Source organism: Nipponia nippon, unplaced genomic scaffold (assembly GCF_047370975.1).
Source record: "Nipponia nippon isolate SJK-2023a ecotype South Korea unplaced genomic scaffold, ASM4737097v1 scaffold_10, whole genome shotgun sequence".
NCBI lineage: Eukaryota > Metazoa > Chordata > Aves > Pelecaniformes > Threskiornithidae > Nipponia > Nipponia nippon.
Genome location: NW_028262291.1, coordinates 919,725 through 1,914,305, shown reverse-complemented (window position 1 = coordinate 1,914,305; position 994,581 = coordinate 919,725). Strand labels below are relative to the sequence as shown.

The 994,581-nt window shown below is 52.3% G+C and overlaps 56 protein-coding genes, 2 long non-coding RNA genes and 1 pseudogene across 162 annotated transcripts; 33 read left to right on the top strand and 26 right to left on the bottom strand.

Moving 5' to 3' along the window:
• The first annotated feature begins 28,011 nt into the window (after positions 1 to 28,011).
• On the top strand, positions 28,012 to 103,478 carry DAGLA (diacylglycerol lipase alpha). 25 transcript variants are annotated; one of them, XM_087740630.1, is made up of 25 exons: positions 28,012 to 28,168; positions 36,814 to 36,977; positions 38,751 to 39,192; positions 39,286 to 39,729; positions 39,937 to 40,129; positions 51,048 to 51,183; positions 60,594 to 60,732; positions 61,264 to 61,475; positions 63,860 to 63,961; positions 64,561 to 64,699; positions 68,174 to 68,261; positions 72,614 to 72,748; positions 73,442 to 73,519; positions 74,770 to 74,894; positions 76,080 to 76,236; positions 76,562 to 76,645; positions 76,772 to 76,849; positions 81,844 to 81,924; positions 84,121 to 84,263; positions 85,848 to 85,916; positions 86,978 to 87,050; positions 88,154 to 88,350; positions 88,717 to 88,846; positions 89,874 to 90,055; positions 92,557 to 103,478. In XM_087740630.1, the coding sequence occupies exons 7-25, from the start codon at positions 60,638 to 60,640 to the stop codon at positions 93,482 to 93,484; spliced, it is 3,096 nt and encodes a 1,031-aa protein (XP_087596756.1). In that variant the 5' UTR covers positions 28,012 to 28,168; positions 36,814 to 36,977; positions 38,751 to 39,192; positions 39,286 to 39,729; positions 39,937 to 40,129; positions 51,048 to 51,183; positions 60,594 to 60,637; the 3' UTR covers positions 93,485 to 103,478. The 25 variants fall into 25 exon arrangements, 24 of the variants coding, with proteins under 24 accessions (XP_087596756.1, XP_087596740.1, XP_087596763.1 ...); XR_015700777.1 differs by lacking the exons at positions 38,751 to 39,192; positions 39,286 to 39,729 and having other exon boundaries at positions 92,557 to 94,587; positions 95,654 to 103,478; XM_087740614.1 differs by lacking the exons at positions 38,751 to 39,192; positions 39,286 to 39,729 and adding an exon at positions 57,483 to 57,648.
• Positions 103,479 to 115,612: 12,134 nt separating this feature from the next.
• MYRF (myelin regulatory factor) lies at positions 115,613 to 183,650 on the top strand. 7 transcript variants are annotated; one of them, XM_087740523.1, is made up of 28 exons: positions 115,934 to 116,992; positions 143,508 to 143,595; positions 144,421 to 144,747; positions 148,318 to 148,379; positions 153,835 to 154,135; positions 154,620 to 154,792; positions 155,129 to 155,252; positions 164,768 to 164,963; positions 165,407 to 165,483; positions 165,782 to 165,892; positions 166,227 to 166,317; positions 167,779 to 167,979; positions 168,504 to 168,612; positions 169,220 to 169,329; positions 170,811 to 170,971; positions 171,493 to 171,565; positions 171,855 to 171,943; positions 172,138 to 172,206; positions 172,897 to 172,977; positions 174,880 to 174,965; positions 175,202 to 175,363; positions 176,215 to 176,320; positions 176,420 to 176,508; positions 177,089 to 177,176; positions 177,506 to 177,580; positions 177,717 to 177,819; positions 178,365 to 178,439; positions 178,700 to 183,650. In XM_087740523.1, exons 1-28 carry the CDS (start codon positions 116,554 to 116,556, stop codon positions 178,784 to 178,786), a joined length of 3,753 nt encoding a protein of 1,250 aa, XP_087596649.1. In that variant the 5' UTR covers positions 115,934 to 116,553; the 3' UTR covers positions 178,787 to 183,650. The 7 variants fall into 7 exon arrangements, with proteins under 7 accessions (XP_087596681.1, XP_087596666.1, XP_087596649.1 ...); XM_087740540.1 differs by lacking the exon at positions 115,934 to 116,992 and adding an exon at positions 115,614 to 115,891 and having other exon boundaries at positions 176,215 to 176,508; XM_087740509.1 differs by having other exon boundaries at positions 176,215 to 176,508.
• LOC148057017 (uncharacterized) lies at positions 147,167 to 147,894 on the top strand. The gene is made up of 3 exons (XR_015700944.1): positions 147,167 to 147,327; positions 147,452 to 147,689; positions 147,830 to 147,894. It is a non-coding gene; the product is annotated as an uncharacterized LOC148057017 (long non-coding RNA).
• Positions 183,651 to 183,783: 133 nt separating the features above from the next.
• On the bottom strand, positions 183,784 to 185,603 carry TMEM258 (transmembrane protein 258). Its single transcript, XM_087741462.1, has 4 exons — positions 185,508 to 185,603; positions 185,041 to 185,150; positions 184,765 to 184,933; positions 183,784 to 183,927 (listed from the first exon to the last, which is right to left on the bottom strand). Exons 1-3 carry the CDS (start codon positions 185,508 to 185,510, stop codon positions 184,807 to 184,809), a joined length of 240 nt encoding a protein of 79 aa, XP_087597588.1. The 5' UTR covers positions 185,511 to 185,603; the 3' UTR covers positions 183,784 to 183,927; positions 184,765 to 184,806.
• Positions 185,494 to 187,718, top strand: FEN1 (flap structure-specific endonuclease 1). 2 transcript variants are annotated; one of them, XM_087741074.1, is made up of 2 exons: positions 185,494 to 185,614; positions 186,211 to 187,718. In XM_087741074.1, exon 2 carries the CDS (start codon positions 186,212 to 186,214, stop codon positions 187,358 to 187,360), a length of 1,149 nt encoding a protein of 382 aa, XP_087597200.1. In that variant the 5' UTR covers positions 185,494 to 185,614; position 186,211; the 3' UTR covers positions 187,361 to 187,718. The 2 variants fall into 2 exon arrangements, with proteins under 2 accessions (XP_087597200.1, XP_087597192.1); XM_087741066.1 differs by lacking the exon at positions 185,494 to 185,614 and adding an exon at positions 185,634 to 185,713.
• A 5,770-nt stretch (positions 187,719 to 193,488) lies between these two features.
• Positions 193,489 to 194,457, top strand: LOC104009098 (olfactory receptor 5J3). The gene has a single exon (XM_009461053.2). It carries the CDS (start codon positions 193,489 to 193,491, stop codon positions 194,455 to 194,457), a length of 969 nt encoding a protein of 322 aa, XP_009459328.2.
• Positions 194,458 to 196,988: 2,531 nt separating this feature from the next.
• Positions 196,989 to 198,531, bottom strand: LOC148057015 (olfactory receptor 8I2-like). Its single transcript, XM_087746657.1, is given in 3 exon segments — positions 196,989 to 197,159; positions 197,618 to 198,117; positions 198,120 to 198,531. Coding segments are annotated over 3 exon segments (1,083 nt in total).
• Positions 198,532 to 202,256: 3,725 nt separating this feature from the next.
• Positions 202,257 to 203,255, bottom strand: LOC104009087 (olfactory receptor 5T7). The gene has a single exon (XM_009461042.1). It carries the CDS (start codon positions 203,253 to 203,255, stop codon positions 202,257 to 202,259), a length of 999 nt encoding a protein of 332 aa, XP_009459317.1.
• Positions 203,256 to 208,442: 5,187 nt separating this feature from the next.
• On the bottom strand, positions 208,443 to 213,080 carry LOC104008921 (olfactory receptor 5G9). 2 transcript variants are annotated; one of them, XM_087741152.1, is made up of 2 exons: positions 213,063 to 213,080; positions 208,443 to 209,524 (listed from the first exon to the last, which is right to left on the bottom strand). In XM_087741152.1, exon 2 carries the CDS (start codon positions 209,488 to 209,490, stop codon positions 208,555 to 208,557), a length of 936 nt encoding a protein of 311 aa, XP_087597278.1. In that variant the 5' UTR covers positions 209,491 to 209,524; positions 213,063 to 213,080; the 3' UTR covers positions 208,443 to 208,554. The 2 variants fall into 2 exon arrangements, with proteins under 2 accessions (XP_087597278.1, XP_009459128.1); XM_009460853.2 differs by lacking the exon at positions 213,063 to 213,080 and adding an exon at positions 210,698 to 210,836.
• Positions 213,081 to 215,266: 2,186 nt separating this feature from the next.
• On the bottom strand, positions 215,267 to 218,795 carry LOC104009076 (olfactory receptor 5AP2-like). Its single transcript, XM_087741141.1, is given in 4 exon segments — positions 215,267 to 215,730; positions 215,733 to 216,730; positions 217,148 to 217,327; positions 218,587 to 218,795. Coding segments are annotated over 2 exon segments (936 nt in total). The 5' UTR covers positions 216,205 to 216,730; positions 217,148 to 217,327; positions 218,587 to 218,795.
• A 1,771-nt stretch (positions 218,796 to 220,566) lies between these two features.
• LOC104009065 (olfactory receptor 5AP2) lies at positions 220,567 to 229,394 on the top strand. The gene is made up of 2 exons (XM_009461020.2): positions 220,567 to 221,445; positions 229,154 to 229,394. Exons 1-2 carry the CDS (start codon positions 220,567 to 220,569, stop codon positions 229,226 to 229,228), a joined length of 954 nt encoding a protein of 317 aa, XP_009459295.2. The 3' UTR covers positions 229,229 to 229,394.
• Positions 221,387 to 229,961, bottom strand: LOC148057014 (uncharacterized). 2 transcript variants are annotated; one of them, XR_015700942.1, is made up of 4 exons: positions 229,905 to 229,961; positions 229,536 to 229,791; positions 221,669 to 221,733; positions 221,387 to 221,515 (listed from the first exon to the last, which is right to left on the bottom strand). It is a non-coding gene; the product is annotated as an uncharacterized LOC148057014 (long non-coding RNA). The 2 variants fall into 2 exon arrangements; XR_015700939.1 differs by lacking the exons at positions 221,387 to 221,515; positions 221,669 to 221,733 and adding an exon at positions 228,424 to 229,211.
• Positions 224,483 to 225,424, bottom strand: LOC104008899 (olfactory receptor 5AR1). Its single transcript, XM_009460831.2, has one exon. It carries the CDS (start codon positions 225,410 to 225,412, stop codon positions 224,483 to 224,485), a length of 930 nt encoding a protein of 309 aa, XP_009459106.2. The 5' UTR covers positions 225,413 to 225,424.
• Positions 229,962 to 234,475: 4,514 nt separating the features above from the next.
• On the bottom strand, positions 234,476 to 243,727 carry LOC104008910 (olfactory receptor 5AP2). Of its 2 annotated transcripts, XM_087741127.1 has the most exons (3): positions 243,661 to 243,727; positions 239,204 to 239,313; positions 234,476 to 235,433 (listed from the first exon to the last, which is right to left on the bottom strand). In XM_087741127.1, exon 3 carries the CDS (start codon positions 235,418 to 235,420, stop codon positions 234,476 to 234,478), a length of 945 nt encoding a protein of 314 aa, XP_087597253.1. In that variant the 5' UTR covers positions 235,421 to 235,433; positions 239,204 to 239,313; positions 243,661 to 243,727. The 2 variants fall into 2 exon arrangements, with proteins under 2 accessions (XP_087597253.1, XP_009459118.1); XM_009460843.2 differs by lacking the exons at positions 239,204 to 239,313; positions 243,661 to 243,727 and adding an exon at positions 236,512 to 236,604.
• LOC104009055 (olfactory receptor 5J3-like) lies at positions 238,915 to 243,649 on the bottom strand (annotated as a pseudogene). Its single transcript, XR_015700877.1, has 2 exons — positions 243,264 to 243,649; positions 238,915 to 240,244 (listed from the first exon to the last, which is right to left on the bottom strand). The product of XR_015700877.1 is annotated as an olfactory receptor 5J3-like (transcript).
• A 4,764-nt stretch (positions 243,728 to 248,491) lies between the features above and the next one.
• Positions 248,492 to 250,903, top strand: TBX10 (T-box transcription factor 10). The gene is made up of 8 exons (XM_087746655.1): positions 248,492 to 248,535; positions 249,008 to 249,174; positions 249,449 to 249,632; positions 249,705 to 249,806; positions 249,885 to 250,056; positions 250,150 to 250,305; positions 250,376 to 250,443; positions 250,525 to 250,903. The coding sequence occupies exons 1-8, from the start codon at positions 248,492 to 248,494 to the stop codon at positions 250,901 to 250,903; spliced, it is 1,272 nt and encodes a 423-aa protein (XP_087602781.1).
• A 61-nt stretch (positions 250,904 to 250,964) lies between these two features.
• Positions 250,965 to 257,949, bottom strand: TCIRG1 (T cell immune regulator 1, ATPase H+ transporting V0 subunit a3). The gene is made up of 20 exons (XM_087740837.1): positions 257,842 to 257,949; positions 257,377 to 257,543; positions 255,918 to 255,996; positions 255,602 to 255,831; positions 255,414 to 255,508; positions 254,691 to 254,817; positions 254,527 to 254,609; positions 254,300 to 254,393; positions 254,010 to 254,222; positions 253,607 to 253,757; positions 253,384 to 253,523; positions 253,049 to 253,206; positions 252,884 to 252,974; positions 252,685 to 252,803; positions 252,285 to 252,498; positions 252,024 to 252,140; positions 251,834 to 251,944; positions 251,604 to 251,724; positions 251,340 to 251,511; positions 250,965 to 251,256 (listed from the first exon to the last, which is right to left on the bottom strand). The coding sequence occupies exons 2-20, from the start codon at positions 257,491 to 257,493 to the stop codon at positions 251,175 to 251,177; spliced, it is 2,514 nt and encodes an 837-aa protein (XP_087596963.1). The 5' UTR covers positions 257,494 to 257,543; positions 257,842 to 257,949; the 3' UTR covers positions 250,965 to 251,174.
• A 610-nt stretch (positions 257,950 to 258,559) lies between these two features.
• NDUFS8 (NADH:ubiquinone oxidoreductase core subunit S8) lies at positions 258,560 to 261,901 on the bottom strand. Of its 3 annotated transcripts, none has more exons than XM_087741293.1 (7): positions 261,814 to 261,901; positions 259,778 to 259,825; positions 259,638 to 259,700; positions 259,436 to 259,525; positions 259,131 to 259,303; positions 258,902 to 259,030; positions 258,560 to 258,804 (listed from the first exon to the last, which is right to left on the bottom strand). In XM_087741293.1, exons 2-7 carry the CDS (start codon positions 259,815 to 259,817, stop codon positions 258,673 to 258,675), a joined length of 627 nt encoding a protein of 208 aa, XP_087597419.1. In that variant the 5' UTR covers positions 259,818 to 259,825; positions 261,814 to 261,901; the 3' UTR covers positions 258,560 to 258,672. The 3 variants fall into 3 exon arrangements, with proteins under 3 accessions (XP_087597419.1, XP_087597428.1, XP_087597436.1); XM_087741302.1 differs by having other exon boundaries at positions 259,778 to 259,844; positions 261,814 to 261,886; XM_087741310.1 differs by having other exon boundaries at positions 259,778 to 259,828; positions 261,814 to 261,836.
• On the bottom strand, positions 261,733 to 266,470 carry LOC104009022 (aldehyde dehydrogenase family 3 member B1). Its single transcript, XM_087746654.1, has 9 exons — positions 266,452 to 266,470; positions 265,303 to 265,460; positions 264,468 to 264,578; positions 264,273 to 264,393; positions 263,775 to 264,089; positions 263,276 to 263,653; positions 262,998 to 263,161; positions 262,669 to 262,768; positions 261,733 to 262,268 (listed from the first exon to the last, which is right to left on the bottom strand). The coding sequence occupies exons 1-9, from the start codon at positions 266,468 to 266,470 to the stop codon at positions 261,733 to 261,735; spliced, it is 1,902 nt and encodes a 633-aa protein (XP_087602780.1).
• On the bottom strand, positions 265,461 to 273,307 carry LOC104020568 (aldehyde dehydrogenase family 3 member B1-like). 2 transcript variants are annotated; one of them, XR_015700816.1, is made up of 11 exons: positions 272,955 to 273,307; positions 272,612 to 272,774; positions 271,952 to 272,062; positions 271,708 to 271,828; positions 271,498 to 271,583; positions 271,193 to 271,274; positions 270,373 to 270,759; positions 269,963 to 270,129; positions 269,680 to 269,779; positions 266,417 to 266,682; positions 265,461 to 266,300 (listed from the first exon to the last, which is right to left on the bottom strand). XR_015700816.1 is itself a non-coding variant. In XM_087741027.1 (10 exons), exons 1-10 carry the CDS (start codon positions 273,098 to 273,100, stop codon positions 266,489 to 266,491), a joined length of 1,557 nt encoding a protein of 518 aa, XP_087597153.1. In that variant the 5' UTR covers positions 273,101 to 273,307; the 3' UTR covers positions 266,403 to 266,488. The 2 variants fall into 2 exon arrangements, 1 of the variants encoding a protein (XP_087597153.1); XM_087741027.1 differs by lacking the exon at positions 265,461 to 266,300 and having other exon boundaries at positions 266,403 to 266,682.
• A 163-nt stretch (positions 273,308 to 273,470) lies between these two features.
• On the bottom strand, positions 273,471 to 278,252 carry ALDH3B1 (aldehyde dehydrogenase 3 family member B1). The gene is made up of 9 exons (XM_087741050.1): positions 278,156 to 278,252; positions 277,753 to 277,863; positions 277,474 to 277,594; positions 277,267 to 277,352; positions 276,962 to 277,043; positions 276,273 to 276,659; positions 276,024 to 276,190; positions 275,706 to 275,805; positions 273,471 to 274,265 (listed from the first exon to the last, which is right to left on the bottom strand). Exons 2-9 carry the CDS (start codon positions 277,780 to 277,782, stop codon positions 274,072 to 274,074), a joined length of 1,167 nt encoding a protein of 388 aa, XP_087597176.1. The 5' UTR covers positions 277,783 to 277,863; positions 278,156 to 278,252; the 3' UTR covers positions 273,471 to 274,071.
• Positions 278,253 to 283,511: 5,259 nt separating this feature from the next.
• UNC93B1 (unc-93B1 regulator of TLR signaling) lies at positions 283,512 to 287,617 on the top strand. Of its 2 annotated transcripts, XM_087740961.1 has the most exons (13): positions 283,513 to 283,557; positions 283,989 to 284,040; positions 284,437 to 284,543; positions 284,623 to 284,764; positions 284,857 to 285,010; positions 285,084 to 285,245; positions 285,312 to 285,441; positions 285,527 to 285,620; positions 285,716 to 285,840; positions 285,914 to 286,096; positions 286,177 to 286,450; positions 286,694 to 286,812; positions 286,894 to 287,617. In XM_087740961.1, the coding sequence occupies exons 3-13, from the start codon at positions 284,460 to 284,462 to the stop codon at positions 287,164 to 287,166; spliced, it is 1,740 nt and encodes a 579-aa protein (XP_087597087.1). In that variant the 5' UTR covers positions 283,513 to 283,557; positions 283,989 to 284,040; positions 284,437 to 284,459; the 3' UTR covers positions 287,167 to 287,617. The 2 variants fall into 2 exon arrangements, with proteins under 2 accessions (XP_087597078.1, XP_087597087.1); XM_087740952.1 differs by having other exon boundaries at positions 283,512 to 283,557; positions 286,694 to 287,617.
• Positions 287,618 to 287,862: 245 nt separating this feature from the next.
• MAX (MYC associated transcriptional regulator X) lies at positions 287,863 to 291,947 on the top strand. 2 transcript variants are annotated; one of them, XM_087741365.1, is made up of 5 exons: positions 287,863 to 287,995; positions 288,192 to 288,218; positions 289,376 to 289,483; positions 290,735 to 290,858; positions 290,949 to 291,947. In XM_087741365.1, exons 1-5 carry the CDS (start codon positions 287,960 to 287,962, stop codon positions 291,134 to 291,136), a joined length of 483 nt encoding a protein of 160 aa, XP_087597491.1. In that variant the 5' UTR covers positions 287,863 to 287,959; the 3' UTR covers positions 291,137 to 291,947. The 2 variants fall into 2 exon arrangements, with proteins under 2 accessions (XP_087597491.1, XP_087597483.1); XM_087741357.1 differs by having other exon boundaries at positions 290,729 to 290,858.
• A 178-nt stretch (positions 291,948 to 292,125) lies between these two features.
• Positions 292,126 to 296,791, bottom strand: FNTB (farnesyltransferase, CAAX box, subunit beta). Of its 2 annotated transcripts, none has more exons than XM_087741040.1 (12): positions 296,641 to 296,791; positions 295,275 to 295,339; positions 294,968 to 295,040; positions 294,573 to 294,664; positions 293,981 to 294,127; positions 293,796 to 293,879; positions 293,622 to 293,708; positions 293,418 to 293,547; positions 293,157 to 293,289; positions 292,790 to 292,901; positions 292,596 to 292,710; positions 292,126 to 292,499 (listed from the first exon to the last, which is right to left on the bottom strand). In XM_087741040.1, the coding sequence occupies exons 1-12, from the start codon at positions 296,722 to 296,724 to the stop codon at positions 292,392 to 292,394; spliced, it is 1,230 nt and encodes a 409-aa protein (XP_087597166.1). In that variant the 5' UTR covers positions 296,725 to 296,791; the 3' UTR covers positions 292,126 to 292,391. The 2 variants fall into 2 exon arrangements, with proteins under 2 accessions (XP_087597166.1, XP_087597162.1); XM_087741036.1 differs by having other exon boundaries at positions 292,126 to 292,502; positions 296,641 to 296,790.
• A 1,018-nt stretch (positions 296,792 to 297,809) lies between these two features.
• Positions 297,810 to 302,438, top strand: RAB15 (RAB15, member RAS oncogene family). 4 transcript variants are annotated; one of them, XR_015700911.1, is made up of 8 exons: positions 297,810 to 298,040; positions 299,904 to 299,964; positions 300,103 to 300,163; positions 300,251 to 300,328; positions 300,409 to 300,498; positions 300,998 to 301,063; positions 301,139 to 301,351; positions 302,304 to 302,438. XR_015700911.1 is itself a non-coding variant. In XM_087741256.1 (7 exons), the coding sequence occupies exons 1-7, from the start codon at positions 297,917 to 297,919 to the stop codon at positions 301,292 to 301,294; spliced, it is 636 nt and encodes a 211-aa protein (XP_087597382.1). In that variant the 5' UTR covers positions 297,810 to 297,916; the 3' UTR covers positions 301,295 to 301,627. The 4 variants fall into 4 exon arrangements, 3 of the variants coding, with proteins under 3 accessions (XP_087597382.1, XP_087597395.1, XP_087597404.1); XM_087741256.1 differs by lacking the exon at positions 302,304 to 302,438 and having other exon boundaries at positions 301,139 to 301,627; XM_087741278.1 differs by lacking the exons at positions 297,810 to 298,040; positions 302,304 to 302,438 and adding an exon at positions 299,667 to 299,796 and having other exon boundaries at positions 301,139 to 301,627.
• A 119-nt stretch (positions 302,439 to 302,557) lies between these two features.
• GPX2 (glutathione peroxidase 2) lies at positions 302,558 to 304,027 on the top strand. The gene is made up of 2 exons (XM_009473967.2): positions 302,558 to 302,914; positions 303,009 to 304,027. The coding sequence occupies exons 1-2, from the start codon at positions 302,690 to 302,692 to the stop codon at positions 303,357 to 303,359; spliced, it is 576 nt and encodes a 191-aa protein (XP_009472242.2). The 5' UTR covers positions 302,558 to 302,689; the 3' UTR covers positions 303,360 to 304,027.
• A 109-nt stretch (positions 304,028 to 304,136) lies between these two features.
• Positions 304,137 to 306,166, bottom strand: CHURC1 (churchill domain containing 1). 2 transcript variants are annotated; one of them, XM_087741344.1, is made up of 4 exons: positions 306,070 to 306,166; positions 305,852 to 305,987; positions 305,067 to 305,137; positions 304,137 to 304,499 (listed from the first exon to the last, which is right to left on the bottom strand). In XM_087741344.1, the coding sequence occupies exons 1-4, from the start codon at positions 306,157 to 306,159 to the stop codon at positions 304,407 to 304,409; spliced, it is 390 nt and encodes a 129-aa protein (XP_087597470.1). In that variant the 5' UTR covers positions 306,160 to 306,166; the 3' UTR covers positions 304,137 to 304,406. The 2 variants fall into 2 exon arrangements, with proteins under 2 accessions (XP_087597470.1, XP_087597460.1); XM_087741334.1 differs by having other exon boundaries at positions 304,137 to 305,137.
• A 118-nt stretch (positions 306,167 to 306,284) lies between these two features.
• Positions 306,285 to 326,031, top strand: SPTB (spectrin beta, erythrocytic). 8 transcript variants are annotated; one of them, XM_087740422.1, is made up of 36 exons: positions 306,285 to 306,455; positions 307,578 to 307,664; positions 311,092 to 311,289; positions 311,370 to 311,521; positions 311,728 to 311,901; positions 312,018 to 312,109; positions 312,192 to 312,272; positions 312,375 to 312,490; positions 312,715 to 312,827; positions 312,903 to 313,090; positions 313,173 to 313,290; positions 313,783 to 313,941; positions 314,017 to 314,319; positions 314,474 to 314,624; positions 314,715 to 315,582; positions 315,661 to 315,798; positions 315,900 to 316,659; positions 316,743 to 316,945; positions 317,026 to 317,116; positions 317,188 to 317,334; positions 317,451 to 317,714; positions 317,904 to 318,119; positions 318,206 to 318,295; positions 318,397 to 318,672; positions 319,306 to 319,436; positions 319,718 to 319,922; positions 320,012 to 320,386; positions 320,472 to 320,716; positions 320,805 to 320,943; positions 321,023 to 321,107; positions 321,198 to 321,394; positions 321,513 to 321,622; positions 321,979 to 322,063; positions 323,867 to 324,078; positions 324,151 to 324,324; positions 324,402 to 325,123. In XM_087740422.1, exons 3-36 carry the CDS (start codon positions 311,142 to 311,144, stop codon positions 324,790 to 324,792), a joined length of 7,197 nt encoding a protein of 2,398 aa, XP_087596548.1. In that variant the 5' UTR covers positions 306,285 to 306,455; positions 307,578 to 307,664; positions 311,092 to 311,141; the 3' UTR covers positions 324,793 to 325,123. The 8 variants fall into 8 exon arrangements, with proteins under 8 accessions (XP_087596548.1, XP_087596581.1, XP_087596538.1 ...); XM_087740437.1 differs by lacking the exon at positions 306,285 to 306,455 and having other exon boundaries at positions 307,292 to 307,664; positions 324,402 to 324,444; positions 324,985 to 326,031; XM_087740446.1 differs by lacking the exon at positions 306,285 to 306,455 and having other exon boundaries at positions 307,293 to 307,664; positions 323,909 to 324,078; positions 324,402 to 324,444; positions 324,985 to 326,031.
• Positions 326,032 to 326,171: 140 nt separating this feature from the next.
• Positions 326,172 to 335,690, bottom strand: PLEKHG3 (pleckstrin homology and RhoGEF domain containing G3). Its single transcript, XM_087740583.1, is given in 16 exon segments — positions 326,172 to 328,403; positions 328,686 to 328,993; positions 329,112 to 329,150; positions 329,305 to 329,379; positions 329,516 to 329,623; positions 329,707 to 329,740; positions 329,854 to 329,940; positions 330,017 to 330,109; positions 330,249 to 330,431; positions 330,525 to 330,659; positions 331,362 to 331,512; positions 331,580 to 331,626; positions 331,711 to 331,780; positions 331,880 to 331,980; positions 332,075 to 332,394; positions 332,677 to 335,690. Coding segments are annotated over 16 exon segments (3,453 nt in total). The 5' UTR covers positions 332,756 to 335,690; the 3' UTR covers positions 326,172 to 326,780.
• Positions 335,691 to 337,765: 2,075 nt separating this feature from the next.
• NUP160 (nucleoporin 160) lies at positions 337,766 to 366,922 on the top strand. 2 transcript variants are annotated; one of them, XM_087740487.1, is made up of 35 exons: positions 337,766 to 337,982; positions 338,123 to 338,333; positions 341,558 to 341,780; positions 342,022 to 342,100; positions 342,937 to 343,051; positions 343,810 to 343,968; positions 344,966 to 345,043; positions 345,265 to 345,362; positions 346,230 to 346,314; positions 346,782 to 346,850; positions 347,602 to 347,685; positions 348,605 to 348,775; positions 348,884 to 348,983; positions 350,582 to 350,747; positions 351,377 to 351,492; positions 351,596 to 351,756; positions 353,097 to 353,230; positions 353,561 to 353,631; positions 355,194 to 355,353; positions 356,044 to 356,113; positions 358,697 to 358,795; positions 359,120 to 359,239; positions 360,122 to 360,217; positions 360,329 to 360,423; positions 361,135 to 361,231; positions 361,318 to 361,423; positions 361,529 to 361,689; positions 362,304 to 362,364; positions 363,145 to 363,255; positions 363,999 to 364,122; positions 364,988 to 365,089; positions 365,440 to 365,581; positions 365,828 to 365,953; positions 366,195 to 366,299; positions 366,430 to 366,922. In XM_087740487.1, the coding sequence occupies exons 1-35, from the start codon at positions 337,780 to 337,782 to the stop codon at positions 366,514 to 366,516; spliced, it is 4,185 nt and encodes a 1,394-aa protein (XP_087596613.1). In that variant the 5' UTR covers positions 337,766 to 337,779; the 3' UTR covers positions 366,517 to 366,922. The 2 variants fall into 2 exon arrangements, with proteins under 2 accessions (XP_087596613.1, XP_087596624.1); XM_087740498.1 differs by lacking the exon at positions 344,966 to 345,043.
• Positions 366,923 to 367,649: 727 nt separating this feature from the next.
• On the top strand, positions 367,650 to 379,600 carry FNBP4 (formin binding protein 4). 2 transcript variants are annotated; one of them, XM_087740795.1, is made up of 17 exons: positions 367,650 to 367,858; positions 368,081 to 368,161; positions 369,178 to 369,314; positions 369,499 to 369,679; positions 369,826 to 369,976; positions 370,064 to 370,184; positions 370,419 to 370,757; positions 371,136 to 371,346; positions 373,305 to 373,423; positions 375,938 to 376,042; positions 376,352 to 376,485; positions 376,810 to 376,907; positions 377,473 to 377,651; positions 378,067 to 378,297; positions 378,444 to 378,968; positions 379,057 to 379,214; positions 379,398 to 379,600. In XM_087740795.1, exons 1-17 carry the CDS (start codon positions 367,735 to 367,737, stop codon positions 379,486 to 379,488), a joined length of 2,985 nt encoding a protein of 994 aa, XP_087596921.1. In that variant the 5' UTR covers positions 367,650 to 367,734; the 3' UTR covers positions 379,489 to 379,600. The 2 variants fall into 2 exon arrangements, with proteins under 2 accessions (XP_087596921.1, XP_087596931.1); XM_087740805.1 differs by lacking the exon at positions 376,810 to 376,907 and having other exon boundaries at positions 367,653 to 367,858; positions 377,984 to 378,297.
• Positions 379,601 to 379,741: 141 nt separating this feature from the next.
• AGBL2 (AGBL carboxypeptidase 2) lies at positions 379,742 to 383,615 on the top strand. The gene is given in 11 exon segments (XM_087741476.1): positions 379,742 to 380,078; positions 380,080 to 380,530; positions 380,612 to 380,719; positions 380,803 to 380,953; positions 381,036 to 381,803; positions 381,884 to 382,046; positions 382,152 to 382,278; positions 382,381 to 382,478; positions 382,562 to 382,671; positions 382,747 to 382,999; positions 383,126 to 383,615. Coding segments are annotated over 11 exon segments (2,787 nt in total). The 5' UTR covers positions 379,742 to 379,874; the 3' UTR covers positions 383,480 to 383,615.
• A 181-nt stretch (positions 383,616 to 383,796) lies between these two features.
• MTCH2 (mitochondrial carrier 2) lies at positions 383,797 to 387,762 on the top strand. The gene is made up of 13 exons (XM_087741171.1): positions 383,797 to 383,955; positions 384,038 to 384,122; positions 384,216 to 384,322; positions 384,445 to 384,471; positions 385,271 to 385,324; positions 385,429 to 385,486; positions 385,607 to 385,658; positions 385,749 to 385,808; positions 386,313 to 386,406; positions 386,577 to 386,624; positions 386,973 to 387,040; positions 387,340 to 387,415; positions 387,560 to 387,762. Exons 1-13 carry the CDS (start codon positions 383,869 to 383,871, stop codon positions 387,644 to 387,646), a joined length of 903 nt encoding a protein of 300 aa, XP_087597297.1. The 5' UTR covers positions 383,797 to 383,868; the 3' UTR covers positions 387,647 to 387,762.
• A 639-nt stretch (positions 387,763 to 388,401) lies between these two features.
• Positions 388,402 to 391,087, top strand: NUDT8 (nudix hydrolase 8). Of its 2 annotated transcripts, none has more exons than XM_087741236.1 (4): positions 388,402 to 389,380; positions 389,446 to 389,578; positions 390,490 to 390,567; positions 390,643 to 391,087. In XM_087741236.1, the coding sequence occupies exons 1-4, from the start codon at positions 389,166 to 389,168 to the stop codon at positions 390,895 to 390,897; spliced, it is 681 nt and encodes a 226-aa protein (XP_087597362.1). In that variant the 5' UTR covers positions 388,402 to 389,165; the 3' UTR covers positions 390,898 to 391,087. The 2 variants fall into 2 exon arrangements, with proteins under 2 accessions (XP_087597362.1, XP_087597371.1); XM_087741245.1 differs by having other exon boundaries at positions 388,560 to 389,221.
• A 310-nt stretch (positions 391,088 to 391,397) lies between these two features.
• On the bottom strand, positions 391,398 to 393,802 carry NDUFV1 (NADH:ubiquinone oxidoreductase core subunit V1). The gene is made up of 10 exons (XM_087741035.1): positions 393,608 to 393,802; positions 393,445 to 393,527; positions 393,199 to 393,369; positions 392,934 to 393,117; positions 392,663 to 392,852; positions 392,272 to 392,484; positions 392,025 to 392,191; positions 391,872 to 391,953; positions 391,656 to 391,801; positions 391,398 to 391,582 (listed from the first exon to the last, which is right to left on the bottom strand). The coding sequence occupies exons 1-10, from the start codon at positions 393,659 to 393,661 to the stop codon at positions 391,499 to 391,501; spliced, it is 1,374 nt and encodes a 457-aa protein (XP_087597161.1). The 5' UTR covers positions 393,662 to 393,802; the 3' UTR covers positions 391,398 to 391,498.
• A 435-nt stretch (positions 393,803 to 394,237) lies between these two features.
• CABP2 (calcium binding protein 2) lies at positions 394,238 to 396,656 on the top strand. Its single transcript, XM_087746653.1, has 6 exons — positions 394,238 to 394,391; positions 394,892 to 395,302; positions 395,399 to 395,533; positions 395,638 to 395,747; positions 395,834 to 395,981; positions 396,057 to 396,656. Exons 1-6 carry the CDS (start codon positions 394,238 to 394,240, stop codon positions 396,080 to 396,082), a joined length of 984 nt encoding a protein of 327 aa, XP_087602779.1. The 3' UTR covers positions 396,083 to 396,656.
• A 623-nt stretch (positions 396,657 to 397,279) lies between these two features.
• Positions 397,280 to 398,397, top strand: CDK2AP2 (cyclin dependent kinase 2 associated protein 2). The gene is made up of 4 exons (XM_087741420.1): positions 397,280 to 397,651; positions 397,731 to 397,831; positions 397,921 to 398,053; positions 398,187 to 398,397. Exons 1-4 carry the CDS (start codon positions 397,561 to 397,563, stop codon positions 398,252 to 398,254), a joined length of 393 nt encoding a protein of 130 aa, XP_087597546.1. The 5' UTR covers positions 397,280 to 397,560; the 3' UTR covers positions 398,255 to 398,397.
• Positions 398,398 to 398,719: 322 nt separating this feature from the next.
• PITPNM1 (phosphatidylinositol transfer protein membrane associated 1) lies at positions 398,720 to 410,402 on the top strand. 2 transcript variants are annotated; one of them, XM_087740565.1, is made up of 24 exons: positions 398,720 to 398,798; positions 399,011 to 399,106; positions 399,747 to 399,961; positions 400,043 to 400,164; positions 402,687 to 402,908; positions 403,031 to 403,345; positions 403,730 to 403,825; positions 403,959 to 404,066; positions 404,176 to 404,237; positions 404,329 to 404,573; positions 404,833 to 405,022; positions 405,134 to 405,241; positions 405,364 to 405,521; positions 405,806 to 405,984; positions 406,393 to 406,563; positions 406,794 to 406,943; positions 407,039 to 407,187; positions 407,267 to 407,377; positions 407,624 to 407,740; positions 407,965 to 408,113; positions 408,203 to 408,352; positions 408,905 to 409,088; positions 409,364 to 409,492; positions 409,612 to 410,402. In XM_087740565.1, the coding sequence occupies exons 2-24, from the start codon at positions 399,029 to 399,031 to the stop codon at positions 409,876 to 409,878; spliced, it is 3,675 nt and encodes a 1,224-aa protein (XP_087596691.1). In that variant the 5' UTR covers positions 398,720 to 398,798; positions 399,011 to 399,028; the 3' UTR covers positions 409,879 to 410,402. The 2 variants fall into 2 exon arrangements, with proteins under 2 accessions (XP_087596691.1, XP_087596700.1); XM_087740574.1 differs by lacking the exon at positions 398,720 to 398,798 and having other exon boundaries at positions 398,865 to 399,106.
• A 727-nt stretch (positions 410,403 to 411,129) lies between these two features.
• On the bottom strand, positions 411,130 to 414,406 carry AIP (AHR interacting HSP90 co-chaperone). 2 transcript variants are annotated; one of them, XM_087741119.1, is made up of 6 exons: positions 413,357 to 414,406; positions 413,053 to 413,232; positions 412,676 to 412,864; positions 412,344 to 412,520; positions 412,099 to 412,232; positions 411,130 to 411,980 (listed from the first exon to the last, which is right to left on the bottom strand). In XM_087741119.1, exons 1-6 carry the CDS (start codon positions 413,453 to 413,455, stop codon positions 411,908 to 411,910), a joined length of 852 nt encoding a protein of 283 aa, XP_087597245.1. In that variant the 5' UTR covers positions 413,456 to 414,406; the 3' UTR covers positions 411,130 to 411,907. The 2 variants fall into 2 exon arrangements, with proteins under 2 accessions (XP_087597245.1, XP_087597241.1); XM_087741115.1 differs by having other exon boundaries at positions 412,091 to 412,232; positions 413,357 to 414,404.
• An 834-nt stretch (positions 414,407 to 415,240) lies between these two features.
• Positions 415,241 to 419,920, top strand: LOC104020554 (antigen WC1.1-like). 2 transcript variants are annotated; one of them, XM_087740826.1, is made up of 13 exons: positions 415,241 to 415,292; positions 415,403 to 415,723; positions 415,815 to 416,132; positions 416,209 to 416,508; positions 416,586 to 416,900; positions 417,081 to 417,389; positions 417,468 to 417,776; positions 417,875 to 418,258; positions 418,341 to 418,484; positions 418,609 to 418,704; positions 418,910 to 418,993; positions 419,306 to 419,440; positions 419,618 to 419,920. In XM_087740826.1, the coding sequence occupies exons 1-13, from the start codon at positions 415,241 to 415,243 to the stop codon at positions 419,731 to 419,733; spliced, it is 2,883 nt and encodes a 960-aa protein (XP_087596952.1). In that variant the 3' UTR covers positions 419,734 to 419,920. The 2 variants fall into 2 exon arrangements, with proteins under 2 accessions (XP_087596952.1, XP_087596942.1); XM_087740816.1 differs by having other exon boundaries at positions 417,081 to 417,776.
• A 92-nt stretch (positions 419,921 to 420,012) lies between these two features.
• On the bottom strand, positions 420,013 to 435,461 carry LOC104020553 (NACHT, LRR and PYD domains-containing protein 12). Of its 3 annotated transcripts, XM_087740369.1 has the most exons (10): positions 435,272 to 435,461; positions 434,977 to 435,075; positions 426,018 to 426,232; positions 425,354 to 425,649; positions 422,979 to 424,674; positions 422,289 to 422,417; positions 421,410 to 421,580; positions 420,986 to 421,159; positions 420,715 to 420,885; positions 420,013 to 420,549 (listed from the first exon to the last, which is right to left on the bottom strand). In XM_087740369.1, exons 4-10 carry the CDS (start codon positions 425,634 to 425,636, stop codon positions 420,327 to 420,329), a joined length of 2,847 nt encoding a protein of 948 aa, XP_087596495.1. In that variant the 5' UTR covers positions 425,637 to 425,649; positions 426,018 to 426,232; positions 434,977 to 435,075; positions 435,272 to 435,461; the 3' UTR covers positions 420,013 to 420,326. The 3 variants fall into 3 exon arrangements, with proteins under 3 accessions (XP_087596495.1, XP_087596500.1, XP_087596509.1); XM_087740374.1 differs by lacking the exon at positions 426,018 to 426,232; XM_087740383.1 differs by lacking the exons at positions 426,018 to 426,232; positions 435,272 to 435,461 and adding an exon at positions 435,161 to 435,193.
• CEND1 (cell cycle exit and neuronal differentiation 1) lies at positions 431,404 to 457,627 on the top strand. Of its 3 annotated transcripts, none has more exons than XM_087740404.1 (2): positions 431,404 to 431,507; positions 448,257 to 457,627. In XM_087740404.1, exon 2 carries the CDS (start codon positions 448,432 to 448,434, stop codon positions 448,825 to 448,827), a length of 396 nt encoding a protein of 131 aa, XP_087596530.1. In that variant the 5' UTR covers positions 431,404 to 431,507; positions 448,257 to 448,431; the 3' UTR covers positions 448,828 to 457,627. The 3 variants fall into 3 exon arrangements, with proteins under 3 accessions (XP_087596530.1, XP_087596518.1, XP_087596522.1); XM_087740392.1 differs by lacking the exon at positions 431,404 to 431,507 and adding an exon at positions 434,720 to 434,838; XM_087740396.1 differs by lacking the exon at positions 431,404 to 431,507 and adding an exon at positions 436,273 to 436,353.
• A 3,638-nt stretch (positions 457,628 to 461,265) lies between these two features.
• On the top strand, positions 461,266 to 488,429 carry GATD1 (glutamine amidotransferase class 1 domain containing 1). Of its 8 annotated transcripts, none has more exons than XR_015700657.1 (10): positions 461,266 to 461,469; positions 462,231 to 462,307; positions 462,677 to 462,782; positions 463,352 to 463,459; positions 464,100 to 464,194; positions 465,371 to 465,464; positions 467,370 to 467,481; positions 477,436 to 477,607; positions 478,550 to 478,658; positions 486,809 to 488,429. XR_015700657.1 is itself a non-coding variant. In XM_087740294.1 (8 exons), the coding sequence occupies exons 1-8, from the start codon at positions 461,370 to 461,372 to the stop codon at positions 477,452 to 477,454; spliced, it is 711 nt and encodes a 236-aa protein (XP_087596420.1). In that variant the 5' UTR covers positions 461,266 to 461,369; the 3' UTR covers positions 477,455 to 478,520. The 8 variants fall into 8 exon arrangements, 5 of the variants coding, with proteins under 5 accessions (XP_087596420.1, XP_087596426.1, XP_009472239.2 ...); XR_015700655.1 differs by lacking the exon at positions 486,809 to 488,429 and adding an exon at positions 485,196 to 485,319; XR_015700661.1 differs by lacking the exon at positions 486,809 to 488,429 and adding an exon at positions 482,073 to 482,185.
• Positions 481,163 to 488,980, bottom strand: TALDO1 (transaldolase 1). The gene is made up of 8 exons (XM_087740273.1): positions 488,762 to 488,980; positions 485,793 to 485,916; positions 485,222 to 485,329; positions 484,398 to 484,529; positions 483,778 to 483,953; positions 483,359 to 483,556; positions 482,171 to 482,316; positions 481,163 to 481,494 (listed from the first exon to the last, which is right to left on the bottom strand). Exons 1-8 carry the CDS (start codon positions 488,856 to 488,858, stop codon positions 481,462 to 481,464), a joined length of 1,014 nt encoding a protein of 337 aa, XP_087596399.1. The 5' UTR covers positions 488,859 to 488,980; the 3' UTR covers positions 481,163 to 481,461.
• A 1,496-nt stretch (positions 488,981 to 490,476) lies between these two features.
• EPS8L2 (EPS8 signaling adaptor L2) lies at positions 490,477 to 556,346 on the bottom strand. The gene is made up of 21 exons (XM_087740261.1): positions 556,011 to 556,346; positions 534,659 to 534,723; positions 533,408 to 533,463; positions 517,201 to 517,265; positions 511,632 to 511,793; positions 510,555 to 510,704; positions 510,330 to 510,409; positions 510,044 to 510,183; positions 507,771 to 507,850; positions 507,145 to 507,271; positions 506,707 to 506,795; positions 504,361 to 504,435; positions 503,132 to 503,280; positions 502,823 to 502,949; positions 502,316 to 502,431; positions 498,745 to 498,856; positions 497,551 to 497,658; positions 495,919 to 496,060; positions 494,198 to 494,381; positions 493,164 to 493,296; positions 490,477 to 492,825 (listed from the first exon to the last, which is right to left on the bottom strand). Exons 2-21 carry the CDS (start codon positions 534,700 to 534,702, stop codon positions 492,754 to 492,756), a joined length of 2,211 nt encoding a protein of 736 aa, XP_087596387.1. The 5' UTR covers positions 534,703 to 534,723; positions 556,011 to 556,346; the 3' UTR covers positions 490,477 to 492,753.
• Positions 556,347 to 562,638: 6,292 nt separating this feature from the next.
• TMEM80 (transmembrane protein 80) lies at positions 562,639 to 568,952 on the bottom strand. 5 transcript variants are annotated; one of them, XM_087740352.1, is made up of 6 exons: positions 568,877 to 568,914; positions 567,247 to 567,813; positions 566,431 to 566,447; positions 564,392 to 564,485; positions 564,186 to 564,278; positions 562,639 to 562,850 (listed from the first exon to the last, which is right to left on the bottom strand). In XM_087740352.1, the coding sequence occupies exons 4-6, from the start codon at positions 564,462 to 564,464 to the stop codon at positions 562,645 to 562,647; spliced, it is 372 nt and encodes a 123-aa protein (XP_087596478.1). In that variant the 5' UTR covers positions 564,465 to 564,485; positions 566,431 to 566,447; positions 567,247 to 567,813; positions 568,877 to 568,914; the 3' UTR covers positions 562,639 to 562,644. The 5 variants fall into 5 exon arrangements, with proteins under 5 accessions (XP_087596478.1, XP_087596477.1, XP_087596484.1 ...); XM_087740351.1 differs by lacking the exon at positions 568,877 to 568,914 and adding an exon at positions 568,677 to 568,846; XM_087740358.1 differs by lacking the exon at positions 567,247 to 567,813 and having other exon boundaries at positions 568,877 to 568,952.
• Positions 568,953 to 569,036: 84 nt separating this feature from the next.
• Positions 569,037 to 593,998, top strand: DEAF1 (DEAF1 transcription factor). 6 transcript variants are annotated; one of them, XR_015700648.1, is made up of 13 exons: positions 569,037 to 570,009; positions 571,000 to 571,097; positions 571,493 to 571,622; positions 572,481 to 572,627; positions 573,458 to 573,597; positions 574,321 to 574,386; positions 575,286 to 575,412; positions 577,111 to 577,239; positions 578,016 to 578,144; positions 582,603 to 582,853; positions 583,763 to 583,916; positions 589,984 to 590,049; positions 591,828 to 591,880. XR_015700648.1 is itself a non-coding variant. In XM_087740217.1 (13 exons), exons 1-13 carry the CDS (start codon positions 569,712 to 569,714, stop codon positions 593,388 to 593,390), a joined length of 1,773 nt encoding a protein of 590 aa, XP_087596343.1. In that variant the 5' UTR covers positions 569,037 to 569,711; the 3' UTR covers positions 593,391 to 593,998. The 6 variants fall into 6 exon arrangements, 5 of the variants coding, with proteins under 5 accessions (XP_087596343.1, XP_087596353.1, XP_087596363.1 ...); XM_087740217.1 differs by lacking the exon at positions 583,763 to 583,916 and adding an exon at positions 593,286 to 593,998 and having other exon boundaries at positions 591,831 to 591,917; XM_087740212.1 differs by lacking the exon at positions 583,763 to 583,916 and adding an exon at positions 593,286 to 593,998 and having other exon boundaries at positions 569,039 to 570,009; positions 591,828 to 591,917.
• Positions 593,999 to 596,541: 2,543 nt separating this feature from the next.
• Positions 596,542 to 614,579, bottom strand: DRD4 (dopamine receptor D4). Of its 2 annotated transcripts, XM_087738446.1 has the most exons (6): positions 614,509 to 614,579; positions 611,898 to 611,989; positions 610,939 to 611,703; positions 598,528 to 598,640; positions 597,618 to 598,165; positions 596,542 to 596,883 (listed from the first exon to the last, which is right to left on the bottom strand). In XM_087738446.1, exons 3-6 carry the CDS (start codon positions 611,230 to 611,232, stop codon positions 596,681 to 596,683), a joined length of 1,158 nt encoding a protein of 385 aa, XP_087594572.1. In that variant the 5' UTR covers positions 611,233 to 611,703; positions 611,898 to 611,989; positions 614,509 to 614,579; the 3' UTR covers positions 596,542 to 596,680. The 2 variants fall into 2 exon arrangements, with proteins under 2 accessions (XP_087594572.1, NP_001289299.1); NM_001302370.1 differs by lacking the exons at positions 611,898 to 611,989; positions 614,509 to 614,579 and having other exon boundaries at positions 596,606 to 596,883; positions 610,939 to 611,232.
• A 3,249-nt stretch (positions 614,580 to 617,828) lies between these two features.
• SCT (secretin) lies at positions 617,829 to 630,481 on the top strand. Its single transcript, XM_009473982.2, has 8 exons — positions 617,829 to 617,892; positions 623,960 to 624,051; positions 626,167 to 626,296; positions 626,492 to 626,588; positions 627,548 to 627,652; positions 627,942 to 628,046; positions 629,203 to 629,304; positions 630,343 to 630,481. Exons 1-8 carry the CDS (start codon positions 617,829 to 617,831, stop codon positions 630,452 to 630,454), a joined length of 807 nt encoding a protein of 268 aa, XP_009472257.2. The 3' UTR covers positions 630,455 to 630,481.
• Positions 630,482 to 632,521: 2,040 nt separating this feature from the next.
• Positions 632,522 to 646,772, top strand: CDHR5 (cadherin related family member 5). Its single transcript, XM_087740198.1, has 14 exons — positions 632,522 to 632,674; positions 632,890 to 633,068; positions 633,972 to 634,022; positions 634,205 to 634,297; positions 634,423 to 634,521; positions 635,880 to 635,990; positions 636,357 to 636,533; positions 636,932 to 637,022; positions 638,626 to 638,723; positions 639,507 to 639,713; positions 640,772 to 640,888; positions 641,821 to 641,893; positions 644,392 to 644,543; positions 645,446 to 646,772. Exons 1-14 carry the CDS (start codon positions 632,596 to 632,598, stop codon positions 646,025 to 646,027), a joined length of 2,109 nt encoding a protein of 702 aa, XP_087596324.1. The 5' UTR covers positions 632,522 to 632,595; the 3' UTR covers positions 646,028 to 646,772.
• An 11,010-nt stretch (positions 646,773 to 657,782) lies between these two features.
• BUB1B (BUB1 mitotic checkpoint serine/threonine kinase B) lies at positions 657,783 to 684,552 on the top strand. 3 transcript variants are annotated; one of them, XM_087746698.1, is made up of 25 exons: positions 657,827 to 657,869; positions 658,030 to 658,162; positions 658,562 to 658,724; positions 660,154 to 660,213; positions 660,467 to 660,611; positions 661,506 to 661,702; positions 661,802 to 661,980; positions 662,099 to 662,292; positions 664,257 to 664,351; positions 666,570 to 666,796; positions 667,079 to 667,188; positions 668,696 to 668,793; positions 669,087 to 669,139; positions 669,604 to 669,714; positions 669,959 to 670,043; positions 670,436 to 670,538; positions 671,398 to 671,684; positions 672,627 to 672,817; positions 674,940 to 675,086; positions 675,260 to 675,372; positions 675,657 to 675,818; positions 676,538 to 676,680; positions 678,254 to 678,425; positions 678,811 to 678,917; positions 683,146 to 684,552. In XM_087746698.1, the coding sequence occupies exons 3-25, from the start codon at positions 658,582 to 658,584 to the stop codon at positions 683,333 to 683,335; spliced, it is 3,312 nt and encodes a 1,103-aa protein (XP_087602824.1). In that variant the 5' UTR covers positions 657,827 to 657,869; positions 658,030 to 658,162; positions 658,562 to 658,581; the 3' UTR covers positions 683,336 to 684,552. The 3 variants fall into 3 exon arrangements, with proteins under 3 accessions (XP_087602822.1, XP_087602824.1, XP_087602825.1); XM_087746696.1 differs by lacking the exon at positions 658,030 to 658,162 and having other exon boundaries at positions 657,783 to 657,869; positions 683,146 to 684,517; XM_087746699.1 differs by lacking the exons at positions 657,827 to 657,869; positions 658,030 to 658,162 and adding an exon at positions 658,167 to 658,283.
• A 10,253-nt stretch (positions 684,553 to 694,805) lies between these two features.
• On the top strand, positions 694,806 to 735,847 carry PAK6 (p21 (RAC1) activated kinase 6). Of its 18 annotated transcripts, XR_015700619.1 has the most exons (16): positions 694,806 to 695,216; positions 707,217 to 707,543; positions 707,860 to 708,058; positions 708,698 to 708,762; positions 708,843 to 708,999; positions 713,661 to 714,015; positions 714,965 to 715,172; positions 717,948 to 718,156; positions 722,622 to 723,239; positions 726,459 to 726,950; positions 727,202 to 727,335; positions 730,239 to 730,365; positions 730,555 to 730,680; positions 731,341 to 731,475; positions 733,711 to 734,952; positions 735,345 to 735,847. XR_015700619.1 is itself a non-coding variant. In XM_087740131.1 (15 exons), exons 8-15 carry the CDS (start codon positions 717,953 to 717,955, stop codon positions 733,876 to 733,878), a joined length of 2,004 nt encoding a protein of 667 aa, XP_087596257.1. In that variant the 5' UTR covers positions 694,806 to 695,007; positions 707,217 to 707,543; positions 707,860 to 708,058; positions 708,698 to 708,762; positions 708,843 to 708,999; positions 713,661 to 714,015; positions 714,965 to 715,172; positions 717,948 to 717,952; the 3' UTR covers positions 733,879 to 735,847. The 18 variants fall into 18 exon arrangements, 17 of the variants coding, with proteins under 17 accessions (XP_087596257.1, XP_087596283.1, XP_087596202.1 ...); XM_087740131.1 differs by having other exon boundaries at positions 694,806 to 695,007; positions 733,711 to 735,847; XM_087740157.1 differs by having other exon boundaries at positions 707,937 to 708,058; positions 733,711 to 735,847.
• Positions 735,848 to 741,365: 5,518 nt separating this feature from the next.
• On the bottom strand, positions 741,366 to 804,668 carry PLCB2 (phospholipase C beta 2). 7 transcript variants are annotated; one of them, XM_087740034.1, is made up of 33 exons: positions 804,499 to 804,668; positions 803,828 to 803,935; positions 785,843 to 785,920; positions 783,353 to 783,421; positions 773,958 to 774,095; positions 773,406 to 773,485; positions 772,736 to 772,789; positions 769,884 to 769,959; positions 769,177 to 769,277; positions 768,312 to 768,478; positions 767,967 to 768,113; positions 767,489 to 767,646; positions 765,439 to 765,521; positions 764,956 to 765,040; positions 763,400 to 763,571; positions 762,446 to 762,543; positions 761,603 to 761,699; positions 760,552 to 760,636; positions 759,998 to 760,122; positions 758,789 to 758,943; positions 758,182 to 758,346; positions 756,989 to 757,088; positions 756,612 to 756,716; positions 755,507 to 755,592; positions 755,313 to 755,409; positions 753,575 to 753,628; positions 751,809 to 752,019; positions 751,398 to 751,566; positions 749,656 to 749,732; positions 747,328 to 747,423; positions 746,121 to 746,178; positions 745,357 to 745,443; positions 741,366 to 744,702 (listed from the first exon to the last, which is right to left on the bottom strand). In XM_087740034.1, the coding sequence occupies exons 4-33, from the start codon at positions 783,416 to 783,418 to the stop codon at positions 744,430 to 744,432; spliced, it is 3,465 nt and encodes a 1,154-aa protein (XP_087596160.1). In that variant the 5' UTR covers positions 783,419 to 783,421; positions 785,843 to 785,920; positions 803,828 to 803,935; positions 804,499 to 804,668; the 3' UTR covers positions 741,366 to 744,429. The 7 variants fall into 7 exon arrangements, with proteins under 7 accessions (XP_087596160.1, XP_087596152.1, XP_087596127.1 ...); XM_087740026.1 differs by having other exon boundaries at positions 804,503 to 804,668; XM_087740001.1 differs by lacking the exons at positions 803,828 to 803,935; positions 804,499 to 804,668 and adding an exon at positions 789,951 to 790,404 and having other exon boundaries at positions 741,366 to 743,579; positions 744,398 to 744,702; positions 767,967 to 768,478.
• An 80-nt stretch (positions 804,669 to 804,748) lies between these two features.
• INAFM2 (InaF motif containing 2) lies at positions 804,749 to 806,063 on the top strand. Its single transcript, XM_087746695.1, has one exon. The coding sequence runs from the start codon at positions 804,971 to 804,973 to the stop codon at positions 805,406 to 805,408; it is 438 nt and encodes a 145-aa protein (XP_087602821.1). The 5' UTR covers positions 804,749 to 804,970; the 3' UTR covers positions 805,409 to 806,063.
• A 7,625-nt stretch (positions 806,064 to 813,688) lies between these two features.
• On the bottom strand, positions 813,689 to 864,856 carry CCDC9B (coiled-coil domain containing 9B). Its single transcript, XM_087739985.1, has 13 exons — positions 864,655 to 864,856; positions 859,150 to 859,263; positions 857,438 to 857,542; positions 856,045 to 856,209; positions 846,047 to 846,196; positions 836,629 to 836,703; positions 833,815 to 833,999; positions 832,347 to 832,408; positions 831,777 to 831,830; positions 831,216 to 831,321; positions 824,184 to 824,241; positions 823,014 to 823,825; positions 813,689 to 814,001 (listed from the first exon to the last, which is right to left on the bottom strand). Exons 1-12 carry the CDS (start codon positions 864,673 to 864,675, stop codon positions 823,046 to 823,048), a joined length of 1,875 nt encoding a protein of 624 aa, XP_087596111.1. The 5' UTR covers positions 864,676 to 864,856; the 3' UTR covers positions 813,689 to 814,001; positions 823,014 to 823,045.
• Positions 864,857 to 880,836: 15,980 nt separating this feature from the next.
• Positions 880,837 to 901,459, top strand: DISP2 (dispatched RND transporter family member 2). Its single transcript, XM_087739971.1, has 8 exons — positions 880,837 to 880,904; positions 888,714 to 889,160; positions 891,566 to 891,595; positions 893,707 to 893,830; positions 894,803 to 894,918; positions 895,391 to 895,509; positions 896,479 to 896,576; positions 897,182 to 901,459. Exons 1-8 carry the CDS (start codon positions 880,837 to 880,839, stop codon positions 900,599 to 900,601), a joined length of 4,422 nt encoding a protein of 1,473 aa, XP_087596097.1. The 3' UTR covers positions 900,602 to 901,459.
• Positions 901,460 to 902,366: 907 nt separating this feature from the next.
• Positions 902,367 to 907,913, top strand: KNSTRN (kinetochore localized astrin (SPAG5) binding protein). The gene is made up of 8 exons (XM_087739965.1): positions 902,367 to 902,482; positions 903,573 to 903,705; positions 903,856 to 903,912; positions 904,138 to 904,237; positions 905,944 to 906,058; positions 906,353 to 906,414; positions 906,563 to 906,637; positions 907,514 to 907,913. The coding sequence occupies exons 1-8, from the start codon at positions 902,419 to 902,421 to the stop codon at positions 907,643 to 907,645; spliced, it is 738 nt and encodes a 245-aa protein (XP_087596091.1). The 5' UTR covers positions 902,367 to 902,418; the 3' UTR covers positions 907,646 to 907,913.
• A 110-nt stretch (positions 907,914 to 908,023) lies between these two features.
• IVD (isovaleryl-CoA dehydrogenase) lies at positions 908,024 to 924,998 on the top strand. Its single transcript, XM_087739955.1, has 12 exons — positions 908,024 to 908,190; positions 910,304 to 910,393; positions 912,246 to 912,297; positions 915,024 to 915,193; positions 916,645 to 916,738; positions 917,213 to 917,349; positions 918,596 to 918,692; positions 921,297 to 921,390; positions 922,290 to 922,371; positions 922,770 to 922,874; positions 923,545 to 923,617; positions 923,749 to 924,998. The coding sequence occupies exons 1-12, from the start codon at positions 908,050 to 908,052 to the stop codon at positions 923,880 to 923,882; spliced, it is 1,269 nt and encodes a 422-aa protein (XP_087596081.1). The 5' UTR covers positions 908,024 to 908,049; the 3' UTR covers positions 923,883 to 924,998.
• A 28,619-nt stretch (positions 924,999 to 953,617) lies between these two features.
• On the top strand, positions 953,618 to 994,267 carry BAHD1 (bromo adjacent homology domain containing 1). The gene is made up of 7 exons (XM_087739946.1): positions 953,618 to 953,869; positions 978,394 to 980,046; positions 983,471 to 983,832; positions 985,817 to 985,976; positions 987,000 to 987,076; positions 989,468 to 989,559; positions 990,935 to 994,267. The coding sequence occupies exons 2-7, from the start codon at positions 978,411 to 978,413 to the stop codon at positions 991,122 to 991,124; spliced, it is 2,517 nt and encodes an 838-aa protein (XP_087596072.1). The 5' UTR covers positions 953,618 to 953,869; positions 978,394 to 978,410; the 3' UTR covers positions 991,125 to 994,267.
• Positions 994,268 to 994,581: the final 314 nt, after the last annotated feature.

Sequence of the window (994,581 nt, the reverse complement as noted above, 5' to 3'; positions counted from 1 at the left end):
CCACGATCGCGCATCCACTTGCTGCTCGCTGCTGGCGGGAGAAGAAACTGCAGCCGCCGGGAGGGAGGGATGGAGGGAGGGGGGTGTCGGTGCTGCGCACGGGGGGGACACGGCCACCGGCAGGGCCACCGGCAGGGCCACCGGCAGGGCCACGGAGGGGGCCGCAGGCGGTGACACCCCCGCAGTCCCGCACAGGCGCAGCCGCACCCGCGGCCACAGATGGGTGGCACAGGCGGGGGACCGCATGCACGCACCCACGCACCGCACCCACGCAGGGGTGGTGGTGGGGGGGAACCGCGCACACGTCTGGCAACAACGGCGGGGCAGTGTGCGCGCACACGCGGGAAGCCGGCGGCTTGCACACGCGGGTGCAGACCCACACGCACACACGGTGGCATTCCCGGGAAAGCCCAAGCACACCCCGGGCACCGCACACACGCGGGTCACCCCCCGCCTCGCTGCCACGCACCCCCCCTCTCCACCCCCGCAGGTTCCCGGTTCCCCTGCTCCGGGCTGCTCCAGGCCGGGTTTTCCCGGTGCCGGGGCGCGGCGGCCGCTGCCGGGGCACTGCGGGCCCGGCGGCCGCTGCGGGCGGTGGAAAACCCGGCGCGGATTCCTGGAGCGGGTGCGAGCCGGGAGCTCGCTCCCGTTATCTCCCTCCGCAGCAGGCAAAGGCAATTTCTGCCCCGGTTTTTATTGCCTCTTTAACATTTGTTACAGAGATGCAGGCGAAGAGCAAACAAAAGGAAAAGCAGCTCTGCGGAGTGGCTCCTGCACGCCTGGGGTGTGCAAACAGCGGGACCTGCCAGGCACCCCCGTCTCCAGCCGTGTCCCCGGGGTGCTGGCGTGGGGGTCCCCGGCATGGGAGAGAGCAGGGCCGAGGTGGAGACCCCACGACCTGGTGCAGGAGGTGGCCCTGGATGGAGGCAATGGGGCCGGGGAGGATGACGGCAGCTGGGGGCTTTGCTCCCAGGATTGGGGGCTGTGCGTGCTTCCCCCTTCGGCTGGGGTGAGGGGGTCAGAGAGCCACCCCAGCACAGGGCCATGGGGCTGGGACACTTGCTGGGGTGCTCTGGGGCTTGTGGGAGCCCAACCTGGCCTTGCGGGATGGAGGGGATCAAGTGGAAGCTCTCTGGAGTCGTACTGGGCTGGGCAGAGCCAAAAAACCACCACCGTGGTGGTTCAGAAGCTCTTGGGACTATACCTCGACTTTCCTTGCCCCCAGGCTGGGTTTTGAGCAGGGAAGGAAGCAGGAAATATCTCCTTATAATAATGTTTAACGCAAAAGAGCTTTCAGAGGAAACCCTGAACTGGCAGGGACTGGATTTAGGGATGGGGCTGAGCCAGGGGCAAGCGTGAGCCCAGCGCCGGGGGCTTCCCTGGCAGTGGGGTGCCGGCACTCAGCGCTGCCTGTTGCAGAGAGGCCGCGGGGGTGATAAGGCACCCGGTCTCGTGCGCCGGACTCACAACACGGACTCCTCGTTGCCCGTCCTGGCGTGCCTCCTGCCACGGCGCTGGTCTGGAGGCCAGGGGCTTCTCCCAGCCCCTCGGAGCTGGGCCAGCGGCAGCCCGGCTTGGGGTCGGTGCCAGGAAAGCCCGTGCCCGCGCGCGGGCGGCAGCTGGTGCGGCTCGCTGGGGAGCCGCGTGCCGGGCAAACTCCGGCGCGCACACCCAGGCGAAGCTCTCCCAGCGAGGGGGCCGGGTGCCAGCCTGCTGCCGGCCCTCGGGGGCCACGGCCGGCTGGCGAGGAGGGAGCAGCCCTCTGCCCCTCTCTGCTCAGGGGCTGGCAAAGCCTCCTCCATGGGATGTGGAGCTTTATTTTGATTTTTTTCTTTTTTTTCCCCCCTTTGTGGGAACCTTCTCATTAAACCCTTGGCACAAACCCTTGCTTTCACTCTGCTTTTCTCCGCTCGCTTCCCACACACTCTTCAGCAAGCTCTAAAATCCCCGTCCCCGCACGCACAGACATCCCGGCAGCACCGTAACCTCCCGCACCCACACAGCCGCTCTCCGCCGCCGCCCGCCGTCACTTCCACCGGGGCCAAGTGGGTGTAAAACGCTGCTGACTCACGGCGGAGCCGGGCCCGGTGCCTTGCTGGGTGCCACGGGTGAGCCCCCGCCGCCGGCCGGGCTCCTGCCACGGGGCCAGCACCCGGCTGGGTGCTGAGCAGCACCCGGGGATGCTTTTCCCTGCCCGTCAGGCCACCATGGAGGGAGAAAGTTGGCTGAAGACACAGCTCATGTGAGGGCGGGGAGGTGGCTGTGCAGGGAGATGAACCCAGATTCACACTCGCCCTGCAGTCACCCCCATCGCTCCCTGCCGCCCCGTGGCTGCGACAGGAGCTGCCCCCAACCCCGACCTCTCCAACCGTTCTCCCAGCATACGACCCTGCATCACCCTGCAATCCCCTGTCACCCCAAAACCTGCCCCTCCAAACCCCTGGGCAACCCAAGCCCCTGCCACCCCAAAGCCCTGGGCAACCTGAGCCCCTGCCATCCCAAAGCCCTGGGCACCCCAAACCACTGGGTACCCCAAACCCCTGCCCTCCCAAAGCCCTGGGTACCCCAAAGCCCTGGGTACCCCAAATCCCTGGGCAAGCCAAGCCCCTGCCATCCCAAAGCCCTGGGCACCCCAAAGCCCTGGGCAACCCAAGCCCCTGCCCTCCCAAAGCCCTGGGTACCCCAAACCACTGGGTACCCCAAACCCCTGCGTAACTGGAGCCCCTGCCATCCCAAAGCCCTGGGTACCCCAAATCCCTGGGCAACTGGACCCCTGCCATCCCAAAGCCCAGCCCAGCGTGGCCCCCCTGCCCAGCCCACAGGGCAGGGAGCTGCTCCTGTGTCTCTGGCACGGTGCTGGGCTGTACTGGGGCAGCACCATGGGGACCGTGGGTGTCCTCCCCAGGCTGGTCCGCTCCTGCCCGCTCCCCAGGGCTCGGCTCGGGGAGCAGAGCACCCCAGGAGCTGCGGAGAGCAGCTCTGGCTTCCACCACCGGCTCCAAACCTCGCTGGCAGCCTGGGGAAACCGCAGCTCCTCGGCCAGCCCCAAGCACCCTGCCCCGCTCCTTCCCCGGGTGCCAGCCCGGGTGCGGGGAGCTCCCCCGGCCCCGAGCCATGGCTCCAGCACGGCCAGAGCTCCACCAACCCAACCCAAATTTCTCCGGGAGGTGCCAGCACAGGGCTCCCCGGCAAAGGTGGGTTCTGCTGCCAAATTGCAGTTTTCAGTTCCCAGCCGCTTCGCCTTTCACACTGTTCAGAAAAGAGTCATTCTGCTCCTTTCTTCTCTCTTTCTCTTTTATTTTGTCGATGGGGAGAAAATGGCTATTTCTTATTCTCTCTTCCCACTGAAAGGGGAGAACCTTTTCTTCCCCCCCCCCTCGCTCAAGCCTTTTACACAAATTAATCTTTGGGCTGAGGCCAAGCCTGGGGAAATTTCATCTAAAATGAAATTTTCAGAGCCTAACGGGAGTAATTACAGGGGGTTAGAAAGCAAACTATTTCGCAACTTTAACAAGAGCAGGCTGTGACCCAGCACTTGTTACAGCTAATAAAAACGTTAATGAACCGGCAGCAGCAACGGGGCTCTCCCATCGCTCCTGCTTCCTTCTCTGCCGGTCCCGGTCCTCCGGCCGGGGCGGAAGCGGAGCCTGGCGATGCAGCGCCGTGTTTGCTTTTCTGTGCAAACACCGCGCGGGGCGGAACCGGTCAGGCGGCTGAGCGGGATCGGCGGCTGCCGAGCTCACACGGGAGGATGCTCATCCTTTCGACGAGTTATTCCGGCGTATCAATGACACTGCTTGACAAGCTCGCCAGCCCGTGTATGAGCAAAGCGCCTCAAACACAGGCTGTGGCTCCCGGGGAAGGCAGGTCAGCTGGAAACGCGCCCGCGGGGGCCGGCAAAAAGCCGAGACCACGGCAGAGCCACTTCGCTTCGGGTGACACAGGCCAGGGCCAGTCTCTCCCTCGGTGACGAGCCATGCTTCTCGCTGGGAGGCTGGCATGTGAATAATTGGCCCGGTGGCGACTGAATGCCCTGGCATATATTTTAATTACTGAGAGAGCATCCGTCATGTGCCTCTCCCGCGGCGCAGCTGCTGGGTGCCACATTTGCTCAGGGCTCGGAGGGAGATTTCCATCGTGGCCGGCGCTGTTTGCCGTGGGCACAGCCTGCTTGTTTGCTTTGCGTGGCTGGTGCTGCTGGTCCAGCCCTTTGGGGTTGCACGCTGTCGGCCGTGAGGCTTCCACGCTGTGCCGTGCCGTGCCGTGCCGTGCCACGCCACGCCACGCCACGCCAGCGCAAAGAGACAGCATGTCCTGGGTGCAGGCCAGCACAGGCAGCGGTGACACTTTGATGCCCAAGGTGTGGTGGCTCTCCAAGAAGGCGTATTGGCAATTTCAGCTGTAGGTTGAAGCCATCAGGGCTCTGGATGGTGAGCTGGGAGGCTCCAGCACGGAGCGTGCCGGCTGCTGGGATACTGCCCATCCAGCCCCGGAGTTGTGCTCTCTGTCGGAGGAATTCATTACTGCTCCTCTCCCAGGCAGCAAACATTGTTAAAAGAACAAAAGAAACGCAACCAGAAACATGAATCATAAATAATGTGCGATGCTGGAGACGGTGGCGTGGCTGGAGAGACACAAGCCAGGGCGGCCACGGCGCCATTCCCCGCAGCCCCAGCTCAGCCCCACTGACCCTGAGCCGCTCTCCAGCACCCAGTGGGCCCCCACCCCAGACTGCACCCCATATTCATGCCCCTTTGGCCCCAGGCAGGTAAATGGGGCGCAAGGGAGGATGAGCAAGAAAGAGAAGTGGTTGTGCATGGGGGCTCCTAAAACCTTGCCGAGCTCCCTGGCCTCATCCTGAGCATCCCTCGGTGCCGGCCGCTGCCGGCCCTCTTCTTTGGGAGGGGGTTTCATGTGCTGCCTGGGGGATGTCACATCTCCCCTCTCCTCCTGCCACCCTGTCCCCACTCCTTGCTGCCATGCGGTTCCATTCGAGGTGTTTATATACCTTGGCTTCCTGGCTATCCAAGGCTTCTTGTCTCTTTGGGAGCAATTTTGGCTAAAAATACTTCTGGCTAAGCTCTCCACTCTCCCGGAGATGGCTGCCTTCCCCAGCGTTAGCGGGGGGCTCAGGTGGGATTGGAAGGTGAAGCTCCCCCCAAGGCCACGTTGGCGTGTCCGCCTCCACGGGGGTGTGCCGGCAGCCCCAGCAGCTCCGGTACGGCGATGCGGGGAGCTGGGACGGTGCTTGGTGCTGCGGGGATGGCCAGCCTGGCTGCTGCTGGTGCAGGGAGGAGGGCTCTGGGCCTGCCGGTATCACCGGGGCGGCTGTAAAGCCCCAAGGAAAGCAGGGAAAGGCAGCAGGTGGAGGCTGAAGGTCATGGTTCGGACTTTGCCCGCGGCAGCACCGGGAGCAGCTGCTCAGCAGGTGAGATGGGCGCCGAGGCTGCCCCGTGGGGCTGGGTTCCTCCCCGCTGGCCCCGAGCCCGCAGCAGCCATGGGATGCAGGGAGACCTTAGAGATGCAGCGGCACCCCGGGAGCCTCTGCGGTGGGTTTTGGCCGGGGGTCCTGCCCCCTAAAACCCTGCAGACGAGGTGGGTGGCTCGGCACAGCCTCCTCGAGTCCACGCTTGTCCTTTCTGGCAGCCAAAAGCCGGGCTGTGCCGGGGTCCTTCTCCGCAGCCGAACCTTTTCCCCTCCTTCTCCCTGCACCCTGCTCACGTCGGGTAGTGCCTGCTCTAGTTTGAGGTGCCATTAAATAAAGGGATAGGCGATTGCTGGAGCACTCAGCCATGCAATGAAGGATGTGTGGTTGCCCATCACCTCATGCCAGCATCCACCCGGGGTCCGGGGACAGGGGGAGCGATGCGGCGGCCGCCCAGCAGCCATTGCCCGAGGAGGGCTTTCATCTTCTCGGCCCTGGGTTTGGAATCAGGTTTCGATCGATGAAGAAGCGCTCGCTCCTGACTCAGCAGGTCCCCGCTGCCCGGCCAGCCGGCAAGGCTGGGCACCGCGGTCACGTCCGGGCGCCGGCAGTTCCTGGAGTCCCCGACGATGGCCGCTGTGCCTTTGGGTCCTGACCGGGAGAGCTGGCACCGGCTGGGTCCCCTGCAAAGGGGTTTGGGAGTGACGTGCAATCCCACCGCCTGGGATGCTGTCCCCAGGGCAGCTGGGGACGGTGGCAGCGGAGCACGGGGAGCCCCATGGGGGTGTCTGGGGCGGCCCCGCTCTGCCCGCCTGGCGCTGCCGGCTGCTCCTGGGTACAAGCCATGCTGGGCTGAGGACACAGCCTGCGAGCGGTTTGCAGCAGCATCGGGCCCCGCTCTTCCCTTTGGCCCCCACCCAAAGCCTGTTGAATCCCCATCCTCCCTCCTGCTGCTTTCAGAGCCCTTCAGGGCTGGCCTCGGGTCATCTTTTTTTCATGAGCACTGGAAGGCGTTGGCGGTCGATGGCTGGGAAAGGCAGCGTTGGAAGAAGATGCTGCCCTTGGGCAGGCTGGCCGGGGCAGAGCCGCGCTGCTCCGCAACCGCTGCCCTTCCTGCCTGCCCCAAAGTGCTCCTGCGATGCCGACGTGGGCCTGAGAGCTCGTGCTGCATCCGAAACAAAAGCTCTCCGCGTCCTGATGTTCGTATAATATGCGGTACAAGGCTCCGTAATGAACGGTGACCTCTATTAGGCATGCTATTAGTCTCATCAGGAGTTCCTAAAGTACATTGCTGGGGTTTTTTTGGTGGGTAGAAAGGCAGTCAGGTTCTGCCGAGTAGCTGTACAATTAGGAATAAATCATTCCTGCAAAAGCAGTCACTGATGGATCGGAGCCGGTGGGGATGGCTGGGGGTGATGTGCAATTTCTCTTCCTCTGGCTGCTCTCAGCTGTGGCACGGCTGCAAGGGCAGGAGCGAGGTCGCTTGGGACCGGCCGCTCTGCCAGAAAAATCTGATAGAGATATAAAATGAAAGATTTGCCTGAAAATGAGAGAGATAAAAGGACCGGAGAGAGAAATCGCTGTTACACTCATCACCCCGACTAGCAGCAGCTCCCCGGCTCTCTCCCACGTCTGGGCATCCCTGCATGGCCACCTCGGACTCGCGGCCTCCCCCGGACACGCTTTGGGGCGAGCCCTCCCTCCGAAGCCTCAGGAGATGTTCCAGCAGCGGCAACGAACCCTTGCTTTGCCCTGGCAGCAAAGAAACCTCCTCTCAAGGCAGAAGTAGCCCGGAGAAGAGAGAGCTCCGGAGAAGACCTCATCTGGGAAGACCAGAGTCCCAGGGGAGGGACGGGCTTGGCTTTCCCTGCAACCTCGGAGGGATAATTTGTGCCCAAGCTCCTTTTCCCAAGAGGCAGGGAAGCGTGGCACTTTGTAGCCACGTGTGATGCCTATCTATCTATCTATCTATCTATCTATCTATCTATCTATCTATCCCGAAGGGCTGAGCCCAGGGTGCCAGCTCCGGTGCTCTGGCCGGCTGCAAAAAGGACCCAGGGAGAGCCGTGAAGCAGGGATGCGGTGGGGAAAGCACGTGGGAAATTCACGCCAAGCCGGAGCCGGAGGAGAGCGGAAAGGCAATGGCGCAGGGCAGGGGTGACGATCCGTGGCTGAGCGCTGCCACGTCCGCTTGTAAACCAAACGTCTCTGTTTTGCTGCAGGTGTTGGAGCAAAGTCCAGGCCAGCCGGTGTCCCTGCGATCTGGCAGGAAAATCTTCCTGACGGATCCAGAAAGCCAGGGCCCCCGGGGCAGGGAGAAGCGGGGAACAGGGAGGATGAAGGGGAGGGACGCCTGTCCCAGCTACGGGAAGAGCAAAGGTGGGAAATCAGCTTGATGTCCTGCCCCAGTGAAAAATAGCCGTCTGCGGAGGAGCGTCCTCACTAATGCAAGCGCTTAGGAGAAAGGTTTCTAATAGCCAGCGAGCAACACGGGTTTATTAAGAGCGGGTTGTGCCAAACCCCTCTAATAGCCTCCTTAAATGTAATCAGTGACGAAGGAGATAGGGGAGCACAGGGCAAAGCAGCTCTGCACCTTCCAGCCAGGCGGTCGCTCCCGGGCCACGGCGCTCGCATTAAGAGACTGGCCCCTTCCCAAGCAGCTGAAGATGCCACCGCATACGGCAGCCAGCAGCAATCATCAGCGGGAGCCCTCTGCCCGGGAGGGGTGCAGGCGGGCGAGGGTGCCCAGGGGCCGTGGGGGGGATTTGGCAGCACCCAGATTTGCCAGTGGCATCCAAACCAGCTGCGGGGAGCGAGAGGAGGTGGAGAGGGGGGAGCCTGGGGCTTGGAGGGAACGGAGAGGGTGGCTGTGCTCGAGGAGAGGAGCTGATGGCCTCAGCCCTCCGTGGGATGGGTGAAGGCACTGGCAGAGGCAACCGTCGCTGTGCCAGGCTTGGGACTGCTCTGTGCCAGCGGCCCCTGGGGCAGAGAGGAGGAGGAGGGGGCCGTGGCTTTGCACCATAGCCGAGCAGCCAGTGAGCAGAGATAACTGGTAATGAGGGGATTAGCAGTTATTAGATGGTAATGACCACGCTCAGAGCAATCACGGGGAAGCGGACGCTTCAGGGTGCGTTAATAATCTCACTCATCCCGTGTGAGACCCCAAGCAGCCATCCGTCAGTCCTACAGACCTGGCCTGGGACGGACGCACTCTGTCCTGCCTGTGCCAGACCCCAGATGGGGTTGTGCCACTGTGTCCCACAGCCCTCCGAGGTCTCCTGCTCCCTGCCACCCCTGGAGCCATGCTCTCCATCCTTGGCTGTTCCCCAGCCTGGCAGGGGGACAGAGGCTTCACCCTGTCCTCTCTGCATGGGGGACAGCATCAGAGAGCAAGACGGCAGCCCCTATCCCATCTGATTTCTCCCCGCCACCATCACTAGAGCCTCCGGCACCTGATTTTGTGGAGGGGGAGGATTTGTGTCCTGCAGCCAGGGAGCGGGACGCTGGAGAAGGCTCCCTGCGACAGGCTGGTTCTGCTCCGCACCCGCTCCCTGGCGCTCAGCCCTCACCCAAACGCACCAGCCGCCCCGGGAACGCGACCTGTCGGGCAGGGAGAGCTCGCGGCAGCTCCCGCGCCACGCCAGCAGCCGAGCCGCTTGCCGGCAGATGTTGGGGTTGTTAACGCCCTGCGTGCTTTCAGCAGCCTGCGGGTTCCAGTATCACGCACCACTGCCTGACACTGGTCCCCTCCTGCCCCCACGGTCCCTGAGGCTGGCAGCAGATGTCCGGCACCGGGCCCCTCCGGCGTGCACCGCGCTCTCCCTCGCCCCGCGGCTCGGCCGGTGCAGAGAGCACCAGATGGGCCACCAGCAAGCGGCCCCGATGCTCCAGCGCAGCGCAGGAAAGCAATTCCCGGCACGGCGGGGAGCGCCGGGCAGACGAACCCGCTCACGGCACCTCCTGCCCCTGCACAGCTGACCAAGCCCCTTCTCCCTCTGCGGATGGTGCGGGACCGCTTCCACGGCACGGCAGGCTGCCTGAATTCCCAAAGAGGCTTTAAAAGGCAGCATCCGCCTGCCAGCGCTGCTGAGCACCTGCTGCCTTCGCCTGGATGTGCGAGCCTGGAGCATATTTTGAGAATGGGCCATTTCATTGCCTAAATGTGGATTTGCAGCGCTTGAGCAGCGCCTGCCGCTCTCCCTGGGTGCCCCCGGGGAGCTGGGAAGGAGCGGGGGGTCCCGGCATCCCCCAGGCTCCAGGGCCGTCCCCACGGCGGGAAGCAGCCGCGCGTGGCCGGGGCGCGGGCAGGGCAGTGCCTGGTGGCAGGAGGGTCTGCGACCGTCGCGATTAGGGGCTGTATCACGACACAGAGGCAGGAGCTGGAGGAGGGCGCGGGATGGATTAGGACAGCGCGAGGGTTTGCCATTTCCTAATTTCTGGGCTCTCGACTCCGGGAACGGAAGGCACGTCAGGCTCGGATGCACATGAGCCGGGGCAGCACCCACACTTAATGGGGCTCTGTTGTGGCCTGCCCCCGTTAGTGGCAGCTGGGCCGCAGCAGAGGTGGGGTTCTCCCTCCGGGGGCAGGGCTGGCCTCCGGGCTGGTTCCTCCATCCAGTCGGAAGACATCCTTCCTGGCACACAGCGGGATGGGCTTGGATAAGGGGTGGGATGGGATATGGGATGGGGTATGGTGTGGGATTGGGATGGGATGGGAGGGAATGGGAAGGGATGGGATGGGAGCGGATGGGATATGGGATGGCAGATGGGATGGGAAGGGATGGGAGGGAATGGGGTGGGATAGGAAGGGATGGGATATGGGATATGGGATGGCAGATGGGATGGGCTGGGTTATGGTGTGGGACTGGGATGGGATGGGAGGGAATGGGAAGGGATGGGATGGGAAGGGATGGGATATGGGATGGCAGATGGGATGGGATGGGGTATGGTGTGGGACTGGGATGGGATGGGGTGGGATGGGAAGGGATGGGAGGGAATGGGGTGGGATGGGAAGAGATGGGAAGGGATGGGATATGGGATGGCAGATGGGATGGGGTATGGTGTGGGATTGGGATGGGATGGGATGGGAAGGGATGGGATATGGCATGGCAGATGGGATGGGCTGGATTATGGTGTGGGACTGGGATGGGATGGGAAGGGATGGGAGGGAATGGGGTGGGATGGGAAGGGATGGGATATGGGATGGCAGATGGGATGGGGTATGGTGTGGGACTGGGATGGGATGGGATGGGATGGGATGGGATGGGATGGGATGGGATGGGATGGGATGGCTAAAGTGTCCCTCTGAGGAGCATCCAAGCAGGGTGTCTCCATCCCTTACCAATGTTTTGGGGTTCCAAGTGCCCCTGCTCCCCCCGGGCCAGCAGCACACCCCAGGGCAGGTTATTCCCGCTGGGTGCAGAGGGGAGGACTGGGGCCAAGCTCAGCCCTCCCGGGCTCCGGGGGGGCTCAGCAGCTGGGGGGCTGCGGGCAGGGTCCCCCCCGCCGTCCGTGGAGGCAGGAGGGGCTGGGTGGCTCAGCCCAGCCGGCAGCACGTGGCCCCAGCCTGGCAGCTCCTGTGCCAGAGCCAGGAGCTGGCAAAGGGCTGTGGGTGGGGAGCACCCCAAAAGGCTCCTCTCCCCCTTCCTTCCACCCTCATCCTCCCAGTGCATACCGGGCTGGCATGACGGGTCTCCCACCCCTCAGGGGCTGCCATGGGCCCCGTCCCGCCCTGGGGAACTTCTCCTGGCGTGACTCAACCGCTCCTGCTTCCCTCGACGGAGTCCCCCTCCGCGGCTGAGTGTCACCAGCTGACGTAAATCCTCCCACCCCCCAACGCCAGGTGCCGCATTTAGAAAGGTTTTATTGGCGGTGTCAGGGAGGAATCAGACACCCCCAGCCGCTGGCGTAGGGGCTGCCGTCGTGCTCCCCGCCGCCGGCCTCGGCAGGGTTGGGCGTGCAAGCCCCTGTGCGTGGGGGGCTGTGGGGAGGAGACCCCCCAGCCGTGGGGCAGTGGGGAGCTGCAGGGGGTTGTGGCCGCTCAGCTCTGTGACGGGGTGTCCCGTCCTCCTCCGACCCCCTCGCCGGGCAGAGCGCGCGGTTTCGGCAGCCGTGCAGAGCTGCAGTGAGGATGGTGGAGGGCTGCTGTGAATAACTCCCTCCGACAGCAGAGGAAAAGGCCACGCAGCACCTAACTCCAAAACCTGCACCCAGCCCTTTCCCGGCAGCACAATATCGAAATTCAACTCCCATGCGCACAGGGAGGATGATGATGGCGGGGCTGGACATGAGTGTGGATGCAAGTGCCCATCTTGGGGCTGCTCCCACGTCCCCCGTGCCTGCACTCTCGGCAGCGATGTCCCATGTCTCGCCGCTATCTCGTCACACAGGAGCCAGCCACGGGGGAACCCCACAGCAGCGGTGCACGGCAGGAGCCTGAGCAGCTCCCGCAGGGCTCTGGTAATCCCTCTGGTAATCTGGTAATCCCTGAATCCATCCCTTCCCGGGTGGCTTCCCACAGGATGGCGAGGGAGGAGATGTGGGGCCCTGAGGGGTGAGAGTGGAGCTGGGGACAGAGCTCGCCGCCTGCCAGCCCGCGGGTGCTGCAGCCCGGACCCCTTCCAGCACCCCTGGAGCACAGCCCTGGGGCCAGGTGCGAAGGGCCAAGGTGAACTGGGAGCACCGGGAGCACTGGGATGTGATGGGAGCACGAGGAACCCCAGGATGCACTGGAAGCAACAGGAGTACTGGGATGCACTGGGAGCACAGGGATCCCTGGGAGCACCGGGATGCTCCAGGAGCACCGGGATCCCTGGGAGCAGTGGGAAAAGAGGGAGCAGAGGGATGCCCCAGGAGCAGCGGGATGCACCGGGAGCACCAGGATCCCTGGGAGCACCAGGGTGCTCCAGGAGCACTGTGATCCCTGGGAGCACAGGGATGCTGCAGGAGCACCAGGAACCCTGAGAGCAGTGGAAAAGAGGAAGCACTAGGATGCCCCAGGAGCACCGGGATGTACCTGGGAACACCAGGATCTCTGGGAGCACAGCGATGCTCCAGGAGCACCAAGAACCCTGGGAGCACGGGGATGCTCCAGGAGCACCAGGAACCCTGGGAACATTGGGAAAAGAGGAAGCACTAGGATGTGCCAGGAGCACCGGGATGCGCTGGGAGCACCGAGATCCCTGGGAGCACCTGGATGCCCCAGGAGCACCAGGATGTGCTGGAAGAACCGGGATCCCTGGGAGCACAGGGAGGCTCCAGGAGCACCAGGAACCCTGGGAGAAATGGGAAAAGAGGGAGCACCGGGATGCCCCAGAAGCACCGGGATGCTCCAGGAGCACCAGGAACCCTGGGAGCAGTGGGCAAAGAGGGAGCACCGGGATGCTCCAGGAGCAGCGGGATCCCTGGGAGCAGTGGGAAAAGAGGGAGCACCGGGCTGCCCCAGGAGCAGCGGGATGCGGCGGTGCGGTCTGAAAGCTCCTCCTCGTGGCTCCCGTGGAGAACTACCGGGCCCCGGCGGCGGCCGCCGGGAGAGCCCCGGCCCCCGAGGTGCCAGGCGGCGGCGGGGCGTGGGGCCGGGGCCCGGTGCCTCCCTCCCGCCGCCGCCCCGGGGAAGGCAGGGTGACGGGGACCCCGAGACCGGCCGGCCCTGCCGCCACGCCGGCCGGGACCACGGCCGCATCCTGGCTCGCTTCCCATGGGGACCCTGCCAGCGCGGGCCACTCCGTGCTCAGAGCCACCAGCCACCCCGAGCGAGCCCGGGGCAGCACCGGGGTTGGCTTTCTGCCGGCTTCCAGGAATGCTTTAAGTTAATGCATGAAATACGATTTCAGGCCACGGTCCCTGGCTGGGGATGAGTGTGGGGAGCGAGACAGGAGTGCTGCGAGTGGAAAATCACTTCTGCTGCGAGCAGCAGTTTCTTTTTTTTCCCCTTGCTGGCAAAGGTATTTAAAATAAGAGGGGGAGAGGTGGAACGGGAACAACCGGGACCCACCGGGCAGTGTGTGGTTGCATTTCCAGGGCGCTGTGCCCCTTTCCCTGCACCGTGGGGATGCCCAGACGGGCTGTGCCAAATGCCTTGTGTCCCCGTCCCAGCAGGTTGTTGTTCCTCCATGGGAAGTGCCCCTAAAGTGCATATTCCCAGCACCAGCTGCAGGAATCCCTCTCTGCTGGTCCCCCACGGCGGGAGCAGGGCCCGGCAGTGTCACAGGCACGGCTGGCAGCAAGGGGAGAGGAGGAGAGTGGGGTCGGGCTTGTTTCGGGTGCTGGGACCCCATGGTGGAGTTCCACCTCTGCTCATCACCCTTTCCAGCCGATAAAAGCGGGATGTGCTGCCGACGGGATCGCAGCCGGCTCTGCCACCCAGCTCGCACGGGAAGGGGTGGCCGTCGTCCACACGGGCAGAGCCGCCCCCTCGCGCTGTACCCTCCAGCTATAGATACACAAGGAAAAATCAATACCTGGCTGCAAAAAAAAGGCAGCTGCGAGTCGCTTTTTATAGCAAGCTGCCCCATTTGCATCCTTCCTCAGCCCTGACCCAGGGAGACCGACCTCTGGCTAAATTAGCTGCGTCGTCCCGAGGGAAACAGGCTTTAAAAAGCAGCAGCCAAAGACGAGGAGGTGAGGCTGGCCGTGCTGGAATATTCCACCGCATCCAGCCCTTCCATCCACCCCTTCCCTTGCTCCTTGCTGCCCCAAGCCCATGTTCCTCGCAGGGAGGTCAGGCTGGTCCCTGACGGCCTTGTCCCCATCCCGGAGCAGGGCTGGGCAGTGGGATGGGGTGGCTGCCAGCAGTCCCAGCCCCTCTTTCCCCTGGGATCATTTCCCAGAGGGGAGAAGGGATGCGGGCAGGAGCAGAGCCTGGCTAGCCCTTCCCTGGGGCTGCTGCAGGTTCAGGGAGGGCTACCAAGCAGAGAGCACCGCAGGGAGCAGGATCAGGCCCCTGGGAAGCAGGGAGAGGGAGGGAGGTCCCTGCAGGTACAGCCCTGGGATGGGGGGGAGCTGGGCCTTTCCCCCCTCCACAGAAATCCCACTGGATCACAGAGGTGCCGAGGCAGGGGAGCAGAGCACGCCGGCATATCTAGGTCACTGATGTGAGCAGCTAAACGAGCTCCCTCATTAGCTGCCTCTGTCTCTGCATTGCACCTACGCGGGGCCGGGGCGTGCAAATCGGCCTCCGGCCTGACGAGGAGGGGATTTGGAAACCCCTGAGTTGGAGGGAAAGACAGATGGGCCCATTATCCCAACCAGACTGGAGCAAGATGAAAGGTGGGGAGCTAATGCCGGGGCGGCAGGGGGAGGGGGAGGAAGGCACGGCATTAGCAGGGATGGATGGATGCACGGATGGACGGATGGATGGATGGATGGATGGATGGATGGATGGATGGACGGACGGATGGACGGACAGGCGGCAGTGGGAAGGCTCGCACGTGTGCAGGCTGAGCACGGGCTCCAGCATCTTCCAATTGCCCCGGGCTTGGGGCTTCCCTGCCCTTGGTAGAAAGCTTTTCCTGCTCACAGCGGTGCGCTGGAGGCAGGGCTGAGCCCCAGCTGCCGTCACCAGTTAGCCCAGGTGCTGTGCATCAGCTCCCACCTGGAGCAGATGAGTGCTGGGGTGGGGCTGCCCTGATAAAAGAGCAGGGAGGGCAGACAGGAGCTCCTTAGGAAGAGGGCAGTATGGTCTTTGGCTCTTTGCTCTGTCTGCAGGGATGGCTGCACCCTGGGGCTCTGGAGCTGCTGCTGGTGCGTCAGAGGAAGGTGAGTTACCTCCTGAAGCTTGTCTAGAGCATGTGGTCCTGTGGATGGACCAGAGTTCTTCCTCCACCTTCCTCCTAAATAGCATTTTCCCCTTTAGCACTGCCTGGCTGTGACTTACTCTACCTGGGGTGTGAGCACGGCCCTGTGCCCTTTCTGGTTGAGCTGCTCATAACCTGGCTTTTGGGGGTTAAACCCAGTGGTGTGGCCATAAAACCTTTTTTTGCTCTCATTTGATGCTGTTTTTTTGTGGCTGAACCCCAAATTGTGGCCCTGGGCTGACTTAAACCCTGCTGTAATGTCTGTGTAATGCACAAGTTGTGTCCCTCCCATCAGAAGGGTGCTTCCCAAGGAGGTGGCCTCAAGTTGTGCCGGGGAGGTTTAGGTTGGATATCAGGAAAAATTTCTTCACTAAAAGGTAGTCAGGCCCTGGCACAGGCTGCCCAGGGCAGTGGCGGAGTCCCCATCCCTGGGGGTATTTAAAATATGGGTAGATGTGGTGCTTAGGGACATGGTTCAGTGGTGGCCTTGGCAGTGCTGGGTTAGCGGTTGGACTTGATGATCTTAAAGGTCTTTTCCAACCTAAATGATTCTGTGACTCTGGGAGGACTCTGGGTGCTTGTGGCTGTGAGGACACACTGCTGGTGCCCCAGGCAGCCCCTGGCTAGGAGAAGCAGCTGGCTGCCAGAGCTGGGAATGCTTTGCCACTGGGAGAGTATGGCGGGGAGGACACAAGGAGGTGCATTGGGATTGCTGGCTGATGCCATCTGGAGTGCAACCGGCAGCAAGAGCCCTCCTGAGGATGAGTCAGTGTCACTGATAACCAGGCTGGTGACCAGGCAAAAAAAAAACCATTTCAAGGAGAGATTCTTAAAGCTCTGCTTTGCATGCAGGGCTGTGTTGGTGGCGGGATCCCCAGGAGCTGCTTGCCCCAGCCCCGTCCCCCCAGCTGTGTGGCTGCTGCGGGATGCAGACCCTGGGGGGCTCAGTTCTGGAGTGGGTCCACACCCCAGCACCACAATGGGGCTGTCCTGGCGGCAGCAAGAGCAGGAGCCCTCCTGGCTTCTTGCAGCGTCACCTTGTGCCTACACCGTGTCCCAAGCTGGTGGCATTAAGACTCTGCTGGAAGGACCTTGGGATGTGCCAGCAGCGGGCTGTGCTGCTGGAGGCCAGCGGTGCCTGTGCTGTGTTCCGCACCTTGCGAGCGGCTGTAGTACCAGCGTACACGGGTGACTGGTCACCAACAGCAGGCAGCAACTGTGTGGTGCTGGGTGTGTAATTGGTGTCACCGTGAGCAGCTGAGGCCGGTGCTTTTAGGATGAGTAATTACATCAGCCTAATTTTGAAAATCAGGCTCTTGATGTCTTGCCAAGCTCGTTTGCAGGACAGCCCTGTCACAGCTGGAGCTGCTATGCCGATATCCAGGCAGCTGTGATGCCCGCATGTCCCTGGCCCCGTGCCCACCAGAGGTGGACAGAGCACAACTGTCTGTCCTTCTGCCCTGAAAAAGGGGGGTTTGCTGCCCTCTGCAGTGCCCTGTGCAGGAGGGGAAGGGGAAGCTGTGCCCCTGGTAGCACCCAGGCATCTGGTAGGGCTGAGCCTGAGGCAGAAGGGATAGAGGACATTGAAGTCCTCGTGGATGCAGGGGGAGTCTGGGGTGCATGGGCAGAGGAAAGCAAAAGGCTTGGGACAGCAGCCTTTTTTTCGGCTCTGCATTTACTTTTGTTCATGTCCTTGGTATCTTGGTGGCTGTAGGGTGAGGAGGGAGGATTCAGAAAAAAAACCCCCGAGTCTTTCTGTGCTTGAGTGAGCTCCAGATGTGCCCGAATGCCCAGCCACCTAGGCATGGGCTCTCCCAGGGTCTTCCGAAATACTTACCTGCTTTTAAGGCAGTTTTCTGCTGGTGAGAGGTGCTGTGTCAGTGTCGCAGGGGGAGGGTGGTTTTGACTGCCAGTGTGGAGGCCAAGGACAGTGGTGGCACTTGGTGACAGCGTGTCCCATGACCTAGCAGGCTGCTTTGGTCACTGTGAACTTTGTGTCCTGCTTGGAAGTGGCCAGTGCCTGGGCTTGTTCCCCGGCCTCCAGGGCCATTGGAGAGCTGTAATCCCCCTGGCCTGGTTGCAGATGCTCCTCTCCAAGCTCTACCACCCAACACGCAGGCATTCCTGCTCGCTGCTGCATGCCTGAACTTGAATTTGAGCTGCTGTCACACAGGCACAAAAGGGGCTGGCAAGGAGAGGGGCTGCGTGTGCTCCTGGCAACCCCGCTGTTGCCCTGATATACAGGGGGATGAGATGTGCTGATGACTTCTCCTCCCCACCAGGAGAGGGTAAGCTGGAGAGCCACCAGCCTGGGGACAGCCTGTGGCATGCAGGCGGTGCTGATATAATATATCTTGGCTTGTCTAAGCATCTGTTTGTTTGTGTGGGTTTATCTCAACAGCAGCCGTGGCAGTTTGGCACGCAATATGGTAGCTGCTGATATGTGCAGCTTCTTTGAACGTAGCTCCAAGATGTAGCTGCCTACACAGCCAGCTGAACGGTCTGGGCGAGCAGCTCTGAGCTGGCACTCACACCTATCCTCATCTTCTCCCCTCCCTGCTAATCCTTGGTGGCCCAAAGCTATCCCGCAGCAAAGCCAGAGAGCGATGGTGGCATGTCCTGTGTCCTGCTGGTGGTGCATCCTCCCTCTGAGCACCAGCTGCCTTGAAATGTCCGCAGGTGTTTTCCGTAGCGCTGGCTGCTGTTGCTGGCAGCATGTCCTGGCACGGGCATGCCTGCGTGCCTCCAGCCATGGGTCTGCACGGCAGGGAAGTGGAGGTGCTCTGTGGCTGGAGCTGCGCGGTGCTGAGGCGGCCAGAGCAAATTCTTCCTCCTCCGCTTGGCAGCAGGAGCGGAGCAATCCTGTGAAGGGGCTGATCTTGTCCCTGCTGCTCGGGACTCCCCCCAGGGCTGTGTGTGTGTGTGGACGTGGGCTCGCTGGGAGCGAGTGCCTGGGGAGGGTCGCATGTGGGCACTTGCTTACTGAACTGTTGAGATCTGCAGCTCCTCGTGGGCCTTCTGGGGCGATTTCAAGCCCAAGAGGCGCCTGTGACAGTCGTTTGGATGGTGGAGTCACGATTGCTGTCCCCAGAGCCCTCCCTTGCTTCAGAAGTTCTCCGTTTTACACCCTGTGGCTGTGGTGGGTGAGAGCTGCTGGGGAGGCGGTGATGGGAGGCAGCCTGGATCCAGCCCGAGGGGAGCAGAGGTTCCCCAAACCCACAGCTCTGGCTGTTAGACCTCGCACCCCTCAAATCCCACCACAGAGCCGCTCTCTCCGGCATTACGCAGCGGTGCGTGTCTCAGTTTGTGAGCTCTGCTGCCTTTGCTGCCAAGGGTTTTTTTTTTTCTTCTCAGCTCTTTCCTTCAGAGACTTGTTTATGGCCGTCAGGATTTGACAGACTCCTGGCACCCCTCCCACCCCCAGCAAATGACATGGTAGCAGAAACTCCCGCCCTCTCCCCGCTTCTCCTTGCCCTGCCACTGCGGTTTGAGACCTGTTGGGAGGGCTGTCTTTGCAGGGAAATCAAGTTGGAGGCTTTTAGAGCCAGAAAAGACCTGGCACAGGGTTGACAGCAGCAGAAGCCAAAAGGCTCAGATGGTTTTAAATGTCAGGGAGAGGTGTAAATGTATCTCAGAGACAGCATGTCCAGGAGCTATGGTATTTTACAGACAGCCAGATCTCCAGAGCCAGCATCCCCATGGCTTTCCCCTCTCTTGGAGCTGTGACATTGCCCGGTCGCTGTCCCGGGGCCTGCTGTTGCATGGCAGTGCTGTGGCTTGCCCGTGGCATACCCAGCCCAGGGTGGTGCTGGTGCCCACGGCCTCTGGTGAAGAGGAGCGGGATGAAGGGCTGGCAGGGCAGAGAGCTCTTGATGAGCTGAAGTGCAAGTGCATCTTGTCTCCTGCTGCTTGTGTGACCTTTTTCGCTGTGAGATGATCTACCCTGACACTTGGAGGCGGAGGGAAAGGGGGACGTGGTCATCTTCTCACTTTTGCTGCTGTGTATTTGCCTGCTCTCCTCTGCCACCCCCCAAAAAAAAAGTTTGAAGTCTCCAAGAGTCAGCAAGTTCTCTGTGCCAGCCATCTGTCCCACTTCCCTTAGCAACCATTCGTCCTTTTCTCCTTCATTAAGTATCTGAAGCAGATCCTGACTGTCAGACCCTCTCGTTTCCCTTTTTGCTTGCGTTTGGCTCTCTGGATCATCCCTGTTGCTTGTCACTGCCGCACAGACTCCTTACCTAGGAATGCGATGCCCTCCCATGCAGGGGACGCGTTCGTGTTTTGACAGGCTCTGTGTTTGCTCCCGTTCTGGGCAGGCTCTGCTTTCTGCGCCTGCCTGCTGGCTATTTCTTTCCAGCCTGATCTTTTCTAGTTTTCTCCTTTGCCCTATTCCTGGTCCATGTGCTGCCTCCTCAGCCTGCATTGTGGTTTTGGGGCTGTGCAGGGAGCAGGGGTTGGTGTTATTTATGTCCATGGCACATCTGGGCTCCGACCCATTGGGCTGCCTGTTGCAGGGTAAAGATTAAATAGCAATTCTTGGGGATGAGGCTTTGGAGATTTGGATCCGGAGCTGTGGAGTGTGTTAATTTGATGGCTGCTGTTTTGGCTGATGATGTGGGTACTGAGCTGGTGATGGAATTCCAGAACAAAATAGCTTAAATTACAGCAGCTGAGGTGAATGTGTGCAGCTGGGGCCTGAGGGAGGTCTCAGCACCCTGTCTCTCAATGCTTGCACACCCATCATCTCTGCTCTGAGATGCAATTGCATTTCCAGTGTTGCCTGTTCAGACTCACCCTTCCTCGTCTTGCCTCTGGTCCCTGGGACGAGGAATCCAGCACCCCTGGAGATGCAGCAGGTCTGGTTAACCGCCCTGCTGCTTCACCCTTGCTGCTTACACTTTATCTCTTTCTGCTGTTCCCCCGTGCTGTAGTTTGACCCAAAGGTGCACAACGAAGGATCAGCTTGGGTTTTGCTGCTCTTTTCCCATCAGAAATGGGTTCTGGGTGGTGAGGGCAGCTCCTAGAGGCCCCCTGGATGCGATGCCTCAGCTGGGCTGTTTTGTGCTTCTGGGACAAGGGTGTTGGTGCAGCATAAAACCAAAACCTGCCATGCATCTCACCGTGGCACAGCAGGGCTCTGCCAGAGAGGTCCTGGGGGAGAGACCTGCTGAGAGGTAGGCTGCCCTTGGCAAAACCAAGACCATCTTGGAGACTCGAGGCACAGCGGTGACATCTCAGTGGCTGCTGGAAGTACGGAACCACCTGTATTTGAGGGAGGGAGGATGCGATGCTCTGCTGCGTTTCATGGGCTTGTGCAAAAGGGAGCTGCTGTCTGCAAGGGAAAACTGGGAACTTCTCCGTGGGATAAGGGGAACAGGTCATACAAGGAGCGGTTGAGGGAGCTGGGGGGGCTCAGCCTGGAGAAGAGGAGGCTGAGGGGAGCCCTCATCGCTCTCTGCAACTGCCTGAAAGGAGGCTGGAGCCGGGGGGGTCGGTCTCTTCTCCCCGGGAACAAGCGATGGGACGAGAGGGAACGGCCTCAAGCTGTGCCAGGGCAGGTTTGGGTTGGATATTAGGAAAAATTTCTTCACTGCAAGGGCTGTCAGGCCCTGGCCCAGGCTGCCCAGGGCAGGGGCTGAGTCCCCATCCCTGGAGGGATTTAAAAGCTGGGGAGATGTGGTGCTTGAGGACACGGTTTAGTGGTGGCCTTGGCATTGCTGGGTTAACGGCTGGACTTGGTGATCTTAAGGGTCTCTTCCAACCTAAACAATTCTATGATTCTATAATTATTCCAGGATATTGGTCTTCATAGCAACTTCTGCTCTGCTCCTAGGCCCCTCTCCCATCTGCCCGATGGGCTGCAACCCCAACACCTCTGTGTGCTGCTTTGCAGAGGTGCTGTGCTCTAACTAATCCTATGAGGAGGGTTAGGATCGCAATGGGAAGCAGAGGCTCCCCCTCTGGCAGTTCAGAGCTGGGCTAAAGCCAAGTGGGTTAGAAAGGTCTTTGAGGTCCTGGAGAACCGAGGGATGGCTCCGCAACCTGGTGTGAGGAGTGGGAAAGGAGCCAGGAGATGGAGAGGAATCGTTAATGTGAAACCTTCTGGTTCAGTACAACTGTCTCGGCCCTGCTAAGAATCACCTCCAGAAGCAAGCGCAGGTTCCCAAACAAGCAGAGAAGGGAGTGCGTTTGGCCTAATGAAATTATCCAAGTGCCCTGGCTCCAGCTGCTGCTTTTTAATTGCATCTGACTGATGTCCAGAGACATGGCAAACGGGGAGGGGTGGCATCCCCTGCGCAGTGCCCGCATCTGACGGTGGTATTCATGGCCCCTCTTGCTTCCCGGAGAGCCTGGGAGGCTGCAGGTGCTGCTTGGTGAGGAAGAGGCAGGCTTGGTGCTTTCTTATGGCTGCTGCTCTCTAGCACTGACAGGCACAACACAGCTGAACTGTAAACTTTCCTATCCTGCTGCAGTGATTCCCATCACAGGAGGTTAGCAAGCTGCTGATAATCGGGAAGCAGCTCATTCTTGGTCAGCCTGTGGGGTAAATGCTCATGGTTTGCTATCTCGGCCAGTGTTCCTCTGCAGGGAAGCTGTGTTAATGCCACCTGACCGAGTCCTGCGGAGCCCTGGGAAAAGGCCAGCTCTCCCGCTTGTGGGGGTGACTGCATCCCACATCCCTAAAGCTCCTGTCAAAAATCCTGATTCATTTCTGGGCTTAGAGCTTGCCTTCCAAAAGAGGTTTTAGCAAGGAGGATGGAGCCAAGGGCATTTGAAAGGTGGGTGGTGAGGAGAAATAAGAGAGCATGTAGGAATTTTGGGGGGGGGGGTCAAGCAGATAAAGAAAATAAGATGTTATTGCACCTGAATTAGGCAATGCTGTGATGAAGCTGAGGCCTCTGCTGAGCTGCCAGCACTGCAAACACACCATCATGAGTCAGGTCCCCAGAACGGGGAGCTTGTGGGTTTGCGTTTTTCTCCCCTCTGAGCCTTTAGGGTTTGTTTCTATGCTGCTTCCTTTTTTCTGCAAAACCATTTCTACAGTCCAAGGCAAAAAAAAAAAAGCAAACTTCAGCACAGGGCAACGCTTTAACCACTCACCCGCTTCTTTCTGATGGAGAGGCCACCTGCAGCTGCTGGGCAGGAAAAGGCCCTGAGCTTTGCTAAGCAGCGGTGAAAGAACTCCAGTGAAATGTTATTTAATGTTCCTCTTCAGTGGAGATGGCTATTTACCAGTGAGAAATTTCTGGGCTGAAGAGTCACAGCTTGGGTAATGCTGGATAATGTCCTTGGGAGGGGGAAGCGCTGGCGGGATTTATAGCAAGTCTTTGAGGCTTGGCTTCCATAGTTAGATCTGGCACAAATTTAGAAAAGCAGCTGGAGGATGAGTTTGTGCTTGGAATCATTAGCAGCAAGGGCTGTGCTGAATTACCAAATGCAACCTGGGGAAGAAATCGTTTCTAGGCTTTCTGTCAAGGCCAGGAAAATAAATACGTGTGCACACGTATGTATTTACTATATGCCAAAAGCGAACCCACAGCATTGTAAAGGCATGTAGTGCCCTGGCTCCCCGTGTGGGAGATAGCTTGCAGAAGGGAAGGATCCTGCAAAGCAGTGCCTGGGAAAGCAGCTTTGTGGCTGGAAAGGTGGTCTCACCTGCCGAGGCAGAGCTTGGAACCTCGTGGCTGGGCAAAAGGGGCAGCTCACCGGTGCGCTGTCTGTGCTGGCGTGAAAGGAAAGCTGTGCCCAAGGGAAGGAGCTGCCAGGCTGGCCGGGAAGGTGCTAGCAGTGCTCTGCCCTGCTTGCCAGCAATGGGAATTGGGTGCTGGCCCACGCCTGGGTAATGGGCTGTCTCTTCGTGTGCGTGGCAGAGGTTTGCCACTGCTGTAAAGAGTCCCTGCCTGCCTTTGGGTGGCATTTCGCCTCCCAGGGTGGTCTGCAAACCCAGTGTGTCAGTCTAGGAGCCTGACTTTGTGCTTTCAGCTTGTCTCCAGAGCATCTGTCCCCAGGATAGGCTGAGGCTGGAGAGGTCTCATCTCTGAAATGAGCCTTAGCTAACAGTAGGAATTAGCTTGTTTTAGGGGCTCAGGCACAGGGTGGGCCAGGAGTGACCCCAGCCACCTGGGTTGCTCCGTGTTAGACCAGCCTCTCGCCTTTTGAAAGGCGCAAATGAGGGGCAAGGCACCCAGCTTGCGTGGAGTGGGAGTTCATGTTTGTCCCCAACCAAACCCCCCTCCTGGGGTGCCCTGCCAGCAGTACCTGTGGGGTACTTGAATCAGCAGCATCCCTGCTTTGACTTGTGCAAATCCCTGGGCCTCTACATGGGTACAGCTAGCTTAGCTGTAAATATGCTTATAAAATGCTAATGAGCTGTCTGTTAAAGAGGGGGGAGGCTGGGTGCAGAGCCCCGAACACGGTGTGGGGAGCAGAGGGGTGCCTGTGCTTGGCAGAGCGGCGTGGTACCCCTCCAAGGCACGTCCTGGTGCCCGGAGGAATGGCAGAAGGCTCTGACCCAGCCTGGGGGAGATGTTTTGCAAACATGCTGAGCACAGGAGAAGCACCTTCATTAGGATAGTGATTTTTAGTTAAGACTTGAGTGATGCTGTTTATCTGCAGCAGCTGGTCCTGCTGTGGGGGCATTAGCACCTGCTAGTCCCTGCTTTTAGAGCTTTATGGTGCAGGGGACAGGAGGAAGGAGGAGATGGAGGGCCAGTCTGGGAGGTGGTGGCTTTGTGTGTTGGGATTACAGCTGCTTCTGTGAGCATCAAGGCAGAGCAGGCTTCTGGGGAGATGTGATGATGGATGACGATGGATAACAAAGGCCCTGGTGTGTGGGGAGCTTCTAAGCCAAGCAGGATCAGCCTGAAGGTGCTGGTTTAGAAATGCTTTGGTGGTAGGCGATGGAGGCTGATGGCTCTGGCTGATCGCAGGCGGGAGTCACGCTGGGTGGTGAAGGAGAGCTGACAGGCAGGCTGGGGAGGCAAAGCCACCACAGGCACCGAAAGCCAACACCGGTACACTTTGTGCTTGATGCGATGGAAATGGGGGATGGGGATCCCTCTGGCTTTGGTTTTTTAAAAGCACTTCCCAAATTCTGTTTGTATCTGGCGTTGCCATCATCTGAAGGAAACTCAGCGTGGTGTTTCTCTGATTTGGTGGCACTTTTCTGTGGAAATACGGTTGACTGACATTCCCGAGAGTGAGAGATGGTGGGTGAGGTACCGGGGTGTTTGCCTCTGAAGGGAATGTTGGGGTAATGTTACCGTTCATATTTTGGTGACGGCCTGTCCCCAGTGACCCTCCCTTTGAGAATTACAGAAACATCTTGCCAAGATGCTTGTTGCAGTCCCCCCTTTGAATTCAGCCATGTGAAATAGCGACCGTCATCCGGAGGGTCCTCTGCAAGGGCTGGAGGCTGCTTTCTCTCTGCACGCTGCTCGGGCACCCCGTACCCTCTGCTGCGGTCACAAGCAGCAAAGATGGCTTTATTTCCCGATGCATGCGGTAGAAGAAGCTGTGGCATGATCATTTGGTGGGGAGAGTTTGTGCTAATGCAAAAAGCGATCTCAAGGCAGTTTTAGCCTGCAAGGAAATAAGAGATGAACCCGGCGCAATGCCTGCAGCTGCTGCAGGGGTGATGGGGTTCGCCCTGGTTTGAGGTTTTGCAGGGCTCGAACAGGAGAGAGAAAGTGGCTGGATAGCCTGGACGTTTCAACCACTGCATCAGGGAGGCTGCTGTGAGCTCAGAAGATCCCGTGTAGGCTTGTTAATGTGTTTTTCCTATGATTTTATTGTAGTTCTCATGGAGTGGTTCAGGGAAACTGGCAGGGTTGGGACCGAGGAGGAGAGGGGCTCGTTAGGAGTAACGAACTGTCTGGCTCTGACTGGGAGGCAAGCAGGAGCAGGATTTAAGAGCAGTGCGGTTGGATGTGCTGTGCTTGGGGGTGGTGGTAACTAAAACAAACTGAATAACAATAATAAAAAGCTTCCCATGTACACAGCTATTCTTGGTAGCTGATGGCTCCTGGGTTTGTATGTTTCAGAGCCTTGTTACTTTTCCAAATTTCCCAGAGAGGGGTTTGTTTTGCTTTTAGGTTTAGGAGAATGTGTTCCTTAACCCCCAAATCCCCCTGGCTTTCTTTGGGGCACCCCGATCAGCAGAGCTGGATGGGTTCTGCATTGATCGCATCCTTCCTGCGTGCTGCTGGCGTGTTGGAGATCTCTGGAGCTCTGCCGAGGCTGCCTGCGGTGCTCTGGACTTTTGGCTTGTCCTGGAGTGCTGATATCGGCGATTCCAAGGCCGTGGTGACAGACACCCTCTGTGCCGTATCTCTGTGGGGCTGAGGTATAACACGCTCCAGCTTAAAGAACAAGACAGAGGATGGGCTCTGCCCCCGTGTTTCTGGGTTGTTCTTCGGCCAAGCGTCACTGAGCAAATGGTGCTCAACAGCCCGATGGTGAGGGCCAGCCATTTATTAAGCCAGTGCTGCTGCCGAAGGCTTCCTTGTGAAACCGATGGTGGTGTGTCAGTGGAGGTGATGTCCTGATGGAGAGGCAATAAAGCAGGCTGCATAAGTGCACCCTAATAGGCATGTACCTGAGCTACCTGCTGTGATAACCAGCTGATAGGGTTATCACAGCTCTTAAATCCCTCCTGAGATGTAGTACTTGTCACCGACGCATGCACTTCTCCGTGCCATTGCCCTGGCACTCAAAACCAAACTCTTTCATTTTCCCCGCGTTGGTTAACTCTTGTCACAAAGGACGTAGGTGGGCACTGGGTTCAGCAGGGCTAAAATGGTTCTCTGGGGCTTAGCGAACATCCCCTCTCTTGCGATTCGCTCTCATTAATGTCTGAATCAAGCAGCTTTTTTTTTCTGGCAAGTAGTTATTACCCCGAGTGCTCTGCCACCCGCCCTCGCAGGCAGTGACAGAGGGCAATGCCCTTCGTGAGGGCAGAGACGGGGGATTTCGGAGGGGTGTTAAGTTCCTTCCCTTAACACTTGAGGGAGTGTTAAGGAAACAGACTCACACAAAACAAAGTCCAAATTTGTTTGTAAATCTTGTTGCTGCCATACAGGAGTCTGGAAAGAAAGAACTGCTGGTAGCTGTGGTATGCTGGGTTGCTGTGCTATAAATACGGCCTGGCCTCGCTAACCAGCGGTTCTTTTGTGGAGCCGAGTTGGATCCGGGCAGCTGGGGCTGCTTGCAAGCAGAAAGCCTGAGCTGTATGAGCCTAATTGCCCGTGATGACTTGTGTACATTAATTGGCAGGATTTGGGCTGGTAGGTACTCTATACCACCACTTGACTTGAAAGTTTTGAACACTACTGATTGTATTTTCATTAATAAAATAGTCACTCGGAGTTTTCCCTGAGATTCTTGCTTCTGCCCGCTCTAGGTTTCGGTGCTTCCAGGAGCCCACCGCATTGGCACTGCTCTGCCGAGAACGGTTCGTGCCGAAGGAAGCCCTTGGAAGTGCCACATGCAGGATAAAATGATTTGTCTAAATACTATATTTGGCACCAGCTTTTCATCTAAACCAGAGCCACTTTACACCTGGCTGGCAAGATAAAGGGACTTAAAATGAGCGTGAGCGTGATTTTATGCCTGAGCGGTATACAAAGACCTCAGCATAAATGAATACCGGTGCTTCAAAGCTTTTGCTGAATGTTTTTCTACCACCTATAGTACTGTCAGGCTATTTTATTTTCAAGGTGCAGTGATATCACCGAGCAGACCATTTGAAGGCTGTTCTACTTGCTTTAAGGAGGAATGGACAGACGGGTATATGCTGCTATCCCCTGCTGGATGAGCTTAGCTGTTTTCTGGGACATGTATTCCTACCCGCAGGAGACTTTTTTTTTTGCTACTTTTCTAGTCTTTTGCAGTAAAAGCATCTAAATTTTGCGTCCTTGGCTGATACTTTGGTACTTGCTATGGTGAAGTCGCTGCTGTGTCCGACCCCGGGCCACCGCTGTCCTCCTTCCCACCCCAATGCCGTAACCCGGGGAAGGCTGTTGCGGTGCCTCCGTCCCGGCGAGGATTTTGTGGGTAAGTGTACGCGTGAGCAGGAGGCGATCGCACTCGCGTTGCCCGAGAGCGGCCGGGCTTGCACAGGGCTGCAAGTGGTCACAGACAGCAAAACATTATTTCTATTTTGGTCACGTTATGGTTTTGAAGGCTTTTGATTAAAAGGTGATTAAATTTCAAGGCCAGCGGTAGTAAACCCTTGCTGTCCGTGCTGGGGATGGTAAGAGGTGTGCCAAGCGTGCAGGCAGGCGGTAGCAAAGCGGGGTCCGGGCTTGGGGAAAGGGACCATGAGGGGGGCTTCCATGTTGTGCTGGGGGGCTTTTCCTGGGGAAGGGGTGTTGGGGGAGCCAGGTGTGCCCGGCTTCTCTCAGAAAGGCAGGGCCAGGGGTGTCCTGAGAGCAGCGGATGGTGTTGCGGGGGGAATAAAGCCGCTGCCATGCCCGCGGCGGGACTGGGGGGCTCCGGCTGCAGGGCCGGGGTGTAGCCCCTGGCTGGGGGCTGGCGAGCGGGATCCCTCAGGGGCGCTGGCCCCAAGCAGGGGAGGCGGAAAGGAGGTCGTGAGGGAGCCCTGGCCGGGCTCGGGTGCTGAGGGCGGGCGGGCCAGCGGTGGCCCCGCGTTGCTCGCCCCCGGGGCCGCTCCCCTCAGCCCGCGGCGGGGAGGCGCGGCCCGCCAGGGGGCGCCGCAGCCTCCCGTACTCACGCGCTCTCTCCCCCCCCCCCCAACTCCAGCCGTCGCCATGGTGACCGCTGGGTGCGTAGCAGCCCTTACGAAGCTGACGCAGTGGGCGGCCCGGCACGGGCGGGGGCGGCCCCTGCACCGGCGGAGGCGGTGTTAGAGAATCGGGGGGCCGCCAGGCCCCCGGGATGGAGGTGGCGGCGGCGGCCCTGGGCCCGCGTCGCTGGCGGCGGCAGAGAGGTGAGGGCAGGCGGGAGGGCGGCGACGACCCCCGGGCCGGCGGAGGGGGCTGGCAGCGCCCCCCGCACCGGCGGGGCCTTCCCCGCGGCGGGAGGGCAAGGTCCCCGTGGGCCGTGAGGGGAGGAGGCCGCTGCGGCAGGTGCGGGGTCCCGGCGGGCCGCGGGGGTGCTGAGGGGCGAAAGGGGCGGTGGGTGTGTGTGTGTGTGTGGGGGGCGATCCCGGTGCTGTCCCCCGCCTCGGCGGGGCTTTGTTCGGTCCCGCCCTGCTCGGGAGGCGGCGGGCGGGGTTGGCGGAGCCGTGGCCGGAGGGGAGCGTTTTCCTCCGGCGCTGCGGGCAGGCGCCGGGCCGGCTGAGGGGGGGACGCCGCCGGTGGCCGGCTGCCCCGGGAGCCGCCTCTCGCCCTTCCAGCTGGGGGGCCCCCCTCGCCATGTGGCCTGCACCCGATGGAGGCGGACCTTCCCCGGGCAGGTGCGAGGCATCAGGCTGATGGCAAGGTCAGAACCGGGACTCAGGACCCCAGTCCAAGCCAGCCGGGTGTGGGAGATGGGAGAGGTGTTGCTGTCTGATGGTACAAGGGAGAAGCTGCTGGTGTGTAGAGGGTGGGTGTGACACATGGATTCTTTCAGCCTTTATTACTTCTCCGCAGGGATCGGTATCTGAAGGTACTTCAGCGACAAGGATCTGCCACGGTGGGTGATGAGCCCTGACCGTGGAAATCCCCAGTTAGGGTCACAGAGACCTGCGTGCTTATAAAAGTAAAGGGTATACCACTCCGTGTTCTTAGAGCTGGGACGTTGCCAGACTGCTCAGCCAGAATTCATGCTGTGCCCATTCTGGGAATTGGTACCTGCTGGTGTGTTTGGGACAGGCTTCAGTTGGAATATAGGAATGGTGATTGCGGAGTCTGGAGGTCCTGATAGGCGGGATGGTGCTTACAGCCAGCTCCAGGTGGGATACAGCATAGTGATTGCCAAAGATAGTATATACAGCTTCTGGGACGCTGGAGTGTTTAAGTGTTGAGTACTGAAAGCAGGAAATCTGTGTTCGATGGATTAGGCAGCGTGTTAAAGGAAGGGTTCTGTGGGAAAGTATAACCTCTGCCAAGGTGGGAAGGAGATTACTTGCCTGCCAGGAGAAAACCTTGTGTTACCTGGTGATGAGTTGCTGCATCCCGCTGACTGTCATTTTCTGCTTGAACAGGGAGAAGTGTCTGAGCTTGTGTGGTCAGGCTGAGTGTTTTTAAAATAGTCGTGGTTGGGAGATAATGAAATTGTAGGAAGTGGCTTTTGTAAAGACGGAGTCTTTAATCTCTCGGTTCTATGACATTGGCTTCGGTGCAATGTGTATCTAGTGGGGAAGCGTATACACTGTTAAGGAGATTAGTTTGTCGTTGGGGAGGAAGGAATATCTACTGGGCACTGATGGAAAGCTTTCTAACTAGAAAACATTATCTGGGGGAAGTTATTTGTTGTCCTAGGTGTTAGCTTTCTGTGTTATGAAAGTTACATTGGGTTCTTAAAGCTGCTGATTAGATTACTGCTCAGCCCAGTGAATGTGTGTCAGCTTGTGGTGGACAGGCAGGCCGGTAACGGTTAACAGGGACAAGAAACTTGAACGGCATCTGCGACGTGGTAAATAATGCATATAGCCTGGAACTTCTGTAAGCAAAACTCTTCAGAAAGGAGTAGGGCAAATGTTCCCCTTGAAAGCTGTTATTAAATAAGAGATTTGGGAGTTACCATCTCTGCTGTTTTACAAAAATTTTACTCCCTCTATAACATGCTATAGAGTCAAAATTACGTACTTGAACTACATACATTTGCTGGCACTGATCTTGATAGCGCTGACCTGTAAAAACAGATTTGATCAGAATCCCATTTTAACTTAAGGCACTGGGTTAGATCCTTTTGATTGCTATAGCCAAAATCAAGCCAGAAGTCACAGAAACAGGGGTTGCCGTGAGTCCCTGACAGCTTAATCATTGCTGGGCAGTGAGGAAGGCAAACTTCAGCGTGCTGCGTCCGCCTGTTCCTCTTCTAGTGTCCTGGGAAGGAACCGTTGTGCAACGCTATGGGCTGAGTGGTTAAAATTGAGAAACATGCTGCTCCAGGGAAGAGGAGTGGAAAGGATGAAAATACTCCCTCCAATGACAAAGTTATGTTTAAAAAAAATGAAAGATGAGAAATAGGGTAAGCCAAAATACCTGTCAGTCTGTGTCATTAAAAAAAATGAGTAAATGTAGGTATCAGACTGCTTAAAAGTGTTGAGAAGGCTTGTCTTCAGCAGATACTTGGTGCGTTTGTACTAAATTTTGGCAGTTTTACTTTTTATGAAACCTTGTCAAAATTCCTACGAACAAATAGTTAAGGCAACAAAAATCTGCTTTTTGTGTGTGTGTACGGATGTGCTTTTGTACCTGGGGTGGGAATATAAATGTCACGTTCCTTGTGCTATGTCTACCTCAGTTTGTTCTAAGACAGAAGAGGTTTTTCTTTATCCCTTAAAGACTGCGTACATCTACCCAAAACTGGAGACAAACTTGCGAGCCCTCCAGCTGCCCTCTGATAGATCCACTTGACTTGCATGTTTTCATCAGTCCCGCCTGTCTTTGCTCCCCTCTTGTAAAACAGTTCGGCATTCCCTGTGGGATTTGAGTGCACCAGCTGTGAATTGCAGTGTCATCCATGGGAAGTTCAGGCTGTGTCTCTGTGATGTGACCTTTAATCCTAGGGTGCTGAAGGTACAGATGTTGAATGGCATTTTATAGTCCCAGGCGTAAAAACGGGCAGAGGGGTGTTTCCTGTGCAACCTCATCTTCGAAATGAATTAATTTTGAGTTAGCTCATCAAAACTAGGTCACTCTGAGTTGCAATAAAATGGAACGGATTTGCAAACAAGATTTATACGCTTCTTCTGAGCCTTTGTGACTTAGAAAACTCTCCTTAAAGCAACCAATAAATACCAATCCTCTTGTTTTTGTGGGTCCCTTCCAGGCAAGGACCGGCAAGCTGGAGACCTGTAGGAAATACGACAGTGCTAACCCTTGAGAGTGTAAAGCCCAGCACGCCTGGTACGCTGCTCAGCTTTGGGCAGGTAACAGCCCGGGAGGCTTCGACGCATTTACAGGCCTGCCTACGATTTATTAAACTTTCTTACATTAAACCGGCAGTGATTCTGTCTTCAGGCAGGGGAAGGATGTTTGAGACTTTTTCCTTGGGTAGCACAGTTTTATATCTACCCTAGAACAAGCAGCTTTTACTCTGGGGAGTCTGCCTGCACCCTGCTTTTCCTCTGGGAAAACAGCGTACTCCCCTTTTCAGCTTGCCACCTAGGTAGCAGTAAATAATACTTGGTTAAAGCTAGCAGTCTCTCAGATTCTGACGGGGATCCAGCGGATGAATAAGTACATCCTGAGCTGGATTCAGCATTGGAGTTTGAGGAAGTTACGTTTAAAGAGACAGCAATTGAGATGCTTGGAGGAGTGAAACTATTTTCATCTGCTTTTGGAGAGCTGGGGGAGAGGAGTTTATGAAAGTGCCCTTTGTGCTATCAGGAGCGTGACAAATGGGCTCTTTTGGGATCTATGGATAGCTTTGGGATGTTTATTCTTGCTGGAACAGATTCTTTGGGTAAATCAGACTTTTAACTTGAAGCTAGTTTGTGCTGATATTTTCTTTATTCTGTGCTGTACATATGTGATACTGTTCATTTAAGCGTATGTCTGCCAGAGCAAACATACATGGCACGTGTTTCAGGGTGGTGGGAATCACTGTGATGCTTCTAGTTAGGACTGCATTCCTTTGCTTTCAAGCTAGTGCTTTCTTTTGTGTATTTCTAAAGAGAAAAAAGAGGAATCTTTAAAAAAATTGCCAGGTGCAGTATCTGTCCAGCTTTGAACTTGTAAGACAGAAGAAACTGAAATTATTTTTCTGATTTTGATAAGAAATGGGAAAGTTTGCCTGCTGAAAAACTAAAATCGAATTGCTATGTATTTTAAGAGCACAAGTATAGCTGGGAGTTGATAGTCTACTGACAGGGCACAGACATATTCTAGAGCCTGCTCCCTTTGTGTAACCATGTTGATCCTGCTTACTAGATCTCGCTCTGCTTTCCAATAATACAATGTATTTTTTGTCTCCCACGGCAGCGATTCTCTACATATAATTCTGTAGTGCGAGATGCTAAGCACTCTGATTCTGCTTGTGTGGTTGCATGAGTTTAAGTCATGGTGCCTGGCATCTTGATCCAAAGTTCATTATAAAACTTAAGTGTGTATAAGAATGTACCCATAACCCATCTGTTTTAAAAAAAAAAGGTCTAAATACTGTGGACTATTTCATTAACTATTTGAAGCATCATTACAAGCTTTGAAGAATAATGATGCACGTGAAAATTGCTGGGTTTGTATTTTAGAAGCAACATATAGTAAAGCGGAATGTCCTAGATAAAATGCATATGAAATTTGGGTTTAAATCCAAAGCATAATGCTGCTGTACCTTGTTGATGATTTTGAATAAAAGGTAGACTTCCTACTGAGCTTTAGGAAAAAAAAAGTGCCCTCTATTTCCAGTCATTTCTTCTTTTCTGTTTTATCCTTTTCTTTCCTTCCAGCGAAGGGGGTGCGGGTCCCTTACCTTATACACCGGATTTGTTTGAAAAGATGTCAAGCTAAAAGATTAAATAGAAAAGGTTGATTATTTTTTCTCTTCCTTGCAGCAAGAGTAGAAAATCTGCATGGTGAGCAGAGACTGCTTGACTAACAAGGAGTTCTGTCATGGGCTCTTAACCCCCGAGCTTCCAGTCTGTCTGCTTTCACACAAATGCTTCTTTAACTGGACTTGTGCTCCTGCAGACCCTCGCAGACCCCTGGAAGTCCTCCTCCCTCCCCCTCCATTGGTGTTTCTGTTCCTCTTTGAGGCAGCCCAGCTTTCTGGTCTCCTTCAGGTTCTACAGATGTCTGTAGAATCGCGTGAGAATTCATGGCTTTTAGTTCTGTTCAAGCTATGCAATAAGTAGCCAGCCTGCTTTTGGTTCTTGCACGTTCCCTTTGTGCAAAATTAAAACAAGTGGATTCCTCAGTGATGTCTTTGACCTTGATAAGAATTTCTCCCTGAAAACAGGATACCAGATGCAATCTTAGAGTCTTAAATTGTAATTTTCCTTGTGTTCTTCACTTGCCACTTCATCAGGCAAAGCTACTGTTCAGCAAGCGATGATAAAAAACCCAGTGCAACTAACTTCTAGTAAGCTAATAATATGATAAATTGGCTCAGAGTTGTTTAAACTGATCTCATTTCCATAACCTTATGCTACATTGCTGCATCTGCAGTAACCTGGTGATGAAAAGCCCTCTCCCAGCACATACCTGCAGAGGACTGCTGGTAGGGTGGTTGTGGGAATCCTAGCTAAGCCCGTTGAGGTGGAGTTTGTGCCTCATGTGTTGAGTGTATTTTCTAAATGCCTGCTGCTTCAGAAGAAGTCTTGTGAGCTCCTTCCTGTAGATGGAGGATTGTGCTGCTGCACACACCTCCATTTTTTTGGAGTCTTCCTCAAGTGAGAATGTCCCTGTGCCCTTAGCGGGTACTAGCTGAGAAAGCTGTCGGGCACATCCCGGAGGGCATCCGTGGCAGTCCTTCTCCCTCGGCACGCTGGTTTCTGTTGGAGCACTGGCACCTTTAGGGGTGAGTAAGCACTGATGATCCTTCTCAGGAGTTTGTTCTCCCACCGTTGCTGGTGGGATAGCTTATTTGGTACGGTTTGGTGCTCCGTGACATGGGAGACAGGAAGATTTGCTTGGAGCATCTAAACAAGGAGTGGTATATTATTGAAAAGCTTATAACTCCTTGCTGAATGAGAGCAGAGACTTGCTGATACTGAAATTGAGTGTATGAGATTCTCCTCTTCTTGTGAAGACGTGGTAAGGTAACTTTGAAGAGTGTTCATGGCTACTAGGAGTAATTAGCTAATTGATAAATATGAGAAGGCTACCTTAAATGAATAGGTGCTCTAAGCATTTGCTGTGTCTTTTTTCCTTTGTAACATCTGTTTCTTGTGTCTTTTTTCCTCTGTAACATCTGTTTCTTTGTGATTTGTTGGTCTAGAGCTACGATTATCAGCACAGACCTGAGAGATCCTGAGTTTAGATCCAGGCAGGCTTCTAGACCGATTCCTTATTCTCTTCTGAAGAACAGCAAATGTGCAAATAAAATAGTGAATCCCTTAGGCCACCTTAAATAAAAATGAACTGGATAATAGGAAGAAGCAGGGAAATTCAGGACCTTGCTATTATAGTTTCATTGCAGTAAGTACAATAGAAATGGTGAGGCTGGTATGGAAAAAAAGCTCCAGTGTGTTTCTACCCTGAAAGGTTTCCATTCAGATCTGTTTTGCTGCTCCATGTCTGTTAGAAGTTGGAATTTACACAGCTCTGCACCTTTTAGAAAGAAGAATGAAATTTAATATTATGTCATGGCTTGTCTTTTCGGCACGGATCTGTGTAAGGTGCTTGCTGGTGTTTACAGCCATAGATACAGCCTTGATGTATTTTTGGAATATAGATTCCAGCTCAAAAGTCTGAGCTTCTGGAGGCTTGTCTTTTGCTCATGTGATCTGCCAAATGATCTTGCAAAACTGTGCTGTTTTCTCTCATGGGAAATTAACTATTTCACTTCCCACAAAATAAAAGCAAGTCAGATGATGCTTGTGAGTTTGCAGCATCTCAGCCAGCCTATGACTGTCCTGAATAAAGTGAATCCTGCCGCCTTTGTCTTCCATACTGATTTCTTGGTCATATCAGGACACCTTAAAAGTGTTGCTCATCGAAATTCAACCTAGTGCTAATAACTTCCCTTTGTGTGGCTTGTCTTTGTCAGTGTCCAAAATACATGTTCTGTTCTTTCTGAAACGCAACTCGGGTTTCAGTGTTGGAAAATTCAGATGTGAGAAGTAGTAAATGAAGTGAGCTCAGTGCGACTCTCCATTGCTAAACGGTTCTGGAACAGTAAGTGGACCGCTTTGTCGCTTGCCTGCTGTTGAACTCGGAACAAGACCTCTTTTAAAGGCGCACCAGCCAGTCTTCAAGAGCTTCAGCCTCAGACCCTCTGGAAACGGCAGAGTTTTTCTAGCCCAGCGCTCTGTCTCTTGTTCCAGGATATCCCTGCGAAGAGGACGTGTCCTTCCATTTCCATGGTTCTGTGTGACTGCTTTACCTCTCAGCCAGATTTAACCTTTTAAACTACAGTACCCTTTTTGTGACTGCGTTCTGATTCAGTTGTTTGTCACCATCTCCATGGTATCCAAGCATCCGCTAATGACAACCCCTTCACTAAATGACAGTATTCAGATATGAACCTCTGTGTTTTTGCTTGGAGGGGAAACTATCCTCTGTCAGAGGAAATAAAGTTCCTGTTTGCTCTGCTGAATGGTGGATAAGTTACGTCCTTAAAAGAAAATGAAGAAGCAGTAATTTGCAACTTCTCTCAAGTTCCTGTTGCAGTGGATGCTCTTTTTTTCTTCCCTGAATAGAACGGAGAATGACGACACATTTCTTTGAGAGGTTCTCTGTCTGGGTGCTCTGGGCTTGCTCTTCCCCTCACCTTTGTCATTTTCATTTATTTTCTAACAGAGAACGAGGCTGCTCTTTCTTTTCAAGTCTTCCTTCCGAGCTTATTATGGGGCTAAAACTATTTGGCACATGAATAATGAAGCGCATAGGAAGTGAGAGATGCCTTTCCTGAGATGTTACGTCCGTGTTCTAAAACCGGCAAGAGTAGAGCTTTCCTCAAGCTTCAGCGACATGAGAGGAGCCCAGGGCAAAATACCTTTGTGTAATTCTGGTGTTAAACCTTCATTCTGCAGGAAGCCATGGGCTTCTTTCTCCAGAAGCCCTTTCCCCTCTAAATTTCATGCCTATTCCTGGTTCAATACTTTGCTTTTGGAAAATGGTCTTTTATCCTCATTGATTTTTTTTTTTTAAAGAAAAGAAGGAACATGCTTTCTTCCAGATCTGAGAGCAAACCTTTTTGAATACCGCAGGGGCCATAATTGAATTTAAATCAATAGAGAACAGGGACATCCACAAATGCAGTGTTGTCCTTGGTGCTTCCAAATGTTGCTGGCCTGGAGGAGTCTCAGATAAAGACCTTTGCTGGTTGCTTGTCGCTAGTTTACCTTGCTTTACAGGACCCCAGCTCTCTGCTGGTGGGGAAGAGAATTTATCGATTCTCTGAGGCTTTGTCTTTCTCTTGGATGAGGGTGGAGGAATTAGTACAAGCGGGTTTGGAGGTGGGAACCATGTAGGATGCTGCAGAAAATGCTTGTTCTTCTGTGAACGGGTGGCTGAGTAAGTGTGGTGCATGCATCTGAAGTGCCTCATGGGAGACCGCTGGTAATATTCAGAGTTTGTGAATTTGGAGTATGCGGCGTATGAGTTTGCGCGCGAGCCCAGGAAGTGTCAAGTATGTTTAATTTGCCCCAGTGAAGGGCGTGTGTGTAAGCTTGTTCAGGGAGGGGTGGGCAGAAAGCCTGAAAATCACTGTGAGGTGGGTAGCAGGTATTTGGGGAGAGAAGACGTGAATACGGGTACTTTGGCAGTTTCTCTATAATCTAGCGTGCAAGTTTGCAGGACGTTGTTTGTCTATGTGCAGGCCCACGTGCTTCTGAGTGGTTAGACGTGCATTGAGGAAATGAAGAACTCTACCCATGCCCTTCACAGTGCAAGCAACCTGTGTTTTGACGTCCCCGGTTCTACCGGCTCCTCCTGCGTTCCTTCCCTGGAACGGCTTGAAAGCCTCCGGTTAGGAACTCTAAGGTATATTGCATCTAACCTTTATTCTTTGGGACATGCAGTGCTTATCTTGTGATGCGTTATCCTGACCAGGTCCCCGGGGGGATGATATCACCACAGAAATAGTGATTTTTTTTTTTTCCTTCTACTGGGAGTGGTAAAGAGCGGAGGAATTCAGCCGGCTGCTGTGTGCTGTTCTTTGTCTGACATTGTCCCATCCTTGTTCTCCTGCGCTGTTGTGTGCATCTGGGCTTGCTGATGGAGGAGCTGGGGGTGGCTGGGTGAGGTTAAATGGATGTTTCAAGACAGTAGATATCAGCAGAGAAATAAATTGATTAAGGAAGCGTCCAGCACTGGGGACAAGAAAAGGAAACGAGCCTTTGCAGGACTCGAAGTTTTTGGCACAACATGAACTGGAAGCCCGGTAAGGACTTGCTGCTGTTCTGCGTTGGAGGTTACGCTGTCGAAGCTGGGGAGGTGAAGTTGTAGATCTGCTTGGAGGCTGCTTTTAATGACTCCGAACTCAAAAATATTTCTTGAGTCAAGAGAGTGGAAGGAAATTCACTGTGATTATTCTCTGAAATGAGTCTGCATGCTAATATGAAGTGTTAGATGACTTTCTGAAGTTACCTGACAGCTACTACTGGATGTACAGGGTGCTTTTGTTAGCTCCTCTGAGGTAAGCTGCCTGGCTAGGCTGAGGAAGAGGATGGAGTTGCCCAAGGGAACATGGAAGTGTCTCCAACACTGAGTATCCTGGACTGTCCTTCCCTGAGCTACCCGAGTTAATTATTCTCTTAAAACGTTGCCGTGTTGTGCAGCAGACAAGTCAATGTCCTTTCTGTCCCCAGCTGCCGTTGTATTTATCCAATGAAAAAAATGGTTTTCCAGCTGCTCTGCTGATCTTTCTTTTCTAGTTAACCCTTGTAATTTGTTATAAACACAAAAAGACTTGAAAGCACTTTAATGGATGGGTTTTTAATTGAGAGGACAGCAAGAGACAGAAGGCTCTAGCCTGGCTTCCCACTAGAATGTGTTCGTAAGGAATAAGGCCTTTTATTTGTATAATGGCAGCAGTAGATGAGGAGGCATGCTTTTTGGAAAATAACATAGTTAAACTGAAAGGGAAGACATGGCATGGGGTCCTGTTGCCGTAGCTGCAGGTCTTTTGCGTTTTGTGTCACTGCCCCGTATATCGTGGCTGTGAAATGAAATCCTTTTGAGTGCAAAAGCACGAAAGGGAGTGGTTAAAGCAATCGGGAACCTTTTCACTTTAAATTACCTGATTGATGACTTGAAAATCTCAATGTTAACATAGATTTGTTTTGCAAACCATTCAACTGTAAGGTACCTGGTGTTATGCCAAAACACTCCCTCTTGACTGGCATGTGAAAATACAGCTCTTGAGCCGCTGGTCTAGACCACGAGGGCTAAATGCTTCTGAAGAAAGAGTAAGTTGAATTTTCAGTTCTTTCAGCAGGCACCATTTCAGTCATATGCTTCACTTATGTTAAATTTGAGGACTTTTTTGGGTGGGGTGTCAGTGAACCCCCTTTTCTCTTCCTCTTTTCTGCTGGGCTACTTTCCTAATTCCACTATGTCTGGGCTTGCAGCTTGTGTGTTGGCAGTATGAACTGCAGGTTGGTCTTCTGCCTTTGCATCTGGAGGTGCAAGCCTCTCGCTGTGGAGGAGGTGCAGTGCTGGAGGGTGGGATACTGGAACTCCTGGATGCCAAGCCTGGAGAAGCAGGAGATCCTGTTTCCAGAAAATGTGCCCGTTTGTTTCCTTGTCCTTCAGGTGCATACGCTGGTGTTTGCTGAACTGCCTCGCACCTGCCTGCTGCCTCTGTGAAGGAGTTTTCCCGGAGTTTGCATTTCATAATGGAGTTTTTGTTCAGACTCTAGGTTTTTGAAGAGAAAGTGAGGGATGCCAATGAGGAGAGAGGAAAAGGGAGGAAAATAGGATTATCCAAGACTCGGTGGCCCTCAGGACTGTGTGGCTGCTGCTCCCTTTTTGTAGGGAGCAGGAGCAGAAGAGATAAGTGTTATCTTTATCTCTTCTTCAAATATGCATAGTGTTCCTGCTGCAGAGGAGCAGGGCTACCAAGGCTTCATCAGATATTTCTGCTATTGGAAAAGAAGATGTGGTTGGAAGCAGTTGTAGCTTTTACGTTCCTATGGGAACAGATAGGAGATGCAAGGGCTTGAATTCTCAACTATAAGGGGATTTGTCAAGAAAGGTGGGAAAAGGATTTAATTTCTGATTTGAGTGGGAAACTAATATTCATTCTTTCCCCGACTGCCTCCTGACTGCAAGTTTTCCTCTCCTGAAGTGGAGACAGGATTTTGTGCGGTGCCTTCAAGGCTGCTCCATGGCCACAGAGTTAATTACAAGTTGGACAACGAGATGCAGCAGTCCACCCTGCTGCTGTTTTACCGACTCAGCAGTTCACTGCTCTCTTTGTATGGAGAGGGACAGCAAAAAGACCGCCTGTGTCTGCTGGATGAGAATGCAAACACAGCTCCGTTCCAGAGAGCCGTGGTGCTTGTGGAGCAGGGTTATAACCCAGTCTGAATGAATGCTCCAGACTAAACTGTTTCTAAATCGACTCTTACCACCCCATTTAAAGTAGATAAGATGTTCAGGGCAGAGACACTTGGTTTTGTTTCCACTGCACTCAGCTGCAGCCTGTTGTTAAAACAGTTCCTAGCAAGTGCTGGACTTTGCCCATCCCGTCTAGTGTGCCTCTCTTCCCGGGGAGATCCGCGGACATGCTGTAAGTAGCTTCTCCCTGTTCAGAAAGGTTGGGTGGTATAAGAGTCGCGGTGTATCAAGGAAAACAGCTGTATTATGTGACCTGAGAGGAACTGCAGTCCCAAAGTTAGGTTGCTCTGTCTGAAAATGGAAAAGGAAACGGCGAAAAGAAAGGAGCTTGAATTAATGAAGAAGTTTAGGTTTCTAACAATAAGCGTCTTGTTTCCAGCTAAATTCAGCGGAAAGCAGGCGCCTGCCGAGGGGTGGTGTGTTGCTGGCTCGTGGATGGGCGCAATTCCTGGTCACCAGCAACAGCTTTTTCTTTTTTTTAAGAGGAGAAACCTGGTGGCTTTGCGAGTTTGTCACAGTAGCTAAAGCCTTGGGAAAAGAAGAGGTTTTGGTCTTAAAATGGACCTTGTCAGGTGAGTAAACCCATCGTTTTGCACTTAGCTCTTGGAACATTCAAGGGAACTTTTTCTTATATAGACATAATTTTTTAGCTGCACATCCTGGTTCTTTGGCTGTTACAAAGTCAACACAATATGGCCAGTGAGCAAAACGAGGACTGTGGCCCACAGCTGGTGATTATATGAGCAGTAGGTGTGGCGTCTGAGGCTGCGCGGGGATGCTTTGTCAGCGCCGTGGTGAGTCCTGGTGGCTGGTGCGGTGATAAAAAGAGGCGTTGGTGCTGCGACTGAAGCAGTTGTGCTCAGGGGAGCTTTTTTTTTCCCTTTGGGAGCTTCCAGGGCTGCTTCTGCCACTGTGGCTGGGTTGCGGTCAGCACAGCTGGGGACTCCTGCCTGTTGGCTACCATCTCTTATTTTATTATAAGGGGAATAGCTGTCAAGTCTTCCCTACCTCCTCAACTATGGGGTGTCAATTAGCTGGTAGCTGGCCATTAAATATACCTGCTTGGTACTTAAAAACTTTGCTTCACTGTGCTTAGCACAAATATCGTTTCTTCATAATCCTTACATTTTCTGTGTTACCGATGTTGTAACATGCAATTTGAATTAAGATCACTTAGGTGTGCAGAAAAGTTTAAGTGTTTCAGTTAAGAATAGCTCTGCTGCCTTTGTAGCCTTTATACTGACGGTGCTTACTGAATGCTTGGGACTATTTAGAGAACATGATTTCAGCTTCCTCCTGGAGGGGAGAAAGCCCACCCTAAAATGTGGGGTTTTCTTGAGTTTCTGTTTTTGACTGCAAAAACCAAAGTTTTATCTCATTTCCCTAAAATGGGTACGTCGAAAAGTTGTAGGCACTTGAAGAAAAACTGAATATTAATTGTGCGCTTCTGGTGCGTGGCTCTTGTGTTCTCCAGAGATGGATGGCGCAAAGGTCACCGCAGCCCGTGCTGGCAGCCTGGAGCAGGAATGCGATGCCCGCTTGCTGGCAGCTGCGGGCCGGGCATTAAAGTGGCAGGCTCTGCTGTACTTGTTCGGTGTCTTCAGCTTCTTCCCCCCCCCCAGTCTCCTATTTGATGTTTACTTCTGGATTCTTTGACTCCCATCCTGGTAATGCTTTTGTTTTCTAAATCTTTTTCCAACTGACTGGGTCAGAAAGTAAGTTGCTGGATATTTTGTTAGGGGTTGCCAGTTCTGGTAGCCTGATGGAGGCAAGGCTGCTTTGGCGTGGCCCAGATCCAGCCAAAACTGAGGCTGAGCACGTAAGTCCTAGTGGGCCCATGTGTACATACACAACACCTACATGAATGTATGTATATATATGTGTATATTTATATCTCCTGTGACAGCCTGGAGAGGAGCTAGGGCAGGGGCTCTGCTCTCTGTCTAGGTTAATGGCGTTCTCCTGCCTGCCGCAGTGCTGCTGCGCTCCTGGAGGTGAGCCTTTGCTGGGGTGATGGCTCCTGTGATGGGCCTGGGAGAAGCCGGGTGAAGGTGTCATTTGGGTTCCCCCACTTGCCATCAGGCCTCTCTGCTCCTGTGTGTGTGTAGATGAGCTTTTTATCCCATAGCCTAACACATTTCAGAGACCAGATTGTCTCTCTGCCCCTCCCCTGCGTCTTTCATGTACAGCCTATCGCTGGGGGAAACACATAATTTTTCCATTTTGCTGCGTTTGTCTCTTCCCTGGCTTATTAGGGTGCAGCACAGGGAGAGGAGGAGGGAGAGAGGGAAGAAGGCGTGTGTAGGCTGCTGGTGTTGCCATTTAAAACTTACTGGTGGAAATGGAGTGGGGTCATTCTTGGGTCCTTTGTATACTTTTTTCCCTTTCCAGATTAACTTCAGCCTGGCAGCTGGAACACCTTTAAAGTTTCCGTGGTGCCAGGAGAGATCAGTGAAGTGATGGTGAATTATTCATAGTGGTGTTCTGCCAGTATTCTTATTGCCTCACTCCAGAGTGCTCGTTTCGGCTGATTGGTATCATTTGTGCAATTGAAGTAGGATATGGTATGCTAGTGCCTGCTCTTCTGCTGGACACTGATCCTAGCTGGGGCTGAGCAGCACAGCGGAGGAAGGAAGAAGCCTGTGGATGTTCATTTTTTCCAGTTTAAAGCATGCTTGAATTCATCGTGCGTTGGGCAAGTCATTGCTCAAAACTGAATGCTGTAGCAGACTACGCTTTCTGGGTCTTTCTGCTCTGCAGTTTTCCTCTTTGCAATGGAAATAAAATCATAAATTATCTGTGCAGCTTTCTGCCACATGATATATTGGATGCTGTGCATCCTAAGATATACAAAAAGATTAGTTGTTCATGTGAATAATAGCGACGCTAATGTGTATAAATAAGAGTTCTTCATTATCTTGCTTCCAACAGTGACTTAATCACTAACTGGTTCTAATAATGAATTCCCCACACAGTGAAAATACTGCAGTATTTTCATCGGGCACCCTTTTGTAATGCACCTCTGGACACGTACCCCCAGTGCTACAGATTCTGAGGAAGGAATGGAGAAATCTGACCTGTGCCTGATGGACAGCTGCCTGGGGGAAAGGCTGGAGAGAGGCGAGTGCTTGACCAAGCGTGGATTCTTGAGGTCACCAGAATTTGAATGTGAGATGTTAGAGGCATAGATTATTTTTTTTTTATTGGAGAAAGCATGTTGCCTGTGGAGTGTGCGAAAGACTGTCAGCAAGAATGCCGTGGAGGTATGCGAGAAGCTACCTGGCATCTAAATGCAGTTGTGCTCTGTTATTGAGCCCTCAGGAGATCCCCTTCTGAAAAAGACTGTGATTACAGTCATCTTTTGGAAAAGAATTGGAGCCATCTGACAAGACTCTTCTGTAGCTGTTGTCCTTGCAAGCTGTTGTGTACGCAGAAGATCTCAGACTGTGATTTGAAGATAAGTTTGCTAGTCTTCTGGGCTGTGCTTGGTGGTCTGCGAGGTCCATGCAGAGTTTAAGTCGAATAAAACATTTCTACAAGAATGCAGGCATAATTCCTATAATTTCTTTTCAAAAGGGCTGGGAACACTTTCCACATCGCCCAGAAAAGAACTGTAGGAAATCTCAGCTTGAATGTTTGTGCCCGTGTTCAGAATTTAAGTGACTGAGTGAAGAAATTGAGGAAAGAAAGTAATGCAGGGTTATGATGCAGAAGAGCTCAGACCTGGGCTAGGCTTATGCCTGATGCTTCGGTGCTTGGTTATGCCTTAATCAGCTGGGTTAATTGCAATATAATATTGCTCAGAGGCCTTTGAGCTCTAATTGAGGATGAGGATCTGAATCAAGTTCTAGAACTGAAAAAGATGAAATAAAGATTAATTTTTTTTTTTGCAAGCTTTGAAAGTTCACTGGCAACAACAATAAATCAGTTACCAAACCCCAGATCTTGTGCTTGTGCTCTCTTCCAAGATGGTGATAACATTCTCACCAAGGACTGTTTCAGGCATTTACTTCTGAAGCCCAATTGAAAAGCTCTAAATGTATGGACACTTTGTGGTTAATTGTAATATAATTAAAGGAAAGGGAAAAAAGTCCACACCTAGATAAATCCTGCAGAAGGCATTGCCGCAAAGGCACTAAATTTAATTACAGGGATAATGATGCAGTGCCTACAGCATAAGAGGAAAAAGTACCTTTTCTTCTGATAGCCTAAAACTGCGTCAGCTCAGAGCCAGTTGCTTGTCCTGGAGGATATCTGAATAAACAGCTTTTTTTAATAATCCTGTTTGGATTTGTGCTGGTTTTGGCTGGGGTAGAGTTGATTTTCTTCGTAGTAGCTAGTGTGGGGCTATGGTTTGGATCTGTGCTGGAAATAGTGTTGCTAATACAGGGATGTTTCGTTATTGCTGAGCAGCGCTTACACAGAGTCCAGGCCTTTCATTCCCCAGTGATGAGGCTGGGGGTGCAGGAGATGTTGGGAGGGGACATGGCTGGGACAGCTGACCCCAGCTGACCAAAGGGCTATTCCATACCATATGATGTCATGTTCATCATATAAAGCTGGGGGAAGAAGGAGGGAAGGGGGGGGGATGTTTGGAGCGATGGCGTTGGTCTTCCCAAGTCACCATTAGGTGTGATGGAGCCCTGCTTTCCTGGCGATGCCTGAACACCTGCCTGCCGATGGGAAGCGGTGGATGAATTCCTTGTTTTGCTTTGCTTGCGTGCATGGCTTTTGCTTTACTTATTGCTGTCTTTGCCTCAACCCGTGACTTTTCACACTTCTACCCTTCGGAGTCTCTCCCCCATCCCACCGAGGGGAGTGAGCGAGCGGCCAGGTGGGGCTGAGTTTGCTGGCTGGGGTTAAACCATGACAGTTCACGTGTGAACTCATTTAGCATTTGAAATTCTTATCTGCTAGACTAGAGGAAAGGTGGCTTCTCTTACAGAAATCAGTTTAAAAATACATCCTTTCCTAAACAGCTGTTGGAGTAGTGATCCCTTCCATTTTCTGAGTATGAGCCTGCCTCTATTAGTAAGTTCTCTGGATGAGATTTTGGGGTCAATTCCTGTTCTTTATCTTTCTCATTGATGGAAAAGTGAAATTGCTTTCCTTTGTTCTACAAAAGCCTGCTAAGTTACCGATGTCTTAATTTTCCAGTAGAAGTTATTTTAATGTAGAGAGAGACTTGAACTGGGCCCGCCTGGCTTTTGTCCAGGACGTACAGCAGCCAGGTCCCGGAGCGTTTATCCTTGCAACTCTTGTCTTTGTACCTGGGAGCAGATAACAAGGCTGTGTACAGCTCTGAGGATGACCCTGCTGATTTTCTTCAGGAAAAATGACATTTTTCTTGTTCAATTTTAGTTTTAGGAGGAGCACATTATGCCAGTCCACCCTCTTTTGCAAAGAGAATAACACAACTGAGTCACCTTTGAAAATAGGATGCATTTTTTTTTTTCCCCGGAGGGTCTGTAGCTGGTGCCAGGCGAGCTGTGTGGCTGGGCTGGTTTGTCTGGCAGATCTCTTGTGTTACATGCTTACGGGTGAGATGGCTGGTCTTGTTTCTTCCCCCTTTGCAGTTCACTGGCACCAAACTGGTGTCATTTAGACGAGCTCGTACCTATATTTTACCCACTTCTCTTTGGCAGGGAGAAGATACTTAGCTCCTTTCCCACTCCCTCTTTTGTGATATCTGACCCCTTTCATCTTATTTTCATGATTCTCCTCTCTATTTCAGTAACCATGGTTTTGATTTATGTTCTGAATAGTCTCCTGCTGCTTTTTTTTGTACCTCCTACTGTAGTCCTAGCAGCCTGCAACACCGGAGTTGGTGGTTTCCCGTGCATGGCTAGTTCGCGCTCCCTGCACTCCGTTAGCTTGAGGAAGAACTGCTCCTGATTTTCTTTCAGTATCACCAGTTGTTAGCCACAGAAACAGTTGCAATCTGTGCTTTACAGTTCACGTCTGTACAGCTGCTTGAAGCCAAGGAATGCTTTTCCAGGGTATTCCTGCTGCTGCAGCAGCTCTCCTCTTGTTGTGTGGGCCGTCTGCTTCTGCCTCACCTCCTTTCACCTCACTTTTGTCCATCTTTGCTAAACTCATTCTAGGTAGAGCTGGATGGCCGAGAGGGTAGCGATGCTGTCCCTGCAGTGCCAGGCTTTTCTAGCTCCTACCAATGTGTGCTTAGAGACTTCCCCAGCAGCTGCTAACGAGAGAAAGCAAGGAGTATATGGAAACAAGGAAGGTGGTGGGGAGGAAAATACATGTGTCTTCATGAAAATATCGAGGCAACCCTTGGGACAGGCTAGAAACACTTTGCTTACATTGAGATCTTGTACAATTAGCTACCAGCTATGCCATGCATGCGTTTGTGCGAAGGAGTATACAGTCTGCTTCATATAGCCCCTTCATGTAACCTTCTTCCGGAGCCAGAGTAATGAAATGAGCAGCGAATAGCTTGTTATGTGATGTTCCTGTTAGAGGCCCAAGGAAAGTCCGCTGGGAAGTATCCTGCAACTGGGATTTTGGAAGAGCTGTAAATTGGTAAGGTCAGTATATCAAGGAGGCACCTGAAAAAAATGAGTGAGTGCTAATTTAGGAAATAAGTATGAAAGCTTGGGTGTGCTATGAGGAGGAGATGCGTGGTACCCTGGCTGAAGACAGGAATGCCTGGCCGTGCTCCCTGTAGGACCGAGTTTGTCAGACATTTGGGGAGCAGAGGATGAGATGGGAATTCACTGTTTGGACTCCAGGGTCTATAGCGATGAACCCACAGAATAAAATAGGCAGAAGTAAGCTGTATGTAAGCTCCGTAACAGAACGGGGGGAAAAGTTTGAGTAAATACGTGTAAGAGTATTTGCACTCATAGCTGGAAAACTAGAGGACTGTGGAACTTCAGTAGGAGATCTTCTAAAATTGAGTTGTCTAATAATTACTGAGCTAGAACCCAAATTCTCTGCTCATCCTCTGGCTCTCCCTGGGGGGCAGTGGGAAGGGATGCTTGGTAGCGAGGGGCGGCTCGGGGCGCCTGCGCTGTGCAGCCGCCCGGCGAGGCACAGCCACCGAGGGCCCGGAGGTTTTGCGGATGAGCTACGCGTGCAGATGATGTGCCGCGTGTGTGTGCAGAGGGTGCTGTGCGGGGGCGGTGCGGAGGAGGGATGTGTGTGCTGGGGTTTGGAAGCGTAGCTAATGGAGGCTCTGAAGAGAAGGGCTTTTTAGCTCTGGGGTGTGGAAAGATATAGATAAGGCTTAAATATGACACAAGATCAGAGAAACCTGGGCTTGATTCATCCTTGCTTACATAAGCAAAATGAAAATAGGATTCCTGCCTTCTATCACACGCATCCAAATCTGAGATTCAGGAAGAGTCTAGCTACTTCAGCTTGGCAGGATTCAGCCCAGGATTTCAGTTTTATCTTGCAGTGTCCTTAGGGGAAGCACTGGACAGGCGAGAATTTCTAGGAGGAGGAGGAAGCATTTGGTCTGTGGGTCCCAGTGGTCGGTGGCCTGCAGAGGTGTGGGGCCTGTCCTGTTGCTGCTTTCTTGTTCCTTTTGCAGCAGTGCCGCACGTGTGTGGTTACAGCATCGTTATGTGAAGCACCAGCTGGAGAAGGTGGCTCGAGGGAAAGCAAACTGCTAACTCACAGGGGAACTGCCTGGATTTGATTTCCACTGGGTCCGAATTTGGGACTTAATTTCCTAAACCAGGAGGGAGTTGGAGCTGCATGCACTGAATAGTTGGTGATTTTACTTCTTGCAGGCACGCTGCGCTCTTCCGCAGTAATATCCTCTGGGTTCCTAATGGATAAGCCTTTTGGGCTAGAGAACAGCTGTCAGCAGCTGGGAGGAGGAGCTCTGCTTGTCTCAGGATACTCCAGGGCATCTTAGCAACAAAAATGTGGAGAAAGAGATGGAGGGCTGCAAAGCAATGCAATCAAGGGAAGCCACAGAAAATGCGGAGACTGCAGAAGAAAAGGGAGTAAGAGAATGACAGAATAATGGGGGAGTGGGTTGCCAGAGGAGAGAAAAGATGCATAAAATGTAAAGGATTGGGTGAAGAGACAAGGGAGGCTTTCAGAAAGCGGTGTGCATCTGTGTGTGAGCACAGCTCCGAGCAGAGGACGGTGCTGTTACCAGCAGGTCTGGGACTACGGAGGAGAGGGGAGCACGGTGGTGTGTCCCTAACGGTGGAAGGAGGCCGCTCTCAAAGCTCGCGTGCCCGCAGAGCAGCAGCAGGGTCTCCGTGAGGTGACTGGGATTTGGGCTCCTGCAGCACTGGGCCCTGGAGGGTTTTATTTATAGCAGCAACCACTGAGGCAGGAAAAGTTTGCTCAAGCTGTCATTTGTGTGAGCCGGAGAGCTGGAGTCTAGCTCTCCCTCCCTCCTGCTCTTGCTTTCTTCAGATTTTTCACTGTAATTAGCAAGCTTTACATGAGCCGGGTCAGAGCTGCAGCTTTCTTTAGAAGGCTGTGTTCTCCAGGCAGGAATAAGGAAAGATTTTTTTTTTTCTCTTCTGGGAATACTTAGCCTGATCATTTGTTTTATTTCAAGGGCTGTTCTCGTGCACTGAGGTGGAAGCCACGAGATGGGAGGGAGAGAACCACATTTCTTCTGAAGTTGCAGCAGCAGAAGCCGGCATCTGAAAATTCAGAGTTAGGCTTTCAATGTTCACTTTGAGATTAGGAGCAATAGGAAAATCCTTTTTAAGATTCTAATCTGTACCAATTTGGGCTGATCTAGGATGAGAAAAGCATGTTAGTCAATACAAAGCTGTTCTGCTGTCGTTTACCTTGAAAGCCTGTTTCCTTTAAAATCTGAAAAGCTTCCTTTTGAGTACCCAAAGCGATGGATTGAGAACAGCGGAGGGTCAGTGTACAGATCCAGATGGTTAATATCTGTGGTTCTGTGGCAGATGGTGGCAATGCTCTGCTGTCACATGCTGTAAGGCCTCTTCCAGTGCATATATGTAAGTGATGTTATCCAAGGCAAGGAACATTCCAAGCTGAAATTCACAATTCTCTGCGATAGGATTTTAGCAAATACATGGTGTTTATGCTATGTGGGGTGTACATTAGAGGTTGTCACTGCTGTGCTGATGCTTGCGTTGGTAAAAATGCCTCCCTTCGCCTGTGCGACACAGATACGCCCTTCACCAGGCAGAGCTCGTCACTTTGGTGTTTGATCTTGGCTTCGTTAATGCCCCGGGATAAACATCCAAAGTGGATGTGCTCCGGGATACGGGCACGCGGCCTGGCTTCGTGCTGAGAGAAGCCCTCCTCTGGAAAGCGGCGCTCCTCTGGATGTTAGGAGATTATTAGACTTCACAAGATCTTGTTGGGAAAAAAAAGGATTCAGGGGTTTTCTTTTGAGGTTACTTCTGTGAAGTCAGAGTTATCCTGCGGAGGGGGAATGGTGGCAATATAGAGTTAGGTTCCTAAATAGGATGCTGTGAATATTGCTTTAGGTTCTGTTTTATTAAATGTGTTTGCAAGAATAACTGGTACGTCTGCTTGCAGTTTATCCTGATGTTTGATTAATTTTCGGTGAAGGCTCTAAGAAATCCAGAGTCGTGGGCAAGAAATGGAAGAGATTCTGCTTCAGAAGGTGCAAGGTTGATGCGCTCAGGAGGAATAAGCTATTGGAAAGTGGGAAGCTGGGAAGGTTTGGGGAGTAACGGGAGAAGGCAGGCATGTGCGTTGGCAATGGAATACAGACACGATGTTTTCAGGGAAATGGCAGCGCTTGAACGGCTGCAGAATGAGGTGGGCCCCTCGAATAGCGCGTTGGTGTCTGTCTGCTGGGAGTTTCATTTTTGAACACTGGAAGAAAACGGATCAGGGATCGGGGGGAGACTGGTAGGAGAGGTGAACTTCCAGGTCTTCATGGTTTTGGAGTGACCTATTAAAAAATAGTTGCGAAATAGGTTAACTGCATTCGTGGGGCTGTTTGTGGGAGCAGAGATGTAACGGGAGAACATTTAGCAAAGGGTAATTCGTTGCGAGTTATCAGAAGCAATCCTTAGTGGTGAATGACATGGAAAACCAGGGAGAGCTTAACCGAGTCATTTACAATAACCTAGAGAGAGCTCTTCAATTCAGATCTCCTCCTGGGTGGTTTAAGGACATGCCAGGATCTGCGTGGCCTTTGGGGCGTACGACCTCGATGACCCAATCTTTTCAGTTTGATTTCTGGGAATGTAAGATACAGGCATATCCTTGCCCACAGTAAAGAATATGAAGCAAAAGCGGCAATCTGAACCCAAGTGGAGGCACAAGCTGTCCGACAAGATCAACAGAGGCGTTTTAGTGCAGATGTAAGAGTCGGAGATACAGCGTAGGGGCCAGATATTTGATTAGAAACAGAGCTGTCAGCCCAGGGTCCCATGATCGGGACGCGATTGAGGGAAATCGCTGAAATAAACAGGCAGCACCAGTAAAATGAGAATGGATTGAGTCCAAGTAAGGTTTAGACTATTTGGAGCCAATTTCCAACATAGCTGGGCCTGGCAATTTCATATAGTGTCCACATTTAATGATTACAAATGATATGAAGAAAAGGTGCATTAGGGTTTACTCTAGCAAAAAGCTTGCCGCATGGCAGTGATTCTCAGCATTTTCAACTTGCAACTGGGCAAATACCTGCCCAACCGCTTAGTAACGGGGTGTGAGGAAAGGAAAAATCGCAGGATAAGTTGTAATGGATTGTGAAGCAGAAAAAGAAGCGCGACCTGTGAACCTGGATGAACGGGGGGTTGCAATGTGGAGTAAGATGCTAGAGGCCCTGCAATTTTGCATGTGCCCCTGTTACTCCTGCTTCTGTCCCCTTCAGTGCTAAGGGGGAGGGAGAAGAGGCACTGGTTTTAATTCCTTAGTGTCTTTCCCCTCCAGAGACGCCTTCCCTTCCTGCATCGAGGGGTCCTCGGATGCGAGCAGTGCCAGCGTTTCCTCCGCCTGTCCTGGCAATTGCACGCGGAGGGAATGGCTCCGCAGCGATTCCCTTTGCTCGGGAGCCTGGTGCTGCCTCTCTGCTGCTTGAACGGGTGTGCTTCTGCTCGCCGGCACGCTTTTTGGGGAGGGGAGCAGGGAAGGACTGCCAAGGAGTGGTGTTGACCGCACAGTTTTCCCGAGTTTGGCACTGATCTCCTGTTCTCCCACTTCTTTCGCTCTTCTCGTATTGGCAGCGGTGGTCCCTTTAGCTCCCGTAGAATGACTGGTGGCTTTCCCTGTATGTGACTCATCCTCTAGGGAATTCCTGAAGCAATGAGTCAAGTTATTGGGAAAACTGTTTGCCCACTAGTGTAAACTAGGAAGCCAGGGAGCCTGCCTGCGGGATCGTAGAGAGGCAATTACTTTTCGGTGTGGCTGGGGTTGTCCCGTCTCTTCCTAAAGGCAGGTCACTTCACGGTCAGCTGTAGCAGGGATACATGGCTGAATATATTTCTTTTCACCTTTAAATATGCTCCTCCTGATTTTTTTTCTCCTGTTTTTTTTAAGGTGGCTGATCTGATAAGCATTCCAGGGTGGAGTAAAACAGATTTGAATTTGCCAGTATTGTAGTGAAAAATAGCTTGCCTAAAGAAATGAGGCTGTCAGATTGGCACCAGTCAGCTACATCTGAAATGCTCCTCTTGTAAGTACCATCTACTGCTTCGTTCTGCCCCAGCTGACTTAATCCAGCCCTTGTTATTTTTACTATAGACAAATTAATGGTTGTGTGGTTTACAACCATGAATTAACAAATTTTGAATATACCTGTGGGATATTACAACAAAACCAAGGAACTTTCATCCCCAATAACTGCGTCCAGGAAAAATGAACTGTTGTACCACATCTGTGAGCCTGGGTTGACCAGGGTTGTTTGCATTGCCTGTGGATGCTGGTCAGATTTGAGGTGCCCAGCTGCTCAGCATTTTTGAAAATGAGGTGCTTGCTGTATCTACAGACTTAGGCCAACTCCTCCAAATGTTATCTTTCCACATCCTTTCCCTGCCCCATTCAAGCCAAGCTCTTCTTGTCACTGGTTGCTGACTGTTAAACATTAGCAGATTTTATTACCCTGTAGAACAGTAAGTTCTATTGAAATACAGAATTAGTTTCACTTTTTAATACATTTTTTTCCCCCTAGCAACTTGGACATTATTTTTGCTCAAGCTTGGAATCGTCAGAAAGCTCAGATTGTGGGCTTCGCTAGCACAAAATGTAGGTGGCTGCAGATATGTCGGCATTGATACAGCGATTGGGTGTTGTTTTTAACTAAACTAGTGTCAGCAGACTTGGATTGTGCTCCTTCTCCACTCCTAGGTTTTCAATAAAGTGGCTCATTTTAAGGTAAGCTTATCTGTCAGCTTCTGTTTCTTGGCCAGTTATTCAGGAATCCTTTTAATTTTCTGTAGTCTGACAAGCGTGAAGCTTGGAGTTCGATTGTGTCCCTACAGAAGTCAAGGAGAAAAGTACGAGTAATCTTGGCGTTGTAGGGTGGGGTTCTTTTCATCTCTCTCAGAACATTATTCTTTTTAATTTGGGCCGTTGAAATGTCTCACGGCGATCACTCTTTATGAAAAAATGAAAGTGCTTTTAAGAGGAGGACTGTGCTGATCCTTACAAAAGTCTTCCTTTTTGCCCATGGACAAATCCTGGCCTGTGGGGTATCCCAGCTGGAAAAAAAGGGGAGGGGGAACTTCAGATCGTGCTTGTTCGGGTTTTTCCTATTTACACACACATCTTACTGCGGCTAAGGCAGGCGGGACCCTTGGCAAATCACCTATGAAGCGCACTTGCTGGAAATACGTACTCTGCTCCTGAGGGGTGCTGAGAGCGCTGCCAGGACAGCGGTGTTCAGCCTGTATATTGTGAAACAGGGTGGTGCGGAGATGGCGGGGGTGTCGGGATATCCTCCCCGAAGGAACCGTTGTGGTGTACAGTGTCACTGGTTTGTAGGCCTGCAGTCCCTGGGAACGGGCTCTGAACTGGTCCCAGTTGATTAGAGGAGGCGTATTCCAAAGTAGAGAATTTCTCTTTAATTCAGCGGGTCGCTTATCCTACTTTTAACTGGTGGTTGTAAAGTTGTGAGCGAGTGCTGTGAATAGTAGTGCTTTGGTACCATTTAACTCTGCTGAGGACCTTTCCATACTCTTGCACTAAAACCAGTAAGATTTGCACTATAATACTTTTTTTCCTGAAAACACCACCACTGTGGACAAGTACATGCCAAGCAGATACATTGGTGGTTCTGGTGTCTCTATAATAAAATAATTATCCCAAAAATGTATTCAACTTTGCAAAGAATGGCTTTATTCCTAAAGGCAGCAGCCGTGTAGCTAGCCAGCCTTCCAAGAGCGACTGTCCACAGGCTACAGGTGGGAATTTTATCTAGTTTCCCTTTACATATTGCGTGTCTGTGTGGGAGTTGGTTGAATGGAGGCAAAGGGATGTTGCCAACTTGCAGTGTATTTGTTGTTTTTTCCCTTAAATGATCACTTTCTCTCATGTTGTTGTTAGAGGAAAAGTACTAATCCTTGCAGTTGCAGAAAAATGCTTGCAAGCTTGAATCCTCTGTGTGCAGACCCCCAAAATATAACTTAACTATTTTAATGGTAGCATCTCTTTAAAAATACTAGTGAATTTTGATAATCTCAGTTAATGGTTTAGACTGCCTGGGATTATCGATGCTATTGCTCGAGAGCAGGTGATAACGTCGGCATTGGACCCTTGGCGGTGCGTTGTGCATGGCAGTGTTCTACGGGGAAATAACCAGTTTGGAGTGAATAGCAAATGTGATACTAAATCTTCTGTGTTATAGTGAGGTTTTGAGAGCTGATTTTTTTTTTTTCCCCTCATGAGAGAAGAGGGATTGTTTAAGAAAAACTGATAAGAGGCTTTTGAAATTCAAGGGTATAAATTGTAAGGCTGTGAGGTTCAGGGAAGTAATGGGTAGAAGATGTCTGTGTTTGAAGATAGCGTGGGACTCATGAGAGCTATTTCTACCCAAGGCAAGAGGTGTTTGGAGTGAGAGACAAAGGGGATGGGTTTAAACAAGGAGCACATGCGCTTAGAAAACATCTTGATATGTTTATGCTGCCTGAGGGACAGGGGATTTGGGAAGAAATATTAGGGAGGAATGAGCTGAGATGGAGACAGGCCAGTGTTGGGCCAACTGGCCAGTCTGCTCCTGTTACCACCGATATATTCTTGTGACCATCACCATTGCGCTTCCAAGGGTGTATTTGTGGCAGCGTTTGATTTAAGCTGGTGGGACGTACAGGTAAGGTCTTGTCCCCTGGGTTTTGAAGGTCAGTTTACACTCCGAGATGTATTTTGGGTATTTGTGTCAATGGGCAGTATTGTAATTCCCGATCTAACCTAATCATATTAGTTCTGTGACGATGACATTGTAGTGAGATGATTGTGGTGCAGTGGCCTTATCCTGGGGGAGCTGCATCTGAAATGTGCCAAGCCACAAGAGGCTTTTTGAACCTTTCCTTTCTCAAACCCGACGGCTTATGCTCATGGCTCTGGCACCGACTCATTTTATTTCCTTCTCCTTGGAAAATGGGAGAATCTTAAAAGCAGGTGGGAAATTGATAGTCCAAAATTAAAGACCCTATTGATTTTTGCCAGCGTTCCCTGCCTATGCTGAGCAGTCTGTGGCTTGATTGTAAATACGGCTCTCTTAGACGGTACATTAATACATACAATGTTCTTTAAGGTACAGATCTGTTCCCTTGATCATGTTCCGTCATGCTAGAACTATCCTCACAACCTTCTGCCCTCAGGGAAGGAGCTTTCCCTGCAATTCCTGCAGGCATCGCTCACAACAGATATCTTCCGCCGCTTGTAAAAGGCAGCCCTGACTTGGAAGGGCTCATCTCCCTTCGGTGCCGTGTAATTTGTCCCCACCTTATATTACAAGCCTCTGTTCCACGCTGTGTGTGTTGAGTAGGTATTCCTCCCTCTTATAAGATGCTCTGAGCTATTCCCACCCTGGAAGGGTGCTTTTCAGAGGTTTGGATATTTTTTCATCTGTCCTGCCACTTATTTCTGCTGTTTCTTGCTAATGGTTATTATGGGTAAACTGGGGAGATAGCAACAGACCTTGCCGTCTAGTTCCCACTGCACGCTGGGTCCTGCAAGAGATGGGCTTGTATGTGTGCAGCCCTAGGCAAGCAAATGCCTCCTCGCCAGCTTCAGGACACTTTGTATGGATGTAACCGCATCCCCCCTCCTCCCTGCAAGGGAAGAACAATTCCCAGATTGTGAGGAACCAAGCTCAGAAAGAGCTCCGTTTAAGACTCTTAAAAATAGCTGGATGAGGACTGATGAAGTTGGATCCAAGTTCTAACTGATGATTTCCGTCAAGTACAGTAAGTGCTTATAGAAAGGCGTGCTTAATGGGATCAGGAGGGGTCTGTAGGCTGCAGGGGTGATGGTGGAAAGCCCATGTCCCAGCTGGGACATGCTTGTGAGGAAAGGAAGGATGCGGGTTCAGGTAGGGGTGACTTGACGGGACTGGAACCCTCTCTGTTAGTGAAGGGCTATTTCAGGGGAAGGGTTTGTATTTTATGAACCAGCAGCTGTTTAAGGGTCAGGAGCTGCATGGTTAAGCATGCTGAATGTAATTTTTGGTCACCCGAATTTGACAAATGTGGTTATTTTACAATGCTGTTGCTTTTTTAGTTCACTTCAGCATAAAACTGCTTTGGCATCTGCAAGAAGTACAGAGAGCTTCAATAGCTCTAATAAATAACTTCGGAAAGAGAGGAAATGCAGATATACTGGCAAGGGACGGAACACGGTGCTGTTGATTAGCAGGAGACGAGGAAGGTTGTGCAGCGCCGTGGAGGAGTACTTGCGGTTGCCAACCTATGTGGTAGGAGGCAGAAGGTGGTTCTGGAGGACCTAACTGGATGGCGTTAATCTGGGGATGCCCAGACACTGTCCTGTGCCTGCCTGGGCTACTTGGCTGACTCTCAGGGCCTACTGTGGAGGTGCCCCTCTTCTCTTGGGGTTCCTGGGCCAGGCTGCGCCCTCAGGATGAGCATCTCTGGGTACCTGGGCAAAGTGACCTGGTTCTGCTGCCAGGGGGAAGGGAAAGCGTTTCTGCTGCATAGCACAGGCAAGCGGAGGAGCAGGAAGGAACCCCCAAGGAAATGCTGCTGTTGGAGCCGTCGTGACACAAAGCTTGTTTCGGTTCAGTTTTCCAGATGGATTTTCCTAAGCAGCTCGAGCAGATGATCCGTGAGAGCTGGCAGTCCCGGGCTATGGCTTCTCAGCGGGACAGCAGGTTGGGGCTGGGACATTCCCTGGGAACATGGTGGCATTTCATCCCGTGCTGCAGGAGCGTGCCCCTGGGAGGATCAGCGTGCCAGTACACGTTGCTGGATTTCTGCAGAACAGCAAAGGGTTTTGTCCTATAGTAACTCCTGCAACCATCTGCAGACCTAAAATCCCCTTTCTTTTGGGCTTTCTGTAGCCGTAAGCAGTGAAGATGAAGGTCTGGTTGCTGGGCTTTGGAGAATTATTATTTTGAGGGAGCTTGGGTGAATAATACTGTAGGACTCTGGAGTTGAGGCAGAATTTGGGGAGACCAGCTGAAAGAGGGTGCTATGAAACACAGATGGGATTGCTTTGTCATACCTGGGTTGTGTCAAGCTGCGAGCTGGTCGCTGTTTCGGGCCGAGGGGAAAAGTAGGTGATGAATTTGTGGGGCTAGAAGGCCTTCCTCCTGCTAATGCCTCTGTGCAGGCATCGCCTGCGGTCTGTTGAAGTTAGAAGCTATTGGCACTGGTGGATCCGATTTCGGTGTGGTTTTGGCCTCCCATCTCCTGCTCGGTAGGAATAGCGATGGTCCGAACTGCGGGAGGTCGAGTGGGGACCAGGAGCAGGCTTTTGAGTGATGGAGGTGGGGATGCTGCGTGAGTCCACAGGCCCTCATGGATGCAGGGATAGGGAGTTTCTGGGTGGGGTGTGGGTGCAAATGTGCCTTGGGTGCCTGCGTGATGCCGTGAGCTTAAAGCTCATGGATTTGGGTACCGGGGAGTAGCTGATTCTCTCCCGGGGTGTTGGCGTGGTGTGGGTGGTCTCCCGTGGTGCAAGATCTATGCACAGCCCTTTTCCTTCAGCTGCGGCTGTGTTCAGCTTGTATTTACTTGCATACTCCTTCTGAGGCTAATGTCAGACCTGATGGGATGTTGGATTAGACTAAATCTCCTAGGTTTAGCTGGAATGTTGTCTTGCTGTAGTGCTTTTCTCCCTTGCTCTTTTCTCTAAGCCTTCCCCTACAGACAGCTAATGCGCCCCTTCCCCCACGTCCTCTCCTACCCCAGAGCATGTCACAAGGAATTAACGGCTGAAAAGGCCCGGGAGAGGCTGCTCCTCTGGAACAGTCTCTCCTTTCTGTGGCCAGGGTGGTCCCCTCTCTGTGCCCCTTTTGTGTCCCATCCAATTCCCCTCCCCCTGGCCATTCAGTACATGCCAGAGGAGCGACCAGCGGCCCTCAGCCTTTCCCAGCCCCGCTCCGGCGGCGTTGCCCGATGCCAGCCGCTGCGGCCAAAGGGCTTCCCGCGCACAGCCGGGGCTCCGGGACAATCCCGAATCACTGCGGCAACCCCCCTGGTCCTGCCGGCTTCTCGGCAGCAAGAGGGAGGAGGTTTGCGCCGCTGCGCTTGCTGCTGGAGGGCTTTCCTTCTCTCCCATCCCTCTGCATCTCCGACAGCATCGCCCGCTCTCGCTCCCGGTCCTCCTTCCCACAATCCACGTACAATCTCCTCAGAACAGGGATGATGTCACTTCCTTCCAGAGGGTGCCGGGGGTGTGGAAGCGGGGAGTCGCGACCCCTGGCTCGGTGGCTCTCGGCAGCCCCGATGGCTAAATGAGGTTGCTGTCTTGGAGGGAGGGAGTTGCTCTGAAGGTGATGGCCGGCTCTGTCAGCAGGCAGCCACCACGCCGTCCTTCCCTTTGCCGAGTGGGATTTTCAATGGCTGCAAGAAGAGTTTGCCGTTCCCTCCTTTCCTTGTGATGTCTATCTCCGTGGATATGCACTTTTCCTGAAATACCCTGATGGGAGAGAAGAATGTGCGGCGGCTGGACCACGTGCCATGTAAGATTCCTGCTTCCATAGATCTTTGATCCGAGGGTGAAGGGCTCTGGACTCCTTGCACACAAAGCTTGTGCCTGCATGTGCTTCTCCTGATTTCAGTGTTGGGAGCTTGGGGCTTCTTGTACCGGGGTTCAGGTTTCAGGGTCCTGGGAATTTTTCACTCTTTGCAGCAGTTTTAGGGGCAGCGCAAGGGGTTCTTGCTGTTGCAAAACTGGGGTCAGCGGTCTCGGGGCTGTTTGCACTCTGACCTTCCACTTTCTTCCCAGTTCCTCTGCTAGATCATATCTTCATCATCTTAAAATGTAACACCTGGGATCTGCTGCCCTGGGATGAAGCCAAAGAGTCCTTGCACTGAGAGCTTTACTTTTTTTTTATTGTGGGCTTTACAGTCTCAGGCCTTCTATCATCTCCCTTCTTTCCAAACTGGGGGCAAGGCCCCAGACCTCACGGTTTAGATTTTTCAATGGACAGTCTTTGAAAATTAATTGGGACTCTTTCTGCGGTGCACTGGGAGCCTGGTAAGCATCCAGCTAGGAGTGACAGTCCCACACTGAGCATTCCTGTGTGTGACAGTGAGTGACAGCCTGCTCTGCTCCGTCCCCATCTGTTGCTGTGGATAAGGAATTCACGTTAGATGTTTGCTGCTCTTGCCGATACCCTGCCCCTTAAATTGGCGGAGGGTGGCGAAAGCAGGCAGAGCACAACTGCTTGCGTCTGGAGAGGTGGAAGAGTTGTGGAAAGTGCGTTGGCGGGACGCAGCCGTGAGCCGAGGGATGATGGGCACCGAGGTCTGAGCTTGGCTGGGAGGTGCCGCGGTGGCCAGAGGCAGAGTGGATAAGCGTGCTGGAAAGCGTGGCCGCCTGTACTGGGCAGGGCTAGCCATATTCGAGATACAAGCGCTTCACGCGAGCGGTGCGTGACAGGCAGATGAGTTGTTCACGGCAAGGCTAGAAGAAGTCACCAGATGGCCAGAGGAGTGAGCAGTTTGAAGGCAGAGCTGCAATGTACCGAGTGCTCTGATTATTATGCGCTAAGGAAGCGTGAATCCAACTGGTGGTGTAATTTCACATTTGCTTTGGTTGTGGCATAGAGCGTTTCCCTCGCCCAAGTGAGTAACGTGCTGGAAGTGTGTCAGCCTGTTAATGATGGAATCTCCCGGAAAGTGTGAAAGATTTGTGTAGGTTTTCAATACTTGGTGACTGAAGCGGGTAGGAAGGTCTAGTCCACCGGCTGTGGGTGTCGGTACAGGAGGGGAGACTCCTCTTTTGGGATGGTCTGCCCAGTAGGTAAGCGATGGGGTAACCAACCACACCTGACTGGTGGATAGGTTTTGGTAGGGCCGGGCAGCTCTGTTACCGCAGGAATCGGTGCTGTGATATGGTCTGTGGTCTGTCACAAAGCCAATACTTGTGTTACTTTGAAGGTTTGAATTAGTTTAAATGTGATCAAGTCACTGCTCCCTTTTTTTTTACCCAGAGCACTAGATCAGAGGCATCGTATACAAGTTTGATTTTTTTTTTTTGCCTGGCGCATGAGGTATGGCAGATGATATTCCCTCTGAAATGCTGTTGGAAATCCTGATTACATCGTAAGTAACCAATGTGGCCACGTTCATTTTCGCCTCTGTGAGCCTAACAGCAAATTGCTGGCTCAGTACAAAGAGCAGTTATTACTTGGGAGATGCAGCTTTGGAGCAGTGCGGTCACTGCAGGCCACGGCAGTGGCGTGTGAATGTGAAAATTGGGAGGTTCGTGGGGTTAGAACAGGAGAAGTGCTGTGATTTGAGACCGAGAGGAGTCAGTTGGGAGAACCTGGCGCTCCTGAGATGGTGGCTCGGAGCAGAGAGGCACGGGCCAACGTGTGGGTGTCCCCTGGTCTGTGGTGGTGCAGGTGAGAAGTGTGGCAGGTTCAGGGCATGGAAGAGGGGAACAGGAATGACTGCTGCAGTCGGGATCGCTGGTGGCTGTGGGCAGACCGCATAGGCACGATCTCAGAAACCAAAAGGTTGACAAAACCAAACAGAAGTCGTGGTTGAAGCGTGTTGCACAAGAAATGCAGAAGGGAGATAAGGCGTGCTGCAGAAAGGACTGAGGCGCGCTGATGTGGTGGGCTTGGGCTGGAGTATGAAAATGAACTGAAATGGTGTGGGAGAGCTGTGCTGGGAGGAGGTGTCTGGATAGCCCGGTGGAGTCTCGTGACTTATACCACTGCTGTTTCTTTTTTAAAGGATTTGTGAAGCTTTAAAAATAGGAGTACAAACAAAATGTGGGGAGGAACAGCCAGCTCCTCAATCTTCGACCTTTCAATTGTTGGTGCCTGTCAGGGCCAGTGTGAACACAAAGGAGATGTGGAGCTGGCAGGGTGCTTCTGTGCAACTGATGGTCGAGGGAGAGATCTCCTAGGAGCTTGCTCCCTCACCAGTAAGTGCTTGCTGTTGGGAGCCAGTCAATAGCTTTCCCAGATGCTACCACTAACTGCTAATGGGTGTTTTGGCTTGCTGAGCCAAGTGAGGGAGGGAATTGTTGGACAACAAGAAAAAAGGCAGGCAGCAGGTGTGCCTGTGGAAGAACATGGTAATAGGGCCTTCTGTAGAGTGGGGGCCAGTCTAACCTGTCCAGAGCACCCTGCAGTGACTGCTTACCAACACGCAGCCCTAACAGGATTCCAGGTAATCTTGTGAAGTGGAGCTGGGTGAGTGGTGATTATGTTCAGCGAGTTACACACCTGCTTCACCTAATACTTCCCCCTCTTGAAACTGTGCATTCCTCTCCTGTGCTCTCCTCGAGCATGCCGTGCCCCCTGGTGCTGGAAGGAAGAAGCTCTGCCATCTTTGGTGTGAAGCAGGAGAGCTCTCAGGTGCAGACCTTCTGCTAGCGTGGGGTTGCGAGGCTCTCCTGAGAGGGTTGAAGGGGGTCAGCAGCACCTTTGATTCTGCTCTTTTCCAGGAGGTGAGTGTCGTGCCTGCTGAACTTCCCCAGACCCGCTAGCCATGCCAGGGATTGTCGTGTTCCGCCGTCGCTGGTCTGTAGGCAGCGATGACCTGGTTTTGCCAGCCGTCTTCCTCTTCCTCCTGCATACCACCTGGTAAGTGAGAAATGCAGAACGATGGTTTGAGTTCTCCCATGAATTCTTTTTGCCATTCCTGCTTCTTGCAGCTGTAATTCTTCCTGCGCTTATACACGTGTCTGGAAGGCTTGTTTGGGGCATTTCTGACAGACACCGACATACTGCCAGCTTCTGGTTCTTTGGATAAGTTCTGTTCTAAGTTCCAAAGAGGGAGCCTGACCAGAGCTTCCTGCACCCTCCAGTGCTACCCAAGGTTGTCCACTGGAGTTCGGGGCTGTGTTTCTGTACAGGGGCTCAGGAAGAACAATTGGAGTGGCAGATCCCATGGGATAATGTGACTTGACACAGATCATCAAATTGTTCTGACCAGGGTAGCAGGGCCTCTGGATGGCTTGTGGGGAGGAGATTTCCAGAACAAACTAATATTAATTGTAACTAGCTGTGGGATGCTGAGGATCCTCAGCAGCTTTGTGAGGAGAGCAGGTGTGGGATATTACATGCAGCTTTCTTTGGCTTACTGCTGGTAACAAGCTGGTTTGTGACTGGCAGGTTTGTGATCCTCTCTGTGGTGCTCTTTGGGCTGGTGTACAACCCCAACGAGACCTGCTCGCTTAACCTGGTGGACCACGGCAGAGGCTACCTGGGCATCCTGCTCAGTTGTATGATCGCAGAGGTGGCAATCATCTGGCTCAGCATGCGAGGCAGTATCCTGTACACAGAGCCCCGGGACTCGATGCAGTATGTGCTCTATGTCAGACTGGGTAAGAGGCAGCGGCCTGAGGCCTCCTAATGACTCAGCCTCCACACTGCCATCTGCTATCGCAGAAGACTTCTCTCCCCACACCCTGACAAACACACAGCTTCTGAAAGACATCCAGATGGCCACTTGTATGTGATATGCATCTGAATACATCACATAGACTGCACCCTGTCATTGCTGTAAGACTTCCCTGCAATGCCCCAAATATCTTTCTAGCAAACCTTTAACTTGTCATCCTCATTGCGATGCAGGTACATCCTTTTCCTCTAACAAAATATGCTCCCCTTCTGTCTCGCAACACAGATCTGCCACAGTGAGATGCATCTACACCTCTCCCCCACCTTTTTTTCCACACGTTTTCCTAGGATACAGGCATATGTCTGTGTAAATCCTGGGGCTTCTGACCCTGAGGTGTGTGTGACCTTGCCTGTCATACAGACATGTAAGTCTACACCCACCTACCTTGAGACCTGCACTTGACCTCTTGACTCACATGTGATGCATCTCTCCATCCAGCAACCTGCACTTTGATACTCCCCCTCCAGGCACCGGGAGATAAATAGGTTTACCACCTGCTCACTGGTTGCGTCCTCTCTCTTAGGGTGCATCTTTGCCTTCCTAAAAACATTTCCTGTCTCACTCACCCACCAAGAACTAGATCAAAAAGAGTTTGTTCCTTGATCTCTCATTCAGGGCTTCCCTTTTAGCTTGTCTTCCCTCCTCTGTTCGGTTGTCTTCCAGGTACAGAAACTTGATCAGATTTTTCTGTGCCAAGTGAAGATTTTTAAGAGAAAAATCTTTTGGAGATGCAGAGTCAAGCCCATTCCAAACAAAGCATCTCTGGTTTTGCTGGATTGTTCTCATGCAGAATTTGCTAAAATATGGGTAACCTGGCGTGAAAGCTCTGTCTGGGAGACATTTCTGCCTTTGAGTGCTAAGTGCAAATCATTAACATGAATAGCAAACAAATCTTTCTCTCCGGTTTCCCAGACGCACTGCAGCGTCCCCAGGGAAGCACATAGAGCCTGACAGTTTGAGTAACACTGTTAAAACCAGATGAAATGGGGCAAGGGAGGCAGAGAGAATCCAAAGAGCCATTTTCCTACCCAAGAATCATCCACTTTTCTTCCTTGTCTGCCTTAAACTAATACCTGTGTTCAGGATCTGTATTTATACCGTATCTTGGGTCTGGTACATGCTTGTTTTGTGGGGCTTTTTACTCTTAATGGCTTCATCAGTTCTGACGATAGAAATAGGAGCGTGACCATTGTGTGGGCAAGGTCCGTGTGACTGTCCCATTTTAAGCATTTGCTGTTTAGTGCATATGAATCTAGGGAAAGAGTTCCAGTACGAACCCAGGCAAGTCTTATCCGTGCTACTGCTGCTCCTGTCCTGCAGCAGGTAATCTCAGCGGGGAGACAAGCCAAGGTAGGCAAAGCCTAGCTCAGTTTAAGAACATAGGTTGGGCTGATCAGGAACCAGGTCCGGCCCTGGTTCCTTGCCCACTGCTGTTGAAAACTATTTGCTGTGTGGCTCTTTGAACTGGTCTTTCCAGGATATTGAGTCTGTAGTAAGCCACAAAAGATACTGTGCTGGCACGTAGATAAGGAGGGTGGATAGTCAGAGTGGGCTAGGCTGGAGTGGGGATTTAATCTCAGCTACACCAAAGGCTTGCTAGGCATTACTAAGCAAGCTATTTACCTTCTCCATACCCAATTGCCTGCCTGCACTTTGGGGTTGTAATGTGTAGAGAAGGTGTGAGGATGGGCACTTCAGAGCAGTGTTTCCCAACTGTTTTGTTCCAGGGAGCCACTGTCAACCCCCAGTTTCTTGTTCATTACCACGGCAGCATGCAAAACCGAGGAGCCAGTAAATGACTCCTGAAGGACTGTGTCCTGGGAACTACTACTGTGAGGACTGCAAAGGGCAGAGGTGCTGGGAACACTTTCTAAGCGTAGTAAGCAGGATCAGTCCTGGATACACACTACTATTTATTTCCTATCTGTGACTCAGGCCAGCTGTCTGAGGTGGTTAAGACCTAGGCGCTGTTACGTGGTGATTCTTGTTACCTAAGGGAGTCTTTCCGCTGTCGTGGGCGGAAGGTATGGCTCTGATTCACCCCTCTGATACAGCCAAGGGCACTGACAGCTCTGCGCGCACGTGGTCCTTGTGTCACTTAGGAGTAGTTAGCGTTAAGGACACGTTACATTTTTTGTTCATTTTCTTGAATATCGCCTTCCAAAGCATTGGGGCCCAGTCCTGTGGTCACTTATTCTGTCCCACTAAAGAACCTGTCTTGGGGTTTCCCTTCCAGAAGATGGGGAGAGGCAGTTGCTAATCCTTAGGGAGATGCTGCTGCTATCCATTGTCTTCCTTCTGTTTCAGCTATCTTGGTGATTGAGTTTGTGTACGCTATTGTGGGCATCGTTTGGCTAACGCAGTACTACGCTTCCTGCAATGATATCACAGCAAAGAGTGTCACTTTGGGTATGTATTTGGAATGTGGTTTGTGTTCATTCCTGTGTATGCGCAGACATCCTCTTGCCTTGGAGAGCTAATTCATTCATGCATGTGGGGATCGACTGTTGGAAGTGGATTGTAGCTGTAAATGTGGTGCTTGTTTTCCTGAGACATTATTGCTTAGAACAGTTGTTCTATTCATTTGTTTGTGCTGTCTGCACTGAGGCAAGAATTCATGTTCCCATGGAAGGGTCTGGCTGGGGAGTCTGTGCGACCCGGTTCCCCTTCTTCACTTCAAAATGGCTTTACTGTTTTCTGGAACTCCTTTTCCATCTCGGATAGTCTCCTTGCGGGGATGATGCTAATGTTGCAGTCCCCCTAGATACTCCGTGAGTATTTAATGGCCTTCTGCCTGGGCGATCTCCTAAACCAGCTGGAAAACCTAGCTGTGGCTTAGGAGCCTTTGCAGAGGATCTCCTTTCACTGCAGCTGGCTGCAAGAATATTTGGGGTAACTTTGCCCTGCAGCAATGGAGAGGCGGCTCTGATGCGTGCGGTGAAAAGCAGGAAGCGATACTGCCAAGAGTTATGGGCAAAGCACCTGACTTCTCTCTTCTTTCTTTGCAGGAATGGTGGTGTGCAACTGGGTTGTCATCCTGAGCGTCTGCATCACTGTCCTGTGCGTCTTCGACCCGACGGGCCGGACCTTTGTCAAACTGCGCGCCACAAAGCGGAGACAGCGCAACCTGAGGACGTACAACCTGCGGTAAAGCAGCGTTTCTGGAAGGGCGGCCTGCTTTTTTTTCATTCTTGACGTTCTCCTTGCCTTGCTTCAGGGAGCATTCAGCTTCAGGCGTTGCTTCCCTTTGCTGGTGAGGGTGATTTTGGAAGAACACAGCTCAGACTGTCAGGTGCTGTGTGTGGGCATCTGTATCCAAAGGAGGCGAAGCAATGCGGTAGCTGGCTGGATCGTGCGTTAGTCACTGGATTTGTAAATCCTTACGGGCCCCTTGAGCCAGTGCTGACCACGACAGCTCGTTTGTCCATCCTGTAGCAGTGTTCTGCCTGGTAACAGTGAGGCAGCGCTTAGATTTTGCTTAGGTTGAGGCAGCATCCTCTTCCAAAGTCCCTTTCTTCCTTTAGTTTTGTCTTCAAAATACAACCTTTTGGCCTGAGGTTTCTTGTATTTGGTCTTGGCCAAGGAGCGATTTCTTTTGTGTTGGCAGTCAGATCTTTTAATTAAGAATTGATTACATCTTTGAGCTGCTCGGGTGGGGTTATGAAAGCTTTTTTCACCAAGCAAGGCATTTTTCAGAAGTATTTTTTCCAGTGGCAGGACAACACAAACAGGCTTTGTTTTCTTGTGCAGTCTTGACATATGTAACTGTCAGCAAGGAATGTGGCTTTGTAGGACTTGAGGGCATTAGGTTTTGAACGCTAAAAAATGAGGCTTTTAAAAAATACTCTGCAAATTTGGCATTTCTCCTTGGGAATGTATATTCAAGGGGTGTTTTGAATACATGTTCTTTCCAATGTCTTGAAATGGGATCCTTCGGGTTGTCTTTTTGAGGAAAAAGCAGACTTTTCTAAGGACGATGCAGCAAGCTTTGTTTGAAGGAGCCTGGTTTTTTTATTGCAGAATGCACGAGACATTCTTCCTAACCTTTCCAGTATGTTATTAACACTAGCCTTGAATATTTGGAGATAGTGCCCTGTTAACCTAACGTGTGCGACTGCTGCATCGTGATCAGGACATTCCCAGGGAGATGGGGATGAGAAGCGATGACGATGCTCCGGATCTATACCCCATGCTACATCAGAGCTGTTGGGCTCAGCGCGTTGTTTTTCCGAAAAGAAACTGAGTGCCACGGATGGCAAAGGTGTTTGTTTTTTTTTTTTGCCAGAGAACTTAAAAGTAAATCAAAACAAACCCCCAAATGCTCTTCGCTGTGAGGAGTCTTGAGATCCCAGACAACTGAGTGAAGGTATTTGTCCCTTGGGCCAGGGCCAGGTTTCTCTCTCCAGGCCTGTAACGTTTTTGGAGAGCTCGTGCATGCTGTTTGCAGATTTCCACTCTGGAAAGGGAGTGTTAACAGATGTTAACAAGCAAAATGCTGTGGGCTATAATGTGAAAGGGAAACATAAAATGTTACTATGTGTTCACTACTAAAGCAATTGTTTTCAAAGAATATATTTTGAAATTCTCCACTTGCTTAAAGTAATCCTTGCCAAAGAATATATTAGGAAATTCTCTTTCTGGATTGTGATCCTGCAAGATGCGGAGGGCCAGCCATTCCTATTGAAATCCCTCTGTCTGCGGTGATACGCGCCTTCTGATGTACAGCAGTAACCTGACCTTTGTGTTACGCTTAACCTGAGCCATGTTTCCTCTGTCTTAACTCATGAAAAAACTTGATTTGTTTGTCACGTTAAGGAGACGTGTAACTTTAGCTTCCTTTTTGTGGTACTCTGCTGTAGCTGATGGACTCTGTCACACAGTGGTTTTCCTTTACCAGTGGCATCGTGATGTGTGTGGGCTTTTATGTTCTTGCAGAGCGAAGAAAATAAAACGACAAAACAAAAAGCTCAGCTAATTGTGCTGAGGCTTTTCTAAGAAATCTTGCTCGAGAGCTCATATTAAACATGTGGAAGTTCAGTGTTAGGAAGAAAGAATTTGGGAAAAGTTGGAGTGAAAATAGCTCAGAGCACACTTGCTTGTTCAGCCCCCACGGTGAAGTTGTGAAGTTCTTCGCATTGCTGCTCAAGTTCTTTGGTGTTTGGTGGAGCAAAACTGAGTGCTGCCAGCTCTGTCTTAGGACACTCGTATTCCTGTTCCTCTTTTGAAATCTTCCTTGGAGGTTATGGGTAGTTGTTTTAAAATGCTGGGGCGTGAGTCGATGGATTGCCCTGCAGGATCTGCTCCTTCTGTTGCAGGCAAATACTCCTTTACCAGCATTTTTTTCCTCCAGGTGTAACCCACTTTCTGGGCTTGGGCTTTTCCTGATGTGATCAGCTGCCAGAAAATAGAAATGGTCTTTTTTGATTGGTCTGACCCATCTTCAGTGTGTCTGTGTTCACATTAAAAGAAGACCTTGCGTTAGAGGAGCTGTGGACTTCACGGTGTAGGTAGCACGGCGCTCTGGCAAAGAATCACACAGTCCCCCACTTCAATGCCACTAAGCCTGGCTTGATCTAAGGGTTGTTTGCAGGTATGCCAGTCAAAAATAAGGGACTGCCACCCCGCAAAATCTAGGAACTAGGACAAGCTCACAACAGTGGAGAAAACTCAGCTATAGTTCATTTTAAATAGGGTTGTCCAATTAGCTGATTTTCAAGCTGAAATTGAAATGTCATATAAACCAAATGTGGGTTGAGCTAAACCTTCTGTATTCAGCCTTTTGTTTAACCTTTTCTAATTGAAAGAGAACCTTTAGCTTGCTTTCCTTTTTTTGATTCAAGTTACGCACCGTACTTGAATAAAGAGCGCAAATTAATTCAGTTATGAGACTGTATTATGTTTAATAAATATATTTTTCCAAATAAGCTATTATTGGGGAAAAAAATGCACAGCTCCTCTCATACTAAGCGCTCAGGGTCTTTTGTACCCTTCCCACCCCCTTGCCCCGTGGCAGAGTTTTCCCACTGCGTGGTGGTACACCTTGGCACATGATGCAGCTGCCGAGTTCCCAGTAGACCCAGAACAGGCTGCCCAGGGCAGTGGTGGAGTCCCCATCCCTGGAGGGATTTAAAAGCCAGGGAGATGTGGTGCTTAGGGACACGGTTTAGTGGTGGCCTTGGCAGCGCTGGGTTAACGGCTGGACTTGACGATCTTAAAGGCCTTTTCCAACCTAAAGGATTCCATGATTCTATGATCTTCCTTCCATCCAGAGCGCCGGGTGCTCTTGGACATCCTGCTTCCAGCAGGTACCGTAGAACAACAGTAGCTTCATAAGGGCCGTCCCATTCAGGCAGGACACCCTGTATATAAATACAGAGGCTTGGTCCTGGCCAGAACAGCTAGGTTATGAATGACCTTCCTGTCCTATAAAATGAGCAGAGTTGTTAATCTATATGTGGTCTCCTTGTCCCTGCTAGGCCAGGATAAATTTAAGAATACGGTTTAGCACGCATTTTACCAGCGATAGCGTAGGCTGCGTGACTTTGCATTGAATCCTACTGTTTGTTCGCAGTCGCGTTCTCCTGCCTGTCCTCATGCACATACTCTACCCTTTATTTGTAGACACCGCCTGGAAGAAGGGCAAGCCAGCAGCTGGACGCGCAGGCTCAAAGTTTTTCTTTGCTGCACACGGACAAAAGACTCCCAGTCGGTAGGTACCAAATATCTCCTGTTGGAGAGCAAGCTATGTGTACAGCTGCCGATAGATGGGACTCAGCAGAGCGTAGCAGCGTGGGGTTCCTGCTGCCAAGCCTGGATGATGTGTGTCTCGTTTCACTGAGTGTTCTTTGAGATCTGGAGGCACGAGGAGTCCGGTGAGCCTTGACAGCAGTGCATGCAAGGACTGGAAATGCCTTCCGAGCAGCAGCAAGCCGAGCTACCCTCGGAACAACGAGGCTTGAAGTGTTGCTGCGTGCTGGTTCCTTTTCCCTCCTTTCAGCCCGCGTAGCCTGAACGAGCGCTTGCGTTTCTGCAGGAGGGTAGCTGGGTATTCCATGCAGAAGCGAGCTGATGTTTCCCTCTAGATGCAGATGTGAGATTGCCGAGTAGGGCAGTTGTCTTTTCAAAATGGCTAGTCTTAACCCTCTGGTTTTGAGCATTACAGGACTCTCTCTGAAGGTAAAGTTAGTAGCACTGAAAAGCAATGTTGTCAGTGTTAAACTCTTCTCCTGAAGTTGTTCTTTACCTCGCTGTTGCAGTGAACTGGGATAACAATTTTAAGTGAAGATATCAGTGGAAGAAATACATATTTTTCAGTACGTTCAGCTTCAGTTTCCCTTTATCCGCCAGCTTGCTTAGGCAGTTTCTCCTATTGTTTGCATCAGTCTGATACACTTCAGAAGGAGAGACCTCTCTGAAAATGGGAAAATGTAAACGTGTTGGAATCAGCGAAAGAGTACTTCTGGATTGCTAACAGTCAAAAACTACTACTTAATCCATAGGTTCACATGAAGATCATTGGTTTGAAGTTTTCACGTGCTACGGTTAGGATTTTCCCTTGCTGGTATCTATGCAGTGGGGAAGGGGCTTGATACTGCTTCCCCAAATGTTAGCAGCCCATTCTTACTGGGAGCAGGTTTGTGCCTTCGGGTGCTATTCAACAGGATGACTGAGGACCTGCTGGAGAGGTGAGTGCTAAGGTGGACAATTTTTCTGATGACTTCTAATATTTAAATTGGTCAGAATTATGAGTACTGGAGAAGTCTTGAAAGACCAAGCAGAACCAGGGAATTGTTATCAAAGACAGAAGAAAGTCAAAGAAAGATGAGGTGATCCGTGTACCTCTGAAGAAACAATTTCAATTACTTGCATACGCTGGGCTCTGAATTAGTTACAACCTCTCAGGAAAAGAGCTAGGAATTATCAAGGACACTTCAACAAAGACATCACTGCACAGCAGTGGCCAAAAAAATCAGAAAAACGTTTAGCTTCAGTAGAAGGGCATAGAAGATGACAGGGAAAACACCAAGGGACCGACCACATCAGTGATGTCCTCACTAAATATAGCCTGGTGTTTGGTCTCCTAAAAGATGCAGCAGAAGGAGCGTGTTGGAGGGGATATGAACTTGTATAGGAAGAGAAATGAGACGGGGATTTTAACCTCAAAAGGGAAAGGTGCAATAAGATGAAGAGCTGAGTAAGAATAATGGAGAGGCAGGTGAAGGCTACCTGAGCATTTGTTCATCACAGATGGCAACCAGTACGAATTAGATTAAAAGGGTTTGTTGGTAAGTGCTGTGTAGTTATCCGCAGGGTGCAGTTTCCAAAGCGTGGATGGCTGCAGGAATTGTCGTAGCCCTTGTGCAGAAATCCAGCAACGTGTACTGGCACGCTGATCCTCCCAGGGGCACGCTCCTGCAGCACGGGATGAAATGCCACCATGTTCCCAGGGAATGTCCCAGCCCCAACCTGTTGTCCCGCTGAGAAGCCATAGCCCGGGACTGCCAGCTCTCACGGATCATCAGCTCGAGCTGCTTTGGAAAACTGAACCGAAACAAGCTTTGTGTCACGACGGCTCCAACAGCAGCATTTCCTTGGGGGTTCCTTCCTGCTCCTCCGCTTGCCTGTGCTACGCAGCAGAAACGCTTCTGGGAGCAGCAGCTTCCCTTTCCCCTGCCAGCACAGCCGGGTCGCCTTGCCCGGGTACCCAGAGATGCCTGTCCTGAGGGCGCAGCATGGGTGCTGCAGCCTGGCTGGAGAGCCCTGACCGGCATCCGAATGGCCTGGTTTCTGAACAACTCTATTTTATTCAGGAATGCAAAATATTTCACGTCACATCAAGCTTTTTTAACAGACTTTTCATTCTGTAGTGACTCTGTTTCTACTTTTTTTTAGTTCAGGATAAAAGCAGATACCAGAATCTCCAAATTTCTTGTGTTACTGAATTTCCATTTTACATTCAGCCTGAGCAATTTCCAGGCTCTTTGCTTTGCAGAAACAGGCTCTGACTTTGTGTGTCCTGGCATGACAGCATGTGGAATGAATGCATATGTAATGGATCAGAAATGAATCCATTGCTGTCTCTCCTAGTCTTCATGGAAAAAATGTTCTAGCAGAGGATCATCGTCCTCGGGGCTGGAAAATAGTTCTGCAGAGGGGACATGGCATCAGGGCAAGAATCTGTTCTTACGGGTCTGGAATGAAGTCTGAAGTCTCCACTGGCTCTACCAGCCCCAGAGCCTGCAGGGTTCGTAGCAGAACGCTACAGTCAGTCCTACAATATCACATCAGGTGCTCCAGCAAAAACTCTTCCTTCGGAACAGAACGTACACGTTGAACTTCCATTGCGGCCTTTTACTTTGGTCAGGGTATTGAGGGCTGTTGCTGTCACTTTTGGGTTAATGGGTGTTGTCATATTTTACTTCGAGGCTGTATTTCTTGTGTGCTTATAGGAACTGTGCTAAGATTTATGGGGTCAGTACTCCAAGGATACTGCAGGTGTAATTTTGGGGAGGTTAATGCTGGTCCATTTGCTCTTCAAAGGCACAGCTGGCATGGAAACCTGCACAGTTGGCATCTGAAGCCCCATCCTTAATGGTGATTTAACTTGCTTTGGTAGGCAAGTGAAAAATGATAGAAAGTAATCTTGCTCTCCAGGAGTTTGTCAGAGATAAAAGAATGTAGGTCATTTCCTGCAAGACTGCTAGGAAGGGAAGGGATTTACTTTCTTGCCTGTCAAAGGAGAGAGATGGAGAGATCCTGTCCTGCAGACCAGCCTTTCTTCAAGTGCACGGCTCGGGCTTTCTACAGACAAGACTGCAGTCGCATGGCTTTAGGTGCTGAGTAAAGGATGCTATGAAAATACAGGCTAAAAGTTCAGGGTAAGGCTGTGGCAGACCTTGGAGGGAGAGCTTTAGTGATGGCAGGAGTCAAAACACCGGCCACTCGTGTACTACAGTACTTGCTCAGTCCCCCTTTTTGTTGATCCAGTCTCTGGGTCACCCTTGTCTTTAAGCTTGCTGGTCTGAGCGATGGCCAGATCAGCGTTGTCCCGTAGTCCAGCCCATCTCCAACCTCCCAAACCATTCTCACGTAAGGTCTTGGGTTTTTTTTTGTAGTACAGAGCAAAAGGGGAAAATAACATTTCTCCTCAAAATACCTTTGTTTGTCACTCTGCTTCAGAGCCTTTGCTTGCCCCTCTCAGGTCACTTCCACTTTTGTCCCTCCTGTGATGCCTTTTTTGGCTTTGGTCTCCTTCCCTTCTGGGACATCTGCATTTAATGACTTGGATCTTTTTCCAGGTTTTCCTTTTCAGACCCTTTTGCTTGGGCGTAGTCCAAGATAAACCTGGAAAAGCCTGGTAACTTGGTCAGCTCCTTCAATACCAAGAGCTGCCATGTGTAACACGTGCTTGTTGTGATTAACTCTTTGAAATCATGTAGCGAGGAGCGTGATGGTGAATGACGAGACTGTTCAATGGCAGGATTCAAAAGGTATCACTTTGTGATGTGCCCGAGATGGCGAGGGCTAGGTTAAGTATGGGCAAAATGATCCCAGGGCAGAGTTACGGAATTGAAGAGGGTGTTAAATAGGAGAAAATCAGTGCTTTTTTTTTCCCCTGAATAGCCTTTATTCAAATGAAATTGCTTTTGAGGAGCAAGGATGACTCTGAGATGACACTGGCTTAGGATTTGCTTAGTTCTCATCTTATTTCTTCTGTCTTATTTACAATGTAGAGATGAAAACACTTCCTTTCTCTCCCTTCGCGTCTGCCTTGTCTGTTTTGATGTTGAGGTGGTCTGCTTGCCCACGCAGAAGTACCCAGCATAGTACAAATTCAGTCTCAGCTGAGGCCTCTGAGTGTGACTATGTAAAATAAATAAGAGATATTAATATGATTAGACCAGATATGGTGTTCCCTGAAGGAATCTCGTGGATGTTTTGGAGAGAGAGCTACAGAAATGAGGCCATTGCTGCCGCATTGGTTCTCATTTCGTGTCCTGTTTTGAGGCTCCCCACACCCGAACTCCTCCTCCTAAACTCTTCTCTCCCTGGTTTTTGCAGGACGCCTACTCTGAAATCGCCTACCTTTTTGCTGAGTTTTTCCGAGACCTTGACATCGTCCCATCTGACATCATCGCAGGCCTGGTTCTTCTGCGCCAACGGCAGCGGGCAAAGCGCAATGCTGTGCTGGATGAGGTGGGTGGAGGGGGCGCGTCGCTGTGAGCGGAGGCAGCGGGCATCTCGCTTGGCCTCTGACTTACCTGCTGCTCTCGTGACTCACTGTGTGAGAACTGCATGACTCTGCCCACCTCGTTCCTGTTGTGTGATGGGCTATTGCCAGTCACTGAGCTGTAAAATAAAAATACTAACTTCTTCAGCAGCTTTTTCTGCGACTCCCAAAGGGCCCAGCTGACATTGAGTCAAGCTTGTGAAACCTGCCTTTTCTAGGCAGGTGATACGTACAGATTTAGCTCTTGACCCCAAACAGGCAACTGCCTTGAAGGAGGTGGTAGGTACTTGGAAGTGAATGGGCAGATTACTCTTCCCATACAATGATGTGGAGAAGACTCCGGCATCTGGCTAACACTGCAGGAGGAGCTTTAGGGAAAAAATCCTAAATTCCCAAGCCATTCCTGGCATTGAGATTTGTGGATTGTCAACGCAGTAGAAAATTGTTTGTTTTTTTTTTTTTTCCCTAGAGGTGGGGTTCTGACAGCAGTGATCAGGTCAGGCAGAATTAAGAACAGCAGAATTGGAACCAGTTGAAGAGACTGGTTGGGATACTTGGCAGTATCTTGTCCCAGGTTACATAGAGCTTTCCGTTTCTCAGGTGTAGACTTTGTCCTGGTGTCGCAGAGAAGAACTTTTATGTATGTTTGTGACTTACAGGCAAACAATGACATTTTAGCTTTTCTGTCTGGAATGCCGGTGACCAGGAACACAAAGTATCTGGATCTGAAAAATGCGGTAAGTCACTGGACTGTGATCTTGCACACTCACCGTGCTTCCCCACGTAGCCTGTTTTCTTTTTCTCAGTGGCTTCTCTTATTCCTTTCTGCCCCTCTCTGGAATAATCAAAGAAATGAAAGATTAGTACAATAGAGTATAATAACGACGCTTGCTCTCCGGAAGCTTTTTGTCTTCAGATCACTTTTAAAGTGTTATCTGGCTCTGTCCTCTGCTTTGTGGGAAGTGGTGGTATTTCGGGGGGGGAAGGCGATGTGAGGCTTCTCCAAAGCCAGAGGTACGAGTTGAGCGCTGCATCCAGGAGTGTCGTGCAGAGCTCCATATGGAAGCACCACCAGCAGAGCTCGGGGAGCTCAGCAGGCAGGGCTCCATCTTGATAAGGGCAGGGAGCTGCCTGGAGCGAGATGGAGCCTTCCTCCCTGGGGCTGATTGTCAGTGCTTCTCAGGATGGAAACGGCTGCAGCCTGTTCTGTTCTGTGTGAATTAAGCTTGGCTTTTCTCCTGGCATGCTGCTATTGCAGCCCTTCATTGGGCAAACTCTATTCGCTCCCCTTGATTAGATGATGTTGCCGCAAGAGAGGCGAGGCTGACCTGATCCCAGCATCTCTGATCAAGTGATTTTGTGATTAAGCTGCTTGTGGCTGTGCTGTACTGCGTTGTGTTTAATACTGACACCCTGCTCAGCTTCTCTCTCCTTCCGAATAGGTCTGTGGGGAGAGATGTCAGCAGAGCTTACAGAAGACAGCACTGAGGCATGTGGCCCCAGACTGGCTTTATTGTCCTCTCTGGGCATCTTCCTTAGGGGCTGTGACTATGTGAGCAGTATATTTAGAGAGCTCATCTTCTTGGGACTTAAACTAGTTTTTATCTTCCCCTCAGCTAGGGTAGGGTGGGGCAAAACCCACAGAGGATGGCCTTCCTCTGCAGCAGGGTGTTTGATATGCAGAGGAGAATTTCTCTAGAACTAACTTCTGGTGGTGTTAAAAAATGGGGCCCCTCTGCTCAGGGAAACAGGCGTAGCTGTGCTGAGCTGTTCTTGGGAGGGGGAGGATCTTGCCCAGCATAACCAGCTTGCTCTCCTGCAGTCACCTGGAAATGCTGAAGGTGCTGTTCTGGTGGTGCTGAGAGAGAAGGCTGATGCTCAGAAAGAAGGATGCATGTGTCCAACCATGATGGAAAAAGGGAAACGGTAGAAAAACGCACTATCTAAAAGAGAATAAGGCCTTTAGTGAGTCTCCTGTCTCTTTCAGCAAGAGATGCAGCGGTACAAAGAGGTGTGTTACTACATGCTGTTTGCCCTGGCTGCCTATGGCTGGCCCATATACCTGATGAGGAAGCCCACATGTGGACTCTGTCGCCTGGCCAGATCCTGCTCGTGAGTGGCCATCCTGTCTATCATTCTGCCTTCTCTTCTTCCCTTTTACCTTCTGTTTCTCCCAGATTTAGAATTCTCCTTTCTTTCATCAGTTTGCTCTCTTCATCACCTCTCTATTTATTCTTCCTCCTTTCCTCTTCTGCTTCCCCCCCACCCTTCTCCCTTCTCATGCTTTTTCTTTCAATCTCTTGGTAACTCTGTGCCTTCATATTCCAGTGTCTTTCTCCTCAGTCTCTTCCTTACAGTTGCTTATCTGCTTATCTCGTTAAATAAACCAGACTGTCCTATGCTCTCTCCTCTCGGGTCCACTAAGGATCATGCCAGTCCTGTGCAGTTGGCACAGCCAGCAGAAGACTCATCTGGCACAAGACTGCTTTCACACTGAGTCAAAATAGCTGTCTGGGAGCTCAGAAATCAGATTTATCAGCAAGCCCAGAGACGCAGGGAGCTGACGTTTGGGTCTTTATTAAAGCATTGGCAAGACTTGGCCAGAGTTTGTGCTGTGTTCTCTCTGACTAATTGTTTTTCTGCCATGCTGTATAGCGCTCACCTCACGGTAGCGATGCTGTAGTTCAGGATTGCGTTGTTTGAAACGTTTGCTTTCAGCTGCTGTAATGCTGTCATCAGATTCTCTTTGGGGTTGAGCTTTTTGCACTTACGCAGGGAACTTCTGAACTTATTAGGAGGAATATACTTCCTTTTGAGTACTTCTGTTTGTGAAGTGTCTCATAAGGGAATGAAGGGAAAAAAAATCGGTGCTGCTGTTTTTGTTCTGGGATGATTCTAGACCTGCTTTCTTTTTTGTTACAAATAGGTCTAGATGTTGGTAAATGCTAGGTGCTTTGTGTGTTGGAGCAATGCAGGACTGTGCTGTGGAGCATGGTATCCTTTGAGGAGAGATTCCAGCCCCACCGTGCATCGATTCCTTGGGGACTGGTTGCACTGTAGCTCTCTCTGGTGCTCAGAAGGAAAACTGCATCTGATCCCAGTGCCCCTTTTTGATGCTGAAACACGAGCGGTGTGCTGTTTTGTGCAAAAGCTCCTACAAGTGAAGGAAATCACTGCTGCTGAGATGAGGCCAGTGTGGCGTGCAGGGTCTGTCTTTCCCTTCTCTTAGGCATTCCTCTCTAATGCCAGTCTCTTCCACATTCCTCTTTTCCTCAAAGCTATTTCTTTCTTCTGCAGGTGTTGCTGTCTCTGTCCTTCACGGCCCCGCTATGCACCTAGTGTCACCATTGAAGAGGATAATTGCTGCGGCTGCAATGCCATTGCCATCCGGCGCCACTTCTTGGATGAGAATATGACCTCAGTGGACATTGTTTACACATCTTGCCACGATGCAGTAAGGAGAACCTGCAACCCCCTTCATATTTGGGGCATGTTCCTAAGGCCCTTCCTAATAGGATTTACATGCTTCCAGGTGTAGTGGGACAAAGAAGGAAACTTAAGCCTTTTTCTGACCCTAGAGCTTCCCATCCTCTCTCTCCATCAAGAAATTCTGCCACTTGGACAGAAATATTTGCTACTGCCAAAAAACCAGATCATTCAGAGGAGTGCTTACCCATAAGGCATAACCTGTCAGGCCGCTCTGCCTCCTTTTCCCTCAGCAGGAGAATAATTAAACAGGAATGTCTCACCTGATTGTTACAGTAGTGGATCTTTTCCAGGTTTATGAAACCCCTTTCTATGTGGCTGTGGACCATGATAAGAAGAAGGTGGTCATTAGTATCCGAGGAACTCTGTCTCCAAAAGTAAGTGTACCATGCAGTGGCCAAACATACCCTTGGCCGCCCTTGGAAACGTTCAGGAGGGTCTGGGACCTTCCCGACTCGCACGTGTTTGGCTGACCTGAAGCACAGTGACTGCTTTTCTTCCAGGATGCCCTGACCGACCTAACTGGGGATGCAGAGCGCCTTCCAGTTGAGGGTCACCATGGAACGTGGCTGGGACACAAGGTGTGTAAAAGAAAAAAACAAACCCCGCTGCTTTTTCTGATGTTTTGACTTTTTGATTATAGGCCCAAAAAGTGGTCCTAATTGCTTGAGGTGCTTTTAAGAAGGGTGTTAAATAATTGCAGCGAAATGGCTTTGAGATGTTAACTGTTACAACTAAGGATTTTATTTTAAAATTGCTATGTCTGTAATTAAAAAAAACCATTCAATTAGTAAAAACCAAACTGTAAAAGGCATCTGCGGAGACCTCGAACGAAATTATTGGAGTCATTCAAATTACTTTTTCTTCCAATGACCTTTTCCGAATTTGCAATCAAACCCTGAGAACGCGTTTAAAATTCTGTTGCAACGGGAGAGGCATTGAACCTCATCAAAGGATATTGGCAGGGCTCGCATCTGTATAATTAGACTGATACTATGTGTCTGTCGTAGTGATCAGGACTGGGCTGACTAAATCAATTTAGGATAGAGCTGACCTTTGCCCCAGCCCGGCAAAGTAATGACACACATGCTGAGTTTTAAGATTATCAGGAATTTGGCAGCCTCTCAAGATGCAGAGCCAGATTGGGAAAGAAAAATACAAACTGGAGGTTGTGTGCATTGGAAGGAACGTAGCTGGAAGGGCTGCTGCTCAGGGAGACCAGATCGATGATCTGGACAAGGAGATCGAGGGCACCCTCAGTCAGTTCGCAGAGGACACCAAGTTGGGTGGGAGTGTTGATCTGCTGGAGGGCAGGGAGGCCCTACAGAGGGACCTGGCCAGGCTGGGTCAATGGGCCCAGGCACTGGGTGAGGGTCAGCAAGGCTCAGGGCCGGGTCCTGCACTTGGGTCACAACAACTCCATGCAACGCTACAGGCGTGGGGAAGAGCGGCTGGGAGCTGCCCGGTGGGAAGGGACCTGGGGGTGTTGGTTGACAGCCGCTGAACATGAGCCAGCAGTGTGCCCAGGTGGCCAAGAGGGCCAATGGCATCCTGGCTTGTATCAGGAACAGTGTGGCCAGCAGGAGCAGGGCAGGGATGGTCCCCCTGTGCTGGGCACTGGTGAGGCCGCCCCTCGAGTGCTGTGCTCAGCGCTGGGCCCCTCACCCCACGAAGGCCATGGAGGGGCTGGAGCGTGGCCAGAGCAGGGCAGCGAGGCTGGGGCAGGGGCTGGAGCCCAAGGCTGGGGAGGAGCGGCTGGGGGAGCTGGGGGGGCTCAGCCTGGAGAAGAGGAGGCTGAGGGGAGCCCTCATCGCTCTCTGCAACGGCCTTGAAAGGAGGCTGGAGCCGGGGGGGGTCGGTCTCTTCTCCCCAGGAACAAGCGATGGGACGAGAGGGAATGGCCATTTCTTCATGGGGAGAGCGGTCAGGCCCTGGCCCAGGCTGCCCAGGGAAGGGGTGCAGTCACAGTCCCTGGAAGTATTCAAAAAACGTGTGGATGTGGTCCTTAGGGACACGGTTTAGAGGTGGGCCAGGCAGTTGGGTTAACAGGTTGGACTTGATGATATCAGAGGTCCTTTCCAACCTTAATGATTCTCTGAAGCTGTTGCTGATCATCTGGTCAGGGTCCTTGCAGGGTGGGACATGGAGCTCATAAATCCTTGGGAGCCAGGAGCTGGGAGCTCCTGCTTCATTCACCATGTCCTGCCTGAACGCCAAACCTCTGTGCTTTGGTGCTCTGCTTGAGGAAGCAGAGCATTAGTAGCTCATAGATAAGTGCGTACTCAAATGTTTAGCTAAATGTTTGGTCTGATAAAGGATGTTGGTCTGATAAAGAAGTCATTACCTAAGAAAGTGTTGTTTGGATGCTCGGTGGTCTCCAAGTCTCCCAGAGCAGGTCGTTTTTTTTTTTTGGGGGGGGGGGGGTGGAAGATGTTGTGTACCTGCTATTGTATAATGGGTATTTCCTTTGTTTCCCCCAAAATAAGGAAATTAATCTGTGGTAATTACATAGGAGGTATTATGGAAACATAGGTAAATGAGGTAGTATTTTGTCACATAAGTGATATTTGGCTGTGTGAATCTTTACTATTTGTTTCACAGTTGGGGGAAGCGTTATGTCTGCTGTCAATGATAACGTCACTTGGTTTTGTACAAATTCATTTAGCTCAAAGCGACTTTGCACAATCGGTGTGATCAACAGCTCATACAAAGAAAGAAAGGTAAAAGGAAGCCAAAGGGAAGCAAGGGGAATTTGTTCTATTTTTAATGTGCAGAAAAGCTAGTAATAGATCCTGGCAGAAGTTGGCTTTTCTTTTGATCTTTATGCGAAAATATTCATACGCCAGTGACTTATATGAAACGTTATCAGATCATTCCCTTTGTTCTATATTGAGTTTTTATTTGGCCTTTGTGTTATTTCTCTTTTTGACTGCTACTGGTACAGAAATATAGCTTTATCTTAAATTATCATCAATATTAATCTTCAGACAATAATGTACTGTTGATTCCTGAGGGAAACTAATGGAGATAATAGAATTTAAAAATGTCTGTCTTAATGCATTTTTCATGTCCAGAAGTCAACTTTAATACAAAAATAAATGAAGTGTCTTGCTAACACTTACATTTCATTTGGAGAAAAGTACTTGGCTGTTCGGGAGCTTCCCCTAAGTTGTTTGATTTCTGTTATTTTTCTTGCTGATCGTGTCCCGCACGCCCAGCAGGCTGCCACGGCCTGATATCTCCACCTGCGGAGCCCGCCTGTCTCCGTGCTTCACGCGGTGTCGATCAGACATCGCACAAATTAAAACTCTTCATGTTTACGTGAGCCTTCTTATCTCACCACTGGTACTGCAGCTGAAAGGGTTTGATTGCTTGGGTTGCTGTGAATGCCACAGTTAAAATATATATTAGATCTCTGAGCTATTTTGCATCCAAAAACATAGCTGTAACTAAGGTTTATGGGTTAGCATGCGAAAAAAAAAGGGATTGTCACAATTCGGAGGGGAAATTAACCGCAAAAAAAAAAGTCTAGCTTCACTATTTTTGAAATCACTGATTTTATGATTATTTTTAAATTAAATCTGTTATAAGTGAAGGGCATGATACTGAATTCTGATGAACCTGTATAGAACAAAACTACTAAAACGATGGTGGGTTTGGAGGTTTGTTTCCTGATGTTGAGCCAGCCGGGATGACGAGAAGTAGCTGCTGGAAGGGAGCCCTGAAGCTCAGCCACGGTGACAGCTCTCACTGGTTTGACAGACCAGCCAGTAACAGCAATAACCTTCAAACCCTCTTCTCTACCAAATAAACCCCCTTTGTGGGTTTTCGCACGTACAATTCAAATATCACAGAGCAGTTTCATGCCTCCAAACTGCGAAGCAGTACAGAATATTTCCATTTTGCTTTCCCAAGATATCCAGTCTGTTTGGTTATTTACATGTGAGGTTTGAAAATTAAGCCCAGATAGTTTTATTCCTTTGAAACTTATGAAAGCGTCCACTTCAGTGGAAAGTCTAAATGTAACTTGCAGTGATAAAAGTCTCATTCCGTAATATTAAAATCACTGTCTGTATTAGAATATACTGTAATTATCAAAAATATAACTATAAGGCCGACTAACAGCCCATTAGGAATATCACCATGGATTTAGGTCGTGCTTTGCAAAAATAGAATCCTAAATTCATCTTAGAAATTTATGTAAGTAGTCTGCCATTCACTTCTCATTAGAGTTGGAAAAGGAGACTCTTCTGAATGCAGCGGAAGCTGGCTAGCTGCTGAGCGCGCTGCACAGAGGCATGAAATAGCATGGCATCTGCTTTTTGATAACGATGGGAACATTACAGCTGTCCCATTTACGGACTCAGCAGAATCTCACCTGTGTTCTGCTCTCTTCAGCAGTCAGCTTGGTTTTGATGGTGTGTTTGATATCAAGGACTTTGAAAAGTCCGTGTTTCTTTGCTTTTTGAGAGGGCCATGAATTTTTATGTCTCCGAGATTAAACGGTGCTCAATAATGTTCACTTTGTACTTAAACTGTTTTCAAGTAGGGGTGTAAGGGAAAATAGCAGATATGATCATCTTCCCTGGTTTTTGGCCAACCCAGGCAGCGTGAATTATTTGAGGTCTGTAATCACCAAATTCAAAGTAGCTGATTTCTGTTTACCCATGTTCACCCTGGACTACATCGCTATTTTTCAGCCTTTGTAGTTCAGGCTTGCTTATTGCTGCATTAAACTGTAGTGAAGGCATAACCAAGAATTTTTGCAAGGGCCCGAATTCTAGTTGCTTGTTTAACGGATCCACTGCATTTGTGATGATTACACAGAGGGAGAAACCCTCTTCAGATGCCGCCATCAGCAGAGAGGATAAATGTTCAGAACCAGACTATCAGCTTGTTTCCCATCTTCCAGCAGTTCTTAGCTTCCAGTGAATAAAAGCCTTTAATAATTTGTGATTAATGTCCTTTGACAGCTGAATCCCTTTAATAGTTGCTGTCTCCTCCAGTCATCAATAACTCTTCCTATACAGATAGTGCTGCCACTTTTTCCCTCCAGGAGCGTCTTGGTGTTTGTATTATTTTCCCTGTGAACTTGTTAAGCTAGTTTGTGCTTTTATTCACGGATTTAAGTGGAAAAGTACAGTTTTGCAGTTAAGGCACTGACGTGCAGAATATCAAAGTTTGTTTCGCCGTTCTACTGCAGGTCCCAGTGTCTGCTGAACTACCAGCTACGCAGCCTGGCGTTTAAGAAGTGGATTGGTTTGTGTTAGCGTGGGGTTTTTTATAGACTTTGCACCATGAGGCCAGGAATAGGGCCTTTGAGCATTAGTTTAATTTAAGAACCGTCATTACTGCTGAACAGTTTGTGGCTCTGGTAATCAGTGAGCCAAGACATGTACCTAATGAAGTCTATTCCTAAATGCGGAGGGGAGTCAATATTCTTCAACCCTGACCCGTGCTGTGTGGCACGCTAGAGCTTACCCGGCGTGCGGGGCAGTGGGGTGGCTGCGGGGTGTTTAGATCAGGGCTGATGCGCAACCATTTACGTCCTGTTCTGCCTTCGTGTTTCCCTTAGGGAATGGTGCTATCTGCTGAGTACATCAAGAAGAAATTGGAGCAAGAAATGGTGCTTTCTCAAGCTTTTGGACGAGACTTAGTGAGTAGTAGTTTCCTGTATAGCCTGCAAGGATAAAAGAAGACGAGATTTCCCTAAAACACTGGTTTTAAGGAAACCTCCACGTCCCTGAATCTGTTGTACTAACTTCTCAAATCTTCCTTCAATTCCTATCCCTCTGGATTGCCAGACAGGCAACTAGTTACTCATTCCCCCCAAGGCTTTTTTATTTTGAAACCACCAACACTGCAGAGCTCCTGATTTTTTTTTCCTCAGGCAAAGCCGAGGCGGGAAGTCCCATTTGGTGGCAATGCAAGGCAGGGAACATTAAAAACAAATCAACAGGAACTAAAATCCCATCTCTATGGAGATTCTCTTTGGAGACAGCAGTGGGATGCCATGCTGACTGTCTGTGTGTGCACATTTCTTGTGATAGAGAGCTATCGGAGAACCCGAGAGAGATGTTGGGAAGCAGCCTACCTTAGTTTATATGTCAGTAATGGCACAGCCTATGTCCCCGTTGGGAAGGCAACTTCTGAACTGCCTGGTTCCCTGCTGTCAGACAGCTGGCCTTGTCTCATGCCCAGAGTGTGCCTTGGCCTGAGCAGTGCCCATGGGGGAAATTAGCAATAGCTCAAGGGAGAAAGAAAAGAGGGATAAAAGCCTCGATAGTTCCCTGAAACCTGAGTGTCATACCAGTCAACACTGCCTTGTGATGTTTGGTAGGTGGAGGGAGCGATACATAGGCATCCGAGTTCTTTATGTGGTGCTTTATTCCTCTCTGCCCAGAAAGTGAAAATTGGTGTTAAGTGAGCTGTTACTCGTGAGGAATTTTTCCTGATGTCCTATACGGCTCAGTTGCCACCTGACTGGCAAGGATATGGTGACGTTCGAAGCTCTATGCTTTGGTGGCTCCTGTGCGTGACAATAAGTATCATATTCTGTTCTGTTTGAAGCCAGCTTTATGTATGGAGGGTCCAACTTCTAATTGATGAAAAATAGTGTAACTAGCTGGACCTGACCCACAAGGATGGAGAGAGCTTGATTAATATGAGACGGAGCAACTGGCCTGTGTGTAGAAAATGAAGTACTGTCTGAAGCTGAACTCTGAAGAATATCTGAAAAAGTGCTATGGCCAGAACATAAATGCCATCCCAGGTCCTACCAAAGGTTCCTCTAGCCCAGTACGTTGTTTCTGACAGTTGCCAGCAACAGATACTCAGGGAAAAAGTACAAGTGAGGTGTATAAAGTCTTAAATCTCCCCCAGCATTCAGTTCACTGACTGTAAGAGGCACGATGGCGGCTTAGGGGTGGCCTTGGGAAGGAAAATGACCCCAAGATAGATCTTTCGTTCTTGTGGCCTGGTCTCACGTTCTATGTGCGTGTTCTCATCTTACGCAGAAGTCCAAATGTAGCCACCACTGTGGTGACCTGGGGCCATGGAGAGTCGGGTGCTGGATTCTCTCTCCTTATGTAAAGCCTACAGGGCACTGGCAGAGCTCTGCACAAAAACAAGACTGAAACTTTTCAAACATTTTCTTAGTGAACTTCTAGGTTCTAAGCCATGCTTAGCACTCTAGCCTCTGAATAACAAGAACAGTACAAAACGCTAGAGAATAGTTTTGCCTCTGAATTACTTGAGCAGTGGCTGGCAGTTGAGAGCACCTAGACTTAAAAGACTACTGTTGAAACTGCTAGTTAAGATTTCTGTTTTTCAGCCTGCACAAGTGGTGGAATTAATGAAAGCAGGTGGTTTCTAGAAGCAAGGACACCTTAGATGTGTGAGCCTGGACTCAGATGTTACCAGAAGTCTGTCAGATTTGAGGAGGAGCAAAAGGTTCATATAAAATCCTAAATAACTCAGCTTGTGTACGTTTCCTTTTTCTTCCTACCTTTTTTCTTTTAGGGAAGACCCAGTAGGGCAGACACTGATGGAGATGTAGGAGAGAATAGCAGAAGAGAACGCATTCTAGCATCCTTTCAGAACGAGCAACGTTGCAGGGCAGGAGTGTGCTGGGACTGCCACTGTGACTTAGACTAAACACTGTAAATCGGAACTGTGCTTCCATTTCAAAATCTAACATACCCTCGCTAGTTTCTGTTGGTGAAGGAACTGGTTAGCTGGAAAGCTCATGTATAGGAAAGACTCACAGCTGTGGAAAGGGGCAGATTTTGGGGGTTCTGGACTTAACCTTTCAGCCTGACCTCAATTTCTTTGTCTTGTTTTTTGTTTTCAGGGGAGAGGAACAAAACACTACGGCCTGATTGTGGTCGGTCATTCCCTAGGGGCTGGCACAGCTGCCATCCTGTCCTTCCTCTTGCGTCCGCAGTACCCATCGCTGAAGTGCTTTGCCTATTCTCCCCCAGGTGGGCTGCTGAGGTAGGTGTGGGGGCAGGAGGACTGGTGGTGGGGTGGGTGTAGTTGGAGCTGGATCAGATCCTCTTTGTGATGCTCTGAGGAGCAGTAAAAGACAAGGCTCTGCCCCTGAGAAGCATGCAATAAAATGGAGAGGCAGTCGATAGGAGCTGAGGGTTGTTGGCAGCCTTTGCTCTGTGTTGTAGTTTGGAGTTCAGGTTTATGATGGCAGGTGGCCATGCTCCCAAATATTCTGGTTTATGACTTAGCTGTTGCTAGCTATAGCTCTAATTTCACCCTGACCAGTGGAAAATGCAAGTTGAGTGGACAGGGTGCAATTTCCTTATTCTCTGCCCAGTGCCAGCATGTCCTCTCCCCGTCTGCTGTGAATAGATGTACAGTAAGGGAGATGTTTGACCGAGTGTAGATGTCTGCATCAGTTGGTCTAGTTGTTTGGACTCCTTTTGCAGCTGATAAAGAAATCGGCGCTTCTGGGGTGTGATTTCTGTCATTCTAAAGTGGGTGCCTAAAATAGGTCAGAGGGATTGTGCTTCTGGGGTGCCTGTTTCTCTCCCTTGGCTATAGGGGGAAATCTAGGGTAGCTGCCTCAGAGATGTCTGAAGGAGGAGGGGTATGGGGAATTCCTCCCACTGTAAATTGGAACAGACCTGCTGGTCATGTTATTTACATGGCAGCCAAGCGAAAACATCTGACTTGTTTGCTGTGAAGTGAGAGAAGGTCTTTCTAGTTGTGACAGACATCATGGGGGCACTTGAAAGCAGCTATGGATTATCAGAAGCTTCTTGTGATAGTTACTGCATCATGTTCCAGAAGCAGCCAAGGGTTTTAAACCATCCTGCTAATGAATCTAGGTACTGGCATGCCTTGTGATGGTGGTAATCCCCAGTCTTCTGCAGCTGTAGAGGAGTTGCTCTGTAGAATGTTTCATGAGAGTTTTAGAGCTTTCTGCTCAGAACTTCCACTCCTGAGATCCTTTGATAACTCGGGCCAAGCTGTGTTACCTCAACTGTTTGGGCTGAAGGAGGTGCCTCTGACTGCCACGCTTTTGTTGCACTGTCTCATGCCCAGGATCACCTCTAGGTCAATGAGGCAGCCTCTGCCTGTGGTAACTGGTTCAGAAGAAGGTCTCTAGGAAGGCAGCTGGCTGCAGAACCAGCTTATAAAGTGGAAGCCTTAATTCCCTCTTATCTTGGTACTTGGGTTGCTGCAGAAAGTGGCCATCTTAGTTCCACAGTGTCTTTGTAAAGTACTCTCAGGAGCATGTAATATCTTCTTCCTTTCTGCTGCCCGGGCCATTCTGAAACTATTGGAAAACAGCTATGAGGCATTGAGTTAGATCACTTCGTTTTCCAAGTATATTCAGAGCCGTATGCAGAGTCATGTTGCTTGGGGCATGGGATGTGAATATCGGGCTTTTCTTTATCGGGGTGCAAGTCCCAAAAGCCTCGAGCAGCTTGTGTTGTGGTTTTTATGACCCTGGTACGCTGTTGGGTAACCTCTCTGACACCAGTGACAAATTGGGAATGAAATGCAGTTTTCTGCTAGTGAAACACTGTTTGCTGCCTCTTGGTCCTGTTTCTCTTCCAGTGAGGATGCCATGGAGTATTCAAAAGAGTTTGTGACTGCAGTCGTGCTTGGCAAAGATCTAGTGCCCAGGCAAGTTGAGAAGTGTCTGAATTTCTTGATGAGTATCTGCTGTTCTATACCAAAGTCACCTGTTTCCTATCAGAAACACCTGGATCATATCTGGCTCCAGTTTCCTCATTACCTGTCCTCGTATGCTGCTTACTTGTCTTCCTAGGTACCTGTATTGATGTGTCTTTTACCTGGACACCTATGTTAGTGTTTCACACACTTTTTAATAGGCATACCTCTCCCCATCACTCAGCTGCCTCTGTGAAAGAAAAGGGTGAATATCCTGTCTCTGTAACTGTACTCATTGTGGTACCCGACATGTCAATGCTATCTTCCTGGCTGCCTGTGTTATCTTGGCCCTCTTTCCACTCTGTCCTGACTAGATGTGCCGTCATCTCATTTTGTGCTCTTTGTCCCCGAGTACCTATTCCATATCATCTCACGTCTCTCAACCAGCTCCCTCATTTCTTGTGTCTTGGCATTTCTCACCTCATCTCCTGGGATGTGTTCTGCTGAACAGGGCATTGGACTGGGAGCCAGACAACCTGCGTTTTGCTTCTGCCCCGTTGTGTGACCTCAGATAAACGGTGACATTGCTGTCTATGCAATATAGGCATGTAGAATTCAGTGGAGGGAAAGTACTAAATGGGATTGAATGTGCCCTTTGGTAACCTGTATGACAAATTCTTGTCCATCCCGTAATCTCTTCAGTGGTGTCATACAGCTCTGTGCTGTCTTTCTAATTTATCTGTTCTGTGTCATCCTATGCTTGTTTCTTGCTCACTTTTTTCTGTGATTGCATCATCTCCCTCCTTATCTGTTCATTGATTTCTCTCATATCTCTTCACTGATCTGATTCTATTACATTTCATATGTTTATTGTCATGATGGTTTCCTGTGGCCTCTTAACCATGGTTACTGGTCCTGGGTGATGCCACAACCCACCTCGGAAGTGATCTGCATTATGGTGGTGTTGCGTTCTCGTAGTGTCTTTTGTAGCATAGTTTCTTGTCTTCTGTGCTGTGTGTCCCTACTGTCCTGTTCCCTGCCAGCTGTTGTAAACACAGCTTCCTCTTTTCCAGAATTGGTCTCTCTCAGCTGGAGGGATTTCGCCGGCAGCTTCTGGATGTTCTTCAAAGAAGTAACAAGCCAAAGGTAAGAGTAAAGATTAACGGACGCCTGAAGGTGAGTCCCTGAGCAGTGGTGGTGAACTCTTAGTGTCACATAGCAATACTGCAGCTTTCCCCTGCCCTCCAGGTCTCCTCAGGTCCACTGTGACTATTATTTAGGTAAGCAGAGGAGATCCAGGTAAGCCGAGGAGCGATGGCAAGAGCTGGAAGGCAGCTAGAGCGGTCACAGCAAAGGGCTGCACTCTGTTTGCAGGCTGTGTGATGATTCTGGCTCACATGCTCCAAGTTCACCATCACAGGTCTAAAATAACTGAGCAGGAAATTTTCTCATCTGAGCCTGTTTTTGAAGTCTGTGTTCCAACTGTAGCTTTTCTTGGCCAGTAACAAATGGTAGCAGGCTAGGAAGTACAACAGTTGTCTGCTTATAGACACTGCTGCATGCTGTCTGGGTGGTGCTGTTCTAGGATAAGCGGTCTGTTAATGTTTTGGAGATAAGAAATGTGGCAAGTTGTTCCTCCACAGGCTTCTTTACCATTACACTGAGATGGAAAAAACATAAGATGTTGAGATTTTTAGAGGTAAAATATTATAGAAATGATCTGTAGAGGGAGAAAATGAGTTTACGTTTATTTTTCTTGTTAGCATTCTGTGGGTTTTGTATTTTGGCTTATGGTTTTTTGGTGAATTTTTGTTCTGTAGGGTTTCTTTTAGTGCATAAAGAAAGGCCTAAACAATTGTCTGTTGTATAGTCTTTTGCTTATTTTTGTATGTTAAAAATTGATTCCATCTACCTTGTTTATCCTGGAAAATACTACGTTACCAGTTGGTGGATGAGTTGGTGCTTGCTCTAGATCCTTAACTCTACAGAAACCTCCGGCAAAAAAAGGAAGAATGAGATGTTGCCACTTCTAAGGTTAAAACTGAGAAAGGAAGAAACAGCTTTTCTGGGCAGGGTTATCTCTATCTCTAGGTCTATTTAAGCAATCAGGGCACAAGACCTGGTTTTCTCTTTTCTGGTATTAGGTGTTCAGTTTAAACCTACCAAGAGTGTCTTGTGAGCTGACTCTGCTTTTCTTCGATGTTTTTCTCTTCTCAATAATTCTCCCTCCTTTCTCCTGTGTTGAACAGTGGCGAATCATTGTGGGTGCTACAAAGTGCATACCCAAGTCAGAGCTCCCTGAAGAGACGGAAGAAAATTCGGTAACGAGTAATCGCCTCTGGACCCATCCCAGCGACCTGACTATTGCCCTGTCTGCCAGCACGCCGCTTTACCCGCCAGGCCGCATCATCCACGTGGTGCACAATCATCCCGCAGAGCAGTGCTGGTGAGTATGCGCGGAGCTGTGAAACCAGCCCACGGCTGGGGGTGAAAAGTCCTCTTTTGGAAAAGACTCCCCAAGACAGGAACCCATCTATGAAGGAGGTGACTTTTTTTTTGCTGTCTTACGGTGACAGTGATTGTGTCTGTGCTGTCAGAATAGAAAGATAATCATGTCACTGTTGGCTAGCGCAGAGCTGGGGAGCGATGGCAGTAGTATGTGTACTTTAATATCTTCTCCCTCTGTTTTTCCTCCTGTTGCTTTTTCTGTCTCTGCAACCTGCTGTTTCTTTTGCATGCCAAACTATTGGCCTGCTCCTTCATCTCCTGCTCCCTGTTCTCCTCTCTGTTTGGATCCCAACTCCTCTTCCAGTTGCTGTGAGCAAGAGGATCCCACTTACTTTGCTATCTGGGGTGACAATAAGGCATTTAACGAAGTGATCATCTCGCCAGCGATGTTGCACGAACACCTCCCGTATGTGGTCATGGAAGGGCTCAACAAGGTAACGCAGAGAATTAGGATGAGGAGTGGGGAGGGAGTGCAATAACATGGGCTCCGGCTTGAATGCCGGAGAGGCCCAGGTTTGGGCAAGAAAGGCTCGGCATGATGATGTTGATGCGGTGAGCTGTAAACACAAAATGGACAAGGGGCACGGTGATTTTAGCTTCTTGGTGTCAAGCCAAAGCTCTGCGTACACATTGGCGAGCCAGGAAGGTAGCCTTGGTGGGGTCCAGTTTTTAGTCATTCTGATTGCAATAGCAATTATGTGCCCTAATAAAATGAGTATGTTGTCACAGGCCTTTATGCCCACAGAATAGGTAGCCCTTGCCCGGGAGAGCTGGCTGTTTAAATACACAAGCCCATTTACTTTGGAGGGGAGGAGGAAAGAAGATTGTGCTCTGGGGCCAGTGATGCACAGGCTATTAGCGTTGAACGTAATGAAGTCTGGAAATGGAATGTAGATCTCCATCCCGATACCCGGAGTCCCAGACTAGGTGGTCTTTCCAAATTTAATGTCATAATAATGTGAGCTTGGGTGTCGTTTGGTTCCTTCTCTCAGAAGCTGCCCGTTACAGACTGCAGTTCAGGTGACATCCAAGCTGCAACAGAAGTCCTCCACGCTGCGGCTGCAGCCCCTCTGGTAGCCTGAGGGGTGATTGAGCTTGTGCGTAGTGGTTGTAGGATGGGTCTCGGCCGCGAAGCTGCGGTTCCTAACCGTGCAGCTCTACCATGGAGATTTAGCCAAGTCTCCCCTGCCCTGCTGGTCTGAAGGCTGCTCCTGCCAGTGTCCTGCCACCTCCCTAGCACTGGATTCCCAGCAGGGCATTCTGCAGGATAGAGTATGTCAGAACTCATTGATATAATCCGTTATCTCAAGACCTTGCTCTGTGCTTGTGGAAGGCGTTGGTAAGAGACAGAGGCAAATGCAGCTGTTTGAAAGTCCTGAGCTGAGAACAGCAAGGCTGCTATCTCCAGTAAAGCACCTATCTCCAGTAAAGCACTACTGTTCCTCTGCTTGCCTTGAATAGGTCTTGGAGAATTACAACAAGGGGAAAACAGCTTTACTTTCTGCAGCCAAAGTGATGGTGAGTCCTACAGAAGTGGATCTCACCCCAGAGTTGATCTTCCAGAGTCAGCCCTTACCTAGCGAACCCTCAGTGCAGATTGGAACTGGAGCCATAACAGTGGACAGAAGGAACAGCAGCACTAAGTAAGGATTTCTCTTTGATTTCTTTGAAGGATTGTTGGCTTTAGGTGGGGGTCCTCCTTCTCTTGGGGCGTTGTGATCAACATTTGTGGAAAGGATAGATCCAAGGGCTGCCTTTGTGGGACTTCTACTCAGCTTCAGTATGTCTTGTGTCATGTTGGGGCGAAAAAAAAATCCTTTGTGTTGCTCAAGGATCTATGAGTGCAGCAACCTAGAAGCTGAGGGTGTGGAAGAAACTTCCTTTTCTCCTTATTCAGACAAATGGGATTTTCCCTGAAACTGTAAAGGCAAAGCTTGCGGTCTTGCAGCCAAATTTCTGTTTTCCTGTGTGATTTACATGCCCAAAGATAGCCTATATGGTGATTCTCAAAAGCTGAGAAGCAGTGAAAGCTGTAAGCTTACCAGAAGATATGTATTTAAAGCTACTTTATGATGTGACTTGTGTAATATTATAAACAGGACAATCTGGGAATGTGGATAGAGGTGAGGGGAGAGCAGTTGGTGTCCTGTTTCTGAAGGACAAGAGCAAGAAGCTCAGTCCAGTGGAAAGCAGGCGAGGGGAAAAGGCGTGTTCTGAGTGCCGAAGGGCTTGTCTTCTGAAAGCTGGACCACCTCTGAGCACCGACATCAGTAGTCTGGCAAAGGCCAAAAGGTGGAGGAACACCGGGAAGGTATACAAAGGAGGGGTTGGGAGAAGGGCTCGTTCTTTCTGGTGTACGTAAACAGCTTTCCTCCAGGAACAAATAGAGGGACACCTTGCAGGTTTACAGCTAACATTTGAGGCATTGCGGGCCCACAGACTTGCAGGAAGCAAAGAAAGTAAATATAAAAATGTGGGCAAGGACTTGTTTCAAAGTCAAAGATGTGACTTCCATCACAGAATTGCATCATAGAGGGCAACTTTGCAGACGGAACAGGGAAGATGAGAGAAGGAAGGTGGCTTGTAGTTAGAGATAGCAAATAGGAGTTGTGAGTGGAAACAGAAGACAGCATTGTGGGTGGGAGAGGATGGTTTCTTTGCAGGGGAAGCACTTCTGTGGCGATTTCAGGTAACAAGAAGCTCTGTGTGGGAAGAGGCAGGGTGAGATGGTCTGTGCTGAGTGATGGACAGCTGACTATCCTTGAGATAACATGAGTGAGATTTAAATTTAGAAGAAAGATAAGGCAGCCAATAATATTAAAATGATAAGGTTCTTGTCACAGAGAGAGTGAATGGTCAGAGACAGTGAAGGAGAGCTTAGAAACAGAAGCGCAGCTGTGATGAAACAGCAGGAACAGGGATCAGCCCATGTTTGTGAAGGCTACAGTAAGACTGAGAAGATGAACTAGGTCAAGCAGCAGGGAGAGGAGCAGTGGTTTCTGTGCCAGAGCAGACCCGAGGAGCTGCTTCCCTTTGAGGTGAGTGAAAGCAGGGGGGGAATTCCGAGATATGAAAGGGAAAGGAACGAGGGAGAGGGCAGAGAGGCTTAAGGGAGGTGCTGGAGTGGAAACAGTTGTAGGTCGGTTGTGTTTAATTCGAGGAGCCAGCTTACTGTGTCAGACTCCCTCTTTTGGGGGTCTTGAAACCTGTTCTCAGATCACTCTTACTCTTTTGAAGTTACAAAGGGATCAAAAGACCTAACTTGTAAGCCTTTCCCTATACATCGCATCCTTTTGGCAGGTGCAGCAGTCCTCTCCCAAGTTCAGGATCTTTTCCCAGGTATTTCCTGAAGTTCTTGTCTTTCGGGCTGTTGCTTTGGCTGCGGCTAATCCCAGGCTTTGTGTGTGCCTGGCGTGGGGAGTTCCTTCCCTGTGTCTTTGACACTGTGTCTTTCTGGAGGATCCTGCCTGATCCTTTAAAGTCTTAGCGTGACTGGAGTCTTTCTAAAGATCTTGTCTTAAGCTGAGTAAATTGCTTTTTGACCTGTTTTAAAGTCTGCTACCCGAAATGGTAACTGAATTGGTCATGGGCAATGCTCCAACAGCCTCCTGGCATTTGTGGTAGTAAGGTCAGGATTGCCAGCACGGAAAAGGAGGGAAAGGTATGACACCGGAGTTGTTCAGAGTGTGAGAAGAAAGAAAGTAGTAGGTTAAGCGTAGGCTAGTCCTTCAACCTCTGTTGCCTCCATCTTCTGTAACACAGAGGTGTTTTGCAGGAGAGGGGTTTGCATGTGTGGAGACTGCACCGTGGTTTTGGGTGCTTCAGTTAAAGCGCTGCAAGTTTCCCTGGGAGCAGAACCGGGGTCCTAAGTGAAAATGGTGCTTGAGAGGGAAGACGGTTAGCGAGGAGAAACGGGAAAAGGGCAAGAACCCGAGTTTGCAGAGGGAAGAAACTGTACCTAAGATCTTCAGCTGGGAGCATGGAGAGATAAGAGTTTTCTTGCAGTTTGTGGATGGCTCTGGTTAGAGCACACCCTCGGTGTGTGTCGGGAACTCTGTGCCTGAGACTTGGTTCCTCTGGCTGTTCTGGCAGCTTGCGGTTCTGCGGAGTGATGCAGCCTCATGTTGTCTGTTTCTCATTGCAGGAGCAAGTCCCATTCTGAAATTAGCTTGGAGGGGTTTTATGAGACAAAGCCACTTTCTCCTGTGCAGAAAGACCCTGTGGAGCTGCTTCTCCTGGATACAAAGGAACGTCTGTCTGTGGAGCTGCAGGACCGTCGTGCCCCTCTTGCGACCATGGAGAGCCTCTCGGACAATGAATCCATCTACAGCTTTGATTCAAGGCGCTCCTCTGGTTTTCGGAGCATCCGGGGCTCCCCCAGCCTCCATGCTGTCATGGAGAAGGACGAGACGCACTGCTTTTATATAGACCCTGTTATCCCTGAGGAGAACCCCTCCCTCAGCTCGCGGACAGAGCTGCTGGCTGCTGATAGCCTCTCCAAGCACTCCCAGGAGACTCAGCCCCCCGACAATGTGCTCAACAGTGGTGGCACTACCCCCCAGCGACGCTGCAGCGAGGAGGGGGCCAGCAGTGAGGGGGACCGAGTTTCCTTAGCCCCTCGTGAGGAGCTGTCGCTCCAGAATGGACGGCTCACCGATGTTCCCAGTCCCCAAGTGCTGGAGTTTGCTGAGTTCATAGACAGCCTCTTTAATTTGGATAGCAAAAGCAGCTCCTTCCAGGACATCTACTGCATGATGGTGTCAGACAGCTCCAGTGACTTTGCAGAGATGCCCAAGTCTGTCAGTGATCAGGAGATCCTGTTGAGGGCACAATATGAACCCAACCTAGTCCCAAAGCCCCCGAGGTTGTTTGCAGGCTCAACAGATCCTTCGTCGGGCATCTCTGTCTCACCCTCTTTCCCCCTTAGTTCATCCGGAGAGCTCATGGACATCACTCCCACAGGCGTAAGCAGCCAGGAGTGCCTGGCTACTGATAAAATCCGGACTTCCACCCCCTCTGGGCATGTAACCAGCCCTGCCAAGCAGGACGACCTCATGATTTCGGCCCTCTAGTGCAGGGTAAAGGGGTGCGGCTCTGAGAGCTGATCCCGTAGGCTGAGTGCTGGGATAATACTTGGAGGAGAGGTGATCATCGGGCAGTTCGGATCGGAGGAGGCAGCTGGAAACATTCCTTCTGGGGTGACACAGTGGTCGCACACTGGTGTCTGGAGGATGGATTGTGCTCGAGTCCCATGCTTGCAGCTGGGAGAAGCAGCGTTGCCTCACGAGCCCTGCTACGCTAGCAGGGTCTGAGTCACTAAAGGTAGATGCAAGTTCCCTACCTCAGCCTGTCTCGTTTCATTTAAGAGGCAGATTCCTTGCCCCAGGGGCACCTGCTGAGTTTGGGAGTGAGATACCCCGCTTCAGGGAATCCTCTGGGCTGAAGGGGTGGATTCTCTGGAGCTCGAGGATTGGATAGACAGAAGCAAGGGGGCCAGGCCAGATCACCCCCTTGGTACCGTGTCAGTGGTTTTGGAAATGAACGGATTGAGACTTTGGGCCCTATTGCACTACCATGTCGGATCTGGCCCAAGATCCAATTCGTCGCACTTCCATGGGGATTGCTTTTGTAGGACACTCTCCTGTTTTAAAGCCATTGGGGCTGTATTCTCCCCAAATGCAGTCTCCCCTCCCCTGGCCAGGCGCAGGAAGAATGGGGCTGGCACTGTGTTTTCTCTCCCCTGGGTACTTCGGTGTTCAGTGACCACCAGGCTGCTTCTGAGAGGGAAGGACACTGTTCTGAAGAGCCAAAGCCCTCTGCTATGTCCCTCCTTTGCCAGAAAGAGTTCTCCTGGATGTCACCATCATCACTTCTCAGTTCCCTGGACCACTCTGAGCTGGCGACGTTCCTACAGGACTGACGGGATTCTCATCTCAGAGCTGCACGGATGGATCAGCTTAAAAATTTAACAGGCTTCTCAACACCCAGCGTTATTTGCCAGGCCCCTGCGGAGCCTGGGAGCCTCTCCTGGACTCCGCTGGGTCCTCACACCACCCGTATGCAGTAATCACAGCTCAGTGCCAGCCTCTGTCATTGGGAGTTCAGGGAAAAGATGAACTTTTACTAAGTATTGAAATCTCTTGTATGTTTACAGAGCTGCTAAGCTTTTTGGAAGGTATTTATTAAGCAAACAGGGAGGCTTTCCCTAAGCAAAAAGCATGTTCATTCTCTCCTTCCCGTGCTGTTCCCTCCGGGGACTGAGGGGAGAGAGGATGGGCAGGTATGATTGCAAGTCCCCCGCTTTTAAAGCGGATCAGAGTCTGGGGGAAGCCGCCTGCATCCCTTGCCCACCCTCCCTCCTCCGCCTCTCCGTTGCACAACACCACATTGCAAAGCTTGACTAAGTCGCTAGCAAAACTACCTGAGCGCTGCTGTGCAGAGCCTCGGTGCCCGGAGGAGCCTGCTATAGACCTGTCTAGGCAGGGACTTTCCGATGATGGAAGCAGGAGAGAAACTACCTATCTAGAAAGTTAAACATACTGTGACCTGTAGATAGGCCTTTAATTGACAAAACACCTTCATATCAAAGCTCAGCGGCGTTACCAATCGGTCTCACTGGAGCTCTGTCCTCCCTCACTGGAAAAGAAATTCCTATTTTAACTTCCTTATAATCACAGAGATGTTATTGTCCTCCTTTCCCCTCCTTAACTGCGGTATTTCCATTGTGGGAGGATGCCGTGCTTCCCAGGAGCTCAGCTCCTGACAAATCCCTCAGCTCCTGTTATCCCTAGCCTCTAGCTGTGTTCACCGGGTGGTTTCGGGAAGCCCCAGGCGTGGGTCAGGGCTGTGCTGTCCTGGGTGCCGCACAAACGGAGCACGAGGGGTGTCGAATGCCATCGAGCCAGAACGGGAGCACTTCATAGCCAACGTGCATTGATGTCAATGGCTTTGGGTGCACAGAAATGAACCGGGCTTTGTGTCCGGGTGCTGATCTCCCACTCCACAGTTTAGTGTGGGATACTCTGTCCCCTGCTCCTTCCAAATACAGGGCCTTCAGCAGTAACAAAATTTAACAAAAAATGGGCAGTAAAATATTGTCCTTGCGGTTTAGGTTCTAAAGGTTCAAGACTTTTTCTATACTGTCTTGAATTGGAGGGAAGAAGCCCCTCTGAATTCAAAGTAATTTGTAAAAGAAGAATGCTTTCATTCTGAGCACCAAGAAGTTACTTTTTTCTTTGTAGGTCCTTCAAAAAAAGAGCAGTGTTGTTCCCCTTGCTGAGAGCTCGTATGGTTCAGGAGCTCATATAGAACAGTAGTGTAAGTGCCATCAGATCATCCACTCTTGCAGCCCACAGGGTAAGGCTGAATTGGTGCACGCACCCAAAAACACGCTAAAAAGGGGGTGTCCGGGAATACGCACAATAAACTGGGGAGTTTTGGGGGGGAACGGGGAGCTGAAGCGTAGGGAGGCTGAGGCTAGCAGGCTAGCTCACCTCCCGATGCAGACTGCTGACACGTGTCGATAGAGTGGGGAGAAGGAGTTCGTTTCTGCTTTTAATCGTCGGCGGAAGATGGGTAGTAATAACACTTAGCACTTAGGCAGAGCTTTAGATCTGCAAAGCACTTTACAAATGTTAATGAAAGAATCGTCTCGGTCCCTGGCAGTGAGGTATTAGGAGAAGGCTGTCTCTGAGACTAGGTGGAACTACTGGTGCCCTACCCGAGGATGGTGGGGAGACGACTCAAGGTGAGGAAGGTGGATTACCTCCCTCGTAAGAAAAAAAAAAAAAAAAAAATTGGTTTGGTAGTGACCTGATGATGTTTAATGGGGTTGCAATATTGCACTAGAAAGTCACTTCTGCCCTGGGCGTACCTCCGCTATGTCCTGGAATATGCGATCGCCGTGCGTGACTGTTTCCTTCTCTGTGCCATTGGAACTGTGTCCCGGGGGAGCGGGGTGACCTTGCCCTCACCAGCTGTAGCAGCAAACAGCCGGGCCATGCTGCGTTGTTTTTTTGCTCTGTGATTATTTGGCTGCTTCTGAAAAGCCTGGAAATACCTGATGCTTGTGACCTGGGCTTGCCGTCGATCGAGGCAGTAAAGGTGCAAAAGAGCCCTTTCAGTTAAGGTTCTTATTGCATCCCATTATGGGTAATTCCTGGTTTCCGTTGTTCTGTCCTGACAAACAGATCTGTTCCCGATCCTCACAAAGTAAATCCACGCTCTTTGCATTATTTCTACTTTAAATGTCTCTCTGTGTCTTGATTCTCATCGCTGCTTTGCTATAAGAGCATTTGGACGGGCTGATCTCCTGGTTCATCCTGGAAGAGTATCTCTAGAAAATTAAAATAAATGCTAAGCCCCTAGCTACCTCCTTCATTTGTCCTGCACACTATCGCCTGCTTTCTCTGCTCTCGCTCCACTCTGATGTGCAGCTGTCTTTGGAACCACGAAGCGTCTTCGGATTTCTTAATCTCTTGGCTTCTGGTTCCTACTCTTGAGCTTTGTGCCTTCAAATCTGTGTTCCCTTGACACTTCAGCAGGATGCTCCACCCCACGTTGAGGCGGTGCTGGAAGCACAGTTCGTAGTGCCTGACACCCCAGAAACCCAGCTAAGCTGCCGATGGTTCACCCAGTTCAACGGCACATCCTTAAAATCCCCTCCAAGAGCTTTTTGGTAGAGGAGCGGAGCTGAGGCCACGCGGTTCCTGGAGAGCAGAGAGTGGGCTTTGTGCACCTTAAAATTAAAGCGCAGTAAGTGAAACCCCCTACACCGACGCAGCTTTGCCAAAGAGGCTAGCTGGGTCCTCTGCCCTTTCCACCGTCCCCTGGTGCAGCAGATTTCGGCTGACTCCATAAACGGCACTTGCCGTTGCGTGCTTGGTCGTGATGTTCTCGGCGGACTGTAGTGGAACGTAATCCCGAAGCCTGGAAGCGTTCGGGGGCAGCGTGGGAGGCCCTTACCCAGGTGCGTGTTGAACTCCATCCAGCAGCTCTGACCCCGCTGTGAATGCACTTGCAAGGTGTGAAGGGTTTGGTCCTGCCCTCCGTTTTTTTTTTTTTTTTTTGCACCTCTAAATTGCACTCTGACCCTTGTGGGAGTGTCCAAGGTGGAATAAAATAATCCTATTGATAACATCCCAGTGAGTTCTGACTGTCGAGCCCTTAGCACGTAATGTTGGCTGGCTGTGGTTTTGGAGGCTCTTCTGCATCAATAAGAACTGCTTTTATGGTTGCTTTAATTGCAGCAGTGCCAAGAACAGAGAGAGGGTCCTGCTGGGCTGAGTGTGTACAAGTGCTGAACAGAAAGCGAGCCCTTCTCCAACGCGTGATCCCCTCTCCTTCTCCGGGGAGCCTCCTATCCTTGCTCCCTACTCCTGTCACCTAACCAGGAGCCAGCTTCTCTCTCTTTTGGTTGCTCTGTCTCAGGATGATGGTCTTAATCCACATCCCTGATGGCACCTTGATGGGAAAGCTATTCTTCATGGGTTCATGATGACCCAGAACGGTTGAATGGGATTCCTGTCTTGATTCCCTGGGGAGCTGCCGCTGTCTGTGGTGGCTCAGGCTATCTAGAAAGGTCAAAGCGTTGTCAACGCTGAGAAGTTCTTTAGCTATCACCAGCTTTTGCTTATCTGGTCGGTGTTTTCCGTGTTCGTTCATAACTTCTGCAACTTTTAAAGAACTTTTTTCAAAGTAAAGAGGAGTTCTATGAGCGATATTGTTCTCTACGGGGGACTGAGAAGGCGAAGCTGGCTGTGAGCATAGATACGCAAATCCAGTGACTCCCATTTCTGTCCTTTTAGGACGCAGTTGCTTAGATTGCAAAACCAGCTGAAGGTCCCAAACCAGGACCGGGGTTTAGGTGGGAGGTGGGTGTTGCTGTCAGTGGACAAGGGCACCTGAGAAAGAGGAGGAGCACCAAGCATGGGGATACAGGATCCGTGCCTGCCCCTTGGAGCTGCTTCTGCTGTGGGAGGGTGACTTGTTGCTGTGCCCTGTCTCCATCAAAAGAAACGGAACAGGGCTGATCTGGGTCAAGTGCAGCAAGCTGGATGAATACGGCATTACTTTTTCAAATATCATCTCCTAATAAGGTTCCCCTCTGCCCACTTTCACTGTTTGTAATCTGGGCCTAATTAAGAGGGGTTTTTAAATGTTCCCTTAATATCTGAAGTGGTTTTGTTTCTTTATCAGGTGTCTCTTTGATTTTTCACTGCTCTAGATTAACGTGGGCCCCAGTCTTAGTGCTTTCTCTGTAAAGCTTTTCTATGTTTCTGGTTACTACTGCTTCCCACTTTAAATTCATTTTAATCCTTCCCATATCCTGCTTTTAGACGGGGCGATGAGATCTGTCCGTGTTTGAGAGCATCCTGTTGATTTGTAAAATGGCCTCTTCTAATATATTCTTTATGCGCTTAGATGTTTATTCTGCTTTTTTATCTGCCTGTGGGCAAAGACCAATATTTTCATTGACTCGCACAGATGCCCAGTTTAATTTACAACTTGGGGCATATGAATAATCAGAATTATCCCTTCCAGTGGTGATGAGTTGGGGTTAATCATTGCTGAAATGCGTGTGTTGGTGTGTTTACAGTTTGTCTTTTGCGGCTATATCCCTACAGGGACGACTGGGAGCAGGAGCATCCGTTCTAGCTAGCCCAAAATGTACATGCTTTGTCGTTTGCCGTTGTACTGGCACCCCGATACTTGCCCCTTCCCTAGGATAGCTGTTAGATCTTCCTTGTAGCGAAAACAGGGTACGTATTACCTATGCAAGCTGTACTTGGGTTCCTTTACACGTTTTACAATCTGAACAAATCAGTTTCTAGACGTAGTGAGATTTGGAGTGTCTTAAAGTTTAGCTGCTGAGCTACAAGCTCCTCCTTGTTTCTGCTGGTGAGGGGATGCCACGTGCACGCGTGAGTACCGCATACGCTCATCAACGCGGCCCGCACCTAAATCCCAACGGGATGGGGATGCTGGAGGGCGTTCTAGCCTGCCCGCTTGCATTTCCACGGTGAACAGCCGCCCTTCTGTGTTTGCCTTGGGAATCGGCTGGGCTGGAGCTCTCCTCGATGCTGGGTTCGCTTTGTGCTTATGCGTGCCCGCCGCTGGGATATCCTCTTCCCTTGGCGGTAGGAGGACGTTCTGGCTTTGCAGCAAGGGGAGCAGTAGCGTTTGATTTCCATTTTCTTTTAGGTATGGTGGTTGCAGCTACTACCTGCAGAGCGTGTTAAGCCACGCGGGTCAGTAATTTGCTGATAAAGTGGTTTATAAGCCTTCAAATGTAATGCAGAAATACTTGCAGACATTTAAAATAATCTCTAGCCCTCAACAAACCTAGCAGCTTTGCTTTTTGCTTAAAGGCTCCTGCAGCTTTCCCCGATCTGTAGCATTACATTTGTTCCTTTCTGCTTAGGCAACCGAAGCCTGAGATGGCTTTTGCTGACAATCCTTCCATGCTGTCACTTGTGTGTCATCCCTCCTGTTTCAATTCGCCCCACTAAAGCTGGATTTTTGCTGAGAGCTGTTATTTAATTACGCTGCTGCCAGCAGGCGCTCTCAGAGCCGCTCTGCACTTTGGGAAAGCGTAGAGACAATCTCTGCGATCCTCTTCCAGTTGGAAAAGCATAGGGTGAGGAGATATTTGTTGGCGAAGTGCTCCCTTGTTAGAGTTCTGTAGCAGCAAAAGTAATGAGGTACAGAAGTACGGGGAAGTGAAAGGGAAATGGGTCAAATATTGCATGCACTGAACCTGAAAGCTCAGTGTAAAAACCAGGAGAGATTTCACACGGGTGGTGGTTGTTTCTTGGCTGCGGGATGTCAGCTTCTTCCCCGCTTGAGGTGTACCTGGTGCCCCTTTAGCCTGCCTAAGGAAAGGGAGGGTTGGAAATGCAGCAGCGGTTTTGCACAGGCTGCTCGGATGCTCTGGAGCAAGGAATCTATTGCTCTGGAGCATTGGGAAGCGCTGGCTGAATCAGGCTCGTTGCATGTTCTTCTCCCAGCCTGTGCAGTACCGAACTGCAGCGCTGGATTTAGGGAAGAACTGCGTTTCTTGTGCCAAAGCTCCCTCTCACGGCGCTCCTGCGTGGAGGAGGCGATGCTCCGCGTCGCAGGCGGCGTGCATCCTGCTGGAGGCAAACGTTGCCCGTTCTTGGCAGCTATGGGAGGAAGGAGAGAAGGAAAGATTGCAGCTGGGAGTTCCCTGCTCTCCAGTCAGATGGCCATACTGGTCGTATGAGAGGTATGTGAGAGAGACTGTATTCACTGCATCCTTCCCTCCCTTGCCAGCTCCTGCGCAGGCTGTGTGTCTGCTCTGGTCCCTTCAAGGGAAGGAGCTGCTGCCCCTTGCAGCGAGACCTGGCAGGTTAGATGGCAGGGACAAGCCTGGGGACCTGTGGTGTTTGTTTGCTTCGCAGTTTTACGTTCCAGCTCGGAGAGTCGGGGCCTTCGCTGCCAAGATGGGTGGGTATTAGATCTGTGGCGGACAGAGCCTGAAACCTAAACCCTATTAATTCGTAAACTCTGTGTCATTAGAGTGGAGAAATATTTTAGGAGATATTAGGAGTTATACAGAAATATTTGAGGAGATCAGGAGTTACACAGGAGATCCCTCGCTGTATAAAACAACAGCCTGCTGTGCGGAGGGCAGCGTGTTCTGCAGAGCAGCCAGGCTGGAGGCTTCCTTCCGCGGCAGGAGGACTGCAACCTGCCGGGCTGCTGCTGGGCTTCTTCCCCATCTCCCAACAGCATCCGTGCCCGAGCTGCTACGCTCCGCGCAGGAGGACGTTGCTAGCCTAAACCTAGGCTGCTGAAGGGCACGCACCCTGGAAATGCGAAACAGTCGAGGAGCGAGCGATTCCTTGCTTTCTCGTGGGGACTTGCAGTCCTAGAAGGCATCGGCTGTCTCCAGGCACTTTGCTGTCTCTGTTACGGTTTTCTTTTTTGCTTATTTTCTGGAGTTCCTACCTGTTGTGCCTTTGCTTTCCTTTGGCTTGAGGTCCGAGCCTCCTGCTTGGGACCAGACATCTGCCAGCTTCCTCTCCCACTTCTGCCTGTTATTTCTTCTCTGGGCATGTGTAAGGGCCGCGGTGTGGCCAAGGACTGGTTCCCAGTTGCCCTTGCTGCCGGGCCGTCCCTTTCTGCCTCCGCTAGGACTTGCCCCGTTTCCCTACTGCCTCAGGTCGTATCCAAGTGCCAATAGCAAAGCCTGGCCTGAGGCAGGCTCTTTCCTCGAGCCCACCCCACGGTTACCCTGCCATCTCTCTCCGATCTACAACCTCATCTTGTGCAAAGCGAGTGTTTTCCGTGCGGTAGGAAGGGAAAGGCTTCCCACCACTTCTTACTTTTGGCACGTGTGACCTCAGTCAGTGTTTAACAGGCCTGTTCAGGAGTAAAACTTCCTCTCAGGTCTATTCACGAGTAAAGCTCTTTCTACTCTTCAAGATCTGACTCAGTTTTTGCAAGAACTGGTAGGGACTTAACATATTCTGAACTGTCTGCTGCAGTTTTGATTTACTGGCACTTTTCTCGCTGGCTCTGGAACAGCCATCTTCCAAAGGTAAGCTCTCTTGTGGGAGAGCTGGGCATTTTTGCTGCTTTCATTGCTGTGTTTGAGATCTCTGACCTCACCGTGTCATCCTGTGCTCTGTTTTTCGTTTACTGAAGTTTTCCACCTGCCCAGCCTATCTGTACGATGAGGGGACCTCTGTCTGGCTCCTTATTTATTTCTGCAAAATCATTAAACACAGAGCAGCGCAGGAACAAGCCTTCAGGTTGGTTTTTATTGGGAATCCACTGTGCCCCGCTTTCCATCACGGGCTTTGCGCAGTTCTGATGGCTCAGAGTCGGCGGTACCCGGCGCACGCGTGCGTCGCTCGGCGCTCAGGCTGGCTTGGTGGCACGTACCCGTACGGTCTGTCCCCGCTGCTTTGGGGATGTTGCGTGTGCGAAGCGATGGCGTCGCGGTGTGTTTGCTAGACCGCTGCCACACACCTTTTTGGGTCTTTATCGGTATGTCCGCAGCGCTTGCTGATGGCCACTGTCTGCTGGCAAAGTGGCATCATCTGTAGCTACCGAGGCTATGGCTTCCCAGCTTTCCCTCCACAAAGGCCGCAGCTGACCAAAGAGGTGATGTCCAGGGAATAGTCTCAAGCTCCTGTCCTAGTAATAAACTTAATTACTTAATGTCAACACAGGGATTATTGGTGATGGGTTGTGTCTCCCTGCCTGTGTGCGTGGGGCAGCAGGAGTGCTCTGCCCTCCGAGACCCTTTCCTTTGGCTCAGCGCCCTGCTCCGTGTTCCTGCCGGGACAGCCACCAGGCTGGCTTGTCCTCCCTTATGGCTGTGAACGAGCAGAGACAGCAAGAGCGAAGGAACTGGCGGAAACTATTTCTTTTCTCATCTTTTTGTGCTTTTTTTTAATGCCAGCTGTGCTGGGTGGAGCCCAGCTGGATGGCCTCCATGCCGCAGGAGCCGTCTGCTGGTGGGGGGCTCCGCGCGGCAATGGCATACCATAACTCCCTTGCCTCCCACTTCTCTCTCCGTCAGCGGACACCAATGCCTCTGGAGAAGCCCTTCTGCCTGTTTCTGTCGCCTATCTCCCATCATGTGCTGGGGCAGCTCAGAGCAGGGTAGCTACAAATTGACTCTTTGACCCCAATTGCCTCTCTATAGCTAAAGCCGCCTGCGTTTATGGGAGAAACAGACCTTCTGGGGAGCTCTGAGCTGGGCTGCCTGCCTTGGCAGGGCTTGGAGCACTTGCATATACAATCAGGGGGGAGACGGCACAGGATCCTGCGTCCCCGTGTTCAACCAAGAGGTCACTGCCCATCCCGGGAATGCTGCCCTCCGAATCCCTGCTCCAAGCTGCCCCAGCATGAAGACTACAAGGAAACTAAAGCACTCCTCATGTGCCATTCTCATGTGACTTTTTGTACCTATGTATGAAAGATCCAAACTAATATTGCTGTAAAGAAAGATACAGATTAATATAGCATATTATATAAAGATATATGTATATAAAAGTTTCTGTATATTGTATGGCACTGTGTATAAAATGGATGTAGAAGCATGACTGGTGTATGTGGCTGTTCCCAAGTCTGACCTGGAGAATGAGAGTTGTGATTTGCCTGAGGTTATGCCCTAAAGGATTGTGCGTGAGTTCGAGAGTGGGAAGAAACCGCGCCGCGCGCTCTCCTCGCAGAGGATGCGGAATGTGGTGCTGGTGCATCGCTACAGCTCTCTGGCGGGCTCTGGGGGACAATTTAGCTGGGGCTGATGGTCACCTCGCTAGGTCTGGCTGTTCTGGGTCTCGGCCTTTGATGGAGTGGGGAAAAACGCTTTGGGGGACATCTCTGTCCCTTGAGATCAGCGCGCCGCTTGTACGCCCTGCCTTTCTGTGCAGCACGCGCTAGCTCCAGCTTGGCCCCGCGCAGCCAAGGACGGAGACTGCAGGAGACTCGGCTCTAGCAATCTCTCTTCTTCAGTGGAGAAGAGAGTTAAGGAAGAAACTCGATGCTTTGAGTTACCAAGTACTTGAATTCAGTGTGCCGTACAAAAAGAATTATACGAGTGCAAAGAAAGGCAGTTGATTACAAGGGACTCGCTGGAAGGGTGTGAGAAAGTGGCAGGGAGATGAGAGGGACTGAGCGCAAGCTGGAATAGCGTAGACGTTTACCCTGTGGAAAAAGAGCGAGGTGCTGGGATCCTTCTGCAAAGGAGGCCGGTTCAAACTGGGGAGCAAGGGATTCACGGAAGCCTGGCAGTAAGCGCCCTGCGGAGCGAGGGACGCGTCTTCGCGTAACGCAGGATCTCAATTCCTGGTGCGGTTTACGCTACGGTGAATAACGGCTGTAGTAATTTGTATTCTGGAAAGGGGAAAGCAGTAATTGTGGCTTATGGAGTCAGGAGGAGAATAAGGGGAGCCAGTGGAAGGGCTTTGGGAGAGGAACGGGAGCTTTCTGACCGGCCCTGAGAAATACAGGCAGGAAAAGGAATGCCTGGAAGAAAGTAATCCTATTAATGGCTGCATGGAATAGTTTTTACGGTTGCTCCTGAAGAGACTAAGTACTATCAGGGAATTAAGAGCTCAAAGGTGGCTGAACTACCGAGTTCCTATAAAAAGTGCTGGTATGTATTAAGTGCCTGCCTGACGCTTTGGTTTGGGTTTGTGGGTTGGTTTTTTCCCTACCCGTAACTCTATCAGTCTCATAAAAGGATATTGCCTCTTCTGTAAACGCTTCCTCTCGCAGGGAAAGAAAAATGTCAAGCTCTGGATACTACCCTTGTATAAACACAAAATAATCCATGCTCGGGAGCGACCGCTTTCATACAGTTACTAGGGTGAAAAATACACAAATGTGTACACAGCAGCCGTTGCGGATGTTGCTTTAAACCCTGTTTTACTATTAAACCCCTTAGTTATTGAACGTAGCTAGGGATGTAGCTGCTCTTGCCAAGAAGGCTCTCGGGCTCTTTGGTATGTTGGTGGCCACGGGAGAAATTTCCAGCTTATTGAGAAAAGTGCTTTTCAACCCACTGGCCATAAAGCATCCAGAACTACAGCAGCAAACAAATTTTCAAACCCTTTGTAAGCCACGCTGCTGCATTCCCAAGCAAGCGAAGGAAATGAGTGAAAACTAATGGAAATATGTAAGTAGTTAAAGCTGCGACCTAATGGTTACTTACTTGTAAGTGGAAGCCAGCATTGCACAAACTGGTTCATCAGTTTATTCCAGGATGCTAGCTTGTGCCTCGCTTAGAAAAAAGAAAAGGTTAAGAAACAGCGATGGGAAGGTGATTGTACAGAAAGCATATTTAAAAAGCCATGCCGTGAGAGGTTTATTTAATTAGCCTGTGCTTTTCAGAAGAGGTAGTGGTCTGAGCAGTTGCTTTACACAAAACCTTACTTGACCAACTGCTTTTTCTTGGGAACATTGTTAAGGTTAAGGGAAATAAAACCGGTTTACGTCTGGAAGGATTCCTTGCTGGGGGGTGGCTCTAGCTCTCGGTGCTTCGATGCAGGTTAACTTAGTGCTTTCAGTTAACAGTACAACAGAGAAAACAGGGGTGCTGCTTGCAGTTACGGGGTGATGCTCAGCTGTCGAAGGAGCCCGGATCAGTACAAAGGGATCGGGGGCCAGGGCAGGCCGCCTCGGCGTAAGGGAGAACTTGGAAAACCGCACAAGTGGGGGAGTGGCACGTGGCGGTATTGGAGAGGAGCGTGGCTCGGAGCTCGCGACAGGCCACAACGGCGAAGCTGGGGCGTATAGAAGGGTGCCACTCACGCAGCGGGGGCCCACGTAGCCTGCGTGTATTGCTCTGAAACCACGCACGTGAGAATAGGCAGGCTCTTCTGACAGCACTTGCGTTTCCCTGCCTTTTCAGCAATCCCTACTTATGCCGTTCTTCCAGTAACGGAGCTTCCTCGGAAGGCAGGCCCAGCTTTTGTGTTGTTTGTTCCCGTCAAGGTCAGCAGAGGGGCTCGATCAACCCTCCATTTCCCCGTCTGGAGAGGTGGAGACGGGTGCGTGACGCCCCCCTTCCCGCGGCTGGCGTGCCCCCTGCGCGGTGCCGCGGTGCCCCGTGTCGGTCGGCCGCGCTGCAGCAGAGGGTGCTGTGCCCGTGCTGGCGGTGCTGCCTGCCTTGGGCGCTTCGCCTCTGCAGGGGTTCCCAGCGCTCACTGAGCACCCCTGGGACTGAAACCCTGCTCTCTGCCCGCTCCCAGCGCTTGGCCGCGCTGGGGCGAGCTCTGTGGGCCGCAGTAGGAGCTCCTTTCCAACCTGCCCAAAAAGCTGTGGACCAATTGGTGTTGTTTGTTTTTTTTTTTTGTGCAAACGCTCCCCCTCTGCCCTAGTTGTTCTGAACCCCAGCAGTGCTGGTTTGAGCCCCTGTGCTTCTGGCTGTGCTGGTCTCCCACGATGGAGAGGTCTCCTGGAATGGGTGTCCCTTGCTGACGACTGTCCTTTTTTTTTTTTTTTTTTTTTTTTTAAAATCAATGGTGGTGTTCTGTCCATCTTGGGAACGAACGTCTTGCAGTTAATGAATAACCAGTGAGAGATTTATCAGTGGGGTTCTCTTGCCAAGAGGAGATAACCGCAGCGCTCCGCTTCCGCCTCCAGCAGCGTGGGAGCTACCTTGGGTGTGTACAGGGTGTTGGAGAAGGGCGAGACTCCATCCTCTGCTCGCTTACCCTCCCTGGGGGCTGATAGCAGAGGAGGTTTGCAGTCAAAGCAAGCCACCACGGAGGGAGCCTCGCTGAGGACAGATCTCCTTGGGCTGACCGAGCTCTGCCCGCCTGATCCGTCTGTGTTGGCCCTCGTGGCGGCGTGGGTTGGTTCACCTGGGAGACCAAGGTGCTTGTGTGTGTTCTTGCATCGGTGCTGATGATGAGAGAGCACCCATTTATGGAGGCTTCACCGAGGACATCTGCCTCAACTTTGATAGCCCATCACGTCCACGAAGGCCTCTCTGCCCATCGCTCGGACGTTTTTGTTCCGTGCTGTGTGGCAGCAGTGGTTTGCCAGCAGAGCCAAACTGGTCTCCTGCTGCAGCTGTGTGTTGATTTGAGACATCTTGCCCCAAAACTACCGGGAGGTACCTCCGCTTGGCTTTTCACTGTGTTTTGGGTACAAACGGAGCTCCTGGGAACGGAAGCTCTTCACTGGGCACCTTTTTGCACCTTCCAGGCTGAGCAGGAGGCTCCCAGCAAGGCCTCCCGGAGTCCCAGTTCACCTAGAAACTGGCAGGAGCTGCCCGAATGGTGAGTGAGAGGCAGCCCCAGCAAGCAGCGTTTTGTTTAGGTGGCTGCACAACTTCCATTATGAACCGCCTGCCTTCTGCCCAGCTGGCGGGGGGCTCCCAGAATAACCACGCCTGCTGAGGAGGGGAAGAATTGCGGCAGTGTTTGAGGCGAGGAGATGCTATAGCACAAAGATGAAAGCTGTCGGGCAGCCTGGAGGGAGAGACCCACAGAAAGGAGGGGAGATGGGGGGCAGGCTGGGGGAAGCGTTAAATGTACCATGATTTCACAGGATTGCACACCGATTGCCGGGCTGGCTGCCTCAGAGAGCGCCATGGAGAAGGATGTTTGCTATGTAAGGCCAAAGGAGGATGGAGGGTAAGGAGAAAGGGTCTTCAAGGTGGGAATATCTGTGTAAGTGCAAAACCAAGGAAAGAAATCAACTGGACCGATGGTACAAGCCCTGGTTCTTCAGCTGGCCTGTATTTAGGCTTGCTCAATCCGGTTCCATCAGCACCGTTCAAGGGAGAATGAGTCGGGAATGTTGGGAAGTACGGAGAGTTGACTGCATCCACCAACCCTTCATCCAGCGCCGCCTCGGTGCGTGAGCAGGGAGGGCTCTCCAAGCCGGGCAGCGCTGGCGATCTGGCGAGGGGCATGTTGCGACAGAGGGAAGACAAAGCCCCTCTGCCCGGCGGCGGGTGCCCTCCCGAGGCTGCGCGGAGACGGGGTTCCCTTCCATGTTCAGGCCGCCTTCGGCGAGGCAGGCTGTTCCCAGGACGCAGGCAGAGCAATCTAGGATGTACCTTAACACATCCCTGATAACAGTATCGGTCACGTCGAAGCTAACAAGGCCAACGACCCCGGAGCAAATGACGCTCTCGGTTGTACCGCACTAACGTTACCTCTTGCCAGTCTCTTTGCGTTTCCCTCTGCCTTTCTGTGTCCTCGGACAAAGCCCAGTTACAAGAACAGGAGGAAGGCACCGAGGTCGGCAAAGGGAAGTTTGGTAGAGCCTAGTAATGAGAAACAGAGCAGCGTTAAGGCGCACGTCCCCAGCTCAGCAGATGTCCCAAACATCCCTGCGTTTGTCCATTGGAACCATGCAGACGGCAGCGCTCCTCCTGCCCGAGACCAGCGGGTGAGGTAAGAACGGGATGGAGTAACCAGCATCCGAAACCCTTTTCATAACCTCTTGCTAGCTGGCTCGTTCCCTGGGCCACGCATCCACTGCCCGATCACGGCTCTCCTGCGTGCCAGCTGCGGTGTCTCCCTGGCGGATACCACAGTATAGAATCATAGAATTGTTTAGGTTGGAAAAGACCTTTAAGATGATAGAGTCCAACCGCTAACCCAGCGCCGCCAAGGCCACCACTGTACCGTGTCCCTAAGCACCACATCTCCCCGGCTTTTAAATACCCCCAGGGATGGGGACAGCCCCTGCCCTGGGCAGCCTGGGCCAGGGCCTGACAGCCCTTTCGGTGAAGAAGTTTTTTCTAATATCCAACCTAAACCTGCCCTGGCGCAGCTTGAGGTATAGGTCAAAAGCTGACCCTCATCTGCCTTCTACGGTTGAGACCACAAAATAATCCGCTTCTCAGCCGTCCTGATCAAAGAGATTATCCGTCAGGCTGCGAGCCTCAAGGTGCTGCCTCCAATCTCAGTGAAATGTCCAAAGAGATTTTCTCCATCCTAGCATCCTTCCTCTCCACATGCCACGTTACCTGAAGGGATTTCGGTCTCAGGTGTTGGCTAAAGGTGTTGGAGATCCTTATTTTCCCTACACGGGTTAAATTTAGTGGTAAGCTAGGCTGCCCTGTGTTAAAGGGTGGCCCAGAGATACATTCTCCATCAAATTCATTTAACAGACCTGAACCGGGGTCTGTTATAAATTCATTTCAGACCAAGGAAACGCGGTTGAAGGTAAGAGTCCTCGCTCTGTGGCGTACGGCCGGCCCGGCCCACGGCGCAGTCCTGGTGGCGTGACCCGTTCAGCCTGCGACGAGATGCGGAGCAGGACTTGGCTCTTGCGTGGCACAGGGCTGCCGAGGTCCGGCGGAGGGGCTTTACCGGGGCGCCCGGCCTCGGGCAGCGTTAGTTGGAAGCGGTTTAGCTCCTCGCTGCGGCGTGACGATGGCGTTCTGCTCGTGCTTTGCTCTTGTTTCTAGGTTTGCTTTTTGAAAGGCGCCGACGGGCAGTTAAGCGCTCGGTTCCTACTCAAAACTGATGGTTGATGCCAAACTCCCTTCGGAAACTTCATCCGTGGGCGAAGAGAGAGGGCGCTTTAGAAGCAGCGATAAAGTTGGAGCGCGCTGTACAGAATATCAGTTGGGTTTTGCAAAACGAGAAGGTGCTTTCTCCAGTGCTCTAGGAAGGAGGGATTCCTGGACTCTTCAGAGCACTAAATTCATTCTTCCTGCTCAGACAAATCAAGAAATATTGCACTTGGATTGCGGCAGCGTTCCGGCTTTAAAATCTATAGTTGTCTTGGCAGGTTTCTTTTGTTGGAACACAAGCTGAAGCTGTTGATAGCTATGAAGCGATAGCGTGCGTTAGATCCCCGCGAAAGGGATTGAGGCCTAGAGCGCAGTTTGCGCGGCTGATGGCATCTCGGAGGAGCGGCGCGCTGTACGGAGCGCATCCCGCGTGCTTTACAACTTGGAAACGTTTGTCTGCGGGGTCTTTCCCAGACGTTGGCACTTGCCTTGCAGCCCTAGAAAATTCAGCTCTGGGCTTTATAAATTCTTTAACGATCTGATGAGCTCTTCCCATGCTTGTGTGAGGATTTTTCCAAGGTGCCTTGAACCGGTCAGAGAGCGTGTAAGACTTGCAAGCTCCCCGGCTCTGCCCGGCAGCACGGTCCAGGGAATTAAGCATCGTAAAGCAAACCCAGCGAATGCCAGACCTGAGCCTGGTTCTGACACTCCCTTGCTGTGAGACCTTCCAGAAATCAATCGCAAAGGGATTCATTCCCAAGTGCGGTCTCTGTTTCGGGCTCTCTGGCGTTAGATACCAGCAGACTTGATGGTGTGTGAATTTTGCACTCTCTTTCGTTTGGTGGAAGTCAGCCAGAGCTGCAGGAGCTGCTGTGAATGCTGAAGGTGGTTTGGAAGAGGTCTGGACTTGAAGGCCACCTTTGAAAAGCAGAGCCCTGAGCTCTGCTAGCTCTCGCTATACGAGCAGTGCTTGCCTACCTCCTCGCAGAGGAGAGGAGCATCACTGCTAGATGGGCCTCCCCGCTCCTGAGGAAGAGATTCCTCTCCGTCCCTCAGCCCAGCTGCATCGTGGCCGTAGCCGTCCATGAGTAGCGATGGCTTCTTGTTGCTCCTGCTCCTTGGCAGTAAAGGGGACCTGCCTTTCTGGTGGCCTTGGTCTGTCTAGAAGAGGGGCGTCCTGTTTGGCAGCAGGGTTCTGGGAGGTGGAAGCCTGTAGAGAGATGACCATGGGGGAGCACGGAGTCGCAGAAGCTCAGCGCTGCGTGAGAGGCAGCTTCATTGCCAGCTTGCCTGGCTCCCATCATTGACTGCATTCCCGTGGAGTTACTCATTGAAGCTGGAGTCTTCACTTGAAGGTTTTTGATCTCTCGGTGATCATGCTGAATTCACTGGCTGGCTCAAAGAAGCATTGTCGCACCAGATAAGAGCCACAGCTCTTCCCGAGGGAAGTCAGGTGGGGTCAAGGAGAGAAGTTTCTCTGTCCTCCTGTGCAGCCAAATAACCATGGGAGGTACAAGTTCTGCACAGCCCGAGGCTGGGCTGACCCGAGCCCTGGGCAGATACAAACTCCGTAGAGCACAGATGGGGCTGCGTGGAGCATCCCCAAATAAAGCCTTAACGCAGCGGACACCCTAGCGCTAGCGCACGTAACGCGTATGGGAGCTTTGACTCCTCCTGTAGTAGCGGGGTGGTTTTCCCCCTCGCCTACGCCATCTCGCGCGCTGCCCCAGGTCGGGCAGCTCGGATGGTGTCAGTGAAGGGGGCTACCAGGTGACACTCGCGCTAGCCCTGCGGGCAAGTCCAAAGACCCTTCCTGCAGCATGCCAACATACCGGAGCGGCCGTCGCCCCTGGGTGACTCCGGAGACGCTGGCCAGCTCGTGGGAGCTGAGCAAGGGAACTGCTGGAACCTGCTCCTGAATTGCAGCTCCTGTCTAGCGGCTCTTTTAACCCTCCCAGCATCTGCCCAGAGCAAAGTTCTGCGCTGTAGCCAGTAATTCCTAATATTTGCCACGATAACGCCTTCTTCCTGCGGCCTTTGCGGGTGACAGCAGATTGGTCGTGTTACCGTTTCTCTGCTTTTTAAACCCAGTGACTACAGCAACTCGGGACAAATTCTAGGGGCCGTGTGTGCGCTTCTCTTCATTCCTAACCACGTAAAATGTGACTAAAGTCAGAGCATTTATTTTGTTTACAATTTTCATATTTGCTTCTACTTGCCTGTAGGCATGTTTTATGGGAAAAAACCACCCAAAACCCACCCAAATATTTTCATGGGTTACCTCCCAACGTACGGTATCCCGGTGGAGGAGTAGTGCCGTGGCTTGCTCGCAAGTCCTTGCGGTTGTTCTGCTTCTCACCGCGAACGCACGGAGGCTCCGTCAGAGGATAAAATCAGGCGGAGGGTTTGTCTTGGCGGAGATAACGGGTGTTTTTAGGACGTAGCCTCTACCGTGTCCTGGCTGACATATTCAAAAAGCTCTGGATAGCAAAGGAGGCCGTCTAAACCCAGTTCACGTGGGGCACGTGGAAGTGTCAGCACCTCCCATTTAACCCAGTACAAAATGCGTATAATGTTGCCTGTCCCTCTCTTAAATGCCGATGGGGCTGATGAGCGCAGCCTGAAGTCTGGGGAGGCGCAGCGTGATTTTTTTTGTAAGCCTGCTTCCCGAAGGATACCCGGAGAAATCCCGGGAGCGAGGAAGGAAGCCTGCCGGCGTACAACCGCCTCTGACGGGGACGCAGCCCAGTTGCCCCTTGATTTTTACTGCAGTGACATTCAGCAACGTTTCTAGTAGCTCGAGCGGTCTTCAGATCGGAATCAAAACTGATAGAGCCTTCGTATACTAAACAAGTGGGTGTATGCGTGCTCCGAGTACGTAACACGTAAACTGTTAGGATGAAATAGTAAATATTCCAGCTTTTGCTCCCAGAGCTGAGCAGCAGCTCGTTTGGCATCTGGTGGCACGGTCAGATGGGGAGCAATCGCGCATCTCCCGACGCTGCTCAGCTGAACCCCGGGTTAGCGGGAGGGATGGATGGACCTGCCGTGCCCGTGGCCCCCGTACCGGGACGGAGGTGTCTGTCCCTGCTCAGTGCTGAGGAGGGAAGATAAAAAAAGAGACTAAAAAGCCTTCCAGCCCGACTGAGGGTTGGGGTGTGGGGAGGGACGGGGTGGGGGAACCGCTGAATTTTTTTAGTTTTTGTTTTAAACTGGACTTTGAAATTTAGCGCTGGAGGGAGCGACGGCCACACCTTCCATGAGTAATATCCCTCCACCCCTTCTTGGCTCCGGCTCCCGACCAGCCGCGTGGGATAGGGAGAGCCGTGTTTGCGGAGAGCACGACCCGGGGAGACGGGGAAGGGAGCGGGTGTGTATCTGAGGGGGAGAGACGCGGGGCCCGGGCAGGACGCGGGCTGGGAGGGCGGGAGGCGGCAGAAAGGAAAGCAAACAGCACGCTGCCGTGAGGACGGGATTTCCGTCCCCGGCGCTGCTTTCTGTGCAGCAATTAAAGCCATCAAAGTGATACCTTTTAACTTTTGGGGTTCAGATCTCTTGAGGGTTACACGAGTGTAACCCTGCGATGCTGGGTTCCGGGCTCGTTGCAGTGAGGGACCAGCTGCTCTTGCCCCTTTCGGGAAGGGACGAGGCTGGGTGCGTAGCATCAGGAGGGCATGGCCAACCTCTCTTTTCCCGTTCGTTAGGTCCAGGGAGGGAGCCAGCAGCACTCCTGGGGACAGAGAGCTGAGCAGTACTGGGAGGTGAACGTGCACAAAGAACAAGAAGGTGAGGAGGACCCAGGCCATCCATACCTCGCTCGATCCGGACACCGGGGAAGGAGCAAAGATGGGTCAAGCAGCCCTAGGGAGGCCATTAGGTCCAAGCGGCTTGGGATCAGCAGACACAGCTTGTGTTTCCCAGGCTGCCTGCTTTGGATCAGGCCGAGTGCGGCCGCACCAACCTCCGCCTTCCCAGGGCAAAGCGGGAGTAAGTTAGTCGCTGACGGATCTTACTCTTACGATAACGTAGCGTGTGATGCTGCGCTAACGGTACCACACGGGTGAAACCCTGTTGAGCCTGGCTGCTGGGCTACCGTGGCCATACACTGGGTACAAATACCTGGCTCGCTAAACGCTGTTGCCCAAAGGCACCGAGTTATTTCGGAAATTATTTCTGGGCCGTTGGCCTGCCTCTCCTTGTGGTAATTTCACAGCACGGACAATAGAAACAAGTATTTTGTTTACCCTGCTCCGCCACGGTACATCCTTGGAGTGTTTTTCAGGAGGACGGTTTGCTGGGGTGGCGGCCGCTCTGCTGCGGTTTGCGTCGTTAGCGGGCTGCGCTCAACGGGCTTCTCGCCTCTCGTTAGCGGGGCTGGGAGGGCTGGCCGCTCCGCGCCGTCTCAAGGGACGGGCGCGCTGCGGGGCCAGTCGCGTTGCCGCCGAGGAAAGGAGAGAGGCGCCGCGGTTTTATTTGAAGCGAGTCGGTGCCCAGGAGTTTGCACCTCGGGGGTGGGAATCCCAGGCAAACACCGGCACGGTCGCTCCAGAGGCTTACAAATCCGAGACGGATCGGTCTCGGGGTCGTTTGCCTTTCAAATCTTTTGATCATCTTTGCACCCGGCTTTAGGGTCCAATGCCATAACAGGCGGGAACTTGTTCTTGTGCCAGCTTGGCCTCTTTACAGGTTCTCTTGCTGGCTTTGACAGTCACCGGTGAAGCGACCCGGAACGGCCTTGGCCTTCCCTTGTTGTTTTATCGTGCCCGAGCAGCTGAAGCTGCAGCTCCCTCCTGCCGCTCCTGTAATTTATTACCTCTGAGAGACGCGTAGGTGATGCGCCATAGGCCTGATGGCACAAGAATAAGACTTACTAAAAATAAGATGTTGTAGTGAACCATCCGGGAGCACAGGGGAGGTTCTGCAAGCGAGACCTGGCCGGGAGCGAGCAGCGACTCGAAGGGGGAGGCTCTCCCGTGCCCGGGTAGCGCTGAGCTGGACGCTCAGCTCCTGTACGTGCCTGCGAGCGTCTTCTGCTGCGTTCTCGAGTGAAACTCGGGTGCCCGGGGCCGTGGGCTCGCTGGGAGGTTTATCCTTCGCATCTCCACGCAGGAGCAGCGATAACGTGCTGCTGGGAGGGCGAGGGACTGACTGAGGCTCGGGGCTTGAATCCTTAGCAGGAGCGTTTAGTTCTGGGGTCTAATCTAATCCAGCCTAACGCCTAACCTGGCACCGGCCGGATTTAGGCCTGGGCTAGCGCTCGGGCTCCATGGCGAAAATAACTTTTTTTTGCTTTCTTCCCCCGCAGCTTGTGCCTGAGGATGGGGGAGGTGAGCGTGTGCGCAGGAACAAGGGGCGTGGGGTAACAGAGAATAACAATTGTCTTAATGGAAAGAGAGAGGGAGAGAGAGAAGAAAAAAGGGCTGTTGAGCTCTTTCTCTCCATCCCCGAAATAATAGACCTATTACTATCCCCAAACCTCGGCCCCCCTCCCCTCCCCGCTCCCCTCCCCAGAGAAGAATTGGTCACTGCACAGCTGTGTGAGCGAGAAAAATATATTTATATATATAAGAGAATCTGCCCTTCTGAATTGGTTTGTGGGGATGGACAAAACCTCATTGTGCGCTTTATCTGCCCCGAAGAGAATGGTCCCACAGTCTTTGGCTGGCAGGGGCTCTGCGTTTGGTTAACTGTGGTCAGATAACTGTAACTTCATTTAGATACTGTACTGTTATTTATTTTTTTTTCTTTTCTTTTTTTTTGTTGTTTTTGGAGGCATTATTATTGATTGTGGGCACATCTGGGGAAGCAAACACAACTGTCCCTCCCCCCAGTGCTGGAAGGATGTTTTTATTTTTTTTGGGGGGGGGGGGGAATTTGTGGCTGGTTTTGAGAGCGGGGGGGGGGGGGATTTGTGGCTGGTTTTGAGAGCAGGGGTCGGCCCCGAGGGGCTTGGTGCTGTTGGAAAAAGCCTTTTGGAAGGGGGGGGGGGGGGGGAACCAACCCACGAATGGGGCTGTGGAGGGGGAGGGGGGCTCTCGGGGAGCCCCGGGTACCGGGACGGGCTCTCCCTGCCGGCGGGGGCGAGGAGGAGGAGGAGGAGGAGGAGAGGAGGAGGAGGAGGAGGAGGAGGAGGAGGAGGAGGAGGAGGAGGAGGAGCGGGGGCGGGCAGGAGGGAGGGAGGGAGGAGCGCGGCAGCCCAAGTTTGGGGGCAGCGCTCGGCGGGTGCTCGGCGGAGGCCGATGGGCAGCGAGCGGCCGCGCTGGGCGCCGGGAGCGGGGCCGGGAGCGGGGCCGGGAGGAGCCCGCGGGGGCGGCGGTGCGGGGCGCTGAGGGCGGCGGCGGCGGGGGCTCTGCCCTGCGGAGCGCGGAGCTGCGGGACCCCCCGCGCCCAGCCCCCGGCCCGGCCCGGCCCGGGGGGATGCCCCGCTGCAGGCAGCGAGCCTAGCCCGGCCGGCTGGTGCATGGCACAGCTATGGAGGTGGTGGACGAGACGGAGGCTCTGCAGCGGTTTTTTGAAGGTAAGGGGCGACCCGCTCGGTCCCAGCCCTCTCTCCAGGGCACGGCCACCGCCTCGTCCGGCGCCCCGGTGGCACCGTGTCGCCCTGCCCGGGCAGAATCGAGGTGCGGGTGGGCGTCCGTCGGTGCCCCGCGCTCGCATGGCGAGGTCCTGGCCCGGCGAGGGCTGGGGAGCGCGTGGCGTCGTACCTAGGATGCCCGCCACCGCCCCGGCGAGGACCTCGGGACGGCCCTCGGAGCAGGCTCCTGACGGTCGCGCTGGCGTACGGACCGCAGGCGTCACCGCGGGGCCAAACTCCTGGCCACCCTCTCTGCTCGCCTCGGGACCGGCAGCCTCCCTCCCCGTCCCCTGAGCTGTGGCCGCTGGGCGCAGCGCGTTGGAAGCAGGCTCGCTGCTGTGCGTTTTACTGGGGAAATCGCTCCTCTTTGCTCTAGAAGATCGCTGGTCCTACCGCAGGGGCGTCCAGCAGCGGACCCCGCGCCGTCTCTTAATCCGCGTCTGTAGGCCAGCACCGTCCAGCCAGAGCCCGGACCCCTTTGGGCACCAAGTGCCTGCGGATTGGAGCCTCCTTCCCATCGGTGCAAACCAAAGACAGCTCGTACCGAAACCAGTGGCGGAAAAGCGGGCGTAAAGAGAATTTAGCCTCTATCAAGCCAGAGTGAAATGCGGTTGCTCGTGGCAGCTGAGGATTTGGTAGGGCTGAGCTGTGTGGCTGGGGAGGCGTTGGGACCCCGATGCCCTTTGTTGTTCCTCCCTGGGCTCAGTGTTCCTTCTCCCCGCTCTGGCTTTGTTGGCAGACTTCACTCTTCCTTGTTGACCGTATCGCTCTTTCTTTCTCGCTCGTTGCCTTTGTTTCCCTCTTTCTGGTGCTGCGCCCCGCACCGCGTGCCCCTTGTTCTCCGCCGGGCCGTTTGCCAGGCAGAGCTTTCGGTTGCGCGGGCTGTGCACCTTGGCGTGAGCCCCCGGCGCGCAGATGCGTGGGTCCTGGGGGAACAACGCGCCCGTCGCAGCGAGGCTCCGTTGCGTCAACGGGCCCCGGTGGCGGAGCTGGGGGCCGCTGGGGTGGACCCCGGGCCGTGGAGAACTGGATGTGCGCGCACAGGTTGGCTCTGGAGCCTGGATCCCCTCCGGAGTCCTGGGGCTTGGCCTGCGGTGGGATCGGGCAGCGTCCGCTGGGGCGGTTGGGGCGAGAGAACCGCGGCCCGTCTGTTTCTCTGGCTGGTGGAAGGCCTTAACCTGGGGCGGAAAGCGAAGACGCACCACAAACAAGATGCTCTCGGGAGCGAACAGAGGCTCAGGCTGCTTACTTCTCGCGTTCCTCTCTTCTGGCATCCGTGTGATGCCTCGGTAACGCATCTCTTCTTCTTCAAAGGAAAAAGCATCCCCTGTTTGTTCCAGCCGCGATTCTGGATTCCCGGGAGCGACAGGATTAGTGCGGATGGGAAGCCTCACCGCGCGGGCTCTTATCGCGTGCTTCCAGCCGCTGTTCTCTTCAGCCTTCGGGGGACTCGTTTTGTTTTTAGGGTTTCACTTGGACCGATCTCCTAAATCCTGCCACCCACCTCCTGTCCGCTGGGCGCCTCCCCACCGGCCTGCACAGCCCCTGCTCGGCACCCCGACGTCGTTTGCAGGCGTTAGGCTTCAACGGTCTGTCCCTTCTTTTGTAGAAGCGGAATTTCTCCCCCAGAGCATCTTTTTATAGGGTAGAAGGTTTCTTTCCGTCTGTCTTGTTCTTTCTGGGTGCTGTGGGCGATCCTGCCTGAGCAGGGGGCTGGATGAGTGACCTCGAGAGGTCCCTGCCAACCTCAGCCATTCTGGGGCTCCTTCTTTCTCCTTCCTTCTTTCTCTTTTTATCGTTGTCTTTTTCCTTTTGCCTCTTTCTCCTTCTTTCTTTCTGTCTGCCTCTCTCTTTTGAATTAAAACCATCTCATCCCTGTAAAAAGCGAGGGGGACTGGGGCTGAAGGATATTCCTTACCGTCTGCTATTTCCTTACTTGTATAACTCCCTTTTTAGAACTTCTCTGAGCTTCGGGGTTTTTTTTTGTGGAGCCCAGCAGGGCTGGTTTTATTTCGTTTGGGCAGCTAGATCCCTCCGGCGGTGTTATTAAAGAGCATCTCTTACCCCACAGCGTTTGAGGGCGAGAGGGGAAGAGGAGCAAGTTTCACCGCGAAGGCTCGCTGCTCGGTTCAGTTTACGCAGCGAGCGAAGAAACGAGGTTCTGTCCTTTTGCGCACGCTTTAATCGCGGCGCTCCGAAGGAGCGAGCGGCCAAACTCATCCTCCGTTGTTTGGAAGCGAAGGTCAGCGCCTTAAATTGCTGGCTTTGCAGCGCGGAGTCGGATTTGCCCTGGAATCTCGCTGTCCTGAAGAATTAATGGGTTCTGGACGTGTAACGTAGTGGTGAACAATGGATCTGGTAGAGTTTTTATTAATTTGCAGGAATAAATTCAGTGGTAGAACCGATTCCTCGCTACTCCATCGCTTCTTTAAAAGGTGCCTGCTGATTCCCTTCCCGGGGGAGCGCGTGCTCAAACCGTATCTTTCTCATTTAGTGAAATATTTTTTCTTCTCACAGATCATCTTCTTGCCAAGCGGATATTTTTACGCTAAAGGGATTTCTTCCCGTACACCGAAAACCCTGAAATAATTTGGGAATTCCCTTTCCTTTGCTTGACTCTGATTTGCACGGGATCGGAGCCTGCTGTAAGCAATCCCACCACATTTAAGAGTAATCCGTTAGTGCCTGTATGGCACTCGGTATTTCAAAGTGTCAGACGAGGATTAGCTGGTCTCTTCTCCCGGACTTTTGGGGAGCGGGGGCTGCGCCGGCTGAGGCGTGGAAGAGAACTGGTGCCTGTGACGATTCCCGACCCTGGCGTTCGGCTGGCTCCAGCAACGGGTCCTATCGCAGAGCAGGGCTTGTTCTGGGGAGCCGGTGCTCCCAGGATCTCCGATCCAGTTGCCCGCCTCCGGTTTTGTCAGCCGCAAGAGATGGACTTTTATTTCCATAAAGAGGGCTCTTAGTATTTGCTTGGGCAGGTTATCCTTATTTCCCTGGAACGTAGTCGTCCGCTCTTGGAGAGCGAGATCGGAGATGTGCGAGGATGGAGAAGCAGAAGGACGACGCGAAAAGCCTAGGGCTGTGCTCGGATGTTGGGGAAGGGGCTGGGGAACAGCGTACGCAGCTCTGAGAGAGGAGGTGGATCGGGCATAACTTCACGCCCTCCCGGGATGCAGATGCTGGGAGCGCGAGTCTGAGCGTCCTCGAGGCGCGTCCCGCGTTAGGAAGGTCAGCGCCGTCCTGGTTTGCGTTGGCATGGCTGGTAAAGGCGGTTGGTGGTGCCCAGGACCATCCTGGCGAGGGCAGCTTGGGCAGCCAGCTGGGAAAGCTCGGAGTGTGGGACGCTGGAGCTTCTGGCAGAGGTAAAGGAGCTCAGTCTGGTCTTTCCATAGTCTTGGGAGTGTTTACCCAGAGCATTTGTATTTTGTATCAAAGGAAGAGGAGAGAGTTGAAAGCGTCTGACCCTTGGCTGGCATCCTGCTAGAAACCTTACCTTCCTCCCTGCCTACCGCTCGCGTAAGGGAAACAGTTACGACAGAGCTCAGCTATTCGGGATCCCTCTCTCTCTCGGCTAATTTATGAGATAAGAGGTTGTTAAAGAATGTATATCGGGAAAGATGTGCGGAGCAGGGCCTGGGGGGCAGGGGAGCGGGCGGTTTGGCGGCTGGCTGAACGGGGAGAGGGCAAGAAACGGAGAAAGAATAGCCAACGCTAAAAGCTTGGAGGATTTGGGGTTGAAGCGTAGTTGGGAAAGGCAGTAGCTGCTTAAACAGAAAGGGCCAGATTTCAGCGAGGGCACGCGAGTCCTGCGCAACGAAGCGGCCCTTTACAACGTCCCACCGAGCGCGAGTGGCTGGAGCGCTCGGAAGCGTGCGCTTGTCGAGCGGCCGTCTGTCTGTGCGTGCCCGCGCGGGGCGCGGGATCGTGCTTGCGGCCGGAGGGGTCGCGGGAGCCCCGGGGCTGGGAGCGAGCAAGCGAGCACCGTCCGTTTTATCAGCAAGGCAGCAAGCGTGTTTGAATTAGGGAATGTTTTTGCCCATAGGAGCGCGTGTGTACGGGCCTTAATGGTATGGGTTACTTTCTTGGTGGTTTTTATTGTGTATTGGGGAGCGCTTTATGTACGCGAGTAGGAAACGCTGCCTTGCAGCCCCGCACGAGGAGGTCTGGGCCATCGCCCCGTTTTCCTTGGATGAAGAAATGCGAAATGATGGGGCCGAGGCAGAGAGCTGAAGCCAGGGCTCCCGGGATTGCACCTCGTCCGCCGTGCTGCGGCGGGAGGGCTGGGTCTCTGTGCCGTGCGTCCGCAGGAGGATTTGGTGGCAGATGGGAACGAGCAGAGAAGGATTTCACTGGTAAAGCTTCCACTGGTGTAAAACAGTGAAGCCACGAGGTTAAGGGAAGAGGAATGATGGTTTCCCTTCAGAGCTGGCCAAGCACCTTGTGGTGGGGTGAGGAAGCTGGAAGGGCTCTGGCTGCTGGCCGTGCCGGTGACGGAGAAACAAGTGGCTGCTGCGGAGCCTTTCCTGGCTGCTTAGGGGTGCAGAGGGGAGGCCGGTGGCTTCTCGAGGCTGAAAAGAGCGGGAGCAGAAAGGGCAGGGGGACGCTGGACCCAGGGCCTCGGGAGCAGAGGCTGCGGGGTCTGTCACGGTGCTGGCAGGCAGAAGCCACACGCGCAAACCGGGACAACCGGCCCCGCGTACGTTTGTAGGCACCTGGGCTTGACGTAGCGATGCAACTACAGCGAGTCAGAGCATCTAGTTCCTTGGAACGCTGTGAAAGAATGGCTTTTTTGGGAGTTGGGCTTCACGCTTGCTGTTCACCCTCTGCCTGTCCGGCGGCTGTCTGGCCCTCAGTCTGCATCCCCCAAACGCATCTCAGAGCTCCGACGCTGTGCCGGGGAGCGGATGTCCTGCGCCGCTTGCACGGGGCTGTTTGTGGCAAGAGTAAGGGCAGAGGGAAAGCAGCGGGGAAAGGAATCCACGCGAAAAGCGCAACGTGATCTTTGCCGCGGGCGCTTTGTGCCTAGACCCGACCCTCGGGAGGAAGAGGAGGGTGGCTTTGCAGTGTGACAGCGTCTCCAGGGCCTGGCTGGCGCGGTGGGGAAGGTAAGAGGCTTTGTGCAGGGTGCTTTGCTGGCCGGAGTTAGCCCGTGACAGAATGGTCCTGGGGAACCTGGTACAGCACAAACACATGACCATCCCTCCTGGTAATCCCCTTGCAGACCCAAATCCCAGTGTGTAGCAGCAGCCTCCCAGCCTCCTCCCTGGCCCTCCCACTCTTCCCTGAGGGAACAGAAAAACCAGCAGGCAGCAGCCCTGGGACCTAGACAAGCCGAGCTAGGCAGCGTAATGGCAGAGGGGGAGAGCAGGGACGCAGCGGGAGCTTGACATCTGCTCTCACCATGCTCAGGATGCGCTGGATCCGAGCAGGTAACAGCACAGATCCCCCAACCCTTCCCCGGCTCCGCTTGCTTTCCCCTCTACCTCTCCATCTCTCTTCCCAGCGATTGCTTTCTGGTTCTCCTCTCTCTGTCCTCTATTTCGAGCTTCCCCTGCTCACCCAGCTTGGTGTCTGCCTCTGGTCGGCACATGCCCTTAACAAGAGCAGGTAACACGAGGCTGCTGGTGAACCCAACTCCATCCTAGGGCCGAAGAAGAGGAGGGAAAAGAGAAAAATGTTCCCTTGAGCTCATCGCCAGCAGTCTGCAGCGCTTGGCTGAGGCCCAGGGGGCATTCCTGCCACCTCCATCCCAGCAGGACCAGCAGCAGGGGCTTCCCAGAGTCTTCAGCCGAAGAGCTCGTCCTCGTCCGCTCCTCTGGGCAAGGCTAGTACAGAACAGTCTGCTTCCAGAGTGGTCTTCTGACTGTGCTGGTACTTCTCTGGGGTCTGCCCTCTCTCCCCAGTTTCTCCGAAACTCCTTTTTCCTGGATGGGAAAAGGACAGGAGACATCCAGATGGAGTCAGGCCAGAGAGCTGTTCATAGGAGGGTGGATCCCTTAAGACTTCTGATAAGGGGTGGGTCGTGATTCAGAAAGAGCGACGTGAGCACACGCTTGTAGAGGCTCCGTCGGCGACGGAGAGAGGTGCTTTGCCCGTGGTCTGGTTAACGTATCTTCCGCAGGTTGCTGTCCCGGGAGCGATGCCTGGACACGGACCAGGAGGGGGTTTGGGAGGAGGGAGCAGAGGTGGCCGCCGGGGCAGATTAGAAGGGAGTCGTGCTGGAGGTGTGACCGGGCTGATGGAAATGGGCACGTTGGTGACTCAGAGATCCGGCTGACCCGCGCCGCTCCAGGTGCCCGCGCTGGGGTTGCGCAAGGGCTGCTGCGTGCAAGGATATGGGAAAGAGATGCCGGTCAAGAAGGAGCCTTACTGGAGGGCTGGATAGGCAGGGTTTCCCTCCGCTCCCTCTCTCTTTTCTGCTGGAGCAAAGCATTTGCTAGGGCTGACCTTCTGGGGCCAGAGTCATCCCCGCTGCCATGCCACTTGGCTGCAATAAACGTGGGATAAAATGGCTCCTGGGCATGGTTGGCCTGGAGGGAGGTGGGCTTTGCCTGGAGGGAGGTGGGCTTTGCCTGGAGAAGTGCAACCCCACCCCAGTGGTGCACGGGGAAATTGCTCTCCCCGTTTCTGCCTCCTGTCATAGCTCAGTGGTCGTCTTTTTGCTTTCTGCTTTCACTCCATTTTCTGCTCTGCTGTCATTCCCTGCCCAACGGTCACTTAGTGAGAAATAAAACCAGAAGAGGCCTTTTGAAGGAGGAGAGATGGGACCCTGCTGCACTTGCCACCTTCTGCTTAGGAGCCTTGTGGATTCCTCCTGTTGGGACAAGACCTGGGTGACCGGAGCTGGGAGCTGTGCTAGGAGGGTGCCAGGCTGTGGCCAACGAGCCCCTGGCCCGCAGCAGTGCCGCAGGGGTCTGCCCTTCCTCTGTGCTGCCCAGACAGGGTCCTGGACCGTGGCTTGGCATCCCTCCAGCGCGTCTCTGCCCGGGGATTTCCCTGCCTGGGGATGGCGTTGCTCCGGCAGAGCGTTGCAGAGCTTGCCGGGTAACCCCCTTGCCTCTTTCCAGTAGTGTTGCTGATTGGACTTGGACTTTGCACTCTCTGATAAGAACCCCAGTAAGCTAGATGTGTCTGAGGAATGATTAACTAGCATGTGCGTTGCCAGAGGACAGGGGAGCAGCTGCGACTGGAGACACAAACAGGAGCAGGCTTGTGGCTTTTGGGCCTGAGCTGGTGCTTGCCAGATGCCCCTCCTATGTGCCAGCTCGTCGGGCAGCATCCTTCAGGAGACAGAAGCCACGCCATGGCCTCCTTGGTGCTTTCCAGGCAGACAGCAGCACGAGGGGCGGACAGAGAGGGATGAGACCGTGTCAGATCAGCAGGGGAGGTGCAGAGTCCAAGGGAGGGTAGTGCTGCTGTGTAGGGAAAAGGGGCGCTCTTAGAAGCAGAGGGTGGATTGCGTTGGCCACCACCCTTGGCTATCCGGTGGCTCCCATGGATACACCCTCTTATTCCCCCTGACTGGCATGCTTTGGCATACCCTTGCTTATCCTCCAGACCTTGCCTCTCCCGTTGGCGCCATTTGCCCCGCACCGCAGGGACAGAGGGTGTCTTTTGGCTGGGGTGGTGGAGGCGGAGGGTCTGGTCAGCCCAGGACCCTGTGCTCCCCGCCGTCTTCCAGCACACCCTGAAGCGTGTTCAGGGCACGTTTGAATGAAAGGCTTCCTTCCCAAGGGAAAGTGTAACGGGATACTCGGAGTCCGCCACTTATCTCACTGAACTTTGTCTGTTTGGATGCAGTTACTCAAAATGGCGAAAGGGAGATCTGGGAGCAGGGCTGCGGGGAGCTGGGGAGAGCGGCCAGCCCTGCCTGCGAAACAGAGATGCCGGATTTTGTTGTAGAATGAGAGCGAGTGCTCGTGGCTTTTGGGGTGGTGGGGAGGAGGGCTGGTTGGCAGGCCAAGGCTGGGGTTTTAAATAGCCTCGGTGCGCTCAGGTCCAGGATTTGAGGGCAGAGGCTAGGGTGGGCGAGGGGGAGCAGTCCTGGCTGGGCCACGCGGCTGCGATGACAGTCCCGTGGCATGCCCAGGGCTAGGGCCGGCGCGCGGGGCTGCAGGCAGAGGCAGGAGCCATTTCCCCTGGTGCAGCACAGCATCAGCGCTTCGCTTTCACATCCCAGTTGCTGCGACAGAGCGGCTTGGTCGTAGGGAAGCTGGCATCAGTCTCTGCAGTGGTTAGGGTTTTTTTAGCCTCTCTGGCTTATCCTACATTTTCTTTCTTTCCTCACTCTTCCCCATCCCTCATAGCTTTTGCTCTACCCAGTCGTCTTTTCTTCAGCCGCTCTCATCATTTGTTTGCAGTGGATTGATGGGGATGTGCTGACTTACGCTCTTAAGTGATTGCAAACTGCATCAGTAGGAAGAGCAAAAGAAGCGGGGCTGTGATTGCAGACCAGTGCGTAGTGTGACAGCGACTGAGCAGGCTAGCTGAAGCCGGGTGGGATGGGACCAGAAGTGAAGAAGGAGTCGATAGGCGCGTGCAATGCCAACAGCCATGGTCTAGCTTTGGCGAGATTTCTGCTTTTTTTTAAAAACAGTAATTAAAGCAATTTTTGCTGTGATTAATTCCCCCCCCCCCCTCCCGTCATCACCCAATGTTGCAGCAGTGTATTATCTCGGGACGCCTGGGGCGCCAACCTGATCTGGTTTTCTTACCCGAGAAGAATAAGATAGAATCATAGAATCGTTAAGGTTGGAAAAGACCCTTAAGATCATCGAGTCCAACCGTTAAGCTATCACTGCCAAGTCTACAACTATACCATGTCCTCGAGCACCACGTCTATCCGTCCTTTAAATACCTCCAGGGATGGAGACTCAACCACTTCCCTGGGCAGCCTGTGCCAGTGCCTGACCACCCTTTCAGGGAAGAAGTTTTTCCTAATATCCAACCTAAACCTCCCCTGGCGCAGCTTGAGGCCGTTTCCTCTCGTCCTATCGCTTGTTACTACTTTCAGGTAGTTGTAGAGAGCAATAAGGTCTCCCCTCAGCCTCCTCTTCTCCAGACTAAACAACCCCAGCTCCCTCAGCCGCTCCTCGTAAGACTTGTGCTCTAAATATAGTATACTGTGCTCTAAAGATGGTATATATATAGATTTGTGGAAGACACAGGTAGGGTTTCCAGAAGAATTGGAGGCCTAAATCCTGCAAGCTGTCTGTCGCTTTGATGGCAAGGACCGCGGAGCGTGCCAAGCCGCTCTTGCTTGCAGCCTTGAGAAGTGGGTGTAATATACAGAGTGCATTCAACTTAGTTTGGAATGTGAAGATTCACTTAGTTTGTGTCTGACAATACTGATTAATCAACAACTATCATTTATGACTTTTAATCCCGTGTGCTGATTACAGCTGACTGCTAGAAATCTAGATAAACAGGAAACCAAACAACTTATCAGCCTGCTTGATCTTGGCTTCTCTCCTGTTATGACAAGCAACGGTTATGGACATCGATTCAGTAAAGCACTAAAAAGTGCGCTTTGACTTTATTGGAAATGAAACACCTGCTTAAGTAGAGCAAAAGCTTAAAAACTGTGCGTTATAAGGGCCAGCAAGCCATTTCACAGTTGGCTGATAATATAATCAATGCTCCGCTCAGTATAAGAGCAGAAATGGTCTTTTCCTTGATGAGGTCCCATCCAAATCAAAATCTGAGGTCAATGAGAGGTTCTGGGTAGGGGGGAGCAGGAGGACTTCTGTCCATCTCCCCTCCCTCCTGTCTATTTGAATTCAGTCTTTGGAAAGGGGTGTTGGAGCGGAGAGGTGGATGGCGATGAGTTTTCACGCGCGGCCTAGTGGAACGTGTGGTGAAGGCAAGGGGGTGACAAATGATGTTTCACAACTCACCTCATTGGTGTTGAGGGGCTGAAGGGACACGAGAAACAGCAACGAGGGGACCTGCAGACTGGGGACAGGCTTCACAGCCCAGAGTGATAAGTTTGGGTGCTGGAGGTTGTGCTGGTGTGCAGGGGCTTGGGAAGAGGAACCGGTCAAAGTCAACCCAGTCCAACAGGATGGGCTCGTGGAAGATCAGGGTAGGGACCTTTCCTACTCCTCTGCTTTTAGACACAGGACCTGTGGCTCTGTTACACCCGGGAGGCATCTGCGGATGCAATAGATCACGGATGATCACTGACAGAGATTTTTACAGGATTTTTACCATGAATTCTCAGCACAGCTTTCTTAATTAAGTCAAGGCACAAATTTGTAGGTGATCGTGACATTGGGCCAAGTTTGGCTTTGAAAGAGATGAGAACGGTACCAGTGACAGCGAGCTGTGAGCTGTAGTAAAGTTGATACCAGACACCACAAATATTTACCACCACTGGTGCAGAGCAAGGCCTTGTCCGGAGGACATAATGCATAGGCTGGAATGCTCTCAGGTGGCTCTCTGAAGGAGAGAAGTAGTGGGTTTTAATGGGATTTTTTGTTTAAACCCTCTTCTCTGCAGTTTTGGAAACCAAACCACTCTGAGATTGAGCTTTGAGAACTAGATAGCAGGAACGGGATGGAGAAAGTTGGTCTGATGTGTCCTTGTTTTGTGTTTTAAGATGCGGGTTGGTCAGCCAGTGAACAGTCAACGTCAGCAAGCGAAAAGGGGACGTGAGTTTTAGGAGTGCAGGGTGCTCCCTGGGGATAGGCACTGCCTGAAGGAGGCTTGTGGAGGCCTCTGGTTTTTGCAGAACTAAACCCTAAGTTTTGTAAAAGTTGTTGCCCCTTTGATCAGCCTCCTCTTTAAACGGGTGAGGGTGGTGTTTGTTGGTTTAGGGCTTTTGTCAATGCAGGAGAGCCGTGTTAAATCTTTTTTTACTGTTTTACAAACTTTATAGCACTCAATAAATTCAGAGGCTTTGTGTCAATGAGCGGTTGGGAAGTCTCATCTTGTTAAAGTGTTTGTCGTTATGGCTGGTTGCGTTGCAGCAGGGGTGAGCTCCGAACCTCTTCGGACTGGCCGTGGGAGACAGGCCTTGCCCTCAAGTCTTTATGGCCCAGGTGAGGTGTGGACAAGCGGAGGGATGAGCTTCATCGCTGACAGAGGCAGCTAAGGACCGCCTGCAATAAAGTGACCTCTCCTCTCTGTTCTCATCCCTGTCTGCTCCTCTTTTCTTGCTTGACGATTTCATAAGGCCCGGGCACTAACAGTAAGTCTTTCAAGAAAATTACCTTCTAATTTTCCCTACTTTGACAGTATCGTTTCTTAAAATAAAGATGCTTAACTGAGTTTCAGGTTAGAAGGAACTATCAGATCTTCTAGCCTGACCCATATAACAGCTTTGAGCAATGCAACCTCCAGCTGAAACTGAGGAGGAATAATAGGTTTGGTGGGTTTTTTACTGCCACAGAGAATTTATCTATGAGATTGAAGTTTGCCAGGAGAACTGTGGGGCTTCTCATCATGTGTGGTTGTGGGTTTGTGTTTCATCTGTTAAAAAAACCCCAACCAACCAACCAAAAACCCCATAGCTCTGGTTTGGGGCCTTTGCAGGAAGGAATCTGTCCTGTTGAACTGTGAGAAACTGGTCATTCTTTGCCCTTGGCTCAGCCCCAAGAGTCTGTAGGGGCTGGAGACTTCTCTGAGGGACTGGAGAAGTCAAAGAGACTCAGTGCAGATTGTCAGAAATTGTCAGGAATTCATTTGCTTCTGCAGTAAGCTTTTTTTTTAAAAACCAAAGAAACAAATAAAACAGTAACAGAAATTTCCAACAAGAGCGCAGCGTACAGGTCAATTAGCACATGGGTCTGACTTGCTGCTGGTCTCAATACAGGGCTCTCTAAAAGAAAGCTCTGTGTCTGTCCTGTCAGGGGCAGAGGCCAGGTCTGCCAGCTTCTTCTAGCAGATCTTCAGGTCTCTGTGCTCTTCTGAAGGGACGAGCAGGGGTCTCTTCCAGACCAAACAGTGGGCACAGCTGCAGATGTGTTTTTCTGAGCTCCACCACCATTTTACAGCGCAAATCCAGGCGGTTCCCTGTTCTTTGCCTACGTCAGCCCTTTGTGTCACAGACTTGTACCATTTTGGGGCAAGATCCATCTCTTCCTTTCTTGTACGTGTGCAGCCCTTTGCACAAGCGACTACACGGAAATAAAAGGCCGATAACCTCGGGAATTTCTTTCGCCCCGCACGGACAGAAATGTCACAGGGATCAGAGCCCTGGGTACGGTAAAGACAATGGATGGAGACTGCTGTGGTTGTTCAATAAGCGTGGACTGTCCTTCTGGGAAAGAGCCTGCTTGGCTTTCCGTTCTGGTGCGTGCCGGCGCGGTGTGCGGGAAGGGGCGCAGGGCCGTGGCGGTACCTTGGACAGCAGTGCTTCCCAAGGGCCTTCCCAGCGCCCTTCTCCGGCCAGGAGGTCAGCCCCGGCCCTACGGACAGCCCACAGGGAGATGGCAGGATGGTCGGCCTCTGCGGGACCGCGGCAGCCCATTTTCCATAGACGCAGTTGGGTGGAAAAGCTCCAGAAAGTTCCCTGAGCACCTAGGGGGGCATTAAGCTCAAAGTCCCATTTAATCGAGCTCTAGACCTAAGGCATAAGCATTGACATCCTTCACTAGTGGCGTGGCGTTGCTCTTCCCAAGCCTCGTGTGTGTGAGCAGACTTCTAGGAGAAACCCAGGAATCTGCAGGAGGGGAAGGTGACTTTTCTGTCGTGACAGAGCCCAATCCGCACGGTGAACCTCTAAAAGAAACGGAGTAGGGGTCTGGCAGGGGATGGATCCTGGCTGCGGGGTGCACCCATGCTGTTCCAAAGACATCGGCGTCTGTCACAAAAGAAAGGAAAATGGGGAAATAAAGCTTGGAAAACTCCAGTAAAGCGGGCTGTGCTGTCTTGGGGGAGTTTTGGGTGGCTGAAACTCTGGTCATTCATCTTTTTGGCTTAGCTTCCCCCCCAAAAAAAAATTGGTCAAGGCCAACACCACAGTCATTCCAGCCTTTTAGATCACCTTTCATTCGTAGCTCCCAGTGTTGTTCATAGGTAGCGAGGAATTGTCCTACGGCCTTTGGAGGGAGATCGGCTCCAGAATAAATGTTAGCCCTTCTGAGGTTAAGGAATGCTTTGTCGCTTGTGTGTCAGCTTCCAGGGAAGCTCCCTTCGCAGCTGGGGACTGTCTGAAAGACTTGGGGCAAGGGGTGAACCCGGCGTGCTGTGCTAGAGGGAGGTGTCCGGTGGGAGCGGGGCGAAGGCTCTCCCTGCTCCCCTTCCACGGACAACTCATGATTTACGGAGCTGCGGTAACATGCTGTGAATGAATTTTGCTCATAGAACTCTCTTGGGAGGATCGGAGGATCTATCTGTGGATGTTGTCTACTTGGACCTTAGTAAGGCCTTTGACACTGTCTCCCACCGCACTCTCCTGGAGAAGCTGGCTGCTCACGGCTTGGATAAGTGCGCTCTGCGCTGGGTTAAAAACTGGCTGGATGGCCAAGCCCAGAGAGTGGTGGTGAATGGAGTCAAATCCAGTTGGCGGCCGGTCACAAATGGTGTTCCCCAGGGCCCAGTGTTAGGGCCGGTCCTGTTCAATATCTTTATCGATGAGGGGATCGAGGGCACCCTCAGTCAGTTCGCAGAGGACACCAAGTTGGGTGGGAGCGTTGATCTGCTGGAGGGCAGGAAAGCTCTGCAGAGGGCCCTGGCCAGGCTGGGGCCAACTGTATGAGGGTCAACAAGGCTCAGGGCCGGGTCCTGCACTTGGGTCACAACAACCCCATGCAACGCTACAGGCGTGGGGAGAGCAGCTGGGAGCTGCCCAGCAGGAAAGGACCTGGGGGTGCTGGTCGACAGCCGCTGAACATGAGCCAGCAGTGTGCCCAGGTGGCCAAGAGGGCCAATGGCATCCTGGCGTATATTAGGAATGGTGTGGCCAGCAGGAGCAGGGCAGGGATGGTCCCCCTGTGCTGGGCACTGGTGAGGCCGCCCCTCGAGTGCTGTGCTCAGCGCTGGGCCCCTCACCCCACGAAGGCCATGGAGGGGCTGGAGCGTGGCCAGAGCAGGGCAGCGAGGCTGGGGCAGGGGCTGGAGCCCAAGGCTGGGGAGGAGCGGCTGGGGGGGCTCAGCCTGGAGAAGAGGAGGCTGAGGGGAGCCCTCATCGCTCTCTGCAACTGCCTGAAAGGAGGCTGGAGCCGGGGGGGGTCGGTCTCTTCTCCCCAGGAACAAGCGATGGGACAAGAGGGAACGGCCTCAAGCTGCGCCAGGGCAGGTTTGGGTTGGATATTAGGAAAAATTCCTTCACTGCAAGGGCTGTCAGGCCCTGGCCCAGGCTGCCCAGGGAAGGGCTTGAGTCTCCATCCCTGGGGGTATTTAAAAGCCGGGGAGATGTGGTGCTTAGGGACATGGTTTAGTGGTGGCCTTGGCAGCCTTGGGTTAGCGGTTGGACTCAATCATCTTAAGGGTCTTTTCCAACCTTAACGATTCTGTGATTCTATGATCAGTGAACTGCAGTGGGGATAAGGAAATAGGAAAATATTGTCAAAAGTGTTCCTGAACTGCTGAAAATCCTAAATCAGCTTCTAATCACTGAGTTACCTCTGAAACCTTTATCCATAGCTCAATGATGTGGAGAAGCTGAAGGACAGTTGAGCGGTGAGCAGGCCATGGTTGTGGTTTTCTGTGCTGCGAAAGTTTGGTTTGTCTCCCTGAGCTTCTCGTACCTGTTGAGATGCTGCCTGCTGCCTCTGTGTTGTGTCGGATTCAGAGCACTGTGGGCTCTACAAGTAGAAGGGGCCTCCAAGATATCCGAGAGGTAGAATCGGTCCTAGAGCATCTCTTTGAGAGTAGTTTTTTATAGTTTCCAAAAGATGGTGACCGGTAAAGTTAATATTCATATTTATTGCAGTCAGACACGAAGCCTCTGGGCCCGCTGTGGCCGTGCTTTGCAAGCATGGAGGAGCAGATGGTCCCTGACCTGCATGTTTTACCTCCCTGGGAAAGCTGTTGCTCCCTGCTAGGAGCAACGTCTTATTTCATGGCTGACGCTGTCAAATCTTGCGCTCCGATGGCCATATCCTCCTCGCAAGACCGAAACTCCCTCCCAGCAGGCTGCTTTCTCCAATCCGAGTTCATCTACGTGAGGACTCCACCACTGCTCACCCTCCTGGTAATACACAGAGCAGACAGGGACTTTTGAAAGGCTTCTTATGCATCCCGAGCCGCGTTATTTCAACCTTTTCTAAAGTCTCTTTGGTATTGCCATGCCCTCTTCCAGACAAATAGAGGTGGGCCACCGATTCCAGAAAAGCCAGGACCATTTCTCTGTCTTCTGCTCCGTAGTCCCCTCGTGCCTGGGGAACTCTGCAGTCGCTGTCAGAGCGGCGACGTTGTGTCGAGGGCTTGCAAAAAAGTTCGGAAAACCGGAGCCTTTCATTTAGTCTTTTTTTTTTCCAACAGTTTCCCAGCCTGTACATGCTATTTTCAGGTGATTGCCCTGCCTTTTGCTTTGTTATTACGCGGCAGACAGATTGCTGTCCCTTACCAGGGGATTCAAGATGCTTTGTGAGTATTTTTTTTCCCTTTCTTTGCTATTCCACCGATATGTGTGCCACCTTCCAACTTTGCCAGTGGAGAACAGCAATAAAAAATGGTGAATGGCTTTGAGCCATGTACCAGGCCCTGGGGGTCTCTGCTAGGAACCCCTCTGCTCTTCCATATCCCTGTATTAGCAGCTGCAGTTTAGCTCCGTCGGTGACACCGTGTTTGATCTCGCTCGTGTTCTCCCTGTCAGGTCCACGCGGGGGGAGTTTCTAATCGGGATGTCGTTCGGCATTAAGTGAAACGCGCTGGAGAAATTCAAGGCTGTGAATGCTGCAGGGCAGGGCCCATCTGGCTGATATTTGAGTTGACAACACCTAGCCCGGCAGACCTCGGAGCGCGTTGTTACGGCGGCACCTCCATAACGAGTGTTTTTGGCAATCTAAAGAGGCTGCCGGTAGCACGAGCGTTGAGTGAGAAGATGAAAAGTGGATTTTGCAGAAGGCCAGGCTTCCGATGAAGTCAGCCAAACTGCTGTGGTTTGGCCCGGCTGGAGCTGCGGCCCTCGTTTTCAGGGAAAGCAAAAGAAGATGCATCTGGGGAAAAATAATTCCAAACATAGATATTCAAAGGGAGAGAGGCAGCCTCCCTGCTCCCGGCTGCGACTGATGCTGGGGTGGCCATGGGAAGCAATAGCACGGGGATCGTTGGGCGCAGGCTGGGGACAGATAATGTCAGGCTGATGGTCGCCAGGACCGGAGGAGTTGGCCCGGGAGCAGTTGTGGTTAGAAGATGGCGAATGGCCCCGCTGTGAAATCCTTGTGCTGTTTAGCACGAGGGGCACCAGCGGCGGGTGGAGATAAGAAAGGGAGCATTCAGGTCGGGCTCCGAGGAGGGCAGCCGGTCTCGGAGGCGTGCAGGGCTGCAGCATCGTCTCCCGAATGGAAGCGATGAAAGTCTAGACACACGGGGCAGAGCCCCAAGGAGCGAGCTGGGAATGAACGACCTTATGCTGGCCTGGACAGAAGGCTCTAAGAGGTCTTTTAATCTATTGATCTAATGACTCATCCAATTTGTGTAATTTCCTTGCCTTCCCACTCTTCCCTCATAACTCGGCTCTTTGTCACAGTTCTGGCTGGCAGCAGGACAGACTTGTTCGCTCAGGACCTACACGCTGCTTTCCCCCGCAGGTGCTTTAAAACAGCAGCAGCGTGTGATTCCTGCGCTGGTGGCCGGAGCTGGGCGAGCGGTGCCGGGAAGCAGCAGCAGTCGCTGCCTGTTGTCCTCTGCGCTGGAGGGAGATGGAGGGAGCAGAGGAGGGATGGCGCCCGGGCCAGGTACCAGGAGAAGGCTCACAGGTCCCTGACCTTCCTCGTACGTCTCTTCTGCGCTCAGTCCTTTGTGAGAAGGTCTTACCCGTCGTCATCCATCCCTCGCGTTTCTGCGCCCGCAGCTCAGGCAGTGCTGCCCTGAGGTTTATCTCGCTTCGGGCACATCTCACCCTTATTTCAGCTCCAATATTTGCCTCTGCTCGTCTAATGCGTGGAGAAGACTTGTTCTGCGCATCAAGAGCTGTTCTGCCCGCGGGAATGCATGCAGTCGGTGCCTCCCACCTCCCCGGTCCCAGGGTGACCTCCTCATCCTCTCCTCCGTGTGCTGCCCTCCCTACCCGGCGTCCTCGAGCAGCGTGCCAGGCACCTTCCCTCTTGGTTTGTACCGCTCCAGACAGCCCGCTGCTTTGAAGTGAGACCCAGGACACACAGAGAGCTTGCAGGGTGGATGGGATCCAAGCAGCACGCTTGGTATCTGATTTGTATTGTCTGGTAACTGTTTGCTAAATCCCTGGTGCGGGAACTATGTTCCGGTGCAGGAGACAGCTCACAATTAGTCAGAAAATGCAAACAACAATTTTTAAAAAAAAAAAAAAAAAAAAAGAAACCTCCGTTTCAGGCTGAAGCCTGTATGGAAATCGCCGGCATGGCAGTAATCCCTAGGGATTTTTTTTTTAAAATAATTATTTTAATGGCATCGCTACTTGTTATTTAATGTGGGTGGCTAGAGAAGCTCAGCTCAGGAAAAGGCAAAGCACGAAGGTGACCGAGTCCACAAACACCTTGTTGAAAAGCAGCTTTCTTTGAGCAGAGGGCTCTTTAGTCTGGTAGTTCAGGGTATGGAGATACATCGTGCAAACTAAGGTGAGGAACTGAAGGGTGGAGATGGGTTGGTGTGGCCCCTTCCTCAGGAGATGAATTAATCAGCTGAAGCCTAATTCAGAATTGCGTCTGTCCAAAGGATGTGTCCTCTACAGGGAGAACCTCTGGGTTTGGTGGGGGACACCCTGAGTAAAATCCTGTGGTCTGCGTGATTCGGGGATATAATGGTTGGTATTGTCTTTAGATGGGTGAAATCAGAGAGGAATAGTGTCCGCTGTGTCTGTGGGTCCTTCCCTCTCTCTGAGGAGCACAAGGAGGGCAAGAACTCCCAAGTGGGGCACATCAGCTCATGAACCAACCCTGAAGAGAAGCCAAGCGGCAGAGCAGGAGGGTTCTCGCTGGGCCATTTCCACAAGCCCAAGGCTGCTGTCTAGCCCAGCGTGCTGGTAGCCCGCCGGCTGCGGGACTACCCGCAAACACACTGTTGATGCTCCACAAGTAAGGCTTAGACCTCTGAAGTAGGATTTGTTGGATCTCCTCCTTGTTTCCTCCTCGGGGAAAGAAATGACTGCCCTGTACCTGTGTGCCTGACTTCTGGTCGTGTTGCTCTGCTCTTAGATCCTGGGAAGCGGCTTTGGGTCTTGGGAGGTTTGTGCCACGTGTGTAGCAGAGGTAGATGAGGGTTTACTGCAGCGATGGTAGAGGAAACCCAACGACGTGAGAAGCTTTTGGTGCCCTTTGTGATTTTTGCAGGAGTCAATTCTGGAGCAAAAGCTATTGTAACGTAGCACTGAGAGCAAGTGCTGTGTGGTTGCACGTCCCAGCCGTGTGAGAAGAAGGAAAAGCCCGATGACCTGACACTCCTGCTTGTGGAAGACCAGTGTTGGTTGCAGAAAAAATAGTGATGGCCCTCCCCAAGCCCTGGCAAAAGTCCCATCTAGATAAATCGCTCTGCTTTCTTACACCCAGCCTCCTCTGGAGGCTGTCCAGCCTGGACAGGAGAGACCTTGTTGCCTCCCAGTTAGAAGGGAGGAACGAGACGCTCGATCTGGACGTGGTGTTCCAGGCAATGCTTGGCTGCCTGTAGGTTTGTATTCTGTTGCTGTTTGATTATTAATCTTCTTGCCTAAGGATTGTTTTGTGCTGGGGGGTTTCCAGGAGAGGCAGCGCAGCTCCAGGTCCCGAGTCCCCCATGCGTGTGGTGTGTATGTCTCCAGAATTGGGCTGAAAGTGGTGTCTGGAGTGGCTCCTGGATCTCTGAGTTTCCAAAGAGCTTTTCCAGGAGCCCCAGGCCGGGCAGTGTTGGTGGCCATGCAGCAAGGTCAGTGTCCGGGGACTGTGTGAGCAGCAGTGACATTGCTCAGCCGTCAGCCTCGTCAAGTCCCTGTGCCTCCCTGAGTCTTTATTGCCTCTCCCGGTCACCGCCAAGCGTGGCAAGGCTCTGCGCAGCTGGGTCATAGTCTCTACTCAATGCCGGTACGTAGCTGGTAATAAATATTATTATTTTTTTCTTGTGTTGCTGATATGCTCTGGTAATAATTCCCACCGAAGAAAGTTTATGCTGATAGCGAAAAGAGATGTGCTGGACCTTCACTGCCACGATGGTGGCAGGGAGCTCATGCACATAGGTGTTACCCTATAGAAAAAGGTCACTGCTGTCCCCCAAAACTTGCAATCTGGGTGAAGTTAGTGGGCCACAGAGAGGAGAATGCAAGCGTAGAAGCTTTGGCTTACGTCTGCTTTTTTACTGTCCAGTCCTTTACCCGCAGCCCAGTAAAGCCCGGTGAAGCGGGGCGGCCCGCGGGCTGTAACCCCGCTCAGGGCACGGCTGGAGGAGCTGGGCACGTGGTGCTGCTCTGCCTCGGGTCGGGCGAGCCCACCGGCACGGAGGAGCCTCGGCAGGAGGGACCCGGAGGCTGTGCTGAAAAGCCTCCCCCCATTCCTGTCTTCCTCCGGGGCTGGGGAATGGAGGTGTGAGCGTGGCAGAGCCGGCCTTGTGCAGCCATACCTCCCCGTCAGTCCTGGGCTCGGGAAACGCCAGATGAAGTGGCCTTCTCTGGTCCTGTTGTCCCCGCTGCCAGCCCTCCAACACCCTCAGGCCAGCGAGGGAGATAAAGGCGTTGTCTTCTGCCTCCGCGGGACTCCAAACAAACAGGGCAATGTGCCCCCCTGGGCAGGCACCTTGGACCCCGCCAAATGGCGACGCTTGTGTGGGTGCTGCTGTTCCTGCCATCTTAGTGCATGAATGGACAAGCAGGGCATTGACGGCTGCGGGGACACGCACAAACGCTCCACTGTGTCCCCTCTCACACCTTCCCCTCCTCCTCCTCGGCCCCGATGCCCGGAGGACAATGGCTCTATCCATGCCAAGGTTCACAGCTGGCAAGGGCGGAGGAGAGGCCAGGACAAGGGTGGAGAGCCGGAAGGAGAAGAAGGGACTCGGGAGGGTCCGGAGGGATAACGGCTCTGGGAGGGAAGGGACGAGGGGAGATGGGGAAATCTGAGAGGGGCTGGAAGAGGTGCAGGTGCTGAGCGGTGGCTGGCGGGGAGGCCAGAGAAGGCAGGAGGAAGGAGGGAGAAGAAAGAGGAGAGCTCAGGAAGGTTGGGGAGGGAGGATGGCGCTCGGTCATCTCTCCTGCACGGAGCTGCCCGCCTTTTCCCGCAGGGCTCCCGGAGGGATGTGCCCGTGCCCTGCTGTGGCACAGCAGGATGATTTCCTCTGGCTCCTCACGCTTATTCTGGCTTGGGATGTCTCTCGCCATACACCTCGTCCTCCCCGAGGCCTGGGAGATGGAGAGAGGGCGTTATGTCTCTATATATACACCTATACAGGGTATATATACTGGCTCGTATCCCCCTCGTATCCTGCTAACGTGTCAGGAATAGCCACGCTATGCAGCAGGTACGGGAGCGAGGGTTGCTATGGGCCTGAGCCAGGGCACGTTAAACGGTTAGGGGCCCTTTCCCGCTTAGCCAACGGCACTTTTGTCAGATATATTCGTCTGTGCATGTAAGCTAAGGAGTCGTGGGCCTGCGTGAGAGCAGAAGGGAGTTTTCCAGGGGACGTGGGGATGCTGCTGTGGATGGTGCTGCTGACTCTGGACGCCGGGCTGCAGGCTGGCGATGGTTTGGTTGTACCCCTTCCCGGTGCGGTTCATTACTCTGAGTGTTTTGCCACTGGTGCTGGTTCACGGTTCAGCCAGGTTGGTCCAGGGTCTTCCTGGCCACTCGAGACCCTGTAACACTTTTTACCCACTCTGGTAAAGCTGGGGTCTTGGCTAAATCCTGCCTGTCCCGTATCTCCATTCCTTCTGATGCACCACGTTCTCCGCATCCCACCCTCGCTGGCATGGGAACATGGTAGTTTCTCCTGCACACACACACAAATTAGGCTCCCTGGAGCCCACATGTTCTGGATAATGCCCAAATTCTCATGAACCCCCATCTCTTTAGCCCTGAGTTTGGTGTTTTCCCCAGGATCTTGTCCCACAGACTCCCAGAGCTCAGCCTTAGCTGTGTTTCTGGTGTGACTTTGGATCTTGGGTTTTCTGCTCTGGCGTGAACGGGGGATGCATGAGCTGCCCCGTCGCTTTGGAGGGGCAGGGCTGTCCTTGGTGATGGGCTGACGAGGGAACGTCCCCAGGATGGGACACGGGGTGGTGGCTGTACCTCTGCATTGACTGGGACAGCCCTACCTTTTGTGATGGGAAGAGGCACATGCTGTGCGGGAGAAGGCTGTCCTAATGCGACTGAAACTGCTCAAGGACGATATTTAGGAGCGAGTAACCAGCCGGCATAGCTCCGCGTAGCTCCATCAGCGTCAGAGCAAGTGAAGGCTCCTGAAGTCAACCAGTTGCCCATGTTGACACCAGGTAAAAGTTTCCCGCGCTGGCAGCCCGTGCCGACCCCAGCGGGCTGTCCTGGAGGGGCCGAAGGAAGACGATAGAGGGGTTGGTGCGAGGAGGGGCTCACCCCATGCTGTGGTTCAGGGAGGGGGCCTGGGGGCCCCTTTCGGTGCCTCGGACAGCCAGGGCTTCGCTCTGGGGTGGTCCCGAGAGCGCTTTGGGGGAGATGGGGGAGTGGTCTGGCTTGGCGTCCCACTCGGGTTACAGGAGCCACTTATGCTGGGAGTGACTGGTTATCGTTACAGTCAGGTAATAAAGAGCATTAATTAAGGAGGAATGCTGGGCCGGTATCTGGGGGGAGGCAGGGGCTGCAGGGTTGCGGTCCCTCCCGCCGGAGGGGATGTTTCTACCCCTCCATGTACCCCGGGGTTGGGCACGTGGAGCAATGGGGAGATCGTCCCGCTGTCCCTTACAGAGGGAGCTCTGGCCCTGCGGCTGGCGCTCCCCGCCTGGCAGATGCGTAGCCCAGGTCTTTGGGGAGGGACAGGATTTTGCTGTGTCCCACTGCAGGCAGGGCAGGCGTGGGAGGGATGCCATCCCCGGCTCGCGGTGCTCTTCGGGCTTCGCCCCATGTGGCAGAGCCAACCGGGCTCCTGCTGATGGCGAAGCGGGTCTGAAGCCAAGCACCGGCCCCGCAGCTCCCCGGGCTTAGGCGGTGTTTGGTTAGCCAGCCATGGCACGGATTCCTCCTGCTCGCGGCCAGGCCAGCAGCCAATCCGCCAGGGCCGAAGGATAAACAGGGGAGGAAGCAGAAGGGGGTGCTGAGCAGCGTGAGGCCCCGGGAATGTGCCGATGAGGCAGCCCGGGCTGCCGATTGCACAACCCCTCCAGCACTGCTGCAGGAACGTGCTCAGGGCCGCGCTGGGGCTCTGCACCTCGCTGCGGCACCGGCCACCCCGGCGTGGCGTGCTGCTGCTGAGCATCGCGGGTAACGTCGTGCCGTGGGCCTTCCTGCCCAGCAGCGTTTGCAGAGACTGGCTGCATTTGTCCCGTGCAGCTCTGTATCCCACCAACGCTCGGCACCCGCTCCAGTGCATGCTGGAGAGCTGCTGCGAGAGGGAATGCTGCACCTCGCCGTGTGGGACCGGTAGCCAGGAGCTCCTGGGCTTTCCTGGTCCTGTGCCACCGTGCACCCGCTGGATAGTTTGCTGTTGCCTCACTGTTGAGCAGTGATTTTGTCACCAGGCTGCTCTGTGCCTCAGTTTCCCCATAGCACCCTGCCCTCCTGTGCTTCGTGTCGGGAGGGCACCAAGCGGAGGTCCTCGGGCAGGTGGATGTGCTTTGCTGGTTGCAGTGACCAGCTGAAGGACCATCCCAAAAGCCATGGGCTCTCCAGCCGCCTGCGCCGTACCACCAGCACCACATCCACGAGCCTCCTCTCTCCACTGTGCCGTATCTGACGGCTCCCCGGCCTGCTATGGACCTGAGCGAGCCGCGTGCCCTTCGCGCCGGGTTTCAGGTGAAGGTTTGCACACAGCAGGGTAATGGACCTGGCCCGTCTGTAGGTCAAGGACTTCCAAGCAAAGGGCCGGTGCCACCATCCCCTGCAGGCTGCTCCCTCTCCTGGCTGTGCTGCACACCAGGCACTGCCCGGCGTGTCGCTCAAATTGATGGCAGCGCAGCAGTGCTCCTCCAAAACCCTGGGACCACGGACGCTTGCCCCCGTCCTGGCCGTGCCAGCAGCGGGGCGGGAGGTTTGGCTGCCGTGGTGCCGCTGGAGCCCTCCTTGTCCTGTCTGAAGTGACCGCAGGGCAGTGCTACAGCCGGTGACGTCTGCTGCACTTCAGGCAAGTGTTTTGGAGAAACAGCCTGACTTTCAGAGCAGCCCGTGGTGGAGATCATCACTCGTACCTGTCTGTTTTGGGAACCAGGCAGGCCTGGGATGACAGGGAATGGAAATGTGCTGCAGGCAGGCTTACCAGGGTGTATGGCTTTTCGTTCGTCTTAATTGCAGCCCCCTTCTCACCGGCTTTCGCAGCACTCGGGTTGGAGCACGGTGCTTCATTCAAGCCTGCAAACCCCCAGTGGGTCCCTGAAATCCAGAACAAAAATTCACCTTCCAGTACGTGGCTTTGGTGCCACGGGGAGGCTCTGGGCTTGGCACAGCCCCTTCTCTTCCTCCTCGTCACTGGTGTCCCCGCACCCTGGCCTGATGTTCCCCAGCCCCTGAAAACGGTTGACCTCGTTGTCATCTCCAGGTTCCCACATCTGGTTCTTGTTAGCAGATCCCAGGATGAAGTTCTTCAGCTCTCTCCCTTCCTCCCACCCCCAGGTGACCCAGGCGGGATTATGGGTGATTAGAAGACAGGCAACAGAGCAAGAATAGGTGGGGGAGGGACTGTTATAAATAGAAATACCATAAACTTATCAGCCTATCACTCGAGGTAAATTCTGGTTTTAATCTCCCAGACCTGTAAATATGACGACTCGCGGGGGCCAGGCGCCGTTAACTCTTTCAGAGCCCCGTGGCCGCGTGCCCATCTCTGATGGGAAGCGGGATGCAGCGGAGCACCTGAAAATGGGACGGGGAGCAAGTTCTTGAGCCGAGAGGGTGTCAGACCCACGCCGTCGGAGCAGGGGCCCGGAGGAGACGGTGGAAGCACCTCTGTTTGGATGTCGATCGTGTTTGGAGGTTTGGGGAAGGCAGAGAAAACCAGTCCAAACATTGGGATTCCTGACATTCTCACACGTACGGGGGCCTCTGCTCGCCCGGCTCCGCTCGTGAGGAGGGTGCTGCGGGTTTAACATCTTCTTGTTCTTCAGGCAAAGTTTACTTTTTGGGAATCTCCTCAACCCTTTTGCAAGGGAAGGGTTAGAAACTGGAGCAGATGGAGGGGTGACATGGTGTGAGCGCAGGGTGGCGATGCAGGGGCCAAGGGGAGGGCAGCACACAGGGACCTGGCAGGTTTGGGAGTTTCTTTGCAGCAGCATCGACTGAAGGAGTTGTGAAATGGAAGGTTGTCTGGGAAGAGTTTGGGCTGAGGAGCCTTCATGTCTGTACAGGGAGGTCAGCCTGTTAGAAGCGGCTGAATTACTTGGTCCTGGGATGTTCGTTGTGTGCAGAGAGCACTAATGAGCTGGTTTGCAAGACGGTGTTCTTTGGGCAGCTCTGCGGGTGCCTGTGGCACCTCTCCCGCCTTGCTGCTCTGGGATGGAAGGCAGAATCCATCCCGCTGAGCTCCGGGGACATCAGGGGGGTTACAGGTGACAAGAGCTCTCGCGTATTCCTTGGAGCAGGCGCTGGTGCGAGGGCAAGGCTGTAGACAGGAGATGCTACGTGGGGATTGCTGCTGTTCTTCCACAGGGAGAGGGTGAACGCCGGCAGCACGGGGGAACTCGGAGCTTCCCTGGGCTCCTCTGTCTCTCTTTTGCTGGAACGAGGAGGTGCGGGAGTCCGTCTCGTGCCGAGCCGTGTGGATGTCAAGCTTCCCAGGGTCCCTCCTCGGTGGCTTCCTGCTTCCTCCTAATCCCCACTTTGGAGGGGGAGGGAGCGTTGTTAGTGTCGTTAGGAGCTCGTGACTGCGGAGAAGTATTAGCTTTTAATTAATCACCTAAGCTGGCTTTTGGTAAGAGCCCCGCCTGCGTGGAAGCTATGGGCGGTGGGATGTTCCTTGTGCAGGTTTGCCAACAAGACCCACTGCCTTGACATCCCCGTTTCGTCGTAGCTGGTGCGAGTGCCTCTGTCCCCGAGCAGAGGAAAATCCTTTCGTTTTAGTGGGCAGCCCCTTCCCGTCGCACATGTGCAGCCAGACCCCGCCGCGGCCGTTATCGCATCGCTAACACCTCCGCAGCGGCGCAGCTGACACACCTCTCGCGTCACGGCGCTTATCTCACCCTTCGCCTGGGTCTCAGCTGAGGGCTCCTGAAGGTGACTTTTCAGACAAGGTAGCAAAGAAATAGGAAAGCTCAGCAGAGCTTTATTGAGAGCCTCCTGTCCTTTCTGGATAGGTTCTGGGGTCCTCTTCCACCATGGAGAAGCTCTTGGAGTTTGGAGGTGTGAGGGAAGCACACTGGGGTTAGAACTTTTCTTGGACAGGCTCAGTAGCTTGTGGAAAGGGAGCAAAATTGGTAAAGCGCCTTTTTTCCTTCTTTGAACCTGGGTCCCAACCCTGGAACTTGGGATGAAGAGAAGTTTTCCGATAGCTTTTGTGGTAGATATTTGCCAAACACATTGTGTGATTTATAACGCGGTCTCTTTGGCCAAGAGCGAGGCGGTGGAGAAGGGGGTAGTGCTCACCCTGTGGCAGAAGGGTTTCAGCCGATCTTAAGGGGTCACCGTGGCCGAGGAGTGGCTGCTTGTGGAAGAGTTGCCTCGGTAGAGCCACGCGTGGTGAAGTGTCGGGAGCAGGCTATAGCAGAGGTCCTCGGGGATGAGCGAGGGACACAAGCACCCATGGTGCTGGCCATCGGTGAGCTCTTCCAGTCAACCATAACTCAAAACGTGGTTGCTACCATGTCAGTGCAACTTCAGGAGGGATGTGGCTGTCCCAAAGGAGTACCCCTGTGCTGACCTGGGGTCTGCAACTGTACAAGCGAGGTGCTGGCACAGCTCAGGACCTCACCAGCTCTGCCTGCCCTGTCCTCTTCTTGCCACGATGCTAGCCTGGCAGCAGCATCGTGTGTCCCTGCTCCACGTGCATCCTTTCGTAGCAAGAGTTCGCATGGGAGAGCATCACCACCTTCTCCACCGCGGCCCCGGGCTCTGCCGCGGAGGCGCGTGGTGCACAAAGGGTTAGGTGTCTCGCAAGTGAACGGCTACCCAGGTTTTTTCCCTCCAGCCAGGGTTACTAAGGGAGAGATCCCTCCATCCGCGCGCACACACCCTGTCCGTTTGGCAGAATTCCTAGCTGGATTTATTTCTGCCGATTTGCTTGTCTTGGTATGAAAGGGATTTGCAGAGGGGAGAGCTGCAATTGGCCGGGGGTGGGCTGCAACCCCCCGGCTCTGGGTTTTGCGGTTCAGCGGCTGACCTTTCCCCATGCTCTGCGGGAGGGAGGCGGGGGTCAGGGTCCTCTCCTGGGCAAGGGACGTCGTGCTTTAACGTGGAGCTGCCCGGGTCTTTCGGGAAGGGCCGTCTTCGTTATCTGAGCTCGGGGAGGTGGGGGGAGCTGGGCCTTCTCTTCCACTTTCTTGGCAGTGTCTTTGGCACCGAGGGCTGGCATCGACCCCAGAGGGCTGCAGACTCCCACTTCAGAGAGACAGATAAAGAAAGCACTTTCTGTCAACAAAACCTGGCCCAGCTGCCCCAGAACAGGAGTGGGGAGGAGGAGCCCTCTGGGAGGAAGGAGAGGAAAGTCCACCGGAGAGGGAGGAGGGCTCCAGCGGGCTTGGGAGCTGATCCAGAGCTGTCATGGCAGCAGCGGAGAAATTCCAGCGCGTTCTGCAAAGCGGAGGCAAGGGTCCAAAGGGAAGAAAACCAGCTTTCCCAGAGCACCCCGAGCCCACGCTTACAGCCCTGCCTCCGCAGGGATTGCTCTCTCCCGTGGCCTGCAAAGGGGAGCCCCTCCGTCAGCCCCGGCGAGGCCAGCGGCTCTTGCAGCTTCGCTGACAAAGCTGTTGCAAGCCACGTCAGCGCCAAGTTGGTGGTGGTGGTTGGGCAAGACCTGGCTCTCCTGCTCTGTGGAGCCATGTGTCTTGCATAGCTCAGGCCTGACCCCATGATCTCCCTTCTCCCATGTGTCCTCAGCTTGGCCCCGGGAAGTCCGTGTGTCCCAAAGCCGGAGCGTGGCTTGCAAACCCCACCCGTGTGTCCAGCTTCCCCGGGAGTGTCACCACCCTGGCTTGTCCCACGTGCCCCATCTCTGTCTGGTTTTACACTGGGATGCAGATGGGTACGGACAGATGGCAGTCCTCAAACTGAAGGATCTGCTGATCTTCTCAGATGGGTTTCTTGACTCTGCAAAGGTCTGGTGGTGTTTCTGACCTGCAAAGCAGGGGCCTTTCCCGTCCTTCTCATGGCTCATGCTTCACCCTCCTCTCCCCTCGCAGGCCACGACATTAATGGAGCTCTGGAACCATCTAACATCGACACTAGCATCCTGGAAGAGTACATCAGCAAGGAGGACTCACCAGATATGTAAGTGCTTCCCTTGCTCTGCGGCAGGAACAGTGTTCGCTATTGTTTTCTGTGCAGAGATGTTGAGCAATTTCCAGCCCTGCAATTTGAGGAATCATTTAAAAATCACTGTGCACCCTGACTGCGCCTCTGTCCCTCCTAGAGTCCTCCTTTATTGCTCTTTGCTCCCTTATTAATTTCCAGTTCTTCCTCCTGTCTCTTCCTGGCTTCTTGGCTTTGAATTTCCCCCGTCTCTTCTGTCCCCTCTCTTCCCTCTTCTGAGGGCACCGCAGAAGACTTTTCCTTAATTTAAGCAATGGGAAAGCAAGCGCTAGCAGCTCAGTGGGGAAGATTAAATCCCCAGCACAACACGAGCGTGGAGAAGGGAAGGGTCTCCCTGCGTGCGCCGACACTGGCGCAGAGGGGGGGAGCAGACCGGGGTAGCAGCCAGGGCGATCTGGGCCACAGGGTGGGAGCGGGATCTTTGGGGCTGACGTGACAAAGCGGCTTCCCTGTGCTAGGCTGTGAGCTGAAGCACGGTAAGTGGATCCTGCTGTCTTCACAAGCTTTGAGGTTGGTGTCCTGGGCGCTTCTGGCCTTTACAGCTCCACAGGTGGATTTTGCACCCTTGGGGTTGCATCAGTCCCACCGACCCGGGTGACCGACCTGCCTCCCTGTACGTTCCTGCTGGTGCCACCACAATGCTGCCTGTTCCGCTGTTTTCTGGGTGTCCCAGAGCACCCGAGTGGCTCTGTCCCCATTGCTGCATGGCTGGGGAGGGGAGGGGTGGGCAGAAGGTACCCTCTACCTGTCCCTCTGCTGAGGTTGTCCCCTTCTCTCTCTCAGCTGTTTCCCTGACATCCCTGCTTCAGCCAGCTATGCACACCCCCAGCCCTCCAGCTCAACCACCATCAACACGCCTCTTGCCAGCTCCATCGCCAATGTGACCAACCCCGCTTCCAGCGGTTCCCTCCACCTTCCTCCCCCGGGCAGCCAGATCCCAATCCGGCATGGTCCTCTTCTGGCCAACCCTTGTGGACCTGGCTACGGTGCTCACCTCAACTGCAATAACAACAATGGCATGGTGGTGCCCAAGGGCTACCTTGGCGGCCACTGCCTGAACAACGTGGTCCCTCCAATCAAATCAGAGCCCAAGGCCTCCTACGCACCTGGGTAAGTGGGGTCGGGGTGGCAGAACAAGGGCAAACGGTGGGTGCTCCTCCAGGCTGGTGGGGCCTGGAGGGTTGGTGTAGTTGGTCCCACAGTGCCTTAACCGCTGGCAGCATCAGTCTGAATTAAGCCCTTGCCTCGCAGAGAGAAGCTTTTTTACCAGTGTAGGTCCTGAAGTTCCCTGAAAGGTTGGTTGGTAGAGCTTGTCTGTATGCATTGAGTCAGAGGGGATCAGTAACATCCCCTACGTCTGCGGGTGGTGGTAGAGCCAGCGGCTCTGCGTGCCCAGGATATCTATGCTGCACATCTACAAGTGGGCGATGGGAGAATATTGTAGCATTGCATTTTTTTTAAGAAGGAAGAGAGACAGAATAAATTTGAACACGACAAAATTCAGTCTCCAGGATGTTCCCGTGACTATCCCAAGGGAAGATGTTAACTAAATTGGGCAGAGCTGTACTCTTCTTGGCCTGATGTTGTAGATACTCCGCTCCAGAGAAGTAAAAGATGTCATCTGAGCTGGATTTGTACTCCTTTGCAACGAGCTCTGCATGCAGACCTGGTGAAGGGGAAGAGGATGACCGGGCTTTAGTATTGCTGATGGACTCAACTGAACAATTAGTCCTGGGAGGAGAAAAGACGTGGTTCCTGCTCTCTGGGATGGCCTTGCCCGGAACTGGCAGGCTGGGAGAGCGCAGCGACATGGCAGCACCCATCTGCAGTGGCCAAATCTACCGTGTCAGTAGAGAGTGCTTTGGCAGGCGTGGCACGCTGAGAGGGTATGGCCCTACGGTGGTATGGGGGAGAGGAGCTGGCGTGCATAAAGCTTTGCTGCCTGGAGACCCAAAGGGAAGGACATGTCTGCTCTCTTCCTCCTCATGCACCTCTCTGGTCCACGCTGCTCTCCCCCGGTCATAGGGGAAGGCAACAAGAGGATGATCTGAAGCTGGACAGATGAAAATCAAAGTGTGCAGCAGCATGTCCATCAGCGGGAGGCCTTGGCAGTTGGCAGTAGTCGTACCACGAGGAGCTGTGCCATGGTCCAGCCTGTCTCTGTAGGACAGGTAATGGGTGACCTTGATGTGCTCCCTGCACAGCCACTCTGTGCCTTCTCCAGTGGAGATGGTGGATGGAAGGGACAAGGAGGCCAGGACAGCCCCGGCACTGCTCATCTCTGCAAGCCCCTGTCTGGCTTTTCTCCCTCTGCCTTGTGCCCTCTAGTGTTGCCAGCAACTACGGCGTGGCGATTCCCAGGTTTGGAAGCCTCCAGCGCACCGAACCAATGATTCAGCTGTAATGCAGCTCCACTGGGATGACTTTGGCCCTTTGGATGAACTTGGAAAGATCTTCCAGAAAGAGATAAGCTACCCTTATTTTATTCCCAGACCGGGAGTTCTCCCTTGCTGCGTATCCAGAAGGCTACACACAGCTTAGGGGGAACCGTGCCCAAAAGCATGACGTGATGCCTTGTCGTGTCCCTTTCTTCTGCGTGCATCTGGCATTCTCCAGGATGTGAGAGGTCGTGAGTAAGGATCAGAGCTTGCTCTTAGAGGTGGAGACCTTGGTTTGGATGTGCTGGTGGTGAACACCAGGATGAGCAGATGAACTGGCTGAGCTTTGATGGCAGCATTTCTTCAGCATCCCAGAATGACTCTTCCCCCTTGTCCTAGGCTGTTCCTGTAGGAGAACATGCCCCGTCTCATGTGTTGGATACCAACAAACCCTTCCCTTGCACTGGGCACATCCACACTACTTCCATGTGTGAATTCTGCAGTGTCTACCTTTCTGCTGCAAGCCAGCCTCTAGGATTCCCTGAATTGTCCTGGGCCCTTTTGTTATTGGCCAAAAACTTGGCTTGCTGAGGCACAAATCCTGATAAATTCATAGGAAATATAGTGTGAAGTCACAGCCAGCGTGCCAAGGAGTCTGGAAATAAAGCTGGTGATAGATGCTCCAGACCAAGCATAGGAGGAGAGCGGTGGAAAGGTGCTGCAAGTGAAGGCGGAGGACGAGGGAAGCATGGTGAGGGCTCTTTATTGGGGTTACCCTACCTCATCCCTCTCCAGCTGCTGCTGCGTACCGCTTACCATGGAGAACCAACCCATTTACTGGGTCCTGGGCTCCTCTGGTGCAGGAAGGTCCTGGTGGGTGTCCTGGTTTGCCGCTGTAGTTGTGGGTGCTGTCAGGAGCAGAGTTTCGGGGAGGCGTGTGTGCGGTGTACCACACCTTTCCTTGCTGCAGCCCTAAGGGCTTAAGTTTGCTTTTTGGCCAGCTTTCGTCCAAGAAGCACTGGTTTGTCTGGGATTATTTTGCAGCTACAAAGCTGATGGTGTAAGATAGGGGAATGGAAAAGGATCCCCATTGAAAAGCCACTTGGACGAGGAACGAGGTGTCAGGAGATGGGGAGGAAAACAGCCGTGTTTGTCTCGGATGGAGCAGACTTTGCCGAGGTGCTGGGCTGCTGAAACCTGCTGGGGCTTGCTGAGGCTGTGTGTCACCGGTGTTGGAGCAGATACGAATGGGCAGACGAGAGATCTCCCTGCCAAAGATCTCCACAGGACAGAGCACACTGCAAACGCTGAGGTGAAATGAGCCTTTCTCTAGAGCATAGGCAACGGCTGCTCCAGCCACCAGAGCCACCGCAGTGGCCATGGCTCAGTCCGGCTGGGAGCAGGGCCTCAGCTTTTTCCGTGCCCTTGATCTCCAGAGTGTTTTCAGAGAAGAACCAGAGTCTGAGACAGGCAAGTCCTTTCCTTGTGCACCAGGGTGGTGGAAATTTCACCCTGGCCTGAAGATGTGTGAGGCTCAAGCTTCTGCTGCAGTGGGATGCGTGTTGAGGAGGGGCTGCGAAAAGGAAAAAGAAAAACTGGTTCAAATGGATTTCCAAGGAGGTGCTTTGGAAATGGCTGAAGAGCCCAGCTCCCTGGGGTCTGTGCTGCCTCGAGGTACAACAAGGAAGGCTGCAGGAGCTGACCGGCTCCCTGCAGCGCATCAGGGCTGGTCCTCCGTCCTGCCGTCCGCGAGCCGTGGGCGTGCTGGAGAAGGCAGCTGAGAGCTCCCCCTTTTATTTGGTTGCATTTTGCAGTCAGGGCCAAATCCTGCTCCTGGTGATGTCGGAATAGAGCCAGGGTGATACAGCCAGCAGCTGTGGTGGTGCTCAGGTTCGTACAGGTCGCAAGGCAGAATCCATCCCGTGGGCATCAGATCCCGGGTCCCAGCCCAGCTCCCCCGGAGCCTCCCATTTACCCATGGTGAAGCACACAGGCTTTCTCTGGGGAACAGATAAATTTCTCTTTGCCTTCTTTTAACTGGAGGTCTCAGTGGCAGGTCAACAAAATGTCTGTCCCTGCTCCTGAGGTCCAGGGAGCCACTGTGGGGAGCGGGGTAGCAGGGACAGCCATGGCAGTCCCGAGCTCATCAGCCGGACACGCTCAGGGTGACGCGGATCTGCTGCGGGCGCAGCTGGGATTTCCAACCGGAGCCTGGAGGGTGCTTTGGTCAAACTGGACCTATTGGTTGTGCTGGAAGCTGGTTTAAAATGACCTTCCCTTCTCTTTCCCCATTGCTCTGCAGCACTTTACCTGACTCTCCCCCGGACTCTGGGTCAGAAGCCTACTCCCCTCAGCAGGTGAATGGTAAGTGCTTAAAAGAGAGGGGGTGGGGGGAAATAATAATCCAAACCCCAGACCCAACATCCTCCCCCTCTTTGTTCTGTGGAAGTGGTTGGCTCTGCAATCTTTATCAGACGGGAGAAAACAGGCGGCTGCAATACGTGGGGAGATTATCAGTTAGTAAATATCCCTAGACTTTCGCCTATTGTTCTGCTGCTAGTCTTTGCAAGGGGGGAGAGTGAGCGCGAGAGGGAACAGGAGAGGAGGCAAGGTGGGAATCCACTTAGACGGGGAGAGATCGGCGGTGTGGCTCGTCCCTGGGCAGGGTGGGATGCGGAGCCGGCGAGCCTCCTCGTCCTGCCCTCCGCCCCGGGTGAGCCAAAGGCAAGGAGTGCGAGCGCGTCCCTGAAATGGAGCCCGGCTCGGGGAGACAGAAATGAACCCACCGTTCAGCAGTAAGTTCCTTCCCAGCCCTTCCCTCCCCTCCAGTGGGGCCAGCTGATCCCAGGGCTCTTCTGCTCCCCCTGCAAAGGGCGGAGAGAGCTGGGTCCCCCCAGGTGCAGGTAGGGTCACCGCCGGGCCCTCCTGGCTCCCTCTGGGGAAGCCACCGAGCCTTATTTGGTTCCTCTGGTGACCTTCACTGCTCTTTGGTGGAAGAAACTCCTTGGTGAGGAAGGAAGGTTGCTTCTGGTCTCCCTTCCCCCTCGGCAGCAGCACCCTCTTCTCCAGGCTCCAGCCCAGTCCCCACCAGGAACAGCGCCTGCTCTTTTTTTTTTTTTTGATGGAAGAGGTCAAGAGTTCTGTTTATCTTGCTAAAAAAAATCCCTGGAATTCCTCCTGGCCCTTCCTTAAATATAACAAAGAGGCCGGGTTGCTCACCATGGGGAGAGCTGCTTTGACGTGCTGGCAGAGCAGCAGCACCTCTGCTTGGGGAGGAGAGGAGGCTCCGGAGAGCGCCCGCAAAGCAGCTCCTTCCTCGCGAGGGAAGGACCAGATTCCCTGGACCTGGTTTTTCCCCGGAGCTGGGAGCAGAGAGCATGGGTCTTGCATTTGGCAAACGCGTCAGCCCCATCCCCACCCTGGTTAGAAGCCTGTGGAAATTGCGATGTGCTGTGGACACGGTGAAGATGCAGCGTCTGCCGCGAGGGCATGTTCTCAGACACTCGCGCATGGGTCGTGGCTTGAAAGCTGCCACAAGGTCTCCCAGCTTGTACCCGAGCCACCCGTGCCAAGGCTGACCATGCTGCAGGGTCAGGACGTTCACTTAAGATGTCGTAAAGACACATTTCTTGCAGTGTTTCACAGGGGAGGACGCGAGGCTCCTCTCCCAGCCCTGAAGCGGCTGTCCTTCTGTGAGGGCTTGGTCTCTGAGGGTTGTTCCGAGGGTGTTGGAAGCTGTATCCATCAGCTGGGCTGAGCGGTGCCAAAGCTGCCTGGCTGGTTGCGTTGTTGAGCCGCGCCGGTCTTTGCTCCAGGTTACGCGGGTGGAAGTTGAGTGCTTGTCAGGACGGCAGGAGCAGGGCTGGGTAAGGGGGATGTCATGCCCGGTACCATCACTACCCCTCTGAAAAGCAGCCAGATCCTCTGTCCCAGGGATGTCACCTGCCAGCCCCGGCTGTTGCGTGAAAGCAAGACTGCTCTTTGGTCCTGATCTCCAGACTCCTGAGGATGGAGACCTTCCCTCCTCCCTGGAGCCCTAGCGCTTGGCGGGCCTGTCCCGGAGACGGCTCGCCCAGGAGCAGGACCCTGCCCGTGAGCATGGGCAGAGGAATCCAGTTCAATGCATGCTGGAAAAGGGCACTGGGAGGTCTTGGTGGGTAGCAAAAAGCCTTTGAAGGGAGCAGAATGGGTGGAAGCGGCCCTGCCCCGGCAGCCTTCAATAGGAGGGCTCAGCGTAAATACATTTCACTTTTCCAGACCTTGCAACGGAAGGAGTTTTCCGATTCCTGGTCAAGTGCTTTGGCCTCATTAGTCAACCCCTGACTGGTTGTTCTGAGATCAAAGTCCATCCAGCCCAGTGTCTGCCTCAAGGCTGGCTGGTGGCACCTGCTGAGGGGAGCAGCCCGGCAAAGCCCCAGCAGATACCTTCCCTGCTGTCCCCCTCCACATCCCCACAGCCTGTAGCAAGCTTGGACAGTTCCTGGATGTATTTTCTCCCTCCTGCAATTTGCTGGTGCTTAGGTTAATCAGACATCCACAGCGGGGTGCAAAGAAGCTTTGTCTTACACTTAAAACGCCTGCAAAGTCACTGTCCCTTCCCACCCCTTGGTTTCCTTATACCCCAGGGCCAAACGCCCCAGGAGTCAGTCCCTCTTTTCTGCAGGGACCTGGGCACCCTGTGGGGACACCCGAACATGCAGGCTAATGCAGACACACCTCCAGCCGTTAGGCAAAGGCTGTGAAAACAGATGAGCTTTGTCCTGTCGGAGAAAAGGTCGGCGGAGGCTTGTTTTGCGGGGCTGGGGACCAGGCTGTGCGTTTCCCACAGGCAGGGAAGCCTGGCGAAGAGCTTCTGAGGCTCAGCTGCACGTTTGGTGGCTCTCTGGGCTTTTCAGTTCCAGTTTCTCTTCGGTGATGTGTTTCAGCTGGCCGTCAGCACCTGGCTTGCCACCAGGCTTTGACCAAAGCTGCCTGAGGGTGCTCTGTCGGCACAGATTTGGTGCGCTGGATGCTGGGGAGGTCTCAGGAGGGTAATGTGAGTTTAGCTGGTCTTTTGGCTGTTAATTAAAGGACCGTGCTGGCAATCTGAGCAAGTACAAGCTTTGGGAGCGGTGTTGAGATCTTCTGTTTTAATGCTAGGATGGGAGGGACGGACTTCCACGTAGGAGAAACGTTGAACTTCCACATGAGGCATCTGTTATCCGCTCCTCCGGGAGCTGCCTGTTAATGCCTCAGATTCCCACTCATCTATGGCCAGGATGTTCACTCACATTTTCCCGGGAGATTTTAATGGGAAAATTTGCAAATTCTTTCAGGTCGTATTTTTCTCAGCGTGACAGCTTCAGCGTGCGCTGTTCTGAAAAGTCTCTCTCGCATGTAAAATCTGGAGTGCTGAGATTTTCCTGTGCCCAGATTTTCTTGCGTAGATCTGCTCACAGTCTTTGGCAGCTCATTTCTCATGCGTCTTGCACTAAAGCTGGTTAAGTTTTAAGTTTTCCTTAAGTTTTCCTGTAGTTTTTCACTACGATTCTTCACTTGCAGGGTCTAGCTGTGGAAGGGTTTGATTTTGCTAAAGAAGAATGTTCCAGGTGAAAAGTTTCTTCTCTTTACAGTTTCTTTCTCCTCTTTACAGCTTCTGCAGTGAGAATAGAGAAGCTGGAATAAGAGGTCATTGCAATTCATCAGACTCAGATCTTTGCCTCCCGCTTGCTCGTGGCACAAGCTCACTCTTTTTTAGGGTGCATTAAAACATAAAAATCAGCTGCTGAAATGATGCCGACGCTGACTATTCCCAGAAAGTTTGGAGCAGGCGCTTCATCCTGTCCTTCTGGCCGAGTTCTGATGAGACCGCTGTTAACACTTCACCGGTGTGGTCACTGGTCTGACCAGTCCCTCGGTGCTGTCGGCAGTGTCATACGAGCACCCGAGTCCAGAGAACACACAAATCGCGTTCTGCTCCATCTGAGCTGAGCACTGAGCCCATTCAAGCCTTGCCAGCGCACCAACTTTCGCACCAGCGCCTGTATTTTTCTTTAGTAAAATTATTCATATGTTTTCCTTTGGTCAAATCACTAATTTCTAGTCATTCTCTGGGTATGCTGGGTGAGATTCAACCATGTTGCTTTACTTTACACCCTTTACTTTTTGCTCTTAGCCTCCAAAAGTGTTTTGGTTCTAGTTAAAGCCCTCAGCTGAGCCCGGGCATTGCTGTGCAGCGAGCTTATGGGTAGCGGGAGGCCCAAGCAGCTGCAGAAAGGGAGGTGGATTTGCATTTGGTCCACACACCAAGCATTTCTTTTGATGGTGACATAGTCAAATCGACCCTAATCATGGCACAGCTTTAGTATGTAATTCCAAATAGAAGAGGAGAAAGGTAGGATCGCATTTGAATGTCCCTTTTTGTTTATTTAAATTTAGAGATCAAAGTCTCCTTCTGGTTTAAATTAAAAAAAAACCAAGCAGATGCCCCCACAGAAGTCCTCGCTGGTGACGCTGATGAGTTGGAGGGGTTCAGGTCATTCAGTTGTCTCTCCTTTTCTCTAGTTGTTGCCATGCCTGTCTCCGCTCTCGTTGGAGAAGAGCACAGCAAGTGTCCTTGCACAGTAGTAGTCTAACACCTTCTTTGGTGCCTCTGGCACCAAACGAACCTAACGAACCTTCTTTGGTGCCTCTGGCCCGAGCTGGGTGAGGGCATCCTTGGGACATCTCTCTGCTGGGACTGTAGAGGAGACGCGGCAACGCACCCAGCTGGGACCCCGAGCTCTCGGCTGGCAGCGCTCTGGGGGATGAAGCCCACCCTTGGCTTCTCAAGGCGCTGTCAGTGGGTGAGAGTCCGGTTTCTTGGCAGGGTGTCGTGGCCCACAGCTACGAGGAGCTCTGGCATCATGAAGTGCGTCGTCTTTGCGACAAGAGCATAATGCTGGGCACTTTCCTTGGGCCATGCCCAAAATCCATAAAATTAGGCAAAGTTCAGGTGCTTTCTCTCCAGCTCTGCATTTCCAGACACAGGCTTCAGACCCTGTTGCTGTCTGTTGGACCTTTGCCCCCAGCTGTGCTTTCTTGGTCCATGCCGTTCCTTGGTGCGACAGGAATATTGTGGTTGATGGAGTTTCTGTTTGAAGGGAAATACAAAGCTAACACAAAAGCTGCCTGGGAATTCCTACAGACACGCTTTCACTGCAGAGCATCCACGCGAGGTACCTGGGTTCAGCAAACATCAGGAATGTTTGCGGAAATCTTCCTTGTTGTCCCTCAGCCTGAGGACCTGGTTGCCCTTTGAGTTGTGGTTCTTTGAGCTTCAAGATGCTGGGCCTTGCCTGCTTCCATGGCACTTACCCCTTCCAGTCTCCCCTTTTCTCCGAAGATATATGGTACAAGACGCCTGGTTTTGTAGCATTGTGTATCCCTTTATCAGCCGGCCAGCCAGGACCCTGCCGTGTCCTTGCTCTGTAGATACCACTTGGACAAACCATGTCTGAAGTTGACAGCCAAGGCTGCTGACAGGAGAAGGGAAGCACCGCTCTGGTTCTCGTGCTGGGGAGCCCTGGAGGTGCCGGTGGGATGCTGGGGCCGTTAAGGAACCTGGGAGGAGAGGTCGGTGCAGGGCGAGGTGGCCATTGCAAGGCAGATGGGGCGGCGGAGGGGCCACAGCCGTGCCAAGGCTGGGCGGAAGAGGCAGGGAGGTGTGGGTTCGTGAAGATAACCAGGGCTGGGATGGTTGAGGGGGAGAGGAGCGCTGTCTGTGCTGGATCTGAGCTTAGGACACAGCGCACGGCCCTACCTGCTGGTCTAACACCTATTATTCTTTCTCTCTTTCAAGATCCTCACCTCCTCCGGACCATGACCCCCGAAAACATGTGCCACATGACTCCCCCTTCTCGCCTGGAGCACCCTCCTCCGCCACCTCCGCCTCCACCCCCCCACCTCCAGGGTCCCCCGCCACCGCCCCCGCACCCGCAGCAGCACAACCCTCACTACCCCAGCCTGCAGCGGGACATGTACATGAAGGCTGAGCCCCTGATGCCGCCGTACGGCATCGGGCAGGGCATGGCGCCCGCCGACCTCCACCATGCCCAGCAGTCGCAGATGCTGCACCAGCTACTCCAGCAGCACGGAGCAGAGTAAGGCCTTAGGGCGCTGGGGCTTTTCAGCGTTATTTGTGTGATTTGGGGAAGGGAGGGGATGAGGGAATGGGAGCTGGAGGCTCGCAGAATGCATGAGCCAAATGATGGGGTTTAACTGCCAGTTAAGGAGCGTGCCCTGGTTCTGTGGGAGCGAGCTGGGGAGGCATCGAGGTGGAGATGACCCAAAGCGTGGGGCAGGGGTTTGCAGTGCCTGCCTCGGAGCTGGGCGGTAGGGACAGACAGGAGGAAAGCAAAGATGTGGCTCAGTGCACGGATGGCACAGAGCTTGGCAGTCACGGGGCGGGTGGGCAGAGCCTTGGGGGAGAAGGTGGTGACAGCACCGAAAGCCCGTGGCTCCCTGCACGAAGGTTTTGGTTTTTATGTGAGGTCCCAGCTTTTTCCCGGTCACGGGCTCTGGGGCTGTTACCTCCCCACCTCTTGCTTTCCCGCTCAGCCTTTGCTTTCCCGCGGGTCCCTGCAGCCTCCCGGTGCACCCTGCCAAGAAGCGGAAACACTCCGAGTCGCCCCCCAACACCCTCAATGCACAGATGCTCAACGGGCTGATAAAGCAGGAGCCAGGTATGGGGTCCGTGCCGCTCAACCCTGACAGAGTCCAAACGCCTCCCTGGCACCAGCCGGGAGCGCTCTCACCAGGTATGTGGTTTTTGTCCATCCCCTTCCCCTTAATAACCCCAGCATGCAAACCCCTGCTGCAAGCCCGGGCACCCCGCTGGGCCAGGGTGCTTGGGAGGAGGGCACGTGGGCACCGCAGGGTGCCAGCCAGTGGGGCTCGCCCCGGCCGGGTCCCCAGGAGGAGAGCGGGGCGGTGGGTTCATCCTGGCCCAGATCTCGTGCCCGTGGCGGTGCCCTGGCAGTCGGGAGGCAAGCTTCAGGCTGGCCGCACAGACAATACCAGTCGCTTCTTTGTGCTCTTACCCAGCTGGACACTCTGTCGGAGTGACTGAAATTGGTATTTTCCCCTCACCACAGGCCTGATTCAAGATAACGACAGCTTGAATGGCTCCTACCTGGATCCCAACTACCAGTCCATAAAGTGGCAGCCACATCAACAGAACAAGTGGGCAACTCTGTACGATGCCAACTACAAAGAACTGTGAGTAATTCCTCCGCCTTTGAATAAAGTCAGGTTCGCCTTTCGTGTATCGGTGGCAAGGGACTGGGGTTGGGGGGGATCACACTCGTAAGATGGGACAAGGATCTTCCTGGGCTCCCCCTTGTCCTCTCCTGTCACCCGCTGATCTCTGCTTGCCTGCACTGTGGTGGAGATACTCTCCTTACTGTACCTTTGCCATTGGGAAGGTTACTTCTCTGCACTTCTCCAGGGCTGATGGAGGATTAAGAAATAGGGCTGGCTCTGTAGGAGCCAGCAGAAGGCGGTTCAGCAGCTTTGGTGACAGTTTAGCAGCCACGCAGACCTTGGTCTGCTGTGGAGAGTCGTATTGGCAAATACAGCCTTGCCCTGAGCATGGTTTGGACCAGCAGCGCCCTTTCCTCCTGCCCAGGCTTAGCAAGGTCCTGGGTTTTAAAATAAGTATTAGGATTTACTGGACAATGCATAGCATGGATGACTGGAGGTAATCTAGAGCCACTTCAGCACAGCTTGAGAGCAGCATAAAAGGGAGGCTGAGGAGGAGGAGTGGGAGCGGTTGATGGGCAGAGGAGGAAAGGAGGAGAGAAGGAAAGGGCGAGGGAAGGGGTTGAGGAAAGCTGGGAAGCCAGGAGGGGCAGCGAGGTGGCAGAGAGGCAAGGGGAGCGGGTGGAGAGGAAAGCTGGGGTGGCCGAGGCGGGCTGGGGGGCAGAGCGGCGGGGTGGGAAGGTGGGCTGGGGGGGCGGCGGGGGGCTAGGAGCTGGGAGGAGAGGCTGGGGCAGAGGAGGGTGGAGGCAGTGCGTGGACGAGCTGCATAGGGAAAGAGGAGTGCTCAGGAGGAAACCGCTCTGGATCCTCCCTGCATTCCTCGGAGGTGACAGAGATCTGGCAAGCAACAGGCTTGGGTTCCAGGAACCGCTCGCTGAGCAAACGAACCCCCCCGTCTCCCCTCCTCCTCTTTCTGCACAGCCAGCGGCTGGTCGGGGTCCTCTTGGGGGACACGGAGGAGGGGGTGCTCCCAAATAACCCAAGACTATTATCACACCTCGCCTGGCTGGTGCTCAGGATGGGAGCCGAGGCCGAGTAGGATCTGCGACGGGCAGGGAAGCTGCCGCTGCAAGCCCCGGCCCTCCTGCACACAGATCCCCTGCTCAGCCCAGTCCTGGTCCTTGTGTCGTCTTTAGCGCAGACCCGGTGGTGACTGGGGCACTCTACGGGTCGTTCCTCTGCGGAGAAGTGGCTGTTGGAGTTGGTTACTTCTTTGGTGACGTCCTGTCCTTTGCAAAGACTCTGTTTGTGGCTGTTTCCCCAGCCACAGCAGGAGAGGGGTAATTTGGGGAGGTGGTTACTTCTGTTTTACTAAACCGTTTCCATATAGGAAGCATCTCCTACCTTCAGGGGGAATATCAACACCCCGATTGACCTGTTCCTGTCAGGGGAAGGAAAATAAGGGAGAGGAATAGCATGACAATGTGGGATTTCTACCCCAAAAGGACAGGCTATATCGTTCACCAGCAGCGGCACGCTCCGTGCTACCCCCAGGGCTTTGCTCCTCTTCCCTCCCTGGTCATTTTCTCCACTGCTTCGTACATTGGGACTGTGTAATTTAGGCAATTTCCTGCAGTTTGTCAGTCTGGTGGTTTTAAACCCATGGGGTAGCCTTGGATCCCGCTTTCCAGTGTATTTGGTAGCCTGCTGAAGCGTGCATCTCCTCTGCTTCATCTTTTAGTGTTTCCCCTGTGGCACGAAAGCTTTTCTTTAGGGTGCCGTGGCTTGGCACCCTCCCCAAGAGGCTCCCTTTGCCAAACTGTTTTCCCATCATGTGTTGTGTTGACGTGAGGGCTACTTCTGGGAATTTGTGAGCAGTTCCAAAGTCCGGTCCTGCAGCCCTGCCCCTGCTCTCCACCATCAGTTTGCTTTTCTGTAGATTGCAGGACAGTGGAAGCCGGCCATCTCTCAACACGCCGCAGTCCCCAGTCCCGGATTCCTGCTTTCCCGTGCAGGGCAGCGTTCGCGGTCGGCTCCCACCTCCTCCGAGCGCTGTCTGGACACATCATTTCTATTGCTTGGTTTTCAACCAGGGCCTGGGCGTCACTGGGCAGTTGTGACGCTGCCATTTTCCCACCTGACAAAGCCCCTTTCGGCTTTTGCTGCTGTTCTCGCTTCTCCCAGCCTCTGCTTTTGGGCCAGTACTGCCTCCAGCTGTGAGCCTCGGCATCTTTGCCCCATGTCAAATGGGTTCTGAGAAGCGGAGGTGCCAGGAGAAGCGAACCCCCCTTCTCTAACTCGGGCAACGCTTGGTCACAGCCTGTCAGTCCCCGGAGCGGCCTCTTTTCCACCATCAATCTCCGCAGGGCTTTCACTATGTGGCAGAAGCACGAATGCACCTTGTGGAGTCAGCAGGGTCCAAAGAGCTCTGCGCATCGTAGGAGCAGACCTTTCGCACGGCCTCGCTTTTCTCTTTGACATAATGAGTCCTCCTTTTCCTTCCATCTCACTGTTTACCTGCGCTGGGTAAACGCTCCCTCATCTGAAACGCGTCACAACTCTTTCAGCTTGTCACGGACCGTTTGCAGGTGTTACAGTCCCCGTTCAGAGATTTCCCGTGCACCCCGGTAGCGTACAGGCGGACGGGCAGAGGCAAACTGCGCAATATTTTCTGCTGGGCACAGCGGCGTTGCTGGAGTGCTGCAAACCCCAGCTTTTAACTTCTGCAAACCCAGCCCTGCTCTGCCACGTTCGTTGGATCTGTGCTTGGGATCGCTTGCCTAAAACCTGCTTTTAGGATTTAGGGCGAAAGCCAGAGCAAACCTACTTCTGTGGCATTTAGGTCATCATCCCGTTGTGTAATGAATAAATTCCTTTTAAATGACTTCATGTAGATTTTAGGAACCCACGTGCAGTTTGTTGTGGTGCTGGATTTGACCAGAATTAAGGGTTAAGGTCAAGGGTTGATCGATTAATTTTTAGTTACGCACTACCCCAGTGGACTCCTCCTCCTCAGCAGTGGCTTCGAGGCCAGGTAGCTCTAGGAGAGCCTGTGCAAGCTGAACCTACGTCTCTTTCTAAATGGAAGATCAGTTGGCTCTCCTGGTACAGCACTGTGCCAGAACAGATCGATGAGAAACACCAAAAGATCCATCTTCCCTTCCTTCTTCTATAATGGCATTTTTTAGGTTGACTAATTCAAGTTTTAGCAGGTAGGAGTCTCCTCCTTCCTTTCTGCCTTTTGGGTAGACCCAGCAAATGAGCAGGCATCTGTGTCTCTGAGTATTTCCACAATTCCTCTTCCTCCGAGACCATAAAGTAAGGACCCGCCGTTCCCAGTCTGTTTTCTGCTGGAAGCTGTCCTCTCGTTTGTACGTGCTCTTAGAGTTTCCTACCCCTAGAGGGAACATATTTTTTCCCCGTGATCCAGGTGCCCACAACCTATTCACAGCCCCAGGAATTTGAATCATCCAAATAATCTGATTTTTCCTACTCTCCTTCTTAAGAAAAGAGACCAGAAAGGTAGGTTAAGGAGGGAGGCCGAGCCTTTAGGATGCCGTGAGCCCATAGCAAGCTGGTCGGGTTCTTACCCCAGCGTGGTGTTTCTCACTGGAGCAGCTCTGTGCCCTGGCATGTGCAGAAGATTGACTTCTCCAAAGCCGTCCACCCTGCCCGCAGCCTCCAGAATTTTTCAGCTTTTCTCCTCTTCTGCCTCGGAGAAAGCCAGCCCAGTGGTTACTGCTGCGCAGGAGAGACCCAGGTCTGCTCCTGCATCAAGGCATGACACTTTCTGTTGGGCTGGTGGAATAATTGCTTTGTCAGTACTTGATTTAATATCTTTTTGAACCTATACAGAATAGTTTATGCTGGTGGCTGTGGATTTATGAGTAACGTTCCATGCTAAGTATAATCTTACAGGGTAAAAACTACAATTAAATGATATCCCGTGCTCTCCTCCTCTTGCACACACAAAGTTAGGTCCCTTAGTACGGAATCACAGAATCATTTAGGTTGGAAAAGACCCTTGGAGTCCGCTTGTAACCATCGCTGAAAGTTTTTTGTCCTTAGAAGAGGTTCCTGCTATGGTTTGTGATGATCCGTGAGCCCTGTTCCAGCTTCTATCAGCACCGTTCAAGCCCATTTAACAGCTCTCTTTCCTTATGCAGTGAGCGTAGCTGTCACACCAGATCATATTTGTGTCTTGTGCCTGTGAATAAGTGGAAAATTTCATCTCTGCTCAGTCATTTCCCTGGCCAAAAGCTACAGAATAGGAGCCCTTCAACCATTTCTCTTTTTCCGTTCTTCTGGGCTGTAACGTGGAGCCAAGCTCCTTCTCATCCATTGTCGTGGCTTGATGAGATGGGGACAGCGTAGGAGGGACCTGAACTCATCCTGCAGTCCCTAAGTAGCTTCTCTGCCTTCTAAGAGACCTGTACAGTGAATTTTATTGTGTGAATGGCAACGGATTCCCCATCCCCAGGCAGGTGTGGAGAAGTGGAGCAGCCCCTGCCAGGAGAAGAGCAAAGGGAAGCCGGGCTCGTATGAACTAGAGAGGTTTAATTTTGACACAGATTCCTAGAAGTAGGCTGGATTAAGGAAACGGAGGGAAGGAAGGAAGGGAGGGTTGCTGCATGGATTCAAGTGGAGGTGCCTGGAAATCTGTGTCTTGGCTTGCTGGGCTTGTGTCGCAGGCTTCGCTTATGCAGGCTGAGGAATCTGTGTTGGTTGAAGGAGACCGAAGTCTCTGGATTAGTTTTACTGATAATACGTTTCTTCTTGGCCTTTTGCACTGGTTTTGTGGTTTCGGACTCACTGAACCTTCAAAAGGGTTAGCTGGTTTCCCGCAGCGGTGCCGAAGAGGCCTGGAACCAGGCAGTTCACTAATTTACTCCTGGGAGCAGGAGTAATTCATCTCCCTGACAGCGTGCTCTGATAAATGCCAGCAGGCTCCCTTCTCCCTCTCCCCAGCTGTTTACAGCTTGAGGTAAGGCAGCTGGCAAAGGGTAGTGCAGCGCTCCACGGAAACATTTCCATGCTGAGGCCAGAGCCTCTCTGCCCTGACCCTGGGAACTGGGCTGGTGCCGTTCTCTTCCCATCAAGCGAACTGGTGCTCTCCACGCGCTCTCCTCTGTGGGCTAAACCTGAGCTTTCAGGCTCGCGCTCCTTGGTTGGAAGAAATGTCCTTATAAACAGCGCCAAACCCGGCTTTGCTGCGGATCCTGGATCTCACCAAGGGGACGGAGACCGGTGTGCCACGGTCCGGTCCTGCTGGATGTGTTTTGGGTTAGGTGACAGAGTCTCTTGGGCAAAGCCCTGTTGGCCAGCTTGGCTGATCCCGTGGTGATGGATCGCGGAGGTCTCACTCACGCCGTCAGCGTATCTCAGGCAGCTGAAGGGACCAGGTAGGGTGCCGAGCCGCCGACGCACCGCTGGGGTTGCGTCAGTCTAATGTGGGCTGGGTGAGGCGGCAGCGTCACGCTGCTCAACTGCTCCCGTCCTCCGTCCTGGTGTTTGTATCCTGGAAGAGAAATGAAGCAGGGGCTGCATGGCGTTAGTGAGTGGTCCTTGAACTGGGTCTCCAGACATTATGTCTTAGGAGTGGTTGAGAGACTGGGGAACCTGGGAGGAAGGAGGAGAGAAATGGGGGAGATTTTTCTTCCAGAAAGGAAACAGTTGAGGCGTGTGAGCATCCCTCGGACAGTCCTGCTCTTGGCCACAGACCCCTATACAGTTCCCTTTTTATCAGGGACACCTTTCTCCTTGCAGAGCCTTTCCCTTTGCTCTGCACTTCAATGCGGAGGGCGAGGGTGCTCCCTGCTCCTCTAAGTGTGGACGCCAGGCGTGGCTGTGGGGAGTTTGTAACCTCTCACCCTCACTCAGATTGGGAGAAACCTCCTCTCCTCTGATCCTGGCCTTCGAAGTCCTGCCTTAATCTGCTTTTGTCAGTGGGGGGCATTTTGGCTAAAATAATCCATTTGACCCCAGACCTTTTATTCCTGACACTTTGCCCTCTGAGCCCTGCACTCTCCCTGGGAAAAGCCAGCATGGCTTTGGCTGCCCCCAGGCCGTTGACTTGTCAGCGGCTGGTGTCATCCCTAATCCCAGGAATCGCTTCTGCCTCGGGATTGCCTGCCCTTCCTTCTCCTATCGTCCCGTTGACGGCAGCCACCCATCCAGAGAGCACATCTCCGGAGGGGCATGCTGCCGGCATGCTGCCCGAGGGCCGGGTGCTGGTGACTCTGAGGTCTCTGTGGGTAAGATGAAGGGGAAGGTGATTTTTTTATAAGCGTCACCGGAGTCCTTACGGTGCCTCAGGCAGTGATGGCCCCACACCACGTGGCAGTGGGGGAGTGGGTTTGCTGCTTCCAAGTGGGATTTATAAAATGAGGGTGAAAAAGCACTGGAATAGGAGATCCAGGGTATACCCTGCCCTGCAGGCTGTCTGCAGTGGGGGTGATCTGAGAGCAGCTCCTTGGCTCAGCTGGAGGTGATGGGCTGAAGGCAGAGGGCTGGGGAGATCCATGGCCTCTCTCATACCTGGAAAGCAGCTTCTTGCCTCCGCTCTGCGCCAGCACAGGGATCCTGCTTTGGGGGATTGCTCCAGCACAGGGATCCTGCTTTGGGGGATTGCTCCAGCACAGGGATCCTGCTTTGGGGGATTGCTCCAGCACAGGGATCCTGCTCTGGGGGATTGCTCCAGCACAGGGATCCTGCTTTGGGGGATGCTCCAGCACAGGGATCCTGCTTTGGGGGATTGCTCCAGCGCAGGGATCCTGCTTTGGGGGATTGCTCCAGCACAGGGATCCTGCTTTGGGGGATGCTCCAGCACAGGGATCCTGCTTTGGGGGATGCTCCAGCACAGGGATCCTGCTTTGGGGGATGCTCCAGCACAGGGATCCTGCTTTGGGGGATGCTCCAGCACAGGGATCCTGCTTTGGGGGATTGCTCCAGCACAGGGATCCTGCTTTGGGGAATTACTCCAGCACAGGGATCCTGCTTTGGGGGATGCTCCAGCGCAGGGATCCTGCTTTGGGGGATTGCTCCAGCACAGGGATCCTGCTTTGGGGAATTACTCCAGCACAGGGATCCTGCTTTGGGGGATGCTCCAGCACAGGAATCCTGCTTTGGGGGATTGCTCCAGCACAGGGATCCTGCTTTGGGGGATTGCTCCAGCACAGGGATCCTGCTTTGGGGGATGCTCCAGCACAGGGATCCTGCTTTGGGGGATGCTCCAGCGCAGGGATCCTGCTTTGGGGGATTGCTCCAGCACAGGGATCCTGCTTTGGGGGATTGCTCCAGCACAGGGATCCTGCTTTGGGGAATTACTCCAGCACAGGGATCCTGCTTTGGGGGATCCACCAGTCACAGCCATCAGAAAACCTGGAGAAAAGGAGCCTCTGAGGAGGGTACTCTGGAGGTCATTTCTAGAAGACAGAGGAAGGAGACCCTGACTGTCTCCCCTCTCTCGACACGTGTTTAGCAGCCATCAGTTTCAGTGACGTTAACCAGAGCATGTTTTGGAAGCAACTGTGATTTGGAAGTTGTCAGTCCCTCCCTCTTCTCTGCTTTCTCTATTAAAAACCAGTGGGGCGAGTGGTGAACGCTTGGGGGTCCTGGGCAGACGGAGGCAGAGGGGGGTCTTGGTGAAAGCAATGAGGAAGGGCTCCGGCATCCCTGGGGTGAGCGTGGAGGGTGCTCGGGCCAGCCCAAGCCGCAGCTCCCCATCAAGAAGAGCCAGATGGAGAATTCGGCACTGAGGCTGGGAGGAGGGTGAGAGCAGAGAGGAATTCCTCTCGTGCTTCTGGGCTAAGGTAGTGCTCTGCTCCCACCGTCTGGTTTGTGTTCGGGGCATGGCACGGCAGCCCCGGGTCCCTCGGGTACAAGAAATGAGTAGTCGCTCGTGGCCATCCCGGCATTATTCATGGCTGCCTGGAAATACCCACAGGTTTCGTCCACGTTAACCCCTCAAGTGCGCATGGGGGGAGAAGGGCTTTCTTCCCAGAAGAAAGGAGGTGGCCAGCCCAGGGACAAAAGGGACCTTTCTGTATCTCCCGCTTCCCAGAGTGTGCTGATGTCTGCCTCGTCCGTCGCTGTCAGTCTGTCCACCTCCCCTCCCGTTGCTCTGGGCAGTATCTGTCTGTCTGTATTAAGAACTGGAGGTGGGAGTCAGAAGTAGTTTGGTTTTGTGGAAGAGCACTCCATAATTTTTAAGCCTGATGTCAAAGGCGAGGCTGAGCTCCCCTTTACCTCATCCATAGTTTGTTAATTAAAAACAATGGGATTTGGGTGTTCTGCTAGAACTGCTTGCTGGGGAGGCGGGATGAGAGGCATCTCCTTCCCCGCTGCGTAGGGCGGGCAGCGGCCCGGGGGCCCACCAGCCCAGGTCTGGGTTTTTGGATGGTGAGAGAAAGGGGACTTGCTGCAAAGGCCACATATTTCCCTCGTTCCCATGGTAACCAGCCCATTAAGGAGATGTAGATTAAACCTCCCCAGCTGGTGTGTGTTCATCGGGCAGCCAGGGCTCCCTCCTCCTCCTCTGGACCTGCCTGCTGGGGGCTGGAAGCTTTTCGCCGGAGCAGGTGGTTGTGATTTCGGCAGGAATCCGGCACGCAGGCGGTACCGCCTGGTAGCAGGGCCAGCGCAGGCGACGTCGGGAATGCGACGGGTGAAGCGAATGGAGGTGTGGGACCCCCCCCCCAGGTCAGCCTGAGCTGCTTCTCCCAGCAAGCGGCATCAGAGGTCTGCTCCAGGCTTTGGGCAGGCTGTGGAGCTCGGTATCTCTAGTGTGGGTTGAGCCAGGGCTAAGCAGCTGTGCTTTTTAGGAGCAGCACTCGGAAAGGAGATGCTAGCCTGTCGTGGCTCATATTATACTATGTTTATCGTATTAGTACTACAGCGTAGCATATAGAGGGGTGGTTGCCCCAGCATCCTCAACAAATCCTAGACACAGGAACCGTATTTCTTTCCAGTTGAAGACCCACCTAAAGCAAAGCTTGCAGCTTCAAGGAGGTATGGACCTTCTCTGAACTCTCATCCCTGCGCAGCAGGATGGGTTGCTGGGCGAGCTTAGGCAATGTGTTGGGTTCACGTCAGGCAGTGCCGGCCCGTGCCGATCAGCCCTGCGAGCAGCTGAGAGCAGCGTCAGCGCGAGGCAGGAGGGACAGCACCAGAGGCTGTCTCTTTTGCCCCAACGCAGCCCTCCTTCCCCTCCCACGCGCCTGCTGGGCCTCAGGATTAGTTTGTGGCTCTGTGCGTGAGTAGAGGTGGCCTTCACAGCCTGCGGCGAGGTGGGACTGTTCACAACACAGGCGCCGTTCGTGCGTGGTGGGACACGGAGGCAAGCTGTCCCCCCAGCCCTTCCCACCCGGCGGTGGGGTGGTTCACGTGCATCTGCACCCCGGGATGTGGCCGTGTACCACACCATATGGACCCCTCGTTGCCTCTTCTTCTGGGTGTGTGGCTCGTCCTTCCCCCCACAAGCCTTTCGTGGGGTGCACAGGGCTCTGGTCTAACGGCTGTTGCCTTTTCCACAGCCCGATGCTCACGTACCGCGTAGATGCTGACAAGGGGTTCAACTTCTCAGTGGGCGACGACGCCTTCGTGTGCCAGAAGAAGAATCACTTCCAGGTCACGGTCTACATCGGCATGCTTGGAGATCCCAAGTATGTGAAGACCCCCGAGGGCCTGAAACCCTTAGAGTGCTTCTACCTGAAGCTGCACGGAGTGAAGGCAAGCAGGAGCTAAGGGCCAGGAGTGAATCCAGCAGGGAGAAGGGGTGCTTGGCAGGCGGCTGGGATCAGGCAACACCACGTCTTCATGTGCTAAGTTGTAGGGGAGCGTGTAGGAGAGGGCTGAAGGCCAGAACAAGGCAGATCTTGAAATATGAGTCCTAAGATGGACTCAATCACTGCCTGGGTGTCTTCAGGGCTACCTCTCGCTCACCTTTGCCTCCGGAGGTATAGAGGCACTTTGGGAAGATCCTTTCACCCTCAACTGCCCCCCTGGCAAGGGAGGCACCCATGCTTGGACAATGACCACACTCAAGTTGGGTGTTGTACTGAGTCCTCGGAGGGCTGGGCGGACGGCTGGCCTGTGCTGGGGCGAAGGAGGTGGGAAGGGGAAGCTCTCAGCTTTTTTCGCTCTTTGTCACCTGCCCAAATCTTTTTCTCCAGCTAGAGGCCTTGAACCAGTCGATCAATATAGAGCAGTCGCAGTCTGACCGCAGCAAACGGCCCTTCAACCCCGTCACGTGAGTATTGCCCGGGGTATGTTCGTGTGGGGGCATTGCTACCGGGCAATAAGCAATAGCAGGAGAGGATGGGGACAGGGGCTGAGGCGGAGGTCTCAGGATAGTAGTGTGGGTATCTCACTTTCCAGTTTTCTCCTCTGTTTCCCACAGCAAAGTTTTCCTCTCTTTACGTTCCCCACTCTGCTCTGTGCCCAGTTCATAGACCTGCCTTGGTGGAGCAGGCCAGGAGGTGGCCGTTCCCCAAAGAACCTCCTCTCCAGTGGTGTCCTCACTCACTCCTCTGTTTTCCTTTCCTCAGGGTCAACCTGCCTCCAGAGCAGGTCACCAAGGTCACCGTGGGGCGGCTGCACTTCAGCGAGACCACAGCCAACAACATGCGGAAGAAAGGCAAACCCAACCCAGACCAGAGGTGAGCAGCACAGATGCCTTCTCTAAGCCGTTCCGAGCACTCAAGGCCTGTGGATGTGCCAGTCCTGGGGCTGGGGAGTGTGGCTGGAGGGAGGGGGACATGGGGGACAGGTCCTGAATTGGCCATCCTTGTACATGTGGAGGAAAGGAGGTGTCTGCTGTGGCCACAAGAAGGGTCTCCCCCACTCTACAAGGGGTTGGGGACAGTGCCCGTGCCCCACAGCACAAGGAGAGGGGACGTGCCAAGCCCACCATGACGGCTTGGTGCCTCGGCCTCTGGAGGGGAAGCAGACTCGGTGCAGGATGGCACCCTGACCTCTCTCCCCTCTTGGCAGGTATTTCATGCTCGTGGTAGCCTTGCAGGCACACGCGCAGAACCAGAACTACACACTGGCAGCCCACATCTCTGAGCGCATCATCGTCCGAGTAAGTCCCTCTCTCCTCCCTCAGCCTCAATGGGTGCCCCACAGCCCTTTGCTGGATGTCCTGGGCAATCCTCCCACCTTCCTCTGGCTTTTCAGAGCTTTCTCCACCTAGCCCTTGCCTACCTTCTCCAAACCATCGCTGCCTTGCTTGTACCTATCCGTACCTGGGTTCTGGCTCCAGCCTTTCCACACCTGCTTAGTCAGAGCAGCCTCAGAGCGTGCAAGAACTTGTTGCAGGACAGGGAAGGCATCCCATTCTCCCAAGGCTGGACCAGTGTCCAGGGTAGAGCTGTTGGGAGTGAAGAAACAGTGTTGTTGGGACTCTGCAGCAAGGACAAGGCCTACGGGTGCAGAAAGATCCGGTACCTTCCCAGGGCAGCACCTTTTGCACGTGCTAAGGCAGCAGGGCTGCAATGGGAATGCAGAGGAGCAGGAAAAGATAGGCACCATCCCCAGACTCTCCCGGGGCTCTGTTGGAGCACCCAGCTGCAGGACACGAAGGCAGGGTGTAGAACACAGACAGAGGGACCTCAGAGTTTGCAGACAAACAAATCCACAATGAATTATGCAGCCTCCAGGGTGCCCAGCGCAGAACTGCAGGGAATTGCAGGCAGCCTGGACTGCCCTGTCTCAACCTGCGGGTGGGACAGAACCACGGCAGCAGGGCAGAACCCCAGGATTTGGGACCCAGGAGCAACAGCCATGTCACCTGGTCTCCTGCTGTCCTGCATGGTTCTGGTTGGGGTTGTTGGAACAGCTCTGATAGCTGAGATAACAGACAGCTCAAGAAAGCAAGGATATTTCTTTAGGGAGAGGAGCAGAACAGGCATAGCCTTGGTTCCTGCAGAGAGATGCTTAGACAGCGCCAGCAGACGAATGCCAAGGCTGCCTCTGCTGCAAGGGCAGGCTGGGATCTGTTCCCAGGGCTGGCAGTGGGTCCCTGCCCCTGCCACTTCGCCTTGTGCTGCTGCAGAGCTCTGTCTCGCACCTCCATGGCCTTGCTTGTCCTCTCTTGGCTCTGCCCTGCCTGCTGGTCCAGCTCCCTGCTATCCCTCCTGTGAGGCTGGGGCTGGCACAGCTCAGCCTTGAGCTCTTCCTAGGGCTGGGATTCAACGCGCTGCGGGCTGGGAAGCACACCCGTGCCAGGATCTCATGACCTGGACTGTTCATCCCAAAAGCCCCCTCCCACTTCTCAGGGTACCTGGATGAACACGCTCCAGTTTCACCTGAGATCTTCCCTGTCCCCGTTTCCCTTCTGCGGAGCAAGGACACTGCTGTGCCATCAGGGTGCTTCTGCTTATGCCAAGCTCTGTTTCGTAGCTGTTTCCCACCCACGCTAATGGGCACAGCACCCTGCTGCAGTAGGGTGCCTGGCACCCTCCCGGCCACCACGGCAGCAGCATTTCTCTCCCTGGTTTTGCTACAGCTGCTTTTCAGTCCCCACTTTCCTGTCCCTCCGCAGGCCTCCAACCCCGGCCAGTTTGAGAGTGACAGCGATGTGCTCTGGCAGCGGGCGCAGCTCCCTGATACTGTTTTTCACCACGGCCGGGTTGGCATCAACACAGACCGCCCCGATGAAGCCCTCGTGGTCCATGGCAATGTGAAGGTCATGGGTTCGCTGATGCACCCTTCAGACGTCCGAGTGAAGGAGGACATCCAGGAGGTAAGAGCCAGGCAAACCAGGCTAGGTTTGCGGTCATTGGGGGTCTGAAGAGGCACCACAGAAAGTGTGAGTGTCCTTATGAGCTTGTTTCAGCTGCTGATTTTGACGTCGTCCTCGTGGGCAGCCTGAGCTCCTGACCAGATGGGAAGGGCCTTAGAAGTCTGTCTGTCCCCGTCTGTCCCAAACACACCCTGTCCACCGTTTCTTAGGGAATATTGACTCTTCTGCTGTTAGCCAGAACTAGCAAACGCAGAAGTGACAAACCTGGAAAGAGGTGAATACATCAGATAGCACACTGGGGCTTGCCAGAGCCTGGCTGAGAGGCTCAGCTCTGCTCTGAAGTCATCTCAGCTGGATGTGCCTGTCCAGAAAAGCCGGGTACAATCACGTCTCGTATTTACAAGACCTGCCTCTGCCCTGGGCCTGGCTGTGCAATGGGACTCAGTCTCCTCCTGGCATCGGAATCATGGGAACTTCAGAAGCAACACCCCGCTTAGGAGTTGCCTGTGTCTGTTTTGTCCCAGGTGGACACCACAGAGCAGCTGAAGAGGATCTCCCGTATGCGGCTAGTACACTACAACTACAAGCCCGAGTTTGCGGCCACGGTGGGCATTGACAATGCCTCTGAGACAGGTACGGGCCCTGCGTCACGCCACGGTGACCTGCTTGCGTCCGCAGCCCTGGACCTTGTGTTTTGCAGCCTACAGCGGCGTGTTGTTCGTGGTGCCAAGCGGCACTGCCCTGCCTTTCCTGGCGGCTGTACCCGGCTCTGCCCTGGGGCCCTCCCCAGGCTGGGGTAGGAGAGAGGGGGCTTCTCACCACCTGAGGTTTAGGCACCTAATGAAATTCCCTCTTTAGTAAGTGGGAGAGAAGATGGCACTTCCCAAGGTGGCTTATAGGGCTTCTGTCACAAGGCTTCTCCAAGTACCCACCTCTCTCCAGGGGTACAGCTACAGTCTACGGCGGGGTGATGCAAACACCCCTGTCCACGTAATCTGGGAACCAGCCTTGTCTGAACAGCCTCTGCTCTTCTGTCGCTGAGCCCCTATGGGCTGCCCAGGCCACGGGGCCTCCACCGAGCTCTGCCTCGCCCTGCGGAGGCCAGGGTGAGGGGAGGACAGCCCTTGTGTCATCCCCAGTGAGCAGGGTTCCTGCCAACGACCGCGTGGGCCAGGGGAAGAGCTGTGGCAAGAGGAGCCCTGCTCAGACCACCTTGACCCACTGTGCTGTTTCCACACAGGCGTCATTGCTCAGGAGGTAAAGGAGATCCTCCCTGAAGCTGTGAAGGACACCGGGGACCTGGTCTTTTCCAATGGGAAGACCCTTGAGAACTTCCTGGTGGTGAACAAGGTTGGTGGCAGCCAGGAGGGGCAGGGAGGCTGTTGAACCTGGCTCAAGGGAATCGTGGAGCTGGAAATGGAAGAGGGAAACTCTGACACTTGGGAAATGCTTCTAGGCTAACACCACCCACAGGAGTTTCAGACCTGGCTGGTCTTTCAGATGTCAGGAGTGGGTGGACGGCAGACATCAGCAGGGAGGAACTAGCCTGATGTTGGTGAAAATTGGCAGCATCTCCCTCAGGAAGGGCTCCTTGTTGGCAGCCTTCTGTAGGGAGGCTCTTAGTCATAATCTCTCCTTTTTGGATAAGATAAGGTGCTTATGTCAAGATAACCCAGAGCACCTGGCTGCCTGACCTCTCCATAACCCGTGGCAGCCTGTTTGCTGCTCTGGGCATCGAGGGGACAGCCTCCCATAGCACACATTGGGGGGACAGCCTCCCAAAGCTGCCAGCTCTCTCCCGCGTCACTCTGTCCAGAGTAGGAATAGCCAGGATTGACCTTAGTGCCTCGTTTTTCCTTTGTGGAAGCGTAGATCCCTGCAGTTACATCTCCAGCTAGCAGTAGCTGTAAGCGTGACCTTTTCTGTCCCATCTGCACGTGGCCAGGCCATTACTGTCCCTTGTTTCTGCATGCAGCGCTCCTCCACAGGCTTCAGCTCAGCATCAGCCCTCCAACAGGAGCTGGTGCACGCTGCAGAACAGCCCATCACAGCAAGCTGCGTGGTCTGCTCTAGCTGAGCTCTCCAAAGAGGCATCTACCTGCTGCTACGAATTAGTCACGGTGTCCAAGATCCTCTGAGCATAGTGCTGGACCAGCACACCAGTGAGGTGTTTTGTCGCAGGGAGCTCTGTATGGGGAAGCGGAGTGGCAGAGCCTGAGGGGGGATAAGGGGCAGGGGTGACACCACAGTGCCGGCAGCAATACGTGGGACGTGGCTGCCGTTGTGCCCGAGGGAGATGTGTGTGCTGGACCGCCCTGCCTTTACCGGCGGGGCTGCAGGAGGAAGGTTGCTCTCCAGAGGCTTCTGGATTTGGGCTCTCCATTGGTCTGGATCAACTGTCTGTTGGATAACGCTGCAGAATAACGCCAGCAGCTTGCACTGTAGAGCAAGAGACAGAGGGCTGGGGCGGCGCAGAGAAGGGGTAGGTGAGGAGCATTGACCGGGGGCTCCTGATGAAGATGGGGACTTTGTGTCTGTCCTTTGCGACTGAGGAGGGCTCTCTGGATTAGCACCAGCAGGAGACCTCAGGGATCCTGCACCAACGTGTGTTGTTTTGGTTGGGTTTGAAGAGGATATCTCTTGTTCTTGCATCCAGGGGCTGTAGAGATCTAGATGTGCCGCATTGGATGATTCCCTACCCCCAGAGCTGGGTCTTGTGTAGCCTTTCCCCTGGGGCAGGGCATGGGAGAGCAGTCAGCGTGGCCGATCCATGGGAGCAGGAGTCCCTCCACGTGCCAGGCCACTCAGACTGCCGAGCTGTTCCCTGGCAGGAGCGCATCTTCATGGAGAACGTGGGAGCCGTGAAGGAGCTGTGCAAACTGACAGACAACCTGGAGACCCGCATCGATGAGCTGGAGAGGTGGAGTCACAAACTGGCCAAGCTCAAGCGACTGGACAGCATGAAGTCAACCGTGAGCTCTGGGGCGTTCAGGTACGGGCATACTGAGGGCAGGGGAGCCAGAAGGGATGTCTCCTTTGGAGCCCAGGCAGCCCTGAGTGATATCTTGGTTTGGGAAAGGGGAGATGGGGAGGAGTGGTCACAGTTGTCTTTTGGCCTGGGGTAGATTCAAGGAGCTGAGGTTGGTGAGACAGGTCTGGCACACACATACCAACGGCCTGCTCTTAGACCAGCTCAAAAAAAACCCCAATATGAAATTGTCTCCACGTTTCCCTGGAGTAAGGGAACGGCTTTCTCAGGGCAAAGAGTTTCTCATGCTTCCAAAATCACCATACTGACCCTGGTCAGCTTATGCAGGTTTGGGGGCAGAATTCAGGCTCTCTGGGCAATGGACCAGCACTGCACCTACCCCCAAGCAGATGAAGTGACAAGGGTTTGTGACTGTCGTGCCACGCAGAGATTTCTCCCCTCCCAGAGAATCTCATTTTTCCCTGGGAATCGCTTTGCGTGCTGTCCCTGCCCAGCTCAGCTCCATTCCTCCTTTCTCCTTGCAGTCAAACAGGAAGCCAGTTCAGCCGCGCAGGAAGCGTCCCCAACAAAAAAAGACCCCACAAAGTAGCCAGCAAGGTAAGGGATGGATCCCAAAGGAGCAGCGCTGTGCAGGGGAAAGTGGGCTCTCTGGGAACGGTCGTCTGCGTGATCCTCGTGTGTTTTCGTACACACGCTGCAGAGGGAGAGACCCTGTCTGCTCCCATTTCCATGCTCTCTCCTTCCTTTTTGTCCGTGCGTAATGAAGATGTTAGATGGCTTCTGCGCTGAGGGGCTTCAGGGCTTGCAGGGGAGCTTGGGATGGGCTGGGTGGGAGGCCCAGAGCAGTAAGGAGTCCTGAGCTGATCTTGGGGTTTTTCTCTTGCAGTCACCGTCAGTGGTCCCCGAACAGGCCTGCATCAGCCAGCGCTTCCTGCAGGGCACCATCATTGCCCTGGTCATCATCATGGCATTCAGGTGAGACCGCGCACCCGGGCTGCCGCTTCTCCACTGTCTCTCTCCAGCTCATCGGTTTGACCCATGCCATCCGTGGGGTGTGCAGCGAGGGGCTGAGGACCTACGGCTCCTTTCATGGGCTGAAACCCCTTGGAAGCAGATCCGTACCGTGACATGTCGCCTGCCCCATGCCCATCCTCTCTCTTCCTTTCCAGTGTGGTGTCCATGTCCACGCTCTACGTGCTGAGCTTGCGCAGCGAGGAGGACCTTGTGGACATCGATGGGTAGGTACCTTGGGGCTCTGTGGGAGGGATGTGGTGACCACGGGAGTCTGAAGTGCAGAAAGCAGCTGCTGTGGGGTTATTGAGCACAGTTCCAGTGAATCAAGCTATAAAGCCAACCAAACACATCCACACATCCAAGTCTGAGGTCAGTTAAATTATCTGGAGCAAGAAGTGAGGAACAGAGAAGAAAAAGAAAATACCCTGTTGTTTGGCTGCTCACATATCCACGCGTGGCCGGTCTGAATGTCCTTTGGACCAGTCTTCAGCTGGACTAAAACAGCATCGTCCCACTGATTGCAGTGGGGCTGGACTGGTCTGTGCTAGGCAAGCGTTTTCCTCTGCAAGCAGCGTCCTTGGTGTGGAGAGAGCATTGAGGGAACGGCCCCAGCCCGGCAGGCGTGCACACGGGCAGCCCGTGCTGGGCGCTCGGGTTTGGCACACTTCACTCCTTTGGGAGCTCGCGTTACCAGATAACGAGTCTCTTTTTCTCTCCCTCTTCTCCCTGTCTTCTTTCTCTTCCTCCTGTTCTGGTTACATCTCTTATCCAACCCATTTTCTTTCCGCTTCATCTTTAATTTTCCCATTCTTGTCTTTTCATTTCCATTACCTTCCATATCCTCTTTCATTCCCCCCCATCCTCCTCATCTACCGACCTGCCTTTTCTTCCCGTCTCCCTTCACTGTCCTGTAGCTCTTTTGCTGTGCCCACTGCCTGTCTCCTGGCCCTCTTTCGGCACAGGGGTCCTGGGGTGCCGGTCGCTCTATGTCCACGGTATGTTATTGTTTCATTATACTGTTATTTAATTGCCGCATCCCTTCTCTCAAATCCTCTTCTTTCTTCCATCTGCACCGCAGAAGACCAAGAACCTTATGCAAAATTGAAAGCAAAGAAAGGGATAGAAATATACTGCAGCAAGTGGGACTCCAGGAGGAAGGATTATGGATCCTGTCAGGAAGGGGAAATTAGGATTAGGGGATTGAAGAACCAATTAATCAAAGGCTAAATAAAGAAATTAGCACTCCGGGTAGAGCAGGAGCAGACAGTTTGAAAGGAGTGGAGGCAGTATGTGAAAAGGATGAAGCCTTTGAGGAGTTAGCCAAAAAGCTGTTCCTACCTTCTCTTCCTATGTGAGTAGCTTTCTTGTGGAGGGTCACTCCCAAGCACAGGACAGCTTACTGTGCAAAAGGACGGGAAAAAACCCTAAATTATTTCTTTTTATGAGCCATTACCGCTGGGAATGTTTGGCGAGGTACTGAGACGGGGAAGCTGGCCGAGTTACTCAGGTGCAGACCTGTAAAGCACCTCCGTTAATGGGATCGGCAGGGCTGCAGCAAAGTAATTCCTTTAAAAGAAGAACAGGTCCTGCCTATCTGTCAGCACCCTTAGAACAAAACACTGCATAAAAAGCAGTGGAAGGCCCGATTAATTTGGTCTTTTAAGAACTCTACCTCAGAGCGTTTCCCGGGAAGCTATTAAAAAAGTAATCGCTTGGGGGCTGCAGGATAAAGCTCTGCATGGGGAGTGGTGACGAGGCAGCGGGGGAACATGAGGGGTAGGGGTGGGTTTTTGGCTTTTTTTTTTACCTTTTTGAAGGGTAGCTCCGGAGGCTGGTGCCCACATTCCCTCCAGGAGACCGGCGTTGCATCTCCTTTCACCAGAAAAAGAAATAGGTGTAATAAGATAAGTCTTGCAGGTGACAAAGTGGTATTTTGATTTCTCTAAATGAGCGAAAGCTCCATTTATGTGCTCGGGAAACCTTGAGAAACCTTGAGCAAAGCGAAGGGGACAGGCAAGACATGGGTACAGGACAAGGAAAATGTGGGACGGATAAAACCAAACTGCTCCTGTGCCTGGGCAGGGTCTGGACAGGTGAAATCTTGCACATCGCTGTTAGGAGCTCAGTAAAAATTTCGGCTCAGTGGGCAGCTACGGTGCGTGAAGGCGAGAGCCTGGGTTTATCCCATATCTCTCTAGGTGGTAGCTGGTGCCCAGAAGCGGTGTTGCTCTGGGCTCCTTGTGCAGACGTGGGAGAAAACCAGCACGAGGCAGCGGTTCCTCCCCTTCCACGTCTGCCTTACCCTCGGGAGACGCCTGTGGTGTCCTCAGCTCAGGTCTTGGTAGCTTCGGTGAAACCCCTGAAATTACGTGGGACGAATCTGGGTGGGATTGTGTGCATTTCTAAAAAACACGATGAGGAATGGTCTGTCTCCAAGAGATAAGGGGCACCTCCCTTAGGGAATGGTGAGTGCTTGGAGCCCGTTACGGCCAAACGTGTCGAGACCCGAGCACATAAATCCACCCCGGAGATCACTGTTGGAAATCAAGTCCACTGAGTTCACGCCGTTCCACAGTGAGCATCGAGGGAGCATGGCTGGTGTCCTCTGAACCAGCTGGCATTTGTCCCCGCCAGAGGTGGGACTGCCACACGATCTGCTGTGGCATTTCCTAGCTCTCCTTGCTGTCTTCACGGCTTGCGTGCCTCTCTCCCGCCTTTCCTTTCCCAGATCACTCCAGTCTGTGCTCCTCCTCACCCTTGTGCTCTCCACGTCTGCTCTTGCTCCGTGTACCTGCTCCCATCGCCCCACTCACTGCTACAGCTGCTTCTCTCTTCACGTACAAGCGACACCGTTACCCCCATGGAAGAGGTTTTCACCGTATTTTCCTGCATTTCAGGTCAAGCCAGAACTTTGATAAAACGCAGATGGTGCGATCCACAGCTGCGTCGGACGGAGCCAGCAGCAGGACCCCCACGCACCGTGGTAGGTCGCAGCAGGGCAGGGGGCCCGGCAGACGCGCACGATGATGGGTTGTGGTGCAGGGTGAAGGACGTGGCTGCTCCTCCGTGCCAGGGGCTTGCTGGCACCATGCTGGCTTCATGCTGGGAGGTCCTGAGGCTCTGGTTTTGCAGAGGGGATGCCGGGGGCACTTGGTGCTGCTCCTGTGAGATGTCTCTCCCCTTGACTTACTCCATGTGTCCCTGCTGTTTGCCCTGCAGTCACAGAGGACACACGTGACTTAGTCTTCAGTTTATCTGGTCACAGTCTGCTAGCCTGCTTCAGCCCACCGTGTTTCTCCGTCTGCTGCTCTGCTGCTCCCACCAATGTCTCCTCTGTCGCCCTCTCTGAGACCAGCCCCACTCATGCCACTAACCAGACAGGTAAGTGCCAGCCCAGGCACCCAGGAGGTGCTGGAACAACGCTGAGGTGTGTCTGTCCCACCATCGCATCACCTCATGTCCCCAGCCTCCCCCCACCTCCTGTCCCACGTTATGAAAAGGACGTGCAGCCTGTCCTTCGAAAGGTGCCCGCTTTCCTCTGCACCCGCTGCCTGGGCTGACCTGATCCGGCAGGCAGCTGCAGGGCAAAGCGGGACTGCCAGGCTCAACAGCCTTCGCTGCCCGTGTGGCACGGTTCGGAGAGCCGTGGTCGTGCTGCCGGGGATACGTGGGGGCTGGAAGGTCTTTGGAGTTGCCTGCTTTGCCAGCACAAGGTCACGAGAGGCTCCACCGGGCTTGCCAGCATGCCCGAGCAGCCGTACCTTGCAGCCTGACCTCATTCTTCTGTTTGCTTTGAGCAAGGTTTGACGGGTCAGGGGGTGCACTGCCTCTTGGCTGCCCAAGCAGGGCTTTTGCAAGCTTGCTTGCTCCATCACCGGTCGCTGTTGCAGGAGGAACAGCACCTCAGGCAGTCACTGCAGAGCCCTGACACCCCCGGAGTCGTGCCTTAACCCTGCCTTATACAGCGTGCCCTACCCGAGCACAGGGCTGCGTCCCCGCTTTGTCCCCGCCGACTGCTCCAGCTTCCCTCTGCTGCGGGGATCCCGCCGGCCCCTTCAGGCACAGGGGCTGGGAAGCCTCAGCTGCTGCCAGGGGTTAATACGGGAGGTGACGTGGGGACAGGACGCGCCCAGAGCTGGTAGCTCTTCTCTCTGCACTGCTCCCGAAGGTCGGGAGCGCTGCCAGCCTCTCTCTGCCTCTCCGCACAACCTTTCTTTCCCTTCTCTTTGCAGACCAAAGTCAGACCTCACTCCTGCCAGTGACAAATATCAAAGCCAAATCCAGGGGCATCACTGGGAAAGCGACATCCTACACCAAGTGGCCAAAGACGCCTGACAGGTCTCAGAGCTTCGGCAGCCCCAATGCCAGCCCCTCCTCCCCCTTCACCCACAGCCAGGGCAAATCCAAGTACATCTCCAACCTCTCGCTCTCCCGCAGCAACTCCCCGCTGGGGCAGGCCCGGCAGCAGCGCAGCATCAGGCAGCCGGTGAGCGAGTGGCCCCGCACAGAGGATCCCGGCAGGGATGGTAGGTGGACCCTATCTTCTTCCCTCCCTGCTGCAGCGGCACCGTGGTCCTGGGTTCTCTCCTGGGGTATCCTCAACCAACTGGGTCTCATCTGTCCCGCACAACTCTCGCTGCGTCCCCATCCTGCGGCTTGTTTGCCCCCAGCTCCCCCAGTGCAGCCAGATTCAACCTCCAGCCCTGCCCTTCCTCCTCCATGCTGCCCTACGCTTTCTGGCCAGTTGCTAGTTCCCTTCTGAGGCTGCTGTACCGACATCTCCGTTCCTCCCCCCATCTCAGCTTGCTCAGCCATTTCTAAATCAGATCTAGAGGAAGAAATGCACAGATTGAGTCATGCTGGCAGCAGGGAGAAGGGAGTGTCGATGACCAGCCATTGGCATAGTCTGGGGCACCCCGTCTCCTGGCTCTCCGTGGCTGGAGATGGTGTTAGCGCAGTCCTGCAGCAATCCGACCCCCTCTCTGATGACAGGGTGATGAGGAAAGGTGGTCTCAGTGCCAGGCATCCCTTCCAGCCCTTCTGGCTCCGGGCACCCCAGCTGCCATCCCTTTGCTCTTCCTAAATAGCCTCTTCTCCCACGTGCAGGGCCAAGCCCAGTGCTGCACTCCATCCGGATCGTGGAGATCGATATGGGCATCCAGTCCCAGTACTGCGCAGCCGCCGAGGCGTGCAGGTGAGCGAGGCAAAGCCGGCTGCCGGCACTTTGGGGGCAGCAGCGCTGCGGGAGCTCCAGGGGAAGCAGCAGATGGGCAGCTCCTGGAGCCTTGGGTCATTTTCTGCCATCTCCCCATGCTGCTCCTTGGACAGAGGAGCTGGGGCTCTGAGTCCTTCCCTCAGAGTGCAGGAAGAATGCGTTTGGTGATGAGTTTGTCCTCGGGAACTAGCCTGGGAAGCCCTCGCCTCTGAAGTCTCAGCCCGACAGAGACTTTAGGTCCCGGCATGGCCATCTCACAGCCGCCTGAGATGCTGTGGTGAGGTCTAATGCTCTCTCTGTGTCCTTAGGACTGGAAACTTCACCTACCGCATCCCTGTCAACCAGCTCACAGCGGTGAACACCAACCTGACCCTGGAAATGAAGTGAGTGGACTAGGGCTCATCTCTTGGGTGTTTCAGTACCCCTAAAGTCAGGTGGATACTGTGCCAGGTGGCCATGGTGTCCCCTGCCTGAGCTGGGGAAGAGCCAGCGGGGTCTTACAGTGTCTCGTCTCCCCAGCTCCTCCTCCGCGGTGTCCATCTCCCTTTGCGGCCTCGTCTCCAGCGACCCCTGCCAGGATGCCGCGAGCACGAACAGCTCCACGGATGCCACAGACGCACAGGTAGGGAGGGAGGGAGGGTACGGCTCACAAAATCCACGTGCGTTTTCATCCCAGCACACCACCGATCCCTCCAGAAGGGACTACAGCAGCCTGGCCAGGGCAGGACAGGACTTGCTGGAGGGAATTCGTGCTCAAACATAGCCGTACTCTGCACGGGCTAACGTCCATGACCCTCAGACATCCCTGCAAGCCCGACAGGGAGGGGTCTGTAAGCCTGATGTGGTCGCTCACATGAAATCATCCCCCCCTCTGCATGAGCCCCAGGACTGCGGGAAAAAGACCCCGCTGTAAGCTGCCGTACCGCGTCCTAACGAACTCCCTTCAGCGGGATTTTGCAGCTCTGCGTGCGCGGAGGCTGCCTCAGACCTTCCTTACCCTCGAGTGCCTCCTTGCCCCTCGCAGGCCGGCTCTATCGCTGGCCTCGGAGAGGTTGCTCCTCCGCTCCACCCCGCAGGGTCGCGTGGTTCCTTGCCGGTCTGGCCCGGGAGAACGTCCCCCGATGCTCGGCCCCAATCTCATCCTAGCTGTTCTGTGTTCCTCCCCAGGAAACAACGCACCGCTGGCCTCTCGTCATGCTGTCTTTCCGGGAGTTTACCTACCACTTCAGAGTAGCGCAGCCTGTGAGTACCAGCAGCCGCTTTGTCTTCCCTCTTGTCCAGGGCTGAGCGGCAGGAGAGCAATGGGACCATGGCAGGTTTAGCGGCCACCTCGCGCCGAGAGCCTTCCGCAGCCCTCTCCATCGGGGCTGTTGCCTTCCGCAGTTGCATGGGTAGCGGGGGTACGATTTTTCTCTGCCCCAGCCCATAATTCGTGCACAATTCCCCCCTCAGAGCACGCGTCCTACCCCTGTCTGTAAGCTCTTTTTCTCGCTCTCTCACAGGGCCGAGCCAACTGCAGCACTGCTCCCGAGCAGATGGGACACCTTTTCACTGACTATTATTTTCAGTTTTACTGGCTCTGTGAGTGAGTCCTGGCAGCACCAGTGCCCTCTGGTTGGAGAGAGGAGGGGGACTGGTGACACTGGGGAGCCTGCTGTACGCCCTCCTCCGCTCGCCCCCAGCCCCACCTTACCCCCGTCTCGGGCGTGGGGCTGGTTTGGTTGTGGCTGGTGAGGCAGGCACGGCACGGGCAGAACATAGGACCTAAGCCACAGAAACACAACCAGCCCTGTGGTACCTCCTGGGCTCACCTCCCACCGACTCCCGCCATCCCACGCCGCCCCGAACGTCCCTCTCCTTCCCTTACGGGGACGCTTGTGTCCTCCATCGCTTCTCCCGCCCCTTGCAACACTGGATTTGAAAGCATGACACTGGACTGAACGTGGACGGCTCTGCCGCATCCCAGAAGGTGGATGGGAGCTCCATCCTGTACTGGCCCACTGGTCCCAGATGTGCCACGTCTTCACAACACTGGAATTGCTCAACACTGGAGCCCTTTCCAAGAGCGAAACGCTGGAGTTTGGCCTGGAAAGGAAGGCTGTGCCTGGACGTACTGGAAGTCGTACACTGGAGTTGCTGTTCCTTCTGGTTGGCCCAGGGCCATCCCTCGCAGCCCCGCTCCACAGACCCCCGGAGACCCCCGGACCCGTGAACGAACTGTCCTCTGCGGACAAGAGAAGGTGCAGCTTCAACGTTAGCCCTGTCTGTCCCCCTCCTCACCGTACTCCAACTTCCACCGTATCCAGATCTGGCTGGATAAACTCAAGAACCCCACTTAAAGATGCTGCTGAGGCTGTGCCCAGTCCAAACCACGTGTGGGGACACTTGCCATCAACCCACGGGAGAAAAATTACCGTGCGGCACCTGCGTTAAGTGTCATAGGACCCATTTTTTTTTCATTTGGCAGCAGCGTGCGGCCTCTCGCAGTGTGTGCGGAGCTGCCTGGTCGGCTCCCAAGCCAACACAGCCGCCTCTGCCCAGACGTGCAGAAGAGAGAGCACTGGCAGAGCCCGGTGCGCCCTGCAGAGCAAGGCTGAGTCGCTGGGGACGCGTGACGTGGCTTCGCTGCGCCCCTGCCCAGCGGATCTCCGCCAGGCACTGAAGCGGCCGATCCTCTCCCCCAAAGCCGGGAATGGCAGCGACTGCGGGCCCTTGCTGTCACTGTTCTCGGAAAGCAGTTATGTTGAGTGTATTTTGGGTATTTTACTGTTACAAGTTCTTAACTTGCTAAACTACTGAATTTTTTTTTTTTTAAAGCCGTATAAAAATGGGTCTCTTAATTCTGTCCCTGTTCAGCGACGTGCGTCTCACATAGGAAACCAAAGGGGGCCACTGCTAAGCTCAACGTTAAAGCTCGACTGCCGCAGCGGTGCTGGGACGCGTCAGAGTGACCGACCAGCGCCGCGTCCTCCTCCCCGTCCTGCTCCAGCACCTCTCGCTAAAAAGGAGCCGTCTCGCGTTCCCGGAGGCTGAGCCACCACCGGGTTCTCATGTCTGCGACGCGTTTCTGTAAGGGAACAGCAGCCGCCGCTGGGGAAGGGCGGCGAGGGGGAAAGGCCACTCTAAAGCTGGCTTCGGAGAAGACCACGCCTCGCCCCTGCGGCCCCGTCGCTGGACGTAGGCAACTCGAACCGAACTGGTTTTGGGAAACCACATCAGGCTCTGGCTGCTGCATTTTGTTGCTTTCAGCGGAGACGGATGCAGCGATCCCTCAGTGTTGTTACCAGCACCGAGGAGCGCGGGGCTGGCTCTGCTGCTCCGGAGAAACGAGCTGCAAAGACGTTTTGTTTTTTTTTTTTTTAATCCAGATTAGATAAAACCAGAGATGGTTCCTGCGCACATCTCGTGGGACCCTGCGCGGCCTTCACTCCCCAGGCCGGGGCGCAGTTTTATCTCCCGTCACCCATCTCAGAACAACTTTCTGAGCTTGTCCCAGCCGTAGCCCTGCGATTCCTTGCGACGTCGTTAGGAGTTGGCGTCTCTGCCGCCAAGGGACCTGGCTCTTTGTTTGTAGGCTGGTTTGAAGGTCAGGGTTTCGTTCCCACTGCGTGCCTACGGGTAGCAAACACTTCGCTATACGTTGGCGACGCTCTCCGGTTACTAAAGCGCACTGAAGGCGGGAACTGGTGGGTGAGCAGGGAATGCCGGGCAGCCAAGCAGGAGGGAAGGCAGGGACTACCCGACTTTGGGGAGCTCAGCGGGAAAGGTCCCAAGGCTTGGGAATACCCACGCGCGAGCAGGTCAGCTCCACGCTCAGCAGGATTCTCTGCTTCTCCCTCCAACCGGGAAGGAAACGCTCTGCTGCAGCTCTCCAGAGAGGCCGCTCAGCGCTCTTCCCTCAGCTTTTTTGCTTGGCCTTAAAGTTACTTTCTCGGCAGCTTTTCTTCTCCGCTTGGCAATCAGTGGCCCAGTCTGGCACGTCCTTATTCAGGTGGGTGAAGCCATGTGCTCGTCGACGTCTGCTCAGCTGAGAGGTGGCCTTCTCAGACCTGCTGTTTTCCCTTGTATTGTGGAGCCGGGCTAAATGCCCGTGCGCTCGTTTAGCCTCTGAAGAGGCGACGGGCGGCGCTGGGAGGGCCGGAGCGGAAAGCGCTGCCTGCAATCACCGCCGCCACTCCCCGCCCTCGCTGGTGGTGCTGGCTGAGCTCAGCCGAGAACCGCGAGTACGTCTCACCCCGCCGCGGGGAAAGCCGCTCCTGGAGGGGAGGAATCAAGCAATCACTAAAAACGTGCCAGCAGCAGTGGGCCAAGAGGAGACAGAGTCTCTCAGGTGTCCCTGCGACGCTCAGCCATGGGGTTTACGAGGGCCCCGGGCAAACCAAGTGCCTAAGGGCTATGGGAACGGCTCTAGTGCCTTTTTCTGCTAACAAACAGGACTGCACGAGGGAACAGGGGTTTCCCACACGTGCGTAAAACGCTGCGTGCCTCAAAAGCGGTGGCCAGTTAGCTTGAGAACCGAGAGGAGGCAACACCTAAAGCGCAAAGGCCGGCCCTGCCCGCGTCCGGCTGCCGCCCGGCAGAGCGGCGCCGGGCTGACAGCAATCCCTGGTATCAAAAGAGGAGAGGGATTCAGAACGCAGTTTTTAGCGTCTTCTATCGCAATAGTATCTTTGGTTTTAAAAATCTATCACAAAGCGTCTGCCGGTTCCACCAGCCGCTGCACAGCAAGGGAGAAACGAGCTCCAAAGGGGTTTGTAGTTATTAAAGGGTCACAGAAGTGCTCCTAAGCCTGCGGAAACGGCAGTTTGTGTAGACTCCCCCTGCAAAAGGTGTCTCTGAAGACGCGTTCCCCATCCCCAATCAGTAACAAGAGAGTTAACAATCAGGCCGTTCCCCGCATGAGACGGAGGGAGCTCTGAGCCGATGTCTCCAGCCCCACAGCTTGGGGAAAACCCTCTCTTTCCGCTGGAAACCAGGCGCTTCATCTCTCTAGACATTCTTGGCAGGAAGGAAGAGAAGCGTGGAAACGAGGCCGCTTGCCAAAGTTGGGCTGTTTCGGAGTTTGTTTCAAAAGCAAATTCACAAACATTCTGTCCTACTGTTAGAGCTTAAAGCCTGTAAATAGAGACTATGCCACCGCTGCAAGAATTAAGGAGAAAAAAAAAAAAGTAAAGCACTAATTTGTTTGGTTTAAATGTTGCTGTCACAGCTTTAATCACTGTATATTGCCAGCAAGTTTGTAGAGTTGCATTCTTAGCAGGTATTATTGATTATCGGTTTTTATTTGTGGGGAACAAGCGTGGTTTCCCTCCTTTCTTTCTGATTTATATTTATATTTTGCTGAATTTGAGTGCCGAGTGTCCGGATTCCCCACTTTTTTTTTTTTTTGTTTGGCTTATTTAGACTTTGTTTTATGCTGGAGGTAAATACGCCCATATAAATAAATATATAAATACTGCTTTGTATCCAAGGACGGCTCCTGGCGCGTTCCTCCCTTGCTATGAAACGTCAGCCTTTCCCTTCAGCAGCTGTAAAACTGCTCCCCGCAGACGGAGGAACCCCCCCGTGTCGTGAATCAGCGGGAGCTCCCATGCGGGGCCCAGTCGGGGTCAAACAGCCCCAGCCTGCGGCTGCTCGCTGCGACGCAGGGTGCTTTCCGACAGGGATGAAAGAAGGAGCTCTCGTGGCTCACGCCTTGGAGGCTGGGCCAGATCCAGAGGGAAAGCTTCCTTCCCAAACTGGAAATTAGGGCTTTAATCCGTCAGCTACCTGTTGAACTTCTGATTTTGAAATCAAATTGCTTTGAAAGCTGGGCTACAAATTCAAAGCTACCTATAAAAATATCGTTATGCATGCCATAAATAAACTCTTTTATAGGCAAGGCAGTTAATTCGCTACTTAACTGAAGGGCGCATCCAGCTACAAGATTGTTCTGCCCCGTACCGCTCAAGCGTTCCTCCAAAACCTCGTTTCCCACACACACAGCTCGCGGCACCCACCGCGGTGCCCGCCAGACGAGCGTTCTCCTCGCTTTGCGCCCGAGGAGCCGCGCCAGTGCGTTACCCGGGAGCCCCGACCAGAGACCGTTCCACAAGCGCCGCTTCACCCGGGCCGAAGGGTCCATCCGCGCACCTCAGGAGCACGGAGCCCGGCTGAAAAACAGGACCGGGTGTTTCCATCGGCTCCATTTCCAGCGCAGGCAGGCCCCAGGACGCACCGCCGAGGGTAACCGAAGCCCCTCGGAGCGGTCCCTGCCCCTTGCCGCTTCGCCAGGGGCCACCAGCGCTGCTGAGCCGCAACGCTGCTGGCTCGGGATGGGAAAGAGCTCAGTCTTCCAGAAAGAGAAACGGTAACGAAGGCTGAGGGATACAAAAGCAGGCTTTGGAAGAAGCGGGAAGCGCTTATTTTCTAGAGCCTAGCTGCACTAGGGCCCAAGGCGGCCCTGAAATGCTTCTGGGCAGCTGGGGAAATCTATGATAAACACGGGGCCTGTCCAAAGGCACGTGGAGCTTGTGCTGATATCAAAGTGGTTCGGAGAAGCCAGGTGGAAAAAAAGGCATCGAAAGGACAAACCATGAGTCCAAAGGCAGGTGCATCACGGAGCCAGTTTTATTCAGGGTTGGTTTGTTGGGCTAGCAGAAGCCACTCGACAGCACAGTCCACGCCTGATACGGGCTTTGCCGTTGAAGTATAAAAGAAATACAAAAAGAGCTTCTGCGGGGCTTCCCACCTGGAACCAAAGGAAATGAAGGAGGTCGGTGAGACAGCATTCCCCAGGGCGGCACCGGGCCGGACCCTGCTGCAGCTACAGCCCCAGCGCGCACGATCCCTCACCGCCCCAAGGGGATGAGTTCGGCCCGCGGTTCACGGGCGGGCACAGAAGCGCGACCCAGCGACCCCTTTGCAGCTCAGGGTTTAAGCCCAAAGGCTGCTGCTGGGGCGAGGGCGCAGCCGTTTGTCTGTCCTCACTCTGCCCTTGAAGAAAGGTGGCTTTTGTAAAGACCAGGCTACGTTTCGATATTATTCCTCTCTTGACCAGAGACCTGCTGCGCCTCCTGGAACAAATCTCTGTGTTTCTTTTTCCTCCTCCCACCTTTCCTTCGCCCTGCCCATTCGGATGACCAGCTCTTCAAGGCAGTCTGTTTTGTTCCATACCAGTCACCAACGGACCCCACTCCCATCTGAGCTGTCCAGACACAATCGTTGCCAAAATAATAATAATAATAATAATAATAATAATAATAATAATAATAATAATAATAATAATAATAATAATAATAATAATAATAATAATCACCCTGAAAGCAAAATGCCAATATTTTTGTACCAATGCGGTGCCTGGTTTGTATTCCTCTGCCTTTGTCCCCTACGTTAGCGATGCTTAGAGGCAAAACAGAAAGCTGATCATCTTACCACCATTATTAACGACTTTTAAACCATTGTCAGTGAACTTACGTGCTTGTGTAAGTGAGGGATTAACAGTGCCGACCTAATAAACAGCTCAGATGCTGGCACGCCCCTTACGGGCGCTACACGTGGTATAACGGTAAGACTCGAGGGAGCTTACAGCCGTGGGGGATTCGCAGGGCGGTACCGGTGCTCCCGGGCCTCAGACGTAGATCCCGACCCACAGCAGCAGGAAGAGGACGCCAAAGCCCATGAAGAGCGAAGCCACCAAGGAGATCAACAGCTCCTTGTAGATGTCCCGCGTGTACTTGGTCGAAGTCACCTCGTAGCTGCAGCCCGGGGGTTGAGGCGATAACGGAGGCAGAGGAAGGTGAGGGCCCCCCGCTCCCCCGGCCCCCCGCCCGCTCCCCGGCCCCCCGCTCCAGCCCGGGGATACACGAAGAACCAGGCGGTGAAGAACATGCCGATGGCCAGCAGCACCACTGTCAGGTGCGGGAAGACGGCGGGGTTCACCGGGCTGGTGTATCTGCTCATCGCCTCCAGCTCCTGCGCGGACACGGAGAAGGTGAGCGGCACTGCCGGGGGACGGGAGTGGGACGGGGACGGGAGCGGACCCCAGTCCTGGCTACCGGCCCCTGATGAAGACTTCCCGGCCCCGAGTCCTGGCTACCACCGGCCCCTGACGGCAACTTCCCGGCCCCTGGTCCTGGCTGCCACCGGCCCTTGACAGCAGCTTCCCGGTCCCCAGTCCTGGCTACTGGTCCCTGACGGCGGCTTCCTGGCCCCTGGTCCTGGCTACCACCGGCACCCAGTCCTGGCTACCACCGGCCCCTAACGGCAGCTTCCCGGCCACCAATCTTGGCTACCCAGCCCCCAGTCCTGGCTACCGGCCCCGGCCCTCACCATCTCGCCCAGACGCCGGTTCCCGCTCTGCTCCGACACGTCGCCGCCGCTGCCCGCCCCTCCGCCGGAAACGGAAAGGAGAGCGGGAGCGGTGCATGCCGGGATGGGTGGGTGGGGCGACCGGGAGCCGCTCGCTATTGGCTCTCGCCGGCTCCCGGCGGGCATTGCGGCGGAGCGCGGGAGCGGTGGCGGGAGCGAGCTGCGGGGTAATGGCGGCGGGGGAGGCTGAGGCGGGCCCGGGGGGGATAATGGCGGCGGGGGAGGCTGAGGCGAGAAGGGGGTAGATAATGGCGGCGGGGGAGGCTGAGGCGGGCCGGGGGCGGGTATCTGAGGGCCGGGAGAGGCCGCAGCGGAAAGGGGGGGAGTAATGGCGGGGCTGGGGTGTGATGGGGAGAGGCTGAGGTGGGAAGGGGGGTAATGATGGGCCTAGGCAAGGGGGTAACGGTGCGCAGGGGAGGCTGAGGTGGGGGTGTAATGGTGGGTAGGGGGATAACGGCGGGCTGGGGAGGCCGAGGCTGGAAGCGGGGTGATGGCAGCCAGCGGAGGCCACAGCCCATGGGGTAACGGTTTGCAGGGGAAGCAGCCCCCTCCCGTTGGCGCTCCCCGCTTCGGTGGTACGCCAGCCCCGCTGGTAACCCTCAGCTCCCCCCAGCACCGTCTGCGTGTAGAGCCTCATCCCAGCATCCCCTTTTCTCTTCCCCAGGATGGGAATCCACGGCCTGGCCAAGCTTATTGCCGACGTGGCTCCTGGCGCCATCCGGGAGAATGACATCAAGTCTTACTTCGGCCGGAAGGTCGCTATCGACGCCTCCATGAGCATCTACCAGTTCCTGATCGCCGTGCGGCAGGGAGCTGAAGTCCTTCAGAACGAGGAGGGCGAGACCACGAGCCACCTGATGGGTATGTTCTACCGGACCATCCGCATGGTGGAGAACGGCATCAAGCCGGTTTACGTCTTTGATGGCAAGCCCCCACAGCTGAAATCGGGGGAGCTGGCAAAGCGGACTGAGCGCCGGGCTGAGGCCGAGAAGCACCTGCAGGAGGCTCAGGAGGCCGGGGAGGAGACCAACATTGAGAAGTACAGCAAGAGGCTGGTCAAGGTGACCCAGCAGCACACTGACGAGTGCAAGAAGTTACTGACGCTGATGGGCATCCCCTACGTGGAGGCGCCGGGGGAGGCCGAAGCCAGCTGCGCTACCTTGGTGAAGGCTGGGAAGGTCTACGCGGCTGCCACGGAAGATATGGATTGCCTGACCTTTGGCAGTCCCGTACTGATGCGGCATCTTACTGCCAGCGAGACGAAGAAGCTGCCCATCCAGGAGTTTCACTTGAACCGTATTCTGCAGGATCTAGACCTGACCTGGGAACAGTTTGTGGATCTGTGTATCCTCCTGGGCTGTGACTACTGCGAGAGCATCCGCGGCATCGGGCCCAAGCGTGCCGTCGAGCTCATCAAGGAGCACAAAACCATCGAGAAGATCATCCAGCAGATAGACACCAAGAAGTACCCTCTGCCGGAGAACTGGTTGCACAAAGAGGCCCAGAAGCTCTTTCTAGAGCCTGATGTGGTCAACCCCAACACCGTAGAGCTGAAGTGGACGGAGCCGAATGAAGAGCAGCTGGTTCAGTTCATGTGCGGGGAGAAGCAGTTCAACGAAGAGCGGATCCGCAACGGCGTCAAGAGGCTGAGCAAAAGCCGGCAGGGCAGCACGCAGGGCCGGCTGGATGACTTCTTCAAGGTGACGGGCTCCATCACGTCAGCCAAGCGCAAAGAGCCGGAGACCAAGGGGTCGGCAAAGAAGAAAGCCAAGACCAACAACGCCGCAGCCGCAAAGACCAAAAAGGGCAAATAGCCAGACTGGCTGACCACAAACCCCTGCGCTTGGTTTTCACGCTCAACCGGGAATTTTAGGCTAATAACAAACGGTCGTCTCTCTGTCCTGCGTGTTAGTGCTAGGAAGGATGCTGCTAAAGGGCTCCCCAACAAGGCTAGGCTAGTGGATCGGATAAGCGTCTTCCTGCGCAGCAGTAGTAACGTACGAGGAGAGGAGAGGAGCCGAAACCACCGCAGCGTGGGGGGATGGAGGGGTGAGGAACCGGGGAGTTGTATTCAGCAGCAGCGTTCAGCGGTTTGAGACTTTTGACGAGGAGGCCACAGGGACCGGAGGTGGAGTTAAAGGGAGGCACTGGTCACAGACACCCCCTCTGATTTAAGAAATAAAAAAATTGAACAGCTAGAGAGCAAACGGTACAAATGATAGATTTCTGCCTGACACAATCCACCCAAAAAAGAGGTAGGTGCAAGCAGCAGAGGCCAAAGGAGAAACTGGGGAGATGTGAAGGCAAGCTGGAGCTGGGAAGGAGACTTGAAATAACGAGGTAAACCTCCCCCTTTAACGAGGATTGGGCATAGGCTCTTCCTTCCCTTACTGTAGTCACTTGTCTTTGTTTAAAAAAAAATTGTGATCCCAATTCCAGCAAAGTTCTGGCCTGCTCTTAGTGCTTAAACCGAGGACAAGCTGAGCTGAGACTGCTGCTGAATTTTGCTGCTAGGTTCTGCTTTATGTTTAAAAAGAAAACTGTCAATAAACCTCGAACGGAAGCCTGTTCGCTCCCTGATTTCGTGAGGCATCTTTCCATCTTGTACACACAGAGGCAGGTCCCAGACTAAGAAGAAATGATAGTGCCTCTTTTTTTTTTTTTTCCTTACTTTATTTTATTCTGTATTTTGCATAGTCTGTTCCTCTTGCTTGTCAAAGCGATGTCCTGAGTTTTGTTTTCAGAATAAAATTTATACACAAATACAGTGTTTCTCATTCTCTGGACAGGTGGCTTAAACCTTGTTGCTGAAGAAAAATCCCGGAAACCTTTTTGTGACAACAGCCAACAAATCACACACAGGCCTGAATACAGAAAATTCAAGTTTTAATCCTGTTATTAACAGTGGCTTTTGGATGGTTTGTACACATCAGAGTGGGTCAACTCTCTGCCAAGTTATAAAATAAGAAGCTGGGCTTGTTTCGCAGGGGAATTCCGTTAACATTGCTACAATAATCCTGATTTTTACGCCACCTCAGGAATTTTCTTGACTGTAGCCTGAGGAATAGCAGCGGGTGCTGCGCACGGAGGCAGGGAGCTTCTCGAGCTTGCCACGCGTGCGGGAAGGGTCACGTGGAGCAGAGCACCCAAAACTTACAAGTCTGCTTCTCTGATCTGGTGGTTTTTCACAGGGTCTCGGCTTAACCTTAATTCCAAGCCCTAAGCTGGAGGTATTTTGGCAAGAGGAAGCCCGGATGCTTTAAAGGAGGGCAGCCGTAGCCGGCGTGCTTTGAGATCGACGTCTCTGCTCTCCGCAAGTGTCCACGCGGCTGTCGCTTGCCCGCCACGGTACTTGCAGAATCCGCACCCAGAAAGGCAGGGAAGCGCTGCAGGGAAAACCAGATTTTAAAATCAACGCGAGGCGCGATGTTGTAGCACCTCTTCTCTATATCTGTCTAACAAGGCTTCTGTCTGCGTAGTTGTGCTTTCAACCCTGAATCCTTGTGACCTCCTGTCACTCTGAACCACGATCTTTTTTCCCTTCAGCTGGAAAAAACGCAGTTTAAGCAGCTTCTCAGCGTCCTGCCACTGGTTCGTCTTGTCTGACGGAGAAGCAGAGCCCAGGCTGCGTTCCCAGGAGGCTCGAAGGTACTGGGCGCGTTAGTTTGAATGCCCGGCTCTTCTGGGATGCTCCAGTGTCCACCACATCCCGCTCCCTCTGTCTGCCCTCTCCCTCTGTCCGCCCTCTCCCTCTGTCTGTCCGCCCTCTCCCTCCCACGTACCCTCCACCCCCGTTACCTTCCATTCAGATTTACTCAGTCACCAGGGTAAGTTATCCCTACGCTATTACAATATAAATAGTAGGTCATACTACCGATACAGCACACTATATGATCTATAGTAGGCTATATTGTACGTTACATAGTAGGATATAGAGTAGCTATACGCTATTATGATACTCAGTAGACTATCTACTACATAAGTTTCAAATCATGACGATAGCTTTTGAAACGTGTTTATTACGTGTAGAAAGCTATCCGTGAGAACTGATTGAAATGCATTTCCCTATGACGTTACTAACATCTCCGTTATCCTTAACTGATACTCAGCCGCTAGTCATAGTGGTCCAGACCTTTCATCTACTCAGATTTCACTACTTACTTACGTTATTTCATTTCAAAACGCAGTCAAGACAAATAGTGTTTTCTCAGCGCGTCATATTCTTTTAAATGTTTCAATCCGTAATTTGTCTTAACAGGAGCTTCTTAACTAAATATTCCTGTTTTATCTCTGAACACCTTCGTTGTGACCACGTGGAGAGGTGGAGTGGAATGGTTTTGTGGTGAGAGAATGGAAGATGATTAAAAAAATAATAATATTTGGAAGTAAGTGTCAGGAAAATGCTTATAGTAAGGAAGTAAACTACGTCAGCAGCGGGAAAAAGAAACCGCAAACTTACTGTCGTCAGCCTGGCCCTGGTCTCCGCGACGGGTTGCAGAGTCCTTCATCCTGCCCGCCTCTTGCTGACCTGAATGGCGTTTAGCGCGTCGTGTTATCGCGTTCTTACAATGCCAAGAACAGCCCAAGGAATGAGACAGAAGCGATGAAACAGTTCTAAGAAAGTTTAACCGCCTTTTCAGGTACCTTAATTTACTTAAAGGAGCAACGTTGAAGCTTGCTGCCTCCCATTTTGCCAAGGGATGCACACAGAAAGCAACCTTTAACTGAGTATCATTTCTCTAACGAGCCTCGAGTAAAATCACAGGCGCGATGACAGAAATACGGGTTGGTGTTCGTACGCTCGGCTTGTGCTGTTACGGCAAGGTACCCGTTACGCTGCGCCCCTTCGGCGCCTCTCCTCTGCCCCGTGCCTTTCCTCGGTGCGTTTGGTGTAGGACGCAGCTGCCGCGCTGATCTCCAGGCGCAGAAGTGATCAACTTGAGAAATCAAGTTTTCCTAAGTCCGAGCCGTAAAAGCTGTTACACACGCGAGGAGGGAAAGCGATTTACCTGCGCGCTTGACTTCGGTTACGGCACTCACGCTTTCACCTACCTTAAACTGTGTAGTTTAAGTGAAACTCTAAACATGCACAGTCCGAACAGGAGAATAAACTCCCAACCCTGGCATCCCGTTAAACATTATTTAGCACGCCTGTATGGCTTCTTCGCCACCTGGGGCTCAGCACAGATGAAAATTACCCCCCTCCACATCAGCCCTGAGCAAAGAAAGGTTAATGAGCCCCTTTTGCAGGGTCAGCTGTGGGGGACAGGACCCAAGCCCAGACTTCTTCCATGCTCTTCCGAGAGTTTCTAATGATCCCCTCCGTGTCTGACGTGAAGCTCTTTGCTCAGCTAAGATTTTACTTCAGGGATTTTATCCACAAGGGCCAAAGAAATCCAGCAGCTGTGCCCCTGCGCAAGCCCTTTGGGACATCCCCCTCCTCCTCCTCCTCCTCCTCTCTGGTCAAAAGGCTGGGGCCACGCACCCGTGCTTCTTGCTGACGAGCTGCGGTGTTGCTCGGTCACTTCTGGGTGTCAAAAAGCGCCGCTTCCCTGCTCCTGCAGCATCAGAGTAATCGGGAGAATGGAGGAAAACGGAGGAAAATCCTTTCTGCCTTAGGACGAGGCCCACGCGTTGCCTGCACATCACAGAAAGCTGCATCCAGCTGCTGGGTGAGAACGTGGTGTTAGGCAGGAAAGCGGGACTGTAGGCACAGGCTTCAAATGTAAAACAAGATTAAACCCCGCAGCATTCATGCTTGGCAGTTTACTGATCCAAGGCAAAAGCTCGTTACCAGAATATACCTGACCCGTGTATTTTCCATATGTCTGAACTTCTAGGCATTATCCTCAGGCTTTTTAAGTATGTGTCACCATCTTATTGTGATAAAACCTCTGAAAAGCTGCTCTTCTGCCCTGAACATGTAGAAACCGAGCGGGGAGGAGAGCTGGAAGCCAAGTGCAGGACTGCACCGTGCGGCCGCACAGAGAGACCCGTGGCCTGGCAGCGTTACGCAGGGCTCGGCCCGCGAGGAAATCTTTTTCTCTAGGAAGAGTAAAAAGGTGCTGCAGAGCCCAGAGCAACCCGCGATATTATTCCTCATGGGCAGAAGGCGAGGGCTTGGTCCCAGCAGTAGGGTTGGGTGGATCTGTTACGGGGTTTTGTATATAAGGCTGCTCGAGTGTTCCCAAAAAAATCATCATTTCGTGGAAGGGAAAAGCAGCTGCAGCCAAAACCTAGAAATATCCTGCAGCTATTTCTGTTACGTTGGGACCTCATAAATATTTGTAAAGTGAAAAATCCGTCTGTTACAGAGATATAAGTAAGAACCTGCTTTTGTACCAGGAAAGTGGAGTGCAGCGATATAGCTCAAATGCGAGAGCCACCCTGATGGAACCGCCGAAACCGAGAACGACGCTTAAGTAACACATTCGGCAGCGCCCGGTGCGTCGGCACAACTGGCAGGCATCGCCCACGGCGCCCTTCCGCGCTCCAGGGCTGCGACAGAAACGGCAGCGTCCGCCCTTTCGGTAGGTCCCAATCTCCCTTTAGAAAAAGGTATTACAAGTGTCTTCGAAAAGCGGGAGACGGCTGAGCGTTTGGTCTCGATATTGCAGAGAAAGGGGGATTGCAGGGATGATCCGTGTAGAAAAGGTTTTGCTGGTGCGGACGCACACATTTGCGGCGTGCAGCTCAGATTAAAGTCCTCTTTCCCTGCTGTCCCTCCACACCACCACCTGCCTGCCCTGTACTTCATGTTATTTTCACTACCAAGTTTTTTTTCTCTTACATTTTCTCTTCTAAACAAGTATTTCCCCTGCTGTTTGTCACCCTGACATTACTGTTAATTAATACCAGTACCGCTATTTATACCAGAAGCGATTCTTTCAGGCGTATGAAGGATTCCTGACATCTGCTGTGCGCTGTAACTGGGCAAAGAGCGAGTAACTGGGACTGGAGGGGCTCGATTAGAAAAGAAAATACTGTGTGCGAGGTGTTGCGTGGTTTGAAAATGAAGGCACCGGTTTTCTTTCTGCTATATGGAGCCTTCTGATAAGTGATGATTTCTTTTTCTCCCTCCTCACCTCCTGAATTCCCACAAATACAGCTAACAGCTTTCTATTACATATGTAACACATGAGGTACAATTCATTTCTTAGTCTCACAGTTGCGAAGAGCAGCCTGAAAATGCCTTCCTCCCCTACCTTGAGGGGAGAAAAACATGTAAGTAATCACCCAGCTGGAGCGGATAAAAAAATTCAGTGTAATAAACCCCTGTTTCATTATGATTTGCAGCACTGGGGGGAATATTTCCCTCTGTGCTGGAACGTGAGCAAGATTATCGACAGAAACGTGGCGGCCCGGCAAGAGCAGGCTGTCTCGCACAGGAGCTTCTGTCCCCGGCTGCCCAGGCCCTCCCGAGTCCCCGGCAGCTCCCTGGGGATCCAGAAAGCTGATCAGAGAGGGCACGGTGGCTTCGGGGCTCCCGGGGGCGTCATGGCTCACATGTCTTTAGTCTTCTCATGGGGAAAACAACATCCATCCATCCCCCTTTTCTGCCTCCTGTTCTAATGAAACGAGAGGGCAAGTCTGCAAATTCTTCACGCCTTCTCCAGTTTTCAAATCCTTCAATGTTGGGTTGTTTTTTTTTTAAAAAGGAAAAAAAAAAAATTTTTTTATTCAGCCTCATGATAAAACAGTAAGGAGAAAATGCAATTTCTGAAAGGTTTCGGATCGCTTGCTCTGCCTGTGAGGATTTGCTGAGAACCTAAGCACGGTTAGATGTTACCTCAAGTATCAAAGCTTTGTACTTTTACTGAACAGTCTAATAAAGTACCTGCTGATAGCAGCATCGCGTGCAAGCCATGCCATTGCTCTGTCTTATGTCACTCTGATTGTTTTTCCTCCTCCCAACAGGCGTGCTACCATGTAGTACGGTGACATGGCTAAAGGCAATCACACCGCAGTGACCCAGTTCATCCTCCTAGGGCTGACAAGTGAGCCTAAGCTGCAGGCTCCTCTCTTTGTAATCTTCTTAATGATTTATCTCATCACCCTGCTGGGCAATCTTGGGCTGATCACATTGATCAAGACAAACCACCGGCTGCACACCCCCATGTACTTCTTCCTCTGCAATCTGTCTGTTGTTGATCTTTGCTACTCCTCCGTCTTTTCTCCAAAGCTGCTTATTGGCTTCTTGGGGGAAAAGAAAACCATTTCTTACCCTGCCTGCTTTGCCCAGCATTTCTTTTTCCTTGCGTTCGTGACCACAGAGGTGCTCTTGCTGGCTGTGATGGCATACGACCGCTACGTCGCCATTTGCAACCCACTGCTCTACGCTATTTCTATGCCCAAGAGGGTCTGCGTTCAGCTGGTGGCCGGGTCGTACGTAGGGGGGATTTTGAACTCCCTCATTCAAACGTGTTGCTTGCTGCCGTTGCCTTTTTGTGGACCCAATGTCATCAACCATTACTTCTGTGACACCAACCCTCTGCTGAAACTCACCTGCTCTGATGACCGCCTTAACGAGCTTTTGCTTGTAACCTTCAACGGGACCATCTCCATGTCCATGCTCTTCACCATCCTCATCTCCTACGTATACATCCTCCTCTCCATCCTGAGGATGAGGTCTGCCAAAGGAAGGCGCAAAGCCTTCTCCACCTGCGCCTCCCACCTCCTGACTGTTACCTTGTTCTACGTCCCCGCCGGGCTAAGCCACATGCAACCGGGCTCCAAGTACTCGCTGGAGATGGAGAAAGTCACTGCCATGTTTTACACCGTGATCGTTCCCATGCTCAACCCTCCGATCTACAGCTTGAGGAACAAGGAGGTCAAGGATGCACTTAAAAAAGCAGCAGCAAATAACATTTTTCTGAGTTGCCTGCTGACCAAACTGACCCCAATCGGTTGATAAAATTCCTGCTGCTTCCCTTTTTAAACAGTCTTAGGTCAGCTGTCTGGAGGAGTAAGGAACCACCTATATTTACAGAAGCAGGTACAGCAAATTTTAAGCATGCTTTGAAGTCTGCAGAGACTCAGTGTTACCAAACATCCTGTCATTACAGGCCTCTGAAAAACATTTCCTTGTCAACTCTTAGGTTTTTTATGGGAAATGACATAATATCATAGGAGGTGGTAAAAATAAGCTCGTAAGGAATTTTCCTCTTAAGCATAGCTTCTTAAGAAGTTGCACTGATTTGAGCAGCGATTCCTCCAGAGGCAGGTTCAAGGAGGACTGGAGGCTTTTGGGAAGGTATATCCAAAAAAAAAACCCCAACCACCTCACTTTGGGCTCACTACAAGGGAAAAAAGTCTCATTTGCATCCAGGAGGATGTTTTCCTGCTGAACTCCCAGGTATTTTCATCCCTGGGGAGCAAAAGCTCCAGCTTGTCTCTGCCTGCACCCAGCAGCACAGCAGTGCTCTCAGCCCCCCACCTGGATCTCATCCTGCACCTCGCTTCCTACAGCTGCAGGACCTCTAACTCAGCCACACAACCTTGTTTCTGGCAGAGAAATGGGCTTCACCTGACCTGCGTCTTCCATCTGCTTTAGGAGGAGAAGCAGCAGCGGGGAGTGGTATTCCTCCCTATTGGCAAGGGGTTTAGCATGACTGAATGTAACTAGCTATGGAGAAGTATTTTTCCCCCCTATTTTCTTGCCATGGGGTGGTTGTACATGATATTTCCTCCCAGCCGACTCTTCCCCCCGACGGCTGTAGAGCTGGGGAGGTACCACCGAGGGATGCTGCGGAATGCCGTGCTCTCCAAAGCAGGGGCAGCTCACCACAACCTCTTAGAGACCTTGAGCAACGAGTGCCAGGCTGCCAGGTCCCCACAGGGAGAAGAGGGGGGTTGTCTGTCACTTAATGTTAATTTGCACATGGCTGCATCTGAATTAGTCCAGACATTGGCTTTTTCATAGCTAAAATAGAAGATAAATACTCCTAGCATGATTTCTTTTAGATACCCCCACTGTATTGTTATACCAATAACCCAAACTTTTTTTTGCTCAGATATAAGAGTCTATGTTGTGGACTCCTAGTCTAGAGTAAAATAAAATCCACCCAGAGCATGCAGCTGAGCAGGGGCCATTTTTCTTAAGAGACAGACACAGAGAAAAGGACAGGGGAGAAGATCTTTGTAACACTTACCTTTCATAACAGCTTGCTTTATCCTCAGCTCAGACACTAGAGGGTCTTGTCTCGCCTGAAGAGTTGTTTGTGCTATTTGCATGATGCAACATGGCTCAGGGAGCAGCGAGGACCAGTTACTCCCTAAGGGAAAGGCAAACTGGGAGCTGAAGGTGGCCACGACGCAGGGTGGGCAACAGCCTCGCCCGAGGGGCACGGTCCCACAGAGCCCGAGCAGAGAAGCAGCTCCTATCGATGGCCCAGGGGAAACTGAAGGCCAAATTCAAGCTGGGAAAGGCAAGGGCAAGGACCAAGCACAGCTCTGAAAGCAGTCAAAGCCCCAGGGCTGAGCTTAAATAGGGCCCCGAGCCCTGGGCAGAGGGTGTGGGCGGAGGCCCCAGGTGATGCTGGCCATGGCAATTACCGTGGTTGCCCTCCCTGATGTCTCCGGGAGAGGGGAACTGGGTTTCCCCCCCCCCCCCCAGTGCCCTAAACACCCCTCCCGCACCATATCCAGCCTCCTCCGCTGTATCCCTGCGCACAGAGGATGGAAGGACGGAGCAGAAAGGAGCGATGAGCTCCTTTGCTGCGTGTTAATGATTCTCCTCCCTCCTTCCAAGTCACGCAGAATAAGGTGCTTCAGATGTCGTGTTCTCTGTTTCTCGGGGAAATTGTCCAAATGCCTCTACTTTTCATGAAAACTCCATCGGAAACTTTGATTAAAAGCTTTATAGCATTTCACTTCACATCAGCTTAAGCTGGTTTTAACTGGTTGCCATTGCATTCATTCATTATTCATTACAGTTCTTTTAGGAAGACCACGGTTTACAAAGATGCTTATTTTAAAACATAAAATTTATTCACTTTGTCATTATACGAGCTACATGTTCTTCCAGAAATTGTATAGTTCATTAAACACAGAAGGCGTGCCTCGATTAAATGTTAAAAAAACCCTTTGTCTACTGTTTTCTTCGGAGCATCTTCCACCTCAGCCACGCGATGGTGAGCAGAAGAGTCATCACTCAGTCAAACGTGGGTCAGTGATTGCCACACAAAGCATGGGCGTCTTACTGATCATCCAACAAGGAAAATAGTAATAGATCTAAACACATCCCAGGAAGATTTTGGTTGGGACACACTTCTGGCAACGTGCTAACGTATGCGTGCCCACAACGAGTCGTTAGTCCAGGTCCCCAGAGCCAACAGCATGGCTTTGTGCTTTCTGATGGTTCTTCTAGAAGGTGTAGAACTTGAGGTCCCAGCTGGATCTCGACCTGGATGGTCACCTTCCACCCTGCTACCACCAGGTTGCTTACACCGGACAGACGTCCCCCTCTTGTCGGGATCGCCTCTGGCAATGATGTCCTGCAGACCCTCTCGGCCCCTTCTTGTGGAGACAACTGCCACTTGCAGCCTTCACGAAGGGGACCTCGCTGATGCCTGTCTCAGCGAAGCCTTTGTAAGAGCAGCTGTAATAGTGCTCCTGGAAAAATGCAGAGAGGCTGGGCCACATTGCGCCTCTCCGTATATCACTCACTGAAACAGCTCCTCAGTCCTTCGAGCTCATTTGGGAAAACCGATTGTCAAGCAGGCGATGGAAATATTAGTAATTGTTTACCTTCAATTTGAGCATCCTTTTTGTGGGCAACAGTTTCATTTAACGCAATTTAGACACAAAACATCGTGGTGCTATTTCAGTTTTGCTAGGAAAGCGCTGACAATTATTTTGATTCATTATTGAAGGCTCATGCCACGATTAAAATAAACTGAAGTTGTTTGAAGAGAACGATCGGTTATGCTAGTTCTCCCTACCCTCTACTTGCTGTGTGATCTCGTTGTCTGTAAGCAGACCAACAATGACCGATAACACGTAGTCCTTCGTTACCTCCAAGGTACCGACGAGCTGCAAATGCCTTTCCAAAGCCTGGATAGATGCGGCACCAGCTTTCGCAGCCACAGCCGCCTCAGGGCCCCCTTCACCTCCTGGTCCCTCAGGCTGTAGATGAGGGGGTTGAGGGTGGGGGTCAGGACCCTATAACACGCGGAAACCAGTTTCGCCTGGTCCCGCCAGCAGGCCTTGTGAGGCTGGACATAGGTGAGCATCCCCGGCACGTAGAAGATGGTGATGACAGCCAGGTGGGAGGCGCAGGTAGAGAAAGCTTTAAGCCTCCTGCTGGCCCCAGGGCTCTGCAGGATGGTGTGGAGGATGTAGGTGTAGGATACCAGGATCATCAGGATAGAGCCCACAGCGTTAAGCCCAGCACTGGAAACCTGCAAGATCTGATTTGCACGGACGTTGGAGCAGGAGAGCTGCAGGAGGGTGGGCAGCTCGCAGAAGAAGTGGTTGATGCTCCTGGCCTGGCAGAAGGACAACCTCCCCACCAGGACGGTGTGCACCAGGGAGGTGAGGAAGCCCATGGTGTACAGCAACACCATCATGCCCTGGACATGGTGGTGGCATAAAGCAACGACTTGCACATGGCCACATAGCGGTCGTAAGCCATCACCCCCAGGAGGAAACACTCGCAGACAATGAGAGCAAGGAAAAAACACACCTGGGCAAAGCAACCCAAAAAAGAGACGTGACTTCTCCCCAGCAGGAAGGTCTCCAGCGCCTTTGGGACAACAGCAGAGGAAAGGCAAAAATCTACGAAAGATAAGTGAGTCAGGAAGAAATACATGGGGGTGTGGAGCTGGGGGTCGGCGTTGATTAGCAGGATCATCGTCAGGTTCCCCAGCACCCTTAAAACATACAGGGATAAGAAAATTGTGAATGTGGCGATTTGGAGCTCTGGGACATCAGAGAAGCCCGAGAGGATGAAGCCAGACAAAACAGTGAGGTTTTCTCCATCCATCAGTTCTACAAGTTAGATCAATTTGCATAAAAATAAAATAAATCCCTAAGAGAGAAATACTGCGGAAACATCCGAGTTTAATCCGGAAAGTAAATGCAATAAAAAATGCTGTCTTTTTTCAGAAAAATACAAGGCAACTGTGTTTCTGCCTTTAGGCCAAGCGTTGAAGCCAAACAGGTGAAGGAGCTAATTGCGCAGTCAGATTTTAAAAGAGAATAATTCTGCCGTGATTTATATACACTCTACTAATGATACGCTAAGAAATATCGAAATGTTTATTCAAGTGTAAAAGAATGAAGTCAAATCAACACATTCCAAAATGTGGAAACCAGAAAATTCAGATTCTCACCACTGATTTCTGGAAATTTTAAGGATTTTTTTTTTTCTTTTTTTTTTCGGACTGGATCAGTGCTTTTCTGTGGCCTCGTTAGTTCTGGTGCAGCCTTTTCATCATGAAACAAAGCCGTGCACTTGAAATTGGTTGTTGGGTTTTTTTGTTTTTTTTTTTTTTAATTTCTAAATTTATCTGCTTTTGAAGCAAAACCCCTGTGTGCGCTGGGCCGGGGGTGGAGCAGTGGTATTGTCTCCAGCAGAGCTTTGCTGCGATCGCAGTGAGCTTTCTACGACCAACTCAAATATCCACGTAACCGTGTTAAAATAGATTATATATAAACCAAAATTTTTAAGCTTCAGCTTAGATATTCCCGTCTCCCCCATTCAGCCCCTCCGCAGATGAATTATCTGGTGGAAGATCTGTCTACAGACGTCTACATCTCAGCTGAAACGTCCCTAGATCAGTTGTAGTGTGGTTTTTTTTGAAGCAAACCTCCTAAGCCCTGCTAGGGCACTTGGGTTCACGCTGTGGATGCTCTTGGAGAACACGGATGGGCTTCCTTGAGATGCAGCTGTACCAGTACATCCCAGGCACGGAACCGCATCCGCTCCCCCGGAATAGGCTGAATTAAAAAAATACAGAAGGCTGAAGTGAGTGCCGGAGGGTAATTCAGTCCCAACGCCACTCGTTTTACTCTACCGACCTCAGATCTTCTTGGTCAACATTGCTTGGTAACTGGAGATGTAGCGGTAGCTCCGTCTGGGTGACTGGTACCCTTGAAGCATGCATTTCTCTCCGTGGACAACAATTTCATCACGGGGATTAAATTGATTGTGTCCTAGAGGTGCACATTTCCATCCCATAGAGGCAACTTCTGGTGACCGGCTCATATGTGAACTTCCAGCCCTGGAGAGGACAATCATATCTTAATCAGCTTCAAGGATAAGAACACGCTAAATATTTTAAAATATTTAAATATTAAATACATTATTTTAAATGATAAAAATAGTTACAATCTTGCCAAGTACAGGCGGAGCTATTTGTGAGCCCGTGCTGCAGGACTTCAGAGAGCAGAAGCTTTTATTCTGAATTTTCTTCTCATCTCACCAGGAATGTGGGAAGCTTCAGCCATACGAACAAAACAGAAGCATTAATTAGGCTTTTTTTTTTTCTCAGTTTAGGTTTGCCAATTGATCATTTGAATGCAGAACTATTTTTTTTTTTAAATGACGTAAATACTACTGTAACATGAAATTTAAAAAAGCAATCTGCTCCTCATAACTCATTACACCACGTCCAGCTCCCACAAAAAGGGACTGCTGTACATTTTTCAGGTGTTGATCAATACTAACGTAGTTTTTGCAAGACGAAGTAGACAAACAGCCGAAGAGACGAATCAGTCGAGTCACGCTGGAAGCAAAATGTTGTGAAATGTGCTATGGGTTAGGAGATAACGGAGGGAGCAGCGAAGTACCAGGCTGAGTCGTCTTGTACCACCTGCGCTTAAAAACGCTTTCAGGCAGACGAGAGGCAGCACAAGGGTCACCCACTGGAAACGTCAAACCCTTTTTTACCTGCTTGCTTGAAAGGGAAGGTGTTGGTGGATGCGGCGCCTGCGCTCCTTGAGAAGCCGATCCGATGGGTTGAAGCCGTGGCGGGAGGGGAGATGCTCGGGAGCGGGATCGCCCAGGCAGAGGGGTTTTATTCTGGGTGAAGCGTTACCTCAGATGTTTGTGCAAGCTGCTCTCCCTCGGGACCCTCCGCCAGCTGATCGTTGCTTTGACCTGCTCAGCAAAAACCCCTTTCGATTTCACCCCCCAAAATCTTCCTGGCTACACCAACATCACCAAAACCAGCTCTCCTGCAGAGACCTGCCCCTGCTCTTGCAGAAAGACAACTCCAGGGCAGTTTGCTTTTTATTTATCCGACTATCACAAACTTTATTAAAAAAAAAAAGCCCTTCACTACCAAGAAGGAGAGCTGATTGATGAGCTAATGTTGCATTGAAGGATGCTGAAAACAAACCGAACGGAGCATCTGCTGTATGAATGATCTGAGCGTGGCCGTGGGGAGGCCTCTCCAGCAGATGCATTGATTTCCATACACTTGTGCCTGCACAACACACCCGGCATTTGCTCAAAAGCATCATTTTACACAGCTGCTTTGAGGATATAACAGAATTAACTCAGCTTTGCCAGTTTTATTCTGAGGAATCCTGAGTGCCGATGTTTCCTGAAAGCTTCTGCGAGATGAGGAGACATTATAAAACCCTTAGTACAAATATTAAATGATAACGTTGTCCCGGACATTTAGAAAACACAAAGGATGGGGCAGATGGAAGAGCATACCGAGCGATGAAAGTGCGGGGAAGCAAGATGGAGAAGTATATAGATGGCTTTAATGTTTTTAATGTAGATTCATTTGTCTGCTGGAAGGCACCAGACTGGTGGTCCTGGAGATGCACTGGAGGTGGGTAGAAAAGGGTTCCCCCATGTTTTTTAATTTCTTTCTTCCCCATTCAGTACGGGGCTAAAAGCAAGGCTTGTGAAGTAGGAAGAGAAACATAATAGAGGGGAAAAAATAACCCTCACTCAACTTTAGGGCAAAAAAAAGAGATTACAAAGATTATTTTAAAAAAATATATGGAAGGCAAACGAATCCACTAAGGATCCCTGCTTGGGTAGGGTGTGCGTCTGCAGGGTGAATAACGGCGCTTGAAATCGCAGCTCCAGACGCTCGGGGCTACCCTTGCTCCATCTCCATCGTAAGGTGACCCCCGACCACCAGCACCTTGGCTGCTCGGGGCAAAGGAAGACCTAAAATCCTCCCTCCACCAGCGTGCTGGCCCTTACCCGCCTAGTTAAAGTCACAGCAGAGCAGAGGCTCAAATATGACTTGTCCCCATTCACGATGAGTGCTTTGATGACCAACACACCGTCACAGAGTTATTTCACATGACCTCACGTCGTGGTGTAGACCTAAAACTCCTGGAAAATTCAATTAACGTCATCCTAATACCAGAAACATGACCAGAGGACTTTCAGTAATATAAAACATGAGAGGTCAGACATTGGCTGGTTTGACGTTGGCAGGGCAAAGCCACCACCTGCGTTCTCCCTTCAGCTCTCTGAAGCCTGAAAGGAAGTTGATTATTACTTTTTTTATAATACCTAAATAATAAATAATATTTATATTAAGTCATATTTAAATAGCATTTGCTTTGGATAATAACTTTCTGCCCAATACATGGTCACCGTCAGGTCTCAGGCTGCAGCCGGGCAAAGTCCCGTCCCTCCTAGCGCAGCACGTAGCCTTGGTTCAAGGAGAAACGTGTTTTCCAGGTGTCTTGCTTCCAGGTGCATTTAGTCCCTGCTTCTTGAAGGTGCCATATCTAACCCTCCTTACCATGGAAGGGTAGCTCTCTCCTTTCAGCTAACCAGGAACCGTGGATGGACAAGGAGGAGAGGACTCTACCTTTTGCTTTCCTCATGGCGTTCTTCATGTCTGCGTTTCTTAGGCTGTAGATGAGCGGGTTCAGCATGGGGACTGCAACGGAGTACAGCACGGAGACCACCTCGTCACGCTCCAAGGAGTGTCTGGAGCCGGGGTGCAGGTACATGAAGAGGGAGCTGCCGTAGTACAAAGCGATGGAGAGCAAGTGAGAGGCACAAGTGGAGAAGGCTTTGTGCCAAGTGGCCGCGGAGTGCATCTTCAAGACGGCGGAGAGGACCAACAAGTAGGAGAGTAAAATGAAGACCGTGGTGCTTAGCACGTTGAACCCCACCACGGCAGAAACCATCACCTCGTTGACATGGGTGTCAGAGCAGGAGAGGGCTAGCAGCGGTGGTCCATCACAGAAGAAATGATTGATCCTCTTAGACCGGCAGAACGGGAGACGAAATATGGAAACTGTGTGTATAGTGGAGCTGATCACACCAGCTAAGTAGGCAGCAGCCAACATCCCAACGCAAAGCCTCTGGGACATGACCACAGAGTAGAGCAGGGGCTTACAAATGGCTACGTAGCGATCGTAAGCCATGGCAGCCAGCACGTAGCACTCGGCGGTGGCACAAGTCGCAAAGGAGAAGAGCTGAGTGGCACACCTAATGAAGGAAATAACCTTCTTCTCCGCTAAAAAATTCAGCAAGGTTTGAGGGATGATGGTGGAGGAGTAGCAGATGTCCAGGAGAGCCAAGTGGCTTAGGAAGAAGTACATGGGGGTGTGGAGGCACACATCGAGTCTGATTAATATTATTACTCCCAGATTTCCTATTAGAGTCACCACATAGATGGCAAGGAATAAGACAAAACTTGTCACCTGCAGGTCTTCTCGGTTTGTGAAGCCCAGGAGAATGAACTCGGATGCAAATGTATAATTATCTTCAACCATATTGAATATATAAGCAGTTCAGCTGCTTTATGTCTTTCAAATGGAAATGCTTAACAGCATCTGTCACTAATGTTAAGAATGTCAATTTTTGTCTAGCAAGCAGTTACACCACTTTAAGTCATTATAACGTAAATTCTCTTTGAGAGAGGAAAAACACCAGTTTCCGAGGCCTATCTCCCTGTTCAGCCTTAGATAAGTGCATACAACCACCAGCAACACACTTGGAAGGGGGTGGATATTTTAAGGAAAGGAAGGAGGGCAATACCACACCAGAATAAAGCATAAATAAATTGCAGAGCTTTCTCATAGTTTCTCTCAAGCCATTTACACACGGCAATCCATGATTTTCGCAATAACTGCTGGGAAAATGAAATTATTTCTCATCTTTTGAGTGCTCCCAGTCCAGTGGGAGTACATGAGGAATAAATCTCTGTTCCCTGTGTCCCAGGAAGACCTCTTCTAGGTGAAAGCACTGGAAAAACGCGACTTCCCTTAGCGTAATTTTTCCTCATGTAGGATTGGTGCCGTAATAAAAGCCAGGATTTGTCTCACCTCTCTTTGCTTTAGACGTGATGCCTAACTTGGAGATAAAAGATAAATTCAGCCTTGCTCTCTCTGCTCACCCAAGAGAAATCAGCAGCTCCTAAAAATCACATTCTGCGACAGATAGAATAACTAAACATTGATTTTGCCTGGATAACATTAATCATTGCCTGACAGAGTTACACAAGAGAGCAAAGCAGGAGTGCATGCTGCCTGGCGACTGACAAACAGATCCAAACTTAAAAGTCATAATTATTTGATGACCCTTTGCCGAAGGGGTGAGCTTCACCTCCAGACCCCGACATCTCATTTCAGATGGCCTGTGAGCAACACGTCTAGTCTCCTGGTCTTATTAATGGGGATTTAGAGCTGCTTTTCACTGCTCGCGTAGAGATGCCGGAGGCAAAGCAACGTCTGAGACACCCGCACGGCACTGGAAGATGCGTTACAAATAATGAAAATCGAGCTGTTTGGGTCTGGAGCTGAATCATCCCCCAGGGGCAGCATCCACCTGCCCAGATGCAGACATCTACTGCCCTTGGAGAATTGACCCGAATTTCACAATTAACTAAGGCTTACCCTCACTTTTTCTTACTTGACAAGCCACCTGCTTTGTGTGAAGGGATCCAAGATGTAGCTATGAAACCCGGGAAGTTTATATGGCTGCAGCTTGTGCCGTGCACGATAGCTGCCCGCCAGGAATCACATCTCCCTGCGGCTTGAAGACGCTGACTGGAATGGAGATAAATACCCATACCTTACTGCCTTGGATTAGACATTATTCATGCTGACAGCCAGCTGGTTGGTCCACGCTCTGCTAAATAACTGCCAGCAACCCCCCGAATATTTATCCTCGTCCTCCTGGGGAAAGGATGTTCATTTGTGACACCTGCTTTCCTATTCGAATTTGGTAAGATCTCGCATCTCTTGGGCAAGCCGGCACAAGACCTTTCAACAGGCTGCCCTAGGAGTCACCAAGCAGCCTGTCGTTAGTGTTTTCCAAGATTTAGCTCATGACATTACGGATAGGAGAAAGACCAGCCACCGCCAAGACCCGACAGCCAAGCAAAGCCTTGCAGTGCCTCCTCCTGGCTAGAGAGCCGCGAGCCGGCTCTCGTGGTGGACGTTATCCTCAAAATCTCAGTATGGGAAGAAGGGCAAGGTGCCAGATCTATAGAGCTAAAATACACTGGCTAGCTGGTGTTTTAAAAGAGTCTTTCTGCCCAAACTATCATCTAGTGAATGCAGAAAAGCCTCGCTAACAGGATGGTTTAAAATGCGAAGCAAAAGCACCCCGTGCTCACACCTCCAGCATCCCTCTGGTTTCTCAGGGTGGCCGTCGCTGCCGCCCTGGCGCAGAGCAGGGGGACGGTCCTGGGGATCCTGCGGACACTGCCAGGCGAAGTGGGATTTTCACAGCGGGGATTTCTGCGGCTTTGCTTTCAGGTTCTGTCGCAGGGTTTTTATACTCACAGCTGCTCCCCGCTCCGGCTGGAAAGGCACGTCATGCCTCCTCCCATGCAACATCTACCTGTGCTTCCAGAGCTTTGCCCTTCGTGGTATTCACAGAGCCGGGGGTAAAACAAGTCGGGGAATAACACCTTAACCTCCAGGGAGCTGTCAGACCAAGTGACACAGCCCCTGCCAAGCCCAGAGAGGTCCCGCAACTCTCCACTGCCAAGTCAAGAGAGAGCCAATGGGTTTTTAAAATTAACGACACCAGAAGGTGTTATTTGAACAACAGCAACTCAAAAATGTTGCCTTTAATTGTTTCATACATCCTAAAAAAAGCCCAAAAGATGGTTTATCGCAGTTCCCCTATTGCATGTGCAATATCTCTATTCAAAAACCTCTTATTTTTTTTCCACAGAGCGGCTCTTCTTGGAAGTGGTTGACCCTCAGTGCAGATCGCATGCGATGAGAAATCAGCACTTCTTTTTCTCACTTTATGCTGATGTTCAGAATGAAAAAAAAAAAAAGGCTTTAATTTTCATTTTGATGTATCTGCCTTTATTTTTCAATCAGAAACTCTTCCCATACTTTGCTCCCAAAGATGAGAGGTGGCTGCACCGACCGCAGTTTCATCCAGGAGAGGACAAAAGTCACCTCTCTGTCTGCTCCAAAAAAACCTAGTAGGGAACGGCCCCGGTTTTGTCCACCCAGCGCTCAGCTTTTCATAGCGAAGGGGGTTTTCTTCCCCGTGAAGGTCCCCAGGATGAATCCCCCACGCTGAGCCAGGAAGCAGGTGACTCTATAGGTAGCCTCAGCCATTGAATTCAGCATCCGAGCGCGCCGAGGGCAGCAGCTCACCTGGGGTTAGTTAGGCAGCAATAGGTGTGATTGACCTAAGTCAACAACGAAAAAATGAAATCCTTCGCCTCCATGGGATAAAAGTTCTGATCTCTCCGTGTATTTTCATTTGCCTTTATTGTAAAATCTGGGCTAGCCATGTTAGGGGTAAAGATGTGCTGTAGGGAGCCTTTCTGAGAGTGATCTGTAGATCTATAGGAAACAATTGATGTAGGAGGTAATAATTTAAAATATCAGGAATTATCCTGGCAAGTGGTGTATGGTTAGCCCAGACTATTTAAGAGAAAAATCATTCATAAAGCAGAGTGAATTTGATAATCTGGATTTCATAGAATCGTACAACCTGAAGCCTCACCCAAGGATTGCATTAGAAAAAATAAAATGCAGTTTAAAACCTCATTTCTAAATGCGAGGGGAACTTGGTCAGAAGCTTGTTCAAACATCCGACGTTGCCCGTTCATTTTTATTAGGTTCGGGACCTCAGCAAATGCTGAGAAAAGAAACCATCTGAATGGGATCAGCCAACCGTAGAGGCAGCGCAATGGCCTTGATTTATTTATACGCTATTTTTCAGGTTCCTGAGCAAGGATGAGCCACTTAGCTACCCAAGGCTTACTAGCACATAAAAAAACCAAGTTTTCATCTCAAAAAGGAGCAGATATTTCCAACAATGTCCAATAGATGGTGACGATGTATAAGAAATCCTAATTATTATTTTTCTAGCCACTTATTTGGCATTTTCCCCCCTCCAGCACTCCCTTTTGATACCCGCAAGTCCGTTACAGCCATTTCGCATCTCTCGGGGCTGACAACAGAGCGTAACGGTACGCAGAAGGAAGAAAAAGAAGTCGTCCATGTATAAACAGGGATGGGTTTTAGTCAGAAGTAGATGAAATGCAACTTTTGAGAAGGAGAGGGGCATCTAAAGAACAGGTATATTTGTATACCGTCATGCCTTGCCAGCGACAGCAAGAGTCAGCTTCAGGCTGGTAACTTTAGTATCAAAAAATAATAATAAAATAATAATAAAGTTCTAGGTGCTGGCCAGGGTCACATCACTGTTTGGGTTATTTTTCACCATCTTAGAGAGTATTTTTCCCACCGCAACTATGCAGCTCACAACAAGGTGGCAAATCCTCACCCAGGACCCAGCCAAGGCTCCGCCGTCCCAGACGCTCGTCTCCACGTCCCCTCCCAGAGGAGCTTGTTAAGGTGATATCATCGGGGACACCTCCTACCTTCAAGCGATGAAATGCTAAAGAAATATTAAAGTTTCTTGGGGTGGGGGGAAAAAATTGTGGGTACTCTTCCCCCCGGTGGCATTGCATTTTCACAGCAACCACAGGTTTCTGTTCAGAATATGGTGAAAGGGGGGAGCTGCAGTTTCTGGCAGGAGTTGCTTCTCACGTAAGAAATAAAGACTGGGGTTGGTTTTTTATTAACCTCCATCTTTTTTTATTATGCTCCATTTTTTTTTTTTTTTTTTTGTTTCAGGGTGGGTTTTTTGTTCGGGTTTTTTTTTTTTTTCTTTTTTCCCTGGTTTTGGTGTTTTGTTTTGTTTTTTTTTAATTCCTTTTCCCCACTGCTGCATGCCAAAGTGCAAATCTCTGACTGCAAACTCTGACAGTAGCACTGTCTTTGTTTTTAACAAACTGCTGTGGGCATAAATTAGAAAACTAATTGAAGGCTTTGAAAGGCAGAAATGGGGGAATGAAAGGAGAAAGGTGTACAGTTGCCTAAAAAGAAGTGACAAAGACCAGTTTAACCCTGCAATATAACTCAGCAGCCTGGTTTCAGAGGCAGACCTATTTAAGAATTTATATTTCATTCACTTGGCTTATTCACTGTATCCCATTACCCCCTTAACTGCATTAAAACTTCAAAGTTTATCCATTTAGACCTTGGGTTTTCATCCTTCCTAGGAAGAGCTTTTCACAGGAGCTGCCCCCCAAAACCCAGCCCATAAATCATTAAGACCCCAAGTGCCCAATGCCACCCATGAAATTATTCAGCATTTCTCTGGAATAGACATTTTTCTACTAAAATGTCCCACATACCTTCATTTACTGAGCAGGTATCACAGCTACATTGAGGCTAGGGAGTGACACGAAAAATCAGTGACATAGGTGTGTTGGCATACGCATTTAACACAATAATATATTGCATTATATATAAATATATAGTATAATATACATTTAATAATATATTTTTATATATATACACACACATATGTATATATGCGTATAGCTTGCTGTTCATAGGAGCAGAGACCTCCTAGATGTCCTTTCTGACCAAAAACTATTCCACATCGTGCTCAAAGCAGGGCTGACTTCACAGCCACATCAGGTTGCTCATGGCCTCATCCAGGCAACTTTTGAATATCTCCATGGCTGGGGGCTCCACAGCCCCCGAGAGCAATCCTGTATCGGGTTTTATCAAGGAGGCTTCAGAGCCTGACTGTGATTCTTTCTGCTGTTCTCCTCTGAGCATCCTTCACCTCCTGGTTCCTCAGGCTGTAGATGAGGGGGTTCAGCATCAGGATGACCACCATGCAGAAGACGGAGACTACTTTGTCAGTGTTCAGGGAGTAAATAGAGCTGGGGCGTAAATAGATGAAAATTGTTGTCCCATACAACATGGTCACAGCTATCAGGTGGGACGCGCAGGTGGAGAAGGCTTTTTGCCTGTCATCACCTGAATGGATCCTCAGGATGGCAAAGGAGATGAAGATGTAGGAGACCAGGATGGTGGAGATGGTGCTGAGCTCAATAATGCCAGCCAAGGAGAAGAGGACCATCTCACTGATGTAGGTGCTGGCGCAGGACAGAGCCAGGAGGGGAGGAACATCACAGAAGTGGTTGATGACATTGGAGTTGCAGAAGGGCAGCCTAATGATGAAGGTCATCTGTATGATGGAGTTCAAGACACCCCCAATGTAGGACCCCACCACCAGCCACACGCACAACCTCCGAGTCATAACAGAGGAATAAAGCAGGGCATTACAGATGGCCATGTACCGGTCGTACGCCATGATGGCCAGCAGGAAACACTCAGTCGTCACTAAGACTATGTAGAAGAAGGCTTGGCCCATGCAGCCAACGAAGGAAATGGTCTTCCTCTCCAATAGGAAGTTCACCAAGGTCCTGGGGGCAGTCACAGAGGAGAAGCAGATATCAACAACGGAGAGGCTGCCAAGGAAGAAGTACATGGATGTGGGGAGTCGTGGGTCACCTCGGATAACGACAATTATCCCCACGTTGCCCACAAGGGTGATGGTGTAGATGAGCAGGAACAACACAAAGAGGGCTGCCTTCATCTCCACTTGGTCGCTCAGGCCCTCAAGAACGAACTCTGCCACTGAGGTGTGATTCTGCTCTGCCATTCAGGGCTTCGTGTCTACCAAGCAAGGAGAGACCCTGAAAATACAGGACAGTGGAAACCATGCCTTTATTTATTTGAACTGAAATGCGATAACTTGATAATTTACACCCTGTGCAGCCAGGGCGCCCGGATCATTCATTTCTAGGGAGTTAGAGCGGATGGACTGCGCTGTAGCCATCTGCTCTGAGCTTGTCCGCCTTTACAGTCCAGGGAAAGAGGAGTTCCTTCTGAAGGGAGAGCATCCCAGCTTTCCCAAACACTTTCCCCGCCTGCAGCGAGGCGCTGCGGAAAGTCTCTCACTTTCTCACTGTGGGCAGACCCTCGGGCAGGTTCATTGGTATCGCAGGATCCCATTTTGGTACCTACAGTTGGACAAGATTGATGGCTATAGCAGCAGATAGGGATTCAGGTGGCACAGACCGAATCATCAGCTCTGCCCTTGACCTCCTGGGATTAAGTTTTTCTCCACGTTTGTTACCCTTCCTCCCCATTTCAAACCCATCATGATAAGGTGCCCAGAACAAGACAGCTCTGATTTTGGCAGCAGCTTCTGGCTATAATTGTAATAGCTTGGAGTAAGAGTAAAAATACTGTAGCTTTCCTTTGTTGGTTTTGGAAAAGACACTGAGGTAAAGGGAAAAAAAGTGTCTTTAATTTGTTGGGAAGCAGGGAGGGAGAGAGGAAGGGGGTGCTGCATGATCCTAAAACTCATTCAGGACATGAGTTTAATATTACAGTCTCCAAAACCTTGGGGAGATGAAGCCAGGGAGACCATGAGAAAAATTTGGGTCCAAGGCTGTTATTTGGAACCAGGCTAAGCATCAAACCTTTCCTTGGTACAATTTAGAGAATATACAATTAAGAGACTAAACACCATAAAATCTGTCTGGATTTCCCCATGACATTCAGAGCGAAGGTACCAGCCGTGCTGTTAGGGTCCCCTGTATGAAGAGTTTATGTGGGTTTAACAAACGATGAATCAGCCTTTCAACAAGCGAGCCCATCACGTCCCTGTTCACGGCCGCCCTCGCCACGCTGCAGCGGTCCACGGCAGGCACCATGAACCGCCACGATACGCTGATGGCTTTAATCATGCCCTCTATTTCCAGAAGTGGACTTGGAGATCAAACCTGATTTACAGAAGTGATTTGAGTGTCAGGAGATAGCTGTGAGTGTTTATGAGCATGAAGCAGCTGTAATGTACTCACCAAGCCCAGACAAAAGCGGGATCCACGATGCCGTCCTGGAATATAAAGTCACACCTGGTGCTCTCCCCAGTGCTCACAAACAGCGGCGTCCGACGGCAAATTGCACCTCGTTTCCAGGTGAAAACACGGTATGGCCAAGGGCACTGGCAGAAGGCATGAGGGAGGGGAACGGTCAAGGGGGACAAAAGAGCCAGACAGAGAATTCACTGTTTTAAGATGCCATCTGAGGAGGAAAACCTTCTCGGAGGGAGCCTGCTGGTGGCCCAGCGTGGCATCCCGGTGGTTAGGGCGCTCATGAGGACTTCTCTCAGCCCATTTTCAGCAGGCAAAACCCCAGCAGCTCCTGCCTCTCCCTTCAGCTGGAAGAGGAGTCAATGCCACGGATGAAACCACGGAGCTGTGCTGAGCCAACTCACTCAACTCCGGTTGCCTAGGTTTAGGCGCCTAGTTAAGCTGCTTGCCCTAATGAAAATGTGAAATACAGGTTTCTGTCCCTGGTAACATGAAGGTTCAGAATAAAATAATTAAATCTTTACAAGATTAAAGATGAGAATCAAAGTCTTACCCCACCAGATGAGCGCCAGGATCAGAAGACTCATTGAAGAGCCATTCTCCATCAGCAGAATATTTCTATAAAGAAACATTCTTTACTTTTAAAAGTGAATATCACTTTATTTCAGGGTCAGTGGGTGGGTTAATCTTTCCTTGAGAGTGTTCGCCTCTCTTCTTCTCCCAGGCTCCTTAAACATACCATAAGCATGACAATTTCTGATCTTTTGAATTCAAAACACTGGAGTGCATCCCAAGTGCAACCCAGCAGAAACATTTCATCTTCTTTTAGCAAGGCAGAGGAGCAAACCTTTACCTGCCGTCAATCAGAGCAGCCTCCCAAAGGTAACACTGCTGCAGTGATTTATACCGGAGCAGGGGAGTCCCAGCAGAGCTCACCTGGACCTTTCGGGGAATGGTCACACCTACCTGCGGATGAGGGTCACCTCCTCTTTGGAGGACGCTACAGGCTCAGGGTGTCTGCACAGGAAACCTGGGGACTGACCCTCGAAGCCACCCTCCTAGCTTCCAGATAAACAAGGGTGTCTCTCCCGAGCATTTGAGAGCCTCCTGCGTATTTTCATCAGCTGAAGTTCTTCCCTCGCAGCAACGTGTCGCTTTTATCCGTCTTTCCGCAGGTCTTTGTGGGCGACGGGCACCTCTCCTCAGAGAGCGAGTGTTTGTCATGGCTTTGGCTACAGTTCAGGTCTCCCAGAAAAGTGAATCTTGGTTGTATATTGCTGGCTTCTTAGTGAGAATCCATGAGTCACAACAGTCTAAACTGCTAAGAAAGGCTTAGCTATGTGTGCAGGAGGATGCAAAATCCTGTCCTAATTATTGTCACAAATACCAATAGCCTGTTACAAGCCTTGGCAGCCTCAAGGGACAGAAAAGGTCCAAAGGAGCACAAGTTATTCTTCACAAGCCCCTCTGACAAGCAAGGGGGAGATGAGAAGGTGCAGCCAAAGGGCAATTTACTCCAACTATCCTAAACACCTCTTGCAAGCAGCTTAGGCTGTGGTAATTAGCCCTGGATGGATGCCTGGAGCAGATGGCTGGGCTTACAGGAGGTGAAGGCTGACCCAAGCCTCCGGGCGATGAACGAGCCTGAAAGGCTTCCAGGCTACTGATGGTTAAGCACAGGGAGGTCTACACAGGACCCACCCGTCAGAACATGATTGACAGACAGTCCATTAAGCCTTTTTATCATGCGCCAGATATTCCCAGGAATATCTCAACCACCCATTTTTTCCTCCCTTTTGCAGAGAGCCAGGTCATTCTGCTGCTCCACTTCTATTGCAAGATCAAAACCATCTCATCACAGCCTGTCTTGAAAAGAGATGGTGCTAATCCAGTTCTTTCTACAAACTTTTTTGGGGGCTAGCAGAAAATTGATAGCATATTCCTGGTAATTTCAGTGTCATTCATCTCTGCTCAACACTCAAGAGATGCCAGCTTCTTTCAGTGTCTGGAATATTCAGTTGTTTACAATTCACACTATTTCTTTCAGTATACCTAATTTCTCCCTTTAAATAATAGAAGCCCATGCTTTTAGATTAAACTGACAACATGGATAGAGTCACCATATAAATAGCACATCATATTTGGATCCTATTTGATCCATAGACAGGATTTATTCATCTAGCAGTTGTCAACAACATTAAGTGGAGACATGTGAGCCAACTGCCTAGGCTCTCTTTGCTTATGAAGGTGGTGGTTCCGCTGTTCAGACATGGGTGTCCAGGACTTTGAGACCCACCATACACCTCTCCCGCTCCCCTAAACGGCAAAAGTCTCCCTACATCTTATGCCATACCTGCCAGACCTGTGTCCGTATGTCCCGTGATATCTCAGGCGGAATTAGATGGATCAGTAGACTCAGCGTAGCCCAGAGGAGGATTCGCCGTGTCCAAAGGAGACCCACGCATGATCACATGAACAGACAAGTTCTCCGTCAGTATAACCGAGAGCCTAGAGGACATGGACACATGGGATGGGTCTGGCTGAGAGAGGGACACATGGGATGGGTTTGGGCTCACCTCGCGCCAGGTCAGCAGGACATACGGACATAGACATGACCTATAGGTGTCCCAGCTTCTCTTCCAGTCTGTGCACTCCAACGATTTGATTCAGTTGGCCAAAGAGATGGCTCTGGCAGAAATGCTACAGGACTTCCAGGAACCCATGACCTTCTGGAGGAGCAGCTGGAGCCCAGCAGGAAGCCTTCAGTGGCCCCAGAGACCAGAGCCAGCACAACCAGCAACAGAGCAGCACCTGCACCAGCAAACCCAAATATTGACAGAAGAGCTGACCCCAGACGAGTGTTTTGGTTGGGCGTAGCTCTACAAACAACAATATTTTAACAGCAGGGTTTATATTTGGGGAGTTTGTGCCAACACTTTCACCACTGATTCACATTCGTTCCCACTTTATTACCAATCATCCAGGTACAACTCACAACACCCCTTCTTGAAAAGGGAAATAAAAACATGCTTTCCAGTTATTTACAAAGGAAACTTCTTTTGCTTCTTACAAACAGATGACAAAGAAAAACAATTTGTAGAAAGCAGTTACACAAATAGTCATGGGTAATTAGGTATAAACCTTTGAAATGTTTATCACTAAATTCTTCATCTCCCTTTATCAGCCATGCAGCTGTGTTGTGTATTGCTGCACCTAAGGGTATCTGTGGCCATTCATTTTCCTCTTATAAACGGAGATAAAAATGGAAAGGAGGAGTTGCAAATAAAAAAACCCATGAAAATAGTGTATAAACTGAAACCTGACATATGGAAGTGCCACGACCCATAGGCTGGGTGGGCTTCAGCCACTGTAAATTCAGATGTCTTGAAGTTAAATATGTCAGTCATGTTATATTTCCTATATGCAGCATTATGTCTTTATGCAACATAGCTCACGCAAGCCATTTCCCATGCTTATTTTAACAAGAATCATGGTCTTTTGTTCCTGCTAGGGAGGGAGACTCAGATCAGATTTAACGTTTGCCTATTCAGTTTTGAATTTGGGCAATTAAATCCCACAGCTAATGGTCTTTCAGATACAGGCAACGACATGCTCTGAGAAAATTAGAAATATTAGGTTTATTGCAACTAACACACCATGGCTTTACTGTACATCCTTAAGTTTGAATATAGGTACTGAAAGATTCCACTAAGCAGTACATTGAGGAACTGCCACTGTCCAATATTTAATGTTGTGTATCAACAAAATCATTTGAAGTATTTATTCACTATAAAACACATTTGGAAGGATTAAAGCGCAGCAGAAAATTTTTAACATACCTTTGAACATACTTTGGTGGGTCACTGTGGTGAAGAGGGTTCAGAGGAGTTCCTCTCAATTTTCCCCGTTTCCTGCAGCTTTAGGGAAAGGTTTCCTCCTCTCCCACCCGAGCCTCCTTGGTCTGCTCCGTGCGTTCGCCTGCATGCTCCCATCTGTCCTGGGGATTACCTGGAAGCACTGAAGTTCACCTTAAATCTGTAGCTCCCACCTCATGGCTGGAAGAGGTGCAGCACTTGGTAGGGACGTAGTACACTGCGCTGATGAACGATGGCCAAACTGTAGGAGAGCCACAAGTAGGCTCAAGCCAAAGGCAGCTGAGAAGACAATGCTCCAAGTCCTCAGCAGAATCTCACAAATGTGTCATTTTTACAGGGCTGAGCCTTGTCATATATTTCCCTTCAAGAGAGAGGTGACTTGGGGTTGCCTAAGGAATGGTAGGTCCACGAGGAAACCCAGCACACGCTTGCCTCCAAATATTCAGAAACAATCCGGATGTTTTAGCACATTTCCCCACATATTAACCTTTGGTTCTTCAATGAGTACGTATTTCTCCTGTTATGAAATGCACTATCTAGAGGCAAATGTATAACAAATGAATCCCACGTCAATACAGCCAGACTACAAAATGGACAGTAATACACAGAAGAATTATCACAGCTTCTCTCTGATTTCAAAAAGACCCCAAAACACAGACCCCATTCCTAAATGCCAAACCATTTACCACTTTAGCAGGGAAATAATTGCTCTTTTCAGAGCACTCTTCACCTCCCAGTTCCTCAGGCTGTAGATGAAGGGTTTCAGCATGGGGGTCACCACCACGTAAAAGACAGGCACGATTTTGTCCCTGCCCAGGGAGCAGCTGGAGCTGGGCCGCAGGTACATGAAGAGAAGGGTCCCATAGAAGATGGTGACAACCACCAGGTGGGATGCACAGGTACCAAAAGCTTTGCGCTTGCCCAGTGCAGAGCCCATCCTCAGGATGGTGAATAGGATGCAACCATAGGAGATGAGGATGACTGATATGGTGGTGACCCCATTGAAGCCCCCAAAAATAAGTACCAGCACTTGGTTGAGGCGAGTATCAGAGCAGGCCAGTTTTGTCAGCGGTGGCCCATCGCAGAAGTGGTCGATGACATCGGGGCCACACAAGGACACTCTCAATGCAAACCCCTTGAGCACCATCGAATTAAAAACCCAACTGCATAGGACCCAGTCAAGAGGGAAACGCAGACCCTGTGGGACATGACAACAGGGTAGCACAACGGGTTGCAGATGGCAACGTAGCAATCGTACGCCATCACGGCCAGGAGGTAACACTCCACAGTCGCAAACGCAGCATAGAAATACAGCTATATGAAGCAGCCGGCAAAAGAAATGGTCTTCCTTTCTGATGAGAGGTTCAGCAGCATTTTGGGTGTCACAACTGAGGAGCAGCACAGGTCCAAGAAGGACAAGTTGCTGAGGAAGAAGTACGTGGGGGTTTGAAGTTGGGCATCCGGCCAGACTACAACAATGATGCCAAGGTTTCCCACCACAGTGGTGACATAGGCGAGCAGGAAAACCACAAAGAGGGTAACCTGGAGGTCGAGGCGATCCGTGAACCCCTTGAAAACAAATTCTGTCACCATAGTCCAGTTTTCCCAAGCCATCAGCATGCAAGAGACTCCCAGCTCTCGGGCAGGGAAGCGATTTCCATGAGATCACTTACGATGACTTAATCACTTGTTTAATTATTAGTGGTTTTTAATCCTGTGCTCTGCAGATAATGAAGACATTTTCTAATGAAACACTGCCAGACAGCCTGGGAGGATGCTCAGTCGGTCCACAACCACCTGGCCATGCAGGGACCCACGTCTCCTGCCTACATCTGCCATTCAAGCTCTTAAACCAAGCTTTGAATATAACTTCCGCCTTCATGTAGTGGTTTCAAGGAAAGAAGTATGAAACCAACAAAGCGAATTTTCCCTCGGACATCACCGTGGTCTTCGCTCTGTGCGTTGCTTCCCTCTGTGTGCGGTTTTTGCCGCATTAAGGGAAGAGCAGCTCACATTCATTAATGTTTGTTCCGATAATACACAATATTAGCGTTCACTCTGCTTTTCAGGTTGATGATGTCCCAGAGACTCTTTTTATTATCCCAGGTAGCTCTGGGTTTGACTTTGTTGCTCCGGGCTTCTTATTCTAAGTGCTCAGAAGCAAAAATAATGTGTTGGGTTTTTTTTTAAAAAAGTGATTGTTAGCAAAGTTAGTGGCTACTTTGGGGAATAAACTGCATTTCAATAACTGCTCTCATCTCATGAGAATAAATACATGGACAGAAGAGCATAAGCATATATCTTTCCTTTTCAAATATCTTCCAGCTTAGCTGGTGACTTGCTAAAAATTGCGCTCTCCCCTTTATTTCTATCATTTAGCTGACATTTTAAGCAAACAGTAACTTTCAAGCAACTGATTAACATGCCAAATTAAGGTTAGGAAGTAAAACTTCCTTCTAGAAAAAAGTCGGAACTTAGCTACGTGTCTCAAACACAGACATTTGGGGGCAGTTTAAATATAGCTCCCTTTTCTCAATCAGAAAGCCTCAGTCTGCCCTCTTACCAGGCTGGAGTACACTGCAATTTCTTTTTTATTCCCCGAGATGCCACTTCTTCTCGTTTCCTTAGCAGATCCAGCCTTTTTCACGCCGAACTGCTCTTGTGCCTGCCCCTGTTATTAGTTTCTCCGAGGAGATCATTCAAAAGACAGACAAAAGCTGCACCTTTTTATTTCGGAGGAAAGCTAGAAAAGTAATAATGCAGAAAGTTAGACAATATCCTATTAAATTCACTTGAAAAATGTGTGTTCATCTCATAAATAGGATAAAATAATTCATACGTCCCCAAAAAGGATTGTGCCTGGGCAGAGGGTAAACACATAAGACACACTAAAGATTTCTTCTGTACACGTATATATTTGTCCCAGTGTAGCTCTGACCAGTAGGCAAGGATATGTTTTCAAAGAGAAATGGCAATTTTTGCTCTTGTGACAATCACTGCTGCATTTCTTTGGCATTGCCTCTAATCAAAGCTTTCTTACCTGTCTGCATGACTCTATTGCACAGAATCATCACTGACTTAAGAAGAAACTTATTTTCCCACCTTCTAGCTTGCTTTATAAATCAGAGCTTCAGGGCAGCAAATTTATTCCAAGTGTCCTTTTCTTCTCCTGTTTTTTAATTCTACACGGCGTTGGATGTCCGTGTATGGCTGGGTCTCCCAGAGGCTCTCGTCTTCACTATTTATTGCTTTCCAGCTTAGATGGTTGGGATAAGCTGTCAACAGCCTCATTGGGCACATGGCCCCATGCCAATCACTCCTGCTTTTTCTCCCCTTCAGACATAATTGGAAAGTTCCCTTAGTGATTTGAGGAGTTAGAGGTCTGGAGCTATCACCTCCCTCACCCTTGAGATGGCTTGTCTTCTGGGAGCAAGAATACGCCAAGATCAGAAACTGCTGCGAGGTTATTGAGAAACAGCATCTCCTAGAGACGGCGTCTCAGCCTCCTGTAGCTATGGAAACACTCAAGCTGGAAAGATTTACCCATCTTTACTAAGCCTTGGGAATCATAAAGAATACTCTACCCATTTCCAAAACATTTACCCATCTTTACTAAGCCTTGGGAATCATAAAGAATACTCTACCCATTTCCAAAACAAAATGTTGCCAGCCTACTGAAGATCATAATTCTAATATCAAATTGGGAGATGGAGGAGGTACTAAGGACCAGAGAATAAAAATTGAATATAATGTTAAATTTATTACTCTCTTTCCCTCCCTGAGCATGCTGTCTCCCACAGTACCTGTGTGGGGACATGGTCTGGATGGAGTGAGACTGCCAGGGGAGTGAGCCCTGGCTGGGCTGTTGGGTGCAGAAGGTGATGGGTGGTGGGTTCTGCTCTGCCTGGAGGCTGGGGAGTGCCACAGGGGTTTGTCCTTTTCAGTCTCCTTAAATAGAGTCAAGGGGGACACCATGGTGTGCAGGGGACCATCCCACAGTACCTGAGCAAGGCGAGTAGGGTAGACCCAGAGGCCTGGGCCAAATTCAGCCAACTCCAGACCATCGGGCAAGTTGGTGATGATGAATAAAGTCCAAGCTCAAGCCAAGTTAATCCCCTGGTCAGGTCCAGCAGTTCCTAGGTAGGTCCATGATCAAGCAAAGGTGCAGATCAAAGGAGTCCATAGCTGTGCATGCCTATTGCTAAACTGGAAACCAGCACTCCTCTAGCATAAGCCAAGAGAGGAATGAGCTCCCTGGGCTGAGCTTAAATAGGGCTCATGGGCAAATGGGCAGAGGGTGGGGATGGAGGCCCCAGGTGAGGCTGGTCAGGGCCATTAAGGCCTATTAGTTCACTCTGAGAGAGATGAATCACTGTCTGAAAATGCCCATTTCTCAACATTGAATATAGTAGAAGCCCAGAGTCACCAGCTCAGGTGTGGACATCCAGGCCATAGGTACCTAAATGTGGATAATCCCACCCTTGCTGGAAAACTGCTGTCTAGTGTCCACAGAGGAACATCAGCTCCAGAGATGGAGTCAGTTGTGCTTTGTGAACCATTTGAGGACCCTCTGAAAGATATGAAATGTCTCTAAACCCATTTTCATTCTGTCGGCAGGGTCAGACCGAAACCTTTGTGTGGTCCACAAGTATCTCAGAAGCATCACACAAGCTGGTCATCACTGCTGCTGTGTATCTCTGCTCAGTGATGGCTCATCCACGTGATGTCTTTCAGATACCCGAAGCAGCACAATGGCTTTCAGAATTGCATTTCACCACTTTTTTTTTTCTTTTCTTTTCTTTTTTTTTTGCTTTGGTAAACCCTGCCTTGAGGAGCCCTAGGGGCTTTCTCCCAGGAGAGTAGGAGGGACTGTACTTACAGCCCCATCACCCCCAAGCTCAGCTATCGGAGTCTGGGAAGGAGCACGTCTCTCTTCACATCAGGTGGTTAACAGAGGTTATGCAGACGCGTATATGTTCTCTGCTGCATTTGGGATAAACCCTTGGCTCCCATCACTCGGTAGCGGCGAAGGCACAGGAGGAGCCGTAACGCCAAGACAAAGCAGAGCCTCTCCTGCGTTTAGGCAGGGGGTTTTCTTCTTCTTGTCCTCATGTCCTCTTTTTTGGGGGGCTCTGTCGGAAAACAGCCTTACCAAAGCAGGTTTTCTTTATAATAAGAGGGAGTAATGGCTTACGCAAATTGTTTTTCTTTTACTTAGGCAGCTAAAGCAAGATGAACTGATTTATGCACGTGTTAAATAAGGATGAGTCTTATTTTGTTATAAAGAAATGCAACATTTCAAATTGTCAGCAGAATATAGTCAGTAACAAATCAGCCTTTGGAATCAGCACGTTTTAAAATTAACTCAATTTTCAAGTAAGCGTCTTAATGCCCATGTTTTAGGATGCTTCAGCGTGCTGGAGCTCATAAAGGTATGTCATGAATTTACCAGTGTGAATTTTATCCATTGTAAATTATATATAATAACTTGATAAATGTGATTTGAAGGCTGGTATAATAATTAAAAGCCAAGGGAAAATGTCTGGAGGTCATTAATGTTGTGTAATCTGTGATTTCACTGGGACTGTGACTTTCTCTGCCTCCAGGTTTACGGCACTCCTACGCGGTTCCTCTGAGGCGTCTTCTGAAACAAATTTCTTTCAAACTGAAAGTGAGTAAAGATCTGATTCTTTTCCTAGCTCTGAAAACGCACGTGCTAGAATAAATCCGTGGTTTTAAGTATCCAAGCATAGAAAACCAAAATTGCCGTTCGTATTGCTTCGACTCACTCCCTGTTCTAAGTACCTCAACTGAAAAACAAGAAGCATATACAATTTGGGTTTAGAAAATAGAGCAGAATATACCAAAATGTGGCAGTTAAACTGGTGATTGATTGGAGTGAAATATCGTCCAAAAGTGAAACTCTTATTTTTTATCATATTGATATTTTTCTTCTTTTGCCTCAGCAGGTAACATCTGGTCATGGGAGGAAATCACACGCAGACTAAATTCATCCTCTTGGGACTTACAGACAGTCCATCTGTGCAGGCCCTTCTTTTTGGGTTGTTTCTATTGATGTACATTGTCACTTTGGTGGGGAACATTGGGATTATGGTCCTGGTTTGGCTGGTTCCCAGCCTCCACACCCCCATGTACTTCTTCCTCACCCATTTTTCATTTGCCGATGCCTGCTATTCCACGGTCATCTCCCCCAAAACGCTAGCAGGCCTCTTATCAGAGAATAAAACCATTTCTTTCGCCGGCTGCGTGACGCAGTTCCACAACGTTGCTTTCTTTGCAACTGCCGAGTGTCACCTCCTGGCTGTGATGGCCTATGACCGGCACGTTGCCATCTGCAACCCCCTGCTTTATGTGACGGTCATCTCCAGCCGCGTCTGCCGGCAGCTGGTAGCATCATCCTACCTCATCGCCTTTCTCAGTGCCATCATCTACACCGGCTGCACCTTTGGGGGTTCCTTCTGTGGACCCAACCAAATCAACCACTTCTTCTGCGACGTCAACCCCGTGCTAAAGCTTACGTGCTCCGACACCCGCAGCAGCGAGATGGTCATCTTTGCCTTTGTCGCCATAAACTTGGTGGGCACCAGCGTGATCATTTTTCTCTCCTACCTCTGTATCCTCCGCACGGTCCTGAGGATGCGCTCAGCACAGAGCAGGTCCAGAGCCTTCAGCACCTGCGCCTCCCACTTGACGGCTGTTTCCTTATTCTACGGAACAACAGTCTTCGTGTACCTACAACCTGCATCCAGCCACAGCAGCCTGGATAAGGTGGCCTCCATCTTCTACACCGTGGTCACCCCCGTGCTTAACCCATTCATCTACAGCCTGAGGAACAAGGAGGTGAAGGGTGCTCTGGTGAAGTGCAGGAGCAGGATATTAAACTGCTGCCAACATGAAAGAGTTGTATCAGCTAGGAAGCAAACAGTATCGTAAGTGAGAAAACCTATGATGCGTTAAAACAACTGGATTTTTCCCTAATCCTCACAATTTTATGTAGGTTCTTCCACAGTTTCTGCACAAAAGTCAATTATTTAGCCCCGAGAAATAGACCTCACAATCTCACCTTCCTCGGAAGGAAACCAGGAGGAGCGGGAGCCTCAAACCTTATTTCACTTTGCAGTCACCAACCTGTAGGAAGAAATTACCCTGAATTATTCCAGGCTTCTCTTTCTCACAGAAAACACGAACCATAGTTTTATTGTTTCATAACTTTTATTTCACTGATAAATATGTATTTTTCTTGCAAGATTATTCACCGTATCCCTAAACTCCAATAAAATTCCTCACTGTTACCTGCAAGTTATTTATTAGAGTTAAGCTGCTGGGGCGGGAGGGAACATTGTGGAAGAGTAAGTGTATTTTAAGATTTGCTTGCCGAAAAAAAGTAAGATACAAGGCTTGAAAAGATACAGTGCATTTGTTTCTGACTTAAAAAGTGAAAAAGCTGGTGGGAGTCAGGATCCCAAGCTATACCTTTGAGTACCCAGGGGAATCCCTCCCCAGGCTGCACACCCGGGCGTACATCTTCACTCGAAGGAAGAAAGCGTAGGCAAAAAAATTAAAAATACAGGACGATGAACCGCGCTGAGGCTGCCTGGTGTTAAGGACTATTTCTGCACAGTGATAGCATCAAGGGGACCTGCCATTCATTTTAAGCGGTGTTTTACATTCCTCTTAAGTGCCATTTGCTTAAGTGGGGAGACAAATGGAATTACACCCAGAGATGTGTATCAGTATCCCACGTTCAAATGCCCAGCTCATGCTAAAGCACGGCGTGAAAACCAAATGGCCTATTTCTTTTAAAAATTAAGCCTGTGTCTAGTTTCCATAGATGAAAGACAATCTTGAACACGTAATCTATGGGTAGCTGATAGCTGCCTGGGTCTGAAAAAAGCCAAAAACCAGCAGTTCTGCAAATTATGGCTCATTAAAGAAGGGGGGACAGAAAGCATGGTACGGGAATGGCCGTGACACTAGGGAGGGGCCAGCAATGCTTCATCCTTACCTGGCAGGCACATAAGAGAAGCAGCATCCTCATTTCTGCTCATCCTAATTAATTCCAGAGGACGTTTGCTGTTTCTTGAGTGCACACCCATAAACATTTGTGATTGGGTGCAATTCTGCAACTTCCGTGCAACATGCAGCAAAATTCAGGTGGGCTGGATAAGTTCAGCATAGCGTCTTCCTTCTCACACACTTGATTTTGGTTGCCCCTCGCCTGTTGATGCCACTCGGACACCTTCGGGTGGCGTGATGGGTTCTGACCCCGCAGAGTTACAGACCCGCGTGCCTTGTCTGCGGCGGGGAGACGCAGCAGAAAAATATCTTTCCCTTAGCCGTTGTGAGTAGCACGGGAATAAACTTATATTTGGAAAGTAGAGGGATGGGCAACGGTCTCCCCGTTGCTCCAGCAAACAGCAGTGGGAGAGGAGACGTTGTCTTAGGTCTGGGGGAAAAGTGGCTCCCACCTGGAGCTGAACGAAGGAGCTGGAATCGATAGAATTAAAAGCTAAAGAGCTTGGCAAGACAGAGACTTTTGATATCAGACCATTTCTTTCTTTTAAAACCTTCACCACACCTTGTTATTCTTCCTTCTAGTTTGTTGGATATTTTTGCTTATAGCGTACATATAGAATCATAGAACCATAGAAAGCCCAGGCTGGACCTCAAAAGATCATCTGGTCCAACCTTTCTTGAGAAAGGGAGCCCAGATGAGAAATATAATATGTAGGACTCGTTGCTGCTTGATGAATTACTCCACTCTGGGTGTCCTTATTTCCTCTTGGTTTTAATTAAGTTTCCAAAGCAGAGACAACTAAAATGCTCAAATGTTTACCTGGACTTGGTGTTACGTTCCTAAAAGAGGTCTGGATTGCCATGGTCTTGTGTGTGGTGGATCCAACTCAGTGAACTTCCAAGAGGAACTTCAGTCTAAAGTGCAGGGGAGGCAGAATTGTGAACTCCTGCGATATGAGAAACAGGCTTGTCTTTTTGGCAATACTTTTTCCACTATGAGCATCATTGCGTTATTTTGCTTCAATCTTTGCAGAGAAGGGATCTACAAAATGTAGAAACCTGTGGCTGTAGACACAAACTTCCCGCATGAAATACATCATAGAGGTCCTCTCCGTAAGTGGTTCTCACACCTCAAATAGCAAGCAACTTTTTGGGAGGAAGAGCTGGAAATGTGCCTCTTCGCCCTCTGCTTCAGGTGCAGTTAGATCAGCCTGACTGTTTTGGAATGAGAAAGTCGAATGCTCTGTGGATCATTCAATTGACCTGAGCATTTAAGACTGTATTTGTATAACCTAGCCTTATCTATCTAAAAATCAGTTACCAAACCTTAAGCTGACCGATGCCCAGCCTGTCCCCGAGCAGCGATCGCTGCCCCTGGCCAACTCCCCCCAGTTTCTATACTGGGCATGACGCCATACGGTATGGACTAGCCCTTTGGCCAGTCTGGGCCAGCTCTCCTGTCCATGCCCCCTCCCAGCTCCTTGTGCACCGGGCAGAGCATGGGAAGCTGAAAAGTCCTTGACAAGCGTAAGTACTACTTAGCAACAACTAAAACATCAGTGTGTTATCAACACTATTCTCATACTAAATCCAAAACACAGCACTCTACCAGCTGCTAGAAGGAAAATTAACTTTATCCCAGCCAAAACCAGGACAATGAGGTTGAGCTTCATCTCAGCCAACTTCAGCTATGAAGAAGTTACATGCCTAATCTGTGTCACCTGACTTCTCCCTATAATTAAGGGAGATAAATTATAAAGAAATTACCCTCACTACACCTTCGTACAGACTTCAGTGGAATTTTGAGTCCCACTCAAAACAGCCCTAAGGAAATACTCTCCTGGGCACCAGCTTCCTTCACTCACTGCCTTCTCCCAACCGCTCTTCTCAGGGCAGCCTTCACCTCGCTGTTCCTCAGGCTGTAGACCAAGGGGTTCAGCGTGGGGGTCACGATGGTGTAAAACAGCGTGGCCGCCTTGTTCTCCACCGACTCATAGGTGGAGCTGGGGCGCAGGTACATGAACAAGATTGCCCCGTAAAACATGGTGATGACTGTCAGGTGGGAGGCGCAGGTGGAGAAGGCTTTCCTCCTGCCCTCCGGAGAGCGGATCCTCAGGACAGCGGGGAGGGTGTAAGTATAGGAGACAAAGATGATGGTCATGGTGCTGAGACAGTTTATGCTGACGAGAGCAAGGACAACCACCTCGTAGGTGTTGGTGTCGGAGCAGGAGAGAGCTAAGAGCGGGGCGATGTCACAGAAGTAGTGGTTGATAACATTGGAGCGGCAGAAGGAGAAAGTAAAGATGAAAGTGGTGTGTGTCACGGTGTGCAAGACGCCGATGGCGTAGGAACCAGCAACAAGCCACTGGCACATCCACCTGCCCATGATGGTGGGGTACAGGAGGGGTTTGCAGATGGCCACATACCTGTCATAGGCCATCACGGCCAGCAAGAGGCACTCAGTGACCCCAAAAACGACGAAGGAGCAGAGCTGGGCTGCGCACCCCGAGAAGCTGATGGTTTTCTCCTCCGTCAAGATCTGCACCAGCATTTTGGGGAGGATGATGGAGGAATAGCAGACATCGACAAAAGCCAGGTGGCTGAGGAAATAGTACATGGGGGTGTGAAGGTGAAGATCGGTCCGGATTAATATAATTATCCCGAAGTTCCCTAAGAGGGTCACCATGTACATGGCCAGGAAAGCCAAGAAAAGGGGGACCTGGAGATCCGGGCGGGTGGCCAGCCCCAAGAGAACGAACTCGTGCACATCAGTGTGATTGACAGGTGTCATTCTCTGTAACACATTCAACCTGGCGGATGCAGGTAAAGTGATGGACAATGATTTGGGCAGCTCAGCAGGACCCTCAGCTTCCTCGGTGTCACCGAAGGGAGGCAGAGCACTTCCTACCAGAGGGTCAAGAAATGTCAGCTGGCCTCTGGCTCGCTCTCGCAAGAGCCAAGCCTCCGTCCAGAGGCTTTGAAAGGATCCTAAACCCAAAACCTACTTGTCAAGCTGAGCAGTGAGAACGCTCACCCAGGTTTAGCTCAGCATTTCATCTCCTACGCAGCTCCCTGTCTGTGCCTTCCTGGGGAAATTTAACACAGGGGGAAGGTTAATACACCAGGCATTTCGTAGTAATAACCTTTTTTTTAAAATTCAAATATTCAATGCATTTTGGTTTTTCCTTAGTAAATGACAGGTACATTTTGAAAAAAATTGTTTCTTTAAAAATAAAAGCACACGGAACAATTCGACTTGCAGAAATGGCAGAATTACTGTTCTCGTTGATTTTGCAAAACAAAACAGAGCAGAAGTTTGCATTTTTCTTCCAAAACTGACACGAACACACAGTTTTCAGTATACACAGTCTTGACGACCCCATTGGGAAGGAAATTCATGGTGGCACAGTGGCAACGGGGAAACCAACTTGGATGTAGAGCCAAGGCCATACGAGCAAACACAGGAGGAGCTGAGCAGGGCAGGGCGCGGAGACAGCACAGCCTGTGCTGTAGGCATCGAGCACCCTCTTGCCTTGGCCACCAGGGCCATCCCTTGCCATTACAGCGGCACCTATGAAAAGACCGAACACCTACATGTCTCCTTGTTTCATGTCATCTAAACTTTAAAGCAGAAGAATCCTCCTCCCCTGTAGAATTCCTTCTGCTGTTCTCGGTCGCGTTGCTATAAAGGAGATACCTTATGCCTCTGGTCCTTTCCTTCCTCTATCTCACCATCTTCAAGCCCATCAGACAAAAAGAAAGAGGTGCTTACTTTAGCCCCATGATGTCCCTTCATGTCCCACCACTTCAGAGCAGGTTCAAGGCTGAGGACTGGCCAGAAGAGAAGATGCCCTCACCTTGGACGTGACTTCTCCAACAAAACTCAGATCTGCAGCGCAGGTCCATGCAGCTCCTTCAGCGACTGGGATGAGGTTGGCTGCTCCTCCAGACAATATGACCGAGGCCATAATTCATCTTTAAACAAATGTTGAGAGTGCTTTTTAGAAGTCTTTCCTTAAAAGCTGCACTGAGGATGACTCGTTGCTGCACCTTCCAGAGGGCAGATAAGCCCCCTCTGTACTTCTTAGTGTTCAAGTGGTATTTATACTCATTTCTGCGACCTTGGAGGCATTTCAGTCCATGGAGAATAGAAGCTTGACAACAAGCAAAATCCACACGGAATATACATTTCTTCATCTCCAGGCTCACTAATGAAGCCCAGGGACGATTTGCTTTGAATATTTGGGTTTAAGATGTCTTCCTCCCTCTCCCATGCTGAGGAGAGGGAGTGGATGAAAAGTAAACGTCTACATGACTCACCAAAAGCAAATCCCAACCTTTTTCCGCAGTCACCCCTGGTTATTATCTAACTTTCTCAAGTGTCTTTCCTAGTGCCACTTAAGTTGGATTTTGGCAATGCAAAGATATTTCTTGCAGCCATTTCTGCTGTCCTGGTCTCCCCTTGTCAGCACCCTCTTGCTCCAAATCCATCCCAAATGTTGATCTTTGCCTTTGCTGGCTTTGATAAGACAGTAATTGTCCCCGCAGTGAGTTTTTTCATGTTTGGTTTTGTTTTTTTTTTTACTTTTGCTGTGAGCATTGATGAGAAGAGCAAGGCAACAGCAGTCACCTAAACTCAAATCGATACCAGAACTGCAGTCTTACCTAAACAAAATTCTTTTCACTGAGATCTGTCCACCAGGTCCAAGCGCCGTGACACGTATTATCTAGAATACTGTGGTCTTGATGTATGGATCCACAAAACCCTTTCCTATCTGCTTTCTCCAAGAGATTTTGTTCACAGAGCTGGTGGTCTCTCTGTATTGGTTTGAACAGGTTGCTGCCTTCAGAACCTCCAGCAGCTGCGTTTCCGAGACCACTTATTCCTGCCATTATTAGCGGGAATGATATTGTCCGTTCCTATGTGTCTTTGTTTTGACAGTGAGAATTCAGAGGTGGTATAAACCCCCTCAGGCAAACCCTGCACACGCTCAGGCTGCCTGGTGATAACCTCTCACCACCACCATCACTTTACAACTGCAGTCGATGGCCCCAAGGCTAAGAGGGATGCCTTCATCTAGTAAAATATATCAATATATAAAGAAAGGCACCAATTATTTTAAAAGTGTTATGATAACTTTTCTCACAAGTAGGTCCTCTATTAACTGCCATGACGGACTTTTTTCTTCAATATTATTTTTTCCCAGTGAGATTTGGGGCCAAAAACCTCAGCAGGCTGTGTACAGCCGCTCCAGCCATTGCATCCCTCTGGGATACGGGCAGCACTTAGGACCAGTTGAACACGACCAGCTAGTAATTTCCCCTTCTGAAGTCCCTCTGCCTTTACCTGGCAGCAAACTCACCAAAGACCTACCTGATCCCATATTCACAGCTTAGCTAAATGCCACAGCTCAGCTTTCCAGCAGAATTTGGGTCTAGGGGGGACAAGAGCAGCATCTTCTGGTAGGTGTGTAAGGTAGTTTCAAAAGTAAGAAAAGTATCATCAGCTTAAAATATTATGAAGTCTGCCAGATTGTGCCTGTGTTATTGTTTTTACTCGCTATCCTTATTCTGCTCATTAAATCTTAGTCACTCAGGAAATATATAAAACACAATCTGTGCTCAAGTGTGCAACAATGCCAAAAATCCTCTAATGAATTTTAATTTAAAGGCATGCAGAAAGCAAAACCTACCAAAAAAAAAAAAAAAAGCTCTTGAGAGTCTATATGGCTTCTTTCCCTAAGATATCTGTCAGGTTTTGGTCTCTAGCTCCCAAAAATTTGTCCTGAGAATGAGAGAAGACACCCAAACTCATAAGCGGATCTTTCACTCCTGGAAAGTAGCTGGTCTGCATGGGTTAACAGCAGTGCGCAGCTCCTTCCAAATACTCTCATGAGCTGTGCTTGAAGTTTAATTTCATTCCACCAAAACCCATACAATGTCAACACTGACTTGATGAGCACTGAATTGCTCAAAAAAAAAAAAAAAGGTGAAGCGCGAAATGAATCGTTCAGTGGCGTTAGCACGTGGTGCACAGTCTGGTGCTCGTCACCAGGGCCAGTCCCCTGGGTTGGTGTGGGATTTCTTATTATGCATCCCAGCCTGCAGGCCTCCAGAAAGAAAGACCATAATGAAACTGGAAACAACATTTTTTGAGAAATTAAAAGCTAATTATGGGGTTGTAGTGGGTTTTTTTCCTTTCCAGGTCATTTATAGCTACCTCAGTGCTTTTATTTAGCACACCAGCTATTGAGTCGGGGCATGATTTAGCTGAATGTTGTCATCTACAGATGTAAACTTCTTCATCTGACCATTCTCCACCCTGTTGCCAGCTACTCTAGGAAGCAATTCGTCTTGCTCCAAAATAAACATCCTAAATAGCTTATCTGAATATTGCCTAAGAGGTCCCACTTCTCCCAGTTGACTGCAGAGTTCAAGTTGGTCCCTGGACGAGGAAAACATGGTGTCTGTTGTCTACACCCTGGTGGTCCCCACGCCGAGCCCCCTCATCCACAGCCTGCGGAACACGGAGGTGAAGGATGCTCTGGAGAGACTCCTAGGAAGAGTTCTTGTTTCCTCCCGGATTCAGACTAGTAAAAAGATATGATCAACTAAATGCAAATAACTCGGATGTTCGTGAGTTTGCATCTTTGTTCTGCAGCTAGAGTGATGAAAATAATGAGCACGTAACATGGAGAGCCATGAAAGCTCTGAAAATTCTCTTTCTGGGGTGCAGGGGATCATCTCTGGGGGATGCACAACTGTGCAGCAACATTTTCTCGGCGCAAAGGCTGTACCGAATAGCTGAACTACACGCTTCAGGGACCGGGGCCTTAAGGAAACACAGAATGAGGCAACGGATAAATATCCCCAGCTGCACACCATGGGTGGTGCGGGGACAGGGGAGGACATACCTGCTTGCTCTGCCCTGAGAGATGAGCTGGTGTGGGGATGTCCCGCAGAGAGCATCATCGTGCTTTTGTTCTTGTGGTCTCTAAATCTGTGATCCCATCGGCACTTGCTGGACAAGACCATAAGTCCATAAGTATTTCTGGGCAAAAAGGGCCAACGAGGGATATGGTGTCATGGAGAGCTGAGAAGATAAATCTTCAAGGAGATCCGGTTTTCTTTCCTTTCTCTCCTCAACTCTCTGCCCATCCCTTGTGTTACCTGATGACAAACATTAGAATCAACAAATGAGGCCAGGTGAGAAAATCAAGGCCACTGCAGCACCTCTGAGAAGCAGCCAGCACCAGGGGCACCGGGAGAGGGTCTTCACAGACCTGGTTGGAGCACGGGGAAAGTTGCAAGGAAGCAGCAGGACACAGCTCACGTTCTGGTCTCCCTATGGAAGAGTCTATCACTTTCATTGGCTATGGAAGAGCTTAAATAATTAGCTTGTCAACTGCAGCGTCAGGTGAGATGAATTCCAACTTCTGTAGATGCAAGTGTGCCCGTAGTCAGGTGTGCAAGCACACGCGTGCACTGAATGACTGCTGCTTTCAGTAATGTGCCTAAAAATACAGGTCTTTCCAGATACGCACATTTGTAATCATGACTTTTAGGGCATACATCCAACCATTCAATGTTTGCTCATGCAAAACAGAAAACTTAATGAGAGAGTGCTTTTACTGGTATGACTCATGAAAACGAATCTAATGACACTGTGTTGGTTCGTACCAGATGGCGAATCTACATGCATTCGTCTTCAACGTGTATCTCCAGTTTCTCCATATGGACTTCAAATTCAGGAGTCTCAATGTATGAGTAATTTAATGCAACACTGAGATTGAGATTTCACATTCACAAAAGTCAGGGAATGCACGGTCAGCAAATACCTACAGAGCTACATGTACACATACGTACATGTACACATACGTACATGTATATACCCACCCATATTTTCATATCCTGCATTTATTTTATTAAGAATTGAATGCATTATATGCAACATATAGAAACTGCTTGTGTGCACACCTGTATGCACAGCACCACGCCCAGTGTGTGTATATGCCCACGTTCATGGCAAATGCAGCTTTCGAAGTGATGCAAGGTGATGCAAACGCCAAACCTTTATTTGACATAAAATAGCACAACCAAAATCATAGCAGCGCAGCCCTTCTCAACACAAAATTTACTCTGCTTTTTTCTTTTGTGTGTGTGTGTAGCTGTGTGTTGGTACAGAGAGCAATGCCAGCGACATGCAAGCCCTTCTCTTAGCTGGTGTCCCCAGACCCTGCGCTGCAAATATGAAATAGCCACTGTGATCTGTGTCTCCAGGTCGGTCCCTTTCCCCTGTCCGTGGAAGAGAGGAACCACAGTTCGGTCACCAGCTTCATCCTCTTGGGGTTCACCACTGACCCGAAGCTGCAGCTGCTCTTGTTCATGGTGTTCACCTTAGCCTACATCACCACTCTCATGAGCAACATCACCCTCATCCTAGTGATATGCCGTAGCTCATCGCTCCATGCCCCAATGCACTTCTTCGTTGGGAACTTGTCCTTCCTGCATCTCTGGTATTCCTGTCTTGTCTTGTTTGTGTTTTCATTTGTTGCTTTTCACCGTAGGTGCAGGAGGATGCAACGCAGGAGCATAAGCTCTTCTGATCCTGAAGTGCTTCCTGATGGACAGGAGATGTCACTGTGCAGGCAGACCTCCTCTCCTTCCCATATATAATTTATGGCTGCTATAAAGTGGGATCTTAGCAGTGGCTGGCCTTGTTGTTGTACATCATCTTCTTCATTCTGTGCTTTATCTGGATTAAATATTCCTTACTTATGCCCAAACCAGTAGCTCAGGTGGAGCTCCATGTGTCATGAAGTAACGGGCCTCTGGTCCTAAGCCATCCCAGTTATTTCTTCACGATGCTGTATTGCACCACATAAACATACTTTTCATAGTCCTAGACTATTTTCCCAGTGAAACATTCACACCAGTGTGGATAGGGTGGGTCAGACTGGAAGAACCAATGTCAAGAAGCCCAGAGGCATCCGGGATGCCTGAACGTAGACTATGAACACCCTGGTCATGCCCCTGGGTCTCCCTCTGAGCTGTAAGATGTCGCTCCGGAATGGCCCAACTCTTCTGCAGGTTGCATGGCATACGTGTCAAGTGCATGCCAATGTCCTTGGCACCTCAGGACAGAGCAAATGGCACCAGATTTCTACATGAGGGCAACCACACCAGACCTGGCCTGGGGAATTTCACTGCATCTTACTCCTTTCCTGCAATTTAAGCAAAAGTTACCAGTGCCGCTTGTAGGAAAACATGCAAAAAAGATGAAGCGGCTTCTTAGTTATTAATAGTTATTCTTAGTTATTATTAGTTATTATTTCTTCCAACCGAAAGGAAAAAAAAAAACAATCAAGCTGTTTTTCTTGTTATTATTAAGACTGTTGGGAAGAGGGATTAGGTGAACCAAAGTAGATTAATCTCCTTCAAATTTACATGAATAAAAGCTGAGTGATTAAGCCGGAGTTCCTTGTCTCCATTTGTGATCAGTAAAGGTGCATTCCTATTCTTCTAGTTTTTGTTCAGACAAATAGTGCAGTTCAAAGAGTTTAAGTTTGAAGATCTCCCATCTTTCTCCCCTCGCCGTGTTTCCGTTCCCATCGCAGGCTGGGGTCAGGCTGCGTGAGCTGGGTTCCTTTTGGATGAAAACAAACTGAAAATGGGCTTGAGGGGGGCACCTAATGCGCTTCCACCTCCAGTAGGTGTTCAGATCCCTGAACCAGAATAAATTTAATCCAGAGGAAACTCTTCTGAAACGCTGACCACGGACAGCAGGTCAGTCCTTTTGATGTCCAGACCTGCTCCTGTTGCACCACATCTGTCTTAACTGTCTGTCCTAGGATGTGATAAAACATCCTCTTATTCCCACAGATTTTAGAGGGGACCTGGCTGATTATCTCATAATTAGACAATGAATTTTTAGATATTGAGAGCCAGGTGAGCCCATTCCTGTGCTTATTCTCCAGTCCCAAATTCATAATGGTAGGAAAATCACGTTTATGAAAATCAGTCTGACATGGAGGATGTATGTAGTGTACTTCAACTTGCCTTGCAGTTGAAGAATTAAAAAAAAAAAAAAGACAAAAGCAAATCTTTCCCAAGGTGATTAGTGACAAGAAATTCAAGGTGTGAGGTGTCCTTGAGGAGGTCCAAAGGTGAGGAGAAATGCAACAAGCTTCCCCGGCTCCCTCTGCCAGGGGGTCTAAAGCAGGCAGGGCCAGATCACCCCATTAGTGAGAACCCAGGGACCCACGTTATCTACACACATCATGAAGACAAGGATGTCTCTTTCTTTAATGAGAGTGTATGACCACGCTTGTACTGGCCCAGAAAGCCCTCCAGCAGGCCCTCCAGCAGGCCTGAGCTCCAGGCTCTCGCCATACAGGTGGTTACAGCTATTTCCATCACAAGTGATGCTGCTCCTGTTCCCAGAGCAAGAAGTGGTCCTTGGGGACCAACCACCCTTCCAGGAGTCATCAGCTTAACAAGACCTTCTGGGGTTTACCAAGAAAGTTTCCTAATCACCATGAAAGCTTCTCAGTGGGCTTGTAGTCAACTTACCTCATTCTTCTTAACAAGCCATGAGAGACTCATGAGTGGGGACTAACAAGAAAGAAACTTTCTTCCTTGTTAACAACAAAGTGCACTTCTACAGCTGCCTTGCTTCTCAGAGCTAGTCCAGGCCCCAGTGATGAGTTGGAGGGTCAGTGTGTTGGCATGTGACTGTATTAAGGACAACTCTATGGGCCTGGATGGATGGAGAGCAATGCTCCTCGAGGTTTCTCTGATTAAAATACCTGCCCCTCATCCCCGAGGTTAAATTCCCACCTGCAGGCTGAGGTCCTTCTTCCTTGGTGGGATGATGCAGTGACCCAGCAGCACCCTGAGCTCCTTGCCGAGGAGACACGGTGTTGTGCTTGGTGGGTGCACTGGTCATGGTGGGAGTATCTTCCATGCCAGTCTTGGGTCTACTCAGGATCACTTCTAAACGTTTCTAGCCCATATTTATTCCTGGTCAGCACTCTTTTCTCTCCTCTTGGTCTATGGGGTTAGCTACAGTATAGTTACCAAAGTATGTTAATCGTCCCCCTGTATCTCATGATTTATTTTAGAGGGGAAATCACACAATTGCTCAAAACTAAGCAAAAGCAGTTAATAATAATACAACCAAAATAAGATCAAAGTGCCAGGATAGGGAGCAGGTACCTGACTAGCAGGTAATTTTATTTTTACTCATAGGAGATGGCAGATGATAGCTCTCTGGTCCTCGAGCAAGTTACAGGCACCGCACAAGTTTCTCAAGTAAGTTTGAAAACGCAGCTACAGTTGAGCTAAAATAAGTTGCAGAAAAAGTCTGACGAGCCTTCTTGCAATGAATTGCTGTTATGAAGCTCAGTGTCTGTTGCTAGTACTGGGAGCACTAAATTACCCGAGTCTTGTGTTCACCAGAAACGTGCCATTAGTTGATATGAAGAGAGCTCTGGTCATCACTGTCATGCTGAAAGCAATAGGTGTTATTTGTTGTCGTTGCTCAATGCAACAGTGGTAACGAATTCTCAAAATACAAAGGGTCAGAAGGGCTTAAATTCTTGAAATTAAAATAATATCAGGCTGTAAACACAAATAAAAGTAGCTAACGCATCCCTGAGACAGGTCAGTGAATGGCCTAATCCAAGAGGAGTTAATGACCCAGTGTTTAGGAACACGGCAGAGGTTTCCCAATACATTTGTCCCCAGTAGCTCGCAGGAGAGCACTGCTGGTTTTATACCATAGCAGTACAGAAATGGAAAGTATAAACGTTTCTGAGAAGACCTCTCAGTTCTTCTGACGTGCCAGGGGAAACTATTTTTCAGCTGAACGTTTCCTCCCCATCACTCTCCCCAGCGCATTCTTCACCTCCTTGTTCCTCAGGCTGTAGATGAGGGGGTTCAGCATGGGGGTCACCACAGTGTAAAACACAGAGGCCACTTTGTCGAGGTCCTGGGAGTGCCTGGAGCTGGGTCGTGAGTACATGGACGCAGCAGATCCGTAGAAGAGGGTCACGGTGGTCAGGTGGGACACGCAGGTAGAGAAGGCTTTGTGTTTGCCCGCGGCCGAGCTCATCCTCAGGATGGTGGCCAGGATGTAGGTGTAGGAGATGAGGATGGTCAGGTTGGTGACAAACAGGTTGAAGCCAACCACAATGAACATCATAATCTCATTGACGGTGGGGTCCGTGCAAGAGATGGCGTAAAGCGGGGGCCCCTCGCAGTAAAAGTGGTTGATGATGTTGGGACCACAGAAGGACAGACGAAGTGCAAACCCTGTGTGGATGGTGGCATTCACAATCCCAGCGAGGTATGAGCCAGCTACCAGCAGCGCGCAGACTTTGCCGGACATGGAGGTGGCATAGAGCAGCGGGCTGCAGATGGCCACGTAGCGGTCATACGCCATCGCAGCCAAGAGGTAGCACTCAGTGGTGGCAAAGACTGCATAGAAATAAAATTGTGTGAGGCACGCAGAGTAAGAAATGACCTTTCTTTCTGCTAGGAGGTCCGAGAGCAGCCTGGGGGTAATTGAGGAGGAATAGCAGATGTCTAGGAAGGACAGGCTGCTCAGGAAGAAGTACATGGGGGTGTGAAGCTGGGCATCTAGCCTGATTAACACGAACATCCCCAGATTCCCCAGAAGAGTGATCACGTAGATCACCAAGAAGACCGTGAAGAGGACAGCTTGGACATCCCCCTGCTCCGAGAACCCCGAGAGAACAAATTCGGCACCGGGGGTGCAATTTCCTTTGGCCATCATCGTAACACAGCGGCTATAGGAAAGCAGAGAAACAGAGTCAGCGTATTCCTGTTTTCCTCACAAACAAAAGTTAAAGATGCATTTATTTTTATCAGGAAATACAAATTTCAGGGGCAGGGACTGTTGAATAACGTATTCAGTGTTTGTCTCAAAATATATTTTAAAGAAAACGAAGTGCATGATTGAATTTATTTCTAATGGTTTATTCTGGTCTAGTCACCACTAATTTGGTTTGATAAAGTCACTTTGCAAATTGGAAGGCTTATTCTACCTCCTGAAGGAGTTAAGAGGTTTGTTACTCATCAGATCCAAAGAGGTAACCACAGCAATTTGTTCTGACATTAGAAATCAGTCTGCATTTAAACAAAACAAAACAAACAACAACAAAAAAACACCCAAAAGCCCCTTTTTTCAGAAGATGGAAAGAGAGAAAGCACTGGTGAGAGATCAAGACATTTTTGAAATAGTTTCCTTTAGGTGAGTCAGAACAAGTTAAAATAAAACCCTAATTTCTTCCCTTCCTTCCTATGAGATGCTGAAATTAAGTTTGAAACAGGAGGTTTAGTGTGAGTATTAACCCCCCTTTAAACACGGTGTTATCCAGATCATTGCGAATTGAGAAAGTGGAAAGAATTTTAAAAGGCTGGTGCTGGTGGAAACCCCAGCCACGCTACAGTGCCATTGCGTAGCCATTACTACTGCCGGAGGGAGTAAGATGCTGATAATGCAGGATGGTTTTTAAAAAGAAAAAAAAAAGAGATAAAATTAAGCTCATGTCTTCTTAAATCAGAAGTTAGGAGTAGAAAGAAATTGCTCACTGAGGGTTTTTGAACGGTTAAACAAGATACCAAATTATACCGTTGGACAGGACCCTTCTGCATGAGGAAAGTCCAACACACGTGTCCTACCTCGGCTTATACGCGAGGCTCCCTTAAAGCTGGATTTAGTCGAACAAATTTTTATGTTTCATTCCAGCACTAAGTCAGTTACAGAAACGTTCACAGCACTCTAAAGCAATTTGAAGCTTGCCAAATAACCCAGGCAGCAAATAGTATAGCAAATAGTAGCCCACACACCGCCAGTCCTCTTACCTCCTTCGTGTAAAAGGTCTGAGACAAGGCAGAACCCGAGGACGGCAAGGGTTTTTTGCCAGCAAGATAATATGCCTCGGACCACCGATGTTTTGCAGAGCCACTTCAGCGGCCTGTCCAAGCTGTTGCCCTCTCCGGCCACTGGAGAATAATTATGAATCACAGTAACCTGGATTAAAATAATCAGCTGAGATGGAGGGGCTGCGGACCTCTGGCAGTGCCTACATATGTCGATTGGCTTTACTCATAGCCTGAGCTAGTGGCTGCCTGAAATTTGGAAAAGCAACTTATAAATGCCTGGGTTTCGCATGAGATATCCTGACCCGGGGTGACTATTTTGTGTGAAAACAGGCTCCTGCCTGAAGTCCTCCCCTTGCAGCAGATCAACTCTTGATAGCATTATTTAGGCTAAAACTCACCTGGCTGCTCACATCTCAGGGCCCTTTTTGCTTTATCAGAGACTTGTTATCTCCTAGACCAAAATTGTATGGGAGAAATAAGCCCCAATTTCTCCCTGTGTTGGTGTTAAAAGCAAGAATGATTTGCCAGTCACGAAGGGCTTCAATGCTTGACCAAGAAAAGCTGCTGTTTATAGGACTCTCATTAAAAGACCAAGGGTTTTGCCGCTGCGCTCCCGGGTGTGCGCCATGCGGGAAATCCCTTGGGAACTGATGACTTTGGAAACAGCTCCTTAAGGAGGAGACATGCACCGATACACAAACGCAATTAGTTTCAGCAAGTTAAATATAAGCTTGAGTGTTTTTTCCCATTTATATATATATATATTTTTTTATATATATATAAATTTTTTCTATTTTATTGTAATTTTATATATATTTTTATGTATATATTTATTTTATATATATAATTTTTTCTCTTGGAATCAGAGAATTAAAAAGAACTGCTGTAAGAAACAGAGATCCAAGGATTAGGAGGTAGCTCAGGATCTGAAGAAGTGTTGCAAATGCTGTTGGGGAGGAATGGAAAACGATTCAGGAACGCTTCTGCTCCAATTTCTTCTAACGCAGTCTGGGATACCCTGTTGTTTAAAAACCCAGCGAGCTGGATCCAGGCTTCTGTGACAGTCACGGCCAGGTTTATGGAGAAAAGTTTCTCTTTTATTGCTCTTAAAAGAACAAAACAGTACAAGTATCTAATCAGATCTAGGGAATTTTCCTATCCATCCATGGAAAATATAAACCTTTCTCCAGGAAGTTAATATCGGGTATTAGTGACCTTTATGTCAAAGCGAAAGCATAGCTCTGACACTGTTTTCATCCACTTGGCTTTTCTGTTCTTTCCAGAAAGCGCTTTGTGGATGCTGAGCATCTGTGCTCAGTCAATAATTCATAATTCAGCTAAAAGCTGAATTATCACCTTCTCACTTTTGAGTGGGGCTTTTGAAGGACTCCAAAACACGAGCATAGTGAGCTGAAGCTTTCCCCTTATAGAATAGAACATGTTTAATTAAATTAATTTATTAATTAGTTAATTATGTAAATTTAGGTAATTTCTGCTTAAATTAACTCTTCAGACTATGCCGAGTGTCACTGCTCTGTACAAAATCCACATTTGCCATGCAGCCGTGGCAGCCCCTCACCCTTCGCTGCCAAGCGGCCAGTGGAAAGAACCATACATTTGTTCCAGAAAAATTCTTCTCGCCCTGATGTGGGTGTTTAAAATAGATCGGATGAATCAAAGCCCCCAGATGCACAGTTGTCTCCATAAGGGGAACCGATGGTGACTAATTCAGATGTGAAAGCCTACAATTAGATAAGATGACTCCTGGACCGAGATGACTCAACCCCTAAAACCTGGAAGCAGAAATTATTAATAAACTGCAGCTGGGATGGAAAATAAACTTTGCCTGGATGGAGACACATAAGTAAGAGGCGGGGGGGGAGTTTTGGCCAACATTGAAAGCCTTGGAGCCATCAAACAAGTCAGGCACAGCTGAATACGACATATGGCCAGAAGCATGGAGGTTTTCTGTGTTGTCAACATCAGATGACGTCCCGGGAAAAGCCAAGACTGCTCAGACGACGTCTTGAAAGATTGTTCCTGGCCAAGTTGAGTGACTCCTTGTCACGGGATTAAAACTCCACCCTGCTCCTAGGCAAAGGAGCATGTCAGCATGGTGGCTCCAGGCTGGTAGCTTTCCATGGGGGAGACCCATCCAGGAAAGAAGATGCCCAGCACGGGTGGTCTGCGTGCAATATATATGAAGCGTGGGGATGTGCTGTTCCCCATAAAGACTATCCTTGGGCAAACCAGAGAAAATAAATCAGGTTTATTGGACTAAAGCAAAACCTTAGACAACTACTTAGAAAATTTGAAAACAAAGTTATGAAAGACATTGTCCTTCTCCAACATGTAGTCTTATTAACTTGTCCCTTTCTGCTCTGAGCCAACTCTTTCAGGCCACAGAATTTAATATTGTTGTAACATTGAGTAAATCCTCTTCAGTAAAAAGTATCAACTGTGCATGTTCTAGCGCTGCTTATAAATTCATTTATCCCAAAAGTTTCACTGACAATGCATGTGTTTTTAGGATTGTCTGTCTTTCCTGCACTCTTTCCATCTTTCAGATGTTGTAATTATGGGTAATTTATTTTTCAAGGGACCCCAACATGGAATTAATTCATAATTCAAACTGCAGCGTTCAGCAGGAGGTAGAGCATGTACAACTCACCAGATGTGCAGAAACGTACGGTGCCCTTCTTCTGTCAGGTGTCAGCCTTCTTTCTTCTGCTGACTCCACTGTCGCAGGTGATATCTGCTTCAGTTTGGTTAGAGCAGGATCTGTGGGAATACATGCAGGAGAGGAGATTGTTCGTAGCTCTTCTGAGGGTACTCCTCACCTTGTTCCTCAGGCTGTAGATGAAAGGGTTGAGCATGGGGGTCACCACGGTGTAGAAGACAGAGGCTGTTTTCCCTTGATCTTCTGCATGTCTGGAAAAGGGATGGAAATACAAGAAAGCTGCAGAGCCGTAGAAGAGGGCAACAGCCATAAGGTGGGAGGTGCAGGTGGAGAAGGCTTTGTGCCTGCCCTCCGAAGAGCGGATGCTCCAGATGGTGAGCAGGGTGCAGGTGTAGGAGACAACGATGGCCAGGACTGAGGTTATGATGAAACCAACGCACACGGCCATCGCCATCTTGTTGAGCCAGGTGTCGGAGCACGAGAGTAGCAGGAGCAGTGGGATTTCACAATAGAAACGCTTGGCAAGGTTTGGGCCACACAAAGAGAGTCAGAGCACTGGTGTGCATGAGGATGTTCAGGCTCCCAGCAGCATAGGAGCCCACCACCAGCTGGACACGGACCCATGGGACGTGGCAGCCAAGTAGTGCAGAGGCTCACAGATGGCCATGTAGCAATCGTACACCATGACAGTCAGAAGGATGGCTTCCGTGGTGCCGAATACTGCAAAGACGAAAAACTGCGTGAGGCAGCCATTGGAAGAAAGGACATTTCTCTCTGCAAGGAGACCCAACAGGAGCTTTGGCATGATGGATGAAGAATAGCAGATGTCCAGGGAAGAGAGGTGGCTGAGGAAGAAGTACATGGGCACGTGAAGCTGAGAGCTGGTTGTGATGAGGACGGTCATCCCCAGATTCCCTACCAGTGTGCTGATGTAGATGAGCAAAAAAAGTGATGAAGAGCAGCTCCTGCAGGTCGGTGAAGCCCAATAGGACAAACTCGGTCACGCTCGAGTGGTTTTCCCCAGCCATTCTCCTGGTGCCAGCACAGAGGAGACAAAGAAACACAGAGAAGAGGTGAAATAATTTCTCCCAGCTTGCAGGAATAGGTAGTACCTGAGGCTAATGCAGGATTTGGGGGTTCCTGGATGAATACACTCACTTATTTGGAGAAAAAATACAATAGCTATCCTCAGTGGGCAGGTTGAAAATCCAAAATAATATATTGACAAAATAATAGCCAATAGATCATAACATGGAAAAAAAAATCTTAAAGTTTAAATCTTAAAGCTCTGGCTGGCACATTATGGAAAGACTTGCTCTTGCAAAAGGTCTCGCAAATGATGTCTTCTCATGAACATCCAAACCCCTTACAGTATGTGGGCATTTCTGGGAGGATTTCTTTCCTTTGGGGGGGGGGGGGGGGGGGGGAGGGTGTTCTTATTTAGGGGGAAGTAAATACAATAATATTGTGCCTTAATTTGCCACATTAATTAGTGTTGCATTAAATAGATAACAGACCACACTGGAGTGATTTTCTGACTCTGCAGTGATATGTTTGGGTCAATTAAAACGAGACCAGCATACCTGATGATTGCAATTTCACATACATGCAGCTTCAAGAGAAAAACACCTCCTTCTAATCTGAATTATACTTGCGCGCCATCTTCCTTGCACTTCTTGGGTCTGCTAATACCAGGAATTTTTATGCAAAATTTGAGTTCAGATTTAGGATTCAGATGTACTGGAGTATTGTTTGGGTTTTTTTTTCCTTCAGGAGAGACCTTAATAACTTCAGTATTGCTTCAGGGCAGGATTCCTGCGTCCGCAGGGGATGGACACACTGGTTAAGGAAGCCCTTCCCCATCCAGCAAAAAATTGTCTCAAAACGTCTCCATATTTCACCCTCCCTCTGGTTAATGGTGTCTGGAGTCATTCTCAGAAAGAGACTCACTGGTCCTTGAGTTGAAGTTAAACACAAGCTCCATCCATCTTTCCAAAACCAGGAGGGTTTCCCTATGGCAGCCTCCAACATGGCTGGAAGATTTAAGTTTTACCCCACAGCCACAGGACAAATCACCAAATGGTCTCTGGGCACCTGGGAACAGAGTGAGCCTTCCCCAAGGAGCCCGGGATAAACACAGAGACCTCTCGCCGAGGTTTGAGGGCTGGGATCCCCAAGGCACATCAGAAACGGTGCCTGCAGAGCCCCAGCAATTCGACTTGCGTACAGTTTTGTGACAAGGAGTGGAACACAAGGCAATGCGTTTTTGCTGAAACCTCGAATTTGAAAGATTCTTTTTCTTCTCTAGGAACATGGGAGGAAAAAAAAAAGATAACTCTAAGTAATGGATTAATTTAAGGAAATTATTGCTTTATATTTGCAATGATCAGTTAGATTAATTTTCTTTTGTGCTACATACTTCCATAGAGCAGATGTGGATATATTAAAGAAAGAGTGGATTGAAACGCAGATATCAATTTGCCATTGTGCTGTCATTTTCTTTTTTCGAGATAACTTCTCATTACCCATTTACGCTGGAATATGGTTTTGCACCATTGCTTCCCAGGAGGCAGAGTCTCAGGGCAGGTCCTAGAAGCAGCATTCGCAGGGGTGCAGCTCTCCAAAAGCCTCTCTCCAAGCGGAGGATGCATCACCCATGCCTGTGTTGGGACAGTGAACTCAGACTTAGGTAGCTCTACTTCTAGGCGTTTGCAATTAGGTGCATGAATTTCAATCAGTACTTCTTTATCTTTTTTTTTCCTGCTACCCATCTGCTGGTCACACACCTTGGTGTTCAGTATCACTATAATTTTACCTGATATATTTCTTCCTCTATTCTTATTCATGGTTTAAAAAAAATGAGAGAGATGACTGCTTCTCACGTTATCCACTAGAGATGACCTTAAAATATGTGTATTGCCTGTTTGAGAAATGAGTATTACTATTTCTTCCCTTCTCACTTCCCTCTTTCCATCAGGCTTGCTGTCCGTTTGCGGGCAGCAGCGAGATGACCGTTTCTTCATGACGATTCCTCTTCTCCCATCGCCCCTCTCAAGGCAGCTTTTACTTCCCCATTCCTCGGGCTGTCGGTCAGAGGTTCACTGCAGAAAGTCCCTTGACCCGCTGCCAACGCTCTTCTCGGGGTGCTGGTGGGCATCTTTGCTGCTAAAACATATTGATGGCTCCTCTTCAACTTGGTGGCCACCACAACCTCCACGTCCTTCTCGGCCAAGCTGCTCTCCAGCCTGTCCTGGTGCCTGGGGCAATTCTTCCCCATGGGCAGGACTCAACATTTTCCCTTTTTGAAGTTTGTGTGATTCCCATCTGCCCATTTTGGACAAAAAAAAAGCTGCCTTTGAAAAGCCTTTCTGCATCAGGTGCTTCAAAATTAAAATATCCCCAGGATGGATGTGTGGTGCTCATGAAAGCAGGAAAGGAAACCGAAACCGTGACTTGTTCCTTGTAGAAAACAGCAGCTGATTGCAGACAGGGTTATGCTAAATTGCTTTAACATCCTTAAATGGGTTCAGGAGATCCAACTGCCGTCATCTACGCCCGCCTTGGGCGTGGGGAAGGAGGCGACTGCTGTTTCCCGTTGCTAACATCTCACACATCAGAGATGGCCATCTCCTCGTCCCCATTAATTTCCTTCTTTGCCTTGGGTGGTATTTATGTAACAGAGCATAGACATCTCAAACACACACATTACATCCAACAACATCCGAGCCAGCCAATCTCAACACCACTGCTAGTCTGTAGAGTGTAAAACATCACCCGTCCCATCTCAAATATCCACGTTTTATCGTGCACAGAAGCATCCCTTTCTCTGGGGTGTCTGCCTTAGATGCACATGGTGATGCTGCAGGTGTCTAAAGCCAGCTGAGATTAGTCCTGCCCCGTGTGTCCCTCTGTCCTTGCTCAACCCAACTTTCCCCTTTTCACTTTCCCTCTTTGTCAAGTAATGTGGAAAATGCAAATTTCTCTTTCTTGGGTTCAAAATGTCCTTCCGAGCCATGAACGGTAGTAAAGGCAGACACAGAGAGGAACTCACCGGTGCTTGGATAGGGTCTCCTTGCTTCTTCCACTGGGACCTCAGGAAGGTTTTTTGCTCTGGGGCAGTAACCGTGTCTAAAATAAGCCATTATAATATCTCCCAGTTCTCTTTTGGAAATGAGAGTTATGTTGGCCGTTGATTTTAAAGGGAGCAAGGCCAAACCAAGACTTTCCCTTTCGTTCCTGTACTGAGGGAAACTGAAGGTAGCTTGGTTTCCAGCTAGCCTGGAGAGAAAAGGGTTGTGCTCCAGGTTCCTGGTTCTTCCCATGCATCTGGATGGCAGGTGATGGAGAGGAGTCACCACCCCAGTGCAGGATTCACACATTTGTAAGCCAAAGTCTTCAACTCCTTTTTAATCAAAAGAAAAAAAAAATACATTTCTCTGTTTCTGTACCTTTTTTACCCACCAGCTAGAGGAGACCTCCAGAACAGGATTCCTTTCACCCTCTTTTAGATCCAGCTTGTATTAACACCCAAGCCTGAGTGTCTGTCATTACCTATTTGTGAGCTAAGGTCTCGTTATAGCTAACGCAACTCTGGCCAGTACAATCAGCAGAGTTTATCAATCTCTTCCATTGACAAACTGTGGGTGTCTGCCTTGCAATGAGCCACACCAGACCCCACTGATGGACTCGACCAAATCTTCCCTGGTCATAAAGGGAGCCCAGGTACCCAGTCAATGCGTAGAGGTGACATGGTGTTTATTTAAAGTTAAGGAGATCAGTCCTTCCCCTAAAGACCTTTGAGATGATTTCCAACACTAATCGCTAAGTATCTAAACAAGGGGAGGTGGCTCCTACCCCTGAGATAGCAGTATTTGCTCAGCTCTCTGTTTAAAACAGATTTAACGAGAATTAAGGCAGCTCCGCCTAAAAGTGCAAGCCTAGCTGGCTCCAGCTAAACTCTGAGATGCAACGTGGGCTTTCTGCAGGGGAGCCAGAGGATGATCTCAGACACGAGACCCCAAACACATAATAACTACGGTGTTAAACCACCATTTTGATTGCCTTATTTCTGCTTTCTTAAGTAAAATGAATTCCAGTTGGAAACTCGTTTGCATCTGGAGTCCTGGAGCGTTTAACGTGACACGGAGACAAGCTAAAACACCTTTCCGAGGATGTAGCTGTAGCAGCTCCTGCTCTTTCAGAGGAGAGGAGCTCCAAAGCGATTGATGGCTAATCAGCGTGAGTGCAAAATGGGATGCGAGACGCCAGCCCCGTCATTGCCCATTCATCGTGACCCACCAGGGAAGGGGGTTGCAACCCTGGATGCTCCTTCTCCTCCCTGAAACTCTCCTCCTGGTGCCACGTGAGGTGTTTTCCACCAGTCTCATAGTCAGATGCTAACCCCACAGAAGTCCGCGAGGGCCGTTAGACGCAGCTAACCGCTGGTTTCCCCAAACCCAGCAAGCTCTGCTGGCACAACGAGCAAAATGCTTTCGGTTTTGAGAGTGGCAGCTCCGGCAGAAAGCCACAACGAGCAGAGCAATCGTGCTGTAGCCAGAGACGTGTTTTGAAGTCACTAAGAGTTTGTGTTCCCATTTAAACACTGGGTGATGGTGAGGTAAGACGTGGACACAAAGTCATTGAATATCGTATTTTATATATTGCCAAATAACGGCTGCAGGTCACTGCGGCAAGAAGAGATACTCTGGGACTGTAAATAAAACATTCAAAACCATCTTGAGTCTCTTATTTAAAGAAAAAGGTGGCAATCTTCCCTGCATCTAAATCAAACAGTCGCAGAGGAGCCGCAGTCTGGGAGAACAGCAGGAACCGTACGCAGAGGTCCCAAATCAGGAGCAGGTCCTGAGGAACGCATCTGGAGAGATGCAAGATGAAGACGAGAGGTGAACCTTGCTCGCTATGTCCGTGCAAGTGCTCCATGTCCTTCATATTGCAGATAAGGACAAATCTGAGACCCTATCGTGAATTTGCAACATGGGAAATTCCTGTTAGAAACAAAGGGAGGAAAAAACCCTCTATAAGGGCAGTCAAACACTGAACCAGGGGCCAGGGAGGGTGCAAAACCTCTGCCCTGGGTGGTCCCCAAGGCTCAGTGGGACAACAGGGTCTGAGTTGGCCGCGGTTGGTGTGGGTGGCTATACCGGAGACCTCCCAGGGACCCCCACGGCAGCAGAGCTGATAAGAGAGGAATGGGAGCACAAACAGCCTGGGAGGGTGTTTGCCCCAGGCTGACAGTGCCAGCCGGGCGGCCAACCGTCGGCTGGATTAAATAATAACCACGGAATTATCAGGAAGCTGATTGACCCTGGGTGCCTGTTAGTTGTGTGTCGTTAATAAATCAGCAAACCGCTTTGATCCTGACTTGATTTAATCCAACCGAGCAGCTTCTCCCTCCAACCCAAGTTCTTACATGTCTCCAGGATAGCGCTAGGGCTAAGCCGTCGCTCCAGATTTTGCCATGGTCCTGACAGAACCTGCAGTCTGTACGGGCTGAGGTAATACCCAAATTGGAGTATTTTTGCTTTTTTTCACGTATGCAACGTCTGTGCACCACCCGGCAGCTCTCTCCGCAGGAAGGCGGTGGGAGAGACATCCGGGCAGGCAACGGCATCGGGCCAGGCTGGCATGGGCTGCAGAACATTGGGTCTGAAGGAGAAGGCTGCTGAGCAGCATCGTAGCTCCTGTGATCTGCGCTGGTCGGGGAACCGTGGAGATCATGGCTTTGATTGCTGCCACAGGGAGATGGAAAGCAAAGGTGCGGAGCAGTGGGTAGGGGCTGCTGGATAGTATCTGCCTTTGGGGAGATTCATCACTACTGCATCATAAAACGCTTTCGAAGTGCCTTCAATCACAATAAAGGTCACCCAAATACCGTATTTAACTTAAATTTTTAGCTGTCTAAAATTAAATGAGATGTAGGGTGCTGTTAATCACTTAATGAGGTTTGAGTATGAAAAAAGAAAAAATTATTTCCCACGTAGCATACCAATTACTTGCTGGAATCTATATTTTTCTTGCTAAAGGTGTTGGCATCCTGAGGCTACTTATTATGGTCCCTAATGACTTTCCAATGCTGTCTTGAAATGGAATTTCAGTTAGTGGAATAGTAGAATTCACCCCCTGTTTATTCTGATTTGCTAAGCAAAAGCGAGAGCAACACATGACACAGCTCGTCATTCGAGTCCAACCAATGGCAGAACTTTTTTCCATATTCTTCTGGTTTAATTTGCCCTAATACATAGGATTGAATAAATGGTAGAGGGCAAAATTTTAAATGAGGAGTAGCGCATGCTCGTAGTCCTACCTGTGTCTTCATTAGGTTAAATTAACTACTAAATGTAATTATCGACGTTTGGAGAACTGAGTGAAACTATTAGTATCCTGAACCAGCTGAGGATAGTGACTGAGCCAGTGCAGCTTCTAAGTCAAAGTGCAGAAGACCCCAAAAATGTTATCAATCTGAGATATTTAATCAAAACCTGAGAATATCACCCACATCTCCATTCTATCTGGCCATAAATTTACAACATTCATTTCATTTTTTTGGTGAGTCTCCTGAAAGCCTCCTTCACCTCCTTATTCCTCAGACTGTAGATCAAGGGGTTCAGCATGGGAGTCACCACAGCGTAGAGCACCGCAGCCCATTTATCTTCTTTTGAGCTGTCTGAGCTGGGCTTTAAGTACATAAAAAGCGATGTCCCGTAGAAGATGCTCACGGTGGTGAGGTGGGAGGCGCAGGTGGAGAAGGCTTTGCGCTTGCCCTCAGCTGAACTGATGCTCAGGATGGCAGAGATGACGGCCACGTAGGAGACCAGGACAACCAGGCTGCTGGACACACCGAATAAAGATGCTGAAGTTCTTAAGATAACCTGGCTGAGGGTGGTGTCGGAGGTTGAGACTGAAAGGGCAGCAAGTGGGGAAAAGGGTCCTTCCGAAGGGACGAAGGAAAGTGCCAGGGCTGGCCCTGTCTCCGGCGGCTCTGATGGAGGTTTCCAAGCCCAACAGCAGATGTGGTGAACCTCTTCCTACAGCCTTTTCACCCCCAGCAAAGGTGAGTGCCAAGGGCAGCAGAAACCACTGTGGGACAAGGTCAGACGATGTATTTTGCAGAGTGGGAATTAGCGTAGACGCAGGATGCCCTGACCCGCACCCTTTGCTGAGCAGGGAGAGGGGCAGCAGGCTGAAACCTCCCAGAGCAACACAAAAGGAAAGTAAATGTCACACGGATTCACACCAAAGTGCGGCCAGATCCAGGCTCTGCCTCCGCTCTCAGCGAGGAGAAACCGTACAAAGCGGGGTCGGGTTAGACATCACCTCGGACGCCGCGAATTGGTGTTTTACAGACTTGGAGCCAGAGGCTGCCCTTCCCTGATGGTGCACCTCTGGGAGCAAACCCCCACCCTCTGCGCAGCGTTCGGGACTTAAAACCCTTCCACGGCCACATCCTTGCCTTTCCTTTTCTCTCCAGCAGAAAAATCAGCTGCAGAGCGCAGTGCGATGCCATGATGAGCCCTGGCAGGTCTGGTCCTGCCTGGGGCTGAGCCCCCTCCATCCTCCTCCCCGCTGTCAGAGCCGCCTCTCGCACCTCCTCATCTCCCTGCTCGATACCGGCCCCGCGGCCATGGCCCGGCTGACAGCGGGAGACGGATGGGGCTGAGCCAGCGCCGCAGGGCACGGGATACGTGCGGGGATGTGACGGACGCAGGGGGCTTGAGGAGATGGTCCCTCCCTGGTTTGCATCCGTCCCAGTCCCAAAGCCCAGTGCTGCCCACACAGCCCCCCTCGGCCACCCTGCAGCATACGGGGGCCAGGGGGTTTCCTCTCCCTTACGATGGCCACGGGAAGGATTTAAGCCCTGGCCCCAAAGCAGAAGTGAAAGCTGAGTCCCAGTTTGGAGAAAACAGCTGGCTTTGTGCGAAGCAGGGAGGGATTTCAGCCCTTGCCCAGTGCCACCATCAACAGAGTACCGCTGGGGACAGAAAGCCATCAGCATCCCCGTGAGGATGTCCCCTGTTCCCTCCAGAACCATCCCCAGAGCCCCAGCATCCCTCATCCCACCCGGATACACCCCCGTGGCGTGCAATGAGATGGTGTCCGTGGCCCCGTTGCAGTTCAGAGGGGAGTGGGGGGCTCCGGAGTAGCTCCTCTGCTTTCCCCCCCACCCCTGCGCCCGTCACCTCCCCGCACGCATCCCTTGCCCCCGCGGCTCTGACTTATCCCCATCCATCTCCCGCTGTCAGGCCGCTATCGAGCGTCGCGATGGGAGGCGTGGAGTGGAGGGGGCTCAGCCCTGGGGGTCCCAGGTACCAGAGCAGGGATGGGACCAGCATTTGGGAGGGGTGCAGGGGAGTGGGGAGCACTTTCCTCCCGCCTCCGCGGAGACGCAGAGGCTTTGCACAAGCCACCGGCACGTTACGGATACCTCAACACCTCGCCGTGCTTTTTAATACGGGGTGTTGACGGCGGGCTGTCAGCCGAGCCGCTGGTGCACAGGCGGCTGCCGCGTGCCAAGAGGGGCTTTGCCTGGGGGAGAGGGTTGGAGCAGCCCCCATCTCCCCCCACTCAGATGTGTGACATGAAGGGGACAAGGAGACCCCAACAGAGTTGTACCTCCCAGCCCAGGGTACCCCGAGATCCGGCTGGGCACTGGTGGCGGTCCCAGCAGTCCCAGTGCCACCGCTCGCCTCCCGTCCATCATCATCATCGCGTCAAGGCGTGAAGGCAGGTCGGGGAAGGGGGCCGTGCTCCGGCCCCCAAGGACCACTGTGGCTCCAGCCCCAACGTCTCCACCCCCGAGCTGGGGCATAAAACCCCAGCAGGCTGCGGGGGACAGTCCAGAGCTGGCGCTGCGCTGGGAGGGGGCTTCATTGGGGTCCCCACTGCTGCCGTGACGAGGGACGGAGCCACAGACACCTCCTGCCCACCCACTGTACCCATGGCAGGTAAAACCCACCCGCGGCAACGCTGCCCCATACCCAACGGTGGGGTCCCGCAGTGTTTTTGGGGTGCAGTGGGTCACCCGGCCACACAGGAGAGTAGGGCTGCGGTGGGGGGGGACAAAACCCCACTTTGGTGGGGGGCCAGGACCCCCCTGGTCCTCCCAATGCCTCCACAGAGGGAGGATGCGATGGGGCGGCCGCAGTGCATGGGGTCTGCTCCCACATCTGGGGTGCAGGATCAGACCCCCCCTCTCAAAACCCCCTCACCCCTCTTCAGCCTTCCTGGGGGGGCCGGGCGAGGGGCCCCCCTGCAGCACTGGCCCCGGGTGGGCAAGCGAGGGACCAGGGGCCGACGGCAAGAACCGGCGCGTGTGCCATGCCGCGGCACGGCTGGAGATGGGCAGCCTCTGGGAGGAATTCAACCGCCTGGGCACCGAGATGATCGTCACCAAGGCGGGCAGGTAGGTACCGCAGCGGGGCCAGGGGGCTGCCGGGGTGGGGGGCACCCCCTTCCCACCCCCCCGTCCCCGCAGGAGGATGTTCCCCACCTTCCAGGTGAAGCTGTCGGGGCTGGACCCGCTGGCCGACTACGTCCTGCTCATGGACTTCGTCCCGCTGGATGACAAGCGATACAGGTGGGGACGGGGCGATGGGGGATGCTGGGGTGGGGGCGGCCGGATCCTGGCGGTGCTGAGTCCCCCCTCACCCCGCAGGTACGCCTTCCACAGCTCCTCCTGGCTGGCAGCGGGACGAGCCGACCCCGCAGCCCCCGGCCGCGTCCACTTCCACCCCGATTCCCCGGCCAAGGGGGCCCAGTGGATGCGGCAGATCGTCTCCTTCGACAAGCTCAAGCTGACCAACAACCTCCTGGATGACAACGGCCACGTGAGGACCCGGCCCCGGGGTGGGCAATGGGGGGGACCCGATGCACCCCTGCCCGGGGGGTCCGGCCCACCTCCCCTCTCCCCCCCCCCCCAGATCATCCTCAACTCCATGCACCGCTACCAGCCCCGCTTCCACGTGGTCTTCGTGGACCCGCGACGGGACAGCGAGCGCTTCGCCCACCAGAACTTCAAGTCCTTCAGCTTCCCCGAGACCCAGTTCATGGCGGTGACGGCTTACCAGAACCACCGGGTGAGCCACTGGGTGGGGGGACAGCAGCATGCCCCCCCCAGGGACCCCCTGACCCTGCTCCCCTCCGCAGATCACCCAGCTGAAGATCGCCAGCAACCCCTTCGCCAAGGGCTTTCGGGATGGAGACCCTGAGCCGTGGTAAGGCCCCTCTGACACCACCCCAATGCCATGATGAGGGGCTCCATGCCACCCCCCTGAGCCCCCCCATCTCTCTTGCAGGTGTGGGGTGCCAGCAGGGTCCCTGCTGGGTGCAATGCCCCGCGCCCGGGCCACCGCGCTGCCCTGTCACCCCGAGAAGCAGGAGAAAGGTAGGGGGGCTGGGGGGGGGCCTGAGCCCCTGGTGCTGTCTCTTTCCCCTGCAGGGGCTCCCCACAGCCGTGGGGCACTGGCCACCGCCATGCCCCCACAACCGGCCCCACCGGCAGCTCCCCCCGGCTTCCCCGAGCTGCCCGCGCCCCCCTTCCAGCCCCTCGCCTGCCCCCCCGGTGTCTATGTGGGGGCCAAGCCCCGCACCCTGCCCTACCCCCTGCCCACCTTCCCCCCGCTCGGCACCTACGGCACCGCCGCAGCCCCCGCCTTCGGCTACGGGCAGCAGTGATGGGGGGGCACCCCCGGGACCCCCTACCCAGCCCGCGGCAGAGGGGACGGAGACGCGGAGCTGGGGACGAGCCACGGGGATGGCTTTATTCGCTGCCGAGGAGGGGACGGCGAGGATCACAGATGCTGCAGCCGGACCCCCGCTGCCCCCCAGCCCTGGGGGTTTGGGGGGGAACCCTGCCCCCCGGCACCCCCCAGCCAAGCTCCCCACAGCGGGGTGGGGGATTGGGTCCAGCCGATTCTCCGAGCCCCCTGGCATCCACGCGGCGCAGCTACTCCCAGACGTCGGGCGCAAACGCGAAGGGGCACAGCTTGTACCCGGCACCCACGTAAAACTTATTCTGAAATTCCACCCTGCCGAGGAGAGGGGCCAGTGAGGAGCGGCGTTGGGGGGGTCGGTCACCCCGTCCCACCGGCACCCCCCACGCCGGACTCACCAGTGCAAGCGCAGGGCGTGGAGGAAGGCGGAGAGCCCCTCCATCACCAGCAGGATGGCCACGGTCAGCACGGCGAAGGCGGCGAAGACGGGCACTAACACCACGCCGCCCACGTAGTTCAGCCCCACGAAGCCGTGGCGCATCACCATGGTCCACAGGACCTCCGAAAGCTCTGGGTGGGGGGGGGGGGACACAGGGATGAGCAGAGGGGGTGAGGCTCTGCTCGGCCCCGGTGGGGGACGCAGGGGGCCGGGGGGGACTCACGAGCGTGGGCCAGGCTGAGCGCCCAGAGCCGCAGGTAGGACGCGGTGTTGGAGACGCAGCCCAGGCAGTACTCGATGGTGTGGATCGCCTGGTGCATGAAGATCTCAGCGAAGTCCAAGTGCTGCAGGGACAGAGGGGACACGGGACATCAGTGGGGGGCACGGGACATCGGCGGGGGGCACAGCCACCCCCACCCCACCGCCCGAGCCCACCGAGTCGGTGCCCCTCACCTCGGCGTCGGGGCTGTGCCCCCCGCTCTCCACGTCCTCCTTGGTGGCGTTGACGGAGTTGCCGGCCTCCTGCCCCTCCAGCAGCGGCTCCTGTTCCCCCGTGGCCACCGGCTGCGTGGGGACGGCACCAGCGGTGAGACCCCATTGCACCCCTCCGGCTGAGCCCCCCGCACCGTGACCCCAGCCCTACCGCGGGGTGGCCCGTCCTCGGCACGCGCCGCCGGCAGCACAGGTAAAGCGGTGTCCCCAGGAGCAGGACGGGCACCGACGCCAGCGCCAGCACCACCAGCACGGTCTGCACCGGCACCTGCGGCACAGGGGAACCGTTTCAGGATTCCCCCTCTGGCACCGGGTACCCAAGGGCCGGCCCCTGCGAGGCTCCCCGCTGCTCCCAGCCTGGCCAAAAAGAAGGGTCCCCAGGCGGGTGCCCCCCATCTCGGCAGGGTGCTACCTGCCCCTGGTAGAGCGGGAGGTTCTTAGCGTTGGAAGTGAAGAGGAACATGTCGATGAAGTGGATGAGGATGCTGGGGGCCACGCTGGAGTCAGCGGCGCTGAACTTGACCCACTTGTAGAAGATGAGGAAGACGAGGTAGCCGAAGAGAGCCAGGAGGAAAATCATCTCGGGCAGGAGCTCCAGCACCAGCCGGTGCCGCTGCTGGAAGTGCCTGAGCAGGGGGACAGCAGCCATGCTCAGCCTGGCGTGGCGCACCCTCGCGTGTCCTGGGCTCTCACCCAGATGTAGGGGTACAGGACCCCCCCACTCACCCACCCCACCTGGGTGAGTCCAACCCCGGTCCCCTTCGCATGACCATGGGTGGCCAGAGCCCGTGGGCGCAGCCACGGGGACTCACATATGGTTGAAGACCCCCAGCAAGACACCGAAGCCCATGTGCACGACGCCCAGCACCACGGACATCTTCATCTTGAAGGAGTTGAGGAAGTTGAGGTGGTTGGTGGCCAAGCTCCAGATCTATCATGGACAAGGTGGGTGAGACCCTGGGCCACCCCACCGAGGGTCCCACCCCGTCCCCTCCCCCACGGGACACTCACTGGGTCAATCCCAAAAGGATAGGGCCCTTGGAAGACACCGGTGATGTTGGGGTCCAGGGTGAGGGACGGGTGGGTGGCGAGGTAGGCAGAGCTGTGGGCAGAGTGAGGGGGTGTCAGCGCAGGCAGGGACCTGGGGGGGGTTCACGGTGGGGTTGGGAGTCCCACCTCCAGGAAGAGTGGTTGGCCATGGTGGCCACGCTCCAGGCGGAGGGGAAAATGACGGTGGCTTTGCTGAAGCACTCGTTGTAGATGAAGCCGGTGTAGATGGAGAAAGCCCCCATGAGCAGGATGAGGTAGCGCCCCTCGAAGAACGTCTGCCAGATCTGGTGGGGGCAAACATGGCTCACACGTCCCACACCACCTCCCCTGCCCCACGCCATCCCCTTCCCACACCACCAACCCTGCCCCATACTGTCCCTGTCCCACATCACCAGCCCCATCCCGTACCTCCAACCCCATCCCGTGCCTCCAAGCCTGGCGCCCCACCATGTCCCCCTCACCTCGTTGCTGGCCTGCTGCAGGCTGGGGCTGTTCTCGTACAGCACCATCCAGAGAGCGAAGAGGAACATGAGCAGCCCGTGCCCCACGTCCCCAAACATGATGGCGAAGATGAAGGGGAAGGTGATGATGGCGTAGGGCGCTGCAGGGACACAGGGACCGCGTCACACAGGCCCCCGCCCCCCCGCCAGCCCTGGGCCATGGCAGGGGGTCAGGGGGCCTTACCGGGGTTCACCTCCTGGTAGCTGGCCACCCCGTAGGCGTCCACGATGCTTTGGAAGCCGGCGGTGAACTTGTTGGTGCGGATGAGGGTGGGGGGGCTCTCCGAGGTGGGGATGCGCTGCACGAAGCACTCCACGCTCGAGCCGCTCTTGTACTGCGGGGAAAGCGCCCGGCACCTGACCCACGGCATCCCCCTGCCCGGCACCCGCCCCACCATGGCAGGAGGACACGGGGACACCGAGCAACCTCTGGAATGAGGACGTGGGGACACCAAGCAAACCCCTGGCATGAGGACATGGGGACACCAAGCAACACCAGCACAAGGACATGGGGACACCATGGCAGGAGGACACGGGGACACCAAGCAACCTCTGGCATGAGGACATGGGGACACCAAGCAACCCACCGATCCCTGGCGCAGAGCGTCCTGCACTTGGGTGAGGTCCCGCACGGGGCACCAGACCTCGGCGATGAGGCACTTCTCGGTGACATCGAAGCTGCACTGGTTGAGGACGAGGTAGATGGCCTTCATCTTCTGCACCTGCACCCTCCAGGTGGGCAGCGCCAGCACCACCTTGTCCAGCACCTGCGCCAGGTACTGCTCCGTCTCCTCCAGCACCTGCGGGCGCCCAGCACGGGTCAGGGACGGGGGGTTCCCGGCACGGCCCCCCAGTCCCCCTGCGGTGCCCAGCTCACCACGCTGAGGTCCTGGATCTGGCTGTGCAGCCCGCTCATGGTGTCCGCCCGGCTGGCCTCGCTCTCCGGGTAGGGGTACACGTGGCAGTGGAAGCTGGGACAGACGGATACCACCGTGTCAGGGGGTGCCAGGGCTCCCCAGCCCGTCCCCATCAGGGGGTCCGGAGCGGGTCTTGCTAAATAAACCTCTGTGTGGCCAGACACGTGGCACGGGGCTGCTGGCTCACCAGTCTGAGATCTTGCGGATCTTCTGCCCAATCTGCTCACCCCAGTAGGAGATGAGGAAGATGACCCAGGTGATGTTCTCGCCCTGGGGACAGCATAGCCCACATCAGCCCCGGCTGTCCCAGCCCCCCTTCCCTGCCAGCCCCCATCCCGGTGCCCCGCTCACCGTGGCTGGGTCCTCCATGGGCTCAGGCATCTCCACGAAGCTGGCCACCAGGTAGCCGCGGCAGGCGCGCCACAGCAGCCGCTCGAAGGCGCTCACCCGCCACGGGTGAATGACGCCGGCCACGAAGCTGCGGGGACACGGCGAGGGCGCTGGGACGGGCACGGCTCTGCTGCTGCCCCTGCCCCATGGCTCCTCCCCAGACCTCATCCTACAGCCATGCCTGCTGCCCCATGGCCCATCTCCAACCCTTACCCTGTGCGTTACCCACTAGTCCTGCCCCGTGGCCATGCCATTGCCCCACGGCCAATCTCCAACCCTTATCCTACAGCCTTCCCAGATGCCCCATGGCCATGCCACTGCCCCGTGGCTCATCTCCAACCCTTACCCTATACCCTTACCCACTATTCCTGCCCCATGGCCATGCTGTTGCCCCTTGGCCAATCTCCAGCCCTTATCCTACAGCCATGCCCATTGCCCCGTGGCCACACCACTGCCCCACGGCTCATCTCCAACCCTTATCCTACAGCCTTCCCAGATGCCCCATGGCCATGCCACTGCCCCATGGCCATCTCCAACCCTTATCCCACAGCTTTGCCCGCTGCCCCATGACGAAGCCACTGCCCCATGGCCATCTCCAGCCCTTACCCTACAGCCATGCCCACTGCCCCATGCCCACGCCACGGCCCCTCTCCAACCCCCGCCCCACACGCCAGCCCCTCTTACTTGATCTTGCGGTCGAGGTGCTGGTGCAGGGATGGATCGAGGATGGGCTCACGCTCGGACAGTGCCCGGGGCCGCGGCGGGGAGCCCAGGGGAGCCTGCGGTGATGGGGAGCCAAGAGATGAGGCTGCGGGGGGAAGCGGGGCGCGGAGTGGCACCCCCGGGATGGTGGCCCCCCGCCGCGGACCCACCGGCAGGCTGGTGAAGCGCTGGCCCTCGCGCAGGACGTGGAGGTACTGGCGCAGCTCCTGCAGGCGCCCGCGCAGGGAGGCACGGTTGCGGCTGACCTCCCGCAGCTCCTGCGCCAGCTGCTCCGACTGCTCCTGCACCCGCAACGCCTCCCGCGCCAGCGGTGCCCGCGGGCTGTCAGGGCACGGCTCCAGCGCCCGGCCGGCGGCACGCAGCTCCTGCTGCAGGAAGGCTGCAAGAGCCACGGTCAGATGGGTGAGGTGGGGGGCACCCCCCGAGCAGCCCCGCAGCCCAGCCCCGCGTCCCCCCGCCACTCACTGAAGGTCTTCTCCATCTCCTCGCAGCGCCGCACCTCGCCCACGAAGCGCCGCTGGAAGGCGCTCACCTTGGGGTTCAGCTGCCGGGGGGGCACGGTCACGGCACAGCCCCGGTGTGGGGGGTCCGGGCAGCCCCAGCACCCCCGGCCCAGCACCGTGCCACAGCCCCCAGGGCAGGGCACCCCGAGCCACCCGCACACACCTCCTGCACCCACAGCACCCCAAACCACCCACACCCAGTCCCCTGCACACATGGCACCCCAAACCACCCACCCCAACCCCCCTGCACCCAACCCCTGCACCCATGGTACCCCAAACCACCCACACCCAGCCCCTGCACCCACAGCACCCCAAGACACCCACACTCAGCTCCCCACACCCATAACACTCTAAACCACCCACCCCAATCCTCCTGCACCCACAGCACCCAAACCCACCCAGACCAACGCCCCTGCACCCACAGCACCCCAAACCACCAACCTCAACCCTGCTGCACCCAACCCCTGCACCCACGGCACCCCAAACCCACTTGCATCTACGCCTTGCACCCACTGCATACCAAACCACCCACTGCAACCCCCCTGCACCCACAGCACCCCAAACCACCTGCACCCGCCCCACTGCACCCAGGGCACCCCGAACCCACCCACTCCAGCCCCCCTGCACCCAGGGCACTCAAACCCACCCAGACCAAACCCCCTGCACCCACAGCACCCCAAACCACCTGCACCCGCCCCACTGCACCCAGGGCACCCTGAACCCACCGCCCCCCTGCCCCCAGGGCACCCAAAACCTCCCAGACCAAACCCCCTGCACCCAGGGCACCCCAAACCACCCAGACCAACCCCCCTGTAGCCAGAGCACTCCAAATCATCTGCACCCACCCTGCTGCACCCAGGGCACCCAAACCCCCCACACCAACCCCCCTGCCCCCAGGGCACCCAAACCACCCAGACCAAACCCCCTGCACCCACAGAACCCCAAACCACCCACCCCAACCCCGCTGCACCCAGGGCACCCAAACCACCCAGACCAAACGCCCTGCACCCAGGGCACCCCAAACCACCTGCACCCACCCCCTGCCCCCAGGGCACCCCAAAACACCCACACCAACCCCCCTGCATCCAGGGCACCCAAACCACCCAGACCAGCACCCTTCTACCCACAGCACCCAAAACCACCCACCCCAACCTCGCTGCACCCAGGGCACCCAAACCCACCCATTCCAAACCCCCTGCACCCACAGCACCCCAAACCACCCACCCCAACCCCACTGCACCCAGGGCACCCAAACCCACCCAGACCAAACCCCCTGCACCTACAGCACCCCAAACCACGCACCCCAACCCCCCTGCACCCAAAACCACCCACCCCAAGCCCCTGCACCCATGGCACCCAAACCCTCCCAGGGCACCCCCTGCCCCCAGGGCACCCCTCCCACCCCCCCGGCCCCTACGTACGTCCCTGAACTCCAGCAGCCCCCGCTCCCCCAGCTCGCTGACGCAGCTGTAGGCCGAGGCGGACTGGAGGAAGAGCTGGGCCAGGCAGACCTCCTCGCTGCGGAACAGGGACCCCATGGGGACCCCGGGGACCCCCCCTTGGGCTGCAGAGCTTTGAGGGCACCCACCTGGGGGGGGGGGTGGGGGGGGGGTCAGAGCAGGGCTAGGGGGGTCAGAGCAGGGCTAGGGGGGTCAGAGCAGGGCTGGGGGGGGCAGAGCGGGGCTGGGGGTCACCCCGGGGGTCCCGGCGGTGGCCGCGGTGGCGGAGCCGGGATGTCCCCGCAGCCGTGCCCAGCGGGAAGCAGCCACCCGCCCCGCTCACACACGCAGTTTTTCCCCCAGCACCGGCTTTGCAAAATACTTTCCACCACCCCACCCCCCCCCACACACACACACCACCACCACCACCACCACCACCACCCCCACCCGTGTCCGCGCCCGCCCCGCTCAGCTGCAGCTGAGTCAGGGACCAGCGCAACCCCGGGGCCGCCCCGGGCACCGGCCGCCCCTTCCCGGGAGCGCGGCGCCGGCCGGGCTCGGCACTTCCTCTTCCCCAGGAAGGGCCCGGCCCCGGGGAGGGACCGAGTGGGGGGGAACCGGTCCCGCCGCTCCCCGGGAACCCCCTGCACCCCCCGCCTGCATCCCCCGCCGGTCCCTCGGAGCCCCGGCCCCCGAGGAGCGTGGAAATGGAAAGCACCCCCACACACACCGGGACCACCGGGACCCCCCCCCCCCGTGTGCACCCCGGGACCCTGGGGGTCGGGAATGAGACCCCCGCGGCCCCGGAGGCAGCTGCGGGCAGGGGCATCCCCTCCCTGGGGGGAGAGGGGCAGGTGCCCCCCCAAAAAGCCTCTAACCCACCCCGCCTGCCCCCCACAACCAGCCTTGCCCCCCACATCCCCCCAAAAGCCTCTAACCCAACCCGCCTGCCCCCTGCAACCCCCCCATGTCCCCTCCCCATCCCGCACCTTCCCCTGCTCCCCACGTTCCTGTGCCCCCGGCCCGACACCAGTGACGGCAGCCTCAGGACCCCTGTCCCCCTCCCCAAGATGCAACCACGCACCCCCCGTCCCCCCCCTCAAGTCCCGCGGGGGTCAATCCCACCCCTGCCCCGGCGCTGGAAAGGAAAAGACATGGAAAAAGCTGGAATTCTGGGTTAGGAAGGGGCCAGTGCCCCCAGTGCAGACGGGGGGGTGGCAAAACCCCCCCAGACCCTTTATTAGGGGAGTGGAGAGGAGACGTGGCAGCACCCGGCCGTCACCGGTACAGGTAATCGGCTTGGATGTTGGCCGCGATCTCAGCTTCCCACTTGTCGCCGTTGTTGAGCAGCTTCTCCTTGTTGTAGAGCAGCTCCTCGTGCGTCTCCGTCGAGAACTCGAAGTTGGGGCCCTGCCAAGATGGGAGACGTTCGCCCTCAAGGCTCGCCGGAGCCCCGCCGCGCCGGGCAGGAGGTCTCGCCGCCCCGCGGCTCTGTCCCCTGGCTCACCTCCACGATGGCGTCCACGGGGCAGGCCTCCTGGCAGAACCCGCAGTAGATGCACTTGGTCATATCGATGTCGTAGCGGGTGGTGCGGCGGCTGCCGTCGGCGCGGGGCTCGGCCTCGATGGTGATCGCCTGCCGCGGGACGAGGGGGATCGCCGTCAGCTCCCGCTCCGGGGAATGCGCCGTCCCGCCGGAGCCAGCGGGAGGAGGATGAGGGTGGATGAAGGCTGACCTGTGCCGGGCAGACGGCCTCGCAGAGCTTGCAGGCGATGCACCTCTCCTCGCCCGAGGGGTAGCGGCGCAGGGCGTGCTCCCCGCGGAAGCGCGGGCTCAGCGGACCCTTCTCGAAGGGGTAGTTGATGGTGGCCGGCTCCCGGAATAGGTAGCTCAGCGTCATGGCCAGGCCTGGAAGACGGGGGGGGGTTACGGGACACTCAGGGGGGCTGGCACCCCAAAGACGGGCCGAGGGCTGCGCGTGGGGAGGCCGAGAGGGGTTTGTTCGGCCCGCGGAGGCATCCAGCCGGCTCCGGACCTCACCTCGGAAGAGCTCCGTCCACAGCAGGGTCTGGGCAGCCCGGTCAGTGATGGATCGCATGTCCATGGCCGGCTCCTGGACGTTGACGTACTCTGCGGAGAGAGGGAGAAGCTGCGCCCACCCTGCGGGGCTGGGGTGCGCGGAGGCGGCCCCGGGGCGGAGGGGAAGGGACGGGGGGGGGGGGGCCGCACGCCCCTTACTCACTGTAGGAGTCCCTGGGGGCCGTGGTGCTGAGCGGGCAGAGGTAGCCCAGGGGGGCCGGCGGGCCTGCAGGAAGGAGAGGGGTCGGGGGGGGGTTTGGGTAGGGGAGAGGGGGGCGAGGGGGTGCCCGGCGCGGCCCTCACCTGCGCGGGCAGCCCGGTAGAGCAAACGCAGCGCCGCCATGTCCGGTCCTGCTGCCGGCAGAGGGGCCTGGCCTGAGGCTCGCTGCCAGCCCCCAGGTGCCCGGCCGGCAGGCAGCTGGGGGGGCCTGGCGCCCACCCCCCACTTCCCACTGACCCCAACCCTCCACCAGAGGACAGCCGGACCCCCGAGGCACCCCTCCTCCTGCCACAAGGCACCCAAGGGTCCTGTCCCCCACCTCCACCTCCCATAAGGGACCCAGGGGTCCTGTGTCCCCCCGCCCACCTCCCACAAGGGACCCGGGGGTCCTGTGTCCCCCCCCCACCTCCCACAAGGGACCCAGGGGTCCTACACCCACCCTCAAGGGACTCAGGGGTCCTGTGTCCCCCCTGCAACTTCCCACAAGGGACCCAGGGGTCCTACCCCCCCAAAAGGGACCCAGGGGTCCTGTGTGTCCCCCCACCTCCCCCAAGGGACCCAGGGGTCCTGTGTGTCCCCCCCCCACCTCCCACAAGGGACCCGGGGGTCCTACACCCACCCTCAAGGGACCCAGGGGTCCTGTGTCCCCCCCCCACCTCCCACAAGAGACCCAGGGGTCCTGTGTCCCCCCACATCCCCCAAGGGACCCGGTGGTCCTGTGCCCCCCCCCACCTCCCATAAGGGACCCAGGAGTCCTAACCCCCCTCCAAAGAGACCCAGGGGTCCTGTGTGTGTCCCCCCTCGACCTCCCACAAGGGACCCAAGGGTCCTACACCCACCCTCAAGGGACCCAGGGGTCCTGTGTGTCCCCCCCACCTCCCACAAGGGACCCAGGGGTCCTGTGTCCCCCCCCCCCCCCTCCCACAAGGGACCCAGGGGTCCTACACCCACCCTCAAGGGACCCAGGGGTCCTGTGTGTCCCCTGCAACTTCCCACAAGGGACCCAGGGGTCCTACCCCCCCCAAAAGGGACCCAGGGGTCCTGTGTGTCCCCCCACCTCCCCCAAGGGACCCAGGGGTCCTGTGTGTCCCCCCCACCTCCCACAAGGGACCCAGGGGTCCTACACCCACCCTCAAGGGACCCAGGGGTCCTGTGTCCCCCCCACCTCCCCAAGGGACCCGGGGGTCCTGTGCCCCCCACCTCCCATAAGGGACCCAGGAGTCCTAACCCCCTCCAAAAAGACCCAGGGGTCCTGCATGTGTCCCCCCCTCGACCTCCCACAAGGGACCCAAGGGTCCTACCCCCCCCCCAAAGGGACTCAGGGGTCCTGGCCCCACCCTCCACCTCCCACAGGGACCCAGGGGTCCTACACCCACCCTCAAGGGGCCCAGGGGTCCCGCGGCCCCCCTGCAACTTCCCACAAGGGACCCAGAGGTCCTCCCCCCCCCCAGAGGGACGCAGGTGACCTGTCCTGTCCCCCTCCACCTCCCATAAGGGACCCAGGGGTCCTCCCCCCACCCCCCAAAAGGACCCAGTTGTTCTGTCATTCCCCCTCCCCACAAGGGACCCAGATGTCCCATCCCCTCCTCCAAGGGCCCCAGGCGCCCTATCCCCCCCCGCCACCTCCCACAAGGGACCCGGCTGACCCCCCCAAGGCACCCAGGGGTCCTGTGCCCCCTCCCACCTCCCCCAAAAGGCACCCAGGGGTCCTGTGTCCCCCTCCCACCTCCCATAAGGGACCCAAATGTCCTAATTCTCCCCCAAAGGGACCCAGGGGTCCTGTCCCTGTCCCCCCCACCTCCCATAAGGGACCCAGGTGTCCCACCCCCCTCCCAAGGGGCCCAGGGCTCCTGTGTCCTGCCCCCCTCCCCCAAGGGACCCGGCTGACCCCCCCAAGGCACCCAGTCAGGCTCCCCCGCCCCACGGGACCCCCAAGCCCCCCCCAGCCCTGCTGACACCCCGGCCCCAGGAAGGCCCCAGCTCTGTGTCCCCGGCCGGGGAGGGGGGGGGCAGACGTCCCGGCCGCCCCCTCTCCCCCTCAAGCGGGATCTGGGGGCCACCACAAGCCACCACGGGCCCCTCCCGAGGCCCCCCCGGGGCCGCGGCCCCCCCCGCTCACCTCCCCCAAGGACCCAGGCGTCCTGACCCCTGGCCCCGCCCCCGGAGCGCACTGCGCAGGCGCCGAGGGGTCACGGGACAGGGAGGGGGCGGAGCTCCGACGGGAGGGCGGGGCAGGCGGCGCCAAACTCGCTTCCCATTGGCCGGAGGGAAGGGAGAGTGGGGGGAACATGGGGGGACGCTTCGTTGATTGGGCAGGGGGGCGGTGGAGCGGCGCGGTGATTGGCCGGGCCTGAAGAGGCGGGGTGCGTCCAAAGCGGAAGCGGACGTTTATTGCGGCGGCGGGGCGCTTGGTCTCGATGGCGGCCCAGAGCAGCGGGAGGCGGCCCGGGGCGTAGGGCGGGTACCGCGGGGCGTTGAGGGCCTCCCGGCCGGCCCCGCGGAGCAGCGCGGACCGCGGGTGCGAGAAGGTCTCGAAGCTGGAGCGGCCGTGGTAGCGGCCCAGGCCGCTCTGCCCTGCGGAGCACCGTGCTTCAGAGCCCGGCTCCGGGGGAACCGGCGCTGGGCACAGACCCGGGGGAATTCAGGGCGGGAACCGGGACTCCGAGGCCAGGAACAGCGGGCACCAGGGCAGGGGCTCAGCGTTAGCACCAAGCACTGACCCCCGGCACAGCCCCCGGACGCGGGAGGGGCAGCACCGGGGCACCGGTACCAGACCGGGCCCTGGGGCAGGCAGGGGTTCAGGACCGGCGCTGGGAACTCAGCCCCGGGACCTGCTGCGGGCGGGGTGCTGGGTGGTGGCAGCGCTGGGAGGGCTGCGGGCAGGGTTCCCCCGGGAGCAGGCAGGACCCTGGCCCTGCCAGCGCTGGGTGCAGCGGGCGGGGGGGCCCGCAGCTGTTCCTGGGGCTGGACGTACTGATGCCGCCCAAGGGCAGCGAGGTGAGCGTCGTGTGCGTGATGGTGTCGTTGGTGCAGAAGCCGCCGCTGCTCATCCGCTCCAGCACCCGGTTCACCACCTGGGGGGCGAGGGCAGGGGGGTGCTGAGCACCCACCGGGCGCCCCTTGTCTGCCTCCTCCCTGGGGTACACCAGGACACGCGTAGCTGGGGACACGGGGGCTCTCTCCTCCCGTGACCAAGGCCAAAGGAGCGGCCACGACTGGGGAGGGGGCCTGTGGCTACCCAGACCCACGCAGCAGGATGCGATCCAGGCCGAGGCGGGTGCTGCTCCCAGCCCAGCTCCGCACCTTCTTGCAGGAGGAGGAAACATAGAGGGCCAGCGGCCGCTCCTGGGCGTTGATGAAGGTGATGGCATCATCCACGCTGGCCGCCGTGAGGATGGGCAGGATGGGCCCAGAGGTCTCTTGCACAATGGGGTCGTCCTGCTGCACGTCCACCAGCACCGTGGGGGCTGCGGGGGGAGAGCCCAGCCCGGGCTGTCTGCCTGGGTGTCACGGGCCACAGCCAGCGAGCCCCCCACCCTGCGCTTCTGCCCTCCCACCGGCTCTATGCCCCAGGCCCTCACCAATGTACCGCGCATCCTCGTCCGTCTGTCCTCCGATGGCCACACGCCCGCTGCGCAGCAGCCTCTGCACCCGCTGGAACTGCTTGTCCCCCACCATGCGGCCAAAGTCGGGGGACTCCCGAGGGTTGGGGCCATAAAACTCGGCGATGGCCTCGCGCAGGGCGGGCAGCAGCTTCTCCCGCATCTCCGCGCTGCACAGCACGTAGTCGGGTGCCACGCAGGTCTGCCCCGCGTTGAAGAAGCGGCCCCAGGCCACCCGCCGGGCCGCGTTCTGCACGTCGCAGGTGTCGGACACGTAGCAGGGGTTCTTGCCCCCCAGCTCCAGCATCAGGTGCTTGGCAGCAGCTGCCATCACGATCCTCCCGACGGAGGGGCTGCCTGTGGGCAGGGGAAGCAGCACGAGCCCAGCGTGGTCAAGACCTCCCACCGGATCCATGCCGGGCTCGCTGGGGCAGCCTCAAAGAGAGGGATGGAACTGGAGCGTCCCTGTGGGACGTACCGGTGAAGAAGATGTGGTCGAACTTGTTCTCCAGCAGCCTGGTGGTCTCCTTCACGCCAGCGGTCACCACGGCAAAGCAGTCCTGCGAGAGGGGGGGGTGGGAAGTGTGGCAGCAGAGCCGGGCAGGAGCAGAGAGAGCGCATGGGGGGACGTGGCTGGGCCGAGCAGGTTTGGGACGCAGCAGGGCAGGTGTCCCTAGAGAGGGAGGTGGCCGCAGCAGAGGGCTCTCCTTGTCCAAGTACCTGGGCAGCGTCTCGGCCACTAGCCTCTCCACGTTTCTGCTGATTTCGGAGGGTTTCATGACAACACAGTTACCTGCAGGACAAGAGCTTCCTCCTGGTAAGGACCTTGCTCTTGGGGAGCAGAAGACCTGTCCCCAGTGCAGCCCCACCACCGTAACCATTCCCACTTCCCGTTCCCGCCCCAGGGAGGACACGGGAAACCCCCCAGTGAGGTGCTGGTACCCCCCAGCACGGCAGGGACGCAGCCCAGCCTCACCGGCCGCGATGGCCCTGATGAGGGGCACCAGGAGGAGGTGAATGGGGTAGTTCCAGGGCGCGATGATAAGCACCACCCCGTAGGGGTCCTTGCGGATGAAGGCCGAGTCCAGCTGCGTCACCTGCGGAGGGTAGGGTGGCGTGAGAGACGCCCGCCTCCCATCCTGCGCATCCCCGGCCAGCCGCTGCCCCGTACCCAGTTCTTCTCCACGTGCTCGTCCTTCATCCAGGTGCCCAGGTTGTTGAGCGTGTGGTTGAGCTCACTCCTGAAAATGGAGATCTTGGAGAGCTCCACTTCAAAGGGCGGCTGGGGACACATAGGAGGTCATCATGGCCACCGCTGTGGGCCCCGTGGCCGCCCCGCGATGGTTGTCCTCACAGGGGTCAGCACGGAGTCTCCTGGCAGCCGTAGCAGGGTGTGACTATCTGCTGGGGCAGGCACCCCCGGGGACACCCTGTGGCCTTGCAGTGGCAGGGATGGGTGGCACAGCCACCCCTCCGGCGTGCCACCTGCGTCGCGGCACGCTGCCTGGCCCCGTGCCGCCCCATGCCGAAGGTCACTTCTACACAGTAGAAGGTCACGGTCCAAGACACGGATTCGGCATCTCAAGAGCTTCGGCTACACCAGACACGGCACGGTGCAGACGTGGCTCCGGAGGCGGAGGTGGGAACTGGGGCCCCCAGTTGCTCTCGGTGAAGGCTTCCCCAGAGCTAATTCATCCCATTTCTCTGCAGCCAGAGGGAGCTGCTGTGTGCTCCCCGCCAGGGGCATCCCCAAAGGCTAAGCTGAAGACAACAGCAAAAAACAAAGGGCACCACTCCCCCGCTGCAGTGGGCTGGCACTGGCCAGCGATGAAGCACGCAGCCAGCCGCTTGCTACTACCCCGCAGCGGGATGGGGAGACACTCGGAAGAGCAAAAGCAAGAAAACTCAGGTTGAGATACAGTTTTATAAATAAAGAGGGGGGGGGAAAGTCAAGTGATGGAAGGGGAAGCACTCCCCACCAGCCGCCCTGGCCACGGTGGTCTCACCTTGCCCATGTCCAAGGCGGCGGCCTCCAGCACGTCCTGCTTCTTCTCGTCCAAGAAGCGTCCCGGGGCCTCCAGCTGGGCCACGCGGTGCTCCATGGGCCGCGTCCTCCCCGAGAGCCAGGCTGCCCGCAGGCGGCTCACCAGCCCCGCGTAGGGGACTCATCCCGAGAGCGGGCTCTGAGCACCGCGCTGCTAATAAGGAAATACCGCTTGCTTTGAGTCAGACGGGGACGTCCAGATCTGACCGCGGGGTGAAATCCCAGAGCCCGCGCTGGGTGACGCAGCTGACCAGCCAGTGGACAAAGCCACCCCAGTCCCTTCTGCCCCTGCAGCGAGTGGGGTTGGCAGGGACAGGGACCCCCTTCCCCAGCACAGCCACCCCCCCAAGCTGGGGGATGGAGCAGCCTGGCACGTCCCTCTGCTCCCCAGGGACCATGCTAGGTGGGACATGTCCAACGGGATGGACAGGGTGGGGATAGCGGGGCTGGAAGAGAGAGGGAGCAGTTGGGATGGAGGAACGGAGCCCAGAGACCCACCAGGATGGAGCCAAAGCAACCAGGCCAGAGCAGAGAAGGGCTCTGGAGGAGAGCACACCCCAAAATGCTGCAGGAGAAGTCTCCGCGTCCCTGCTGACGCCTTACCTGTCCCTCTCCTCTGGGCTCAGCTGCCCGTGCTTGCTCCAAGGTCCCCGTTTCATTGCTGATGAAGTTGCCAGCCCATGCAAGATAAGGGAGGGCGAACTGCAGGGCATGGGGCAAAGGGAACTGGCATCATCCCAGCCCAAGCATTTGGGAGGAGAGCGTTGCTGTGGACCTTCTCGGGGGAGAGTCCCCAAGGAGGGGGGCATGGGCAGCACAAGGTGACCACCGGCCCCTCCGCTGTGGCGGGGCCAGCGGTGATGGAGCAGGAGGTCGCTGGCACCAAGCGTGGCTGGAACCCGTAGAGCTGGCGATGGGGCTGTGGGACCTGCGTGCAGGGAGGTGTGGGGCCCAGGAGACCTGTGGGGCACGGGGGCTGATTGGCGGGCTGCCACGGAGGCAGCGGGAGAGCAGGCAGGGGCAGGCAGGGGGGACAAAGACAAGCACACAGGAGGTCACCGGTTGCAGGGAAACACCTTTCATTGCACATGGCCACCGGGACCGCCGCGACCGGCGGCAGGAGACATCATGGCGGTGGCAGGGGACCCTCAGAGCAGGGTGCAGGTGCTCTTGCGCTTCACCTCGGAGGCGGCCCGGACGATCCCCAGCTTCTGCTGGCTGTAGGGCGGGTAGCGCAGGGCGTTGAGGGCTTCGCAGCCCATGCTGCGGTGCAGGCAGCCGCGGTGGTGGGTGAAGGCATCGAAGGTGAACCTGCCGTGGTAATTCCCCAGGCCGCTGCTCCCTGCAACACACAGCACAGGTGCCTGGTAGGTGGCTGGATCTGGCCGTCACTCACCCACCGTTTGGGCCAACGAGGCCGAAATTAAGCTCCCAGCTCCGCTCTCAAGGGCAGCACGGAGGAGGCGCTGGCGATGGAGACCGCTTGTGTCTGTGGACGGCACCACGTCTTCATCCATCTGCTTTTGAACACCGGGGTTGGCGGGGACAGCTGGCCGTGAGCAAGCTTCCCCAGCAAGCGATCTAAAGCGGAGCATGGAGGTGGCCTAGCTGGATGCCCAAATGCTGCTTGAGGGATGTTTGGAGGAGGAGGCCTGGGCTGGGAGGAGGAAAGGTTCCCACCAACCCTCTCGTCAGTCTGGATTTCACCATTTCAGGTAACACGTTTAGCCCTGGTGCAAAGCTCACCGCGTTAAGCCAGGCTCAGAAAAACGTTGACAGCGTAAGAGTTTCGCAGAACATCATCTTCCCAAAAGGAGGGACTGCGCCTTGGAGGATTTCTGAGCCGAGGAAAGCAGACGAAGGCTGGAGCCTTTCACCTCGTCCTGCTGGTTTGGGGAGAGGATCCAGAGCGCCTCCACTTTGCTGGCAGATGGGAGAAGCGGAGTGGGGGGAGCGGGAAAGGCATGGCATGGCAGAGAACAGGCAGCGGGAGCGCTGGTCGCTGCCCTCCCATCCTCACCCTCCGGGGAAGCGGTGTTTTATACCGGCCTGAAGCAGGTTCATCTTGTTTAGCTGATGCCCTTGAGGATGCTGGGAGATGTGTCCCCATCTCCACGGATGCTTAAGCACCTAAAATACTCAGGAAAGAAAACTAATCTTGTTTCTGTATCTTCAGCTCCTCTTTTGCAGGTGCTTCCTACATCCCCTCCAAGTTTCTGTTCTCCTTTTACTCTACTTCTGAAAACTTTAGTGATTTAAAAAAAAAAACAAACCACCACAACCCTTTTTGATCACGAAACCTCGCCTGGTGCCAGAGCGACTGGGAAGGGTGTCACTGGTGATGTGGCGTTGGATGCTCCCACCAGACGAGCTTCCCTACCGCAGGGATGCCCTCCGAAACACGTCCCCTCCGTGCCAGCTCCAGCCCCGCTGCCGGCCAGGCTCTAGGAGTGGCGAGGGGCGGGTGATTCTCAAGGTGACTTTGGTGAGGATGTGACCCATCTCCAAGGATGAGTGAAATGGCTGTTGGGAGGTGAAAGCTGGCCAGGAGCAAGCACGGGAGAGCCAGGCAGGCTGGCAGTAAATAAGGACATCCATCTGCGTGCTGATAACTGATGGGATAAGATTATTAGAGTCAGCTTTCTGATAACATGCAAATCCTGGTGAAGCTGATGAGATGTTTGGTCTCTCTCACGCCCGCAGCCTCAGCACGAAGGTTATCAGGTGGCTCTGAGCCAGCTGAGCGGCTGCGTCCGGGCTGGGGAACGAGAGCTGTTTTTCCACGGTGGTGAAGATCATCTGGTCAAAAGCGGGTGTCTCCACCGCCTAGACTCCTTCTTCTCGGAGGGAAGAGAGAAGCACTTCTGGACATGGCTTTTTTTCACCCTCAGTAGACATCCAGAACAAGCCAGAAGACACGCAGCCCCGAAATGCTGTTTCTGTCCATCAGCTGTAAAATGCCATGTCACGGGGGTATCGGAGTGACTAAAAGTTTCCCTGGATTCAAGGAGAGCCTGGGTCGGTACGCGGAGTCCAGCACCCTTTACTGAACGCACGGGACCCTTCTGGCTGAGCGAATCATTTGAGCTGGAGAGAGATGGAGGCTGGAAGACTTTCAGGAGGGAATATCGTGCGTGCTTGCCCTGTTCTTACTCATGCAGCTGGGTAGGGTTGTGGTGGAAGAATGCAGAACTAGACACAGCTTTGTTCTGAAGCCTTTACAGGAATGAAAGGATTGGTTCCCAGCCGATGCTCTGGATAGAAAACATCCCACGGAAGCTCAAAATCACCTACGTCAACTGAAACATGAGCGCTATGCAACTTAGAGCTCATATTCCTTTCCTTGCTTCGCCTTCCAGGGAATCCTTGCATGATTGCTTGAAATCCTCAAATGCAAACCTAAAGCCACTGCCTGGTGGCCAGCGTGGGTACGGAGAAGGCTGCGATACTGTGGGAAGCAGAGCGACAGCCTCCTCGGCTGCCTGTCTCCGGCGGACAGCTTCAGCAAAAGGCTCAGAATGAAATTTAGGCCTTTTCAGAACCTACCAATTTTCAGCAGCTTTGTGGGCAGCAAAAGGAAGGGGCATTAGAAATTGGGCATATAAATAAATTTGCCTTAAAACTATCACCCGTGGGTGACTTGTCCGTTCTGAGGGATGACGGCAAATGCTTGTAAAGCTTTTAACCCTCCCAGTGCCTCTGCCGGGCTGTGATCGGGGTCCCCTGCTGTTTATTCCTCAACGGTTTTATGCAATATAGGTCTTTGGGAGTTTATGTGTGTACAGTTGGGAATTGACTGGAAATTGTGCTGTCTTCAGACCCAGAGCCCAAAGTGGAGATCCATGAAAAACTGCAATTCTGAGTTCCTGAAAACTGCGGCTAAGGGACAATTTCCCAGTTTTCTCCTGCAGAGAAGAGGGGTAGCACAGCAGCGGGATGGTGTGACAGGCTGGCTGCCGGCACCCTGCAGAGGCATTGCACGTGGAAAGGAAGGTCTAGAGATGTTTCTGTGGTGGCCACAGTCAAAATTCCCTGCCTTTTAAGCAAGACATTTCCACGTACACAGGGAACACTGTGTGTGGGATGGCAAACACGGAGAGGAGAAACCTCACAGTGCTCCACGCCTGTTCAGAAGAAGCAGGGCTGCAAAGCCCGAGAGCTCAGCCCTGGCGCGGTGAAGCAAAGGTGGGGTCCTGCCCGGTGCAGAAGGATTTCCCTACGGAGCAGTGAGCCCAGGCCTAGGAGCCCCGTCTCCCCTAAGACCCTTCCCCACCATGGGGTGGGATCACACCTGGCTCACGTTGGCCAGGGGCAAGTGGGTTGGGGGATTTGGACCTACCGATCCCACCAAAGGGCAGCGAGGTCAGCGTCACGTGCATCAAGGTGTCGTTGCCGCAGAAGCCACCGCTGCTCGTCCGCTCCAGGACCTGGTTCACCACCTGGGAGGGAAGCAGAGAAGGTGGACGTGGGTCTCACACCCTGTTCTCTCATCTCCAGCTGCAATCCACAACCAGGGCGTCTGCTCTAAAGAAGATTTTTTGGAGCATGAACACGGCTGAATACACCTGCCAAGGAGCACGGGGCAAGAGTAGCCCTGGCTTCACGCAGCCTCTACACTATACCTTGTCATTGGAGGAGAAGGCATACACGACCAGCGGCCGCTCACGGCTATTGATAAAGTCAATGGCTTTGTCCATGTTGGTGACAATGACGATGGGTAAGATGGGGCCGAAGATCTCCTCCTGCATGATGGGATCGGAGGGCTGCACGTCCACCAGCACTGTGGGAGCTGCAGAGAAAGAAACCCGCAGGCATGAGCCATGCGCAGGGGTTGGAGATGATACCTTGGTCCTCTCCCCAAGACCCATACCTCCTCTAAGACAGGACCCCTCGCCGAGCTCCCCGATTCCCGTGCAAACCTTCCCTAAGCGTCACTTCCATCTAGAGCCTCCCCTCCAGTTGTGAGACCCTCTCCAAAATCCGAGTCCACTCCATGCAAGGATGAAGACTTATGTGAAATCCAAGCCCTCACCGATGTAGCGCTCCTCCTCGTCCGTCTGTCCTCCGATGGCCACACGCCCGCTGCGCAGCAGCCTCTGCACCCGCTGGAACTGCTTGTCCCCCACCATGCGGCCAAAGTCGGGGGACTCCCGAGGGTTGGAGCCATAAAAATCAGTGATGGCCTCGCGCAGGGCGGGCAGCAGCTTCTCCCGCATCTCCGCGCTGCACAGCACGTAGTCGGGTGCCACGCAGGTCTGCCCCGCGTTGAAGAAGCGGCCCCAGGCCACCCGCCGGGCCGTGTTCTGCACGTCGCAGGTGTCGGACACGTAGCAGGGGTTCTTGCCCCCCAGCTCCAGCGTCAGGGGCGTCAGGTGCTTGGCAGCGGCTGCCATCACGATCCTCCCGACGGAGGGGCTGCCTGAGGGCCAGGAAAAGATGCATCACGGGGAGGATCCCACCATGCTACAACCCAACCCGTGGTCTTAGAGTTATGAGGAGCCAGGGCCAGGGAAGACATGTCAAGTCCCACTCCTGTCCTGCAGCCACCTTGGTGTGCAGCAGGCGGCTGAGCCCTCACCTCCAGCACCCTCTCCAGCTCAACCGTGGCATCCCCCAGCTCAGCCATGACAAAACCCAGTTATGGCTATTAGATCCTCAGCCACGGTGGTGGTAGATCCTCCACCAGATCCTGACACCAGATCCCCAACACAAACCCTGCCATCTTAGAGGGCAGGGAAGGGTCCGGATGCAGGCAGGCTGCCCCCCATCTCACAGTGGGGCGTCCGGTGGGAACCCCTCGTCCTCATGGCACAAAATCCAGGCAGGGCTCTGCTCTGGCCCGCAGGACGTACCGGTGCAGAAGATGTAGTCAAACTTGTTCTCCAGCAGTCTGGTGGTCTCCTGCACACCGGCGGTCACCACGGCAAAGCAGTCCTGCAACATAAGAGGAAGGATCCGTGTCCGTCAGCATCTGCCCAGGCCACTCCGTCCCCGTCCCCGCCAACAGCATCCCGGGCTGCTGGGTGTGCGGACACGGGCTGAGCGTGGAGGTACCGCGGCACCTGAAACCAGGGATGGTGCGGCGCTGGGGTGCGTGAGGCAGGGCTGGGAACACCACGGCCCAGGGATGGGGAGAAGGCCAGGGAGAGCTTCTTACATTGTCCAGGTAGCAGGTCAGCGTTTCAGCAACAAGTCTCTCGGTGTTCTTGGTTATCTCCGAGGGTTTGATAATGACGCAGTTACCTGGGGGGGAGATGGATAGGACATCAGAGCAGTGACACGGTGACAGCCAGCCCTTCTGTCAGTGCAGCCAGTGGACAAAGCCCCTGGCCAGACCCCGTTGCCGGTGCCCGGAGGTTCGGCTCACCGGCAGCGATGGCCCCGATGAGGGGCACCAGGAGGAGGTGGATGGGGTAGTTCCAGGGCGCGATGATGAGCACCACCCCGTAGGGGTCCTTGCGGATGAAGGCCGAGTCCAGCCGGGTGACCTGCAGGACACCCACCGCCTCAGGAGTGCTTCGCTGCACCCCCATCTCCATGCCCACATTCCACCCATCTCTGCCCGGCAGCTGGGTCCTTCCTCCCATCCTCTCCCTCATCTTCCCCCTTACCAGATTCTTGTCCACGTGCTCGTCCTTCATCCAGTGGGACAGGTTGTTCAGCGTTTCATGGAGCTCGTTCTTGCAGAGGAGGACCTCGGAGAATTCGGCTTCGAAGGGCGGCTGGTGACACAGAGCAGCGGCTCTTATCCCTACCCTGCGTATTTTTTTACCTAGGCTTTGGGGACCCAAACCCTTCACATCCCGTGGGGGATGCGCACTTTGCTGTCACCGCTAAGCTGCACGGCACAGCCCGCCACCGGGAGGGGGTGAGCCCCACCACGTCTGCGGCGTTGGGGTTTGGCGAGCTCCGAAATCCCGTTGCGATATCGCCGGGCCAGCCCTGTCGGCAGGAACCTGCCTGCGGCCGGGCTTTCCCTGCTGGGAGCTCCGTTGCGGTTTGGGAAAATTAAGTATTTGGGGAGGAGAGGGGTCTGTGAAGGCAGTGGTGTTGGTTTGGGGAAGAACGGGCTGCTCTGGTTATTGAGTCCTGTTTGGTCTGGAGACAAGAGCCACAACCCCTTTTTCTATCACGATATCCCCACAACGGGTGGGGAAGCTCCCTCGGGGCATCGCATCGACCCCCGGCCTGACGGCGGGCGCTGGCAGCGCTGCGGGCAGCCCCTCGGCTCCCCCGGCCACGGGGTCCCCCGGTTCCCCGCCCCCTCTCACCTTGCCCATGTCCAGGGCGGTGGCCTCCAGCACGTCCTGCTTCTTCTCGTCCAAGAAGCGTCCCAGGGCCTCCAGCTGGGCCACGCGGTACTCCATGGGCCGCGTCCTCCCCGAGAGCCAGGCTGCCCGCAGGCGGCTCACCAGCCCCGCGTAGGGGTTCCCGCTGCAGGGACGGGGATGTCAGGGGGACCCCGGCCCTGTCCCAGCCCCTCGCGCTCCGGGTGACGAGGAAGAGGAGCTCCACGTCGCCCGAGGCCATCAAACCGGAGCTCTGGGGAGAGGGCAGAGCACCTGGACCCCCCCCGCCCCCCGTCTCCCCTCTGTCCCAGCCGCTCGCTCTCACCTCGCGGCATCGCTGTCCACGCTCCCCTTCCCGCCACCACCATCATCCTCAGCGGCTTTCCCGGCCCCGCTGCCCGGCGGCTGCTGCCCGGGGGGCTCGAGGGGCCGCTTTGTGCCCAGCTGCGGCAAGACGCTGCCGGTCTCCATGGTCCCAAGGGAGTGGCACGGGATCGGTTACGCCGGGGTTGCCCGCGGGCTGGACAGGCTGCCGGCAGGCCTCAGGGAACCCAGCCAGCACCCCGGCACCGCGGCCAGGACCCTGCTGAGCTCTGGGGCTGCCCGTGGGGCTGGCAGGGTGCAGGCAAGGTGCAGGCAGGGTGCAGGCAGGCACTCCAGTGCTTGCTCCAGCCCACTCCTCCGGAGGAGGGCGGCTGCTGGCTTCCTGCTCTGCCCCTTGGCTGCCTGCCCCGCTGTGCGTCACCGCTGGCTGCGCTCCAGCCCAAACCACTTGGGATGCAAAAACGCGCCCCGGATCCAGCCCGGGGCACCTCGCCGCCACGCAGCCACTGGGCACAGGGTGACGGAGGTGGACGCAACCCCAACGGGGTGCAACGGTGTGGCTGAGGGCGTCAGGGTGAGGGAGGGGGACATGGGGGGGGCCAGGCACCCACCCCCCGGGGCTCGGCTGCCGGATTCCGGCACCCCCCAAGCCAGGCGACGGAGGCACGAGGCAAGGCCAGGCAGGAGAGCTCAATGCAAAGTCTTTACTACAGGCAGGGTTACACGGAGGAAAAAGCAACAGCCGGCACCGAGAGGAGGGAGAGCGAGGGTCATCCAGAAGGAAAGGTCCGACTAATGGGAGATGGGGCGAACTGCTGGTCCTCAGCCCCGTTTCTCTGCTGGGAAGAGAAGTACGGGGTGAGAAAAAGAACTTTTTGCTGTTTCAGATGTGTGTTGGCAAACGGTCCGGAGCAGAGGCAGCTGGGGAGGAGCGAGCGTGCAGGAGGAGACGTCCGTCTCCGCCATCCGACGTGCATTGGGCGAAGGACGCGGCGAGGGAACGGGAGACCGGTGCCGAGGCGGGAGGAGGATCCCGGCCTTCCGGGGAGGGCGGATTTGCTTCCTGAGGGGACCCAGGATTCCCCGCGCTCCAGTCCGTCAGCAGCGCGGGGCAGCCCTCAGAGCAGGGTGCACATGCCCTTGCGCTTGATCTCGAAGGTGGCTGTCAACAGCCCCAGCTTCTGCTGGCTGTAGGGCGGGTAGCGCAGGGCGTTGAGGGTCTCCAGGCCCATGTTGCGGTGCAGGCAGCCGCGGTGGTGGGTGAAGGTGTCGAAGGTGAACCTGCCGTGGTATTTCCCCAAGCCGCTGTTTCCTGCAACACACAGCACAGGTCCCAGCTTGCTATTCCTGCCCACTCCAAGCATCATCCTCAACACAAGGAAAACTTTACAGCCTTTTCTCATGCAAAGGCTCCCGCTGAGCAACGCAGGCGCAGTGGAGGAGATCTCACCCTTCCCTGCGCCTTTTCCAGCTCCTCGGTCCAGCAAATCCTTCTGCAGCTCGCTGCTGTTTGGAGGTCCAAGTGCATCGTTTTTACTGGCCTACCTTTATCTACACGAGCTTTGCTGGGTCTACGAGGCTCGATTTCCCTCTGCGGTGCTCTACCCTATCTACCCGTGGTTAGGAGCTACCAGCGTGGCCCTGACGAAGGTCAGCGTCTTCCTGGAGCTCTTAAAAACCGGAGCCACGTTGGCAGCACTGGTTCTCCTGATTCCTGTGGCTGGTTTAAGCTTGAGCTTGCACGTCACGGTTAACAGCCCAATGACTTCACATCCAAGCTCCTGTGGAAGCTTTGGCGAACGCCATCTCACCCCGCTGACCTCAGACCCTTCACCTGACCGGGCTGCTATAAAATGGCTTCACCTGATAATTTGAGGTAGTTTGTCTGAATCATTTTTCCATGAAGATAAGTTAGGGTATGGGAACCACCAAAAATTGTTCCCTGAGCCGCAGTCAGGCGAGGAATTAATTGTGCTTCGCTGTCGCGGTGTCCTATTATGTCTGAATCAGCTGCCAGCCCTGACAGAGCTGAGCACAGGCAGCATAAAACAGAGGTATTTTCCCCAGAGAATATTCTGGAGAAGAGACCGGGAGATTGGGAAAGTATTCTGGGGAAACAGCGTCAGAGGCTCCCTGTATTCCCATGCTCCTCCCTGGACAAGGCTACAACCAGGGCCCCGGGCTGAGCAGAGCTCACTTTTCACCTGAGAAAACAGTTGTTGTTGCTCCTGGAGAGCAGAAATTCTTCCTCTTTGCGGAGGAGGCTCTCCAAGTTACCAGAAGCAGATTTCCCAGACATTTATAAGTGTTTTGCTCCTGTTATTTAGTCCTAAAAGGCAGAATGAATGTACAAGCCTGCTCCGGAGTGACGCTAAGGGCTCCTGTCCGGCACCACGCTGTCTGCGGGAGCAAGCTCACCTCCCCAAGAACCACAACGCCATGGATCTGCTCCCAGAGGAGGAGCGGAATGATGGATAGACCCAAGGGAGCAGCACTTGAGGAGGTCCCAGGTAAGCCTGAGCGGGGCAGGAACCCAACCCTGGCACAAAATTCACTCACGGTGCCCACGCTGCTCAGAAATACCAAGGAAACACCCACGTGGTGCAAACTTCTCTACCTTTTATGTTTCCATGTACACAGGGAACACTGTGCTTGGGACACCGAGCCCAGAGAGAAGAAACCCCACCATGGGGTGGGATCACACCTGGCTCACGTTGGCCAGGGGCAGGCGGGTTGGGGGATTTGGACCTACCGATCCCACCGAAGGGCAGCGAGGTCAACGTTGTGTGCATCAAGGTGTCGTTGCCGCAGAAGCCACCGCTGCTCGTCCGCTCCAGGACCTGGTTCACCACCTGGGAGGGAAGCAGAGAAGGTGGACGTGGGTCTCGCACCCCGGCTCCATGGGCAGCGCTTGTCAAACATCACCCAACTCACCCATCAGCCCGGTGTGCCCACAGCAGCCGGGCTCAAAAGCCTTTTCAGAGCTCGCCCTGGGCTGTCGGCAAGGCAGGCGCTAGCCTTTCTGCCCCATTTCCCTCACCCCCCTTCCTGGTCCGTGGACCACACGCACCTTGCTGTCACAGGAGAAGGCGTAGATGGCCAACGGCCGCGGCCGCGCATTGATAAAGTCAATGGCTTCGTCCATGTTGGCCACAACAACGATGGGCAGGATGGGCCCGAAGATCTCCTCCTGCATGACAGGATCAGAGGGCAGCACGTCCGCCAGCACCGTGGGAGCTGCGGAGAAGGGTGATGGCAACGCGTCACTCAGTGCACGGGCACGGGTGGTCCCACAAGCCCCCAGGCCCCGGGCCCTCACCGATGTAGCGCTCCTTCTCGTCTGTCTGTCCTCCGATGGCCACGCGCCCGCTGCACAGCAGCGCCCGGATACGGCGGAACTGCTTGTCCCCCACGATGCGGCCGAAGTCGGGGGATTCCTGGGGGTTGGAGCCAAAAAACTCAGTGATGGCCTCGCGCAGGGCGGGCATCAGCTTGTCCTGCATCTCCACGCTGCACAGCACGTAGTCGGGTGCCACGCAGGTCTGCCCCGCGTTGAAGAAGCGGCCCCAGGCCACCCGCCGGGCCGCGTTCTGCACGTCGCAGGTGTCGGACACGTAGCAGGGGTTCTTGCCCCCCAGCTCCAGCGTCAGGGGAGTCAGGTGCTTGGCAGCCGCTGCCATCACGATCCTCCCGACGGAGGGGCTGCCTGTGGGCAGGGAAGAGATGCGTCACGGTGAGGATCCCACCAGCTACGGCACAGCTCTGGGACGCGGCACTCTGGGGAGCCAGGTCCAGGAAAACGCACCAAGTCCCACCAGACCCCCCAGACACGCACATCGCAGATCCTCCACCAGATCCTGACACCAGATCCCCAACACAAACCCTGCCATCTTAGAGGGCAGGGAAGGGTCCGGATGCAGGCAGGCTGCCCCCCATCTCACAGCGGGAACCCCTCGTCCTCATTGCACAAAATCCAGGCAGGGCTCTGCTCTGGCCCGCAGGACGTACCAGTGCAGAAGATGTAGTCAAACTTGTTCTCCAGCAGTCTGGTGGTCTCCTGCACACCGGCGGTCACCACGGCAAAGCAGTCCTGCAACATAAGAGGAAGGATCCGTGTCCGTCAGCATCTGCCCAGGCCACTCCGTCCCCGTCCCCGCCAACAGCATCCCGGGCTGCTGGGTGTGCGGACACGGGCTGAGCGTGGAGGTACCGCGGCACCTGAAACCAGGGATGGTGCGGCGCTGGGGTGCGTGAGGCAGGGCTGGGAACACCACGGCCCAGGGACGGGGAGAAGGCCAGGGAGAGCTTCTTACATTGTCCAGGTAGCAGGTCAGCGTTTCGGCAACAAGTCTCTCGGTGTTCTTGGTTATCTCCGAGGGTTTGATAATGACGCAGTTACCTGGGGGGGGAGATGGACAGGACATCAGAGCAGTGACATGGTGACGAGGCCCCTGGCCAGACCCCGTTGCCGGTGCCCGGCGCTGCAGGATCCTCCAGGCCAGAGGAGAGGTTTGGCTCACCGGCAGCGATGGCCCCGATGAGGGGCACCAGGAGGAGGTGGATGGGGTAGTTCCAGGGTGCGATGATGAGCACCACCCCGTAGGGGTCCTTGCGGATGAAGGCCGAGTCCAGCTGCGTCACCTGCGAGAAGGGCCAGGATCTCAGTGCCGTCCCACCGCCTCCCGCCCTGCCTCGGCCCAGCACGCAGCTCTCCCCTCCCCAGCCGCCTCTGCCCCTTCCCACCCGCAATTCATCTCCCGCTCTTCCCTTCCCAGGTCAGCCCAGAGCTTCTGCCTTACCAGATTCTTGTCCACATACTCGTCCTTCATCCAGTGGGACAGGTTGTTCAGGGTGTTGTTGAGGTGGTTCTTGCAGAGGAGGATCTCGGTGAAGTGAGCCTCAAAGGACGGCTGGGGACAGACATCACATGAGCATCACCCCAACACCGACCCCATCTCCTCCCCGTCCCCAGGAGACATCTCCCCCCTCTTCTGCCCATGAAGAGCAGTAGAAGCTGTTAAGTAGAAGGCATTAAGCAGAAGGTATTAAGCAGAAGTTGCTGTCACTTCCTGCAACCCCTAGGGAATATCACAGTCCCTGAAATTTTATGAAAATAGGTATTTGGCCAGAGGAAAAAACCCATATTGAACATCTTCACAATATTTAACAGCCTCCTGAGCTCAGCATCTGTGAACTGCTCACCTGGCAGAGCCCTGAGCCAAGGGAGGACCAAGCAATGTCACCGGAGCTCCAGGAGCGACAGAAAAGCTGGTACGGGTGTCAGGCAGCTCCGCACCGCTGACCTGGGATGGGACAGTGCTCTTCCACATTTGTGTCCCGACCACTCGGGCACGTGAGCTGGAAGCAAAGCCCTGAGCTCCCTCCCACAGCCCGTGCATGAAAGCTGAACTTAAGACCTTGCTTTGTTCAAAGAGAAATAAGAAGAAAAGCAGCTGCTTAATGAAACGGCTCATGATGGAGTTTGGCTGGATGCCACGAGACTCCCGTCCTGGGCAGAAACCCCCCTGTAGCTCCTGGGGCTCCTGCACTCAGCCGGCACGTGGCTGGGAAAGGCAGGTCAGGTGAGGAATTAAACAAACCCAGCAGGTTTCTCCAAGCTGGACCGTCCCAACAGGCCGTGATTAAACGGACGGTGACTCGGGAGGGGTGGTGGGACGTCAGAGCTGGGATCGCAAGGGCCACCGAGGCATTTCCTGCACGTGGCGGGTCCTCGCTGCGGCCGTAACCGGAGCCGTGAGGTGCAGCTCAGGACCATTCTTGCAGGAGAAGCGTGAAGATACAAGAAGGTAACTCAGCAGGCTCAGTAAAGCCCCTCCGTCACCCTGGAGAGCAGGAGGAGCAAAGCTCCTGCACTTTGAAGCCGTGTTTGCAAAGCGCAGTGGGCACAGCTGCCCGACACCCTCCACCGCAACGTCCTTCGGATTCCTCCAACCCAAAAGCATCCCTGGGTGGGAGCTTTCCTCCGTCGCTGCAGCAAAACACCACTTTGGGGTCGGAAAGTTTGGTTGCTGACTCCCAGACCAAGCTGCTCCTAAATGTGACAACGTAAATGATGGGCTCGGCAGGCACATCGGATGTCCGGTGAAGCAACGGGGCCGCTCTCGGCCCGGTCTGACGGTTTCATCACTAGGAGGATGAGGAAATTGCTGGTGAAGATGGGCCATTAAGGGCTTTGATGGGACAGGGAGGTTGTAAGATGGGACATTAAGTCTGAGGTCATCCAAATTCCTTCAATCATCAGCGGAGAGAAACCGGCATCCCTGGAGGTGAGGTACCCACCTCAGATACGTAAGACCAGATGAATTGTCCAGCTAACTATGAAGGCCCGACTGCATAACAAGCATATTACTAGACAACCAGCTCTAATTACGTGCAATTAGGAGAGATGAAGGACGTGCTTCGAGTGCTGATGCCTATCAATCCCTGGCTGAAGGAGAAGGCCATCACCTCAAACAAACAAGGCAATGACGAGCCTGGGGAGATGTCAGGATGTTGAAACCCGTGTCTGAGGGCACGGCCGCCGCACTGATACACCCGCAGACACCAGTCCTTTGGGTCCGAGTGCTACCACTACCAGATAAGACCAATTATGGTGCGTCAGGGCAAGCCATCCCTCCGATAATGTTTCCTAATGCCACACGACCGAAGCGTGCGGTGGCCTGTTGGGCTGCGGCACGCGTCAGGAAGGGAAGAAGGGGGAGAGTAGGGTCCTGAAGCAACCGAGGGAGAAGAGGTGAGCTGAGACCGGTAGACACAGCCACGGCAGGGAAGCTCCCGCCTCCTCGGCAGACCGCCTGGGAGCTCCCGGCGTGCCGCAATACCCAAAGCCACATCCAGGTCCTGTGCAACCACACGGCTCAGCGCCGTGCCAGCAAAACCAGTCCCTGCGAGGCCAGTGAGCCCTGAGCAGCCCTGGGAGGAATGTGCAAGGCCAACACGTTGCACAATGCCGATAATCCCGGGTGCAACCAGGCTGGCACCCCAGGACATCGCCCTCTGTGGAGGTCGCATGAAGCCACCAGGGACTCGATGTGTGGGGTGGACGCGGCGGGTGAAGCTCATTAACGCTGAGATTCCCACCTCGCATCGGCCAATGGGGGCTTTGCCAGTTTAAGTGCACTGGGGACGGGGTTAGCAGCATCAAGCCTGCCCGGCAGCGTGGTCCCTACGTGTGCTGTGGCTAAGCCCGGCTGTGGAGAGATCTGCAAGGACCCAGTGCCTACGGGTGTGCCACACCAGCCCTGGAGCACATCAAGGGGGCTGTGGGACCCCAACGAGGGCACCCCGATGCCCAGAGCCCCACACCTGCACCCAGGAGGATGAAAGACCCAGACGAGGTATGCAGAGCCCCGAAAATGTGACCCTGGTGGTCAGCACCCGGCCCCTTCTCACCTTGCCCATGTCCAAGGCGGTGGCCTCCAGGATTTCCTGCTTCTTCTCGTCCAAGAAGCGTCCCAGGGCCTCCAGCTGGGCCACGCGGTACTCCATGGGCCGCGTCCTCCCCGAGAGCCAGACTGCCCGCAGGTGGCTCACCAGCCCCGCGTAGGGGTTCCCGCTGCGGGGACGGGGATGTCAGGGGGACCCCGGCCCTCGCAGCTCCCCCAGCCCCTCGCGCTCCAGGTGATGAGGAAGAGGGCTCCACGTCACCCCTGCTCCGCTTCACCCCAGCCCAGCATCAAACTGGAGCCCCAGAGTCCCTGGGGAGAGGGCAGGGAGCCTGGACACCCAGGTCTTCCCCTTGCTGCCAGGAACAAGGGCTTCTTGTGCCCCCTACACAGCACCGTTCCTGGCAGTCCCTTGTCTCCTCCCTTGAGCCACTCTGGGGGCCCATGGACCCCAAACTTGTCCCCCAGCATCCCTCATCAGCACGAACCCGGGGACACCAGCACCCCAGCACCTCCTGGCTACCTCACCCCAACCATCCCGGCTCCCTTCTGCCCCCACCCACATGCCCCCGGCCCCTCGCTCTCACCATACGGCACTGCAGATCACCGGCCCCTTCCCGATGCCTCCACTGCCACCGCTGCCTGCGCTACACCCGGCGTCTTTCCCGGCGTCGCTGCCCATGAGGCTGCACTTGCCATAGCCCAGGGGCTGCTGCCCGGGGGGCTCAAGGGGCTGCTGCATGCCGAGCTGTGGGAAGGAGCTGCCGGTCACGGAGAGAACGTGGTGGCCCTGGGGAGAGACACGGGGTGGGTTATGTCAGAGCTGGAAGCTCAATTCCAAGAGGAGTCACCCCACAGCGAGACACCCGTGCCCCAAGCTTGGGGCTGTCCCAGCCGTGGGGTGACTCAGCCCGGCGTGGCTGCCGGATGCTCCGGTGTGCCTGGCGGGAGATGCCTGGGATTCCCGGCTCCGGGACAGGCACCGGCCTCCGGCTAGGGACCTGCCTGGGCTGCCCTGCCGACCTGAGGGAACCCGGTGCGGGGCAGCATCCCAGGCTGATCCCTGGGATCCCCAGGGACCCTGGTGCGGGGCAGCATCCCAGGCTGATCCCTGGGATCTCCGGGGACCCCGGTGTGGGGCCGTGTGAGCCAGCAGCGGTACTGCCGCAGCCCAGCCCACCTTTGGGCACAGCATCGCTCCACCAGCACACAAAGACGTGCCCAGAGCTGGGGGGCAGAGCCACAGCCCCACATCTGCTCCCCCTGCCCCTTTCCACTGCCCAGTGCACCCACCCTTCCTCGAGGGAACCCACCCAGCGTGGTGCTCAGCGCCCCACAGCCTCCACCACTGCGGGGCCGGAGAAGCCCAGCCGTGGGGCCAGCCAAGTGCCGCGCAGGGGGGGTCCAGTCCCCGGGGCCCCAGAGTGCCTACCTGGGGGGCTGAGCGGTGGCGAGGAGCACGAGGCCGGGCTGGCACTGCCGAGGCTCAGGGTGGCCCTCCTAAATGCTGTGGGGCCAGTGGCCAGGCCCCATGGCCAGGGGCGGGCAGGACTGTGCCCCGCCTCCGTGGGGCTGGCAGTGGGGACAAGGCCTGGGATGGGATGGGATGGGATGGGACCTCCCCCATGGGATGGTGGCACTGGGGAACTCCCATCCATGGCCACTAAACCACCACCATGAACCTTGACCCACTGGGACCCATTGGACCCTCACCCTGCTCCCCTGGGCCACCCTGACCCACAGGGTCCCCATAGGGACCCCTTCCCTTGCTCCCTGGGACCATCCTGACCCATGGGGACCCCGCAGACACCCCTCATCTGCTCCCCTGGGCCACCCTGACCCACAGGGACCCCTCATCCTGCTTCCCAGGGGTACCATGACCAATAGATACCCCTCACCCTGCTCTCCAGGGCCACCCTGACCCATGGGGACCCTGCAGACACCTCCAATGGACCCCACGCGTCCCCCATCTGCCCATAGGTTCCTCCCACCGGGCAATACAGCCCTTGCCTCCCCTCCGAGATGCCAGCTCCCCGCACGCCCGCTCCCCTGCCCAGCCCTAATTACCCCCCTTCGTAAACAGGAAGGGCAGCAGCCCTGCCCCGCGCGCCCTGACACCGTGCCCTGGGCTCAGCCCTCGTGGCCACGCTCCCCAGGGACCCGCAGCAGCCCCCCAGGGAAGGGGGAACGGTTTCCCCCCTGGCAGCACCCCAAACTGGCACCGTGAGCTTGGCCAGGATGCCCGGGGCAGCCCCAGGAGCCAGCCCCAGCTTCGAGGGGGGCACAGCCATCCCCGAGCAGCCCCTGCCTCCACAGAGGATGCCACACGTCCGCCGGAGAGATCCACAAGGGACAGCGGTGGATCAGTACCCAGAATGGGCTGGTGGGGGGTACCGGGGTCCCCCATCCCAATTTGGGAGGTGTTGGGGGAGGAGGTGCTCCGCACGGCCCCTGGGGATGGGGAAAAGCAGGGAACTGGCTCTCCATCGGAATCACCAGAGCCCAAGCGGAGGTAGCTGCAGACCTGGGGGCTGCAGGGTGCTGGGGACCCAAATCGGCCCTGGGGGGGACACACTGCCCCCCATCGCTCGGGTTCAGGGCCATGGACCCGCACCTCTGGGAAGGGCCCCGTGCCCCCAGCACCCCGGGGTGGCTCCTCTCACCCTTACCTGGGGCAAGGGGGTCCTTGGGCTGGGTGCTGCTCCCTGGCAGCCCCCTGGGCCGCATCCTGCACTGCTGCCGTGGCCCTTCCCGGGGCCGTCCCCCGCCACGTCCCCCCATCCCGCGGGAGCCACGGCCTCAGCACCCTCCCCACGTGGCGCTGGCTGCCTGTCCACCGCAGCTCAAGAATCCCCCGCTACCAGCTGGGCCGGATCCTGCCCTGGCTCCCCGTGACGGAGATTTCACCCTCCCCACCCTGCCCCGGGGCACCGGCACTGCACAGCCGTGGGCACCGCGCCATCGCCACGTGCCTGGGCACCCTCCCCGCCTTGGGTTTTGGATGACGCTGGGAGAGATGTATGCCCCATCACCCCCCAAACCAGCCCCACACCCCCCAAACCAGGGTGTCCCCCCGCCCAGGCACCCTGCCGCATCACCCAGGCCGGGAAGGGGAAGCGAGAACGGCTGGGCCCAGGGCAAGGCAGGCACCCGACGCCACAGACCACCCTGAGCTGCCAGCACCCACACCAGCGCCTGGTGGGAGTGCTGGGGATGCTGGGGGGTACAGGGGTGCTGTGCACGGGGCGGGATGGGGGCTGTGCAGGTTGGGGTGGGTGCTGTGCAAGGGGGAGTGCAATGGGTGCTGTGCAGGGGGGTCAGGATGCTGTGCAGGGAGGGGTCAGGGTGCTGTGCAGGTTGGGGGTGGGATGGGTGCTGTGCGGGGGTGGTCAGAGTGCTGTGCAAGGGGGCTCAGGGTGCTGTCCAAGGGGGGGTCAGGGTGCTGTCCAAGGGGGGGTGCAATGGGTGCTGTGCAGGGGGGTCAGGGTGCTGTGCAGGGGCTGGGTGGGGGGCACAGGGTGCGGGCTGGAGGCAGCGGCAGTGCATGGGGGCCGGGCCCAGGCCCCGGGGGTGCAGGGTGCTGGGGGGTGCGGAGCGGCCCCTTTAACCACCCCCGTCCCGCCCGAAAGAGGAAGCAGCGCCCGCCCCGCCCCGGGCCGCCCCACTCGGCTCCGGCAACCGGTACTGGGGAACAGGGGTCAGGGTGCAGGATCTGGGGGTGCTGGGTGCAGGGGTGGGGGTGCTGGGTGCAGAGCACATGGGTGCAGGGTCTGGGGGTGCTGGGTGCAGAACGCATGGGTGCAGGGTCTGGGGGTGCTGGGTGCAGGGGTGGGGGTGCTGGGTGCAGGGTGTAAGGATGCAGAGCACATGGGTGCAGGGTCCAGGGGTGCTGGGTGCAGGGAAGCAGAGCGCATGGGTGCAGGGTCTGGGGGTGCTGGGTGCAGGGGTGCAGAGCACATGGGTGCAGGGACTGGGGGTGCTGGGCCCATGGGTGCAGCTCTGGGGGTACAAGACACGTGGGTGCAGGGTTTGGGGGTGCCAACAGGGTCGCCCCCACCCACCCCTGACACCATCCAGGGCCCCCACACCCCGAGGCAGCGATGGAGAAAGACCCCAGCTGCTACCAGGATGCGGCCAAGGTGGTGGCGGGCGAGGGGCTGGGCGCCGAGGGGACGGAGGCGCAGGTGAGGACAGAGGGGGGACCCGCAGGGGACCGGGCCCGCGGTGGCCGTCCCCAGGGCTGACGAGCGGGGTCACCCGCAGCTGGACGATTTTGTGAGTGCTCACTCCGACTACAACGAGGAGGAGGAGGAGCAAAAGTATTTTCGGCGCAAACGCCTCGGCGTGGTCAAAAATGTGGTGGCTGCCAGCCTGGCCGGCACGCTCACCTACGGCGTCTACCTGGGTACGGCCCTGTCCCTCCCCAGGGACCCCCGTCACGGTGGGGGGGGCGCGGGGGGTTCGGGACGGGGGGTGACGGCCGCTGGACCCCCCCAGGCCTCCTACAGATGCAGCTGATCCTGCACTATGACGAGACCTACCGGGAGGTGAAGTACAGCAACATACAGCTGGAGGACATCGACCGCAAGGTGCTGATGGGCATCAACGTCACCCCCGTCGCGGCGCTCCTCTACACACCTGTCCTCATCAGGTACGGCGTTGCCCGCGCTCCACGCCGGCATGCCGGCACGGGCGCCCATGTTTCCTCCTCCTCGCCCCGGCAGGTTTTTCGGCACCAAGTGGGCCATGTTCCTGGCGGTGGGGATCTACGCCCTCTTCGTCTCCAGTAACTACTGGGAGCGCTACTACACGCTGGTGCCTTCCGCCGTGGCCATCGGGGTGGCCATCGTGCCCCTCTGGGCATCCATGGGCAACTACATCACGCGGTAGGCAGTGGCGGGGGGCGGACGGGGGTGGCCGGGGGGCGCCAGCTGACCGGCCGTGCCGCGCAGGATGGCCCAGAAGTACTACGAGTACGTCAACTACAAGGAGGAGCACGTGCAGGAGCAGCAGCGAGCGCCGCGGGGCGCCTGCAATGCCTACGTCGTCGTCTTCCAGACTGTCTTCTACGTCTGCTTCCACGTGAGTGCCGGCGGGACGCGCAGCACGGGCAGGGGGCCGTGCCGGGCAGCCCGGCGCTGAGCTCCCCTTGCTATACGTCTTGCAGCTGAGCTTCGTCTGCGCTCAGATGCCCATGCTCTTCTTCCTCAACAACTACCTCTACCAGCTCAACCACACGCTCTACGGAGTCAAGCACTGCGGTGAGCGCGTGGGCCAGCACGGTGGCGTGGGATGGCACGGCGGCACAGGGACCTCCCCGGTTGGGGCTGAGCCGTGGCGTGTGCCCCTCCGGCAGGGACCCTGAGCCACGGCACGCTGCCCGGCTTCAACAAGACGGTGCTGCAGAGCCTGCCCCGCAGCGTCAACCTCATCATCGTGGAGAGCGTCCTGATGGCGGCCGCCTTCCTCGCCATGCTGGTGGTGAGCACCGGGGCGGGCAGGGGCCGGGACGGGCCGGGACACCGGCAGCGCCTCACCCACGGCCACACGGCAGGTCCTGGTGCTCTGCGGCTCAGCGTATCGGCCCACGGAGGAGATCGACCTGCGCAGCATCGGCTGGGGAAACATCTTCCAGCTGCCCTTCAAGCACATGCGGGACTACCGCTTGCGCCACCTCTTCCCTTTCTTCATCTACAGCGGCTTCGAGGTGCTCTTCGTCTGCACCGGCTTCTCCCTGGTAGGGCGCAGGGATGTGGCAGGGGGTGACAGAGCGGGGACAGCCCCGGCCGGGCGACGCTGAGCCTGTCCTCACTGCAGAACTACGGCGTGTGTGCCCTGGGGCTGGAGAAGCTGGCGTACCTCCTCATGGCCTACGGCTTCTCCGCCTCGGCCTGCTCCAGCCTGGCCCTCTGCACGTTACGCCTGCGGCGGCAGATCCCGCTGCTGGCCGGAGCCCTCGTCCACGCCGCCCTCCTGGTGACTCTCTTCTGCTGGGCACCCGAGCCCCGGCACCTGGTCCAGGCACCTCTGCTCTACGCCATAGCCGTGCTCTGGGGCACGGGGAGCGCCCTCAACAAGACCGGCATTAGCAGTGAGTACCGGGAATGTCCCCAACACAGCGTCTCTTGTCCCCTGGCACAGCCAGATTGTCCCCAGCTCCCCGATGCCTCCTCTCCTCGTGTCCCCTGGCACCGCAGCCTGGTGGTCCCCAGCTCCTTGGACCCACAGACAAGGAGCAGGACAGACCTACTGCGGCCGGGTCCTGCTAACAGTGCCCCGAGAGGGGACAGTGGCACAGGAGGGGGATGCTGACAGCCGGTCCCCTCTGGCGCAGTCCTCCTGGGCATGCTGTACGAAGACAAGGAGCGCCAAGACTTCGTCTTCACCATCTACCACTGGTGGCAAGCCCTGGCGATCTTCACCGTCTACCTGTGGTCGGGGCTGCCCATGAAGGTAAGTGTGGCGGGGTGGGCAGCCGTCACCGCAGCGTCCCCCAGCTGCCTCCGTCACCTCCGGGGCCATCACCTCCCGCAGGCCAAGCTCGCCATCATGCTGCTGTCGCTGGCGGTGGCGGTGGGAGCCTACGTCTGGATGGAGCACAAGCTGGCGCAGCACGTGGCATACCGCCTGCCCCGCATCCCTCGCCCGCGCCACAAAATGCGTGGCTACCGCTACTTGGAGGAGGACGACTCGGATGAGACCGGCTCGGAGGGCGATGACGGTGGCAAGGATGATAACGACGAGCACCCGGCGGAGGCCACCAGCGGGGACGAGCTGCCAAGAGATGACGGGGACCAGCTGAGTTAGAGACAGCCTGTCCTGCTCCACTGCTGTATTGCCCCCCCCCCAAACCTGAGGGGGGGTCCAAAGCCCTCCCTGGACCTGCCCAAACTCCCCAAGCAGGCCCAAACCTCCACAGGCTCCTCTCAGACCAGGCTTGCAGCCCCCCAAAGCAGGCCTGCAGACCCCCTGGGCAGGCCTGCAGCCTCCCTAGCCAAACCTGCAGCCCCCGGACAGGCCTGCAGACCCCCAGGCCAGGCCTGCAGCCCCTCAGACCAGGCCTGTAGACCTCCAGGCAAGGCTGTAGACCCTTCAGGCCAGGCCTACAGCCCCTCAAGCCAGGCCTACAGCCCCCCAGAGCCAGGCCCACAGCCCCCCAAGTTCATCCCACAGCCCCCTTCTGCCCCCTGAGGTAGCACACCACGGCATACCGGTTCCCCTTTGCGCCCCTATGCCTCAATAAAAGCTCTCTCCCGCCCGCCGCCTCCGCGCCCGCTGCCGCCGTACTCTGCCTTCGCGTCGTCGCGGCCTCGCCGCCCTCCATGAGGGGAAGCAGAGCCACCCCCAAGGGGCGGGGACTACAACTCCCGGCGTGCAGCGCGCTGCAGCGCGGTGCACGCCGGGAGTTGTAGTCCCCGCCCAACGCCCCTCGCTGCCCCGCCTCCCCCGCGGACTCCCTCACCCACAATCCCCCGCGCTGCGGAGGCGAAGGGCGGGGGGGGGGAACAGGGGCGAGCGGTCACGTGTGCCGGCGGCGGCGCATGCGCGCTGCGGGCTGTTGTTGTGGCGGCGCGGCCCGCGGCTCACCCGGCCGGTAGCGATGAGCGACAACGATGACATCGAGGTGGAGAGTGACGTGAGTCGGACCCCGCCACCGCCACAACCCCCCCCCAGCTGCCCGTAACACCGGGGGAGGTGCAGCGGGGGGGGTAACGTTTGGTTTTTCTCTCTCCTTCCTCCCTAACGCGGCCCCGTTTCCCGGTGCCCCCCCCCCCCCCCCCGCCGCCCTTCCTCCATCCTCTTCCTCATCCCCACCGGTCCGGTCCCCTCAGGAGGAGCAGCCCAGGTTTCAGTCGGCGGTGAGTTCTCCCGGTACCGGGAGCACGGGGGGGGGGGCGGTTTACATGGGGGGGCTTTAGTGGGGTCCTGTAGGGCTGAGGCTCCTGGGGGGAGAGGCTGTGGGGCTGGGTTTTGGGGGGACACCCCCACCTGTGGGGCTGGGGCTCTTGGGGGGTGAATTTAGGGGGGCCCTGTGGGCTTGGGGCTCTTGGGGGGAGGAAGTGGGGCTGGGTTTTGGGGGGACACCCACTACCGTGGGGTTATGTATTTGGGGGGGTTGTGACTTCAGGGGGCTTTGTGGGTCTGGGGCTCTTGGGGGGGGGTGACACCTTTGGGGTTTGTGTCTTTTTCAGGAGGTCCTGTGGGGCTGAGGGTTTTGGGGGGGGAAGTGGGGCTGGGTTTTGGGGGGGACACCCACATCTGTGGGGTTATGTCTTTTGGGGGGGGACGTGTGGGGCCGGGGCTCCTTGTTGGGGGGGCATGGGGAGGTGGCTTTTGGGGGGAAAATGGGGGTGTTTCTTGGGGGGGGGGGGCAGACATGGGGTTTGTGTCTTTGGGGGGGCCATGTGGGGTTTTGTGGGGGTCATCTGTGGAGCCGTCTGCCCTGGGGGGGCTGTCTCGGGGGGTGGACTGGGGGGAGCGTGTGGGGTGGCAGGGGGCCGATGGGGGGGCCTGTGTCTGGCTGTCTGGGGGGGCCGTGTGCCTGGGGGTGCAGGAGGGAGGCTGGGGGGTGCTGCCCTCCCCTGGGGCCGCGCTGGGCCCCGGCTCTGCCCCCCGACAGGGCTCAGGGCTGCCCCGGCAGCAGGAAGCTGCCTGGGCCCGGGGGAAACCGAAAGCAACGGGAGCCACCGCCTTCCCACGCCCTGGCGCTGCCGTCGCCGTGGCGGAGCCGGAGGCGTCACGGCCACCGTGCCGCCCGGCCGAGGAGGGCTCAGGGCTCCGGCTCAGCCCCCACACCGGCTCCAGGCACCTCGTCCAGAGCTGCCAGCACAGGGTTTTTGGGTGAAGGTTGGCAGCCTGGCTCCTCCTGCCCCGGCTTCTGTGCCGAAACGCTAACAAGGCTTTTCAGGCTTGTGGGACCCGACGGGCTGTCCCGCGGCACCCACGGGAGAGGGGAGCAGGTCGTGGTTTCCCCGGTGTGCCGTCCCCTCAGGCTCCCCTCTCTCTTCCCCCTCAGGCCGACAAACGGGCTCATCACAACGCGCTGGAGCGCAAGCGCAGGGACCACATCAAGGACAGCTTCCACAGCCTGCGGGACTCTGTCCCCTCCCTCCAAGGAGAGAAGGTGAGTTTATGGAGCGCGGTGGGAGCCCGGCCACGCGCCCACCCGGGGGCCCGGCCCGTGGCTGGATGGGAATTTCCGCGGCAGCAATGGGAAGCTTGCATCAGGAACAGTGTGGCCACCAGGAGCAGGGCAGGGATGGTCCCCCTGTGCTGGGCACTGGTGAGGCCGCCCCTCGAGTGCTGTGCTCAGCGCTGGGCCCCTCACCCCACGAAGGCCATGGAGGGGCTGGAGCGTGGCCAGAGCAGGGCAGCGAGGCTGGGGCAGGGGCTGGAGCCCAAGGCTGGGGAGGAGCGGCTGGGGGAGCTGGGGGGGCTCAGCCTGGAGAAGAGGAGGCTGAGGGGAGCCCTCATCGCTCTCTGCAACTGCCTGAAAGGAGGCTGGAGCCGGGGGGGGTCGGTCTCTTCTCCCCAGGAACAAGCGATGGGACAAGAGGGAACGGCCTCAAGCTGCGCCAGGGCAGGTTTGGGTTGGATATTAGGAAAAATTTCTTCACCGAAAGGGTTATTAAGAATTGGAACAGGCTGCCCGGGGCAGGGGCTGAGTCCCCATCCCTGGGGGTATTTAAAAGCCGGGGAGATGTGGTGCTTAGGGCCATGGGTTAGTGGTGGCCTTGGCAGCGCTGGGTTAGCGGTTGGACTCGATCATCTTAAAGGCCTTTTTCAACCTAAACGATTCTGTGATTCTACGAAGACACAGCAGCGGGGCTGAGCTGCGGCTCCCTGCCCACGGCGCCTGCCAACGGCATTCCTGGGGGCAGGTCACCCACCCCGAGCTGCCCGGACCCGGCCTCCGGCACCGCCTGGTTTTTTGGGAAGGCAGAGGGGGCGAATCCACCTCGTGCTGCTGGATCGTCCAGGCTCAGCCACGGGGCAGCTCTGCCCGCCGGGGACACCGGCGCTGGGCTTGGCGGCTGCGGGGCTGTCGGCACCCTCGTGCGCTGTGGTGGCTTCTCATTTTGGGGGATGTTTTGGCTGGGGCTGGTTCTCTCAGCCCAAGCCGAGCACCGTCAGCGGGGTCCAGAAACGACCCTTCCCGCTGCCAGCGAGGCTCATCCCCGCCACAGGGGTCCCCAGTTGGGTTCCCAAAGGGGACAAGAGCTGGGTTTCGGTTCGCCCAGTGACATCGGCACGACAGAGCAACGGCAAAATCCTTTCTGCTGCGCTGCGGGTGGGACAGGGCGCGCAGAACCCCGTCGGTAACCCCCGGGCTAGGTCTTTATCTCGCCTCTGTCTTTTCCCACTATTGCAACAGGCATCCCGGGCCCAAATCCTGGACAAAGCCACAGAGTACATCCAGTACATGCGCCGGAAAAACCACACGCACCAGCAGGACATCGACGACCTCAAGCGGCAGAACGCTCTCCTGGAGCAGCAAGGTGAGCTGGGGGGGCGGGGGATCCCCCAGGAGCCGGGGCTGGGGGTGACACCGGAGCCCCGGAGGTGACACGGTGGCCCTGCCTTCGCAGTACGCGCGCTGGAGAAAGCCCGGTCGAGCGCCCAGCTGCAAGCCAACTACCCCTCGACGGACAACAGCCTCTACACCAACCCCAAGGGCAGCACCATCTCCGCTTTCGACGGTGGCTCCGACTCCAGCTCCGACTCGGAGCCCGATGAGCCGCAGAGCAGGAAGAAGCTGCGCATGGAGGCCAGTTAGGCCCCCCCGGGGCCCCCCGGCTGCTGTCAGCCGCCCGGCTGCGTAAGGACTCTCTCCCTTCTCTCCTAGAGGCTCTCGGACTGCAGCTTCCCAGCCCTCCCCGGCCCTTTCCCCGCTCTAACCGCAACGGCCCCGGGGGGAGCCGGCCAGGCACGGGCCTCGCAGCGCCCGCCCGACAGACTTGGGGGGATCGGGGGGGGCCGCGAGATGTCCCCGTCGCCCTCTCGCAACTAGCCAGCCCCTCTCCCCCTCTCTCCCTTCTGATTTTATATGAGCATTTCTATTTATACCCGGGGACCACGGCAGTCCTGAGCTGAAGGGTGAGGCTGTGCAGGAGCCGGGCAGCCCCCCCGTGCCCCCCCAAAAGGCCGGGCCCCGCGGGGAGCCACGCCTGCCCCCCGCAAGCGCTGGGGGGGGGGGGTCTCGCTATTTATTTTCTGCGTCTGCAATTCCACCAGCGCCCCGGGGAAGAGCCGGGGGGGCTGCGCCCGCGCCCTCCCCTCCGCGGCGCAGAGCCAGGGGGGCCGGGCTTGGGTGGTCTGCGTGTGAGTCCTGCCCCCTCCTCCTTCCCTCCCTCGCCCCCCCCACCGCCTCCCTCGGCCCTTCCCCACCTCCCTGGCAGTTTTCTGAACTCTAGTGTCCCGTCCCTGCCCCGTAGGTGACCCCCCCCCCGTCCCCGTTTTGATGCCATTCATTCCATGGATCTAAGGTATGTTGTACATACTGCCCAGAGTTGTCTTGCAAGTTAAGGCTTCCCTTTACTATAAGACTATAAATAATAATAAAAAAAAACAAACTTATTTTATCCTTCCCCGTGGTAGCCGCATGTTTTTGGGGCGGGAGGGGAGGTGGCACCGCGGCAGCTCCCGGCGAGGGCTGACAACAGCCCGAGCTCGGTGTCACCTCCTGCCCCGCGTCCCCAGGGCCACCGGCGGCGGCACAGAGGCGGCGGCAGCTACGTGCCCTCCCCGCGCACAGGAGACGGCAGGTGTCGGTTCTGGTTTATTGATGCCAAAAAGCTCTGCCGCGTCCCGTGTTCCCCTCGGCCAGCTCGGCTCCGGCTGGGAGGGCGGCGGGGCGCCCGGCACGGCGGCGCGGGGGCAGCGGGAGCTGGCGGCCGTGGGGCAGGCTGGTTTTTTGGTATTGCTAGCACCCTGAGGACCTCGCTCTGCCCGTCCGCGCCGAAACGCCGCGGCGGCTCCCCGCCAGCCCCGGGCAGGGCCGCTCCGCACAGTCCGGGGGGGCAGCGGGACCCCTACTCGGCAGCAGCCGTCGGCTCCGGGCTGGGCACGGGCTGCTGCAAGAAATGCATCACTGCTCTCACCACCTTTTCCGGGGCGATGTTGTAGACGGGGTGCGTGGCCTGCTGCGAGAGAGGCAGAAAAAAAAGAGGAGGTTGATGCCTTTTCTGGCGTTGTGGAGGACCCGCGGAGGCCCGGCGGTGCTGCCCGGCACCTACCAGGCGGTTTTCGGGGACGCCCAGGATCACCTCGTGGTGGAGGTCGCCGCTGCCAAAGTGCTGGGCGATGGCCAGCCCGCTCAGGCAGTAGCAAGTGTGGTAGAAGTCTCGGGACCTGGGAGTGGATGTTGGGGTGCTGAGCGGGGGGCTGGGGCACCAGGCAGCCCCCTTTGCCTCCCCGAGCCGGTACTCACTTGCCCGGCTTGTCGAGCAGCCCGCCGGCCGGGCACTGGCAGCACAGGAGGATGTATTCCTGCAGCGCCGACTGGTCGAACATCCAGCGCGCCATGCTGAGCGCCGCGTCGCCTTCAGGGGAGGAGGGGGAAGCAGTGAAAGGCCAGGGAGGACCCCGAGAAGGTGGCAAAGCCCGCACCGAGGCGTTTGCCCCCCCTGCTGCCAAAAAAGTACGAATTCCCCCCCCCCCCCCCCCCGAGAACAGCGACGCGGGGATGCCCGAGTTACCCTGCGCTTCGTTCCCTCGCTAAGGCACCTTTGTCCGCCCCCGGCGGTGCCGTGGTGGGGGCAGAGGAAGCCGGGAACCCCCCGCCGTGGCCGACTCACCCCTGGCGTGGAGGGCGCGGTGGAGCAGGGGCAGGAGGCCGGCTTGCCAGAAGGAGTAGCAGCCATCCACCAGCTTGTTGCAGCGGCCCTGGAAGCCGCCCTCGAAGCGCATCTGCCGGCCGGTCACCCAGTGCTGCGTGGGATGGACAGGAATGGGGGCCAGCGCCAGGACGGGGACCCCCCCGGCACCGCTGACCGTCCAAGACCCCCCACCGCCATCCCGGCAAGCGCCGAGGGGGCCGCGCGCGCGGTGCCGCTCACCAGCAAGCTGCGCAGGTTCAGCAAATGTTCCCTCTTGAGGATGACCAAGGCCGCCATGCCGCAGAAGGTGTAGCCGCCGTGGGCCTCCATGCCCGGCACCCCGCCGATGCCGCCCTCCCAATTCTGGCACCTGCGCGGGCAGTGGCGTCAGGACGGCACCGACGCCAGGAGCCGTCCTCCGTCGCCACGTGCGCCGGCTCTCACCTCGCTATCCACTCGGCCGTGCCGGCGAAGAGCGCGGGCGTCAGGATGTTGGTCAGCGAGGCCACGGAGGCGGCGCAGTAGGCGCTCCTGCGGGAGATGGGCGCTCAGACCCGCGGCGCCGGCTCCTCGCCGCGGCACCCAGCCGTTGCCCCCCCGCCACCGCCGGGAGCCCACCTGACGTCCACCTCGCCGCCGACGTGCATGAGGAAGGAGCCATCGGGCTGCTTCAGCGAGTGCAGGTACTCCAGCAGCTTCTTCCTGCGAGAGGCAGCGGGCTGCGATGGCGGGGGACGCATCCTGCGCCCTCCCCGGCCCCGCACCGGCTGGCCGGACCCCCCGCTCCGCGCCACCGGCCCTACCTGTCGATGACGCCGAACGCCTCCTCGGTGCCGATGATGCAGAGCGCGTTGACGGCGGCGTAGGTGGGGGCGAGGTGGGGGTGCTGGCCGGGGCCCCCCCCAAAACCGCCCTGGGGGCTCTGGCAGCGGCTCAGGAACTGGCAGACGCTGCAGGGGGACGGGGAAGGTGGGGAAGGGGCTCGGCGCTCCCTGGCCTCGCCCGCGGCGGGGTGATTTCTCCCACCGGGGCGAGGGAGACCCCTCCGAGCCCCCCCCTGCGGCAGGGGAGAGGAGCCAGCCCGGCCCCGCTGAACCCCCGGTCCCTGCCGCGGTCCGATCCGGGGGTTTTCTCTCTCTCCCCCCCATATCCATCTGTCACAAGACGCCGGAGCACGAGGCGCCGGCCGGAAGAATAGGCGGCATTGACGGCCGCGGGGAGACAAAGCGCTCCTTTGCTCCCGCCGGCGCGCGGGGACAGCGGGAGGTGGCACCTCCGGCATCACGCGGGTGGCCCGCGGGGCTTCTGGCCACGGCCAGCACCGCGGTGGGGGTCCCGGGCTGCCGTTGCGGGGTGTCCCCCCACCCCAGCTCTCGCCACGCCGGTGCCACTTACTCGGAGGCGACCGACTGGGGAATGGGCTCGTCCAGCAGCTCCAAGCTGTGCAGGATCCAGTAGCAGAGCCAGGGGCGGCTGGCGTCCAGACACTGCGGGGAGCAGAGGGGACGGTCAGGGCAGGGCGCGGGGCCTGGGGGTGCAGGCAGGAGCAGGCAGAGCTCCCGCGGGAGAGGGTACAGGCAGGAGAGCCCCCAGAGCTGCCACTCCGGAGCATCACCGCGGGGATGAGCGTGACCCAAGGGGACACTCGGAGCCGCTGCCTCAGGGTTGGCAGCAACGGATTGGGGACAGCAAAAGCCCGGTGACAACGCCGGCAGCAGCCCGAGGCGAAGGGTTGGGAGCCAGCGGCTCTGGGGCGGGACAGCCGGCAACACCGCCGGCACCACGGGTACCTCGTAGGCTTCGGTCAGCTGCCGGAGGCCTCTCTTCAGGTAATGGAAGTGCTTCTCCCGCTGCAGGACGAATCTGGAAGACAAGGCAGGGCAGGCAAAGCCGGGGGGGGGCAAGAGCCCTCCGCCGATGCCACCGCTGCGGCTGCGAGAAGGGGCAGGGTCCCACCCGAGCGCCCGCAGGAGCGGCCGCTCCCTCGCTGTGGGCCTCGGCAGCCGCCGGAGTCGCCGGTTTGGGGGGGCCGGGGTTTATTTTACCCTTAATGAGAATTTCTGCGGCCGGCGGGAGCCAGCTGCCGCGGGAACTTACTGCGAGGCGCGATGGTTCGTCTTGCAGGCGTCGAAGACCTCCTGCACGATGTCTTCCACCTTGGTCTGCCGCCGGCCACGGCGCGGGGGAACCAAAGATGGCGGTGAGCTGCGGAGAGCGGCTCTGCCCTTCCCCAAACACGGTTCCCCCCCGGCTCCCGCCCCGTCCCGGGGGTTTATCCGGCTCACGGCCGTTACCGGCGGCATCGCCTCAGCGCCTTCTCCGGGAAAACCAAAGCAACCGAAAGCTGCTCGGTCCTGCCCGCGGAGCGGCTTAGCGGGAGCTGCCGAGGGGCTTTGCGCCCGGGATTAGGCGGGGACTCGAGCACCGTGCGCTGCCACTGCTTTTCCAACGCAGCTGTTTTAAAGATGGAGTTTGGTTCCTCCCGGGACCCCCCCGTAAAACACCACGGCCTCTCGCTAAGGCCGGGACGGCGCTGCCGGGAAACCCGGGACTCGTGGCACCGTCCCCTCGTTTTAGAGTTGAGCTTAACAGGGCAGCTGGTGCCGTCCCAAGCCGGGGTAATCCTCCCGGCCTTCCAGAAAATACCCCGGGCTTTGGCGGGGCGTCTCCGCGGCCCCACGGGCGAGGCAGGGCGGCACAGGCGGCCCCATGTCCCGCAGGGCCGGAGCCCAGCGCGAACCCCGCGGATTGGGAAACGCCGGCGTTGCCTTTCCCCCCGTCCTTTCCCCACAGGAGCATTGCCATCGCCGGGGCCGGATCAGCCTCAGCCGGAGGAGGGGGGTCCGGTTGTCCCCCAAGCCCCCCTCGCCCTCCCCGGGTGTCGCAGCCCCTGGCAGGTGTCCCCCAGGAGCCACTGTGGCTGGTGGGGGGCAGCCCCAAGCCCCCCGAAACCCTGAGGTTTGGGGCCAGCAGCTGCGTGGGGAGGAACTGGGGTGGGGATCACCCAGCCCCACGGCAGCCTGGCACCCTCCCAGCCAGCCCCACAGCACCCTGGAGCCTGGCACCCTCCCAGCCAGCCCCATGGCACCCCACAGCCTGGCACCCCATACCCCAGCCCCATGGCACCCTGGCACCCTTACAGCCAGCTCCACAGCACCCTGGCACCCCAGACCCCAGCCCCATGGCATCCCACAGCCCAGCCCTACGGCACCCTGGCACCCTCAGAGCCAGCCCCATGGCACCCCAGCCCCATGCCACCCCATACCACAGCCCCATGGCACCCTGGCACCCTCCCAGCCAGCCCCCCGGCACCCCACAGCCTGGCACCCCAGCGCCCTGGCACCCCAGCCCCCAGCCCCCCGGGCACCCCCACCCCGGCACCCCGGCCCCCCGTGCCCCAGCCCCCGAGCGCCCCGCCCCGCTCCCCGCAGGCCGGTGCCGGGCCCCGGCCGCCGCCCCGCACCTGCTCGGCGGAGGTGGGGGTCCGCACCCCGTCGTCCCGCAGCCGCCGCCGCCCGCCGGGGGGGGGGGGGGAGGCTCCCGCCATGCTGCGGGCGGCTCGCGCCGGCGGGGGCAGCGGGACGACGGCGGCCGGGCGGGGACACGCGGCCACGCCCCCCCGGCCACGCCCCGCCACGCCCCCCGGCCACGCCACGCCCAGGCGCGCGCGCGCGCTGGGAGGGCGGGCTCCGCGTCACCGCCTGGCGTCACCGCGCTGTGATGTCACGCCGGGCGAGCCGGCCGGGGCGCGGCGAAGGCGCTGCGCTGCCTTATGGCGTCACTGCGGCGCTGCGTTGCGTCATCGCGCTACGGCGCCGCGCCGTTGTGCTGCTGCGCTGTGTTGCATCATCGCACTACGGCGCTGCGTCATTGCGCCGGAGCACTGCATGGCGTCATCACGCTACGGCGTCGCATCGTCCCCCTGCTGCCCCCCGGTGCCCCCCAGCGCCTCCCGCTGCCCCCCCGTGTCCCCCCCGTATCCCCCTCCCGTCTCCCGGTGTCGCCCCCCCGTTCCCCCCAGCATCCCCGGTGCCGCTCGTTCCCCTCAGCATCCCCCGGTGCCTCCTCGGTGTCGCCTCCCCACTCTCCCCGGTGCCCCCCCGGTGTGTGTGTGTGTCCCCGCCCCCCCCAGCACCCCCGGTGCCCCCCGTTCCCCTCAGCATCCCCCGGTGCCTCCCCAGTGTCGACCCCCCAGCATCCCCGGTGCCCCTCCCGGTGCCTCCCCGGTGCCCCCCTCCCCTTTCCCCCCATCCCCGCTGCCCCTTCCCGGTGCCTCCCCGGTGCCCCCCCCCCCCCCCATTCCTCCTCCCATCTCCAGTGTCCCCCCAGTGCCTCCCCCGGTGCCTCCCCGGTGTGTGTCCCCCCCCATTCCCCCTCCATCCCCGGTGCCCCCGTTCCCCTCAGCATCCCCCGGTGCCTCCCCGGTGCCCCCCCCCAATCCCCCTCCATCCCCGGTGCCCCCGTTCCCCTCAGCATCCCCCGGTGCCTCCCCGGTGCCCCCCCCCATTCCCCCCATTCCCGGTGCCCCCCCCCCCCATTCCTCCCCCCCATCCCGGGTGCCCCCCCCGGTGCCCCCCCCCATCCCCGGTGCCTCCCCGCTGCCCCCGCCCCGCGCCCCGCCCCGCTGCCAGCCCGGCGCGGCGGCAGCGCATCCCTCCCCTCCTCCCTCCTCCCTCCCTGCCGCCGCCCGGGCCCCGGTACCGGCGGCCCCGGCCCGGCGCGGCGCGGCGCGGCCCGCCATGGCCAAGCAGTACGATGTCCTGTTCCGGCTGCTGCTGCTGGGGGACTCGGGCGTGGGCAAGACCTGCCTGCTCTGCCGCTTCACCGACAACCAGTTCCACCCCGCCCACATCTCCACCATCGGTACCGCCGGCGGCACCGGGCCCGGGCGGCCCCGGGGAACCGCGGGCACCGGGGAAACCGGGGGAGTCTGGAGCCGGCAGCACCGGGGAACGGGAAAACCGCGGGCACCGGGGAAGCGGGGGGACGGGGAAACCGTGGGAACCGGGAGCTGGCAGCACCGGGGAACCGCGGGCACCGGGGAAACCGCGGGCACCGGGGAAGCGGGGCGCCGGGGGACGGGGAAGCCGTGGGAACCGGGAGCTGGCAGCACCGGGGAACGGGAAAACCGCGGGCACCGGGGAAGCGGGGGCGCCGGGGGACGGGAAAACCGGGGGACGGGGAAACCGTGGGAACCAGGAGCTGGCAGCACCGGGGAACCGCGGGCACCGGGGAAGCGGGGGCGCCGGGGGACGGGAAAACCGGGGGACGGGGAAACCGTGGGAACCGGGAGCTGGCAGCACCGGCGAACCGCGGGCACCGGGGAAGCGGGGGCGCCGGGGGACGGGGAAACCGCGGACACCGGGGAAGCGGGGGCACCGGGCAGCCGCGGCACCGGGGAACGGGGAAACCGTGGGAACCGGGAGCCGTGGCACAGGGGAACGGGAAAACCGTGGGCACCGGGGAAGCGGGGGCACCGGGGAACGGGGAAACCGGGGGAACCGGGAGCCGGCAGCACTGGGGAATGGGAAAACCGCAGGCACCGGGGAACGGGGAAGCCGGGGGCACCGGGAGCGCCGGGGAACGGGAAAACCGGGGGAAGCGGGGGCAGAGGGGAACCGGGGAACGGGAAAACCGCGGGCAGCAGGGAAGCGGGGGCACCGGGCAGCCGCGGCACCGGGGAACCGGGGAGCCGTGGGCACCGGGGAAGGGGAAAACCGGAGGCACCGGGGAACAGGGAGCCGTGGGCACCGGGGAAGCAGGGAGCTGTGGGCACCGGTGAACGGGGAAACCGGGGGCACCGGGGAAGCGGGGGCAGAGGGGAACCGGGGAACGGGGAAACCGTGGGAACCGGGAGCGCCGGGGAACGGGAAAACTGAGGGCACCGGGGAAGCGGGGAGCCGTGGCACTGGGGAAGCGGGAGCACCGGGGAGCCGCGGCACTGGGGAGCCTGGGAGCTGTGGGCACCGGGGAACGGGGAAACCGGGGAAGCGGGGAGCTGTGGGAGCTGGGGAACGGGAAAAGCGTGGGAACCGGGGAAGTGGGAGCACCGGAGAATGGGAAAACCGTGGGCACTGGGGAAGCAGGAGCCGTGGCACTGGGAGCACTGGGCAGCTGCAGCACCGGGGAACCGGGAAACCGTGGGAACTGGGGAGCCGTGACACCGGGAAACTGGGGGGACCAGGGAACCAGGCAACCGGGGAGCTGTGGCACTGGGAAACTGGGAGCACTGAGTAGCCGCGGCACAAGGGAACTGGGAACACGGGGCAGCCATAGCACTGGGAAACCATGGGCACCAGGGAGCCGCGGTACCGGGAAACTGGGGGCACTGGGCAGCCATGGCACCGGGGAACCGGGAGCACTGGGGAGCTGTGGCACTGGGGAACTGGGAAACCGAGGGCAGCGGGAAGCCACGGCACCAGGGAATGGGGTGCACTGGGCAGCTGGGGAACTGGGGGCGCCGGGGAACTGGGGGCACTGGGGAGCTGCCGCACAGCGAAACCGGGGGCACAGGGAGCACTGGGAGCACCGGCAGTGACCCAGCACTAGGGCCGCCTGCCAGGCCTGGGCACCGGCACCGGGCTGCTACCGGGGCACCGGGCCACGGCTCCGGGCACGGGTGAGCCCCAGCACCCGGGTGGCTTGGGGTGGGCCTGGAGAGGGCGAGGGGACCGGGGGGACGGGGGGCACTGGGGCACCCCGTGACCTCTCCCCTCCCCATCCCAGGCGTCGACTTCAAGATGAAGACCATCGAAGTGGACGGCATTAAGGTGCGGATACAGATCTGGTGAGTGCCGGCGCCGGGCCCCGGGGGGATTTGGGGGGGGGGGTGGTCTGAACCCCGCTCCCCATCCCCGGGGGGGGGCTGAGCCCTGACCAACTCGTGCCGTGAGTGACAGCGCTGCCCCGCTCTCCCCGGCTGCAGGGACACGGCGGGGCAGGAGCGGTACCAGACCATCACCAAGCAGTACTACCGGCGGGCGCAGGTACGGGGGGTCCGTCCCGGGAGAGGGGAAACTGAGGCACACGGGAAGGGGGGGGGGAGTAAATGGCCGCCCCCCCCTTTCCTGCAGGGCATCTTCCTGGTGTACGACATCGGCAGCGAGCGCTCCTACCAGCACATCGTCAAGTGGGCCAGTGACGTGGACGAGGTGGGGGTGCAGGGTCTGGGGGGGTCCCCCCCGTGGTGGGGGGGGCGCGGGGGGTCCTCACGCCACCCCCTCCTCCCCAGTACGCGCCCGACGGCGTCCAGAAAATCCTGATCGGGAACAAGGCGGACGAGGAGCACAAGAGGCAAGTGGCCAAAGAGCAAGGGCTGCAGGTGAGCGGGGGCTGGCGTCGGCCCCCGGGGGGGGGCCAGGGCCCCCCCGACCCCCAGGGCCCTTCCCGAGCCCCCCTTGCCCTCCCCAGGGACCCCTCCTGCAGCCCTACCTGTGTCCAGGGACCCCCTGCACCCCAAGCGTCCCCAGCACCCCCCCCAGCATGGCCAGGGACCCCTACCCCCCCCAGCCCCCAGTGCATCCAGGGACACCCCCCAGTGCCTGGGCCTCCCTGTTCCCCCCCCAGCGTATCCAGGGACCCCCAACCCCCCCCCGCCCCCCCAGCATGGTCCCCTCCACCCCCAAAGCACCCAGAGGCCCCCCCAGGGACCCCTGCCCCCAGTGCCCAGCCCCAGGAGATCCCCCCCCCCCCCCCGGTGCCACCACAGGCAGCACAGCTCGTCCGTCTGTCCGCGCCTGGCTGGGCTCATGGTGGCAGGGGTGGGGGGACACACACCCCCCCCAAAATCACGGTGCCGCCACCGGCCCCTCTCCCCGCAGCTGGCCAGGGAGTACGGGATGGATTTCTACGAGACCAGCGCCTGCAGCAACCTCAACATCAAGGAGGTGCGGGGGGCCGGGGGGGGGTTTGGGGGGGCCGGGGGGGGTCCCCCTGGCTCACCCCCCCCCCCTTTCCCGCAGTCCTTCACGCGGCTGACGGAGCTGGTGCTGCAGGCGCATCGCAAGGAGCTGGAGGGGTTGCGGGGACCCCCCCACGCCCCCGCCCTGGCCCACCTGGAGGAGGAGGAGCAGCAGCCCCCCGGGAGCGAGGACAACCCCAAAACCTGCTGGTGTTGAAGCCTGGGACCCCCCGATCCCCCCCACCCCGGGCTGCGTTTGGGGGGGGCACGGCGGGTGCGGGACCGGGGCAGCCCCGATGGAGGGGGGGGTGCGGTGGGTGCCTGGTGGGGGGGGGCGACCCGGGACCCCTCCCCGGGGATGGCGGGGACCGGGCAGGCGTCGCGGGGGTGCCCCCCGCCATGGCACCCATGCTCCTCCCTCGGTGCGCAGGGTGGGGTGGGGGGTGTCGTGGGTGCTCTGTGCCCACCCTGTGTCCGTGGGCCCCCCCGGTTTTACACGCGCACACACACACACACACGGTTTGCAGAATAAAGGTGATGCTGGAGGCGGCCGGTGGCTCGTGTGCTGCCACGGGGGGCTACGGGCACACTGCCGGGCCGGTGGCACGCTGCCGCGATGGCTGTGCCCCACTGGAGCCCCCGGCACCCACCGGGCGAGCGCGGGCAGAGCCGGGCCACGGCAACCCGAGCAGTTATCAATAATTGAGGTGGCTCCAGGACGGTGTCCCCTTTCCAGGCTGGGGGACGGAGCCGTGGGGCAGCGTGGCCGTGGGGCACCGTGCCCACCGCCACTGCCCGGTGGGGCTGCCGGCTCGGCCCCGGCTGTGGGGACAGCTCCGCGGGGACAGAGGAGCCGGCCCCGGCAGGGCCAGGGCCAGCGTGGGCAAACAGGATGGTGGCGGACACCGGGATGGTGATGGGCACCGGGATGGTGGCGGGCACTGGGATGGGTGGGCACCAGGATGCTGCCAGACACTGGGATGGGCGGGTACCAGGATGATGGTGGGCAGCGCAGCAGATGGGTACCAGGCTGGATGCTGGCACTGGGACCAGTGGGCACCGGGACTGGTGGGCACTGGGAGGAAGGCAGCAGGCACCAGGAAGGCAAGCACAGGAGGCCCCGGGAGCGATGCCGAGGCAGCCCCGGGGAAGGAGATGCGCTGGGGCACCCATCCCTCCCATCGCTCACCGGCGTCCGAGTCACCCACCTCCTCCACCCTATGCAGCCCCAGCTGCCGGAGTCCTGTTATTTCCGAGCTCCCCTGGGCGTTCCCAGCCCTCGGGGACGGCCTGTGCCAGGCCGGAGAGCCCCACGGCATCCCACAATTTGCCGGCACAGGGAAGAGCAGCCATGCCCGCACCACGCTGTGCCATGAATTATGGAGGCAGGTAGGAGCATCGCCTTGGCCCTGTGCCACCCGCACCCTCCCCTGCCTCCTCCTTCCCCCCTTGGGTGGGTGCCAGCGGGTGGGATGGGTGGGACGGCTCCGGTTTCTGCCAAGTCACGGTGGGATGAGGGGACCTTTGGAACCTGCGCATCACGTGGGCGCCGGGCAGCCCTTAAGGTGCGCCGACGGGCGCGCGGGGAAGGCAGACACGCGCGCCCGCAGCCATGACCGTCCCCATCGCCAAGTCCTTCTACGACCTGAGTGCCACCTCCTTGCAGGGGGAGAAGGTGGACTTCAACGTCTTCCGGGGCCGCGTGGTCCTCATCGAGAACGTGGCGTCCCTCTGAGGCACCACGGTGCGGGACTACACCCAGCTCAACCAGCTACAAGCCCGCTATCCCCGGCGGCTGGTCGTGCTGGGCTTCCCCTGCAACCAATTTGGCTACCAGGTAAGTTGCCAGGGGCCACCGCGGTGCCTGGCACTGGGTGCAAGTAGGGGGGAAACAGGCGGCACGGCCCCGGCTTTCTCCTTCCCCGCCACAGGAGAACGGCAGCAACGAGGAGATCCTCAACAGCCTGAAGTACGTGCGGCCGGGGGGCGGCTTCGAGCCCAACTTCACCCTCTTCCAAAAGTGCCAGGTGAACGGGCAGGACACCCACCCCGTCTTCGCCTACCTGAAGGCTCACCTGCCCGCGCCGGCCGACGAGGCGGCGCACCTGATGGCCGAACCCCGCTTCGTCACCTGGAGCCCAGTACAGCGCTCCGACATCTCCTGGAACTTCGAGAAATTCCTGGTGGGTCCCGAAGGGGAACCTTTCCGTCGCTACAGCCCCCGCATGCCCACCATCCAGCTGGAGCCCGACATCCAGCGTCTCCTCAAGCTGGCCAAGTAGGGCCGGCTCCGGCGTCCCCGCCGGCTGCAGCCCCGCGGGACGGCCCCAGCTCTCCGCCGGGTGACAGTCCCCTCCGAAACTGCCACGGGGAGGGGGCTCGATGGGGGCAGAGGGCCGGGGCCAGCGGGGCAGCGCGGGCCGGCGGCAATAAATGAGCCGGAGGGAGCGTAACCCGCGTCCGCGTGGTTTGTGGGAAGCTGCCGGGGATGAGCACCAGCGCTGCCGGGAAGAAGCAGCCCCAGGTGCCGGATCCAGGAAACGGCAGTGCAAGGGATGGAGCGGTGCCAGGCCGGCAGCGCCGAGCTCCCCGCGGCACCCAAGAGCAGCACCCCACCCCAAGGGAGGGATTTTTGGCAGCCATGGCTCGCCCAGCTCCTTCCCGCCCCGGGGAATACGCAGCCCCCGGCAGGGCAGGGCTGGGTCACGCACCCCGGGGAAACGGGGCCCGAGCGGGGTGTGGTGACCCCACACGAGCTCCACGCAGGCACCCCGGGGAAATGGGGCCCGAGCGGGGTGTGGTGACCCCACACGAGCTCCACGCAGCCCCCGGGGGGGAGCAAAAATAATGAAGTCGCTTCTCAGCAGGGTTTGGGAGAGCGCTGGTGAGCAGAGCGGGCTCTGGGAGATGGGGAAGGGCCAGTGGGAGGAATCCCACAGGATCCCAGGAAGGAAAAGCCCCCCCCATCCCTGCATTGGGCCCCAGCACCCTTCACCAGCTACGGGGAGCCCAGGGGGGTGCAGCGAACCCCCAAAACGCTCCCGCCTGCACCACCGAGCTGGAACACATCGCATTTATTGCCCCCACACACGTGGGATCCTGAGGCAGGATGGGGAGGGTGGACTTTTGGACCCCCTTTGGGGGTTCTTCAGCACAAGGGGGGCTCAGGCCGTGGTGCTCCACCCATCCCCGCAGCCGGGGTCGGAGCCGCAGGGCAGCGGACACGGCTGAGCTGCCGCCGGGCGCGTGGGAGCATCTGGCGTCGGGCGTCTGCCATATCCAGGCTGGAAGTTTGGAAAAAGGGACTTGTGCCGGGACACAAACCGGCTTCAGAAGAGCGGGGTCATCTGGCGGGGATCATCAGGGAGGATGCTGATGGAGTCCTCGGCGCGGCCGCACAGCAGGCACAGCATGGTGTACTCCTGCGGTGGGACAGGAGGGAGAGGAGCTGCCGCGGCCCCGTTCTCCCGCAGGGAAACCCGAGCCGGAGCCAGCACCCGATCCTCGATTGCAATCAGACCTGGGGGGATCTCATTTCATCTCCACCGGCTCCCCTGAGCCCATTTTCCAGCATTTAGCTGCTGAATCGGCAACATGCCAGGCAGGAGGGCTGGGAGAGCTGCAGGGCCCTCCGCCACGCAGCCACGTCTTGCTGCTCTGGGCCACGCATGTCACTGACATTCCCACACAGGGGCTGCATGGGAGGCGAGAGGTGAGCTCGGCTGCCCCCCACGAAGCAGGGACTAATGCCAGGGGGCTTCAGGTAGCCCCAAGCACAGGGATGCGGCTCTGAAACCTTCGAGGCTGGCACCACAGCTCGCCTCCAAAGCCGCCTGGCTCCCTCCTGCGGCTGCCGGGGCAGGAGGGAACCAGCAGGGCTGGGAGGATCTGGAAACCCGGAGGCAGAGGAACGGCTCGGGGCTCAGCTTTAGGACGGCTCCGGAGCCGGAGAGGGGCTGCAGGGGGAGAAGCCGCCCCCCTGGGCGCACCTGGTAGTCGTCCACCACGCTGAAGGTGTACTCGTGGCGCGCGATCAGGTGGTGGCAGTTCTTGCACAGGTCTGCGGAGGAGAGAGGACGGCGGGTTAAGGGGCTGCAGGGACACGGGGTACCTGGGGTACCCCCCACCTACAACCCCCCTAGTCCCTTGGGGAGAAGCCCCCTCCCTCCGTGCCTGCCCCCAGGGTGGGTCCCAGCGCACCAAACCCCCCGAATTCCGCCTCCCCCCCCCAGCACCAAACCCCCCTGCACCTCCCTGATACCCCCCACCCCTCCCCAAACCTTGAGACACCCCCCCCCCCCCCGGGCATCAGCTCCCCAGCCCCGGCCCCCCCCCAAGCACCCCCCCCACGTTAACCCTCTCTCAGGCCTCCGCCCACCACGGCCCCCCCAAAGCATCACCCCCCCGAGGATCGGGCCCCCCAAATTAACCCTCCCTCAGGCCCCCCCCCCGCCCCAACCTCCCCCAAAGCATCACCCACCCCCCAGGATCGGGCCCCCAATCCCCCCCCCCCCCCAAATTAACCCTGCCTCAGGCCTCCCCCCCCGGCCCCCCCCCCAAAGCATCACACACCCCCAGGATCGGGCCCCTCAACCCCCCCCCCAAATTAACGCTCCCTCAGGCCTCCTCTCCCCCTCCCAAGCATCACCCCCCCCCCAGGATCGGGCCCCCCCTTAACCCTCCCTCAGGCCTCCCCCGCCCCAGCCCCAGGCCACCACCGCCCCCCCCAGCCCTCAGCCCCCCCCCCCCCCCCGGTGTCCCGGTCCCGGCGCACGGTCGTAGGTGACGATCTCCTCCCCGCCGTGCAGGCCGGCGGCGCGGTTGCTGAGCAGCACGAAGTCCCGGCGGCCGCACTGCGCGCACCCCACGAAATTAAGGAGGAAAGAGCCGCCTTCCAGGCAGGTGGTGCCCTAGGGAGGGGGCGGCACACGGCTGGTACCGGGGCTGGCACCGGGAGCGGCCCTGGGCCCGGCCCCGCCCGGCGCGGCCTACCCGCTCCGGGTACTCGGTGCCCACGCAGCCCCCGCACATCCCGCCGCCGCTCGCCAGATCTCGCGAGATTTCCGATGTGGGGTTTAGCATTGGGGGCGTGGTGTATATGTTACCCCGCCTTGTGGGCGTGGCTTGGTCGCTGGGCTATATATGAGAGGAGGGCGTGGGCGTGGAGTTCGGGAGGCCCCGCCCCCGGGCAGCGTTAAGGGGAAGCGGGGCCGGGCCAGGGCCCCTCACCGGAGCCCCGGGGCGAGGCGGGGTGGCCGGGGCAGCGGCTCGGAGCTGGTCCCCGCAGCCCCCTGCGGGCTGAAGCCCAGCGGCTGGGCAGCCAGCGCCGGGTTGGGGAGGTCCTCGGGCCGGCTGGGAGCACCCTGGGCTGGATAGGGGCAAGCAGGGCTAACTGGGGGGGTGCCTGGGCTAGCTGGGGGTCTCCTGAGCCGGTGGGGGTCTCCTGACAGTATCTGTGGAGTGCCTGCGACTAGCTGGGGGGTGCTCGGGACTAGCTGGGGGACACCCAAGGCTAGCTGCGGGGTGCTCGGGACTAGCTGGGGGACACTGAGGATTAGCCAGGAGTGCCTGGGGCTAGCCAGGGGTACTCGGGGAGAGCTGGGGGACCCCCGGGGCTAAGTGGGCGGGTGCCTGGGACTAGCTGGGGAGCACCTGGGGCTAGCTGTGCAGGTGCCTGGGACTAGCTGGGGGGCACCTGGGGCTAGCTAGGCGAGTGCGTGGGACTAGCTGGGGGACACCCAGGGCTAGCTGGGGGGTGCTCGGGACTAGCTGGGGAACACTGAGGGTTAGCCAGGAGTGCCTGGGGCTAGCCAGGGGTACTCGGGGAGAGCTGGGGGACTCCCGGGGCTAAGTGGGCGGGTGCCTGGGACTAGCTGGGGAGCACCTGGGGCTAGCTGTGCAGGTGCCTGGGACTAGCTGGGGAGCACCTGGGGCTAGCTAGGCGAGTGCGTGGGACTAGCTGGGGAACACCCAGGACTAGTTGGAGGGGTGCGTGGGACTACCTGGGGGACACCCAGGGCTAGCTGGGTGGGTGCCTGAGACTAACTGGGGGGTGTGTGGGACTAGCTGGGGACACCCAGGGCTAGCCGGGAATGCTTGGGGCTAGCCAGGGCTACTTGGGGAGAGCTGGGCTAGCTGGGGGCCGGTTGGAGGCTGGCTGGGGGACTCGCGGGGGGTGCAGCGGGGCCACCCCGAATTACCGGGGGGCTCTCTGGGGTTGCAGCGGGGCCACCCCGAATTACCGGGGGGCTCGCCGGGGGTGCAGCGGGGCCGGCCGAGGAGCCCCGCCCGTACCGGCGGGCCGCTGCGCCGCCCGGTGCCGGTGGCGGCGGCGGCCGGGGGGGGCCGCTGTGCTGCATTGCGGGGCGGGCGGCCCGTCCCCGCCCGCCTCCGCCCGGCCCTCCCGGGGGGAGCGGGGCTATCGGGGCCGGGCAGCGCCGCTGGCCCCGGGCAGGAATGTCCCTGCGCGCCCAGATAATGTTATTTATATCGCGGTACAGGGCGGCTCCGGTCCCCCCGCCCCGCTCCGGTCCCGGCTCCGGCCCCGGGCCCGCCGCCGTTCGTCCGCCCGCCGCCGCCCCGCGCAGGTGAGAGCCGCACCGGGGACCGGGATGCGCCGCCTCCGGGGAGGGGGAACGGGGCGGGGGGGGGGGAGGCACCGGGAGGCGCCGCTCCCCGGGGACGGCGGGGTTGGGGGACGGGGGGGCAGCGGGCACGGTCCCGGGGGGCTGCGGCGGGGACGGAGCAAAGTTTGGCGGGGGTGCGGGGAGCCCTCCCGGGGGGGCTCAGCACCCCTTTTCCCGGGGGGGGTCCCCAAGTCACCCCGTGTCCCCCGGGGGTGCTCTCCCCAGCGGCTGCCGGGAAGGACGGAGCGGGCGAGCGGCGGTGACTTTCGGGGACACCCTGGGGACGCTTTCCCCCGGGGTGCCGACACCGAGCGGGGTCCCCTCACCGGCCCCGGCACCGCCGGTGGGACGCGGTGAGCAAGCCGGCTCCGGAGGTGACGTGCAGTGGGTCTCGGTGGGGCGCATCGCCCAGCCCGCTTCAACCACCGTTTTTTAGCAACTGGGGAAACTGGAGTTACTGGGAAGTTTCCCGGCTGCCGTGCCCTTGGCCCACCTCGTCCCAGCGCAGCGGCGGGAGGATGCTCACAGGCGGGTGTTGGGACGGGGGAGCTCCTGCCCGCACCCCAATAATCTGGGGGCCACCCAGGGCTGATTTCCCGGCTCCCCTTTCAGGGCAGCTTTTGCCTTTGCAAATCCCCAGCTCCCGGAGTCAGGGGATCACGGTGCCCTTCGCTCCACTGGGTTAAGTCACCGAGGAGCGTTTGAGGGGGTGGCAGGCGAAGGAGACCCCTGCAAGCCCAGTGGGTGCTGCCACGGCCCCCCGAGGGGTATTTTGCAGCTATCGGGTGTTTTTAGGGCCCTGGCTGGTGATTTTGGGGTAGGCGAGGAAGGGCAGGGGGGCAGCTCCTAAGAAGGGAGAGGGCTCGGCCCGCGCCGTGCGCAGGGGAGGCCTATTTATAGCCAAAAATGTCTGTGGAGTGTCAGCACGTGTGCGTGTCGCCGCTCGGTGCGCTGGCGGGTTAGGTGACATGGGACAGTCCTGGCACGGCCGGCATCCGCACCGACTCCAGCCCTGGGGAAACCCAAACCTTCGCGAGCCGCAGCCGGAGCAGGGCATCGCCGGCCGGAGGAGCTGTGCCGTGCCGGGCCCAACGACCCCGTGCTGTGCCGAGCGGCCGTGCTGAGCGGCCGTGCCGAGCGGGGCCATCTGCTCCCGGTCCTGGCTGTGTGCCTGGGAGGCAGGCGGCTGGCGGGGGGCTGCGGGGATGCCCCCCGGCTCCTGCCCCTTCCCAATGGGGCCGGCCGCACCGGGAGCGTGGCTGACCGCTGGTTTGGTGGAGATGCAAAATAAAAGCATTAATTGGTGAAGCGAAGCAGCCGGGGCGATGCCGGGCAGCGGGCGCCCCAGGGACCCAGTAGGCTGCGGGCGGAGGTGATGGGGCAGCTATTTTGGGGTGTTTTGGGGGACCCCGATGAGCTCCCGTGCACCGGCAGCTGGTGTTTCGGCACCACACTGCGTTGGTGAGGGCTGAGCTGGGGAAGGGGCTCGAGGGTGCCGCGGGTGGCAGATGCCAAACCGCTGCCCCGGCCGCCCTCGGGGTGCAGGGGGGACGTCACCCAGGCCCGACGGGGGGACCTTGGCAGCGGCACGGTGCCAGCCCCTCACCGGGAAGTGCTGATTCACGGCGCCGAGCCGCCGGCCGGGGAAGGCGACGCTGCCCTGGCCCCGGCTGCAGGATGCTCGCGGCGGGGCTGGCACACCGGCACTCCCGGCTTTCCTCCCGCCGAGCAGGCAGAATGACAGTCCCCAGGCAGTGGGTGCCGGCGGTGGCGTGGCTCTGCCAGACAGGGCTGTTTGGAAGGCACTGGTGCAGCAGAGGGAGATTTAAAGGGTCAGCGAGCGCCCGCGCTCGAAATGCACGCTGGCGGCTCCCTTCGGCGCGATCTCCTCCTCCTCCTCCTCCTCCTCGGATGCTCGCGGCCATGGCCCCGCTGTTGTTGGGGTGGTGTGGGGGAGGCCCAGCCAGGACCGAGGTCTCCTGCTGGGATGGCAGCGCCGGGCTGCGGCATGCCGCAGAGACCCGACACAACTCGGCGCGCCCAGGCAGACCGGCTGCAGTTCCTGCCGTGTTGGGGTGGAGATCCCCAAATTTGGGCTTCCCCAGGGGTTTTCTGCTGTAGGACAGGAGAGCGAGCCCAGGAGGGCTGCGGGCCCCGCTCTTGCACGCTCCTGCGTGCTCCCACGTGCACTTACATGGCCTTGCACGCTCTCGTGTGCCTTCTTGCATGTGCTCGCATGTCCTTGCTTGCACATGCACGCTCCTGCATGTCCTTGCTCGCACGTGCATGCTCTGGCACGCTTCTACATGTCCTTGCCCACACACGCATGCTCTAGCATGCTTTTACATGTCCTTACTCACACATGCATGCTTTTGCACGCTCCTGCATGTCCTTGCATGCTCTGGTACGCTCCTGCACGTCCTTACTCACATGTGCATGCTCTGGCATGCTCCTGCATGTCCTTGCCCACACATGCATGCTCTAGCACGCTTCTACATGTCCTTGCTCACATGTGCATGCTCTGGCATGCTCCTTCATGTCCTTGCACGCTCTTGCGAGCAAGCCAGCTCCCCAGCCAAGGCCCTGCCTGCGTGGCCGCGATTAGGGTGCGGAGATGGGGCCCACCCCAGCCCTGCTGGCCCCGATAAAGCCTCTCCTGCCCGCTGGCTGCCTGGGGGTCCCTGGGGAGCGGGTGGCCGTGGGCTGTCACCGCTCATGGGGACACCAGGGGTTTGGGGGTGCCCAGGGTTTCCTCTGCCTGCGCTGTGCACCCGCAGCCGGGGGCTCCCAGTGGCTCCGGGGTGCTGATGGGGGTCCCGGCCGGGGGTGCTGGCCATGGGCAGCCCCAGCCCGGCTCCCTGCACCCCTCGGGGGCCCCAGCAGCCTCCTCCCACCCGGCCCGGCCACCGACAGCTGCTCGCAGGCATTTTTAGATACCGGCCATGTCCTATCTGTGTCTCAAATGTCCCCGGGGGCGGGTGGCCCCCCCCGCTGGCAGCTGTCACCCGCTTTCTGCCACCGGTGCCGGCGAAGCCCCTCTGCGGCGCAGGCATCGGGGTGGGTGTGAGCAGCGCCCACTGCCCCTGGAGGCACCCAGGGTTGGGGGGACATCGCTGGGGACCTGGCCTGGCCAGCCAGAGGTGCTGGGTGGGCAGGCAGGACCCGGGTCGGGAAGCACCGCCATAAGTAGCCGTTGGCACGGCTCGGCACAGGGGTCCATGCCGGCAGGGTGTGCAGCACCCAGGTGCCCCCCAACACCTGGGTGGGGGCGAGGCTAAATCCCTCTGAGCGGCTTAACCAGCAGCTCTGAGCCGCAAATCCCCACGCACTGCAGGCACGGTGAGCTGCCGTGGCGATGCCGATGCCTATGGCCCCTGCTCTCCCCCAGGGGCCTGTTGCCGGTAGCCGACGGCCACCCGGCCGGGGGACGCCGGGACCATGACCTCGGCGAACGACTACGAGCAGCTGGAGCTGCAGCAGCAGTACAGCCGCGTCAACGTCCGCTGGGACGCCTCCGATGATGAGCTGGACAACGACAACAGCTCGGCCCGTCTCTTCGAGCGCTCCCGCATCAAAGCCCTGGCAGGTCGGGGACGAGTCTCAGGTCCCCTTGGTCCCCCCGGTTTGTCCCCACCACTGGTGCCACCGTGCCCACTCTCGTTGCAGATGAGCGGGAGGCCGTGCAGAAGAAAACCTTCACCAAGTGGGTGAATTCACACTTGGCTCGCGTCACCTGCCGCATCTCGGACCTCTACATGGACCTCCGGGACGGACGGGTGCTCATCAAGCTGCTGGAGGTGCTGTCGGGAGAGCTTCTGGTAGGACTCCCATCCAGCTGGGGACCCTGGGACCCATGCCGTGCCATGCCATGCCATGTCCCAAGACCTCTGGTGCTCCACCGAGGCTGTTGACCTTGGCGTTGGCCAAGGCTCCACCAGGGTTGGGGTGGCAGCGGCGGTGTCCCGGGGCAGGGGTGGGGGTGCCCGGTGTGGAGGGGAGGGTGCTGATCACTGTCGTGCCCCAGCCCAAGCCCACCAAGGGTCGGATGCGGATCCACTGCCTGGAGAACGTGGACAAGGCGCTGCAGTTCCTGAAGGAGCAGCGGGTGCACCTGGAGAACATGGGCTCCCACGACATCGTGGACGGCAACCACCGCCTCGTCCTCGGCCTCATCTGGACCATCATCCTCCGCTTCCAGGTGGGACAGGGTGGATGGGGGGCACCCTCAGCTCAGCACCCAATGGCTCGTTCCCGAGCGGGAGCCTTCCTCCGTGGATGTCCTCCCTCAACCCCGGGATGTCCTTCTGCCCCCAGATCCAGGACATCATCGTGCAGACGCAGGAGGGCCGGGAGACGCGCTCCGCCAGGGATGCACTGCTGCTCTGGTGCCAGATGAAGACAGCGGGGTAGGTGGTGGGACCCGCACCCCACGGTGCCAGGGTCCGGGGGTGCCCAGAGGGTGACGGTGACACCCTGTCCCCATCGCAGGTATCCCCACGTGAACGTCACCAACTTCACCTCGAGCTGGAAGGACGGGCTGGCTTTCAACGCCCTCATCCACAGGCACAGGTAGGCGGCACTGCAGCGGGCGCCGGGACGTGCCGGGGCGGCAGTGGCACCGGGGGATGTCCCGTGGCTGTGCCACCACCATCCTGCGCCCTCTGTCCCCAGGCCTGAGCTGGTTGACTTCCAAAACCTGACCAAATCCAACGCCCGGCACAACCTGGAGCATGCGTTCAGCGTGGCGGAGCGGCACCTGGGCATCACCCCGCTCCTCGACCCTGAAGGTGAGGCTGCTGCTGCCAGCCCTCCTGCCTCAGTTTCCCCATTGCACCCTGGGACGTGCCCAGGCCCCGTGGAGGGACCGAGAGGTTTCCACCCCGTGGAAGTGGGTCTGGGTTGGGAGCAAGGGCGGACCTCATGAGGCCGTGGTGGCCCATGGCCACGGGGGTGATGCCGGGGCGATGCCGAGGCTGGGTCAGGACTGACACGTCTCGCTCACTCTGGGCAGATGTGTTCACGGAGAACCCCGATGAGAAGTCCATCATCACCTACGTGGTGGCCTTCTACCACTACTTCTCCAAGATGAAGGTGCTGGAGGTGGAAGGCAGGCGTCTGGGCAAGGTAAGGGACAACGCTGGGGCAGGGGGATTCTGCCGGGGTGCTGGCACCCGGTGCTCACCGCCAGCCCCGCCACAGGTCATCGAGCACGCCAAGGAGACGGAGCGGATGATCGAGGGCTATGGGGGGCTGGCCTCCGACCTGCTCACCTGGATCGAGCAGACCATCGCCTTCCTCAACAGCCGCAGCTTCGCCAACTCGCTGGCCGGGGTGCAGCACCAGCTGCAAGCCTTCAGCACCTACCGCACCGTGGAGAAACCCCCCAAGTAAGCGTCCCCAAGCCCCTTGTACCCGCACAGTGGTGGTGAGCACCCATGGGTGCCCCTGGCTGAGCTCTCTCCGGGGCAGGTTTCAGGAGAAGGGCAATCTGGAGGTGCTGCTTTTCACCATCCAGTCGCGGATGCGAGCCAACAACCAGCGCGTCTACACCCCACACGAAGGACGCCTGGTCTCCGACATCAACCGGGTACGTGGCCCGTCCTGGCAGCCGTGCCATGTGCTGTGGGGACACATGGATCCCTGGGGGCTTTGCTCCCCAGGCTGTCCCAGGGCAGGTCGGGTCCATCGCCTGGGGCAAGCTGGGTCTATCCCAGGCTAGTTCAGGTCCTAGGGCAGGTTGGGTCCATCTCCTGGGGATGTTTAGGTCCATCTCAGGGCAAATTGGGTCTTTTCTAGAGCAAGTCAGGTCCATCTCCTGGGGACAGTTCGGGCCCATCCTGGGATGGGTCCTAGGGCAGGTTGGGTCCATCTCCCGTGGCAGTTTGGGTCTATATCCCAAGGCAATTTGAATCTATCCCAGGACACATCCTGAGGCAGGTCAGGTCCATCCCAGGGCAGGTTGGGTTCCTCCAGCCACTGTCCCCAACCCGTGGGACACGTCGGGATTCACCAGCAGAACACGACGCGGGTGGGTGGGGGGACATGGTTGTCACCCCCGTCCGCTGCCACCTTCCCCCAGGCTTGGGAGCAGCTGGAGAAAGCGGAGCATGAGCGGGAGCTGGCGCTGCGCACCGAGCTCATCCGGCAGGAGAAGCTGGAGCAGCTGGCGCGGCGCTTCGACCGCAAAGCGGCCATGCGGGAGGCCTGGCTGAGCGAGAACCAGCGCCTGGTGGCCCAGGTGAGACCGGGGACATCCACCCTGGGCACCTGGACGCCCCGCCGGAGCCTCACCGTGGGCTTTGTGCCGGGGCAGGACAACTTTGGCCAGGACCTGCCGGCAGTGGAGGCGGCCAAGAAGAAGCATGAGGCCATCGAGACGGACACGGCCGCCTACAAGGAGCGGGTGCAGGCCATCGAGGCGGTGGCGAAGGAGCTGGAGGTGGAGGGCTACCATGACATCCAGCGTATCAATGGGCGCAAGGACAACATCCTGCGGCTCTGGGAGCAGCTCCTGGAGCTGCTGGCCGCCCGGCGCCAGCGCCTGGAGATGAACCTCACCCTGCAGCACCTCTTCCAAGAGATGCTCCACAGCATCGACTGGATGGACGAGGTCAAGGTGAGCTGTGGGCATTGGGTGCAACCACGGGTGGGGTGCCCTGGTCCCACCGGGCAGGGTGTTGGTGGGACCCCCCTGGGGAGGCAGGTGAGATGCTGGGGTGCTGGTGGCGGCTTTTGGGTGGTGGTGGATGATGGCTGGGGCTCTCCTGCAGGTGCAGCTGGCATCGCCCGAATCCGGGAAGCACCTTCTGGAGGCGGAGGAGCTGCTGCAAACCCACCGGCTGCTGGAGGGTGACATGGCCCTGCAGGCAGAGAAGACACGGGCTGTCAGCGTCGCTGCTCTCCGCTTCGCCGACACCGAGGGTAGGTGCACCGGGATGCCCTGGGACCGTGGCACGGCCAGAGGAAGCTGGGATGCCCTGCTGATGGGCGCCCACCCCGCTCCCTGGCCAGGCTACCGTCCCTGCGACCCCAAAGTCATCCGGGACCGCGTGAGCCACCTGGAGCTGTGCCGGCGGGAGCTGCAGGTGCTGGCAGTCCGGAGGAGAGCCTTGCTGGAGCAGTCCCGGTCCCTCTGGACCTGCCTGTGGGAGCTGGACGAGGCAGAGGGCTGGATCAAGGAGCAGGAGCAGCTCTACTCCTCCCTGGACTTTGGGAAGGACCTGCCGAGCGTGCTGCTGCTCCAGCGCCGGCATGCCGCCTTCGAGGCCGAGCTGCGGAGCCGGGGCGGCCGGCTGGAGCGGGCGCTGGCGGCGGGCAAGGGGCTGGCGGCAGCGGGCCAGGCGGCCAGGCAGCTGCGGGAGCGGGGGGCTGCGGTGCGGGCGCTGTGGGCGCAGCTGGAGGAGCTGGCGGCTTTCCGCCAGCGTGGCTTGCGCGAGGCCGAGGACTTTTTCCAGTTTCAGGCAGAGGCGGAAGAGCTGGCGGAGGGGCTGCGAGATGCCCGCCGGCGGGCGGCCTCCGAGGAGCTGGGCCAGGACGAGTCCCGCACCCGCGCCTTGCTGCGGCAGCACCAGGAGCTGCTGGAGGAGATGGCGGCCGCCCGGGAACAGCTGGACGGGCTGGCCCGGCAAGCCGATGGCTTCCCCCCGGAGCTGCGGGCTGGCCCCGAGGCACAGAGCTGGCTAGTGTCCCTGCGGGAGCTGCATGCCGAGGTGGCCGCCCTGGCCGAGCAGCGGGGCCGCCAGCTGCAGGATGCCCTTGACCTCTACACTGTTTTTGGGGAGAGCGACGCCTGCCACCTCTGGATGGGGGCCAAGGAGACGTGGCTGGGGCAGCTGGAGGTCCCTCAGGCGTTGGAAGACCTGGACGTGGCACAGCACAGGTAGGGGCTCCCGTAGTGGCGGTGCTGCTGTGCTGTGTCCCGAGGTGCGGCCCGTTCTCAGCCCGGCCGTCCCTGCAGGCTGGACGGGCTGGAGCAGGAGATGGCCACCGTGGCTTCCCAGATTGCCGCCGTCAACCAGGCAGCCGATGGGCTGCTTGCAAGCAGGCACCCCCGCAGTCCCCAGGTCCGGCAGTGCCAGGAGCAGCTCAATGAGAGGTACGGTGGTGGGCGAAGCTGGGGTGAGTGGGTGATGCCAGGGTGGTTGTGCCGGTCCCCACCAGCTGCATCCTCTGCTGCTACCTGCCTCTGCCCCACAGGTGGGACCGGTTCAGGGAGCTGGTGTCGGAGCGTCGCCAGGCGGTGGGCTTGGCACTGCGCCTCCTCAACTACCGTCTGGAGTCCGAGGAGACCCGGCAATGGCTGCAGAGCAAAGCCCAGGCAGTCAAGGCCACCGCCGAGCTGGGCCGGGACCTGGCCGGCGTCCTGGCCACCCAACGCAAGCTCTATGGCATCGAGCGGGAGCTGGCGGTTGCCGAGGGCCGCCTGGCCACCCTGCGCTCCCAGGCTGAGCACCTGGCCAAGGAACGGCCCGAGGTGGCCGGGGAGGTGGCTGAGCGGCTGGCGGCGGCGGTAGCCGCCTGGGAGGAGCTGCAGGAGGCCCTGGGGGAGCGGGCAGCCTCCCTGGGGGAAGCCGGACAGCTTCAGCGCTTCTTGCAGGACCTGGATGACTTCCAGGCGTGGCTCTTCGGGGCTCAGAAAGCCGTGGCAGCTGCTGATGAGGTGCCGGCTTCTTTGGCCGAGGCGGAGGAGCTGCTGCAGCGGCACGAGGCTGCCCGGCAGGACGCGGCCGGGCACACGGCCGCCTTCACCGCCTTGGTGGAGGCGGGAGAACAGGTGGTGGGGGAGCAGACAGACCCCCAGTATGAGGCACTGCGGCAGCGCCTGCATGGCGTGGAAGCCGGCTGGGCCACCCTGGGCAGGATGGCAGAAGCCCGGCACCGCTTCCTAGCCCAGTGCCACGGCTTCCAGGAGTTCCTCCGTGATGCCAAGCAGGCGGAGATCCTCCTCACCAACCAGGTGGGTGCGCAAGGGGGGTTCCGGGGGAGTCCCTGGCTCACGGGCACCCCAAAGAGGCACTGACCCCCCGCCGTGCCCCCCAGGAGTACACACTGGCCCACCTGGAGCTGCCCGCCACGCTGGAAGGCTCGGCCGCCGCCCTGCGCCGCTTCCAGGACTTCCGTGCTGGCGTGGAGAGCAGCGCCGAGAAGGTCCCTGAGACAGTGGCTGGCGGCACCAAGCTGGTGGCCGAGGGGAACATCTTCGCCGAGAAGATTGCCGAGAAGTGCCAGACCCTCCAGGAGCGGTGAGTCTGGCGAGGGGCGGGCGGGTGGGCAGCGTGCGGGCAGCAGGGCTGACGCTGCCCGTCTCTGGTCGCCCTGCCAGGCACGGGGCTGTCAAGGCCAAAGTGGAGGAGGCGGCGGGTTTACTGCAGGACAACCACGAGCTGCAGACCTTCCTGCAGAGCTGCCGGGAGGTAGGGATGCGGCACGGCCGGTGGCGCCGGGGGGTCCCTGCCAGCCGAGCCCTGACACCTCTTGCCTGCAGCTCAATGCCTGGATGGAGGAGAAGATGCTGACGGCACAGGATGCCTCCTACGGCGAAGCCCGTGGCCTCCATGGCAAGTGGCAGAAGCACCAGGCGTTCATGGCTGAGCTGGCACCCAACCAGGGCTGGCTGGAGAAGATTGAGATGGTGGGTGCCAGCACCGGTGCCTGGAAGCCTCACTGCTCCCTGGCCGGGTGGGAGGTCGCCATGCCGGCGTGGAGCCGCGCTGCGGCGGCCACCAACCTCTTTGGTGTTGCTGGCAGGAAGGGAAGGAGCTGGCGAGCCGCAAGCCGCAGTACGGCGAGGTGGTGGCACGGCAGCTGGATGAGCTGCGGGAGCGATGGGACAGGCTGTGTGACGCCGCCAAGGAGAAAGGCCGGCAGCTGTTCGAGGCCAACCGCTCGACGCTGTACGCCCAGAGCTACGGGGAGCTGGAGCGCTGGCTGGGGCAGGCGGAGGAGGAGCTGCGTGCTGCCGAGCAGGCCAAGGACCTCACCGCCACCAACCTGCTGCTGAAGAAGCTGACGGTGGGTGGTGGCACTGCCAGCTGAGCGGCTGGGGTGGCGGAAGGGTGTTGGCTCCTCATCCTTTCCTTTGAGGTGTGCTGCCCCCTGTTTGGAGTGGGGGGTCTGAGGTGCTGGGTCATGTCCCCAAACGGGGCTGGCCGGTCCCCAGCTTGACTCTGCCCCCCGGCTCACACGGCTTTTCCCTGCCAGAGGCTGGAAGAGCAAGTAGGAGCGCGGATGAAGGAGCTGGAGGAGCTAGGGTGGCAGGGGCCATCCCCTGCTGGGGATGTGCCAGACGCTGACGGGCATGAGCAGAGGCTCCGGCGGCGATTCCTTGACCTGCTGGAGCCGCTGGAGAGGAGGAAGAAGGAGCTGGAGACCGCCAAGGCCATGTACCAGCTTGGGCGGGATCTGGAGGATGAGACGGTGAGCATCTTTGCCGTGGCAGGGTCTGGTGTGGCAGGGGCAGCCAGGGGTGCTGCACGGCGCTCAGCGGGTGCTCTTGCTTGCAGCTATGGGTGCAGGAGCGGCTGCCACTGGCAAGGTCGACGGAGCACGGCACCGACCTCCCGAGCGTGCAGCGCCTGGCCAAGAGGAACGAGGTGAGCCCAGGCGCAGTGGTGGCACCCACCGCCCCAGCCGGTCCCTTGGGGCCACCCATCCCATGGGTAAGCCCCGCCGTGACTGCCCGCCCTGCCGGCAGACGCTGCAGAAGGAGCTGGCGGGACATGCCCCCCGCCTGGCCGAGGTGCTGAGCCGGGGCGAGGCAGCGGCGAGCGGCGACGAGCTGAGCCCGGAGCTGGAGGCGCGGGTGCGGGAGCTGCAGGGGCTGTGGGAGACGCTGCAGGCGGAGGCGGCTGCCCGGCACCGGCGCCTGCGGGAGGCCGGCGAGGCACAGCAATACTACCTGGATGCTGGCGAGGCTGAGACCTGGGTCAGCGAGCAGGAGCTCTTCATGGGAGCTGAGGAGAAGCCGAAGGTGAGGGGTGGCTCCGTGTGGTGCCCCCGTGTCTTGGGGGGGCTCTGTGCCGTGCCGTGCTCTGCCATGCTGGGACAGCCTGTGTCAACCCAGGCCGTGCCATGCTGTGCTGTTGAACATTGGCCTGTCCCATGCTGCCTCATGCCCTTACACACCATCGTGTGCCATGCTGTGCCGTTACACGGCATCCATCCCGTGCTGTGCCATTACGTGCCATCCTATGGCATGTCACGCCATGCCATTACATGCCGTGTTATGCTGTGCTATAACACAGTGCCCATCCCATGCTATGTCATGCTGTGCCATTACATGCCGTGCCGTGCCGTTATATGCCATTATAGGTCATCCCATGCCATGCCTTGTCATTACATGGCACCTTGTGCCATTACGGGGCACCCTGTGCTATGCCATGCTTGGCCATTGCAATCCATCCCATGCTATGCCATCACATGCCATCCCATCCTGTGCCAAGCCATGCCGTGCCGTGCCATGCCCTGCTGAGCTCGCCATTGCTCCCCGCTGCACCGGACGGGGGCAGGACGCGCCCGCAGGGTGGGCGCTGGGGCTGGACCCCGGTCCCCGTCCCACAGCCGTGCTGCGTGCTGATGGGCGCTGGTGTCCGCCATGCCGCAGGACGAGGAGAGCGGCTTGCTGATGCTGAAGAGACACGTCCGGCAGCAGCGCTCCATTGAGGACTACGGCCAAACCATCAAGGAGCTGGCAGGGAGGGCTCAGCAGCTGCTCTCTGCTGGCCACCCTGAGGGGTAGGTGCCACTGCCGTGTGTCCCCTGTCCCTCGGGGCAGCCCCGTACCCTCAGCACCGGGGGGGGGTGGGTGGTTCGGCTGGAGCTCCGGTGGCGTCAGCTCCGGCAGCATTGCCCCGGCTGCGTCAGGGAGGTGGTGGCAGAGGGAGGTGGTGGCAGAGGGACGTGGGGAGCGCAGAGCGGGTCCCTCCCCCAAAAAACCCCTGGTTGGCAACACGGAGGGGTCGGGGGCATCTTTTCCCGGGTGAGAACTGGGGTGTCTGTGTGCCGGGGCCGCGCAGGGAGCAGATCATCCGGCTGCAGGGCCAGGTGGACAAGCACTACGCGGGGCTGAAGGAGGCGGCCGAGGAGCGCCGCCGGCGCCTGGAGAACATGTCCCACCTCTTCCAGCTGAAGCGGGAGGTGGAGGACCTGGAGCAGTGGATCGCCGAGCGCGACGTGGTCGCCTCCTCCCAGGAGATGGGGCAGGACCTGGACCACGTCACGGTGAGGGTGCCGGTGCCGGGGCAGGCGTGGCGGTGCTGGCGTGTGGTTTTGGGGGGGGGCAAACTCGACTCTTCTTCTCCCCCGTGCAGCTCCTGCGGGAGAAGTTTCGAGAGTTTGCGCGGGAGACGGGCAACGTGGGGCAGGAACGCGTGGACCGGGTGAACCTGACCATCGAGGACCTTATTGATGCGGGGCACACGGAGGCGGCCACCATGGCTGAGTGGAAGGACGGACTGAACGAGAGCTGGGCCGACCTCCTGGAGCTGATCGACACCCGCATGCAGCTCCTCGCCGCTTCCTACGACCTGCACAAATACTTCTACGATGGTGCTGAGCTGCTGGCCCTCATCGCCGCCCGGCGCCAGGAGCTGCCCCAGGACCTGGGCGAGGACGCCGGCACGGTGGAGGCTTTCCACCGCATGCACAGCGCCTTTGAACGCGACCTCCAGCTGCTGGAGACGCAGGTGAGGCTGCACCCCGGAGCCGGCAGGGATGCTCAGCGCTGTTGCCGCCGGCGCTCGGCATCCCCCACGCTCTCTGGCTCTGCAGGTGCAGCAGTTTCGGGAGACAGCAGCACGCCTGCAGACCGCCTACGCCGGGGAGAAGGCAGCCGGCATCCAGGAACAGGAGCAGGAGGTGGCACGGGCCCTGCGGGCACTGCTGGAGGCGTGCAGCGGGCGCCGGGCCCGGCTGGTGGACACAGCCGACAAGCATCGCTTCTTCGGCATGGCGCGGGACCTGCTCTCCTGGATGGAGAGCACCGTCCGGCAGATCGAGACGCAGGAGAAACCCAGGTATGGCTGTGCCTGGCAGGCACCGGGCGGTGTTTGCCGGGACCCAGCACCGATGCCACTGCTGATGCTGGCACCTCTCTGTCTCCAGGGATGTCTCCTCGGTGGAGCTGCTCATGAAGTACCACCAGGGCATCAGGGCCGAGGTGGACGCCCGGGGCAAGAGCTTCGCCACCTGCATCGAGCTGGGCAAGAAGCTGCTGCAGCGCAAGCACCAGGACTCGCCCGAGGTGAGGGCAGCCGGAGCCGGGGCGCGGCGCGGCGGGGACGGTGCCACCGGGGTCACCGTGTGACGATGTCCCCTTGCAGATCAAGGCGAAGCTGATGGAGCTGGTGGAGAAGAGGAAGGCCATGATGGAGACGTGGGAGCAGCGCTGGGACCGGCTACGGCTGCGTGAGTGGTCTGGCGGTGCTGGAGGGGACCGCGGCTCGGCTGGGGGGTGGTGGCGGCAGGGCGCTGAGCGCTGCCCGTCCCTGCCCGCAGTGCTGGAGGTGTGCCAGTTCTCCCGGGATGCCTCGGTGGCCGAGTCGTGGCTCATGGCGCAGGAGCCCTACCTGGCCAGCAGCGACTACGGGCAGACGGTGGACGCGGTGGAGAAGCTGCTCAAGCGGCACGAGGCTTTCGAGAAGTCCTCGGCCACCTGGGAGGAGCGCATCGCTGCCCTGAGGAAGCTGACGACGGTGAGGAAGGCTCAGGATGGGGCACAGCCGGTCCTGGCTCGCCTCTGCCTGCCCTGCCTCAGTTTTCCCACCCCATGTTCCTGGCAGCCCCTAATGCCTTCGCCCCTTTCCCCGGCAGCTGGAGCTCCTGGGCGGGCGGACGCTACGTGAGGGGCTGGCGCGGGATGGGGTGATGCACACCGAGGCTCCTGACTACCGCCTGGATCTGGACGGGGAGCTGGAGGCCGGGTAAGAGATGCTGGTGCCGTCCCCAGGCAGCTGCGGCAGCATCTTGGGCAGAGGCAGCCTGTGGCACCCGGCCAGCTCCTGGGCATCGTTTCCAGCATCCCTCTTCTCAAAGCATTAAGGGTTTTTTTAGCAATTTGCCCTTTGGGAGCAGTAAATCAACGCAGGTGAAGAGCAGCGGTGAAGGTCGAGCCCCGCCGTGCTGGGGTTTTATCCCTTGTCAGGGACAGGAGAGCGGCAGCCAGGCCCAGGTCCCTGCGGGACTGTGGCTGTGTTTTCCCAGCAAGCTGGCTGGGACGGGGATTTTGGGGGTGCCACGCTCTGCTGGGGATGCTGAGCAGGCTGCCTCCCTGCTGCAGGTCCGAGGAGGAAGAAGAGGAGCAGAAGAGGAAGGGCGCGAGCCCACGGGACGCCTCTCCGCCCGCCACCGATGGACCAGAGCTGGTCAGTTCTCGAGTTTAGCTTTCTCCTTCCCCGGCAGCAAAAAAGGTCTCCCCGCATGTCCCACAGGCTCCTGGCAGACCCCGTGACCGTGGCATGGCGACGGCTCCCCGCACCCCCAACCCTTGCCTTGTTCCTTGCCTTGAGTTGAATAAATGCTAAATGACCCCAAAAAGGCCGGGCAAGCACGCGGGTGCTGCACCTTCCCCTTCACCCCTTCGCGGCTCGGAGCACCCCTGCTTCCCCGTGAGCAGGCTCGGGCCAGCTGGCAGAGGCTGACACCCATGGGTGCCTGGGTGTCTGGGATGGGGGCAGCAGCCGGAGCTGGAGCGTCTGCCCTGGGGCAGGCAGATCCCGGCCACCACCCTCTGCTGTCGGCGAGGCAGCGTGTGTTCCGGGAGAAACCCACGGGGACACCGCACGGCCCCGGCCACGTGGCACCCGGCTTTCCAAGCACCCAGCCCTGGGAGCGGGGCTGGCTCTGACCCGGGACAGAGCGGACGTCGGGCAGAGCTGCCCACGGACACACAGCCACGGCGCTCCTGGCTGACCCCACAGCACGTGGCCCTTGGGGCGTCATCATCCCTTGGGCGTCGTCACCCCATGGGGATATCACCCCAGGGGGCATCGTCACCCCAAGAGACATCGTCACCCCAAGGGGCATCATCACCCCAAAAGACATCATCACTGTACGGGGCATCGTCACCCTGCAAGACGTTGTCACCCCATGGGGCATCGTCACCCCACGAGGCATCATTACCCCACACAGCATCATCACCCTGTGAGGCATCGTCACCCCACAGGGCATTGCCACCCTCAGGGCATCGTCACCCCATGTGCCAGCCACCTTGTGCTCGCTGCCAACCTGTGCTCCTCCTGCCTGCTCTGCCTGCTCGGGGACGGGATTGCTTTCTGCTTGCTCTGCCTGCTTGGGGACATGGGCATCTTCTGGCTCCTTGGGGACAAGATCACTTTTGCCTGCCTGGGGACAGGATCCCTGAGTACCTACTTGGGGACAAGATCATTTCTGCCTGCTTGAGGACACGGGCATCTTCTGGCTCCTCGGGGACAGGGTCTCCCTCTGCCTGCTTGGGGACACGGCCACTTTCGCCTGCTTGGGGATAGGAGCCTCCTCTGTTCGCTTGGGGACAAGACTGCTCGGGGACACAATCCTTCTCTGCCTGCCTGCTTGGGGACATGGTCACCTCCCGGCTGCCAGGGACAGTGTCCCTCCTCCTGTCCCTCTCAGTGGGACACACCGCAGGACCTCCACCTGCTCCCTATGGTGCTGGGGCCGTCCCTGGGTGCAGGAGGAGGGGACAGGCACCCCAGGATCACCGAGCCCCTCCCGTGGCACCCAGCTCTGGCCCTGGTCAGGCATCCCACTCGCCGGGCACCACGGCCCCAAAACAGACCCCGTCTGCCTGCTGGCATCCCCCACTGTCCCCAAGCCCCCTCAGCAGGGGACAACGCCGGGGTGGCTCCCAGGAGTGCCTGCCTGGCTCAGCTCAACATCGTTACCCCAAATCTGGAGGGCCCTGGCACCGCGCTGAGCCCAAGGTGCAGGTCCCAGGGCTGCACTGTGTCCCAGCCGCTCACTGGGGTCCTCCCAGTAGCCACCAGCTCCTGCATACCCGAGCTGGTGGGGTCACTGGCACCCAGAGCTGGGGGTGACCCACCCCTGGCTGGCGCCCACCATCAGGCCACTGGCCTGGGGACTGTGAGCCCCCGCTGGGGCCAGGGACCCATGTGCAGGGTGCCACCGTAGGAGGGGACGGGACCTCAGGATGTGGCTTTTGGTGGCAGGCGGTGACACCGTGGTATAACAGGGCTGTTGCTTTGCGGCAGCTGGCACAGACGACGGGTGATGAGGAGCCGCCGTCACCGAGCCCACGGCTGCCACGGGAGGAGCCGGAGGAGCCGGCCACGCTGCCGGCCCGCACCTGCAGCGTCCAGCTGGAGGGCTACCTCGGCCGCAAGCACGACCTGGAGGCGGCCACCAAACGGGCATCCAACCGGTAGGCGCGGCGGCGGTGGCAGCAGCGGGCGGTGCGGGCGTGCGCCGAGCTGACGGGACGGTGTGGCGGCAGGTCGTGGAGCACGCGGTACTGCGTGCTGCGGGGCGGCCAGCTCGCCTTCTTCAAGGATGCCAAGAGCCGGGCGCTGGGGCTGCCCTGCCATGGCGAGGAGCCCCTGGGGCTGCGGGACGCCCTCTGCGAGGTGGCCGCTGGCTACAAGAAGAAGAAGCACGTCTTCAAACTCAGGTGAGGCTCTGGCGTGGCACGGGGTGGCAGGGTATGGGGCGGCACACACCTCACCGGCACCCGCGTTCTGTCCCCAGGCTCAGCAATGGCAGCGAGTGGCTCTTCCATGGCAAGGATGAGGTGAGGGGCGTCCCGGGGAGACATGGGGTGGCCGGCGGTGTGAGGGGGACATGGCGGGGCTGGAGATGCCCAGGGGACAGAGGGGACCGGTGCCCAGGGGATGCATGGTGGCCGGTGGTGCCCAGAGGGACAGAGGGTGGCTGGTGGTTCCCAGGGGACACGGGGGACCAGTGGTGCCCAGGGGACACAGGGGTGGCTACAGACGTCCGGGGGGACAGAGGGTGGCCGGTGGGACACAGGGGACACCAGCAGCACCCAGGGGACATGGGGGTGGCCAGAGATGCCCAGGGGATACAAGGGGGGACCAGTAGTGCCTGGGGGACATGCAGGGTGACCTGTAGTGCCTAGTGGCACACAGGGTGGCTGGCACTGCCTGCGGGGCCATCAGGACGTGGTGGGCGGCTGGTGGTGGCCAGGGGGACATGGGTGGCTGGGGAAGACGTGGGGCAGCTGGCGTCACCCAGGGGAGACAGGGGGTGGCCGGGAAGGTGATGGGGGGCCAGGGGAGCCCCCCCCCCGAGCCCATGGCCGTGCCCGCAGGAGGAGCTGCAGGCCTGGCTGCAGGGGCTGAGCACAGCAATAACCGAGTGCCGGAGCAGCCGGGGGAAGGCGCAGAGCCTGCCCCTGCCCCTGCCCCCCGCCCCGGCGCCCCCCGAGCCTCCCCTACCCCGCAAGGACAAGGAGAAACGGTTCAGCTTCTTCCCAAAAAAGAAATAACTCCCTTGCCGGGGGGACCCGTCACGCCGGCGGTGCCCGCGGCCACGTGTGCATAGGGACCTGCGTGTGCGCGTACCCACACGTACAGCCGGGTCGATGGGGGCAGCTGCCGGGCTTCACGCGTGTGCGGGAGCCGCGCAGCCCCCGTCCGGGCAGGCGGAGACGCACCTCTCACCTCTGCGAGTGCACGCGTGGGCTCACGTCTGTGTATACATATAGCGGCACATACACGAGCGTGCACGCCCCGTGTGCGTTCAACACATGCCTGCGTGCACATGTATATATATTTGTATTTATATATATACATACGTTTCCATGCTTAAGGGTATGCACACACCTACATGGGTGAACACAGATGCATACGTACGCGCCCTGTGTGCACACGCATGTGCGTAGGGGCGTACGTGCCCCACGTGCAGCAGCCCTGCGCACACGCGTGTCCCTGCCTGCACACGTGTGCGCACGCGTGTCCCCGCATGCAGGCGCACCCACCCCCTCTGCGTGCACGGCCACGGGTGTGCATGTCCCCCACGCGTGTGTGCCCCCCCCCAGCACCCACACAGGGGGGCTGCCGTGGGTGCCCCCCCCCCCAAGCCATAACCCACCCCCCCCAGTGCGTGGGTGCAGAGGGGGCAGCCCTGGCCCCCGTGGGCACCAACCAAAGAGCGTCGGCGCGTGGGCACGGGGGGCACCGCTCGCCACCGCCCCTTCTCCCGCACACCCTCCCCCCCCGTGCCCTCGCCGGGCCAGGGGGGGACCCCTTGCACCCCCTGGCCAAGCCGAGCCGCCCCGGGGGGAATGCGCGGGCGACCAGAGAGGAACTTTTGGTTCAGTTTGGGTTTTTTTTTTCTAATAAAGATGTGAAAGCGAGCCGGGCGCAGTGCTGGGCGCCGGGGGGGTGCGGGGTGCCCCTGCGGGCTGGGGGGCCGCAGAGTGCTGGGCAGGTTGAGGGTCCCCAGCGTGCCCCTTCTCCCAAGCAACCTGGGGGTCCGTGGGGTGCTCCTTCTTCCAGGTAAGTTGAAGGTCCGCAGGGTGCTCCTTCTCCTGGGTGAGCTGGGGGCCATGGGTGCCCCTTCACCTGGACAGGTTGGGGGTCCCCAGCGTGCCCCTTCTCCTAAGCAACCTGGGGGTCCGTGGGGTGCCCCTTCTTCTAGGTAAGTTGAAGGTCTGCAGGGTGCTCCTTCCCCTGGGTGAGCTGGGGGTCCACGGGGTGCCCCTGCTCCCAGGCAACCTGGGGGTCTGTGGGATGCCCCCTCTCCTGGGCAGGCTGGGCTTCCATGGGGTGCCCCTTCTCCCAGGTAGGCTGGAGGTCCACAGGGTGCTCCTTTTCTCTGGTGAGCTGCGGGTCCACGGGGTGTCCCTTCTCCTGGGCAAGTTGGGGGTCCATGGGGTGCCCCTTCTCCCAGGTAGGCTGGAGGTCCACAGGGTGCTCCTTTTCTCTGGTGAGCTGCGGGTCCACGGGGTGTCCCTTCTCCTGGGCAAGTTGGGGGTCCATGGGGTGCCCCTTCTTCCAGGTAGGTTGGAGGTCCATGCAGTGTCCCTTCTCCTGGGCAGGTTGGGGTCCACGGGGTGCTCCTTCCCCTGGGGAAGGTGGGACGCCCCTTCTCCCTGTCATCCACCTAGCTGGCAGTATCAAGGGTCTGAAATTTCTGCCGCAGGTTCCTGACGAGGCCGTGGCGAGGGGGCTCGGGTGTGTCGGGGGGCTCAGGGCAGCGTCGCCGGTACTCCTCGGAGGCTTGGTAAGCTTTGCAGCGCTCCACCACCGCCTTCAAGCAGATCTTCTCCCGGGTGGTGGGCGAGCGGATCTGCACATAGGTGGGGGGCTCGGCGGGGGCCGGTAGCCGCTCCAGCACCAGCACCTGCTGCCCGGGGCCCAGGGGCGCCTCCGCCGCCACCCACAGTGCCCCGTCGCTGCCATGCCGTGCCGGCACTGGCCCGGGGGTGCTGGGCCCCCCACCCGCCTCGGCGCTGCGGCTCCGGCCGCTGCCCCGCTCCTTCTCGGCCGGCCGGCCACCCCGGCACGGCCCCTCGGGTGCCGAGCGGCTGCGGCTCACCAGCGGGGGCCGTGGGGCGCCGAAACGGGCACGAAGCTCCCGCACGTCGGGCCAGGCGAAGGGCTCAGCACTGCCGGGGCTCGGGGGGCTGCGGGGGACACCTGGGGAGGGCAACGCCGCCGGCCCCCTGCCCTGTGGTACAGCCACCGAGGGGGTGCTGGCACACGGGTCCCCTTCCTCTGGTTGCACCGGGATGCGTCGGGTACCAGCGCGGCGGCTCTTGATGCGGAGGCTGTACTGCCGCGCTAGCTGGTACACCTTGGTGCCGGGGTGCTGGGGGGTCAGTAGCAGCTGCGGCGGTGGCCCGACCGGTGGCCCCTCGCCCGCAGCACCCAGGTCATCCTCCTCCAGGATGAGCAGCGGCTCAGGGGGCTGCAGCCCGTTCTCCCGGCACGGCTCCTCCGGTGCTGCCTTGGGCCCCTCCGGCGCCGGCTGGGCAGGGGGCTCGGGGCTTGCTGGGGGCCGGGGGAGGCCATTGAGGCGGGAGACGGAGCTTCGCACCAGCCCCTTGGGGATGAAGGAGAGGCTCTCGCGGCGGCGGACGCTGAAGTCCACGTCCCGGTGCTCGGCGTGGCCGTAGTAGCTCTTGATCTTGTCGAGGAGCAGGCGGTCCCGGCTGGAGAGCAGTGACTCCCGGCGGGCTCCGGCAAGGGGCTCGGGCGAGGGGATGGTGCTGCGGGACCCCCCGGGCTCCCCAGCATCGAGCGGGGGGCCGCCGTCCAGGCTGAGGGCACTGCCGCTGCGGCTGGCCAGCCGTCCCGCCGGCCCCTCCAGCGCCAGGCTGCTGCGGCGGGAGAAGCTGCCGCCGCCGCCGAAGCGCTCGGCAATGACGCTGGCCTGGTCCAGCACCGAGGGTGGCAGGATGCTATCAGCGGCTCCATCTTCTTCTTCCTCCTCCTCCTCCTCACTGCTCAGCCCCTGCAAATCCTCTGCAGCGCGCTCCTGCTCCCCCTCCCCGCCAGGCAGCACCGGCACCGGGGTCCCCGCTGAGGACGGGGCTTCGGGTGCCCCCAGCCCCACGGGGTGCTCCGCGGTGCTGCCGGCCTGCGGAGAGGTGGGTGGGTGGGTGCTGGGTCCCCCGGGAGCCCAGGGTAGGGGCTGCAGGGCCGCACTGACCTTCTCGCAGCTCCCCGGCCCCCAGCTGCTCGGCCGTTTGGGTCCCTCTGGCACCGGTGGTTGCCCCCCAGCCTGGGCGAGAGTAAATGTGGGGTGTCATGGGCTGGGGGGGGACCCTCAAGCTGCTGCGAGCAGGACTGCTGCTGGAGGCGAGTCCTAGCCAAGCCATGGCTGAGGAGCCCGCAGCAGCCCCAGCAGCAACACAGGGTGCCCCAGGAAAGATTCAGAGTGCCCTGGGAGCAACACAGGGTGCCCCAGGAGTGATGTGGGGTGCCTTGGGAGCGATGCTGAGTGCCCTGGGTAGCAGGGCACACTGGTGGCCCTCCCTGGGGTTTAGGGGGGTGAAGTAGGTACCTGCTCCTCCTGGGGCTCCACTGGCAAGTCCCCGGCCCCAAGCAGCTCTTCCTGGCGGTCCTTGCCCAAAGCCTCCTCCTCCTCTTCCTCTTCCTCTTCTTCCTCCTCCACCACGTCCTCAGCCGCTGTCCAGGCTCTGGGGTGCTGGGGGGGCTCCCCCATCTCCAGGAGAGCCCCGTCGCTGCCAGCGTGCTACTCGGGGGTGAGCGCTGGGCTCAGTGCCCCGTGCCCCTCCAGCAAGCGGCGTGCTAGGGCTGGGGGGCACCGGGCACCCCAACCCACCCTGCGCCCCGGCCTTACCTTGAGCCCTGCCAGCCAGGAGAGAGAAACACGGAGGTTAGGGGGGGCAGCACCCAAAATTTCCCCCCCCCAGCCCCTGGCCCTCCTCCGCCCGCCCTGCCGGTGCCAGCGGCCATGCCGGCTCACCTTGCTCACCCAGCTGCCGCAGGATCTGCTTGGCGGGCTCTGCGGAGAGAAGCCGGGCATCCAAATTGGGCAACAGTAGCATCGTGCCCACGTCCCCCAGCCTGTCCCCAGCCCCGCCGGCATCCCCAGCCTGGCACCCAGCCTCCAGCCCCCCACCCCAGCTGGTGTCCCCCATCCCCACCGGCGTCCGCACCCGACTGCCTGCGCCCCATGTGCCCGTGCAGCTGGTCTGGCAGCGTCTCCGTGCGGTCCCGGTGCTCGAAGGGCTCTGCGGGGACAGGGACACCCGTCGGTGCCGGCACCTGGCGCCCACCGTCCCCACGGCCATCGGCGCAACCTGGCAGCAGCTTCACCCCAGGGAAGGGATGGCGGCAGCGGGGACATCAGGGATGCGCGGCTCTCACCGGACTGCCGGCGGCCCTGGCGCAGCTCGGCGGCGGTGTCACCCAGGGGCTGGCAGGACCAGCTCTTCTTCAGGTGCTCGGGGCTGCAGCGGGGCAGGCGCGGGGGGTCTGCGGGCACAGCGGGTGACACTGGGTGACGGGGAGGACACGCGAGGGCAGGGAGGGGACCATGGGGCGCTGGCGGCACTCACAGAACAAGTCCATCTCCAGGATGGCTTCTTTAGCCTGGGGCAGAGGGGAGATAGAGATGGGGGGTGAAGCTGGGGTGCAGCCGCCCCCCCTCGCCATGCGGGGGTGACCCCAGTGCCACCACGGTGCCTGTCCCGCTCTGCCCTCACCTTCTGGGGGATGATGGCATGGTGGTTCTCCAGGATCAGCCGCTTGATGTGGTGAGTCCACAGGCGCTTCTCCTCCACGCTTTTGGCCTGGGGGGGGGACAGGGAGGGTGGTGAGGCTGGGGGGGGGGTCCCTAGGGTGCCCCCCACCCTGTGCCCCCCCTACCTGCAGGCTGTGCTGCTGCTTGCCGTGTTTGTAGTGAGCCAGGCTGAAGCAAAGTGAGTCCCTCGTGCTCTCGATCAGCATCAGCGAGGAACACTGTGGGCAGAGGCCGTCAGCCCCCCAGGCATCCCCCTGGGCCCCCCATCCCTGGCACCACCCCGGGCTCCCCATCCCCTGCACCCCTCTAGTCGCCCATCGCCAGCACCCATCGGGCCCCCCCATCGCCAGCACCCACCGGGATGTGGCTCTTGTAGACGTAGTGATCACCGCGACGTTTGGTGATGAGGAGGGTCTTGTCGAAGAGGAAGACAGCGCGCTCGTGGCGCACCCGCTGCACCCGGAAGGTGCCCTCCAGCACCAGCTCCCCGTAGCTGGTCAGGTCCGGCCCCTTCCAGCCCAGCAGCAGTGACTGGATCTCCTGCGCGAGTCCGCGGGGACGGGTGCATCAGGTCACCTGCCGCCGCCGCGGTGGTGCCCGTCCGGTGCCACCTGCCACGCCGCCGGCGCTCACCTGCTGGCGGATGGCGTGTTCATGCTTGCGCTTCATGTCGTTGATGTACCAGGCGACGCAGGTCATGGTGTCGATGGCCTCCAGCACCACCTCGTAGTCGTCCCCCGACTTGTGCTCAAAGTGCTTGGCGATCTCCTGTTGGCAAAAGGTGCGGTGTTGGGGCAGCGCCAACGGGGCTGTGGTGCCCGGTGCCGGGGGTGTGCCATGCCGAGGGACCGGGCTGTGCCATGAGCCTGTGCTACGCTGGGTATGTGCACTGTGCCAGGGAAATGTGCCATGCCGGGTGCCTGTGTTGTGCCAGGGAACCAGGCTGTGCCAGGGAGATGTGCCGTGCTGGGTGTCTGCACCATGCCACGCCCCAAACTGTGCTAAGTGCCTGTGCCGTGCCATGAGCTCACACCGTGCCGGGTGCCCAGACTATGCTGGGTGCCCATGCAATGCCAGGAGACCAGGCTGTGCCAGGGAGATGTGCCGTGCTGAGTGACCATGCCATGCCATCCCCCAGACTGTGCCAAGTGCCTGTGCCGTGCCATGAGCTCACACCCTGCTGGGTGCCCAGGCTGTGCCAGGGAAATGTGCCACACCAGGCGCCCAGGCAGTGCCATGCTGGGCACCCATGCTGAGCTGGGTACCTGGACCGTGCCAGGGAACGTGCTGTGCCGGGTGCCCGGGCTGTGCCGGCTGCCTGCGCCACATCAGCTGCCTGAACCGTGCCAGGAACTCATGCTCCGCCACATCCCCGTGCCATGCCAGGCACCCAGACCATGCTGGGTGCCAGTACCCTGCCAGGTGCCCACGCCATGCCACATGCCCGCACCGCGCCAGGCGCCGGCTCACCTGGAGCAGCAGGTGGTACTTGAGGATCCTCTGGACAGGCTTGAGCAGGTAGGCACCGAGGGGCAGCGCGTGCCGCAGCCGCTCCTGGCACTCGCGGAGGAACCGAGCCTGCGGCTTGCTCCTCATGCACTCAGCCAGCGCTGCCACCGAGCTGCGGGCAGGGAGCGGGCTCAGCCCCCTGCCCGCCCCCCTGCCCGCCCGCGCCCTCCCCGACTCACCTGGGGTAGTTGTTGCAGTACTGGGTGTAGATGGCAAACTCCTGGCTCTGCGGGCAAGGGGAGAGCGCGGTGAGAGCCCGGCACGGCCCCCCGGTGCCCCCCCCGGTGCCCCCCGCCATGCCCATCCTTACCCGGGTGACGAAGCAGACGGCCACGGCCACGGGGTCGCTGGCGCAGCTCTCCAGGTTTTGCAGCAGGGTGCTGGGGGGGACAGAGGGGACAGGGTGACGGCAGCCCCCCACCAGCCGCGGGACGGGGTGGCACCGGCTGTGCCACGCCGGCGGCACCGGGAGCACCCACCTGCTGAGCTCGTAGATGTCCTCGATGTTGCCGAAAAGCGCGCTGACCTGCTCCGGCCGCAGCACCGGCTCCTCCGCATCGATGATCTTGCCCAGGTAACCCTGCCGGGCACCCACGGTTGGCGGTAGTGGCACCGGCGCAACCAACCAGGCCCCCAAAACCCCATCCGAGGGCTGTTGTCCCCCCGGCGCTCACCTCCACGATGCTGCGCAGGTCGCGGGCGTAGGTGCGCTCCGACTCCACGATCTCCAGCACCACCCGCCCCAGGTAGCTGGGCTCGGCCCCGGGGCCACCGAAAGGTGCCAGGGGGTGCCCGCCGCGGGCACCCGGCCACCCCCCGGGGGAAGCGTTGTTGTTGCTGTTGCGCAGCCCCTCAGCCCATGGCTCGGCCCCGCCGCCGGCCGGCTCCTCCATAGCGCGGCCGGGCTCCGGCACCGGGCTCAGGGCAGGGTGCTGCAGGCAGGTGGGCACCGGCATGCCGGCATCCCCTGGCACCGGCAGGGCACAGGGCGGGTCTGGGGGGGAGAGCGGTGTGGTTAGGGGGTGCAGACACCCCCCAAGGTCCAGGCAGCATTTGGGGCCAAGGGGGGCTCACACCCCCCTCACGGTGAAGAGCCCCTGGGGTTGACCTGACGGCCAAACCCTCCAGGGAGCAGGGTGCCAGCATCCCCCAACCCCCAAAATCCCCGGCTACGGCTCGGCCGAGGCAGGATACAGCCTGGCAGGATCCTGGCACAGCCCATCGAGGCCTCCCACCTGTGGAGGTCCCCAAATTCGGGGGTTCGCCCTGCCCTTACCCCAGAGCCGGGCAATGCGCCCCAGCAGCCGGGGGCCGTGCTCCCGGAGGAAGAGGTACCCCAGCGGAACCAGCGCCATCGCCGCGTTGAGCTCCCACCCGCCGGCACCCTGCGTCGGGGCCGTGCGTCACCGCCGCGCCCACGGGACACCTTCCCGGTGAGCTCAGCGCCGGCTCACCCTTCCGGACCAACGGTGCCACCGGCCGCTCCCCCACAGCACCGGGATCCTCCCGTGCCACCAAAACCGCTTGGTGCCGCCAACCCGGTTGGGGCACCCGAAAACTGGCCGCCGGCGGCAAGGTGTGCCAGAGCGGCAAGGGCTCGCCGACATGCTTTTTGGCAGAGGGACAGTTTGCGGCAGGGCACCGAGCCCGCTCACCCCAGCAGGCGGGTGGCCCTGGGGACGATGACCTTCAGCTGGGCCACGTGCTGGCGGTGGGGCCGCCCAAGCCCCCCGGCACTGGGGGTGCCGGCACCGAACCGGTCAGGCCGGTTCCTGCCAGCTCCTCCCTGCACCCGCCATGCCGCACGGCCTGGCTCCCGCCGCCGCCCTCCCCACAGCTTTCCCGCGCAAGCCAGGAGCACCCCAAAAACCCACCGCGGTGCCCCCCAAGCAGGGCCCAGCCCCACATCCCCAGGCTGTGCCGCAGCCCAGGTCCCCAGGTGCCGGCACGACTGGCTCTGCCGTGGGGCACCCCCTCGGCACCCCGGCTCTGGGGGATTTGGGGAGCAGCCCCCCCAAACCCCAAATCTTTCAGCCTTGCCCCAGCCCCATGGCCACCTCGTCCAGGGGGGACCCAGCCCCATGGCCACCCCGTACCACCAGGGACACCGGGGCCAAGAGTCCAACCCCCATCCCCACCCATGACCGGGTCCCTGCCAGGGGACAAGAGGGGACGCCTGGGTGGCACTGGGGTGCAGACAGGGGCACGGCTCACCCCCTGCCCGGCACAGGGGGACAGTGCCCCGGTACCCACGGGGGGTCCCCCACGTGATGCCCAGCCGGGGATTTGCGGCCACCACGGCTCGTCCCCAAAGGCCGCCCCCGGCCGCCCTAATCCGCTCAGCGCGCTGGGATTACGGCACCGGCCCCACGTCACAGGGACGGTGGCCACTCGCCTCGGCCCTCTGGCCACCGCCAGCCCGCCCCACCGGGCAGGGGGGGTTTATCCTCTTCCCCCCCAGCGCCCCCGCGGTGGGCACGCGGCCGGCCAGGGCCCCCGGGCTCCCGCCTGCCGCCTTGTCTGTGCGGGGATTAGCCCTGACCTTCACCCCCGGCGGGAAGGGCTGCTCCCCCCAACCCCCCCGAGCTGGGGGCTGCCGGAGGCCCTGGGCACCCCCAGCCCTGCTGTGGGGGCTGGGAGACCCCCCCCGGGTGCCGAACTGGATGGGGCCCCCGGGTGCTGCCGGCGGCACAGACGAGGACCCCGGGGGCTTCTGGCCGGCTCTGGCACGGTGGGTCCCCAAAACTCCCCAGCATGGGGAAACTGAGGCAGGGGCCGGGGCTGTGCCGAGCCGCCGGTGCCGGTGAGAGGAAGGTGGGATTTTCTCCCCACCACGGGATCGCCGGCCCCGTTGCACATTCCTGCACGGGAGACGGGGAGCGAGGCACGGCCCACGGTGCTTTCCCAGGGCCCTGGCACGGCACGGCACGCCGGGAGAGGAGAGGGCGGGCAGGCCGGGGGTGCCGGGCCGGGCAGCCGGCCGAGCGGGGCCGGAGGAGGGCCAGCCTCGTGGAGCCATATAAGGGAAGGCGGTTCACCATTTCCAAGCATTTTCCAGGATCCCAGCGGCCCTGGGAGCGGGGAAGGTCGCTGCCGGCTCCAGGCTCCAGCCCAGCTGCCATGGCTCGGCGCGGCCGCGGCCGTCGCTCCCGGCCCCGGCTGGCACCGCCGGTGCCCAGTGGGCACAAGCTGGGTGCTGGCACCCCTGCCCGCAGCATCGTGGTGCCGCAGGTGGTCCGGCACAACGGGGCCCCCCGTGCCACAGCAGAGTGACCCCACACCACGGCAGCAGTGATGCCGTGCCTGGGTGGGACCAGAGCTTGTGCTGGCGGTGCCGCACTCCCAGGACACGGCGGCATCGACTCCATGGGGCTGCCAAAGCCTCTTAGTGCCCGGCACCCGTGGCGTCCTGTGTGGCCGGCAGCCACCTAATCCCACCGGATGGGCACAGGGCACCCCCACCCCACACGCGGCTGGGGGTCCCGGTGCGGTACCCCCGTCCCAGCCCCCCAGCACACACCTGGGGGTCACCCCACACGCCGCAGCCTCTGTCCTGCACCCCTGGCTGGTCCCTGGGTCCCCCCCAGCCCCATGGCTGCCTGCCCCAGGCGTCTCCCAGCACCCCCAGGACCCGTGGTCCCCTGCCCTGCCCTGGGACCCACGACCCTGCCCCATGGCTCGCCAGGACCCTCCACCCCCACGCTCCCTCCAGCACCCATGGCTTCTGCCCCACTGGGACCCACGGCCCTGGGCACCCCGGGAACCCAGCGCTCCCGCCCCATGGGGACCCGCAGCTCCTGCCCCACCGAGACACATGGCGCTGGCCCCACCAGCACCCGCAGTGCTGGGCACCCAGGGACCCACAGCTCCCTGTCCCACTGCCGCCCACAGCACCGGGCACTCTGGGCCCCACAGCTCCCTGTCCCACCAGGACCCATGGATCCTGCTTCATGGGGATGCAACGGCTCCCGCCCCACCAGGACCCACGGATCCTGCTCCACCGGGACACAACAGCTCCCGCCCCACCGGGACCCACGGATCCTGCTCCACCGGGACACAACGGCTCCCGCCCCGCTGGCACCCACGGCGCTGGGCACCCCCGTGACCCACAGCGCCCGCTCCACCGGCACCCACGGCTCCCACGCCACCACCCACCCACGGTGCTGGCCACCCCCGGGGACCCCCATCTCCCGCCCCACCGCGGTCCCACGGCTCCTACTCCACCGGGACCGACATCTCCCACCCCGCGGGGACCCCCGGCTCCCTCCCCACCGGGGACCCCGACCGCCGCTCACGCCGCCTCCCGTTCCCGCCGGCGCGCCCCGTCGCCGCGCGCCCCCGTTCCCGCCGGCGCGCCGCGCTCACCGCGCCTCGCCGCCGCCGCCGTTGCCGCCGCCCCGGCCCGGCCCGGCCGTGCCCGCAGGAAGCGGCGGGAGAAGCCCCGGGGGCGGGGACTGCGGCCGCCCCGCCCGGGCCGCTCCGGCATCGCCCCGGCCCCCGCCCGATCCCGGACGCCGTCCCGGACACGGTCCCGCAACAAGGCCGGGAGCCGTCCCGGTGCAGTCCCGGTGCAGTCCCGGTACGGTTCTGGCACTGTCCCGGCTTGCACCGAGACACGGCGTGGGGGGAGCCCGCACCCACCGGGGCTCCCCACGGGGATGTGGGCACCCTGCGGGGTCCCTGCGCCGGCCACGGGCACCGCCGGCTCCCCGCCCGAGGGAGAACGGGGACCCCGTGGGGTCCCATCCCCAGGGGACGCGGGCACCCGTGGGCTCCCTGCCCCGTGGGGCGGCTGCCGCTGGCCACGGGGCCACCACCGCCACGGGGCCGATGTGGGGCACCGTGAGTGGGACCCCACCGTGGGGCCGGGGCAGCGCGGGTGCCCACGGGCAGGGGTGCACCCAGCGTGTCCCCGCCGTCACCACGTCTGCCCCTTCCCTCGCCTGCGCCCAGCTCGGCCCCGGCACAGCACTGCCTCCCTGCCACGTCTGCCACCCCGCGAGCCCCGAAAGCCGCCGGCTCCCCGTGGGTCCCACTGCGCCCCGGGGTGCTCCGAGCCCCCCAGATAACGCAGGAGCCCCCGGCCCACGCGCGGCACCCCGGTGCCCCGTGGCACCTGCCGCCGCCAGAATGGGGCCATTCTGCAGGCGGGCGGCCAGGCGCCTTGTGCCGCCGGCGCTGGGCTCCAGCTCAAAGGCAGGATTGTTCGGGGCCGGCTGCCCCCGGCGCGGCGTGCCCAGCCGGGCCCCCGGCGCACGGCATCACACGCGGCATCACCGGGTCAGTGGGGCTGAGGGGTCCCCGCCGCCCTCGCCGGCACGCCGACACGTGCTCCGCCAGTGGCCGGGCCATGGTGTGCCCGGCACATGCCGCACCGTGGCCAGGGCACGGCCGGGCAGGCGGCCGCTGGGTCCTTCGCCGGGCCGAGGCGCAGGGGACAGGCGGGTGCCGGAGGCCGGCACGGTGGGTGCCGGCGGTGCGGTGCCCGGCCGGGCGGGCGTGGGAAGGTGGCGTCTGGGCACGGCTGCTGGCGGTGCAGGCGGCAGCACCCAATGCGGGCCGGGGCGGTGGGTGCTGCCTGGGGGGGACATGGGGCTGCTCAGGTGCCCCTGACCCGGACCCTGGCCTGGGCCCCGGGGCCCTGCCCCTCTCCCCATGCAGCCTCCCCAGATCCCCTCCCTCTCCCCAGACCCCCTCTCCCCAGACCCTCTCCCCAAATCCCCTCCCCAAACCCCCTCCCCAAACAACCCTCCCCAAACCCCTCTCCCCAATCCCCCCAACCCTTCCTCTCTCCCCAAACCCCTCTCCCCAAATCCCCCATCCCCAAATCCCCCTCCCAATCCCCCCTCCCCTCTCCCCAAATCCCCCCTCCCCAAATCCTCCTCCCCTCCCCAAACCCTCTCCCCTTCCTCCTTCCCCTCCTCTCTCCCCAAATCCCCCTCCCCTCCCCAAATCCCCCCTCCCCAAATCCCCTCTCCCCTCCCCAAACACCCCTCCCCAATCCCCCCTCCCCGCCCCAAATCCCCCCTCCCCAATCCCCCTCCCCCTCCCCAAATCCCCCCTCCCCTCCCCAAACCCCCCTCTCCAAATCCCCCCTCCCCTCTCCCCAAATCCCCCCCAACCCCCCTCCCCAATCTCCCTCCCCTCTCCCCAAATCCCCCCTCCCCTCCCCAATCCCCCCTCTCCAAATCCCCCCTCCCCTCTGCCCAAATCCCCCCTCCCCTCCCCAGGCCCCTTCCCACCTCTTGCCCCCCTCCGCCCGCCCACCAGGGGGCGCTGCAGCACTCACCCCCCCAAGCCCCGCCCCTCCCCGTCACCCCCCGCGCCTCCCTTTCCCGTGATGCCCCGCGCGGGCGAGGCGGGAAGGCGGGCGGCCAAGATGGCGGCGGGGTTGGCGGAGAGGAGCTGCCTGGAGCTCAACGCGGCGGCTCGGGGCCCACCGCGACGGCCTCGGGAAGTGGTTTTTAACCCGCCGGGAACGGCTCCGCTTCCCGTAGGTCGCTACGGGGACAGCGCCGGTGGTTTCTGTTACCAGGAGAGCGCGCAGCTCGCTGCCGCCACAAGGAACCGCTTCGTGCGGTGGTGAGTGCGGGCCCTGGGTCGGGCTCAGTCGCCGAGGGGGGCCGCCCCCGGGCCCGGTTGATTCCCCCCCTGCTCCGACCCGCCTCTCCCCGCCTCGCTGCGCCCACCCTCCTCACACCTTCCCCGGTCTCTTCCCTCAGGACCACATCGGGAGACACTGTGGAGCTGGTGGAAGAATCTCTGGACGTCAACCTGCTGAACAATGCCGTCCGCTTCCGCATCCAAGGTTGTCCGTTTTTACCGGGTGGCGTACATCTCTGCGAAGTGCAGAGCCACTTGGTCGTCTTGCTGATCACCGCGCAGACGGTGCATCGCTTGCTCCTGCCGCATCCCGCCCGCATGTACCGCAGCGTGAGTACCAGGGTGGCCCGCTCCATGCTGGCAGAAAAGGACCTAGGGGTGTTGGTCGCTGAACGCGAGCCAGCAGTGTGCCCAGGTGGCCAAGAAGGCCACTAGCACCCTGGCTTGTATCAGGAATAGTGTGGCCAGCAGGACTGGGACAGTGATCATCTCCCTGTGCTGGGCACTGGTGAGGCCGCCCCTCGAGTGCTGTGCTCGGCGCTGGGCCCCTCACCCCACGAAGGCCATGGAGGGGCTGGAGCGTGGCCAGAGCAGGGCAGCGAGGCTGGGGCAGGGGCTGGAGCCCAAGGCTGGGGAGGAGCGGCTGGGGGAGCTGGGGGGGCTCAGCCTGGAGAAGAGGAGGCTGAGGGGAGCCCTCATCGCTCTCTGCAACTGCCTGAAAGGAGGCTGGAGCCGGGGGGGGTCGGTCTCTTCTCCCCAGGAACAAGCAATGGGACAAGAGGGAACGGCCTCAAGCTGCGCCAGGGCAGGTTTGGGTTGGATATTAGGAAAAATTCCTTCACTGCAAGGGCTGTCAGGCCCTGGCCCAGGCTGCCCAGTGGTGGAGTCCCCATCCCTGGGGGTATTTAAAAGCCGGGGAGATGTGGTGCTCGAGGACATGGTTTAGTCGTGGCCTTGGCAGTGCTGGGTTAACGGTTGGACTCGATCATCTTAAGGGTCTTTTCCAACCTAAACGATTCTGTGATTCTATGCCTGTGTCAGCCACCTGCCTCACTCCTGCCCATCAAGAGCCCTCAGCGAAGCCGCTAAGTGCGTTGCAAAACAGCAAAGGCCTCGGTGTGCTTCTCAGCGTCGGCACAAAGCGCTGCATCCCACCTGTACTGCTTTTGGCCGCGACAGAATTGATTTTGGCTGGGACAGTTAATTTTCATCATACCAGCTTGTGTGGTGCCATGTTTTGGGTTTGTGATGAAAACAGTGTTGATAACACGCTAATAATTTAGCTTTTGTTAAATTTTAGTGTTTATGCAGCCTTGAGGCCTCCTCTGTTTCTCTCTCTGCCCCCACGTGAACAGATTTCGGGGTGTGCAGTGATTTGGGAGGGGGCACAGCCGGGCAGATGACCCGAACTAATCGAAGTGCTGTGCTTGCTGTATAACATCATGGTTGGCAATAAGAGGGAAAAGAGGGTGTTTTTGGGGGGTTAGCCATCTTTTGCTCAGGAACTGGCTGTGTGTCCATCTGCCCAGCCTTTGTGTCCCTTGTTTTGTTTTCTTCTCTCTTCTTCTCCTTGTCCTTCGTTATTAAGCAATTATTTTATTTTTTCAATCTGGAACCCCAGATTTTCTTGCTTTTATTCTTCCTTTCCTCTTCCCCCATCCCGCTCGGGGAGGGGGAGAGTGAGCGTGTGGCTGTGGGCTGCTTCGCTGCCCAGCGGGATTAACCCCCAATGCTGCCCTGTCGCGGGGCTCCACGCAAACCCCTGTCACCACTGTCGTGCCTGTGTCGCATGGGCTGGCTGTAGAAACACTGGAGGTGAGCTACTGGTGGGTAGGAAGCTCGGCTTTTCCTGAGCCCTTTCCAGTTGGGCTGGATTTTTTTTTTCCCTGCCCAGCAGACCGTATACTGGTTTTGGCTGGGATGGAGCTGGTTTTCTTCGCAGCAGCTTATGTGGTGCTGTGCGGTGGATTGCTGACCAAAGCAGAGCTGGGAACGTGCTGCCGCTTGAGCTGTCGCTGCGCAGTGCGTGCACAGCGTCGGGGGGCTTCTCTGTTCCTCGCTCTGCTCCCCAAATGAGCTGGCTGGGGTGGGCGGGAGGCTGGGAAGGGAGACAGCCGCGACAGGGAGGGGACAGTCCCTGTGCCGTGACACCGTGTTCAGCGACACAGGGCAGGGGATTGGGACAGGTGACCGTTGCTTGGGGGCTGGCGGGCCATCAGGCTGCTCGGAGGTGGTGAGGGATCGCCTTGGCATCTCTTGGCTTGGTTTTATTTTATTCTTCCTCTTTCCTTCGCTTGTTAAACCATCTTTATCTTGACCCACGAGTTTTTGCTGCTCTTATTCTCCCGTGCCCTGCTGAGGCCTGCGGTGATAGTGACCTGCCAGCTGGGTCAGTCCACCACGACCGATCCATTTCACAGTGCTGCGGTGGGGATTTGTACCCTGGACTGGAACCTTCCCGTCTTTCCGGAGCCCGTCAGGCTCTCCTGAGTTTTCTGGAAGCCTCTGCACTTTAGTTTCTTACTCTCCAAACTTTTCTAATTCAATTTCTTTATAGATGGTATAAACTGCTAAACTCCAAGTCCTCCGATTCTTGGCCAGGTACAGCAGGTGTGTTCATCAGTGTGGGGTAGTTCTTTATGTGAAAGTGAAAACGGCTGGGGAAAAAAGTCGGATAGGAAAAGCAAGCTGGAAATCTCTCGCTTTGTTTGGAGCTGGATGTGCTCAGACCCCATGCGGGGCAGGCAGAGGCCCTAGGCGTCAGACTGGCAGCGTTTGCCCCAAAGCTGAGGGTGTTTCAGATGTGTGAATGGGGCTCCGATTTCGATGAAAGTCGGTGACGTAACCTGAAATGAGGCTCGGAGGTTGGAGGCGGCTCTGCCGGCGGTCCTGGGGCCCGGCCTTGTGACAATGGGGACAACGTACCCTGTGGAGGTGGGGACTGAGTCCTTCAGAGGGAGGCCTGGCTGTGTTTGTAACCTGCCCTCTGTACACGGCAAGGTACAGAATCTTTATTTCATGTGGAAGATGGATCTTACGCACAATTTACATCACATTTACCCCTTTGCTGTGACTTAGTCTCACATGTCTGCTTCTGGTGTCTTGTCAGGTCCCTTTCCTCTCTTGGAGAGCTTATCTCTTGCTTTCGGAGTTCCAGATGGCTTTCCCAAGGGATGACGCTGTGGTATTGCAGAGCTGCTGTTTGAGGGACTCGTTACCAGCATTTTGCTATGAGCGATCTTGAAGCAGCGGATGGACCGTGGGACTCCTTTGGGGGAGTTACAGTATGTGAAGGAGAGAGCAAGCAAGCAAGCAAGAGTTCTGCTAGAAAATGGCAGGTTTTGAAGTCCCTTTTGTATCTGCTCGTAAAGAGCAGTGGTCGTGGGCTAGCGGTGAGGGAAACAGGAGTGGTAGTGGTGAGAGTTCTTAGCGGAAAAATTCTTTTTATCGAGTAGCAGCATTGCAGTTGCCATTCCACAGGTGTCTGGTTGTTTTTTCTGTGCCTTGTGTACATGTGCACAGGGTTTGTACTCTCTGCCGTTTCCCTCCTGCAGGAGCTGATAACGGAGAGCCAAATGCAGTCCGTGTTTACAGATATCGGCAAAATCAACTTCAGAGAGCCTTCGAATTACTACGTGATTCCCAGCGTGCCAGGCCTGGCGTCTAATTCTGTCGCCTCAGTGGCGTGGCTTAGCAGCGAGGGGGAGGCTCTCTTCGCTCTGCCCTCTGCTTTGGGAGGGATCTTCGTCCTTAAGCTGCCTCCTCACGACGTGCCTGGTAAGGAGCAGGAACAGGCTGCCTCCTCGCATCCACCTCTGCGAAACGCCGCTGCGTGTGGCATCCCCTCTCCTAGCTTTGAACTTTGCTTGAGTTTGATTTTTGGCCCGTGTCGTGTAAATTCACTCCGCGCACACAAAAGCTCTTTTACATCATGCCTGTGACGCCCCTTGCTGGTGGCAGTCAATGTTTCGCTAACAAGCACTCCATATATTTCTTAATATCGCTTTTATTTTGAAAGGAACGGTTTCAGTTGTGGAATTGAAACAGAGCTCAGTGATGCAGCGTTTCCTTACCGGTTGGATGCCAACTGCCATCAGGTTAGTGTCTGGTGATGAATAAGTGGAACTCATTTTGTCTTTTTTGATTCCCTCACCTAGAGTTTCTAGCTGAAGTCAAAGACAGGCAAGTCAGCATCTATAAATACTCTGCCAAAAAAGTTAACTGGGTCACAGGACCTATCGCAGTACGGAAGCTGGGACTTGTACGCTGGATTAGTTCATCTTAATGGGGTCCTGCTGATTCTGCGTGTCTGTGTCTACAAATATGTTATATCTAGTAATTGGCCTCTGAGGATTTGCCCAGGATGTGGCTTGCAGCCAGCGCAGCTTAAGGATTACAACAGTTGTACGCTCTTGCCCTTGTTCTGAAATGTCAGGCTTGTTCCTGACCGGCAGAGGTTACGTGTGGGTGACACGGCTGCTCTGTGTGCAGACTGGGCTCGGTGTTGGGTTGTAATCGTTACGGTATCATAGAGCGCACAACCGAATTCTAGGCCCTGTTATTTGGAAACGGGAGCGAGTCCCCTGACGCCCTGAAGGACTTTGACCATCACCGGTGCATTGTTTGGGGCTGCTGGGATCCTTGCTGCCCTCTGGATCCTTCGTCCGCATTCTGCGAGCACTAGGCTGGGGAAGCCGGGGATGTGCTTCGGCTCTGCCAAAGCGGGTGAAAAAACTGGGTGTTACCGGTGCAGTGGGCTCCTCTGCGCCCTGGACGCTGATCCACACAGTCCTGAAATGCTGCTCTCTCCTCCTGCTCTCACACCACCGATTTATTTGTTTTTAAACACAGTGTGATAGAAACCCTGTGCCTTGGATCTACGCGCTAGCCTTGATTTTCTTTTAAGCTGTTGAAATAAACTCTGTATTTTCAGAGGTGACTGCGGCCCATCGGACCTGCCCATCAGCCTCTCTGTTCACTGCCTAGATCACGATGCCTTTCTCTTTGCTCTCTGCCAGGACCATAAACTTCGGATGTGGTCCTATAAGGTGAGCGGGGCCTGCGTTCGGGGGAGTAGCGTCTTCCGTCGCTGCTCGGGTGATAGCCTGAGGCTTAAGAAACGAAGGCTGAGTGGTTGGCGTAGTTTTGATCTGCCGTTAAATTGTCGCTCGGTCAACTTCTACACGCTGGGATTCAGGGCGATTTGCGAAAATTGTTGTGGCGTGTGTTCGTAGCCGCGTTTGGAAAGTGGGCGGTGGGTTGTCCCTTGCGGCAAAGCCTTGTGCGTAGGGTAAGAGGCTGCATTAAGTTATTTACAAATGCACTGGAGCGTTTCGGAAGGCAGGCAGGAGCTCTTCAAGGGCCGAGGAGGCACACCAAATAGATTTTCTACTGCTTTAGCGGTAATAAGAGCATCTTTGTAACACAGCTCTTTGTCAACAAGAAGTTAATAAAAGCATCTGCTCGCTGCATGCCACTTGCTCCAAATATCAGTGCCGAAGCCAACCGACCAGCGCAACTGCTTTCACGGCTCATCTGCACTGGAATGCGTGCGTTACGGGAGGGAGGGGAGGCTTTATCGTACGTGCCTGGGCTCCGAAAGCCCACGTGCTCGGAGGGAGAGGGCACGGGTGAGATGGGGAAAGCTAAACGGTGGCTCGGGTACACACACGGATGCCTTACGTGCATCCTTCAGAGGAAGATCTGGGCAGACGTTGGCCAGAAGGGGAAGGATGAGGGAGAAGGGCAGTTTCTCAGCCCTGAGTCTTTCCTGTGCTACTTTCCTGACGCCTTTATTTTTCCGTAGGATCAAATGTGCCTGATGGTTGCAGATCTGCTGGAGTTCATGCCGGTCAGCAGGGACCTGCGGCTTGCAGCTGGGACTGGGCACCGACTGCGACTGGCCTTCTCCCAGTCCCTGGGGCTTTACCTCGGCGTGTATATGCACGCGCCCAAGCGAGGGCAGGTATGGAGTGACGGGGCTTCCTCACCGTGAGCGCATCTTTCTTGGGCTGCACGGAAAATATGTCGTTCCTCCTTGGATTTGGGTCTTTAAGGCAAGAAATAGGGAGAAGTTTCATGTCTGACCCTCTGGAGAGAGCAGTACTTTCCGAATAAACAAACATTTTATTCTGAGCACTGCAAGATACATGTATGTGCTCTTGCCTTGGGAGCGGAACTCCCTGTGTGACTAAGCTGAGCTGTGAGTGCTCATTCGCTTGTTCGCCTCCTGTCCCGGTAGGATCCTGAAAGCACGTATGTGCCGTGGGAAAAGAAAAGGTCCAAAAGGAGCTAAAACCATGGAAATACTGATAGTATACTTATGTCGGGCTCCTGGGAGCACGCAGACGCATTGCTGCGCGTTGCCAAACGTTGACTTCTGTAGAACTTCTGCTTCTTGCAGTGAATAATAAATTTAGCAGGACAGGAATGACGGCACAGAGTAGTCTCATCTGTTGGACAGCTTACGCTTTCCGTTCTCCAGGGGATTCACATGTGGAGTAGGAGCGGGTATCGTGACTTCCGCTGTCCCGCCAGCGCTCTGCTTGCTCTGGTGAGAACACGCGGAGCTTGGTTTGCAGCGAGTGGCCTGAGGATTCAGGCCTTAGTCTCCTTACTTTCCCACATCGTGTTGTCACTAGCAGTGCCCGGCAGTGTTGTTTTTACCATTTTTCTAGTTTAGTTTTTCAAAAGGCAACTAGAAATCCTTCAGGTTCAGGCAGAGACGAGTGTCCTTGCTGGGAAGGCTGAAGTCAGCGGTGTCAGTACGTGGCGCGGAGGGTCAGCTTGGCAGGGTCTGTGGCTGGCGGTGTGCGGCGTGCTCAGCTCGGCCCTCAGGGGTCTGGTGACTGCGGCATCAGCCAAGGAGAGGGACCGGAGAGACGAGCTTCCCCGCGACGTGCTGGCTATTGGCTTAGCAAATAGTGGTCCTTTAGCAAACGACTGACCAGATGTGTTTGTAGTTCTGTGTCTTCCAGCTGGTGAGCACCGAGAGCAACCGCTACAGCCTTGACCACATATCCTCCCTCTTCTCCTCGCAGGTGAGCGCTGGGGCCCGGCTCCCCAGGAGGCACTGAGACAAGAGGGAGGGGTGCTTACGGAGAGATCAGAAGCCCGGACTTGGGGATTTAACTGTGAATAAGGAATTCTTTCCAAAACGTGGTTAAATGATACCAGGGAATGTTTTGCTGCTGTTAACTACGCACGTCTCTCTGCTGTACTTGAATTTATGATAAGAAGGTAAATATGTGCTCTCTCCTAGGAGACTCTCATTGACTTTGCCTTAACCTCAGCTGAGATCTGGGCGCTGTGGCACAACGAAGAGAACCAAACCGTTGTGAAATACATCAACTTTGAGCAGTGAGTTTCTGCACTGAATCGCTAGCGTTGATGGCCTCGCGGGGGCGGGGGGTGGTGGGGGGGGGTGTAGCTGCAGGAGCAGCTCCCAGGTGCTGCTCGTTAAAAGCACCAGTCGAACTCCTCGACTTGATTCCTGTCCTGCTTTGCTGACTGAAGTGTGTGGAGATGCAGCGGTTCCCAGTTCTGCCTATCGTGGTGTTCGTGTCACGTGCACAACTGTGTCTTCCTGCAGTGCAGATTACATGGATTTTTTTTTGGTTTTTTTTGGTTCTGCTTTTTAATAAAGCTACAGCCGAGCTGCAGGAATCTGAAAAATGTAAAAAGCCGGGCGGCAGGCGTGCTGGGAGTGGAGTCTGCTGGGAGCGTGTCAGAGGGAGGGCTGCACTTCACTAGCAGCTCCTTTAAAACATAACTGGCTGGTCTCTTCCAAGAAGGATGTTTTGAGGAGACCGGTGATGTGAAAGCATCTATCTTTACAAAGCTGAGAGGGCAGACTTGGTGCAGAACCAGACCAGGGAGTCAAATTCTGGGTAAAAAATGCTGTGAGTGTGCAGGTTTAGGCAGAAGAATCTACCGGTCGGTCTGAGAGAGAGTTGCTTGGTGAGCAGGTGCGGTGGGGAGAATGTTGATTTAAGTGAAGGAATCCAACCTGTTCTGTTAGGTCAGGGCTGGGGATGCCGCCGTTGCGCTCTGCTGTCACTTGTCCCCAGTCAAAGCTCCTCTGTTAGCAGATCCAAGGGGCCGTGGTTGCTGTAAAGTCTGTGATCGCCGGTGAAAGGGACGGGTTGGGTTCAGGTGGCTGCTCCCGGGCGCGCTGCGTTGGCGCATTGCAATGCAAAACTGATTCTGGTTTTATTTTCCTTCCAGAAATGTCGCGGGCCAGTGGAACCAGGTCTTTGTGCAGCCGCTGCCTGAAGAGGAAGTGACGGTTCGCCACGATCAGGACCCCAGGGTGAGCCGACTATAAAATAGCAACGAGAAGTAATGAAACTTCTCTGCCCAAGAGGATACTGTTAAGACAGTTCAAGTGAACAAATTATATTGATACAGTCTTAAAATTACTCCAAATTAAAGGGGACAAGCCTTAGCCTCTATTACCACAGCATTAAAGCACTAAGAATGGTTATGAAACCAGAAGTTGAGAGATGAGGAGGATTTCGAGTCAGTCAAGAGAGAGCATTGAGACGAGACGTGAATAAACAAGACCTGGAGTGTGCGGGAAGCAGCGTCGATCACGGGAGCTGCAAAGGGGTTGGAAGGGAGAGGTTGGAGCAGGGTGTGGGTGTGAACTGAAGGCGGGAAGAAATGCAGATCCAGGGGATGAGCTTGAGAATGGGAGGAAGGACCAGAAGCAGTGTCTTCAATGCTCTCCTCCTGACACGTGTGCTTCCTTAAATTGCTGTCTTGTTCTCTTTGCAGGAAACCTACCTGGAGTATCTCTTTACGCCTGGCCGGTTCACAAACGCAGCTATCCAGAAGGCTTTACAGGTTAGTGAGAGGGCATTTGGTGCGCTCGCTGTTCAGCTCCTCCTTCCTGGCCGTCTAGAAGTGAGGCAACAGGATTCCTTGGGGCTTTTGGCGGGCATCAGTTTGCATTTGTTGGTTTGTAGACCTGTCAGTAGTCGCTGAAGCAAGTTAGCCGCTGTTGCGCCATGCTTCAGCCACTGTGTGCTGACGGCGGGAGGCAGAACGTGGTTTCCAGAAGATGTTTTCTCTTAGGACAGCAGCTTGCTGAGCTTGCTTTTCATTGCCTGCTGCTTTAGCCAGGTGAGCGGAGACTCTCAGCCCGCTGTAGTGCTGTTTCTCAGAATATATCCGCTCAGTCCTGGCTCCTCTAGGACTGTTAAGGGCAGAGCAAGGCAACACGCGATGCCTTTTCAGGAAAAATGGAAAAGCCAAACTTCCGCTACTCTTGAGCGTTTTGATTCTTTGTGCTGTGACCTTATGGAGGCCTATAGCAAGGCACAAGAGAGAGCTGCTGCGAGGGTGTGCAGCGCTTCTTTCCTTACATCCCAGCGCACTGCCTGCCAGGAGGCTTCCTCCTTTTCCACGGGAAGAGTGAAGCTGGCTGTGCGTCCATGTACCCCACGTTTAGCAGCCAGCTGTGTTTTTTAATATTTCCATCCCGCGAAGCGCTGGCTGATGCTTTCATGTTTGCTTTACGTCACTCAATGCTGCTTGAACCTCAGGGAGACAGCTCTCTTCCTTTAAAGTAAAAGTTTACTGTGCTGCTTTTCAGATCTTTTCTCAAGGAACTGAGAGATACATGGATCTGACGTGGGATGAGTTAAAAAAGGAGGTTACCTTAGCCGTGGAAAGCGAGGTGAGATTTTGTTTTTTTTTTTTTCCCCACCAGATTTTTTCTTCTTACACCCGTTGTATGCAGTACTGCGATGGTTCGGTGAAGTTAAATGAGGTGCAAAGTGACCCCAGGCCTTGTTTTGTCTTTTGTCTCTCCAAAGGAGTTATGTGACTTTTAAAAAAAAGTACAAATCTTCATCCTTCCTGCCTGGCTTTTCCACTCCCTGTTCTTTTTTGAAGTCTTTTCTTCCTTCTTGGTGTTCTGCTGTCTCTGCTCCCTGGGTGCCCTTTGCATGGCCTGTGCTTTGCTGGTCGCACATAGTGTGCCGCCCATTCTTGGCTCCCAGGGCGTGGGTGCTGGCCACCACCACACAGAGCTATTGCTCATAATTCTGGACACCAGAAGATAATCTGCTTAGGGGACCTAGCTGAAGGATCAGCTGGCTGTCCTTTTGGGCCTGAATTTCCCCCATTTTATCCTGTTTCTCCAGGCTTTACTCTGATATGCCTGATTCTCTAAGCCAGCAGTCCTTCCACCTGCAGCTCATCCTTGAGGCTGCTTAGACTATTGCTAGGAAGTTCACAAAAGGCGGTTTTGTATCCTCTACAGCAACCTTCATGCATGATGTTTTTAGAGAGATCTGCAGTGCTGCCCTTTTTCTTGATATCTTTGGTGCTTCTTTACCTACGGTTGTATAGAAACGGTTCTTGTGGGCTTTGTTCCCCTTGATGTTTGCTGTGGGTGATTCACTGCCGTAGGAAAAAACTTAAATTTTGATGGTAAGGTGGTGGGGAAGAGAACTGTAACCGGTGTTTATAAACCTTAACCGTGTAAAGGTGTGGCACTGGTCGTGAGAGACAAGACAGCGGACTGAACGCTAAAATTTTTTTCTCTGGTTCGCTGCCTGTATTCATCTGACGTCTTGTTTCGGTCCTGCTAGTTCCAGAGCAGCGTGACAGAATACGAGTGCTCGCCGGAGGAGTTTTGGCAGCTGCAGGTGGAGTTCTGGTCCAAGTTCTACGCCTGCTGCCTTCAGTACCAAGAAGCTCTCTCACGGCCCCTGGCCCTGCACTTGAATCCCTACACCGGCATGGTGTGCCTGCTGAAGAAGGTGAGCCTGCACGGCGGTGGCTCTTCGGCCGCTTGAAGGAGTGGTCTCCAGGGAGGAGATTTGTGGATTTGGGGAGCTCAAAGAAGGGCTTTCTCCTCACCTTTCTAGGGCTCCCTCTCTTTCCTCGTGCCCTGCTCCTTGGTGGACCATCTCTATCTCCTCTCTAATGAGCACCTCCTGACTGAGGACGACGCTGCCATCTTTGACGGTAAGTGAGGAGACGTGGAGCTTTTTCATTGTTGGAGGCTGAAACGCTGCATGTCAGGGAAGCCCTAGGCAGAAGGAGGTGGGAGTTTCCACGGAGGTCTCTTGAAGTGCTCCTGACTCCATAGTTGTCTACACGGAGATAGTTTTCTTATTTTGGCGTTTGTAGGGAGTTTTATTTTGTGAAACCCGCTATTGTGCTCACACCAGGAATTGGAAAATGGCGTCAAGGCTGCAAATCTGCTGTGACTCATTTTGGATAACTTAAAAAGGAAGAATCTTAGATTTCAGGCTGCGTGTTGCTCGGTGACGAGGACCTGCATTGGTGGATCCTTTGCCCTTGTCGCTTTGCAAACTCTCTGCGCAGGCTGCGGTTAACTGGTGTCCCCTTCATGCCCGCTCTCATGGGGCAGATCTGCCGGGTTGGAGCCCCGGGGCGTGCTGGCAGGTCCCCAGTCCTGGTGGGGAGAGCGGGATGCAGCAGCTTGTGGTTCTGTTCACATTGTGAACCTGCTCCGCATTGCCTCAGCTTTGCCATCCCCACTGAGAGCTGTAAGACCGACTCTGACTCGGGTGCAAGACCCTTTCCTAAAATTTCCCAGTCTCTGTGCCTTGATGGAATCTTTCAAAGATTACAGACGAGAAGGAAACTTGTGATCCTCTAAGCACCCTGGCACGCTGGGCTCAACTGCCCAGTTCTGCAAACTTAGTTTTTAGTGCAGTGTTTTTATAGAAATGTTTTGGTGTAAGCTGTGGAGAGGGACTGTGCCATTCCTTGTCTCCGGGAAGTAAATGCCAGGGCGTGCAAAACCTGTCGTTAATGCTGTCGCCACAGTGCCCTCTGTGCTTTGCTGGCCGTGGGATGACGTTTCACAAGAAAAAAGCAACGGAAAATGTTACCTAAGCTCCGCTTTCATGCTCGAGTGATTTTTTATATTTTTATAAAGGAGAGTCGTCATCCGTTTGCTTGAGCTATTTCTGGATCTGAGGGAAGGGAAGCTGGAGGCCTGGGCTGGGTTTGGGAGGCTAGTGGTTCCTGCCCTGTCTGTTTCAAACTTCTCAAAAAATGTGACTTGATTTTAAAAACGTACACATAAAGGGTTGCATTGCAAAGCAGCGATTTAAGCCCTCAGTAGCGATTTTTTCAGATCGCTTCTACGAACGTGAAAGTCGTCTCTCAGCTGTGAGAGGTGGTGCTGCAAATGGGTAGCTGCGGTAAGGAGAGCGTGTTCTGCTTCACAGAGCTCAGCTCTCCGAGCCATTTGCTCTGGGTTTTTTTTTTTTTTGGCTCTTACACTGCACTAATTATTTCCTTTCAACCTGTGACTGAAGAAAATCCCTTGGAGGGAATTCCATTGTTTTATTGTTGCATCAGTATTTTTTTACGTTCCAAATAATAAAGCCCGAATCTTTCCCTTGTCAACTCCTAAGTTTTAATTCGGCCTCGTAGTTCACCGGGAAGGGTCAGTTTGACATGCGGGACTGAGACCAGTCTGCTGCTAGTAGTTTGCTGATAGGAGCTGAACTAACTGGTTTTGAATGGTCCTCCCACCTTCGCTTTGAAATCTCCTGTAAATATACAGTTAGATTCTTTCATTACAGATTTGGAGATGTCTCGTGATGTTGTCTGTCTTGTCCAGTGCCTTCGACTGATCGGAGAATCAATTTCCATGGAAATGGCATTCATAATGGAAATGGCTTGCTCCCGCCTCCAGCCTCCAGAAAAGGCTGCAGAGCAGATCCTGGAGGACTTGATAGCTAATGACACGTAAGGAGATGTTTTTGCAGAAGCTCCCCTTCAGGGAGGCCCGGATGGCTGAGCAGGGATTGCCTCGAGCCGTCCTTGATGGGCATCAAAGCGCATTTGAGATGCGCGGGCTCTCCCCGTGCTGCAGGAGACTTCTCCAGTTCTCCAGGTCCCCTCAGAGATGGGGAGCGCGGGTGCTGGTGACGTTAGCAGGGTCATCCGTCTGGAACGCCCTGGCCGTTGCCTGGGGCGCTCCGAAAAGACATTTTGGGGATTCTCAGGTGAGAGAGAGAGCAGAAGAGGAACAAGTTCCTATTAGGTGATCAGTGTGGAAAGCAAGTGCCTGCAGATGTTAGGTAGAGGTCAGAGCCTTGGTCAAGCCGTGTGGTTACTGCGCTCACCTCCTGAAATCCTTCCCCCGTGGAATGCCAGCTATCCGACTGTTATTTCCTGGTAGCCTGGGGGAGTGGAATAAATAGACTGGTCCCTGGTGGCGCTGTAATAAAACTCCAAGCCAGAAGAAGATTCCCTTCGAGAATGTCCAGGCTGATCAGATGCGCTTCCTTCCAGGGAGGATCAGTAAGGGAGGAAAGGGAGCCCTCTTGAGTTTAAACCTCATGTTGCTGATTATTCTCTTTTTCGCTTTGCAGGGAAAATGTGATGGAGGATATACACAGCAAACTGCAGGAGATCAGAAACCCCATCCACGCCATCGGAGTGCTCATCCGAGAAATGGACTACGAGACAGATGCTGACATGGAAAGAGGTGAAAGCTCTGCAGCAGTGTGTTGGGGCTGGGGAAGCGGCGGCTCAGCCAGTGTTCTGGTTGGTCTAGTTCCTCCCCTTATTGAGGTGATTTTATCTTTCAGCTCATCATCTAAATATGCGCATGAACCTCACCCAGCTGTATGGCAGTGGTACCGCTGTCAACGTGGTTTGCTGGGGGGTATGTAAGATTGCCGCGATCCGTTTCCTGATCTGTCGAGACCTGTTGATCCTCCAACAGCTGTTGCTGCGGCTTGGCGATCCCGTGAGTACAGCCCTTGAAGCTACTGCTTCGCTCTTTGAACTTTTGGATCTGGGGTTCTGCTGGTGCCAGACTGTGAGCTCTTGTCTCTTCCCACAAAACACTGGAGGCTGTTTGAACTAGCCCAAGGCTTGGGCAAGCCCTGTTCTCTCCTCCAGCCGCTTTTGTCATCCTAAGCAAAGCAGCGGTGTGCTGTGCTCACACCCTAACTCCCTCTTTCCATGCTGAACATCCAGGAAGCAGGAAACAAAACTCTTTGCGGGAGGAAGGCATGATTTCCAACCTCCCATCTGAAACAGCGCTGCCTGAGCACGTACCATTCTCCCATCTGTCCCCCATCCCTCCCACACCGCTGCGCAGCCCGGCACGCACAGGGTTGCAGCTTTATGGCAATGCTGCGTGCGGCACCTTTGCGTCACGGCGGCAGTGTTTACCCAGAGGCTGTGGTTTAGCCTCCACGAGGCTGCTCCAGCCAGCGCAAACAGCCGCCGTGGTGGCAGCTGTGTTTGTGGTCGCGGGGTGGGCTGCTCTGGGTCCGTCCTGTTGGCCGTGTGGCCGCATGAGGGATGGTGGTGATGGTTTGGGTGGACGCAGGCATGCGGAACAAGTCCCCAGACAAGGGGAACGTTGTTTAAACCGATATTATTTACTTGGAAATGTTACCGCAATAGTTTCTTGGTTGAAAAGAAATGCCCTTCTTCCTGGATAAGGTTGCCCTGGGAGCATTTAAAGCACGTTGCAAGGTGCCCTTGTGGAGGCAGGCGCTCTCAAGGCATGTGACCCACGCTTGCTTGATGAGGAACTGCTGCTTTGCCACCTTGACACGCTTGTGTCCTTCACAAGCGTGGATTGCTTTTCCTTCCGTGTCACCGAGCCGTGCTGCTCTCGGCTGGAGGATGCAATACGGGGATGCAATGCCTGGGCAGTGGGGCTGGGCCCCGAGGCGGTCTCTGCAGCAAAGCCGTGATTTCACTCTCAGTGAAATGTCAAAAAAGACACTTTTTGCTGGTGTCCCTGGCATCAGCAGATGCTGGTGTGAGAAACATTCGGTGTGCACATCGCTTGCTTTGTTAAACTTTCCCCACGGGGTTTGGGCCACCAGAATAGTTAACTCGCCCCTTGGTCCTGAGGTGACACTGTAATTTGTGACTGGGTTGTTCTGGCACATGCAAGAGTCCTGCTGGTCTCCTGGGTGGGTTGAGTGAACTGCTGGGCTATTGACCCCTTGGTGTTCACAGGAGGGATGAGCTGGGCCTGATACAAACCTCGCTGACTGTTCTTGTCCTGCTGTTGCTCTCTGGGCTTGGCTTTTCGGTGTGCCAACCTCTGTGGTTTGCTTGCAGGTGGTTTCGGGAGGGGGACAGCTGTTCCAGTCTCAGCAGGACCTGCTGCACCGCACCTCTCCCCTGCTGCTGTCCTACTACCTGATAAGGTGGGCAAGCCAGTGCCTGGCGTCGGACGTCCCTGTCGACACGCTGTAAGTCTCTACTGTGCCCATGCTGTCTTGGAATGATCGTAGGTTCCCGCTAGATCCACCTGCAATGCCTTTCCCGGTATGAAAAGCTGGTGGTTGCTGTGGGAGTATCACTCGAGGAGTCAGGTTGTGCTGAGGAGGGTTGTTTTTTTTTTTTTTCCTTCCATGTTTTGAGCTGACTCTTTGCCTTGTGCTAATCTGCCATGTGAGGTCTCACTGTTCTGTGCACTGTTGCCTTTTTCAGCAGTAGGAGTCATTTGAGTTTGAACAATGAGCACAATTAAAGCAGGAGGCGTTTTGTTGTCTCTTCACTGATGGCTTTTTCTTCTCTAGGGAATCTAATCTGCAGCATCTCTCTGTGTTGGAGTTAGCAGACACCACTGCTGTAACACCCCATAAGCTAGGTAAGATGCCCGCCGTTCATCGGCTCTCGGATTCTATTATTTATACCTCTTGCACTCTGTGTCTCTGCCACCCGAGGGAAATGCTTCATGCAGTGAGCTAATGGAGTGCGTGGTTGAATGACCCCACTTTATGTGGAGATATTTGTCACGCTGTCCACCAAAAAACAACAACAAAAGCAAAGTATCTTGTAGCATTGGACTCGGACCAGAGACGTGGATCTTATTCTCAGCCTGAGGAGGATGGGAATGCCTCGCTCAGCCAAACGTTATTAATTCTGGCCCCAGCAGCATCAGCCGAGCTCACCTCTTGCTCCTGTACACTACAGTGGCTCTAGTGGGTCAGACCAGGTCTGTCCTGCTCACTCGCCTTTATCCCACAGCGACCAGGAGCAGCTCAGGGAAGCGAGAGAATGTAGAAATACTCCCCCTAAACGTGCTTGTGCTTCCAACACTTTGCAATTCAGTGTTGCTCACAGCCAGTTACCTCAAGGGGGAAATTGCAGCTGATAATGCGTTCACATTTTAAAAGTCCTGCTGCAAAGATGTACGCTTTGGGTTACTCTGAGTAACGCCTCTCAAAGACGTTAATCTTTTTGGTCTTGGGGGAGAAATCCTGATGGGGGAGAATATAAGGCAACTTAATTAGGAGGATGCGTACCTTGAAGTGGTTACAGAGGGAGGTGGCGAGCAGGGTAAGGGAGAAAATGCACAGGTAAGAGCCTGCTGTAACCAGTCTGCGTGGCACTTGGAGGCTGAGACACTTCAGAGGCAGCTGAGAAAATGGGTGACAAACAGGCAGCAGTGCCACATGTGAAGGGCTGCGAGGTGGGGAAGAATTTCCTCCGCTTGCTGCTGAGCCTGGGGCATCTGTGCTCTTTGTAAGCAGGCTGCGATCTTCAGAGTCTGAACTCTCCCTGAATGAGAGTCTCGGTTCAGGAGGCAGTTGCCTCGACGTAAATGTCAGCGCATGAAAGCAAAATTGAAAACATCCTTTGTGTGCGCCAGTGTCGTGGGTTATTTCTTGGCCCGCTCATGAGGAAAGTCCTGTTTGGCCGCTGTGCTTCAGGAAAAATATGTGAAACATAGGGAAGATAGAAAGGAGGTGGCAGCTCGGAGAGAGGCGTTGAGAACAGTTAGCTGATGGGAGATTGGCCTGCTTAGGGTGCTGGAATGAGGAGGGAGGCATTTGAACAGAGCCAGATAGCCAAATCAGCACGCCCTCAGCCCTGCCCTGCGAACGCTTGGCCGTGCTGGAAGGTGCAGCTGGGTTGGGAATAGCACAACTGCAGAGAGAGCACAGCTCTTTTTTTTTTAATGTTATAATTGGGTTGTGGTTAATAAACATTGCAGTATGTGGCTCTTTGATCTCCTGCTCCTCCCTCTGACTTAACCAGATGGCAAGAGAGATCCAAACCCAACAAGTTCGAGTATTAAACGTGCTTATTGGTTTGCCCTGACTTAATCTGTGATGGTTGGGCTGATGAGCACAGCACGATGTAGAAAGCCTGGGATGTCTGCTGCAGGGGCCCTCTTCTCAGTGTTTCTTTAACTTGTATTTTTAGTAACCGGCCCTCAAACCATTGTGGAGCTGTTCTTTCAGGAGGTGGCCAGAAAGCACATCATATCTCGACTCTTCTTGCAACCAAACACCTCTTTGGCTGAAACAAGTTTGAACTGGCCCCATCTCATTACCGCGATAGTGGCTGACTTTCTGCCGCTCCTGTATCCTTGGCTGTAAACCCGCTGCGAGGTGCTGGCTCTCGCCAGGCTGTAACCAGGGGGAGCTTCTGTACGGCACGGCAGTGCCGGAGCTCCTGCGCGAGTTGTGCGAGATTGCAGGGAGGCCACGTATCGCGTCCCGCTCCTGAGGCTGGAAGTGGCGGTGGGTTTGTGGGAGCAGGTTTAGGGCTAGCAGAAGGGTTACGGCGGTGGCCTGCAGAGTGCTCAGGGGCTGTAAGTTAGCCATCTCTGCCACTGAGCCTTGTGCGGTTCAAAAATCAATGTTTTCCACACCCAGATTTTGAAGACAAGTCTCCTGAACAAGTGACTGTTGTTAGTGTTAATGGGATTTGCGGGTATATTAAGATTTCGCAGAATCCACCCCGTTTAGGTGCACAATAAAGAATTTGAGTTTTTGACTTTAAGCCCCTGAGCTCTAGCAACTTGACTTGGCGAGGTGCGATGCTGGGAGATTTGGAAGGGTAACGAGATTTGGGCAGTTGTGGATTAGATGTACTAGTGGTTTTGTTCTAATATGGATAAATCTTATTACAGAATAATGACTTGTATAAAGAGCAGCTTAATCTTCTCTCCTTTCCCCCCCACAAACTGAGCGCGAGAGGCATGCCGACTTTGAGACGTTCTCCGAGCTCTCCGGGCTGGATCGTCCTCTCTTCCTTAACCTCCTCTCAGATGGCCCAGCAATCCTGGCTTCCTCTTCCCCGAGTGCCTGATGGGGAGCTGCCAGTACCCCCAGCTGCAGGTGAGTGCCCCGCGCCGCCTCTTGCAGGAGCCAAAAGGGGAAGAGCAGGAGCGAGTGCGATCACCTCTTGCCACGCCTGGGTTTCTTTCAGCTCTGCGCTTTGGCCGGTGCGGAGGTGTAACGTGACGTCAGCTCTGCGCGCAGCCGCTTTACCTCTGCTTAGAACAAGCTCCCCAAAATATCGTCTTTCCAGTCGCTGCTGTTTGTTCTGTTTCCCCCTAGTTGCTGCTCTCTGAGCTCAGACGGGAGCTAATCTTCCCAAGCGCTCTGCTCCCGTGTCTCCCTTTTGGAGATGAAGGGCTGGAAGTTTGTCCTGCAGATGAAATGGACTGAAAGGAACGATTCTTTTGGAGAACTGTTAGAAAGCTCTCTTATAACTATCGCGGTGTCAGCACAGTGAACAAATTGTAAGGTAGCAAATATCTTCCATCTTCCTCGTGCATCCCTCTCGCTCCCTGTAGTGTCCGCTCCGACCTCTGCTAGCAGAAAGGCTTTTTGCGAAATACCTCATACCTAGAAAATGCCGCAGAGAGTTTGCTGGGGAATGATTCAAGCTGGTAGTGTTATGCGTTTCCTCTTTTATCTGTTTTCAAGAAAATCCAGGCATAAGTGCTCAGGATTATTATATACCCTTTTCGTGGAGGAGCTCAGTCTCCCAGGGCTTCTCCGGCAGCATGATACTGTGCACAAGAAACGTCTTTACGGAGCTTGTTTAAATATCACAGCAAGCCTGTAACCTAATGGTTTGTTGGCTGCTGATGTACCCATGGCCTTTTCCATGGTACCACTGCAAGCAGATTGCCCATGGGACCGGGCGTTCGGAAGGCTGTCTTCAACCCAGCAGCAGCAGTACTGTTTCATCTATTTCTTAAATGTCCTTATCGGTGAAAACCGGTGTAAGAAGCAGCCATCGTCTTTCCATCCCCTGCGCTCCCAACATCTTGGTAGCAGGGCGAGTGAACTACTTTTTTTCAGGTGCCTTCATAGAGTGCTGTATTTCAGCCCACTCTTTCTTCGCCGTCTCTTCCCGTGCTCTTCAGGGGCTCGGTGGTCGTCGCTGCTTGCGCTCTAGTTCTGAACCACACGATTTCTTGTCTGCGGAGCCACGGGACACATTTCATTCCCCGACTGACGGCAGTCCTTGAGGCACGCAGGGCTAGGCAGGCTGCTATTAATGAGATGTTTTTCCTGTGCTTAGCAGAACCTTTTATTCTCGCAGTCCCTTACACCTGGGGGCTGAATTGCTTTCTTTTGTCTTCACGTTGCTGCTGAGAAGAATGTCAAATCTGCAGAGCTTTCGAGCCAGGAAATGCCAGGACGGTTTGGGCAGCATCGTTCTGCCTCCTGGCATATGTGCGCTCTTGCGGCGCGAGCACGCTTTGAATTTCCTTGCATTGCTTTTGCCTCACTTGCGTCCCGCCTCGAGGAGATACGAGAGACTTTTATCTCTGCAGGAGCAAGCTCTTCCTCCTCCCCGCTACCTTCTGTTACGCTTACTGATCCCAGTCGGTCACGTAAACTTGGATTAAGTACCTTGACCTCGGGGAGCTAACACCAGATTTGCTGTGAGCGTGAGCACGGTGACCCAAATAGAGGTGGAGATACAGGAAGCACCCTGCGAGTAACAGGCGGGCACAGAGGAGGTCTAGTGACCAAAGCCCTGGCCTGGGACGAGGGCCAAACCTCTCCTTGTTGCTTATTCTGTATGACAAGCTGTTGAGCAAGCCTGGGGTGGGATTTATCTGTTGTAGCTGGCTAATCTAAGCAGTGAATCCAGGCTCGGAGGATGTGTTGCCACGTGGCTTTTAGTGGACCCGTGGCCGGAGTAGGCGAGGCGCACATGCTGGTGGTTTATGCACATGCAAAGGTGCAGGTCGGCTGGTGAAACCTTGGCTTTACCGCTGGGTCCCCGCTTCTCCTCTTCCTCCTTTCCTGCTGAGTCCCAGAGCCCTGCTAGTGGGACATCTCTGCTTCTCCAAGTACGAGGAGCATACGCCGCTCTCCCAGGCACGAGGGATGCCAGCTTTTGAGTTCTCGTCGTGCCTCCTAGCTGCTCCTCGATAGGTGATGACACTTTGCAGCCCTTATATTATTCTGACAGAGCAGGCGCAGGGCCAGGTTCAGTCGTATCGCCCTGGCCAGCATCCACGTTGTGGCTTTATTTGCTGTGTGTCCTCGGTGCCGTCAGCGCTCCACCCCGTGCCTGTGGGTTTGTTGCTGTAATGCATGCTCTTCCTTGGCTGCTCTCCCTCTCCTGCCCTGCTGCACAGATACTGCTCTTCTCACGCCTGCTCTGCCCGTTCTCCCGCTGCCTTCACGCATGCGCGCTCCCGTTCGGCCTCTGTGCATGTCGGAGCTATTCAAAGCGGGATGTCTCTCCGTCTGTGCACCGAGGGGACTTTGGGGCTGGGGAAACCAGCCCTTGAGCTGGAAGAGTGGGGTTTGTCTGAGCACTGCAGCTAAAGGGGCCACCAAAATAGTGCTTTGGTGTTAGAGACCTAACCCTTCCTCTGGTACGGGGTGCCTGCAGGTCATGAGCGAGTGCTGACCTGAATTGAAACTCCCGTTCCTCCTCTCCTGCAGGAATACATTCGCCTGCTGCAGCCGTGGTGCCACGTGAACATGGGCTCCTGCTGCTTCATGATGGGCAGGTGCTACCTTGTCATGGGCGAGGGGCACAAGGTAAGGCCCTCGTCTCCCGCCAGCACTGCCTCCTCTGGGGTCTGGGACCTTTTTCCTTGGGAGGGAGGAGGTGCACAGGTAGGGCCAGCCTTGTTTCTCCTGTGCAAGTCAGGAAATGTCCATCTGGAGCTCTGCCTCCTTTAGGCAAAGAATGGGATTGGAGGGGGGTGGTGGGATCTGCTCTTGGGGAAGTTCTCGTTAGCTTAGGGCCAGCAGGTCTCGTACACTGGAGCTGGAACAGGCAGCGCTGTCCTCTCGCTGGTACAGCAGGCTGGATCTGTCCCTCAAGGGGCGCACGCAAACTGCTTTCTGGTCTGCTTCTAGGCTTTGGACTGTTTCTGCCAAGCTGCGTCAGAGGTGGGAAGAGAGGAGTTCTTGGACAGGCTGATCCAGCCTGAGGAGGGCGAGATGGTCTCCACTCCGCGCCTGCAGTACTACAACAAGGTACGGCTGAGCCGGCCTGGCGTACACGCTCCTCGCCGAGCAAATTGGCACCACGTCATTCCACACAGACACCACTTGGAGAGAGAATTCCTGCTCGGTCCCCGGCTTTTGGGGAAGCGACTTGAGACTCAGAAAACATACTTTTTTGGGAGGTGAAACCTCAGAGTAGTCTGTTTACTTTCTTTGGGGGGTGATGACAAGGTGACTACAGTGTGGAAGCTAGGTACTTTCCACCTATTAGTTACCTAATAGCAGAGGACTTTGTTACCCAGCAGACAAAGGCAAGGTGAGATCCAGCTGCTGGAGGCAGCAGCCAGACGTGTTCAGGCTAGATGTAAGATGCCGCTTAAGGGGAAGGTTATTAAGCTTTGAGGCAAACTAAAATTAATGTCTTTAAATTGAGATAGGATCTTTCTTCGTGCATAATACCATAGTTCAGACAGGCTGCGAGCTTGGACCTAGACTCATTGGAAGGAAGTCCCTGATTTTAAAAATCCAGAAAACACAAGGGTTGTCAGGTGCCCTTGGCGAGGGAACTTCTCTCTCTAATACAGCTGCATGCCTGCTCGGGGACAGAATCGTTTGCCTCTGTCACAGGGGTTTACTGTCACCGTCAACACTAAAACGTTTCAGAAAACTCACGTGTGCAGAGCTGAATCCTCCAGAAGAGCCACAGCCTGGACCTGTTGTGCTGGGATTTGATTCAGATCTCTGTGACTTACCAAAAATCTTTCCATTTTCAGTCATTAGCAACATCTTTTGACTGCTCTGATGGTCGGCAGGGGCAGGAGTAGCTCTTAAAAACAACCAGAAAAACCCCTCGCCAACCTGGCAGATTCTTCAGTACTGCTGCAGCCAGCGCTAGAGTATTGTCTTCTCCAGGTTCTGCGCTTGTTGGACATGGTGGGTTTACCAGAGCTGGTCATCCAGCTGGCTACCCTGGCTGTCATGGAATCGGCGGATGACTGGAGAAGCCAGGTACGGTTCATTTCTTTTGCACCAAGGTGGTTCTTCAGGGAGCTTAGCTGGGAATTTCTTTTTAGTTGTATAACTCGAAACGTGCTGGTTTGTGCTGTTTGGTGTTTTCAGGCTACTTTGAGGACTTGCATCTTCAAACATCACTTGGATTTGGGACACAACAGCGAAGCATATGTAGCCTTAACGCAAAACCCAGATCCAAGCAGGTAGGTGACAGCTGTAGGCCTTTATGCTCACTTGTCTCGGAGGTCCATGTACCAATTTTTCCATCAAACTGAAAGGAAGCTATGACGCTTCAGGGGAGGACATGGCTGCTGTGTTAAGAGGTGCTGTTCAGCACGTGTAAAGGTGTGTTTAAAAAGGCATAGTTCATTTTTGTAAGAACAGCTGGGATCGGCACTGTCTCAAAGGAGGAAACGGGGGCGGGGGGAAGCTGATTCAGGGAAGAGCCAAAAGAATGGCTAAAGGATGGCATGCGGCCTTGTATGTTGACAAGCTTTAGGCGTCCAGTCAGTATAATAAAGAAGACTTGGAGTTGAATTTTCAGCCTGAGTGCCATCTGGGAAGTGAACCGGGTAGAGGAAGCTTCAGCCTAGCAGAGGAGTATGGGATGAGCAGGAATGGCTGGAATAGACATTCAGAGGAGAAGCAGGAATGCATTTTAATTGAGGCTGAAGAAAATCTTGCCAAATAGAGCTGAGGGAGGGAGACTGCCCTCCTGAGAGACCTCTGCAGAGGATCTCTGCTGTCCAGGATCTCTATTTCCAGCACAGGAGAAGTCTGAAGGGACTTCTTCATTCTAAGCCAGAAAAAAACCCTATGGTGTTCATCACAAAGCTCATCATGGCTTACAGCCTGCGTCCTGGAGATGCGTTTGCTCCCGCTCCTCCAAACCCCTTGTGCCTCTCTCTCTGCAGGCAGCTGGACTGTCTGCGCCAGCTAGTGGTGGTTCTCTGTGAGCGCTCCCAGCTCCAGGACCTGGTGGAGTTCCCCTACGTGAACCTCCATAACGAGGTAATCGGCCTGCGCTGGGAGGAACGGGGGTACAACCGCTCTCTTTAAAGCGATTATCGACCCATTTGAGTCTCTGTGTGCTGCAGGTCGTGGGGATCATCGAATCTCATGCTCGAGCGGTGGACCTGATGACCCACAACTACTACGAGCTGCTGTACGCCTTCCACATTTACCGCCACAACTACCGCAAGGGTAAGGCACGTTGTAACAAGCCGCCTGCCTGGGACACCGCTTCCCCTGCCCCTGCCGGGTGGCCTGGCCTGGCTCTTGCCTGATGCCTTCCCCTTCTCTCCTCAGCTGGAACAGTGATGTTTGAATATGGCATGCGCCTGGGCAGGGAGGTGCGGACGCTCCGAGGGCTCCAGAAACAGGGAAATTGTTTCCTCGCTGCTATTAACTGCTTACGGTTGATCCGCCCGGAGTACGCCTGGATAGTACAGCCAGCTTCTGGAGCTGTGGTAGGAAACGCTGAGCTTACTGTGGGGCCTCTGACCTGAGCTGTTGGCTGTGGGGACGCGTAGAGCTGTACAGTTGGGAAGGAGCTTCCAAAAATCCTTTCTGACGTGATGAAGAGAGGCGTTGGCCTTCTTAATCTGCTGCTTTCATCTTCTTGGCCAGCTTGTGCAGCACTGTCTTGCCTCGCTCAACGGAGACATGGGTCCTATCCGTCACCCCTGTGTCGCTGCCCCTTTTTGGAGCAGGGTGGAAGCAGGACAACGTTTGGGAGGGGGCTGGTGTATGTACGTGGGAATATATCACTTTTTGTTGGACACAGAGCAAATCTTTTTGGGGAATCTGAACAGCCGGAATACCAGTCCAAAAGAGAATTACTGTGACATGGTTTGTGTTTCAAATCTGTTTGCGGGGAGGTGGTGGCTGTAGCCTGATCAGCTAATGCCATGCTGTGTTACTGATAGCCAGAGATAAACATAACCTGAACTGCCAAGCGGCTGTATGGCTTTTCTGATTCGAATCAGGGCTTGAAATGGAGAGCTGGTGTTGGAGCTGTATTGTATCGAGGCAGTTGGAAACCAGGTGGGCATAAACCCTCTTTCTGCTTTTTCCCCGCAAGTACGAACGCCCTGGGGCATCCCCGAAGAGAAGCCACGATGGGGAGTGCACGGCCGTTCCCAGTAAGTGCCCAGTCCTGGTGCTTTCTCGGACTCTTGTGTTCCCACAGCTTTTCCCCTGGCCTCGGAGCTCTGCTGCTCCCCTGGGAGATGGCTCAGGGCAGCTCTTGCCTCTGTCAGATCAATAATTTGGGGGACCGTAAGCTGGTTAACTCTCGCAGCGTTAGTGTCTCCCAGTTGCAATATGCTGCCGCGTAACAGCTATTCCCCGAGGAGTTTCTGTGCGCGCTCCTCTGCAGCTTGATGTCTTGTCAGCGCTTTTGCTTTCAGTGGAAGCAACTTGTAATTTAAAAGAAAAAAAAAAAGCCTTTGTGAGGCAATTTCTAGTTGTTCCAGACTTGTTGTTTGTGCTCTTGGAAAGCCCGCTGACGTAGTGAGTCTCTGCTGGTGAGGTCTCTGCTCTGCCCGTGTCTACCGAAGCACAGGATGGGGGGGTCACGTTAGACTTGTAATCCTCAGCGTTATGGTAGGAAAATTTAAGGTCAGGTGTTTTTAAAACAATTATTTCTGAGCGAGCTCTTCTGTAGCGTATGCCTGGCGGCCAGAGCAGCGGCTGTTACCCAACACTAGACAACACCTCTAACAGAGGAGGAAGGGGAGGTTTGTATCCGGGGGATAGGCACGGTTCGAGGTAGCAAGGAAGGGGCAGCAAAACCTGACCCCTCCTTTGGCGCTCTCTGTGTACGACTCCTCTTAGGATGGCAGAGGGGTGCAGACGTGTCGCACGATGCCCGAGGAGCCCTTTTTAAAATGCTGAGAGCCCTTCGTGTCCATCTGTTACAGCCACTCGCCAAATCGAGATCCTGGAGCTGGAGGATTTGGAGAGGGAGTGTGTGCTGGCCCGGATCCGGCTGACGCTGGTGCAGCACGACCTCTCAACGGCGGCTGTGGCAGGTAAGAAGGACGCAGCGTGGCCACCTCTCACTTCCCCTGCAGTTTTTGCTCATTTTAGCATTTTCGTTCAGGTGAGGCAGCGGCAATTTTGTTCTGACCCAGAGACAAACCCCAGAGCTGGCAGGGACCGTTCAGTTCACCTCCCTAGCATGAAATCCTATTCAGCAGCTTTGGAGAGGCAGATCAGGAGAACCAATTTAAGTTTTCCACCAGTTTTTGGCTTTGCCAAGCTCTAGTAGCAGTCTGCAGCCTGGGGCTGGGGTTGAGCTCATGAGTTGGGACAAAAAGACATCTTTTTTTTGTCTTGCTGGAAATTGCTGCCAGATGAAGCAGGATTAGAAAGCCCTAGAAAAAACGCTTGCTGTGAGACTTAAATTGCTGTCCTGGACAATCCTGCCTCACGACACAGTGTTAGCTTATCAAAATTGGTCTTTGTTGGGGAGCAGAAAGCTGCAACTCTCCCACCCTGACCCTTTAAGTATGTTCTGCCTCTCTCTGATGCGGCAGAGACGGTTCTGTGGGTCACTGCTGCTTTCTGCAGTCCCTCCAGGGTCGGCTCCTGGGCTCCCGGGATGCTCCTGAGGCCAGGAAAGCCTCGAGCCGTGCAATGAGAAGTGCTGCTGCGGGGTGTTTTACGTTGGGCAGTTAGCACAGCGAACTCTGCCGAATTGCACGGCGCTAGGCCCCAGTAAGCACCGGGACGTGACTGGGGGAGGCGCTTACCTGGTCCTCCGTCCCTGCAGGCAACTCTACGCCCGAGGAAACGGTCGCTCTCCTGGTGCGGGCCGGCCTCTTCGACACTGCCATCACTCTGTGCCAAACGTTCAAGCTGCCCTTGACGCCCATCTTTGAGGGACTCACTTTCAAGTACGTAGCGAGCTTCTCCTCCCCGCCTCGGGCGACGCGCGGCTGGAGAGACGTGTGCTGCGTGATGCTTGGCAGGGCGCAGCTTGCAGCTCCCTGGGGTCAGAAGCCAGCGCTGTCCTGACCTGTCTGCTCGCCGTGGCTGCTAACGCTGTGCATGGCCTCAGAAGCTGCTGGCTCAGTGGTTTTGAGGTGGAACTTGCTCTTCGCACCTGAAAAGGAAAAATAAGGGAGCCTTGCTGAGCAGGGAGTGGAGGGGAGAGATTTCTCCCTGGTCTCAGGGGAGAGAGCTGGCATCCGACGGTCGCAGGTGATCCCAACCCAGGCGCAGCCGTCGTCTGGAGACCTCTCTGGTGAGCTGGCTCATGGCATGCTCCCGCTGACGCCCAGCGAGCTCCTCACAGGAGCTTTGTTCAAGCTGCTGAGCGGCTCCTAAATAGCGGTTGGCAGAGCGCTTGCTCTTCTGTCTGATCTCTGTGCTAGCCATTTGCTCTCGTGCCTCCTCTCCGACCCCAGGATTCCTCCTCTTTTGCCTCTCTCTGCTTACGGAAGATGCGTTGTGCCTGCAGAGTTGTTCAGGAGCTCTGCTGCGACCTGTTCCTGTGGCTGGATGCACTGAGGGCATCTCTTAGCCGAGCTCGCGCCCTAAAGCTTGCTAACCTCAGAGTCATTAGTAATTCCTCTCTGGCACTTAGAGCAGCTTAGGAATCACTCTAATAGCCTTCTTTTCCTGCCAAGCCGGCTAATGCGTAGCTGTGGCTTGGGAATAGTCCTGCGAAGGGTGGCTTTGATGCTGGCAGCTGTGGCAAGGCAGGGTGAAAGGGCTGGGCTCTGGAGGCACCCAACTTTGTGCTGCTCTGGCTTGCAGGTGCATCAAGCTGCAGCTGGGAGTGGAGGCGGCGCAAGCAGAGGCCTGGGACTGGCTAGCAGCAAACCAGCTCTCCGCCCTGGTTACCACCAAGGAGTCCAGGTAGGTCCTTGTCTGGGGGGGAGAAGAGCGGAGCCGCTTTTTGTGAGAATGAGAGTCATTTCTAAAGCCTTGCAGGAGTCCAGAGGGTCCCAGGTTCATAAAACCCCCTTAAAGCAGACCTGCAGGTCGGGGACAGCGGCAGAGCCGTGCTTCCACAGCGTCACTGTGCTCTTCCCAGCCTGCTGTCCGCAGCACGCCCCGCTTTGCTGGGCCTCGAGCGCCCACGGGCAGTGGGACGGGTCCCCCGGAGCACACCGTGGCCTCGCAGACAGTTGCAGGGGCTGCTGGCATGGGTTCCGAGGCAAAATATTGCCTTGGCATGGGTTCCGAGGTGAAATATTGCCTTGCAGCGCCACAGATGAAGCCTGGCGGTTGCTGTCATCCTATTTGGAGCGTTACCCGTCCCAGAACAGCCTGTACCATCGCTGCGTCATCAACAAGCTCTTGGCGCACGGGATACCTCTGCCCAACTGGCTCATTAACAGCTACAAGGTGAGAACAGGGAGAGGGGTGCTGCTCAGCATGCCAAAAATCCCCAGCTGTCCCAGAGCTGCCAGATCACCGTGACTTTAACCGGCACCTCCTCGTTGCAAGCTTCCCCCCGCCTTCCCATTCCCAGCTTTGGGAAGCCGTGCCGGATGCTTTGGGCCTGTTCCTGAGGCTCAGAGCAGGTTCTTCTTGGCATCGTGGCGGCTCCTGGGCCCGTTCCCTGGCTGATGTTTCCCTCTTTGCTTGCAGAAAGTGGATGCTGCCGAGCTGCTGCGTCTCTACCTGAATTACGATCTGCTGGAGGAGGCTGTGGAGCTGGTCCTGGAGTACGTGGACGCTGTGCTGGGCAAAGGCCACCAGTATTTCGGAATCGAGGTGAGCTCACCTGCGGCGCGGGATGTGACGGGGCCCCTTCCTTGGGGCAGATCCCGCTTGGGGTTTGGGTATTGCGTCCACAACTTGTGTGACGGCGCTCCCAGGAGAAACGGGTGTGGGTAACGCACCTGAGGGGAGAGGGGACCTCTTACTGGGACCAGTGGGACGTGGCAGCTGGGAGGTCTTCCTCGCGGTTTTTGCCACAAGCACCAGACGACACGAGGGTTCCTCTCCCTTCCAGTTCCCGCTGTCCGCCACGGCCCCCATGGTGTGGCTGCCCTACACCGCCATCGACCAGCTGCTCCAGGCGCTGCGGGAGAGCGCCGCCAACCACCACAACGTCATGGTAGGTACAGCTGCCCAGGGAGGAACACCCCGCGGAGCGGCCGAGGGGTGACAGGGAGCACCCTAGGGTGCGGGAACGGGGTGGGAGAGCGGGAGCGCTCGTCTCTGATGCCTGCTCTGCCTTCGCCCAGCTCTATCAGAAGCTGCAGGACAAGATGGAGGACTACCAGCAGAAGGTCAGCGTGGCCACCCGGGATCGCCTGTACCGCCGCAACTAGCGGTAGCCCCGTCACCCGCCCAGCCTCGGCCACCGCCCACGGGACACCGGGACGTCCCCTGCTCACGGTGACGTCCCCGGGCGCTGACGCCGTCCCACCCCGCGCTGGCACACTGGCGGTGCTGGTTTTACTCATGTATTTTTTTTCCGTAAGGGTCCGGTTGGGGGAGGCGGAGCGCGCCCTCAGCGTGTCACCTCGCTGTCCCTGTCCCCGCCGGGGCTTGATCGGCGATTAGCAGAGCAGCGGGGTGCCACCGTCACCGCGGTGGTCCCCTCGCTCTCACCCTGTACCATACGCGGCGAGTTTTGGCGTTTCTTTTTATTTATTGTTGTGTTTTGGGATGAACTTTAATAAAATCGAGGCGTTATTACCGGCCTGCGTCGGGTGCCGCTCCCCTGGCAGCGCGGCGGAGGTGGCGGGGGGCGAAGCATGCAGGGCTGTAGGGCCCCTCGCCGGGATCCCGCAGACGCAGGAACTCTCTATAGGACCATGCTATAGGGTGGTATGGAGCTATAGGGCCCAGGGACAGCACTGTGCCATGCTGCAGGATGGAGCTATGGCTGGGGGCTGGCACCGTGCTATAGGACTGCCCTATAGGGATGGGGCTGAGGTTAGGACAGCCTTATAGGCCCCTATGCGCTATAGGCTCCATGTGCAGCACCACGCTATAGGTCAGGATGGAGCTATAAACCTGTGGGGTGGGGTGCTCTAGGGTAAGAAGGAGCTATAGCCCCTGGGAGCGGCACCAGGGCTGTAGGCTCCATGGGCACCATGCTATAGGCCAGGCCGGAGCTATAGGTTCCAGGGGCAGCACCATGCTATAGGGTAAGAAGGGGCTATAGGCTTCAGGGGCAGCACAGAGCTATAGGCTCCATGGGCAGTGCTGTGCTACAGGGCAGGGTGGAGCTATAGGCTCCAGGGGCAGCACCGTGCTATAGGGCAGGATGGAGCTATAGGCGCTGCGCGCAGCACCGTGCTATAGGGCAGGATGGAGCTATAGGCTGCAGGGGCAGCACCGTGCTATAGGGCAGGCCGGGGCTATAGGCACCATGGGCAGACAGCCGCCCTAAGCCCGGTGGGCGGGGCGATGCCTCCGCCCCGCCCCTCGCGCCGTGACGCAGCACGCCGCGGCCCCGCCCCTCCCTCCCACCGCGCAGGCGCGGCCGCAGCCCCGAGGCGCCGCTCCCGCCGCCTCCGGTCGCCGCCGCCGTCGCCGCCATGGGGAAAAAATCCCGCGCCGCCCCGGGCCGCCGACCCATCCTTCAGCTTTCCCCTCCCGGACCCCGCCGCGACGAGGCGGCGGTGCCGCCGGTTGAAGGGGCGGACTCGGGTTCCGAGCCGGGTAACGGTGGGGGATTGAAGGGGGGGGGGGCGCTTTGTTGGCGGGGCGCGGCCTAGTGAAGGCCTCGGCGCGGCCTCCTCGTAGCGCTGCGGCCTAGCGGCGGTACCGGAGCCGGGGAAGGCGGCGGGGGGGACGCGGGGCGGGGCTGCGCCCCGCCCCGCGTCCCCCCCGCCGCCTTCCCCGGCCTCGGCCCCTCCGTATCTGACGGTTTCTCCCTCACAGAGGAGCCCGAAGCGGTGGCGGAGCCCCCCCGCAGCGCGCCCAACCCGCCGCCCCCCGCGCCCGCCGCCGTCAAGCCCACAGGTACGAGGCCCCCACCACCTAATTTTCCTAAAAAACCCGTTTTTTCCCCTTTTTTTTTTTGTGCTCCGTCCCCTCTCCTGAAGCCCTTTAGTTTTTTAAGGGGGCTGATTGCTTCCCTTTAAATCCTTTTTTTTAAGAGGGCGTAATTAATCCCTTCCTAAATAATTTCTTTATAGGGTGTGATTGCCTCCTTTTTAATTGTTTTGCCTTTTTTTACCGGGGGGTGATTGCTCCTCCGTAATCCCTTTTTTTAATTTATTACTGAGATAAGGTGATTACCCCATTTACCTGCTTTTTACCTGCGGGAGTGAGGTGATCCTCCCCTAATTTTTGGGGGGGGGAGCAGGGTTTTTGCCCCCATTTTACTGTTTTTGGGGCGGTGGTATGATGCAGAAGCTGCCCCCCTCAACTGATTTTTGATGGGGAGATGATTTCTTGTCTTAAAAACTTGGGTTAGGAGGTATTTTTCTGCCCAGTGTATTTTTTTGGGGTGGGGGAGAACGGGTGATTTTTTTTCTGTTTGTTACTATAATTACCTATTATTACCTGTTAAAGAAATTTAATATCAATTTAATAATTAATACATTGCTATTTTGGGAAGCAGTGTCTCCCTTCTGTGGTTGGCAGGCCGGGTATGATATTCCCCCCCATTTCTTTTTTTTTTTCAGGGCTGGGGAATTCTTTTTTCTAATCTTGCTTTGTTGTTTTTTTCCCCCCCCGAGGAGGGTGTTTCTCATTCCCGCTGTGGCTGAGGGGCTGCTCCCCCCCGATTTTGGGGCTCAGGAGACGCCCCCGTGGCTGTTTTGAGGAGGGAGGGCGGCGTTTATCTGCCGAACGCCCACGGGAGGGGGGTGCCTGTCCCCCCAAACCGGCCCTGCCGCTCCCCGCGGGGCTGCTCCCCCCCTCGCTGGCATCAGCGGGGCGACGGCGGCACCGCCGGAGGCAGGGGGGGGTTGGATCCGTGTCCCCGCGGCGGCAGGAGGAGCCCCCTCGCTGAGGCTCCCCTCTCCCCGCAGGAGGTTTGTGTCTGCTCGGTGCCTACGCAGACAGCGATGACGAGGAGGGCGAAACCTCGGAGAAGTCGGCCCGTTCGGCGGACGCAAACGGCAATAATTCGGCAGACATCGACAGCACGTTGGCAAACTTCCTGGCGGTTAGTGCGGCGCCGGGGAGCGGGAGGGGAGGGCGGGCGGAGGGGAGTTCCTCCTCGGAGGAGAAAAGAGGGTAATTTCACCGTCCCAGGCGTTGTCTTCTGCCGATAAGCGCTTTGATTCTGTTGTTTGGGGTTGTTTTTTTTTTGTCCCCTGGGATTTGACATTCGCATGTCGTTTTCGCAGGAGATCGATGCCATCACGGCTCCTCCGCAGCCCGCCGAGCCCGCCTCCGCACCGCCCCCCACGCCTCCCCGCCCGGAGCCGAAGGAATCGGGCTCGGGCCAGTCCTCGGCCACCGCCAACGGCGCGGGCTCTGCGCCGGCCCAGGAGTGGCAGTACGACACCCAGTGCTCGCTGGCGGGAGGTGAGCGCCTCGGCGATCCTGGGGCTGTGCCCGTCTCGGGGGGCTGCCATCCCCCGCTGTGCTCCCCAAAAGGAGCTGAGGGTGGTGACAAGTGGTCGCCGCCGGGGACAGGGAGGTGACAACCTGTCCTCATCCCCTCCCGGCAGTGGGAGAGCTGGAGATGGGCGACTGGCAGGAGGTGTGGGACGAGAACACCGGCTGCTACTATTACTGGAACACCCAGAGCAACGAGGTCACCTGGGAGCTGCCGCAGTACCTGGCGACGCAGGTCCAGGGCCTGCAGCACTACCAGCACAGGTGGGAGAGACCCCCAGCCCCGCCGGGGTTGGTGCCGGGACGTTGTCCCCAAGCCCGCCTTTCACTCCCTCCCCTTTTCCTTGGCAGCACCGTGGCAGGCGCCAACGGCAGCTTCGTAGCGGCTGCCGAGCTGTACCCCCAGGAGAAGGGGGCCGCCCCGGGCAGCGTCGGCCGCGGGGCCAACCTGGCCAAGCGGGAGGTGAAGAAGGTCAGTCGGACGGGCCGAGCACCGGTTTCTGGTTGCCGCGGGGCTTGTAGGAGCCTCTCTGGGCTTCCTCGGCAGCGGGTGGGTCACTCTGCTCCGCTTGCAGCCCGGAGAGGGGCCCCTGGGCTCCTTCCTCTGTGGGCTGCGGTCTCCTTCGCTGCGTGGGGAAGGTGTCAGGGTGGGGTGAGGGGACAGGGAGCCGCGGCCGGAAAGCTCACGGAGGGGTTTGACCTGCAGGAAGTGAACGAAGGCGTGCAGGCCCTCTCCAACAGCGAGGAGGAGAAGAAGGGGGTGGCTGCCGCCCTCCTGGCACCGCTCCTGCCCGACGTGGTGAAGGAGGAAGAGGAGCGCTGGAGGAGGAAGGTGATCTGTAAAGAGGAGGTCGAGCCGCCCCCAGAAGAGGAGGTGAAAACAGAAGAGGCGGCGGCTGCTCCCGAAGAGCTGGAGCCCAGCAGGGATCCCCTGGAAGACACGCTGCAGGAGGATCTGTGCAGCGTGGTGCAGTCGGGGGAGAGCGCTGAGGAAGAGGAGGAGCAAGACACCCTCGAGCTGGAAATGGTGCTGGAGAGAAAGAAGGTGAGGGGGAGAATTTGGTCACCGAAACGAGGCCGCGGGTGCAGCCGGGGAATAGTTGGGAACAAACCAGGAGCGGCAGACGTTTGCGTCTCCGTCCTGCCTCCTTCGGGAGAGCGACCCTGCGTTTGCCATGCCACTCCTATACGGGCGCGGGCTTCCTATGGATCTGGGCGCTAATCAGCCGCAGCTTCACGTGCACGCCGTGCTCACGAGCCAGCAGCCGTTAGCAAACTCCTGCTCCCTCTTCGCTGCCCTTAACGCAGTGCCCTGATTAGAGCAGATCTTTGCTCTTCTTTCACGGGTGACTCGTGAGGGCCGCCGCTCTTGCGGGGAGGCTCACGTCCCTGAAGCGCCGCTCACTCTCGTGTCTCTCGGCAGGCGGAGCTGCGTGCCTTGGAGGAAGGCGACGGCAGCGTTTCAGGCTCCAGCCCGCTCTCCGATGGGAGCCAGTCGGCCTCGCAGGATGCAACCCGCAGGCTGGCTTCCAAGCGAGGGAAATGGAAGCTGTTTGTCGGAGCCGCCAGCCCCGAATCCGCCAGTCGAGGCTCCAGCAAAACGGGCCGGGAGAGCCCGGAAGTGGGAGAAGCAGGTAATTGGAAAGGCTCCCTTCGGAGGGAGGAGCGGGTGTTTGGAAAGGCCGCAGCCCGTGGAGCCCCAGGCGGCACGGAGAGAAGCCGGGCCGGGCGGTGAGGTACGTGCGCCGGGCCGGGGACAGGCCCCGAGGGGTGGCTGTCACCGCCGTCACATCGCCGAGCTCGCGGGCCGGCAGCGTGGGGATAAGTCGGTGCTCTGCCGGACTCTCTCCTTTATCCTCGTTAAAGAGCGAAAACAGGAGAGTTTTGTCACTCAAAACTGAACACTTTTGTCAGGAAAATCAATAGGAGAGCACTCGTACTCAGCGCTTTCTCAGGAGAAGGAAGGCAGAAGCGTGGTCTTCCCTCCCGACATTGTAAATCCTGACGGTGGCACGTGGGGAACCGTCACCTTCCTCTTCTCGAGCGGTGTTTCTAACGGTCGCCAAATTTCAGCCAGGCAAGGGGTTCCCCGAGAGCCGCTCCGGCTCCGCGCTTGTTGGCGCGTAGGAAAGGTGAGGCAGGACCTCGCTGCGAGGAGGATCTGGTTGACGCAAGGGTTGTTGGATACAGCTGTGCGTCGGGTGTATCACCTGAAGAGCAACCACCCCGCGGCAGAGCTCGTGTTCCTGTTGGTGCTCTGCTTTCCCATGGTACAGCCACGGCCTTACAGAGGCTGTTGTCAAATACATGTTGAGAGTGGTTGGGCGATTGTTGCAGAGCATCGTATGAATTTATTGCCTTGGGGAAATCGTGTGATTGCGGCTGTTAGCCCTCCGCTACAGCCCGTGCTCCACTGCCTGTCCCGACCCTCCCGTCCTCCCCAGCCCCGCCAGAGCTGCGCCGGCCACAGCGTTGGAGAGAACGGCCCATGCCTGGCAGCCCCGGCTCCCAGATGTGCCGGTCCCTTCCTGGCACGAGGCTTCAGGCCAACCGCCTGCCTCCCGGCAGAGAGGGAGGCAGCCCCTCTGGCGCAGAAAGCTGGCTGAGTGAGAGACGACTGCTTTTCCCAGGAAAAATTGATACAAAAGCGCCCTGAGCCCGGAGCAGGCTGCGTCCTGCTGAGGTGGGAGACGGTGCCTGCCCCAAAACGGGGTTGATGTGGCCCTGACGTGCATCTGCTGCAGGCAGAGGCGTGACCTGGATGGCAGGCCTGGCGTTACGTCGGGGGTGTTGTTTGTCCGGGGTGGCTCTGAGGGATGGTTTTGCCGGAGGGTTTTTCCTTTGTGCCGCGCGGGCTCGCGAGCGCAACGTCCCTGGAGCCGGCTCTTCCCAGCAGCGCCGGTTTCGCGCTTACCTGGGGAATAGCAAGCCCTCGCTTGAAAAGAACCTGCTTGAAGTTGAGCACGCTGCTGCTGGAGGGTGATGGTGGGAGCTGTCCTGCCCTCGGGTGCCAGGACGCACCAGGAATGTGGTTTCTTTTTCCCCGAAGGCTTTTGGTAGGAGTCCCTCGCGAAACTTCCCTCCCTGGAATTTGTCGCTTGGACAGTGAATTAATCACCGCTGTCCTGTGACGCGGCAGAGGCGAAACCTTACGGTCTTGACAACTTTTTGGGAGCTGTTCGGTCTTTGATAGCTGTCTCAATTTATTTAATCCTCGATGCCTTTTCTTGACAAATTATGAAACCATTGGAGTTGAACGATCGCCTGGCAGGTGTTAGCTCTCGCGCTTCCTCGAACCCCTCTGCTCCAGGCTGTTCCTCCTTCCTGCCCTCGCGCTGTAGCAGCTGTGATTCTCTGCTTCCAATGCTGTCCTTCTGGAAGGACCCCCACCATCGAAAGGCGGAGGCAGTGACCCTCTCTCCTTTTTAATTTCAGGCTCTTGTCACCAGCTCCTGTAGGAAAGAGGCCCCAGCTCTTTCCTTGCCGTCTCCTGCACCGGCTTTGGCTCCCCGGCACGGTGTCTCCAGCGGGCTGTTGGCAGCGCCGTGGTGGTGGTGGGAGAAGGGCTGACCTGTCATTTCTTCTCCCGCAGCGGCGAGCACGGAAGTGGCTGATGCAAATTCAGACAAAGAGGCAGAATCTGAGGAGCCCCAGGAGAAAGCAAAAGCACAAGGGGCACCAAAAATAGAAGAGGAGGAGCAGGACCTAAAGGTACGGAGATGCAGAGGCGCGCGTCGGTCAGATCCGTCCCAGCTCGCGTAAGGGACGTGGCCGGGCGCTCGGCCGCTCCCCCAAGCCCTGGCCAGTTCGCTGCTCTCCCGGGGGCTCGCCGTGCCGCCGGCAGTGCAGGGGGACGTGCCGGCTCCCTCGGCCACCTCTGCCCGGGGGACGCCATGGCCACCGGGGCCCCCTGAGCTTTGGGCTGTGGGTTTGGCCCGGCTGGAGCGACCTCGTCCGCCTCCCGCGCTGCCGGCGGGACGGCGCTGTACCCCGCCGAAGCTCTAAACCGCAGATCCCAGCGCGGCTGCAAGAACAGCTTGCCCTGGCCTTGTGAAAGAGCAGCCGCGCGGGATTGGGCCGGCGTCTCTGCGGCCCGCGGTCCTGCCTCCTGCAGGAGCCAGCAGCCAAGGCTGGAAAGTGTTTAAAAACCAAAAAAAAAAATCAAGGGGGTGTGGTGGGGATAAAGACTGAGCCCTGGGTCTGGTCGTGAGAGAGAGCAAATGCTTTTGTCTTGACTTTCTTTCCACCAATAACGATGTTACAGTCCTCTGGCACGCGCCCCTTCAGTCGTCCCGTGCCCAGCTGAAGACTCCTCGTCCGTAATCTCTCTGTGTCCGGAGGCTGCCGGTACCGGTCGCTCTGCCCTTCCCCGGCCTGACTTTTTGAAGCTGTTGGATGCAAATTGGGGAAGCCCTGGGGATTTCTGCAGCGTCGTGCTGATATTTTCTCTCCCGAGCCTTGGTTTGCTCTTTTTGGCTGGGGCTGAACGATTCCCAGAGCCCCGTTCTGAGCTGTAGTAGTGACAGGCGGAGCTACAGGCTCGGGGTGACAGTTCCTCAGAGCAGTGGGGGAGATCTTTTCGATTTGTCCTTTTGATTCCCCGGTCGCTCGTTACCCTGAGATCTCCTGCAGCGTTAAATTTGGCTCCTGAGTAATTTCATTTTCGTTAGCAAATGGTGTCACCTCCCTGTGCCAGATGGTTTACGGATGGGGAATCGCCGGCTCGTGGTCGAACCCCGGTGGAAACCTGCAGCGGAAGCTGACCTCTGCTCCCGCCCTCGTTTCCCACCACTTAATCATTTTTCCGGTGTGAAAGGGAAGGGCTTCATTATTGTCCTCGTGACAGATTTACCACCTCTCCTAAAAGAACTCCAGCAGAGTTTTGAGATGCGATGCTCCCTGCCCAAAACCACCGAGCCCTCCCTCAGCGTAGCAGCGACATGAGGCCTGTCTGATTTTTTAATTTAATTTATTTAAAAAAAAGAAAAAAAAGCCTGCAGCAGGACCACGCTCGTTGGCTGCTGTGCCCCAGGTGGCTGCCAAAAGCCTTTTAAGCTGTCACGTTTGCTGTCCCCTTTTCTCCTGGTACTGGCGGTGCTGTGTGACGGACTCTGTGCTGTAGCGTGGTGCTTTCCCATGCAGGATCCCTTTAGAGCTGTTGGAGGAATCCCGTCTCCTCGGGTAATCGGTACCGTTCGCTTCATCGGTTCGGGATAATCTCTCTTCTGCCGGCTCTCTGGTTTGCAGGAGATCTGCCGGGTCCTCCGCTGCGAAGTCACCCTCTGCTGTGGGATCTTCCCTGGCTTCTCCGTAGCCACGTTAACGCGGGAATTCATTTCCCTGCCTCGGGCTTCTCTAGCGCTGCTTGTCTGTCTGGCCCCGTCCCCCCCTTGGGAGACAGACGCTGCGTTGTCGGCTTTGGGGACCTTCCAAAGCCTCTTCTGAAGAGCAAAGGGAAAAAAAAAAATTCTTAGAGCCCTCCTTAAAGCAATCGTGATGCCGCACGCAGGCGTCCGCCCTGTTTCTGCTCTTGATTGCTTCCTGGCTTGTTCCTGCTTTCATGCAGTCCCCTCAGTCAGGGGGATCGACGCAGGGGAGCCCCGTGGCCCCGTGCAGCACCCCAACGGGAGCTTTGACTCCTGCGGGACACTGGGGTCGAGTAACGGTGGTCGCTGTGGGCTGGCCTGGATCTTAACGTAGATATTGTCTCTGCTCGGGAGTAAATCCAGAGCTGTTACCCCTCTCCTGCGCTTTCCAGCTCGTTCCTCCGGAAAGCGGCGATTTACGAAGCCTGAAATTATATCCTGGCCCGTTTCCTTTGGGAAATGGTTGAAGTACAATATTTAAAGCTTTCCGCCCTGGCGATTGCTGTAACTCCAGAGCTGGGGCACCGAAGCAGACCGAGCCCACGCCCAGAAGCGCTGGGAGCAGGGAAGGGTCCGCACCAAGGAGTTGGGGTTCCCCGCCCCCTCCGGCGGCTACGGAGGAGGTCTCGTCCCACCACCCCACACCGACCCCGTCCCCGGGGTGCAGGAGGGAGCGGGGCTTGCCGGAGGGGGTGACAGGCGCAGACGTTCGGGGCGGCACGTCCCCGTCCCGCCCGGCTGAGGGGCCGCGGGAGGTCCCGAGTCCTGTTTGCCGGGGAAGGCTTGGAACCGCGGGGCCGCAGCCTCCCGGTGCTGCTACCCGAGGGCGGCTCTTTACTCTCCCCTTTCTCCCTGGCAGTTTCAGATCGGAGAGCTGGCAAATACTCTGACTAGTAAATTGGAGTTCCTGGGCATCAACAGACAATCTATCTCCAACTTCCACATGTTGCTGTTGCAGACAGAGGTAACCGAGCCTTCGCCCCTCGCTCCGGCCTTCTGTTCCGAAGCGGATCAAATACTGTCCGCCGCTCGAGCGCCGAGGGCCGGCGCTGCGTGAACCTCGTGGCCGCCGCGGCGGTGCCGCGCGCCCGCCCGCCCACCTCCTGCAGGGCCCTTCCTCCGCGGGGGGCGAGCATGGCTTTGCGCGGAGGCGGTGTCTTCCTCCTGGCCCCCCCGAGTCCCATGCCGTAAGGGAGCCTCCCGGACCCCGAGTCCTCTCCCCAGGGCCGCTTGCAGCCTCCCTCAACGGCTTCCCCCGGTTCTTGCCCTCTAGACCCGCATTGCAGACTGGCGAGAAGGTGCTCTCAATGGAAACTACCTCAAACGCAAACTCCAAGACGCAGCCGAACAGCTAAAACAATACGAAATAAACGCCACCCCTAAAGGCTGGTCCTGCCACTGGGACAGGTACGCGCTCTCCTACCTTTCTCACCTTTCATCTCTGACATCTCAGACATGATTTGTGACCATCACCACCCGACGACGTGGCGCCGTCCCTCTCGGAGACTGAGAGCAGCTTCTGTTAGCAGTGCTGGGCAGGCAGAGAAACGTCCGGCACTCGCAGAGTTTGGGCCAGCCACCAAACTGGAGGAGCCAAACGGAGTGCTCAGTGCTTTGAGACGGAGCTGATTCCCTGATCGGACAGAGCTGGTTTTCACTCTTGCGAGTGTAAAGCGCTGTGGAGGGCGGGCCTGGGGGGTCGCGCATGCGAGAGCTCTGTGAACTTTGCAGGATCTCTGGATCACCTCTTCTGACCAACAGCTCTGACAAAGGACAAACTTCAACTCATCGACGGAACGAAGAACAAGATTTCTGTCTCCTGCCAGCAGGTCAGACCCAAACATTTCTTTGTCTATTTGGCTTTCTTGATTAATTTTCCTTTGTTTGAAATCTTTGCTCTTTTGTTTTTCAGCTCCCAGATCCGCTCCCTCTCTCTAGCATTCACTGTGTGTTTGACACCAAGAGTATCATAAAAAAAACGACCTCCGCGCACCACGGGGTAGGGGGGCAGCCGCTTCTCTCCATTGGGCTGTTCCCCGGTGCCTCTTCTTGGAGGGCGACTTTCAGCCAAGGCGGCGGCTGAAAGTCCCGATGCTAGCGAGACGTCGCTCCGCTGCGCGCTGGGCCTGCTTTTCTCGGCCCTCCCCTCCCTCGGAGCGGGGGGCTCAGGGCGACGTTTCGCACAGCCAGCAACGCAAATAGCTTTGAGCGAGCCGGCTCGGGCCTCTCCTGCCTCTCTGTCCTCAAAGTTGTTTGTTGCGTTTGGGAGAGCGGCAGCCCTTGCTGCCGAGGGTCTTCCCTGCGAGAGCGCACCGCTGTCGTGGGCAGGCCCGCCTCGGAGTGTCGGTGGCGGGGAAGGGAATCTAAAGCCTCCTTCTCTTTCTTGTGATTTAGGGAGCATAGACGCTATTTCTATGTTAACGAGCGCTCAGGAGAGTCGCAATGGGAGTTCCCCGACGGGGAGGACGAAGAGGAGGGAGAGCGGGCCACCGACAGAAAAGCCGACGGTCCTCCTAAACCACCTCCAAAAGACAAAGGAGAGCGCGCCGGGGACCCCGCCGAGCGCTCCGCAGGTACAGAGCGGGGCGCGGCAGCTGGGGGGTCCTGGCCCCGAAGCGGGGCGTCGCGGGGCGTCGCCGAGCGCTACGGCACTAGCCCGGGCACCTCACGGTGGCTTTAGCGAAGCCGGGAGGAGCGCTGCTCCCGCGTCCCGAGCTGTCCCCATCGGTTTCAGGCGTCAGAGTGGTGCCGGGGAAGGCGGCGCGCAGCTCGTCGGTCAAGCCCGTGGCCCGAGCTCTGCCTGCCCGCTCCCAGGCAGGGCCCTGGCAGGGAGGCAGCGGGCAGGAGCAGGCAGCGCGGGTCTGTAGCCTGGGTTTTCAAGCCTGTGTCAATATGTATTCTTCAGGCTCCCTTTGTAAAGAATCCTTCTCAGGCCAAGTTCCTGCTACGTCTCTCATGCCGCTCACTCCATTTTGGACTCTGCTTCAGTCCTCTGTCCCGGTCCTCCAACCTCCCTTGCCTTTGGAAATGCCTCCGCCGCCTCCGCCTCCGCCGGACTCGCCCCCGCCGCCGCCCCCGCCGCCCCCGCCTCCCGGAGAAGACGGCGAGATCCAGGAAGTGGAGATGGAAGATGAGGGGGGCGAGGAGCCGCCCGCCCCGGGAACGGAGGAAGACGCTCCCCTGAAGCCTCTCCTGCGCCCAGCCGCCAGCAGCAGCCAGGTGAGCGGCGGCCAGGCACAGCCGGGGCTCGGCCGGTCCAACCGCGCCGCGTTCGAAGCAGGGGAGGGGGCACGGCAGGGCGCTCGCGGCCGCCTCCCTCCCGGCTCGGCGCTCACCTCGGCACTCACCTCGGCGCTCTCTTCCAGGGCGCCGTTGAACCCAGCCTGGCCCCGCTGCTCTCTGCCAAGCCTCAGAAGAGGAAAGCCGTGGAGATGAGCCCGGGGCTGATGCAGCGAACGGCCACCATCGGCAGCTGCCCCGTCATCTACAGCCAGCCCCTGATGGCCGCCGGCAAGTACCAGCCTTCGGCCGTGCCCCTCGCCTCCCTGAGGCCGCGCCAGCGGCTGCAGGCCGAGATCCAGGGCCGCCCCAACCTCCGCATCGCCCCGGGCCACGCCGGCCCTCAGCCCGCCGCGCTGGGCCTGCAGTCCGGCTACCTGGGCGTGACGGCGCCAGCCGCGCCTTCCGTCATGAGCTACTCGGAGTGCGCTGCGCCCGTCAGCCTGGCCGCTGCCGCCGTGCAGCCGGCCCCGGCGCGAGGAGCCCTGCCCGCTGCTGGCACCGCCGAGCAGCCGCCGCCACCGCCGCCCCCCCAGACGCCCCCGCCGCCCACCCCCAAGGCGCCGCCGCCACCGGAGAAGGAGAAGCCAAGGAAGGGGCGGAAGGACAAGGTAGGCGCCAGTCCCTCGCCGGCGGGCCGGGCCCCCTCTCCTCCCTTTCCAGCCGCCCTCACCGCGGCCTGTTGCGTTCCCGGCGCAGGGCAAGAAGGGCAAGACGAAGATGCCGTCGCTGGTGAAGAAGTGGCAGAGCATCCAGCGGGAGCTGGACGAGGAGGAGAACTCCAGCTCCAGCGAGGAGGACCGGGAGACCACCGCCCAGCGGCGCATCGAGGAGTGGAAGCAGCAGCAGCTGATGAGGTACGGGCACCGGGAGGCTGCGCCGGCACCGGCAGCGCTTCCCTGTGGCGCGGGGCTCGGCTCCTCCTGGGGGGGGACGTTTCTGTAGAGGCAGAGCGGGGGTCCGCGTCCCCGGCACACGAGGGCGGTGGGGACGGCTGCCTCGTGCCGCCCGGCCGCTGACGCCCCGCTTTGTCCCCGTAGTGGCATGGCGGAGAGGAACGCCAACTTCGAGGCGCTGCCGGAGGACTGGCGAGCGCGGCTGAAGCGGAGGAAAACCGCGTCGAGCACATGAGGCGCGCTGCGCTCGGGGTTTTTTGTTTTTGTTTTTTGGGGTTTTTTTTTACAGATGTACAGTTCAGAGCCCTTCACTTGACTGTTGTCCAATAAATTGTAGCAGTTTGGGACGTGCCGTCTGGTGACATCTGGTGCTTTGGGGCCGGCGTGCGCGGTGGCCCTGGCTCGGGCTGACGCCGCAGCGGGGGCTCTTTGTAGCCCCGTTCCCTCGGGTGTTTGCCAGGATAACGAAATCCCTCTGGCTCCTTTCCCAGCTCTGCTCCGGGCCCGCCCCGGCCCTCCCCGCTGCTGGCCGGTCGCTCAGCGACCGCGTCCCAGGTCCCCGGCGCCGCTGGGACCGGAGAAGGGTCTTGCCGCGAGGGTCTTGCCGGGTCTCTGGCGGCCATGCGGCCCTCGGGGCCCCCCGCTGCCGGGGGCGGGGAGGGGGGACCGGTCCCGGAGCCCTACGACAGCTTCATGCGCCGCCACCTGCGCTACTACGGCTACTTCCGAGGTGAGCCCGCGCCGCAGGGACGCGTCCCCTTGTGTCCCCCGGCCGTTTGGGCTGCAGCCGTGCTCTCCCCAAGGCCAGAAGCCGGGCGAGCAGAAGAGCCCCGTGTCCCCGGGGGGCCCCTCCGAGCGGCTCCCCGCCGAGGTGCCCGGCACGGCCAACGCCGGCCCCGGTTGCCCGCAGGGTCCTGGGCAGCAGCCGAGCCGTGAGTGGCCCCCGTTGTCCCCTGGCACCCTCCCTGTCCCTGCCTTGGGGCGGGGGGTGGTTTTGGGGGTGTCCCCACCCCAACCTTTCCAGCCCGAGCTCCCTGCCGGAGCTGTGCCGTGGAGCCGGGAGTGCGCCAGAGCCCCTCAGTCCCTCCCGCTCCCCTCGCCAGGCACGCCGGTCCCCTCAGCGCCGTGCCCCGGCACGCCGGTCCCCTCGGCGCGGCACTGCGGGTCCCCGGGGGAGCCGCGGGCTCTCTTCGCCCTTCCCTCGGCGCGGGGACCCCTGCCCGCTCCCCGCTGGCCCATCGAGTGCGAAGTCATCAAGGAGACGATCGAGCACATCGGTGAGGGAGCGCCCCGGCCGCCACCGCCACCGGACCCCCACTGTGCCCATGGCGCCCATCTCTGTCCCGTCCCCCCCCCAGAGTGGGTCCCCCCGGAACCAGAGCCCTTCTGCCAGCCCACGGGCCACGAGCGGGCCCCGTCCACCCTCGGCGAGGAGCGGGGCACCCTCGTCTACCACCTCAGCCCAGGTAGCGGGGAGCGGGCAGCACCCCCGGGTGCCCCCTTGGCCCCCCCAGGCCCCCAGCGCCTCCCTCCGGGCTTCCCCTCGCAGTGCCCCCAGGCTCCCGCTTCACCTGCGCTCGCGTTGGGGGGGCCCCGGGCCCCCTCTCCTCGCCGGCGGCCGCCTTGGCGGGTCCCCAGGATGCCACGCTGCTCTTCGAATCCCGCTTCGAGAGCGGCAACCTCCAGAAAGCCGTCAAGGTGTAAGAGAGGGGCCGGGGGGGGGGGGCGAGGGGGGGCGGCGGCGGGGCCGGCAGCCGCAGCGTGGCCCGTCCCACCGCGCAGGGGCCCCTATGAGTACGTGCTGACGCTGCGGCCGGACCTGTACACCGCCAAGCACACCCAGTGGTTCTACTTCCGCGTCCAAAACACCCGGCGAGACCCCCTCTACCGCTTCACCATTGCCAACCTGGCGAAGCCCAAGAGCCTCTACGGCGAGGGCATGCGGCCGCTGCTCTACTCCCAGCGGGAGGCCCAGAGCCGCGGCATCGGCTGGCGCCGGGTCGGGACCGACGTCCGCTACTACCGGGGTGGCGGCGGGGAGGAGCCGGCCGCCTTCCGCCTCTCCTGGACGACGCGCTTCCCCCACGACGGTGATACCTGCTTCTTCGCCCACTCCTACCCCTACACCTACTCCGACCTGCAGCGCTACTTGCGGGCGCTGGCGGCCGACCCGGTGCGCTCACGGTACTGCGCGGTGCGGCCGCTGTGCCGCAGCCTGGCCGGCAACACCATCTACCTGCTGACCATCACCAGCCCCGCCGGCGCGGCGGCCAAGCGGGCAGTGGTGGTGAGCGCCCGCGCGCACCCCGGGGAGAGCGGCGGCTCCTGGGCCATGCGCGGCTTCCTCGATTTCCTCCTCGGTGGCCACCCCGACGCCCGGCTCCTGCGCCGGCTCTTTGTCTTCAAGGTGGTGCCCATGCTCAACCCCGACGGGGTGGTGGTGGGCAACTCCCGCTGCTCCCTGGCAGGCCGGGATCTCAACAGGGCTTACGGGATGGCGCTCCGCGGCTCCTTCCCCGGCGTGTGGCACCTGCGGGCCATGGTCGAGAGGTGAGGAGGGGGCGCGGGGAGCCGGCGGGACGGGTGCCGCTCCCGCCGCGGCACCGCTGGCCATATCCTGATGGGCGCAGGGTGCTGGCGGAGCGGGAGGTGGTGCTGTACTGCGACTTCCACGGGCACAGCCGGAAGAACAACGTCTTCATGTACGGCTGCGACGGCAGCGGGGTCGGCGCCGGGCAGCGGCTGCGCCAGCGCGTCTTCCCCCTGATGCTGAGCAAGAACGCCCCCGACAAGGTGAGTTTCACGGTGATGCCGGCCGGTGACCACGGTGTCCCCGCGGGGCTGGGGAGGGGGACGCGTGTCCCCCCCATGCCGCGCTGACCCCGGGGCCGGCCCCAGTTCTCCTTCCCCAGCTGCAAGTTCAAGGTGCAGAAGAGCAAAGCGGGGACGGGCCGGGTGGTCATGTGGCGCATGGGCGTCTCCAACAGCTACACCATGGAGGTGGCCTTCGGCGGCTCCACGCTGGGTGAGGGGACGCCGCGGGTGCCGATGTCGGCTGTGTCAGCGGGTGGCTGTTCCCCGGGTTGGGAAGCCGCCGCTTGTTTCCTTCTCCCCCCGTCCCCTCCAGGCGGGAGGAGCTCGCACTTCACCTTGGAGGACCTCAAGTCGCTGGGCTACCACCTCTGCGACACCCTGCTCGACTTCTGCGACCCCCATCCTGCCAAGGTGGGCCAGCAGCCGCCGCTTGAGCCACGGCACCCAGCCCGGTGCCGTAGCAGAACCGCGGCGATGCCGGCTCCATCCCGCAGTTCCAGCAGTGCCTGTCGGAGCTGGATGCGCTGCTGCGGCAGCGGCTGGGCCGGCAGCCGGGCTCCGGCAGCAGCTGGAGCGACGTCTCCCCTTCGGAGCTCGAGTCCAGGTACGTCCTGGCCGTGCCGCCCCGCGGAGCCCCCCGGTGCCGGCGGTGGCTGCAGGCGGTCGTCTCCCCGCACAGCACCAGCGGCTCCGACAGCTCCGCGTCCGACGAGGCCCCAGCTCCCCTCCGCGGCCCGGCCCGGCCGGTGAGTCCCCGGGTGCCGCCGCTTTCGGGGCGGGCGGGACGAAGTGCCGGAGAGACGCGGGGTGCAGACACCCCGGCACCACTTTGCCATCCAGCGCAGCGGAGGAGGAAGCGGCTGCGGAGCCGGAGAGCGAGGAATGCCCTGCACCGGATCAATGCTGTCCACCGGAGCCGTGCCGGCGTTCCGGTGAGCCCGGGCCCGCGAGCACGGTGCACCCAGAGGGGACAGAAGGGCAGGGACGCTTGTCCCCAGCGCTGTCCCAGCCTGGTGCCAGCACCTGAGTGGATCTGAGCCCTCTTCTCTGCCCCCCAGGCCAGGCCGGGGCCCCCCAGGGCTCTCCCTGGCAGCGTGGCGGGAGAGGAGCCCAGAGCCGGCTCTGCCGTGCCCTTCCCCAGCGCAGCCGGAGCGCGGGATGGCCGCCACATGGCAGGAGCTCAGCCGGACGATGCCGCGAGCGTGGCGTCACACCGTCAGCCGCCGCCGAGCACCCAGCGCCCCGGCGGTTCCTCGCGGGGTGCAGCCGCGGGAGATGGGACAGGGCCGTCGCGGCGGCGGGGCGGGCAGGCGGCCGCTGCCCGCAGGTGCAGGGCCCGTCCCCGCCTCGCCGCCCCGGGCAGCGCCCCGCCGCCCGCCGCCCCGCGCTGCTGCGCCTGTGCTCGCCATTAAAGGCGGTGCCGCGGCCGTGCCTCTGCCTGCTGACGCCTGCCTTCATCGCGCCGGCCCCCACGGGCTCCCCCTTGGCCACCCGGGCCCAGGCCCTGCCGCCATGACGGTGCCGCAGGCCCCCTCGCCGTGACGTCACCTCGCCATGATGTCACCGCAGGCCCTGGCGAGGCCTTGGGCCCCGTGGGTGCCGCAGGCCGCGTTGCCATGGCGACGCCTGCAGGCCGCGGTGACGCCCGCCCCCCCCCCCCCGCCTCGTTGCCGTGGCGACCCGGCGGTGGGCCCACCCCTCCGGCCGGAAGTGATTGGCGGGCGCGCCGGAAGTACCGGGAGGGCGGAAGCGGAAGCGGCGGCGGCGGTGTCCTTCTGGGCCGTGACGCCGGGGCGGCACCATGGCGGACGCGGCCTCGCAGGTGCTGCTGGGCTCGGGGCTGACAGTGCTCTCGCAGCCCCTCATGTACGTGAAGGTGCTGGTGCAGGTAAGGGCGGGCCGGTAACGGAGAGCCGGGGCGGGGCGGGGGGGGTACCGGGCTCGGTACCGGTTGCCTGTCCCCGCCGCAGGTGGGCTACGAGCCGCTGCCGCCCACCCTGGGGAGGAACATCTTCGGGCGCCAGGTCTACCAGCTGCCCGGCCTCTTCGCTTACGGTGAGTCCGGCCCGGCGGCGCGGATCCCCCCCCCCGGTGTCCCCGTGGGGTGACCGGATCCCCGTGGGGTGACCGGGTCCCCGCTGTCCCCAGCCAAGCACATCGTGAAGGTCGATGGGAGAGCGGGACTCTTCAAAGGCCTCACCCCCCGCCTCTGCTCCAGCGCCATCGGCACCGTGGTGCACGGGAAAGTGCTGCAGGTACCGGGGGGGCGGGGGGGGCTCTGCCGCCGGGGGCTGGGGCCGCGGGGACCCCGCCTCTCGTCCCCGGGGCGCCGGCAGGGCCCCCCCCGCCCGCCCTCACCCTGCCCTTCCCTCCCCAGCGCTACCAGGAGGCCGAGCAGGCCGAGGTAGGTGCCAGGCTGCTGCCCCGGAGAAACTCCTGCCCCCTCCATCTCCCCTTTCCCCCATCGCTCCCTCCTTCCCTGCATCCCTCCTTCCCTGCATCCCTCCTTCCCTGCATCCCTCCTTCCCTCCCTCTCTCCCTTCTTTCCTTCCCGCCTCCATCTCCCCCTTTCTTTTTCCCTTCCTCCCTGCCTCTGTCTCTCCCTTTCTTTCTCCTTTCCTCCATCTCTTTCCCTTCTTCCATCCCTCTCTCTCTCCCTTTCTCCCTTCCTCTTCCTTCCTGCCTTCATCTCTCTTCCCATTATTCCCTGCCTCCATTTCCCTCCCTGCCTCCGTCTCCCCCTCCGCCCCCATCTCTCCCTTTCTTCCCTTCTTCCTTCCATCTCGCCCTTTCTTTTTCCCTTCCTCCCTGCCTCTGTCTTTCCCTTTGTTTCTCCCTTCCTCCATCTCTTCCCTTCTTCCATCCCTCTCTCTCTCTCCCTCCCTGCCTCCATGTCCCTCCCTGCCCCTGCCTGCCTTCATCTCTCCCTTTCTTCCCTCCCTCCCTGCCTCCATCTCTTGCTCTCTCTCCCTCTCTCCCTTTCTTTCCCTTCTCTCCCCTTCCCTCTTCCCCCTCCCTCCCGCGTGTGGCTGCGGGCAGAGGCAGCCCGGCGCCGGGCAGAGCCGCGGGGCGCAGGGGGCTCTGGCGGGGCCGGGGGCTGCCGAGCCCGTGCTGGGGGGGGGTTGGGTCCTTTTGGGGGGGCAGGGAGGGAGCGGAGCCTTCTGGGGGGCTGCTCCCCACCCGATTCCTCTTTCCCTCTCCAGCCTGGAGCCAGCAAGAAGGAGCCCGTGTCCTCGCTGGAGCAGGTCCTCAAGGAGGTGAGGAAGAGGAGGGTGCTGGGGTGCGAGAGGGGCTCGGTACGACGGCGGGGCTGCCGGGCTCGCTGCCGGCCGCGTCCCCCTGACGGCCCGCTTCTCCCCAGACCTCCCGAGAGATGGTCGCCCGCTCCGCCGCCACGCTCATCACCCACCCCTTCCACGGTAGGTGCCCCCCTCCCCGCCGCTCCGCGGGCCTGGCGATGGCCGCCTGTCGCTCCCGTGTCCCCCCGGGGTGTCCCCGCGCCCCCCGCTGACCCCCGCGCCGCCTGTCTCTGCCCGCAGTGATCACCCTGCGCTGCATGGTGCAGTTCATCGGCCGGGAGACCAAGTACAGGTACGGGGCGGGGGGGCTGGGGGTGCCCCGGGGGGGGCTGCCGGCCCGCAGGGCCCCCTCTGAGCGCGCTCCTCTTCCTCCCCGGTCCAGCGGGACGCTAAGCGCCTTCACCACGATTTACCGAGAAGAGGGCGTCCTCGGCTTCTTCGCGTGAGTGCTGACAACCGGGACCTCGGGGCGAGGCGGGCGGTGGGATCCGCTCCCCAAAATCCGCGGGCTTTGCTTGCCGCTCGGGTGTCGCTTCTCCCCGCGGCCGCAGCTCTGCTCTCCCGTTCCAAGAACCGCTCGGGTGCCGCCGGGGTGCACAGTTCCCCGTTCCGGGCTCCCCGGTGCGGATCGGGCAAACCCCCGCCTCGTAGCCACCGGCCCTGGGTTGCCGGGGTGACATCCAGCGCCTGGGGACATTAAAACAGAGCAAAGGTGTCGTAACCCTTCCCCGGGAGCACCGGCTGCAGGTGTTTTGGGTCCCTCTGGCAGCTCCCCTCTGCACCCGCGTCCTCTCGGAACCGCTTGTCCGAGCATCCCCGCTCCCGCGGCGGGGAGCTCCCCCCTTCACCTGGCCGCTCCCTCCCGTTCCCGGCCGGCTCTTCCCCGTTTCTCAGCCAGATCCGGGTCTGCCCCAGGCTGACGTTCCCGCTGCCTCTTCTCTTTCAGCGGCCTCATCCCCCGGCTCCTCGGGGACATCCTTTCCCTCTGGCTCTGCAACATGCTGGCCTACCTCATCAACACGTACGCGCTGGAGAACGGGGTACGGGCTCCGCGCCCTGCTCGGGGGGGCCCGGGGCGGGTTGGCGGCACCGCAGCAGCGTCACCGGTGCCGAGCTGACCGCGGTGAGGGACGGGGGCGGCTCAGGGGGGCAGGACCCCGCTTTGGGGTGGCAGCCCCGGGGGTTGAAGGTGCCTTTTCTCCTCCCGCAGGTCTCAACCATGGCTGAGATGAAGAGCTACTCGCAGGCCGTCACTGGGGTGAGCACAGCCCGCGCGCGCGTGCGTGTACACCCGCCTGTGCGACGCCGTCTCCCTGCGGGGAAGGGCGCGTTCCTGCGATCCCGCCTGTCCTGCGGCCGCTGGGCTGGGGAGCAGATCCTGAGGGATCGGCCCACGGGGGATGGAATGCTCTGGGGCGGCGGTGTGTCGCCCTGCGCGCCCGGCGGCTGACGGCCTTGGCCTTGCCTCCGCATTCCCTGGAGCCTGCGGGAGCAGGTTCCCTCCCCGGGACGGTCCCAGGGGATCTTTTGGGACTCGTTCTCCCCACGGGGAGGGATCCCTGCGGGGGCCGCGGGCCGCTGCCGACGGGCCCTGCTCTCCTTGCAGTTCTTCGCCAGCATGCTGACCTACCCCTTCGTCCTCGTCTCCAACCTGATGGCCGTTAATAACTGCGGGTGAGTCCTGCCCCGCCACGAGGGCGAGCCCGCGGCTGGCGTGGCTGACAGCCGTGTCCCTCCGCGCCGGATCACCTCCCGAAATTGCCTTTCCGAAGCTCCCGGGTGGCAAAGAGGTTTCAAACTCGCTGCGGGGTCGATCCCTCGGCGGTGGTGCTGCGGTGGGGGGGACGCGTGGGGCGGGAGCCTGGCCTTGAAAGGGCCATTTTGGGGTTCAGGCCAGCGTGGAGCTGCAGGGGGGCTGGGTCCTACCCCACCGGCTCGGTCCTGGGTGGAAGTAATTCCCCTCCCTTCCCCAGGCTGGCTGGGGGTCTCCTCCCCTACGCACCCACCTACTCCTCCTGGCTGGACTGCTGGAGCCAGCTGCACAGGGAGGTAAGCAGCCGCAGCCGGGCAGCGCCGGGAATGCTACCCGGCCACGGAGGAGAGCCGGGTGGAAGCCCTGCGGGGTCTGGGGTGGCCACGCCGGGGCTCCGGGTAGCCCTGACTCACCCGATGGTGGTCGTTTCCCCCTTCCAGGGCAACATGAGCCGAGGGAACAGCCTGTTTTTCCGCAAGGTGCCCGCAGGGAAGCGATACGTGTGGGAGGAGAGGAGGTTTCGCTGAAGCTGGAGCCGAGAGAGGAGTCGTGAAGCCGACGCTGGGCTCTGGAGGCCAGGAATTACGAGAGAGTGGTGATTTCTATACAGTTTTTTAAAAATCATTTAATGCTGAGAGATGAAGGCGGACGTGTGAGAGTGTCTGTGGCGGGGCCGGGGGCTTCCCGGGGGGGCTGCCGCCGATCTCCAGTGTTGCCGCCCCGATCCCACCGCCGGAGCGCTGTCCCTGTTATCCCCCATTCCCCTATCGTTTATCCGACCCCTTTTCATCAGCCTGACGCCCACACAGACCCCAACGTGGGCGCTGGATGGGTCCCACGAGACGTCATCATGTCCGTCCTTCTGTCCCCACTGGGACCGGCGCCGGGGTCTTGTCTTTAGCCTGAAAACGTGGGTGTTGCCGAGGCTGCCGGTAAATCCGCCGGCAGGAACCCCTCTCCCCTCGCCTGCCTCAGTTTCCCCTCCCTCGCTCCCTCTCGGGGCCGCAGTGACGGGATCGATCCCACCGTCAGCGTTCGCGGGGGTGGCACGAGGGGACACGCGGCTGGTGACAAGGGGAGGATGGTGGCACCTCTGGGCTGTGAAAAGAGGGTGGCAGGGGGGTCGCACAACCCGTCGGGGTTGTACGCATGGCGGGGGGGCTGCACACCCAGTGCTGGGGTTGTGCAGCTGGAGGGGGGGGCTTGCACACCCAGCAGGAGGGTGGCACAGCTGGATGGAGAGTCGCACACCCTGCGGTGGTGGGGGCTGCGTGCTCAGGGGCAGGATTGCACAGCTGGAGCAGGGGTTGTTGCACACCCAGCAGGGTTGTTGCACGTGGAGGGGAGGTGCAAGGCTGGGTTGTGTGCTGCACACCTGGCAGGGCTTGTTATGCACCTGATGGGGGGGGCTGGAAAGCTGGGAGGTGGGTTGCACACCTGGTGGGGGCTGTTGTACGTGCAGCGGAAGGGTTGCACAGCTGGAGCAGGGCTTGCACACCCGGCAGGGGTTGTTGCACACCCCGCAAAAGTTATTTGCACATGCAGGGGGGGAGCGAAGCTGGGAGGTGGGTTGCACACCCGGCAAGGGCTGTTGCACGCCCGGCAGGGTGTTTTTGCACACCCAGCAGAGGTTATTTTCACATGTAAGGGGGGGAACAAAGCTGGGAGGTGGGTTGCACACCCAGCGAGAGGGTTCAACACCCGGCGGGGGCTGTCACACATGCAGTGGGAGGGTTGCACACCCAGCAGGGGTTATTTGCACGTGTAAGGGGGGGGTGCAAAGCCGGTTGGTGGGTCGCACCCCCGGCAGCGGGGTCGCACCCCCGGCGGGGGCTGTCGCACACCCAGCAGAGGTTATTGCACCTGCAAGGGGGGTGCAAAGCCGGGTGGTGGGTCGCACCCCCGGCGGGGGCTGTCGCACCCCCGGCGGGGCCGCTCCCCGCCGCTGGCCGAGGCCCGCCCGGGGGAGGCGGCCCCGGGGGAGGCGGCGCCGGGGGCGGCCGCTCGCTCCCTCCCTCCCTCCCTCCCTCCCCGGGTGCCGGCGCCATGGCGGAGGCGGGAGCGGGCGGCGGGGGCCTCCTGAGCGGCGGCAGCGAGCGGCGGTGCCGGGCGCGGCTGGCGGCGGCGGCGGGGGCGCGGCGGGGGGCGGCGGCGGCGGCGGCGGCGGTGCTGGTGCCGCTGTGCTCGGTGCGCGGCCGCCCCGCGCTGCTCTTCACGCTCCGCTCCCGCCGCCTGGGCGGCCCCCACAGCGGCGACGTCAGGTACCGGCGGCGGGGAGCGGGCAGCGGCGCCGGGCCGGCCCTGACGCTGCCGTTGCCTCTCGTAGTTTCCCCGGGGGGCGGCGGGACCCGGCGGACGGCGACGCGGTGGCCACGGCGCTGCGGGAGACGCGGGAGGAGCTGGGGCTGGCGCTGGCCGCGCCCAGCGTCTGGGGGCAGCTGCGGCCGCTGCCCGACCGGGTACCGGGCACCGGGCACCGGGGGGGGGGGCTGGAGGGACGGAGTGGCTGGGGACACCGAGGACGGGGGGGGGGGGACGGACAAGGACGGGGGTGACAAGGATGGAGGTCACAAGGACGTGAGGACATGGGGTGGCAAGGACAGGGGGTCACAAGGATGGGGGTGACAAGGACGGGGTGACAAAAACATGAGGACATGGGGTGGCAAGGATGGGGGTGACGAGGACATGGGGTGACAAGGATGGAGGTCACAAGGACATAGGGTGGCAAGGATGGGGGTGACAAGGCTGGGGTGACAAAAACGAGGACATGGGGTGGCAAGGATGGGGGTGACAAGGACATGGGGTGGCAAGGATGGGGGTGACGAGGACATGGGGTGACAAGGATGGAGGTCACAAGGACATGGGGTGACAAGGATGGGGGTGACAAGGATGGGGTGACAAAAACATGAGGACATAGGGTGGCAAGGAGGGGGGTGACAAGGACATGGGGTGACAAGGATGGAGGTCACAAGGACATGGGGCGGCAAGGACAGGGGGTGACAAGGCTGGGGTGACAAAAACGAGGACATGGGGTGGCAAGGATGGGGGTGACAAGGACATGAAGACATGGGGGTAACAAGGATGTGAGGACATAGGGTGGCAAAAACATGAGGACATGGGGTGACAAGGATGGGAGTGACAAGGACAGGACGGGGGTGACAAGGACACAAGGGCAGGGTGGCAGGGACACAGGTGACAAGGACACAGGGTGGCAGGGGTTCACGGTGACAGGGGCACGGGGCACTGGCTGCAGGCACAGGGGGTGGTGTTGGGTGACAGCCCCGCGACGGGTGTCAGGGTGGGGTGCGGGCGAGCGGGTGGCACTTTGGGGAGGGGGGGTTGTCACCCCCCTGTCCCCCACGCCGTCCAGCAGGGACAGCTGGTAGCTCCCGTCGTGGCCAACCTGGGGCCCCTGGAGGACCTGATGCTGACCCCCAACCCCGACGAGGTGGGTGACCCCCTCACCGGCCGCGTCCCCTGTCCGGCGACGCCGCGGTCACCCCCTCGCCGCCTGTGCCGGCAGGTGGAGGAGGTGTTCACCCTGCCCCTGGATCACCTCCTGCGGGAGGAGAACCAAGGCTACACCCATTTCCGCACCGCCGGCCGCTATGGCTACACCCTGCCCGTCTTCCTCAACGGCCCCCACAAGGTCTGGGGGCTGACGGCCATCGTCACCGAGCTGACCCTGGAGCTGCTGGCGCCCGGCCGCTACCGCCGCAAGACCCACGTGCCGGCCCGCAGCCCCTCGGCCCGCTTCCTCCAGGGGAGCTCGGCCTGAGGCGGTGGTTTTGGGGGGGTGCGCACAGGCGGAGCTCTCCCCGTGCCTCCTCGGTTACGCGGCTTCTTTTGGCCGCCTGTAGGCCAGCCTCGTCGCACACACGCACGGAGACGGGAAACCGCGCCGTTCCCCCACGCCAGCGGCTGATGTCACACGCTGCGATCGAGTAAAAGAAAGCCATGTTTTGAAACCGCTCGTGCCACGGCCTCCAAGTCACGACAGCCGGCGCCGGTGCCACCGCGGCGGTGCCGGGGAGCGCGGGGTCCCCGGGGCCGTCCCACAACCGCTGCCTCTCCCCGCAGCGGGGATGTGGAGCCTCACGGAAAGCCAGGATCTCCCCTCGGGGGGGGGGGGGGTATCCCCACCTCGGCTGCGCGATCCCCCGATCCCTGGGGCTCCCCCGCTGCGGGGGGGGGCAGGACCCGGAGCCCCCCAGCACGCCCTCCCCACCATTTTATGCTCACAGCCGCCTCCCGCTCCCCAGCGGAGAGAGGAGCCGGTGAGCGCAGCAGTGTTTATTGAGGACCCCCGCAAACGCCCCGAGAAGCCCCCCCAGGGCAGGGCCACCCCTGCTGGCAGCCCTTGCTCCGCCGCCGGCTCCTCATGCTGCCGCCGCTCGGGCTTTGGCCTCCCCGTAGCGCCGCATCCTCTCCTCCAGCTCCGGTCGGAAGTGACGGATGAGCCCCTGCGTGGAGCAAAGGGGACGGAGTTAACGGGGCAGAGAGAGGCCCCCGGCCCCAAATCCCCCCTCTGCCAACCTGCACAGGCCAGGCCGCGCCGTCCCCCAGGGCGCAGATGGTGTGGCCCTCGATCTGCTTGCTGATCTCCCACAGCGCGTCGATCTCGGCCGCCTGCGCGTTGCCCTGCACGAAGCGCGCCATGACCTTGTTCATCCAGTCGACGCCTGCGGGGAGGGAGAGGCGGTGAGGGGCCTGCGGTGCGGCCCCACGGACCCCCCGCCCCACGGACCTCACCTTCCCGGCACGGGGTGCACTGCCCGCAGCTCTCGTGCTTGTAAAACTCGATGAGGCGAGCGATGGCTTTAACGACGTCGGTCTGGGGAGGGAGAGGAGGGTGAGGGCCCTGCCACGGCACGGGGCGGGCGGGGAGGGGGGCTCCTCCCTTACCGATTTGTCCATGACGATGACGGCGGCCGTGCCGAGCCCGCTCTGCGCCTGCACCAGGGCGTCGAAGTCCATCAGCACGGTCTCGCACACCGACTTGGGGAGCAGCGGCGTGGAGGAGCCCCCCGGGATGACGGCCAGCAGGTTGTCCCAGCCCCCGCGGACACCCCCTGCCAGAGACAGGGGGACAGGACGGGCTGAGCCGGGCCCGGCGCCGGCCTGGTGCAGCTCGGCGGCCTGCGGCGCTTACCGGCGTGCTTCTCGATGAGCTCCTTCAGCGGCACCGACATCTCCTCCTCCACGGTGCAGGGGTTGTTGACGTGACCCGAGATGTTGAAGAGTTTCGTCCCCGAGTTGCGCTCCCGCCCGAAGCCGGCGAACCAGGCGCCGCCCCGCCGGCAGATGGTGGGGGCCACCGCCACCGTCTCCACGTTGGCCACCGTGGTGGGGCAACCGAAGACACCTGGAAGCAACGGGAGCTCTCAACGGCCACACTCTGTCTGTCTGCGGCAGGACGGCAGCCCGGGGATGACGGGGTTTATCTGGTAGCCACCGATTTGTCCAGTGGCCGCCATTTTGTCCTGCTCTCGAGCGGCGGCTGGAAATGAAGCAGAGCAAAGCGGGGAGGGCTGGGGCCGTACCCACGTCGGCGGGGAAGGGCGGCTTCAGGCGCGGCTTGCCCTGCTTGCCCTCGATGGACTCGATCAGCGCCGTCTCCTCCCCGCAGATGTAGGCTCCGGCGCCCCTCACCACGAAGACGTCGAAGGCGTAGCCGGAGCCGCAGGCATCCCGCCCCAGCAGCCCGGCCTCGTAGGCCTCCCGGATGGCCACCTGCGGCGGGGAGGGACGCGTGGGTCTGGGGGCTCCCCCCTTTCCCGCCGGCGGGGTTCCCCCCATCCCGCCGCCGCTCACCTGCAGGTTGGAGGCCTCGTTGTAGAACTCGCCACGGATGTAGACGTAGGCGGCGCGGGCGCCCATGGCGCGGCCCGCCACCAGGCAGCCCTCCACCAGCTTGTGGGGGTCGTGGCGCATGATCTCCCGGTCCTTACAGGTGCCCGGCTCCCCCTCGTCCGCGTTCACCACCAGGTACTTGGGCCTGGGGGAGGCCAAGGCCGTCAGGGCCGGGCTCCCCGCGGGGAGGGGACCGCGCCGGTGGCGGTGGCGGTGCCGGTCTCACCTGCCGTCCGGGGGTTTGTTCATGAAGCTCCACTTGAGGCCGGTGGGGAAACCGGCGCCGCCGCGGCCCCGCAGCCCCGAGGCCTTGATCTCCCCGAGGATCCAGTCCACCCCCTTGAGCAGGATCTCCTTCGTCTTGTACCAGTCGCCGCGGCGCAGGGCGCCCTGCAGCCTGCGGGCAGGGCACGGCCGGTGGCACCGGGCCGGGCCGCACTGGGACCCCCCCCCCCCCGCCTCCGGTACTCACCTCCAGTCGTGCCGCCCGTAGAGGTTGGTGAAGATCCGGTCCTCGTCCCGCAGCGACCCGAACTGCGTCTTCTTGGGCGCCGTCTGCGGGGAGAACGCGGACTCAGCACCGGTAGCACCGGTAACACCGGGACCCGTCCCCGATCGCCCCGGCCCCCCCTCACCGAGAAGGAGGCGGCGGGCAGGCGCCGCAGAGCCAGCAGCTGCCGGGCGGCCATGGCGGGGCGGGCACCGGCACCGGCACCGGGACCACCGTCACCTTCAGGCGCCCCCCGTAGCGTCCCTACGGCGCTGATGTCAGCGGCGAGCGCCAGCGGCGCGGCGGTGACGCCAGGCGGCGGGGCCGGAGAGAGGGGGGGCGTGGTTACAGGGCGGGGGGCGTGGTCACACAGCGCGAGAGGTGGTTACAGGAAGGGGGCGTGGCCACACAGGCAATAGGCGTGGCTACATGAAGGGGGCGTGGCCAAAGCTGGCGCCGCGCCCGCGCTGCCACGTGCCCCGCGCCCGGCGCCGTCTCGGGTTTCGGGAGCTGAAACCGGAGGCTCCGGAGCCCCCGGTTCCCCCCGCCCCGGCCTCACCCCCCGGGGCGCCTCCGCTCCGTCCCCCCCAGCGCCGCGGGGGGCCGCGCCGGGCCCCTCCCCGCTTTGGGGCCACCTTCCCTCCTCCCCGCGGTGGCCTCGTCCCGGCGAGGGAGCGGGGCCGGGGTGAGGGCCGGGCCCCGGGGGATCCGGTTTCCCTCCCGGGGGTGGGGAGAAGGAACGGGGAGCCGGCGGCGAGCCGGGGTGGCGGGCGACATGTTTTTCCTCTTCCGCGGGCCCCAGCGGCAAGGCACCGGCAGCCCTGTGCCCCCCACCGCCTACCGGGGCACCTCCCGGCCCCACGGCTGCGGCGAGGGGGGCGGCCGCCGCCGCCGCCCGGCCCCGCGGACCGGCGCACAGGGGGGCTCCGGTACCGCCGGCACCTCGGGGAGCTGGGGGCGGCCCAGCCGTGGCAGTGCATCCCCCGTGGCACCGGGGCCCCGGCCGCCCCCCGCTTTCGGGCAGGTAACGGGCGGCGGGGGAGAGGGCCGGGGTGTGGGGGGACCCGATTGCCCCCACGGGGGAGGCCGGGGGACCGGGGAACAGCTGGGCGGCTCCCCACATCTGGAGCCAGGCGGCCGAGCGGGGAATAATCCGGGGGATTATGCGCGGGCGCGGCGCCCCCCCCGCCTGCCCTGCATATCCCCAGATATTCCATAAAAACCTCAAATCCCCGCGCAGCCACGGCCGCTATCGCACACCCCCCCCCCCCCCCGCCGGCCACGGCCACGGCTCGCCCTGGCCGGGCGGTAGCCCCCAGGACTGCGCCAGCCGGCCCCCCCGGGGCCAGGCATGCCCTGCGGCGCGGGGGCAACCCCTAGCCATGGGCAACTGCACCAAGACCCCTGAGCGGAGGCTCCCCAAGGTAAGGCCGGCCCGGGGGGGGGGTAAGGGGGGGCCCCGGCTCGGTTCCCCACTCCCGGCCGCTGACGCCGGCTCTTCCCACAGGATGGGAAGCCGCGCTCCGGCCCCGGCGACCCCGAGGAGGTGACGGAGGCGGCGCAGTCCCCGCCGTTGCAGAGCTACTCGGTGCTGCAGGGGCTGGTGGGGCCGGCCTGCATCTTCCTGCGGCAGAGCATCGCCATCACCCAGCTGGTACGCGCCCGCTCCCTCCCCGCGCGCCCGCGGTAACGGGCGCCGCGCCACCGGCTGCGCCCTGCGAGCCGGCGGGGGATTTAAGGCGGGAATCCCGGGGGGGATCCGTGGGAGAAGGATCACTCCTGCGGCTCTTCCCGCTTTCTCTTCCCCAGGACCGGGAGCTGCGGGCGGAAGAGATCGAAGGTGAGGAGGTGGGGGGGTCTTCGCCCCGGTTGGGAGCTCCCCCGGCCGCGGCAGGGGCGTGTGGCGGTGCCGGCAGTGACGCCGCACTGTCCCCAGAGCTGAAGCAGGCCTTCCGGGAGTTCGACAAGGACCGCGATGGCTACATCAGCTACAAGGACCTGGGCGAGTGCATGCGGACCATGGGCTACATGCCCACCGAGATGGAGCTCATCGAGCTGTCCCAGCAGATCAGTACGCAGCGGGGACGCGGGGGGTCCCCTCCGCCCCGCTGGCAGCCGGCTCTGCTCCCGGCGATCCCTGGTGCCCGCCCCACTGACATCCCTCTTCTCCCGCAGCCGGGGGCAAGGTGGATTTTGACGATTTCGTGGAGCTGATGGGTCCCAAGATGCTGGCGGAGACGGCGGACATGATCGGGATCAAGGAGCTGCGCGACGCCTTCCGCGAGGTGAGGGGACGGGGGGGACGGCCCGGGCGCGGGCAGGGTGCCGGCATGCCGAGGGCGGCCGTCGCCGACGGGCGCTTGCCGTGCAGTTCGACACCAACGGGGACGGGCAGATCAGCATGGCGGAGCTGCGGGAGGCCATGTGCAAGCTGCTGGGGCATCAGCTCAACTACCGGGAGGTGGACGAGATCCTCAAGGACGTGGATCTCAACGGGGATGGCCTGGTGGACTTCGAAGGTAGGGGCCGGGGAGGGAGCCGGGAACATCCCCGGGAATATTCGGGATGTTCCGTACATCTTCTCCCGCCGGCAGAGTTTGTGCGGATGATGTCGCGCTGAGGGCGGCGCGTGCCAACACGGGACCCGAGCCCCCGCCGTGCCTTACGAAGAGGAGGGAGCCGCGGAGGAGACGCCCGGCTCCGGCCGCTGTGGCTGGGGCCGTGCCGGTGCGGTGCGACGCCCGAGCCGGGGACAAGACCCTCGCTTCTCCAGCGCCGGAGGTGCTCAGACTCACCCTCGGCCGGCCGCCGAGGTCCAAGCGCGGCGCGGGGCGACGCCGGGCCCCTTTTTGGCCCAGATTCGGCCGGGTTTCGGCCGCTCTCGCCCTGACCTCCGCTCCCTCCTGCTCCCCGCCCCGCGGCGTCCCCCTTCCCGCCCTGACCTCACCCCAAAACTCCACCGCGCAGCTCCCCTCTCCCCAGCGCGCCCCGGCCCCGCCGCCTCGTCCCCCCCCGCTGTCGTTTTGACCCCCGTGTCCCAGGCCGAGCCCCCCGCCGTGGCCCTGCTCCCTCCCCGCTGCCATTCCGGGCTGCCCCTCTGGCGTAACCCCCTTACCGCGGTCCGGGCTCGGGCCTACCCCGGGCCCCGCTCCGTCGGGACCCTCCGTCCGTCTGTCCCCCGGCGCGGGGGGAGAATTCCCAGGGCTTCGGCGCTCCGGCCAGGACACCCTTGGGGAAAGAAACCGGGAATAAAGCGTTTTTGCACCTCTGATTGAAGGCGATCCTCTGCTTCCGAGTTACGCTCCCCACCCGGAGCGTAAAAACGGTTATTAATGTTTTCGGTCTGTGCCCTTTTGAAAGGAAACCCTCTCTCCGCAGACTTTCGTTCCTCGTTATGTTGAATTTAAGCAGAATTCGCTTCTGGCCGTTCCCTCCGCCGGCGTCCCCCACCGCCTGGTACCCCCGCACCCTGCCCACCCCTCAGGGAGCGGGGAACCCCCCCTTCCCCGGGCATCCCCTCACCTGGGCAGCCCCGGGCTCCTCTCAACGCCGGGGGGAAGCCTGCAGGCCCCGGTGTGACCGGTACCGGGGGGTCTCCGCGGCGGCCCCCCCCCCCCCCCCGGCTCCCTTCCCGCCGCTGCCCTGAGGGGATGAGGCGGGGGCGGGGAAAGGGGCGGGGGCGGAGGGAAGGGGGCGGGGTCGACGCCGCGCGTCTCCACGGTGACCGGAGGGGCGGGGGCGGGGTGCGCGCGCGCGCGCGCGCGCGGCGGCGCGATGACGTCAAGGCGGCGTCGAGGCGCCAGGGCGTCATCAGGAGGAGCGGCGGTGGGAGGCCGGGTCAGGCCAGGCCGCGGCGGGCCCTGAGCAGCGGGAACCGGGCCGGAGCCGCCGCCGCCGCGCTCCGCTCCGCTCCGCTCCGCTCCGCTCCGCTCCGTTCCCCCTCCCCCCGCCGGATCGGCTCGGGGCTGAGCTGAGCTGAGCTGAGGAGCGGCGGGGCAGCGGCACGATCGTAACCGGCGGGGTGAGCGCGGGGGCTGCCCACCGACCCCCCCCCCCGCCGGGCTGCAGGGATCCCGGCACGGCGGGCGGCCGTCGGGGATGTCCTACAAGCCCATCGCTCCCGCCCCCGCTAACCCCGGAGCCGCCAGCGCCAGCCCCGCCCCGCCGGGGCCCGGGGCACCGCCCGCCGGTGAGCGCACCCCCGGGGAGGGGGGGGGGGTACCGGGGGGAGGGGGGGGGAGCAGCCGGTGACGCTCCGTTTCCCGCAGCCACGAGCGTCCCGTCGCCCTCCGGCTCCGTCCCCGGCGCCGCTGCCCCTTTCCGACCCCTCTTCAATGACTTCGGGCCGCCGTCCATGGGCTACGTGCAGGTGAGGAGCGGGGCCGGTGGCGGGGCCGGTGGCGGGGCCGGGGCCGGTCCTCAGCCCCTCCCCGTGTCCCCTGTGTCCCCGCCCCGCAGGCGATGAAGCCCCCCGGGGCTCAGGGCTCGCAGAGCACCTACACCGACCTGCTCTCCGTCATCGAGGAGATGGGGAAGGAGATCCGGCCCACCTACGCCGGCAGCAAGAGCGCCATGGAACGGCTCAAACGGGGTAGGGGCCACCGGCCGGCCCCCGGTCCCGCCTGCCCGGGGGTCCCCTGCCCCGCGGAGGGGGGCAGCAGGGCTGCAGGGGGGGGGGGGGGGATGGAGGCTGATGTGGGGTGTCCTTCTGCTTCTCCCCGCAGGCATCATCCACGCCCGGGCGCTGGTCAGGGAGTGCCTGGCCGAGACAGAGCGAAACGCCCGCACGTAACGGCTGCTGTCACCCGGGACCCCCTCCCCGGGGACCCCCGGTGTCCCTGCCCCGCCGGCGGCGAGGGGGGGCCGCCCGCGCCCCCCGCGCTCTCTGCTCTCTTTATAAATGCGTGTTTTTATAAATAAAGGACATGGTTGGGACTCTGCCGAGCTGACCGGGGGGCGCTGCCGGGGGGGTCGGTGCCCCGGGGGCTGCGGCCGGTGGCCACCGGGCTGGGGAAGGGCCGGGAGCCGTGCTGGGTGGGGGGTCCCGGGGCTGTGCCCGGGCTGAAAGGTGCAGGAATGAGCAAAACCCTCTTTTAACAGTTAAAGAAGAGGCTGCTTTTAATAAAAAACCCATTTTTTCCGAGCCTGTCGGTCTTGGGGGGGGGGGGGGGGGGGGCCGGTACACGCGTAGTGCCAGTGCAGCGGCGCTCGTCGACTTCCCGTTTCTGACGTCACGACCCCCCCCCCCCCCTTTCTCCACCTCCCTACGTCACGACCGTCTCCCTGGGGACGGGCTGTGATGTCACGAGCCGAGGGGCCGGTTCGGAGCAGCGCAGGTTCGGCGGGGCCGGGGGGCGGCGGGCGGGGGGCAGCGGCGGGGGCGAGCGGAGCCGAAGGGAGCCGAGCGGAGCCGAAGGGAGCCGAAGGCGGGCGGGGGGCGCGTTGCCATGGGAGCGGGGCGGGCCCGGGAGCGGCGCAGCCGAGCCGAGCCGAGCCGAGTCAGGCCGAACCGGGCCGAGGCGGGCCGGGCTGACGGCCGCCCCCGCAGGCGCTGCCCCCCGCCGCCATGCTGATCAAGGAGTACCACATCCTGCTGCCCATGAGCCTGGAGGAGTACCAGGTGGCCCAGCTCTACATGATCCAGGTGGGGCCGGGGGCTGCGGGGCTGAGCACGGAGCCTGGGGGGTGCGGGGGGCTGAGCACGGAGCTTGGGGTCGCAGGGGGCTGGGGGGTACAGGGAGCTGGGGGCCGGAGCGTGGGGGGCTGGGGGGGCAGGGGGCTGAGTATGGGGGGCTGGGGAGTTCAGGGGGCTGAGCACGGAGCTTGAGGTTGCAGGGGGCTGGGGGGCTGAGCCTGGGGGGTGCAGGGGGCTGGGAGGCTGAGTATGGGGGGTGCAGGGGGCTGAGCATGGAGCCTGGGGGGTGTAGGGGGCTGTGGGGCTGAGTATGGAGCCTTGAGGGCTGCAGGGGGCTGTGGGGCTGAGCCTAGGGGGTGCAGAGGGCTGTGGGGCTGCGTATGGGGGCTGTGGGGTGCAGGGGGCCGTGGGGCTGAGCACGGAGCCTGGGGAGGCTGCCCCCAAGGGACTGGCAGGGTACAGGGGTGTCGGTGAGGTTCGGGTGGGTTTGGGGCCGCCGAGCCGAGCAGGGGGTCCTGGGATTAGGTGTGGGGCTGGGGGTTGCGGGAAGGTACAGGGACCCCAGGAGGCTGTGAGCTGCCAGGCCTTGGGGGCGTGCGGAGCTGGGGGGTGCCGGGGGTCCGTGCTCACCCAGCGGCTCTCCCCGCAGAAGAAGAGCCGGGAGGAGTCGAGCGGCGAGGGCAGCGGGGTGGAGATCCTGGCCAACCGGCCCTACAGCGACGGCCCCGGTGGCAGCGGCCAGTACACCCACAAGATCTACCACGTGGGCTCCCACATCCCCAGCTGGTTTCGGGCGCTGCTCCCTAAGGCTGCGCTGCAGGTGGAAGAGGAATCCTGGAACGCCTATCCCTACACCCGCACCAGGTGGGACCCGGCGGGGCCGCGGGGTGGGCTGCGGTGCCGGCCGTGCCGCCGGGCTCAGCTCCGTCCCCGCGCGTCCCCCAGGTACACCTGCCCCTTCGTGGAGAAGTTCTCCATCGAGATCGAGACGTACTACCGGCCGGACGCGGGCCAGCAGACCAACGTCTTCAACCTGAGCGCGGCTGAGAAGAGGCAGAGGATTTTGGGTGCGTACGACCGCCACAAGGCTGGCTTGGGCACCGGGCAGGACCCGATGCCTGCCGGGGTTCCCACACGGCGCTCCCCAGGCTGGGTGCCTGGCTGTGCCGCGGCGCCTAAGGGGCTCGGCTTCCCTGCCGGTTGCGGGGGCTCGGCGTCTGCAACGCGCTCGGCTTCGCTCTCCCCGCTGGCCCTCGCGTTTTGGGGACAGCTATGGGGGGACCCTGGCAGGGGAAGGCGCCTGTGCCCCGAGCTCCCTGCCCCGAGCTCCCTGCCCGCTCCCTTGGCAGCGCTGCTAAACCAGAGTCTGCATTAAAGATATTTTGGGGGGCGATTTCATCCTCTGCCTTCTTCCCTTGCCTGTATATTTGTTTGCAGCCCTCCCTTTCCTGGTGCTAGCCTGCTCCCCTCTCCTTCCACGTCCCAGCCCCTGTCCCATGCGGTCTGGCACGGCTTTGCCTTCCCAGCCCCTCTCCGGGCGTACGTGGGAACCCGCACCAGGCTCCTGCAGGGCGTTTTGGATCAGCGGGAGAGCTGGAAAAGCATGTCCCCGTTTTCCCAGCCTCTGCCCTGCTTCCACTGCTCCCCAGGGCTTCGCTCCAGATCGCTCTCCGGGTCTGGGCCCCTCCGCTGCTTGCCAGGGGGGACTGGTGGGCAGAACCAGGATTCCTCCCTCGCCGGCGGGTTTGGCCCCGGCCGCTTCAGCCTCCCTTTCCCGGCGGTGTCAATCTGGTCGTTTTAGGCACTGGAGTGCAGAGTGTGACGCGCTGCCTCTTAAAATGGAGGCCTAAAATAGGCACTCGGAGGAAATGATTCATCTGACCTATTTCTCTCATTGGCTCCTGCGGCACCAGGGATGTCCGGCCGCGATGCCGGCGGGGACGAATTCTGCCCTTGCCACCACTGGGCAGCAACCGGGGCCGAGCGGATAGCAGGCAGGGCACGGTCTTGTGCCTGCTGCCTGCTGCCCTGCCTCATTTTCCCCCCCAGGTGTGGGTCCCGCGGGCTTTCCGCAGGGCACGCTGCGTCTTGGGTGGCTGCTGCCTCCCACGAGCAGCGGGGCTGAGGTGGGACCAGCCCCGACATGGATCCCGCTGGGATTTTCCTTGCTAGCTCTCGCTGTCACCCCGGTGTCCCGTAGCACTGAGAGATTTAAACCCCATCTCGCGTTTCAAAGGGCAGCGGAGCAAATGCCAGGCTGTCGGGGCGAACCACCGGGATATTTTCTCCTCGCGAATTTTCTCGCAGTGTAAAAGCAAACAGACCCGCCGGTCGTCACGCGAGTGACGCTGCCGGGAGGTGCTTCGGGCCGGCTGCTGAACCGTGGCGTGCCGCCATCCCAGCTGCTCGGCCAGCCCGTCGGGCGATGATTTAAGGGCTCGTGTTTGGTGCTTTGCCCTTTGCATGGGGACACAGGGCTGTGCTTCGGGCAGGGAGATGTGGCCCCCCGTGCCAGCCCCGGGGTGTCCTCTCGGCCTCTCTTGCCGCACAATTTGGGCACCGTGGGCTGCTTTCCCACCCCATGGTGCATTTTGCAGGCTGGGGAGGTTTGGAGGAGTTGCGGCGCTTTGCATTTCAGTTTTCTGATCCTTAAAAGTCCTTTTTCCCCCCCCTTTTTTTTTTTGGCCTGAGCTGGAGGAAGAGGTCAGCGGGCGCCTCGGGGGCATCAACGGGGGCAAATAAATGCGAGGTCTGGCAGAGCCTGGGGATGGGCTGGGGGACTGACTGCGGCCAGCTCTGTGGGAAGGTCCTGGGGGCCACCGGGGTGCCCGGGGACCCCCCCCAGGACCCCCCTAAGACCCGGCTGGAGGGAGCTGGCCTGGAGACGGGGCTGGAGCAGCCAAACTGCAGGGGATTTTGTGCAGGGTTGGGCCCGAGCGGCCCCCCAGGGTCTGTTGGATCGTATTTTCCTGGGTGCCATCGTGAGCCCCCTCTCCAGTTTTGGGGAGGCCACCCCCATTTGGGGAGAGGGGGACGTTGCTGTCACCCCTCCTGGCTCGACGGGGCCTCCTCCTGGGTCGTGTGGTGGTTTTGCTGTGCTCCATACCCCGTTATTGGGGGACCCTCGGGTCTGGGGGGAGGCAGCGGGCGGGGCTCACCGCCAAGCCAAGCCGCTCGATCCGGCTGCCCTCGGCACCAGCCCCTGCGTCCCCCGGGGTCGCCGGGGCCGCTCTCCCAGCTGCCAAATCTCCTGGCTAATGCGCGTATGTGTGTCAGCCCCGGCTCTTCGCATGCCCCGCCGCCTCCGCGCCTCCCCCCCGCCGCCTCCCACAGCCGTGCTGCGCCACTCCCCGGGGCACCGGATCGGGCACCTGTGCAGACACGGGAGGCGTCCGAGTGCACCCAAGGGTGCCTTTGATGTTATAGCTGCAGGATAGAGAGCGTTTGCTACCGGCTGTGTTGGGCGCACGGCCCGTGGGAATAATTTGAAGGGTGCCCCCTCTGATTTTTGTGCGTTTTTCCCCACTTTTCTGCTTGGGGGCTTCTTCGCTGAGTGTTGCGGGGTGACGAGTACTGTTCCCCCCCGCAGACACCATCGACATCGTGCGTGACCCCATCTCCCCCGGGGAATACAAGCCCGAGGAGGACCCCAAGCTCTACCACTCAGCCAAGACGGGCCGGGGCCCGCTGGGGGACGACTGGCTGGAGACGGCCGCCGGCGGGCCCCTGATGTGCGCCTACAAGCTCTGCAAGGTGGAGTTTCGCTACTGGGGGATGCAATCCAAAATCGAGCAGTTCATCCACGACGTGGGTGAGTGCGAGGCGGTGGCGGGGAGCCCTCAACCGCCCCGGAGCCTTGGCACTGCTGGGGGAGCAGGTCTGGGGAGCCGCGGGGCCATGCCAGGCTCGCTCCCCGCCCCGTCCCCGTCGCAGGTTTGCGGAAGGTGATGCTGCGCGCCCACCGCCAGGCTTGGTGCTGGCAAGATGAGTGGACGGACCTGACGATGGAGGACATTCGGCAGCTGGAGGAGGAGACGGCGCGGATGCTGGCGCAGAAGATGGCCAAGTGCGGCGAGGCTGAGGAGCCCCCCGCCACTGGGGCCAGTCCCGAGGGGCGGCCGGAGCCGGGGGCTGCCAGTGGGCAGGAGGGGGCTGACGTGCAGGGGGTGGCCGATGCCTCCCCTGATGATACCTTTGCCAAGCAGTGGTCCACCTCTTCCCGGTCTTCCTACTCTTCCCAGCATGGAGGTGAGGGACCAGGTCCTGTGTGGGTGGGATGGGGACCCCTCGACTGCTGCTGTTCTCCATAGGAGATGTGCCAGGGGACCCTCTCTTCCCCGGGGGGCTCTGGGTGCCCCAGGGGTGGCCTTGGGTCTCCTGAAGGGGGTTTGGGTGGCTCTAGGTCTCCCGGGGAGGGCTCTGGGTGCCCCAGGGGTGGCCCTGGGTCTCCCGGGGGGGGATTTGGGTGCCCCAGGGGTGGCCCTGGGTCTCCTGGGGCGGGGTTTGGGTGCCCCAGGGGTGGCCCTGGGTCTCCCGGGGGGACTCTGGGTGCAGGAGCAGGGGGGAGCTGTGGGGCAGGAGCGGGGTCTTGCTGTGAGGGGGCTCTGGGTGCTGACTCTGCGCTGGTGCCAGGGGGGGTGTCTCCTCAGAGCCTGTCCGAGTGGCGGATGCAGAACATCGCCCGCGACTCCGAGAACAGCTCTGAAGAGGAGTTTTTCGATGCCCACGGTATGGTGGGGCAGCCCCATGGCTCAGCGTTTCGGTGGCAGGGAGCAGGCACCGGCTCGGGGCGGGCTGGATGTGCCTGGTGCGGGGGGCCCTCGTGGGCTCCCCACCCATGGCACCCTCCCTGCCACCGCAGAGGACCTGTCCGACAGCGACGAGGTCTTTGCGAAGGAGATGACGAAGTGGAGCTCCAACGACTTCTTGGACACGCTGGAGCGGCCGGCGGAGCTGGACGAGGCACTGGGTAAGCAGCGGGGGGACCCCGGCCCCAAACCCCGGCGTGGGTGTCCTGGGAGGGGGCTCACCCCCGCCTGGCCACCCTTGCCGGGCTCACCGGGGCTATGTCCTCACAGGGGACGGAGCCAGCACCACCAAGGCGGATGGTGAAGGATTGGGGGTGTCCAGCTTCCCCGAGGTGCGTGCCCCAATCGTGCCCTGCCTTGGGCTGTACCCCCTGGCCGTGCCCCCTGGCGTGGGTGCCGACAGCAGCGCTCCCCTTCCTGCAGGGCGGCTCGGTGGAGAGCGCGGCGCAGGCGTGCCGGATCCACGCCCTCTTCCTCATCCTCCACAGCGGCAACATCCTCGACCAGGGAGCGGGCGAGCCGGGCTCCAAACAAGCGGATGTGCAGACGCTGGCGGCCACCTTCGACGCCGTCACCCGCGTCCACTTCCCCGAGGCACTGGGACATGTGGCGCTGCGCCTGGTGCCCTGCCCGCCCATCTGCGCCGCTGCCTACGCCCTCGTCTCCAAGTATGGATGGCAGCGCCGTGTGCCGGGGCCGCGTACCGTGCCGCGGGGAGAGAAAGGGGTTGCACCCCTGGAAAACCACCCTAGAGCTGTGGGAGGGGACCGGGGAGGCGGTGGCCTCGGAGAGGGGATTTTCCTTCTCCTGGTGCGGCATCCAGGACAAGCGATGGGATGGGGATAACTCCCGGGGCGAGTGAGCGTCGTGCGGTGGGGTGGGGGCATCGGGGCAGCCCCGTTCATCCTCCCACCATGTCCCTCTCAGGCTCAGCCCCTACAGCCACGACAGGGACAGCCTGTCCAGCAGCCAGGACCACATCCCGCTGGCGGCCCTCCCGCTGCTGGCCACCTCTTCGGGGAGCTACCAGCATGCCGTGGGTGCCGTCATCACCCGCGCCAACCAGGCGTACAGCGCCTTCCTACACTCTGGGGAGGGGGCCGGCTTCTGTGGCCAGGTGAGAGGGGATTTGGGGGGTTTTGGGGGCTGGGAATTGCTTTGCCCCTGTGCGGAGGGCTTGGAGGCTCTGTCCTTCGTCACCCTCGGCGTGGGTGCATGCCGTCCGCAGGTGGTGCTGCTGGGGGACTGCGTGGGCGGCATCCTGGGCTTCGACGCGCTCTGCCAGAGCCGGGCAGGCTCGGGAGGCAGCCGGAGCAGCAGCCGCCGCGGCAGCCTGGTGAGTGCCGGCACCGCGCCACCGGCCGGGATTGGGGAGGATGGGAAGGGGGTTTGTGCCCCTGGATGCTGGGGTGCAGGGTTGGCGGGGAGGCCGGGCACTCACTGCCTCTCCCCCCGCAGAGCACGGAGCCCATCTCCCCCGAGCTGTGCGGCGGCCGGGACCCGCTGGCCGACGGGGCGGACGGAGCAGCGGGGTCGAGCCAGGCCAGCCCTGAGCCGGGGGCACAGCTGCCCTGCCGGGAGCAGGGGGACAGCCACCATCACAGCTCCTCGTGCAGGTGAGAGCAAAGCGGGCGGTCGGCAGCGCCGTGGCCCATCCCCGCGGGAATGCTGGTGATCTCCCGACTAATTTTGTGCTTTATGGAAAGGGCGAATTTCCCGTCTGCACCAGCCTGGGAAGGAGCCTGGGGGCAGCCTGCCCTGGGGGTGTCTTGCTGGAGCTCCTCCGCTTCCAGCAGCTCCTCCGAGCTAACAGGGCCGTGCCAGGCACAGCTTTGCCCCCGGGCCAGTGGGAGCGGGATGGCACCGTCCTTCCCCATGCCCACTGGCCCCGCTGTCCCAGCCTGCAGGCCAGCGAGGCCCCGCTGGAGGCAGAGGCACCGCGGAGCGGCACCACAGCACTGGATGGGGCAGAGGGCACCGGCACCCGTCTCGACTTTAAGGTATCCGGCTTCTTCCTCTTTGGCTCCCCGCTGGGGCTGGTGCTCGCGCTGCGCAAGACCGTCATGCCCGCTCTGGATGGTGAGGACCCCTGCCAGCCATGGTGCCAGCCCCCGACCCTCCCTGTGGGGCTCGAGCCCTCGTCCCCAAGTCGTGCTCCCCCTGCCCCCCGCAAGCCCCCCGGGACCTCCCCAAAGAGCCCTGCTTGGGTTGGAGCCCCTTGCACGCCCAGCCCCGGCTGCGTGGGTGTCGGTGTTGGTGCCCCAGCATCCCCTTCCCCGCTCTCTCTGCCAGCCCCAGCCTGTCCCCCAGCTGTCACCGGTGTCCAGGGTTTGCCTCCCCAGCCTTTCCTCTCGCTGGGTCCTGCTTTCTTCCCCCTGGGCGTTGAGCTCCCGGCTGCGCTGCCCTGTGCCCGCCAGCCCTCGTGCCCTGTCCCCGTCCCCACCGGGCTCCTTACTGGGCAGCCCCGATCCCCCCTCTCTGCCTCAGTGGCCCAGCTGCGTCCCGCCTGCGAGCAGATCTACAACCTCTTCCACGCTGCCGACCCCTGCGCCTCTCGCCTGGAGCCCCTCCTGGCCAAGGCCTTCCACGCCGTCCCGCCGCTCAGCGTGCCCCGCTACCAGAAGTACCCCCTGGGTGATGGCACCTCCTCCCTGCTGGGTGAGCAGCCCCCGCGCCGGGCTGGTCCCGGGCACCTCGGGGCACGTTATGGGCTCCGGCATCGCGCTGGGGTACCCGCAGCACCCACAGCGCTGCAGGAGCCCAGCTGGGGTGGGGGGAGAGTGATGTGCAAGCCCTGCCCACCCCTTTGGGGCTCTGCTGGAGGGGGGTCCCAGGGTGGTTGGTGTCCCCAAGGGGCTCTGGGTGTCCTTACTTGTCTCCCTCCACAGCGGAGGCCCTGCAGATGCACTCTGCCCTGTTCCTGCCCGAGGTGGACGTGGCTGCCCCCCCTACCCCCACCGGCAGCTTCGGAGGTTTCTGGAGGGGCAGCGAGCCGGGAGACCCCCCCACTCCCGCCAGCACCAGCGAAGTCGTCAAGAGTAAGTGCCATCCCTGCCCATCCCATCCCATCCCATCCCATGCTGGCACCGCGGGATGCACGGCGGGGACAGATTCATTCCAGCTCTCCCCCCAGTCCTGGAGCGCTGGTGGGGCCCGAAGCGCATCGACTACTCGCTGTACTGCCCCGACGCCCTGACCGCCTTCCCCACCATCACCCTGCCCCACCTCTTCCACGCCAGCTACTGGGAGTCCTCCGACGTGGTGGCCTTCATCCTGCGCCAGGTATGGCGGGCACGGTGGGGCAGGCACCGCGGCTCTCTGGGGCCAGCGGAGGCTGAGCCGGGGCCATGCTGCTCGGCAGGTGATGGAGAAGGAGGGGCCGCAGCCGGCGGAGAGCGAGGAGAGCTCTATCTACAGCCCTGCGATCCCCCGGGAGAAGTGGCAGCGCAAGCGCACCCAAGTGAAGATCCGGGTAGGTGCTGTGTGGCCAGCGGGAGCCCAGCCCTTTGCGAGGGCAGCGCCGGGCTCCGGCTGTCCCTGGGTGCCCGGACAGACTCCCAGCCACGGGGCGATGCAGCTGGGGGGGTTTGCTCCTGTCTGCCGGGAGGATGCCGGGATGGTCCTGCAGCCCGGCGGGGCCTGTGTGTCCCCTCGGGGGCTCCCTTGGGTGTCACCCGCAGCCCCGGTGCGAGCTGCTGAGCCCCCCGTGTCCCTGCAGAACGTGACGGCCAACCACCGGGCCAGCGACGTGATCGTGTGCGAGGGCAAAGCGCAGGTCCTCAGCGGGCGCTTCATGTACGGACCCCTGGACGTGGTGACGCTGACCGGGGAGAAGGTACCGCGGGGCTCATGGGTGCCACCAGGACCCCATCAAACAGGGTGGGGATGTCCGGGAGGGGACACGGGGCTGGTGTCACCCGCGGCAGGGGAAGGGATGTGGTGAACAGGACCCTGTAGTACCTTGTGGGATGGGGGGAGAGAGTCATAAGGACTTGGGAGGTTGGGGATTCGGCAGGATCTGGAGGTTCAGTCCATGCTCAGCCCTTCTCCCTCCTCCAGGTGGACATCTACATCATGACGCAGCCACTGTCAGGGAAGTGGCTGTACTATGGCACCGAGGTGACGAGCGGCAGCGGGCGCCTGACCTTCACCATCCCTCCGGACAAGGCTCTGGCCATCGGCATCTACCCCGTGCGCATGGTGGTCAGGTGAGACGCGGGTGTGCGGTGCCATCTTGGTTCCTCCTCCAGCCCTTTTGGCAGAGCCTCCCCTGAGCCCCCTCTCTCCCCCGTCCCAGGGGGGACCACAGCTACGCCGAGGCGTACCTGACGGTGGTGGCCCGGGGCACCGAGTCGGTCGTGTTCAGCATCGATGGCTCCTTCACCGCCAGCGTCTCCATCATGGGCAGCGATCCCAAAGTGCGGGCAGGGGCTGTCGATGTCGTACGGTAGGTGCCCTCCTCACGGGAGGAGACAATCTCCCTCTCTCATGGTGCGGTGACAACCCGGTTGTGGGGTAGTTGGGGCATCTGAGCCGGCTGATTTCCCAGGGCTGAACTGGGGGAATCTCCTTGCGCTCCCTCGCCCACAGTTTTTACAGCATCTCTGCGCTGGTGCCTTCTTGTCGGCTGCCCAGGGCAGTGGCTGAGTCCCCGTCCCTGGAGGTATTTAAAAGCCAGATAGACGTGGTGCTTAGGGACATGGTTTAGTGGTGGCCTTGGCAGTGCTGGGTTAACAGTTGGACTTGATGATCTTAAAGGTCTTTTTCAACCTAAATGGTTCTATGATTTTATGAAAGCAGTCCGCTCCTCGTTTTGGTCCCGAAGCCTGCTGTGATACCCCGCAGCTCCGCTGTGCATTCAGCCTTGCTAAAATCCCTGTGGGGAGGAAGGTTTTGGAGACAGCACCCATGTGCGATGTGTTGGGAGATGCTCGGTGGCTTCCCGCCAGCAGGACTGTCCTCGCACAGGCTCCTGGCACCAACATGTGTCCCCTCCTAGGCACTGGCAGGACTCGGGCTACATGATCATCTACGTGACGGGGCGCCCCGACATGCAGAAGCACCGCGTGGTGGCCTGGCTCTCCCAGCACAACTTCCCCCACGGCGCCGTCTCCTTCTGCGACGGGCTCACCCACGACCCGCTGCGCCAGAAAGCCGCCTTCCTCCAGAGCCTGCGCACCGAGGTGCGGATGGGGACGCCGGCGGGGTGGGGACGTGGGGCCGGTGGTGGTGGAGGGGGCCCGGGGGTCAGTGGAGCCGTGGGCGGAGATGCTCGGAGCTAGACCGCGCTGCCATGGCAGAGCTGGCACCAACCCCCTGCTCAGGGTACAGAGGGGCAGCTCCCAGCCCGCGGGCGTTGCAGCCATCCCTTGTAAAATGAGGGTGTCCTGGTCCCCCGGGGGTGGCTGTCCCTGCGGGAAGGGTCACTCCCTGCCCTAACGCTCCTGTCCGTGGGCAGGCAGAGATCACCATCGTCGCCGGCTACGGCTCCACCAAGGACGTCTCCGTCTACAGCTCGCTGGGGCTGGCGCCAGCGCACATCTACATCGTGGGCCGGGCCGTCAAGAAGTTCCACAACCAGTGCCAGGTACGGTGGCGGGGCTAGGGACGGGCTGGGGCTGCAGGGGACAATTGCTGACCCCACCAGGGTGGCAGGAGCTTGCGATGGCCAGGGCCGCCGGCTCAGGCTGTCCGTGTGTCCCGCAGTTCCTGTCAGAGGGCTACGTAGCCCACCTGGCCCAGCTGGAAGCAGTGGCCCTGGCCCACTCCCCCAAGGGACCCCCGCGTCCCGTGCTGGGCAAAGGCACCTACGGCTGCCCGGCGCCCGTCGACTTCCTACGCAAGCAGAGCCAGCTCCTGCGGTCGCGGGGCTCCAGCCAGGCAGAGCGGGACGGGGGGCCCCCGCCGGCACCCCCTGGGCTGCCCCGGGCCAAGCCCCGCAGCGTCAGCCTCAAGCTGGAGGGTGAGGAGTGAGGGTGGTGCGGCCACCGTCCCCCCCCTCCGCCGCAGCCTTCATTTCCCAGCCAGGAGCACCTGGGACCGGAGCCCGCCATGGGCCCCGAGCCGATAGGAAGGAGATGGGGGCGCTGGGTCCCCCCGAGACCAAGGGGCCCTGGGAGATGGCACTCTGAGCCCCCCTGAGGGCTAGAGCCACCCCCTCGGGGCTGAGCCACCCCGGGTCCCCCCCGCTGCCCCCCAGCTCTGCCTCCACCCGTCCCCCCGCTCCTTTGGGGCTGCAGAGCTGCTGCTGGGCCGTGCCCGGGGGGTTCGCCCCTCCGGGGAGCTGGTGCGCTGCTCCCTGGGGTCATCCATCCCCGGGCAGCGTTGGGGGGGGCCATGGCTATGCCCCAGGGTAAGCGGCACCTCCCTGCTCCCCGCCTATTTATTTCCGTTCGGTGTCGCCGGCCGTGGGGCAGGGGAAGCGCCGGGATTCAAAAGCGGTTCCTCCGTTCTCTTCGTTTCGTTGCGGTGTGAAATAAAGCGATGTAAAGACGAGGCGCCGGGGCCCCACGTGTCTGCTCTGTACCCGCCGGCTGCGGCAAACGGCACCGGGGCTTCCCCCGCCGGTGAAGCCTCGGACCCAGGGACACGGTGTCACGCTGGGAGGTGGGCTTGGGGCTCAGCGGTTGGGTCTTGAGCAATTTAGGACACGTCAGGGCGGGGAAAAGACAGCCCGGGGTGTCTCTGGGCTGCACCGCTGTTCTCGGGTTGGCGTTGATGCTGTCCATTGCATGAGCTTTTTGCACAAGAGGACGGCCGCGGGGTTCGGGCAGGGATGGAGGGACCGTGGGGACAGGAGGAGGAAAGCTGGTGGCCAGAGCATGGCCGGGGTGGCTCGGCCACCCTGCTGTCACCTCCGGGCTGGGCCGGGGTGAGGGCCGCGGGGTTTGGGGTGCTGTGGTGGCGCGGGCTCAGCTTTGCCCTCCTGCGGCGCGGGGCCACGGGGGCGCACGCTGACACGGCGTCGGTGTGCGTTAGTGCTGCTTTTACACCGTGAGCCCAGGCTGGAGCCGGCTGTGAGTATTTTTGGCTCTACACCTTACAACACTCGTTTAGCAGCTATAACGCATCCACGACAGCAAGTAAGGGCTCCGTTTTGCAGCGAGTTTGCAAGGCCTCACGGCCAGGGCTTGCCAGGCTCCCTCCCCCTGGCCTGTTCCTGGCCTGCCTGCAACCCTCTTTTACCTCATTTACCTCTAACAGCAATTTTTCTAAGCGACCAGGTGCCTGTGACTGGTTTTACTTTTGTTTATCTTGGCATAGCACAACCAGAGTTTCATAGAGATAGCGGTAACAAGCAGTTATTCTATATAAAATATTTACGACGCTGGTATGATGATGTAGTGGAGAGGAAATATGGTCTCGGGATGATAGCAGCAGCCTTGAGAAGTGACGATGCAGGACGTGGCGCGGAGTACAGGCACGAAGGGGTAGGAGCCGGGGCTGAGGCTTGGCACCGGAGCCCCCGCGGCCGTGAACGGCTCAGCCAGCCCCAGGCGCGGTGGCTCAGCCCAACATAAAGTATAAAACCATCAAACAATGAATAAAAGAAGGTGGCAGAGAGCAGCAGGCTTGAGCTCATGTCACCCCATGTGTCCCTTCCCGGCGTGACGATGAGCACAGTCTAGAGCCCGGCAAGGAGCTTCACCTTTACGTTGCGCTTCAACCGTGCGCTGCCATTGCTATACGCTGCTTAATACTGCGACTTAAGCGCGCTGCCGTGTCACCGGGCTGTGGCGAGCTCCCGGGCCACTTCAAATAAGTAAAACTTGTATTAAACATTAATAAACATCAATGAACATTCCACATGTGGAATATCTAAAAGAACCTGTTCGGAGAGCATTGGGCTCTCTACTGCGGCCGTGGGCTCTACTGCGAGAAGATGCCCTTGAAGCGGATCTTGTCCTCGGCGTCCTTCTCGCGCAGGCGGGCTTCCAGGCTCCGCAGCTCCTTGGAGACGACGGGGCGCAGCGAGGGGTCGAGGGCTAGCACTTTGGCAAAGTCAGCCTGCGCCTCCGCCACGTTCCACACCGCCGCGTGGGCCTTCCCTCGCTTGAAGTAGGCCTTGACGTTGTCTGCGGGGAGAGAGCTGCTGGGCCGGTGGAGCACCGGGGGGGTCTCCCCGGTACCCCCTCGCCCTGTCGGCACCTACCGCAGCCGGCCGGGCCGGCCCGCGGCTCCTTACCCTCGTACTTGTTGAGAATGGAGGAGCAGTGATCCAGCACCTCGTAGTACTCCTCGCACTGCAGCTTGCATTGGCAGTAATTTAACAGCAGGGGTGTGATCTTCTGGTCCAGCTCGATCCAGTCCGGAGAGCCGGGCTGCTCCTGCAGGATGAGACAGAGCCGGGAGAGTGAGGGGCAGCCCCCACGCCCTGCGCTCCAGGAGGGATGCGAGGAGACCTGTGCGCACCCCGGAGAGGGGCCAGGGAGCCCCACCTTCATCTGCAGGTTCTTGAGACAGGCGATGGCATCGTAATATTTGGCAGCTGCCTCCTGCACCTTGCCCTGCCGGTAGAGCTCGTTGCCCTCCTTGTGGATCAGGGGTACGGCCTGCAGCTTCTCCTCATCCGTCATGGCCCACGGGTCCTGCTGGTAGGAGCCGGGTGCCTCCACCTGCCGGTGCCCCGTTGTGAGGGCAGAGCCTGCTGTGGGGCAGGGGCAGAGCCCCAGCGCCCGCCTGCCCTGCCCGCGGCCTCCGCCCAGGGCCAGGATGCTGGCGGCCATCCCTGAGCTCCCCCTGGCCACGCCGGTGCCAGCGGGTGCCTCACCTTGAGCACTTCGATGTCGAAGATGAGGGGCTGGGGGTTCTTCTGCAGCTCGTCGAGGTCGGGGTAGCCCAGGGAGTAGTGGTCGTGCAGCTGGGCGATGCTGCAGCAGTGCCGCTGCCCCTCCAGCGGGTCCTTCCCCGCCGCGATGTTGCGCAGGCTCTTGGACACCAGTGGGTAGAGCACCACGTGCTGTGGGACGGTGGGAAGCGGCGCTGGGCCGGGGCTGCACCGGCATGGCGGCGGGGAGCGAACCGGGATGCTCGGGGTCTCGAACCCGCGGACTCGGGGTACAACGAGGTGGTTGCGGCCCCCGAACGCCACGCCCCCCGAGTAGAAAACCCCGCCCCCAACCCAACAAACCACGCCCCCCGCCCCACCTTGGCGTCGCAGCGGAAGCGGGCGCGCTCCCCCGGCCGCATGGTGCGCAGCGCCGCCTCCCACACCGGCAGCTTGAACTTCTTCCCGGCGATCAGCTCCATGGGCTTCCCCCGCTCCCGGCTGTCGTCCAGCGGCGTCTCCTCCCCCCCGCACCGCAGCGTCCGGTAGTGGAAAGTGACCTGAAACGGACGAAGTAGACCGCGGCGTCACCATGGCGACCGGAGGGGGGGGCGCGCATGCGCGCCTCCCTCCTCTCCGTTTCCCCCCCCACCCCAGCCCCGGTGGCGGCGGCGCGGCTCTGACCTTGGTGCCGTCGCGGAAATCGGGCAGCGGCCCGGTGCCCTCCCGCAGCACCTCCTTGTGCACGCCGTCCGCCCGCAGCTGCTCGGCCTGCTGCGCCATCGTCCCCGCTCCGCTCCGCGCCCCGTCCCGTCCCGCCCCGCCTCGGCCTCGGCCGCCTCCGCCGCCGCTCGGCTTTTTCCGGAGCGAGGCGGCTGCGCGGCGGCGCCCCCTAGCGGCGGGGAGTGCGCGCCGCGGGGGGGCGGAGGCTCCGGGCGGGGGGCGGGGCCAGCCCCGGGGCGGGGGCGGTGGCGGCGGGTTCGGTTCCCGTTCCCGCCGTGCCCCGACCCCGCCTTGAGGAGACAAGGGCGGGATTCCCGAATAAAAACCTCCCGTGGCACCCGCCCGCCTCCCTGAAAAGGCTCCGAGGTGGGGTGGGAGGGGCTCCCGGTGTCCCCGCAGCCGGTGGCGGGGGTCACCTCCCGCCCCGGGGCACAAAGCCGTGTCGTCCCCCTCCTGCCAGCCCCGGCGGGGTCCCCGGGGGCCATGTGCGGGCAGGAGGGACAGGCAGGCCCTGGCAGACCCCTGCTACGCCATCGGGGACGCCCCGGGTGACGCTGACGTTGGGGCCGGCACGGGGACGTTTGCAGGTGGCAGGTCCCCGGTCGCTCATGGGGACCGGCAGCACGTGGCGGCGCTGCCCGCAGGTGTGCCCCCATGGCGAGGACCACCAACGGCCGCCACCGCGTGCGGCCCCTCAGCCACCTGCGTTTCCTGGCCGCCGCCGCGCCGGCTTCCCGCGGGTCGCGGGGCCCTCCCGCCGCCGGCACGAGTCGGGGCTGTTACCGTGCTTTTTGGTGGCTTCGCCCAGGGTTGCGCAGCTGCAGCCCTTCAACGCGAACCCGCCCGCCGCGCTGCCTCCTCCTCGCCCTGCGCCACGTCCCACCGCTCCGGCCGGGCCGCGGCTGCCGTGGCCATAGGTGGCTCAGCCCCGGCCTCGTACGTGACCGAGACCTCGAGGGAGCTCTTCTCCCTTCCACCTCCTGTGCCCAGGGGTTTTTGCTGGTGCAAAGCCAGGCGGGCGTCCCCCCCCCCGCCGCCGGCACTGGGTTGGCTCCGTGCCCGCCTCAGCGGCATCACGGCGGGCAGATGCCGCCGTGTAGGAGCACGGTGTTATCGGTAGCGCTGCAGGTGGCCGGGGAGCCGCGTGTGGTCGATGCCGATGCCGGGTCCCCCGCCTCAGGGTTGGAGGGGAAAACCACCTCCTTCCTGCCCGCGCTGTGAGGCGAGCGCGGGGCGCGCCTGCAGGCAGCGCCGGCAGCGCCGCCATGTGCTGCTGGCCTCGGCGAGGGGCCGGGGATGCGGCACCTGCAAACACCGCGGTGAGCTGGGGGGGTGGCTTCCACCTCGGTGCCCCCCCTGGGGTCTCCAGGCACCCCCCGGGGAGGGGAGCGCCCCAAGGAGGGGTGCCAGCGTGCTGGGGTCTTTGGGCGTTGCTCCATGCTGGTGCTGAGGGCGGCCTCGTGGAGGCTTTGCGTGATTTTGGGGTGAATCCTGTCACCATTGGGACCTGGCTCTTGCCAGGCTCCAGCAGCAGGGTCAGCCCCACGGGGGGACATGGGTGAGAAGGGTCTGTGCGCCTCGTGCCGGCGGTGGGTGCCGTGGTGGGGGCTGGCTCCCCTCGGGGACATCCGGGTGCCGACCCACCGTGGCGAGGTGTGTGACGCCAGAAGCGGAGCTGAGCCTCATATTTGGGCACGGAGCAGGTTATTGGAGGCCGGGGCCCCCGCCAGCCGGCAGATAACCCATCTGATAACGGCTCAAAAGGTGCTGCCGCCTCCATTGGCTCCTGGCTGCGGCGCTGCCTATATATCACCCGCCCCGCACCGGGGGGTCCGGGACGGCAGGATGATGCCTGTCAGGGTGCTGGGGTTGCTCCTGTGTGTGCAGCTCTGCGGTGGTGAGCGCCGGGGCGGGGGGCAGCCGTGGGGCGGGGGGCAGCTGTGGGGCGGGGGGCAGCTGTGGGGCAGGGACCCCCCCGGGCCGGGCTCAGCACCCTCCTCGCCTCAGGCACCGGGGAGCTGCGGCTGGTGGGCGGCGGCGGGCGCTGCGCCGGCCGGGTGGAGGTGAAGCACGATGGCGAGTGGGGCTCCGTCTGCAACTACGACTTCGACTGGGATGCCCGGTGGGCCACCGTGGTGTGCCGGCAGCTGGGCTGCGGCGCGGTGGCCAAGGCGTCCGCCTACGCTCCGTTCGGGCAGGGCACCGGCCGCATCTGGCTCCAGCCCTTCTTCTGCCGAGGCGATGAGGTGATGCTGCAGGACTGTCCCCATTTCGGCTGGGGACAGCACTTCTGTGGCCACGAGCTGGACGTGGGGGTGACCTGCACAGGTGAGGTGGGAAGGCTGGCCGTGCCGGGACACCCGCCGTGTGCCAGGGCATCTCCCGGCAGCGCTGAGGCCGTGCCGGTGCCCCGGTGCAGAGGCGGTGGAGCTGAGGCTGGTGGCTGGCGGGGGTCCCTGCGCCGGCAGGGTGGAGGTGAAGCTGCGGGGCCACTGGGGCTCAGTGGCGGACGACAACTGGGACATGCAGGACGCCGAGGTGGTGTGCCAGCAGCTGGGCTGTGGCTCGGCCGCCAGTGCCCACCTTGCCAGCGGCCGCTACAGCGAAGGGGAAGGCCCCATCAGCCTGGCTGTGATCGACTGCCGTGGAGACGAAGCCGCCCTCTGGGAATGTCAGGTCCGCGGCTGGGGACCCTACCGCGGCTTTCATACCTACGACACCGCTGTCGTCTGCCAAGGTAGGAGCTGGGTGGCGGAGGGATGTGCTGGTCCTGGCACATCCCTCACCATTGAGCCCCTTGCCTCTCCCGGCAGGCTTTGCCCGGCTGGTTGGCGGTGACACCTGTGCCGGGCGGCTGCAGGTTCGGCAGGGCCAAGTCTGGACCAGCGTCTGTGAGGATCACGTGGACATCAAGGCCGCCCAGGTGGTCTGCCGGGAGCTGGGCTGCGGCACGGTGCTGGCTGTCCGCGGCACTGGCCGGTTTGAGGCGGGAACGGGGCCGCTCTGGGAGCAGGGGTTCGAGTGCACCGGCACCGAGTCCCTCCTCGCCACCTGCACCCAGCGGCCGCCCCGCAGCCAGGGCTGCACCAGCCACGCCAGCATCATCTGCTCCCGTAAGCGCTGGGGACGCCGGGGGGTGGCAGGGGGGTCCCCGCACCGTCGTCGTCACTCAACGCCATTTCTGCCGCAGGCTACACGGGTTTCCGGCTGGCGGAGAACAGCTCGAGCTGCGCCGGGCGGGTGGAGGTGGAGGCGGGGGGGACGTGGGGGTCCCTCTGCGCCACCAGCTGGGACCTGTCCGACGCCAACGTCCTCTGCCACCATCTTGGCTGCGGTCCCGCCGCTGCCGTGCCCCTGGGAGGCTTCTTCGGCGGGGGGGACGGGCCGCTGCGGCCGGATGCCTTTGGCTGCGGCGGGAGCGAGCGACACCCAGGCGAGTGCCCCATGGCGGTGCTGGGGGAGCCCGCCTGCCCCCCCGGCCACGCCGCTGCCGTCAACTGCTCAGGTCTGTATGGCACCCGCCGGGAAAAGCCTTAAGGGGCTTTTGGGACGCACCAAAAATTGGGAGCGGAGGACACAAGGCCATTTTGGGGTGAGGGGAGGGCTGAAGCGGGGCCCCACAACCCCCTCAGGGCCCCTGTAGTGCTGGTGCCGTGGCCCCACGGCATCACCGGGGATTTTGCAGGCATTGCCGAGCCCCTGCGGCTGGTGGAGGGGGAGAGCCGGTGCGACGGGCAGCTGGAGGTCACCACAAGTGCCGGAGCATGGGCCCGCGTACCGGTGGGGCTGTGGGATGCCCAGGGTGCCAGCGTGGTGTGCCGGCAGCTGGGCTGTGGCGTGCCGGAGAAGGTCTACACCGTGCCAGGCTTGGGCACCGCGGGGCTGCAGGGGCTGCAGTGTGCCGGCACCGAGGAGAACGTGGCTCAGTGCAACGTCTCGGGGACGGCCACCGCGCCGACAGGCAGCCCCGAGGAGGTGGCCATCGTCTGCTCGGGTGAGTGTCCCGGGAAGGGCCGGAGGGTGCCGGCACCCCAAGTGGCCGCCCCAGCCCAATCCCCTCCGTGCCCCACAGGCAGCCGGCGGGTGAGGCTGGTGGACGGCCCTGGGCGCTGCGCCGGGCGGGTGGAGGTCTACGTCAACGGCACCTGGGGCACCATCTGCCAGGAAACCTGGGGCCTCCCGGCTGCCGCCGTCGTCTGCCGCCAGCTGGGCTGCGGCACGGCGCTGGCGGCACACGACTCGGCTCGCTTCGGTCCCGGCACCGGGCTGCTGTGGCTGGATGCCGGTGGCTGCGCCGGGACCGAGGCGTCACTGTGGGACTGCCCAGCCTTGGCACGGCACGGCTGCCGGAGCGGTGGCGGGGCGGGAGCCGTCTGCTCAGGTCAGTGCCGTGCGTCCCCAGGTCAGGGACCAGGGGCACCATCGCCGGGGGGGTGCCTGGCCCAGCCGTGCCGTGACCCCTCCTGCACCCCCTTGCAGAGCAGCTCTCCCTGCGGCTGGTGGGCGGCAGCGGCCGCTGCAGCGGGCACCTGGAGGTGCTCCACAACGGCACCTGGGGCCGCGTGTGCGCCAACGGCACCAGCCCCGCCACGGCGGCCGCCGCCTGCCGGCAGCTGGGCTGCGGGGACGGGGGGACGCTGGTGGCTGCCCCCGCCCGGGACCCGGCCCCGGCTTGGCTGGCTTGGGTGGGCTGCGAGGAGGGGGCCCGCTCGCTCTGGCAGTGCCCCTCGGCACCCTGGCACCTGCAGGCCTGCAGCCCCGGCAGGGACGCCCACGTCGCTTGTGACGAGGACAGTGACGGCACGAGCGGGACGCCCACCCCATCCCCGGGGAGCCACTGCCCGGAGGGTGCCGCTTGCACAGGTAGCTCTGCCCATGCCGGCAGCCCCCCGCGCCGGGCTGGCCGGAGGCCCCCTCCTCACCCCGCCTGGCGATGTCCCCGCAGGTGTCCCCAGCAGCGCCGCCCCGGTGGCAGTGGCGGGGACCGTGCCGGTGCCCACAGTCCTGTGCGTGGTCCTGGGGACGCTGCTGTGCCTGGCCCTGGGCGCCCTGGCTGTGCAGGTGTGCCGTGCCCGGGCTCAGCGCCGAGGTGGGTCCCGGCGGGTGGGTGTTTGGGGGTCCTGGGGCTCTCCCGCTGCGGGGTGGCTCCGAGGGTGGGCAGTGGGCGACCCACCCTCCCCACGGCCCTCGGTGAGCGCTGCCTGCCATTTCAGGCCCCGGCAGAGCTGCGGACGCTGTCTCTGACGCCGTCTACGAGGAGCTGGACTACACCCTGATGCCGGACTACCAGGAGGTGCCCAGTCGCCCAGGTTGGTGCAGACCCCTGTGCCCACCAGCCCTCACCGAAGCGGGGGCTCTGCCCCACAGCCCCACCGCGGCACCAGGTCCTGACGGTGCGGCACCGGCTCGTCCCCGTGGCGTGGAGGTGTCCCCCCGGTCCCTCTGTGGCGAGGGGCCGTGCTGCCTGCGGTGCCGACCCCGGTCACCCCCAACACTCTGTCCTCCCCCGGCCAGGCTCCCTGTCGGAGGGCTCAGGGACGAAGCTGCCGTATTACACTGGGGACAGCATGGAGGAGAGTGACTTCAAGGCAGCCCCAGGTAGGGGCACAGGGGCAGGAATCCGGTGGGGAGCCCTGGGGAGAGGGGATGCGGCCAGGCGCTGGGGCTGGGGAGCCCAGGGGACACGGGCCCCCCCTCACCCGGGCGAGCTCAGCTCCGCTGCAGCTCTCCTTAGTGTGCAGCAAAGCATCACCTTTCCCTGCTGATCAATCCCTCCTGCGGCGCTGCCTGAGAGCCTGCAGCCCCAGTGCCACCAGGCCATCGCTGGTGGCATGGCCGGAGGGGGGTGGCACAGCCAGACCCCTGCCACGGCCTCTGGTTCACTCCTGTCCGCCCCTGTGCCTGTCCCAGACTCCTCTGCCCAGCACGGCCCCCCAGATGGCTACGACGATGCCGCGGCCGTGCCGCAAGAGTCCCCCGCTCCCAGCACTGGGGACCTCTCCGAGGGGGTGGCACGGAGGAGCGAGGGCTGTGTCCCACCCGCAGGTAAGAGGGGCCACAGCCGCCCTGTCCCCTGGGGAGCCACCTCCGGGGGCTTGGCTGCGGTGGCAGGCAGGGAGCGGGCAGCAAGTCCACGGGGGCTCTGGCAAGACCCCAGCCAGGGTCGGGCAGGAGGGACACGGAGCAGCCCTGCTAAGGCACCGGCCTTTGCTGTCCCCTAAGGTGGGAGCCACCCCCTCCCAAGCCCCCCAGGAGCCACGAGGGACCCCCCGGCACAGCCCCCGGGGGACACAGACTATGACGATATTGGCATCAGCACCCTGGGGACATCGCTGTGAGGGTGCCCGGGCCACACCGCAGGAGTCCTTGGGGACACACGTGCAGGGTGGTGGGGCTCTGTCCCCAAGAAGGGGTGGCTCTGGCCACCGAGGTCACCTCTCCCTGCCCAGGACCGCAGCACAACAGCAAAACAGCTCCTGTGTCCCTCCCACAAGCAGCACCACAGGGAATTTTTTTTTTTTTTAATTTTACTGTGACTTTCTCTCTTTTTTTTTTTTTTTTTTTTTTTTTCCTATTAAAACCCCAAACTGGCTGGAGACTCACTTCCAGGGCTGGCACCTCGCTCCTGGGGACATCAGCCACCCCTCAGGGATGTGGGGTGGGAGCTGGACCCACAGACATGTCCCTGGGCATGGCGGGGATGGGGGGAGGATGGGGAAGAGCAGAGGGGGGGTCCTGGGATTTGGCATTGGCAAACACACCACTATTCCCACCACCACGCGTGGGGAAACGGGAGAGAGAAGGACCTGGACCAGCTCTGCCCTGACCCCCAGCAGATGCAGGCAGGACCTTCTCCCCTGTCCCCCAATGCCTGGGGCAGACTCAGACCCAGGGAGGCTTCCCCCTGCCTTCAGCAGCACCCAGAACAGGGCTAAAAATGGCTCCGGTTGTTGCAAGGGCCTCTCCTACAGGAGGGGAGCCCCTTCCTGCCCCCCGCGCCCGGCAGGACCCCGCGGTGGAAGGGCAGCCGGGCCATGGCTCCTGCCTGTGGCTCGTCCTGCTCGAGGAGGTACCCGATCTTCAGGTCGGGCTTCAGTGCCCGCACGGCGGCCAGCTCCTGCAGCGCTTCCTCGTTCAACCCGGACGTGCTCAGCCTTTACATAGAGGGGAAAAAAAAAGGAGAAAAGCTGTTAAAAACCACACTTTGCTCTCCTGGGCGATGGGATGCTGATAGCCCCTGACCCGCAGTATCCGACCCTGGGGTGCCGGCGTGGTGCGGGGATGCCGGGGATGGAAGTGGGACGTGCCAGGCGCCTCACCCCAGGGCCTGCAGCCGGCAGGCGGGATGCCGGAGCTGCTGGCAGAGCTGCAGGACGCCGTCAGCTCCCAGCTCGTTGTCGCTCAGGTCCAGGCAGGTGAGGCGAGGGCTCTCCACCAGCTGAGCGGCCAGGGCTCGGCAGCAGGCGCCCGTCAGCCGGCAGCTCCCCAACCTGCGGGACCGAGGGGAAAAAAGGGATGCAGGGTTTGACCGGCCGCTTGGTGAGCGGCTGCGGGTGGGAAGGAGGGCACGTCGGCCCCGCGGCCCCTCACCGCAGCGTCCGCAGCTGGCAGGTGCGGCGCTGGAGCCCCTCGCACAGCAGCTTCACGCCGGCGTCGCGCAGCCCCTCGCTGAAGGACAAATCCAGCTCCTCCAGGCATGGGCTGGTGCCCAGCACAGTGGCGAGGTCCTCGCAGCAGGCGCTGGTGAGGCTGGAGTACCACAGCCTGCCAAGGACACGTGGGAAAGGCCCTCAGAGCCAGCCCGCGGGCCCCCCGGTGCCACCCCACCATGGTGACGGTCCCCACCCCAGTGCCACCGCTTTCGAGCTCCTCACCCTGAGAGAGCGGGACAGAGGGACGATGCTGCCCCGGAGGGATGTTTCTGGGGCTCCTCCCCAGCCCTCCGCTCCACCCCGAGGGTTTGGCAGCCTGGGAGATGCCCGTAGGGACGCCCGGGGGTGTCGGGGCCACTCACCGCAGGACTCGCAGGCGGCAGCCGCGCTGCCGCAGCCCCTCGCAGAGCAGGCGCACGCCGCCGTCGCCCAGCGTGCCGTCGCCCAGCTCCAACCGGGCCAGGCTGGGGTGTCTGGCCAGCAGCGCCGCCAGCTCCGCGCAGCAGCTCTCCGACAGCCCGCACCACTGCAGCCTGGGGGGGAGAGCCGCAGAGAACAGACGGGCTCGTCACACCTGCCCCGCCTGCCCGCCTTCCCCTGCCACTTGGCCAATCAGCAAGTTGGGACCACACCCACCCACCACACAGCCAATCAGCAGGGAGGGACCACACCCACTCACTGTATGGCCAATCAGCATGGAAGGACCACAGCCACCCACCGCACAGCCAATCAGCATGGGGGAACTGCACCAATCCATCCATTGCAGGACCAATTAGCATGCAGGGACCACACCTACCCACCACATGGCCAATCAGCATGAAGGGACCACACCCACCCATCCCACAGCCAATGAGTGTGGAGGGACCACACCCAACCATGGCCAATCAGCATGGAGGGACCACACCCACCCATCCCACAGCCAATCGGCATGGAGGGACCACACCCAACCATCCCACAGCCAATCAGTGCGGAGGGACCACACCTACCCACAGCCAATGGGGGCCCGGCCTCATCCCCAGCCCCTTGGTGCTGGTCCCCAGGAGCCGTGGGGCACCGTGGGGCGGCCGTGCCCCCGCACGGCTCCCGTCCCCTCTGCCCGGGGCAGCACCCACCCACCGGTCCGGGTGCCCCCCACCCCAGAGCCAGCCGGGGCAGACGGACCCCGGCCAGCGCACCCAGTCCGTGCCGGCAGCAGCACCGTGGCCACGGTTTCGGCTCAGCGCCGAGCGTGGTTCTCTTACCGGAGCGCCTGCAGGTTGGTGCCCAGCTGCCACAGCGCCCAGCAGAGCGGGTGGATGGGGGAGAGCAGCTCTTCCCGCCGCCGCTCAGCGAGGGGACGGGGACGTCCTCCGGCTCCCGAGGCACCGGAGCTGCAGGGGGACAGAGCCCCGGGGGGCACGGGCAGCCCTCACCGGCACTGGGAGCTCCCAGCTTCGACGCCAGCACACAAACTCCCGAGTGGTGCTCACCAACAGCTCACGGGAGGTCTCCTCAGGTGGGACCTCCACGGCTTTGGAGATGCAAAGGATCACGAGCATTACTGCTGGAGTTATCCTGCTCTCAAGCAAAGCTTAGGGCGCAATTAAAATTTCAGGACCGGGGATCTCCCCTTTGCACGTGAGAAGGGGGACATGAAGCCAAACCAACACCCGGGTGCAGATGCGCCCGTTTGGGCTGGGGAAGTTGAGCCGAGATGCTCCGTCTCCATCAATCCCACCACACGCAGTGGACAGAGGAGCCCGCATGATCCTTATTCTCCCACAATTCTCCCCAAGAATAAGTAAAACCCTCCGCTGAGGAACTAAACCCCAGCGAGGAGACAAGCTGTTAGGGTGGAAGGAGCTGCAATGCCTTTAAAGCCATCCTTTGGGGTGGAGAAGGAGAAATTGTTGGGATTCTGGGTCGCTAGAGCAGAGAAAGGCAGTACTTACTGGGGCACCGATGTGGCCAGCTCTTCCCCGGGATCCTGCTGGTCGAAGGAGCATCCACGGAGGGTGACGCAGCCCAGCCCAGCCCACTGCCTGATGCAGAAGGAAAGAGCCATTTGGTCGTACAGGGTCAACTTGATGTCCTGCAAGGCTACGTCGGTGAAACGACCCAACGCACGTTGCGCGAAGCTTTTCTCGTTCATCTCGAACAAAAAGTGGAAAGTGTCCAACTCCGAAACCTTCAGCGCTTGGCTGGGATGGGAGATGCCTCCGTGCCTCCCCTGAAGCCACCGCAGCATATCTTCCCTGGCTCGCGGTGAAATTCTGCACCCGATGATTTCATCCGCATACTCGATTGATTTTTGGCTTACCAGACCAAACAGGAACCGCACCGTTAAGTTCAAATCCTTCCTGGATTTGCTATAGCTATCTAATAACATATTTATGTCCTTCACGAGAGCACCCGAGTCGCCAACCATTTCCTCATTGTCCTCCAGAACGTAAAACATCGCCGCAAAAAACTCCTGGAAGTGCAGGTGGGTGAAGCTGTAGATGTTCCCATGGTCTACACCCTTCTTTGAGATCTTCTCGTTGAGGAAGAGGGGGAGAAGTTCTGGCTGGTCCAAGCCACGATCCTTGATGTCTTTCTCCTCAAAGAGGACCTTGTGCTTCCAGACGCCGTCAGCAGCCAAGGAGCAGAGCTTGTGCAGGAACTGCTGGAGGTCCTGCGGGTTGTCCCGACCTCTGCACTTCATTAACCGGGAGAGGTAAAACATGCTCATCCGCGTGGTGGCTTTAGAGCACTCAACGAGGTTTTTCTTCTTGTAAAGCTCTTGTTCAAGGATGGTGCAAACGGTCCAGCTCATGACAGGGATGATGCACAAGCTGTAGAGGATCTTGTTGCCTCTGGCAAACCTGAAGGCCACGTCGGCTTTATTGTCGTTCTCAAAATACCTGTGGAAATACTCCTCCCTCATGGCTGCCGAAAATCCCAGTATTTCCGCGTAATACTCACCCTTCAGGCACCGTCCCAGGCTCTGAAGAGCCGTCGGCCTTGTGGTGATGAGCAAGGAGGACTCGGGGAGAACTGTCTTCTTCAGCAAGCTCATCAGGGTGGTTTCCAGCAGCTTCACTTCCCTGGGGTCAGAGCTCAGCTCATCTTCAGGTTGAACCAAGGAAAACCCCAGGGCCTCAAAGCCATCAAAAATGAACAGGATCTTCTTCTGGTCATCCAAGATCTTCCCAGTCGGCATTCGCCTGTGAGGGCAGCACTTTGAAACCAGGTCTGCCACACTCGCTTCCTTGGTAAAGGCCATGTCTTTACAGTCTATGCAGAAGACGTAGTCAAACTGCGTGTAGAGGGTCCCTTCCACCCACTCTGCCATCACCTTCCTGACCGTCATCGTCTTCCCCATCCCTGGGGCCCCCACCAGCACCACGACCTGCGGCGTTTGCCCATCTTCGTCGGGTTCAAACAGAGTCTGCGCGGTGACGGTGGCTGGTCCGTTGCCGGCGTCGGCACATCCACGGCTGGTGCCCACAGCCTCATGCTCCCCTCCGCGCTTGCTCCGAGGCCTCCTGGCGATGGTCAGGTCGGTGTAGCGGCTGCTGACGGACAGGTTCTCCCCGAGACAGGAGTTCACTTCTTTGTACCAGAGGAACTCCCTGAGCACGTGCTCTCTGTATTTCCGCTGGTACTCTGCACCGGTGAGAAGCAGAGTCAGTCCCGAGCGCAGCCACATTCTTGTGGGGCTCCTAACCAGCCCGACTGCGCTCCCGGCACACCAACGGGACGCTTGTTTCAACACTCAGGGCTTTCCTAAGTCTGGCAGGGGCAATAAGGACATCGTCTGTGAGAATTTCGGGCCTCTGGTCAGTTGGGTGGGTCCTTCTCCTCTCCCAGCTTCCCCCTTCATCCTGATCCATCAACACCCTGCAATCCTCACCCACCCTGGGAGCAAATGCAATCGCCTGGGGCCACCCGCAGCCTCTGTCCCCCTCTGCTCGTGCCCCTGGGGCCAAAGGCACCGTCATTGGGCTCCCGGGGATGCCTCCGGCTGCAAGGTGCTACCAAACCTGAGCTCTGCAGAGATGTCTTTAATCCCCACTCCGGGAGGAAAGGATCTGCCCAGCTGCCTGCCGGGCTGTGCCAACAGCTGAAGGCTCTTCTCCGGGAGCAGAGGGAGCCTGGCAGTAAGTGGGGACAGCAAGAGGAGAGGTCACTGCAGCCCTCACACTAATAGGATCACAGCAGGACATCTCCATGCTTCCAGGCTCCCTGGGAAACCCAAACCTGCTTTTATCATCTTCTACCTGTCTCCAGGATCACCCAAGGGAAAAAGTGACAAAGAAAAGCAAAATGGACTCCAGCTTCCTACCTTTCACCTTCTCATCCAGGAGTTTCTCAGCGAGGTCTCTCTGGTTCATCTCTTCGAACAACCGAATGGCTACGTCCATCGCGGCGCCTTCGCTGTAGTTCTCGCCCATGCAGCTGGCAAGCGCGCAAGGGTGGGCGGCCTTTGCCAGCGAATCCTTGGGGATATTCCATTCTCCTTCCACGTGAACCTTCGATAACTTCTTCTTAAACTCCTGAAAGTCTTGAGGTGCGAGACCCTGCAGTGCTTGTAAGAGAACGGCCACCACACGCTCTTTCCCTGCCATCACAGGATGTCACCTGAAAATACCAAAGGTTAGAAATCACGGCTACACCATGGCAAGAGGTTTTGGAGCTGGGCACCGAGTTTTTCCCATACAGCCCAGTTCTCCCTGCACTGGAAAGGCTGGGGACCGTCACCCCAGCGTGGCAATGTCACCAGGCCTGCAGGTGCTGCAGGATCCGGCACTGTGGGGATGCCCCCAGCTGGCATGGGGCACGGGAGAGAGAAAAGCACCCGAAAAAGCATCATGGAGGCTTCTAACCAGACTGGGAGCTGCAGCCCCTGGGGGCAGAATCCCCCCGGCCCCGGGGACAGCCCGGTCCCCATGGCCCTGCCTGTGCCATCCCTCGGCGCAGCGCAGCCGGCCATGCCGTGATGCACTCACCGCACCCGGTGGGATGGCGGGGCCCTGCCGGAGGGGCCCATGCGCTGCCTGAAATCCCCGTCCCGCCGGGTTTCGCTTTCAATGGCGGCCCGCCATCCGGCACACCCTTCCTCCTTCCCCGCCACGGGGCAGCTCGCCGGCCGGCCTCTGTAAAACCCCTGGACGGGGAATTCAATACTCAAAGGACTCCCAGCAATAAGCTCCCAAGGAAGATGCTGTTTTGGGGGGAGAAAAGGCAGCTTTAGGAAATTGCACCGATGCTCGCAGATGCCGCAGCCCCTCTCCTGCCTCTCGCGTCCCCTGTGCCGGCAGCTCACCCTCCTCCTAACAACAGATTGTGGGTTCGGCTGAAAAACCACCAAGCCCCTGAATTTCTAACCCTTCCGGAGTAACCACGCTTTGCTCGGGGCCCCCAAGCTGTTTGCTAGCCTTGTCTTGGTAAGAAAAGCCACAGAGCCTTCTCCGCCTCCCTCTCTGGGGCTCCTTATTTCTGGTATCACTCTTCTCCTCCCCATTTCCAGTCTCCTGTGTCTTTAGGAGGCCAGTACCATCCCGCAGCTCCCAGGAGCAGATCCAGCTGGAATTAGTTTCCTGTAACTTCAGGAAATCAGAGGGAAGCTGCAGTTTCCCGCAGGGATTAATGCCTGCTGCAGCTTTCACCCTGGAGCAAGGGGGACCTCTGAGGGGACCCCATCACAGGCAACGTGCAGCTAAATTTAGATGCTTGCAAAAGCAGAGTAGGATAGAGAAATTAAAAATAGCTGCGGGAAATGGAGAATTAGACTGGGAGCTGTCAGAGGAAGAGGATTATTGGCGTGATATGAACGAAAGGGAAAGAAAAAAGGAGCTGGGAACAACGGCCGCTGTCCCAGTGTAACAGCTATCCCAGGGCCCGCAAGACTGCAAAAATAAGGCACAGTTGTGGATGGGAGCATGGCGCTTCTAGAAATGTCTTCAGGTTTTAGATCAAATGGAAATGAAACAGCTCAATGCTTCGAGCTTGTGCTACACCAGCCTTTGCTCTGACGTGCACTAAGGGATCAGGACGTGCCTTCTTGCTGAGCGCGTTCAGCCAGATTGCCCAGCAGACAGGTAAGAAATCAGCAGCACAAAGATGGATCCAGAAACTGGGAGAAGACGGAGATGATTTTTCCGAACCAAGGCAGAGTTGCGAAGATCCCAGCAGGACGTGATGTCGTGTCCCACCAGCCCTTTGCTGCCGAGGCACAGGCGGCTCCGGTGATGAGGCACGGGAACTCGCTGCCCAAACACAGGGAGGCCTCCCTGGGCTCGGCTGGTAGAGATCAAACGGAGGGGTGCCAGTGGTTCTGGCCTGGGTTCAGGAGAAAAAGGGAAAATTTAACATGGGCCAAGCGGGACCTCTGCCTCGCCGTAACGAGGGGACGGACGCCGGAGCAGAGGAGGCAAAGGAATAGGGGATGTTTGGGAAATGGTGACGTCAGGGGTAGTACATGGGGAAAAAACATGGATCAAAGATGTTAAGGGCTCTGGAGAGCATTAAAGGGTTTAGCAGGAGATATGACAAAACGGGATGGGATTCGCTGGAAGGAGCGATACTGCAGTGGAGAGGAGCAGTAGCAGGGCATGGTGATGCTCCTGCATCTCTGCCACCTCCCGGCCGGCCAAAGTCATCCCTAGGGAGCCTGGCTTTGACCCGGCGCTGCCCACACAAACGGGTGCCTGTGTGCCAGGCCCCGCGGCCCTGGGGGCCGCCCCGGACTTGTACCCAGGAGATATGAAGGTACCGGCAGGCTTTTGATGCAGCAGTGACCATCCCCTTATTTTAGAAAGCGATTGGAAGATGGAGCCTGGGCCGTTATTAGATTTTTATGGTGAGATTTTTGTGTCGGCAATACGGAAACCAGGCAAAGGCCGTTACAAAGGGTGAAGGGAGAGATACAAGCTTTGATGGAGACAGATGAAGAATGATGGAAAGGGCCACCCCGGGAGGACAGCAGAAAACCCCACTTTGTGGAAAACCTGTTGCCTCAGCGGCACTGGTGGGACCTGCTGGTCCCCTGTACAAATACTCGTAAAAGAAGCTAAAGAAGCTGAGATGCTCTGAGCTAAATCGTTAAGGATTATTTTAAACAAAGCGTTTCTTGAGAAATTACAAACCCATAGAATTTTCCGCTGTGGCCCGTTAGGAAGGCTGATGGAAAATCCTGGCAAATGTGGGTGGAATACTGCCAAACGCATTCCCCATGAGAACGGCTCCCAGTTTAGCGATCGCGCCGGTGGTGATTGCTAAGTTACCAGAAAACCACAAGCGGGTTTCAGTTATAGATCCAACCGTTTCTTCGCCATCGCGCTTCGTGAAGAACCGATCTTCAGATTTGCTTTTGCATTTGGGGAGAGGGAATAAACCCTCGCACAGGTACCACCGGGGCTTCGCACCGCACCCGCAGGCACGGGCTCGTGTCAGAAACTTGTTCAAACTATTGTCTCCAGAGGATAAAGAATAAACATCTTATATGTGGATGATTTTCCAGCGATCGGAGCTACTGAAGAGGTGAGAGGTATCCAAGTTTTAAAATTAGAGGATCAAACAGGATTTGAAGTAGGCACCGTTAGTGCAAGCTGAGGTTGACTCCTGGGAATGGCAACTGGCGAGCCAGGAAGACCAACAGGTACCAGAGTGGTTAAAGCTCTGTATGAAATAAAGGCTTCTTCTCAAGCCCAGCTGGGAACAGCATTAGGAGGATTTAATTTCCGACAGCAGCACAGCCGTAACTTTGCTGGTCTCTGCAGACCATCGTGGAAATCACTGATTAAGACCCCGGCGTGGAAGCGGAGCTTGGGACATGATGATGCCCTGACTCAGGTGGAAAGGAGCTGCTCTAAGACCCTCTGCACTAAAACGACCAGTACTGGGAAAGCATCTTTCAACAGGAATTTCCCCGTCTGCCGGTTCTGGGGGAGCAGAAAAAGGGTTACAGCAGGTACCAGCAGCATGTGAACTGTGTCTGCTTCAGGGTGTGGAGCCAAAACTCCCCAGCAGCCGGGGCTGGGACGGTCTTGGAGGCTTTTACCCTCACAGTCCGCTTGTAGTCCCGTCTGCCCCTAGGCCTCCCAGGTTTCAGGGAAATCCGTCAGCAGAGTGTCGTCTACACGAACGCCAGCGGGCATGGATGCTGATGGGCAGGGGAGAGGCTGCACAGACCTGGCAACGACCAGATCATCTTGCTCCTGCCCGAACAGACCAAGGTGCGGGCTGAACGGTTGAGAATGCAACCCAACTGCGGTTATTGGGTACGGATGCAAGTGTCCTTTTTAAAGAAGGCAGTAACAAACCAAAGGTACGCTTCATCAATGAGAGCACCAGATACCAGCAAGCTAAAAATTGTCCTCTATGTTGTAAATAGAGCAGGAGAGCAAGTAGGGGGGAAACTATAAAAAAAAGTGCCTCCAAAGCAAGTCCAGGCTATTATAGACATTATTAAGAGACAAACTCTCTAAGCAGAACCCATTGCGTCTCTTTGTGGACAGTGTTTATGTTAATAAAGAAATAAAATACTGGAGGTATGACTGGAGGAAGGGGGACAGAAAGCATGACGGGACATGAAGAAAACGAGATTTCTCTTACGAGCTCAGAAAGACAGCAGGAAGAAAATCTGTGTAACGCATGGTAAAGTACACGGGAAGCCTGAAAACACTGCTGAGAAACAGTTTAATAAACCAGGAGATCGACCGACTCTGACGGCTGCAGTCTCGAGCCAGGGGAAGGGCTGCAGCATCCTTGCTGGACACACGAAGAGGAGTTTGTGGCTGACCAACGGAGCGGGACAAGAGAAGCTGTGGATCAGGGTAAGTCCCCAGGCCTCAGCTGTCTGGTTTTGCCCATCTGGAGCTTTATTTTCTTTCAGTTTAACCAGAGCAGCCGGTAATTCCTGCAATAGGATTTTTCATGATTAAATATCTAACCTGTGCCCTGTCATGGTCTTGCTTAGCTTGGTCTAACAACTTAAAGCAATAATAATAACTTGGGATCCAAGAATGAAAACTGTTACAGCTCTCAAGGGAGCCTGGAGAGATACAGCTCTTGAGATCTGGGTCCACCCAGGCTGGGGACTCACAGTTAAAGCATTGCAAAAATGCTCTAAAATTATAATGCCCCAATGACCTTGGTGAGTTTATTCGCTTACAGGATCAGCCTTGCAGGACGACAAGTTGCAGAGAAGCAGCTAGACCTAGTGAGAGCCACCAAATCCCATCAGGGTCCCCTAAGCAAGCAGGTAAACGTAGGAGGGATTTGCACAGGGGGTAGGGGAGGAAATCAAACAAGAGAGGAAAAAAGTGTTTGAAACAGATGGAAAACTAAGCACTAGCGGGACTTGATTAGTTAGAGGCTGAAAGAATTGTGTGTTAGGCATCTAGAAAAGATATGCAAATAGAATAAGTATAATCTTGCTTATGCTAAATGCAAATATATTGGCTAACTGGAAATTATACGGGGAGGGGAAAATATCCCATCATTGTCAGCTTATGGGGAGGTATTTGGGAACTTTTAAAGGATGGAGGGTTAGAGAAATACTGCTCTGTACCTCTTAATGCACCCTGCTGTACAGTTAATCGCATTTACATTTTTTGCAAAATTTTATTCATTTCGATAATCGCAATACACTATAGAGCAAGAATGCTTATGGGTAAATATTGCTATTGCCGAGCTAACTAATATTATGTCAACTACGAATGAAAGTTAACAATCCCGTAAATAAAATTCGCATTGCCAGGAGGGCATCGGAAAAGCCTCTGCTGGGGAGGCTGTGGGAGCAGGCTCCGCAGGTACCCGCGGGCGGGCATGGAGCCCGGCGGGGTCTGCGCTGGGGGGGCAGTGCTGGAGGAGGGTGAGGGGACGGAGCAGGCCTGGGCGCACCCAGCGGGGGGAGGCAGGAGATGGAGCCAGAGACGGGGCTGGGAGCGGGGCAATGGGGCGACGGGGCTGGGAGCGGGGCTACAAGCACAGGTATGGGGTCCACGCAGGAGACAGGACCAGAAACAAGGCTACAAATGGACCCAAGATTCTTCCTAGAATCAAGACCAGAGAAGGGCTACCTGCAGCAAGGGTACAAGGTCCCAGCCCAGAGACAGGCTGACAACAAGCTAAAGTATAACTCTGAGTGATCCAGTGAAGAGATGAGCTGCCTACAGCATCGAGCTGAAGCCCATGCAGGAGACAGGGCTGAAGACAGGCTCCCCTATAACACTGCTCAGACAGAGACCGAGTGGCCAGGGCTGAGCTTAAACAGAGCCCAGGGACCCATGGCAGTGGGTGGGGAGGTCCCAGGTGAGGCTGGTCAGGGCATTGAGGCTATAAATAGCCCTGCAGGGGAAGGTGGGCTTGTATTTTCATTGCAAGGCTTGTATTTTTGCTGTGAGGATGAAGCCAGGCAGCACTTCAGCAGCTGCAACTGCAAGCCACTCCACCATGACAAATGTCCTTCGTCCTGCTTCTCTGGAAGGGCAGAGGTAAGGAGAAATGGCTGCTTCCCAAATGGCCACAGGGTTTTGCTGCTGTGTAGCTTTTTCTCCCCTTTCCAGCCATGGGTGGGTTGCAAGTGGGGCTCTAGGAGAGGAGAGGGGCTCCCTTGGGGGTTTCTGATGCCCAGGGATGAAATAAGTGTAAGCTCATTCTGTGAGCTGCTCTCCTGCTTTTTGTGCTCCAGTTTATGAACGAGGTACCTGTGTCTCGGTTAAGAGGAGGTAAACCCATCCCGTGGAGGAGACAGGGACTGGGGAACTGGGATGGAGGCACATGGGGATTCTGCAGCTGGGGCTGTTGACTGCCCGCAGCTTGCGCGGGGCTGGCCTCTGAACCAGGCACGGTGGAAAAGAAAACGCTTCAGGGGGATGTGTTTAGCAAAGCTGGCTTTGAGGGGTGCTGGGAAAGGGGGAAAAGATGTTTGAAGGCACGTTGGGGAGTGTAAGGAGGGGGGAAAGTAGGCTCCTGGTTGCCAGCACCTTGGCAGCTGATGGCAAAGGGCACAGCTGCTGCAGCGAGGCTCAGGGGGTCCCTGCTGCACAGGAATGGGGCGCGGGGGGCAGCGGGCTTTGCTGGGGCAGGGCAGAGCTAACGGGGAGGTGGTTCAACCCAAAGGATGTATGTTTGGGGTTTCACAGACCCTAAAATGAGCCTGGCTCCGGGGCACCGTGGGCTGAGCTGCATCCATCTAGCTCGGTTGCCCTGCTCAGAGCCTGCCCTCCTGCTTGCAGGACATCAAATAGGTCTGGGCACAACCGTTTCTCTCCAAAAGCGCGGGGCACGCCATGCCCCTTCCCAAGGACGCTGCTGCCACCAAGCCCCCCCAGCAGGGCTTGCCAGGGCGTCCCCAGGAGCCAGGACCGTTCTTGTCCCCACTAACTCATCCCAGGGTATGCTGTGAGCCGAGAAGGAGGAGGGAAAAACAGCAGCGCAGCTTCTAAAGGTTCCCCTCTCCATCTGACCTTGAAGAAGCTGTTTTCACCTTGCTGCGTCTTCAGCTGAATCGCTGCTTGCTGTGCCGGCGCTCGGCTCTCTCCTGTGCTTGGTGCCAGGGGATTTCCGAGCGCTGCCTAGCTCTGGTGCTGCTTTCCCGGCTTCTCCCTCTCTCCGCAATGGCAGGGGGGTGAGCTTAGTGGTTTTACAGCTCCTTTCCTTTGCTTCCCTTTTTTTTTTTTTTTTCTGCATTGGTAAAAATATTTTTAAAATTCAAAATCTGAGGCATATCACGTCAACTCAGGAAGCCTGAGGCGTATGAATGCATCGTGCGGGGCTGTTTATCCCCAAAGGCTGAGGCAGCACGCGTGCACGCGAGGAGATCGGAGGTGGAAGCCCCTGGCCTTGGGCTCGTCCAGGCTCTGGGGACCGGGGCTGGCAAGTTCCGCTCACCGGAGGCTCCCTCCCTCCTCCTGCCATGCCAAGGGGAGGCGCAGGGGCCGAGGATATTTCTGCTCGATGTAGAAATGGCAAAAAGGTTTTTTACGAGTCCTGGGAGCAGCAGTGTGGGTGTCTCTCCTGCATTGAATCACAGGTTTGCAGCAGCTTTGCAGAAGCTTTGCCCCTCCTGGCTGCTATCGATCGATCAGCAGGCTCGGGAGGCGTTAGAAAGGGGAAGCAGCTCTTTGCAGCCACCGAACCGTCACGGTCTTGGCTGTGCCTGGCACGAGTCCCTGAAAGAGCAGGGAGGGCTGGCACTGCTGCCTTTGGGCCCAGACAGGCAGCAAAGGGGACGTCGGCATCAGCCACAGCTAATCCTGCCTGTGCCGGCCGCTCTGAGCCGCGCAGGCTCCTGAAGCCAAGGGCTACATCGGGATAACCTTGCTCATCCCCGCTCCGAGGGAGCGTGGGTAGCTGTGTCTGAAAGCAGCCCCTTGAAGCACGGCCTTTCCTGGGAGATTTGGCTTCCCGCATCCAGCCCCTGCGTTTCTGCTCTTTCCTTCAAACACGGGCAGAAATTTTCTTTACAGCGGGATTTAAGCAGCCTGAGTATTTTTAAGCGTGTTGGCATGGCTGAGATGTACACTGGCTTGGCTCTCGTGGGCAGTTTGGCAGAGCCAGAGGGGGTCAAGGAAGCAAATACTGATATTTTTTTTTTCCTCTGAAGCTTCTGCCCTTTCTGCACTGAGTGGGTTTGTGGCTGAGCTGTTGCTTGGCTGCTGTTTGTGGGGGGGAGGAAAACACAGTGGCCACAGAAGTAAAGTGAGTTATTCTGCAAGCGACTGAGCTGACAAAGTTGTTTTCTCATAGATTTCTGGGTATAACCTCCTTAAGATGCCTACGCTTTCTACAAAATTGCATGAAGCTGGTCAGTGGGTCCCAAGTAACTGTATGGAGGAAGATGGGCAAGCATCATCTAGCCCTTATTTCCTCAGAAAATCAGGCTAGAAGAGCTTTAGACAGTCCCAGGACCTGGCTGCGGTTTGGGGTGCAAGCAAGATTTGACCCGAGTGGCGTGAATTTGTGATGGGGAGGGCTGCTTGCTTTTTAACCAACGTGCTGCAAAGCGCCGGTGCGGCTACGGAGGAGGCTGTGTGTCTGGCACGGCCTGGCTGGATGTATGACAGCAGGACCCGGGCTGCTTGCCCGGCTCTGAGCCGGCCTTGGGCTGCCCGCAATCCCGCACAGACCTTGCAGGGCTCTTGTAAGGGGAGTCGGACCCCGGCCCACCGGGGCAAGGGGGGGTTTGGGGAGCAGAGCTGGCACAAAAGTACCCCAAGGTGCAGCATCTTAGCTTCTTCCCTCCACCATGCAGAGCTTCTCCTTGACAAATTGCCGCTCCTTAACCCGCTGCTGGGGGATTGTCACTCTCGGAAATCCCTTATCCTGGTGGGGGGGAGCCCCATACTCTTGTTTCCTCTTGTCTACACACAAGCATCCCAATTCATCAGGCTGCCCCCCTCCCGTTTTCCCCAGTGAGTTCCCCCCCACTTTGTGGCTACATTCACTGTAATCGCTGCAAACCCAGGCAGGCTTTGGAGGAGCAAGCGAGCGAAGCAGGCGGGGGGCTCAGCGCTGCAGGGACAGCCCGGAATCGCCGAGCCGGTGAGCCACGGCTGAGCCCCACATAACGGGGAACGTGGAGATGCTGCTGGCCTGCCCTAACCGCCCTGCCGGTCCCCCCTTGGCATCCTGTCCCCCCCTCAAAGTCCCAGCCCTTCCCTCCGGATTGGAGCACTGTCTCCCCCCCTCCCCTGCTCTCCATCTTCATGCGGTCTGCAGAGGTGCATTGTGGGAAACTCCCAAGTTTTTTCCCCCCCCCTCCCTCCTCTCTGCGCAAGAGCCAGCTCCCAAGGTGTGACTCCTGCAGCCGGAGGACAGAAGGTAAGGGCTGCTGCTTTCCTCCACGCTCGGGGGGGGGGGGGCGAGGGGGCAGAGCTGCTGGGGGTCCCCAGCTATCAGCGGAGAGGCGTGCAGCGGTCCCCCTCGGGGTGACATAGCGAAATAGAGACGCAGATCTACCTGCTCAAGGTGAGTGTCCGCCTCCTCGCAGCTGCCTGGGATGGAGGCCGGGGGCTGCCATGCCGGCCGGCTCGGGAGCACGTACCCGCGCAGCTCTCCCTGTTAATAGGCAACGGTGCTTTTTTTTTAACCCAAAACAACGAGCACGGGGAGGATGGCTGGCCCCAAGCAGCTCCCTTCCTACCCCAGCTCCCTCCTTCTGCTCCCTGAAGGTCAGGCAGCCAGAGGAGGCATTTCCGCAAATGCGAGTGCGTGGGAGCCTGCCTGCTGCCTGCCTGCCGCTGCCTCCACGTACCTGCGATCGCCACCGCCGCCTTTGCGGGATGTGCGGTGCTCGCCTGATCCCAGCTGGGCTGGCTGCTGTGAACCGCCGCGGGGCTTCGGCGAGGGGGAGGCAGCAGCCCTGGGATGGAGCCTGGGGTTTGATGCCGCAGAAGCGCTCCGGAGGCAGAACGGCTCTGAGCAGGGAGAAGCGGAGCCGGCCATGTGCCGGAAACAGGGCTGCCGGGAGGGAGGAAGGGAAGCAGCATTCCCAGCCAAAACCTTCCAGCCTTGGCAGGAAAGCCTGTACACCTTCCTGACAGGTTTTGATCAGGTTTCCAGCTGCCTTTGCTCTCCCATCTGCATGGGCCGTGGTATTTGTTTGCCCTTCGCTCTGCCCGGATGGGTTTAATGTCTGTTTAATTGCTGTCAGTCCTGAGACAGGGGCAAGCGTGGCTAGGAACAGCCAGCAGCCCTGGCTATGGGTCTTCCCTTTCCCGAGGAAGGAGCTGGGGATTGTTCTGTTAGGCAGGGGGGCTTTGATATCAAAGGGATATTCTTTGATATGAGCCCTGGCTTGTGCTGGAAAGGAGCTCACAAAGGGAAATCTGCCCAAAAAAGACCAAAATGGAGAGAGGTGACAGAGGCAATAGTGCCGATTTTAAGCTATGGGGAGAAGATGGCACCAAATGAGCGGGAGGGAGGAGGACACCAGACTGCGGCTGCTCTTTCAGGGTGTGTGCTTCCAGGGGTGAAATGCATGGGGGGATGTCTTGGGCTTTTCGGTCTGATGTCCCTGCCTCTCTGCGCATCTATGTGCACCCGTGCCCTGTACGTTCGCAGAGACTTGTTGACTTGGTCCCTGCTCCCGCTTAGTTCTCTGTGACCATCTGGTAGCTTCTGGGGGTAGGAAGGAAGAGGATTTTTATTCTTGAATCGATGTCTGCCTGGCAAAACTTCGGCATTGGGGCAATAGGAGGAAGCCCTCCCCGTCGCAGCCCGGTTTTCCTGGGTGGGGCTTGGGCAGGATGCTGTCAGGAGAGGGAGGATGGACTAGGCTGGATTGAGCTCCCTGCTCCAGCTCGGGACTGACCTCCAAAAGTCTGACCTTCACAGGTTTGACCTTCAGCGTTTTTCCATCTTTCCTTTCTCAGCCACGGTGCCCTACGCCAGCCTCTAACCCCGTGATATTGTGGCAGGGCGGGGGAAGAAAATGCAGAATTCCCCTAAATGCGGTTATTTATCCCTCTGCATCCATCCGCTGGCTGGCAGGCTGCCAGGACCGGGGACCAGCAGCGCCCTGGCACCCTCTCCCCATCCTTGGTTGAGCATGGGGGCAGGCAGACGGAGCAGAGGGGAGGGATGGAGCTCTCTGAGCAAGTGTTTCTGTGCCGGAGGAGCTTCGGCCATCCTTCCCCGGATCCTTCCCAGCTTTCTGCAGGGAGGGAGAGCGCTCTGGTTTTTGCCGCACAAGGCAAGAGACGGGCTTTACCCCAGAGCGTGCCAGGAGCCTCCCTGGAAGGTCAATACCTCGTGCTGAATCGGCCCCTCGTCTGCCCGCAGTGGCTTCTTACATTTCAGCTGCAAAGCAACAGTTCTCAGGCTGACGCCTGCAGATCTGTGGGCTGTCAGATTCAGGACCTGGCCCTGCACGTGCGTAATTGCCTCCGTAATCTTTTTGCCGGCCACAGCTGAGCCACAGAGGGGGGTGATGCCGCAAAAGCCTGGTGCAATCCCACATCGGTCAGAAGGGATGGGTTTAGGATGCCCGTAAGCTGAAGAGGGCTGTTAAATTTGCTGCTGCTTACTGCAGTGGTTGGGGCTTTTTTACTCTGTTGGAGATAACCCTCATCTTTTTTGCTTGTAGATATTGAATTTGAGAGAGACAGGACCCACTGACTGTCAGGAAGAGGCCTTAAAAGCATAGATTTGTTAGAAAGGAGATCAGCCTTCTGCATCTGGGTACCAGCTCCTGGCTGCTTGGGGAGCAGCACCCCAAACTGGAAGCATCTGCCCTCTTGCCAAAGGCAGTTTCCCGAGCGCTGGCAGGCTCAGTGCAAAGCGCAGGGCTTTGTGGTGGGAAGGAATGAGTTGTTCACCCTTCTCCAAGGGGCAGAAAGGAGGCGTGCGACGCTCGCTGACCCTGCCACGATGTTATTCCCGAGACGGCATCGCAGAGCCAATGCTGAGCAGAGAGCCGAGGTCTGCCCTGTGGCCCCGGCCTGGGCGTTAGGATGGATGTTGTGGAGAATCGCTTATCTATTCCCTGGGGAGACCCGAGCATTTTGGGGGTGGCATAACCTCCCTCCTGGAGCAAGCAGCTCTCTGGGAGGATGGCTGAGCAGGGCCAAAAGTGGTGCAGGCCTCCAGGAGATGGAGGGGGGGTGTCGCTGATGCTGAGCTATGAAGATGTGGTTAGGAGGGTGATAATTACCTTTTCAACAGCAGGGCTGCAACAGGAGGCTGCTGGGCCAGCTTCTGCTGGGGCTTTTGGGCTCCGGTGGCCTCCCTTTTGATCTTACAGGAGGTGCCAGCCTGTCCCCAGCAAGGGATGTGCCACCTTTCGGTGCAGCAACTTGTCCCCAGTGCCACAGAGCTGCTGGCACTGAATTGCTGGCTCTGGGAGGGCTGGAAAAGCATTGTCAAAGAAACAAAATGAGGGTGTTTGCAAAGTGCTGTGTGGCAGAAGCCAAGACGTTGAGGAGCCGCCCGGGGCGGGATGCAGGATGCACCCAGGTGCCTGCCCGCGAGATGCCGCGCTCGTGGGTCGAGGCTCTGTGGTTCGTGTTGCTGGCTGCGCGCATCTTCCGCTGCATCTCCTGGATCGCTCCCCGTTGAAACTGCTCCCGTGCTTCGATCCGGTGTCCTGCCAAATAGCTGGCATGGAAACAAGCCATCCTGGCTGAAAACCCTTTCCTTTGTCCCCCTAAATTTCTGGCTTGGGGTGAGGGATGCTCAGTCTTTAAGACAGGCTTAAGATCTAACACGTTGTGCTTTTTTGAAGGGTGAAAGCTACAATCTTGTTCCACTACAGAAAAATGGAACTATAAAATGGAAAACCAGTATTTGATTCTGTGTCTGAGGGAGGCTCAAACCCAGGATTAAAGCTGGGACAGCACAGCAAAATGAATGCTCTGAAATTGTTTTAGTTATGCCAGTCCCCCTTTGGGGGCCCCCTTACGACCCCGAGAAGCCAGGCTTCGCAGCAGAAGGACGTTTCCAACCCCATCTCAGCAAAGTATTTTCAGATTCTCTCTAATTCTGGAAACAGCTTTGCTGTAAACGGTGGCTGAAAGCACGGCTGGTCCAGCTGGGTTGCGAGGGCTGGTGGCACCTGAGGGGGTGGCCAGGCAGATCGTACAGCCTTGCCAGGCGTGACTTCTCCTGCCGACAGCGGGCCGGGTCCGTGCTGGGTGTAACTCAGTGCCCACCCCTACGGACATCGGTCAGAGCACGTGGTTGGTACCACTGGAGAGTCTGAGACAAAACCTTCTGTTTCCCAAGGCTGTTTGGGTAATCCTTGCCTGATTTCTGCCACGGTTTGGGACAGGCATGAGCAAGGGGTTTGTGCTCGTTTCGGTGCCAGTGCAGGGTGCCGGGCAGCGCCGAGGCTGGGTGACGAGTTGCCCCTTTGGGACCACACATGGTGAACACTGATGGAGGAGGGAAGGAGTGGGCTTGGTTGGGGTGTTTTTTTGGCAGCAGCTTGTATATTTTTATATAATAGAATTGTGGGCAGGAAGCTGAAGTGAGCTGGAAGGGCTTTCCAGCCTGTGTTGCTGCAGAGAAATGGCCGGGTTTGTGCCTGCGAGGTGCCCTGGAAGGAGCTTTGCAGGCGGTGCAGCAGGAAACGTGCAACGGGAGCTGGCTGTGGGTCTGCTGAAGGGCAGGGTGAAACAGCAGCAAGCCCTCCTTCCCTCCGTGCTGCGGGTTTAAGGACAGAGCCAGTCAGGTTTGCTATTTCTCATGGTTTATTGCTTTATTTTCACATAGGGTGAGAGAAGACAACAGGACAAAAATGTGGAGTCTGTTTTTGCTGTACGTGGCTGTGTACAGGCAGAGGGCCTCAGCAGTGTAGGTTAGAGCTGTGTTTTGGGTTAAAAAAAAAAAAAAAAGAAAGTAAAGCCCCTGGCAGGAGTATGGTGTGTGTCTGCAATGTCACCGCCATCTCTGAGAATGAAATGTCTGCCATGTTCATCCCAGAGGGATCTCTGGGGTCAGGGCAAGCGTGGCTTGCAGATGTGACACTTGGCTCAGATGCCATCTCCTGCAGAAGTCACGGTGTAGAAAAAGGCTGTTTAACCTTTTTCTGGGCTCAGGCTGGTGGGGAGCACATCGGGGCTGGCTGCAGGGCTCCGAAATGCTGTGTCACCCATGTGGGGAGCATGGCCGGGCTGTGGCAGGGCAGCCTCTGGAGAGGACACCGGCACCTGCGTTGCAAGCTGGGACTTTGCCCCATCTCTGTGCAGTTGCTGGCCCAGCGGGGTGCCCAGGGTCTGCAGCCCACAGCCGTTCCCTTTGCAGCTGTAAGGCAAAGCTGGGCTACAGGAGCCCGTCCTGATCCCACATCTCGCCTCGGTGCCAGGTATAACCCAACCTCTGAACACTGATGCATCGCCCAGGCTAGGAGAGAGGTGACGTGTCTCGGTGGCACAGGGAGCGAGGGGTAGGGTCCTGCAAGGCTGGCCGTGCTCTGGGGGCTGTGTGGGTGATGGGTGCAGTTTTGGACATTGCCAGCATCGGCTGGCCAGGCGACGAGAGCGCCGGGTCTCGGTGCAGCCGCAGGACTGACGCAGCTGAGGAGCAGAGGCTTTGCTGGCAAATCTCCCCGTGGCAGCGACGTGAAGCTGCTGCTGCCGCCGGTTAAAATACTTCCAGCATCTGACGCTCTTCAAGATTCAAAGGGCTTGTTTGAGAGGCAAATGTTTAATCCAGGGCCGGGGGGAGGGATGTGGGGAGTAGCAAACAACAGATTGGGAAAAGGATTCATAAGTATCTCATCAGAGTGAAGTGGGTCAACAGCATTTGCTGTAAGGTGGTGCTGCTGTCTCCAAGGCTTGGCTTTGGGAGGGCTGGCAAACACAGCTGTCTCCCTGCACAGCCTGGTCCTGGTGCACCGAGGCTGTTTAAAAGCGCCTATGACGAGCGACTCCTGCTATCGTCGTGCTTGCGTTGTGTTTTATCACGTTTGCTGTGCACTGCGTCAGGAGCAGGGGGCCGAAATAGGCCATAAGGGAGCTAAAATCCTCCTCGGGGAGCTGCCCACGGCAGCTGAACAAACACAAGCTCCTTATGTAAAGCTGTTTTAATATTTATGGTAATACTGAGAGGCACTGCATTACCTCATCTGTCTTCACAGCACTTCTTGGAGATGGGGGAAAAGGCTTAGTCACACTACTCTGCCATCACTTACCTTAGGTCCTTGCCTGGCATCTTGCTGCCTTTAACGTGTTTATTCCCCCAGCAGCTCAGGAAGGGGGAGAAGTGCTATTTGTCCCTATTGGAAACGGGGAGTTGAAGCACTGGGAAACAAAATATGCTGCTCAGTTGCAGAAGGAGGCTGGGGTGGGGCAGGGGACTGCACCCAAACCTTTCCAGCCCTGACGGATCACGGCCCTCTATGGCCGATGAAACGGGCAGAGACCCCTGGGGACACTTTATAGAGGACAGTGTCTGGTCCTCCAAGCTGCAGTGCTTAGGGGTTAGACAAGAAGGTCGAAAGCCCAGGCACTGACCCCCTTGGAGCCATCAGCAGCTCTTCCTGGAGAGCAAAGGTCTAGTTGTTGCATAGACTTACAGAATCATGCGTGCACAAGTTAATGAGCAAGGTGGAAAACGAGGCCTCCTCGTTTCCTACTGAGCACAGCTGCTGCATGAGCTCAGCCGCCCACAAATCATCACCGTTTATTCCTCTCCTATGCCGCAGCAGCCGTCGGGCTTGGGTGGAAGCTAAGGATGAGCTGCCTCTGTGGAAGAGGCATTCCCGTGGGATCCTAGGATGTCTCAGGCAAGGTATTTCCAGAAGAGATAGGGGGATGTTCAGTCTAAACTGTTGGGTCGGAGTCTGGCCAGGCGCTTGAGGAGTTCAGCCGGGAGCAGGGGCAAGGCTGCAGGAGTAACTGGAAAAATGGAAGAGTGCATCTCACAAGAAAGAACTGGTGAAACTGGGCTTCTGCGGCCAAGCGAAAGGAGGGCAGGGACATAAGCTACTGAACAGCTCGGGTGAACGGATACTAAAATGAAGCAGAGCTGCATAAATGAAAAGACCTGACTGACTGACTGTTCTCCTTGGGTCTCCAGAAGCGGTGGGGTGCCCTGGTGACTGATATGAACTCTCCAATGGGCAGATGTCCTCAAAGGCCAGTGGAGGTGCTACATTTGAGCCAGGGAGGTTTTTTAAGGTGAATCCCATGGGGGGGAAAAGTAGGGCTAGCCTGGCTGTGAGTCAGCAAGTTGCTTCTCATTTCTACCCTAAAATAACTCAGAGGTGTGATTCCAGCTCTGCCTTCAGCTAGCAGCTGTGGAGGGACAAATCTTGATATATTTTTTTTTTAGATGGTTTTTGATGGTTTCTTACGTGATGTTCAGTTGAGCTAGCCAGGACTTGCACTCCCTCCTGCAGTCTGCTCATTTCAGCCCATGCTCACGGTCCCTCCTTTTCTTAGCCCTCTTCCAAGCCACTTTGGTGCATGGGGAGATTTGTTAATCTTTAGGAGAAGAAAGGGAGGTGAGAATGGTCTTGAGCCTCAGGATCTTAGGAGAGACACCCCAAACCCTACGCCTGTGGCTCTCTGAAATAATCCCTTCTCCAGGGCAATGTGCGTGACTGCAGCCTGTTCTTTTGCCATAAAATGCCAAGTGGCAATGAACTGGCATTGCCCTGTGGCCAGTAACCTCAGACCTCTTTGGAGAAGCCTTAATCTGTCAGAACAGGCTACCTTTACCTTGGCACTTTCCTCAGCACATCCTGAACTCGCCTCAGCCACGTGCTCCCGCTGAGTCTCCTCTGACCGCTTCAGCCGGGGCCTCTTTGGCGATGGCGATGCTCCACGGGACCACGCTGTCTTCCACCCGAGGGTCTCGCATTGGTGAGTTCAGCCCCCTGTATCGCATCAATTTGCACCGAAGGAGAGAGTTTGTGACACGCAAAGGTCACGTAGGAAGGCTGTGGCAGCACTTCATCCCCCCAGTAACACCCCCAATTTCTAACAGACTGGTCCCAGTCACTTCGGCTCATGGCTGCTGTACCTTTCGTGGTCAGAACTCTGCTTCTTGCTTGTTTTTTCTCTTTCCCTTCGCAGGAAGGTATGTATTTTCAGCTGCCCTCTTTGAAGTGGCTAAATTCTAATTTTCCAGTTTAGGTGCACAGACTGCCACAGGAACAAAATCTGCAGACTTCAGTCTAAAATTACCTGCTCTTCACCTACCAGCTGGTGCCGGCGCCTGAGTCTGTGATGGTAATTCAGTCCTGTGAGCCAGTTTTGGCAGGTGCAAATTGCACTCACCAAAGGGAAGCTGTCTGAGGAGAGGGCTGTTTTCTGTCCCTTAGAAAGCTAGATTTTGTCTTAAATGACCAAACGCAAGCGTGCCAGCTGAGACTTGCAGAACCTGCCGAAGGGACCTGAAATGAATGGGTATTCAGCGTGCGTTCTTCCTCCGTGACGCTGAAAACCCTTCGCTGTGTTGGTGTAAGAGCAACTGACTGAAGGATATGATGAGGACTGCGTTGGGTGTTGCGTTCTCGGGTTCAGAGTCCTCCCGTAGCTTCAGAAAGGAGCGGCTGGTCCCGAGAGGTGCGAGCCATCTCCTCCAGCACCGCCGAGCGCTTCCAACTCTCGCCGACTTCCAGCTATGTCATTTCAAAGGGAACTGGGAGCGGGCTTGGTCGCATACCTTGTCTCCTTGCAGATGACCTCCGTCCCCAGCCTGTGGGAGTTAAGCGGACTGCTGCCATGCCTGGCTCAGGCAATGTGGAGTCGTGGGATGGCCTTTGCCATGGTTTGGGGGCTGACAGTGGCGATGAGGCTGGAAGAAGCATTAATGCTTGCCTGGTAATATAGACCCATTTAATTCTTTGCCCAAAAGCCAACACAGGCCATGCTGCTTAAGAGAATGGGGCTTTGGTACTTCTAAATCTCCTCTTTGCCCCAAAAGGACAACCCTTCATGCCTTTTTTCCAGACAGGTAGGAACGACAAAGAAGTGAAGGGGAGATTAGGGGGTAAGGAAGAAGATTTGAGAATATATAAGGTCTTTTCTGCCATTTCTGGCTCTTGCTGCCCAGCATTGCTACAGGTCAGACATGGTCAGTAGCTATTTCTGAGACCGGTGTTTTCAACCGGAGGACACCTGGAGCGTGTGGACGGACCTTTGGTGCAAGTATAAATTCAGACACGTAACGCCGCTGTGTCGGTTGAATTCTTTCTTGCTGACGGTCTGTCAGCGTGGCAGCTGAGGACTCAATGGAAATGGTCTGCTTTTCACGAAGGAGGGAAAAACCCTCTGTAGGAGCCCCATGCTCGGCACTGCTGCAACCCTCGCACGCCCGCGGGGTGCAGCTCCCCACCGCACCCCAGACCCCGCACCCGGTCTTGCAAAGTTGCTGGCGTTTTCTTCCAACTTGAAGCAGCGAGGGGAAGATTATAGGGCTTGGGGATGGGGCCGGTGTCCGCAGGGGGAAGAGGACCTTCTAATGGTGCTGTGTTATGGTAAAGCTAGCAATGACTCATCTGCTCCATTTGGTGCAGGATTGATGCAGCTTTCATCTGCGCACACAGGAGATGGATGAATAGATGTATTTGCTAATTTGCTGGCGGGGTGAGGCAGAAAAGGTGCCCTTCAGGGAGCCAAGGAAAGCTGTTCCTTACGTCGGCCCTGTTGCTTTGGCTGGAGCCAGCTTGTTGCACTGGTGAGTCTGCACTGACCTTGAGAGCTGCAACAACCAGAAGCGTCCCAGGAGGGGCTGTGGTGGTTGTGTGCTGGTGGTTGTGTGCTGCTGCTTGCAGCAGCAGGAATTTGGAGAGCTTTTCTTTTCCTTTTTCTCCTTGATCACCGGTTTCATGATCTCTGCTCCCTCTTCCCAGCCTGGGAAAGAACTGGTGAGCTGCTGGCAAGCAAAAACCTGCCTGAAAAAGCACAGATTGTTAAAGAAAGAAATAGCATGGGGGGGGGAAGGGAGGGAATGAAGCCTTTTCTTACAAAACCTTATTCTCAAGTGCTGCTGTCTGTGTGGGAGGCAGGGAGGGAGCTGGAAGGGGGGGGAATGGGTAGACAGGCAGAGACAGCAACTGAGGAGAGAGAAGGGAGGAATAAATAGATGTGAGGAGCCATAAAGAAGAAAGCAAAGGTGGAGAAACAGGCCATTAGAGAAAAACTGTGTGATGGAATGAGGGAAAAAACCCTCACACCTGTATGTGCAGGCTTAGTTTTTGGAAATGAGGAAAGCACCTTCCCTTTCAGTCTGTGGGACACAGGGGTGCTTAAAGGTGAGCATGTGCTCGTGCCCTTGAAAGCACAGGGCTGGAAAGGAGAGAGAGAAAGGAAAGAGGGGACGATACCCAAGGTAGGGAGGCTGCTTGGGAGGTAGCTGATAACGTACAGAAGAGGGTTAAGTACTCTGCTGGAAGAGGATGGGCTGCGGAGAGTGCCGGGGTCTGGAGGAGGAGCACGGATGGCTGCAGCCCAGCGCGGTGCTAGCCCAGCCAGTGGCTCCGCAGCCGATGGGGCAGAAAGGGGGCTTGAGCTTCCCAGATGCGGTGTTTGACAGCATCAGCTCAACCAAGCCAAAGGCTCTGGAGCGATGCTGGGCAGTCCTGTGGCTGGTTCCAGTGATGGAAGAGCACTGAGAGAAAGCCCTTTCACGTGGACACTTAAGAACTACTGATATTGATTTTTGGCTTAGTTTGGTTTCTACATCTTTTAAAACCTTTTCTAATCTGCACGAGGGGCTTGCATTGCTTCTAGTGGAAACTAGCTTAGAAATCAAGAAATTGTTTAATGAGCTGTTTGTAGCAGTGCAGGGCACGGCTGTGGGACACGGCTCCACGGCACAGCGTAGGCTCTGAGCAAAAACAGCTTTCCTGCTTCCAGGAATCTGGAATGCAGACCTGATCAACCAGGGGTGTGAATGAGAGAAGAGATGGATAAACTGAGGTACTTGGGCTGTGCGGAGTCCCCATTTCTCAGCAAAGAGGCCAGTTTGCCCCCTCTCTGAATTGCCCCTGCCATCTCTGTAGGCTGCACGTAGCTTTCCTAGGGAAAGCAGCAGAGGTTGGATGCTTGGTTCATATAGTATAACTGCACAAATACTAGAGAGCGTGTGAGCAGCCCAGCTAATTGATATCAAAGCGACTGAGCAGGTAATTTAATACTTACGACATGATGAATCTGGCTCTCCCTGCTTTAACCTCTAAGCCTGCTTCAGTCTTGGGCCCCGCTTATTATTTCTTTGTGTCATGGTTGTACCAGATGGAAAAGGAGGATAAATTGCTCCCAAAGCAGAAGAGCAGAGTCCTGTGAGTGAGTGTGTAGCCTCAGGACGCAGGAATACAGCCCTGGATGCACACAGGATTGCTACTGAGCAGAGCAGTAAGAGTGCTCGTGGGGGGCAGTTAGAAGGACAAGGTGAGGCAGGTGGTATCTGCAGGAATACTACAAAATGAGCAAGGAGGGGGAAATATCCTTGCACTTGGCCGGGATCATCTGTTTATCTACAAGTCCCAAGCCACAGAGAAGGTCTTAAGCTTGGTGAGCAGCTGGGATTGTGTTTGTGTGGTACAAGATGCCCAAGCCTATGATGCATCTTCAGTGAAGGATGAGGAGAGAGCGGCGTTCTGGTTTTCCAAAATGGTTTAATATCACAAACTCGGAAATGTTAAGTATTGCTCAGCTGTAGTCAGAGGCTATGCTTTTTTACACCCAAAGTAGATCTGGCCCATGTAGAGCTGCTAGGGAAACTTGATTGCTGATTTTTAAACAAGCGAAGAGCTGATTTGATTATTTTTTTTAAATTTTTTATTCCATGGGAAGATCTTGGAGTTAGAGCGAATTGAAAATCTAAGGGAAGAGTAGCAACTATCCTGCTTAACACTGGCTATGAAACCCTGGGGGCAGATTATCCGCCTCTCACCTTTCCATGTTTTATTTCAAAGCTGGCCAGCTTGGATCATCTAACGCCTTTTGGAGACTTCAGGCTCCAGCTCGGCAAATAGTATCCAGCTAAAACTCATCCTCTCTAAGGGAGGTGTGTAAGGTGGGTCCTGTGAAAAGCCTTCTGGAAGTGCCTGTCCCATCTCCGTGCTACAGGCAGAGCTGAGGTACCCTCCTAGGCTAACTACCAGCCTTTCACACTGCCCGTTCAGCGTACGGCACACGAGTGCTGTGGTCACCATGCCTGGCGCAGCGTGAGAGCTATGGACTTCCATGATTTCAGTGCTGCAGTCCCCTCGGTCAACTCCAGTTGACTGGCATTGGAGAAGATGGTGGCCATCAAACCATGGCTTACATGGGAGAGCAGGAGAGGGGGGAGTTTGTCTTCTACCAAGCCGTAAGATGTTGCCCAGCTTTGCTCTAGACCCAAACCTGGCATTTCTGGGAGTAGGTTTCCTCCAGGCCAGCGTTTCTGCCTAGATGGAGATTAAAACACCGCATTTGTTAGCCTGTTTCCCAGAAGAGTCAGCGGCACGGACCATTGCTGCAACCCTGGGACCTTCTCCCTGTCTGTCCTTAAAGGAGTGATCTGCACTCTGAGCAGCTTCGGAAGAAACATCTATCGGTAGAGGGTTTTGAAGAGCCTCTTTATTTCTAAATCCAGACAGCTAATAAGCTCATATTTCACTTAGCAGGCAGAAGGCTCTCGGCAGGCTCCTGGCAGCGCTGAAGGTCGGCGGGGAGGTAATGAAGCAGGCGACTCGCATCTGACTGCTGCCTCCTGTTTACTCGTTATTTCCCAAGCTCAGGGCTGCCGCGGTGCTGTGCCACCGGAGCCCTGATGGCGAGCTGCCCAGCGGCCGTCTCCTCTCCTCCCGTTGCGCAGAGGTGTAGCCATGGGAGCTCCATCTCCCACCTCACCTTGCCTAGATTGCTGCCTAGCGAGGCTTGCCGGGGTGGTGTTTTTATTGTGTTTTCGTAACACTTTGAAGCCCACTTTCTCCATTTGTTAAATTTTCTGGATGTAGCCGTGCTCTTCACTGCTTTCATCAGTTCCCTGGGGAAAATGGCTCCAGCTAATCACCTGCAGTACCTCTGACATCCCGCTCAGCTCCGCAGGCAAGCCCAGCTAACCACCGCGAGAAGGAGACAGGAGGGAGATCCCTTAGTCCCTGCGAGATCCAGCTTTACAGTAAATTCATCCAGTTGCACTGGAGTCAATCCACTGATTTGCACCAGCTGAGGATCTGGTGCTTGCCTTGTTCTGCTGTAGCTCCACCAGGAATGCTGACAGCCATAATCCTTATAGCCCTGACACCTATAACTGAGGAACTAATCCCGTTTTTTTTTTTCTGCAGTACCCATCTGGATGGAGAGTATTGCACAAGATCACATATTAACCACTTCCTAAACTTAACTTGGGATAATGCTGCAAAAAAGAGGGGTAGAGGGTGCGATACAAGCAGGGAGGAGCTATTGATCTGCTTTCCCATCGAACAAAATGTTCTCTCCTTACCCAGGAGGAAGGGAGCTGTGGTGAGCAAATGAAAAGTAACATTTATTTGGTTGGACATGAATATATCTCATCACTGAGAAATGGCATCACGTACATGGCTGGGATGGACTTGTCTTGATTGCACATGGAGCCTAGTTGTGGCAGCCAGAGATGCTTGGTAGTCAGTCCAACTCGTTTGATGTTCTTGCAGGTATGGGCACTGTAGTAGATGCTTTGAATGCAGCTCACGGTTACTAAAGAAAGAGCCAACAGTGTTCCAGTTTTGTCTTCCGTCCTCCTTCGTTGCCTCCAGGTAGAACGGCACTGGCTCGCTCTGTCCTTTCACTCACCTCTCGTTGCTCTGCTTCCTCTTCCAGGTGCTGTATCATGTCCAGATAGGACACCGCCAGGGTGAGAATCGTCCCAAGACAGCCACTCCAAGGGGCTGAGCTCAGGTGGCTCCTCTGCTTTTTCCAGCAGCCGGGCAAAGGAGAAGAGCTGGGATTGCCCCGCGCGCGTGGCGTCCAGTCGCTACCCACAGCACTCGTAGGGATGGATTCCAAAGGCAATGTCCGAAGCGGAAACAAACCCGACGCCAAGGCCCCCAGCTCCGGAAAGCCAGAAAAGCCCAACCCTGGGCCTGCCACGAATGCAGACAAGAAGGAGATCCCCAAAGAGCAGCCTGCTCCTGCCACCGCCACCAAGAAGGCAGGCGGCGACGCTGCCGTCGTGAACAACCACAGCAACTTGAAACCCAGCCCCGCCGCCACGGAGACGCAAGAGGCCACCGGCCAGTCCCCTGACTCTGACCACAAGGGAAACGGCTCCGAGGAGTCGCCAGGCAGCAGCATCTTCGACAACATGAAGCCCTTGATCATCGTCGGAGGAGTGGCAGTGGCTGCGCTCGCTGTGATTGTGGGAGTGGCGTTCCTAGCCCGGAAAAAATGAAGACCGAGACGGGGTGGGGATGAGAAACCCAACCCAGCTGTACAGCTCCTTTTGAGACAAATGCATGCAGAAAAATTCTATACATATCTATATATATATAGAGCGAGCTAGATAGGTCAACAACAAACACCAACTGCAACTCCAAGAGTCTTGTTCAAGACAACTGTGCCAGTTTGACCCGGTGTGGGTAACTCCATGCACTCAGTGTGTTCTTTCATGTAATATATCTTGGCTTATACCACTGTGTATAGATTACAGCTTCTCCTGATCGGTGTAAATGACGGTGTCCCCTCCCCTCCCCTCCCCTGCTGTCCTCCCTGGGAGACACCCCCACCTCTCTTGCAGTCCCCTGTTTTCAAGTCCAAAGTGTTCTATGTCCCATCCGGAGTCCCCGCTTTGTGTTTCGGTTTCTGTTCGGTTTGTTTTTAAGTTGGGTTGTGGTAAAGAAGATGTAAGGGGAGATGGAGCCTAGTGCTAAGACCCAGTTTGCCTGTCGCTCCGTGTTGGGCTGGTGTTTATCCAGCACCTCTGGGGCAGGGGAACCACTGGGCAAACGCAGGCAAAAGGCAGCTCCTTGACCCAAACAGCAAAATGTGATCTCTGAGAGGTGTCTTGTGTACCTGCTGCTCATCAACCTACTTCTAAAAACCCAACTCCAAAGTGCCCCAGAGGAAAGAGGCTGGCTGCCGCTGGAGGCTGAGGCTGCAGCATGGTAATGCTGGGTATGCAACTTGGGACATCACAACAAGTCATTTCTCTGGCCGAGCTGCCAGCTGGGGAGCGAGCAGAGGGGCCGTCCCGTGACCGACAGCGTGGTGAGCAGCGCACGGAGATACCCGGCGAAGTCCCGTGCCCACCTCGGGGCACCTGCTTGGCTTCTTGCACATTGGCAGGCAGCCTTTGGGATCCCATGGCTTGCCAAGGTCACACGGGCAGAGTTTGGGGACAGAGAGACTTTGTTTTGGATCTAGTATTTCCTAAAGTTAGGCTGGGCTTTGCAGGATGCTGTGGCCTCAGCCCAAACTCCCTCGAGGTCAGCTGGACTCTTCTGTTCATTTCTTTGGGCTTTGGATCAGGCCTTTCACCTGCTTTTTTTTCCCCCACTGAAGGCTGTGGTCTGTCAGTACAGGAGAAAGTAGAAAAAGTGGAGACATGAGCTGGTTTTAGGGGCAGAGAGGACCTGGGATCCCATGAGAATAAGGCTGACCTGCTTTATAGCAGGGAAGCCCTGTTCAAGGGCACTGGAAGTCTGTCTGTCTGGGGGGGGATTTCCGACCTCCCTCCTGGGACAGTAGCAGGGATTTATGATTCCTCCAAGCTTTGGAAATGGAAACAAATTCCCAGCCCTCGGGAACAGCCTGGTTTCACCGGTGAGCACCTCATCTCTGAAGCCAGACCTTGTGAAGGGGAGAAGGCAGGCAGGTGATGAGAGAGGGCCTTTAGTGCGTTGGCTGATGCCCTTCCCCTAACACCAAGAAGTGGGCGCATCTCCTTACTCTGAAAGTTTCCATTAGACTACTTTTGGCTGCTGTGCAACCGCAAAAAAAGTCTTACGCAAAAAGACCTTACATTTTTGTTTTTAAATTAGGTGGGAGAGTAGAGGAGGTCAGAACCGCAGAGTCTCTGGAGCTCAGCAGCCGTTGCAGCCGATGGGCAGGGTTCTGGAGTGACGATTAGCGAGAGGTTGTGACCAAATGGAGACAGTTCAGTTAAAGAGCCTATATAGAGAGTTATAAATCTTCTTAACTGAGCCTGGATGTATAAATTCAGTGGGTACAGGGCCAGCGAAAGGCGTGTGTTCCTCAGGCACTGCCTTTGCAGTACCCGCTTCTGGCGAGATTACTGGGTGGGGTGGTGGGTCTGTATAATCTGAGCTGGCAATTCTTCTCTTGGCTTGTGTCTGTCCTATTTACCTCCAAATTTGGTCTGCTGAGTGCATATGGCTTCCCCAAAGAAAAGGTCTTTTGATGCAGCCTGGCCATTCCTATGGTGAGATTTGTCATCCTCTTTCCCCCAAGGCTCAGAAAATATTCCCAAAGGTGCAGGGCCTCTGGGAGTATCAGATGCTGTCTTCTGACGAGCAGGCTGCATGCAGCTGAATTTTACTGTCTACCGCTGCTTTTAACAGTACAGAGACAGGGGGTGGGCATGTTGGGTTCACAGTGGTTTTTGGAAGGAGTGCCACAGCCCCAGGTGAAATCCTGGTAGCTTAAAGCACCCTTTGCCTGTGTTGTGGATGTCTCCTAGGAGCAGCATGTCACTCACAGCCCGGAGAATATCTTCGGTTGTGACATTACGGATGTAGCATCTATCGATTCTGGCCCGACCAGCATAGATAGACACTGAGGGAGGAAAAAGAAACACCTGCTTCATTTGAGTCTCCTATTTTACTTTCTAAAAGTGGTTTTATTTCCTTGACTTAACCTTTGGCAACAGAAGAGGGGGAAAAACAGTTCTCAGCCAACATGGGCCTTACCCATTTCTGTCCATCTCCAACCCCCCCCAGCCCTTAGAGCACTCGGATGCAAGGCCAGTGATTTCATCCAGAAACACACCGCAGGGACGGCGATGGGGCTGCCGCTCCTCGTCCGGCTGCGTAACCACGCGCGAGCCCTCCCTAGGCAGTCAACACGGTTGCTCATCAGGGATTTTTCGCTTTCTGTCGTCACTTAAGGTTGCTGTCTGCTGTCCACATTCCCCACCTGGCACCCACCTCTTTGGTGGTTTGGTTTGGAAAGCACCTGTGTTTGTGTGTGTGTGTGTGTGTATAAACACCACCCTGCCTTGAAGAACATTCTGCATATGTATGTATACATACGTATATGTTTATATTACTGCAGTCTGGGGGAAAAAGCAAACAAATCAACCTGGAGATGACCCTTCATTTGTTCCCCTGCATTCACACAAAGTGTCCGCGACGTCTTTTTTGTGCCATTCGCATCGTGCCATGCAGCACCTGAATTCCTTTTCGGTCCTGGTTTCTTCTCAGTGCAAAGAATGTATGGCTAGCGAACTGCTGAATGTACGATGTGCCCGTTGTGCTAGAAGCTCAAAATTACTGTTCCCCTCCCTGGATAGTCGTGTGGGCTACTCGCTTTAAAAATAAGGCACTTTTAGACTATACTGAACTATACTGGACTGTGTTGTAGCGCTTTTCGAAGTGTGGGTCTAGTGTTGATTTGAGTCAGGTAGATCAAGCGTAGATGCCGTGCAAGCTCCTGAGCACGCAGCTGGGGCGATGCACTGCAGTCCTGACTTGCAAACGCCATCCTTTTAGCAAACACCTCCTGTTCTGCCTTACTGTGCCAGGCTGTGCGGTGGTTTCTCTTTGAGGAAAAAAAAAAACAAACGTCCAGCGAGAACTAGGCTGAGAAGAGCAAATTCATCTCTCTCAGAATCGAAGCGAGATTGAAACCAAATTTGTCGAAGCAGAAGGCTTAAATGACTGAACTCGCTGCGCTAAATAAATAGTTGTCTTTTCTCGTACTGAGCACACGCCGTTATTTGCTTGATGTTATTCTTTGTGTGGTGTTTGTGATATGAAGTCCTTCTAGTGATATCTCCGTGGGGAGAACGAACTAACGCTTAAAACTGATCTGATTCTGTGCTTGGGATTTGAAGAGATCTAGATTGCTAGTTTACTCTTTTGATAAAGTCTATAAATTACAAATTTGCAAAACTGACTTCAGACATTGTAGCTTATCACTAAAACTATAGATTCAATTACTACACCCGATCTCAATCTATTTTTAAGGAGCCCTAAGTTTTAGTTGAAGATAAAGATGTCATCACGCTCTCTTGGACAACTTCGTAGAAGGTTTTTGATGCTTCTAGCGTTAAGAAAGATGAAACGGATTACACTTCTGCTGCTTTTTTCTACCGATTTAATATGCTATGGATAAGTCCCGTTATTCCTAACAGTTTTGCAGTAGGAGGCAAACAAATCTGGAAGCCAAAGGCTAACACAGCAGCATTTTCAGGAGGGTAAGAATGCGTTCCTGTAGGCGCTGTTCGCCTCTCGGGCTCGCCCTTAAAGCACTGAACAGCTGCTTGCCCCAAAGCGCTTCTTGGCTCCGTTAGGTTGAGTGATAAATTAAAAATGGGTTTATGTCTCTGCTGAATCAAAGTTTAGGGGTTGATCCGTACAAGGGGAATTTTTCCGTTGGCTTCACCATGCTCCCATCAGGTCTTTGAGATCTTATTGGCACCAGGGATATGATTGCAGGTCACTGTAAAATGTAAAGTCATCTCGATGGTGTGTCTTTTTTAAAACTGGCAAAAATATTCCTTAGTCCTTCTGCTGAGTGTAAAGAAAGGCTTCTCTGGTATTAACCGAGGCAGCCATGCTCACAACAGTGCTTATACCTACCTTAATATTTGTGTATAAACAGCAACAGTGTAACTAAACCCAAACCAAACCAAACCTAGAGTTGGTGAGAGATGATTTTTGCCTTAAAAATTTCCCTTCCTTTCCTGGAAATGCCACTGGGGTTTAGAAATCGGCATCCATCTAATTCTTCTTAGAACTGGTTGAAAATAACAGGCCTGAAGATTTGAGAGAAAAATTATTCTTCAAGAAACAAACCAAAAAAGGAAGGCAATGAAAAAATGTATTTGAAAGGTGAAATTCTTGGCATTTCAGTCCGCTCTACCGAAAGCTTCGAGTCGGTGCTTCTGAGAGGGTACAAGACACCGTACAGAGGAGCGCAGAGGGAAAAAAAAAAAGCCCATGACATCATTTTCTTAGCAGTTTTGGCTAACTTTGATACCCTATCCACATCTATTTTTTTTCTCGGACAAAAGCAAAAATGACCAACTCTGCCGCCATGCAGATTAACCTTCCCTAATGGACGTTTCCAAATGAATTTTTGCTGGCTTTGTTCAATGTTCAAGGGTCAGTGAAGCAAGAAAAAGACCTAAAGTTTTCTACAACCAACTTTGTATGATTAAGGGAAATGGCAAGTTTACGATTTGGGCATTTTGAAAGGCTGCGTTCTCCTTTCACATGCTTTGCTATGAAAAGGACTGACAATCCAACCTACTCGCGCTTTGACCCCCTTAGTCCGTGGCACCGTGCGGGAGCAGGGATGCCGGTTCCCTTCCCAGGCCATGCAGCATCTTACTGTGGTCTCATTCCCTTCACCACGGGGCCGGGAGAAATCTCCCAGGCCGGGAGGAGCCGTCTTCCGAAGGGTTAGGGAACTGCGTCGTGTAATCTTTTTCATAAACTGCCTGCAGTTCCGCTTTGCCGGTTGGGCACGTCCCTTCATGAAGAGAACTGGCTTTGATCTGGATAATACAAGTTCTGTATCTGAGTTAGTTAAATTCTCAGCGCAGGAGGCTGGAATCGGGATATTGCCTGTTATTTACACCAGAGGTATTTGGACCTTTGCTCTTTCAGGGAGAAATCCCCTGATGCTGAAGATCCAACCTGGGCTGCCTGCACGTTTGAGGTCTTAGGAGTGGCACTCGATCGACAGCCCCACCGCAGAAAGCGATGAAGCCTGTGCAGCAATCTGCTGGGCCAGGGGATGCGGTGCCACCCACGCACGTCAGGATTTATGCTCTGCGGGTTACGAAGAAGCCAGGAGAGGGCAACGTGAGCAGTGGCTGCTTACTACTGTGGATTAAATATCGCTGCTCTGCTTCCAGCCCATAATTTGCCCCTAAGCGCTTGCCCTGCAGTGACTGGGTTTGGCCTATTGGTCTTTTTAAAACCTCTCCTGTCTTCATTTTATTGGAGATTAGTTCTCTCCTGAAGTTTATCTATTTGAAGTACTACTTAATCATTAATGGGAAGTTATTTTTTAAGTGGCATTAAGGGCAAAGAGCACAGAATAAGATGTCTTAGCTGTCATGGTGAATAGGTGGCAAAAACGAGAGGGCACTTAACCTAGGTTCATCAAACCGGAGGTAGCTATAGCGAAAGTTGACCTCCTCGAGCCAGATTATCTTGAATTGAGCCGCCCAGACGATGATGCCGGGTGCTCCTGAGGGTGCTGCAATTTAGCTGAGGCATTGGCTCGGGACGTGCCCCACGCCATTCAGCTGGGCCTGGCTGGGTCTGCCCCGCACCGTTTCCCCATGGCTTTTCTTGCCTCTTGCTGTGGTTAGCTCAGATCACGTTACCTTGGTTAGCCCTGGGGAATTTAATCGGTTGAGCAAAGGGGTTTTATGATGACTTTTGCCTCTTCTCTTTTAGATCATCAGTCCAGCCCTGTGGCCTGCTTTCCTTTTTAATGCCCCAATTCCTAGGCTGGCTGCTCATGCCAGATCTTCAGCTGCTACAAACGACGTGGCTCCGTTGGTTTCTGGAGCTCTGATTCATTGCTTGTCCTTTACTGCTGCTTTGGCTACTGCGCTGTATTCCCTTTCCTTTCCCTACTTTCTTCCCAGGCAGCTCTGCAGATGCGGCCTCCCCGCAGCTAGGCAGAAACCCTGCCCCAAGGCCGAGGCAGATTTTGGGTAGTCCCACCCAAAAGATAGAGGCGATATTCAGCCACCGAGCACCGAAGGGGAACGCAGAGACTGTGTGGCGCAGCAGGGAACGTACGAAGTTTTCATCTGCCCTAATCGCTAAGGCTTGAGGGTCTGAGTCTGCGAGATGCCGCAGGCTCTTGTCTGCCACAGGAGCTCAGCAGATGAGAGGAGCACAGCTGGAAGGGCCCTTTTTGTCCTTGCTCTTCCATGTCAGTAAGTCGCTGCGTGGCCACAAGCTCTGCTCAGGATTGAAGCCTGCCCGCCAGTCAGGCGTGAGGCATTCTGGCCGCTCAGGAGATGCTGACACAGCAGGAGCATCCCCTGCACTTGGCTGAAGCTGGCGCTTCTGCAGCCCTCCGGTTATTGGAGCACCAAAACTACAGGCAGAGAGGAGAGGTTCTCAAGCCCTCAAGAGCTGGCTCTCAGCTGATGTCGATGACCAGCATTTCTGCCGGCCTTGAAGAACCGGCTCACGTGCAGGGGCGTGCTGCAGCGCGCTCTCATCCTCCCTTAGCTGCAGGATTGTGGACACAGAAGACTGCAAAGATTTTCCATTTGCATGGGCTGCTCAGGCGTTACCATTTGGTAAAGTAACGCAAGACTGCTGGGCCTTGAAAATCCACATCTCATCCCACTAACCGTGCCACTAAGCTGGTACCCAAAGCCTGCAAGCTGAGCGACAGGTCACGGCCGTCGGCTTTCCAAACGCACGGGTTTGGCTCTACCCTGTGCTTTAGTTCTGCTCCCTGCTTCGTAAAGCGTGCGCTCTGTTCGGATGCTCTGACACGCGGTACCTGGGGACTCGTGCTCTCTGCTCTTTGATGCTATGCTCTTCAAATTAAATAGATTTTTAAATTTTTTTTGGCTGAAAAATTGGGTTAAATTTGGACCACCATGTTACTCTTGCTCCTGTTTCTCTTTCAGTTGCTCCCAGCTTGAAATTCTCAGACCATTCCATTCTTTTAATCATTTCTCATAATGCAAAGCCCCAGTGCAGCATACCAAGAATAAAGTCCCAGGTTCTTTCTGCCTGTGCATGGTGGTGCCACCGGACCAAAACTCCCAGCAGGAAGAGAGGAATCTTTAATCATCTTTGGGACAGGAAAGACCTGCATTGTATCCCTGGTTTTGCCACAGCAGCTTCAAGCGGTCAAGTTTGTGGGGCAATTTGATAAGAACAAGGGTGCCATACAATTTTGTCATGTTAAAAAAAACAAGAAACAAACCAACAAGCGAATAATTTGGCTTTACTAAGTTTTGAGCAGCCCTTCTCAAGCCTGGTGCCTTTTCCTGACTCACTGGTTAGGACCCTTTCCATTGAAATCTTTAAACGGTGCAATCTCAGCTCCCCAGCGAAACCCAACTCTCTCCTAGTGGTAGGTGCAGGTTGTTTACAAACTCGTGGAGAAACTAAAATTGTAGAAAGGGAACTCGAAGGTCAGATTACAGGGGATTTTTTTTTTTTTTCTTTTGGTTTGCTCGGATTCTGTTACTTTTCCAGGGACCGATCCAAAGCCTTCGGAAGTCAGATGGGAAGCTCAGCCACCGGCAGCGGGGAAATGCCTGCTGCTACCTTGGAAGCCGCAGGCGTCTTCCCAACGGCATCGGTGGGTTTTGAGTCGGCCCCTGAACGTGTTTTCCAAATGACAGTAATTTTCAGAGTGACACCTTGATTTCTTCCCTGTACAAACAGACCTGCTTCTCACTTACACGTATTTACCTGTGTTCAACATACAGGTTTGGGTTTTTTTTTTTTTTGCTTTCAGAAACAATATGCTGCTAGACACATTTCCTGGAGGGAAATGGACACCTACCTACACACAAAGCTATACAGCTAATTTATACCTTGTTGAATTTATAATCTTGTCTATGCTTCTATGGACACTTTGTATGGGCTGCAGCTCAAATCCTAAAATAGTCAAGAATTTTTCCTTTCCCATATAGTATTCTATTTACTTTGACTTAAAAAGAAAAAAGCGTATAAATGCAATAATGCAGGTAGACTAGAAATACTAGATTGAAAATTAAAGTAGTTTAGCTTGTCCCATTGTGACTGACAGTGTTGTACGACACCCAACGCTGTACCCTAACATTTTCCAGGCTTTCTACGTAGCTGAATCTAGTATTAGCTTTGAAAACCCATTGTATGAGTGGTGGGCGGATGGGTTGGAAACGTGTGCTCTCTACACACTGTATGTTACTCACATCAGAAGCTGTATGGCCACTCCATATGCTGTGAAACTGTAAATGATTCCCAATACACCTGTAACTCTTACCAGGATTGTGAGAAATAAACTATATATAGAGATCTATATACACACATAGATATATTGTATAATTCCTCATGTGAGCATCTTTGCGTACGTGGGGGTGTGAGTGAAAATGGCTGTTCTCCCTCGCACTCCTTACTCCTGTCCGTGTTTCCTGCAGGCTCGACGTTTGCCAGGATTAGCGATCCCGGGGAGAACTGTACGAAAAGGCAGTCCCTGCCCCAAATAAACGCCAGCCTGCCCAAGGAAAGCGGGCAAAGGAGGATTATTGTTATTCCCACCTAGGAACTATGGTGTAGAACAATTAAAGTCTTATCCAGAGCCGCAGAGGAAACCCTTGCTGATCTCGGTGATCCCCGGTCCCGCAGGCTGGTCTCCAGGCTTCGCTGCAGAGTTGTTTGCTGCGACCCCTCCCCTGCCAAATGAGGGTGCTCCGATTTGCTTGGATTTGGTTTTAAGTCAGGCCGGGAGCATCCGTCCTCACGAGTGAACCATCCCCGGAGCACCCGGCTGATGCCCGGGGGGGTCCCGGCATCTCAGTGCGAGCCAGGGATTCCCTCCGACCCGACAGCGGGGAATTTCGGGGGTTTGGCAGTACACGTCGCTGCGAAACATCGCTGTCGCGTTACACCAGCCCCAAACAGGCGCTCTGCAGAAATCTGCAGGCGTTTGGAAATGAATCTCTTGAGAACGGGGAAGAGAAATATTGTCAACCCCTTGGGGTCAGGAAAAAGGGGCAGCCTGTAGTTGCATAAGCCTTAATTATCAGAGATTTTTGCTGCGGAAGCACAGCTGAGGACTCAAGTTTTAGCTTGTCTTAATATTCTTAAGAGCAGGAGAGCAAAGAAATTCTTCTTTTCCAAGTCTGAATCCGAGAAGCTGGGACGGGTGGATACCTGGCCCTCCCCGCTGCCCCCAGTTAGGGCGTGTGAAACGGCGCACGCGTTGGGGCAGCGAGGTGTGGATGAGCCGTCTGGGCAGAGACGGCGATCTCCCCTGCCCTGCCCGGGCTGCGAGGCAGCACCGCTTCCAAGGAGCCTCTTCAGTTCCTCAGCTGGGGAAACGGGCCTCCTCACAGCGAGAGCCCGTCGCCTCGTAACGGAGGAGGGTGCGCGGCCGTGGCGGGGAAGGCGGCCGGGAGGGTACGGCAACAGGCGATGCTGCAACTCGGAAGGTTCCCCCCTAACCTGGAATCAGTGGAGGCACCCGCACAAACTGTCCTCCTCGGGTGGAGAGGGAAGGGTGCGCTCGCTCGATGGCGAGGAGGGGGAATGGGCTGGGGAATCTTCCCCTTGTGTCTCCTTCAACTAAAAAATGTGTTTCCCTTCTCACGGCCGGGGAAGGCAGCGGCGCAGACGCGTCGGTGCGGTTGTGGTGCCAACCGAGAGAGCAAAGCTAGCATCAGCTCAGCGCTTTCAGACACCGGTTTGGATACCTTCCACCCACCCAATCTCTGTTTCATCTACTTCTTTCCCTCTACATATTTCTAGAAATTTTAAAAGTATGGAAAGCCGAGGCTGTGTTTACAATTATCTTAAACTGTGTGTTGCTCCTCCCTACTCCCTTCTACTCCAGCCATCATGAGCCGCAGAAAATGACACGGCGCCAAATCACCGCGCTTTAAACGAGAAGCGCAGCGGTTATGTTTCACCAGACGGGGTCTGAAGAGGAAGCACTCGGCTGCCCTAACGTACCCGTAACGTCCGGGCTCTATCAAACCCGACAGCCCGCGTGAAGCAGCAAATAATTTATATTGTCCTCGTGATCCTGCCACAGCGCCCGTGAGGACTCGCGCCTGCTGACCTCCCCGGTTAAGCAGCGAGGGGCTGCGAAGCGTAGCTGGTGCTTGCTGGAAGAGAACTCAACACAAGAGCATTTGCAAAACCGAGCTCTGGTAAAACTGAGGCACTGGCACCTACTGAGCAGGGGAAGAGCGAGCATTAAGGCATCGCTGTATAATTTGATCTCCCAGCAGCCGGGGCGCTCTCACGTGCATTTTTTTTCTCTGTTTTCACCTTAAATCATTGTCAAGTCCTCTAATGCTTTGTGTTTTGGGCAGTCTAGGGACGATGGGAAGAGCTGATGGAGCAGGATTTGAAACAGCCGTTCGCTTTCTGCTCTTGGATATAAAAAAAGCACTGGATTCGCAGGCAAGGAATAAGGACCATAAATGCGATGCTCCGCGCCATAAAGGCTTAGGCTGCTGGCGTGGCACTAAGTCCCCTGCAAGGTAGCTAAACTGAATAGTGAAAGATACGCTTTGGGTTTGGGTTTGTTTTTTTTTTTTAAAAAATCATTTTTGGGTAGTTAAGCTGGAGCGAAGAGAGAAGAACATCCAGGTATCTCTGCAGTTAACCAGCCTACGGCTTCAGAACGCACTTTTGGAGAGGAAAGGAGGCTGACGGACAGACGATTGAAGAAACAGCCAGGCAGACAGCCCGATGGCGTAAGCTGTGTTTCCTTTAGGAAGCCAGGCTAAATTAGGTCCTCTCAAATAAATAAACAAAAATAACGGCAGAATTGTACTGTCTTCATTTTATATCTATTGTTTTATCATGGCATTTTCTCTTTGTAATACACAAGCAACCATCAAGAGATAAACCTATTAAATTAGCACAGAGATGAAAAATGCAAATCCAGAAACCGAACAAGGTTTACAAAAATTGCTTTTCCTCCGGTGAGCCACAGAGCCGAAAACAACGACACCTGCAAGAAATGAACATTTTTCTTCAAGAATAATGACTCATTAAAGATAAAGAGCGTACGCAAAGAACGCAGCCTGGGCCAGACATGAGGGATGGGAAGGACAGTTTCAGGGGGGTTTGGATGACTTTATTTAGTTTGCAATTCTGATGCTCATTCCAGCGGCTCTGGGAAATCACCCAATTCTTCAACCAGGTGTTTCACCCATCATTTTGTTTCAGCAAACCACTCTGACAGATTTGCGTGCATCTCGTACCATCCCATATAACGTAATTTGTTGTGGTTTCTTCAGGGATGCGAAAGAGCAGAATGTACGTCCGTCCCATCATGACACCCCTGCGGTTTATTCATCCCGAGGGTGAGAGGTATCAAGAGCAAAACCTGAGAGATAACTTAAAATAACTTAAAAACAGCTTGAGCCAATAACAGCTTAAGCCAGTAACTTAAAAAGCCGACCCTGGGCTTATCAAAGGAGTTTTGTTCCTCCTTACGTCGTGTCAGAAACACACCGTTAGCACAATAAACCATGATCCGTGGTGGCTTGGGGTTCTGGTGTTCGGTCAGCCGAGGAGGGACTTGTGTGGTTACAGCAAAGGGGCTGCAAACCCGGCACTGCGGCTGGATGTGGCCTCTCAGCTGGGCGTTGAAAATTACCCGGTATTTTTACATTAATGCCTGCTTTTTTAATTTCTGATCCACAGCATGGCGTCGCTGGCTTCCTCTTCTCTGAGGTGGGGCGGTCCCTATACACTGAAGAAAAAAGTAAAACAATGTAAAACTTGAGGTAAAGAGCCGTGCTGCCAGCGCACAGCCTGAAGAGAGCTAAGGACACCGAGACGCTGTGAAGGGGAAATAAAGCACGGCGGCCGCCGGCCGGTGGCGGGGGGGAGGCAGGCGGCACCAGCTGAGCCGCATCCTCCGCCGCGGTGCCCCGGAGGGGTTAAAAGGCTCCGCGGCCCCGCGGCCCCCTCACGGCCGCCCCCGCTCCCCCTCAGGCGCCGCCGCTGCTCCCGCTCCCCTCCCTTCGCTCGGCGCCCGCCGGCGGCGCGCGCGTCCCCCGCTCTCCCCGCACTGCGCAGGCGCGGCCGCATGAGGAGACGGCCGCCGCCGCCGCCGGGCGCTGCCGCCGCCATGTCGGAGCGGCTCGGCAAGCCCACCTGCCTCATCGTCGCCAGCGCCGCCGCCGCGGGTGAGACGCTCTCGGGAGTGAGGGGGGGGGGAACCCCCCCGTCCCGCCGGGCCCCGCTCATCCCTTCGGTGCGCCGGCCTCCCCCGGCCTGAGGGCTCCCCCCCTCGCCCCGGGGTGCAGCGGCCGCGCTGTGTGGCCGGTCCCCTGCCAGGCGTGTGCCTGCACCACAGCTCGCACAGCTGTGCCGTGGGCTTGCAGGCGTGCCTCTCAGCTGTGCGTCTGTGCAAGTCGCTGCAGCTGAGCTGTGCAGTCACGCATGCATGCTTTTTTTTGCTCGGCTTTGCTCTGCAGGGGTAGGTGCAGATGCTGCTCCTCCTTGTGCACCTGTGTTGTGCGCAGATGTGCTCGCTTTCCGTACATGCTCATCTGCGATGCACAGGTGCCTGCGTGTCCCTCTGTGCACAGCTGTGCTGTTGAATACCTGCAGGTTTTCCCCCCTGCACGTCCCTGCTCCTGCACTTGCATGTGTACCTGGAGGCAGGCAAATTCTCTTTACTTCTGCCTTCCTTCCCTCTGCCCTCCCTGTAACACCCCAGCCCGGACAAACAGAATACCTCCATCATGTACTTCTCAGTACGTAGCTCACCTGTAACAAAGGCTGTGCGTTTCTTACATCTTAAAATAACCCTCCGAGATTATTGGGAGCTTTTAAAATGAGCAAAAAAACTAAGCTTGTGTATTTTGCTAGGTAAAATGAGCTAGTGTGGCTGGGATTAAAATAGAACTGTTGTTTCCTGAAGTTGTTGGACTCTGCTTTTCAGGTGTGTCAGCCCAGTCCTTCCTTCACTGCTTTACACTGACTAGCTCTGCGTTTAATCTGCAAGTTGCGACTCCTGGGGTAAGTAAAAACGGGCAGTTACTGTGATTTCAGCCTGAAACCAATTGATATCTCAATTGGCAAGAGAGAATTATGCTAAACTTTTTTTGAGAGGAGTTTTATTGGCTTTACAGATTAAGAGACTTTTTTTTTTTTTTAATTCTGTTTTCTTAATATTGAACTGAATGCATGCTTCCTTTAGTGTGGTTCTGAACCTCTCTGTCCAGTATCTGTTACCCACAAAGAGCAGAGGGAGAACTCATAGAAGAACTACTTCAGTGAGAAAAATGGAAAACTTGAGGTTTTTGAGAGCATGGTTGTCCTTCGAGAAACGTAGTGGGTGCCTGTGCAGTGATCCTAACCACAGTCTTTGAACGATGTTTTCCCTAGGGGAAGCCAATTGATTTTGTGGATGTGAACGAGAGCAACATGCGCTGGATACAGGACTTCCGTATGAAATCGTACGCGAGCCCTGCCAAGTTGGAGTCAATTGATGGTAATGGCTTTACTGTTGGCCAGCGTGTCATCCCTGTTTGTCGGGGAAACAGATGCTTCTTGGTGTTAGGTCTTTAGGGAAGAACGACACAGAAAAGGCATAAAACTTGTGTTTTAAGAGGAAGCCCTGGCAACTACAGTTGCTGTTTCTTTTTGTTTAAGAGAAAGTCCTGGCAGCTGCAGCTGTTATTATTTACCTTGGATTGGTAATTCTCTCTTATTTTATACACACACACACAATGTATATATTCTCCTTCGTATGTATATACGCACACTATATATTATTATTTTTTTAGAAATAAATATTTTGCTAAAGTAGAAGCTAGCAGACATAGCAGTTTTAAGCTTTGCCTGGGTAAGAACATCTCATTAAAAGTCTATGTTTTCTGTCGTAAAAAGGACCTTTTTCTCTACTCCACGTAAATCTGTTAGTTTCTTTAGTTCGTTCAGTTCATACAGTTTTTGACTGACTTACGTGGTATTGTCTTAATTTTGTCAAATCTGAAATGGGTTTATGACCTTTTTCATGTTACTTGTATTACAATTAGTTTATCCTTTCCTCCTTACTAGGTGCTAGATACCACGCGTTGCTGATTCCAAACTGTCCCGGAGCTACGACTGACCTCGCAAACAGCGGGTACCTGGCTAAGATATTGCAGCACTTCAGCACTGAGAACAGTAGGTGAACATCATTAGGTATTTTGTTAAATAACATAGTCCTGCCTTGCTGTTCATGTAAGGCTGTTACCTTCCAATGACTTAAAAATGTTTATATAGTTGGGGAGCATTCAGAACTGGAAAGAGCTGCTTTAGAGAAGTGTATTGGCTCTTCAAAAGTATCCTCTTTATGTAAATGTGTATAAAAAAATATCAGTAGCTTTTCAGTGCTGGTGTCAGAGGAGGGTTCTCTGCCTTACGCTGATACAGAAGTGGTTCTCTCCAAGTCAGTAGGATTAAAGGTTCAGAGCCGAATGTGGGATGTACCAGGATCATCATTAAGGCTGTAGTTAATCAAGACTTGTGTGTGCTTCTCATTTACTATTTGCGTATGTGTTTTTCTCCTTGGCTGGTGCTGTCTCTGGACTTGGAGTTACCATCTAGTAACTCTTTGCAAGACTGGAGCAATTCTTACTGTAGCGTGCAGGAAAAACCTTACAGCCTGAGAGGGCATAAGCACTGCAGTACAGTTTTATTGCAGGAAGGCAGGATGCTGTAACACAAAGAATCTCGCACACAAAACCACACTCACCTGTGTTTTGGCTATTTGATGATGCTTATAACTGCTCAAATATGCTTTGATTTTTATTTTTCTCTCTAGAGCCTATCTGTGCGGTTGGACACGGAGTTGCAGCTTTGTGTAGTGCCACCAATGAGGATAAATCCTGGGTATTTCAGGGATACAGCCTGACAGGGGTAGGTTGAGCTTTCACTTGGCTTTTGCTGTTTGGGGGCTTTTTTTGCTGTGCAGGGGCCTGTGATTTCTGGTGCTGGTGTTTCTGGTCTTACCCTAGAACTTCCTACAATCATAAATCATCAGTTTGGTACCCTTGGCTTATGTGCAAGATGTGGAGAGCTGTCAGTTGGCCAGGGGTCCCACACTGAGTGCACGAAGGGATTGCCTCACTTAGCTGTCATGTGGAGAGTGTTTTCCTTCCGATTGTTCAGTAAACTTTAAACTGAACCGCTGAGATGCTGGAAATGACTGCTGCAGCCCTTTGGATTCATAGGGGAGGGCTTTTAAGAATGACTTTTTTTTTGGTGTCATGCTGAAGGTAAGTATGTCTCAAGGTGCTCTCTCATTTTAAAAGGTAGAGGAAGTTTTAGGAAGAAAGGCTGTTTGTACCAACTGGCTTGTAATTTAAAAAGTGGGCAGATACTGTTGATGTTTTATTTAATGTACAGTCATATCTCTGACCTCACAGACCATTTATATGGCAGGTGTACCTGTGTGCCAAGATGATGCAGACCTCTCTAGTACAGCTTCTGGGGTTGAAAATTTACATGCAAAGTTAAGGAATTAAGCTTACGGGATTCACAAAAGCTATCAATGTCCTGATGTGCTTGTGTTTGGCATTACAATCCATGATAAAATAATTTAAATAAGGCATGACGTGGCCTAGCTGTAGTTGCTATGGAAACCATAAAATTCAGTTTCCTCCTGGGCATATAAAAACTGAACTAAGTACTCTTAATTTTTCTCTCTTCATTTAAGCTGTTTCCTGTATTCATTCCAAAGCAGAGTTGTTTGGGCTCTGCAAGTGGCACAGCATTTGTGTCCAAATGTTTGTGTCCAACAGCCAAACAGGTCTGCGCTTCCCTGAAGTTAACTGCATGCCCCCTGTTCACTCGGTGTGCAGAAATTGCTTGGTGTCATTCTTTGTCTCACTGAAGAATTTTCACTTTGCTCCCTACAGAAAATCCATAGAAGCTGCTTGTGGTCGTTTGGTTTTATGCTTCATTTCTGTTTTGTTTCCTGGGAGAATTGTAGGGGGAACAGAAAAACAAATTGCGGGGGGAGGTACATGTTGGTTTTGCTTGGCTTTTTTTATAAAAACCAAGACAGACTCATTTCCTTTTGATCTTTTTCAGCCGTCTGTGTATGAACTAGTAAGGCAGCCTAATTTTGCCAGCTTGTCCATTATTGTGGAAGATTTTGTGAAAGATTCTGGAGCTACGTTTAGTGGTACGTCACACTCTTATTGTCCAGGACTTCATGTTCCGTGGATGCATTTTGGAAATGAACGTTTGTGTGCCAATTTTACACAGCTGAACAGGACTCTGACAGGATATATCATCTTGCATTCCCATTTTGTGGATATAAACGGATAACCCAGCGGATTAGGAGTGTTTTAAGAATAAATGCCATGAAATACTGCGTGTGGAGAAGTAGGGCAGCACAGCACACTGATCTCCGTGGTTGGCCACGCGTATTCTTTTACCCCGTGGTAAATAGGAGGTCGCTTGTCCTGCTGTGAAGGAAGAACATGTCCTGCAGGGAAGGGTGTGAGCAGGAGGGTTGCCATCCCTCTGCGGATGTGCAGCCCGTACCTGCAGGGGAACGTCTGTGCGGAGGTAGTGGCCTGCAGCTGCTTCCTTGCCGCGTGGCAGGGAGCGTGTGCTCTGCCCGGAGGGGTTAAGTTCTGCATTTTGGGATTGTCCTTTAGTCAAGCAAATGCTTCATTATTTAAAGCTGGAGGCACTATACTGAGTGTTTTTGGTTGCTCTGATAATAGTTGTCTTTTACCATCAAGTATGTCACTCGTAGCTAGATCAGGTTTTGTAGTATTTTCTTGTTTTGTTACTAGTAATTTCATTGTTATTAGTCAGAATGTAGAAGTTTGACTTTTGAACTGCAAAAATCTGAAGTTCTGCCCTGTGCGAGAAACTAAATCCATTAAAGCACAAAAATGTCACTTTTTTCCTCAGTTATTTCTGGGTGTGCAGGGAAAAGTGTCATTTTCCTTTACGTGCTGCTTTCTTGCAATACTGAAGAGCTACAGGGAGAATTAAATAATAAGCTATAAATGGCTCTATTCAGCGGCAGCTGTCATTCAATCTGCTATTTTGTTAGGTAATTTTTTAGAACCTGTCCTTAAAGAGAACAATGAGATGCTTGTGGTATTTAAGTCATCCCTTATTTAACAAGAAAGGTGCCACCCATTGAACCGATAGAATTTGAAGTGGCCAGATTAGAGATCGCACGCACGACACGGATAGGAAACGGAACCTAACGCCGTGCATCTATTTTTCACTAAGAAGAAATGCTGCTGTCTTGTGAAATTGCTGTATATTCTTTGCGTAATCCTCTTCCATCCATGCTGCTGTCAGCCTGTTTCTGTGTTTAAATGGCAGCTTTAGGCTTTTTGAATGAGCTGCTGCTGCCACCTTCTGCATAATGGGTTCAGTACCAGCGGTTTAAAAGCTGGTGTCTCGGTGGTACCTGTTACGTCACGCGTGCTTGGTTGCAGTGGTGCTGACAAATAAAGCAAGAAGAGGAAAAGCGCGCGTGGTTTGGAGGAACTTACCCTGTATTTAGACAGTCAGTGGCTGGGAGAGGGAGAAGAAAATAGTTGTTGTTCATTACTGACAAAATAATGGTTTGATCTGGAATGAGGCGACTTAAAAATACTGGTTGGAGTACTTGAACAATTGCTGGCAGGTATTAACATGCCAGGCTGTTATAACTGGCCAGAAAATAAGTATTTTCCTGCAGGCTCTTTGTAGTGTGGTGATTACAACTTTGTCTTGTATAAGAAGAGTTTATATTGTATTGCAGGGTAATTGCAACTTTAAAATATATACTTTGAGGTTTTTATTATGAAAATCTCTTGATATATGCACTTCAGCTATCTGGTGTTAATTGAATCAAGGGAGCCGTCCTTCCAGAGAAGGACTTTCTAGAGAAATTGTTTCAGGATTGGGGGCTCAAGATTGTCCCTGTCTGTGGGGGTTATAGATCGGCATGTCAGTCACCTGGCAAATCTGGTCAAAATAGTTACCTCCTGTGTTAGTTCTATCAGAGGCGTGATACCGAAACGGAAGTAGTGTCCGCTAACGCAATGCTTGTTGCTTTTTCTCCTGTATTTAGCCAGCAGTCCGGATGCTGTACATGTCGTGCTGGACAGGCACCTGGTGACAGGACAGAATGAGAATTCCACTCTTCCTGCGGTCCAGAATCTTCTTATTCTTTGCAATGTCAGGTGAGGCAATATGGGAGATAAGAACTGGGAACAGGCAGTGGTGAGCATCTTTTAGTTTCAGGAATATTGTCCCTCAAAAGAATTTTTTTGTCTAGGTTAACTGCTGAAGTGCGTGTCGTCTTTGATCTAGCTATTCAGTTGGTTATGTCTTTTGGTAAAAAGCATTTGTGATTATTTAAATAAAAAGGTAAAATGGGTTGGGAAATGCACAGCTATCTATTAGGACTGGTAAAGTGAAATGCTTAGTGAAGCCTGTTCTGCATTTTTGTTACAAGAAACATCTCTTGTGTGTCGTTCTTTGTGCTTTGGCAGGTTAGCATTTAGTCAGCTGTGGTTTAGGGTTCTGGGAATGAACAGATTTAATTTCTTTGGTAACGGCCTGGCCGTTTGACTGTCTTTCATGTTGTCAGATAGAAGAACACACGTATAAATAACCACAAAAATCTTTTTGTTCAGGTGAATGTGTGTTAGAAGTCCTTTCCTGGCTGTGGACTAACAGGTCGTGTCATGTTTGGATGTGTTTCATTCAGCAGGAAATGAAGGAGCAGGTCTCTTTGCAAATAGGATGGATGAAGAGCCAGCAGGCTAAGGATTTTCTTGTCTGTTATCTGGATAAAACATCCCTCTAAATTTCTGTCCTGGACAATGAAGTGACTGTGACAGTGAAGTGGCGATGTCAGGTTTTGCGTATATAGAATGGATGAAGGTTGTGACTGAGAAAACTTTGAAGTGCATCACGCTTCAGAAGCAGCTGTGAAACCACCTTGCATTTTTGTTGCTCTATCTTTTTTTCACTGCTTCTCTCTAGGCCCTGAATTTACAGATGTGGGGAACTGTCTTTTTTAAAAAAACAAAAGTTGACGCAATGAATACAGATTGCTGAAGCTGAAGACCTTGCTCTAGCTTGACATTTTACTGATTGTTAGTAACTCTGCCCCAAAGAGCACTTGGAATTCTGTGAGCCGTCTGGTGTTTGTGTTTCAAATATCAAAATCCACACCTAGAGCTTCACTGAAATGCAATTTCAGATGTGTTCTCACCTTTCTTTTGTGGTAGGTCACAAAGTTACTGTCTGAACTCTGAATGTGTCTGGGACGCTTGGATATACTTGGAATAGGATGGAAAATGCTTAGCTGAACTCCGAATAAAACAGAACCAGTTGCTTGAAGGCAGCTCGCTGTGGTGATACTGTTAGCATAATGGGCCCGTGTTTTCTTTCTTGCCTGTTCGCATGATTGGACTTCTGTTTAAAAAGTTTGCTCAGCTCTTTTTAAATGGTCTTCTAACTGGTTATCTGTTCTCCTTTGTGGTGCTTATGTTATGATTTTTGTTCTGTTTGAAATATTTGAAATATTTGTCTGGCAAGTACAATGTGGTCGTCTCTTGCTGGAATTTTATGGACAAAGAAAGAAAAAATGTAGGCAGCTAATGTGGATCACATCTTCTGAGGAACCAACTGTAAGATGAAATCTGTTCTTTCTCTTTCCTTTTGAGCAGCAGATGTGGCTTGAAGTTGAGCATGGAAAGGAATAATCGGACCGAGGATATTTTTCGCTGTTGCAGGCTCAAACATAGTAAATCTATGGGAAAGTAGACAGATTTAACATTTTTCCTTCACTCTTGGAACTGAGGGCAACATTTCTGCAGTGCTCTGAGAGGGAAAGGACCTTTGTGGTTGCGCTTTTTTTTTCTGAACAGGATAATGTGATATATTGGTTATAACCAGTCATCAAGCAGGCTAGTTTTATGCTTTTTCTGTAGAAGTTCAATTTTTTAGTTCTGTCTCAAGAATTCAGTGTGATTTTAAAAGAGAATCTGCTGTGGGATTTGTTGGGTCTTCTACTGTTATATTCTGGAGCCCAGCTTACAAATTTTTGGCTTTGGTAGAAATTAGAATGTGAAATTAAAATTGGGCTTTGATAGAATTTAAACTATCAAATAGCTTTGATAGCCGAAATCCTTGTTCCTGACAAGTTGTCTTAGGGATTTGTTGACCTCCATCACCATCAGGGCATACTTCCCATCTGGGTTTCTAGTGGGCCGTCTGCTGAAATGACGTGAAAAGCTTTTGTACTTACGCTGCAGTAGTATTTGGAACTGGGGTCGTTTTGTGTTGAACACTGTGCACCTGCAGCAAGGAGACACCCCCTGCCACCAAAAGCTTTATTTAACTAGAGAAGGTGAAGCTTCATGCCCTTGGCTCCACTGATTGCCTGAGCAGGGAACTTGGCGGGGCTGGAGTCAGGTAATAGGGGTCCTGGAGGAGGTGGGTGCAATTTTTGTGGCTTCTGAGGTGAAGGAGCTTTGCCACATCTGACTGCAGCTGCAAAGCAAAGTCTTGTTTCTGAAGTAGAGTCTGAGAGGCTACGAGTCTGTATTGCCTTGGAGGCTGTGCTGCCATGCGATTCTGTCAAAATCACCAGACCTTTCATTGCCTACCTGTAAAATAGAATATTGCTGTCTACCCTGTGTCCTGTTTTCATTCGTTAATCGTGAAGTTCTGGCCAGGCTCATTGATGAGCTGCCAGGTGAACAAAGAGTATTCAGACCACTGCAGGCACTGGTCAATTCTCTGTTGTACTGTTTTCCTTATTTTGTGGCAGCCAGGACCTGTTGGAACTGCTTCGTGCCTGTATCGGGAAGCACACGGATGTACAAAGTGCACTGCCTTTAGATTTCTGTAACGCTTCCTTGTGCTTCCCGTGTGGCCGCAGGTAAAGAGGGGTTACTGTGCGTATCTTCATTCTGTCACATCACGCGTCCGTGTCCGTCTCCTCAGTAATCTGAACAGTCCCCAGCGTTGAAGCTGCTCTTGTAAAACAGAGGGAGAATTGCATGATCCAGCAGAAAGCGGCTGGGGAGGTGATGTGTGCAAGTGTGGGTGCCTGCAGCTTTCGGATGGGGTTGATGAGGAGAGAGGGATGCTGGCTGCAGGGATGTGGCCTGACTTCTAGCAGCAAAGCAAAGTGACTTTGGTAAAACAGCCCTCTCTCTCGCGTGGATGGTGGGCTGGCGTCGCGCCGTCTTTAGAAATTACGCTGGCAAACTGTGAGCACCGAGTGGTGATAGCTCTTCTAAGTTCTCGTACAGTATGACCAATTTTGGCCAAGGATTGGGAAAAAATTATTCTAAAACTGGGGGGAAAAGAAGATCAAATTAAAGTAGGAAATACGTGAAGCTGTTTAATGTCATGCCAGATACCTTCAGGAAAGTTTTTTAGTCTGTTTATTCTGAGGGGGTGTTATGTCCGTGGATGAAAATGTGAAGGCGGTATCCATAATTTTTGCTTGTTACTGTTTGAATTCTTTTCTTTACCATATGCACACAGAATTAATTGCGTTCCTAGTCTGCTTCATCAAGAATGATATATAGAGAGTTGATGACCTTCATGATAAGTTTTCATTTAGTTCTTCGTTCTGGAAAAGTTTTCAATGCAGCAGTAAGCCTCTTGACTCCATAAAAATTTAACAGTCCATCAGGCTATTTCTAACTTTTATTTATTTTGAAACTAGTTAAAAGCAGCAGGGCTGAAGTACAGGCTTCAAAGGCAACAGCATGTCTGTAGTCTGGGGTATTGTAGCATACTCCCCTATTTTAGTTCCATGTTAATTCTGTTCTATGAATGTAACACTTTATTTTTTGTTATTTTTATCTTTTGCTTAAAAGGTATTTACATCTACTAAAATCATGAAGTGAGATTACAGACAGAAGAATGATTTTTGGATAAGCCTTGCATTTTAAACTTCCTATGTGAAGAATTTGAATAGCTTGGTTCCTATCTTCTGTACCTTGTGTGCTGTGCTTCCTTCCTGGCCCAGCTGAGAAGCAGGCTGGTGAAGTATCACATCCCAGGCATCCGAGCAGCGATATTTCTCCTGAGTTTCTTTTAAATTAAAATGGCATGCCTTAAAATGGCATGTATTCTCTGCTCCCTGGCTGTAAGAATACAGCATGCTCAAACTGCAGCCCAATTTTAAATACTTTTAATTTTAAATATTTTTCTTACCCAATTATGCATCACAAGACTGTGACAAATAACAGCACCTGGGTTTTTGGGGGGGCATTAGCATAGATGAGAAATGTTGCTTCTTATTGCCTTGTGCCTGTAAACCCTTATCAGTGTCTTAGCTTCTGGTGTCGTTAGTGTTGTCCCTGCTTCACCACCCTAGGTGCTAATCTTTAGCTTAAAGTTAAATTGAATGTAAAGATAGGTGTTTATGACCCATCTAGTGATGTGGGTTAGAAATCATGCTTGGTGTTTCACTGGCTTTGTGACCAGTTGTATAGAGGATTCTGGCGTTTAAAGCACATGACAGGCCCTTTTGTCCCAAAGGCAGAAACTGCTTCTCAAACAAATTGAAAGCTTCAAATTCTGGAGATTTTCAACCCACACAAATCCTGATTGTTTGAGTGTTGCGCTCTGGAGCGCTGGGTGCTTTGGTCCTAGGGATGTTATCAGCCAGGCTTTTTTCCTTAGAAATCTGTTCCTGGTAACATCCAGCAGCTGATTTTTATTTTTTATTTTTTTTATTTAGGGAACCACACACATGAAGTGTGTTACATCTTGTCTGGGCTTAAAGCATGGGATCATATTCTGTATTTTCCTCTGATGTTCTTACGGGCAGACACTGAAGCATCTGCTAGAAGCATCAGAGTGCCTCTGCCATACACGTTGCAGAAACATTTATGGGATGAATCCAAAGGGATAAGGGGCTTTCTCAGATGATTTATCCCTAGGATAATCTTTACAGCAGTTGGCTCACAGCTGTAAAGCAACATTCCTGTATTGCACCCCCACAAAGGATTTCTTCACCAAGAAGAAGACAACACATATCACAGTGCATCCCAGCACCACGCTGGCCACTAAAGCTGTGTAGTTGGTCCCTGCAGGGAAGAAAGGAAAGGTAGAGAACATCTTTAAGGCAATAGGAGCCTTTACTGGCAGTACAAGTATCAGAATAAATGGAAATGACTCCTTGATCCTGACTTGCCTTAAAATTTCAAATGGTACCTATCGGATACTGTCTGGCTTGTTTAATGTAGTCTGTAATAGCCTGTGACAGCTGTATTTGATAGTCCTTAAAAAAATGAATCTCTAAGGACTAATTTTAAAGTGAAATTCTATGTTGGGAGGCTGAAAATAAACGAATGTACTTACTGTGTCAGTTTTGTGGACCCTAGTGGCTGTTTTCCCAGCAGCTCTGCACACTCGCACCCTTGTTTTGAGAGTACAGGAGGCACTGGGAGCAACTGTGGGGAGCAGCGGCGTGTTTCCCTCAGCGCATTGCATCACGCACTGCAAGAGGGAGCTGAAAGGGGAAGGAAAAGCTTCCCCCCACCCCACGCTTTTGCGTTTGCATAGAGCTGGATGTTGAAATAGAGCCGCCACCACACGGGAAGGCTGATAACTTCGCGTTTGCTCATCGGTTAGTTGCTGCTTTGTGAATCGTGGGAAGGCAGCGGGCCCGAGGGATGTTGCAGCCTCCCCACAAGGTGGTGGTACTGCTCTAGGCAGACCTTCGCCTTCCTCCTCAGCCACCAGCAGCCTCCATCCCCAAACACCAACTGCAAAGATCTTACTTTCCGCTTGTGAATTCCCGAGGAAGGGCCTGCCGCTTCTGTGTGCCTGTGCCGGGCAGGGGGGCTGCAGCTGAAAGAGGGAAAAACCTGGGACACCCCCCAGGGCTACAGCAGCACAGACCGTATATTAACACAGGGTTATATATGCTAAACTGTGCTGTAAGCAACAAGCTGTTCCCCCGGCTTCCCAGTCATCTCTGCCCATAGGGTCTGCTCTCCCATGCTCCTCCTTTTCTTAGGAGGGCAGCATAGTTAAAGATCTTGTCATGAAAGCCTGAATCCTTTGTTGTCATCTAAAACATCACGTGCTAATGCTACCCTGCGTGCTTCCCTTAGAAATTATCCCTCCTCAGCGTCACCTGTTACTAAACCCTCTTTCTCCCCAAAGGTCTCCACTTTGTAGTTTTTCTTTGTGTAAAGCCAAGGGCCAACCCTGAATTGTAGCAGATTCTTTTAAGTTCATTTGTAATCTTGAACAACTCTGTGAAATTTAAATAGGTATGCTGCCACTGGAGGGGAGCTTGAGCCTGTGGAGTTGCTCTGCTCTCTTGATCTCCTAGATCCAGCAATATAAATGGGAGTCACGTATCCCTGGGAATAAGATGGGATTTGTACAGCTTAGGTGCTGCAGAGGTGAAGCTGAATTCCTAACTTAAGCCCAGCATCCCTAGCCGTTAGTGCAATGTAACGCCAGTCTGAGTGTCGGGCTGCATCTGAGTAGTGTGGACTGTAGCAAGCTAGAGAGTCCCCTCTGCCTTCTAGAAATGGTACATTTCCCTAGACAAAAGTGAGCCTGGAGGGTGCTGTGATTGTGTGGCTTTCACAGGACAAACGGGAGACCCCTTTGCAAATACTCTTTGCATGATCCAAATGCGTCTGAGCTCAGGCTGTAACCTAGATCCCAGCGGTAAAGCAAAAACAAAGTCAAAAAGCCACAGGTCAGATTGTAAGCTTCCTTCCATTACACTGAAATTAAAACCGAGCAGCAGAGCCCACAGTGGCCTCTAGCAATCCTCACCCTGACAGCGCAGCAGCCGTTAAACACGCAGAAGCCCGGCAGGGCCTGCTGCAGTTGCTGTTTTCCCAGGAGATGCTCACCGGCTGCTGTGCAGATATCCTCTGTGAGGCCCCACCTGCGCAGCCCTGAGGGACTCGGGCCCTGCAAGGCCCTTATCCTGCAGAAAGGCCAGAAGGGCGGTGGATGCTGAGGGTCGTGGTGTGCTCACATCAGAGCTGGCCTCCTGCGTGGACCACAGCAGCAAACCAGCCCCGCCGTTGGGTTAGAGTCACAAACTGCTTGCCTTTTCTTTGCTTTCTGGATGGTGGAGGGGTTTTGCTTATTTTCCCAGCAGAAGAGAAATTTTCTCTTCAAATACAAATGCTGGATCATACAATTTCTGTATAAAGTTTCCAAGACTTCCAGACTAAAGCCACGAAGCCCAGCAGTCCTGTAGAGAGCAGCTAGAAAAGAAGGAGCCTGACGCTGCCTCTTTTCCAGGCAGCAGCCACGACTCCTGTCACCTCAGCCCTGCCTGGGTGAGCCATCAAGTCCCCAGGCTGGGAAACACCATCGAACTTAAACCTGATCGTCGCTACTGCTGATGTGTTTGAAAGAGCAAAAGAGACCAAGCAGAGGTTGCCAATGGCATGAAGAGCTGACAGCGTGGCTAATGCACTTACAATAGCGGTTACGGGCTGTGAGGCCCACGGATATTTGGGGAGACTCCTGTTGCCTTTTGAAGATGTTTGGTGCTGATCCTGCATTTTATGATAGCTGTTTTGTGGTGTTATTGCAGCTTAGGGCCTGATGCTGTGCAGGTGGTGAGCGGTGCATGGTTAGTCCCTTTCCAGGCTTAGTCCACGCATGCTGCTGGAGCTGGTTCGGTCACTGTTCTCTCGTGTTGGCAGACACCGCTGTAAAGGAAAACTTCATATGGCAGGAGACTGATCCTTTCCCCGTTGTCTGAGGCTGGGCTGAGAAATGAGGGTCTTCTGATCCCCAAAAAGCAGTCTTCCGATCCCCAAAAAGCAGTCTTCCACTGACTTTTCCACTGGAAAGCAAAGCACAAAGGATGTTTTCTTAGGGCCGTTTCCTTTGCTCTGTGGAGATCTTCCTCAGCCGCTGCTGGCCGTGGTTGGGCGCAGGTCGCTCTGCTAAATGGATCTACAGTCTGACTGGTTTGGCTGTTGTTAAGAAGGAGCAAGAGAGATGCATCTCACGTAGGCTATACTGAAGCCTGAGCTGTTGTTCATAGTTGCTAATGATAATAGCAAGGAGATTTCTATTTCAGCTATTTTAATAAGTGACTTTCCCAGGATTCTGTAGCTGACCTAGCAGAGGCTGATATTTTTTTACCCCCGAGCTACGGCGCTATTTTCTTGAATAAAAGCAGACTTTTGTGATTTTTTCCTTCTACGCAAATTGTGTGACGTAACGACTGAATATCCTTGGGGATACATTTACCTGTTAAAGTGAACTGCAGAGGAACAGAGCTCAGAGCCTTGCTCCGTTTTGCTCCTGAAGCATTGTATGGATGGATCTCCTGCATCCAGGTCTCGGCCGTCAGGGTCACCGTTTGCCTTGGAAAATCCTCAGCTCTTAGTTATGCAGGATATGTCCCTTCCCAGCCCATCCCATCCTACATCAGAGCACAGCCTTCCTGAACCAGAAAGAAGACAGAGCTGAAGCGCAGGCTTGGCCTCCAGACATCAGCTGGGAAATCGTGAGAGTCCGAGCACCCTGCCTCGAAGGGAATTAGCTTTCACCATAACAGACAAAAAGGATTTTACTTGCCAATGAAGGTATGCAATATGGAAAATGAACAATAATGCGGTACAGATACAGCAAATTCATGAGCTGTGTGAAATTAAATTTATGCAAAACATACGAACAGAGAACGAGAAAAGTAAAAAGGCAAATACTAGTGTTCTTTCAGACAATTGTTAGCGTTGATCTAAGGTTTTGTCCTCCTAGATAATTTCTCCTATCCGGTGTGCCTCCGTTTCAAGGTGGACTTGGGTATCCCCGGGGGAAGGCTCTACGCGTACGTTGGTTCAAGGAGAGAGAGGAACGGTTGTGCCGCCAAATCTCTGTTCTATTATTTTCCAGTATAAAAGTAGTCAAATCCGTATAAAATAATTGGGCAGAATCATATCATAAGGTAAAAGTTACATTCCGTGGCTCCTCAGAGCTCAGCAGTTTCTTCACACCTTTTGCCCTTGGACTGGCTGCTTTACCTGGCTTGTCCCTCCAAAACTTCCTGATCCTTTTACTGCCACATAAGCTACAGTAAAGCTCAGTTGATCTGAGCTGCCAGTGAATTAATAGTTACTTGTGTAGACTTCAACTACTAGTCATATCTAATCCTATTCTAACAGTTATCATCTGCTATTTCCTATATTATCTCATACTAAATATTATTTATAGGTCTGTTCAGGCTGTATGGTAGATCTGAAGCTGTGAGCCGCGTGCTTTGATTTTAATCCCCAATGCCTCAAGCCGTGCCATGGGCTGGAGCAGTGGTTTGTGGGGCTCAGCCCCATTGCAGAGCCCTGTTTAGCGTCAGGATGAGAGCAGGAGACCCTGAGCCTGGCCAGCTCCTGGCAAGGGACGGCCCTAACGCGCTGCTGAAGTGCTGGGTGCCTGCAGTTGGGTGTCTCTTCGGTGCAAGAACTGTACTTTTTTATACGTCCGTGTGTCAGGAGCCCTTACAGCGAGGCTCTTGGCTCTTACCTTGCTATGGACCTCAAGGAATGAATAATAAAATGTGCCATAGTGAGACCAGAGCTGAGCTTGGGATTATCTATCTTCTATTTTTTTTAATTGATTTGCTCCAAATTGCACTTTTGTGTTGAACACATTTTCCACAGCTTTATACTGAATATGACAAACTTTTTTTAGCCAAGAAGCAAAATCACCAAAATTGGTTATTTCACATTTTCTCTTTGAAATATACTTCTTATATATTTTTAAAGGCTGCAGAAAAAGCCAGGAGACAAAATGTTGCATTTGACCCCAAATAAAAGGTATTTCAGCTTTTTACTTCCATTTATTCTGCTTCTTCTAAGTCCCAAATTTATTTGTTTCATGATTTGCATGTTTTGTGTGTGGTTTTTTCCAATTCTGTTAGCAAACCAGAAATCATTTACTTGCCAGCTGCATTCTGTGCTCCCAAGCTAAACTGTCTGTTAAACAAAGCTTGCTTTCACCTGGGGGTTTGGTTTTTTTAATATTTCTGCTGCTTATTTCCCTGCCTGAGAATTACAATGGAAATAAGGGTTCAGAACGTCCATTTAGATCACTTGCTGAGCTTTGAACACAGTCTGCTGTTGTTGGAGGCTCTGATATTTTAATGAACGTTTTTTCTCTTGCAGGAATACTCCGGGACTCTGATATGCGCCAGGATCTCTGATGGCAGGCACTACTTGCACAGAAACTTACAGGATCTTGCTGCGTAGGCAAGACCCACACGCATGGGGAGATACAGCCCTGTTTCCTCTTGGAATTTGGGAACGGAGGATAGAAAGAACATCCTTTTCCAGCCTGGTATGCCAGCAGGCTCGGGGGGTGTATTTGCACTCTCCCTGCGGTTGCAGGGAGAAGTGAACTCGTCCATGAACTCGGACGTGGGCTTGCCCGAGGGTGGCCTTCCCAGCATTGCTCGCCCGTGCGTTATCGGCATGGTTGCTCAGCCAGTCCCCGCTCAAGTCAGGCCTGGCCCCGCTCAGCCCAACCCGGAGAAATTCCTGCTTCGTTTGAAGCGTGGGGTCTCCCTCCCCGACTGCCTCAGAGGGCAAACTACAACCTTACGCGTCCGTGCGGTTTGTAGCGCTCTGCAGCCTTAACCTAGGCTCTGGCACTTGGGCTACAAACACTTGGAGGAAGCGTAGGTTTGTCCCGTGAGGAAGGGGGTTGGTGGCAACCCTCTGTGCTGGCTCTTCTCCTGGCGTGGGGCTGGGGAGCCCAGGGGAGCCCTGCCTCGTGGGGAGGGCCTGGTAATCGGGCTCAGGTGTAGAGCAGGTGGTAAAGGGAGATTTTCTGTCCCAAGGGGTCGGAAAGGCTTAGCCTCTGTGGCTGGGAAGGATTACTGGCCCTGGGTGCGTTTAATAAAGTGCAAGGGCATTTTAAAATCAAATTTTAAAATGTATGTATTAGTTCTTTGGAATTTACACACGCTCACATTTTGTTTGCCCCTGCTTGCTGAGTCTGAGCTTGTCCTTGTGACTGTGATAGCTAAAAACCTTTCTGGGAGGCAACAGCCATCATCTGCTTCCTATTTCTTAATCTGAGGAGGTGTGGAGATCTGGGAAGCCACTAGTCAAGAGTTTGTAAGCTGGGCTCAGACAGGATCCTGGGAGAGAGCTCGTCATCTCCTGAAGAGAGGTGAAATTGAGGAGGAATTATGGGGTAAAGGTGCTCTGTGTGACTGGATAAACAGCTGCATAGGCTGAAGGTTTATGTGGTTGTTGGGTTTTTGCTCCATTTCAGAACGGATGTGGACTTTGTGACTTAGCCGTGTACATCAAAACAGCTAGCCTGTGCTGAAGAGAAGCAGCCCCAGTGCTGAAATGGGAAACTGCAGCTGCTACCAGAGCAGGTAAGGGATCCTACGAGAGTGAACATTTTAAGCCTCGCTTGTTCATCTCCTGCCCCCTCAGCTCTTGAGGGGACCGGGTGTCTATAGGTAAGCGGAGGAAGGTTTGACTGTTACTGAGGCAGCTGCCTCCTCTTCCCCTTTCACTGCAGTATTTTGTTGTCGCTTGAGCAACTTTTGGAGTGAGGGGAAGATGCAAAGTAGGTTAAGTTGAGGAGGGACCCACCTGGGTTGTCTCCTCACAGAGGACTCCAGGCTAAAAGAGGATCCCGGGTATGAGAGGTGCATAGGGAATGTGCTTCCCAAGGGCAGCAGGATTATCCACAAAGATCAGACACCTTTCAGGCATTTCCTGAGCTGTTTGGTAGCCACAGAGATCAAGGACACAGCTTTCCGATGGGAATGACTCGATTGCTGAGCGAAGCGCGGGATGGAGGGGTCTGGCAGGTGAGCTTATGTTGATGGCTTCAATCCATGAAGCGGAATAGCTGCTTCTTCCCCTCTGGGCTATTGAAGGGCTTGGAGTCGGCCTTGGCACGGAGGTCTTTGGGCTGTGAGTGGCACAACTCACACAGCCTCAGTGGGGAAGGGAGGCTGGCAGTTTGCGTGGCAGTTTGCGTGGCAGTTTGCGTGGCAATCGTCTCCGATTGCTCTGACTTGCCATGGGTCTCACTGGTCTGTCGTCTCAGCTGCTGTTGGTCTCGCAATGGTGCTGTGCAGCTTTATTGAAGCTGCCCCAGGGAGGTGTAATGCTGGACTGGCTGAAAGCCTCGTTCTCTTGCCTGGGGAAGTCATGACTTCATACTTTTGTTAACTGTTAGCAGCTGGAGCCAAACTTGCCTGTTTTGGAAACTGTGGTCTGCTAAGAAGCTAGACCTCTCCTCATATCATATTCTGGAGCAGAAAACAGACGTTGAGAAAGCTAGATCCAAAGCGGAGAGCCTGCAGACTTGTACTTGGCACCTCTGCTGTGCTCGAAGTTCAGTTGCCTTTGCAGCAGGAGACAAACACTGTTAACAGTTTTTAATGACGATAGCGATGTAAATCACAGCGCACACTTTGACTCGCAGAGGTAGGTCGGGCGGCTGCAGGGCAGGGTAAAGCTTTTAATGCTAGCTTGACCTTCGAAAGGAAGGGAAAAAGGTCACCTCCCTGTGGACAGCTTGCTTGCTGCCGTGGGCTGCTTCTCGCGTTACCTGTGCCTGTAGAGCAGAGGGGTCCAGGCCCGTCCCCTGAGGCGGCTTCATCTCCCTGGGGAAGCTGGTGCTATTCCGAGCCATGGGGGGCAGGTCCAGGGCAAGGCTGGGAGTGCAGCACCACGCAGACGCGGCTGATGCGGTTCTGCGGTCAGACCTGCAGCTGGTTTGTGAGCATCCAGCCGGCTGTGGCCGAAACAACAGTTCCCAGGTTGTTATGGCGATGTCCTGACAATGGTGCTGCTGTGTCATGCTGATGTTAGTGATCGGTTGTCCCCTTGGCTTGTTTTTCTTGTACTATTCAAGCTGGATATAGCATGTGTGTGTCTAAGTATTGTAAGCTCTGCTGCCTTTTTTCCTTTTTTATTTTTTAAAAAAGGTTAAGTTCAGGCAACTTTATCAGGGAACAGTTAATTGTGTCTACAGATCAACAGGAACCTCTTAGAATCACAGAATCGTTTAGGTTGAAAAAGACTTTTAAGATGATCGAGTCCAACCGCTAACCCAGCGCTGCCAAGGCCACCACTGAACCATGTCCCTAAGCACCACATCTCCCCGGCTTTTAAATACCCCCAGGGATGGGGACTCAGCCCCTGCCCCGGGCAGCCTGTTCCAATTCTTAATAACCCTTTCGGTGAAGAAATTTTTCCTAATATCCAACCTAAACCTGCCCTGGCGCAGCTTGAGGCCGTTTCCTCTCGTCCTATCGCTTTTGGCAGCAATTCCATGACTATTAAAGAAAAGCAGTAACTCCTCCATAGACAATATACAAAGCTCTAACAGGTGATCTTGAGTTGTATCCACATGTTCACTCTGTCAGCTCAGATTAACCAATTATTATTTATTAACTGCCTGAGAGACTTAGTTACTTAATTTTGAAAGCACAGCCTTGAATCACATTGGGGGTAGTTGTAGCTTCTGCCGGTGCTGTAATTGCAGTGGCACTTTCAGCTTCAATCAGTTCCCGTGTTCGTGCTGTTACCTTGCCTTGGGCTCTATGCAAGTAGTAAACAAAACTGGTGTTTGACAAAATTCCTAAAAATTGCTTATGATACAGCTTTTTCTCCCCTGTTAAAAAGCCTTAAAATACTAACTACGATGGCATTCACCAGGTTTGCCAACCACTGCTGCCACCTTGGCTGCATAAAGAGGACAGGAAGGGACTGGAGCCCAGCTGGTTTAGTGTACGTATGTCTCATAAGAGTAGTTGTGGGGTTTGTACCAAGGAGGGCTTTTGAAACCTGCATCTTCTCTTTAGTCACAGTAAGACAGCATGAAAGACAAAACTGCTTTCTTAATGTGTTAGGAATGTAGACTTAATTAGGAATTTAATGTAAAAATTTAAAAAAAGGAAATAGTATGTCAGGCGTCCCCTGCAGCAGTGAAATGAACGCGTTACAAAGCAGGTCTGTGTTAATTTGCATGTATTGACAAAAGTGCCACAAAAATTTGAAATTCTATTTGTCCCTTTGCAAGTTGATAAAAAAGCATGATACAGGAATCTATCCATACATAGCGTAAGACTTTTACAGATAAGACATTTGTACATCCATGTAACCTCAGGTGATCCACTCGTTCAGCCTTGACCACTCAGGAGAATTCTCATTTTTCTACTTTCCGTTTTCAGCACTGAACATTCGCTCCTAGAAAGAGAGAAGTAAACATAGAGCAGCTGAGTAAGAGTTGGGGAACTGGACTGCGCTTTAGCAATGCAGGCTTAAGTCACTCCTAAGCAGCTGTCAGCCAGCACGAACAAAGGCCTAGATCAGGTATACTTGGGGTGCATTTCCCCCCGCTGCCCCAGAACACACAGTCCAGTTAATCCCATTTGAAAGACTCCCCATGAACTGACAGAAGACTTTCAGACGGTTTCATAGACTCAGCCTATCTGTTCCTGGTGCCTCCTACTGCCAAGTAGAAGCATGATTTATTTCACTGTCAGAAGATTATTTGTGTCTGTACCTCGGCTGACAGCTAACGAGTTTCGAATTAGACTTAAGGGACTGTTCACTTTGACAGTACTGTTATCTTGATTAGCTGCCAGTCTGAACACAGCCTTGGGCCTCAAACAGCAGGTGTGGCTGTACACATCTGGCGTGAATTCCTCCTTGAGATGCAGTGAAGTTTACCGAGTTCACTTAATTTAGGTGGCCAGTTTGCTAGCTGCCCGTCCTACATAACGGGCCCTGCCTGTATAAAACCTGATCGGACTTGCTTACAGGTTCCTCATCCTTAGCCATACCACGAGGCACTGCGGGTTGGCTGCAGTACTCGGAGGAACGCGAGAGGTGTCAGGAGGCAGCACGATGTGACATCTACCTTTAACATCCTCTCCAGTTTAACTGCATCTGCAGCAAATTTTCTGATCCCATCGGATAACTTCTCCACAGCCATTTGGTCTTCGTTGTGGTGCCAGCGGAACGCCTTCTCATCCAGGTGGATCTTCTCAAGCTCGCATGCCTGAGCTGTGCAAGGGGAGTTGAAAAAGAAACAAACCATGTTATCAGATTGTTACCGAATGCCACAGGCTTCCTAAAACAGTCTCAAGCTTCTGACCATCTCCAGCTGTTGAGAGCAGTGTTTGAAATTCTTCAACGTGACTTGTGACATAAGCACGCTTTGGGCTGCAAGGCTGAAAACGCTCTGGATCTGGTTTGGGGAAGTCATCTAGATAATCAGTTTCTCTTAAAATACAATGTTTACATGTATGCCGTTCTCTTGTATCGGCTTCTGAATGGTACGGTACTTTCAGGCCTATTATCAAGAATTATACAACAGTCCTGCTGCACCGAGACATTCTAAGCAAATATGCTGAACAATTGGGTCTTTGATTATTTGGCAGTACCTAACAAAAGCGTCATTGATAACGTGCCTACAAGCCAGCTCGCACCCTGTAAGCAGCAACCCATGACTACAGCTGTGCACAAATCTCATCCGAGTTGTGAAGCAGCGTTTTAATAAGGCTACAGCAAAGCAAGAGTAGTGCAACGGGAACATACATTCAAAAGCATCCTGGCACAGTATCACTAGATCAAATCACTTAGTCTTGCATATGATTAATTTCTAGAGTTTCTGGAGGGAAAACACACCTTTGGGCATGTCTGGAGTTAATTGCATCACTGATGCAATATTAACATAAGATTAAACCAGGTTTGGCATCTTCGCTAATATTCAGTAAAACTTCATCCCAAGCACACGGAGGGTAGAGTTCCTTCTGCTCTCCCCGTCCTCTCAGGGGAGGGTACGCGGTATTTAAGCACACTCAAAACCCATCGTAATTCCAGGCAGTGTACTCAGTGGGACCCAAGACCCTAAAGAAGCGACTGTGTGTCAGCAGCTGTAGCAGTACTGCTGTAACGAGGCTCTATTTCCATTAGAGAGGGGCCAATATGTATCCTTAAAGCAGAATGGAAGCAAGCACCACAGAGCTGAGTGGAATCGCATACTCTTAACATTCAAGAGGAAAGGGAGACTGAGCAAGCCCGTGTTACGTAGAAGTGGACTTACCCTCTTTTACACTGAGCGTGGGAGTTAACTTGACATACTCTTTGCTGAGCTCTGCCAAAAGCTTGGGGGAAATGGTGAGATAGTCACAGCCTGTAAGCGCCTTTATTTCTCCCGTATTTCGAAACGAAGCACCCATCACGATAGTTTTGTAGCCAAACTTTTTGTAGTAGTTATAGATCTTAGTGACACTCTTCACTCCTAAAAAGGAGAAATCAGCAGCTTTCAGAATAATTCATTATCAGCAGCTTTCAGAATAATTCATTATCAGCAGCTTTCAGAATAATTCATTTGAAGTACAAATGATTACTTAGAACATGCTCAAAACCAACATTTTTTCATTAAGAGGATTTATACAAGTCAACTGCAGTTTGAATGAGGAGCTATTGTATTTTTAACAACACGGTAAAAGGAAAGCATACCTGGATCCTCGGAAGGCTCGTAGGTTTTCTTCTCTCCATTTGCAACATACCAATCCAGGATACGTCCTACGAATGGGGAAATCAGAGTAACTCCAGCTTCAGCACAGGCAACTGCCTGAGCAAAGGAGAACAGCAAGGTCATGTTGCAGTGAATCCCATACTCCGCTTCCAGAACCCTGCAGACACAGGCTGGCTTGAAACAGCAGTTTGCTCACCTACTGGATTTACATTCTAGTCACAAGCTAGTAGGTTAAACCTACCGAATTTCTTGAGTTAAACTAGGAATGTGGTACAGTTTATAAGCTTTAAAGTTTTAAGCTAACAGCAAATGTTTTGCGCTGCCAGACTGTTTTATTTAATGCTGTTCCTTGAACCAAACGCAGACAACTTAGCATGATATTTCAGGAAACTCTGTGGCCTGGCCCTTGTATGAACAAACTTTTCCTATTTCAACAGAAAGCTGCAGCAGAGCACCTTCCTTGCTAGCTGTAGCCCTAGTAACAGATCTCCTGGTGCAGTGCTTTCAAAACAATTCTTTAAGTGCAGAATCCATTTGTCAGGTGCCCGTCAACAGGCGGAACCATGCTATGAATCAGCATACTAGGTATGGAAATACTTACTTGCCAGCCTGGATTCCTTCCCAGGTTGAAGAGAGCTTTATGAGAATACGATCTTTAGCAATTCCTGCTTCCTTATAAAGGTCAATGAGGCGCCTGGCCCTTTGAATCATTCCGTCCTTATCAAAGGACAACCTTTGAAACAAGAGCAGGAATGCTTAAAACTGACTTTTTTTTTTTTTTTCTTAAAATGCCCCCCCCCCATTGAAAAACATTGTCCGTTTTATCAGCATTTATATGCCAGTAGCAGGTTTTTTCCTCCCTGAGATACTTTCTGGATTGTGAGCCCCTCAAGTAGGTGCATGACAGCACCGCTACTCTTTGATTCAGAGGATCCAGAGCTCAAGATTGACTTTCTCAAGGAAAGCTATGGACTAAAGTTTTCCTCGAGTTTTTCATAACGAATGCAGAAGCTGAGCACTAGAAATGAATTGGCAATGAGGAGATTAACAGACAAATCCTACGCAAGTCTTGAAATGAACTGTTAAAACAGATGTCTTGGTAAATTGAGAAGACGTTATCACACAGAAGAGAATGAGCAAAACTCTGAAGTATACTGGAAGCATGAGGTTTCCCTTGCTTAAGGAACAAGATGATTACAAAAATCCAAGTTCAGTATTACTTGTTTTCATAAAGTTTTGTCGCCAAGTTATAATCAAGCAAACTAAGTAAAATCCATTCTCTAATTAAACAAATGTTAACAATATAAACTCTTGCTAGCCTTGTAACAGTGAGCTGTCTAGGCAAGAACGTCTGTCTCCAACTCACATCGTGTCTCTTTTTGTATCTACAAATATCCAGGGTAACCCAGAGGAAAAAGAGCCAACCTTGCATCTACTTCTGTGGACACACGGCCAGGTATCCTCTTCAGTATTTCAGCTCCAAATAATACAAAAAGTTTGTCACAAGCATTTTTGATCTGCTCCTCTTCTGACCTGAAAATCACAAAGAGCAAAATCATTTCTGGGGGGAGGGGAAGTGCATTCACACCTTGCCCACGGATCTGAGGATCAAATTTCACAGCCCATTTAACATTAAATTCCAGAGTTCCAATAGCCCCTTCTGCTCTGCTCCCTGCTTATGTTCGGCCCTGCGTCCCACCAGCAGTATTAGCCTTTGGATACTATTTCCTATAATGCTGTCAACTCAGGAGTGTTTTCTTGAGCAGTCCTAGAAGGCCACGAGAAAACTGGTAAATGGGGATGCACTTCTTTAAAGCACATCTGAAACGAGCATAAGAAATTTTTCTTGAGGAGCTGAGGCGTTTTGGGGCAGGAGATACACCTACGAATACATGAGAGGAAAACCCCAGAACACTGCTAGTAGTACAAAACACTGTTTGTATAAATAAGGCATCTTAAATATAGATCCACCGAGATAAAAAACCTCTTTACTTACCCGCCAAGTTTTTTCCCGTAGGCAACAGCATCATCCACAAGTTCCTGGTAAGCTGGCATCTGAGCGGCAGCTAGTATCAGCGATGGGTTTGTGGTGGCATCTAGGGGCTTGTACTCGTCAATTGCTGGGGAAATAAAAACAGCCTGTTGAAAACAACCGGCAGGCCTCAGCCAGGATTTTGCTCGGATATGTGAGGATGTAGACACTTATGGCTGTAGGATATTAGTGTTGGTGACAGAGCAGACTGGTGTACAATGATGTTTAAAGACCACTGCCTCCAATCTGGCTGGTGCCAGAACAAGGTTAACAGAGCTACGGCAGTAAGATACAGCAAAGTATAAAGAAGTAAACTCATAGATGTGACAGATGAAGAGAAGCGGTATAATTTTCAACTTCTCACATCTGTCCGTATCATATTCACCAGCATAGCTGAGCTCCAGGAATCGCAGGGGGAAGGTAAAGACAAGGGCGTCTTTCTTCCCTTCTAGCAGTTAGACTTTTGGGGTTTTGTTTGTCTACAACCAGAACAGGAGAAAAACCCATCTGTTAGAAAAGTTGCTAGAGCCTTACTGCATTTTCAAACTTTTTCAGTTGCAGACTGTTTCTTAGTGTCAGTTCTTGTAATTTCCTTGTCCTACCAGGCTTCTGTCCTTGTGGAAGGTATTTGAACCTTTGGCTTACCTTAAGCCCTGGCCTACCCCTATTCCAGGTGATACCAGTTGTTTACCAGAGCAACCATGCACTTACCAAAGTACCGTGCGTTGTCTGGCCCCGAGCACAGCGGAGCCGCCTGGCACGCAGGGCCTGACTCAGCAAACGGGGGAGAGCCTCTGCAGGCCCTCCAGCCAGTTCTGCTTACGAGCTCTCTTGTTAACCCAGCGAAACGTCAAAAAACCCAAAATATTTATTACCAGCTCGTTTTCCTCAGTGTTTTTGCACAGGGATGAAAACCCAAGTTAGAGAGTACAACTGTATTTTTTCAGTCATAGAAGAAAATAAGTATTGGTTTTCCATAGCTCCCTCCTAGGCAATGATCACGATCCTGGAGCAAGTCCACTCCATAGGAACAGATCCTTCAAAACACTTCAATTCACACGGATACTGCTTAAAATAAAGCCGTACGCCAACGAAACTCAGATCTGAAGCATCCGCACAATTTTAGAGAAGTCTGTTTTGTCAGAGCTCATTACTCCTCCCCAGCCTTGCGGCGTTTGAAGGCTCTTGTGGGTCTGTGGCAACGTGCATAAATTAGCCTCATTAAGTCTGTCACCCAGTTTTCCTCACTTCAGGTCCGTCAGAAGGCAGTCAGCAGCCTGTGTTTAGCCGGGAAGTACAAGATTTCGGTGGGGGATCTGTGACCGTTGTGAGCACAAAGAAAGCCAGGCAAAAGAGTAAAAATATATATATATATATACTGGTCCGGCTTAGTTAAAAAGCAAAACTAGTGCAGCTGCCAGAGGAGCCAGCACCGCTTACTGCAGGTACTTGCCTCAGGAGCCGTTCAGACCAGCATCCTTTCCTGCACAGCGCCGGACCGACACGCGTATCTAGAAACAAAACTGGGACCCGCGTTCGCAACAACTGCGCCTTAACCAGCATCAGTGTTTAGCTTGAACGGGGAGGGAGTGCGATGCTGACTGTAGCCTTCTTTGGGCTGTAAGACGGATCCGCAGGTGACAACAGGCAGAGCCAGAGATCAACCGCAAAACTGTTTGAAGGAGCTTGTTCAAACTTCGCAGTGGCCAGCGCGCGGCCTCCTTCCCGCCACCCGAACACAAACACCGTCGCAAGGATTATTTTTTTTTTCCATTGTGCTTTTTTGAAACCAGGGTAGACAGCATAATGTTTTAAATACATAAATAATGTTTTAAATAAATAGCATGATGTTTTAAATTCGTGCAATCTCAGCACACGCTGGGCTTTGGCCAGGTTTATTGCCGCCCGACGGCACACAGACCCGCCAAGGCTGAAGTTCCCTGGTCGCTTGGCGTCTCCAGCTCTCCCCATGCAACGCTTGATAAAGCTGCACCAGCGCTCCGTACCTGGCGCGGTACGGTGGTCGTCTGTCACGGCAGACGGACTGGAAGGTAATTAACCACGTCTCCCTAAGGTTTCATGCAGCTGGACCAGGCGACCCACAGCTGGGGTCGGCGCGGAGGCGTCGGGAGCTGAGCTGCTGCTACCCCTGTGCGCTCGTAACCTTAAATTTACTAACGCGGGAGGCGAGGGGCGGACTTGGCAGCGCTGGCTGAACGGTTGGACTGGACGATCTTTTCCATATGGGTAATATACGGAGATAAAGGTCTTTCCCAGCCTAAAGGCTCCTGCGATCCGAAGGCGTGTGGCGGGCGCCATGGGGACCGCTTCTCCATGCCCGCGTGGGGCTGGGGAAGCAGCGAAGCCGAGCGCGGGCCGAGGAAGCCCTGTGCTCTGCGCCACCCGGGGACGCGCAGGGGGTTTTGGGGTTCTGGGGGCCCCGGAGCGCTGGGCGCCGGGCAGCCGCAGCCTCCCCAGCCAGAGGAGCGCGGTGGCTCGCTCTCCGGAGACGAGGAAAACAGAAGCGCTCTTGCGTTATCGGCCTCGCTTCGCAGCCGCTTCGCTTCCGCCATGTCAAACCCAGCAACAACGACAAACCAAACCCCAAATCACACTGGTTATCGGAAAAAAGCGACCAGAGGGCAGAGCTTAATCCTGTCGAGGCCGGCGCTTAGGAGGAACGGAGCCCCCCGCCCCGCCGTGGGGAACGCCGCCTTCCCAACGCCACCGGCAGCGAGCGGCCGGGACGCGGTGCCCGCCCCCCCCCCCCCCCCCCCCCCCCCCCCCGCCGCCAGGGTGGTTCGCTCCCCCTCAGGCGCTCGCCCCCTCGGCCGGGCGCGCCCACTCTGCGCGGAGGGGGGGGACGCACACACACGGAGTGCGGTGACAGGGCCGCCGCCGCCCCCCCCCCCGCCGCCGCCGCCGCCTCTCACCGTTGAAGTCGCCGGTGTCGGCCACCACCGTGGTGTGGTGCTTGAGCTGATCCAGCGCCGACTCCATCTTCTGCCGCTTCACGGGGGACACCGACATCGTGCGTGGGGCGGGGGGGGCCTCGCGCCGCCTATAACCAGCCCTGCGTGCCCGGAGGGGAGCCCGCCTGCGCGCGCGCCCGACGATCGCTCGCTCGCTCGCTCCCGCCGCCGGCGGGGAGGGGCGGGGCGTACCACCGGCCCGCCCGCCAATCCCGTCCCAGGAGGGAAGGCGGCGAGCCAATCAGGAGCGCCGGGACAAGACTGACGCGGCCGGGAGGAGCCGGAGCGAGGGCGGGGGGGGAGGAAGTTTCTGATTGGGTGGTTTGGCAGCTCGGGGGCGGGTCGTCACCTTGGTGACGGGGGATGCGGCTGCCCCCGCCCGCCATTGCCCCGAGCGCGGAGCGGGCGCCGCCGCGCCCCGGGAGCCGCGGTCCGCAGGGCCGGGGGCGAGGGGGCCCTCCCGACCCCAGGAGCTCCCGTGGGGCCTCCTCACGGCCGGGCACGGCGCCCGAGCCGCCCCTCAGACAGCCGTCCCTCTTGTGCCCGCGGGGCCTCTCCGGGACAGGGCTCCGCCGGTGGCATAAGATGGCGGCGAGAGGGTTGCTGAGGGTGAGGCCTTCGCCCCTTCAGCCGCCTCGAGGAAGGACTCGCAGCCGTGCCACGCCTGCGTTAACCCGTTGCAGGAGTTCAGCAGCGCGTTTCCTCCCTTGCTGCCGTGGCAAGGCTCAGCACAGCTTGGCGGCCAGGGCCGCGGCCTGCGCTGCCGTGCCAGGGAGAGCCCCCCAGCCCAGCAAGGCACGTGTTCTTGGGTACCTGGGGCGGTTCGGTCAACTAAACTTCATCTAAGCTCTGGAGAAGGCCATCCTGTTAATGTGTCTGTGCTTCTGAAATAGGGAGCGGGACTTGGCTGGAAACGTTGCAGAGTCTGCCACCTGGCCTTTAAACGGAGGCTCTTCAGATCATGCTGCTCCCCTCATTTTGTCTTGTATTGTTTCAATTGTGGAAGCTGCCACAGTAATTTCCCTTCCTGATATACAAGAATATGCCTTTGTCCAGCCTTCTCATGCTTTGTCCAACCCAAAGAGAAGATAATGGAAAGAGGGGTTAGGTTTAAGTCCTGTTTGAATTCCGTGACTATGTAGGAAATGTGTTCTCATTGTCTCCAGCGTCCTTTGCCAAGGAATAAGAGAGCCTCCCTCGTATTACATCGCTTCCCGTCTCTTTGTTCTTGGCCCTGCATTAGCTGGCATTGAGCAGGGTTGGGCGGTTTTAGCTTGCCAGTGCAAAATGTTGTCTTGGACAGTATCTGTGTGCAAATGCTGGTGCGTTGTCTCAGTTGCATGTACCAGAAGTAAGAGAAATTTGTTCTTCAAGATGATGAGAAAGGGGATGTTTTGGATTCAGCTGGTAGCTTTCCCAGCATTTGATTGCTATCACATGTGGGATTTTCACCTAGCCCTGTTTTTAGATGTGGATGATTATCACAGCAGTCACATCCTTCCTTTTGCATGGCCGCCCCCCAGAAACAAAAGGAAACATGTGGTTTCAGATACTCGGCTGTGTATCTCAGACTCACAGCGACAAGTCGTTAGGAAAAGCCAGCCCGTGACAACTGTTTTTGTGTCCTGTTGCTTTAATTTATATCCAAGTGAAAGAGACAGAGATGGAGTAACAAGTATAACTTAACTATTTTAATAAATCTTATACAGTGCATGGTTATATCATTTTATCCTTCGTTCAGTTACATTGATGTACAGTACATTATAGCATTATCTGCAGGCAGTACAAATATAACAGATGCACAGCTCAGTCATACAGAAATTTTTAAAAGTGACTTCTGCAATAAGGTCTACCGATATATTTATTTTACGAAATGCTCCCGTGGCTCCCAGCTGTACAGAACTGTCGTGTGTGCTTCTGTTACAATCCCCAGTAACTACAATTGTGTGATTTGTTTTCCTTTATACCCGAAGACAAGAATGGTGTCGTATTTCCTAGCTCACCATTTGTTTTTATTTTCATTTTAGAAATGATTGAGCCTCCTGTCCTCGTAACACCGATGGTTTGCCAGTGTTCACGCCTGCTTCCCATCTCCTTCCTAATCCAGAGCCAGGGCTTCTCAGGAGGATTGTCCTCTTCATCCCTCCCTGACCAGGTGAGTGCCCTTTGCAAATTCCGGCCGCTGTGGCAAGCCAGCAGGGTTGTGACTAGAAACATGATCCTCCTCTGTAAGTTCCCTGCCTGCACCCTAATTCTGCTGGTGCTAACAACGTCCTGTTTCAAGATTAAGAAAATATATCATCCGTTAGAAACGTTTTTGGAAGAACAAAGCCAAAAGTGAGAGGTGCGTCAGTACGCTCAGATTTAGACACGTCTTCCCCAGCCGCTGCTTTACAGCTGTACAGCTTTTTCCATTGAATGCGCAAGGACAGGCCCAAATTGTGCAAAGACTTAACAGGCTTAACCTTTCGAGGAGGTGGGACCATTCACAGCCCGTAAAGGAAAGCCCCGTGTGTAAGTCTTTGAGGAGCCTGGGCCTGAATGCCCATCCAACCAAAGTGACGGTGTGTGAATGAGAGGGGAAGACAAAGTCTTCCCCATCTGTGAGCAGTTCTTGTAGATGTGTTTGCTTTACTGCATTCCTATCAAGTTAGTCTGTAAGTAAAATATAGATATAAATACAGCGTGTGCCAAAGTTGCTGTGGACAGGAAATCTACTATATGCTTGCTTGAGCTTTTAAAACTTTGAGTAAATTATTGATGCATAATCACTTAATTATGTCTCTAGGGAAGGGGACTTTTTCCTCATCCCTATTTGTAGATTGTAAGAGCGAAGGGGTATTTCACTAGATAGATATATACCTCTGCACATAACATTATTAAGAAAAACAGGAAGTGAAGAACAACAGCCTCTAAATTAGATTTTTTTTTTTTATAGCCATTTATTTTGTATTAAAACAGCCTTTCTAAGTGTGCTTTTGGTTTTTAGATATTTAGGAAGCATTTCAGATTACTCTTTGCAATGAAAACCTGAAGGTGGGGACGAGTGGCGAACGCCCTGGGAAGGGCTTTGGGTGTGACTGGGTTGGGAGCAAATGGTGGGGGCTTATCTTCTCCTTGTTTGAGGCCTGGCTTTGGCAGTCCTGCAACTTCCTGGCGCAGGATCGGTGCCGAGGTGAAGGGCTGCGCAGCTGCCCTGAGCCCCAGCCTCTGCGTAAGCAGGGATGATCAGGCTGAGCTCACCTATTTGAAGGTTCAAATCACTTCAGTTGTCACAGGTTATTACACAATGAAAGCCCAGTTCCACTGTTCAAAGGCAGCACAAACTGGTACAGGTATTTAAGGAAGGAGCCGGTCTTAGGTAGTGTATGTTGCAATTCTAGCCTCATCCAGGGGGTGTGGGGGGACAGAAAGAGGTCAGTGAACTCTCACAGGGCCTTTGCTAGTGGGCTGCAGGGGCTATCTGCCAGAGAAGGAAATGGGAAGTAGGGAGAAAAGACTTATTTCTGTGGTCCAGACTCTAAAAATTCAGGCTGGCTTGTTCTGTGCTGTGTGCCGTGCCCTCTCTTCCTGAGCCACGCTGGCGAGGGGGGTGGGAGCAGGTACGGCTCTCTGAGAAAAGCTTTGCAGGGTCTTTTTTGCTTGAATCCAGCCGTTGTTGTACATTCAGACACGTGTGAAGTCTGATCTGCTCTGATCGCATGCACATAAAATTTCAGTATAAAATATATAGTTATAAAAAAAAAATACTTCATGCAATGTTAAAACACCTTTCCCAATGCGACATGGTCTTATTGTCTACCCTTATCAACAGCGTTCAAGAAATTGTCACTTTGGTGGCAATTACACCGCTAAGTGGAGCGCTGCTGTCTCTTGTCTGGACTGGGGATCGCTGCTTTCATTCCCTTTTTCTGCACTACTATGACTAATAGCTGAAATAAAGCAGATAGATTTTAATTAGCGGAATCAATCCTTTCCTGGCGACGCTTCATGATTTCTTCGAGCTCGGACTCCCCTCTGCTTTTCTAGAATGGAAACAAAACGGGAGGTTTGAATTTTAATTTCAAGCTGTAGTTAAATTATAATATTTAACTAATGCTTTAAGAGTAGAGCTAGTTCCAAAGAGATGAGTGATACCGGTAAGAAGGCAGATTCATTAGTGGAGACAGGGTGATCTGCCTTACAGATTTGGGGCCTTTTTGCTTAAAAGACTGCTCAGCAGTGGTGGTGTGGTTTTTTTTGGTTATGTGGGTTTTGTTTGTTTGTTCTTAATTGTGTTTCTTAAAACGTCTGTTTAATGGGATATCTGACACTGCTGGTACAGGCACCCATTCAGGTAGGAGTTGTCCAGAACGCTGCTTACCTCCAGTTGGTTTTTCTCCACCGTGATTTTACTGTATACTCTGTTCCCCTCATCACCACACACTTTCTTCAGCTCCTCTCTGTTGAGGGAGAAGAGCTGAGCTCCAGTAAGGATGCCGAGGTGCTCCACTGTCCTGGGAAGACACAAAGCGAGGAGGTGATAACTGTGCTATGCGTGGCCTGTTGCCAAAGGTGAGGAGTCAGAGACCAAAGGGCTAGGAGCAACTGATGTGCAGCCCCTGCACCAGGACCGTATCACATGCCAGGCCCTGGGGCTGTGCCAAGGTGGCAGCTGATGGGTCACCCAAGCTCTTGGCGGGGACGACAGCGAGCCACGAGGAGCGGGTGAAGCCAGCCTCGCCCTGGCATCCACCGTGTCTCCAGCCCCGTGGGTATTGCCGTGATTTCACTCCAGTTGCATCGCATTTAGGGAGCGATCCTGGAGCTCCTCTTAGCTCGCTGTGCAGAGCGGGAGCTGTAATTCCTAACCCTTGACCACATGCAGCTTTTTGGTCCTTCCCCGGTGGCTGGGAAGATTTGCTAGCCCCGGCTGAGGGTCTGGCTCTTCCTCAGCGATACTTTAGGACAGCTTCTCCAGAGACAGGCAGTCACCTGGAATTTGCATTTCAGGCCATGGGTTTAGTTAGTTAATCAGTTATTTTTCTCTAAGTTCAGCACGCTGAACTGGCTAACTGGGGCCAGACAAGCACCAGCGGTAGGACGTTGTGCAGCGTTTGGCTGAGTTGTGTGAATAAGCAAGACCGTTCCTTTATTTGCAGCTACTCATTAGGGCTTTCGCCACACTGTAAGACAAGGTTTATTTGATAGTGTTTAAGAAAGAAAAGGAGTAGGTTTGGGCTCTGAATGTACTGGTTATACAGCCTGGATTTAATATGATTGAAATCTAATTCGCAGCACAGGCTCTGTAAGTAAATACAAGTGACTTGTAATCCAGTCGAAATGTTGCAAGCTGCCTCCCCCACTCCTTTTTAAATGACGGACCAGCATTTCGTATGGTAGTAAAGCAGATCTTACTCTTTGCTGAATGACTTTGCCTCCAGCCAAGCTTTGACTTCTTCAGTGCTGGATTCGAAGGTGAGGGGCACAGAAACTTCCTGAGGCTTTTCCACTTTGAAATTCCTCTGGGGAGGCTGAATTTTATTGTTTGTGATCATCTTTAGCAACTCATCATTCAGCTCGTCCATTTGATGAATAAGTTCTGGGGAAACAAGGCACAAGGTAGAGAGTAGGGAATGAAATCAAGTCTTCAGTCACAAATCCTATTAATTTAATGTGTTTGCAGGGAAAATGTAAGGAAGAGCAAAACGTGGCTCAGCATTTCTATTAACTCTGGAAATACAGCAAAGGAAAGTGCTTACTTTTGTATTTTAAAGAACAAGCTTGAGTGCTTTTAGAGCAATAGGTTGAGCAACGACATTTTAACCTTCAAACTTCCGTCAGGAACGAATGTGCAAAGGGAGACGGCCACAGTTTTGGAGGCTGGCAGACTGCTGGAGCAGACTGTGGGAAGCATTCATTCTGTGTGGCTGGTGTCTGCAGCAGGTGCTGGCAAGGACCTATATTTTCACCTGTTTTATATACAAATTTATATTGGGATCGATCTTGTTTCTCGTGTTGCTAACCTATCCTGTTCATCACACCTCATTCAAAGGGCATAAAACCCCACAACACCGACTAGCAGAAGTTTGCTCAAGGGTGTAAAACCTGCTCTGGCAGCGTCTTTGCTTCCACCGGTGCTGTCAAGTGGTGACAAGGGACAGGGTCCCTTTTCCCTGATGTCTGGTGTTGCTGGTGTGCTTTCGCTTTAGTTTGTCATCTTCCTGTTTTTGAGTTCCTTAGTTCCCTTCGGGCTATTGAAATAAGGAAATTGCCCTGCAAACTTAGCAGCAGGGAGGGGAAAAAACCCAGACCACATGAGACAGCAGAGGTCGGGGAGGCCTGACTATCTGTTTCTGAGAACGAGGTTCCCATTTTTCTATGCCCCTATGCTGCTATTTTATTTTCTTCCCATTGCCCCTTCGCTGTCCCCTGATGTGGAAGGCCAATTGTGTGAGTACCTACAATTAGAGTCTTGTTTTTGAGCTGTAGCCCTGCTCCCTCCACTTTGCAGTCCTCTCTGCTACTTCTAATGAGTAATTTGCTGATCCAAGTCCTCAGAGCTCCAGCTTTTGCTGTGCAGCTAAATAGAAGTGGCAGGAAGCGTGAACTGGGAGTGAGCAGCACGCTCGTAAAACTCCAGTGACACGCCATCCAGTATCACTTTTTCCATGAAGCTCCTGAAGACTGTGGAGAATAACTCAGTGTTATTAATAGATGCTTGTCTGCGATCCTTGTATTATGGGGCTTTCCGTCATCCCAAAAGGGCTCCTGCTGCCAGGAGGCCCCGGTAGCTGAACGGTACTACCTGGAACCTCCTGTACACCTCCTCCAAAACCACTGCGGGTCTATTGCTTATCACTAAAAGGTGCAGTCGCTCCTTGTGCAGAGCCTTATGAGAGGGAACGCACGCTTGGGTAGCTCTGGTGACATGCACACAGCAACCAAAAACAGTAGACAGACCATTACGGTGAAAGTAAAGAAAGAAAGAAAACCACGGGGACAGAGAGCAAGCAAAAGCATGTGCTCACAGAAACTTTCCAATTAAGTCCTGAAACGCAAAACCATGGTGCCGAGCTCTCTGGCTGCCCGAGGCTGCTGTGTGTGGTGTAAAAGGGAGCGCGGTGTGGGACACCTACGTTCTTTGGCGTCCTGGGGAGAGTTGCGCGATAGCATTTCACTTCCCCATTTATCCCCAGCGTAGCTGGCAGGTAGCTTGTGAGTTGGGCTGGATGGTCCATATACCCTGGGGCTCAGGTCTCCTTTGTACCTCTGGTTAGACTAGGTGATAAGAAAGAAAAAAAAAAATGTGTAAGAATTTTTTTTTGCCATTTTTTATTTTGTTAGACTTTTTGCCTCCCACCCACGATAGCAAATTGAGGGACAAATTGCCATGTTCTCCCTGTGCTGATCTGGGGCCGCTCAGCTGAGGCTGATGTGACCTCAGGTGGAGCTGCATGGAAGAAGTTAATTTCTGGGGTCATGGGAACGAACAGAACCTAAGCCAAAGACCGAAGACTGCGTGAAGGCATTTACGCCCCTGGAAAATGCGTCACACTTGTCACATGGAGAGGAGTGGTGTTTCATGCTTGCTTACTGCTGCTGTGGATGACTGCTCTCACAGGCGTGACTCGGCCCTGTAGCCTTTTGCTATGCAGAAATTACGGCTCATGGGACTTCCTTGGAGATGGAGAGCAAGGGAAGCAAAAGGTTTTTTTACGTGAAGAGAAAACAAACAGAAATCCCGTTTGAAGCGAAAGCATCACTGCTTCAGTAACTTGGTGTTAAGCGGGACCGCTGCCATGTGCCCAGAGCAGTCTGGAAAGAGCTTTTTGACATTTTGATTAAACCAACAGGGCTTTTATCCAGAGGCCTGCTGGGGCACCTTATGCCTTGCCCAAACTGTGAAATACCAAAGTGAGGAAGCAATTCCATGCTTCCTTAGGGCATTTAGAGCTCTCCAGCTCCACGTTTTTGCAGTGCAAGGTGCTGGAGAGCAATATTCACTTAATACTGAGACAGTATTTCTATCTGCCTCCACTCCAGTCAGTAACTTGTTCCTGCTGCTGAACCAACCTGGATGAGGGAACTGTCTGTCTTTAATTTAATCCCCAACAAAAATCTCAGCATTTTGGTGGCAAAATTTGCTTTTATGGCTGCGTTAGCAGCGCTTTCATCCTGTTCACAGCACGGCCCTGAAAGCAGCAGGGTTTCGCAGCAGAGGAGGTGGTAATCCATAGGCTGAGACGTGCGAGGGTTTGGGGGGGAAGGCGCTGCCAGAAGGTGGAACTCTTTCAAGCCACCGTAGCCAGCGGCTCTTCGGTGACGCCTCAACACGAGCTCTTTCTGTTGGTGTTTCTGGCACCACAAGGCATGGTGCCAGGCTCGGGGTGGGTGTCCCTTCGAGCCAGGGTCTGGCTGCATCGCAGGCCGCTGCTCGTAGCACAGGACTCGGCCTTCGTCTGTGCCATAACCCTGCCTGCCAGGCGCTGTCGGCAGCAGGCAATGTGCTTGGCATCTCAGAGCAGCAGGAAAGCACGAGGCTGCCGCGTGGATGGGAAGGGTCGGCCTCGCTTGGGGAAGGGGAAGGTAAACAGCGGCAAAATGTGAGAGTTTTATCGTAGGAGACTCAGGAATCCCCAGGATCCTGGTTCATCCTGACTTGTGCACAGCATCCTAAGAAATCCAGGGAGGTCTAATTACAAGATTATTCTCGGAGGCTGATTATGCCCTGCAGCTGGCTACCAGTTAAATATCACCTGACTGCAGACCTGTTCGAGCTCTTCCAGTTTCACCACATCCAGGATATTATAAGGGACGTAACCAGCCTGCCCGCTCCGGTTGAGCAACTTCCACCACTGCTTATTATCTTCCAACACCTGAGAGAGGGGAAAAAATAAATTTGCAAGTGAGAATATCAGATTTCTGGCATACATAAATGGCATATAGTGAAAATAAACCACACAGTAACGTGGAGTTGTCAGAATAATGTCACTGAGGCCAGGAACTGGCAAATGGGTGTTGCACTCATTTGCAATTCAGGACTGAAGCCTTTCCTGAAGAGCATCAGAACTAATGACGAACAGGAGAGCATCTCTGGGGGAAAACAGATCTGGGGTGCTGAAGAACGCATAGTTCCTACTTAATTTGCCTGTTTCTCCATCTTCTTTTTTTTTTTTTTTCCAGTGAGTGAGTTTGTGTTGTCTTTTTGCATTAAAAAAAAATAAACCAAGCGTGACTCCTGCCAAAGATGCTGGAGTGTTATCATATAACTTCATCATGTGTCACATCATAACATAACATAATCATATCATAACCATGATGTGGCAAGGAGATTGCCTGTCGCTGAGCTAGCTCCTATTGCTCCTGCCCCCCTGCTCCTTTCAGCAGGCTTGTTTTTACCCAGAACTGTGATTTAAAAAAAAAAAAATAAATTTTTAAAGTAGTCTTCCCAGAACGGGCGAGCTTTGCTGGCAAGACCCACATGCAATTCTCATTCTAGCTACATTTTTGAACAGCAGTCTTTTTCTGAAGTCATAGCTCTGTTAAAGTTAGTGGGTAGAGCAAGTCATGTCCTGCATTTACCAGCTGCCAACAGTATTGCAGTGAGAGAAAGGTTATCAGAAAGGATGTTTTCATAGAAAATAATTCCTTTGGGGGGGGGATGGAGTGGTAATAATGAACCCAGCAAGTGGGTAAGCAGCATACTGCAGTGACTTGTTTTCCTTCCTCCTCGTTGCTAATTAAGATGTGACTGATGGGTTTCAGCTGAGCAAATGATCCAATGCATACAGTCAGCCTGCTCCAGCTCAGATGTAAAGCTTTAGATTTGAGCAAAGCTTTGTGTTACTGCTCAGAAAACATCAAGCAAAAATTGAGTTGGCACTTGCCAGTATCTGGAGGCCTCTCTCCCGTTCCTGGAAAGGGGAGCAGGGCGCACCTTTTCCCCGAGCGTGTCCACTTACCTCCAGGATTTCATCCTTAAGCACTGAGAGTTCATTGGCATTTCGCGCGGTGAAATCGTAGCGGATTTTGGCATATCTCTTCGGCAGAGCCATTCCCTGTGCCTCAAAATTCCTGCAGGAGAAAAAAAATGGAGTTTTAGTGGAGGCCCACCTAATAACCAGGGCAATATAGGTTCACCGGCAATAGAGGAGCGGTGAAGACTGTGTGCCAGCGCAGGTAGAGAGACAATTGTGCCTCTTTGCCGCTCGATTTTGAGGAAGATTTTTACCCCTCATTTTAGTGAAACACCCTGTGTTTGGGGGAGGAAAAAAAGGCAAAAAGAAAAAAGCTGTAGGGCTGTTTGGTTAGTGGTCTTACTGGGGGACTGCGAGGCTGCTGCTTTCAGGGTGGAAGACTTCTTCCCCTCTTAGCGGCTGCTTTGCTGCAGCAAGGACTGGGGAGACTGACCAAGCACAAGCAAAATGCTCTGATTGCACCTCCTGTGAAAAATAAGTGTGAAACCCTGGTGTCCTGATAAGTGGAAACAACTGCCCCATATGCAGGAGCAGGGGAGAAGCAGGCACTGGTGCTGGGAGAGAGGGTACTGAAAATGAGCGTAGGTGGAACTGACTGGAAATCTGTGGTTTTTCATCAGGCAACGAACGCTGAGCTACTGCAACAGAATTCCGCGGGTTCCCAGGAAAAGTGAGTTTGAGTGTTTCTCTTCTATGATACATTTGGGGGGAAAAGGAACGTGTTGAAGTATTTTGCTTGGGAATTTCTGATGCGAGAATATACGGCTTTCAATGTTGAACTGACTTTTTATTTAGAGAGAGAAAGACACAAAATAAATATGTTAGATTGTCAAAAATGGAAAATGGTGGGAAAAGTGCAATGAAAGATTCCTTTTGATCCAAACTGAAATGGTTTATTTTTTAATAGGTTTGGTTTTGGTGGGTTTTTTGCCTGGCTTAGGAAAATTTTGCAGTTCTCATCTGTTTCTCCTCTGGGTAGGATGGGTGTAGTGTTATTTTTTAATTCCAAAAATGTTTGCAGTATGGAAAAACTGTCGTGCCTTGTTGTGTAAGGGCAGGTAGAAACTACTTTAATCCACCTTCTGTGGATCTTTCTGCTTGTGACTTGCAACCTGCACAGCTGCCCGGTGCAGAAGACTCCCGGGTGCTGTATTCGCAGTGGGCATGCTGATGGGGGGTCAGGTTCTCCACCAGTTTACATCAAATTCTGTGTAACTCGGTGAAGCCAGTGCTTCCAGCACTGCTAGCAACTATGGTTTTTAGCCTGATGTTTTTCTGTTGCCGAGTTCTTGGGTTTGGTCGGTGATGTTAAATCTGCGATGTGTGGAAACTCGGCTCTTTGTGGACTGCTTCTGAGTCATCTGTAAAACCTGACTTTGAAAAGCAAGCCCGTTATGCTTAGTTTTATTCATTTTACTGTCTTCATTAGATAACTTCTGGTGGTCTGAAGAAGGCCGAAACCCCTGGTTCGATATCGTGCCTGCAGCTGTAGCGCTGTCTTTAGCTTGCTTGATTTGGGACACCTCTGGGCCTAGTTACAGCCACATGCAATATATGAGTTGCAAGTCTGCAGTGGGGGAAGAGTTTGGAGCAGACTCTCGGACAGATTGAAGCCACCAGTCAAGAAAGGGAGTGGTGGCGGTACCCAGCAGTGCCCTGAAGGCAGGGAGGGGGAGGAAAGCCAACTTAAGTAGAAGTTACTTCTTTTGTAGCATTCCAGAAGGTAAATGAGTCATGAGAGAAGAGGTGACAGCTGGAGGAGTTTGAGGCTAATGTGTACTTTGCATGCACCTAAGGTTTTACACAAGCGACCTTCGCCATTATTGTAATATTGCTTGGGGCTTTCATGACGGTTCTCTGCAGCCAAAAGCCCTGGTGTAAGTAATAATACTGATGCATGGGTATTTTTGTTAATATAGGGTCTCTTGGTTAGAAAACTGGTTCAAACTACCTTGAAAAAAGCATGAGTACAGCAGGAGCTATGTCTGTCATCTTGGCCAACGTCTGGGCAGACTTGGCTGAAGTCTGCTCTGGATTGAAGAAGGCGTCTAAGCACACCCTCAATTTTACCATCTGCTTCAGTGCCGTTAGCTTTGATGATTTTCTTTCTTAAACGTTATCCCTAAGGAAAACTTGCTGTTGACAGTCTGAAAGGTAGGTAAAAAGGTACAATGCCTGTCCCAAGAGAAGAGACATCTCATCTCCTCATCCGTGAGCGCACGCTGTAGTTAGACCTGGGTGTTGTTTCAGGGACACGGTCACCTTGGTAAAAAGGCACGCTGTTCATTTGTATTCCAGGACTCTAGATACTACTACTTATAGTTTGCCTGTGCTGAGACTAACAGGTGAAAATGTTTCCTTATGTGTGTTATCTACCAGTCGCTAAAGATGGACTTAAATGTTCTCATGTAAACAGAGTTCTCCTTATTTTTCATAACCTCACTGGGAAAAATGGAATTGGAGAAGAGAATTTGTTACCGTAATTCTTTCCTACTCAACACTGCGTCTGTACCATTTTGTGGTCCCACCAGGACCTTTGATGGGGTGAATGAGAAGAATAACTTATTTTGCTGATATCATTGGATTTAAGGTATTTTGCTGTGAATTTGAACTTTTTTTGTAGTAGTAGAGCTTATAAATCTTTCAGATTAGAACATAAAACCATGAAAAAACAGTCCGGCTTGAAGGTTTTTTCCCTGTTTAGAGCTGGCCACAGAAAAGTGCGTAGTTAAGTGCTTTGCTGGGTCTGGACTTCCAGTCTTTAAAGATTTGAAGTTGATAACTTCATGTCAAATCACTACAAAGCGGAGTACGGCAGAGAATTAATTTGCAGTTTGGGAAGAGTTTGTTGAAACTCGGAGATCTGGGGAAAATTTCAGACGTAAGCCTGTGTAAACAAGCAAGCAGATGAAAAGCCTCTAAACTTTGAACCAGAAGTACTTTGATAAAGACTTTATACCACTGAGTAACTGGGGATAGAAAACCAGCAGTGGGGCAGAGCGTTGGGTTAGATGATGAAAGAGCCGTCTTTCCCTTGGAAAAGAGCCTGAGGTATAGGGGTGGCCTGGTTGGTTCTGGGTTGGGACCTGAACTTCCCAAGACTTCTGAAGAAAGGGGAGGTTTTTCCCCCATTTTCTGGATTTATCTCATTAAGAAGAGTTGTCTTAAGACAATAAGAAGAAGAACAAAAGTGCAGCGCAGTATCTTTGCGCATGATCCTTAATGTCGCTTTGGTGGGCTGCTGTTAGGAAACAAGACATACTGATTGACTAATGAAGTCAGTCAATATTTTTCCCTCTTGTGGTGGAAAACACATGTAACCCATTTCCTTGTAGACCTGCTGGTGATTAAAAAGCAGACAGCGTTTACATGAATAATCCCTCGTCTGATCTTTGAGTTCTCTTGATCTTGTTAACAAGTCTGAATTAATAATGGCAGAGAGTTATCTACCAGGATGCCGAAACATTTTGGCGTCGTGATATGTTGCGGCGGGCGCTTATGAGGTCACACGGTGGGAGCCGAGGCGCCGTTGGCCAGGGTGGTGCTGATACGTTACCTGTTTACATGCTGAGTTACGTTCTGTTTGAAGGCATCCACAGCTTGTGTCTGATCAGAGGTCTGGCCGCGCTTGAATGAGGAGTTACGGTAAGGGTATCCGTTGGCTGACGATAGCTGGAAAGGTAAAAATGAAGTCAGTGTTACCAGGAAAAGGGAAAGCCGTATCAGAGAAAAGGAGAGTCAGTGGTAGATGAATCGTGGCCTGGAAGCTTTTGGTCACGATGAGGTGCACACCAAAGACATGTTCTTCAGGCAAACCTGCATCCGTGGGGCTCAGTTACGGAATAGTATCTTACTTCCTTTGATCAGGAGCTGAGGCTGATTATTGCTGCCCTTTTCTGGCCTTATTTTCTTTCCATATTTAACTGGAGTGACCAGATCCAACTGAGTTTTGAGCCGACTACTTGTTACACACCACCGCAAGCTCTGCAGATCCATCTCTCACTCTGAAAAAGGGGGAGGGAGAGGGAAGAGAGGAGAGGATGACCGGGGGCACAGGACTAACCTCTTCTTGCAAGTGTCCGATGTCTATTTCCCAGGGAGCTCCGCGGAAGATTTCTATGGGTGGTTCCCAGCCGTTGCGAAATTTGGGGATGTAGGTGGGGATGTTTGCTTCTCGGGGCCATTCACCTCTAGGACATGAAGTGGGGAATATGTGGTGAGAGTCACAAGGAACATGTCTCTGAAAGCGTGTCGGGGAGAAGCAGGGGCATCAGGGCATCCCTGACCCTCTGACTCGGCTATAAAATCAAGCGTCCTGCCTGCCTTTCTCAAGAGCTTGGGGAAGCTGGTGAGATGGCAGCTCTGTCCTCACCTGGATCTGGTCCATGTCTCTCCCAGGGAGTCCCAGAGGTTTATCTCTTTTGGTGTCAGGTGTCCTCTGAGGAAATCTGTGGCGTCTTTAGAAAGAAGCGGGCTGAGGACAGACCTGGCAAGCTCAGGGCCACCACAGCTACTGATGATCTGGGTTATACACAAACACACACAAACGTGAGAGATTTTGCAGGAAACATTCAAAATACCGAACCAGCGCACATGCATAAAGGAACAGAAATCAAAGACAGAAAAATCAGTAGCTCGGATCCTCTGGAGTCTCTGTGCCTGCCCCCTCCAGAGGAAGCCGATGTACCCTCCATGGTGAGTACGTCTAAACCCAGGCTAATTCACATTAGACTTGCACTTCCAAAGTTCTCCTCTGTGCCTTCAAACGTAAGGGTGAGGTTTCACGACACAGATGAACTAAATTAATGGTTTGCTGCTACCTAAAAGGGATGCTGTATTCCCTCAGCGTCCCCCTATTACCCTTGCACTGCACTGATAGTGCTCGATGGGCAGATTTCGTTAAGAAAAGGCAAATAGACAAAGAAGGCAAATAGTTCCTGACTCAGTTGTCCAAGGTATAAAATGAAAGCCAGAGGGCAAGCTTTCGTGACAAGGGATGGCCTGGCTCCTGTTGGCAGCAGCTAATCCTTAGTCAGCTCAGTTGTCTCAAGAAACATCAACCTAAATCTTTGAAGAAGACTGGTCGGTTCAGAGGAACACAAGAATTTTTCTATTGGAGTCAAAGCAAGGTATAATCTAAAAATTATCCGTTGTTAGAGACGGGATATATCCAGGATAAAGTGGAAGCTGGCACTTTAAAAAATGGAAAACCATTTGGTATTTCTGTGTCCCTTCTGGCTTCTTTTTCACGTTAGGATTTCTGCTTCCTATTTTCAGTGCAAATATTGAGCCATGTTTGCGTGCAGGTGAGATCAGGCAGATTCCCGATGGGAAGCATAGCTGGCTTGCGCTTTTGTTCACAGTCTTTGTTAATGGGGTGGAAAGATTCATATTTGCTAGGGTTTGTGTATTTAGTTCAAGCTGGAAATTGGATCGGAGGCCAGAAGCACTGGCGTTGGTGCTTCTAGACTTTACTGAGAAAGCTTTAGCCAGTTGTGAGCAGTCTTCTAACTCTCCTGCGTTATCTAGCTGCCTGTAAGTGCAAAAGCAACATTAGAAATAAAAAGTTGATTCACAGGTTTCCCTGCGAACTCGGTTTACCAGTTCCAGCGGCCCAAATAGGAAATGCACCAACTCTGAAGCGCTGGGGTTCTGGATGTGCTTTCTCAGTTTGGCCTGAAAAGGGAAAGGAAACCCAGTTTAATCCTAACCTGATTTTGCCTTCTCTTTTCTGGAGGGGTTGTTACTGGCTGATGTTTACTACATTTAATAACGCAGCCTGAAAAGTAAGGAAACGTTCCACAGTGCACTTGAAATCAGGGAAGAACAGTAAGTGATTGGGGAGCAGGAATCATTCAGTTTTAGATCATTTCTATTTTGTGCCCATTTCTAAGGGCGTTGAATTTCTGGAGGGGTGGAGTACCTACTCTGTTAAAAGCAGTCCCTTTCAAGCTACTTTGAGCAGAAGCAGAAAACCTTGGCTTATTTTGAAAGTCTTAGTGAGGAAGGGCCAGGTCTATTGCTTCTGACTCTTGCAAAGTTGAGAATCCCACTGGTTCCCACAGGACAAGTGTTTTGTGGGGTCCCTTGGCAAATTGCTGACAAGAAAAAATCTCCACCGAGGTCTTGGCTGCAGCACCTAGGGCTACCCTGGCCACTGAAATGCCTGGTATTTGGAGCAGACTGTGGTGGGATGGAGGAGCAAATGCTTAGGATTACTTTACTGTAAGAACTGCGTTTCATTTACAGCAATCAGCTAAGCATTGCTACTGGCATTGCTGCAGTGGGAAACAGACTCCCTCCTCCCTACCGAAATGCAAGGCATTTTCAATGCTGGTGATTAATGTGGAGTGGAAAGCGTGAAATAACTGCTGGCAACAAGGTGACTAAATGAAATGGCACTTCCAGGGACGTCGGAGCCACGTGGCACGTGACAGCGGCGCTGGGGCAGACATGGCAGTGCTCCACCACTGATTCCCCGCTCTCCTCCTTGCTTGCCCCCGGCTTCTTGCCGGGAGAGCAGCTGCTCTTCATGCGTTTGTGGGTACACAGGCGGCAAAGCCCAGGGCCCGGCCGCAGGGAGAGCTTGGGCACGTGAATGGGTTTCCTAGGTGTTAACTCCCACGCTGCTGACGGGGGAGCAGCAGCGGCGCTGAGCTCGGGGGCTGCGTGCCAGAGGATTTGCACAGATCCGCAGCCCGCGATGGGCACTTGCGGCTGCACCGCCCGATTGCCAGCGGCCAGCGTAGGACACTAACGCCAGCGCAGACCTGTGCGGTGACAGGGTTTGGCTGACCACACTGACTCCGCTGTATTTATCTCAGCTGTGTCAGCGGTCAGAAAGGCCTGGGATGCAACAGCCAGGCCGGAATTTCTTTATGCTTGGAGAATCCTTAGCTGCTGCTTCAGGGAAGCTAACGTCCCGCTGTGGCACAGCCGTAGCGGGGTGCCTGATCGGTCTGTGCGAGAGCAGCGGTTGCTGGCCAGAACTGCCACCTCCAAGGCTTGGTTCTGGTCCTGAGCAGGCAAAAATGATGCATATTTGCTTCTAAAAGAAAAGGTTGGAGCTTGGTGTCCTGCATTAAGGTTGTTTACAGTCTCTGTGGTTTCCTTACTAATAACTTCTCAGGAAGGATCTTGTTAGGCTGTGTTCGCTGGGCAAGTCTGGCCAGAACTGACAGAGCTTCCTTCTGGCTCATTACCCTCCTGGTGTCTCAGACTTCACTAAGCGGAGCTGGCAGCACTGGGAACATCTTTATGCTCCTGCTTTTCATCCCCTTTTGAAGAGGGCAGCTCCTCCAGGGGAGAGAGAGAGGAGGAGCCAGGAATCCTGGGGCAGTGAGGGACATCAGTTGTGGTTAACCAGAGCCTTCCCAGGCTCCTGGCTGAGGCAGCTTCACAGCTGCTCTGTAGACAGAATTGGATGAGAACAATTTAAAGTAGATAAGACTTTTTTTTTTTCTTTTTTTTTAACGTTTGCAGTCCTCCGTTTTATGCCTTGTAAGGATAACAAGGACTACAGCTCTCAGAAAACTACCCAGACTTTTAAAGGCCACAAGCAGAAGCGAATATCAAGGTGGGGATGTCTGTATAAGCCTTAGCACAGCTATCAGCAAGGTGGGCACGGCAGTTCTTGGCTCTCTAAGCTCACGGCTTCGCAAATGCTTCAAGTCAGGACTGTATCTGAAAAGAGATCCAGGCATTGCAAGGCCCCAGGCTGCTCAGTCCCATCCTGGACTTTACGTTTCTAGTTTCAGTCTGACAGCTTGGCCCAAGAAACCTGCACAAGCCTGACAGTGTTTGTTCTGGATTCTGAAGAATCTGGAATTTACACCTTTGTCCCTTGATCGTGTTTTCGGTTCAAATTTTACTTTAAATGCTTACTACTGTGATATATGGGAAAAAGCCCTGTCACTGCATGGGACAAAAATACCCTCTGTGTCTTACCAAGAGGTTAAAAGCCAGTTTGGTTTTCTGGAAGCAGTCGATGAACTCAGCCTCACTTGGGGGTCTTGCTCGAAGAGTCAGCATGCCCTCTTTTATGAGAAGGTGGAGAGAAAAACACTTTAATTAGATCATCCCTTTTCAGGAAAGTTTCATCTTGCTGGCATGCAGAAGATACAGCAATAAAGGGTGCTGAGACTAGAACTGCTAAAACTCAAGGGTTCAAGAAGCCCCAAAGTCTTTCTCTGTGTTGGAGGCTTCGCTAGGCTCTATGTGCTCTACAAGAGGTCCCCACAGACCAGCGGCACCTTCCAAACTGGTGTAGCTGCTGTTGGGTCCGTAGAAATGCTGCTGCGTCAGCCTGGCCTTGCTGGGGTGTATGCTGAGGTCTCCTCGCAACCTTCATCCGTGCCCCAGTTTGTTCTAGCTGTTGCACTGTACCTGCTGGCCCTTTCTTCTTGTTCTTCTTCCCTTTCTTCCTTTGGTTGAGCTGTTTGAATGCCTCTGCAGCCTTCTGAAGCCTGGCGACAAACACTTCAATGTCATCCAGAGTGCAATTCAGGATTTGCTGCGAGGACAGAAACGCAACAAACCAAGGTGAAAGAGTGCCCAGGCCGCACGCAGCTGGGAAGCCCGAATCCCAGAGCGTGCCGTGCTGTGCCTGCTTCATTTCCTGGAAGAATGCACAGGAAAGGGGAATCCAGGCATGAAATTAAGCTGAATTCATCACTTTCCAAACACAAAGCTGGGCCTGGTTGTGTGCTGTACTTATCAGTGTGACAAGCGAGCCCTGCTAATGGACGTCTGGAAAACAGCCCCAAAACCGGACTGTGGGCTGGGGAGGAGCAGCCCTTCTGAAATCAGCAGAGCTACCTCAGGTCAAAGGAGATTGTAACCGACCCAGTGATGGAGCTTTGCTGTTGTTCACCTTGTATTTATGACCGGTAGATATCAGTTTAACAATGACTAGACTATGCATAAAATGTCTGCTCGTGGAGGAGCCCCTTGCTTCCTTCCTCTCTTCTCTCTCTCCTGCCTATTGACTGTGCACTGTTCCTGTTACCAACCGTTTCTTTTTCAATCTTCTGTGCTAAGACGGCTCGGGACTCTTCGTGGTCGTGAGAGCCGGAGCCTCGTCGTTCATAGTCTGCAAACAAGGGAGGGAGAGAAAAACATATTTACTATGAGAGGTTGAAAATAGGCTCCATTAAATGCAGGAACCCGTGGGATGGCAACTCCCAGCTTGATGGTTTATTCTGGGTTATGAGAGCACCTCAGGAGATCACAAAGAGGAGGAGGTGATCAAAGTTGCCGATTAAATCTTCCAAGGTCACAGCACCTGCCCTCTGTGTTGATACGCTGCCTGTTTTCAAATATAAGCAGTGAATGAATCATGAAGAGCATCCAGCTGTCAGCTACGGGCAGAGACCTGCAAGCCCCGGTCCCCAGGTGCCGTGAGTCACTAACTCCTTTGCCTTTGATGCATCCAAGCTGACTTACGGCCGCAGAGCAGCTGAGGAGCCGCCGCGCGCATTGCAGAGCGCTCCACGTGTACGTAAAGCGCGATTAGATTAACTCCCACTCTTTCTCCTAACCTCCAGCGCTCCGCAGGAGCCTCCCTTGTCCCAGAGGACCAGTTTAACTGAATAGTAGTTGAGAAAGAAGAAGTAAGACCTGAAAGTGAATGCAGCTGTCACTTGCCTAGAAAGCAGCATGCCAGGAATTCTGCATGACTGATGTTTAGGCAGGCCCGTGCACAAATCAGCATTTTTGTACAAACTCATATGCAGTCTCCCTCACAAGTGTTTTTAATGGGTGTTAAAAAAAAAAAAAAACCTGATCCAAAAAAATGCCTGAACACAGGCACCTCCCAGCTCCCAGCAGACAGGCACTCAGTGAGGGGTGATATTTCGGCACGAAGAATTGCTCGGGTGGCCTCTTGTGAAAAGAATAACGTGTCAGCTGAGTGAAGTGGGGTTTGAGAGGGCCGGCATCGCAGGTGTTGGGAGAGCAGGGTGTATAACGCGGGAGAACTGGGGAGGCGGTTTTGGCAAAGGACCGTGAAAAATGTACGTCACGTTTAAGTGTTAAGACGAGGTGATTAGTTTTGATAGGTTTTGTAGAAAAAGCAATAAGGCGTGTTTCAAAGGAGAGGCGAGCTCAGCAAACAGGCATCATTCAAGGCTTTCTTCTGTCACCTGCTTTCGTGCCAGGCTCTGCGTTCTCAGATCCAGAAATCCTGCCTGGGTAAATGCCCGGCTCTGCTGATGTAAGGAACGGACTGAAAGCTGTGTGCTAAGCATCCTGGGAAGGGCAGAGTTAAGGGTGGCTACTTCATTAAAAACTGCTGTGCATCAGGATATAGATGTTTATACGTGGTCCAGCTCTGAAATCTAGATCTTATTTTCATTATGCAAAACTGGCCCTGAAATAGGCTCTCCGTTCAGGAGGCCAGAGCAGCTGCTTGGCTTTGGATCCCATCCTTGGGAAACGAGAGTTTTCTCTCCTCAGCTGGTGTTTGGAGTTTCTTACAGTATCCTGATTACGTGTTTTCCTTGAACCTAGAAATTAATCCTAAGAGAAGGTGGTACAGTAGGCAGTGATAAGAAAGCCTTACAGTTTGGTTGTCATTTTAATCAATTTGGGCTTTTGTCAGAGAAGCAGCTTATTTCTGTTACTTCTTTCTCCAAAAAGAAATACAAGTTTTCTCAAGCCAGCTCAAACGGGCTGAAGTCAGGATGGTTTTGGAATAAGATTTTTAGATTAGCACGAGAGAGGTGAGTTCAGATCTGCGTTTCCACACTCAACTCTAGGAGAATTCATGCAAACCTCTTGATTTCTGAGGGTGAAATCTTGGCTCCTGTGAAGGCAGCAGAGCCAGGAATTTGCCTTTCTGGCCAGGTCTGTCTTGTCTGTACGTCTGAAGACCACCAGTGCCTGGTCTAAGCTTCGTGTGATGGCTGAGTTTTCTGGGGGGCTTTCGCCTCTTTTGGGAATTTTGGTATCCCCAAAATACAGGTGTTGTCACAAGGAGTTTCTAGGAGTTTTGATTTATTGAGCTGTTGTTGAGCAGAAGACGCCTACTGCTAGCCCAGCGGCCACAAAAGTTTGCTGCGGCCCAATTTTTAGGTGTTTACAAAGCACAGCCAGAGATGCAACAAAATGTTGTACCTTTGGTACCTGTCTGTGTTTACATGATAACATGGTGAAGAAACACTGGGCTTCCCTGTGCTGGGGCAATACAAGGCCTGAAATGACCACAGGCCATTTCGGGAGGGTTGGCTGTCTGGGCTAAGGAGTTCCCCGTCCCCAGGGCAGACTTGCTGAGTGCTCCCGGTACCTGGATTGTGCTGGGAAGGGGGTGCCACCCGGTTCCTGTTCATCGCTGAGCCTCGCATGTCGTGCTGGATTGGGATGGGAGCCGGCCCTTGCGGCGGTGGGAGGATGGATTGTCTCTGCCTGATCTTTTCTTGGTTTGCTCTGCAAGGGAAGCAATGCAGAACAACCCTGTCAGTGGCTGCCGATCCTGTTTCTGAGAGACTGGTGTGCGAAGGCACCACTGTAAATGGGGTGCTTTTTTTTTTTTTTTTCCTTTTTTACTCCCAGCTGTATCCTGCACTACTTACTTGAGTGTCTGTGGCCGTATCTTCTTCCCATGCTTGTGGTCTGCCAGGGCACTTTCTATGTCCTCGTGAACCATCTCCGCCTCAGAGATAAAACAGGGATGTTTTTAAGGGCTTTGCTTTGGAAAGGACTGAGGGCTCTAAGTGGGCAAAGGAAGAAGGGGCTGGCAGACAGCGAGGAGCGTATTTTGTTCTCTGTTTCACACCAGCAAGGAGGGCTCTGCTCACCTCCACCTCGTCGCAGTTGAAGAAGTGGATGTCAGGTTTGTGCTGCTCCGAATCCTGGCACACCAGGAGGAGGATGGAGGAATAGCGCATCTGATTCAGCACCGTTTGGCAGTGCTGGACTGTCGGCAGAGGGAAGTCCTCCAGCTCCTCCTGGAAGAGAAAGAGGAAGGGGTCAGGCAATGGGGAGCTGTTGAACTGACGGGGAATGGCCCTGTGTACGAACTCCTGGGATCCCTGATTGAGGAGAGAGACCTGGCAGAGCTTGTGCTTCTCAGCAGCGGTTTGCTGGCCTCTTCAAAGATATGTGTCAAGGTTTGCAGAGGGACAGTGGCTTGGGACTGTGGAACAGGAGACCCCTCTCCTGTCCCTGGACGGCAAACAGAGGTGAGCCCTTGTTCTCCTCAGAGTCGTGAATATGGGGCCCAGCGTGAGACTTCAATAACTTGAGCTTTGTTGCTCACCACCATCTTCTTGCTGTGCTCTGCCTGTACCAGTACACTTGTCACGCATCCCAGCAGAGCACTGGGAGGAAAGATGCTTTCTGTGCTCCCAGTCTCCTTCGATGACCTTGGGCTAATATTCTTTAGTTTCTCATTGCTACAATCAGGGCAGCACCATTCCTCTCCCACTATCTGGCTGCTCTTTCCCCTCAGGTGAGGTGCCCTGTGTGCCTGTACATGTGTCACCTGTCAAAATGGTGCACGTTCTCGGGCAGGTGATCCTGCGTGTTATTTTAATGCAAGTAATGTGTCCTTCCCTCTCTGCTTATGCTTTACGCAAATCTCTGCGGACCTGTAAGTCTGCATCACTCCCACAGAAAGCAGTTTTACTGTTGGCCTGGAGCACAGCTCAAGGTATCTTTCACCTGGAGTACCTGTGCTCTGGAGCTGTGAATAAATCATCCCACACCTTCCTACCCTTTGAATTAGAGTCAGCCAGGCCCCGCGCACCCAGGAGTGGATTTTGGTAGCGATTCGCCCTAGTTTGGGTTCCTTAGAAATGGCCCTCCCAGGCAGGGCGGGGAGGGCACGCGCTGCAGCGTCAGCCTGCGCGCAGCTCTCTCAGGGCTCTGGGTACCTGCGACTCGCAGTCCAGCAGGCGGATGGACTTGTCGTTCACTTGCAGCAGCATCTCCTGCGTCCAGATCTTCTCTTTCGAGTTGAGCAAGATGAGTTTTCGAATAGCATCGTCCACCGTCACGATGGACTCGCTCTTGTCCATGATGAACGTGGCCAAGTGCTGAAGTTGGGAGGAAAGGAGGAGAAAAGAGGTGAAAAAGCTTTGATGGTGTGTGTATCGTAAATCAGTGGTGAAACCATCTCTAAAGGCTTGAGCTACTGTTTTTCCGCTCTTTAGAGCACAGGCATGAAAGAGTTGCTGCAGACAGTGTACGTTCTGGTGGTTAGTACCAGCCTGTCTGTAGTGGTGAAAGATTAGGGTTTCATAATGTAGCAAGGGTTTTCATAACGAGTTTCACCACTTGCATATTTATCTCATCATATGTCAATTCTAGCAGCTCTGGCCCCCGTCCAGCAGCGCGTGTTTGCAAATGCTTTGTACACATGAGTTAGCCTGGCTTTTCTGAAACTGGCTTGGAAGTTTAAATATGTTAGTTCAGTTTCGCTTGCCAAGCTAAAAGCACTTGCGTTTTGCTTGTCTCACGTAGCAGATCTCCCTGTGTGGAATTTGTGCCAGGCAAAGAGCTCACACAAGCTGTGGGGAAATGTTAGTCCTCTGTCGAGGTGGGATCCATGCGATGCATGGGCTTTGGCCCGGTCCCCTGCCCCGCGTAATTCAACGGGCTGCACCAGAGAGCTGCTGCGCTGCGAAGCTACCCGGTCTGCAAGGCAGCTCCAAACCCGGCGGCTGACTCTGCACCAGCCCTTCAATCCCCTCATGTTACCTTCCCCAAAAAAGTACCCCAATCAGCCCTCATGGTAGTGAAAATTGGCATTGCTGAGTGTAAGAAGGGATTTTTTTGCTACTGTGGCTTTGCTAGATTACCCTGGTTTTCCTCCTTCCCTCTACCTGTCCTATAAACCCAGCCCAGGGCTCTCCCCACTGCCAGCCTGGCTTCCGTGCTGTCCTCCCCTCTTGTGCCACCTTGTGTGTGCACTTGGGCCGGGAGCCGCTCGGGTAAGGTGGTAACATCCCAGACACGACCGCGCTTGCCTCCTTTCCCATCCCTGCTCTGTGTCCTGAAGCGTGTCCCGGTCCAAGCCCTGCACTTGGCACTCATATTTACAAAGAACAGAGAAATGTGTTGCATACAAATGGTGTGTGTGCGCCCCGCCAGCAGCGGGTGAAGGCCACTCCAGAAATCCAGGTAATTTATTTATCTCCGCTCTGATCCGCAGGCACGGAGAGCAAGCGCTGCTCTCAGTGGATGGGGAGAAGGTGCCTCTGCAGGGCAGGAGAAGCCGGCAGCCTTGCCTGCTCAGAACAGCCGGGCTGTTTTCTGCACAGCTGTCCCTGTGTGAGTGACGGCACAGCCAGGCCACGTCTTCAGGTGACAACAGGGGAAGGGGAAAAAATTCAGGAAAGAAAAGGAAATGGTCCCGTTTCACCTTGTTCCCTCTGCTGCCCTGCTGTGCTCCTGGTGAGAAGGGAAGGAGAACATGCCCGACTGGGAAAGTGGCTGAAGCTTTTCCCTCTCGTAACCAACTTTCTCCAGGAGAGAAAGGCAGGAGGTTTTCGGATGGGCAAGTTACAGGCCTGACTACTGCATCTGCGCCACAGCTAGTCCGAGGGCCTGCTGCCAGGAGGCTTATCAGGCCAGGTCCCAGCTCCTTTTCTCTTCCCTGGAATATCGATAGCCCATCCGCCAGCACGACTCTCTCACCCTGCTTCCCCTATTCCATAGCATTAGGGTAAATGACAGGTTATGATCCCTTGTCTTTGTGCCTTCTCCCAGTGATCGGACATAACCGTTTTAGGGTTCAAGCAGTTTCTTTCTGGTGCTGATTCTTTGCTACAGTATCAGGGACCAAGGGGTGGCACGGCACAAGACGACAGTCTTTGCCCCAGAAGGCTAGCAAGCAAGAGCTGCAAAACACGAGAAGGAGAAAGGGCTGGGGGAAAATCTGTCTGTGCCCAGTAGCAGTCTCGGCTCATGAGCGGATTAAATACCCCAGCGGGTAGTGTCCACAATCAGCACGTGCCTCAGCGGGGAACGGAGGAGGATGAGCGAATCGCTTGGGAAGGAAGTCCTTTTTTACCTGTAAAAGCCCAGGGAGATGCCAAGCGGGAAGCAGACTAAGAGGCAGCAAAAGCTGACCCTTCTCCAGCACCAGGGAGGCAACCAGCACTGTCCCACAGTGGAAATAGGTTACGGGGGGACCTTGGCGAGGCTGTGAACGTTGGGGTCTGCTACGGACCAGGTGGACCCGAGGAGGATCCGTGTGCTCCGAGCATGGAGCCTTGGATGGTCGTGTGGAAGCACAGGCAAGAACCGTTGTTGCAGTCGGCTCCAGAGAAGGTGGATGCAGGGGGAAAGGCTCACATTTAAAGCACTGGTGGCCCTGACGGGCAGAAAGGGCCGAGTCTTTTAAACGCAGTGGTCAATGGTGGGAATTAGGGGTGGAGAGGATTTGTGGTGACCAATTTGTTGTTAAGGTGGTTGTTGGATAATTCACAAAGACTGGAAAGAGCAGAGAAGAGGATAATCGCTGCGGAGTGTAAGACCCAATCCTGTGTTCGTAAAGCAAAGGTATTGGGTGAGGCACTGTCTAAATAAAACTCCTGGCAGGTATTTGAGCTGAAAACTGAGATTAGCCATGCAATCAGATCTGAAAAACATGCTCAGGTGTATGTTACTGCAATTGTAAAATAGTGCACGAAAAGGTATTCGCAAAGTCAATATTATTTGTGCAGAGGTGACAAGCCCTCTGCTTTCTGAGCAGCGAAGAGAGTTGGTTTATATCTTATGACAGGCATTCTTATCTGTTCTATTATTTTAACTGCCAGGTTTATAATCTTCATAAATTCCTTTGTTGTTTACTGTTAAGTAAGTTAATTTTCATGGAGGGGAAGGCTACTTGTCTAACCCGGACTCATTAGAACATTTTTTTCTTTTCTTTAGATACTGGTGGAGTGAGAGGGAGAGAAACTTGCTACTGTCTTTGATTTATCTCATTAAAACCCCTTTTCATCCAGACGGATATTCAAATATCGTAGCTTTTGTAAGAATGGGCAATGACTCCGTCCGCTGTTAAACTTTGACCAGCTTACAGATGACTTCACAGGGTGTAAAATGCCTCTTGTGAGGAACCCTCTTCCTACCTTACTGCCTGCCACTGAAATCCTGTTTGCCTTGGTCGAAGTTCAAGGCAGAGACTCGCAAATGGGTGGCATGTGGCATAATGAACGAAGAATTCACATACATGTCACTGTTTAAAGTCCCTTCTCTGCTTCCATGGGTGACTTTATTTGGTCGGAGTCACTGATGGGGATGGTTGGCAGGGCCATCGATGGGGCAGCTGGCCTTCGAGTTGCTTTCTCTGATGGAAACCAGGGCCTCTTTCCAAACAAGTGTTTTTAAAAGTCTAAATTTCATTTTAAGCAACTGAACAGGCTCCTTTATTTCTGTGTACTTAAGCTCTCTGCTGGACTGAGGTCTTAAAGCAGAGAAGAGAGGGCCCTGTCTACTAAATATGACCCTTTCTCGCCTTGCCGTTTTCAGCGATGAGTGGTCCAGCCTCAAGCGGGCCCCTCCGCTCCTGTGGCGTGGAGGCCACCGGCCTGTGCCGGCGTGTTGTACTCCAGGAATCACCGGGCCCGGGACGGCCGGGCTGGCTCCTCTTTTTGAAGTGGATGTCTGTGACACTGGGAGATGAATTTGGCTTACTGCCTATCATGGTTGAAGGGTTTTGAATTACTTGAGAGGACATGGAAGCTGAGGGAGAGCTGAAAGGTGATAGTCGATGTGGTCTCTGGGCAGATGAGTTCTGTAACCACCACGGGAACCCTGTTTTTAACCTGTCTGTCTGTGCTGATCAAGAAGGGTTTGAAGCACGCGGTGATGAGAGGGACAACAGCTCCCACTACTCCCTCAAATGTCAAGGAGGAAAAAAAGGACAACAGCTTCTCCATTCGCTGTTTCCTTGTACAGAATTTCCCTTGTCTTTTTAACATCTTTTTTTACCCCATTCTCCTCTCGTCAATTACTCAACACTTTAATTTGCTGAATCTTGATTATTCAGAAAGGAAATAAATTTTTGATAAATGATGGTTTCATATGCCATTTTCAATTTAAATTTAAAGTGGAACAGAGGTCCACATGTAATGAAACCAACTTCATATTCTTTAAGGATCATTTTTGTCCTCCCTTCTCCTCAACCATTTCCCATCCGCAGGCTGTAATGACACAAAGGGTCCGGCTGAACGACTGAGTCCGGCTGGCTCCACAGCAAGTCCCTGAGACAGTGGCCTGCCAAGCACATGTCACACCTCATAGCCAGAGGACAGAGCTGCTGACCTCAAAATGTCCCCAGACGCTGGTCCTAGGTGTAGCCCAGCAAGGGAGAGGGGACAAGCCAGGATCTTCCAAGCCTTTGGTGCAGGTCAGCACACTGGACATGCAGAAGCGGTGACCGGTCTCTGTTTCTCTCCCCATCCCTAAAGCAGTCTGTCTAACGTGGGTGTCCCTCCCACTCTTCAGTTCAAAGAAACGTCTGGGATCCGAGGGAGGGCCAGTTAAATGGTCAGGGATGGCCTGTGTCACACAATGCGGGAGAAGCCATCAAAGTCTGGACCCGGCTTTGTCATAGGATTTGAGCATGATTCAGAGCTGCACCACGGAAAGCTGTTCGTAGCCTCGTGGGAGGATCTATGAGCTATACCAGAGTCCATTCCCTTGGACTTGAAATAATGCCGTACCATGATGGAACAACTGCTGCTCTCCAAAGCACCCAGTTGGAGAGGAGCAGCAGAGAAATAAAAGGTGGCAGGAGAGCTGGTATTGATTTTAGGCAGAGAAGGCAATATGTAAGAGGAGAGAAGAGAAGGGAGAGGGATCCAGTCCAGCCTGAAACCTCTGACTTGTGGGAAGGAGTGGGGTTGGTCTTGGGAGAGGAATTGTCGCAGGACTTGTGCAGCTCTCATAGTCCTTTAGTTTATCTCCTCAGAGTGTCTGTGGTGAAGAAATTCCTGTGCTCCACCTACACATACTCTTTACTTTCCTACCCTTTTGTGCACAAAGGAATGGGGTGAGAAGCCCAGATGACCCCAGTAGCGTGTTAGATGTGATTGAGAGGACTTGTGTGGTCTCAGTCCCCGGGTCCAGGCTGGCAGGACCATGGGGAGTGCAGCTGAAGGAGGGAAATGACGGCGGATGGCTAACTCTGAAAGTGTGTCCTACAGCCCGGGAGCTGGAAATAGTGAGTGCACCCAGCCGGGTGGGAAGCTCAGGAGACAAGTTCATCTACAGGCAGCCGGGGCTGGAACTGGAGAAAAGAAATAGGAGGTTTCAAGCAGCTTTGCTGTTTGCCTCTCCCAGGGTGTGAACAGCGACACTTGCTTATTGTAAGAAGGTTCCCAGCTCCTCTTTGGCCTAATGAAGGTCCAGGACAAATGAAACTCATTGCATTACCAGCGTCTATCGCTGACGTTGGCCTTTCAGCCCCTTAACGTTTCATTGCATACTCACCTGTACGTGGTACTGTGAAGTCTCATGCATAATGACGTTGGAGTTGGAGTATTTTTTCCTTTGTTCTGCAAAAAAAAGAAGAAAACAAGCCTTCGTTGTAGTGGCTATCGGTATACCAGGGTGTGAGAATTACAGCTCTCGTGATGGGGTGCTACAATCTTTCTCATAGTCTCTGGGCTTCCCGCTTCAATCGGAGTATTGGGAATAATAAAACATATTAACAATATTAACTTTTGTAACAAGGCTTGGCAAATCGGGCGTGTAGGGCACCCGTTCAAGTCACATCCCTTAATGCTGCTGCTAAGTTGATTCCTGGAGGTCAGCACCATTTGCGGAGGAAATTAAACCTAGCGTAAAGGAAAGCCCCAGATGATGACTGATGAGGGAAGCTCTTGGAAGAGGGCTGGGTAGGTGAGGAGTGGCTTGAGAAGGCTGGCAGAAGGCTATGACATGCACGTAGCAAGAAGAACAAAATCCACCACAACCCATCAATTTGGACATAACAGCCCTTCGAATCGTCCTCCAGGAGAAACCTGCTGCGCTACCGTGACGCTTTTGCCAGGGAACGCGAGAAAGCAAACCAAGCCGCAGCAGAGGGCTGTAGTTAGAGATAGGAAGGGCCGCAGGGATCAAGGCCAGCCAGTCAGAGCCTGCATTTCTGGTACAATATTTTTATGAGGCAACAAATCGTCATTACTTCCTGCATTTCTTACTGGAAAGCAGCAGTAAAGAGCAATTGGGAAAAAATTGCTTGGTATTTCATGAGGCTATTGAATATAACCCTATCGCAATTTACCCTCCCAGCTCTTACTCGCTGATTAATTGGTACTTGTCCGGGAATTCCTTATGCTTGAATAGCAGAGGAGTAACTCCCCAGGCCCAGCGTGATCTGGGAGCATCCAAACTGAAACCACCGTCCTCACCAGCAGAGGACATCCTCTGATCTTTGCTTTCCTTAGGAAAGGCCATGGCAGTTTTATTGTTTTCACCCTTCGTAAAGCCTGTGTCAGAATATCCCCGCCTCTGTAGCAAGTCCCGACCAAGGAGATCTCATAACGCAGCAAACATTAGGGCTCCTCGTGTTTTAAAGAAGACTATATTAATCTTAGTTTATTTGTGGTTTACTTCAAAGTTCTCTTTAATGCCTTCTCTGGGCTGTTGGCTTCTCTCTTGTTTTCCCCTTTTCTTTGAACACGGAACATGTGGTCTCATTTAACAAATTTCACATTGAAGAGGCTGGCACCTAGAAAACGAATATCCTCATAGGAACTCCTTCGGTTGGTTTCCAGATTTTTTGGTGAAGTGGTGCAAGATCAAGGTAAAACTTTACCAAATGCTTCTTTAGTTTATATTTTTGGTAGCATGTCCCATTTTAATTGAAAAACTCCCCAAAGCCTTACAAGAAATGCTGGTAATATTTTTGCTGAAAACTGAAGCTTTCCTTGTAATCAAAAGAAGGTGACTTTTTTTTTTTAATAAAAAAGATGGAAAACTGAAGATAAGTCTATTGCAAAGTGCAGGCAGTGAAATGAAGTGAATATAAAGCAGAGCAAGGGCAGGGCGGTAACTGGAAGGGGCTGGAGGTGGGAAGGAGCTCGGGGAAGGAGCAGGGTCTGCTGGAGCAGTGACCGCCCCGTGGTGCCCTGGAAGGCCTCTGCCCACGTGGACGGGCTACGGGCACCCAGGGCTCTGTCTGGTCGCTCCTTTAGGTGGTAATTTGAGAGAAAGGATAGCAGCCTAACGAAGGTGCCGGTGATGTAGCTCCTCCCTAGGGACACAGGGTTTGTTTGACTTTTCCTTTTGCTGTTCTCTGAAACTGCAAGTGTTTTGCATCCTTTTAGCTTGTTCAGCAGGACAAACACCGGCCTACGCACTGAGCGCTTCCCTGGTTTGCTTCCGTGCAAATCCTTCCCCTTCTGGGGGAATGAGCACAGCTCAAGGGGTTGAAGGAGCTCGAGTGGTAGTTCTGGCTTTACCACTGCTGGTCTCTTGCCTTTTTTTCCTCCGTCCCTCGTGTAAAACAGAGAAGTGACTGTTTCCTATCTGCTGCTGCTATTATTGTGCTGTTGAAGTTACTATCCCCTTTCTTTCCTCCTGTCAGGTGGCCTCTCGGTGCCCAGTCTGGCCGTGGTCTCCCTCAGTGTTGCCTCCCTGCTCGGGGTTGTGAGGCACAAGTCGTTTTGCAGACAGAGAAGCCGCCAAGCCCCAGCCCCGAGGAGCGAGCAACGTGGGCTCGCTTAGAGAAGTCAGCCAGGTTCTCCCTGCGCCCTGGCCACCTTCAGCAGGGACGGGAGCAGGGTGTTGCCTGACGGGTGTGCATTGCCACGAAAGAGGGAAGAGTGTGGGTGACAGGAGCAGGGACAAAGGGGGAGTGGAAGGGAACAGCACCTGGTCTGCTTTTGTGTTGTTTGCGTGTTGGTTAACAGACTCCTTAATGGTCTCTTATCGTGGTTGCTGTGGGAGTGACAGTGGGGGGACTCCCAAGCTGCTGGTCGGGGAGAGGAGCCGGGGTGTGTGGTGCCCACCCCGTCGGTCTCCTGCCCTGGGTCTGTTTGTGGGAAGAGGCCCAGCAAGAGGGACAGGGGGGTCGAGGGCACAACAGGGCACCCGCAGAAGGGAAAGCGGTCATGGTCAGCACATGTAGTGACTGAAGTGAAGCAGTGCTCCTCTGACAGCCGTTTCCTTCTCTTCTGGCTATATCTCAGCAAAAATGGTCTCTGACCACGTCATCCCAAGAAAGCACAGTCTCCTGGTTGCTCCCAAACCATGGAGTTGTTTTCTACAAGATCTACTAAGCCTGTCCTTTACATCTCCCCCAAAGCTACCAGGAATCACCGAGACTCCTGCAAACGGACATCATCTCCAGCAGCTGCCGCCTGCTGCTGCTGCTGCTCCCGTTGCTGCTCCACACTAGTTTGGACCATGAAACTGTCCGTCCCTTTCCTTGAGCTCGCTTGAGTGAACTTGTCCCACAAACAGTTGCACGGGGACAGCGGACTGCAGCAATGGTACGGAGAAACGAGGGTCAGGATTGGGAAGGATGGCAGCTCCTGAATTACAGCCTGAGGGTTGGCAGGGGGGAAATTTGCCAGCTCTGCCACGTGTTCTCCTTTAAGCCTTGCATGCAGGAGAGTGCTAGCAAGGAGTAAATGCAGCAAGCGGAGCATCTTGCTGTGACAAGAGCTGAAAAAAACCCCTGAAGCACCAATTTGGACCTGTAGCTTAGTCCTGGGGCCCTCCTTGTATTCACTTCTCGCCTGAGTAGCTGTTGCTTAAACCTCCTGCCAGCAGGTCCTGTGCAACGGAAGGAGAAGCTGGCCTGAACCTGCTGCTTTCCCAGAGAGTTAACAGGAGTTAAAACATCTTACAGGCACATGCCTCCTTGGCACTGATTGCCAGGGTTTCTGCTAATGTCCTTCCTCGTGAGCGTGCGTGCCCCTGCGTGTAACATGCAGCTTCGTGCCTAGATTTTTCCTGCCTAGAATGGGATAGGATTTCGAGCCAACCTATCTGGCCTCTGTGAGTGCTCCTGTTTCAGGTTATTTTGATTTAGCTCACACCTAGTGGGAATTTGGGGGTTCTTTGGCTGTCCTAAAATCAGAGAGCTGGCAGGTAGGGCAGTTAAAAACTGGTTATGGTTGAACAAGCTCAAACCTCTCAGGTATATCAGACTGCGGGTCTTTTGCACTGTTTTTTCACTGAGTGTCTGTCGCGTGCTCTCACTCCCGTGACCTGCCCTGGTTTGGGGCTGTGAAATGCTGGTCAGGAACAAGGGGCAGCGGAGCTGGGCACAGGGCTTGGGTCACGTTTGTAGCATGCTTTTGCCTTGGGTTCCACCTTGGTAGTGTGAACCTTTTCCCCTGGGTTCCCGTTGCATCTCTGTTCCGCTTTTATTTCTCCTTGGCTTCAGTGGAAGGAGGATGAGCGCGTCCCAGAGCTCAGCTCGGGCTCGGTGGGCATTGCCAGCAGGTGTCTCTCCAGAACAAGCACTGGCCTAAAAGGGCTCCTTTTCTTGGGATTTAGCTTGGGGATTTCACCTTTCTGCTTGGCCAGCAGAGAAGAGCTTTTAAATTGAGCTCCTCTGGGTACTTCTCTAAAGACTCAGGGCTGAGCACTGGTAGCAAACCTGTCTGCGGCTGCAGGAGCATGCTAAACATACAGAGACAGCCCAGAGACATCGACCGTGAAAAACAATGCTGCTGCTTTCATTCAGGGCCTGGCAAGCGTTGATAGAAGCTGATTTCTAATGCTTTTTAACATTTTTCTAACATTCTTTAAGCCTGAGGTGTGCCATCAGCTTGGCAGGACTCCCGAGTACTTTGCACCTTGCATCTCTGTGCCTGTGTCTGAAAACCCAGCAGCGTGCGTTGCCTCTGCAGCTAATCCCCGATAGCCCTGAAGTGGCTGCTGGTCGCAAGTAGAAATGATTTATGGGTGGGCACGTCGGCAGAGGCGTTAACGGAGACTGCAGGTCTCCGAGCCGGTGCCTTTTACACCGCCAGCGCCGACTCGGAGGTGGAGCGAGGATAGTTCGGGGGGGGGGAAGGACCTCAAACACCCAGCACAGCTCCCTGCTCAGCCATTAGCTTCCAGAGTGACCTTGAGTAAATTAATTAATATTTCAGCATGGCCACTTCCCACCTGAGGCTTCCATCGAAGGGTCAATGGCACTTTCTGTTTGCTGTGTGTTTTAATTGCAGTCTGCCCTACTTCAAATGTGGGGCAAGGTCTGGAAGAGGGCACACGGCAAAACACACCGCAGGGATTCGTGTCTGATGTGAGGAACTTTTTTTTTTTTCTCTCAATAACCTCAATTTCCTCACCAAGCATTTCTCATGTAAATAGATGACACTAATGGAAATGAGAACACCGCGTCTGTGTGGGATGGAGACAAATTTGGATTTTAAGACATCCCGTCCCCTCCTTTTTAAAAGGGAATGGAAAAGGCTGAAGTGGTTGGTCTGGAAACAAAGGGTTTTTACATTAGGGCAGGCAAACGTCTACAGCCCTGAAAGGAATGGTGCAGAGCCCCGTCAGGAGCTGGCAGTCCCCGAGGAAGGGAAGGTATACTGGGGGGACGTGGTTTCCCGAGGGAGGCTGGAGTAGGTCTGTGTTTCTGGTAGGAGAACAGCCTACCAGACTGTAGGCTGGCTTTCTCGTAGGAGAACCAGACTGGCTTTCTGGTAGGAGGACAGCCCCTGGAGCTGTAGCAATGGTCAGGGCTGTGGCTGGTTGCCTACGGACTTTCTGGGGTCCCCTCCGATGCCTTTGCCCCATCCTCCAAGCTCAAGAAGCTGCGCGTGTCATGGCGAGGGGAGATCTCGGCATGCACCTCTGAGAAAATGTTTGGAAGAGCCCTTGGAAATCTTGGGGACCTGTCGAAACCTCAGAGCTCTGCGTAGCCCCGCTTCCCACCCATCGCCTGCGCTCAGGGTTAAGCTCGCTCAGAGGGGCCCCTTTGGCCATTTGCAGCCTTTTTCAGCGAAGCAAGCCCCAGGCGTTCCCCCTCCCTCTGTTGATTCTCCCTGGGGGCATTTCTGCGTTACCTTTAAAAGTCACAGAACTGGAACAAAGTGCCTTTGTTTTGTCTGGGGATGCCATTCAAGTGAGTCCCAGAAGCTGCCCAGGGTGAGGAAGGGGGTGTTTCTGCATCGTCTCTTTCCTGTCCCTTTCTTTAAGATGTCTGCTTGTTCCTTCTCCTGAGGTCCCTTCTGTATTGTTGGCTTCTACCCGGTCCCCGCACCCACGGAAACTTTTATTGTTGTGTTTCCTCCTGGCATCTGCAAACATAACCACACAGCCTGAGAACAGCCAGGCTTTCCGGGGACAGCAGGGTGCCACAACACTGAAATCTCCTTCTTTCCTAGCGTTTGCTTTTGATTTAAGCACGGGAAGAAGATCCAGGCTGCAAATCACGAAATAGTCAGTCTTAGGCCACATCTGTCTGAGAAGTGTGGGTGCTTTAAAAAAAAAAAAAGGTTTTGTTTGTTTGTTTACTTGAAAGCAATGTGGTGAAACATTGCAGACCGTTCTGTGCATGCATCATTATTTGCCCTAGCTTAAATCTGTCTCTGGTCGTGGTGGGCTGAGCCGAATAGGCCACGCGCAGAATGATGCCTGCAGGGAGATCTGTGGCTGTTTGACCCTATGGATCAAGGGGGATCCTTTAGGTTGGACAGGTGAACTCCCTTGGCCAGAAAAGACTCCAGGAGACAGGTCGCATGTCCTGGGTAGCTCCCACACCGCCCTTCTGCACAGCCCTGTCCTCTACCTACTTAATTTTGTATGAATGAACGCTGGCATGTTAGCGGCAGTAGCTAATTTCCTCCCGGTTTATCTGACACCTCTCCTGCTCGGATGCTTTGCATTTCTACAGCGTCTTGCAATAGGGTCTCGCAACGGAGAAGACCTGAGCACCGTAAGGTGTTATCCTGTTATCCAACCCAGACCCTGGCCCCAGGAGGCGGAGAATTTGCATAATCCCCATGCGATACATAAGCATTACAGGAATATAGTGATGATTTTCCCAAAATTAGATGGCAGCTTCAGTCAGAGCTTAGACACCAACCTACACCTCTGTTTAAATGAATTATCTTCTGCTGTACCCTTTAGAGGCTGTAGCGTAGAGAGGCTGTAGAGAGGCTGACTCTTTGGATATGACACGGGCTGGGCTGCAAAGGGCAAGGAGAGCTGCAGGGCTGTGGCACTAGTACAGCAAACATCTGAAGGTGATAAGAGCTGGCATAGGCCCACAGTGACCACCACTGGACTTTTTCCCTTCTGTCTGCCAAGAGAGCCAAAGAGATGGGAAAACAATGCAGTTTTGTCCCTTGCTTTGGGTGTCTGGCAACAAAAAAACCCCTCATAGCGTAGGGATCCCGTCTCGTCTGGAGGACAGTGGCTGGTGTGATCCACTGCTGTGGCCTAAAGAGCAGCGATGGGTTAATTCACAGTCGTGCCGTTGCTGAGCCCAAAGGCTTGTATGAATGGCGTGGGTGATCCAGAAAGTTTTGAATGGCTTGAGCGCGGATGCCACGTGGGACATGCACACGCTCTGGTAAATTGTCTCGTCTCTTGCCTCTAAGGATTTGGCCCAGCGAACCCTAAGACACGGCTTGCAGGGGAGAAAAAAAAAAAAACCCTATAAATGATTCTTTAACTGAATTCAGTTCAGTTCGCTCTGTTCCTAACCAGCTAGCTTTACTCTTGCCTTGTAGCCAGAGGTGTGGGGAAAACTGCAAAGTCGCTCTCTGAAGAATGTTGTCTATTGCTAATATCTTGGGGATAAACAGTGCCGTGGGAATGATGTTTCCCACGGGCACCAGTGGCCGCATGGGGAAATGGAAAAAGCTCCCACCACTGCAGAGGTAGCAAGGTGGATTTTACTCAAGGACTCAAAACTGGGTGCTGGGCTGAAATCCCAGTGACAAGGCTAATATCTTGGCTGGAAGGGACAGCATCCTGTTTGGCTTTATGTTAAGGAGTGGAAGGGATGAAAGAGAGTAATAAATGAGGAGGGGGAAAAAAAAAGCAGGATCGATGCACGGCCTGGAGGGATGGGGGTTATCAGCTCGGTCCAGGAAGCCAAACCACAACTTTGGTGCCACGTTCCCTCCCCATTTCCATGCAACACTCTTGTTTTTGCAGGGATTTAGGATGTGGCTGTGAACACTCCCTTTGGCCTGACGGATTGTGTGCACAAGAGATCGGTAGCGGGATAAATTCTGAAATAACTGGGTTAAAGTCTCTAGGGATGTAGAGCAGTGCAAAGGAGGGCAGAAGCGGGCTTGTACGGCCTCTGCCAAGCCAGCAGGGCAGAGCATCCCCAGTACAACGAACCGGTGGTACCAAGGGTGGGAGAAAGGGTGGTTGCAGGGGTAAGACACCCAACCGGGCGCCTGGGCTTGGGCCCTGCCTCTGCTGCCAGCTTCCAAAATGGCCTGTGAATATTCACAGGGGGGAACATCGGCCCAGAGAGGAGGGAAACAGGCTCCTCTGGGGTTCAGCTTGTCTGACCCTGAAGCAGATAGCCAAAAGATGTTAGCTGAGAGGTATGACAAGAGCACCTATGGTTGCCAGCTGTGCTGGGATACAGCTGTATGACCGTGCATCTCCGTGCAGAGGACACTTGTGCCTCTGCATAGGGGGTAGATGGGATGAACGGGGTGTGCTCCCACCACGCTCTGCTTTCCCCAGATTGTTAGTGGGTTATAGCATTATTTTTTTTTCTACTCTTTTTGCATTTTCTTAAGTGTCTGCGAGAGGGCAGGAGGTCTCAGGACTGCCGTGACGCTACGTGTTCCCGGTGTTTCAGGGGAATTTGAGCCCTTCTTTCCTGCCGCTGGCAGAGGGAACGCCTGTGGTGCTACGCTGAGCTGCACGGTGGTTGCAGGCTGCCACAGGCAGGATCCCAAAGCTCAGTCCCAAGATACCATCTCTTTCCATCCATTTACATTTTAAACTGTTCTCAACAAAAACCTGCCTGTGCTCTTGCTGTATGCCGGGGCCAAAGTCAGTTGTGGTGTAAAGAGGTGCCTCCGTAACAAATGCAGCCAGTTACGCCAGAGCTGCAAAGGCCTCAGCCTCGCCTCCGTGCGCATCCTTCTCTGATTAATTAGCGCGTTTTATCACACAGGAGCCTCCCCGATCCTCCCGTCAATCCCTGTATTTGTTTTCAGCCGTTGCTGGGCAGAAGGCACAGCAGAGTACGTGGGGGATGGACAAGTCATCTGTGAAACTCTCTGTAAGGCACCAAAGACGCATCGGGTTAGGTTTGTTTTCTTTGGCAGTACTAGACCAAGGACCTCTCCTTGATTCCCTGCATCACACTAGAGACCTCCCTGGCTTCCACGTCCATTAGAACAGCCTAAGGAAAGTCCTGGCTGTTGCCTTCTGGAGCTTGCCAATTCTTTATATTATCTATACGTTATCTAGCAGTGCACATGCTGTTTATAGTAACTTGGCAGTGTAGCATGATCGAGTCTTTGTGCCAAACCAACAGGTCAGAACGCAACCCTCCAGAGGAGAAACAGAGCAGCAAATGCCTCTCTATGCTAATGGCAGCGATGCAAATTTGCTGGGCCTGCGTTATAAAGCAGCCTTACGAAACAGCATCCATTCCCAGGCTCTGAGCACGGGGCCAGATCTGATCTGGCAGCCTGACAGCGCATCTGCGGTAGCGCAGCTCTGCCGATCCGACAGGTTCCCGCTTCCTCACCGAGTGGGAGGATGCTCCAGGTTCTGCCGGGTCAGTCAAGGATCTGGTTTTGGGCACTGCACAGACCTGCAGGGTCTGAGCTCCCCATAGGGAGGCATCTCCAGGTCCGTACCTTGCTTCTGCTGTTGCAGAGGCTTCCCTGCTTGGGGTTCCCTACGGCTGGCCAGCCGGCATGGGGAAAGCCCCATTTTGGAAGCATCTTTGCAGCTTCTTACGAAACACCAAGCTCCCTGGTTTTCCTCTTAGCACCATGGTACTTTCTGAACTGCCAGAGCTCGTCTGTATCGGTGGCTGTGACACTGGGAATCTTTGCATGGGGCGGCTGTCGCTCATGGGTGGCACGTTAGTACGTGACCTGGAAGCTCTCGAAGTGAATGAAAAGGCTCTCATTGAGGATGGGGGCAGCCAGAGGTATGAATGGTCCGTGGCAGCAGGGAGCCGCTTACTGATAGCGCGTTGGCAGCCGCTGGTAGGTGTCACGAGGCTGAATTCCTCCTCAGCACGCTTAATATTTGCCACTAGCTCAGACCTAAGCGCTCACATTCCTGTTTTATTAGCTGAAGACACAACCCACTCTAGCAGAGCAAATAAAAACCTGACCCACCTCCCGGGTTGTGCAAGGACTGAGTACATCAAGAAACACTGCGTGTTTGTGGCCGGCATGCCAGGGAAGGCAAGGCGGTACGTACAGTAGCCTACTGTCTGCTGGGCAGGCACCCGGGGCCGCTCAGCGGAAGATAATCAGGGTATTGAGGAGCTGCAGGGGAAGCTCATGGGTAGAGGTGTTCCTTTTTCCCTTTACAACCAGAGCTGGAAGAAATATGCCAAATTATTTTTCACCAAACAATCCAAAGTGGTGTTTTCTGAATTTCCCATAGCTGGTAATGACATATTTTGAATGTCAGAATACATTTAGTAAGATTGGGGGAATCTTGATTTAATTAAACAAACTGATGAATTTGCTTTACTTGAGGACCAAAAAACTCATAATGAAAAGTTTCCCTTTTTCCGTTGTTGCTATTAACTAACGCAGCTTTTGTTCCCAAGGTACTTGGGCATATCCAACAACCCATTTCCATTTAAGAAATCCGCTTGGATTTCCAGCCAGCAGCACCCAGAGCAGAGCCTGCTCCTCCCAGTAGCTCCAGTCAGGGCTGGGCTGAGCCTACACATCCCTCATCTTACCTGCCGCTGGGTTTTGGTCTGCAGGAACCAAGAGCAACCCTGGCTTCCTGTTTTTCTTCCAGCCCTGTTTCCAGTTGGAGTATTAAATGTCCGAGGCTTTGAATAAAAGGGTCACCCACAAGGCAGCGTGGGAGGGGAGCCAGGGTAATCTGAAGCTGGAATCTTGGGTGGGAAAGGGGACGTGAAGAAAGCAGCCGAAATGGCACCGAGGGGAGGACAAGGGAGTTATTCAAGGCTGGCAGCGGAGGAGGTGGGGAATTAATGTCTCAGGCACTGCTCTGACTCGGAGCTGTGATCAGCACCGCCCAGGGCTTTCTTGTGGTGGGCTGGGCAAGCAAACAGCAACAGCACGTGGAAAAACCGCACTGCCTTTCACCCCACCGGCTGCAGGAGCACTTTGGCTCCCTGTTACTGTCCCGCCGCGCTGGGCAAACGTTCCCTCAGTCGCCCTGCCATTTCCCAAATGGGAACCTGCAGGGCAGTGCAGGGGTTCCTCCCCTCTACGGCAAGGAGTCTTGATCTTTGCTGGATCTGAGACTTTGCTCTCCTGTGGGATGATAGCTTTAAAGCAAACGGCTGTGCAGTCAGTCAGGTGGGAAGTTGCTTTATCCAGAATTGCAGCCTCACTTCTTTACTGATGGTGATGCAGGCATGCTTCAGGGCACGAGCTGACATCTCATCCGAGTCAGACGTGCCTAAAACCAAACACCTCGCCTTCCCGCCGAGCTATCGAACCTCAGAAATCGTCTCAAGGAATGCAAGTGCTTTCCATTTTTAGCTTTTAGCTAAAAGACACAGAGGATATATCTGCATCTGAGGGATGTGACGGTGAGTGGCACCGTTCAGATGCTGCCCAGATCTCCTTGGGTTCAGACATGTGCATGGTCCTCTCAACACAACTGTGTGGCTGAGCAAGCTCAGTTTCTAGCCACCACTCCTGCCAGGGCTCTACCTTGCAAACAATGCCAGTGTGTGTTAAATCCATGGGCAAAACCCGCTTCTAGAGGGCCATGGGGAAAGAACAGCACCTCAGTGCTGCTATTGGTAACTGTGGGACTGCCACGTGGCCTCCACCTGAAATAATTAACAAGCTTGTGGTTTGGGCGGGCTATAACTAATAGTAAATAATGACCCTTTTGTTGGTCATCCTGCTGAGCCATCAATAGTAAATGCACATTTACGATGCAGCTTTAAGGAAAGCAAGACTGTCTTGAGTCAATGTTGCTGTCGTGCTGCTCTCGGGGCTGTTGGTGAGTTGGCACAACTCTTGTCTGTGATGGGTATCTCACAGCCGAGACCCCGAGGCCCTGCTTCACGCTGTGCTCACCCGCGGTGTGGGAGAGCCGGCGGCAAGGAATTCCGGTCTGGGGACCATGCTGGGGGCGAGTCTTATCTCAGAGACCTCCCCATGTGGCTGGGCGCTGGAGGCCCTGTTAGGAGACAGGGGAGGTCTGTGGAGACCCCCTAGGAGTTGGTTCGTGACTGTTAAGTGTAATTTACTCCTTCGCCATCAGCGTATTCTGCCTAGCCAGGGCCAGCGTCCTCTGCCAAGCCTCTGCCGGTGGCAGCCGGTGCCGGTGGAGTCTCCTCTCCCTGCGGCTCCCCAGGCAGCTGATACCTGTCCAGGGCCACGCCGGGCAGGCGGGAATGGCTCTTCTCTTTGTGTTCGTACCCCGTGTCCTGTTACAGCGCCGAAGCCTTTCTTGGGTTACGGGGGCGTGCAGTGTCAAGTGATCGCGCCTCGCAGGCTGCCGCTGTTCAGCACCACGTTTCTCCAGCCTAACTCAAGCCACAGGCAGTTTCTCTCGCTCCAAAATCCCTTTTCCAGCCCTGTACCCCAACAAGTTTGGGTTTTTCCCAGAAATGAGTGTATTGAGGATGGGGTGGGCAGGTTGGAGCCAGCTGGCTGGGTCTCACGGGTCTGGATGTGGGACAAGCACTGCCCTCCTGCCAGGCTGGTGTCTCGCACCCCTGCGGTGCCCCTCTGCGTCCCAGCCGTCTGCTCTGCGGCCCTGCTGGGGGCCAGCCTGGTTTCAGATCCGCCAGGCACTTCTGTGCCTCAGCACTTGAAGTGAGAGGCAAAGACAGCCAAGGAGTTGGGCAGGGGTGCTGGAAAACAGCTGAGCACCGCAGGGACAGGCACAGTAGCCAAACAGAAATGGGTGCTCTGAACGCTGCTGCAGAGCCCTTTCCTTCCTACAGCCCCATGAGAAATCCGCGGTAATCGTTAAACTGCCCTCGACTCTCTGCAGCTTCTCGTGGTTACACTGCCTAATCCATCACAAGAGACAGCGCTGTCTGATCAACCGTGAACGCAGCTTAGATGAACGCCTGCAGAAGTCCAGCTGGGTGTCACCACAGAAAGGGGTGGCAGAAGCCTGCGGTGGGAAGCACTATGCAGAAACGCTTCCTTCCAGCCCTTCCCTTGGCTTCTGCCAGAGCCGCACTGGTTTCCCCCCTACAGGCTTTCATCTAGTTTCAGAACAGATGCCAGTAAGCAGAGAAGCAGCTTAATTTATTTATGGTATGCATTAACATTTATTCAGCTGGTTGCTGTGCATTGAGTAAGGTGGCAACTTGATAGGTGCCAACCATTCCCCCTGCTGCCAGCGGAGCCGGGGCTTGCTCTGTGCAGGCAGCCACAGACTCTTCTAGAATGTGGAGCTGAGTAAATGTGATGCTGTTTTGCTAAGGGGGGAGGAAAGGATGAGTATCCTGCTCCCACGACAGCCAGGAAACTCCACCGAGGAGAGCTGAGCACCTAGAAAGCATATCCAACTCTGACCAACTCTGGTAGGGATAGAGCCGGGGGAAAATATCTCAGGGCTTTAAGCCAGTTTCTTTGCAGAATTCCCTGGTGACTTTGGTTATCTCTCTGCATCCCTCTGTGCTCACCACAGTGAAGAAGACGTAATGGCGTACCACATACTTGATGATCAAGGCAATTACAGCAGGCCAAGGGTGACACCAGAGCAGCCACCTTCCCCATCCATCACCGGCCGCGAGGCCGTGTCCTGCGCGGACCCACGCTGCCCTGTGAGTTTCACACGACGCCCTTGAACCCCCCAGAGCAGATCCCCCACCTCTGCTATCCAGTCGGCTTTCTTTGCGCAGCCTGGAGCTGCTGCTCTGCTTCAGCCTCACCATGGTGCTTTTAAATAGCACTCTCCGGGGTCTCACCTGAGGTGGCTTTCATACTGCCAGTAAGTCCCTGTTGATACTGGGGACACCTTGGCCCTCAGATAGCAGTCGTGTCCCTGGAGCTGGCACTGCTGTCGTGTTAGGCCAGTAATGAAGGCTCAGGCTGGGTTAGCATTTAGAGCCCAAGTACCTGAGCTGTGGTTCAATACATGCCCTCCTTCCTCCCATACCTGCTTTGTGGTGAGAGGCACTTTACTGTAGAAAAAACATCTTAAGAAAGCTAAAACCAAGGCCTCGCTCGCCTGGGAATGCTATTTAGACATCTGTGTGCATTGGGGCATCTGTGTACGTTACCCAGCGAGCTTTAAATGCAGCAGATGTCTGCGTGCTGGGAATCTGGGAGTCGTCGCACTCATTTCTTTGGAGGCCTGGCAGTGTTCACAGGCTGAGGGTCCAGCCTGATTACACTGGAGAAATATGGAAATATGAAAAGTCTTGTAAGCTCCAAACATCCCTTAGCAGCATCTTAATCGCATATCAAGGCCAGCTCCGCTTGATGTGATTTGTTTCATTATGAACCATAATTCTCCCGGGAATTTTAGTTCTTGCCTGCCCTCCACCCCCAAATGTGCCAGCTCACAGCAGAAATTAATGTTGGGGGAGGGAGGATCTGAGTGCGAAGGGGACCCAGACATTTAAATATTGGTTTAACGCATGCTGAGTGTCCTTTGATAAAGGCACGCTGAATTAGCGGGGCGGGTTTCAAGTTCTGCCAAGCAGAAACCCTGTGGATGTACTCGTGCGGTGCTGGGCTGAGCCGGCCAGCAGCCACCGATTCATGCAGTAAATTACTGCAGAGCTGAGGCTGCGCTTCAGAGGTGGTGGGGAACTAACGGGCAGCTGATTTATTCCTCTTCAGGATTGGGCCCATGGGCTTATGGTCCTCATTTAAGGTTTGCTGGAATTTGGTCAGACAGGTCCCATCCCTGGTGAAATTTGCTTTTGGGGTGTGTCCACGCAAAAAAATTTAAAAGGCATAACTCGGTGTTGAAAGTGACTTGAGAAACTGTGTTTGTTTTAAAGGCAGTTTGTCAGCCCTTCCCTTTGCTGGCTTTTGCGGTGGAGGCGTTGCGGGGTGGTCCCCGCTCGCCGTGCCGCGGCCCCAAGTCAGCCTTGCGCTCGCAAATAGCTCCCACCCTGAAACCCTGACGGTTCGGAGCCCGCGGGGGCTAACCCGCGCACGTGCCGCGTTTCCAACACAGTCGTCAGCTCTTGGTTTCGTTTTTACACGTCTCTGTGCGGCGCTCTATTCACCTTGCAACTATGATCTTTCTGCCCCTGCTCAGATCTGCCGGAGCTTTCGGTGCACAGCGAAAGAAACGATGCTGTTAGAGGCAGGAGGAGCTGCTCTGAACTAGCAGTCCTGTGTGCAAAGCGGAGCAGCACCCAAACGTTTCCACGCCTCATCCTCTCGCTTCTTTCTAGGCTTATCATGTGTCCTTTCGTCTCCAGACAAGTGACTGATGCAGTTCAAGCCCCCACTTGGCACCTGCCCATCATGCAGCATCCAGGCCCCAAATAGCCCCGGCCAGGGACACCAACTTTCTGTCCTACCTTTATTCCCATGTTTCACTTCTTTGCGGCTAATCGAAGTTAACAATGATTTTGTTTAACACTTCATCCACCAACTACAGCCCCCGCCTTCCCACCAGCGACCGCTTTTCCCCAGGTGAGGTCGGGCACTTGTGGGACAGTGCTCCAGGCCACTCCACACTGATAAATCTGCAGCCAAAACCATTCGGCAGCCAAAGTCGCTTCCTAGGGACAAATAAACCACCCTCACCTCGTAGCTGCAAAGGGAGATTTCTGATCAAATACAAGCTCTCCAACAAGGGGCACATGCAGCCTGTTCGTATCCGATGAAAGCATCACCCAAGCAAATGGACAGCTCTCGTGTGGGAGAGTTTGCAGGCTCGGACTCCCCAAAAACTGCTAGTGTTCCCCCAGACAAACCCCCATCTCCTTATCCAGGGAGTGACGGAGGGAGGTGACTTCTCACACAACTTTCTGCTTGTTCTGCCCACCCCACAGGCCAGGTCTTCACCTTGGGTATGTTAAGAGAGCTGCTAAGATGAGGAATAACTGTTATTGATACCTAAATGTTTTCTACAGCTCTTCACCCAGTGACACATGGGCTCCTCTGGGGCTGGGGTGGTTTATAAACAAGCTGCATATGGGGCTCTGCACAAGCACCCATCCTACCAATTCCCTCTACTTCCAAAGAGCCAAAGGGCAGCGGAGCTTTTGTGGTTCACTGAGTAGTTAAAAGCAGATAATCATTAACCTGCTGAGGACAGTCTTTCTTTTGTTAGGCCCTTTATCAGGTTATCTCGCTAACATAACTGGAGAGGATCTGGGTGATGGGTGGGGGAAGCAATGTTCTACGTAGCTTGTCCTCACAAAATCACAGCTGTCCCCAGCATGGGAGGCGGTGGCACAAAGGTGCGTTTTTTTGCCATGTCAGGCCAGCCTGTTGCGTATGGAGGTCTGGATTCATGTGGCTTTGATTGAGTTCCAGCCTAAAACTCCCCAACAGCTGCGTGCAGCTCTCCAGAGGTGTTTTTGCTATAGGAAACCTTAGATGCGTTTGTGGGCACGACTTACCGTACAGGTCCTTTGCGCTCAGCTTGGAGGCTCCGTCCGCTCTGCCCATGCTGCCACTGTAAAAGAAAGAAGGTACAAACAAACCATCAGGTCCTGGATCTTTTTAACATCTGCTTTCACACTGCAGCTCTGCAGCTGTCCCGAGAGGGACCAGCCCTGCCCTCCTCATCACCTCCGTCAGACGTGGTATGACTCCAAATTCCCAGGCAAAGCATTTGCTTGTCCGACCGTGCCGGCGGCTCCCTCTGCAACCCTGGCTGTTATCCACACCGCAGGCACGTGTCACTAAACCCAGCAGCTGGAAACAGGAGACAGAGGAGCCCACCGAGGCCTGTCCCCACTAGAGTTACCTTCACACGCAGCGTCCCCTGGGAGGACATGGCTTCTGGAGGGGCTGTTTTAAGGACAGTGCCTCCCAGTGTGCGATAAGTGGGGTTGTTACAGGGAGCCGTGCAGGTAAATGGAGACCCCTCCACATTATACCTGAGTCCACCTGAACCCGAGGCAGTGTAAGCGCCAAGATTAAGATCCCTTATTAATGGACTCTTTTGAGATGTACTCCTTGAAGGCAGGTGCTCAGACATAGAACATGTCCCATGTAAAAATGCGGAAGGATGTAATTGTGTGTAAACGCTTGAGTTTTGGGGTGTCAGGTCTCCAAGCATGGGTTCCATCCCCTGTAGGGCCACCCCCCATGCCTGGGTTGTGCGTAGGGGTGTGCAGCCAGGAGATAACAGTGTTTTCTCCGGCTCGGGCCTGGCAGGGGAGATCAAAGCAGGACCTCGGGGTTTCAGGCGCCGTGGTCAGGCTGTCCTGCACGGTGCAGTGAGCCAGTGGGTGGCCAGTGGCTGCTTTCTGCTCTGTCACCGTGTCCCCCTGAGGGCAGGTGGAGGTTCACGGTGCTCATACACCTACACCCTGCTCTCCAGAGACCAGGAGTGTGCAGGAAGGAGGGAGAGAGCTGGTGGCTCTGGCTCCATAGGGAAGCCGCCATGGGCTGCCATAGCCCCCACGCCACAGGTGGAGAGGCTCTCAGTGTCCCTCTGATTGGCATCACCAAGCCACAGGGCACGTGAGGTGTGAGGCAGCGATGCTGGCTACGGCCACAGCTTGTGAGGTGCCCAGGAAGGGTGAAACAAACACCAGGGACTTGGGGGGTAAGTGGCACTGCTGGGAGCATCGCCCTGGGTGGTGGGAAGGAGTGGTGGTGCCAGCCATGAGCTGGAGGAAGCCCACCGCGGAGATCCTTACTTTGATGAGCCAGGGTTGCTGCTGAGGGATCCCTTGAGACTCATGTCGCTTCGCAGGACAGGCAACTGCAGCAGAAGCAGAAGAGACAGAGTTAGTGAGTAGAAAACACGCCGTCAGACGATTTATCCGTGTGCGTGCTGCCCTTCCCGCCTCTGATTTGGGGTGCCCAAGCCGCAGCGTGGGCAGGTGAGAGCAGTCGGGTGAGCACGATGGGGTTTTCTTGCTGATCTCTGCCCCGCGGCTCAGACACCTCTCACAGCTCTGACCTGGGCATCCCAGGATGCCTTTCTGAAACCTATTTCCACCTCTCTCCTCTCGCCCGTCCCTTCCAGGCAAACCCCGACTTTGTGGCATTTCAGCACGTCTTTTTCTAGCAAAGTAGCCCTGCCTGCAGTTAGGCAGGGGCTGACGTGGCCCTTGCCTTTACGGTCTGTCAAAGCCCGTTAACAAACGTGGATCCCTGTGGCCACGTGCTCGTGGCTTTAAGTGTCCCGAGTCATTTTTCCTGCCTATAGTGCCATTATCTTTTGTTATGTGGTAATTTTAAACTCTATACCAGCTGTTAAAGTATCCTTACTGGAGTATTGCTCACGTAGAGAAAAGTGAGATAATTGTGAATGCTGCTCCACTGGCAGCGTAAGGGTGGAGAAAAATTTACTGCAATGGCTGAGTGCTTGGTGAGAGGCAGGCAGGCTCAGTTCACAGATTTTTTTTCCTCCTCTTTCAGATGAGAATTATAAATAATGTGAGAGAAGATGTGAGAGAGATCCAGGCACTGCTCTGAGAGCAGAACTGAAAGCAGGAGAAAAAAAAAAAAGGGAAGGAAAAACAAGGTATAATAAAACCTCAGGGGACGCCTTGTATTGGCATCCAAGATATTCACCTCTGCTCCAGTGCATGAGTTGAAGGAAAGCCAAGACAAAGTCTTGACGTTTTTTTATTCAGGTTTGAAAAGCTCAGGGGCACCTGCCTGTGGGCTGGGCACTCGGCACCTCTTTTTTGCTTCGCCTGGGTTGGACCACGCTCACCTCGTTATAAGGTTGTCAGAATTCAAAGGTATGGCTTTCAAATACTCATTGTTGGCCTGAAGGAAGAAATTAGTCATCGCCTTCGGTGGGATTTCCTGCGAGGGGACCTTGGGATGCGCTTGGTGTGTGCCGTGGCGGCCGGCCCTGGCAGGCAGCAGAGCTGCCTCGCAAAGGTTTTTCTTGACTGAGCTTAGGCTAAATTGTGTGTAATCCCTGGGGAATACCCTGGAGCCATCCCTGGCGCCTGGGATTTCCCCTCTGGAGGCTGACAGTCTCTGCTGCAGGGCTTGTTGTATCGTCAGCGGAGCTGCCCCAGATTCCTTACCCCTCCGTTTTTATTCCTCACGTTGGAAATACTCATTTGTGCTATTTTGCTGCGTGTGTTTCACCCCGAGGTGAGGGCAGATACAGAGTTTTCTCGCTGATGGTAACAAGACCGCACGCCTGTCGGATATTTCGTGGCGATGCAGCTCTCCAGGCGAAGGACAGGGCTTGTTCACGCCGCAGAGTGGCACACCGCCAACACCATGGCACAGCCACGCACGCGCGCGTACGCACAGACCGTGTGGAGGACCCCGGTATCTTTTGGGCTCAGCCTTACGGCTTTCAGCCTGCCTTGTGTCGCAGTAACACTCCTCAGCACTGAGACACTGTTAGAAATGACTTTGAAGTGCATTTTGTAGCTAGCATGTTAAATTCTCCCTTTTTCGTCTCTCTTGTGGTTGATACTAAAGTCCACGCACACGCACACATGCAGATATAAATTCATACACGTTAGAATCGAAACTTGGTGTTCTGCCAACCCCTCTGAGTGTAATAAAACCCGTCCCTGTGCCCAAGCTTGGGTACCTGTGAATTTTTCCTCTGTTAATAGCTGTCTGCTGGTTTCCTTTTACAGTCCTCAAACTGTTCCTATCTCCCAGATCTCTGTGTGCATTAGCATAAGATACCTAGAAAAGGGAATGTGCTCTCATAAACTCAGCTCTGGTCTGTTTACACTATCTGATCACTTTGGTCCCATGGCTGATGATCATAGCTGGGAATGTTTCTGCATATTAATGTAATATTTCTGGCTCCCTTCCATTTACTGCCCCAGGGCCGTGTCCTTAATGGACTGAAATCCAGGTTACTCCGGTGGGTAAGTGGTGCCGAGTTTGGCCTGTGGAGTTCAGAGCTTGCTCCCAGGCCCCAGCTGTGAAAGAGCAGAAGGACCCCGGGATGCAGACATGGTCACCCTAGTTTTTGTTTCTCCTTCACAAGCTCTATCTAAAAGACAGACTTTGGGGGATCTACTCCTGCTTTTAGAGGAACCCATCTGGTCCAACCCTGTGTGGCTGCCAGGGGAGCAGACCCCATGGCAATGGCAGAGGTCGCTGCTCAGCTTCATGGGTGAAGAGGGACCAGCCATAAAATAACCCAATTCTTTATCTCATGGTAGTTAATAAGAAAGTAGTGACGGGATAAGCTGGGCTCCCTAGAGCAAGGCAGGATAAGCTACCAGGTACCTCGGCTAGTGGCAACGCCGCTGGACCCCCAGTGCCAGAGTGACTTGCCAACGCGCTGCTTGAAGCATGCAGCGGGAACAGCCGCCACCCCCGAAACAGCAGAGAGGTTTTGTGCCGCTTGCAGTCCCATTTATACCCTGACAGTAAACCCCAGGGTCCCCCCTCCCATCGCCCAGTGGGAGGTTGTCCTCGCTTCCAGGGTGCCTGCATCCGAAAGAGGGCATGAAACGGGAAGCAATGCGAGCGCCTGCCAAGTCAGCGGGTCCTTATCCTGCTGGGCTCCCTTCTTTTTATTTATTCGTGCTGTTTTCGTTATTTAACCTTTGCCTAGCTGCATTAAGGGCTGTGTCTGCGTTTAAACTTGTGTTAATCGAAATGAGGGTGTGGGGATGCTGGCCAAGTTAAACCAGGACAGAGCCTCGCGCCAGAGCTTTTAATTCAGTTTAAATTGCCTGATATTAATTGAAACCTAGCTGGCGGGGGGGGGGGGGGCACGTTTCTGAGGGGTTGGAGACTTTATAATGATTTTGCTAAATTGAGAGACAACTGGACTTGAATAAGATGAAGAAAGGGCTGAGAGTGCTTCACCTCTAAATGTGGATGGAGCCAGAGATAAGACGTGAGAGACGAGGCTGTGGCCAAGCGGCTGGCTTTCCCCAGGTTTCCCCCTCCCTGTGAGAGGGCATCCCTAAGAGCTGCAACCTCTGTCGCAGACGTCATCTTCTCCCCGCTGTCATTTCAGCACAGCTTCCCTGATTAGAGGGTTCCTGATCTCCCTCTTATCTCCCTGCAGGGTGCGGCTGCTTTCTCCTCCTTCCCCAGCGGGGCGAGCACGCGTAAGAAGGGAAGCGAGAGGCACATTTAGCCCTGCGATGTGTGGCTGTGCAGGGATTGCCTTTGACTCAGCCTTATCAAATCCAGTTTCGAGACCATCACCCACTCTTTTGATGGTGCAGGGCAGTGTTCCTCCGTGGGTCACCAAGCAAGCCAGCTCAGCCTTCTATGTGGTGTTTAATGGGATAGGGGCTCCAGCAGCTAAGCCAGGCTCAAATTCTGGCTGCGGGGTCAGACGGCAGCACTACACTTATGCTGGGGGACTTAACAGGGGAAGCTTAACTGCCTGGCTAAAGCCTGGCGCCGTGACCTGTCCCAGGCCAGGAGATCTCATGTGCTGAAACGGAGCGCCTTAGGGAGGCCAGCAGAAGTCAGTGCTGAAGGACATCGAGGTGGGTGAAGTCGCATTGTACTTTAAAGCAAAGGAAATCTCACTCCCTGACTTTCCGGACAGTCTTATCCTTGGAGGTCAAATATCCTCCCGAAGACACAGAGAGTCGTGAGAGGAGCCTGGCATTGTTGTCTGTGCTACATTTCTGTACTTTTATAGCAAATGGAAGCGGGCCATACATTGTTTTGGCTTTCTTTGAGTCTCTTTGAAGAGGGAGCTACAGCATTAGAAGGGTGGAGAAGCTCTATGGGAGGGGAAAGAATAATAGCTCTCTTCTCTGTGGGCCGATCACTACTATTGTCATACATTATTTTTATCAGGAATACTTCTCCCTTGTCTGCTCTGGTCATACATTTTTGTTCTTACAGCAAATGGAAAGGGATTGTGAAAACTTCTGGGCTTTGCGTGAAGATTGGACAACTTGAAAACGCGAAATACTAGCGTCTTTTTTTCGGGCTATTTTTGTAATCACTGTTAATAACAATAGCAGCATCTAGGGTTTGTGAGTGTTTTTCATCATGGGCCCAAGAGTACCTTTAAGGCTGCGATCAGGTAGAGCGAGCTGGAGAAGGTTTGTTGGTATCAGAGGCTGCTGGAATATGTGATTGTAGCGGCGGAGGAATGCTGGGCAAAATGCAACAGCTTTTTTCTGGAACAATAGTAGAAAAACACGGCAAAAACCCTCAAGCCTTAAAAACTGACAAGCTACCTAGGAGTAACAGTAAGTTTTTTCCTAGCATGCTCTAACCCATTTCTAACAGACCTTGGCTTTGTTTCCATCAGTCATCCCACTGAAATCTGCCCGATGTGACGGGACTTCTGAAGTGCCCACAAGCTGGTATTGAAACATGTTTTCCTCCCTGGAGCCGTAGTACTGATACCGATGGTTTAACCGATGTGTCACAAAAAGGGGTCAAATAAGGTTCAATGTCTGTAGCCTAAAGTGTTTCTTGACCGGGTTGGACCACCCGGCACGATGCCAACGTGCAGAGTGGTCCCTCATGCCCCATCAAGTCAACCCAAAGGTGGTGGCGGGGAATGGCCTCATTCTGCAGCGCAGGTGAAGTGCTCGAGGACATGGCGAGGGAAGTCCCTGCACCAAGTAGGTTACGGGCCTTGGGCGCTGGTGAAATATTTGTGATGGAAACGCTGCCCGGGGGCCCTGCCTGGGGCGGGAGGGCGCAGATATGGTGAGGGTGCTGCTGTCTGTGCAGGTAGCCCCTGCCGACTGGATGGGTCAGGCAGAAATGCTACATTAGCAAAAGCCTCAGCAAGTAACATAAAGCATCAGTTAGAAACATTAGCTGGCGACCACATGATGTTATCTTTTAAACTTCCCAGGACAACACAGCGCTGTCTGTTAGGGCTGCTGAGTGTTTTCATACGGGAATGTCACGCTGGCGAAAGCTGTTTGACGGACTGTCCCGCAAAGCTAAGTCTGCTTGTACCCACACGAGAGCAAAGGGAGCACCGGCACTGAGATACGTGTGTCTGTGCTCCAGACAGCCCCCCAGCCCCTGAGAGCATCCTGCTGACTCCCACCATCTGTCCTGCCCGCTGTGATCGTATTGAAGGACCTGGCAAATAGGCGAGGCTACAATCCCACGTCAGTCCACTAACAAAACAGCCTTTGGGTGTTGGTGAGGCACTGGGATCTGTGTGCCTAGTGCTCCTCATGTGGCACCAAGAGGTCTAAATTCACATGATCTGGTTTAGATCTCTGAAAGTGCTTGCGAGACGGACCCTGGGAGCCTGCGGCAGACCTGAGAACTTAATCTGGGTCTCTTCTGTCCTGGTCCAGCCTCCTAATTACAAAACCACCCTTCTCCTGCTTTTAGTTGCTTCTCTGAACCTGCCAGTAAGGATGCCTGTTAGGGCTCACCAAAAGAAATTCAGACCTGCTCGGTAGGCTCTCTGCCAAGAACATGCACTCATAAAGAAAGCTGTCTTTGGGTTAGTCAGAAAGCATCAGGGGAAACTCAACTCCAGAGCAGAGGCTGACAGCCAAACAAGTGAACACGCTGCTGCTGCTGCTGCTGCTTTGTAAAAGCAAGCAAGCGAGGATCTTGTCCCATCTGAAATTTCCAAACCCTGTCTTTGCAAATCAGGCCTTGCAAATCATGGTGGTTCAGTGGGACCGAGTTGGACCTTCATGAATCTATTTTAACCTCTTGCTGGTGATTCCTGCTTTGAAAAGGGGAACACATCCACCCGATATTTCTCAGAGAGTCTGGTGGCCCTAGGAGTCCCCATTCTTGTCTGCATTGTTTGAGATGTCTTTAGAGTGCCCCAGGTTGTGGAACGTGGTGAGTCCTGTTGTTTCCTCCCACCCATGGCACCCTTTCAAGTTATCTTTACAGTGGCGGAGCCAGTCGAGATCACGGGTCGCTTTGGGAAGACGCTAGCCCCTGTGGAAGAGGTGAGCGTGAGTGCCTGTGTAGTCTCAGGGTGTGCATGGCACGTACCATGTTACAGCAGTCAGAGTCACAGGCGGTGGGTACAACCTGCTAGGTGTCTGGAAGAAGCACTCCCTGCTCTCTACGTGGCATTTTTCACATTGTGGAGATTCTCCAGAAGACAAAACACCAGGATAAATAGAACCCAGCCCAACAGGTCAGCGTAGGTCCGAGCAGAGGAGAACCAAGCGTTCTTCAGCCTCCATGGGAGAAGTGGCAGCAGCTCTTTTAGACCGAGTCAACTCAGATCTACAGCCACCCCTCTGCCAGCTTTGATGGACCCCGATTGCCACTTTTTGTATGAGTCCCTCCCTCCTTAACGTGCTGTGCCCTTGCATGCTGTGTCCGGCAGAGCACTGGGATAAGATTTATAGCCATTGCTGAGGATCGCACCCAAGTAGGCTGTGTTCGCTCACCTCCTCAGAAACCGTAATCTGTGCTTAAAAAGTATTTTCTGGGGAAATGTTTAGGCAGACTTCCCAGCGTCGAGAGGGGAACACCCTGGGAGACCACACAGCCCTGCCAGATTGCACTAGAGATTTGGAGGCAATGCGTCTGCTGGCTTTACTATCGATCCCCCAAGGGGCTGAAACGGAGGCTTGGGAGTTAACACTTAGAAACACAAACTGATACCACAGAGCAAAAGTGCCAATATTTACAAATTCCTGATGCGAGATTCACAAACTACCTGGAGAGCATGGGAAGTTACCCCCCCCCCATGTCTCCCCAAACACACACACACACACATGCACCCTGGTGGCTCTTTTCAGTCCGTAGGGGATACGCAAACAGACCTTAATTTAGGTCCAGGTCGGGAGTCCGGGCAGCGCCGGAGGCTGTCGGTGCCCACAGAGGTCGGTGCGGCATAGGAAGGCTCTGAAGGCTAGTTAAACCCAACTAGGAGCTTTTATATTCCTGCCAGAAGGTAAAAACCTTCCTCCAAGAAACATAACCAAAAGCAAGTCTAGACAGTGCCTTGCTCTATAAATACCCAGGGAAAATGGACAAATAGCCACAATCTCCATGATCTTGGGGAAAAACGGGAAGCTGACTCCACTACCCCTCTGCAAGATGTGTTTGCAGAGTCCCTGTGCTGAGTCACAGCTCCTGAATTTACACTTTTCCTCTCTGTTGGAGGAATCCCGCAGAAGCCAGGTGGAGGAAAAACAGGGAGCAGGTCGGGGCTTGCTGCGTGTCTGCTCAGCCCGTCTCTTCCCCGGGGTACCAAGCGGAGCATTATCTACGCTTGGGCTGCAGTTTAGCAAGCTCAAGAACCGGCCCCAGAAACAGCGTGCCAAATATTAATAGATGCCTTTGGAAAGACAGAAGGAGACGGATGAGCACACTTTGCTCGTGAAATGGTTTGAATTAAAAGACCCCAATTCAGAACTTCCCGAATGGGAGAAAGTGTAATGTGAGTCACTTGCTTTCCCCAGGAAGAAAAAACATGACGTGTTCCCTAGGCTTCCTGGGAAGAGAACCGGGGGGGGGCGGAATTTTGTAGCTTTTTCCTCTGTCTTGTTTTTATTTGTGTGCACACCTCCTGTGAGCAAAGCCTGTCCCCTCGCCCTGCAACTGGCACCACCCAGCAGGAGCCGTGGGAGGCCGGTGCTGGCCCAGGACTGTCTGGGCGGGAGGCGAGGGGAAGGCTGGAGGGCTCCAGCCATCATGCGCCGGTGCTGGCCGGACCCGTGGGTGTAGCACGCTTGGAACCCAGAAGGTTTGCTGAAGAAACGCACTGGTAGTTGTCATGCTGAAGGTTTCTCTGCCCTGCGTCCTTATTCAATCCTACCCCCCCAAAATAATCCCTTTTTCCTAGCCTGGTGCTAGACTCCGGGAGCTGGATCACCGGCAGCAAGGGGGTTACAGATGTGATTTTTAGAAGGGGCGAAGGATTTGACACTGTGACTGTTGGTGAAAGGGATCCTTTTTATTTTCTCTGTAGAAATCAGGACTCGGACATCAGGCCAGTAAAAATAGGGAGTGACTCTGCATGTGTGTGTCATATTCCAGAGCAGGACGGATAGCGGCCGCGGGCGCTGCCCTGTTCTGCTCCAGCCTGGCCTGAAGGAGGGCATTGAATCGCCTCCGTCGTCAGGCAAAACACCAAAACCCTGTGCATAACTGGCCGTGTGCTCGCGTCTCCTGGCTGCAAGCGCCGACTCCCAGAGCTGTTCCTCGCGTGCACCTCGCTGTATAGCGAGAATATCTCTCATTTCTCTTATGGCTTTTCCAGGCTCGAAGGCATCTGTCTGTGAAACAGCTGGGAGACTCGGCAAAAGGCTGGCACCGGTGGGGCAGGATGGGCTAGCGGCCGGGGATGGAGGAGGTGTAAGCGTTCCTGCTGCGTCCCTGCTGCTTCACGCAGTGGTGTTAAGGCTCTGAGGGCACAGCAAAGTGTTCTGCTTTACGGGCGGACTATAAAGAAAAAAAAAAGCTGATTTGCTCAGGGCTGTCGCATCCGTGCTTGAACGGTGGTGGTGTGTTTATGCAAAGCACCAGGAGCAAAACTGCTGCTTCCAGAAGCTTTAAAGCTCTCTGGTCCAACCATCAGCTGCCACATCCACGCTGACAACTCATTAATAATACCTGGGTGGTCCTCGTTGGTCCCGATGGGGACCAGTCATTTATTGTGTGGCCATGTAGGTAGGTAAGAGATGGGCCTTTGCTGTCCCGACTGCTTTGAGCTAATCACTCAGGTGCATCAGTTGTTCGTTAAATGATTGCTTTAGTGTGTAAGTACACGGTGACCCCACCTCACGTTAATACTGTGCAATCCTTACAAGCTAGCCTCAGCAGGCCTAGTTTGTTCCTGCTTTTACAGGAGACCTGTAAAGCCTAACAGGTAAATTTGGCAGGCCAATTGATTTTCCACATTGCTTCCCAGCAAAGGCCTTCAGCCCCAGGACCGTGATACTTAAACCGGAACATCACTTGCCTGGCTAGTGCCAGCCCAAAGGGGGCTGAAACGCTTCAGGGAAGGCTGACGGGGTGGTATGGCTAGTCCTCGCCGACCCTCGGCGGGGGCAGGAGGAGTTTTGTTTGTAAATGGACTCCTCCATGCCAGCTGGTTCATGAGCAAGACAGAGGTGTTGAGATCGATGGGACGTTTCCACCGCCTCCTCCTAAAGGAAGGGCATTTTTGGTCACTCCCTGAAACGCTGATTCACTTGCCTGGCAGAAATTCAGGCATGTAGCAGGACAGTCAGTGTGCCAAGAGCTTTTTCTCCATCAGAGAAAAGCTTGTTATTCGGCTGAGAGCCACTTTGGGGGCCATGTTTAGCTTCTGTTTGTCTCCAGCATGGTTATCTTGAAGCCTCCAGGGTTGCAGCGAGATGTAGAACATGACTGGTAAATCTGAACCGAGCAATATTTATCTCCCTGCCTAGGAAGGTCACACCGTGGTATCCTTCCCCAAAGAAAGGGAGAGGGCTGCAGCCTGCCTCCCTCTGCCTGTACCAGCTATTTCACTGGGCTCCCTGCGCCCTTTCCGAGTGTCTGCCTGCAGCACTTGGGGCTTGGGGAAGCTAATGCATCGATAATTTTCATTTCCTCCTGTAAAACTTGCCCTGGGGTTTTTGCTGGGAGGGTGGGGCAGAAGATTTGAGGGAGGAGATTAATTTCTTGAAAATCACATTTGATGTTTAAGGCTTTTCCAGCCTTCTTAGGCTAGTCACGACAACATTCGTTGCCATCTCTTCCCACCCCATTTTGTGCTTCCTACTCATATCCTGTCTGTGTATTTTTGGCCACTTGCTAACAATTCATTTGAGCGCAAACTTGGCACACGGGAGCTCGGCTCTGAGTGCCACTGCAGGAAAACAAGCTGACATCGGTTTAACCAGCTCAGTGACCTGGTGGCAACCACGCTCCCAGAGACGTGGCAGGCTTCAGGTCAGCTTTTGCTGCGGCAGGGGACGGGGTCGTTTCTTACAGGGTATATTCAGCCCCTCGAAATGCACCTGGGGCTCTGGCCAGGTTTCTTTCCTTTGGTGCAGGCGACGGCCGCATCTCCCAAGCGCTGCGAGCACCAAAGGGTGAGCGGGGTCTTGCTCAGGGCGGTTTCCTTAACCCTCTCATCCCAGGCTGCCCCGAGGTGCCAGCTCGCGCGGTGGGAGCCGGGGTAGGTGCTCAGGCAGCCAGAACTGGGCCCAGCCCACGTAACACAAGTAAACGTCCGTGCTGGCAGACCACGGCTGGGGAGACTTTGCTGATGTATCGCTGAGCTCCCGTCTCAGGGCATCGGCACTGGCTGTGGATGCAGCTTGGATCACCGAAGGTGTATCATCCACCTGGCTGAGGGGAGCGGGCTGTGCTGCTGAGGGTGGGAATAAGCAAAAAAATGTCCATGCCAGCAGCACGTGGGCATTTTTTAGTAGTAGTCTAATCTAACTTTTTTCTTTCTGTTGCTGGTGTTTTCATATATATGTCATGGTAGATAAAATTCTATATGGCAAATGGTGATTTATCACTTCCCAGTCATCTCTGAAAGGCAGAAATGGGAGTTCATCAAAACGTGCTTTTGCTGTCAGTCATTCGTTTTACCTGCAAAATGCTGAGATTTTTGGATTCCCACAGAGAGTCCCCATAGGAACCATACTGTTGATTGCTGTTGCAAAGTACTTAACCCAACCTTCATGCCCAACTGAGGATAGCCCTGCTGTGTCTTTGGATTCAAAAGACAAGATGCACAGTCACAGAAAACAGCGAGGGGAAGAGGACTAGGCGTTATTCTCAAAAACCCTATGCAGAAACTCGCTCCTTTCTTAAGACACAAACTGTACATCAGAGACGAGATTTCAGCTCATCCGTCTGCCAGAGGTCTCCTCTGTCTCCTTCGGCACGTCCTTTAGACTCTGCCGGGCTCTGCTCCCATCAGCGAAAGGGTGCTAGAAAAATTTACAACCTCACGGAGAGGAATACAGGGATGGCTCCAAGGGGATGAGCTACCTTGGCTTGGAGGAGAGGCGCAATGCAGGTGCCGAAGCTGGAAAGAGCAGCGGCCTGTCGGTCAGGGGAGAGCTGCAGTCAGGGCCTGGCGTTCCCACCGGGGATGGACACAAGTGCAGCTGACCCCGATGTGCTCACTCATGGCCTGCTCGCTTTAACCTCTTCTTAGGCAACTCGCCTTGCTGTCCTGTGTGTGGCCCTTGACCGAGCTGTAGCATTTGGAGCCTTCTGTCAGCAAAGTCTGCTAGAGAGATTCCTTGTATTAACCCTTGGAGATGCCGTTAGATACAGCAATCTTGTTCGGGTAGTTCCTCTCTCCTGCTTTTAAACTCCTGCTTGATTTTCACTCTGAAACCTGGGCTAAAGATGAGCAAATGGTCCCGATTCTTTCCTAGCAACTCTCACCGTACCGTGACAAGTTGCGGTCTTGGTTCCAGGAGCAGCTCTAGCACTTCCCACCCTCCTGCTGTCCCTGGCCACCACCTCGTCCCCAGCGACCGTGTGCGGGAGCACTCCAACCCAGAGCAGGAACCGGTGGGGCTTGAGCCCCATTCCCCCTACACGTACATTTTTTTAACTCGCTGGTTTATTTCCCAGCCAGATCAGCTCCAGGGTCCGACTCGCAGCCCAGCGCCGCGAGCCCTTGTGCTGGCACAACGAAGGAGCATCACAGGAGAGCGAGGGGCTGGCAAGGGCTCAAGCTGGCGTCGCTGCCAGCTGTGGAGCCTCCCCCTGCATGCGTGCAGGTAAACCCTGGGCTTTTACAGGGTGATCTCCTGTCATCTGGGTTGATTTCTAGTGTTTGGGCTTTCAGTAAAGCTCCCGAATGCTGTGGGTGAGGCCGGCAGGAGGGGTTTTTGCAGCATGAACAGCCAGTTACACAGTAACCAGAACAGTCCCATGAGAGATCTTTCCAAAAACAAAAAAAACCCCATATGTTCCCTTTGCCCTTTGTTTCATTTAGAATAGAAGGATGTGTGAGGCTGGGTTTATCAAGAGAACTTAAATGGCAGTTTCTAATCTTACGGTGCAGAAATGTTTTAACAATCTTGCCGCAAAAAAATTAATCTCCTGCCAGGGCAAGGAGGAAAAAGCACAACTGGTCCCTGCAGCAGAGGCCTGGGATGAGAGTCTGTGAGGGCAGCCCGTTAGCTGGGCTAGGAGAAACCAGGAGTGGTGACAGGGCTGGGAAGGGGAGAGAAGAGTTTCCTGCAATGTCTTAAAGAGGAAAGGTTTCACTAGCCGCTCCTGCCTGCCCACAGGGGCTTGGCACAGGGATTTCCAGTCCCGAAAAGCTAAAGCTCTGCACGAAGGAGAGGCTTTCTGCTGTGGGAACCTCGGCACTGTGGAGCAGGTTGCCCAGAGAGGTTGTGCCGTCTCCGTTCATGGAGGTTTTCAAGAACAGAGTAAAGCCCTGTGCAACCCGTTCCGATTTCAGAGCTGACCCTGCTTTGGGTTGGAGTAGAGACCTCCGGAGGTCCCTTCTGGCCTGAACGACCCTGTGATCCTCAAAGAGGAGACAGAGAAGGAGCAAGAAAGCCCCTTTGTGCCAGGTCGGCAGGCTGTGTTTGCAAGGGTTGGCGCTGTCGGAGGATGGCACACAGTCGTGCCAACACAGGCCGCATGGGTTCTCCTGCAGCCAAAGGAGGCAGCAGGGGTGGTGTTTACCACAACCTGTGGTTTAAAACCAGTGAGCTCTCCTCACTGGGCCGACTTATCTTTAGGGTACGCTGATCCTTAAATGAGCCACAGGTTTATGGATCACCTCTGGAGCAAGGAAAGGTTTGCAGAAGCAGGGCTGTGTCTGAACATGCACATTGAAGAACCTGGCATGTTCTGGGAAGGTCATGTTGAAGGAAGGGGCAGGTGGCCCCGAGAGCACAGGAATACTCATGGTTTTGAGAGGGACAGGGAGCCTCTGACTGAACGGAGAAACCAAAGTCGTTTATCCTCCACCTCAGCAAATACCAGCTTTCCTGACAGCAGAGACGCAACCCTGGTAGCCAGCCCTCCTGCGCGGTTCTCCTTCAACTGTAGATAAATATACGTACATGTCATTTTTAGCCCTTTCAGTAATTCCCCTTCCTGGCCTGGCTTTGGCGGGGACGCAGCCCTCTGCCCGCAGCCGTCTGCAGGAGGATGTTGCCAACCTTTCGTGAAGATGCTCTTTCAGCATTTGCAGCCCTGGTGCATCTCGGCGGGTGGGGCTCACTTGGGCTACAGCAAAGTGCTATTGCCGGTGCTCCCCAGCCAGGTGCTCCTCAGTGCTGCCTCGTGGGACTAACTGTTGGCAAGAGATTAGCGTGGGCCTACTGCTAAGCTAGTTGTCATGAGCTAACCAAGTCCTCTTTTAGCTCGAGTTGTTGGGGGACAGGATTCTGAGACAAGAGGACCTGAGTGCCGGTCACCCATGCGGTGCTGGAGCGGAGCATGTCCTCTGCCAGCAGCATCTTGGCCGCTACTTGCGCTTGTCTTGGCAAGGACCGATCACGTTGGAGTGAGCGTCACACACTGCGCTCTAGGGAAAATACCAGGGACTGCTGAGGGTGGTGACAGCCCAGATCTCTCCCACAGTCTTCTCCACTGCTTTAGATCGTTATTCTGACCTTTGACTGCTCACAAGGTCTTGGCAGGCAGGGAGCAGAGACCAGGAGCATCTCTGGGCTTGTGCCAGGTGTGGAGCAGATGTTCTGGGACCTGTCTGGTCTAGTTCGCATGTGACTGTGGCAGGCGGGCTTTGACCGTTCAGCTTGTTCCTTCCAGCCATCCTCACTCCTCACTTCCTAGGCTGTGATTAAACTTGCACGCCATTTCCTTCCACTGAGCAGTCCCTGGGGCTGGAGCTCCTCTCCTCCCTTCCGTTCTGCCTTTTGGCTCAGAGGAGCCAGGGACAGCTGCCTGGCCGCGGGGTAGCCATCACCTCTCCCATCACCCCTGCGCGGCTCCTGCTCGGGTGGCAGGCTGGGAGCGCACACGCGGCTGTGGCACATGTGGGTGCCCAGAGGAGAGGACAAGAACAGGACAGGCGCACAGGGAGCCGCTCTGCAAAGTTTCCCAGCCTCCAGCAGTGGGATTTAAGAGCTCTCAGTACCCTTTTTCATCCCTGAATTTATCCAACTGCATTTCGCCAACCTGTGTAAACTTTGGACATCCTGAATGGCCTGTGGCAAGACGCTCCGCAGCTCGGCTCTGCATGGCGTGCTCAACCATCTCCTTTTGTCTACGCCGCACTTGCCAGCTGCCAGTTTCACGGGATGCCCCCAGCTCTGTTATCAGGAAACAACTGTTCCCTTACTCACTGTCTCCATGCCACGGGCAGTATCGCAGATCTCGAGGAGAGCAGCTCCTCAGCTGTCTCTCTTCCTAGCTGAAGAGTATTGGAAGTTTTGTAACTTAAGTCACATATACAGGGGCCCTTCCTTCTTTATTTTTAAGCTCGGAGCAGACGCAGCAGCACAGAGGAGCAGTGGGGAAAGGGTGCTTCCATGTCAAGAGGATTGCTCATCATTGCGGCTGATGGCCTGACCACACCTAGGGTGTTACCTGCTCATACCAGCAATAAGCGCGGCTCTGGTACATTTACTCTCAATTTATCCTGTTGAACCTGCTCCTGCCTAGTTTAGTGCAGCAACTCATCTGACTGAGCTGTAGCTTTTCTGGCTTTTTTTTTTCCAGCTGGTAAAACTTTAGCAACTTTTTTTTTCAAGCAGTAGCAACTCGCAGCAACAAACCTGACAGTCCTACCGATCTACAGTTCACCCTGAGAGCCTTTCACGTCACATTTACTCTCCTGCCCTGCCCCTTCTATTGCAAAAAAGAGGGGAAAAACTCCAACCCAGCGTTTTACCCATGTTATTCACATCCAGCCTACTCTGGCTTCGTTTGAGTGCCTGGTTGGAGTGAGCACACGCCTGGATGCTGGACTGGACCCTCCCTTCGCCAGCTTGGGTTCTCTGCTAGTGAAACTCTGCAGGGCCAGCTGGGGAATGCCGACTTACACTTTTGGGAAGCAACCCTTTGACTTCAGTGGGGCAAATTGCTGTTTCCACAGCTCTCCTCCTGCAATTTAGAAGGGTTTGTGTTCCCAGGTGTTAGAAAAATAGAGCTGAATCAGCAATGCACCTGCCTGTGTGGTCAGGTACCAGGCCCACCGGGAGATCATCTAGAGATGCTGGTGTGCAGGTGCCTGGTGGTACAAGACTCCTTCCCCTGCCAGCCCGAGGACCTGGCTCTCTTCTCATGTGGATCTGAGCATGGATCAAGCCTGTTTGAAGTCCATCTAACTCCAATCAGAGGATTTGCTTGGGTGCAGTCTGGGACACACTCTCCATCACAGAAGTCCTGCCTGTGTCAGATACTAAGGGCTGGGGTCTCAGCAAGGGACAATTTCCAGAACTCTGTTGCGGTCAGTGTACATTGACTGAGGAGCCATCCCCTCCTGCCTAACCTTACACCAGGCAAGCAACACCCACGCCTGCACAGGCTCCCTGGGTACACGTTAATCTTCTTCCTTCTTCAAGGAGTTTTGGAAGCCCCTATCTCAACCTAGAAGCAATGCCAAGAGCATCAGGTACTGAAAACAGGACAAACTGCCTTGCTGTGTGAAAGTCAGCGTTACAGATTAACCTGCGGGAATGGCCAGAGACAAGTCCATTCACTTCTTCCCCAGAGGAAAGCATGAATATCTTTCTAGGGAACAGAGAGGTTTTAATTAGTGCTCCCTTCTGCATAAAGCCTGGCTCTCCTACTCTGTCTCCTCAGATGAACACAGCTATAATTAAGAGGCAGCAGTGTCAGGAATGAGAGCAGGCTCCAGCCTGTGATTTATTAAGGGATATCGTGGGTGCAATTACCTTTCTCTCTTCTCCTCTCCCCCATGTTTTTATAAAGTGAACTTACTGATGAAAGGAGTGTCTCAGGCTCAGGCAAATGGATGCCTCTGTGTTTATCTACGGCACAGACAGAGTCACTGCTGTTTCCTCCATACAGTTACCACTGAAAGCCTCAAACCTGACTTGGAGGATTTCATGTCCACAAGTCACAGTTCTGGCCTAAGCCCCGACCCTCCGTGACTGCCTGTGAGCAACACCCGGACCAAGGGCAGCACCCACCAGCACCCTCCTTGTTGCCAACCATCTCCTGCCAGCAGTGGTCAGATGAGGAGTGACCCCGAAGGAGTCCTGTTGGTGGTAATGAGGACTAGGGCAAGCCACTTGCGTTGTCCACAGCAGTGAGGTGGGTCGGGGTTTGGGTTTTGCTTTGTATTTGCTGGTGCGGGAATCTGGGGGAGCCCACGGCTTTGGGTGGCAGCTCTGGTTCTCCTGGCAGCCAACACCTCTAACGCATGAAGAGGTTAGAACTGGCTCGGCTCCCAGATAGTTCCCACTTGTGGTCATCTTCAGCAAGAGGAAAGCTAGGTGTGAACAGTCTGCGGGAGGGTGATGTTGACTCGGACCGTGCCTGTTCGCTTGATCTTAATCGCTGTTCTGCCAGCAGCAGTATTTCATTTTCTGAATTACTCAGCAATGGCGAGCATTACTGCTGGGTGGCTGAACTTTGGTTTATTGCCTTTCAGATGGTCTGCACTTTACCTTTGTAGGATATAAATCTGGAGAGGTTGAGACTGATAAGACGGGGGGGGGGGGGCGGGTAGAAGAAAAGGGGAAGCAGGAAGAACAAAATTTGAACAAGTTCAAATTACGAAAAGCTTTTGGGGGCCAGCTCCCCAACTGGAAACTGAAAAAAAGGCAAGCATTCGCTGGCCCTTTTCAAGGTGGTGTTGAAAGACCCCAGCCCACCAAACGTGGAGTGTTGCTACTCCACCAGCCATCGAAAGAGCTGCCTGCACCTAGGGCAAGGCTGGGTTGGAGGCCTGTGAGCCATAAGGGCTCATTTGTGCTATATCTGCCCATCGCGACAGCCAGGGCTGTTGCAAAATCCTGCCCGCTGCCCCTTCCTGCCCTGGGTCTTGGTGCCCATTGCCCTGGTGGTGCTCAGCTCCTCTGTCCCAGCTGAAATGCCTGAGAGAAGCCGTGGCAGCATATCGGGGAAAGGCGAGGTGAATAGGGGGGCTAACGCCTCAGTGGGTGAAGACCCACCGTGGTCTGGATGTGGGAATGTGCCCCTGGCACCCGAGATGAGGATTTCTGGTACGTGAGACGTGTTTGCCCATCTCAACAGGGTAAGGAAAACCTTTGTGGGAGATGCTTTGTGAGCGGCGTTGATTCGTGACCCTCCTGTCTAGGCAGTGACGGATGAAAGGGCACGGAGCATCCCGAGCAGGGCCTAGCTGCCGTGCCAGCCGGGGCTGCGCCTTGCCTCCGAGCTGACATGGAGCAGCCCAGCCTCTGCCATCAGCCTCTTGCCTTGTGCAGATGTGAGGGTCCCCCTGATTCAACCGTGCCCGCAGGAACAGTCACCTCCGGGCTTCGCTTGGTGCTTCCAACCAGATCAGGGCCAAAGGAGCTTGCCTGGCCACTTCAGTCGCTGTTCCAGGGCGGCTGAGCAGGCAGAGCCTGTGACTCCCCACCTTTGGCTTCCTCTTCCCGTGGGTTGGGAAGCTTTTGGTCTTCTCCCTCAGTGGAGCCTCAGTGACAGGGAGCACGTTGCAGTACCGCCCTTGGGAACATTTGGGGAACGGGAACAAGGGCTGGGTTCTCCTGGGGAATTGCGGTGCAGGTGAACGGGGAAGATCTCCAAACCGGTCCAGCGCTCGGCTACACACCCTTCCCTCCCTTCTTAATTGCAATTCCTCCTGATTTGTCTGGATTACCAGGAAATAAAAATACCAGGGCTTTTTTGGTTACCCCCCCCCCCCGCCCCCGGCATCATGCATTTCAGGTTTGCAGGTGGCACCGTCCCCAGCCCGGGAGAGAGGAAGCCTCTCACTGCCTTGGGCAAGGAGGAGCTCTCGCCTTGTGCACAGAGGTGGCCTTGCTCCTGCAGGAGCAGCACAGCGACACCAATGCGTGGGATCGGCTCTCTCTGGGATCCCCTTCCACTCCCTCTTGACAGTGATTTGATGCAGGGGAACTAAATATTTTAGGGATGGGTGACAGCATATGTTTTCCCTGAGCTTGCCATTTCAAAACCGGTGCAAGCAGACAGAGTTGCTGTTCACAGCCTCCCCGCTACATGAAAATCCTTAATGCTCCTCTCAGCTGTAGCCCCGACAGATGAAAAGCTGTCTGGTCTTGTGGGCAGGGGGAGATCCAGGAGCCAAATTGTGATCTTGGGCCTCCTGGGCCTCCTTGGGTCTTGTCACTCAGGTGTTGTACAGTGCCTGGCACCATTTCTGATGCTGAAAAAGCTTTACCGCAGTGCAGGAAACCATCTCCTTCTCTCTGGGAAGTCTGTGGACTTTCCCTAGCACTTCTGCTTGGGGGACACTAGGGAAGGCTCGTAAGGCTTGAGTATTTTGAGGGTGATTATTTTATTGCCAGTCACATCAAACTCATAGGCTAAAGGCCGTGCGCTAACATCTGCCCTGGAGTTAAGAGCAGTACTGCTGACTGCTATTACATAAAGTAGATGTGTAGCCAGACTTCAACCCCGCACGAGGAGAAAACCGCTGAGTCTTCATCAAAACCACAAACCTCCCCTGCCCTAGCACTTCGCGGGAGACCATGGCATGGAAGAGAGAAAGCAAGCAGAGTGTGATGGAGACACGGCTCCAAAGCAGCACCCCGGGATCCAACCCCCTGGGAATAATACCCTGAGGTTCCCCCACACACTCAGGCTTTGCACCCAGACTTATTTTATGTGGATGTTTCTCAAGCCCACAGAAGCCAACGTGTATATTCTCCTGGTTTCACTCCTTTCTTTGTCTACCACAAGAACCGAAACCTCCTTGAGTCTCTTAGCGCATTAGAGTCTCTTCTGAATCTCTTTCACTTCCAGCCTGAATTATCCCGTGACCCTACGAAAAGCACTCCGCTTTCCAGCGCATTCAAAGCCATCTCATCAAGGGTCAGATGCTAACAAACATCTGGCAGATTTGGCCCCGAGGCCATCCCCCAGCAGGGTCTCCTCCCCTGGAGGTACAGCCCAGTTACCCTGCCGGAGCGGAGCTAGCTGGCCCGGGTTCCTCCTGCGCAACCCCTCCACTGGCTCCTCACGCCCTCGGCTGAAGCCGGGCGGGCAGCCACAGCGGGACAGCCCGACAAAATGGTGGCTGCTGTTAATGTTACCGCAGACAGCGTCTTCTCCGCGATGGACCTGCGTGCACGCAAGCGAGCTGCCACCCGACTTGGCAAGCTGGTCTGTACAGACCGGGTGTCTGCATCCATGGGAGTCGGGCAGACGGAGCCCCAGAAGCAATGATCTGTAGGACCTATTTTGCCAGGCTCAGGGCCGGGTTTTGTCACTCCGACTGATGGTGAGTTGTCTGCAGTCCACAAAGGTGGGCACTGAAGAAGACAGTCTAACTGCCTCTGTGATACGGAGCCCGTGGCCCAGAATACATTTCCTCCTGCTTGACTCTGTCTTGATGTCTTTGCCCACCCTGACGTTGGGTGGTGACTGGCAGCGGGGCAGAAAGCCAAGGACTGAAAGCTTGTCTCGGCAAACTGCTTTGTCACACCAAGCAAACGGGTGTGCGTGCACGCGTGTGCGCCAACAGCAGCCGTGCTTCACCATCTTTCACAGCTCTTCCCTTCCCCAGGACTTCACCAACATCCAGCGCAATGATGCCAGCGCTTTTCTCAGGTACCCGAAAACACCGCCAGTCCCTCCAAGCTCTGTCATTATACGACAAACCCACCCTGCCCTGCAGAGTACGGAAGAGCGGATCCTGCACTGGACTGCCTGCAGGTGCCTGTGCGTGCCGGAGGGCTGGGATCCAGCCGAAAGAGCACCAGGTCCTCGGCCAGCCTGGCTTCCTAACGCTTCAGCGGCAAAAACCAGCAGCAGGTACGACCCAGGCCCGGCCGCAGCAGGGGTTCAAGCTGTTAGTGTTATCCCAAACACCAATTTAAGCTTTGGTTTTAAACGGGGCGAAGCAATGACCTTGGCCACTCGCAGTTCCCACAGTGGATCCCAAGTCCCTCTTCACAGTCCTGTTTTAAAGAGCTCCTTGATTCAATACGGCTGCCTGCCCTTTCTGTGTGCGAAGGACTAATTTTTCTCCCTGATCGACTGGAAACTCAATCACTCAACTAAACGGAGCCAGGAATGCGCTACTGTGTGCAGCGGTCGCGGGGAAACCCTGCGTGGGTCTCTGCTTCAGCCAGCCTGTTTGTGTCAGCTGGGGGCTGAGCCTGATGCTGTCATTTCTTTAACTCAGAAAAAGTCCTCTTTAGGGGCAGATCCCACTAAAGCAGCTCAGTGCTGGAGCTCTTGGACGAGCAACCACCGACAGATCCGATCCCTGTCACAGCACTCGCTTTGTGCAGCGTTTCAGAGCAGCCCAGCAATGTAAGTGTTACTCCCCATTGCCCTAATTACAGCAGGGCAGTCACCGTATTTTACTACTATGTTGTCTCAGAATTATTTCCAGTATTTAAAAATAACGTCAGTCAAATCATTTGTCCCTGAGCCTTGTCCTCGGTGGAGTTTGCACTGGCATTTTCCAGGCAAATAAGTGAAAGGGGACAGGAGAGCTGCGCTCCAACTCGTTAACACGGACGAAAGCTCACGGGGAGCCAGAGCCGTCACGCAAGGGACCGAGGCAGCTCCGAGCGAGCCTTCCCTCCGTTTTGAAATAGGGTGATGAATCTCGCCAAGGTCACGGGCAGGGAGAGCTCACCCACCGACAGCAGCGGCTCGCCGAGGTGCCCGGTGGGGAACAGCAAAAATTCTCTCTGCACGCATCCCGAACGGAGGAAACCCCGAGGTTTGCAAACAAACAGCTGCTCAAAACTACCCTCTCCAGACTTCATTAGGAACAAAAAAAAAAAGCCCCTTTCGTTGCCAGATGGACATTCTGCTGCCAAGAAAGTGCCACCTACTGGACCTGGCCCGGCGGGGAAATGCAAGAACGGGAAACAAACCCAGAAAGCGTAACGCTGGAAAAATTATGCTTTTTCACCCTTTAAAAAAAAAAAAGATAAAACTGTGCACTGACAGTTACCCCAGCCGCAGCCCCCTCTCCAGTCACGCTCCCTCCACAGCTGAATCAAGCAGACTTTTGAAGCAGACAAATGTTGGGGGGGGGATATGAAGTTTTAGGGTTTGCAAGGAGGGACTCACCGGTGCTGAGAAGCTGCTCTTGTCTCCCGCAGTTCCCTCGGCTCCCGTGCGTCCTCTCCCAGTTAGCCGTGCCCTCCTAGTTAAATCCTGCTGCCATTCTCCGGCAGCCAAGCTCCTTCTGCCTCCCTCTGCAGCGCTTTGCCTGCGAGCCTAGTGCCCCAGCCAAAACGATGGAGGAGAGAGCGAGGCAGAGCCCACCCGGCGCCCCAGCCTGGGGGTCCCCGTGCCGCTGGCTTCCCTCTGCCCTTTTGTCCCGGTGCCACTCGCCCCGGTTGTCTGAAAGCAGGTGACAGAGGTTTCTTGGCAGAGGAGAGAGGAGGGGAGGGATGTGGAGGCAGCGAGAGGTGGAGCTGGGACCCGGAGCAACAGGTTACTGTATAACTAGGAGTCGGTGGCCCCGGCGAGCCGCCTGCGTCCCCGCGGGGCTCCGGGGGCAGCTGGGGCCTTTGCCCACTCCCGGTGCAAGGGGACCAAAAGCCAAGATGAGATGCTGCCTGGGAGGGACGTGTTAAACTTCAGGTTTCTTTTACCCGAGAACATTTCATACCAAAGGGGGAGGTTGGAGGCGGCAAGGGGTGGCAAAGGAGTGCTTGGAGCTGGGTTTTCCGTCGCCGGTGAGGGAGGGGACGTGCTGCCCGACCGCCTCGTGGTGGGGAACAAGGCCCCCTTTGTGCAGCCCGGTGCTCTCCGCCGCCGCTCCGCGCTGGCTCGAGGGTTGTTTTCCTCCAGCTTCACTCCTGCCTGCTCTCTCTGCCCCGACGTCTGCAGCGGGGAAAGGTGCCGTGAGAGGGAGGGAGAGGGCAAAACGTCCTCTCTCTCCAGGTCCCCGAAGCAGTCGGGGGTGAGAAGCAGAGCCCCCTTCGGGGTACCCCATGCCGTGGCACTGTGCTCCTGAGGGTTACAGCGCCGTAAAGCCCCTCGTCTTGTCCCAGCTCTACCATGAGGATGAGAGGAAATCGCCTCAAGTTGCACCAGGGCAGGTTTAGGTTGGATATTAGGAAAAGTTTCTTCCCCCAAAGGGCTGTCAGGCCCTGGCACAGGCTGCCCAGGGCAGGGGCTGAGTCCCCATCCCTGGAGGTATTAAAAAGACAGGTAGACGTGGTGCTTAGGGACATGGGTTAGTGGTGGGCTTGGCAGTGCTGGGTTAGCGGTTGGACTTGATGATCTTAAAGGCCTTTTCCAACCTAAACGACTCTATGATTCTATGAGCTGGCGGGACGTAGCGGGGCCTGGCCATGCCACGCGTCTCGGCCCCACGCTTCAGCCCCCGGCACTGGGCAAAGGTAAAACCTAGCTTTGGCAGAGCTGTGCCGAGGTTATGGCGGGGAGAGGGGAGCGATTGCTAAACCCACCTTTGGGAGGAACCGAGGTGAAGCAATTGCCGTGGCACAGGAGAGGAGCAAAGGGCTCACTGGCCTTGGGCATCAGGCACAGGTTTGGGCATCAGCACAGTACAGCCTGAGCAGGGCTTGCTCCTCGGCAGGAGATGCTCCTCGTCGGCTCTGCTCGGATGACCACTGTACGCAGGACCCCGTCGTTATTCGTGCCTGTGTGCCAGAGAGAAACTGTATGTGACCCTTTTGGCCGTGGCAGGGAGCATTCCCGTGCCACCGCGGGGCTGTGCCAGCCCTCCCCTGCGGGTCTCCAAGCTCTGCTTTCAGTGTTGTCAGGAGCGAGACCGCCGTCCCCTTTTCACCAGGGCCCCAGGTGGGGCACAGAGAAAGCAAGAGCCGCTTCTTGCTGGAGCAGCAGAGGTAGGACTTGAGTTTCAGCCCTTGCATTGTGGCCAGTATCGTTCCCACGCTCCCTGGGAAGGATTTCTTCAGAAGCCCCAGTCTCATCACAATCTGTTGTTGCTCTTCTCTTGCTCTTTGAAAGCCAAAAGTAAATTTTCAAAGATGGCAAGGCCGCTCCTGAGTTTCTGTTGCCAGACGGCGGAGGGGATGTTTGAGTTGTGCTCGGGGTCTGCCATGCTGCCAGCTCAGCCCTGCGGACCCTGTGTTTGGGGGCCTGGAGGGACCCTGAGCTCTGGGAAGTGGCCTCTTGTGTGGGCAGACCTGTTACTTTCAAAGAACACCTAGTTTCATTTGTCTCAAGATTTAACATTTTTTAAAAAGATGGGATCCGCTCATGAGCTGATCATTAAGCTGGAAAACATCAGCTGAATGCATGGATCTTACAGACGTGTCCGTGGCAGCGTGGGATCCATCTGGTTAGCTAGTCCTCTCGAAAAGCTGAGGCTGTTGAGAGCATTTTATTAACGTGCATGTGCATCGCGGGCCTCCCCACCATCCCCACGATGCGCGCTGAACCTATGGCACGTACATGCTGGAGAGACCCCTTGTCACCGGCCCTGGGGAAGAACTGGTTGCAACTCTGACACTAGAGAAAGAAATAAGAAAACGCTTCCACCACGGGACGCAGGTCTGGAGGAAGCCCGGCTCCCTTAACTCAGCGCTTTTCGAGTTCCACGCCGCCGTGGTTTTCTTCGGTGCCTGCCATGCTACGGGGACTGGCGCTCAGCGTGCTGCCTGGCCCGCGTCCAGGTGCCGGGCAGGGGAACCGCCCCGGGTGAGTTATCACAGGAGGAATGCCGCCGGGTGAGCTGGATGGGCAGGGGGAGAACCAGTTCCCCGCCTGATAGTTACGATCTGAGCAGCTCGGTTTTGACAAGAGAATGACCTCTTCCGCTGCGGGAGAATGTGAACCGATACTCGGTGTCACGCAGCTGCGCAGTGCCCCATCATCCTCCTCGCCGCGATGTAAGCGAGATCCCAGGGGGATCACAGTACAGGATGCACCGTGAAACACAGCCAGCCCTGGGAGAAGCAGCATTTAGAAAACGCCAGCCACACCGCCAGGCAGGGGAAGGGACACCGGTTCAACAGAAGGGAAGCGCGGTGGGAACGTCCGCTGTGCCGGAGCCCGGCGAGCCTTGCCAGCCGAGAGGTTTTGTGCAGGAGATCCCGACCCCCTGAAATGCAGCATCTGCCACCAGGGCATTTCAGTGGGACCGCTGGGCTGGGCTGGCTTTCCCGGGATGCAAACTGGGATTTGGAAGGATTCTGTTGGAGAAGCCATTTAATGTTTAAGGCACTGACTGCTTGTTATCTGGCAGCCTTGGCTCCACATTCACAATGAAAGTGGGCACAGCGGGCTACTGTGAGGTGCTGCGCTCCGTAGGAAATAACTGCTGAGCAGAGGAGGAAACTTTTCCTCTGGGCAGGGAAGAAAACCACAACTGAGCTTATTGCATCTTCCCTGCAAGGGCTGATGCTGGTTGAAGCAGGGCAGAGCGATCAGCCAGACGGGAATTACCCTGCTGCGCGGCGGCAGGTCCTGTACGCCAGCTCCGCCGACCTGGCTCCCAGATGCGGAACCGAACGAGCGCACGTCCTCAGCCTCGCTCCTTCGGCCACGGCTCGAAGCCCTTCGGCGCCGTGACAAAGACGGCGGTCGCTGGGGGACTGTAGCTGGGTTTGGGTCTGTACGTTGTTTCTGCCTGCTGAGGAACACAAAAAGCCGCGGACCAATAAAGCCCTATCTCTCAGAGTATCTCAGAGTTTGAAATCCCAGGAGGCTAACTTGCCTCTCGGGATCAGCCTTTTAAATCAGGCTGGCGGCAGACACCCCTGTGATGGCTTGAGAACAAAGACTTCTTCCTTGCCGAGTAAACAACACCCAAACCAAGCTCCTCAAAATATGTGTTCCTCTAAATTTTTAATGCCGTTTTCATCCAACTTGCTCGTCCTGTTTCAGAAGGGCTGGGCCTCGTAATTAAAAGCTCCAGCGATCTTATGCCTGGCAAATGTCATCAATGGCTTCACTATGCTGTGCCCTGCTTCTCCGAACAGTGGGAACAGTTTGGAAAGGAGCTTCTGATTAAAGAAACTCTCTGAGGTCAGGTCTCGATTCGCTTTGGGCCTTTGTACCAGCTCGGCATGGAGAGAAGCTGTCACGAAATCAGGGTCACCGGCATAAATGAGAATTCCCATTCAAAGCCTGGAAACGCCCGAGACGAAGGAGTTGTCTGAAGCTTACAGACTTCTCCACGTTCATCGCAGAGTGAAGGGCTGTCAGCAGCAGAAGTATCCCAGTATCTGCTCATCTAATCAGAAAAAAGTTCATGGGCAATTTTACCTTAAACTGGAAAACTGAAACGGAGCTGTCCTGCCCTTTGAGGGCGCAAATCCAGGTTGGTTCTCAGCAGGCACTGACAGCCCTCCAGGACGCTGAGACCGGTCTGCAAGCCATCAGGCTCTGAAATGAGCTCACAAATTTATGTTTATTACCATACGTGCATATTTGCCCTATTGCTGGCTATCAGCAAGCATTGCCACTCTCTGCTGATTCTTGTTTTTCATCTAGGTGATGGTTAGGGAGCAAAGGATTCACCATGATTTATAACATATGTATTTATATATAAATCACTGTTTTATAAAGCTTGAAGAGGAGGCTGCTTTACTCTGTGTGGCCCAGCAGACTGTCCGTGCTGTGGGGATAGGCAGAAACGTGGCAGCCACCACCTAATTAACACCTGCATCAGAACCATTTGCGAGGGCCATTTTCTGCATGGATCGGGCCAGGGATCCGGTTTTATGGCACAGCTGAGGGGGTGGTGATCTGCGGTGGGGTCAGACACCTCGGGGCAGGAACACCTTCCGCTAGCTTTACTGGTGTCTCCCGAATCCACACCCCGGGTCCCGGCTACCTCCAGCTGCGCTAATATTCTGTATTTATTTTGTTTGTAGCGAGCACCAGGAGAAGGAAGGAAGGAAGGTGAAGCGCAGAGGCTGCAACTTGAAGTTAACGTGTGACCCCCGTCTGCCATGCCACCTACGTTCAGGTAAAAAAAATTCTGCTTTGCAATATTTCCTTTAAAACCCGTCAGATGTTCTATTGCCAGACTTTTGTATAAGGCAGGAAAAAAGTGTGCTTTTATTTGCATGCATACAGAAAGGGGTTTTGCTCGGTATGCGTTTGTCATTAACGGGGCAGATACAGCTCGGTATGTTTGTCACTCCTCCTCCAGCTCGGTATGTTTGTCACTAACAGGTATGTGAGGAATACGTTCCATTATGCCTGGAAGGACACATGGGTGGGTGTTTGATTCACGCAGATTAAGCGCAGAACCATTTGGTCATTCCGTTTCCTGGCTGCTCCTCAGCACCCCGTCCTGCTGCTCTCACGTTGTCTTCACGGGCGCAGCCCTGCTCCCGCTGAGCCACAAAGGGCTGGCGGTGCCACTGGCCGAACCGGGCCTGGCCCAGAGGATCCGGGCCGACGTGCCGTTTTGATCTGGAGCGCTGGGCGGCGTGAGGTGGGCAGAAGCTGGCGTGACCTGGCCTTGGAAGGGGCTCCCCTGATGAAACTGGGCCCTTCCACAGGAACTCCTGCGTCTTTTGTTCCTTTCTACCAAAACAGCAGTGTGGCCGAGGCGACCCAGGGTCTGCGCCGCTGTATTTTCAGCTGGTGCAAACTAGCGCAGACCTCGGGCGCTCTTTCCCCGTGCAGGAGAACGGCCTGCATTCAGCAGCGGGATCAGAAGAGTCTTTTGCACGCATCCAGTCTCGCCCAAGTCTTCCTTTCTGTAGCTTAGCTGTAGCCTAGGATCTGAACAAGACGCTCTGCACTTCAAACACTTCTTAGATCTAAACCATTATTTATTTGAATAAATAAATACAAATATCGGAAATTCTGAATATAAAACCTGCCGGTACAAAAACCCCACAAGCTCCCCAAGCTTTACGTTAATACATACATAATTTTGATACAGTAAAAAGACCTGAAATTGCACACAGCTCTTCATTTAAAAGACAAGGCTTGAATGTAGTCATTTCTGCAGAATCATGGAAATAAACACATGTAATACCACACAGAAATACACCCGACAACATTCTATTGGACTTTTAAATAGGACAGAAGGGTGAGTGAGTGGTGAATATTTATGCTCATCTTAAGGCCGTCCTGTTTAAACAAAGATACCCTCACACCACTGCCTTTGGCCTCTGCGTCAGCAAGAACCAGCTGCCCGAACCCTGTAGCTCGGCTCTCCGGCTACGCGCAAAACTCAATCCAACTCTCTCCCGCTGGGATAAACCAGGTACTGCCCTACTAAAGTCAGGGAAATTACCACTGGGGTCTGGAAACCCAAATGAGAGCAGAAGAGAAACTGTGCCCTCAAACACGAACGTGTACGTGGGAAGCCAGAAATGAGTCCGTGCTAGATTGGCCTGATTCATTTCTGTGTCGCTTTGGTCGTACGCTGCTCCTATGCCGTGAAAACTCACGGAATCTCGACAGCGTGTAGCTAGGTGATGCGCTGGCTACTATTCTATGTTGGGAATGAATATTTAGCATCGATCCCTGATGAATACCAGAGCATTAAGTGTTTTTGCTGACTCATCTCTTGCCTTTGCCCGTAAATAAGCTAACTGATGAGGTAGTGTAACACAGCTGCTCGACAGGATATTTTACCTACCATTCAGGGAGAACTCTGCCCCTCAAAACTTTGTACTTTAAACAGAGGAAAGTTTTACAGGATTTTTATATGCAAAAGAATTAAATATTTGAAATATAAAACCACTCTTTTCTAGAAGAAATGTGTTGAAAACGTGTTGAAAACTGCTCGGGTTTAGCTGACAAAAGCAGCAATGGCTATGACCTTTAGTACTGACTCAAGCCCGTATGTAAAGAGAAGAACGGCGTTGATAATGACGTCTGCTTTCAGCACGTAAGTTTGCCACACCAGGAAGTATACCGAGAGAATCACGCTGCCGACCGTGATCACAAGACTGAGCCCTAGCGGAGCCTCTTCTTCTGTCAGGTTACCCTTGGAACCTCGAAGGAAAGGAAAAGCTGACATGAGTCTTTGATTTCTTCTGACAATAGCACAAGCCGTAAGTCTAGAGTATTCCTGTTCAGAAAAGGCTCTAGCGCTCACAGCTCAGCGTACACTGAAATACTGGCCTGAACCAGGGCTCTCCGTAAATGTGAGAACAAACCCAAACACCAACGGACAATCCGTTTCTTGCTGACCAAAGTTAACCAAAATAAAGAGCAGTCAGTCGATATTCAAAGTCACGACGCCTACCTTTTCTTATCACAGATAATCGGTTCTGAAGCTGCAGCCATCTCGATCGCTCAGCTTCTTAGTCAACCGTCAAACCTCCCCCCAGTCCCCCCCAGTCCCTCCCAGCCCCGCACTTCGTGTGACAACTCAGTGGCTGTGGTGCGCATCTAAGGGCATCCAATCCTGATTTTAAAATCTTACGCAATATAGAATCTTCTGTATTCCCTGCTAATCTATTCCCATTTCAAATTACCGTCATTGTGGGAAAGCTGCCCTTACCTCTTCCTTGCATCTTATTTCCAAGCTAGTCCCAGTAGATTTTGCTGTTTAACTACATCAGACTTGAAACTCATTTCTTTATTCATCCGCCAGGCTCCAAGCAAACATATGCAGAGAGCTTTAAGGCAGCAGGCTAAATTCACCCCTACAGCAAGTCAGCTGAACTCAGCAGAGACCCACCTTGCATAAATGTCTTAGGAATATGGAGCAGATTTTAAGAGTAACTTGTTTTTTTAAAAAAAAGGACTTGATGAAGTTGTAGCAGGCTCTGGACAGGAGTCAGGAGGCCCTTTACGCTGTTGTGTCTTAGCGAAACGAAGATGTTGGAGCTGGCGTGTGCCTTCAGGAGCGAAGGGAAAAGGTGCGGTGGCGGTGGCAGCCATACGCTGCTCGGGGACGTCCTTAGCATCACCCGCTCCGCACGGCTCCGGCCGTTTGGTTACCTGTGTGCGCTGCTGGAGCAGTTGAAAGGAGCTGTATCGCCTCACCGAATGGGAACCTCTGTGTTTCAACATGTTCATTCTCACAAGTTGCGCTCCCTTGTAAACAGCATTCCAGCTGTCCCAGGTATATTGCTTTCTGACAACCCAGCTATTGTCTTTAATGCCATTATAGATTATATTTCATCTGAGAGCAAATTCTGTTTCACCCTCTGGCCAAATCTATTGATCAGTCAGGTAAAGTTTAATGACATAAACGAACAACAGTCTCCATATATCTGCTAGTCTGCTAAACTGGCATGTTTTGACACATACTCGATTTCAGAATGATTAATGTTTAAAGGTGACACTGCACTGAAAAGGCCCAGTGATAACATGACATACCCAAGTATAATCGGAGCACTTCAAGAATGGCCATAATGAAAAGCAAGGCGAGATCAGGACCCAAAAAATCATCTGGATAACTGAAAACTTGACCTGTAGAATAACACAGCGTAAATAGGCCAGGAAAATACAGCAGGCATACCGACAAACCACAACCATGTCATAAGCACACAGCCTGCTTCTGTGTTAGAATACGTGCAACTTACTTTTATAAACAATCATTGCAAGAGTTGCCAAGAAGTAAAAGACGTAATAAATCCCATTTACGTAAAAGAGCATCTGTAAAGGAACAGATGACAGCTGACAGCTCTTGTTAAGGATTTCTCATAACAATGAGGTGGGATCCCGTTCATAAAATCGCCATTTCCCAGTAACCTCAAAACATACTGGTGTGCCTTTTTATACTAAACGGTTCAAATATGGCTGGCCTACTGGGTAGGGTTCAGAAAGTAACTTGAGATTGCAAATACCAAGCGTTAGGATAAAAGCTTGCTGTTTCAGGTTTGGCTTTAGTTCCTTTTTTTTTAAATTTTATTTTACAGTAGTGGGGTATTCGTTAGCCTAGGAAATGGGGGGGTGGGCATGGGTACATTTCCCCAGACAACTTCTATACCCGTTAGTCGGCCTTAAGCAGGTTGACAGAGGGTTGGCAGACCCCAATACATCAAATTCCTCTAAGTTTTTGAAAATAGGCGGCTCTGTGAAGCAGACGGGCGCTGTTACTGCCCGTGCGATGGCAAGTCTGAAAGCTGTGCTCTGTCTTCGTTACGTGCCTGAGAAAGGCCACGAGCTCAACTTTGAGATGTAAGTTCCTAAGAAACAGACTTCCTTAATTCCCTGCTCACAAAACCAGTTGTTGTGTACTACGAGATAATATTTAGCTGTAGTTATTTGTCTACGTGGATCCGCTGCCAAGGTATTTGAGAGCTCCACAATCCTTAATACATCCTCAAAATGCCCGTGAAGGACAGGGAATGCGGCACACGCCGTCGTACAAACAGGGAGAAATGACTTTTAGGCTCAGGACCTGCATCTCCCCTGTAGCCATCCCAAGGTGACAGCCGTCCTAAAGTCCGGTGTTAAACCGTGCCAGCTCCCTCCCTGACTGCGACAGGAGCTGAAACGCCTGGTTTACAGGAGGTGCCCAACAGTCAGATGTCTTCAAGAGCCCCCACGGATAGGTACGATTCCTACGTAGCAGGTACATACGTACCGACGGAATCATTTTGAGGCACGGCAGCACGTTACTAATGCAATATAGGAGACAGGCGTAGGACGTCCTGGGGCTCACCACCACGTGAAGAAGTTGGAACGTGGCCCCCAGGAATGCAGAAAGTTTGGCCATTCATATGTATTTTTGATAACCAAATAATACCAAATGCCTTTCTTAGCCTTAAATAATACAATGTAATTTATATAAGGAAGGTATCAGTGCAGATTTCATTATTTCCATCTCTCTCAAAATATTCTTGATCCTCCCCTCTCTCCCCCAGCCCTTCTCAAATCCTCTGAATATCTCCAAGCGGGGACTTCATCCCAGGCCTCTTTACAGGAACCACTCATCCAGTTTCCGAACGGAGCACCCACCCACACAGGTGGATGTATCCCAGTTCCCAGAGCCGCTCATTTTATTAAAACAGAACCAGGTTTTTGTGTTTTTCCAGTTGAAGGAAGGCGGAGCAAAAAATTACCGGATAGGTTCTAAGCATGGAAATCTCTGAAGCCGAGGGTGTCTCCTCTTAGGAGGTTCCTTAGATCTTGGCAGGAGTAAAGGGAGGGTGAATTAAGATGAGAGAAGAGGAAGCACCGCTGAAAGCTGCTTTTACTACCTCTTGTCGGCTGTGTCAGCTGTCTGGGAGGTGTGCTGCACGGGGTTTGTGCCCATCAGTCCGCAAGTCCAATTTTTAGCCTTGCTTCCTAAGGAAACAAGAGCTCCGTCATCATAAAACGTGGCCGCCAGCCCTCGGTCAAGACTGCAGGGTGGGTTAAAGGGGTTTCTGCATGAGGGGGAGCCAGTCGGGGCAAAATCTCAGGACAACCCCAGCTAATGCTGCAAAAACATCTTCCCTTGGAAGAAATGTTGTACCCGTTTTGCTTCCTGTGGATGGTGCTGAGGATGGAAAACGCAAAGAATAACACAAAAATAGCACTGTGGAGATTTATTAGGCAGGAAGATGTGAATGCGTTTCAGCCAGTCTTCCTGAAGATTCCCGCATGCGAGGGATGAAAGGTACAAAAAGGATACAACTGATGAAGTTCTTCCTTTCCGTTGAGAAGGAAAAAAGAAAGAGAAGAAAATAAGTCTAAATATTTACCAAAAGTGCTGCAGAAACATTCAAACAACTGATGTTACTAGAGAGGTCAAGCATGCTTGTCGGAATTTATTTTTTTCAGTTCACTGGAAAACGTACTATTTTCTCCGATCGTGCAGTTCAGGTTCCAAAAGTAACTTTCCAAATACTTGAATTCTAAAATAATTTGGGGGAAATCCCTATTGTGAAAAGTCATTTTCATGGAGGAGCCCGTCTCTTTCAAAACATAAAGCAGTACACAGGCATTACCTAGAACTTGTTTATCCTGTCCTTTCGCAGCAGACGACACTTCATCCCCTCTAACTATGCAGGAACAAGGGAACCAGAAGGTACCATTTGTTTTTAAATTGTGAGAAAGCGTTCACGTAGAACACAGGGCTCCCCGGTTCCTCTAAATAACATCCTTCCAAACCGGTTCCCTTCAAAAGCAAAGCCATTCTATGTAAAACCTCAGCAGGTTCTGATCACCCACAGAAATCACACCAAATATTTTCTATGAGCTAACCAATACATTTTACTTCTGTCTTTTCCTGCAAAAACACAGCTAAAATTCCCTTGCAACATGATGGCACTGACCTCCTAAAGTACCTCTTAAGTAACTCATTAATATTCTTCGCCTCTTTCAGGCACATGAGGAACTGAAAAGTTAGGATCTCTGCTTCACAGAGAGCAAAACCATCCGTGAAAGGCCATTTCATCCATCTTCTCAGAGACACCTCATTACCATCAAATCAGCGGGACGTACTCACCTCACCATCTTCATCCCTGGGCTTCTTGAGGTTAATGTCCTCATCGCCTAATAGCTTCATGCAGTTGGGCCCAAATTAATCCCCACTAACTTTAGGCACCTAATTAAGGTATCCAATTTGGGAACGCAGTGGAAATAGGCAAGCCATTTTAGGTGATTCATATGTCTATGATCTGAAATGCCTCCTGGACCTGCTTCATCTCCTCTCCGCTTTCTGTAATGGGACTTCAGGCTCCCAACAGGCTTGTCCCTTCACTTAGCCAAAACGCGTTTTGATGAATGCTTTATTTCTTTTTGCAGAATGGGCGTTAAAGGTTTCATTACACATCTTGTTCTGCAGCTACTAATGGTTAAAGATGTGTTTGTATTTACACGCCGGTATAAACCCTCATGGGAAAGTAACGCCTTGTGTCAAGATGCTGCGCTTCCGTTCTTGCACAGCGATAAGCAGATGTCTCCATTTTAAAGTTATTTTAGACTGTGAAGTAGCATGTTAATTTGAAATACCACAACTGCACCTGCAGACGTGTTATTATTCCGCAAGAAGTGTCCGGATGCGACACATTTTCTGTAAAATCAAACACTAAGCTGTACCGGTGCAGCCTCATCCATGCTGGGCAGCTACGTTGCCGTGATGCCAGTGGTGTAATTAGAGTAGTACCATTTTACCGTACAGGCAACCCCTAGTGAATTCCCTAATGGCAGCTCCCCAACTTTATTTTTAAACTTTTTTTTCTTTTAAATCGTTTCCACAAGAGGGCACTGACCACATTCCTGCCTCTGTTCCAAGGAGGGGTTTGAGAGCACGCTGCCTCCCCCCGAGCGACGGGGGACATTTCACAGGGGTGAAACCCTTGAACCCCACGACGCGCTTGCGAGAGGGACACCGCGGGTAACGCCTAATTGCGATGCCAGGTGCACGTATCATTTCAGGTATAACAGCAGGCTGCTAATCCCAACACCCCGAGATCACCTCCCTGCGAGGAGTAATGAAGCCTGCATCGCTGCTGGGGGATTTTTAAACTGGAAGCGAGCATTCTGGCCCAGGAAAAAACCAAAAATAACCCCCGGTAACAATTTTAAAGCCTTTCTAGGAAGCCGCCAGGCCCGCAGCAGCCAGACCCCTCTGCTGGGGCTCGGCCACACGCCAGTCGTTCAAGCCAAGGTTGTCAACACCAGCTTTGCCCACCGAGGGCTAAAATCTGCATTTTGGGGGGAAACCTTTGACCTCTGTGAAAGTGGCAATTGAGCACTTTGGCCCCACTAATGAAGGCTTTTTTTTTTTTTTTTTTTCCTCTGAATCCCCGGGGTTCATAGTTGGAAGCAAAGAGCTGAATTTTCAAGGGGCGTCACTCGGCCTCAAGGAAGGGATCTGCCTGTGGGTTAAGGTGCTCCTCAGCCCGCACAGGGCCCGCAGCTGCCGGGATTTACCTCAGCGTATCGGGGCTGTCGCGATAGGGCTATCGGGCTGGGCGCCGAGGCCTAGCCCGACCTCGGGCCCCCGCCTCGCTCTCATCGTGTTCCCCGGCCTGGGGCGGCGAGAGGTAACCGCTAACACGGTGGGAAGCAGCCCCCCTCCCCGGGACACGGCGGGAAAGGGCTGTCGGTATGGAGGGCACCGCGCCGCTCACCTCGCCTGGCGACCGCCATCTTGGCGCCCCGCCCCCGCCGCCTGCCAGTCCTCCAGCGTCCCGGCAGCCCATGCGCCGCGACCGTTCGTCCGCGCGCGCCTGGGAGGAGCTCGCTGCTCCCCCCCCCTCCGCCCCCCCGCTCCCCTCCCCTCCCGCCTTCGGGTGCGATCGGAGCGCTCGGCCCGGTTCGGCCGCTTTCGGGCGGATTCGGGCACTGCCCGTTCGGGCGTCTCCGTTCGGGCCGGCGAAGGGGAATTCGGGCGCGATCGGAGAGGACTCGGCACAGCTCGGCTTTCCTCGCGCCCGCCTCAGCCGCCTTCGGGCGGGATCGGAAAAGACTCGAGCGAGCTCGGGATTCTTCGACCCTCTGGGCCGGACCGCTCGGGGACTCGGCCCTGTTCGGGCGGGCTCGGCTTCCCCCACCCGATCTGTCAGGTATCGCTTCGGGCCGTGCTTCTACGGACTCGGCCGGGCTCGGCTGCGTCCTGCCTTGGGATTGGCCAGCCGGCAGGAAACGCGGGCCCCGCTCCTCGGGAACCATCGCTCGCCTTCGGACGAGGCCTGGAAAGACTCGGGACACTTCGGGCACCATCGGAAGCGGTTCGGAAACGCTCGGTTCCGCCCCGGGGAACACGTTCGGAAACGCTCGGGCGAGCTCGGCACCGCTCGGCGCCCCGCCGAAGAGAGCCCGAGTGACCTCGGAGGACCGGGCCCCCCCGCCCCGGCGGCCCCCCCCCCCGCCCCGGGACCCTCCTCAGCGGCGCTCGGGGGGGAGCGGCGGGTGGTGGGGCCCGCTCGGGCGGGCTCGGCTCCCCCCGCCCGCCGGCCGCCTCGGATGGAGGACGCCGACTCGGCGGCGAAGCAGCTGGGCTTAGCGGAGGCGGCGGCGGCGGCGGCCGCAGTGGCGGCGGCGGCGGCCGCGGAAGGACCCGAGCAGCAGCAGCAGCAGCCGCCGCAAGCGGCAGCCTCAGAGTCGGAGGCGGAGCCGGAGCCCGAGGAGGAGGAGGAGGAGGAGGAGGCGGCGGCGGCGGCGCAGGTGACGGCGGTGACGGTGATGGCGGCAGATGCCGAGCACATCGAGATGGGAGCCGAGCCCCTGCCGAGCGCCGACGAGGCCGCCGCCGCCTTCGCAGGTCAGGGCGGGCGGAGTGCGCATGCGCAGCTCCCCTCAGCCCCGGCGCCTCAGCCCCGGCGGCGGCGGCGGCAGCGCCCGCCCGCCCCGGCCGCTCTGCCCGGAGCTCTGTCCCGCAGTGACACCTCCCGGCCCCCTCGTTTCCCCACCGGTGCCCGGGGCAGCCCGGGCCGTTGTTCCCCGGGCCCTCTCCCCGCAGCGCTCCCGCAGGCAGCCCTTCCCCTCGGGGGTGCAGCGAGGAACGGGCAGGTCCCAGCGGGGGCCCGGGTCGCTCCCGCGCTCTGAGGAAACCACACGCTCCTCGCTCCGGCACCACATCGCGTCAAGTACCGTCAGCAAGAGCTGCCTCTGCGCGGCTGAAATTACCTTGGCCCTGTGTCCCGCTAACGAAGTGCCCTGAAACACGCAGAATTTGGGAGGCAAGCCCTGACAGGCAGGAGATTTCAGAGCGGTATCTCCACGTGAGCTTCGGTGGTGGTTTTTCACTCCTCCTTCACGTGGGGTACTGAAAAACCTCCGATTTTAGCGAGGCAGTCAGATATGCTGTACACCCTAGAAACATCTGGCTGCGAGTCTGGACAGTTTTTTAACTGGACGTTACCTTTAACAGGTGATGGCACCCTAGAAATGAATACATGGCAGAGGGAGAGGCAGTTGTTCTCTTTATTTTGATGTTTGCCAGTTACCCCTCTTTTAATAAAAAGCATCACAGTTTGAGTTTTTTTTTTAGTACAGATGCAACATTCATTTTTCCCTTAGTTCATCACGTGCTGGTAACTACTGTTACGGTCTCAAGGAGGTTAAAGCATGTTCAGCCTGAAGCTTAATCAAAATCAGAATGATTATGACAACTTAAAGGTGTCATGAAAAATAAAATTAATTCTGAATAGGAAGGAAGAAGGAAGTGCAATTATGTTTTTTGATGTGTAGCTGTTTATCAGGCTCTCTGGATGCAGCAGAACATTAACTTCACGTCTGTTTTACATTTCAGAAGTCACCACAGTGACAGTAGCCAACGTTGGTGCCTCCGCAGACAATGTTTTCACTACATCTGTGGCAAACGCAGCTTCGATTTCAGGACATGTGTTGGTAAGTCTGTCCTTTCCTTTGAGGGCCTTAGCAAAGTCCCGTGTGCTTTCTTGGTGTAAATGAAGAGCTCGGTTTGTGTTCGAGCTGTAGTAAGGTCACAGATGTGTTTTCATTGCAGTACACAGGCTTTAAGCCACAAAACCATTAGCTGGGGGACATATAGGTTTTTCTTTATCACGTGGAGAGGTTTTTTCTACCTTTCCACCCCCATATACTCTTCTGTAATGGAACGGGTGACCTGGAACACGTAACCTTTGAATTTGGTAGGTTGAAACCTCAAAAACTCACCTAATTACTGATTGGTGTTTTAGGGTACCTTTGAGAAGGTTTGGGGGAATACTAAAACACATTGGTATTTGAACTCTATCAATTTAAACTCTTTATTTCTTCTATAGTCTGGGAGAACGGCCCTCCAAATCGGGGACAGCTTGAATCCTGAAAAAGCCACTCTCATAGTGGTTCACACAGACGGCAGCATTGTAGAAACCACAGGGTTGAAGGGACCACCAGCACCTCTCACACCAGGTATAAGGCAATCTGTTTTCGAAGTGTTGTTCTCCCGGAGGGGTTGCTTTTTCTCCACTTTAATTGCGTTGCTAGGATTAAAAAACATTCTGTGCATAATGTTATACAGTTGCCTTGTAAGGCTCGTTTGTCCCCTCTTCACACGGTACTTCTTGTATTTCTTGGGAGGAGAAGAATACTTACTTTTTTTGTTTTTTTTCCTATCAGAAATATATTTACTTTTCTTATTCTTTGCCCAAACCCTTGCAAATAAGCTTCTTGAAAATTCTCGCCCTGCTGCTGGGCTGTCGCATGCCTTTCTACACCCATCCCACCCCCAAAGGCAGATGAATCATTCGAATATCGGTAATAAAAATATTAATCTCCTAGTTCTGCACGCGGGTTCTTTTTAAAGGGCCCTTGAATACAGTTCTGTCTCCTTTCAGGCCTCTTGCCGATATGTAGGTATCGCAACAGCTGATGTCTTTATTGCTAAGGGTTTTGTTCACGGCTGCTTGGCAGTTTCCTTTCTGCCCACAAGATGGCCAGGCAAACCTTCAGCGCTCTGAAACGCGTTGCAGCATCGGCCGCTGGGAAGGGGAAGATCCAGCCAGCTGCTTCCACCACTCCAGGTTACAACCCCAGCGTTTAACCCGCTGTTAGAGCCTCTTCCCTAAGATGCAGTTTGGTTTATTTTCAGTCATTTTCAGAACGTTCAAGCTGAATTTTTTGTGGTGCACCTTGTAACTCACGTTGCTGTGGAGGGGTGTCGCTGCTTCAGTAACCACTTGAGACTGTTGCCCCAGCCAAGCTGAGAGCGTGACGGTATAGCCAGTGTGCTTTTTGGTTGCTGTCACCTTTCTTTTCTTTTTTTCAAAGGACCGCAATCTCCTCCTACCCCCTTAACATCCGTCCAAGAAAAAACTGGAACCAAGTATAACTGGGACCCATCTGTGTTCGAGAACGAGCTCCCGGTGAGGTGCCGGAATATCAGTGGCATTCTGTATAAAAACAGACTTGGCTCAGGTAACAACGCCCTCCTTGGGTGAGGAAGTGTGACGGCTCCTTCTTCACTCCGTGCACTCTTTTTTTAATCAGGCTACTTTAAGGGCCGGTCGTGAGGAATAAAAAGGCAGTTTCCTAGCCAGTCGAGTCCCTTTCGATATTATTGTTCTGTTCTGCTCTTTCTTCAGAGGCTTTTTAACTTTTTTCTTAAATCTGTGAAGATGCAGGCTGCTGTGCAGCGAGTCTCCCCGGTAATAGATTGACTCCTCTAACGTTCTTTTTGCCTCAGAAGTAGACCCGTGTTTCTACAAAGCTCTACAGAATCCCTGCTGGAATGGAAAATAGAGACCTTGTCTCCTGATGGGACTCCTTAGCTGCCTTAGCCCCTCCTCTTCGCTTTTATCTCTGTGGGAAAGCTGAAGAAGCAGCAGCAGAAATTGTCTGTCAGCAAGCCTGACTGCGCAGCACAGCGCTTGCTTCATGGTTAGAGGGTTTTCTTCACGACCAGAAGGATTAGAAATTTAAGTGCAAATTAAGGAAGGGCTAAAATTCGTGGTGTTTATCCAGGAAAGCCTTATCCTTCTTGTGGATGAGTAATTTTTTCTAGCCTTTTGATGCATTGGTGAGGCCCAAAGCTGGAGCTCTCTAAACATGCACAGTCATTGCCACAGCCAAGATAATAAATGGGCATGGTTATCCTAGAGTGATGAGAAGTAGCAGATGGGCATGTTTGGTGATTGCTACAGATTAACTGCTATTTTGTCCAGCAATTTCAGTATTTGCTTTTCTAGGAAAGTGGCAAAATGATTCTTAACCTTTACCAACAATTTCTTTCTTCTGTTTTGTTTCAGGAGGCCGTGGTAGGTGCATTAAGCAAGGGGACAACTGGTACAGCCCCACTGAATTTGAAGCTATGGCGGGACGAGCCAGCAGCAAAGACTGGAAGAGGAGCATCCGCTATGCCGGGAGGCCGCTGCAGTGCCTTATCCACGTAAGGTTAAGTTTGCCTCCTCCTTTCTGCCGGAAGGGGCGGGTGGGGTCTGGGCAGCGTCTGCCCCACGCTGCAGCCCAGCAGAGTTGTGTGTGGTGGTGCTGTGGGGCAACTCGGAAGCTACATTTTGATTTGGTTGAGAATCAGTGATGAGAGAGGCATTTTTCTCGATGTGTTTTCAAACGGCACAATACAAATCTTGCTTGTACTTGAAAAGGGGTTACAGTTTATGCAGGATGAAGTCCAGCCTCGAGCTGTATCGCAGAAATTGAGAAGTGAGCTCTCACCCATGGTACTGCAATTCAGTAACCTGATCTGCTTAATTCTGTTTGCCTGGCAAACATATTCTTCACTTGCACCGTCTGTTGAGCATGACTTTGGGCCCTTTACTTCCTGCCGTGTCCAGCGAGTCTCATGGAGAATTTGGCATTGCCATTAGGCTGGCAGTTGATTTCTGCTTGGGCAGAAACTTCATATAAAGTCTCAAATTCACATATCCGTGCCTTTTGGGTTGAAAATGGTTTGTTCTTCCTTCACTCTCCTGCTGTCCGCTCACCCTGTCACTATGATGCAGGGGAGCTGGCCTCTCTCCGACCGTATACGGTCCCTAGGAGGGAGTGGGTGCGTCTCGCTGGGAGCTGTCTGAATCTTTAAGCAGAGTACAGTCGTGCTGCCGGTGCTTTTGGTGACTCTAATGCTGAACTAGGAATCTTCTAATTTCAGGATGGGATTTTAAATCCTCACGCTGCCTCTTGCACTTGTGCTGCTTGCTGCGACGACATGACTCTGGTGAGTTGCAGGTTTTATGTCCGTTAGTTTAAAAACAATTAATCAGTCAAGCTGCCGCAGCCCTTTGCGAGCAGGTCCTGAGCGTCCTGGAAATGTTCGCAAGTGCGGTGGTTGCAGCGTGCTTTGTCCATGCTTCATAAAGAAAGCAGATGAGGAACTGCTGGCACTATTGCATAGCGGCCTAGTAAAACTGGATAATGGTTATTGCTTTTTTCTTCTTTTTTCTTTCTTTCTTTCTTCTTCCTTTTTTTCTTTTCTAAATAATGTATTTATGTAAAATGCCTATTGAGGATGTCAAAACGATTTGTGATTTTTGACTCAAATGCCACAATTTTTTGAGTTGGAAAAAATGTTTTTATAAGGAAGTAATGTCATACTCTCTGTTGGAGCTATACTTTCATATTAAACTGCTTGGGTTTTTTGGTTGGTTGGGTTTGGCTTTTTGTTTGTTTATTTCAAAAATTAGGTTAAAGTCCTGAAAGCAGAAGTCTTTAGCTTGACCTGCAGTAGTGTTTTGCATTTCTTTTCTGCTATGACCGGGATGATTTGCTTGTTTCCTAGACCTGAAACTAACTGCTTCCTCTCTTCTCCTCACTCTGTTCGGATTTCTTCCACCACCTTGGCCAGCAGTCAATTATTTGCCCAGTTCTGCTCCTTAAATAATAGTGGGAAGAGGCTGAATCTCTGCCTCTTCAGCTGGAGGGAGCTGAGCATAACTTTTTTTTTTTTTTCCCAGAGTTCTTTTGGTTCGGAAAAGTAGGAATTTTTTGGTCAATTGTTGCAAACCACACATCTTCCATGGGAATACGTGCTGCTTGACCTTAGCCGCGTCCCCAAAGAGGTGCCTCAGCTGATGCCTTTTCCTTTTTACTTATTATTTTTTATTGTGTTTTGCTTAGAGCGGCCCTGTACGACTCTTTGTACCATATAAAAGGCGGAAAAAAGAAAACGAAATGCCTGCAACTCCAGTGAAGAAGGATTGCCCCAAAAACATCACTCTGCTTCCTGCCACAGCTGCTACTACATGTAGGTTCTTTGGGAAAAATTGCTTCCCTTTTTCGATGAAGAATTGCCACACTAGATATTTTATGTCTATCAGTGGCCCCAAGTCGAGTAGGAAAAAGTCCAACTCTAGACCTCCAGGAGACTTGGTTTTAAGCATCTTAACGTCCTTTTGCAGTGAGCAGTAGGTTTCATGTTTTGTTCTGAGAGAGGTCTGGCTTATATTTCCCCCCTCTGCCTGCTCTCTCGGCCTGGCAGGGCAGGGGCAGTTGTGGAGCCCTGGCCGTGATCCGTAGTGGGTTTCGGGTAGGTTTTTCACAAATGACAACTGAGAAATTTCCTCCTGCTAAAATTAGGTTGAGGGGAAGGCTGGCCCTTCTCTGCTCTCCTGGAAAGCCCCATTCCATCCCTTGAGCTTGGTTTTTGTCCTTTAGAAGCTGGTGGGGGCTATGGAGTAAGATTTGTGCTATTTCTTGAAATTTCTTGAAATAGGTAGAAAAGTAGGCTCTAAGCAGCTGGAATGAAATCCACAGCCTGAAAGTCATTAATGAAAGAGGGAGAAGGTGACGCTTTCATCTGCAAATTCCTCTCTAGCGTTCAGGACACGCTTTGTTACTTACCGTTTTTGATTGTCAAACCATCTGTGTGAGAACAGAAATTAATTTGCAAGCTCATCCAGCTCACACGTTCCCAGTCACATCCATGTGTCCTCCTGCTCTCATCACACTAGCATCATCTGGATGGTAACGTTACAAAGTGAACTGAGGAGGAAGCAACAGAAATCCAAAAAAGAACAGCCAAAAGTAAGATTAGATTACCAGCAGCAGCAGGAAGAGAAATACGCAAGGATTCTATAGAGTTTTGGGGGGTTTTTTATCCCCCAAAGAGTTTAATCTGTATTGGTTCATTAATGTGCGGTGCTGTGAGGTTGCACATTTGCTCACGCTGGCATCGGGACAGAGGAGGAATGCTTGTTTTAGTAGTTGCCCCATATTTCACCAGGTATGACTCTGTAGCCTCGATGTCTTATAATTGAATTTATGTTTGTGAAAAGATTCTTCTGGCTGAGCAGCATGCCACAGAATCAGCCCGTTACCAAGTAATGGTGCCAGATTAATTAATCCCATTTAAAAAGGGGTTTAAATTTTTTGGAGCTACTCAGGTATATTCATCCAAAAGGATTTTGTGACTTGTTCCTTGCATTAGCCAAGCATATTATATCGCTCCGTGTAGACAGACCGCTAAAATTGCCCAGCTAACCAAACTGTCATAGAATTAGTTGTAATCCACGGGGTTTTTTTTATGTCGCTTTAAGTAGTAAGACTGCTGAAGTTGTAATAAAACAGGATCAGCAAGAAGCTGGTGGGCTTTGTGGCCCCGCTGGATCTTTCCAGTAGGTGTTAAGTTTTTGCTCATACAGTAATTGAAGAGGTGGTGATTTGGGAGGCAGCATGTTGTAAGTGAAAATTCTGGCCTCGTACACCCAGCGAATAAACAGAGGCCTGCAGGAGGCCGGCAGCGCCTTCAGAAGCCAAGTGGGGCTTTTATTCCCTTTTCCAATTGCATTGGTCGTGGGTGTGATCCAAACTTGGGTTATCACAGGCCATTTACTGCTCTGTGAGTTCTCTGACTTTGGATGATTGAGAACAGGGGTATCAACAGCTGAACAACGGAGGCCGCCGCGCTGAATGTTAATTATGAAAGTACTTCTAATATTTCCAGTCACCGTGACTCCTTCTGGACAGATCACTACCTCCGGCGCTCTGACGTTTGACCGTGCATCGACAGTGGAAGCCACAGCGATTATCTCGGAAAGTCCGTCCCAGGGTGATGTTTTCACTGGAGCCACAGGTAAGAGTCAGGTGTACGTCTGCTGGGTGTCCGTGGGAAGGAGAAAAAAGGGTTTGGATGCCCGCTGCTATAAGAAGAAGCATTTTGAGTGCTGCCCGAAGGATTTCTTTCTCAAGAGCTTACGGAGAGACTATACATAACCCGCCGTCCTTCCTTTGAAATGATTTCAGCAGCTTGAAATCTTACCAGTTGCACAAAAGAAGTTAAAAGTTTTGTCCAGATGTTGCAGCTGCTAATGTACCCCTCTGCTGATTTCTAGGGTTTTACGGTCATCTCTCTCAATTTTTTCACTCCTCCTTCGTCCTAAAACACTACCAAAAAAAGAAAACTAGCTGAGTGTTGAAACTAAGTGACAAAATGCTGAATAAATGCTGAAAAATGCCAGAATAAATTAAACAAAATATAAATGCATGCCATATATTTCAGTCCTTTCTGTTTGATTCGTACACGGGGTTGTGAGCTCTGCCGAGGGAACGATCCTGCTCCGAGAACCACCGTTTGGAGTCCTGCGATTATTGTAAACACATAGGTGTGCGGGAGGGAAGCCAGCGGTAACCTTAAAAGTGAAAGCAGGGAGAGATGAAATCAGTACAAACTTGCTTTGCCTGCTGACTGTGTGAAATCGTGCTGCTGGTTCTCATTTCCAACCCCGGGAATTACCGTAGAGCGTAGGAACTTGTATAAAATGTAAAAAAAAAAAAAATACGGGTGAAAGCATAAGAAATGCCTGGAAGCTGTGTTACGCAGCGATTCCTGATGCCGTTGTTCTTCTGCAGTTCAAGATACCAACGTCCAGCAGCCTTGCCGGGTCACTCACCCAGAGCCTCACTATCCCAGTTACCAGGACAACTGTCAGATTTCACCTTTTCCCGAAGCCGCACTGCCAACATCTCACCCCAAGATCGGTATGTTTTATGTCCGTCACGCGAGACGCAGTTAGCGGGGCTTCAATTTACTCTCTAATCTTCTTTCTCAGCAAAGGTAAAGCTTGAGGCAGAAAAATAAACTTTGCTCTGTTCTGCTTACGAGTTTTGCGGTTATTAAGGTTTGGACAAGCAGATTTTCCACTCGGTGGAAAGTTTTTCACTCCGTTGTTGAGAACTTTGACTTGTTGGTTTCTGCCAGAGGAGGCTGTTGTGATCCTGCTTCCGGAATCATCTCGCAGTCCCCCGCCTTTCCCAAGGCTTTTGCTTCAAGGCTTTTGTCACCACTTGGGCACTGTGGCTAAACATTTATTGAGGTTTTGACCTCAGGAGACCACCCCCTTTAAAATTATGTCACAGAAGCTTTTTTGAAAATTCCCGCATCTCTTTATCAGTCCACTGATCCGTGCCGAAGGCAGTTTTGGGCAGGTTTGGTGTGCCGCTCTCACGTCCAGTGTCAGTTTTCCATCCCTTACCACTGACGTTTGTGCTGGGATGATGGGTGCTGGTTAACAAGTGCCAGCAAGAGCCTGCCCTGCGGTGGTCACGTAGACTCTGGAGTGGAAAAAAAGAAAAGACGGTATGAAAAATGACGAATGCAAATCAGCCCGTTAGTGTTTGATGGGACGGGTTAGCCCGATTATCAAATATCTCCTCGAATGTCATTGTATTACGTAAACTGTAGAGCTGACTGATAAATCAAGTGAACCACAGTGCTCGTACTGAGAGAAAGTGGAAGTGTTGAAGAAACTGGAATTGCAACCTTGAAGTGTTGTTCTTGCTTTGCGTGTTTTTATGGAGCCTGGGCAAGAGATGCAGCAGGGGATGGTCTGCCACTGGCTGGCTGAGGGCTTGGGTGATTTATGGGCCTTGTACTTCTCTAATTCCTGTGATTCTGTGAAGTTACTCTGATGCTGCTCTCGCTGACGCAGCGGAGCTGTAAGACATAAGACAGGCAGGTTGTGATCCCTCTTACTGTTCTCTCAGGCACCAAGAAAAGATCATGTAAACGTGGTATTCCTTTGTGCAGTCTGAAGTCTTTCTTTTCCAACACCTGTGTTCTCCCTTCTCTAGGACCTTTTATTTGCTTATTTGGAGCAGCACAGTGCATTCCTGCTCTGTCCAGAATGAAATCTTGTTGGTTTTAAGTCTTAGTCAGATCTTGATGTTACTAATTAAACATTGATTTTTTTTTTTTTTGCTGGTGAATACTTTCTGTTGACTGATAGACCTATGCCAAAACGAGGAATCAGAAGTAATTCCTGTTAGATAAGTTATCAAATGCCATACTGGGCTAGATATTGTGCTGGAAATGTAGCAGCGGGAAAGGCTCTTCTGCAAACAGCTACTGATAAAAGACCGGTTTATCTCTTACTTGTATCTAAGTGCAAATAGTTCTATGCCAGGCATGTGCAAATTGATTGAAATTACTATTTTAATTAAGGGCCATTGAGCATAAAACGTCCGCTTACCTGTATGGTGAACTTGGGATGCTGTCGGTCAGAAGAGGTCGCATGCCTAACGCACAGCGACCTGCAGTTCGCTTTCCAAATGCGGGCTGGGTCCTTTCAGCTTTTGCTGCTTGCGTGAAAAACGACCAGGTACGCCTTGAAAAGGGTTACGGTGTTCATACACCTAAATTAGGTGCTGTCTTGGAAGATACTCGGTGTTCAGTGCAGCCTTGTAAGAAGTCTTGTTTGTCCGCAGATGCTTTACTAAGGCGAGGTTCGCTGTGAGCGGAACTGCTGGAATTGCAGCCCGGTGCAGGACGGCGCGTTGGCCTCTTGCTGTTCAGGACAGAGTTTACAGCTGAATTTTAAGTACCGTTTGAAGCGTAGTCAAGATTTTTTTGTGAATGGGGGTGTCTGTTGTTCTGTTTTTAACCAGGTTGTGCAGTTTGCTGTTCTGTGTCCCTGTCCTTCAGTGAGAGGGGTTTGAGGCTTGTTTCTGCCTTTCTTTTTGGAGCCGCCTTAGACAGACCAGGGTGCCAGTACCTGTAATGGCATCCCAAACAGATTGCGGTGGGAGACTGATGATAAAGTACATGAGAATAAAGCGCCTTTCAGACTCTTCAGCCTCTACGTTTTGTTCAAGAACTGCCCGCTTAGTAAATTTCTTAGCTCTGGTTTCCCGGCAAAGCGTCTGGCTCCAGTCACGGCCCATTTTAATGAAACCAGTGGTCAGTACCCAGCAGCGGCAGCTGTGCTGCCTGCGGGGCGCCCCCTTGTAACGCTGCAGAGGCTCAAGGACGTTGTCAGCGCCTTATCTTGGGTCGCACCGGCGGGAGCTGGGAGACAAGCTGCCTGGCTCAGAGTAACGCCTCTAAAAGCAAAGCGGACACTGGCAGGGTGCAAACAGGATTTAAACGGCTCAGCGCTTCTCAAGTTATATTCCTGGCTGTGTTCAACGTTTCTCTGAGGGCCATAGCATCCGTCAGTTGGCATGGTCCTGCGTTTTTTATATGAACGTGTCACTCATGATTTAAAAATCAAGGAAGCTAATTGGCTTTTGGTGGCTGGAATACTAACAGCTCTTCCCTTGACAACGCAGAACTACCCAGGAAGGAATGTGGTTTCTCAGCTTGCAGTACTTATTGCTTTTTCTGTGTGCTGAATCGTTCTGAAACTCCTGCCTAAAGATGGGAGGAAAAATCCTGAAATGGACTCTTCGTAGATTTTGGGGTAATAAGACTGCACAGCCCCAAAGTCGGCGGTGCCCTCTTTTTTTCTAGTAAATAATTTAGTGAGGAATTGAGAGGTCAGCTGTTGGTAGATGTAAATGTCTTGGACTTAATTTTATGGCAGATGGCGAGTATTTATCGCTAGAGTTAGAGACAAATTTTGGAAAAGTAAGGCCAGTAAAGCCCGATAACATTTGTTCCTGGAAACGTTGCCTGAGGTGAGCTTACACTGTGCATTGTTGGGTTCCTGGATCTAGATTTAATTTCCTCACGCCGTGGTCTCCCAGTGTATATGCAAACCTAGCGCTGTGAAAAGTAGATGTTTTAGTGACACAATAACCGCTGGGTTTTTGAAACGTTTGCAAAGGTGCGGCTAAGACAGACGTTGGTTTCCTAGGGCTTTAATTTTCTAACGCAGGCTTTGGGAAAGGGAGGACTGCCGAGCCCCAATAATCGAGGGGGCTGGAGGTAAGCTCATGGGAAGTATGACTGGGTTACCAGGACAGGAGCTCAGCTTCCTTCTGGTGGCTTCCTACAATCTGTGGTTACTGTTAAGGTTATGGTTAGGATATGAAAAAGTAAAGGCTGCAACACCTCAATAAATGTTTGGTTTGGGGTTTTTTTTTTTCTTCTTTTAATGTCCCTTGGAGTATCTTGAGAAATATTGCGGGGCTTCTGTGCTTTTGTATTTAGTGTCATACCTGTGGCATTCTACTTCATACAAGGGTGAAGAGTCGTAGTAAGGATTCTGGAGGAAAGGGCCATAGACAAGAAATTTCCTTCTTTAAAACTGTCCAATGTAAAGCAAGTCTCAGGAGCTGTTGGTGTCTGAAGCTAAAACTTCCAGCTAGACTGTATGCGTTCACTCTCACCTTCGGGATTGGGCAAGGAGAGGTTTCCGAGCTGCAATGAGCGCTGCTGTTCAGAATACCCAGGATATTTGAAACAGATACATAGAGCTGCGAACAGCTTTTAGTAACTTTTTGCGTGTTTCAGTGTGGTATGTGTGTTTTTATGCCCATAGTTTGTTTTATGGGTAGGATGCAGGATGAAGGGGTCCAAAGAAGGTACAATTGTTGAGGGTTTTTTCAAAGGGCTTCCCAGCTGGTGGTTTTGGAAGGGGCATGTTTGTAATACATGTAATTTTGAGGTAATGATAACTGTCTTGTTTTTATCCCCGTCTTGGGCCAGGGTTATGGTTAAGATCAGAACTCAGGAAGCGTAGGGGAGTGTGGTGTGGATCGGTGCCTCCTTTTTGTAGTGTCGCAACCTGAGAATTGACATCTGTATGGTGACATCAGGATATTTCAGGAAACTTGACCTTTTGGTCACTGAATGACTTATTATCACCTGACTTAGTGATAGTTAAGGGAAACATTAGGTGGAACATTGTGATGATAGGGGCGGAGGAGTCCCTGGGAATGCTGCTTTCACCGCTTAATTGTGCTTCCCTGCAGCAGCGCTGGACGGTGGGAGTTCCTTCCCCGAGTAACCAGGATTGGGAGCACGGGTTCTTCTGTCCTCTGGGCTTGAGAGTGCCCCGAGGGCTTGTTCTGCACAGAGCCAGTCTGTGCACTTTGGGTCACAGAAGGCAGGTCTGTGTAGCAAAAACTTAGCCGGATTGGACCTTTTTGCAGACCATATTTTTTAAAAAAGCAGCCAAAACCGCAACAACAACAACAAACCCCATCCCCACACACACTTTATAGAAATGAAATGCCCGAATTCTAAATATTTTCTTTTTCTTTCTTTATATTCAGTGTTAACCTCTCTCCCTGCCCTGGCGGTGCCCCCCACGACCCCTACCAAAGCCATATCTCCTTCGGTGGTGAATGGGCTGGAAGTGACGGAGCAGCGGAGCTGGCTGTACTTGGAGGAGATGGTCAATTCGTTGCTCAACACCGCCCAGCAGCTGAAGACGCTCATTGAGCAGGCCAAACAGGCCAGCTCCTCCTTCCGCGAGGCTGCCGTCACGCAAGCGAAAATTCAAGCTGACGTGGAGAGGAAAGAGGTAATCATGCCAGGGGAGGGGAGAAGGTTCAGCCAAGGGCATCTTTTTGGCTGAGTGATGAACAGAGTAATACCTCACTGCTTGCCACTGGCTGTAACAGTGGTAGCCCTTAAAAATTGTTTCTCAGTGTCTTGAGAGCAGTGTTACCGAGAGAAATCTTTCCGAGTTATTCCTATCACGGGGAAAGGAGTAGAGTGCTCTGGGATTCCGCGAGCTGTGGGCAGCAGGCTAGTAATGCAAACTCTTTGGTGTTGGGAGTCCTGCGCGGTCCCATCAGCCATCCTTAAATTTATGAGACGTGGGCACTGAATGCTGGTGTAGGAAAGACGGTGAGTGTTCAGCCGTGCGGTGGCTGCTCTCTGTATGCCAGGTGAGCGGGGCTGTCGGAAAGGCTTTCGATGGCCCCAAGAGGCAGGGGGACACAAAGCGCAGCAAGCTGTGGGGTTTGTGGGGAAGATAAGCAGTAAAATTCAGCGGTGTCTTGCTGAGCATTGTGCAAGCGAAGCTGATCTCGCGCGAGTCCTGCGGTGAGACCGCGAGGCCGGCTGGCATTGCAGGAGTATTGGCTCGTACCCAGCGGCCCTTCTCTCCTCTGTAGGGGATTAGCTACGAGGACTGCCCTGCTCTCCCTGCTTTTCTTCTCTTTAATTGATGCATGGTAGGAACCCTGGATTCTTAACACCAGCTCATGCATGCACCCCCAATCTGGCTCCATGCGCTGCTGAATGCGTTCCCCTTCTCCCCCAGATCCACAGCTGCTGGCGTGGACTTGAGGGAGAGAGGTGGGGGGCAACGTACTGGGAAACCGGTGTCATTGTCGGTGGCCGATGAACTCCCTTCCTCCACCCCACCCCACCCGCTGTTCCCATCGGCGTTATTGCTAACGTCAGCTTTCCACTGAATTCATAGGCACGAGTGTGCAGCAAGAGACCGTGAAGAAATGTGTGTGGGAAGACTTTGCTGAGAACTGAGAACCCCTAGGACAGTCCTTGCAGCGTCTTTGATATTCTTTGCCACGTTGTCTCTGCTAAACTCTTCTGTACGCTGCATCCTTGATGTGCAGGTGTGTGATACGTTGAGAGTCTAATTCTTCCCTGCCTTCTGCCTGGGCAGAATGGGTATTCGTGCTGCTGGCCAGGTTTGGGCCGTCTGCTGCTAAAAAGCTGCGTAGAGCGTGGGATACCGAAAAATTGGAAGCTTTGACACAGTTAGAGATGAACGTCTGACTTTGTTTAACTTTGCTCTTTTTCCAGTTCATGTGCTGTCTTCCCGTCTGTTTATCCTTACAGATATATCTTATCCTTCTGGAACAGTTGTTCAGAGTCCATTCCCCTCACCCTCTGATCCAAACCCAGCTCACTTCCGTGTACTTCTACTTTTTTCTTGCCCCGGGAATGGGAGTTAAAATCACTCCCGTGTGTTGATGAAAGGGCTGACTTTACAAGGCAAGGATGGGCAGGCGTTTGTTTCCAGAGGAAGTCCCTTTCCCAGTAACTATCGACCACCCAGTTATACAACTGTGTGCCTTGCCGTTCTTACTGCGTAACGGGTACCTCAGCAGTTTTGTATTTTGATAAAAACATTTGCTCCTGGTGGTGTTTTTTTAATATCCAAATAACAATTCTCAAGCTTGCGGCTGTGCGCTAGCTTCTGGAGCCATCTGGGCAATATTGCAAGTAGCTATTTCTGAACTCCTTCTAGTGGATTCCATATCTGGAAAAAACTCCGGGTTTCTGGGTGCAGGGCTGGCATTGGAAGTAATTACAATAAATGTCAAATAATTGGCTGTCTGCTTTTGCGTTGGTCAAAGGTGTTTTTCTGATTTCCTGAACGTCTCCCTGATTTGTAACGCAAGTCTCTCTGCTACCCTGAGCGCGTGTGCGGTCAAACTGCTTTTTTTGACAGTGAGGGTGTATGAGAGGGAGAAAGAGGTGTCTTCCTACCTCGGGGGTGGTTTATTTTTGCTGGACCGATTTAATACAAAGGAAATAGGTGCTTTATCGCCACTTTGTGTTTGTTACGCTGACAGAACTTCCAAGGGCTAGCAAACGGGGGGAATCTTCTCGCCACCTCCTCCGATTGTGAGCGGAGACGGTGAACACAGCAGTGTGGGTGCTCCTCTGTAGGAGGGCCAGCAGTTTGCAGAATTTCCGTGCAGCCGTATGTCCCTAGGTATTTAGAAGTGAAAGATTGTGACGTTGTATCAGAGCCGCAGAGCGAAAGCACAACAGACTGAATTGTAATAGAGCTGGAGACTGGGCTCGTCCTGGAAGAGTGCCTTCATACACAGCAGGATTAAAGAAGTCCGTTAGGAGCAGGCTGGTTCCCCGCTGGCTACACAAACTCCAATGCCCTGGCTGTAAATAACGCGTATCTTTAGTTTCCATGGCGGTGCAGAGCTGTTCCCCCAGTTCAGTGTCCCGGCTCTTGAGGTTGTTGAGTTCAAGCACTTTTGATCTGGTAACTGTCCGTATCCTTGACCGTATCCCTCTGTCATCCCTGCGGAAGAAGGAGATGGCCTCTGCCTTCCGACGGAGGAGCAGGACAGAGCGCTTGGGACAGCACCGGCTTTGCCGGCCCCTCGGGGGAAGTCCGCAGTGGCCCCAAGGTTAGGCAGAGTAGGGAAGAAGCAGCAAGAACAGCAAACGCGTAGGAAAACTTACTTGTGTGCTAGTTCTGTTTCAGTCTTCCTAGAGAGCAATAAATTAAGCATTAAGATTTTTTAATCACAGCTTATACGCTTTGTTGTATATTGCAAATCATTTACTATATTGTGTTTCACTTATTATACTTATTATTTAATGAGCTTTGGAGTTCATTAAATATCACAAAGGAGGCAGTCTGCTGCCATATAGCAGCAGTTGGGTTGACTTGGCTTTGAACACCAGAAGTTGTGCTCTATACTGAGCAGCGGCGAGCGCCTGTGGGGCTTGCAGAGCTCTGCACGGTGACCGGCAGGCTTTTGCTCCCAGTTCTCTTTGGGCAGGGGAGGCGTTCGTGCTGCCTGTACGCTTACGTTCTGATCAGTGAAGGCAAAGAGCGGACATCACTGTTTCATTCTGGTCACGCTTGCTAATGATATTATCCAGGACTATCAAAGGAGCCTTACGGCTGCATTATTCCCCTCGTTTATATCGTTTTGAAGGTGGAAATGTCAGCATCAGAGAGGAGCTCCAGCAGGAAGGGGATCTGCTAAACGTAGCAAGGGAAAACCGTGAAAAATTGTAAGTGCAGCATAAATTAGAAGCATCTACAGTCACGTTTCTTCCTTAAGACGGCATGTCTAATCTGAATGGTGCGGGAGGATTGGATCCCTCGTTGCAGCGCCAAGCACATGAAGATACCTAGATACAGAGTCCTCCAAGGCAACGAAGCGCTGAGCGTTTAGGCGTCAGGCTGCACGGCAGTGGGATATAAATGCCTGTCTTCGTAGGCAATTATAGAAAATACAGAAAAAGGCCCTTGCCTTCCACTCTTCTCTCACGTCTGACGTGAGTTTTTCTTTCACTCTGCCTGCCTGCTGCACGATTCCAGCCATATGACGCCCTGCGTCAGGGTCTGGTGACGTCCTTTGCTGTTCTGAAGAACCCGTAGGTCAGATTCCAAGTGCTGGAGCTAAAGGCTTCACCGACAGAGTTCTTCTTGCGCATAATTCTGTAATTTGGAAGTCCTTGCATGCGCTCTGTTGCCGTCTTTGTCCTTTTTAATTTCTGTCAATTTGTTTAAGGACCGTGGTTTGCTGGGCAAATTTCAAGACTGAGGATCTCTTTCAAATTTTGTTTCCATCTTTGCCACAAGTTATTTAGGTGCCCTGGGTAAGTCCTTGGCCTCTCTGGGCCTCACAGCCTGCTCTTCAGAACAAGGGTAACGCTTCCCTCGCAGGGGGCTTGCATACCAGTTTGCAAAGTGGTAGGATCTCTGGGTAAAAAAGCCTCAACCTCGTAAGTCCTAGCAATAAGGACAATTTGTAAACCCGAAATCTACAATTCCCGCATTTATGAAAATACCTCTTTTGCAATAATTTGAAACCAAATTGTTCTAGAGCCTAAGAAAGTGGTTAAAGATACCTTTCCTGTTGTGAATGCTGCTGCAGTATCTCATGTGCCTGCTGCTGAGGAGAACTCCGTAAGTAACAAGCGGAGCCCTCCCAGGGTGAGTTCTGGACGTGAAGCTGACTGCTGAGAACCACTGATGGCCTTAAGCCCTGTGCCTTCTGTGTGTAAACCAGGGGCGCCCACGCAGCTGGCGCTGAGCCTGCGTACGGCTTTGTGTCGGCAGACACCAAATGCAAGTTGCATTTGCGTTGCCTAGAAGTCTCGGGGAAGGACTTTCTGGAAGAAAAGCAAACCATAAACTCCCCGCTCGGTCTTTGTATTAACTTCTAAAATGCATCACGCTTATTGCAAAATGCGAAAGTATCGCAATATTTGTAAGCTTTGAGTGGCGGCATTTTGCGGGGGATTCGTTAAATACGACTGCTCTGTCAGAACTTCACGCAGCTGTTCCGAGAAAGTTCTCCCCTGCCCTTATGGACTGGCTCGCGACTGAGCGAGTCTGATCCTTTGGTTGCTATCTGAATGCGGGGTTTACCGCGTTTTTTGATTTAGGGAAAAACATTTTGGAAGAGAGTGAGTGGGGCAGCAAAGGCTCAGCGTCTCGTACGAGAGAGATTTGACAGCTCGCAGGTCTGGCCCGAAAGGGACGGATTACAGACTGTACTTGCACAGAGGCCGTCTGCTTTGGCAACGTAATTTTTTTGAGTGTGCGTTAAGCCATCGTTTGTATCAGATAAACTTTAGGAGGGGGAGAACTCACCAAATTCTGTGCCAGAAGACATTGTTGGAAGGTAATAAAGATATTCAGGAAATGCGTTTAACCGTTTTTCTGTATAAATTTAAAAGAATCGGTGTCAAAATCTGACAAGTGTTTTAATTGACATAGCCCTCTTGTAATGCAGTGATGCCTTCGGAGACCAGCCCATTTGAAAACAAGGTGGAAGATTAAATCAGCTAACAGCTGGACCATCTGAATTCTTTTTTAGAAAGATTAAAACAGTTCAGGGCTAGAGAGTACGAAATTAACCTAAAAAGGGTTGGGCATTTAAGAGATGTAGCTCTAGTAAGCAAATAATGGTTTGTGTACTCCAAAGCAGCAGTGAAAACGGCTGGGAATTGGAGGTTATCGGTTTTCTGGAGCCGGTTTTGTGAGAGATCTGGATGCGTCTGGCTCGATCCTCTCTCTTGCCACGCCTTTTCCTTCTCCATAGTTTCTGAACGGCTCGGATGGCTGTGCGGAGCCAGAGGACTCGCTATGCGGGCAGAGAAAAGGGAGACAGAAGGGGGTGAGACGTGTGGGTTCCGTCCACAGGGCTCAGGGCCGAGAGCCAAGGTGGAGGAGCTGCTGGGGCTCAGACAGAGGTGGCTGGACCCCTTCTCGATGTCTTTCTCGGTGGGAATCTCCCTGGAGAGCAGGATCAGCCACGCTTGTAGAGGACAGAGTCTGGTGGTGGGAAGGGTTTTCATTCTGGAGCTGCGGCCCTTGCGCAGAACTGGAATTCAGCGTGTTCGGCCCCCGCACTGCCTCTGCGTGGGCTGTTGCAGAGGGGACGGTGCTAGCTGGGACTGTGTGCGCAAAGGTTTTCTCGCCAGGTGGAAATGCCAGCTCGCCGCGTGCTTTGGTATCTGCGTTTCCACTTTCTTCACTAAAAAGAAGTTTAGAAACATTACGCAGTTTTCCTAGGCCAGTACTCTTAACATGGGGCATTTCTCTTTCGCTTACCAGTGGAAAACTCATTTTAACCTTTCCCGAAGAATCCACAGCTTCCCGCCAGCCCGGTTCTCCGCCTGTCTGCAGGCTGGCAGAGGGCAGAGGCTGCGGCACGAAGTGTGGACTCCGCATCTCCAAATTTGGTTTTCAAAATAGTAATTTTGAAATTTCCATACACGCGACGCGCACTTCGCCTACGCAGAACTGCGTCGGGGATGCTGTGCGTGCGTCTAATTACTCTGCTCTTGCCTGTTTGTCAAGTAACGGCAGAAGCCAGTCGCAGCCCTTGCAGCGTACAGCAAGGGGGCTCCCTGCCGCCGCCTCCATCTCCCTGGAGTTTTTCAATTTTAATTTGTGTCATGGTAATATAAAGGTTTTGAAGGTTGTGATTTCACAGGAGAATAAATGCTGTGATGTCAGGTCATAGAGACACTTGTAAATTAAGCCTTTAATCTCCTTACATGTTGGGTCATAGTCACTCCTGGATAAACCTGCTTTGCCTGAAGGTGGGGGTTCGGGTTTCTTCTTACTTTTTAACTGCTCCCAATCAATTCGAGTCAGGGTTAGCACATAATCAAATCGGGATCGATTTTGAAGTCCTTTGGCTTCGGGCTCCTGTCTCGCAGCAGTGTTGGCTGCTGAGCACGGCAAGGCCATAGGTGGTTGCCTGGTTGGGCCTGGACTGGTTTGGGGTGGATCTGCAACGCAGCCGAAGCGTGCTTTAAACGGCACCGCCGAGGGCTGCTTAAGTCAAAACCCGTTTGAAGGCCCTTTTATGCTTTTATTAAAAGGAGGAGTAATGGTGGCGGTTGATGCTGTTTCTCAAGCCTTGTGTGTGTTAATTTTGTCTGGTTTTTTCCCCTAATCCATTCTGTTGGGCTGCGCCATCCCTTCAGACTCTTTTGCCTGTTAGTGGATTAGGATCACTGGGCTTGACCCAAAATTTGGCCCAAGAAGATGGCGCTCGGTCCCATTACCTTGCCATTTTCCTCGTGTTTCCTTTGCTAACTTCTTGGCTTCTCGTGTGAGGGGCTGCAGTTCCCCTGTGGCAACTGAGCCGCCGGCTGGGAGGAGCGCTTGGCTGGCCGGAGTGGGGAGAGTGGGTTTGAGTCAGTGCTGGACTTAGCGGGCGGTTTTGTCGCCTCAGGCCGTTTTCTCACAGGCTTCATCAGTCTCCGCCCAAGGGCGCAGTGTCCCTCTCGTAGACGGGAGGAGCGAGGTTCCCCTCGGCCCTCTTGCAACTGCGGTTTTGGGCTTGCAGAAGCAAGCTGAGCGTCAGGACCCTCGGTACAGAGCACCCTTTTCAGCCCCTCACCTCGTACGCTGGCTGTGAAATGACAAGCCTGCTGTATTTTTCCTTGCAGCAATATCAGAACCAGTTATTTCAACAAACAGAAGATGTGGACGGGAAAACAGAAATCATCATCAAGGTAAGCTGGGGATGTCTCATGTTTTATGAAGTCTTTTGTTCTTTGTCTTGTTGCATTTAAAGATGCAGAGGTTTTTGTCATTGCTACGGAAATCATGGATTCTGTGTCTGGCCTTGCCTTCTGGCAGAGCTCTGAGCTCCCTAGCGGGACTGGTGCTCTGTTGGAGCAGAGTGTGTCCCCTTTCCCAAGCCTTCCAGGTTGTCACAGTGCTTTATCGGCATCTGGCCAGGTTAGTCAGTCTCACTCGCCTCAGTAACGGTACTGCCGCTCTAACGGACGGCTGTCACCGAGGCGGGACAGGAGGGAGACTCTTCCTTTTTGTCCTGCGAGCTCGTTTTCAGAACTGCGCGGTTCCCTCTGGCTTTCGGAATGGGCGTATGGGTTGGGTCAGTTCAGGACCCGTGATTCAGCCCTTACAGCTGTACGTGTTATTTTCTAAGATCTCCAGGTACAAGTGCACACACTGTTCATTGTCAGCATTTTCCAATGCTGTACAGGTTATGAACAGCCTCCATCAAGTATCCCTTTGGGACAGGCTTTGCAAGTCCCAAAGAGCAGCTTTGAGCCCCTTTTTGGCGGCCTGAATCCCCGGCCGTACGTCAGGAATACAAACGTAGTGCAGTCACACCAGCTGTTAACTGTGGGTACGTTGGTAAGGTGTGAGCAGATGGTGTGATGATCGCGGTGTTAATCAGGGCGCTGATTGTTAGCTTGGTCGGGCTCAAAAGAGAGAAGGAGCTGGTGGAACTAAAGACGCCGGTGCTACTTTCACAGCCGAGAAACGCTTCCCGTCGCGGCCTCGCGCCGCCGCTCTGACGTGCTAATGATTTGTCAGTAATTTAATGAGTTGGAAACGGAATGCTCTGTGAAGTGCTTATTTTTGTGGTAGTTCAATGATATTCCCACCTAAATATACAGGTTATGTTAATTGATGTCACTGAATCAAGATTAAAGCGATAGACACAAAAACATCCTTTAAAAACCAGGTGTGATTTTTCATCCGTGTATCCTATCTCGCCTTACTTCTAGGTTTAAGTCCTTGCCCCTGTTACAGCCTTCTTAATTTTACTCCTCTCCTCTTTCCCTGTTGGGACACTGCTGATGTAGCCGTGCTGCTGACGGGCAAGGGAACAAGCCTGCTCAGCCCATCGGGGCAGATCCCTTTCTCCTCTCAAAATCCAGAGAAAGATTAAACTGAAGGGTCCCATCCTGATGCCTGCTCTTGTCCTTCCTCACCCCCTCTCTCAGACATACGCAGGATTATGAACCAACCCAAGCAAATCCGCCCTTAAAGCTTTGAATTTGCGATAAACTCGGAGCTTGGGTATCGCTGGCCCGTGCGCGGCCCTGGGTCAGGGCTGACTCCCGCTGAAGCCTGCAGAACCCGGCTGTGGCTGGTGGGATGCACGGCCTGCGTGGAGGGGGGCATCGCTGCGGCACCGTGGGCAGACTTCCACGGCCACTCAGTATCTCACCCACGTCTTGAAGGGCTTCTGGCCCACCAGAAAGGAAAACCGAGATGCATTTCGTTTTCCAAAGTGATCCCTGCTAACACGGCGAGGAGAGTGGGTCTCTGAAAGTGTTTCCAGAAGCCACTGGGCCTGTTTGTTTTGTGTTCGTGTGTTGAGGATATATTGGGAAATATTGGGAAATACTGGGAAACGGGGCCTTTACCACTGCTCCTGCATCGCATCATATTACAGCACCTGTATTACGCTTCGGTGATCTCCCTGTTGCTGTTCTCTCTGACGTGGTCACTTTGCTGTCCGTTTTCACAGCAGTCCTGCGTCAACTGCGGTCGTGAGGCAACGAACGAGTGCACAGGATGCCATAAAGTCAACTACTGCTCCACGTTCTGCCAGCGGAAGGTACAAGCTTGTTTGTGAGTTGCAGATGCAGTTGTCTAGAGGGGGCTGTGCGACCCTGGGGAGAGCCAGACAGGTGGGCGTAAGCACGGCGAGAGGAGCGGGCAGCAGAACGTGCGGTGTGGTACGGGCAGCGGAGCACCAGCCTTGCGCGGGTCAGCAGCCCCGGCATCCCAAACCCGCCCTGCCCGCTCGGCCTCTGGGCGAGACTGCAGTGACGGGGCAGGTCTGCGGGTCCGGGTCTGGATCGGGTGGGCAGGGAAGGTCCCGAGCTTTGCACACACCTTCGCAAAGGTGATCTAAAAATCCGAGTGATGCCAGAAGCGAGGGCGCGGACACCTCACTGCCTGAGCTGCGGGGACCAGGGAGCCGGGAGCGCTTTCACAGCCCTTCCCTGCCGCTTCCCCGTAAGCTGAACGCTCTGCAGAACCTGTGCTCCCGCCCTGCCTCTGAGGACATTGTTCTCTTACTGTTGACGTTGTTTGTGGTGCTACAGATGACACAGCGGGACAACCGTAAGATTTTGATCGTGGGGGGTGGAAACAGGTATGAGGCAGTACGGTGGAGGAAGCTGCTGTGCTTCGTTTCGCGCAGGTTCCTCACAAAGACCCTTGGCACCCTGCTCTAGAGGAAAGGATCCTTCAGTTTGGCCGGGGCTCCAGCTCTGCAGGCTGTGCAAGTTCAGTCTTCATCAGCTGAGGCCAGGTGTACGGAGTAGCTGAAGAATTTTGATTGTGTCCTTTTGCCTGTAACGAAGCGTAACGGTGGCCACGTTCCCTGTCTGCACAGCAGAAAACTTAAAAATTCCAAAGAATGGACAAACGCTGCTTGCAGAAAACTCAGACAGTTCTGCCGCCTCCCCGGTGCTGGGAGCTGGCGCTCTGCACGGAGTGTGAGGTGCTCGTCAGGAACCGAAGCCTTGAGCTTCCCCGTGTTTGTGATCAGTGCTGTGCGACCTCGGAGCTGAGCGAGGTGGAGGGGTATTTTGTTAGTTCAGACGAGGGGTTAACGTCGGTCAGTCTTGGGAGGAGTTGTATTCCCCTCCCTTGCCTTACAGAACGACGGCCCCTTGCGTGGCGCCGTCCTTCGGCAGTGCCAGGCTGTAAGTCCAGGTTCTGACTCTGCTTTTGTAGAATTTTCCATGACCTAACTGACATTGATGTCCTCGATTGGTTTTCGGGTTGAGAAGCCAACGTTCTGCTTAGTTTGCGTCCTCCTCTAGCACTGACCCAGCGCGTGGTTCCTTTCCTGTCCGTCGGTAGCCTCGTTTGGCCGAGCACTAGAGACCTGCCGTAGCCCGTCTGTGCTGGAGAAAGCGCGGCTCAAACAGGGCTTCTCTTCATGGCCTTTCCCTCTGCTCTCCCCTCGCAGGACTGGAAGGACCACCAGCATATCTGCGGCCAGTCGGCCACCGTCACGGTGCAAGCCGACGAGGTGCACGTCACGGACAGCGTCATGGAGAAAGTCACCGTCTGAGCCCACCTACCTCTTCAGCCGTTCACGAGCAGCGTGGTGCGGCCGGCTGGATCGGCAACCCGGCGTGAACGGTCTGTCCTTTGCAAACCACTCTCTCCTCCCTAGCAAACTCATTTTTGAAAGACTTTTTGATACTGTGACAGCATTTGCCTACTCCCGATCCTCTTCCAAAACTTTGAATAATACAGAGACTGTGAAAACCTCATCTGGAAAAAACAAACCCCACCTAACTGCAGCCGCGCAGCTGGGAGCCACCTTCGGCGTCAGGAAGCTTCGACTTTGCCAGACTGGAACCTCCACCATGTGGATTACAGCGGTCTCATCATCTCTCTTGAGATGGGTCTCAAGCAGGTGCTGCAATGAGATTTGCCAGTGTTTCCTTCTCCCTGAGCCTCCCTACCTCTTGTTTGAAAAAAGAAACGAACCTTCGGTTGGTTTATTTAATTGCCTTGAAGAAGTTGGTACAAGTTCTTAGTTTGCTGTCAGAAGGACTTTTTTTTTTCCTGTGTTCCCTCTGTGCTGGGCAAATTTGGAACACATTGGAGCTTCTGCACTTGAATAGAAGTGAAAAATAACACGTTGTTAAATAAAATGCGGTGAAAGCTCGAGCGTGCCCGGCGGTACTGTTTAATTCCCACGGCAGCACTTTAACGTACTGAGAAGTGCAGCAAGCGGCTGCGGCGTGGCTGCGGGGAGTTGGTGCAGCTACAACGCGGCCGCGGTTCCGCGCGTCTTCGCTCTCCCTCTCCGCAGAGGCCGGCTGGGACGGGGTTTGTTCAGCACTTTGTTTGTTTGGTGGTTGTCTCGTCACGCGGCGTGCCTCGGCTGCGGCTCGCAGCGCCCATCTGGCCAAAAGCAGAGCTGATCAAACCCAAAGTAAGAGCATATTAATAGAGTGCTGTCCTGTCAGCGCCGCTTAGTAGCTACTAATTAGAGAAGTGGCGAGCATTAGGAAGCTATTTCTTTTATTCACTGCAACAAAATCATTTAATTATTAATGTACTTCTTTAATAATTGAGGCTAATCAGGCGTCTTCATCCGTGTTTGAAGACTAAGGCCCCAGGCTGAGGAGCCTCAGCACGCACGCACGCCGCGCTGGTGGTTTTTTTTAGCCTGGGGCATAGCAAGTGTGAGGGGTTACTTGTCTTGTCCAGGCGTTCACCCCCGCTTAGTGTTGGCGGCAGGGAGGATCACTGTTAGCTCACGCTCCGAGGGGGTCACCTCTGGATCACAGGGCCCAAACCCAGCGCCATAAATGCTGTCAAAAGGAGAAAATTCTGTCCCGAGTTGCAGGAAGGTAATAAATATGAGAGACAAACGCGATGGAAGATACCAAAGTCTTACGCTGGCGGTTTCTGACCCCTCCGCGGGTGACAGGCCTCCAGCACAGGCCGGTGGCAGCTGATGGGTGCCGCTTTCCGGCCGTTCACTGGAAAAGTTATTCCTCCTAGCGCAGAGCTCGTGGGCGAGGCAGGCAGCGCCGCTGGCGTTCCCTGCGCGGGTGAGGAACTGGCGGCGGCAGCCTGGCGGCCTCCTGGAGGAAGCCACTCTCTAACGGAAAGCCGGGATGAGAACAGAGTTTACCCATGTAAAACTCCTGGGAAGGAAAGAGGAGGCAATTCCTTAGGTTCCCATAGCAAAATGCTCACTCCTGCTTCCCAGAGTGATACTTCAGGATTTGTAATAGTTTCTTCTCCCACTGTTAAATTATGATTGCCTGTTTTCCAAAGCTGAAAGACAATCAGTTAATTGAAAAGACAGTCTTAATCAAGCCCGCAGTAATCCAGCTAATTTACAGGGTTGCCTGCCTCCGTCTGTTGCCCATTAAGACGCGGACTAAATGGAACGGCGCGGAGCGTCGAACACCTCGCGCTGCCGTTGGGCTACACCGCCTGTTTGGTTTTGGCGGCCTGCCTCCGTGGCACCCTCCCGCGGGCGCGAAGCTCCCGGCACCGCGGCGGAGCCTGTGTGCAAGCTGTGAGCTGGTCGTTCAGCGCGGGGGCGGACGGGCAGCAAGCAGTGCTGCTGCTGCTGCTGCTTCGCTCCGAGCAGAGGTGCTGTTCCCAGAGAAGGCTGCCAAGTCGCAGTCCAGTGAATCCGTGGATCGAGTCGCTTCCCAAAGAAACGAGGGCGAGAGCAGCATCGCGCATTAGAATGCAGTGGTTGGCTCTGAAGGGGCACCTTTGGAGTGCGAAAGCTGCACTTTCAATGTCAAACACGGCTTTCAGTTGGAAAATATTTCTGTCGCGTCACCCCTTTGGCTCACCTTGCAGAGCCGCCCGCCCCGGAGCAGAGCTCTGCCTGGATTCAGCTGCAGGAAGAGGTGAGCCGAGACAGCAGGTACGCGAGGTTGCCGGGTCTCCTCCTTGCGTCGGTGAGCGGGCAGCAACTTACACAAACACAGAGCGAGTGCTCCGCCAGCCTTGCTGCGTAGTCTGTGCCTTGGTTGCTGTCCCGCTTTTGGCTTTCCAGAGTCTTTTAAGGGGAAAAAAAAATTGGAAGAGAGCGGGGCAACTTTCCTAAATGAAAAAATTGTAGGTCGGCGCCACCTGTAATTAAAGGTCTCGGGGAGCGTCCCATCAGAGCCCCGGTATGCGGGGCAGCTGTGCCCCAACGCCGTGCCAGACTACAGAACACAAAACTTTACAATATAATCACCCTGGGACTTTAACATGTTTATTTGTTGATGATAAATTGACGGAGCAATTGTTAGTCTTAGTCAAAGAAAAGCTTTAGCCCTCCCTGCAGTACTTTTTACCTTTTGTTTCTAAGCAAACGAATTACCCCTTGGAAAGCACCAACCCTGTACCAAAATCGTTACTCAGACGATTGCTGTTCTGTGCAATAATCGCTTTCTTCCCTCCTGCGCGGCAGAGAGCAGCCCGAGCTGCTCCCCTGGCTGCCCCCCCGTCCCTGCGCTCAGCTTTACCAAAAGGTAGAAAGGATTTTTTTCCTGCAGGCTTGGAAATGGTTCCTGGGAGCTATTGTCCGGCTTGGTAAGGAATTCTGGAGACCTGGCAATGACATCATCCTGCCTTTGGACGGGTAAATCTAAAATTACCACTCGCAGCCACGGACAGCCAGGCTTGGGAGGAAAACGACGCAATAAAATATCCTGTGGTACTCACCTGTAACTCCTTATTGAAGGGCTGGGAACCAGCACCCTTTAGCTGCCGGCTCTCCCTTCCCTCCTCCCAACAAAGACAGCAGACCTTAGGCAGAAATAGATCTTTAATGAACTATACAAAAAACCAGCCTGGTCGTTCCTTCTCCCCACCAGTTCCAGAGCCTCAGCAGAAGAGGTGCAAGACTTTGCGGAAGAAGTTCCTGAACTCCGCGTTGAAAACGGTATAAATGATGGGGTTGAGAGCACTGTTGACGTAACCCAGCCAAGTGACAGTGCTGGTGACTTGAGTGGGAATAGTGCAGGACTTGCAGAGAGCCCTGGTAATGTGGACCACAAAAAAAGGTGTCCAGCAGAAGAGGAAAGCACCTGCCAGAAGGACATTAAAGAGAGAAAGCGATGTGAATGTTAAAAAGGGTTTAACTGAACAAACGCAGCCTGGGCCAAAGAAGAACGGAGACAGCTCAGAGCGCTGAGGGAAAAAGCAGCAGATGTGCTGACACGTAGAGCTGGGCTTGCGCCCAGACAAAAAATTTAGGATGTCTTTCTCATCCTAACCCTCGATGAAGTCTAAGTTATGTCTCGTTTGGGGTTCGCGTTTAAGATACCAGGAGTCAGAGGTTTACCTTGAAGACAAGGCTGGATTCTGAACGCTGTACGTACGTTCTTTCCCAAGGCGGGTGTTTGTTGGCACTGCTCTGGCTCAAAGGGGTACTGGGATTCTCACACCCTCTCGCACCGAGGGATGGGTGCAGCAGGTCTTAAGCCACAACCAGGCTGTTCCACGGGAACAAGGGAGGGTGGGTGTTAAAACGAGTCCATGCACGATGGAGAGGGAGGAGGCCCAAAGACGCGGCACTGGGGAGGGGGAACAAGAGGGCGGTGGCTTTTATCTCAGCCTCCCCTCCTCCAGCAAGGATAAAGCGTGGTTCTCAGCATGACAGCTCTCGTGGCTGTCCCAGCACCCATGCCTGGGCAGTCTGGCTCCTGGTAGGGGAGGCTGCAAAGCGCATGTTCACTGCGCCAGGTTCAAACACGTCCCGCCAGGCTGCCAACGCAGCACGTCTCCCGCCCTTCCCCAGCCAGCACCGACTGCTACTCACCGACGACGACAGGCAGCACCCGCATGGCCTTCCGCTCCCGGCCGTTGATCTTGGCCCGCTTCCGACTGTGTCCTGGGGGTGGGTACTTGAGGTGTGGGTAGGAGACAGTCTGGATCCCATTGTCCATCACATAGTCCCCAGGGCGGTCAGAGCGGGCGTAAGGGTTGCGCTCCCCTGACCCCAGTCCGGTCTGCGCTCGCTCAATCAAGGTTGAGGGGTGATAGAGCTTCCTGTTGGCCCCGTAGATGCTGCCCCTTAGCTTGGCTTTCCTGGCTTCTTCCCAACGCTTCAGCCCCTGGAACATGGCACAGTAGAGCACCAGCATGACGGGGCAAGGGATGAAGAAGGAGCAGATGGAGGAGTAGACGATGTAGTTGTCATCCTCCAGCTGACACAAGCTGGGGTCCCGGTTTGGGACATTGTTGAGACCAAATATGACTGGGGATGCTACAGCAAAGGCGAATATCCAGGTGGTGGATATAAGGATCAACTGCCGCAGGTCGATTTGTCGCCGGTTGTAGTTCAGTGGGATGGAAACAGCGATGAACCTGCCAATACAAGCCCCAGGTGAGTCAATCCTAGTACGGTGGTGTCACCACGGGTAACGTAACCGAGTGGTCCCAAAGCTGCTTGCCACCGTCCTTCCCCCCTATTAATTTACTTGCATAGCCAAGGCCTGGGCTACAACCAGTCTCCCCCCTCAGAAGGGCACCCAAAGGGACAGCTCGGGCCTCGGCACACAACTCTGCTTTCAGCTGGGCCACCACAAGGGTACTGATGAGGGGCACGGGGGGCAGAACACCCTCCTCGGGGAGGACAGGATCCGGGACCCTGGCGAGGGCGCGTGTGGAAGCAGCTTGAAGCCAGGACACAGCGCTCCCTCCTCTGGCGTGAGGAGGAAGGCACTTACCGATCCACGCTGATAGCGCAGAGGTTGAAGATGGAGGCCGTGCACAGCATCACGTCCATGGTCATCAGGGCATCGCACAGCACCGTGCTGAGGGACCACACGCCTCCCTGGAACTGAAAAGACCCCGGGGGTCAGCAGATGCCATGTCCCACTGCCTTTAAAATGACACAAAAGAACTCTGTGCCTGGGCTCCTCAGCCACTCACGTTTTCCCCCAAACAAGCAGCCTGACATCGAGCAGTCCTGCCCGGGGCACGAGTCTCCCCTTCCCGTAAAGCAGTGGCACACGGGAATAGCCCCACACGAGAGCTCACAGCGCTCTCGGGGCTTCACAGTTCTGGCCTGGCTGGAGAATTGAGCCCGCGGACCATCAGCATTGCCAAGCAAATCGTGCTGGGCAGAATAATGGACGCAGGGCAGCCCCTGCCTTGGGTTAGTGCAGAGTGACAGCCAGCAGGCTCAAAACCCCCAAACTCACCCAACTCAGCACCCCAAAACCTCCCCGGTAACGCTGGGCAGGCTGGGCACTCGCTGCGCAGCATCGCTAGCCGGGGTCACTGAGGCAGCAGGGAGAGGCTCTGCAACAAGTGACAGCGACAAAGCTCCTCTTCTATTTTTCATGTCCAAACTGCTCCAACATGCTGTTTGCAGAGGCTGTGAATAATTTCTGTGTTACACAACTGTTTCATTCTGTCATGCTAAGCACAAGGCCAGCCTCTTGAGACTCTGTTCAAGCTAGTCAGATATAATCTCGTTTGCTCTCTCTACAATTGCAGGCACCCAGGGCAAAGCAGAAGTGCTGCCAGCGAAGAGGACGTGACCAGACGTGTGTCATTGGGCCGTATTACTTGGAAATGTGGACGCTGCTATGCAAAAGAGATCAGTTAAAAATCTACAGTACTGCATCCCAAATAATCCTCAGAAGAAAAACCCAACAAAGCCAGAAAATGCCCAAGGGGTTGCGGTTTATCGATACAGTTTGTGGAACAGGAACGTTTGCTCAGCAGTGTGCTGTGAACCCGGCTATTGGAAAATGGGAATGGAAGGAAAAGCTCAAGGAGCACAGATATAAAAGTCAGGCTTCATTTTTCAGCACATCGCACCAAACACTGGTCCAGCCCCGCCTGCATCCAAAGCTGATGCACTGAATGTCAGCTTTCCTTCCCCACACCGGGACGACTGCCTCTAGGATGAGACCACAAAGAGAATTTTTATAAACATCCTAATTTTAGTACAACAAGAGAGGGTGCCTTTTTGTTTTTCCCTGACAGTAAAAGAGGGGCTCAAAACCCCGCTCAGCTCAAGCTGAACTCCTCCATCCTAGTTCAGCAGTCAAGAGGAAGAAAGGTTCCCTCGTTCCCCTGTATCAAACATATAAAGCTCTGTCATCCCACGCCACTCAGAAGCCAGACCTCTGTGTGTGGTCTGCAAGCACTGACTCCAAATTAAATTCTTGTAAAAACCACTCAGTTCCAGGCACAACAAACCAAGCTTCTTGTATCTGATGTAACGATGTCTTGGGCCTGCGCGCTATTTCTGTAAGGAGCAGGGCACAAAGCGGTAGTGCTGGCAGGGAACGGGGAGGGGTTATTTGGCAAGAAATAAGATGAGCGCAGCAAGAAGGGACAGGTCTGAGCTGTCCGAGGGTCTTTTTTGTGGAACGGAGCATGTATTTCACTTGCCAGGCAAAGAATCCTCCTCCCTGGGGGGTCAGACAAATCGTATTTTCAGATGGTGCTGCTCCTCCTAAGCATCACCCCGCTATGGCTGAAACAGGAGCTACAGGTACTTTCAGATCCCAAGCTGTCCTCGCATCGCGACTGGGACATCCCCTCCTTAGGGCAGGGGCTGGGAGGCAGGGGTTCGCAAGAGGCTGCTCACACCTTCACTCCAGGAGCCGTGAGACTTTCTGATTTGCAGCTGGGTCATTTCTCAGCCAGCGGCACAGACTGCACAGCCTGTGGCTGAGGACAGAAAGCAGGACAGCAATGGCTTAAGCTAGCACACCTACCAAGAACTACTCGCAGACGTTTGTTCCAACCAAGCGCTGGTCTCGCCCAGTTGTAAAACCAGCCCGTTGCTTTACCATTAAAGCACCTTTTAGGCTGACGCAGAAAAAGCGTCAGCTCAAGCCCATTCCTGCTCCGTGCCAACGTGCCGTGATTCCCATGAGCTTGTTCAGCACAGGCAGAGACCCGGCAATGCACTCACACCCGCACAGGCAAGCCAGGAGGGCTCAATGGGCTGTTCCTACTACGCCAGCAGAGAATTTCTCCTCCCAGTTTGTGACTGCCAAGCAAACCCCACCATCCCTTGGGTCTCTCTACGGAGACAGGTTAGGTTAAGAACCCAAACCCTGTATTCAACGTGCCGTACAAATAGGTGTACGATTTTAGCTTGAAAACAAAGCGTTCGGTAGCAAGGGGCGCTTGTCATGTCCAACTCAAACACAGGTCTTCTACTAGCGGCTTGCAGCTCTATTCTCTAGCAATCACACTAATGCTTAGCCATTCAGCTATTTTATATATAGTATATACACAAACACATATGGGTTTTTTCTTTAGCTCACGCTCCTTCACAGTCATATTAACGCAGAAGCTTGCGGTCACCCTCTGAACAGGCTACCGCAGAATTTAAGGAGCTGAGCTGTTGCAAAAAGCACCACCAGCTCCCGGGAACGCCTCTGCCCGCCGTGCCTGGGCTGCCCCCGCAGCGCCCTTTGCACAAGCCTCAGCCCAGCGCGGCTCCGTGGGGATCGACAGCCGTGCTGCTGGGAGCCGGCTGCTGCCAGGTAGGGCCAGGGCACAGCCCGACAGTTCAGCCCCTTTGCAGAGTCCCACAGATACAGAATATACATAGCTATATATATTCTTTATATATTATATAGAACACACACATGTATAAAATAGTGTGTATATATACTAATAAGCTATGTATTATCTATTGCTGTAATGTAAAATATATAATATAGTAGGCATTTATACATATTGTGCATATAGAGGGGCTTCGAAATGTTTTTCTGCATTATATATCAATGCAATATATAACATTTTATACATTATATATAGTTTATCCATATATTTCTGCATAATATATGCTGTATATGTAATACATGTATAAATTAGATTTAAAGTTATTATATATACTATTAAAAATTAGATTGTATACAAATATAAATATAAAATACCCTTGGGACTTTGCAAAATACCGAACACTATATATACTCTACATCTACTCTTACTATTATAAAAATATTTATTATACATAATAAATATTACTATAACATATATATCGCTACATGTAATATATATAATTTACTATATATTTTTACCTATACATAATGTGCTATATAAAAATTATTTTTATATATATAAATATGTATTGGTCCCAGGGACTTTCTTCTATTTTATATATGTATAATATATTTTTATCCATATCATTTATCAATGTATTAATAATATGTGTTATACGGTGCATTAATATATAACAATATAATATAGAACACATAAAAATAATGTCTGTATTACGTATCCTATATTGTGGTAATATGCAGTAAAATACATAAACCATAGGTAACACATTGTTACATGCCACGTATTCATATTTAGGACACAGATGTTACACGTCTATATGAAGCTGCTCGGAGCGGAGAGCCGCGGCTGAGGGGCTCTGCCCAGCCCGGGAAGCCCCTGGCCCGCACACAGCCGCCACGCTGGGGAGCACGGCCCCTGCCACCACCTTCCGGGATTAGCTCCGACATAAGCCCTTCGGTACCAGAAAAATCTTGTCCAATCTGGGGAGGCGGGTGTTAAGAAACGAGAGTGGAAGCCAAAAAAAGCAATTCAGCAGCTTAGGAGAGGAAGCGAAATGCCTGGCAGCTGGCACGGGGATGGTGGAGGAGGTGCCAAGGGTGGGCAGAGGAGTTCGGCCCCTGGGCCAGCGCAAAGTGAGGAGCGATGGGATGAAGCCAAGAAGAGAAATGATTAGACCATCGCTGTATTTGGTCGTAAAACAGGAGAAGTAGGGGAAAAAAGGCTTCTGTTTAAGTAACCCAGAAGCAAGCCACCCAGAGAAGCGGGTGTCACCTCCAGTCTCTCTCCAAAGCGAACCTATAGCAATAGTCAGCTGGCACTCATACAGTCTAACTCTGCTGGCCTTGCACGCGGTTCAGGAATTGGGTATAGATTTGCTCAGATACAGATGCTAAAGGATAGGTTCTGGTTTTACTCCTCCCAGCGCACAAAACAGAGCCACGTGGGTAACGCTCCCCACGGAACGCCGGGCGAGGGCAGAAACCCCTGCCCCTGCCAGGGCGAGGGGGCAGGCAGCTCTGCCAGGATTAACACCGGGCAGCAATGATGTCACGCCCAGGATTACGATTAGTGGAGCTGTAAAGCCAAAGTAGACTCCGAAAAAACTGTATGGCTATTTTTATATAGCCATCTCCTTGAGAGGTAGCTCAAACCTCCGGGGAGGGCTGGATTCAGACCCGAACGCTTCATTCTGCCTTTGCTCTAGCACAGATCAACCACCCCAAACTGAATTTGGGAGCTGAACCCGAAAAAACAACCCTCAAATTTTTGCCAAGCTCACTGGGAGCCTGACAAGTTCAGTTCAGTTTATGAGCGAGGAAATTTGATTCTGGGCCAGTTTTCAAAACCTGTTTGTGATTTTGGGGAACTAAGTGATTTTGAAAAGGGCAAGAGCTCTCCGGCTGCAGCACCTTCAGAGGACACAGCCTTTGCTGTGAGAGTCAAGTTGGGCACTCAGCAAATGCTATAAACCCTTCCCTTTCCCCACCAACCCCCAAGACTCTGACTTGAGAGGACTCCCCATTATACCATGCTTCTCGCCTGCCCACCTTAGCAAAATGCGCCAAGCAGCTCTGTGATGGGGGAGTGACTTTGGATTAGAGGCAGAGCTGGCTTTGCTGGGTCATGTGATTCAGTGGTACCTAATTACGGGAGGTTGCAGAAGATTAGCCCACCGAGGCACACAGCGTAAAGCTTTAGGGATCATAAACAGCTCAAGCCGCCTTTAAGAAGTGCTCTGGAGCAACTCCACTTCCATCAACTTTTTTGCATTCTCTGCTTTTTCAGTGTGAGGCCCTTTGTTTTTCTCCAGCGATGCACGATCAGCGGTGCTGCTGCTGACGAGACACTGACAGCTAGTTGCACAGCAAAACGATGCTCTGCAGGCAAGCCATCTCCCTTAACAAAATAAAACAAAGCTGCAAATATAACCCCACAAGCCAGCCTACCTGCTACGACTTTTCTACAGCTGATGACATGCCCTGCACGGCTCTGGCGAGGATATAGTGTGAGCCTTAAATAGTGAGGTTAGGGATATTAACCACCACACTCGAAACCTCCAGGCATCACTTCTTGGAAGAAGATGGAAAACTCTATAGGCAGGGAGGGTCACGCTCTGCCCTTAGCTCAGCTTCCTGGCAGACAAGGAGGGTTTACAGGAAGGTGATAATGATCGCCTCTCGGGACGCAAGCCGAACCCCTTTCAAAGCGGTATTTCCAGGTGCAGACTGGCTGCTTGTTGAGCTGACCTAGGTTGGCAATGCCAGTAAATTCACATGCAGCCACTGCGGTCTCTTACAAGACACCAATATCTCACTACAGGTGGCACTTAGGCTCTGGATCAACCGCTATGCGCAGAGGAGGAACAAACCCAGCTGCTTCTTACAAAGAACACAAACAGGTTATGGAAAAGATTTTATAGGATGGTGGATGGCGGGAGCCAGACTTGACTTCTCAAACACCCTTGCAGGCTGCCTTCCCAGTTCAGGTCGTTTTGATGTCCCTGTTCCTAAGCACAGATGATTTGTAAGAAAAAATCTGCTTTCTGGCAAAAAGCCTGATGCCAGAAGAGCTCTTACACTGCCAGCGCTCCTGAGGGCATGAGCCAGGACAGGGCCAAAGGTTTTAGTCTTATTTCCTATGCTAACAGCTCTTACCTCAGTCCTGCCACACGCTTCTGCACGGCACCACACAGCAGTTTCATGCCTGCCTCTCTTGCCAGCCCTGCAAACAGGCTCACTAAGAAGCAGAGCACACAAAGTGATCCTTTGGTCTCTGGTGGTGATGGCATCTGAAACAAGATACCCAGGAACCAGCAGCCTGCAACTGAATTAGGAGATGCCCAGCTGAATTTCCGAACAAGCACCTGCCTGCCCTCAGTGAGGCCGTGGCTCAAGTGCACAGCATGGAGAGACTGAAAGTGCTAATCCTAAGAGCCCAGGCCTGCTGAGAAGGCTATGACACCAATAAGAGTAATAATCCTTGCAAGTGGGCAAAGTCCAGCATCGGAGTCAAAGAATTGTCCAAATGCCCACAAGAAGCTGACTCTGGGCCGTTTTTTATGAGCCTTGACGACTGCTATGTTCTCCAGAAGACACAACGCAACCTGCAAGGGGAGAGGAAGGAGAAGGAGTGGGACAGAAGACAAAGGTGGCCTCATGTCTGCTCTAGCATCCTTTCTTGACTTAAATCACGGAGGTCAAGGTTTTTCAGAAATGACAAGCAAGTCTGGTCATCCACTTGAAACATTATGAGGGCGCAAAATTCAAAGACACCCCCCCATTATTGGTCACTGAAAATAACATCCTCAGCACTGGTTTGTAATTGCTGGTCTGTATCACCTCCCCTGTATTTTGTGCAGAGACTGTGTGTCTCAGACATCAGTCAGGCCTAGAAAAACATCTATTTCCACTAAAGAGTCCAGAAAAGACTAATCTCGAATACTTCTGCAAAAAAGATGACACGCGTTCACAGAGAGCCACAGAAAATTTGGAGGGTGGAGGTCTGGTCTCTCATCAGAAGAGCTGCATCACAGGCACACGACATGCTGCAAAAAAAGAGATCGTTCTATACCAGTGGTACGCTGACACCCTGAAAGTTTTATGCAGAACAGCATCACCCTCACCAAGAAAACAGCTTATGTAATTAGTACTGGCTGCTCTATCACTCCGAGGATCCGCGAGGCAGAGTGCCTGCTTGGAAAGACTCACCTTCCCTGACCTGGAGAAGCGGACAGGTAAACACACAGATCTGCTAAAACGGTTTCCTCTTTATCGTAATCAATTACACAGATCTTAGTGGCAAAGATGTTTACGTAACGGTGCCTTACAGGGCTCCTGCCAGCAGCTTCCCGGATCAGGCCCCGTTCACAGCGCAGGCACTCGCAGGGATTAAGCGCGAGCTGATCAAAGGGAGGGTTTGCAGAGCGAGGCAGGTAGGAGGTACGCTCCGCAGCAGAGTACAAGAGTTGCTCAGCCTGGCACCTGCCCTAATTGCTGGGAATGCCTCCAGTTAATGAGGACTATATAAACTGCTGCTGTGGCTCCTGCCATTGTCACAGAGTCTTTGGGCAGAGGAAGCAGTTAAATGCAAAGACAAGCCTTTGCAGCCATGCAGCTCCCTCCCTGCAGGTTTCTAGTGGGCAAAGCCACTCAGAGCCTGATGATATTTTGCAGTACCTCTGCTGCACCTTGTAGCTCTGCTTTCTCATGTGTCCTCACTGCCTCAGGGGAGCGATAACCCACATTTCCAGTGCTATCAATGCTCCAGGCAGACTCTGGTATCTTGTCCTGGCCTCTCTTCACACAAAAGCAGGGCTTTGCCCCTGGGGAATTACCGTGGACCTGGGGGAGTGCCCCAGGCCACCTCCTTCCCCCTTGGTTCCCATCATCCTTGCCTTACTGCACTGGATTGCTAGGAGAGCACTTCACACTCTCATCAGAAAGACAAGGCCGCTGCAGAAGAGCAGTCCACCTTCCCTGTGGATTTTTACCTCTCCCTGTCACGCTAAGAGCCGAGATTCCCCAGCAAGTTGGAAGATAAGTGCCTTCTGCATATCAGGGCAGCCTGCTGTGTGGTAATTAACAACGGGCAAACACTAGAACATGTCTTTGTTCCGTGTTTTAATGAGTTCAGTAGAAGGCACTGGGCACATCTGCTTCCCCACATTCTCATTTGGCATATGATTGCCTGGGTACGTACCGATACCTGCACGTCGGCTCAGTCACCCTGTGTAGCAGCTAACAAGACAAATGGCAAAGAGCACTAATCCACCTCCATCCAAACCAGCGCTCCAAACAGAATGAGGAATGGTCAGGGTACAGAAGTTCACCTGGTTTTCTTTAAAGATGGTGTATTTCTGCAAAAGAGAAACTGGCTGTAAACACTGCCCTGTCAGGAATTCACTTCACGTCCACAGTCTCAGGAGCTGTTCAGTTTGGAAATGGATGCTTTAAGCCAGTGGAAAGCTGATGTTTCTTCCCTTCTCATCCATAGGGTGCTTCTTGGTTACATCAAGTTGTGGAGGAGCAGAACTGATAAATGACAGCAACATTTGGATTTATGGAAGGCCAGCTTCATCACATCAGTTTTAACACTCTTTCTCATTAAGGCCCCAAGTGTTAACTTGAGCTGCTAAGGTAGGTATATTTGACAGGACAAATTAATGATGAAAAGATACAGCCTGAAGAACTCCCAACAATGCAGAGTGAACGCTAGAGAGAGATTTAGGACAGGGCAGGACTCAGGGGAAAACATTCGTCTCCCACAGAGAAGGCTGGTCTGTGGGGAGCAGAGGTCTACAGGCTCTCCTGCACGCCTGGAGAGAGCCACACGGCTCCAGTCTGTGGGAGATGCTGATTTCCTACACCACTGCCCTGTCTCCAAAGAAAGTTCTCTCAGCCAAGGACTGTCCATTTTTGTATGCGTTAAGGGAGCCTAGTGCAACAGGACCACAACTGGCCAGGAGAAACAGACACCATCTCCTGCTCACCACCAGAAAGCCATTGCACCACCGTGGTGCTTCTCCCATAAGCTGCACGTGAGAGGACAGGACCGGAGGAGGTTTGCATTAGATGGCCCCACTTCCCTGCCCTTCTCCAATGCTCTGGTTCCAGTCAAGACTGCCGTGACTGAGAAATGGTACAGAAAAGAAACAGTTGTGACCGCACACACCAATTTCCCCCTTGTCAGGCACCTGCTTTCAGCAATCCTCCAACCCTGCAGACAGAAACAAGGGACATCCAGAGAGAACTAACACACAATTTGGCTTCCTACAGCCAAGATCTATGAATCCTCACCATGGACTAAGAGTTTAGCGCGACAAAAAGTTATGCTGGCTCTTTCAGAAATACAAAAGGAGAGTATGTGTCAACAAATGCTCCTAACGCATCGGAATAAGCTTTCTTAACTAGAAATAAGTCGAGATCAAGGCCTCTCCCGCTGTGCTCAGGCTTCTGTGAACAGCAGCAAAGCATAATCCACATCTCACAGGAAGGAATCCTGTCCCCACTGGAGCTTGTGGGAGATCTGCTGTTTTGTGGGGATGTCAGATGTCACCTCAAAAGTTAAATCCCTCCAGCTGTCTTCTAAAGCCCCGACTGGGAGGGATGTTTCCAAAAACCTAACACAAGAAGCTGTCTCCCAGGAAAAAAGCACAAGATAACCAAGCTTCTCCTGCTGAATTAAGGAAGTGGTCAGAGTTTATTGTTCTGTTCCTGCTGAACAAGAAGCAAAAAACCACCCGCTCAGCCGGTTTTCACATTTTCCAATAAGGCCTCAAAGTCCACCTTTACACTGTCAGGAGCTGTACTAAAGTTAAAGAAAACAACCAAACAAAAAAACCCACACCAGGAATAAAGGTTGAACTGAACATTCAGGACTGTCTGTGCCACATTTTCAGAGGCTAAATGCAATGGCACAGAATGCAAGTTGAAATCAAGCTAGTTTTAAACAGCAACAATCACTATACACTGCACCCCCCGTCCGAGCATCTGATTCTGACCCACAGTTTTTGCTTTTGCCTCCAAGAAAAGAAAAAAAAAACCAAAAACAACACAAAAATTCTGTCCCTGGCACTGACTCAATGGCTACTCTCACTTTTCCTTAGCATATTTCAGAACAAAACGAGCTGCAAATCCTGCACCAAATATAGAAGATTATTAAAAATGAACATGGGCACTACGGGCTCTGAGCCCACAGAGGAACTTCCAGGCACGAAATGGATACTGCTTCGACACAGACAACACCCCAAGCTGCCCTACATTTCAAAACCCCATTGCCTGCTGGAGGAGGCTGTGATTGCTGCACAGAGCTCCTTTTCTCTCCATACCTGTCCAGTACCTGTGCGTGACTGCTGAGTGGGAGGGGTGCAGATCCTGGTGCGTGCTCTATTTACAGGGTCTCTTACGCCTCTGAAAGCCTGCCTTGTTGCAGGAGCTGCAGAAGTTGGAGGGAAAGACAATTCTGTCATATGCCACCTTCATTCCCTGTTGTTTAATATCCTGGGTGCAGAGACACGGAAGAATGACACCACGTAACTGATGTTTATGAACAGCTATGGAAGTGAACACACAGAGTATCATCATAGCTAAGGCAGGGGCTGGACAGCCCAGGTTTTTAAAACTCATACGGGGCTGAACACCCATCCAGAATTTGTGGGATGTCTGTGGGACCCAAGGAAAGCCCCACAATGCTCATGCCCAACTGGAAGCATTTTCAGAGGTGCCCCAGACTATGTTAACTAGCATTTTACATACGCCAGCAAAACTCAAACCTGCAGGCTAGAGGAAACCACACTGGTGTGTGTGTCTGCCCACAGAATGGGGAACTGGAGGCATGGAGAGACAACAGAAAGAGCAAGGGAAAAAAAAAAAGGAATTCCGATTAGCAAGAGGTAGCTGAGAAGAATCATGAAGACAGAGGCTTTCTAACCACCAAAATGGAGTTAACGAGGGAAAAGCAAAACCACCAAACCCAAACACCACAGGGGAGCTCCTGTCAGTGCAGTGGGAAGAGAGAGAGGAATCTAATGCGTCTGTTCTTCACGGGTTCTTCTTATGGGTCCCCAGCTGAACCGGTCCCTCCAGAATACCTCTGTCTCCAGAGAGGTCACAATGTCCTGCAAAATCCTAGGACCAGGTAGAGAGGCTAAAAGCATCCTAAGCTCTAATCCGCAGCCTGCCTTGCTTAAGAAAGTCTAGGCCCATCCCAGTCAGGCGCTGAGCGGCAGCCCTGACATGGGAGAGAAGGGGCGATGCTAAGTCCTGCACACTGCCGGTACACTCTTGTGTTAGCCACGCCATTCGGTCTCACTCATGGGGACAGCCCCTTTCGCTCCCTGGGGGAGCACTTAAGCCACCACCTTACAAATCATGTGGCTATCAGAAAACGCAAGGTTCGTCTGACACACGCACCCCACCCAGTCCCCCGACTACAGCTTGCGGGGGCTGCTCACTGTGCACAAGGCTGCATCCTGGCTCTCCCCACGTCTGGAAAGAAGAGGACTCCTCTTTCTTCCACACCACCAGCTACCGCAAGGGCAGGCGCAAAACAACTCCTATTTTGGCCTGCAGGTGCTTTCATCCACTTGAGCAGGGAAAGAGCCGCTGGCTGGTACTAATGGGCAGGCTCTCGCGAGCCTCCTCACTCCAGTCCAACAAATCCCCCTGCAATCTCAAGGCTTTATCAATCCCCTGGCAGTAAACATTTATCTCCCTTTTACAGAGAGGCAGAGATGCAAAACCACTCAGCCTCAGGAGCTCACTCCTGTTTTTCTTTCCCTCAGCTGTCACAGTCTCAGGGGTGAACAGGTTTCGGAGCAAACAGAAAGCCTGACCCAAAGTCCCCCAAGGTGGCTCTCCATGACCACCACCGCACGCAGGGTCAGGCCTGCGCGAAGCAGAGCACACCTCCCAGGAGGAGCCCTGAAACAAGCCGACCACAAACCAATGCAGGGTGACCAAATCCCATCTAGCTCCCTAAAAAGACAGCTTCCCCTACTCAATGTGACATGGAAACCTTTTCCCTGGCTAAAGATCTCCCTTATCACCAAAACCTGCTCACCTTACCCCAGACGGAGCACAGCACAGGAGCACTCTCTCCCTTCCTGACCATTTGCTGATGGCAACCTGGGAAGTGTGCAGCGCAAGGGCTCCCCAGAGCTGCTGAGCCGGCCCGGGGCAGACACCCTGGAGCATCTCCACTCGGTACATTTGCAGCTCGGCAATCGCCTGGGGAGGACAACGGGGGAGCCCATGAACTTGCACTAAACCGTCTGCCGCTACCATCACTCATGGTCCTGCAGCGGTTTTGCGCTGCAGGGAGCAGCGATGCCGTGGGAGAGTAAGAGGGAAAAGCCGCGGAGGTTTGAAAGCGGCACAGCATCCCTGCAGCGGAGCCGGGGGGCAGAGCAGGAGGGCAGGGGCTGCCCCGAGGGGCGGAGGGATTCAGGTGGGGAACAAACCCGGAGAGGGGCTTTAACCCTCGATACTTGGTCTCTTGCCGATCCCACCCCGCAGTCCCGTAACTTTCAGGACCCCCGGGCCCAAAGGCCACAAGCCCCAGTCCCACCGGTGCCCCCGCAGCCCCCCGGGCAGCCTCACCTCGGAGTAAACGTAGAGGGGCAGGACGAGGAGAGCGAGCAGGAGGTCGGCGACGGCGAGGCTGACGATGAAGTAGTTGGTGGTGGTCTTCAGCGCCCGCTCCGTGCAGACGCTGAGGCACACCAGCCCGTTGCCGCCCACGATGAGCAAGATGAGGAGGATGCCCAGCACCAGGGCGGCGATGTTGTGGCCTCCAGCCGGCGGCGGCGGCAGCCCGGTGCCGTTGCAGGGCGCGGTGCCGTTGCAGGGCGCGGTGCCGTTGCAGGGCGCGGCCCCGGCGCTGCCGTTCCCCATGGCGCGGCGGCGCTGCCCCGCCGGCCCGGCGCATGGGAGCTCCCTCGCCGCCGGTGCCCGGCTCCGCTCCCGCCGCCGCCAGCCGTGCTCGGCCCCGCGGCCGAGGCTCCGGCTCCGGCTCCGGCAGACCGGCCGGCCGGCCCCAAACTTTCCGCGGAGCGGGGAGGAGGAGCCGCCGCCGCCGTGAGGCAGCCCCGCCCGGCCCCGGCCCCGGCCCCCGCCGCTCCAACTGGGTCACCAAGCGGCTTATGGGGCGGGGGGGCAGGCTCCCGGTGTCCCGTCCCCGTTCCCCCCGGGGAGCTGCCGCCGCCGGGGACCCCCGCACGGCCCCGGCCGCGGCCCGGAGGCGAGGGGCGCGTCGCGGCGGTCCGGCGGCGGAGGAGCCCCCCTTGGGGGATGCTCTCCGTGGGACCGACCCCTGCCTGTAACCGAGCTCTTCCCCGGGCCCGGGCGAGTGCTGTCAGCCCGGGGCTTTACCGAAAAAAAAAAAAAAAAAAAAAAGCCGGGGATTAACGCCTTGCCCTTCGCTGCCTAACTCAGCCCAGCCTCCCGCTCCAGTGGAGGAGTCTCCTTCTCCCAGGGTTAGGCTTCGTGTTGCCTCTTGAGCAGGAGGAAAGGAACAACTCCGCACTGACACAGCTAAAATTTCTTCTTTGATTACTCACCCTCTTCCAGGTACAGCGATCTTTACAGGTACCAGCAATCAGCTGGTGTTCCACTTTCAGTGCTTCCCGCCCCAAAGCAGCCATCGGTCGCTCTGTGAGTGGTAAAGAAACGGCACAACATTTCCTTCAAAGTTAAAAATGATGATAAACACAAAAGACTTTGCAGTGGCATGTTTTAGGGTTGGCTTGTTTGAGTTATTTTTTCCTTTGGTTTTATATGTTGTTCTTTTATTGGGGCTTATGATTTGCTTGCCTTTTTTGTATGGCACATGTTGGGCCATCAAGTGACTCCTGTTGTAAAAGTGGCATAGTAGGAAGATAAAACCCAAGGACTGGGTCTCCTGCAGTGAGATTTCTGTACGCTGGACATCATAATCTCTTTCTGGGCTTGAGCCTGACCACATGTATGTGACTCAGACATAGCAGAGGCACTGGCCCTACAAGCACTGTATTGCAAATGTTGTGGTACATCAAAGGATGCTTGGGTCTTGGCTGGACCCTCACAAGGAGGGAAAAACCCCAACAGGTAAACAAGTGTTTAGAGTAGAAAGTTGTTTTAAGTCAGCCTGACCTGAAGGCATTTTCCCCAGGAGACTCAAAGCAGTAAGATGAACAGTGATCAGAGAAATCAGTGCCATTAGCTTTGATCTCCAAGAGCATTTGAAGGACTGTAAAGTCTGCAGAAATCCAGAAAATATTTGGCAAACACTGCCTATTCTTAAATGGAGAGAGACAAAAAATCAGGGCACTAAAGAGCAACCTGAGTTGCTTCAATCCCTAGAAAGTAACAGAGCTTGTTTGTTTCCGTGCCAGACCTAGGAGCAGTTGTAGAGATGGGGACAAATAGTGAATATCACGTATCCCAGCTTTAGCTCTAGCTGCAGTCTCACATGGCATTCTCTTAAGCAATGTAAGAGGAAAGACTAGGTGAAATTGTTACAGGTTGGGTGAATAACTGGAAAATTGTATTCCACGATCTATGCAGAATCTGGCAGTATTTAGTGTGAATGTGATTGACCTCAGTGAGGGTCAAGAGAGTCCACTAATTGAATTTGAAGACACTACCAAGACAGGAGAGGCTGCGAGCATCTTGGAGCACAGAGTAAGAATTCAAAATGGTCTTGGTAAGTTGGAGAAACTGTCTGGCAATTGCAGGATGCATTTCAAAAGGGATTTTGCATCTGTCCTGTGCTTGGGCAGGAATAATCAACTGCAGAAATGCAGGACTGAGGAAGCAAAAGTATAGGCAGCAGGTGTGGGAGCAAAGGTGGTGTAGCAGGTCACAAGCTGAACGTGGGGGCTAGGATGTCTTACTGTTGAAAATGAGAGAAAAAAAAATAAATGCTCTACTGGGATAATGCTGTTTGTGAGGTACCTGTGCACCTGCAGTCTCAGGCAGCCTTCACTCTGTTAGCCACACTCAGAGCCACTTTTCACAATATCTGTCATAATTATGTCAACTAAAATAAAAGACTTCAATTATGATTCCTAGAGGTAGGGTTTAGGGTAGCGTTTCCCATTCCCTGGGACAAACACTTCCCTAATGCAACGCTACAAGCACTAAGGCAGACACTGCATGTGCCTGGCCCTGACACCACTTAGTCTGCCTTTTTTACTGATTAACGACTGGAGCGACTGGTGTGGGGAACCACGGTGCCCCTACCTGACCCCTTTGCCTGTGCCCCGTGCACCCCCTGCTATGGTGAAGGCATGTCGCTGCCTTCACCCCTGCGTGGGTGGAAATGAGCTCGGTGCAGTCTAGCAGAGATGGAGCCTGAGGCTCAGGCAGGACAGGGGAGCTGTGACCCCCCATTTCTAGCCCAGATGGCTTGGGAGATGTGGGACCTGATCCAGACTCGGTGGGCATCTTTCCAGCCGTGCCATCAGACCTCAGATGAGCCTGGTGGTTATGGAAGGCAGCGGGAAGAGAAGGCATAGCTGGAAAGGATCATTTACACTACATGGAGGGGGAAAACTACATTATTGGCAGTTTTTATAAGACAAGAAGCTTCTCAGAGCTGCTTATAAGGTCCAGCTATCAGAGTTTCATCTAATCTATTAAGAGACTGGTGGAAGAAATCCTCTTTTCAACCCCCCCCTCCCCGCTCTCCCCAATTCTCTTACTCTTTTTTGAAAAAGGACATGATTAATCCTCAGCATGTGCAGGACAGTAAAGCCAGAGCCCTGTTTTCAGCCATGGGGATGTAGTCAGATCCAGGTACCGTCCTTTCCCTGGAGTGGATTAACAGCAGTTGATCCACACAGTCTGTTTTACCCAGCTGCCTCGGGCTCTACAATTTCATACATGAGTAGGAGAAAATTACCTTGGTTTAAGCACTTAGCTGGCAATCTGGTTTGCCAAATACTCTCTCCAGAAGTGTGGCTTTCAAGTCTTTTCTAAAGCCAGCAAGAATGCCATCCCTTTAGTAGCTACTGAGTTGTATTACCTCTCTCTCCCATCCCCAAAGTAGGTTTGCCATCCTCACATTGATCCCAATACCATGGATTTGTCTAGTCATCTCCCTCTTCCAGCAGACCCAGCTTTGACATGTGCTTAAATCACTGTGCAAAGACTGTGCTCTCAGCCACCAGCACTGGAGTGGGTACTCACATGCCTTCAGCTCTGCCTGTACTTCCACATTCCTTCAGGAACAGTTCGGGTTGGGCTCAGGTGGGCACAAGCATGGCTGCGCATCCGTCAGGTAAAGGAGAGCTGGTTTGGCAATACCCTCATCTGCTGTGAAGTTCAGACAAGGACGATAAATGTTATCCAGTGCAGCAAACCGGGATAAAACTACCCCACCAGTGTTTTTTAAACCTGTATGTCTTGACAGTGTGAGTTTGCCCAGTGGTTTCTATCACCTGGTCACAGCTTTTCTGGTCTGGTGGTTGGTCCCTGAAACCCAACTGCTGGCACACTTGTGGCTGTCACAGCCCTCACTCGGCGAGGAGCTGGTACAGCAGAACCACTTTTACTAGAGCCCTTTTACTCCAAGAAATGAACTCAAATTAGCCAAAGGAGGCCCTGAAGTGCATTAATGAAACTGCACTGAAACCCTGTGTGGACAGAATACCCTTGATTTATTTATGTTTAAACTACCTGAGCAGCAAAGAGAGCAGGATCGAATTGTGACTGCAGGCCTTCTGCCTTCCCACAGGGATTAATGCCATTTACCTAATCCACTTTAACAGTAATTTATATTCATTATCTTGATTTTCCCTGTGGGTTAGTGCAGAATGACTCTTAATTCTCAGTGTGGAAGCCCTTATTCCAGACTAACAGTGCCTTAATCCTAAACTAGCTTAATCTTGGAGTGAATTACACTAATGTGAAATCAGGCTTTTGACTTCCAAAGAAGAGCAGCACTAATTAGGACAGCTCTTCCATTGCAGGCTCACAGGCTACAGTAATCCTTGCTGACTGTCCTGCGTCCCGCGTCCCACAGTTCCTCTGTGTTTGCCTGCTGCCACACCTCCCTTGGCAGCAGTAGTGCATCCCTTGGCAGATACAGAGGTTGTAAACCACATCCTGCTAGGCCAGCTCCTCGCCGGCCAACTAGCGTGGGGCAGCTGATTTGGCTTTGCTGCGCGACGGTGTCTCCAGGGGCAGTGAATCCTGGAGAGCGAAGGCTAACAGCAAAGCACCCTTTTTTTCTGTTGGTGGATATAAGCATTAGACACAATCCCTTTCTTGGACAAGAGGAACTGTCCTCCTAACAGAGGAGAAGGAAGGTCTGTAACACATCAACATATCCAAAGAAGTCACCTCATATCACTGCAAGAAAAAAAAAGATGACAAAGAATGGAGTCATTTGTCACCATCATGGAAAGCAAGAAAAGGTATATGCCAAAGTGATGGACAGTGAAGGCTTAAAAGCACCTATGGAGAGTGTCTGATGTGGCCAGTGGTTTTGAACAACCCTTTTTTGCTTGGATGTGCAGCTTGCAGAGTGTCCTGGTTCCCCCATCACACTGTGACAACCCGCTGGCTCAGGGCAGGCGGGTGGAGAGGCTGCAAAAGCCACCTGCAGCTGCTCTTTTTGTCAGAAAAAAATGTTTTATTCTGTCCTAAGTAGGTGCTGTGAAGGACACAAGGTATGAACAGCAGCACCTTTCACCAGCATGGGCACTCCAGCCTCACATAAGACTGTGCCTCAGTTTCCCCCTTATAAACTGACAGACTGGTCCCCCAGCCACTCCATCAAAGAAACAGCTGTCTGTACACCAGGGATGGACTCTTTCTATAAACCCATATCACCGCTTGTCAAATATGGGGAAATGAAACTCTGGTACCCAGAACCTCTTAGGCCCTCTGCCCTTCCTTCTGTGCCATGCATCTGCGACCGCAGCCTGTGGCATGCAAAGACTTTGCTGGCGAGTGCAATGTCACCGTCACTGCCCTCCAGCCACCTACAAACTCAGCTGCCAGAGACCAGCTCATAGCAGCACCAGGAAAGCACCCATTTCTTATGGAAACCAACAAAACAGTGGGAGATCTGCCTTTCCGGTGTGTTTTGGAGTGTGTTTTTAAAAGAAACTCAGGAAAATGAGCAGTGCAGTTGGTTTTCAGCAAGCCTCTGCTTGCTGAAAGTGGCTGCGGTGGAGCTGGCCCCCGACAGCCAGCCAAGGGGCCGGGAGGAGTCCCCCAGAGACTCCCCAGGACGAGTTAATGGAGGATTTGATTGCGAGCCGGTTCAAAGGATCAGGAAGGTGGCAAAGTGAGACATCTGTCAGAGTCTCCCAAAAGACACGGAACTTTTATCACTGTAGTTTTTCACACCTGAAGCACTGAATTTTTAAGTAGAAAAGGAGAACAAAATTACCTGCCAAAGTTTCAGCACAGATGTGCCTAAACTCAGCTGTTGAATAGTATCCTGATAGCTGGGCAACAGATCACTGGGGCTATCTTCAGGTTCAGAACAAAGGGAGGAAAATAAAGAGCTTTTAAGGCCAATCCTGTTCCTTTTATTTGACATATTTAGCTGAGCAATTCTCTGTGAAAGTATCATCCGCGGCAAAGCCGTCCTGCTTTACAATCTGCCTGTAATGCATTTCCGAGAAAAGAGGCAGAGGCAGCATTCTGCCTTTCAGGTTAACCTTTGCAAGAGAGGGACAAGGGTGGCACGGCTCTCTTGGCTTTCCAGGCTCTCTGAGTCCCCCTCTAATAAGCTGCAGAGGTTTATGTACACTCTGAATAGATCCTTTGACATTTAACATTCTGGCAAGTTATGATAACTCTGTGTAAGATGTAAAAACTCATGCATTTTAAATGGTGATTAGCTGTAGGGATGAAACTACAGAGAAAATGGCTGGATTTTCTGTCTCTGTTAGCTTAGAGTCAAAACTACATGTTTTTGTGGATGCCTGGTTTCAGACTAAGCCACATAATTGATCTCACACAGGGGTAACCTGGTGAAATACAAGGGTTTGTGTGATAGGGCAGATCAAATTAATATACGTCAAGAGCCCCTACTGGTTTTAAAACATCACTGAGCTTATTAGAGCCACTTGTTATGAAAAACCTCCTGGGGAGGAGGAGAAGTGCAAGGCAACGCAGGCAGGGAAAGGCATGCCTGTGAGCAGCAAGCACCTATAAGTGCACCTCCTTCCACCCTCATCTTCACAAAGCCTGTTCTTGTTCCCCTGGAAGGGACGTCCTTTCAGGTCCTTGCCAAAGTCCAAAGAGGGATGCAGCCGCAACGAAGCCCAGGCAGCTGTTTAACTGTCAGGAGCTGCTGTGCTCATTGCTGGCACTGCACACCTGGAACAGCTGGGCCAAGCCTGCCTGCCAGCCAGGGCACAGAGCATGTCATCCTTGTAATTAAAATTAATTCCCTGAAGTGCTTTCTCCTCTTCCCCAGACACAGCAAACAGCTGGAGGCTGAGATTACGGACGCTGATGCCAATTAGAGCTGTGCTAAGGCCAGACACATGGGGAGCATTAGTGCACAGCTCTGCTGCGGAGACACGGCACTTGGAGCTCCTCTGTGTCAAGGTACAAGGTAGCTTCCTGGGGAGGAAGCCACCCAGTCCTGTCCCGTCATGTCCCTGCAGTGGTATGTGTTGTCCCATCCATGCATCCCACACTGTGGAGACTACCTGGAGACAGGCAGAGTGCACCCACTCTGGCAGTCCTCAAAGGAGATTTGGAAGAAGACCCACAGGGTGTAAAAAATGGCAAGTGATTGATGGAGGCGGCAGCTTGTCTTTGCAGGTCTTTAAAAAGCTCTTTATGCTTCCTCGGTGACAGAGAGACAGCCACAATATGCATATGGGTCAGGAAAACAGAGTTCCCCTCTTTCCCCAAAAACTAGGCTGTGCCCCGGCCTGGCTTTTGCTTTTCTGGGTCACAGTGCCAGCCATGGTAAAACCAACCCTCGTTTCTTTCTACCGTGTCCATTCCCAAGCAGGGAGGAAGATTTGCTCGCAGGAGGGAAGTGCCTCATAGCAGCCCTTCCAAATTCCAGGCTGTCTCCCGCTTGCTGCAGGTGGGCCTGCGCAGGGGAGCAGCCTCTGCAGGACGAGCCTGGCTCAGCCCCAGCATCCCCAGGCAGAGCACCTCTAGGGAGGCAGACTCGCACCCTTAGGGGACCCTCTGGCTTAGCACCCACCCCTACTCCAGAGCAGGGGGATAAGGGATATTCTGGCTTGCCTCCAAAGCGCCTCTCTCATCCCATACCATGGAGAGCCAAGGCACTCTGCCAGCACCCAAGGTACCAATCACACACCAATGGAGTACTTTTCCCATTTCCCTTCCCGATTCTTAGCAAAATGTCTCAAGCGGTTTGTTTTTTCCAGTGTGAGCCAAACACTGAATATTTTTCTTAATCTTTTCTTTCAAAAGAGCTGGGGTTTACTGCAGATTTCACCCAAGGATTTGGCTGGAAGCAGATACAACTTTGATCAAAATGACCGGTCTGCTCTAGCACAGCCCAGAGCTCCTAACACAACGGTTTTGCTGTCCTTGCCCCTGGGTAGTGCTGCCAACCATGGAGATAACTGGCATGTCCAGCATCTTCCTCTCAGACGTCAGAGCAAGTGGGCACGCTTTCAGGAATGTGACATTATATGCTTTTGGCATCTGCATTTTAACTTTCTTTTTAAACTGGTGCAAATCCAGAAAGGTGCCATATGTCACAGTGAAACACAACACATCTCCCACCTGCCTTGTCGGACTCCGCGGCCCAGCCGAACAAAGCAGAAGAGAGACACAGGCAATCTAAGCAAACCCAAGAGCAGCTCAGGAGCTAAGCACTATCTAGGCAGATAGAGAGAGAGCCATGCACATCCTAGACCTGGACATCTTCTTTGCTTAGAGTAATTTGCCCCTTGCTGAATCACATGCTGCCATGGAGGGATGTGTAGCCTCAAGGACAGGGCTCTCCCATTCCAATGCTGGGACTTGAATGAAACCCAGATACCTTGTCGTACTGGGCATGGGAAGGGGCATACTCCCTGCTCACAGAGTGAGCCTTCCAGAGAGTGCTATAGCCCATTTGCACACACAGAGGCACTGGGAAGCCAACAAAACAGAGAGTAAACATGGTTTTTCCCTCTGTTTTGTGCATTGCTTTAAGCACAAACCTCCAAAAGGGAACACGAGGGGCTGGCATGCTTCTGTGACACTGGGTTTGTGCCAAGACAAGGAATGCTCCCTACCCTGTTCAGGGTTTGGGAATGATAACTGAGTCCACCTTGGGGCTTGGGAGTGGGGTCGGTGTTTTTCTGAGGTCCCACGGCCATACGGGACTGTGATTTTCCTTCTCCCTTCCTCTCCCAAGCCCACCTATAGCTGCCCCTGCTCACCCCTTCCTCCCATCCCACTCTTCTCTTTTGCAGCCGAAATTACAAAATCAGGTGGCAAAGGTTAAAACCACTCCTGAAACCATCCTGTGCAAGAAAGGAGCATTTAGAAGGCTAAATCCTCCAATCCCCTTATTCCAATTAGGGTCCTTTCTCTTACAGACCTGGGAGTGGTGCAAGAAAATTACTCCAATCTGCTCTCAGTAGATAGCAGCGTCACAGTCAGCTCCTTGGCACGGGGAAGGCTCACGGGCAAACATACGAGAGAAAATCCCCACTACACACATGGACTCACACACATAAATATTAAGAAAGAAAAAAAGAGTGGGGGAGGTAGAAGTTCCTGAACACCCCGTAAGCTGATTAAAGGGTATTTTACTTTTACGTAGGAAGGATTTAGCCATGCAGTTCCTAGTACCATCTGACCTCAATAAACTCCCATGCCGTCGGCGGGTGCTGCCGTTGGGTGGGGTCACAACCTGTGCCTGGGCTCCTTGAAGGTCAGCTGCACCTAGACAGCTTCATCAGGACTTGTGACACCATTGCTGGACATCTGTGGTGGATGAGATGGTCCTTCCCCAACCTTCTCAGACTGTCTTGACCCTTGTGCACTTAGCCATCTCAAAGCCACGGACCTCAAAGAGAGCAGTGCAGAGGCTGTAGGAGCATTTTGGGACGTGCGTTTTGGCCAACCAAGGTGTCTCCATGAAGAAGAGGAGCCCCAGCAGATCCTGAGTTGCTGCAGTAACACAGCTGGGGTCTGGACAGTGGGCAATTTGGCAAGGGACGCTACCTTGTAAGGGTTGCCCTGGATAAATAGCAACCCCGAAGGCTGGATGGGCTTTCTTGGTCCAAGGCGGGACCAACAACGTCCACATGACACTGTAGCAGCATTTATCCAGCCTGTTCTTAGAGCTCTCTGGAGATGGAGTCTGAATGCATCCACACTGCTCCTCCAGCCAGAAGGTCTTTTTTGATCTCCTGTATCAATTTATTTGAAGTATGAATGTGAATTTCTCCCCTTCAAAACTCAGAATGACCCCCCAGAGCTTTGTATGCTGATTTTTGAGAATCTGCCTGCATCCTTCTTGAGGTGTGGGCTCAGGATACCTAGCTTGATGATGAAATCCTCTCTTTTTCAAAATGCAGTTTCTCGTGTCTTTTCCTCCAACATAGAAAAAGGCCAGGCTCATGTGCTCTTCTTAAATATTGCCAAATAGGGGGCTAATACATCTAACATAAGATGCTGCGTTTCACACTGCAGATTTGGTGACCCCTTCCTGCCACTGTAAAGAGGAGAAAAAAGACCTTCCTCTATGCCACTCTCAGCTTTGATGCCTTTGGGATGGGTCAGCTTGTGCGCACTAGCCACTAGGTATCCTTTAATACAGAGCCTTGGGGCTGAACTGGGGATGGCCCTTCTGTTTCATAACCTTTGCTCACTGCCACGCACAAGGGTGTCCCCAGCCAACAACGTGCAGCTGTGAATAGCCCTGGCACCCATGGCAACCAGATTTACTTAATGCAGCTCACCACAGGTCTCTCCACGCTGTGCATGTCAGTGGGTGTCAAACCTAAGCACAAGTGACTGCACAAAGATCATGGTGGCTTTACACCTGGCAGCATCCTCAGGGCAGCTCACCTCCTGCTCAGGGATGGCCCCAAGGCTCACAGACCCCGTCTCCCTCCTGCTCCCGGGTGTCTCTCCCTGCCTTCTTCAAAGAGTGGTGATGCACAGCCTCAGCGCTCCTCAGTGTTACCTGTTTGTAGCATTTTGCTAGACATCCCGTAAAACAGTGTTATGTCCCATAAACAGGTAAGTCTCTGGCAGCTGGTGGCAAGGATCAGTTCAGCCCTGACTTCTTGCAGCTTTGGGTATGACAGCTGTGCAAGGAGCAGGGATCAGATCAGGGCAATAATTTCCTTTTCCTTTGTCATTCTTAGAGTCAATGATGGCGAGCTTTTCTCTGCAATGATACTGCACAGACATGATGGGTTAAATAACAGTGATTAATGGATGATTTAATCACGCTTTGTGCCTGCTGGATGCAGGCAAGTGGAATCTCCACTCCCACTTTTAATGCTCACACAAACGGAGAATGGGAAAAGCAAGGTGCAAATTCACAAAGCTCCATTCAGCTGATATTGCTAAGCAGTATTGTTTATCACTCCTGTTTCCAGAATGTCTCCTGATGAGAGTTTAATGTTCATTCTGGTTAAAGGAGACTCAGATGTTGTTTCAGGACTGGGGATTGGTTTGGGCTCCAGTCTATTCAGGTATAAATTGCAGCTTGCAAAATCTCTTGGTTTCCCTGCATGGTCCTGAATTTCCTCATCAGAGGCCTCAGGAGCTGCTCTTAAGCTCAAGCCCGTGGTTGTCACCTGCATTGTTGCAGCAGTGCTGGGCATGGCCCCACGCTTTTCTACACCATCACCTTTTCACTCTCTGCCACTGTTGCTGCAAGGTAAAACCTATTTTTTGTTGCAAAGTAGATAAATCAGGTTACTTAGTCCATGTTCTTCCAGTCCCCAGAAGCTTTTACTCTCCTGTTGCTCACTCTCTGCTGCCATCACGGGGACAGTTCCTCGTTGCAGCCTCTCCTGTGTGCCTCTTATCCAGACCCGTTTAGATTCCCATAGCAAACCGAGTTTCCCCAAGAGCTTGTGGGCATTTCAGACCCATTGAGGTTATTTGCAAAGGAAAGGAAATCACATCAGTCATTTTTAGCTCCTTATATGTTGTTTAGCCTTTTTTTTATAAACTTTTTTCCTCCTTGCCTTGTTCCTACATGGTCTTTCTCAGCTGTAGATGTTTGGCAGCACCACGAGCCCAAGTTGAAGCTGGCCACCACCGATGCACATGTAAAAGAGGAACACAGAAAATATGAAGATTTAAAGGCAAGGAACAAAAATACAAGAATTGCAGATGCCACTAATGTCACTGGGGGCTCCCAAAGCAGGGCTGGGTGCTCAGAAGAGCTTTCAGCTGCCATGGGAGAAGGCTGTGACTCACAACGCATCTGCACCTGGTTGTATAGAGAGGAAAGGCATTAAATGAGACCATACCACTACAGAAAGTTGTATCAGAGCGATGGTGGGAGGGCTGCGGGAGGAATGACAGCACTAACGCAGCTGAAGAAAGCAGTCGTTACAGAAAGGAGAGGAAAATGGTTGGGAAATGCCTGGACGTGTGCAGGACTGACCTGAGCTGTCTCAAAGGAGAAAATGGGCTCCTCTGTCCAAGCGTTGTCCATGGCACCTCTCAGTCCTCCTGTCCTGGAATGGGGAGACTTTTCACTGCTGTTTCTCCCCCTCCCTTCTGCAGGGGTCCGGCAGCAGCCTGCAGTCACATGCAGTAGTGCTGGGGCTTGCTGATAATCAGTATGTGGGTTATTCTTCCAAGGCAAAAATGATGGGGAAAATCAGGTCCCTCCCAGCCCTCTAGTCATGGGGATGCCCTTTGCTTTTGCAAAGAAAAAAAGATAAATAGACAAGAAAAAAGTGTAATATAGCTCCTATTTCTCCAGTTGGAAGATAAGAAGATGTAGTTATAATGATTAATCCTCCCAAGCTACTTTATACAACATAAAGAAGGAGAGAAAGGGCATAATCCTATTTTCTCCCTCCATTTCCATGTCACCTTTAGCATCAGTATTTGAGAGCAACGAGCTCCAAACCCCAGCAAAGGCAGGGAATACATTCAGGATGTTTTCTGTGCATGTATAAGTATGCTTCTTTCTTTGAAGCTGTGATACAGTCTGTTCTCAGCAGACCTTTCCCAGACATGGCTGTGAAACCACAGCTTGAAAAGTATTGTCCCCTCATGCAAAAGTCAGCCCTCATCCTACTGATCAGACAGTCTTTGCCCTAAAAAAGTGACACGTTGTTTAGCCAAATTGCAGGTACACACATACACTCACTGATTCTTCCTGGCATTGCAAACAAAGCCCAAGCCAGGCTTAAAAAAGAACATAAGATTAAGCTCCTATCAAGCGGTAATTAAAGCCAGGAGGAGAGATAATGATCTCAAACATAATGAATCAATTGGTATAGGGAATGTTTGTCCGACAAATTACTGTCATTATACACAGAAGCAGGAATTACTACACATCAGCAGAAATACAGTTCATCAAACTGCTGTAATGACCTGATCAGGTTTAGAGAGTAATTAAAAGGACATTCCAGCCTGGATGCATTATTTGCTGTTAATCATGATTACTCATACTCATATCTTTACCCAAATAATTGCTTCTGATAAGGGCTGCAGATTTATAGGGGGCCATGGAGAGGAGTGGGCCAGTGGTGCATCGTAGCTGTGAGACAGCTGAGAGCCCGGAGTGACCACAGTTTGGTGAGTACCGCTGTGCTGACACGGTCGGGCTGGATGGGCTGCCTTCTCCCCTCTTTCAGTTTTTGGGTGGTGCATTTCAGGCCTCTGGGATGCTTTGCTGAGCCGTTGCCATGCGGCCATCCATCTCCTGAACAGCAATGCTGGTAATATGTGGGGTTTTCCTCCTTTGGAGCAACCAGAGGAAAGAACAGAGCCCAAACAGCAGCTGGACCAGATGGCTTCCAGAAATACATGGTCTTTAGTTTTAGGTAGAGCACAACGGATGGGCAGGAGCGAGAAGGTGCGGAAACTGACTGTGTACCAGCCTTTTTGGAAGCTCTTCTAGCGGTAGTGCTCCTGCAGGGTGGTGGGAGCTTTGATTCAGCAAAGACTTTGGGTGCAATCTGACATTTCAGCAGTAGGATTTATCTGCTGGAAAGGTCTGAGATGCTCCCAGGTCCTGGGCTGGCTTGGTGCACGCTTCGTGCACACTTCTTTCAGCTAAAGGTCCCAGCTAGCTAAGGAGGTTGCATTTATTGAAAGCCAGCATCACCAGGGAGGGCAACAAAAAGCTCGGAAGCATCTGAAGAAAGTTGAACAGCTCTACTGTGATCACACTGAAGATTTACCTCCTCTCTGGGGTCTGACTGATTAAAAACACCAATGCAATACATCATTATTGATACACAGGAGAAGTTCCCCAACAGCCTTTACTGTTCCTAGCAACTTCAGCAAGCAAATATGATCTGCACAGGGAAGACAAAATTATGGCCAGAAAGGGAAAAGACACGTTGATCCACTTGATTAGCAGCTAGAAAGGTTATGAAGAGAGGGGAAACTCTGCAGCTAGGGATGGGGTTCAAAATGGGCTTTTAAACATGGTGCTCCAAGACAAATGCCAGCCCAGGGTTGGCACAAGGAAGGCCAAAATGCTGTGGAGAGATCCTGGCCGGGGGTCAAGACAAGGCATTGCGTGGCAGGTATTGTACAGACTGGAGGACAGGCTCAGGATCCAGGTTTCCCTTCCCTGAAGGGTGGTGTGCTCTGGTTTTGGTGGCTGTTTTCAGCTCTTCCATGCCCCTTGGCTGGGAAGCAGTACTGTGGAGTCTGTTTTGTTTGGACTCCAATGAGAAACTGATCTTTGAAATGTCCTTCTTGTTTTACTTATTCCATCCCCCTCAAAGCCAAATCAGGCAGGAAAGCACAACAGTAAAGCATCAGAAGTGTGTGTGAGATGAAACTTCTGGCTCCTTAATCATGCAAAACCTCTCACCTGTCTGCTCTGCAACCCCCATTAAATATTTATGCTGTGGCTTACAGCGAATAAATTTCTGTATACATCCCCCACTCTTGTCCTTCCTCCTCTTGCCTCTTCTCATCTTGCAGTATCTCTAGAGTAGCAAACAGTCCCAGAACGTGGCTAGAAAGTGTTCAGGCAACTCTGACAGTCCTTTAATGCTCTTTGTACTGTCTAGTTTCAGACTAAAATAAAACCAAAGTGGGAGGACTTTGATTTTGGGTTAGCAAGTACTATCTGAGAGTTTCCAGGACAGCGACTAAGAAAGCAAGGTTTGCTTCTTTGCAGGAGGAAGGCAGGTATATTATAAATTACAGATATGGCTTCTGTGTAATCCCTGGGGAAATGTGAGCACCCTCTTCTAAAGGCACATACACATCTCTGCAGGCATAGGGCAGCAAAAAGAGCCTGGAAATAAAAGGGAAAAACATGCAGTGGCTTGTGATAAACAAACTATGCTTTGCTTTTCTTTTTATTTCAGTAAGAAAACAAAATACGAGGTTTCTGCTACTGAAAATGCGTGCTATTTCTTTTTTCCTTCTTGAAAGATTAGAGGATAGGCAGATATCAGCACACACAAGAGCCCTTCCCTTCTCCTGTGTGTAGATGAAATTTTATTTGGTACCTGCCATTCTTTTTTGCCTGATAAAACCCAAACAGATTTCTCCTGGGCATCTTCTAGGTATACTAATAGCTGTTCCTGGGGGATGCTTTCTTGGGTGCTTTAAATCCTCTCCCTGAAGGCTCAGCTCTCAGAGACTTATAGCAGAATGGGGTTTATTCCATGGTGTTGTGCCGCTGATGGATTAACTCACACGATACCTCCCTGCATATTCAAGGCATATTATGCTGACTCACAGCAAAACTCCAGCACAAACAGCATCTCACACAGCCAACCTCAAACCCATGCTCCAAGACTGCATGGTGATGGTGGTGGGATCACAACTACAAACAACTTCCAACTAACTGGCAACATGAATGATTTGAATTGTTCATCTTTTGTATTTTAAAGAAATACTATCTTTGCTGGGAGGAATTCCTGCCTAATTTAGTTATAGTGATGTTATTTATATAGCAATGTCTTCTGCGTGGCATGTGAACTGTACCAGACAAACACCAAGGTCATTTGTTCTGCTGCTCACAAAACCTTGTGCTTTAATTCAGGAGAGAACATGGTTTCCTTCGTGACTGGTCTGTGGCAACTAATTATTCCCATGATTGTCCTATCACACTTCTCAGCATCTCTTCCAGCCCGGGAGAGGTAAGCATTCGTTGTGCCTCTGCTTCCTTTTTCTCCGTGGCTTTTTGAACAAACTGCTAGCTATAAAGTCAGCCTTTTATCTTCCTTCCAGAACTTGCAGCTGCTTGGCTGTTGGATTTTTTTTCTTCCCTAAATTGATTTAGTTAAATGAGTGCAAATGTTGTAATTTTTCTTGCTTAATAGTGGAAACATCGATTTGACTTAATTCAGGAGAAAAATCAGGACCCCAAACAGATCAAACTACAGTAAAAAAGACGCTCTTGAGTTTGTTTTCCTGCTCAGTACTTACACAGGCTGATAGAGGTGGAAGTTTCTGTTTCAAATAGCCTACTCCCATGAAAACATAACCAAAAACAGTCAATGTTGTAAGTTCACAATCTTGCGTGTAAGACTTTGGCAGGGTTGGCCCTCCTCCCGCTTGTGCAGGGGCAATTAAAGCACAGAGAGACTAAAGGACTTAGGCTGGAAGAGGAGGACCTGAGACTCCCTTGCAGCCCTTCTGCAGCCACAACCAGTGCCTGGCCCGGCTTCCCTAGCACTGTACTGGCACAGACACACACACACACACAAGTGCTGGTCTTCGGTACCGCCACCGTTACCTACCTGTTCCTCAGGCTTTCTGTATCTGGGTGTTTAATCTATTACTTCTCCAGTCTCTTGTCCTACTCTTTTGTGCTGAATCAGTGTTAACCTCACATTCCCATATGCTTATGGTAAGGTGATTACATTAGTTAAGAAGCAAGTGCAGGTAGTTTTTCTGTGCGATGGTTAACAAAGATATTTCTTTTAAACTCCTATAAGAGTTGACCTTTTTTTGTGAAACTTTGCCAAATTGACACAAATTCTTGCACACCTTTGTTAGGGACCCTCTTTCCTTGAGGGAGCAGTTTTAAATGCCCATTCTTCTCTGGTCTTAGACCCATACCTTTTCACCTCTTTTTCCTCTTCTAACCTCCCAGGACTGAGAGACATGCTGATGGGCTCTTCCACAGTGAGCTCAGCAAGATGAATGGCAATGCCTACGTGCGGCAGCTAGTCAAACACCTGGTGGGCCTCAAGGAGAGGTAAGGACCAGCCAAAACCACTCTTCTGGGGCATGGAAGTCTCCAGTGGGAGATGGGATCTCCGCAACAAGGGGGATGCCCATGGGGCTGAGCGGTCTCCAGCGCCAGAGCAAGCCTGAGCGCTGGCCTCATCCAGAAGATGCCCAAGATGAAAGGAGACAGAAGAGGAGAAGGGGAGGGATATAGGGCTCCTTGATGGTGGGAAGAAAGAAATTTCTGTGTCCTGTGGTAAGTCCCACATCACATGGCTGGGAGGAGCAGCCATTGTACTGTATTTTCCCTGACGCAGGTCCCAGAGGCACTCAGATGGACTGTTTACCAGTGAATACAGCAAGATGAGAGGAAACGCTCAAGTTCAGAAATTCATTCAAAATCTCATGGGCCGCAAGCGCAGGTAAGAGCTCTGCTTCTTGGGAACGGGAAGGCAGCTCGGGCCATGCAGGCTGCAGGGAGGCAGGTCTCAGCTCCAAGGAAAGGGGGGTGGTGTGACCAGTGGTTTGGAAAACTTGAGACAAGGGCAAGCAGGCTGGGGCTTGATCTCCTCCCACTAGGCTGTGCCTGGAGCTGCTGTGCCATAGCAGAGATGCCCCATCAGCCTGCCCTGCCTGTCACAGCAGGCAGAGCAGGACACAAACCTTCTCACTGAGGCCATTTCTAAGCATAAACCAACACTTTCTACTGCTTATGCATATCAAGCTTAATCCATAGGACACAAAACTTTACGTCAGATCACAGCCTGGGATTTTTTGTTTGCATTTTGATTTAGCCTTTTGGGGAAAGTTGTAGGTGATTTACCAGCTTCAAATAAAGCACCTGAGAAACTGTTTGTAGATAAATGGGCTCTGTAACAGAATGAGGAAGACCTGGGTATCATAGTCCCCACCCATGGCTCTGACTGCCAAACTGGGCAGGCTTTAGACATAATCGGATACGGCCAATATGGGGTCTTTCATCCAGCTGAAATACGGAGCCACTAGCTCCCACTGAAGCCACGTACACGAGCACATCATCAGTTATAATATGTGGTGCACTGCGCTACAACTCACCACTGCTGCTGCCCTTGCTGCTGGTATGTTATGAAGGGCCAACATTGCCTGGAGAGGTTTCCTTCAGGCTCGGTCCTTTCTTCAAGGCAGAGACATAGCACATTGATTCCTTCCCATCTGTTCACTGTGCTTTGATATTTTCTGGAGCACGCACCACTTACAAAATTCTGGCAGATGCAGTAGATTTTTAATTTCCAAATGCTGGAAAAAGGCAAATATCCATGGGCGGAAGGACATGCTGGTACTGGGTAATGAGGCAGAGTGCAAGTGCATATTAAAACCTGTCCCTTTGCCAGCCAGAAAGCATCTGAGCCTGATTTGAAGAGGATACCTCTTTTTCTTCCTGCACAGCTATGGTGACAGTCGGCAGGTTAACGGAGCGTGGACCGTGGGACAGATGGGTGAGGGGGGTGAACCTGCCTTCCAGACAGCAGTGCTACTTTACAGCTGTGGTGGTTACATTTTTTTTTTTTAATTATTATTAACTTTCTTTCTCTAAATCAGCTCTCCAGGCCCAGTCAACACAGATGTGCAGGGGAGAGAGGAAGAAAACAGCCATGAGGAACTTTGCTTTATGTGGTTGTACCAGAGCTTTCTGAACACCAAGTAGGTGGGACAGATTTGTCACCTCTGTGGTCCTGATCACCACAGTATTGAAGCTGAAAGAGGACTTTTAGTAATTTGTAAATGCCCGGTTTTTGCCCCAGGCACAGAAGTCTGATGTAATGCAGCAGATCAGAAGGGCTCAGCTGATATCCTCAAAAATATCCTTAAAAAGGGGAAGGGTGGAAGATTTATTAAATTGTCCATATTTTAAAATCACTTCTACTTCATTCCCCATCAGCTCGTGAGACACTGTCCCGGCGACTGTCATTGCTGAATTGCAGGCCTCCATCACACAGTTTTGTACCTCCTGTCACTCTGCCAGCAACCACACTCCCAGGGGTGGTTTGCAGAGCTGGAAAAGCAAATGCTTTAGTCTAACTGCAAGGTGGCATGGGGCTGTGTGCAATCTCAGTTGATTTCCATGCCTGCATTCACGGTAATCTCTATTTCTACGTGCCAAGTCCACCTGGCAATCAGGTTTGCCTTACCTAAAGCAAAGCTGGCATCGATTTACAGCTAGGAAGTGCCATATAAAAGCCAGTTATTAAAAATAATAAACCCCAGGGAAATGAAATAATATCTTTTTCTAATCATAGAGTTGTCATCCTGGACTGAAACAATTGTTCGCCCCATTCGGAAACCTGATCTAACAGCTAAGATAGAAAGCCTTTGCTACCCTGTCTTGATTCAGTTATTGATTCAAACACACACCTCAGGATGGGCTGTCCCAGCATCTGGACATTGTCTCTTCCTAGCAGCCACCCACTTTCAATTAGACATCTCATTGTTAAATCACTAAAATTAGGAGGAATAAGCTGGCCCTTAGTGCCTCTTGTCCACATTGCCTAGAATAAATGGGGATGATAACACCAATAGGCTTGCCTGTGCGTTTGTGGGGTGCCTGGCTGCTGGCAGCCATGATCTGGGTCCCTCTATCATACATCTGCTCCTTGGAGTCATCTTTGAATTTTACAAGGTGGCCTTGTCACACTTCCTCCAGGAATAACAAACTATCACTCATTTTTTCCCTCTGAACAGCCTCTCTGACAATGATGCCAGGGAAGCTGCTGCAATTACCAGCCAGTATGTTTGCCCCATCTCTAAGCAGTTGGTCGCTGACATGAAGGAAGATACAGACAGTTTCGACTGAAGGTGAAGGCAAAGAAACAACCAAGGAGATGGCTTTGCATGTATATAGCCTTGAAAATAAACAAGGAAGCTATTGAATTTGCTTAGGAAAAACTCCTGAGATCAGCAAATAAAAAAGAATTCTAGAAAGCAGCCAAGAACCAATAAAACCTCTTAGATTACCAAGAACGAAATACATGTCAGTGTGAACTGATGTCAGTAGATGGAGCCTGACTGAAGCACATCACTTCCGCTTTGTGTTAGCATCTGGCTGCCTGCTTCTGAAGTCAAATAAAGATTTGTTAGCTACATCTGTGCTTTGGCTGCTCTTTGGGAAACAGTAATAAGGGTGGTACCATTACTAGGTGTTGGACCGTTAGGAATGCAGGGTTGGGGGGAGAAGTATTTTACCAGGCTTCTCCCACTGGAGGGGATGTTTGCCAGGCTTCCCCCACATGAGGCATGTTGGGACTAACTGGAGTCCCTGGCCACATCTGCCGTGGCTGGGACTCACCACTGCTCACAATCCAGCTGTACAAAGAGGCCAGCATCAGGGCCTCCATTTATCAGAAACTTAGCCAGGTGCTAGATTTTATTGCAAAGAAATGTACTGAGAGCTACTCAGTGTAGATACCCACTGTAAATATTGTTTCCCCTCCATTCTGCCCCAGTATTTACTGGCCCAGTTTTCTCATAGCCACTAAAGACAAAGCTCCACTAGGAGGAATTTGTTCCCACCATTTAATGAGGTTTACATGTTATCCCTGCACCATGCTGCCTGGAAGAGTCTCTTCTCTAATAGAACAGCAACTCCACCTTTTCTGTAAAACCAAGAGATTTTGAAGAGCAGCTCTAAAATAAGGCATCTTCAACTGCGATCATGTGTGCCCACTGCAGAACTGCTCGGTCCGTCCTGCACCATCAGTTCTCACCATTTACGATGCACCTGACATCTGCAAAGAAGCTAGGGGATTTTAAAAGGAGCAGTGAGAGCAGCTGTCCCCTTTCTCCTCCTACACAAAGTGCAAGCCGAAAACAATGGTGTTTCTTTGCACAAGTGGCCAAATGCCTTGCCGCATGATATTTGGCGTAGAAGAATTTACACAGGCTCAGAAAAAGACAGGACAAGGCAGCAGAACAGCATGCTATTGAAGCTTCAGGAAGCTGCTGAGGTAGAAATAGTTGGAACCTGGATGGAGATTCTGGGGGGCATCCCCACTGCTGGCAACTGGTAGAAGGGGACATGCATTGTCCCTACAAAGTTGCTGGGTAATCGCTGGGCTGCAGCTGAGCCCAGTCACTGTCTCTGGATCCACTCTGCTCACCTTGCAAGGGTACTGTAGGGTGGCTGGGAATAACAGGATTGTCTCAGAAACATAACTGATTATCTCAACCCAAGGACTTACACGGGGCCTAGCTCCTTCCTTTGCCATCCAAACAAAAGAGCAGCCAAGATGGCCTTGTCTTTGCTGAAGTCTTTGCCTTTTCTAGAAATAAAGATAAAATATTTGAGAGCTGGGTTTTTAAATTTTTTTAAATAATCTGTTTTTCAGGAACAACATGACAGACTGCAACTAGAAGAGAGAAAACGTAAGTCATGGGCTGAAGAGCAAAACCTGTTATAAAAGGGAATGTGGGCCATGCAGAAAAAGCCTGGCTAAAATAAATAAGATACAGGGCGCATAGTAGCATCATTATACCTCTTTCCAGGACAATGATCTGACCAAAACAGACCCTGTCTCTGGCACATCAGAAGCATAAACTCGCCCACTTCCTCCCACTGGGAGAGGCTGGAGTATACAGACAGCTTCCCAAGTGTCAGCCCTTGTCCTCCTTCCTGCTCATCTCAGGGGGCTTGGCTCTGAATTCTGAAATGCTTCAAATGCGTTGTTGCTACAGAGAGTTTAGGATAGGAAAGACCCAGGAACAAAGTAGAAACAGGAATTCATGTGTTATCATGTTCTGTGACTGGTAAATATCTTTCAATAAGTCATCCAATGAGGCAAAGAGGCAAAGGTTGAACTGCAGCAATCTACTGCAGCCAGCCAATGTTTTTTGCCTTCACGAAGCAGTGAACGCAGAAGACGGCACTGGGAGAAACAGGGAGAGAAGAGGATCTGCTTAATCAGAAACAGGGACTTTTTCAACAACTGGCATCTCACCATGGCTGTTTCTCACTGGCTCCTCACTTCTGTGCTCTTTCTGCTGCCCTTCGTAACACAGGTTTCAGCACAGCAACAAGGTAAGCTCTTGCAGGAGGTCCATGGCCTCGGAGGAATAACCCCCACGGCAGCAGGTTGCACCATTATAGGTGGGAGATGTTTACACTCTTACTCCAAGACAGCTTTGTTCAACGACCTTCTCTCCAATGGTAACCAGAGAGGTCTCACGTCTCACCCAACTCTGTCACAATGTGAATCCCTGGCAATTTTGTGTCTCATTTGTGTGTTTTTCCAGGATGTGCTGTCAATAACAACAAACCGAGCATTTATGAAAATAGCCCTCCTGGCTACGTGGTGACCACTATCGATGTGGAACCAGACTTCACTGCAATGATTGATCATGCTTCCCCCCATGTCAGTTTTTTCACTCTACAGGGGTCCAAGCTGCAGCTGAGCCGAAGTGTGGACTATGAGGTAAGCCTTTAGCTGGCAAGCTGTAAGGGTGAGATGGATAATGCTGGGATACAATTAATTTCAACCTGGGGTCTTGGACTTCCAGGATTCATAAACTGTTTCTAAAGGATCTAGGAAATAACTTTGAAAAGTAAACCTATTTCAGTTGGGTTTGAATTCACTGCTTGGGAGGTCAGCCCTTTCACAAGCAGAGCATAGGGAGGAGGGGGATGCATGGTATGCCTGCTGTCACCTTCCTTCAATGAGTCTGTATGAATTAAAGCAAGGGGAAGTTCTAAAACCAAAAGACAACTGTAGTGTTCAGAGCTCTCCAGGACTCATGGAAAATGATCCCTGCTTGCCTAGAGAAAACACAGCTCTGAGCAACGAGGTGATCTTGCGTGAAACATAAAGGCAATATAAAAGGTCAGTGTGTTCAGTTAGGTTGCTGCTAAATTATTTTACTTTCCTGGAGTACTCTGTACACAGCCACAAGCATCCTTAATCTGCCTTTCCCCTACTGTAAAAACCCACATTTATTTGAGCAAAGAACAGCAGAGTTAACACCCTGCAGGTGACACTATACTTGCTGCATGGTACATTTCTGTTTCATTCAATTTAAAAAGAAATCTCTGTTTGAATTCACCTAAAGCGTGAGAAAATGGCCAATTAGCTCTGCCGACCTGTTACAGGAATCACAGGGAGAGAAGCTGGAAGGTCGGTCTGCTTTGACTCCATCAAAATTCCAGCGCTGATGGATGGCTGTAAAGGAAAGAAAGGAAAAGTTAGATATGCCTGAAAACAAGATAAAGCCCAGCAGCATTTCTGATTCAGCAATGTGTGTATTTGTCTCATTTACTTTAGAAAGAGTTAGTACATTTTGGCTTGTTTCTACAATGGCTGGGGTTTTGTTTTTGCATACAGGAAGACACCTTGCTGCTGGTGTACCTGATTTGTCAGAACATCGATGGGCAGGTGAGTGCTCTTCCAAACACTCAGCCCTGTTAGAAGGTACTGCAGGGCAGCACGTACTCCCCTCTGCTCTTCCTAGTCGACAGACTGGGATGAGATGTCCTTTTCTTTGCAGACATACACACTCCTCTCACAGCCAAAGTCTTATTTTTGTCTTTGATTCTCTCACATTACCATTTCTGCAGAGGAATTCTTTGGAAATTCTTGTAACCGTTCTCAATGTGAACGATAACAGCCCAGTGTTTAAGCAAACGAACCTCACTGACATTGTTCCTGAGGTAAGCATTTTACAGAAGTGAAGAGGACGCTGGGTCACCCAGTGCTGTGGGACTAAGGAAGGGTTAGCTGGGAGAAGTCTTCAGCCCATTTCACAGAGAGAATAACCACAGCAACTTCGTTTCAGGATACAAAAGTGAATGCAACCATTGTAGCCCGTGCAGATTTAAGCGCTAGCGATGCTGACCTGGACACCATATTTTACGAACTCACAACAATAGTGTCGGTGAGCATCTTTGTTCTTTGGGGAAAAAATGGTAGCTTTGGAGAAGTCCTTGTGTTTAATTCAGAAGCGCCCCAGCTTTGAGGCTAAGGTCACTGTATTGCATTTAGTTCTCTGACAGCTTCTGGAAGAGGTATGTCTTTTGCAAAAACCAAGCATTAGTTTGGTTGGCAGAACAGAGCAATCAACATTGCAAGTATTGAATTCTTTTACTGCTCACTTTTATTGCAGTGTACATATTAAACTTTCATCTGTGATATTCTGAGCCATATGATCCAGGGAAGTCTTGTTGGCATGGTCTGTAAACATATCAGGAGACACCTTTGTACCTCACAGAGTTCAGAATTGCGCTGAGTCGGATAGGGAAAGGAGTTATTGTCCTGTTTGCCAGCAGTGTCCATGTGAAGTGGAGATAACACGAGCTGCCCAAGATCACACAAAGAGTCTTTGGCAAGGCCAAAGGCAGCCTCCACTTCCCCAGGTCCCAGTTTAGTGCCTTAGTTTATTTGCTCTTAAGGGGTTTGCTTGATAACATGGGAAATGAACTGTATGCAGTTAAATTGATGCCAGCCTAGAGTGCAAGGGCTAGAAACTAAAAAAAAAGTAAATTCAAGAGAAAAACCAAATGTGTATTTACACTTTTAAAAAGCATTGTGGAGTGAGCAGGCAGTGTCGGACATTCTGCCTCCATTACCTCCATAACCCCAGGGATTTTAAGGGTTGTGAATTGAAACCACAAGTTTTGAATTTCAGCTATTTCAAACTTTACACTCACATCAGTGTAAATCCAGGGGGATTTAGAAATCCGGAGGAATTCTAGTTAAGACATAAGATTAAAGGAGAACCAAAGCAAGTGCAGAAGGTTATAGAGTAAAATGCAACTTATGTTATTTCAGTTTAGCTTTACAGTTGCTTCCAAAGTTCAGCTGTGCTAGGCGAAGGCAAGTGATCTTGCCAGCTCTCAGAGGCTGAGCCATCTTTGATCTGTTTTGTGCATGGATGTGAGATTGCTTGGCTGTCATGGACCCACAATCAAGGATTGTTGGCAACCTATTGAGTGTAGGAAATAAATGAAGTAAAAGGTTTCATCCAGTACCTGCTGAGCAGGCAGGCAGGCAGGCAAAGCAGGGGATCTTGGAGAAGAAAACTCACAGGAACATGAACAAACCTTTCTGACAAGCCAGGCAACTCCAGTGTGCAATACCAAAGATTAAATAGATCTGGCATTCTCACACTGCCCCCCACTCCCCAGATCCCCAGGCTTAAAGGTCCAATTGGGATGACAAACACAGCAATGAGCAGTATTTCAAACGTGTCTGTGATTGAGTCTGCTAGCAGAGTTTTTCTTTTCCCCCCCCCAGGGCACAGATGGTTATTTTGCCATAAAAGGAGTTAATAACCCAGAAATTTATTTACAAAAAGCATTGAACTATGAGAAATTTAATTCGACAACGTTGGTCTTGTATGCAAGGGTAAGTTCCTTAGGAGGAACAAAATGCCTTGTTTGCCCTCGTCTCTCTTAACTGAAGGGTAAGTAAGTCTGAATGAGAGATCTCTGGGATGGCAGGAGGGGGGGTGGATACCGGGGGCGGTGAATTTGGAGCAGCCTTCCACCCTCCGTAATTACACAGTCACTGTGTCCAGCCTTGCATTCAGTCCACCTTTGCCAGCAGAATGAGATAATTCACTGCTTTAGCTAATCTCACATAAACTGCTAAGCTTTAGACAGAGTGGAGTTACAACAGCTAAAACACCCTGGGTCACTGGCCTTTGCAGATGGGTTCTTCTTTTGGCATTAAAACTTGCGTCTCACGAGTATGCTTTGCCTTTGGGTACAGGACAGGCCTGTGGGCAGCACCGACACCATCAACACAGCTACCACAACAATAAACATATTTATTGAACAAGCTGACACCAAACCACCCTGGTTCCTACCCTGTACTTTCATTGACACAGGCAAAAGCATTTGCATCAGCAGCCCCTATACAGGGAGGGTCAATATCTCCGAGATACCGGTAAGCAGGCATGATCAAACAGTATCCTTGATGCTATTCTCAAACAATACCCAGATGCTATTCCCAGTGGGTAGTGCCTAACAGTTTCCATGATCTCATCCTGATCTCCAGTCATAAATGCAGATAATTCAGCATGACAGTGAGCCTTCATCATCCTGGAAAGTGGAGGTTCCCCCACCCCAAGCAGCACTGCTTGTCCTTGTTTCTGCAGGAGAGGCGAGAGCTGGAAAACCCTTTGCTCTAGGCTGTCTTGCTTCTGCCCTGTTACAGCCATTTCCCAGCAGTAAATGCCATTCTGCCCAGACAAAACCACCAGAGCCGCGCTGGGACGGGAGAGGGCTGCAAATGCTAATTTGGTGCTGTAGTGTGGTATGTAATGCTTTCCCTTTCTGTTGCAGACGGAACCACTCATCCTAGAGCCGGGGCCTATCTATGCTATTGATCCTGACTACACTTTAAATGAAAAAATCATGTACAGTATTGTTGGTGGTGAGTAGAAGTTGTCACCTTCCACAAAATGCATTGTTTTTATGTCCCCTACATTGCATGCTGAGAGGAGATACCCTCCATGGCACTTGAGAGTTGAGGGCCTGGGGATTTGCCCCTCTGTTTCTGCCACAGAAACATAACTAGATCCACAGAACATTGTGGATTAAGTAGAAGAAATAGACTCCACAGAGAGGAAGAAAAAGAGAATTAGTCCCACAAACCAATCTCCATGAGATCTGTTTCAAAAGGACTTTGTTTTTTGGGGAGGTGAGACATGTTTTATCTTTAAGCTTTTAGACTTGATTTTGCCAGGCTGATCACACCACTTTTATTCAGTCTTTGAACCTAAAATTCTCACATCATCAGCATAATTTTCATTCATTGCCAAGAATTATGTTTTTATTCCCCAGCAGATTGCCACTGTCTAATCTGCCCTGTTTTAGTCTTGATCTCAAAAAGATTACTCGAATACAGTCAACTGATTGCCCAATCATTGACTGGGCCATTTATTTCATTCAAAGGATTTCTTCTTCTTCTTCTTCTTCTTTTTTTTTTTTTTTTAAACAATAGTGGGGTTTTGAATAACTATCAAAGCAAAGGTAGATCATATTGGTGAGGTGGAGCCATTGCTTGTTCATCTCCCTTTACCTACGCCACATGGCACCACATCTGTGAATATCTTCCTGGTAATAAATACATTAAAGAGCCTTAAACACTACTGGCATTTCGGATGTAGTCTGTCCTCCCTACCCCACAGCCAATAGGGAACCCCAGACAGGGAGATCCTTCTCTGAATACAGCCCACAGTGTCCCAGAGTGAGGAAGAGAACTAAAAATTTTGCTTACATTTTAACATATATCCAACATAGATGTTTTTATGATTCAAACACGGATTAGAGACGTAGGAAGCTGATTTCCACCCCTACATCTATACAAGAAGATTTCTGTGTCTAGGCTCCTTCTGTAGTCAGTAGAGAGAAATAAGCATTTCCAGAGCAGAATGCAGCTCACGTTGAGGCCAATGTTCACAGTAAGTCAGATAAATCATGCACTGAGATGCCATTTCTCTTCACAATATAGGTAACAAGGTCAGGTAGACATGCCTTCCCTTTAGTTGCCTAGAGCTATTCAAGATGAATTCCCACCCAACTGTTCTTTGTAGATTGGTTTCTTGCCTTTAAAATAGGAATAATCCTTCCCTTATCTCTCCTGAAGTGCAGTTTGGGTTCAGTTAGGGCTTGGGTTCAGGTTAGGGTTAGGGAACTGGAGACCTTCGGTCCTCAAATTGCACCAGAGGCTCTAGGCTCTAGGCATTTAGCAGAATTTAAGCTGGCTATATCTGGGCCTCGGCACGGGAAATGCAAACCTTTGCTGCCCTACTTCAGCTCGTTGGGTTCACACACATCTTCTCAGCGCTTTTTGTCTGTTGAGTCGCTCTGAATCCCTGGCCAGCACTGCCAGTCCTTGGAGCAGCCAGGCAGGCAAGGAAAACAGCATTATGCCCTGGGAGTATTGTCACTAAGATGTGAAAAAATGAGTCAATGAGCTCCAGGTCACTTTATGAAGGTATCTGATGATTGAGTTGTCTTTCCATTTTCTTTAGGGGATACAGATGAAGTATTCTCAGTGAATGCAGACACAGGGAATCTAACTATGAAAAAAGCAGCAACTTCCTCAGCCTCCTACCTATTGCAAGTCATGGTAAGTCTGATGACATTGCAGACAACAACCTAGCATAGCTGGATTTCTAGGAAGCAGCAGTCTTGATGTGACAGGAGTCAATCACATTCATAATTAAAGCTAACTCAGTTATACCCTTTCTTTTGGAAGGGCCTAGTATTTAACCAGTGTCTTATAGCAACTTACATGCAAAGCTCTTGCAGAAGTTAAGAGGCATTTTCCCTTACCTGTGGGTTGAAATATCAAAGCACATTAACTGAATGGGGACATCCTGCTGAGCTGAAGGTAGGGATGAGCATAACTGGAAGGCTTTCTTTAGGCATGACTGGAGCTTGTGTTACAGTAGTTAACGTAACTCAACCCTAGAGACAAGCTCCTCTTTTGGCTACAGCTCAAGAGGAAAGGAGGGAGTTGAAAAGCACTCCCTGCACATACGTACCCAGGAAGATGTGGACTCTCAGGCAGCAACTGAACTGACCCAAAGCCTCATGAAGATGAGCAGACTCTGCCTGCTGGTGCTTTGTACTGGAACATGGCAATTTGTCCAGACACGGCCCTTATGGAGGGTCATATCTAGACTTTGGGGCTAGACCAAGACTGTGTGGAGGACCAACAGCAGAAGCAATCTAAAACACAAGGATTCCAAACCATAAGGCCACCTGTGACAGGCCTGGCTCAAAGCTCACTGAAAAGGATGGAAAGAACCCCATGGGCTGCAATGGGCTTCAGATCAGGCCTATCCTTTTATGTCTCATCACTAATAGGAAAAGGCTAACATGTCTCTCTCTCTCTCTTTCTCCCCAGGCCACCCAAGTCAACAACATACAGAAATACTCCATAGTCAGTGTAGAGATTAAGGTCATTAATAAAAGTCATTATCCACCGTACTTTGAGAGCAAGATCTACAATGGGACAGTACGTGTTCTTCTGCCCCCAAGAAGCTTTGTCTTCAAAGCTGGCAATCCTTCAGCCCCCCTGATGATAACAGCAGCGGATGAAGATTTCCCTGATGTAAGAAACTGAAAATGCACTGCATTCTTTCTCACTGCTTCAGGCTTAAAGCAGGATCAGAAAACATGAGGAAGGGGAGGTGGGGAGAGGCAAACACATGTTTTCCTCTAGTGTTCCATGTTATATTTCCCTGGCAATTCCACATAGATCAGAATCACTTATGGTGTGATGTAATGTGGGCTCCTCTCTTCCAAAAGCCAGTCTCACACAGATCTATGTAGGTGAGCTGATCCACTGCAAAACAGTATGCTGAGTAAAGCCCAGGGTTAGCAAAAACTGTGAACGGGTCCAGATCTGAATGAGGGCTGGGTGAAGTGTTTCCTTGAAGAGTTCGGGGTGGCAGGATCCCAGGTGGAGGTGTCCTCTCTCTGCCAGGTCAAGGAGAGCTATTTGTGGACTGGCCTGGGAAGAGGAGCCAGTCCAAAGACAGCAGACTAGCAAGGACCTGCAGTCCTGGGCTGGAAATTGTTAACCTTCTCCCTGTAAGGACTCATTCTGAGACAGCCATTCTTTAACAATGCACTGGGAGAAGGAAGAGCGAAGAGATTTACTGACCAGTCATTCCCATCCCACCCTATTAAATAAAGAAAAAAGTGCTAGTTTTATTGATGCCAAGGCTTCCATAACAAGACTGGGGACCTAGTAGAGGAATAACAGCCTAGACACAAAGGAAAAAATTGTGCAGACCTCAGCACAAGTATTATTCTACACGTACATTCCCTTTGGCACTGTATTAAAGGCAGAATGGATCAAATTTACAAGGTCCTGTGCATAGATGTGTTTTGCTTGGGCAAATACTAAAGATACCAACACAAGCTGGGTAATACACGGGATTTTTTTGGAGGCAACACTTCTAGGATACATTCTTGAACTCTGAGCAACGGGGTGAACACATTTGCGTTCAACCTTTCTCACCTCCTCAGTCCAGATTTATTTATTGCACTATACAGCTGCTCATAATTCAGGTGTATTTGACAAGCCCTGCCAATGGGTTGTTACGAAGACGGATGCAAAGCACGAACAGTGTGGTTTAATCATTCACTCTTCTGGCTTTTCAGAAAGTCAACCCAAACATTGAGTACTACATAAAAAACAGCACCGATTTCATCGCAACCAAAGATGGACTCATCCTGACAAACGTGATGCTGGAGTCAACAGGAACTGTAACCATAGAGGTAGGGCAACTTTCTTCATTATTTTGCCAGGGTTGTGAAGGAAGGGGTAGTTTCTAGTAGCGAAGCACCAAGGGTGGAATTCCATTAGATAAGGGATATAATGAAAGGACAGTCCTTGCCCCAACCATTTGCATCATAAATGTATAGGGACAGAGGGAGATGAAGTGATAGCAAATTTACTCTGTATGACACAGGCTATATCTGATGCTAGCTGTAAAATTGTTTCTCCAGTCCTGTGGAAAATATCATTGGAGACAAGCAAAAAGTCAACTGGGGAGATTTTAGGAGCCCCTTTCCCACACTCTGATTCTGATTAACAAAAAAAGGAGGGTGAGCAAATGGGCAGGAGGTTGATGTGTAGGTATGGGTAGGGTATGATTGCTGGCATATACCCCAGCTCTAAAGGCTACAGCCCCAAACTTGGAAATCCTTTGGTAAATCCAGTACTTTTTTCGCTCAGGTCAAAGGAAGCAGTTAATAACTTTAGACTTTCTAAGAAGCTAGATGTTCACTTTGTCCATCTGCCTGCCAGTGACAACTGTCTCCTTAAGACTTGCCTAGCACAATGCCATGCCCTATGGAGCTACCTGAACCAGCTTCACTACAGCATTGTTTTAGCTACACAGGCAGGGCAGAGAGAGGTGCCAACACATGCCGCTACCTGCCCCACACTACCTCATTATCTGGGTACAGCACTGTGCTACAAAGCTGTACACAAATGATGCACCTGATTCTGGCCCAGGACAGGGAATCTGCAGAGCTTTTCTTCCTCTGTGACCAGATTGTCCAGCTACAATGCAGGGCTATTGTGAGGATGTGGTGAGGATATGGACAAGGTACTTACTTTGTCCACAAAGGGCCCACCACATACCTTGAGAGTGAGCTGGAGATCTAGGAAGTCCCTAAGCTATCTCTTTCCCGTGTTCACGTAGGCTGTTGCAAAAGATATGGTGAGCCTGCAGGAGGTGAGCACTGTAATCGTGGTGGAGGTCATCCCTGCAACAGGTAGGCTGGGTGTCTCTTTGTTTTCTGCTTTGTGGAGATGACTGGGGAGTCTTTTCCACTTCTGTGGGCAAACTGGCAATGACAGGTCACCCACTGAAGTCTGTGGACCTGGGCTGAGGCCAATTCCATACCTACAGGAGGTTCTATGGCGGCTATAAGAGAGAAAACACTCATAAAACATCCTTATGATGTGGTCACTGCATGCCTCAAACAGCCTCCTGAGACTTTAAGTAGTGCTGTGTCTTGTACTGTCTTTTCCAAAGCTAAATCTGGGGTTGCTTCATGCTGTTTTGTGGGTCAGAAATAACCCAAGATGTCTTATCATGGCAAAGGAGGGTTGCCCTGACGCCTTGGTACATCATTGCTCCTTTTTAGCCAAAAATAGAGAAAACTGAAACATTATTTCCTTTCTTATGCAGAGCAGACAGAAGTTGGCACACCCGTGCAAAGCCAGGCTTCCTCATGAGCCAAGGCATTTTCTACTCAGGTCAAGTTCTTATACTCCAAGATTTTAAGGACTTAACAGGAGAAATGACCCATGAGAAATAAGATAGACATGAGGCTACATACATAACCCTCCAGCTACCATTTGGCTTTATTGACGTAAAAATAGCTTACACTTCCATACTTCTTAGAAATGGCTCCTAAATAAATCTTATAAATCAGTTAGATTTGAAGCTTACGAAGCTTCTTATGCTTTGGGTTAAGATGAACCAATATCATGCATTTTCACAGTAGGATAGGCAAATAATGCCCAGACTCCATTGGTTTCTACATGACGATGTGTGATTGAAGTTCCCAGTTGGGCTCTTCCATTACTTCACCCTCTGAACCACGACCATTGTGGGAATTTCTGGAGGAAAAAAAAAGTGGGCTCCTGGCTGTAAATTTGGATTCCCTAAAGGCAGTGTCACTTCACAGCTAAAAACACTGGCTGCATGAAAACTGCCTGACCCCATTTGAGACCACAGTCCAGCTCAGCAGAAAGCTGGTTTAGGTGTCAGTGCACAGAGCTGCAAATGCTCCAAACAGATGTACCAATACTTCTATACCACTTTTAAATGTTGGCCTTGCTATTTAACCCCCCCCCCCCCGAATAATTATGTTGGTGACTATGCAAAAAAGTAGATTGAAATTACACTGAATGGCTCAGAGCCTATGAGAGGAATTGTGCTTTATTCTATACTATAGCCAGCACCCAGGAATGGCCTAAACAGAGCTGAGAATACCATTGCCTGGCCAATCTGTAGGATATTTCACCCTCAGCTCTAAAAGGTGGTGTTAAGGAACGTGCATGCAATGGGTTGGAGAGTGCTTTACTGAGCGTTCCAATATCCAGGGAGAAACTAGAGTCATTTTTAATATACTCTCCTTCTGGGAAGTGGTAACTGTACTTTGGCCTCTGGTTTCTGAGACACCGGTGCCGGAGCCAGCTCACACGGATCTCAGGGTGAGTCATTCCACCAAGCTTTCACAGAGGCACCGCGTGCTGCACAGCACAGAAGGAGTTAATGCTAGTAGTGTTTCACATCAGCTCTGTGGGCTGTGGCTCCCTAGAAGGCGTGATTAAGAAGCAAAAATTCACTGATGTCCTAAACCCTCACCAATGTACTAATGATAAACTGAGGGTGCAATCAAATGCAGAGGGAATACTCAAAGTCCATTGTCATAAACAGGTCAGCAGGAGAACAAAACTGTGTTTCATTAATCATTAAACTTTAAAGAGACTAATTTATGCTACAAAATGAAGCTAGGAAACTTAAAAACAAGTCATCCCACTGACAAGAACAAGCAAAGCTGATTAACCCTGAGGAAGTTACTGGTTTTCCACTATAATGTTGATCTCCATACAAATATGCTTACGCTGACCGGTGGCTGAAAGCATAAGCCACTCCTGAGAAGGCTGGCGTATATTGCTGCAGCTACAAAAAGGGCAGGAAAGGGTTTCTGGTCCTGGGGACCTTCTAATGCTTTTTCTATTTCCTATTATGCTTTTTTATTTCCTGTTTTAATGAGCTCGTCAGTATCAGAGGTGACGTTCCAGATTAAAAGAAGCTTTGCATTTTCACATACATACGTACAAACGTACCTCATTTTTGCATGCTGGTGTAAATGGGTGAAGTGGGAAAGTACAAGACCTACCTAGCTTTGCTCCATATAACATCTGCTTGCTTAATACAGTCACATATAAATCAGCTTAGTTAAATCATGGGGCAAAAGTCATTGTCCTGTAAATGGATGCTATTTCCACTTCATGTAACTTGTTGGAAGTTATAGTATTCTGTGACTGGTCACCTTAAAAAAAAAAACCCTCTGCTTTCAGGACAGCAAAGAAATGGCCTTCTGTAACATGAAATATATCACTGTCACATTCTGCAGCACAGGATGCGTCTTTGCCCTTCAAAAATTGGTTGGAGCTTCTCCCACAATGAAGTGTTGTGTTAAAAAAGCTAGCTGCCATTTGTAGGCTTTGTAACACTGGTTGTTTTTTCTTGTAGCTGTATCCTCCCCTGATAAGAGATACACTGCTCAGGATATGGGTATCTTAGGTGGTACGTTAGCAGCACTGCTATTAATTGCCTTAGTCTTCCTTGGAGTGATGATATTTAAACGGTATGGAAAATCAGTCAAATACCCAACAAGGAAAAAGGTAAGTGCGTGCCTTGTTTGCACCTGACTCACTTTAAGAATTTCTTAGAGTTAGAAAGTGGGATCTGAGGAGGTTTTAAAGTATGGATGGGCTGTCCAAATACTACACATGTTTGTGTGAAGGTGATTAATCGCTCCTGAGACAATGTTTGCAAAGGTAGCATCGTTTTGGTGTTGCTTGTTACTTGCTGCTGTTCTTTTCTGCCCCCTGAGGCTGAAGCTGTGTGGTAGATGATGAGCAGACATGATAAGGAGAGGACCAGAGCTCCATGGAGCACAAAATCTAGGATGAATGTGACACATATCAGAGGTGGTCTCTGAAAAACAGGTGTCTGTGGTATAAACTGCTGTTCATCTTCCCTCTATAGTCAATGGAGAGAAAGGTCCCTTCATAGCCTATCCTAAAGCCTGCGCTTAGACAGTTGTCTGCACTTGAGCTATTAACCCCGGCAGTCTGGTTACTTTGAAGTTTAGGGTGTAATTCATAAGACCAGACGTTGGTCTCTACCTTAGGATGGGACTGTGAGGAGCCTAGACTCCACTGACTACAACAGGAGTCCAGGGCACATAGCTCAGGTGAATAACAACAGTCCTTCACCCTCAGTGAGGTAAATCCCACTCCAGAGTAATACCTCAAATGGACAGGTACAAATCAGTATACATTGCTGGGGCTCAGCCCTCCTGGAAAACATGCCTATGCTTATCTGAAAAAATCTAGAAAGGAAATCAATAAAAAATAGCTGTTCTAGAGAGCTGTATCTTTCCCAGGTTTCAAATAGGTCTAACTGCAAAACAAGCTGAAGCTTTTCTAAGCAGAGGCTCAGTCGCTTCAGCCACCCCTTTCCTCCCCTGCCCTGTTTCTTTTCCTTTCTCTAAAATCATGAGGTGTCTCTCCTCCTCTAGGTCTTCAGGGAAATCCTTGGGGGTTACCAGAACAAATCTTACAACCAATATGAACACCCAGATGTCAGCACCAAACAGCACGAGACATCAGAAAATGGCAGTGTCCAGTTGAAGACACATGTGCTAGAGCAGCCAGCACTTCCCTTGCCCTCTTCCAACACAGAAGAAACTGATAGCCTCCCAAAGGCTTCTATAGCTTCCACCGTCATCTTTGACCAGGAAGAGAAAGAAGAAGAAGTGGAAGAAGAAACTAAGCATGAGAAAGAAGTGAAGTCTATCCTCAAGACAGACAGGCACGTGGCAGATGATGGCTACAAAGCTGTGTGGTTTAAGACTGATGTGGATCTAGATGCTGGAGAGAGGGCTGAAGTGATAGAGGACAATGCAGCAGATGGCGATGATGACAGTGACCAAGATCTGCAGAAGAATGATGATGAGGAGGAAGAAGATTATGACAAGGACGATCAACACAGAGGGCTGGGAGTGTCCTTTGCCTCAGAGAGCTCATCACTCTCAGCTGCAGAAGTGACAGTCAACATGTCTCACACTGATGCGGTGACAGAAGATGATGATGACATATAATGAAAATAAGCCTCACTCTGCCCCCCAAAATGGGGAAATCTCAGCTGCTTTGCTGACATGAAGCCCATCTTTCTGCTCGGAGGGAAATCGGAATGCAGGAGGACGTGGTTGCCTGTCCTGCTTGCCTGAATGCAGAGATTAAAGCTGGAGGAGATTACAGCTAGTTCAATCTTTCAGTGAGACCTTGCAATATCACTTAGGATTTTGGGTGGGAAGAACACATGTCCTATGTCTCCACCTTCCTGCCTGTTCCCCCTGGGGTCCCTTACATCACATTTCTCAAACTGGCTGCAGGTACAGCAGAGATGTAGCTGAACTGACTTGGAAGCAGTTAGTCCAGCTCATGGTAGCAATTCAGTTACACAACCCAGTGTTCATCTCCTCTTGGTGGGTAAATAAGCCAGCACTGACTGCTTGGCTGTTCCCTTTGGGGTGTTACAGTTCGATGCCAGCTGCAGGGCGTAAGCCAGCGCAAGTCACCCTGACCCTGCAGTTGCTCATAAGACTGTATCCAGGAGCTCACTTCAGGGCTTGGCTCTGCTCTCTGCTGTGCCAGACTCTGTGCTCCCAGCACAAGCTGGTGGCATGTGCCACTATGGTCCTCATCCTGCCAGAAGCCAGCAGTTTACATGCTCAGGAGCTGCTGTTTCCTCTATCACTGGTAAGCAAGGACTGATCACATGTTCTTTGCTGAAGGACTTTGTCATCATTTTTTCTATGTCATAAAACCACTAATTGTGCAGTACTTCTTTAGCTGTCTGTCTCCTAACTCTCAGGGAAAAGAAGAGCTCCTGCCAGGACCTGCCTACAAAATGCCAGGGGCATTTCCAGCTCTCTGGGCTTTTGGCAGCAACGGGTATCATTCCAGGGGTGCTGGGTGTGGAGTCAGCACATTGTTTCCCACTATTTCCCTTGTCCAACAGGGCTCAAGGTGTCCCTTTTATCATTGCTGCTGAAGGTGGAGGTCAGCATTGCCTCCAAGTGCCAGATGGCACTGCCATTTCTCTGCTCCTCTCTTGTCTCAGATGACAACCCTTTTGCATACCACCTTTCTCCATTCATGAGGAGCCCAGCAGGCTCTGTTGCTGGTAAAATACCATCTTTCAAGCTTCACCTAGAGCCGAGATGCAGCCTGAGAGCAGAGGTGATTCACTGAGAGCAAGTCAGCTCTGCTGTGCTCGGCTTGTGAGTTCAGGCTTGAGCTAGAAAGCCTGCTGACCTCTGGATTGACTTCATGAGGTGACAGCACCATAGCATGTTGGACCCCTCCTCCCTCAATCCTCCCTCATCTTTCAGCAATATTGTCTTCAATTATGGTCCTGCCATAAAGCCCCAATTCAGTAAAGTGAGCACACCATTTCCAGGCAGCATGGGGAGTAAAGTGCTTGATGCTCTGGTCTGGATTTAAACCTCCCATCAACCAATCTCTTCCCCCACCTGGCAACTAAAAGCTGGGCTGATTTCCACTGTCTGAGAATATGGCTGTGTGCATTGGCATCTTCTGATCTATCCGCACAAAATTTGTGCTGCTCCTGGTTTTCTCATTCTGGGGCTAGCTACAAGGCAGACATGGGCTGTTGAGTGTTTAACTTCCAGTAAAAAGCTCGGGAGAGTCCAAGACAGGGAGGCAGCAGAAGGAGCTTGGGTGACTAATGTTTATCTCACTTTATTAGCTTAGCACAACAGCACAGGATTGCAACAAGATAAGTCTCCTGATAAAGAAGCAAAACCAATAAATAATCCTGCCTTTTCCCTACAAGCCAATCTCCACATTGCTGCTATTACTCCAGATAAACCCTCGAGAGAAACCAAAGTATGGCTGCTGGGATCTGCATGTACACCAAAGCACAAATGATTTCCAAGGAGGCTTTTATCCTCTTGGTCCATACTTTATTTCTGGACATGTCCCTGTCCCAGTGTTGCTAGTGCTTAGTTCTGCTCTCCTTTCTCTGAGGAGTACTGCCCTTGCTGTGTGGACTTCGGGAGCTGCACTTTTGCTGAAGATGGAAATTGAGATGTGGAAAGCTTTCCTCCTTATTGCAATAAAGCTATTTGCCCAGAAATTACAAGTGCAGTTTGTCTGATAACAGAGGGTGGGGACTGTGCCCTGTGTTTGTCATGTAAGCACGGTTCTTCCAGTAGCTTAGGGTTGTCTCCAGCAAACTTTTCTCCTGGGACTGTGAGAACTCTCCAGCAGTTGCTAACTGCTAGCCCAACACCTTCAGCTGCCAGCAAGAGTGAGGGTAGAGCCCAGCCTGCCCTCCATGTGGATGCTACCCATAGGAGGATTGCTGATGGGTGGGTGAAGCTGGAGTGTTTCTACTCTGACCCCCTCCAGGCATTTGCTTTTTTTCACCTCTGGCTAAGGGCCAAAAATGTGCCACAGGCTTGCTGTGCACCAAGAACCAGCATTTATGATCGTTCAGTGGTGCTAAGTGCCCCGCTGATTAGGGATCTTTTTGGCAATGCAGGATTGTATCCCAGGTCAGTGGCTGACATAACCCAGCTTACATGGGACAAGGGATGATCTCTGTGGAAGCAAAGCAGAAAGCAGAAGCAGACGTTGCACTAATGCAACAGTGAGTGCTCCCCATCAGATGGGCAAAGGGAACAGACACAGCACGGTGCTTTCTAACCCATGTGGGTGTGGGAAGAGACTGGAAAGGATGGAGGATGTTTGAGAGGAGGAGAAAAAGGCAGATAAAAGCAGCTTGATGTTCACCAGCCCCTCTGCCCCAGTTTTCTGCAGTTGCGACCAGTGCTTATCAGAACCCAGTTATTGTTACCCACAGCTCTGTTACGTGGGTCGCAATTGGTCATTCCTGCCTCAGTGCGTTAATAAGGAGCTTTGAATTATTTTAAGACATAATGACCTGAAAAGCGACTGACTGGCATTGGGAAGGAGAACTGCTGATTGCCAGATCCTATCTGCCTTTAATGAACCAGGAAAAACATTTCTGAGAGAAATGCTGACACGGACAGCATTTACTGAAAGCAAGGGACAAGAGGCAGGCTCAAATCAGTCCTGGTGCAGCTGCAAATGTGCAGTCAGGGGGTGCCAGTCTGGTATCTCGAGCAGCGCAGTGAATTTGGCCCCACCGGCTGTTACCAAAGATGATACCACCACAGCGGTGAAGGGACACAGACATACGCACACACAACTTCCCCAGCCCAGCTGCCCCCTAAGTGTGCTAGAGCAGAAATACCTCCTCAGTTCCTGCAGCATTTTGCTAGCCTCGGGATTACTTGAGGCACAACTTTCACTTTTACATCTGGGGACTGTATTCCTGTGGACTATCCTTCTCTACCTCTTCTTTCTACACACCTGGAGAAAGGAAAAATCCTTTTCTGCTTGTCCAGAAGACTGTTTGATGATACCTGTGAACAATGACTGGACTGAATGGTTTCCAGCAGAAGGCAGTTTGTGTGGGCTGACACAGCGTAGCTGCTCCATTTTCCTCGTTGCTGTGCCATATGTGATCTATTCCTGTCTGTTGGCCTGCTGCTGTCAGTCTGTCTTCCCTCTGCTGCTGTATTGTTTGGGCTTCTGGGCACATGCGTTGGCACACTGATTTATGAGCTCCCTCGATTTGCAATCTGTACTCATCTGTTGGTGCTTCACCTTCCCCCTCATTGGTTTGCTTCTCCTGCTTTTGGCCTTTTGTGTTGGCATGCTGTTTGAGTCCAGGCACCCTCAGATTGCAATCCGTTGGCTGTTGGTGCTCTGGCTTCCCTCCACTGGCATGCAATTGAAATCCCGTCACTGTGCCACTCACCTGCCAGGCTCCCTGCTGGCAGTTCGTTCCTCTGCAGCCCCAGCTGCTCAGTCTGTCCCCCCGCAAGCTTTTATGTTCTTGTTCTTTTATCCTCAAAATTCTTACTGGAAATACCCAGAAGTTTGTGCTTGTTAAGACAAAAGTTAAACCTCAGCACTCAGAGGGGAAAAAGTGTGTTCAAATAGTGCCGTCACATGGACAGCAAAGGCATCTGTCTTTTATTCCACACAGCTTGAATGAGAAAGCAGAAAGTGAAGGTGCTTCTGCCAACTCCTTCCTGCACTCAGCCCTTCCTTCAGAGCCTTGTGGTGAATTGGGGTGTCCTGCCAGCAGGAAGCTTCACTGACCTTCCCTCTCTTGGGGTAACAGCCCCACGCAAAGACAGCACGCGTCTGCAGAACCTAACTCTTATTTGTGCAGTGAGTGTATGAGTTACAGAGCTGGCTGCAACCCCAGAACAAGGGTGTTGAGATGCCACCAGTGCTGTGGCTTCATTGATGTGCCATATCAGAAGATCTCACTGGGCATGGCAGGGAGAGGGAGGTGTGGCTGCTGGTCCTCTTTATGCCATTTTTGAGGTCCTGAAGCCAGGGCTGCCAGGGCTAGGGTGCTGCTGAGAGAGGGGGACAGCAGGAGGTTGGGGGCTGTCTTCCTTTGTCTGCACCTGGATGGGCAGGAGAGACCAAGGGAAAATGCTCTCGAGCCATCAAGAGATGATGCTGATCCTCACCACCACTCCTCTGACCCCACATCCTGTTCCCAAACCTAGGTCTCAAGAGAGGTTTTGGGTAGTTGGTCAGTTGGTCCTTTTGTTCTCTCTGTTGTAATGACGTCCAACGACCCCCATTTCATTCTGCAGCCTCTTCCCTGCAGGTACACTGTGAGGCATCAGTGCCATGCTTGGCTTGAGAGCCATCCCTACACCCTGCCTCATGGTTTCTGTTGTCCTGTCCCTCCAGGAGACTGTGGGAGGCCGTGCTGTTCGGCTGGAGTGCAGGCAGGGAATGAGTGTCCTGTTCCCTCTTATGGAGGCCCTTCCAGGCTCTCACACTCCGCTTTCCTGAGCAGGCACACCAAGAGCAGTGAGCAGGAGACCTTTGAGTACCAGGTCAGAGAGTGCACTGCGTGTGACCAGCTGTGTCTCAGGGCCAATGACCTCTCCTGCCTCTTCCTGGATACCAGCAGCCTGCATGGAGCCTGCAACATGTCTGTGGGGGCCACAGCACACCACGAGGGTTCAGAGACCCGTACTTCACCTTTCCAAGCATGTTGCAAAAGATCATGGCCTCACAGATGATGAAGTATATGTTCCTGGTAAGAAGGCAAAAGAAAACCTTTCCTTTCCCTTGCACCATAGTGAGCTTGGGAGCTGTGCTTGAAGTGGCTCTCATCCTTCGAACGATCCCATCATCTCCGTGATATGAATATCAGTCTGGCATACCCTACAGTCAGGACGCTGGCACATGAAGCAGAGATATCTACACAGAAGGGAGATCTCATTTTTCCTTCCCAGCATTGTTCAAATCCTGTAGCACTAATTTAACATGCAGAGAAAGTTAGCAACATTTTCCATCATGCCTCACTTGTTCGTTCTTTTCCTTTTGGGTGGGATTTCAGCTTTCACTTAAGAAGGACTTTGATATTTCCTGCATGTTCAGTTCTCTAAGAAATGCCTCTCCTGGGAGGTGGATCAAAGACAAGATCCCTACAGGCCTTCTGTTTATCCCATCATAATTTCTGAGAGGTGTGAATAGTTATCATGTCTCCCATATCATCCTCCATAACTTGAAGATACCATTCATCAAGAGCATTATATTATATAACCTAAAATATGTTATGCTAATATAGACTTATCAGATCTGCTGGAAACTAAATGCAAACAGTGCCAGCCCTGGACTCCCCAGGTTGATTTGTATGGCTGATCAGCAAAGTACCATGCAGTAGACAACCTGGCCAGGATTTCCAGGATTTTCCATGGACAGGATTACCTCTAGCCTGGGCATCTCAGCAGTAACCCTACCCAGAAGAAAGGGAAGTGACTAATCCACAAATTGGAAATAAATTTGAAATTCTATTGGGAAAAATAAATTCCATTAGTGGAAAAATATTCTAATAATACCAATGTTATGTGAATATCAAATGCCAATAAATTCCAAGTGTATTTTTAAGATTCATCTTTCAAACATAGAAATTGGGCAGCCCCAGTTAAACCAGCCTTTTCATATGCTCTTCCATTTCTAACATCAGTACATACAGCCACAGTGTCTGGTATTTTTCAGGGTCATGCTTGTATCCATTCAAAGGAGATGATGTTTTGTAAATATTATGTCTATGGTAGTGGTGGTTGTTGTTGTTGTGAGGAGAGCTAATAAAACTTGCCAGCAGGCAGAGCTCAGCCTCTTCGAGCTATTGCCTGTTCAAGCCTCCAGACCCTATGTTTCTGTCTCCTGTCTTGGGTCTGCCCTGAGAGTATTTTTGGTTTAAGAAAATCATTGGAAGTGGATGAAAAAATAGAAATGACTGTGGAAAATGGCAAACAAACCTTTTCATTTTTATCTTACTTCTAATGTGTTATGGCTATTTCTGATTTTGGGGGTGGGGTGGTTTTTTGTTTTTTGTTTTTTTTTTTATGGAAATAATATACAACAAAGAAAATTACTGATTTTAAAGAGGAAGAGTCTTTTTCTCCTTTCAATCTCACATTATTTTTTGAAAGGAAACGAAGCAAAATGTGAAAGGAACAAGAAGAAAATGTTATTTTCTAAGTTCAAGTCCATCTGAGATTACACTACATCTGGTTGGATTTGTTTGTCTGTTTAAGCTGGGAAAGTTGACTAACTTTTTGCATTATTGTAAAACAATCATGTTCATTTATAAACATTTGTATGAGAAAGAAAAATATACTAAGTGATAGGAATGTTTTTATAAAATTGTTTGGATCAGTCAGAAGACTTGATGAAACAAAGTAACAAAAAAGTGTTTCACTAAGCTTTTAAATAAGTATCATAAGTTCGGATATGAATATTATGAGGAACAATAGAACTAGGAATCTCCAATGTTTACTTGCTGGAGTTAAAAACTAAACCAAAAAAAGAACTTCAACTTCTAATCATCTTGCTGCATTTTTTCTCCATAGGTTCAAAATATTGTCTCACAAACTCACATTGATATTAGCTGAAAGACACAGAAGCAGGAGTGAAAAACTGTCACACAGCTTGCATTACGAAAAGAAGCATTAATTCAAGAATCTGGATTCTCTAAATTTGTGTCAGACTTAAAATATACTAACATATTGCATGTAATGTGGGAATCTGGCTCAGAGAAGTTGTTGTTTTTTAATTCTAATGCAATGCCAGTTCTAAGGTCTTTGAAAAAATGTGTCTCAACAGAAGATGTGCAATTATTCTCAGATTTCTTTTCCCTCCAACAGCCTGAAGTAACACTTTGTGATCTAAGGTGAATGACCATGCAGGGCACAATTCTAAGGAATTTGGTCCACTGTTAGTATAACCCTGGCTTAACGGGGTAGGAAAATATTTTCACAGTCGTCAACAAATCTGCAGGGGGAAAAAATAGCAGTTTCAGTGTGACAGTGGTAATCTGGATTTGAGATTACAGATGGAAGCTGAAGGGAGACTGAAATGCCTTGCAGAGATGACACAGCTGCCAAGGGAGGTGATGCTCATGACTTTTCCCAGCTTTGAGCACCCTCTTCTGGAGTAACACACGCCTAAGAAGTGGCCATTTCATTTTCGTTCTTAGCCTCTACAGAGAAAAGAAGCAACGTCCCTTCTTGGCTGCCAGGGAAAACTGTAAAGCTGAATTGAAATCAGCAGACACAAGAAGAGAATTTGAAAAGTCGAGTAAAATACAGACATTTTACCTTCAGAAAGTAACAGAAACAAACAAAAAAATTCCCGGGTGTCTGAAAATTCATTTCTGCTAGCCCAAGTTCTGTCCCATTTAGAACTGAATAACCTCACAGTTTTTATCAAGTCTTCATTGGCATAACTGACAGCAAGTGCATCCTTTTGCCTTTTTTGCCTCCAAGAGAAAAATGGCTTTGGTACGTGGCTAATTAGAGTGCAGAGGACACTTGGTTTAGTTTTGAAGGCATGGAAGATAACTGAGGACCTGTTCTCTTTGTATGCAGGATAGCAGAACTATCTAGCATTTATCTGAAGCAATAATGAACTCCAATCTCTTCAATCACATGATCCAGGGAAAACGATTCTTGATCTCAAAGAACAACTTCCAAATGATAAATAGTCAACTGTAGAAGACCTGTTTTAAACTGATTTGCCTTGGATATACAGAGTCTTTAGCTCTGAAAGGGATTATTTTTCCTTTAAAAAAGGTCAATTTGATTTTATTCTCATTTGTACAGTTTATTTTTTCATTAATTGGTTACTAAGTCCTCATAAAAGTAAAGCTGACCTCAGTAGACCTGTAAATGGAAACTTAAAGAAATGGGATCAACTCCATCACGTGGACTTTAAGCAAATTATGGCCTTTAGTTTTTATAAATACATATTTTATCTGATCAATAAAAACAAAGCAGTCCACCAAACAGATTAAAAGGAACAGATTTGGAACTATAATAAAAACTGAGGCTGCAGAAATGACCTGTGGAGAGCAGTGATCCAGTAATAATACTTAGATAGAAATTGTGTTTTGGAGAGTACAGTCCCATCTTTCACTCCTAAAGGAAGGAACGATCCAGAAGATGGTAGTGTTTACAGCAGCAAAGGCAGTGGCTGAAGCAGAGTGAAAACAAGAATTGGTGTGGGGGGGAAATCTGCATTCCTCGATCAAAATTGCCTGTTCTCTCCATATGTCCAAGAAGTTCTCCTCCTAAAACCTCCTCCCAATGCCTCTTTCCCCTGTTGGTGGCTCAACACAGTCAAATTTTACATTATAAAATCAGAAAGTCACATAAACTCAGTCTTGCATTCAAGATTTCACAAGATTTCCTTCACCACCATCTGACTAGATAAAAATATTGTGTTCTAAGACTTGTGTGTATATATGATTAAAAAAAGAAAACTTTGATTCAACTCAAACTCAGGGGACTGTTCTCCAAGACAGTTACTATTGCAGAAAGTCAGGATTTTCATAAAATTTAAACATTCGTTACTAGGTTTAGCTTTGCGTTATTGCTCTCATCTCTCTTAGCTGGGCATGTTGCAGCACACATGTATGGCTCTGTATCTGAGCCAGAACTGAATAATAGAATGAAAACCAGCCCCAGTTATCAAAAAGGATACATATTCTCAGAAATCTTATTTGGGGCAATATTCAACAACAGGTGATTCACCACAAAATTCCATAGTTTTATAAACACATGCTGACCACAACATCCTGATACAAAGTTCTAGTTATAACAACAATGGCAATACTCATCATATGAAAGTCCTGCAGAAAAATGTAGGTGGAAGGATCGAAATTCAGATTTAAGTAATAATCTTAGAACAACAGGGATTTAGCTTCAGTCTAGACATGTTATATCTTAATGTGTTGTACCTTGTCCCCAAGAGCTGCTCAAGATCTTTGCTTACCTTCCTTATCTTTTCTTCTTCAAACAGCATAGATAACAGTCTGTTCTCAAGCTTGGAAACTGGCTATTATAACATGGGTTATAATAATCTGAAACTCCATGAGATTAAGGTCTTGGAGGGCTCCTGTAAGATATCAAACAAAAGCTGTGTTAGAGAAAAAGTAGCTGCACTCTCACAAAGACCTCAGCACTAAATGGATTTTCCCAGCTGCTTAATGTTGTGAAGCACCTATCTTAGGCTAAACATTTGGTGGTCTTTTTTGCACCCAGCAGTGTCAGCTCAGTTACTGAGTCCTTGAGTTACTGCGTTGTACCACATTTCTGAAGTGCCCTACGTTGTCCCTCGTGTAGAATACTAATGAAGACGGATTAATGCTATTAGGCATTGTGTTAAAATCCTCCATATTTGTAGGAACATTAAGGTCAAGAGATGACATGATGTGTCGTCCTCTATCTGTTTCTTCACAGGCTCTTGAAGGAGCCCAGAAAGAATGAGAAAGAGGATTTTGTCATTATTCTGGGCACGTCTGAGTTTTCGTTCATGAACAAGACCTTAGACGTTAAAAGTTCAGTTTTGCTGCTGTCCTAAGAGCACAAGCAGGTCTGTGACAACTTCTGTGCAGGCCGTGCATTCCTACAATAGCACACAGCATCTGATTTATGTTAAATAAGGCACAGAGAGGTTGCTGTAATGAATGACAGAGATTGCAGTTCTGGTTTTCACTTTGATTTTGTGTAAGTTGAGAAAACGCTTGTATGATAAGTCTTAATGGAATAGCTGAAAAATTTAAGAGACCATATTATACTTGATGTTATGTTTGGATTTATATACCTTTATGCACACATTATGTATTTTATTGTAGGATAAGTATGTTAACTGTTCTGGTATAACAGTAACAGATTTATTAGGGGGATATAAGGCCATATATTCCTTTTTAGGTATGTCGTGAATTTCTTGCCCATGTAGCAAAGCAGCAATCACCCATCAATGACATGATCACAGTTTGCCTTTAATATAGGCACCTTTTCTCAAAAAAAAAACCCAACTACCCAAATATCAGGCTGTGATTATCCTTTGTGTTTACTTTGTGTACTTGCACTCACAAGAGGACTCATCCCTTTTATTGGTATCATATGAATGCTATGGAATATCTAAACAATGAAACGTGATTAATACATTTAATCTGTGAGTAAGAAAGTTTCATAACTCACAAGCATCACAAATGCCTTCAGAGCCTGAGAGTTATTAAGGTCAGTTTTGAAGAAAAAAACCCCACTTTTTACTCATGAAATATTCAATTTCCTTTATGAGAAATATTTTTTTTTTTTACTGATCACCTTTCCAATAATAGCAGGCAGCTAATCTATATTACTCAGAGGAAATATCTGTCCACGCCTAAAGCAATTTTTTTTTTTTCAGCTGCCTCATATTTCAGTTTTTGCAGATATTGAATGCAGAAGGCAGCAAGACATCTGTACATTTAAGACCCTGAAGATATTGGATTTTATTAAGATCTCAACTTTCACGTAAAGAGAGGTAAACAACTAGTGCTAACTCATTTAAGTTAGCCTACAGGACAACAAGCCAATGCTGAAGAACAACTTGAAACTCGTGTGGGGAGCCATTAAAGTACTTCAGCCTTCTTATTAGGTTGCTGACTCTGAGGACATGACTATACCATGTAAATAAGGGCAGAGCAGAAAAAATTGGTCTCACTGCACGGTCGTGCTGTGGCACTGGAAGCAGTATAGCTATCTTACTGCAGCCCCTTGGGCTAAGGAGTTCTCTCTTGCACTGCTGGAGGAGAGAAGGCAATTAACCGGGCTGAGCATCACATTAACACAGCAATACTGCCTCTGGGGCCTGAGCTAGTACCTCTGCATACTCTCTTTTGTTCGGACCAAAGAGGTTACTTGGAGCCAGTTTGGGGGTCCCAAACGCTGCATTGTATTTGACAGAAATACCTGAAAAGTGAGTTTTTCTGTGACAACAAAGCCGACCTAATGGCTAGTTGCATGCCGAAAGGAGTGCTCCCCTCAGAGAAAACAGCAGAATTATTTTCTGGTTTTCTGGCAGAGAAATAACCTGGAGAAATCGACAGGTTTCGGTCGTTAGCGGAGCCGCTGCCAGGTCGGAAGAGCACCAGAGCTGAGCAAGGGAAACGATAGGAACACACACGAGCAGGAAAAGAAGGACGCAGGAATGTTCCTTGTGGTGGCAGCCGCCTTTTAGATGAGATTAATTATTAGGTCATTAATTATTTAATGAATTATATAATTCTCCCTGTTGGAAGCGCGGCGGCGCGAGCCACCTGAGGGAAACTATAATTCCCATGATGCACCGGTGCGGCAGGGCCGGCTCTGGGCGGAACCAATCAGGCAGGGCGTGGTGCAGGGGCTGGCCAATGGGGAGGAGGCTGGCGGCGGTTGGAGTTTGAATTTTGAAGGCGGCTGAGGTAGAGCTGCCGTTACGGTGCGGTCGCCGCGGACTTGGGACCCCTGCGCTTGGGTGCGTGTGGCTGCGGGCTTTGGCGGGCTTTCCTCTTCCCTCCGGCCGCTGCCGGGAGAGCGCGGGGCCCCTTATCCCGGCGTGCGGGAAGAGGGGCGTCCCGGGGACGAACCGCCGTCCTGGAACTGCGTAGCAAACGGCTTCTCTCGCTCTGTGCTAGCGGGGAGCCTGCTCGCTTGCGCGCTGTGAGGGAGTCTCCGCCGCGCCCCTCGTCCCCTCCGGCCGTCGCTTCACCGCGGGGAGGCAGGGGTCAAGACTCGCCTGTTCTGCCAGGCCGCTGCAACTACTCGTAGGTGAAGAGCCTGAGGGGCCTGACCAGGTTTGCGGCGCTGCTGGGTCTCCCCTCGGCCGGAGTTCCCCACTCGCCAGCCTCGGAGAGGGCGGTGTTCTCGGGGGAAGGACGGGAGCACGCAGGTGGGGAGGGAAACAGCTTAATCTGAGTAGCCTTTCCTGCTAACATCACCTGCCTGAGATTCTTGATTGTAAAGAAGTCCTTAGCTCTTGTTTCATATAATACCCATGGAGGGGAATGAAATGCCTAATCCCCTCTAAAAGTTGGGGACCTAAGCGGTGTGCTTGTGGCTACACAGAAAGTGTGTGGTGGGTCGGCTAATGACAGCCAGATCTGTCACGTTTCAGGTTAGTATCCTACCTAATGAATCAATTCCTTATTGTTTTTGTTGTTGATGCAGAATTTAAAGGAGAGGCTGCCATGTCACAGGACTGCAACGACGAGTGGGAGCTGAGCAAAGAGAATGTGCAGCCCCTCCGGCAGGGGCGTGTCATGTCCACCTTGCAGGAAGCACTGGCTCAGCAGGAGACCTCCATCCACACTGCTGTTCAGCTCAAAAGACAGTGAGCAATGTTTTGACACCTTCTTTCCCCTTCCTGCCTCCTCATCAATTTTTCTATGTCTTATTTACTGTACTAATCTCACAGGCATTAAAAATGTGGGCACCTGATGTCCAGCCAGGGTCAACCCACCACAACCATTTAAGCAGAAAACACTAGGGAGACTTGGCTGTGCTTTTAAATGTACTCATTAAGAAAAATATATATAGGTTACAAAGGGAAGAGCTTTTTTTTTTCTTCTCTTCTTTCCTACAATAATCTAGCAAAGCAGGGTATTTCTTAGCGGATAAATACTTCCTACTATTGTAATGCAGGCACAATACGGGTATCTCTGTCTGTGTTCTCTGGATTGCAAAGACATCCAAGTGGGCAAAGTCAGCTTGGGTTTGGTCTGTCTTACATAGTGTTCCACAGATACGACTGTATGATTTCAAGGGGCATCTTGTGTCCCAAACCTATTCAGTTATATTTCTAGTGTCTGATCCTCAAATCTGCATGCCCAAGTTGACTTTGTGAGGAGTCTGCCTATTGTGTCTGTACTATGTTGTCAGAATTTGGAAGCACTGATGCTGAACCATCTGGGTGATTTCACATGAAGTCAGCAGGGTCTATGAACACCTGCTCAGTACTTATCAGTAAGCACTTACCAGTGCTTATCAGCTGGATCTAGATTTTTTTTTCATGGAAAGCCATGGAATTTTTATTGTACTGGGGTCTGCAGGAGGGTTGGTCCAGCTTGACTCATGTTTGTGAGGTGTTGCGGTTGAGCAGAGCCTTCCAAGAACAAGGGACTGCCCAGGGAGCTTTACAGGATCAAGTTAGAGCCGCTGCTAAACACAAGCTAATGTTCTTGTCTAACTCAAGCTGCAAGGTGGCTTTCTTGATGTGCTGCCTGAGGGTGAAGTCGTCATGTTGTAGGGATGGATTATGTGTGGCCACTTATATGTGTCTTCACTGTGCTCTCTGGTGCAGTTCTGTAGTTGTCTGATCATCAGGCTTTTCTATCACCCTGTGTATGTATTCCAACCTCCTCCTATACTTAAATAAGGGATGTTTCATGCAAAAATTAAACTTCACAATGTATCTGTCTGCTAATAACTTTTCATAACGGAACAAGCATCTTGTCAAGGGAGACCATGTAAGGTTTGGGGTAGTAGAAATTCTTGGAAATATCCTTTGGAAAGATGCATATCTGTTCCTGTTAAATAATGATACGTTTCTCAGCACTTTCATTTTGAAGAGTGCAAAAACTTATTTTCTTGATTCTTCTGGTCTCAGTAAAACCTGAAGTCTAAATATATGTGAACCTAGCCTTTTTTTTAAATAGACCTACAAAATGGTATGAGTGAGAGTGAAGGTCTTGGTTTACAGTGTAGAAAACATCTTTACAGTTATACACATGTATTTATTGGATGGATAATTTCTTTTTTAGGGAGTTTGAATCAGAAATCCGATTTTACTCTGGAGATGATCCACTGGATGTCTGGGACCGGTAAGTTTCCTTTTATTTCAGCAGAAAGAATAGAAAGGTCAGATGCCCTTGTAAAAGCTTGGGAAAAAATATTCTAATCTAATAAGAAGCTCGTTAAAAAAGAAATTCTATAACAGTTTTTTTTTTTTTTTACTAATATGTTGTGTTTCATTACTATGCCTAATTTTTTTTCTAAATCTCCTTATGTTGTACAGAAAGAGAAGCCATGTATCTTATTCAGAACTGACTTCCTATGAATATATTCCATCGCTAGGTACATCAAGTGGACAGAGCAAACCTTCCCGCAAGGTGGAAAGGAGAGTAATCTCGCAGCGATACTGGAAAGGGCAGTGAAAGCACTCAATGAACAGCAGCGATACTACAAAGATCCCCGCTATCTTAATATCTGGCTCAAGTTTGTGAGTGTTTTGTGAATGTGCCTTGGGTGCTGCTTTTTCTTGGTAGTTGTCACGTCATTTGCACACAGTTAAGCTGATTTTTGTAACAATAGCATCAAAGAATACGTTGTACAACTAGTGCAATATTAGAAGTATCTCTCTGCAAACATGTTACCTACTCTTGAATTCCACTTCTCATTTTCAGTAGGATCTTCAAACCTTTTTTTAGGATCATTCAGTTTGGACAGCTACAAACTCCATAAGTTTTGTTTTGGAAAAGCTAGTTTGAATGAGTACAGCTTGATTATTTATTTAAGGAGAAAAGAAAGTGACTTAAAGATACAATCAGTTATTTTAACTTCTAACTGTCTTGTATCCCCATCCTATGTTTAAGCAAAATTAAGCTGAATGTGTTCTGGTCTTGCCCTGTCTCTTCATTGCTATAGTTCTTGTTGTTCTCGTCTTCTCAAAGCAGCTTTTCTCCAGGTTTAGCTTCCTGAGCTGATTTACCAGTTCCGAAACTGATAAGAAATATGTTGTACTTTATCTAAAGATAAAATATTCTCAGGAATACTTATATGACGTAGTTCAATCATTGAATTATCTCAGATTAAAAAAAAAAAATCTAAGAAATTACTGACTTTGAATATGTAGGCTAGAATTGAGGGACTGGTAATAATATTGACAAATATATACATGCAGTCGGAGGTTTTCCTCGTTATTCTTCTCCTATTTAGTTCCCTTTTTTATCTTGTGCACTGTGACATGATACAACCGTATGTCCTGGCCTTACAACTGCTCCTGTAAGACTTGTATTGAAATCAATGGGGTCTTGCAGGAGGCATCAAAATGGAGGCATCAACTTGGAATCCTTTGTAGTCCAATGCAATTACTGAAATAATTCGGTTGTTTCAGGGAAATTGTTGTAGCGAGCCCTTGGATCTCTACAGTTATCTACATAGCCAGGAAATTGGCACAACGCTGGCACTACTCTACATCACTTGGGCAGAAGTACTTGAGGCTAGAGGAAGTTTTAAGAAAGCAGACCTGATATTCCAAGAAGGTCTTCAGCGCAAAGCTGAGCCTTTGGACAAGCTCCAGTCCCATCACAGGTAAGCTTCCAGCTAAAGGGAAGAACTTCGTAGTCTCACATGCTTCAGTACATACCTGGTACAGTGAAGTTTATGCTGAGTTCTCTGATATTTTCTCAGGCAGTTTCAGACCCGTGTTTCTCGGCAGACACTACTGGGGCTTGAGGAAACTCCTGATGAAACCAATGTGGGTCTTCTGGGACCTGCAGAACCTCAGAGAAGCTCATTGGCAGATCTAAAAGGCAGGGGGAAGAAAAAAGTGAGAGCCCCAATTAGTCGTGTAGGAGATGCACTTAAAGGTACATTCAGTTGCTGAAACCACATATTGTTATTGGAAGAGTGACATCTTTTTGCTGTGGAATTTGCACTTCAGTGTGATAGTTAAAGGTTAATTTGCAAAAATCTTTTTGCTTATAGCCACGAACCCAAACAGAAGCTTCCAGACTCTAACTCCTCAGCAGCTTCCAAATAATCCAGGTTTTGCTGTGTTTGATGAAAATTCAGCTTCTGGACCTGAGCTTCCCGTACTTACACCACAGCCATGGACAGCACCTCCAGTTCCGAGGGCCAAGGAGAATGAACTAAGCGCAGGACCTTGGAACTCTGGCAGGGTAAGGAGTTTCAAAATGGACTGGCGAAAAAGAGGAAGGTGTGTGTAAGCTGATGGCTTCTGATCCCTGAGACAAAGGTCATACTCTTCTCTTGCCTGGGGCTTGTGTCTGTTTGTAACTACGGATCTTCCTAGCTTCTTCCTAAAGAGTTTCTGCCTATGCATAACCTATTCAAGTTTAGCAAGCTGATCTTACTAGAGTAAGTTTAAAAAACTCCCTAGAGTTCTTAAATCAAGACATTTATAATTGTTGCTAACCACAAAAATTGGTAGAGATGGCCTGCCAACTGTTTGGAGGGCAGAAAAGGAATATGAGGGAAAACACTAGCCAAAGAGAGTGACAGAAGCCAGGCATTAGTTAATTCTGTAAGAAAGAAGAGCAAGAGTTAAATTGATATCATACAATACAACCTGAAGGAAGAACTTGTTGCCTGTCTTCTTATGAAAATAAGCTATGTACAGCATTCTGCAAGTCTGTTTTGAAGTGCTTGTGAGGAAAACAGAAGAGTGGAGATCAAAAGAATTGAAGAACTACTGTATCAATGGAATATTTATCCTGACAATAGGATGACAGAAAGTAGGTTCCAACAGTTTGAACTGATGCTGGAGACATGAAAAGAAACAGCTGTGCTACAGGTGTTTAAGCTGTTGTAGAGAAATGATCCAAGACATTATCTGAAGGAAATTAATCCTATGAAATCAAGTTTGTTTCATAGGTCCTTAAATAACCCCCAGTGTTCCCCTATTCTTGGTAGATTAGAGGGGAAGAATAGAAAGTAATCAGATGATAAAAGTATTTTAGACTTCTCAATATAGAGGTTGTTATGAGTGAAGCTTAGAAACAAAAACTAGGATGAGGGGAGGGAAGCAAATAGGCTGAAATTCATGGAAACTCCAGGAATAATTACTAACAGATAGAAAGTAATTTGATTAAGTGAATGGAAAAGTTCAGTAAATCACAGGTTTAATTTAGCTGAGAAGAATGAGGAGGAAGAATTACTAATGTAAAACTTCTTTTAGCCGTTGCCTTGCTTTGGGCTGCTTAACACATTCATTCTGGTCCCCAGATGCTTTCATATTCTTTTAATGTCTGTCCTTAGAGTTCTCTCTGTCACCCCTGTAATGAAATTTGTTAGATTTTAATTAAAAAAAAAAATCCGCAACTAACAGAAGAGTTGAGGATGTTTAATTCACCTTTACTGAAGTGTGGTGCTCATCCTGGCTTGGATTGCAGTGAAAGAATAACCTTTCGTGAACGCTTTGAGATATTAAAAGCTGCACAGGGGAAAGATGCTTCTCTTTTATTGCCAGTCTGAAGACGGCTAAGTAAACAGTTTGAAAAATGTTGGAAAAGAGAAGTCAGTAAGTCAGTTTGTGAAATATTTCCACCATGTAACTTTTTCTGGTTGAGTCTAGGGCAATTTCAAATAGGCAGATGAGAGTAGCATGTTGTCAGACTAAATTCCATCTGTCTTCTCTTAAATAATGGACCCCAGAAGCAGTTAATGGATTTTTGTGGTGTTGGAATGGCCTCCGAGAGGAAAATTGACAAGTCTGGAGGTTCTTGGTGGACAGCAGAAGGAATACTATCATAGAATTGGAACAGTCTTGGCTGAAAAATGAGGACTAAAACATTTCTGGAAAACAAACAAGAAGAGCAACTGGAATGCCCAGCTTCATCAGCATTCCCTCAATAACAAAACTAGGTACTGATGAGGACGTGCAAGAGGAGTGTGTCTTGCTTTTTTAGGTGCTAGTGCTAAGCCGATGGTCTGTAACTGTTTATGAGTCAGAACAGAATTAATCTTGTAAATTAGTCTTGGAAAAGTCCATCAGGTTTAATTTTTTTTAAATAACAAAAACTACAAATGAGCCAAACATTTGGGAAAAGGAGACTGAGGATTGAGGAATGTAGAGTCTAAACATGAATCTTTAAGCTGTTAACATTGGCTTTTCCTTCCTCAGTGTCCTCGCAGCAGTGCCAATTCTGGTACAGAAGTGCCCTGCCCACTGCCCAGTTTCACCCCATACGTGGAGGAGTCAGCTCAGCAACAAATCATGTGAGTCTTCAGTTTGAAATGGGGATTGCTTTTGAAGTTATCAAAGCTGCTTCATAAGATTCTGACTCGTTTTGCCAAGTAGTCAAACCTCCAGATCTGCAAGAATTAAAAAATCTGGCAACCTGGAAGCTCTCGGTACTTTAGCTTGATGGCAGAGGCTTCAGTGGAGGATGCATAAGGACATGGGAAGTATTTGACTATTGCTGCTCATTAGGTGGGAGCCTATATCATATTTATATATGCTAATTAGTTTAATAGCATAACTCAATGTGTTTACACAAAACCACAGTTACTTCTCTTAGGATGCTGTTTGCTATGAAAACAGCCATGAATTGAGACAAGCTTATTGCTGTTTCCCCCTATTTTAGGAACTCTGTGCTCATTCTATCTGGAGTTTTATTCTGAAACAAGCTATCAAAGTTTCCATGACAACAGTGTTGCTTAGGTTCTTGAGGACTATGCTGTTTTGCCTGAAATTACCTTTCTGCTTGTACGGTGCTCACTGAAATGCTGATAAATCCCAGGAGATGGGGTTGATCTGTTTTGTTAGAGCAGAGGAAAATGCATTATTTTGCAAAGCTGCTTACCTTTCTTTTTCTGTGGCTAATGATGGCCACAGAATACATAGGCTCTTCCTAAGAGAAGTGGAAAAGAATTTTTGACATTGCAGACAGCTTCCTTGGCTCTGAATTGCATATAATCAAAGAAGGCTGAAAGGCGGCTGACAGCATGGATTTTTGCTGTGGATTTTGTATGTTGCATGTGGACTGCAGAGTAGCTCTGACCAAGGACATATCATAATTTAGTTTAAGAATATATAAAAAATTGTTTCTGTCTAAGCTATAAGACTATTCCTTGCTCCTGAAAGTCAGTGATGCCATAGAATTAAATCTCTTGACATGCTGGTCTCTCAAATTAAGACTTATTATTTACAGAAGGCAGCATCTTTTTATACCAGGGAAAAGAAGGAATGGGTGGGAACTGAACATCATGCTAAAGTAGCTGTAACTAACTTGAGCAGAGAGTTTGTATGTAGTGTGATATGATGTAGTTGAAAATTTAAAAGCAGATTTCTTTTTTTTCTGCCTTTGAGTCCATTTCCTCATGATGCTGTGGCTGTCAACCAAATTAAGACTTAGTGTTGTGTGGAAATTGTGTAAACATGATGCAAATCATGCCATCAGTTGTCATCCGGAGATTTGGGTAGGAGGACCCTGTAGTGATCTGGGTAATAAGCCCCCGAAAATAAAAGCTTTAAAAGAAACCCCAACCATTAGGAGCACCTGTTTGCCTCATAGTCTCCCAGATGGCCGTAGGGTTGTGAGTCCATTCACATGCAAAACAAAACAGATGTCTTGGAACTGTGCACTATGTTTTCTTTTGAACTAACTATTTACCCAGACCACAGTTAACATGTTTTTCAAGGTCAGTTGTTCGGATCATCTTTTATTGAGGTACAGATAATTGCTGGAGTCATCTGGATTACTGGTATCTGTAAAACTGTACAAATTCAGGTTCCTCTCTCCTGAAATTAGCACGTAGCAATTTCAGAAAGCACTTTCAAGCTCAGAAATTGACTGCCACAGACTCCTTTCACTGTACACCGATGGGGTTTTTTGTTTGTTTGTTTTTAATAATGGGGCACTTAATTTCTGTCACTCAGCATGCAAAACATTCTCCTTGAGCAAACTCCCCTCTTATTGCATCTTAAATCTTCCCTTTTTTTTCCTTAATCTAAAATGCCAGGCTTAATCTAGTCCAAAATCTTCCATTTTGAAGTACTGCTGATTCTTTTTTCTTTTCTTTTTTCTTTTTTTTTTTCCTTAGATAAAGAATGAACTCTGTTTTGTAGGATGATTAGGGTCTTCTCACCTTTGTGGTTACAGAGATTGATGGAGCTAAAGTAAACGTGGATCCTGCTCCAGAATGCACAGCAATTCAGAATATCATAAGAATTTTGTTAGCTCTTGACTGGGCCTTATTAACTATTAGGGTTTTTTTTGTTTGTGTTTTTATTACATAGTTCTGAGTTGGTATGCTTGCCTTTTATGTGCTATCATTCCATTTTTCTTGTTTGTTTTTTCTTTCAACAGAACAGAATGTCTTTAGGCTATTTTACAGCTAGATTCTGAAATTAGCTATCTTCTCTCCTATGCTTGCTCTTCTGTGTTACAGTGAAGTACATATAATCAAAGTAATAACTGCATGTTTTTTTCAGGACTCCCTGCAAAATTGAACCCAGCATAAACCGTGTTTTAAGTGCTCGCAAACCTGAGAAAGAGGAGGATCCACTACAGCGAGTGCAAAATCATCAGCAGGATGCTCAGGAAAAGAGAGAGGTGGTGATGTACTGTAAGGATAAAGTTTATGCTGGAGTTGAAGAATTTTCTTTGGAAGAGATCCGAGCTGAAATCTACAGAAAGAAAGCAAAAAAGAAAACGGAAGGTATGCTTCAAAATGGGATGATCTAAGATTTTGAGATGGAATCATAATGTTATACTTACTTTTTATCAGCATACAACTGTCTGGTTATTGCAGCTGCTTTTCTTTTTCTGCTGGAATAGTTATTTAACTGCTCTGAGGTGTACAGAAAGTAACATATCTGATAGTTTTACATGTGAGCCGTGAAACAGACCAGAGGTTTTAGTCCCTTTAAAAAGAGTTTAGGCTTTAGCCACACTTTGCATGGGAAATATGCATTGTGCCTTAAAAGCTTTTCCTCCTTAGAGGAGATGCAGGCCATAGCACAGAAGAAGGAAGAATTACAAAGGAAAATTGAGGAGCTGGAGAAGAAATTAAAGAAGAAAGATGACAAGCAGCAACAACCTCATGAACAGGTATTGTCCTCATTTAACTGTTCTTTTACAAACAGCTACTATTCTAAGTAAAAGTACAAAAGGAGGAAGAATATCTAACATGTTTCTCTTTGGCTAACACTTCTAACACTTTTTTTGAAAGGATGTTTCAGTCTATTGTATGCATACATTCTAAATTCTAATTTTTTTTAAGTAAAGGTATGCCAAATGCTTAAGGGCGAATTGCTCTTTCTTAAGCTCTCTTCATGCGTGGCTTCCTTTTATTTGGAGAAGTTGTAGTGCAAAAGAAGACAGGAGAAGAAGCTGGAACTAGGGAAAGAAGTGAAGGGTCGCGAAGTGGTGTGGGCTAACCCCTGCGGGCAACTAAGCACCACCCAGCTGCTCACTCACTCCTCCTCAGTGGGATGGGGGAAAGAATGAGAAGGGTAAAAGCTTCTGGGTTGCAATAAGGATGAAAGCTCTGCACTCAAGCAAAACAAAATAAGGAATTCATTTGCTACTTCCCATCAGGAGGCAGATGTTTAGCCATTCCCAGGAAAGCAGGGCTCCATCATGCACAACGGTTACTTGGGGAGACAAATGCCATTATTCTGATTGATCCCCTTCCTGTAGATGTTATTGCTGAGCATGATGTCATATGGTGTGGCCTTGGGTCAGCTGTCCCAGCTGTGTCCCCTCCCAGCTTGTTGCGTGCCCCCAGCCCACTCACTGGTGGGGCAGCACGAAGAACAGAAGACCTTGATGCTGTGTAAGCACTGTTCAGCAGTAGCTAAAACACCAGTGTGTTATCAACACTTGTTTTGGTCAAAAATCTAGAACATAGCACCATACCACCAACTATGAAGAAAATTAACTCTATCCCAGCCAAGACTAGTACACAAAGACACATCTGATTTGTCTCCAAGTTTTATAGACTGTAGTGTGCTCTATTATGTATCAGATTTCTTTTTCCTTTTCTATGCAGACCAGTCTTGAGCAGAGTATCTTTCAAACAAGTATACTTTGGTCTGTTGTTGCTAGGTGGTGTTTAAACCCCGTTTTTCTTATAGGTTGCAAATAATAAGTAAGAGTTAATTATTTTAAAGCTTTTCCTTTAGCCACCTTCATTAGTTGGGCTAATAAAGTAAGTTCTCTCTCTCCCCTGCTCCCCTGCCTCGCTCCTTCACCATTTTCAAAACAATGCCTTAGTAGTAAGTATTTTAAATAATGAAATAAAAAGTGTTGTGAATTTGATGTAAGCTATATCACTGCTTACGTATGTCTTTAAGATTTGCAGTATAACTAAAATCTCCTATGAAAGTTATATGGTTGCAAAGAGTAAAATTATGCATTTTAACTACACTAAGCAATAAAATGGACTTTTTTTTCATGCAAGTAAACTAAGTACAAATAAAAATAGCTAAAGACAATTATTAATCCATCAGGGCTCTAACGACCTACACAGGATTATCATAATGTTCTTGGAACCTTGTTGCATGGCTTGTGATTCCATCACTGTAGAACCGAAATACGGGTTTTGTTTCTACAGCCAACAGAGATAACGGAAGCTTCACCACCTTTGGGACTCCAAGGATTTACTTTTTCCAGTGCAACAGAAGCTGGGGAGAAACAGCCTCAGTTGCAACGGTAATACAGGATTTTCTTTGCCAGCAATAAGAAAATTTGTGGGGATAATTAGTTATGAGTAACATGGATCACTAACAGATAGCCTGTTTCCGCAGACAGAATGGAAGATACCCCTAGGCATCAGCCTGTAACCAGGATCTGTAATCTGTCTTTATATAACTTCAATTATTTGTCTGAGGGATCTTAGCTTCTTACAAGTAGCATGTGTCAGCTTGGCATGCCTTTTTTACAAAGTTTACTTATGTTTTGTGAAGGTGTGTAAAAATATAAGGAAGTTTGTATCTTTTTCACAGTGAATCCCAGGTCTCTGAAGATACTCAACTACATAAACCATCTTGTTCTGAGGGTAAGTATTAAAATTTTTTACCATTAAGGAGAAGGCTGTGTTGAAGGGAAGTGTTCTTTTATATGAATAGCAAGATTGCATCAAACTGAAAACAGGAGTCTAAGTGGGTTAGAAGAATGAAAATGAGAATGTGCTAGTGTTAAGTGCCTCTAACCATGTTCAGCAAAAGACCAAGCATCTGAGGTCTGGAAACTGTCGTTATTTGAAAGGACTTTCAAGCAGAAGAGCTTTTTTCTTTTAATATCTGAAGAGCTTTCTTTACGCTTTCATATATATGCAGTCTTACTAAAATTTGTAAAAAGAGTTTAACACTAAGATTGATACTATTTTAAGTCCTCCTTTTTCCTCAGGGGATTTGGTAGAGGGATGCAATCGGAAATTATATATTCAGTTTTGTTGCTGGGAAGGGTGTGTGCTGAAGAAATTTACTTTTGACCCGAATTGACTACTGTTACTGTTGACAGAGGTTATCCAGTCTCTTGATGTGTGCCCAGATACACAAAGGGGAAATGTGTTTTTAGACTCTGAGGATGAACAGGAGGAACAGAGGGATGAGGCCAGCCTCGGGAAAAAAGGTACAAATTCTGAAGTACGTTCTGAAAAGAGCAAGCTAGCTAACATAGTATGGTGGTAAAAGTGTGGTTCATTAAGATGGCAAAACCAAGCCTTTTTTTAATAGGTTTCTTTAAATGTCAATTCTGTGACTTCCTGCTAGGGCTGGTATTTTTAAGGCTGTGTATTAAATGTTTTAAGTAGCATTGGATACACTGTTGTGGAAAAACTGTTGATATAATAGAGCCTCTTGGTTTTTCTTTATAGATGTAGGTCCCCTTCCCCCACCGGATCCTGCTGCATTTTTCTCCATATTCGATGAATCCTCTGCTCTGGCAAATCAGAATATAAGGTAGAATTATTCAAGACCTAGATTTCAGAGGGAGGGAAAACTGAAGTATCAAACCACTTTCCCTAGCAGCTGAAATACAGTACTGCTGCTTGTGTGGATGTAGGGTGGTTTTTTGTTTTATGTATTTGTATTTTTTTTATTTCATTACTCTACTTGGAAAGTCCATGATGAGGAAATACTCTCCTGTTGTTCCTCCTCAATCTAGAACTATTTAAGCTGCTATATAAACTTTCTTCATTCTGGAGAGCTGTATATATTGCAGTTTACTGGTAGTTCTGTAGTAGAAAGTGGTAGATTGAAATTGTCAGTAGACTTAAACTTTTGAGAGGAATCTCTGCTGAAGATCGGAAGCTACTCTAATAAATATTTAATGGAATGTAACTTTATCTTAGTTGTTCTGCAGATCACACACAGAAAAGTGCCCGGTGCCCTCTTGCTGTTCGTAAACCTTCAGGTTCTCTAACTGCAAAGGAAAACATACCACCAGAAGCCTGTGTAAGGAAACAATTTACCCCATAGCAGGTTTCCTGTCAAGGAGAAACCAACATGGAATGTCCTGCTGTTAAACTGAGTGAGATTGGCTGGACTGACATGATGTGCGCTAAGCAAGGCTTCTAAACTTCTGTCTGGCATGGCAATACTTGAATGGGGTGATGTTAAGATTACACTGGAAATTTCAGGGGATTTTAAGCTTTAAGGTGGGCAATACAGAGGTGATGGTAAGGAGTCTTCCAGACTTTAAGCAACTGATTAGTGGCCAGGATTACTCACGCTGAAACTTTAAAACGCTTGTGTGAGGAAGAGTTGCACTCTTAAACACTGCCTCCTGTTCCATCTGCTTTCTTGCCATGCATCCAAACATGCATCTCGGCTCCTGTGTTCCTCACCCAAAGTACCATAGGCCCGACTCCCTTAGACCTTTGTGTCTTGTTTCCGAAGCTATGTGTCTTCATGTGGCGGTTTTGCAGATGTTTGTAAAGTTTTCAGTAGAGATGGATGTGTCTTCAATGCCCAACATTTTAGTAAACGCTTTAATGTGCTTATAACTGAACTGAAATGCACTTCTGGGGTGGTAGATACTAAGCCTTTAACAGGTCATGGCAGCTCTGCAGCAAAACAAAGTTACCCTTTCTAGTTGGAAAAAAAATATGCAACTATATTGCAGTTAGGGTTCAATTACTCAATTTGAATAAGCAATATAAGTAGACTACCTGAAGACTGAGTGTCAGATTCATGTTGGAAGGTGATGGGGTGGAAGAAAGGGGAGAGAGAAATGTTCAGCTTTTAAATAAATCAAAAGAAAATTGGACATAAAATCTACAGGCTTTTCACTGTCTCTTCCTACTTTTTTCAGGATGAGCTGAATGGAATTGAACCTTTGACTGAAGATGCAATTGTGACAGGCTCCTACAAGAACAAAACCCTTTGTGCCAACCCAGAAGACACATGTGACTTTGTTGGGGCTGCCCATCTGGCCTCAACGCCCTTTCACGGGGTGATAGCTCAGAGAGTCCCAGCTCCTGCTTTTTCACAGAGTGTCCTGAAGGAAGACTGTCCGGAATCTAAGAGTGCACCTCTGAATCAGGAAACACTGGTTTGTGAGGGAGCTTACAATGAAGCGCTCTGTGTAAAAAAACTGAGGTAATTAACAGCAAAGCATCTTAAGCCCCTTTTCCTGTGTGCCTTTTGTTGGTTGTGGTTTTACTTTTCTGTTGCTAAAGAAACAATTTTCTGAAGAGATCAGAACATACTGAAGGCAGCCATTTCTCTAGCTGAGGGTCCATTTTGCCTTGAGCAGATTTAAGAGGTAATAGCAAGCCCACTTAGCTTTTCAGCATTACTGCTGCAGGACTTAACTCCATGCATTTTCTACCAAATAACTTGCAAAGGAATTAATAAACACATTCTGTCTTTGTGATCAGAGATTAAAAGTAGAATCATCAGTTCCTTTTATACTTTATGCTTCTGTAGTTATCTGAGTATATGAAATGCATCTGGTGATTTTGGCTTAGATTTCTTCTACAGAGGAGAAAAGCTGGAGAGAAGGAAAAAAACCTGGCAAACCACCTCCTGTTTCTTACCATTGTAAAGAGAAAAGCATCCTTTGTATGGGGTTTTCTTAATTTAAAACTGAGTTTGATTTGCTAGCTGTATGTAAACGTGTATACCATCCTGAAGGTGTTTGTTTACTTGGCAAGCTCCCTGGCAAATCATGCTGATTATAATCAGGAAGGAAGAGCAAGAGTTGTTTCCCACCCAACCCTCCACTGCTTTAAAAGCACTGGAGGTCTGAATTTTTGCAGCTAAGGGAGTAATAAACATTCAGTATGTCTTCTGTTCTAGCAGCCATATTTAATGGAAGAAAAGATAAAATTCACCTGTAGTCTAAGATTGAGTATAAACAATCATTGATGCTAAAATGAAGCTCTGACATAACTACTGGTTTTCCACTAAGGATGGGAAAGGAGTTCTTTAACAGAAAGAAGCCTGGGAGTGCACAGTACCCTTTCATAGCCGCTAGGCTGGCATTAGCTAGACACTGTATCTTCTGAAAGTCTGAATAATTGACGACTTTATTTACAGCCCGATCATGGAAGCAAGCCTGGAAGACACTCGCTCGTCAGGTTCTTCTGTCTCCTCAGGATCTTCTCTTTCTTCTGTTACACAAATATCTACTATTAAATACCCGCATATCCCTGAGAAACTGGAACTTGCTCAGAGCTTGCCTGCTGAAGTAGTTATTGATTCTGGAGGCATCAGTGAAAACATTACTGGTTAGTACTAAACTGAGTTTCACTCACAACAAATAACTTGCAGCTGTCACTAAATGATGGTGCTTTTTCTGCACTTCCATATTCTGCTCTGCTTTCTGTGTATTTCCCATTACTTTCACTTGTGACTAAACTTGTGTCTCCCTTGTCAGAAGCAGTAGTGAGGTATACAGTCTAGCATGCTTGTCAGCATCCAAAAGATGTAAATATTAAGGTGACGGAGAAGTTATTTAAGGTTAAGCAGGGAGTGTGTAGGAGTAATGAGGGCAAATTCTGAAATGAAAAATTTGGACTGGATGGTAGCTAGAACTTCTAAGACAGCTTTTTTGTTTTGATTTTTTTCTATTCTCTGTAATCATACTGTGTTCTCCTGATGTGCTGATAAGTGCCACCTTGAAAAAGGTGAAGATGAATTTGAAATTTAGTGAAAGTTGCATAATTTTGGTTTTAAATTTGCGCTCTTAACTTTGCTGTAAACTATTGTGCTCCTTCGCAGTATGTTTTTTTTTTCCTATTGAAGGAAAACAATACTGGTACTTATAGTTATTTCTTTTTTTTTCTTCTAGCCAAAGACCTTTTGTTTCTCTCTGTTATAAATCTTTATATTACAGTTAGAACAGGAATGGTCTCAAAAAGCCTTCAGAATCTGGCCTGTAGAATTAGGTTTGTGTTGAATGACAGCTTTCAAGGTGTTTAACCTGCTTTAACTCCTTTGATTTTGGTTTATGATATTTTAACCAGAGTCGTATATCTGAAAATTCTCAGTGTATCTACTCTAGAGTATAATACATTATTGTGTGTCTGCAGACTATTTTATGATGAAGCACGCTCGGGACCTGGAATGAAAGTACAATTAGGAGAAAAGTGTTGTCACTGAAATAGCTGAAATATTTTGGATAGATCTCACACTCTTTTTTTTTTTTTTTTATCATGTGCACTAATCTTTACAGGAAGATGAAGAATCTTTACGGATTCTTTTCAGAAAAAGAAGGCATTTGTTCAGATGTTTTAATGGTTCTTTCTTAAACTTTTAATCATTCCTGTTGCTTTTTTGTTTTTTACTTGCCTTCTGCACATCTCCCTTGAACTGCAGTTCTCAACCTGAATGTAGTAATTCTACTGAGGACTCCTTAATGCTGCATAGAGCAGAAAAATTACTTCAGATATCTGTCAGTTTACTCCTGTAAAATATGCCAATAAATTTCATAGGTTTGTGATGGTAAAGTATTGGAACACCTATTTAGCCTTCAACCTTTAATGCTTCCTGGCTCTACTTTCACGGAATTACTTCCTGAGCAATATCTTACTGCAATGCTTTTCAAATCAATACAACAGTAGGTAATGATATTCTGATTCTTACCTTTGTACTATGAAAGCTTAAAATGTTGGCACCCCTTACTAGTCATAGGCTTTGGGAGAAGAAGTCAGTAGAAGCCATCTAGTTCTGCTGTGTTAAAACACAGCTCTGCCTGATCATTTGAGATCAACACTTTTAGGCTACCTTGGTTTTGTACAGATGAACTCATCTATTGAATGATTTTTCTCTCGGTCTTATTATGAAGGAAAATAAACCCAGACCTACATGTAATTATCTCATGTGTCTTCCAAGAGGTAAAAGCCATTAAATTCTTAATATTGCAGTGAGCAGCAGAATTGGAGTCCAACTTTGTTTTCCTTTTCTTACATAAAACCCCTGCTGAATTTCAATAAAACCTTTGAATTAAAAATCACAAACTGATCACTTAATCTGGATAGAGATTTAAAAAAGGAGTGCTAATTTGCAAAATGAGTTTGAATTCTGCTGTGGCTGAGCAGACGTACCTAATCTCATTCAGAGCTTTGTCTCATGTGAAAGATACATTTTTACATGACGCTACAGTACAATCTTTGAGACCTCGTGATGAGATAGTCTGTAGGGTAGTTTCAAAGATAAGTGTTATGTTCACTTCACAGAACCAGAAACTATTGGAAAGAGAGTAATTGGCTTGCTGAAAGGTGATGCAGTAAATCAGTATGCAGATAGAAAGCTTCAATATCCAGGTTACTTTTTCTTGACAGATATAATCAAGTCATAAGACTCAACACCTAGTTTCGGCTCATCTGTTTCTATTACTTGTCTTCCTAGGTGATGATGTAACTCGGTTCTTGTGGAATGCTGAACAGCGTAAAAAGCTTTTAGATCCTGTGCCAGAATCATTGACTGCTTCTCCAGATTTTCATTTGGAGACTGGCGCTCTGCCTGTCATGGAGTTTGAGAAAGACGTTGAGCTAGGTAGGTATACCAGACACTTTACAGTGCAAAGGACCTATTTATGTTCTAACTGGTTTGAAATATGCTTCGTATTCACACTCATTAGTTTTATGTGCTGTAGACGGGGAATAACTTGAACAGCCTGGGTACGTGTATTTGCTGTGGCAGCTCATGAATGTAAACTTTCATAACAGGAAACGAGACTTACTGTATAAAATGGGAATATTGGACCAATGAAGAATACAAGATGTTTTTTGCCATTCCAGCTAACTTTCCCCAGCTGGATGCAAAGGGATTTGCAATAAAGGTAACACATATGATGGTTATTATACAAGAAGTGCGAAATGTTAAAATCTTCTCAGCCAATATAAAGTGAAATATAGTAAGTTTGGTCTTAATTCTGAATTCCATGCATGAAGCTTGCTACTTCAAGTCCTCTTTCTAATTGTTGATATAGATTAAAAGTTTCTGACTGCAGAACATGTCTTCCTTGGTAAAGTGGGGAGGTAAAAAAAAAGGATGAGAAGAATATGAAGATAAGCAATTTTCACTTTATTCCAAAAATAAATGTTCTTGTGTACCTTCTTGTAGGTGTATTCTCAGCCTGTGCCTTGGGATTTTTATATCACGCTTCAGTTACAGGAGCGTTTGAATACTGACTTTGACCAAAGCTTCAGTGAGAATTGCAGCTGTTACTTGTATCAGGATGGCTGTGCTATTTTGCACAGGGATATCAATCGCTTCACACTTGCGGTCAGTACAGATAAAGTACAATTGTAGATGACAAGAACTCTTGCGTAGGTACCATTAGTGAGTTTTGTTTGTCATTATGCTCATTGCTGAAGATAGCTTCGCATGTTTAATCCTGCAACCTAGATTCTCTGGGTTTTTTATCTATATACAAATTAGGACTGTCTATTATAGCCTTAGGTGGAGCTGGCTTCTCATTCATAGATCAAGTGCTTCTTGGAGACAAACTTGAACCAATTTTTCAAGATTTCTTTATTCATGAGTGATAAACGACCTGAGCCAAGAAGCACGTGTTATTCCACAACAAGACTTGCGCCTAAAACTCCCGTTTAACTCTACATCTTTCAATGAGTTCTAGTCTTCCAGTCTGCTATAGGAAGGTCATAGCATTTAGTGTCTTGCTGACGGATTTACATTTTAAATGAAGTCATGTAGTACCTTTTGAATTGTTGCATATAAATAGGATACAAATTAAATAGTGATTTCAGTCTTCAGTTCAATTTCCTCTTCCTGATCTTTCGTCCACTTCTGAATAGTAGTGTCTCCTAGGAGCTCATGGTTCTTCTAATTCTGGATGGACTGATCATGGGCAAAATCTGATTATACTGAATTTAGGGTAGGGCTGTTAAGTCTGTACAGATGAGTAAGGAAAAAAGGTGAAAATATTTCACTTAATCTAAGGTAGAATGGCATATAGATACATGTCTATTCCCTGTTTTCAGGATGTTATTCGTGGCTGTAAGTCCATCACGGAGGAAGTTATCCTGCTCGTTGTTTATAACCTTCTGGGTGTGGTAGAGAAGCTCCACAAAGCAGAGATTGTCCATGGAGATCTGAGTCCAGAGGTGTTCTTTCTGGGAGACAGGTTTGTCTCTTTGTATGAATATGGGAGGAGATATAACACTCGGTTTCAGCTGCAGCTCTTGTGCTTTTGGAATTTCTCCTCTTTAGTTGGGGTACTGATATTGCAGTCCAGTTTTTTTAGGCTACAGTCTATTCTGAAAATAGTGAAAACACTGTTCAGAAATAAACCTTTCTTTTGTTTATTTCTATAGAAATAGTATACAATGATGTTGTAAAACTTAAAACATTTGTCTGTAAAACGTGTTTGTAAAACAAAAACATTTTGTTTAGTATATTGCCTGTGTTCTCAAGTTTCTGCTTTACCAATGTACTGGACAGCTAACTGGGTATTGGTAAATAACTTGCCTTCTGGTTTTACATATCTGAAAAACAAGAAATTAGAAGGCAAAGGGCAGGTGGGACTGGAATATCCAGACGCTCTCTTAAACAGCTTGTAACTTGATGCACAGATCTAGTTTTTTTCTTTAAGCTCTTTCCCATATTATGTTAACAAGGTCACATATCCCTTGAAATGTGATCTGTGAACTAAATGTGGGAAGACAGTAACTTTGGAATGTCTAATGATTCAGATAGAATTCTATTAGAAGAAATTCACTGAGGCTGTTCTTAGTCTTCACTGATATGTTAAAAATAGCTATTAACTTTAAATGTATTTTGAACCTACAGTCATCTAACACGTGCACCCCCAATATGTTTTATTTATAATTTATCTATAATTACTTATATAATTTATTTATTTATAAATTACATACATGTACTACTGAAGTTGTAATATTTCCTTCACGCATACCTATGGAGTGTCTCGCACCTCCCTTAGGGTGCACATATCCCATTTTGGAAGTCACTGATCTAACAGTGGATTGATGGACTTGGATATCTCCTGCTGGATTTCTCTGTGGCGAATACAAACCAAATTAAACTGCCAAAAGTTAGGATAGTGGTGGGTTTTTTATTTTATTTTTTTAGATAGCAAAAACTCTCCTAGGACAAGTGCATAGTATTGATTACAAAATATGCTCATAGTATGTAAGAATAGTAGCCAGTATGTGTCAACTGTATGTAAGAAGAATAGTAGCAAGAAGTGTGATCTATTTGTATTGTTGGCTTAGCAGTACACCGTCATCTATACAGATATGCCTCACTGCCCTTTCTGATTGTCCTCCCTAGTGTGTAGGCTAGGAAAGATTTTTTTTTAAAGTATTATGAAGCTTAATTCTTTCTTGTATAAATTATTCTGAGATCTTGAAGGAGAGGGAGAAGTGCTAAACATCATGCTATTTTCCCATTCCACCAGCTGTGTTTCAGGTAACTGTGACAAATATCAAAACAGCATCATCCTTAACCCTTTTGTGTTTCCCGTTGCTTGCTCTAAAGACACCAGTATCATCTCTAAGCTTCAGGCTACCAGCTGGTTCCCTGTCCAAGGGTAGTCCTTTCAGCAGTAGTTCTTAAGCTAACCATCAGAGGGGAGCATTGACATAGCTAAGACTCACCTTCACTGTGCTGTTTAATTTAATTTAAAAAAAAAAAAGTTGTTTGGATTGTCTTACGCTTCATTTACTTCCTCTGCTCAGGATCTGTGATCCATTTGCTAACGATGAGATGACAAGAGCTCTGAAGATAGTGGATTTCTCTCACAGCCTAGATCTGAGATTACAGTCTCGAGTAAGTTTGCCCAACAGCTTTCCAGTATCTCAGACCCCTCATGGACAACAGCTTCTGGCAAAAAGTTCTCTTCCTTATCAGGCGAGTATCTATTTAGCAGGACATCTTAATTTCTGTGTTTCCTTTACAAAATCTCTATTTTCTGAAGTTGTATTTTGAAAGCTCCATGGAAAGCTCTGATCAATAAATATTGAATAAAGAGAATTTTTCATCTGATTAAATCTTTGGCACTAGGTGAGGGGACTAGCAGCACTGCTGAGTGCCTGTGACTACTGTATTTATTTAGGAACCTACAATAAGACCAGAATTTCACTTTTTGAAGTTTTCTTGCTTAGCAAGTCTTTGGAAGATTCTGATGCAAAGACCAGTTCAGACTTAAATGTGTAAAAGCACTGACAGTAGAAGTCTGTAGCGGATTGCAGAAACTGACAGAAGTTGAACTTTCTGATGTTTGTTGTGATTGCAGGTGGACTTGGTTGGCATTGCAGATATAGTCCATTTGATGCTGTTTGGGGATCATGTCCAGGTCTATCAAGAGAATTCCACCTGGAAAATCAGCCAAAATGTATCAAAGTAAGTCCTTTTGCAGAGGAGGCTGCTGGGAAAGAACAGACTTCTAACTTCCTTCACTTTCTTAACTTCCTTCACTTTCTTCACAATGGCACCATCTTCAAAGCTGAGAACACAGAACTTGGTGCTGCTGTTGCCAAGAGCGTTTGTTCTGTGGGGACTAAAACTTTGAAGCAACTACCCTTGTCATTGTATAGCAGCCTTAGCGCTGTGTAGGAGACAATTCAAGTTCATATGAACCTAACAGTCCAGTGAAGATGATTTTGCTTTTTCTATCCTTTCAGACCGGACTGCTTTAGTCTCTCTTTTAACTTGATAGACCAAGCTTGGAGAAGTTTATAAGTAGGTGGGTGGTGAGGAAAAAAATTACATGAGCATGTTGCTTTAGAAATGGAGATTATTTGGTTTTTCTGCCTTTTTCATTCTAGGCTCTATTGAAGGGCTACTAAGACAGTGATGCCAGGGTTCTGTCTCTAACAGTTGCAGAAACAGTATACATGCACAAGAGGGAAAATAATTTAAGATTATAATTTAAGATGTGTCTGCAAGCAGCTTCTTCTTGGAAGCTGCTGTTTGTCCTCAGGTATTAATTTCGACTGCTCTGTTTTGGCTATAAGACTGCTCTGCTTTCATCTACCCTTTGTTTGTTCTTAGACTAAACACTTGTTCACTTTCTTAGTCAGATCCTGCAGAATTTTATGCCTTAGCATTTCACAAGGATTTTCCAGAGTGCTCTGCTCATCACAGAAATTACTTGACAGATGTCTGCATTCAGGATCGTGGTATATTAGCTACACTCGCTATGCAGATCTACTTCTATAACCATTGCTTTAAGAAAACCTACTACCAGTCTGGGAGTTGTCCAGTTCCCTAGCAACCTGCATTCCTTATACCTCCTAGTTTGTTGAATTCAACCTTTGAAAAAAAATCTCATCTTCTTAAGCTGTGTACAGGGGAAAAATGCATTTTTCCTTACTCGGCATATATCTGGTTTTCTATATTCTTATAGACTGATACCAGTCGTTACAAGGCTATAGCAGGCTTCTCCTGAGTACTCACTATGCGTGCCATGCTGTACCCTGTAGCTTTTGTTTTTCCTGCAGAGGATCAACTTACAGGACGAGGCTGTGAAGAACAAAATCACCAAGGGTGACTGTTCTCTGAAGAGATGAATATCAATGATGTACCGGTTGGCAGTAAATACATATCTTATACTGCCTTTGTTTCAGAAATACTAAAAAAAAAAAAAAAAAAGGCAACTGAATCATTGATGGAGCCTGGCTTTTGCTCTCTACTGACAGATATTCTAACATCACCTATCTTTGAGCTAAGTAAATCTGACCTGCTCTGAAAAATAGGACTCCTGTATATTAATTTCTATCAGAACATGATCTGTTTTTAACAATGCTCTGTTGGGATAGAGGGACAGATTTCTGATAAGTGTTGTCATTTTTTAAATTTAGTTTTAAATTATTTATTTATTTAAATTTTTAATTCTATAAGAGATTAAATTGAGCTACTGCAAATGAAGCCACACAAGGCCTGAGGTGAGAAGGTCAGAACAGGGTGTTGGGGACCTGATCAGGATGTGGGTATAAGAAAAATAGCAATAACTGTCTGGATAACTGGAGCAGGAGGAGCTGAGTAGCAGGTATAGTAAGTCTGAATTTGGAAGGCTAGGGCTGGCTGTTATGGGGAGTTCGGAGAGGAGGCATCAACTGGAAAGGAATTTCAGTCAAAGCTGGGGACACTGGATCAAAAGAAGCAGGATTCTTGGTAGAGGTAGAACTTGGAGGGAGACTTGGGTAGAAGGGGAGTGAGACCTGCGAAGGGCTAGAGGAGACGAAGGAGGAAGAAGGTAAAGCCTGGGCGTGAGTTCTGTGTAGCTGGAACCAGGCTGTAATGGCTCATTGCTCGCTTGGGTACATCAGTTAATAACTTTTGCTTTGGGGTTGGGAGTACAAATAAGGAATTTCCATTTTCCATCCTGTCTTCTACTTTGCTTCTGAAAGTGTTATGGACTTATTATTCATCTTCTATACTTATTTTTCAATATAATGAATTCCAAGAAATGTCTGTATAGGTGCTTTAGTTAAGTTATACTGAAGTCTTATATCAACCGTGTAAGCAGGGCACTTCATTATGTAAGAATAAGGAATCTGCACTGAATTTTTTTTTTATTCAGGCATAGATCTTTCAGTGTGGCTGGCTCTTATTAATTGATGACATTTCCTCCAGTCAATTTGAAGCTTTCAATAAATTCCCAAGTAATCTCTGACAAGCAAGTTTACTGCTGCAGGGAATCTTTATCCACCAGGAGGGGCTGCACAATTAAGCACTTCCCTGTGAGAGAGTCAGCTGATGGATATTAATCTTGTGCTTTATGCTTTGAATATAGCCACGCACGGCAATGACACTTGCAACACCCATGAAGACACAGGATTCTTTTTCCTGTTGCTTTTAGTAATTCTATTTTTCATTTGTAAAGATCATGCTACTTCTGGCCTTTCTGCTGAAAGTTCTATAAGTGACTTGGAAAGTGTTTGTTGGTTTTTTGTTTGTTTGTTTTTTTTCCCCTTATGGGGTTGGTTTGTGTGTGATTTGTTTTGGGTGTCTTTTTTTGAGGGTTGTATTGACAGGATAACTTTCCTCAAAGAATGTTCTAAGAACTTAGGCAGTAAGAAATAGAAAGAAGGCTTCTTACTAGAAGGCTGACTGATGTTAAATGCAACAACCATGACCCCTTTATCTTAGGAAAGCTTTTAAAAAGGACTTAATTATTTTTAAGTATTAAACTTAAAGATAGTAGAATGACTGGCAGAGTCACTAATTTTACTACCTGTTCAACAAAATACCAAAACAGTGGGGAATTGCAAGGCAAAGCACAAAATTGTTCTTCTAAGGCCGATGGCACTCAATAAAGTAGAACTCACCTAAAAGCTCACAGAATGAATGTAAAGCACTCAAGTCAGTGTTGTAGTAAAGACTTCTAGAAAGGCAGAATGTGAATTCTGATCAAGTTGTTTTTTTCATCTTTGAGCATTACTGTAAGGTTGACAACCTGTTTTTCAGGGGAGGGGGTTTTAGCATATTATTAAAGAATGAATCTGGAAATTTTTCACTTCCAGGAGTGTTTTTTAGTGTTTCTATTTTCACTATACTATTTTAGGAAACTTCATCTGTGCAGGCTTATGTAAGGTAGTATATAGAAGCTGTGTTTGAATTTTTAGGACTATTTTTGTCACTCATAACTCCTTAGACATCCTTACCAACATGTAACCTCCTCTGCTATGCCTCTTACTGAGATGGCTAAGTCCATGAAGGCAATGGCCTCAAGTCTTGCCTTTTTTTTTTTTCTGTTAGGTTCCATGTGACTTCATTATTTTAGAAAATGTAAGATATTAGTGTAATAGTACAGGCCAGATTCCTTCTGAGACCATGGCTGCTGCTGTTTTGTGAGTCACTTACATAAAGCAAAGGCAGATAACTTGTTCAAAAGCCAATGTAACTCCTAGCTTGAGGGAGAAAAGTGCTTCAGTAGTCAGAAGCAGTGCGGTCTATGGACTTCAGTGCAAGACTGAAGAACAAAGGGTTAGCTCTGATATCGGTTTTGTGAGACTTTAATGAGTCAGTTAACCTTTTTATTCATGTTGTGTGGGTATATCTGTGAGCGTGGATTTATTACTATTAATTGTCTTTGAAATGTTATCTATGCAAGAACTCTGGCAGTTGGTAGGTAGGGAAAAAAGAAAGTAAAACTGGCTGTAAAGCACTTTTTTTTTTATTTCTCTTGCAGCTTTCCTTTAATATTGACCTATGAACTTGCAAATGGGGGAATAAGATTTACCTCTACCCCTTAATCGTGAAAGGAATCTGCCAACTTTGGTTCAAAGAATGCTCTTGATACTCCTTTAATTTAAAAGTGCTGTGACTCAATGTGAATGGTGATAGCGGTCAGGTACACTAGAGGCAACTGTAAAAACAGTGGTTTTGATAGACCTGTGAAACAGTCTGTCTAGTTATTATTCAGAAGCCTACTGGAGAAAGGGGCCCACACATATAGACTTAACAATGCATTGCTAGTTTTCCTTTACATTTACTCATGTGAGTGAAATTATTATTTCAGACTTTGTTTTTCCAGGGCATTTAGTGCTGACTATAAGTGGAGATCTTGACAGACATGTTGTGTATGTGCATACTGTCTCACTGAAAACTGCTCTATTTGTTTTAGGACTGTTGACAGTGATTTCTGGAGTAAACTTTTTGAGAGAATTCTGAATGCAGATGGTAAGTCCACAGTGCCTCTGCTGAGGGAGTTAAGAGAGGAAATAAATGATATGTTTGACAGCTGTTTCCAAGAACGTCTTTGTGAATCCTTAGCTGCACTGGGAGAAACTTTCCTCTTGGAGAACTTCCTGTGATTTCATAGAAGACAAATACATTTTGTATTATAGAGAGGAATTTGTTGTTAACTTCTTATTTATTTTTTTTCAAATGTAAGCATGAACAGTGATTGTAGCCATTTCTGCAATACTTCACATGGGACTTGCTAAAGAATGTTGCTATTGCATCAGTGCATAGATAACCTCCTAAGCCTGCTACGTGAACTAGTCTGTGTCTGAGCAGTTTGCCAGAGAAAATTGGTTGTCATAACTTCCCCCTCCTATTTTTGTATAGTTTCTTAAAAATGTTGTTAATACCTAGTTCACACTGCAGTCTCTGAAACATCTTTGTCTTTTGTTTAGTTGGTCTTTTAATCAGTGTTTCATCAATAAAGTTGTATTTTGATAGCAACTCTGCCATATTAAACATTGCTGTCAGATGGATTCAAAAGACTTGATTTACTATCCATGCTGGAGTGCTTCTGCCTGACTGGGAATTGTTGGTGACTGCTAGATACAAAGGCCCCTCACTTGGTGGCAGCCTTCATAACCACACAGGACTTCCTGGACACTTGAACACAACTTCAATGATTCTACTTGGAATGTGCTCTCATGGATGATTGTCATAAGAAAAAGTAGATGAAGTCACGAGTGAAAAAGATGCATACTTAAAATTTTGCTTCTCACTGCAAGTGTTCTATTTACTTTTGCAAGGGCTAGAGTTACTGGCTGGATTGAGCATCTTTCAGAAATCTCACTGAAGTCTAAATTTGCCATATGTGCTGAAGTCTTTGCAGGTTTTTGTGGGAGGTTTTGTGGATAGCTATTTGTGTTAACCTTTTAGGCACTGTATTATTGAAACCAATACAAAGGCTTCATTTTATTCAAGAGAACGGAATTTACAGGATCCAAAACAGAGACGCTATGTACCTTAAGTGTAGAGGAACTTCTCAGACTCGGGACTTACTTCCTCACAGCTTCTCCCACGTATGAAATGAGAGTAGAAGACTGCATCACAAGTAATTTCTTTTCCCTATAAAACCAAATTGGCTTTAAGTGGTTTTTCTTTTTCATTTGGTCAAATTCTCTGGCCATGGTTCTGTTTGAGTCTCCCCCGTTTGTCTGTTGTCTCTAAATTCTGCTCTGGAACTTAATTCTGTATTTTTTTAAGTTGCTACAAGCCACCTTCTTTCCTGTTCTTTCTGCATATCTCCATCACTACTTGTCTTGCTTTGACCTATATTCTTTTTGCTCTTCTAGATGCCTAATGCTTTCTTTATGGTCCCTTCATGAAGGTTATATACTCATGTAATTCAGGAATAGGACTTAAATGCGCTGATAGACAAGCTTTAATATCCAATGTAAACTGGTGCTGAATAATTTTTTTTTGGTCTGTTATTCCCTCAGATAATGCTTTCTGTAATACAAGTCATTAGTTAGTCATCTATTGAGCAAGCAGATGAAATAATGATCTATCTCTAGCCAGTCTGGAGCAAAGATTGCTGGTAGAGTGACTATGAGCTATGCATTGGACCAACTCCTGTTAGCTCTAAAAGGATTTGCATGTTTGTTAGTGCTTTCCTTTAGTTGAAACTTGTTTCCTTTTGCTGATCTCACTTCCTTTTAGACAAAGTCTGGGGGATCTCACTCACTGTCCTCTCACTTTCAGCCTTTTCAGTTTATCTCCTGCAACACTGATATGAAAACCAGGTAGCTTAGGAAGAGAACGCTCATAGCAAAGTATCGGTCATCCCAAGGACTTCTCGGGCAAGACATGTTTCCAGCCAACACAGAACTTCACTATCACTTCACCTGTTTCATAAACCTTATTCAGACAGAAAGCTCTTGAAAACAGTCTGAACACACAGATAAGAGCTCTCAGCAGAGGTTCAGCAAAGGAAATTTGTTCATCAGGTCTTTAAAATCTGTAAGTGAATCTGTTTGTCTTTAATGAAGTATACTTTAAAGCTGAAACACTCCATTACTACTCTTATGTTGACTTGGCATGTTTTCTTTCTGACCAAAAAGTGTGCTAATCCTTCTAACCCATCTAATAAGACTACCCTTGATCAGTTGCACGAGAGCATCTCGTTACTCTTCATACCCTTATTAGAACTAGAAAATTACTGAAAAATAAGAATTATTATTGTAAAATGATTGTGTATTTAAATTATTGTAGAATAAGAAACATTTAGCAATGGCATTACAGGCTTCTACATAAGAAACAAAAATAATGAAGAGGAACTAGCAGCTATAAAAAGAAAGAGCAGACATCTCTTGTGCTGCTTGTTCCTAGTTCTGCTCCGATGGAACTGCATCTCTTCCACACAGGTTAGTCTCTGCCTACCCTATCCTATGAGTTGATTGCACCAATATGTAAAAGGAGCTCAGGGAGGTCTTTCAGACACCCCTGTTGTATCTCTGTTCAAGTTTTGTTCTCCAAGCAACCGGGTGCAACCGTGATCCATTACATTCCTTGGACTTATTTTCATATATATATTTTCATATAATAAACAATATAATAAAATTTGCAATAGCTCAGATTCCATCACCATATTTTTTAGTGATAACCTCGCTAGGACTTCTAGGCCATAATTTCACCCTACCCTCTACCCCTTGTGGCACTTCTTGTCATATTGGCATCTGTAGATGCATCTTTTCTTCTGAAGATATTAGGACAACTTTGATCTCCAAGCATCTTGTGGGCAAGGCTGGTCTCTCTTCTGTTTCATGACTGGTCTGTTACAATCCTGGCCTGTGAGCTCTCGGAGCATGTTTCTTTTACACAATGATTCAAAACATGATGCTTAGGAAAAACGTTTAAGGTTGGAGGCAGAGAGTTACTTTAAAAGGAGAAAAAAAAAAAACCCCAAAACACCACAACATGGCTTCATGCCTGCTAATGTGTGCTTAATGACAGAGGGTAAATAGGTTTTATCATGTTCAGTTACCAGAAAGTAATACCATTGGCATCTGGAGAGGAAGGTGCCAAGCTGACTAATGTTTGCCACACACAAAATCTTACACATCCATTGTACTTGTCTTCGGTTCTTCTGTATCCGATGTGAAAACATCAAACTCTTATTAAAATAAAGGTTAACTTGCCTAAGTAAACTGCTCTAAAAGTTTTCAGCAGAATGGCAGTTCCTTAATCACATAGTTGGTGGATATAACACAAGTTGGGCGTGACATGTTTGTCAATAGGAATGTTAGTCAAACAAGGTGCCTACTGAATTTGGCAAATCTGTGGTTAAATTTCAGAGTTGGAAGACCCCTATTGTAAATGTAGGAGATGACTGATAGAATTGTAGAAGAACACACTATTTCAATGTCCTAGAAAACAAATTATTGTTTAAAAAAAAAAAGGGACCTTCTAATATATTTTTTTCAATTGGAAAATGGAATAAATTTCACGTAGCTGAAAGAAGAGAGAAAAAAAATATCTATGATGTCTGAGATGTTGCCATTCTTCCTTAGCCTGCTTGCCATTTGAACACAAAGTTGGCGTTGCACGTACTGGAGATTCGGTAACAATATCCTGCTCTTTGGCTACTGTGTCAGTAGTACATTTTCTTCATTGAAATTACTAATTAGATGCAATTCAAGTACAGTCTAAATGCTATGCATGATACTACACTTGGAATATTATTGTCCAGATGATGCTTTTTCTCCTACTTGGGTAACCTGCAGGAGGATAGTTGGTTGTTTTTTTTTTTTTATGCACAGCTTATTTCCCTGCTTCTGAAATGTTTCAGTAGTATCACGGGTGTTTGACAAGAAAGGTCAGAAGAATGGAAGTGATTTATAATGTTGGACACTGCTGGAAAGCACATACGGATCTTCCTTCTAAAGCCTGAGAATCTTGGGGTTTGCCATTTTTATGATCTCTGTGCCAGCAGCAGCACTCGGCTTTAGATCTGTCCTTAGAGTTCTGACTGGCCAGAGAGTGGGAAGAGAACAGGAGACAAAACCTGCCCCTGTTTCTTTCTTATTGCTTGCTAAGGTAGTCCTACAGTGAAAGGTTCTTCAACAGCTACAGAAAAGGGTAAGGATACAGAAGAGCTGAGCTTTTCACTTTTTCAGAAATTAAGAGAAACGTGACTAATGCTCTGGATGCCGTGAACGTGCGCTTCACAGACTAGCCCTGCGTGCAGTAGCCGACCCGGGCCCCAGATACTTTCATCCGAGACTATGGAACACTTGGTCTGTTTGTCTGCTGATGAGGCTCTGGCATGTTTGTTTTTTGAAACAATTTGTTGGTATTCACAGGGACCCCCCTTTCCTCTGTGTTCATATAAACTGTCTGCTTTGATTCAGAAACAGTAAAAGAGTTAAGTCAATGATGATGTCCGCTCTGTTATAGTAAGTGGACAGGGGCCTAGAAATAATGGCAGAAAGTCATTGAGCCCCAACAAATGCTACAGATAAAAAAATCCAGGCTGACCAAATATGCATGAGATGTACATATACTGTGAGTGGGGCAAAAACCACAGGCCTGAGCCATTTTCTGCTCATTAAGCTCTGGTAGCTGCATCTGGGTTCGAGGGAGTGGCTTCCACTGTTTCTAAGGCTCATCAAGATCCCTGTCTGCAGCTGTGAGGTGCAGGTGACACAGGTTACCTCGTTAGCAGCTATGTGCTGTAGTGACCAGCAATGTTACACAACCTGATTACTTCTACTTGACTCCGTCAGTGCAAAGGATAAGAAAAAGCAGATCCTGATAGTGAAGAAAAGTGATTAAAAGAAGCTGGAGAAGCCAACAATAAGAAGCAGAGTTCTAAAACGTTAAAGCTAAACCAGAACTTACTTTTTAAATATATCTACAGATATCTACAAAAAGTCTGTTGCAAGCTCTGAAGCGAACTTGCCAATACATCTGAAGAGATCATTTTAAGGAAATGCGTCAGCTAGTTGTACTCATCACCTGCTGCACGAAAAAGGTATTTAATATGTAGGAGATTCAGTTCTTAAAACTGAGATTAATTGGTGAAGTCTTTATCGGCGCCGATAGACATATTCCAAATGCATTTGTACTTGAGACTTCTCTTAGCCTAGGGTCTGTGTTAAATAGAAAGGTTATGAAAACCACGTAGTAGAAGGATGCGCCTGTTGGCTGATATATTATCAGAGGTGTAAGCTTGTGCTTGTGCCAGCGGGTGAGATTACTTAACAGGAAATTTCTGGAATGAACTAGAAACAGTAGCTTGCCCTCTACCTTAATGTGTGTCCCCTAAGATTTAAATTAGGTGTTTCTGTATAAATCCAACTGATGAATGAGGAGACCCACACTTGTATTTACAGCTTTTGATATGAAATCATGCAATTATATAATATTTTTATTATAGTCTATGTTATAGATTCATATAAATTAAGGAATTCTTAAAATAAGTAAAATTTGGCAACACAGAAAAGTAATTATGTTGGATTACATCAGTAGCCTTAAATTTACATGGGACAATAGTTAGATAATTCCAAGACTAAGCAAAACTGTGATGTTTATGACTCGTGTCAGACTTTCATTCTGCAAAATATTTAAGAACTTGCCAAGTTTTGGACACATACAGAACCCAAATCTTGAGGGCTACATCTCGCCTGCACAGCAGTATTTGTCCCCTAGTCTTCCAGACTAGTAAAACCCAGAGCTCTGCTTCTATCTGACAGGGAAACAGGCATAAAGAGTAGGCACAAAGATCTTTTCTCAGGACACAGACGGAGTGTGCTTGCCGTAACTGGGAATGCTCCCCAGTCCCACAGGTTGGACACAGCCAAGGAATTTTTGTTTTTATGGCTCTCCTAAGTGTAGGTTTCTTCTTGTTGTCAGAAAATTGCATTCTGCATACTGTGAACAACTGACGTGATTTGAATCTGAATGTTTGGAAGGTTTTGAACTATTTCAATAAGCTGAATGATTCCGCTTATTAATATCTTTATATTAATTTGGAAATCGACTTCCATTATTTTCTCCCTATTGGATGTGTCACTTTCCTCGCTACAGTGTAACATGGTCTTACTTAAGAAAACAAACAGTCTGTTCATGAGCCTCATTGAAGTTTTGCAGAGTTGAGAAGAGACAGTACAATCATGTTTTAAAAGAAAATTTTAAAAAGGCTTTGGTGAGCCATTTGTTTATCTTTAGTCCAAAACTGAAAGAATTATAGAAGAAAAAAAATCCTAATTATTTTTTATGAAGAACACTGTTGCTTCACATTTTGTGTCACTCAGACTGACCTACCAGATTGTGGATTCCACACATTAATTAATTCTGCTTTGCTTCTACCAAACCTACTACAAATCAGCTCCAACTGTTTTTTAGTTCATGAAATTTATGAATACTTTCAAAAGGAGACAAATTACACCTCCTGCATGTGCATCAGCAAGTAATTCTAAATCTTTCCTCTGTGCTGCTGCTGATTTCCCAAATAATAAATATTCCAAAATGGCTTTGGGCTAAAGTGTAACTTCTGAGGTGTCGCACTCCACGCTGTGCACTAGTGATTTCCCCAGCGATGCTTCGGTGTACAAAAGCTTAGTGTTCTTATTCTAAGTGAGTTATTTGACTGTGGTCTTGAGAATTGGTGGTTAGAGTCTCTCATTTAGCCTTGGGCTATGGGCACTGCAGTTACATTAATGTGCGTGTGCTTAAAAAGATTGCCCTTAAAGATTGCTGAAGGAAGACTGAAGCTCCTTTAACAGTTTCATTCTCTTGGTTCTTACTACTTTACACTCATTGCCCCTCTGCTTCGTTAATCTAGCAGAATGCCATGTTTAGAACCTTAGAAATAAGAAGGTTTCATTTCCATTCATTCTTTATCTGATAGAATATTTTAAATTATTAAACAAGCATGTGAATATTGAGGTCACTCAGTAAGACCAGGGAAGAACGCAGTTCCTTTTGTTGGTTCTGGAAATATTTGTCGTACTCTCCTTTTGTAATAAGAACCATCCAAAGCTATTTAATTATTGATCCCGTGGCTCCAGCTGATACGGAAGTGTGATTTACAAAGCAGGATCAGCAGCTAAGTGACACAATGCTGACAAGAGACAAATGTTAAGTCTTCTGTTCTGCTTCTGTGCCTGAGCTTACATTTGTTTTTCCAGTGCTTTGGATTCTCTTGATGCACAATTCTTTGGTATCTCTTGAATTGTGTAGTTCCTTTCTTGAAGCTAAACTAGTATTGTATTTTGATATAGTGTAATACTTCAGATAATCACTCAGGAATCATTTTGTAGGGAAAAAATGTGTTGGAGCCTTGTGAAATTCAGCGGTGGCTGGATATGGCTTGTTGGTACGTTTCCTTGATAGCCAGTCAAAATAGATCCAGTAAAGGCATTCTGGACCAGTCTGCTGCACCACTGGATCTGCATTTACTCCCAAAGAGCCAACTTGGATTAGTACTTTACCTGCACTGTGAACTGAACCGGCTACAACTTGTCCTTTCATTACTCTGTTCCCATGGCTTCACAGTCCAGATCTGCTGATAGCCTGTTTGAAAAGATAAGTCTGTCAGGGATTAAATCCAGCTGTAAGCAGGCACCTCTTGTTTTAGTGGCACATCATCTGCTCCCCCTATGTTTGTAGGGGAACCATGGAAGACCTTTCTTCATATAGCTTTAGTGGAGTGTGCCATATTCTTATATCTTGGAAACTATTGCTTAGATCCTGTGCAACTAAAAGCAGCAGTTTTTATATCAAGATGTAAAACTTAAGTGTCAGCTGAAAGTAGTCTTGCCTGGCCTGAAACAGAAAACATTACTGGCAACTGGTGTGGGCAGCTGTAAAGATAGTCTCTCATTTGCTTAACATATGGGGAATGTGTAACAGGAATAGTCCATTTTCATGCAATTAAAAAAAGTTATTGTTCCCCCTCATCTCCTGGGAAAGCGTGTTTTTCTCTTGGTGAGCTAGACAACAATGGAAAACTCACTGTGATCCTGTTCTCAGTTCTTTCAACAGATAATTCCAACACAATTGAACACTGGAGCCATCTTTGTCAATTCTTGTTTATGAGCATTTGTTTCTGCTCCACATGTGCTCCAAGCACCAAGGTCAAAATGTATTTTTGCTTTCTATCAGCTAAACCGAGGAGATTTTTATGAAAGTGAGCAGTGTATCTATATACTTTCAGGCCATCTGCAAATCGCTTCATAACTTTCTCAATCACCAGCTTAAGTTTCTGTGATCTTTCACTATACGGCATATTCTTCACTTTCTCAAACTTTGTTGTGGTTTCCACAGTGATCTTTCCTGACGTATCAATATCCTTTCCAGAAAGGCATGCGTAGCAATACGGGTTGAGGGGGAAAGGCAGAACAACTGCCGTGTGATTAGGAACATGCTGTTGCATTGGACGAGGCTCATGGAAAAGAGGTACAGTTTTCTTTGCTTCCTTAGTAAATTCATGCTAGCCCTCTAAAAATGGGAGACAGCAAATTTGGAAATGGTGTTTGAGTAGTTGGACTTGTAAAGGAGAGGTAAGAAAACTCTGCTTCTTCTGAATCTTTTTGCTATTTCATTACGGTAAAAGCCAAGCTGTCGGGTATTGTGCTGCAGAAGCTGTGGATGTTTTGGCAAAGCCCTGTTAATGTTTCTAGCGGTTGCACTTTTGTGAAACTTCCATTACTGAGACAAACGGGGTTCCAGACTGAAGACCTGCCTTCCACTGTCAGCATTGCTCCTGGCTCTGCATGAGATACTGGACAAATCATTTAAGTCCTGGGGTTTTCCTCTTATAAAACTGGTATTACACTTTTGTGTATATTTTCCTATCTAAATGTACATATTTATAAATGTTTCACTTCTGTGGAGGAGAAGTCCTTCATAAAAACAAGGTAACCCTTTGATACATTCAGCTGCTGGTTTCCTAACGTGCGCTTGGACTAGTAATTTCTGGTGCTCCCTGTCACTGCCGTGCTTCTGGGCAGTTGAAATGTACAATGCAACCAGTAGCATTTCACCAAAATAGGTTTTGGTTTTGATATTAGGATCCAGAGAGTAAAAAAGGGGAACCGTTTCTCAGACCGATACTGTTGTTTAAACTGGAGTGTAGTCGTTCTACCAGCTGTTGAGATCCAAGCTGTTTTCTTTGAAAACTAAGCTATTTTTTTGAGTAGTTAGTATTCAAACTGAATTTTGGACCTTGACCTGTATCTTGCTGAAATAATTCTTCTTAGCATCCAGCTTTTAGGAATGTCACTGTCCTGTCAGATTTTGGTGTGATAGATGGCTGCATGTTTGGTTTAGGTGCCATACACATAAATAATACTCCTTTGACATCTATGATAGCTTCCCTGTCATGTTCTTAAACCACCCTTTATTCCTCCCAATTTATTCCAAATGCATTCCAAAAGGATGGGTTTTGTTCATGTCTATCGTCTTCCCTTTTCTGTCTCTTCTGCATTTTGCAATTTTTATATGCACTAAATGTTTCATTATATGAGGGTTGTGTTAACGTGTAATGGCACCCCACACAGTCAAGGCAAAATCAACAGTCACAGTTATTATTCAAAGTGATTATAAGCAGTACGAAGCCTTTACATAAAAAAGGGTATCAGTCCCCTCTCTTTTTGTGACATGCTATTGTCTTTCCTTTCAGAAGTGGCTGTATTTTGGTAATACTGCATAGATTTTTTTCAGGATAGAAGTTACTATACAAACAAGAGTGTTACATGACCTCAAAAATAGCTATGAGCTGGAAAGCTAAATCCAGCTCTAATGAATGAAGTCCGAAAGCTAACAGCATGCAGCAATTTCACAGGCTCAGAATATTTTCTAACAAGAAAATTCATTTCTGAGATTTGTTGACAGAAACATCAAGAATGGAACTGCTGCCTTTGCCTCCACCCACCCCAGCAGAGCGGGGGGAGAAAAGCAGCTCTTTATAAATAGCTCTGTTCCTGTCGTATTTGTAAATTCAGTGCTTTTTGTGTCAATGACATCACCCTCTTCTCCATGGCAACTCCCTACGATGTCAAAACTGCAGGGCACTATCAGAGAAACTTAAACCAGCAAATGAACAGGTTGATTCAAGACGATTTAATTGAGAAATAGTGCAGGGGGTGACAGGAGGGGGTGGGAAACATGAGCAAGCGGGTTACTGTCAGCTCTGCTTCTCTGGGAAGCTTGCATCCGTGATGATTGTCTCCTAAAACTCTGCCCCATCTCTTCTTTTTGTAAGTCCTTGTCAGGAGGAGGAGGAGGTGGGTGGAAGGCAGGCAGGCAGGCATCTTATTCTTCATCTCCGGTGTGTCTGGAGAGAAGCACTACAGGTGACTAAGCAGGAGGAGCATGACTGACTCACTCCTGAGTTATTTTCTCACTCCCTTTCTCTCCCCCCTCCCATCTTTTCTGTTTGTTTTTTAGCTTTTGCCCAACAGCTTGTCTTTTTCCCCAGGCCCTGATGAGAGAGAATTAGCAGCAGGCTTTCTTGTTACCTAATGTTCACAAAAATGCGCTTGTGGTTATCCAGGTGAGGAAATAAAAGCCAGCTCTAAAAGCAAGAAAAAGGAATTGTCTCTTGGATACAACACCTTTATCTTAGAAAAAAAGAAAACAAAACAAACCCACAAAAACCCAACCAAACAAAAAACAGTGCTTCTCCTTTCTGAATGTTGTCCAGGAAATACTAAAGTGACTGACATGCCAGGAAACTGTAAATAATTGCCTTCTTTATCAGACTACCTATGGAAAATACCTAATTGCCTTACTGGCAGCCCTGCTGGTTTTGACTTGATTTCTAAACTGACTGCAGTGGGAGGAAGCTATTTTGCTTGCTGTCTTGATTACAGAATTGGATTCTGCTGGGTTCCATTTGGGACTCAAGTAGCAGGAACATAATGGTTACATCTGCAGAGTTTCAGCAAGTGTAAACTGTCACTGCTTCAATCAGCTTAATAAAGCTGTCCTGATTTACATCCCTATGAAGTCTAAAGTCTGAGAACAGTTTACCTTCCTTCTTCTGCAGCGTGCCATGAGATCTGTTGCTGAAATTTAGCCTGCAGAAGTGTCAACGTGATATTATATTTTGCATTTTTGAAATTGCATGGCATGGATGCAGGCAAGTTATGCAAGATCAGCACAACGCCCACAGAGTTCTTGCATCCAGAAAGGGACACGGGACTGCTTACTGCATTGATAAGTAACACTTTGGTTTGCCTGAGCGATGGAATAGCACTGTGTCTGCCGCTCATGGTCTGCAGTTTATACCTCTACAGGGCACAGGAGTCTTCAATCAGAGCTTCTCAAAGTGTGAGGCTTTGTTATGTCTGTTAACTCCCTCCCCACCCTGGAGTGAAGCATAAGTCAGCCATCCTGTGATTTCAAGGCTTAGCTGAGGGGAAATGCACGTATAGTCTTTGTACGCTAGGATCTTGATGAGTATCTTGCTCTTGCCTTTTGTGCAAAATGCCACTCAACACACAGTCCCATCCTCTTTGCTGAGATCACAGCATCAGCCCACGATAAAAAAGGTCCCAGAAAACATTGATTCACTGCATTACAGAATCTTGGTAGTGGCATGTGTCTACAATGAGATCTCATCAGTTTTAACTGCAAGGTTTTAATGGAATTTATCATTGTGGTCTTCTCTGTCCTCCAATTGTGAGGATATTTTACCTTCAGTGAATTCTTCTAACACCTCTGCTGACTGCCAGAAAGAGGGGGCGTGTGGCACTCTGATATACTCCTCCACGCAGCTGGCATTGGGGCAGTGCTGGTGAGTAAGCAGCTGCGAGCTTGATGTGTTTGCATGTGTATGAGGCTGAACCAGGATCTTTCTGAAGAAGCTTTAAGATGAAATTGCTGAGAATTTTTGCCTGAAGCAAGGGATGTTTCCCATGTTTAAGACAAGCAGCAACCTGCAGTCAGAAGGAAGAAGGGACTGAATTCACTCCAGAAGTATTTCTCGGGGATCTTTTTTTCAAGGTAAGACTCCTATTGTGGGAGGTAGATGGGGCAACAGGGTCCACCATTCCGAACACTACCATTGAGATGACTTCTAAAATTTTTTTACTTTCCCAAGCTGTAGAACTGAAATAAATCTCTGATGTAGCCGGCACTCCCTTTTTAGGTTGGAAGTTTAAATCAGCCAATAAGAACTAATTTTCTGAAGTCTGAAGCCATAAAAAAGGGGGGGGGGGGGAAAGACTTTTCATACTGCTTTTTGCCTGCCTGTATTCTAGTGGTGAATAAATGCCATTGACTGTGCTTCTAAATTAGGTACTTAAATAGTAGAATGATGGGCGTTGTAGGAACAGTAGGTGAATGAAAGTAAAATTTAGTAAATAGATATGAGCTTATGGTTTATTAATTTCATTTAGTGCTTTTAAACATTGATAGAGTATTTGTTCTGTAGGAGGCAAAATGAAGATGGTTCCTGCGTTAGGAACTTGAGCTCGAAGGTTTTAAATGGGCTTGGTTTGAAGCAATGCTATTGAAACAAGAGCGGGGAGACAGGATTTATTTTAAAGCATCTGTTCGAATTACACCTGAACAACCAGCTCATCATTGTTGAAAACTGTTTGTGGAAAGGCCAGAAAGTAGTAGAGAGCTCCTTGTCCCAGCTGCAGGCAACTTGTTTGAAAAGCCTTATTTAAGGTAGGAAAAAATACCTTGAATGTAGAGATGGCTCTGGAAAAAACTGGTGAGTAACGTCTAAAAAATGTTTTCTCATCAGTATCCCCTCCTCCCCAGTATAAACCAAAACCTGAAACTCCTCCTAGTTGGGAACCCTCCAGACAGAATTGTATGCTTGTGTTGCGGTGTATAAATTATAGTCCTTGATTAAAGTACAGCAGAGCGCAAATCTTATAAAGGTGCTGGAGCCATTAAGGAATGCGCTTGCTGAGCCTGGAAGTGCAGGGGAGAGTGTGGGTGTGAGCCTACACTTTCTCTTTGCACGCTAATTGATCAGGTACTTGTATGCAGTTCCGTTTTGCCCTTGGAAAAGGAATAAAACGTGCTCATAAAAGCAAAACCATCAGTAGCTAGTACACTTCTGCACCTAGAACTGAGAAGGAGGAAAAAGCCTTGTCAAGTCTGTGAGAAGTGAAATCAAAATGATCTCTGACTTGTTGCCTCCTCTTCCCCCCCTGTGCAAGGTAAGGAGCGGAGCGGTGCCTGGAGGGGAAGTTGTGCTCTGTGAAGGCTGCAGAGCGGTTAGGTGAGATTGCCTGGGGAAGGGTACTCGTGCCCAGTACTCAGGCAGGGAAGGGTGGCCAGGAGGGTGTTTGGTGCCAGCAGCCATTGCGTAACTTTATGCTGTCTCCGCAGCTGGCTTTGCCAGGCGCTGGAGCAGTTAATGCAGTTGGATGCTGTTGCTGCGCTTTGATTTCACTTTGTAGAAGTAGTTGGGATGAGGAAATTCCTGCCAGCTTCACAGTCAGGAGTCATCAGTTCTGCCTCTGACACTTGGGGAGCATGAATGAATAACTCTTAAAACATTAATCTAGGGCAGCTTCCAAGAATCCTGTGTACTAAAGTCTAGAATACATTGTGATCTGATTCATTATCCAGGGACAGCAAAGGCTTTGAAGAGGTGTTTACCCAGCGTGTGGACGTACTGAACTTCAAACTCACAAAGAAAACCTGCCTTGGCGACTTTCAGTAATATATTTGGAGAGGACAGGCACAACATCAGAGGGCAGGGGAGCAATGGACATGCAAGCAAGGCTACAGCGGAGCAGGGAAACCAAAGAGGGACAGTAGCCGCAACGTGCTGCGGCTGGCGCACGGGACAGAGCAGCAGACAATATGGCTTTGGGGAGTATGGAAGATGCTGCTGCTTTTGGTAGTGTCACTTGACATCAATTTAAACTGGAATTCTGCATAACCAGTGTTAAGCACCATATTAACTTCCATGGGATGGTTCTTTACTTTAGTAAAATCTTGTATTTCTTTTTGCTGATAGGTTTTGGTGGGAGAGGGGGCTTCTTGCAGTTCCTGAGAGAACTGTGGAGGGAGGGATAAATAGGAGGAAGCAAACGATACTGCTGGAGAATACAAAGCACAGCAAGCTAGATAAAGGTGATCCTAATTGAGGAGAAGGATTGGTATTTAATTAAAACTACTGCTAAAAACCAGGCTCTTAGTTGTAAAATAAATAATAGCAGGACATGAGTAATTCCTCTCGGGGGAATGTCAGAGACAAAATTACACTAATGTAATAATAAAAGGGGCGTGTGTGCAATTGCTCAGAGGAATAGTAACAGGATAGAATGATTTTTCACTGCTAAGAAGTTCAAATGTGGTTCAAGTCAAAAGGGACTGAAACCTGTAAAAGCACACGCTCCTCAGGGCTCTCGGGCCGTTTCAGAAGGCAGAGTTACCCGAGTTACTGAACCCGCCGCTGATGCTTTACTTGGCAATCCCAGCAGAGAGGCAGGAGATTGAGCTCCTTCTCCGCTTTAGCAAATGACGGCAAGTTAAGTGTGTCGCTTGCACTCCTGCTACTCAGTCAGTGTGTTTTCAGTGAATTAAAAATCAGTATTTCAGGCCCAGACTTAGGACAACTGAGCCATGTGTCATGCATCTGGAGGCAAGAAAGGACATTAAACCATCTTTTGCTTCCTTATTTCCCTCCCACCTCTCCTTTCTAATTGTGAAATAATTTCAGAGCTCTGTCTGCATTCCTCAAGCTGTGATGCCCGTTCTGGTAAGGCGGTTAAATAGCGTCAACTCATTAACCATTCTCAACTGAGTAATACAGAGTGATATAACATAATTTCTTTTCCATAGCTGGCTTGCATAATGCTGCACTTCAGTTGTTGTTACTCTTTCCATTTCATCCTTTTCATTTCTATGACGTCCATCTGTTTACCAGACAATGTTTAGAAAAAATTGGAAAAAAAAAAAAAAAATCCCAGAATAGAAGAAGAAAAAACCACACAAGTGAGTGTAAAGAGGATTTAACAAAGAACAGAGGTATTGGGACACTGGAGTGAGAACTGCCATTGCCCAAGGCAGGAAAGTGAGAGAAGATCCTGGATACTTAGGGACCAGAAAAGCAGGTAGTAGAAGCTTTTTCCTTTTATTTTCTCCCTCCTTTCCTCCCCCCAGCCCCAACCTGGAAAAAGAACACAACCAACCACCACTACCCCCAAAAAAAAAAAAGCCCAACCACTCTGAAACAGCTGGCATCCTGGCTGTCTGAAAGCTGTCTTGTTTACAAAGACTGGCATGCATTGCTGTAGTCAGTTATTGGTCACAAAATTTCCTAAACAAAAAGTGTTCTATGAAGAATTCATGTTCCTCTGGACTTGCTTAAAATCTAGCAAGGAATGGCAATGCTTCAACCAAAGAGCACTTTGGAAACAGTTGAGTGATGTATTTTTTCTCCTGCAGGCTGCCAAGGGGAAGGGAGAAGGCAATGTCAATCCCTGAGACACTCAGGTTGCCATTTGCAACAGCGGTGCTTTGCAGGAAACGAGCACAGCCAAAAAAACGCCAAGTTTAGTCAAAGGAGTGAGTAAGGTAATAGTGGTTTGTGGTGGATAGGGGAGGTAATTCATAGTCTGCTCTGAAGAATCAGACTGTAGCCAAACTACCGCTCTGAGCAGTGTCATTTCTAGTGGAGACCCAGCTGAGGCACCGCAGTCAGCAGGTATCCTGCCGATATGATGTGGAGATAGTTGAAACGCCATTGCATAAAAAAGATGGTTTAGTTCTTAAAATGAAACATACTGTTTCAAACTAGAAAGCAAACATACTCAGCAGTTTCAGCAGAGACAAAGTGTCTCTATGAGCTGATAATGTCAACTTGATGGCTCTGAGCTCAATTGTTTTTCCCCCCCGAGAACCTGGTTAAATTGGACTGTCTGTAGTGTCAATGTTATCTTGCTGATGGCCTTCTAGTTTTCTGACTTTCCTCCCTGCAATGCCTTATAAATGACTGTATTTTGTTTTTCTTATACTGTGTCACCTTTTTCATTGAGATTAAATTTTTCACAGATCTCACTAATCTCTTCTAAATTTGATCGTGTTCATGTTACTGTGTCCAGAAGACAGTACTAAATAGGCTGCAGAGCCCTGGTTGTGTTACTGAAAGATCAAGCCACCGTCCTCCCTGCTGTGTTGCGGGTACATTTTTTTCCTCACCTGTGTCAACCTTTGAGTCTTCTTTCAAAGCTGTGACTTTCCAAGGCGTAGCAGGAGCTGAGGGTCTTTTACAGCGGAGCTGAAGAGCTGTGTTTGGATGGGGAGAACAGGTCTGAAAGTCTTCCCTTAATCTGGACCAGGAACAGAGGGGTTAATATGTGTAGTGACCAGAAGGCACTACACAGAGCTTAAAATAATGAAGATCAGGATAATTTGGCTTTAAAAACCATCTGGGGCTTGATTCAGTGCTCATTAAAATTCATAGTAGCCTTATGATTGGCTTCTGGAAGAATAAAGCAGGGCGTTACACTTTGCGATGAGTGCTTTGCGTCTTGTCCAAGAAAGTACATAAATGCATACAATAATGTTAGAAATTAACTTCTTTCCTGTAACACCCAACTTAGAATCTTTCTAGCACTTTTGGAAGTCAGTGAAAAAACTCTGGTTTCAAGGGACTTTGGATTGGATCCGAAGAACAGATGTTACAGCTGACTCTGGAAAGAAGTCTCTCTGGGCAAGTCATCTTTGAGTTGTTCATGCTACAGCAAGCTGTCCAGTTTGGGTACACACATAATTAATTTGCAGAAATCAGAGCTCCTGAGTGTGTAGTGAAAGATGTGGAAAATCAGATTGCAAACCTAGATGCTGTTATGGTATATTTGGGCCATAAAATGAAAAATGCATGCTGTATTTATTTCATGAGAAACCTAAATGTATAAAGTACTGTCACAAGTAGTTTGGATCTTGTACCACCTCATCAACCACAGGTGATGTTAGTAGGCAAGATGCTCCTGGTTGTGACTGCTGCTGAGGAAACTTCCTGATTTCTGACGCTTTATTATAAAATATGCACTGTTTGATGTTAACAGCGAAGAAAATATGAATTCTGCTGCTTGCTCCCAAATCAGGAATTTGCAAAGCTCTTTGGGCTTCTGTGTTCTCTTCTGAGTTCTAAATATGTTCTCCCTATGTTCTGCAAAATAGCAGCCTGAGTGACGTAAAGCTGAGCCAATAACTTATTTAAAGAACATTGCCATTTATTTCTGTGTCATTTAAAGGCATGTTTTTTAAAGAGTCTCTTAGAACTCAGGGTCACCTAAATTACATGGCTACTTCTAATTTGTGGTCTGTGATCGCCTTCATAATGGGTTGTGGCTGTTCTTGGACCGAGATTGCCATTTGTTGAAAGAAGGAAACGAAAGAATTTTCCAGATAATTACCCAAGTATTTCTGTAGGGAATCTTTGCTTAAGCACTTGGGCACTGCTGTTAGCCAGGCTTTCAGTTTTCATCAAAGTTCAGAAGAACAAAACAAGAAAATGCTCGTTTTGTGTCTTAACAAGCATTTGTTTTTAAAGGTCACATGTGGAAATGAACAAAGTTAATACTTTTTTTTTTTTATTTGAACACATTTCTCTGAATTCATTTATTTATAGAATTTACTTGGCACTCCAGAGAGCACATTAACAAGAAATGTGTTTTTGAATTAGTAGTTTGATGAATGATGATTACATAGAAGGTTAACAGAATTTTTTCATTAATTTTTATGATGCCATCCTCAGAATCTCTAGATCTGCAGAATAGCAGACATACCATTTTATTTACAGCTTGAATGGCTATGTCTTATGTTGCTCCTTTCTTAACTGCTTTAATTATTATTATTCTTCAGAATTTGGATACTTCCTTTAATTATCTATCTATCTATCTATCTATCTATCTATCTATCTATCTATCTATCTGTCTCTCAGTGGATTCGTTTCTGGTGTTACCTTGAAGAGGATTCTGGTTCGGTTGTTCCACTCTGGTTTCGCTCCTGACAGCAGCCAGCAGGACCTAGGCCTGTTGCGAGGGAAGGGCATGTGTTGTGATTGCAGCCAAATGCCAGCAGGTCCCTGTGGTCGGGCAGAATGTATGACTGTTCAATTTGGACTCCATTAATCATGTGGTAGGGCTTTGGTATAAAAATGTTCTTACAATACCAGAAACAGCCAGCATGTTTCAGTCCTTTGTAACACGCATTGCCTGACTGTGTGCACGTTTTAGTTTCTTATTGTGGAATCTGACAGCATTAACAGTCGCACAAATGTTTTGGGTAGTTTTGAATTTTTTTTAATGGAGAAAATGGTGATTGGAAGCTTTAATGTGTGCCCACCAGCCTGTGTTCTGCTGAAACAGTGTGCCCCAGAGCAACCCATATCTTATTCTGTCTTATGCTAGGATTTAGGCTACGATAAATTGCAGCCTGAATGAAGACTGGAGGAGAGAGCTAAGGATAAAGAAAGTAAAAGGCTTCTTTAACTACTAGCAGGAAAGACTAAAAATCACTCTTAGGGGAGGTAGCAATTAACAACTTTTTCTCTTTCCTCTGTTGTAGCAGTTAGTACACAAGACAAGGATGTCACAGCTAACATTTTTCTACACTATATAAATAAAGTGGTGCTTATAACCATTTAATCCTTTGCAACCCACCCCTGTGGACTCCAGTGCATTCACAGCTCATGGAGATAAAGGAAGGTGAGGGTACAGTATTATGACATGCTTGTTTCAGTGGCAGAACAAGAAGGCCCAGTTCCTGCATCGCAAGTCGCTGGCTTCTGAGTTGTGGTGGCATGACTGTTTGTGTGGCTGAACCCTCTGCCAGGCCGCTGAAACAATCGGAGTTTAAAAATAAATAAATTAAATATTAATAATAATAATAAAAAACCCCAAACAGATGTAACCCTTCACCTACCTCCTATTTCCAGTAGAACCAAAAGCTTTTTGATGCAAGTAGCTGTATGGAGTATCTGCATGGTACGCTCTGCAGGCAGCTGCACAGTTGTACCCGCACAACGAGGGGAAATGAGCTGCAGTATAAAGGTATGAATGAGTGGCATGCAGCAGTGCTACAGCGAGAGGAAAGCAAATGCTCAGTCCAGCTTCAGCAACTGAAGGGGACTGAGATAAATTTTAGATGCTCATCCCCATCGCAATGGTCAACCCTTTCCCTCTTCTCTTCCTCGGGTTCCATTCAATCAGCTGCTCCCTGCCTCTACCAGCCTTCCCCCAAAATAAGCGACCCATACACCACCGCAGTACAAAGCACCCTCCTGTGCTTGCTGGAGGGTGGCTGCTGTGGGGAGGGTGACCATGACACCCGTTCCCCAGCACAGGATTAACAGTGCGGCTCTCCGAGATGGGCTGCGTGCATTCAGCTGCTTAAGGCTGTGCTGTCTGCGAGGGCCATTGTTCCCTGCCTCCGCAAGGCAGCAAGCGGGATGGGAGCCTCCTGTGCTGCGCAGAGCCACGGGGCTGGATTTTGGCAAGCGTGAACTCCAACCCTCAAATTATTCTAGGCTCTTGAGAGCTGGGTTTGAACATACCCAGAGGTAGAGAGGGACTAATAACAGCAAATGGTGTTAGACTTCTGCTACCGTTATTTTAGCCACTAGGAATTCTCTGAATTCTGGTTAATACTTTTGCAATAGCTGACTGACCTAGTTATTCTGAACAGAAGCTGTAGTCTGTATTCCTCTTATGTCAGCCAGGGATTTCAGTTTGCATTTCTATAGCATCCTTAAGGATCGCGCAGCATACTTGAAAAAACAACAGATTAAGCCGCCTCTGTTATGTGGGAGTTAAGCATTGTCACAGTCATTTTACCAGTGTGCAAAATGACTTTCCCAAGGTGACCTGGCAAATCTGTGGAAAAGGTAGGCTACACTGACTTTCTGCTGCAACGTTGCCATTGCAGGACTGATCGTCCTGACTTCTGTGGGAAGCAGCAGAGGCACCTTTAGTAGAGGGTGGCACAGACTTGTCTGGTGGAGCATGACGTTACTTCTTTTATAACCTAATATGTCTGTGAATTTTTGCAAGTAAAAGATCTGGAAGAAGTGTGAGATGGCTGTGATCTAAGCTGTATTGATATTATCTGCAGGGAATGTCTACCAAGCCACAGGAATTTAACCAGTAGCAAAATAGCGTGTGCTGTCTTCAGGTGATTCTCTTGAGCTTTAGTTCCAAGTTCTCATCAGAGTGGGAGTTAAAATTTTTAAAGAGAGTCTGCTGTTTTCTTACCCTCTTTAAGCTTAATTTGCTTTCTTGCCTATGTTCTCAGCTTCTGCTGCTCCAGCCTGGTGCTCTCAGTCTGGCGGAATTTGCAGGTGCTCGTGCTCCTTCCTTGCTGGCTATGCTTTGCTCCACCATTGGAGCTGCCTGGCCTAGGAGAGCCTGGCTGTGATTCTGCCCTAGTGCTGATGAGCGCCTGAAGCAGTGCAAATTTTCTTCTTTCATGCGACCCAGCGCGCATTGTATTTGGCGGTGTGCGTATGGTGAAGAGGGACTCCAAGCACCACGCTGCCCTGCCAGATTTGAACATGGGGCTGTGTCCTGATCTGTAACAGCACGCAGAGGTGATGAACTTGCTAAACCAACTCCCAGTTCTTCAGCTCTGGCGCATTTGTTTTCTGTTTTGAATTGGGAAAAAAAATGGAGACTGGATTAGACTGTAAACCATGGAGACACTTAGAAGCACACTGAATGAGCTCATGCAGTGGGAGTGCAGATAAGGCTTTGTCCTGCTGGGATCTCCAGGATGCTACCTTTATAATGTCAGCAGTGCATAGTAAGCAGGAGGATAACCCTAACATTAGAGCTAGCTATCCAAATAGTGCTCTCTTGAAACTTTCTGCCCACCTCTGAATGCAATAGCCTTGGGGAAAAGCAGCTAAACTGTAAGCGCTTACTTAAAGCGAAACTGCCTCTGGATTGCTCCCTCCTTATCTCCGGTCCTGGCTAATGTCATGTGTTGATTATGAGACTTGCAGACTTGATTCCTATCTTGTGCTTCCTCCCATCAGTTGATGCTGATGCTTTGTGAATTTGCGAACACCCTTTCTCCTAGTGACCCCTTTTGTCCCAATCGTTGGCGTATTTTTTCACTTCCCTGGCCAGCTTACTCTGGATTTCGAGAGCCATGACAGAGAAGAAGGACCACACTTCCTTGATGGAAGTGCATTTGTGCCTTGTAGCAGATGCCGGAGCTGAGAGGAGCCCTGCTAGAAGGTCTAGCTCTGAACCACAGCCTGGCTCCGTGGGTGGAATAGCCTTAGTTCTTACTAGGATTTCCTGAATGCATCGAATTTACTGTGCCTTGGTATTAGACTTCTCCTGGAAGCTTTGCTGAAGCAGGGTAAATTTTTCTTAACAGCTTGCCCAGTTCTCACAAGCTCCAAGCAGGTGGCCAAGTACGTTTCGCCTGCCTGAGGGAGAAGAAAGATGTCATATATGGTAGAGTTGGCCTTGGTCTCTCTAACTTTTTTTTTTTTTTTGAAGATTAGAAGTGCCCAGTCTTGCCTGTTGGCATAGTAAAATGTGGAATAGGTTTTTTTCCTCTCACAAAATTCTGCTCCAGTAGAGATGAAATGGGCTGAAATGGGATCTGTTGCAGCAACAGCTCAGGACGTGAGGTGCTGGTGCTTTCCTGATGCAGTGACGTGGATGGGCAGGGTGAGAAAAGAGGCGAGATCAGCAGTTTTGATCTGAAATTTGCTACGCTTTGTGTCTGGGGAGGGGACACGGAGTACGGAATGGCCTTTGCTGTGTAGATAAATCAGACGGTCTGCGATGCAAGCATTTAGTCAATGTACCCTGCAGCACTTCTTGCTTGCCAGTTATGGCTGCCATAGCTAAGACAGGACCTGAATGAGCAACAGAGAGTACAGCAACCGTAGGAGGAGTGGGGTGTGTATGCGTGTGTTTATATAAATGTGTGAGTATAATTATTTATATTATCTTGTGCAGTTCTCTAGGTGAGAAGGGAGCAGTGGGCAGGGAAGGGGCCGTGAAATGTTTAATGAAAGGACAATTCCTAAAGGGCAAAATTAGAGATGCATCACTTTTACTGGGAAATTTTTCTTCAAAGTGTGTAGGACTGCTGGGACCAAACTTGTGAATAGAAAGACTGGAAAGTGTCCTAATTTTTCATCAAGATTGTAGGCAGCAGAGGTTCACACCAACTCAGAGCTGCCTTGGTTTCATCTAAGCTTGTGTCTTGACAAGTAAAATCAGGCTCTTCCATTTATAAAGACCTTGAGCCTTGTTCTAGAAGACTGTCTTAGCATGTAAGCCCATGAAATATAATACTTATGCAAATCTGAAGCCAGTTCCAAGCCTGGGTGACTCCTCGTAGAATATAAATGACGTTTCTTTGTGACGCTCCCAAAGCTGTGGTTGTGCAGACGACTCCTCGCTGACTGGCACGGCAGCAAAGCACAGATGCAACAGATGACAATGACGGTTTGCAGTCACTGTCGCGTTTCCTCCACACCTAGCAGGATTAAGCTCTGTTTCCTCATGTCTGATCCTCCACCACGCTGCTTCTGCCTCCCAGGTTCCAGTCTTTCGGAGCAAGAATGCTGTCCCCCTCTCTTGATTGCAGTTTTTTGTTTACTACTATTAACATGAACTTTCCTTTTTTTGATTACATCTGTGTGAGGGGCCTGCCCTGTAGGAGGAGACGAGCTAATCCCCAGACAGAAAGGAACCTGGCTAACTTTATTTCCTATACCCTAGGGACGCTGCTGTGAGGTAACAGGCAGGAAACCTCAGTCTCTTTGGCAGGCTCTGGCAGGCAAGGACCTGCAGTGTAATGTCGAAGCGGTGACTGTGCTTTCAGGAAGCAGCCTTCCACAACTTAGCTAGCAGGTCTGGAAATGAGGATTATGAACCTCGGACCATCAGCTACAATGCCAGGGTTTCCTTTACGTTCTCTATATGAACCCCAGTTCTGTTCCTTCTCCATAATATTACTGTAGATCTTGTGCATTCCAGCTACATCTCTGACTCTGGTGGTTGTACAAAGATGCAGCCTAGTTAGGCGGGATGAATAGATAGGAAGGAAAATGGGAATGGGGGAACAGGGCTAAAAGGTCACTGGGCCGGCCCACCTCTGCTCGGCAAGTCACTTCCAGCAGAAATGTTGACAGCCTAATGATTATTTGTAGCATGTCATTCATTCATTTCTTTTAAGGGCGGTTCAACAAAACCAACATTAAAAAAAAATTAAAATCATGGGGGTGGATTTTTAAGGCTTTTATCTCTGCTCTTTGGACCTAAAAATATCTTAGGGTTAAGCCAGCATTGTTAGTGATTTGGAGAGGCCAAGAATCCTCTTTATTTGCAGTGGAGAAAGAGCAGCTGAATGGTTTGCTGACGTGAACTCTGACCTGTCCTGGGCTGTAATCCCCAAAGTGTCCTCTAATGATGCCCCGTTCCAGCCATGCCCATCCGCCACCACCAAGCAGTGGCGGAGCTGGTGTCCTGCTGAACATGAGTTGCTTGTGGAAATGTCTATTTCCAGGAGTCAGGAAACCCTGAGGCATGGCACAGGCAGCGCAACAGGATTATAGGGTGATACTAGACTTCAGACCTCGCAGCACTGACTCACGCTGAGCGACAGGGGAAAAGTAAAAGCGCCAGGTCATGTGCTGCTCATCTGCAATGCAAATAAATCGGTGAATTCTTCTGTAGCCAGCCATATAGCAAGCAATCAAAGCTTTCCTGCCGGGAATGACAAGGAATCAGTGGCAGGTCCTGAAATCTGCAGCCAGACGGCGCAGGCAGAGATGTCGGGATTCGTTAGAAACTGCAGCAGCTCTAGGCCCTGAGGCTGTGGAGCCGGGAGAGAAGAGCTAACAAGCAAGCTGGAGCTTTAATAGGTCAGCAGTGAAGTGGGGGGCTAAGAAGGGTGGAGGGGAATGGGAGATAATGTCCCCAAGGTTACTGCCTGAGACCCAGCAAACCTCGGTGCCCAGGTGTGACTCTGCGCTCTCTCTCTCATCCCCTCTAGGGACCAAAAGGCGGAGATGGTGAGGAGAAGGCAAGATGGTCCCAAGAGGCTCTGCTGTCAGCGTGTGTCATTTTCCTTGGAACACGAATCTGAGGTTTCTCCGCTCTGAGTGCTTCTGTGTCCCATCTACTACCACACCCTGAAATCAAACTCAGCAGCTTAGGTGAACCAGGCACTGTACAAACATGTCAGACTTGCCTCCACCCCTTTTCCTTCTCCCGCTTTCTCCTGCCGTCTTTCTCTCTCAAGTTTATCGGTGTGTCAGCGGATTCCAGTGGCAGAGCATTCCCACCTCACCTCTGGTTACGGAGCAATGAGGAGTCAGGGGTAAGCTCCCTCCCGCAGATTTGGGGCTCAACATTGACTTGCTTGCTTGCTTTAAAGCAATAACAGGACTGTCCTAATGGCTGCTGTTTCGTGCGATTTGTTTCCTCTGTTTGCAGAGGACTAGGTTTGTCAGTTTAAACTAATGTCTTCAGTCCCCAGTGGCTGTGCTGATACGGCTTAACCCCTTCCCTTCGGAGCTAAGCCTTGCCACTGCCAAGAATTAGCGTAATGATCACACGTGTGTTGGCAGTGCCAGCCTGGGGCAAAGTGAGAGGGGAATGGTTTGGGGGGGTCATACAATTTTTTTCCTCTCAAGGGATGGTTCTGGAAGGGAAGAAAAACCGGGAGCTGGATTCCTTTGGGAAGGAGTTTACTTCATCTTTACTCCTATAGCCCAGCAACACCGTCCTCCAATCGGCTTTGCTGCATGACAGTGGGAGAGTTTCCCTCCAGACCCTTCTTTCTCCTCTCACTTGGAATTGTCCTCTACCAGCATTGTTGCAGCAGGACTGCCAGTAAGATCTTGTGTTTTTTGCTTTCTAGTGTCTTTTAGGTGGGCCAGCGTATGGGTCTGCGGTGCCTGGGGTCTAGCGATTTAGCCTATTGACACTCCAGATGATGGGGAATGTGGAGAGGAAAGCGCGTTGTTGAATCTTGCAGGGTGATGCTCTTAAAACATTGGGGTGAAGAAGGGGTTAAAAATTACTCTGGGTGATGCTTGAGAAAGCAGACAGCATGTCAGGAATATGCATGCTTGTTGCCTTTATGCGAGACATAGCAATATCCCTTCTTAAGTCTCTTGTATCTGCAAGGACCCTCACCACATCTTAGGAAGAGGTCTGATTGACTCACCAGTTAAAGCCCCTTGTGTCTGTATGCCTGACCTGGCTGCTGCGCTAGCCAAGATCCTTTCAGCACGCCTACTGAAACCACGTTGTAGTACTCGTGTGCGTATAAGTGCGTGAGTGTTTTTTGGCTATCTGAAAGCTGGCTAATCTCCTCCTATTTAAGCTGCAATCTACAATTCTATTGGGCATCTGTACTTAATTATTTTTGCTAGGTGGTAACCAACATATACAGCCAGGTATTTACAGCTACAGAAAACAGTCCTGTCCGTTAATGTTTGCTGATGTGTTTGCTTTCTTCTTTGCCAGGACATTAATGCCTTAAGGTATTTGGGGACAGAGTACTGAAAAAACAGAAGAAAAGTTTATAGCCGGTGAGTGCGAGTTCTCAGGTGAGGCTGGGGGACCTATTAGAGTGAGAGAGATTTGCTGAGTCTTCCTCTGCTTTTCTGAGTTTTGTGCTTGGTTAGAACCTGAGTCAGCCCCTACACAGCTGCTGGGGAAAGAAACGCTGCTGCGTGGCGCTCTCTCAAGCCCTGTCCCACTGAAAAGTCTCATTCTTGACGGTGTGATGAAGCTGTATATTGATTTTAATATTCTACACTGACTTGGTATGTACATTCTGTGTGCTAAGTGTGAGCAATGGTTTATGTATCTAGTAGCAAAGCTGATCAAACAGTGGAAAGAGCTATCAGCAAATACTTTGCTGGATTAGTAACGCTTCCAGATGGACAGTCTTTTCCCTATGCAGGGGTTGTTTCTGTCTAGATGGGTGTGAGAATGTATGTACCTGGAAAGAATATCCTGGGTCCTGCTGCTGAGGCTTGCGAAAGTGAGAAACATAACTCTTGCTTGCTCACAAAATGGTTTCATTCACAAGGAGAAGCACTATAAAAGTTTGGCTGTCCTGCCTCCAAACAGAAAAAAAAAGAAAACTTTTTAACCTACTTCTCTAATGTGCTTAGGGAAATTCACAAGCAGAGAAGAGCTAAGTATTTTGTGCAAATTGCCTGAACAGCTTGGACTAGCCTACTCCAACTGCAGTAAAAACTCAGCCAGGTCCCGAGTTCTGCATTGCGCATCGTGTTTTCTTGAGGGTACCAATAGAGGTGCCATGCTGCGGTTCCATCACGTTCAGAGCTGCACATCAACTCTGTACATGTGCAGGACATCAGCTCTGAAGTTAGCAAAGCAGCCGAAGGCTCACCAGTGCGTTGTGCTGCACAGCACCGACAGCGAGAGAGCACAGCAAACCTTCAGACCTCACCAAGGGAGGCTCTGGACTAGGGGACCAGTTTTCTGGTCTGTGGTGCTAACCCTGCTCCTGCACCAGCCTCATTGGCTTCCAAGTTATAATTGTATAGACTCAATGCAATGGAGTACAGAATCAGGTCTTGGCTGATACAGGTCTTGTTTTTAAGGAATCTGTCGGTATGGTTTCTAAAGTTGCAGGAGGATTACCTGTGGCTTGAGGACTAATGCACTGAGATTTGGTCACTAGTAATGATATTGTTGTTTTGAGACTGATGTTCCATTTGTCTGGCATGAGAGAGCCATGTGAATGTAGGGTGACAATAGACTAAAAGTTCAAATCTATTTCCCTCAGAAAAAAATCTCAGGAAATTACACTCACCCTAGGCTGAGCTATTTTAACCTGTAGTGTTAGTAATTAGATTATTTTGTAATTAATTGATGAACAGAGTGTAGCTGTAGACAATAACAGTTATTTATCTTTACTTCTGTTACGACTGCACCTGAGGTTTTAATATATGGAGTGCTGTGTGAACATTCATACTCATGGCATGTGTTTTTCTTTTCCAAACAGAGCAGAATAACTGATATTCCCTAGGAGAAGACTTGTCTGTTATGATTTAAATTTCTGTATCGGTGTTGGCAGTAGCGAGTACGAAGGCACTGAGAGGCTGCCAGGTTGTGGGGTTTAAGCTAGCCTGCCTCCTCCATGTTTTGGGGCACACTGCCTAGGCTGCAGTTTTCCCATCAGTTATCCCATGGAGATAACACAAGTGAGCTGCCTTGCAGGCTGTTGACAGCAATTAAATATATATGTATCTCACTTTGGGAGAACATGATGATCATAAATAGGGACTAAGATTGTTTAGTGTTGTTGGCAAGGAAGTTTAACTCTTGCATATCTATACCTGGGTGGGCTGGGGAATCACTGTGGTGTCTCTGCCAGCCCTGTGCCGTGCTGCTGGAGTGAGGAGTGTGATCCAGGACGTGCGTGATTGTGAGTGCCTCTGCTGGGACAGGTCTGCTTGCAAGCAATCGGCCACGCTCACCGAGTGTGTGACTCTTGCTTGGCTCCTGCCTGGTGCTTCCCTACGGTAAAGTCTGTATCATGTGCGTTTGTAGTGCAGAGCTACAGCTTCCCTCTCGTAACCCAGAGGCAGCTGGATTTGCGATCTCTGATGTGGCATGGAGGAGCACAGTGAGGTTACAGTGCTCAGACAGAGCCGCAGGACGTGGCACCCAGTGTTTTGAAGTGCTGTGTTTGAAGTAGCGTGTTCCCCAGATGCAGCCGAGTGCCTTGGCTCCGTCGTGTGTCATGTGAGCCGGCACGCCAGATGTGGCCCCTTGCACTTGTCCCAGCATAACCTCCCATCTGATATGTCAGATGTTGCTATTCATGTGAATTTTTGGAGACAGAACCTTAAGTGTTCTTATTCTAATCTCGGTAGTATTTTTGTGCTCATTTTGAATGGATCTGTCACACAAGACAGTGGAGAGTGAAGCTCCATATCCTACCCTGTCTTGAAGCTCTTTGGTATTCGGGGATTAACAGCAAAATACAGCCACTTGTTTTTAACCCTGATGCATCCTTCGTGGCAAGATAATGACAGTAAACCCATTGGAAACAATGCAATTACTCTTCGGACATGGAACAGTGGACTGTGCATGTGTAAGGCAGGTGTCAACGAGATGCAGTGCAGTATGGTTTTGCGTATCCAGAACAGGACACAGCCACAGAAAGTGTTTAAAAGGTGGGGGAAAAGGGTCATAGTTGTTATAGTGGCTTATGTCTTAGCCTTACGACCTGGAGCGTGCATCTCGCCGGCTTTGGGAGAAGAGGATGCGATGAGTTGCCGTGTTCTCTTGGTGCTGCAGTGGTATTTGCTAGCTGTAACCCTCTTACGAACCAAATACAGATGGGAAAAGGCTAATCTTATAATGAAGGCATTGGATTGCAATTGAGGTTTGGGTGTGATTTCTGTCTGTGCAGCTGGTTTCTGTCATGGTGTCTCGACCTACGTGCTGGTGTCAAGATCAAACGTGGTCAGAGCGTGTCTTGGTTCCCACCGGTGCTGCGCACCCGTGTTTTCTCTCCATGGAAGCTAGGGTGTGTTGGGTCTGGATCTGGCCTTGATATGAAGTTAAAAAGCAGCCAGGAGACATACCTGGAAGCTCTTTTAGGTTTGCTAATCTAGACATAGCTGGGAAGAAACCGAGGTAGTCTTTTTTTTTTTTTTTTCTGTCTCGTCTGCAAATGAGGATAATAATTCCTTTTCCTCACCTTTCGTCTGTTTAGACGAAACCTCTGGAGGGTGGGGCCTGACTTCAGAGACTGGCGCAGTGGGACAGTGACTTCAGCTGGGATTTCTAGGGGACTGTAAAGAATGGAGAACTTTATTATTTGTCAAGGGAAAAAGCACTTTAGCATTTGGGACATGCCTGTACTGGTTTCAGAAAGTTCAAGAGGTCTTTTCTTTGCAAGTGCTTTTATATGTCCCAGAGTGAATTTGGTCTAGTACAGCTAAAACACACCTAAAAGTATGTCACTGAGCAGCGTCCAAAACAAGCTCAGCAAATAGACGTTCACTGTCTTTCAGGTTTTCGTCCTAATTTGTGAACAAGGAAATGGAACAGGGGAGAAAGAGGCAGCACCATAGCCTTTAGACCCTGTTCAGTGGAGCCAGGGCAAAAAATGTCAAGCAGTTGTGTTCTTTTTCTCATTTGTCAAAAATAAACCCACCAATATAACAAATATGTCTCCCCCTAAGCTTATTTCTAATGTAATATTAATCTGCGCACTCGTGTGTGTTTGGGCAGGATTTAGAGCATTACATCAGTCTGCTGCGCTGCTAGTTCACTCCGACACATAGCTTTGCTATTGGGGGCTGGCGAGGGGGAGAGAGGAGTGGAAGGAAAGGACTTGAAACAGGGGAAGTGATAGCACAGCAAGCAAATATCCACTCTTCCTTTAGGAGAAAAAAAAGTACCTAAACCAGTGTTTCTAAAACTAGGATTGCAGACAAATGTGGAAGGCGTCAACGCGACAAGGCTCTACGCTCTTTGATCCCATTTCAGATTTCAGACCATTTTCCTTTCCTTTCCCCCTTTTGCTCACCCTTCTTGTCATTTCTTGCTGCGTGAAGTCACATTTAGATTTGGAAGCTCCTCAGGAAAGTAACCTGTCATTTTTCTTTGCAAAATGCTATGAAGGTTTATGGCTTGTTATAAATAACAATCATGTCGGAAACCTCAGAAGGGTAAACGTTAGGGTTTTAGAAGGTATGGAATAGAGAGGGATACCGCGTGTGCATGTTCACACATACATATGCATGAACACATGCATACATGCATACAACATGCATTGATAATGGCCCATTTAACTTGCACTGCATTTGAAATGTATTACATGGCAGTGACCTGTATAGCAGAGTATGGAAATATGTTTTTCCTTTTAGGCGGTGGGTTCTCCGGGATCTTCATCTTCCCACTCCAAACTCAATCTGCATATTGCAGTTCCTCAGGTCCTGTAGGAAGAATTCCTCCCCGCCTCCTCTTCTAGCTGGCCAGAGTAGTTTGGCATATCAGCTGAGGGAGCGCTTAGAAATCATGGGAATTGCTTTCTTCAGCCCGGGGACCAAGCGTTATCTCTTCTCCGGGGCGGGAGGAATGTAGCAAGCTGCATCCAGATCTGCGATAGCGGTGCAATAAGCACTGATGAGTGAGTTCAGTTGCTGCAGCAAGGAGGGGGAGGGACAGCTCATTTTTAACTGGAAACTAGACAAGTGAGGCTGAAGTAGCTCTCTGCTGTCTTGCTGTCATCAGGCGTATGTGTGAGTGAATGAGCGTATGAACATAGTTAAATGCAGTGCATATATACTAATGGAGTATGTAACTGTATGTGCGTAGGGTGGAGGCGAGTCAGATTAAATGACAGTGCATGCCAGCTTCTTTGTCTGAGTGTTTGAACTCGTGGGTTGTAATGAGCCATTCCTGATAACATTTATCTACTTCTTTTTTTCAGTGGGGTTGATTCTTTTCTGCGCCCTGCTCCTGGGGTTGCCTGTCTCCATGCCTCTTTCCCTTCCTAACTCTCACTCCCCTTTCCCTCTTCCATCCTTAATCTTCCCACCCCTTCCTCTCATCTGAGCCTGACCCTTCTCTCTCCTTGCCCCTCCTTCCCAGCCGATCCCTCCCCCTGCTCTGGATCTGCTGGCTGTGGGATTTTTTTTCTCATGCTCACTGGCAGATGTGACAGCTTTTGGAACTGTATCATCTAGGAACAGCTATATCTGGAGTTGAAAAATCTAACGTGGTTTCCCAGGCAGCAGGAATGCATCGCTGAGAGAATTTCAATCTCCGACTGCTTTTGTCTTGTGGTAGTGACTTTTATTATTTATGTTTGTGACATTTCTTACAGTACAGTTGTCAGCAGTGAATGAAAGACTAAAGTCTAGTAGATTATTATAAAATCAGTGTCACAGTATTTGTATTATTATATTAAAGGGATGCTGTCTACATTTAAATACAGGTTTGGCTTGATTTACAAAATCTTATATGCATAAAATGTTCTTATGGATTTCTTTCTGAATTAGAAAAGGCCTGTTTTATGTATTTTATTTAAACATTCTTTAGCTGGGTATTGGAAATGCAAGTAAATAGCTCTTGCATGAAAACCACAAAGTGAAAGGAGACTGGTTAAATACAGACCTTCTCGAGGAAATGCAAAACCTACACAGATAATTACAATCCACTGCATTTCAGATAACTATTTTTAGTGTATGAATTTCATTTTATCTTAATGCAGTGTACCTTTAAACCACCTGTCTGATAGGGCAATGTCTTTATAATCAAAGATTGATGCTGACCGTATAAAGCAAATGTCATCGGATACCCAGGGGTATGTTGTATTTGGAGTTGATTACATTTTGTTGTTTTTAAGATGTCTATTATAAGCCAATGAGGGAGACGTGGGCAATGTCAGCTTGTCACCCTAAAATTGACCATGAATTTAGCAGATGCTTCTTTCTGGGTTTAGGAAGCATGCTTTTGTATATAGGATCCAAGCATAGTCCAGGTGTTGATTGACAGGTATAGTGATTTAATGTACATATACAAACGTGGCGTTTATGCTTATGCAAACTGATATGCTGGCATAGAGCCACTGTTCTGTTTGGGGCCAAAATGTCACCCAGGCTTTAAAAATTTGCATTTTGAAGTAGTTTAGCTAGAATCATTCTCCTTATGGGGAAATGGTTGAAATGTTCAGAAAAGAATTGATACTACAAGTGCTAATGGTTGTGGCATTTGTAACACCATATTTTACAGGACCCCTTGCCACCTGAAGCAGTTAAAGAGCTAACTTGAAAGACACTGTGTGCTATGCTCTGAATATCTTCTCATTATGAAGATGAGATGAGGAATGAAGCTGTGAGAGTAGGAACAGGAGAAGGAAAGATACTGGTTAAAACAGGAACATTGCTTTCTCTGGAAATGCCCCTGCTCTGGTGGATCAAGTAGCTGTCACAACTGACAGGTAGTCAACGGCTCAGAACTGAAGCACTTGATATAATACCACAGATATACTTCCTGCTTTCCTTGGAGGCTGTGAAAGCTCCTCAGTAGCACCAGCTGTTGGTTTGAATAGTACTAACACCATCAGCTATTAGAATATCTTTCCTTTCCAGGATTGTCTGCACTTTTTTCCTTAAAGAATTGCCCTACGACTTTAGTCTTGATTATTAGCTAATATCCCGCACCTAAGGGGCCTTAGAGATGAATCACTGTGTTTGAGTAGTTGCAATACAGACCTGGAGCACAGAGGCTCTTCCCATAAGCTCTCCATTAAGATGTATTTGGGTTTTCATTGGAACGTATTCTAAGCAAAGATTATTCTGGCTGTGAAACCTCTCCTAGGCAGAGCAGTTGCTTCCAACCTCTTTTGTATGTGTTTTTTTAGTTGCCTAGCCTTTTGCTTTCTTTTTCAACTGTAAAGTATCTTTAGGAGGCTTCTGGACACAGTATTGCAATGGGCATTGTCAGTGTGTGAAGTCTGTTTCACCAAGGATGGCCTGCATGACTGGGGGTTTAGTGTAAAGATCCTTCTGCGACAAATGAACGCTTCCCATCCCAGTGATACAGGATCATGGTAACCAAATTTTAAGCCAGTGTGTATGCATGTTCAGGATCTGAGTCTAGCACTGGGAAGCAAAGTTGTTGTTCACCTGGTGGCTGCACTTTGCTCCCTAAACAAGTTTTAAGTGGAACAATCTGGAAAATGTTTGACATATATTTCACCGTGGGGGAAAAAAGCATTGAGGTGTGCTGATTTTCGAGACCAGTGTCCTCTAGAAGTGTCTTCATGTCTACACCACAACATGTTATCTCTCTCTCTGTTCTGTGTCTCTGACCCTTGTAAATATTTGTTCGGCACAAATAGTTGGAAGCTGAGGTCCTGTACAGGGGAAGAGCGATCACTATAAAGTTGAAGATCAAGTGGCAAAAATCCTCTACCTGATGTCAAGGAAGAGGTAGTGTTCATCACTTTATAAGCAGTATTGGTGAGAGGCAAATGCTAGTATCAAAGTTGTCAGTGGAAAGGGAAGAGCATATAAACGTTTTTTGTTCTACTGGTGGATATTAGTTGCCTTAAAGAAACCTGTACAGCTTTTTCCCAAGCTAGAGAGCTTTAGCACTGAACTACCTAAAAAGTTTTGGCCCTGGGTCTCTGCTTTGTCTCATCTCTCTTATGGCTCTCATTGTGCAGTTCATCCTGTGCACTGACAGAAAGCATCTTGAGGAGGAGACAGGAGCTCTGGAGCGTGCCAGTTCCATTGTATCCACACAACAGTAATCTGTGCATTAAACATGTTTCTCCAACAGCAAATAGGAAAATGTAACTTGGAATACTTGTAACTTTAAAGCCATCAAACCAGTCAATAGAATCAGAGAACAATTCAGGGGAGAAGGGACCGCAAGAGATCTGTAGTCCAACCCCCTGCTCAAAGCAGGGTCTGCTCTGAGGGTCAGACCAGGCTGCGCAGGGCTTTGTCTTCAAGAGCAAACTTGCTCTTGCAAACCTTGGAGGATGGAGACTGCGCAGCCTGTCTGGGCAGCATGCTCCAATGCTGGACTCCCCTGGTCATGAAAAAGTTTTTCCTTCTATCCAGTCAGGACCTATCTTATTTCTATTTATGCCTGTTGTGTCTCAGACTCCTGCTACTCTCCACTGTGAAAAGCCTGGCTCTACATAGAAAATCTCCCTACCTCTGAGCTGTTTCTTCATGGAAAGGGTAACTTCCCCCTCACCCCATCTTCCCCGTCTGTCTTTTGTGAAGAGGTTGTGTCCATCCATCGCAGTTACTCAAGCTTTCCCACCTCTGTGACTGCATGCAGAGCTCCGGTTCTTCCTTTTTCTTCAGATCTTCCCAATTTCAAAAAGGTCTAAAACTTGCAGCTTTCTATCTATCTACATCTCTTTTTTTTGGCTATAAAGTCTAAATTCAGATTTTGAATGTCTCTTGTGTTTGGGTATATTTAAGCGTCAGCTGGTTTTGGCTTGCTGCAGTTGTAATGGCTGTTCACACAAACTGTCTCTCTCAGCCCCCCAGGGAAAGGAATCTTAGTTTTTAATTTTAGCTTCTTCAGCTACCTGCTGACAGAGTTTGATTTCCACCTACCACCTCCTCTCTCTCTCCCAAGCCCTCTGTCAAAGCTAGAAAAACTGAGATCCAAAATCAGTCTTGGGCAGCTCTTCCTTTGGCAACAACTCTGTCGTCTTTAAATGGGAATCAAATGTATCTTACTTACTTGGAGTAACCAGTGAGAAGACAGCCTGAGACTGCCTAACCAGCTGGACTCCAAAGCCATCTAACTTAGGTACAAGCCTATAAAATATAAATATGCATCTCTCCTATATATTTAAAATGTTTGTATCAGGCAACATGAATTTGTAGAAATAAAGGAAGCCAAGTGGTAGGAGTTCAGCTATAGACGTAACAGGTGCCTGTTCCTTTTCTGAAACAGGAGCACTGTTTCACAGTGGGCAGAGCACTCAAAAGATCACTAGAAATCCTAGCTCAGCTGCTGACCTGCTAGGTGGTCTCGAGCAAGTCATTGCTCTCTTGTTGCCTCCATTTCCTCATCTGTAAAAGCAGATGATCACGTCAGCTCTGTTGTTAAAGTGCTTGTCACTGGAGAATGTTCTTAATACAATGTAATTAACTAATATAATTGATACGTGATATTACTGATTGGGCATATTGGACCTAGGCACGCAAGAGCACTGACGGCATTGCCTTCTCTGATTCAGGCATCATGTTCCGCAAGAAGAAGAAGAAACGCCCGGAGATCTCGGCTCCGCAGAACTTCGAGCACCGTGTCCACACTTCATTTGACCCAAAGGAGGGCAAATTTGTGGGCCTGCCGCCTCAATGGCAGAATATTCTAGACACGCTGAGGCGCCCCAAGCCAGTGGTAGACCCTTCAAGGATCACGAGGATGCAACTCCAGCCTATGAAGGTGAGAGAGGAAGACTACTCTTTCCTGTCCCCTGGGCTTTCCTGTTCCTTGGGGGGGCCCAAGTTGAGGCAATGTTTCCATTGCCCTATATATATTTAAATGGGGCTAAGGGTGGGATCTGTAAGGAATTCAGTGGATAGCAGGGCCTGGGCTTTGATAACGCTGTCTTTTCTTGAGGCGATAGTAACTTCATCAGGAATAAGGACAGTAGTATCCTTAACTGCAGTAGTGTCACTGTTCAAATAACCAGCTGGCTGCCTGTCACTAGAACAAGGACCTGTGAAAGCTCCTGTGGTAGCTGACAGGGCTTAGGGTGTGTTCAGCTGTTGTACAGGGAAGCGAAGAGGAGAATTCGTGGAGAGACCTGTTTTAGCAAGTTTGTCGTTCTCGTGAGTGAGCAAATTTGGCTGGTAATTAAGTTGACAGGGAAGCCTGAGTGGGAGAGAGCAGGGTAGCACTAGCTTACTGTTCATGGGTGGCTAAGTGAATGAGCGACAACAGGGAGCAGGACTAAACGAGGGTTTAGGCTAAAAGGGTTTATAAAGCAGCAGTTTAACAGAAATTGGGACACAGCAAACAGGAGAATGTCCTTAAAGCAAGTCCTTCAGTAAGGAGAAATAAGTTACTGATCTCTGTAGATGGGTAAATTTAGATGGCTGTCTTGCCTGGATGGCTGTTGATAATGGCCCCTGCAGACTGCGTGTTGGTAAGTGACTGCAGGGACCTGCTGCACGAGAAGAGGCAGATTCATGACGGCCTCTTGGAAAAGGAAATAAAAGATGGTGACAGAATTGTTGTGTTTGAAGTCTGGCTAGCTTGTGGGAAGTTTTTGTTCCCCGTTAAAAAAAAACCTACAGGGGCCTAAAAACTGTTGTAAAATAGAGATGTTACTACTTGGATTTTAGGAGGGGCATAAAAGAAAATAGTTGTCTACCTGATGAATATATTTAGCTTTTTGTGTACAGATGCTTAATACTCGGGGGCTAAATGGGACTACATTTTAGTGTAAAGCAAATATTAATGCAAAATCAAACCTGCAATTTAAATGGCACATCAGGATCTTTGAGCAGAATGCTGATTTAGAAAGGAAAAACTTGCTCAGGAAGAAGAGGTGAAAGAAAAAGGGAGGAGGTATTGCCTTCTGTTTTACAGTGTCCTGAATGTGCTTTGAGGTTCAAAATGTAGTAGGAGATAGGACCACAATCCAGAGAAGAGATAAAATGTGTAATAAGAGACCAACTTGGTTAGATCAGGAGCTCTCTAATGAGCTTAAACTGCAGGAGGATTGCTCAGAAGGGTGGAAACTAGGTCAAGTTATAAAGGGCAAATAGAAGAGAAATTTATGTAGGAACAGAACTGGAAGGCCAAGGCACAAAAAGAGATGTTTTTCTCAAAGAACATAAAGAACAGTAAGGAGACATCATAAGTACACTGAGGAGGAGAAGGAGGATGAAGGAAATAATTTGTTCACTGCTCATTGTGGAAGAAAGTTAATAACTGATGACAATGAGAATTCTTAAATGTTTAATGATTTTTCTTCAGTCTTTATTGAGAAGGTTAACTGCGATTAGTGGGCTAACACAATTAACACGAGCATGAAGGGAGAAGAATGCAGGCTAGAATAAGAAAAGAACATGAACATAAATGAGACTTCTTAGATAAGTTACATATTTTCAAGTCAGCTGGGTCTAATGAAATTCAAGGAATTGCAGATCAGTCAGAATAATTTCAATTCCCAGAAAGAGACTGGAACAAATAAGCAAGTAATCTATTTGCAGCCACTTCTGAGGAGATAGCAGGGTAATAGCTAGCAGCAGGCATGGATTTATCAAGAACAAATCATGTCGAGCCACCCAATTTCTGTCAATCACAGGGTATCAGGCTGTGGGTCAGGGAGAAATGATAGCTCTCTCCTATATCTCGACTTCAGTTAGGCTCTTGACACTGTACCTATGGCATTCCCAGAGCAAACTGAGCAAGTTTTCTGAAGTATTAGGAAAAGTATACTCAAAAGAATAGCGTGAGGCATCACTGTCAAAATAGAAATGTGCATGAAGAGATTTACTGGAGTTTGTCCTGAGTCTAGTACTAGTCAGTACTTTCATCTATGACTTATTAAACCTGTAGATGGTAAAAACTGAAAGGAGGTGCAAACCTTTAAGAGAACAAGGATAGAATACCAAACAGTCTTTAAAAACTAGAGAAGAATCTTAAACTAATACTGTTTTGGGTTGGTTTTTGGTTTTTTTGGTTTTTTTTTCCCTCCAGTAAGTCCAAGTGCAAATACTCTCTTAGACTGCATCACATAGTTGATTATTTCTGGTAAACTTCATTTGAACAAATTCCTGTTCAATGATACCAATCAATAGTAAGATTTTTTTTTTTTTTTTTCAAGCACTGATTGGCCCTATTAGGCCCATCCCTTATACCTAGAGTCCTGGATTCAGCTATCATCGTTTTTCCTTTTTTTGACATGTACTGTGTGTAGCTTGTAAAGGGTCACTTTTCTTTTTAAAATAATAATTTCTAAATTTTGGTCAGTAAGGCATGATCTTTGTAAGAGCACTCTGTATAGATTTGGCTCAAATTTGGATGTTTCTTCATTAATCTGACGCAGTCTTTAAACACAGCTGCAAAGTACAGCTGACTCCCATCTTCTCTGTCCCCTGGGGATAGGACTGACTTAATGGCTAGAAGTGCAACAAGAGTGACTTGAGTCTAACTTTAGGAAGTTTTTAACTACGAGGTGAGGCGAGCACTGGAATGGATTTTCTAGAGAGGCCATAGCATTTGTTCTTGGACACAAGTCTGGAATGACTTTTGTCCATCTACTTTGGACTAGCTGGCCTCTTGAGATTTCTTCCAACTTTATTTTGAGTTACTCTCTTTCCCAGTTTGTAGAAACATCGAGCCATCAGTGAGTGCTGGAGGAGGGCCTCTTTCTGTCCCATCTGCCTGTGCGATCATGAGCCAGGGTGCGGAGGCATCCTGCTGAGTGCTCTGTGACTTGGGGTGTGCAGTTACATCTGTCCCTGCTCAGCCTCATTTGTGAACCAGTGCTCTTAGTTGAGCACATTACTGAGGTGAACTGATTTGTCTGGCATTTCTAATGGATGAATTAGAATGGAGAGAAGACTCTTCCCACCCCACCGACAGATTTCAGAGACTGGGTTTCTGACCATGTACTCTTGGTATTTTTTTCCCTATCAAGTTTGGTGCAAAAGTGATGGAAAGAGTTTGAGGAGTTAGTGTCCTCAGCATGTGGTTAACTTGGCAGCAGCTGGGGCCACGGAGGAAGATGCGTGTATGTGGTGAGGGAGGTGTAGTGCTACAGTAGGACTGAAGAGCAGAATTTCCTGCTGCAGGTGCGGCAGGTGTGCAATGGTATGAGTCACATTATCCTTTCTTCACCTTGTTTGACAAAATCTTCTATTCTGCCTTTCATTCTCAGACGCTGAGTAAACCGGGTGCTCATTTTGTGCACTGTGGTGGCATTCTGTTGAAATTACTGGAGCTGCTGTTTTGCACCAGCTAAATATTAGGCTCGGTCTAATTAATTCAGCATCTTTAGAAGATCCCTGGAGTTCAGTTAGCAAACAGGAGATTGCCATCACTCCAGGGAAGGATTTTCCTCAGGCTCATGAAAGAGTAGGAGTGATCCTATGCTGTGAATTTCAGTGAAGAAATGAAACATTCTGGTTCCCAGCACTAAAGCTTCCGTAAGCTTTTCGGTTCCACAATAAACAAGGTGGAGCGCTACATAATATACTTCAAGTGTCCTACTTGTATAGTGCCATTGTTTGTTTGGATGGAAGCCGTGGTCGTCTTATTTGCTTACAAGGCTGTTGAGCTGTTGTGACCCTTTGTTCATCATTTTTAATTATAATAGCTTGGCACAACAGAGGAAGGATGCAGTGTTGGAACAGTGTGGTCCTCACTGGTCAGGATTAAGATGCATTAGCAAAAACCAGACTAAAGGAGGCTGATTACAACGCTGTTGAGAGTGCTACAAGGGAGAGATGAACCTTGTATGGAATAGCAAGGTGATTTTTGCAGATAGAGCTTAGGGCATGCTGTAACTTCTGAGAACTAATACTCTCAGGAGCTTGTTGAGCCTGTTAGTGATGTAGTGTAGCACAATTTCAGCACAAGAGAGTCAGGAGTGCTGAAAACATCCCAGTTTTGCTATAATGTTGTCCTTCAGAATGCGAGCGCAGCAGCAGGATTCGCTGTTCGGGCTGAAGGCACTGCTGCCTCTGACAGAAGGATCTAACCCAAGGATTCCTTTTTTTTTTTTCCTTCAGTAAAGGACAATGAAAAAAAAAAAAAAAGACAGAAAGCAACGTTTCTCTTTTTTCCCTCAGTAATCTTTGGCTAGACAGACAAAATCTAACCTTTGTCAAGATAAACTGAGCCTCAATTTTTACAACTCTAACTTTTGCACACCCTTCCCTATGTTTCACAGACCGTGGTGAGAGGCAGCACTGTGGAAGTGGAAGGCTATATCTCCGGGATACTCAACGACATCCAGAAGCTTTCTGCCATCAGTTCGAACACTCTAAGGGGAAGGAGCCCTACCAGCAGGAGGAGAGCTCAGTCCCTTGGGCTCCTGGGGGAAGACAGACCCCCAGATATGTATCTTCAGAGTCCTGAAGCAGACTGGGCAGACAAATATGGAAACTACCTCAATTGCAATGGTGGGACCAAGGTGACCCGGAGGCAGACTATGTGGCCAGATTACAAACCCCGATTGGAAGGACAGTCTCATCCCAATGGTATGGTAATGAAAGCGCAGTCCCTCGGGCCTTCGGAGTTCCAGGGCGCTGACGGCAGCTGCCTCCAGCGTGCCTCTGGTTTGCAGCATATGCCAACTCTACCAGGGGAGAGTGAGAAGATGGGAAAAAAGAGCTCAGAAGAGTGCTGGCCTCAGCCTTGTCTCATACGACAAGCAAACTCCAGGCCCTGCGGGGAGGGCAGCCCCAGCTCCAAATCGAGGGAGAACAGCTTGAAGAGGAGGCTGTTACGCAGTGTGTTCCCCTCGTCCAGCGGCTCAAACAAGTCAGGCCCTTCCCTGCAGATAAAGGTATAGTTATTTAGTATTTTTGCGTGAGTGCAATGTTGACTTTACAGTTCCAGAGGTTATGTACACAGCTGAACAAATTTAATTGCAAACATCATGCAACCATCTGTTATTGTTATGATTAATGCTGGAATCAAAATAGTCCTGGACAGGGGAAATGTGTAGTCCGCCTAAGCTTCACAGAATATACTGCTAGGCATAGCTCAAAATGGCAGCCAGATCTACGTGAGAAAGGCTTGTTAGGGGAGCTGTGCTTGCAGGAGTGTAGGCTGGGAAGGAGGCAGGGGACTTACTCATTTTTGCCCTTCTGTAGTAGTAAAGGCAAAACTTAAATGCCATTATACTAGCATAAACGTGCTTTTGCCATTTGGGAAATTGTCGTAATTTACATTAGTAATGTACTCTTTTGCCTGTGCAAAATAGAACTACCTCAGGAGAGCTTGTTGGTTATAGCTGTATCTGCCAACCTGCCTACAGTAGGGACATTTCCATCAGCACCCATAGTACTGTCAAACAGGAAATCTGTTGGTTTTTGGTAAGGATGGGACAGCTCATAGCTACATCTCTCCCAGGAAAGCTATCCTGAATGAATGACTCACTTCTTATTAAACCAGAAGAAAAACTCTGGTTCCTGTTACTGGCTAGGAAATGTAGCCCTTCAGGCCACTGCTTCTAATTCATCCCAGGCTAACCCGGCACTCGTTGTCCTCGCACAGCTGCTCAGCGGTTTCAAAGGCTGCGCTGGGCTGGTGCAAGGCCAGGCTAATTTCTAGCAGGCGTGGAGTCCCTGAACTCGGAGGAAGATAACAGGAACCACTGGCCCGACAAAAGCAACTGTTCTAAAGGGTATCGCGGGCTGGGGCTCTCTCCCACCCAGCTTCTTGCAGTTTGCGTAAGGATCAGGCTCAAGGCTTTCAGACACAGCCTTCTCCCTGCAGAGTCCCTTTCCGAGGGAGCAGGATTTTAAAGGAAAGCAGTTCTTGTGTGGCACAAACTACACGTACTGCTGTCTCTGACTTGGGGCTGATCTACACTGGCTGGAGGCCTGTCCCTGAGTACTTGGGAGAACTGACCACTTCTTTCTTCTCTAGCAAGAGTGACTTTGCCGTGCCTCAGCACTTTCACAGGGAGGAGCAGAGGTTACCAGTCAAACAGCATGTGTGCGTGGATGTGCTTGGGTGTGTTTGAACTCGAGCTGCCTGCTAGAGAAGTAGGAAAGACCTTGAGGTTATCTAGTCCATCTCCCTGCTCCAGTGAAGGACCTGCGCCATCGCTGGCGGTTGTTTGTCTAAGCTGTTCTTAACAGCGTCCGATGATTAAAACCTCAGTCTCCCTCACAAATGGAGATGATGATGTGTAAGAAATGCATCATTGCAGATGCAACGGAAAGGGGATATAACTGGCCGAAAATGGGGAGGGGGGTGCCTTGCCAGGCTGTCTCTAGTCACCATGGGAAGGTCGAGTGCTCTTTCCTTTCAGCCTAACATGGGGGGGAAGGAGTGGGAGAACCAGTGACATCTCAAAATGTCCAGAGACTGAAAATGTGTACGCAGGGGCTGTCAAATTACAGCAGCAGGAAATAATACTTACGTGTGGTTAGACAAACATGTGTGAGCTTGCATGCATGTAGTATGCCCTTCTGCAGGCTCTAGGTTATATAAAACCTTTTTTTTTTTTTTCCCTCTCTCCTGAAACAAAACAAGAGTTGGGAAATAAATACTTGGCTGCCATGAGCGTGTCTGTGCAGGACGGCAGGGGTGGAGCTGGTCGATGAGGAGGAAGTAACTTCTGACAGGCGCTTGCGTTCGCGCGCCTGCGCCCCGATGCCAGGGGCTACTAAATCATGCTCTCGGGGCCTGTGTGTGTGTGAACATGAGCTGTATGTGCATTAGGCTTATGCAGATTTTACTGTTGACAAAAATCCTTGGTTAAAAACCAAATTGCATAGAATTAAATTCCATACAATTATTTTCTGAGACAGAGAAAATGAGTGCTCTTTTAAAAATTTATCTCTTGGCAGTTTTCGGTTCCCATACCCATATTATTAACTTTATTAATAGCTTGTCTGAATCGTGAGAGAGAAAAAGCTTGTTGCTTTGAAGTTTTTATTTTGCCCTATAATATAAATGATTGGCTTGCTCTTTCTGAAGTTGCTACTTTGTCAGATCCACTATTATTTTACATATAACTAAGTATATAATGTATTTTATACCTAACCTGCTAGATGATGTTGAATTTTAATTAGTCAGCATTTCCAGGGTGAGTATTAGCACTTCAAGATTTATCCTTCTTGGGAGACCTGTGCGTAGTGCTAGCATGGGAATGCGTATCCTGAAGCCACGTTACCGCAGGCTGTGATCTTACCAGATCTCATAAACTAAGCAGGGTTGGGCTGGCTTGGTACTGGAGTGGGAGGTCTCCGAAAGCCTCGAGTGCTTTGGGAAAGAGCACTGCTAATCCAAATTCATCGTCGGTCGGCTTTGAGCCAGTAAGGTGGCAAGGTGGCCGGTGGCTCTGTGTAGCTGAAGTGTCACGCTGGCCTCCCACAGCCGTCCTGGTTCACGGTGCCTTTCCCAAACCAGAGTGCTCGTTCTGTGTCTGATCGACAGGAATGCTGTGCAGGTACCGGGGGAAGTGCAGAGGGAGTTTTCAGTAGGCAGAACGTAATCACCCAAAGGGAATTGGGCCAAGACATCAAAGTGATTTACAGCTTTGGCGTGAATCCTCTTTCCTTTTATATATAGGAAGATCAGAGGCACAGAGGGATAAAGGATTTTAAAATTCTCTGCAACACAGGTTGCCCCTGAGTTTTGGTGGCAAGGTTGGAATGCTTTTTAGCAGCTGTTTCTTTTTTTTTTTTTTTCTGTGGGTTTTGTTTTTTTTGGTGTGGGTTTTTTTGTGTTTTTTGTTTGTTTTTGTTTTTTTTTAAAGCATGTGCTTTAAAAGGTCCCTTTTAAACTGCCTCAGTTTGGAGGTCCTTAAAGCATACCACCCATCCTGTAACTGATTCTTGAAAATCTGCATCCATGGGGCGTCCCCTAGTCACGCAGTGTATGTTGGGCAGACCTGGAGATAAGAACCTAGAGCTCTTGACTCCAGACTGCTACAAAATGTACTAGGCCAGAGTGGCATAACACACAACTGATTCCTGACACTTCTTTTTCTTATTAATCTAACCGTCACTTTTTCTTTCTTCCACTTTCATATTTGTTCTTCTCAAAGCCTAATACTTTCTTTAGGCCCCAGCATTGGGGTTCACCACGCAGCCCTGCAGCCAAAGCCCAGTCTCTTCCACCAGATCAGCCTGCATCCGATTTCCCCAGGATGATCTCAGAAGCTGGGACCCCCCAGAAATCACCAACAGTGGAGAAGGCAATTGCACTGCCACAAGGCAGGCCGTCACCGGCAGGGTCTCCCAGGAACCGGCAGACTCAGACTAGTTCTAGCAACCTTCACCTTCCCCAGGACGCTTCTGTGAAAGGGCAGCTGGCCAGTGAGGACCCGGTGGTTGTGACTCATGAGCAGTTCAAAGCTGCCCTTAGGATGGTGGTAGACCAGGGGGATCCCCGGACATTGCTGGAGAATTATGTAAAGATTGGTGAAGGGTCCACAGGTATCGTCTGTATTGCTCGAGAGAAGCACTCAGGGCGGCAGGTGGCAGTGAAAATGATGGATCTGAGAAAGCAGCAGCGCCGGGAGCTCCTTTTTAATGAGGTGAGTATAGTGATGAGAGGTAGGGTTCTGCTGTCCACTGTAAAGCCACGTGAACAGTCGGTGTAAAAAGAAGGGAAGAGCAGGAGACATCTTCCTTTTAATAGAGTTATGCTAGTGCCAAGAAGAAAAATGACTGGGGGGATGAAGGCTACTGCGCAGTACTTATAGGGTTGTGCATGCTTACTTTGTTGGATAAGATTAAGCGGTGTTAGTGATTTTGTGGTGGTCAATTGTCCGCTGTGTTTTTACAGGTGGTGATAATGAGGGACTATCAACATGTCAACGTAGTGGAGATGTACAAGAGCTATCTAGTGGGAGAGGAGCTCTGGGTGCTGATGGAGTTCCTGCAGGGGGGAGCCCTCACAGACATCGTGTCTCAGATCAGGTATGAAGCAAAACCTGAAACATCAATGCTTGTGTTCCCGCCTGAGAGGCAAGAGCACTGGAGTGGAGATTTCCGGGAAGAATAGTGTCCCTCAGACCTTGTGAGCCCTGAAACTATTACACTTTAGAACTGTCATCCATTTGAAGTATGCGATAATACTTCTGATGTAGAAGGGACCTCATTTACAGTACCGATCCCTTTAGATACCCACTATTCATCTACTTGATGACCTTCCCTGTAAAGACACAGTACTCAGGAAAAGTATTGTTTACTATAGCTGTTGTATTCTGGCCAGGAAGCTCATTGAGTAAGTATTAAAGAGCATGCAGAAATCGTTTTCAGTGGTACAACCTTAGTGAGGTTGAATTTGTGGCTAACTCCTCTGGAGAAGTGCAGCAGAGCCTTGAGATCTGGACACCTTCCCAAATTTCATTGCCTAAAGATAGCAACTACGGGACGCTGTCCTAAATTTGTTTTTGTATCCACACCACTTCATATTAATTAATGACCGAAGCATTCCTGTAGGGCAAAGAGGTTGTTCTCAAATGGCCTCTAGACTCCCACTTTCAAGGTGTTCTGGAGATGCAGTTGTGATGATCGTGTCTTACCCATGATCCTGGAGCACCCGCCTGCTTCCGAGCAGTCCTGCGAGGCTGTAAACTGGTGCAGGGAACGCCGGTGAAAAGACTGACCAAGAAAGTCTGTAGGATGAGCTTTCTTTTTTTGAAGATTCAGAATCTTAATTGGATTACAATTAGGTAGTATTGCTAACACTAATTGCATTTACTTTTTTTAATCATAGTATGCCTTTAATTCACTTACATGCTTTGACTAGCCTTTACTGATCCTGTGGTGGATTTAAGGCATATATCTTGCTCTGTTGGATTCTCTGTTTTGGATTTGCATCTGTGATGTGTTTGGGAGGCATAAAAAAGCACATTGTTCTTTGTAGCCTCGACAGCCCCACCCGTAAGAAGTGTCTTGGAGACACTTAGATGGCCAAGCCCTCCAGCACTGATTTCAGAGGCGCATCTCAGGGTCTGAGAACCAAGGTTTCACTGTAAGTCATGTACCCGCTCCTGGACAGGAGAAAGAACATTTAGTCCTGAAGAGTGCTGAGTTATGGCATTGCAGAGCCAGTGAAACTCCTGTAGCTCCTAGCTGGTATTAGAACCAATGGAACTACAAATAGAAAAAAAATATTCTGAAGAGGTTTATGAAGGGTCTGTGCAGTTTATATCCACCAGTGAGACTGAATTCCATTGTGGGACCTCAGCCTAGATTTGAGTTATTTTACAAAGCCTTCCTTTGAACCTTTTGATGAATGCTTGGTTTTCCACATAGTGGAAACGGGATCTGTTATAACCATAACGTATATCAAAAGTAAGCAAGCTGCAAGCCTTTGTCAGTTTTTCACAGGGAGGAAAATACCCTCATTCCGCTCATTAAACATTTGCTGAAGGTGATAACTGATTTGCATCTCCAGGAGTGAGCTAATCCTCTAATAATCTGTTTTACACTATGCAATCACTTGACTGAAACCAAATTGCATACGTGACAAGCTGAAAGTATACCTCTTGTAAGAGCTCAGAAGTGTATCAGCTTTTCTTACGGCTCATGCACTATGGAACGAAAAGCACTGTTTCTAAGAACTGTTTAAAAGAACAGTTAGGTTCTGTACTGGAAGAACTGTACTGGAAGAACTGTTTAAAAGAACTGTTAGGTTCTGTATTGGAGAAGTCCCTCTCCCGTTAGAGGTTAAATCATAATGGCAAAAGTAGCCCTCTGCCACCCTTCAGATATATTTGCCATCAGCATGGCACAGTGCAGCCCCAACATGCAGTGTCCTGCTCAGATGGTCACTGTGGCAGAGTAAGATAGGGAATACCAAACAAGCAGTGGAAGTATAAGTTTCTCAGCTGGTGGTGCAACCTCCTTCATGAATGTGTAGAAATTGCTCTTACGTGTTTGGAAGGTACTGGGGCGCTCTGCACCGTTCTGCCTTCTGAGCGCTCTCTTCTCCTCAGTCTTACTTGCAGACCTGCATTTGAGAAGGTATCGTTTCTATGCCCTCAGCTGAGAGTTGCTTGAAACAACTGCTAGAGACAGGCTGAGAATCCAAAGTACTCAAATTGGGTACTTCAGCTATTCTTTGAAACACTTCTAGCATTGCTCAGTATAAATGTGCAGAGAACACTGTCACCATCCCCAGTTACAGGAGATAATTTTCATTTCTACCATTTTCTCTTATACTTGATCATGAAGGTTCTTGTGTTGGTATTCCAAGCAGTAAGAGCTTCTAAAGGTTAGGTTCTTGGTGCTCAGAGCCAGTGTGCTAACGGAGAGACTGCTAAAATTCAGCAGAGTCTTCCCTGCTTGTAACCTGTGCTACCTTTAGTTAGGTGTAAGAGTATCCAAAGCGTCTAGCTGCATGAAACCTGTAAAGGATCCCTATATTCTCTATTGCTTTACGTGTTTAGATGCTTTCTGGATAAAGTTGCACAATATGCCTTGTGAACAATAGCTTTACTACATTTGCTTAAAAAAACAGCTGTCTCAACAGTTACTGTGGCACCTTGGCATGAAGAAGCAGTCTTGCCTATCAGAATTGCTTGAAACAGCATCTTGCAAAATGAATTTATATACAAGATTTAAAATGCAATTTCTCTGTATTAGACTTATGAAAACTTAAAGTTGCTAACCATCAAGAAAAAAAATGTTTTCAGCAGTAAAAGGCAGTCATAGAAGAACAGTAAAAGTGAGATAGTAATGGTCCTGGGGAACCAAAATATGCATCTGCAATTCAACTTCGAAATTGCATTGTGCCTTTAAAGAGGACCTGTGGGTGAGTACTAGCCACTGCCCAGTACAATGCAGTTAAACTCCCGTGTCTTTAATTTCAGGCTAAACGAAGAGCAGATTGCCACAGTGTGTGAATCGGTGCTGCAGGCTCTGTCGTATCTTCACTCTCAGGGGGTTATTCACCGAGACATTAAGAGCGACTCCATTCTTTTGACACTGGATGGAAGGGTACGCTTCCGCAGACAAATTGTTTCCTGTCTTCTGCTGCCGCAGCCTTAGCCTGTCTCCTTATTTCCTTTCTGTTCACAATCTCATTTGTGCCTCGTCCTCTTACTCCCTTTGTCGTCTTTGTCTTCGGTGTTTCCCTCCATGTTTAAAAATTATTTTTTAAGGTTGGTTGCTTTTCTCTTTGTACAGGTCAAACTCTCAGATTTTGGCTTCTGTGCTCAGATCAGTAAAGATGTACCTAAAAGGAAGTCCTTAGTAGGTACTCCCTACTGGATGGCTCCAGAAGTTATTGCAAGGATACCATACGCTACCGAGGTAAGGGACTGCTTCCCTGATATCAGAAGAGGTAGCAAATAGTATTCTGAAGTGTCACAGGAAAATAACTATTGCCTTTTCTAGGAAGAGCCTCTAGAGACTATTTAAAATAGAAATATAACTATGACTCAGATTGGATTGTGATGATATCGATATTTCCTAAAACAGTAGAAAAACAGGTTGTTCTGCTTCCAGGAACAAAGTGTAAACTTACTCTATTCTTATACCTGAAGCTTGGCATAGGCTTGTATCTGCTGTAGTGTGGACAGATGTCAGCAGGGAGCAGCCTGTGACATGACAGGGATCAGTAAACCAATCAGTGCCATAAAGGTTGGGGAGGAGAGGAGGGAAGGCACAGATGGGAGCTCTGAAATTCTGGGCAGGTGGCAGCAGACTGATTAGCTTTATTTGCTTGTGCTGCACCTGGTTGGGTGGTAGTTACTTGCAGACCTTTGCATGTTGCAACACCAGCATGGCTCAGTCCTAGGTGGAAAGCTGTCTTTGTTAAACGGTAAGGAGCCCAATAGCGTCAAGTGGGGGAATGTTTTACTCTCTCTCAGTAATGTTTGTCACGGGTGGGGTGTTGTACTCTTTGTGAAAGCAATAAAGCAAGGACCTGTGGCTCTGAACTGTGTATTGCTGTGACATTGGCTCCCACAGGTGGATATCTGGTCTCTGGGGATCATGGTGATAGAGATGGTGGATGGAGAACCTCCCTATTTTAGTGATTCTCCAGTCCAGGCAATGAAGAGACTCCGTGACAGTCCTCCTCCCAAACTGAAAAACTTCCACAGGGTGAGCATACTGGCAAACACTCGTAACCTGATGATTATCATGGGGAAACATCCTATCAGCCGTTCCCGTAAAGCTGGCTGTGAAAGTGATCTTGCTAGGACATGTTTCTTGGGGAACTTCTTTGGCCCTGGTGCCTCAGCGGATGCAAGCTGCTGCTGACAGCTAGTGGCTGGTTTGGGAAACAGCCCTAATAACGTAAGGTCACTTGGGCATAAACCTGATAATGCAAATCAAAGCTGCTTCAGGCGGACCCAACAGTTAATATCTTGGTGATGCTGATAGAGTAGCTCATCTTCTAGGGGAGCAAATAGGGGGATCCGTGCTCTTGAGAGTTTCTGGCTTCGTGGTTTTCAGGACTGCAAAGGCTGCGTTATGGTCAGAGCAGGAGAGCCACAGACAGTGACTCGTGGAGACACTGCAGCTGCTTTGAAGATGAACTCAGCTTCGTGGTTTCTTATGAAAAAGTAGCAGTGACATAAGAAATACAGTGATTACCTTTTAGTCACCACTTAGAGCAGTCCTCCTTTCATTTCACTCCAAGCCTCTGAGATCAAATAGCTTCTGCAGCATTCTGAGCCATCCGGCCTTTCCAATTAATCAGAATATCTGCAGCTGCTAAAACTGAATTATTTAACAGAGTAGACTGCTGAACTAACAGCATACACTCAAACATCAACAGCTGCTCTTTCCTCTTTGCCTGTGCAACACTAATTATAATTTCAAGGTCACATTCTGGACCCAGTGCTCGTACTCCTTAGGCGGTGTAAAGCCTGTTCTGCTCTGGATCGCACACCTTGCTTGGTGAGATGACCCTACCACGGGCTGTGAAAGTCAGAGCTGTTTATAATCTTGCTCTGCTCCACTTTCTCCTGGGAAGCAAGCTGGCTTCCAGCAGACCCCCGGATTGCCAGGCCGGTGGCCATCCTCCCCCATCTCCCTGCTGTCTGAGTGGAGCTCAGCACCAGCTGTGGATCCGGCCCCCCATTCTGATGACAGTTAATGGCACACTGGGGTCAATTACTGTACTACTGGGTGCAACAGGTTAAACAGACGCCACCTGGGATCATAGACTCATAGGATGGTTTGGGTTGGAAGGGGCCTTAAAGACCATCTGGTTCCACCCCCTGCCACGGGCAGGGACACCTTCCGCCAGACCAGGCTGCTCCAAGCCCCATCCAGCCCGGCCTCGAACACTGCCAGGGATGGGGCAGCCACAGCTTCTCTGGGCAACCTGTGCCAGTGCCTCACCGCCCTCGTGGTGAAGGATTTCTTCCTTATAGCTAATCTAAGTTTACCCTCTTTCAGTTTAAAGCCATTCTCTGCTGCTTTTCTAAAGCATAACTCGATTTATGGACAAAGTGATAAAGGCTGGGTCCTGGCACTCGTACTTAGCTGTGTTGCGCCTTCTTCCTCTAGCAATCACAGTGAAGGCCTTCAAAGCACTCATGAAATAAGCAGTAGCTCAGTGTGAACAGTATTTCATGATCTACTTCTAAGTTAACCAGAGCTGGGAAAATGCCCCCAATCTAAAATGGATGTAATTAGCAGCAGTAAAATAAATAACTATATACCAAGTTCATTTTTTATTCAGTTTTAATGATGCAGAGGATCACCGCCAGCAGGAGATGCGCCGTGCCTTTAAGTGGTTCTTGGGTCTGGCTCCTCAACAGGCTTTTACACAGCTTTCAATGGGCAAACGCGCTGAGCTCATTTGGGTTTTTGATACGCTGTTCTGCAGTGTCTTCATCTTCTTGTATCAGCAGCATCAGGTTTCCAGACTCTCAAAACCTATTTGGGAATCCCATTTAACTACTTTTTGCACAATCTGTGGCCAGTAAAAGAATGAATTGATCAACCTTCACACCCAAAGTGATGTGCATAGGGTAGCAGGAATTCTGTTGAACTTTTGAGCTGAAATGCAGAAAAGATTAAATAACAAAACGGGACACAAAATTAAGTTAAATGGAAGGACATGGCAGGCAGTCTTGTCTTAATTTGCTGTGCCCCATTAAAAAGAAAACAACCCGTGTAAATGTTGTGCCTGCTGGTGACAGAAAATTACTACTGTAGCATAGAAAGCATGCTATTTCACGTTACATTTCTGTGCAAAAGCAGGGTTACAAAGTTGGAATGTGCAGGATCCTTTTTAACCAAACCCGCCTCAGCAACCTGTTGTCACGTGAGCTGTTGCCTGGGTCCTTTGCGGGGTTGACTTGGTTGGTTGCTTTTTCACAGACCTCCCCAGTTCTGCGAGACTTCTTGGAAAGGATGTTGACACGGGATCCGCTAGAAAGAGCAACGGCACAAGAACTTCTGGATCACCCCTTTTTGCTCCAGACGGGACTTCCAGAGTGCCTGGTTCCCCTTATCCAACAATACAGAAAGCGTACCTCTACCTGCTGACTTTACATAAGGGGAAACGCTAGAAAAAGTAATGTTTATTTAAAAAAAAAAAAAATTAAGAGACCAGGCAGTCTCGTCCTGTGAATGGTGCTTGGAACTTGTCAGCGATCTTTTTAGAGGATGAATGTGAATACTGTCCTTACATTCTCAGCCTTTTGTGGCTTCTCTTTTGCTGAAGACAATCAATACATACTAGATCCAAATAAAACCAAGTATGTCTCAAGAATAAAGCAGGTGTTTCATGACTTGTGGATCGCTTCTTCCGAAGAATGGCATTTTAAAGCGAAGTCTGAAGTTGCGTATCTGAATGTCTGCAAGTTCCTGCAAACCTTGGCTGCTGACTACTGAACTGGAACGATATTTCCCAATTAGAAATGTGATCTTTGTTTCCTTAGTTGTACACTGGAGTCTTGAGCTGACTCAAATGTACGTTTTGGGGCACAGACCCCTTCAAACTCTCAAACAATGCACAAAGACTTGACAATTTTTTCCTCTGAGACTTTTTCACAGATGATTTTAATTTCTTTGGTTAACTGTGGACCTAGAAAACTGCACATATTTTCCTAGGGAGCAGATGTGATATGGATATGTTTGTTTCTAAGTGGCTCTCTTGCATCAACATGCTTCTCTTTTGCTGAAGAATATGTATGGTTTAGTGGTCAATCTTGAATCCATTTCATGATCTTAAACTTTTGGAGGGAGAAACCCTTGGATACAGGCCTCAAAACAGACTCTGTGAAGACAGGTTCTTGCCACCAGGATCTTGCGGTTGAAAATTCACAATATGCAACACCTCCGTTGCTGGTTGGAATGGAGAATCTGTGAAAGCCGGTTCCTGCGTTTGGTCTCCAGGCGCCTTTCGTTCCAAGGCCTTTCTCCCAAGAGAGGCTGAGAAGTGCTGCCCGAGCCAAGTGTTGGGTAGCGCTTTGGGGATGCCCTAGGAGACCGAGTGAAAAAGTTTCAGCTGTCCTGCATATCCCAGGAGAGATTTCTGTGTTCACGTGAGACGGTTTGTTGAGCCTCTGTCTCCTCTGCTCGCTACTGCAGAACATCGGGAGAAGAGACACTTTTGATGTATGTTTTGTTATTGGTATGCCCTTCCCCACCATCCCTTTGCTGGTACATTCGGAAAGTTGCTGGTTGTCTAAACGGCTCTTTTGGTTATTTTAAAATAGATTTAGATATTTTGTATGATACACTTTCTGATCAGTGAGATGATAGTCAAGGTAATTGGACTCTAGGTCAGGCTGTAACATTGTACAGTAATGGTGTGTCTTGTTGTGAGGTCTCAAGAATATAATCTTACATATGGAACTGGGATCCTGTTTTGAAACTCCAGATACAAATGTATTGGAATTTAAGTTATTCTTGGGACAGTCCTATTGTCTCAGAAACTAACCTCATAATTGCATTTTCTTCAGAAGATGTTAATAATCTCTATCCTCTGCTATTTACTCCGGTTACAGATCCTGCTTCAAAATTGAAGCCACAGTTGATTACTTGAAGTAATTTGGGATGGAATTCATCTGCACTGATGCCAGCCATTTAAATGGCGGGCACCCAGTCTGCGAAGCATGTAGGTTGGCTCTGTAGACCAAGGTGAGAGGAACACCTCCAGAGGGTGATTCGTCTCTGCTCTCTCAGATACCTGCTGAAGGATGAAGTCGCTGTCTCTCGATACCACTCTGCCTGTGGCCAGTGGAGGGATCGTAGGTGCTTTGCCTAGACTGGATGTCTGCCTTTGGGGCTGATGAAGCTGGTTGAAATGAATTCATTTAGCTCCTCTTTAGCTGCACTGGAAAATTTTTGATGTAAAATGTTTCTGTATTCCAGATATACTGCTTTTTTTATGCAAAAGAGCAGGGCTTTGAAAAGATTTATAATTTGAAACAAACGATCCTGCTCGTCTGTAGTTGTGAATCCTTTGCACTTGTGTTTTAAATTAAAGTAGATCTTGATTTATTCATAAGCCTGTTGCGGTGGTGGGATGCTTTTAAATGTGTCTATAGTTCCGAGATGTAAGGGAAGTGCGAACCCTGAAGTCCGGTCTGACTTACCTGTTCTGTGGCTATGTGGCTTTTAAAACAAGAGGAGACTGTAGCAGAAGCCTGGATCCTGAAACAAACATTTCTTGGGGGCAGGGATGACAGGTTTAACATTTAACACCATTTTATACTTTGGCCCAAGTCTCACTAAACACAGTGAGGGAAGGGCCTTGAAAGATTGAATACAAGGATCTTATAAAATTTTAAAACCTCATTACCATATTTGTGAAGAATGCAGAAAGTATCCATCTTCCTGTCCAAAATAGAATTAAATGTCTGATTCTTGTGTTTCTTTCTTTACAGTTCGTGCATGGCATATCACCAATTAATTGCTCCATTGCTTAGATGAGCGTGGAATCAGATATAAATCCTAAGATAAACCTAGATTAGTTAAAAGATTGAAGCTCTGTCTCCAGGGCGAACAGCTCCTTCCCCAGGAACCCGGCAGCCAGTCAGGAGAATTATGATGAGCAGAGCAGGTTTGTAATTTGCATTGCAGTAGTATTCAGGAGCGAGATTTCTTGTATGCTAAGTGATATCTAAGTATATAACAAAATGTAGCCTCTTCTCTGAAGAGCTCATAGCCTACTCAGTGGGTAATTATGCTTTGAGATGATGTTTGCTCTGAATATCTTTTCCTATATGCTTTCAACAAGGTTACACTTACATCTCGGGGGTTTCTGTTGTTTTCTGTCATGTTTCACCTGAATCGTTCCCTTTTATTTTTCCTTCCTGTCAGCCTTGCTGGTATCGAGTCTTTTCCATGCTGCCACAGCCCTGGCAATCAGCGTATAGTAGGCCTTTGAAGATGGCAGGTTGAATTTATATGAACAATTTGCTGAATCAAACGGGGAGTCTGTGACTGCTGTCATCTCCCAATTGCACTTGTTTATACATAATGGTGCCTGGCCTCCTCAAACAGGGCTCTGCGCTATCGAATGCAGCAGCTTATTATCTCATTTATCTCAGAATGGGACAAATCTTCCTCTAGAGGCCCGTATCTTTTAACCAGTGATTACAGAAGGACCCTAGATCAAATGAGGCTCCTGACTTTTAAGATTGTTCAGTCTGGGGAGAAGAATCCTACGCTTCCCTGTGTAGCCTGGAGAAAGCATTTTGCTGTGCCCTAGGTCCTAGTCTATAAATGGGAATAATAAGTAGTGAATCAGGACCACGTGAGGATATCTGTGGGGCAGGGAGGGTGTCTCTAGAATACGGTAGCTACTGTGCAGCAATTCCCTCTGTAGTGGCAATGGTCCTGTCAGCACCGTATCTTTATTACGGAGGTAGAAGATAATTTTGGATCATCCAGTACAAACTGAGCCTGAACTGTGGCTCTCAACTGGATACAGTTTGTAGGAATATCCAGAGCAGCTTGCGGTATGCAGAGTGGGTACTAAATATTTGAAGGCGAAGTTTCCTGTAATTGCAGGAAAGGGAGCAGAGAGAACTGTACACGCTGTTCATTCTTCAATTAAAAATTGGGGCATCGTGGTTGTGCAAACTGGAAGGAGATGAGTTACTGTAGCTTAGGGAGGAGGAGAAGATGGCCAGGCATTTGTTTAGAGCAGCAAAGAGACATCAAAGGCTTCTAGGTCCCTGACTGCCTGGGGAAGGATGATAGAAATAAAGCTAAGGCAACCAGCCACATGCATTTTCTGGCTATTTTCTTCTCAGTGTTTGGTTGACAGCATCATATTCGCAGGGATCTGCATCTATTCACTACAGCAAACTGATGTGCTTTAGCAATGACCTTCAGGCTTTTACTCCTGTCTGTAAAGTGCTCTGAAAACGTGAGGGGTGTGATGATAACGAAGGTGCTAACAGCAAGGCAGCCTGCCGAGGAGAGCCGCGCTCGCCCTGCCTTTCCCCCTGGATAGGGGGGAGACAGCAAGGGGAAGCTTTCCACTGGGCTGGGCTTCTCATCTGGAAGCGTGCGCCATGTTAGTCTTTTAGGATTTTTTTTTTTCCTCTTTTTCCTAAATGTCAGTGCTGAATTCTCATTAGGCAAGCTGCCTGCAGAGGTGTTGGCCAAGGGATGGGTTTGACTGCTGTGACTGTTGTTAGTAATGCTCTTGTTTTAGAGAGTCCCCGTGCTGATCCTTCAGGTACAGTGTCTTGTATTTGTATCCCTTCTTGTGGCTGGAGTCCTCCTTTGCTAGGGATCCCCATTATTTAATTTTTTAAGAATATAGTACAAATTTTGGGCTCCTGAAAAGAAGTATTTTGGGCAAGAGAATTTAGTGGAGAGAATGAGATTTAGAATGTGCCACAGAAAAGATGAACGTGTGGAAAGAATCTAAGATTGTGCCTAAATCTGCTCCTGTTTGGTGTCTGACCAGGCGCTGCTGTTGTTTTAATTACCACTGAATTTGGTTTCTGTATGTAACAGCCTCGTTAGAGACCTGTCTGATCCAACTGCCCTGTGGTCAGCCAGCATCCTATGGTAAGCAAAACGACAGGCAGGGCTCCACAGCCGCATGAAGAAATCTTCAAGGATGTCTGAATTCCGTGGGAAGAAATAGTGCCGGAAAATGAGAAGGTGGCATTTCTGCTCTGGAGTATGTAAGTAAGCAAATGCTGCTGTGACTCTATGAGGCGTTGTGCTGCTGGAGGGATGGTCAGGGTTCATCGTGTGTTGTGTGAAGTCTCCACAGGAACATTTGTTTTAGTGCTTTTATCTTACTTCTCTCCGTTTCTCATCTTCTAGAAATTTCATCACATTTTGTGTAGAGACAGTATTGCGTCTAGGGGAGCAGTGGCACGCCTGGCCTCCGAGGCACGGAGGCTGCTTCACTTCAGTGGGGAAAGGTGTTGATGCAGAGTCTGGTCTGTACTTCATCTGAGATGTGCCTTTGCTTGCAGTTAGCGATTCTGCTGTATACACTCTGAAAAGTACATCTAGAAGATCTTTTTTTAGCACTAGGATGTAATCTGCATAAAACATTCCACCTGGTTTTCATGAAATTCTGCATAAATCACCTGATAGAGCGGTGCCAGTGCTTTGTTTAATAACAGAAGGGTTGCACAACAGAAACTGTGATGTGGTGTAAGGGTACAAGTCACGGTGTGTTTTCTTCCTCAGGCTTCAAACATCAGAGGATATTAATAACAGGAATCCAAACTGCTGAAGTTAAGCTTTCTTGCATCTGTGTCATAGTGCAGTTGAGCTGGGATTGTTTTTTGAAATGTCCACGCCTTTAAAAAAGCCTCACGAAGAGCATTTTACTCCGGCATTGTTTTGGCCCTTGCTTTGGCCAACCAACGTAAGTTGTTCAGAGGCTGTCAGAGAACTGATGCTCTGCTTGGAGATGATGGCAAAAGGAGCTAAAAAGGTTAGAAAAGGAGAGTACCGGGTTCGGCCTGCTGTACTGACCTCAAAATGCTCACAGGCCTTTGTAGGTGGTGGTGGCAGGGGAGAGAGGAGCGAAAACTTCCACTGACTCAGGCCCTGCGGCGCTGCCCTGGCTTTACACGTCCGGCTCTGTGCCGGGGGTTTATTCTGTTGGGTTCATTCACTGCCAGAGCTTGCAGGGAAAAAGTAACCCCTGCTGCTTTGGCAGCGTGCGTGGAGCGGGGGGCACCCCATGTCCACCTTTTGGTCTGAGCTAGGCATCCGAGTTCCCTCCGGAGAGAAATGGGACGAATTGTCCTTTAAAATAAGCTTAAACACTTCTCTGGAGGGGCTTTGGGGGGCCAGCGTGGACTGGGTGGCTGACGCTGGCAACAACCCCCCGCCCAGCCAGCATGAAGGCTGTGCTTCTGCTGCGCTGGCTGTCGAGTGTGCGGCAGAAGGGTGGGATGAGCACCAAAGAGCGCAGTCTGTGGCGAGCAATACGTGCCACGGAATGACGTACGGAGCAGTGGTGGCTGCTGTGCCCCTAGAAATAGTTACAAGCAGCTCCGAACCGCTTTCGTTACCAGCAGTCTCAGGCTGTAAAACAGCGAGTGTTGTGGGTGATGATCTATGCGGATGGGAAGTTTGTGTGTACCTAAGGGCCGGTCCGTGCTTTCCTGGTTGCATCCGTGCGTGGCTGGACCCAGGGGCGTAACCGCGGCCCCCCCTGTGGGCTGAGGAGTGCAGACTGACTGTGGCTAACGGCTGGAGATAGCGGGTGCTTGGCAGTGACTGGGGAGCCCCGCACAGGGCCAGTGTTTCTGGGTGGGGTTTTGGGTGTGTTTCTCCGTTTGCATCTTTCCTCGCTGCTAGGATCGCTGTGGCTCTGCTCTGTGCTCGTACGGGAAAGCAGCCGCTCCCCTTATGCTGATCCCATTTCTGACACCATCCTTGATCTCCGCTGGAGCCCCAGCGTGGAAAGCAGGGGGCTAATGACCATGGGCTGCAGCTTGGAGCTGCCGACGCTGCGAGCTGGTTTAAGTCAGACTATTAAACTGCTTCCCGGCTGCAGTTCCACCTTGCTGTGATGTTTGTTACCTTTTTTTGAAGGCCCTCAAACTTCACAGCGTGAGTGAGACTTCAGGGATGGAGGCTGTTCTGTCAACCCACAAAATTGAGCTAACTAACTGGAGTAATATTTTACTGCTTCCTGAAATAAAGCTTCAGTCCTGGACCAGCGAAGGCAACTGCTCTCAGCAGAAGGAAATGGCCATTAATAGCATCTGTCCACGCCAGAGCTCCACCGTACCGCTGGAGGAGCCCAGCCAGCCCTCGGGACGAGCCAGGAAGGGAACCCAGCTCACGTTGTGGTACCCGGGCGTTGCTGGGCCAGAGTTTTGCGACTCTGTTGCTGCCCACGGCAGAGCGGGTTCTGCACCAAGCCCGGCCCGGCCCGGGAGCGGCTCCTGCCGGCGCTCAGAGCCAGCGAGCGGCCGCGGGGTTCTGCTGCGAGCGCGAGCATTGCCATGGGGTGGGAGAGAACCAGCTGCAAGCGTAAGACACGGTGGCGGTGTCCTGGCGTGCCTGCGAAGGACCCTGCTGTCCCCGGGGAGTCCCTTTGCCAGTCGGAACTAGGACTGCGCCAACTCACCAGAGTAGTTCTGACTCCTGTTGAAGCGCTCTTCTGTCCCGTGCTTGCAGGAGGAGGAGGAGGAGGAGGAGGAGGAGGAGGAGGAGGAGGAGGCTGCCGTGTTAGAGTGAGGCAAGGGCGCCTGTAGCAGCATGGGCATCAGGAGCAGTATTTGGACTGTGAGTATTTGCTTTGCTAGGTTTGGTTACTAAGTACAAGAAGGAATGGAATGAACAAGTGCAGAGGAGAATGTGTGTGAGAAAGATACGTTTAAAAACCCCTCCAACCCTCACTGCCTGTTTAATAACTGAAAAAGTTGAATTTGGGAACCAGGAGCACAGATGGCAGAAAACTCCGGGCACCTGATGTCTCTGTTAGCATGTGCGTACACTGCGCCACAGTTGGGGCTTGCTCCCATATCCACTAACGGCAATTAAAAAAAAAAAGGTGATCCAATTTTTTAAGAAATGCAATGTTTTATTTTTTTTAGAAAATAAATAAGTTGTAAATTTACAATAAACAATTCCAGTGTTGTATTAACACCGCAGGGGAGGTATGGTCTTGTCTTGGATGTCAGACCAGGCTTGGAACATCTTGTCTCTCCTACCTACTTGAGCTGTTTGTTGTTGTGTTGGGTTTTGGGTTTTTTTGTTGTTTTTTGTTGTTTTTTTTTTTTTTAATAGCAGCACTTCATGATGCGTTTGATCAATGCAGTCTCTAGGTGTAACTGTTCTTGTATGGCAACCGCTGCACGCCGTAGGTTTGCCGTGACTGAGCTCACTTTCCCAGGAAAGACACAAACCTGAAGAACAAGTCGAGGGGTGAGTGGGGACTTTATTAGCTTACGCTGCAGCGTGGCACTTGAAATTTTAGGGAGAGGAGAGAGACTGTTGTTCCAGTCAGGAGCACATCTCGCCTGGTATTGTCTCAAATTAAGGGCAAAGATTTTAACAACAAGAGGATGGAAGAAGCTCCTTTTCAGACCACAGTCTCGCCCGTTTCTCTCCCACGGCTGGGTTTAAAGGCACTCCACCCTCTGCGGCTGTGTGGTAGCAACAAAGGGGGCTCAAATGGCCAAATAAATGCAGCGAGGGTTTCGTCAGCGCGAGGCTCTCGAGGCTGCTGCTGCCAAGACTTGCGGTAGTCACAGATCTGCTCAATGGCAGGTTGGGGCTCGGGGGTCCCGTCCCCCCCATTTCTCTTTAGCAGTGTTTAGGGGGTTTTCTGTTGGTTTTTTGTTGCTTCCTTGAACAATTTGGAAGATTTGACCTACACGATCTTATCTCTAGGATAAGCATTTGTAATAAAATAGTTGCAGTTCCCGTTGCCTTTTGGATCCCTATGTGTACCTTCTTTCACCGCTTTTAATTAAGTCCTGCTATTTCCTGATGTATGACTGGAGAGGGGTGACCTTTATTTGGGGGGTGTCAGGTCAGCGTCCCCGTCCCCACCCCCGTGGTGACCACTTTCGCAGGGTCCCTGTGACCTGGTGCAAGGATACTTCAGCAGCCAAACTCCAGCTCTTGGGCTCATGTTATTTCGGGATGCGATACGAGGAAGGCTGGGATGCGGCTGCTCTGTACTCAATTATTGCTATTTCCTGCTTTTTTAGGCTCCATAAGCAAAGTCTGTCTTAAATGGTGCTAGGAAAAGAGTTGGACCGTATGTTTCCAGTTCCTTCCTTCTGGATGAGTGCGCGCTTGCTGCGTCAAAGCTGTTCAGTGCACAAGGTCGTAAAACAGGTGAGAGAAAGTGCGTGTGGGCAGGGGGCACTGATGCAAGTTCTGCATTCACAAAATAAGGCTTTGCCGTCCTAGAAAGCGAAAGCGTGAAGATGGCTCAGAGAAACCAACCCTTTTTCTGTTGCAAGACAAGACCAAGATGGGGGGGAAACTGGCCCTCGCAGTGTGTTCTGCTGGAAGGTTTTGGGTTAGGGAAGAGAGACAGCAGCAGGTACGTGCTAGGGCTAGAAGAGGCTGAGGGCCATTTGCCCTTTGAAGTCCTATGGCCAGGCACTTTTCATGAGAGTTAGGCAGTGGAATGAGACTTCTCTGTCACGTCACCAAAGGGGGGACTGCTGTTAGGTACAGGTGGACATACGGCACGGAGAAATGGGAAGTGAGCAAAGCTTTGAGGGAAGAGAGTAGGTGTAGTTCCCCCAAGGCCCTAACGAACACGGCTATTTGAGGAGCGTGGTTTTCCCAGCAGCAAGGACCAGATTCTATAGATCGCTGCTGAGCCCCCTGTTGCCATTCACTGGGATGGCAGCATGTCAGAGAAGCTCCAGAGGACTGCCTTCTGCTACCTGAATGGATAATTCAGTGTGCTTTCTTGTGAGCCACACTCAGCTTCTGATTCTGGGAATTTTACGGGCAATATAACTGCCTGGCTCTTTATTTGAGCAACAAAATTATTTTCAAACACTTCAGAAATTTTGTTAACTAACTGTTGTTATCCGAAGCCCATAACATGGAACTGATTTAGCTTCAGGAGAAAAAGTTTCAGTGAAGCTCTAGAAATGTCAAATTGCTGTAGATGAGAACTCTGCAAATGTTGTTGTGGTAGCTGGAACAGATGAGGAGGCTCTTAGACTCCTCAGAGCATGCCTTATAATTGCCCAAAGAGCCTGCTCAAGACTGGCAGCATCTTCAGGAGATATGGATCCAGATCTGAGAACTTGCCTGAAGGCCTGTGAGAGTCAAAGTTAGAATTAGGCATGAGAATCAGCCCCTGGGAATAAGGGGGGGTTGGAAAGAAGGAAAGCTACACTGCTGGCAATGCACATTCCCACAGAAGGAAACGCTGGTGGGTGTTGTGTGGACGCCACTGTACTGAAAACTGCCCTGATCTGACGGGGGGATGCACCAATTAAAAAGCCAACACTGGTTGTGCAAGGAAGCGGTACGCTGACAGAGACTGGTGTGAGGTTCTACCGAACTGACCTTTCCTCCTGTTAACAGAGGCGGTGTCTACATTAGCAGTAGTGTTGCCAGAGAAAAATGGCGCTGTAGAAGACAACAGTTTTTGCTGAGCACCTGCCACCCACACTGAGATGTATTTCAGGAGGCTTTATTCCGGGCTAGCTCTCAGCTGGTTGGAGCATATTACTGGGCTACTGGAGAGTGTCTGTCGTGTAGACTTTGTTCAAAGGGCTCTAGCTCTGAGACCACGCTGACGTGGAGAGATGCATGTGACTTATGATGCGGGAACTTACTCTAAAAACTGAAGTCTGTCTGAATCTAGACTAAAACATGAATGTAGATGCTGCTGTAAATGCCAACAACTAGCTTGTCTTCAGCCACAGGCCCTTTCGCGCTGCTTAAATACCTTAGCGCTAAGGCTGTGGAAGACAAAGAGAGCGAAGCACTCTCTGAAGGGTGATCTCTTCAGACTACTTCCAATATCTGGGATAATAAAGTAATAAATTCCTGAAGGATTTCAGGAGTCCCCCAGAGTGGAAAGGGATAGTAGTAGTTTGCCAAGCTGGTCTTTAACTTCACTATGTACCTCCATAAACCTTCCTGAAAGGGAAGCATCTCTCAAAATATGCTTTCTTCAGTCTCGACATCTGTTTCAGCTCCTGGGGGCTCAGCCATGGCTATTGTAAGCCTCGAGACCTCTGCCACTGGGATCTTTTCTTCCAGTTGTTCTGTAGAGCCGCCTTCTCCCTCAGGAATGCTCTGAACTACTTCCTTCTGAATCTCTGGCTCTCCAGGAAAGCCTGCTTTTGCGAAGTTCTTCACCATCTCCTGCACCTCGATATTCAGACTTTTCAATTTCTCCTCATACTCTGCCAGTGCCTCCTGCTGCAGCTGCAAACAAAGACCTCAAATCATTCTCCAAACACAAGCTAAGCAGACGTCAGGCTGAGAATGGTGTAAAAACCTGCTCTGAGAGAGACCGATATGATGAGATGTTAGCTCTTCATAATTTTGGTCTCAAGCCTATACTGAATGACTTGTCTCCCTCCCCCAGGCCATCTCTGCCTTCCCTGAAGATGAAAGCGGGGAGGTTTGCTGATTTACATTATTCTGATTTGCGCCACAGTTTGAGGAATTGAGACTGCATGTTCACTGCACATCAACCTTGAAAGAGTATGAAGGCCTTTTGTGTGTTTTGAGAGTTTGAGGAGCTCAAGGGATGAGACTCATCTCTTCTCAAGATGCACTTCCATCACACTTTAAATTTAGGGGGGTTTTGTACGTACGGTTAGATGAATGCTAGTGCTGGCACTGGGCGTGTAGGAGTGCAGCACCTCTGACTTAGATCTGTGTAGGCTCCTGCAGAACCACCTTCTAAGTCATTCATTTTCTCAGCGTACCGAGGAGTGGGTGGCTGAAGTGTGTGCGTGGAGGCCGAGTGTAGCATTAATTAAAGAATGCGCGAGGAAGACTGCTCCCCTCTAGTATTTTGGATTTACTGTACTGAGTAACAGCACTGACCCTCAGCTTCATCTTTGCCTTTACCTGGCTTTCTTTCTCCTTGATTGTTCTCAGATTATCTGCCTGCTTCTCTTCCAGTTTCTGCTGATACCTGGCTGTCTTTTCTGTCACCTTTAAAAAGAACAAATTAAAAAAACACTCAAACTTAAGTTTTTATAAACAAATGCTTTAGCCATCCCACGCTTGTAACAGGAAGACAGAGAGTGATAGGGCACACGCCACAGTATCCCCCTCCTTCCCCAGTCTGAACAATTGCTGCTGGCTCCGAGTTACTTGTGCCGTACTGGAGACTCTGAACTCCAGCGCTAGGGAAGCATGGCCAGAGCGGGCGCACGCGTGAGCACGTGCGCACACGCACGCACGCAGGGTCTGCTCAGCGAGGGGAGGGGTCTCTGAAGGGCAAAGGCGAGATCCTTCAGGTCTCCTCTCCTTCTGCAAAATTTTGCACGTTGTTAAATAGATGCGGGGTTACACTGCTTATTAGTTGTGCTTCAGAAAAATCCTGGAATTAGAAATGCAAAATATCCTGGCAGCTCGGTTTGCGCTGCGTCTCTGACCGGGCGGGAGGACCGACTACGGACCCTTATGGACCTGCGCTACTTTAGCGAGGGCAGTAGCTGCCTTCAGCTGCACTTTGGCTGTCTGAATTACACGCTCAGAGTCCTCGACGCAGCAGCAATTTAATGGGATTTAAATGCCCGAGAGAACTCGCACTCTGTCTGAGAGACACCCCCACTTCGCAGAAAACAGAGATGCTGTGGCAGACTGTCACAGGAGAACTTACTTACCCGTTTGATTGTTTGCACCACTTCCTGAATGTGAGAGTTATTAATTTCTTTCTTCAACCTTTAAAGAAAGGAAATGTATAAAAACCTGTAATCCATCTGTTATCTTTATATAAAACCTGTTTATCAATTCTGATCAAGTGCCACACAGTAAGACAGGACTGCTGGTGCCCCCACAGAAAGACAGGTGTGTTATATTCTCACCGTGTCCTCCCACGTGGAGGGGTTGCTGTAATTTTAGGAAAGGCGAATAAAGCACCATTCAAATTTGACTGAGACATAAGCCAAATACTTGGATGCAAAATTCTAATTTTTTCCAGCTTAACAGCCAGCAAAAGGACCTTGCTAGGAGCCGGAAGCAAAGGAGGCAGCGTACCCCCTTCTGTACCCTCGAACGCGTGAAGCTGTTACAGCTGCTTCGTATCGTGCAGGGCTTGAACACACAGGCTCAGTAGCAGAACATTATTTTTGTAACTGCGAAGGGGAAGGAAGGCTGCAGCCATTCTGTGCCTAAACACAACCTGATCACAAGCAGAGTCTAGAGAGGCTGGGGAAGACCTGCCTTGCTGCTAGGGGGGAGAAGTTCCCACCAAGGCATGGGGCAGGCAGGCAGTATTTGGAAGCGCTCTTAGGCTTCAGCTGAAGTGACTGGAAGGTGCGTCGTCACGTCAGCGAGACGCTTACGTGTCACATAAGAGAGCCAAAGAGACGGGTGCATGGGAGGCAAGGCTTCAAGGTACAATTCTCCACCTACAATTTCTCCACCTGTAACGACCTCCCCCTGCATTTCCATATCAGCTCCTACTCCCTGCGGCAGGGCAGGGGGTGTTTCTAAGGCACTGCTCCTCTCCGGCTACTCAGAAGTCCAGTAAGGGAAACCGATCTTGCTGGCTGCTTTACACAAAAAATGAAGCCTTTGGAGAAAGCTCCGGCAGCCGCTGTCCGCAGTGACTGCGGGAATGACGTTATCACTGCAGCTAGGGAGCAGACGTTTGGCTTCGCTGCCTGTGTACTGGAATGCAACGGAGAAAAAATGCTAAGGCAGGGGTGCGGGCAGGCCAGCACACCTTCCCTGGCCCTGCAGCTCTGCCTGTCTGCCCGTTTTAAAAAGTTCCCATGTTGGTGACAGAGACTGTAGCGCTGTTCCCTGCCCGGAGCAGCACAGCTAGTGTTCCGCACAGACAAAGCCCAGCTACATCTACCCCAGTACCTCTCCTGAGCGGCCTTGTCGCTAGTATTCCTCATCATGGCTTGGATTCGGTCCACTCTCTTTGCCTCCAGCTTCTTCTTAATGTTTTTAATATTGCTGTGGAGAGAGAAGAGCGCTGTGAGAGACTGAAGCAGCCCTCTGCATTTGCTCTCTGGAGTGCTCTACTGTCCAGAAAAGCAGTTTGAGTGATTGTGCAGCAGAAAGCCCTAAGTCTTAGGAATATTTTAAGTCCTGTAACTTTTTCTTCTTTTTTTTAAAGGAGTCATAACAAAGGGATAGGAGAAAACACGTTATATAATTAGGCTCTATTGTACACCTACCTTGGGTTCCTCTTGAGCAGCAGGAGACTTGCTGAAAGTACTTACACTGCTAAATTTAAAAAAAAAAAAAAAAGAAAAAAAGAAGAAAGAAAAAAAGGAAACAAAAGAAAAGGGGAAAAAAAAGAAAACAAAGAAAAGAAGGAACTACACGTCTGTATAGCAGACCTAAGAAGACGACTTGAAGCAAGCAGAAAGGCACATAAACTATGGAAACCAGAAACGCTTAAAAGGCATTTGATCAACCAGTAGGAAAGACGAAAAGAACAAACCCCAGAAGACCTAAGATCTGTGCCCCTGACTGAGGCGTGGGTGGCCATCAAAAACGCTAGCTGAGGCCAGAGAACGTGGCAAGACCGAGGGAGGCAGGCGTGAGCGTCAGGGCATGAGAGGCTGCTGACGCACCACCAGTACCCGCCTTGGCCCTCACGTACAAAATGATACAGCAGGACAGCTGCTAAGGGGGACGCAAGAACGGCTGTCGGGTTGCGGCCCCTCGGTCTGCTGTCCTGCCCCCGCAGTGGAAGCAGCGTACGCTTACGAGAGGGGTAAGAAAGAGAACAAGCGTAGGGCGATCTTTCCCTCCTCCACCTTCCCGGTTTCCAGTCTGTCCTCCAGCTTCTATGCATGTATCTCCCATGAATGTCTCATGCCTTGGAGTTTAGCTCTACTTTTGGACTTCATAGCTCCTTGCCCTGAGAGGAAAAGAACTCCATTTATATGCTGTGTGACAGAAGTACTCCCTGAGAACTTCACTGGGTGCCCCACAGTTCTTCTCTTATGAGAAACAGTGAGTAATCGCTTCCCTATTCTTCTTCTCCATACCATTCATGATTTTACACACTTCTGTCACATCCCCCTCAATCATCTGCTCTCCAAGCTGAGTCCTATTTAATGTCGTTTTGTGCAGAACTTGCTCCTCACTGCTGACTACCCTTGCCACCCCCTTCTTGCTCTTTCAAAGCTTCTTGTTCAAGATGGCATACTGAAAAGGTGACTGCACTGTGGAGACAGATCTAGTGGCATAACGCTGACTGAATCTTTTTTTTTTCCATGCAATTCCGAAAATTCTATTTGCCACTTTGGCCACTGCAGAGCTGTGAATGACGAGCTGTTTGAGAGAAGTATCCACAGCACTTGAAGATCTCTTTCCCGAGTGACAATAGCTCAGCCCTGTGTACAGACGAGCTACGGTTGGGTTTTTTCCATTCACATTATTTTGTATTTATTCATACTGAACATAACTGCCATTTTATTGCCTGTTGCTTGAGATCTTTAAATCTTTCTGGAGCTCCTCACAGCCAGCTGTAGATGTGACCGTACTAAATGACATCGCATTGTTAGCAAACCATTACCTAGCTACTCAACCTGTTTTTCTTAGTCTTGTCCGAGTATGCTGAACAGCTGAGAGAAACAGAGAACCTGTCTGGATGGAGGGCACGAAAAGAGGAAGTTTTGCCTGACTTAGCAACTAAAGGCTGAGAGAGGATTTAATGGGAAGGAGGAATGAGCGAGGATTTTAGCTTCAGGACAATGTTATTGGAAGAACAAATGGATAAATGCCTGGCTAGAAATGGGTGAGTTGATTCTGCCAGTTTATTTAAGTACTGGAGACAAGATGCTCAATCCACTTAGAAGACGGAGCTGATCAGTCCCTGGGAGGGATTATGTGATGTACTGACTGCAGCAGCGAGAGATGACATCCAGTGACCAGCAGTCTTATTTCCTGTCTTTCCGAATTAGTCACTCAAGGCTACTCGCTGCAGCTTGAAGGCTAGTAGCCTGTTTGGTGCCTCGTGGCAGGAACGCTCTTCTGCAGATCACAAGGCAAGAGCTGTTTTCCCTCCACCGCCCCGTGTCACACCGCTGGGCCTCACTTTCTCACCAAAGTAAAAGAAATGCTTCTGTATTCACTCACAGTCTGTAGTACAGCGCTTGGAGATCGAGCAGAAAACGCTACCCCAGCCAAGCGCTATGCATTATTACTTTGTTATTCAAATACTACGCTTACCTTTCTGATGACTCCTTCAGTGCCTTCAGCTCAGCTGTCTGCTTCTCTCTGGCTAGCTCTATTATCTTGGTAACTTGCTGTTCAAGGGATGAAAACAAGATCAAAACCAAACAAAGCAAGATGAGACTCAGCACACCGTCCGTATCTAATTACCACCAGATTCAGCTTTATCCCTCCCTGCACTGAATTCCAGGGGCCAGCTCATCCACGAGGCTTTGTGCAAACCGTGCACCCCAACAGCGAGTGCGGATGTGCGCACGGATCCGACCAAGGCTCCCAAGGCTGCTCCGTGAGCCATGCCACTCACCTCTTGGCTACCTTTATGGACAGCTTGCTATCTCTTTGTGCAGGAGGCAGCACAGATTCACTGTACTTGTGAGGAGGTGGGAAACAGCAGTAGAGCTTACCGTCTGAACAACAGGGCATAGCAAGAGGATGGGAAACTCCTGGCAGGGTGTCAGTGCCGCGAGACCTGCCTGCACGGCTGCCTGCTGAGAGACAGCCTGAAAGGAAAGGCCCTGGCTGCTGGGCTACGTGCTGTGCAGTGAGAACTCAAGGTTTTTATTTCCTTTTTGTAGCCTTGCCTACTAAATCTCACAGTCTTTGACAGAGTTGTGAGACAAGGATGTTTTATTCCTTTGGCTTCTCTCTCTGGTGATAAGCATGATTTCCAGGTAAGCTAGTTCTCGAGGCAGGTTTTTTTTCCCTCAGGGTTGGTATAGGCTAGACCAGCCAGTCTTGTAGACAGCTTGCAAGGTGCTTGTCAAGCCGAAGTGCACCAGGGAACCTAAGATTTAAGTCATATCATGCAAACCACTTTGGAAAATAATGATAGGAAAAGGCCTCCAAATCCTGGAATCATCCCCCTTTCATTGGAACAGATGGCGTGTGCCATATTTATCATCACCATCTCGTGGACTGCACTTTGTCTCCAGGCATTACTGTGTCTCTTGCTGGCGTCTGCTTAAGGTGAGGGGGCCTGAGGGTGTGGGAAACACCGATGCACTTGCAGGACTCACCGGCGACACCTTACTTTGTCTTCTACTAAGTCAAACAGCAAAACACTTTCCAGATTTTAAGAGGAAAGAGATCCAGCCCTGCTGTCGGTGCTACGGGGCGGTCCTAGGAGTACTGTCCCTCACAAGGCTTTCATTTTATTAGCATAGATGTGGCAGTGGCTGCTCTGTTCCCACGCATCACCTGTCCTGGTTGATGACAGCGGCGAACGTGGCTGCCCCTGCGGCGCATCTGCAATGCTCTGAGGGTTGCCACTGGTGAACCTGCAGGGCTTCCATGTACCTGCGTGTCACCCTAGCTCTGACGGTACAGCACCGAGCGGGGAGCCGTGAGAAGCGTGGTGCAGCCTCACGTACCCCTGCTCCTAGAGAGCTGGCACCTGGCAGCCTGTGAAGCCAACCACTGCCACGTTAACCCCGAGCTAAGCTACCAGAAGAGTTTAAGCAGATGGAGCCTGATGTGCTCCAGGGCAGTGCGTCTCAAGTTTTTTCAAATTGCAGACCTTTAAAAATGTTTCTGCTGGATTTTTATAGCTTCTAACAAATAAGCATCACTGTCCACATTCTTAATTATCTTGCATGGACCTGGCGATTGCTCTGAGGCACGTTTTCTGCCCTGTGGCCACGTTTCCAAGCTCACGGTTTAGTGAAGAACTTGGTTTTTCAGGCTGTCCTTGCCAGGGGCTCTCCTAGGCTAAATTTTCTGTTGACACTTGCAGTCCTTACCTCTGTGGCGTGCTGCTCTTTCTTTCTTCGAATCCCATCATGGTGTTCCTCCCCCAGTTGGATGAGGTCCATCTCCAGCCTCTCTCTCAGTTCCAAAACTCGGCTATCAAGGCTTTCTGCCATTTCTACAGGATTTGCACATGTACCAACATCACCTGTTGTCAAACTCCTGCAGAACAGATACAGCAGCTGTGCTGCTTCTAGAGATGCCGATAAATCCTGACCCTCCTACCCACCCCTCACAGCGGGACCATCTGACACTCTGTAAACCCAGGGAGACGTGGATGCCCGCACCGCTCCATGCTTCCTTCAGAGAAGGGGAGCCCATGTTTCTCACAGGGATCCCTCTGCTTTGCGCTGGGGAGGTGACCCACGGGCCAGGCCTCGCTGGAGACCCTGGGCTGTATTTACCTCTTCTTCTGGGTCTTCCTAGCGTGCATCATCCTTTTCTTGCCTCCATAGCAGACAGACTCCGAAAAGAGTACAGAATATTTCTGCAGCAGCTCCTCCCTCCGTTTACTTCCTTTCCGCTCCAGCTCCCTCAGTTCCTTCTCCTGCTTCTTCAGCAGCTTCAGAAAGAGCTTCATCTGCTGCAGTTCTGTGAGGCTGGCTGTCTGAGGCTCTAAAATACAAAATAACGAGAAGCTGTTTTCTCTCACCCAGCATTTCTCAACCTCCTGTGATGCCTTCTGGGGTCAGACACATTTTTTCAGCACTGCCTTCATTCAGTTTTTCCTCCCTCTTTTCAGCATTACCGGCAGCTCAGTTCACCATCTGGTGGATGTGTGGCATGGGGATGGCCAGAAGAACTGCTGCCTTTCGGTATTTTGGCCAGAGGAACACACTGGTGGTTATGTGCCAGTCTGTCCGTCTTGTGCCTTGCACCCTTGTCCACAATTCTAAGTATCCCAAAGATAGCGCAATTGGTAAGCTAGTTGGCAGCTCTAATTATAAGGGAAAAGCGTTGTTATTTCATTACAGATTTTTTTGCAAAACTGAGTTACAATGACAGGTGCTTTCATCCCTTCCAGTTCTAATGCCTGGCATTTCTTCAGTTGTGAGGAAGAAATGAAAGGGCTTTTGAGGCAGCTGAAAATGAGAGGGGAAGGATGCCTGTGAACTGTTGAAGAACTTGTTATCTGGCAGGAGCAAGTCAGTCAGATGTGGTTATCTGTGGCAGAAAGGCCACAGGCAGTTATCTTCTCAGGGGAAGTAACTTTTTTGGCTTGGAATGTGTAAAAATTAACAGAACTTCTGGGTGTGTCTGCAATGCAATGCTGTGCTGCGCGGGGTCAGCTCCTTCTAAAAGGCTCGCATTGAGGAAACTCAAGGGTACGGCTTAAATGCAAGTCTCGGTCAACAAGTCCAGAGTCTGAAACCAGAGCCCACTACGCTTCCATATCATGTGGTGCCTCTTACCAGAGTACATATTTAATGTAATCATAGCTCTGTCCAGGGGAACATTTTTCTTCAGGAATAACTTTTAAAAACAAAACTTATTTGGCAACATGTCCTGAGCGCAACAGGTTTACTCTTGTGCCCTCAGTTCGGTTCTGTGGCCCAATTAGGCACGCTGGTTATTAGTGTTTTGTATCGATTTGTATCACACTGCATTAAGACACAGAAAAGCAGGTGAACAATACATTATTACAGAGGGTGCCCGCGTGCTGAAGACTCCCTGCGGCCACATTACCTCTGCTTTAGTCAGGGTAAAGGAACCATCGAACCTGGCCAGAGCAGAACTCGTGTGACAGCCCCAGCCTCCTACCTTGCTGTAAAGCTGCCTTGCTGCAGTGTTGCTGCAGCCGTGGCCTCAGAGGGCTAAAGCTGGAGCAGCCCAACGCTCTCCTGACCTACCTGTGCAGATGACAGTGGCCCAGCTTGCGTAAGGCATGGACCACGGCAACTTCAAGCCTCTTTTGAGACCTGCTGTGAGCTCAATCCCAGCCTGAGAGCTCACCACACACCACGGCAGTTGTCAAAATGGGCAAATGGTGACACAGGCAGAGAAACCAGGTCCCTGAGCCCAAAGATCCATGTGGCCTGTCTTTAGTGCTGGCTACAACAGGCAGGCTTGGGTCAGGTCTTTTGTAATTTGCAAACAGGCTTCATCTCTATCCCAGTCAGAACCTGGGCAGAGAGGGAACGCAAGATGTGAACAGCACGAGAGGAGTTACCTGCAATCTGCGTCACTTCTATCACATTTTCGTCCTTGGGGAATGCCGCTGCTCCTGAAATCACAAAAGAGGTTCCTGTTTATGCTCTGCCTTGGATCTTTGGGTTGAAAACAGACAGTGGAGAGCTCATCAAGAACATGGGCCACACGAAGGATGGTGGTGTGAATACAAAGGAATTAATTAAGCTGCTGAGATGCTTAAGTGCTTGGGAACTTTGTTAACAAGCACAGCAGAAAGGGAACAGGATTCTCTGCCTGGCCTGAGAAAAAGGGCATTTGCTTTGTATTAGCTGAATGTTGCTAGCGATGATTTGGCACATGTAAACTTGTTTTGATTAGGTGAGAAGGATGTTCTGGTCTGAAGTTTGAGAAAACTGATTGTTTTGATACCAACATATTTGAAAGGACACTAATCACATTGATCCAGTTAATATGGAAGAAATACTGATTAGCTGTCAATTACTGTAAAATAGAATAGAACAGAATGAGGTAATCTAAGTGTACGGTAGGGCACATGTTCTTACCTAACCTGCAATTACTCTATCAATTAGTTTGGATTAGAATGTTTGAGGAACATTCCTTCTGGCACTTTCACCAATACTACACCTTTAATGGTTGTTGCCTATCTTGTTTTGCAAGGCCAAGAAGGTGCCAGTACGAAAGGAACAAACATACTGTTAGGAAGATCTTTCTCTGCTAGACTTCTTTAAACCTAGTAATAAACGCTGACTTTGTCTTTTGATTTCTATTAAAGCAAATCCATAACTTTTTTCCAACTCATCTGACTGGTCAGAGTTCAGTAGATTTTGCCCTTGTTATGTTAATGGGTCCCCATTTAATCCGGTGGTCAAAACACAGGACTGTGCTCCATTCCCACTTTTGCAGAATGCCAGATGTGGGATCTGTTCACTCTGAACTTGTAATGGATCTTAGAAAGAGGCTGGTGTTCATCTGAGCTGACGAATAAAATTACTAATCTCTAAAGCTCCAAAGTACTATACAACCGGACTCTGGTACAAGTGCGGTTTCACAAGATAAGAGAGTTTTCAGGGGGATCTAAACATACTTAAAATGTCAGAAATCAACAGTAATCTACAGAAAAAGACCCTTGAAAAGAACAACAAAGAGGTGAAGAGCAGTGAGGTATTACGGGATAAAACCAAGCCAGATCTTAAAGCCTTTGTCTCAGAAATATCCAGAATTATCATGTCTTTGCTCAAAATCAATTTCACACTTAAGATGAAAGGCTGCATCTCTGCCACAGGCCACTTCTTCCCGGGCCAGTGGTTCCCTCTAAATGTAGTTATCTCCCAGGGAACTCTCTGCTGAACCTGGAGAACTGAGGTCCTCTCTCAGAGTCCTCAGCATACGTGCACGATGGCACAGGGACCAGCAGTACCACCCCGATACGTTAGCCCTGCCTTGGAGGGGAAAGCCGATGTTCACGCCAGTTGGGCCTTCAGCTTGTTTCCTGGTATTCTCCGTAGCCACCCGAGATTACTTTTCTGTTGTGGAGTAAAAGCAGTACGCACGTCCCACTCACTCCAGCCCAAGAGTCAGGGGATACCTACAACTTTTGCCGTTAATGACAAGCACCAGAACTCAAGTTGGTGACTTGGCCTGAGAGGTTCTGACCCCATTACCAAGGATCTTCGCCCTCCAGCACTGTCTCTTTCCAGCCTTTTGAGTGTACAGGCTTTCCCTTCTACTTTTAGCTCACCCCACCTCCACAGCTTTACCTGCAGGCCCATTAGAAAGAGGAGTGCTGAAATTCCCAGTGGAGTCTGGTATCCCGTTAGTTTCAGCAGATGGGAAGTTCCTCTGTGTGCCAAGCCTCTAAAACAAAGATCAGAGGTAAATCAAAGCTCTATTACTTCAGGCTGAATCCGTGCAACATGTTTTAGAGACAATGACAGAACTTGGAAAAACTTACCTCCACCGAGCCGTCTTTTAGCTTAACTGATCTCTTGTCTTGCAGACTGAAGAACTTAATGGGGTTGGAGAGAGCAATAGTCAGATCTAGAAACAAAGAGGAGGTCTTTGCTTGGATTATCAAATAACTCATCGTACTCTGATTTTCCTTGCCTACTGGTTTCCCTCCCGGCCTGGGACAGAAAATTGTGGAGAAAGGGTATTTGCTGTTCTCTACTCGTAACAAGCTTCTCCCTGGCAGCACAAAGGGAGGGGGCCGTCTTCACCTCAGTGCCTTTCTGGGGCGATGGCTCACAACTGATGTTTAGGGCAGCTGTGTGAAGCCGAAAAGAGCATACTACTCCCAAAATCCAAAGCCAGGTTAAGACTTTCCTAACCTGCACAGCTCCCTGCTCCAGTTCCAGTCCAATGCTGCATAAACCTGGTCTTTTTTACAAATATGTGTTAAAACCATCAATTTCACAGGACTTCCCCCATGAATAAGGTTCATTTGTATGAACACAGGGGAAGAGAAAGCAAACATGAGAAGTATTCACAAGAACATCTGTGGCTGTTACATTCTGCATGGCTTTGTCCATGATTGCTGGAAGTTTTGCTGTTAATACCTCCAGCGGGGCTTCTTTCCCCGATTCATCTCTCGCTGTTGACCATCCCCCTTTTAAAGGAAGATCACTGTGTCCCAGTACCAGCAAGAGCCTCCTTCTCTTCAAACGGGGAAGAGGAACACTCCTGTGCTCCCCCTAAAACCCTATTGCTGTCAGTCCCTGGTAGTTATCACCTCTGCGCTCCTGGAAACCTCTCCTGCCACTGAATAAAAGTAGCAAAGAGACCGACCCATTCCAAACCAGAGAGACAGAGTCACATCTGCACTGCACGTCAGGTACGTGCGCATCGGCCCATACTGGGAACCAGTCACAGTTACAGTGCAAGCATCCGCTCTCTTCTGATGAAAGCCAGGGTGTGACAGGATTCTGGCATGTGCTCAAGTCCCGCCCTGACAAGGAATTAAGAGTGCAGCAGGAAAGCACCGGGCTTGAAAAATGCTGCTGGATCACAGTTTGGACAAAGCCAGCACAACCCCCTGCGCGCATTCCAACGCATACTACCTGCCCAAGCATCAGGAACGTAGTCCTTTATTTCCAGGTACACAAACAGAGAAGGCATGGTGAGCGGCATGTTACTTTCACTGCGGAGACAAACGTGGTGATAGCCTGAAAACAGAAAGCAGAAGAGGTAAGCTAACAATCTCTATCCCTTCTTGTCTGTGCGCTCCAACGGTAAAACAAAGCCTCTCTTTACAGAAGGGCGTGGTGAACATATTACAGAATTAAGCCAAGGCTATAACAGGATGAATTTGAAGGCTCCACTGCCTACAGGAATGGAGATGAAGTAGCAAAATATGCAGATGTTCATATCTTCTTTACAGCTTCCAATGGATAGGTCTCAAGGGCACAAAAGCTGAAGGGATTTCCACAAAATTTACCTGAGTGCATTGCAATAACGGGAATGACGCGATGACCAATGAACTTCCCTCCTTCCTCCCAAGCTGCAATTTTGAGAGACGCCAACTCAGGCATCATGATCTAAGGAAAAAAGAGAGTAAGGCACCAACGTCCTGACCTCTAACTCCCAACAGCATACTGGCTTCCCTAAGTACAACTTGACTCTCTCCTCCTTCCACCAAAACAATGCCATCTCTCCAAGGAAGTCACTGCCTATTTCCACATCTTGTAATTTAAGGCTACAGTTTATCACAGATGTAACTAAATTCACAGAAACTCCACAAAACACAGGCTTCTTGGAGGAGAGACTGCACAGGATCACAGGAGGGCAGTTTACCTAAAGAAAAAACAGGGCAGCAAACCCTCCAAACCACAGCTTCCATGAAGCAATTCGCCAGAGAAGGGAACGAACTTGGAAAGATGATTTAGCAAACGTGGTAACTTTGCCATAAGGGCTCTTGCCTCCCTCCTCCCCCATTTTCTTCTGCCATGAAACGAACTAAAAATTATTCTGCCAGAACTGAAGCCTGAAAAGTGTTTTCTGAAATGAGGATAATATTTATCTACCGCATCCCAAGTGGGCTGAAAATATCTGCTATTTCACAGTGCGCCTGACAGAGCTGGATTGTGTAACATGTATTCTGCCTTTGTAACTGACTGCAGAAAGGCCAAACGTTACCTATCACCTTTGACTTAACTTCCCCATACCCTGTAGCTGGATTAGTGACCACTGAATTCTTGTGGCCCAACAGGGCAGCTTTCCCCATTCTGGCACAACTTGTCCCATTACTCCTCCGCTTTGTCTGTTTCTCATTTACAGTTTAACCACAGACATTCAGTTCCTTTCTGCTTCCTGGTGCTTCAAGTTTTCAAAGCTGATTAGTCAATTCAGTCTGAAGTGCATCACAAATGGCAGACTTTTGATGCCTGTTAGTTCCAGAAATGTTCCCAGCTACCCCTTGTCCGTTCAGGGCAATACTGAGGGAGAGGGTTTTGGATACTGTTGTTTGGATATTATCTGAGAGCAACACGTAACGCCTTGTGTGTCTAAAGCCATGCCTGAGATCTCCAGAAGGGAGTCCCTTCTGTCGGCACTGACCTCTCAAGGGGCAGTGCTTGTGGCCAACAGGATCTTTAAGGAGTCTCTGTCTAAATGACTGCCAAACGTTAGTACCTTTTCAAAAACAAAAGCCTCCTCTTTCCATACAGGGTTAATGGAATTGGCAGTGGAGGTCAGTTTGGTTCTGTATTTGCGTTTTGTGTCCCTTGGCAACCCAAACAGCTCTACTTCCACGTATGTCTTCACACTGCGATCTGAGAGGAACTGACCGGAGAGTATCTACAGACAGGCAGAAACATCATTAGCAACTGCTGAAAAGAATAAAACGGAAAAAGCCACCCATACCTTCACCCCAAAGTCACTCTGCCACCCCAAAACACCTTTTCTGCTGCAGCTTCCAATCCTCCATAGGCTTTGCTTTTACCTGCACCCATGTTTCTTGCTTCAGCACTTCCTCCAACCTCCTCCCTCCCCATCATCGCAGCCTTGGCTTCTTCTGCGTGGCAGATGCTAATTTTCCATTTTCATGCAATTATGATTAATTTAAAATAGTGAAAAGACTGGGAGTTGCCATGGTAACACTCTCCCACAGGACTCTCCGGGTTCATTTGCCACTAAGAACCCTACTGGGTAATAAATAGCGGGGACAGAGCTGCCGGTTATGTATGTGGTGCCAGGAACTGGCTGTCAGGGGAGGAACAGCACCGTGGTTTGTACTTGCCGTGACAGACAGGGTACTTGCCACCACCACGTCAATGCGGTCCACAGAGAAGGGGTCGAACTGCTTGTCTGGCCGCCGCATGAATTCATGCTTGAGCAGATAGCCACACTGGCCGTTGAACTCAAACAGAGCCATGTTCTGCTGCATGGGGACATCTGAGATACAGAGGAACACAATGAGAAAAATTTCTGTGGGACCTCATCAGGTGGCTTGTGTGCTACGAGTGAGCTGAAAGATGCTGTACTTTTACAGCCCATGCTAGCCAAAGGCTCACAAAGCCGTTTCAAAAACTAATTAAGCCTCTCAGCACCCTACAGGGAAAAATATTACAGCAGCTGTTGTAAGGTAAGTGGTTTGCTTATGATTGCACCATAAGTCATGGGTAGAACTAAATTAAAACCTACTTTAAGACGTACCCACTATTTTTGGGTGTGAAGTAAATAGTTGTCTGAACCCCCCTACTCCTTCCCCTTCATTTTGGGCCTCCTCTCAGTCCATCTTCTCCTCTGCCACTTCTCTTGAAGAACACTGCCTTGTGGTTTCTGCACCTGACTTCAGTACGATATCCTCCTCAGAACCGATCTCTCACTCCTGTTTAAGGCTGCTTCTTTTTTACTCCTACTGATCCTACAACTCATCTCCTACTCTCTACACATAAGACACTCCTCTGAGGAAGGAAGAGGGGTAAAGAATAGCTTCTCTGGAGGCTTTTCTTTGTCTCCTTCTCATGCTGGCTGTGCAGCAAGGAAAGGCCCTTCTTCCCTGGTCAGGTCAAAATACTGGAAATAATAGCATAGACAGGCCAGTCCTGTAGCCAGATGGAGCTCTGCCTGCTGCCTCGCAAAAGAGGAAGCAGCTTAGGGGAAGCGGGAGCTCCTGATGCATCCGTGCACATTATTCAGTCTGACATCACGTTACAGGACAGCCAGAGGCGGTACCCAGACGCTGGATAACAGCAAGTCCATGTCTGTGCGTGTGCACAAGCGTGTAGGACTGGCATCTGTGTGCCAGGGTTGTGCTGGGCCTAGAAAAAGTGCTTTTGGTCTGCGGGAGACGGAGTCAAAGACCACCACCACTTTGGGAGAAGGCACGCAGAATAAACGCATTCAGGGAAACAGCAGCGGTAGGAAATAGCAGCGAAGGAAGAGACAGTGAACACGAGCACACAGCCTCCACCACGCAGAAGCTGGAGGACAACGTGACACTCACCCATGGTCTGGAAGTTGAGTGCCACCATCTGACAGCCGACGTTCCAGAACATCTGGGGCATGTAATTAGAGGAGTCCATCCGGGTGCCTTTGGGGTAAATCCGGCTCATCTGTCGCTTGTTGTATCTACAGTAGCTCTATTGGAAACAAGTCTGGAGCACCCCTTGTTGTACCCTGGGGCTAGCTCATGTATTCGAATTATGAAAATTGTTTAAGCTTTGCTACCAAATGCTCAGAGCCTTCCAGACAAGAAGTAAGAGAGGTCCTGGCAACAACAGGCTCCTTTCCCAAACCCTTCCCACTTAAGGACAAGCATCTGGCAGCCTTGGTGTTCACTACAGCAGGATGCATCCTGTCAAGAATCTCTGCGAACAGCCCCCAAGCCACCCTGGAAGGTCCCATGTCCCGCTTGCACACTTTATATCTCTGATGAAGAGTTTCCCAGGTCCTGAAACCAGAAGCCAGCTGGATATGCCTCAGCCTTACCCAAGCTTCAGATCAGCTCTCATACTCCATACAACCAACTACGCTGGACAAAGGTTGCCAAAAGGATACTCTACAAACTGCACAGGGAACTTGGTTAGTAGATCGTAAGCCTTCAGCTCCGTAAAGGAAGAGATGACGTAACTCCGGTTCTTCTCTAGAAACGGGAGATAAGAAAGCATTCAGAAGAAAGGCATGCCCAGCCCCCATTCTGTGTGTGGGGACCGATGGACCCAAGAAGCACTTGGCCTGTTTATTCCCACTTTCTACCAGGTACCGTTCTCTATCAAGGCAGTTTCCCTTTCTCTGGCCCCTTGAGAAGGGACTGAAGAATAGTACTCCACAAAAGGTGATTTATGTTTACCAGGGAGACAATGGCTGTGCAGTACAGGACAGGAACTTCAGGGAGCACAGACAGGATTGGCTCGCAAAGCTCAAATGGCAATAATTTTGCCCATCTCTTCCTGCATTTCAGTGACTAATTTAGAGAATCGCTCCTGCCTGGAGTTTTAGTTCCAAGTAAATCCAAATATTCAGTCTTGCACAAAGTTCTTTATTTTGTCAAGTTTCCCCTTCTTCACTCCCCTATTTTTTTCACTTCCCTATGCTTTTTCTTTTTCTTTTCCTTTTCTTTCTTTCATCAATCAAACCAGCTCACTCAAAGCTAGACCCAAATGTGGGAACTGTTTAGAGGAACCTATTGAGTATAAAAAAATTGCGTGCATTTTCAGTGTTTCAGATGTTTCTCTGTCCCATCACCACAGAAGAGGAAGGCCAGTCACATATCTTAAGAAAAGCTGGGCCCAGCCCTGCCCTCAGAAGCAGCAAAGCAAGCCCACAGAGGTGTCACTGGCCTCTAGACTCATTCTTTCCATCTTCACTCGTATAACTGGGAGCCGTATCTGACATCTCCCTGTCTTCTCCTTACCAATTCCTTACTACAGGGAGGAGGGCGGAAGGGAAGTGTTTGTCACCACGTGGATATTGTGGGAGAGAGAGAGCACAACCGAAAATGGGTGAAAGCAAGTCACAAAGGCAGGTGGAGAACAGCAGCACCTGAGAGCACTACTCTCCTGGTCGAATGGAAACACTTGGGATCCTGAAAGGACTGAGTTTGACTTACGGGCAGAGACTTCAAAGGAGTCAAATTTGATCGGCTGTATGTAATTAACCAGGCTGGACATTTCCTCGTACGCTGTCACTTCCAAACCAGCAGTGCCCTGAGCAGAAAACAAAATCCAAGAGAAGACAGATGAAGAGACCTTTCCTAGAGATGAAACAAAACACACCTGGGCTTCACAGTCCGAGAACTCTGGTGGCTGCCCTGAGCAGAGCGCACCCATTTCTTCGGCTTCCTGGTCCTGCAGTTACATTGCGGGCAGCGTAATCAGGGGCACGGAGTTTCTAGGTAGCTTGGAAGAAACTGAAACTGAGGCATACGGAGAGGTATCAGTCAGTACGTAAGAAGCCCCGGACCTCTTTAACCTCTCAAAGCATGGAGTCTGGGACAAACCGGGGACATTGTTTTCCCTCCTCTCTGAGTGATACTAGGGAGACAGAAATGGCTTTTTTTTTTTTTTTTTTTAATTCAAGGGAACGTGGATGTCCTCCTTCCCCCTTCAGCAGCAGCACTTCATATTTTGGTAACAACTTCTATCAGACTGAGGCTAAGCCTCTCCAAACACCCTGAAAGCAGTTATCTCCAAATCCTGCAGAATATCAAAGGCAGAGTCAGAAATAATAACTCTTCTGCTGTATTCTCTATGCTTGCAACAACATTTATCTTACTCAGTTTCTCCTGCAAAAGTCGTGTTGCATGGGGGAACGAAAGTCCCTGATTGGTCATCGCACAGTTTGTTCCCCTTTGCATTTTGGCTTCATCTCTATTCAATATGGCGAGGCCCCAGAGAAGACTGGAGGCCAGAAAAAAAAAACGGAAAAGGAACAGAAACAGCAGTGACAGTACCTCATCTGACTGCATCTTTTTAATTTCCTCTTCATCCAGGTTTCCGAGATGTTCCTCCTCTTCCTCTGGTTCCTCTTCAACCACATCACCTGCCCAGACTAAGCACACAGCCCACATCAGTAGTACCTATCAGTAGCACACTGAGACAAGACATTGCAGATCGCTAGCAATGGAGAGCTCTGCAAAACCACACAATCAAGTCGTGCAGGAATAAAAAGTGGAAGAATCATACAACTTTATTAGCCAAATCCAAATATGAAGTAGCACACTCTGGACTAGCACACTCAAGAGACCAAATAATTTCTCCTGCAGGCTTCCCTCATACCCCAAGAGTGACAATCACAATGCTGCTCTCCCCACCGAGATCGCACACATTCGTGGGAATAAATGTCCGTTTCTAGGTGCTCTGTAGTGGTGCTCACCTTGTCTTCATATGACTTCACGTGCTCCTACCGTGACAGGGACTGAAAATTCACTGTTCTACCACAGGTTCCCTGAGCCCAAGAGGTGACAGCCTTGAGACTGGAGGAAGGGAGGAGAGCGGGGCTGAAGGTTCTATACGCCTTCAAGAACCTCAGGGTGAAGAACTAGGCCATGGTGAATTTGTGGTTACCAGAGAGCTACAAGCAGTGAAAAATTATCCACCCTTCCATCAAGCCAACAGCCAGTGCGTAGCAATGAATTACCAACTCATGCAGCCATATACCGCAGAGTAGGCAGAAGCGTTGACTGATGGGCAGGGCGTAAGTTGATTGTCTCTTGGGGTTGGAATGAAGTGTTCGAAAATATTCTGCAGATCTAATTTCTCTTCCAAGCTTATGCTGCTTCTTGAGATAACTGAATTAATGACTAGCACTGGCTTGCCTCAAGCTAGTATTGGGTGATTTGGAAGGTCTCCAGCGGGCCAGACTGGCTCATCTGGCTATACTAGTCCCATTTTCCTTTCAGACATACCAGTATCTTCAGCATCCGTAGGGGTTGGCTGCTCGATGATTCCTGGTTCCACATTCCTCCCTTTCTTCAAAGAGTTCTGTCTCTTCCCAGATACAGATTGCTTTTTTTTGTTCTTAATCAAGATTTTCCCTAAGAGATCCTTAGGACTTGGCAGAGGAACTCCTGGCTTCAGCTGCAACAGATAAAATTCATACTGACTTTTCATCCCAAAGACAGAATTCAAACACTCATCTCTCCTGTCCCTCTCAGCACCATTCCTCTGGCCATTTACTGGTGCACGGACACATCTCGCACCCATTGTATACTTTAATTTCTCCATCTGCCGGCATATCCCACCATATCTATTTCTAAGACTTCACCTTTGGTTTCAGACTAGCATTTTGCACCTCTCAGCCCTCTCATGATCTGCTGCCTGCACATGCCATGCTGTTCCCAGCCACCTATCCTGCACCACAGCTCAAAAAAGCATCTACGCGGCTTGAAGGCATCCACACACCTCTGGCTTTCACATTCCACCTACTTCTCTCATTATCCCAGAGCCTCAGCCCTAGATCAGCACTCAGGCCATATTTAAACACTCTGCCTGCAGCAGATTTGAAAAAAAGATCCCAGAGTAGGTGGCTCAAGACAAGGATGTGTGACTCAGACTGTGCTTCTAGACCTACACTCCCTGCGCGGATAGCAACAGGCCTACTAATAATTTAGCTAATAGCCTGAACTGTTTCTCCCCACACACCCCCCCTGTTTCTCCCTACTGCCTAGACAGTGGGCAACTGCTGATTTGCTCACTGCTTCTTTTCGGCTCTTTTTTTGATCTCAGTGCTTTAAAAGAGATGCTTGGGCTAGGTGTCTCAGCTCCCCCCTCCACTACGTATCCCAAGGAACTGCCTCATGCTTTGCAGAACACAGGCACTGCCCGTTATTTGTACATCAGTTCCATTCACAAGGCAGCTGAAGTAGCAATGTGCATGGGGATCACCAAAGATGTCACCATGTCCACAAAAATACACACTTGTACAAGTAAGCTGATGACTAGGGTCAAGCAGACCGGGAGCTTTACTCAGCTATTCTGAGCACAAAGCTACGCATGTCACTGACCTGCCCATCTATGCCTGGAAGGGAATATTTCCAGTTCGGAAGCAGGAATTGAGAAGCACTGGTAGGAAGAGCCTGAAATGCTATTAGGCCCTTGTTCCTGCTTCTTTCCGAAGCAAGTGTTGGCAGACAGATTTGAAACAGTACCGCATACAAAAATACACTGACCCATCTTGGTACAACTGGTATGACTTGGCTACCTAGAGCTCAGCTTCCAAACTCACAAAGTCACAGTGTTAAACAAGAGCAGAGTCAGGCAAGTGCTTAGGAAAACCTCTGCAACTGAGAAGTCTTCCATCCCCTTACTGTGTTGCTCACCCCTATGAACCAGGCTTATTTGTCCACGGCATCGTCTTCTCTTTCACTGCCCTTGTATCTGTTGTGGCACCTCCTAGCACCAGGAGGGACCCATTTTTTCAGAAAGACCTCTCCACCAGCCTCCTTCCCCAGCTTCCACTTACTGGGTATTTTTCCAGTGGTTCCGTCAGCAGCATATCGCCAAATATGGTTCGGCAGTACTCAGCCATCTTCGCCTGCTGCTTGGGCCTAATGAACAAAGAGATCAAGCAGGAGTGAACAGGAAAACAGATGCCCAAATCCAGAGCTTAGTGTGAACAATCATCTCGGGATCCATGTACTCTACCCAGAAAACCAGCTCTTGCCTTCACTCAGACAGCTCTGCAAATCTTGAAGTCCCTTCCCAGGCCGATTCCCATTTGTTCATACTCTGCCATCCCGAGGTAAAAGGCTGCACAATTGTGGTCATTCTCACTCTGCATCTCATGGCTCATCTTTCAGCTCTGACCCACCTCCAGTTGCTTCAGAAATCTCAACTGATGTTTCACTTCAGCTCAGGCACTCATTTAAAACCCAGCAGCCCTTGCCTGTATACTTTCTGCTCTGGACAACAGAGAACACCATTCTCCCAATCACTGGATACTCACGAGTCCACATGGTTCTCAAAGGACAGGATGACAGGGTAGAGAGATGTTTTAAAAGCACTTTCTGCGATGGCCTCAATGGCATCCTAAAGGAGAGGCAACGGTCAAAGAAAAGATCAGGACTCACTAATAACAGAGACATGCAGCTGACCTCCCACTGAACGGACTCCAAACTGACCATTGTCAGGAGCTTCTCTGCAAAGCAACTAAACTTCTCCCAGTAAGAAGGTGGGAAGTGTCATCTTTTTCATACCCGCCTGGATTTCCAGCTCCAGAGGATACAACATGCAGCTAAACTCAACAGCTTGCATAAAAAATGAAGCTGAAGGTATAAGAATATGAGTTTTTATTTTTGTTGCATAGTTCAGTGTATACATAAATGAATGCGAAAGCATCTTGCCAGAGAGGCAAGCCACTGCCAAATGCACATTGAATTGGTAGAGAAAGGTGTCTGCAGCACCAGATTAAACTGCTTCAAACCCTATTTATACTTACCTCTGAGCCTGTCCAATTTTCTATCATTTCACCTGCTTATAAAACCCTTCTGTCTAGTAGCAAACTGGAATGTTCAGTAACCAGCAGTGCTGACATTTCAAATGCAAATACCATGGAAACGTTCTCAGCATTAATGATGTAAGAAAAAATAACCATATTTTCCCCAAGCTCCTGTTAAACTGCCACAAACTTTCCACTATTTTCTTTTCTGGTGCTGCTAATTGACATGGTAAAGAAGTATCATTTGCTCCTTTGCAACTACAGTCCCCCACTCCCCCCAAAATCCTCGTTCAGCCATGACCTTAGCACTGAGGGAGGCTGCCACAGCTGCTCCTGCATGGACCACTTGGATTTTCTGTCACAGAAATCTGCAAGGTTCAGAGCAGGAGAAGCTACAGAAAAAGCTACTAAAAGGCCAAAGGCAATGGTAGAAAAGGGAGAGAGGTGTGGAGGGAAAGATCTATGTATTGTGTAAAACTAAAACCTGGGCACACGCTGCGTTAACAGGTTATAATTTCCTTGAGGTAGAGTCACGTGTTTTAGCAGAACTCTGCAATTACAGCAGCTACAGCTGTCATTATTTCTCCTATCTGTAGTGAACTGCTGTGCAAAAAGCAGCAGTGGTACTACAGGATTTGGGAAATTACCGACACTGAATATGAGAATACCTCTGATCTTAAGGACCGGGTTGTTCCCCCCCAAATATTCTAGTAATAGTGAAGTGTGGGAACCGGGGGGAAGATACGGAATAAGAATAAATAGCTTTAAAAAGAACCTAAAGTGCCTCCGCCTGTTGCAGCAGCTGTGTGAAGGAGTGCAGAAAAAATAAGTGTGATGCATTGATTTTTAACCTGCAAGCTCTCTGTAAGTTCTGTGGCTAAATGCTCTGTATTTCCAAGGGAGAAACAGGCTTTGCACTGTGCTTCTGAAGCCTGGGAGCTGCATCCTCAGGGAAGCCATCTGCCCAGCATGCTAGAGGGCAGTTGCTCCTCTGAACACGTTCCATGCGCTCACGTAATTAGGAAGTAATTGAAACCTGTTCCTCCTAAGCACCACCACGTGAGGCTGTAAGCCACAGAAACCTGCTGTAGACCAGTTAGAAAATAAACTCATTTTAACCGTTTGTTTTCTAAAAGCCATCTTGTTTGTTTCTCTGACGTGCATCTATCCGTAAATCCACCATGCTCACACAACTTTCTGTCCATACGTCCATCTTGCCACACAGCCCTGTGTATGTGGGCACATCTACTCAACCATCACCATCACTTCTACCCGACTGCCCGCATTCCCTCATTCATTCATCTTCCTCCAGCTAAGAACCTCTCTTCTGGTCCTCCCACTCCAAAAACGTACACAAACTCCAACCTATTGCGTATTTGTTCATCTTTCATTCTATCTGCACATTCATTCACTTGTCATCTTGCCATCCATCTTTTCCTCTCAAACATCTTTGCCCTCAGCCCACCCATTTGACAGTTTCCTCAGCCAGCCTCCTCAAACAGAGATCAGTCTAAAACCAAGCAGGGGAAAGCATGTATGGAGAGAACTCTTTCCATACCTTGAAGAGGATCTCAGTTGTCATGGTGAACCCGTGAGTGATGATCGGCTCCTCATCCGGGGGTCGGCCCTTCCAGCAATCCAGCTCCACGCAGCGGCAGCCAGCCAGCAGCGTCTGGCGATACATTTCAGGAGAGGAGATACCAGAAAACTGACCGGCTGGAGGAGAGCAGAAGGAGGGAGGCTCGACGTTAGCTATTCACCTGGGACAGTTTCTGCATAAACTGGAGCAACAGAATTCTCTGCCACCCTTGAGCAGGTGTACGTGGCAGACTGACAAGATGGTTTTGGTTACGGGGTGACATTTCTTCTTCTCACACAGCATTTAAGTGCCAGGCCCCTCAGAGTGCATTACAGCCCTCAGCCCTCCAAACTTCGGGGCAGATACCTCTGCCCGACTGATTGTCAGTGTCATTCATCCATCCCCGGTGGTGGTACGTAGGCGTTGGAGCTGAGGCAGACTCTGGAACTGCCCGTACCTGTTAAATACGTGTTGTGTGATGAATTGATGAAGTAGTGTGAGAGCGGCTGGGTCATGTCCTGGTACAGCACCAATTTGTCCAGTGCTATCACATTGTTCTCAGGGCCACAGAGAAACCAGACCATCCCCTCTGGAGACAACTGCCCTACATGGAAAACAAAGCTGTTAACAGCACCCAAACAAAATGGTTCTGGCACTTCCTTGCCAGTGCATTGCAACACGGGGGCTTCTGAGAATCGGGCTGATTGCTCCCCTGGGAAAGTCAGGGCAGCAGAAGGTGCGAGACCTTCTGCTATTTTCATACTGCCTCTACAGCAAGACTTTTGGGCTGGACAAGACTCACCTCTCTGGATGTTAATCCCACTGGGCTCATACTTCTCTATCAGGCTCTGCACCTGCTCAGGTTTGGCTGGTGGGAAAAGGATGTCATTGAGGCGAGAGTCTCGCTGCTTCTTGTTGATGAACTTTGCCAAGTGCTCTTTGGTCATGTAGGGCTTTGCTTTTAAATGGCTAAGGTGAGAGAATTACAGAGGAGCAGAGGTTAGGCCTGTGCATTACCAAGAAAACCTTTTCACAAAAGAGAGACTGGTCCTTCCTCAGGTTAGCAATGGGCGTCTGCCTCCCTGGGCCCACCAATTTCTGTTTGTCTACATTTCTACCTGTAAACAATGCTTCCCACTGTGGCCTTTCTTCTTTCTCACTAATTCAATACTGTCCAGAGGTTGTGCTGAGGGGAGCACAAAGAATATTTTGAGCCTCTGACTCGAACTTTAAAGGGACCTGAATTTCAGAGCACACTGAATTGCTTGCCCTATGAAATCAAGCCTGTTTAAGAAGTCACAGATTTAGCTACTTGAAAAAAGGTCACTGGCCATTTGCGAGAATCTATGCTTCTCACGCTGTACATGGCCTTGTTTGGGGCTAGCCACAAGCAGTATCACATTAGCATGATCCGGTGTTGACCTGCAATCGGTCCTCCTGATGGTGACAGTTAAGAGTCCCTGCAGCACAGTGAGGTCTCATCCTTTTTGTTCAGGCTGTGAGTGAAAGTGTTAAGTGCACTGGCACTGTTTTGTGACCTGGGTTCCTGCCCTTCTAAGGCCTGAGACCAGACAAACCACATAGCATAAAATCCCCTCGCCCCTCCTTTTTGCCTATCTTTTGCCACAAGAGATCAAGTTCTCTGCTGTGGCTTGAGGGAGACTTACTGTGAGGTAAATATCTCATCAATCTCAGGCCGTGGACACAGATTCATGAGGAAAGTTTTATACACGGTTTCAGGGAAGTCCTCTGGGTTGATGGCATCATTCTGAGAATGCAATAAAAACACGTCAGCATCACAAACCCACCACAGCTTTCACCTCTCCATTAACACCCACAGCCCAGCACTTGCTTGTGACAATGCAAGTAAGCGACTGGAACATCTGGCAAGGCGTTCAGGAAAGAACAGATGGAGTGGAGAAGCACCATAATGCCCTGTTTCAGAACGGACGGTTATCTGAGCTGTCCCGCGGTGCCTCTTCTGTGACGGTATAAAGCCAAAGCTGGATGCAGTGGCAGGAGCTGTCAGAGGCCTGGATTGTACTCTGCAGGTTGGTAGAAGCGCCAAGATTAACTGTCAGATCTGTTGCTTCAAAGAGCAGACAGTGAAACAGGCAGAAGGGAGCGTGCTGCTTCTTGTGCCACATAGTACAAGTGATGGAGTCGCAAGCGCTACTGCGATACAAACAGTAAGAACTGATTCTAGCAGGCTTGCAGTTAAGGCATGGCAGCTAGTGGTAACGAAAAGGTTTCACAGCAACTAAGAGAATCTGGGCTGATGATTTTTTTCATAGCCAAGGGCATCACAGTCAGAGTAGGCAAAAAGATTATTCTCAAACTAGCGAGACCTTTGGCTACCTAGTGAAACCCTTACCTTGCCCTTTGGAAGATGACAAGCACTTAATGCTGCTTCTACCCTCTTCCTGTCTGCAGGAAACATCTGAAAAATACTGACCAGACAGGGAAAAATCATCACAGAATCACAGAATACCAGGTTGGAAGGGACCTCGAGGATCATCTGGTCCAACCTTTCTAGCACAATCTAGACGAGATGGCCCAGCACCATGTCCAGCTGAGTCTTAAACGTGCTCAGCATAGCAGAGTCAACCCCTTCCCTGGGGAGATTATTCCAATGATTGACTGTTTTCATTGTGAAAAATTTACCTCTCGTCTCCAATCGGAATCTCCCTGGGAGTAACTTGTACCTGTTACCCCTCGTCCTCACCATGGGACTCCTTGTGAAAAGGGAGTCTCCGTCTTCTTTGCAGCTCCCCTTTAAGCACTGGTCCCTGGTGATGAGATCACCTCTAAGCCTCCTTTTCTCAAGGCTGAACAAGCCCAGCTCTCTCAGCCTATCCTCACACGGCAGGCTGCCCAGACCCTGGAACATCTTGGTGGCCCTTCTCTGGACCCCCTCCAGCCTCTCCACATCTGTTTTGTAAATCACCACGATGTAACAGGGGTGAAGTCAGAAAGCCGGGGTTCGGGTGGCTGGGAGCTGCAGCCAGAGCGCAAGACACTCAAAATGCAAAATGAAGGAGACTGACAAGACGACCGTAAACATGAACCAGAGAAGAAAGACAGTGTTTCTCCAAGGGAGTAACTGATGTACCAAGTCTTATACACCTATGGTGGATTTTTTGACTGCTGCCTTAATGCAGAAGTTCTGTATTCTTGCTATGGACTCTGTAAGAGCCCTCTCGCTAAACTGCATCAGCTGACTCTGAAAATCCCTCTTGACTGTCCTTCCCCTGCCCCTCTTGGAGGTGCCCCCGGTGGTAGCAGGCCTCACGCCACACATGCCCCAGGACACTTCCCCCACAAGACACCATCCCATGCGGTAGCTGGCATTAGCAAGGAGTAACTTTGTAGTCAAGACAACATTCAAAAAAACCAAACAGATATTGTGCACATTTGCCGCTTTGAAAAAAGGCAAAATTTTCTGGAACCAAAGGCTTTCCATGAATTCAAGGAACAAACTCATTGCACAGGCAAAGAAGCTGGCATACTACCGCTGCCACAGAAACCAAAGCCCGCCTCCGATTTAGAAAGCTGGGTACTGGTCTGCAGGGCAGGATTCACTCGGTCGAGCCTTCTGCTTAAAGCAGCCTCTTTGCTGCTCTATGGAACCGTAACAATAACCGAACTCTCCCTACTTTCAGAATATCCCAGTCAGCAGCAATGAGGTCTCCTCCGTGGATAAATTTAGACATCAGCTCTATTAAGCTCCTGGCATCGCAGGTGCTCACAGCCAAAAAGGCAAACAAAAAGTGCCAAATGTGTTGACAGGTGGAAAAGCGTTCGGTGGGAGCTGCAGCAGGCTTATGCAAACTCCGCGCATGTTGGTTCCCAAGCTGCCCTTTGCAAGGCAAAAATTGCAGCACCCTTGTTATGATTCAAAAGGGATTTAAATGTCTAAAGAAAAAGGCAGATGCTCAGTAGAATTTTCAGAAGAATTCAGGCATGGAGCTTTGAAAGCCTTACATATACCTGCACCTGGAGATACTGAGTATTTTTATAAATCTGGCTCTTAATCTGGACTGTGTAATGGTCTAATGCTTTACACAGTAAAGCATTTTTACCACACTGCAAGAAAGACAGACCGGGGCATTGAAGAGAGGTACAGCCTGTACCAGATATTTTTTCTAGCTTATTTCAGAAGAATAAGCTGTTTTCTCTCTGCAGTAATGCTACCTTACTTGCATTTTAAAGATCAATTCAAAGTACCCTTCCCTAGTGTGAGTTATTCATTAAAGACCTATACATTTTTAAAAGCTCTTTGATGAATAGACTGGTTTCTGACAGAATGAAATTCTGCTGGTTGGTGGTTTAGAAAACAAACAACAAAAAATGTTTATTGTTGAATAATGATCAACCATCCAGGAACCCATTTAGCCAGCACAGACTTAATCTAGAATCGTTATGCAATATAACACGCAGTAGGTAGCATATTTATTATAGGCGATTAGCACTTGCCTCTTGTGATGCTGTAACACAGCATAAACCTCGAGCCGCGGTGGTTCAAAACTTCCCCGTGAATACCCACAAATGTACTATCTGCAGGTCTTTATTCTTAAAACAAAAGATAATTTATGCACCCAAAAGGAAATTCAACATGGCAGTGTAGCCTTTTGTCACTCATTCATGAGCTGAATCAACATGGAGGAGCCATAGGATCAGCCATGGAGAGATTTTACTAGACAGTGAGTGGCACAAAATCAATTCTAGATTTATGCCATGCAGTGCAGGGGAGAAGTAATAGGCTGGTCTCTGCTTCAGCAGAGCAGCCTTGGCTTATTCTAATGGCAGTCCTATCCTGATGCACAAAGCCAGCCCTGGGGACAGCGAAGGGCCAATCTCCGCTGCTCTTTACTTGAACCAGCATTAACACTGGCCCAGAGGTCTGTCCTCAAAGGCGGTTTCCCTCCCATGCACAACCAGAGCAAAGACTGAGGGCAGCGCAATTACACCAGCGGAGAACGGCTGTAGTGGTCACATGTGAAGAGAGGAGGCAAGCGAAAGCAATGGACCCCTGCTTCGGGCTAGCTGGGGAGTCAAGTAAAAAGCTCTCCAAATACAGAACTCCTCATCTGAAAGGTAAAATGACCCCTACGCCTCATCCACCTTTCAACTCAGGTTTGCAAAACAGTCTGTGATCAGAATTTTACCAAAGTTGCTTAGTTTTGTTGATTATTTCTTGGCAGTAAAACAAATATCCATACTCACTTCCTGACAGGAATCTTCCCCTCTGCATTAAGCTGCATCTTCAGCTTCACCAGGCTGTGAAAAAAAACAAGATTATGAAAATGCACTTGTACAATCTTAGAGGTGCTCTTTAAGGAGAAAGAAAAAATATGCAATTGGGAAAACAATCTAACAGTTAACTGAAAATCAGGGTCCTACAGACCATCGTCTTAACATCAGACAGAAGCTGTTCCTGTTTCTTGGGAAGGAGAAACAGGCAAATTATACGAGCTTAGCTATCAGAAAGATTCCTCTGAAACATATGATACAGATATAATTATATCTCCTATTATTTAGCATTCTCAGCTATCCCAGGTTGCCAACCAAACAGTATTACAGAGCAAAGAAAAAGAGGCAGCACTTTGTTGGGGTGAGTGCTGTGACTGTGGTGGGAGACACATCTGAGGCTCAGAATTTCAGTTGGTCTAATGGCACGTGTGTATTTGACTGGCTCAAGCACTTCTGTGCCTGTCAGCTGCCATGCAACATACGGCCCAACCACCAACCCCACCCTGTGCCCTGGGGCTCCTGAGCTGACACAGGACTTGTTTTGGAGGCTGCCAAAGGACCTGGAAGCCTTTTCTTTCTAGTACAGCCAGAAAGGGCAGTACGGGAACGTTTCAGAGAACAACGTTTGTCAGAAATCACTTACATTTTCTCTAGGAAGGTGTACCGAGAAGCGTTGTACGTGAGGGGATTCCGAACGATGGCCATAATATCCTCAGCCCAGCTCTGGGAACAAACACACACACAAGACAGAGGCCGTTGGGCATTATGGAACTGCACCAAGAAGTACACAGCAACAAACAGTGAAAGGGCATGGACCTGTCCTGATACCGCTGGGCTACAAATCCCAACAAGTGCGCCCTGCGCTTGGCTGTATCACCTCCCTACTGCCCGTATATACTGGCAGCTGAAACTTTTCCACCGAGTCTTCTCAGCTGTCTGTTCATCCGTACAAAGCACATGAAGGACAAAAACGGGATACTAAATTTCTTCCACTTGTCCTTCTCCATGCAGGGCAGAAATTTCTAGAACTATGGAGGTACCGCATCTTACTGGAACATAAACCTGCTTGTTTATAACTTTGCCAGTAACATTGACAGGGTTCGGTTCCCTGCCTTCCCCTCTTCTTTCCTGCTCCCCCCTCAATGCCCCAATCCTTAGCGTTTCCCAGTGCTTCCCTGTCCTCAGGACCCAATACCTTGCCAACATTCTCCTTGTAGGACACAAAGTTATGGAAAGTGAGGTCCACCATGTCAGGGCCAGATACGATAGTCAGAGTCTTAAGCAGGAAGCTGTGAGGGTAATCCAAGTTAAAAACCTCTCGGAGCTTCTGGCACTGCAAAAGAAACAGAATAGATGGGGATGAAGGGAGAATGAGGCATACTGCACCTGAAAAAACAGGACCCAATCCAAACACTGACCCAGATTCACAGCTAGCTTTTCAAGGGTAGCAAAACTGTTTAATGTGATCTTCTTTTCCTTGGCTTTCCTTATTTTTCACCTTTATTCTGGGGCCTGCATTACCTCGATCCTCCATGGCACAAAACATTGTGACTAACATCGCTGCACAAACATGCTGGTTTGGTCTGAAAAAGTACAAGTTGGAGACTGGTCGTAAAGAAATTCCTTCTGAAGCTTCAGCCTGAACTTGCAGCCAAGCAGAGGACTGTTTGGCCTGCTCATACCAGGGGTGCATAAGCAGGTTATTGCCGACAGCCATTTATCAAAACACATGCTAAGAAAGTCTTTTAGATTACCATTTGCTGTAACCTGCCTCCACCACAAGAAACATGTTGTTTGGGACGCAAAAGGCCTACCAGCTTTCGACCTGGGCACTGGAGAGACGGGCTCTCTCCCTCCAAGTCACATTCCCTGCTAGCTGTCCGTTGCTGGAAGTGTTTTTTTCCACAGCAATTGCAGTATCCTACAGCGATGGCTCACCAGAGGTTTGTTTTGTTAAGTATAAAGCTCATCCGATTAGTCATACTTGGATTTCATCACCATATGAAAGTATTTATAGAATCCCTTTAAATTATTTAGCATTTTCTGCATTCCTACATAAGGCATCACTAAGCCAAGGTATCCTGGAGTTGTACTGACAGTTGCTATTTATAATGAAAGGATAAAATTCCCATGTCCTGGAATAAAGCACGGCAATTCATTATCTAAAGCGCAGGATCAATCCGTATCAAAGCGAACAGGGAGGCTGTCAGAGCACCTGCTCCTTCAGAAACTAAGGGCAAAATCCCTGATCCGGGGTTGTCAGCGGAGCAGGCCAGACTCGGAAGTTTAACAGGAGCCGGAATCTGAGCTCTCGCTGTACACACAAACCCACGGTCAGACACATGGCTGAGTTACTGCGCTGCAACAGGTTACAACATCAGTAACACCTTAACACACCAGACCATCACGTTAACTTCGGCAGAAGAGGTCTGACCTAAATGACTTTACAGCTGTGTTTGCCACGAACTCGGAGCACACACAAAGTCAGCCCATGCAGTTCAGCTCATGTTTAGGGACTTGCTAAGCTGCTACTAACTGGACAACGTCTGAATCTTTGCGAGTTGAAGAAAGCGAACTCCCTGATCTTAGACCTCCACGGACCTCATTTTAGCCCAAACCAACCGTAAATCCCCATACGCAACCACCTGTTTGCATCCCGCTGTGATTCAATGGAAGCAATTCCACTTCTGCTACAGAATTTTCTCTTTACATTCAGACTGTAACAGCAGAAACTCCAAAACAGCTCAGTTTCAGGTGTTCTTATATATCTGCACCATGTCACACACAGAGCCGTATATATATTTTATAAGGAACTCTGCAGATTTTTTGCCCCTACATTTTTCCAAATTTCTGGAGCCTTTGCAATTTTGACACATCTGCAGCAAACAGGCATCTTTAGGAAAACCAGGATGGCCTGGATTATAACTCGAGACCATCTGACTGCTGTCTCTCACTTCATAAAAGCAACTCCCCGCAGGGGTAACTCTGAAACCTGTATAATCCAAGAGCATTTGGAGGGAAAGAAGGAGAAAGCAGTCAGCCACCCAGAAGATTTGCCTGTTTTCTAATAGTTAGGGAATTTCTGAAATGGCTCATTTTTGCGAGCAATTGTCCTTCGCAGAAGTGAGCAGCACCCACCTACCCACACCGCCTTGCCGCGCTCACAGCAACTTCTTGATGGAGCTTAACTTTTCATTACAAGCGGCAAGGCGTTAGGATTTTAACTTCAAATTTAACTTCATCTTGCAAACCCACTGGCATTTGTTCAGCTTCCTTACCTCTAGTGTTGTAAATTAAGCTAAGACAATAGAGAACTTGTGGTTTATGCTGAACTCATTTCCTGTATTTGTTACGACTGGGCTCCTCCCAGCCCTTCCTTCTCTGCAAGCTGGTGTCGCCCGGCTCTCCAGCAGCCGTTTCTGTTCACGCCACGTCCCCAGCGAGCCGAGTGCTGCATCGGAGCGTCTGCCTTTATCTAGCTGTGCCCCGCCAGACAAACCTGACGCACGCCGTCTTTGGTCACGGCCTGGTATCTGATCACCTTCTCAGAAGAAGTCGTCCACGTTGAGCCTTAGCCTGCGCAGCTTTTTATACACCATGCCCTTTACCAGCATTAACTTACCACACCTCGGTGAAGTTGATCACTTCATTTTATGAGAAGCAAAGTGCGGGGGGAGAGGAAAGGATGATCTTGCTAGGGATCTAAATTGGGTCACGTTTTCCCAGCGAGTGGCCTCCTGCCTGGCCTTGAGCGAGTCACTCGCTTACTTTGTGCTGCCTACCTTACCTGGGGATCACCTCCCTCCCGGGATAAACGCCACGATGGTGCCGTAACACCGAATGAAGGTGGCGAGAGAGGACCAGAGACTGTGCCCAAGAGCACTGAACCTGACGCCACGTCTTGCCTCTTTGATGACCTGTACTCCTTTAGCACCTTGTGCTGCAGCTTTGCTATGTAATTACTTAGCGTCACACTGCAGGTGGCCATAAAGGAAAAAAAGGAATTGCTATGTGAAAAGCAGGACAACCATATTAGCCATGCAAATCAGAGGAAGGGAAACATGCTTAGCAAATCCACTTAAAAAAAAAACCCAAACAAACAGAAAACAACCCACCGGCAGAATGGCTGAAACACAGATTCAGCTTGCATTTCACTTCCCACCCTCCTGATTTCCCTAAAATCCTCATCTCTACAAACCAGATTCATAGTCCAGAGAAAATCAAATTCTTATGCAAACATAAACAAAGAGCCAGGCCTAATGCAAGAGGCAGAGGCAGACAGCCCTTTCGCTACTTGAAACGGGATACAGCTGAATGACAGCCGGGATTTGCCACAGCTGCCTGCGCTCACCGCACTCTGGCAATTCTCTTCATGAAACGTGCTACGTGATGCAGTGCTCCTGGTATCAGCACACAGGGCACAACAACAGATCTTCTCTTTTGGAGAAGACAGGTCTCGTTTGCTTGCCAGAAGGGAAAGGGAGCACCAAGATTATTCAGATGCCCTTGGCTCTGCAGGTAACACTCACGGCCTCGTTAGCAGCACTGCTCCATCAGGGGACTCAGCAACAAGACCAATTGCTGGGAAGCGGGGAGGGCTGTCCTGCCGCCGTCGGCACGGCGGGGGCCAGCCTGCCTCTGCGCCGAGCATCTCAGCGAGACGAGGCAGGAAAAAAAATACGCAGATGAAGCACTCTCAGCTCTCATTGCTGTCTTATCTAAAGGAACCGGAAAATGCAGCAGCACACAGATTCACATGGCACAAAATAACCCGGGGTGTTCTGGAATCCAGCAGGAACATGCTGCGAGGGAGAGATGCAGACTGCATCCTCAGTAACTTCTGTCCCTGTGGTCTAAGAGCTCACACTGCAGAAAGATTCAAGAGGCAGAAAAGGGGCCCAGCATGGGAAAAGGCCATTATTCAGATGTGACTGTTTCCTTGCTTGGCCCCTGCTCCACTATTTATAAATCCTTTGCACACCATGGGCTTCTACCCACTTTTCTCTTGCATGCACACATCTCAGTTTGTCTCCATATGGCTTCTTGTGATCGCTCTCTTATTCGGAGGCCTGAACATCAGATTTTGTTCAGTTCCATCCCATGCTCATGCACACTGCTGAATCCCAGCGTAGCGCCAAGATGATGCTCGACCCCCGGAGCTGCCGCCTTCCCCCGCGATGCAGCGGAACGACTGACCACCCACAACGTGTTTATAGCCCATGGCTCTGCCCTCGGCTCAGCTCCGAGCGCAGTGTGCGTGCTCCCTGCACTGGTGGCTCCTAAACACTACTTTATCATCTCAAAATATGACGTGTGAAATACCACGGTATAATTTTCTCCCTTGTACGTGTTCAGTTCAGAGTCTGCATCTCCGGGTTCAATAACAACAAAATGCATATGGAGGATGAAACTGTTTTATAATGATGACAGTCAGAAAATACAACTTCTGTTTTTATGAAAAATTATGCTTGTTTCAAAGCCAATGCCTGCTGAAGTGTCTAAACAAAACCCAAGATGAAGCCAACAGCCCAGCAGTCTGGCCTAAAACATCCCGTATTTTGGTCCTAATTATTACATTCTCTGTCAGCGTTCTGGGGTCTCGGTGCATCAGAAAAACCAAAACGGAGCAGCCGTTATTGTTCCTTGCTACTCAAAGGAAAACACAGAATTGCATTGTAAATAACATCTTGATCTGCTTCGGCATGCTGCTGAACTACGTTCAATAGCTTTTTATCTTGTCTCATTTATGTTCAAAGTCCCTGCCAATTCTTATCTTTATTACTCTTGAACATGCGCCAAAGTTCATTCTGCCCTGTCTCTCAAAAAGAATTTCCATGGGGAAAACACACTGCAGAACACCGAGTAGCTCTCAAAGAAGATAAAGCGAAGAGGGTGAGAAGGGGAAACCTGCACGTGCATGGAAGGGGTGGTGGGAGGACTCGAGGGCTGTGTGTATGCTTATGTGCTGACGTGCCGGAGGCGAGGGCTCAGGAGGGGGACGGGAAGAGAGCGAGAGTCTTTGCTCAGAGAGCACGGCTGCCCCCCACCTCCAGGCAGGTTCAGTCCCAGGAGTCCTCTCCTTTGGGGCAAACAGCAGTGGCCCTTCTCATGTGGAGGTGGTTCCTGCTGCTGCCAGCCCTTAGTGACTTGTCCCTTTCTCATGCCACGCTTACCCTGCTGACTACCTACTCCCTGAACACTTGCAGTGCGAGGAAGGGGGTCCCACCGTCCCTGCCTCCCAGCCCGCAGGGACAATGCTGTGTGACCTGGACTGGCAAGGGAGTGCGTATGACGGCAGGTCTTTTCAGAAGTGGTTTTCTGCGTGGGCGTTTGGGTGTTATTCTTCTTGCTGTGTATAGAGAGGTTACAAAACAAAACCCCAACCTCTTGCTTAGCAGCAGCGGGAAAGTGTTACCCAAAGCAGGTAACTCCCAACATCCACAGTACAACCACCCATTAGCAGGGAGACTCATTTCACCTGCATCGGTCCGGAAAGCTCAGGGCATCCACCCTTGTGCAGCTTGAACCACAGCCAAAAAGCACACAGTACCTTGCAGAGGAAAGCAATCGTGCAGATGCTCTCAATAAAGCACTTTCCTTCCTTGTAAATTCCTTCAGCCACGATTCAGTAGGAAAACCAGATCACAGGCTTCGCCTCACAGAGGCTGTGGATTTACTATGGCGTCACTTGCAAGGGAGGGGAGAGGAGGGGAAAGGGATGCTGGATGTTATTGGTGCTACCCAAAGCTCTTCCAACAGCTGTGATCTTGTTCTCCGTGTCTTAAATATCATCCAGCAGCCCCTTCTCCTTCACTTTTAACCAATGAAACAAGTAACCGTTTGTATTAATTTCAGCAGTTAAATCCCACAACCATTCCAAGCCATTATTTTGTAACAGGGGAGACAGCACCCTTTTTCATTCTTCTGCCCTTCGCCTCTAACAGATCATTGTTTGCTTCGTCACACCACTTTTTCATGTTTATACCTTTTTGTAACGATGCACCAGGCTTAGCTGCCCTACATGGAGGGTGCGGTGATTCATGTTAAGACATTTTCACTGCTTTCTGCATTCCTTTGAGCACGTTCTGTTCTCAAGAAAGCCAGCTGAATACACAGCCGAGCGCTTCAAGCAAGCCCTGCAGAAGCATCCTGGATAGTACAGCCACATGTAAGTAAAACTTCCAGGACTGGACGGCACATCCCTCCCATGGTGCTCCCCGTGGTTCAATGGCCATTTCAGTGCCCACACAAGAGCTCCCATCCTCCCATAAGAGAAAGGTGGATAAGGAGCCAGCCTAGTGCATTTTACTACATGGTGTCATAGAAATGCCAGAGAATTCCCCGAAATAAAAAGGGGACTTATTTTAAATGGGTTTCTCTGAAATGCAGAATTCAAAAAGCGCTTGGGATTTTCACAGCAGAGGTTGTCATCAAGTGCAACACTTCTGCCTGTTGAGAATAATTAATAAGTCACTTGCTGCTTGACCTTTGTTTTTTTGTTTGTAAAAAATGAGCTGTAGCCAGTTCCCAGGACTGTAAAATACTGCCTCTGGCCTATGACAATGGCTAGAATACAACAGCTACACAGGTCAGACCACAGATCCATCCAGATGCCTGGGGAAAAGTATAAAAACAGGGCAAACGCAATGATACTTCCCTGACACATTGCTGCAGCTTCCACCAATTTTTGATTCAGCAGCTTCCTAAACCAGAGGCGTTTATCTTGTCTTTAATAACCCTCAAAGGGCATTTCCTTCTTATCCTGACTTTTTAAACTGGCGTACGTTTTCATGGCTTGTGCAGGACAGCATCCCACAGCACAGCGACACGAGGCGTGCAACAGCAGCACCTCCTTCTGCTTGTGCTGAACCTGCCTTTGGAAAATTCCACTTGATGCATAGCGCTCACACTGGAAGAAACACTGAGTAACTGCTTCATGCTCACCTTCTCCATTCATCTCCTGACTTTACAGCACTCCACAATGCTCCTCCACATCCCCCTCGTTCTTTTCTTTGTGCCGGACTACAGTCCCTGCCTACTCAGATCTCTTCCTACAGTAGCCATTTCATTCTTTTATTAATCTTGCTGCTCTTCTCTATCTTTTCCAGTTCTTTGTCTCCTTTGAGATCAGGACACCAGAAACGCACAGAAGCATGGGTACATTCAGGGTGTACGCAGTGGCACGATTTCCTAATTCCTTCCTTGTAATTCCTAACATACAACTTACTTTTTTGAGCAAATACTATTGAACGCTGAGTTGGTATTTTTACAGATTTCCCATACCCTCACGATCTTGTTTCTGAGTAGCTGTAGTCAACTCAGAGCCTGTTATTACAGAAGGTTAGGATCGGGGGTTTTTTTTCCTGTGTGCATTGCCTGATTTTTATCTGTACTAAATTTTATCACTTATTAGATCATCCAATCAATCAGCAATTCAAGGTCTTTCTACAAATCAGCCCTCACTTTATTACCCCAAATAACTTGGTACCGTTGGCAAACTTTGTCTTGTCTCTATACACCTCTTGCAGACCACATGCGAACACACAGTACATCACAGGCCCAAGCACTGATCTTTCTGGGAGTCTGCTGGTTCTCTCTCTCTCCTCTCAAGAGACCTTCTTCTTATTCCCCAGCAGTAATTTTCCCATGCAAAGATGTCCTCTCTTGTTCTGTTCTTTAAGAGCCTTTGCTTATGATGGGAATCACACAGGCCACTCTCCAATTTTATTGAAAAGATTTAGAGCTAACTATGGAACACAGCCACTGCTTCCCCCTCCTCTTTTGCTCTTTGCTACCCTGGTACTGCTCATGAATTTTCTCGTTCTTTTCACAAACTTCTTTGTGCTTTTATCAAAAATCTCTTTTAAAAGGCCAGTTTAGTTTGTCTCTGGATATGGAATGCGGTCATCCCAAAACTGCACTGTGAATTACTCTTAAAAAACTGGGGCTGGTCTTGTTTCCAGGGCAATTCCTTGTTTGTGAGTAGGGGCTCATTACAGAGAGATGCTGTTTGAGTAGAAATTCCTTCTGTCTGGAGGAAACTCTGCCACCGCGCTTGTGCCAGCATCTTTCTCCTGGTAGTCTCCAATCAGTCTTTCTTAACTAATTGCTAAAATCTAGGACATTTTTCTCCATCCTGGCTGCTGCCACCAGGAGGACATCCACCTATGGCCTCAGTACTTACACCATCAATTTATAATCTGTATCAAAGCTGAATTCATTTTGTCAACAGGTTATTCCTGAAGGTTTAACACCCTAGAAAATAGTACCTCATGCCTCTCTTTTAAGCTGGCCTTTTCCTTACTGCATTCTGTCTGGAGTGTAGCACCTAGCTCTACCAGCTCCAAATATTTTATTCTCTCAAATGAAAAAAAAAAACAACACCACTTCCGAGACCTTTTTTCCAAACATTATTCCCACAAAACAAGTTGCAGTCAAAGTTTTAGGCTTGTTGAAAACTCAAATTTGTTTCATTCTAATGAATTTCCAAGAAGAAACGCAGTTTCTCAGAAGGAATTAGGATTTTTAAGAACTGTGTAAGATGGGTACTGTTCTTGAGCTCTGCTGTGCTTTTAGCACCCACCTCATTACCGTCTTTTGAGCAACATCAGTCTCAGGGAGCTCTGACTAGACATTTTCAGAGCAGTATTAAGAAAACAGCCGTACTACTTACGCAAAAAGGCTGCTCGAGTCTCTCAGTATATATTGCAAAATCTTCCCCTTTTGCATTAGACTGAGAATCACCTATGTTACCATATGGAGCCATTATCTTCACTCCTTTGTTTCCTTTTCACATTCTAGCTTTACTTCAATTTCTGCTTGCCTTTTCCATACATGGAAAAGTTAAAAACAAACAAAACACAGACCCAGAAAAAAGTCCTAACGAGGACAACTTTGCTGCAGGAAGCTTAAATTGTAACTGAAACCAAGAACAAAGTCATAATCATGTGTTTCCCTTTGCCACCCTACAAGCAATTTAAAATTATTAAAGAAAAAGAAACACTAGTTTTTCTGAAACTACATTTTCTTCCTTTTAAAGGTGAAAAAAAAACCACCACACACTGCGTTGGAATCTTGCTGGAACTACAGGTTTGTAGCTGCCTTGACCCAGCCTGTGCATCTTTGCACAGGAGAGCAGTGCTGGGGATGCAGTACAGAAGCATCGCGCGTCTCCTGCAGGACTTCCCAGTGTAGCTCAGTGAACGTAAAGGCCAGGCCAAGGTTAAAGCTCGCCAGATGCATGGGGAGGGAGAACACAGCCGCTGCGCACAACAGAAAACGGCTGTTTTGGAAGGCACTTGGAAGGGGAACTGATGTTTTCCTAGCTTTCTGGCATATTCTTTCCAACAAGCTCATATACCATAGTCTGGACATGCCTTTCTTTTGGGGGCACAGAAGACCCCTAGGGCGGTCATGAACAACAGCAAAGATGGCTTTTCTATATTTACATAGTTGTGATGTAAGGAGACAAGGCCCTTTCCACCTTCCTGTAACAGAAAGCCAGAGTAAACTGCCCTGCGTATGCCAAAGCCCTAGGCAGCCTTGCCTTTCCCATATAAACAACTGGCAGCAATGAAGCTATGCACTCACCTTGGGGATTTTGGCAAACCGCCCTACTCGGGTATCTCGGATGCTGGTTATATCCAAAATTTCCATTTCCTACAACAGAATAAGGACAAGGAAGATGAAGGAAAGACAAAGGAGTAAGGAAAGAAATCCATTACAGAGCCCCTAGAAGCTGCAAAGGTGGTCTCCACCAGTGCCCTTCACTGGGGAGGAGCCCTCCCACCAGGGACGATGTGGGCAGGGAAACATCGGCTGCTGCTATGCCACGCTGGCAGGCTGGCTAGCGTGGGGGCAGCGGTGGTCTGCAGCACCATGCTCGTCAGGGCGAGGCCAGAGGCTTGGTGTGGATTCCCAAGAGAGAGAGTGCATGACATGCACACAGGTTTACATGGGGAAACTCCACCCCAGTCACAGTCCATGCGTCAATACAACCCACTAACATTCTCAGCCTGGTTTTTGCCTCCGCGCATTCAACATGGAGCAGCTGCGCTGGAAGGCAGGCAGGTCCACCTCTTCCCGGGTCACTCCCAGCAGATCTTCACCTAGTCTGTTCTGGAGCAATTCCCACGGAGGACATTCCACAACCTTCCCTAGGCAGCCCACTCCTCGTCCTCACTACTGGCTAGTTGTCATGTTTATTTTGTTTGTTCTTTTAATATCCAACCTGAATTTCCTTCCTCTGTTACTAATTTGTCTGCTCACCATGGATCTGGAGAACAAATTATACTTGTTGCAGCAGATAATATTATTTTCCAAGATCACAATAAGGAACAATGTGGATACCATGTCTTCTGGCTGTATCCCCATTTTATTGTCAAGCAGGATGGAAATTTTACTCCTAATCCCACTCCTGTCTGAATCCCTAGTGCAAAAGCGGTGCAGTTTTTCTTCCTTGCTGTTCATGACAAGCAGATCTTAAGAGGAGTCAGCCAGAGATTAATAAGCCACACGAACTCAACAGACAAACTATTCCCCAGACCACACCACGCTCTCTACCAGTCCATCTCTCGTCCCTGGTCGCTGTGCTTATGCCAGCCTGCACATGACCTCCACAAGCCTCCCCCAGCTCCCTCTGACAGCCAGCGTTTGCCCACCACCCTTCTCGCCAGCTTACACCGTCTGCAGATTCCCTCCAAGAATAAGGAAGATGCTTCCCCAAGGATGTAAAACAGGCTGCTGCTCCACTGTGGCTCTCAAATTTGTTTACAGTTTATTTTAGATGCTAATCAATGGCATTTTCCAAGAATATGAGGCCTTCCCTGTCTGGGTTTCCTCACGTCAACTATGCTTCCTTACCCCAGCCCCTTTCCCAGGTAATCAAATCCCTCATACCACTAACCCAGCAAAATATCTCACTTTTGATGGGTGACAATAGCTCCCCTTGCCCCATTTTGTGCACCTCCTCCAGTGCTACCACTTCTTCCTGCTGTCTGGCTGGCACCCTTACAGCAAAAATTCTACTGCCAGGAGCAGACCTTGAAAGGGGAATGAGAGTGACAGAGGCGGCTGAAAGGAGAGCACATCTTCTAGAGGGACGTGACAGTCCCCAACCTCGTGACATGGTGTTCTTGGAGGACACAGCTGTGTGGCAGTGCCTTGACCCCACTGGCACCGGAGCACAATCTTCTGAGAAGGCAGAGCTCACCAAAACACATCAGGTCTCTTGGCCAGGGCGCTGTGCAGGACTACTGTCTCTGTCTCTTTATCTACCATGCCTCTTCAGCATGTAGGTCACAAGGAGGAAGTAGAGCTGAACCACAGCTCTGCTCTGGAAAGCAGAAGTAAGCCCAGCCCTCCACCTCCAGTCAGCCAGATCTCTCCACCCCTCGTTGCTGCTCATCAGCAAGGAACTCAATTCTTCCCTGAACTTGTTGGCCCCCTCTCTCCTCCAGCAGCCAGCATCCTGTGCTTTACCTTCGGCAGTGTGCACACACCACCCTGGCCTGAGGGGAGCACAACTCACTCTCCAGACCTGATGTAGTCTCTACATCGCTACAGTCACTACTTTTCTCCTTCAAATCTCTAAAACACCAACAAGTCAGTTAATTACAACACAGGCTACACATAAGGTACACGTTTAGCTGGAGCTGCATACATTTAATTGCATACATCCAGCCATTTTCTTCCCAACTGCACCACTGCACTGGTTGGGACAATCCTTTAGCATGCTGGGTAAGAGGGGTATCAATACTACTGTTCTCTGTGAAGCCTTCTGAAGCACATTGAATGAAATTTGCAGGTATAAGATGCCAGCGTGACAAGCACAAAAAGGCCAGGCTCATCTCTCCGGCATGTTCGCAGCTTGAATTGCCTGCTCTTTTTTGGAACTCTGAAGGCAAATCTGCCATTGAATAAGCACGAGACTTCCAGGTCCTTTGTTGGGGGTTTCCTGCTAACTGGAATGAGTGTGGTAGTTTGCTCCCGAGTGCAGAACTTGAGCACCTATGGTGTTTTAATCTCACACAAACTTGAACTGGCTATTCAGAGACCAAGCTGTGAAGTCCTAGCACTTACCTTATTCTGATAGGTCCAGTATAAGTAAAAGCCCTTCGGATCCACTCGGAGAATCACAGGAGAAGCACTTGCTGTTTCCTGACAAAAAACAGAAGGAGGAAGGTTGGCACCTTACGTGACTTGGAGAACCCATCATGGGACATAAGGTTTCCAGTTCAAATATAGACCGAGTCAGGTGAATCATCCTCTGCGATTTATGGAAATGAACCAGATGATTTCAGTACATCTCCAGAGCAACAGTGTGAGACTATGGAAGCTGATCGCTACTGAAGCCTGGGTCTCACTTAACACTATTAGTTTAGCTAGAACAACTCTCTTGGAGCTTTCCATACAATGAATTAAAAGAAGAAAGTACCTGTAGAGGCAATTAACTGTCTCATTTGAACTGCCTTCCCTCCATGGCACCTACTTCGTTTTACGAGCTCCAGAAGGAGCCTGGGCCAAGTAGAGATAGCATTCATCCGTGGCATTTACTGCCTAGGTGCTCATGCTAGTTATCTGGGCTCGCCTTATAGAGAATGGGGCCTACTCAAGAAGAGTTCAAGGAGGGGTTCATCTAATACAACAGAGTCTGCTTTAGGCGGTGATTCTTAAACTCCATGGACCAGCTCTACACGGACTATAAAAAGAAGCAGCTATTTAAACACCCACACTACAGGCACAAAGGTAGATGAAATGACTGGGGGCTGATCCTGAACCCCATACAACAGGGGCACCCTCCAGATCAGACCCAAAGCACGTTCTGCGAGGGAGACACAGGCTGCTGTGCGGTTGTGTGCTTTGCCTCCAAGTAATTGCACTGCTTCTGCATTCTCAGTTAAGGGTAACTTCACAGACATTCTCAAGACAACATCCACTCCCATCTCACGTGCAAGCCTGCGCTAAGAGTTGAATTAGGGTGAGCTCTTTGGAGACAGAGATAAAGAACGCTTGGTGCCTCTGCTTGGGCCCCAGCCCATTTGCTCATTCAGTCTAGATGACTCCTGACTGCATTTGACCTCTGGTGCCACAGAAGATAGGATCCTAAGGCCTATCAGCCGTTTCTAGGAAGGCTTCAAATTCAATTCAGGAAGTCGAAACACCCAGCTACTGAGATGAAACCAGTAATGGAATTTGGAAGTTGTATTTGTCACTTGGCCTTGGGTTATTGAACTCATACTTCACTCCAGAGTGTATCTGTATTTCCAGGGACCTCCATTTCCAGATTCAGTATTCTTCATTACAGGAAACCGGCCATGCAGTGCATCGCATGTTCTCCTTTTACTCACTGCTGCCTTTCTCACACAGTACTAGGGACAATGCTGATCTGCATCATACCCATGTTCCCAGAGCTCTCGGTTAGCGCCCTGAACACATGGCCACAAGCCACGAAGAGCAGAATAGGCACTGTAGTGCTACTACTGAGTATTGTGCCACGTTTCTAGATTAACTATCTCCTACGAAGGAGCTTTCTTGAAAGCTAGCTGAGGCTGCAATAAGGACAGCTGACAGCTGGCCTCCTGATCAGGGACGTGGATGGCCATGGGGTGCAGGCAGACTTTCCTAAGGGGTGGCTCCTTGCAACAAAGGAGATGGTGAATTCCACAGAAGATGGCCTGGCAGCCAAACTGGCTGCTGCTCACACTGTGGAGTTTAACTCTTGGGCAGAAAGCAAGTGTTGTCTGGTAAAATCCCGTCATATGTAATCTTTCAAGGACAGAAAACATTTTTGCTTGTACTTAGAGGGCTAAGAGTCAGCATAGAGCCAAATCCGTATGTGTCTGCTCGGCTTACTACATTGTGCCCTACCTGAGGTTTTGAAAGGGTTCCCAAGCCAGTTCTTGAAATAAACTATCACCCATGTAGCAGGACTTAAGCTCCTTAGTCTGGTTGGCAGCCCCAGCTTGCTGGATGCCAAACAAAGCACAGCAGAGTTGTTCCTTACCCCAAGATGCTGTATCTAACTCAGCGGGACAGGTCAGAACAGTCCTGCCTGTCAGAGATCCTACTGTACCCGCCTCTAGAGAGGACATTACAAATGCTGGACAAGGTGTAGGCACTATAGAGAAAGTGTGGTTTTGCTTTCCTCAAGAAACTGTTGGGTACAGTGAAGGCTCCAGTCCAGCCCCAAGCTGTATGGGGATGTAAGGAGCCAATCTGATCTACCTTCATTCCTTTGCCTCAAATACTGTGGAAGGAGTTCAAAACTGTTACCAACAGCATGGCCAGGTCAGTTCAAAGACCGAGACAAAAAAACACAGGCCCACGGCCTCTGAAGGTCTGCTTTTATCCCGACCCTCCACGAGCAATCCTGCAGCCTGGAGCTCTTGCCATCACCCTGACCCTCCACGAACAACCCTGCAGCCTGCTTTAACTGTGGAGTGGGAAAGCACGATGAGACAGAGCAACATGACCAGAACAGCCCACTTGTGGAGAGGGCTTTCACTACTGTTGGAGGTCAAGTCTGTAAACTACTCAGTAGTTAGAGGCAACCTTTGAGGAACGTTTACAAAGCTGTAATCCTTAGGGAAAAATCCACACAGGACTTGAGCTCCCTAACTCCTATGGTTGCAGCAGCAAATAAACACTTGGTGGGTCTTGGAAGACGGACTTGACTCACCTTGGCTTTCAAGGGAGACTAACTATCCCAGGAATTCCCAGTGAAGCACTTAACAGCTTCAAGTTTTTGGGAAAGTGGTCCCCAAGGACTGAACACAAAGTCAGCAGCAAGTTGACTTAGACAAGTTTGGCTACTGTTATTCTTGGAAACCAAATCTCTGTTCAAATCCAAAGAAGCCACAAGAGCAGGCAGTGGCAGTGGCCCCACTAGAAAGAGAAGGAAGGCTGCACTTTCCACCGTACCCTGGTGTCATCCTCCTGTTTACGTACAACTAGCGGAATAACTGCCCAGTGATGTTCCAACCTGTATTCCTCAGCATCCATCCTTTCTGTCAGCTGTATATTACATTGCTTTCTCATTTCCCAGTGCCGCTGGACCACCCCTGCTTATGCTGCACACAAGCGATCTACCTCCCCCACGCACACTGCCTTGGGACTTAAAACTCTGTTCCAGCTTTACGCCCACAAAAGCACTAATCCCTCCTGCACTGCTGCTGGAGGCTCCTTCTAATGCCTCTCATTTGCAATACCACATCAAATGGTTCCCCCAGATCTTGGTGAATAATCATAACCTGGCCTGCCCCCCGTTTTATCAACATTCATGCTCGATAGCTGCCAATTCGTACTCCAGACAAAATGGACAGGCAGCTGCTGTCCCCTTGCTCAGGTATGTGGTTATTAGGGGGAATACTCTTTTGCCTTCTTAGAAAGTGAGGAGGGGGACTACTACTTCAAATTAACCTATCCTCTTCTGCTGTTCCACACTTTCTTCCCCCCACAATGAAAGGCAAACAGAGACTGCGAACCAGGTGTTTTGAAGATACAAGAGGACACAGAGTTGGAGAGAAGCAGCTTTTCGCGGCACCCTCCGAGGCTCCGGCACTGTTACAGCACAGGCCCCTTGCTGCTCGGCCGCTGCGCACTTGGTAGCTCAGAGGCCCGTAAGCTAGGCAGGCGTGGGAGGACATGGCTCACCCTCTGATCCACTCCAGCAACAGGGCCATAAGAGGAAGCAACTTGGAGCCCGATTTCCTCTCTATCTGCAACGCACAGAGTCCGCTCAGCTCTGGAGTGGATCCTACCCCTCACGCTCCTCCGCACATGTCCGAATGCAGCGTGTGCCTCTCGCCCCAAGGAGGCTCCCAGCAGGGACTGCCTTCCTGAGGGCTGGTTCGCAAAGGGAGGCAGGACCCTGGGGTCCCACACCAGAGCAGCTGCGCACACAGACCCAGGGGCACGCTCCATTTACTTCCATCCTCCACAGTAACAAGAGGTGCAGAAGCCACATCGCCAACCCCTAACACATATGCCCTTTGTTTTTAGCCCTCAGCTCTCCTGTTCTCCTCAGTTCAGTGTCCCTACCCAGACATCACTGCTCTCAGGTACGACACACAGCATCCCACCCCCCCCGAATACACGCTCCCAGCCTGCCCACAAACCCTGACCAAAGCACGGTAGCTGCCCCATCACCACGCATACAATCTAGCAAAGCAAAAACCCCAGTACTCACATCGTCCCATTTGATGAAGCGCTCACCCTTGGACAGATACTCCTTCACCTCCAGGGGCTGCAGGACAGGGGTAAGCATGGACATTCTGTCCCGCAGATGTGCTCCTCAGCTACCAGAAGCAATAGCAGCCGCACAGTTTGCTCCTCCTTGGCCCCCTCTCCTCTATCTCTGCCTCTCACATGGCAGGCACTCTGCCATTGCCACTGTTGGCACCAGAAAGCAAACAGCCTCTTATATCCCAGCCAAATTTAGGAGGGGCAGGGGCAGGCAGGCGAGGACCGATGAATCTGCATTGTAAATCAACAGCTCTCCAAGCAAGCACGCGGCGCTCAGCCCAAGGTCACCTAGAGGAAAGCTTGCGATGGGTTGAGATGCCCGCATGGGCAGTCACGCACGCACACCGTCTCTCCAGGAGGGACCTACTCCTCGGAGTTGCACTTGTGAAGCGCACGGTTCGTAGCGCTTCCGCAACTGAACTTCCTTAAATTTCTCTTTGACGAAGTGCAGGCATTGCCAGCCGACGCTCAAACTATTTCAGCAGATGTAGTTACAGAACAGCTCAGGCTTTGGCTACAAGCAGACTGCCCCCTTCATGCGACGGGCCAAATATCACATAAAAGAAACCTATTCTTTGCTCTCTATGGACTCCATTTCTGGGGCCACTTGCTGCACTGTCCAGTCTTTAACATTTTTCCTCTCTCTTATGGGTTCCTTCTGAATGTCAACCGGAAAAGTGAGACAGACCAGCAGAGCAGATGGAAATTCCACAGACAGATGAAATAAAACATTCACAAGAGTCCCTAGGAATCACAATATTCTCCAGATCCACTTGGGTCTACTGCAGATACTGTGGGAACTCAGAATGGGAGAGATGTGTAAGGTGGGGATAATAACGATGAAGCTGCAGGGAAGTGACAGAAAGCAGAACAGAAGATTAATGGCAAACAGGGCAAAACCGAGTCCCTGCTCCTGACCTTGGAACAAAGGAATTATGTGCGGACAGCAGAGGAGAAAAGGAGCCGATGATGGCAGATGTGCACTGGCTAACCAGGAGAGGGGCTTGTGGAAAGGATTGACATGGGCAAGGTTAATTTTAGTCAAAAAGGCAGAGCTCCACAACTAATTAGAAGTGGAGATAACCACGCTACACTTGCTGTAATAGGATTCCCAGCCACACGGTGGGATTTCATCCTTGTTGCTCCTATGAAAGTCAAGGTGTGGCACTTGCCATTGCTCAAGAGGGACAAGATACTGTCAGAAGTAGTGCAGAGGCTGAGAAGGGTGGACAAAAACTCCCACTGTGCAACGGGAGCCAGCTGCATAGTTTTATTGCTCCTTTCCCACCCCTGATTTACCCAGTTTGATAAGGCCAGCACTTTAAAGCAGACCAGACAGCCGGAGGAAGGCTGACGGAAGGAATCCTAAGGGCATTCTCAATGCTAGTGGCATGAGGCAGGAGAGATTAAGTGGACCTGTAGGAAGTGGTCTAGCTGTAAAAAAGCAAAGATGGCAGCAATTCTCAGAGGTGCCTGCTGCAGAAACAGAGAACCCTGAGCAAACCTAACATCCTTTGTACATTTCTTTCAAGGGTTTATCTGCTTGACAAACTGGGAATAAGAGAGCTTCTACATTTCCAGCTACCATCGAGTTTTCCACATTTACTAATATATTTTGCAAGGCACTGTACTTTCCAAGAAATAGCTACCCAAGCTGAAGCTGTTAGCTCCATTTTTTAGGGCAGCACACTGAGGTGGCTTACCCATAGCGGTGGTTGCTCGGTGTCAGGGCTGAGACTAGGGGGACAGGAATCCATTGCCTCCGGTCTCATAACCAAGCCACACGCGTTGTATTAAGCTTCCTTTGCATGTGTGTCAAAGTGACATGTGCTTCTCAGGCAGCCAGCTGACAGAGCACTGGGGTACTCCAGGCCCAGCCAAGCCAGCATCGCCAGGACCCCCCCACTCGGAGAACTCTCTTACTCCCAAGCAGCAAAGCAGCAGATGACAGTGTCTGCCCAGATCTCAAAGGCTGAGCTGGAAGTGCACAGGGACGTCAGCAACAGCCTGGGACTTGGCATAAATGCCAGTGAAACGCCAGACACTGCTGGGCGTGCTTTGTTCTCTGCGTTCTTGTAAGCAGCTTAGGAACAGACCCTGAGGCCTAGGTAGGTACAGAGAAAGGCCACGGGAGCACAGGAGGCTGCAGTGAGGAATGAAAGTTTTCTCTACCCTCACCTGATCCCTTCTGCAAGGCCAGAGCAGTTTCAGGGCTGCTTAACTTTCACTTAGGGAGCAGCTGTGAAAAGGATAAAGAGCATTGATCTTGCTCAGAAGCGCTGCAGTCCTCCCATCTTCTGCGACACAGAAAGCACTAAAGGAAGGCCTTGGAGGTCACAGCTGTGAAGAAGTGAAAGGTGGGATGAGCTTTGCCACCTGGTACTGCCAAGAGCTGAGGGACTGCAGGTAAGATCAGACAGTCACAGCTACTGGTTCCAGTGGCCCGTCTGGTATTTACCACAGTTATCGTAACTTTGTGAACCATGTCTGCTTCCTGCCAGAACCAGGGGCCCACGGAAAGGCTGCTTCTGTCCTGCATTCTCTCAGACCTGGATATTCAACAGCTTTCTCTGTCTCATCAACAAACCTAAAGTAAGCAAGAATCCTGCCACAGCTTTACTTGCTTGTCACTCAAGGTCAGCTTTCCCTGAGGGATAAAAAAATAAATCAAAAAAAACCCCAAACAACAACAACATGAAGAGCAGCGACCAAGGTAGCGGCTGTCCTGTGAGGCTGCATGGTGCTGCACAACATGAACTGCCAAGATCCCCGCTTGCATAAAAATGGGCACAAAAGCTGAAGCTCACTTCCTTTTGCATAACCCAGCCTCCTTATCTTTCATTTCACACTCCTTGCTCTATGTGGGAGCTTCTGTCCCCTGCACGAAGAGATGGCTGATGGAACAGCGATAGAATAAAGCAACAGTCCTGCCCTCTGCTGAAAGCTCTGATATGGGAGCAGGCAGAAGCAGCAGCACCCTGAGCAGCATTTACTCCAACTGCCCTTCATTTTCTTTCTCCTGCCAGGCCCGTCACCCAGTGTATACTCAGCCTATATCCCCTCTGTTCAGGGCCCCGTGCCCCCTTCGCTTTCAGCCCTTACCTTCACCACTGTGCAGCCCACCACCCACTACCAGAGTTTTGATAGGCAAAAGTTTCCCCCCTTTTCTTCTTTTTTTTCTCCTGGAGACTCTTCTGTATCTCCCTGGCCTACCTATTCAGCAGGCTCTACCTCCCACAAAGTGCACGCAGAAGCAAGGTAGTCAGCATTGCCCTTCAGAGATTTTACAAGATAGGGTCTGTAGAGAGTGATTTAAGCCATGCTGTCTATTAACCACCTTGACCGGATGGCGGCCGAGTTCCAGCAAATTATTTCATAACCTCAACCCCAACCTACTCCTAGCATACACAAAATCTGTAAGAAATCTCTTCCAGCATTGTTCCATTGTAATTCTACTTTGCAATGTGTAACACTGTCCTCTAGTGAACAGCCATGATATTGCACACACCGCCTTTAGCATCGCCTTCGAACACCAGTAAAATTCTCAGCTAAGCAAAGCTGAGTTCCTCCTGCTGCTCCTTTTTCTATTCTGCCCTCTGAGCCCTGGGAATTCTGAAAGGATTAATGACACCATTAGGACCACAAAGGCCAATATTTTCTCACCACCCCTGGAGAAGAGAACTGCTGAGCGTGTGTGCCAGGGCATATTTTGTGTCCTACTTTGAGCCCAAACCACAAAGGCCAAGGATTCATGACAGCTCTCAGCTGACAGCATGACTCTTCAACTTGATCTGCAAAAGTCAGAGGGCAGTGGACTATGGCACAGAAAGACAAGTGGCCACAGACGCCACAATACCATAAAAGCAGTGGGTCTTGTGTAAAAAAGCCAAAAAACAATCTGCCCAGCCACCAAGACATTGTTAGGTCCATAGTTAACTGTTCCCTGGGCAGGAATACGCAGGAGTATGGTATGCTTACAGCACTCCGATGCCTTTCTGCATATTTCCAAATTGCACAGCTGAGTGATGCAAGCAGGCTCACACACTATTTAAACATCCTACACGTTACTGCAGTGCAAAAAATAATCGCTGCACAGGGATGACTGAACCATGCAATTCCTAATTTCTAGCAAAAGAAGGAAACTTCCCAAGACAGGTCATTACCAGAGAGGACGGAGAGCTGCAGCACACCAGACAGAATGTGCCTGTCTCATGTAACCTACAGTAACAGAGCAGCAAGAACAGGAAAGCGAGTTCTACCAAATCTGGAGGTGAATCCATCTAATTGCTCCACTTCATTTACCTGCCGTATAAAATACTGACCTGGAAATCAGGATACTGGGGGACAAAGCCCCGTTTTGCTCTTGACCTCATCAACTTTTTCTTCCTACCCTACCAGCCCAACTTACTTCAACTGCAAGCTGCCTCTTTCTGGGGATGTATTTGCTGCCTGCCACAGCAGATCCCCAATCCCTATTGAGACCTTAGTATCGCTGTAATACTTCTGTCATATTCACATCCTCATTGCTTCTGTTTTTCACAGTCTATCAGTTCTACAATCCGGACTTTACTCACTCTACTTTCCCTTGGTTCAGCATAATCTTTTCCACTTGTGAGAAGATCAGATCCCAAAGCACATTTTACAAGTGCAATCTCCTATGGAAGGTCCAAAGCCGCAAACCCAGCTGCCACAGTAACTGCATCTGTCCACGCGAGTCAAGTCCACACCACCACAGTCCCCTTGGGCAGGTCACAGAGAACAAGACTTTATTTCAGCTGCAGCTCAGGGGGCTTTGTAGAGCAAGGCAACTTCTTAAACTGACATGCCAGGGAGATAGTACCTGGGGCAAGACACAAACCTAACAGCTTTAGGAATGGGAGAAATTACCTATTTAAGGTCAACATGCTCATTCTCACTTGAGACATATTATTGTTCCCAAAGCATCAGTCTTCATTGTGAAATAAAGAATGAAGAGTGCGCTCTCTGATACACAACAGCTTCTGCTCAAAGCATTCAGGGTGTAGGAAAAACCAAGATCCACCCGAAAGAGGCACACTTCTTGCCCCATCCAGACAAGAGCCCAACCAAGAGCCTGGGTGCAGGCTCAGGTACTGAGCATGCTTTGACTTCAGAGAGCTCTGAGGCAGCCTCTTAATACAGGATTTCCAGGGTAAGGTAGCAGATTAGTCCAGCCTTCAGGGCAGGATTGAATCCATGCTTCCCTGAGAGCAGGCATGTCCACATGTGCGGGTCCAGAAGGACGAGAGCTCTTTGGCTAAGCAAAGGATACCAGCTTGGTTCCAGCATCAAGCTACGGCAGGTAACGTGGCCTTCAGCCCACAGCTGGCTTTTTGTCAGCACAAATGCACCATATTTTCTATGTGGATTTAGACTCCTGTGTCCGTATACGTAAGCCCCAATGCACTGACTTTGAAAGGCAAAGCATCCCAATGAATCCCATTCAAGAGACAGAGGCTCCCATTCCAGACTACCCCCTGGTGCAGCACTATTCAGAGTCAGGAACGAAAGAACAATTAAAAAAAGGTTATCAACCTTCTTTGCGCTGCCCCTACCAGCTGATTCCAAGTTCGAGCAGCCTCAGACTGCTACCCAAGAACCACTCTGCCTACTCAGCTAACGGAGCTGAACAGGTTTCAGCCACAGCCTTCCCTGGCCCTTCCATAAACTTCAGTTCTCCACGTGCTAGACCAAAAAATCTGCTTTAGTAACCTTCCAGTATTGCCCTCCTCACTGCAAAGGCCTTTGCACACTATATCCCAAACTCTTCCCCTCCTTGAGGTGAAATACACTTGTGAAGCGATGACATATGAATCTATATTCAGGAAAGAATGCATTTTCCATCAGAGGCTGCAAAGAAGAGTCAGGTAGGGGTCTGTAGGTAGGTCTGCAGCCTCCACTGTTTTAAGTGAATAGTGCAAAATCAAAGATTTACCAGCTTTTCAGGCTAAGGACCACTTTCGGCCCCCACAAGTTTCTCACTAACCTCCACCTAGATCATTGAAGCTATTAAAAAAAAAAATCTCAAGAGGCACAATGGCTCCACAGCCCATGGAAGCCATCAAATGAAGCTGATTTACACCAGCTGATATCCTCAGCAGCTGTAAAACAAAGCTCAAGGGGCAAGACCTCATCCAGGCACTGTCCTTTGATAATCACCTGTGGATGGGACAAGGGGTTTACATCAGATCCTAAAGAGATGATGAAACCTGGTTTTGTTCACTTTGCAGAGAGGTGTGCTCTCTTGACACACCACTGCTGCCCGCAACACTGCTGTGTACACAGGCAAGGTACGGACTCAGCCCCGTGCCATTAACACACATGAATATGCACACGTGGCGTGGCCATCGCTTCCTTCCATTGCTGCTCTCCAAGAGACTCATCTCCCTGCCTTACGGGGAAACGCCCTTTTTACCTCCTTTATTGTTATTTGTACTTTTTTACATAGTTTTTCTAGCCCTGATGAGTGCAATCAGTGCAGTATATTTTAAATCATCTCCTGTCTTTCTAATGTCAAAATTAGATCTTGAAAATGATTTTTTATTTCATCACATTATCAAACAGGGAACAAACAACAGGCAAACACACAAAATGACTGCAGGTTTCTTGGAAAAGAACTTTCTAGGAAACATTTAACACTGTGTGCAACTCCAGCCACGCTTTCTTTGGAACAGTCAGATAAACACGGGAACAGGAAAAAGCAGCCAATGGAATGGAAATCGCTATCAGAGCATAAGGAAGGTCTCTTACTAGGTCATTCTGGGGCATCCAGGGGGTACAAATGGCCAAAGGCAGTAGCATGTTCATGAGCTACGCTGACAAAGACAAGGCCGAATGTCCTGGTGGGAACACTGAAGGCTCAAGAAGGTGTATCAGAGGAGGCTTCTGTCTAACGAGGCATGTTCACAGAAAGCAGCACAGCTTCCCAGAGATAACCACCAGCTCTGACACATGCCACCTTGTTGGTACTTGCAGCACACACAACTGGGTTAGATGTCAGGTTTGATTCCACTCTGCAGTTCACAATTTGTGGTCTTTAAGGTCCCGGTAAACAAGCTGCAGCTGGTCCCCAGGCTTTCATCACCTCCACAGTATTTTTCAGCTGGCAACGATGCATGCACCATGGTCCACAGAAAACTGAGGAATACTACTGTTACATAAACCAAAACCATTTGGACACCTCTGCTGGGAATGTATACATCTGGAAGAGTGGGTGATTACCAAACTACTGGATCTGGAAGAAATATTTTCCTGAGCAGAATGGCCAGTGGCTTGTAATACAAGATTTATCTTAAGACAACACAGCATTAATAAGGAATCCCACTTAGGCTCATAGCCAACAAATCTCCCCCCTTTTCACAGGTGTACAACATAGCAGGACTGAATTTTCTGCTGACATTTTCCATGCTTTCTGCTCCTGGAAGCATCAGAACAGCCTCTCTGAGGACTTTACAGCCTCATTTCCAGTCATAGCCTGAACCAGGATGGCAGAAGTGTGAAAGCAGTAAGATGTAACAAGAAATAATCAGCTCCAGCAGAACTGGGAGAGGTTTCAGGCTACTATTTTAATTCAGTTAAATAACCCTCCCTTGCACAGGTTTATCAACATGAGTCCAGCACATTTTCCTTACTCAGCTACCAAAGCCAAGCACACAGAAATTGAGAAAGTCAGCTGCTTTTGATTTTTTTTCCTGCAAGGAAAAACTACTGTGAGATCAGGGAACATTATCACATTCAAAGCTACATTATTTTAACTAGGGTGAAAACCCATGTTGGCCTCGTATATGAAATAATCTATTTAGATCTTTAAAGCAGTTAAAACGTCATATTGCCTTAATGTAACTCAGCGAGGACCCAAACTTAAGCTAAGTCAAGCTAACTTTGAAGAATGGACAAGTTGTTTGGTTTAACCAAGAGCTTGGCTGCATTAAGAGCTGACCCCAAAGAGGGCTGGAGCAATCATACACAAATGAACTACAAAAGCTCTCTTCTCCATCCTGAAAAAAAACCCCCAACTATCACCAACTGAAACAGAAGTAACCCAGGCTAAACCAGGATCACTTCAGCTTCAGGGCTGCATCACGAGATTGTGGATAAGGCTTTCCAAGAAAATCCTGTTCCAGTGCTTGCAGGGGCAATCACAAGTTGGTGCAAGTCTGAATAAAGTGTTGTCATTCTGCAAACATCATAGGTTGTGTTTTCAGACAAGCTATGTCAGTGCTCTCCCACACATACATGTGAGCAAATACTATATATATGTATATCTGTGTGCATCAGGGAGAAGCACAACTCACACACATTCATTCTCCACACAAAGGTGGGTGAATTCAGCTTCTTCAGACCATGAAAACCAGAGGCAAAGACGCACAGTCAGATTACATGGCCATTAATTATCTCTGTCCTATTGCTTGAACAGTGGTGGTTATTTTCAAAATACAGCCCTCAGAACTGTGTTCAGATGGTAAGTGTGTGTGGGTGTGTGTACATGCACATTTCCTCCTTGCAAAATGAACAATGAAGCACTGATTTTTGGCTCTAGATTCCTGCACAGAGACTGTGTTTAGAGTCACAGGCACAGACAGCACAGGTTCACACCCAAAGAGAAACTTCTTTTATTTAAAAAACTCCAACATTCACCCTCTTGAAGTCCCACACTTAGTGAAATGAGGGCAACTTTCCTCTCCACAAACTGATGCATGAAACCTACAGCTCAGAGCACTGGGAACCCCTGGGACTAGAGCTTCACGTCCCAGCAAATGGCGAGGTTTCTTATTTCAGTGAATGCCCAGGGCCCTGTCAAGCCACCCTTGTCAGCCTGTTCTCAGTTTCAGAAATGTGTCATGGAAACAACATGAATTGTCTCTGGCCTGTTATCTGGGAGAACTCCCTGCCTCCCGAAAGCTGACAAGACCTGTCTCTACTCAACAGTACACCAAACCTCAAAGCGCACCAAATAAAAGCAGAGCTTCCGAAACGTTGTGAACACCTCTGCTATAAAGCTAGCCACATGCCTCTCCCCGCTCCAGAGTTTGAACCATCATCTACTTAGAGAAGTTTCTAAACATTATAAACAAAGCAATAAATCCTTTTCAGGCATACTTCTCACTCTTGAGAGAGCTTTCCCACCAAGGAAACATTCACTGTCCAAGGCTCTCTTGCAAGTAGGACATTCTCTTTATACTGTGCAGATGGCTCACAGGATAATAAAATGGCTCAAAACGGTCCTCACCAAGTTGATGATACAAGGTTGAAGCTGCTGATGCATCACTACCCTGAGCTACCAGCTTTCTGCCCAAGGCCTCCATCCTGAGCAAAACCAGACCTCTTGCTGTTGTATCTCAAATCAACATCACTTTTACTATCTTTACACCCACCTATAACCTCTGCAGATCGCTTTCCAAGTCAGTGCAAGACAGGGGGCTGCCAAACTTCACTTACCACAGCTAAAACAGAAGCTGAAGGAACTGAAAGAACATCCCCAACCTCCCCCATCTGTTATTGGATTAACAGGAGAGACAGCACCTTCCAACGTAAGACAGAGCAGATGTCAAAGTGTAAGAGGAAAATGCCAGGGAAGAACAGAATCTGATTCCCTGCAGGCTCCAAAGCGTAGACTGGAGCAACAGCGTGAAATAAGGCCTATCTCCTTTAGAAGAGCAGGCAGCAGAGCAAGAGAGATTGTCCCCTGTCAAGAGCAGAGACATTCTCTGTGACAGAAGGCTCAAGCCTAGCAAAGTATTTGCTCAAGGACTTCAGCCAAGAAACAGACAAATTTAAACATACCTATTCCATCCTTTAAACATAGGAGGCAGGTAGAAAGACCTCATCCATTTCTCCCCTTCCCAGCTCACAAATGTGACCAAGGAGACAGTATAAAGTTTAAAAAGCAACACAGCCAAATAAAAAAGTTAGAATTCTTTATGAAGTCTATCATCTGCCTGCAGAAGTCACACTGCCGGAGGCAGACACCAAGAACAAAAACCAGGGCCAGAGTTCAGACAAGGGAGTGTATAACATCATGGTGGTGAATTATGATTTTAAAGAGTTACACAAGCTAACCCAAGTGGAGTAATCAAGCCGCACACCTCACAGAGTAAGCTGATCATTTGTACGGTGTCACACCAACGGCCTCCTAACGGCAGGGCACAGGAAGGAATGGCAGAGTCACTGCCTTTGCTGAATCAAAAGCACAGGAGCAGCAGGACTGTGGGAAGCCATCCAGCCCATCCCAAGGCAGGATCAGCTGTGACATTTATCAGCTCTGACAGACATTAGTTCAGAGCACTTCAGGAGGCCTCCATTAACAGTAGAGACTCAACCACCTCCCAGGCAATCCAGTCTGGTGGTTCACTATTCTCAGAAGCACGGTCTGTACAGAGGTAATATCTTAGGCCAATAATCTTCCCTTAATTAAGTCTTCCCTGTCCTGAAGCACTAGATACTATCCACTGACTCTGAACATGGAAAATCAATAATACAAGTTTATTTAGCTACATCCTTTAGGGGCCCCGGGAGAGCAAACAAACATCCCATTGCAACAGGTTGCAGCAGAATTCAAGCAATGATGTTCAGTCAGGTAGGTAGAACACCAAATCTTCAACCACCTGCCTCAGCACTTTGGTTTTCAGCTGAACACAGGCAGAAGGCAGTAAGCAGCAGGCTTGCAAGTTTCCTAGTGGACCCTCAGACAAGAGCACTAAAAAAAAATTAGAGGAGCTTATAAACAATAGGACCCTGAAGAGTACAGCATTTCAACTGTCATGGGAGAAAGGCTCAATGTCCAAGGGCGATACAGCTCTCCTTTGCCAGCAGGTCCAGTCCCAGGGTGCACCATGCGCCCCTGACACCGTTTGTCTCGGATGAGCAATCTCTTTTGTGTTCTTTAGGCAAAAATCTCAGAGAAGACTAATTTGCAAGCTTTGTCTAGTGCCCGAGACATTCACTGACTTTACAAGACCTCTGAGCTCTGCACCCCAGAGCTCTTGCTACACCACAGGAGCCTACTCAACACACAGCTTGGTATTTCTGCCAAAACCCAGAGGACAAAAAGAAAATATCATTATTGCAGCTCTGGCTTCCTGGCTCTCATTTGTCTTTATGGGTGGTTGTTAGCAAGGAACTAAGTTTAGGAACAGAAGGCACACGCCTTCTGGCAGCTGCCTGCACTTGAACAAAAGGAGCTAGAGAGAAACTCACACCACCCATTTATTTGTTCACAGTAAAAAGAAAAGCTTACACCTGACTTCGGCAAAAGCCAACAAGACTTAGTATTTAATGAAGGCAAGGGTTGTCTTATTCAAAGCTGACACAGCAGAGGGCTTGGCATAGAGGCAAGAGCCTTAAGAACACCTAATTTCTTTAATAATGTGGTAGAACTGTTGTCTTCTATGAAGAGTAAGTCTACACTGCAGCCAGGAGGCACACCACAGCCTGAATAAGCAATGGATCAGTGCAATGGGGAGATGAAGATGCGAGGCTGAAGGCAGAACGTCTCCAGAATGACACAGTTCAGTTTTAAGACAACTACAGAGCTGTAGTCCTGAGGAGTGAAGTGGAGGGGAGCAAGAGAGGTGGGAAGGCAGGAAGGAGTGTAACTCATGTTGAATTACCTATTGCCACATTTTCTAGCTGGAGCAGCTTTAGCTGCTCCTAGAATCTACATTCAAATGATACAAGGTGTAGTGGGATCTCAACCACACCACACTCGCTACCTTTGCTGGGACTGCTTCTGCAACTCCACTGCATGTCCTTAGCCAATCCAGTCTGCCAAGACCTCCACTGATGGAAAAGGAGTGCTATAACTGTTGGATTCATAACCAGAGTTTTGGTGAGCAGAGTTAAAAAAAGCATCACCAGTGAAAGACCAGCAATCATTTGCACAGAGATTAAGAAGGATTGGCTTCCTTCCCAGGAGAGGGGAGACTAATTTTGGGGACACAGGACTAAGAAAAAGCAGTTATAGCTGCATATATTACACTGATACCTACCACCTCACTGTTACTTTCTGTGCCTATTTCCTGTATCAACCTGCTGACTCTTTTAAACATCCTTTATCAAGCTCAACATAATATACATTTGAATACCTAGCAGCACCAGGGCTCTCATTTTTGTCTACCAACTTCTGGACACAACAGGGTTGAAAGGAGGACGTAGCATCTCCAAGGACAGACTTAAAATGCAAGAAGACAACATGAACTAGACAAGCATCAGGCAAAAACTGTCAAGGCCTCATTCAGCCCCAGACGAACTGTCTGTGTATGCCAATCCGCTCCCCCAAAATTCCAGAATTGGAATTAAGGAAGATCATAAGAAAAAGACTTGGGGGAGGTAGTAATTCATCATCCTTTCACCAGAGGCAATGATAAATTGTATCAGTGGCAACAACAGATCACAGACAGCGTAAGGGTTTGGGATGAACCCATTTCTGCACAGATCATTTGAGGAAGAGCTGCGAGTGGATGCAGACAGCAGCCCAGTGAGGCTCTGCCTCTGCCCGTCTTTGCAGCATTCAACAGCAGGAAGGCGAAGGCCAGTGAGTACAGACCAGCAGCTGCGAGGATGGATTAAAAACAGAGCTGAAGATCTAAAAAGACAAAAAAGATCCAAACTCAAACTTAAAATACTCTGTAGCACAGAAGCCAAAAAGTCTCTGACCTCAAAATAAATAGCTCAGTGACACAGGTAGAGCAGAGGAAAGGTGTGCTGAAGTCACAATCAAGTTACAGCATTTTTCTTTTAAACACAAAGAAAAGATGGAGCAGCAGGCAGCTGCTGAACAAAACAAGCAGCAAGGGGAGAAGGGGTTGGAGCGAGCCAATTATCAAGAGAAAACAGACTGAAACATCAGTAGAAAGTCCATTTTGTAGGGATTGCTATAAATCCACATGTACCACTTCAATTAAGCACATACAAGGGAGTTTTTGTATAGAATCTATAGAACAGCATAGAAGATGCATTTCTGTGACTCAGGGAAGCTTTGCCAGTAGGATGCCATGAGCTCATGCTCTTCAGGTGTACAAAATTTGACTTCAACGAGAAGAACACAGACAGGTGCAATAAATCAGGGCAAGCGAGACAAAGAGGCCCACAGAAAAATCATCATACCTACTAACACATGTTTCCTAGACACACTGAGTTACAGCAACATTTCATGAAAATTAAGTATTTCAGGAGGAAAGAGCATGCCATTAGCTGTAGTTCAGAACTGTTTGGGTTGGAAGGGACCTTTAAAAATCATCTAGTCCAATCCCCCTGCCATGGGCAATAAGGCCCCTCTGCCCTGAACAGGCAGTGACCCTTGCAGTGCTAGCAAGGCAGCTGCGGTGGGATCCACTCACTCCTGTATCTACACTACATAGCCATGATTTTTATTACTATAGATGAGATTTGCGCTGAGGCCAAAGGGCAGAAGATCTCCAAAGGCAGCTGGCAGCACAATGTCACACCCTTTAGCCCTTCCATCCAGGCAAAACCAGGATGTGGATACAGAACATCCCCTGTCTGCATAGCTGCTCCCTCCCAAGAGTTCAGTCCCCAAAATTCCTTCGCCCCATAAGAACAATCAGCCAGAGGTTTTAGTCAACACAATCCACCTTTTGCCAAGAATTACAGTTATTTTGAAGTTACTCCATTTTATTCCCTAACATATTTTCTGCCCCAGTAGTCTTCCTCAGAGCTGCAAGCTCCATACTTCTTCCCGCAAAAACTCACAGGTTTTCTCTTTCTCTCCCAGCCCCACACATTTTTCCTGCTATTGAGAATAAAAATAAAACGCTACTGTTAACTCAAAACTGAATCACTCACTTCCTCTGATGCTTTTCTGGGTGACAGTCATTTTTCCAGCTGCTGTTAGCCTCTTTGGAACTGCAACTCCTTGTAAAGAGGTTTTCTGCTGCAACACACCTGACTGGCCTAAGATTTAAGGGAGGGAGAAAATGATTGTAAGAGGAGCAACTAAATCATGCTCAAAAGTAAACATCTTGCACCATAAAAAAAAGCTAATTCATACTCTAGAACAGTGTTTCAGCTGTCTTCTGAATAAGGCAATATAATGCTTTTGTGGGGGAACTAACACATCAATAGTAAGGTCAATCCAATCCTAATAGGAGTAGCACAGCTTTGGACTATCTCTGCAGGTCTGGGATCAGCCCAGTTTAAAGGGAACAAACCCAGCCTCTCTCCAGAAGTTGCTGCTTAGCCAGGGCACCCCTCAAGCCTCACAGAAGCTGCAGGCAGCATCAGGTACCCGCAGGCAGGGGGGCACCAAGTAACTTTTACCGAGAAGAGAGAGCAGAGGGGAGGTTGCTGCCCTCCTCCTCCCGCACCAGGCCTCTGCCAGGAGCCTTCCTCACACTCACCCCCCCTTGCAGCACTCCCCGTGCTCAGAGGCATCAAACAAGCCTGGATTTCGGCCTGGCTCGGCGGGACGCCGCCCGCGCTGCAGGCCGAGCCCTGAGACCCCCTCACCCGCGTACCTACCAGCCGCCCTCCGCCCAGAGCTGGCCCACCCAGGGCGGCAGAGGGCTCCGGCAGGCGGGAGGGCGGGCCGGCAGACCCGCCGAGGCGAGGGGCCCATCGCCGTCCCCTCCTCGCCATCGCCCAACGGCCGCCCCGCGCGCCCCCTCAGCAACGGCCGCGCACGCGCAGCGACCACACCCCGCTCCCCGCCTCGGGGGACGTCGCCCCTTTAAAGGCGCAGCCCCGCCGCCCCCGCCCCCGCCGGGCGGTGTTGCCCCTTTAAGCCCCGCCCCTCGCCCCCGCCCGCGGCCGGCGGAGCCGCCGGAGCAGCGCGGGCCGCGGGCAGCGGCCGGAGGCGGGCGGCACCGGTAGCGGCACCGGCGGCGGGCAGCGGACAGCGGCATGTCCTGAGGCGAGCGGCGGCGCGGAGCCGGGCCGGGCCCCACCACGGAGGGGTCGGTGGAGCAGCGGGCCAAGGGCCGGGCCCCCATGAAGGAGAAGGAGGCGGGGGCGGAGCGGGGCAAGCCCGCCACTTACACCGGGGACAAGAAGGCGCGCATGGCGGCCAAGACCAACAAGAAGTGGGTGCGCCTGGCCACCGTGCTGGCCTACGTCCTCTCCGTCTCGCTGGCCGCCATCGTCCTCGCCGTCTACTACAGCCTCATCTGGCAACCGGTGCGCGGCGGCGGCGGCTCCTCCGGCCCCGGCCCCGCCGCCGCCGCCACCCCGCAGCCCCGCGCCGCGCCGCCGGGCCCCGCGGCCAGCCGCCCGCCCGCCTCGCAGCCCGCCGGACCCACGCAGGAGGCTCCGCCAGCGCCGCCGCGGACGGGCCCCGGCCTCGCCGAGACGGACCGCCCGGACGCCTCGCCGCCGCCCGGAGCCGAGGCGGGCGCCGCCGCGCCGCGCCGGGTGCGCGGCAGCCCCTGAGGCGGCCTGGGCGGGCGCCCCCCGGCCGGGCGGGAGGACGGACGGGCCCGGCGGACTGCGGAGAGCGGCCGGCGCCGCCCCGGGGCGGGGGGGGGCTCTGCCGGGGCCGGGAGGAGGGGGATGCGGCGGCCGGGCTCGGCGGAGGACGGAGGCGGCCGCCCGAGGCGGGATCGCCCGCTCGCCCCGGCCGCGCTCGGCGCTGGGGAGGCGGCACCGCGACGCCCGGCGCGGCCGAGCCCCGAAGAGCTCGGGCTGGAGACTGACCCGGCCCGGGGGTCGGCGGGGGACGGAGGCGCTTCTGCCCGCTGGAACTGCGGGGTCGTTTCCCCCCCCGTTTTTCCTCAAAAGGGAATTTCGTGGCTTCGTTCTCTTCCCTCACCGGGGCTAGCTTCTCCCTTCGAACCTGCATCGAATTCCTGCGCTATTTATGCCAGTCTGTTACCTATAAAAGGATCTCGGTGTCCAAAATTCCTCACTATTTACAGGATCAGCTGGGAACAATGTGAATTTAGAGGCTGTAATCCATTGTTCAAGTAAAAACAGTTTTGTTTAACAATGAGCATAAACTTATTTAAAAACATGTGAAAGGTAAATTGACTTGTTTACTATATTAAAATATTTTCCCAATATGAAAGTCTCTGTAATACAGTATGTTCTCTTCGGTGGCGGGAGGAGGATTTGGGCGGAATGTCGAACTGGAAGGGATCGCCAGGTAGCAAAAATGGTTTGCCCGCTGTCATGGGCAACTGTGGCATGTAATGTTGTTGATGCGTTTGTCATTGGTCTCCGTAGGCGAGGCTGGGGAAACCTCCGTACGTGCCGAACTCCTGCTAATCGTGGCAGCTAAGCTTTGGTGATGAAAGGTTTGATCTTTCCTGACAGAAGCAGGTGGAGCTGCGGCGGTGGGCGCCGCTGGGCGGTGTGCGGCGCGGTGTTTCGTGGCTCGTGCACTCGTGCTCTTGCCTGCATGGGACCGCTGAGCTTCCAGGCTCTTCGGCGGCACGCCGGCGCCAGCCGGCTCCGATGTGCCCTGGGCAGGCTTTCCTCCCAGCCTGATGCCTTCCTGCCCTGTCGTCTTCCGAAATGCTCCGCGTGGCCCTGTTCATTGATGAGCAGTGCAAAACCCTGGCCTTTAATGACTGTAGGATGTGGGCTGTCAGCTAGGAAACCCTTAGACCTGTGTCATTCTGGGCAGCTGCTTTTCAGATTGATGGTTTCGGTGGAATGCCTTAACTGTGAGGCTGCCAGGCTATTCCACGTCCCTGTGAAATGATCCCTGGAGTTCAGGTTTCCTCTGCTGAGGGATAAAAATGTGCTCTGATGCGGTGTACCTATTTCAGTTGTGCAACTCACGAAGGTATTGCAAAATACGGCACTTGACTTTGTTAAAGTTGGGGGGAAATAGCTGTTTCGTATCTACATCAGAATGCTTTGGGCTGGTGGTGGTGTGTTCAGCCGGTGTCAGCCGGGCATTTCCTTTACAGCATCGTTACAGGTGGAAACCAGGAGCAGAGCGCTTCCAGAAAGAAATGGGGCAAAAGGCGGGAGTGGTTTGGGTGTGATCTTCTACCCTCCTTTTCCGTTTTCTGGAGAGCATGCAGGGAAGTCTGTATGTTGTTAATGCGCTAAAAAAGAAGGCTAGCTTGTGGGAAGGAAAAAAGATGACGCTTAAGTCATTTGAGCCAAAAGTGTGTGTGTGATCATTGCCGCTTTTCTGCAGGGCAGGTGGAAGAGCTGGTGAAGGAGCTGAAAGCCCAGAGCTGCTGCTGCCACCCTGTTACCTCCTGAGCTGCTCCTAAACTCTTCCTATTTACCCGCTGTCGTGGCAGGACTGATGGCATCCTGGCGGCAGCACCGGATCACAGCTTTGGCCGGACGGTTGGCTGGGTTTAGCCCCGTGTGTGTCTGTCCTGTAGCAGCGGGTGATTTTGCTCCCTTGGCAGTTCTGCCTGCAGCACGTTGATACCTGTTTGCGGGGCTGCCACACGCATGCAGTGCTGGGTCCTGGTGATGATGATGCTCTTTGCTCTCCTTGGTGTAGGCCGCTGGTTGTCGGGGGAGAGGCTTTCTGCAGCTCTCTAAGGGAGGAATGAGGGAAAGAGAAACAAAACAGGCTCATTGTTTGGTGCCAGTTGAGTTTAGTCTGTTTCTTGGCTCTGGTACTAAATGCAGCACCAGTTGGGAAGCATCCCTGGGAGGGAGCTTGTGTTTAACTTTTAAAACCTTTGAAGATAAATACGAGCTGGGTGGGATTACACAGATGCTGGCATTTCTCTGGTCCTGGCCTGCAGCTCAGAACTGGGGACTCTGTGGTGGCTTCGAACAGTGCAGCCAACGTATGCTGGCTATACACAGACTCCGGGCATTTTTCACTTTGAATACAATTGCTCTCAGAAGACTAATAGAGCATGGCTGCGTAGAAGAGGGAGTGAATTGAATTAAATGGGCTGCGTGGCCCTCTTCCAGCCTGTCACGTAACTGCGGAGAGATGCCTTCTATTCAGGAGCAGGGGCAACTTAAAGCTCTTCACCTGGTCTGTGGTTTTGGTGGCAAAGGATCTTAGGGACGGTGACAGTGTTCCAATCCACTTTATCAAAGGGAGTAGACCCATTGCTGATGGTTGCCTCCCTTTCCGGTGCTGAAAATAGTTGATGAGCCAGTACAAAGATGGTTGTGGCTGTCTTCGTTCCTGTATGAAAGTGCAGGCTTGATGAGTTCCCAGGCTGTGCTTTGGCATCTTCTCCTCTGCTGACAAATTGAGATTTAAGGGAAACACTTCTATTTCTGTACCTGTTACAACGGGCTTTAGAGCATCCTGTTACTTCACTACCGTTGTACTAAGTGTGCAAGGGAGGGGAAACTTTGGCTCCTAAAGATGCAGAGGGATCGTGGACTGCTGGCCTAATGGCCAGGGAGCTTTTGTGATTTGAGCAGCCTTGTTTTCCAAAGCCCTTTTGGACCTAGATTCTTCAGCTAAAATCTCTTCTACATCCTTTCCCTAGTGAGGAATCATAGTCCTCCGGAGGAAAATACGTTCCCCTTGAGATACTACGGTTTCCAGCCCGCGATGAGCCGGTCTCTGTGCTTGTTACTCTTTTCATGGCAGACTGTCCAAGAAATCGGTGACTAGGCGCACCTTGCAAAGAATTCTGGTAACGATTCGTCTGGACTGGTTTCTAGGCGTAAGCTAACTTCAAAATTCAGGGTTGTAGGGATTTCTTGGGAAGTAGGTTGGCTGCAACAGATAACAGCTGGGTTGTCATCTTGGATTGTGAATTTGTGCAGTACGTTGCCATCTTTGTATGAGACAGTCATCTGCATCTGAACAGAGATTTTTAGTGCCCTAAAATGGTGCGGTCACCAGGCTCGGGTAAACCTGAGGTTTAAACGGCAGACTGTCTTGCTATCTGTTGTATTACTTCAGCTCCAATTCAGTCTTTCCCTTCATTGCTCCTCAAAAAAAAATAAATCAGTTCACTTAGTGTAATTGTATCAGGCGAGATAAGGCCTGGGCTTTTGTGTTGCTTCCTAGATAGAAATCGCTGTAACCGCATGATTTGTAATGTTATTTCCTTGGAATTGCTGGTGAGGATTATTCCCTTTACACAAATGCTGTCCTGCGTGGTACCTGCAAACAGAACTGTGCGGATCTGCCCGAAAGGGAGTTGTCTGCGAGTCCGTTTGGACAAAGAAGGTAATCGACCCCAGTGAAATGCTGGGTTAACAAGAGTCTCAAAACTTCGAACTGTGGGATGGTGGCTGTAAGAATATGGTTGGAATGGTGGCATCTGTGCTTCTATTTTTTTACTTCAGTTTTTTATTGATTAAACATGCTAATAATTCTGTAATGCCAACTTTCCTCCAAGCTTTGAGTCTCTGTATCATTTAGGGCCCGAGTTCCAGATTTTTGTCCTGTAAGAGCCTTTAAAAAAATGTGGCACAGAGAACAGAAGTCTCCGTACGTTTGTGCTTCAGGTGCAACTTAGTTCTGAAAGGCGGTGACAGAATGCATTGTTGTCAAGGGAAATAAAGGTAAATACCACGGTAGCTTTGATTTTCCAGTTCCTAATCACAGTAATCACTTAAGAGGACGGAGAGAAGACCAGGTCATGTTCTGCTTTTCCTTTCTGACTGAGAAGAGTGGCATGAGGGAGGAATCGGACTTCTTGTGAGAAAATTTCTGCTAATACTGCCTTGTCCAGCTCTCACGTGCCAACGGTGACCCTCCAGCGCTGCGTAACGCTGCCTCTGCTTACATCCTTACAGAAGGATTTGAACTGCAAGCTTCGTCAAATGGAAGCGCTCCCTAGAAGGAGGAGTAATAAGTGAAGAATTATTAATGATGTCCTGTCAAGGGTGTATCTAGATCAGAGGATGCTTTCTCAGACCTTCTTGGTTCCTTCCTTGCACGTAGATGCCTTTGGACTCACACCCATTGAGCTCAATTTGTTCAAGGAGAGCGCATCGGTGTAAGTCACGTGCAGAGGGACCAGGAGGGAGGGAAATAGCTGGGGAAAAAGTTACTGGAGCGTGTAATATGCTCCAGCAGCTGGCTCACGTTTTCATCTTCTAAAAGCTACCTTTTCCCCACGCATGTTCTCTCGTGGTCTCAACTGATGTAATGCATGCCATCTTGAGCCCCGATCCCTGGGACTGGGCTGTATTTTTGACAGGGAAGGTGGTGGTATTTTTACTCCAGATCTTGACTGAATTCGTGAGTGTAGCTGAAAAGCAGTCTTGTGGTGCCGTCTCTGACAAAATCAGCAGCTGCTCCTGGGGATCTCCTTCAGAGAAGTCAAAACTAATCTCAGTGGGCTGCGCTGGAAAGGGTTACGCATGGGGGGGTGTTACTGATGGCTGGCTGCGAGCCCCGGAGGTGCTGGCGCGTGTGGAGAGGGAAAGGGTGTAAGGAACAGTTGTACCTGAGCTGAAGCATAAAGCTAAGGAGGTGAAGCTTGACTTGTGGCTATTCTGCCTGTGTTCGGAGGCAGTTTTGGGAGAGCCTCCTGTCTGGTTGGCTGTTGTGTCACCGCACTGAGCTGGTGTGATGGGGAAACAGCTGCGACTTCCCCGTGCGTTAGCTCCGGGGGCCTGCGACCTGGTCGAGCTGTTGTACAGCCTTTCCAAGGGAAGGCAGCAGGCAGCGTTCTGAACTTCTCAGCGGTGCTGTACCTTGCTCCTGCTCTGTGACTCTAACTGACTTAAAAAGCTTTCCACGTAACTTAAAAAGCACTAACTACTGTAATATGCACTTTAAATAAAAAAAATTTCTGACTAAATGCCAGTTTAGCTCTAGGCTCCTATGCCATTTGCAACCAATTTATCTGGAGGGGAACTGGTATGGAAAATCAGTGGATGTTTCTGTGATTTCTACTTCTAGCCTCTGTGCAGGGCTTTACTTGTTCGTAATCTGTGCGGTATGCTTCTGCTGTAGGTGTTAGACTTGTTGAGGTAGGAGCGGAGAGCTGGAACGGCTGTCAAGATTTTATGTTGTTGCCTTCTGCAAGAATTGGCTTGGTAAAGCTTTCGAAACTGAAGTATCTCCAACTTTATCCAGATGTATTTTTGTCCTTGGCTTGAGGTTTTTTAAATTGATCTCTCTATACAAGAGTTGATTCACTAGTCTGAAATCGATTTTGATACCAGTTTTAGCTACAGAGTTGCTGTGTTGAAACTGATGCTAAATTTTGCCAACTAGAAGAGTGTCTAGCAGCAAGCTGTTCCTTTGGTTTAAAGAAAAAGAGGTTTTCTTCTTAAGAGTCACTGCTGCTTTCCTGTTGTCTGGAAGAGCTAGAATAACTTTGACAAAATCCCTGAGCTACCAGCCACTGCTGGCTGGAAGCAGGTACCTTTATAGGCAGATGAATTTGCACTCTGCAAGCTGCCGTCGCGTTTGTTTGCAAGACAAGTGCTGTGGCAACGAGAAGGCTTTGATGCCTCTCTGAAAAAGCGAGCCTTGTGTTACGACGCAGGCTTTAATCACTGCCGTGAGCTTTTCGGGTGAGGTAGCTGAGCTAGCCCAAGAGTTAAGCGCTTTCCTAAGGGGGAGGCAATCTGAACGGGAGAAAGCAGAGATTACTGATTCAATTCAGAAAACTCTACATGTGGGACTGAGAAACACTAAGAAACTGGAGCTTTTTCTTCATTACAACTTTTATTTCATATAAATAATCCCTCTACATCAGATTTTTCAACTTCTCAGTCTTTTCTCTCACTGTAAAGAAGAAACAGCTAGCCACAGTTTTCTGAAAAATTGCAATCCAGGCACCAACCAAAGTGCATTCGAGCAAAGTGTTAATGAGCAGGAAAAAATTACACTTAGAACAGGCACTATCTGTACAGTCCCATCCCTGGAGCTTGGTACAGACTCACTCCTTCCTAGGCATCGTTAAATGCAAAGTCACTTGGATTTGCAGGAGAAAAAGAAGAGGCAAATGGGGAAAAGTGGAAGTTTTCCTTTCCAAAAGGAGTCTAGGGTGATAAGATACAGCAGCAATTGCAGTTGGGTTTTTGATCTCTACAATGAAGTGCTGGACCAGGGGCAAGGTAGAGCTTCTGTCTAGCTGGCTGCGTGCCTGGCCGCTGCCGGGGTGCAGCAGGCTCTTGATCTGAGGCTGCATTTTGCACGGACCATGAGGCAAGCCGGTTCCTGGTATACGCTGGTAATGACCCAGTCTGACTGGGCCAAGATTGAGGTCAGTGACCTGATGTAAAAAATAATAATAAATTAAAAAATGAAACAATTGTAAGCAAGTTTTTGAGCCAGTCAGATAAGGAAAATCAGCCTTTAACAGTGATGGAGAATCTCCAGGACCTCGCGCAGTTTTACAATCTGGCTTTTATCTATCTGTTCTTTTATCTGTTGGATAAGTCCAAATAAACCCAGTCTGGGCTTTGGTGGGGTGAAGATGTTTCTACTAATAAAACATGAAAGCTGCACGCTCTGTTTCTGGCTAATGCCTGGTCTGAAGCCAGTAACTCTCCTGAATTTGGCACGTAGAGGAAATTCCCAGGCTTGTCCTTCGTGAGATAGGCACTGTGGATCTAAGTTATGTGGAAAACCAAAATGTTTATCTTTGCAAATATTAGTTTATTAAAACAGCGTACAGTATTTCAGTCCACACTTGCCAACCATATCACCAAGGCAGTCTGCCATTTTGGTTAGCGAATGCATCCTGCAATGAAATCCAATAAATCTCCACTCATATGGGTCTGCACGTACATTTACTCCTGCATCGAGTTTTAGAGCAGCACTTCAAAAGGCGGGTGATAGCCTCTCTGCTCTGTCGTTCAGAAGTCAGAAATTATGTTGTGTTATTCCTTGTGCCTGCTTTCTGCCTTCTCCTTAATTGGTTGCCATATTTCAGCTAGGTCCTAGTTTGCTGTGAATCTCTCGGCTCCTTGGAAATCCAAGCAGCTGGCATTCTTGCTCACTTATGCCTGTAAATGCTCATCCAGATCCTCGATTTGAAAGGTGTCTTTTAAGGCCAGGTCAAAAATGTCTGCATGGCAGCTTCCAGGGAAACCTCTTATTCAAGCACAAGGCTATGAAAGGCACAACCAGGACGGTGAAAGCATGTGATAGGAAGCCTTAGACCTTCAGCTCCAATTTGGCCTGGGTTCTGCTGCCGACTCCTCTGTGCAGTGTGGTGGAGAAGGTGACTGCATTTGTGCTGTCCTCCTCCTTGTCCTGCGTGGCACATAGAGCTGCAAGATCTCCAGTTACTGTAGCCTTCCTGCTCTTACGGAGCGGGCATGGTGTTCTGCCGAGCTGCATGCGTACCTGCTCAACCTGGCAGCCACCTTCCTTAGAAAAAAGCAGAGATGTGCCGATTCAGCCTCTGCTGCTTGTGCCCTGCTACATCTAACAAGGAGGAAAGCAAGCTTTTAAAGGATGAGATGCTGTGGTCGACGTGTGCTTGTCAAAAGCACCCGCGCCCCACAGCGTAACTCAAGAATGCTCCGTCCCCTTTGTGCCCCGTGGTCCCTGCAACTACTGTATGCCTCTGCCAACACTTCAACCACATACAAACCTCTAGTACAAGAGCTGCTCTGAACGCTACTTTTTCATCCACCTACTGAACTACAACGTAACGCCTCTCACTCTGCCTCCTAATGCTCTGTCCCTCGCCCGCTCCCTGCCCAGTGGCGAGGGAGAGCTCGCGCAGCCCCTGCCGTCCTCCGGCACATGCAGTTCCCTGCCAGCCTCTGGGGGAGGAAACGGTGGGGTGCCCAGAAACCTAAATCTTAACTTTAAACAGAATTAGTCATTAAATAAAATAAAGTGCATCCAGTAGACATTTCATTGGCTTGCCACACAGCTGCAATATAGGCAAAACAAATACAAAAGAAAAGTGACGGTGTTTTCTTTGTAGGCTGGGGGTGTGCAGCCTTCCCTGTCCTTTAGCATACGGATCGGAAAGGGTGACGCCGAAACGGGGAGCGGGGAGTGGTGATGGGGGACCCCATGTGTTGTGAATGGGTGCTGAAGGGCACAGGGCAGGTGCTGAAAGCTGATTTCATAGAAGGTCAAAGAGTGAGGACAAGCTTGTGCTCCTCTTCTCTTCTCATCCACCACCTTCAGCATGTTCTCCTGTGAAACGAGAGCAGAGACAGCAGCGGGATTATCGGTCTTTAGGGAACTGCTGAGCAGTAAATTAAAAATGTCTGCTGAGTTGCAGCCTCACCTTCCTGCACGGCGGGGGCTGCTTGGGGGGTACCACTGTAGCACAACCCAGATACCTGTCTGCCAAATCCGACGGGAGCAACGGGGGGCTCCGCAGCCCAGGGGATGAGCTGAATGTATGAGTCTGGATGAAACACGCTCCCAGTCCTCCTCTGGGTTAGGTAAGACTGCTTTCTCTCTGCTTTTGTCTCAAGAACGATAATCTTTGCATGTTTTTGTCTGTGCTTGCACAGCACCTGGCGCAACAAGAGGAGGAGGTGATTTGGGGTAGGACTTTGTGGCTCGCTCTGGTGAAACTTGGCCTGGGGGTGCAGCACTTGTGTTTGCCAAGGGCAGAAGGGTGTATCAGCTTTTCTCCAGTGCAAACGCTAACTCCTGAGTGGAGCCTGCTGTCCTGTAGCTGCCCTCAGACCGAGATACGTTGATTTTAATTGGGAAAGGCAGACTTTTTTTTTTCCTGCAGTTGCCAGATGCTTCGGTGCTACTCAGAATTGCTGAGCTGGCGTTTTTCTGCATCCATGTTTAAATCCACAGATCTGCCTTTTGCTGATGCAGATTTCAGCACCGAAAGCTCACAAGAAAGGGCAGAGGGGGGATATGAAAAGAAAAACAGATGAAATACCATAAAGGCAGGAGAGGCGATAGTAAGCTTGGCTTGGATAAAAAGGAAACCTCTAAAGGAACCATTTAAGGCCACAGCCACGGCTATCTAATAAGGAACTGCACTGAAATCATACCCGAGGTACTGAAATCATTGATGCTATGTACAGCCGAGAGGAGATTCTAAGATAGGGGCTGGAGACATTTTTCATTGTCCTGTATGTGCGCAACGGAGGGGCTTGGCCGCACCCCGCTGCCGAGGGGGTGCTCAGTGCTGCAGCAGCACGCTCCTGGGATTTCACGTTATTGGGAAGGGCCGGGAAGCAGATTTTCAGAGTTGTGCTTGGTGATCCAAATATTGTAAAATAATCTGTTTTACATGTCTGAACTGACTCCAGAGCTAGCTCTGGTTTTTGTTAATCTAGTTTATTATTAATGGTTTCAAAAGTCTCTTTGACAGCCCTGTGCTATGAGTGATGGTAGACGATTCTCTTTCCTGTTTGCAATATTATTCTTTCAATACAGACACCTCCTTTCTGTGCATGAGTGAGCCTTTACAGCCAAGACGCTGGTGGGCTTTAAAGTCATTACTTCTCTTAGTAATCAGACACAGCGATTACCATTTCTCTCATTTCACACTGTACCTCTTTTCCATGCGTAACTCAAGGGCCGGGCGGAGATTTAGCGAGCTGTGCGCTGGCGACTGTTGCGAGCCGAGGCTCAGGACAGCGATGCGGCTGTGCGCTGCCTTTGACTCTGCCATCCGCAGCGAGGGGATGCAGTGCCAAATCTCCCTCCGTGTGTCACTGACATGAGAGGATTGATGCGGATCGCTGGTGGTCTATCTCAAAGGCCCCATCTGCCTCACGTTTCCCAGCCTGACAGAGCCTGGCTGGACGTGGGATGTCACTGGTATGGCTTTCACAGCCATGCCAACAGCAGGCCGTTGTAGGACCTACCGGTTAAATCTGCTGTCATGGGGGTGGATGTACATGAAGTCCCTGAAGACTGCAGCTGATGAAGTCTGGCAGTTTGGCCCTTCTTCCTTCAGCTGAGATTGGCACTATCCCTCCTCTGCTTGGGTTGGAGGCCGTAATTTTGTTGGGTCTCTCCTGGGGCAGGTCCAGAGTTCCCAGAGACAATTTTGTTCTTAGTGTGCCACTCAGACAGTCTCGTGAAATACCACAAGGCAGTCTCAGACATCACATGTAAGGACCATCTGTTAGACATCATCATACCAGATTTTCTCACTTAGCGTTTTTTAAATGGATATATATGTCAGCTGTTCCAACATACAGTGTAAGGCCAGAAAAAAGACCACTAAGCTCATGAGACATCTTCTACCTAGCACAGGCCATTGGACACCCCTGAATTAATTCCCATTTGAATTAGAACTGATTTATTTAAGAGGAAAAAAAATCCTAATCCTGTCTAGATTTGCCACTGGCAGAAAAATTATCACTGCAACCCTTGATGAGCTTAAATGGGTAAAGACAGTCTTTAGTGGAGGTTCCCGGGAGCGGTTTAAGGTATTCCCATTCTCTGCAGTCTGCCTGTTCCTTCTCAAGAGCAGAGCTGGCAGAAGGATGTGCCTGTGCCCCTTGCATGGCAGGCCACAATATGGTACGTTTATCTCTAACGCCTTTTCATCTGGAGTTTGCATTGAGGGTTAACACAGGTGGCTGAGGTATGGGCACGTGCTCCCTTCTGCCAGCTCTGCAATAACAGCAACAACTGCGGGCTACAAGAGCAGCTCCGTTTTCAATGATGAGAATGGCAACAGCTTGCCTGTCAGAGCCCTGAGTTATGGTTAGACTTGTTAAGGTTCAATAGGTAGCCATAAGGACGTATCGGTGCTCCAATGACTAGCTTTGGTCTGTGACTCTCAATGCATTAACAGCGTCTAATAGTTCCTTCTCAAGTCACCCTGACAAACCAAAGAGACAGAAGCTCTTGCAAAGTGCCAGAGAGATTTAGGAGCAAAGAGCCTACGTTTGCAATAGGATGTGTACGCTAATTCTTTTGGGTGTCCGTGAAAGCATCTGCTTTGACAGTGGTCCCACAACTCTGTCATCCAATTCATCCTGTTGCTGTCACAAGCACATGTTGCCCTGCCGAAGCATGCTGGGCAGGCCAGCCTCGAAGGTGACAAGAGCTCCTGCTTCGACCATGGCATGCTTCCAAGTCATCTGTCCTCTGACAGGTAGTAACCTTTTTTGAATTTCCCCATATTTACTCATGGGCTTCTTCGATACATTGATTCTCGCACCAGCATTGTTTTCTGGCTTTACTACCCCGCTGTATTTATAGAGATCACAACTCCATCACTTTGCGCCTTCATTTTGCTAGACTAAACAACCATTCCCTGAACATCCCTGGAGTCCGTCCCTGTGTTTCTTCAGTCCAAGTACATTTCCCTGAAACCATTCTCACATCATGCCCGTGTTTTCCAATGTTAATAGCATTTTCCCATGTTGTGCCACGGGAAAGGCTTTCCGTCACTCCAGAAGCACGAAGATAACTGCATCAAGTCCTGTATTAAGCCATACCACTCCCTAATTCTGCATGAGGACTGAACTCTCCGCTTTGGTGGTACATGGTGCTAAGATGTGCTCTGGGAATTTGAAATGCCCCTAGCATGATGGTGGGCTCCAGAAGGTGTTGCGGGCTGCAGGAAGGACCAGCGAGGCCGATGCTGTTCAAGTCAAGCCCTTGAGACCTCAGCCTGCCAGTTCCAGGCCAACTTCCACGACATAACAGCAGATGGTATATTCTTGTCTCTTGAACCTTGAGGAAACTGCTATGTTCTTCGGTAGCTGCATAACTGTATCGAGAAGTGTTGGTTTCTGCTTGTACTGCTTCCTGCACCAACCTTTAGCACTGGTTTGCATCAGAAAGCTGACCTCTTCTGACCTCCTCCGTCCTGCAGCACACAGGCCCTGCCTGCCCCACTCCTGTTTACGTCAGCCGGAGCTGAAGGTCAGATCCCTGGAGCTGCTCTGGAAATCTACCCCCAGCTGCATTTTCTCAAAAGATGTTAAGATTAATTTTCTCAAGAGAATTCAGGGAAAAGCTTCTGTGGTTTTTGTGTATCGTTTACTTCTCTGGGACTTGCTGGACATTCTCCAGGGATTCCAGTCCTGCACTTTGGGTAAATATTTATTCCTTGTTATTTGAAGCAAAGGATGAAAGCCCCACCACACTCTCTGCACAGCATCTCCAACTGGTTTGAAGGTGATGGAGATTTTTAGTGCCATAAATAGACCTTAGCAGTGGAAGCTGTAAAACCCACATGGTGGCTGCTTGCTGCAAGGAGCTGCTGTTCTGCAGGAATGGATGAGCAGCATCTGCGGTGGGGAGTGAAACCTGCACGTTAATGGGTGTGGGACACGGGCCCCACGAAGCCCAGGGGCAGGGCAGGTGGCGAGCATATGGTTACCACTGATTACAGATGCCTACTGCTGCTACAGATAGCTGCCGTGCTTTGGGACGCGTGAGATCCTGAACAGAGGGCATGTCCCTGGTTCAGGTGAAGCGACCTGGTACAGGATTTTCTACTTGATGGAAATTCCACAATATAAACCTTTTAATGCAATGATATTTTTACATTCCCTTCAGGGCTGATAGGTTGTATTTTGCAAAGTCATACCATCTGTTTCGATGCTGATTTCCAAAAATTGCACCGTATCAAAACTGAATCATCAGTATTTAAGAACATAACATTAAAATTTTCTGTTTTGAAAAGGTTTAATGAGGGCTCCAGTTTGGGTTTTATGAAATATGAAATGTTGAAGCAGACATATTTCTAGTATATGCATGGCATTTGTCAAATCTGTATTTTTCACAGGAAAAAAAAAATCTCCCTGGGAAGCTACCTGCTACCTCCTGGCAGGAAATTTTTAACCAGTCTTGATAACCCACGATGGTGCCTCCCTCCAGATGCTGCTCCTTAAGGCTGGCCCTATCTCGTGTGGGTCCTGGTTACAATAATCACCTTCCTGTTTTGCTACGAACTCCCTGTCCTCCAAGACAGTAGTCGTTCAGACTCTGTATAATTTGGATTCTCAGCACAGACTTCTCTCATGTTTTCTACCAGGCACTTCAGGGCGTTCCCTGGTCTAATGTCGCTGGTTACACGGACACAGAACACAGTAGAGGTTTCCAGCTGGCCTGGATTTACCACGACAGAGCTGCTCAGTCCCTCCTGGAGGCTTGCATAACAACAACCCATTCACCTTGCCACATGAAGTCCTTCATCTACAGAGAACTTGCGTTACCATTGTTCACACACCACAGGGTGAAAAACACCCCCTCCTTCCCCTGCTGCAATGGGATAATCTTGTCACTGTGTTGGCCTGACGTCCCATCAATACAGTTAGGCACGGACGTCTGCCATTCAGTGTGAGCACCAACTGTTAAAAACTATACGGGAGCCACCAGCCCGCAGCCTCTTAACTGGATTATTGGCCATTCACTCAGCACTACCTGGCCCTTAAAGATTATACTCAAGTGGTGGGAGAAAGCAAACAAGTAAGGTGGTTTGGGCACCTGAATTCATCATACTAGACACAAAAGGAATAAATAAACTTTTAATTTTGCATTCTAACAAAACAGTGCACCTCTCTGTTCAATGCTCGATCCTATTGCTCTTTCAGCTTCCTGAACGATGTTCTTTTCCTGGTTCTTGCTAAACCTAGCTCTGCCCAATAATGCTGCACTTTTCATTAGATAGGCTGAAAAAGGCAGCATCATTAGCCTGCCACATGCGATTACATTCACGAAGGGACTCCAGCGGCTGTAGTGACGTTTCCCTCGAGGACGGCCACGCCTATTAAGTCCCTTTGCGGGCCATATGCAACAGCTTTGCTGAACGCAGGTTTCCTATGGGTTGCATTTTGGGCAATCCTTGCCCTAAAACATCATTTGGAGTCAGCTGCAGGCATCAGGATCAACAAGCCAATAAACCAAACAGGAAAACCCTGCCAAGGATTCAAACGCACCTCAAATGGGGGCAATCCTGAGGGATCTGGTTCCAAAGAATTGCTGTGAAATAACACTTTAGGGGAGAACTACATGCAAATAAAGTAGAGCTTTGCAGCTCTCTATACGTACCGTGGTCTAAAACTAATCTGTCTGTAGAGCATTAGGAAACAGAAGCCAAGGGAGAAGGGAAGCGCCTGCTACCAGCCGGGGGTTATTTATGACTGCCATCTGTGTCATTATGCAGCCTGTCATGTTGATTTGGGAACTTGAAAGCAACAGCAGGAATAGGCACGAGACCTTTTCGCTCCAAACACACCGACAACTTAACCGACTTGAGCCAAATGAGCTTTTGCTTTTTTGGTGGTTGTTGTTGTCGTCGTTGTTGCTATTTTGTTGCTCCTAGGAGCCCTGCTGTCAAGCCACACAGATGAACTGTTCTGGTTGTGCTGAGCTAGTGCGGGACAAATCCAGGTCTTGCGTTTTTTTTGTCTGCCAAGGGATGTTCCTGACAAATTGCACACAGGGAGCAGACAGTTAAAGACAAGTCCCTCTGTCTTCCTCTTGGCTCTTCTCCCCACTACAAATAAATCACGGCAGAATTCACTCTGTCTGCAAATGATCTTGTTGGGGAGAGCCAGCCCTGATAGTGGCCTGTCACTGGTGCAAAGGGAGAGATCAAATTGCTTTGTGGTGACTTCAGCAGATAGGAGGTGACAGCGATGCCCTAGAACATCATTAAAGACTAACAAACAGCCAGGCAGCACTCACGCACTCATCCTCTAAACGCTCTGGCAGTTGCTGGAATGAAAAGAAAACCCCCCAAAACCCCAGGAGAAACCCGTTGCTGAGATGGAGGACACAGAAACTGCTGCACTGGCTCAGCCTGGCACCTCTGCGGGTGCCCTGCCAGCCAGAAAGTCAGAGGCTTCAGAGGAAAGTGCAGGAAACCTTCAGATGAAACAATCACAGCCCGGTGTGCTCAGAGAGGGTAAGTCATCATGTCTTTGCTGTGAATTGGTGGTTGCTCTAAGGACTAAAAAGAATGACGATGCATTCTCTCAGTGTAAGATTTGACGCAGCTGTGCCTATTCCTGGGATCCTAACACAGGTCAGCACTGCTGCTTTTGGGTAAAGGCTGACTCTCCCCAAGGGACCTGCCATCCATATCCTGCCCAGGGCCCCCCCGGAATCTGAAGCATCTCCTAAATTACAGGCAATATCAAAAAAGGAAAGTGTCTTGCTTTCATTTGTCTGCATCAAAAGGTGTTGTCCAATGCTGAGTGCACAGTTTAGGCACACCTGGAAACTCATCCTAAACTGTTTGGGAAAGAGAGGAAAGTGAGGCAGGAACGTGCTCCCCTGTGGGGGCATGATCAGGCAAGGGAAAATGAGCACAGATGGGAAGGCAGGCAGGATGAAATGGTAGAGGGTAACTGGGACACCAGTTAACCCCTTATTTTCCCCTGGCATCATTACACTTGGTGTTTCCCAAGCAATAAATATTTTCAGAGAGCGATACCAGTCTCAAGGTCCAGCTTAGCCAAGCAGACGTGTGAGTGTTAAGTGCAAACACCAGGTTCAGCCGCCTTCTCTTCTCCAAGACCTAAGGGTATGTTTATAATTAAGCCTGCCGTAATGAATTCATTGAGGAGTGATGGAGTAAAGAGCCATGCTGAAGTGGACTCAGGGCCCTATTACCAAACCATAGGAATCTCCATTGCTGAGATGAAAGTGGACTACTGTAATTCATTGTTTCCTCTTAGTTGGTGTCTAATTAAAGTTATCCTGAGCGAGAAAAGTAGCCATTAATTCCTTCATCCTCCCCTTTGGGGGGAATTTTGGTAGATTGGGGAGGCACGGCCTGGACAGTAAACTCCTGCTATGTGCACCCAGGTGTCTCAATATTTTCCTAAATGCTGTTGGAATTAATTTCCCCTCACTTGAAGGAATTTTAGTTCAAGCACAGAACCAGCTCCTGCTGGTTCTTGGTGTTTTGTCTTTTTTAAATAGCTGTAACGCTTGCGCTTCTCCACGCCTTTTGTATAGTATTGGATTATAGTGAAAGTCTTTTTGTTAGCAGCTTAACCACTTCATCCCTAAGCTCATTTGTGCCTCTGGGATGAATACTGAGCAATACCCAGTGACAAGCTGCTGGGTCCCAGTCTGAAGAAAAGCCTGCTGGAATCAGGGAAAGGCACTTGGTGGGGGTGATCGGCCTGCCTAGCTTTGAGCAGCTAATTGCCTGAAGTGCCTACTTATGGAATATAGCTGCCACCTCTCTACTTAAACGATAGAGCCAGGAGTATCCTGAGAGCAATTCAGGTGTTAGGCAAGCTGGATTGCATTCTAGAAGTGCTCGTCTCTCTCCTTTGAAGAGAAACAAAGCCCAGATCTTAAGTTAGGTGTCTCTGTGTTCAGCCTGAGTTAGGTGGAGTGAATTGCAACCTTACTGCCTAACCTGGTGGTAGAACCACGTCCTGACTTACCGCTCTGATCTGGCACCTGTGGGTATGACATCCCGATCTGTGTGCAACATTGCCTGGAAAGAACAAGTCTTGCAAAGGTAACTGCCAAAGAGCCCCTACACTCTCTCCTTGCCCCTTCCTCCTAATTTCTGCCTTACTTTTCTGCCTGTCATACTTTGTTCTTTCTCCTGGCTTTTCTTGTTCTGCATTTGCCTTTCCGGAAGAAACTTCTTTGCTTGAGTAAAACCTGGAGCATTGCTACATAACCAGATCTGTTCTTCCTCCTTTCTGCTTGGTTCATAGGCCTTTTCAACAGGAACCATCTCACCCTTTGTATTTATACACTGCCTTGCACGTTAGCGTTACCACATGTATAATTCAAAGTGTAGCATTCACAGATCTTGTACTGGGAAGAGAATTCCCACATGCAGTCGACCTTCTTCAAACTACTGTCCACAAGGTGGGCCTCTATAGCTTTGCAAGTGTTTTGGGAAAGGGACCACGCTAACCTCAAGTTATTCTAGTTGTGATCACCCCAGAGACAGAAATATCCTTTCTGAGGTTATCCCTTCCCAGGAATAGTTTCATTTTGTGCCCTAACTAATCCATGTCACCAACCAGACTCAGCAGTCCCGTTTTCTGTCCAAATTTTCCTGTCTAACTTTCCATTGTTTCCCCACCCACTCCAGGGCAGGTCTTTGTGATGCACAGCTTTAGACTACCTGAGGGATCCATGCCACTGTTAGTTAACACTTTTGGATAGTTATCTGGTATGATGCTGTTACAGAAAATCGAGTTGTGGATCTGTACTATGACCGAGAGCATTAACGGGATAACAAACACACCATGGGGAGCGCGGTCAGGAACTCACCTTCTGTCTCAGGCAAGCCAGCACAATCTTTGCTAGTTGAGAGTGTCCCCACTGTCCTTGTCCTTGCAGTCCTCAGGCTGGTCCCCTTCCCTGGACTGTGATTTTGCTGTGTCCTGCTCAGACACAACAGTCTTGTCAGAGTCGGCTTTCCTTGGGGGCAAAGGCTCTCCTCTGTGTTCAGTGCCTTCAGCATCTTCACCTCCTTTCAGTGCAAGTGTTTGCCCCTGAAGGGCAGTGTCTTGGGTCACCTCCTCCCCTCTTTTTCTCACCAGCTGTCCTTGACCTGCATCCAGTCTGTCTCCTGCTGCTGTGTCAAGCTTTCCTCCATGGCCATTTGAAGAGTCCTCAGTGGACTCCTGTTCTGAAGCTGTCTTTTTCTCTAAGCCAGCTCCATCTAAATTCGCTCCCATGGGCAATGATGAGGTCTCCTCACTGCTGTGCCTGGTGGCTTGCACAGCGCTTGGAAGGCTGCTCTGTGCAGCAGTGCTGTTAGTGCTCTCCTTCTCCTGAGAGATGTCAGCAGTGCCAGGCTTCCCACTGGCATCTTCCCCAACACCGTCCTTACTTAGCTTGGGCCCTGGCTCTGAGTCACCAGTGCTGGCCACAGACACCTCCATGCCCTTCACTCCTCTCCGCTCCTCCTTCTGGCCATTGTGGGCAGACTGGACTTTTCCACTTCGTAGCCTTTGTGATGAGGAGGCCCCACGATCTTGGAGGCTTGGCTGTTTCACCTCCTCCTCCAGCTCAGCCGTGCAGTTCTCTTCCACCCCTTCCTCACCTCTGCTCTTCCGCTTGTCCATACCAAGGCTCCTCTGAGAAAAGGAGGAGGTATTTAGTTCAGCTTATTAAAATACCAGTATATGGTATTCCTTGTCTACAATGGTTCTCAACACTTGAGGAAAAATTTGCAGAGGCCATTAAAGGATGTAAAAGGATGTAGGTGGAGAAGTGTTCAGGGACCAGAGTAAGAGGGGTGGGGCGGTTGTGCTCACAGAGGGCCAATGCAAGAAGTGAAGGTGCTCTCGCATCATGCCACCTGGAGAGTGCTAACGAGGGGTATGTTTACCCAACACAGGGGTCTCCCAGCTCTGCACTGGCTGAAAGTCCCCACCCTTCCTGACAGTGCATGTTTTGAAAAACTCAGCAGCCAGCCTTGACTGATGAACTCACCTGGCCGTCAAGGTCATCCTTCAGAAAAGACATGTCCTCGCCTTCTTTTGCATCCCATCTGTCAAGAAAAAAAATTCAGAATTTAGGCCTTCAAGTTGTCATATGGCAAAGCCACTCTCCCTGCCTGACATCTAGGTAGGAATTTCTACCAGGGCCATGCATTCCTTGTCTGAGCCCCTTGACCAGGCAACGGGAGATAAAGGTGGCAGACGTAACCGGTCCAGTTCCTTTTGGTACCTGCAAAGCACTCAGCCCATCCAGAGACACTCATCTGAGACCACTAAATCTTAATGAACTGGTTGTTATAATTCTAAATGTAATGAAAACAGAAAATCCAATTGCCAGAACAGACATCTGTCGTTAGACTAATAAGATATACAGTTTGCTTATGCTGATGTCTGCCACAGTCTTGTCCTGCTTGCCTGACAGTGCCCAAGTGTCCCAGATCTCCACAACGGCAGACATAGAGGCAGACAGTGAAGGAGAAAATTGCTCTGCAGTAGCTTGGGAGATTGGAGACGTGGACATGTGCAAGCAGGCTGCAAGAATGGCCATAAGGATCAGACTGAAGGTCCAGCTAGCCCAGGCTCTCTTCCCCTCTCAGCATCACTAGCAGATGCCTAGGGTAGAGTCTGGAAAGAGGGCAAATGGGTTTAACACCTCCCCGGTACCCCACCCAGCTTCCAGAAATGTGCAGCTCTGGGATTTCCTGAGCCTGAGATGGTATCTCTGTGTTGAGTCATGCTTAGTAGACAGTCTCTTCCAGGGATCTGTGTAAGTGCATTTTGACCCCATAATAAATTTTCAGCAGCTACAACACCCTGTGCCAAAGAGGGCCACAGCTAAGTTAAAGGCTGCATGACAAACTGCTGTCTTTTGCTTGTTTGAATTTGCCTGGGTGAATATAAATCGGAATTTGCCCATGCGGTACTACTGGGCAGGGAGGGGTCTTAGCAACCCTTACCTTCTCATATGTCTGCCTAGTGAGTTATATCACACACACACACACATTTTATATATATACACATATATATAACCTACACGTATTTCTCCCTGCCCCATACTCGTAAAACACAACATGTGCAAACGTGTATGAGATTTAATTCTTCTCTAGACAGACTCTGCTGGGCTTACTGGCCTCTTCATTTGGCAAATTTGGGCCAAGATACAAAAAATGAATATGCACATTAAGGTGACTGCAGAGTCGGGCATTTCCAGAAGCAAATGTGTTACAGTGATCCCATGTGCCCTTGTGAAAATTGCGTGGGAATTGCCATCACAAGCTGCACCATACAATCACACTAAGCTGCTTCACACTGTCTTTTTATACAGCAAAGTCCTTAGGGCAGGAGCAAATTGCATTTGCAAGCACCTCCAGGCGCTCCCAGAGCGTAGAGGTACGGTGTCCTTAAGGCAGAGGGCGAAGCAGCTCAGAGCAGTCCTACAGGGCTTAGCGACAGACCCAGCACCCAAACCACAGCCAGGGAGGGTTTGTCCTGAATACAAGGTAGGTCCCCACCACCGGCTGTGCTACCTCAAACCGCAAAAGGGCCTCTTTTCTCGGCAGCAGCCCTCACCCCTGGGGTTGTATTTTCAGTGGTGCCCCGGAAGAGCTCTGAAAGTCAGGCTGTAGGGGTAGAGCTCATCATACATAGTCAACCGTGTTAAATTTCAGCACGGGCTGCCCTTGTAATCAGTTCCCTCTGCACTCAGCATCGATGCTGGTGGGACTGATGACTGCTTTCCCCAGATAGATATCTAAAACCAGAGGAATGACTTGCTGGCTGCAGGTTTCTGCCTCTCCCTGCTCCATCTACTCTACCACTGCATGGCTCCCGCAGAGCCAGCCCAGAACAGACCACCCCTGCAGATCTAAAGATAGCCAAAACTAGCTAGACAGCAATTTTGAAATATTCAGCATCTCTGCCCGACATGTTCCTCCTCCCCATCATTACTGCTAACACACCGGAGCGCGTTATTAATCACTAACATGCAGTGAAAATACCCAGCGCATTCCCTAGCACGGCTAGTGCAAGCCACAATAGATCTTCATACGGGAACTTGGCTCCACAGTCTTGATGGGGTAAGGTGCAGCTGGCAGTCACCACCAGATGCTCCAAACGGGTCTCACCACTGTTGTTGGGCTGCTTGGACTTAAATGGGAGAGGAGTCTCTAAGTGCTAAAGGGCAGATACAAGCGAAGGTAAGGAATATTCAGCACCCCAAAGGCTCCCTGAGCTGAGATTTGCAATGACAGGAAAAGCTTCAGGAATGGCTCTTCCCAAAGAGAAGCAGTAGAGCAAAGGATGCTCTTCCAGTTTCAGAGACAAGATTACATGACCAGAGAGTCACAGGATCCCTTCTAGATCAACAGAGGGCACAGAAGATGCAATGAAGAGGAGATAAGAAAAAAAAGAAAAAGTCCATGAGTTAAGATGGATGGGCAGAAGGAGAGCTATTCTGAAGTGATTCTGGCAGGATGGAGCAGTTGGATGGTGCTGAGGGAGGTGTCCATGCTGCAGACAAGTGTTTGGCTTCCTCATTTCCCCCAGTTTCCCCAGGCCCACAGGTGAAGGCAAGGACTTTACAGCATGACTCCATGTTGCAGCTAGTCACATCAGTAGTGTTCAAGATTCTTCTTTGTAGTTTTAAATGAACCATGATTTTCCATCCTAGTAGCTGATAAATATGAAGTACAGCAAACAAGAATGAAAAATAAATAAATCGAGACGCCTTCTAGCCCCATTTCTATTGGAGGATGTTCAGGGAGGAGCATGATGTATTGTTTCACTGTGAGATAAAATGAGAAAAAAAATAAAAAGAACAAGAATAAAGAATGTCTCTGTGGAGACAGTAGTATATAAGATTTTATAATTTCATCACCAAGAGAATTCAGGCATCTAAACAGGATACTAGCACCAGACATTTTGGGGCCTTAAAGCCTTAAAATGGATATGAATAATATCCTGATTGTACCCAGCAGCCCTAGAGGAGTTAGAGGCACTAAAAAGCCTCCAAGCCTCTGCACTGGAGGCACAAACATGTACTGGAAAACATACCTTCTCAGCTTGCTGTGAGAAGCAGGTTGTGGAAGCCCATGACAAGCCAGGCATCCTCTCTGCTATACGTCCACTGGGCCTCCCAACAGAAGGTGCTAAACCTCACTGTGTAATCTGGCTAGCTGACCTTCCCCTCTCCCCAGATACAGAACACATCCCAGAAACAATTGTCGCTGTGAACTGGTTGACATCGCTGGCATGCTTTGACTCTGATGTGCTTCAAGCAGGCACATCCAAGGCACAAGGGATCTTAAGTCTGCTGGACCCACTGCATAGATCTCCTGCTAATGGGGGAGGTGAGAAAAGCAAGGGAATAACACTGTACTATCACAGCAGGCAGAAGTGCCGATACCCAGGTACAGCCCCGCTCAGTGTGAAATGATGCTAGCTGTCCTACTCGCTGCCAGAGAGGAGGCCGCCTTCAGTGACCTCTCCAAGCTCTGGAGCGGAGGAGGCAAACGGAGACCACTGCAGGAAGAGACTCTGAGGGCCGCTAATGAGGGGCAGCTCAATGAGGTGTCGTCAAACAGTGCCCCAAGCTGGCCAGTCAGAGGCTCTGAGGCAGTCTGTACAAAACATTAAATCCCAGCCCAAGGTTAATTTCTTTGAATTTCTGCCATAAGACAGCTAGCCAAGGCATTCCTTTTGGGCATGGCTCTGAGAGCTCAGTGTAGAAGGAAGAAGAAATGGCTCAAGACCCTGTTTATGACTTCTGGAAACTAGTCAGCATCTGCCTGTCACAGACACGCTTTGGGACATAAGTCAACCTTTGCCAAGGAGAAGAGATGGATATAGGGGAGCGGGCAGGCTCTCATCCCTTCCCCTGGGTCTGACCAGGGCAGAGATGGAGCCCAAGGCGCGATCCGAGTGCTGATGTTTGACCCGTGGGCTGTGGCGTGGAGGGAGCAGATAATAGCGTGATCCATCCATCTGCTCTGCCTGTAAAAGGGAAGCAATAAACTCTTTGTCCATTCCAAGAAGCTGCTCAAAATCAACACTGCTCTTTCGTTTACAGGCTACTCCCAGCACACGTTTAACCAGCCATATGCATCTGAATTGTATAGCTAGAATGTTCACAGAGCAGAAGAGAATGATGGCATTAGAATTAAACCTTAACATTAAACACTGGAGGTTTATCACGTCATCAGGTCCTTCTAACATCATCATTATTTTCCGACGTCTTTCCTTATATTTTGCTGCCTGGGAGGAAGGACGGGGGCGGGCCACATCTGGATGAGCTGAGTCACTGATCCCACGTCTTATACACCTGATCCTCCCCGAAGGACCCTGAGATGCACCCCAGTTCTCATGGTGAGACAAGATGGGCATGGCCAACAGCTGAAGATGTGACCAGAATAAACCAGACATCCCAGCACACGAAGCTCCCAGGGAAACCTCCTCTGTGCCTTCCCACCTCCCCAGGCCCTGAAGTGCAGGGAAACAAAAGACTCCAGTAGGAAGGAGAGAGAAAGGAAGAAAATGATCTTTGCAGTGGGTATAACTCACATTTGCAGCAAACACCGACAGAAACCATGAGCTGCTTATTCTGTGCAATTTCTTCCAGCCCTTGGGAGCACTGAGCATCTCTCCCACAATGAGACGCAATCTGCTCTGCAGCAATAAGGTGTCCCATGAACCCTTCTCAAAGCAGAGGGGATGGCACTAGATGTGCATTTTAAAGGAACAGATGGATCAAAGTCCAAAGGAAAGGTGGCTCAGGAAACAGTGTTCTCTGATCAGCTTGACAGAGACCCAGACAACTAATAATAACTGATCCAATTAAGTTCAGAGGGAAGCAGAGACAGCAATGCTCCATCAGTAGCCTTCCCCTTGAATCCAGTTTAGCCCAAAACTGATGTGTGATTTTTAGGAAAGCTGTATTCCATAAGAAGTACTATCTTTTAGAAAGGATGACAACCTAAAGTCAGGTCATTTGTGGCTGTTAAGAATCTTACAGCCAGTGTGGGGGTAGTAGTGTCTGCCCAACAGCTACCTGTGCTTTAACTTATTATATATAGTATCAGGTGGATATATTTTTTCCTTCTGTTTCTCTTCTCCAGTGCAGCTGTTGAAGTAGTTTCTGTACATAAATTTTCTTTCTATGTTTCTCTCTGTCCACCTCCCTGTCCCCATTTTTTAGTTCTTCCCTCACTGCCTTGTAGCCTGTCACTTTTAAAATTTTATTCTTGTCTCCCTCTGTCCAGCTCCTTGTCCCTGTTTTTTAATTCTTCCCTAAAGCCCGTTGATTTTAAATTTTATTTCTGCGTCTCTCTCTGGCCAGCTCCCTGTCCCTCTTTTTACTATCACAAATAACCAAATTTCAGTGGCAAACCTTCAGAATCAGAACTAAGCTTATTTCTGAGGGTAGCTGATGAGGTCTGGGAGTTTGGTTTGGCCCTGATGGGTTGGCATCTTCAGGCAGGGCAGAACTGTGTGTAATCACTACATCTTCCATAGTTTTGAACAGCAACGTTCAGCCTGCAGTCTGAAGCCTTCTGAAGTATTCATAGAAAGTAACAACATAAAGCAAATCTATTGGCATGCCCATCCTGCACATCCTCTGGGAACCGCTGTAATTCCCCGGTGCTGCAGTCAGCAGCTGGGGGAGAGCAAGCATGAGCACAGCTCATCAGCTTTTCTTTCCCAAGTACATTTTATTGGGGATGGAGCTGAAGAATGGAAAGGGGTGGAATGTAACTTAAAAACAAAGCTAACTTGATTATTTGCATGCTGTTGATCCTATTCTTCATCAATTTATCAGAATTAACTTTAATTTTAAAAAGTATGATTAACTAACAGGGCTTAGGAAGACAGAAGATAACCCATCTTTATGCTGTAAGTAGATTCCCAGTCCACAGCTTAACTATCTGAGAGTTATGGCTGCTCAGGTGCATTTCCTCAAAGCACAGCCACTGGAAACAAAAGCAACATTAAAAAATCTCCAGGCTTAATACAGTGCCAGGCTCTGCATATTAGACCTGCTGCTGTCCTGACACAGCAGAATCCTGCACACACAGACCCTGCCGAACACTGTTCATTTCAGCCAAGTAGCAGCAAGCAGCAGCTGACCTCCAACTAACGAATTTCTTCTGGGTAATGCTGCGAGTACCCCGTGAAGCACGTATCTGTTTATGCCTCTGCTTAACTGCATGGTCATAACTGACCCGGATGGTTGAAGAACGCTGACATTAAAAGCTACTGGGATGGTTTTGTGTTCTGGATAAATGAAGAGGCTTGGGGTATGTAATCAACTTTTCATCCTTTTGTCGCCCGCTAAAGGGCATGGCAGTGCTGTGAAGACGATTACTGTTATTAAACTGTCAGTGTGGCTCCAGGAAACTGGAGACTGCACTGAAATTTAATTATGGAGAGCAGCAGGGGAGGGGGCCCCTGGGAGGACGTGGGTGAACCTGTAAAATGCACTTAGTTTTGCTGATATTCCAAAATTACTTCTGTGCAAATTACTATATTGCTGTGTGCTGCCCACAGCTGGCAGGAGCAGGCCACTTCCCTCCTTACATCTTTAAGAACAGCTGGTTAAGAAGAAAAGACATCTGTACCACAGTATCAATCCTAATTACCATTGGTTCAGTTGGGAACTATCTTTGGAGGCGGCTCCTCCATAGCAGCAGTGCCTGGAAGTCAGGTAAGATGTGTAGAAAAGCTTGGTGGGGCATGTGCCCGTGCTACGCAAACCTGGTCACAGAGTAACCCTGACCCCCCCGGGCTGTTCTGCAGCGAGGCGATGCAGCGGGTCAGTACAGCGATGATGCACCCCACAAGTACCACAAACCCCTCTAAGTGAAGTCCTGCCAGACATGGTCCCAGCCAACATGAGCTCACCTGAAAAGATGCCGCTGTGGAACAGTATCTCTTTTTGTCTGTCCCTCTTCACAATCAGGCAAGGAATGAGACCCAGACACGCATATCACAACCACATCACAGTTCGCGGCGCTGCTGCCAGCCTCCTTACCTTCTGGCTCTGCCAGTCAGTCTGTCCTTTCCCTTGGCTCGGCTGCTCATAGCAGGTACTGCTTTCAGACCAGGATCGCTCACATTCACTCCATGCTGTCCTCCACCTAGAAGACAGGTTGGAAACGCCATGCAAGAGCAGGCGGAACCAGCTGATGGACCACTGAAGGGGCCAACATCCTTGTATCACTGGAAAGTACCTCTGCAGGAGGAAGCCTCTGAAGCTGTATGCATATTGTATGTCTATTTTCTAAAGTAATAAATACAAATTGAGAATTTAGAGGTGTTTCTTCTGCATTTTTTATTCCAAATTCCAATTATAACTTTAATTCTTATTCCTTGGGTACAGTCTCCCTCGTGCTGTCCTTGGAAGACTTGTTCTTGTTCTCCCTTGCCACACAGCACAGACCGTACCACACAGCTACGAGAGCTGCCACATGGTATGTCCCCCAAAGGCACTCCGAATCTGCGAGAGTGCCTGGAGAGGACTCTCTCCACAAGGGCATATCAGAGGTGCTGACATTTAGTGGGGTGATGCAACTGAGTCTTGTGGTTTACTCACCTCTCCCGTTGGGAGGAAAGGACCTGTGCTGGAATTTCCTTGTGTTTCTTCCCCCTGAAAGGACAAAGCAAAGCATGCACAAAAGTGAGTGATGTTCTGTGACGCACACGCAGTGGAAAGCCTGACGTTCAAATAGGGCGTCACAAGGGAAAGCTTTGTTCTGCCAGTCCATCTCCTGAGAAACAGGAGTCATGATGGACTTACGCTAGTAAAGAAGCCAGCATGTGCCACAGGGATCAGCGATGATGTGCTCTGGAATAGGATTGCCTCTCAAACCAGTGTTTGGGAAAGGAGGCAGTGCTGAGCCTCTGCATTGTGTCATACAAGGTTACAGAAACAGTGCCACTGCTCTCCCTGGGAAGGTAAAAAGCGCTAGCACCCAGACGCTCAGATCCCATCCCCTGAGCCCTCTGCAAAGCAGAGAGGGCTGAGACCCCAACACTGCGCTCAGGCGTTTGCCCAAGAAAGCAGAGTTTCACAACTGACAGCCACGACAGCTGCTGTGGCACTGGGATTCGCACGATCAGCATTCACTAGCATCAGGACAGAGTCTAGGTGTCCCTTGCCAACCTTTCTTATTGCTGGGATTATCCAAGGCTGGCTCCCCATCCTTAACAAAGTCCTCTTCAAACCTGCAGGTTAAAAACAGGCATTGTCAGACCTGACCATTCTCATCTGGTGTGCAAAAGCGTGGGCAGGAGACCTCAAGACGATGCAGGCTCCAGCCTTTGGCCCTTCTGCACCTGCCCACTGGCAAATACGTGCAGGTTTTTCAGCAGGAGCTGAAACTGCATGCACTAACCAGGAGAAATGAGGCTGTGAGGCAATTCTACCCCAAAGGAGAACCTCTAAAACGTTTACATCAGTACCCATATATATATATACACACATATGTATATATTTAATTCTATTAATATCCATGAAGCCTATAGATGCCTGTAGTGTAACTGTACAAGGCTCAAATGCAGCTCCCCAAGCTTCTAAATACAATCTGAAGTAGCTTCAGGGCTTGCCTTCTCAGATCAGACCTGTCAATCAGACTCGTTTCGTTGGTTTCTAATCCCGCTTGTTTTGTATTATGGCTTTTCTCTTAAAATTGTATATACAGGAGAAAGGTAGGGCTCAGACCTGTCTTGCCAGCAACACTCAGCACCCACTGAAGTCAACTCACCTCTAATTATTGGGGTCTCAGTGACGGAAAATCTATGTATTTGGTCCCATTCCTCAGCCAAAAGATTGTCTCATCTATCTGCCCTGCACAAACTCTTTTATCAGCAAACCCACCTAATGTCCCCTAACTCCACACCCTATCAAAATGCTACCTTGCTGCAGGTGCTAAGTCATCCTCCAAAGCTTTCTAGCCGGTGTGACCCAGCTGGACAAGCACAGTTAGAGGGACAGCGTTTAAAGCGGGGAAGCGTCAGACCCCATTAAGAGCTCTCCCACATTGCTGTCCCCAGCGTTTCCCCCGTATCATATAGGTGGCCCTGTGAAGTGATCCCCTCGCACTGCAGTGCCTGAACAGGCTGAGTTTGAGGTGTGGAGGACTTAGAAACATTGGCCTGTCCTGTGATTGAAAAGGAGAAACAAGCAGGGCAGTGAGAAAACCTGTGGACTAGTAATGCGAGTTTATCCATCCCTGTTTCTAGAAGAGCACCTGCCCCCTCCTGCCATTGGATTTGTCCATGTGGAGATGGAGAGGCCATTCCAGATGTAGACTGAGCAGTGATTCACGCTCCCCTCCCTCCCACAGTGCAAGCCCTGGTGGGACCAAAGGCAGGCAATCTTTGTCAGCACGCAGTATCTCCTATCAGAGTAGGACACTTCATGTCAGAAGGAAAATATGAGAATCACTCTGATATCTGGTCCCACTGACAGACGTGGTCAGGAGGAGAAAGAGACAGCGACGTGGATTTGGTCAGGGAGAGGCACATGACAGCATGGGATTTGATCGGCAATGAGCATCTGCACAAGATCTCGTCACTGGCTGCAGATGGCCTGCTACAAACAAACCACCCCAGGGCTGTGGAGGACCTACATGTGCTCCGACTTCTCCACATCCCAAGCCCGTCGCCACTCGCCCTTCGCGTTCTTGTGACGTGCCAGTCGTTCCAGGTCAATCTGATCTCGCTCCCTCTTCCAGCGTATGTACTCCGAGCGTTCCCGTCCAGTCATGGGGAAACTCAGGTCTCCAGGGCTCTTCTGCGCTGACTTCCCGCCATCCTAGTGGAGGCAAAAATTATTCTTGTTAATAAAAATGTCTGAAACATCTGCATTCAGTGTGCTTTGTACTGTCACCACCAAAAATGCTCAGTAATATTTGAAAACAACTTGCAGCAAGGTCAGCTCCTCTCTCTAGTGATGTGCACACAGAAGGGCTCCGCTTTACCCACAGCCTAAATAAACCGGTCCCAGGGCTGGTTGACTTTACAGAAAGGGAAACTGAGGCAGGAAGAAGTTACATGGCTTGCTTAGAGTCAGATTGTAAATCCATAGCCAAATGAGAACAAGCAACCATTCCCTCCCAGGGTTATTCAACAACGGTTATGATAATCTGTGGCAACGTATTTCTGAGAAGTTGTTCCACTTCATCCAGACTACATGATTAGTGTTACATTTTGAAGGATTAAAATTGCTTCCACCTAAACCCCTGGATTTCACCATCTGGATACATTCCTCTTGCCTTAATGAGATGGGGCTTCGCTGCTGTTTCCCTAACCTGAACTGCAATGTTTCTTTGGTTCCTGCTGCGATATCTAACCTCCTGATCTGTCAAGCGGCTGCCATAAGATGTAATTTTTCATTCTAGGCATTCAGTACCTGATTACAAACTTTTAAAGCATGCCCCTGTAATTCTGTGTGCAAATGGCCACAGAATTGATTTGCCCCATTTGTACTTGCAGTCACTTTAACTGCAGGCATAAATTAGACAGTGGCTTTCACCTGCTGTGTTCCTGCTCACCTGGAGGTTTTAAAACCAAACGTTCTCAGTTTTTCCTGGAAGAGGCACTTTGCTAAGGTTTACTTATGGCATACAGTTAGTTCCTGGAGTGCTTGCAACACCTCCGAACAGAGTTTGAGAGGTTGAAGTCTCATAGAAGATGCACCAAGCTAATGAATCCCCCCACCTGAAGACTTTGGGACACTTAAAGTTATGCCTATGAAATCCTTCACACTGAGAGGGTCGGGAAGGACAACAGCCTTCTGTGACCACCAGGCATCCACAGGAGCCCACAGTCACAGGGCTGGGGCCAACCCTGTGCCCAGGGCACATGGTACTGTGAGTGCTAAGAGCGGCGTTCTTGGAGCAAAGGAGCTCTTTGCCTTCATCGCTTTCAGCCTCTTGCTTTATCACTCCTCATGGTAGACTAGTTAGGGGCTGCCACTGTTCAAAAATTTAAAGCTTAATGAAAAGATAGTTCAGAGCTGATGGAGCATGTGAAGAGGGAGAGATGGGTAACCCAGATGTCAGGTTAATGGACATGGTGGAAACAGGAGCCAACTGGCCATGGCATGTTGTTAAGCAACACTGCTTAGCAAATAGCTTCATGCAGAGCTGAGTCCTGGGGTGCTAATTACCAGCAGATAATTCATCACTTCACACATGTGCCCTTCCACGCCAGCCACCCTCACCCTGTCCCCAAACAGGAATTAACTCTTCAGCCTTGCACTGCTGATAAAAGCAGAGCAGCGGGGAAGGAGTAACTGAAAGCCCTGTTACTAAGGAGACGCACCTGCGTGGGCCAGGGATGGGGTGGCAGTAATTGCTCCTCCATTTGTTAGCTGGCAGGAGCTGGGGGACCCAAGACTGCATTCCCAAGAAGGGAGAGATGAGATGTGCAGAAAGGCAAGGCACACCGGGGCAAAGCAAGGGCAAGCACTGGTCCCTGGGTGGGGGCACAGGCCTGGAGATGCTCCCCACAGCTTCCAGCCCCACAGCACGGTAAGGCACAGTGGGTCCTGCCACGATGGATCCTGATGTGCCCACAGAGGAGAAGCATGCAAGAGCAGGGTTTGACCTCGAGAGCTGGAGGATAAGGGAAGCACTCTGCACCATTACCTTGACCCTTAGCAAAGGGGAAGCCAAAAGCGAAGGGAAGACCGGAGCTGGTGCCCATGTTCTCCTGTGGGTAGATGCGGAGATGGCTGTGGGGCCCACAGAGCAGGGGAAGCCGGTCCCTGACCAGGGGCTCACCTCAGTTGCAGCATAGCTGTGGTTAGCTAGACCATGAAGCTATCGTGCTCCCCTTTTCTAGTCTGGGGGGCTCAGCTGGAATTAATGTTTAAGAGCCCATCTGTGTCCTCCTAATGAATCACATTGAGGTGGGGCTATTCAATTTGTGCTCCATTAATTAAGAGCATCTGCAGGCTCGGGGGAGCCAGCATGTCCTTCAGGGTTTGCATTAAACAGTCAGTGGGAAGGCCCGTGCTTTAATTTACCTCCATCCTACTCAGCTTCTGCTGAAGTGAGGAGCTGTAGATAATACGGCCTGAGCCTTTCAACCCACAAGCAAATGGTTTTGGGAGAGAAACCAGCTAGGGCTGTGCTGCCAGATGGCTGAGCACGTTACCCTTCGTAACATCCCTGCTGCTGTGCTGGGGACTTCAGCAGCCCTGACAAGGTGTGAAGGGCAGGTCCCCTGTCACCCCTTTCCAGTGCTGCTTTGCTTCAGGTGTGTTAGCTGCTCAGCAAAGCTTTGGATGATGAGAGGGATGAACAGCGGGGACCACATCAGAGCACATTGCTGCTTCCTTCAGGACTGAGGCAATGCTTACTGACAGGGAGGCACATCCTACTGGGTTCCTCTTCCAAGACGAGAGTCCCCCCAGAGAGACACAGGGCCAAACTCACCTTCCGGCCGTGCTCGCTTTCTGTGCCTCTGTCACTGTCTGATCTCCTCTTCTCTGCTGTTCTCCTCTCCTCTGCCTGCAAGAACACAGACACAGGAATTATTTCAAGGATTAAGCAAGGACTCCTGGCAGGGGATTCAGTGCCTGACCCTGTGCCCACCAGGACATGGAAGAACTGCCCAGAAAAGGTCAGCAAAAGAGGAAAGATTGGTTTCTGGGGCCCTGAATCAAATGTATATGGAAAAAAAGAAGTCAGAAAGTAAGGGATGTATGAGAAAAGCAAGAAAAAGGGATGCGTTCCCACAGATCCCTCCTCCTCCCAAGCTAGAGGCAGAGAGGTGTCCTGTATGGTCCCATTTCTTTCCGAGGCAGACCAAGTTTCAGGTACTTTTTCAGATTTGGGCCAAAGACCCAGCTTACGATTCAATTGTATGAGAGCTGGGAGCCCATCTAAGATGCAGCTAAAAGCCAGCATGGTAAAGCTGGGAGTGATTTTTGTCCCTGTCAAACACGGTGCCCTTCTACTGGGGTCCATCCCTGCTTCCACGGGGTTTAGCCATGCTGCCACCAGAGCGGCAAGCTCTGCTCTAGTGTTGATATCCCCCTGCCTGGCAGGAGGTGAAAATTAGCCCCTCCATCTTAATGAACTACAGACGCCAAACATGAGGCATGCCACGGGCCAGGCAGTTCTCTGCCCCTACGTCGGCCTGATAATACAGACACAGACATGTCAGAGGCCAGGCTGTGATCACGGTGGGTCTTAGCAAAATAGAAAAATAAATACCTTTTAAGAAAGGCTTTCTGCCCTGGTTAGATAGTATTGCTGGGGTGCCACTGGGAGGGCTGCTCGCCGTTGCATGTGCCGGACAGATGAGGGCAGGGTACCAGCCTGCCCCCCACGCTGCTGAGCCCCTCAGGGCAGGGGGTTGGTGCTCGCTCGGGGCTCTGCCCTGGGGTGGCCGCACGCCTCCGCGAGCGGCTCCCACTCCCACCCGGGCGCTGCCATAGCACGTGATTTGCAGCACAGCGGCTGCCAAGTGCCACAGCATTTGTCATGGCTGCCTCCCCCCGTTTTGTTACCGTACATGGCAGCCCTGGGGCTGCCTCGCACATATGAAATGCTGCCATGAGTGGAGAGGCTGCAGCCCAGCGGTCCCCCTCGCGCCCAGAGGAGCTGAGGCATCCCCAAATTCCCCTCCCTGCTGAACCGCGACAGGGCCGGGGAGTGTGTGGGGCCGAGATTATCGTGCTGCTGTTTCGCATTGCCAAGCAAAACTGAAACACAAAGAGAAAAGGAGCAGCACAAACTGCCGGGTCAGCCGTTCGAGAAAGCATCAGTGCGGTGAGGTCCAACCCATGCTGGAAACAGGACTTTTATTCCAGTCATTTGCCAGTCCCAGTTTTAGCCCAGCATTACGGGGTGGGATGCGGGAAACTTGGGATACCAGTCTCAATACCTGCTGGCTCTGCCCAGCCTCCTAAGGCAACGCAGCCCCGCTGTTCCCGCATACCCGGTGGGATCGTGCAGGGAGCGAGCTGGGGGCAGTCTTTTTGGGGATTGTCCACATGTGCTAAATCTGAGGCAGGTGGGAAGTGTGAGCACATAGCCAGCGCTCATGGACATTGCACTCAGTGCATGACAGCTTCACTGGTCTGACTGGTGTGAAGCTGGTGTAGCTCCTGTACAGGTGGAAGCTTGTGTAAACAGATTCTTGGAAATAATGAGGAAGATGTTAGCTATATTGTCCTAGGATTTCTCAGCAAAGATTTGGGAAAAAATGCAGAGTGGCCTGTGCTCAGAGAAGCCACCCCTCACCATATCCTGACCTGTTGTGAAACGGGCCACGACATGGTGAAAGATGTTACTGGGTGTTTATGTCAAAAGGTTGCTGCGAAAACTTATGTAACCAAAAATGCTCCCTCCAGGCTCAAAGTCAACTGCTGGTCCAGCCCCATTTGAAGAACCTAGCAGCCAGGCATCTAACGAGCCTCTGCAGCCCCAAACCGAGACCTTGCATTTATAGAGAGACTGAAAGAGCAGAAACCTGGGAACTTTTGGTTATTCGAGGAGGCCAGCTGGGGAGCAAGGTGCAGATGGATGTTTAGCCTTTAAAGCAGCTGTAAAAGAAAGTCACCATTTTAGAAGGAGTACAAGGGAGCCAGCTGCTGCAGAAGAGCTGGACCCCCTCTGCCCCTGGGGGAAACCTTGTGTGGGAGGAGAGACGGGAGAGAAGGAGCACTGATTGCCTTGGAAAAGCCAAAGACAGCTCATAATTGATGGGGAAACTGAGGCAGGGAGCTGCATGGGTGTGCTTATTGTTTCATCTGAGTCTGCATATTTCTCATGCAAGCTCATGCAAAGAATGATTCGGTTTGGACCCTTTACAATGCCTGATTGTGTCCCAGAAGACGGGAACCGGAAAGCCAGAGCATCCGCACAGCTGGAGCACTGAGCCAGGGTGTGCGTAAGCTGGCGGGGAGCAGTGCGCCTCTGCCTGTCTGCAGCCCGGCGCAGCTTGACTTCAGCCCTGCCTCTGCCAAGCGAAGACCGAGCCTGCGCCCAGGAACTGTGCTGGGACGGCCTGGCTGAGGGACCGGGCTGCAGCTCGCGAGACGCGGGAGAAGACGCAGCTCCGGTGTGGCTGGCCAGCACCGGAGACCTGCAACCCGGAGGCTGTCCCGTTTTGGGCACCAGCTCTTCAGTGCACACCACAGATTGCTCTGCCACAGGGACACCGTACAACTCTCCATCCTTTAACACCCCTCGCTCAAAGCCAAGCTGCCTTTTTCCTTAGTCTGCTTCTATTTTTGCTTCTCAAAGGGCACTGTGGAAAACAGAGAGGACCAAACCAAAAAAATCTGGTTCTCTTCTACCAGGAAAGCAGGTCTGAACCGTGCAGTTAAGAAAACATGGTTAACTTTGCTTTTGCACTGGCTCAAGAGCAGATTTTCGCATTTGCTCCGTGCTGCCCCAGAGCTGCTGTTAGTCTGTTATGACACACCCAGGCCATGGGGAAGCAAAACATGTTTTTCTCCTCCTTCCTCCTCTCCGCCCCCAAAATTATGAAATATGACAATGACATTATCATCTCATAGTTTAACTGTTCCCGCACAGCAGGGGAAGAGATGTGAAGAGGGAACAAAAACCTGAAGTAGACAGAGAAGATTATGTTTGTTTATCCTGAAATTTATGCAAGGATTTCTCTATTTCTCAGACACAGAATGGTCCGGGGCGCGGAGCAGCAGAGCCTCCTCCTAACCAGGATATGGCCCTGGGATCCCAAATGCTTTCTGACTCTGCGTTTGTCTGACCTCCCAACGTACATATACCCAGCTAATGTTAACGTGCCAGGGTGCCAGTGCCGATGCCATTACCCAGCCCTGTTAAGCATTGTTTTGTACTAACAGTTCTCCATACCAAAAGCTTTGACAGGCTTTGATGTCTCTGGCCTCTTCATTGTCTTCTTATTTTAAAAATAAGTACCAACAGATGTGTTAAATTAACCTTTCGGTACCCACTTCTCCAGACATGTGTCGGCACCAGAACTGGCATTTCTTTGCAGGAGCAGATTTTTGTAAGAGCTTAGAGCTGGTTTTCCAGTGCTCAAATCCCCCACTGGGCAGGATTTTTGAAACTAGTACATGACAGGATATTTTTTTCTAACTCTTTTGAAAAATCTGCCTACTAATTATGCTGCCTGAAGGGAGCTAAAGAGTTTTCAGCTACCCTTTCTGCCTATCTTCCCCTCCCATCCGCAATGTAAAAGCAAGTGTTTTTCCTGCCACAGGTTTGGTTCCTCTCCCATGCAAGCATGGGAGTCAGACTCATCGGCGTAAGGCAGATGCAGCGGAAAGCAGCTTTTGTCTCTCTTGATTACAAACAGTCATTTCTGATACACCATCCTGGGAAACTCTGTTAATAAAAGGACAATTTAAAAGCCCTGAAGCCCTATCAACTGTCCATTTAAAAGATTATTTGTAACCTGCTAATTAACCATTGTGCTCCACTGGTCCTGGGCTGCCAGCTTGCAGCTCTAATGTATTAATGATCCTGAAACACTGCCAGAGCATGCAGTGGCTTTTTAGGAAAACTGGTGCCAAATGTTGGGCATTATCCCCGGCCCTGCTTACAGATTTAGGGGCAGCCAAGCAGAGGTGGGGAGAAAGGTCCCAGATGTGGCACCTCCAAGCCAGCAGCAGCACTGGAGGCTGTGAAGTTGCATCAGTAGAGCGATGTGCTCAGGCTAATTCGTTCTGCAAGGAGACAGGATAATTTGGTCCCCCCAGCCCTCTGGGCTAACAGTCTTTCACTGGGTAGAAAAACCCAGGCTCCAAGATGGCAGGGTAATACAAGGCACTGGGGCTGGTTTGGAAAAGAAAATCATGAGAACAGCTTGGTTTTTTCTTGCATTTCCTCTTTGGCAGCTTCTGCCACAGCTGTGTGCTGCCAGCTGCGATGTGGTCGGGGACTGACAATGTGGTGCTAGCTAGAAGCACCGAGGGCAGCAAGAATGGGAGTCTTTTTTTTTTCTTTTTATTGAATTTCATCATGAATAAAAATAGAGAAAAATGTGGGACAACGAGGATGCCCATCAAATGTTTTAATAGGGTAAATTTGGCAAGTGCAGAGAGGAGGAGGCAAATTTGACAGTGGCCAGGCTACGGGATGTTACTGAAGGGGGAGAGATGGATGTGATCCTCTCTCCTAGGCACCACATGCCTCTGTGGGAGGGGGGACACAAATAACCCAGAATGATCAGGGAACCAGCTGGGGCATGAGGTGAAAAACCCCAAAGGACGGACCGTGCTGGGGTCATAAGGAAGGCTGAAAGCTAATGCTCGAACTGGGGGTCTCACACACAGCTACTCAGATGACAACACTCATACCCCATCAGGCTCTCCCAGTAGCTGATCAATTTGGGGATTAAAATGAAGTTTCTCTTTTGGATTAACAACTAATTAAAGGTTAGAAAACAAAAAGTGGCAAGAAAATGCCAGTTTCCATGGTAGAGGATTAGCAGGGGTGTGCCACTGGAACATGCGCTGCTCAACATGCTCATAAATGGTCTGGAAAAGGAGCTGAATAGAGAGATGACAGTTTGCTGATCATACTAAATCATCCAGGGCAAAGAATGTAATTTGCCCGGAAAGAGCTGCAAAAGATCTCTTGACATTGAATGCCTGCATCATAAAATTATGGATGAAATTTAATATCAATAATACAAAATAACTCACATGGAGAAAAATGCCCCTTCTTATATATACACACAGAGTAAGGAAGCCTGAACTATGATTAGCACTCAGGAATGAAATTTTTGATGTTATTGTGACTAGTTCTCTGAAAATGTTAGCTCAATTATTTAGAAAAAAAGCACAGAAAACACAAAGTTGTTAGGAGAAGAATAGAGAACAAGCCAGAAATATTGTTATGTCACTGAATGCATCCACAAGAGCCCGCAGCTTGAATGCCATGTACAGTTCTGGTCCTCTTGAACGAAAAGAATACAGTAAAAATAACAAAGGCACAAACGAGGGCAATGAGAGTGATGAAAAATATAGAACTACTTCCTCACCAGACATGTCTAAATAGGGTCAGTCTCTGAAGCCTGCAGAAGAGATGTCTGAAAGGAGATGTGAAATGGGTCAATACAATCGTTTGTGCTTTGGGAAAGTGAACAGGGGATGATCTATGCACTGCTTCCCGTGACGCAGAAACATCAAATGGAGCTATCAGGTAACAAATTTGAAGAAAAAGAAGGGATGCACGTTTCAACACAGCACGTCACTTAACATTGCAGCTACTGGCTGGAGATGTGGGGATAAAGTTTAGATGGACTCAAAAAAAAAAAAAGATTGGAATTCAGGTAAGAAAAAGCCTGTCAAAGAGAAAGATGCTGCTCTTGACAGAGGAGGCCCCTCACTTGGGGTCTGGCGAGTATAGGAGGGGAGGGATGACTGCAGGCTTCCCTGGTCTTCTGCTCTCTCCCTGACGCTGTGCTGCTGGCTGCTGCTGCGAACGCTTAGTGTTAGTGCAAACACTGCTGCTCTAACGCTCCTGTTAGTGCATAGCCTGCACTGGGCAGGTCCCAGCTCTTCCGCAGTGCTGGGCTTTGGGTTGCAGAGCCCCCAGGGCTGCTCTCCCTGTTTACCGGCTGGTTCCCTGTTTACCAGTTTTCCTGAAGTGATGCAGTGCTGAGCCACACAGCATCGCTCACGTGCTTACCGTCCCCATAGCCAGGAATGCAGAGGCACGCTATGACCCTGTTTACGTGGCGGGAACTGAAGCCCAGGGCTGCCAGGGCTTGTGGATGCTCTGATCCCGCCAGTGCTGGTGGGATTCGCCTTCCGCTTCCAAAATGAATTGCTGTATTCAACATTCCTGTGACACACACTGAGTTCTGCAGGCTAAAATTATTTAATAGGGGTTTTATACATTTTGGTATTACTAACTCCGATCTGCTCTCTGCACTGCAGTCTTGCAGTGCCTCCTGGAGAAACACATTGCTCTGAGGCACAGCATGTGAGACAGACTCGCCTGGTTTCAATTTTTCAAGCACTATCACTATCAGAAAAAAGAAGTACTTGTTTAAAACACTAATCCTTAACGCAGCTTAGGAACAGCTGAAGTGACAGGGTGGGCCAGACCAAATCTTCCTTGACTCAACCAGCCCAAGCTGGCATGATGTGTGAGATGCCAGCGCGACCTGTCACGTCAGCCCCATCTGCTTCTGTCACTGATCCTGGGAAAAGGTTGACCAAGTGCGGATGGAAGAAAGTAGCTTGCAGAAATGACCGTGAAATCCAACCATTTCACTCTCTTACAGCCACATCCTTTTGTCACGTTGTAAGGTGCCCACGTGCTGAAGGCTGGTTTTTGTCCTGGCTGTTGTAGCTGTTGTCTGAAGTTACACAATTAAAATGGCAATATGAAGATATCTTCATTAACTGGGAACGGAACAGGGCCTGATGAGTCTAGGGAAATCACCGGGAACAAGGAAATCTCCTGAGCTCAGCTGGACTTGAAACATATCCAGCTGGTAACAGGTATTGGGAGGTGTGCTCCGTGGCAACCCCCGTGCTTGCTCCCTGCCGCCTGTGCAGGCTGGGAGAGCACGTGGTCCCAGCAGGCACCCTGCCTTCCAGGGAGCAGCAAGCCCCCCCCTCTGCTCTCTGTGAGCCTCCAAGAGGCTGGCGGAGGTGTGCTTCTACGCTCAGTAACAGAAAGCAGGGGACAATTTGTCTGTGCCAGCAAGAAGCATGATGCTATCGCTAAATGGGTCTTGCCAGCGACATTAGTCCAAGCCTGCTGTTGAGCCAGGCTATCTGTCCAGCCAGAAGACCAGGTGGCCAACCAAAACTAATCTTTCTTTTCAGTCTTAAATAAGGCTGAGGGCATACACTGCTCCTTGGTAGTGTTGTTTGATAGCTAGAGTTCTATGCAGCCTCTGGGGCTTTCCTGTGCTCCTGACAGAGACCCTTCTCTTGTTCAGCCAAGGCGTGAAGGCACCAAATGGCTCTGCACAATCCTTCTCCCTGCAGACGTCAGCACCAGCGGGCTCTCGTCCAGCACCTAGCAGGCCTCTCGCGCAGCCCGCTGCTGCTAGAAGAGTGCCTGAGCTTCAGTCCGACCCTCTGCCAACTGAGCGACTGGGTTTGGATTAAGGGAAAAAAAAAGGGAAGACTTTAAATGAACTTTGGTATCTGAGGAGGAGCAGCATAGAGCTGTTTGCATTCCTGGAGATTATCAGGATTACCTTCTAGCCGAAGCTGTGTGAAGGAGACCACTGTGGCTACGTACAATTGAGGAAAGGAGGGCTGACAGAGTTATGTGAGCTCCTTGCACTGCTATATGGAGGTAATTGTGTTCATTGAGAATGAATTTAAATGAATGAGCTTAAATGAATGGCAGCACAGTGGGAGTTGAAAGTAGCAGGAGCAAGACCTGAGACACCAGCCTCTGCTGAATCGCCAGAATCAAATCTGACAGGCATTAGGGACTTCACACCCTCTTTGCCAGCCTAGGATTCAAAGCATCAGATCTTCGGTGGTTCATGTAAAAAGGTGTAGGCAGGTGTGGCTTTAAGCTAGCCCAGCTGCAGGCCTGCTCTCATACGCACTCTGAATCTAACTGCTTTGGGGCCAATATGAGCAAGGCACCGCCAAAGCCACATACATGGACCCTCAGCCTTAAATTTCATGTTTCATAATAAAAGCATATGAGATATTATGGTTTCCAGGGCTGTCCATGCACTTAAAACAGGGCAGAGGATCTGAAGCCGAAATCTAGGCACTCCTCCTGCTGCTCTTTCCCAGCACAGTCCCAGCCTTGATGACCTCAGAGAGGAGTATTTAAACAAGCCCAGCAAGAGCAGAAGCGGGGAGACTTGTCCTGCACATCACAGAATTACACTTGACAGCCTCAAGGACAGCTACAGCACAGGCATGGTCAGGTCACTCTTGTCCTACCATCACATCTAGGTGTGTCCATGATGTCTAGCCTGAAACAGGCGACAGCTGCCACGTGAACCTCTGGGGAACGGACAGTTACTGGTGGCTCAATCAGGCAGCCTATAGGAGGTTTCTGGCATTCAAAAAACTGCTTGGTAGCCATGAGAAAGGAGCACATGGGCTTTCAGAGCCTAAGGTAAACTCTGGGGAGGAGGAGAAGCTGAAGATTAACGTGGGCAGTTAGCAGATGGTTGGCTGCTGTCCCAGAGAGGGTGCTGCATAGGTCTCCCAGCGTTCCTGGGTGTGTTTGGCAGCTACACTAAGTGTTGTTTTCCTTCATAGTCTTTGCTGACCCTGTTTGCTGCAGGAATTCTTACTTATCTGTGCAAACTCTCAAATAGGAAAATATCACATGCCTCCATGTGTGTAAAGAGGAAGGTATTTGCAAAGAAGTATTTGAAATATGTTTCAGATTAACAAAGTTCAGCCAGCTCACCCAGTAGGTTATGGTCAGGCACAGCAGGACTTAGGTTTAGAGGCAGATATTGCCCAGCTCTGTTAACTTTTGAGTCATTCAGTGAGTCAAGAGGACAGCGCTCCTGACTCAGTCTGCTGTATGGCCCCAAAAAGAAGTTGGTGAGAGACAGGAGGTGAGATTCATGCCCCATATCTGGCAGTGCTTTCATCAATCCTCCCAAAAAAGCACCTGATATGGACCCAGTGTGTTTAAGAGCCTGCTAGCTCAGCTAGGATCACAGAGAAGGGAAAGGACTGTAGCCTTTCCTCTTTCACAGTGATGGAAGCCAGAGAGTTCTATGGTGATAGGCTCCACACTATTAATATCTAGTCTCCCCCAATGTCCTGTTGCTGGGCTAGCTCCTAATCTGTCTCCATGGCCCTTCCCACGCCAGCACAACGAGTGGATGCCACTGATACGCTGCAGTACAGCCATTCACAGTGCACTTACTTACTTTTTCCTTGTTATCCATGGTGATGGCAATCTGCATCCTTCTCCCCCGGCGGAAAGCCACCAAATGGTCTGTCTCTTCTTCACTCAGGTCTGGCACTCTGCCTGGGCCAGGGAAGCACTCGGTGCGTTTCTCACTAACGATCCGCTTGCCCTGGAAAGAACAGGATGAGTTAACGACACCTTCATTAGCCCTGGGCAGTGCCCTTCCTAGGAGAGTGGCCATCCCCAAACTGCAAAGGATTTTGGCCTGGCAGAACAGAAACATGAGCCAGATAGTCAGTCATCTTGGTTTATAAAGCTGCCACCCTGCTTTAAGGGATATGTAACATTACATAGGCGTGTTTAACTGAGCACAACTTAGGTAGGGTGAGATTCACCCTGTTCAGATCCTTTGCAGCATGAACACTGATTGACGTTTTTATTTTAGACAGATGAACCATCTTGCATTTGTGTCTTTGAAACAAACGGGAAGCTGTCCTCTCACCAAACAACATGTCCCGATAAAATGTGAGGCTACATTGGAGCAGAAGCCTAGAGAGTGAAAGAGAAGGGAAGCAGTGGTGTTCTCTCCAAACCTGCCCACAAAGCAGTTACTGCCCTGAAGCGTATTAACACCTGATAATTTATCATCTTCATACTCATTGTGCGTTCATATTTCTGAAATGATTTATTCAGCAGTGGAATAGTTTAGAAAACTGATATATAAACTCCCTGAACAAGGGCAGTTTACCCCTTTCAGATATTATTTCCAGCTGCCTGTATCAGTTCATGACTTCACTGCACGGATTTACATCTGGTTCTTATTTTGTTAATTATCTTTGTTGCTGGCTGAGCTCCTGCCAGTGCCCTCAGCCATCGCTTCCACAAAATGAGCACATCTTTTGTACAGAAATACATACTTTCTCTCATTTAAAAGTATCATCTTTCAGTTCCATCATGTGCCTTTTTATTTTTGCCTTACAAGGAAATGACAGACTTAGTAAGTCATCTCCATCTTTATCTCTGATCTTTTTCTTTTCTCTTCATCTCTATGATTTCTCTGCTCGAATTTACCAGGGATGAACAAACCTCAGAAGCTTCCCTCTCTAAAGGATGGCATATTTTCCTCTGTTTTTCTCCTTAGATGTCCACACATACTAGAGTCTTGATTTCAAAGGAGCTCAAAATCTCCAAGTAAACTTCCGTGAAACTTGGGAACTCTTTGTTGCTACGAACTTGGTTTCAAAAACAAACAGCACACACTGACCTCTGATTTGTATGGAAGTCTTGCAAGCATCAGTGCATTTGCCATGACATATGATATCAAGATGTCTCGCATTAGCCTCGTCTTCACTTGGCTCTGACAGAAGTGCAGATGTTAGCACGGAGGGAGCCTTGCTGTAGACAGCCTCCATCAGCAAGAAGTTTTTTATTGCTTGTCCAGTCATCGAGCTTCCTAACACATGATAAATGTTTTAGGAGGTACTGGAGTATTTCCAGCATCAGACCTTCAGTCTCTTGTTTATTCTTCTTTCACATCTGTGTAATTTTGCCGTCTCAGCAGAGACAGTTCTTGAGTTAGTCTGATGCAGGTGAGAGGAGGAGCGGGTCCCTGCGCTGCCGTTGGTTCTGTCTGCCAGAGCTGTGTGGACACGGTGGGAACCTTTTTATACATTCCCTTGAGTAGGTACAGCTCTGCTTTTAGGTTTCAGCTGTAGCTCCTAACAAGTTTTGCTGCCCTTAGTAGGACCCTTGCTATTTCTGCTTTTCTTGAAATAAGTGAAGCCACATGTTGCGTTCAAAGCAAAGATCTGCTGCCAATCTGTTCAGTGCCATTCTAGCACTTTCTGTGTTGTTCTCTGTGTTTGTGTCAATGCAGCCTCCTACTTTGACTGCTGCCGAGGACCAACATCTGTGAGCCATCCCTAGGGATGTCAAGATCTTTTTCCTGAGAGTGTAAAATCTGATAGTCGAGAGAATAGGCAATCATTTAAATACGGAGTACAACTGTCTTGGCATCTGCCACAGCCAGACATTTAGGTGTACTTTTACCTGCAGCCAGGATATATGTCCTGGAAAAGTCCCCACACCTATAAACTCTGGGATGTTTTAAAGGTTTTAGAATATGTATCTGTCTTGAGAAGGATATGATTTTATCAGAGATGGGGCAGAGCCAGAAAATTCAAACCAGAATCTGAACTGCTCTGAAATCCTAGCTTTACTCCCCCTCCACGAACAGGGCATGCTATGCTGTCCTTAATTACACATCCCATTGCAGTCACAACACTACAAGTGATTGCATTTCTGCAGCTCAGTAAGTGACTGCCTGATAACTAAAGTCAGAACTGGTTGAAGATGTGAAGGTCAATGGCAGCTTTGGCAGCAGGGACCAGAAGACAGCGGATTTTAGGAGCCTGAGAGCAGTAAGGAAGGCAAGCAGCAGACTAGAGACCATGGGCTTCAGGAGAGCAGATGTTGAATTGTTCAGGGAACTAACTGGTAGGCGGGATCCTGCAGGAAGCTGTCTTGAAGGGGAAAGGAGCCCAGGAGACCTGACTGATTGATTTTCATGCACAAGGCACAAGAAGAGAAGTCAGGACTTCCTCTTGTACAAGAAAATGAGCAGGTGTGGAAAGAGCCCAGCTTGGCCGAGCAGGGAGCTCCTGGTTGAACTTAAATGCAAAAAGGGAGTGTGTGGGAGGTGGAAAGGGACAGGCTCTCCAGGAAGATTACAGGAGCAGGACCTGGGCATGCAGGGATGGAGCTAGGAAAGCCAAAGCTCACCTGGAGTTGTAACAAGTGAGAGATGTGAAGGTCATCAAGAAGGACTTCTATACATACATTATCAGCAGAGAAAGTTGAAGCAAGCTGTTGGCCTGCTGCCGAATGGGGTGGGCAACTTAGTGGCAGAGGGCATGGAAAAGACCGGTTACTCTATACCTTCTTTGCCTTGCTCTTTTACTGGCAAGGTCTGCTCTCCACCTCCCAAGTCCCTAACCTAGTGGCAGTGTCAGAGAGGTGCTTCACTCCCTCAGCTTCCTGGAAGATTCGGTTATAGGCTGCTTAAATAAAGTAAGAAGGTGGGACTAGGTGGGCTGCATCCAAGAGTGCTGAGGGTGTAGGCTGATATCGCTGTGAGGCTGCTTTCTACTGCTTAGCATCTTCTTCAGTCACCTGGATAACAGGACAGACTACACCTTCATCAAGTTCATGGGTGACACCAAGCTGATATGCTGGAGGGCAGTGCTGTCATTCAGAGGGATCCTGACAAGGTGGAGGAGGGCCAACTAAAACAAATGACAAGTCCTGCACCTGGGACAAAAGAACCCCGAAGAATCCCATGCATCATTGCGGGCAGGGGCCCCGCTGGCTGGGAGCAGCTCTGCAGAAGTACTTTGGGAGCCTGGTGGGCAACAACTTGACCATAAGTGAACAGTGAGGAAGGCTGGTTGCTCACTTGGTTCCATTAGCACGAGGACAGCCATCAGGTTGAGGGAAGTGATTATTTCCCTCTGTTTGGGCCATATTTGAAGCATTGTGTCCAGTTTCCCTTCGCTGCAAGATGAGAGAGGTATAGAGAAATTGGAAAGAGTCTAGTGGAGGATCACCAAGACGGTTACAGGGCTGGAGCATAGGATGCACACAGCAAGGCTGCATTTGTTAAGTCTGGAGAGAGAAGAGAAGGCAAAGAGGGGACCTAATTGCAGTATTCCTCCATCTGAGAAGGTGTTATGAAGAGAACAGAGCCCGACCCCTCTTGGAGGTACACAGTGAAAGGGCAAGAGGCAACAGACACAACCTGCCACAAGGCAAAGTACAACTGGAATTAAGGGAAAAAAGTCACAATGGTCGTAGTCAAACACTTGAGGTGCCTGAAAAGGCTGTGAAATCTCCAGCACTGGAGATTTTTAGAGCTTGCTTAGACTGAGCCCTGAGCATCGTGAGGTAACTTTGAAGATAGCTTTTTAGCAGGGGATCAGACTAGGCAACCTCCAGAGGTCCCATCCCACCTCAGCTATTTTATGATTCTATTATTGTGCCCAAGTCTGTAGCCGGCTTCAACTGTGAAGTAAAACTTATTTAGGTTTTATACCTGTAGATGTGTGTATATGCACACGTGCACGTGTGCAGATGTACGCAAGTAACGGATTTAATATGCAAGTACGAATTTAGTCATTTTGCCTGTTTTCTGCAACCCTAGCTTTCATATGGCTAGAACTAGGCAGTACAGACCAGAATTCAGGATCAGTCAGGCACGAAGCTCACAAGCACTTAGGTCTCGGCTTTTAAGTGGCACCTCCTTCTGAATGACTGAATCACATCATGTCCCAAGGTAATGTATTTCCATTGCCAGAACTATTAGTCAATAAAAACACAAGATGTTTTCCAATGAAAAGAATATTTCAAATCCTGTTTATGTTCTACGATTCATATATTTTATTCCTAAATTTCACTGAAACGGGAGACTGGAATTAGAATGGCCAGCACAGGATTCCTGCCTGCAGCTGAAGAAACCGATGTGGTTTTTCTTTATGTCAGTGCAAATCAGTATTAATGGACATGGGTGGAAGAAAAATTAACCTTGTGAATAGACTATCTTGGTCTTGTATTTCAGACCACAGAGCTGGGCTGCATAATTTGAAGCTGCAAATCTCTCCTGCCATCCCCTCTGTGTTCATGGGGCAATGTCTTTGGCCACAAGAGTACCCTCTGCTCTCATTCATGTTGGCAGTTATGCTGAGATGATCTAGTAGCTCAGAAATACAGTATTAACATGGTCATTTTAGGAAGTTACTGTGTATTGGCACTAACAGGTCATGCCAGTGCTCTTACCTTGTGATAAACACAGGAAAATGCAGTTTTATTTAACTCTTCCATTAAAGACTGCATAAATGGACACCTCTTATATGGTAGCTTGCAAAGTTATGCTAACTGAATCATGTGTCTTCCAGATATAAGCACAAACACTACCTATTGCAATGAAAAGGTAGTAAAAACCAAAATCTTGTCAGCCGCTCTGAAAACCTGAGCCTTCCTATTTAAACTTTCTCCCACAGCTAGAAAGGATGAAATGGTAAGTGTCATCGTGTGTGCTTCAGAATTCCGCTTTATAAGGAAAACTAAACTCTTTTTTATGCCTGGAGACGTGGAAGAAAAGCGCTTAGCAGTTTTTTGAGGCCCCCTACACATCATGGGTCTGCAACTTAACCCCAGAAATGTCAGTGGAGTCACAACAGGGACAAATACAGCCTCCCTGTTTTGGAATTGGTGTATACAAGACTGCACCTCTCTTCTTTCTCTCCCCACGCTAGCCTCTCCTCTTCTAAAAACCTGTTCCTCGCTCATGTCTTTTGGGGAGGAGGGCTCTGTAAAGCAATCTGGGCAATTGCCCAAAGCAATCTGTAAAGCAATTTTCTATGAAAGAATCTCTTTTCCCCAGCATCTGCCTCCCTGGCAGCAACCCTCCAGCCGAGGAGGCTGCCTGCTGCCACCGAGGAACTCTGCAGCCCAAGGAAGGCACTGTTGTTTCCTCAACATGCAAACAGTCCCCACAAAGGACGGTGTTCTCCCACCGTAAGAGCAAAGCTCTTGCGAAATCACGGGAAGGACTCAAGTTAGACCTTCCTGTACAGAGTCCAGTTCTGCATGACTGTAATATATTTGGGGAAGAGCTGAGATCTGCTGACATCCTCTGAAGGCAGCCGGACACATTATGCCTTGCAGAATAGGCTCTTAACTGCTTGCTGTCCTGTCTCCTGCTCTATTTGTAGCGTGATCCAGAGGCTGAAAATATGGTCTGGCTTTGCTTTGAAACCACTGAATCACTCGAGCCTGGTAGATACTTTGGTGCTGAAGCTGTACATCACTTTGTTCTTCAATGGTTATTATTCCCAAGAAATATCTTTGCTGCAGGGATAATCCTGAGTTTCCTGGGACATTCAAGGCAATACATCTTCCCTCCTTGAAGCCCTGAGCAGGCATGCACAGTCATCCTAGGCGGTACTGCTGAGGTTAGTTAATGAACTGGAGAGCTGGGCTTGCTCTGCCTTAAACAGAGTACCGATACGAGGTGTTTAGCATTCTAGTTAATATTTTTTTTTATTAAGAAAGTAAGCCCAGTGATGGCTTAGCAAGGTAATAGCAAGCTACTAATCCATAACTTGTACATCAAACATTAATTCTAGCTTAAGTCAACAGCTGTTCCCTAGAGCTCTTCAGTGTTTAGGTGGTGACGGCCTGTCCTTTAGACCAATAACATGGGCACAAATAACTCCTGCCAGGGAGGCCCAGCACTGGGTGGGGATGTTTAGAAGACGGCTTCATTGCTTGCTATCTGAGAAAGTCCTTCCTGAGGAGGGACGTGGGCCTTGAGTGCAAGCAACAGCAAAGCCGCTACCTGAAAACCTGAAAACGAATGCAGAGGACCTTGTACCCAAATACCGTGAGCAGGACGGAAGCCTCAATGGGCACTGATGGATTTACAGGGAGGCGGCACCTTCCTTGGGCCATTAGACGTTAAAAGTCACAGTGGGAAGGCTGGCGCGTTGGCAGAGCCATTAAACCCTGCAGTTTATTGAGCAGATGGCAAGGAAGACTCAGAGGCTGATACAGGAAATATCTATTTAGCAGAGCTGTGATAGCTAGGCATAGACAGGCTGGGAGACCATCAGCTTTTCTAGGTAATACCCTCTCTCCCTCCCTCCCTCGCTCCCCATATTGCTTCTGGCTAAGATGTGACGCCTGAAGGCACATTCTGCTTAATGTGCCGACGTGTGTCTTCTTTCACTCGTTTATTATTTTAAGAATATCAGTGATTTCCTGGATTGCTTGTCCCACATTGGGAAATCCTGGCCCTCGGTGGGCTAGCTCCCGAAGCGAGGGATGTCAGATGAGGAAAGCGCCCATGCAGAGCCAACGGGAACAGAGCGCAGGGCCCAAACAGCCAGCAGTGCCTGGCAGAGCCACCTCTTCCCCTCCACAGGGCCCGTCCCGCCTCACTCACTGCCTGCAGGAGATTCGAGCCTCTGGCACTAGCTATTTAGCTGCAGTCAGACAAAACTACGCTGCTTCCCTTGTAGCAATTCATTGAGAAACGATAAATTGAGAAGTGCCCATCTTATGTCTGCGGGATGCCCCAGATTGCAAAGGCAGTGTTAAAAATACATGTCAGAGAAGCGTCAGGAGAAAGAACGTGAGGATCAAAGGAAAACCCTGGACTTCTGTCCAGTTTATGCCATTTTCCAGCTGCCTTTCCTATGGGGCTTCTTGCTTTGCAGTGATTTCAGATATTTAGGATTGAACGTAAATGGTTTTCTGCACAGCCCAGCTACTCTGTTGCTTGAACCTTGCAATAGTCATAGGAAGGATGGTGATGGCCCGTTCAGCCATCCCAGTATCACCAAGCAAGCCTCTCCAGAGACACCTGGTGAAGCCTTGCTCACTGGGAAGCTGAAGCAAGTTATCTACCCTCTTTTAATCTTCAGCTGCCCAGAGGATGCCTTAACAGGGCAGCAGCAACAAATAAGCTTGCACTTCACATGATATCAAATACAATTTTGTCCAAAATCCTAATAATTTTTCCCTGTCACCCATTACAGTCCCATGCTCTTCCTACTCATCCATGTTGAGAACTATATTTAAACTAAGTAAAGGAAGGTTCTGGATTGATGCCACTGGAACATTCACCAATAAATCAGTTTTCCTCTGTCATCAAGTCAGGCTGCTGGGTTGTGCTTTACACCAACACTCAGGAGACCTCGCGGGGCTGCTAAGGCCTGTGAAAGGCGCTTAATGCAAGCAAATTTGTGTATACCATACAACAGGGAACTTATGGGAAGTTTCCACAGAGGTCTGCATTTCCAGCAGAAAAATCTCAGAGGCCTATTAACTGGCCATGCTGAAAAACCCTGGCACAGAGTTTAAGGCAGCAACGTGATTTAGCTGCCAGTGCTTTGCGCTAATACAAATCCCCATCTAGGACCTGAATTCTGAGCTATAGATTATGGAAACGGCTCCAGGGGACACAGCCTGTCTGCGAGAGCCACTCACTCTGCAAATGTAATTGCTTCAAATATAAGCCCCCCATGCAGAGCTACATAGCCGTGAGAAACCTTGGAGGAGACTCTCAAATATCTCATTGGTAAAGTTCAGTCAGTAATGAGGATGGTTAGATTTCTACGTACCCTCTATTCTAAGAAAAAACAGAATTTTTCCCCTTACATCAGGAGGTGGTTTGTTTGTGCTGGAATGAGATTTCATTTGAAGGGGATGTTCGCGCTACCGGTAATCTATCTGCAACAAAGGAAATGAGAGGCCTCAGTCCCTTTCTCCTGAAAAATCCTTCTGAAAGGTGCATTATTTCCTAAACGATTCGGTTCCTTCAAGGTAACATATAATGACTTTATAATGGCACAGTGATTGCGGCCTATTTCTTCATGGAAAGAAAGGGTAACTAGGTCACGGAGAAACAGAAATGAAAAGGCATTCGAGGCACAAAATCAGAAAAATATTTCCAAGGTGCCTCAGAGGGAGAAATGTCTCTCTGCCTTTTGTTTACAGCCAAGGTTTTCAGCACTCCTATCCCAAAGCACCAGGGTAGCAGGAAGGGTGGGGCTTCCCTTCCTTACCCTGGGGAATGTCTTTGGCTTGGACCTCAGTTCAGAAAAGCCCGCTCTCATTTTGTGGCCCAAGCACGTTGCTGTGCCTAAAAGGGGGCCCAGGGGAGCACCATTTGCTGCCACTGTTTCCTTTTCCAAGCGCTGCCGTGACGGAGACAGGAGCTGACCTTGTCCGCCCTGATGTCTCAGCGAGGCGCAGGGCCAGCTGACGCTTCCTGTCTCCTTCACATTCGCATGGTCTGCACAAAGGGGCTGTGCTCACCTGGGTGCTGCGTCTCCCATTGTCTCACTGGTGTCTCCTTAGTCTTAATCAATAAATAGACAAAATTGCCTCTTGTATTCTTTTGGAACATATTCAACAGCAAGAAATATCACCTGCAGCAATAATCTCCCTCCAGAGACTCACTAACTGGAGAGCTTCCCTCAGGTCCCATACAGGTGCACGCAGATACTACATTTTCCCGAAGTGGCACTTCTGATCCTTGTTCCTATTTATCTCAGTGGTCCAACTCCCTAACTCCAGTGAGAACAAGAGCAGTCCCCTGAGATGTACTCCAAGTGAAGGAAATAAGAGCATGAAGCTCATACAGGCACGTACTTCCCTGGACGTGCTGCCAATACTAACTGCCAAAGTTTTATCAAACCATTCTTGGCAAAGAAGTCCCGACGTGCCGAAGCTGCCATTAGGATCATTATATCTAGATGCACAGACTCCACAAGGGACGGGGTAGCACCCAGGAGGGGATGTTTTGGGATTTAAAAAATGAAGTAGCGTTTTCAATTACTTTTGCCTTTTCGCACAATTTTTAATTAAGTAAGTCTGCAAGTACTGGGTCACATTTTCTGCCCATCACATTGGCAGCTGCAACAGATACTCATGTCACTCTGTTTTTTGTTCTGCATTTAGGACTTTCTGGAACACAGCGACAGGGAGAAATGATGCTGTTTTTACCACCAAACATCACTGCCTCCCTGGGAATAGCTGGGGAGTAATGCAGCTAAATCTGTCCGAGCTCCCATTTATTTCCATCCCCTTTCTAGGCACAGCGGCACAGTTTATCAAACCCGCCAGTGGCCCAGGAGGGCAGTGAGGTGACTGATCTCCCAGAAAGGGAACTGGCTACGTGTGGCTGGATGGTGCCTCTGGGAGGTTTAGCAAGGCCTGGGGGCCGATTCCTGTGAATCAGACATGGGGAGGAAAGTGCGTGGCAACTCGAGATGAAGACTGAGGCTGTGCTGAAGGACTGAGAAACGAGAGAAAAGGAGCGGGGAGGGAACTATTCCCTACGGAGATGAGACACCGGGGGACATGCCGAGCAGAAAGCTCAAGTGAGAGGCAGAACAGAAGCCCCTTTGTAAGTCAAGAGGCTGCAGTGTAGGAGGAATCATCATCCCTGCTCACCTTGGCTTTGTTGTCCATGGTAACAGCCAGCTGCATCCTCTTCCCCATCCTGAATGTGAACATATGATCTGCTTCCTCCTCCTCCTCCTCTTCCTCGCTGCCAATGCCGAACCCAGGGCTCACAGGGCAGGGGCTCCCCCATTTCTCGCTCACCACCCTTTTGTCCTGGAAAACGAATCACTTCCGTTAGCAAATGCAGGCCCCTCGGCTCACCAGTGCGATTCCCTTCCCCGAACACACCTGCACACGAGCAGGGAGGCCAGCTACAGAAAAGGCTGGCCTTGCCCTGAGGAAGCTTTCTGTGCCCGGCGCGGTGCCGTGACATTCCTAGGGAACAAGGGGCTCGTTGTCTGCTCAGCAGCAAAACCCACAATTACAGCGGGTCTGGAAAATCCTTTGCACTTACAAATCTGACATTTCAGACTAAAATGCCAGAGTTCTAGGAAACAAATGTCATCCTCATCTCTTTCTGCAGCACTCTGAGTTAGATCGGGAAAGCCTAAGTCCTGATGGAGATGGCCTTGGAAGCCAAGTGGATGGCTCCTGAGGGTGGTGCTCACCATCGAGAGGGCTGGGCTATCTTGTCCAGAGTGTTCAGTCTGGGTAATTGCATCTTTCAGGTCCTGTATGAGAGAAAAATGTGTGCAACAGCGCACCTCCGGAGAAAAGCAAGGGCCGGGGCGTGGTTGAGAAGTGAGCAATGCACTAGCCTGGATCTAACAACCCAGGAGTGCCGACTGCACGGGAGGAGGGTGGGCTGGCTCGGCAAGCTCTGCGCTGGCTTGGCAGAGGGCTTCGCCCAGGGTTACAGCAGGACTGGCCGGGTGGTTTACCGAGCCCCACGCTGCCAGGAGGGATGGTCAGGGCTTGTCAGACACAGATTTGGTCCAGCTAGGAAGGAAGCCTGGGACTCGCAGCCTTTGCCCCAGTTGTGGGAAGCCCCGGAGCAACCAAGGGCTACTTGCTTTGCTCACTCACAAAGCCTAAGGCAACCAGGGCTTTGCTCAGCCTACAGGCATCCTCAGAGGCATTCCTGATGCCTCCAATGACACACACACCCCTGATATGTTCTGCCTATGTATTTGCAGCGCTGTTGACACCTGGGACCCATCCAGAGCCAAGCGTGCCTGTTCACGCATTCATTCATTTGCCTGTTAATTCTGCGTGCTGGGGTACAGGTGCCTGCACATGGCTGGAAATTTATGTGGATCAGCTAAAATCACTTTGAGCACACATCTCTGCAGAGTTTTTACATCTTTTTGTGAGGGTTTAGGAGCTACGTCCTACACCTGAAAGAGCTTTGCTGTGGAGGCTGTCTCTTTCAGAACTGTCACTTTGCTGAGGCAGGGCTGGAATGAGAGCTGGCCGGTGGTGAAGGAGAGGCAGTACTTACATTGTGAGCCTTGGTGATGGTAATAGTGAGTCCATCCTGCTTGGGTCTCCTGGAGGTAATAGCCATTCCCTCCTGCTCAGCTCGCTTTTTGTCCTCTTCTATTTCCTGAAACACATATATATCCTTATCATCAGCCTGTACGTCGATGTCTACAGATGTTGTCCATTTTCCTGTTTAGGATTTCTCCTAAATGGACCCACCTCCACCTCTAAGAGAGACTGGACCAACTTGTGTCCCATCCGTGTGCCCTTGGCAGGGGTCACAGGCAGCTCTGACTTGCATTACCTGTCCCTGTGCCACGGGCACCTTAGTAAATCTCTTGTTGATTCAGGGTGCCCACTGTGGTCTCAGCACATGCAATGGGAAGCAAGCACAGAGTACAGGGGGCCCTTCCTGACAGGCAGGGAACATGATCAGTTTGAGGTTTGGGAAAAATTGGGTATAGGACATGTGGAAAGGCTGGAAGACACACCAGGCCTGCAGAAAGGGCAGGCCGTGCACAGGAGCCATGGTTGCTGTGCCAGTCTGGGGCCAGGGCATCATCTGTGGCCAAGAGAAGGTGGCTGAGATCTGGCTGTCTACTAGGCAGCTGCCTCTAGAAGGCAAGTGGTGGTGGAAGGTGGGAGTAAGAGTTCCTCTCCCCCAGCTGCTTGTGGCATTCAACCTTCCCCATAGCTTCCCACTATGTACCATTTTTTGCTGCCACCAGAAAAGGTCCAAAATGGCTCCTATGGTATCAAAGGAAATGTATTCTAAGCACGACCCAGCCCAGAGCGCCACTCAGTCTCTCAGCTCTGGATCCACGACGTGAAGTGTGCTATGGGTTTTCAGCATGGCTCTTTGTCAAACTCGAGGCTGCCCACCCAACTGGCAAATGTTAAAGAGCCCCTCAAGCCAAGTGGCCTTGGGCACGGGCAGGAGAGTATCCCAGACAAGCCAAGGGGGACCCTTCTGCCAGGAGTACCCTCAGGCTGTCCTACTCTGTACTGCCGTATGCAGACACCCATGGAGAAGGGTAAACAAATCCCCAGAGAGAGCTCCAGGTTACCACAATGTCACCCAAACCAGCTCATACAAGCCAGGCTGGATATCTCCCGCAGGCCACTGGGTAGACTCTCTTGGTCAAGGCAGGATCAAAAAAGCAGGGGTGTAGCTGGAATACTTCCTGCTAATTCAGAGGCTAAGGCTGCAGTAACCAGCAGGCTGCTAAAGCCTTCATTTGCCTTCATCTTCCTTTTTTTCATGGAAACTCTTTTGGACACCTGTGCACTCCACCGGTGGGACCGGCCAGGGAAGAGCTTCAACCCATAGCACTGCCCTGGTAGGGAACATAAACCTATCAAACGTCTTGAGGATGCAACCTCCTATGCGTCCAAGAGGATAAGCCTGAGGCACTGGGAAGGACAGAGGGGGAAAAAGTCAGGGGAATATGAGGTGAAGGGGTGGGAAAGGTGTGATGCAGATAGATAGAGGAAGATGGTAGGGCAAGAGGAGATGCTGCAGCAGCAAGGCAGGCATCAGCGAGCCTGCTTTCCAATCCAATTCAGCAGCTGTAGCTAAAGGCAGAGCTCTGCCCACCTGCTCCAAACGCTTTCCGATGTGAAAATGTTATCTATATGACAAAGTGACTCCGACACCACTGACCATTTTCTTTACACTATGAGTTGAGGACTCCAAACAGACCTGGGGAAGGTCAGAACCTGCAGACTCACCTGGTATCTTCGTATGAGCGCTTCATTCTTTTTCCGCAAAGCCAAGATTTTCTTATCGAGCTCAACATCTTTCTGCTCCTTCTTCCTTAACACTGCATCATCCACAGCAGCATCCTGAAAACAGAAGGAGCAAAGCTCTTCACAGTCATCACACCAACAGGATGAAACCTGCTCCTTCTGTTTGGACACGGTGGGAAGTGAGAGAGTCTTTCCCCACCATTTCTCCCCTTGGTCCTCCATTTAAAAGAGTACTGTATCTTGTAAATTGACTTTTTCCTGACAGAATTGACCTTTTCTTTTCTTACAATTTTTGTTCATCAATGAGGGAGGTAGAGCAAAAAGGTGATGTCCCACTTTGATGGCTGTTGGTAGGCTCCAGAGTTAACACCCTGCTTAGCTGCATGCAGTCAATGACCCCTCTCCCCACTGCTGGTTCAGGTGTTCTCAGGCACATCAGTTCCCCTCCATTTACATTCAGAGAGCACCTTGGTTACCACAGGGGATAACGAATCGGATTTTTTAAATTCTAGTGACAGCAGTGTCTAGTGAAAATTAATGCTGATGAGTATCAACTCACTGCAGCAAGCTGATCCATATCGTCTCAACTCTGCCTGGTGTTTGCATGAAGAGCAAGGTGGCAAGGCTGAGATCTCCAAGGCACTACGGGTCTATTTTTAAACACTGTTTTTGTGCTCTCCTTATCAGCTTGGCATCTGCATGCTGCAGAGATCTCATATTCCCTCTCCTTCACTCACACAGAGAGCTGGGTAAGACGAAGTGAGACTGAGGAGGGGAGGAAAGGAACCCCAAATCTCCGAGGAGGCATTGCACGCCTGGATACTTATTTTGCTGACATCGCAACTCTAACCACCAACAGGCTACCCCCAGCCTGCCACCTTTGCCATTTGGTCCTCTGCAATAAATCTGCCGCAGGAGCACTGCGGCAAATCCAGCTGCCGTGCACGATGCATATTGCCCACCGCGCTGGGGAAGTTTGGAGGAATCAATAAGCAAATGTAATGAAACCATCAGCCATCTCGCTATGACTAGATGTTGCTCCTGCAGGTGACTCAGTTGTGTCCCTATGAAGCTGAAACAGCCAGCGTGTGGCGGAAGGGCATATTGATGGTCCCCAAGGGCTGGCAAAGAGGTTCATGTGTGCCAACGTCCTCTGGGGCCAGCATTGCCTCTCTGTGGCTCTGGCATTGCATATGACCATCCTGGCCCCATCCTCGCCCTGGACCTGTTGAGGTCTCTGGGGCTGGTATTGGACCCTGCCTCCAGGGCACCTCAGCCCCAGCCGTACTCCCGGGGCAGGGAGAGGGACCTGCCCGGTGGAAAGCTGCACCCCACCTTCAACTCTGGCCTCGGAAGCTTTCCCAGCCCCAGCCCGGTGCTAACCTGACAGCCACTACAAGCCTGGTCCTAAAACCACCCCAGTTGCATGGGTATACTGGGCATAACTGGTGAGGTTTCGGTAGTGGGACGAAGGCTGCGGGGTGCCCTGTGAGGGAGGAGGCCACAGACTGCCCCCAGCCAGCTCCCTCGCAGGCCTCCCGCCAAAACTCAGCCAATCAGGGGAGTCCGTGGGGCCTCTGAGCCAATCAGGGGCGCCCGTGGCGCCCCTGAGCCATTGGAGGAGCGAGGCACCTCTGCACCCTTCAGGGGAGGCAATGGCGCCTCTGTGGAAACCTGTTTAAGAGAAGAGGGGGAAGGAGGCCAGAGCAGGAGGAGGTCAAGAAGAAAAAGGCCCTGCTGGGAGGAGGAGGAGAGAGGCCCACCCGAGTGGGGACCCTTGAGGGGCTGCTGCCGGCGGGGCTGCCCCCAGGCGCTGACCCCATCGCCGACGCTGCCCTCGCCTCGCCGAGGGGACGGGGTGCCCTGTGCTGATGGGGACGAAGAACAAAAAAATGGCGGGAGAGTGGTGCCGGGTGGGAAGCAGGGGTGTATTTCCTAAGAGTGTGTTTGTTTGGTTTTATTTTTCTTTAAAACCAGAATCAGTCATTAATAGATGGTTAATTGACAAATAAAATTGATTAAAATTCCCCAAAACACTAAACTGACAAATAAAATTGATTAAAATTCCCCAAAACAGTAAAGTGTTTGCCATGTGCTTGCAATGCATGGGCAAGGCATGTTTTTTGCCCGTCCGTTTTACTTCCTATCAAATTCCTCACAAAAGCACCAAGACCCTCAAGCCAGCTGTTGGTTTCCCCGTTTTCACAGGAGCGAATCGCCGCCGCATCCCTGCGTGTCGGCATTTCTGCTGCCCTCGCTTCTTCAGGGCTGACGGCTCCCGGCTGTGCCCCAGAAGCATCCTCCACTGCAGGCTCTGCAGTGTTCAAGGCCGGGAAGAGCTTCTGCACACAGGCGGGAGGGGTTTTTCCTTCATTAATCATGACATAGCAGGTGTGACCTCCTTCAGGGAAGGCTACGTCAGGGGCCACCCGCGGCAGCTGGGGACACGGGATCTGGGTCTGCCACCCGCCGTGCCCCTGGTGCCTTCCAGCCGGCGGCAAGGCAGGCAGCGTGCCTGCCCAGGGTCCTGCCTCGAGCAGTAGCCAAGGGGCTTGCAAAGCCCTTCTCCTGGGAGGGCAGGGTTTCTCCTGGAGACCTCTGTTGACTTTTGCCTGGTCCTAATGAGGTCAGCAGAGGAAACGCTGGAGCAGCGGAGGTCTGGAGGGGTGCTGCCTAACACAGCAATTCTGAAACTGAGCAAACACGCAGTGAGCAGCCCAAGGCTTAAAGGCAAAGAGTAAAACCGCAGATGCTATAGCCCGGGGGAGGGAAAGCCTTCAACTCTGCTCCATCTTCCCAGCTACGTTTGTGAACTCTACCAGTACCAGGCAGGGGCTCCAGCCTCCCGAAGATGTGTGTGTTTATAGTGTGAGAATGCACTGAAAGAGGCAGAAATTAAGGCGCTGTGAAACTGACCCTGGGGTTTGTGGCATGTCACATTTCGCCCGGGCGGAACATCCCACCTATCTGAAAGCACAGGTTTTTAGACGAGCTGTAGGAATCACCTCCTTAACATGGGAAGGTTTTCAGCTACCTGGAAGACGGACACCAAGTAAGAATGTGGGCACATTTCATCAGCTGGCCCTTCGGAAAATAATCCTAGGTAGCGTGTGGGAATTCAGCCAGGAGTTAACATCACTGCCCTTCCAAAAGTGTCACAGGCCTCCCGGGAACCAGGCTGCAAATCAGCCGCCGCGTGCATGGCCAGCGCTTGCCTTCAAAGGAAGGGATCCAGCTGCTGAATCACCGCACATCCCTGCAATGCTAGGTCTTCCTTTCAAGGGCTTTACATGAAAAAAGCCCAAAGCCAACTACATTTCAGCTCTGATCAAGCAGATTTGTGCTCGATCTGCAAAGAATAGGGCCACGGATGGGGGGAGAAATCTGCCCAGGTAATGTTCTTTGGAGAAAAGGGACTAAAGGTTGAAAATGCAACACCATCGCAGAGGAGGTGTGCTGGATGTCAGAAACCAGAGAGGGGAAAGGCAGGAGAACCGGTTTGCTAAAGCAGACCTCAGATCCTGCACAAGCGCATCGTCACTCGTATCCCCATGGAGGGGTATTTTATCAGTGCTGATTTAAGGGCCCTTGCCGAGGGCCGCTCTGCCAGGACACAGGTGGAACTTGTGTTCAGGTGGAACAACGGGGACATTTAAACCGCCTCCACACATTCTTCTGCTGGACAATGGGATTTTGTCAAGGTCTGTGGGAGAATGAAACACACTTTTCCATTGCCATCAATCATCTGGGTACGCGACAGGTGAGTATATTGTATATGTGGGCGGATACACTTTCATGGCCATTTTGCAAGGCTGATTAAAGCTGAATTCAGTGTTTACCTGAACAGAAGCTATTCTCTGAGCGCTAAATTGCCAGGTTCGCTGTTTGCGAGTGCTGGGGTGTTGGCTGCTCGAGGGTGGGATCAAAGTGGTGCATGCCCTCAAACACACCCCTTTCATCTCCAAATTCCTTTGAAGGAGGACTGACAGAGCTGCCGGCTCAGGAAGAATTTAAAAATTCCTGCAGAGATTACATTTGTGCTCTTCTCTTTTCAAAGGCAAAAAATGGAAAAGACCTGTCAGGCCGTTCTCCCTCTCCGCGCGAGACTGCACATTTGTCAGCATTTTGTCTACGTTGCAACACAGCTAGTGCCGGGGGGAGGGGGGTCTTTCCATTTCCAGCTGGAAACAGGTCCCTGGAAGGAAAGTTTTGCTGGTATTCAGCACTTCTCCTCCCCTTTATTAATGAAACCACTAACGTATTTCTCTCTGCACGATCTGTTTTGGCAAGAGCTGGGGAGCTGCGGAGGAGAGGTGGTCCCCTGCCCGCGCACCCCAGGGCCGCAGAGCAGCCCCGCTGCGCGCAGAAGCGCCGAGCGGCGTTTCGAGCCCACGCACCGGCTCGCAGGGGCTCACCCATTGTATGGTTAAGCCAAGTCAGCATTTGTTCGTCAGCCGCTGCTCCGAGCCAGCCGATAACAGGGGGACGTGCCCTCTCCTCCGCTTCTGGAACGAATCTGCCGCCCCAGCCCGTGCTGAAGCTGATGCTCAGGGTGAAAAGTGGCTACCCTGTGCCCTCCCCAGAGTAAAGCTCTTCCGGGGAGCCAAGGTGCCCGTATGACACAGCACCGGGAGAGTTATAAATGGCTTTGGCAGAACAAACGTGCGATGGCTTTGAATCAGAAAGCAGCCGAGCCCGATGCCTCCTAGATAGCAAGGCAGAGCAATGAAGCCACAGAACGGGAGGCCTCTTTCTATCTCAAATAAAAATGTCACAAAAAGGAGAAATGGAAAGCGAGCAGCTTCGTGCTTCAATTAAATGACGACACCTCGTTCTGTCATAGCCCCCACTCCTAAGTGGCACACACACTTGCTACGCAGCTCATCGGGGGCTGGAGGGACGCCTCACTCCAGACTGTCTCTGCGTGCAGTGTTTTCCCGCATACTTCTATGATCGCCTGCTTCTACAGCGAGAGCCCTCGGAGGCGGCAGGGTTGGAAAAGCGAGAAAGACAGAAGGTGGGGGGGGAGGGAAGAGGCGAGAGGAGCGGGGCCCTTAGCTAACACTCTTCTGCGCAAGCAAATGCATCCGCTCTTTTTAAGAAATATCCTCTGGCTTGACAGCTGCAGCTGAAACCCTTCCCGGGACAGGCAACATCCAGCACTGCCTGGGTTTCTGTTTGTTGTCTGCCCCAGTCTCCCACCCTCCCGGGGGGCACATTGTCCCGAGCCAGCCACCGCAACCTGCCCCGGCCATGGACACGCAAACCCTGGCACCCAAAATCCCCCCCCCCCGGCACCCCCCTGATGCGGCACAGCTTGTTTGCTCCCCTTGCCTGCTGGCAGCCAGGCGAGGGAAAAAAAAAACAAAGCGACAACCACCGAAAGGCCACCCTGAAGGAGGCGAGTGCAAGTCATTTCGTGGCCTTTTTGGGTGAGGGACCCCACCGCCCCGCGCCCCTCCCAGGCCCCACAAAGGCAGCACTCACAGCTCGGTGCATGTTGGACATCGGCGGCGAAGCCCGGCGGATTCCAGAGCAGAGCTAAAAGAGGAGAGCCATCAGACGGCCTTTCTCAGCACTGGTTGCACAGCATACAAGATCATGTTTTGATTACAAAAGCCTCGTCTGGGCTCCCAGCCAAGAGCACTGGCTGCCTAATATACCAAGCACAGACAGGGTTTTGAGTGCCTGTGTCCTCCTCTCCAATCTCACTCTCTTTTTAAAAGAAACACTCCCCCTTTTCCCCCCTCCTGACTCCTTTTAACTTCCTGATGCCACAAGCCCTCGTTCAAAGTGGGAAAAGCCGGGCGAACAATGAAAAATGGATCAGGCAAACAGCTTGACTTCGCTTCGTGGCCATTCATGGGGTTGTGTTATTTGTTATGCATGGCTAGTTGCATGCCTGGCGGGGGATCAGGAAAATATCTGGGGTCCTCAATATCTTGTCAGTGCGACTATGTGCACGAGCCTTCATGGGAAAACAAGTGCCGGATTTGCCTTTTTCTGTTTAATTTCAGTATCCTCCGGGAATGCTTTCCCCGCTTTTAAAATGTGCCTTTCTTTCAGGGAGGGAGCAGAAGCAATGCTGTGGGGTGGGCATGACCAGCCAGCACCATGACTAGCAGAAAGCACACAGTCAAAGGAGAGGCCCCCCCCAGTAAGTCTGAAAGCTGCCAAAATGAAGAGTCATAGATAGAGAAAACAGGCACAAATTTGAGAAAACAGGCAGCATTCGTCTGCTGCGGTCTCAGGTTGCCACCCTCAAACCCTTATCTCAGCCCCGTGTCCTGGCCGCGTGCTGTGTCCCCCCTCAACGCCGACTGGCTGCCCTTTCCCTCAGCCTCCAAGGGACCCAGATCAGGAAAGAGGCAAACAGGAGTTGGAAGCACACAGGGGAATATTTTGTTGCCCAAGGACTGATGCACACCCCAGCCTTCTTGAGGGCCCTGCTATGTTCATACGTAGTAGCATTAAAAAAGGAGGAGGTCTGCTGCTCGTACCTATCCCCTCTAAAACCTTTGAGCAGGTCAACTGTTCACAAAACCCAAGAAGTTCAACCCGAAATCCAGCATGGTTCAAAGGGAGCCTTCAAAAGACTCTGAAGAACTCTGAATTTGGCCCCTCCTCTGCATATAACTAGCTATTGGAGCTCAGGGCTAAGGCAGTAAAAGAGCTGGAAGCATGGCTTAGTAAAAGTGCTTAGAGGGAAAGACTGACCCATATTAATTAGTAGCTACTCAAATGATGAAAGGAAATTGAAAACATTTCCCAGGCAGTGCCTCCAGATTCAGGCTTGATGAAGAAAACGAAGACTCTGCTGTGGATGGAAAATTGGGAAAAAGACACAAGAGCTTCGCTAGAGTCCAAGCGCTTGGCAAGAGGTTTGTGATGGACAAGGCTGTGCAGGAGGTGCGGAGCCATGCGAGGCTTTGCCTTGCCCTGGGAACACAGGGGAGCTGGGAGGATGGTGCTGCCTTGGGTTTCCAAGCCGGCCCAGTCCCTTGTGAGGGTTGAGTGATGGCCCGTTTTTGGCTGGGCTGGTGGCGGAAGGACAAGGTCAGCCCTAGCAGATGCTGCTGGGCTGAGCCAGGGAGTCGATGTTCATGGAAACACTTTTTCCAGTGCTGGCACATTATCCTGTTTGTAGGGTGGCCATGTTCCTGGGCTGGAGGAGTCTGCACACACTGCTAACAAACACCCGCGTCCAGGTTAACACAGAGACCCGCACCATTATCCCAGGTTCTTTGCACAGTGCAGGGTCAGCACCCTGTGCAGAGGGGTCCGTTGTGCTCCCCATGGATCACAGTAGCCAAGGGACCATGTCATGCCCGCGTTGTCAAGGCTTAAGTTAAGTGCTTGCAAGGAATTTCTACAGACCTCAAAGCCGTGGCATCCTAGGTCTCTGCTGTTATCGATGGTGTGGCCAAGCTCTTCCAGCAATGAGCAATGCCATGGGCAGGCATGAAGAGCCCCAAAATATCTTTGCCTTTGCTAATGTCTCTGGAGAGCTGCAGTTCCCTCCAGGGCAGCGTCGGGTACTCCACTGCCCTCAACACAAAGAGCTGACATTTCTCAGCTGTCCTTTACCATGTCTAAGTGGCATAAATGACAAGCATCTACTTCTGCATCGTCATCTGAGACTGATGAGAAGATGAAAGCTCGGTTAATGCTGTGGACACAGAAACCCGGGGCAAAAGGGCCCAGTCAAGGGAGCAGCATCTGCAACTTCAGCAGTGGAGCAGAACAGGTCGGTCTGGGGACCTCTTTGTGCTCTTGGGACTCTCACAGGACGTAGAAAGCAGAATCTTATAAATATGCTGAGATTTATGAGGTTATATACATGCACATATGTTTGCTTATACCTGGTGTCGTGGCCAGAAAGGATTGCAACACCACCAAGGCTGTCCTCAACTTGAGGGCTTGCTCTGAACTGTCAAAAACTCTGATTTGCTCTGAAGTGCAGCGTAATTCCTGAGATTAGCACTGCCTTCCCACGGGGTCCGTGCCTGCCTCAGGGTAAGGGCCCTCCAGGACCATCATCCTGGCACCAGGGAGCACCAACACCCAGACGCCTGCCACTTGGGAAGGAGAGGAGCCAAGCTGGTCCCCAGTCTCCTGCTCCAGTGAGAAGGGCATGTTGGCTGCGTGACATTTCGGGGGTCCTGCAGGACCTCGGGACATGCTGAATCCTTTTCACACGAGCACCCCTGCCTCGGTGGCTGAAGCACATCGATACTGCTCTCTCAGGCAGTTGGTGGCACCTATTTCCCAGCATGCAGCAACTTGAGAGAGTACTTCAGACAGCGAGTGTATAATATCTCCATGTGCGACAGGAAGGGCGTTTGGAGAAACCAGCTTAATTAATCACGCAGGAATTTGTCCACCACCCCCAGAGTTAATCCCTTTATTCTTCTAAAATCACCAGAAGACCTTTAATAAGCAGGATGGCCTGATTCTGGGCTCTTTATTGTGCTCTGGCTGCTGCGGACTGGCTTGTGCCACCTCTGAAGCCTGCTCAGCACAGAGGCGTGGGGTGTACCCAGCGTCAATACCCCAGGTTGGCTCTGAGGTTTCTGCTTCATGGAAAGGGGATGCATCAGCTCTTGCTAACTATTGGCAGCCCCTGAAGGAGCAGTCCCAGGAGTGGACACCAGCTTGCCTTCAGGAAAGCCTGAAAGCTGGAGGAATCAAGAGGACTTAAGGGGGTTTTTGCAGCATTGCCCTGCCGGGGCTGAGCTCCGCAGAGGCTCGGCTGACCTCCCTGAAGCACAGCCTCCGGCTGCCTACTTGGAGCCCCTGCTCTCCACTCAGGGCAAAGTTTGCTGGAGATTTTTCTGGGGCAAAGGAAGGAAATCAGAGCAATGACGTGTCCATTTTGTGCTCGTGACGGTGAAATAGTCCCTTTCTCTAGCTGCGCTCTGCAAAGCCTCTCCCTGACCAGTTTCAGCACAAAGAACCATCTCTGATAGGAGTCCACAATCTCCCTGCTCCAGAACAGCATTCAGCAGCTGGCAGAAAGTATTGCCCCACATTTTGACAGCAAGGCTATTTGTTTCTTCTCTGTCTCTCTGCCTTACACGAAGGCTGAAGGAAAGAGTCTGATCCCTCAATAAACCCAAACCTGACTGCCCCGAGAAGCATTCCTGGCATCCCTTCATCAGCCTTTCCACCCGCAGGAACCACCTTGGCTTGAAACCCTCCTTCCTTTTCCTTCTGCACTCTGTGAAAGTCCTCCAGAGCCACTCAGTCCCATGCTGCCACTTTTCCCAAGTGCACTTCACCCATCTTCATCTTGGCTCCTCTCCCTTTTTTGCATGACCGCTATTTAGTCAACAGATGGCACTCGGGAACTGCTGGGAGAAGCTGGGAACCAGCTGCCAAAAAGCCCACTGTAGAAGGAGCTTGAAGTCTGGCTGTTTTGGGAGGCTGCTTTTATATCGTGTATCGCAACTGCAGATAAGCCGCATGGCCGAGTCTCAGAGGCGTTCCTGCACGCTGCCGTACGCAGCAATGAACTCACGGATCACGCTGCCCGAGGCTCCTGGGCAGAACTAGCAACCCCTCGCCAGGCCCGTTGGATAGAGGGAGGGATGGGAACACGCAGTGTATCAAAGAAGAGTTTCCCGGCAGCCTGGAGGCATCTTTCACATCAACCGCAGAGCAAACTTCCCCGCAATAAGCAACTCCTCCTTTGCCTCCTTTTGCTTACTCCCTGCTCTGATCCTTCGGCCAGCTGCAACTGCAGGGTAAAAAGGCATTTGGGGCGTTTCCTCCAGCCAGCCAGGAGAAAGGTCAGCATATTCCCTAGACTGGGAGGTAGGACCAGCCAGAAACCTTCAACGGGCTTTAGCTGGAGAGACGCATAGGGATCAAAGGACTGCTGAGGCATTCATTTTTAAAGGTGTCAATATACAATTAAAATGAAAACTACCAAAGCTAGTTAAAGGACATAATGGCAGCCTGGTCTTGCTTAAAATCAGTGAAGATCATAGCTGCCTGTTGGTACTTCCCATAGCGATACCAATCATAGCACCAGCACAGAAACCTCTCAGGACGCGCACAGCAGCCCCGTTCTCACCGGAGGACAAGTTTGTCCCCACTTTTCCCATCCCAGCCTGCAGGTTCTTGCCCCCGTGGGTGAGATCTGTGCCCACCAGCATTTAATGCCACCTTGAATAACTCATGATCTCATCACCTGACACTTTCTCCTCCTGAAAAACTTGTCATTCTAGTGTAGGGCCTCTGAAGTAGTTACAGGCTGAGCGAACGATAAGAGGATCTGTCCTCTTAGTTCTTCCCACTTCCAAACATGCACAGCAGGGCCAAATGCAGGTTTGCCGACCCCATTTGCTACCCCAGCCTTCAGATGTAGGACACAGGACCCAGCCTCAGGAAGGGTGCCAGGCTGCGGAAAGTGGCCGGGACAGCTAGTCAGGCAGGTTCTTTTCATCTTTTATGGAAATGTAGTCCTTGGGGAAAGCATGGGGAGCTGCAGACAGCAACTGGTTCGCCCTGGGTGAAAGCTGTCATCAGCAGGGACCAAGGGAGGTTCCCCATTCCAGCCCATGGCTTCAGCCCAGATCTAGGAGGACGTGGGCAGCCCAACGGCCTGTAACTTGTAGTTTACAAGCTGCAAATGAGCATGGCAAGAGCCAGCTGGCTCTTGACACAGCCATGTGCCCTTTGTGAATGACAAAAAGTCAAAATTATTCAACACATGGCTGCTTTGGGGCTACACCAGTGGCAACATGACCCACTTTCAGTCTGATGCAAGAAGAAAGAAGTGGCAAATTCAGCGGCTGTTCTCCAGGCCCATGAGTGCCTCTGATCGCAACCAAGCTCCATTAAAACCTAACAAACCATTTCACTTCCCTTTGCCAGCAGAACTCAAAAGCAAACTCCAGAGACCAACCTTGGCTCCAGGGTCTAAACCGGACCGAAGACTCTTCATGGACTCCAGCGGCGTCACATCGCACTGATGCTGCATGGGTTCGGTTTGGGCTCAGCTCGCAGGGAGACAGGCTTTTCTTGCGCAGAGGGTTAAGGTGCGGAGCTGATTTGGAGGACGAGCCCAGGGAAAGTGCAAGGGCCAGCCTGCAAGAGGCACAGAGACGCCTGAGAAGGGATGAGATGAAAAGGGGAGTCAGGTGGCAATTAAATATTAAAGGACCAGTTCAACAATAATTAATACTTGGGTGGAGAGAAAGGGTGGAGATGCATGAAGCACTTGCAGACACTTGCTGCGCTATGCCTGGCTAGCTGAGTACTTCACTCAAGTGGCAGAAAACTCTTGAAATTGCAAATAATCCATGCTCCAGCAGGATGGAAATCATGATTCAAGAGGGTGAATTAAAACCCAGCTGGAGATGCTCGTCCTTCGCCCAGCTATGGTCAGAATTTGAGCCATGCTGGCCTTATTTCAACCCTTGCACAAGCTGAGGAGCTCAGCTTGTGATAAATTTATGTCATGTTTACTGAGGTCTGAGAGGAGACCACACAATTACTCCTGGGAGGTTTCCTAACTGGACACATCACATCACACTCAGAAAATCCCCTGCAAAACACTTGAGGAACCATCATAGGCACTTGCCCTGTTCGTCCTTTTCTCTGGGCATCCATTTCAGGTCTCTGTGTGAGCTCCTGAGCGAGGTGGCCCTCCATTGGGAACGTGGACAATTTGTTGGTCCTTCTGATTTGGTCCCTGCAGCATGGCACAGCACGTTGCTCAGGGCTGGGGGCACTGTGCAGCCCAAACACATGGGATCAGGGCGGGCGAAAAGGCAGGGTTTAGAACCGGGTTTGTAAAAAGGAAAAATTCCATTTCCTTTCTTCCTGGCATACTGCGTTTCCTTCAGTACCTTCAGAAGGAATTGATTAAATCACAGCCTTCCTTTGACCTGTTGTTATTTAAACCTTTTGTTGAAAAAGGTTAGGAACAAACATTTAAAGATGCCTTTTTCTGGAAGCATCAGCTGAAATATTGTGAGCGTTTCTGAAGCTCAGTTTCTAACCAAAAAAAGCAGAAGCATTTCAACAATTTGAGAGATGGAACCTTCCCCCTCCACTCTCCTACTTGCTCTTGAGCCAAAACAACTGCTTTTCATCCCCGCATGGCTCCGATCCTCCTGAAATGGGCCAGTTCGGCCAGTTTCCTCTCCAAAACGTCAACTGGGTCATCCCTGGATGACACTGATTTACTGGCACTGATGCCATTGGGACAGAAGAGCTTGGTTCTTGCTGAATCCTGCACGTCCTGTGGGGCTGAGATGAGACTGGCACAGGCAGGGATCAGCAGTTCACGGCCAGCTCTGCTTGCTCAAGTTTTCCTCTCATTGCAGGGGACCGTGCAGGAGCCAGACCAGCTGTAATCTTGTGGGATCCAGCTGTAAAGCTAGTATTTGTGGTATGAGTAATGCCGGGGTTGTTATTATGAAGTAAAAGGGGCAAATTCATGGCTGAATACAGGTTGAGGGATTGGTTTGTGGCTAATTCTCTGGCTGCGATGGCCCTGGGCACGCAATGGGTCTGGGCTGGCATCAGCTGCCGCCTGTGTTACATCGATGACGGCTCAGAGGGCTAAGGAAATTGCTAGTGCCAGCAGCACTAAGTAGCTTACGGGAGGAAAGTTAACAGTAGCTCAGCCCTGATCAGCAATTAAAACAACGATCAGGAATGGCGCTGGCAGCTCAGCAGCGCAAGGATGGGATGTCTCGATCTTTGGTTGGGATCTGCCAGCCCTGCACAGGCAGGAGGAGTTTCTCCTGGCAGAGAGGAAGCCCTTGTTAGTGCTATGCTCAACAGCCAGGATTAGGGTTGTATTGCAGAGTAGTTCTGCCCTTCATGACACCTGGTCCTATTCCCCACTGCAGGTTTGATCACCACCTTCACAACAGTCCAGAAACCTGCCAGAGCCACCAAACTGATCTTAGGGAAACCAGCCCTGCTAGCACTAGCTTCTCCCAACTAGCTTTTATGGTTGGAATTTAAACTCGTCCTTGGCAAGACTGTAATATTCCTATTTTGAAGGCATTAATTATGGCAAAGCTTAGATTCACCAAGATAAAGAATGACACAATAAGGCTATAAAATAAAAAAGCTCTCCCCATGTTAAAACTTCCTAGCTGACAGCACCGGTCATTCATCTGATTTTCTTTTCCTTGGCATGGACAGACGGATACAGGCTGAAACTTTCTCCTGTCCTTACATCTGTTAGCACTGCCTTAACACAGCTGGATGAGGAAGCGGGGAGCCGGAACCCCTTAAATAAGCCTTGCCACAGCAGAAGGAGCAGCACAGCCCCCTCTTTACAGGGCTGGAGCAGGAGGGCAGAGAGTTAAACACTCCCTGGAGCTCTCAGGCAAACTTTCCTACTGAAAAATTAGATTAGCAAAGCTGAGAGTCTCCTGGTAACTGATACCTCGGCTGTGTTTGCCGAGTGGTGATAACACAGGTCATATCAGCCTGCAAAGCTACCAGACAAAACCACGGGAGCCGGCAGCACTTGTTACCTCCTGCAAGCAACGCCACTAACGAAGCAAGGGAGCTCAGGGGCGGAGAGACCTCCGGGTCGAGAGGGAGACGCCAGAGCTGTGTGCGCCGGGGAGCATCGCGCGGCTGCCTTTGGAGGAGGCTCGGGGGAAACACTGTGAATGCAAACACTTTTGTCTGCTGACCCAGAAGGGCTGTACGCAAAGCAGGGGACGTAAGTCTCCAAGGGCGTATCTACCTCCATCTAACCATATGTCAGGTGGTTGGAGGGGGTTTTATAAGATTTTTTTTCCCATTGGGGAAATGTCAGTTCAGGAAATGAGATTTTTTTCATCTGAAAAGCCCTGTGCCAGCAAATCTCCTGTTTCAAAAAAAATTAGTATTCTGAAATCTTGGAGGTGTGGCCTTTTTTGTGTTTCCAAAACAATGCGCCCAGACCCACAGACAGCAGAAATGTGCTCATCTCTCACCTGCGCGTTCCTCAGCATCAATCAAAATCCCTCTTTTGTGCAAAGCCACGCCACGGTACGGCTTAGAGACCCAAGGTATTGCCAGCAAATGGTGCCTCGTGGTGTACTCCTTGTCACGTTTATTAATGACCTGTCCTTCTGGAATGAAAACTTGATGCCTGAGACTCACTGGCCTGCAACACTCCCTTTTCAGCAACAATCTACCTGCATCGAGCCAAGAGCAGGTACGGTCTGAGAAAAGCAGGGCGTGCAGAGATGCAACAGATACAGCAGAAAAGTTGTGGCTTGCTCCCTTTTCTACCAGTACGGATGGTGGCATGATGAGTCTTGGCCATGTCCTGCTTCCTCCCACATCTCCATACCAAGAGGGCTGTGAACATTTATTCACTTTGAGAGTTCAGGTCTCTTGGATCTGCTGGGGTTTACTTCAAAAACCCCATAGGCTCTTCATATTCTCCTTCGCGGTCTCTATAGAGGCTATGTCTAGCTCGCTGCTCTTGCCTGGAGCTGAGAGAATCGAAGGCTGTGTTAGCAACATGGGTCACACGTTGCACCCAGCGTCCTCTCCACCTTTAGCAGACCTCGTATGTGCTGCGCATCGACTCCCGTTTCTGGGACGGGCATAGGATGTAGGGGGTGTGCTCAACAGCATGCCAGGGCTCTCCTGAAGACTCAACCCCTTCCAGGTAAGTGGTCCCACACTGTTATTTATTCTTAGGTTTAAAAAGAGGGTGTTTGCCCCGTTCAGCGCATTATCATGGCCAGGTCTCCTTTCCTGTACTCCAGAGACACGGGTATTTCAATGCCAGGCTTTAGTGTGCTGTGAGACACTTGGGTAGAGCATATTTTGCAGAATCAGGTTTGAAATGTGGGTCTCACGTGAACTGCAGGAGCCTGGGAAAGGGGATGGCTGGTTTCGAAGTGTTTGATCTCGTACGAGTATTCGGCTGAGTCCTGCAGGACCATGCTGTGCCAGCTGTTTGCAAGATCCTCGGTTCCACTAAAAGTTAGCCGTGATTTTCAAACCTTTTTGAAGCTAAAGAAGATATTGTAACAGACACAGTTAGTCAAGGTATGTTGATATATCCCAACGTCTTCTCTGGCCTTCCTCAGGCTGAGAACTTATGTCCCAAATCCTCATAAGAAGAATATTTACACGCAACGGATGAATCAGTCTGGGATATCTCAGGATGCTCTGAGGGAACTGGCTCACTGTCAATCACACTGGGAAATGGTGCGAGCATATGGGCTGCCTCAGAGCGAATGTGGCTGTGCTCCCAGCACAAGGCACCGCAGAACGTGGTACAATATATCTACAGTCAGATTTTCCCTGCCAAGACAATGCTGAATTGGGTCTCCATGGGCCTCCTGCCCCTTCAAACACACAGCAAACTCATCACATCTCTTATTTGCTTCAGTTTGCAATGTACTGGTGCCCAGAAACGTAATTGCCGTATGCCTGGTAACTCCTCAGCCCGTGGTATTGTGTCAACAGCCACTCGAAGGTTTCCAGCACCGCAGGAACCTCGCAGTCGCCCTGGGAAGCAGAGAAGGGCCCTGCGTGGACCTCTCCTTCCCGCGCTGCGGGTGGGCCGTGCTCCAGCAGGCACCCTGGGCACGCCTGACGGACAGAAATAATGACTGGCCATTAAAATGGCCCTGTGAGCCTGATTCCTCAGTCCCTTTGAAATCTTGTGTCTTACGCTGATGCATACGTTGCGGAGGATGCTTCCTATTGGCACAACTCTGTGCAGATTTTGGAAGGTGACAGCTCCTCCAAGCCCACCCCAGGACAGAGTGGTCACAAATGGCTTTGAATAAATAGGCACTAAGTCTTATTTTTCTGGTAGTTATATTTCTAAGAAATTTCTACTTCAGAGCGTTGGTGCAATACAAGCCAGAAAAAGGCAATCATGGACCTTGACTCATCTGACTCACGTAAATGGAGTTGCAAGGAGGAAAAAAATGGGCTCTGTTGAGTGCAAATGTCTGCAGACATATGTCCTTCTGTGCACAACGGCATTGCTCGTGCCGTGCTGCCAGCGCAGCGGATCCGCAGCAAATCAGACCAGCTCTATAAGGGAGACCAAACGCGCACGTAGGCCTTTCTCTTTAGGCACCCAGCGCCAACGTTTTTGGCAAAAGTGTCAGCCTAGATGTAAGGGCTGTTTGGATAAACAGGTCTGACTCAGGTCTTGGCGTTCAAACCGTGACTAAAGCGCATTTCTATCCCTAAATTAGACCCTCCTGAAGTTGCAGAAGGTGTGTAGCTACATTCCCCTGCAACACCAGCTCTGTACCGGGAAGACTGCGCACACAGCACCGGCCCCGCCACGGACCTGCACTCTGGCTAAGGAAGCAATTTCACAGGCTCAGAGAAGAGGAGGTTTATGAAGCAGAAGAGGCCAGGACTGCTGCTGCTGCTGTACCCATGGAAATCTTCCAGCACGGGAGGTGTCTGGCACGCTGTCACTGGCGTTGAGGAGCAAAAATACCCTTGCTATTTTATTGCTCCAGTGAGCAGTGACAGGCCAGGGTTTGAATGTAGCTGGCTGCAGATCTGCAAGGCATTGCACATTGCTTGGAAACCAGCAGCCTGCTGCAAACCGAAGCAGCTACACAGCGATCGCCAGCCTTGCCTTGACCACAGTGACTCCAAAGGCTTGGCTGTCCATGAAACTCATAACATGAGTGATTTTGCACTGCCCAAAACATCACGGCAGTGTCACCACTGCAAGCAGTCAGCTTTGAGCATGGTTTTCCTGAGACCCAGGGTAGCATTGCCTGCAGCAAGAGAGGCAGGGATGCATCCCCCTCCAAAGAGACTGATCCAGACCGCTCTGCCTCCATCCCGCTGACTCCCCCATCGTGGTTTGCCAGGCACTGTGGAAGAAAACATTCCTCTGGATCTGGTCTCAGCTTGAAGGAATTGTCTTGTGGGCATCATTTATGTTCCTGAAACAGTCTGGGAGCCCCACTTGCTCATCCTTCCTGCTCACTTTCTCTGTAAGGGGACGAAATCTTGGGATCAGCACATGCCTCCCCTAGAATGGCACTGAGATCTGCTCTACCAGTCTCAAAACTGGCCAAGCAGAGAGAGGCCACAGAGTGGCAATATTCTAAATGGTAACAGACACTGGGACAACACCGGCTTCTGGCCGATGGTGTCTGCTGATGGGCGCAGGCAGCTCCTGCTGCTGCAGTGCAGGGCGAGAGCCAAGCAGATTTTGAGGAAAGGGACTCCCGGCTTCCAGGAGGTCGGCCATCACAGCCGACGGCAGGCGGGTGTGAGCCCAAGCAGGAGGTCCAGGCAAAGGTCTAAGAGGAGCTCCTGCTCCGTGCCAGCCCCCTCCTTGGATGGGGCTGGCATGGCAGGAACATAGCCGTATCTGCAGCAGTCTGTTCGTATCCGTTGCCAGAAGGACTGCAGGACTCACTGTTTCTTTCTCTGTGCTGGCGCTGGCTGCTCGCAAAGCCAGACACGCACAGCAGAGCAGGGAAGCAGCAGAAAGCGGGTGTCTGGCCAGAAAGGCAGGGGCTTGTTTTGGAGCATTACTGTGCAACATGGCTCCACCGGCTGGTGGAGATGCCTCAGCTGGGGGACAAAACCATGTGGTGTGTACACACTTGTGCTGCTTGTTGTGAATTGCTTCAATCAGGGAAGCAAAACCCTGAGGATTTGCCCTAACTGGAAGGAGTACCAGTGTGCAGGTAATATTTCCATCTCATTTTCCTGCCCCCGGTACTGGGGTATCCACCAAAGCACCAAAATGCCACTTTAAAGCCCCAGTGGATGGGTGCTAGGAGAGCACCACTGGCTGAAGAGCAGAGCTTTTTGGAGAAACAGATGTCAAAACCAATGCCCAAGACACAACAGCAGGTTGTAGGTCCACGTTGCGAAAAAGATGTCAAGGCCTTATATTAAATGAATATATTTGCAGTGTAGCAAGCGGGATTCTGGAGGCTCAGGGACCCATGATGTCAGTCCTAGAGATACAATTATCTCAGAGGGCGATGCTAGCACGGCGTAAGTAGCAAAAGTGGGCTGTCAGGAACTGATATCCCCTGATCTGCACGGACGTGTCGCTGCCCGTTCCTGACGATCCAAAGAGGAACAGGAGCAAAGGCAGAAAGGGCAGAGCACAGGGGGATTCTCTTGTGACAGCATCAGTGGAGATGAACTGAAGTGACCCAAGCCAAAATAGCCGATGGCAAATGTTAGCAACCAGCCAAGAGACCGCAGAGCAGTGCGAGCCCGGGACCGCCACGCTCCAGCACCCTGCCCTGCCCAGCTGCTGCGTGGGCTTTGCTGAGCCAGGCACGGCTGGCGCGGGAAATGCTGAGCTCTGCTGACGGCAGTCAGGACATCCTGAACCGAGCTAAATTCTGCTCGGGGAAATGTTGATTTATGGTGAACGGAAACAAATTGTGCTGAAAGTAACCATGCTGGGCTAGGGCACCGTGAAATGAGCCACGCTGAACTGTGACGGTAGCGCAAAGCAAATCCATTGGGAAATGCTCTTGGTCACCTCTGCCAGCCCGTCAAGTTAAAGCCTTATTCTGCCTCCTTAGACTTCTCTAAGGATATGCCTGGCTTGTACTCCTAAAGCTTGGCTTGTACTCCTACAGATAAAGGGAGCCTTGTTATTGACCTTGGTGGGAGAGGCAGGACCCTCCAAACTGGCGGGGCTTCGCACCCACAGCAAGTGAAGGGTGGTGGTCACTTCTGACTCAGAGGAGAGCTGCAGAGACAATGTTTTGCTTTTTGTTTGTGAAAGAAATGCAAGTGGATGGTAAGCAGGAGGGCTAGGAGGAGTAATAACCTATACAAAATGAAGAAAAGAGATGCTTCAAGTAAAAAATGTATCAAAGCTCAAATGCGAAGGTTTTTTCTCTCCTCTCTTTCACAGGTCAAGCAGGAGAGGTAAGAAATCTGGCTTCAATTGCCACAAATACCAATTAGTGTCAGAAATACCCAACTCTCCTCCCGGGGCTCTGTTACGCCGTCCCCTTGGCAACCTTCCTACCTCCCCCTGCCTCCTCTGGAGACAACGGGCATGAGGTGGAGAGGGGAGGTTTGCCCTGGCTCTCCTGGGAGTGGTGCAGAGGAGATGTTTGCCCTGGCTCTCCCGGAGCGGCGCTTTCTGACCTTCTTCCATCTGTGAATACCCAAGCCTTTTCCTAGCAGAGGTTTCGAGCCCTGCTTGGGGAGCTGAAGCCCCGAGCCAGCAGACTTTCTGCTCTCGGATACCTGTCATGAAATGAGGAGTAGTTGATGGATCCCCTGAGTTTCTCAGGGTCAGCAGCAGAAAATTGCTGTCGTGGGTGACAGGGGGTTTTTTGCACCACAGCAGCTTCATAAACCGGCCTCACCCCTCAGCACTTACATCACCCCAGTGCATCTTTGTCCCAGTCACCCGTTCCTATATTTTCCCTTTCCTTTCCCCCTCTCCCCTTTTCTCTGCTCACCAGCTTTTTTCTCTTTTCCACATGTATCCATTACTGTCTGGCAGCTTTTTTAATATTCCTGACCCTACACCTTCCTTTTTTGCTATTTTTCTCTTTGCTTCTACTTTTTTTTTGTCACCTCTCTCTCTGCCCCTCTGGCTTACCCTCCTCCACCTTCCTCCACATGGGAGGGACACTGGGGACCAGCTGGGCCCGTCTGATGCTGGCAGTCTCGGATGTGGGTTGCCATGGCAAAGAGCCAGCTCCCGCGCTGGCGAAGAGCGAAAAAAAGCCAAGGTGAGGTACCGCCCGCCCGCTCCGCCGTCTAACAGCAGCCCCGAGGGGGACGCGCAGCCCCGCTGACTGCCTCGCGCAGCGCTTCGCAGCTAGCTGGGACCACGAGCCCTGCCGTAGTCCCTGAGAAAGGGCAATTAAAATAAAATGAATCCATGTGTCGAATACCTTGCAGGCCACAGAGGAAACCTGCCAAGCTGTGGGAGTGAGGAAGTGTGATCACCCCCACTTCACAGACAAGGAGCTCACACATCGGGCTGAGCCAAACAAAAAGCTGTAAGATGCGGCTGTCTGTCAGAAGCGGTGGGATGTTTGCAATTCAGCCTATTCCCACCATCCTTTCGGCTCCCGTGGCTTTATTATCATCATTACTGTTGCACACATTATTATTTAGCATCGGGAAGAAAGAAAAGGAAGTAGCACCCATGTCCTTGTCATCACATTAATGCCAGCCAATCTTTTCGGCAGATACCAGGTTTCAGTCTTTCCTGCTGGGCCACATAATACAAGCTACTCTGGAGCTGCTCCTCGCGGCGTATCTGATCCTACCAGGCAAGCAACACTCCCGTGGCTAAGGCTCAGAGAAGCAGGCTGGTGCCCTACAGCCCAGCCCAGCAGGGATGACCGCGCTGGGACGCCGGCGCTGCCCGCAGCCTGGCCTCGGCAATCCCCTCCCGCTGGGTTCGGAGAGGCGTCAGCCTGCACTCGGAGAGAGTCACCCACCCTGGCATTAGGAAAAGCTTTTTGTTCTTTAAACTGTCTCAGGCATTTAAGTCATTAAGGCAGGAAGGGCTTATTCTAAGCAGCTAGGGGATTAGTGGGAGTTATAGGATACTCTCCGGTCCAATACCCTCCAATTTGGTTCGCCTTTTCTGTAGCATGTGAAGCAAAAAGGATGCCACCCTCATGAGAAAGAAGGTCAGTGCCACAGTGAGGGCCACAGGCATGGCCATGAGGAAGGAGAAGGTCATAGCCATCACCGTGGCCACACACAGGATGAAGAGAAGGGAGAAGGCCACTGCCACCCCCTGGCCATACCCGCGGTCATGAGAAAGGCCCGGGCCCTTCCTAGCGCAAGTAACGTCACGGTCATTGGCGTGGGAGAGGTTGTGAAAGGCGCAGCCACCTTCCACAAGCTCCATGGGAAGCTCTCCCCACGGCACGTGGGGACACGTGTGGCTACCACACAACTCGGCGTGGTTTCACGGTATCAATACGCAATGATTGCAGGACCCTGCAAGGAGGGGAACGTGCCTGACCTCCTGGTGTTCTCCGTGCTTTCAGCTCAGTTGTTTCAAAACTACCATCTATTTCAACAAATTGTTTCCTTATGTAATGCTGCTAAAATCCAGAGGGTGAACCCACACACTTCAAAACGCTGCCCCGCACCTGCCAGGCAGGTCCGGGAGTGCTTCTGGGAGCTTTCCCCCCTTGGGCCAAAGCAGAAGCACAACCCTGCTGAGATGCGGGACCTGCCACCCAAAGGGGTTTGTGCGCTGCTTGAACCTGCAGCCCCCCTCTCCGCACCCCCACAAGACACCAGGACCCGCACGCTGCTCGGGGTGGGGATGGGAGGGGGATTTCGGGGCCGGGCGAGGCGGTTTGGTCCGTCTCCAGCGTCGGAGGGGTTTGGTCCGTCTCCAGGCTCGGAGGAGCCCCTGCTGCCTTGCACCGCCATGTGCCCCGGAGCCCCTGCCCTGCACCCTGCAGGCTCGACCCGCTCCCGGCCGGCCCCGGGGGCGGCGGGAGGCGCCGGGCGGCCCGGGCTCGGTGCCCACTCGCCCCCCTCGCAGCCCCCTCGGCGCTCCCGCCCCGCGGCCGCTGGCCGCCCGCCCCGGGCCCGCCTCCGCCTCCGCGGCCGCGCAAGCGCCGCGCAGAGCCGCGCCGGGGCGCTGCCGCCGCCGCCGCCGCCGCCGCGCCGGGAGCGTTCAGCACCGCGGGCTGCGGACAGCGCCCGCCGCCGCCGCCCATGGAGGCCGCGCCGCGCTCGCCGCGGCGGGAGGGGCCGCGCCGGGGCCGCGGCTCCGCCTCGCCCAGGTAGGACGCGGGGGGCGCGGGGCCGGGCCGGGCCGGGGGCGGCGGGGCCGGGCCGGCGCTGCGGAGCCGGTGCCCCGGCGGGGGGGAGCTCCCGCCCTGCCGCCACCCCCAAGGCGCTGTGGGTGCGGGGGTGGCCGGTGCCAGCGGGGTTCTCCCGGGGCTGGGGGTGCGGAGCTGGGCGCAGCCCCCCGGCCCCGCCGAGGCGCGGCCCGCCCTCCCACCGAGAGAGCCGGCGGAGCCCCTCGCTGCCCGCCGGACTGCCCACCCCCGGCTCTGGGGCTGGCAGATCCGTGCGGCCCGGCCGGTGCCCCGGTGGCCCCCGCAGGGGCCAGGCACGCCATGCGGAGCCGACCGCGGCGGTGGGCGACCGCCTGGCTCGGCCTCCCTGGCAGGTTTGATCCTGCAACACGGTGAGCTCTCCCTTCTGCAGCAAGGGGTGAGCCGTTGTGGGCGAAGCTCAGCATGTCTCAGGCAGGGTCCTCATTGCGCTGGGCTACGGGCAAGCACGGTTTGCACCCCAAAGGTCTCTTCTGTAAAACCCTGCAGCCCTCATCTTCTCCCCCCTGCGCCATATGCTCCCTCACCTGGTGTCTTAAACCAGGCTGGCAGCCACAATCATCGCTGCTTTCTGGAAATGTCAACAAGCCCGTAATCACGGGCAAGGAGCCATCCCCAAATTTCCGAGCACATTGCCATTTGTTAGACCGGAGGCAACAGACCTTCCGAGCTCTCCGGATTCTCTCTGACCAGAGCACACATCCCGAGGTCAACGGCACACAGATCCCTTCCGAAAGCCAAAGAGGTTCACCGCTGTCTGATACGGGTTGTTCGTGCCGAGACATCCCCACCTGCCTGGGGAACCCGCGGGGCAGTCGCTTCTCTTTAGACAGCTCTGAAGACCTCAGCCCGGGGCTGGCGTGCTTTTGGGTCTCGGTGCTCGCCGGGGGGCTGTTACGCAATCCAGCGCTGCTTTCGCTCTTGGGCAGTCGATGGGGGCAGAGCTGTCGCTGAAGCCCTGTCAGCTTTGCTTGCCTGAGTAATCCTGGCTCATTCAAACAGGTCTTTTGAAATGAATGCTGCAGCCTGGAAGATCTAAGTTCTAGAGATGAGTTAAGCCATCTGAAACCAGTGTATTTTGAATTTCACTCATGCTGCTCACTCAGGAACTAAAATTTATGGCAGTAAAGTACAAGAAGATAGCTCTCTCACTCCCGAGCATGCAGATACATAAACGCTTCTTCACGCAAGGCTCTTCATGTAGCCGCTAAAGGGTTAGCTCTGTACTCCCCATCCCCTGCTCCCAGCCAATGCCCTTCATCATCAGTGCTCAATTCATCGTCAGAAAAATGCAGACGCTTGAAAACACTGCCTTCCTTCTGGCCTCTCTCAGACTGGGATAGCAAGGTGGTGTTTTCTTTTCCTTTCCCTGTTCATTTCATTTCTTTTTTCTTCAAAACAAGGCTTAGCAAACATGATTTTACCAGCGGATTTTACACTGCCCGTGTAGTCAGAGCAAACTGCACCCAGGCCTCCTCGGGCACCGAAGCCAGGGTGGGGGCCCTGAGCCCTTGGTGCCCGGTTGCGTCCCGTCACACACGCCGGGACCCACAGCAGCAGCAGCAGCAGCTGCCTGGGGTACGGGTGAGGCTGTTCAGACGAGTCAACGGAAAGGATTATAGAACTCAACTTTCTTGGCAGACGACGTGGGAAGCAGAGTTTTGCAGTCTCATTAATTTTTCATGACAATTTAACGTACTCAGGAGTCTCATTAACAAAAAGATTGTAGGTCTTCTCAAGGATACGCGCTATCCTGCCGCTAGACCGAAAAAACAAAACAAATAGCAACTACGCAGATTTTTTTCAGTGGACGAGGATGTGACCCAGCCTGAGGAGGAGGCGAATGGCTGAGCCTCCCTCTGCCAGCCAGAGAGGGGAGCGAGAGGACGAGGTGGGAGGGCCACGCAACCGGCCCTTCCTTCCCTAACCTGTGGAAAAGGGCACTCTGGTCTCCTTAGAAAACACCAGCAAAGAAGCTCTTTTTTCTCGAGAGCTCCACTGCTGTTTTGCTGCTGCTATGTTCAAAGAGAAACCCTCTGTTTAAATTCCATTATAAAAACCCATTCTTAAAAAGTCACTTATGGCTCTCAAAGAAAAAGCCGTTAATCTAGATGGAAGCTGACCTATAGCACATGGTTTTAATTCAGAAAGATTTTTTTTTTTTTTTCGTTTTGGAAAGCTTGTACTGCTAGAGTAAGAAAAAAAGGGAAAGAAAATAAAACTAGCTTCTTTTTTTATGAATGAAATTTTGCAGTGCTTAATGTCTAATTAAGCAAAGGTTCCTGGGGAAAAAGGGCTCTGGCTGTAGTCAAGACACAGACTCTTGCCCTTTCTCTCGCTTGTTTTGATCCCCCCTTGAGATTCTTCTGTCAACAGGAGAAGCAGTTTGACTCAGGCACCAGACAGCTCCATTCACTCGGTAGGTGTTTCCCACCTTTCGTATGCAAAGTGCTGCTTTCCTGATCCTCTCCTTAGTATGCAAAGGGTGAGATAATCTTTCTACTAAAAAAAAGAAGCGCTTATAGAAATAGTCTTGGGGATGAGGGTGGAATTAGGGAGACCGATAAAGAAGCCATTCCTTCAAAACGCTGAATATTTTTGGCCCGTTTCTCCTCTCTGAGACGCACGCGCTCTCCTGCTGCGTGGCTCGGAGGGAGCGCGCCAAAGAACCGGAGAGGCTGAGGAGAGGGAAGGTGGCCGCATGCTGCCATTCCCCTGCCCCGCCAGCCTTCCTCCGCCCGAGCTCAGCTCCCAGCCATCCCGACGGGGAAGGAGTTGGAGGCAGCCAACACAGCGTGCTCCCAGCAAAGCCTCCTGCGGGGCTCGGGTGCTCCGGCCGGCGGGCAGCTAAAGCCACGTCCTGCGGGGCAGGGTCTGAGCTCCACGGCAGGCTGCTGGGCTCTGCGGGGAGGGAGACAGCCCGCTCCCAGCACTCAGCTCCCGCCACAGACTCTGCAGTGCCTACCACCGCTCCGCATCCCAGCAGAGGTGGAAAGGCAGAAAGCTGTCTCCTTAGAAATCTTGACCTTTTCTTGCCTGTTTTCTTGTGGGAAGAAGCTTATGCCCTTTTGCTGGTTCCCCCGCATGAAGTAGGCTGCCTATATCCTGCGTCTCAGAAAAGCACTGCTGCACTCAAAGTGACTCGGGCAGTTTCAGAAATTGGGTTATTATACTGTCTAAACATCTCAAGGGAAGAGATGGGGAAGCAAACAGCATGAGAAATGCAACTCATTGCCATGGGTAGCAGGAGCAGTTAAGCCCAGTCTGTCCCGTGCCCTGTACCTCCTCGTCTTCTCTTTGCCCGCATCTCTTTGGTTGCATCCAGCTGAGCTTGAAGAAGAAAACGGAGGCTGTCAGGCTTTGCTGTGGCTGAGGGACCATTTCTGCCCACTCAGTCCCAAAGATGTCAAATATCTGACAGGGCCCAGACTGGGAATGAACGTTAACAAAAAATGTTTCTCTTCCCCGATGTCTTGCTAGTCTTCATTAGTGTCAGCGTGGCAAGCAGAGTCCAGCACGGTGCTCTGCCCACCTCTTCTCCTGCCTGACAGCAAACAGATACCAGAAACTCCTCCACAACCATTTTTCTAGCATAGTTTAGGGTCCTGAAGGCCCGGAAAAGTAATAACGACATGGTTGCAGGCAAACAAGGACCAGCCTACACCTCTGGTGCAGACCTCAGCATATCAAACGTTAAGCCCGCCAGCGCTATGGCTAATTGGGAGTGTAGCAAGTGAAGACTCGAATTCTGCAGAGCTGCCAGCAGTGATTATCCACACCAATCATTATTTGCGAGCTCCAGGTTTCCCTGGAGATTTTGGATAACCAAGGTCACATCGTCATGGAGCTGGAGAGAGATGAGCAGAAGGCAACTCATACCCGGAGGGTGACTGACAGAACCGTAATTGTTTAGTCTGAAAAGGGGATAATGAAGAAGAGTCAGGAGTGAATGATTTGAACTAGCCAAAGTTACTCCCAAACGTGAAGTCACAGAGCAGGCGGGGGACTGAGTTAAGAGACAACATGCAAGGGAAGAACGGAACTTGACAGCATTTCACAGCAAAGATGGTAAACGGGAAGAATGGGCTCTCACGTGAAGTATTAGAATCAAATACATTAACGTATGTGCATAAACACGGGAGGCAACCTGTGATATCCAAGAGTTTGTCGTCTGCTTTCCCCACCGGAGGCTGTGGTAGCTGAGGGGTTTTTGGAGGAGGAATTTTTCATTGCGTCCTTCCTGCACCTCCCTGACCGCCTTCAAAGTGCATTTTGTGAAAGCCTTTTTGTTCTGTCCAGCGTTACTTATTCACCATCAGATGAGGCAGGCACGGCAGTACAGCCATCAGACTAATTTAGTTACGAAGAGCCTCTGCTCCCAATTGCCTATGGAGATCCAGCAGTTTAAACGAAAAAGAATTTTGGTTTTGCTTGGGAAAAAAAGAACACAAATATTGTACAGGTGTGGGAATACCAAAAGCACCAGCTGTCAGTGCAGCAGTGTCTCTGTGAATTATTATGCATTGTAGGAAGCCATCACCTATTTAAAGTGTACAAAAATTAGAAAAAACAATAGGATCAAGGCAGGGGGAAAATAGTAACTTAGAGGCATCAAAAAGGGAGTGAGAAAAGGTCTAGATCTTGCCACAGCATAACACTACCACAATCCCAGCTCTCTGATGGAAATTCCGTGACCCAGGACTACAAGTGCAAAACTACAAACCCCAAATCGGATGCAGTTGCACGTCAGCCACCGGACACCTGGGAGGAGGGAGAGGAACTACACCTGAAGCTTGAGAGAGCGGACTGAGGGACTCTCCAGGTCAGCTCTCCCGAACAAACTCTGCCCCTGCATCTCGACGGAGACGTAGGGGATGTGGTGCTTAGCATCTCCCAGGCAGGTTGGTTCTATAATTAGTATGGATGGGCAATGACTAATTAAAGAGGTCATTTGATATGTTGACTGCCACAGACCGTAATCTTTCTTTCGTCTGTCTGCAGTGCGCCTGCCCTGTGCTGCACCAGTACAGCTGGACCCGAATCCCTCCCAGTGCAGGGATGACTCTGACAAGGCTGTAACAAGTCCAGACGAGACCCCAGGTTACATCTCAGGAACAGCTTTGCTGGCCTTTGATTTATAATCCCATGTATTGCATTCATATACACCGGTGACAAATTTGTAGTCTTCTGTTGCGAACTACCCTTATCTAGAGCTTTAACACAAATCACGCTCTTAAAAGTCTGGGTAATCCTGCCACTAATCCATCTGTGACAGGACAGCATGGACGTCATGCGACGGGGTTGATATTATTTCTTTTGACAAATTCTGCGGGTGAATGGGATATCATTGTCACAATCTGTACAGGAGCTCCGGCTTTGGCCGGCAGCGCTGCCTCTTGCTGCGCTGAACTAGCTCAAGTCTTACGCTTCCAACCAAGTGCTGGAACTGTTGGGAGCAACCTGTCAAGCTTATCTCACTGGGGTGTGCACACATCTGTCTGCTGGCTTTCTGGCACCTGCTTCAGTCCAAACTTCGACTTCTTTCAGCCACTTTGCGTATCTATTGTCATAGGAAACGTTGACAGTCTCGCAGACGCTGTCTGACGTTGCTCTCTTTGGGTGTACGGCCTCTTCCAAGGATGCAAAGCAGCTCAGTTACACAGACACTGGTATTTGCATACTATTTTAGTATCATTTTGCCGTTTCTTCTCTCCTTCCTTGGCCACTACCAAAAAATATTCAGCAAAGGCATTTGATGACCCAAAATAAAACTGCCCATGTAGTTCCCCGCTCCTGCATGGCCTGAGCTTCAGAAAATCTGCATTTGAATGTCAGTTATTGCTTCTGAGCTCAGTGTCATTGTAATGAGGACCCATGAACATGCCAGCCGTGTCTGTAACCGTGCTGCAGCTGTCTTCTGGCTTAAAAAATAAAATGAGCATTGGATGGTGTCTAATCAGTCGAGATTTCTTTGTTACTAGTCCCTGGACTGGTACACTGGGCAAGTAAAGCTGAGCATGATGTCTGTGCCGTGAGTCTCCACACCAGCACTGGCATAACTGCTACCACAAACATTACTCTGTTGTAATGATTTTAATGAAATAAGCCCATTTTGTACAATCATGAAATATAGTTTCTCAGTGTTGATAAACTCAATTGATGTTGGAAAGTACATAGCACAAGCTGCCAAGGCCAGTATGTCCTTCTTTCTGGAAAAAATACCAATTTTCAAGCAATACTGAGCTAACAGTATTCTTCAAATCCCTTTTGTCATTGATATTTTCATGCCATTCAACTTTGGGTGCAATTCCAGAGACTTGCAATTGCAAAAATTCTGTCTTTTTCTGTGGCTGTCCGAAAAAGAAATGAGAGGGACTCTGCCAATTTTCAAAAATATTCCCTGCTCAAACATTTTGCCTTCATTTTTTCCCACAAGGTGCCTCAGGCTAAAGTTCATCTCACTGTAGTCTTGCTCCAGCACTCATAAATTATCTTTGATGACTTGAGGCACTGTGTGATTCTAGCTGGCCCGAATCATTTGTCATTCTTCATCCTCGATGCCAGACACTAGGGCAAGTCACGTAAGTCAGCTGTAGACACCACGGCACGGGCTCTGAACAAGGACCAGAGTATGGTGTTTCCATACTGTGCCTTCTTTCTGAGCTGCAGGTCGCACAGTGCTGCTGAAACTCCGACACCTTGACCAGCTGCATCTCTTGAGACAGCAATTCCTAAGGCGTTTTTGGGGTCAGTGTGACCTCAGTCTATTGTTTGTGAAGGGTTTTTTCGTGTCATGCAGACTAACCAGTTCCTCAAAGTATTATTTAAACTTTCTCCAAGCTAGCAAAATCTCTCCGGTTCCACAAATCAAGAACTGTAGGAATAGAATAATTTTTTAAATCCCTCGGCGACAAGAGAGCGTATCCTGCAGAGACCTCATTACTTGGGAACTGAAGTCTGCTAATGTGTTGTCTCTGTAAATTGAGCAGTCAGAGGAAAGTCAAGCTTCAAGAGATCTTGAGAGATCCTAGTCCATCCCCTTCCTGCATACCAAGACCAATAATATCTGTTGCTGACATCCTTGGGAGATGTCTGTCTGAAATGATCCTGAGGAGCCCAGTGGAGAGTCTGCAGGACGTGGGAGCCGTTAGGGCATGGGCCAGCCTGGAGGCTGAAGCCCTTTTACATCATCACAGCCATCAGGTTCACTGCTCAGACTTTTTAGTGCCAGGGATGATTCACTCTCCTATTATCCCAGTGTGGAGCAGAGCCAGTCCTTCTGCAGAGCAATCCAATTCCTCTTCCCAAGAAGCACAGATAATTGAGTGTCTTCTTCACATGCAGTCTCCTTTGGTTTCCGTTTCCCTGGATCTCTGTAGTCACTCTGTGGTCCTGAGTTAGGACCCTACCCTTGTCAGCAGCCAGTGTCTCCCGCCCCCTCCACAGCGAAATAGCTTGGAGAATTGTTTGAGAGGATGCTACCCCATTTTTCAAAATTTTGGAGCAACACGCACAAAGTTGTGATGGATTCTCCATCAGCTGGAATCCCTGAGCGAGTCACGGATGGCTTTAGGAAAAGCATAATCCAGCTCAGCCCTGAGACCGGCTCTTGGTACAGCAAACCGTGGGTGAGGGTTTGCACCTTGTGTTATGTGGGAGGCCTGTGAGAGTCTCCAGTCTGCAGGATGCGATTCCCCTGTGTAGCCTTTCTACTGCTCTGCTGTTTTACCATACCGTTATTTTCTCTCACAGAGAAAACCAGAATGCAGGACCTTGCCAGACCTGTCTCGCCATGCCAGAGATTGGGAACACCGAGCCCAGCTACAGTGGCACTTCCTGGGAAAGAATCTGCCCGGTCCATCACTGCCCCGTTCCTGCATCCCCCGGGCTGGGGGGAGACCACCTGCCCTCCTCCAGCCACACGCTTGGGCCAGTCTCCACCCAGTCCAACGGCCAGGTGCCATCGAGCTCCCAGGACTTGCAGCAGCACCACCTGTACTACCCCTGCAACCAGCCGGAGCCCCGAGGCAGCTACGGCCTGCCCCCGCTCCCTGGGCACGGCGAGAGGCCCATGTTGTGTTCCCACCTTTCCAGCGGTGATCCCGCGCCACCTTCCCACCATGAGGCCTCGGAAACCCCCTGGAAACAGTGGTCCCCCGGGCAGCGACGGCCGGTGCAGCATCACATCGTAACAGTCAGGTAGGAGGCACGTGGAGAGCGGCTCAGGGGCTTGCAGAAAGCATCTCCTGAGCTTCACGGCGGGAAGCGGAGGGGATGAGAGGGGTCTGAGTGGGGATGCACGAAACATGGGTTTGCTCTTCAGTTTGGGACAGCAGCTGCCCCAAAATGCAGGGAGGGATCCAGCTCTGTGGAAAGTGTACAGAGAGCTGCCATTCCCACACCAGGGAGAGGCAGGATTTGCTTCTCAGGGTGACCCATTGGATAAAGCCAAGGTTGCTCAGTCGCTCCTAGATCATGCAGCTCTGATTATGCCCATCTTCTGTGATCTTTGTAGTTTCTCCTCTTGCACTGCAAGACATACGGCTGGCTAATCCTTTATCTTGGCAGAGTTTCTCAGTGATAAGAGCAGAGTTAATTCATTTTTCTGCCCCCACCGAAGCTGCTGCCTGTGCTGGAAGGGGGAGGCAGCAGAGGGTGAGCACTGGCTACAGCTGAGCAGTGAGAAATACAAAAGTGGGGAATATTATTTGGTTTTCCAGGTTGGACAGCAACAAGGGTGTAAATTCTGTATTGTCCATAACAGAATCGGGCAAACTCCATTTGTGTGCGGAGTGCCCAGTGCCGTGCCGGGGTGGTGGGTCTCTCCTGGGCAGCGCTGCAAGGACGCACACACGATGGGCTTCCCCGCAGCCTGAGCCTCAACCTCTGCCCCTTCCAGCCAGCACCATCCATCCTCGCTGCGGGTGCCTTTTGGAGTCCGCTGTTGGCACTAAAGACCAGGATCCCTGTGCTACCACAGCAGCAGCCACCAAAGTCCGATAAAAGATGGCAGAGGATTCCTTCCTTGCCTTTGCACAGCAGTGCAGGGTTAGGCACAAAAGCCCTTTATGGTCTCATTTTCTAGCCATTAACAGAAGACTTAATTTGCTTGTTTGCAGTGTAGAGCAATTGCAGTCAGAGGAGCGGAGCCTGGATCCTTTTTAGCTCGCACGCTATCAACAAAATTGTCAACTCTGTTCTCTGTAACAGGTTATTTAAGTAGGAAATGCAGCTGGATTGCAAATCCCTGGCAGAATGTGCAGCACTAGCAGACAGAAAAGTGATAACATAATAATGCTAGAATGGGGTTTTTAATCCAAGCAAATCTGCTTGAGAAGCTATTGTGAGAGAATTAGCACAGGATGGGCAGTGTGCTGCCAGAAAGAGACCTCTCCTTAATAATCTGGTGAGGATTTTTCTTTGCTCCCCTCTCTCCCAAAATTACGGAGCATTAGTGTGATGAGGAAAACACAATATAATTTATTACACGTGCCACTGAGAGCGACTCTTCCGTGGGGAACTCTCCTCCATTGCTTCTTTTCTTCCACCCATAACAAGCTGCCAGGAAGGATGAGCTGCCACAGGGTCGCCAGTCGGCTGCCCGGGACGGAGCAGGGCCCCAGGGCCATCTGCCCCAGGCGGATACCGGAGCGCAGCAGGACCTTCTCCCAGTTTAAGCCTAGAGCGTAGGAGGAGGGTGAAGGGAGGCGGGAGCACTCGCTGAGCTGAGCTTGGCATGGCTCTGGAGAGAGGAGGAAGCCACGGCTGGGAGCAGTTCGCTGGAAGCTGCGTTGCAACCCAAGGCCATGCCAGGCTGGGGTGTATTTCAAGGGGACATTTCAGTGGATACGGAGAGCAAAATGAAAGGTCCTTCGGACACGGGGACCCACCGAGGTGCACCTTTTCTCTCAAGATGTCAGTGGAAAGCTTGGCCTCAGGGATTCATTAACAAACGTAACCTTGGATCCCCTGGGGATGGCTTCTTTATTTCATTCCTGAGAGCCCTACAAGTGGCAAATGCTCCTCTGTGAAGGAAACCATGTTTAAAACCAGAAGATGTTTTCAGCAGCTCCACTGGCCGCCTGCTCCTCTAGACTGGAAGGGCCCAGGAAACAAGGGAGAGCCGCCTTTTTGGAAAATCCTTGCTGAGCTGCACAGAAAATAAAAACTATCTATAGGCATTGCTAGCCCAGCTGCTGAAATGTAATAGAGAGGTAAGCTCTTGTCAAGCAACAATTTAAAAATTCAGTAGGAAAGCACTTAAAGCAGATGATAGCTTTTCATGGATAGAGCTGCGGTGCGATTTCTACGGCATTACATTGCTAATGTCCATTACTTTCTACAGGGTTTTCTTAGAGGGGCAGAAATGAGGAGTGACTACATGTCTTCCCATCCTGTTTGGTTAAAATGCCAACGGAGAGGAAAAGACTCTGTTATTCATTAAACTAATTCATGTAGCGCCAGCAGCTCTTGCAGCAACGTCTCAGCTTGGTGCTTTACAGCCCCTGAAAGGGCTACCTCGCTCATTAACAGCCCAGCACTGTGCTTCGTAGGAAAATAATAAATGAACGCATCTTTTTTTTTTTTTTTTTTCCTGTCTGCAGACATGACAAAGCTTTCAGGATGCCAAAAAGGTATGTTTAATACCAAAAGCTTCCTTCTACCCCATTATCATTGCTCTCCTACCCTGCCATTAGGACCTGCAGAGCGTTAGCGCTGGCGGCAGCCCCGGCTTCAGAGGCGGGGTGCGCGCTCCCCGCTCGGGGCTGCCCCTCCGCTGGGAGAAGCCTCAGCGGGCTTGCCCGAGCGGTGCCTCCTGCGTTAACGAACAGCAACGCTGTCCTGATAGCTGTTCTTGGGGCAGGTGCCTGGCTCTAGTCCGGACGATAGCTTTACATATATATATCTAATAATCCTATAGGTATGTGTGTGTGTGTGTGTGTGTGTATAGGATTAATCCAGCTTGGCCCACCAGATGGGCAACCAGGAGGACAGCCCATCCATGAAATAAGTTCACCTTTTCAACAGACAGAGGATTTTTAATACATTTCTTGAAATTGAAATAATTTGATTGCTTTCAACTCCTGTTTAAAAGCTGATTTTGTAAAAGTATTTTTTCTGGAAGGTTTGGGTAAGTATTTTTCATCATGACATACTGCAGCTGATTCTTTTTTTATTTCTTTTTTTTTTTTTTTTTTTTCTGGTAATTGGACACGGAATGACCCAAAACAGCCTCCAGAAATTAGGTACTCTAATGTGTAAAGGGCAATTTTTCTTTGTTTTCCCAGTAAAGACTTCCCCTATGAAGACAAACTTGATAAGGCAGTCTTAAATTGAAAAAAATACCAGGCCTGACCAAAAGCCACGTGAAAGGCTCTTTGAAGGGCTTGTGGTGATTTCTAATTATGAGAAATACCTGCATTATTTGACTCAGTACAGTTGGAGGCAAGAGGAACGAAAGAGCAGGCAAGCAGGAATGTCACACCTGATAGGCACTGCCACAGCCGCTCTAAAGTTCATAAATACTTCACTTCCCCACGAAGTTCAAATATTTGTCAATTATTTTTGAAGAAAGAATTTCTTATATTTCAGAAATATGTCAGAATACAGAAGAAATACCTAGAACCTGCCAAACCAGAGCAGGAACCCATTCCAATATCTTATATCTCAACAGATATTTTTGAGGAAGACAAAAATTTTGAGGCAGTAAAGCCTGCACTGGTAAAAAATTGTGGGATAGTAACTTTGATAGATCATCCTATAGGAGAGACAGTTTGTCCCAAAAGAAAAATAGACCTTGGGTGGAAAATTTTAGACCAGCTCTTAAGAACAAAAGCAACTGGCAAGAGTTTGGCCAGAGCAAACTGCTTCTCTGGAAGGGTTTTGTTTGTACAGAAATGTCATTAAAAATGTGTGTGGCACCACACCGCACTGATACGTATTCCAGGCATAGCCCTGGCCCGTGGGCTGGTGTGTGTTCTCCAGACCCTGAAGGAAAACTGGTCTGCTGCATTTGCAGATGCTCTTGTTGCGGGTTCAGCGGGTGGGTTTGAGGCCAATATCAGGGTGGGATTTACTTATCCTGCGGATGCAGAAGCCACTTGTCCACTCCGTGAATGCTGCCGGCAATCCTAACATCGGTTACACATCGGATCGGTGGTTTCCATCCTTTTTTGCTGTGCAGATGTCCATACATTTCCCAACAGTAAGGCAGGCCCCTATAGAGTGAGTGAATTTAGACCATGACAATGGTCTTGCTTGAGTTAGTTACCTTTAGGGGACCCTTCAGAATGGCCCAAAGACTTCTCAGAGTCCACAGGTTGAAAATCTGCAGGCCAAACTGTTAGGCAGCTGCCAGCTTAGATTGCACAATGGGGGAAAAAAAAGGGAAGAAGCTCTTTTTAAATGCAATCTTTTAAGTTCAATATTTAAAGCTTCATTTTGCCCTAGGATGCGAGAGTCTGGTTTTTATTATTTCTGACTGAAAAAACAGGAAAATGGAGGGAGGCAAAATGTAATTACCCGAGTTAATTAGAATTGCCTGCAAACATCCAGTTGGAGGTATAATATGTTCATTAATAGCTGTACTAGAGCCTCTAAGCTTTTCGATAAATAAATGCTCAAACCAGAAAGACCTAATTCTTTTACTTCCTTTTACTAACACTGCATTGGTTTAACAGCAGGTTTTGTGCTAATAGCAGAAGCGCCTTAACAGCTGCATCTTTTCTCCTCCCGTTGATTCCAGTTACTCTCAAATGATCGCGGAGTGGCCCATAGCCGTCCTGGTGCTGTGTTCAGTGACGGCGGTGGTTTGCACTGTAGCTGGCCTGCTTGTTGGAAATTTGCCTGACTTTTCAGAACCCTTAATGGTAAGTCCCTACAGATGATCCGTCAACCTGAACATAAGGAAAATCCACGGGCCAACCAGTGATACATTGTTTCTGCCATATAAAATGAGCCTTTACTTCCTTCCTTCTCTGCAGATAGAGGCAGCGAGGCAGGACAGTAAATCAAGGAGGACATTAAAGCCACTAAAAAAATGGCCGTGTTTATCAGGGATCTGCTGTCCTTAACCCACATCTTCACAGCGTGCAACCCAAGCAAGATTCCTTCAGAAGGGCCACGCTGTGTCAGAGTAATGCACAGTATCTGCTGTTTCTTTGGCAGAACAGAAAGAGCACGGCCTACGCTGGCGGCAGCCACCAGCCCATCGCTCAGCAACGCTGGGGACTCGCACTAGTGCCCTCACCCTGGTGCGGAGAGGCACTGCCAGCACAAACTGGGATGGCTCCTTTTGCTCCCCCTCCACTGCTGGGAGGCTGGGGTTGCCCAAAAGGCCTAGCTAGGCTGGGTGGAGATCGGAGGGAGGATCCGGCTTTGGCTCCTACAGCCTGCGTGTGAGGCTCTTGAAGCGGAGGGACTGCCCTGTTCTGAGCACTGCTGCACAGGGTCCTGGTTTCTGTGCAAGATCCCACCTTTTCTAAAAGTCATCCCTGTCTCTTGTTAATGGAAGAATCCTCAGAAACTAAGAATAGACTAGAGTTTGCCCAGGAAGAGGAAAATTACTCCCATTTCTCTAAGTGACTATTTTACTTGAAGAGGAGGAGAACAGTCTTATGAGAGCAGGGAGGGAGAATTGTAGCCATCCTTGCCCAGAAAGGAAAGGAGAGAATTTTTTTTTTCCGTCAGCTCTGCAGTATTTCCAGGGAAAATTCAATTTGTGTATCTCTCCAAGATGCAGTAATAATCTTGTATAGTTTCTGTGCCTAGGAGGAGGATTAAGGAAGGCTAAGCTAAAGTAAAACGCAAGCTGATGACAAAACCCTTTTGCTTGGCTGCAGGGTTTCGAGCCACGAGATACTGACATTGGCAGAAAGCTCGTTGTGTGGAGGAACGTAGAGAGCCATACAGGCTACAAGAAGACCTTTTCCCTTTCTCCCTATGCTGAGAAGAAAAGGTATTTGAGTTTGGTTTGGGGAGGGTGAGGAAGATGTCGGCTGTAAAGTTATAGATTCAATGGTCCAAGATATCTATGTGAATGACAACATATATGCTGAAAAGCGACCAAGGTGCTGGAGACTTTAGTCTGTTTGCCTGCAACGGACTTGGGCTCCCTATTCGGGAAACCAGGAATTAGGCTCTAAACTCTTCAGGCGTTTACGTCACCGTTTACCTTTACGAGACTGCAGAGGCGACTCAGCGTGTCTGCACAAGGGGATGCGGTTTCTCACTCAGTCTCTTGCAGTTCCCTATAATGGGGCACAGTCAACCCAATATCGAAAAGCTCCCGTCCAAGCAATGCTCTTTCGAGACTATGACAACCCTTACTGCTGCAGCAGCGTTAGGTGTGGCACCAGAGCCTCATCCGTGAACGTAACTCATATAGCCAGATGATCTCTAGTTACACAAATAATCTGATCTCTTGCTAGCTATGACGACATTGGCATAAGCAGAGGGCAGAGGGCTGCTCAGGGAGAACAAGAAGCGAGGACACGGAGAATGGTGGAACAAATCTACGGAGCGGATGGTTTCTTTTGTGGTCCCCCAGGTGAGTGAAATCTTGATGGGGTAGTAAGTATTACACACCCAGAGCTCAACAGCAGACAGAATTGCCAAAGTGGTGTAGGACACAGGGAAACGTTCTGAAAGTGCTCCCAGAAAGCAGCGTGTACACTACCACCCTGGGAAACCTAAGCCGCCTTTTGGATAGTGAGCTTCCAGTGCTTCATAACTGAGCGGTCAGAAAAAGCTTGTTTGAAATTCTGGAGAAGAGTTGTTTCTCCTTAACTTTTTGCCATACTTCTTTTTCCCCTTTAGAAATACGCCTTAAAAGCACCAGTAAAGGGACTAATGTTTTCACCATTTACCCATATCAAAAGTGAATACCCTGAAGAAATGCTGTATGCCCCACTCCCTCTCTGCTCCCACTCCCTCTCTGTTCCTTCTTTTCTTCTGGAAAAATGTAAGTGGCAGTAAAAACTGGAGAGAAAAAAGACGAAAACTCCAAGACACCCAAATTTGGCCCCAAATGGACACTAGTAAGTAGAAGAAAGAGGAACAGCATGCGGATATTTTTACTCCCTTCCCTGCCTCTGCTCCACCTCTGAAACCAGTCAAACACCAAACCCTCAGGTCCTTGGGAGTTTCTGGCTGACCTCGAGCCCCTCACTTTGTAACGGGGGTGCAGAACCAGATGCCAGCGCTCACTAAAAGCACGCTGACAGCACAGAGAGCGTGGTTTGAAAACGCCCCAGCACTGCTCTCCTGCTGCTGACAGACGGGCAGGGAGCAGAGGTCAGATCACACAAGGCAGATGCTACCACTCACTACAAGCTACTGCCTCTGTGACCTGCTTCCCTTCAGGGCATCCTCCATAGCAGTCATATAGCCAACGAGATATATATATATTTTTTTTTTTTTTCCTATGCACAGAGAGTCTACTCCAAACAGCCTGGCTGATTCCTCTTCATTACCTAATCCTTTTTTTAATTTTTTTTTTCCTTCTTCTTCATTTCAGAAAAGAGCTATTCCCAGCTGGTATTTATGTCCACAACTGCTGGGAGCTTATGGAACTTGCAAGCTATTCAGTCCATGTGTCAAATCGAACAAGACAAGGTTAGTAATGTCAGGAAGAACATACACACATGCTGTCTCTTTTCCGACTGCCGTAATCTTTCATCTCTAGCTGAAAGGAAGCCAGACAAACATAACGTAAGCTACAGAACAGGTTGCAGCCTAGAGGACTCCAGAGCATTTTACCTATTTAGCAATACATGGATGACTCCACCTGTCACTAAAGTCCGGCTGCAAAGTAGCAGCTGCCATTAAACAAGAATAAACGGACACTGAACAAGAGCTTGGTCCAGAAGCCAAAGGTGTCCGTCAGAAGCTGCTGAGACTTTGGGGCAGCAGAACCTAATTACCGAAATGGAGCTGGAGATTGTGACAGCGAGTTTTGCACGTGGGAAGTTTAATTGGATTAGCTGTGTTTGCCATAGGATCCAAGTTTTCAAATCAGAGGTTATAAAATATAAGTAATGGACAGGGTTTAATTTTTGCAAAAGGCTAGCATGTTTCAATAGCTTTGGCATTTGCAATTTGCCATTGGGAGGATGGCGAGCCATGGCTGGTACAGCTGGAGGGGAGCAAGGAGCACTGTGGGGCTGCAAGATGAAGTGTGCAGAGGGGTCTGACCTGCCGCTGCCTCGCCTGTTTTTCAGATACGCTCACACGTTCACTTTAGAGACCTCTGCCAACGTACTGAAGCCAACGAATGCTGCCCAAGCTGGTCTCTGGGGAACTACATTGCCGTCCTGTACAACAGGTCTTCGTGTTTGGAGATAACCCAAGGAGACATCTCCCATACTCTGGCCCTCCTTCGTGCCTGTGCTCCAGACTACCACAAAGGGATCCTCACTCCGTCTTGCATAGGTCCCGAGACTGTGAGACAGAAACACTCTCAGTGTGCTAAAGTCCCAGAAAAATGCACCCGCTTCAATGCCATTTACCAGCTTCTTCACTTCTTGGTTGACAGAGACTTTCTTAGTCCCCAGACGATGGAGTACCAAGTGCCGTCTCTCAAATACAGCCTGCTGTTTTTGCCTACAAGGAAAGGTGCATCTATGATGGGGATCTACTTAGACAATCTTGAATCCTGGGATCTGTTTGATAACTATACATCTATCACTGGAATGGACCTGGGCCTTAAACAGAAACTATTCCAGCACTACCTTTTACTGGATACTAAGTATCCAGTCCTGGCAATATTAGCTATTTTTCTAAGCATTTCTTTTTATTTACGCTCAGTCTTTATCACTTTGATGGTCCTGCTCGCTGTTGTCAGTTCTTTAATGATCTCCTACTTCTTGTACAAGGTGGCCTTCAGATTCGCCTATTTCCCTTTTGTAAACCTGACAGCAGTCATCATCCTCAGCAGCATTTGTGCCAACCACACCTTTGTCTTCTTCGACCTCTGGAACCTCAGCAAGAACCAGAACCCTTCCGCTGGGCTCTCTCAGTGGGTGAGTCAAACCATGCACCATTTTGCGTATCTCATGCTGGCATCTTGCTTCACGACGGGTGCTGCCTTCTATGCCAGCTACATCAGCAATATAATAGCCATCCGCTGCTTTGCTATTTACATGGGCACCTCCGTGCTGGTGAATCTGGTATTCATGATGACTTGGCTTCCTTCTTCGGCTGTGCTGTATGAGCGCTACATAGCAACGACCTGTGTTTACAAGCCAGAAGACTACTGGAACAACACCGGCCATAAGAGAGTCGCTCTCTCCCTCCATTACATTCTCAGGGGTCTCCAGAACACGCTGTCTGAAACCTCCAAGCTGCTATTTGAAAAGCTTCTGCCTTGCGGGGTCATCAAGTTTCGGTACATCTGGATCTGCTGGTTTGCTGCCTTAGCGATAGGAGGTGCCTACATTTCCTGTTCCAACCCAAAACTCAAACTCCCGACTCTCGAGACGTCATCTGTCCAGGTGTTTAGACTGAGCCACCCCTTTGAGAGGTACGATTCCGAGTACTGCCACCAGTTCATGTTTGAGAGGCTGGAGCATGGAGAAGGGCAGCGTATGCCTGTCACCATAGTCTGGGGCATTCTGCCCGTGGATAACGGGGACCATTTCAATCCAAAAAGCAATGGCACCCTAGTGACAGACGTCACCTTCACCATCCAAAACCCTGATGCCCAGAAGTGGCTTCTCGAATTCTGCCAAAAAGTGAAGAACAAAACTTTCTATTATGCCGACGCAGAGCAGAAATCTACTGTGTGCTTCATGGAGGAGTTCCTCAGGTGGATGGACAGTCGCCAGTGCTCCCAGCGAGACCACAGCTTCAACCTTTGCTGCAACCAGTTCTCCTTCCCTTACGGAAGCGAAGTCTTCCTACACTGCATCAAAATGATGCTCCTGGAACAAGGCAGGGAAGAGGCAGAAACGTATGATCTGGGCCTCAGGTTTGACATGGAGGGAAATCTCGCTGCCTTAGTGCTGCGGTTTCAAACTATTTACCACTATAGCTTCAACTACAGCAAAGCCAAACAATTCTACGAGGAAATCAACCTCTGGGTAACGGAGGAAATGAAAACTGCCCCCGTGGGGCTTCAGAATGGGTGGTTTACCAGTAAACTAGAGCTATACAACCTCCAGCACAGTCTCAGCACAGAAACGACGGTGGTCATGGGGCTCTCCATAGCCATTTCCTTCGTGGTGCTGCTGCTCACTACCTGGAACGTTCTCCTTAGCATTTTCTCTGTTACTGCCATCGCAGGAACTGTCCTGGTAACCGTGGGCCTTTTAGTCCTCCTGGAGTGGCAGCTCAACGCAGTGGAGTCTCTCTTCATTTCCGCTGCAGTAGGTCTCTCCGTTGACTTCACCGTCAACTACTGCATCTCCTATCATCTGTGCCCCCATTCTGACCGCCTGAGCCGAGTGGCCTTTTCCCTGAAGCAGATGAGCTGTGCCACGGCCATGGCAGCTTCTGCTCTCTTCTCTGCAGGGGTCATCATGTTGCCTGCGACGGTGCTGGCGTATCGGAAGTTGGGGATATTCATCATGATGATCAAGTGTATCAGCTGTGGGTTTGCCAGCTTCTTCTTCCAGTCACTGTGCTGCTTCTTCGGCCCAGAGAAGAACTGTGGGCAGATCCTTTGGCCTTGTGCCCACACCATGAAAGACTATTCTGATGACTCCGGGCTGAACGGAAGCTTTGCCTGTGGGGGGAATGAGAAGCAAAACCGGTTGCGGAAAGTGCAGGAGTCCAACACGGCAAACGAGCAATACGAGCTCCAGCCCTTGTCCAGAAAACTCAGCGACAGTTTTGACAACAGCACTTCCACAAGCAAGCTGTCCAACCGGCCGTCAGTGCTTTCTGAAGACACACAAGTTGAAGACAACAGGTGCCCCAGAACAGGCGTGCACCCTCCTCTTGAAAGAGAGAGACAGAATCTGCAGGAGACCCTTGGAGACCAGCAGGTTGGCCTGTGCCAGTGTCCTGCCCTGCAAACTTCCTCTCCGTACAAGCACAGCAGCTCAGGAGCAGAAACTCACAGGGAGAGGCTCTGCCGAGATTGTCGATGTCGAAAGTACGGTCCGAAAGCTTGGGATGGGTCTGGGCTGGACCATATCCAGCCGGCTGGCATGAAAGAAGAAGGGCAGCTCAATAAATCCCAGTGCTCTAGTGACACTGCCCAGCAGCAGTCGGATTATACCTCAGACAACAGCCATCTCCCTGCTGCTGACATCTACAAAATTCACAGATGCCTTTGTTCTCTTGGCAGCTCTTTTGACATGCTCAACATCTCCAGTGAGACGTCGATTAGTGATTTTGAGCAAGGCCTAAAGCTTGCTGAATCAGCCAGTTCTTGTCCTGATGTCTTAGAGTTGTCTGATTCGTACAGTCAAACAGAGAGAGGTTACTTGAACGGGAAGAGAGATACCCTGCGGCTGGACCTGAGGGAGACTGTCTTTGATATCTCTCCAGCAGCATCGCAACAGAACAGCTCTTCATGGAAAAATCGATTTGGATTAGGCAGCGAAGGTCCGGTTGTGCTACCGAACAGCCAACCAGACATGCCTGATGTTTGGATCAAACGATCTAGTGCACAAAGTTCTGGTTACAACAGTTGAAACCTTGCAGAAAACAAAACTGTACTGCTAGGGAAAGGGGAAGTCGAAATCTCCTTGGAACTGTAAATATAAGTTTTTTCCTCCCACCTCTCCTAGAGCTGAGACTATTTCTTAGTATTTCAGCTGTGCAAATACCCGTGTTTTCACAGAACCAGCAAATCTGATACTAGCGAGAGGATGCGAGATCAGTCTTGATGGAGTACAAGCCCTTTCACCTTCCAGTGTCTGGTGCCATATTCATAGCTGTACGCAAAACTTATCGAGTAAACCTGTTTTGTCATTTCCTACAAGGTGATTAGATTTTGTTTTCTTGTCAAGGTCATGTAGGAGAGAAATCATGAGGTGAATCTCCCCGGATATTTAACAACAGAGAAAGAGAGCTCATGTAAAAAAAAAAAGTCTAAAACTCAAACCCACAACTATTGAAAAGCTAGATATCAAGTGAAGAGTGTATTGTTAATAAAAAAAGTCTTTCATTTTCTACTGAGCCAGAAACTGCTTTATGTGAAGTCCATGTTCACAGATCTCATCAAAATAGTTCAAATATTATAAAAAAAAATCTCGCCGAGACTTTTGAGTTGATACAGTCTCTCACTGATCATGGAGGAGGCTGCAGAATCCAGCCCAAACCTATTTTCAGTAACAATTTGTTTGTTTTATCAGAAGAAATTCTAGTACTGCCAAAGATTTTCAGTGCGAGATTCCTCATCCCCTCAGTGACTCGGGTGCTTTGCGTGTCGTCTTCATAGCTTGTTTCCACTCAAGGCATTCCCTACGAACATGTAACTTTTTTAAAATTTGCAGATCTGGTGAATCTTGACTTTTACATTTTTTTTTCCTCTACCAGAAACAAGCAGGAAAACAAACACTTTCTTGCCTTTATCTGTTGAAAAATAGAAAACATTCTCTATACAAGTTGACGTTAAATAAATGCTTATGACAAACTTTCCTAAATCTGTGTGATGCTTCATTTTCACCAAGAACACTGTGGTTCATTTTCTTCGTCTTTTAAGTGCCGAATATATTTTCCAATATAACCATCAAAAGGGAAGCATACATCTTAAAAAGATTTGCTCCGTCTCACACCCACAAGTAGCTTGCTCTGCTCTGTGGGAGACAGGCCACGACTGCCCAACGTAGATGAGGAATACACTCTTTTAGACCTAATAACTCCGCTTGAAATATGTAACGAATTTCAGTTTTGCGTTTTCGCAGTGCAGTTCTCATCCTGGGTGTTCAGGTGGGTTATTTTGGCAACCAGAGCTGTCCTCGGGCCGTCAGCCAACTGACTGAAACCCTCTCCACAGAGGAGCTTTTCACACCACTGTTCGGAAGGGCTTCTCGCCCATTTTGAAAACTGTGTTGGAAAACACCGTCAAAACACCTCAGAAAGCCGGGGGACATTTTATACAGATGCCTCCTTTCCCCTTACAGTGAGGGAGGGCAATTTTAATGCCTCACATGCCAGCGGCAGCAACGGCGCCCTGAGGAAGGTGCAGATTCCCTCCCCGAAGGCCACAGAGGCCTTGAGGGCTCCGGGCCTCGAGTGCCCAAACCACGGGACGAGACAGCGGGAGGCAGGGAAGGTCCCCCCGCCGGCGGCCGGCTCCCCTGAGGGCCGCTGTAAGGGGAAACAGCCGCACACGCCCCTGAGGAAGCCGCCATCCCCAGGGCGCCTTCTCTGAGGGAAGGGGCGGGAGGGAGCAGCGGCTGCGCCTGCGCGCTGCGCGCCGGGGCGCTCCTGCGCATGCGCGGGGCCGCACGGCCGGTTGGCGGCGGGTTCGATTCAAACGGCGGCTGAGGGGAGCGCGGCCGCCATGGAGGGCGAGCCCTCCCGCATCCCTGTCTACAGCGCTCTCCACCACGCCGGCCCGCCCGCAGGTGCGTACCCTCTCCGGGGGGCAGGGGGAGAGGGCTCTGCCCTGCTCCGCTGTGGGGCACCGGGGGCCGGCGCCCCGGTTAGGCCGGCCGGGGAGGTGGATAGGCGGGGAGCGGCGTCTGTTAGGGAGCTCCATGCTGCCTTGGTCTGTGGTGGCCGTTGCGAAGTCTAATTAACGACAGGCTTTATTCAACTGTTTTGTCTTTAAGATTTCGTTTAACACTTTTTTTGCTAAACGTGTGCCCCTGAGCAGGGCGGGCCGTTGCTCGCTGCATCCCAGCTCAGCCCCTTGGGATGTGCTCCAGGGCTGGGCCGAAGGGGTCTGTATCCCTGCTTACTGAGGTGAAAGATGCTTTCCTTCAGAGGCCCTTACTTCTATAACTCTTTTGATACTGCTTACAGCATTTTAGAAATGCGAGGCACTCAGGCTTAATGTTAAAAACATGGGAGCTAGTCTGTGTCAGTGGGAATTCCCACGTTACTCTCGTATAAGTGTGCTTGTGGGTATGTCATTTGAAAAATACTTAACTGGGGGGGGTGGGATGGGGGGGAAGCTTCCTAAACCCGCTATGTGACCAAAGTTTTATATACTCAAACAGCTGTGGTTTAAAGCCAAATAAACTTTATATAGAAAGCTAGTTCTCTATAGTGTTATTTTAGAAGTGTATCCACTCATAGTGAATTGAAATGTGAAGCGCTCTTAAGTGAGAATTTCAAGTGGGCTGTGTCTGTTTTGCTTCCAGTACTGGGCAGCTTTGCTTGGAACCCTGTGGCATGCTGTCCGCTTGATGTCGAGAACTCCTTTATTATCATGCCTCTATTATCACTTTCAAGCTTTCTCTCATTAGTGCTAGCCTGGTAACTATGTTTGAACACTGTCCACCATCTGAGCTATCTGTGGCTTGTTCTGGACCCTTAATCCTGGGTAAAGTTTGAAGACTGCCCTTAGTTGTCGCTACCTTAAAGTCTCCATTCCAGCCAGATATAATTGTGATTTACCTCAAATCGAACGCTTAAGAGACCCAGTAGTTCTGTATATTATGGTGATCTCTTGTAGACTGTAGTGTTTTCATTGTTGTCTTTTTCTTGCAGAAACGCAAATGGCTTTTCCTTCAAAGAAACAATGCGTCAGCAAAGCAGCAGATCTAGAGTTCAACAAAGATCCCAATTTTAACTTTAGCTCAAACATTGCAGCAGATGGTGTCTTCAAAGCTACAAACCAAGGGTAAATGAGAGTAAAATATTGATGGATTTATTACTTGGCAAATGTCCTAAAGATGGCTTCCCATTTTGCAGGTTTTGTGAAACTAACATACTTGTTAATCTGCAAGAATGCACTGGTCTTCTGGTAATTGTATTTCACCTGTCTTTTAAGGTTGCCTAAATCTGCCAAGAAAGTGGAACCTCTTTCAAAGACGACAGCTACAAGACGGTATGTTTCCTCGAATTTCTATTAGTTGCCCTCATGCAGTAATGTTCCCTCCTGGAGGGCTGCGATGAGCTCTCACCTGTGTATAGCTTTCTTGCCAAGTTTGCTGATTAAAGCTCTTGGTCAGAACAAGAGCAAACGCTTCAAAACAGGGCATGTTTGTGGAAGTAAAAGAGAAGGTGTGTAATACTGATATTTTTGCCCCTAAATCTTTGTTTGACTCTACAGACCTCTCAACAGATACAAACTAGAAGCAGAGCTGAAGACCAAGAATCAGCTGTTAGAAACAGCCAAACAACAGCTACACTCCAGGCTAACAGCAGCACAGGTAAGGAAAAGGGGAGGGGAAATAAATAAATCGTTGAGTAATTCTTATATTCTGATCGCTACAGGGTCAGATCAAAGGCTTGTCTTGCTCATTTTCCTGTCTCCATCGGAAGTCAGTAGAGTTTGGGTGGGCTGGGTTTTCTCCTCTGACACTCAGGATATCTGCTAGAACCTGGAAATCAGCAGAGCTACGGATGTGTTTGGATGGATAATGCTTCCAGACCACTGTTAAATAGTCATCAGAGCTCTAATTCCATTTTAAACTCCCTGTGGGAGAATATTTCAAGTTCACAAGTATACACTCACATGAAATTTTATTAAAACAGCCTTGATGTTGCCAGATGCTTCCTAGCTACATCAAGAGAAACTAAATAATCACTTGCCACTGATGGTTTGAGGTCTATTAATTCTTTTTCTTCCATAGCTCCTAACATATGGTAGATAAGCTATTCAATTTCCTTGTTCCTTTTGCCCAATCTCTGCTGGCGTTGTTGACCCATCAGGTAGCGTGGTGTGAAAGTGCTTACAGTATGGAAGGCGTGGGTTCAGGAATGGGCTCATTTTAGTAACGAAGAACATTCTATTTGGATTTTGGTCACCGCTGTGCACTAAGTTTGAGGGACAGTGACCTCATTCTCTTCTGAGTATTTAACACAGAGCTCAGTTTATATAAGCTTTTGTTTCTTCATGCGCCACTGTGTCATGTTGTTGCCTAATCTTTTAGTGTCTTTGTATTCTTCTGCAAGTGTTTTCCCATCAGCTCAGCACTGGTGAGGCCAAACCTGGAATATTGTGTCTGGTTCTGGGCTCCTGGTACAAGAGAGACGTGGGCATAGTGGAGAGAGTCCAGCAGAGGGCCACTAAAATGAATAAGGGACTGGAAGAAAGGCTGAGAGAGCTGGGACTGCTCAGTGGTTTCTGTTTCAAACAGATTTGACTTTCTTGAATCAAGTTTAGATTCAGAATTGGCACCCCGTTATTCACCACCTCTTACAGATCACTCTAGGACACACTTAGCACAGTTTCTGGCATGTGCAAGGGGCCCTGCTGGTAACCTTCAGTTGTAAAAGCTCACTTTATTTCCCAGTTCTCAACCAGTTACTAATCTGTGGGGTGATCGTTCCTCTCATCTCACATCTTGATTTCTTTAAGAGCCTTTGAGACCTCCTATGAAATGTTCAAAAAGCTTCTGACACTATCAGCTGGATCACCCTAATCCACAAGCTTATTGATTCTCTCGGAGAGTCGCATTCTGCTTGTGAGGCTGATCAGCTTATCCGATTGCCTGGTGATATCAGAACTGTGTCGGGAATAATGCTGTGGCTTAAAGATTCTCAGAGGCCCTTTTCTTCCCAGTGTTTATATGCTCTTCTACGCATCAAACTCTTCAATTATTTATGTATAGAAGAGGGAGCACAAGCAAAGAGATGCTAGGATTACCTAAAAGGAATGTACCTCTAGGATCAAATTTCTCTAGCACTTGCTATGACATGTGGATGTGATAAATGTATTAATCCTGTCAAGAAGCAGGAGTAAAGGTCTGCAGCAGACCAGTTTGCTGCGATGGTAGAGTCAGAAGGGGAAGATCTGATTCTCGGTGCTAGTGGAGCGCTCGTTAAGCCATTAGCATCACACTTGGTATTACTGACTAATGAGAAGAAAATCTCCTTGGAAACTTGATTCACTTACAACCTGTGTTAATGACAGAGCACTATAAAGGAGCTAAAGGAGGAGAATAAAGGCCTGGTACAAGAAGTTAAGAAGCTGAAGAAATTTCGTGAGACTTGCATGGTGATTTTAGAAAGCAGAAACATCGATCCTGGTAAGAACTATGCGTTTTGCGTACCATTCTGGTACTCGTTCTTCAGAACAATTTTTTTTCCCCTTCATGAGACATTTGGACTCTGCTTCCTTGCTAAGGAAATACTGCTGTAACTCCAGGGGATTTTTCTTTTTCTAGCTTAAGAGAGAAAGCTGCTTCCTGTAGTAAGCCCTGTCCTGGATAAACTTTGAAAATAATTTAGTCTGTCTTGTAGAAATTTACTTTGAAAAGCTGTTCGTTCTTACAAGCAAAGTTATCTGTGTATTAGAGGTTCACTAACGCATCTCAAATTAGTTACAGGCAGCAACATTTTGGAGGAGGAAGAAAAGACACAGGAATGCCAGAAGCAGACGAAGGTAAGAAAGTTTTGGAATAGCAACAGGAGTTAAGTGGGCTTTGAGAGGGCTGCATCCTACTGCCCTTCTCTGCTGATGTTGTGGGAACAGCTGCTGAGACTTGCATTTACTTGCGTTATATTAAACTGCTTTCCTTTTGGCTCTTCAGCTGTTAACTGAGAAGCTCATGGAAGAACTGAGGCGATTTAACCAAACAGCTGCAAAAGAAACGGAGATGCTTCAGGTAAGGCTGTGACTCTTTCAGACTCAACCAGGTAATGAGCGCTTGGTGCCGAGTGAGATTCTGAAGGTTATTTTGCTCCTCCCAGTGCTGCTCTGTTCTCCAAAGGAACTGCAGCACTACTCGCCTTCTGTTATATGTGCAGCAAGGAAACTGTGTTACTCCCCTTGTAAACAGAGGGCTTAAAGCAGAGCTTATGGTGGGGCAAGGTTAATTCTCACCTCAGTCATTTCAGGTTGAATTGTAGCCAATTGAACTTGAAACAAGGTCAAAGATGGAAGCGATGTTAATGACTGACAGCTTTCAAGTGAGACTGAACCAGTTCCAAAGTAAAGACGGCTGGCAGTACTGGAAACGGAGCTGTTGCTGCTCAGACCAGCTCCTCTCGAGAGAGGGTTTTTGCGAGCACGTGGCAGGTGGTTGCAAGCACCGCTGGCAAAGGCTGGTGCACCAGTCCGGCTGTGGGGCCGGGCTTCGGGACCCTCCGTCTAACCTGGAGAGCGTCCAGAGCAGTGACCTCGGGTAGTCTCTCTGGGAACTAGAAGTATGCAAGCACAAGCAGCTTCAGTGTTACTTTGTCTATGTGCTGACCAAAATAGTCATGAAGTTCTAGTTCTACAATTCTTGGTAAGAAGTTTGAGCTAATTAATGAAATTGCTATTATATAAGACTTCCTAAACTTTGGTCACAGATAAATTGATGTTTTCCTGAAGGAACAAAGGTAAAAGACATCCCAGTCAGGCCAGGCTAATCTTAGCTTAGCAGGTAAGACCCTGCTGAAGAGTTCAAATGCTTTAATTGGAGCCGCTTTAGAACTTGGCTTTGCTACTCCGTACTTTTGTGTTAGTAAATGTAGCGTGTGCTGACTTCTCTACACAGACAGCGATGGCCAAGTGGAAATCGGCAGAAGAAGGGATACACCAGTCCCTGGAGAAGCGCTCCTCCTTCCAAGCAGGAATTAAGCAATGCTCGGCAGTACTGGACGAGCTGGAGCAGCTCCTGGCTATGTGAGGCGCCAGGACGGAATGTACTTTTTTTTTTTTTTGACGTTTTCCTCCTCGCTCTGCATCTCTCCTTTGCGAACCTCCTCACGTCTGGGGCTCTGAACCAGCGGTCTCTGCCCGGGGCCAGCAGCCGTGGCTGGGGCGAGCCCTCGCAGCTCCTGGTGCGCTCCCCGCAGCTGCCGGGGCCCTGCCCGGAGGCTCCCGCCGCCCGCCGTGCTGGTGAGCGGCTCCGTCCGTCCGTCGGTGCGGTCTGTCGGTGTGGTGTAACGACCGGGGGTTTTCACCCATTAAATGGGCTGCAAGGAGGCGGAGGCTCGCTGTTACTGCCCGGAGGCTCGCCGTTACTGCCCCGGGGCGGGGCGGGCCGCTCCCCCGGGGGCCGGGCCGCGCCTGCGCGGAGCCGGGGCAGCCATGGCGGCGTTGGGACGGGCGGCGGTCGGAGCGGGGCTGCGGAGAGCGCGGCGGTGCCAAACGCTGGGGTTGCTGCGGCGGGGCTGCGCGGGGCTGGCGGTGGACGACACGGTTAACGGGCTGAGCGAGGAGCAGCGGCAGGTAGGGGCCCGCCGCCGCCCCGGGCCGCCCGCCGGTACCGGTACCGCTATGCTGGGCGGGGTTGGCCCCGGCCGCGGGGGTGTGGCCGGGCCGGCGGGCGGTGATTGGCCGCGGCCGCGGGGAGCCGGCCTATCCCCGGGCGCGCGCGGGGGGGGGGGGTGGCGAGGGCGCACCCCGCTCACGTGTCCGCGGCGGGAGCCGTCCCCGGGAGCTGCGGGCGGCGGCCGCCGGGGCAGGCCCCAGGGCAGGCCCCGCTCGCCCCGGCTCTGCCCCGCCGGGGGAAGGCGCCTCGTCACGGTAGAACACCACGGGACGAAGCCCTGCCTTACAAAAAAAGAAAAAAAATATATATCTCCTGCGTTCACGTTGGGCCTGTCTGATCAGAAATGGGAATCAGAAATATGATCGCCAAAGAAACAAATGGATTGGGTCTCGTCGCATCCTCTCCAAAGAAGCGTTGCAGCTCTCCCAGCTTGTTCTCTTGCCCAATGGAGGACCTAAGTTTTAGGATAACGGTTCTTAGCTTTACTGCCCTCTCCTGTGTTCACCAGCAGCCTACCACCGGCAGTCACAGCACTTGCTGCCTGCTGCCCTGGGGCACGGGGTGAATGGTGGCCTCAGAGGCTTCTGCTGGCAAAACTCTTTTCCTTGGTGCTCCTCAGGTCTGGAGCCATAGCCTGCCTTCCTAGATAATTGCGACAGTGCAAGCATATGGATGTACAAAATAAACTTACTCATTCTCGATTCTTTCTTACTACAGAATAATTCTTTACCAGGTTTGCGTTCGTGGTTTATAACCTTATCAGCTCGAATTAATTTGATGCTTCTTTGTGCTTCTACATTCGGCAGGTGTAAAAGGAGGAAAATATTCTTGTAGTTGGTATCTTATCTGGTGGAAAAGCTGAAAAAAATCAGAAATAAATCCTCAGTAATGCTAGTGAAGCTGTGAATTAACAGCACTAGCTTGTAAACTGGCTTAAAGTATCAGGGATATCCGTCTGAGTCTATCCCTCAGTCTCTAATTGATTAAGATTTGTAGTAGTAGTAGTATGGTTTTAAGCTTTTTTCTCTTTTAAGCTTTATGCTCAAGTTTCCTGCTGTCAATTTTGTAACAATGGAAACATATCTAATGTTTAAAAACATAAAAAAAAAAAAAAATCAACAGAGGGGACACCTGTGTGGTGGTACTGGAATCCGAGGTCTGGGCGGCCATGGGAACTGGCATACCTTTTGAATTGTAAAAAAGAGGCCGCTTTGGTTGTGGGGCTGAGAGAAGGGCAGGGAAGCCTGGGCGTGGTTTGGTTTGTTGCTTCTGCCCCTTCTGCAGGTTCTGGTTACGCAGCAGAGGCTTTCAGTCTCTAAGACTTCCTTCACCAGCATTAATTTGTAGGAATAAAGAACCAAAAGGAAAAATGGTAATATTAAGCTCTACCGTAATATCTAGACAAAGTTTTTAAATCTTTATATTAAAAACACTTAAAAAGATATTGTATATATTTTCTTGGTATGCCTACAGACTTCTGCAGAATACATGTATGTAAGTATTCAGATTTTAAAGTTTAGAAAAAGATTTTGAGGTTTTTAACTCTGGGAACAAGGAGCGTACCTGACTTGATCAAATTTTCCCTCTGAAGAAAATAGTAGGATAGCTAATGTAGCTCCAGTTTGATACGCTAACATGTTTTCATTAGCAGGCATGCTTATTACAGGCATCTGCATGTAATTAAATGAAGCCGTAAGCAGCTACTGGATGGGGATAGCACATCATAGGCTCTCTTCGTCGGCTTTCAAAGGTCCCTGACCAAAACCATCCCCTGAAGCCCTGGTGTGGGTAGTAGTTAAGTAGCATTTTCTCATGTTGGGCTAAGCCCGTTAAGGTTAAATGCTGAGAGGAACGTAATTACACCAGTACCTTCTCTTTAAAAGGCTGAAGGGTCTTTCACATGGTCTCTTAGCCAGTAACCTGAAACATCAGTTTCCTTATGGTCTTGTGCTTCTGGCTTTGGGATCCTGGAGTCGCCTGGCAGGGGAACGTTGGCAGTATCCTAGGGAAGAAGCCGACGCTATATTGATGAGATGTAACGTACGTGTTTCTCCTCGTCTCTTTTCCCAGCTTAGACAGACCATGACAAAGTTCTGTCAAGAGCATTTGGCTCCGAAGGCCCAACAGATTGACCAGGAAAATGAATTCAAAGGCATGCGGGCAAGTATTTCATGTGTGCATTTAAAATAGATGGTAGTGAAAGCCTGTCCGTACTTTGATCTGTACGTTGGTCCAGACAAAAGTATCCCAGTCCACGCCACAGGAACGTATGCACTAACTTCTCAAACTTGAAAGCCATAGAGAAAACAATTTTTTTTTATTTCCCATTTTATCTTTTGTTAACAAAACTTTCAGCAGCCTGGGGCAGAACCTAGCCAGCATGCAATTAAAAAAAAAAAAAAAAAAAAAGGATTGATAATGGTCTTGTTTGGATCCTTATCATGGTATTTCTGCTTGGCTCTGTTCAGACTCCTTCCCTAATATGTGCTTTGTATTCTCCTCGCCAGGACCCTATCCTGGACAGCTGAGTTTCCTCTCAAATTTGTTGTGAAAATATTGTGTGCAAATGCTGAAGCGTAGAGTTTGACTGTCGAGCTGAAACTTGCTTTCCTAATAAAACGACACATTCTGTGCAACGGGATGGCTTGACTGATGAAAATGAGACCTAACTATTGGTTTTCATAAGCTCCACAAGACTTAAAAAGCTCAGAACATCTGCTAGGATTTCCCAAGCTCTGATGTTGGCATTTTCAGGGATATATGTGCAGCTTTGAAGTTAAGTATATAAATTTAGTCTGGCGCACCAGATGTCATCCAGAGCTATTGAATAATACTTTTTGAAGTCTCTGGAGACTATTCGCTGATAATTATCTTATTGCTGGAGACTGAGGCCATGTGTGGTCCTCGTTGGTGACATCCTTTGCTACTGCATTATGTCGTAGCTTCCCTCTTACTCTGTGGTGCCGTGTGGCGGACGCAGCTGATGCGTATGGCTCGAGTCGGCCAGCAGCTCTGCGCCTCGACTCACGTGGCTGTCACTTGAGCGGTGGTGTTGCCAGAGTGACCTGGGTAACGGGCAAACGGAGGAGTCGGCGGTCTGGGAGGACAGCTTGTCCTCCAGCAGATGAACTTTGTAGCGTAGGTGTCCAACTATGCAAAACTGAGTAATGCTATCCAGTCCCCAGCTGTGTCTTGTGTCCTGGGCAGTCTTGAAAACCTGCAGGTTATGTACTCGAGCGGCCCTTGTGGCTTCAGCTCCTTTAGCTTCACAAGCCCAAAGCGTTCACAAATTCTCTGTCGTGGTCACCCTTTGTAACTTTTCTAGTACTGCCTGCGAGGTGGGCAGCACCTCTGTCTGCCCAGCTGTGACATGCCCATTTTTTTATCTCCCCCGAGGAGGCCTGCTGGGTTTTACTTATCAGTTTCTGTTTTACTAGAAGAGTTAAACTGCCAGCTAATAGAAACCCTTCTAAGTATTTCCAGGGATTCAGTCATGGATAACTTATGCTAACCTCTATTTGCAGCAGCCACAAGCTGATAGTCCTACACAGTGCTGCCAAAGCACGGTGACAAGGATGCATGAGGTAAAAGACAAGCATAAATTTAAGTCATAACAGCCTAAATTATCTTTAGCAAGAGATAGTATATGAAAGCCTAGAAGTGCGGTTTTTGAAATTAATGGGAGGTTTTAATTCATCAAAATTCTCCCTAAACTGGGCAATGAGTTAAATCTTAGGACCTGTCCTTCCAGAATTAAACTTAGGCTTGTGACCTTTCACTGAGTTCAACAGACTACTCACATGTGTAGCGTAACTAATGTCCTTAAGTTTGTGTGGGTTCTTAGTCCAAAGGATGGAGCTGCTGCTGCAGGAGGAATAGGTATAGATGTATTAATCTCCAAGATATCACAAGAATAAGGTAAATTGATATGTCTGGTGAGCTACCTGGGAAGACTTCTGATGCTGGTGCCCTGACTGTGAGTCTGGACTGATTGCTTCTTCTGTATTTGTAGGAGTTTTGGAAGAAACTTGGGGAACTGGGAGTTCTGGGGATCACAGCTCCTGGTAAGTCTCTTCCCACCTTTTACCTTCTGGTGGGTGATTCTTCAAACAAAAGGGAGGCTACTTAAACTCGCCCGTTCCCGTTCATAGCAGCCTTATCTGTGATGTGACATCCGTTTTGTCCAGAAGCTCCTATCTTCATGTTTTTTAAAAACTCTCTTAGGCAACTTTTTAATTTTTCACCGAATCAGAATCCTTTTTCCTTGTTAGACTTCTGGACGATTACAAAATGCTTTTTACAATTTAAAAGTACTGTTCAGAAATGGTTTCTCCGGATATAACGTATGCAACTGGAACACGTTTGCGCTTCTCCAATATGAAGCGTTTGCCGCAAGTTTTGAAGAACGCAAGCTATAGATAAAAGTATCCTAGAACAAACATCCATCTCTAATCGGAGAAGTTAGAGGGTATAAAACAATGCTGTGAAAAGCTGTGATAACTAATGGAGAGCTGACCACATCCAACCAGTCAGAAAAAATCAGGGTAAATCTCATTCAGCCTTGTCCAGGTTAGTTGAAAAGTGTTTTGATTCATGTTATAGATGACTGAGGCTGCTCTGGTCATGCTGAATGCACTAACGCAGTGTAATGAGGAGAAGCCCTTAGTGCAGAAAAGCAGCCAATGGGGCCTTTATTTCCCCGTCGTAAAGTCTGTGTTTCTGGATGTGCGTGTGCAAAGGCTTCTGCAGAAGCAGGCTGAATAGCAATGCGTTGAAATAATGCCTCTGCATTTCTTTCAGTGGCACTGAGTCTGCTTGAAAGAGTCTGTATTTCTGCTTTCTTTCTCTTTACTCTTCCCAATTTACTGCTGCTCCTGTTTTTTCTCACTCTTACCTTCTTTCTTCTTTGATGTTGTGCCTGAGGCTCACAGCAGTTTCCCACACTATAAATAAGCCGTCCCCTCATGAGTCCTGTCCTTCCTGATTTCCTCAAAGATTTACCTCTAAAACCCTCCTATGCCCAGAATTTTTTGCCTTATTTTTGATTGTATAGCTATGTGCAGTTTCTTTATTGGCATTGGTTTTGTTGTAGGGGGTTGAGACTGGGAAGATAATGTGAAATCTTATGAGGGCGTATGCTCAATTAAATGGCATCTTTGGGCACCAGTGGATCGGGTCTTTTAAGAGAGCTTTTTAAATAACAGGGCTTTTTGTTTTCTTTTTAGAACTAAGAAAGCTATGTTGGTTTGATGTGATTTTCCATTTATTTTATAAAGAGCTAAGTTAAGAAATGCAAATATGTAGCTACCATGGAACGATAATAAAGGCATGTCATATATAAAGAGTAATTTTGAAAGGGCAGCTTCATTCTAAATCACACTATGGCTTGTATTATATCAGAAGTTGTCTGGCAGGATTATTTTCTTGTACCCCTTGCAGTACAAAGCAATCATGGGCCAGTACTGCTTACAGCAGGCAGGTACCTTTCCTTTCTTGAGGCAGTAGCACCAAACCCATCCGTTCTAGAGGAATGAATAGAAAACTCTCTTGTTTTGGCATGTATGAGAAATCATGCATTTCAGATTTCAGAGGGTGAAGAGCCCTGCAGATAAAGACAGGAGTCAGAATGAGCGGCCTGGGAGGAAAGACTGCATCTAATGCCGGTGGCTATGGTGCTAATTTGACGCGTTAGGGGCGGTAGCCCTCTCTGAGCCCAGGCTAGGCACTCACCCCTTTGGTCACTCTGAGCGTACAAACGTATTTGCTCTTACCGTTGTTGCTGCTTGCTTACAGCATTCATGTTGATGACGAGTAAGTGCTCCCGGACTACCTCCCCGACTCGTTCGCAGTGTTTATGTCCTCCTGGTTTAGTTCTTCTCTTAACAGTGCAATCACTTGTTTCTTGCCTGTAGAGCAAAGCTTTTATTTTGGGATGTGACTGTATTTGTGTGTGTATAAGTGTGTGTGTAGGTATGTGTATGTATATATTTATGTAGGCTGTCAGCTGCTCAAGGGCATTATGCATTTCTCAGCCTTCTCTTTTTTTCCTGCCTTCTCTCTCTCCCTGTTCTCCTGTGTGCCTTTCATCTTAACCACCAGTTTTAGACTCGGCTCAGTGTGCCTCGCTAGATTCCCAGTTACGATGGTCGTGCTGCTCCGTCTCACCTTGTCCTCTCTTGAAGTCCACATTCTTGCCACTGTTGAATTACAGCAGTCACATCTGCAGATTTTTCTCATTCCAAGTCAGCCACCCATCAAAATGCTGGTCTCCTGCACATTTGTGGGCATAGAAAAGTCCCTGGTGCCCCGCTTTTTGAGCAGTTTGAGGATTCCTCACTTGTTTAGGGGTCCTTGTTATGACAAACGTATGGACTTTACAAACTTTGCCTGTGTTCCTTTGTCCCCTCACCTAATACAGGTTGCCACTTTGGTTTAATCTTCACGATAATATTAAGCTTGCACTTAAGTATGATTGACAAGAAGGACTCGCTGTTGTGCAAGTGTCAGTAGCATGTTTTGGATGTATCCTTATGCATGTTATATGTACAAAACTGCTGTAAAAGTAAATTGTGGATTATGCTGAAGAGGTAACATCACTGTGCCTTTAAGATAAGAAAACTGAAATTCAGAGAGGATGGGGAAAGCCAGAGGTGCCCAGCTCAGGGACAGTGTCAGTCAAAACCAGAAGCTCTCTTGTAAGTGTCTTAGGTCTCATTCAAGACTGAGCCTGACCCTGGGATCTGGTGCATGATGTACTCCGTGGTGGTTAATGTGAGGCTTCTCTTTTCAGTGGAATACGGTGGATCTGCTTTGGGGTATCTGGACCATGTGCTGGTGATGGAGGAAATTTCTCGTACATCAGCAGCTGTTGGGCTTAGTTATGGTGCCCACTCAAACCTTTGTATCAACCAGCTAGTGCGTAACGGCAACGAGGCCCAGAAGAACAAGTACTTGCCCAAGGTATGTCACTGGAAGAGGGGGGAAACTGAAAAGCGTTTGGGTTTTGGCTGCATGCAAAGATGTCTTTTTCACGGTGTGTGGCATTTTAAGCACTAGCTGATTTCAGTCACCCAACCTTTAGGAAATACTGTACTTGCCAAACTTGCCCTTCTCTAGCTTGTTAATTTTTGTCCTGGTAATCCATATTGACCTTGGCCTGTGCCAAAGTCCATGTCTGTAGGCAGCATAGTCCAGCTTTCTGGAGCTGTGTTACTAAATGAGGCTTTGAGGTGACACTGGATGACATTCTTCCAACTTCCCAAATTGTTTTGAGAGTTCTGAATGAAGCTCACTGCTTTCCTATTTTATATTCTCCATTTCTCACTGCCCAAATGCCTGGTTTGCCTGTGCTAATTAACAACATGTGAAACTTCATCACTGGGGCATTGATGTTTGTGACTTGAAAGCATGTTAAACAGATTTCAGTGTTTCAATGGATGGAAGAACTTAACTAGTACATTGAATCCCAGCTACTGAAAATATCAGTGAAATTATCAGTGCAAGAAACTTGATTTAAACCACATGCAGAGTACAGTATCGCTTCCTCAAAGCGTTGTGCAGCCTGCTAATATGTAACCCTGAACTGTTCTCATTGCTGCTCAGGTGTATTTTAATGCCCTTGTTCACTGCCTTTCAATATGAGATGTGTGATCACTTTAGTTCTTACTTGTCTTGGTTCATGACAGAGTACTTAATGGTACTTAACTAGTTTTGAGCATATCACGGAGACTTCTGTAGAAATGCACTGATGGATTGAACTGGTTGAACATGTATCTTAAACATTGAGTCTGTTTTTAAAAAAATAGGAGATCAAAAGGAGGAGAAGACAGATAAAAGTACACAGGGAGAAAAAAAAGGCAAGGAGAAAAGGGCAGGATGAAAGGAACAGTGAAGAAGCAAGAGCTATGCCAGAGCCTGGTATGAGCAGGCACAGAAGGAGGGTGTCCATCTGCTACTGTAGTGTGAGTGTGGGGGGACCAGGCTATGAGAACATTGCTGAGAACTTTGCAATCTCTTTTCATCCCCCTCATTGGCCTTTTGTGTTTAACAGCTCTTGTTTCTGTAAAGGGGCAGTCATGAAGCGCAGAACAAGGAGCTTGTCAAAGGCATATGGCTGCCTGCATGGTTCTTCTGGCACTTTCCTGGAGACGGTGTTTCATAAGCAGGGCTGTACTTATCTGAGTCATCCTTCTCATCCCACTGTGATTTGGTTCTGTTCCCTCAGCAGAGCAGCACAAGGGAGCTCCCTGCTAGGACTCTACCGGCAACAGCAGCTCTTGTTTGCAGTTCTTGCGTAGAATAGCTACCGTGGAGATTCAGTGCAGAAAAATAAAATGGAAGGCGGGCTAAAGAGGGAACAGGAGCAATGTTGCGGTTCTTCCTCCCTGTCTTATATTTGTCTTTTCTTCCAGCTAATCAGTGGGGAGCACATTGGAGCTTTAGCAATGAGCGAACCCAATGCTGGATCTGATGTTGTGTCCATGAAGCTGAAAGCAGATAAGAAAGGTAAAGCCTCTCGTGTGCTGCCTGGATAGATAGCCAGCATAATTAACATCTCCTGTAAATTTAGACTAACCTCCCCAACACCACTGAGATATGGTGCTTAGTCTTGGGTATACCAGGCCATGTTTGCAGGCTCGTGCTGCCTCCCAGGAGATTCAGTGTGTGATAAAGCCAGGTAGTGAAGACACAGACAGGGTGGATGGCTGGAGGTCTAAAAGTGGACTTCTGATTATGGTGGTAGAGGTTGGTGGTATTATGGAGTGAGTGCTAGGTGCCTTAGTTTGTCAGGCATTTGTTAAACTGTCCTTGGACTGCAGAAATGAAGGAAATAAGTTTTCTTGAACTTGGGAAGGATTTGTGCATGCTGTTTGTGGCGGTCTTGAAGAACGTTCTTGGAATCCTGTTTTGAAATAAATGGAGTGAGGATATAGGTGTTGCTCTGTTGTGACCTAACAGATTGCAGCTCTTTGCTCCTAGGAGACTACTTTGTTTTGAATGGGAACAAATCTTGGATCACCAACGGGCCAGATGCAGATGTTCTCATCGTTTATGCTAAAACTGACATTAATGCTGTTCCAGCCTCCCGAGGTATAACTGCGTTCATTGTGGAGAGGGTAGGTTTAATAATTCTCACAGGCTTTTTGGAGTGTGGTTTTTAAAGCTAATTCCTTCACCCTAACTGGCTCACTTAGAAGGCAGCTAGTTTTCTTTCTGTAACTGTCAGCCCCTGCTTCCTGCCTGAATTTTATAAACCCATGAGATGAGTCCTCTGCCCCAGTGACATGGCGTACTGCACCGCCAGCTGGGCGCTCCTGAATTTTGGTATCCAAGCATATAGCCAGTCTTTTGGGCTAGAAACGTGGACAGAATGGACAAGACTCTAATATAGAAGGGCTTACTTGTTGCCGAAAATTGTCAGAGATATTGGAGGCCTTGTAAATATGTCCTACTATCTCATTATTTAACTTGGGGGGGGGGGGCGTTTAAAGCCAAGACATTAAAATAGCTCTATTCATTTCTTCCCCTCATTTTTGTGCACTGCCCCTTTGGAATCCTGAAATGACCCAAACATGGATGCAAAGCAGAGCAGGCCAAAGGGAGGAGAAATGGGCTGTTCAACGGGGAGCCCTTGGAAAACATGAATCTATTGGGTTTTTTCTTCCCTTTTTGATTATTTGAGTCTATGCTCTGCACATCTCTGTCACCACAAGGAAGACAGGAAGCTGTAATAAAATAAATGGTTCTGGAAATACAAAATCTGAGTTCAGTAAACCTTCTGATGGACTTAACCTGACTTAGCGATTAGAATAGCTCAGTTACTGGCAAGGCTTGCAACCCTTGCTCTAGGAGGGTCAGTCTTGGCAGCTGTCCGAGTAATTTATTTGTTTAATATTTATGTGCATTAGAAAATGGATGCACTCAGTTCATATGTGGCCCCACATGTGTGTGTTTCTCTGCTCATTTGCTTCCTCTGCACTTGCACTTAGACCCGCTCTTGTTCCCAGAGTGGGCAGTTCACTTTGACTCCCTTCTGGTACCCTGCGCATGTTCATGGGGTGCAGGTCCTCATGGGGACCACCATGAGGGCGGTGAGGCACTGGACCAGGTTTCCCAGAGAAGCTGTGGCTGCCCCATCCCTGGAAGTGTTCAAGGCCGGGCTGGATGGGGCTTGGAGCAACCTCGTCTGGTGGAAGGTGTCCCTGCCCGTGGCAGGAACATGCTTCCATGGTTGGAACTAGATGGTCTTTAAGGTCCCTTCCAACCCAAGCCATTCTGTGATTCATGTGGTCAGGGAAGTGTTTTTATTTAGTCTGTCAGAATTGAGATTTGAAATGTATTTTTACTGTCTTGACTTTGCAGGGAATGCCAGGTTTCAGCACAGCCCAGAAGCTTGATAAACTGGGAATGAGAGGGTCTAATACCTGTGAATTGATCTTTGAAGACTGCAAGATCCCCGGTGAGTTGGGTTCAGATCATGGCAGGATGCATGTAGTGGTTTCCTGTCATCTTGATCAGATAAATTGGATCACTAATTACATGCATGTTCAGACTGTGATCTAGAGGGCTTTGCAGATGGTTATCTGCTCTTTGGCAGCCTCGCAGGAGAGCTGGTGAAACTGGAAAAGTGCCATCTGCTGTATTGCAGTGAATGAGCACATCCCTTATTAGGTCCCTCCTGTTTCACCCTCATGGACCTAACTCTTAACCACTGCTTCTGCAAAGCCTAAGTGAGGCTTCCAAACTTGTTCGTTTCCACTAGAGCTCCCCATCTTGTGTATAGGAGAGCTTTTTTGCCTTGGAGGTGTTTCTTCTCCAAAATCACTGGAGGCTGTCCAACACACTTTTGGTCTGCCTGTAACGTTTCTGAGTTCTTTTGGGGTCAGGGCCTGAAAGTGGACACCCTTTCCCCCATTAGTTAGTACAGCAGGAGCCACTGTAATGGCCATTTTTTTGTTACTCCAGTGGCTATTTTTGTTGATTGATAGAAAAATTACAGCCTCTATATAGCAAGTGGAGGAGATGCCTTATCTGAACTCATGAACATCCTAATTGTGTATCTGCAGAGCAAGTAACTCTCCTGCCCCCCGTACACCACCAAAAGCTGCTTTGCAGTGAGTGGAAGAGTTTCAGCTGAAATCTGACATTTCTAACTTTATTGGATCCTTCCACTCTGAAATCAGAAAGGCCAGTGCCCTAGTCTTCAGATCATCTCCTGGGTAATCATCCGTACAGAACAGCATGTTCTCATGGTAACAGGATTTCCATTTTCTGATAACTCAGAGGAGCACATCACTGCAGCGTTGAAAGTTAACACATTTTGCACTCCGGCCATTAATGCCGCTTCTGATCTTCTGCCTTGGAAGCTGAACCAGTTTGATGCCATTTCATATGTCTGCAGGATGTTTCTCTCAGATCAAGATGTCCTCTAGCACTGCAATTCCGTCCACTTTAAAATGCGTGGGTTTCACTGTCAGCCATGCTCCACTGAGTGGCTGGTGTTTTTCTCATAGTAAGTGTTGTCCATGGATTCATTCGGTCATGTTGCATTGCTAAAAGTTTGTTCAGAGCCCCAACATTTTTTTTTTTTCTCGCTGTGATGCATGGCCAGCCGGCCTGCCTCCCTTGTGCAGTCAGAGCGCGTATCCTTCAGCTCACCGCATACCTAGCCATCCCTTTTCCCTGGATGTACAGGAAAGCGTTCAGGCTATTCGGTCCTTTTTTAGCTGTGAGATGTCATTACTCATGAACAGCTTTGTCACTTTATTGTTACTGATGCTGGTGTTTGTGTTCTGTTCTTTAAAGTAATGTTTGCTGTTAGTATTTTTCTTTCTTGTCTGCGGGGCTTTTGAGCTTTTTCTCTGAAAGCCAAGCTTCATTCTTCTTCCTCTTTCTAGCTCCAATATTATGGTGATGGCTCTGCAGAGGCTGCACTTCTCCGTACGCTACCTCAACATGCTTTTCAATAAGCAGGAGACAATGCAGTCCACGAGCTTCTGCCACTGAAAAACAGACTATTTATTTCAGGAGACTATCTGCATGTGTCCAAGTCCTGTCTCATTTTCACTTTGCATATCACACCTCTCAGATCTCTTGTGATCAAAGCCTGAAGTATATGTCAGTTCTCCTATATGGCGCGATCAGTGGATAATCTCTGTCCGTCTACAAAGCGCAGTTGTTAGGCTTTAAGTTCTCTCCTGATTGTAAGAGATCTCAGCCTTGCTAAGATGAGCCTTTTGTTCCTGCTTCTCTTTTTATACTTGTTAACATCAGCACATGCTTTAGATTGTCCCAAAGTGAAACGGTTTCTTGAGGTTTTTTCTCAGCCCATTATCTAATGTGGCTATTTCCCTGTTCCATTTTCAAAGAAATAATATTTGTCTTTTAAAAATGTTTATTTATAACAACTGCAATGTTCTGTTCACCCCTCTCACAGAAGGGGGATAATGATTGTTCGTATTCTCCACTCTCAGAAGGCTAATATATATCACTCCGACGTGTGATAAGTGGTGAGCTTTGACTGCTTGCCTGTGTAAGCTTTGGCTCCTGTATTGGGAATGCTCAGAGAGGTGATCCAAGCATATCAGACCAGGACCTGCATTCATTTCAAATACACACTGAGTAGACATCAGATGGTAATGCTGACAGTTTGGGTTAGATACAAACTAATGGGATGGTGAAGGGGGCTCCTGATTTGTCCTCCTAGGCTATTAAGTCTCCTGTTGTTGGTGGTACAAATGCCGAGCTGGAAGATCTCTGGAGAGCACCTTACTCTTTAGAATATAGACAAGAGAATAGCAGTGATTGTAGATGCACTTTATAACCCTTTGCTGCCTTTTCCTTTTCGGCTTTTGTTGGATTGAAAAGACATGTCAATGGCAGGGAGTATATGTGTCAAAACCCCGCGCCTGTCTGGCTCATCCTGCACGTTTGTGTCTCAAGCCAAAAAGAAAGGTGAATGGGACTGGAAGCTTGAATCCTCTCCCCAGCGAGCACAGGCCCTCTGACAACAGCTTCTCTTAGTTTTGCCCATAAGTAAATCGCTTTCCTTTGCCGATTGCAGCTGAAAATGTCTTGGGGACGCTGAGCAAAGGAGTCTACGTTCTGATGAGTGGATTGGACCTGGAGAGACTCGTGCTGTCTGGTGGGCCACTGGGGTAAGGGTTTCTCATCTTTTATAGATTGTGAGGCCAGAAGGATCCTTCACAATCACTGAGCCCAGTGGGTCTCCAACTGGGGTTGCAGCTCTCAGCAGGATGCATCTTGGCTGGAGAACTGAGATCCTGGGGCAGCTTCTGAGAGAAAAGGAAGGGCTGGGCCACAGACCCTCCAGAGCATGCTTTTGAAAAGATTAGTCTTGATGTAAACATTTCCAGAGATGGTAAATCTGCCTTGGGCACCAATTGCTTGCTTGTGTGTCCCTGCAGTGCATATTACTCTGGGAATAACCAGCTTATTTGCATTACTCGTTCCTTAAAATCTGAAACACTATTCAGACTGTCACATAGAAGGACCACTGGACTGGGTAAAGGGTTTGTTCTTCATTTATTCAGAGCTTAAGCTCCCCAGTAATTATTTTTACCCTACAGCCCTTTTGTCCTCTCAAGTGGTCTCTCTGTACTAATCCTCATGTGGAAAAACCATCTTCCACAAAGCAGAAGGAGGATTTTTCACCCTTATTGCTCTTGCCTACGCTTTTTTATGGGATTGGCTAGTACTCCTTGAGTTGGTGGTCTCTGGAGATGCAAGGCAGCACAAACCGTCCTGGCTACAGTTGTAAGAAAGCTCTTCAACTCTTCGTCTCAGTCCCTTGAATTAAGAAGATAAGACCTTACCACAAGATGTCCCAAATGAGCACTATGTTAGAGCACTAGGGAGGGAAATGGGACCTTTGGATTTTACTCTTAGCATTGTTTGAGTGGGGCTGTAGGAAGAGAGCAGCATATCATTTTAGGTGTAAGAACCTTTTTGCCTTAGATCGTGCTTCCAAGGTTTAATTATTATTATTTAATGGTTCTGTTGTTTTCCTTTTCCTGCATATCTGTGCTTTTCTTAGGCTGATGCAAGCTGTTCTTGACCATGCGATTCCATACCTACATGTAAGAGAAGCATTTGGGCAGAAAATTGGCCACTTCCAGGTGAGGCAGAAAAGGAATTAGGCATTTTTGTCATCTTGCTTTTCTCTTTAAAAATGAGAAGACAAAGAGCTCTGTCATGGGAGAGCTTTGCATGGAGAAGGTTGCCTGGAGTTTGTGCTGGGGCTGCATGATGTAATGATGCGATGAGAAGGTGAAAGGATCTCTGGGCCTGTTTACCTGAGGCCACTGTTGGTGGGTGAGGGAGTGCGGCTGACATCTGGGTGTCTGTGAATCGGTAGAACCTCCGGCTCCCTCATATATGTCTGCTGAATCCATGTCTTCTCATTTGTCTAGTTTCTCTGAGATAGTTTGGGGAATGGGTGATCCCCAGTGCTCATGCAGAAAATAATCTTCCCCTCACTCATGCTAATGCCTCTCTTGTCTTCTGCAACGCGCAGCTCATGCAGGGCAAAATGGCCGATATGTACACACGGCTGATGGCATGTCGGCAGTATGTCTACAACGTGGCAAAGGCCTGTGACCAGGGCCATTTCAACGCAAAGGTGAGCTTGCTTCCACTTGTGTCTGCTGGGGAAATGCCTTTCCCTTTGGTCTCCAATCGTGAGCAGGGTGGAGGTTCTGTACTGGGGGTTAAAATGACTCGCTCGCAGCCCCAAGTGCTTCCCCCCCACCCCAAAGAGAAAGAAAGCCTTGTTCTACAAGGCAACAGATTTAGCAGCATCAGTAGGTGTTTATTGGAAGCCCAAACACAATATCCTGGCTATTGTAAGGGGCTGTAGCAGTCGTTCCGAGGTGTTGTCATCTCCACAACTGGCACTGTCACGACACCTCTATCAAAGGAGGGGACCGAGTGTTTAACAGTTGGAGCCCAGAGCCCTGCATCCCAAATCAAATCGCATCCATCTCCTGTGGGTATGATCTGTGTTCGTGAGAGACCGGCTCCCCTGCTGCACTCCTTTTTTTTTTTTTTTTCTTCTTTCTTTTTCTCTCTTCATGTGGCCTTTACAGACCTGACACAAGTGTTCTGTAGTGACAGAACGACTGCTGCAGCTTCTTGCTCGCTGGGGAATGAATCCTGTGCCTTTGTGATCAAGTATTTCCAGCTTGTTAGCAGATGTCTGTAGAGTAATGGAAAGGTCAGAGCAACACGGAGATTGGAGAAGGGCAGGTGACACCTTTGCTGACTCTGTCATCATTGTTACTTTCCCTTAGGACTGCGCTGGAGTGATCCTGTATTCAGCCGAATGTGCTACCCAGGTGGCTCTGGATGGGATTCAGTGTCTGGGTAAGTCACTGGCAGTGTTTGTCGCTTTGAGTGATTGCTGGAGAGAGCCAAGCACCGTGCTCTCTCCCATCCCACCCTCAGCCCCTGGAATCAGAGCAAAGAAATGACTTGTGACTTCTTCTTGGTTGCAGGTGGGAACGGTTACATCAACGACTACCCGATGGGGCGTTTCCTGCGTGACGCCAAGCTCTATGAGATAGGGGCAGGCACCAGTGAAGTGCGCAGACTTGTCATTGGCAGGGCCTTTAATGCCACTTTCAAGTAGCGTCCACCAGTGGAGAGGCAGCACCCTGACCACCACGAGGCCTTTGACCGTAGAGGCTGGAGCGCACAACCCCTCGTTCTTCCTGCTTGTGATTCTGGGATCGTCACTTGTGGACTCTGTTCTGCCTGCTCTGCGAACAGATGCTGCTGGACTGGGCGTTGACAGAATGAATCAGACCGTAGCATGGAAGGAAAAGTGTGGGTTTTTTTCTTTCTTGTGATCATCCTGATTCATCCTGTTCATGAGCCATCCTGATGCTCAGTGTTACAGAGCTGAGGTTCATCCAGAGGACACATCGCCATCGAAGCAGGCTGGTGAGCTGTATGCCTAGAACAAGAGGCAGCCATTGCTGAGCATGAAAAGTCAACCCCCCCAAAAAAAGGACAATGAGGGAACAATTTTGTTCTTTAAAAAAAAAAAAAAGTGTCATTAAATAGCTAGCATTTAGCATGGTACCACTGGAAGGTGAAATTTCCCATTGTGACCTTCCGATGGGATTAACAACTTCCCTTTTGGGAACCTGATGCCAACCACATCATGGGGGTGGCCGTCACAAACACTCAAGCATTGCTGATGCGCAAGCAGTGTTTAGGTGATGATTCCTAAAACCTCGTTAAAATAACACATCTGTTTCTTTGCATACTTCCTTTCCTATTCCTGCTGCTTCTCAAGCTATTTCCGTGCAGCCCCAGGTCTTTGCTGCCCTGATTGACTGCCTCCCGCTGTGTTATTCAGTCAGAGGTGTCACCATCCATCATTCTGGGAACAGTTGAAACGTCAGACCTGTATTGTGACATCCATGAATGAAGCAGGCAGGAGGAGGTTGACTTTTTGGGTTGGGGTTATTTGGGTTTTTTCCGAAGGTTGTTCTTTTGGCAAAAGCATGTACTCGCGCTCCACCTTTGGTTGGCTAGAGAAGTCAGAGTGAGCGCAGCAGTATTTGTGGGTGTTTTCAGTGCATATTATATACAGCAAATTGAAGTTTACCTAGCTTTATTAAAGAAAATTGCACAGTATACTGCCAGCCTTAAAGAGTGAATCACAAAGAAAAATGGGATGTTGTAAATATGACAGAACAATTAATTAAACAGTTGCCATGTAGGCAACCTACCAGCAGTTTTAACAAAAGATCTTAAAGCTTTGTGGGTTTTTTTGGTTGTAGCTGACATCTGCCTGTACTAGGTGACAGTAGACTAACGTAGAATTTTAAAATGCCTCAGACTGAAGAAAAATTCACTTTCCTGAATTGCCAGGTAGGTCACCAAGTGTTTATAAAAGTCAGTTACAAAACTTCACTGACAGCTAGAAAGAGCTTCTAAAGTCATGGTGGTAGTGCCTTCGTCCTAAACTTGGTGTTTATTCAGCTGCGGTGGGTGCCGTCACTCTGGGAGTGTCCCGGGGCTTCATTTTCAGCCTTGATCTCTGGATGGAGGTAGCAGAGGGTGGACAGAGGTGGCCTGACAAGAACATCTTGTTGAGCTGCACCTGAGAATGCTTTGGAAATGAGCTTTGAAGCACAAGTGAAGCACACTTCACATGTTGAAACACTAAGTGCATTGCTGTACATTAATGTAAGAATTTATGTGACCCGGCATTTATATTTTATCACAGAATGATTAGAGATGTCATCTTCTCCTGTACGTGCAAGTGCCAAAACCGCTGCAGTTGCTGCACCCCAGTCTAGTGTCCCGTGAAAGACCGAGGGCAGGAATTTTCAGATTCGCCCGAGCGCCTTGGGTAGCCGATTCCTGCTGTGCTGAGGAAGGGCAGCTGAGCAGCCCTAAACCCTGGAGCCCTCGTCCCTCCCAGCACGGCGGCTGCCGGTGTCCTGCCCCGCAGGCTGTGGCCCGGGCAGGTGTGCAGCGAGCGGTGCTGCAGGCTGTGCTGCGGAGCCCCTTGCCTCTCTGTGGTGGCTGCAGGTTCTGTGTCCCAGTAAAACAGCGAATCTAACTGGAGAGGTGGTGGGAGCACTTGCGGGGGTGGTGAGAAGCACAGGCACAGCGTCTCCACCACGTATCGGCAACTCATGTCTTACCTGTATGTTCTTCAGCTCTTTAATACGGGAATGAATCACTGCAATTTTCCTTGAGGACTCTCAAAAGAACATAGGAGTGAATCACTGTGTTACGACCTGTCTCTGGCCAGAGGAGCTTCTCTAATGAGCGTTAGAGCCGTGTCAGGATGTTGCGAGATTCACATTGTGTAAAAATAGGTTTTCTAAGCTGGGAAGGACCCACAGATTTTTAAACCTGTCCTGTAATATTGGAGAGGTCTAATTTTTCATACACAATAAATAATGCCTTCACTGCCTAGGCTGATCAGCACCTCAGAGTTAAAGGTAAAATGAATCGATGTCTCACGCCCCGTGGGCCAGGCCGGAGGGAGAGATGCATAAATCTTAAGCGGGGTTGTGTTAATCAAATCTCGCTTCCAGAGCAGCGCTGCACGGGCCGCCTTGGGAAGAGGCCGGCTGAGCAGGCTTCACGGTGGCGTAAAAAGAAGGGCTGGGGAGGGCTCTTCAGGGCATAAGGGTTTTAATCTCTGTGTGATACTAATAAATAAGCTTTTGCTGGGTGGCCGGTGTCCCTGGGGGCTGTTTCCCAGCAGACCGCCGGTGCAGACCTTGTCTGGTGCCCACTGCAGTGCATCTGGGCTGGCAGCAGCAATGGGCACAGCCTTGCTTTCCCTTCTCCCTCCCTCTTTCTTACCAACCACAGCTTTTTCCCCTAACTCTCATTTGTTGAAAAAAATATATTTATAGTGGTACACCTGGGCTGTGCCTCAGGCCTCCTCTGGAGAGCAGCAGAGCTAATAGGGAGAACAGGCACGGGCGCTGTGCCTCCGGACAGGATCGTACCGGTGCCCGCTCTGAATTGCGATGGCAGTCGTCCCAGCCTGACAGGCCTTTGGCCGATGGCGGGGTTGGATGTGCTGCGCCTTCCCTGCTTTTCAAGATACTCGCCCTGTTTGCAGCTGGCTGGCTACTAAGCAGAGAAAGCACGGAGAGCGGAGGGAATTACTCATGAAGGTAAACACAGAGTTTATTTTAGCAGTGTGTATAAAATGTGGGGATTTTGAACGAGGCAGGTCTTTTTGACTAAGGAAGCGTCTCGTAGCTTATTGGGAATCCACGAATGCTGCCTGTCCTGGGAAAGGCAGGACTGAGAACCCGCAGCACCGCCAGCCGAACGAGCGCTGCGGTACTCCCAGAGATGTTTCGGATGTGTAAAGTATCTGTCCTGTAGCGGCTGGGTAGGTTCCACAGGTGAGCAGTTTACTGATTTCTTGAAAGAAGAAAAACCACGCTGGGTTCCCATGCTGAAGCTGCTGCCTCCTGGGGCATCCAGCTCAGGTGATTTATTTCTCGCTATGTGTGGTCAGAGCTGCTCTGCTGCTTGTTCCCTACAGTTGGACACGTGATGGAAGAACAGCCTGAGCATAACGTCCTGAAGGTAGCAAAGCTCTAAGCTCTGGCTCAGTTTGATCTCTTACAGGTGAATTTTGTAGCTGAAGGCTGCTGAGAAACGGCTTGGCTTGGACCTGAGGATGTGCTAATCTCAGGATCTCAGTCGGCTGCAGCTGCTGCGGCGGGGCAGGCGTGCGAGGCCAAGGCTTTCACAAGGGAGAGCGGGTTCTTGAACTGTGCTGAGCCCTGGAAGGGCAGGGGGCCTGGGTCGCGCCCTCCTGCCCAGCGTTCCTGCCACCGACGCTGCAGCCCCGCTCTCGTCGAGCTCCTCAGCTCTGCAACCCAGCTGCGATGGGCGCTGACAGCATCTGCACGAGGAAGCTCGTTCTGTGTCTGTAATCGATGCCCCTTTGCTCCGCGAGTCCTCTCTGGAGCTGCCGGCAGGCAAAGCCAGCTTGTCGTGGAAAAGCTGGGCTTGTGCTGAGCTACAACGCTGCCAGAACAGGTACCGAAACGTATTTGATGCAGAAACTCATGTCAAAAGGAAAGTGGAAGATGTAGTGGAGAAGACAGGCCGTGACATCTCGGGTGTCCTGCCTCGTGCTTCTCGGGGCAGATAGGACCATGGCTTCGCCAAGCCGTGTCCAAAACTGGAGCTTAAACAGAGGCCCGCGTTCGTGGGCATGCCCACGGCGTCAGGGCAGTGTTTGCTTTACAAACACGCCAAGGGCATTTGTTTTATAGCGTGTCTGCAAGGTAAAAACTGCTGTGGAGGGGTTTGGCTGCAGCGAGGCCGGCTGTGCTTTATATCAGAGACTGTTTGCAAAGGGAGCTACAGCTACGGGGTGGGGCTGAACCGTGGTGAAGCAAATCGCATCGAGTCCGGCAAGGTCAAACCACGCCGAGCTGATCAGGATGTGGGAGAGGGACCCGTGTTTGCACGGCATCCCGGGCAGGGCAGTCGTTGTCCCCGCTTCTCAGCAGGGACCTGTGTGGCTCGGTTTCCCCCCAAAAAACACCTCCTGAGTCCCGCAGGCGCCTGCTGGGGCTGCCAGGTGGGGTTCCCAGTCCGCCGCGTTGCTGGAGGAGCACCTGCTGGCTCCCCGCAGAGCCCCTGCGCCCCCCGCTCCGTCCCCACCGCCTGCCCCCGGGAAGGAGGAACCATCGCCCGCTCGCGCCTATGCCTGTGTGCGGCAGAGGATGCGGTTTCTCGCCTGTGGGGCTGGTCCACGAGGGGAAGGGAGGCTCTGGTAACCTGTGGGGAGGATGATGTTTCCCTCCTGGGCCCGGCTTTGCTGCGCAATTTCAGTACAGGGTGACACATAATGAAAGTGTCATTGAGTCTTGTTTTCACTGCACGGAGATGTGGTGAGGCCAAGCCCTGTGATGGTGCCCGAGCATCGTGCAGCGCCTCGCTCTGTCCCTGCTTGCGAGCATCCCTCCTGCCCCTGCCTCCCTCGTGCAGCCCTGTGCAATGCGGCATTCAGCAGCTCTGCTTGTTTGGGCTCTCGCTTGCCCTGCAGCCCTCCCCGGGGCTCCTGGCAGAGCTCGCTGCGGTTAAACGTCACTGACGGAGCAGAGCCCTGCTGCTGTGTCACCTCCGTGTTTCCCACATGTGGGTGAGCTGGTTTCTTTGCCAGGGTGGGGATGAGAGCCCGTGCAGCCGCGTGCTCTTACTGCCATGGATGCAGGCAGAGAGGGCACGATCCCCTACGTCCTGCCTGCGCCGGCAGCCGCTCGGCCGGGGCCGTTGCAGGCAGCTGCCAAGGGGGGAGCGGATCCTCCTGCACAGCTGTGCTGGGCCACGCTCCCCCTTGCAGCGAGGCACCCGCTCTTCCCGAGCCGTGGCCGGGCAGGAAGATTAGAAAGAGATTTCTTTTCAATATATAAAAGAATTCACAACTGTGAAGGGGAGACAAAAACATTCTTGAGCCGAGGGGACAATATTGTGCGAAGGGGGAGCGGGGATTACTGTAGCGGAGCCCAGGGTCGCACCGCTTGCACCTGCTGTTTGCTGAAAGGCTGATGCTGAGCAACAAGCAGCTGATGCGGAGGCCCAGTTGTCAGCCTGAATGGGGGGAAAAAAAGGCTCTGATCAGTGCACTCGCCAAAGGAAATGGCAGGCATCCCGTCCGCCGGGCTGGAGGAGGGAGCGCTGGCGGCGGGGGGAGAGGAGCTGGCTCCCCCCCGGCACGTGGAGGTCTGGGCAGCCCCGGAGGCGAGGGTCCCGCTGGGGATTCGTCATCTCAAAGGGATCCAGGAGAAACGGGGCGATCCTGAACCCCCGAAGAGGATGAGCTCTCCCCAAGCCATCCTGCTCGCTCCAGCCCCGTGCTGCCACGGTGAGCGGCCTGGGTGGGACGCGTACCCCCCAAACCAAGCCTCTGGGGCAGGGCTGCTGCAGGACACCCTGCCCTTCGCCACCGCCGTCTCCCGGGCAGGAGGATCTTGCTGCTCCCGGTCGCACGTGGTGCGTCAGCCCTCTCTGGTAGGGACAGCGACAGTCGGACAGATGTGCCCTGCGGCATGAGGACCAGAGAGTGGCACTTGTTTCACTCGGCACTGTCACCCAGGGGTGCCTCGGTGCGAGCCCAAATCTCTCTGGGCTGTTGGATGAGCACCGAGACACCCCGCTCAGCACCTACCCCATCGGAGCATCGCCTTTGTCCGAGCAAATCTCGCATGCAGCAGGGCAGAGAGGGAAGATGGAGTTTCTGGAGGGCGTTTCAGTGGACTGACGGGCTCCGCACAAGCGCGGCTCCCTCCTGCGCGGGGATGTCTGGTGTCAGAGCTGGGACAGCCTGGACGGGAGATTTTCCAGCCCTCTGCAGAGCTGGCTGCAGCTGCCGCCCTTGACAGAGGCGGGAGCATCTTTCCGCAGCTGCTAAAGGGATGAAAATAACTCGTGTGCCCCGGGTGTCTGCAGGGCGAGGGGGATCGTACTGGACCGATGCTCTCCCCGTCAGCCAGCCATCCCCTGCAGCGGCTGTGCTGGGGCATTAGGAAACGCACAGCCTGTGTCCTCTCCTTGCCTTGCTGCAGAGCAAGGAGCTTCGCCAAGGTGAGAACGAACCCATCATCAGTCTGAAGAAGCTTGAGACCCCCAGGAAAGGAGAAAGCAGCAGCTGGCTGGTGAGTCCAACCTAGAGAAGAAGAGCCAAGGGTCATTTTTTCAGCCCAGCGGGGTCCCTGTGTGATTCAGCACCGAGGTGCTCATGCCAGCACGAGAGGTGGCTGTGCCCAGGGGCTGGCCTGTCCCTGTCCCTGCCGCCGGGACCCACTCAGGAAACCCGCGGGGACGATGTCTCTTGCTGCATCCCTTCCTTGGGCACAGCCAAAGCTCGCGGCAGTGGCCGGGGAGGTTTAAAGCCAAAAACCCACCTGGGGCAAACCTAACCGGGCAGTTGCTCCCCTCTGTGCCACACAGGGCTCTGTGCTTTGGCTGCCAAGCCTCGGGAGGCTGTTTGTAGCACGGGCTGTCTGTCTGGCCGCCCTGGTGGTATTTCTGTCCTTAACGGCTGCACGGGCGATGAGGCAGCTCTCACCAACGCTGCAGGAACAGCCTTCATGCAGCTCCTCTGGGGCCTGCTTCGCCAAGGTGCTGGCGTCATGCTGCTGGCTGAACGCGCTTGCCCGGGCCTGGTTTTCCCAAGAGCCAGCGTTTCCAACACAGCTTTGCAACAAGCTGCCCGATGGGACTGGCGAGGGCTTGAGAAACTGCAGGTGAGCTTGCAAACCTGCAAGAAATACAGCCCGTGGGGTCGGATCCTGCCCTGCTGGCTATGTGCAGCCGGGGCACAGGGCATCTCGGCGGGCTCCAGCACCCCCTGGCTCGCGAAACAGCTTTGGGGTGGCTGCCCGCAGCTTTGGGGCGGCTGTTTGCAACAGGCAGAAAGTGGAGCAGCCCCGAGGCTGCTCTGCTTTGTGCAACCACCCACAGCAGCCCCCATCTGCCTGTGCAAGGCCCGGGGACGTGCAGAGGTTGCCCTGTCACCTTTGGATGCTCTGAACTATACTGTTGGGATGGGGAGATGGTAGGTACGTGCAAAGGGGATGACGATAGGGTTCTGCAGCTTTGCAAACGGGGGGATCAGACCCAAACCCCACGCACCCCTGACCAGCTGCCGACCTGTCAAACAGCCTCCAAGCGCCTCGGAGGGGGCGATGCCGCCCACACCCAGCAGGAGAGGGGAAAACGGGAGCTTGCTCCTGTGCAGCCGTCCCTGTGCAACACTGCCTGGATGGCAGAGGAGAGAAATGGCCTTTTGCTGACTCTTGCAAGCACAACCTGTTAAAATGCCCGGGACTGGTGCTGAGAGGGGCACAGCCCCACGACCGCGGTTCTCCACCCCCAGCCCTCCAGGCTCAGCCCAAGTCCCCCGGGCTGGGGCAGCGCAGCAGCACCCCAGCCTTGCAGCAGAGCCCAAAGCGCCGTTAACGAGGAAGCGTGGCAGCGGCGCTCCTCCTGTTTGATTTTGCAGGTCCTGCCCCTCTGGCTGCGGTTCCTTTCCGGACCCATGAGAACAAGAGAGAAAAAACCGGCTCATGAAGCAGCGCGATGCTGAGCCGGGTCCTGCTGCCAGGGGCGCAGCCCGTCTGGGGACCGTCACCAGCACCACCACCCCTCTGTATGGCCGAAGAGGTGGGTCAGGCTTGGGCTGCCTCTGCCCCAAGCCCTCTTCCGATCTTCCTGGCATCGGTGTAACACCAGGGCGATCCCGGCAATATTCACGCGGGTGTAATTTGGACCAAGCCCCCAGATCCAAGCAGGGCTGCTCGCAGAGCGAGGTTGAGCTCAGCCCCGAGCCAGCAGCGCTGCCTGGCTCTGCACGTGCAAAACGAATGAGTGCACCCACTTAGTTCTGTCATTTATTAACGCTGAGCAGAGGCAGGTCTCATCCAGATGCTTTCCAAGCCTGTGCATAGGGAAATCCTGCTGTGAGACCACTGAGCTATCACCTGTGTTTCAGGGAGTCCCAGAGCCCATTAATAGCAAGATTTTGCAAAGCATCGCCCTGGGAAGCATCCCTAATCCCTGTCCTTGCACATGTGACGCCAGGACAGACGGACCTTTGCCCTGGCCTTGTGCAGTCTCTGCCTCCCCCACATCAGGACAGTTGGAGTCTGTCTTTAAACTATTGTAAGGGGAGAGGTTTGAGAGGCAAACCCGGACCCAAAGGTGAATCTGGAGCCTATTTCTAGAGATAAAAGGGCGTTAAGGGCACTTTCTCTCCTGGATCTTTACGGGGACCATCTCCCGCGCCCCGTGCTGGCGCAGTCACGGCTTGCTCGCTCTCGTGGCCCCGCTGAGACGCGATGCTGATCCCTCCGCAGGGATGGCCGTGCCCGTGGGAGCCGCCGGTATCCGCCTGGGGCTCGGTACCGCTTTCTCCCCCGCAGAGGCGGCTGCTGCCGCAGCACACAGAGGCACCCGCCCTCCTTGATGCTGACTCAGCACAATTTGGAAAACCAGCTATCACCAGCAGCAGAGAGGTCTCCCTGCAGCTTTCCACCCGGCTGCTTTTGTTATTAGAAAACCCCTTTATCTCCATACGTCTGTTTTCTTCATTGCAGCATCACTCAGAAGCCATAGGCAGGGTCAAGCCCTTTTTGCCCAGCGTCCTTCTACGCACATCAAAACCCCAGCGCCCACGAACGCCCTGAACCTGCTGCCGGCAGCGCATCGGGTCCCTCCTCCTCCGTCCCCCATCCCAGCCCCAGGTTCAGGCTGGAGGTGAACGTCCCCAGAGGCCGGGACGGGCGTTTGAGCGATCGCCAGTGTAGGAATCCTTCGTCTGCTTTGCTTTATTTGAGTTTGCTCCCCGAGACAGGGGTGCAATGGAGGGAGGTTTTGCTACGCTGCAGGTCTCATTGCCAACAAGCTGTAAGCAGGCAGAGACAAGATGATGGTTAAAAAGCTGATGCGCTACAGCAGAGCTTGTTACAGAGCTGCAAAAAAGCTGTTTTCTGTCAAGTGCAAAAAATGCCAGGAGTTCAGCCAGACCCCAGCCCTGGGCCGTTATTCGCAAGGGCAGGGCTGGCATCGAGCCCCCAAAACGGGGGCTGCTTGGGGGGGCACGGGGCAGGACAGGCCCTGGCGCCCAGGACCGCAGCACCCGTCAGGGAGAGAGGACTCATGGACCAGCGAGCTCGTGGGGTCTGAGGGAATGCTTAACTCCATGGTGGCCACGGGCTTGCCAAGCTTAACCCTGCCAGGTAAACGCCTTACCCATCGGAAGGGACTGAGCTGTGCCAAAAGGTTAAGGAACTTGCCCAGGGTCATCACGGCTGTCTGTAGCTGAGCAGAGCCAAAAATCCTGTGGGCTTCCAAGTCACAGTCGTTTTTTACTCATCCTCAGGGTGAAAAAAAGCAGGTTGGTGCTGCTGGGTCTGGATTTGGGGTCCAGCCATCGATTCTTCTTATGCCTTTCTCTGTGAAATTAAAAAGCTCTTTAATGCTTAATATATTCTCCTCTGCAGGTACTTCCACACGGCAATCAGCTCCCCTCCCGCCGCGCCAGCAGATAACCCAAACAGGTTGATCTCCGTAAGCATCTCACGACGGAGCTTTTTCTCCAGCACCAAATCATTCCTGTCCCTTCCCGCTGCAGCTCCCCGCTGCCCTGAGATCCCTTCCTAGCTCCGGCTCCCAAAGCACAGGCTGCAAGGTCAGTCCTGGACCGCTGCGGGCAGACCAAGACCGAAGTCAGCCTCATTGTCTTCTCCCCGCCTGACGATCGAGGGGGGGTAACGAGGCAGAAAACCTGCAGAGCTGCCGAAAAAAAAGGCTGAGCAGGGATTGCACGCAGGCAAGTCATTGCTGTCATTAGACCAGTGTCTTTAATTGCTGCATCTCTTATTCTGCCTGTGCCCAAAGAGCTAATCCCAGGTGATTACAATGGACAATGTCATTTAAATCAATTATCTCTCCATTCAGAGCCATCCAGCCTCTCCTTCCTTCACTGTACGTCCATGAGCCCCATAATTTATTCATCTTAGGCTGCACTTAAACATCTGCTCTGGTGCCATTTGAGTTTGGCAGAGCATTAGCTTTAAAATTTTATGAAACATAGTGCAGGTGGCAAAATCAGAAATTAAGGATTATAATCGCAGCAAAGAAGGGCTGGTGAGCAGGACTCGGCCACGCTCCTCCCCAGAGGGACGCGAGGAAAGCTCCTGGGGGTTCAGTACCCCTCAGGTGTGCAAATCGCATCTCTTTCCCCATTTTCCCATTTCTGAACGACAGGTCAGGGGGATCTTTTACATCCTCGCCGCACCCGGGAGCGCTGCACTTGCGTGCATGCTTAAAGCAGCAAGGAGAGCATCTTGTGCTCGCTGGTCCTCCGGGTTTTGTTGCTTTGTCACTGCTGCAGCAGAACTCTTCTGGCAAGGGGATTATTTTTGGCAGGCGAGCTGCCTGGGAAGAAGACACCTTTTTCTTTTTCCTCACCAAAATGGGACTAGCAGCCTTTCAATTAAGTACTCCATAGCAGCCGTACTAATGGGAAGAAGGACACCAGGCTGGAACCGTGTCATGGTCGCATCTCTAGCCCTGAACGTAGGGATGTGCTGCTGGAGCGACGCTGGGTACAAACCTCCCCGCATGCAGGGAAAGCCCCATCTCCTCCAGCACCACGTCACCCTTTTTCCCCATGAGTGCTTCCACCCCATCAAAAAATAACAATAAAGCTGGAAGCCTAGGTTGGCACCGTCTCCCCTGGCCCTCCCCGGCCGATCGGGCCCTCCCCGCCCGCGGGGGGGAGCTGGGGGCAGCGAAACCTGCTCGCCCTCGTCTCTGACCACATCAGAGGCCGTCTCGGGGGAGACACCAGCTCAGTGCTTTGAAGCTGCCTTCTCAGGTAGGAAACCTTACCGGCTTTCCAGGCGAAAGGAAAGCTATTGCTGCAGAGAAGAGTCTGCTTGAAGGGAAAGGTCCTGAGCATCCCTCTTGGGCTGCGGTGGATAGAGAAGGCGTTTTCCTATTCCTTCCCTTACCCCAGTTTTCCTCTCCTTAGTTTAAGCAAGCCTAAGCTCACCAGCTTGCTTACAGGTTGTGAAGGAAAATACTAAACAAGCACCAAACCTGTGTCTGAATCCTGCGGGAGCTTCTTCATTTTTCTTCCCAGGTGCCTTAAATTGCCGGTGATTCCCCGGGGCAAGGAGGGCGGCTCGGGGGGCGCTGGTGGCGCCTGCCCGGGTGCCCCTCGGGTTCCCCCCGGACAGACCTGCAGCCCGGCCGGCTGGGGAGACGTTGCCTGCCGGGACCGGTGTGCTGCGGCGTGCCCCACGTTTGGGATGCTCTTGCTTGGCCAAAAGGTAAGGAGGTCTGACACGGTCCACGGCTAATGGTTTTCTCTTGAAATAGCAGAAAATTGGAGATCTACCTGTGTCCCCCAACTCCTGCTTTCACCACAGAGCTACAACCCTCTTTAAAACACATCTATTATACACAGTGGTTCCCTGTGTTTATAGCTAATGAATGGAGCTTTGGAAAGAAAATATTTGCTTTAGCAATTCCTCTTTCATCCATTAACCCCACTCTCCGTGGCCAGCGCGTAGCTGGGCTGGAGGGAGAGGGGAGGGCAGGGGGTCTCGCCAGGGGAAGGGGAGGTTGAGGGGGATTTAGTGCTCTGCACGCCGTGCCTCTGGGCCTGGTGCCATCGACGCCGAAGGGCTCGAGGATCCAGCGGTTTCTGAGCCGTCTGTCATCCCGACCCACGGTGGAGGAGAGGAGGAGGGCAGATCGACTCCTGCTCCTCTTCCCAAACGTAAAGAGGAAGACCAAGGGGATTATAAAGCGCTCGGCTGTTCTTTGATGCCTGGAAAGCTTCTGGAGTATGGGGTTTTGTAAATCTATTTAAGCACCTGGAAGATAACAAGGTGATAAAAAGCAGCCAGCGTGGGTTTTTCAAGAGGAGATCACATCAAACCTCTCTAATTTCCTGCTTTGATGAAGAAAGTGGCCGAGTGGATGAGGAAGAAGCCGCAAACGGGACAAATTCTGACCTGGGGAAGGCTTTAGACCTGGTCCCGCGTGACGTTTGGGGAAGGAAATAAGGCTGTTTGGGCTGGACGCGGTCCCCGCCATGCAGCACGGCTCGTTGAGCAAACCTTGCAGCAGCCAGGCCGGACAGTTTTTTAAAGGTTTTTTGTCTTTTTCTTTCTGGTGCTCATTCAAAAGTTGTCGCCGTGTATTTCTGCCCCCGCCGGCTTGCAGCAGTGGGCTGCCTGGGGCCGAGAGCATCCCTGCGCCCCAGGCCTGGCATTCCCAAGGGTCTGGGGCCTCGGTTTTGTTGGGGTTTTCAAGAAAGCAAACAGGAGCGGGGAAAGGGAAAAGGGGCCGATCTGTGCTGTGTTTCAGGGGGCTCCCACGGAGCCCTGCAGCAAGACAGGAACCCAGAGATGCACAGGCACAGCTCACGACGCACCGGTGGGCTGCTGCACCGGCTGTGCCCTGCAGAAACCCCGCGAGCACCAATTATTTAGCAAAACCAAGCATTTCTTTAAGTGTCTGCCATCGTCTATCATTCAGCTGTCGTTATTCTCCTGGTGTGAAAAGCTCCGCTCACCTGCGCCGGGAGCAGCAGCAGCTCCAGGGGCGCGAGGAGGCAGCGGGGTCCGGGCGAGCCCATCCAGCCCGCGCTGAACCCCCCCGTCAGCACCTACAAGCACCAGGGAGACCCGGAGAGATGGGCGAAATTCTCTGACTGCCAGGACCAATAACCTGGGGTATAACGCATTTCCAAACTCAGGAGAAAGTTTATAGCACAGACACAGAAGTGACTTTCTTTGCTTGTCACTTCATTACTTTTAATCAGTCTTATCTCCCCAGGTTTGAACAAGTCCACCGGCAGGACCCGCTTCGTTGCCCATTTTAGCTTTGAAAATTCATCTGGCTCTGAATTTTACACCATAAGCGACACCTTTTAGCAACTTTTCCTCCAATGAACTTGGAAAGATGCTTTTACGGGATGGGGGCTGGCCGAGAGCCGCAGCAGCATCCCGAGCAGGTCGGTGCCCCCGTTCCCCCGGTTTTCGGGGATGCGGCAGGTCTGGCAGCAATCGCTGACCCCCGTAATGAAACGAAGGAGGATTTATCAGTGTTCCTGCTCTCAGGTGGAGTTTGTGCGTCCTGCCTGGGGAGAGGTTACCCCACCAGCCCCTCGCACCCAAACGCATCCTCAGCCTCCCCAGGTCCTGCTGAAGCACAGGCGCAGGCTCAGGTCTGCAGGGAGACCCGGGGTTGAGTCCCCGCGCCAGAAGCCTGTGTTGGGGTGTCAGCGGTGGGTGAGGAGCTGGGGACCGCGGGATGGGAGCTGGACTGGGAGGAGTGGGGAGGACTGCAAACGGGGCCAATCCAGCAGGAGAATCGAGGGATCTGAGGACCCCAACGTGCCGATCTTGGTGCCTTCAGATACCTCCAGCTGAGCCAGGCTTGCTCAGGCCCTCATTTACAATTCAGAAGACGAGTCCCCTGCGAGTCCGGCGCCGTCGCTTTGATTGAGTGGTTCGTAACTTCCCTGGCTAATTGTCAAAGCGCAGCATTCGATCCAGGGCAGCCTTCCCGTCGGAAAGCGTCCTCTCCTACCTGCGCTGGCAGGAGAGCGGCACAGCTGAAGGGGGGACACTGCATCATTCCCATAGCAACAGCCCGGGAGGCTGCAGGAGAATTATGACTTTGTTCCCTGTTCTGGCACAAGGAGAAGCCGGGCTTTACGGGATTAGGCAGATCCCAGCTCAAACATCCAGGGCAACACTGGAGGGAATAATGAATGGTAATGGCAGAATAAATGGCTTTTGATATAAGGCTCTGTCCAAATAGTGCTAACAACCCACCTTGTTCAAACTTGGTCGATGCCGACATGGTTTCCATGCCAAGTATGAACCCTTTGGGGCTTTTGAGCTTGTCAAACTGGGAGTCCACGCAAACCATCATTTGGCACAGCTTTCTGAAAGCGATTCCTGACCGCTCCGGTCAAGACAATTGCACTAACCTGCACGATCCAACCCAAAACGTTTTGCTCACCATGAGCGCTGATGCAAGGACCGTTTTGCTCCAAACAGAGGATTCGTGATGAGATTGCAAGGTCGGTCTTCTCCAACGCCATCACCCCACTGGAGTGCAGCGGCAGAGTCTCCGCCGGCGCCTGGGCTGCCCATGCCAGCCCTTCCCGATGGCCAAACCCCAGCACCAGGTACCGTGGCCGGGTGGTCCCTGCCGAGCAGGCAGCGCAAACCACAGCGCTGAACTGGTGATGGAGGAGGCAGCAAAAAGCAACTCGGGACTGAGAAGCACAGGTGACCCTCCGATTCCTCTGGTGTGAGTGCCAGGCTGGGGCAGAAGCAAGGCTATGCCACCACGCACGCTTCATAGATACTTCGGAGGAATAAATAGGCCATCAAATTTGAGGCCAAGAGCGATCGTTATCATCGGTATCGCCCTGATGAGAGACTTTTTCCCACAGACTCTGGCACTAAGTCCATGTCTGATGGCTGAACTCACATCTTATCTTGGTATCAAGGCTTCTCACCCGGGGGACTGAACCCCCTCTTTAGATTAATTTTGTTGATAAGTAATCACCCTGACTGCTGAGGGCTTGCCTGCACCGTCCCAGAGTCAGCTCCACTTGCCAGCCTGGAGTTCAACAAAAATTTGCCTTAACGAGTTAAAGTTCCCTTTGCTCTGGGTACATTTGTATCTCAGAAAAGCAGAAATCTTCACACCGCGGGAATACTTTTGACTGGTGGAGTACAAGCCCTCACGTGAGTATCTAACGAGGGTACTGGGGTTAATAACTACTTTGGCAAGGGCTATAGCAGCCAGGATGCCGGTTTAAGCCTCCTGCCAACCCACGTCCTCCTCTGCAGCAGCACCCCCATCCCTCCGCACCCCCATCCCGCAGGGAATGCTGCCGTCGGACCGCTGGGCAGGACCTCAGCATCGACGGCTGTAGCGGCTCTGCCGGCTTCCCGGTTTTTGGGGGAACTGCTCTTCCTCCCCTGCCGTGGCGTCTCCACGCTGGGATTGCTCCGTGCTCGCCGATCCCTTCCCCTGCCAGCCCGTGTCCCTCGCGCTGCCGGCGGGTAACACCTCCGTGACACCCGTGCCGATGCTTCCCTGGAAAATGTCATGCACTTGTAACGAGCTGAGAAAATCAGCTCAGCTCATCCCTCCCGCTTCTTCCCGCAAAGCAAACCAGCCCCGTTTCCCCCCGAGTTCCCACTGTCTCCCCAGGAAAGCCCTTTTTGTGCAGCTGTGCCGCGTTAGCATCTCGTGCAGCCCTCGCGACGGCTCGCCCAGCCTTTATTGCAGCCGCTGGTGCGTTTCCTCGGGTTATTCGCAGGGAGCTGAGCGCTGCCTGTGGTTTCTTCAAAGCCCAACGCATTTCCCAAGGAAAAGGCGGCCGGTGAATGAGCAGCTCCCCGGCTTCCCTGTTTACAGCTTGCTGACCCTGCCAAGGTATTTAGTGACGTTTGCTGCTCAGCGCCATCACAGGGGACCAACCTGGGCTGAAAAAAGCAAAGGAAAGGCAAAAGTGACCAGGGAGCAGAGCCACGGCGTGAAACTCCCCCTGGCCATCAGCCTTGGGCTGGCGGGGAGACGGGACCTGGCTTTGGGGCTCTCCTGAGCAGAGAAACCTTGGCCCTGCCTCCCTCTACGGACGCCTCGGGCCCAGGCAGTAAAGCTGCAATGGTTTTACTTTTCCCGCAGGAGCTGACGGCTCAAACCCGATCCCGATGCTGACGTGAGTTTCGCAGCCTTGGAAGAAATGCTGGATTGTCCCTTCCTCTTTTTTCTTCTTCTTTCTCCCTCTGATTGTAATAGAATAGCAGTAAGGAAAGACGTGGGAAGGGAAGGTAAAGAGCAGGCTGGTGCCTTTCCAAAGGACACCCGCCTCACGCTGGGTGCTCGCCCTGCCGGACGCATCGGCACGGGGCATGTGGCCACAGGCTGGAAATTACAGTCCCTGGGTTTAAACCAAAAGAAAGGCTCCAAAAGCATCCTTTCAGATCTGAAAGAAACGCTGGAATACCGCGCTTCTGGGATCTTTGGCGAGCCTTGCGTTTCCCTTTTCCCTTTCTGCAGACACAGGCTGGCTCCACCATCCCTCAAGGACGGCACGCAAGCGGGACTGGTGGGACGCCCCGACGCCTCTGCGAGCCCCCAGAGGGCTGGGATTTCCCAGACGCCTCCGGCCCTGCAGTTTGTCCCAGCTGGGGTTGCCTGTGTCAGCCCATCTCCTCCGGCGCGGGGCGAGGGCGCAGCTGCCGCAGACGCGCGGGCAGGGAGCTGGGCACCGGCACCTCCAACCGAACCCCCAGCCCCTGTGGGCTCGGCAGAGTTTTATTCTTGCCTACCGCTATGCCAAGACTGGGTCTTCTCGGGAACGAAGAGCACGGGGCAGGACATCTCCACGGGTGCCCATAGAAACACACAGCCCCTCGGCTTTCCACGTTCCCCGTTTTTCCTTCTTCTTCCATGTTCGCCTCTCCCCGCTCCCTTTTCCTCTCCCACTCCTGCCCCCACTCCAATCCTTCTCTCTTGCCACTTTTCTCAGATAAAGCTCCTTCCCCTCCCTTTTACCTTTCCCCCTCTCTCTTCTCTTGCCGTTTCAGGCCATGCTCATCCCCTGCCCTCCCCTCTCTCGGCCCCTCGGGGTGCGGGGCGGCTGCCGCTGCCCACCCGGGACGCATCGCTGCCCCAGCTCATCGCACGTGTCCTCTGGATCCGCCGCCAACACCAACCGAGCCGACTCTGCGTGGCACCACGGCAGCCCCAAATCCCCCCGCGCTGCCCAATTTACTGCCCTCAGGAGCCACCCTCCCCGGGCAAATCTGCCTATGCTCCCGACTCTCCCTTTCTGAGTATTTGTTGATTTAAGCCAGCCCCTCAGGGATTCAGTTTCTGTGCAGGATGCAAGGATTTAGCCACACACCCGATGTTAATGCTAATAGGATTTGTACAGCTAAACTCCAAGCCTCCCTGTAAAACTTACTGCCCCGTTGTTACCTTAACTCTTCTGCTGCTCGCCAGGTACCGGAGCCACAGCCACCGAAGCAGGGTGCAGCAGGGGGCTGCAGATGTTCCCCAGCAGCCATAGGAGCTTCAAAACGCAGGTGCCGAGCCCTAATTCATCCCTGCGACCCAAGGGGTTAACCAGAGGTCAGTAGCTGATGTGCGTACGTGTGTTTTCCCCCGCCACCGAGTTGGTTTTGTCTTGATGAGGCTTTCAGGGCTTTCTCTGGTGTCTCCCCCAACAGCCCAGGGAGGTGATGCTCCTTCCTCCCGCTGCTCTGAGGCTCTGACAATAAGGCTCAAGCTACTGAAAATAAGGCAAGTAAAAAACCACCCTCAGGGCAGAAAACATCGCTGGGCAGACCTCATGGTGCTGGGCACCTTTGGGAGCTCGGGGACAAGAGGAGAATAAAGCATCTGGGAATGGCCTTTTTTTTTCACATTAAAGAAAAATAACTAAATGAGCAAATCGTTACAACGCCGAACCGAGCCTTTCAGGTTTGGAGACTCCACGGGTGCTGTGGGGTTTCCAACAAGTCCGCAGTGGGTGTCCACCTCGCTGCCAGCCCGAGCAGACGGGGGGGGGTGGTTCCAGGAGCTCACTGCCTGTGAGCTCTGTCGGGAAAAGCAGTGGGACCCTGCGGTTACAGCCGGGAAAACCCACCCGAGACCCCTGCCGGAGATGGGCCCCCGAAGCCGCTGGGTGCTGATGGGCACCGAGGTGGGAAACCCTACCGATGTGGCTGTCCCCCCTCAAAGCCAAGCCTGCGGTTGCCAACTGGAGGCATCTGCTTTTAAGTCTTGGCTCATCTTCCCTAGACCCGGCCCAAAGATGTACCCGGGAGTGTTCCACTCTGGGGGAAAAAAAAAAGAAATGGGGAAGATTTTTAGAATAGACACTTCTTTCAGCGGGTATGGTGGGGTAACAGCACCCCCCCTCCCCGGGAGGGAGCGCAGCCGCCGCTGCCCCGCGGCCGCTCCCGGCCCCGCTCCCATCCCGGCCCCGCTCCGGCCCCGCTCCCGCTCCGCTCCCATCCCGGCCCCGCTCCGGCCCCGCTCCCGGCCCCGCTCCCATCCCGGCCCCGCTCCGGCCCCGCTCCCATCCCGGCCCCGCTCCGGCCCCGCTCCCATCCCGGCCCCGCTCCGGCCCCGCTCCCGGCCCCGCCGATCGCCCCCGCCGGATTCGGTTCCGCCCCTTCCCCTCTTTGTCCCCGCTCTCCCCGCCCCGGCCCCCGGCAGCTCCCCCGGGCCTCCCCGGCGGCCGCCCCGGGACCCCCGGGAGCTTCCTCCTCGCCCCGTCCCCCCGGGACCGCTCCACGCCGCGGCAGAGGCAGAGCCCGGCCCGGAGCCGCGGGAGCGGGGGCCGAGAAGGGGGCGAGCCCCTGCGGGGGGAGGGAGCAGGAGGGAGCCGGCGGGGCGGTGAGCCTCGGCTGGGCGAGTTAATTTCAGCTCCTAGGTCGGAATTTGTTTGATTTACAATCGTTACATGTATACACACAACTGAAATGGCGTATATATATATATTACTGAGAGAACATAAACGCACACTTTCTGCGTGCCAGGGCTCAGCCCAGAGGCCCGGAGCGAGGCCGGACCCCTCCGCCCGCACTGGCAGATCTTCTGCATTTAAGATTTGTTCCAGTGATTCAGCGGCCGAAGCCAGCCCAGGGTCCGGCGCCGTCCGGGGCCGCGCTGGCCTGGCGGTGAGCAGCCTGTGTCTCGGGGCACGGGCAGGCGGCAACGCAGCTGCGCCGGGAAACGGTACCCACCACTCGGAATACGTGTCGTGAAGAGATCCATCACATTTTCAAAGGCAAATATCCCTTCCGAGTTGCCTGTCGCTCCATATTTAAACTGCACATACTTCATTCACGTTTTATTTTCCTTTTACGGTGTTTTTTTTTTTCTTAAGAAGCCCTAGAGGTGGCCAGCAAAAGCTCTGGCTAGCGTTCTCCTTATTTGTGGCACACAACAACGTTTCAGAAGTACTCTAACCTCATCGTTCCACGTTTTCTCGCTGTTGAAAAGGGAGGAAAGCAAGTTTCCTAGCTCATCCGGGACCTCCTAAGGACATGCTGTGAGTATCTTCCCCCTAGGCGAGCTGCGAGGAAGGCTCCCGGTTGCAGACCTCCCCGAGGAAGGAGGTTATGCGTACGCTAATTTGAACACCTGAAAGTTTCGAACCAGATGAGTGCAGAAGCCACTGGCACCTCCCGCCTCGGTGAGTTGTGGTGTGTGCAAGGGAAGGTGTAGTTTCTTAGGGAAATACAAACATCTGGCAAACCCTCTTTTAAATTAGAATAAAAATACCATTTCTGATAGACCGTAGGCTGATATTCGATATAGACCAGTGGCAGGCAGAGCCCCAAGAGCCTGCGTGCTCACCGCAGGCTTTGCCTGGCCGTAGCTAGATTTGCCCCATCTTGGCCTTCGCCAGTGGCATTTATATATCCCATTCCTCCGTAGCATGAAAGCAGATAAGCAGGGCCTAGGAAAACTCAGGGCAGAAGCCCCTCAGTAAAGCAGAAACGTGCCCAGAAACGTGCTGGATCCATTCAGGCAGGCTGAGACGCCGGGGAGCGTGCCCGGGATTTCTCCCACCAAAACCAGGGAGCTGGGTACCTCGGTTGCGGGAAACCGGGACAAATCCTCTAGGAACAGCTTCACAAGCCTGGCCAGCAAGAGCTGCCATGTCTTGGGAGTTGGTACAGTTTTCCAGCTAGAAAAAAAATAATATCGCTGCTGTCGTCTGATGGCCTGTGGTGTCCTGCAGAGGTTTCCCGTCCCGCTGCGTAGCACTGCTCACCCAGATAACGGGGTGCCTCCATGGGCAGCGGCGGATGCTTTGCTCACGCACACAGCCCCGAAGGCAATAAGAAACTGCCGTAAACCAGAATCTGGCTTGGGGTGATGGTTTTCCAGCGGTGACGACACGGTTTCAGCCCCTTCCAGTACTTCAGATGTAAAGTCTCGCTCTCGGCACCACCCGCTCTTGCTGTGGCGGCTGCCAAAGGGCTGCTGTCTCACACCCTATTTTATTGCTAAGCAAGGAGCTGCTGTCATCTTTTGCCCCGGGATCCTGGCGTGGGAGTGGTGCGGACCAAGGTCCAGAGGGAACGGGCTCCGCGGGGCCTCTCCGGCGCACACCGCTCCCTCTGCCTGCCCCGACACCACGCAGGGCACAACCGGCACCAAAGAGCCAGGGAAAAGGTTGGCGCCTAGCGTTTTGCAGGTATTTGGGCTTTAGATACTCCTGGTAGTGACCTCCAAGCTCTGGCACTAACTCTGCACCCCTAAAATGGGATTTGCGTTCACGGATTTTGTTCCACCGAGGACCACAACGGTCTTCGCACCCCGCATCAGGTGTGACCTCCGAGGGTCACTGGAAGTGATGGGGGGCTCTTTTTCTCATGCCAATGTGCCCCCGGGTGCTTTCCAATGTGCCTTTCCCTCTAAAGCTTCAGCGCTGAGGTACCTTAAGAGCATCATCAGAGAGAAAATGCTTAAGGCAGCTCCGTGGTGGAGGCCCAGGGGGTTGTGCTCCGAAAAGCCTGGCATCGCGGAGTCCTGTGTTCACGAGGGCTCGGTGACCACAGCCCACGTTTGCTCCGTTTCCAACCAAACTGCGGTACACCCACTCCAACTAAAGCAGTGCGTCAACGTGGGCGAAGATCTGGGTTAGCTGTGTCTTAAATCTTTGCACGGGCCTGAAGCGTGGTGCGGAGCGAGGAGCAGCAGAGGAGAATCTGCCCAGTAAGAAAGCAGTGGGTGCACCATGAAACCCCTTCGGGGCTGAGTTGCTCCGTAAAGGCTGAGCCACCTTTAGTCGGCAAGCCTGAAGAACTAATCCACGAGTAAGGGTGATCTAGAGATAAATGCATTCCCTGCGTGCTCCGCGGTCTAAAACTCGGCAGAATAAGGAAGCTGGGGAAAGAGCGTCCCCAGTTTCAATCAACGCACCGGTATTTCTGATATCACAGCATGCGAAAACCCTGAGCGGGTTTTCTTCGAGCTTGAACAAACACCCCCAGTTTCAGGTTTTTAACGTAGCTGCTTTTTTCACTCCGTGAGTGCGCGCTAAAGGAGCCGTACCGCATCAGCTCGGACTTGGGGGGAAAATCAACCTCTGCAGGCACCAGCCGAGGAATATCCCATGCCAGAGAGTTTTTATTTCAGGTGGCCATCAAGCAACAAACGTGAATGGGTTTTCAGGCAGAGTGCCTGAAAAGTAGAAACTGCTTCTAACTGCCGGGGAATCTCCTAACTCCCCTCCCTGCTGCCCTTAAAACGTGGAAAACCTGGCAGGCTCCCCTCACCCTTCTGCGGAGATTTAATAAAGTCTCACGTGAATTGGATTTCATTATTTTCACAACACACGCTACAGACGCCACTACAAAGTATTATCATAAATAATTCAAATGAAGCTACAAATGATAAAGCAAATGAGCAAAGTCCATTTTGAGAAACATTATCTTCCTTTGCGCCTGTGATTTGCTCACTTAGGGGCTAATTCACAACTCCAGTCGTTTGCAGCCCGACTCGCCACAAACCGATGAGGTTCTGCACAACAGCATCTTTCAACGAACCTGAAAATCAGGACAGGAGGAGAAGGGCTTTTTCTGCAGAGGGCACAAAATTCCCGGCCAGCTCATAATATTTGAGACAGCTTTTGCGGGTACAAGTCTTGGCGGTGGTGACACTCGGGTCAGGTTGGAGAACACAGCCCAGATTGATACCGGCGCGAGTCAGAGCACAAAAGACTGAGGAGGGATGATTTTCTTAGCAGCTCAAACCACTGGGTTATTAAATCAAGTATGCTGGCTGGGGGCTGAAGGCAAAGGCTCCCCGGTGCTCGTGCAGGAGCGGCCGTGGGGAGAGCGGGGAGGCTCCCGCACAGCCACGCTGTTTTCCTTTGACCCCGGAGCCCTCGGTTGCGCCTTTGCCTGGGACACGGGAGCGCTGGGGCTGCCGGTGCTGGGGCTGCCGGTGCTGGGGCTGGTGCCGAGGCGCGGCAAGGGGGTTCATTCCCCGTTCAGCCTCTCCTCCTGCTCTTCATTTGCCCCGAGGCTCTCTCGCCTACCCGAAGGTCGTGCCTGGCTGAGGCAGCGGCATTAGCACAGGACACGGATATTTAGCTGCTTGTGCAACACCTCGAATAAGCAGAACAATATGTTCTTCTCCGTTTTAAACCCGGGGAGCCAGAGCCGTGGCAGGCAGGGTGCGGAGGAGCCAGCTGCCGTGAGTTAAAGGCTGCCACCCCTTATCCTCCCCGCTTTTCCCCCGAGACATCGCCTCCCCAGCGGCCCAGCCAGCAAAACAGGCTGGCTTCATGCAACCGCCCGGGAGCGCGGAGGAGCAGACACGCGTCCCCTCTGCCGCGGGCAGCGAGACCGAGGAATGTCGCTGTCGCGTCCCTGTGCTGGCACGAGCTCCCGTCCACCTGAGGGACAAAAGAGAAGAGGGCTGAAGTTTTTACTGGTGATGCAGCTGTTTCCTATGGAAATACAGATTGGCCGAGCTGGTGCCTTCGGGATTTCTTAGCAGGTTTCCTGTATTAGTCCTGTGCAAGGAAAAAAGTCGCTGGTTTGAGTTGTAAACATAGCGATGGGTTGGTTCCCGCTGACTTGTCCGAGCTGACCACAGCTAACGCGCTGCCCGCAGCCCGGCAACCGGCCGTGGGGCGAAGGACCGGCTCTGGTCGCTGCACGCCATCGCACGCAGCTGCGCTCGCAGCCCACGAAAACCCCAGCCTGCAGCATCGCCGTTCGCAGATGGTCATATAATTACTGTTTGCTTTCCCATCGTGTCTTTTTGGGACATGTGTTTTGCGTTCGGATTTCTCCAGCCTCCCTGTTTTTGTGAATCACACTTCATAAAATAATGGCTACCTAGGGAACATAAGGCATAACATTTTATTCTTCCCATGCATATGAATTTTTCACTAGCACTGCCACGATCCAGCTCATAAAGCAGGGTCCTCAGGTTTAGTCCTCATTTTGCAATATACTTAAGCACACACCTACATTCACCCCCATCCATGATAACACTTAGGTATGTTTTTAACTCTTACGTCTGTGATTTTCTGCTTTAATTTAATCCAGGTCTCATTTCCTGGTCCCCACCAAGCTCATCTCAAGCTGAATTCATTGTCCCTCCGTTTTTTTCTCTCCATTGATAAATTTGGCTAATGGTGCTTATCTATTCCTCACTAAAGCACTTTAAAGTCTTAAGATGAGAGGTGAAATAAGAAATACAGCGCAGCAATCCCCTTTCTTTGCAGTGCACGTGGGCTGAACTTCCCTGGCACTGTTGCTCGGTAGACAATAGCATCTGATAAAAGCAGCATCAACTTCCCTAAAACTAAAATAAAATACAAATTAAACCTTTATAGCAGTAAAAAAGCTAAAAACCTGCAGGTGATTCCCTGAGACACAAATACGGTACTTTTTATTTGCCAGTTTTCCAGGTAGGTGATGGGATCGTGTGTGATGCCTCTGTGCTGGCAGACCCCTCTCATCTAGCTCGAACCCCTCCCCACTTCTTTCGATGGAAAAGGGGAAATATTTCACCCAACTACGAACGAGGAAAAGCTGATGTTTAAACAGAAATCTCAAAGGAAGCTGCCTATGTAACCACAGCTGGTATGCTGTGTACCTAAATACCGACAGCCAATTTGCTTTTTTGGTGTAATATAATTCCAAGTCAGCCAACAGAGCTCCACCAGGGATTAACTTGGCCTTTTGTATTTACTGGGTTAGCCCCGGAGGGGGAAGAAAAGGAGGGGACCGCTAAAAACCACCTCTTTTGCCACTGGAGCCAGTGCAGCACAGGCACTTTTTATGTTGAGACATCGGGCAGGATGGGATAACTCAGCTGATTCGGATTTGGGGATGCTTTCTTGGTGCTGGCCCATTTGAGGAGATGCCTGGAGAAGGAGGGAACCACAAGGGATGCAGCTGACACGTGCTGAAGCAAAGAGACTTTTTAACCCAGCCCTGCCACTGCACTCAGATAGGAGCCACGCAAAGACAGGACCGCAGGGATGCTGAGCAGACCCCGTCTGCGGCCGCGGGGGCTGTTTGGGGGCTGGCGATCCTCCCCCTCGCAGATGCGCCGTGCTCTTCCCTGCAGCCAAGTCCTTCCCCGAGGCCTGACCAGGGAACCGGTCGGTGCAGGATGCTCCAGACTGCTGCAAATTGTTGCTTTTAGTGTATGAGCTTGCTCGATTTAAGCCTGTTGCTTAAGCTTCCGTGCCTGTTTGCAAGCTGCCTGTGTAATGGGAGCGTCCCATCGGCAGCGGGGCAGCTTGCAGGTGCTGTTGCGGGTGTGCATGAAGCTGTCGGTGCTGCATTTCCAGGGGTGCGCTGCCTCCCCACTTGTGCTGGAAAGGGGTGCCAGCAGCCTCCTGTGAGCTCGAGGCTTCCTTTCTCTCGCCTTGCAGCATTGCTGGGGGATTTTTTCCTCTTCTTAGATTTTTCTGTGACTTTTTGAAACTTGCCACAGTTGTTCCTGAACGTCGAAAGAGCTCCGAGTGTTGCTCTGGGGGTGCACAGTGCAAACACCCCTTCTCCTAGCCTGGGTTGCTGCTCCGCAGTGAGCGGGGTGATGCTGGGGCTCTGCCCCAGCCTCTCTGTTGTCACACTCCTGCGGGACAAATCAAGCTTTTACTCCTGAAACTAAGAATCAAGAAATGCAAAGATCCTTTTCCCCCAGTACCCCTGTGTTTAGTGGTGAAATCCTCTCTCCCCTTCCTTTACCCTCCAGCGCTGGTTCAGTTGGGCACGTCTCTCTCACCCCAACACCCGTCGCGATGAGGGGTGCAATGAGAGAAAATCCGGCCCTTGATCCCTGCCGCTACCTGGCCTGTGCCGGAGCTGCCCCAGCTTCCCTGACAGCTCCGGGGCTTTACAACCTCTTTTGCCAACGGGGACAACCTCTGCGAGTCGCTGCCGCAGCCCGAATAGCGAGCCGGGGAGCGCGGCGACCGCAGCTGCCTGGTCTGCGGCTATTCAGGCAGAGGGTAGCAGAGCAGCCCTGCGTGTTGTCACTTCCCAAAAACCAGGCCAGAAGTTGGGGTAGGAAGATCTCGTCTTGGGGCTTTGGTGGCTTGTTCTTCCTAGTTAACGAGGGAAGAAAAAAACAAACCCCATGTCTCGCCTGTGCCTCTATGCTGACAGGCTGAAGAACAGCAGACACGCAGCCATGTTGTTCTGTAATCAGCAATTAGCTTTATTTTTTTTTTTCCCCCTCATCCCTTTGAGAAAGGGACAAGGAAAGGCCCCACTTCAGAATCAATTAGTTTCTGAAAAGGGAGGGAGCTCTGCAGATGGCTTTGTCGTGCTCTCCACCCTTGTACAGCTCTACAGCACACAGTCCTCCATCCTCATGCTCCAGATGTTCCCCTATTCCGAACACCTGGAAGAGGGGAGGTGGTCTCACCTCCACCTTCACCAAAAAGCAGCTGTTACATGTCTGATGTTTATCGTTAAACTTCAGCATTAATTTTGTCCACGGATCTGCCTCCTGAATGCTGTGAAGCTGCAGGTTTATTGCTGGTTCGCTGGTGTTGCAGTGTGGCTTCGGCTGAGCCTAACAGGGACCAGGCACGGTGGCAGGAACGGGTTGGGGGCTATTAACAGAACCACTGATTAAAAGGTGGGGTTCATTCATGTGCCCCGTTTCTTCATGAAGCGCAAGAGTTCAGTGTGTGTGTGAGGTGTATTTTACACCTATGCTGTCATCCCGCAACACGAATTGCTGAGCAGGGAGGATTTTAGAAACCGCTTCAGCAGCCGGCAAGCTGCTGGCCGGGTTCAAGGTCTGCGTGCCCTTAACTCAGCCTCCTGGACAGCTTCTGCTCTTCTGGGGAGGGAAAACCACTACTCTGCTGCAGCCGTTTGATCCCTGGCACGGGCAGGCCTTGTCTGGGGGTGGTTGTCTGAACCCTCGGGTGGATGCTTCAGCTCCAAACAACGCGGTTCAGTCACGCTTGGGTGTTTTTTGCAGCCGCACCGTGGGTAGCTCCGGGCAGGAGGAGGTTTTTGGCAGCCTGGTTGTAGCAGTGCTCCGAGGGGCTCTGGTCCTCTTTCCGTGCAAAACCAGCCCTCAGCATCCCTGCCAAGTTATTGTATCTACACGGGGAACGTCACCGCAGCAACATACAGTTTCTGAAACTTTCTAGTTTCCAGTCTCTTCGCTGTCCTGCTCCGCGTACCGGTCCCGTTCAGCCAAGTGAGTCCAAGGCGGCAGATTTCTGAAGTCACTCACACAAATCTAACGACTGGCGTGAGCGCGCCCCGTATTACACTAAAATTTAACTCGCTCTGGTGCTCAGCGGTGCTTTAGTTACGCTCCTGTTGGCTGGGGCTCACAGCGGAGGGGAGGACGCCACTGAAAATGTCGTTTTTAGGGGGCACTTTGGCAGCAAGATGAGCTGCCTTTGCTTGTCAGGTGGGAGCAGCGCGGTGCGGCTCTGGCCCGAGGAGGGAGGCAAGCCTCGGCACTCCGGGAGCGGCTCGGGGTGATGCTTGGCCGTGTTAAACGGAGCCCATGAAAGTCTCATCCGCAGGGGGGCATTTCTACATTGCAGCCCCTATGGGAAGCGGTGAGGTGGGGAACATAAGAGTGGTTGTAAGGAGAACTGCTAACCCCTAAGGCAAGCGGTGGAGAGCCAGAGTGAGTGCGCAGCACTCAGCGGGCTGTCATGTGCTGCTTGCCACAAACCCACTTATTTTAAAAAAAAGTATAGTCCTGCATGGGGCTGCATCTTTCACCCCGCCAAGCGCAGGCTGCGGTGAGTGAGCAAACGGAGGGGGTGACCGTGTTGTGAAGCATGGTGACAGCCCCCCGGGACAGCCTCTTTGGTGAAATCCGGGCAGCTCCCGTTTTTCCACCTCTTATGTCCTGCTGGGTACGTAACGGGTTTGCTAACTTCTCATGTGATAATGATGTGGTGGTGGTCTCATAAACGCTTCCTTGCATGAGTGGTTGCCCATTTGAATGCTGCCTAAACAGCCAGGAAAGCTTATTGTTCAGTCCTAGATGAGCGCCCGGGGATTATATTCCGAGCATGCTAAAACCGGGGATCTGCTCCGATGGGAAGGTACAGATGCTACTGCACGTTGCCCTTGCGGGCTTCCAGGGTTGTAGCTGTTAGGGTTCTTTCTTTTAGCTCTGTTCTCTTCTGCTGCATCACCAATGACTGGTATTTGTTTCAGGCAGGCTTCTGGGTTATTTGTGTCACGCTCAGATGCAGCGCTTGCTGCCGGGGACTCCCGTGCCCAGCTCCGACCCCCTCGATGGGCCTCCTCTTCGCCTAGGGCGCTCCAGAAATATGGTGGTGAGCACAGTCTATCCGCCCGGCTCACATTCACTGACAGACCGTCAGGTACGGGTCAACTGGGCAAGAAAAAAGTACCGATCCCCTTTCCTACGTGCGCTACCCTGCTTGACGTCGGTGCCGCCAAGCCTGCGCTGTCCACAGCGGGACTTGGGCACCGCGTGGGAGCCGCTGCTGCTCCGAGCTCGCGAATCCCGACTGCGGAGAACGGCTGGATTTACCGCTCATCTTGCACGCGGAGGAAGGAAGAGAAACTTCAGCTTCGAACTTCAGATATAAAGGAATCCATGCATTTTTGGAGTCAGTGTCTCCAAATAGCAGAATTTTCCCTCCATCTTCCCCTGTGTAGCATCTGGGTCCTGCAAAGACCATAGCAGTGGCTGACCTTGCTCTTGCTCGCGAGGTCCTTGTGGAGCAAGGACTACAGGGACAAGGCAGAGAAAGTATTTTAGCCTCCCGGGTCTCCTGCAGTTTAGTTGTATTTCAAGCAGACCCTCAGGGCTTGGGGGGGTTTAACTCATCGCGTGTGTATTTTTCTCTCCTGGTGCACTCTGGGTTGCTTGTCCCACGTGCTGGCTGTGTGCTTCTCCGAAGTTTCCTAGGTTTTAAAGAAATACAACAAACAAAAAACCCCATTCTGCAACTGATGGAGAGACTGCAGTGGCCGGAGGCCGTGGTCCTGCCAGAGATACCACCACGTCATGGATTAAAGAACTGCGAAGGCTTTTCAAATCCCCTTTAGGTTTTTAAACCCATTTTTGAGGAGAATGTGGAGAGTTACGGACGCTCTCCTGGTCGGGAAGAAGAAAGCACTGCTGTGTCTCAGGCCTCTTGGCGGAGCCCGTGTAGACTACGTCCCGGCGAGGACACAGGCGTCCCGGCGAGGACACAGGCGTCCCGGCGAGGACACAGGCGTCCTGGCGGGACCCGGCTGCTTGGGGAAGCTCCGGGGCCCCTGGTGTTTCCCCGTTGGCCTTTTCCCCGCTCCAAGGCGCGGGACGTGTCACCGATGCCGGGTTAGGGGCTGCCCGGGGTAAAGCAACCAAGCCAAGGAGGGTCCTTGACCCTTCCCGTACGCCGGTGCCTGTCCTCGGCTCTCCCGGGACGAGGCGGGTGGGAGCGATGGGCACCCAAGCCTTGGCCTTGGCCTTGGCCCTACCGCCCTCCTCTCCCGCCTGGCATCTTCCAGGGCGGCTGCCCCTGCCTGCCGACCCCCCCGGCTTCAAACTTTTCCAGAGTTTCGGGCGCAAGGACCCGGTTTAAGCCGGGGGGCAGCAGCGGGGAGCCCGCGGGATCCCCCGCCGGGACGGGGCGGTGGGGCCCGGCTGGCCGGGCCGCGCAGGCCGCCGGTGGCCGGGCGGGGAGGCGCCGGGAAGGGCTCCGGGGCGTGAAGGCGTCTCGGGGAGCGCAGGCTCCGCTGGCGAAACCGCCGGTGGCCGCCGCTCCCCGCCGCCGGGGCGGCCGGGCGCTGACAACAGAGCGCGGGGCCGCGCCCGGCGCTCCCCCGTCCTCGGCGGGAACCGCCGGGGTCGGGGGCTTCCCCGGCGCCCCCAGCTCGGCTGTGCCCCCCGGGAGGCGGCGGCACCCCGGCACCGCGGCGCTTCTCCCGGTGCCCCCGGGGCGGGGGGGGGGCCGAGGCCGGGCGCGGTCAGGGCCGTGCGGGGCCGGGGGGGCCGGGACCGGGGCGGGGGGGCGGGGGGGGAGCGGAGCGGGGGGGGGGGGGCGAGGGGCGGGGGCGGGCGCGGCGATTGGCCGGTGGCGGCGAGCAGGAGCGTTCGCGATTGGCCGGCGCGGCGGAGCGAGCGGCGGAGCGGCGGTCGGCGATTGGCTGCGGACGAGGAAGCAGGAAGGAGGACGGGGGCTCGCGGCTTGCGGGGAGTTCGCGGCGGCGAGCGGCGGCGGCGGCGGCGCCTCCTCCGCCTCCTCCTCCCCCTCCTCCCCCCGCGGCCCCGGCTCCCGCCCCCGCCCGCTCCCGGCCTCTGCGCGCCGCCCGCCCGGGCCGCGCCGGATCGCGACGCCCTGCGGCGAGGGCGGGCGGCGGCGGCGGGGGCGCCTCATCCCCATCCCGCAGCCGGGCGGCTGCCGAAGAGGCGGCGGCGGCGGAGGAGGCGGCGCTGACGCAGCAGCGTGGAGCCCGGGACTCGGGCGCCCAGGGAGGGCTCCCGTCGTTGGATCTCTCCCCAGCCGGGGCCTGCGGCAGCCCCGCGGCGCGGGAGCGCGCCCCGGTGAGTCTCCACGCGGCCGCGCCGACCGCCCGGAGGAGCCCGCGGCGCCGCCTCGTCCCCGCCGCCCCCGGTAACTCCGGCGGGCCGGGAGCAGGTGCCGCCACCGCGGCCCCGGGGGGGGGGGGCGGGGGGGGGGGGGGGGGGGGCGGCGGGGGCCCCCCGGGAAGTTTCCGCGCCGACGGGGGTGGGCGGCGCCGGCGGCGGGAGCCCGGGGAGGGCATCGCGGGCGGCCGCGGCTCGGCGCCCCGCGGGGAAGCGGCCTCGGCGGCAGGTGGGGCTGGGCCGGGCCGGGCCGGGCCGCCCTCAGGTGCGGGCGGCGTTTGGGCGCGCGCGGCGGCCGTTAACTTGCCAAGTCCCGGCGGTGCGAGGCCGAGCCGAGCCCCCCCGGTCCCCGGTCCTCCCCCGGGGCGAGCCCGTCCGGCCCCCGCGGCTCGGCAGGACAAAGGCGGCGGGGCCGGCTGACAGGCGGCGCGGGGCGGGGGGGCCCAGGCCTCCCGGCCGGGGAGCTTGCGGGGGCCGGAGCCGGTGCGGGCTCGCCGGGGGCTCATCCCCGGGGGGGGGGGGTGGGGTGGTGAAGGTGAGGGTTCGTCTCGACGTCGCCGGTTTTGAGGCGATTCCCGGGGCAAAGCGCCGAGAGCGTGGGTTGGCGGAGCCGCTCTCCGCCGGCTCCCTCCGTGCCGGCCCCTCCCGGGGCAGGGGAGGGTGTTTCGGGGCGGCAGCCGAGAGCAGAACCAGCTCTGCCCGTCGAGAAGTTTGCGCGGGGCGGACGCGGCGGTGGGTTGGTGTTCGGGGGGGGCCCCCACGCCTCAGCCTGGACATAAACCCCTGGCCCGGGCGGCCGTGAACGGGCCGGGCGAGTTCCTCGACTTTCTCATCCTTTGCTGCGAGGAATCGGCGACGCCGCGCCGGTGGAGAGCGGCGTATCCACCTGGGCGCAGGTGGCGTCGAGCCTCTTCGGGGGACGGCGGCGGAGTTCGAAATTTTGTGATGGTTTAACCCCCCCGGCCTCCTCTCGGCCGCACTTGCCGTGCGTTTCCCGTGGCCCTGGACATCTCTCTTTTCCTGTCGGTAGCGCCGGTGGCTCAGAGCTTGTTTCCTCTTCTCCTTTTGTGTGGCGGTAGCTCCTAATGGAGGCAGCTTTGCTGGCTCCCTCTTTTCCAGCTGCTTCTACGAGGCGCAGGAGCCAGCACATGTGACTGGGCAGATCTCGGCAGACTAGCAAGTGCTCTCCGGGCTACCGCTCGACAGCCAGCCGCCGACGCGGGGATGCCCGCGCCCCGCCGGCTCTCTCCCCGCCCCGGCACGGGGAGTTGCGGGGAGCCCCTCTCTTTAAAAAGAGCAGCCGCGAAAGCTTGAAAAATACGAGCGTTTGGGATCTATTCTGCTTGCCTTCTCTCCCCCCCCCCCCCTTCCACGAGTGCTTATCTGAAAGAGGTTCTGGTTTTGTTTTGTTTTAAAGAATACAGCTGCCCCTCGTGCTCGCTCTCCATCTGAAGTCATCATTGTCAGGAGCAGGCGAACCTCAAAGCGAAAGGCTTTTCTGGGCTTTTGCTAGCCTGGTTAATTGATCTGTCCATCAGTTTGCCACAATTAGAAAGCGCTCGCTCCAGACTGGCGGGCTCTGTGTGATCTTTGGTGCTGCGGTTGCAGGACTGCGTTCTGGGGGCTCGGGTTTTTATTTTAAGGTTTCCAGTCCTTGTGGTTGTGAGAGGTAGGGTGACACGAACTGTATGATAGACTGATGCTTTTGAAATCTTAATGTGATTTAAATACCAGTACGCTGCTGATCGCTTTAACAGAAATATCCTGCTAACATATTCATCCTGAACCATCCTTCACGTTTGTCATGTCCTGGCTACCTGAATCGTTCTCGAGCTTCAGCTGGAACTGTCTAAATATTTGCTTGCGATAGGAAACTGTGTGTTAGTCTGATTTAACAGGACATTTTGGATTTAAACATCGATTTCTGTTTGTTTTCCTAATGAATTCAGTGCAGCATTTTAAATCGAGCAGCAGCATAGGCTTTCCAACTGCTGTTCTCGAGCAGAACAGAATTGCTACCACGGTGAAGTGTAGCATTGCTTGTAGGTGTAAAATCAGCTGGAAAACGCCAAACCTGCGGGTGAAAATAATTCCCTCAACTTTGTGAGAGTGGATCCTTTCTGGATGCTCTGTTTGCTGTGGGTTGACGGTGGCACTTGCACAGAACAATATAATGCCACTTAGAAATGCAGCGGTGGGGGGGGGGGAAACAGTCACAGCCATGGTCCTGTAGCAGAAATATTGTTATTTCAGAAGCCGCTGAGGTTTTCTCATCCAACTATATCAATCAGTCCAATGTTGGTGCACTGTCCTTCTCACCCGTCATCTGCGTCACCTTTCTGTCTCCAGTCTGACAGCCTTATTATTTGGGTTTTTAACCTCTCTGGGCAGAATACGTCAGCTAATTTTGTTTGCTGTGATGGTGTTAATTGCTGCTGTGTGATTTGGGGGCTGGACGGACCGCAGGACACGTGGGCTGGTACAGTCTGTGGATAACCGATTGAGATAGCGCTTGGCGATTATTTGGGGGAAATACACCCTTCAGCAAATGCGCTGAAAATAAGCCCTTAGCAGCAAATCTATCCAAAGTAAACATTTGAAAAATAATTGGAAATCGTAGGCAAAGGCATGCTTGCTGTTTGACGTAGGGTTCAGATCCGGAGAAAATGAATGAATGATTATATCTGGTGCTGCAAAAATAGGAAGGTGTGCTGAGATGTGCAGATAGGAGCTGCGCGGGGCTTTTTTTGCCCCATCTAATGCTCAGCTAACCACGGCGATACACCCCATGGAAGTAACGACAGGAACAACCCCCGCTTGCGCCCAGCCAGCCGCGCTAATTAAGTCACAACTATCGTGTTGTTAATAATACATGAAACGGCAGTTCAGATGACTGGGAAATACAAAAACTGAAAAATAAACACCCTAAAGAAATCGTAAAACTAAAAATAGCTTCAAACACAAGCTGTGTGCTTTGTGCCATAGGCTGTCGCGGGCCAGGGTGGCTGTGCGTGTGATGGCCGGGGAAGTTTGATAGTCCCAGGGGCTTTCCTCCGAGTCCGGAGGGCTTTCTGACCGTCTGGTTTGCTCTTCTGCTTCACCTGGCTGTGTATTTGCGTGCCTGTTTGCAGGCAGGTTGTAGGTGAGCTGCAAGGAAACACGTTATATTTGCAGCTGCGGATTTGTGCCTATCTTCAGATATTTCCCCCAGGTGTGAAGGCTGGGGAGTGTTTGTAGCTTCTGGATGCAAACTGCATTTAAGGGGAAAAAAGGGAGGCGCTTTGTGGACGGTGCTCAGGAGGAGTTGTGCCCCGTGCTCCAGCGTGAAGGCTGTAAGGCTCTGGGGCAGAGGGGGTTTCTGCAGAAATGCTCATAGCCGTCCAGCACAGCAATCTCCTTTTTCATTTGGACCACAGGCACGTTTTTTAATGGCAAAAAATATTAAAATTCATGGCCAGATTGCTACTCCGAGTGAATGAGTTATTGTTACAAGACGGTTACGATTTAACCCCCTAAGCTTTCGTACTTGCAACCCCAGTACCGGTGACCGGTATTTTTTAAATGGGGAAAATGCACTTAAATGTAATACTACTGGTTTTATTTCTTAAGAAGGAAAGAAATGTGATTGTATGGTTCAATGCAATAGGCCTTTATCCACTTACTGTCCAGACTTGGTATCCTAGCATGAAGCTTATAAAAAAGTAGAATAAAGTAGGCTTGCAGTGATATTTCGTGTGAGAGTAAAAGAAAGTCTTCCATTAGAAGAACAGGACCGTGGAAATTTTATCTTGCTGTAAAGCAAAATGAGGCACTGATGTTATCATTAAAAAGTTAAACCAAAGGATGTCATTAAGAGGAATAAATATAAATCTGATTTAAAATGAATTTGTCTTGCACCTGTTCTGTCCCCTGTCGATATTTGTGCCATTGGAATTTAATTCATCTCTTACATGTTATTTCTTCTCTTGCAATGTGGGGGAAAACCCATACAAAATAGGAGAGAGCACGGAGAGATGTAAAAAGTGCAGTCAGCTGAGTGAAGTAAGCAACTGAACCGCTTCTTAAAATCTCTGAACTAGCAATATTGCAGTAATATAACTTTCAGAGACTATTTCAAGTTAAATCTTAGTGGAAGCCCCTCAACTAGGGACGGCAGTGCTGCTCTCTGGTTCTGGCAAAATGTAGCTCAAAGTGAGGATAACTTGTCTGGAGAAGCAGTTATTTTTCCCGTGTTCAGCTAATTATTGATATATGTTGAATTTCCTGAAATCTTCCGTAGAGGGTGTATGGTTATTAACTCCATGCGAGTCAAAAATAAGACGAGGGATGCTTGTGATTTTTGCCTGGGTTCTCTTGGGTGCGAGCCTGCTCTGCTTAGGGCGGCGTTGCACGGCCCCTCGGCCACGGGGAGCTGAAGGCGTCTTTCCTCGGCCGGGTAAGAAACGTGGGAATACGCAGGGTGAACCCTCCGTGAGTCCGGTGGCACTGAGCAATCACGCTTGGTGTCTGAGCTGTGCCGTTAGCAGTGGAGTGTAGCAAATAAACACCTATTAAGATGGGAAAGGAATGTGTTTTAGCTCAACAAGAGCACAGTGTGTTCAGGGCCTTACGTCTGTGCTTTTCGCATGTGGCACGGCTGGGAATGCTGCTGTTATCAGCTTTTTTTAACAATTCTGACTTGGATTGTAGGTGCATCTTCATTAAAGATGCTCGGTTGAATTCTTGCTCAGGGCTGCTTTCAGTCATTCGTCTTGTAATTCTTCTTCCTCTGCTTTTTAAATTTCCCAGCACCTTTAGAGATTTGCAGCACAGGCTTTCGAGAGGTGCTTACCGTAACACGTGGGCCCAAGCACCGTGACAAAAAAAGCGGCTGGCAGTGTCAGCAAGGTGTCAGCTCATCTCGCCGGCGCGTTGGGCGCTGCGTTGGGGCGGCACGGCCGGTGTGCTGGTGCTGGCGAGCGGCTGGGAGCAGGGAGGCTTTGGGATGCGTGTGTGTTGTGGCTGCCTCCTTCCCCTGCCGAAAGGAGCGTAGCGCAGCCCGGGTGGGCTGTTTTTCCTGCTGTAGTACGCTGCCGACCTGGGTGCTGTCCTGCGTGTCGCGGATGTACGTGCTTCTGGAGATGGCACGTGGAGCAGGTGGGCTCCTGCGTGGCTCAGCTGGAGTGTTTCTGGCATTGAAGAGCGTGGGATTTATGTTAAATGTGTTGTGTTCAGGAATAAGACGACGATTTGGGTTGGAGCTGCCAGTTGCTGTGTTCCTTGTGTCCCAGTTCTCTTGAACAAAGGTGTGACTAAATAAGAAAATGATTTTTTTTTATGATTTTTATCCCCCCCTTTGTAAGCCACATCACAGGAGTGCTTGCTGGCACCCATTGTTCTTCAAGCAGTTTTTTGAAGGGCTTTCTCGTGCTCAGCTTTGAAACTATACAGCTTGCTCAGCTCAGCAGGCTTGATTGTGGTGTTTGTTTGTTGGTTTTTTTAATAAAAGATCTTGGCTTTCAGCGACTGCATGTGTATCAATATTTCAAATTATTTATGATGCTCTTAGAAATAAAAAGGAGGCATTTTTCTAGCATTGATTGGAATGAAACAGCTTCGCTGGCAGCTTATTTTTCTGTGTCTGAATTATCATCCTTTAAAATAAAATCACAGTGCTAGAGAAGCATCGAGATCCATGGGCATCGCTGAACTGTGCTGCTTCATACGTACACCGTGCATGGCCTTCTATTGTTCCTGGCTGTGGCCTGTGTAAAGCACTGAAAATAGCGAGCTTTAGCCTGCCTTCGCACGGTACAGCATTATCCTCTGCCGCTTGCCTTCATTGTATCTTCGAGCGCCCGTGGAATACCTGGAATAGGCTTAAATTGGCAGCGAAGAAAAGGAATTGGGAGTTACGGGCATGCAAGGAAAAGATGGTCGAGTTGACTTTTGCAGGCTGGAAGGGAGAAGGCGCTGCTGCGGGGAGCGCGGGCGAGCAGCTGCAGCAGCACGTTGCTCGCAGAGCAGGCGGATGCTGCCCGAGCCGGCAGGCAGCCGCTGACGCCGAACCTCGCCGGGGAACTTCTTTAAACGAAAGAGCGTTTTAACTAGACCCTAAAATGGAGGGGGCTCGAGACTTTGCGAGAGCGACGGTGTTACGTGATCGTTCGCCGTGAGTATGAGGGCAGTTGGCAGATGGAGCGCGTTCTTGCTGATTTAGGTTTGGGAATACCGTAAAAAGGAAAAGGATTTGGTGGGGGGGGTGGAGAGGGGCATTGAGGCATCTCCCTCTGCGGAGGGAGGATGGAGAGGCACCGGGGGGAATGCAGGCAGTGAGGAATAAGCAGCAATAATCACATATTGATAAACATTGGAAGATTTGGAGGGAGGAGGAAAGCGCAGGCTTGTGAAGGAAACTAGCGGGCAGCAGGAGTTGTGTGGGTTTTTTTTTACTTTAAAAAAAACAGATGCAAGAGGCGTGTTTGGTTTTGTTTCTTTGTTTGTCTAGCTCAGTCAAAATCAGTTCAAGAAAGCAAGGTTGGAGGTGGTTCAGAGTAAGGAGAGACAGCAGATCTCTCCAAGGTGAGCATGGTAGCAAAGGAAAAGGATTTGGCAGCTATAATCACGTGTAGACAGAGAAGAAGAGATTTTCTTAAAACCCTGGCTAAACGCCAGGTGGCAGGACAGGTATGAAAATCCTGACGACTGGGACAGGTAAATCCCAAACTGGGAATTCCTTAGATTTCAGCAAATTGCATGAGCCGCAGAAGCGAACCAGGCGTTTGGGGGATTTGTGCTCTAAACGATCCCTTAGTAACCCCAGCTCTCTCGCACATCCCTGATTATCTAGAGGTGGTACGTACAATAACCAAGCGTGCGCTGGGTAGAGCGCCTGGCGAGGCAGAACATGTAATGACTGCTGCCTACCCCCTTTTCCCTCTTGAGAGCCCTGACACCTTGTCTCTCCCTTTCTTAGATGCTGGATTTCATGAAAGATCTGTAGGAATGTAGTTATTTGGGATTTCTACTGTCCTTCTTGCGTTCTGGTTGCAAAGAGGCGAATCCTTTCAAATCCTGTTAGAGAGGACAGACAGCACGATTGGGAAAGCACAGTTTAGCCAGCCTTCAAAAGAAAAAAAGCCATTTTCATTTCTTGCCATTTCCATTTCTTCCTGTATAGTGGAAGAAGAGCCAGGGAATAATTCCCACTTCAGAATAAATTACCAGCTCTGCTGAAATCGCAGTCCTGACACCTCCAGGGCCATAAAGGTGTGATAAAAATCCTGCCTCTCTGGGTGCTGGGGAGGAAGGGGGCTGCAGCTCTGCATGGGGCTGCGGGTCAGCATCAGTCGTTAGGGATAACTTCAGCCTGGCGCCAAAGCTTTTGGTGCAGGCAGCATCCTTACAGCATGGATGGTGCATCCCTACCTGCGAAAGGCTCTTGTCTGCCCTCGGCGTACGTTGATTTGCATCAGTTGTCCTGCCTGAAACCACTAATGAGCTTAAGAACTCTTCTGGGTTTTTGGCGCTTAACAAAAATTAAATCCTTCCCTCCAAACAAAAATGTTGTCGCGTGCTTAGCCCGACGCTTTCATGCAAGCACAATGGGTAATCGCTGACCTTGCCCGAGATGCCACCTCAAAGCTCATTACTGAATAATTAGGTGATCCTTAACCTTTCCACAAAGTTTGGGGGTTTGGGGAGCTTGAGCGGGTGGTTTTTGTACTGATAACATGACTCATCCCAAGACTCGGCCTTGAATTGCAGGCACTGGGCTATTCCGAACTCCATCTGTCCACTAAGTGAATGTCAATCCAATTTAAGCTTGCATATGTTTCCAAGGAAACCATCAGAGGCAATGGTGGGAAATGGACCGCGGAGGGGCAGGGAAGCAAGCGCAACAGCAGCATTTTTACTTTTCAGTACTTAAACAGGATTAAAACCTAGTTAGTTGTAATAACCCTATATAGAGCAGCGTTTAGAATACTTGAAGGCCAGATAGTTCCTCTTGGAGGAGTCTGTGTTGGGTGTAAATGAAACGTAGTCAATGTAAGAATAAAAAAAGAGGGAAAGTGGCTTCAAATGCTGCCCCCGAGGTCTCATTCCAGCTCTTAGAGCTTTACGCTTTCCCATATAGATTATGGCTTTGTATAGCACGGTCCTAATTTTCTTTCCTTTCTAGCAGGCTGGAAAACTCATGCAGCTGCATGAAAAAACCTGTCCAGCCCCTCAGCGGAACAAAGCAAGCTGTAAATGCTTTCTCCCTGTTCTCCCCAAAGGAGTCTTTATGTGTATATTTAGACCCTCCCCAAAAATATAAATTTAAAGTGTTTAGGTAAATTAAAGATCAGTGTCCTGGTCGTGTTAAAAGAGCAACAAAGCATCTTAGTGCTGCACCCGGGTGTGTTTCTGTGCTGTTTTGGAGGGCAGTAGTAGTGATACGCATTGCCCGAGGAGCAGGAAAGCAGATGAATATTTGGATATTTGCTTCCGATCACTCAGACCAACTGGAGGTGCTGCGGTGCCCCGAGGGCTCATCTCCTACCCAAGGCGTGAGAATTTCCAGGCGCTTACCAGCACGAGCACGCTTAGCCTTTCAGAGATGTGAAAGGAAACCCGTAAGGTTCGACTGAGCGTAAGGCCGCGGAGGCTTGTTGGTGTTCGTTACCTTTTGCAGACCCCGCCAGCGGGCCGAGTCGACCGCAGCAGAGAACCGACAGGACTCGTGGCATGCTCTGTGTCCGCGGGGCTCTGAGAAGCCTCGCTCAGCTCTGCTGCCGCTCCCACGCTGCGTGGCGAAGTTGTAAGCGTGGTGGGAAGCAGCAGAGCAGTCTGGAGACTCAAAGGCAAAATTTGCACTTGGTTTCTGTTTAGAAGAAACGAGGGGTTTCCCCCCCCCCATTTAGAGGAATTCGTCTTTAATCGAGAGTTTAAATTCTGCAGAAGCCAGAATTGTAAGTTTGCCTTGCTTTCCAAAGAGAAATGTATTTCTGCCTGTTAATACAGCCATTTAAATAAAATGTTTATCTTGGTTATTGAAATGAGTAGCGAGGTTCTCACTTTGGAACTCTAAAACGGGATATTATCTGTCATTTTAGTTTAAAGAATGCTGCTAGCAGGCTTGGGCTTAAAATGTTTTACTGTGACAAATAGCTGAAGCAGAAGCTGAAATTCTGGTATCTGGGGATATCCTGCGTGGGTATATTGTATCCTTGTGCATTGTAGCTGCAGTATGAGGCAGAAACTCCTCAGCTCAAGGCTCTTTGCAGCTGTTGTCCATTATCAGATCGTCTTTGGATCAAATCTCCGGAGATTGGGACTGCCAGCGGCAAAACTGGCTCCGGGGAGGTGGGCATCCGGGCGCGGGTGCTGGCATTCGACCTTGGGGCTGAGACTCCGTGGTAGCAGGGTTCCCCTGGCCGCGGAGGGGGGGCTTTGCAGCGCACACCTCCTTATCGGCTGTTTACCCTTCCACTCTGGGCGCAGCATGGGAAAGCAGAGCTTGCTGCAGCTTTCTTGTATCTCCCAGCAGCTCCTGGAAACTTTCTACCAGTTCTTCTGACGTTCGACCGGTAGCTGCAAGCGTCTCCCGCTGCCACTTTGGCTCTGCTTCAGCTGGCAGCTCTTGCAGCTGCAGGCATCCCTCTCTGATCGCCTCTCCGGTCAGATTTACAATGGTCTAGCTTCAGATTTTGTCTCCTTGTACCCCAGCCCGCTGGAGTCTGTAGCTCTAAACTGTTTGCATCTTTTACCCTAGTGCTCTTGTGCCGGTGACTTGGATGGATGGGGGCATTTTTCTCTTCCCCATCCATCTGCCCCATGTGTTAAACATCTCAATGTTCTCAAATGCTGTGGCTGACAATCAAGGGGGTAATACTGATTATTTTTGTTTCTCCACTTGTTGGTGCTAGGAGTTCCTCAAAAGTTTTGCTCTTTTCTTCCCCATTAAGAATATATTCTTGAAGTTGGAGGAAGCACCAGGGGTGTCTTCGAAGTACCAGAGCGCTCATTTGTGAAGAACAGCTTGCGTAGCATTTGTAGGACTCTTCTCCCCGGTACTCAACACACATGTTTTGAAGCCGCAGCCTGACTTCAAGGGACCTTCCTGAAAATCCAGTTGGAGGCACCAATGACTTTTCCATAAAACGAGGCTGAACTGTTTAAAAGCTTTGTGGTTCCCAAGAGGACGTTGTAATTACACTCCTTTGCCAGAGGTCTGCTGTTGGTTTATCCTCTGGAGTTCACACTGGCTTCATGGTGACCTGCACTGATGTGAAAATGGAAGGCTTCAAAGACTGGATGTTGCTGGGTTCCCCTTGAGATGAGACGGTGCCTCTGCTTAGGGAGCAAACGTCTAAATGTGCCCCTCTTGTAGCCGCAGGTTTGCACATGAAATGCCTGGATACGAAGTCAGAGTAACTGTAGGTGAGATGTGCGTTGAAGCTGGAAGCCGTTTAATGAAACCATCTTGGTCTCAAAGCAAATTGTAGCTCTTGGTGCTCAGAAAATGCCTGTGCTGTACGTGAGCTGCACCGCTGCTGGTGGTTCTCGTGTAACGTGTGGCATGTAGTATGGCGGCACGGTATAGAGTTACTGCAGCACTTGTTTGGGTTAACTAGCCTCTTTTTTTAGTGCAGTCTTCTGAGAAGTGCTGTTAGCCTGAAAGCGCAGCGCTAGATGGATGTGGAAGTTGGAGAGATGCAATACTGAACACGTGTGCTCTTAAAAATAAATCGCAGTCAGGCTCTAAAGCGCCTTTGCTAGCTGTGTGCCCCCATTTACGTGTGCCCGTGGCAGCAGCGGGTATCGAGAAGGAACGTGGAGCGGTCGTAGCCAGCCCTGCTGTGGGGCAGGGGATGCATTGTACCAAATACGTTGCTGACAGATGTTCTGCTAACCGTACTGTTAACCTCAACTTCTTTAGGCAATCTCATGCTTTTTCTAGCCCAGCAGGAAGGAAGGATGTAGAAAAAGACCTCGAAATCTTCCTAAGTGCAGTTTAAGTCCTTTCCCTCTCCTCTCGTTCCCTAGAGAACGCCGTATCACCACCATCTTACATGTTAAGAACTTTCTTCTCCGCCCTTTTTTTAATCGCATGACGTAAGCCCCTACGCCCTCTCCTTGCTGGTCACCTCCAAGTCCTTCGCCCTCGCTGCTCCCTTGCTCGTCCAGCATTACACGCAGCACGGAAGGACGTGGGCCAGCTGGAGCCTGCTCCCGTCCGGACTCCTTCCGCGCTGCGCGTGGCGTGTCCGACACCCAGTGCTCCTGGGCATCTACCCCAGGATGATGGATGGTTTTTTTTTTCCGACAGTGGGATGTTGTTGACTTGCCCAGCTTGTGCTCCTCAATAAACCTCAGCTGCTTTCTGCAGAGTGCCGCCTTGCTGGCTGCTGCCCGTTCTGCATTTGTGGGACTGATGACTCCTGCCTGTCTGGTGTACAAGTTGTGTATTTCTCCCTGTTGGTGGGCTCTCTAAAATCTTTTTTAATGCTTCTCTGGTCCATCAAGATCACATGTGAACCCATAGCATGTCTTCTGGCTTGCTTGCTGTCTCTCCAAGTATTACCTGCAGGGGAGTCTGTGACTTACTGATAAAATACCGTGTGTCTTGCTAATAAAATATTGAATAGGCCTGCCCCTGGGGAACCTGCTGTGTCTGTTGTTGTGTTTTGTCACTGAATGGTTAGGTTTGGGTGGTTTTCTTCAGGCCGTATATCCCTCGCTGGCTGCCGGGGGTGTCCTGGGGAGCAGCCTGAGAGTAACGGAGGGGCAAAACCCAGCGCTCTGCTCCTGCAGCAGGGCACTGGCCATAATAAGTGGCAGTAACCAGGCACGTTCAGCAGATGATTTGCAAATACTTCTCCTTGTAGACGCCTGCCGTTAGCAGGGTCTGCTCACGTGTCGCTCTTGGGGCGCGCTTTCTGCGTAAGGTCGGGTAGCAAGGCGGATCCCTGTGCTGCAGCCAAGGGAGCACAGCCCCATAGGGCCCCCCGGGACACGGGGCACCTTCGTCAACCAAAACCCCACGTAGCTCAATCCAGAGCTCTTGGGATTGAGTGTGTAACTTATTCGTTGTTCTTAATTGTTCCTGAGGTTTTTAAGTCTGTTTTTCCTTCCGGCTGTGCAAGATGCAACAAAATCTAAGCAGTACTTTGGTGTGATGTAGTTTAAATGGCTCACCTTATTGAGAACATCTTATCATACCCATTGCTTTGAAAGCTTAAGTGTGTTTAATCACTCCCTTTCTGAATGGCCAAATAGTGGCATGTGTAGGTAGATAAATGTAAGTTAATGAGTAGATATAAAACAAATCACTCCCGGTGCAGGTCTGCAAATGCTGTCCAGTCTATTTAAAGGTGATATTTGTTGCCATGACTGATCAAACCTGGAGCGCAAGCAAATGTGTGTATTTAAATATACTTCTAATGATATGGGTAAAGGATGAAAGAGCTGGGCCAGCTTCTAATGGGAGTTAAATGGGCTCTCGTGGAAGCGGTGCTCCAGTGACTGGGCTTCTAGTTGTGGAAAGTGGCTGAATTGCCTATGTTTGGCTTGTGGTTTCTGTTATTTTAATACCACTTAACAGTTCTTGTATGGAGACGTATAACAACATCCAACTGTCTTGCCTGAGAGTTTTCTCTTATCAGATTTGTGATGACAACATCGTGCCAGCTGCTGGTAGCTAGAAATGCTCTTCTGGCTCTGCTTGGGACCTTTGGCAATGCGGGTATCGAGCCCCTCTGCTGTCCTGGGCTTAAATTACCAAAATTCAGCTTGCGCAGGGGACGTGGCCGCTCTGCCTCGGACAGGAGCGGCGTGGGAGTCGCGGTGGTGATGTGGTGAACGTTCCACGCGCGGTGCTTGGCTTTCCCCAGCCCAGCCCGGACCCCTGATTGTTCTGGGAAGAGGCAGTGCTGGGCACTTAAAACCTTGAAGTGCTAATTGCTTAGTAATGAAAAGTGCAATCGCCAAGCAATTAACTTTAAGCACTTAGTGGCTGGTGGAGGTTCAGGCTGGTCTGATGAAGACATTAATAACTTCAGGTTCCAGACGAAAATCTCATCCGTTTCCCGTACGAGCGCGGCTGCGCCTTGGGACTTCCCGCACGCTCCCCGAGCCTGAACTGCCTTCCACCCCTCTACCTGCTGCCTTACCAGAGCCCGTGTTCCCGTGTGCTAATTCCCTTAGTGGAGAATCAATTAATAAGCTGCTCTTTAAAAAGCAAAGCAAAACAAAACAAAAAACCCCTTGGCTGAATTCAGTCATACAGGTGAGTGTGTTAATGCCACCGTAGGAATTAAGAAACTTGTTCTCCTTTGAGAAATCAGAAGGTGTTGCAGCGCCATTCAGTTGTGCTAAATCTTTTTTGACTGACCTAATACATTAAACCAGTTGAGTTGTGAAATTTTAAGAGGAACGTTTTCACTTACCTTATACTCATCTGTAAATACTGTGCTCTGGCATTAAAAAGAGGGAGGAAAGGTTTTACAGCAAGTGCAGTTAGGCTTGGCAGTTTTACCTTGGTCATAACTGTGCCGCTAGAAGACGCGTGAATATACACCTATATGTGTGGTGTTGATTGATACTGTATTTTGTGAAGGAAAAAAAAATTGTGTACATATTTTAAAATATTCTGTAGAGATGTTTTTGGGTGGGTTAGCTTCTTGAGGAAACCTATGTGGGCACCTGATAATTTTTAGGTACTGGGATGGTAATGGGCATCCTATAACTTTACTCTTCCCTGCTTGGAACTCCAAGTTTCTAGACCTGCAGAAGTTCTGCCCAATTTGATGAGAATATTTTAAGCTTCAGCCACATCTGAACTTTTATTCCATAAGTTTAAATGCAGCAATGTTGGCTTCAGATTTAATCTCCGCTTAGCATTCAGTGCGGCGTTGTGGTTTATAAGACGTACAGGGAAGGAGAGTGTTTGGTTACAGGGATGCTAGTGGGAGCGCAAGAGTTCTGTAAAGTCTTTCTTTCACTTGAGTTCTGGATTGGGATTGAAGCTCTGAAATGGAAATGGCTCAGCGTGCCGCCTGCTGTCACCTGCGTCCTCAGCTGGGGAAGTGTGTGGAGGATGCTGGTATTTCAAGTGGTGGTAGGAAAGTGAGAATAGAAATAAAGTCTGTTTTCTTTTGAAATTACTGTTGCACTTTGCATATAAAGAGGAATCAAAACCTACGATGGGGGAAATTTGAAATCCCAGAAAGGTGCTCTGCTTTATGGACAACTTGCTTTTGTACAGACCAAGCTGAGGTTGAAGTGAAGTGATACTACTTTTGAAACTGCATGGAAACAATAGGTATTTCCAAATGAAGGATGATACTGTCTTAAGTACGTATTCTAGAAAGTACGTTGAGATTACAGTTTTAGTCTGAAGTAGTAGTTCTGGTCAATGTATTTCAGCTGGGGATGAGTCAGAACACCGGAATCCTTGAAAATATTACATGGACTTGTTATTTAACATAGCCCTTTTTTGCCTGCCTGGGTTTAAGGCTTCTGTAAATTTAAGCCAAGGTTATAAACATGCGTGTCTGTTAAATTTTAAAATCCAGTCTCTCTTCTGCACTCCTCTCGGGGATGATAACCAATAGAGTCAGTGCCTGGAGCCGCAATGCCAAGAATTCGGACGCTGAGGTGGGGCACTGTGTTGTCAGACAGTTTTGAGAGATGCTCTGAGTGAGGAAAATAAGATGGAGATTACTTAAAGGAAAAAAAAAAAGGTCTTGAAGTTGCATTTTGGGTCAGATTTTAGGATGGTTAATTAAATGTTATATTGAAGGAATGCCTTGCCCTTCCCTGAATTTCCTGCTGTTTTTTTCTCCCCATGGCAACTTTTGAGCTTGTTGAGTAGTAACCCGTTGTCTGTGGATCTCCAGGGTGCTGTGCTGACAGTTTCTAGTCAAAAGAGTTGAGAGTGAATGGAGACCTTTGTGGAGGGAGATGTACCGGAGAGAGGAGAAGGGAAGTCCGGATCCGGAGATAGGACGGCAGCGACAGCTTCGCGAAATGGAGAGGAGCTGGCAGGGATGCACCTGCCCTTGAAATTCCCGAAGGCGGCACGGTTTTGCAGGTGCACGTGTAATACATGAAATCACGGTGCATCTTGAATTATTTAAGCTGGGCAGCTTGGAGGAAATTCCTGAAGCGGTCGTGGAAGAGTGTGATTATAACATATAGAAGAGCTTTAATATTTACTATAGAAAAATCTTGCACCTTGTTCAAGAAATAAAGTCTTGAAAATAATGTGTTATTCCCTTTTGGCCATACCACCAGGAGTGGTGCCAGAGCTATCTGAGCAAAGTGACATATGATTGATATTTTACCAGACTCAGCCTTCTGCTGTGAAGGAATTGAGTTTGCATTTTGCATATATGGAAAATCAAATGAGCAGGGCTTGGGTTGTTTTTTTTAAACCTTGATTAACTTGATTGGCAAAGCTTGTGCTCCTTCTAAAAACATGACTGTCAAAGCTGTCCTGAAATATTTTTGACTTGGTTTTTCAAACTACTTATAGGCATCTTACAGGGCGTTGTTAGCGTAGCTGTCACGTAGGCAGCTTTATGCGGAACCTATTTAAAGTTCCGATAGGCAATTCTTTGCAAACATGTGATAGTTAATGTATCTCGTATTTTATGTGTAGTAGTAGCTGCTGCTGTTCTCCGGGATGTTACAGAAGAATTGCAAAATCCGTGTAGACTTTAGCCTTCCCGTTTCTCAGGTGGTCTGGTCTGCGTGCCTCCCGTCCCTTCCAGCGCTCCTCTTGCCCAACCTCTGTACTCTGCCTGTCTTTGTTCAAGGGAAACCTTACTGATTGATTCACTGGGGAGTGATATAGCAAAGGCCAAGTGTCAAAGTGCCTCTTAAGCGTGAGTGCTTTCGTTCAAAGTCGTCAGCCTTGAGACAAGTTAAGCCTGATTTTGCACGCCTACCTCCACGTACTCATCTCCTGCGCTTGCAAGTGCCGGGGATTTCCTTTGCCTTACCCGGGCTTTTGTGCAGCAGTGTGGTTGGGTCTGGTTATCCACAGTTCTCATTTTTTATTTTTTTTTCAGGTTGGTTTTGAGAGGTGAGAAGCTGATGGTGGGCTTTGCACTGCGGGAATAATTACAGTGTTTGCATTGGCGAAGAAGCGGTTTCTGTTCGGGGAGGGGGTTGGCTTTCCGCGTGTACGCTTGTTTGCTTGTGTCTCTAATGACATGGTTGCATGTTATTTTTCCCCAGAGCCCCCGAACCGCTCAGTGCGCAAACAGATAGAGTTTAGAGAAAAACATCCAAAGCTGGTGGCTGCTGGCCCCCAATTTTGGAGCGGCCATGGGCTCCTGCTGCTGAAAGGCTCCCTCGCGGGAAGCATGAGTGATGAAGGCAGGACTTGCCGTACGCTCTGTCACCCTTAAGACATCCATTGGCTCAATGTTTCGTTCTCGTCCTGGTGCATCCCTCTTTAACGTGTTGAAAAGCAAAAGCAATGCGTCCCCCCTCTGAGTGGGGGAAGATGGTCGTTTGTCCGTCTCTGAGCAAACGAAGGGGCAGAACAAAATCCCGATCTCCGATTGCTTCCAGTTTTTCCTAGGTTTGGAGTGGGTTTGGAGTTCTGGGGAGGCGAGGGTGGCTTTACTTGTGGATAAGCACAGCTTTTGCATCTCTCCTCCAGAGAAGAAGTATGAAGCCATGGCTGTGCCGTTGCCTCTTGAGCCCTAACCTCACCTGAACCGATTTCACGGTGCTGTTTGAAAGGCTGTAAACAACAGCAAAAGCGTCAGAACTTTCTGCAGATGCGCAGAACGCTGCTTTACGTTGGGGTCACAAGCAGAAGGCTTGCGGCAGCTATTGGGGCTGGAAATCTTTAGTTCTCACAGGCCATAGGAAGTGGTTTTTGCAAGTGTTGGTCATGGCTGATCAAATAGGTGTTCGACGAAGGCTTTGCATTCAGAAACTTTGGTTTTACTTTGATGCAAATATGTGAACAGACTGTGGCTACAAAGCTTGATCTGGTTTTGCTGACTGATGTTTGAGTTGCTGAGGTCACGTGTTACCTCCCAGATTTTTTTACTATAGCATTTACTGAATGTTCAACCTAAGTGGCAGCCTTTCACTGCAAACATAACACAGTAATACAGCTTCTTAGCATCAGTAATGGGGAAAGGAAAGCTGGTGCCTTTCCGAAAAAGAACGTGCTTTTTCCAGGTGTTGCATTAGTCCCCCAAAAAATGCACCTTGTCATTGATTTTGAGGACACATTTTCCCACTCTCCCCCAAACTTGTACATCGTTCTTTTCCGCTGGTATTGAAAGAGCTGGCTTTTCTCAAGTAGATGAGTCGAATTAAGCAGTTTACTCCTAAGTGAAAAAACTTAATTCAGCAATTGAAGCTAGTTCTTGGTACAGTCTCTTCTCCGAAAGCGTGTGCCTGCCTTTGCTGAAAGACGTAAAAGCCTGAACCTGCACATCCCTGTAGCTGTGGGCATATCTATGCAGTGCAAGGCAGCTGCTGCAGCGTGAGCTTGCCTGCTGCTGCTGGCTGGTAGCCCTGCTGTAGCGTTAGCCGTGGCAGGGAGATCCAGCAGATGCAAAATGCCTTCCCTGCCTGAGCGGTGTGCCTCTTTGGCCTTTCCAAATTGCTTTGGCCAGCGAATGTTGAATTCTGCTTTCTGTATTTGAGGCTTTAAAAGGGCCACTTTCCCGGGGGCTGGCAAACTGTCTTGCGGTGCTGGTCATAAATGCGGCCTGCAGGGAGGGAGATCGGCGCCGGGATTCAGGGAGCGCCTTCTGCCCAGGGCTCTGTGCCTGCTCGGGATGCTGAGCAGGCTCCTCATTATTGGGCTCTCGGGCTTCGCTGGTGCGGCAGGGATTTCTTTTTTTTTTTTTTTTTTTTTTTTTCCTTGTTCCTTGTGAACACTGCTTGCTGGGGCTGCGGAGAGTGTGAGAACAGCCGGAGAAATTTAATTTTGGCTTCCCTGCAAAGCACTTCAGAGCACTGCCACTAGGCAAGATCTGAAACCAGATAATCGACGCTGGGCCAGGCCCTCCCAAGAAATCAGCTGGGGAACTGCTCTGCCGGGGTGTTAACAGGTCTGGCTGGTGTTTGTGCGGGTGGTCAGCCGTGCAAGTAGGGACTGCGCCCCAGCCTGTTTCATGCTCCGCTTGCCATCGCTTTCAGACAGGTATAGCACTTTGGGTTTTGAAGCATCGGATTATAATTGCAGTTGTTTGAGCGCTGTAATTTATCACGGCCACACATGTTCTGCAACACTCCCAGCTATGTGGCTGGAGCACAGGCTTTCACAACGAAGTTATAATTACTGGTGTTGGACCAGGGAGTGGAGCAGAGCAGAGCATAGTCCCATGCAGCTTCCAGAGATCCTCTCTTGACTGTGCGGGAGTCGCCCCAGATCCCTTTTTGCAAGCCTTTTTGAATCTACGGGGACGTGGGCTGCATCCTCCGGTATGGTGTTCACATGGTTTTCAGGAGGTGCTGGCAAATGGCTAGGGCTGTGTTGATGAGAGAGAGGAGCAAGGCTTTCCTGCAGTCTAATGAGCTCTGTATAAACAGTTTTCTCTGGAGCATGTGGATGATGGAGCCTTCGATGAGCCTCTGGAGAAAAATCTGGGCTGGACCTCGGGAAGACAAATTGCAGCCTGCAACAATTACAGTTTTTCTGAATGTTTGAGATTGAAAGGATGCTTCCGCTCGTGGGACTTGCGCAGCATTTAAGTAATTCAGCCTGGGATACCTGACGCTTCTGTGATTTATCCAGATTTCCGAGAGCTCCTGGGAGGCTTCCTTCATGCAACACGTTCCTTATAGCACCGAGAATTATTCGACTGTAAAAGCAGCAGGGAGAAAGGAGCCAATCCTCCAGATACTTACAGTTATAGGGCTGTTGTCATAGCATTAGCTGCGCCAATTTAAATGGATATAACTTCCTCAAGTAGACGGGGCTGAAAGTTGACAAAATGATGCTGTGCACGGGGAGGAAGATTCATGCTGTCGTAACTCCTTGTGTATTACTGAAGTGCCAAATGGATTAGGAGCTTTAAGAGCTTTAAATTTCTGCGCTTTTGGCATCGCCTCCTTGGAACGAGTGCATCTCCGTAGTGAAGCTTTGGAAAGGAAATGGTGCTTGAACGGGTAGTCCCAGACTAGTTCCTTCTAATTTCACTTGCAATCAAGTGATGGGGAGGGAGAGACAGATGCTGCAGCTGCGTGATTACAGAAAATGCAGCTGTTAACACACTTGCTTATTTTCCCACTAATGAGGCGTCAACTCTCTTCTGATTTTGCTGTTTGGGTAGCGGTTTTATTCTAGCAGCAAATTGGACCAGTGTTGTTGTTGTTTAATTTTTCTTTATTCTGATCTGGTTTGGGTTCAACAGCTGTCAAGATAATTTTTCAGAACTAGTCCGGTTTGAGCAATTCCAGCTAGCTTTAAAATGCTCAGTGAGCTCTCAATGCAGCTGGTTAGGCTACGCTGCTTTGTGGAACTTGTTTCCAATAGAGTTATACCTCAGTGTTAATCCAGTTCCTCAGCTGCAAGCAGTAAATGGGTAGTTCTGGCTTAAGCATCTTCACTTTCAGTTCTTCCGATTATCTTGTGATGTCTTGGAAACTTCTGGGCACAGTTGGTTTTTCTTCTTTGCTTTGTGAAGCAATACAAAGGTGGAAAGAGGATGAGGAGCCCCGGCACGCTCCCTTCCCAGCTGAAACGAGGACAATACTTGCTGTAAGTAAACTTAGCATGAGTCTGATTTTGAGGCGTGATACGCTTGACTGTCAGATGGTTTACTTTGGAGCAGCGTTCAGAAGTTCGGCTTCTGTGTTATGCTGGGGGAAGGAAACGACTTGCTAGATCACGGGGAGTAATCTTAGCTGCTCTGTGCTTTTTGCTGAGAAGTGGGTGAGCGGGAGCATCCCCCTAGCAATGCAATCCATGCAATACAAGCAATTTTGTAGGCATGGAAAGACTTCTTGGTAGTCCAGCATGCTAACAATGACTTTTCTTCAATAGAGTGATCTCGTAAGACTATTTGGTGCCTGTTGCTGGTCGCGTGCTTGTCATGTGGATGAATTGTTGGTTTAGTAGGTTTTTTCTTCATGCCTATCACAATACCTCTCCAAAACCGGCAGTGGCATCGCTATAGCAGTCTCGCAGCAAGCCCTCCTTAGCACAAGGCTCGGGGGGGCTCTTTCTGCACCTGGGTACGACAAATCACGGAGAACAGAAAAACGCAGAAAATTCACCAGGCTGGGAGTGACTTCTGTAGAGAGGCGAGAGGGTTCTCCAAAAGCGGTGTCGAGGAACAGATCTAAAACATTGCACTTGGCTTCTGTGGGGTATGGAGCCAACTGTTGGTATCTTTGGTCCCCCCCCCCATTGGTCATGGTGGTTTGTAATAAATTCACAGTGCATATGGCTCTGGAATAGCAAGATTCATTATGGATGCTAAACCTGGTTGTTCCCACCGCCATTACCGTATTATGTCAGAAGAAGGACTTGGGAGAATAAACAACGCTCCAGCTTCTACTAACCACTCTTCAGGTCATGGCGGTGGTTTTATCGTGGTGATATCGTGGGGAAGTTCCCTGTGTAGAAACTGAACCTTTTTAACCACGCTTTGTAACTGTCCCACTCAAGATTGGTTTATTTCTACCAATAATACACAGATAATACTGAGCCAGCGCAGAGCAAAGGGGATTCAGTCATGCGTTTGAAGACAAACAGAATTCCCCTGACTTTGGACTTCAGGTTTTTGATGGGGTGTGATCTGGAAGACTGACCTTCCCTTGGTCTCCAAACTGAGCAGGGCAGGGAGAAACTTGGCTGATGTTTTTGTTTTGGCTTTTCTTCAGTTTAGCCAAGGAATCTGTCATGGAAACTTTTGAGAGAGTAATGCCAACTTCTGCATTTGCTTAAGTTACTTTGAGTGTATTTCTGTGTGATGTCCTGTTTCTGCTGTAAAGCTGGATTGCAGAGGGTTTACAATCATGTCAAAGCATTGCTGGATGGTGCTGGTGTTTTCCTTGCTGGCACTTAAGGGATTTGCTTGCCTATGATGCCAGAATGTGTGGCGTTGGCTTATTTTGTCTTTCCACAAATTTCCAGATATTTGGTTATTGATCTGTGGAGAAGTGCTTCGTAGTGTTAGAGCAGCTGACCTCTGAGTGTGGGAGAGAGAACTTGGAGACCAGATGCCAAGGAAGAGATCTATGCAGACATAACCTCCTTTTATTAAAAAATAATAAATAAAAAAAACCCAGCTGCCTGTGATTGCTTGATGACTATTATGCCTAAGAACTTGTGTCAAAGGACTTGCGCATCTGAGACTGTTAAAATGGATTGCATTGAGTTAAAATGGATTGCATTGAGTCTTGGTGCTCTTCCCGCGTTAATGCGTTTTTGACTCTATCTTTACTGTCATCTTTGCATGTTCAGCTCGAGTGTTTCTCTTGACATTCCCGGTTGCAGCCTGTCAGAGATGAAAGCTGGGTTAGGGTATTAGCTGTAAATGTGTTACAACATGGCAAGGCGCTGCTACCTGTTCTGCACTGGAAGACTGGTCTAGCATTTGGACTTTGGAGAGAGAGGTGGATTTCTCACAGTTCTAGGAAACATATGTAGAAAAAAGGAAAAAAAAAAATCAGTTTTCATTTTGAGTATTGCTACTTAAAGCATTCCTATGCTTAGGTTCCGGAGAAGATATTTCATTTAAGCTATCGTTTGTCTTGGCGTTCCTTATGGCGTCAAACAGGGAAGACGGTCACTATGCTGTTAATGACTTTCCACTCTTGGAAAAATCCCCTTCCTTCAATCCCTACCAGACTTTTTCTCACTTTAGAGCAGATGTGGCATGAACAAAGTCATGTCTACAGCACTCGGTTTGAAAGATACTCTTACTCATCCGAATAACAAGGGGCTGTGAAGCCCCTGCAAGTGGAGGATGTGTGGTGAGTGGCCAGAAGGGCAGAGCGCTGCTTGCGAAAGCTTGAGGAGAAGGAGGTGGCTGGTGCTGGTTTTTTAAGGCAAGCCACGGCCGTTTGTTTTGGGTTTTTCACCTCTCTGAGCACTTCTGCCAGAGGCTCAGTCTCTCGGTGAGGACAACAGAAAATAGGATGAGAGTTGCAAGGAAACCACTGGTCCATATAGCCTAGGAAAAGTTACCCTCCCCAGGGCATGGTTATGTAGGATGCCTGGTCTACCACTGCCCAACCCTGCTTCGCCGGATTTATTTCTTAAATTATAGTCCTCTTGCCAACTCCAGAGGCTGTGTGTGGTCAGTTTGGCCTCTTGTGCAAGAAGAGTTCCTATTTGGGGGGAAATTGGCTGGCTGGCTGGCTTGATAAGCATCCTCCTAATTTCCAGAACCTGTTTTTCTTGCCAGAAAAACATAGATATACATAAACGTTTGCTCCTCACAAAGCACTCCCGTTTGGGCCCTAGCCAAGGGAGGTATCCCGTGTATAACGGGGCGTAAGGGTCAGTTACCCCAAAACATGTCGGGAAGAGTCCGACATCTAGAAAAGCAGCGTGCAAACCACGGTGGTTTTCAATTCCTAAGTTTCTTTCAGTTAATGCATATATAAGCAAGTCAGTTAAAAGACATCGGGCTTATTTCAAATAGATAATCTAATTATCAGCTTGATTAAACCATATCAAATGAACAGTTCTTGTAATTCGGTAGCTTTGTTCTAATCACTGCAAAAGCAGTCGTAGCTTTAATTAAGAGCCTCAAAAGTGGCAGAGCAGTGTTGACTCTGTCGATTGAGGGGTGTTCCAGCAAATACCTGACTGCAGGGAGGATTGAACTGCTCCTAGGTTGATGCGAATATGAAGACTGACTCTTTGGTGCCAATAAAGGGAACCTGACTATTTAATAAATACGATTAAATGCAAGCATTGTCCTTTTCTGCTGTTTCCAATGCTCAGATACAGGCTTAATTAAATCTATTCCAATATCACTCAATTAGGCTGACTCTTTTTTAATGTTTATAGGTTAGTATCACCTACCTGTATCCTTTCATAGCATTAGACCTGCAGCTTCTTATGTGACTGCTCCTTCAGACTGCAAAATTTCTTGATTCCTCAAATACCTGACCCACGCCTGCTGCAGGTCACTTGCTGAAGTCGAAATGGAAGAGTACAAAGACATGGTAACCATTCTGCTAAAAATGGAACAGGAAAACTAAAAATCAGGTTTAGTTTGCTGGATAACTCAGGAAGCCAACACATGGCTGAAGGGGCTCTCTGGACGGTGCTGTTTCTCTCCTATTGTGCTTACTAAATGCTAGAGGCCATCTAGTAGTAAGCTCCTACTCGTGGTGTGGCCAGAAGGCCTGGGATGTACTCGTTGCATGGGTGTAGGTGAGCAGCCAGCCTCTGCTGCTGATGCTTTGGGTGAAGGCAATCAGCAGTCGTCTGCATTTCTTCTGGGTTTGATGCTTCCTCCCCGCCTTTCCATGGAGACCTCTTGCGATGTACTGCTTGGAGGGAGCCATCCTCCTCCCGGGGCTGGCACGCCTTCTGCGTTCGCAGGAAAAGTTCCCTCTCAGGGTAAATGGGAGCAGGACCGTTTCCGTAATGTTCTACCTGGCTGGGAAAGTCCAGATGTGCTGAAGCTGTCTGGGCTGCCAGCAGCTTCGTTAGGGTGCTGGGTGTTGGTTTGCTCAGCCATGCCTTCAGCGAGGCGGTTCCTGTCCTGGGTGCAGATTCTTATCTCTTTCTTTTTATATTTTAGTAATTTGCGTTGGTTTTGAACAGTGACTTGACATAGCATCAAGATGAAAAGTCAGGAATGAGTAATTCTTTTTCCTCCCATAAACATATTTTTAGGACCTCTCTGCCAAACGTGATGATTTGGTTATTTAATGTCTACAACGTTTATAAAATGCAACTGTGGGGAATGACAACAGTGAGTAGCCAGGTTCTAACCTGCATGGGGATTTGCATGTATTTAATTTATTAATGTTGGCAGATCTCTGCTTAATAGACCAAGTTTACTTTTCACATGAGTAGGTGGACTTTTTGTTTTTCTTTTGTCTAATTGTTTCAGAAAACGACAGTGAAACAGCCTGCCTGTAGCAACACGCAAGCAGTCAAATACCTGGGATTTATTTCTGCTGTATGCCCTGGACCAGCATTCAGATCAGCTTTGGTAGATTTGATGAGAATTTGTAATGTGTTAGAAATGGCGTCGGTGTAACAGGGAACGTACTTGGGCTGGGAGCTGGGTGAAACAGCTTTCTGGCTGGTTTTCCCAGCTCCGGTGGCATTTGCCGTCACCGCCTTGGTTTTAATTACTATCATGTTCTATGGCTTAATATTAAACCACATCTCATTGCATCCTGTCTCTTAATTGGCTTAACTGGCCGTCACCCAAAAAGACTCTACTGTGTATAGAAACAAGCTTCCCCAAATATTTCCTAATTGGCAGTTGGTGCTTTGTGAGGAGACGGGTCCCTCTCAGCGATATTAATAGATGTTTTCTTCTGTTCGTTCTCAGGATTGGACATTGATCCTATGACGCATGCCCGGAAGAAACAACTTTTCCTTCTGAAACATCCAGCTGGTTCTGCTGGCCAGGCTTCATCACCAACAGGCAGCAGGAGGATGGACAGGACCGAGGCAGAGTGTGGCGAGCAGAGAGATGAAGATGCCACCGAGGCTCCAAACTGTCCCAGTGGGTTTGTGGGGACAAACAAAAGCAAGAATTTGCATGAAGTGCGAAAGACGTACCCGCTGCGGAGACGTCTGCACCCCTCGGTGAACAAAAAGACCTGCAAAGTGCTCCTCACCAGGCTGGAGGATGTGGCTGGATCTCTGTCGAAACAGGCTCAGAGCTGCAAAAAAAAGGACCTTCCCAGCTGGATGGAGGGTTTGGGACCTGCTTTGTTCTCTGAACAAGTTCAGCCTGTGGGAGCAGGGAAGAGTGATTCATCTGGGGAAAAGTGCACAATAACTTATCCAGGGACAGAGCAAGACCTTGATACTGCTCCTTCAGAGCCCAGGAAACGCAGGCTGGCCTCGCTGAACGCAGAGGCAGTGAACAATCTGCTTTTTGAACGGGACGATGGCTTATTATCCAGCAGGCGCTTTCGGAGGGACTCTGTTAAAGCCGGTGGAGACTGTACCGTTAAGAGCTTGCATTGCAAGGCTGGTGACAACTGGCCTGCGTTGGAAAAAACAGCTGTGAAAACAGGTAAAGGAAAAAACCGGCATGAGCCCAGTCAGAAATGCAATAGCTGTGACCATTCACTGGATGATGTCTTTGATGATGGGACAAAGAGGGAGGACGGTGCCATCTCCTATCATCCCACCCCAAAGAGACTGGCCAGCCTGAATGCTGTGGCCTTTCTGAAGCTGACCCACGAGAAAGACCAACCCCTGAAGCAGAGGAGTAAATCGGATGGAGAGGGCAAGTCCGAGAACCACTGTTCAAAATCTACGCTCAAATGGGCCAAAGCCGGTAGGAAGAATTGCGTCAAATCCAAGAAGGAAATGGCTAGCTTAAAAATGGAAGGTCAGCATGGCTGGCGGGGACTCGCTCTAGGCGCTTTTGGGAAAGGAGAGCAGCGGGACTCCTCTAGGCTCTACGGGGTGACAGAGCCCGTCCCTTACGAGTCGCTGTCTAGCTCCTATGCTAGCACAGAGGGTTTCTACCACAGACTGCCTTTGCTTATGGGTGGACAAGCTTCCATGAAGCCGGAGTATGGAAGACCTGGAGAGAAATCCCCGACCCCCAAGCAGGAATTTCATCAGCCTTCCTTCCCCGTGCAGCAGTTCCCTCCCTTGCCTGTGCCCGGAAATCACACGGATTGTGGATGTGTCTATGAATCCTCACATCTGACTCCATTGAATGGGTTTTATGTTTATTATGGCCAAAGTGGATACAGTGGCTACTCTCACTGCTCCGTTTACCCCAAGGACGAGCTTTCGCAATCCGCTACCTGCGAGGGGCTCTTGGTATCACCCGGTTCCTTGCCATCAGGTGCTCATTTCCAGCCACTCCACTGGTGTAACTCTCCGTACTGTTGTGGAGAAGGAACGGCAATTAACAGTTACAGCGTCTGTGGAGTCGTGCACGTGCCAGAGGGCAGGATTAGCAGCGTGCATGCAGGACGGAACAGCTACCCCTACAAAATGCCTTTTGCAGCAGGTAAGGTGCAAAGCGCGAGCAAATCCCGTTCGGTGTTCCTAGGGAAAGGGGGCTGGTTCAGCGTGGTGGCTAATGAAGGTATCTCGTTGCCAGGAGGCAAGCTCCCTCTGCGCGTGGTGCGTCTCCGCTTGGCAGCCAGACTGCGGCTCGGAAAGAATCCGCGTTTCACCTCCCCTTCCCCCATTTTTAGCCCTGAGGGTTTTTCCCACTGAAAGGTCTTATTGGTGTGGAAAGCATAGAAATCGGTGAAAGGATTTGGGCAGTGAGAAGGTGACTCATGACTTGTCACGCTGGAGCTAACCGCTTAGCTTTGATCTGTGTAAAATGAGTGGTTTTTAGTTCCTACATGCTCTGCGAGGCTTCTCGCCATCCTGCTGTGCTGAGCGGAGGGTCTAAAGCACATCGGGCTGAGTTACTCCTCCGTTCCCAAAAGCTCACGCTCGGGACTGAAGCATCCTTGCAGAGCAGAGCGGTGTGAAGAAGCAGGCATTGCCTCCGTCATTACTCTTAGTGGTGCAAGCTGTATGGGGATGCAGGCTTTTAAGATTTTATAGATCAGATCTGGCAGGGCTGTCCAGCAATTCAGTTTGTCTGCTGTTTGGACAGATGCCTGAATTTGACCGTGGTGATGTGAGTGCCAGGTACGCTGTTAGTTTGGTGAGTAGTGGTCCTATCTTTGCTCTTAAACGCGTCTGAAAGTGAGAACAGGCGGCAGTGTGAGAGGCGATGTAGTTATTTGCCTGGCTCTCTCCTGTACCCTGTCTGTTTTTCAGACTTTGTCCTCCAGTGTGCTTTACCTTGGAGCTCTGCCTTTGCTACTAAAAATATCTTTTGAAATATTTAAAACTGGATTGTTGCGTGAGGGTTATCAGACACCGGTACTTTGTATAAAAGCCATCCTGCTAGACAGCGCTGCCGTTTGAAAGGGTACGGTCTATAGACGAGGCTGCTGCTTCAGCTCTTGGGAGCGTAAACATCGGTCTTTCAGTTAACCACGTGTTCGAGTCAAAAGGAGGCATGACTTATCCACTTGAAACAGATTTTCAGGTAGGTGGATGAAATTTTGGTTCAGTGCTCGGTTTGAGCGAGGCTTTGTCATCTTCCGTGGTAGGAAGCTGCTGAAACTCGGGAGCATTTGGTTGAAGTATAATTCCCGTTTTCCCTAAATATCCCCGCTGTCATGGTGCCGCTTCCTACGGTAGCAGCTAGGCAGCATTCGGTGCTGGCTTCAGCGCTCTTTGAAGCTGAATGCTTGCAAGACACCGAGCTCAGCAATGTGTTCTTGTCTGACAGTTTTCTGTGTAGTGCCCCGAGGTCATGTCAGTCGACTTTGTTCCTGAAATTTTGCATGCCGGTGCCTCTAACTTCATGCAACCAGAAGGATGCGGGCGGTGCAAACAGAGTATTTCGGAGTTCAGCCCTCCCCGTGAACTTGGCAATTTCTCACGGTGCTGGCAGGGGCAGTAGTGGTCCCAGGGGCATGTATTTCTTCGCGGTGTGTCACCCCGCTGCTAAGATCTTTCTCGGTGTAGTTTTGTAAGTGGCAAGATAATTTCTTTTTCTAGCACGTTTTTTGGATGCGGTGCTTTCTGTGTTAAAGCTGAGTGTAAGTATAAATGCTTCGCTGATTCTGATTTCCTTCCTGTGAGCAACTTTGATTTAAAAGCCTACAACATCGGAATAATTTAGACTTTGTTTTGCGGATTGAAATCTATAAGGAGGTCTCCTAGAATATTAACAGGGACTTAGCTTAGGAGTTGATTTTTATATACGTGTGCGCCTCTGAAATCTTATCCTTCCCTCGTGCGTTATTTTAGTGAACTAGAGAACTTTGGCTGGAAGCAAGAGGCTCCCATCTGAGAGCACGGGTACGAGGGGATCCAGCTTGACGTGTCGCGTGCCTTGCGTTATATCTGCCTCGTTTGGTGTGTTTGAGATGTTCGTACAGAAATATCGGTGCCTGTTTGGTACAAATGAAGGGATCGGACTGTAATCTTGGGCAGTCGTGGTCCGCCGCACGTGGGGGAGAGGCGGTGCTTTCCCCGTCCCGCGGCTGGTTTGCAGCGTGCCGTTTGAACGCAGGGCGGTGGGGATGAGATCGGCCGGGCTGCAAGAGATGCTGCAGCCACCGTGCCGGTGCAGGGGCTGGCAGTGTGTGCAGCCAAGTCCCGGTGGGGGCAGCAAGGCCAGGTCTGCACTGCTTTCCTGAAGTTTAGTGATACTTTTGTGAAGCTTCATCCTGCTTTAGTTCAAGCTTGAAAACTGCTTTTGTAAGCAAAATACTCAAGAGGTGATTCACTGCCAAGGCCAGGCACTTTACCTGAACTCACATCCTGACGTCTTGGCTCGCTGAGGGAGTCGCTGTGGCATTTGCTGCTCAGGGTCCGCAACGTCCGGGACGGTCCGTGGCAGCCCTCACGCTCGCCGTTCGGCAGCGGCTCTGTTGCAGCCTCTTGGGGAGGGTTAAGTGGGAGGCAGGAGGCAATAATTTCCTGTTGTTGCCAGGGGATCGCAGCAGTTATTTATCAGGAGCTTGGTGGCTTCAGATGTTTTTTCACTTTTAGGTTTCTTTGCAGCTCTGCAGCAGCGAGATCCCACAGATCTGCTAGGACATGCTGCAGTCTGGAGGCATCTCCTGGAGGCTGCCTGAAGCTGCCCTTTTTGTCAGCCCAAAAAGCATGCTTTCTGATGTAGGGAACAGGGGCGCGTTGTGTGTTGGTCTGGGAGCTTTCTTCCTGCTGACGGAGGTGATTCAAATCCGAGTTGCTCCTCTTGGACACGTTGACCTGGGCCGAGGGCTTGTTTTGTGACTCGTGGAGCGGTGCGGTGTTTTGGGATGCCTTTGAGAGGCAGCGTCAGCCGACTAACCGACCTGTTGTGGTTAATGCGCCTGCTTCAGCAACACAGCTTTGCTAACGCAGCAGCGTGCATCATCTTACATAGTTTTGTTCCACGCTGTTTCATGTTTCTGGAGTTAATTTGGAGAATCTTCTCCATTTTCCCTGATTAGTAGAATTTGTCTTTTTGAAAGAAGCTGTCTGCTTCTGCTAGTGTGGTTTAATCCTTCCCATCATTTTGATAAGCCTTTTATTTCTTTTATACATATGACAGGCTGGAACTGCTTTGGACACTGGCCAGCCTTATGTGTGTTACTGGCTGGCATTACTTCGGGGGTTTCGGATGGGTTTGTTGTAGTGCAGTGTCATCGGCAGCAACATATTGGAGCATCGCAGGCTTAGAAATATCTTTGCTTTCAGAATCCAGTGACAGTGCAAAATGAAATTACAACGTGAAGAGTCTTTACTGCGGTAATGCAATAAAGGGAATTTCAGGGGAAAGCGGTGGTAGTTTGGGACAGTCTTGACTTGTGTAGTCGTCTCCTATTTCAAATGAGATCCATGCCTCTCTTCTTCCCTTCTGTTAGAAGGCTGCAAGTCTCTGGACCAGCTGAACCTCACAATCCCCGTGGCAGGGCACCCCGCATCGCCTGCCCACCCGCTCTCAGGATGTCCTGTACCCAGCGTGCCACCGGCTGCAGAACCCGTTCCTCATCTGCAGACCCCCAACTCTGACCCTCAGACCATGGCCCGAGAATGTCCACAGAGCTCAAAGCCTCCCAGTGGCTCCAAATCCGGTCTCCGAAATACTACGGGCTGTCTCCACGCCTCTGACAGCAAAGCAGCGGGAGGTCATTCCCATCCAAAGCAGCAGCGCATTAGCAGGCGGAGAGCTACCAATGGCTGGATACCCGTTGGCACAGCCTGCGAGAAGGCCGTCTACGTTGTGGTAGGTGTCTGCGGAGTGCTGGTTTGTGTGTGTGTATGGCTATACCCATTTTTGCATCTTCAGGGGACTAAGATCTTGAAGGCTTGAGAGCGTTTTGGGTCTTGCTTCAAGGTGGAGGTGGTCACTTGGTGCCACCTAGAACCTGCTGGACAAGCAAATAGTGCCTTTTGGCTGGGCTTCGAGGCTGAGCTGCTCTTGGCTTTGTTCTTCTCATGTGCCCTGCTATTACCTTGCACAGCATGACAGGCAGTTTGGGAGGGAAGGAAAACCTGCTGCTCCTGTGCTAGTGTCAGCTGAAATGCCATGATGATGAATACTTCTGGCTTTGGCATTTGCAAGGGTGGCACCTGTTGCACCTGTGAGTCCCTCCTACAGCGAGATCGTTCTCCAGCTTCTTCCTCCCGGGTTAGGGCAAACCTGTTTGAGAAAATGAGGGAGGCTTTGGCCTTGTTACGAGGAGCAGTTGTCTAAATGTAGCTCTCATAAGGTGGTTCTCACTCATGGGATCTCCCAGACAGCACAGTGGACTGAGACAGTATCCTGGCTCCCAGGTGGAATTTTTCTAGCACCCAATATCCCCATTCTTCTAACTTATCTGGTGGCATGGCCAGTCACTCCTTCAAGCATTTCTTGTCTGTGCTTTCCCATTTGTTGTGTTCAGAGACTAGTTCCTGCAAGATGGGAGATTTCCTGCCAGAAAATGTAATTGGCTACAGTAAAGTCCATGTCAATTGAGAGAGAAGGCAATGTCCTTCATGTTATTAAAATGTAAGAGCTGTGAACTTGAAATCTGGACCCATGTGCTGTCTGGGACGGTGGGACAAGGCGTTGAACCGTGCGGAGTAAATGTCAGCAGCAAGGGGAGCTGTGGTCCAAGCGGACTCGTCTGCGCTGCCGCTTGGTGCGGTGGTAGAACGTCGAGCTGCTGCGAGCGTCATCCAGGACAGGTTTTGTAGCTTCAGCTCTTAGGGCTGCGTACAGGTACCAAGGGCTGCGGAAGGATGAAGCCCGTGGAAGCCAGAGACGGGCTGCCTGCGTCCGTCGCTCAGACTTCGACACTTTGAAGGGAGCAGCGCACCATTAATCTCCTTAAGTCCTGACGCCTAATGCTTCCGATTTTGCCTGGGCGGTCTGGCAGGAGGTTAAACCCATCCTGCCCAGGCATTCTGAAATGAGTTTTCAGAGCAAAGATAAAATAAAATAACCCCCGCAGTTCATAGTCCAAAAAGTGATCGTTTTGTAATGTTAGAGGGTAAAAAGGAAACGTTAGCAATCTCGTTGAGGAAAGCTGTAGGCCACAGCCTCCCTGCTACTCCCTCCCCCGTTCATGTGAAATATTTCATGTTTTATTTGTTGCCTTGCAATGTTTGTATCGGAGAAACACACAGCATTCAAAATAGGCCTAGTTTTCTGCGCCTTTGAATATGAAGGAAATCCACACTTAGAGGTAGGCAGATAAAATGGTGATTTTTCTGAAGGTTGGTTTTTTGCATGCAGAATTGAAGGAGCAATTGCTTTTTTAATTTGAAATAAGGGTGTTCATTTCAGAAATACGTGCTTTTGTGAGACTTGCGGTCCCGCTGCTGAGCTGCCCCTTACTGCCAGCACTACGTGGGAGAAATAGTTGTGTTTTGCTTTATTTGAAAATGATGGCAACGTATGACCTGCGAGCACTTGGATGCTATTCCTCAGTGAACTTTCTTTACCTGTGAATGCCCTGCCCATAGAAAAAGTAATGCGTTTGACCTGGTCTTTGTTGCTATAAACCAACCTGGTGGGAATAGAGATGTCACGAGTGGCGTTATGCTCTACAACTTCTCCGAGATCTGCTGGAGTGGAAGGACTTAGCTCTGAGTAGGCTTAGGCAAGTTTTTAATCCTCAGCAGGACCAAAGGAGTCTTGGATTGGGGTAGCAAACAATAAAATAACTCTCTGCCTGTGCGCTCAGGTTGCTTTATTTTTTGTGTGTGTTCTAATGGTATAGAACGAACCGGAGCCGGCTGTTCGCAAGAGCTATCAGGCTGTGGAGAGAGATGGGGAGATTATCCGGGTACGAGATACTGTCCTCTTGAAATCAGGACCCCGGAAGAAATCGATGCCATACGTTGCGAAGATATCGGCACTGTGGGAAGACCCTAAAACAGGTACTGTGCCAAAAGAGTCTGTATTGCCTCTGTGCCTGAGAGACGAGGGTGAGCTGGAACTGGGGAAGTGATGGATCTCGGGGGAGCTGCAGGCTTGTTAGGGTGCTCCACCGCTGCCAGAGCGGGTGATGAAGAGGAGGAGATTAGCTCCATGGCTTTCGTTCAGATTGTTCCGGGAGCTGAAATGCTCTTTAATCACTAGCCTGGGACTGGTAATCAAAATCTTCCTGGTCGTGAAAGCGCATAATATCTGCCAAGTGCCCGTCTTAGCAACGATCTCCTTTATTATTTCATTGCAACAGACGTCTCAGGAGCTGCTGTTTACTCAGATGCGCTATCCAGCATCTGGGCTGGGAGTTGGTGCGGAGCTCGGCCTTACTGCAGAAGCTCTTGATGGAACCTGAGTAGAGGCGGTGATTGGAGTAGGGTGGTTTTGATGTTAAGGTCCCGTCCCAACTAGCGATACCCAAGACTAGGAAGCTGTGCCAAGTGGTGTAAAGTACAGGTCTTGCTTAAAAGTAAAAAAAAAAAAAAAAAAAAAAAAAAAAAAAAAAAAATTCTATGTGTAAAAGGAACTGATCAGCATGTGGCGAGGCCCATCTCGGTCATGTCATCCTGTGACAGCAATTCTGGCATTAACCTGGGAGCTAATGCTGCAAGTACCAAGCTTTGGATGAGCATCTCTTCCAGCTTGCTGTCTGGATGGGTACTTTTTTCAGATGGAAAAGTTTGATTTTGGTTGGGTTTGGGTTTTTTTGTGCCTAACTGACCTTTCTGTGGTGATGTAACACAAGTAGAAGGGGGTGAAGGTGTAATGGAATAGCAGTGTGGCCGACTTCATACAGCTTCTTGCTGTGACAAAAGGACACCTAGTTCAGCATGAAATATTTATCACGGCACAGCTGCCTCTGCGTGAGCGCTACGGGAATGAAAGGGATGAAGCAGGAGGAGGAAGCTGGATATTAGTGGGAAAACCCTACGAGAAAACTGAGGCTTGACGTATTTTAATAAATCTTCTTGCAGGGGAGCTGATGATGAGCCTCCTCTGGTATTACAGACCGGAGCACACTCAGGGAGGCCGCAATCCCAGTATGCACCAGGTGAGCCATCCGAATGCGAAACTCGGGGCCAGGGCCCCCTGCTACGTCTGTGTTTCTGCAGAAAGAGGGGATTAGCCTGAGTATCTCCCTGCATTCCTGGGTGGCCTCAAACTCGGGGGGCTGAGCTGCTGTTTTGAGTAAGGTGGAGCAGTCTCTTGGCTGTGATGCAGCTGTTGCCACATGTGTTGAGTGGTGGTGTCCTGGGCTTTTCCCCAATTTCTTGTCCTGTGTAGAAACTCTGGGCTGTAACAAGCTGCTGCATTCTTTACGTGGCTGCCTCTTAAATTTTAATGTTTCTCCCTTTAATCTGAGAAAATCCTGCGCAGTGAGTGAAAAGTTGTTTTGACTGCTACCTTAGGAGTGAGGAAGAGTGAGTTTATACTGAATCGAGATCACTTGACGCCTTTCCAGAACGGGTATTCTAATTCACCCAGAAACGCAGAGCTCGGTGCAAAAGCTCCTGCTGCAATTCTGCAGGACATTGGAGTACCTGTATCGTGTGCTGCCTTTTTATCATAAATCCCTTAATCTGCTGCTTAAGCTCCAGAAGCTTGTTTGTTTTCTGCAGAAATGTGGATGCATCATCCTTCCCCGCATAGATTTATGATGAGAATTAAAGACTGACTCAAGGATGTTGTGCCAGTATAATAGAGTTCGCTTTTGAAAAGGAAAAACGTGTGAATCATTATGACTTCACGCCTTGCTCTGCTTTGCATGGGCTTGTGTTGGGTGACAGAACAGGCTGTTTTTAAACTGGGAATGGAGAATTTACTGCTGTTTTCAACCCACCAAAATACTTGGTGCATTTTTCTTTTTTTTGCCTTTTTAAATGAAAGGGGAGGGAGGAGGTGAGAGCAGGACTGGGGAACAGCCAGGGAATTGTACCTGCCTGACTTGCAGGGCACAGATGACTTTCGAAACCAAAATGTGGTACTTTATAGTTTTCTGGTCCATAAATTAAGTGTGACTGTATCCAGTTGCATTTTAGTGTAGAGAGTGCCAGTAGTCTGGCCAGGAGGAATTAAGCCAGGTTTTTGCACACCTGCTTAATTACCCAAGACCTCAAATGAGAGGGTGCCATTTGGGCTGAGCAGCTGGGATGGGCCTGCCAAAGATGACTCAGATAGTTTTGATTTAAGGAGTAGACCAAAACCCCAATGTGCAGAAGCAAGGTGTGGCATTTTCAGTTTCTCTGATTAAGCGTGTCCCCAAACGGTGACCCTTTTGTGAGTCTTCCCTTCCAGCTTCCGTCCTCGGGGCTGTGAGCAGAAACAAAGCCTGCGAGTAACGCTTCCAGACTTGTGCAGAGCATCCTTATTCCCAGAGATCATCTTTGCTGATCTAACCACACCTGAAATTCTTGCAAATGGCTCCATCTGGGTTGCCCCATATCTGCCTGCTGCAGAGCCAAGTTTCCTAAATTACCCTGGGAAAAAAGACTATTGCTACTTCCCTCACTAAACCAGCCTTTTTAATTGAATTGGGGTGAGGGAAGGGTTGGAAAAGAAGGGATTCCTTTAGCTTTGATACAGAGATGGGTTAGAAAGACTGGTTGTGTGTCAAAGGGTAGTAGAAAAGACAGCAAAGTGCTATTCAAGATCCATTTCAACCCTTAGCTGTAGAAACAAATTGGAAGGGTTTGCAGCACAGGAAAGGGAAAACGAACGAAGAGCATCCGTAGGAGCTGTGTGGGTGGGGAGTGCTCCGACCTCCTGCCCGCAGGAGCATTGCTCGCTGGGTTTTCTGGATGCGGTCTGCAGGCTCCTTCCACGTGGAGTCTGTGCACAAAGTCGGAGTCTGGAGAAGCTGGAGCAAAGGCACCTCTTGCAGGGGTTCTCCTCTTTGAGCCTCTGCAGCACCTCCCCTGGTGGCCTCAGCCTTCCTCCCTCTTACCTGTCTCCTTGTCGTTCCCAGGCATCACAGTAGTGCTTTCAAAACGCTGCTTTTATTTCGTCCAGCGCAGCATTGCAAAAGCTCATCTCCTGGGACGCTTCCCAGCGGTGGCCACCAGCTGTCTGTCATCCCCAGGAGGAAAGAGGGGGCCGAGTGGTGTGGCTGGTAGTGGCCTTGCTGCTGAAGCACTTCTGTAACGTTGGCAGTATGTGTGGGATTTGGACACTGGGCCTCACAAAGTGGGCAGTGTTAAATGACGGGAGAACTCTTAATGCTTTGCTCACGTATTGCTGGATACAGTTCTGGTGCATGCTATGAATAGGTCCCAAAACACCTGGAAGGTGTCTGGATTATGCAAAGTATCGACTCTAAAGAGTATCTGCTATGAGCATGCTTTGATAGACTCCCCTTTAAGGTGATGGGTGAAGGTGTGGAGCTGGCCCTACCTCCCTGGGGCTCCTGGCCAGCTGGGTGACCTCTTCCTTCCTTCTCTTGCAGAATGAGATCTTTGCATCCCGGCATCAGGACGAAAACAGTGTTGCCTGCATAGAGGAGAAATGCTACGTGCTGACCTTTGCAGAGTACTGCAGGTAGGTGGTGCTCTTAACTTGCTGCTGTTCCCGAGACCTTCATCTGTCTCCAGCTCTTGTCACTCTTTCCATTTCCAGCCACCACCCAGCAGAACTGTCCCAGCCCTGCAGACTTTGGTCTAGCTGGAGCTGGGTGAGTTATGCTCACTCTGCGTACAAGTTTGGTACTGCAGTCTGCAAGTGCTTCGTCCTCTCTAGATTCATTACCTGTCTGTTTTGTGTAATATATATGCTTTGAAGGGCTCACAAATGTGTGTACTTGTATGACCTTGGTGCCACAGCATGTGGGCGGCAGCGGAGGACAGTGCAGGAAAACCCATAACTTGGAGCTAAAAGCTCCAAAAGCTAAGCCAGGCAGGACATCATCCTGTCTGTCCCTTGCGGTACACGGGTGCCGTAGCTAGCCAGAGCGCCTGCTGATGTGCTTTTGTCAGCGTTGCACTAGACGCTAGTGCATGTGCTGGCAGATCTGGGTGTTCTGGCAGCAGCGTCGCTCAGGGTAGCGACCAAGGCTTTTACTGTTCAGCTCTTGCTGACCGAATGGAAACTTTGTCAGTAAGAACTTCCGAGCATCCATATTCAAGACTGCCATCCTTTGATGGATGGATGCGCGGGGCAGAATGAAAATAGGGGTTGAATGGACACACAAATCCATAATGCAAAACAGTGCTTTAAATCTCCTCAGTTTTGCTGGGCGCGTCTTGTGAACTGCGCAGCCTTACCACGGAGGGGATGGTGAAGCCCTCGTGTAGACTCTTCGTAGTCCTCCTGCTCCTAGCCTAGAGCTCTGCTGTTTGAATAGCTAAAAAGAAACTGTTTTACAAACTCTTTATAAGCCGAATTTTGCTCGCTCTTTTGAAACCTCTAAAAAACCCAACCAACCAAAAAAACCCCCTAAGCTTTGGATCCAAACAGCTCATTTCCTTTCTAACAGCCCAGGCTTCTGGAATAGCTCTTGGCAGGAATTTTTTCGTGCTCTTGTGGGTAAGGTCACCTTTGAGAGATGTTCCCTGAAGGAATCCTGAATTCTTCGTTTGCCTAAACAGCAGCCTGATGCATAAGCCTTTTTTGGGACTAATTAACAAAAACGAGGCCAAAGTAGTAAAAGCATGGTGGATTAATTGCAGTCATCTTCCGTGCTATACAGCATCAGTACAGGAATACAAACGGTTGTGCTGCTTCCTGCAGTTCAGGGTGGGATCAAAAGCAAGAGCTGCTTCACCTCCTCCTCTTGAGCAAAGCTTAATTCTCCTCCGCGCTCCTCCCCTTCCCCTTCCCCTCGGGCAGCCACGGCTGGGGCTTCAGGCGAGACAGACTGACACAAACGGGAAGATGAAACGAGTTCGTGCTAACTTCTAACGTAATTGCGTTGCAGATTTTGTGCCTTGGCAAAGCGTCGAGTCGAAGGGATCCCAGGCAGGAAAACCATTATGGTTCCTCCCTCGGAAGAGTACTCCACTCCTCTGCACCGCAAGGTGCCCGAGGACACGGACCCCGAGCTGGTTTTCCTCTGTCGTCACGTCTACGACTTCAGACATGGGCGCATCTTGAAGAACCCCCAGTAGCACCATCCTTCAGTGGGACCGCGGTGAGGCTGGGCGGCACCGGAGAGCCGAGGGCAGGCTGACGGCCTGGGACATCTGTGCGCTCTCGACGACTTACCTTGTGCTGCTTGCAGACGAGAGCGCCCAGCGCTCTTTCCTCGGACTGAAAAGCGTGCGCAGGAGCAGATCCCTGTGGAGGAAGGCAGCAGTTGAAAGCACAGCACTTCATTAAAAGCATAAATGAAAATATATACGTATAAAATAAATATATGTATATAGATATAGGTACTTGCATATGTAAATCTATATCTATATATGTATCTAGAGATGCATATATTGGGAGGGGTTTGCAGGGGATAAAAGCCAGTAAACTGAATCCAGAGCCATCGCTGGTGGGAATGGTGGAAAGGTGCCGGAGGGGTGCTTTGGTGCGTTGTCTGAGTCAAGCTGTGACAGTTCTGTGGTTTCGTGCCCTGACGTGAGGTGTGAGGACTGAGACCGGTTCCTTGGCAGAGCGCAGGAGAGTCTCCTTTGTCCCGCAGGACGGACTGTGAGGATTCCCGGTGGGTAAGAGCTGCTTCAAAATACAACTGTTGCTTTGGAAGCTGCCTGGATGCAGAGTGGCCTTGTGTCATGCTTGAATAGGTTTTGCTCCGTCAGGGGAAGAGGTGACCCCTGTTTTCCCTCATCTTTCTCTTCCCCTCCCCTCGCCTCGCTGTTCTGTGATTCACTGCCCGGACTGGGGCTTGGCAGCCAGGCTCGGAAACCCGCTCCGTCGCAGAGCAGAGAGGGGCCGGCGGGATCATAGGCTTCCCGCCCCAGGGCAGCGTTACAGAGAGCTGCGTGGCCGTGCAGACGCCCTGCCCTTGCCCCAGAGGATCGCCTGCCCCGTAAAGCACAGCGCCAGCGGGCGGGCGTCGTTCTGAACCTGGGAGCACGTGCTCTGGGCTCCGCTGGCGCGAACCGCGCTTTCTCTTCTGAGCATTGCTCTTCCTCTAACGGCTTAGGGGCCCGTAGTGATAGAAGTGGGCTTACTCTTTCTTCCCAGTTTGTTTTCCTGTAATGTCGTTTACAGTCCTTTTTTAACCCCGTACGTCTTCAGTGTGAAGAAGCTAGAGGCTGGAGGGTGAAATGGCAAAGCCTTTTCTTGAGTGTTTTTGGCTTTTTTAAATTCTACCCCCCTCCCCTTGTGTGACTGTCCTGACCGTGGGTGTACTGTTGAAGCCATCCCCCCTCCCAACTCATCCTGGCATCCGAGCAAGCTCACCAAAGTGGCTTTGTGGCTCCCGAAAGGAACTGAGCATTGGGAAAGGTTCGCATCGACAAATGCGACCCGAGCCCCGCAGCTATTGCCTCTTGCCTTACGTGTATAGATCCTAGATAGACGTGAGTTTATCTTAACGCAAACTGTTGGAGTTAATTCTAAAGCAAACCAAAGGACAGCGTAACAGTCCCTTGAGTCACTCGCACCAAGCTGGGAGTCCAGTTCTAGTTGCACTAACGTAAAGAAGGAGAATCGACACCGTCTCAGCCCGCGTTCCTGCTGGCTGGAGTCGCTCTTTGAAACTAGGGATCTGCATTTTTCCGGTCTTTTCGGGCTTCTGAACTCAAGTTAAATGGTGGAGGTGTTCATACCGCTTTAACGTTGTCCTGTCAGTGGAAGCAGCACTACCTGTACTCCCCGCGGATGCCGGCACGGTGGGAACGGAGGGCTCGTTGGCTTGCTCCGGCCGCTGCGTGCCCGGAGAGACAACCCCACAGCATCAAATCCGCTACGTGGAAATCGTTCGTTAACGCAGGAGTTCTCCAGAGATTCGCTCTACATACCAAAGAGGGGAACGTGTCTAGAAGACGATGACTTGAGAGGAGATGACAAGATCTGGGCGAGCAGGGCACAAGTCTCCCTGCTGTTGGTGGGCGATTCCCGCTCGATGTTGCAGAAAAGCCCTGTTTATTCTCGCCTGCGTAGCCCAGGGGAAAACACCCAGCTCCGGGAGGTTTGATCCTAGGTGTGCAAGCAAGAATTTGTGGGTGAAGCGTCTTATCTCGTGTATACCTCAAGATACTGTTAGTGTCAAAGTGATTGCTCAGATTCCTCCTTAACAATTAACTTGGGCACTGGTGGTCTCTTGGAGCGATGCGGTCGGGGCGCTGGTAGGGCGGTGCTGCGTCACGGTGGGAGTGGGGAGCGCTGCTGGGGCCCTGGGGTGAATGCGTCACGGGGGCGCGAGGAGGCGTTGGAGAAAGTGGCCGCTGCCACTGGGAGAGGACATCCAGGGGCTCCCCTCCCTAGCGGGGAGGGAGGGCGCTGGAGGAGCGGAGCTGCTCCTGCTGTCGCAAAAGGGGATGGCGGCAGGGCGGTGGGGAGGGGAAGGCAGCAGCCGCACCCTGGGGCCGTGGCGCGCTGGCGGCGTGGAAGGTGATGGGAGGCCCTAAATGCAGGCGCTTGGCTCGGTAGGGACCCCTCCGACACCCGGCCTGAAGCGGGCAAGCTGCCTGCGGCCGCCTGCCTCTAGCAAAAGTGCCATCGGACGCAGGATGCTTCGGGACCCCCCTGCCAGGCAAACCTGGGCGTTGCTGCACAGTCAGGGCAGGGTCTGAAACTCGGCCTTGGAAACCACAGTAACTCGCTGAAACCCCTTCTTCTGACCCCTCTCCCCCCGCTCCCACCTTTGTCCTGGCTCCTCTCCAGGTAGAAGAGAAATTGTCCTTGCCCTGGGTCCGGAACGGGCTTCGGCCCGTGTCTGGAGAGGACTAATCCTGACTCGTCTCATGCTAGAATCTGCTTCAGGCCAAGAACATTGTTCCAGATTCACGTGGTTGCTTATGCTGTTGTGCGAACAGCATGTAAATGAATTGAAATGTCTTATCCATAATGAAAATATTTCATGCTTTTTTAATCTATTAGATATGGAAATATTTTTTGAATCTGAAAATGCAGTCGGTAGAATTTAAATTGAAACGTAATACATGTAAAATATATTTTAGTTGATAATTTTGTAAAATGCACTTTTTTGTGTCTCTTCCCTGGTTTCCCAGATCTGTATTTCAGTGTTTACAGACGGAATGAGAACATTCCCTATACCCTCCTTCTGTGAGAAAGATATATTAGAAGTAATTCTTAAAAAATAAATTTGAAAAATCGTATTGATTTAGAAAACAAACCGGTGCTGCGCTGTTCTTCTCTTCCTTGCCCGAACTTTCCACTCGGACCCGTTGGGGTGCGGGGGTTGGAAGTGCTTGGAAGGCGCCGATGTGGGAGCGGACTTGGGTGCCGAGGGCCTTGGGGCGAGCGCGCTGGCCGCAGCCCGGCGCTGAGCTGGGTTTTCTGGTGCAGACGGGGCGAGGGGAAGGAGGAGCGGCGAGGGTGGACTTCGTTTTTTCCAATCTGCTCTTGACAGCTGCTCTCTTGGGAATATTCAAGTCTCTGCCTTTCGGGCAGGGAAGGTGGTGGTGGCAAGGCGTGGCTCTGCAAGGC

Excerpts from the sequence above, each read along its gene's own strand:
- CDK2AP2 (XM_087741420.1), top strand. The coding sequence starts at position 397,561 with ATGTCCTACAAGCCCATCGCTCCCGCCCCCGCTAACCCCGGAGCCGCC. Across the intron at positions 397,652-397,730 it reads GCCCGGGGCACCGCCCGCCG|CCACGAGCGTCCCGTCGCCC; the intron begins GTGAGCGCACCC and ends CGTTTCCCGCAG. Across the intron at positions 397,832-397,920 it reads CGTCCATGGGCTACGTGCAG|GCGATGAAGCCCCCCGGGGC; the intron begins GTGAGGAGCGGG and ends CCCGCCCCGCAG.
- NUDT8 (XM_087741236.1), top strand. The coding sequence starts at position 389,166 with ATGGCGGAGGCGGGAGCGGGCGGCGGGGGCCTCCTGAGCGGCGGCAGC. Across the intron at positions 389,381-389,445 it reads CCCCACAGCGGCGACGTCAG|TTTCCCCGGGGGGCGGCGGG; the intron begins GTACCGGCGGCG and ends TGCCTCTCGTAG. Across the intron at positions 389,579-390,489 it reads TGCGGCCGCTGCCCGACCGG|CAGGGACAGCTGGTAGCTCC; the intron begins GTACCGGGCACC and ends CACGCCGTCCAG.
- LOC104020568 (XM_087741027.1), bottom strand. The coding sequence starts at position 273,100 with ATGGAGACCGGCAGCGTCTTGCCGCAGCTGGGCACAAAGCGGCCCCTC. Across the intron at positions 271,275-271,497 it reads TGACCTGCTACCTGGACAAT|GACTGCTTTGCCGTGGTGAC; the intron begins GTAAGAAGCTCT and ends CTTATGTTGCAG. Across the intron at positions 270,760-271,192 it reads TGACTACATCTTCTGCACCG|GCAGCCCCTCCGTCGGGAGG; the intron begins GTACGTCCTGCG and ends CCTGGCCCTCAG.
- LOC104009087 (XM_009461042.1), bottom strand. The coding sequence starts at position 203,255 with ATGGTTGAAGATAATTATACATTTGCATCCGAGTTCATTCTCCTGGGC.
- TCIRG1 (XM_087740837.1), bottom strand. The coding sequence starts at position 257,493 with ATGGGGTCCCTGTTCCGCAGCGAGGAGGTCTGCCTGGCCCAGCTCTTC. Across the intron at positions 255,997-257,376 it reads GGCTGCTGGAGTTCAGGGAC|CTGAACCCCAAGGTGAGCGC; the intron begins GTACGTAGGGGC and ends CCCCCCCGGCAG. Across the intron at positions 251,512-251,603 it reads GCTCAGCCTGGCCCACGCTC|AGCTTTCGGAGGTCCTGTGG; the intron begins GTGAGTCCCCCC and ends CCCCCCACCCAG.
- LOC104020554 (XM_087740816.1), top strand. The coding sequence starts at position 415,241 with ATGATGCCTGTCAGGGTGCTGGGGTTGCTCCTGTGTGTGCAGCTCTGC. Across the intron at positions 417,777-417,874 it reads GGCGGGAGCCGTCTGCTCAG|AGCAGCTCTCCCTGCGGCTG; the intron begins GTCAGTGCCGTG and ends ACCCCCTTGCAG. Across the intron at positions 418,485-418,608 it reads TGCCCGGGCTCAGCGCCGAG|GCCCCGGCAGAGCTGCGGAC; the intron begins GTGGGTCCCGGC and ends CTGCCATTTCAG.
- BUB1B (XM_087746698.1), top strand. The coding sequence starts at position 658,582 with ATGTCACAGGACTGCAACGACGAGTGGGAGCTGAGCAAAGAGAATGTG. Across the intron at positions 661,981-662,098 it reads TGTAGGAGATGCACTTAAAG|CCACGAACCCAAACAGAAGC; the intron begins GTACATTCAGTT and ends TTTTGCTTATAG. Across the intron at positions 675,373-675,656 it reads CAAAGGGATTTGCAATAAAG|GTGTATTCTCAGCCTGTGCC; the intron begins GTAACACATATG and ends ACCTTCTTGTAG.
- INAFM2 (XM_087746695.1), top strand. The coding sequence starts at position 804,971 with ATGAAGGAGAAGGAGGCGGGGGCGGAGCGGGGCAAGCCCGCCACTTAC.
- DAGLA (XM_087740710.1), top strand. The coding sequence starts at position 60,638 with ATGCCAGGGATTGTCGTGTTCCGCCGTCGCTGGTCTGTAGGCAGCGAT. Across the intron at positions 63,962-64,560 it reads AGCAAAGAGTGTCACTTTGG|GAATGGTGGTGTGCAACTGG; the intron begins GTATGTATTTGG and ends CTTTCTTTGCAG. Across the intron at positions 68,262-72,613 it reads GGACAAAAGACTCCCAGTCG|GACGCCTACTCTGAAATCGC; the intron begins GTAGGTACCAAA and ends TGGTTTTTGCAG.
- DEAF1 (XM_087740212.1), top strand. The coding sequence starts at position 569,712 with ATGGAGGACGCCGACTCGGCGGCGAAGCAGCTGGGCTTAGCGGAGGCG. Across the intron at positions 575,413-577,110 it reads TGCCACAGCTGCTACTACAT|TCACCGTGACTCCTTCTGGA; the intron begins GTAGGTTCTTTG and ends TAATATTTCCAG. Across the intron at positions 590,050-591,827 it reads AAACAGAAATCATCATCAAG|CAGTCCTGCGTCAACTGCGG; the intron begins GTAAGCTGGGGA and ends CCGTTTTCACAG.
- FNBP4 (XM_087740795.1), top strand. The coding sequence starts at position 367,735 with ATGGGGAAAAAATCCCGCGCCGCCCCGGGCCGCCGACCCATCCTTCAG. Across the intron at positions 369,315-369,498 it reads CGTTGGCAAACTTCCTGGCG|GAGATCGATGCCATCACGGC; the intron begins GTTAGTGCGGCG and ends TCGTTTTCGCAG. Across the intron at positions 377,652-378,066 it reads CCCCGCCGAGCGCTCCGCAG|TCCTCTGTCCCGGTCCTCCA; the intron begins GTACAGAGCGGG and ends ACTCTGCTTCAG.
- MAX (XM_087741357.1), top strand. The coding sequence starts at position 287,960 with ATGAGCGACAACGATGACATCGAGGTGGAGAGTGAC. Across the intron at positions 287,996-288,191 it reads ACATCGAGGTGGAGAGTGAC|GAGGAGCAGCCCAGGTTTCA; the intron begins GTGAGTCGGACC and ends CGGTCCCCTCAG. Across the intron at positions 290,859-290,948 it reads CGCTCTCCTGGAGCAGCAAG|TACGCGCGCTGGAGAAAGCC; the intron begins GTGAGCTGGGGG and ends CTGCCTTCGCAG.
- CDHR5 (XM_087740198.1), top strand. The coding sequence starts at position 632,596 with ATGGCTGTTTCTCACTGGCTCCTCACTTCTGTGCTCTTTCTGCTGCCC. Across the intron at positions 636,534-636,931 it reads TCAATATCTCCGAGATACCG|ACGGAACCACTCATCCTAGA; the intron begins GTAAGCAGGCAT and ends TTTCTGTTGCAG. Across the intron at positions 639,714-640,771 it reads CGGATGAAGATTTCCCTGAT|AAAGTCAACCCAAACATTGA; the intron begins GTAAGAAACTGA and ends CTGGCTTTTCAG.
- MYRF (XM_087740509.1), top strand. The coding sequence starts at position 116,554 with ATGCGGTTGCTCGTGGCAGCTGAGGATTTGGTAGGGCTGAGCTGTGTG. Across the intron at positions 165,484-165,781 it reads CGGCCCTTCAACCCCGTCAC|GGTCAACCTGCCTCCAGAGC; the intron begins GTGAGTATTGCC and ends TCCTTTCCTCAG. Across the intron at positions 174,966-175,201 it reads CAGGACCCCCACGCACCGTG|TCACAGAGGACACACGTGAC; the intron begins GTAGGTCGCAGC and ends TTTGCCCTGCAG.
- DISP2 (XM_087739971.1), top strand. The coding sequence starts at position 880,837 with ATGGAGGCCGCGCCGCGCTCGCCGCGGCGGGAGGGGCCGCGCCGGGGC. Across the intron at positions 895,510-896,478 it reads TTTCTTTTGTGGTCCCCCAG|AAAAGAGCTATTCCCAGCTG; the intron begins GTGAGTGAAATC and ends TCTTCATTTCAG. Across the intron at positions 896,577-897,181 it reads GTCAAATCGAACAAGACAAG|ATACGCTCACACGTTCACTT; the intron begins GTTAGTAATGTC and ends CCTGTTTTTCAG.
- RAB15 (XM_087741256.1), top strand. The coding sequence starts at position 297,917 with ATGGCCAAGCAGTACGATGTCCTGTTCCGGCTGCTGCTGCTGGGGGAC. Across the intron at positions 300,164-300,250 it reads AGTACTACCGGCGGGCGCAG|GGCATCTTCCTGGTGTACGA; the intron begins GTACGGGGGGTC and ends CCTTTCCTGCAG. Across the intron at positions 300,329-300,408 it reads GGGCCAGTGACGTGGACGAG|TACGCGCCCGACGGCGTCCA; the intron begins GTGGGGGTGCAG and ends CCTCCTCCCCAG.
- CHURC1 (XM_087741334.1), bottom strand. The coding sequence starts at position 306,159 with ATGCTAAACCCCACATCGGAAATCTCGCGAGATCTGGCGAGCGGCGGC. Across the intron at positions 305,988-306,069 it reads GCACCGAGTACCCGGAGCGG|GGCACCACCTGCCTGGAAGG; the intron begins GTAGGCCGCGCC and ends CCCCCTCCCTAG. Across the intron at positions 305,138-305,851 it reads GGAGATCGTCACCTACGACC|ACCTGTGCAAGAACTGCCAC; the intron begins GTGCGCCGGGAC and ends TCTCCTCCGCAG.
- PAK6 (XM_087740131.1), top strand. The coding sequence starts at position 717,953 with ATGTTCCGCAAGAAGAAGAAGAAACGCCCGGAGATCTCGGCTCCGCAG. Across the intron at positions 726,951-727,201 it reads GGGAGCTCCTTTTTAATGAG|GTGGTGATAATGAGGGACTA; the intron begins GTGAGTATAGTG and ends GTGTTTTTACAG. Across the intron at positions 731,476-733,710 it reads AACTGAAAAACTTCCACAGG|ACCTCCCCAGTTCTGCGAGA; the intron begins GTGAGCATACTG and ends GCTTTTTCACAG.
- NDUFS8 (XM_087741293.1), bottom strand. The coding sequence starts at position 259,817 with ATGGCGGCGCTGCGTTTGCTCTACCGGGCTGCCCGCGCAG. Across the intron at positions 259,526-259,637 it reads GGCCCCCAGGGACTCCTACA|AGTACGTCAACGTCCAGGAG; the intron begins GTGAGTAAGGGG and ends CTCTCTCCGCAG. Across the intron at positions 259,031-259,130 it reads AGGCCGTCTGCCCGGCACAG|GCGATCACCATCGAGGCCGA; the intron begins GTCAGCCTTCAT and ends GTCCCGCGGCAG.
- EPS8L2 (XM_087740261.1), bottom strand. The coding sequence starts at position 534,702 with ATGAGTCTCAAGGGATCCCTCAGCAGCAACCCTGGCTCATCAAA. Across the intron at positions 510,184-510,329 it reads ATACGGCCACAGACACTCAA|AGCAAACCAAGAAAAGATCA; the intron begins GTAAGTAGTGCA and ends CTTCCCTTGCAG. Across the intron at positions 503,281-504,360 it reads TATTTGGGCCGCTGGAACTG|ATCATCAGTAGCTGTGGTGG; the intron begins GTAAACCGAGTT and ends TGTATAACCCAG.
- PLCB2 (XM_087739995.1), bottom strand. The coding sequence starts at position 790,034 with ATGTCCATGCTTACCCCTGTCCTGCAGCCCCTGGAGGTGAAGGAGTAT. Across the intron at positions 774,096-783,352 it reads GGTTTGCCAAAATCCCCAAG|TGCCAGAAGCTCCGAGAGGT; the intron begins GTGAGTGCATAG and ends TTTCTTTTGCAG. Across the intron at positions 769,960-772,735 it reads GGGAAGATTCCTGTCAGGAA|TATTTTTCAGATGTTTCCTG; the intron begins GTGAGTATGGAT and ends CTGTCTGGTCAG.
- MTCH2 (XM_087741171.1), top strand. The coding sequence starts at position 383,869 with ATGGCGGACGCGGCCTCGCAGGTGCTGCTGGGCTCGGGGCTGACAGTG. Across the intron at positions 385,325-385,428 it reads TGGAGCAGGTCCTCAAGGAG|ACCTCCCGAGAGATGGTCGC; the intron begins GTGAGGAAGAGG and ends GCTTCTCCCCAG. Across the intron at positions 386,625-386,972 it reads ACTCGCAGGCCGTCACTGGG|TTCTTCGCCAGCATGCTGAC; the intron begins GTGAGCACAGCC and ends CTCTCCTTGCAG.
- SCT (XM_009473982.2), top strand. The coding sequence starts at position 617,829 with ATGGGGAGCATTAGTGCACAGCTCTGCTGCGGAGACACGGCACTTGGA. Across the intron at positions 617,893-623,959 it reads TGGAGCTCCTCTGTGTCAAG|GGCTGCAGATTTATAGGGGG; the intron begins GTACAAGGTAGC and ends GCTTCTGATAAG. Across the intron at positions 626,297-626,491 it reads AAACAACTTCCAACTAACTG|GAGAGAACATGGTTTCCTTC; the intron begins GCAACATGAATG and ends GCTTTAATTCAG.
- SPTB (XM_087740422.1), top strand. The coding sequence starts at position 311,142 with ATGACCTCGGCGAACGACTACGAGCAGCTGGAGCTGCAGCAGCAGTAC. Across the intron at positions 316,660-316,742 it reads AGATCCTCCTCACCAACCAG|GAGTACACACTGGCCCACCT; the intron begins GTGGGTGCGCAA and ends CGTGCCCCCCAG. Across the intron at positions 319,437-319,717 it reads TCTGCTGGCCACCCTGAGGG|GGAGCAGATCATCCGGCTGC; the intron begins GTAGGTGCCACT and ends GGGGCCGCGCAG.
- LOC104009098 (XM_009461053.2), top strand. The coding sequence starts at position 193,489 with ATGGCTAAAGGCAATCACACCGCAGTGACCCAGTTCATCCTCCTAGGG.
- TMEM80 (XM_087740358.1), bottom strand. Across the intron at positions 564,279-564,391 it reads TGCAATGATTGTTTATAAAA|GTCAAGTTTTCAGTTATCCA; the intron begins GTAAGTTGCACG and ends GTTATTCTACAG. Across the intron at positions 562,851-564,185 it reads AGTGCTCCGATTATACTTGG|GTTCCAAGGGTAACCTGACA; the intron begins GTATGTCATGTT and ends CTTTCCTTCGAG.
- TMEM258 (XM_087741462.1), bottom strand. Across the intron at positions 184,934-185,040 it reads TTCACCGCCTGGTTCTTCGT|CTACGAGGTGACTTCGACCA; the intron begins GTATCCCCGGGC and ends CCCGGGCTGCAG.
- ALDH3B1 (XM_087741050.1), bottom strand. The coding sequence starts at position 277,782 with ATGAAGGACGAGTATGTGGACAAGAATCTG. Across the intron at positions 277,595-277,752 it reads AGTATGTGGACAAGAATCTG|GTGACGCAGCTGGACTCGGC; the intron begins GTAAGGCAGAAG and ends CCCTTCTCGCAG. Across the intron at positions 276,660-276,961 it reads TGACTACATCTTCTGCACTG|GCAGCCCCTCCGTCGGGAGG; the intron begins GTACGTCCTGCG and ends CCCTGCCCACAG.
- KNSTRN (XM_087739965.1), top strand. The coding sequence starts at position 902,419 with ATGGAGGGCGAGCCCTCCCGCATCCCTGTCTACAGCGCTCTCCACCAC. Across the intron at positions 906,059-906,352 it reads AAGCAGAAACATCGATCCTG|TTACAGGCAGCAACATTTTG; the intron begins GTAAGAACTATG and ends ATCTCAAATTAG. Across the intron at positions 906,638-907,513 it reads AAGAAACGGAGATGCTTCAG|ACAGCGATGGCCAAGTGGAA; the intron begins GTAAGGCTGTGA and ends TTCTCTACACAG.
- BAHD1 (XM_087739946.1), top strand. The coding sequence starts at position 978,411 with ATGACGCATGCCCGGAAGAAACAACTTTTCCTTCTGAAACATCCAGCT. Across the intron at positions 980,047-983,470 it reads CAAAATGCCTTTTGCAGCAG|AAGGCTGCAAGTCTCTGGAC; the intron begins GTAAGGTGCAAA and ends CCCTTCTGTTAG. Across the intron at positions 989,560-990,934 it reads ACCTTTGCAGAGTACTGCAG|ATTTTGTGCCTTGGCAAAGC; the intron begins GTAGGTGGTGCT and ends ATTGCGTTGCAG.
- LOC104008899 (XM_009460831.2), bottom strand. The coding sequence starts at position 225,412 with ATGACACCTGTCAATCACACTGATGTGCACGAGTTCGTTCTCTTGGGG.
- CCDC9B (XM_087739985.1), bottom strand. The coding sequence starts at position 864,675 with ATGTCCAACATGCACCGAGCT. Across the intron at positions 834,000-836,628 it reads AAAGCGAGCACGGCCGGAAG|GATGGCGGGAAGTCAGCGCA; the intron begins GTGAGTTTGGCC and ends TGCCTCCACTAG. Across the intron at positions 824,242-831,215 it reads CTGACTGGCAGAGCCAGAAG|ATGGGATGCAAAAGAAGGCG; the intron begins GTAAGGAGGCTG and ends TTTTCTTGACAG.
- NDUFV1 (XM_087741035.1), bottom strand. The coding sequence starts at position 393,661 with ATGGCCGCCCGGCAGCTGCTGGCTCTGCGGCGCCTGCCCGCCGCCTCC. Across the intron at positions 393,118-393,198 it reads AACAAACCCCCGGACGGCAG|GCCCAAGTACCTGGTGGTGA; the intron begins GTGAGACCGGCA and ends GGCCTCCCCCAG. Across the intron at positions 391,802-391,871 it reads GTGCACCCCGTGCCGGGAAG|GCGTCGACTGGATGAACAAG; the intron begins GTGAGGTCCGTG and ends CCCTCCCCGCAG.
- IVD (XM_087739955.1), top strand. The coding sequence starts at position 908,050 with ATGGCGGCGTTGGGACGGGCGGCGGTCGGAGCGGGGCTGCGGAGAGCG. Across the intron at positions 917,350-918,595 it reads CTGCGTTCATTGTGGAGAGG|GGAATGCCAGGTTTCAGCAC; the intron begins GTAGGTTTAATA and ends TTGACTTTGCAG. Across the intron at positions 921,391-922,289 it reads CTGTCTGGTGGGCCACTGGG|GCTGATGCAAGCTGTTCTTG; the intron begins GTAAGGGTTTCT and ends TGCTTTTCTTAG.
- AIP (XM_087741115.1), bottom strand. The coding sequence starts at position 413,455 with ATGGCGCAGCAGGCCGAGCAGCTGCGGGCGGACGGCGTGCACAAGGAG. Across the intron at positions 412,865-413,052 it reads GCTTCCGCTGCGACGCCAAG|CACGTGGTGCTCTACCCACT; the intron begins GTGGGGCGGGGG and ends ACCGTCCCACAG. Across the intron at positions 412,521-412,675 it reads TCGACATCGAAGTGCTCAAG|GTGGAGGCACCCGGCTCCTA; the intron begins GTGAGGCACCCG and ends GGGCACCGGCAG.
- UNC93B1 (XM_087740952.1), top strand. The coding sequence starts at position 284,460 with ATGGAGAAAGACCCCAGCTGCTACCAGGATGCGGCCAAGGTGGTGGCG. Across the intron at positions 285,011-285,083 it reads TACACACCTGTCCTCATCAG|GTTTTTCGGCACCAAGTGGG; the intron begins GTACGGCGTTGC and ends TCGCCCCGGCAG. Across the intron at positions 285,442-285,526 it reads TCTTCTACGTCTGCTTCCAC|CTGAGCTTCGTCTGCGCTCA; the intron begins GTGAGTGCCGGC and ends TACGTCTTGCAG.
- PITPNM1 (XM_087740565.1), top strand. The coding sequence starts at position 399,029 with ATGCTGATCAAGGAGTACCACATCCTGCTGCCCATGAGCCTGGAGGAG. Across the intron at positions 402,909-403,030 it reads GCAGTTCATCCACGACGTGG|GTTTGCGGAAGGTGATGCTG; the intron begins GTGAGTGCGAGG and ends TCCCCGTCGCAG. Across the intron at positions 405,985-406,392 it reads CGTCATGCCCGCTCTGGATG|TGGCCCAGCTGCGTCCCGCC; the intron begins GTGAGGACCCCT and ends TCTCTGCCTCAG.
- DRD4 (XM_087738446.1), bottom strand. The coding sequence starts at position 611,232 with ATGGGGAACGGCAGCGCCGGGGCCGCGCCCTGCAACGGCACCGCGCCC. Across the intron at positions 598,641-610,938 it reads CCCTCTACGTTTACTCCGAG|TTCCAGGGAGGCGTGTGGTC; the intron begins GTGAGGCTGCCC and ends GGGTCTTTTCAG. Across the intron at positions 596,884-597,617 it reads GGTGCTGCCTGTCGTCGTCG|GTGCTTTCCTCTTCTGCTGG; the intron begins GTGAGTAGCAGT and ends TCCTTCTGGCAG.
- LOC104009022 (XM_087746654.1), bottom strand. Across the intron at positions 263,162-263,275 it reads CGAGGATGCGCGGTACATTG|CCCCCACGGTGCTGGTGGAC; the intron begins GTGAGGGCCTGG and ends CTCCCCCCGCAG. Across the intron at positions 262,269-262,668 it reads GCTGCCCTTGGGCGGCATCA|GGCAGAGCGGCCTGGGCCGC; the intron begins GTACGTCCAGCC and ends GGTGCTCCGCAG.
- LOC104009065 (XM_009461020.2), top strand. The coding sequence starts at position 220,567 with ATGGGAGGAAATCACACGCAGACTAAATTCATCCTCTTGGGACTTACA. Across the intron at positions 221,446-229,153 it reads ACAGCCTGAGGAACAAGGAG|GTGAAGGATGCTCTGGAGAG; the intron begins GTGAAGGGTGCT and ends CGGAACACGGAG.
- FNTB (XM_087741036.1), bottom strand. The coding sequence starts at position 296,724 with ATGGCGGGAGCCTCCCCCCCCCCCCCCGGCGGGCGGCGGCGGCTGCGG. Across the intron at positions 294,665-294,967 it reads AGCTGACCGAAGCCTACGAG|TGTCTGGACGCCAGCCGCCC; the intron begins GTACCCGTGGTG and ends TGCTCCCCGCAG. Across the intron at positions 293,709-293,795 it reads GGCGGCGAGGTGGACGTCAG|GAGCGCCTACTGCGCCGCCT; the intron begins GTGGGCTCCCGG and ends CATCTCCCGCAG.
- TALDO1 (XM_087740273.1), bottom strand. The coding sequence starts at position 488,858 with ATGTCGGTGTCCCCCGTGAAGCGGCAGAAGATGGAGTCGGCGCTGGAT. Across the intron at positions 485,917-488,761 it reads CGACACCGGCGACTTCAACG|CAATTGACGAGTACAAGCCC; the intron begins GTGAGAGGCGGC and ends TTATTTCCCCAG. Across the intron at positions 483,557-483,777 it reads CGAGCCTTCCGAGGATCCAG|GAGTGAAGAGTGTCACTAAG; the intron begins GTATGCTTTCCT and ends TCTCCTTTTTAG.
- CEND1 (XM_087740404.1), top strand. The coding sequence starts at position 448,432 with ATGGATTCCAAAGGCAATGTCCGAAGCGGAAACAAACCCGACGCCAAG.
- LOC104008921 (XM_087741152.1), bottom strand. The coding sequence starts at position 209,490 with ATGGCAGAGCAGAATCACACCTCAGTGGCAGAGTTCGTTCTTGAGGGC.
- LOC104020553 (XM_087740369.1), bottom strand. The coding sequence starts at position 425,636 with ATGGCAGGGAAAGAGCGTGTGGTGGCCGTTCTCTTACAAGCACTGCAG. Across the intron at positions 421,581-422,288 it reads ACCAACCTGCAGGCGCTCCG|GCTGCAGTGGTGCGGGCTGT; the intron begins GTAAGAGAACCA and ends TCTCCCCCCCAG. Across the intron at positions 420,886-420,985 it reads TGCCAGCTGCGGACGCTGCG|GTTGGGGAGCTGCCGGCTGA; the intron begins GTGAGGGGCCGC and ends TCGGTCCCGCAG.
- TBX10 (XM_087746655.1), top strand. The coding sequence starts at position 248,492 with ATGGGAGGCGTGGAGTGGAGGGGGCTCAGCCCTGGGGGTCCCAG. Across the intron at positions 248,536-249,007 it reads CTCAGCCCTGGGGGTCCCAG|CCCCAACGTCTCCACCCCCG; the intron begins GTACCAGAGCAG and ends CTGTGGCTCCAG. Across the intron at positions 250,057-250,149 it reads TCCTGGATGACAACGGCCAC|ATCATCCTCAACTCCATGCA; the intron begins GTGAGGACCCGG and ends CCCCCCCCCCAG.
- GATD1 (XM_087740294.1), top strand. The coding sequence starts at position 461,370 with ATGAGGAGACGGCCGCCGCCGCCGCCGGGCGCTGCCGCCGCCATGTCG. Across the intron at positions 462,308-462,676 it reads TGCAAGTTGCGACTCCTGGG|GGGAAGCCAATTGATTTTGT; the intron begins GTAAGTAAAAAC and ends TGTTTTCCCTAG. Across the intron at positions 462,783-463,351 it reads CAAGTTGGAGTCAATTGATG|GTGCTAGATACCACGCGTTG; the intron begins GTAATGGCTTTA and ends CCTCCTTACTAG.
- LOC104008910 (XM_087741127.1), bottom strand. The coding sequence starts at position 235,420 with ATGATGGCCAAAGGAAATTGCACCCCCGGTGCCGAATTTGTTCTCTCG.
- CABP2 (XM_087746653.1), top strand. The coding sequence starts at position 394,238 with ATGTTTTTCCTCTTCCGCGGGCCCCAGCGGCAAGGCACCGGCAGCCCT. Across the intron at positions 394,392-394,891 it reads CGGCGCACAGGGGGGCTCCG|GCCGGCCCGGGGGGGGGGTA; the intron begins GTACCGCCGGCA and ends CCCCAAGGTAAG. Across the intron at positions 395,748-395,833 it reads TGCGCGACGCCTTCCGCGAG|TTCGACACCAACGGGGACGG; the intron begins GTGAGGGGACGG and ends CTTGCCGTGCAG.
- NUP160 (XM_087740487.1), top strand. The coding sequence starts at position 337,780 with ATGGCGGCGGGGTTGGCGGAGAGGAGCTGCCTGGAGCTCAACGCGGCG. Across the intron at positions 351,493-351,595 it reads AGATGCTGACATGGAAAGAG|CTCATCATCTAAATATGCGC; the intron begins GTGAAAGCTCTG and ends TTTATCTTTCAG. Across the intron at positions 360,424-361,134 it reads CAAAACCCAGATCCAAGCAG|GCAGCTGGACTGTCTGCGCC; the intron begins GTAGGTGACAGC and ends CTCTCTCTGCAG.
- FEN1 (XM_087741074.1), top strand. The coding sequence starts at position 186,212 with ATGGGAATCCACGGCCTGGCCAAGCTTATTGCCGACGTGGCTCCTGGC.